Source organism: Diceros bicornis, chromosome 8 (genome assembly GCF_020826845.1).
Source record: "Diceros bicornis minor isolate mBicDic1 chromosome 8, mDicBic1.mat.cur, whole genome shotgun sequence".
Lineage (NCBI taxonomy): Eukaryota > Metazoa > Chordata > Mammalia > Perissodactyla > Rhinocerotidae > Diceros > Diceros bicornis.
This window is the reverse complement of record NC_080747.1, coordinates 65180000-66268716: the sequence shown is the minus strand read 5'-3', so window position 1 is coordinate 66268716 and position 1088717 is coordinate 65180000. Positions and strand designations below refer to the sequence as shown.

The following is a 1088717-nucleotide window of genomic DNA, read 5'->3' as shown; positions in this document are numbered from 1 at the left end:
GGGAGCCTCAGAACACACTGGGTTTGGTAGGAAAAGAAGAGTGCACCTTTCACTACTTGAAGTGTCCCTTGTTTCTGAGGACACAGGCCCAAGAGTTCCCCAGGGGTGGCCTGCCTTTCATCTAACAAAGAACATTGGCCTGCCTTTCATCTAACAAAGGACATCATTGGAAACGGGTTGTCTTGCCTTTGTTTCTGAAGGTTTTCAGCTTTCCCTCTCCACTTGACCTGGCGCTGGCACCCCTGTCCTTTTCCTCATCCCTCTGTACTTTTCTCCCAGCACACTTCTACTTCTTTCTGTGCTTTCTAACTGCTGCCCATCTGCCTCCTGTGCTTAGAATCTCAAGAAAGCCGAGCCCACCATTGGAAGCTGAGTTGCTAAACTATACAGGAATGTTGCACTGTAGATTATTAACGTCCTCTACCTCCTGCTTGGGTGCATTTTGTTTACCCTGTGGTCCGTCTCAACAAAAGACAGTGCCTGCCTCTATTCCAAATGCGTCTCGCTATTCTGACGGGGCGCACACAACTGAGATAGAAAACAGGGTTAGGCTAATTTTCTTTCACAGCTAAGGGTTCAAAGGAATTCCTGAATTCGTTCCCTGGAAAAAAATGTGGTTAGTGACCTGGAAACTACTAACTAAACATATAAAACTTGAAGATATTCTGATGGTGACTTGATTAGCTTTATCCTTAAGACATTTTAAAAGGAAAGACTTGTCAGACTTGAGCTGAAAATTGGGACGCTTCCTGGATAAGTCAAGCCAAAGCTGTTTTCTGGGTTTGAATAATGAGATAATTGCCTCACTTCTCTGCCTCATGTAATCAAGAGCACCAACTCTACTCAATGCTAACAAAAGAGAGATTGGGGTTTGAGGTTTATGTATCCAAACCTTATAGGTTAGGGGCCTGTCGTTCAAACCCAGCAAATAAGGCTCACTCCACGCAAAATAGACCACTGCCTTAGTTCTGTACTTAAGAATCAACTCCTCGGAGCTTTTTTATTTTTTACTTAATGCACTGAGGAAATTCCCAGGTAGCCAATTCCGTTTTTAGCACTAGCAGCCTTCAGCAGGCATACATGCCACTTTGCAAGCCTGAAACCCCACTTCATTTCTCGAAGATTCAATCTAATAAGAGATCAAACGTCCAAAGGCGTGTGATCACCTTCTGGACAGTATGAGGCAGCTTAGAGTATTGTTAACTTTTAGCATACTTAAGATTAAATGTGCACATAATCCAACATTTTAGGATTTCTAGGGAATGATTTGTAGATCATAATTTAGGGAATTAAAGAGGAAGAAGGGAACTGATATTTCTTAGAATAAAAGAGAAAATTATGTACCCCTTGAAAAGTGCCAAACCAGTGGGTTTTCTACCGTAAAACAAAGTTTGCTTTCTTTTACTCTTTCCACCTACGCTGCTTGGAGAAAATAAAAGCGTGAAATCATCTTTCTCTGGATGAATCATTGTGGGAAAGTAAGTCCAGCAGAATGTGTTGTCAACTTGGTTGAGACATGGCAATTGGAGGATCGTGGGCATTGTAAAATTTTTTGCAATGCGATTATGAATCCTCATAAAGGTAGGTGAGTTGTGTGGGAGGTAAAGTGTTCAGTAAATACACGTTGACTGCTTGAGCAAGCCAATTATTAATCTGGTTATCGGAGATTCACAGGTTTTTGCTTTATTTGGGTTGAATAAATCTCAAGTGTACCTCTAAGACATCTGGATTTTGGAAACGAGTATGAATTTAAGTGATTCCTATCCATTATCATGATGGCACTATCCCCAGAGATCAGCAAAGGAAATCCAAGCACTGAGGTTTTTTTGTTTGGTTTTTTTTTTTGCTGAGGAAGATTCACCCTCAGCTAACATCAGTTGCCAATCCTCCTCTTTTTCTGCTTGAGGAAGATTAGCCCTGAGCTAACGTCCGTGCCAATCTTCCTCTACCTTATATGTGGGTCGCCGCCACAGCATGGCTGTGAGTGGTGTATGTCTGTGCCTGGGATCCGAACCCGTGAACCTGGGGCACTGAAGTGGAGTGCACCGAACTTAACCACTACACCAGCCCTGAGGGTTTTTTAATTATTATTATGATTAATTAGATTGTAAAAACTACCCTGTGTTTATTAGTGCTAATAATCATGACAAGAAATCTATCGTTAAAAATAATATTAAAATCCATCATTAAAAAAAACCGGGACCAGGGGCCGGCCCGGTGGCGCAGGCGGTTGGGTGCGCGCGCTCCGCTGCGGCGGCCCGGGGTTCGCTGGTTCGGATCCCGGGCGCGCACCGACGCACTGCTTGGTAAACCATGCTGTGGCGGCGTCCCATATAAAGTGGAGGAAGATGGGCACCGATGTTAGCCCAGGGCCGTCTTCCTCGGGGGGGGGGGGGGGGGAAGATTGGCGGATGTTAGCTCAGGGCTGATCTCCTCACAAAAAAAAAAAAAAAAAAAAAAAAAAAAAACCGGGACCAATGTTGTTTAGGGTTATAGGATAAGTTTGAAATACACTCTGTGCGAGTATTCAATGAATAATATGAGAACTCAGTGCTAAACCTCACTGTCCCCAGATTTCTGGGACTTTGGGAAAGTCTCCCCACCTTTCTGAACCTCAGTGTCCTCATCTGGAAGTAATGGGTATGGATTAATTGATGTGGAATGGCCATTCCATAATCTAAGAGTCCGTGGTCTGGGAAAGCACTTTCTCAGCTTGCTGAACCTGAAGGGTTCATTAGCAAGTAAATACAGCATCCTGCATTTGAGCCTCCAACCTTCCACTCGCCTGGCTCTTTTGTGTTTTGTTTCATTGTGTTTGAAGAGGGAAGGGATAAGAAGCTAATTGCCACTTGATAGGAGACAAAGGAGTGGTCAAGACTCTACTCACCCCTCCAGTCGCACACCACTCTAAAGGATAGAGTTCTTTATAGCAAAGAGTGATTGTTACCCATACCAGGAACCAGAAAATACCCCTTGTGCAAGATCAGTTATATGATAACAAAGATGCTAGATTAAGAAAGCACAGTTTCTAAAGACTACAAAAATAGCCTTGTTGTGCAGACTACATCTTTGCCATAGCAGCTGCTGTGATTGTGCTTGTTTATATAGATAAGATCATATATAAAGCGCCTGTTCACACCTAGTCATTTACAAATGAGTCGCTATTTGGCTTAAAAGACCAAGACTCAACAAGTGATGATCCGAGTCCACTTCTGCATTTTGTCAACTTTCATTTCTTGGGCCAGAGGGAGGACCTCCTCTGGAGGCTGCCCAGACTGGAGTAAGCTGCTGCATTTGACCTGCTAGTTAGGGGACATCCTACACTGAAGGGAACCAGAAAGGGCATACAGCAGTCCCCGAGGATAGGTGCCTTCTTTCCTTGGGCTGTGCATGCTCCATGAATCCTAATCCAGGAAGACCTCCACAAAAGACAAAAGATCAAAGGAAGAAAAAGACAGGCAAGAACTCAGAGGAGGGAGAAAAATGTAGAGGGATATGTAAATAACAAAGCTTTTGGCCAGTGGGCGAGTTTAAGTGTGACATTAGCAGTGTCGGAGCTTGTGAGACATTCAAATATTTAAAATCTAATAAGAAAACAATGAAGCTAGAAAATATGTTCTGTGGGGAAATTATAAACTATTTGCTATTAAAATAGATATTAGGTAAGTGAATAGAACTAGATAACTAGAAAGATTATTTTCAATTTCAGCAACTTACTGAACTGACTGCATGAAATAAATTTTATAAAATTCTGGAAAATAGGCGTCACCAACCCCTCTCCACCTATTCAAAAATTAACAAGGCCCTCGTGCAGGGCAAAGAGGAGCTGGCTGGGCACTTGCCTTCCCAGCCAGGTCAGACTTAGGAAAGAGGATAAACCGCTGGGTTCTTAGGTGCCCCCAAAAGGCTCAAGAATTGTAAAACACTTTCTTTCCCTCAGAGTGTTCTCTTGGCTTACTGATAAATCCTGCCCTGCTGTGATGGGCAGGTACACAGTGGAATAAATAGGATCCCCCAGCACTGCCCTTAAATTTTATAAGGAGATGAGGGTGCAGGTCTATGACCAAAATATTCTTACAAATAGAACTTCCTGTATTCAGAGAGCTCCGAGTGTGGTACAAGCATTTCTTTGGTTTTTCTCCTCGAGGTACTTTTTCAGCCCATACTGTCAATCTGGGATGAGCTTGAAGGGATTTTATGCTGCCCTCATCCAGTTCCAGGGGTAGGCTCTCGAGCCTTTCGTTCCCAGGCTTTCTCTCCTCAATGGAGCTATCGGTCCTAGCAGAGGTGGAAGAAACTAAGGAAGATAGTTCTGTTACTGCTACGATTGGCCACCTCATTCAGCACAATACCTGGTGCTGTTGTATCTGTAGAGTCTCTCTTTTCTTTGCCTTAACAAACAGTCCTATCAATTATCTTTGCTTGGAATGGGCCTGGGCCCCAGGAGGTCAGTGATCGCTTGCCCCAGAGGATCAGGGGATGAATGGAGGAAACTCAGCCTTGCCAATAATAGACAACACTATTCCCAATAAAGCTGGTAAATTCTTAGCTCCCATCCTACCTCCTTAACATGCCTTGCATCCTGGAGCTTCCCCTCACTCCTCTCTCCAAATCAAGACATCCATTTCTTCAGCATCTACTGATCTTAGCTAACAATTTGGAAGTTTCAATTTGTTAGTCTAATTCATACTATTATGTTATTGACTAAGAATCATTTCATGTTAGCTTTCTAGATGGTAGAATTTTAGGGCATATAGTAAAGTAAAATTTAAAAATTTAGGTAGCAAAAGGAGAAATGTGGATGAGAGGACCTTGTAAAGCCATAAAATGTAAGAGCTTTAGCGGTTTTACCAAGGGATTAATTCATTTAGCCATCAAGCTGGCTGGTGAGTGGCCTGGGACCAGAACCACCATCTATCTAGGACTGTTCCCTTGCACTAAGCAGATTCCCTCCAAGGCAGGCCAGCCTGCCTGGGGCTCTGCCCAGGTTCACACCCTCAGCAATTCATGGTGTTTTCAGCTATTCCAGCACTTTTGAGTTCATAGATTCTCTACTTGTCAAAGAAAAAAATGGAAAAATCTTATTTGAGATTTACTGAGGACCTATGTATGCTACACAGTATGCAAAGTGCCACAGACACTGAGGTGTGAATAAGACCCCGCCCCTAGGTGGAAGGAGCTCACCTTTCCTGAGGAAATCGCCCTGGTGGCGCAACAGGTGTTGGGAGTCAGCCTCTCCTTGATGCTCCCATTGAATCCTCTATTCTTAGCTAATCACCTTGGGAGACCAGAGAACTTTTCATAGTGGATGCAAACCTGAAATTTCATGAATGTTTGCCTGGGGAACTCCTACTGCATGTGGGGAACTCCTACTGCATGTGGGTACAGGGCTGGGCAGCCACATACGGCTGTACCATTTTATTCCGGACTGGCGGAGGAAGATGACTGGGAACTGAAATCCAACCAGCCCCCACTCACCACGCTGTGCATGGAGCCTACGCTGAGGCAGCCGCCGCTCAGAGGAAGGGGTGCCTTATTGTAATTCATCCTCCCTGATGAGACAACCTTTTCCTAATTGGCACAGAGGCTCTTGATATGCTGGCAGCAGCCCTGCAAAAGAGCACAAACAAAATGCTCTATTCAAAGAACCACTCGTGTTTGCTATGGCTGAGTTAGGGTTTAAGTTGAGGCTTGAGAGGTAGTCAAGATCCAGAGGGAGAAAAGATTTGGGCTTTGTGCTGAGAAACTGCACTTTATCCTAAAGGTCAGTGGAGCCACTGAAGGATTTTTAGCAGTGAGGTGACAAGATCAGAGGTGCATTTTAGCAAGAAAACACTGGCTGCTCAATAGAGGATGAATTGGTATTGGCGGAGTGGGTGGGGAGGATGCGGAGGCTGGGTGGGGAGGTGGGGACAATCATCAGAATAACTTAGAGGGACTGGGTAGGAGATTCTTATCATAGAGCAGACAATAAATTAGGAGGTCCTGAGCTGAGACAGTGTGGACAGAAAGAAGGAGAGGGATTTGTAAAATGTTAAGAAGGCAGAGACGAAAGCCCTGGGTGGAGGTGAGTGAACGAACGTGTGGGCTCTCTGGAGGATGAAGAGGAACTGAGGCTGGGGAACAGCAGTCATATGTAGATCTGTGTTATGGGCTGAATTGTGCCTCCCCCCAAAGGATATGTTGGAGCCCTAGTACCTAGGATTAGTACCTAGGTACTAGTATTGGTCCCAGTACCTCAGAATGTGACCTTATTTGAAGAGTGGGTCTTTACAGAGTTCATCAAGTTAAAGTGAGGTTATTAGTATGGGGGTATCCTTAAAAAGGGGAAAATTTGGATACAGAGACAGACATGTACACAGAGAAAATGCCGTGTGAATATGGGGTTATGCTGCCACAAACCAAGGAACTACCAGAATTTAGGAGAGAGGTCAGGCACAGATCCATCTCTAGGTGTCTGCTGACACCTACATCTCAGACTTCTAGCCTCCATAACTCAGAGATGATAAATTTCTGTTGTTTAAGCCATCCAGTTTGTGGTACTTTGTTACGGCAGCTCTAGAAAACTAACAGTCTGTCTCTTTTATGATTAAATTATTTATTAACTGAATTCTGCCATTAATTAAATCCCTCTAATAAAGAAGAGGTTTATAAAGGGATTAAGTATTACTTCCTATGCTTTACTTTGAACTCCACAACTACAATCATTCCATTTTATTGCCAAACATCTTTTTAAGGTTCCATATCTCATTTATTTATTACCTTCAATTGTATCATATCTTAATCAATGTAAAATGGATAGAGAACTTGAAATGTTTACACAATCAGTGAATGCAGTTAAATATATATCATGGAAACTGATGTGATCCAGCCCTGAGGCCCAGCCCCTGGTGAGATGGAAAATATGGGCCAAATGGTAGAGTTGGAAAGGACTCTGGAGAAATTGATATTCTCCCTCATTTTACAGATACATATGCTAAGGTCAGGAGAATTTATAGGACCCTGGGCTAGAGATTTAACAAATTGATTACAAGGTTAGAAGTTAAGATTTAATCTCTTGACCTGTAGTCAATTCTTTCTCTGCATCCTGCTTGTTAAATGCTGAATTTCCCTTTGAACTGAATTTGTCTGATGCTACCCCCAGTTTTTGAATGCAGGTATTAAAAGTCAAATGATCTGGGGCTGGCCCAGTGGCATAGTGGTTAAGTTCGCATGCTCCACTTTGGCAGTTCAGGGTTCGCGGGTTGGGATCGTGAGCATGGCCCTACATGCTGCTCATCGAGCCATGCTGTGGTGGCATCCCACATATAAAAAGAGAGGAAGACAGTTCTTGAAAAAGAGGGACGTCAGCATCATGGCGGAGTGAGCTTTCCCGTGAATTCTTCCCCCACAAGATACAACAAAAGCAACAGCCACAGACCAACAACGGAATCCCAGACAGTGAAAACCTAGAGCGGAGGGATCCACACTGCCGCACATCTGAGAGCGGAACGTGCTGGGCCCCCGGAGGAAGTGGGGAGAGGTAAGGAGAACTCCGCTCCCTCCCCATCAGATCAGCGATCCCCGTCCGCGCGGCTCCCAGAGAGGGGGGAGGGGCGGCCCTCAGTGGGGAAACCGTGGCTCTTCGGACTCTCTCAGCCAGTGGGAAACTCCTGCACAGAGGACTCAGAGGAGCCACAGGGCTACCATCAACATCTGAGCACCCCAGAGAGCGGATAAAGAGGGGCAAATGAGAAGCCTCCCACGTCAGGGACCCAGAGGGCAAAAGAGAGAGCTCCCCCCTCCCCGCAACCCCTGGTCTACAGCTCGACCAGACCAGACCTAGCGATCTGAGGCAGACCTGATCAAACTGGACTGGACTGGACCCGTGGATCGCAGCGGGAAAAAAAAAAACAAAACAAAACTGCGGATCGCAGCAGAAAAACCGAGGCAGAGCGCAGGGGACTTAGACTACACAGCCCTTTACCACCAGACAGTGGCGGCAGGTGGAAATTGCAACCAGAGACTTCCAGGATGAGGAAAAACAAAACCAACACAGGAACCACAATGCAAAAATATATGAAATCACCAGACCAGAAACAAAATGACAAGCACCCAGAAATCAACCCCGAAGACACAGAAATCCATAAACTAAATGACAGAGATTTCAAAATAGCTATCATAAAAACACTCAACGAAATACGAGACAACACAGACAAACAATTCAATGAGATTAGGAGTTTCTTCACAAAAGAGATTGAAATCATAAAGAAAAACCAATCAGTGCTGATGGAGATGAAGAACACAATGGAGGAGATAAAGGAGAATCTGGAATCTTTAAAGAACAGAGCTGACAATATAGAGGAAAGAATTAGTACTTTAGAGGATAGGAATACAGATATACTCCAGATGGAAGAAGAGAGAGAACTAAGACTAAAAAGAAATGAAGAAAGACTCCGAGAAATATCTGACTCTATTAGAAAATGTAACATAAGAATTATAGGTATTCCTGAGGGAGAAGAGAGGGAAAGAGGAACAGAGAGCCTATTCAAGGAAATAATAGCTGAAAATTTCCCAAATCTGGGGAAGGAGCAGGAAATACCAGTAAGCAAAGCCAACAGGACACCTATATATATTAACAGACAAAGGCCTTCACCACGACACCTAGTGGTAAGGCTAGCCAGGGTCAACGACAAAGAAACAATATTAAGGGCAGCTAGACAAAAACAAAAAATAACGTACAAAGGAACTCCCATCAGGCTCTCAGCGGATTTCTCAACAGAAACTTTTCAGGCTAGAAGAGACTGGAATGATATATTCAAAATACTAAAAGACAAAAACTTTCAGCCAAGAATACTCTATCCAGCAAAAATATCCTTCAAATATGATGGAGAAATAGTAACTCTCCCAGATAAACAAAAGCTAAGGGAGTTCATGGCCACGAGACCCCCACTACAAGAAATACTCAAGAAGGCCCTCAGGCCTGAAAAAAAGAAGAGAAAGGGAACACAAAGCTTGGAGGAAGGAGAAAAGTAGGTAGACAAAATCAGAGAAATAGTAGATCTTTACCGTAATAGGTTAGCAACCACTTAAATACTAAACTCAAAGATCAAAGGAAGAAATTCACCAAAAATAAATTTAACCTCATCACTGTAAACACACAGCCACAACACAAGATAGAATAAGGTATAACAAGAGCAACTTAGAAGGGGAAGAGGAAAGTGACTGAATTGACTTAGTATAAGGAAATAGGAGGCTATCAGATAATGGACTATCTCATACACAAGATTTTTTGCCCAAACCTCAAGGTAACCACTAAACAAATAATCAAAGCAAAACCACATATGATAAACAAAGAGAAAACTAGAAGAATCATAAGACAGAACAACCAAACTGAATTGGCAGTCCAAAACAAATGGGACAAGAAACAAAGGAAATGCAAAAGAACCAGAAAATAAGTGACAAAACAGCAACATTAAGCCCTCATATTTCAATAATTACCCTAAATGTAAATGGATTGAACTCTCCAATCAAAAGATACAGAGTGGCAGGATGGATTAAAAAGCAAGACCCAACAATATACTGCCTTCAGGAAACACATTTTAGCACTAAAGACAAGCACAGGCTCAGAGCGAAAGGATGGAAGACAATACTCCAAGCTAATGGCAAACAAAAGAAAGCAGGTGTTGCCATACTCATATCAGACAAAGTAGACTTCAAGATAAAACAGGTTAAGAAAGACAAAGAAGGGAAATATATAATGATAAAAGGGACACTCCATCAAGAAGACGTATCACTTATAAATATATATGCACCCAACATAGGAGCACCAATGTACATAAAGCAACTATTAACAAACCTAAAAGGAGAAATCAACAACAACACAATAATAGTAGGGGATCTTAACACCCCACTTACAGCAATGGATAGATCATCCAGACAAAAAGTTAATAAAGAAATATTAGACTTAAATGAAAAACTGGACGAGATGGACCTAGTAGACATATACAGAGCACTCCACCCAAAAACAGCTGACTACACATTCTTCTCAAGCGCGCATGGAACATTCTCTAGGATAGACCATATGTTGGGAAACAAAGCAAGCTTCAATAAATTTAAGAAGACTGAAATCATAACAAGCATCTTTTCAGACCATAAGGCTATGAAACTGGAAATGAACCAGGAAAAAAAAACTGGGAAAGTGACAAAAATGTGGAGATTAAACAACATGCTACTGAACAACCAAGGGATCATTGATGAAATCTATGAGAAATTATATGCCAACAAATTGGACAATCTAGAAGAAATGGATAAATTCTTAGACTTATACAACCTCCCAAAATTGAACCAAGAAGAAATGGAGAATCTGAATAGACCAATAACAAGTAAAGAGATTGAAATAGTAATCAAAAACCTCCCAAAAAATAAAAGTCCAGGACAAGATGGCTTCTCCAGCGAATTTTACCAAACATTCAAAGAAGATTTAATACCCATCCTCCTCAAACTATTCCAAAAAATAGAGGAAGATGGAACACTTCCTGAATCATTCTATGAGGCCAACATCACCCTGATACCAAAACCAGACAAAGACAATACAAAGAAAGAAAATTACAGGCCAATATCGCTGATGAACATTGATGCAAAAATCCTCAACAAAATATTGGCAAACCGAATACAACAATATATTAAAAAGATCATACACCATGATCAAGTGGGATTTATACCAGAGACGCAGGGATGGTTCAACATCCGCAAATCAATCAACGTGATACATCACATCAACAAAACAAAGAATAAAAACCACACGATCATCTCAATAGACGCAGAGAAGGCATTTGACAAGATACAACATCCATTTATGATAAAAACTCTCAATAAAATGGGAATAGAAGGAAAGTACCTCAACATAATAAAGACCATATATGACAAACCCACAGCTAACATCATACTCAACGGGGAAAGACTGAAAACCATTCCTCTGAGAACAGGAACGAGGCAGGGCTGCCCACTCTCACCACTCCTGTTCAACATAGTACTGGAGGTTTTGGCCAGAGCAATTAGGCAAGAAAAAGGAATAAAAGGAATCCAAATAGGTAACGAAGAAGTAAAACTCTCACTATTTGCAGATGACATGATTGTATATATAGAAAACCCTAAAGAATCTGTTGGAAAACTATTAGAAACAATCAACAACTACAGCAAAGTTGCAGGGTACAAAATCAATCTACAAAAATCAGTTGCATTTCTACATGCTAATAATGAACTAACAGAAAGAGAGCTCAAAAAGATAATACCATTTACAATTGCATCAAAAAGAATAAAATACCTAGGAATAAATCTTACCAAGGAGGTGAAGGACCTATAGAATGAGAACTACAAGACATTATTGAGGGAAATCCACGATGACATAAAGAAATGGAAAGATATCCCATGCACGTGGATTGGAAGAATAAACATAGTTAAAATGTCTATATTACCTAAAGCAATCTACAGATTCAATGCAATCCCAATCAGAATCCCAATGACATTCTTCACAGAAATAGAAAAAAGAATACTAAAATTTATATGGGGCAACAAAAGACCCCGAATAGCTAAAGAAATCCTAAAGAAAAAGAACAAAGCAGGAGGCATCACAATTCCTGACTTCAAAACATACTACAAAGCAATAGTAATCAAAACAGCATGGTACTGGTACAAAAACAGACACACAGATCAATGGAACAGAATTGAAAGCCCAGAAATAAAACCACACATATACGGACAGCTAATTTTCGACAAAGGTGCTAAGAACATGCAATGGAGAAAGGAAAGTCTCTTCAATAAATGGTGTTGGGAAAACTGGACAGCCACATGCAAAAGAATGAAAGTGGACCATGTGCTATCGCCATTCACAAAAATTAACTCAAAATGGATCAAAGACCTGAAGGTGAGACCTGAAACTATAAAACTCATAGAAGAAAATATAGGCAACACACTATTTGACATTGGTTTTAAAGGAATCTTTTCGTATGACATGCCTACCCAGACTAGGGAAACTAAAGAAAAAATAAACAAGTGGGACTTTATCAGACTAAAGAGCTTTTATAAGACAAATGAAACCAGAATCAAGATGAACAAACAACCAACCAGCTGGGAGAGAATATTTGCAAAACATACATCTGACAAGGGGTTGATCTCCATAATATATAAAGAACTCACACAATTGAACAACAAAAAAACAAACAACCCGATCAAAAAATGGGCAGAGGAAATGAACAGACACTTCTCCAAGGAAGATATACAGATGGCCAATAGGCACATGAAAAGATGCTCAACATCACTAATCATCAGGGAAATGCAAATCAAAACAACACTAAGATACCACCTCACGCCCGTTAGAATGGCTATAATCACCAAGACAAAAAACAACAAATGTTGGAGAGGATGTGGAGAAACAGGAACCCTCATACACAGCTGGTGGGAATGCAAATTGGTGCAGCCTCTATGGAAAACGGTATGGAGATTCCTCAAAGAATTAAAAATAGAGATGTCCTATGATCCAGCCATCCCACTACTGGGAATCTATCCAACGCACCTGAAATCAACAATCCAAAGAGGCTTACGCACCCCTATGTTCATTGCAGCATTATTCACCATAGCCAAGAAGTGGAAGCAACCTAAGTGTCCCTCGACTGACGATTGGATTAAGAAAATGTGGTATATATATACAATGGAATACTACTCAGCCATAAAAAAAGACAAAATCGTCCCATTTGCAACAACATGGATGGGCCTGGAGCGTATTATGTTAAGTGAAATAAGCCAGAAAGAGAAAGACAAACACTGTATGATCTCATTCATATGTGGAATATAAACCAACACATGGACAGAGAAAACTGGACTGTGGTTACCAGGGCAGTGGGGGTGGGGGGTGGGCACAAGGGGTGAAGGGAGTCATATATGTGGTGATGGACAAACAAAAATGTACAACCCAAAATTTCACAATGTTAGAAACCATTAAAACATCAATAAAAAAAAAAAAAAAAAAAGATAGAGGAAGACCAGCAACAGATGTTAGCTCAGGGCCAATCTTCCTCAACAAAATAAAATCTTTCTCACCACCCACCAGTGGTAGTCATTGGTACTAGTCACCATGTATTTCCAGCTCTCCTATTTCCAGGCGTGTGGTAGGACTGCCCTTCCCATCATCCCCTTTGAAGTTAGGCAGAGCTCTGTGACTGCTTTGTCTGATGAAATGTGAGTGGGAGTGATTTTACTTCCCAGCAGGAGCTTTAGAAAGCAGAGTTCAATTTGCTGTTCTCCCTTCTGAGAGCTGTAGTGATGGAGGAACCGTGTCAAGACGAAGCCTCAGTCCCCCTGGGTCCCTGAGTGAATACTCTGAGCAGAGCTCCCTGCAAACCAGCAATGGACATGTACTATGAGTGAGAAAGAGATTTTTGTGGGTTTAGCCAGTGAAACTTGGGGATCTGTTTGTTACCACAGCATAACCTAGCTTATCCTTATTGATACACTTCCCAAATCTCTGCCTCTTCCCATCTCAGTAAACGCCAAGTCAATCCTCTGGGTTGCCCAGGCCAAATCACTTGGCCTCATGCTTGATTCCTCTTTCCTTCACTGCACATGAGTAGTCCTGTATACTGCACCTTCAAATGTATTCAGAAACCGACTACTTCTCACCACCTCCACCGCTTCCACCATGTCAAGACATCATCATCTTTTGCAGGATTATTGCAATGGTCTTCCAAACCCTTAAGTTCCTATGATCTATATGCCACATATCAGCTAGGTGGTTGTTTAGAACACAAGTCTGCTTGTGTCACACATCCCATTAGTCATATTCCTATAATTTATATATAATAAATTAATTATAATTAATATAATTCCTATAATTTCTCATCTCACTCAGAGTGAAACCCGAGGTCCTGTAAGATCTGACCCTGCTGCCTTTCCGGCCTCCTCTCCCACCATCCTCCCCCTTGCTTGTTCAGATCCCATGTGACTTTCCTCACTAGTGCGTGCACACACTATCCTTCCTCACCATTCCCTTGGCCTGGAGCACTCTTCTCCAGACAGTCCCATGGCTCATTCCCTCTTCTTCATCAGCTCTGCTCAGATGTCTCCTTCTCAGTGAGGCCTTCTGATTGATTCCCCCCTAAATCAGCCACCCCCTCCCCAACATGTCCATTAGTTTGTAATGACATGTATTGAACTTACTACTATATGCTAGGTTCTCTGTTAGACTCTTCATAGAAATAAACTCATGTACTTACAACTATCCTATGAAACGGAAATCACTATTATTCTTATTTAAGGGTAGAGAAACCGTGGCATAGAGATGTTAGAAACTTGTTTAATGTCACAAAACGGTAAGTGGTACAAGTCAAGATTTATTGGTGTCAAACTCTAAGAGTCATGCTCTTAATGGCTGCACAATTTTGCTCCATAGATTAGGAAGATTCCAAAGACATATTAAAACTTGATTTTGGCCATTTTAGAATAAGTATTTATGTCATCCTATTGGCAAACAAATTCAGACTGGCTCACAGCACAGGAAAATTCAGAGCTCGCTGAGCAATGGTTCCCACAGAGTGTGGATTAATAAGTCAGTGTCTGCCTGGATACAGGTTTGTAATAGAATGACAGCATTCTGACTCTGTCCTGGTCTTGCTCTCACTTTTATCATTGACCAGCATGAAGACTGAAAAGGTCACAAAACTGATGTGGCATCACTATTAAAAAATTTTTTGTTTCGCTGCAATAATGAATTAAGTCAAATCAGATGAAGCTTGACAGACTGAAGTTAAACCTTGCATTTGGGTTCAAAACTCACTCCTGTAAATTGAATTGGAAGAAAATGAGTCTTACAAAAGCTCATGTAAAAGACTTTAGTGATTTTAACTGACCCCTCTCTCCATGTGGACCAATAGTGTGACATCATACAGGTGTTTTTAGCAGACATGTCTGTCTCATTAAGAAAAATCCTGCATCCAGATGGAGGAAAACTAGAGGTCTGTCATCAACCGGGCTGCTACACCACATCTGTTTATTTAATTCTATTGTTTTGTCATCCCATTCATTTTTGTTCTGAGTGCCAGGCTTTAAGAGGGACATTGACAAACTCAAAGAGTGCCAAGAAGACATGGATAAGGATAGTGAGGTTTTGGGAATCAAAGCCATGTGAGACTTTTGCCGGACCCAGGGTTGTTGAGCCTGAAGGGAAGACTTGGTGGGAAATAACCACCGTCAGAAGGCTTCCTCTATTGTGTAAAAGGGAAGAATTAGGGCCAATAAGTGAAAATTACAAGAAGGCAGATTTCAAGTCAATGCAAAAAATTTTCTAATGGACAATTGTGTCCTGTGTCCCTGATGGTTATAGGAGATGTTCCAGTGGATAGTAACATAACCACACCTCTGCCCTCAAAGTGCTCACTGACCAGTAAGAGAGACAGATTGCTGACTTATAAATGTTGACCTGCTTAAGTGCAACCCTTGAAGTTGCTGTAGAAGGCAGCGGTGGCACCGAGGAAGGAGGGATTGATCCTCCTTAGGTTGTCGGGGACAGTTCACACAAGTGATAATTAAGCATAACTTAGACGCACAGGTCAGTCGTGCAGGGGGATGCATGCTAGGGAAATGTTCCCAGGAGACACCAGTAAGGGATTAGGGAAACCGTATAAGGATGAGAAGAAGCCAAGCAAGAGTGAAGTTTCAAGTGAAGTCTCAGATTCCACCTGATCCCACAGTGAGCTCTGGAGCATGAACTACACCTCAGAGTTTGTCTCCCTTGAGGCATAAGAGCTGGGCTTTTGTACTTCCACACCAGTCGGTCACTGGTTACGGGCTACCCTGATAGAAGAGCAGGGGGGCAGGTACGGGCAGAACGTCTCCAGATCAATCCTCTGAGGGTCATAGGTGCCAGCTGTGAGCCATTGGCAGCAGAGGGTACAGAAGTTGGAGGAAGAGTGCAAGATATGGTTAAAGGATCACATATGGTTAAGGGGTCTGATTCCACACCAACAGTGTCCTCTATCAGAGACATGGAAGAGAGGGCCTTCTAGCAAAAGAACTAGCTGAGCGAAGGTGTGAGAAATGACGTGTGCTTAGAGGGGTAGATGTGGAATCACTGGAACCTGTAGAGTGAATAGAACATAAGGAGGAAAAAAACTAAAGAGCTAGGGTGGTGGACTTTTGTGGGACCAGGGGAAAAAATTCCAGCAGGCTAGCTTAAAAGAATCAGGAATCTCAAGGAAATTCTAAGAAAAAGAACTGTAGTGTATCAACGCTTCATGGAGGCTTATTTTGGAAAGTGATTCAGGACTCAAGGGTGCTCTAGGGATCTCATAGGCAGGAGTTAATGGATTATTACTCTAGTTCTCTGACAGATTTTCTCTACCTTTCCTGATTCAAAATCCAAGGTTGAGGATCTCTTGGCCTAGCTAAACATCACTGGCCTCGTCTGAGCAGAACTTTTGTATCAGCACATTTCTTAATTTGCTGTAAGGCTTTGGGCAGGTGCCTCACCTGGTGCCCATCTGCTATCACTGAGAGTTCAGGGTCCTATGTCATAGGACACACCCACCAGACACATCATGGGACATAGCAGGGAGACTAAAGGGAGTGGCGGCAATGGTACATGTGCCATGACTGGCCAGAATAAACTCTGCAGGAGGCAGATCAGGAAGGTCCTTGTATCAGTTACCCCTGGCTGTTTAACCAACTACGTGGGGCCAGGACTAAGGCGAGGTGAGTGAGGCACCTAGAGTACAGATTTAAGGAGATGCTCACTCTCAGGGTCATGGAAGTGCCAGTGAAGCATAAACTCTATACCTTATACCCTAGGCGTCTCACTTATCTCACCCTAATTCCAACATTCTGCCACCCCAAAACTTAGTGGTTTAGCTCATGAAGCTGTGGGTCAGCAATTTGGGGTAAGCTGGAAAGTTCTTCTGCTGGTCTAGGGTAGGCTTGTTCATGTGGTCAGCTGGGTTTGACTGGTTGGTGATGACCCTGACTAGAAAGTGTAGGATGACTGGACCCTCTCTCCACGTGGTCTCTTCCACCAGCCCACTGGCCTGAGCTTGTTCACACGGACTTCTAAAGGTCTCAAAGAAGAGCAAGAGAGGGCACAAGTGCTTTTCAAATCTCTGCCTGTGTCAAGTTTGCTGCTGTCCCATTGGCCAGAACAAATCACACATCCAAGCCCAGACTGAAGGGGCGGAGAAATAGACTCCATCTCTTGATGGAAAGAACTGCAAAGTCACTTTGCAAAAGTTCATACATACAGGGAAGGGAAAAATTTGTTCCCATTTTTCAATTTCCCAAAAGCCTCATGTGTCCAGAAAAGGATCTTGGTTTCTATCTCATAGTTAAGGGCCATTGAAGACTTCTAAGCTCTGGAGTCATATGATCAGATTGGGTGGTGAGAAATGTGAGTCTGGCAGTGGCAGGAAAGGAGGATTGGTAGGGTGAGACGGGCGGTGATGAGACAGGTCAGGTGCAGGTGAAAAATGATGGAAACAGTGTGGATGGAGAGGAGAAGACAGGATCAGGAATATTTAACAGTGAGAATGAATAAGCACTGATGATATAATCAGCATGCTGGAAAAGAAAACTGTGGAAATGCAGATGAAGCCACTTTCAGGTCAGGGTTTCTGGTTTCAGCTGGGCTCTCAGTGCTTCCCTCTTCCCGTGGTGGGTCCAGCCTTCACTTTCAAAACTCCTTCCACCCTCACTACTATTCACTCTCAGCTGACGACCTTGCCTCCTGATTCATCAAGAAAATTGAGGCCAACAGGGGAAAATGAACCCAACCTCTATCTTCCTCCACCTCCTCCTCGCTCTCCTCTCCAGCATGTCTATGTGCACCCAGTGTGACTATTTGCCAGGGCTCTCCAAGGACAGTCCCTTCCTGCCCAAGGTTCAGGCCTTTTTCTCTGATCTCCGTCCCACCTTCTCCACCCTCCTTAGATCTTGCTTCATCTCCTTTACAAAAGATTATTGTCACTGTTATAAAGTTGCAGTGTTATGGGGGCAAAGATATTAAATGTATTATAATATGTCATAGAGGCGTACATTCAAAATTCCTGTTACGGGTACAGCTAGCAAATAGTCAAGCTTTGGAAACAGTTTGGACATTTTATACAAATAAGGCTGCCAATAACGAAGCGTCTTTGTTCTTGGTTCCAACTTTGAAACTGTATGAAAAGAGTTAATTCTCCCCTGAGTCCGCACGCCATATTTTTCTTTTGGGTAACTCCGGAGTTTTACCTGAGACAGTAAATTGTCAGCGAGGTGCTCCGGGGCCCCAGAGAGATGGAAATACTGGAAGAAGATCAGAGAATGAGGACAGACATGACTGAGGGAGTGGGAGGGGTTCACTGATGTGGAAACATGAAAGCAGAACTAACTAGGCAATGACTAATGAATGATAACTGCCTACAAACACCAAGTGTGTATGACGTGAATGCCAAGGAGCCATTGCCGTACTCAGCACCAAGATACAATCTGAGCAGTAACACGGTAGACAAAGAAATAGATAGAGCATCCTGAATTACAGTCACAGAAAGGAAAAATAAAGAGTAGACACTGAAATGATTTCAGGAAGACTACTCACTTTCTCTGAGGACAAGTCCTATTCATTCATTCTTTCATTCCTTTCTTCACCAAACGTTACAAGCTCCTTAAAGACTTAAAGAAGCCATGTCTTCAGCTTTCCCCATTCACGCCTCAGAGGTCCCAGCCCTAATCTTTCTTTGTTTCCTGAGTGGCCTTCCTGAATCTTCTTCACTGTTTCTTTCCAACAACGTTCAGCCAAGAAATTATTGCTAAAAAAGACAAAGCAATAGTGTCTTGATGTAAAAGTTAACTCATTCAGGAAAAAAAAATTTCCACAGCAGGCTTGACACTGCATTCAAGCCGACTGTTGCTCCCGGAGGCACGACAGCCTGGAGATGATGGTTCGGTGTGGTCTGTCACCACTGCTGTAAAAGCCCCTCAGGAGTCGTGTCGGGGACTGGAGGGTCAGCACACTGTGGGACACTGATTCACCCCTACTGTCATCGTCTTCACGGATCACCAGGGCCAGTGGGAGGCCCTTGTCAAAGCAGAGGTACTGAAACCCTCCCTCTTCTCCAGAAATTTATCATCAGCATCATCGAGACAAAGGAAATCACAATTTCCCAGTTACCCATTCATTCAGTAAACCCCCCTGGAGTGCAGACATTGTGCTAAGTTCTGTGGTAAGCATAAAGCTGGCCTCTCAAATAATGCCTGAGACATGGTCTCAGCTCCTAGGAGCTGTCTGGAGGCTGCCTGTGCCACCGGATACAATGAGTTAGGAACTGCGTTTCACAAAGTGTCAACGTCCAAGGCCCTGTGTGAAATGATGGGTAATAGAAGATCATGGGAATTTCATGTGTAGATGGAATAGGGCCAAACAGGAAGGAACTGATCATTCAGAAGCTATTTTAAGGAGGAACCCAAGAAGGCTTAATTAACTGTGGAGGTTGAAAACTACTAAACTTATTAGACCAGCCACAGAGAAAGTGTGAGTCTGTGAAATCCCTCACTAGCTCCCAGTGACAGCTCAGAGAGAGGTGATGGGCCTCACGAATGATCAGGGCATCCTCCCCACAGGATCTTGAACAGAGGAGAACTGGGAACTACCGATAGAGGCAAGAGCGCTGAACTTTTGGAAGAGAATTACCAACTTGCAAGAAAGAAAATGGGTATTAGCTATTTAAGGGGTCTTTATCGCCATCAAGTGGTGGAAACAAGAATAGCTCTAAAATAATTACTATGAATTCATCTTTCCAAGCAGCAGAGAGGCTGGAAGGTACGAAATTTGAAAGTTGTGATTGGGTTTGAAAGCCTTTATTTCATTAGGGCACTATCACTGTTTTGGAACTTTCCCTCTTTTTATATGTTCTGTGTTCGTTGTCCCCTGATTTCTGCTTCCTGCGCTATTGTCCGATTCCTCTAACTTCAGTTCTGATATCTGTATCATTGGAGAAATGCTGCCACCTTGTGGGAGATGTGAAAAGAAGCACTGAGGGCAAGCAAGAAATGGTTTAACTTTGTGAGGAGAAATCCGGACTCTTTAAAGTAGGAATTTAGCCCTAAGGAAAATTGTGAAGCCAGCAGAATTCGTCTTTGACATTTCTGTCCTCTTTTTGTAGGGAAAAGATGTACACTATTTTTGAATTGTAGTTTGGTCACTTCTCTGTGACAATAGGTAAATTAATTTGTTAGCTTCAGTTTCTTATCTGTAAAATGGACATAATAACACATATGGAACACAATAAATATTATTTTCCTGTATGATTTGTCTCCTTTCTCACAAGAACTTCTTGTATTTTTCTATCCCTCAGATAGCAAAAGAGTGCCCTGCTTACATTAATTCACACTAAAGTCTGTGTAACTGCTGTGCTGTTTCATAGTTATGGCAGTCCATAAAATGCAGGGGTGCAAAAATAAATCTTTATTTTTATAACTGAACATAATTTTCTAAATCCTGAATCCTCCCCATCCCTCTCTGTAGCAATTTCTAGTTTTTTGAGTTCAACTTGGTAGAATTCCAGTCAAATTGAAAATTCATTTAACTCAGTCCCCTGCTTAAAGCGTCCACTGCCACTTCTTCCCACAGGTCACATTACGAAGGTCATCACTTACTCTGGTACTTGTCCTGCACACACTGCAGATCCTGAATGCAGGGGAGCCCACAGGACCCACAAAACACAGGTTCCCAGAAAAGAGTCCAAGGGATATTATCTAAATCTTATCTACTTAGAGATATGGAACCCCTGCTTATATATTACATTTCTTCCAGCTTCTTTACAGTGGTAAAGGGAGCGATAATAAAACTGGAAAAAGCTTTCTATGAAATCATATTTTTAACAATGAATAAGAAACAGGGCCATTGATTTCCATTTTCTAAAGTAAACAACTCTGAAGATGGTAACTCACACACTCAAAACCTAGGAAGTTCCAATATGACTTAAATTTCCCAGAAGATTGTGTTAATTTCCTTCAGGTCTCAAGCACTGCCCACCTTCTTTAAAAGTATGGTAGTTAAGGGGTCGGCCCCGTGGCTTAGTGGTTAAGTGCGTGCCCTCCGCTACTGGCGACCCGGGTTCGGAACCCCGGGCGCGCACCGATGCACCGCTTGTCCGGCCACGCTGAGGCCGCGTCCCACATACAGCAAGTAGAAGGATGTGCAACTATGACAACTATGACATACAACTATCTACTGGGTCTTTGGGGAGAAAATGGGGGGAAAAAAAGGGAGAGGATTGGTAATAGATGTTAGCACAGGGCCGGTCTTCCTCAGCAAAAAGAGGAGGATTGGCATGGATGTTAGCTCAGGGCTGATCTTCCCCACACACATACACAAAAGTGTGGTAGTTAAGGAGAAACGCAGATCCCAAACAGGCACCAGCTGAGGATCATGAGGGCTGTGGAGCTTCCCAGGAAGTGCTCCTACCTCACACCGCCAGCAGAGGGAGGCCTGCCACTTTCTCAGTGAGGGGAGGGCTTCTCCTCAGCCAGGGGTCTGGTTAGACCAACTCCCTTCCATCTGCACGGGTCTTTCTCCCTGTATGATTCTTAGCTTTGCTTGTCTTCAATTTACAACATATAAGAACTATAAAATCTTAGATTTTTTCGGCTTCAGAGGGACCAGCCATATTTACAAATACATATTTCTTAGGAAATACTTAGAAGTCCTTAACCTTTAATTTTAGGTAAATGCAGAAGAAAGACCAATTAAATATTAAAGCCACTTCTATGTCGAGTGTATTGATTAGATAGGTGAGGAATGTGTCTAGGTGGGATTTCCAAAAAGTCTCTGAAAATTATTTTGCAAAGTTTAGAGCAGTAGGTGAGGTAGGCGGAGACTGTGGCAGTGTGTTGCTGCCTGTTACCTGGCAGTGTTTCATGAGTACACACAGAAGGCATTACCTTCAGGAGGAGAGAGCTGGTCTCCATTATTGCCTCAGGTTTCTACTTAGGTGTTTCTGAATTTCTCATTGCGCCCACCCATGGGCCCAGCACAGCTCACCTTCAGCCCCAGTCACTCACGAGCCATATGGTGAAGCATTCCTTAGATCATCTTTCAATTAGTGACAAAGGCAGTTTGTCTCCCACTCAATTCCACCTCTCTGCAGCCCAAGGGGCTTCAGGCTCCTAGAAACATTTCAATCAGAAGTGGGTCATCCAAGGAGGTGGTATAGACAATTCCTTTCTTATGATGCTGGGGCTGGGAAATTCAGTCTATGTGGGCAAGACACATACAACGTGTATGCACGTGCTCACACATCCCAGATTTCCATCCCGTGGTCTGAGTCTGACTCTGTCATCACGAATGTGAGGGACCAATTTTCACTGCACTTACTCTCTTCTGGTGCTTTGGAACAGAATTATTATAAACGGGTGATCCTGACCTGGAGTTCATGGATGGGTTTCAGAGGACCTATGACTTCCTGAAAGAGAATGTAAACTGTATGTGTGTGTGTATTTCTATGTGTTTTGCTATATTTTTTTCTCAGGAGAAAGTCCACATATTTCAACAAGTTCTCAATAGGATTCCTGCGCCCTCAAAGGTCTGCTAAATGGCTTTCCAGAGTGTAAGAATTTGGTCCTCCGGACCGTTGAGTAACCCTCTTGGGACTCAACTATTCCTTCTGCTGAAAGGAAAAAAAGGAAGCTAACCAACATCGCTGGAGCATCAATTACATGCCAGGCACGTTCATACAGAGTAGCCCGTCTCATCCTCTCAGCAACCGTGCAAGGTTGGCATTAGTCCCCTATTCACAGATGAGGAAGTGGAGGCCCACAGAGGTCACGTAACTCGCCCAGCAAAACCTGTGATTCAAACCAGAATTCCAGGCTGCGAGATGCACTTCCCAGGCGCCAGCCCAGTGCACTGACTATCCAGCGTCTTTGCCAACTCTCTCCCTCCTTGTTCTCGTTATTTACCCACCTTTCTGTTCTGTGAAAATCAGCCCATTCCTCTCTGGTAGGTGTCCGCCCCTTTCCTCATCCTTTGCTTACACACTGGTCACACACTCATGGCCATTGGGTCACATCTGCCCTGCGGGTATTTTTTTGTAATGAACAGTGTTTTGCCAATATTTTAAAACTGGAATAATTCACATAAATTTTGTGGTTCAAACTGCATCCAAAAACTCAATATCCAGCAATACCAAGCCTACGTTTTCTCTGGACAAGTGCAGGCTGGAGCTGGGTAGATGGGGCATGTGTTCGCCAGTTCACCGTGTCCCCACCACTCCCCCTGGGCTCTCCTCTCTGACCTGTGCATCACTCTCCTGTGTCATCTCCTGTGGGCCGTTAGCATCTGAACGTTCAATTCTTGACTTCTCCCTTCTTTTCCTTTACTCCTTTCCCTCCTTCTGTCTTCCATACTCACCCAGCTACAGGCTCTCCCTCCCCACAATAAACACCTTTTGTTTCTCCTTTGTGTCTTTGCCCTTTTCTCTCATGCCTATCTCTGCTCTCTTCCCTCCTCTATCCTAATAAAGACCTAAAGACAAAGATTGACAAATGGAGACGATGCTGTCCCTCTATTCGTATGACTGAGCTCTGTGGAGCTAGGGTACTGAGTAGGGCAAAAATGGCCCAGGGCTCCCCCTGGTCAATTAGTGTCTCCCTTCTGGTGTTTCCCTTAAAAAGAAAAGGAACCACTTGACACACATAAGTGTTTTAGATGCCCATTTTATCCCAACTGTCTTGCCTCTCAAAAAAACAAATAAAAGAGCAGAATGGTGCAGTTGGAGGTCCTGAGCAAATAACTGTGGGTACGTTGATTCCATCTGTGCCTTCCCCATCTTCCTGACACTATAAGACACAGATACTGCGCTTCTTAGGCTGCAGAGGGCTTTTCTGTGACATCGGGCATACGATTCTTCAATTTTCAAAATTCTGCTCTCTGAGTTAAGCTTTTCAAGGCTAACGTGATTGGATGTTCCACTGTGTAGGCTCATTTTATGGATATTTCATTTAGTATAAATTACGCTAAAGTTCCAACATCTCATGCTTTCTCAAATCTGGGAAGCAGGAGATGAGGGGAAAAGACGGCTGCAGAGAGATGGAGTGGTATTGCGGGTTCCCCTCCTTGATGGCAAAAGTGCATTTATCAAGTTCTCCAGGATCAGTGTTCCCATTCAGTTCAGTGATGCTAAAAGGGGAAGGGCAAGTCCCCCAGGGGAGAGGGTGGCACGTATTATTTGGGAAGAAACCCATGAGGCCCTGCAGGTGGCTGTCATCCCTGCATGTGTCAACTTTACACACAGTATGGCCTTCAGTGCCCCACTCTTTGTTCAATGGACTTGTCCTAAATAGTATGTAATTCTGATGGGTTCGATGGATGGAAACATATTTTCCCATTGGGTGGGAATGAACATCCCACTTCACAGATGTTTAATCAGAATATCTGGTTATCTTTAGTAGATAGCAACTCTTACCTCTAAGTTTATGTATCCATACCAATTCCTTCATTACATTTTCTGTCCTTGATACACTTCATACATTTAAAGAAATCAGCTAGTCCAATGACTTCAAACCTTAAGACCAGAGACACTGAGGACAGCTAAGTTAGTGCATGAGGCCAGATTACTAGCACTGTCTGTACTAGTCTGTACTGAATATCTGAAGGATTATATTTAAATTTTAAAAGAGTTTGAGAACCACTGAGTTAGACACAATTCATCTTTTCACAAATGGGAGCTCTCGGATGGGCTAATCTTGCTGTGCAAGAACACAGCAAGGTAGCCACGGGACCCATTCTCCCCGGCCGGTGCTCGTCCTGTATACCTTGCCCCTGAACCTGGAGAAGACCCCTTCGGGGAATCCTTTGGCAGTAGTCCCTTTAATATGTCTGCAGTAATATCATTTGTGGTATTAGTCTGAAAGCACATCTTATTCTCCTTTTCTTTATTTTCCCGTATGGTATGGGAATGGAAGGCTAATGTATGGAGGAGGAGGTGGAGATGGAGAATTATCTGTACTGTGGTGTCTTCTTATTTGTCTTACCTCCCTTCCCTTTGCTCATAGGCCACAGTGTGGATGTTATCCTCTTAGCTAATAAAATGTGTCTTTCCAGTATTGTTGAGCCTGTCTCTGTCCTCCTGATGACTTTGACTGAGGCCATAAAACTGCTGTGTGGTACATCCAGGAATTGCATTAGCTCTGATAAGACTCACAGAAGACCTGCCATCTGCATGCTCTGTTTTGTTTTGCTTTTTTTCCTTTTTGTGAGGAAGATTAGCACTGAGCTAACATCCATTGCCAATCCTCCTCTTTTTACTGAGGAAGATCGGCCCTGGGCTAACATCCCTGCCTATTTTCCTCTACTTTATATGGGATGCCGCCACAGCATGGCTTGACAAGCGGTGTATCGGTCTGTGCCAGGGATCCGAACCTGTGAACCCCAGGCCACTGTAGGGGAAACTGCAAACTTAACTCCTAGGCCACCAGGCCAGCCCCTGCCTGCTCTGTTTTGTTTCCTGATGGACCATTGCTCACTGTGAAATCATATGTTTATGAAAGAACTTAGATGACCTTGAAGAGCTCATCTAAGATTCAAGAGTCTTGATTTTATCCCAGGACCTGCCACCAATGTGTTCTATGGCATTGGACAATCCATTGGGTTTCTCTAGTTCTCTCTTCCACTCATTCATAGGTAGGATTGTTAAAAAAAATTCTCCCTTCTTTAAAAATGTTAGCTGCTTATTTGAAGGAATTCAGTTCAAATATTTCAAATGTCTGTCACATGGCATGTAAAACACTACAGTAGACACTAGGAGATGGGGAAGGAGATGCAAAGTAAAAAAAGGAACCAAGAACTTTATGATGAGGCTGTTATCCCCATTTTACACATAAGTAAACTGAGGCTTGGAGAAGCTAATTAAATTGCACAAGGCTACCAACCTAGGAAGATCTGGCATTCAAACACAAGTCAATTTGATATCAAAGGCTATGTCCTTCTTATTGCCCTGTGTGTGCTACAAACATGATTGGAACATGGCTTCTGTCCCCAAGGGGCTTTCAGTGTAAAATGGGCAATAGTACATACACAATAATTACAATTCAAGTAATAGTCTTTAAATTATGCATAATAGGCAAAAACGTAGAGCTATGGGAGAATGGTAAACAGAAAATTTATTTAGGGTTATGTTTGGGTCTTCGTTATTGGCAGTTTTCGTTTTTGTTATTGTTACTGTAGTTACAGCTTGAACCTCTCTAATAGTTCTGAATTAAAAGCTGCACAGATGTATATGTGGATACTCTGACATTAATGGGTAAATCCATGCCACAGATGAGAGCAAATGCTCATGTCAAAGATATTCAGGGAGCTTTAAACACCCTAACAGCTGTGAGGATCAGGCATGGGTGCAGTTCCCAACTTCACCCACTGTCTCTCCTCACGTTTTGCAATTTAGCCGTCTCCGTGGCTCAGTGACCTAGCCAACTCCTCTAGGAATCACGGCTGATCCAAGCTGTCCTGCCTGTGCTAGCTAAGGACAAGTTAACACTGTTCCCCAGATGTGGGAATGAAGGAACTCAGAAGTCCCGCTGCAATGTTCTCTAAGGAACCAAGCACTCATGCTTGGCAAAGGTTAAACCCCAGGCCAGATTCCAGATTCCTATCCTCTGAAGCTCTATGAGAGAATTATTACTGCATTCAGAGACTAAGGATCTGGCTCAATAAAAACAAACCAATTTGTAACTGTGTTACAGACATTCCACTTGTAACTCCGGACTCAGAGGCAGTGCATGCTACATGTGCAGCCCAGTGACCATTGTTTCTGTCAGACCCAAGGCATAGTCATTTGATTTTTAGACATGGCATTCTTGGGATCAGACCCACCAAGTTCTGGATACCCAGAAGGCTGCTCAGGTTGGAACACCTGTAGCCACTGCACTGTGGATTAAGAAGCACTTGTTCCTGCTGTAAGCCTTGCCAAATGTCTCCACACCACAGAGGTGGGATCTGGCCTGTGTGGAGGGCAGGGGCCCCCAGCTTGCATTGCATTCTTCCAGGCTTAATCTTCTTAGCAACCAAAGTGGAAACAGCTTTCCCCCGACTCATGGCCAAACGAATGTACAATATAGTCTCCTGGCGCCATATAGCAGGCTTAACAGTACCTAACTCTGCCCCATGTTCCCCAGAGAGCTAGCTAGGACTTCGCCGAGGGCATGATTTTGGGGACAACAGTTCTTTAATAGGAAGGAGAATAACCTAACGATAAATAAATGAAAAGCAGTAGGATATATTGGAGTATATGAGGAAGCCATTTGGTTTAAAACTAATTCAGCCTGACCTTGTTTTTCCAAAAGGGCCTGACGTGGCCTGTTGAGCATGCGTTGTACATCTGCTTTAAATATTTACTGTGTCCCAAAGACGAGAATAACGCCTCTAAAGATAGAGATGTAGTTTCCCCCATATCGGCATTTCTTTGAGGATAAGCATCTCTCCCTAAACTAAGGAGGAATTACCGACCTGCTGTGCTCACCTTGTGACCACTCACCTTGTGACCACCAACCTGCTGTGTTCACCTGTGACCTGCTGTGCCAGCATCTCATGACAATAGTAAAAGAGACATCCCTATCATATGCGATGTGTGCTCTTTGTTCCAAGACGGTATGTAATCACTCTGCACCCGCTACGTCTTTGGTGCCCTTCCTTCGGGAAGGAGGCCCCAGGCTAGTCCTCAGACCTGGCTCATAATAAGCTCACTCCAATTTTGATTCATAGGTTGATCACGGATTATTTGTGTCAACACTAATATGCACCTAGGAAGAGGTGAAGCTTTGAAGGGCAGTGACAGTTTAGTTAAAATTTATTTTTAAATTGCTTCCTTTATTCAGTTGAACAGGTAAGAGGTTATGGATGTGGCACAATAATACAGAACAAGTGCTTCGGAAACTTCTTTTTAATACTATGATCTTATCTCTTCAAGTGGAGCCCAACTGGATAGTCAGACACACGTAGTCTTTTCAATGCATCTCTCTATGGCTTTATTCCTAGGAGCAGGAGCTGGGAAAGGCGGCTTGGAGCTGACTTCACAAAGCAGGGACAATGGAGCGCTCTGAATTAGTTCCGGGAAAGGTGCAGCCCTGATTGTGGTCTGCAATGCTCACACTTTCTGGACTCTCTCAGCCAGCCCCCTGGAGGAGGACTTTTCAAAAATGAGTGGCAAGTATCACCTAGTGTTTGCTTAGTAGTTTTTTGGATACTAAATCCATAATTTCAAAATTTATTTCTAACGAGAACCCCTTCGCCATCTAACCTGTCTTACTTTAATGTCCCATATCCTGTCTCTGCTTTCTTCAGAGGTAATATAATAGGGTATCCTGGAATACACTTAGACTTGACTTTTTTCCCCTAAACTCTGATTGAGGAGAAAACAAGAAAAATGTCATTTAAAAAACTTTAAAGTATTTTCTGCCTTATTAGAAATGGCGAGTTGAATTCACCCTTGGGGCGTACTATCCTTTTGTTCTGAGCAAAACTAAAACAAAACAGAAATACTTTATTGGTAGACCAGTTTAGTTATGCAAGAATATCCATTGTTCTTGGAACAAAAACAAAATGCAGTGAAGCAACTCAAAACTGAGAAACTAAATGTTTTGCTGGTAATGTAGCCAGTGAACTCGAGGTTAGTAACATTGCCTCTCCTATTTCTTGCTGTATCGAGAACATGGAGACGTGTCCAGCACAGAGCAGGCACTCAACACGTATATGTTTGACCCACTGACTTGTCGCGATCGTAAGCACAGGACCATGAACAGACTTTGCCACCCCAAAATATGCCTCTTTGGTATAAGAATTATTTGGGGCTGATTATTTTTAAAAAAACAGCAGACACAGGGAAAGCTCCGAAAATCTAGAAGTTACCCATGCATAAGGGAAATTTACATTTATAAGAGAAATCTCCATTTGTAACGGTGCCCTCCTCTCTACCCAGGCAGGAGAGGATGACTAAATCTCTGGAAACTCTTATCAATAGAGAAGGCAATGACTTAAATCTACATAACAACTTTACCTTTGTTTTCTGTGCTGCCCTCATCTTAACAACAGAATGTCAAGGCTATTTTTCAGGGGTGGCAGGCCAGCCATGAGCACGTGCAGAAGAGAAATTTAGATCTGCCAATCAGAACTCAACCCAACAGTGCTTCCGAAAACCAGCCTGCCCTCCTTGATCCCTTAAACTTTACCCTGTACCTCGGATGGGGGAGACAGAGTTGAGAGCCTTCCTTCTGTCTCTTTACCAATCAATTGAGTAATACTGTTTCTTCCCTCAAAGACTGGTGTACCACAGTATTGGCTTCTGTGCCCATTGGGTGGAGAGAGCCCTTGCTCTGTAACACTACCACTTTAGAGGGTGTGCGGGTTCCTTTGTTCAAGATTGGGTTGATCTTGTTACCGCCCAAAAAGGGGGTTTGTCTGCCTGCCACAAGACATGCCAATAGTCAAGAGGCATAGTGGTAGGAAAGAAAGGACTTTTTACTACAGCTTGCTAGCAAGAGGGAAGATGGCTGACTCACATCCAAAAAAAACCATCTTACAGAACAAAGATTACAGGCCAGTTATACAGGGGGCTGGTCTCCAGGTCGGGGAGGCATCTGGTCTCTGGGTGGGGCATCCATTTTGATCTCCAGGTGGGGGCACACATCTGGTCTTAGTTCCTGATAGTCTTTTGTTTTACTGGATATGCATCAGAGACCGGAGCAACGCCCTATACTCTGCCCTTTCAGTTGTCCTTGATGATGGCTATCAGCATAGACCCTCTGCCGGGGGCTCATCACATGCCTATGAACTCAAGAGAACAAAGTTATCAACTTATAGCAGCTGGGAGGGGCCATAAAATCCACGGAGCATGTCTGGGCTAGTTAATCAGGGGTCATTCAAAGTTACAAAAGGGTTTCTTTTCTACAATATGACTTCCCTTACATCAACCTTGTGTTGAGCCAGCATCAATCTCTCATCTCAGACTGCAATAGGGTGGGCCTTACCTTAAGCAAATGATATGTGTTTCTCAAGTCGTGTGTAACTTAAATTCTTGCAAAATAATCATTTAAAATGCACCAGGGAAAAACCATTTAGAGGACCCCACTGTAAACCTTTTGTGGTGATTAACTTAGAAAGATGAAAATGGAATATGTTTTATTTGTTTGCTTTTGTTTTTGAAAGCAGACCACTTTTGCCATTAGTAAGGACTACTACCACTGATATAATTGATACAGCCTCTTCCCCACAAAACAAGTCTGTGTTGGTTTGTTTCTTACACATGTATTGTTAGAAATGGTCCTATCTCACCACACTACATAGTTTCTCTGAATGTTCCTGCTGAGATTTTTCAGGAAACTCTGTTCTGCACGTAGGCAACGTTTGTTCACTGATGGAAAGCAAAAGGATCACCTTCAAGTTCAAGCCCTTCCGGAACATTGAGAGGGGAAGAGTCTGGAAAGAGACCCAGAGTTTTGGTTTGTTCTGTTCTCCAAATAGCGCCTATACGAAGGTAGTGAGAGTCAGAGGGTAAGCCGGCATAAAAGAACTCTAAGTTGGAAAAGATCGTTCAGACTCCTAAGCAAGAGAGAAAAAGTAAAGATAAAGCCCCAGGAAAACCGAAGTCACCATACTCGTTTAAAAAATCGTCGTATTCCTGCCTAAAGATATAATGCATTACTGAGGGAATGTGTGTCAAATATATGGCATCTCAATTAAAAAGAAGCAGCAACAGCAGAAGAAGTCCCACAAGCCAAAATCAATAAAATTGTTTGCTTACACAGTACTTATGGTTGCCTAAATGTGTTTGTTTTTTAGCACTATATTTTTTTCAGGTACAGAAGAATCTTCTCATAACAGCTATTGATTATATGGGTTCAATACTCTGTAGCTTGAATAATGTTTCCAGAATCACTGCGACTACAGACGGTAATAGCCTCACGGATCACAATTGTGGAGCTGCTCAGTTAAGCGTGAATCCAGTCCCTTTGGGGCATAAAGAGTTTCTACTGTGTCTGTCACTTAAAAATGTTCAGCTCACAAAAAGCAATAGCTAACAAAGGTCCGACAAGGTAGATGAAAAATAGATCGATTTAATTCCTCTGAGCTCAACATCAACGTGTTTTGGGCTGACAGGTAAATATTGACTAAAACAGACCAGAGAGCTGAGAAAAGTCAGACACGTGGAAAAAATCCTTACCTTATTCCTGGGGCAGAGGCCACGGGTTTTGCTTCTCTTAATGATAACACAAGGCTGTTGGAAGTTAAGCATTGCATGGCGATAGCAATGTGCTCCCTTTCACCTCCGTAGGAAATGTGGATAATTCTGTCACCTGCCTGAGGGAATGACATGACCTCATGAAAATGGGCAGAGAGAAAAATGAGGGCATGTGGTGCAGCGGTTAAATAACACGTTACAGTGAGGACTGGAGCTGGATAACTGGCCCAGGGTGACTAGAGATAGGGACGAGAGAAAACTTTTAAGCCAAGAATGTGGGAAGTTAGTTCCGAAACGACCGTCCTGCACTCATTCTTAACAAGTTTGGTTTTACAAATTCTGCTCCAGTATAGTGAGTTGTCTCCCCAATCTGTTCCTGAATATGAATTAATTTTGTGGTCTGCAGTAGGTACGAAGTTAAGTAGATGCAGTGAGTGGAATAGCAACATTTTACAACAAATTGCTTTATGCTTCTTTTTGAATGAAGACGTGATTCCCCGACTAAGTAATGAATACCAAAAATAGAGAGCATTATTCAGCTACAAAGGCAAATTCCAGTATATATAACTAGTGAAAATGATAGGTAATATTTATTGCTTACTTCTTATGTAACAGGCACTATTCCAAGCGTGTTACATGTATTGTCTCACTCAGTCCGCATTTGGTCCTGTGAGATAGAGTGGCCAAGGTGATTCGTCCTTCATGATATTGCTCACTGTCTCCCATCCCCACAGGTCCCAGGCTAGTTCAGCCCTCACTGTTTGTCTCCCGGAGCATTGGGGTGCCATCCTCCTGGTCTTCTTGCCATCACTGTACATGCTGCATCCAGGTTGATTTTCCTGAAGCCAACAGAGGTCTTAGCTGGTTTAGAAGTGGATGCTCACTTCGTACAGGTGAAGAATCTGAGCTTGCCCAGAAAATAGAACCAGCTAGTGCAGATATTTGGTTTTAGGCAAATGAGCAGGACTGAGCAAAAAAGATTCATGAGCAAAACTGGGGGGCCAGAGTCGGGACTACTTTATGAGCACTGAAGAAGGTGATTTCATAGGCAATTTAGGAAGACTGCTGTAGGCCAAATTGAAACGTGCCTTTCTCACCCAGGAGATAAAAATGGGGAATATGCAGGGAGGTCAGGGGACAGAACATGCAAAAGCTAAGCCCAGCAGAGCTCAGGGCTCTAGATGCCTTGAGGCCTAACCTAAAGGAATAGCAAGCCTGAGGTGGGGTCTGCGTGTTGGTTAGAGAGGGAGAGTGCAGGTAAAACTAGCTCCCTCTTTGCCAAGAGCAAAATAGCTTTTCTCTGCCTTGAGAAAAAAAAGCTGATTCAAGGAAAGGAACTCTAGAGATAGGTTTACTAGATGCAGAAAATCATATTATGCCATATATGCTTCATTATCTTAATTTTTTTCCCTGAAGCATTTCTAAGAAAATTTTGACCTCATGTCATTTCATTCATACATACTGTTGACCTTAAACAAATAGACAGTTATTTGTCCAGCAAAATTGGGTTTATTCAGGATCAGTAAAGAATTGCAGTTTGGGGTCTGCAACCATGGCAAGCCAGGTGCAAGTCTCCCAGGAGCAAGGAAGGAGAAACTCTTTTATAGAGGGGAGGAGGACGTGGGGGGCTACTGTAAACAAAGAGTATGAGGTGTAGTGGCTTTTCATTGGCTGATTTGTGACAGCCTCTCATTGGCTAAGCTTCTTGACAGTCAGGAAGAAGTTTTTCTTCTCTTGTTGGGCTCTGCTAGCCACATAGGGCATGAGAGCTCCCCCTGTTGGCCTCCCAATTCCAATTTAATGAGGTTTCTTTTGGTAATTTGACATATCCTCCTTTTGATCAAGATCTTTCTCTGAAAGCATTGTTGACCAAGAGTAAGGTTTTTTTGGTTTCAGCATCTTTTTGTCCCTTGATGCCAGGAAGGACTTTCCTCGTGTCATGTAAGAGGGAAAGTACACAGATTGGAAACCTATTGAGGCCACATTGGAGTAACAAGGAGGGGTAGAAGGGAGAACCCTCAGGCATTTTTCTTCTCCAAAGTCCATATGTTATTGTTGGGGAGGGGAAAATCCCCTTTCTTCCCTTCTTGTGTTCTTGTGGCTGGACTAATAGTAAAATTGACAATTGACGCAAGACCAGATTAACAGGAGAAAAACCCAGTTTAATACATACTTATTGGAGACCATAAAGAAATGATGCTTGGAGAGTGAACAAAACAGGCAGTACATATATCTTTTACACAAAGAAACTTAAATTTGTGAAAAATTGACAAGACAAAGAAACTTAGGTTTGGGGTACGTAATTAGTGAGGAATTTAAGCAGCGTTCAGGCTTGAGGTAGTAAATTAGCAAGATTTGTTTATTTGGATTTCTCAGCCTTGAATTCCCTAGCTCTGGTGATAAGGATGCAGGGAGAACACCTTTCACATGGGAGATTTCCTGCTTACAGAGGAACAGAGGCAGGAGGGTCAGAACGCCCTTTTTGCTTCTCAGGTAACTTTAATTCTAAATAATTAATATGCTATTGTGGGATATTTTGGGGTGGCCTGCCCTGGGCCCCAAGATTATCAAGATTATAGGCATTGGAGATCATCTGAAGTGTTATATCATCATCAAAGGTTCGGCAGACAAACTTCCAACAGGTCTGGTCTGGACATCTTGGGAAAGCTGTCTTATCAGGTGTTGTTGGCTGCAATTCCGGGAAATCTTTCCTTTCAGGTCTCCAGATGATGTGCAGGTCCAGTCAGGATTTGGTGCTTCTTTAGGGGTGTCAAGTGAATCCAAAAGTCTATTCCCTAGAGTTTGTGGGACAAGTGTTAATTAACAGTGTCTGATAGAGGCCTTTCCAGCAAAGTTGAAGAAAGTCCTTCTGGAGGTGTCTTTTTCCAATAGAGGAAATCACCAGGTTACAAAATGTGATGCTTAACTTCTTCATCTCCCTTGAGCGCACTGTGAAAAGATTGCTCTACCAAAACACAGTTATTTTTAACAGAAGCACTTGGGCCTTTGCAATATTAGAGTGTATCTCCTTTTATCAACTGTGGGTCAAAAGAGGCAGGAGCTGAGTGCACTGGGCGTCCTGTGACTATCTCAAAGGGTGAGAATTTACGAGTTCCAAAGGGGGTGGATCTGAGATTTAGAAAGACCAGTGGCAATGCTTTTAGCCAAGGTATTTGGAGGGTCTCTACAAATTTTGCCATTTGAGCCTTAATGATGCTCTTAGTGCATTCGACTAACCCAGAGGATTGAGGGTGGTAAGTGCAGAGAAAGTGTTGTAAAACTGGCCAAACAGGCCAAACTTGTTGAAGTACCCGACCAGTAAAATGGGTTCCTAAATCACTACGAAGTTCTAGAGGAGCTCCCCAGGTAGGGATAATCTTTTCCAAAAGGACTTTAGCCACAGAAGAGGCAGTAGCCTGTCTGCAAGGGAAGGCTTCAGTCCAGTAAGAAAACATACAGACCATGACTAAAACATACTTATATCCATGACATGCGGGAAGCTGTACGGAAATCCATTTGCCAAAATAGGCAGTTTAAAAGGTCCCAGAGCAGTACCAGCAGGCTCCCCTGGGTTGTATTTTGGACAAGTGGGACAGGCGAGGTGGGCACTTTTTGCAGCCTTGTTGATATTTCCCCACCAACATTGATTCACGAATGCCATCATTTTGTCAGTAGACTAACGGTTAAATGCGTGTGCAGTGGTCAGGAGTGGGAAATTTAGAGTCTCTGGTAGGACTATGTTGTTATTTGGTCTGAACGGGAGCTTTTTCTTTTTATCAAACCAACAATTGTTGAATTTTCCTGCCTTTTTTTTTTTTCTCCTGAGGCCAATTGTTGGGCTTTTTTAACCAGTTTTTCTAAGTTATCATTTGGAGAAATATCCCTTTGGACCATGACAGAGGCTTGACTGCTGTTGGTTCCTTTAAGGGCTGCATTCCTTGCAGAAATATCAGCAAGGTGATTTCCTTTAGCTTCCAGAGAGTCGAGTTTAGAATGACCTGGGTAAAGTGGCAGGTAAAAGTATAGCCTCCAATAATTCCTGAACACAGAGTCCATTTTTAATTTTATTTCTGCTGGAAGTAAGAAAGCCACACTGCTTTCACAACATTCCAGAATCATAAGCCACTCTGGAAGCATACCTACTATCAGTATAAATACTGGCAGTTCTGCCCTTGGTTAAAGTACAAGCTTGTGTAAGAGGACATACTTCAGCCTGTTGAGTTGAAGTAGCCATAGGTAAAGGTGCCGCCTCAGTGATATCAAAAGGAGTTGCAATAGCATACCAGGTGAAGTATTTGCCTTTGTCACTCTTTAAATCAGAACCATCAGTAAACCATGAGAAGTCAGCGTTACCCAGCGGGGCTTCCTGCAGATCTTCGTGAGGAGTCAGGAGGTGATCTGTCAGCATTAAGCAGCTGTGAGGTACTGTGTCGGTAATGGGGGGGAGAGGAGTAGCGGGGTTAAGGTTACCACAATGTAAGAGTTATGTGAGGAGCAGTTAACAATAGGATTTCACAGGAGGTGAGGTGGCTGACTGAAAAATGTTGAGTCTGATGAGCATTCAGGAGGGCTTCCACTGCAGGAAGTACAAAAATGGCTCAAGGGGATCCCACAACGATTTTCTCAGTGGCTTTAACCAAAAGGGCAGTAGCAGTGATGGCTTAAGGCAAGGGGGGTAGCCCCGTAGCACAGCGTCCAGCTGCTGGCTATAATACCGTATGGCCCGCGTTATGGGGTGAGTACCCCAAGGGCGTTCCCTTCCTTTTCATATACAAAAAGGAAAAAGGGAATCTCATAATTGAGATGTCCAAGGGCAGGTGGGTTCATTAAACTCTGCTTTAAAGCCTTTAAGGCTATGTCGTCTGGTTCTTCCCATAAAATTGGGTCTGGGTTGTTGTTCTTTAGTAAAACGTACAGAGAGAAATCGGGATCCCAGTTTCGGCAATAAGTAGCCGGAGAAAACCTCGCAGTTGGCGCTTAGTTTTGGGTTTTGGGAAACTTAGGACACCATGAAGCCTATCTGGATCTAGCTGTAGCCTTTGTTCTGATATAAGATGTCCTAAATAACAAAGTTGGGTTTGGGCAAACTGCAATTTCTCCTTGGCGACCTTATGTCCCTTTAAGGCTAAAAGTTTTATTTAGCAAGTGGATGCTGTCTTCCTCTGAGAAGATTTTGGAAGGAGAGCAAAGAAGGGAAGAGTCCACATATTGCAACAAAGTAGAACCCCTAGGGAACTTTATATCATCCAGATCAGCCTTCTAGATTTGTGAGAAATAAGAAGGGCTCTCAGTAAAACCCTGAGGCATTACTGTCCAGGTGAATTGTTTTCCTTCCCAAGTGAAGGCAGAAAGATGTTGGCTAGCTTCATCAACTGGAGTGATAAAGAATGTACTACATACATTAATTACTGTAAAGAATTTGCTTCCAGTGGGAATGGCTGTTAGTAGCATATGAGGGTTAAGAACAACAGGATATCTAGGGATAACAACGTTGTTTATTGTTCGAAGGTTCCAGACAAACCTCCACCCTCGGCCCTTGGGTTTTCTCACAGGTAAAATGGGAGAGTTACAGGGACGAGTGAAGGGATAGTGAGGCCTTGAGCCTTGTAACCCTTTACTATGGACTTTATACCTTGAGAGGCTTCTGTCCTTACAGGGTATTGATTAAGTCTGGAGAGAGGTTTTGGGGGATCTATTTGAATCTTGATGGGAGGTGCGCTGTGAATTTTACTAATGTCAGTTGGAGATTTTGCCCATAAGGAGGATGGTAACTGATTCCATAGAGACAAACGGACAGTTTCCAGAATTAGCTCCAGTACCATCAAAGACAGAGCAAATAAAAGATGACAAAGGGTCATTTAATTCACCTGCATAGCTGTTTTAATGACTACTGTCAAATTCTAGAATTATTTCCCCTTTTTGAGAGAAAGAAATTCTGGCATGATGCTTTTCCAAGATGTCTCGGCCTAATAAGTGAATAGGGGTGGAGGAACTAGGGAGAAAAGGGTGTGTGTCTCTCAAAGGACCTAAACAAAAGGGAACAGGTTCAGAGACAGAAACTTTTTGAGGTTTATTAGAAATTCCCACTACTTGAACTGTCTTAATACTCTGAGGCAGGGTTGCGTTATAGTAGTGGGTTGAGCATAAGAGTGTGGCTCCAGTGTCAATTAAGACAGAAAGAGAGTCATCCCCAATCTGGAGAAATGCTTTTTCAAGCCAATTAAGAGGGAGGACTGGGAAGAGCCCCTGTGGTTCCTCGGAGCCTCGTAATTGAGAATTTGAAGGATACTGGAAAGGCCGGTTAGAGACCTGAAGGCGCTTGAAGTGTTTAAATTTGTAACAATCACTTTTTTCCAATGTCCTGTAATAACAGAAACAAGGAAGTTTTTGGTTTCATTTAGGGGCCTTCATTTGCCAGAGTTGAAGATTAAGAATTTTAGCAGTCTTTGTTTTAGGTGACTTGTCTAGAATGTGAGAGAGCTGGTTTGCCAGATTAACCAAATCTGAAGTGGACGGTTTCCCATTTCATCCTGGCCATTTTACTAGAGGGGAAAGGTCCTAGTTCAGCCTGTTAACAAGCAATGAGTTAAAATCTACCCAGGCAGAGTGAACATCTGAAGGAAGACCAGAATTTTCTTTAAAAAAAAATCTGAAGTCGATTGTAATAGTCATGAACAGGTTGATCAGGTTTTTATGCACAAGCCCAAATTTTGTTCCAATCAACAGGCTTTGGGAAAGCCCTAGGAATTGCCAGATGAAGTCATCCAGCAATTGCCTGAGCCTCATCATTCATCAGGTCTGCGGGATTGGTTTCCTGGTTGTAATTCTAGAGACTTTTCAGGATTTTCCCAATCAGTGGTTTTCATCCAAAGCTGGGTCTGGTCTTCACCGACAAGCATATGAACTAGCTGATACAAGTCAGAGAAACCAGGTCAATAAGTTTGAATGACTATATTAAATTCCTCAGCAAATCTGCGAGGATCTTCAGTTACTTTGTGAAAATATTTGACTGTGGCTCACAGTTCAGCTTTAGCACAGGGAGTATAAGAAACTAAGGGTTTAGCCTTTGGATCCTCAAAAGGCTTAATTTTAAAGGGACAGGTTCTGACAGGTTCAGAGAATGAGGGAGTGGAGAGAGATTCAGGGAAAAGGGGAAGTTTGGCAAGAGAGTTAGTATGCGGGAACTGAGGGTAAGGAGGCGGCGTAGACGGTACAGACGGGAAGGAGGAAGATGCCATTGGAAGTGGGGCCTGAGCAGGAGGAGCGGGGGGAGAAACATGATGGCGCTGGAGGCAGAGCCCGAGACATAGAAGCCAGGGAAGAGGAACATGAGGTGTTGAAAGCCATTTTACCTTTCTTGAATCATTTGTTCACCTCAGTTAATCTGAAAATTTTATTTTGTAAACAGGCAATTTTAGACCCCTAACTGTTTAGACCCCTAACAACAGTTTGAAGCCTCAAAATACCAATTGAAATAAACGTTCCATTCAGTTTTGGAAATTACAGAGCTATGGCTGTCCAATTTGGTTTTAAGAAAAGTAAGTTTAAGGAGTTCAAAAATTTCCCACAATGGCTTTTGGGAATTACTTTTGGTTAAATTGGCCCATTTAGTTAGAAATGTGCATGGGGAATGACTGCGGATTCTAAACATAAAATCGGCTGGGGTCCCCATAGGGGCGGATGCCCTCAAAATAATAGATAATTGAGATCCCATTTCTTAGAGGTTTTCCTCTAGAGCAAAGGAGTAGTTCTCAAACAGCCTAAACAGCTCAAACAGCTTGTAACTCAAAGGGCTTGAACAGCTCCAACAGCCTGCAGGCTTAATACCAGCCAGTCCCTGTAGAACAGTCCAGTTTCATTAAGGTGGATGGAAGGTCGAGAACAACTCACTTCCAATGAACAGTCCAGTTCCCAAGGGAATCGGAGCCAAGGTTGATCAACAGTTCCAGGGGACAGTCTGCTCCCAAGGGAGTCAGGCTGCAGGCTGGACAGCACAGTCTCAGTGAAACAGTCTGAAAGTTGGGCTGAAGGCTAGCACAGTTTCAAGTATGGGAACAGTCTGGTTCCAAAGGCTAGATTCAGAATCAGGCAGAAGTGCCACCCAAGTACTTGCAGACAAACAAGGCCTTAACCAGAAAGGGACGAAGACTTAAAATCTCGAATTTAAGCCTGGAGAGCCTCAAATGCAAAGAGGGAGGAAGATGGGATCCAGGAGAAAAGACTTACCCTCAAACCCCAGGGTCACTGAGAAAATCACAGAGCTCCATGGGCTCTGTTGTGTGTACTGCACCTGTTTGCTCACCAGCCTCGGAGTTGTTGGGGTCTTCTCTGGATCTCCATAGGGGCCACCAAAATGTTGACCTTAAGCAACTACTCAGCCAGTTATTTCTCCAGCAAAAATGGGTTTATTCGAGATCAGTAAAGAATTGCAGTTCAGGGTCTGCAACCATGGCAAGCCATGTGCAAGTCCCCAGCTGCAAAAGGAGGAGAAACTCTTTAATAGAGGGGAAGAGGAAGTGGGAGGCTACTGTAAACAAAGAGTATGAGGTGTACTGGCTTTTCATTGGCTGAGCTTCTTGCCTGTCAAGAAGAGAAAGTCTGTCTTCTTCCTTTTGGGCTCTGCTTTTGATGTCGGGCATGAGAGCTCCCCCTTTTGGGCCTCCCGACTCCAACTTAATGAAGTTTCTGTTTATTAATTTGACAATACTGAAGGATGCATCATAAAAATATAGATATTTGCTTATATCATCCCAAAGTTATTATCATGCTTAACACAGTTAATAATTCCTTGGTATCAATCTAATAGCAAGAACATTTTCAAATTTTCCTGATTGTCTAAAAACTTTTTTCTTTTTTTACAGTTAGTTTGACTCAGGTTTCAAAGTTTACACATTACATTAAACATTAAGCCCTTTTAACTGGAGCAGTCCCTAGCCCACCTTGAATGTCCCACATTCTAGATTTGTCTGTATATTTTCTCATTGTATCATTTGACTTGATTTCTTCAGCTCCTGTGTTTCTTGTAAACTAGAAGTTTTAATGACGTTAAGTTAAGCTTTTTTGAGGGAGGTGGTGCAAAAATACTTTATAGACGGTGCTTTGTAATTCCTGTTGCATCACATCAGGAGGTATGTGATATCTGGCCTGCCACCTGCTTTTATAAATCAGGTGTTATTGAAACACAGCCACACTCACTCCTTTAAATATTATCTGTGACTGCTTTTGCACTACAATGCAGATTGAGTAGTTGTGACAGAGATGGTACGGCCCACTAAGCCTAAAATATTTATTATCTGGCCCTTTACAAAAAAGTTTGTTGATCTCTGGTTTAGTGTGTTCATGTAATGACAGACTTATCCTCCAAATGAGAAACCGAGGCTCTAAAGGCTAAATTGATTTGTCTAAGATCACATAGTCAGTAAGAGGAGGCAGGGACCTCCAAGACTTCTTTCTAGACTCTGTCTCTGCTTCCTCCCCCACCTCTTTGCCCTCCCACTAAGCCATTCAGTATCCTACAAAACAAGGGGTCAGACATCATTGAAAGATTCATTCTATCGCTAGCCTGGCCCATCAGCGTTCAAACAGAGTAGAACTCAGATCCTTGAATGATGAACAGAGAAGAAGAAAGTATAGTCTGATGCTTTTAGCTGTAACAGAAATCTGACTCAAACTGGTTTAAATAGGAAATTTATTAACTCACAAGACTTGAAGTCAATGGTACCCTCAGTGGCCCAGGTTTATTCTACCCTCTCCCTTGCTCTGTGTTGACTTCATTTTCAAGCTGATTTCCCTCATGGTCTCAGGTGGTGGCCAATGGTAATCAGAACTATATGTATCCTTGCCTCCCTGAGCAGGAGAGAGAGGTGAGAAACCTTACTTTCAAAGATGGGGTATGAATCTTTTCCTTTAGTCTAATTAGGTCCCCATGTCCATCCCTAGAATAATAATAGTAGCCAGGAGAATTGTATGCATTAATTGGCAGAGAATAATCAAGAGTCTCCATCTGGGGCTAGAAGTGGCGTAAATACTTGAACAGCAATTAAGATTCTGTTAAAAGGAAGGGAAGGGAAAATCAGTTGGGGGAGATCTGTGATTCAGGATCTTTGGGGGCTAGTAAGACTAAATATTCCCAGGGCGATAAATGGATGTCCCTGCTAGGGGAGAAGGAACCCTAACTAAAGTCATCTTCAATCAACCATGATGTTGCCCCTACACTGGGAGGAGATTTGGCCTGAGGATGGAATTTTTTAATGATAATTATATGCTAGTAGTCTATAAATCCAAGTTATTTCATAGGAAGATTAAAAATTTCTATCAAAAATGATATTTAAATGTTTTTCAAATATTTAAAATAGATTTGAAGGAAATAGCACTTATAGGATGAGGAATTATTCATCAGTTTTAGAAACGTGCACTAACTAGATCCATCATAGTGAAGGAAAAGCATCAATATGAGTCCAAACTAGATGAAATATGAGATAAGATTTTTATTATTTTATTTTCCCCCAAAGCCCCAGTAGATAGTTGTATGTCATAGTTGCACATCCTTCTAGTTGCCGCATGTGGGACGCGGCCTCAGCATGGCCGGAGAAGCGGTGCGTTGGTGCACGCCCGGGATCCGAACCCGGGCCGCCAGTAGCGGAGCACACGAACTTAACTGCTCAGCCACGGGGCCGGCCCATGAGATAAGATTTTTAACCTAAAGGAAGAAAATGTCAAAAAAAAAAAAAGCAGCTGCAATTTATTTCTGCCCTAACAACTTCTGACAAGTTAACCTTAGATAATTTAGACAATGCAGAGAACATTGCCTTTTTTATGTACTAAAGTGTAATAAAGTTTATAAGGAAAAAATGTAAGGGATGGGTTTTTGGAAGATGAGCTCAGTACGTCTCAAAAATAGCTGAACATCATAGTTGCCTGGAGAGGAGTTTTTTTTTTTTTTAATTCAGAAATTCTGATTTAATTGGGGTGGAGTGATTTAACCCCCTCTCCAACCCAGCCAGGCGATTCTAGCATGCAGTCAGCTTGGGCTAAAGACAGGCAAACAACTCCACAGAGGGGCCATGCCCTCTGGGCCTAGACGCCAGGTCTGGAGTCCAAACCTGAGAGTCTAATGATCTTATTTCATTGATCCTAAGGTGCACTCCACGCCTCCAACCACCTCTGTCAAATTTATTCATCTCTGAAGCTGGGACACGGTCAGCCAGCCAGGTGCTTGGCCAGCCTTAGCATGTGGGTCATCACCTGCGGCCGGGGTGACAGCAGCTTGGAGGAAGATGCTGGGACCAGTATTGCACTCCTTTAAGAAATGAGACAATATTGTGTGTAACATGGACTCCAGCAACTCTCAGTCAAAACGTGATTCAGAAAAGTCAATTCTGAAAAAGAAAACTTTTGGAAATTCCTTATTTTTTTTTAAAAATATACATCAATTTTATTTGGGAATAGGAAAGTTCACTTGGATTCAAATTTACAGTGTTCATTCTTTTTTTTTGCTGAGGAAGACTATTCGTGAGCTAACATCTGTGCCAATCTTCCTTCACTTTATATGTGGGTCGCTGCCACAACACGGTTGACGAGTTGTGTAGGTTTGCACTTGGGATCTGAGCCTGCAAACCCAGGCTGCCAAAGCAGAGCGTGCTGGACTTAACCACTATACCACAGAGCTGCCCACCCCCCATGGAAATTCCTTAACCAGTTTATTTTGTGTAGATATTTCTTTTTAGGTATGTACAAGAGTAATGATGATAAAATCAGTCAAAATAAATCTAAAAGAACTCTTTCAATAAACATAAAAAGAAAAATTCTAAGTGATAAGAAAACTTTGGGTCATAATTTGATTGGTAGCAATTTTATCTCCTTTCCTAGTGATGTACAATATAATGGTATATCTTGTAACCAATGGTATCTTAGGTTTAATGAAATGTGGTAACAACCTCTTGTTGGAATAAATATATTTTCCAAAGACAAAAACTATTGACTATAAGATGGAAAGCATCAAAGAAACACCCTATTTCTTTACTCTCCCCCCTGTGATAATAAGACATTTATTTATTTGAAAATTAGCTTCTGACTTTTGTGTCAACAAGGTTATCTCTGCACTCCAATCAACATTGGAATAGAGACAACACCCTCTATAGGCGCCCTCTATCCAGATAGATGTTTTTGCCAACCCTGCCTTCAATATTCTTTGTTAACACTGGATTTAGATAGAATCACTAGCTGCCTTTATGGTATAACTGGAAGGATGCTGAGAAGTTCATCCTAGACAAAAGCACTATTCCTTACCAATACCCGGACTTTAATAGATAGAAATTCTTTACTTTGGGTTAAGGAATTGTCATTGGATGGTGTTCAATATGTACTTGACAGAGATAGTACACTAAATACCTTTTTCCCCACTAGTAACTTAGTAAATTAGTTTATTGGAGTATTTCAAGTGTGTGGTTATCTGAGGATAGGATTTGAGATGAGAGAAGGGGAGGGAGAAGGAGTAGAGAGATGTGTCAAAGACACTGGTATGCTGGTATATCTTTGACACTGGCTAGATCTCTAGGGAGAAAAGAAGCCCTGATCTGGAGCACTTGCCAATTTCCATGGTGTAAATACCCCCACCATGGTTGATTTCAAGCTACAACGTGATGTCCCTGAACGTGGAGTTGGGAAGAGATTCCCAGGATCAGCTCACATGAGCAGGTAGGAGCCAGTTCTAGCCCACCCCCAGAACACTTGTGGAAAGTTATTCTGAGTGTCCAGGAGAAGAAGAAACACAGGGGAATCTGGGAAAATTCTTCAAGCAGACAGAAGGATGCTAGAGGGCAGGTAAGGGAAGAGAAGGCTTTGTGGCTTCCTCAAGTCTACGGAGAGTAGCCACGTTAAAGGGATGTGCCTTCTGCCTCAGGGTAGGTCCTCAACCTATTTCTCTTTCTCAGTTTTTCAAGTATAATGGACAAGGGTTGTAGTCTCACCATTATTTTTTTTAATTAAAAAAATTTATGGGGTGTTCTCATGACTTCATTGTTCAATGGAGAGTGGTTTATTTCTCCCACTAACATCTGTAGAATTGAGCTGTAAATCTGTGTATCTGGAGTGCTCAGTTACCTCCACTCACACAGCAGACGTGCAAGTATTTTTGTCTTTTGATCAAATAAGTTAGAAGATTCTCATATTTATGGTTCTCTTGAATATATATTCCCCATTATTTGTGGGGAAAAGGCAGATGCCCAAGTACCAATTAAATCCGAAGAAAAAATATTATGTCATTTTTATCTTATTAGCAGTTATTCCTTAAAAGAGAATGTCTGTTATGCTTTGCCCTTCAAAACAAAAGGAATCATTGGTAAGCTTACGAGGTGCCAAACATTTCAGACTTTTTAGGAAAAAAAATGAAATAGTATTTGAAATAAGCATTTTAGACCGTAAAGAAAGAATAAACTTTTCCTAGAAAGAGATCTGGGTTATAGTCTGCCTTTGGGATTTTTTTTCTCATTATTTCTAATTAGTTATGTGTTGATGCTATGTATGTCCCATGTCAACCACTTAATTCTTCCCCTGAGATCAGGCCCTCGGTCATCAAAAGTCAGGATCCTCCAGTCAGGAAGAAACCGAAACAATTTTTTATAATGACACAGTGGATATAAAGGATGTAATAAAAAGAGGATTTTAAGTAAGGGAGTTAGAGAAGTATAATATAATCTCTTTACCGTTTTTAAGCAGAAAAGGAATTTGTAAATCTATAAATTTATGATTCAACATGAAACTTACATATGGGTTCAGATACAGAAGAGTAATTTTTGTCAGGTTTTTCTCATGTAATGCTTTTCCCTGTCCTTCCAACTTTCTCCTCTGGTCCAGTAGATAAGGATCTCTGTCTCAGGAGAGGCTCAGGGATGGTCAGTAAATGAATGCTCTTCTGCACCTTTGCTTTAACGATAATAATTTATTCATTTAACTGTCATTCAGGGCTGTTGGCCCGCCAAAAATGTCTGTTGAACGTGGAAAAGTGTCAGGATATTGATGAGTCTCAAAAATAATTGTAATAGTCTTTTCTCTCTTGTTTTTGTTTTTTAACAAACATGTCATGCCCCAGCAGCCATTTAATGGAAAAGCAAACAAACAACAACAAAACCTGAAATACAAATTGTGGCAAAATGTGTCATTTGCAGATTGTGTGTCTGGATTGCATAAATCTTTGTTTAGCTAGTCAAGTAGAGAAAATAGGGCTAGGAGTTTTTGGCAGATAAAATATGTTAATTTATTAATTTTTTTAATAAATAAAACTAATTGTCACTAGTATCAGAGATAGATGAATATCTTTCTTTCTTTAAATATATAAATATTTAAAGATGTATTTAAATACACACATATATTTATGTATTTCCAATTATACGAGTTTTTCTATGAAATATCCTTGTTGGCTGGTTGTGTCGGTGAGCACTCCATAGCCTTGATTTGTGAGCACGATGACTTCCTTGCCCACTACTTGGTAATTTTTGTCAATTCTTTCTAAATATAAGTAGAGTTACTTGTAACTATATGAGTATGCATGCCTTAAGACAATAAAGCAAAACTTGCCCCACGATAGCTGACTTCTAAACTCCCAAGGCTCTGTAGCACTAGGACTGAGTGTGGGGTATACAGACTCACAGAAGGGCAGGGTTGACTCTTCGAGTTTGCCTTTTTGAGCTGGGGTCACTGTTTTATATTTCTGCTTCTTCCCAGGACTCCTCTTACTCCCTTCTCGAGTTACTAGCTATCTCAGCCATGAGGTCCGTATGCCTCCAAAGTGTTTATGGGGCACCTGCACCTGAGAATTTGATAAGGAATTCCTGCTGTGATAAAAAGTGCTCTTAGGTCAAATGTGTAGTGGTAAAATTAATTGTTCTGAGACTGTGCGTCTCAAGCCGTCTATAAAAGCCACATTATTTACTGCCTAGGATACCACCTGTGTAATGCAGCTGTCTCAACCATTTTACACACACATACACACTCACACACACATAGAGAGAGAGTCTGAGGGAGAAAGAGAGAGAAATTATATTCAAGGGGAGGTTTTATTTGGGTTAAAGCCATACTCTCTGGAGGTTTTGTTTTTCACCTAATTGAAAACATCTACAATACTTTTGCCAAAGAAACCCGAACACAGGCCAACCTGGAAATGGGGCCCTCTCATCCCCAAACCATGAATCATTGATGATTTTGCCTCAAATCTAGGCCCAAGTATAAGGTTCTGCTTATCAAATAAAAAGAGTAGCAAACAGCAGGGTCACTGAAGTGACAGCTATTTGATTCTCAGCCAAAGAATTGTCATTAGGCTTTTAGTCCCAAAACATTTCATGGAAGTAGCTGAAGTAAGGTTAATTTTAAACATCTCAGGGAGCCCACTGAAAGGCCTTTCCTACTTGTACTCCCTGGTGCATGGTTTACATCACCTTTTGGAATTTTCTTGCCCTCTGGACCCCATTTCTGTTTCTTCTTATGGAGTTGAATAGTAACAAGGCCTTGTTCAGTTAATTTCTCTCAATTTATTTCTGAGCTCTAGTTTCTTTCACAGGACACAAACAGAGACAGCAAAGACCATTTTGAGGCCAAAAGAGGGGAGGCTGAGGAGGCTACCGTTTTTTCAGCCTAGATCAGGGCTTGGCAAACTGTAGACCACAGGACAAATCTGGCCCTTTGCCTATTTTTTGTAAATAAAGTTTATTGGAACACATCCACACGCATTCATTTACATAGTTTTATGGCTCTTTTCAAACTATCACAGCAGAATTGAGAAGTCGTGACAGTCCACAAAACTGAAGATATTAATTTTCTGGTTCTTTATAGAAAATATTTGCTGACCCCTGACCACTAGAGGTTAGAGTCTGAGGAATTTCGTGGGTGTTGGAAACAAGCAAGCAAGTGGCTGAGACCCCTGAGCCTCTGAAATAAAGTATAAGATGAACATCTTGAAAATGATGGCAGCAGGACTAATCTGGCCTTTTCTACATGGATGGTGAACTGTTTGTGAAAATTCATCACCCCGGGTATATGTAAATGTGGAGAGGATATTTTGGATATTTCCCTAATGTTGTTGCATAGAACATTAGTGTCCTACAAAAGCTAAATCATTTCATGATGAAGAGATTCCCTTGGGGAAATAAAGTTATTAAATACTTGGACTAAACAAAGTTCAAGAGTTTTCTTTAGTCCAGGACTTGTAATTCACTAATGTGCTGTGGAATACAAGAGGAGTATAATGTGCATAGTATTTCTCAATCTTACTTGACAACAGAAACTCTTTCTCTTGCAACATCTAGAAATATCTTATGGGCTACATTTTCTCATGGAATACAGTCTAGGAATCCTCTCCAGGGTCTTAGCACACATGAAATCTGAGTGTTTTCTTTTTTCAATATTAATTGCTCCAAATTCTTTTTTCCAGCTGGCAGCTCTGATATTCGCTGGTACACAACAGTACAGTTTGTCCAGTTGTTAAATGTCTTGAAATACTTCTGTAACAGTTGGCAAAGAACAGCTTCTCTGAGCCCTCAAATATTCCCTCCAGCCCTGGCTATCCTGACTTCTTCCCTAAGATCTTCCAGACCTCTGCTCATTCTAATCAATAAAGGTTATCATTTTGCAGAAGTGTAGGGAGGAAGAGGCTCTAGGATCAGACTCCAGCACTGCTAGTGAGTGTTCTGACTGGTCACTGCCCATACCCTACAGGTTGTTAAATATTTTGAATATCACCATCCAAATTCCAGCATGAGTGGGTCTCTTTTCTAGTCCACTAAGAAATGCCTTGCTTGCCATGATATTAGTGTCACAGAATCACCAAACAGATTATGGTGGCACATCAGGTTTAGTAACATCAGGACCATTGTACAAATGGGGAATTGGAAGTTTGGAGCAATGGCCTAAATTCTCACTCAGGCACCTTATTTCTCCCAGGCAAGTAAACACAGCTTAAGGTAAGGGAGGAGGGAAGGTATCCTGGGAATATCTTAAATATTCTAAAACATCAAAAAAAAAAAAAGGGTGAAGTTTGCATTCTAATGATTATTGGTAACATATTGGTGACATATCTGAAAAGTAATTGATCCATATCATTATGTTAAGAAGTGTTGGTCTAATCGGGGACACTCAGATGAATAAACGGCCATTGTAATGGGATGGATAAATGCTGTGAGGAGGAGGAGCACAGAGCTGAGTACCTCAGCCGGACTTGGGCAGAGGGGACTGGTCATAAAATGTTTTCTGGAAGAGGAGACATGTGAGCCAAGTCTTCAAGTAGGAGCTGCTTAAAATGGGAAGGGGGATGGAAGAGGGCATTCCAGGCGGATGGAACAGGGTATTCTGAGCTCAGCTCTGCTTTTCATTCTCTCTTCTCTACATTCCTGCCTTAGAACCTCCCTGCTGTTAAGGGCCAGCTCAAATGCTAAGTTTGGCTTAAAATTCCGTTATGCCTTCAACCCTATGTGGTGGCTCTCTGTTTTGTGCTACTGTAGACCTTGGTACTGTAGGGGAGGAAAAATAATTTTCCTTCTACCCTTCTGAGTTCTTAGCTGAGACCCCTGTGATAAAAGATAGGTTAACAAGAGGAAAACAAACAGAAGTTTATTAACATGTATACCTCTTGTATATGTCATGGGAAATACCCTTTCTCAACCAAAAGTAGAATCACAGGAAAACGAAGAGCATTTTTCTGGGACTTGTCTCAAAAGGAGGTGGCAGAGATAATGCTTCTGAGGTATCCACAGCAGCTTCTGATTTCAGGAGCTACCTGCAGCTCTCAGAGGCTGGCTGAATCATGAATATATTCAGGAGCATGTGAAAAATATGTATATACACAAATTTAAAAGGATGTTATCTGGAAGTCAAGGTTCAGAAATCACCCTGATCTTTTTCTTGTCCATGTTTAACAAAAAATATTTTCATACATAGAAAAAGTAGAACTGCTTTGTATCATTTAACAATGCATATGGGCTCTTAAGATTGTCTTGATAGAACATGCGCTCTTCAGGCTCTGAAAATCCTGAAAACAGGGTTACATATGGTCTCAATTACGGATCTCACTCACTCGAAGGTTTTGCTCCGTTTCACGTGAACAGGATTTTTCAACAGGTTCATGACACTCAACCAAACAAAGAACTACGCCTTCTCGCCTGCCTTTACTTTGCCCTCAGTTCCTCTCTTTTCCCATATTTCCCCAGGAGGAATTTCTAATTATTTTTCCCTCATTCAACTGGTGATTTTCTCTTGCTTATTTCTCATCTCTGCTATATTTTGTTGTTCATTCTTTTTTTAATCCAAGGGGTCATAATGCATTAGCTTCCCTATAAATGTTACACTTAGTTATTTATCCTCATTTAATTAGAGTTTGTATAAAGTGACTCAGGGATGTAATTTGGACATGCCGTTGTTAGGCACGTTTCTGTTGTTCCCCCACCAAGCTCCCAGTCTCCCTTGTGAGGTGTTTTTAAACATATGTCCCGAAGTTCACGTTGTTGACTCTTCCAGTGACACTTCGCCACTTCTGTGATACCTCCAGACCCCTCCTCTGCCTTGCAAAGCATATAGGCAGCAAATCACAATCACCCAACTATTGCAAAATGCAGACTTTTCATCTGTGTGGTCTGGGAATTATTAATCAACAACTATTGATTAAGCACTTGCCTATATTGTCCTCAGTGCTGTGTGGAAAGCCCTGGTGACCAAAAAGAAGAAGAAAACACAGGTCTTGTTCTAAGGAAGATTAATATATGATAGGGAGACCACTAAGACACTAAAAGGCAACTAACAATAAAAGGCAGCAGACAGCAAGTGCCAAAAGAGAGGTGTGGGTCGTTAGATGTTTTTAGAGACCAGAAGAGCAGAGCACTCTGCTCAGGATGGGCTGGGGGGCACAGGGGGAGATCAGTCAGCATGAAGATCAGAAGATAAAAAAGCCTGGACCTTGTTTAGTAGCATGTGCTAAACACTTTGTCTAAAATGGAGGGATGTGGGGGACACGAGTGGGAGAGGAGGCTATGAAAGCCTTGGGGACAACTTGGGAACAGGACTTAGAATTTAAAAGAATAAAATCAGGATTTATTCTAAAGGCAACCCCAAAGTTAAATTCAGGAACATTGTATAATATGATCTCTCATTCTCCCTCTCTCTGTTCCCTCTCTTTCTCTCTCCATTTATTTAATTCCATATGGGTAAAGAGATCTAGAATTATACTCATCAAATATTAAAAATGTTTATTTTCAGGTGGTAAGATTGGGGATCATTCGTGGTTTTCTTTTTGTACTTTATTGCTTAAAATTTTTTTATCATGAATGTGTATCGTTTTTATAAAAACAATGAAGTCATCACTCTAAAAAACCATAGATGTGAAGTCACTTACAAGAAAGTTGCCAAATGACGTTCTGAGCCCTATGCGCCACATAGAGTGTGGGTCACGGGTAGGCAACCCACCCTCTGGGTACACACAACGATTCTGGGGGACAGTGGGGAAGTCTTCAGCTTGAATTCTTTGTGAGAGTTTTTAAACCTTTTCATCTCTGAGGCCGTGGAACTGAATGAAACGTGACAACTGAGGTCTAATTCTCTAACATCAGGAAGTCAAATAGGTGTCAATTGTCTTGCTAATTTTCGAAGCTTTTTTAAACAAGTCTTGGATTCGCACACCCGAAAACTTTCCACTTGGCCTCTTTCTATCCAAAAGGACAAAAAAAAACAATTAGTAGGCAAACATTAAATGACACGTAAATTTAAAACATGTTGAGACCACTTTATTCGGGACATCTCCACCTACTCACCCAACTATCTTGCAAATGTGCTGAAGAGGTCTTGGAAACCCCCTAGTGTGGTCAACACAGACTTTGTGCACCAAACTTCAGGGGAAGTGATCGAGCACTATATCATTCAGCCCAAAACTAACAATTGCTGCAGACATTATGCTGTGTGTTGACAGTTTCAGGTCAAAAGGAGAGAGAGGTTAACATAGATTCATAGATTATTTTAAGTCAAGAAGCATCTTAGGATTTTGTTCTAATTATAAGGCATTTACAGTTCAATTGGCTTTTGAGGAAATATACATCTGTTTATGACAAAGTCCATTGTTGCACAGTTTCAGTTACATTGTCAGTCACACATTTCACCAAAACATGCCTTCATAGACTACTACATAAGTAAAGGTCGTGGGAACCCTGATAGTGTGGTCAATGCAGACTTTAATTGCACACCTAACCTCAGGGGGAAGGTACACATACCACTCGCTACCTATAAGGCTAATTTGTCCTATACCCCAATGCCAGCATTTCGTGGCACTTGGTAAATTTTAACACTGGAGATTTGTTTTGCTTTCTGATCAATATTTAAATTTGTATTAGTCAAATGACATTTATGTGATTACATGATTGAAAAAGGAAAAAAACAGAGGCACTTTTGGAGCATATACAGGATTGTAAAATTTAATTCCCAAAGGATCAATATATAGAAGGTTGAGTGAGTGAAATCAGCGGGTATTACATAAGCTTCTTAGGGAGATTGTTCACTCACTGCAAACTTAATATAAAGGAAAACTCTGACTTTTAAAGGATTATCTGGATAGTTGTTTCAATTCTTCGGTTTGCTTTGTTAGTAAAGTGTCCCAATTACAGAATAATTGCATTTTAGAGCAGGAAAGGACCCAAGAAATGATTTCATCAACTTTTCAAGGATGAGAGCAAATAACACGTTATCTCTGATGGTTTCCTAATTCACCAGTGAGAATTAATCTTAAAAAAAAGTTTTATTTACAATGCTCACTAAAGAAAATTTGATGAATATAGATAAAGTCTTATTTAAATCTGGTCTATTTCCTTCCAGAATTTGTCCCTATACCTATTACATAATGTCTTATCACAAAATCCTTAAAAAATGTTTTTAAAATTGTTGCATGGCATTCCATCATGTGGATGAACCATAATTAATTTGTTCCATTACGTTTTTGGACATTTAGATTTTTTCTGAATTTTTATTATGATAAATAAATAAAGCTATGATTCCTTCTCTTTCTGTGCAACTCTGATTATATTTCAAGATTAATTTCTAGAGGTGGAATCCTTGATGAAAGGTAGAGATTGTTAATCTGCTTTTCAGAAAATACACTCAATAGCAGCATACGAGGATGCCAATTTCTCTTTCTGGACTGCAGCACTTTCTACTTTCATGAATGCACTAATCATGTTGTTTCCAGCGTTATAGTTAGTTGAGGATGTGCCTACATCATTATAGAGATAAGAAAACCAAGATCTGAGTAGTCGTAGTTGAGTTGCCCAAGTTCACATAATTACTGGCAGAACTAAAGTTAGAACCAGACTCTCTTGACTTCCAATCTGGTGCTCTTTTGCTATAATTCTTTACACACTCCTTGTCTATGTTTATTATTCTTATGGCTCCAACTATATTTTTTATCCATTTTTCAAAAGACATTTCTAGATGGCCACTAAGATGCCAAGGTGCTCAGTGTTTTATGCTGTCTTGTCCTTTATTTAGGAACTCTCCCCGCTCTATCCAAGTACCAGAGGTTCTAACATCTTGCAACATCAGCATCATCTTGTTAGTTTGTTAGAAATGCAGAATCTCAGGCCCTATCCAGGTCTAATGAATAAGAATCTGCATTTTAACAAGATCCCCAGGTAGTTTATAGGCACATTAAAATTTGAGAAGTGTTGTTCTAAAACATTTGGGTCATCTTTCCTGTGACATGGTAGCTAATCTTTTGTAATTGTCATAATAGAAGGAAATAAAAATATGTATTAACACCTTGAATTGAATTGATGGATGATAATATCTTTCCCCAAAATATGACTAACTAGTTTCTGGATAGTCATTATAAGTTGGACAATCATAATAAGTAAAACCTTTATTTCTTATAGTGCACTAATATACTTGAGGATTTTGTCCCTGGAAACACCTTTCTACCACAAAAGCAGCAAATCTCATCACAAAATAAAGGAACATGATACAAAACAGAAATAAAAATTTTTAGATTATTAGGAAAAATATTTTTTTGGTAAAACCAAGCATCTTTTGCTGTTTTTTGAGGATATTTCTGCAGGGGCTGAATTCATGATGTACCTTAAAACACACATCCAGTGAAGTCAGCAACATAATACAGATTTTTTCTCCTGGCAAACTTTTGTGTTGCAATCAGAGGTATTCTTCATTGCTCCAGACTTCTAAATTTTATTCAAAATTATGGCAATCGCTCTTAAAAGAGTTGTTGCCAATTCGATGCATATGAATGTTGGAGAAAATCTTTGAAAGAAATGCTAGGGGAGGGCTGGTGTCCTTTGTTGTCTTGTGGCCTCCTTCGTTCCACTCATTGGTCACTCTTTAAGATGAGTTTTGTTTTTCCTTTGGATGGCTTATGTGTGATAGGAAAACTTATAAATAGTTTTTTTAGATGCAGATCTCTATTTTGACCAGCCTCTAGGGGAGGTCCAGTGCCCACTGCCTTCCTAGACAGTTCTCTGAGAAACACTGATCTGCCGGCTGTGATGGAGAGAAAGGGAGCCAGCTGTAGAGTGTACATATCCATTGACTAAAGTCTTTTCAAGACTTTCAAGGAGTCAGAAGAAAATGCTAAGTTCAAAGCCTTTGACTTTCAAAGAGTTAGTGTAAAAGGACCCTTGAAATTTCAATAGTAATAAAAAAAAAACCTAGTAATACAGAAATTATAGCAACTCCCAAAGTTTAAGAAAAGTTTTTTCTTTTTTTTAAAGTATAAAGTCACTTTATAGGATTTAATGAAAATTTTCTGTATGATACAAAAACATAGATGAAGAAAACGTTTTGTTTTCCAACTATGAGGTCCATTACCTTGGACTTGATGAAACCAAATAACTCATTTGACTATCATTAGCTTTTCTTCCCCCTTACTTCCCCTAAATGTACCACTGGACATTGATTCAATCTTTGTCACCCTTGTAGAGAAAAGCAAGTTACACTGCTCACCCACAAAAACTATCTTTTCCATTTCATCCCAAACTTCTTTAACTTATGGAATAATATAATATTTCCACTTTTCAAAATGCTTTCAGAGAAAAAAGAATAATTCTAACATAATTTTTTTTTTATTATGGCTAAAGGGGATTTTTCTTCCTCAATCCCGCTCTTTGTAAAAATTGATTTCTTCTTTACAATGTTGATAATCAATAAAAGCCTTTACTCAAACTCCCCAAAGTACCCGTGGTAATCTAGCCCTTCGATAAATCTAGGGACTCTCCCAGGGGTTTCCAGGCCAAACCACCCCGCCACTTTTATGATGATATATGAGGGTCATATACAGGGACTTACCCGACATCCTCTAAATTAAAAGTCACTGGAGCAGGTAGTTTAAGGAACAGATTTATAACAAGTTTCAAATGAAACAAAGGTATTCCTCACAGCTGTGAGCCATCTGCAACCAATTTTCTCATACTCAGAGTATATTGAAGATAAATATTATCCCCGTACCCACCCCACCCCCTCAGCACACACAGAGACTCATATAATATGCCACCCGAGGAACCTTAACATTTCCAAAGCATACAGCTGCTCAGCCTCCCTTTGGCTCTTCTCTTGTAGTTCATATCAATTTCAAATCATTACTACACTTATTACGCAGACCCTTACACTGTTGTTTAACCTAAAAATGCTGGTTAGGAAAGTAAGGATTATTTAATTGCCATGAGGTTCATGGTTATGACTGATTATTCAATGTAGTCACAAGTAATATTAGAATCATAGTCTGGATAATTTCCCATAAGAGTTCAGAGAAAAATAGGAATACAGAGCAATATATCCTAGTGGTCCAGAGCAGGGCTTGGATCTGACAGACAGGGGTTTAAGGCTTTCTACTACTAACCGTGTAATCTTGGCCTCCGTTTTCTCAACTATAACCTGGGGATATGAATAGCGCCTACCTCACAGAGTTCTTGGGAAGATTAAACATGATAATGCATGGAAAATATCCAGACGGTATTTAGCACTCAAGAAAGATTAGTTATTATTATTATCTTTGCGAGCGATAATACTTTCAAAGTTACTTTTTTTAACCATGATGGTCATATAAAAATATTAAGATGTGAATAGCACAGGAAATCTCTTTGATCTGTCACCTCATAGCACTGCATTCTACACTACACAACACACTAATGTTTATCCCAGCATTCATTTCCCAAACTGTCCTCCACACAGAACATTAGTGTCCCATGAGATGTAAGAGGTCTCACACACACACACATACACATATTCTCTCTCTTAATAAACAAAGTAGAGAAATGCTGGGTTGAATACAATTAAGTAATCTTTCCTGCAGAACTTCACAGAGTCTTTAATAGACTGATTGTCAATTTCGGCCTGATGGTGGTGGTGGTGGCAGCAGTGGAGGTAATGGTGGGGATTATAGTTTACGTTGTTTCCCAATCTTATTTGACCAAAGCACACTTTTTTGTTTGTTTTTCACAGAATATCTATATGTGTGGTTTATTAAATGGTCTGAACTTGATGTGTGTCTTAGTCCATTTGGGCTGCTATAAAAAAAAATACCATAGACCGAGTGGCTTAAACAACAGAAATTTACTTCCACAGTTCTGGGGGCTGGGAAGTCCAAGGTCAAGGCGCCAGCAGATTCAGTGTCTGATGAGGGCTGGCTTCCTGGTGCATAGAGAGCCATCTTCTAGCTGTGTCCTCACATGGAGGAAGAAGCAAGGGAGCCCTCTAAGGTCTCTTTTATAAGGGCACTAATCCCATCCATGAGAGAATCTCCCCCCATGACCTAACCACCCTCCAAAGGCCCCACCTCCAAATACTACTGCACTGGGGATTAGGTTTCAACATATGAATTTTGGGGAGACGCAAACACTCAGTTTATAGCACTGTGGTATAAACAAAATACTTAATTTTTTTCAGTTACCTCCTTCAACTACACACCTTGTGCCATAAGGATATGGTCAGATCCCATGGCTTTCTGGTCATTCTAGTCCAATCCAGTCCAGTTAAAAACTTCAATCTCATACCCAGTGTAGTACTATGCACCATTCTCTTCCCCTAGCACAGGCATTCAAAGTTGGGGGGGTGGTGCTTAGTCTGCCCTTTTACCTCTTCTCTCCAACTTCTTGTGGGTTCCAATTTATCTGTGTTGGGATAGGAAAGAAAAATTAAAAATTGAAGGTTACAAAGAGTAAGTGTCCTTTTTTCTGTATAAATTGAAATGCAATTTAATACACTGTGGTGTGTCACTTTTTGGGGAACCTGGTTAACTGTGAAACCCTATGTGTGGCTTGGCATGTCAGGCATTCAAATGCTTATTCTCTCATAGGGCCCTTGTTTACTTCTCTGAGATGTAGATGCTCTGATGAGCTCCTGGACCCATCTCTCCCAACGTTCTTCAGTTCCCTCCAGCATGGTGGACCCTCCAGCCTCCTGCTTCTGGGGAACCCTCATCAACTAGCTGCCGTCTTAGGTGGGGTCTGGCACTAAGGCTTGAGTCCAGTGATCTTCCCTGGGAGTGTAGGTTGTTGCACGGCCACTCCTCTCCACCATGCCTCCTCTCATTCTCTTCAACCCAGCTCAGATGGCCACAGATGGTAGACCAGCAAGTCCACAGCATAAGTAGACATTTCACTTGGGAATTGGATGTCTATCTCTCCTTCTTAAAGTCACTGCCAATTTCTAAGGGAGTCTCAACCAGCACCTTCTTTACTTGGTTTTTGAAGTGAGGAAGCAACTCCTTTCTTTACAGGGAGGAGAGGGAAGACCTTTGGCACCTCAGGCCCTTGAACTTATGCCTTCTCCTCTTCCCCTCCTTCCTCCCTATTCTTCATGCATAGAAAATGAGGTTGGGCTTGGGAGATGATGGCAGTTATTGGAAGTATTTCTGCTGCCACTTATTATGCCCTAGAAATAGTAAGAATCTGGTGTCCAATTGCCTATAATTTTCTTTGCTCTTTAGAATGTGGATCATTCCTGGCTTTGGGTTCTGTTCAGCAGAAAAGTCTGATCAACATTTTGTAACACTTTTTAAGTTCTTGGGGGGGGGGGTCTGTGATATACAGTTCAGCAAAGGCTGGATTCTAAGTTTCATAAAGACAGGGACTGCAATGGTCTTGTTCATTTTTGTATCCCCCAGCACTTAACAGGAGCGCAGTAAATGTTTATTGAATGAACAAATAAATGAATAAATGATCAAACCTAGCCATTCTTTAAATTTTAGTATAGATAAGAATCACTTAAAAACAGATGCCCTGGCTTCCATGGCAGAGATTCTCATTTAATAAATCTGGGAAGAAGGGGCATACTTGGAGAAATACTGGCTAGTCCATGCGTAGAAGAACCTGGTATAGTCCCACATCTACTGGTTAATGATTGCTTAAACATATGTTTGTAATGCTAGTCAGCAACTCTCTCGACTGCAAATGAAAAAAACACATACAGACACGCAGACACAGACGCACACATCATACGTAGGTAAAAGAGGAGAGGAAATAAGGTGCAAGATTGATATCTGAATCAATACTTTGGGACTCAGAAATATATAACCTTATAGAAAATGTCATTGGGAAACCCTGTAACCATTTCTGACTTTTACATATGGGTAAAAGTTCCTTTCCTTATTGTGACTAAATCACATGTTTGTATGCTGCAAATCAAGATTCCTTAATTCCCAGGGTCCTTGTCTGTGGTGAAACCCAGGGAGGAACCATGGATGGGGCTGTGGTGCTTCCATTTTTCAGCTGATACCAGTTACAAGAATAAATGATGTGGGCCGGCCCCGTGGCTTAGCGGTTGGGTGTGCGCGCTCCTCTGCTGGTGGCCCGGGGTTCGGATCCCGGGGCCATGCTGAGGCCGCGTCCCACATACAGCAACTAGAAGGATGTGCAGCTATGACATACAACTATGTACTGGGGCTTTGGGGGAAAAAAATAAATAAATAAAATCTTAAAAAAAAAAAAAAGAATAAATGATGGATTTGACTCTCTAGAGTTTTCAGTTCAATGTGTTTCACAAACACAGAATAAAAATTGTAACCCCAATTGTCCCAAAAAGTGGTGATCATCACTACAGATGAAGAAAATCTGTTCAAACTATACACCAGGGGTGTGTGAACCCCAAAGAATCTGATTTAATTGGGAAAGATTGGAATAGACAAAGATAATATTTTTAACTGAAATGGACTCAAATAGCTACAACTTGTCTTATATCATGTATTTCTTTTAAAGATGTTTTTATTGAAATAAACACACAGCAATATGCACTTCATGTATTTGCTTTTATTCTCAAGTTGTGTAACTGAAATTCTTTTAGAAATAGAATAAATATTCTAAAATATATTTGTTATTTGAAATGAAGTTTCAATCAATTCAATCATGTAATACATAGTTGTAGAGGTTTATTTCTCCAGATTAGGTTATTATTTTGTAACTCATGCTATTTTCAGATGTTTTCTAGAAACTTAGAGGACATTATACGACATTTTGCTCTCAGATAAAGCTAAAGTTTCAGAGAACAAACAGGCAAGGTATAAGCAAAGGAGGTCACAACTTCAAGGGTTTAAAGTGATGAACTTTTCAAAGCAAAAGTCAGGAAGAACCTGCAGTCTTCAAGCTTACAAGTTATGAAATAACCTTACAGCCCTGTTGCCTCAAAGCTACTGCTAAGCAGGAGAGCTATGACTATAAGAAAGAAATTCAGGGGGATCTATGCCAAAGCTTTCTTGGATACAAGTAAGATTCAAAGATTCATGGCATGATGTAAATTATGGCATTAAAAATACGTCTTTCAGGCCAGCCCTGTGGCATAGCGGTTAAGTGCGCGTGCTCCGCTGCTGGCGGCCCGGGGCTCAGATCCCGGGCGCACACGAACGCACTGCTTGTCAAGCTGTGCTGTGGCAGCGTCCCATACAAAGTAGAGGAAGATGGGCACGGATGTCAGCCCAGGGCCAGTCTTCCTCAGCAAAAAGAGGAGGATTGGCATGGATGTTAGCTCAGGGCTGATCTTCCTCACAAAAAAAAATAAATAAAAAAATATGTCTTTCTACCAAGAAATAAATGGACAAAAGTCAAATCTTCTATCACGAAATGCAATGTCATTCATAGTTAGATATTCTGCTGTGCCCCTCTCCTCTCCTCCCTCCCTCTGTCTCTCCCTCTCCTCCCCTCTCTCCCCTTCCTAACCCTGCTTCCTCTTCCTCTCCCCTTCCTAACCCTGCTTCCCCCTCCCCCTCTCCTCTCTCCCTTCCTTCCTCTCTCCCTTCCTTCCTCCTTCCCTTTCTTTCTTTCTCTCTCTCCCCCTTCCCTTCTTTCTCTCTCTCCCCTTTCTTTCCTTCCTTCCTTCCTTCCCTCCTTCCTTCCCCCCCCCCTCCTTCTCTCTCTCTCTCTCTCTCTCTCTCCTTTCCTTCCTTCCTTCTTTTCTTTTTTTTATAACTTCAGATAATTCATTTCTATTTGGACAGCCTCAAACCACTTATAAGAGAGAGACTATAGTTTGGATAATCAAAATGAACCACTACTTTATTCCTAAGTCCTTAGGTCCTATAAGAGAGGTCTTTTTTGAATGTATATGAATATCTCTGATCTCTTGGGGATATGTGCGGGAGAGGAGAGAGAGAATTTGGGACCAGGAATGGGACAGGCATTTTCAATCACTTGTGACTTCTACTCAGGGTGGGCTTACTTACATGTCCAAAGAGTTCCTGAAGTTTTAATTCTTTTCAATATAGAGCTCCAAATACTTCTAGAACGGTCATAGAAAACCTAGTTTGATCTAGATTCCAAGGATAGGCTTTAGACATCAACAGGAAATCTGGATAATCTCTCTAAGGTTTCAGAGAAGAGCTGGGGCAAAGGAGAGGTCTAGGAATCTCCGTAGGACAGGACATTACTTCTAGGTCTCTTAATTGTGACTGTAAACCCCAGTGGCTCACTGGTGTAGTCTAAAGCTGAGCATCGTTTATTGGCTGTATGGGGTGGGATTTGGCACACCTTTGTGGTATATTTTGATCTAACTGCTTCCCAAATATGTTATGATAAAACTTGATTTTTTACCTTTTCAAAAAGAATATGTGTCCAAGTGTTGTCCATCTCAAAAAAACATCTCTCTGCCTGGGCGTAATTTCTAACACTGAAACGTGACATATTCCCCACTTCATTAGCTTACACTGTGTTCAAGTCCCTGCCAGGATCCCAGCTGGACCTGCAGAAAGGTGTTAGCTTACTGAGTAAGGGAAAAACCAACCTCTTGTGGGATATAAAGCCGTAGTTTACAAACCTAGGGGATTCTTGTATAATGCTGAGTGATTTATGGATGTGAAAGGGAAATTTTAAAATGTATTCTATCTTTAGGGGTCTCTGTAACTGTTAGGAATAAAAAAAGTCAGGAGTCCAAGGAAATGTTTTAAAATGTTCTCACTGCTTTTGTTTTTTTGTTTTTTTTGCTTTGATTCTTTAATAGAAGTACCCCACAGAGAACAGGAAAACATGTAATAGTGCAAGGCACCAGTATGACCTAACATTACAATTGTGAATCACAATTGGGCATCCATTTATGTGTCCCACATGAAGCTGATAACTCTCTTTCAACGATACCCAGATACTTTTCTGCTGAATTAACACAAAGACATCTTATATTCTACTATCAAATTTCTTTTTCAAGTATACTATCCCAATCCATTCCTTTACAAATTTTTATTAATTCACAGTTGTAGGTCAGTTCGTAGTGATTCACTGTAGGTCAACAATTTTATGACTATTCACAGCCTGGGTTATTCCTCCTCGTGATTCCTCAGATGAGTCTGTGTGATCACGAAAAGAGAGGAGCTGGAAATAGGCTGGGTACTAAAATGAACTTAGTAAATAAAGATTGTAAGTGTCTGTATGTCTATGTGTGTCTTTTTTTAACTGAAATGCATCTATAAAGTTGATAGTCGGGCAGGCCCGGTGGTGCAGCAGTTAAGTGCACGCATTCCGCTTCAGCGGCCGGGGGTTCGCCAGTTCAGATCCCGGCATGCACCGACACACGGCTTGTCAAGCCATGCTGTGGCGGCGTCCCATATAAAGTAGAGGAAGATGGGCACAGATGTTAGCCCAGGGCCAATCTTCCTCAGCAAAAAAGAGGAGGATTGGCATTGGATGTTAGTTCAGGGCTGATCTTCCTCACACACACACGCAAAAAGTTGATAGTCAAATACAAATTATTTTTTGGTTATTCACAACCTGAACCCAAAAAACAAAGTTAAATTTTATAAATAAAATAATTAAATGAATACTTTTTTTGAGGAAGTTTGGTCCTGCACTAACATCGGTTGCCAATCTTCCTCTTTTTTCTTTTTTCTCCCCAAAGCCCCAGTACATAGTTGTGTATCATAGCTGTAGAGTTGTAGCTCTTCTATGTGGGATGCTGCCTTAGCATGTCCTGACGAGCAGCGAGCAGGTCTGCGCCCAGGATCCAAAGTGGCGAACCCTGGGCTGTTGAAGAAGAATGTGCAAACTCAACTGCTATGCCACCAAGCCGGCCCTAAATGAATACTTTTTATCAAACTATTTTCTATCTCTTTAAGTGGGCATAGCCTAGTAAGCTAAAATTTACCAAATTTCCAAATGGGTCAAATGCTAATCTTTGGTTTGTGGTCCCAAGAATAGCCTTACCAATGTACTTGCTCTATACTATGACTTATAGGACAGTATTGTATAACCCAAGTAAAAACACACGGCAGTTAAAGGAATATTGGTAAACTTCTATAACTTACATTGATTTGTAGATGTATCTGCGTTATGGGCTAGATGTTTGTGTTCCCCTCAAAATTCCTACGTTGAAGTCGTGGACCCCAACGTGATCATACTTGGATGTGGGGCGTTTGGGAGGTGATTAGGTTTAGATTATATCTTGAGGGTGGGACCTTCATGGTGGGATTAGTGACCTCATAAGAAGAGGAAGAGAGAGAAATCTCATTTTCTGTCATTAGCACACACTGAGGAAAGGCCACATGAGGACACAGTAAGACGGCTGTCTGCAAGCCAGGAAGAGAGCCCGTACCAGACACCAAATCTGTTGGCGCCTTGATCTTGGATTTCCCAGCCTCCAGAACTGTAAGAAATAAATTTCTTGTGTTTAAGCCACCAAGTCTATGGTATTTTGTTATGATTGCCTGAGCAGACTAAGACAATCTGTTAGGAATGTATTATTCAGTTATAACTCACAGACAACTCTCTGAGAAAGGTGTAGTGTAAGTGCCTGACATTAAGCTTTTGAGTGTCGAGGCATCCATTTCAAAAGACATCCATTTTGATTAAACATAGTGCCAGCTGGATGACACAGCTACTAGCAAAACACCCAGATAAAGAACTAGGCCACGCACATCCATGAAGTTCTCTTCAGAAAACCCTGGGCGACCTAGATCACTGACCACTCGAGGGACCCTGCCTCCATTCTCCCATGCCCTAATTCCCATTCGTGCTTCAAGTTAGCCAAAAATGAGTGACCCCACGCTTGGACTCTAATAAAGGCAGAGCCCCAGGTCCCCCTGTCTCTCTCTCTCTCCCCAGGACTGTGCTCTGTGGCCTTTGGCATGTTGTGTACCTTCCAGGACCTCTGAATAATAAATCTTGTTCCTCAAAGCTCCCTGATGGTTTTTTTGCTGAAGTGTATCCTGCAATCATACTAAGAACCATAATGGTGGGCCTAGATGCAACATTGGGTCCCAATGTCTGTGGGCCTTGCTAGGAGTGATAGGGGCGGAGCAAGTGCCTCAGGCATTCCTAGCCCAGAGCATTACCAACAGGCTGGGACCAACATGACACAATGAGTGACTTAAAAATTAGGATTTTTTTGTCTCACAAAGAAATGCAGGGAGAGGTAGCCAGTCCAAGGCAAGCCTTCATTTCCATGCTTGTTGCCTCATAGTCACAAGATGGCTGCAGCACCTCTGAATATCTTCTTTGTGTTCCAAGTATGAGCAAAGGGGTGAAAGAAATTTGAAGTCTATCCTGTCTTCCTAAAGAGGCCTTGCCCTTTTACTTGGGAAAAGTTGCCCTCACCAGGGACTTCTATCTCTCATTGGTTAGAACTATGTCACATGACCACTTTGACCTGCAAAGAAAGCTGTATCCGTCTGTAGATTCAGGGATCCTTGAGTAGGGAAAATATATTTTACCCCTGGCACTCCTTCGACAATCTGCCATGCATCCATACTCTTCTTCGCATAAATACACTTTACCTTGAATGCATTTACACTCTCTCCAAGAGAAACATCCCCTGCAACGCCATTCCTCTTGAAGTCCAGGATGTCTGGGTTATGTTGGATCCCCCTGTCAGATCTGTGCGTGGCTCCATTGTCCTGGGAGTTCATCACCCCACGTGGGCTGCATTGACCACTGAACTGTGGATGTGCCCTGGGAGTGAATACGTGAGGCAGTAGCGTGTGGTATCCACCTGTTGGTATTCTCGATGTCATCTATAATCTTTGCACTGTTTTTTGCTGGTTTGGTAATAAAACCTAAGGGAAGGCAACCTTGAATCAAGTCCAAGTCAGAATTCTTGCAAACTTAGACCAGCCTTTGTGGTCTGGCCTGACTCACTGGGCTAGTTTTGTTGGTCTATGGATTGTCAAAACAACTAGGGGATTCAGGGAAGAAAATAATCAGTTAAACCTGTTTGACTGAACCATGGGTTAATTCCATCAGCCTGGTCAATCTTGTAAACTTACATAGACACAACTTCAGAATTTTTGTTTTTCTGATACACAAACTCTAAAAGGAGCCACAACAAACAAACAGTTTCTTGAATATACTTACAACCTTCACCTGTACTTCCTCCTAACATGAGAATTATTATCAGCCTCTCCATTCTCCTGCAAAGCCCCCACTTCTTCCTTCAGATTCAGAAGAAAATGCCAGAATTCCTAAGAAGTGGGCTGCATTCCACATTTATATTTCATTGTGAAAACAACAGTGCTGTCTGATTTATGTTCCCTCTGTGACATGTAAAAGGAAGGCCCTGCTTGTAGAGAGCACGTTCATTACCACTGATGTCTTCTCTGTGCACTTTATGGCTCTTTCCTAGTTTCTGATCAATGGGGAGAGAAACAGTAAGAAATGCTTCTGCACCCAGAGCTGATGAAATGAAGCATGTTCCATTTGCAATAGTCTCTCAGCCGTTTTGAACCCATATCCGCACTGGGCAGAGATAGCATATAGTTGCCCATGTGCCATTCAATAAATGCGGGCAAATTATTTTAAAGAATCTATTGAGTGTAGGTTTGGTCCTACATTTGTATACCTGTGGGCGCCGTAGGAAGATGTAGCTTCTGGGCCCTTAAGAAGCTGTAAACTGCTGCTTGAACCAAAGCTGCATTTACTTTAGCCACTAGGGGGCAGCACGGCACAGAAAGTGTGGTGCAGGCAGAAGGCTGTCTGGTTTACGGGGTGTGAAGAAGCTTTTAGGGGCTTAGGGCAGGTGAGGAGCGAGTCCTCAAAAAGCAAACAACCAAAAAATAACTCCTACAATTACCCCATGGAAAAAAGTAAAACAGTTGTGCAAAGATTGCCACATTTCTTTGAAATTCATGGTGGCTAACTAGAGAAAAGTAGATGAATATATTCAGAAGTTTACCCCCCATACCAGTAATTGAAGAAGAAATCAGCTATTCACTTAAAGTGAGAGCAAGGTACTAAAGTCAGAAAGAAAATTTAAAGTATAATTTTACTTGTTTGGGGGTGATGACACTTTCAAGCACTTAGAAACCAGGTTGACCTGGGTTTGTATGCCATCAATGTCATTTACTGAGCTCTGTGATGCTGGGCAGCTTGTTTAATCCTCTAAGCTTCAGTTTGCTCATCTGAGAAATGGGGATAATAATAATAGCTACCTCTTGGGGGGCTGTGAGCTAAATGTGCTAACGCACCTGAAGAGAGCAACCCAGCCAGTTAGGCCTCATAAATATAGGCTCTGACTATGATTAAGGTGTTCCCACAGCTCATTGTTGGGAATAAACTTTGCCCTTCCAAAAGTCTTTTAAATCCCGGATTCAGGCTCCTAAGAGAGATACAGGGGCCAGGAATACACCGGCCCAGCGGCAGAAGGAGGGTCAGGTGACAACATGAGGACTACGGCCAACATTCTCGCCCTCCCGCGGGCTCCAGCAAGCTGCCGCGCTCCGGGCGGGACGCTGTGGCCGCAGGCTGGTTGGCTGCGTCCCCCAGGCTCTTTGCAGGGAATGAGCAGGCTGGGGGCTTAGCGCAGAGGTGGACTGGAGGGGGCGATAGAGGTTGATTCTTCTCCCTCATCGCTTTGCCTTTCAAGTGTTCTGCTGAGCTTGAAGCTGCAACGATAGGAAAGGTGACAGAATGGGTACTTGAGCAGGCCCGCCCCGCGGAGGAGGAAAGCCCTTGCCTCCTGGTTATTCTCACTACCCTTGGGACTCTTCTTCCTAGTTCCTTCCTCTGCTGCTTCTTTTAGTTCTACTTCTAAAGAACTCTCTGTTCTGCCGACAAGCATCTCTTATTTATTTATTCGTCCATGCAAAAAGTATTTATAGATGTGCTGTGTGCCTTATGTGGGGAATACAGTGATGAATGGAGGTCAGAGCCCTGCTCTAGTGAAACACACTCGCTGGTGGGGAAAACAGATAATAAACAAGCAAACAAACAAATCAGATATTTCCTGATAGTAGTTAAGTTGCAGATAAGACGGAAGTTGAGGTGCACCAGATGGGGCAATCAGGGAAGGCTTTTCTGAGGCGGTGACATTAAAGCTGAGGCCTGAATGATGAACACAAGCTATCTTTGTGCAGGTCACAGCATTCCAGGCAAGGGCAAAGGCCCCAAAGTGGGCTTGCTGCATTCGGGGTTGGGGGGTGTGTGTGTGCAGAAACAAGGCCTATGAGAGGAAAGGGGGAGCGGGGAGAGATAACGTCAGAGGTCGCTCATCATGTCAGGCTTTGGAGGCCAAGATAAAGAGTCTGCATTTGCTCCTACAACAGAAGAGGAGTGCTTTTTATGCCTTCAGAAAATGTTCCCTCTTCAATGTCATAGATAATATCTCATGTTTTCTTCTATCTGTTTTGCAGTTTGGGTTTCTACCCCATAGAAACGGCCTAAAAAGAAGATCAGCTCCTTTGGGGAAGGAAAAAGATATGCACTATTAAGCTGGATAGATTAATAAATCAAAGAAACGTAACCAAAATAATTGGGACCTCCCCCCAGGCCACCTCCTGAGTGAATAATGATGAGATCATTGTTTCCAGTCTAGTCCAGAGCACCATGATCAGAACTCTTCAACTGCCTGGCAATTTCCTTGCCTTCCTAAGAGAATGAATATGGAGACTAGCATCTGAAGGGTCATCTGGGCAGCACTGGGGCTGGCTCAGATGTGAGGTGGAGCAGTGCGGAGGAACGTGAGGAAGTACAAAGCCAGCACACATGTTATCACTGGCAGCTTCCAGCATGGCCCTTTCCAAACAACAATCCCAAACACTACCTAAAAGAGCAAAGCCAGCTGAAACAGCCCAGATGTTCCCCCTGCTTGTAAAATAAAACACCACACAATAAACTGGGAGAGATGACATCAAAGTAGTCCGCAAAGCCAGGGTCTTAGTAGAATCAAAGATCTCCCTAAAGCTTGCGTGCATCTGCTGTTATACCGTGGCATGGGCTCCTCTGGATCTGCGAGATTATGTCTGGAGAGCACACATCTGGAAACAATGTCACAAATGCTCCAAAAGTTAATTCTTTCGTTGATAAGAAGTTGTTTTCCTCAGAAAAAGATGAAATAGTGCAGGTAGATTCTTCACCTCCAAGAAAAGTAAGGAGTTTCCAAGTATAATCTAAAACGACAAAAAAGAGAATCATCTTGAAGAACCAGTTGGCAATTCTCATATGTCAAAGTCCTTAGTCCGACTTGTTTCAGTGAAGCCAGAGCGTGGATGTGAGGTCTTCTGACATGTTGTGGGTGTGTTCTACTCATACCTTCTTGGATCCCTTACCATTTCCATGCACACCAGCGTGATTTACCGTGGCCAGTACTTGCTCTTGGGCAGCTAGAACCCACTTTGCATATTGAAATGCGTAGGAATTAATGACCTACTAGGGGCATCCTTGTAAATTACTCAAGAGGATGGGAATATAAATATCTCAGCTCTCCCACCCCTTGGCAGGGTAACTCCGATGTGTATGTGTTTGTGCCTTTTCCCAGAGCCTCTGGGTTGGAGTAAGCTCCACTTGCCTGCTGAGGTAGCTGGCTTAACCACGTGCCCCTGTTGGCCGTCTTACTTCTTCTGCCTCATCTGTCCCTGAGCCTCCCAAATAAACTGTGTGCATTCAGTCCGCACCTGAGGGGCTGCCTCTCAGAGGAACCCAACTATACACACCTCTACTGAAATAATTTCCCCTTCCTTAACATTGATATGGAAAGGAGGCACATCTTCTCAAAAATGCAGGGTTCTGCAGGATAAAAATCAGCTTAAGTGTTCTGCCAGCTACGCAGCTGAATACTGGGTACATGTCCATGATGCCTTTCGGATTATCAACGCCACCCTTCCTCAATCCCTTCCCCTTTCTCTTGTGCTCTGCTCTGTTTGCAGTGTGGGAGGACTTCAAGTGTAGAATAGACCAGTTGACGCTGCCCATTCCCATCAAAGGAAGCATGGTGGTCGCGGATATCATGAAATACTCCTGGCTAAAGAAACATAGGGGAGGTGGAAATTTTACATTAAAATAGGAGATTGCAAAATAATATATAAATCAAATTTTTGTCTGCTTAAGAAAAATTTGGGGTGTTTATTAAAACTAAATTCTCAGTGTCAAGCATCAGAAATACTGATTCAGTGAGTTTAGGGTAAAACCCAAGCATTCTCATTTTTAATAAGTGTAGCAGCTTGAAAACATGGCCCCAAATTCTTTGACACTCCTGGCACTGAGAGCTGAGTTCTGTGTCACCTGTCCTTGACTCTGGGCACAGTCACTGCTTGGCCAGTACAATACAGTGGAAGGATGCTATGCAGGTTTCTGGGCCCAGGACTTAAGAAAGCGGTAGCTTTCACTTCCTGTCTCTTGCGATGCTTATTGTTGGAACCAAGGCACTGTGCTGTAAGGAAGCCAAGCAGCTGTACGGCAAGGTCCTTTAGAGATGTTCTAGCTGACAACCCCAGCTGAGGTCCCAGATGACATCCAGCCACACCCCTAAGTCACGTGAGTGAGCCAGCCCTCTGAAGATTCCAGTCCTGGACGTGGGTCACCTTCGAGCAGCACCTACGGACGTGTTGTGCAGCAGAGACAAGCCAAGCCTGCCATGCTCTGCCCAAACCGGTGAATGATTGCTGTTGTTGTTTTAAGCCACCGCACTTTGGGATGGTTTGCTAAACGGCAATACTAACCAGAGCAACAAATTTTCCAGGTGATGCTTAAGTATATGGCTCGTGTGCTTTAAAAAATACTTTTTCCTGTAATCAGGTGTGTCAGGAGATTATGCAGAAGTGAATGGGGTAAAAACTATTAAAGAAAATAAGGTGATCTACTCAGTAGGTAAATGCAGAGGAAAAATATTTTTTAATATGAGGCCTCCATTGATAATGTGGAGAGCATGGATCTCAGTCTACGTATTCAGATATATGGGAGAAATAATTTTTAAAATTTTTGATAACACAACTTAATTTGTTCCTTTCCTTATTCCATTCTTTGCCATTGCCGAGGCACTGGGGGCCTCTGATCTTGGCCATCATGTATCCACTGACATCTCCTTGGTCCCGTGCCCGTCAACACAGATCACTGCTTAGGGCTTCTAGTCCCCAGCTACAACTACAAGGTCCTTAGCATCCGGCATTCTGAGCTACTTCTGTCACTCCTGAGCATGGCACAGCAACATGCTATCTGAGGCCTGGTGGTCACGCCTTGCAGCTATCTCTACTCTGCGTCTTGTTGCTTTCCTGGGGCTCCTTGCGGAGGATAAACGAGTGAAGTGGACAAAAGAGGCAGCTGCTGCTTTGCTCTAGCTAATCGTTGTCATGAGGGAACGTGAGCTGGCATGCCACACATCCTGATATTTTCAGAGAACCCTGAAGAGAGAATCATCATGTAGAATCTCCTGATGTTAACGGTGTGTAACAAAGACAGAATTTTAAAATATATTGTAAAGGTCAAACAAAACACATCTGTGGGCCGGCCTTACAGCCTGCCAGTTTGTATGTTCTGACTTTAGTTAATTTTATGTGCGTGGAGTTGTGGGGGCACACCAAGGGCAAAGCAGAGCAAAGAATGAGAAGAAATATTGGAACCAAAACCCTATCTGTGAGTTTTTCAAAAGAGGTTATCCCAGTAAAGAAGAGGGAAAAAGGAACAACATAAAACTTGAAGAAAAAGAAATTTCAATCTAGTTTCAAATGGGGGCAGTTTCTCTATATGTGTAAAATAATCAGCTAGACAACGATCAGTGCCCTAGCCAGAGCCCAGAGCTCAGGGTCTGGGGTATTACATCTGAAAAGGAGAGGAGAGTGGAAAGAGAACTCAGCAGGAGAGGACATGAAGCTCAGATAAGTCATTTTACAGAGATGTAAGCAAGCAGGCTTTCTGAGGGCCATTTCGAACATTAGGTTCATCCTCATACTCAAAAGCAGAAGCAACTGAAATTCACAACCAGTTCTTCATTTTGACTATGATACCATTCCAAGAGTAATCATGATCCCTCCCACTCAGACATAATCATAGCTCTCTAAGTGTTTAGCTCCTAAAATGTTAATTAAAACAATATATTAAACGTAGGGGTACAAAAAATGAACAAAGGACAGAGAAATGCAAAGGTTTGTTAGGTGAATATAGGTCAACTGGGATCCAGTGAGGAAGAGAGTCCACTGCAGATGTCCTGTGTGCATTCGGGCTCCTAGATCAGTGCTGTTGCTGAATTGGGAAAGGCCCAGGAGGAAGGTTATATACAAGTTGGGCAATAGGCCAGAGAATTGTTCTAAAGTTCTCCATAATATGAGAGCTACCTTTCCTTTTGGAAGGCACAGATGAGGGCATTTGGGGAATGCATAAGAGTGAACGAGTATCTATAATTAGGACTCTCACTGAAGACGACAAAACAAAAAACAACTCTAATTAGTCTAAAGCAAGAAGGGAAATATCTGCTCGTAGAAGTGAGCAGTCCAGGGACAGGACTGGTATAGCTCTCTCCAAGGGCTCAAATGATGTTATCAGGACTCAGTTACTCTTTTCTCTTGGCCCTGACTGGACATCAGCCCAGAACCTTCAGGCTAACATCTGAGGCCCAAGTTCAAGTCTAGTGGAGAAGAGAGCATCTCATTCTGGTGGCTCAAGCCCAAGCTTCAAGATTAGCTCTGATTGCACCAATCTGAATCATACTCCAGCTCTTGAGCCAATCATGTGGCCAAAGGACGCTGAGCCCTCTGACTGATGGGGATCTGGGCAGGCCACACCATCCAACATCGGAGATTTTCTGTTCTGTTTTGTTTTCTCCCCAGTCCTTTTTCTCCCTGTGCTTCAGTTTGGGTCTTTTGTATTGGGGTTCACTTAATGAACATTATCTTCTATTGTGTCCCATCTGCTGTTAAACCAATCTGTTGAGTTCTTACTTTCATATACAGGTGTATCTTGTTTTATCATGCTTCACAGATACTGCATTTTTTACAAGACCCTTCACCAGCAGAATTTTACAACTTGCTGAAGGCTCAGGTGATGGTTAGCGTTTCTTAGCAATAAAGTATTTTTTAATTAAGCTATGTATATTGTTTTTTTAGACACAATGCTATTGCACATTTAATAGATTACAGTGTTGTGTAAACATAACTTTTATATGCACTGGGAAACCAAAAAAATTCCTGTGACTCACTTTATTGTGACATTTGATTTATTGCAGTGATCTGGAACCAAACTTGCACTATCTCCAAGGTATGCCTATATTATCTTGGCATTTTTGTCCATTGGACATTTTTTTTTTTTTTTGTGAGGAAGATCGGCCCTGAGCTAACATCTGCCAATCCTCCTCTTTTTGCAGAGGAAGACTGGCCCTGGGCTAACATCCATGCCCATCTTCCTCCACTTTATATGGGACGCCGCCACAGCATGGCCTGACAAGCGGTGCGTCAGTGCACGCCCGGACCTGAACTGGCGAACCCTGGGCCACCGCCACAGCGGAGCACGCGCACTTAACTGCTTGCACCACCGGCCGGCCCCCATTGGACTTTTTGAATGTCCAGTTCCAAAATTTTTCAATTTTAGAGTGTCATTGGGTTCTTTTTTATGGATTCATCCAAAGACATGCCAACTATGTTCAAAGAAGAATTATTTGTAACAGTCAAAACTGGAACCAAAACAATTTCTATCAAAAGCAAATAGATAGATAAATGGTGTTATATTCATAGAATGGGATACCATATAGCAATGAAATGAATGAACTCCAACTATATCCAACATCATGACTGAAAGTTGAAAACATAAAATTAAGAAATCAGATGCAAAACAATGTGTGATCACGTTTATATACAGTTTAAAAACATAAACTACAGTAGTTAGGGATTAACATTTAGGTAGTAAAAATATAAATAAAATCAAATAAAAGCAATAAAATAATTACTAGCAAAGCCAATATATGTACTTTTGGGTAGATGCATTATATTTTGTAATTAAGAAAGTATAAGATAAAGGGAAGAGGTAATCATGGGTTTGGCAAACCCGTGAGAGCATAAGTTTTTTACCTCTGCCTTTTACCTCTACAGTCTTCCTCTCCTGCTAACTCCTTTAAATATCATCACAAACTTTTCACAACGATGGCCTGAACTTTTGTCCTAGAAAAGTGGTAAATAACATTATCTCCAGAAGTCCTCTGTGAAATTTTAAGTTATCTAGTGAGGTGGAGAAGAAGTCAGTGTGCATTCTAGAAAGAGTTACACCAGCTGTCTCTACCGTCAATATGATAGGCAGTAGGTTCCAGGAGCAAACTTGAGATAAACCTCAGCTTCGGGAAAGGTGGAAAAAGAGACAGGAGATGGTACCCTGGGAGTTAAACTATAAAATTAGACACTGAATTAAAGCAGAGATTTGCAAATTCCCAGTAAATAATAGGTAAGATTTGTTTAGTATTGACTAAGGCTTATGTGCTAAAAGCATTACAAGCATAATCCTTACAACAATCTTGTAAGTTAAATAGGATAATTTTATTAATACTGTAATGGAGGAATAATGTTTAGGGCAATTTCAATGAAGTCCTCAAGGTCACGTGGCCAAGAAATGGGAGAAGTGAGATTCAAAACGAGATCATCTGGCCCCGAGCCTCTGTTCTGAACTGCCACATTATAATCTCGCTGCTAAAGAGGTACCGTGGCTCCCAGGCCTGAGCAAGACTGGATGATTCCATCGCACGTGGTGTTATTTAGTGGCAGAAGTGTGGAAAATCAGAGTAACTTGGGGTGGCCAAATTGGTCACTCTTCAGGGAGAGGAAGTCCTGCCAATAGATTCTGGTTTCCACGGTCCCCTTTTTAAGGTTATTTCTACAGTGAGGCTGGATGTATCAAGCTTACATAGCCTCATGATAGTAAACATTTTAATTATGCAAATCATCTCTTGTCTTCTGAATTCCTGTTTAGCAAGCAGCTTTCTGGTTATAATTTGACTTTCCAAAAAGAACTCCTTAGAATTTGGAGTCTATACCAATTTGAGTACTCTGGTGTGTGTGACAGCTTTTATTTTCATTGTCTACCAATGTATTAGTATTCTTATTTATACATTAGTTTCTTCAGCTATGTGAATGTGATTTTTTTTCATTAGAAATTGAATTTTGAAAGCTGCATCTACAAAAATCTGATTTTTGAGTCTGAAAGACTGAGGACCAATCTCTGAGCTTTGGCAAATTCATCAAGGTAAAGTTATCATGTGAAATCTTTTGGGCAATAAACAGTTGACCTTTTCCCATTCATATCTTAAACCTGGTGTGGGGTTTAACATTTTTACTTAACTTCTATAAGCATATCAGTTCACTTTATCTGGTGAGTAATTGTCCTACTATAAGGCAGAATAAGCCACGAAGCCATTAAAATTTCATTGAAGTGATAATGGTAAGATGAGGTTTAAAGAGGTGCTGTGAACTGAATTATGCCCCCCAAAAATTGTATGTTAAGGCCCTAACTCCCAATGTGATGGTATTTGGAGATGGGACCTTTGGAAGGTAATTAGATTTAGATGAGGTCATGAGGGTGGGGTCCTCATGATGGGATTAGTGCCCTTATAAGAAGAGATACCAGAGAGCTTTCTCTCTTTCTCTTTCCCTTTCCCCCACACTGTGCACAAAGAGGTCATGTTAGCACGCAGCAAGATGGTGGCCATCTACAAGCCAGTAAGAGAGTTCTCACCAGAACCCGGCCATGCTAGCATCCTGATCATGGACTTCTAGACTCCAGAATGTGAGAAAATAAATTTATGTTGTTTAAGCCACCCAGTCTCTGGTATTTTGTTATGGCAGCCGGAGCAGACTAATGCAAGGGGTCAATGGAAAATAGGGAGGCAACCCTTCTTTGAGTGACTGAGAGATGCTATCCTGGGGGTACGACCAGCTCAAGAAACCTGAAAGGCCATCCCCCCAAAAATGAGTAACCTAGAGAGCACCACCTTAAGGAGAAGAGATCTAAAATCTACCTTTGCTCTCTTTAGGACTGTGTTACACCTGGTATTCTGTACCAGGCCTTTCGTCTCAGATTTTTCTTTGTTTTCTGCATCTGTTTTATTCAGTAGAAGAATTGCACTAGTATCATCAACAGTTAGAACACTTTTAGAAAGTAAAAAAATTCAACACACTAAAAATGTTTCATTACATGATATTCCTTTCACAGATCATTCTTTCTTTTCTGGAAAAGAAACAGGTTATAAAACCTTGGGAATGCAGTTAGCAGGACTTTTAAATGGTGTTTGATTTTTTAAAAGCTTAAGCATCTGACCGTGGTTCTCCAAGTCAAGCGGCAGTTTAAAAGCTAGGGGGCTTTGAAGTCAGAAGCCTGTAATGCTGTGGGCTGCTTCTCGCTCTCTCTCCTGAAATAGCAGGTGAGGTCAGATGAGAAAATTCATACTGATACTGTTTGTGTTTCTCTACATGGAAGACCGTTCCCTAAGTTTCTTAAGAATCTGCCCTATAAGCTTTACTTGGCTTCTATACTACAATGAGCCACTTTTTTGAAATGTATAAGAAAAAAATTCAGTGTGCTGAGAAAAACGCATTTAACCACACTGTTATTATTTTTAAACATGAAAAATGTTATTTTCTCTTCGCTTTTCAAACAATGAACAGAAAGATCCAGAGTTTCAGAAGGCCACATAACAAACCTTGACCAATCCTGCTTTGAAACTCACAATGGTAGAGCCTCTTTAAAGAGTGCAGAGGTCTCAATAATAATAGCTATCCTTTACATTGTTCCTATAACATGCCAATCAGAATCCTTGTTATCTTGCATTACCTTTCACTCTTGTAGGATGCCAGCAATAAAGATACTTGTAACGGATGAAGAGAGAGAGGTTCAGGTGGGTAAATAATGGGGCCGAGATACATTACTAATAAGAAGCTGGGTCAGAACTCTCCAAATCTCTGACTTCGAAATCCACACTTTCCATTATTATGCCATGTGACGTCCATAATTATATGTACATTTCTGGAAAGACCAGATAAATCTATTAATATTTAATTTTTCATTCTAGAATAGCACAAAACTCTTGATGAGAGTAAAAATGGATATTGGATAAAAATGGTCCAGCAACTTGAATGTTATTTCATTTCTTTAATTTTTTTTATTTATTTATTTTTCCCCCAAAGCCCCAGTAGATAGTTGTATGTCATGGTTGCACATCCTTCTAGTTGGTATGTGGGACACAGCCTCAGCATGGCCAGAGAAGTGGTTCCTCAGTGCACACCGGGGATTCGAACCGGGGCTGCCAGCAGCGGAGTGCGCACACTTAACCGCTAAGCCACAAGGCCAGCCCTTCATTTCTTTATTACTAAAGTTCTTTCAAAGCAAAGCTCATTAAAAAAAAAAAGCATGGAGGTAAATGTGTGCTGGGAAGGAAGGAAGGCCAGAGGGACTGAGGTCTGTATTGTACCAGCAGGTTCTAATCATGCCATGATGACCAATCATCAAGGTATTGATCTGCAGAGCTTACAGTGATCGTAATAATTTACATTTGTAGACAACTTTTTAGGTCAGAGATAAGTTATCTGGAAGAAGATAAGACAACTAACTGGATCAGAAAAGAAGCCATGATGTCAATTAGATTAGCTTTCTCTGGGGAAACCTTGATTGGACCAAAGTTTCTGTGGAGAGAGTAGGGAATTATATGTCACAAATAGTCACCAGTGAAGCAATCTACCTGCAAAATACAGTAAATACAAAAGAAGTTTGAAATTGGGAATTCGTTTATTAAAACAATGTGTGAAATGAAAAATGGGTGAAATTGAGGTAGTTATAAATACCCAAATAGGAGGAGGATTACCTGAGAAAATAGAACATATTTTTAAGCAGTTTTCTGCACTAAAGAAGAAAGGATATTTACTCTGCTTGATAGATATATCCCTGTAGAGAAGGAAGGGGACTCATTATTTTGCCATATCTTCATGATAATGTACCAGGATAATCCAACTCCCTCAGCTCAGATTCTGTATTCTCTAAGCAACCTTCCGATGGTAATTGAGTTTCCCAACCAGATTTCTCTACTGGGAAGGAAATGAGTGGAAGACTGACATGACCATCCAATCTGCTTAGCAGTGTGATTTCTCACTGTAAATTAAGACCCTGGCTCCTGCATGGGATGTGGTTGGCTGATGTGAGTCAGGTCTCCTTGTGGTAAACTAAAAATCAAGGCCCTGGGTCTGCAGAACTGATAATAGCAACCACCTACATTTGTACAGTAATTTATAGTTTATAAAGCCTTTTGACCATGCCATCTCATTTAGCTCTCACAACGTGTCTGTGAGGTAGTTGTTATGATCTCTATTTTATTGTATTTGAAAAAATTAAGTGAATTCCTTAAGGTTGTATAGCTAGAGGAAGACAGGACACAAAACCCAAGCCTTCTGATGCTACACCTAGAACTCCCCCCCTACCAGGCACAGGTCAGTACACCAATGTGTGGAGACTCATGAGATGGAGTTTCCAACAAGGTGCAGCCTTACTGGTATCTTGCAACAGCACAGCCTGGTGGATGGACTTTTTTTCAAAGCTTATTTAGCCATAACTCCCAATTTCCCCATCACCTCCAGCCCTAGGAAACCACTAATCTACTTTCTCTCTCTATAGATTTGCCTATTCTTGACATTCTACATAAATAGAATCATACACTATGTGGTCCTTTGTGACTGGCTTCTTTCACTTAGCATAATGTTTTCAAGGTTCATCCATGTGTAGCATGTATCAGTACTTCATTCTTTTTTATTGCCAAATAATATTCCATTGTATGGATATACTGCATTTTGATTATCCATTTATCAGTCAATGAATGTTTTTTGAGTTGTTTCAACTTTTTGGCTATTGTGAATAGTGCCGCTATGAACATTTGTGTACAAGTTTTTGTGTGAACATAGGTTTCTATTTCTCTTGGGTATATAACTAGGAGTGGAATTGCTGCGTCATATGCTAACTGTATGTCTAACTATTTGACGAACTGCCAGGCTGTTTTTCAAAGAAACTGTATGAGTTTATATTCTTACTAGCAGTATATGAGGGTTCCAATTTCTCCCCATCCTCACCAACACTTGTTATCATCTGACTTTTTGATTATAGCCATCCTGGGGGGTATGAAGTGGTTTCTCACTGTGGTTTTGGTTTGCATTTCCCTGACAACTAATGATGTTGAACACATTTTCAAATGTTTATTGATCATTTGTATATCTTCTTTGGAGAAATGTCTATTCAAATCCTTTGTCCATTTTTAAATTTGATTATTTGCCTTTTTATTATTGAGGTGTAATAGTTCTTTATATATTCTAGGTACAAGTCCTTTATCAGATACATAATTTCAAAAAATGTTCTCCCATTTTATGAGTTATGTTTTCCCTCTCCTGATGGTATCCTTTCAAGCATAAAAGTTTTTAATTTTGATGAGGACCACTTTATTTTTTTTTTGTAGCTTGTGCTTTTGGTGTACAGATGAATCTTTTTGAATAACAGGAAAACTTGATTAGATGTCCAAACAATATTAATTGTTACTGTGAGGTAAAGTATAAAAGAAAAAAGAGTTTCAGAGAATAAGTATCTGCCTTCATGGAATTTGCATTGTGATGAAAAAAAAACTAAAGAAAGAAAAAAGGTAGAAAACAATAAAAGAAGGATAGATTAAGTGTTGGTAAGGGATAAATGTTGAAACTGAAATTTCAGCAACAGCTTGTTACTAGCAGTGTTTATTGTCCTATGTCTTTGTAGTACAAGCACATATCAGCAAAGCATGTCCGTCAAAGAATATATTTTACATTTGGATTTTTTGATGTTTTTCTAAAGATGGAAACAACCGTGACTGTATTGTACATTTGCCTTCAAAACTCTGGTAGTGTAGGTCAAATGAGTTTTCTACGTATATTTGTACAAGATTTAACTGTATATTTTAAACTAACTCACTTTTGTGTATATATCGTTACAAGGTATACAAAATAACACTTTGGTTTATACAAAAGTCTTAAACTTCCTATGAAGCTTTCATTTAACATAATATAGTCGTTTTATACAAACCAAGATATATGTAGCTTCTACCTATTACACAATTAGATTTCCTTTCTGGTCTGTTGACAGGTATTTTATGAGGAACATCTGTAATATCCAGTAATCTGCTGGAAGAAATAGTGCTGATTTCATTAGAAAATAATTTGCCTTTCAAAACACTTTTTCATATACTCTAAGCACTCTCTAATAATATAACTTAATAATAGAGCATCTAGGAAAATTCCGGGTATGGTAAAGAAAAATTAAGTATAATCAGTTCAGTGTTGAAAGGAAAAGTGAGTGGAGTAACTTCCTTTATCTATGCTTTTGCATATATTTATTGTTATCATGTTTGTTGTGGCTCTGTTCCCAGGTTGATATCTGGGTTTAGGCTTTTTTACTCATCAAAATTAAATTAAATGTTGGTGGGCTACAAATTCCAGAAATACTACTATGGTCACAGAATTCAAACAACAAGGCTTAAGTGCATAATTAAGGGTCTAACTAAATTGTTATTTAAAAAAAATCTCTTTATTAAACCATTTAAATCTCAATATTAAGCAAACACTATATTTAAGAATGAAGTTAAGGGTAACTTTGAAATAAACCGAGTGCAGGTTATAGTTTCGTACCTTCCCCGTTTATTTTCAATTTTTCTCTTTCAGCTAATTCCAAATGTATTTTTATGCACAAATGTTTACCAGAAAGTTCTTCTATGGTTGACCCTGCTTGTCTAATATGAAATCCAAGTCTTCCTAGAATTTGGGCCAGTTTCCCAGAATTTAGGATGTTTTTGTTACAAAGTGACTTTAGGGTTTTTTTTCTCTGACATCTAACTGATTTATGTTTTTATATTCAATTCTTTCTGCTGCCAGAAACACACACACACACACACACACACACACACACACACACACACAGAACAGAAAAATTCAGGTTCTTCTGTTTATTGCTTTTCAGTTGTTTTGTTTTGCTTCTGAAGAGCAGGAAGAGACGCTTATGATGGAGAACAAGGGGATCACGCCTGCAAAAGGATCCTGTAGGCAAAGCAAGGTGGCCTGATGCAAGTAAGCCGGAGCTCTCTTAACCGACCTCCCCTTAAGCTCAGTTGCTGGTTTTTCTGAAAAAACCACACTGACTACTGTCCCCTGCATGTCGAAAGCTTACTGCCCTTGGGCCACCCTTTAATTCACTTCTGCACTTCTGTATGCTTCCCAATAGCAAGTGGTTTTTAAACTTAAGCCTTTTCATGCCACTTGACCTTGTTCTTGTAACTATGTAATTTAACTGAACGCGAGGTAAACCAAAGAAGAAATGAATACAAAAAGAAACAGGGTTTTGTTTTCATAAACAAAATTAAAATTAAATGTTTTGGAAAGAGTCTAAAGTCGAGTCCCTTAAAAAAATTGCTGTTGAATTAGTATGTAATAGAAACCATAAAATTTTGAGAAAAGGGCAATATAAGGAGTTATTTAACTAATGTCTGACTTAGAAAGTGGCCTAATTGCGTTCATTCGTAAATTCATCCGTTTGTCCTACAAACATCTGTGAAGTACTTACTGTGTGAGCTAGATAGCTGAGTAACTAGGAATATAAAAACAAATAAGTCACAGATCTTAAGAAAATAAAGTCAGTAGAGAAAGGAGCTACGAAAAGACATATATTGTGTTATACATATACAGTGTTCCGTAAGCCTAGAAATGTTTAAATAAACATGTGCTATCTTATTGGCTCCCAAGGGACATTTAAAAATAAAATTTTCTCCCTTGATAATATGAAATGTGTTATCACTATAGAACACTTGGAAAACAGAGAAAAAAGTGTAAAGAAGAAAATAAAAATCCTCTCTAATTCCACTACTGAGAGAATTATTGCAGATTTTTTGGTGAATTTTTTTCCAATCTTCTCTCTCTCTGTCTCTCTTTACACACACGCACAGAGATATAATATTATTTTCATTGTTTTATATTATTTAACACTGTATTATATAATAATATAGTGTATATATATGTACTCATATATAAAGTATACCTTTTTTTAAAAAATAAACTTCAAAAATATATTAGTGACAACACAGTGTTCAACATTAAAGTATCTTTGTGATGTACTAAATATCTATAATGAGGATAATTAAATAAACAATATTAGATTTAAACAAAGGCGTCAGCTCAGGGGAAAATAAAGAAAAGGTTGGGTTGTCGTGGTTTACATGCTCAGGTATCAGTGCTCAGTGTTTGAACTACTTTACAGAGAGTCCTCTGTTATTTTTCACATCGGTTGCCCTTTGGAAACAAGCTGAGCCGCGGTGACACTGCAGGGTATTGTAGATTGAAAGAATTCATAGCACTTTAGAATTTAGGAAGGTGTTTTCACTTGTACAAAATGGATGTAATCGCCTATGGAGGGAAAGACAGTGGTAATCCTGCAGATTAGTGTCCATCCTCCTCCTCATGTTTCCCCTCTGAATCGCTGGGCACTGGTGTCAGGAGGAGGGAGAGTGAGGTTACCCACGAGCCGGGATGGGACCCAGAGCCCACCTGAGGCTCAGTGAAGTTATGACCCGAGGGCCAGTCTTCTCACATTTTGTTTCTCAGAAAGGGGGCACTGGATGTGCCCATCTACCACGAGTGTTTGAACTGAAACTCAGCCCAGTGATTCTATGGGCACAGATACCATGTCTGTGAAATAGTGGATGCAGAGCTGCTTTGAAAAGTCGGAAGTCCTGTGCGTTATGATCCTTCTTGCTTATTTTAGTAAGGAGAAGGCAGATCAGAGACTTTCCCTTCTGCGTTTCTTCATCTGTCTTTCAGCACTCCATTTCCCTTTTAACATTGCTTTCCTACACACATAAAATTTTGTAGGGGCTTTGCTTAGGGACCCTGTACCCACAGGGAAAGCCAGGCGAGCTCTGCAAGAAGGCTGCCCCTCACTCTGCCCCTGGGAGCCCAGAGCTCACTTCACACGATCTCATGCTGGTTTATGTTATCGTGATGAGTTATTGGTTTTATTAACCAGCTCAAGGCCCTTCAAGTCTCTTTCTGGGAATCCTTCAGCTTCTTCTTCCTAAATTGCCTCCTTCCATCTTTCCTGCTGTGGACTTTGTTCTTAGTCTGCACCCCTGCCTAGAAACAGAAGCTCTAATTCTTGATTTTCTGTCACACTCCATCCTGGATTTGTTCCGTGATCAGAGGTGGCTTCATGGGCATGGGACTTGTGCAGTCGCACAGGGCCGTGCACTCAGATGGGCCCTGATCTTGGTTCGATGCTCTGCTGTCACTGTCTTGAAAGTCTTCATCGTTTTTGAATAAGGATCCTGCATTTTCATTTTGCACAGGACCTACAAATTATATAGCCTGTCCTGTCCATGACTCATGGCCATGAGCCAACCTGGCCCACTCCCATGTTTCCCCTGATACACTAGCACCACCTAAGACCCTGTGCAGAGAGAAGCCAGACTGATTGGGATGAGGCTCATACTATTTCTCTCCTTGCCAGAATGGGCACAACTGTACCGATAGCTAGAGGGAATCTGTGACACCAGCTGAGGCTGCCATGGGGAAGTCAGGGTTTGAGAGCTAATTTAATAAGCTGATTTGAATGGAGATGCTGGGAGCTAGGACTGACTTCATTTTTCCTTCTCGCAGACAATGTTTAATGAAAAACAAGAAGAGAAATAGAGAAGCAGCCAGTGCCCACCCTCCACCTCCACAGTCTTGCAAGCCTAAAGGAGGCCTAAGCTGGTATGGTGGAGATTTAAATTGAATGTGAGTTTGGAGTTATGTGGTTATGGGACAAGCTTAAATCTTTACTTATTGAATAATGACATTATTTATAGTAACCGGGAGAGCCATGAGACCTGCCCAACATTCATCCAGGGGCAGAGAAAGAACAAGTTGAGAGAGTGGGTTCAAGAGATAGGGGCAGGAAGAAAACAGTTGCTTTTTGTTCGTACTGTATTGAATCCAGCTTATTTAATAAACTAGACGCAGGAGCCTCATTGCCTTAAGGCCAGTGGGAGAATGAGCAAGCGGATGGTGAAAGCATAACTCACATTGAACCTTAAGGCCTATTCTTTTTATTCATGAAGCTGGTCCTGAAATAATGTAGGGACTTATTTAGTCCCTACTAAAATAACAACTACCAGTTTTTAGGTGTTTACTATGTGCCAAGCAAAGTGCTAAGCATATTTTGTGTATTATATAATTTCTACCTCACAATGAAGTATTTTAATAACCACATTATAAAATCACAGAATTGTGTGTTAAAAAGATTAAAGCCCCTGACTCACGTAGCGGGTAAGTAAAGGAGCCAGCATTTGAAGTCAGTCTCATCAACTCCGAAGCTCATACTCTGAACCACTAACTTATTCTGTCCTTCATGGAGCTACGACACTGGGATAGTCCAATCTTTTAGCATGTCTTTCTGGACAGTCTCCTTTGCAATTCTCATGTATAGGAACCGCTAAAATAGCATCATTCTCAACCAAACAAAAGCAACAAAATGCCTTTCTCACCCCTTCCTTCAATCTCCTGCTCTTTCATCTTGACACATAGAAACTGTAAAACAAACAAAAACACCCAAATTGATTGATCACACTAAAATTAAAATTCAGCCATTTGTATAGATTTGAAAGTCCTGTTTTGCTAAAAAACACAAAAAACTCTCAGGTCTTAACCTAGGTTCTTGTCCATATCAAGTTTCAGATGGAGGGAAACAATGAGAATTACTGTTTTAGACCAAAAACTGATCAATAAGAAAGCGGACAGGGCTGCACAAGAAGAGAAGGCTGTCCCTGGTCAGATGTGTCCTCCGAGTTCAGCAAAACTGCACAAAGCTAAGAGCATGGAATCAGGATCTCAGATTTGCAAATGCCCGTGAAGATGGGAGGACAGTGTCTGAGGGACAGGTGTAGCTGCACAGAACTCTCCCTATTTCTGGGTTTCCATGAGAACAAGGATTCAAGATGGGAAAGGAGGAATGCTCCAACCAAGGATGACATGAACCCGAAAGAATAGTAGGAAATAGGCTGATATTCAGAATAAACAAAGGTTTATACAACACCCCCAATCCTGGTTCAAGTGACTCACACATCCCAACATAGATATTTAAAGGACACTTGCCCCACCCTTGGACTGGGCTTGGAGGAAAGGCTACAGACTTTTGGGAATGAGAGAGATGAGGCTCACCCTCCCAGTCCCATAGATGACAGGGACAGCAGGGGGACTGGCTGACCCGATAACTGTCCCCCACCTCAGGAACCTTGATCTGGCCCTTTGGTGATTCTTTCACAGACTTAAGGTTGTCTGGGCCAGAGAAAGGCAGCACGTTCAGAACACAGAATAGGATTTTTGTGTGTGTGTGTGTGAGGAAGATCAGCCCTGAGCTAACATCTGTGCTAATCCTCCTCTTTTCGCTGAGGAAGACCAGCTCTGAGCTAACATCTATTGCCAATCCTCCTCCTTTTTTTTCCCCAAAGCCCCAGTAGATAGTTTTATGTCATAGTTGCAGATCCTTCTAGTTGCTGTGTGTGGGACGCGGCCTCAGCATGGCTGGAGAAGCCGTGCGTCGGTGCGCGCCTGGGATCCCAACCCAGGCCGCCAGTAGCAGAGCGCACCCACTTAACCGCTGAGCCACGGGGCCGGCCCCAGAATAGGATTTTAATAATAATTTTTAATTTTTATTTTAGAAAAGAAGCCTATTTCCCTCCACTGCACCCAATCCTCTATAGCATGTGGTGCAAAAACTTATATTTATCAGAATTCCCTTCTAGCGGAAGAACGTGATCTTCAGAGAAAGTCTTTAATTAGCCCATTTGGAGAAGGTGAGACCCCAACAGAGCTGCACAGTGGGGACCTCACCCCTACCACCTCAGAGGGCTGCTGTGAGCATGAAATGTAAGGTACGAAAAGCACTGAGAACAGCGCCTGGTGTGGAGGAAGAATAATATCACAATTTTCTTTTCTTATCTTTTCTAGGATCTTGCTCAGGATGAATCTCAAGACAAACATCTTGTATCTGCCGTAGCTATCTTCTCTCCGTTTTAAAAGTGAGGGCAGCATTTGCTGATCTCCAGACTTTTCATGTCTTTTCTCTTTGTCTTTCCCTAAAGGATTACCAGCTTTTCTGTGCGTGCTCCATGCTCTTTTCAATCAGGAGGATATAATGCATGGGGGCCGAGAGGACTTGCATAACAATTTACAATTTCCTCCCCTATTTTGGACTTTGCTCCAATAATCATCACTTACATTGATAGAGAAAAGTGTAATGGGCGTTTGGTAGTTCATTTATTACATCAGTCATCCCCAAATACTACACCTGTGTCTTCCTTACTCTTGTTCCTTCTCCAAAGTTTAAATAACATTTTCATGGCTCTTAACATCCTGTATAGTGCTGTCTAGGGCTCTACCCTCTCCACCCCATTCCTCACCCCCAGGGGGAGTGAGGGCTTCTGAGAATCTGGGTCTGGGTAATGTCCCTTTATACTCACCTTGAGAAGTGGCTTCCTTTGAGAAATAAGAGAGTGAGAAGAGAACAAGCCAAGAGTTGAAGGGTGATGCTCCTCAGCTCAGATCCTGACACCAGCTCCTCCCTCTTCACACCACCTCTGCCTCTCTCGTGCCTGAGTCTCCCCCAGCTGGCAGTTAGAGACATCTATGATGACTTAACTCAGTCCAACCATATATGAAGGACAAATCCACTGAGGAGAGGAGATTTGTGAAAATCAGTGTAGAATGTGTGAAAGTACAAGTTATATGAATATCAAACGCATAAAGGTCAAAACTTATTTGAACATAGAGGAAATTCCCTGAGAACGTACCCTGGGATAATGCAGATTCTCCTGACGTCAAATTGGCAATTGCCACTTGTCCTGGGCCCACTCTTGCTCTCATTTCATTAACCTTGTCACAATAACACTCACATTTTACACGTTCAAAAAAGTTTTTGGAGCTCATTTCTCAATATAGTTAGTGGGGTTTACAGTATTTGTTGATTTATGGATTAATTAATTTGGGAGCCGTGAAGTAATATTCCTACAGTGTTATTATGTTTTCCCTGACATAACATCTTCTAAGCAATATGTTTAAGTTTAGAGATTGTTTTTCCCAGGGACCTCAAAATATGAACCATGGAATGAAGTGAAGGGGAAAAAGTGTGCTGCTACGCATGGGGCAGCCGGGGTCTACACTCTGCTTGGCCCAGAGCCAGCTGTGTGATCCTGGATCAGTGAGATATTCTCTGTGGGTTTCTATGTCCTTACTTGTAAAATAAGAAGATTAAACTATGATCTAAGGTTCTTTAACTACAGTCATTTCATTACGATATCTATGTACTTTTTTTCCTATTTAAATACATAACTTGATATATGAATTCACAAAGTTCACATTTTACGGCATCGGTTATAACTAAATACAGAGTCTCCTCACTTGATTCCAGTCTTTCCCACATCTCTGTCCTCTTGGAGTAATGTCCAGACTGGTTTACATTATTGCTGATGGATTTATAAGGTAACAGATGACTTAAAGTCATTCCTGTCCTGGTGTTTATATAAGACTTACATCATCAACTTGCAAGCTATTTTTTGGATATCTATGCAAAAGAGTTAACATAGCAGGCTTGACTACTAGCTTATGAATGGCTTGGCTGGCATCTGGGAATCTGCATTTTGGGAAGGTTCATGCCATCCTAACTGGTAAAAGTGGCTCACTGTACAAATAATTTGGTTTATGCTGAACATCTGCTTTACTTCTAGAAGTCCAGAATTTTGGTGGGCACTAGACAGAGGATGCCTATGTGACCATCTCACAAATAAAAATCCTGGACACTGAGTCTCCAACGAGCTTTCCCGGTTGTGAACATTTCACATGTGTTGTCGCAGCTTGTTGCCATGTGACTCCATTAGGAGAGGACTCTTGAAAGCCTGCTCCTGGTTTCCTCCAGACTCTGCCCCATGCTCCTTTTTCTTTTGTGTATTTCCTTTGTGTCTTTTAGCCATGATAATTATAACCGTGAGTATGCCTATGTGCGGATCCTGTGAGTCCTCCCAGGGAATCGTCAAACCTGAGGATGGTCTTGGGAACCCCTAACCCTGTATCCTTGATATGTTTCCTATTCTCTGTATTATTTCAGGGGCTAGTTTATTTCAGAGACATCTCTAGGGGGAACAGGGAATTCTTTTTACATTAGACAACAATTTCCAGCCCTGCATAGACTAAATGAATGGGGTGGCCATGTTAATTGACCCAGGGTGTAAAAATACTGTTGCCTTTTTATCCAAGTGTTCTCAAGAACGTGAATATTATAGAAAAGTGGTTTTCAAACTTAATTTTTTTTTTTTTTTGTGAGGAAGATCAGCTCTGAGCTACCTCCATGCCAATCCTCCTCTTTTTGCTGAGGAAGACTGACCCTGGGCTAACATCTGTGCCCATCTTCCTCCACTTTATATGGGATGCCGCCACAGCATGGCCTGACAAGCAGTGCATCGGTGCGCAGCCGGGATCCGAACCCGGGCCGCTGGCAGCGGAGCGTGCCCACTTAACCGCTACGCCATGGGGCTGGCCTTCAAACTTAATTTTTAAGTCATGGAATCCTTTGTGTATAGAAAGACCTTATGAGAAAGCCAGTGTGTGAAACATTTCAAGGTAAGTCTGCTCTGGTTAGGGAAGGTCTTAGAGCCCTGCCTACTCCCTGTCCTTCCCCCTTCCTGACATCAAGCTAGGAAATGTTGTCACCAACTAAGTGCCTTGAGAAACTCAAAGGTAGGTTTGGAAGCAATTAACTGTTTTTCCAAGTTGTTTCTTTTCCTTTTGTGTGTTAAGGAGATGTAACCACCAGCCATCCTGAAACTGACCAAGCATCACCACAAGAGCTATGCCCGTGACCTTTGCCTTATTTTTAACGCAAAGATCTCTCCAGGAGGAGCTTAGGCCTCATTATGTGAGGCCTGTGCAAGCGAATACCCGCCTCTCCCTTTTGAATATTCGTTCCCCAACCAAACGAAAGTTCCTGGTTTTCTTTGTTCTGGGACGCCATGACTTTGGAAATGATTCCTCATGGCCTCCTATTTGCTGCAAATACACTTTACTTTGTGAGACAACTTCTCTGGTGTAGAGTCTTATTTAACTCACCAGGAGGTGAGCCCGCTTGGTTCGGTAACAATGTGACTTCTTTTTTGAATGTATACCATGACAGTGAGCATTTTACAATCTTACTTCAGCACAGAGGAAGGGAACTAGATGGTAAAGTAATTGCATTATTTACCAGCAAACTCATAAATGGAAGGACAAAATTAGGTTATGACGACATCATGTTTATCTCTTTAACCAGAAAGCAAAATCTGAGCACTGGGGAGTCATAGATGCCATGGCTAAAGGTACAGCTGAAATCCCACTGCTCTACCTGACTGTTTTTCTTCAGTACATCAAAGAAAGAGCAAGGGACTAATTGTTTTTAAAGCATATTATGAATACAATATATATTATTTCATTTAAATTTTTTAAAACCATTAGAGGTACTTTATCTCCATCTTACAGACCAGGAAGCAAAGTCTCACATTGTTGCGGAGATGGGATTTGAATTGACTTTTGACTCTTTTTGCCATAGCACATTGCATCCCCAGGCGTCAACTGCTCAGGTTGTCTACTGTTTGACCCAACAGCCCAGCTCACCAACCTCATGTGCTATGTTCCTTTCTCTTGTGGCTGCTGAAGTCCTTTTATCTGAATGAAGAGTGACTGGAGGGCCTTCCGTATGCCCTGCAAAACAGACAAGAGGATTAGTGGAGAGGCACGTGGTCATCCCTCCTCAGAGAAGCAGCCTTGAAATCTGGATGATCATGTCGCCAAAAATACCCTCTATGGTCTAGCAGTCATTGCTAAACTGAGCGCACAGGAAATGTGCTTTAATTACCACTGGCTGCAGCTATCCGAAAGATATTTTGCTGTTTGTGACTGTTTCCTGGCCAGCCTGATGCCTTTATTTGAAAAGGAAAGCTGTGTTCCTGAGAGCTGCTTGTCAGCTTGAGCTTCCTAATTGTCTGCAGTTTTTCTGTTTCTTGAAGTTGCACTTCAGTGAATCCGTAAAGCATTTCCTCTTCCTTCCCAGCTCATGACTATCCCACTTCAGCTTGCCATACAACAGCTGTCTGGGATCCAGCTGTCACCCTCTGATGCACATGAGCAGTCCAGCAGAATAACATTACTGTGTACCCTGGCTTTGCTCCAAGACTGTGGGAGGACATCACTCCCCACGGAGGACGGAGGATTGAAGAATGAAGGGAGTCAGGACAAAGTGCATAGTTGTAAACACCCAATCCGTCAGCAAGGTGTGGTCCCAACAGGTGATACATATTTGAACAGGGGAGATAATATGCATCTTTATTTTTATTCATTCCCACTCCCAAGGCTTAAAGACAACAGTGAGATAGGACAGGCTTTTCAACACTGGCTATGAAGCTTGCTGGGAATAAGGGGATTCAGCTCTAGGTAGTAGGTAGGGCATTAGGAAACCAGCCAGCATGGCATGAAGGATGGGATTAGAGGCAGCAGAAAGAAGTGCACCACTCACTGGCAAAGACCAAGACCCAGCAGAAGCAAAATGGATTCAGCTTGGGTTCAGCTTGGGCTCAAGGAGGTCTGTGGAGAGATTATTAAAAGGATCACAAATTTAGTTAATATTGTACATTTTAATCCTTACGATTTGAGAAGTATGTATCATCAATTCTATTTCACAGATGAGAAAGTCATAGCTCTGAGAGTTTAAGAAATTTGCCCAAGGTAATATCATTAGTACACAGTAGAGCCAGGATATGAACCTGGTTCAGCTGAACTGAAAGCCAGTGCTTATCAACTATGCCACATTGTGATCAGAACCAGGGCAGCAGCATCAAGGTGAAATTCCAAAACTGAACTCTTTATCGTCTTCCAGAAATGGGTCCTCCTTTGTTCATTCTTGATCTTGGTTAGTGGCACCATGATTCACGGGCTTGCCGAGTCTGAAAACTGAGATTCATCTTGACGCCTGCCTCTCCCTCACTCTTCAAGACTCAATTCACGTCACCTCCTCTACAAGTCTTCCTTAGCCTCTTCGAGGTTAAACACTTCCTCCACTAGGCACCCATCCCACCTTTAACATCCTGTAACATATTATGTGCATATCTTCCTCCTCCAATATAACTAGAAACCTCCAGAGTTTAGGGACTGTGTTCTACACAATTTTATATCCCCCATGTATAGTAAGTGACTGTCACATAGTTAGTACTTTAAATGTATAATAGAGAGAATGAATGAATGAATGAAAACCAGAATATCAAGGAAAATATGTTTCCTTTTTTTGGTAACTTTTTTCCCCTTTAGCACTAACTGATAGAGAATTTTCCACCCAGGAGTGTTGAATATTACAGGGGGCACAGTCTTTGGTGGCAATTTTACAAGATGTGCAGGAGAGAAATGAAAAGTGCACAAATTGTTTATAGTTTTAATGATCATTAATTAAGCACTTTGGAATGACATAAGCCGCCAGATATTATTAAAGAAAATGGCTTCTCCAAGATACTTCATCCAACATTTAATTATGGAAAGCTATTTTGGGTATTAAAACAGGGTGCCAAGATTCATAATGAACATCCTTTAGAGCCTGTCTTTTCTTTTTTTCGCCTGACCTAGACACTGGGTAAGTGTGCAGCCTGGCTCCTCTCTGTCCGTTTGTGCGTAGTCTGGGGAATAAATGTGGTCACATCTGTTGCCTTTTTTTCAAATAGTCATTTGAGAAGACCACTTTTCTCTTTAACAGGAAGTTCAGAATCACTCTTTTAATGCCTTCTCCACCCCTACTAAATTCTCCAACAACCCTGAGGGTTTAATTAATTTCGAGAGAGGGGCTGGGATTAGCCCACCTTCCAAATGCCAGGTACAAAGAAAATTGGAAAAGTGTATCAGTCCGCTGCTACCATTTCTTCTGGCTGCTGCAGTCCAGTGTCAGATGGTTGGTGAGTGGTTTGCTGTCTGTACAGGGCTCACTGGTGCCCTCTGCTTAGAATCCTAGGCTAAAGCTCTTTTTAGTTCATACCCATATGGCCAGTGGCTGTTACTCGAAGCACAGCCACTGACTGGGCTAAGCTACAGAGTGATTTCTGGCTTCGGTTACCTACGCTGGAACCAGGACTCCCCCCAGTTTCTAAGACCTTGTGCAGAACGAAGGTCATCAAAATTGACTTGCATTGAACAGTGTGGAAACTTTGATGATCTTTGCTGCCGTTAAACCCTAATCAAAGCCACTTGGCCCACCGGTTTCTCTAACTTACACTCTCAGGAAATTATAGGTGCAGTCTTCCTCCCTCCTTGCCCCAAAATCCTTAGGCTCACTATGCAAATAAATACATCTTTTCCTCAGAAATCAATTCCGCTTTTCAGAAGATTTTGAGGAGCTTGCCTTTCTCTCTTCTCTCAGAGTAGTAGGTGTTACAGAATAACAAGGTCAACCCCAGCGCTGTAAATAAATATATATTTAGAAAATCATTTTGTTTTCCTCTCTCTGTCTGTCTTATATATATATGTATATATAGAAACAATCTATTAAAGTCACCAGATGCATCCATTAGCACCGCTGGGCTTTGTCACAGATTCTATTACCAGTATCATTGGCCACCGAAGGAATGGGGCCAGGGCCTGAGGATAGACTGAACCATGCTCTTGTAATTACTAGAAAAGCCTATTAAACTGATTAAACTACAGGTCTGCTCTTGAAGAGCTGAGCATCCATGAGAAGAATCTCTCTTAGACATTTGCATCTGGTAAGAACTGTACTTTTCCTCAACTGGTTATGGCTTATCTTATAAACACTAGGAATGAATCATTTGATAGAATTCTTCTTGGCTTGAAAATTCAGAACTAAATGGATAAGACCTTACACTATGCATGTATTTATTCTAATACTTCCCATGATTTGTCAAAAATAGTTTACCTAGGGCCAGCCCGGTGGCCCTGCCCAGTGGCGTAGCGGTTAAGTTCGAATGCTCCACTTTGGTGGCCCGCGGCTGGCAGGTTTGGATCCCGGGCGCTGACGGACACAACGCTTGTCAAGCCATGCTGTGGTGGTGTCCAATATAAAGTAGAGGGAGATGGGTATGGATGTTAGCCCAGGGCCTGTCTCCCTCAGCAAAAAGAGGATTCGCATCGGATGTTAACTCAGGGCTAATCTTTCTCAAAAAAAAAAAAAGTTTATACTTAAAAAAAATTAACTCTGCTTTCTTTATCGTATTGAGTAGATATATTTCCTTAATGTATCTTTAAACCTTTAAACATATTTGAATAGAGATTATGTTAAAAAACTGAGGATAGGTTTGTAGTATTTTCTTCCTAGATAAGGGCAATTGTTAGTAAATGTATCTAAATCAGATGCATTTCAGAAAAATAATCAGTGTGATTTACATCCTGTGCCAATTTTTATTATGTAGTGTAATAGTATATCCTAATAGACAAAATCCCATTAATAAGATAACAAATCTTATTTACATCTCCGAGGCAAGTAAACAAGGCCATTTGAATTTAAATATAGAAATATCTTTTGCATCCAGTAAAGAATGTATTTTTAGGCTACTAAAATAAAATACTAGAACTCATGCATTCATCGGAAGTTGCCATCTGATGCATAATGAAGTTCATTTGATTAAGCATTTCCTAGAACTCGTCATAAAGTAATCTCTATGTACAGACAAAATTAGGAACCATTTTACTTCTAGAGTTCATCTCTCACAAGCCATATTTAGAGCCTGTATTGAACACTGCAATGTTCATTAACTGGTTAAAGGGAAGAAAAGATCCTTGGTATTCTATTTGCTACTACTTAAGCAATGTTAAATAAAGAATTGAGAAATTGCCCAGTGTCAGGGGAAGAGGGTGAATCTCCCTCTCCCCTTTTCCTTAAGGTTCTTATGGCTGGCCAAATAATTAACAAGACAGGTTAGCAGGAGAAAATAATACCAAGTTTAATAACATGTATACATGGGAGAAGCTCAGAAATTAGCAACTCGTCCCTCTGTCTAAACTGCTTGCTTAAGTATTGCAGCTAAAGGCGAGGAGCGTGTTGGGGGTGGGTAGTGGCCTGGGACTTCAGAGGGCAGGAGGACAATTCTTTTTGGGGTCATCTATAGATAATGTGGTCAGGGAGAGACAGAGTTTTTTGATAAAAGAGGCTTGGTGCCTTTGCTATTGTAACCTCTATCATACATTATCTTTATAGCCATCATAATAGAAGATCTGTTCCAGGAAGGAGCCACCATGTCAAATTCTTTAGGCAGTTAGTGGGGGAGGTCAAATGTCCCTCAGAGAAAACAATCAAGGTAAAGAGATATATTTCAGGGTGGCCAAATCTTGATCTCCCACACCAGATACAATACCAATATTAAACTCTGGTGAGCTCATTTGGTTAGAGTATGGTCCATTTAATGTCAAAACCAGGCTCAGTCACTTCAAGGGCCAGATAAGCACGTGGAAAGAAATGTTTGGTGCTTCAGCCGCAGGCTGTGTTCACAAAGCTGATGGGCAATCTCTCAGATACGTGCCGGGGATGGGGAGGAGACAATGTATGAGAAAGGCAGCCTCCGAGCTCCCTGGCCTGGCTTGTGTCAGTCAGATCATGTCTGAAGAACAGGATGTTCCCTATGCTCATCATTTGAGTGCGCATCCAAGAACCAGAATTTGCTTATACCGCATCGAAACTCCATCTTGCTTTTTGAGAGGGTCATCTTATCAGCCTGATGAGGTCTCCTGTTCTTTCTCCTAGGTGCATTTTTTGTCACTCCCAACTTTGTGCCATACAAAAATGTGATCAGCAAATCTGTCTCTTCCCTTGTGTCAGATAGCTGAGCAGCCCAGGGCCAAGTAGAAAACTGCATGCCCCGCACTAGGGCCCTCCTTCCAGATTGACTTTGACCCTTTCATCACACAATCCCCTTAGCTATAAATCCTCCTTTCTCCATCTGCTTCACAAATGTGTCTTGCGTGGAAAGAACATATAACGACTTCTACATTCTCCCCTCCCCCACTCCAGGCTAAACTGCTGTCATACATGGCTTTTCTCTTTACTATAGCACTTGCCACTTTATTTTCGACTATGTTTCTAGAAGAGGAAATTCACTAAAACGGTGTGTGTGTGGGGTCATCTATACGGGGATTGGGGTCTCAGCGGAAGAGTAGACCCCCGTCTAAGCACAGTTAGAAATGTAAACAAATTAGCCACGAGAGAAACAGGGTACACATTGGCCTGCCTTAATAGCATGTTCAGGCCTCCCTTTTCCCAAGAGGGACCTTTGTGGAGGCTGTGAAGCTACTCATCTGAGGAGGGCGCGCTGGTTAGGGAGATTATTGTATTCCAACCTCAGCCCAGTCAAGGCTAAGGGCAGAATCCCATTTCCATGTATTAATACTATAATCACAATTGTAACTACCCTTATTGAGTACCTATCCTATGTGCCAAACCTTGTACTAGGAACTTTACATACATTATCGCATTCATTCATGAACTCAGAGCTGAACTAGGAGAGAGACTACAGGCCAGGGTGGTAAGAACAATGCAAACTACAGGAATCTTTGTAACTTCCTCAGGGCTTATCTGATTTCTTGTTGCCTTTGTAATAGCCTTGATTTCCTTAAAATGATATGATCTTTTTTTTTTAGGGGCCACAAGAAAACTTAGGAGGGCTTCTTTTTACTCCAGAGCCTGTTTTGTGTAGAAGAGTGCAGGGCTAGAGAAGATAGTGGCAGCAGCAAGAAGAGTGAAAAGCAGGAGAATTCCTGAGGCAGTGGTGTACTGGTAAATGTTTTAAAACTGGCTGTGGGGGCTGGGGAAGCCTTGATTTGTAGTGTTTGCTGGTTCCTCTGGTGTAAATTTTCCCACCATTGCCAATTTCAATATAGTGACATAAAGTCACTGAACGTGGAATTGGGAAGAGACCCACACACGTGGCTTTTGTGAGCTGGTTGAGAGCCAGCTTCTGCACGCTCCTGTGAAGAAAACTTCTAGGAACTCCCCTGGGCCTAGAGATTGCAGCCATCTGGGGTCCATGTAATGTCCCTGACTTAGCTTTGAGCTTCCTAAAGCTAGGACTGTGGGTATTCATCTTTATAGCCTCAACTTTTAGCACAGCCTCTGACACATAGCATACTTGTGAATGGTCTGAGAGACAAGAGCCCGGATTTCAAGTTCAGTCTCTATTACCGTTGGAGTGTTTGACCTTGAGGATGTCACTTCACCTCTCTAAGCCTTATTTTCCTCATTTGAAATATTGGAATTTTTTTTTTTTTTGAAATATTGGAATTTAAAGTAGATCTTCTCCTGTACTGTTTTTGGCTCTGAGATGCTATGAAAAAAATACTGATTTTCTTCAATCGAGATATAGGTTTATAGTTTTCCCCTGATTTCTCAGATTTTTTTTTAGCTTAAAAAATGGTGGTTAGTTTAATAGGAGTTATTATTTGTAAAGTCATATGAGCTCTTGGTGATAAATGCTTCCTTTTCTAAGTGCTAGAAGACAATGGTATATTTATCAGGTGTGAATTTATAGGCCATGGCTAAGTTGTGCAAAAACAGAACATTAGTTTTCTAAAACTAAGCTTCACTGCATTCTTGAACTCCCTTTCTGCTCTCTGATGAGAAAAATGTAATCTTACAAAAATCAAAGAAAACTCCATTGAATTCTGCAATTTCTTAAGCAATTCAGGGCATTTTCCCTCATCTTGGCACATCCAAGTTTGTGACCTATCGTTTTCACCTCTGCAAAAGGAGGATCATTCAGAATTCATAGAAGCAGCATAAATTTTCTCTGAAGGCTGTTTACAAACACACATTGGAATGGAGGAGATTATCCTGAAATAATTAAGTTAGCAACTCACATGATCTTTCTTAGAAGAGACCCTGGGCCTTGAGCTTATCTCAGGCTGAAGCTGATGGGGCATGTCCTAGACTTCAGTGGTGGCGTATACCCCTCTGTGTGGACTAACTGGGTTGCTAGTGGAGGGGGCAGTGTCCATTGTCTGCCCCTGAGGACCTTCTAGGTTGATGTACATGTGGTGCAGGAAGCTCATACAGGATGTAGGCAGACAGAGCAAACTCAAAATATAATCAGCTCCCTCCCCATTAGGAAGAGAAACAACATGGAAGCTTCTAAAGTGCCCCCTAGGGCTTAGAATTAACCTCAAGGAGGAAAGGGAGGAAAAAAAAACCTAGAGAGGGTCATAACCTTCTCTGAATTATAAACCTTAACAATTGGGAAAATGGCTGAGTTGCATTGAGTTTAGTTTAGAAATAAGTAGATTGTTTTCTTTATCAGCCAGCATCGTGGCTAGTAGCCAGAAATCAAATTCGATTATTGAATTGGTAATTGTGGAATTCCTAATTGTTAAAATACTCTGTTTTAGCATTTTGCTAGAAATTGACACCAAGATCCTCAGTCTTGCGTTTTTCAAATGTCTATCTCTTCTTTTTTGGAGCAGGCAGCTTTCCCACTTCTAGATTCTCAACATCTCCTCTGTTTTCTGTAATTATGCAAAAGTTACAGAAATGAGCACTGCTCACATTTGCAAATTCTCTCAGTACTTTGGAAAGGAACTCATCTCTGTCTGGAGACTTGTGTTTATTTAAAGCCACTGAGAACTTTATTTCCAACTGCTTTCCACTTATCTTGGGTTTCCATTCTCCTGCCATCACATGTGCTCAAGCCTTTCCAGTTTGAAGATTGCTGCTCCTTGTGGATTATGATGACTGTTTACTGAATAGATAGATGACACTTATTTACTGTTAGCATCAGTTGCAGTTGATAAATGAAAGGCTGTGCTATAATTAAATGCAGCCCTTTAGATCATACAATCCAAGTGAAGTGGAGAATAATATAAATATGCAAATGAAGTTAGCCAAAAACACTTTTCAATTGATCTACATGAAGTGGTTTTGCAGCCTGAATTATTTGGGTACTCTGAGTGCCCCAGTGTGCCCCTTGACAGCCCAGCATAGATAAAGATCATTGGCAAAGAAAAGACACTGTGGGCAGATCCTTAGACAATTAGAATTTGGCTTCTCTCCTGCCTGGCCAAAGAAAGTCCAAGTCAAAGAAGTAATGGAAGCTTTTGAGATCCTAATAATTGTTCCGTCTTTCTGTGGGACTCTTCTCTACCACTCTTTTCATGAAGATAGAGGTGGTCACCAGGATACTGATGAAGCTTAAACTCAAGACCCCTCACTGGGACAGGCTCCTTATAAGGCCCTGGAAGGGTCTGAGCGATGTCTTCACATGGACATGTGTTTTGGTAAAATTTGCAGAAGTACGATATTTAACTGCACTTTGTTTAGATCTCTGTCACATTCCTCTATGACTTCCTCTCTGTCGTATTTCCTCTCCTGTCAGTGACCTTGGAGTGCCTGTGAACATTTTAGGGATCTTGAGATGAGAGCAGATTTGGGTTGGTATGTGTCTATGGTGTTTTCAATCGGTTAAATTGTTGCTGGTTTTTCCTCTGTGATGTGGCTTTCGGGTACTGATGTATAACACGATGGTGCAGGATCAGAAGTGCACTGTGATACCATTACCCAGCACTGGAAGCAGGTGAGTCATAGAGGAGAAGCAAGGCTTGAAATAGGTAGACTCAAAAGCTAATTTGTGGAAAATTATTTCAGTCATTGGATGTGTGGAGTTGTAAGCAGAGGATTTGGTTCTTGGTGATCCCTAGTCAAAATAGAAGTTCTTTCGTGCCCGGGATATACTCAATAACGCAACATAGACAATTATCGACCCACCATACTGTTGGTAGGAACAGCTGAAATAGAATTTATCAGACTTTCTGTGTTTGTAGGACATAAACCTGTAGTTGTTTTACAAACAAGGAGAAGGCTTGTGTGTGAGGTCACGCGTTTTAGGCCTCTCAACTATCAATAATAAAAAATAGATTTCAATCATTCATGTTAGAAAAAAAGAATGAATTATCTTTTTATTCACTCTATAGAATATTATTTAAAAAAATCATTGTCATATAAAGAGGTGACAAAGGAGCAAGCAACCTAAAGTGTAGGGAAAAGCTATTACAGAGCTACATCAGCAGTTATTTCATAAAAATCTTTTTGTTATTTTTTGGATTTTTGCAACGTTAGAGGTATTTTTCAGTTTCTTAAAATTTGTAATTTATGGTGATTTGTTTTCTCATTCTGAACTAATACTCACTTTGATACCTAATTTTGTACTTGCAATCATGTATTCTTTTTCTTAATAACAAAGAAATTCCCCCATAAAGCCAAAATCTCTCTCTTCACAAGGCATCATAGTTCCAACCGATATACTGATTATCATTCTCACCGAAGAACACATCTCAAGTATTATTTATTGACGAGTTATGGTGTACAAAAGTGTTTCATAGCTACGGTTTGACTTGAAGAAATTTGCTCAGCCTCTCTGAACTGAAAACTGTTTACCTACAAAACAGAAAGAACAGGCAGGCTCCCAGCGTTTGCTTTTCAGATTCAATGAGGTTAAATGATGCATGTGGAAGCATGTTTTAAATTATCAGGTTCTATTTATACAGTCAGCTTGGCACACAGGCTTTGAGAATAGACCACCTCTGTTTTATTCTGCCTCTGCCTCACTAGAGACATGTCCTAGGGCCTACTCATTTTTCCACCTGTAAAATGGGGGAAAATGTACCCAACTCATAGGGTTTTTGTGGGTATTAAATGGGTAATTGCCATCGTTATTATTGAATTATAGTTGTTATTCATTGCCAAGATCTATGTCAAATAATACCTCTAAAGAACTGCAGAGACCTTTTAAAATTAATATTACCTTTATTAATTATTATTTTTGCATTTTCATTTGTGTTAGATTCACTTATTTTGCAGCCATGAATATTATACTGGCTTTTAGTTTTGTAATTGATGGTGTTTTGATTTTTTAGCTTGAGCAATATGAATAAAAACTACAGTATGTAGCAAAGTTTTAACACTTTTGTCACATCACTTATATTGTAAAGACATATCAGATCAAAGAGACAATAGCAGGCACTATCAAATATCCAGGACCTTGTAGACATCATAAGATTTTGTGCATGATTTGGCAAGACGAATTAGCAAGGCATCTTTCTTTTCTACCAGGTGTTTAAAAACGGTTTATGGTTTTTCTTATTCTTTCACATCGCCAACATTTATTTTAAAAGAATAGAGTTAAAGAGTAACCTTTAGAAAAAAGAACTTTCCCAAACTTATGCTCTTTTCCTTTGTTACCCTAGCTGGAGAGATTTCTCCTTCTCTCATATTTGAAAAATTTCTTCCCACATATAGCTGAATCTCACATATAGTTAATCAGGGAAACTGTCTTGGAGTCTGTGTTTTGGGGGTATCCAGCATAGCTTCAGAGATCAGACAACAAGATAGAGGCAGAGGATTAGGAGGAAGATGACAACATTCATTGGTACTAAAAAGATAAAGATAGGAGATGCTATAAACTTATACAATAAGCACTTAACTCTAGTTTCCTGGCAACAGTGTCCTTCCATGCACATTCCTCAAACGGTGTGTTTCTTTTTTTGCTGTGAATTTCCATCTCTATGGCTACCCTTGTAGTTCATGTTAATGTTCCAGTTACTATAGCTGCATAACAAACCACCTCTAATTTCGTGTATAGAACAACCACCATTTTATTATGCTCACAGATTGCGGGGGCCCGGAGTTTTGACAGAGCACAGCAGAGATCCTTTTCTCTGCTCCATAAATCTGAGGGCTCATCTAGGAAGAGTGGAACAGCTAGTAGTGACTTGAATGGCTGAGAGCTGGAATCATCTAGAAGCTTCTCCACTCACATGTCTGCCTCCTTGGCTGGGGTGACTCAAGTTTGGCTTCAATTGGGAACAGTTGATGAGAAAGTCTACTTCTTGCCTCTGCATCCGGCTTGGCCTTCCTCTTAACAAGGCAGCCCATGGCAGTTCAGGATTCCAAGAGCGAATGCTCCATTGAACAAGGTGGAAGATTCAAGGCCTTTTATGACCTAGCCTCGGAAGTAACATAGTGTCACTTCTGACATACTCTGTTGGTCAAAGCAGTCATAAACTCACCCAGATTTCAAGAAAGGGGACATAGACCTCCCATCTCAATTGAAATGGTGTTAAAGAATTTTCAGCCATTTTTAAAAACTGCCCCAGTATACAACTTCACTTTAACAACTGAGAATCAGGAGTGAATGTACATAATTGGTTTCCCTGGATCACTCACCTGAAGATAGAAATCTTGGTTAGAAAAGTGAGGTGAGATATTATGCAATCTAGAAGAGGTAGTGTTCCGTAGTAGAAAAGACTTTGTGTGGTGAGGACTGATCAGTCAAAAATCCTGTATTCTATGCTTGAGCTTTTTGACTTCAAGAATCAGTTTTCCTGTCAGAGCTAATAATACTTAACATCCATGGTTGGCAAGAAGATCCAATGAGATAATGTCAAGACCAATATATGGCTTCTATTAGCATACCAGATCTCCAAGGCAAACCTAAGGCAGAAAAAGATCAAAATTTAATAGTCCCTTAATACGCAGTCTTGAATTAGGTTAATGAATCACAGGTTACACCTAGAAGGGAAGTTATGACAATATCGTGGGCATTATAAAGTTCAATTTTGTGATACGTCTTGTGGCTGGCAATTGGAATATGTTTCACTGTTTTAAATACTCAAAATTCATCACTTAATTATTTTACTATATTTCAGTATTATCTGTGTTCTTAAGGTTATTCTGTATGGTATAGATATTACATAATGGTGTGTTACTTTGCATCTCTTCCCAAATGTGAAGCTGGGAAGGAAATCAACCATAGTGGGAATATTCATACCTTGGGAATTAGCAAAGGTACCTTGGTATATGTCGTGGGGTAAAAATGACTGGGGTCAGTGTTTTAAGGAATGGTGAGCTCTGAAGGTCTCGGTTTGTCTGTTCTTTATTTATTTTGTAACGACTATTTTGTATTTTATTGAACATTTTAAATAAACTAAACACATTCGATAGCTAAAAAAGAAGTCAATCGTCTTGGGAGGCTATATAACGGGGAAAAAAAACTCCACACAAAATGAGTCCAATACACAGTTCTACTCTATGTGGCAGCCACTTTTAACTCTTAACTGTTTCTTCTGGTAGTTATTTTCCTATTTAGAAACAATACAGTCATCCCTTGGTATCTGCCAGGGATTGGTTCCAGGACCCCCCCCAAATACTAAAATCTGAGGACGCTCATGTACCTTATATAAAATGGCATACTATTTGCATATAACCTACATACATCCTCTTGTATACTTTAAACCATCTCTAGATTACTTATAGTACCTAATACAATGTAAATGCTATGTAAATAGTTCTTATAATGTATTGTTTAGGGAATAATGACAAAGAAAAATGTCTGTACATGTTCAGTACAGACACAACCACTGTAGGCTTTTTGATTCCCTGTTCATTGAATCCAAGAATGCAAAACCAATGGATATGGAGGGGCAACTGTATTCTTTTTTTTTTTTTTTTTGGTTTAAGGTATACAGGTAATGATTTTGTAATTGAGATATAATTGACGTATAACATTGTATAAGTGTAAGGTATATAATGTGTTGATTTGATATATTTATTTATTGCGATGTGATTACCACCATAGTGTTAGCTAATACCTCCATTATCACCTCACACAATTATTTCCTTTTTGTGGTGAGAACATGTAAGATCCAGTCTCTTAGCAACATTGAAGTATACAACACAGTCTTGCTAACTATATCACCATGCTGTGCACCAGATCTCTAGAACTACTCATTCATCTTCTAGTTGCAAATTTGTACCCTTTGACTAACAAGCAATATAAAAAACAATGTTCTTAAAATGTATATATTAAAATGGTTGCTTTCAGACACCAAGAGACCAACCTTACATTGTATTTTGACTCCTCTAAAATAAACAATTTTCACTTCAAATTTTTTTCATATATGAAAGAATTTATCTTTATTTTACTTAATGTTTGTAACTAATCATGATTTCGTGAACTTGCTTGTAAGAGTCTGTCCCTTCCAATCTACAAAGAAAAGGTTTACCACAATGAGCACTTAAAATTCCACAAACTATCTTCATCCACATTTGATTCTAAAATTTGAGGCTGAAATTATTTTCTCTTGGAATTTTGAAGGCACTTCTCCTTTGTCTTCTAGCAGCCCAGGTGCTATTGGGATATCTGCTCTCTTGTACCTTTGTATTTGACTTTCTTTTCCTTTCTGGAAGCTTTTTGGGTCTCCTCTTTATTCCTCACATCCTAAAATTTCAAAATAATATTTCTTTGTGTGTTTGTTTTCAATTCAGTGGGCTGGGCATTCACTGAACCTTTCATTTTCCTTTACATTTATTATAAGAGAGTTCCTTGACTTTATCTTCCAACCATGTTATTTATTATTTTTTTTAAATTTCAAGAACCATATTTTTAAGTTTCTGAAATGCGTTTCCAAATCACTTTGTTTTAAATGTATTATACGCAACATTTAGTTGGATTTTACTCTATATCCAGTCAGAATCTTTTTGGTATGATAAGTGACTTCTATACCATTTGTTCATTGATATGACATTTATATATATTCAGTCTTAAATTTGCCCTTTTATTTTATGTTATACTCTTTTCTTTTCATTCATTTTGCTGGGCACTTGATGGGATTCTTCAAGCTGCAAATCAGTGCCTCATTGAAAAATACAGCATGGTTTGAAGCTTGTTAATTTCATAACCTAAGGACTAAATCATCTTTTATTTCTCCACATCTTTCCCACCAACTCTACAGTCCTAGAATAATGTTGAGTTTATATTACGTATTTAATAGATATCGTTAATTTGACATTGAACTGTGTGTTTGCTATATAGAGACTGTCAGGAAATTAATTTGTTTAATTTTCTCCAGTGCTTGGTGTTATTAAGCATTATAAAAATGTATTTATTGAGCGACTAAGTGATAAGATTAACCTGCCTAGAGAACAGCTTTTTAAAAAATAACTTCTTGCTCCAAATTAGTTTATATTCATGCAATATAAGGTGCAAATACTTCAGAAAACTCAACCTCTGAACCTGTAACACCATGATCTACAGGATAGGAGAAAGGTAGTTGTGAGCACTTCTTGGGTTATATTTTTTTGAAAGAGCTGCTATGCTCACTTACTATTATTTTTCTCTGGGAATAATTCTACAATTTATAATAGAAATCAGTAGGGGAAATTTCCTTTATAGAAATTTACTTTATGATCAAAGTCAATAGTGTCCATTTGTTCCATAAATAACACAATGCCTAAAAAAACAATAACAAAAATATCCATCACATGATTTCATACTTATTACATTAGTAGATCCCTTTTAAACAAAAGAGACATTTAAATAGTTAAATGACCCAGCCTTAAGTATAGCCTAAGACTTTCCCAATTTAGTCCCATTTTGTTTTTTTCTGGCTCTCTTTAATTAGGCTAATGGAGCGAGCTCTAGATCATAAGTCTCATGTGAGCCTGGGCCAAGCTTCCAACCCAACAATGTCTCAGTATTTCCAAGTTTCTCACAATCTTCTCCTTAAAACTAATGCATGTTTGCATATCAAACTCTTCAGAAAGGAGAGATCTAAGATGATTCAGATTTGGCTTTTTGTGGATCCAAAATGATATGCTCTGTAGAGTTTATTGAGGCTTCTTATGTGGAAGTTGATTAGCATTTGTAAGGGGGCAGACTCTGGGCAGAGTCTCACTCAGTTGCCTCCAGAATCAATCTAGAGAATTCTCTCAGTTGTTTATCTCTTATTTCCTTCTTTCACATTTCCTTCTTTTATGGTTTGATGAGAAGGGACATATTCACCTCTGTCTTCGTCTTTGACAATATTTCCATCAACTTTTCCTGGTTCTCCTAATGTTTGACATATTGTAATGGGTAACAGGAGAGGCAGGGAAGTTGGCCAAGAGGTGAGAGTGAGGTGAGTGGGTTGTGTGCGTGCCAGTTCTCAAAAGAATCATCAATAGCCTGTGCCAAACCCGGCATACAGTTTATTAGGAATTTAAGTGGACATTTCAGCCTTGGGATTGCCATCTGGTTCTAACACGAGACTTAAAAGGGCTTTGGGAAGATCATGTGGCTAATCACCCCATCTGCCCTCCTTCCTTCCCTTCAAATCCCATTCTGTGCCAGACACCATTCTAGTGAATGAAACAGATCAGAGGAGACTGACAAAGAGACAACATACACAGTGGATAACTTACTTATCTAGCATCTTAGAATGTGATAATGCTTAGAAGAAAAGTAAGGCAGAGAAGGCGATAGGGAGCACTGGAAACAGGCAGTGAGACCACAGGCTCCATCCAAACCTGCTGAGCAGAACATCCACAGTGTGAGGAGCAGGAATCTGAATTATGAACAAGCTCCGCAAGGGCTCATGGTGCATTCCAAATTTTGAGTAAATTGATCTTAATAAAATTCCTTGTACTGGGCCGGCCCCGTGGCTTAGCGGTTAAGTGCGCGCGCTCTGCTGCTGGCGGCCCGGGTTCGGATCCCCAGCACGCACCCACACACTGCTTCTCCGGCCATGCTGAGGCCGCGTCCCACATACAGCAACTAGAAGGATGTGCAGCTATGACATATAACTATCTACTGGGGCTTGGAGGAAAAAAAAAGGAGGAGGATTGGCAATAGATGTTAGCTCCGTGCCGATCTTCCTCAGCAAAAAGAAGAGGATTAGCACAGATGTTAGCTCAGGGCTGATCTCCCTCACACACACAAAAAAATAAATAAATAAAAAATTCCTTGTACTGCACTGCATCTCATAAGTAAACAAGGAACAAGGGGAAACGTTCTTCTCCAAAAGTTTTGTAGATTTTGTTGTTTGTTGAGGCTGTTTTTCTCCATTTGCTTTTCCTTTGAATGAATATTGAAAACCTCTTAGCACCCTCATGCTCTTCTCCTTGGCTCTCATGCCGATATCTGAAGGTTGGCTTTCAGAAGGCAAGTATGCCGGAAATCTCAGTCTTTAAGTAAGATGCACTGATTGATTTCAATAAAATAACCCGGAGAAGATGATACTTAGACATCAATGAGTTATCATAACAAAATAATTAACTGTCATATTACTTTATTCAATTACCTAGCAGTGCTTTTGTTTGGACTTGAGGATGCAATTCAATTTCCTTTTGCTAAAAACACGCATAGTCATAAATTTTTATTATCTTTATCTATGGAAACAGACTACTCTGGATGGCTCTAACATCGTATGACCTGTTGACTAAACATTTGGACAGGGCAATAAATCTTGATGAACTTTGTCCAGTGCTCTTACTAGTGAAAGACTGAAAATTGAAATATAAGGTAAATGATTTAATAAGTAACCCCTCCTCTTCAGAGGCAAGGCGATCAGGGCTTGCAGTAAGGAAATGCAATGGAAGCACAATTCTTTCCTTTCAGCTTCCCTTAACGACCTCAGGTTTCTATCTTGGTGGATCCTAGAGTCCTCACATGAGCTGGACGGTTGTGCAGGACACAAGAAAATCCTTTTCTCCTGACCTCTCTCTGAGCCACGGGAAATAGGATAAGATGAGGGGAGGAAATGAGTAGGACATTTCCCATTGGTTTTACAGTGAGAGTGGGTTATTAGTTTAACTCTTTTTTTAAAAATTACTGAACACCAACATGACTTTTATATTTTAAGCATACAACTTGAATACATTCCAATTTAACTTTGGCTCCAAGCAAAGAGGGCATACTGGGATTTAAACTGATAAAGTTAATGTATTCTCTTTTCTGTCTAGAGAGCCTGTTCCTTTATTGAACAATTCTTAACTTTGAAATTGCTGGTATTTTGTTATAGAGCTTGGAAAGCTAAATAAATAAGTGAGAGGCATCTTGATATACTTAAAAAAATCCTGGAGTTAGGTTCAGAAGACCTGAATTTGAATTCATATTACTAGTAATTACCTGTGTAGCCTCCATTTTTCATTGGCAAAAATTAGAGTAATAAGTAAATCCCAGGACTGTGGGGAGGATTAAATAAAATAACATGCAAAAGTGGCTGGCATAGTACCTAGCATATAGAATAAGCTCCATTGATGTGAATAAACTGATATAATGTGATATGGCATGACGTGATGTTTTGTCCAAGAATCATTGCATGTTATTCAGTTGGTGAAGGTTTCTGTGCATGTAGGAGGGCTTTCATATGGGAAATGGTGAAGAAGTGATTGTGAATGATTTTAGTAGAAATTTTACATTTACTGGGAACTTTTGTGTGCTACATTTGCTAGACGTAATCATATTAACCAAATGCCAAGACCTCTGAGGGAACATGCCACAAAATAGCGTCCATGCATTTTAATAATGCTTTTCATAAAGTGAAGATCTGCTGCAAAGGATAATCCCAAGAATCTGTATGCTTAATTCTGTTGGTTCCCAAGATAAAAGAAAATGCTGGTCAGTGGGTGTGGGTAGGTAGTGGAAGAGGCTGGTGTGTGTGTGTGGAATGAGTGGAGTGTTTATCAGGACTCTGGGTCTAAAGGATTCTAAATATGTGAAGATCACAATGCTGACCACAAGAACATAACTGCTCTGTGTGAACTCACTTCTTCAAGTCTGGGAGACTGTTAGCAACTTGGGGTCCTGCCCTGGTTTACTGTCAGTCGATCCTTTTAGTCTCTGGTTGTCAGAGTATGCATGACAGCAGTGCAGAAGACAGCAGTGCAGAAGTCCAACCTTGCAGACAAAAGGGAGCCTTAACAGCTCTAGCCAGGACTTCCAGAGAACGCAGGATGGACATTCTCTCCTGTTTCTCCTCATGATTCAGGATGTATACCTGTCCCTGGGGCAGGACACTTGCTTGCTTTTGGGGCAGGAAAATGAAACCCTCACCTTGCAGACTAACAGAACCTCGGTGTCACTGTGACTATCCAGCCGTGGTGCATGCCTGTCCATGCTACAGACTACTAAGCATGGCGCCACATGTTACACTAAGAAGACAGAGAGTCTGTAGTCAATTTACAAATTGTTTCCTTATACAAAGGACAGCATCAGAAGGTCCTTCATAATATATAATTTGTTTGTTTTTTTTGTGTGTGTGTGAGGAAGATTAGCCCTGAGGTAACATCTGTTGCCAATCCTCCTCTTTTTGCTGAGGAAGATTGGCCCTGGGCTAACATCTGTGCCCCTCTTCCTCTACTTTATATGTGGGATGCCTGCCACAGCATGTCTGGATAAGTGGTGTGCAGTTCTGTGCCCGGGATCTAAACCCATGACCTAGGCCACCAAAGAGGAGTGCATGAAATTAACCACTACGCCACTGGGCCAGTCCCTATAATTTGTTTTTTTAAGTGCTGTTTTTACATAGAATTGAGCCAGCAAAGCTCTTTTAAAATTAGTCTGTACTTATTAAACATTTTATCAACTCTTTTCAATGTGAGAGATTAAACTCTAAATGATTAGAAGTAGAAAATGAAGTAGTACAATTCTAAAACAGTAATATTATTCCCAAATCAAATAATTTTAGAAATATCTCTACTGTGTTTTATTTTCCATAGCCCATTAGTAAAACAATATTGTCCATTCAGATTTGTTTTTTTTTTTTGCTGGGGAGGATTGTCCCTGAACTAACATCTGTGCCAGTCTTCCTCTATTTTGTGTGTGGGTCACTGCTACAGCATGGCTGATAAGCGGTGTAGGTCCACTCCTATGATCTGAACCCACAAAGCAGAGCGTGCCGAACTTAACCACTGTGCCACGGGGCTGGCCCCTAGATTTGGTTTTTAATTGTTCCTTAGGAGAAATGTTTGTTACAGTTGGGCCCTTTTTTGAAAAATTTGTCCATGCGGCTAGAACATAAACTTCTAGTGTCACAGAACCAGTTTGTCTTAAGGCATTTTTCCCTATGAAGGAATATAGTCCTATTTAATAAAGTGATTTATTTCCAAAGAGTTTACTCAAAATGTACAGGGGATAAGTTACTGTGGGAGGGGTGAGAGAGGTGCGGGGGAAAGACATAGCCCAAGGCCTGGATCCCTACTTGACAGGCTCTCAGACTCACTGGGGAAGGTAATGCGCACGTAGGATCCAATTAAGCAGTAAAGCGAGGCGGCATTGCAGGATTCTGTGCCAGAAGACTTGTGCAGGCAGAAAGAGTTCTAGAAATGGCAGCCCAGCCAGCCAGATCAGGCTCATGTTGTGAGCCGAGTTTAAATACCTCTCCCTGAGGCCTTTGGACATTACTTAAAAGTGAACAAGGATGGACTGAAGCAGGTGGAAAGTGATGTGAGTTTTATAGACTTGAACTTGGCGTAGCAACAGCTCTAGGGCTTGTAGAACCAAAATGCCACAATGGAAGTTTTTCTTAAGCTCTGCTTAACACTCCTGAGTCTCCCACGCGCCTGACACAGTCCTTTCACATACCTCAGTGGGGATCTTTTTCTCTCTAACTAAAGTCAAGTTTGTTTCAGTGATGAACGGAATAGTGCAGTGACTTTGTTTCCCTATCGCATACTAGTAAAAGGGTGAAATTAATAACTCTGAGTCAAAGTCATAAAAGCAAGCTATGTTAAGTCAGACAGACTTTATTTAGTATCCCAGTGAGGATTTTGGCTGTAATGTAGACTCTGTCATCGATTATTATAGTCAGTCATACAATCCATATTTTATCTTTCCGGAGATAATGTGTATTACCGGAACCAAAGCACGTATTGGAGACTTATTTCTGGCCCTGGCACTCATTATGACAAAGTGTTAGAGTGTTTGGGGGTAGATCTAAGGATGACCTAAGTTAAAGAGTATTCTTAGAGCAAGCAGGGCAAATATAATCATTCAATCTCAACCCCTTTCACTAAGGCCCCCTTCACCTCCAAGTCCTCTTTTTAAAAAACAAGGTTTAACTACAAAATCTGAGAGTAATTCCTTGGCATGTTCTTCCTGGTGCCAGCCATCTGGCAGTACTATTCTTGGTAACAGAAATATATTGGAGCTATTATTTGTTAATGTTGGGGCCACATGTCACTATCTCCCAGCATTCCGGGGGATGCAAGAGTGATAACAAGGCTGATTCTCATTTCCTTCCTTCCCAGGCCTAAAAGCAAGTATGCAAAACCATACATGACAATACAGTGAGATCTAGGTAAAGTCAAGCCCTGACAGAGCTCTTTAAAAATAAACAGATTAATCCAAATGACTCTCAAGGTAAAATTGAAACCTCACTTACTTTATCTCTTATTAAAAAAAGTTTCCTCAGACCAAATCTGGAAGAAATGTTGCGTTTTCTTTGACTTTAGAGTTGGTGAAAGACCTATTATTAGATCCATTTCAGGCATTGTTAGAAGTTAAAGAAAATCTGTAAAGCGCATAGGATCCGAACAAATGCAAGATTCTGTGGCTCGAACACCTGTGGGTCTCAGAAGACTGCTGCTGCGTGTGCTCATCATTAAGGAAAGATTTACGTTTTAAGCTGTTGAAAGTTCATTCCCCTTGGCATGCCTGTCTTCATCTCAGGGCTTAGGGAGAAAACCACAAGACCTGAAATATTTCATCAGCTGGAGTCATGGGGTTATTTCTGTGTGGGGCCCCCTGACACCACGCAAGACTGTCTGTCTTTCCGGTGTGATTTAGCCATTTCATAGACAAGATGTGAGCATGCCACCCAGCCCATGCTCAGTGAGCTAAGGAGGCACCATTTTTATTTAATCCCTTCTGACTCTTCCTTCTCACTAGTTCTCAGTCCATAGCCTGGTGTTCCATTAGATGGCTCGCCATCTTGCCTGGTGTTTTTGATAACAGAACTTATTTATTATTTATATCTCATCTACTTCAAAAAAATTTTTGAGATGGTTTTGCAACTCTCTAGGTCCTTATAAAGATGGTTTCTGCTGAAAGGAATGGGCAATAATTCTTTTTTTTCAATCTGATATTGCTTGCATTCACCTCAACTCAGGAAAAAGGTCACAGACTTTTTTATTTTTTTAATATAAGGGAACATACTGCAACATTATTCTGGAATAATAAAACAAGGTGACAGTGCTCATAGTCATTAGATAGCAACTGAAACTAATGAAAAGTTCTTTTCAATAACTTACCTCCTACACTAACATAAAACTTTTAAATAGAGAAGTCACTATCCTTCCTCTAACAGAGTCTGAAATGCTTTGTTGTTGTTGTTTTGTGTTCAGAATTTTCTTTTAAGCTTTCCTTCTTTTAGACAAGGTTTCTACTATTAAGAAAGCCCTCTCCAATTTACATTCACGTAGTACTTAGTATAGAGTATAGTAAAGAAAATGTATTACTTTCCCATGTTTAAATAAAGAGATTTTCCCCCAAATAAAGAAAACTGAATGGAATTCAGTGTCTTATTTAATTGAAATGAAAAAATATATGTTAGAGTTTAGAAAGAGGTTGCCTACAAGTAAATTCCTTTGCCAAGTTCTAGATGTTTTACTTTGCTCACAAGATTTTTGGTCACCATAAGAGATTTGAAAGAAGAAAAAAACAAAGAAAAGGAGAGAGAGAGAGAAAAAATATGCCACTCAGTAAATTGCAGGGAAATAAATCCATATTTCACATCTGGTTACGTGGAAAAACACCTCTTCTCCCCTGTGGCCCATTGAAACAAATACTTGGGAACAGGGCCTTGCATTTGTATGAGGAAATACACATTCCACACTTCAGGTAGAAGCTGAACATGGTAAACAATGCGTCTGGAGAAGAAGCGGGAGAGATGTTGCTGCTTCAGTACGAAGGGAACACATGTCCATGCTGTAGCAGATTGGGGGGGCGGGGGAAGGTTCAAAAGGAAAGAAATTCGTCCAGTATCAGAGGCAAGACAGACACACAGGGTCAGAGGCTCTCCTTGGGTCTCTCTCTAAAGACACTTATTGACACACACAATGAGGATGGATGCGTTGACTCTATGAACTGTGCTTCTTGGTGAGCACAGTAAATGCACTATTTCTCTGTACATTTGCCCCTAAATTTCTGGAGACTTTACATCCAGAGATTAATGATCCATCACATAATCTGTCAGTTCAAAGGACTTATTTTTTAAAAACTTGCTTGATGATCCTGATTGAAGTTATCTACCTAAAAGTTCCATTCACAGCCTCCGTTTGACAATTGGGATATAACCGCTGCATTCCCAAGTGACCTCGTTGGTAGTCTCCATAGAGAAGGCCAGGAAGATCCTTTTCCCTTTATTTGCTGCCATGTCCACTGATCCCTGTAAGTGTTCTAGCCATGCCTACCAAGGATTGATTCTCTCTTGCAGTGACACACAGTCCAACAAACTCTAGGGCCTGTGGTTCTTCCACATGAAATCTGTGACACTTCAAACTCTTACGTGTCAGTATTATATTAGTAATTATTAGAATTATTAGTAATTCTAATAATTACTAATATTATTAGTAACCCTATAATAGTATATTAAAGGTAGCAGGCATATTATAATTATTAGTAATACATTACTAATATATAAATATATTAATATTATGTTATATATTAATATATTAGTAATATAATAGATTAGTCATTCATTCAGTAAATAATTTTTGAATACTCATTATTTGCCAGACATTCTTTTAGATCTATGAACAAAACTGTTAACAAAATAGACACAAATCCTTGTGAATGTAGTAAGTTACATTCTACTGGGCAAAATCAAAATGAACAATAACCATAATAAATAAGTAAATTAAATAGTGGATAACTACTGTGGAAAAATAAAAAATAGAGCAGGACAAGGGAAATCAGGAGTGCTGGGGGAGTGAGGGATAGGTTGCAATTTTAAATAAGGTAAGCATCATTGAGAAGTTGAGTTTTGAGCAAAGGCTTGAAGGAGAAGAGGGAGTTATCTGGGGAACAATAGATCCAGGTAGAGGGAACAGTCAGTGCAAAGGCCTTAAGGCAAAGAGCTACCTGGCGTGTTCAACAAATAGCAAGGAGGCGACTGCAGCTGACACAGAATGGGGCGGGGGAGTGAAAAAGATGAGGTCAGGAACTGGAAAACAAGGGTACAGGGTGTGGGCGCTGATCATGAGTGCCTCATAGGAGATTAAAGGATTTGAATTCTTATTGTGAGTGAAATTGAGAGCCATGAGAGGGTTTTAATCAGGGGAGTGACACGATCTGATACACATTTTAAAAGAATGACTCTGGCTACATGGCAATAGGGTATAAGGGGACAAAGGGAGAGGCTGGGAAACCAGTTAGGAGACTGCTTCAGTGCCAGATGATGTGGCCTGGACCTGGTGGTAACAGGGATGGTGGTGAGAACTATTCTGAAGTTATCATGACCTGCAGGACTCCTGGGTGGCATCCTTTGGGGACCACTCCTCTAGTGCTATTTGGCTTTGAGGATGTCTGTCTGTAGCTCAGATTAGATAAGACTGTCGCCCCATTCTTTTACTCTCCCTTTGTTCATCTATTTCTAATTACGTATTTGTTGTGCATGTTATTTCATGTTAATGATCTTTTCCTTTGATACTTAGGGAAAAAAAAAATTAAAAATAACATTTGCTCAGCAACTATACAAATCAGGCCCTGTGCTGGGCACTTTAAATGTATATAATGAATTAACTAACATTTACTGAGTGCTTACTAAATGCCAGGCATTGTGCTAAGTGCTTTTATACATATCATCTTATTTAATCCTCTCAACAATCATGTGAAGCTATTGTTACCATCCCTTCTTACAGGTGAGGATATTGAGGCTTAATAAGAGGTCAATTATCTGCCTAAGATTATCTCATAAACAACAGAGCAGGGACTCAAGCCCAAGTTTGTCTGGAGCTCTTAAGTATTTTGCTTTCCATTTAACCTCACTCTCAATCCCCTAAAAGACTGTGAGGTAAGAATTATTGTCTCCATGTAAGTTTAAGAAATTTCCGGTCAATTTGCTGTTATTTTCTATTGCTAGTACGTACGTATGTGCAGACTCTCTCCAATTGGCCTATTAGCTCCTTGCATAGAGAAAAGTTGAGTATATGCTATAGCATCAAGTATGATGCCTTGTGCATAGTTAGGGTTGAGTAAATGCAAGTTGATTGATTTTGTGCTGTGTTGTTTCATGACATCATCTTATACCACGTGCAGGGTCAGATTCCACTTCTGTATGCTCCCCAGAGTACACATTGCATAGTGTGCGCTCCAGAAATATTATTCACAGCATATGTTTGTTACTTAATCTATTTCTATCTTGTGATTCTGCAAAGACTCTTTCAGCTCTCACCCAGCTATTTTGTCTGCTATGACTCTTATGAGAAGAAACAAACACTATTTTTTTTTCGAGAACATTTTTGTTGTACTCCCACTTGGGCAGATAAAAATGAATCTGACATCAGGGCTCAAACAACAGCAGTGTTCACATGGACTTACTTTTCCCATATTTACCAATCTCGGGAGATCTGTAAATTTATAGTACTGTATTCTTAATTCCTTCAACAGGTCCTGCGGGGGAATTGGAAATAGAGATGATAATTCTAGCCAAGTCAAGGAAATGGACAGGTGTCACTGGCTGATGTCAAGAAGAGGCACAAGACTGTCTGCTAATCTAGGGGTCAGAAACTCAGGTTGGGCTCCTGAAGATCACAGGAAACCTTGGAAATGTCAGGTGCACAATAGCTTCTCACCCTTCGTTGAACAATCTATTCTCTGACCATGTTGGGGGTCTCTCCTTCTGAAAAACAAACAAGTGAACAATAACTGCAAGGAGACACTAAAAGTCACATTCATCTATTACTTAATGAAGTATCTTCCCTTATCCTACTTTAAGAACATTGATATTCTTCTCCCCTCATAGGGTCTATATCAGTTGGCACAGGCTGACATAAAATACAACAGACTGGGTGGCTTAAACAATAGAAATTTATTTCTCGAAGTTCTGGAGGCTGGAAGTCCAAGATGAAGGTGCCAGATGATTCAGTTCCTGGTGAGGACTCTCTTTTTGGCTTGCAGATAGCTGCCTTTTCGCTGTGTCTTCACATGGCAGAGAGTAAGTGATCTGATCTCTCTTCCTCTTCTTATAAGGACACTAATGCTATGTGATCAGGGCCCTACCCTTATGATCTCATTTAACCTTAATTATTTCAGCAAAAGCTCTATCTCCAAATACAGTCACATTTGGGGGTTAGAGCTTCAACATATTAATTTTGGGGGGACATAATTCAGTCCAGAGTAGGGTCTATCTTTGTGATTGATCTTAAGACTAGGATTTGTTGAATAGTTGAATATAAATTTTCTTTGTCTATAGAATAGTGCTCTCACTAGTGATTATTTACGAGTGATAGATCTATTTCTGCTATATTCTTCATATTTTAGATGAAATGAACAATAACTTGAACAGTGAAAGCAGATGTTTAAAACCAGCCTTGTGGGCCTGACTGCTACTATTATTAGTGTGTCATCAGAAAATCTCATTAACCATTTAGAAGGTCCCTAAAATGATGAGACAAATTTATTCTACTATTAGCTCTAGGATATAGATCATCTTTTTCAGGTATACTCATTTCCTTCACTGAGTACGGATCCTGTAATAATAATAATATTCTAAGCTAACTTTTAATATCCATGTTACTAAAAACCACCATATCCTTTGCTTTATAATTTAGTCAAAATAAAATCATTTCATGAAACCAGCGATGTTAAGAGGAAAAAGAGTATTGTTGATCCCTGTTTAGGCATTAACTTACTAAAGCCATCTTCACCTCAAATATGAGCTCACCTAATCTATGTCCACATAACGTTCTAAATGACAGCTTGGGTTCATTCAGTTTAGGGAATTAGCTGGTCAACACAATAAGAGAGAAAATAAGAGTCGTCAAACTAGTTTTTTTGGATCAAATACATGTAGTAATGACTGTACTGTTTATTATTCTACTTGACTCAAACATATAAATTGTAATTTTAGAATCACATTTGGAATGTGGGCTGCCAAATTAAGACCATTTTAATAGAATCCTGAAAGAGGAAAGAACGTTAGAGATCTTTCAGCTCAACTCCTTTTTAGTGGCTGAAGCAATTCCTGCAGAGGGAAGGTAGGAAGGTAAGAAAGAGCTCATGCCCAGCAGAACCTGGACTAGAATTAGAGGCCAGGTTTTATCAAGTTGTATCAAGCTTCTCACGAGTATCACCCTATTCTAGGTTTAGATTATTTCCAAAATATACCTCCGTGTTCTCTCTCCACCCAATAAAGTGTCTCTATGTCAGTAATACCTGAAATATTTCCTGATGAAAAGGGTTTGAAATCCATGAAGTGTTCTTAAAAGAGTATGAAAAGTAGCCTTTCATTGATATCCTAAGAACTGTGTGGGCATGATGTCTGTAAATTGGTATATTAAATCCTTTTCTTATAAACTTATAGTTTTAAAAAAGTTATTTTTCAGGTTTAAAGAATTTTCCTGAAAGAGTGTCTTAAGTTTTTATTTACTAGTTCCATTCCTCCATCTCAACTCTTCTGCTCTACATTCCTTTCTTGAATTTGTGAAACCTCCCTTCCTTCTCTCACTAGCCCTGAAGAACCTACTCTTGCTAACTAGATTTGTGATTAGTGTAGATGAGAAAATCGTGTGTGCCTATTCTCATATCTTCAGTGAGGAATTGGTGAATTGTCGCCATTTGTTTTTGAAGGCTCTAGAAATACAAGAATATATCTGCATATCATATTTTTAAAAACATATTGCAATCATTTCCTATTTATAAGTGGCATGTGATGTGAAACAGCTGAAATGTTTCAAAAATGGGCAGGTATATTAGACAACACACGTACGTGAAAAACTTAAATTTAGTATCGGGTTTGATAAATAGCATGAGACTTTCGGAGAGTCTGAATATTTTCCAATGTGTGATGTGCTGAGAGTGCTGTCATATTTATGCAGCTGTATGGTCAAACTCAAGCAGGAGAAATAGCTTGGTTTTCTCATGCAGAGTGAGTAGAGCAGATCATTGTGTTGTTGAACTGAATTTAGATATGGTAGATAACATATATATATAAAGACACATTTATACTTATATATGCATATATATGCATTGTATAACTGTAAATATAAATATAAGTCCACATATAACTGTATAAATAAGATAACCCATGTACAAATCAGGGCGCTAGATTCTGTGAGAACTATGAAGACGGTGAAGAGAGTGTATTGGGGGAGCGAGGCAGGTAAACATTTAAACATCATTGGTTAGAAAATGATGGAGGCTTTGACCAGAGATAGGAGACTTTAGACTTTACGTAAGAGAGTTCTGGAAAAGGCAAGGAGATGCTGAGATCAATGTTTCCAAAACAACAAACAAACCCTTCGAATAAAACAAAATGAAACAAAACAAAAACAAATGCACTTTGCCTCCTTGTTTTCTAGGACCCTTGAAGAAACTAGATAAGTACAACTCCTAGGATTCTTGAATTCCAGAACCAGGTTACATGGGTTCAAATCCCTGCTCCGTCTCTCACTAACTGTGTGATCTGGGAAAATTACTTAACCTCTTTGTGCCTTTGTTTCTTCATCTGTAAAATGGAGATGATGATAGTGCATACCTCATGGATTGTCATGAGGACTAACTGAGTAAATGTACGTAAAAAACTCAGAAACATGTAAGAGACATAACTCAGAGGGTAGGCCTGTATTATATATAGGTGTTGGGGAGAATTTAGGGTGAGGAGGGGAAAAGAAAATACTTTCTCTTGCTATTCCCAAGGACAGTATGTTTTCTAGCTTTAAAGTCTGTGAAAAATAGAGTGGGAAATACTGCACTGGTAAAACATCAAGCTTGCAACTTCAAAATTAAAAGGCCCTAAGAAATGTGAGCTCAATGGATCCCATTGACGTAGTCATTTCACGGATGCTCCAAGTTTGCTCTATGGAAGATGAAAACTCATTTTCCCAATCAAATTACAGAGGAACAGAGGAGTTAACCTTGTTTTGTGGACTTTTCACTTCCTGACATTTAGGTCAGAAAGGAGAAAACACCCAGCCTTTACTTTATATGTTATTTTCTCCCCTTTATCTGAGAACAACAATATTCCTTCTTGAGTCTGTAAGGATCTCTGAGTGTGCAAACTGCTTCCCAGGCTGTTGGATACTTTTAGAAACAGCATTTAGGCTATTATATCAAAACACAATGAGTTTTTTTTTTTTTTTTAACTAATGTGCTTTATAAGTAACTGTCATAAAAATTGTATTAAAAGCAATTTCTTTTTAAGGTGGAAATTAGACATGGTGGACTGTTTTCCTTTCAAGATTTTTCTACAGAGTACTTTGAAAGATACAAATAAAACAACTACAAAACCCTTTCAACAATTTCCAGATAAATGCCTCCAATAATGTTTGTGTGCGGGCCTTTGAGAGGGCATCATTAAACTGGGGACTATTTTCTCCATCAAAGATGCTGGAGTTTTGTTTGTTTATGTCTCTGTCTTTCTTCTTAACATTTCAGAGTGAAGCAATAGATGGCTTTATGCCCTTAGGGTATTGAAAAAGACATAAATTGTTTCTATCTCTAGGAGGATAAATTTGGTTTTCATTAATTAACATTTCCCTGGAAGAAGACTTGGAGGGAGGCAAAGTTGAGTGGACATTTGTACTTCAAATATTGACCAGAATATAATAGGTAATGTGAATAAGCAGTATTATCTGTCTAAAGTCATAAGAGGCATAAAGTCACTGATCTTACCAGCAAAATAAAGCAAGATTTAAAGCAACTATCTCAACTTTTAGTTAAGCACGAAGAAATGGGAGTTCAGAAGTTTTATGTATCAGATTTAGAAAAGTCTGATTAACTGATGTTTGATAGTAAGAAGGTGATTTATAATTAAAGTCCAAATAAAGAAAAAAGTTTGTATATACGTAAGTGGTTCAAATACTTTTCCTCTTTGATCAATTACCAAATGGTTAATGCAACCAAGTGAATTAAATTGACCAGCCCCTCTGGGAAACAATTAGCAATGGTCAAGTTTTTCAAAATGGTTATCTAGTTGTTACCAAAGGTTATTCAAATATGTATGCTTGTGAAGAAACTAAATTTCCACCAGCAACCCTCCATAGGGTATCTAATTGCTTCCCAGAATCTTGAGAGTCCAACAGGGTAGGAAAGGACTGTGGTGGAGACTGACAAGACGTAAGCAGCAGCACAGGTAAGTGTGCCTGAAAGATCAGGTAGACAAGTGAGCCTCAGGCTATTCTAGAAAGGGACACTCAGTGATTTAGAAGGACTATAGGATTGAGGGAAGAGCCCGTGCATAAACGAAGGTGAAAGAGTGAGCCACCTAGAAAGATGGAAATTGACTTTTGGAGCAGACAGGTTACCATTTCTGTGCACCCAGGCTTGACTTCTAACTGTTAGCACCGTTGATTCTTTGCCTGAAGACTCTCTGACTGCCAGGGAGGTTGGAAGTAAAGGAGAATTATTTCCCTCAACCTGATGGGAGTCAGTGGGAAAATGCCCAGCTGCCTTGAGGGATAACTGTGAAGTGAGTGTCCGACACTGATTCTGAGAGCTCTCAGTGAGAATGAGCTCCGACTGCCTCCAGTGGTAACTGGCTTGATCATGCCCTCCTAATTGGTTTCCTTCTCTTCCTTGTCTCTCTTCTCTACACTCTGCCAGGATTTCCTAGTCCCATCTCCCAACTAAACTATTTACACTTGAATCTTGTCTCAGTGTCAGCTTCAGGAGGAACCCAGACGAAGACAACTCAACCCAGCAAAATATTTGGAGAAGAGGAAGACACTTTATGTCAGAAGCCAGAGTATGACAATGCCCATACATTTCCTTCTTTTTTTTTTTTTTTTTTTTGTGAGGAGATCAGCCCTGAGCTAACATCTGCCAATCCTCCTCTTTTTTTTTTTTTGCTGAGGAAGACGGCCCTGGGCTAACATCGGTGCCCATCTTCCTCCACTTTATATGGGACGCCGCCACAGCATGGCTTACCAAGCAGTGCGTCGGTGCGCGCCCGGGATCCGAACCAGCAAACCCCGGGCCGCCGCAGCGGAGCGCGCGCACTTAACCGCTTGCGCCACCGGGCCGGCCCCACATTTCCTTCTTTCTCTCCGCAAAGGCCACCTATGGATACAGATGGGAGCAAACTGATACCATAGCTCTTCTTTTGAGCCATATAGCCCTTCTAAGTCTCTCCCTTTGGAACAAAAGGACTGATGGTCTCTTAGGTGTCATTCAACTTCTTCCTTCCTTCTGTCTCTAGTTGGCTGAGGTATGCTTCAGGCTGCCTGCCTTGCCGCCAACTAGGAAATCCATACCTTGCTGCCTCTGTCCCTGCTACTGTCTGGTGATCTACGCCTAGCGCCAGTTTCTGCTGCCTTGAGTGACAGCTGTTCACTAGGCAGGATCCACAAGGATTTGTGCGGCCGAGAGAACATTTTGCCTCATTCTTCTGCCACAGTCAGACAGTCTTTTCGTATGTACATGGGCTTGTGTGGCCCTCATTCTCTGCAGCCAGGCCCACCACTGCTCAGAAAATTTTTACTAACTCACTAGAAGCTGGAGATGCCTTCCTCTGCTTCTGAGTCAAACAGTCAAGGGTTTCACAGTCCTTTCCTCTCACAGGTCTGAGAAACCTGGTACCTGGTAGGCAGGGCTTCACCTCTGTGTTCTTAGGCTAAGATTGGCTGTAGCTTCCTCACAGGCCTGTTTAAAGTTCACTCTCTCTACCTCTCCCTGAGGTACCTGCTCCCTGGCCATAAGCATAGCAAGATGACATCATTTGGGAGGCAAAGATGGCTCATGTGATGATGGTTGATCACATCATTTCACTGGGTATTGGCATTGTCACAGCACAAAGAGAACTGTAACATGTTTCACTATTATATACTTGATTTCATATAATTTGACAATTTTCTGTTTCTTTGATCAAATAAAGAAATATCCTTTTTTTGGGACTATTGATAGGTGGGGGTAAAGAAGGCTGTGCTCCTCTCTTTTCATTATACTTAAGTCATCAGCCACTCCCTATAGTATTCTGTCATCTCACCTCCCCTGGGACAACTTTCCAGACTGCTCCACATCTATTCACGGCTTTCCTTTTGGAGTCCTAGGCAAGGAGGAGATCTCCTAGCTATGTATGATGCTCAGGATTCAGAGTGCTACCAGGAGATGGGCAGATAGCTGAGGACGTGACAGAGGCCACAGAGTTGCTTTTGGGTCCCGTAGAAGGAGGGAGTAAAGCAGATAGACTGAGGCACTGAAGGGGCTGGAGAGATAAGGGTGTGAGCACAGTAGGGCACCAAGAGAGGCAATATAAGCCTCACCTTGTGCTTAGCCTTAACCTTATGCTTGCCTATAAGAGTTTAAAAATTTCCATGTAAAATACTCTGATATAAACATACACGTAACTTATATAACTGTTAAGAATAACCTAGTTCCCAAGCAAGAAGACTCCCCAGCAGTGAGAGGAAAGTCATTCCAAAGTGTAGAGTCTAGAAGGGGCCCTAGTAAATAGCACCTCTGTTTCCTACCTGAGTCCTAAACAAGTTCAGAAATAAAAGAGAAATGAGAGAGACCAAAATACCACTTTTATTTCTGACAGAATTAGATGACCACTTTTCTTGCTTTATAAGAATCTGGCTACCCTGAAGCCTCCACGCTGGAGAGCCCATGTGGAGAGTCCATCTAGGGATAGAGAGACAGACTGGAGGTGCCTGGCTCCAGATGTGTGAGTGAGCAAGACTACAGTTGATTCCAGTCTCAGATGTTGTCTGACTGCAGCCAGGTGATGAGAGTCCCTAAGAATTACCTAGCCAAGCCCTTTCCACATTCTTGATCCACAGAAACCATGATCGATGTTAAATGATTGTTGTTGTTTTGACCCACCAGATTTTGGAATTTTTGTTACATGATGCTAGATAAGTGGAATCCTACATTCTCATTTTGAAAAACAATTTGTTAGCATCATTAATGGGACAACACTTATTACAACTACCACCAGCAAGCTCTATTTGTATGTGTGTGTGTTTAGCTATTCCACAGTTTAGTGAATCTTTGTTAATTACCACTATTATATGTTTTATAGGCCAGCTAACAAATAGCATCCACAAAGGGCCTGAAATTTTGCATTTTTATCAAGTTCCTAGGACATACCAACGCTGCTGGCCAGGGACCACACTTTGAGCAACAAGGCACTAAACTATATTGCTTCTCACTCTAGCTGCTGGCCTAGATTTCCACCAGTACCTTGTGCTCACAGTACTCTTGGGATAATGAATTGTTGCTGACTCACTGGACTGTACTCCAGGATTTACAACTGGATCAGGACCTCCCAGTAACCAAGTGCCAACCCTGCACAGTGGGCTTTTCATGCCCTACTTCCTCCAGTTCTATCTGTTCTGTTGCTGTCAACCCTTACGCCAGGCTGAGTATAAGGAATGACTTTCCATTGTGAGACGTTTCTGAATTGTGGCCAATATGTTCTCCTGTCCTTGTAGGTGGGACGTATCTAAAATAAAGAGAAGGGTTCGTGTTTATTAGAATTTTTTAGGCTTTCTGCTAATTCTCAGAAATCTCTATCAGATTAAAGCTTTTAGGAAACAGTAATTAAGTTTGCCATAATCCTTATTAATGGGGAAAGAATTGTGTTACCAACATCGTAGCCAATAATCACAACATTACGTTTATATCCATCCTTTTTTCTTCTTTTGATTTTGACTTTTTTTTTTCTTAAAGCTAGCATCTAAATAATCATACATCCCTGTTTTAGGTGTCTGCTAGATAGTGGAGGGAAGCCAGGCAAGGATTTAAAAATATGGTAGCAATTTAATACTTATATCTTATACACCCATGTTTGACAATGGATTAAAATAAAAACGCAGGCAAGGTAAATTTCTAGGACACCAGACCAGATGGGCTCTAGCTATTCACTCAAATGTACAAAAAAACCAAGACTCCAATCCATCTCTCTGTTAGCCCAACATGGATGATGTTGCAAACCTTACAATTTTAGCAGCTCTGACATGCAATTGGAACAGCATTTCTTGAAGTGTTCATAATGTGATGGGAGGTATTGTGCAATAAAGGATGAAAGGAAAAAAGGAAGAAAAGGTAACTAACTGAATTTCGGGAAATATTAGACTAAAAGTTAAACAGCATTCTTTCCTGAAGGACATCCTATAGCCTTTCAGATGTTGATGTGCGATAAGAGTTTTCAAGTGGGAGTTAGCTACTGTATGCCTTTCCCAAATATTTTTATAGCAAAACATTTTTTTGGCTTGAGTTGGGAAAACATATGGCTTGGAGCAATTCTTTAAAATACACAGCTTCCATTGAATACCCGGTGAAAGTCTTACAGGTGTTTTCAGCTCAAATGTCTTTGTGACCCAGATGAAAGATGAGGCAGATAATAGTAGAGTCTGTGGCGAATTGAGAGATATTTTCCCAATCTACAAACATTTAAATTCAAATTTCTAAAAGCATTCTTCTGGCCGGGTATATTAGTTGGCTATTGCTGTGTAACAAATTGTCCTAAAAAATTAGTGTCTTAAAACAAACATTTACTAGCTCACAGTTTCTGTGGTTCAGGAAGTTGGGGACAGCTTAGCTGAGTGGTTCTGGCTCAGGGTCTCTCATAAGATTGCGGTTACATTTCAGCCAAGACTGCAGTCATCAGAAGGCTTGATTGGGGCTGCATGATTCCTTCCAAGCCTATTCATATGGCTGTTGGCTGGCACGTGAGTCTTTCCATAGGACCGCACACAACATGGCAGCTGGCTTTCTCCATAATGAGTGATCCAAGAGAGACAAACAGTAAGCAGAAATCTATGGTGCCTTTTATGTTGTTTCCAATTTTCTGCAATTATAAAATAGACTGCAATTAACATCTTCACATTGAAATATTTTAGCCATTCATGTCATTTCTTTAACATATGTTTTTAGAGGTAGAATTGCTCTCACACTGCCATCATGACTCAAATATCATCTCCTGTGAAAAGCCTTCCTCAACCTGTCTAAAAGAGACCCTTCTTCTGTCATTGTTTCTTCAATTATTCTGTTTTACTTTGTATAGAATTATCACTGTCTGAAATTATTTTAATAAATTGTGAATTTCTCTCCTCTTATAGAATGTAAGCTCCATGAGGACAAAGATTTTGCTTGATTTGATCATTACTATATTTCTAGCGTCTGGAATAGTGCATGGCATTTTTTATGTGGTCAATAAACATTTAATGCATAAATAATGCATTTGAGTCTCTATTTCACTGCCATCTACCTAACACTATTGTAAAAAAAAATCTTTGAGTAGGTGAAAATCTATATCTCATTAATATTATCTTTTATGTCTTTGATCACTTTTTAAGTTGAAGTTTTTTTCCCTATGTTTACTGATGAATGTAGTTCTACTTTTAAAAATTGCTCTTTCATATTCTTTTCCCAGTTAAAAAAATTGGAGCTTTGTCCTTTTTCCTATTGATCTGTAGCAATTCTTTATATATTGACTCATTGCTTGTCACTTATGTTGCTGATGCAAATTGTTCCAAATTAATTTCTCTATCCAGGCCAGGTCACTTGCAGGCATAGACTTTTCAATTCCAAGATGACAGTGACAGAGGCTGATCGTTTGAATAAGTATGGCTGAAAGGACTCATTCCATTCTTAGAAGTGTGGTTGCAGCTTCTATTTGCAGAATCTAAGCCTTTTGCTTTGCTCTGTCTGAGATTCCTGAGTTAGCCTAAGGTCTTTAAAAGTTCTTCCCCGTCAGACCAATGTGACAAAGCTGGGCCTCGTCATTTGAAGCTGTGCTTCAGGGAATCCTTAAAATAGTCATCCTGCCCCTTCTTGCTTGTGACTGCCCTACTTTAGCTCACAATTAGGAAAGTTCCTTGAGTGTCTGGTGGTCATCTGTTTCCTAAATGGGGTCAGTTCCATAAAGCTATGCCAAAATGAATGTCACTTTATTGTTGGAGTCCCTGGCTGGCCATTTCCTGTTCAATAGGTTCACAGGAAATGCTGTTGAAAATGCTCGAGCAAGAAGTGACTTCTAAGGTGGTCAACATGTTCAGAGTTATGCTTTAAGCTTGGAAGTCACATTCTGCCTGGTGGCATCTCAAAGGGATTAGCCTTCTTGGTTCAGGTTTCTTTGTCAGTCTGTGCAGTATTGGATTGACAATTTGTTGACACATTTTGGGGACTGATTCCACCTCTGCATGATTGAAGAAACGCTTTAAATATGAGTAGATTTCTTTGGGGCACTTTGTCGTATCTTGATCCTCTCCATCCATTTCTTTCTGTCTCTGTTTCTCTTTCTGTATCTATCTTTCTACAAAGAAGAGGAGATTGGATTATGACAAGTGACAAAATATAAGTAAATATGGTACTGTGACTCTGAGCTATCCCTTTGGTGATGAGGGACTATGTTGTATTACATATACTAGAATGGGTTTTAAATGAAACCATTATAACAGCCTCTTCCTCTATTTAATATAGCAGGGAAATAGTAAGACCTTTAAATCTCAGCTCCATACTAAGATTCTAGTTATTATAAAAATGGGATGATTGGAATTGGGCAAGGATGGATCAGGGAGTGAAAGAAAGTCTTCATGCTGCCATTTAATTGGGTTGACCTCATGCTGCTCCCTGAACTTTTTATAGGGACGTAATTGGAATGTGTAAATGTAGCACATCAAAATCAAAGTGAGTCTTCTATAAAAGTTCTATGTGAAAATTCAGAAACTCTTTGCTATGCTTTTTTTTTTATTGACTTGGCCTCGGTTCAACACGTAATTGAATTGGGCCGGTGATATTATCTTCTACTCATAGATGATTGCAAAATTGTTCTTGAATTCTTAATGCAGATGTGAAATTGAGGTCATGCTGTTAATTCTTTTTTGTTTTTGTTATTGATTGAAAACAGTATGACTTCTTGGTTGTTTCCTCTAAGAAAGAGCAATGCTAGTCATAATCTTTTTATTTCATTTTCTGAGAGAGCACCTTAATTGGGCAATGGTCATTTTCATCTGCACTTGGGTTACAGCTGAGAATCTGAATGTGTGCAGAGTATAACTTCAAACACCCCAGTAGAAATCTTGTTCTGAAAACTACTAGCTATAAAAGATCCCTGGGCTTCTGTGGCATCCTACTAGTATACCCTTCCATCAGCTTGGGGGACACAACTCCTTCTTTAGACAATAAACTCTACCAACTTTTTGACTCTGGTGTTCTTTCCTCTGTAGAGAGTAAAGAACTGTGCCTCCTAGTGAGGCTGATGTGCTAACTCCGAGTACAAAGGAAGAGCAAGGTCTGCAAGTTCTCCATAGTGTCAAGGTGCTTTGTAAACCACAGTAGCAAATCCACCCAAAGGGCCTATGCTTTAAGATATGCTACAGTGGGGGCCATTATGGTGAGAATCTAAAACTAGTGGGACTATTGTTTTGTCTTCTTAAAAATGGGATTGTTACCTGTCATACTATGCACAGTTAGCTCCTTCATCTATCAAGCCTTCTCTGAAAGAAGCTGATAATATTTCATTTCTATATTTCCTTTTCATTCCCATTCTTGCTTGTACTTAGGTACTATATTTGTTCTTTCCATGCTATTTGAAATTGTTTGAGGAAGGATATTTAACATAAAATAAAAAGTAATTGTACAATAGCATTTTAAGTGAACCAGTGGTGCAGACTGAGTGGATCTTCCTATCACATTTACCAGTTCAGTGGTGGCCTGGAGACGGCTCACACTGGCTCCTGGCGAGCTGATTGGGTTCATCTCTCCTAAACTCCACGTTTAGTGGTATCACACTAGTAGCTTGAAATTAGCCATGGTGGCTAATCAGGTGTGATTACACCTTTACAAATTGGTTGCATCTCCCCCTCCCAGGAGACCCACTTGTTAGACATTTCTCAACACATCACAGCCTATGGTCCACAAATGGAAAGCAGGAGGGCAAAAGTGAATCATGAAAATCCACCACCGGAAGTCTTCGCGATTGGTTGGTGGGAACATTACAGCTACTTCAGTTACACAACCATCCATGTAAACCGAGACTGTAAAGGATGGAGAGCGATTCTTCTGAACAAGCTCAACAAAACAGGCATATCTAAATGTGTTTTCTTTCAAAATGACCACTATGAAAAATGATGCATTTGTTCAACTTAGTTGTCATTGCTCAAATTAGTTTGGTTTTTTGTTTTTGTTTTCTTTTTTGCTTTTGGTGAGGAAGATTAGCCCTGAGCTAACGTCCAATGCCAATCCTCCCCTTTTTTTGAGGAAGACTGGCCCTGGGCTAACATCCATGCCCATCGTCCTCTACTTTATATGAGACGCCGCCACAGCATGGCTTGACAAGTGGTACGTCCGTTCACGCCGAGGATCTGAACCTGCGAACCCCGGGCCACAGAAGCTGAGGGCGCGCACTTAACCGCTACCCCACTGGGCCGGCCCCTCAAATTAGTTTTGAAGCCTCTTTTTGAAACCAGTTCCAGGGGCAGACCCAGTGGTGCAGTGGTTAAGTGCGCGTGCTAAACTTCAGTGGCCCGGGGTTCGCGGGTTCGGATCCTGGGCTAGATGGACACACTGCTTGTCAAGCCATGCTGTGGCAGCATCCGATATAAAGTAGAGGAAGATGGGCATGGATGTTGGCCCAGGGCCAGTCTTCCTCAGCAAAAAGAGGAGGATTGGCATCAGATATTAGCTTAGGGCTGATTTTCCTTACAAAAATAAATAAAAGAAAAAAATGAAACCAGTTCCAGAGAAATGCTTATGAAATACATACATGTTTTATTACCTCATAGTCTGATATGTAAGATACAAAAATGCTAAAGTATCTTAATCTGTACCACTTTCTGACATGCAGTTGGTGACATCAGCTAGCATTCCTCTGCTAAGTTCTCTTTGCCCCTATGGGGCTGTGGTTCCCAGCAAGACTCCCAGTGTTCTGTCTTCCTTACTTAAGTGCATTGGGCAGATGAGCCAGCCCAGTTCCTAAGCGGATACGTAGCCAAAAAATGAAACACCGATCTCCACTTCCTGCAGTCACTCTAAATCTTATCAGAATTCTTGTTGGGCTGCCCTCCCTTGGATTCAGGGAGGAAAACTCCTCTCTTCCCAGTAGGGGGAGCTGAAGGGAGGAAATAGTTGCATAATGCACTGTACTCCCTAAAAGGTGAAGTCTTTCTGGCTCCCTTTTCTCCTCTTACATTGCTGAGGGGTGGGAGGATGGGGGATCGAAGTGCCTTGTCCTGACACCCCAAGCCTTGGAGAACTTCTCACAGTTCTCTTAGGAACTTAGCACATTTTTTTCTCAGCCAGGGTCATAATTGTTAAAAAAGCAGTTTCATCCAGCACCTAATACCAGGAATCCTGTTGCAAAAATAGATTCTTTTTTCTCACAGCTTTTATGCTTGGGAATTCAGTGTGTGAAAAAATGGAGACAATGCAACACATTAGATTTTTAAATACTACAACAGAAGAGTAAATGGTGAGTTGTGTGTGTGTATGTGTGCGTGCAAGCTCATACATAGAGGAGTCAGGACTTTCCTCTTTTTTAGCAGCTGATGGAAGTCTCCTCAGGGCTGCTTACATTATTGTTCATTCGTTTTTTGATCTATGATTTTATTTTTACTCCCTAATCTTTTGAGGAACACTCTATCATATTTTAGAAACTTATCTTTTAGTACTCCTCTTGCCACTGGAAAGAAAATGTGGAAAGTGGAGGAGAGAAGCTTTGAGAAATTGTGTGATAAGTAACATCTACTCATTTTTATCCTGTTGGGAGAATTGCATTCACTTAACATATGCCACTGATTCAAAACAGGTGGACACAGTTTTAGAAAAACGGTAGGAATGATAGAAATTTGGTTCTTATCACAATTTCTCTCTCTCTGTGGGGTCAGTATCAGCATCTGAGCGGATAGATGCATTTCATTTAGAATTGGCTTGAATTTGGGGATGGGATCAGAGCTTCACTGCAAAAAGACTGGAGTCAGGAAAGAATGGGAAAGCAGGGAGCTAGGACTGGAGTGGATTCTGAAGACGGCAGTGGCGAAAGCAAGGGCCAGTGAGACGGGCTTGGAGGTCACCTGGATTAAAAGGCAGGGTGAGTGGAAGAAAGGGCACTGCTGGGAGGAAGGTATTTAATTAAACTGAATTCTGCCAGCCCTTGGGACGTGCTGACACAGACTGAAGGATGATTCGCTTGGGGCTGCAAACCACTGTATAAATTATATTAAATGAACGACATATGGAAAAGGTCTTAGACGTGTACCTGACACATAATGGAAATTCAATTAGTATTAGTTTTCCTTCCCTTCCTTCTCTTGATGATGCTATAGGTGGCACATAAAACACGTTGTGTGAGTTTGCGTCAAAGCCTCATTGCGACGATATTGTCTCAGCAGTATTTCCAATACAGGTAAAAGTTGAACTCGATGTGTGAAATGGCTGAGTGAGAAAAACAGCAGTCACAGATCAGGAGAGAAATGAAACTACAGCCTTAGCTGGAGTGAAAAAGAAATAATAGGGGTCTAGTTTCCCTTGGCGGAAGCAGGACTATCTGGAGGTCCAAGGCTAATGTCCCCAGGTGCCAGTCCATGAGCTAGTGACCATGGCTATGAAAGGCAAACAAACCTAGGGAAGAATGTTGGGAAGTCATAAAAAAAAAAAAAAATCAGGTGATGTGGGAGTCCATGGGTCACGAACCTTAGAGTTTGGAACGCATTCAGGAATTAAATCCAATTTCTATCTAAGGAGGTCAGGATGCACAGGGAAATTAAAGGGGCAGAGATAGGCAGCTGCCTGCTTCTCTCTGTCCTCTGGGGAGGGCTGGGAAATACAGAGGTTGGGCTCTTGGAATCTTCTGTTAGCTATCAGGGGTCTATAGTGTCTCAGTTGTTTGCATTGCCTTTTTAGGGGTTGCTTTCAATCATGAAATTTACATCTATTTGAGAAAAACTCTAATGAAACTTTCCCCTTTACTATTTAATCAACTCCTCAATCGTTATTTAGCTACTTCACAAACACACACACTGCAAATTAAGTTAATTTCTCACTACGTCGAAAGCCCTTTATATCTTCTTGAGCCTTAAGACCTAGATCAAACGTCACTTTATGAAGCCTTCTCTGACTCCTTCCCTTGGGATAGTCAAGCTTTCATAACGCACTGTAACATTTTAAGACTTCAGAAAACTTTGGTTTGTGTAATGAGCCTGCAATACATTTTTGAAACAATGTTGATTTAATTATCTTTGCATTCATTTGCAGGATGGTTGGTTGCTGTTTTCTGCCACTCACAATCCATCACCCCCCTCCCTTTTTTTGATAAGGGTAGCTTATTTTCTTTTGGAAGAATTGTCCCTCTCCCATTGTGTATGCAATCTTTTGGAGACCCCAATCAACATGTCCTGCTTTCCTTTAGTCACAAGGTGGGCATATGAACCACGATGGCCAGTTGGACTCTAACGGAACCCTCTCTAGCTATTTAAGCATTAAGCAGAAGGGGATTTATTACAGAGAACTGAGCCTCCAGGAATTACTGGTAGTAGCAGACTGGTGTGCAAAGAGAATGACTGCCATCAGGGAGCTGAGGAATTAGGAAGCTACCACGCCAACTTCTGGTGCCTACTGCAACTGTTGGCTCCAGGTATATGCCACCTTAGCTGTGATCCGGGGATTAGAAGCCACTGCCAGAATTGTTGGCTCCAGAGCCATGACATGTCTGCTGGGACTGCATTGACAAAATGAATGATCCATGCCATGCCTCTCAATACTTGTTAAGCTAGTGGCTGGATACTGGGACCTCTGCTCGAGCTAAAAAGTCAAACACCTTGATATCCACGTTCTGGAGCAGAAATTGCAGAAGCAGCACAAGTGTGGTCTCCACCTCACTTCTGCCTTTCCAATCTCAGACGAATGCATGTGACTAGCTAAATACTAAATATCTGCTGGAACACTGGCTGCAAGGGAGACTGGGGAATATAGTTTTTTAGATTTCTAACCTCTACAAGCAGTGAAGGGACTCTGGAATAGGACAGAATTAATTGTGAACATCAATCCATCATATGAGCAATGGATTCTCCCCTACACTTTGAGCCTAGTGGCTAAAGGGCAGACGGAAAATGATTGGAGCCAATTGGTCCCAGTGCAGCGTCCTGAAGATCTGCCACATAGATCCCCAAAAGCCCCTGGTTCTTGTCCTTTCAGGCTTCTGCTTCTGCACGTTTCCCCTTGGGTCTGTGAGCCCCATCATAACCCTAGAATGATTTCCCTTTTACCTGCAGTTAGCCAGAGTTGAGTTCTGTTATTTATAATCAAAGACCTTAGCTGATACATTTATGAACACCGCTTTTCAGTGTCAACAATCCTCAGATTCTTGCTGAATGAATGCATTAACTCTGCATTTAGAGCTGGCTGCTGCTCACTGGTGTGAGTAGCACTCTTGGAATTCTAGTTTCCTAGAACACAAAAGCAGAAGTCCTCAGAGATCAGCTAATTCAAACTCCTTGTTTTTTTTTAAGATGAAGAATTTGAAGCGCAGAGAACAGCTAAACTCATTTCTTTTCTTATCAGACACATTCCTTTATTATTAACATAGGAGTTATTCCCAAAATATTTCATCTATATAACAAGCACAGTCTTTTCAACAGCACAGAAATATCCTTGGAAAAAAAGGTAGACAACTTTTTTAAGTAAGATAGGTTTTGGGTTGCTCTTGTCATTAGCTAAGAGTTTTTGTATAGAATTTGTAGCCAGACTTGTGAAAATCTATAAACATCTTATAGAAGATTCTTTAATAAGGAAAATCATGCTCAGTGGAAAGATTTTGGGGTTTTTAATCCTCAGTGGAAAGGATTTTGGGGTTTTTAATGCAGCCATTGATCTCTCCTTCTTAAATTTAAAAAAGGAGTCCATCTGTCAAAACCTACTGAAATATAAACTTTGCAAATGGTCCTGCCACAATCTTACATCCTATGAAGATTTCAAAATACACTCCATGTGCTCCCCGCAAAAATACTTTCTGATGAATAATGTTTAACTAGGTTTTTTATAGTAGTGGCCTGAAGACTTCGAAAAACATCCTCAAGAAGCTACTACAGGAACTTCCAATTTAATAAATTTTAACAGCTGTTCCTGCACTAGGCCTATAAGTGGAATTTGATTTCCCTCGAGGCAATTCCATTAATTTGTTTTTATTATTTTAGGATAGCTAATATGCTTTAGCTGGCTGGGTTCTGACCCTAGGAAAGGTGTGGGTGGCAGGCAACTCTGGTCCTAATCAGTACTCCTCTGAGGGCTTCCCTCAAAGACCACCCAGATGGTGGGTGGTGCAGAAGAAGCATGGCTGCGGAGTGGGCGGCGCCACGCGTTGCCCCTATTGTGCACCAGGGGCGGAGCATTTCTGCCAAGCGCTCTGGAGAAGTTCTCAGGAAAGTGGGACACACAGCTGTTTCCTGAGGTGGTAGAGGAGTATTATTTTTTCTCAGCTTTTAATGTGCAGATCATCTCTCAGGTGTTTAAGCCTTTACCTGTTGGAATGCACTTGCAATAGGAGGTCAAGAGAGCTGTGCTCAAAATGCACCGTGGCTTTAAGAGGACTCAACTGTGGCTTCAGATTCTACAGCAGGAAAATTAAGGATAACGATATCTTCCCTTCCAATTTCTCAGTCCTGTTATATGTATAAGATGTGGAAATAAAGGTGAACACATTTAAAAAGAAATACTGCCGTGCATTTATCAAAAGTTTTCTTTTAGACAGGAATCTGATATTAAGCTTACCTAAAAATCTTTGTGCTTTATAGATCATTTTCCTCTCCACAAAATGAGGTCAAAGGCAGGTTTCTTTTTTTATAGTTTTATTGCCAAAGGTGAATTTCAAAGGGAAAGAAGTTAGGATATTTCCTTGAAGAATCTGAGCAGTTTGGTCAATAGGAATTCTCCGGAGTGATTAATTTCCAATTTAATCACTTTAGTCCATTTAAAAAATATTTGCATGATGGAATAAGGCATAGTATGGTCAGTTCAGTCCTTTTAGCTAAATTAATTTGCTAGGGTCTAACATAATAATCAAACTAACAATGATGCATTTGCATTGCTAACTAAATGTTCAAATGGTTGATTTAATGCATTTTGTCATAAGAACATGAGCTTTGTATGTAAAATACATACATACGTGAGAGTTTGTAAGGAAAGAATCAAATCGTACAATTGAATCAGCTCCCTGTGGTTTGTATTGGGTTACATCTCTATTATAACAAGTCATTACTTGAGTTTGCCTGACTCATAGCATCAAGCTTTAGAAGCCGATTACTCCACAATTGATTGAATTGTAAATGATTTCTCACTGAGCAAAATAACTTGTTATTTTCATTTTTATTCCCCTGTATGTAAACCTAATTCAGTTTTCGTTTGGTTATTATTGCTGATTTTTGGAGTAGGCAGGCATGGAAAGATATGGGTGTGGCTAGAGACTTTAAAAAATATATTTGTTTTCTAATTTCAAAAATTGTACGTATTCACTGTAGAAAATGTGGCAAATTTAAGAAAGCATGAGGAAGGAAATAGAAACCACTCAAAATGGCACTATTCGTAGCTAGCCATTTCTAACATTCTGGTATAATTTTTTGCTTTTTTTTCTTTGCTATGTACATATGTATTTATTTTTTTAAATATCTACTACTCTGTGAACTTTCCTTGACATTAAACGTTATTTATTTGTTCATCTGATAAATATTTATTGTGTCTTCAATTGTATGTTTTTAAATAGCTACCAGATACTCAATGTGGTCCATGTTTTACTAATGTGTGATCAACAAGAGATGGGAAAGGTAGGGCTTTTTTCTTTCTGTTGTGCACGCTGCTCTGATTCAGCTCAGCGATATATCTGAGTCATCCACAGGAGAATTTCTCAAGACTCTAAAGTTTGAAGAACTCATAAAAATCAGAAGTATGGTCCTTACCATTGTCAATGAGTATACAAGCCGTTTTTTATGTCAATCTCTTTCAATTTAAGGAACTTCTAGCCATCATCACTGAATATGGAAAGAATCTGCAGTACAATAAATAGATGCCTTATGGCAACAAACTCTCTTCTACAATTTTAATGACCTTGAATCATTAAATATTTTTATTAAAAATGATGAAAAATCATTATGTCCACCTTTTCCTTTATATTCGAATAAATTCAACAAGCATTTTATGGAGACCCTATACTATACAAGACATTGAGCCAAAGGATACAAGGATGAATATGACATGGTCCCTACTCACAAATAGCTCACATTCTGGTTGGGGACCCAGTCATGAATGTAATTATCTAACATTTGCTTGGTGCTGTACTAGAGATATAAATCAAGTGCTATGGCACCTTAGAGGAATTAGAGATTAATTCTGATTGGGGAATGGGGAAAGCTTCACAGAGGAATCAGCATTTTAGTTTGCCTTAGAATTCCCTAGACACAGCCCCTGATACCTTGATATGAGGATTTATGTGCAAGTGATTTATTAAGGAAGTGCTCCCAGGAGAAACTAGTAAGGGAGTAAGAGAAAAAAGACAAGAAAGAGAAAGAAGCCAAGCACAGGGGCAAGATTTCAGGCAAAGTCCAGCAGAAGGTAGCTTGAGCCTGGTGCTGCTGGGAAGTCAGAAGTGTGAGTTCTAACTCAGAGTTGACCTGAGTCGAAGAGAGCTGCTGGTTTTCATACTCCTGCACCAGTCAGTTGGGGGCTGAGGGCTGCCCTGGGGGTGGGGGTGGGAAGATGCAGAGGGCATAATAAACTCTCAAGCTCTCTGACCTCTTCCCCTGCATGCACACTGGCTCCAGTAGTTTCAGGACAGTCTTCTGAAGAGAGTCATAGGTACAGGCTATTAGAAGCAAAAGCAGGGAGGCCAGGGGGAGGTACACAGAGGCAGTAGAAAAGATCTGAGAGGCTCTGGGTAGATCACTGACAGTATTCACTACAGTGTTAGACATTGAAAGGAAAGGAGTAGAGTTTCAACAGATTTGGAAATAAGGAAGAACATTCTAGACTTGTACTGTCCAATATATCAGCTTCTAGTCACCTGTGGCTAGTGGCTACTATACTGGACCATGCAGATATAGAACATTTCCATCAACAGAAAAAGTGCTATTGGACTGCACTATATCTAGACTGAGAATAATATAAATAAAATCATGGGAATGTGAAGGAGCAAATAGTTTAGTAGGGCTATAATGAAGATAGATGGCTGGAATACAGGCTATGATCAAATTGTAAAAAGCTTTGGAAGCATTGATCATTGATTGTAGCGTCTGAAACATAGCTGTTGTTCAACGGGAGCCTACTATTTTAAGGACCCATCTTGAGAACATATATAAAAGTTTGGCAGTACCCATGTTTAATTCTATATTACTTATACTTGGCCTTACGCTAGGTCTCTTTGTGCCTTTAGCTGAAGACATTGTCTCTAATTTGGTCTTCTGGCCTCTTTTTGCCTTTGGTCCCTTCTCCAGCCATATCTCCATCACTTGTTCCATTGTCTCCTCTCTCAGCTTCAGGCTTGAATCTTTAATCCAGATTCAACAGAGTTTAGACTTTCTACCTAGCATTTTGAATTTCCTACCCTCTCTTATCAACTACTTTCCAATTAGTCCCAATTTGTATATAAAGCCCCAATTTGTATATAAAGCCCCAATTTTATATATAAAGAACTAGAAAAATAGAAGGTAGACTGAGGCAAATCAGGTTAATGGATTCAGAAGTCCTTAGCATGTTGGGTAGACTGTGGGAAAAGAGTCAATGGAGATGAAGAGATGAAAGAAACAAAAAAGAGGGGAGATAATTAATGGAATAAGAAAAATTTAGTGAATAAGAAAAAGGAAAATAATCTCTTCCTTGATGTCTAGTGGAAACAACGTATTCCCTGTCGACACTATCTGCTATAAAAAAGAAACCAAGGCTACTGTATTAAGTCCTTGTTGTTCTACATGCTTCCTGTGAAATCTTAACCCCATCCTCTCATCAACCTACATTCTTTTCTACAGATGAATTTATAAGACAAGAAAATGACAAAACTGCAAGCTTAAATCATGGACTATTTTATTTTTAAATTAAAAATTTTTTAAATTGTAAAATATACATAAAATTTACCATCTTGACCATTTGTAAGTATACATACAGCGTTAAGTACATTCACATTGTTGTGCAACCAATCGTTATAACTTTTTCATCTTGCAAAACGGAAACTCTGTACCCATTAAATAGCAATTCCCCATCAACCCCCGCCCCCATTCTTGACAATCATCATTCTACTTTCTCTTTCTATGAATTTGACTACTCTAGGTATTTCACATTAATAGAATCATACAATATTTTTCTTTTTGTGACTGGCTTATTTCACTTACCTTAATGTCCTCACAGTTCATCCATGTTGTAGCATGTGACAGGATTTCCTTCCTTTTTAAGGTTGGATAATATTCCATTGTCTGAATAAGCTGAATAATATTCCATTGTATGTACATATCACATTGTTTATCCAATCATCTCTCATAGATAGTTGGGTTGCTTTCATCTTCCAGCTATTATGAATAATACTGCTATGTACATAAATCATGTAATTTTTACAAATTGATCTTTTAGAATATAGCCTTAGCTTGCACAAGTCATTATCTTCTTCAATGTCACTTAGGATATATATTTAATAGTCATAATGGTAACCTTATAGCACAAGAAATTTAAAATCACCACAGCATTTTTTTTGGACGCAGGATTTCCTATTCAGATATTTCCTTACTTATGTTCTATTTCCCAGGCCCTACAGTCATAGTGATCACAGATTCAGAAGGCTATTCTTTAAGGTAGTTTTCAGGTTACCGTTATTGAAGAAATAATTAAATTATATTCGGTAACTATGATTTCTAAAGCAGAGAAAACTAGTCTAACACATATTAGCGTGATTCTCAAGAAATAAATATTGAAATAAAAATTGATTATGGATAACATTTTATCTAACCAGAATATTCACTTAATCAGAAGATAATAAGTATATCAATGCTTATTGACTATATTGCAACCATACACAGAATTGTGCTTCAAAGGACGTGAACCCTTGTTTTAATCAAATGTTGAAAGACTAAAAATGGCATTTGTGTGTGGTTAATTTGGGGTAGTATGTCCTCAGCCAGATGCAAGAACAACATGATTTCAAATAGGGCCTTTCAGGGCTGAACTTAACCCCAATACCTGAGGCAAATCTTTTTAGAAAGATGAATTCCTCAGCCAATTCAGCCAAGTTTCACCAACCATAATTTTTACTGTTATGAATGCCGCCTCTCAGGATTTTTGTTCCTTTTTTTGGAATCTGTTAAATTGCATGGTGAGGTCTTTTTTGCACCACACACTCACTCGTGGTCCCAAGCTGACTACAGGTCTTGCAGCGCATCTCGGGAGCTGATAAACAAGCTCACAGAACAGTCACAGTGAACAACAGCGAGTCCTGATTTTCTAAGTTACAGTGGCCTCTTCAATGTAGGAGAAAGAATGTGTGATATTGGACGAAATAGCAAATATCCAGGCATTTAAATGCATCATTCGAGGGAAAAAAATTTTAGTCAATCCAGTTAGTTTCATTAACCAAAAGTGAATCTCAGTATAGCTTGATTCACAATTTATTTCTTCAGTCTTTTTTGGCTTGTCAAGGTATTTATATTCGACCTATAACACCCCCTTATTTTCTCCTCCATCGAGGAGTATAATATCCCGATCTTGTACCTCTCTGTTTAAATTTCTCAATGTGAGAAAGGCAGGCTGCCTTCCTGGATAAAAAGGCTGGGTTTTATATTTTCTATATCTCAGCACTTTTTAAAAAGGAGCATGATGGATACAAGAGACCAAAACGCAAAAATCAGAGCCTGCTGGCAAAAGATGTGATCACGGCCAGCTAGCGTCCATGGTTTCCTACATTCAACCCCGTCTCTGAATGGGTAATATCTGTTCTCTTTCATTCCAGCTCCTTTCAGAGGGATATAATTTTGTCACGTGGGCACTGTCCACTAAACCAGCCTGAACAGACGGGGAGTTGTATGATTGTGTACATGGGCAAGGGCCTTGGGAGGAATTTGAGGCTGTGGTACACGATGACTCCAAACGGGGAGAGATTTCCTGGAAACTAAACTTCAGCTGAAACCCAGGAGTTTAAAAAAGGTAAGAAAGTAAATGTCAGCTTCTACCACTGGAATAAGTTATTGACAGTGGATTAGGGCAAAAAAAAAATCATAGTAATTATCTACACATCCCTATCAACTATGTATTTTTCATAATTTAACACTATTTCTACTGGGTTTTAAAATGGTTTCTCAGTGTTCATATTTGTGTGTGTATGAAAACAGAATATATTTTAAAAAATAAGTAAAAACATAAAATATAAAAAGTTTGACTGTCTGCCCAAGCAGTTTATTTTCCTGCTTACCTTTTTAGGGTTTACAAATCTCAATGGGGACTCTGTAAACTAATTTGTCACATGATTCTTACTAAATCTAGAACTGCAAAGGAAAGATATTTGCAAAAGATAAAGCCTGTCATTGTGTTTTTTTCTCCTTTTCTCTACCCTGAAACTATTTGCTTTTAGAAAAGACTTTCTTTCTTTGCTTCTCTCTGGTCAATGTAATGTATATGGTGGAGGTGTGTATAACTTATGGCCTCCATATTCCTAAAAAATTCTCCTGAGAGCATGCAGAAGAAAGTAGGCGAACATGAAAAACCGTTATAGAAGCCTTTACTCAGAAGATCTGGATTCAAGTTCTAGCTCAATTACTTAGCAACTTTGTGATCTCAGGTAAATCTCTCTGCCTTTCTCTGCCCTCTAAGGATAATGATACGTGTCTCACAAAGTTGTTTTATGGATTAAAGGAGATGGTAGATGTGAAGCACTGAGTAAACTGAAACACACCACACAAATTTAAGACATTATCAGTATAAGATCTAGGTAGATAAATTCAAAAGACACCAAGCAAAGGAATTCCTATTCTGGGCTTAAAAGCATTGAACTGATATGATGCCTACATATATGAATAACTTCTTGAGAGCCTCTAGATACTGTTCAAAGTGTGATTTTATTAATCTGTCTATAATCCTGTGAGGGAGTTACTATTCTCTCATTGTACAGACTTGGAAAAATGCTCAGCTGGGTTACTCTGGTCTTTCTACTGGGTGGTAGAGTCGGGATTCAGACACTGGTCTGTAGGAACAAATGGCTTGACGACCTGCTGTCTTAACCACTGCCCTATACTGGCTCTCTCCCAGCTTTTCATGATGTAGACTGTGTTCCCAAGACTCTCTAAAATATCTTGGGAACTCCTGAGATAGTCTAATGATACTACCATAGGTTCTGATGGCTAATGATTGTAACAGAAATTTAGAGAAGTTTTGAAATTCAGAGCATATAAGATAACGAGGCAGCATGCTTTAAGTACCTACTGTAAGCCAGACACAGCTGTAAATAACGTTTATGTATTGCTCATTTAATCCTTTTAACTCAACAAGATAAGCTGCTCTTTAAAATCATCCACATTTTATGAATGAGGAAACTGAAGCACAAAGAGGCTAAGAAAGTTGTTCAGAGCTACAGGGCTGGTGAGAGGAAGGGGACTTGCACACGGGCAGTCTGCCTCCAGAGGCCCCTGTTCTTAACCACAGCACGGGGTCTCCGACGGTCTGTGGACAGGAAAGCACAGCCACAGAGTACTTTATTCACATTATTTGATCCTAAGCAATATACTTCCATTTTAATGTCATTCTTTTGAGTCAGCATTTGCTTAAGAAGAAAACACGTGCATTCAGTGTCCCCATGTTCACAAGATGCTGTCTTACACAACATATACATCATCTTCCCAAGGCCCTAGTATACGTGGAACATAAATCATGTAGAAAATGTGCCTAAAATAAATCAATCCTGTCTCTATGCCTTTTCTCTTTACTTCTGCTTCTCAGGAAGCCGTATGAGTAGAGTGGAATGAGCCTGCCTTTGGAGGGAGACCTGGTTCCAATCCTGGCTCCGGCACACCAGCATGCTAGCCAGGGCACAGTGTGACCTGAGGCAGGTAGCTTAACCCCTCTCGGTCTTAGTTTTCTCACTTATAAAATAGAGATATACTACTTACTTAAAGGATTAAAGAAATCATTTGAGGAACAAGGAAGTCATTTTGTAAAGTGTCTCCCCTAGAGTAAATGCCTAATAAATATTGATTCCTCCCATTTTTGCTTCTATTGGAATATATTCCAGTCATCTAAGTGTTTTTACCTTCTACTTTTAAAAGTCCTAAAACCACCAATTTATCTGAATTTCTCGGAACATCTGATACGTAAAAAGGTTTTTAGGACATTCAAATATTTAGTGACCTTCACATATCTAGTGATACAGGCAGTCATAGGTGGGGTCTGATGCCCCAAAATGTGGCCCATGGCAAAACTGACCTTCAGATTATTCTGACCATCTCGACGACCGATTACTTTAGTTGACATGAGTTATGGTTATCATCAAAACTGTCAGAATCATTTGTTTGGATTAACGTTCTCTGCCCTGGCCCCTGGAGTCCTAGTGATCACAGACTCAGAAGGCTATTTTTCAAATAGCAAATCAGAGGAATATAAAGGAAAAATTCTGGCTACTGTTACTGGATACACCTTTTATTTGTTTTTCTGTTTTTAGACAAAATGATATTCCTGGACAGAGAAACATTTCTCTCCAGATCTCTGGAAAATTTATTGAGTGGGGAAATATTTTCTGAATAGAGGAGGCTGTGCAAGTCTTGAAAAGGAGGCCTTTTCAATCGCCTTTTCCTAAAGTGATGATAGACATCAATATCTCTTCAACATAGAGAATTCTGGAGACAAAAATTGCCTAATATGGTCTGGCATGTAGAGTTTGACAAAGTCAAGGAAATTAGCTTATGAAAGAGACCCCCTGAGGGAGTGAGAGCTTTCCAGAGCAAGGAGGAAAGCAAAGCAAAATTGGAGAACTCTCATGCCCTCTGACATGCAAAGATAAAAGGAAAATTAAAAAAAAAGAAAGAAAACGGTAGAGAGGTTATTATGCTACCCGAGATGAAAGAAAGAGGCCCCCAGCCAAAGAAGTGATGATTATACGCCAAACCAACTTTTCCCAGCCACAGACTATTAAAATGAGAGGTAAAAGCACAAAAGAACTTCTGGGCGGCCTAATGTTGACATTAAGGCTCTTATCTGGTATGTTCAATTTGCAAACATAGATGAAACTATCTAGGACTATATCTACATCCATAAACCAGATAAACGTTGTGGGATAACGAACTGAATTAGAGTTAAGTAGAAGCAGCAAGCTTCCTGGAACATAGGAAATGGCAGACACCCAGTTAAAGCCAGTGCAAAAAAGAAAGCAGTGTGAAGATCAAGGAGTGGCAAAACCAGACAACCGCAAGGGAAAATGTTGACACTTTGAAGCAAAACAGTACCTGGCCCTCAATACAATGAGAAACTGTGGTGGTGGGAGCACAGTGGTACTTTTGGAAGTAGGATTGTCCACAATTTTTGGTGAAGAATCGCAAAGAAACTAAGTTTTTGCAAAAAATGTTTTCAAAATAAAAATTAAATTGCATAGAACATTAACTTAGGTTTAAATTGTATTTTAGAGCATGAGTAATACTCCTTCAAAAGCAAAAAATATCTCAATTCTCAGCATTTTCCACATATAGTTGGTAAATTCTTCATTAAGTTGGGCAATAAAACATGTATATGCATGATAGGATTCTAAATGAGATTAATCCAGTTAAAATTAGGATCATAAATTATCAGTTTCCCAAATAAGAGTAATAAGGCTACTTAACCAGGTAGGACTTTTAAAACATTTCTTGGTCACAATTTTAGCCATACTTAAATATATAGGAAAAATTAAAAGAGAAAAATATGGAACTCTAAGTAAAGGTGAATTAACCAGAAAAACTTCCTGCTGGGTGAAGAAACTGCTGTTCAAAGCAACAGTTAGCTGGGAGATTCATAGAAGCTTTGAGATATTGCCAAAAACGTTAGGAGACCCTTTGGAATACTAAGTCAAATTTGATGACCAAGCACATTTAACACTCTCTGTCAAAAAGTAGAATTGCTCATTTCAATATTTACTCAGTCCGGGAAAGATTTCTGACATGCATGAAATTTAACTTCACAAGACTAAGTGAATTCTGGTGAAAATATTGGTATTTAGAGGTGCAACATTACATGTAAAAATAAATAAACCATGATTTCTACCTATGTGAGAGGGCTATGAGACACGCCTGATTTGATTTTTTAGAAAATAGGTCATGTTAAACTTGTACAAGAGCATACTCTGAAGAACACAATTTTGGCAGAGATTGATTGGAAAGTACTAAATCTGAGTTTGAGGTGATAGTGGGATCACTGCTATTGGACTTCCCAAAGGACAACATGAAAGAAAAAATTAAGTAGTTGTGGTAAATTAGGTCTAGCTCATCCTTGGAGTGCTGGAGAGACTAAGTATGTTTTCAGTGAATGTTCATCTCAGCAAGTTTTCCATGTAACCAGCACAGCTTTTGTTCCTCAGTAATAGCTGGAAAGTCTACTGCTATAGACTGAATGTTTGTGTCCCCTCAAAATCCACATGTTGAAACCTAATCCGTAAGTGATGGTATTAGGAGGTGGGACCTTTGGGAGGTGATTAGGTCAGAGTGGAGCCCTCATGGATGGGATTAGTTCCCTTCTAAAAGAGACCCTGAAGGGCTCCCTCATCCTTTTGCCATGTGAGGACACAGGGAGAAGGCAGCCATCCTATGAACCAGGAAGCAGGCTCTCATTGGAAACTAAAACTGCCATTGCCTTGATCTTGCACTTCTCAGCTTCAGAACTTTGAGAAATAAATATTTGTTGTTTAAGCCACCCATCTATGGTATTTTGTTATAGCAGCCCAAATGGACTACGATAGTTGACAATCTTAAAACCAACTAGTCAACACACTGAAATTCAATTAAATATGGCTGTATCAGCTGTGTAACAAACTACTCTAGAACTTAAAACAACAGTTATTTATTTAGCTCTCTATTTCACAGTTCAGCAATTTGCACTGGGCTGAGCTGGGCAGTTCTCCTCATCTTGACTGATCTTGGCTGGTGTGTTGTCTCCCCCACCTTGCCCCCTCAGATTCATATGTTGAAGTCCTAACCTCTAGTACCTCAGAATATTACCATATTTGGAGATAGAGTCTTTACAGAAGTAATTAAGGTAAAATAAGGTTATTAGGGCATCCTCATAAGAAGAGGAAATTTGGACACAGACGTGTACAGAGGGAAGACGATGCCAAGATATAGGGAGAACACCATGTGAATGAAGACAGCTGTCTATAAACCAAGCAGAGAGTGCTGGGACAGATCCTTCCCGTATAGTCCCCAAAAGGAACCAATCCCACCAACACTTTGATCTCAGACTTCTGGCCTCCAGAACTTTGAGAAATAAATTTCTGTTGTTTAAGCCACCCAGTCTGTGGTACTTGGTTACAGCAGCTCTAGCAAACTAATACAGCTGGGTTCTCTCATGCATTTGCAGGCAGTTGGTGAGTTGGCCAGGCTGGCTGATTATGACGGCTTCAGCTGGGATATCCGAAAGAATTGGGGTTTCTCTCCGTGTGTCCTCGCATCCTCCAGCAGGCTAGCCAAGCTTGTTCACATGGCATTTGTAGATTTCTAAGAAAGCAAGAGCAGAAACTGTAAGGTCTTTTGAGGCCAAGACTTAAAACTGGCACAATGTCACTCTTGCCATATTCTATTGATCAAAACAAGTCCCACAGCCAGCACAGATTTAACAGGTAGGAAAATAGACTCCACCTCTTGGCAGAAGGAAATACAGGGTATTGTGGCCGTTTTTGCCACAATAGCCATTTGACATTATGATGCCAAAGCTTTTCCACAGATCAGAAGTGTAGGTCAAGCTTATGCTCCAATACCGATTCTGGAAACCTCTTACATGGAACTTTCTATCAAAATTATACTGAGGCCAATATCTAAATAATAAGGACGAGGTTGTTAAACATCATAGATGCTTTTAAGTTCATTCTATCCCCATAAACAAATAGTCTCTTTCAAGCAGATGCTAATGTACAAGATCACTGGTTTAAAAAAACAAAGTGAAATCTCTATCCAACAGGCTAGTTATTAGATCTTAATTTTTATGAATAGAATTAAGCAATTAAAGGGGTCATAGTAAGTCATTACTTGTTGAAATCTTCCTTTCTCAAGTTCAAATGATTGAAAGAAAGCAGAATTCATCTGCTTTAACACAATGGATTGTCTGGATCCTTTAATATTACCTTTTAAAGCATCTTCTGTTGATTGATAGTTATTTAGTGCATTCGTTTATTGAATAAATATATGTTAAGGGCTTTATTACTTGCAAGGTTTCAGTAATACATCAGTGAACAAAATGGACTTGATCTTTGCTTTCGTAGAACTTTATTAAAGAAGAAAATATTGTCAATAAAAGCACACACAAAAATATAATTAAAATTGTAAAGATTTCTATGTATTTAACATGAAATGTGCAATAAAGTATCACTCACTCAATAAACACGTATTAAGTGACCTATTATGAGCCAGTTAATATGCTAGGGATAGGGATTACCAAAATGAATAAGTGAGAGATGTCCCTTTCTTTATGGAGCTCACTTTAGTATGAGAGAGATCCCAAAAGACCAATTAGTTAATTAATTAAAAATAAACAAACACATGATAACTTGTAATAAATTCTATAAGAAAACAAATGAACAAAGAAAAGGACAAAAGTGGGGCCATCTTTAGAGGCTGTGTGATCTGATAAGGCCTCAAAGAGAAGGTGATACTTGAACTGATACCTAAAAAGGAACGAAGCTGTCATTTTAAGAAGAGATAGAAAATTTCTAGGCAGGGGAACAGAAATCACAAAGCCCTGAGGGGTGAAAGATCTCGACATGATGGAGCAGGAATCTTAGAGGAAGTCCAGTGACCAGTGCTATTGGAGGGTTGAGAGGCCTGTGAGGCAGGAGCCAGATCACGCAGGCCCTCACGGGTCAGGGAAAGAAGTTGGGATTTTTTTCTAATGAAGTGGGAAGCCATTGAAGGATTTTAAGCAGAGAGTGATATGATCTATTCTAAGAACAGTCTGCTGCTGTGTGGAGGATGGATTGAGAGAATTAGAAGTAGGAGTCATGAGACCGATTATAAAGTGGCTGCAGTAGTCTAGGTAAAGGATGATGGTGACCCAGACCAGGGCAACAGAATGGAGGAATGGAGGACCAATGTGGGATTTTAACAGGAAGGTGTGATGTAGAGTAGGAAGGTCAGAGAAGGCTTCTCTAAGTAGGTTAATTTGAGGTGAGACCCAAACGTGGAAGATTAAGAGAGAAACCTGCATTCACATTGTGAAGGCAGAACTGAATTAACACCTAAAGAAGGCTTAAATTCTGAATCGGTTATTGCTCTCTCCTTCCCCAAGACACACGTAATATCTATGTAATTCAAAATTAAAACAGAACTGCACCACAAAATAGGTGTAAGCAAGTTCCACCAGATTCAAAGTTTTCCCACCATGAAATGTTAATGCTTTTACTTTTGAAATTTCAAATATCAAATAATTTCAAGATAGTTTTGCTAATATAGATATGTTGAGTCTTTTGTTTAATCTAGCCTTTAACAAGGGTCCTGAGAAGGGAAAGTGTTTGGAATGTTTTAGACTGAAAGTAGGCTGCATACTATTGATCTAGGGGCGACAGCCCGGGGCAGATCATGCAATGGTCTGTAGCTATTGGGGACTGGACCTTAACTTAAGAACAAAGTAGGAGGATGTTAGAGAGCAAGAGAGGAGCAGGAGAGTTCAGTTAGGACATGACTGCAGTAACCCCGGCGAGAAATAAGTGTTGGACTGCAGGTGTCGATGGCGGAGGAGAAAAGATTTTCATCAGTCAGAAGCCAGGTCAGATGTTTCTAGAGGTCAGTTCTGATCAGACAATGAATAGCTCACCTACTCTACTATTTTTTAAAATACATTTATTTTTATACCATTTCTCTATTTTGACTGGAGAAAAGCAGAATTTAGAGTTACTTTAGTTGGTGCAAATAAAATGTCAAACACAATGCATCAGTCTACTGACTTCTTCAGAAGAACTAAAAAATGTCGTCATTTTTATATTTGGAAATTCACTCTCACTTTGTTCTGTTTTCATCTGTATGGTTTGCTTTAAAGATAATAACATAGCTACTCTGGCTGGTATGTCTTGCAGTGGCTTTTAACCAAACACATTAAAATTCTGACCTGTAATAATTCATTTTTGACTGTACCAACTTATTTTCTCTTTTTACACTTTTAATTTCCTTGACTCTTCTATTAGGCTATAAGCTCCCTTTCCATATTGGAATTATCCAATTCTTTGGTCTACAGGTTTCATAAGCTTGAGAAGAGCAACCCATTCATCTTTGTATCTTGAGCAAAAGCATAGTTCATGAAACAAAATAGATGCTCAGTCTGCTTGTAGAGGACAATTTGCATAGTCTTGCCCTCAAGGAGGTTGCAGGTGACTTGGGGGGCCAGCTGCAATAAAAGTGACACATAGTGTTGTAAGTGTAACCGGGAAAGCATGTCATGATACAGAAGTAGGAGAGAGAATAAGAGGATTCTTTGTGCACAGAAGTGTCAGGGAGAACATGAAAGGGGAGGTGGTCCCAGGGGAACAGTGGGAAAGGACACTCAGGTGGAGGAAACACCATGTAAAGAAGAAGCAAGGGGTGTTCAGAGATTATAGAGTTCCAAAATCCTTAAATGTGCTAAAATGTACTGAGAGGGTGGCAATAGGGAAGGAGACGAAGTCTCGAGATAAGCAGGAACAAAATCATACAAGCCTTTGTAGGTCATGTTATTGAGTTTGGACTTTATTTGGCAGGAAGTGAGTCAGGGGCAGGGAAAGGTGTTCACGTGGATAAGCCAAGTCTCATAGCAATATGATCAGTTTGAATTCTGCAAAGAGCCCTTTGGCTGAGTTGGAGTGAGTTCAAGTGCAGTGGTGGATTGACTTGGTAAGGTGCTATGGCAATAGAGCAGATAAGAGAAGACTAGGTCCTTCAATAAAGCAGAGGCCATGGAAATGGAGAGGCAGAGTAGGTTCAAGAGATTTATAAGACTGAATGGACAAGACTTGACTAGATGTGAGGGTTTAGGGAGAGGGAGGTATTGGGAGGGTTCCAGATTTACGGCTTAAGAGAGAGGTAAATGATCGTGCTACCCACCAAGGTAGAGAATACGAGACTGGTTTCAGGGGAGTGGGGTAAGTTGACAGTAAATGGAAAAAGTCAATCTTTTGAGACATTTTGAGCGTGGGGAACCACAGACCTTTAGAGTAGAGGACACTGCACCTTAGTGTCCTTATATAACTCCCCAGGCAAGGGCAGTTTTTCATAAATGTTTTTAATAACACTTATGCCTTTGTTATCGCTTCTTCTTTATTGTATTGTTGTTCTCTTCACCCCTTAGAAAACCTGCATTTTCTCCTGTGCTTTCCTTCCCAATTAATGGTGACATATCCTACTCACTTAACCAAGCTCATTGCCTCAGAGTCAATATTAATTCCTCTGTCTTTCTTACTGGTCACATCCAATAGGTCACTCAGAATGTTCTTAATCACTCTCCTTCCCTCCTCTTCACAGCCACTGTTTGATCCAGCGTAGCTGTCCACTGCCATATACATATGTATCCCCACTCCTCCCCAGCCAGTTTCTTTCTCCAGACTCTTGCAGTGATTTCCTAATTGCTATTTCTGCCTTTAAATTTCCCTGGACCATTCGTTACTCACACTATTGGCAGTGTATCCTTTCTATAATACAATTTTAATTATATCACTTTGTTATTTAGAAACATCAGTAGCTCCTCAATGCCTAAATGGTCATGTACAAATACCTTGCCTGTTTCATAATTTGGCCTGAACTTATTTTCTAGACACAGGAAATTAGTCCTCACTTCACAAATGATACCTAAATTGACTTTAAACATTGTGATTCAAAGGCACTCTGAAGTATTGGTTCTATGACTCTGCGTTATTTCAGGTAGTTTTTGGACAGGTGGAAAGAGGGCCTCTGTTCCACTCCCCCCACCACCAACACACACACACACACACACTGTTAAATTTAGTTCCAAAATTAATTAGCCAAGGATACTGTTATGAGTTGAATTGTGTTCCACCAAAAAGTATGTTGAAGTCCTAACCCCTGGTGCCTGTGGATGGACCTTATTTGGAAATCAGCCTTTGCAGATGGGATCAAGATAAGATGAAGTTATTAGGGGAGATTCTAATCCAATATGACTGGTGTCCTTTGAAAAGGGGGCATTTGGACAACAGTCACATAGGAAGAAGGCTATGATGACAGAAGCAGAAACTGAGCTGCTGTAGCTACAAGCCAAGGAGTGCCAACTATTTATGGCCACCACCAGAAGACAGGAAGAGGCAAGGAAGGATTCTCCGTTTCTGGTTTCCGAGGGAGCATGGAACTGCCGACATCTTGGTTTCAGACCTCTAGCTTCCAGAAGTGAGACAATACATTTCTGTTGTTTTAAGCACCTGGTTGTAGTAGTTTGTTATGGCAGCCCTGAGAAGCTAATGCAGATACCATATTTCATGGGATGCAAAGGGGCCGTACAGCCTCGCTTCTCTCAGCCTCCAGCATTTCTGGTGGGAAGAGCTGCTGTGGTAGCACTATCCTTGTGTGGCAGAGGTGCCTTGGATCTGGAACGAGTACCACCACTGCACTTTTATGTGTAAACTTACAGCACCATCCCTAAAGAATTTATAGTCTATGGCTTTCTGTTCAAGAGAATGTTCACAAAGTTGCATTCTTCTGGTTCTTGATCCAAATCCAACATTGACAAAGCCACAACTTCATCCAAGGGGAGAAATGACAGTGAGTGTCAGGCATCTCTGATTATATCATTGCCTCCAGCTCACTGGAAAGCCCATTTCCATGCAGACTCACTTTGTGATAAAAACCATAAAATGTTACCTAGGTTCATTCGCAGAAAGTTACTCCTCTGTCCTTTTCAGCATTGTGATGTACTTCACAAAGGCTTTATATCTTATTTTTTTCTCTGTACGTGTTGCGGAGAGTGATATTTGAACAAAAGCAATAAAATTCTGCTTTTGCCTCAATAAGGACTTTGTGGTATTTTACTCTACCAACTTTATCAATTTTGTTTTATTTCATTTGTTTCCAGGATACGCTATGCTCTTTCATGTCTCCTTGCTTTTGTATGTATGATTTTCCTCACCTAGAATGTATGCCTGATTCATTCTACCTAAAGAATGCCATCACTTCTCTAATTATGATAGTCAACACTATCCCAGGTACTACACAGACATGGTCACGTTTGTATTCACAACCCTGTGATTTAGGCTTAGATATGTTCAAAAGGAGTGTAGGTGGCATTAGAATCTGGCTCTTCCAGATCACAGAATCAATGGTCCTAACTGTTCCTTGGCTTCTTGCCAAGCCAGAAATCTTCCTTAACTTCCCTAGCCAAATATTCACTTCTCCCTCCAAGTTTCTATAAAGGTTTGCACTTATTTTATTGTGATTTAATAAATTTTAATTACTTATTTAGGTTTGTAGCCCCAGTTGGTTGAATTCCACAAGACAAGAAACGGTTCTTCTGTCCATCTGCTTTAATAGTGGTATATAATAGGTACCCAATAAATATTTGTTGAATGGATTAGTGCATGCTGAATAAATGCATTCATGGATCATAGAATTACAGTATTTTCTATTTATGAACTTCCAGAAGACAGAGACCTTATCTTTTCAAATTTTGAATCCCCAGAGTTGAATAAAAGTCTGTTGGTTGAATAATGATTTGGTCAATGAGTGAATACTTGAATGATGATTATAGCTGACTAGAAGCTCAACATGTGCCAGTTTTCCCTCCATATTTTACAAGGTCTGGGAGCAAGTGATAAAAGATCATACAAAAAGTCAAAAGTTTGTCTAATCTCTGTTAACCTCCAAATGAATGCAGCTAATCCAGCTGATGGAACTACAATCTAACTTCAAGGTCAAGAAAATGAAAATATCAAAATTGAGGAACAGTCTTATTCTTTCATTCATTTATTCATTCGTTCACTTACTCACTTAGACTTGGGAACTGAGAATGCACCCCAGAGCTGAGTAATTCACAACCCTCTTTTTTTTTTTTTCCATTTTTGGAAGCCTGAGCTTGTGGAAGCCAATTGAGCTATTGGGCTGAATCCCAAATCACAGGCTTTGGGATTGCCTTTGGGACCGTCTATGACACATGAAGTATAATGAGGCTCATAAATTAGAGCAGTCTTTCACAAAGTGAGCTTTGGAGATCCACAAGAGTGCCCAAGATCTTTTCAGGGAGTCACAGATCAGAACAATTATTATGACAATACTGAGATCTTATTTGCCTTTTTCATTCTCATTCAGTGGCATTTCCCAGGCACTATGTGATAAGTAATATAACACTAGATTGAATGTAGAAGTCACTATGCAAATACAGCTATCTTCGATTAAGCCACATATTAAAAAGATTTGCAAAAACATGAAATAATGATTCTATTCACTATTTTATTGGAAATAGGTATTTTTAATAAAATGATGTCATTTATGTTAATAGTTGATGGTTTTATAGTAGTTATTTTCAAATAAATAAATAGTTATAAAAATTTCCCAGTTTTAATTTTGAATATGACAAATATTGATAGATATAACCCATATAAACAAAAGTATGTTGGGGTCTTCAATAATTTTAAGAGTCTTCTGAGACCAAAAATGTGAGAACCACTGAATTAGACAAATATGGACTCACAAGTTTCAGAACCCACTGCCTCTCAGGAATTATTGCCTAGAGAGAGTTTCCTTTTACATGGTGTGTAGGTGGGGGTAGAGGTAGAAGGTGAATCACTTACATAGTTTAGGACAGCCACCCCCTTTCCTACTTTATTCCTCTGGACCCACACCATCCACAAGGACAACATTACTTCTGCTTCCCCGGGAACCTGCAACTGGAACAGGATATTTAATCTCTGGCCTGAGGCCAGACTCTGGCGTCCATTCTTCCTACTGCAAATCCCTCAACGCCTTCTCCCAGCACCACGGAGCCTCCTACATAAAATCTGTTCAAGGGCGAGTCATTACAATCAGCTACTGGAGAGTGTGCTAATTACATAGTTTCTGAAATGTTCTCTCCATAAGACCCATTCAGTAATGGGGAAAAATAAAATAATTCTTAATCACAGTTGCAGAATTTCTAATAAAAATCTATAATTAAAAAAATTGATCCTCGGGGTGGCCCTGTGGCTTAGTGGTTATGTGCGCGCGCTCCGCTGCAGTGGCCTGGGTTCGGATCCCAGGCATGCACTGATGCACCGCTTGTCAGGCCATGCTGTGGCAGCATCCCATATAAAGTGGAGGAAGATGGGCACAGATGTTAGCCCAGGGCCAGTCTTCTTCAGCAAAAAGAGGAAGATTGGCATGGATGTTAGCTCAGGGCCGATCTTCCTCACAAAAAAAAAAAATTGATCCTCAAACATTTTCATTTTTATTGAACTGCCAAAAAAAAATTAGAGTTCACCTCTGGTCTTATAGCTAAGTGGCCTAGCAACATTTATACATCCACTCAAGAAATATTTATTGACCACCCACTCTGTGTTAGGTACATTCTGTGAATGTTTGTAAATACTCAGCCGAGAAGATGTTGTGTATCCTGTGGCCGGACCCTGATAAAGAGTCATTAAGCCTTGGCCTTTATAAAATGAAATAACCAGAGACCAGAACAAACTTTGCATAAAATTTTTATTATGCTTCATTAACATAGGAATTTGTTATTTTTTTTAATTTTTTTTATTGAGGTATAATTGACATAAAACATTATATTGGTTTCAGTTGTACAATATAATGATTCAATACTTGTGTACATTGTGAAATGATCATCACAATAATTCTAGTTACCATCCATCACTATCCAAAATTAACTTTTAGGATTTACTCTCTTGGCAACTTTCAAGTATGCTCTACAGTTTTATTGACAATAGTCACCATGCTGTACATTACTTCCCCTTGACTTATTTATTTTATGACTGGAAATTTGTACCTCTTGACCTCCTTTCCCCTTTTCACCCACTCCCCAACTCCCTTCCCCTCTGGCAACCGCCATTCTGTTCTCTGTAATAGGAACCCGTTTTAAATGGACCAAAATGAACAATTAAATTGGTAGTTTACTCCCAATTAGGGTCTCCAAAGGGAAACTGGATGTGTAAGTTGCAAAGTCAGTAACAAAATGGTCAGAGAAAAGGAGGGAGTCACGTAGTTTTGGTTAATCTGTGCTTATCCTCATTGGCAAGATCATGAAATGGAAATAAACAATGGCACCTGACAATGTGCTAAGATGGAAGCCTATGTAGTTGTGTTTTACTGGCTTCTTCAGGCAACATGCTGGCTAGATACAGGCCTGGAGGTGATTTATTATTTGCTGTCTTTGAGCAGATGGTTCTGCTTGGCATTATGGCGTCAAATGAGCTCACTTAGTGGTACGCTGTTTACACAGACTAAACAAAATCTGAAAAGCAATTTGACCCAATAAAATACAGAAAGTAAACAGGATTCTCAATTACCCTTATTTCAGGAAAATATTATTGCTGACTGATTAAATGAAGCCTTTGGTGTCTGGAGGACTTTCTGGGAGGAAGAATCAGTTACAGACAGTCTGGGTTTGGGAAATAAGACAACGTTATATCTCCAGTGAGGTCCTAATGGATTTAGTTCCTCTTGAATGGTCATGTGAAAAGATAAATGTAATATAATCCAAGCCAGGTTTCTGCTGTTTAAATGCCAGGATGGGCAAATAACAGCACATATGTACACGGCATAAAGCTCTAAAAGAGCCGAGTGAAAAAAATAATAAATTATTTTTGTTTATCTTCCATTACTTTGGAGGTAAAGTTGTCATTGCTGCTATTACAAATTAGTGTATAACAACAACATAAAAGACAAAACGAACCAACAAGCAAAAACCAGTCACTATTAACAAACAACTTATGCTATCCTAGCTATTGCTATATAGGCATGGATGTTCTTTTAAAATTTATAGCTAGGGATGCCATTTATAGAGTTGTTGCTATGTTCTATTTCCATTTGTTGGGTATGCAGCATCTGAGCGCCAAAACAGCTAACCCATCTCTTGTTACCGTCCCCAAGGTTGTCCTGTGGGATGGAATTATTTCCCAGGATTCCAGAACAATGTTGCCTTCTGGCTGGAAGTTATACTTGAGTAGGTATTTAATGCCATTCTTTTATTAATTGATATCCACTAAACAATTACCATGAGGAAGAAGAGCTCATCTGGCCACATAAGAATTTACAGTTTAATTCTAAAACAGGTACATGAACATATGATTATAAAACTGCTTGATAAAAGCTGTGATATAGGCAAAGCTTCAGTCAGATTCTAACATTAGGGAAACAGGCTTGGGGGCAGGCCCAGAGCTGTGTGTGTGTGTGTCCAGAGTGCAAGACATACAAAGGTAAGTGAATTTGTTAGTTAGTCCTGCTATCCCATCCCTTCCACTCAGCTCCAATACTGCATATAAGAAAGCATCATGGTTTCTCATCTTCTAATCCTTAAAATCATTTTCTTCTCCCATAAAGATTTTCCATCAGGCTATAAGCACCTGCTAACCCTTGCCCTCCAAGCCAATTTAGACCCTATGGGGCTCTTAGTATTACTGGAGTGGCCAGCAGAAAGAGAAGGGCAGCTCTCTGCGGTCTTGCCACTCTAAGCGTGATTTGTGGACCAGCAGTAGTGGTATCCACCCGGGAGCTTGTGAAAAATGCCATGCAGCATCTCAGACTCCTCCTAGACCTACTGAATCAGAATCTGCATTTTATAAGCTCCTCAGTGATCAGATGCACGTTACAGTTTGAGAAGCACTGGTCTAGGGTCTCCTAGGAGGACAAGGTATTCCTCCAATATGGATACCTCCAAAGGCAAGCTACAAAATGCATCTCTGACACGCCTGAAAGCCATGTTAAAGATTTGGGACTTTATTGTAAGAGCAGTGGGAAGGCCTTGGAGGCAGAACTGTTTTAGGACTTTGGTAAGCCCTCTGCTCTCTGACTTTTGGAGGCTCCACCTCCTTACTATATTAAGCACATTGATATCCCACTCAATATGCAGATATATACATATATTTTTTTTGGTGAGGAAGATTGACCCCAAGCTAACATCTGTACCAGTCTTCCTCTATTTTGTATTTGGGTCACCACCACAGCATGGCTGATGAGTGATGTAGGTCTGTGCCCAGGATCCAAACCTGCGAACCTGGGTGGCCAAAGTGGTGCAAGCTGAACTTAACCGCTAGGCCACAGGGCCGACCCTCAGATATATTTTTTTTGAAAAGAAAAGAAAATTTTTAACAATTTAATAAATTCAGTTTTTATATGACTAAATTATTCCTTTTGTTTTCTGATTTGAAATTGATATATATACACATACATGTAAATACTCACATACACTCACATGTACACTTGAATTGCTAGGTGGCATCATATCATGCTTTATACATATTTAGTTAAAAATTTTGTGGGCCAGCCCTGTGGCTTGGCCGTTAAGTGCGCGCGCTCCGCTACTGGCGGCCCTGGGTTTGGATCCCGGGCTCGCACCGCGACGAACCACTTCTCTGGCCATGCTGAGGCCGCGTCCCACATACAGCAACTAGAAGGATGTGCAACTATGACATACAACTATCTACTGGGGCTTTGGGGGAAAAGGAAAAAAAAAAAAAAAGGAGGAGGGTTGGCAATAGATATTAGCTCAGAGCCAGTCTTCCTCAGCAAAAAGAGGAGGATTAGCATGGATGTTAGCTCAGGGCTGATCTTCCTCACAAAAAAAAAAAAAAGAAAGAAAGAAAGAGAAGGTGAGAAGTGGGCTTCCTCCAGGACGAGAGCTTCGCCTGGCTGCTGCAGAATACAATGCTGGGGCAAGGTACTTGGAGTGTGAAATAATGCACTGCATACTAAACTGAGTAAGAAGGGGAGTAAAGATAGAGAGGAAGGAAATAGAGGTCCAAGGAACTAGAGGTCACTTTAAAGTCAAAAACACATGAAGAGAAAGTAATTGAGCAAATTAGCTTGAAGCATGGAAGGTTGTGGTCATAGAGTGTACTGTCTTATCTTGGCCTGGGTTCTCTAGAATACAGAGCCTGAGGCAAAGCTCACATGCTTTTTCTTAATTAGGGGGTGTTATCTTAAGGAAGCAGGAGTGAGGGAAAAAGGGAAATGAAGGAGAGAAGGAGAAAAAGCAGATTCAAGGTGGTACATTACCAATCTGTCCACAGCTTCTCTAGAAAATAAAGCTGGTTGCTGAGTCATGCTAGAGCAGCCAGAAGAACAGAACCACTGCATCTTTGAACAGCTCCTGGGTGGGCAGGAAGGGTGAGCAATTGTCTGCTGCTTCTTCCTGGCTCCTCTCTCTCAATGGTTAAAGTCAGCTCCACAGGGCATTAATTCCACCGTATTTCTAGGATGTGTTTTGGGCCCCTCCAGGGAGTAGCTAGAGAAGCCAGAGCTTCTGTCGGTACAGTCAGGTCAGACCTGGGAGCTGGAACTACTGAGGCTCCCTCTACAGTGGTGTTGCAGAGGCCATGCTAGTTCGGCCCCTGCTCCAGGGGAGGCTGAGGTCAGTGTCAGCATTAGCTGGGCTTTACAACCATGAAGTACTGCTGTGACTATTGTATCTAATAAGCAAGGCAAAGGGCTGAAGCCTTGGGGGCAGGCAGGGCCAAGCGGATCTGGGGTGCACATACACCATCCGAATCAGTGATTTTAGAGGATGTTCCAGGTGTGACTGTGGAAGTGGATGGTTGAAGATAGATGGAGATGGAGGAAACTGGATATGAGAAGTCTAAAGAGTTGAAAGGTCAAAGTATTGGATGGACGGTCCACATCGACTTTGAAATAGCACAGGATAATGGGACGTTAAACACTGTGAGCCTAGTGCATAGTTAGTGTACACTGGCTATATTATTTAATGAGCATCCATAACTAGAAAAAAAATCACTATTTAGGAAAGTCAATGCACTATGGACTGAAATTCAGTACATGCAGATAAAAACAGAAAACTAAATGTATTTATATGTTGGTCCTTTATAGTAAAATTTATTAATATTTGGTTGTTAATTAGGCAGATTATTAATTTCTAAATTGTGTCATTATTCCAAACAATTATCTTTATGCCAGAAGGAAAATCAAGAACATATTTCAAATTATTTCTATAGAATTTCAAAAACATAAGTACAGTTCTTCTGGGTAATAAATCATGGCTTTCTCTATCCCTAGGATTTGGATTTGGAGATAAAGTGCAGTCCTGTGGGAGTTCTGATAAAAGGGCATACACCTAGAAATAATGATTAAACATAGGAGGAGAGAAAAAGAGAGAGAGGAAAAAAGAAAGGAAGGAAAGAAGGAGGGAAGGAAGGGAAGGAAGGAGGGAGGGAAGAGAAGAAAGAAGGAACTAAGGACAGAATCCTGGGAAAATTTAGAATGAATGGGAGTGAGGGTAGAGGAGGGAGGATATTCAAGGAGAGCATGGGTAAGTGACTGGTTAATTCAAAATGGGGGACACATGTAGGCTCTGGCTGCTGCCTGGAGGGGCTAGGAAACCACTCACATGTGCTGTGAGTTAATGCCCATGGGGCTTACCCTCCTCCCCACCAGGGATCAGCAGGGAGAGATTTGGCACATGAGAGGCCATTGTTCCCCTATAAAGACAAGAATAGAATGGAGAGTGGTGCCCCCGGAGCTAGGCCTGGAAAATTGTGTGATGTTAGTGATGAGCTCTCACAGAGGAAATAGAGATACTTAGTATAGAGTTCTCTCTCAAGTCTCTAGTATCTTGGCAAACAGCATTTTTTTTTTTTTTTTAAGAAAATAGAGACAGTAGATTGAAGAGTGGAATTTTTTTTGATTGTTTGTTTTTTACATATTGTAAAGAACTGAGCTATGTATGTTCCAAAGATATAAGAATTAATGCAGCAAAGTCCCTGCTTTGAAGTCCAATAAGGGAGATAGATAAGTTAATAAGTATTTGTGACTTGGAGCAGCACACCGCTGTGGGGTCATAGAAAAGAGAACCACTAATCCTGAAGAATCAGTGAGATTTCATGGAAGAATAAATGGCTTTGAGGTTGTTAAAAAAGAGAGAAAAGGCCCAAAATGGAGTCACTTGTGATACACCCCATATCACCAAACCAAGACTTAATACCTAACTTAATTACAGTTTCAACATCTCCCAGGAATGGAATCTTAAACCAGTCAATCTGGAATTACCTGGTCAGTTCTACTGAGGTGATCTGCCTGATAGACCCCTGCTGTCCCCGAAAGGAAGGTGACTTTGTCAGAAACAATCCAGTCTTTGCTAGTATAACTTCCTTGTCTCTCCCGCTTCTGCCTATAAAAGTCTTTCATTTTGTACAGCTCTTTGGAGCTCTCTTCTATCTGTTAGATGGGATGCTGCCTGTTTCATGAATCATTGAATAAAGCCAATAAGATCTTGAACATTCACTCAGTTGAATTTTATTTTTTAACATATTTGGTGGTGGTGATGGGATCTGAAGGAAACTTCTGACAGCTTTGGGGACAATGAAAAACACAGGCACTGATTATCGCAAACTTTTGAGTTCTCTGTCTTTCTTGCTGTTTCTGAGGGCCGTGGGGTAAGTTCCTCGCAGTTCTGAGCTCTGCTCTTTGTGTTGAGCTCCAGATCTAATTGGCTTTCCAGTCCAGGGTTAACAGGTCAGTCTAGACTCTAACAGAGGCTCTGCTAACAGAGTACCTCTCCTTAGCCCTTGGTTAGACTGCAGTTTCCAGTCCAGGCTTAGCGAGTCAGCTTGAGCTGGCAGATGGTTCCACCTAGAACCTGATTCCCTAGCCCTGGATTAGTCCTCAGTCCCCATTTGTTGGGGTCTGCTGGTTGAGTTGGTAGTTCCATGTTGGGAGCTGGTGGTGGTGCACACCCAGGGCCTTCTTTTGGCCAGTCTGCGGTACTAACTCTTTGGTTACTGCTGGTGTCCACAGTCCCATTTCCTTGGTTACTGTTGGTTTCTGTTAATGTGCACATGAGGTAAAGAAATAATAGGTCTATTGCTAATCAGAATCTTGGAAGCCAAAGCTGCAAAATTGGTGGGCACAGGTCAAGCACTTAAAAGCTTGCCACCTAACTCTCAGACTCCCATGTTGGGATAAGTTGGTCATGGAACAGGTTAGATTGATACTAGGTCACCCGCCAACCTCAAGACAATTTCTGTGCAACCAGGTACACTGTAAAACACCATGCAATCCCCAACCCAGTGGCACATCCATCTCAGGTATTAATTTGGCTCCAAGAGACCCAAAGCTTAGTTAAAGAAATGGTATCTTTAAATTCCAAAGAGTTGAGTGTGCTACCTTCCAGCACACCTGCTCATTTTATGTCTAAGAACTATGTTCCTGGAAGCTACAGATATCTACAAAAATGGCAATATCATACGAAAAACAACTCAGAATCACAATGGCCATTAAGGGGAATGTTCCAATTAGATAATATCATTCACTTAAGAAGTACACTTGAAAGCAAGAGTTCCCAAATCAAACAGAATGGGATACCTATTTTAATAGGCATGCAGAAGCTTCCAAAAAGCTTCAAGTTTCCAAAATAGCTTCATTGAAAGATTCATTGCAAAAGGCTAATGAAAAAATAAAGACACAAGAGGTACCTAAAAGAGGATAGGAATGACATGACTCCTACTGCTGCCCTCTATCCTCCTTTACCTAAGTACTCACGTTCTATTAATTCCCTACCTGAACTGCCTTTCCACTCTAAAGAGACCAATAGACAGTTACCTTTTAAAATAAACCCACCTGAGGCTGCAGGCAATCCTCTTCAAGTATCTTTCACTCCTTGGTCAAAGACCAAACTAAAGGCCATGGTTAAAGAATTTCCAAAACCCTGGAGGATCCCCAAACGTTTTCTGAAGAATTTAGAGTCCTTATAGGGGCCTATAATCCCAGGTTGCCAGATCTTTACCAGCTTGTGCACATGCTGGTAGGACCTGGTGAAGCCCAAAAATGGACGTAGGAAGCAGAATGGCATAACCTCTAGGATGATATTTGAGATCCTTGATCTTCAACATGGTCCCCTATGAACCAGAAAAAGCTCAAAAACTAGCAACCCATCATTTAAAACCTATTCCTAGAGTCTTCCCTGTCTGCACTGATTGGTCTATTACTCAAACATGCAAACAAAAGAGAGATGAATCTGTGGCAGACTTTAAAGCACGTCTGGAAGCTCTCTTCCTACAGTACTCTGGGTTCCATACCCAACCTGCTCTAGCTGCCCTGTTTGTAAGTGGATTATCTCCTGAGATTAGTGAAATGATAAAAAGTCAGAAAAGAAAATGAGAGACCACTGGTCTGACTGAACTCGTGACCACAGCTGAGCACTTTGAAAGGACTTTGGAACAAGACTGTACCAAAAGTCCACTAAGCAATTAGCCTTACAGCTGCAATAGCTCGAAGGCCATAAACCTAAAATAATACCTGGACTTCCCACATTGCACCCTCATAGGAGTCCACTGTCAAAATGCTGGCCCAGGGGTTGATGTCTCATTTGTAATCCACTGGGACACTGGAAAAAAAGATTGTCCTCAAAGGTCTTATGCAAATCCTTCAACATCAACCGGAATGCCCCCACATCTCCCCGCAAAGGAAGGCCCCCATATGGGCCTCTCCCAGAGCTGACGGACTCCAAGGGATTCTCTGGTAAACTACTACCAGTTTTCACTTAAACAGCCAAGTGGAAACTAAAATTAAAATGGAAAATGAAAATTGCCCATATCTGGTAGATACTGGAGCTACACTATCTACTTTAAACCTCACTGTCATAGGACAACAAATCCCTCAGAGTGAAAAAGAAGTTTCCACAGTGGGGTATCTAATACAATTCAGAGTGAGTTTCTATCTCAACCAGTACAAATGACTCCGAGACCTTTCACTGAAAAACATTCCTTTTTTGCTATATGATAGAGCTCCAGTCAATCTATTAGGTAGAGGTCTGCTTTCTAAATTAAAAGGGCTAATACAGGGGCCGGCCCAGTGGTGCAGCGGTTAAGTGCGTGCGCTTCGCTTTGGCAGCCCGGGGTTGGCAGGTTTGGATCCCAGGCACGCACCGATGCACTGCTTGTCAAGCCGTGCTGTGGCGGCGTCCCATATAAAGCAGAGGAAGATGGGCAATGTTAGCCCAGGGCCAATCTTCCTCAGCAAAAATAGGAGGATTGGCATCGGATGTTAGCTCAGTCCTGATCTTCCTCACACACACACAAAAAGGTCTAATACATTTTGCTTCCAATGAAGACCTCACCTTGGAATTTCCTGACCAACTTGAACCTAGTCTTTTATGTTCCTTACAATCTGTCCTGGACAAAGAAGAGGAAGAATTCCAGCAAAAGATCCCTAATTTAAACGAGGTGCCTGAAAATCTGTGGGCTACCTCTAATACTGACATTGGGAGAATAAAAAGGGCAGAACCTATAAAAATTCAGATAGACATAACTAAACCTCTTCCCATTGCCTTGATATCCATTAAAGCCTGAGGCCATACAAGGTCTCACGCCAAGATTAGAAGACCTAATTTCCCAGAGGCGAATTATTCCCTGTACCAGCTCCATAACACCCTGATCTTGGCAGTCTGGAAACCTAATGGGTGGGGAATGGCAATTTGTCCAGGACTCGAGAGCTATTAACAAGATAGTTATTCCGCATTTGCCATTGTTCCAAACCTGAGCACCTTTTTGTCACAAGTTCCACCAGGCTCAAAATGGTTCACCATTGTGGACCTTTGATCAGCCTTTTTCAGCATCCCTGTAGACCCCAACAGCCAATATCTACTGGCCTTCACATAGAACAATCAACAATATACTTCCACAGTCATGCTGCAAGGGTTTACTGAGGCCCCTTCTTATTTCTCCCAAGTGCTCCACCAAGATTTGAGTACCCTCCAGTTGCTTGGGAAATCGACCCTTCTGCAGTATGTAGAGAACCTCTTGCTATGCTCAGTTACCAAAGAGGCGTCCATTAAGGATTCCGCTTATTTGCTGCAACAGTTAGCTAAAAAAGAACATAAAGTCTTTAAGAAAAAATTACAATTATCTCTAGACACTGTTCATGACCTAGGTCATAATCTAAGCACTGAAGGAACCCAGGTATCTCCAAAAAGAATTAATCTAATCCAGGAATTCTTTAGGTCCACAACTAAGCAACAGCTTCACGTATTCCTACGCCTGGCTGGCTATTATAGACTATAGGTTCCTAATTTTTCTCCACTGGCTTCTGCACTCTATAAACTTACTAAAATTTCTGTCCCTGAACCCCTCCCTTGGGAAGATAAATATGAGCAGGCCTTTATAAGACTAAAGCAAGAGCCACAAGAACTGCTTGCCCTGGGGCTAACTATTCAAAACTTCTCACTTTATTTGTGCATATGAGAGATACCCAAGCCCTGGGAACGCTGGTGCAAGAACACGGCAATAAACATAGACAGACTTATTGTCTATGATAGCATACACCTTGATTCAGTTGTTCATGCCTATCCCAACTACCTTAAGGCTATAGCTGCAGCTGCAAAGTTAGCAGAAGTCTCAGCAGATTTGACCCTAGGAAACGACATTTATTTACAAACTCCACATGCTGTCCAAAGTCTTCTTAATTCTGAATGAACTTAACACTTCTCTGCAAGCAGACAGACCTCCTATGAGATCCTTCTGCTTTTACCACCTAATCGGCTTCTTAAATGTTGCCATGTTCTTAATCCCTCTCTGTTACTACCTCTGCCTGACGAGGCCGAACCCCATGACAGCCAGGTAATAATGTCTTATTTCGTGACATGCATCCTGATTTATGAGAAACTCCTTTGACTAATCCTGATCTAATTTTGTTCATTGATGGGTCATACTGTAAAAACAGAAAAGGGAATTTCCAAGCTGTTTATGCTGTTACTACCCAATATGAACTACTTGAGAGGGGAAACCTCCCACAAACTACATCAGCCCAACAAGAAGAGATCCATGCCCTTACCAGAGCATGCCAGTTATCAGGACAAATTGTTAATATTTTACTGACAGCCAGTATGCCTTTGGGGTCATCCATGATTTTGGGATGTTATGGAAACAAACGGGTTTTCCTACTTCCACTGGAACAACAATCAAAAATGGACAACAAGTAAATGACCTTCTTGCTGCTATTCTCTTACCTCCTGAAATTGCTGTCATCAAAATTGAGGCACACACTAAAAAGACTGAATCTGAGTATCAGGGAAATGCTCTGGCTGATTTTAATGCAAAGGCAGCAGCAACAGAATCTATAAAGGTTGCGGCTCATGTGGATGAAGTCCATTCTGCAAAAAATAACCCCTTGTTGCCAGACTTTTGCCATCCTGATGTCCTTGCAAGATGGCAACATTCTGCTCCTGAATCAGAGAAATCTCGATGGGCAAACAATGGTTGTAAATTCAATGGACTGTTGGGGCTATGGGAAACCCAAGATGGCTCCTTGGTTCTTCCTGGTTCCCTGGCAAAGCCCATTTTTTGGTTTTTACATTCCTTCACCCACCATGGGGCAATTAAGATGACTCAAATTATGAATAAACATTTATGGGGAGACTTCCATAAAACGGCAAAAACAGTTTACCACCAATGTCTGACATGTCAGCTCCATAACCCTGGGAAAAGTATTTTTTTGTTCCCACAGGCCTCAAATCTCCTCCTTCTGGACCTTTTGAGCTGGACTTCATTCAACTGCCACTTAGTATAGGTTATCCATATGTTCTGGTTATTGTATGTATCTTTTCTAGATGGGTTGAAGCCTTCCCCGCTGCAAGGCTCATGCCCTCACATTGGCAAAGAAACTGTTAGAAAATGTGTTTCCCATTTGGGGTATACCTTCCACAATCTCCAGTGATCAAGTCACCCATTTCACTGGGCAAATCATACAAACCTTATCAAAAACCTTACAAACTTCTTGGAATTATCACTGTCCCTACCACCCTCAATCATCAGGCAAGTTGAGAGAACTAATGGGATCTTCAACTCAAAATCTCTAAACTTGTTGAAACAACTGGGCTCCCTTGGCAGAAGGTATTGCCTCTAGTGTTGCTGACTGTTCACAGTACCTCCTTTGGGAAACATAAACTCACTCCACATGAGACAGTCACCAGTAGACCAATGTCTACTGGCATACAACTTTCTGCTAATATGACCAGCTACTGTAAACCTTTAATGTCTTATGCTAAAGCCTATCATCAACAGGTTAAAGAAGCTTTCTTGAATCCCAATTCAAAGGATCTTGTTGGTCACAGTCTGGAGCCTGGTGATTGGGTATTCTGGAAATGTCATCAAAGGAAGACAGCTTGTGAGCCCCGTTGTAGGAGACCTTACCAAGTGCTCCTGATCACTGACACTGCTGTGAAACTAGAAGGCCTTGAACCTTGGGTACATATCTCACAGCCGAAGAAGACTCCACCTGACATCTGGTCCTGTACAAAAGCTGGAGACCTGCAAATCAGATTGACTGGGAAGAGAAGTAGCTGACATCTATGTAGACTGCTTCTGCTCAAGATGCCAGATTAAGACTTCATACTTTGACTAAACATGAAACTCTTTTTTCTTCTTTTTCTTTCCTTTACTGTGACATAGGCCTGGAAAGATAATGCCATCATCTGTATCTCCCAGGCCATTGCTAAGGGGGGTAATCTTTCAGACTGCTGTATTTGTCATCAAAAATTCTAATCTGGGGGCTGGCCCAGTGGTGTAGCAGTTAAGTTTGTGTGCTCCACTTCAGCGGCCCAGAGTTTGCAGGTTTGGATCCCAAGCGGGGACTAACGCACCATTCATCAAGCCATGCTGTCGTGGCATCCCATGTAAAGTAGGGGAAGATGGGCATGGATCTTAGCCCAGGGCCAATCTTCCTCAGCAAAAAGGAGGATTGACAACAGATGTTAGCTCAGGGCTAATCTTCCTCACCAAAAAAAAAAAAAAAATTCTGATCTGTCCATGATGCTAAAAACTCCCTGGTTCTCCCTGTCACCAATGTCTCTTCTTTCCCTCTGTCCCCATGAACTACAATCAACTCCCCATTAGAAGTCATTTACAGAGTCCAACTTTTACGGCCAGAACACTCAGTGCTTTGTTTTTACCTTTCTCCCCAGTTATAACTATACTTGGCCAATTAGACACAAAACCTAAGCAAATCATAGTACATTTGCACCCCCATGGTCTTAGGATTATCTAAATCAGATCTGACCCCCAAAATGAAAAGATCTCACCAGCAGCACCTACCTTTGCAAGGAATTTAGAACAACTTTTTATTTATTTTTATTTCACTTACTTCCCAAGTGCACTGAAAATCTAACTGATCCCTGGTTTGAATGAGCAAATGCAACATTCCCTGGAACAAATCCATTAACAGTGCCACTTTAGTGAGAATGGTTTGTGCCCCAATGGGATTTATCTTCGTCTGTGGTGGTTATCATTCTCCTTGAGACTCTGAATGCCTAGATGGCTGACATACAATCAGGCAATGCCTCTTAGGTTATCTAACTGTGTCCCTAACTCTTCACAAATTGAGACATCTCATTGGTTGACTCCCCTGAATTTACACTGTCAAGTTGGAAAGGACCTATCAGGTGGTGTTCACGATTCGGGATTCCCTTCCTTTGGCAAGTTCCTACTTCCCTGGTTAGGAGTGAGTACAAATGAGGCTATTATCACAAACTTCTCATTGACTCTTGAAGATATTACAGAATCCACTGCTAAAGCAATAGCTGCCCAAGAAAAATCCTTAGACTCTCTGGCCAAGGTTGTTCTTGAGAATAGGATAGCCCTTGGTTATCTTTTAGCTCAACAAGGATGCGTCTGTGCTATGGCCAACACCATCTGCTGCACCTGGATTAACACTTCTGGGGAAGTTGCAACTCAGCTACATAAGTTCACTGAACAAGCCACTTGGCTTAAGAAAGTGAATCCTTCAATGGGGTCTTTTTTTGACTTATTTGATTTTGATTGGTTTGGGTCTTGGGGACCATGGCTCCAAAGTGCACTCCAGACACTGGGAATTACCCTGCTTATAATAATCATAGTAGTCTCCCTAGTGTACTATAGTCTCTCAAAAGCTTTAAATGCATGTTTGCAGCTGCTAATTGAAAAGCAAATGATCCCCCTAAGACTAGAATGTCAGAAAAGGAAGGAAGAGAATGAATGACTTAAATAATGTGAACTCAAAGTTGTGAACTCTGAAGACCACAGAGATTCAGCAAAAAGATGGCATGACCTGTGACTACCACAGGAAGGGTAGCAAAAACTGTCAGAACTTCACAGCAGTAGCTGGGAGTGGCGCTAATGCCTTAAATTTTGATGACATCTCTCAGGCTGAGCATCTGATCAAAAATGGGGAATTGTAAAAAAAGAGACGATAGGCCCAAAATGGAGTCACTTGTGCTAAGCCCCACATCACCAAACCAAGGCTTAATACCTAACTTACTTACATTTTTCACCTCTTCCAGGAGTAGAATCTTAAACCAGTCTATCTGGAAGTACCTGATCAGCACTAGTGAAGTAATCTGCCTGACAGACCTCTGCTGTCTCCTGAAGGAAGGTGACCTTGCCACAAACAATCTGTTCTTTGCTAGTATAACTTCCTTGACTCTCCCCCTTCTGCCTATAAAAGTCTTTCATTTTGTACAGCTCTTCGGAGCTCCTTTCTATCTGTTAGATGGGATGCTGCCCAATTCATGAGTCATTGAATAAAGCCAAGAAGATCTTTAACATTTACTCAGTTAAATTTTGTTTCTCAACTAGGTGAATAAAGGGATTGTTGGCTGTAGGGAGGTTGGATAACAAAAAACTGTGGTGGAATCAAGTGGTTCAGCTTCACAACCACATCGAGTGATGCTGGCACCCAGAGAGCAGAACCATCAAGGCAAATGGCAGTATTTTTCCTGGGTTAGGGTTTGGCACAGCTAATTTGAAAGAAGGGCACAGTGATCTAAGGTTCTAGCCTTAGCAATTAAAATGACTGCCCATGGGATCAGTGTGGTAAGATAAGCAAGCCAGAAGACAAATGAGAGAAGAAAGGAGGGAGGGGAGCAGAACTCAAGAAATGGTGAGAAACTGGAGTGGGAACCACCAGGATAGTGATTTTGCACTTCTCACATCCCAGTCCTCAGGAAATCTTCCAGTGATTCTCTTCATAGAAGAGAGCTCAGCTTGATCCTAGGGGTGTTCCAAGCTGGGACTCAAACATCTTGAGCATGAAGGCTGATCTGATGGGGTGGCCTGGCAAAAGTCTGTGTGCAAGGGCAACTACAGAGCCTCCTGTGAGGGAATTTATCCCAAGAAAATAGGTTCAGGCTGGATGCTTGAACTACAACCTAGTCATGCAGGGGCTTGGGAGTCTGAGTTCAATATGGAAGCACTACTGTATCCTGTTCCCAGTTCAGTCCCTTGGATGCAGGTCCATGTGAGAAAGCGAAAGCAGGAAAAACTGAGAGATTTCTGTAAAACACTGAAGCTACTTGCGTCCATCTCCAACTGTGTGTAGCACAAAGACAGGCATTCTACCCTCCACATCTCCACAGGCTACCTACGAGTTTTGACATCATGAGAGCCCTAGTGCTCTGGTGACAGTGCTTTGCAGACCATGACACTTAGTGGAGCAGAGGCATACCCAGTAGGAGAGGGTTTACTCATGAACACATGTCCTGCACTACCAGTGGGCCCAGAGAAACCTTGCAGAGGGGGCGTGGAGGGGGGCTGTGGCCAGGAAAGGCAGCAGCTGTTGGCTTCTCACTGTCTCTACAGATGCAGAGGAGGTCAAAGATTTTAGGCTCTGAAATTGGATAGACTGGCTCTGCAATTTATTAGCTCTGTGAACTTGATCAGGTTATTTAACTCTGAGCTTGCTTCCTGAGGTACACTTACCTCCTCGGATCGATGTAGTGAAAGAGAAATTGCATGTATACCTCTAACACGTGGCACAGAGCCAGACCACACGTGCAATTCCATCTGCCTGAAGGTGCTTCCTCTGCACTCCTTGCTGACTCTTACCATCTTAAGTTTAAATGTCACTTTTTCAGAGGAGTCATCCCTGAGCCCCTGTAGCAGACTCTGCATTGCCTACTCAACATCCATTGCCACCTTCTCCATTTTGTTTGGGTATCCACTCCTCAAAGAATGATATCCTCAAAGAAATTGGCCTAAGCCAATTTCAGTAATTCCTCCCCCATTCCCAGCATTTAGGTGTGGGCTTGTGACTCAGTTTGGACTAATGACAGGTGAGAAGAAGTCTGCTGGAAGCTTCTGAGAGATTTCCCCACTCTTGTAAAGAGATACACTCTACCACTGGGCATTGTCAGGATTGTCTGTTATAATGGGAGCTGCTCCAGCCATCCTGGGACCATGGGTGGGGCAGACCCAGGTACAAAGCTGGCATGCTGGAGATGGCAGGGGGAAAACGGAAACAGCCTGGGCCTTCCCTGACATCACTGAGTTGCTGACTTCACCAGCTAGAGCCTCTCAACCTTGGGACTTCTTGCTGTACAAAACAATAAATATCCTTATCATTAAAGACATTTTAAACTGGGTTAATTATTAATTGCAGCCTCCAACATCTAAATTATGACCTAAGAAGTTTTTCTCTCATATTATATTTGTCTTCATAGCATTTATCACACGTATAGTTACTTTTGTGTTTATTTGTTTGATGTCTGTGTCCCCCACTGGATAGCAGATTCTAAACTGTCGAGATCACATGTTGATTTTGTTCACTATTGGATTCCCAGATTTTAGCACTGGTCTAAGGCATAGGAGCTGCTCAAACACATTTGTTGAAAGAATGAATAAAGGGCTTGAAAATGGTCCCTTTTCTCCTCCTTCTCATTCTCCTCCTTTTTCTCTACAATTCTGCATAGAACTGTTGACAGAGTACAGGATCGCTGGGAAGGATCCTAAGTTCCCTCTCAGACTCTGACCCTGGGCAGCAGCCTGCGCTACATCAGTGGCTTTCAAGTTTTTACCTCAAGGAACAGTAAGCAAATACATATTACATGACTGACCCAGTACACACTTACATATATATTTAACTGAAATGAAAGACTTGTGAGCACATTTACTCTTACTGAGTGATATACTCTGATATTTTTATTCTATTCTATTTCATTTTAAAAATGCATGCTGTGACCCAATACATCAATTTTTGGACCCATTAATTAGCAACTCACAGTTCCCCCCAAAAATGGACTAAATGTAATGTAAGGACTTTGCAAATCGCTGATTTTCTCCTTTTTGTTGTTATTCTGCTCATAAAAATCCAGTCCGTTGACTTAAAAGTCCATTATTACAGGGATTTAACACGACTTAATTATTTCTCTTTTCCTGTGGAATTCTTCCCCATCTCCCTCTCCTCTAGTTGGGCTATTTTGAAGACCTGCATAAAACGGAAAGACTCTGGCATATGTTCATGAAAAAGTACTTTGTACTTTTGCTTATTTTTTCCAGTTAGCACAAAAAAACAGAACTGCATTCTTCCTCCTCTGAAATTTAATGGCCCCATTCAACGTATTTTACCTGGACCTCATTTCTACATAAGTTTATGTATGTTATAGTGCAGACTGGTGTTACATGAGTCCCACTGCACCATGTGGTTTAAAACCCAGGAGAGTTGGGTTCTAACATTCTCTAGAGGCACAGCGAAGAATAGACCCTCACTGTACTTCCCATTTCTCAACACAGAAACTGCCCTTGTCCTCGGCAGATTTGCCAGTGAAATTCCTCTGGGGGCAGGAGGAATGGGGAAAAGCCACGCGAAGATCTCACAACTCCAGAGCACAGCAAATAATGCGGTGGGGTATATATATATTTAGAAAACCATAACGCAAGCCTCAGGAGACAACATGTAATCAAAAGGCGTCAGGGAGAGCATTACCAGCTTGGGTGATCAAGAAAGTTCTCTGCCAAAAGACCTATAGATTCAGAAGGGATAATCTCTGCCCCTTGAAACTCGGTTCAAAACTACTGCCCCCAGCGTCACGTGAATTGGCAAACTAGATGCAAGTTATGGCTCCAGAGTCCGGGAAGAGCACGTCGCCAAGCTGCTCCGGGGTCAGAGGTCTCCTAGAAGGGCATCGGCGTGACGGAGGAAAGCACGTCCAGGATACGTGCGCTTGTTTGCGCTCTGGGAGCGAAGGGGAGGTGGGAGACGCCATGCAGTGAAAACAGACTGGAGGGGAGGGGGGAAAGGGCGGGGAAGGAAAAGATGAACACCTCCCTGAACTTTCCTCTCCCCTCGTCCCACACACTTGAAATAGAAATAATAAAACATGAAAAACAAAAAAAGCTTACAACCCGATGTTATCTTCCTTCTTAAGTTGCCGCACTCTGGAGGTTATGGGTATAAAGTGCAGGCTGCAGCTGTCGCCGCTAGCTTGTCTCGGGACTAGAGGTTCGGGCCGCGGCGGGTGCGCACGCGGGTGACCCCACCTTTAGGGAAGCCAGCTTCCTGCTCTTCCACGAAATAGCCCCGGCTGACCCCCGCCCCCCTCTTTTTCCTCTTCTCCTCCCGCCTTCCTTCCCTCCCTCCCTCCTTGCGTGTCTCCTCTGCACCGGCCCCGCGGAGGAGCCAGGGGCAGCACCCAAGCCGCTGCAGCTACTGCCCGCAGCGCGCTCGCCCGCGCCCCCGGCACCCACGTAGCCCGCGCGGCGCGCCTTGCGCATGGCCGGGACTCGCTGAGCTGACCTGCGCTCGGCTTTGGCGCCGAGGCGGCTGGGGAGAGCTGCGTGGAGAAGACGCGGAGACGCAGGGGCGGCGGTGCCGAGGTGACAAGCTGCGCACCTGGAAAGTTACCCGGTTGTCTGGTGAGGTTCTCGGACAGGGGGCTTGGGCACCAGGGGTGCGTCGGGAGGGACGGGGTCAGGGTGCGCGCGTGTGCATGCTGTCCGTGTGTTCCGCGCTGTGCACCTCTGTTCCACACCCAGCCGGTCTTGTGCATGTACTGTTCTGTTTGCGTGTGGACGTGTGCACGCGTTGCATTCACTTGGTGTGGCAGCCTTCTGTGAGCTCCTGGAGGCTGGGGAAGGCTACTTGATTTTAAGAAGCTCGGCTAGGGGCGGGAGGGGGAGTTCAGCCCCCGGGCGGCAGTGCTCAGGGTTCTCACGCCTTTAGCCGGGAGCAGCCCAGGAGACTGGCTCCGGGCTGGGGGCTTGGCGCTGCAGTCAGGGCGTGCGCTCCCAGCTCCGCTATGCCGAGCTCTGGGTAGCTGCTAGGAGACAAATACTTCGAGTCCTTGTAAACTTGTGTGGGTGTCCTGTGTCACTCTCAGCGTCGTGAGGCGCCTTCAGATTTGTGCTGTGTATTTCGTGGTGATGAAGAAACAAGAGCAAGAAAACAAACAAATCAGTCCCTTTGGGGATGAGACAAAAAGCAGTGGGTTCAAGTTTGAGAAGAACTAGAGTGCAGATGTACAGCAGTTGAGACCATAGCTGAGAATAGAAACAAGACAAGCAGAAGGAACAGGTAGATAGGAGGACGCTCTGAGAAACGCATGGTTTCCTGATCTTCATCTTGTTCCCGAAGTTCCCAGAGGCTTTTTTATACAGGAGGAGAGCAACATACACCCGCCCCCCTATACACACAGTTCCTTAGAAATTATTGTCTCTTTTCTTTGTAAGTTTCTATTTAACTCCTGGAGAAGGCGATCGTCCCACATAACATACAGTAGCTGTCGCCAGTACTCCTGTTTAGTTTTACACAGGAGGGTGGGCGCTAATATGGCAGAGAATTCTCTTTGGAGAATTAGAGGCCATCCTCTCCATTGGAACATTGTGTAACTAAGAATAAATGACATAAAAAGATGGTGCACAGAGTTTTCTTTTTTACATGCAATACTTCATTCCAGTCATCTGAAATCCTTACGAGTGAGGCTAATTCACCTCACAGTGAAGGCGTATGTTGCCTGGATGTTGCCCAAGTCTTGTGATCCCACATTGTCTTGCTTCCTCTAGGCTGTTTTCCTATCAATTATCCCCTCTTCTGTCTTCTCATTTTCTCTATATTCACTGGTTCATTATTCTGGGTTTACAAATACTACTCTCAAGTTTCCACTGTTCTAAAAATCCATTGCATGAACCACGATACCATATTGAAGTCCCTACTCTCAGTGTCGGCTTTTCCCATCGTCCTTTGTAACCAGGTTTCTTTTCCAACTCTTCTGTGAAAGGCTCAATTCAGTGCTTTTCCGTCTGATGGCCTTTGCTTTGATATGTCTGTGAGATGTGAACCGCAGCCTGCTCACCTCTTGAAAATCTTATCTTCATGGCTTCTATGATACATCTATTACAACTATTCCTTCTCCATCTTTATTTGCTTTTCCTCCTCCTCTTCTCCTATGAATAATATCCACAGGTATTATCTAAATGTACATACATAACAATAGAGGCGTTCCTTGCTTTTCTCCCGTAGTGATCTCATCTCCTAATGGGACTTCAATTCCTACTGTATCCTAGCAGTCTTTTGCCTTGACCTTTCTTCTTTGCTACCATCGCTAGACATTTCCACCTTGATGACCCACAGGCACCTCAAACTCAACAAATATAAATGCAGACTCATTACCTTCTCCATAAAGTTTGCTTATTCTTCTGCTGTGGTCAATGTCACAGTGCCTAGCCCAATAGGTGGTACTCTATTTTGGGATGAATGAATGAATAAATGAGTTAATAGTACTGCTTTCCTCCAAGCCTTCCAAGATCAAAACATTAGAATCATTTTTGACTCCCCTCTTGTGTACACCCATTTAATTACCACATTTAGAAATTCTGTCTCTGCGGTATTCCTCCCACCATTCTTGATTTTTTACTATTAATCCCTCCATGTCTTCTCTCACTTGTACCAAAGCAATAGCTTCTTTGTATCATTTCTCTAGTTTTTCTCTCAAACTTCATGTAGACCTAGACACTTTTCCTTTCCTTGCTGCCGGTCTCCTGGGCACTTTCATGGTCTTCAGCTTCAGCCTCTACTTACATATAAATGATTGCTAAATATTTTCCGCTCCTGCTTTTGATTTTCTAGTCCTTTGTTTCCTACTGCCTACAGAACTTCTCAACCTTCGAGTTTCCACTGGTCCCTCAAGCAGAGTGTGTCCAAAGTTAAACTCACTGTCTTATCCCTCAGATCTGCTCCTCATTTTGGTTAATGACATCACCTCTTGCCCAGTTGCCACAATGGAAACTTCCAAATCTTTATTCTTCTTATCAGAACTCAAATTCCATCAGCTATAATCTCCTGACCTATACCTATAAAATTATATTTATATGTTTGCCTGCTTTTCTGCTACTGTGGCACCCAAAAATAGCTGAATGGAATGCCACCACATTTGGCAGTGAAAATATAGGATATGTGGCATTTATAAAATTCACTGTGAACATTCTTCTGGGGGAGGGGCACTTCAAAGCCATAATCAGCCTCAGAAGTAGCTGAAACTTTGGTACAATAAGAAGCTCATATGACTGCCTAATAAGAGAAAATTATTCTCCAAATTAAGATGCCGTGGACAGGGAAAACAAGCAGTAGATTCAAAACTGAGCCCCAGGTCAACAGTCACGAGGGCAGATGGACAGATGCTTTTAATTGTGGCTTTGATATGGAATTGAGCTGTTTCTCACAAGGACTACTCTGTGTGGTTTGCTTCAGGGAGGTAAAGCAGAGATTTATGTATTCAATGATGGTTAATTATTTTCTAAAAGAACTTTGATGAGACGAAGTTAAGGGTAACATCAAGTGCATCAGTTTCATATATACTTAGAAGACTGTCTGTAAAAGCCTGCATAATTCACTTCTCTAACTTCAGGCAAACCTGCCCATATCATGAGAAAGAATCTGCTCTACTTCTCATGATTTATTGAAGGGAAGGAAATTTCAGAGTTGCCTATAGCCATAGCTTTTACCAAATCTCCTAGGGTATAATGTTTTTCTCTTCTGGCTACCATGGACGTGGTCCATTTTTTCTTGAGTTCAAGACAATAGAATAGGATTGGGACTCTGTCTGGCCTTAATCCTGTCCTCATCACCTCCTACTTGGATTGGTGCAATAGCCTCTTACTTTGTCTTTCTTCTTCTAATTCCATATTTATGCCAAGAAAATTATTTTTCTAAAAGACAAATCTTACCACGTAACTTGGAAAAAAAACTTGACCTACACTAAAAATCCAGATACCATAACATGGCATATGAAATTTTTCAGTATCTTATTCCAGTATCTTACTTTTTCAGCCTCATTTCTCATCACTCTCCTTCACTTATCGTGCATTTCAGCCTGTTCCCTGAATGTGCTATCAGCTTTCTTGCATTCATTCCATAGTACATGTTCTTTTTTTTAATTAATAGACTTTATTTTTTAGAGCAGTTTTAGATTTACAGAAAAATTAAGTGAAAAGTACAGAGAGTTTCCATATACCCCGCCTTCCCCTTTTCTTAACAGCTTGTATCAGTGTGGTATATTTGTTACAATTGATGAACCAATATTGATATAGTATTATTAATTAAAGTCCAGAGTTTACATTAGGGTTCATTGCTTGTGTTGTACATTCTGTGGGTTTGGACAAATGTATAATGACATGTGTCCACCATTACAGTATTATTCAGATAGGTTCACTGCCCTAAAATTCCCCTGTGCTTCATCTGTTCATTTCTCCTTCCTTCTCCCCAAACCCCTGGCAACCACTGATCTTTTTACTGTCTCCAAGTTTTGTCTTTTCCAGAATGTCATATAGTTGTAATCATGCAATATGTAGGATTTTCAGACTGGCTTCTTTCACTTAGCAATATGCACTTAAAGTTCCTCCATGTCTTTTCGTGTCTTAATAGTTATTACTTTTCATCATGGAATAATATTCCATTGTCTGGATATACCACAGTTTATCCATCATTCATTGAAAGACATCTGGGTTGCTTCCGAGTTTTGGCAATGAATAAAGCTGCTGTAAACATCTGTGTGCAGGTTTTGGTGTGGACATACATTTTCAAATCAGTTAGATAAATACCAAGGAGCATGATTGCTGGATCATATGATTGTTTAGCTTCGTAAGAAACTGCCAGACTATCTTCCAAAGTGGCTGTACCATTTTGCATTCCCACCAGCAATGAATGAGAGTTCCTGTTGTTCCATATCCTCTCTAGCATTTAGTGTTGTCAGTACTTTGGATTTTGGCCATTCTAATAGGTGTGTAGTGGTGTCTCGGTGTTTTGAGATTCTCTAATGCCATATGATGTTGAGCATCTTTTCATATCCTTATTTGCCATTTGTACATCATCTGTGGTGAGGTATCTGGTTAGATCTTTTGCCCATTTTTCAGCTGGGTTGTTTGTTTTCTTATTGTTGAGTGTTAAGAGTTCTTTGTATATTTTGGATACTGGTCCTTTATTAGATATGTGTTTTGCAAATACTTTCTCCCAATCTATGGCTTGTTATTTCATTCTCTTAACAGTATCTTTTGTAGAGCAGAAGTTTTTAATTTTAATAAAGTCCAACTTATCAATTTTTCCTTTTATGGATTGCGCTTTTGGTGTTTTAGCTAAAAACGTTACCATGAAACCCAAGATCACTTCGATTTTCTCCTAGTAGATTGTCTACTATCAGTTTCATAGTTTCGAGTTTTACATTTAGGTCTTTGATCCAGTTTGAGCTAAGTTTTATGAAAGATGTAAGGTCAGTGTCTAGATTTATTTTTTTGCATATGGATGTCCACTTGTTCCAATACAATTTGTTAAAAAGACTATCCTTTCCCCATCAGATTGCCTTTGCTCCTTTGTCAAAGGTCAATTGACTGTATTTGTGTGGTTCTGTTTCCAGGCTCTCTATTCTGCCCCATTGATCTATTTTCTATTCTTTCACTAATGCCACACTGTCTTGGTTATTGCAGCTTTATAGTAAGTCAGTCTTGAAGTCTGGTAGTATCACCACTCTGACTTTGTTCTCCTATAATATTGTGTTGGTTTAGTTCATATTTTTTGATCAATAAGTTTTTCTACTAAGATGAGTTATTTTGTTGGATAAATAATGTTAAAAGTGATAAAAATAGTAATATTTAATATTTATTAAACACACACTATGTGTCAGGCTCTGTGCTAAATTCTTATCGTGGTTTATCTCATTTAACTCTAACAACTCTAAATTATACGCAACGTTATTTTATATATCTGTTGATCTATCTATGTGTCTATCTCTCTCTTCTCTTATTGACCCTCAAGCCCTATATCGTGCCCAAGGGCGTGTAAATACTAAGTGAGAGCGCTTGGACTGGGATCCTGGCTCTGTAACCTTAGCCAGCACTATACTGTCTCCCATATTTGCAGATATACATGTGGCTATACATATATATACGTATAAATGTGTGTGTGTTTGTGTGTGTATTTATATCAGACTCCAGATGGACAGAGAACGAAATAGATATTATCTAGATCTGAGCCAAGATTTTGGTTTCAAACTACTTTAAGGCTGGAGGAAAAACAGACAAACTAAGCTTAATTCCTCCCACATTGGCTGCCAGGTGTTAATCCGCCTGCAAGAGCCTTTGCAGTCAGTGTTGCTTTTCTATGTCTTTTCTAGTTACCTCTTATATATGACATTTCCTAAATAGTGTTTAAATTAATGTAATAATACTTTAAAAATCTTATATGGTATTCCTCTCTTCTTGTTAAATGCCGCTGCTCGTTCTATTCCTCTCTCCTGTCCCTGGCTGCAGTTGAACTATGTTTTTTTATTGTCTTCAAAGATTATTAGCTGGGCCTTTTTGGTTTGAGGATTACTCTACAATATATGAAAATTGACGGGGGCTACATGAGGGAATTACAGAGTTTGGGGAGTCCTTGCAGTCCCGGAACCTGGGCTGGGTCATTCACAAGGCTAGTCTCCATCTTTTGACGAGGCTTCTCTTACAGGGAAGGTTTCCCAGGCTGTTTGTTCCAGAATGACTTCTCTTCTTAATAGAACATATAATCCAGACAGAGTACGATTCCCGCCTCCCACCCCCAACCCCGCCCCAAGGGAATAATTTACATCTTTAAAGACCTGCTGTCTGGAAGATATCCAGTTTACTAGACTTCTGTCCCACCTAGCAATGGTCCCCTATGGGCATTTCCTCACACCAAGACACTAAGCGCCCTGTCTCTAGTCACGTACTAGAGGATTCTAAGTAATTTATAGAAAGTTACACAGCTGGAAAAGGGCAGATTGTTTTCCTACTCTGGCTGGCCTGACTCCATTGCTCATGTTAAATCCTGATCTTCATCTGCGAGCTCACTTCTTATTAGTGCGGCCCTCTGATTATAAGAATGATTCTAGTAACCTATAGTTGCTAGATTGATGGAGCAACATCCTGTTGTTCAATTCTCCTTGTGGCTAGTAATACATATTTGAGAAGTAGCTTATCTAAGTGACTGATACAGGAAACAGAATGAATCTAATTAGTTTTTATGAAGCCAGAAACTTGAGGCCTTGGTTTGAGGTACAACAACATTTAAATGGGTGAACTAACTGGGAAATTGGACTTAGTATTGAGCCATTTAGTAACTTACTTACTACATATCTTAAATTAGTGACTTCAAAGATGAGTTCGTTACTCTCATTTCACCTCTTTTTGAAATTCTAAACAGCTCGAAAGATTTATACAGCTTCCAAACTGACTTCATTAAAATCAGAGAATTCGTTGTGTTTTGGGAGAATTTAATATCTTCTACCCAATTGTGCTTCAAGATTGTAAAATTATTGGATTGGTACAGAATGTTTTGAATACCATACATAGAGCAAAAATAATGCTAAGCCTTTTCACATTTAGAATGCTAGAACTGTTTTCTCTGTGAAATTTGACTGCAAATTCATGGAACTATGCACCTGATATAGTACATGATACTAAGTTAGGTCTTAGTAAACAATTGTTCTATGACTAAAGAATGAGCTGTTAGTTTAATATTAGATTTAAAGGTTTTTGTGCGTACTTTTGTTCCTTATAAGGCAATGCCTTTTCCTCTGACCACTCCCTCCCTCTACCCTGCCTTAGCTTAGGAATGCTTGTCCATGAACCAAAAAAGGATGTCTAGAAGATGGCTCACTGCTGTATGTTAAAAACTTGTGCACATATTAATTTAAGGTACATTTGGAAATACCTTTCTCGTGCCTGTCATTCTGAATCTCGTTCAAGTTTACTCTCAGGTCCAGTTTGAACGTTTTCTGAACTGCTTATTTGGAATACAAGGGTGTCTAGGGTCACTTCTTTGAATTCTGATCTCCTCCTTTTTATAAATTCCTCATATGTAAGAATAGTAAATGCTGCCAAGTCAACAGAAACTTAAAGGTTAAATCTGCTTCATCTCTGTAACATATTAAGGCAGTTCTCTTGAGGCTAATGTTTATTAATGACTACTTTGAACCTGAATTCTATGAGGAATATCTGGGTGCTGCCAGATTACTTTTATAAGTACATTTATTTTCTGTTTGTACCATCCATCTTAGGTGACCTGCATTGGCTATTTGGTTGCATCTGTTTGAAACCAAATGAGGCTGTTTTACATCTATGCCTTTGTTGTCACAGGGGTCATGATTATTCCAGTAGAGCTAGTGAAATCAGTCTAAGCATTTCATTCTCTCTGAGTTTGAAATTTGGAGGGAGAGAAGGGTACGAATGTGTGGGATATATAACTTCGAAGTTGCATCTATCTCTTCAGACATTAGATAATGAGAGGTAATTCCAATTTAGTTTATAAGCACTATAATGCTTCTTGAGTTCTGGCTGTCAAAAACTGCACATGTAAAAGTACAAAATTTAAATAGGTAGTGTAAAAAGACTTAAACTTTATGATAATTAATCAAAGCAGTATTTTCCAAACTTCACCCTCCCGAGTTCTACTTTTTCATTTTGCTCATATGTCCATACTATCTTCAGATGATTTATTTTCTATTTTCATTGAACTGACTCAGTAAACCTAAATACCTAATTTAGCCTCACAACCTTGGGGTGCAAATTATTTATATTTCTAATGAATGTTAAAATAAATACATAACTAATGAACTAAAAAATATTTCTGAATCAACTAAAATCATGCCTCATAATCTCTGATCTGCATTTCACATCCCAAGACCCACTGGATTAGTGACTATTTTGTGGCCTATACTGAGGATATTCTTAATAGGAGAAGGAGAGAGCCTTGTATTATAGATAACCTTTCTTTTGACAACCTTGCTTTAGGATATAAAGTAAAGGAATCCCTATGCCTCTGTTTTACCTTGTAGTAACCACGATCCAGGTTTTTAACAGTGAGCATTATTAGAAATGCAAAACTTAATAGGTGCGTAGGGCAGGAGGAAAGTGCGAATAAAGCAGCAGCAACTCTGGCTCCTCCTCCGAGGAATGCAGATGTGTGATTTTCTAAATCAGGGGAAGGTTTCTCAGTATAGCCGTACAAGGGGCTGTGAGAGTTGTGACATTTTCAAGTCTCTGCTGCTGGAGCTGCTCGTTTGCGTTTTATCTTGGCCATGCTGACATCCACATCACAGTTTTGTTGTGATGCTTTTGACAGCTGTCCGGAGAGAAGGACCAAAGAGAAAAGCGGGTAACGAGGGCCGTTTGTGCAAAATGCTTAGGTGTGAAACTTGTGCCGGCGAAGGGTCGGGGAAGAATGGAACCAAGTGCCAACTCCTCTTCATGGAGGGATAAAGGAAATCAGTCGATAGCTTTACTTCTGGAAGCATGGGGAATTTATTGCTTATCAAACAACAATGACTGCTATGTTTCTATTTATGCAACAGATCGGAATGAGAGGAGTGGTGGGGGCTGTTGGGAAGTGAAATTCCACTAGGTAGTTTCCAATTCTGTGCTCTTTCTCTCTCAGGTCTTTGAGCAAAATGGGAAATGGTTCAGTGAAACCCAAACATTCCAAGCATCCAGATGGCCGCTCTGGGAACCTCACCACCGATGCCCTGCGGAGCAAGGTGACAGAGCTGGAGCGAGAGCTGAGGAGGAAGGATGCTGAGATCCAGGAGCGGGAGTACCATTTGAAGGAGCTGCGGGAGCAGCTGTCGAAGCAGACTGTAACCATTGCAGAGCTCACAGAGGAGCTCCAGAACAAGTGCATCCAGCTGAACAAGCTTCAGGATGTGGTGCATATGCAGGGAGGAAGCCCGCTGCAGGCATCTCCAGATAAAGTGCCTCTTGAGGTCCACCGGAAGACCTCAGGATTGGTCTCTCTCCATAGCAGGAGGGGAGCAAAGGCTGGGGTGTCTGCTGAGCCAACAACCAGAACCTATGACCTCAACAAACCCCCTGAATTTTCCTTTGAGAAAGCAAGAGTCAGAAAGGATTCCAGGTAAGAAGTTTCCACACCCTTTTGACTCTGATGGCCTTAATATTACGAAACACTAGAGTGATATTTATTAATCCTCCTCAGTGGTAAAAAGCACATTAATCCTTTCAGATTTTGGGATAGAGGGACTTCTAAAATGGTTTTGTTTTGCAAAAGGGTGTCCCTTTAATCAGAACTTCTCTTTAAAGCAGGAATTGTGCTTAACCTAGATTTTGATTTGTGATATGTATAACTGAGGAGCTGAGTTTACAAAAGTCATTTCCATTGTCTCGAAAACCCTAGGGGAGTGAAGAGGTAGCTTTAGGAAGTCTATGGTTCTCTCTTTCTATAGGAGTGGACTTAAAAGTGTACACAAATCATAATGAATTATGAATCTGTATAGTAAAAAACACTTATTAGCACTTAGTCTGCAGGTGTCATGAAAGAGGAATAAGCTGGAAACTCAAAGGGATGAGTTCATTCATTCATTCCACAATGTAAATTGAGCACTACCTCTGCCAGCTGCTCTGTTAGATGCTGAGTATATATCAGTGAATAAATAGACACAGAGCCTTTCTTGTGGGGAGGTAGACAGTATGCATGGACACAAATAAGCATTGTGTAGTTATTAATTGGGATAAATGATATGATGGAAACCAGTATTATAGTGGGTGGTATCTGGGATTAGGGAGAGAGAAGGCAAAGGAGGCAACGGGATTGGGATTATCATGGAGGCTTGGCTAATGAGGTAACCTTTAACTGAGATCCAGAGGAGGAAAAGGAGCATAGACTAGGTAGAAAGGTCATTTCAGACAGAGGGAACAATTAAAAGCTAGAATGAATTTTAAAAATAAGGATTTTTAAAAGAATATATAAATATTTACCACAGCATTCTTGTGTGTGTGTGTATGTGTGTGTGTATACATTTCTTTTCTGGCTAAAGTCTGAATTTTCTAACTAGGACAGATTGACTAGAAACATTACAAGTTACAGTCTCCTTTCTACATTACTTTTTTTGTTTGTTTGTTTGTTTATTGCAGTAACATCGGTTTATAACATTGTAAAAATTTCAGGTGTACGTCATTGTACTTCTATTTCTGCATGGGTCTACATTACTTTTAAATGAGTAAATATTTATTAGTTGAAATTAGATCTTTTGGCTTGATAACGTCTTGGCAAAGACATTATCTCTGGATCTCTCTTGTAAAATGCAAGATTTGTGAAATTAAAACAAATTTTAATTTATTCACAGACCCAAGTATATAAATCAAGATTAAAACATCTGACTTAAACAAATAAATGATTAATTTTGACAACAGAATTATAAAGGGAGGTTTAATTCATCAATTTGTTGACAATACTTGGCACATAGTGAATGATCAATAAATATTTGTTAAGGAAATAAGTCATGTTAGATTATTAATCATAATACTCTGTGACTGAAAGAAATCTCATTAATATTAGAGTTCAGAAGAATTTTTTTAAACTAAGAGTTTTTTATTAGTTGGTTTAGAAAGGTCTTATCTATTCCTTTTGCAGAAGTAAATTATTTACTTTTAATGGTGTGAATTCAGAAATTATAAATGTTACAAACTTATGCTTGTTTTTCAAAAATTGAACATCATCCAGTGTTCTCTTTTGATATATCAGAGATGTATGCATTTATGGTAATATTATATATTATGCATTATATTACTATATATATATAAGCATCATATATTATTTACCCACACAAAATCTTCCAAATAGCAATGTGCTAGACGTGTAAGAGAATTTTATAGCAATTCATCTTCTTTGACCCTCTTCTTACAAATTCCACCAGATTTCTCCTCTTGAACCAAGGTTATGTTCAGTTATTTTGTTCCAAAGACTTGAGGCATCTTGAGGCAATACACCAGTCTCCCAGTGTTAGGTAACTGAACAATCCAATATAAGCATATTCCTTTGTATTTCTTTATTAGCTCTATTATAACCAGGCAAAGAAAATCAGTAGTTCTGCACAGTCAATTGCTGGGCCAAATCATACTCCTTTTCGTCTGTCTATTGTGAGTGGGACACGGGAGGAAAGACATTATAGCTCTTGAATAAGGACTAACAATGCTTCCCCTCATCGTAAAGGCAAGCCAGATGGGTTCAAGTCTGTGTTGCGGTCATGATGAAGAAGTGGGCTAATTGATTCCTAATGATTAAGTCCTAAAGAGACCAAACTAGAACATTCGTGCCCTAATATTCCCCATATGCTTTCATAGAGCCTTGTGGTTCTAAATTGAAAAATGAAATAGAATGTGGGGACCACCCTTTTTTCCTTGACTGGTTTGTGCTTCAATTTCCCTCGCAAAATATATCTTTCGTTAAGTCTGGAATAACTGGCTGAGCACAGATAGCTAATATCATCCATTCATAGATTTTTAATTTTCCAGTTTTTCAAAAGTGCTCAATATTACAGTTCATTTTCTATTTTCAAATAGTTCCAGTTTTAGATAAAAGCCATAAGTAAACTTTGGATATTTTTATATATCTTTTACACAGTCTATCAAAAGTTTTATAAGAAACAATTTGCTAGAAATTAGAGCATTAAAAAAGATGGGAGCATCATTCACTGATAAAAGGATGACATATGGTAGCCTGGTTTGGCTGCTTTTCCAAGCAGTTCCTGCTGGATATGAGAGAATTTAAGATATCAGTCAAAATGGCTCCTATCTATATTCTTAGGTTGTCATGATTTTTTTGTCGAACTTTTATAAAGTTTCTTGATTGAATTATGACTAAATTTGTTCCTAATAATACATGCCAACTACATTTTGGATGAAGTCCCCCCCCTACACTGGATCAGAAAGCCACTGAATGGCTTCTCAGTCTGTTTGTCAGAAAAGATGTCTCTGCTGAGTGCTCAACAGTGAACAGGAGACTGAGGGGAGCCTCCTAGCCCTCCTGCCATCAGCAGCATCAGGGAGATGTGAAGTACTGACGGAAATCAGAGAATAACATTTGGGCAAAGGATAGATTTGGAATTTGGGGATTCGTTTTCAGTAATTCATGAGAAACTCTAAAACCCATGCCACAGCAATCTGTGAGTTTGCTGAGGCCCCTGGGCTCAAGTGTATTGTAAATGGCAAGTGAATTTCATCAACCACCGGGCAGCCCGCCCATGCCAGCTTCGTTGTCCTGTACCCATCAAGTGTACTTGTAGAGTCTGAAGGGGTAACTTAAACTATATAATTGCACCTCCCTACTTTATATGGAGAACTTATATGCTCTAATGGCATTGGAGAACTCTTGAAATTTGTCTCTTGCAAAATTCAAGGGTCTGCTTTTTAAGATCAGGTTCTAGAATAATTCAGTGTTGTCCAATAGAACTTTCTGCAATGATGGAAATGTTCTGTAATCTGTATTGTCCAATATGGTAGCCAGTAGCAAAATGTGCCTCTTGAGCGCTTGAAATGTGGCCAGTGCAACTGAGGAACTGAATTTTTAATTCTAATTAATTTTAAAATTAAATAGCCTCATGTGTCTAATGGCTATTGTATTGGATATTGCAGTTGTAGATTATGTGTTTTTGGCTCTGATCGCTATATCATGAGATGGGAATTATGATCTAGTGAAGTTTGGGAAAAATAAAATAAGACCTCTGTTTGGTTTTAGGACAAAGCCACAGAAAATGACAATGTCCCTGTCAGATTGAGGTGGCCACAATGTAGAATTGCTCTTAAATTGCATGGAACCTGTGGTATATTTTAGGCTTTTATAGTGACTTGGCTTTGTGCCCACTGACCATTTTAGATCTTCAGGAGCATATGACTATGTGGGCACATAGCCCATTCCTCTTACAGGTACTCAGCCTTACTAAGGTATGGTAAATTATGATGACTCAGAGTACTACAGTATATCAAATACCCTGATGTTTGAGTTAAATTTAATATAGTGAGCATCAGAAGACTTTAGAGCTAGAAGAACCTTAGAGATTGTTTCACACTACCCCTGTTACTGGAGAAGCGAGGAAACAGGTGCAGGGGAATTGCAGAGTATGCAGTGGCAAGTGACAGAGCTAAGATTAGAATCCAAGACTCTTGACTTTGAAACCAGTTCTTTCCCTCTACAATCCTAGTCTTCTTAGAACTCCTCACAAAGATGAACGGCCTCAAGTCAGACCAGTTTGGGAACCCGTCTGATTTATTATGACATGCCCTATTGATTGGTAGGAAGACTGATGGTGCTTCCTGGCTTCTTCCAAGCAGAGCTGAGCAGAGCCTACCCATTGCATCAGTGTTCACCAGGTGCTGGATTCTCAGAGCTCAGGCCTATGAGAAAAGGACACTGAGAATGGGTTTGATCCATCTGATGGCATAGACTGTGATATATATGGAGGGGCACGAATGAGATCCCAAATGAGTACAGTGCTTCTCAAGGCTGGGAACTGAGTATCAGTGGCAAAGGAGGGTGAGAAAGAGCTCGGATAGCATTTCTGTCCATGTCTGACCTGCCTTGAGCACCAAGACATCTATGCATCCAGAGGTCAGACCTTTTACTGACATTAAATTTTCTGTTTATGTAGACGTTGTTTAGCAAACTTCGGCACTAGCAGAGCAAAATTACGAGCTCATGCTGAATGTCTGGTGGAACACAGGCAAATTAATCAGAGACATCTGGCAAGTTGCTGGTATGACTGCCTTTTGCTAAGAACGCTTAAACTATCATTTGAAACTATTGTTCTTCTGTGAAAAGGAAAGGTAAAACAAAGACTTGCCATCTGACTTCAGATGTTGACTCTAGTTTTAGGAAGGACAATTAGTTTCATTTGTCACTCCCACCCCAGGAGCAGAATAGGTAAAAGTGGAAAATGCTAGTGAGTCATCCATTTTAATAAGAGGTGGAAAAGGAGGGAGGAAGAGTATGTTTGTGATTATTTGTGCTGCCTTTCTGAAGCAGTGCTGAGCATTTGAATGTGCGTTATAGAAATGTAGCTCCTTTATACAGGAGCTAAACAGGAGTATTTCTATGGAATAATAATAGTAATGGTAATAATAATAACATGTACGTATCACTAATTATGTGCCAGTCACCACTCTGAATGCTTCACAAATAGTGGATTATTTAATTCTCACAAAAAACCTGTAAGATAGATGTTATTGTCACTCCCATTTTATATATGAGAAAACTGAGGCATGCAGAATTAACTTGCCTAAGGTTACACAGATTTTAATATTGGAACCAAGATTCAAAACCAGAAAATCTGCTATCTAAAGTCTGTCCTAACAACTCCTAAATACTACTTTTCCAACATAAAAATTAGAAGAAGACTCTTCTTATTTTAGTTGGGAAGCCATGTAAAAAATTAAATATATAATTAGAAGTAAATACTCTTCTAGTGGTTTTTTTGTATGATTAAAAACCACCCCCTGCTGTTGTTATTTCTCCCTGAAAATTACACTTCTGGAAAGTGCTGCCCTATTATCAATTTGCAGTAGAGGAAAATTTTGCTGGGGGCAGGAGGGAAAGAAACCTTCTTTCTCCTCGTATGAAATAGTGACTTAGATGTTACTGTATGAGAGGTTATATATCTAGATTTTACATAGATTATTAAAGATTTTTAAAAGTGTATGTACAGACTCCTAATTTTCAGTTGGACAGTTAAAAAAATCACGCATATGCTTATAAATACTGTTGCGTTAAGTTGGGTCTTCAGAAAAGCAAAAAATGACGCTCCCTAAATAAGGGAAAGAAGAAGAGAAAAAGCCCAGTTGTGTGGTGATCTGACAGCCAGAAGCTGTGGGTGAAGGCAGCTGGGTGATGTGTGTGGTAGAAGTTGTCAGAATGTTTGAGAACAGAAGGATGTCTTTTGATAGCAGTAATGTGCTATCCAGATCAGAACTAGTTACTCAGGGGTGGGGTGAGAAAACCAAGTTATCGGTTAAATGCTAGATGTCTGTTGTTTTCTGTACATTATCTTATGGACGCTGGAGACTTGTCTAGTGAGGTGGGTGTTGCTTTTCCGTTGTCCCAAAGGTGAAATGAGAGCTCAGAGGCGTTCAGCAACTTGCTCAAGGTCCTGGTGTTGGTAGTTTGTTGAACCAGGTTTCAAATCTGCACCTGCCTGATGTGAAAAGTGTGCTGTCCATCACAGTGTGCACAGCTCTTAGAGATGGTGCAGCCAACAGTGGGAATGGCTCCCCTTGCAGTTGGGTGTGGGGTGGGGTGGGTGGTGCTGTTAAACTTCAAAAAAAAAGGAGAGGCTTACCTCCTTAGAGCACAGAGAAGTTGAAGAACCTGCCTAGAATCCAGTGACAGCTGCCTTGACGGCTTGGGTCAGTGAAATAGGTCTGGGCAGACTTACTGAGTCCCGGCCCCTGGCCCCTCTCACTTCCTGCCCCTGCCTTTTCATCTCTCTGTCTGGGAGCCCAGGGCCCCAGGCTCTCCTCACTCTGTGCCCCCACCTCAGCCCTCTCTCAGCCTCTCAAATTATCTTCTACTTGGTTTATAGCCGCCCTTTGCTCCTTCTGACTTGAGCCTCAAATCTTCCAGTCTGTCAGTTGCTAGGTGTTAGGAAAATTGTTTGATTAAGCCTCAGAAAACACTCAGGAATTGAGGACTTACTGTTGTGAATAGTCAAAAGTCTTAGTGCCCATTGTAGTTACCCAGCTGACTCCGCACCCCCCCCTCACCATGTGGTCTACATTCCTAGGAGTCTGAGCATGCGCTATGATATTTTTATACTTCACAAAAACCATAGCAATTTTTGACCCAACAGCTTTGACTAGCAAGATCCCCTTTACTCCTTCAGATTAACACGTTCAATTCAACAAATATTTATCGAATATTGAATATTGAATCAATGAAGCTCATTCTTTAATTTTGTTTTCTTCCTCTTTTGTTTCCCTTTTCTGTATTTCTTTCTGTCTGCTTGCCCCCATTTCTTTCACTTATACTTTTATTTTGTTCTTTCCTAATTTTCCCCCATTCTCAGTATCAGACTAGTCAATGACCACCAGTGCCAATTTCGAGTACCTGCTATAGACCAGGCACAGTGTGCTATGACCTGTATATAGTTGCCGCATTTGTTTTCACAACAAACCTGCCAGGTAAGTATTATTATCTGAGGCTTAGCAAGCATAAGTAACTAGCCCGTGGTCATCGTGAGTAGTGCCTAAAGCTTGTGTAACCTCACCGAGATGTCAAGACAGCTGCTACTTAATTGGAGCAACTCTGAAACTTATGCTCATTTTATTTTGCTTGCTCTCTTACTAATTTATAAGATATTTATAGCAGTTTTTGGATCTGCTTGGCTCCAAATAAGTTACTCTAGGTCAATGTAGCAGGGCTGGCTTTGGACCACTGTCCTGGGAGCCTGGGCAGAAGCTTCCAGCTCTCCTCACTTACATCTTCTAAGTGTCCTCTGAAATGGCCTACCCTTTTCTGACCCCCTTTTTTTTTCTCACAAACATTCCATGCCATTCTGGACACTGCTCGTTTCTTTGCTAGATTCCCAGGCAAGAGTGTAGTAGAAATAGTATAGTTGAGAAGACAGTGGCCTTTTTCTTCTTGCTTGTTGAATCAGGGAAGCCTAAGCAGCTCGGCTCCTGTCGCCTGACCGTTGCTAGGGTTTAAACTGCAATAAAATTCTTCAGGAGGGGAAAAGATCTAAAGCCAAGGATAAAGCTTTTCAGTTTTTAGACTCTGGATGTAGCTTCTATGTGAAAGATACATTTCTTCTATTTATCCTTTGACTAAAACTATTTCCTTTCTTGAAAGACTCATTTTAAAATAATTTGTCTCCTCCCATCCATGCTGACTCCTCTTAGAAGTATTTGTTAATTGTAGATTTTTCAGTGCAGTCTTGTTTGACAGTTTTTCTAGCCAGGAATGCCCAGAGGATACCTTTTTTTTTTTTTTTTATGGGGAAGATCAGCCCTGAGCTAACATCCGATGCCAATCCTCCTCTTTTTGCCGAGGAAGACTGGCCCTGGGCTAACATCCATGCCCATCTTCCTCTACTTTATATGGGACGCTGCCACAGCATGGCTTGACGAGCGGTGCATCAGTGGCTGTGTGCCCCGGATCAGAACCTGCGAATCCTCGGGCCGCCGAAGTGGAGAGCAGGCACTTAACCGCTAAGCCACTGGACTGGCCTCCTGAGCATATCTTATATCTAATTCATACTCAAGTGTGAGTGATCAGGAACTCTCAGTTTCTTTTTAATCCTTCCAGGAGTATTTGTTAGTCATGACAAATTAATTTTAATTGGTAAATTTCAAGAGTCAGTTTTGATTGTCTTTTTGGGGTTTATGGATCAAGCTCTGGGAAATATGAAGGAAAGAAAGATCTGTAGCTTCCAGTCCCTTGTCTCCAGATGAGATGAGAAAAAGGGAGGTAAAAAGTGAGCAAAAGAAGATACTACTTGAAATTTCTTGGAAATAGAAACTCAGGGAAACCCAGATGTATTAGTTTTCTATTGCTGTATAACAAGTTACCACAAACTTAGCAGCTTAAAACAACTCATATTTGTTATCCCAGCATTTCTGTGGGTCAGGAGTCTAGGCGTGCCTATTTAGGTCATCTGCTCAAGGTTTCACAAGGCTGCAGTCAAGGTATCAGCTGGCTGTGTTCTTTTCTAGAGCTTTCTAGTTGGAAGAGGTCCTCCTCTATGCTCACGTGATTGTTGGCAGAATTCATTTCCTTGTGGTTGTAGGACTAAAGTCCCCATTTTCTTGCTGGCTGTCAGCTGGGTGCTGCTCTTAGCTCCAAGGGGCTGCCCAGAGCTCCCTGCCATATGTCCCTCTCAGGGGCCTTCACAGCATGGCAGCTTGCTTCTTCAGGGCCAGCTGGAGGATGTCTTTACAGTTGTCTAAGATGAAGCTTTATATCATGTACATTGGGTGACCCTCACATCACTGTTGCCATATTCTGTTGGCAAGGAGCAAGTCACAGTTTCCGTCCTCACTCAAGGGAAGGGGAATATACAAGGGCGTGGCACCAGAGGGGTAGACGTCATGGGACCATTTTAGAATTCTGCACACCACACCAGGCCCTTTTGCTTCTCTGAGATGAGATTCCCTGGCTAAGAATGTTGGCCATGCTGGATATGTAAAGCCATATATAAAAAGTTCAGAGTCGTGTACATGCATGTTCATAGCAACATTATTCACAATAGCCAAAAGGTGGAAACAACCAAAATGTCCATCGATGAATGAATGGATAAACAAAATGCATTATATACATACAATGAGAGATTATTCAACCTTAAAAAGGAAGGAAATTCCTTCCTTTTTCATTCTGCAAAGTGAATGAACCTTGAAGACATTATGCTAAGTGAAATCTCAGACTCAAAAACACAAATATTGTATTATTCCACTTATATGAGGTACCTAGAGCAGTCAGATTCATAAAAACATAAAGTAGAACGGAGGTTGCCAGGGACTGTGAAAAGAGGGGAATGAGGAGTTATTGTTTAATGAATACAGAGGTTTTGTTTGGGAAGATTAAAAAGTTCTGGAGATGGATGGTGGCGATAGTTACAAAATAATGGGAATATATTTAATACCACTGAACTGTGAACTTAAAAATGGTCCAAATGGTACAGTTTATGTTATGTATGTTTTGCACAATTAAAAAAAAAGGTCCAGAGTCCTGGGGCTGACTTGACAGCATGCCCATAAGTGCCAGGCTGTTTCAGGTTCCATATAGGATACTGGGAGGAGGGAAAGAAGAGTAATGATTTTTTCTTTTCCGTGTTTGTTTGTTATCTTGCAAAGGAGAATAAGATATGGCAAAGTCTTGTGACAAATAAACATTAATTGATTATTGTTAATTAATCAGTCATTGTTAATTACTTGATAGTAACTGATTGATGAGCCTTCAGTGGAGGCTTGTTCCCAGTGCTGTGGGAATATAGAGGGAAAGGACAATTTCAAACTCGCTTGCATTTTCTTCTTTACAGCTGTAATTCTTAACCTTAAGTGCACATTGTAGTCACCTGGGGAGTGTTAAAAAATACTGATGTTCAACTCCCAGAGGATTTGATTAAATTGATTTGAAGTGAGGGCCCTGGGCAACAGGATTTATAAAAGCTCCCTTGACGATTCTAATGTGCAGTGGTGACTGAGAACCGTTTTGTTATAGGAATAGGCTTTCCTGCAGCTGACTCCAGAAATATTCAGTTTGATGACCTAAGAGCAATACTCATTACAGACACCTAAGGGGGCTATTTACCATTTCTACCTAATTACCATGCAGCACACTGATGATTATGCATATCGTTGGGTGTGCCAGATTAAGTTTTGGTTTTTTTCAACATTTCATTATTAGACTCTGTTCTTTGATGCTCATGGGAATACGATCATCTGCACACATTTAAGAAAGGGAGAGAGAAGTGTTTGTTGTGAGCATGAAGTAACAGTAAACATGATTAAATTACAACCGTACTTAATTACATGGGCAAAGGGTAAGAGAGTTGACAGGAGAAAGTCATGCTCATTTTCTGATTACTTATGCAATGCCCTCATCTTTCTCATGCTAGTTTCTCAAATTATAAACTTGTGCATTTATTAGTTTTTTTTTCTTGTCTTGTGTTTATTACTCAAAAAATTTTTGGAGAAGGAAATAGCGAGATGCTTATCCTGTTTATCGTCTGTGCCTTGTTTCCTAGGTAACTGACATTTCTCACCTTCACTCCTATCTCTATACCCACAATTTTTCACCTAGGATAAAGAATTTGGATGTCCTTCAGCATTAATTTTGTTGAGGTCCAACTATGTGCCAGGTACAGTTCTAGATTTTAGGTAATAAGAGGATGAAGGAAGCATAGTCACAACCTTGAAGATCACAGTCTCTTTAGGGAAATTAAAATTTATTACAATCTTGTGTGATTAATATTCTAAGAGATAAGTGTACAAAGGAAGAAGGGAGCATACTTTGCTTGGTGGGATCTGGGAAACCTCCATAGCAGAGGCGACTTTGAGCTGGGTTTTGAAGGAGGCATGGACAGCAGAGAGACAAGGCGTCCTGGCACGTTTGGGGACCTGCGCGTAGTTCAGTGGGTCTGCGGTACGCTGGGCCTGGGGAAGCCAGACAGGCAGGGGGGCCGGATGGTCAGGAATTTTACCAGCGTTGTGAAGGAGTCTCCCTAAATAAATAAAGGTGGGTCTCAAGTATAGACTTTTTCGAGCTGTTTTAACTTGAAGGTTTTTAAGTTGCTGGAAACTTGCTGACCTATAAAATGGTAATAGCTATCCCTTATGTAATGTATTTTATGAGCCAGGCGCTGTTTTTAGTGCTTTATATTGTTAACTAATTTAGTTCTCATAGAAATCCTATGACCTGTGGACTGTGTTTGTCATTTCACAACTGAGAAAACTTGGGGTTAAGTGACTTGTCCAGGGTCGCACAGTTCGTAAGTGGCAGAATTAGGAACCGCACCCTGACACTCCAGCTCCAAGTCTTGTGCCCTTGACAGGTATGTTCTACAGTAGGTTTTCTCTTGGTATATATAATTAAGCTATGACGTGCCGCACAAGTGATGTTGCCTTGGCCTCCATGCTCACAAGACATCCTTGATAGATAAGAAGGAGTCAGAGGCTGCTGGCCCCTGCTTTGCACTGAGCCTTAGGCGAAGAAGGTTGCAAGATACGTGCTATGACCCGAAAAAAACAACCCATGAGTACACAGGCCTCTAATATACAGGACCAGAGAAGGAAGATTGAGGGTCCAGCGTAATAAGAACCGTCAGTGGACTTTGACAAATTAAACCTCCTGAAGCAGCTTAGAGTACAGGAGTTTATTGCTTCCAAGAACATTGATTATGTACATTGCAGGTATAAAAGGATTACAAGAAGGTTACCAATGCTGCCCCTGATGGGCATAAATTTGAGATCCAGCCCTATGGGAGGAACTTTGAACTGAGCAGAGGGTCTTGGCAGTGCCTCTTTATTTCTCCATGGTTTCCAGAATTTTTCCCATCCCACTCTTCCCCACAAAAAACATGTTATAACTACTACCATCGCCAATTACAACTATTACTGCCATTTATTAAATATTTACTAGCACCTTATCTTAGTTAATATGCATAATTTCCTATGAAGTAGGTATTATTAGTATGCTCTATTCACAGAGGAGAAATCTGAGATTCAGAAAGGTTAAGTGACTTGACCAAGGTCATACAGCTAGGAAGTGGCAGAGCTGGGATTTGAACCTAGGAATTTCTGACTCCAAAGCCCTACACACATTTTATTTTTTTTAATGAATTTGTTATTGAAGTACACAGATCATAAAGTGAATACACCCATGTAACCACCAAACAGATCAGGAAATAGAACATTACCAGCATCTCAGAAGCCCCTCTGCTCACTTTCAATCCCTACCCATTATCTACCTAAAGGTAGCCACTATCTGCACTAGTATTATCATAGATCACTTTTTGCCTATTTTTGAACTTTATTTTAATGGAATCATAGAGTATGTACTCTATGGAGTCTGGCTTCTTTTGTTTGTATGGCGAGATTCGTTTATGTTATTGTACATAGCAGTGGTTCATTAATTATCATTGCTATATAGTGTTTGTTGTATGACTATACCACGGTTTATCAATTCTACTATTTATGGGCATTTGGTTGATTCTGGTGTTTAGCAATTTTGCATAATGCTACCATGAACGTTTCTCATTTCCAGTATTGGTAATTTCTCCCCCTCTTTCTCTCGCTGTCTTGCCATGAATTTGTCAGTTCTATTAGTCTTTTCAAATAAACTATTTTGGGCTGTGTTGATTCTCTTCATTGCAGTTTTCTTTCTGTGTTAATATTTTCTGCTTTCATTTTGTTATTTCTTTCCTTTTTTCCTTTTTTTTTTAATTTATTTTTTTTGTGTGTGAGGAAGATAGGCCCTGAGCCAACATCCGCCAATCCTCCTCCTTCTGCTGAGGAAGACCGGCGCTGGGCCAACATCCATGCCCATCTTGCTCCACTTTACATGGGACGCCGCCACAGCATGGCTCGACAAGCGGTGCGTCCGTGCGCGCCCGGGATCCGAACCGGCGAACCCCAGGCCACCGCAGTGGAGTGCACGCACTCAACCACTTGCGCCACCGGGCCAGCGCCAACCTTTTTTTCCTTTTTAGAGCTCCATTTTCTTTTTCTAGCTTTTTGAGATGGACACAAGTCATTCATTTTTAATCTTTCTTCTTTTGTAATATATTTATTTAATACTGTCAGTTTCCCTCTTAGCATTGATTTAACTATATCCCACAAGTTTAGATATGTCATACTTTTATCGTTTATTGAAAAATGTTATCTGACTTCCCTTATGATTTGATCTTTGATAAATGGGCTATTTAGAAATGTATTGCTCAATACTCAAACATTTGAAGGTTTTCTGATTTTTTTTTTGCTGGGAAAGATTCGCCCTGAGCTAACATCTGTTGCTAATCTTCCTGTCTCTCTTTTTGTTCCACTCCCCAAAGCCCCAGTGCATGGTTGTATATCCTAGTTGTAAGTCCTTCTAGTTCTTCTATGTGAGCCATTGCCACAGCATGGCTGCTGACAGACAAATGGTGTGGTTCCATGCCTGGGAACCTAACCTGGGCCGGCGAAGGGAGTGTGCCGAACTTTAACCACTAGGCCATCAGGGCTGGCTCTGATTATTTTTGTTATTGATTTCTAGCTTAATTCTACTGTATTCAAAGAATATATTCTGTATTATTCAGTTCTTTGAAATTTGTTGAGACTTACTTTATTGTCTACTGTATGGTCAATTTTCATGACGGTTCCATTGCACTTGAAAAGAATGTGTATTCTGAATTTGTTGAATACAATCTTTTTAAATATCGATTAGGTCCAGAGATTAAGTAAAGTTTGATAATCAAGTGCTTAGATCTTCTATTTTCTAACTAATTTTTGCCTGCTTATTCTATTAGTTACTTAGAGAAATGTGTTACAGTCTTCCAAAATGATTGTAGATTTTTCTATTTCTTCTTTTAATTTTGTCATTTTTTTGGTCAATCTGAAGCTAATTCAGTGCATACACATTTAGAATATTTATATCTTCCTGATGATATCACTATAAAATACTCCTCTTTATTTCTAGAAATGTGTTTTTCATTAAAGTATATATTAGTATTCCATTTTATTTTCTGTTAGCTTTCTAGTTAAACATTCTTTGACAAATCTTGTAAGAGTTAACCTAAATTTTAACATGAATTCTTAATTTCTAATTTACATTCCAATGTAAGTTAGAAATTTCTAATATACATTCATACTTTTGTCAATTCCTAGACCTTAAATTATGTTAACTCCTTTTACTGACCACTCCCTCAAGCCCCTGCAATTTTGGCTGTTGTTTTCATACATTTTATTTATCATTATTTCAAACTCTACAAGGTATTATTATTACTCTTTTATAAAGATAAGCTTCCTTTAGTCTCCCATATATTTCCTTTTTCCATTGCTCGCTCTTCCTTCTAACATCTACTAGTTTCCATCTGGAATGATTTTTCGTGTTAAGTGTGTTGCCAATGGAATAACATTTTTAAAAAGTATTCATTTTGCTTTCAGTTTTAAAGGCTGTTTTCATTGGGTAAAGATATTAAAATAGGCACTTTGAAGTACTTTGAAGATATTCCACTGTCTTCTGGCTTCCATTGTTTCTATTGAAGAGTAAGTCTTATTGTTGGTCATTTGAAGGTAATGTATCTCTTCTCCAGCTGCTTTATAGATTTTTCTTTTTGCACTTGGTTTTCAGTAATTTGCCAATGAATGGGACTGGATATGGTTTTCTTTGTGTATATTTTGTTTGGGGTTTGTTGTATGCCTTTTCTGTGGCTTCATGTATTTTCATTGATTTAAGAAAATTATTGAATATGACACCTTCATATATTGTTTGGGGCCACTTTTTTCCCTTTCTTTGGTGGCTGAGATTACACATTTGTTCAACGTCTCTATCATGCCTTATATGTCTCCTATCTTTTGTTTTTGTTGTTGTTGTTGCTTTATTTTCCATCTTAGATTCTCTCCCATCTTCTATCTAGATATGTTCTACCTGCCTATATTTAGTTTCTAACCCTTTTCAGGTGTGTCTTATCAGATTTTAAACCCATCTATTGCATTCCAAGCTTTAGATATTGCGTGTTTCAATTCTGGAATCTCTATTTGATTTTTTAAAAAAGACTTGTGTTCTCTGCTGACATTCTCCATTTTGTCCTTGATTTTCTTAAACATATTAATTACAGTTATATTAAAGTCTGTATTTGAATGCTACAATATTTTGATCTACCATGAGTCTATCTCTATTTATTATTATTATTACTTTTTTTGGTCTTCAGTCATTTGATCTTTTCTCCTGGTATGCCTGGTAATTTTTGACGTCATGCCAGATATTCCTTATGGAAAAACTGTAGAGAAAATTTGAATCCTAGATTTTGTGAACATCCTACAGAAAAGATTTACCTTTGTGTCTGATAGGCAGTTAGGCTCTTGGCAAATCATTTTAACCAAAATAGGAGTTTGTCATTTCAAAGTTGGTTTTCAGTCCTTTTGAGAGCTAGCCTGCTTTTGGTTAATCTGTACTCCTAGGTTGCAGCCCTTTAGATGTCCCCTCTGAAATCCTGGGTATTTACCAGGATCCCTTCATTATGATGTGTCTTGAATACAAACTTTTGTCTTCCCAACCCTTTGAAACTGCGAAAACTCTGCTCAGTGCTGCCTACAAGTCAATAAATGCCTTGAAGGGAAAAGCAAAGGAAAATGTCAAGTTCATGTTTTCTTACTGACCATGGCTCATCAAGCTGTTGCAATGTTGACAGATCTCTAATGCTTTCAAACAGATTTGTAAATATACATTTTAATCAGCTTTTTTAGTTGTTTTATGTGAGCAGGGAGAGTTGTGCTTGTAATAGCTGGCCTATCATAGTTGTAAGAGGAGTTGCAAAGTTCATACTCTTAATCATTGCTGTATGCTGCTTCTTAAACAGAAAATTCAAGATAAGACACACTCCTCCAAAAATTTATAATCTAGTTTGGAGAAAAACTCATAGACAGCTCTTTTCTAATAGTAGAATGTTACAATATGTTTATTCACTAAACTAAGTTAAAAGGATCTGGGAACTGTTTGACGCCATAGGCCATGCTTAATTAATTTTTATATCCTAAGTAAATGCTTGGTAAATTTGTTGAATTGACTGGACATGAATACAAATAAAAAAATACTCTAGGAGTTTAGAGTAGAATAAAAAGATTGTGTGAGTTATAGTAGCCAGGCGGGGTTAACTGGGTTGTAAGGGATTTCTTGGTAGATATATAAGGTGTGGGTAGGTTGAAGGGAGAAAAAACTAAGTTACGTTAGAGGAGCAAACATGTGCCAAGCCTGAAGGTAAAGCTGGCAGGCAGAGGAGACAGTGAAGAAACTAGTCTGTCTGTAACAAAGGATTTGTTTTAGAGAGTAAGTACGAGATGGATAGTGTGGAGCCACGTGGTAAGAAATGGGGAATACCGTGTTGTAGGATGTTGATTTTCTTCTATGGGCATAAAGGTTTTCACAGTACTTCCATGGAATGTTAATAGAAGTTAAGCCAAAAAATAAATAAATAGAAAAGACATTGAGGTTTGGGAAACATTGGTTTAAACCGGTTTGTTTACTGCAAGATTTCTTTGAACTTTTGAAGTGTGCATTGTGAATTTCCAAAATTGCTTAAACTCAGCATAGTTTTGCTTATAAAAGAACAGTGCTTCTTGGAATGTAATTTTCCTCAAGGCCTCTTGAGGAAACACTTGCTGGAATGTTATACTAGCATGAAAGGCCCATGAAAGCTGGGGCTTTTTTGGTATTGTTCACAGTTCTACCACTTGCACTGAGAAGAACATCTAGCAAAAGTATTTTCTCAGTATACAGTATATTAATTGAATGAATTGGTGGTTTTAGTGGATGAAGGAAGAATGAGATCAGGGTGAAGTCAGATTTTTAGCAAGATTAATCTGATCATATGATATAGAATGGACTGTAGGGGAAAGAGGCTAGAAGCTGAAATACCCAAAAAGAAGCTGTTAAAGTTGTCTAGACTTAAGATTTTTTCTTGGACTGTATGACATCCTTGAAAATGGAAACTAAAATGGATAGCAGTGATATTTTCTAAAGAGAATTGACACGATTTGGTGACAGATTAGATGAAGGAGGAAGGAAATTCTCAAGGTACTCAGAGTTTGGATGGCTCTGAGGATGATGGAGTCACTGTAGGGAAGAAGGAATTTCTGTACAAGACTTCATTCTATTTCCTCCATGTAGCCTAATGATCTGATGGGTGGGGTCATAAAGAAAGTATCTAATTCCATGAAATTTTACTTTGTGTTTGAGAACTTTCTGTGCGGAAAAAGATTACAAATTTTCAAACAGTAAAGCTAGTGATGGGAGAGAATTTGAAGAACAAATACAGAAAATAAAAAAACCCTGTTTAAAAAAATCACGCTAAGTTTGAGTGAGAGCATATATATTGTGCAAAGGTTCTGACTTAGCCCACAAGGCAACTTTTCTTCCAGCTCATTAATTCTATGATATCTATGTATAAAGTATGTTAATTAAGACATTTGAAATTTATAGTAATGCAGATTGGGTAATTATTTTGAGCTACTTCTTTTCCAAAAGAAAATAGAGTGTTCTAGGATTATCAACAGGTAGACCTTGAATTTGGGGAATGAATAGTCTGTGAGATTGGAAATGTAGGTTTTGTCTAGTCTAGACATACCAAGAGTCAAAACCTAGACAAACGCAGACTACCACCAGCATCCTCTGTGTTTGATCAAACCTAACGAGTCCCAAGGGACCCGACTTCTCCAGCTGAGAAGAGGCAGTTGATGGCATGGAAGCAGCATAGACTTCAGATTTACAGACTTAGATTTAAATCCTAGAGGAAATTAGTTGCTTCTCACCTTTTAGTCTACTTATCCATAAAGTAGGAATAGTAATTATCTCACACAATAGTGGTGAGGATTAAATAAGATATAAAATTACTACCATAGGCATTATGCATGCGTGCATAGGTCAATGAACGAATAGTGCGTTGTAGTCCCTTAAATACACCTTCTACCTACCAACCAGATTTGCTTTCCATCTAAGAGTCATATGTCCATTGGTAGTGCATCTAGTGATTTTGAGAAATGCTACCTTTGTGCTGATGACAATTAGGGGTGATGATAAAATTGATTTAATAATGATTACCAGAAAAATATTCAAAAATATTTTCAAAGGATTTACGTGTAAAGTATGGTAGTTGTGAGGGTCAAGTACTGGTGGGGCTAGAAAAAAAAAAAATTTGTCCCTGCTGGAAAAGTTGTAAGTACATAGTAGTAATATCAAGAATCAAAATGAAGTGAATCTAAATAGCAAAACATGGTTTTCATTAACTGTAACTGACATCTCTTTTCCATTACACCAGTGAGAAGAAGCTCATTACAGACGCTCTTAACAAAAATCAGTTTCTGAAGAGGCTGGATCCTCAGCAGATCAAAGACATGGTGGAATGCATGTATGGGAGAAACTACCAGCAAGGGAGTTACATTATTAAGCAAGGAGAACCCGGCAACCATATCTTTGTGCTGGCAGGTGGGTTTCACAGATTTTTCCAGTTATCAAATAACAAATATTTGCCTATCGTCTTATGATTTTTTGCAAACATTTATAAAAATACAAAACTGGTTGCTCTATTTGTAGAAAACATAACAGATTGAGCTCATGAAATAGTTACATTGTTGATCCAATCATGATGATGATAATACTTAATATTTACTGAATGCTTTCTATATGTCAAGCATCCTATTGAGCACTTAATAGAGAAATCTCATTTCAGCTCACCAACTCTGTTAGGTAAGTGCTATTAGCTCCATGTTACTAAGGTGGACTATGTCACACAGAGGTTTAGTAACTTACCCAAGGCCACACAGCTCATTAGTGGTGGAGGTAGAATGCAAACTTAATCTGCCTCAAGAGTCCATACTTTTTGTCACGGTGCCACTTACTCTACAACTACGAAAAAGTGTTTCAAAGTATTGAAAATATTGCTGCTTATGTTGACATTTTTAGGTTGTTATACCAGGAAGAAGAAAACAATTATTTCCGTGGTCCTGTCAAATATTTTGGTTATATACCAATGATTTCAAAAGATAGTATAGGTACATTTAACCAACCGATGAATCAAATGGAATGCCTTAAGATTAAAACTGGTGTTTTTCAAGCCATTTAAATGGTTTCCTCCATATATGATCATTTGAACATGCTTACGTGCTGGGTAGATTATACTGGTTAGATAGGCAAAGGATTTATTTCTCAAATGCATAAATCTTATAGTGGTACTTAAAAAATTTTTTTAGGTATAGAAGCAAGAAAATATCTGAATAGGGCTTATGGTTGTTGAACGCTCTGTCAAATTCTGGATTGCCTCAACTTTTTGAGTTTTAGGGAAGAAAGTTAAACTGGCTTACTCAGATGGAGTGATAACCTGAGATGTGCTGTGACCTTCTATTTTGCATTGTAGTTCCTGGCAAGCTAAGCAGTGCTTTTATGTTTCTTTGGGGCCTTAGGTGTGGGAAAGAAGTTGCCTATCCAAACAAATTAATCAACAGGTGTTGTTCTATTTATAGTGTATAAGAGATTGTTTTCATATACTTTGATTCTTTAAACATGCCAGTTTCATAATTATTGGTGTATTATTTGCCATATACATTTTTGTAGGCACCCTTAAAATTATAGTCATTCCCAAGTAATTTTTCTACCCAATAAGTGAATTATAGTCTTAATTTAGCCAGCCTTCAAGTTTTTAGGGACAGGTAATCCTGAGCAATTTTCCCCCTTTTAACTTTTCTCTTGGCCTTTTCACTTCTACTTTAGCAACACTAGAACGTTCTGGCAAGAGAAGAAAGGTCATTAAGTCAACAAATATTTATGGAACCTGCTAGGAAAGGTGTCAGCCCATCTTGTTCCTTGCCAGTAACTCTGATGAAAGGCCTAGGGGGAGGAGTTTGAGCACAAGTCAGCATCAGGACAGCCATTGAAATCAGGGTACATCACACATGGAAGTGAAAATTGGACAGTTTCTTATTTGAATTAATTATGATGCTAGCTAAAGACTGAATTGTGTGATTTACCTGATTGAGCTAATTTGTTAATTAAAAATCTCCCCTTTATAAAATATAGCATGAATAGCAGATAGTAAAAGCATATTTAGCTTAAAATTTTGTTATTCCATATAATTCTTCAGTGTTGCTCAAGTCCCATGAGCCATAACCAGTTAGAAAAAAAACTTGAAATAGGGGCTGGCCCCATGGCCTACTGGTTAAGTTCAGCACGCTTCACTTCAGCAGCCCAGATTGGGATCCTGGGCATGGATCTACACCACTTGTTGGCAGCCACGCTGTGGCGGCGACCCACATACAAAATAGAGGAAGATTGGCACAGATGTTAGCTCAGGGCGAATCTTGATCAGCAAAAAAAAAAAAAAAAAAAAACCTTGAAATACATTAAGATCCATGATATCAACTCGACAGTACAACTAAGTGGTTTCAATGGAATAGAATTTAGTTGTAATGAGAAATTATTAAATTGAATATCTAATCTATAGTATTTGAAGCCAAAACAGGGCTGGCTTCTTACTAGAATATGAATTCTAACAGAATGAGTGCTTTTTCTGTTTTGTCCACCCTGTCTCTCTGGCACCTGAACTAGTTCCTGGCACAGCATAGGTACTCAGATCAGGTTTGTTTAGTGAATGGATGGGCAAGATGATCCAGAGCTACTTACTGATGAATTAGGAGAGGGAAAGATGAATTCTTCAAGGGAAAGAGAAATAACCCCACCATTTTTCTTCCTCTAAGAATATATGTCATTTTTGCATCAGATTTTGGTTATGTAAGGTTTTATTTGCATTTGTTTGAAGGGAAAGGAAAGGAGAATTGCCAGGGCAAAAGAGTTGTTAGGAGATTGCCTGAAGTTCTGCCTATCTCTTCCCCCAAACTCTGCCTAGATAAAGATTAGTGTCAAGCACCCTTCTTCTTCTTTTTATTTTTTGTAAGACTTTATTTTTTAGAGCAGTTTTAGGTTTACAACAAAATTGAGAGGGAGGAACAGAGATTTCTCATATACCCCCTGCCCCCACACATCCATAGCCTCTCCCATTATCAACATCACTTACTAGAATGGTATATGTATTTTTTTAACAAGGATGAACCTACTTTGACACATCATAATCACCCAAAGTCCGTACTTGATGTTGTATAATCTGTAGGTTTAGACAAATATATAATGACAGATATCCATCATTATAATATCGTACAGAGTATTTTCACTGCCCTAAAAATCTTCTGTGCTCTGCCTATTCATTCACCCCCACCTTACCCCTGGCAACTGCTTATCTTTTTATTTTCTCCATTGTTTTGCCTTTTCCAGAATCTCGAATAGTTGGAATCATACAGTCTGTAGCCTTTTCAGATTGGCTTCTTTCACTTCGTAATATGCATTTAAGGCTCCTCCATGTCTTTTCATGGCTTGACAGCTCATTTCTTTTGGTGAGGAAGAGTGGCCCTAAGGTAACATCTGTTGGCAATCTTCCTCGTTTTTGCTGGAGGAAGATTGTCACTGAGCTAACATCTTTGCCAGTCTTCCTCTACTTTATATGTGGGTCACCGCCACAGCATGGCTTGATGAGGGGTGTAGGTTGGTGCCCGAGATCTGAACCCATGAACCCAGGCCGCCAAAGTAGAGTGCGCCGAACTTAACCACTATGCCACTGGGCTGGCCCCTAGCTCATTTCTTTTTAGTGCTGAATAATATTCTGTTGTCTAGATGTGCCACAGTTTATTTATCCTTTCACCTACTGAGGGACATCTTGGTTGTTTCCCAGTTTTGGCAATTATGAATGATGCTGCTATAAACATCCATGTGCAGGTTTTTGTGTGGACCTAAGTTTTCTGCTCCTTTGGGTAAATACTAAAGAGCATAGTTGCTGGATTGTATGGTAAGAATATGTTTAATTTTGCAAAAAAACACCGAACTGTCTTCCATAGTGGCTGTACCATTTTGCATTTCCACTAACAATGTACGAGAGTTCCTGTTGCTCCACATCCTCACCAGCATTTGGTGTTGTCAGTGTTCCAGATTTTGGCCATTCTAATAGGTGTGTAGTGGTATCTCATTGTTTCCATTTGCATTTCCCTGATGAAATATGATGTGGAGCCTCTTTTCATATGCTTATTTGCCATCTGTAAATCTTCTTTTGTGAGTATTTATTAAGGTCATTGGCACATTTTTTAGGTGGGCTGTTTTCTTATTGTTGAGTTTTCAGAAAACAGTATATTTTTTATATTTTGTAAAACAATCCTTTATCAGATGTGTCTTTTGCAAAAATATTTTCTTCCAGCCTGTAGCTTGTTTTCTAATTCTCTTGGCATTGTTTTTCTCAAGCACTCTTCTTAGTGACTTCCATGTATTAATTCATTTCCATGAATGAGGCTTGGACAACAGTTGAGGGATGGTGAAGTCACTTACCCCAGGTCACACAGCCAGTGACCAGTCAGAGCCAGGAAGTGTGGCTCCAGGGCCAGGCCACTTCTCAGTTATGACAAGTTAGTCCTTCTGCCGGTGTGAACGTCTGTGCTCTGTTTTCAAGACGTACTGTCATTGTTGTGTTCCTTGCACAAGAGAAATAGTTTCATGTGCTACGTTTTTCATGGGATGGAATGAACTTTAAATAAAACACTTGCCATCCACTGCTTCAGTGAAAGAGCTTTGTTAACAATGATAATAATATTAACAATAGCTAACACTTATGTGGCTTTTATTATGTGCTAGCCATTGTTCTGTGTTCCCTACCTATATTGACTTAATTCTCACAACAAACAGCATGAAGTAAATATTATTATTATTATCCCCATTATCAACGAGGAACCCAGACAGAGTGGGTAACTCTTTTAAGGCGAATTGGTTAAAGTAAGTGGCAGAAGTGGTTTCAGTCTGCACTCATAACCAGTTTATTATAATGAGAATCATAAACATCTTACCTGTATGCTTTGTGTACTTTCTGATTGTTTTATTTTTTTAATTTATGGAATCCAGGTGGATTTTGATTATTTGTGTTTTTCTTAAATTCTACTTGATAGAGGGCCGACTGGAGGTGTTCCAAGGGGAGAAATTGCTATCATCCATCCCTATGTGGACCACGTTTGGAGAACTAGCCATTTTATACAACTGTACAAGGACTGCCTCTGTGAAAGGTAACAGGAGATCAAATGCTGTATTTTTGAATTACATGTTAAAGATAACCTAAGTCACTATTGCATCATGAGTCTTTTTGTCTCCCATTGTGTCTTATATGCATTTATTAATAGAAATGCTATGCTTATAAAAGGATTTGTATTGAAGCACTTGTCTAAATGATTTAAGCTTAAAAGAACCTTCCCATCAGATACCTGTATATCAGATATGAAAATGGCTTTAAACTGAATGATTCCAATATTTGCTTTAATTGCTGCTTCACTTTTTTACTATGTAGACATCTGCCTTTGGCTCATCCAGAATGTTTGCGTTCTGTTCTCCATGAGGATCTGACCATATTATACACCAGAAAAAATAATTAAACCAATGAAAATGTATATACATCAAAAGGGATATGATTTAATTAATGAGAGTTTTCGAGAATGACTTTTGGGATTAGTTTAATTGCTTCTCCTTAGGGTTCCTGTTTTTATTGACTTTATTCATGGCAATCTTGGGTTTTCTTCTGAATTACTTACATGTAGTGTTTCTCAGTATTTGGGACTATTTATGAGACTCAGCATTATGCAGTATTTGGTTAAAAATGCGTATTCTGGGGCTTCACTCCAAACAATCTCTGGCAGTGGGGCCCAGGGATCTGCATGTTTAACAAGAATGTCCAGAGGATTCTAATTCACTCTAAAGTTTAGTAACTCAGAGGTTTGGATTTTGATCTGTTTTGTAGGCCCTCATTTCTCCTTTTTAAAAAAGCTTACAACCATAATTTCATATAGATTTTTTTAGAGCTGCTACTTCTGCGCCTCTTCCTTTTTAGATTTTGTTCTTGCTTTCAATGTCTTTCCCATAAAAAAATTGTCTCCAAAACTGTCTTGCATAGTCTCTTTGACAATGATTTATATACATTTTATACAAAAGTAACCATAGAGATCCTTAAAATACATTGGCTCTCATTAACAATGATGTCTAAACAACATAAAAGACATAAAAACACACTTACACACACACAGATCTTTAACTTTCAATTATCTACTTGTGAATTCTTCACTCTCTGGATTAGCTAGCTATAGGCTGGCTGGCTTTCTCTTGTATCACAGCACAAATCTGAAATACATTCTGATGATGTAGTGTGTAATTAGGAATTGCAAACTAATTTTAATATCATCCTAAGCAAAACATAATTAGAAAGGAAATTTTTTGCTACTCACTTCCAAATCATGCTTCATTTCAAAGCCAAAAATGATTTTATGAAATTACCCACTGTTTATATCACTACTTTCTTCCATTTGCATGTTTGTTGTTGTTAATGTGCCGTGCCTTTTCCAAGAAATATCATTTTATGAGACTATATGAAAAATGTATTGAGTAACATTTTAGAGTGTTTTCTTAATGTGAGGCTAAACAATATTTTATTATTTTCTTGATTTTTCTAAAGCTATTACCAATGTTAAAACTTGGGCACTAGATCGAGAGGTATTCCAGAATATAATGAGAAGGACAGCTCAAGCTAGAGATGAACAGTACAGAAACTTCCTTAGAAGGTAAGAGTAACACGTTGGTGGAAAGAACAGAAGATGATGAAGACATATTGTGGCTATGTTGGTTTTATCAGAATGATTACTTTACTATAGTTTCTCTCATTTAAGCATTTTCCACATGATTAAACCAAAGGAACAAAACTATTTCCTTGCGGTAAATGCTTCTATATATAAAAAATTATATTTAGTTCCCATTAGCCTTGCACACTGATTTATTTCTCTTGCTAAGTTTGTTCTTGTATTGATGGAGTCGTTGTAGATAGTATAGAAAAATGTGCAAAAAATCCTAAAATATTCAGCTGGATTGCTCAGTTGATTTTGAAAGACATTCTATAATTTGGAAGTGGATAGCAAAAGATAATCTTTCTAATAATGCTTTGCCTAGAATAATATTAAAATTAATTTATTTTACTATCCTTACTTGCTTTACCTGAGATATTCTTTTTCTCATTTGCATAGCCACACCATCTTTCAAATTGCTATTATTTGTAGCAAATTAACTTGCCAAAAATGTTACCATGCTTCTGATGATGACATGGATCCTCAGAACATATTCATTTTGTGAACTGTTCTGTATCCCCAACAACTTGGATGCATCAAATGATAGACAAACAAATACGTGTAACTGAAAAAGTCAGTTACACATTAAAAAATTTTTTTGGAAAATATAATTTTCTTTTTTAAACTATTTCTGTGTCTTTTGTGGGAGTTTTGACAGTCTCTGAAGCTGCAAGACATACTGTCATGAAATGTTACCTATGGTAAGTGGTAATAATAATGAAATATCATGCGGTTTCAAAAAATAAATTCTAAGTTCTTTTTAAGTATAATGATTTTATCTTGCATGACTAGCCTGCAGAGTCAATGATCTTAGGGCTATTCAGTGTCCAGCATATGGCGAGGACTCAATAAATATTGAATGAAGGCGTTAATCAGTAGAACATTGCAGGCATTATGGTTTCTCATATAGAATCTTGCTGATTTACTCTCCCAGAGACAATAATGACTCAGGCAGAGAGCTGCCATAATGACAAGGAAGTGCCTTACCTATATGCCAACCAGTGCCTTAGCCATCATATTGTAGGGTCTACCTGAGTATAGGTGATCTCAAAATCCAACAACTGAGCAACACAGGTCAGCATTTGAAACTAATGTACCACACATATGCAAGGGCCAAAGAGGGATAAATAAACCAGTGCTCATGGATTGCATTTGAATATCTGAGGTAAAACCTGAACCACTAGGCATAGCAGTTCATTCCCTTGGAGTCTACTGTGTTCTGTCTTAGTGGAAGGAGCTCAGAGAATTTACCAGTACATATTCCTTCCTTCCTTTTGTTATCTCATTCAAGCATTTATTCAACAAATACTTATTGCCAGGCCCTAAACATTGTAGATTCAGTGGTGAACAAGATAAACCCGATCTCTGCCTGCATGGAGGGGAGACAGATGGTTTTTCCTCCTATCAATTTCCTCACCAATCTCCAAAGGTGATGGGTTTATGGGAGAGAATCTTCACTAACGTTGTAGATCCCAGTTTGGACCAGAAGTAGAACTTTCCTGATGAGCATGTGTTAATCAATTAAACCAAAGGAACAAAAGTGTTCCCTTGCAGTAAATGCCACTATATATAAAAAAGTTCTGGTTCCTTTTTACCTTTTCGTCAATAGGGAGACATATTAGAGAAATACATTTCTCTTTGTTTCATAATATACAATAAGCTCTTTCTTTTTCCAATTACATCTTCTTATTATGAGCTCTGTGATGTATATAAAAGATACATAGTACACATGTAAGTTATAAAACATAATAACAAAATGAGCGCTGTCAAGCTGCTGCCCAACCTAGGAAGTAGAAAGTTAGCAATGTTATTGGAGTTCTCATGTGCTCCCCTACATCATTTCCCAGCCTCCCACCCCCTCTCCTTGGGGTAGTCTGTATTCTGAAGTTTAGTAATCATTCCTTTGGTATTCTTTATTATTTTGATTTATATATATAGCTTGATTTAACCTGTTTTTGAACTTTATAAAGTTGGTGTTATTTTTTGCAACTCATTTTTTTCGCTCAATGTGTATATATATTTTAAGATTCATCCATTTGGTTAGTTCAGTCATTTCTCCTGTCATGGAGTTCCGTTTTCTGACTCTACCGCAGTGTGTTTATCTGCTCTCCCACTGGGGAGGTGTTCCAGTGTTTTGCAATTACAAATGATTCTGATGCAAACATTCTTATTATACACATCTCCTGGACATATGCCTCCTGGTGCACATGTGCAAGGATCAGTCTATAGCTCTTTTTTCAAAAATCAGATCCAATGATGTATTTTTGGAGTAGCATCATTTTTTCCTTAGCAGTGTCAAATTTTAGATGGTAAGAAAGAAGTATTTATCTTATAGAAATTATATCAACAGTTCTGAGTAAAAATGGGTGAAGCAGAAGAGAGATTTCTCTAAAAGAACAATTTAATCTATTGATTGGTTGATCATACTTAGTGAAATTTCTGATTTTTTAAAAAAATAATGTTTCAGTATTCTATTTCATTCTTTGTATATTATCTGTAAAATGTTTCTAGTACATGCCTCTGGCTACTATTAATTTTAAAAGATAGTACAGTATGACTAATAATCAAAGATCATTTCCATGCTAATTCCTACATTCCCCCCTGGATTCAGTCTTTACTTAATTACAAGGATTTAGATGAAAATCTGATCCTCCTCTGGATACAGAGCTCCCCGCCCATGCTAATAAAAGAGATATTGAGATGTGGAGAGAAACACGTTTCTGGACAAGATTCACATTGAAAACCAGCAACAAATGTAAAATGTTTTTCTCTGCAAACAGACAAAATTTGATTTTTTTGTCTTTATAGTGTCTTGCTGTTTATTTGCTTATGATAAATGTCTGTGATTATATGTGATGACATAATTTCAATGTATTTGAAATTCAATTATTTATGTGTGATATATTTGAAGGTTTACTTTGGAAAAATTAAAGTGCGTTATTTTTTTTAAATGCGTGTAAAGATTTTTGAATCTACACAGAGCTGTGTATTTATAGTTTAATTCAGGAAGATAATTAAATAAAGGTTTCTTTTTAATTTTGAAGTGTATCCTTGCTGAAGAATTTACCTGAAGATAAATTAACCAAGATCATTGACTGCTTGGAAGTGGTAAGAAATTTTAAAGTAAAAAATTATCAGTAAAATTTAAAGTAAAGTATCAGTAAAAAAATTTAAAGTAAAAAATCATTAAAAAATAGTTTAATCTCATCATTATTAGCACTGTAAATGAATAAAAAGGAAAAGATGGTAAAGATGGTAGATCACCAGTCTACAGAGACCAGGAGCCTTTTTCTAGTGTGAAAAACCTTAGGCCAACTCACACTGAATTAAGGGGCTGGGATGGGTTTCGGTGACTCTTCTGAAATGTATAAAAGGAAATTGGATGTGCATGTCTAAAGTGACATTTGATTTACATATTTTAATCTTTTTAGTATATTCTGTGAAATGAATCTGCCTTACTCAAGAGGAATCTAATTTTCTGCAATTAACATCACAATTCCTCATAGAGTTTTCATAGCATAAGGCAGTCAGTGATGCATAATTAGGTGATGGAGTAGAGAAAGGGTATACTGGGGCTTTTGGTGACAGGCTTCTGAATCAGGCTATGAAATACTCCATACTTGAAAACTCTAGGCCATGAAAAGACTTTAAAAAACAAAACAAAACTGTGCTTCAGAAGCACTTTACCTATTTTAACATCTAGGGAAAAATGGTACTTTGGAATGCGTTCAAAAACTCATATTAGGCATCACCCAGATGGTTGGTTCTAGTCCAAGACTAGTCAAGTCTTCCGTGAATAATGCTTTTATGACATGTCTCTTGGATTATTATGATGTGCATTATATGAAAACCTCGTCAGATTTCAGAGATTAAAATTCAAAGCAAATAACCTCTCTCTAACTTTTTTCGGGGTCAATTTCTTTGAAACCAAAATGGCTTTTATGGAATTTAAAGGAGGTAAGGAATAGTAGAGAAGTCACATGTAGACTTTAAGCTTTTATAAATCTGTTCTCAGTGGGAGACAAAAAAAGTTCGGCAAGACTGATTGTTGACGGATTCATGCCTCTGTCAATCATGATATACAATGTAAACTAATATCTGTTGAGAAGGGAGCACTGACCATTTTATCCTTAAGTGTAAGTGACACCAGTAATGTTTCTATTTACAATTCATGGAACCCATCCAGCAGTTTATCAAGGACAGGCCATGATGACACAGTGCCTGGCCTTGTGTCCCCAGAGCGTTCAGATATGAAGTCATTTTCAAGAGGACTGCTTGCCCTCATCTCTTGGGATTTTCCCAGTGTAACATAACCCAATCACAGATGTTACAAATTAATAATTCATCCTAATTTCTGAGAATGTTTTTTTTTAAAGCTGGAGAGGCCCTATATTTTTTTCTTAACCTCGGAAATCTGTTTTTAATATAATACTAATAGAGTAGATTCACCAGAGGGGAATTCCATGCTGACAGCAAATATTAAAATTTAGTATCATTAAAAATAAATGGTAAATTAGACATATTTATAGCAGCCACAGGCAATAGCTACAGAATATATAGATGGGGGCTCAAATCCAGTATTAATCAACACACAATTCGAATTTTAAAGTCTCATCTTTTAAAAAACCTTAGAAAGGCTTTATTATATCTCAGCATTTGCAGACAGCAGCACAGTTTATAAAGGGCTCTTTATTCATACCTGGCAAACAAATGTGTCTCTGTAATGTGTGAAAATTCTCAAATGCAAAAGTAATTAACAGCGGAGTAGTGGGATGTATTTAGCGCTGAGAAAAGCACATAATTTACCAGCATAGCTTGGACTAATGACCCATCAACAGGGTCCTGACAACAGTCAATCACTAATGCATCGGAGTTATGACAGAGCGCCTGATGAGTTCCAGGACCAGCTGTCCCACAAACTGGCTCCATAATCTTCGAGAAAAACAGGCTGAATCTGGTTGTTGTTTAGTAGTTGATTTGGACGGTTTTTTATTCTTGTGCGGGGGCAGGGAAGGGAGATCAGAGTTGCCCATCACCAAGCCAAAGATCTGATGTGTTTGTTAAGACTTGGACTGTTGAACTCCTAGACCAAATAGCCATAATTGGGCAGTGTTCCAATGGCATTTATTTTTTTGTTTGTGAGGAAGATTAGCCCTGAGCTAACATCTGTTGCCAATCCTCCTCTTTTTTGCTGAGGAATATTGGCCCTGGGCTAACATCCGTGCCCATCTTGCTCTACTTTATACGGGATACCGCCTCAGCATGGCTTGATAAGCAGTGCGTGTGTCTGCGCCCGGGATCCGAACCTGCGAACCCTGGGCTGCCGAAGCGGAGCGCTCAAACTTAACCACTACACCACTGGGCCGGCCCCCCAATGGCATTTCTTGCTTTACCTTAAGTCACTCAGAACATTCGGTTCTAGAGGCAGACGTTGCCTTTAAGCCTCTTCTCGTGTTCTGATGGGAAAAGGAGAGTGGGAATAGTACCAACATATTCACTGATGTGCTTTAAGAGTTAACTAATGAACATCATAAAGCATGATACAGATTCAGAAAGCAGTGTAACTATTAATGATAATGAAAATGATAACATGACTTCTGCACCTGGTAGTTGTGCAGTATGGAAGACAAGAGTGAAAGGAGTTTCTGCTTCTACTCGTGGTGATCAATCCAGGAAGCATGGGATTTGACTGTGGGGTTGATCGAAGTCACCTAACTCTTTGTTACAGAGCTTTGGTATTTTACTCAGTGACCCTTTGCACTGCGACTCTGACATGCCATGTTTCACAAAACTGGAGTTGTAGTGGGAGTAGGGCAGGGGTGAGGTGGTGTGAAGTGTCTTTGCCTATACTCGGATCACCCGTGGTGCTGCTTAACAGGCAGATTCCCAGATGCCATCTCACACTTACTGAATCAGAAACTCTGGGGTAGGGGCCCAGAAATCCACATTTTAACATTTTAACTATGTGATTCTTATGCTTATTAACGTTTGAGAAGCACTAGTTTAAAGTTATGATAAGAATACAGTCATATTTCTCTTAATGACGGAGAGGAAGGCATTGTTGGGTGATTTAGTCGTTGTGCAAACATCATAAGAGTGTACTCACACAAACCTAGATAGTATAGCCTACTACACACCTAGGTTACGTGGTACTAATCCTATGGATCACTGTTGTATACGCAGTCTGTTGTTGACCTAAATGTTGTTATGTGGCACATGACTTTGCGTATATTTAAAGTTTGCCATAGTCTGCCTCTTTATTCAGGAATTTTTCACTTTTTATCATTTTTTAAAAGCCTAGTCTTCCTTTCTTATAGTTTCTGGTAACACTTGCATAAGCTAGAGGGATTTTCTCATTTTAATGATTATATCCAGAGCCTTAAGAAAGTTGAGGTAATTGTGGATTTTGCCACAGTTTATGGACCAGTTATTTAAAGGTGGGGCAGCTAGGTGTTGTAGAAAGTTCACTGGTCCAAAGTTGGGAGATTAGGGTTTGTGGTCAAGCCTCTGTCAATTAATTGTGGTGGGCATTAGGGTCTCTTCATGTACAAAATAAGGGGGTGGTGGAGCACATCTCTAAGGGCTCTTTCATTGTTTCAGTTACAGAATTCTATACAGTTGGCTCACCTAAATCACAGGAATTTCTGTTGGTTTTCATTTTATAGGCTCTGGTTCCTTGGAAATAAACAATCTAAAATCTACTAAATTTTGCCTGGATGGTTGATAGGGTCCACCTGATCCAGGTGTGTTTGCCTTAAAATTTCTAAGGTGCTTTAACTATTGTACTTGGGCAAACAAAAAATAGCTGGTAACAATCCAAATAACTGTATTTTTAAACAACCAACTTGGGTACATAGTCACACAATGCAAGGAGCATGTGTGTGTGTATGTGTGTGTGTGTGTGTGTGTGTGTGTGTGTATGTGTCTGTGTATCATAACTGTGCATATCATCAATACCTCTTTGTAATGAAGATTTCTATCGCACTCTAAAGATTCTAAGAGTTTGCTTCTTTGTCCCCATCACCTTGGATTTTACTTCTGGTTTTATGTATTCTATTTTCAGGTGCTCAGACTCTAGCATTATCACAGAAAGACCATTTTTTTTTTACAGTGAAAAACTCTTTCCATCTTTATCTGTGGCTGTTTGTATAGTTTTCTTTTGACCTCTACCTCTCAGTCTGTCCTGGAATTGATTTTCTTATTTTTCCCTCTTGCCATACACTACGTAACTCCTCTCAAGGTTTCTAGACATCTTCTTTTAAAACATCTTTTGCAGACTGTAGGTCACAACTCATCAGTAGGCCATGAAAGCAATTTAGAGGAACATTTTTTTTTTAATATCAGAGTAGTAAGTGTAAGTATTGTCTAAATAGAGTTCAATTTTATATAAATGTCTGTATGTGTGAATGCTTGTGTGTGTGTATTTGAGTGTACATGTAAAATGTATTTGTAGAAAAGAATAAAAAAGTGCTTGAAAACCATTTCTCTACAGGGTGGGGTCTATGGCTTCTTGGTCCTCTAAGGGACCCCTTTGCGATGTGACCACAGGACAATAACCACACTGTTTGCATTTCTCTTTTGGTCTTGGTGACCACCCTAGCTAGACTGGCTGCACTCCCCAGTTGACAAACATTGGCCAGTCTAGCATCATAGCCAGTACTTCCCACCATATATTTTTGGTCTGACCTACATCCACAGCCTGTTCTGATCTATGAGGCTACTGTCAACACACTGGGAGGTATTATTTATCTTCCTCCCATGGTTTTGGGTGACAAAGAATTATCCTTGGGAAAAATACCACTAGGAAGGTTGTCCCTTAGGAAACAACAAAGCTCTTTCTCAGTGTTTCCTTTCAAGCTTCTCCTTTTTAACTTATCTGGCGGACAGGAATTAAAGCTGAACCTCCACACACACCAAAGGCTTTATAATACCTGAAGAACAGTCTACCAGCACTTCAAAAATTCTCCTGTTCCTTCTGTACCGTGGGTAATGGGGACTGAGATTGAGATGGGAACAGGAGAGACTGGAGAGCAGACTTTCTGAAACAGGAACATCTAACATGACACCAGCAGCTTTAGTAAAGAGAATTGAACATTAGCCGGGTAATGAAGATACCTGGACTGCAGTGTCGTGATCACTCGCTTAACCTCCAAGGGTCATAGTCATCTCACTGTAAACTTGAGCTTGTATATTGCGCAAGTTTGTGATAAAGCTAAAATGAGAAAGAATAAAGAGTTGGAGTAAGCAAACTGTGAGGCAGAAACCCTCAAAATGTCATTTTCTAGATAAAATAAGAAGTTTGTCTCTTGCTTACATAATAGTCCAGGGAGGATGGGTCCTGTTGGCTCCAAAGAGTCATTCAGGAAGCCCAGCTGATGGCTACTCTGCTGTTTTCAACGTGGTCCCTCTCCCAAGATCTCTCTGGGCCATGCCATTACAGTTGGGGGAAGAGTATGAAGACACGTGCCTAAAACAGTTCATAGTCTATGGAGGTGGCACCTGTCTCTTCTGCTCAGATTCTTTTAGCTAGAAGTTAATCACGTGGCCACAGCTAACAGCAGGGAGGCTGGGGAGTGCAGTTCACTGTGGAAGACTTTGATGACCAGCTCACGGCCTCTTTCACAGGAATTAACAGTCACCAGATGCCTGGTGCCTACCAAACGTGCCACCAGGAGCTTTAGGTACACTGTCTCACCTAGTCCTCAAACAACATTAGGTGTGGTGGGTCATACCGTCTTAATTTTACAGAAAAGGAAACTGACGTCCAGAAGATTTAAGTAACAGCTAAGCAAACCATTATACTCCTTAAGATGGCAATCGTTAATTGAGTATTTACTATGTTTTAGGTGCTGCTTTTTTTGTTTGTTTGTTTTTTGCTGAGGAAGATTTGCCCTGAGCTAACATCTGCTGCCAATCTTCCTCTTTTTGTATGTGAGCCACCGCCACAGCATGGCCACTGACAGACAGGTGGTGTAGGTCGGCGCCCAGGAACCAAACTTGGACTGCCAAAACAGAGCGTGCTGAACTTAACCGCTAGGCCACTGGGTTGGCCCTTAGATCCTTTTAATGCATCAAAAAACATTGTCTTTAACAAAATCGTCCCATTTACAACAACATGGATGGGCCTGGAGAGTATTATGTTAAGTGAAATAAGCCAGAAAGAGAAAGACAAACACTGTATGATCTCACTCATATGTGGAATATAAACCAACACATGGACAGAGAAAACTGGACTGTGGTTACCAGGGGCAGTGGTACCAGGGGGTGGGGGGTGGGCACAAGGGGTGAAGGGAGTCATATATATGGTGATGGACAAACAAAAATGTACAACCCAAAATTTCACAATGTTAGAAACCATTAAAACATCAATTAAAAAAAAAAAAAGTTGTCTTTAATTGGCTTATTGTGGTAGGCTGAATTGACCACCCCCTCCCCCCTGCCAAAATGTCCAGACCCAAATCCCCGGAATATGTGAATAAGTTATGTTACATGGCAAAAGGGTCTTTGCAGATGTAATTAAGGTTCAGGACCTTCAAATAAGGAGATGATTCTGGGTTATTTAGGTGGGTCAAGTATAATTACATGAGCCGTTAAAAGCAGAGAATTTTCTGTGGCTGGAGCCAGAGATATACAGCAGAAGTGGAAGTCAGAGAGATTCTAAATGTAAGAAGAATTTGACATGCCATTGCTGGTTCTGAAATGTAGGGGGCTCTGTGCAAGGACCAGAGACAGATCTCTAGGAGCTAAGGGGCAGCCCCTGCTGACAGCCAGCATGGAAATGGGACCTTATCCTACAACTGCAAGGAACTGAATTCTCCTGACAACCTGAATGAGCTTGAAAGCGGATTTTCCCCTGAGCCTCAAAAAAGGAACACAGCCCTACTTACACCTTGAATTCAGTCTTGAGAAATCTTAACGCAGAGAAATCTAGTTGAGCTATGTTGTGCTTGGACTCTGACCCACAGAAAATGTGAGATAATCAATGGCTGTTGTTTTAAGCCACTAAGTGTGTGGCTTTGTTAGAGCCGCAGTAGAAAACTAATGTGCTTCTCTTCTCTAAATCCTTGAAAGTAAATGTTCTTATTTGAATTTTATGCATTGATGGACGTGAAATTCCAAGCAGAACTGGGATTTGAATCTAGACCTGTTTGGCTTCAAAGTACTTTTCCCTCTAAGATATTTTGCTTCCTTCCCTGAGATGTTGAAATGTCTTGTAAAATGTACATAGTGCTATGTAAATAAAAACTATGTTTATTAGTATTAGGAGTAATATTTATTCCATAAATGTAAATAGGTTTTAAGAGTAAATGACCAAAAATATATTGAGATATAGCAGATACAAAAGTAGTTTTGTTTGGATTTTGTTTTCAAGTCTAAAAGAAAAACAGGAGAGAGCTATTGTATTGTTAATTATGCCTTTTTAAAAAATTAAACAAGCCCATTTTTGTTTGTATAAATAATTGAGATCCATTTTAGTTCTATGACTTGGAGACAATATCAAATGCAAGCAAAGTACAGGTGGTGGACGGTTTAATCCATCCTTTGTTTTCTAAGAGACTGAATTGCTCTTTTAGTCTGACAAGTGGATGACTTACTTTTCCTTGCCCAAGAGTTCTCTGATCACTCACACATATAGACAACGAAATGTGACAATTTGAGGGGGCCGGCCCTGTGGCGTAGCGGTTAAGTGTGCGTGCTCCGCTGCAGGCGGCCCGGGTTTGATCCCCGGTGCGCACCAATGCACCGCTTGTCAGGCCATGCTGTGGCGGCATCCCATATAAAGTGGAGGAAGATGGGCACAGATGTTAGCCCAGGGCCAGTCTTCCTCAGCAAAAAGAGGAGGATTGGCTTGGATGTTAGCTCAGGGCTGATCTTCCTCACAAAAAAAAAAAAAAAAAGAAATGTGACAATTTGAGAATTCATGAGGATAAACTTACATTGAAGAATAGAATTTATATGTAAAAAATTCTAGTGTCAATCTTTATGATGATAAATCTTTGGAAAGAATCCATATGAAAGAGCTATTTACTATGTAGGTAGAATTTTCCAAGCAGTTACTCTTCAAGGAATTAGAAATTGAGGCTGATATGCCTAATATCCATTGAGGATAATATTTTCAATTTATTAGATAATTATTTGTTCTTTTTTGAAACTCTAGACCCAATTCAGACTGTTGCCGATCATGAAACAGTTTATACTTAGATTATTTAGGTGGAGGCCAACCTGGGTGTCAGTGGTTATTGTCTTGCTGTCCTTTCTCTTCATGTCTTCAATGTCCATGCCTGAAATGCAGTATTCCAGGGGAGTTTTTTCTCTGAAAGATAAACATAAATGCAGATCATACAGCAAAAATCTCTTTACTTTTCCACAGTTTACAACTGCAGTGTTAAAAAAAGATTACAGTTACAATAAGGAAAAAATAAAAGATCAGGTGTGGAATGCTGATTTCAAAGACACAAGGAGTTCTATTTCATTATGTATTCATCTGTTCGTCTCCACTGGATCTAACCTTTTCTTTCTCTCTCATCCCAATAGGAATACTATGACAAAGGAGACTACATTATTAGAGAGGGCGAGGAAGGAAGTACCTTTTTCATTTTAGCAAAAGGAAAGGTAAATATTAATTAAAGCTTACTTCAAGTAAATCAAAAAGTCTTTTCAAAGAAGTCCTCTGCGTTGAAAGGGTAAAGGAGCATCTTCCCAGAAGAGTCCTGTGGGGTTTGATCTGAGCACTGGGTTTGGAGGCACAGAAGACTTGTGATGGGTTCCAGCTGAGCCAATAACTTCTTAGTGACGTTAGGCAGGTCACTTGACTTTCTTTGGACCTCGTTTCATTGTGTATAAAATGACTGGATTATTTCTAAGGTCTTTTCTGGCTATGAGTATGTGATTCTCAATTAGCCCAAGGTCCCAGATCAGGGCTGGAACATTTTTCTATCCAACGGATATGACAAGCAGCAGGTAGAGAAGAATGAACTTGGCAATTGAGGACAGCAATGGCCAGGCATCAAGCTATAGAACAATATGGCTCAGAACTTCCATTCATACAGTACCTCAAGTTGATTTAGATGCTGATGAAAATTTTATACTAATATGTACAATAGGTCTTTTTCTTTACCTAGATATTGAGTGGGTAACATGTTGCCAGTTGCTCCCTATGTTGACTCTTAACAATGTTCATCAGAGATAAAAGGCATTTGTGAAATATTGAAGGAAAGAGTAAAATCATGAGCACCAGTGTCTAAAACTGTCGGATTTTTACGAATGTTCTTTCTTCTGTGGAAGAGTTTATCATCAGAGAGTCAGGCACTGCCCTTTGTAAACTGGTTTGTGGTTGAACTTTGAACCAGACCCCAGTGAAGGAAAAAAATTAACAAAATAATTTCAAACCTCAAAACTCTTCAATGTTCAGAACCACTTTTTATCATTTCTCCCCAACCTGGACTCCATGCTTTGAAAGAATTCTGGCTAATAAACAAATTGCATTTATTATTTTTAAAATTTTAATTTATTGTAACTTAGATACAAGTTACAAATTATAAATGGTAATCAGAATTTCTAATCAGCATAAAGCAACGCTTGTTACTGTGTTGAATGGGAATAATTCTAGCCACAAACAAGGAATATTGAAGTTTTTGTTTGGCTCTGCCATGGAGCTTCTTAAATCTTCCTGGGCTGTGGGTCATGTTGAGACACCCGTGAAAGCTGTGGACCCTTCTCCATATCCACATTTTTTGTTCAGTTTTAGAGAGTACGCAGGATTCAGCGAGTCAGTTGCAGATACCAGATTCAGAACTCCTGATACTCAGCTTTATTCTTGATTCATTTGCTAACTCTATTTGGCTTTTTGAAGTAATCAAAGTTCTCACAGGACCATTATTATTTGCTTTGAGAACCGCTAGGAAGGAGTCACTGGATTTACATAAAAGTTTTTAACTTTGGGAGGTGGAGTTTAAATGGAGACTCTTCCTCTTACAGATGGTGGAGTCCTTTGTGTTAAATCACAGGATGTCTCAGTCCATCCAGAGCTGACTATAGTTAGATTATAGTCCTAACTATGGCAAAATTAAAGCTAAGACTTGTCTTTTTCCTTCTTCAGTCAAGTTTATATAGATCTGGAGGGTCTGGTTGAATGGATATGCACTCAGATTCTCCTTTTTTCTTCTCTCTCTCTTTTTAATTGTTTGACATCATTTAGGTAAAAGTCACCCAGAGTACAGAGGGCCATGATCAACCACAACTGATAAAAACACTGCAGAAAGGAGAATATTTTGGAGAAAAAGCTCTTATCAGGTGAATCCATAAATTTATCTACCATACCTAAGTAATTCTTTGCTTTGTATATGCAACTACTCGTTTAGAGTTGTCCAATTGAGCTACAATGTCCAGGAATTAAACAAAAAACATTTTTTTTATTAGAGTCATTTTATTTTATTTATTTTTTTGTGAAGAAGATGAGCCCTGAGCTAACATCCATGCCAATCCTCCTCTTTTTGCCGAGGAAGACTGGCCCTGAGCTAACATCCGTGCCCATCTTCCTCTACTTTATATGGGACACCGCCACAGCATGGCCTGGCAAGCAGTGCGTCTAGTGCACGCCTGGGATCTGAACCCGGCCCGCCAGCAGCGGAGCATGCGCACTTAACCGCTATGCCATGGGGCCGGCCCCCTAAACAAAAATTTTAACCTGACTTCTAAAAAAATAGAATGTTATGCAGAAAATAATATACTAATATAAAATAATATACTAATATAAAATATACTAAAAATATACTAATATAAAAATAATATACTAAGATAAAAAATATACTAATTTTGCACAGTAAATAAATTGGAAAGTCTTAAGTTTGCTAGTGAAAATAAAATTAATGTTCTATCACAACTTCTAGTTTAAAAAAGAGTCAGAGAAAGAGATTAAAGAAGTAAAAATTATAGTTTTCCCTTAAGAATGAGTTTTTACATTTCCAAGTTTTGAAATATTGCCGTTTTCTTCCTTTTAAAAAAATTGTCAAATAATGACTTTATATATTTTGTGTATTTTTAAATCATCATGCCAAAGGTAATATTTTCTTAAGAATTTTTATCAGCTCATTTTGCAAGCTTAGAAACAACTCAAAATAGTGTATTTGAAATTTCTACCTGAACCTTAGGTCTTTTGAGGTCTGAGTTTATTTACTGTTGATCTAACTTATAGAAGAAATATTTATAAAAGTTAATGAAATGGCTCAGGAGACACTTTGTACTTCCCGGAACTCAGAAACAACCTTAAGTCTGAAGACATACATTTTCTTAAATAGAAATAACTTTATAATAAATCAAGTTAAAGTTTTGAGCAACACACCTTTTGGTGTTATATATATGTTTTAAATGAATACTTGAAATTAGTTAAGAAATTTCTCAAAATTTATGTTATTACTAAATGGTTTTGTTTCAAATTTATGCTTATAAAAAGGAATAGTGTTTCTGTTCATTTATTTTCCTCCTGACTTTTGTCTGGGAAGTCCTAGTTCTGCTGATTTGTGTGTTAGGATTACATAAATACAGAGCAAAGAAAGTCTTTAGAAATTCATATCTGAAGACAAATTTTATTATTTAAAAATCATAAAGCTCTTTTTTTACAAAAGAAAATCCAAGTATTTAAACTTAGTAAGTTATGGCTATTATTTAAACAATTCACAAATGAAATTTAAAGACATTGAATGTTTCTTTTCCGTTTTCTAGCTGGTAATGAACTTGTTTCAAGAATAAGGAAATTGTCCATTTTTTGTTTGTTTATTTGTGACAGAATAGAATACATTCATGTAATATAGTCATGTAATGTCATTATTCAAGACTTCAACGTATTTGGTTTTAGCATTTACAGATTATTTTTCTCATATTTCCAGGCAAAACAACTAAAGTTCGCAAGTGCAGAGAACTTTATAAATGCACTGTAGAGTCCAAATAGCTCTTGAAAGGAAATATGCTGTCTGGTTTTGCTGGATCTGAAATAATTTATGCTGTGTGTTGCAGCTAGCCAGTACAGTGTTTTCCCATGAGAAACATGGGAATTTATGCTTAAGATAGACACCCAACTCCCCAAAGCATTTGAAAGCATAAAGCTAAAATCAATGTGAAGGAGTGTTGGATACAAATATTTTTACATTTTTGTGCATTTTTATGCTGTCACTTTTTAGGGCCACTGACTGTGACTCAGTATTCCTTATATTCTGTATATTTCCATGACTTGACATTAAATAGTCCCAGGAGTTCTTTCAGAATTTTATGTGCAAAAATAAATCCATGGCACTTAGACAGCTATAATGGAAGAAACATGCATATATTTATAAACATCTAATACCTATAAAGTGCACAGAACATTCCTAGTCAAAATGATGACACTGACAAGTGAAAAGGATGCCATACTTCTCTCCTTTTCTTGAACTTACAAATCAAATAGTTGGTCCACATCCAGTATCATATCTATATCTATAGATATCTACACACATAAAAGTTGAGTACAAATTACCCAGCTCCCAACTCAAAAGCCCATCAAGCCGAAAGGTTTTCACTGATGTCTTCTAGCAAGGACCCTGTAAACCTCGGAGGGGCTGTTATGTCCGAAGGTCTCTGGATGCCTTCTGTGTGGATAGTGGACTTCTTTGGAATGGTAGAAATGGGCTACCAAAGTTTTCCCTGTCCCATCACTAAGGGAAGATAAAAGAACTTTGTGTGATGCCATTTTTGATGAAGTTGCTTAGAGCAGTCTCAATATGCTTGCCGCTCTGGGTTACCTTAAATGAATCTCAGAGCACTGGGTACCGTATGGATGTAATTTTTTTCAGTGTCTTTAGTTTATAACTAGTAGAGGGAAGAAACTAATATCAGTAAAGGTCTCTAAAGAAATGCTTTACCTGATGCTTAACCCATTGGTAGTCATTAGGTAATTAAATTTACCATCATTAGATCATATGCCATAATTCATTGTATTTAAGTTATCGATTGTAAGATGCACCATTTTACTATATATCCCTGAGAAAGAAAGACAATGCTGTTAGTGACACTATGACTCATTATCAATTCTAAGACATACTCTGATTGCAGAGATTTTAATGGAAAATGTACGCCTTAGATCCTATGAAATGAAAATATTTTAGTATTATTTAATTCATTGGTTGATATGGCACTAAAAACACTTTCTTTGAGTTTTATTCTTGACTAGTTTATTATATATTAATTACTTGAATGTTTTTCGAATAAATTTCTTTAACCAGTTAATTTCAGTTTTACCTGCTTATTAAGTAGCAATTCTTGTTTGAGCCGAGGAGAGCTATTCTGTTTTGGCTGACACAAGCACAGAATGAGATTCCATACACAGTTGAAGTCACTGCTTCCTCTGTGTTCCCAGTGCAGTTTTCTTCTCCTCTGAATTCCTTGTGTACATAACCTTTATTGGGACGCTTTTCAAATCCTTTTTTTGGAAAGGAGTGGAGTATAAATTATGATCTTAAAAAAAGCATAGACTTTGGAAGATTTAAGTGATGTTGTTTCATACAAAGTAGCAGATTCCCTAATAAAAATGGATGTTTCATTTCTAACTGTAGAAAACTGACTTTCCTGTTTTTGTCTGCAGTGAAGATGTCAGATCAGCTAACATTATTGCTGAAGAAAATGATGTCGCATGCCTGGTTATAGATCGAGAGTGAGTATACTGATGTCGGAGAAGGCAGGATGCTGCCACCTTTGAAGACTTGGCCTTCTGTTACTGCAGGGGCCCATCTGTCTTCTCATTCATCACTACTTGGAAATGCGGGCCAATCCTCAGCTGCGAGTACATTCTATTAAAATTCATGGGAAGGAACTGGGCCTTCTGATCTGAATCTGTCTGTGGCAGTGGCAGATGCTGGCAGGCTAAATATTTTGTGCACAAAGTTTGCACATACATATCAGCAATAGACTGATTTAAATTCTGCATCTTTCAGAGAAAAAAGCTTATTAGTACTCTTAGGGATTTTTTCCCACTCAATATAGTGAGGAATTTCATGATTTATTTCTAAAATGCTGTAAGCAGTCAAAAAAATTTGTGTACAAAACCTATCTCTTTCAGACAAAATATGAAGTACTCATTGGCTAGATATATTTCCAGAGAAGTTTTAATTTAACATTTGTAGTAATTTGCAGGTGACGTGTGTCAGTATTAATCTCTAAATGTCTTAGGTTATTTTTCAGAATAAGTCTCATTTCGTGTCCTTAACTCACTTCAAATCATATTTGAATCTGGCCCCTTGGATCTCTCATTATTCAGTTGAATATTTATTCATTATCTAGATATAATAAAGGAAATTCAAATATACCAAAGCTACGCCACTGTCTAAGAAAAATCATAGTGTAGTCAAAGAAATAGAGCATACTCATGAAATATTAACAAAAAATAGTAAAATGATAAGAGGTATCACAAGGGAGTATGTCATTGATTGCTAATTGATTACAACATTTAGTAAACATAGAACCGTAGAGATTTAGAGCTGGAAAGAACTTTAGAACATATTAAAAATCTCTTTATTATGGAAAATTTCAAATGTGTTCAAAAATAGACAGGATGGTATTATGAACCCCTTAATGCATGTTCAATAGTTATCAATTAATGCCTTATCTATACCATTTCACCACCCCCTCCCGGCCTTCTCCGCACTATTTTCAAGCAACTTCCAAATGTAAAATTATTTCATCTATAAATTTTAGTAGCATCTCTGAAAGCTAAGTATGGTTTATAATGCATGACCACAGTAGGCATTAACGTGCCTAAAAAGTTAACAATAATTCTTTTTTTATTATTTTTTTATTGAGATATAATTGACACACACATTACATTACATTGCAGGGGTACAACATAATAATTTGATATTTGTATATATTGTGAAATGATCACCACAATAAATCTAGTTAACGTCCATCACCACACATAGAACAGTAATTCGTTTTTTTTTAAGAAGCCAGATTTTATTTGTATGTAAAAATCAACGCTTAAGAGACTTAAAATCAAAGTTGCAAAGGCCCAAGGACATCAGGGTTTAGTATCCAGTTACAGCCAGGTGCTGGTTCTCGGTCTCAGTCACTGAGGGCTCTGTACTGCCTTGGGTACTTCTGTCCCTCCTTCCTGTTCCAGTCTTCGCCTTGTGGTTCTCCATGAGTTCTGGTTCACTACACTCAGGGTTAGCACTCCAGTTAGGGCAATAACAAAAATGCCTGTGGTGACCATCGTTATTCCACCAGAAAAAGCCATGTGGTCGGAGGAGTTGCGATGACAACTATTTCCAGGGTGACAGTCAGTAACCCCGTGCTGGTAATGATCATGTATTCAGAGCAAGACACGCATCGGGGGTCTTCCTGCCTTCTTCTTAGTAGCCTGGTCCTCTGATTATAAGCTTGCACCAGCTGCAACGTCATGACTTTTTTGCTGGTCCAACAGGCAGCTTTTTAGTGGAAAAAAAAAAAACAGCACAGAAATAATTACTCCCAAACAGCCAGGTACTCTTCAAGATGCTATGTCCTTACATAAAAAGAGAGAACAGTAATTCTTAATATCACGTTGAGTTAATCTCTCCTTTATAGATATGAAAAGTAAGTAGCAGATCAGTTAAAGAATTGCCCCGATAGTGCCACCTGTGCTGGAGCAGGGCTACAGCCCCAGTCTTCCCATTCCTTTCGGCAGTCTTTCCACTGTGCCATTTGGCTCCCATAGCATGTGTTCAGAAAGGGAAGCAATCACAATTGCAAGATTTTATTTTATTTTTTAAGTGTGGATATGAGGCTTAAAAATTAATAGTTTTCTAGGCAAAGAGGAAATGTGGAAGTCACTCCAGGTGAAGTAAAACTTAAAAACAAAGATATAGGGCTATAAAGTGCACAGTATGTTCAGATACAGGTAATCTTTGGATGCCAGCTCTTAAATGGAAAAAAGTACTCATGCAATATTGTCCTCATAATGCATTGTTTCATATGAGTTTCTTAAAAATATATGCATGCACTGAATAGCATTAGCTGTGTGGTTAGACCTTATAAATTACCCCAAAATGCTAGGACTAAAAATACGATAGAAAGGAAGAACTCCTTTCCTATTTCTTCTTGTAATCACATAACCAAATATTTATACAACATCTCATGTATTCATAATCCATGAAAAAGATGCAGTGATTTTATAGAGTTTATCAATTATTTGGAAGTTTATAATTTTAAAATGTTTAGTTTACATGTGTGTAGTTGGAATTCTATAATATACAAAGTATTGTGTTAGGCACAATGAGACAAAAAGTTACATGAATTTATTTTATGGATGAGAGGAGCTGAATATCAGGTATGACAAGGCTGACCTACATCCTGGGTTAACTCAGTTCTGGCTATCCCAACGTATTTGTTATTGGTACCCCCTTTCACTCTGAAAAGTATTCAGTTTGAATGAAAAATTAGATGCTCATCATCACTATGACTTATAGATTAGATTAAGATCCCGTGATATTTCTCCCATAGCACCCCATCTATCCTTATCATGTCATTGTTCACACCTTGTTTAATTGCTGTATGTAATATCTGTCTTTCCACTCTTCTGTAAGCTTCCCGAGTACAGAAACGTTTACTTGCTCACTGCCGTTGCGGTGCCGGCATCTGACGTAGTCCTTGGCATACAGGAAGTGCTCCAGGTGTCGACTGAGTAAAGGGCACCATCCTTGCAATGAAATATTGTGACTGAAAGCCTATGGCTCTTTATTTCTTCTTTCCTAATTCATCATTTAAAAAAATACATAGAATGAATACATTTAAAGAAGGAGAGTTGAAGCTATATTTCCTATTTTTAAAATATGATAAAATGTGTGAAATAATTGTGGAAAATGCCAATAGCTTTGAATAAGTGGGAAGTGTGATTTGGGATCTCTCTCTCATTGTTTGGTTGTTGGCACAAATCTCAAAGGAGTTGATTAGTTACCTCTCAGGCTGTAACATCAGAATGAAAACAGTCTGTGTGAATGTTATCGTTAGAACGTAGCTGTTTAAACTTGACTTTAACTTTGTGGGGAATTTCTAGGGACCTGTGAGGCCAGTGTCACCTACATTTAAAAAATAAAATTTGTTTACAACAATACTTCAATTAGTTTAATACCAGGCAAAATAATGGTGACATATAGAATAAATAAAAACAAGGTAAAGAAGTATTTCCTTTTTACTTGAAAATGTCAACTGTTGGAAATTTGAAATTCTATGGCAATACTACTTTGTTTCTCACTACTCTACAGTCAACAAAGGACAGTCCAAGGAGAAGGGTGGAAAAGAGTAGAGAGTATACCTGGAGGGGAAAATGGAAAACACCCAGGACAGTATATAAGATATGCTTAGTAATGTAAATATAGACTGGTGGGCAATTAAATGTGGGTAAAGGTCTTCAGGGCTTGGCAGGCAGTAAGTGGCAACAGTACACTAAGGATGTGGCTCTGGTTTATTAGTTTTAGGTGTTTTGAGGTAAATTTTCATTCCTTTCATTTTCCTATGTCCAGATGCTTAAAATTTACTGGATGATTAAAGCATGGTTCTAGAAGGATACTATTTTGTAGTAGGGAAGAGAACTACCCTAAAAATCACAGATCAAGGTAGTTTGTCGACTGTGGGGATGGGGAAACATTAGAAGGATAATCAAGAAAATATATTCTACTAGTGAGGAAGATTATTTTTTCTTGTGAGCAGTGCTGCGTGTAAGAAGTCCCAGAGACGATGGACTGGGGACGGGGAGTTCAGATGGGGCCCACAACAGACCCGTGAGCCGTGAAGGGTGAGGGAGGTCACGGGAAGATGTTGGCTGAGCCTCAGACAGAGAACTCCTAGGTTAATGTAAAAAATTTGGGTTTAATTATGAAGGAATGTGAAATGAGGAATATTATCTAGGGACAAAGAAGAGAAAAATTTTATGCTCAATTTTTGAAATAAAGAGCTTAATTTGATTAAGCAAAGTTAGAGAAATCTGTAACCCATGTAACCTGGTGATTCAGTAAACAGATTATGTGGACTATTTCCTTTCCACTGTCTTCTTAAAAAGAACAATTGTTGGTAAACGTGAACTGCAAGGCAGGAAACTACAGAAATTTTTCTCTTCTCACTGATAGCCTCTTTGCTTTTATAAACGCAGGGATCAATTATATATAACTTCTAATAACTATTCTATATATTATGGCAACTTTAATGTGACAAATTATTGAGAAACAATTTTCAAAGCTGTGAATAACCATATAAATAGTCTTTTATGAGCTTAAGAAGAATGTCAAGTTGCAATGGTAGCTGTCAGCCCAGAGCTTTTTATTTTATTTTATTTTACTCATTTAGAACGTTCAACCAAACAGTCGGGACTTTTGAAGAACTCCAAAAATACCTTGAAGGGTATGTGGCAAACCTGAACCGTGATGATGAAAAAAGACATGCGAAGTAAGTGGAGGAATATTTTCCTAAGCGAAATATGATGAAGAAGGGGACAAAGGGGTGTGACTTGCTACACAGTAATATTTAGTGTCACATCACTAGAAAATTTGGGGTGGGAGGTTCTTTTAAATTGTTCTTTTACAAAAAGGATACCACTTACCGCTAGCATGGATGTTATTTTAGTCTATAAGTAGTCAGCTCCTTATTTTGGCTGATGAGCGGTAATGTTAGGGAGAAATTTCCTGATGGGGGGCCTCGGGAAAGGAATTCTTTACATTGTCTGGTGACTTAGCTCAAAAGGACATTACTTCAAAAATGAAGCTGCTCTTGCCCTTGGAAATCAAACAGGAATGCCAAGGCACTAGAGTAGCCCGTTCATTCTGATTCCAGGTAAAGAGCTAGGGGTAGAGTCAGAATGATTTCAAAATATAAGGGAGCTATTGCCCAGGGCTATGTGAACGTGTGTGTGTGTGTGTGTGTGTGTGTGTGTATGTGTGTGTGTGTAGGAAGGAGTTGAGTAGGGCTCTAAACGTAGTAATGCTAATGGCAAAGTTTTTGTTTAATAGAAAAATCTACTTTTTAAAATTAAAATTATTTGAAAATCCTTTACTAAAACATTATGTAGAATGAATACTTAATCATATATTCACCAGATAATACTGTTGAAGCCAAAGAGTCAGAAGTTTCAGAAAGCTGACATTTGAGTTAAATTAGATCATTCAATCAGGACTTCATATTTTTTTTTTTTTTGCAAGGAATATATTTGCAGTTTTTATGCCAAAGGCCTTTTGTAGTCAGAACAATTTATAAATATATAATCCAGAGCAGCAAACCTTAATTAAAAGAGAAAAATGAGCATTTCCAAATAACAATACTTAGACAGAAAGTAAGAAATATATTTGTCCTGTTTCACAAAGCAGTCATTCTGGTTCAGCCATGGAAAGCTTCAAGATCTGACAAAAATAGCAGAACACGGCAGAGATTCTCAGTGTGGCATTCTCTTGTATGTGCAGCAAAGGAAATGACTCTCTGGTTTTATTTCCTCCACTGACTTGTTTTTTAACAGCTTTATTGAGATATATTTTACATACCACACAATTCACCCGTTTTTACCTCTCCTTGATTCAATTTGACATTTGTCTTTTTCTTACTGTGTGAGTGTGTCATTTTTTTGTTTGTATATTCTCTTGTTTTTCTCTCTGGGTGTAACTGAATCTGATCCTATAAAAGTTGAGATAGCTTTTGGCGCAATTATGAGTGGTAATTACTGGCAGAAATAAGACTGTTGTAAGAGTGGAATTTATGTGTTGTGTGGCCCCTGCTTGACTAAGGAGTGTGTGTAAAGTTTCACTTCTCTTATACAGGAGATCCATGTCTAACTGGAAGCTGTCCAAAGCAGTCTCTCTGGAGATGATTCAACTGAAGGAGAAGGTGGCCAGATTTTCCTCGTCATCCCCATTCCAGAACCTTGAGATTATTGCAACACTGGGCGTTGGTGGGTTCGGAAGAGTTGAGCTTGTAAGGGGTTTACGTTTCAAGCATCTGAGAGAAGCCTTTTGAGTTTTTTTTGTTTTATATTCCAGTGTATCTTGGAGGAATATGTGAATTGTTGTTGCTATCTTAAATGTTGGTTTGAACTGAAATTGAGAAAGTACACTTTTCACTCTGTATATTGTATAGTAGCAGGTCTGTGCTAGTAAATAACTTGTAATAATATAGCTGCTATTTCAAGCTTCTTACATCATATCCTTTGGTGAATTTTTTCTTGATGGTAATTATTGGAGAATGTACCAAGTAAGCATTCCCAAAGGCTGTACAACATAAAAAAAAGTATTTCCTAACAGCAAAATGTGTGTATACATACACTCATGACACTAACTCTATACTAAAGAAAGAAGAATGTGTGCAGTGGAAGTGTCATAGAAACAAAATCTTTAATATTATAATTCCATTTCTTAAACAGCTCCACTGGCATGTCTGTATTTGGCTTTCATTATCCTATTTTTGGGTTGTTCAAAATTTTCTATCAGAAAAAAAGAAAAGAAGATGAATGCAAGGGACGTTTGAAGAGCGGCCTTCTGTAGTGTTGATCGGGACGGGTGGGAACTTATGGCCTAATTTCGACTGCATCTTCCATATCACCACCTCTCTGAGCTTTATAATCAGCTCCGAAGGAGTAGCAGAGTGGTACTCTCAGATCAAGTTCTCTGAAGAAACTGTAGAATGGAGATTTGTGACCTTACTGGGTACAGATGGCTCTGAATCCTTGGCAATTACCAAGCCCTTCTTTGCCCAGCAGATTTTTAATGATTCACTGTACATTAGGCTCCGGGAACTATGCTGACACCTCCGTCTGCTGGATGGCCCTGGGCACGAGCAGATCTGAATTGCTTCCAGGAAACTCTGGATAGTACACTTTACACTCAGTCAATACTTATCTCTGATGGGTGAGGGGAGAGGAAACGATTTCTCAATAGGCCAAAGAGTATGTGTAATGTTTCTTCTGCCATATGGAGAGATAAGGGCAATGTCCATCTGCAGTGGTATTTTTCACCAAAGATCTTGGCAAAAAAATTGAATTAACAATGCTGAGTTCTGTTTTTTATATAGTTAGATAATAATAATTGAAACAATAATTCCACCATTGATTTAAAAGTCGTAGGCGGCACTAATGGCAAATGTGAGCAAAATATGGGGTGCAACCATTTTGGCACAATTTCATTGCTTGTCAAATATTGTCCATTTGTGGAGTTTTAAGCCTATCTAAATAAATACCTACTAAAATTTTTTATTTCTTTTTTTTTTTTTTGTGAGGAAGATCAGCCCTGAGCTAACATCCGTGCTAATCCTCCTCATTTTACTGAGGAAGACGGCCTCTGAGCTAACATCTGTTGCCAATCCTCCTCCTTTTTTTCCTTCCCCTCCAAAGCCCCAGTAGATAGTTGTACGTGATAGTTGCACATCCTTCTAGGTGCTGTATGTGGGATGCGGCCTCAGCATGGCCAGAGAAGTGGTGCGTTGGTGCGCGCCCAGGATCCGAACCCGGGCCGCCAGCAGCGGAGTGCGCGCACCTAACCGCTAAGCCACCGGGCCGGCCCTTTCATTTCCTTTTAAGGGAAAATTTTAGTTGTCCATCTAGAGCAGTGGTTTACCAATAGAACTTTCTGCGCTGATGGAAATGTTTCTATATCTCCGCTGTCCAATAGGGTAGCCACTAGCTAGATGTTGCTGGTGAGCTTTTGCAATGTGGCTAGTGCAACTGAGGAACTGAATTTTTAATTGTAATTAATTTAAAATTAACCTCATGTGACTAGTGGCTATCATATTGGATAGTGCAGATATGGATCTTGATTTGATGTTTTGTTTTGAAAATCAAAGAAGTGAATATAAAGAAAAAATAATTTTTGGCAATTCTGGTCAAAGTTTTTAATGTCACACACTCAAAACTGAATAGATTTCTAAACATTAAATCTTCTATCTAGAGTTTTTTTTCTTGTTTCAATACCAACATTTTAGAACCGTGTTGCAGATATGTGCGCTCTTTTAGAAATTACAATGAAAGGGGAGTGTGTATAACTGAAAAGAACCCAGTTCCCAGAGGGATAAGTGGTTAAAAGCTTACTTACTATTTAAATGTGAAAGAATTTTAACTCTCATTAGTTAACATATTTTGTGTAGATCTTGTAAATCTTTCCTAGTAAGTTAATTTTGAAGGATCTTTCTCTTTTTACATAGGTTAAGGTAAAAAATGAGAATGTTGCTTTTGCTATGAAGTGTATAAAGAAGAGGCACATAGTTGACACTAAGCAGCAGGAGCATGTCTACTCAGAAAAGAGGATTTTGGAAGAGCTGTGTTCTCCCTTCATTGTGAAGTAAGTGTGCATTTGGTGCCCAGAATTTAGGGTTTGAGGCTCTCTTGAGTATTTCCTTACAAGAGGACAGAAGAAGAAGAGGAGGCCCCACTCTGAATTCTCCATCCTAGTCACAGCAACAATACATAAAATGTTAGAAATTTGAGATCTGGAGTCCAGAGTCCAGATTTTTTTATTCTTGAGTAAATCTCAAGAAGGCGTGTATGTGTGTGTGTGTGTGTGTGTGTGTGTGTGTGTGAGAGAGAGAGAGAGACAGAGAGAGACAGAGAGGGAGAGAGAGAGAGAATATAAAATTATTGTGGAATAATTTGAACTGATTGTTTAATCCAGACCTAATGCAGAATTTGCGAAGCAAGAATTCATTTGAAACCCCTCAAGGAGTGTGCTGCTGTTGAATTTCTGCAAGAAGTGGCATTTGGGTGCATGTAGGCTGCCAAGGAGCAACAGACCGTGGTCCTAGCAGTGCCTAGATGCCCAAAGATCCACCTCCTACTAGTTACTGTTCTTTCTGTAGCTATCACCAGAGTTTGAAAGAGAAATATGTTATTCTATGCCGTGGCTCTCTTTACTTGTGATTTCATGGTTAGTGGTGTCGCCCAGTTGAAATATCTATTTTCATATATGTCTTAATGCCCCAGAGCATAGTTTTAGTGATTTCTGGATTATGTAAAGTGCTCCTATAATGAGTAGAATTTATACTTTTTGATCAAATGCCTTGAGAGACTCTTCCTGCCTATCCATATTCCCAGACCCATTTTTTTCCAAGATTAAAAAAGAAGTCTGAACCCAGGCAATGCTGGCAGTAGTGTCATCCAATTATCTTTGTATTAACTATGTTCTCAGAATGCCTCCCCCTTTTTTTTTAAATCAATAATTCATTAACAAACTATCATGAACAGCTGCAGGGCATAGATTAGGTTTTATTCATTTTCTCATTTCCAGCTCTTTGCAAAGTGCCTGGCATATAGTAGGACAATAATAATATTAAGAATAAATATTAATGACAACATTTGTTGAGAAATTAACATTGCCAGGCACTCTTCTAACAAAATATATATATCTCACATATGTAATATATTTGTTTATTTAAAAATATTTTATATTTATATTTATTTTATATATATTGTATATATAGATATATAAAATATATTAATATATAAATAATATATATCAATCATATATACTCAATATATAATCAAATGAATATGTATATTCGTTTGATCTTCACAAGAGAGCAGTGAGGTAGATGTTATTATCCTCATTGAACAAGAACAAATAAGAAAACTGAGGTTGCATAGCTAGTAAACGGCTGATCAGCAGTTCAGGCGTAGGCAGCTTGGTTCCAGAGCCCACACTGAACCACTTTACTAGATTACTTCTGCTGTCTGTACATGATATGGCTGCTCTACTGTCAACTGTAGCCTGGGCATGGTGCTAGGGAGAAAAGGGGGTATCTTGATTAAGACCCAGAAACTACTTTCACTCAGTGTTGAAACATGGTACCCTGCCCGGGTCCCACATCAGGACTGAGGCTGTCATTCCCCCAGCTTCTGGGAGTGTTGCCAACTGAGGACTCTAATTCAGTCCCGGTCTGCCTATTACTCTAAGGTGAAGAGATCCACCTTGCCCAGGATCATACTCTCTCTCCAGGTACATCCTGCATTCAATGATGGCAGAGCTCCTTGAAGCTGAGGCTTTTGTTGAAACTAGATCATAGCCCAGTTCTCCCTTTGCCCAGGTCTGCTTCTCTCCTCCCCCGTGAGTGTGGTTCCCAAGTGCCCTCTTCACTAAACTTACTGCTTACAAATCTCTGTCTCAGAGTCTGTTTCCTAAGACCAATGAGAGGATGTAAAGCATGAATAACTGTTATACAAGGCAGATCTTAAAAGAGATATATGCAGAGGTCTCTGGGTGTTTGGAGGAAGGAGAGGCCATATTTGGTAGGTGGGGTAATGAGCTGCTATTAGGAAAGTGGCCCCTGAGTTTGGCCTTGAGGAGTAGATAACACTTCTACAGTGAAACTGAGATTAAGAAGGTCAGCCTGTGGGTAGAGGGAGCGCAGTCCAAGTAAAGGGGCCAACATGAGCAAAAGCGAGGCAGGAGGAAAGATCAGAGTATTCAGTGAGAAACCCAGTGTAGCTGGAGGATGTTTGGAAAGAGATGAGGACCATTGTTCAAAACGTTATTGATGATGCTCTTAAGCAACTTTAAAGAGGTTTTAAAACTAGATTTCTAATAATAACCATGTTTTTATTTGTCTTCACAGGTTATATCGTACTTTCAAGGATAATAAATACGTATACATGCTTCTGGAGGCCTGCTTAGGTGGGGAGCTATGGAGTATATTAAGGGACAGGTAATGAAAATGAATTATAAACAATAACTTTTGTCTACTCACATCTGGTCTAAAGGATGCTATATTCATGATCATTTAAAGAGATAAAAAGAAAGTCATTAAGAAATGATCTAAGAAAATATTAGCACCTGATAAAATAAAGTAATAATAGTGATATTTTCTTAACTAACATCATAATCACGTAATAGGCACCCTGTAAGGCAGTCATTGCCATTCCCGTATTAGGGATTAAAGAATCCCCGGCCTGGAGAGAGTGTGAACTATCCATGATCGCATGGTTAGTATGAGACAGAGTGGGTATAAACCCAGATGATAGTGATTCTAAATCTCTAGAAGGGAGATGAAGAAAGATGTGGGGAGTGGTGAAGCCCTCACTGAGAAGCAGAGTAAGATGTCTGCAAAGATTCAGTTTTACAAAAGGGGTGATTTCCACACAATCAAAACCAGATTTTTGCTGAGCACCACCTAGTATAAGGCTCCATAGTGGACAGTGTGGGGGTTTTCTAGACAATGTAAGCTTTTCTAACCAAGAGAGTAAACAGTATAAACTTTTCCTCCAGTGAGTTTAGATTTTATTTGGGGAGATAATGTAATATGCAATTTTGAAACATTTCATTATTTAATGTGAAAACTAAATATGACAAAGAAGTTAGAAATTTGTAATTAAGTGCCAGATGAATGTTGTAGATAGTCAGCTCAGAGGAGAGGAAAGATAGAAAAACATGATTTTAGAAGAAGGACTTGAATGAAACTCTAAAGATGACCAAAATTTGTAAAGGTAGAGAGGAAGGAAAACTGATATAAGATACGGCAGAAAAGCTGGAATAGGATTAAGTCTCTTGGTGGATGATTAACAGCAGAATTTGAGTAGAAGACAGGGCCAACAGAAGAGGAGATGGGAAGGTGAGTTTGCACTCGGTTGTGGAGGATAATGACAGGCCAAACATTTAGACGGTATTACATAGGCCAGTGGTTCTCAACCCTGCCTTCACGTTACAATCACATGGGTAGCTTTTACAAACTACAAGTAACTCTAATGCCAGAGGTTATGATTTGGTTCATGTGTGATGGGGTCCAGTAAATGATTTTATTTATTTTTTTTGAGGAAGATTGGCCCTAAGTTAACATCCGTTGCCAATCTTCCTCTTTTTGCTGAGGAAGATTAGCCCTGAGCTAACATCTGTGCCCATCTTCCTCTATTTTGTACATGGGATGCCGCCACAGCATGGCTTAATGAGTGGTGCGTAGGTCCACGCCTGGGATCTGAACCAGCGAACCCCTGGCCGCCAAAGCGGAGCACGTGAACTTAACCGCTATGCCACCGGGCAAGCCCTCCAGTAAATGATTTTTTAACTGCCTCTCAGGCAATTCTAATGTGCATTCATGGTCGAGAATCACAGACCTAGGTAATAAGAGACCTTTGAGCATCTGACTAGAGATGACTGTTGTGTTAGGAACATATTGTTAGATGGATCTGAATGGGGAAAACCTGGAAAAGTGAGGAGACTTGTGTGATACCTGCAAAAGCATTTGCATCTTCCATCTTTGCTTCAACAGGCAAATCAATTTAGAAAATCCAAATCTATTTAGAAATGGGAATTCCTACCACCTGTTAGACACTGTGCCTGATCCTCAAAACAACCTTGTTAAGGAAGTAGTAAACCCGTTTTACAGATAGGGATCTGAGGCTTAGAACAGCTAAACAACTTGCCCAAGGACACAGTGAGTGGAATATGCAGGAGTCAAGCCAGTTTCTCTTACTCCAGAGCCACATCCTTCTATTATACCGTGCAGCAAATCACCACCACATTTTAATAATTCAGTATGTAAACCTGCTCACAGTGCTGACCCAGGGCGACTCTAATATCATCAAGGTGCACCAAACAGGAAAGAGTTATGACCCCGTTTCTACATGGGTTATTGTTACATGCTATACAAACAGAAATGAAAATGATCCCTTGAGTCATTGTTGAGTCCAGCAATCAATTACAGAAGTCTAGGTCAAGCTCTGCATTGAAATAGTTGCATTTTCTCCAGAGTTTGCCATAGATGTCTGAAAAAAGTCTTGTTTTTTTATCTTTCTGTTTTATATGTTCAAATGTGGTTTCCAGGAACAATTTTTTTGGAGATAGACATTTTAATTTTAGTGAAGTAGGTCTTGTTTGCATCAAGTATGCCCCTCAGTTTCTGTATCATCAGCAGTCTAATTCATTGGCAGCTTTAATACTTGTTAGTGTTGATGCCCTACAAAACGTTTATATTGCATCAATTTACCAAAATAATAACTGACACCTAGAACAGACAACAACGATGTGTGTCTAGAGTATTAAGAGGAAAATGATTTCATTGCAGAGGCAGCTTTGATGAAGCCACCTCCAAGTTCTGTGTTGCTTGTGTGACAGAAGCATTTGATTACCTGCATCGACTGGGTATTATCTACAGAGACCTGAAACCAGAAAACTTAATTCTAGATGCTGAGGGTTATCTTAAATTGGTAAGACAAATTCTATAACTTAAGTATCATATGAGATATTTCTAAACACAAAGTTGTGTTATAATTGCAATTTTCTTTTACTTTTGGTACACCTGTTATTTTCACTTTGGGAGATGTGGCCTTTGAAATTGGCACAATTAACACAGGGAGCAGCGTTACAAGCACATTCTTTTGGGCCTAGGAATTTAATATTTCAACCATATTTGTGACTCCTACTAAGGATTCTCATAATAGTGTGCCTTTAAAACTGGACTTTGTTAGTAGTTTTGTTTAATAATTTTAAGTAGGTTTTAATCAATTCCTGCTACATATAGGGATTGGCTATAAGGAACAAGGAAAGAAGATTGTATGGCTCCTGCCCCCTGATGTCCACTGTCTATGTACGGAGAAAAGATACACATGTGCATGTTAGTTATTTTTTTGAAACCTTTCTAGGCGATTCGAAAGTACAACCGGGGTTGAGAATCACACCATGAGACTATAGACTCCTTGAGGACAGAGACTCCTTGCTATCCATCTTTGTAATCCTCAAATGCCTAACATGCATCCCCTTGCATGTCACACCACAGAAAAAAGATGCTCCCAGTCACATAAACTGCTTTCAGTGCAAAACTATAAGAGAACTGGGCAGTCAAAACTGAGGAGAAACCCAGGCCCTTTGGGCCTCAGGAGGGAACTCCATCAGGATGGGAAACCCAGGCTGAGTTTTTCTGAGTCCCTTCCGTCAGTACTTCAAGGTCATTAAACCATCTCTAAACTTAACATTTACAAAGATATTAAAAGTTTCTCACATCAGAACTTTTATATGGAAATAATAATAGCTACCATTTAATGAGCAGTTTACTATGTGTAAAGCTACTATGCTAAACATTTTGCAATTCATATATTTAACAATTGATGAAATAGGTTTTATCATCTACATGTTACAGTGTGTAATTTAGTGTTAGGAATTAAATTTATTATGTGGAATTGCTAAGCGGTTTCTCTCTATAGTAAAGGAGCAAAATAAGTCCTTTCATGTGAAATCTGGCTAACTTCCAGGAAACATTTTGATCCATTCAAGCTTTATTTTATCCATGAAAGACAGCTTTGAGAACTGATGAGGTACTGACACAAGGCCTCAATCACTCTTCTTTACAATTCCTTCATTTGCTATGCCTTTTACAGCTCTTTAGGGAAAGCTTTTGGAATATTCTAGAAGTAAAACCTTGATGAAAGATGGAGACTATCCATTACATTCATTCCTCTTTTCTTAGCTGTTTTTAAAAAATCAAATTCTATATTCAGTATTTTTAGGCATAGAGGTCAATAAATATCCCTCCTATTAGCCATTGTTACCCATTAGCTAACTCTTTTGTCAATTAGCTAAATAAATAGTAATAACTAAAGCCTTTAGAGATTAAAAAGTGAATGTTGAATATTTCCATTTCTTGCTATATATCAAACTAGATGCACTGAAATTCTCTCACTACAGTATGTCTAAAAATACCGGATGGAACATGAAAAGCAGTATTACATGCATGGCTGAGTTTCTAAGGCAGCATTGGGATTCCTGTGAGGTGGGGAACCAAGCTCGAGCAATAGTGTAGGGTGGAACTCAAACACTGAAGCTGCTGTCTTGTGGGCACCCAGCAAGCCTAGGTGGCCTAGAGGTTTGATTTTAGTAGCTGCACTCTCTGGGAACAGGAGACCAAGTTTTGGACCTGGGCAGGGTGGGACGTTGACAGAGAACATTGCCCAGAGCCAGGAATCACACAGATTACGCTCTCAGAGAAACAGAAAACAAGGAAAAATATCTAATATTATAAAGACAGAATACATCTAAGAAAACATGCTTTTCTCATTATTGAGTTGGTAGAGGAACAAAAGAGTCTCTTCTAAGCATTCTTGGCCATGGGCTGGTCTTCATGGAGGTTGGGTGCCAAGTCTTCAAGGGTGAAAAAACCCAAACAAGAATTTAAATGAAAATGGAACCATCTTGGTAGCATGCCCAGGTTTCCAAGAATCAATGTATATTCTCTCTGGAAAATGTACTCTCAACTCAGGATGCAAAGAATTCCCAGAGATAAAGTTCCAGGGAACATGAGTTCACATTTGAAAAAATAATTTAAAAAAAGTATGAGGAAAAAAAAAGTACCATGAGCATTATGTGGGAGGCATGTAAATACCTCATGTATTAATCAGATACAGAATGTAAAATAAATACATCTAATGCCTTTTTAAAATAAGAGAGGGAATAACAAATGAGAAAGGAACAAAGACTCTCAAAAAAGATCTAACAGGCTTAGAAAAAAAACTACCGAGTAAAACTTCTGTTAAGAAATTGGGGCCAGCCCGGTGGTGCAGCAGTTAAGTTCATGCACTCTGCTTCAGCAGCCTGGGGTTCGCAGGTTTGGGTCCTGGGTGCGGACCTATGCACTGCTCATCGAGCCATGCTGTGGCGGTGTCCCATATAAAGTAGAGGAAGATGGGCACAGGTGTTAGCCCAGGACCCATCTTCCTCAGTAAAAAAGAGGAGGATTGGCAACAGATGTTAGCTCAGGGCAAATCTTCCTCAAAAAAAAAAAAAGAAATTAAGAACATAATTGAAATTAAATATTCAGTGGAAGTTTTCATTAATAGTGGAGTAGCTTGGGGGCCAGCCTGGTGGCGTAGTGGTTAATTTCGCACGCTCTGCTTCGGCAGCCTGGGGTTCACCAGTTCAGATCCCGGGCATAGACCTACACACTGCTTATCAAGCCACACTGTGGTGACATCCTACATATAAAGTAGAGGAAGATGGGCACGGATGTCAGCCCAGGGCCAATCCTCCTCAGCAAAAAGAGGAGGATTGGCAATGGATGTTAGCTCAGAGCTAATCTTCCTCACGAAAAAAAATAGTGGAGTAGCTTGCATTGGGCTATACTTCTTACTGAGATTAATTATAATGTATGTATAAAAATGTGTGAAGCCATTGGAGAGCAACAAAAAATAGACATTCAAACCTTGGAAAAAGGGAACCACGCTGGGTGAAAAATCCACATTGATACAGCTGTTTACAGCTGTTCATTTCAGGATACTCCTTATTGTATAAGGCATGTGGGGTAAACCTTTAGTTAACATCATACTTACCAGTGAAATATTGAACATTTTTCCATTAAATTGTGAACAAGGCGAGAATTTTTCTCTTATCACTTTTTTATTGTAGCAGAGGTCTTAGCAAATGAAATAAACCAAGGAAATGAAATGAACAGCCAGAGATCAGAAAGGAAAAACTTACCTGTCTTTATTTGCAGACAACATAATTGTTTATATTCAAAAGCCTAAAGAATCTATCAGAAAATTACTAGAGAGAATAAGTAAATTAAGCCTTATTACAGGTACAAAATCAATATACCAGTAAAAATTCTATTTTTATATACTAACCATAAATATTTATAAATAAACTAAAAATATCATTTATAATAACATCAAAAATTATAAAATAAATTTGATTAAATCTAATGTGTAAAACCTCTACATTGAAAATCACAAAATATCACTGAGAAAAAATAACTAATGGTAAGCTATGCTATGTTTATAGATTGGATAACTCAATATTTGATAAGATGTCCATTCTCTCCAAATTGATCTACAGATATAAGGTTATTGCAATAAAAATTGAAGCAGCCACATTTTTAGAAACAGACATTTATTCTAAAATTTACACAGAAACACAGTGTTTAGAAGAGTTAATAACCACTTTGAAAAGAGAAGAAGAAAATTGAGAAATTTATGATATCTGGTAGCTACAGTAATCAAGGCAGTGTGATAATGGTGTAAGGATAGACAAATACCTTAATCTAACAGAATAAAGTCCAGAAATAGACGTATGCAGTCAACTGATTTTCAGCAAAAGGAGAAAGGCTGGTCTTCTCAACTGCGTTGCTGACACAACTGGGTATGCGATTGTGGGGAAAAAAAAGAACTTGACTCCCAACTCACACTATATACAAAAATTAATTCAAGATGGATCATAGACCTATAAAGCATCCAGAAGTAAAAATGTTGGGAAATATCTTCACAACCTGGGGTAGGCAGAAATTTCTTAGAACACAAATAGCAGTAATCTTAAAAAGTTCAGGCTGCTATAACAAAAATATGGTAGACTGGGTGGCTTAAACAACAAACATTTATTTCTCACAGTTTTGGAGGCTGGGAAGTCCAAGATCAAGGTGCTGGTAGATCTGGTATCTGATCAGGGCTCACTTGCCAGCTTGTAGACAGCTGCCTTCTCACTTCTTCCTATGGGAGAAATGGAGAGACAGAGAAGGAGGGAGAGAGAGGGAAAGTGCTCTCCTGTCTCTTCTTATAAGGGCACTAATCCCCTCATGAGGGCGTTACCCTCATGACCTAATTACCTCCCAAAGGCCCTACCTCCAAATACCATCACACTGGGGATTGGGATTTCAACATATGAATTTTGGTGGGACACATACATGCAGTCTATAATAATTGGATTTCATCAAAATTAAAAACTTCTGATCATTTATACATCTTATATGTGTAAACAGAAGTTATATGTATAACTTCTGATCTGTTATACATTGTTAAGAAAATGAATGGTCATGCCATAGACTGGGAGAAAATATTTGTAATATATATTTATATGACAAAGGACTTGAATGTATCCTGAAGTATATAAAGAACTCCTACAGCTCAATAATAAAAAGACAACCCAGTTATGAAAAAAATAGTCAAAGATCTTGAAAAATCACTTCACAAAAGAAGACATAGGAATGATCAATCAATAAGCCGTATCAGTAGTCATCAAGGAAATACAAATTAAAACCACAAAAAGATACCGTTTCACACCCACTACAATGACCGTGATTTAAAAGATTGCCGATACGACATGTTGGTGAGATCATTCTCCTAAATTTCTAGTGGGAAAGGAAAATTGTAAACCATTTGAAGAATAGTTTGTCAGTTTCTCACAGAGTCAAACATACTCCTATTCTATGACAAGAAATTCACTCCCTGGTAGATGTTCCACTCCTTGGTATTTATCCAGGAAAATTGAAATCATGTCTTCAAAAATCTTGGGCAAGAATGTTTATAACAGCTTTATTCCTAAAAGCCCCAAATCCGAAACAGCCCAAATACCCATCACCAACTGACTGTATAAACATATAGTAGTCCATTCAGCAATGGAATTCTGCTCAGCAGTATAAAGGAGTGAATTATTGCAAGCAACAATGTGAGTGAATTTCAAAAACTATGTTGGGCAAAAGATGCCAGTCACAAAAGAGTGGCTTCTATATGATTACATTTATTGACGTTCTAGGATAGATGGTAGAAATCAATACAATGGTTGCCTCTGGGAGGGGCATTTGGCTGGAAAGAGGCATGAGGGAACTTTCAGAGATAAGGGGAGTGTCTATTTCTTGACCGTATGGTGGTTGTGGTTATGTGAGTATAACCTGCACCAAAATTCAATGAACTATACACCAAAAATCTGTGCATTTTATTGCTTGTAAATTATACTTCAATTTGAAAAATGTAGTAGATTAAATAGCAGATGATTCACATATAAAATCAGTGAACTGAAAGATAAACTTAAGTAGTTTACACAGAATGTATCATAGAGACACAAATAGGTGAAAAATAAGAGAACTGAGGCAACTTGGAGAATAGAGTGAGAAGATCTTAAAATGTTTAATTGGAGTCCAAGGTAAAAATAATATAGAAAATGAGGGAAACAGTATTTAAAGAAATAATGGCTGAGACTTTTCCAGAAATTATAAAAAGCACCAATCATCAGGTAAAGGAATCCCAACAAATCCCAACTGAGACAAATTGTATTTATTGTAGTTCCTATCTTTGTATAAAAAATCACTCCAAAATCTAATGGCTTAAAACAACAAGAGTCATTTATGGCCTCTTACAGTTTCTGTGGGTCAGGAGTTTGGGAGTGGTTCAGCTGGGTGGTTGTGACTCAAGGTCTCTCATGAGGTTTCAGTCACGTGTTGGCTGGGGCTGCAGTCACATGGAAGCTTGACTGGCCTTGACTAGGGCCGTCCAGATCCAAGGGGACTCACTTATATGGCTGGCAAATTGATGCTGCTATTAGTTGGGCACCCTTAATTCTTTTCCACGTGGACCTCTTTATGGTTTGAATGTCCACATGGCATGACAGCTGGCTTCTCAAAGAATGAGTCATCCAAGAGACAGAGGAAAAGCTGCAGTGTCTTTTAAGACCTACTCTCAGAGTTATATATGGTCACTTCTCACTGTATTCTGTTGGCCACACAAGGCCAGCTCTGATTATTGTGGGAGGGGACACCTCTGAATACCAGGAAGAGTGCATCATTGGGGCTATCTTGAGTTTTGGCCATTGTAGTAGAAAAGTACCGAACAGAAACAAAAAGAAAGTTTTAAAAGCTATCAGAGAGAAAAGACAGTTTACATATAAGGGAATAAGAATTAGGCTTTCAATCGACATCTCTATACCTACAATGGAAGCCAGAATGCAGTGGAATAATATGTTAAAATTTCTGAGAGAAAATAACTGACAACTTGAATTACAAATCCAGGGAAACTGTCTTTCAAGAAGGGTGAAATAAAGGCATTTTGAAACAAAGATAAAGGGTGCTTACCACCTACATACAAAGGATGTGCTTAAGGGAGGTGAAAAATGATCCCTGATGAAGGGTCAGAGATGCAACAGGGAGTGGTGACCATAGAAAAATGGTAAACATGTTGTTAAATCTTATAAAATTATGATATAATGTAATTATCATTCTACTCTATAATGTTAAAAATGAGAAAATGCTAAATAATTGAATAGCAGCAGCATGTAAACTGAGTTAGGTGTAATTAGAATTAAAGTAGGAGAAAATGTCAGTCATTTTAAGATAAGGCAGCAAAGGAGAAAAAGGAAACCTAGAGAACAATCAAAGAGAAAGCACAAATTGAGAGTAGAAAGAAATCTCACATATGTAAATAGATAACACCCCAGATAAAAAACAGTGATTGTCAAATAGATTTAAAAAATAAAAATCAGTTATATGATGTTTACAAGAGACAGACCTAAAATATGAGGATGCAGAAAGATTGAAATTAAAAGGATAGAAAAAGATATGTCTGAGAAATATTCAACAAAGTTAAATGCAGGTTTCATTATGTTGGTATCAGGGAAGAAGTATTACTAGAGATAAAGAGACCAAGATGATAGAAAAATCCTGATCTTTTATTTACCTACTAAAATGCTTCAAAAATAAGAAGCAGAATTTGACAGAACTAGTATGGAGAAATGAACAACTGTAGGAAATTGTAATACACCTCTCAGAAATTGATAGACCATCCAGACCAAAAGTCACTAAAGCTTTAGAAGATGTGTGCAACACAATTAATAAACTTGATCTAATAAGCTTATAGAATATTGTTCCCAATAGTTGGAGAATACACATTAATAAAATTTGATCATATACTGGGCCATTAAGCAAGTTGCAGCACATATCAAAAATAGCAGTTGCGCTGTCAGCTGGCAGCCGGCGGAGCTGCTTCCACTGAGGGTTTCTGAGGGAATTGTAGTAGAGGTGGGGGCGGGGGGGATGCGTGGTTACAGCGCAGAAGGAATGCACATCTGGGTGATGGACACTGGCCAGACCAGCCTTGGACACCAAGTCTTTGAGGATGAAAAACTCCTTAAAGGGATGACCTTGGCCTCATTCTACAAATTTTGATAAGTGGTATTTTCTTCTTTCTTCATCATTTCTTGGCCATATCTCTGAGGGATCAGATATCTAAGGATAACAAGTAAGGAAAGGTGTTTTTTCCAGCAAAGAACAACCAGTGAAAGCCTGGGAAAAAGACCTAAGTAAGAGAAAGGTCTGGATTTTCAGTGTCTCTCCAGAGGCTGTAGAGTTATGCCCTTCTGTGATAATTATACAGGATGAGTTTGTAGTGAGGGATGAAGACCTCGTTCTGCACTTCTTCCCCAATTCATGATTGAGATTGCCAGCCTGATTTGTTCCTAAATGGACTTCATGTGGTCCAAGCTGTCTCCATCAGGAAAGACACTGGGTGGAGATTAAGGATTAGCAGATATTATTAAAGGACCATGAAGACTTTCACATCACTATCTCTCACCTGCCCATCCAATTATTTCCTAAATCTTTCTCCATTTTCAAGGCCAAGGAGATCTGATGAAGGTAGTAATGGTTAAGAGTCTTTCTTCTGGTTATCATGAATGAATCAAGGACAACATTAAGATGTAGGGCAGTACTTAAAGAGTTTAAAGAAAAATCCACCTTGTTCTCAACCCAAGCAGAATTTATATAGTAGCTAGCCTTCTTGGGGTTACTCAGGAGAAAACTTGGTTGTAATCCAATAAATCTCAACTGTCACATCAATAAACATTCTATATGATTGTGCTATTGACTCATGTGAGTAACACACCTCATGTGGTAACAAAGCAACTTAATCTTGCTTATTGAGTATTATATAAGAAAATACAATGTAAAACATATTATATATTGATATTGTTACCCGCTTCTTTATGCTCTATCTGCCCCTCACTGATAGCCCCAAGATGGCAGAAACTGTGCTGAGCATATAAGAATGGAGGAAAGGTCAAGGAGGCAGCATCCTCCTCACTCCCCAAATAGAAACATAAGGGTTTTGTTCACTGATATTAATGTATTTAAGGTAGAAATCAGTAACAAAACCACTAACAAAAGTCATAACTCTTCTCATTGGAATTTTAAGGATATTTCAAATAACTCAAGGATCATTGAAGGAGAAATTTTAGTGAATATTATAAAACAGAGTTGCACAATAGAGAATACTACACATCAACACGTGTGGGTTGCAACTAAAATGATAGTGAGAGTAACGCTTATAGCCTTAAATGTTTCAACTAGGAAGCAAGAAAGATTAAACATTAATGAGCTAAGCATCCAACTTAAGCAGATGGAAAAGGGGGAAACAAAATAAAACCAAAGAAAAGAGAAGAAAAAAAATAAATTTAAGAACATGAATTAATAAAATATAAAATAAAAGAGATCTGGAGCCAAGGGTTGATATTTTGAAAAGACTAATAAAATTAACAAACTGTGGAAATACAGATCAAAAGAAAAAGAGAAGAGGTACAGGTAAATACTATTACAAATGAACGTAATTACAGTTAAAGCAAAGATTTACATGGATTCGAAAGTACTTGGGCAACTCTACTCCTATATTTGAAATATATATCTATTTATATATATGTAGTGTATATTTACATATATATTTATATATGTATTTATATATATATATGTAGTCAAGTTCTGGTGAGAGCTCTCTTCCTGGTTTGCAGAGCTCTCTTCCTAGTTTGCAGACAGCTGTCTTCTTGCTGTGTCCTCACATTGGCAGAGAGAGAGAGATCATTCTTCTTGTGTCTCTTTTTGTAAGGGCACTAATCCCATTCTTGAGGGCTTTACCCTCAGACCTAATCATCTCCCAAAGGCCACGCCTCCAAATATTATCACATTGGGGTTAGAGCTTCAACATAGGAATTTTGGAGGGACACATTCAGTCCCTAGCACACCAAAGCCAGAGAATTTACTCCAAGGATTTATATTAATCTTATGCAAATTCTTTCAGAAAACAGTAAAAGATAAAATTTCCATCTTATTCTGTGACGTTAGTATAAACTTGATTCTCCAAAGGAAACTCCTAAGGAAGGCAAATTAATGTCCAATCTCACTCGTAAGTTTAGTGCAAAAATCATAAGCAAAATATTAGCAAACTGAATACTGCAATGAATACATATTATAACAATGCATCATAACAAGGTTAGATATATATCAGGAATGCAAGCATAGTTTAACATTAAAAATTTTACTAAACCAAGTCACCACCTTAATACATTAAAAAAGAAAAACAATTATATAATCACCTCAATAAATGAACAGAAAATTTGATACGTGTCTACATTCAGTTATAATAAAATCTCTTAGCAAACCAGAAGTAGAAATAAGTTTTATTAACCCAATGACAGGTACCTAAAAAAATTTGGAGCAAACACTGTAAATAATGATGAGACATTAGAAGTATGCTCTCAAAAGCGGTATAAGCACTTCTATTCAATATTTTACTGGAGGTTCTACCCAATACAGTAAGATATAAATAAAATTAAAAGAAAGATTGGAATGTAAACAGCAAAACCTATTTTCCCATGTGATATGATTAACTCTATAGAAATTCAGAATGTAACAACCAATTATTAAAATTAAGTAGAGAGTTTAGTATGGTTGCTGGTGTAAAATTAATAATACGAGAACTCAGTGTATTTTTTAAATATCAGAAATATAGTTGATAAATTGGAATACAAATGCCATTTACAAAAAATAAAAATATAATACATATATTTATATAATATAAATAAAAATATAATGTATCTAGGAATAAATTAACAAAAATGTGGAGCTTTATTGAGAAACTTTTTTTTGCATTTAAAATGGGTGCATTTTATTGTAATTTATACTGTAATCAAGTTGACTTAAAAATCGATTAAAAATTAGTAAGAAGGGTTTTCGTGTGTTGTGCATGTAGTATCAGATGGTAATGTCAGAGGTTTGATGCTCCCTAGCACAGTCAGGCAGTGGGAATTACCTGACTTGTGCTACATCTCCGTTTGTTTTCCCTACTTAAATTAACTTATATCATTCGCACTTCTGATTTTGCTGTGGCATCTCTGATGTTTCCCTGCAGCCAGAAAGTTGACTTGAATTTTTTTTTTTAATTTTATTTCCTCCGCTTTTGCTTTTCTTTTATTTATTTATTTTAATTTTAATTTAATTTATTTTTTATTGCGGGAACATTTTATAACACTATATAAGTTTCAGGTGTACAACATTATAATTCGACATCTGTATATACTACAGCGTGCTCACCACCAAAAGTCTAGTTTCCATCCATCGCCACATAATTGACCTCCTTTACCAACATTTCGCCCTTGTCTCACCCCCGTTTGCCTCTGGTAACCACTGATGTGTTGTTTGCTTCTTTATTGAGAAACTTACACAAATTTATCAAAAGATATTAAAAGACCTACATTAATCGGTAATATTAGGCCTATTAAAGACATTAAAAAGACCTAAATTAATAGGCTCACTCCCTTTTCTTCTGAGAACAAAGCTAGACAACATAGCCCAGGCTTCTTTGTGGGTAGTGTAACCATATGGCGCAATTCTAGCTAGTGAAATGTGAGCTGCCATGCTGGGCACCACTGTCAGACCTGGGCTGATAGTGATCTGTGCAGGTGATCTCTGTGCAGACTTTCCAGCTTGTGGCCAATAAACAGAGCAGATTTGAAGTTGGCAAAGCCATAAGGTGGAAGGAAACTGTGTCCCTGAACCAGTGCTTGGAGGAGATCCTCCTGCTGCTGAGGGAAACCCATTATGTGAGGAAATAAATTAATGTAGAGTTTAAGCTTTTATACTTTCTTGGGTATGTTTGTTGCACTAGCTAGCATCACCCTAACTAAGAAAGATGTACTAGGTTTAAAAATAGGAAGACTCAACATTCTAAAGATATCAGTAGTCTCCAGAATGATCTACAGATTTGATACACTTCCAGTGGAATTCCAGCAGAGCTTTTCATGAAGCTTGACAAGCTGATTCTAAAGTTTATATAGACTCACCAAGGGCCAAGAATGGCCAGGACATTTCTGAAGGCGAGCAATAGGAACTCTTATACACTGCTGCTGGTGAAAGGGGTGGTAATATAGTACAATCCCTACGGAAAATAATTTGATAATAGGTAGTGAAGTTGAAGATATCACATCTTTGACCCAGAAATTCTACCCTCTTACACATGTTCACTAGGTAACATGAAAAATGATGTTAACAGAAGCATTTTTGTGATCGCACACAATTAGATACTAGACAAATGTCCATCAAGAGCATAATGGACAGAAAAAATCATGGCATGTTAATCCAATGGTGTATGACAGCAGTGAAAATAAATGTACTACAGTAAGGATTAAATTTACAAATATGATTTTAAGTAAAAAAAGGCAATTTGCCCAAGAATAGATATGATAAGATTTATCTAAAATTTTTTAAAATGAGAACTATATGTTATTTAAAGTTATTAGATATATGATAAAATTAGAAATGAATGCAAGCAAATGATAAACACAAAAGTCAGGGTGATGGTGACCTCTTGGCAGTGGGCAGGAGGACACTCTGGGAGGAGCACATAGGGCTTCCGCATTGGTTCTAATTATTAAATTGGTGGTGGGTACAGGGGTGTTTTTATTCTCATGCTTTATAACTTGCATATATGTCACATTATTTTATATGTATCAAGTATTTCCTAACTTGAAAACTAAAAGTAATCATCGGCTCCAACTATATTTGTTTTTGCCAGACCATTATTAGCTGTACTTAGTAAGTGACAGTTTAGCTTTTCCCACCAATATGCCTAACATATGTTCCTTCTTTTCCCTTAAAATCTTTCACTTCCTCATCAATTGACCTATAATGGGAAGGTTCCCTTTGAAACCTGGTTCAAGTCTTACTTACCTCAAGTATCCATGACCTTCTTAAACTTTAATTTTCTCATCTTTAACATTGGAACAATAGTCCCTAGCTCACAAAGTTGTTGTGAAGATTATACATATACATATACATGTATATGTATCTTATTGAAACTGGTGTTAACAGTTATCTCTTCATTCAGATTTTTTCATCAAACGTGTTGAACACCTGCTGTATTATAAATGCTGTAGGGGGTACAAGACAAATAGGATATAGTGCCTCTCCTCATTTATTCACACACAACTAGACGATGCTGCCATATGGGATGTAATCATGGAATATAAACAGTGTTAAAGAACCTCATAGGAGAAAGGAATTGGTTCTGTAAATTCAAGGAAGGCTTCAAAGAGATGGTGGCATATGACATGAGCTTCCAACAGTTTTCTCAGTTTGTTCTTATATATACAAAGCTCCTCTTCATCTTGCCTACTTTCTACTAAACACTCTAAGTGTTTCAGGTGCATCACCGCACCCCCATGAAGAAAGGGCGTTGCTATGAAAGACTCATCCATCCCAAACGTTAGCCTCTCGCACTCTCCCTTCCACCCAGTGGAAGCCGTCCACGGTTGCCTGTTTCAGTGGAAGGACGTTAGTATCACAAGGACATGAAATCATCTTTGGTTGTTGGTAGACAGGATAAACAGATTCCATTTTACCCTTGTCTAGACTTGGGCAAAGAAAGTGCCCTAGAAATGCCACATAAATATTTTTTTGGAATTTTATGTCTCCATGAATCATCTGGCTTAATGAGACTGGTCATTTTATATCCATTTTTTATGTGACCAAGAGAACCAATATCTGACAAATTCACTGACCCAGAGAGAAACTTCTGGGAAAAAGCTAATACTTACTGGACACCAGCTCCAGCAAGCCACAATGCTAATTTTTCTATTTCTGAATGATGCAATCATCACTGCAGATTTAGAAGCATCTGAAAGCCTTATAGTTTATTAAAATCTTTGGAGACAATGTTTTTAAGCTTTCAGCATAATGTAAGCTGTCTTTAATACTGAGAATTTAACCTGTGTGAGGCTTCTCCAGAGATGATTCTTGAAAGCTCAGTTTTGCCAGTAGAGTTTAAAAAGAAACGGGGGGGGGGCTATTTTCTTTCTAGAATGATCCCTTTAAAACATTAGTCGAACCATGCATACCCCTTCTCTTAATCTCCAATGGCCTCTTAGAAAAAAAAATCTGAAGTTCTTTCTGTGGCTTACCAGACCACTACATAATCTGCCTTCACTTCCTGCCTCTCTTCCCCTCACGCACTGTGGCCTAGCCACAGTGGCCTTCTTTCCTTCCTTGAACATACCACGCATGTTCCCAAAGGCCTTTGCGCCAGCTCTTCCACTGGCAGAATCACTCTGGCTCAGATATTTACAGAGCTCTCTTTCTTATTTCACTCAGATTTCTGCTCAAATGCTACTTCAAGGGACTTTTCCTGATCACTCTATTTAAAGTACCATTCATGCTGATCTCTGCCTTATGTTTCTTCATAGCATATGTCACTATCTGGTGTTATTATGTATGATGTTATATTTTTTTGCTTGTTCTCCTCATTCTCTTCAATGTAAGCTCTAAGAAGAGAGGGGCTTTGTCTGTATCCTGGTGCTTGGTCATAGTGGTATTCAATAAATATTCATTGAATGAATAAAAGAAGGAACTTACATTTCTGTTGCCTAGGATAGATAGAGTTAAAAAAAGACTGAGGCTTCGAGGTAATATCCATGGTGGTACAAGACAGAGGTAGTGTGAATTTTTCTAGAAAATACACAGAACTTGACGTCAGAAGATCTGGGGTCTTCTGTACTAGGCACATGACTTTGGATAGGGCCAAGTGTCAATTTCCTCTGACCAAATGAATTAGACTAAAGTTCATAAGATCAAAGGAGATAAAGAAAGTAGTAAGTTTTCATAAATCTTAATAGAATTTTTGCCATCTCTTTGGGCCAATATATGAATATTACAAAAGCAAAACCAAATTAAAACTTACCACTTTCAGAGCTAGAAAAACTCTTCTAAATGTTTAATGAACTTTAAGTCATCTTTAAAAGGAAAACAAATGCAATGAAAAAAATGAGTCAAAAAGCTGTTATAAGACAACAAAATATAATATTTCCATATATTCATTCATATAAATGCAGTTATGAGCATTGTTTTCTTGTCTCTTAAATTTCAGTCTTTATAACATTAGTATTTTCATATTGGTTCTTTCTCTAAGGAATAAGTAGAAATGCTAATCTCAGCTGGTTACAAATTTTAATTTCATAGTATCCCCAGCCATCTCTTAGATATAATCTTTGAGTCATTCTGTGTAGATAAAACAGTAAAAGCCTACTTCAAATAAGGTTGTTTAAATTTCCTTTTTCTAATAAAGAAATGCTTGCTGTTGTGTGATAAATACTAAAAAACATTAGTAGAAAGGCAGATTTCTAAAAGATTTATTTAAGGTGAAATGAAGATTTTAAATATTAATATTTGAATAAATAAGTGAGGGCTAGATTTTATAGTTCGGTAACTCATGCTTTTTTAGGTGAGGGCTTATTTTGATATGTTAGCCTTATTTAGTTTTTTAACCAAGATTGTTGCCATATTATTGAGATAGTCCATGCGTAGTGAAGCTATTAAAATGTGCATGTTGAAGCCCAGGTATAGCTTGTGTGTCTGTTTACTTGAAGGAGATAGAGGGCAATTTTATTAAAAGAATATCTGTATATATTGGAGATGAAAAATACATGCTAAACAGCCGCTGTGGAAGGAAATAAACTGTTTGGCTTGCGGGGTAGGATTTCAGTCGTAGACACTGCCTCAATTCAATGAGCGGGTCTTCTGTTGCTCCGACCTTCTTTCTTCTCTCTATTCTGTGCGCAGAGTTCATTGAATAGAGTCTCAGAGAAGGGGAGGGGCCTATTCTGAAAAGACAGATGAGGGTAGCACCAATTCGTTACCCCAAGAGAGTTCCCAATCGTCAGTCAAGGCCAAGTTCCTAATGACATCTTCCCCAAACATCTTCTCACTAATGTTGCAGAAGTACATGTTTTTTGGCCCTCTGAGTTTACACTTTGCATAATCTTCTACTGTATCACGTGATATAACGTTAATCAGGTATGTGTAAGTATTGCCAACACTCTGAGCTTCTCCTAGTCAACTCTGTATCTGTAAGCCTAGCACCTGGCCTATACTGGATGCTGACTATCTTTTCAGAATAAATAAGTTAATGCAGGTGCTATCCACCACCCACCTCCCTGAGAAGGACTGAAAGTGTACAGAGCCCAGCCAAAGCTGAGATGGGATGATCCTGGGCTTTTTCTTTGGACTGCCAAAATTTAAAGGGTGCAAACCTTATGCGTATGGTTTTTAAAGGCTGTCTAGAATTTTAAGCCCCCCTTCTCAACAATAGTCCCTTTCCAAACTCTCAATTCTGCTATTATTTTTCCTTTTATGATGGAGCTTGAAGTGCACAAGTCTCCATCACTTCCCCCTCTTCTCCTCTTCCCAATGATTACCACCATTGATTTGAAAATTATTTGTCTGCTTGCCCTGCACTTCACATTTGTTGTTACTAAACCATTCCTCTTGTCTTTTAGCGGCCATGGGCATAGAGGTGTGTTCATGGAACTTTCTCCATTATAACTAGATTTACACCTGGCCCTGCAAAAGAATAAATGAGAGGGTCAGTGTGTGTGTGTGTGTGTGTGTGTGTGTGTAGTGTGAAGGGGAGGGTGGAGGTGTAGAAAGAAGATTGGAGAAGTTAGGGGGAGACTTAAAGAAGAACATGAATTTTATGGTCTCTGAAAATTTCTTTGACATTCTTTTCCAGGTTGACTTTGGATTTGCTAAGAAAATAGGATCTGGACAGAAAACATGGACATTCTGTGGAACTCCAGAGTATGTAGCTCCTGAAGTCATTCTTAACAAAGGACATGACTTCAGTGTGGATTTTTGGTCCCTGGGAATTCTGGTGTATGAGCTCCTAACAGGCAAGTAAGTGCCTCCAAGTTGTGTCCAGTCTCTTCTTCAGAGAAGGGCAAAAATAACTTAGTAATGATAAAATATGTAACTTAAGAGCTTAACATTTTAATTAAACGTGATGCCTTTTCCTCTTTACCTTATTTCACATAACATGGAGAAAAGATGCAGGAAGGTGCAGGAAAGGAGTACAGAATTGCTATGGGTTACCTAAAATGGCAAGGCCTGTTATTGTAGATAACATATTAAGTGTGTGAAGGTTTTGGTAATCCATCATAAGAATAAGAAAAGGAACTGAGGTTGTAGGCTGTTATTATTTCATCTTGTATATATTTTTTTAATTGAGCAAATAGCAATCATGAAATCCATTGATCAATTAAACTAAGTTTAACATATTCTTCCATCTTCCCAATAAATCATTAACCAGAAATGCTAAGAGAAAGCAACATTGCTGGATTTAAATTTTAATCCCCTGTCAACTGCTTTCTAGAGGTGCTAATGAACAGAGACAAGACACAGCAGGAGTTTTAGCAGTTAAAATTGAATCGTCATTCCTGAAGAGATTAAAGGGCTGCGTTAATGAATCCAAGACCTCATATATTCAACACGAGTGCACACATGCACACACACACACACACACGCACTTATATACACACTTGCACGTACACGTATATAGGCTATATGTAATATCACACATTTGTAAAGCATTTTTACAGTTTATGAAGCACTTATATGTATATTCTCTAGTTTAGTTTTTACAAACTTGTGTGGAAGTTAAAGCAGGAATTTTTATTATTATTTTATGATTTAAATTTTATAGATTAGAAAACTGGATAGAGAGCTACCTGCCTGAGATCAGGGATTTGATCACAGGTCTTCTGACTCTAAATGTGACATACTTTCCATTACATACCTGTGCCTTATATATATTTGTTTTTAATGTAATGCTTGACCACACACACACAGGATTCAGACCAGTTTTCTTTCCAGTTTTCTACCTCCATTCCTCATTAACTGATCTGATCATCCTCATAAAACTTTATAACCAAATATTCTCAGTCTTAATTTCAGGGAGGATTTGCATATGGAATGGCATAAGAAATACTGGAATGAGCCCATTGATGAGGGATTCAAGTTTCAACACATACTTTACAAAAAGAGAGTTTCATAGAATCTTCTTGAACTTTTTACACTACAAATTTCAATGTTATATTACCCCTGGCTACATTCTACTTCCTTGGCCACATGCATTGAGCAAACAGATAGGAAAGATTATTTTATATTATCTGTAATCATTTTCAAATATTCATGCTTAAGATTTTGAAGTAAAAAAGAGAAAAATTTCCAGACCATCATTCAGAGAGAAAGTTGCTTAAGGTCTTGGGACACAAGGAATTCTACTTCAAGAATCTGTTTCCTCATCCCTGGGAAATTTGTCAGCTGCATTTCTAAGAAATACATCATGGTTCCTGTAGGTCACTGGAGAATGTACATCTCAGTATTCTTCAGCTGAATCAATTGTTACAAGGAGTAGGGACATAAATTGAGGCAATAAGGAAGAGGGGGGAAAAAAGCCAATAACTTGGAGTTGCTAAAGTGGCCTTGAGCTGTCATAAAGAAGTTGAGAAATTGTTTTTGTAAAGGTTTTCAGGGTAGGGTGTGAGAAAAGTTAATGTTAAATGCCCTGAAGTTGAGAGAGTCAGGAGTAAATGAAAATGAGAAAAGAACTAAAAACAAAACACAACATAGTTGTAAATATATAAATAAGTTGAAAATACTATAGCAATGGTTTTGTTTCCTCCCTCATTTTTTTGACAGGTGAAATATAGATTATTGAGAAGTTGGTGCATCGGCCTTGTTTCAAGTTTATTACTAAGAGTGGGAACTCTCAATATCAAAAGGTCCCAAGCATGACCAAGATACAGTGGAGTAGTTCATGAAAGCCTTCTTTAATTTTCAAAAACTAAATGACACAATAGAATAGATTATTAAAGTGTTTTTAAAAGCAAAGCATATGCATTAAAATGTTATCTAAATTTAACGGTCAATTCCTAATGCTTTCTTACTCATCTTAGCAACACTTTCCGTGAAATACTTTCTTCACATGGCTCCTAGGACCTCTCTCTCTCATTTCTTTTCCCACACTGGTGGCCCCTTCTCAGTCTCCATTGCTGGGTCCTTCTCATTGTCCTGACCTCTCAACATTGGGTCAATTCAGTCCTTGATCTCTTTTCTACCTACTCACTCTCTTGGTGATATCATTGAGTCCTATGGCCATGAATACCGTCTGATGACTCCCCAGAATTATACCCCAAGATCTAACCTCTTCCCTGAATGCCAGACTCATAAATTCAACTGTCTGCTTAGCATCTCTATTTGGATATTCAAAACAACTCTTGAATCTCTTCTTCATATCCCGCTCTGCACTCTTGCACCCCCTACCCCCACCCTAGTCTTTCTTCTCTTGGTAAATGATAGCCCCGTTCTATAGGTCAGAACACTTTAGCACTGTTCTTGAATCCTTTCTTTCTCCCACACACTACGTTCACCCCATTAGCAAATTCTATTGGCTTTACCATCTAAATGGGTCCGGAATCCAACCCTGTCTCACCACCTTCGGTACTACCATCCCCTAGTCCAGGCTACCACGCCTTCCTTCCCCTACCACTAGCACCATCACAGTTTATTCTCCATACGTTTACAAAAAGTTTACTCTGGCTGCTATAAATTATATCATCTGACTCAGAAGATATTCCCAGGTCCTTACCATAACCCACTAGATCTATATGATGTTGCCCTCATCTCTTCTACCCCTCTCCTGCCTACTCACTTGAGAAACACTGCCCTCTTCAGGGTTCCAAGAACAATCCGTGCCCACTCCTGACTCATGGGCTTTGTATTGCTGGCTTGGAGTCCTTTGCCTACTGATAACCGTGTGGCTCATTCACTCCTTCTCTTCATTCATACTTCTGCTCAACCATCAATTTATGTGAGAGGCTTTTCCCATCCACTGTGGCTTAAAAAATCACACCTCTCTCTGTCACTCTCTGTCTCTTCCTTTATTTATTTATTTATTTATTTTTTTTTTTTTTGTGAGGAAGATCAGCCCTGAGCTAACATCCATGCTAATCCTCCTCTTTTTGCTAAGGAAGACCGGCTCTGAGCTAACATCTATTGCCAATCCTCCTCCTTTTTTTTCCCCAAAGCCCCAGTAGATAGTTGTATGTCATAGTTGCACATCCTTCTAGTTGCTATATGTGGGACGCGGCCTCAGCATGGCCAGAGAAGCGGTGCGTCGGTGCGCACCCGGGATCCGAAACCGGACCGCTAGTAGCAGAGCACGCGCACTTAACCGCTAAGCCACTGGGCCGGCCCCCTTTATTTTTCTTTTTAGTGATTATCACCACTTGACAAATTACCTGTATGTGTGTGTGTGTGTGTAATTTGTTAAGTGATATGAAATTATTTTCCAGCATATATCCAGATTTGTTATAAAATAACTAATGAGAGTGAGGGGAGTGAGGGAGAGAAAAAAAGAAGAAACTTAGTTGTAAATGTGTCTCAGATGCTGATCCCAGTGTCCTATTTTGGCTTTTCTCTAGCCCGCCCTTTTCTGGGATTGACCAAATGATGACCTATAATTTGATTCTCAAAGGAATTGAGAAAATGGATTTTCCCAGAAAAATATCAAGACGACCTGAGGATTTGATTCGGAGGCTTTGCAGGTGAGAATGACAATTAAAAACTTGTTCTTGTGGAAAGTGCGAAGGCTTCTCATTTCTGTTTCCACACATTTTTAGATTAGATATATGTTTATTTTTTGTACTTTTCTATGTAGCTAAATTATATTTAACGAAAATGATTTTCTGTTTTGCATCTATGCTAGGAGTTTGAGTTTACTTCATGTTATAGAATCACAATACCTACTTTTAGTTTTGAAGAGATCCAGATTTTTCAGGTTATCCTTGGGAATCATCTTTATCCATTATAGAGCAAGTAGAACCACAAACCTTAATTTAATAAAGGAGTAATTAATTTACAACCTTCTTATTTTGAGAGAAAATCAGAGGTGATGATAAAGTGTTACTATATGCCCTCTTTCAATCTTCATTTTAAAAAAAAAAGTACTCCTCTGACCGTGTTCTAAATACTCCAGATTTCTACTTATCATTAAAAATAATTCATCGGAGAACAGAAGACTTCTAGAGTTTTTGTGTAAACTTCACTTTTTCGCTGTTTTTTTTGCACATTTGAACTTTTTTTAAAGCATTAAAATTTAATAAATTTAGAATGTGACACTTAGCTGTGAGTTGCCACAGAAATTTCTGCGTGTTTCTAAGATTCCAGCTCAGATGTAAATGATTCTCTAAAGCTTTCCTGGGTTTTCTCGGCAGAGTTGGTAAGATAGCACCCTCCTGTTCTTTTAAACATTTATTCATAGCTCATTCAAAGAACTGGGATCTATCTACCTGTCTGTATGTCTATCTATCTATCTATCTATCTATCAATCATCTATGTATCTAATTTGACTGTGGCTCCCCCAGAGAGGGGCATGTGTTTTTCATTTCCCTATACTCAGATGCCTCATCTGTAAATATTGTTGAATAAATAAATGAATGAAGAAAAAATGTTAAATTTTAATTTAAAGTTCACTTGAGCATAATTATTATAAACTACTTTTTAAAAAATTTTATTTTAGGCAAAATCCAACAGAAAGACTGGGAAATCTGAAGAATGGAATCAATGACATTAAGAAACACAGGTACATAGTTACTTCCCTGACAGAAAAATATAGAAATTTATAGAAAAATGTGATAATCTCGAAGCTTCTCCCAGTAGGCCACAAGGATCCCTTTACAGATGCTCAGTCTTTCCTTTTTGGTGTTTTATTTGTAATTTCTGTTTTACTAGATGCAGTTGCAATAATCAATCTCAAAGTGAATTCTCTAATGCTGGAAATTCATATCAAGAATGGATGAAGTTATGAAACAAGTTACAAAATCACATCTTCAAGTTATAGCAACTTAGCTTTTTTTTTTTTTAATTTTTTGTTTATTGCAGTAACATTGGTTTATAACATTGTATAAATTTCAGGTGTACATCATTATACATCTATTTCTGCATAGATTACATTATGTTCACCACCCAAATACTAATTACAACCCATCACCGCACAAATGTGCCAAATTATCCCTTTTACCCTCCTCCCTCCCCCCTTCCCCTCTGCTAACCACCAATCCAATCTCTGTCTCTATGTGTTTGTTTATTGTTGTGTTTATCTACTACTTAATGAGGGAAATCATACGGTATTTAACCTTCTCCCTCTGACTTATTTCACTTTGCATAATGCCCTCAATGTCCATCTATGTTGTCACAAATGGCTGGATTTCATCGTTTCTTATAGCTGAGTAGTATTCCATTGTGTATATAGACCACATCTTCCTTATCCATTCGTCCCTTGATGGGCACTTAGGTTGCTTCCAAGTCTTGGCTATTCTGAATAACGCTGCATGAACGCAGGGGTGCATGTACCTTTGCAAATTGGTGTTTTCAAGTTCTTTGGATAAATACCCAACAGTGGAATAGCTGGATCATATGGTAGTTCTATCCTTGATTTTTTGAGGAATCTCCATACTGTTTTCCATAGTGGCTGCACCAGTTTGCACTCCCACCAGCAGTGTACGAGAGTTCCCTTCTCTCCACATCCTCTCCAACACATGTTGTTTCCTGTCTTGTTAATTATAGCCATTCTGATGGGTGTGAGGTGATATCTCATTGTAGTTTTGATTTGCATTTCCCTGATAGTTAGTGATTTTGAACATCTTTTCATGTGTCTGTTGGCCATCTGTATATCTTCTTTGGAGAAATGTCTGTTCAGGTCTTTTGCCCATTTTTTAATTGGGCTGGTAGTTTTTTTGTTGTTGAGATGCATGAGTTCTTTATATATTTTGGAGATTAAGCCCTTATCAGAAGTATGGTTTGCAAATATCTTCTCCCAATTGTTAGGTTGTCTTTTCGTTTTGTTGATGGTTTCCTTTGCTTTGCAGAAGCATTTTAGTTTGATGTAGTCCCATTTGTTTATTTTTTCTATTGTTTCTCTTGCCCGGTCAGACGTGGTGTTTGAAAAGATGTTGCTAAGACCGATGTCGAAGAGCGTACTGCCTATGTTTTCTTCTAGAAGTTTCACAGTTTCAGGTCTTACATTCAAGTCTTTAATCCATTTGGAGTTCATTTTTGTTTATGGTGTAAGGTAAGGGTCTACTTTCATTTTTTTGCATGTGGCTATCCAGTTTTCCCAACACCATTTGTTGAAGAGACTTTCTTTTCCCCATTGTATGTTCTTGGCTCCTTTGTCAAAGATTAGCTGTCCATAGATGTGTGGGTTTATTTCTGGGCTTTCGATTCTATTCCATTGATCTATGTGTCTGTTTTTGTGCCAGTACCATGCTGTTTTGGTTACTATAGCTTTGTGGTATATTTTGAAATCAGGGAGTGTGATACCTCCAGCTCTGTTCTTTTTTCTCAGGATTCCTTTAGCTATTTGGGGTCTTTTGTTGTTCCCTATAAATTTTAGGATTCTTTGTTCTATTTCTGTGAAAAATGTTGTTGGAACTTTGATAGGGATTGCATTGAATCTATAGATGGCTTTAGGAAGTATGGACATCTTAACTATGTTAATTCTTCCAATCCAAGAGCACGGAATATCTTTCCATTTCTTTGTGTCTTCTTCAATTTCTTTCAGAAATGTTTTATAGTTTTCGGTGTACAGATCTTTCACCTCTTTGGTTAAGTTTATTCCTATTCCTATTTTATTCTTTTTGTTGCAATTGTAAATGGGATGGTATTCTTAATTTCTCTTTCTGCTACTTCGTTGTTAGTGTACAGAAATGCAACTGATTTTTGTATGTTGATTTTGTATCCTGCAACTTTACCATATTCGTTTATTACTTCTAAAAGTTTTCTGGTGGATTCTTTAGGGTTTTCTATATATAAAATCATGTCATCTGCAAATAGTGACAGTTGCACTTCTTCCTTTCCAATTTGGATCCCTTTTATTTCTTTCTCTTGCCTGATTGCTCTGGCTAGGACTTCCAGTACTATGTTAAACAGGAGTGGTGACAGTGGGAATCCTTGTCTGGTTCCTGTTCTTAGAGGGATGGCTTTCAGTTTTTCACCATTGAGGATGATATTAGCTGTGGGTTTCTCATATATGGTCTTATTATGTTGAGATACTTTCCTTCTATACCCATTTTATTCAGAGTTTTTATCATAAATGGATGCTGTATCTTGTCAAATACTTTCTCTGCATCTATTGAGATGATCATGTGATTTTTATTCTTCATTTTATTAATGTGGTGTATCACGTTGATTGATTTGCGAATGTTAAACCATCCCTGCATCCCTGGAATAAATCCCACTTGATCATGGTGTATAATCTTTTTAACATATTATTGTATGCGATTTGCTAGTATTTTGTTGAGGATTTTTGCATCGATGTTCATCAGTGATATTGACCTGTAATTTTCTTTTTTTTGTGTTGTCCTTGTCTAGTTTTGTTATCAGGGTAATGTCGGCTTCGTAGAATGAGTTAGGGAGCTTCCCCCCTCCTCAATTTTTTGGAAGAGTTTGAGAAGGATAGGTATTAAGTCTTCTTTGAATGTTTGGTAGAATTCACCAGGGAAGCCGTCTGGTCCTGGACTTTTATTTTGGGGAGGTTTGTAATTACTGTTTCGATCTCCTTATTGGTGATTGGTGTATTCAAATTCTCTACTTCTTCTTGATCCAGTTTTGGCAGGTTGTATGATTCTAAGAATTTATCCATTTCTTCCAGATTGTCGAATTGGTTGGCATATAGTTTTTCATAGTATTCTCTTATAATCTTTTGTATTTCCGAGGTGTCTGTTGTAACCTCTCCTCTTTCATTTCTGATTTTACTTATTTGTGCCTTCTCTCTTTTTTTCTTGGTGAGTCTAGCTAAAGATTTGTCAACTTTGTTGATCTTTTCAAAGAGCCAGCTCTCACTTTTATTAATTTTTTCTACTGTTTTTTTTGGTCTCTATTTCATTTATTTCTGCTCTGATTTTTATTATTTCCCTTCTTCTACTGATTTTGGGCTTGGTTTGTTCTTCTTTTTCCAGTTCCTTTAGGTGCATTGTTAGATTGTTTATTTGAGATTTTTCTTGTTTGTTGAGATAGGCCTGTATCGCTATAAACTTCCCTCTTAGAACTCCTTTTGCTGTATCCCATAAATTCTGGCATGTCGTATTTTCATTTTCATTTGTCTCCAGGTATTTTTTTGATTTCTTCTTTGATTTCTTCATTAACCCAGTCGTTGTTCAGTAGCATTTTGTTTAATCTCCACGTATTTGTGGCTTTTCTGATTTTCTTCCTATAGTTGATTTCTAGTTTCATACCGTTGTGGTCAGAAAAGAGGCTTGGTATTATTTCAATCTTCTTAAATTTATGGAGACTTGTTTTGTGGCCTAATATGTGATCAATCCTGGAGAATGTTCCATGTGCATTTGAAAAGAACGTGTATTCTTCGGTTTTTGGATGGAATGCTCTGTATATATCTACTAGGTCCATCTGTTCTAGTGTGTCGTTTAAGGCCAATGTTTCCTTATTGATCTTCTGTTTGGATGATCTATCCGTTGGTGTAAGTGGAGTGTTAAAGTCCCCTACTATTATTGTGTTACTGTCTATTTCTGTTTTTATGTCTGTTAATAATTGCTTTATATATTTAGGTGCACCTACATTGGGTGCGTAGATATTTACAAGTGTTATATCCTCTTGTTGGATTGTTCCCTTGATCATTATGTAATGCCCTTCTTTGTGTCTTTTTACAGTTTTTGTTTTAAAGTCTATTTTGTCTGATATGAGTACTGCTACCCCAGCTTTCTTTTCATTGCCATTTGCATGGAGTATCTTTTTCCATCCCTTCACTTTCAGTTTGTGAGTGTCTTTAGGTCTGAAGTGTGTCTCTTGTATGCAGCATATATATGGGTCTTGTTTTTTTATCCAGTCAGCCACCCTATGCCTTTGAATTGGAGCATTTAGTCCATTGACGTTTAAAGTAGCTATTGATAAGTATGTACTTACTGCCATTTTTTAACTTTTTTTTTTTTCCTCAGTGTTTTAGTAGTCCTTCTCTGTTCCTTTCTTCTTCTATACAGAATTGATGGTCACTTTAGTTTGACCTCTGTCTGAAAGCTGTACTCTTAACTCCCCTCCTCCCTCCTTTTATGTTTTTGATATCATATCTAACCTCTTTTTTGTGTATTTGTATCCATTATGTTCTAATCATGGAAATAGATAATTTTTCCTATTTGTGGTCTTCTCTTTTCCCCTTAAATCAGTCCCTTTAACATTTCTTGTAGCACTGGTTTCTTGGTGACAAACTCCTTTAATTTTTGCTTATCTGGGAAAATTTTGATCTCTCCTTCCATTTTGAATGATAACTTTGCTGGGTAGAGTATTCTTGGCTGTAAGTTTTTTCCTTTTAGCACTTTAAATATATCATGCCATTCTCTTCTAGCCTGTAAGGTTTCTGCTGAGAAGTCAGCTGATAGCCTTATGGGGTTTCCTTTGTATGTAACTTGACATTCTCTTGCGGCTTTTAGGATTCTCTCTTTATCTTTAATTCTGGACGTTTTGATTATGATGTGTCTTGGTGTGGGCCTCTTTGGGTTTATCTTGTTTGGGGCTCTCTGTGCTTCCTGTACCTGGATGTCTATTTCCTTCCTTAGGTTAGGGAAGTTTTCATCTATTATTTCTTGAAATAGATTCTCTGCCCCCTTGTCTCGCTCTTCTCCTTCCGGGACACCTATAACACGGATGTTAGTGCGCTTGATGTTGTCCCAGGGGTCCCTTAGACTGTCCTCACTCTTTTTAATTCTTTTCTCTTTTACCTGTTCAGCTTGGGTAATTTCTTCTAGTCTTTCTTCCAGCTCACAGATCCGTTCTTCTGTATCCTCTACTCTGCGTTTGAGTCCCTCCAATGAATTTTTCATTTCCAGTATTGTATTCTTCATTTCTGATTGGTTCTTTTTTATATCTTCCATTTCTGTGTTGACATTCTCACTGAGTTCATCTATTCTTCTCCCCACATCAGTGAGCATCCTTAACACTCAGTTTGAACTCTCTGTCGGGTAGGTTGCTCATTTCTGTTTCACTTAGTTCCTTTTCTAGGGTTTTGTCCTGTTCCCTTACTTGGAATGTATTCTTTTGCCTCCTCATTTTGCCTCTTTCCCTGTGCTTGTGTCTACGTATTAGGTAGGTCAGCTACGTCTCCTGCTCTTGGATAGGTGACCTTATGTAAGTGATGCCTTAGGAGGCTTCCGGTGCGCTTCCCTCAGTTCTCAATGTTCCAGTGGTGACCCCTATGTGGGCTACGTGTGTCCTTCTGTTGTGGCCTGTTTGCTCTCCCTGTAGGCACCCAGGGAGGCCGAGTTATGCTCCTGGCCAGCTGTTGTAATGCTCAGCTGCTTGTAGTTGTTGTGGGCCCTTCAGTCTCTTTATCAGGTGTGGGGAGCCCCAGCACAGTTGGCTGCAAGTTCTAATACCACATTTGTGTTGCAGTATTTCTTTTAAGTGAGTAGGCCCCCAGCGTGGCAGGTTGTTAGGCTCAGGGCCTTACAATTGCTGTAAGCCTCTAGCCTATTAGGTCTCTTGTCAGCTCTCTGAGGATTGCAGCTGGGTGGGGCTGGCCTCGGGCACGGGAGCACCCAATCGTTTCAGGCTTTGGAAGGTGGGGCAAACCTCCTATGAGGGTCTCTGAGAAGCACAAGTCTTCCGCAGCTGAGAAACCCTGCCGCCCACAGGTCCACACACACAGTCAACACAGTCCTGCCCCGTGTGAGCGCCCCGACCTCCCCAAGCGGACCCAGTCTCTCCACGGCAGGAGCCCCACACACTCCGCCACCGCCCCACACTCTCCACCCGCCCCTTGTGCACACCCTGCCCTGCTCAAGTCAGCTCAGTTTCTAGGCTGCAGAGAATCCAGTCACCAATCTATGCAGGCCCACAAGTTGCCTGAGGGCTTGTTGTTTGGTGGGGCCAGTCTCTAGGGTGGGCTGCCTGCCCTGGCTGAGCTGGATTAAATCGGTGCTCTAGTGGGTGGGGCAAACCTGGTCTAGCAGGCCTCAGGGAGAACTCCAATGGCGTCTGTGTCAGCACGCCCACACCGGGCCACAACAATGGCCGCCGCCAATGTCCCAGTCCCTGGAGAGGTCTCACCCCTCACCGAGATGTACTCAGGTGTACACCTATTAGGTGAGTCTCTTGTCACCAAAGCACTGTGCACCTTTCTTTCTGGTGATTTTAGGATGCTTTCTGAAACAGGTGAGTTTTCGCACGGGCCCTTTAAGAGCCAGTTTTAGTTTCTTTGTGAACCTGGTTTTCTGGGGGTACTCCCCAATGCTTTAGTAGCAGGCAAAGTCAGGTATTATGCCGCTGGTCTCGATTGTGCTGGGTCCACAAAATGCCCACAGCGGGGGCGCTCCCCGGCTCAGGGCCCCGCGCCTCCAGGGAGGCTGCGTACCTGTGGGCTGCTCCCCAGTGGCTGTGAAGCTGGCGGCTTGTGAAGGCGGCATTTTTCTCTCCAGAAGGGAGTCTCTGCCTCTTCTACCTCAGTTAGGATTGTCCGTTGTTGCAGGAGTTCCTCTTATCCAGTTTTCAGTTCTGTCTCAGGGGTAATTTTTCCACGAGTAGTTGTAAATTGGCTGTGTCCACGGGAGGAGGTGAGTTCCGAGTCTGCTTACGCTGCCATCTTGACTCCTGACTCCCAACTTAGCTTTTTATCCACTGCTATCTTTTTAAATATTATTATTATTATTACTATTATTATTATTTCGTTGAGGAAGATTAGCCCTGAGCGAGCATCTGTTACCAATCCTCCTCCTTTTTGCTGAGGAAGATTGGCCCTGGACTAACATCCATGCCCATCATCCTCTATTTTATATATGGGACGCCTGCCACAGCATGGCTTGATAAGTGGTGTGTGGGTCCACGCCCGGGATCTGAACCTGCAAACCCCAGGCCGCCTGAAGTGGAGCATGCGAACTTAACCACTACGCCACCAGGCTGGCCCCTTAAATTATTTTTTAATATCAACTTGGATTCTAAAGAGAATTAAGTTCTAATTTTGACATTTGATTTGTAATTAAAGTAGGATACAGTTATTGTTAATATTCACGAGAATGAGTCAACTAAATCAACTGTTAAATAGTATTCTCTTCCAGTGTTAATAAATATTATATGTTTATTTTAAATATAATTTTCCTTTGACTAGCTCTCCAAATTTTGAAGCCTCATGTTGTATTTTACTTTTTGGGTAAAGAACATTGATTTCCACAAAACCTCAATGTTTTATCCTTACGCAGTAATCTAACATGCACCTTTTTAGTTCTGTGAATTTCCAAAGCTGCCTTTCAGAACCATTGACAACTTCCATAAGATATCCTCTCTGACTTGGTCACGTGTGTGGAAGTTCAAGCCTTAGAGATTTTTTTTTTTTTTAATCTATGCCTAGCTAAATCCTGCAGTCATCAAGATGTTTTAATTTTGCTTATGATTTACAAATGTAACATATCACCTATTGATAGTACCATTGATAATGCAAAAAATAAATTTGAGAATTTTGTTATTGTAAACCTTGGAACACGCTGATGTGTTTACTTTCAGGAATGAAAACACCTCTCTATATTTCATTCCTATCTGGATATTTTTGCTGAAGAATTAGGGTCGCATCAACACAGTGTGAAAATAAAGGAAGAGATGCTGCTCAACAGAAACACCATTCATTTTTCTTAACAGTAGTGGTGCAGCTTCAAAAAAAAAAACCCCTGAGCTGCCAACCCTGCTCTTTCTATTCATGAGGTTGCTTGAAATAAAGCCATGTATTCAGCATTGTGAATTCAAATCGGGCTTGGCCGTAAGGGTGTCTTAGGGAAGGAGGGAGACGTAGAGACAGACAGACACATCTGTCGATTTTGTAGATATCAAAATGCTTATAGTATTTTATTGTTCTTTGTCCTCCTTTGGATTGCCTTTAGTGTAAAGCTCATTATTTGTTTTAGATTCCAATTTATCTTTCTTCCTACGTGCTATCACAATTTCTTTTATCATTATAAAATGACACATAAACACGCCATTCATATTGAACAAACCAGTGTCCCGTCAATTAAAGTAGTTCTTCCAATATATTTTCCTCCTTTCTCTCATTAAAGAAGCATCTTTGTGCCTTGCTCTGAGGTAGTTGGGAAATTGAAGTGATGTAGTTGTTAACAGGCTCCAGTTTTATCTTTTACTTCTTGTTTACCTGAGGCTCGTTTAAATGGAGCTGTCAAATTGGATGCTCATGTAAATTGATGCTAGAGGATTTTCTCACCTCAACAAGGTAATGAAGAATTTTGAATTTCCTTCCCTGTAGAAATTCATTTGCCCATTCTTCTTAAAAGGCAGGATGTTCTTTGCCAAGTAACTGTGGAGTGGGAGGGCAGTGTGTAGGGCGGACTTCATTAATAAGCTGTACCAGATTCACGCAGAACCTTCTGGTGAGTCCAGGGAGCTCAAAAACATTATTCACCCTATTTTCATAGTGCTTTTTAAAATATAAAGCTTGGGAAAGGGGTCCTGAAAAATAGATCTCTCTCTGCCTTCAAATAGGAGTGTTCTAACACCTTCCATAAGTCTCTGAGGTGTATACCTTTTCTACCCAGTATATTCTTGAAATTAAAAAAAATTCTTTCTAAAATTTGTCATCAGATTTTCTCACTCTTCTCCAAAGTAAAACTTTTATTTTTTTCTTAGATTTTAACTTTGTATTTAAAAACAATACGGTGAAACATGGCGTATTGTTATAAGTGTGTCCAGTCTGTGTTAAATCATCTTTCCTAAAAATAGAGTTCCTCCCTCCCCTATTTATGAGCTAACTTATAAACCAGGCAGCAATCATGTCTTCCAACTCCTATCTGAAAAGAGGAATAATATATTTGTAGGGTACAATTAAATCTTTCCTGCTAGGTAGAGGAGTAATTTGTTTCAAGTGTCTTAATGTTACCTTTAATATTTCTAGTCCCTAAAATTACTTTCACGAATAGCTTCCACAAGTCTTCTAAAAATGAAGAAGCAATTTATGTGCCATTGCTGCTAATATTTATTTGGCGAGTATTTTTTACACACGAGTGCATACTGGCATTTGCATTACTTAAAATGTGGTTAGTGTCAAAAGGCCAAGTGTTAAGTGAATAGCCACTCATGTTAAGTAAATATTGCCGTAAGTCAAATTGTAACAAGTACTCAGCAAGACATGCATAGGCTCTTTGATTCAGTAGAGTAACAGTAATGATTTTTATTCATATTTATGGAGTAGCTTCTGGGTAGAGAGCATTATAAAATATGTTAAAAGGAATGGTGGCAGTATTGGGTGGCCAAAGAAAAGAATCCACAGAACTGTGTGCCTAGAAATCCCTAAAAATGGAGCTTCAGTCTGTGCAAAGAAACTGATGGGTGGATCAAGGAGAGGACTCCTGTGGTTTCATAGCTAGGACAGGGAAAGCTGGACAGCTGGGGTTGATGTCTGACTCTCACTCTTTGATTTAGAGTCCCGGCAGCTTATACCACAATGACATTCTGAAATGGAATGTACCAGAGCCTGCCCTCTCTGTTTTTAGTACTTTTTCTCTTGCTAAGCTTAGACTTGGAATGGGAAATCCAGTCAAGGACTAAACCAAAACCAACTCCAGGGGTGAGAGAGATTGAGAAGGGTGGAAGACATCACTTCTGGTATGGCTGACAGATAGAGGAATGGGACAGCCTCCTGAAAGCCTCCTAGCCTTCAGTCTCCCACTCCCCACCACCATCCTGCCCCATCTTGGCCCCCTGTGGTCATTCTCCACATAGCAGCCAGAATTATCTTTGGAAAACATAACTAGATTGCATCATTTCCTTAGAACTTTCTAATGGCTTCCCATTATGCATAAAATCCTGATTCCTTACTGTGTCCTGCAAGGTCCTACATGATCTGGTCTCTGGTCGTTTCTCAGACATTATTTATTTTTTCTAGTTTTCCCAGCATTCACCACACTTCGGCTCATTCAGATCACTGTCTTCCATTTGGAAATCCCTTGCCAGAGATCTTCTCATGGCTTCCCTCTTTTCTTCATTCTGGCCTTAATTCAAATATCACTTCTTCTAATACCACCCTAGCTAAAAGCAACCCCTCCCAACCCATCCCCATCCCAGTTATCGTCTACCACTTTATTCTTTTTTATCTTCCTAGTACTTATTAGTATCTGAAATTAATTTACATATTGTTTACTTATTTGTTGTTTGTCACTTTCCATCAAAATAAAAACATCTTAAAAGTAGAGTCTTTGGTTTTTTTTGATGCCTGGGACCAAACTGACTTTCCACAAATTTTTGTTGGCTGGCTGACCTGACCTTAGTGTCCTAGTGGAAAAGATGAGTGGATATAGAATAGTATTGTTCCACGTTCCTTATAAGATCCTGAGAGACAGAGTGCACTGTGTCCAAAAGAAGCAAGGCCTCCTCATTTTTGGTATTGCATTTCCAGCCCACCATACTTGACATGTATCCTAAAGACCAAATCAGCCCTTTTAGATTAATGATATGGAAGCAGTAAATGAAGGAACTTCATCTGGCTATCAGCTTACTCCCATATTTTCACAGATTCCTGTAGAATGCTTTTTTTTAAATCTTGGAGCTTTTTAGATCCTTATCACCACCGTGGTAGTGTGATGTTATAAGACATGATAGTTAGAGGTCCTGTGTAAGCGTGTTCTCTGGTAGAGTCATTTGGTTATTCAGCAGACATTTGTTGAGCCCCTGTTCTGTGTCAAGTACTGCTCCAAGTGTTAGGGTCACAGAAGGAAAGGAAACAGATGAAAATCCCTGTCCTCGTTGAGCTTGCATTTTTGTGGGGAAGATGGAAAATAAACAAGATAACTAAGTAAAGTATGTAGTGGGTAATTAGATAACAGTAAGTGCTGAGGAGAAAAACTATAGCAGGGAAGGAGGATTGGAAGTATGGGGTGGGGTGGTGGTGCAATGTTAGATTGGATGACCAAAGAAGGCCTCACTAAGAAGATGAGATTTGAGAAAAGACCTAGAAGTGTTGAGGGAACAAACCTTGTGGAAATCTGGAGAAAGAGCAATCTAGCCAGAGGGCCTGAGTGCCAAGGTCTTGAAATGGGAGCCTCAGTAGCTTGTTGGAGGAATGGCTAGGAGATGACTAAGCAGGGTGGGAGTAAGGGCAAAGTAGGAGAGTGGTCAGGTGGGGGAAGTGTGGAGGGGGTAAGGATGGTTTCGTTAGGCCTTATGGGTTATAGTAAAGACATGGTAAAGACTTTGCCTTTTACACTGAGTGAAATGGGAAGCATTGGCTAGTTTTGAACTAAGGCATGATGTGACTTGACATGTTTTAAAGGATTACTCTTGCTGCTGGGTTGCTTCCCACGAACAAAAGCAGGAGGACCCATTAGGAGGCTATTGTAATAATAAAGGCAAGAAATAATTGTGTCTTGGCCCATGCAGGTGGAGTGAAGGTGTTGGGAATTTGTCAGATTCTGAATACAGACATAGTTTTAAGATAATACTGACAAGATTTGCTTATGGACTGAGGTAGGGTGTGAGAGAAAGGATAACTCCAAGGTCTTTGGTTTGAGCAACTGGAAGAGTTGAGGCAAGTTTGTTGGGGAAAATTTGGAGCTCCAGTGTGGATGTGATCCATGCTAGATGCATGTTAGATGCCCAGCTGGGAGGTGAATACCAGTTGTAGATATTAGCCTGTGAAGCAACGGGGAGGTCTTGGTTGGAAATAGAAATCTTGGAGTAATCAGTATATAAATGCCATTTAAAGCCACAAGACTGAATGAGATTACCTGGGAAGTGAGAGTAGTTAAAAAAAGAAGACATCCAAGGACTGAGCCCTGGAACACACCAACTTCCTACAGAAAAAGCAGTGGAAAATGAAGGAAAGCAGCCAAGCTAGGATGAAAACCAGGACAATAGCATGTCCTGGAAACCAAGTGAAGAAGGGTTTCAGGAAGTGTGAGTGATGAACTGTGGTAAATGCTACATAGGTTAAGTAAGATGAAACTGAGAATTGAGGCCAATCAAGGGAGTGGAGATGGTGAAACCTGATCGTAGTGTGGTCAGGAGAAAATGGGTAGACAGAGTGACTAGATGACACTTTCAAGAAGTTTTCCCCCAATGGGAAGAGGGAAATGGAGTGAGAGTTGGAAGGGAGCACAGGTCAAGGGAGGAGGTTTTGTGGTTGGAAGAAATAAAATGTTTCCATGCTGATAGGAATGACCCAGTAGAGAAGATGTTGAAGATTCAGGAGAGAGGAGAATTGCAGGAGCATGACTTTGAATAGAGAAGAGTCTACGATATCAAGTGCACAGTAGGGAAGTTGACCTTAGCTAGAAGCAAAGGCAGTTAGTTCGTAGTACAGGAGAGAAGGGAACACACAGATGTAGGTAGGCGGGGAGGTATGCTGGTGGAAGATTGTGAAAGTTTTCTTTTTTTGCTTCAGTTCTCTCAGTGAAAAAGGAAGCCAGGTCACATTTGGGAGTGAGGGTGGGGAGGAGGTTCTGAAATTTTGAGGAGAGGGGACAAAGTTTGAATTATGAGTCTAAAAGAGTGTGGCGATGAGTGGAACCAGGAAATCTAGACTGACTGCTGGGCAGCAGTGAGTGCCCCCTCGAGGTTAGTGGGTGTGGATTTAATGTGAGACCAGACAACCAACGTGGTCGAGTATTTTCCTCCAACCACTTGCAGCTGCACTGTTGCAGGCAGGGAGCAGACCACAAAGTGGATTGAGAGAGAACTTGACGTGCAAATAGTCTATCAGACAAGTAATATTCCTCTGCACTTTTCTCATTTCTCAGGTGGTTGCATGGTTTCAATTGGGAAGGGCTGAAAGCACGGAACCTCGCATCACCTTTACAAAGAGAGGTATGGTGTCTGCTATATTACTCGCTTGATGTTTTTGTGGGAATTGGCTTTTGTAAATGAATTTTAGGGGTGTGTGTATAACAGATTTTAGATTTTTTAAATAGTTTTTTAAAATTAAGTTTAAATGTCATAGCAATTGTGATTATAGGGACTAAACAGTATTACATATTTGATGGGCATTAGCTCAGCTCTAAGGAATCAGTTACATATAAATCTGAGTCCCCAAAGAGTCAGTGTTAATCAGGCTGACAAATGGCTCTAGAAAGTGTAATATGAACCAATTTTATTTTTAAATTTTAAATTTTCTAGTAACCACGTTAAAAAGGTAAAAATAAATAGATGAAATTAATTTTAATTATCATATATGTAAAAAATATCATTTCAATATCTAATCAACATAGAATATTAATGAGATGCTATATTTATTTTTTCATACTAAGTTTTTGAAATCTCGAGTGGATTTTACACTTTCATCACGTCTCAGTTCGGACTAGCCACATTTCAAGTGCTCAGTCCCCACGTGTTGCTGGTTGGACAGCACAGCTCTACAGAAAGCAGGACGTCTGCTCACTTGGGGAGAGACTGACTCAAGAATGATCTAGGTCAACACGCTACAAACTTTATGCTGTGTTCTCTCTAGAGAAATTTTGGATATCTGTATCTCCCCTTGTACATTTTTAGATTGACATCTAAATTTTTTCATTGTACATTTAAATCACTGTGAAGAATGTAATTTCTAGTATGTTGTAAATATTGACATTTTACAGTAAAACATTACTGTTACTTCATTGCTTTAAATATGTTCAATGTAATCTAAATACCATTGAGGTTTGAGACTCTTCAGCCATTTAAAAAATACAGAGAGAAATATTATATCATTCCTTTCTCGCTCTGAATTCATATTTCCATATTTCAATTCCATTTCCTTATAAAATTTCAATTTAATATAAAATAATTTTATGCTTGTCAATCTCTGATAATTCTTTAAGTGCTTTCAATTATAGTTTTATAAATTTTAAAATTCTTGTGACAACAGAAATTTCTGTGACAACACAAATGTTTCTTCTGGATTCAACTATAATTACATTTTTATAGCATGCAATATCAAACAACATAAATATATTATAAAATTGTAAAGTAATTATTAAACAAATATTTTTTGAAAATAAATTATATAATGTACCATGGATATATTTATTTATTAAGAGAATGGGATCAGACTCCTCATCAGTTCTATTCCTTTTGAAAATTATATAGGTGCAAGAGCTAAGAGTTGTGTTCACATAAATAGGTAAATGGTAGTGGAGGGCTTTATAATAGCAATGTCACTTTGAATGCCTTTTGAGTGATCTCCTCACCCTCCCAAAAAACACATTATGATCTATCATAAATAGTATTTTTGATGATCTATCAGCTGATAATTCAATCAGGTACTTCTTAAATTTGTTTAAAAGCAAAGACTTGGAAAGTACCTAATTAGCAAAATAATTTAATTCCAGAGTCATTTCACTCTTTCAAAAGAGTCAATCATATTTTGAGTTGTCCCTTTGTTTGGCATTCTGGAAACTTTATATGGGTCAGTTAACCATATGAAAATTCAAAGTTTGTGAGAAATTTTATAAAGTGGAAGAAAGATTCTGACAAATTTTGATTTTTTGAGTATTTGCTTTTAAAATGTTTCTCAGTTTGAAAAAAAAAAAATAGACATCATTTCTGTCACCTTTGCTTTTGGAAATAACTCCTCAAGACAGGTAACTTCTATTGAATGTAATCCAGTGACCCCATCCATTTGGTCTAAAGGGGATATCTCATGAGGTTGAGAGTGTGGCTCAAAAATGCTAATTGGTCATCTTTTCCATATATATAACTTACCTGTGGTTACAGCATAAAAATCAGTGTTCAGATATATGAAGCATTCTCCATATGTAATAGAGTGCGCAGTCAACATCATCCTCACTTTTGGTTTAACCCTTTCTCTATTAGCTCAGTGGACCCACAGATCACAGCTACTTTGACAAATATCCTCCTGAGAAGGGAGTGCCTCCGGATGAGCTGTCAGGCTGGGATAAAGACTTCTGACAGAAAAAGAGATGATTACTGCCTATCTACCACAGAAGAGGACTATGAGCACCAATAATCCAACACTGATTATTTCTCTTTTTCGAGTATTATAATATCTTTTGGAAGACCTTTAGGGAAAAGTAATCCCTGCCCGTGAGCTGAGATGGACGATAGTGGATATGGAGGTGGTTCTGAATTATAATGTCTCATTTAGTGCTGTGAATTATTCATGTATTCCATTCTTTGCTTTTCTCAAATGTTGAAGGCTATCCACAGTTGGAACCATTTTTGTTGAAGGGGCATAGTGTTCTCTGCAGTCTGTTGCTCCATCCCAGTCATACCATCTCCTTTGAGTCCTAAAAAGGCTTAAAAAGTGTCTTGCCCTTGAGCAATAAATCATGCAAATAGAAAGAAGAGCAAGGTGAATTTTGCAAGGGAGTATTTCCCCTGCTCTCAACAACTCCCTGAAGGCATTATGGCATCGTCAAGTGGTGGTTTGCAGAAATCTTGGTAGTCAGTAGAGCTCTTGATTTTACCTGCATTCAACTAGAAATATATTAATATGCTTCCAATACTAGTCTGGGGAAAGGCAAGTTTGAGTGTTTAGTCAGTACTTACCACTCCCTAAAATAAATGAGTTAATTAATGCAAGCAGCTAGTTATATTCTATTGGGGATCTTAGAAAAAATAAACAGCAAAAAATATTTTTCATTCTCCTGTGACCTCTGTGACACCTCAGAGACTTTTCAAAAACCTTGTTCACGGTGGTTATAATGTCTGGTTAAGTGATGGGCCTTGGGAAGGTTTTATCTTATATACTAAATATTTTCACAAAGTAGAAAACATGCAACAACAAAATTGTGAAGGCTTCTCCTTCCCATTAAATATGGAAGAAAATAAATTCTAATAGGTAAGATTGCTGACTCGAAACTCTCAGATATTTTGGCCAATTCTGTGATTGTTGCTATTAATAAACCAAGAGTATAGAATAACTAGAGTTAATTTTTAATGAAGATCCCATTGGCAGATGTTGATGCAGTCTAATCACTGCTGTGTTAGTAACTCTTTTGAAAGACATCTGAATTGCGGATGTGTTTATAATTTTAGATTGTTAAGGCAGGCAAGCCGCTGGAGAAGTGATGGGACTTTAGAGGTACAAGGGTCATCTGGCGTCTGCCCTCCTCCTGTCTCCTCTTTGTAGTCTTCCAAATAATGAAGGAAATAGTAGTTTCAATGGCGTTGGACGCCAGTTCCTAAGAACTTTACCAGTGAATGTTTTTGTGTGTCCACCACAATCACTCCCTCACCATCCTTCTGGAATGGATGGGAAACAGACTTTCTCTGTATCTTTTTGATCTGGCAGAGTAAAAATAACTTCTAAGTTATTGCGTTATTCAGGCTTCTGGTTATATTTTCATATGCTCGTGTTCTGTGGGAAAAGCAGCCTTTACCCACACCCTACCCAGATTTTTAACATTCAAAGTCAGCTAGATGCTTCCTGAAGAGTTAAACCAGATAAGTAAGGCCCAACGCAAGAAGGTGCCTCCTTAACAAACTGAATTTCCACATTTAGAATCCTTTTGCTGAACCAAAGAATTTTTGTTTCCTGGAGTAGTATTTTTAAAGATTATGTATTGTACATAGAAGAGCCATTTTTAATAGGATCGACATAACCTGCTTAATGAATTTCTAAGATTTTTAAAAGATTTTTATTTGCATTTGGTTTGTAAGCACTGTATGTTTTTCCATGTATATATTTTTAAATTACCCACTTATAAACGTAGGAAATTTATGTATTGGGTGGATATTAGAACTGTACAGTTGTAATAGCAATGATATTCTTAAAGGAGATTAATTGTTGTAATTCAAAAAAGACCTACATATATACAAATAAAAACCAACTTAGATTTATTTTGCCTGCAGTTGGCCATATCAATATGTAATCTCCACATGTGATTTTATTGTAATTTCTTTAGAATAATTTATAAAGATGAAGAAATGAGAGATTGAACCATCATATAATCCCAATTCCACTATTTTCTAACTGAGTGACCTGAGGAAAAATGGCTTCACTTCTTTGAGTACTAGCTTTCTCATCTGTAGAAAAAGGCACAATAAAGTGATACCTACTTTAGAGACCTGTTTGGGGGATTAAATAAGATATCTAGAGAGTCCTTTATTGTTATCTGTGAAATAATCAATGCTGCATAGATGTGGCTACTGTTACTTTCTCTTTTAGAATTAAAGGGGCCTTAATAACCATTTAGTCCTGAACCTTATGTATTATTGGTATCTGTATGCATAATTGTACCAGTTAAATCCAGTATCTATCTTTTCTTTTTCTTTTAAGTCATGAAGTAAAGATGGTTGATCGAGCTTTAGTGCATAAGATGAAGAGTTAACCCTCACCAAAATGAAGTGCTTTATTAAGAGCTCACTTAAATTTCTAAATTTTAATGTTTTTATGAAGTAAGGAGATATATATGTATATATATTTTTTCTTAGGAAGTATAGAAAATTATCCCTCTGTATACAAACCCATCATATTCCTAATCATTAAATCATTCTTAATCTCTCTTTTCTAGGTGCAAAGTTAATTTTTCACTCTTGAGTCTGTTCTCTGTGGGGTCAACTTTTGGTAATTATAGTTTCTTAATCTTTTCTCTAAATTTAAAATATCTAGAGGGAGGAGAATGTAGTGGTGAAAATTAAGAGATTTGGAATAAAAAAGATCTGGGTTTGAATTCTAGTCCTGCCCAGATTTGTGTGACCTTGAACAACAAACCGCATCTTTATTCATCTGTAACTTGAGATGTACATGTAAAGCTTTGAAACATTGGGCCAGAATATTATTACTCATAGGTCATTGATAATAACCATTTAGAAATAAATATATGCTTATACTTCTTTTGGCATAATAATAAACCCTTTATTACCAGGCATTGTACTAGGAGTATTTACATCCATTATCTCATTTGCATAAAATTCTTAAATAATTATAAACACACTGACTGTTGACTGCTCTCAAAGCTAAATATTGGCCTCAAATATGCATTTTATTCACAGTTTAGCTATGATGGTTTTACATGGCTTAGTCCCAGTTACTATAACTATATAACAAATTACCCACAACGTAGTCACTTACAACAACCGTTTTATTATTCTTCTAGGTTCTGTGGGTTAGGAATTCAGACAGCACATGGCAAGAATGGCTTGTCTCTGTGCCACAATATCTGGGGTATCAGGTGGAAAGACTTGAAGACTGGGATGGTTCAATGGCTGGGAGCTAGAATAACCTGATGCCTTGTTCACCCACATATCTGGGACTAATCCCCAGGCTGGGACTACTCAAAGACTGGGACTGCTGACCAGGGTGCCTACGCATGTCGTCTCCATGGCTTGGATTCCTTACATCATGATGTCCTTAAACTAGTCAGACTCCTTTCATGGTAGCTTAGGGCTCCAAGAGCAAGTATTCCAGCCAACAAGGGACAAACTGTACCATCCTTTATGAACCAGCCTTGGAGTTATATAACATCACTTCCACCTTACTCTGTTGGTGGAAACATTTACAAGCCCACCCAGATTTGAGGGGAGGGAACATAGACTCCACTTGTTAATGAAGAGAGTTTCAAAGAATTAGCAAGCAAGTTTTAACTGCCACAACCCACTTTCTGGCCACAGATGACTTATATTGCTGCCATATGCAAAATAAATTCATTCTCTCAGAAGAGTCTCCCTAAAAATATCATCTCATTACAGCATCAGGCTCGGGCTCCAGGAACTTGTCATCTAAATCCATTCAGGGGTAGATGAGGCTCCTCAGTTATAATTCCTTAGATACATTCTTTTAGGTCTGAAAGCCTGGGAACTAAGTAAACAAGTCATCTGTCCCCAAACTCATAACACTGAATGGTGAGATGATCATAGGATAACCGTAACAGATCCTTGCGTTCAGAGAGGGAGAAGATGGGAGACACAAAGCTATCACTGGTCCATAGAATTCTGAAATTTGGCCTGACACATGTTACTGTTTCTCTGCTTAGGGAAATCCTACTCCCTGTGAGTTGTTCTCCATAGCTCTTGGCTCCACTTTGTAGAATCTTGGTTCTGACTTCTGAGTCCTCCTTTTTGTCCTATAAGATATGGCTGGTATTTGCAACTGACTTCTTAGCCTGTTCCCTGCCTGTAAATGTTTGGTGGTAGAGATGCCTCTTTTTAAATTGTCTGTCTCTGTCTTTTTATTCTATGTTGATACATTTTCTTTAAAAACTTTGTGAGTTTCCTGTGTGTGAGTTTATTGTCCACTCCATTAGACAAAAGCTACACTCATAAATCTTTTCTGTGGGGATGCTGTGGGAAAAATGATTCTTAAAAGTTCTATTTTTTAAAAGAGAGGGTGTGCACAGCACGTGCTTAAGATGCTCAGAAGGCCTTTTGTCTGTTTGAAAGGGTGTGGTGGGGGCCAGCCCCGTGGCTTAGTGGTTAAGTGCACGCACTCCGCTGCTGGCGGCCCGGGTTCGGATCCTGGGCGCGCAGTGACGTACCGCTTCTCTGGCCATGCTGAGGTCGCATCCCATGTACAGCAACTAGAAGGATGTACATCTATGACATACAACTATCTACTGGGGCTTTGGGGGGGAAAAAAAGAAAGGGTGTGGTAGGCAGCTTCAAAGATGGCTTCCAATGATCCATGCTTATGGTATTCATGCCCTTTTATAATCCATCTCCTTGAGTGTTCATTGAACCTAGTGACTTCCTTCTAACAAATAGAATATAATAAAAGTGATGGGATGTCACTTTTGAGTTGAGGTTACAAAGTGACTCAGCTTCTGTTCTGCTCACCCTCTCTTGCTTTCTCATTTACTTGCTCTGATGAAAGCCAGCTGCCATGATGTGACTTCTCTGTTGATAGATCAATGTGGCAAATGACTGAGGGAGCCTCTAGCCAACAGCCAATGAGGAAGTGAGGCTCTCAGTCCCACAATCTGTGATGAACTGAATCTTGCCAACAACCACAGGAGTGAGTTGGAAGCAGATCCTCCATCAGTTGAACCTCTAGATGAGACTGTAGACCTGGCCAACACCTTGACTGCAGCCTAGTGAGAGTCCATGAGTCAGAGGTGCCAGATAAACAACTCCCCAGTTCCTGACCAACAGAAACTGTGAGATAAGAAATATTTGTTGTTTTAAACTACTAACTTGGGAAGGAAAGATGAACATGAATTGGCAAAAGTAAGAACAGAGTGGACACAAATGGACAAATTGGAATTCTTGAGGAAAACTAGAATTTGTGATGACAAACTAGAACCCATGAGGACAAACTGGAACCTAGGTCTGCCTTTCTTGGTTGCCAACCTTGTTCAGATGGGTGGCCTGTGGGATAATGTGGCACCTTGCACGTATACCTGGGTTGAGGTTTCCAGTTGCCGAAGGAGCAATCTGGTTGGAGCTGGAGGAACCACACACCTGGCTGCTGCCCTTCACCAATAAGGTGAGCCAGCAGATCAGCAACAGTGTGCATGAACTACAGTAGTGCTTGGTCTTTCACTGACTCTGGAGAGTATACATATGGCTGCTACTCACTTCTGCATTTCACATCGTATGAAAATTTCTCTTGTAGCAAAGCCTAACTCAGAACCACACAGAGAAAGGAATTTGGGGAAACTTATTTCTGACTTAGCTAAATTGAGACAGTACAAAGTCATTCAAGTTCAAGCCTAGTAAAATATATAATATTGTATTATATTTATGTAATTTATTTAGTTTGATTTTTTTTGTGTGTGTGAGAAAGATTGGCCATGAGCTAACATCCATTGCCAATCTTTCTCTTTTTGCTGAGGAAGATTGGCTCTGAGCTAACATCTGTGCCCATCTTCCTCTATTTTGTATGGGGGACACCGCCACAGCATGGCTTGATGAGCGGTGCATAGGTCCGCGCCTGGGATCCGAACCTGCAAACCCCGGGCCGCCAAAGCAGAGTGTGCGAACCTAACCACTACGCCACCGGGCTGGCCCCTAGTTTGAATTTTTAATAATAAAATTTGCTTCCTCTCTTTCTACTCAATAGTTATCAAAGTGTACATAGGGCATAGGCCGCATGACTCAGTTGAAACCAGGGAAAACAGTTTGTCTCAGGTGATTTACAGGCAAGCTCTAAATTGAATTAGAGCTAGAGCATTTTCAATTTTGGAAAATATAAAACCAGGATACTTTTGTTTATTTAATTGTTGGTTACTAAATTAAAAATGATATAACGAAAAGAAAAATGAAATTTGTTTTAATAAGTATAAACTTCCTCAGTGAGGAAAAAACAAATAGATATGCATTGAGAAAAAACCAAAAAACGCAGAATAAATATGATGTGGTAAAGGAAGAACACCAACAACGCATCAATCCTGGAAACCAAGTAGAGCAAACAGGGCTTACTCTTGAGGGAGATGGGAGAGAGCCAGGTGTCATACTCAAACACAAGCAGACTAGAGTCAGCTATCCAATCCTGCCTTTTTCGGTTCAGGAAGGTGCTAGATGGCTCAACGGATCATAAAATGCAGGACCTGAAAAATTGCTCTCTTCTATATTCTGCTTGGTCAGCCCCTTTTAACATCTGTGTTCAGTTTTGCATTTAGGAAGGAGAGTCAAAAATTTAAAGTCTGCCTAGAAACACTTAAAAATTCTGTCCATGAGTCAAGGCCAAAGAAAGTAAAGTAAAAAAAAAAAGTCTAATAAAAATTTAAAAATATATCTTTTTCTTTTTGAGGGTCCATGAGGATCAGAGGGAGTAAGAAGAATCCTCTTCTTCTAATGGATAGTGAATGTGAGGAAAAATATTTAATGCATGTCTTAATTGATTCATTCAACCATTATTTATGGAGCACGGTTCCACGTGCTGAGGATACAGTGAAGGGACAGAAGTCACAGTCCTACATGTACTCATATTTATTAAACAACTAGGTTAGCAGTGATGATCTCCAGGTGGTATGTGATTATGGATACTTTTCTTCTGTCTCTATTTTCTATTTTATACATTGAACTTATATTTTACAATAAAGAACAAAACTTACTTTAAAAAATAAATCTGAGTCAGAGAGATAGGTTAGTATACCAGAACAATCATTTAAAAAAAGGACTGTTGAACATCAGCTACAAATTTCACTGTATCTAATTGGGTTAGGCAGCAGACTGACAGACTGACATAACCTCTCAGGCCTCTTCAGCATCAAGCACCTATTTATTTAAACCTTTGAGTCAAACTTGTACAAGCTCTCTTTGTTCTTTACCTCTCCATTCTGACATGTTTCCACACAATGCAAATTAAGCCTTCCACTTGAAGGCAGCAGGTAATTTACTTCTCTAGGTGTTTTTAGCTGTTTTTGAAAAATGTTTAGTTCTGTTTCTACCAGATTTCCTATGCCTTGTTTCTCCAACTTCTCCCTCACCTCCAGGCAGAGTATCTCCTGACACCACTACTAAATACATATGCATGAATTAATTAACTAGTTAACTAATTAACTGTTTGATTGATTCTCTCAACAAATCTTTGTGCGACTACTCTGTGCCAAGCACTGGTGTTCAGCAATGAACAATGTAGACAAGATCCCGATCATGAAGCATATAGTCTAATTGCAAGACCATGACAGTAAGTAAACAAATGGAGAGTATTACAAAATGTAACAACATAAAATTTGGATGTGCATAGAAAAAATATAAACTAGAAAAACGTATCTGTGGAGTGTTGGCCTGGTGGCATAGTGGTTAAGTTCATGCCTTCTGCTTCAGTGGCCTGGAGTTCGCAGGTTTGGATCCTGGGAGTGGACCTACGCACTGCTTATTGAGCCATGCTGTGGCAGGCCTCCCACATATAAAATGGCGGGAGATGGCCACACCTGTTAGCTCAGGGCCCATCTTCTCAGGAAAAAGGAGGATTGGCAATGGATGTTAGCTCAGGGCTAATCTTCCTCACCAAAAAAAAAAAAAAAGTATCTGTGGCTTATTTCCTGTCCTTTGAGCTTCCACCTATTGGTTAGTGGGGGGATGGGAATTAAAAGTCTCATCCAACTGAAAATTAATGCAATCAAATAATTTAAACAGTCTCTTTAGGCCAGTGGTTCTCAAATTTTGGTGGATATCAAATTTTGATGGGGAACAATACAAATATCAAGGCCCAGCTCCCATTCCACTTCAAGGAACCTGGGCCTCTGTGGGCGTTATTAGCTCCCCAAGTGATTCTGATAAACCACAAAGTATGACAACCATTGCTGCATAAAATGTTCAGTCTCAGACAAAAATGCTCAGATTCTCATTTAGCCTCTTTTCTAATTATATCCCTGACCAGGATGGAGGATGAGTCAAGGCTTTAAGGCCAGATGTCTAGTACTTGGTTGCTATTTGTTTGACTGATGTTTGTGGCATAAGTTTATGGCTGGAGAGGCTCATCATCTGTCTTCTCTGGGCTGAGACAGGGCCTAAGGCCTCCCTTGATGATTCGGGTTCCCCTTGGTTATTGCTGGCACTACAGACCTTTGGGGTTTGACTGTGGTCCCTTCCAGCTCTAGCCGAGACCTGCTTGGCAGAACTCACTACAAGGCCACCTGCTCCCTACTAAGGTAATCCCCTCTGATAAGGTCCCCAGCCAGACCTTCAGAGAGAGATAGGTCCTGCTTTTACAATGTAGAAGTAAGGGGGCTCCCCCTCAGGCCTCTGCGGGCTGTGCTGTGCCCCCAGGTTACTCTGCTGCCTTTGCTGGAGGGCAGCCTGTGATGAATCCCAAACATGGGAAGGAGGCCTCTCTCTTTCTTTCCACAGTTCCCTGAGGGTAGAAAAGGGTAGGCTATCTCCTCTTTCTCTTCTGTCTAGATTTCCATTACACACATAAAATTCTCTGGTCTCTTCCACAAAGCCTGATCCTTTACAAGCTAAAGGAGATAGAGGAATTTAGATAATCCTTTCTCGGGACCAAAGCTTAGCTTTTGAATTTCAAAAGCTCCATGTTACCCAGGACTATCTCAGTGCAACCCTACCGGAACTAATCCTAATCGGCAGGTGGATGATTCTAGAAAAGAAGATTTATTCTCAGCAAGGCAAAAATGAGATCACATTAATCATTTAAGAAAGAATTGCTTCCCCTTTGCAAAAATAAATAAATAAGAAACTTTCACCACAGTGATAAACCCTATTCATACAATTAAACGGGATAATGGGATAGAGTGGGGCTGAGAAGTGAGAAAGGCTTTGACTAAGTGGTGAGGAAATGTTTTCCTGAGTAGGTGATATTTGAGCTGAAACCTGAAGGGTAAAAGGAAACAGCCTTGAGACAGTCTAGGAAAAAGTAGTCCAGCCAGAGAAACCAAGTGCAAAAGCTGTGGGAATATTAATGAATTTACACCTTTGAGAAACAGAAAGAAGTCTTGTAAATTTCCAGAATAGTGAGAGCTCAGAGAGGTAGGTGGGGCCAGATTATGAGAACCCCTTAGGCCACAGTAAAGAGCCTGGTTTTTGTCCCAAATGAAATATGAAGCCATTTGATTTTTTTTTTTTTCTCTTGGAGCAGGGGAGTGACTTGATCTGATTTATGCTTTCAAAAGATCACTCCAGTGGCTGTGCTATGATGGAGCCTAGATCAGGTAATAAAGGAAGCAGGCAGACAAGTTAGCAGGCAGTTGAATTCTTTAATTCAGAGGAAAACTAATGGGAGCTGGCTCAGACTACCATGTCAAATGTGTCATATACAAGGAGGGATGGGTAGATTGGGGCTGTGTTTTGGAGAGAGGTGACAGATTTGGATGTGACGAGTGAGAGAGAGGAAGCAAGCAAGATGATTCTTGGGGTTTTCAAGGTTCTAGGTGAGTAAATATATGTATACAGGTATATGTATGTCTGTATAAATGTATATGTAAGTATATGTATGTGTGTATATATATATTTATTTTTTAAAAAATACCCTTTCTTCTTCTAAGAACAATTTGCACACTGTGATCTGAGCTATATTTCAAGTAGGGTTGCCAGATATTGGTGATTACAACTGTACAAGATAAAAAAAGGAAAGGGATTAACATTTTAAGCAGTGGCGGGCAGTGTGCTCAGTACTTTATAAATGTTCTCTCCCTTGGAATTTGTGCCTCAGCTTTAATGAAGTGATTATTTCTACTGTTTAATAGATGAGGAAACTTGACTATGGAGGGAAAAGAAACTAATACACTTCAAAAATTTATTCAACCAACATTTTTAAAGGACCTACTGTGTGCGTTAGATTCATAGTTGATGGTTAGAATGGGTAACATCATTACCATTACTATGACCATTTACTGAGGAAAAAAAAGTTTTAAATCCTTCTTGTGTGGTATATTTTCTGGGTGCAAAACTAGTTAAAATGGAAGAACTTGCCTTTCATGCACTAACTTTTAAACCAGACATAACAGCTGTGGTCAAAAATATTCTCAAGCATACACTGTACCAGGGTGTCAGTCGAAATATGTATATTTTGTACAGGTAAAGTTGTAATGGTTTTAGATGGTGGAGTATGACCAGAGTGGGAATGTTTTAAACTTAGCTTTTTATCTCTCTTCATGCTAAGTTCAACTGCTGCTACCTTTTCAGTTTTCATTGGAACAAATCAGAGTTAGGGATACCAGCTCTTTCGTGCGACTGCTCTAACAATTGTCTTCAGCGGCTAGTTACAGCAAGTCTTTCTTTTGCAGGAGTCCACATGTCCATTCTATGGAATAGACCCAATCCACAAACTCCAATGCAGTTTTCATAGCCTCCCTTGCTTAGCCTCTCTGTACTTTTTTTCAAACTTAAGCTCAATTCTGGTCATCCACAGCAGGTCTGGGCCGTCAAATTTATCTTCTATTTTTCACGTAGGACTTAATGATTTTTTTGTTTCTATTACTTGCATTCATAGTGTGCAAGTATGAAAATAAATGAACAAGATTATTTTTAATGGTAGTAAGTGTATATTCAAAAAATTGTTGGCTACTCAGGGAAGTTACCTACAGAATCTTGTAATGAAACAATTTAGCCTTTACTCCAACTTTTCTCTAGATGGAAAGGGCAACCTAAGGTCATATGGAAACAAATCAGAAATCCATACAAGCCAAGTCTGAAAAAATGGATGAGTGGATAAGCAATACCATTTTGGTTCAAAATAATGGGCTTCTGTCAAGAGAAGAAATGTACTGGTAAAATGGGCTGCTATCAAGAGAAGAAATGTACTGGTAAAATGGGCTGCTATCAAGAGAAGAAATGTACTGGTAAAATGGGCTGCTATCAAGAGAAGAAATGTACTGGTAAAATGGGCTGCTATCAAGAGAAGAAATGTACTGGTAAAATGGGCTGCTATCAAGAGAAGAAATGTACTGGTAAAACAGGAGAGATGCCAAAGTTTTTGGAGTAAGTGTGTGGCCAAACTTTTTGGAGTAAGTGTAGGTAGCCTCACTTGGAGTAAGTGTAGGTAGGGATAGAGGGCAGCCCTCATTTAGAAGAGTGAGTTCTAATATGTTTGCTAAATATTAGATCATGTTACCCTACTCTCACTCTCCTCTTCCACTTGCCAGATTTTACTCATCTTTTAATTTTTTTACTACCTGAATTAAAGCTCACTACTACTTTTTAATCAAACTCTGGGCATTCGTATTTTCAACTTTTACTACATTAGAAGTTTTTGCTCTTGTTGCCAAACATGTCTAAAACACAATTTCTCATCTTTTGTCCCCCAAATCCTGCTCCTTTTCCCACTTCTCTATGGAGAAGGCCAAAGAGCAGTCAAATTCAACCTCCATGGCCTATACAAGCCCACCAGCCTATAAAAACATACAACTATAACTTCAACACTTTCAATTTAAATCTCTATTCAGGACTCTGGTATTCTCTCTCTCTTCATTACTCACAACTGCTCTATCAGATGAAACCTTCACCACTCTTCTCAACTCCTTTGACCCATCACTCCTTACAAATGACTCCACCTAGTACTTTATTTTTAATATCACCTGTATAACAGTAACTCCAAGTCCCTACCTCCAGACCAGACCTAACTGCTGAGCTGCAGGACAATAGTCCTCTGAAATGTATCCACCTAAATTTTCTAATTACCACAGACTCAGTTCAAAACTTAACTCCTCCTTCTGCATCTCCCCTCTCTGTTCAGGCTAACACCTTTTCTTGCTTGGGTTATTTGAACTCTTTAAGATTGTTCTCCTTGCCTCCAGCCTAGATTTCAGTCAGTTAGCATTTGTATTTCTATTTGAGTATTTTTCTCCAAAACATAAATTTAATAAGAGAAAACCACTTTGTCTAAATTCATTTTGCTTAAAAGCACTTGATCCAAATTAGAATTTAAGTCTTACGTTAAAATAAATTTTGGATAAAGCCTTTTTAGATTCATCAAAAAGGTACATACTGTGTTCAAAAGTAAATTGGAAAAAACAACCAAGCACACAATGTAATAAAACTAGAACCAATAATAGGATAGCCCCCAAACAACTATTCAGTAGGAAATTAGATAATTTTTCAAAATGACTCTGAGTTTTAAAGACGACTTTAAAATATAAAATTTCATGGTAGGAATTAATAAGAACATGAGCAATACATTTCAAAACCCTGTGGGATGTAGTTAAATAGTACTCAGAGGAGAACGGATATTCTTACATGAACTTATTGAAACACTGTAAGAATTGAAGATAAGTGAACTCCACATTCACCTCAAGAGGCTAGAAAAAATAAATCCAAGGGAATTAGAAGAAACTGTTTTATTGATCAAAGCACTACTTAATGAAAGAGAAAAAACCTTACATCCTTACTACAGACAAAAGCTGATTTTTTGAAGAGATCATCATAACAGAAAAAAATATGCAAGATCAACCCAGAAGGAAAGAGAGAAAACATAAATAAGAGATGCTAAGACTAAGAAAAAGAATAACTACATATCTGGATTAATTTAAATGAGAAAACAAATTATAAATGTAGGTAAAAAGGATAATTTCCAAGAGCATGTAAATCACTAAAAATCAACTCATGTAGAATATCTGAATTGCCCAAAATGAAATGATAACCACGTATCCCCACAAGGCAGTTGGCTCATATAATTTAATGGTGTTCAATAGACAATTCCTATGATACTTAACCTCTTCCTGGACAAAGAAAGAAAAGTACTTCCCAATTTATTCTCTATAGCTAGTATAACCATGATATCCAACTATAGTATAAAACAAACAAAAAATATGCATCAATTGTATTTATAAAAATGGATGCATAGCCCTAAATAAGATATCACAAATCAAATCCAAAACTGTACTACAAAATATACAAAAAACATATTCAAAACAACATACAAAAAAAAATTCATTCACTGTAACTGGGTAGAATTTAACTCAACTATTTGGAAATGTATTGATGTTATTTATAAAATAAATGAATTAATGAAAAAATATATAATCATATTAATAGATCATTTAAAAAAGATAAAATTTAAGATCCAATTTGGAAAAATTTCTTTGTAAAAGAAGCTAGTATTTTTCAAATGAACTTGACAAATTGTTTTTAAAGTTGATCTGGAATAGTAAATGCAAAAGAATAGGCAAAAACTTTAAAAATAAGAACATTATTACTATCTTATATTTGTGAAAAAATTTATGGCTTCCAGATCATTCTTATGTATATTATTAAAGTTGATTTGAGATGTAGATACGACCTTACTCCTCCCCACTAAATCAAGCCGCCCGTTACCCTTTACCTAGATTATTGAAATAGTCACCTTGCTGGTCTCACTGCTTCTACTTCTAAACCATCTACTACTAACTACTTCTACTTCTAATACCATCATATATTCTCAATACAGCAGCCCAAGCAGTCCTGTTAAATACAAGCCAGACAAAATCACTTCTCTCTACAAAACCCTGTGATGACTTTTCACCCCATTCAGAGGAAAAGCCAAAATCATTCATTCCCTGTCGCCTAACCCACTCCACTGCTGTTACCTCCCTGACCTCCCGTCCTGCCTCTTTCTCTCACTCACTCCACTCCAACCACACTGGCCACCTTGTTCTTCCTCAAACATGGCGAGCACACTCCCACCTCAGGGTCTTTGCACCCGCTCCTCTTTGCCAGGAATGCCTTTCCCCCACGCATTTACCTTCTTTAGATTTGACTCAAATCTTACCTTCTCAGTGTTTTTTTTCTTGATGACCCTACTTAGAATTCAAGTGTCTTGGTGCTATTTATCCCTCTTCCTCTTGTTACTTTAGTCCATAGCGTTTACTGCTCTCTAATATAATATACATTTTATATATTTACCTACATACTTTGCTTATTTTCTGTCTTCCTCCAGTAGAATGTAACCTTGATGAAGACAGGGTGCTCCATCCCCAGTGTCCAGAACAGAGCTTGCCATATGTAGGCACTCAACAAAAATTTCTTGGATGAATGAATGCATGAATGCATGAATTACAGATGAGGTAACTGAACCCAGACAGTTAAGTAACTTTGCCCATGTTAGCAAAACTTCATTAAAGCCTCCGTCTTCTGATTCCCTAATCCAATATACTTTTCCAGTATACTCTTTTATCACTATGATAGCCATATCATAAATTTGAATTAAATTGGAATTTGTTTTGATTGTCTGTTACTTTTAAATACTTCCAAATGAATACATTTTGTTTTCTTACACAAGAACCACAGAATTTAGAGTATAGCTTGAATCCGTTGATTTCTCAAATACTTTCCTTTTAGAATTTTTTTTTTTAAAGATTTTATTTATTTTCCCCCCAAAGCCCCAGTAGATAGTTATGTGTCATAGTTGCACATCCTTCTAGTTGCTGTATGTGGGACGCGGCCTCAGCACGGCCGGAGAAGCAGTGTCGGTGCGTGCCCGGGATCTGAACCCGGGCCGCCAGCAGCGGAGCGCGCGCACTTAACCGCCAAGCCACGGGGCTGGCCCTCTTTTTAGAATTTGATTGCTTTTGTTTTCTTATCAGAGCTATAATCTAACAAAGACTCTAAAATGTTCAAATTAGTATATTAAATAGAACAGCACGTTAGACCAAGTTGTAAACTGATACACAAAGTTCTATTTTTATGAATGTGCTGAGATGTAGATAAGTTATCCAGAAATGCCAAATTTGCTGTAAATCCAAAAATGATTTACAGCAAATTTAGGGCATGTCGTCTAAATTTTTCTGTGAGACCATCAACGTTATCCAACATTCTGACTTTCACATCAAGCTGCAAGACCCAATCTGTCCTCGTACATTTTTGCCTGAGAAGTTTCGTGTTTATCAAGGAATTAGAGAGAGAGGAAATAAAGGTGTTAGATTATTTTTGTGCCTGAACTGTAGGCATTAAAAGAAAATCTACAAGGATAGGCAATATTATATATTTTTTTAATATATATATTATGCAATATATATATATTTTTTCTTTTTGCTGAGGAAGATTAGCCCTGAGCTAAGATCTGTTGCCAACCTTCCTTGCTTTTTTTTCTTTTTTCTTGAGGAAGATTAGCTCTGAGCTAACGCCTCTGCCAGTCTTCCTCTACTTTTTTATATGTGGGTCCCTGCCACAGCATGGCTGACAAGTGGGGTAGATCCACACCTGGGATCTGAACCTGCGAACCCGGGCTGCTGAAGCAGAGCATGGCAAACTTAACCACTATGCCACGAGGCCTGCGCTTACTGTATATTTTTTAAAGTACCAAAAACATACCAGGGGTTTTAACCTGAAAGCTTCCTCTGTCTTACAAGTCACACTTATGGCACTTATACTATCTGGTTAAATGATTGTTTATTTTCCCAAGGCTGTCTTTTAAATGTCTCAATCACTCCCAAGCTAAGTAATGTGATGATGGTCAATGCAGGGGAACTCTGTCACATTTGTTACAAACTTGAGCTGTTTAGAGGGGAGAATGTTGAGACATATTAGTATGTCTATAAGGTGATATTTTCTCTATTTCTAAATGAGGATTAAGCTAACTTGACTGCTGGTGAGCCTCCTGGGGAAGCTGGGGAGATTCATTTTTGTACAAGTGAAGTGAATGATCTTGAATTTTAAAGAGTGGGAGTGCTCAGGGCTATAATTGCTATTCCTTATTCTATTTGTCTTACTTTCAGCCTTATCTCATTTGTGTTTATATCTGATGGATCAGAAAAATGCAGATGACTGCTAAAACTGCAAATTTAAGAAGTATTCCAAAGCATAGAACAGGATGGCAATTGCAAAATTTGCCATGTCTTCTGTGAAAACTGACTGAACAATAAATAATGCAGCAAAGCCCTCTTGAATATTATTTCCTCAAAAAGTTTTGATTGAACCCAAGATCAAGAGGAATTTCATTCTAGATTCATCTGGCATTTAATCCTTTACATTAAATTAAGAGGTGAAACAATTTCTTGATTTTTTCCTATTTCAGTGCAGCAACATTTCCTCACCAGGAGAATCTAATAGCTCGGAACGTTTATCTGACTGAGGACGCAGAAATATCTGACTGAGGACAGGGATGCACAGAATACTCTTTCTCTTGAAAAACAATAAAGATAAAGGTGAGAGAAGGAGGGGTGAGGGAGAGAGAGGCTATGAACATGTAAATGCAACTTCGGAGTTCCACTGGAGCCTCACAAATGGCTAATTAGTTCACAAGCAAGAGTAAGACAAAACCCTTTGATCTCCAGCCCTATCTGGAACTGTCCCCATTGGCAGCAAGGGCCGCCTAAGGACCATTTCTGCACAAAGGTGGGGTCACCTTCCGGTTACCCCGAGGGTCACTGGGTGCAGATGGATGCTGAGAGGTGCTTGTGTGTGCAGTCTCGTCTCTTCAGGCTAGTAACTGCACTCCATCTAGTGGTCAGAAGAACATACTGGGCTGTAGCTGCCTGTGTAAGGAGACTAAACCAAAGCAAATAGACCCGTACTGTTCTTGAGCTTTGACTGCTGCTGTTGTCAGAGGGTGTGAGGTGACTAAATAAAACACAACAAAACCCAGAGCCCCGAGACCCTCCGTATCAGGCGCTCGGATACCTGCATTTGCAGGTCGGAGCCTGTGTGTCTGAGGCCCTGTAGGCCGTGTGGTGCCTTTGCTCATTCTGGCGGTTTTGTGTGATGTATTTTATTGTTACGATGGTGGAAAGAGTACTGGGTGGAGTGTCAGGAGAATTGTCTCTGCTGTGTGACTCTGGGCAGGTCCATGGGGCTAAACTCTGTGGGACAGCTTCCTTGTGTGTAAGATGAGAGGGGGAGCACAAATCTTTCCTCCACTCACTGATTTAATATCTGCCAGGCCCTCTGCTGGGTTTGTACGGGTCAAGGAGTTCAAAGTTCAAGAGAAGAGATAAAAGTTTAATGTAAATATTTAAAAACATTATAGAAGGTAGTAAATTCCATTCCAGAAGGCCACGAGAGAGTTCCCTGTAGAAGTCTGACAGTTGGATAATTACTCCTAGGTGGTAGGAATGAGGAGGTGACATAGAATATTGGTCTGTGTCTGTGACTATCTATGGCTATTTTCATGTCCATACCTAGTCTCTGTGTGTGTACACATGTAAATATATACATAAACACATATAAATATATACATACATACCTGCACAGTCATTTTTAAAAATTTACAATCAATAAAAGATAGATGACCACTTGGGGGAAACATTGGGAACATGAACAACAGATTAAAATTTCATAAATGTATTATGTATCATTAATGTATGAAGAATTCTTCCAAATGAATAATAAAAAACCAAACTCCTCAGTGACAAAATGAGCAAAGGATATGAACAGGTCACTTTCAAAAAATAACTACAGATATTCAAAAATCTGTTAAAAATATATTTAAGCTTACCAGCAATTAAATAAATTAAGTCAACTTTTAAGTAATTAAATTAGTTTTAATTACTATGTAATTATTCAATTAACTAAAGTTAATTGTTTAATAAGAGTAAATTAAAAATTTCTTGTTGGAGCAACAAAGTTTAAAAGGGTTTAATCACTATTATTGAATGGGCCATGGAGAAAATGGGCTTTTATACAGTGATGATGGGAGCATATATTGCTAATATATCTAGATAAAGCCTGGCAATATGAATCAAAATGGAAAAGATTCCATTTTTAGGAGTATATCTGAAGGAAACAACTGGGTGGAAAACTACACAGAAATGTATTTGTAATACTCTTTGTTGTATCATTTTGTATTATAGCAAAAGAAATAGCAGACAACAAACAACAACCAACCAACCCTGAATATCTTGCTATTTGGTAATAAATGATCAGGGTATAGCCACGTAAGAGACTATTATACTATAATGAAAATTTTTATAGATCTATGTTTATAACATAAAACTACTTATACTATGTTAAGGAGAAAATAGCTTACGAAAGGATATGTACAGTGTGCCACAATTTTATTAAAATAGTAAATTGTGTGTGCACATGAATTAGTATGGAAAAACATCCAGAATGATATAAATTAAAACATTACTAGTAGTTGTCTCTTGGTGGTGAAATTGCAGACAATTTTCACTTTCTTTTTATATCTTTCTCTGTTGTCTGTATTTCCCACAATTGTGATAAATTACTTTTATTATCAGATAAACCAACTAAGCAACTATTACTGAAGATGGGAATAAAGCCTGAGCAACTTGGGAAAATTTCCATGAAAATCTTTAACTATGCCTTCCACAATGTTTCTTAATCTGAAAGTATAATTTCCTGCTTCAGTTTATAGCACTACGGAGGTAAATAAAGGGACCAACAAAAGTGATGTATCTTTCACAGACCATAAAAATTCCATTTCACTGGTGAAAATTTCTCTCTTCTCATAACCCGTAGGCACTGTATTAAGGCTCCATATGGAGAGAGGTAAAAAGGAAACTTGCAAAGACACAAACACAGTCTCTGAAGGAGGCAGGCCAGCAAAGAGAGCTTGTGTGGTCAGGACACATGCCCGTCTGCGGGCAGCCATCCCCCCATGGCCCTGGGGCATGTGCTGTGGTCAGAACCAAGGTGTCAGAGCTGGAAAAATAGTCAGTGAGAGCTGAGCCTAGACAAGGGGAGCGGGGGGATGGCTGAGGGTACAGGCCTTTCATGGGCTCACTGACATCTGTAGACCTCCTGCCTCTACACTTATGGTCCAGGTCCTGATTGTCTCCCACCTGGACAAGTAGTATGTTATCTGCAGCTTCTCTGAGGAAGTCTTCTTCTTTAGTCCTTAATATTGTTGTCAAACTTACTCCACCTGCTGCTACAAAGAGCCAGATACACTTGCGTTTGAATCCTAGTGTTACCATTTAATATCTATGTGATGCTTGGGCAAGTGACTGAACTCTCTACAGTTTTAATTTCCTCATCCGTAGAGCAGGTATAATACCATTGCATCTAATTCTTGTGAAGGCTGAGGTGGCAGTAGCACCTAGCGCTATGCTTGTCACACAGTCAGAGTTCTAGAAATGAAAATTAAGCTATTCCTTGTATATTAAAGTGAAGCAGGTATTAACCTCCATTAGATCTAAGTTGGGTGACTATGCAATTTCAATAACTGTACAATATCAAACAAACAAGATCACCTTTGAGAGTGAAAGGGAGTGCTTTAGTTATGCTGATGCAAGATGTAATTTGGGAACTGACCTGGGCAAATTGAGATGGATGGTCATTCTGGTTCTAAGGTTCTTAATTTGATTCTCTCAAACTGTACAACGTTCACAATGGTTGGTGCTCTATTATCAGCACTGATTCTGAATGACTTCCTTACGGGATGTGGCTTGGGAGAATCTGATGGTGCTCTGAGCACACATCTGTAGTGCACTTATGTTGCGTTACTATTATTTGCTTGCACATTAGTGTCTCCATGGTGTGTTATGTGACTTTACATCCCTGGTGCCTACCATATTGTACATGCTCAATAAATGTTTATTGAATTTATGACCAGATGCCCTGAAACTATTAGTCTCAGATGCTAGGAAACGGCTGCTGCACTTTCCGGGTGGTTCCTGGCAGTAAGCCCAGCTTTCTAGCAATTGGATAATTGCACTCTGATGGTCAGCCTGAGGCAGCAACAATCATCTCTACTGCTTGTTGGGTCAAGAAGAGAGGTTGCTGATAGCTGCTCTCCATACCATCGATGTTCTGGGAATGTCTGAGGAGGGTAGGGCACCAGCTGGCCCTCTTGACATTTTGTTGTGTCAGTGATTTGCCTGCTGATTCACCTGTTGAGTGCACTAGACTGTGAGCACTTTGAGAGCAAGCACCAAGATTATCCTGTTTACGCTTGTATTCTCAGCTCTTAGAGTGTCCAGTACAGAGCTCAATAAATATTTGTGGAGTGAATAAATAAAAATGGTAATAATGAAATAATTATGAAAGAAAGAATCAAAAAAAAAATGGGAAGAGTTTTGTAATTTGCCATATAAATTTAGAAATTCACTTATCATCTTTGGGCCTCATTTTCAATGTCTATAGAATAGGAATAATAATATCTCACAATGTGGCACCATGTATGCCAGCTGTCATAATAAGTTATACACGTTATTAATAGAGTAAGTCTGTGAATCATAATGGCTATACCATTAGCTTTGGATTCAGATTTGAATCAGAGTTCAAATGGAGTTTATCTACCTTTTATTAACTGTTATATCTCGAACATTTACTTTGTTTCTCCACGTCTCGTGTTCCACTGTTGTAAAGATTAAGCTATGTGTTGTGAAAAGAAATTAGTATTGTCTATTGCTTAATAAATGAAAGATATTATTATCAATATTATTATTCATATTGAAAGTTACTTTAAGATCTTAGAATTTTATGATTTTTGTTTCTGTTATCTACATAACTCCTGTAAAATAAAAGAGTATAGTTAACATTCTTCTTTACAATTAGAAAACCAGGAAGATTTATTAGGTTTTGATTATTGGGAATTGAGAAAGAATAGATACAATGCATAGAAACCAATAGTAACTAAAAGTTGTATAGTATTTTATTGTGCACAAAGTATTTCCACAACCGCAAGATTCACAATGCTAAAATAAACTATGGGCTGTTCGTGGGTTTCCAGGCGTTACTGTGGATTACATTTATTCCTCACCATATTATTTGGGAGTTCCCATGAACACTAAAAGCCATGTGTAACTCATTTACCTGGCTGATTTAAGAGGAGTTTGCTAGCTTCCAAAAGTTTCCACTTTCTCTTTCTTAGCCAGAAAATCAGAATGCAGGTGCATCAGAGAGACTGGAGAGAGTTTAATGTAGATTTGTTGGGTGGAGGAGACTATTTGGAGAAACACTTTCTGTAACTCTGTGTGTGTGTGTGTGTGTGTGTGTGCACACGTGCGCGTGTGAACACACAGGCATTTCTGTCTACCCACCACACATGAGAAAAAGTAACGGGATGGGGAGAGTTCTCCCCCTACTCAATGAGAGAGACCGTGATAAAGAGAATCATAACAACTTATTCTGAGCCATGGAAGAATTTCAAAGCGAATGCTTAGAACTCTTTATTCTCCCATCTTTAAAAGTCTCTCATTTAAGTCTGCCGAGTTTTCTAACTAAATAATTCTGCTTATTTACTGATTTCTCAATCAGAATTTACGAACACTTCTCAACCTTAACGCTTTCTATATCCACATGCTGCTATATTATCCTCTTGATTACTTATCATTGCTCACAGTTTCCATTTCAAAAATCTTGTTATTAAATTTTTCTCAAAACTGATTTGTAAGCAAGAATGAATACTTCAGTACTCATTTTCATTGATCCATTCATCTCTGTATACAGAATACTGAGAAGAAAAATCCTCGAGTTACCTACACACTTTGAAAACATAACTAAGATATATTTGACACAGATGATCCCATTCTTAGTCCACAAATACTAATACTTTCAGTCAGTTGACAGTGACTTTTGTACCCTGGAAAGTTAAAAAAAAAATTTTTTTAAGGGTTTTATAGGGCCATCAGTCCTTCAGAAAACAGAAAGCAAGTACGTTCCCTGGGTCATAGAGACTGAAGATTTCCCCTCTAAAACTGTGGCTTCTCTGGGCAAAAGACCCAACATCACACGGAGAAGCAACTGGAGAGTCTGAAACTGATTGCTTTGTCCAGGTTACACCTGCAACTTTCTATTTTAGCCTTGAAAATCGTTACCTCTCTGACATAATTATTTTTAAATGTTTATTACTTATTTTGATAGCAATCTATCTCAAAGGAGGGAGGACTGATGAGAAAATGCGACACAGTTCACCTTTTTATAAGATATAAATATATAGTAATAGAACTTTAATAATATTGGGATTTTTTTCTATAACGTTTTACATGGTTGTAACTAATGACTGTCATTTGTCAAATCATTTGCTTGTAGAAAAATTAGTGAACGGAGTTATTGTCAAAAAGGCATTGAAATAACTGTTGATGAAAAACAGGGTAAAATGATTTAACAGTATTTAACTTGTTACCTATCTATCTATCTATCTATCTATCTATCTATCTATCTATCTATCATCTACACATATTCCAAATGTTCAAAAAGGGCAAAAGATGAGTTTCTTGCAAAAGTGGACTGAATGAATTAGGGGTAACTGTGGACAGATTTAGTGTTATCATACAAAGTTGTTTAGAGTCAGAGGAAAGGCATTGGGAGATTTCTGTGGCATGTAATGTAATGGCAGAAAGAGTAGTATGGCTGGATTTGGTAATTAACATCTGTATTATACACAGCAGGTGAGTAAAATCTGGACCCAGTGCCAGGAGAAATGACTTGAGGCAGCTTTTAGACCAGAGAGTAATTAACATATAATCTTAAATAAGTGTAGGTTATAAATTACATTTTGTGGGGGCCAGCCTGGTAGAGTAGTGGTTAAGTCCGAGTACTCTGCTTTGGTGGCTTGGGGTTTCTGGCTTGGGATCCCAGGCACAGACCTACACGCCGCTCATCAAGCCATGTTGTGGTCGTGTTCCATGTACAAAATAGAGGAAGATTTGCACAGATGTTAGCTCAGGGCCAATCTTCCTCACTAAAGCAAATAAATAAATAAATTACATTTTGTAATAGTTTTTCAATTTTAGTCAGCCATGAGGGCGCTGCCTCTTTTATTGCTTTTCAGAGCCTGCATATTGACCAAAGATCTCCCTATTTGATAGTGTACCTTGTTCAGATGCGGGACGTGAAATAGACAACATTTTTCTGAAGAGTCAAAGTGAAACTACTTCCTTTTTGTCCCTTAGGTCAGCTCTGTCCAAGAGAACCTTCTGTGATGATGGAAATGTTCTCTATCTGTGCTGTTCAGTAAGGTAGCCACTAGCCAGTGGTGGCTACTGAGCACTTGAAATGTGGTTTGTTGGACTGAGGAACTGTGTTTTTAATTTTATTCAATTTTAATTAATTTAAAGTTAAATAACCACACAAAGCTAGTAGCTACGGTATTCATGCAGCCTTAGATTCAAGCTGTCCTCAGTCTTTTGTTCACTGAGGGAATTTTTCGAAATGATTTACTGTTATCAGATGCTAGACCTTTAAAACCTAGGCCAAAACTAAAACTCAATTGCCTGTCATTCAAACTACTGAAGAACCTCTTATTTAGGGTCCCTCCACTTTCAGCCACTGCTGTTTATGTTGATTAATGAATAAATTAACATTCAAGACCTCCGGTCTCTAGTAGTGGTCGTAGTAATACTCTTCAAATTCAAAACAGACATTTTTATTTTCTTTTTTTGAGTAAGAGGCTTTATAATCAAGCTAATTACTTTTCATCAGTTATAAATGTCTAGAACTTGGCTCTGTCATTTTTCCTTAAATTCAACATAAACTTAAAAGAAAATCCTTGCATTGTGTAAATGTTCAGTGTATAGATTCAATAATTCCATTTCCACTTATCTTTTCTTTGTATCCTAATTCAGGTTTGCAGATCATCATCCATATGTGCCTGATAACCACTTTCAAGGCTATTGAACCTTCTCACGAATTTAGATTTTATTCCAGAAAGCTGCAAGTGTCCTGAGAAAGAATAATAACGAAGCCCAAGATTCCTTAAGATTTTTTAATATAAAATATGACATTTTAACTTAAATCAATATACTCATGTTTAGGTGATTTCTCCCTTGTCTTCAAAGCATGGGGAAAGTTTCTTATGTGTCTAATAGGTAGTTTAAAACAGAATGCAGGAGAGGAGTCTGCCTGCTACAAGATAAATATCTCACCCTGATGATGAGTTCTAGATCTCACTTCTGTAACTAGTTGGAATGGGATAGAATTTAAAAACACTCTGCTAAAGAAAATGGAAACTACTGATGGTAGTTGATTCCTTTTTTTTTTTTTTTTGGTGAGGAAGATTGTCCCTGAGCTAACATCTGTGCCAATCTTCCTCTGTTTTCTATGTGGGATGCTGCCACAGCATGGCTTGATGAGTGCTCTGTAGGTCTGTGCCCGGGATCTGAACCCGGAAACCCCGGGCCGCTGAAGCAGTGCATGCAAACTTAACCACTACGCTGCTAGGCCAGCCCCTGTAATTGATTCTTGACATTAGAGGCAACTGTAACTTCAAAATGCTCTCAGCCCAACCTGTCAAACCTGAGACTTTGTAATTTGTTGCTATCCTTCGGAAGTATTACCAAGTGGGCTTCAGATCAGAGGAAGTAGAAAGCACAGCTCCATGGGGTTCAGCTATCTCTTCACGCATGCCCCCTAGCCACGCAGCCATCTACCTCTGCATTATAAAGTCATCCAAATATTACTAACAGCTCCGAATCTCCCACTTCATGTTATTGCCCCCAGACTATGGGCTCCAGCTTCCATATAGCATTTGTCCATGTGACTGTTTCAACTGCCAAAATTTTGATATTGTGTCATTAATTTCTCCCATTTCTAGCAAATAAGATGATTTAATGACATTACATATGCTGGACCCAATTTTAAAAGTCCACGTATGTTCGTGTGTATGTTTATCAATGTTTATAGTGATGGAAAATCTCCAGAAAGGAGGGCTGAAGTCCTATAAACACCGAAATGTTTCTCTTAAATAAGTCCATTTTGGGAAAAGCTCTGTCACATGGTTCCTGCACATAATTGCCTCACCTCTGGACTGCTGCATGCACATCTGGCCCGAGCCCCCATGAGGTGGGGGTTGGTTTCGACTGTAACCTGATGGCAGCTTGCCCGTGTTTTGAGTCTGAAAATGTAGTTGGCTAATATTTTGAGTCAAGGGGCTGGAATATAACCATACCTCCCTCCCTGCTTCAGTGACACTGCAGTGGAGCCAACATCCGGGTGTGTGTGTGTGTGTGTGAGAGAGAGAGAGAGAGAGAGAGAGAGAGAGAGAGAAAGAGAGAGATTGGGTGTGGGGCTGGGATGAAGGAATGTGAGGGAAGATAACACCTGCTACTCCCTGATTTAACTTTTCCTAGGACTGGGTTTCTTATTGCCCTCAGGGCAGTGTCTCAGTGCCCCAGAAGGAAATGAGGGCAAAATGAAAACCAAGTTGTTGCAAACTAAAATCTACAATGTTAAGCGGTGGGGGAGTATGCTTCATATTCTAACCTTGTGAATTACCAGCAGCTTCCAATGTCTCACAGAATAGACTTCTCTCTCCCTGCAGGCTCCAGCTCAGACACCCAGACAACCACGGCCTTGGACTTGAAGCAAACCAAAGATGAATTCTCTTACCACGTCCTCTGACGGGCCTGGAGAAAAAAGGCATAGTAAACAGGGCAGGTGAATTCTTAGAGAAACAAATCCCAAGAGCTAGCTGAAACGATTACTGTATATGGTGCTTGCTCCTTTTAGATTCGTAATCAATGTTCATTACAATTTAAAATGTGAGAGGAGACAGTTCACATCACAGTTTATGTTAGGGGAGTCACTTTTACCCCGTTCTTCACATTTCCATAAATGGAGCTCAACTTCTACCCCATTTGCTAAAAGGAAACAGTAGTGGAAGACTCGTCCTGTTTCTCCCCCTCTCGTGGCTCTTCCCCAAGGGAAGAGGTGCAATGATCCTGATGGTGAGAGGGTGAAAACTGACCGTTCACCAATTGGGCCATAATTCTCGGTGGGGCCATGTTAAGACTGAAGACTACAGTCACCTGTGCTCTTGTTCTTTTGGGCTCTCTGAGATTAACGTGATGTACAGAAGGGCATAATTTCCCATATGAATTGCATTGTGGGTGTTGGAGGAGGAGGGTCTTAGTAATACCCCACTTCTAGTCTCCCCATACAGGCAATGGCAGGTCCCTTGTACCCTCTGAGAAGAAACAGTATTGGAGCAACATTTCTGGATCCTATCTCCATCCTTTCTAAGTGGAGCAACTTATCTGATGGATGATGTGAAGAAATGGAACTGAGACTACTCAGTTCAGCCACTCTTTGACTTTCTCCTTTTCAGAATTATCTATTCAAAACACACATTTTTTCCAACTTCTAGGACCTTAGCTTATGGGACAGTCTCTACACCCTTGGAGTTGGCCCACAGTTGGGCAGGAAAGTTCAACTCAGGGGGAAAAGCCTCAGATCCAACCACTAATCAAACATTGTCCTCATTAAAACTTATTTTTTGCTTCCCATCTGATGCCTTTGTCTATTTCCCCCATATTTCTCAGAACTCTGAGGGAATACTTACTCTGATGGCTTTCTTTAAGTAGAGGCATCTGAAGCAAAATGGAAAAGAAAAGGACAATTAAAGTGAGTCTACTATGCTTGATTCCCAGCTCCGACACTAGCATGGCTCTGACCTCAGTTAAGTCAATCACTCTTCTTGATCAGTACAATGGGGATAAGACCTGAGACCCTACCTCTCAGGGTCAAATGAGGATTGATTCATGGAAATGTATAAAGTACATCTAATAAATCAAAAAGCTAACATTAGGGGCCAGCCTGGTGGCATAGTGGTTAAGTTCGACCCTCTCTGCTTTGGCAGCCAGGAGTCCCTGGGTTCAGATCCTGGGTGGGGACATCTGCCACTCATCAAGCCATGCTGTGGTGGTGACTCACATACAAAATAGGGGAGAATGGGCACAGATGTTAGCTCAGGGCCAATCTTCCTCAAGCAAAAAGAGGAAGATTGGCAACAGGTGTTAGTTTGGGCCAATCTTCCTCACCAAAAAAAATATCTAATATTATAGAACATTTTCTTCGTGCTATGAACATTTATAAATGTTTCATGTGTAATAACTCAAGTAATCCTCACAATGTTGTAAGGTAGGTTCTGTGTTTTGTTCTCATTTTATACATGAGAAGATGGAAACAGAGAGGTTTAATAACCTGCCCAAGGTCGCACAGCTGGTAAGGGACAGAGTTGGAATTCTAATGCACATAGTCTGGCTCCAAGCCTGAGCACCTAACACTCATGTAATACTATCTAATTAATGATGGATGCATCTAGTTTTTTAAAATTATTTTTACTAATAAAATGAGAGGACAAATGCTTTAAGTTAAATACAGGTATGAAATGTAGAGGGGTCTCACAGACACTGTCATATGACAGGAGTGAGACAGAACGTAGGATCTCCTTCTCAGCTGATAGACGGTCCATTTCCCTAGTCCTTCTTTAAGTTTTTCTCACGTTCCCTTTCAGCATCACTTTTGTTGTTTTTTCCTAAGACATGATCAGGACGAAAACGCTTATGAGTTGTGACTTAGTAAGGATGTTTGGATCATAGAATCTGGTACACTAGAGCAAGAAGGGGTTTTAAAGACCACCTAAGAGAAAATTAAGACCACTAGGAGCTGAAGGGACTTAGCAAAGCTCGCAAGCCCAGAGCTTAGCAAGGCCAGGGCCAGAATCCAGGGTTACACCAAGTGCAACTGAAAAACAAATATTATAACCCAAATTGAATTTAAAAACTCATGCCATGAGAACGTCCTTTTGTGTGTGTGTGTGTGAACATAAGAGGGTGAAGAAAAGACTCATGGATTCTTAAATTTTGTGTATTTAATATATAACCCTGTGGCATTGTGCTTTTTCCTATTGTGATTATGTTTTAGTTTTACTGGTTGATATTCACTTGATAGTAGTTACATATACCTAATCTCCAGTTCTGAGACTGTGTACAATTTAGATATTGATGCTCTATAGCATCAAGCACACATTTAAAGTGTGCTTAAGATATTAAGGTGAGGCACAGAGAAGTTATGGAACTTGCTCAAGATGATCTCTGGAGTGACTTGTAGTTCCAAAAGGCTATGATTTTAATTAAACATCACAATCTGAATAAATCTAACAGAGATAGATTAAATGAGTGAAAATAATATGAAAGTATATTTTATTTCTTAACCTCAGACCATTTTTTTTTCTTAAAGAGAAAGCTAGAGCCTAAACAAAAATGGTGAAATACATCTCAATGATCAGATTAATTAAATTTGGATGCTTATCATCCTAAAATGAACAGGACATGGTCATAATGACTGATAAAATAAAGTTATTATCAAAATAGTAAGTCAGGCATCCAGAAAAAAACAAAAATCTCCAAATAGGAACTATGGAGTTAGTGGTTAAACAAGAAATAACCAAAAAAAAAAAAAAAAAAAGAAACTATGAAATGATTCATGTTTTGAGTTTCTCAAGTTTGGAAGACATAAGAATTTTCCTTTTATGGGTATATTTCAATCTTGTTCCATGGTATTAATCATGTTATGTTGATAGTAGGTTATGATGCTTCATTCATGACAACATTTGAAAATGTCCAACTCTGTGCCCAAAGTTTATTACCTTTCTTCAAATGCAGCACAGTAGAAAAAGTTTTGAAAATACAGACTTTCCTGATGGTAAGTAGAAAAGAATGAGGAGGTATTCAATTAAGCAATTTTTATTTTCATACTGTATAATGAAAAGCTCTCCATTACTGGAGGAAAATGATACAAATTCAGCAAAGCTTATACATCAGTAGTGAAGTGTCCTTCACAGTTTCACTGCCATATGCCCCTTTAGTGGATTTGACTGAAGAACCAAATTCCATTTTGCATGTAATAACTACAGTAAAAAGAATTTTTTCTCACCATCTAAGGATGAAAATTATTACCATTATAGACAGGCAACAGTCATTAAATAAATTAAAAGCTCTTTAAAGTTTTTCCATATACATATATAATATATATATTTTAAATTGCCATTGACTGTACAAGCATTAAATTCTCAACTAGAACATTTACAGAAACTAATGTGGAAAGCTGAAGGGAAGGCTTGGTTTTTAGAAAAAGAAGATCATTTAACCACCTATAAACTACAGTGAAATACAATTCTCAAGGGAAAAAAGCTATACAGAGAAGTCAGACTTACCCAAGATTTCTTATTTAATCTCATATTTAATCTTACACATCAGGTATGCATAGCTATTCACTAACCCAATCTTGTTTCAACAAGAAGTCAATATCCAGACATTAGTTACTCGTTAGCACAGAGAAAAGTGAAAGACTAAACTGAATAATGTAATTATATAAAAAATTTTTATAAGTCAGACTGATAATAGTATTATACACATATGATTGTCTATGAAAATATTAAACGAGCAAAAAGTTTTTTCAGAAATATTAAGGTAAAAAAAATCTTAATGAATAAATGATCATCAGTTAATATAGAGCAAGGCGAATGTAAAAATTGATCTGGAATATCGTAGTTCTGAGATCTGGGGAATCCTATCTTCCAGTTTAAATTCTACAACCCCAAATCCTGTAAATGGTATATTATTCACACAGGTTACAAAAAAATACTTTGAAAATACTATAGTGACATCAGCAGCCCCTGACTTTGAATTCAAGAGAACAGTTACTGAAAAAAAAAATTCTTTTAAGTGACCATGTGTGCTCCTGTGTTTCATATGTAGGAATGGGCCTGGGGGGTAGGGTTGGGAGAGAGAAAGAGAGAGAGAGGGAGGGAGAGACAGAGAGAGAAAGAGACATGACTTAGGAAATGGCATTATAAATGTAATTTCTCTTCTCATCAATGCCACTTTAACATCAGGAGATTTGTAAAAAGTCTGTGTAGTAATTATACAGACACTAGTACCTAACAAATTGTGAAACAGTCACTCAATTTTCTAACTATTTCAAGTCAATTTTTATTAATTAAAATATTAATTCATTTACTTTAACCCCTACTACTGAAAAGTAATCTTCTTTTATTACTTGGGAATAAAATTTTTCCCATTTATACCATAATACGTCCTCAATGCAGTAGCAAAATGATGGTTATAAGGTCACTCAGAAATAACTCCTGGTCAAAAACTATTTTGATTGTTAAAGGACTATCTAAGCTCTTTCATTGTGTTGTAGTTTTGTCATATCAATTGCTACTTAAAATAAAGTCTTAGTTTGTACTTGGAAATTTTTGTTATTTAGAGGATTTTTTGGCCATTGTAGGATTTAATCTGTAATAAGTGGACATCAGTTCAAATTAAGAAAGGTAACAAACAGACATCTGCATAGAAGAAGGCTGAGAAGTAATACTGGGAATTGCTAGAAGTTTTGGTGGCGATATCTTTAGGAAAGCTCCATTAAGAATTTCATCAGATCTACCAAGGAAAAAGAAGTTTCCCTTATTGAAAGACTGTATGACCAGGATATGGTCTCCACACTCTGGCTCACCTCTGTTATATAATTTTGCTTTCAAATTTTTGATAATATTTATTAAAAAGTAATTCGTCACCTATCTGATTTTCAATCTTTATGCTACCAGAACAAAAAATTAACTATAAGAAACCATAGTAATGCAGGCAATTATTTCATTATTTAGAACTCCTATGTCTCATTCACAGAGTTAACACACATGCACGCCAAATTTCATGTACTCCAAACATGTCAAAGAGCTTCTTTTCATGGTAGTCTTCTTTTCATAGGTTTCCAATAAGATAGAAATACTGCTTAAACCACAGAGAATGCTATGCTCACTCACAAACACTGAAGAGTAGAATGTTCTTGTCTTTGGTTTATGAACAGAAATTCGTGTAGTATTTTTAGATCTATCACTATCATCCATTCAAGGAAGATGTGTATGAAACAGCTAGAACTATAAACCCAAACTTTCAGTGCCAGAAGGTCCTTCAGCTCAACTAGTCAGCCTCTTCATTTTACCAGTGAGGACACTAAAGACACAGTTAACACAGTGCCTTTTACAAAATAGATGCTCAATAACTATTTATAAAATGATGAAGCACCGGCGCCGGCCCGTTAACACAAGCAGTTAAGTGCGCGTGCTCCACTGCAGTGGCCCAGGGTTCGTGGGTTCGGATCCCGGGCACGCACTGACACACTGCTTGGCAAGCCATGCTGTGGTGGCATCCCATATAAAGTAGAGGAAGATGGGCACGGATGTTAGCCCAGGGCCAGTCTTCCTTAGCAAAAAAAACAGGAGGATTGGCAGATGTTATCTCAGGGGCGATATTCGTCACAAAAAAAAAAAAAATGATGACGCACCATAGATAGCTATAGCAGAGACAGAACAAAATCCCATGTCTTCTGGTAGTTCACAGCCTCTGAAAGGACTTAGTTGTTTCTAATCAGGCCAGATGGAACTAAGATGAGGCACAGACATAACATTGACCACATTCCATGGTCTGAAAACATTTCCGTCATGTATGTAAATATACTGAGTGAAAGATTCTTGAAACAATTTTTCAAGGGCAAAAGTATAAGAGGAGATACTTATGACAAATGGAAAATGGGAAAAAACAAAGTGTCTATATTTGACTTCCTTTCTTGGTGGATAATTTTTAGTGAGCTTTGCTAAACTATAGATTTCATGGCTGAACCAAAAGCCTTAATCCATGTGAAACAGTGCCTGGATGCGGATGTGGCTGAAGAATACTATTCAGCATGTGATTGTGACTAATTTGCTCATTTAAAGAAACTGCAATATTCCATCCTTTTTTGAGCCTTAGTATCTATTGATTACTTCACAGGAAGTAAAGGCATATGAAGAGAACTAAGAATTTAATTTTAAAAATTAATTGAATTTTTGAATTCAATATGAAAGAACAAATAAAAGCACTTGTGAAAAAGAAGTATAGAAGAGGAATTACATCTGGGTTTTCAAAAATTGGGTTGCTAGTTCCCTTTTCTAGGAGGCAATGAAATGAAAACAACTGTATTTCCAATTAAATGGCTGGGCCAAGTGGTAACTCTCCACATATGCTCTTGGATCACTCCATTCTTTTTGGTAAAGTTCTCATAATTGAATGGCGCTTGCCAGAACATGAAACGAAAAAAACAAAGAATCCTGTGTAGACTGAATTATAAAACCATGCTAAGCAAACCTTCCTACAGAGGGCACAGGCACCTGGCAATGTACTCACATACATACACACTAACACTCAACACGCACTCTCCACTCAACCGTTCACACAATGACTTGTGGAGAAAAACACAGGTAAACAAGAGTCTCAAAAATGTTTACGATAAACATCAAAGTTGACTGGATTATTTAGCACTTGCTGAGTTGCTCAGGAATCTAAGGCAATAAGCCTACTTTAAAATACGAAATTATTATTATTATATTATCTATGAGTAGAGATATATGATAAGCTATTGATGTTATTCCAATCTATTTTCAAAGCCCATTACAAAAATAAATCAATGTGTTCTCTAACAGTTCTAAAAACAGTTTGAGTGATCATTTTTCTTGTGTGATTAAAAAAAAGAAATAGATGTCTGCATTTCCTAAAATCTTGCTTTTTCTTACATTCAGAAACAAATACAGTTCAGGTCTCCTTGGTGGAAATCATCAGTCTATTTGCTCATTCTCTTTTGACTATAAAAAAATCTTTTGGAATGAAATGCATTGGCAGTGCAAAATAAAAAGAGTCCATAAAAATAAAGGAATGATTGAATTAAGCCTTTAAATGAGTTCTTTGCCAGGTTATCTGCAAGCACAAGACTCTACTGTCATATTAGGATATACTTTAAGTACCACATTCTTATTTTCATCAAAGAATAAGATACTGAGGGAGGACATCTTTTCTGGCACACAGCAAGGCTCAGGAATTCCAGGAACGACCCCCACAGCTCTCACTATACTCTGGATGGTAGCATGATTTGATGGCTTCAAAGACTAGAAAAGAAATGGGAGAACACATAAGTCAGGTGGAACTACTTTTCCACTCTTCATTCCTCATCATTAAAATGCATACACAATGAATTCATGTCAACAACTTAACAAACCCTGGGCATCGTTACACATTCAGCCCAACCTCCTATACCACCATCACCAAAATGGTTATCATTTATTAAGTGCCCGCTCTGTGCCAGGCATGTTATAGGTAGTATCTCTAATCCTGACAACAAAACCATGGTTTCTTACATTTTACAGGGAAAGAAATAGACTCAAAAAGCTTAAATAACATGTCTAAAGGCATGTAGGCATATAGAGTGAGGGTTTGAACCTAGTTATCTAAGCAAGAATCATTTAATTAAAAAGAGCTTTAGTCACCAAACAGGAGATGAATACATCCTAGAATGTTTCCAATAACAGGATTGCAACAAAAATGATTTGTTCTTGATCTTATGCTAATCATGAAGAACCCTAACAAGCACCCTATTTAACATAGATATGTCATTGTCACTGCTATAGTGATATTTATACTTTATTTTTAAAGTAAAACCAAGCATGTCAAGGAGCATTGACTTATTTAATAGTTGCCACCAAGATGAACTGATGGTAATTAATATGTAATTATTCAACTCTCAGGAGTACAAACTGGGGTTAAGAAGGCCACACCACTGGCCACTGGGGGTCACTGTTGCTCCATGGGTTCAGACTTCAATGCAGTAGAGTTAAAACTGTTCCAAGAGTGGGCCATATCTTCTGGGAATAATCTGGGGGGCCTAAGGTTATCCCATGGATGTCAGAAGGTTGACCAAAGAAGCCTGCGTAAACTCTGTTCCTAAGAAATTGCCAAATGAGACCATTAACATCCATGTGAGGCAGGTGGTTTTATTTAGAAAGCCCCACACAGCTCTGCTCAGCATTGAGCAACACCCACTTTTCCAAGCCCAGAATGTAAGTATTGCCAGAGTGGTAAGAGTTTCTTCATGCGAGAAGCCACACTTTTCAACATTAGTTCGCTCCAGTGTCTCTTTTAGGCAGGTGAAACCAGTTTTGTTTTAAACACATTTAGAGACAGAAATTTGGTAACTCGCCAGAGATTGCATGTCAATTCAGGAGTAAGATTTAGGCCAAAACTCTGGCTTTTTAATTTCAGGATTTTGAGCCATGTTTCAGAGGCATTTCTGCACCAGTTAATTTCATACTACTAAAACTCCCAATACGGGAAACTGGAACAAGTCAAAAGGTTAAGGGTACACACAAGTCAAGGGAGACGCAAATAATACAGAAAGCTCGCATACTGTAAAAAAATAGGATTCTTTTTGGCAGAGAAAAGGCAAATCTGATTTATCTCATGCCATCTTTCAATTTTAATGAAAAAAATTATCCATACATTAGACTTCAACTTTACTGTGAATAGGCATAAATTATTAAAAAGGTAGTCTTAATGAAGGGCAACTGTTTTTACTCTTTCTTCCTAGAAACTTTAAGTATATGTTAAAAAGAATAGTTAACTTCCCATTAATTAGGTTTGCAAAGCAAGATATTCTCCCCTTAAAGGAAGGAAGTCTATGTTGTTCTATTTTGCATATCATGTGCCCTGCAGCATTAATAAAATCTGTGTAACTGACCTAAACTGCAATCAGTATTGTACAACTGAGGTCAATATTGATATTTCATCAGTATTGGAAATTTCTAAAGAAAACTTTTGCAGCCATCCACTTTTCCCTATTGATTTAAAGTTATTCTTAAGATTCAATCATCCAAACAGATTATGATGATGCCCCAAAGGATTTTTTTATCATAGATTTTTTGACATTATTCTGTTATTGTTAATGTTTTAATAACTCCTATAATAAAGTTTCATGTGAAGTAGATCTATTTAAGTAGATGAGGCCTCAATCGATAAATACTGCTTGTGCATTGCTATTCCTTCGTGCCTAGAAGAGTGCATGCTCTAGGCTCTGAGTAAATACTTGCTAAATGGGTGAAATATTTATAAGAAATAGCATACCCTCCATTTTACCTATTTCTGTGGAAACAATTCCCAACAACAAAAAGAAAAAGTTCTGTGCAAATGAGCTGGTGTAGATATGGAAAATATTCATGGGTGTTTCCTAGGAAAATTCCTGTTCTTTTTTTTTAGGCTCTAACTCACAAACGATAAATTCAGAAACTATGAGCAGTCTCTGGTGGGCTCACTGGAATTCAGGCATAAGCCCTTGATTCCAGGTTGGTGTGTCTTATCAGGAACCTTTCACTTTTCTAGGGAGTTTCCCTCTTTTTTTCTAACTATGGAATCCTCTGATCAAGCAACCAGTACTGGGAATAATTATGTCATACACAAAAGATCCATGAAGTAATTTGCTTGTTTGAAGCATAGTGCCAGTCTATAATTTTTTTTGTTTGTTTCTGAGTTCAGATCATATTTCTCATGACTCTTTATGTAGCTTAAGAAATCTATGAATCACCAAAGCAAACCTGTGTTATTTCCCTCCCCAGTCTCTCCTTTCAATGAAGATAATACATGATTTCAACATCAGTTTAGGTAATTTTTTGCTTAGGTAACTCAGTACATCAAGATTTAGGGTTTTTAGAGTTCATCTTCATGACCAGAGATTAGAATTGGAAAATGCAGGAAATTAATTGAGGGTGTATCGTTTTGAACTCATTAAAAGTGAATTTCTTCTTTATACAGGATGCTTGGTTCAAAGTGTTTAGATTCTTTGCTGCCTAATTCTGTGTCTTTGCTATTCCTAGCTTTTGCACCATTCCATGCAAAAATAACTTCGTTCCTTTAATCCTTGTTGGTTCTCTGGGATCTCTGTCAGCAACAATGGCTCCATCATTTTCATTTGAAATCTCTGGTTTCCATCTCTGCTGAGGTGGTGAGGGGAGGCAAAGGCATACGACTTGGCCTTGGCTCTCTGGGTATTTTTCATCTCGTGGCAGAATTCCAGGGGTCTCTCCCTGGCAGAGCAGATTGGCTGTAGAGACTAGGAATCAGAAAAATCCAAGCTGCCGTGTCTGTGAATGAAATCTGCAGTGGTCAGGCCCGCACCTGCCAAGCTGCGTACGATCGCCTCGAGTTGAATTTGATGACAAATGCATTAGCAGGGGAGAGTATGTCATCAGCTAAGAGCCTTCATTCCTGACTCGGGCCATGGAGTTTTGTTCCACACTCTTCCAGTCCAGCCCACATGGGTGTGATAGCCCAGAAACTATCTAATTGGAATCAGTGAAAGGGCAAAGCCTGGAATTTGGGAAAGGCAGAACACAGCTGTTCTGAATTACAGAACAGGTTGTCGATTTTTGCAGACACTAGGCCCGCCATATAGAGCAGGCTTCTCTCAGGAGGCCAAAAGGAAGGAGGGCCAGCAGAGGAGTCTGGCCTGGGAGAACTTTCCTCTGGGGCAAAATGTATATCTAAAGTCTGCAAGTTCTTTGGCACCTCAGTTATTCCACATGTGTTTGTATGGATCTGGTCAGAGACCTTATTTTCCTTTGTTGCTCAGACTATATTTTTATTTAAATAGTTCACTCTGGTTACGATATGGGACACTGCAGATAATGGTGATGCTGATTAATTACCCCTAATGAAGCAGCTTCACGTTGCTTTGTTTCCCATCCTTTTGGTTACTGCAGCACTTGCAAGACGCAAAGCCTGGAAGACTTAGAGGGAAGCACTAGAAAGCTTTCAAAGTTAAACAGATCCACACGAGGTGATGGGAGATGAGAACTCCATGTAGCAGCCAACTTCCACTCAACTTGGCAAAAGAAAATCTCAAGCTCAGAGAGAAAACTCCACATTTATCCCTGTTATGTCTCCCCGGTGCTCTGATGCCATGCCAAGTTTTGACAAATACTATGATGAGTTCAGTTGCAGCAACTGATGCTCTCCTGATTCTATTACTCTCCAAAGAAATGTTACTGGAAGAGCTTACGGGCTGTTGAACCCGCAGGAAGAATCCTATTTTAGGCTTTGTGATGTTTCAAAAGGGACAAGAAACATTTACAAAATTTTTTCTTGTCTTACATCTTTTATTCTCTTGATCCCCTTCCCTTTGCGGTCTTTCTTCAGCCCCCTCCATTTAATTTTCTGTTCTCCTCATCTCAACAATGGCCATTAATAGTAACGTCAATAGCAAATATTTACTGAGTGCCTACTATGTGCAAGATGCTCTACTATCTCATTTGCCCACTGTTTTTATTATGTAGATACTATTACTGTTTTATTTACCATTGTAGCCATTTCAAAGATGAGAAAACTAACAACATATAGAGAGTTTTGAGTAACTTCCCCAAAAAACTATAGCTGGTGAGAGGTGGGACCAAGTTTCAAGCCAAAAGGATCTGACTCTCGATTTTGCTACTCAGAGTGTGATGTGTGGGCCAGAGCATCAGCAACACCTAGGAGCCTGTTAGATACGCAAATTCTTGGGCTCTATCCCCAGAACCACTGGAGCAGAGCCTATACATTAACAAGCTCCACAGGCGATTTGCAGACACATTAACGTTAAGAAGCCCAGCTATGACCAAGCATGTACATTTAATCATGCTTTTGCACTAACACACTTCTCTCCTTAAATTTATTTCTGCTATTCTTAACTTATCCCTCATACGTTTTACAATTGTTATTCTTTAGATCACTGAGAACCATGATGAAGCAACAGCAAGGTTTTTGAGCAGTAAAAGCGAGCAGAGCCAACAGGAGATGAGAGGCGCCTGTTGTGGTAACTGTGGAGGGTGGAGACTGGGCCAGGGCTCCAGAGTGAGGGGTTGAAAAGCTGCTTGACTGATATCTCCCCATTATCATGGCTCCCTGGGTCTTGACATCTGGAGTTAGGAGGGAAGAGAAAAACTCCTTCCCCAGGCTGCTCAGTAGAAATTACAGTTTACGAGAGGGAGAGAGGTCATTGGGAAGACTCAGAGATCCACTTAAAATCAGTCATCCTGGGTTTAGAGACAGATTTTGAATCCATTTTTGCCTCACAATGCCACAAAGCAAGCCACACTGTAAAATAAAGAGTCATCACTGCCTGTTACACTTGGCATCTTTGTGGTGTGTTTTTAAATGCTATCTCAGTTTTAACAAGTTCCATTTGATCAGTGAAATGTCCTTTATGAATATTTAGACAAGACAAGGCTGTGTATATCATTATAAATGTATATAATCCCATTTTTGTGTTTGGGTTTACAAAACATGGAAGCTGAAAAAATCCTTGGGAAAGACAAGGTCTTGGAAAATGTAGACAGCTTGTCCTTCTGAAACATTCTAACAAGAAAATGGGGTTCCAGTCAAGTTCCTGGCCCTGAGGCTGACCTGGCCTTGTTCAGTCGGACCTTTGCTTTATGCGTGTGTTACATTTAGCATCTCAATGATCAGATGACTGGAACATGAACATGCTACATTAAAGATCTATGAGCAGAAGCTGGTCATTCTTTGAGGCAAAGGATTTTTTCCTCCATTATTATACAACAGCAAAAGTTGATTCACTTCAAGTTTTGCAACCCCACCCCCAAAATCCAAAAAAATCCCAAAAAACCCAGCTCTATTCTTCCTCTGAATTCTATTCCTAGAGCCACTTTTTGTTGTATAACAGAGATTCAAACTGTTATAAGCTAAGAAAGGAAGTGCAGCAATAAGCTTAACTGAAGGCAGCGGGCACCACCATATTCTACTAAGTCTAAATTTACAGAGAATAGTCACTTGGACTTGCTGAGCAAGATAGAGGTGGGGTTGGGGAGCCTTCTGAGAATATATTTGTCAGGATACTGAGTACTGATATGATAAAGTACAGTCCCTAAAGATTTTGGAAGAGACACAGGCAAGCTCTGACTGGGTGAAATGAGTCTTGGAAGAAGATTACAGAGTCATCGTATCCTATTTTGCCTTCCTTTTTGATGCTTATCAGGGAAGCAAATGAAATAAGTATCTGATGGATTTCATGAGGCGAGTTTACCTGGCCCAACCCCAGTCCTGACCCCTGTGGTGACAATTCATCTCACAGGGGACTATTTATCAAAAAATGTTCTGTATCAGGGCATCAATCCGATTAGTCCTTCTCTTTGCTCCCATGACATCCACTCATTTCCTGAATATCCCACTCCAAAATCAGCCTTCTACCAATTGGGGTTTGCTTATTGTGGACAGGTGTAGATTCACACATAGCTGAACAGACTATGCAGCTGAATATGCACCATGTTTGGAAGCAATGCAAAAAACATATTTTACACCTACATTTTTTCTCATATCCTTCTTCATACCAATACTGACTTCATATTACTCTAACAACCATTAAAGAAAAACCAAGCATAACCATATTACCTATTACACTTTAGCATGCAATAAATAAGGGTCCAGACGGATTTTGTGAATGAAAACACATACTCAACTTAGTCAGTGTGCCTTTCTACTCTATGGAAATAGGAAGTACAGGACAAAGAACAATGGCTACCTTTGGCATGGGGAACTGGCATGCTCCAGAGCAATAATAGGCATCAAAGGACTTAGGGGAGATAATCCATTCACTCCAGCCAATATCCGCAAAGTCCACTTTAAGGTATCGCCTGGCACAATTCCGAGGTTCAATCCATTGCTTTCTTCTTGCCTTCTTCAGGGTCTGTTCATCAAACTGGAGCGTCTGGCTCTTCTGGTGAGGTCCCTTTCTCTGTTTCTTTTTGTTCTTACTTTTCTCAGGCGGCTGAGTCTGAAGAGTCTTGTAAGGCTTTCTCTCTTCCCACACCCCATCCTCCTTATACTGATATTCTGCCCCAGGAAGCTCATTGTTCTGCAGAGGCAGCAGGACTCCAGTAGAGCGCTTCTTCCTCCGTTCAATAGAAAGGGCAGCCCTGATGTGGCTATCCAGTTTGGGCACAGCTCTAGTGGGGAAATTCCGGTGTCCTTGTAAGCTTGATACCACATTCTCTGGTTCAGAAATGGCATCATCATTGGCATACACCAAGATATAAGGCTCAGGAAATGGTAACATCTTCTTTGGCAGCTGGTGTCCTTTGGAGGTAATGTTAAATCCTATGAGGAACTCCTCATTTTCCTTTGCCTTCCTCAAGAGTTGAGTGATGTCTTTAGACAGCCAGGACACAAAGTCTCGATGAGGTTTGGCTACATCCACTGAAAGATGACCCAGGAGTTGACTTTGGTTTCTGTTGGATTTGAGGATCCATGCAGAGAGATCAATCTGAATGTTTTTCCTCTGAGCATGATGTGAGCATCCTCGGGACACTGGACAACTCAGGCTGATGTTTATTAGCTCTCCAATATAGAAATACAGTGTGGCAGATAAAATGTTTTCAGACTTGGTTAGAGAAGTCAGGTTAAAAATATGCAGTCCCTTGCTTTCAAGGATTCCTAGGAAGGAAAAAAAAGAGAGTAAACAGGAGTAAATAGGACCCCTACCTCACACCATATATGAAAATCAACTCAAAGTAAATTAATGACCTAAGTATAAGAGCTAAAACCATAAAATTCTTAGAAGAAAACATAGGGGTAAAATATTCATGGTCTTAGATTTGGCAATGGATTCTTAGATCTAACACCTGAAGTGTGAGCAGCAAAAGAAAAAATTCGATAAATTGATAAAATATATTTGTAAAATAAACTGAACTTCATCAAAATTAAAAACTTTTGTCCATCAAAAGACATTATCAAGAAAGTCTGTTCAACCTACAGAATGGAGAAAATATTTTCAAATTATATATCTGATAAAATCTAGTTTACAGAATATATAAATAACTCTTGTAATTCAACAACAAAAAGACAAACAAATGAATAAAAAGTGGGCAAAACAATGGAATAAACATCTCTCCAAGGAAGACATACAAAAGGCCAATAAACACTTGAAAAGATGCTCAACATCATTAGTCATTAGAGAAATGCAAATCAAAACCTCAGTGAGGTACCATTTGACACACACTAGGCTGGCTATAATAATAAAAAACAAAATAACAAGTGTTAGTGAGGATGTGGAGAAATTGGAACTCTTTTACATTGCTGGTTGGATGTAAAATGATTCAGTTGCTGTGGAAAATAATTTGGCAGTTCCTCAAAAGGTAAGGGGCTGGTCCCATGGCATAGCAGTTAAGTGTGCGTGCTCCGCTGCTGGCGGCCCAGGTTTGGATCCCAGGTGCGCACCGACACACTGTTTGTCAGGCCATGCTGTGGCGGCATCGCACATAAAGTGGAGGAAGATTGGCACTGATGTTAGCTCAGGGTCAGTCTTCCTCAGCAAAAGGAGGAGGGTTGGCATGGATGTTAGCTCAGGGCTGATCTTCCTCACAAAAATAAATAAATAATAAAATAAAGTATTTCAAAAAAAAAAATTAAACACAGAAATATGGTGTCACCCCACAATTACACTCCTAGGTGTATAGCTAAAAGAAGTGAAAACAGGTACTCAAACAAGTACATGTACATGCGTGTTTATAATAGCACTATTCATAATAGCCAAAGGTGGAAACAGCTCAAATATTCATCAGTGGATGAATGGATAAACAAATTGTGGTATATCCATACAATGGAATATTATTCAGCCATAAAATAGAAATGAAGGACTGATACGTGCTACAACGTGGATGAACCTTGAAAACATTATGCTAAATGAAATAAGCCAGAAAAAAGGTCACATATTGTACAATTCCACTGATATGAATTATCCCAAACAGGTAAATTCATAGAGACAGAATGCAGATTGGTGTTTGCCAGGGGCTGGAGGCAGGGAGAAATGGGGAAAAACTGCTTAACAGATAGGGGGTTTTACTTTGGAATGATGAAAATATTTCAGAACTAGATAGACTTGGTGGTTGCACAACACTGTGAAGGTACCAAATGCCACTGGATTGTTCACTTAAAGACAGTTTTATTTATTTATTTATTTATTTATTTATTTATTTTTGTGAGGAAGATCGGCCCTGAGCTAACATCTGCCAATCCTCCTCTTTTTGCTGAGGAAGACTCGCCCTGGGCTAACATCCAGGCCCATCTTCCTCCACTTTATATGGGACTCCGCCACAGCATGGCTTGACAAGCCGTGCGTCGGTGCACGCCCAGGATCCGAATCGGCAAACCCCAGGCCGCTGCAGCGGAGCGCACGCGCTTAACTGCTTGCGCCACCAGGCCGGCCCCAAAGATTATTTTTATGTTATGTGATTTTCACCTCAATTAAACAAAAAAAGGTAAGAGGAGTAATTTTAAGAGCTGGAAAAAGATTAAAGCAAGGATCAAGGATTTTTACTAATTTGCCCTTTCCTTTACTGAAGCACTGTGAACGTGTGAAAGTTGTAACACAACAGTAAACTTAGTGGTGTGAGAGCTGAGAGCTCTAGCTGTAAATTATGAGACTATCAAGAACTATTCCTCTACATTTGGCACAGTATTGTAATAACTTCTTATCTGAGGCAGTGTATAGCCTTACTGGTTACGAGCAGCGGTGGAATTAGACTCACCCTGATTCAAGTCCTGGCTCAGCCACTTTGGACAAGCTAGTGTTCTCATTCATAAAATGGAGATAATACCTACCTCTCCTGTCAGCAGAATTAAATGAGATGTGTGTAAAGCACTTCATAAAGGGTCCAATAAGTGTTTCTTAAATATAATTTATTATTGTTGTCAGTGCTAGTATTAACTGTATTCCAGGGAATTATATCTTTTTCTACCTGCCTCACAAAGTTTAGGGTCCAGGATGTGGGTGGGTAAGCAAGACTATACATCTCAGTATTCAGATAACGTATCTGAAAAAGTGAGCCACACATTCAAAAGTGTCATAAGGAATTAATGCTGTTGCGAAGCTTGTCTGAAGTTTATGACATTCCATGAATTTAAGAGTTGAATTTCTTCTACATAGCTCAAAGAAATTATTCAAACTGGTCATCTGTATTTCCAATTCTTCAAATCCAGAAATGAGAGAGAGTAACAGAACAGGAGATTGACTAGTTAGGGCAGAAGTTTGTTCCTTCTCTTGAGATCATCTAACGAGTTGGTGGTAAGGCTGAGGTTAGGCTCGAGAATCCTCAGTCCTGGGACGAGTCACCAGAGCTGAGCCCTCCTCCATGCACTTGTTCCATATACATATTTGTTTCAGAAACGTACATGCAATTGTGAAATTATGTTCTTGATCAAAAACATATTTCAGTAAAAACAAAACATTTTTATAAAGACGTGGAAACTTAAAATGAGTTCATTGAGTCCCCAAGCACAAGGGAAGTGCAATGGGAAACATATTTTACTTGTTTTTAACACTGTGTGAAGGAAAAGGAGGGAACTGCCATTTGTGCACATTTGTAAAATCCACGACACCAGGATAATATTTTACAGACCTTATAACAAAACCATGGCATCAGGGTTGTTAAGAAACTTTAGCCTTAATTTATACCAGTCATCATAGCATATACTTTTACCCAAACTTTGTGTAGCAGATGGAGGTTTAAAATGGAAGGAAGAGAAGTCACTCTGTTCCAAGTATGTGGCAATCGAATGGTTGCCAAACAAACATCCTGCAGGGAAGAAATGAACTCTGAGGGATATGGGTAGTAGTGTCTTAACGGGTAAATCAATTGTGCTCCTTTCCCCCACATTTTGCTTCAAAATGTTTCCCGCTTTCAAACGTGTTTCCAGGCACCTTGTGACCTGCTATTAACCAGCCTCCACCCCTGTGTCTGATCTTCTGTATCTTCTCATAAATGTCTCAGAATCTGCCATACTGCCTCTTCTGATGGCTTTCATTTTACTTCAGGGCATTATTTTGAAGTCAAAGCCCTATGGTCTAGTCCTGGCTCCACCACACCCAATAGCTGTCCTCAGGCAAATAAACCTAAACTCTTTAAATCTCAAGTGGGCTGTAAAATAAGCCCACTAGTGTTAACTGCAGAGTTGTTGTGAGAATTACTTGAAAGAATGCATGTAAAGCATATAGAAAAACTCAATGAACATTAGCTAACTAGAACCGCACTGTCCAATATGATAGTGATTAGCCATTTAAGTTCGAATTGAGATGCGCTATAAGTGTAAAATACACACTGGATTTCGAAGATTCAGTATAAAAATGAATGTAAAATATTACATTGATATATTCTATATTGATTATGTTGAAACAAAAATATTTGGATATATTGGGTTAAACATTGTGATATCAGGATTTATGATAAGAAATATATATTTGGTCTTCATCCAGTTTCTGGCACAGAACCACTAAAACCGTTGGAATTTCCTAAGTGATGAGAGCCATAAAGGTGTCTTTTCTTACGTAAATGAGGTAACATTTAGAGGTCAGGTAAGGATGGGGGCTGGTTGCCAGGGAGGAAGCAACGCTGTGATTAGCCACCCCCTGACTTCCTGGGAGGACAGCAGGGCTGGAGGTTGAAGCCATCCCCAATGGCCAATGATTTAATCAATCGTGCCTATATAATGAAGTCTCCATAAAAACCCAAAAGAATGGGGTTTGGAGAGCTTCCAGGTTGGTGAGCACGTAGAAATTTGGGGAGAGTTGAGCACCTGGAGGGAGCATGGAAGCTCTACGCCCTTTCTCCATACCTTGCCCTATGCATCTCTTCCATCTGGCTGTTCTGAGTTACATCCTTTTATAATAAACTGGTAATCTAGTGGGTAAACGGGTTTCCTGAGTTCTGTGAGCTGCTCTAGCAAATCAATCAAACGAACCCAAGGAAGGGGTTGTAGGAACCTCCAATCTGTAGCTAATTGGTCAGAAGCACAGGAAACAATCTGGGCTGGTGATTTGTGTCTGAAGTGGAGGGCAGTCTTGTGGGACTGAGGACTTCACCTGTGGAATCTGATTCTATCTCCAAGTAGATAGTATCAGAATTGAATTGAATTTTCGGACACATTGCTAGTGTCCCAGAATTGCCTGTTGCCGTGGGGAACCCTTTCCCATCTCTCCCACATCAGAACTGGGTGCAAAACATTTTAAATATAATACATTATTAAAATTAATTTCACCTATTGCTTTTCATATTTTTAAATGTGGCCACTAAAATTTTAAAATTACATATGTGGGTCACATTTGTGGCTCAAATTAAATTTTTATTAGACAGTGGTGGTTTAGAATAACCACCAGTTTTGTAGTCATATAGTCTGAAAGGAAAGGAAAAAAAGGGATTTTTTCCCAAATGCAGTGAAGAATTAGGATTTTGTTAAATCCTAATTTAACATGAACATGCAAACCAAGAAGTAAATTGGGCAAAAGATTCCTTTCTTGGAATGCAACATACTTTCCTCAACAAGGACATAGTAGATAAAGATAATTTTGGTGATTACTTTTTAATTTTCTCTCTAGCTGTAGCTAATTGGTTCAATCTGCAATCAAAAGTCTAAGACCAATAAACTGCTCTAAAACAGAGTTAAATGGGTAGTTGGCAACAGTGCTTTATGGCACAGCAATCATATACATAGGTTCAATTGTGTTATTTGTGTATTGCACATATACATCCACTACAATCAACAAAAACAGGAACCAAAGCAAAACAACTGTTTTACTTTAACAAATATGAATTGAATATCTACTAGGTCCTGGACCCTAGGCTGGGTCACAGGGCTGCACATATAGCTGCTGCTGTCCACACTGTGGCAGGAGGCAAAGATTCATATGTAGGTAACTAGGCCATGATGATGCTACTTGCTGTCAAAGGTGTGAACTATGATTTTGGAGCACAGAAGAGGAAGCGATTAACTCTGTCCATGTAAGGGGAAGAGGGACACACAGGGAACAGATAAACTTTGAACTGGACTTCTAAGAATGAAGGGAAAAGGGAGTATTGGCAAGGAGATGGAAGGAGAACATTCTAGCAGTATGCAATGCTGGATATCTGGAAGATTTTGCATAAGCAATATTTCCAATATTTTAAATAGAAACTTATAAAAATATCCCAAATTAACCTAGTTATTTGAAGTCCTTACAGACACCTAAGCTGCCTAGATTCAGAAAACGAATGGCCAATTCACATTGAGCTCCTAATTGAAGGTGTTGTATTATCTAGCACTTGATGCCTTTGCCATTTCTGCCCAGGCTAGGAGACACATGATCTCTGCCTGTTCTAGATTCCCTCCTGCCCCCCTTTTTTAAACAATAAGCTAGAAGTCTCCACCATTCCACAAAACATTCCTTGCCTTCTCTAACCTATACTTTATTTTTGCCTTCTCTGACCTTAAAGCATTTAATTTCTGTGCAAGTCAATGCTCTTGTCCCCAAAACAACCCAGCAAATACTTAGTATTTACAACAGACAAAAACAGTAATAAGAGAGTTGCATGGAGTTGAGCAGATGAGTTTAGAGGAATAAATAAGAATGAGATAGATACCTCCCTGCAAACTGAAATACGTGATAATAGTATCTATTCAATTACTCTTATGCTTTTTTATTTTTTAGATTTTATATTAATTTAATGTTTCAAATGAGTATCTTTCCATACTTAAGAACAGGAGTTTTGCAATAGGCTTCTCTTTCTCACCCACAAGGAGCACGGATTTATCTATGGACACAGATATCTATGCTCAAATAGCAGTGAATGCAAAAATGCCTTAGTGTTCACTTTGTCTATTCTTCTGAGATATTCCAATACTTACCTATTTGGAATTATTGAATCAGAAACCTGAGGGCTACTTTCTGATTAATAAGAACAAACTGATATAATAATAATATAAAAAACAATGGTGGGTTTTATCAGGTTACAAACAATACTCATGCATTTTTAGGCTGTTTGTCATCTTTAGGTACCAGGAAACAATAACCGTATGCCACACCAAACCAACTATATCTAGAGTTGCATGCTTAATTCTGAGTGCTCTCCTTTTAACTAGTTTATTGATACCAAAGGGAGCAACCAGGAAAGTAACCAAGAAGTTGAAGGGTCTGGAGACTCTCTCTTACAAGTTTGAGTTGAATAAATAGAGAATACATGGCTTGGAGGAAGGAAAAAAAAAAAAAAGGTTTAGCAACGCCATGAGAATCGTTTGCAAATAGTTGAGGGGCTGCAGAGAGATCAAGGTTTTCTTTCCAGTGTCAAAGATGAGAATGAGGTCTAAAGGTGATAGTTGAATGGAGGCAGAATCCAGGCCAATATAAGTAATGACTTTCTAAGTGTCTAGCCTGACTGTGAGACTCTTTGCAGGCCTGGGCAAACAGAAGGTGGACGGTCATAATTCAAGACTATTACAGGAGGATCTCTTTATGGTAGGGAGGGTGTGAAAGGTGAACTAGATAACCTCTCAGATCCAACCTCTCAGATCCCTTGCAAGGAACTTCAACAGGCTTTATTTCCAGCTTTTCCCAAGGAAATGTTTTTGATGCCAAAATATAACTGCCAACCGGTGGTGCTGTTTTCTTACTGTCTGCTGGCACTAGCACAAACTTGTATTTTCCTTGTTGAGAATAACGCAGTCTAGTTAGGATTTGCCAATGGCAGTATAATCTTATTTTGAATGCTCCAGAGTCATAACATCTGTGAATTGCAAAGGGGTTTAGAAGCCAGGTGAGTTTCTGAACAAGCCCTACGCCCCTTTGCACTCCTGTCAGGACTTTGCACCTGCTGCAGCTTCTCCCTGGAGTGCCTTCCTCCACCCTTGTTCTCCTTGATAATCCAGATTTGTGTTCAAGGCAGCAGCACCACCTCTCGAGGCAAGCTCATCATGACAACCTGGTCCTTCGGCTTGGACCCCGCCTCTGTGACCATTTTCATCACAGTGTTGCTCCTTCCTAAAACCATAAACTCCTTAAAGACAAGGCGCTGTAGTAATTATGTCAGACTCTTTAGCCCCTAGCATAGGGCATAATTCTGAAGCAGTGCTCAGTAAATGCTTATTTTACGGAAAAACAGATTAATCCAACCTACTCATTGTAGAAATGCAAAAATAAAGGACCATAGAAGTTAGCCTGCCAGTTAGCAATTGATTTTGGACAGGTACCCAGGTCTTTTATGACCTATATGGATTTTTTTAGGAGTTTGATTATTAAATAAATGCAGAAGATTTATTTCTGTTTTCATCTGAAAACAAAGCACCTGCACTGAATGAAATCAAGACTCAGCGAGGAAACTCCGACTTAGGATCAGCCGTACTACTGCAACAGTTCAGCTCCTCTCCAGGAGCAGCTGAGGCAGTACCCAGGGAGTGGTAAGTGGAAGTTCACCTTCGTGCTGGCCCACACAGAACGTTTTCAAAGGGAATTAGAACATACAATGGAAAGCTTTCTATGTAAAGTCTGATTTTTAAACAAATAGACTAAATGAAATCTTGATGATTAGTTAAATCCCCAGGAAGCAGGGAAAACATTTTAGTCATACAGAAAATATGTAACTAAGAACAACTTTTTTCTCCCCACTTCTTTCTCCAAACGAAGTACAGCTGCTAGAAATGCCGGGGGTGCCTAGCACAGGGCCATATATACCTGTAGTCACTGGCTGAACACTGGCCGCAGACGACTCAATCAAGACTGTGGTTTCTCTATGCCACCTTCAGCTTTCAGGCAAACGCAAGATGCGAGTTTCTAAATAGAGCACAAAGTCATGGAATTTTGTTTTTCTTGCAGAGTCCCAGTCAAATAACTGAGTTTTAGGGGATCTCAAAACAACTGTTCTCTATGTCCAAAGTAAAACATGGCCAAAGATGACATAATGTATGTTTTTCTAGAATAGCGAAGTGTTCATTAATCAGTTTATCTACTCTCAGCCTCCACCCAAGGGCATTCCTAGACTGTGAGCTCGAGGAGGGCAGACCCATGTCCTATAAATCTTTGAACTCCTGGTACTTTGCACAGTCTGGAGCATTTAGATCCTGAAAAATATTTGTTAAATTTGTTGAATGAACAACTGCGTAAACTTCCCAGATTTAAAAGTGTTTCCTACTTAACACCAAAGTGAAGAAACTTTCAAGTAGTTTGAAGTTCCCAAAGTCAGCAAAAGCCCTTCTTGGGAATAAGTACTGTATGGAGTTTCCTTTCGGTTCATCAGAAAAGAAGCATTATTAGAACAGTTGCGTATAAGGCAGAATAGTATTGTCATTCAACATATACATGGTAAAATGCCTCATGGGAAATTCTTCCATGGCAAGTGTGTTTTTAAAGGATCCTCTGCCTGGCTGATAGCTTTTCTACTGTCTCTTCTTATCGAGTCCCCTGAACGTCTAATTCAACTCAACTGAAATAGTTACTGACTGCCTGCTATGTGGCAAACTATGCCAGGTCCTCAGAATACAGAATGAAAGGAGATCTGCTCTTTGCCCTCCAGAGACTTGCTTTATAGGCTCCGGCTCCCATCATCCTCCTTCTAGCAAATGTATTAGGCCCCAAACTCTCTGCAGCTGTGAAAGAAGGGTAAGAAGTCTTTATTAACTTACTTTGAGATCCTCTCCAGGGCAAAAACTGTCATAAAGACAGTAATATACCGGGGCCGGCCCCGTGGCTTAGCGGTTAAGTGCGCGTGCTCCAATACTGGCGGCCCGGGTTTGGATCCCGGGCGCGCATGACACACCGCTTCTCCGGCCATGCTGAGGCCATGTCCCACATACAGCAACTAGAAGGATGTGCAACTATGACATACAACTATCCACTGGGGCTTTGGGGAAAAAAAAGGAGGATTGGCAATAGATGTTAGCTCAGAGCCGGTCTTCCTCAGCAAAAAGAGGAGGATTAGCACGGATGTTAGCTCAGGGCTGATCTTCCTCACACACACACACACACACACAAAAGACAGTAATATACCTTTCAAAGTGAAAGAAGCTTACCATTATATAAATTAATAAACCATTTGTCCACGGAAAGGCCTATTGAAAGGGCCAGATGAGACCAGGACCAGCACGTTAATCAATACTAGATTTCAGATGCTGGTTATAAGATACTCAGAACTCTAGGGACATGAGCTTAGAGCAGTGTGTCTCAAACATGCATCAGAATCACCTTTATGGCTGTTAAAACAGAGATTTCTGTGTCCCACCCCCAGAGTTTGATTCAGGTGGTCTTGGGTGGGCAGGAGAATTTCTACCAAGTTCCCAGGTGATGCTGATACTGCGAATCCAGGGACCATACTTTGAGAACAACTTCAAGAAATCACTATAAAAAGGTGCAACTTCCATTCAGCTACCAAGGTCAGGACAGAAATAGTAACTTGTTGAATGTAGGTTTGGCATATCATAGATTGTGTTATATGAGGAATACCACCTCCTTATATTTACATTGCCATCCAGATATATCCTTTGTGCTATAAATCACTGCACATTATCCAACAATTTAGGTATGTTTAAGGTTTTGTGGGAAGCTAGAGAGATACAATCTCTCAAAATATTAAGAATATTAAGCCTCATTTACATAGGCTTCCAAACTTCTAATGCATTTTCACATTCATTTTCTCAATTGAGTTTCACTATCTTTCTTTGAGACTCGCACAGTAGGTATGACTTAACTCATTTGATAGATGAAGAAACTAGGCCTAGCAATGCTAGATGACCTTATTAATCAGCAGTTCAGCCAAGATTAGCATTTAGATCTCTTAACACTTAGCCTCGGGTAATACAAAAGTAGAAACTCCAGGAATCGCTTCTCCACTTGAAAACCATTTATCTTAACCCAAGCCTAAGTGCAGCAATTACACTCAATTCAAAGTCTTTACATTAATTCCATGCAACTAAATGAAAATATTCTTTGAAGGAAAAGCAAATAAGATCGTGTTGGGTCTCCATTGTTTTTACTGTAAAATCAGAGGACTGGACAAAGAAACTTGCATTTTTAAAACTATTGGATGCAATTATTTTATAAAAGTTATGTTTAACAGAACCTTACTCAGTAAAGTAAGAAGAACTTACTGAAGCTAATGGTAGGATCAGTTTGTCGGAACACTTCTGTTCATAGTGCCCCCAGATAAAACCAAGGCACTGCATTTGTTGTGGTTCTGTCGCCAAGAAAAGATGGATCTTAAAGGAAGGTAGATCATTGAAAGCGTTGATAAACACACCATGGTCAATTGGGCTCTATGACCTACGTGTAGATGTTTTAGATAAATAAAGAGACATCTATGCCTTTAAAAATATCCCTGAGAATATGTGTTACCAAAGAATTGCTTTAGGTACCAATACGCTAGGACACAAGCATTACTAACTTGTGAGTAGACTAGCAATTTTATGGATTTCTAGTTATATTCCATATATGAGGGCTCTTTTGTTACATTGTCATTTACTACTGTCCAAAGTAGATATTATCCTGTTATACTTGTGTCACTTGATTAACACTATGTCAATGTTTCCACTACAAAATTCTATTTTCATAGGTTCATAACATAATCATAAAAATTCACTTTTAATTGAAACTTGGCATAGGAAAGTTCAAGCTCAGACTATTTGTGACGCCAAATTTATTTCCACTATTACTACCAAAATAAAGTTATTAAGATATTGATTACTAGGATATACAAATTGAATAGATGGGAAAACCATCACAATTTGGGGAGAAAAGTTCTGATGTTGCAGCACAAAAATCCTGAATAGTCAATAGAAAGTATATGCAAAGTTGCTCAATAATTTTCACTAGGCTTTTTGAAAGGTATGATTTTTATTGTATCTATTATTAATATCCAATATATTATTATATCTAATAAATACAACAAACAATGGGGATTATGTAAGAGATTTGATAGGTGTCTTGAGTAAATGTGTCTTTTATCAAGGTATTAATGGTGATAAAACATTAACAAAGTGATATGTATGAGCTGTAGTGAATTTTTCCACAAATAAAACAGCTTTTATTTTAAAAGAATAATACTAGTTGTCAAATAATAAATATTAATCCCATAGATGAAATCAGTGAAGGAGAATTCATAATGAAGCAGGGAAAACAAAATTTAATGACAGAGAAGTTTAAAACATGAAAGCAGGAAGATGGTACAAGGTCAAATGGACCCAAGGCCAAAAACAACAATGTCAGGCAACATCCTGAGATGGGTCCTAACTGAGAAAGGAGAAATGGGACCGTTTTCAGTTGTGATACTCACTCGAATTTTTCACATCTTCTCTTTTGAGTTATTAGGAAGGCTCTGAACCAGTGTTTCCCCAACTAGGTATCTTAGAACCACAATTCTCTGAAATGTTCTCTTGGCAAGAAAGTGATGAAATCTCACTCTTAAGGGGACTCACTAGCACTTAAAGGCCCTGAAAGGTCCCACAGCAAAGAAAACATAATTTTTTTGTGTGTGTGTGAGGAAGATCAGCCCTGAGCTAACATCCATGCCAATCCTCCTCCCTTTTTGCTGAGGAAGACTGGCCCTGAGCTAACATCTGTGCCCATCTTCCTCCACTTTATGTGGGACGCCACCACAGCATGGCCTGACAAGCGGTGCGTTGGTGCGTGCTTGGGATCCCAACCGGGCCGCCAGCAGCAGAGCATGCGCACTTAACCGCTACGCCACAGGGCCGGCCCCGAAAACATCATTTTTTCAAACTTATTTGACCAAGGAACCCAATTTTATGTAACACCTGTTAACATCTTCCAAAGACCCCTTTTTACAAAATTTTCTCCTAGAAAATTAGATCAGATTATTACAAATAATAGGATTTGAGATGAGCTCAGTATGTGTGAAAAATTGTTTGGCAATGCCCATTTCTTCTTCCATATAAGGAAGGGGTTGGAATTCCTTTCTTTAAAGCGCCTTTCAAATACAAAATTGTATAATTCCAAAATGCTTAAGAGCGGATTTGACATTCATCTTATTTAATTTTTAGAAAAATCTGAACCAGGTCGATCAAGTACTTATAAACTTCCACTGCTTAGATAAAATGTATATAACCTCTTAATATATTCTGAATTATGTATATATTTTTAGTGTACAAATATTCCCTGAGTGAATTATCTGCTTACGAGATTTTTTTCATTGACCCTCATGGTCTCTTGGTCTCTGAGTGTATCTAACTATACCAAGAAGCTAAATTGAAATTATTTTTATGTAATTCATTCTCTTTCTCCTTTCCATTAGCATGGATAATCAAGAATTCCTGGCATTATGGATTTTTAAATGTCAGAGATTGTAAAGCTGTCTTGCCTATTACAGTAAAAACTTCATTAAGGGCTATCATGTATTGAAAGTCGCGTGTAATTCAAAGCAGCTGCACATCCAGCTCCCCCCTCCAGATGTACTATTGTCCTTTGAATAAAAACATCAGATAATCTAAGTACTCTTACATTTCAAGCCTAGTCTCTAGGTGTCAGGAATTTCAAGGTAACTATGTTTTAATAAAGTTATTATAACCCCTTGCAGTCAAACCCATCAAAAATGATGCTTTCCCACTGGCCCATGTACTTTACAGGAATGGCTCTTCTTGGAATGATCCTTCAGCCCTTAATTATATCTTTCCCAAAGCCTTACATTTTAGCCTTGCACTTCAGAAGCATGTCAGATGATAATTCTTTATTTTTGAAGATTTTTGTTCATAGTAGGAAAGACTCTCCCTTTTTTCACTGAAGGAAAATATTCACTTTTGGGTCCAGATTACCTCAATTTTCTTTTCTTTTATCTATGAAGTCTGTGTGATTTTTTTAAAAAGGTGACACATATCCACTGAAATGCAATCTTTTTGTAGTTATATGTCATAGTTAAAATAATGATAGTTTTCTAATAAGAACATGTGTGCTTTAATGGCTTTTCCTAAAGAGATTAAATTTATGATTAAGAAAAATAAGGTTAAGTGACCATAAGAATGATGAGAAACTGATGAACACAAAGTATGTGTCTTAAAGGATTAGGCCAGGAAGAAAACCTCATGTAAAATATTCTTCTTTTATTACATAGTAGCCAAGGACAACTTAAACTAAGATTAAAATAAAAGCTGATTTTATATTCCTCTTGTCTTCCTTCAAGATGGTGTGTTTTTATAAAGCTGAACTTCTCTGTCATCAATAATTTTATAAATTACCTTTTACAAAGGGAAAGATAAAACCTATCTTTATGTAAACCCTTACACATCACAAAAAGACTTATGAGCGTTCCAAACTTATGGTTTTGGCACATCCACTGCACAGTGTTGAGGGAGGAGAAAAGGGGTTAGCAGAAAGTGTACTTAGGATGAATGCCACCCACCATCAAGTAATGGTTTAAGTAGAAAGTAATCAGAGGGAGACCACAGCAGCTAACTTTCAACCAAAGATATTCTAGGTTTAGAACAATAAATAATTTTAATCAGGTATGTTCCAAGGAGCAAATAGGGCTCTGAGGCTATAACTCAGCCTCAATAAGCACTTGGAAAGGCCGCCGGATCAGCAGCCACTCCATATATACAGCACACCACCTGACCTTCCATTAAAATCTATAATATCGTCGGTAGGGAGAAGCCCATACGCTGTGAAACCTAAACACTATGGACCAGAAAACACATCTAATTTATTAATGCAGACAGTATCTTTCACCTATGTCAGAACACACGTCACAAGACAAAGGGTATGGATAAAGGACGGGGATACACATGAAAGACCTAGCACCTTCCTGGAGTCCTGCCTTATTAGAGCCAGAACTGCCTTATAATAAGGTCTCTTTAGTGTGTTAGTAACTAAACACTCTTGGAAGGGGTCCAACATGAACCACCTCTCCAGGAGTCTCCAGTGTAGTAACATGACACGTAAGCTTCCACAAAAACCAGTGTCTACGTGTGATGAATAAGTCATTAAGACAGTCTCTAGGATGCTAAAGGGATTACTTTTCTTATCAGAGCACACAGCCTCGTATATATGCTTCAAGCTGCAATTCATCATTTCAAGGGAACTTCTGGCCTCCGTATCAGAGTTTATCATTTGATGGTATAAGACTAGAGTGACGCTGATAAGAGACACTCTGAAATTATAATGCATGGAATCAGTTGAAGCCAAAAAGTACATGGAGACTGAGTTATTCAAATCCTTATCCATCTCCCAGTTATGGTTCACTTAGCCTAAAAGGAACATACAAAAACTGTACAATATGTGTGAATGAAACAAACGCACATTCCACCTCCAAACTTTGTGATTCATAGTAAAAATGAAACTTGTTGATATAAAAAATACTATTCGTCTCTTGGGTGCCTCAGCTACACCCTAGGAATATTACCAAGAAAATGAATATCAAGGTAGGAGTGATTTGAGCATCTTCATTCTTACCACCTGCCTTGCCGACCCAATTTCTTTCAATCCTTGTGGCTCCCACACAGCTCCTTCACTGAGCTCTGCCCTCAGAATCTCGCTGGAGTAAACAGGGCATTCACCGGTGTGGTCAGCTGTCAGGACAGCCACCTCAAGTGGCTGGCATAGTGGGGATAACCCAGAGCAGGTTTCTGTTTCCTTAGCAGAGGCCAGCTCTTTACAGATTATGCTCATGGTTTTAAGAAGAAAGTGAAATCTGGTTCAGCTCAGACTCTAGCTAAAGACTTCTGCATTAGAAAGCATAATTCACATTTATTGTAAACGTCATCATGCCTATGAGCTCTAGAGTGTATTTACAGTGTCAACCGAGGGCTTTTCTTGATGGATGCTTTAGTTTTCCTTTTTTCCAGGAGTCCTACATATCAAAGCTTTGGGAGATTTCTTTCTAGTGATTCTGACAGAATTGATAGAGCATGAGGCATGGCCTCCTTACTTGAAGGTTCTTGGCTATTTTTCTACGGTTAGCTGAAGACAGGCTTTGCAGTTACATTTCCCTTTATCATGAATGTAGCGAACCAAAAAGCCTGGTGCATCCTCAAAGCATATAAACCGAGTTAGTGTCCAGCAAACTTTCCCTCAAGCTGTTAACACAAGGGAGGCAGCCTGTTAGCATAAGTTATTTGCTTCACCACAGGGGCCAGGAGAAACCTTGTTAAGCCATGAATTTCAGTCCGCAGCGATCTGTGTGTTGAAAAATGGGATGAGCAGATTTTCATCGGCAGATTCCAAGAGGTGTTTACATCCATGGCTGCTCTCCCCATCCCCAACTCCTCCCAGGGTGGATGGTACAATCCTATTTGCCCAGATGGGTTTTAAATAATCGAACCACTCGAGCACCTGGTTTAGTTTGTGTGTTTGCCACCAAGGGACTATCAAATGGAAAGTGTCAAATATAGTAACAGAGGACATGAGTTAAGAGGGGGTGCAAGGTCTAGAGACGCGACTGTCTAAAAGGCAAGGGGAAGGTGTCTAGTACAAGGGTGACTTTTCTCTCTCCGGTGCCCTGGGGTTGGCATAAAATGACATCTGCCTCTAGGTAAACATGGCTAAAGCCCAGTCCAAGGGAACTTCCGCTGACTGACTTCAGAAACATCAGCATAAGGTACCCAGAGGTGCTCCAGACACCCAGCGCAGGAGGGCTCCGCTGGGGATGGGAGTAACCCCTTCCCTCTTTCCACGCAGTTCCTTCAGCTGACCCCCCTCCACTGCTCGGCGCCCTTCTCTCCACTTCTGCCTCTCAATTCGGACTCTAAAACTAGGCTTACTCCCCGGCGAAATGCGGGGTGTGACGGGACCAAGGCGTCCGAGGGCAGCTTCGGATGGTGAAGGAAGGTCTCTAGGTAGCTCTATAGAGCATAGGGCAGACAAGGCAGCTGTGGGGGGTCCCGGGAGAAACCTGGGGTGGGACCGTGGAAGGGGGGCCCCTCGGGAACTCACCTGCTGTTCCGGCTCGAAAGCTGCGAACCGTGTTGCCTTCGCGCAAGGGCTGGGGGCTCAGGGACTGTGAGCCCGGCTCGGAGATCCCTGGTGTCCGCGCCGCCTCGGCCCTGCCACCGCCGCTGTACCTGTCATAGAGTCGCAGCATGTGCTCCGACACCTTGTCGTGCGGCCGCAGCACCGGGCCGGAGCCACCACCTGCCGTGTGGTCGCCTGGCACAGCCTTGCGGAGCTCCGGGAAATACTGCTTCAGTCTCTCTCCCCGCGCCAGGCTCACGCAGAAGCAGCCCAGCCACAGATAGAGCAGCCTGTGCGCCCCAGCCATAGCGAGGTCCCGGCGCCGCGCCTCCGCTCTCTGCGTCGCGTGGGGTCACTCCGGAGGCGCGACGGGTCGGCGGCAGAGCCGAGGGTTGAACTCCAAACTGGGTGGGACGAGGACGCCCGGAGCCCCGGACACTGCCTGAGTAGGACAGCGCCAAGCCCCACTTTTTGAGCTGGCCGATCGCGGACCGGCAGGTGGGCTCTTCCCGGACAGCGGCGCGGACCTCACCAGCGCAGGGCGCTGCCGGCGCGGTCTCCACTCGGACGCTAAGAGCTCAAGTCTCGGCGTGTGTGGCCAGGGTGTTTTCAGGATCTGTCTCTACCCTCCCTACTCGCTTTATTTTCGGGAACACACGGCCGAAGCGGCAGCGCTGGTGACGGGGACTAGCGCTGCGTCGGGCGCAGTGCCCGAGCGGCGGTGCGCGCAGCGGTCGCGAGGCGCTCGCTCGCCTTTTCCAGGGATTGGAGCACCCGGGGTGCTGCCGGCCGGAGTTTTGAGTGTATGCGTGTGTGTGCGTCTGAGAGAGAGAGAGCAAGAGCGAGCGAGAGAGAGACTGACTGCGTTCTCTGGCTGATCTGTACAGTCCGCAGCCAATCTCGCCCTCTCCCTCGCCCCCGCAGGCAGCTCGGCCCCTGCTATAGCCTGGAGAGAAGGGAAGGGGGAAGTGACCGGCGAACCAGCAGAGGGAGGGAGAGAAGAGGAAGTAGGGCTGGGGGTGGTTGGGGAGAGGAGGGGGAAAGGAGAAGATCGAGGAAGAAAGAAAGGCTAGGAGGGGTAGGGTGTATTTTTTTTAATCCCTTCAAGAACATTGGCTGTGTTCCGGCCAGCAAGAGGGCAGAGGCAAATACACTTCTTCCTGGCTTCTTTCTCCTCTGATTCCAAACAAAATTAAGAGGCGAACACCATCCTTGCTTCCTTTCCTGGGCCTCTGCCGATCGAGGTCGTGGACCCTGCACCTGGGCCAGGTTGCCATCCCTTCCTGTCTCTCTGCGAGTTTACCATCCTCGCTCCTTCTGCATCTTCACTTTGCATCTCCCCCCGGAAGAAAAATATGTGCCATCTTAATATGAGTCAATGCCATCTTAAAAACAAATAAATAAACAAGCAAACACGGCACACCCACCCCACCCTCTCGTTCCCCCGCAATAGGTTTCTCTGCAGGAAACCTTGGTAGAGGGGCTTCTGGGAGACCCCGGGAAGAGACCCCTTAGAGTTGCTAACTCTGAGATCCTTCCTCATTCTCTCTTTTCTGGGCTGTAAAATGGCGATTAAACTACTAGTTAACATTTTACCCTACACTTATCATGCCCTAGGCACTCCTTGTAACTTATATTTCACATGTATTATCTTTAAAGAATTTTCACAAGGAAGCCCATTTGACAGATGAAGAAACTGAGGCAAAAGTACACTCATAGATGGCAGAGCTGAGATCCAAACTCGGTGAGTCTGACTCCTGGGCTCAGCCCCTTAATCACCACACTATTAATAATGAAACTAGCATTTAAACTGAAGCTTCAATGTGACAATTCACGTAAATATTCTCAGCATAGTGCCTGGCCTGGCTCAGCAAAGGCCTCAGTAAATGTCTGTTGCAGCTATCTGATCCCCCTGTGGGAGCAGAGGGGGTTTATTGAAAGAAGACAGGCTGGGGAATCACATTGAGCTTCCAAATCTCAGCTCCTTCTTTGAAGGTGAATAGAGTTTCGTTTGGATGAAATTAGAAAGCAGTGCTACAGTGACTGGCATACTGACTAGGCTTTAGTAGGGGCTCAATCCTTTTTATCCCAAATTTATCCCAAATGCAGACTGTTCTCCCCACTCAGCCACTTCTCAACTCATTGTGGTTTGGATTTTGCCCTTAGCCACCCCTGGAACTGTTCCCCAGATAATAACACATACTTCAAGAGTGGTTATGAGGATTAAATGAGCTCATATGTGTGATCTTTGCTTGGCATAAAGAACATAATAGCTTTTGTGATTAATAATGAAGACCCAATTGCAAAATTCAATAGGCGCTGGAAACTCTCTCCCTCTTTGATTTTTCCCTGTGAATCTTTGGTTCTTTCCCTCTCCTTTCTGCTCTCTCCCAGTTCTGTGAGCTGCCTTCTCTTTCTAGGCCAGCTTCCAATGTTCCTAACTTCTTTATACTCTGCCCTGGGAGGATGCCAGATTGAGAAAAATCTTCTTCCGCTGTGGTAGTCACCTCTGACTTTTGCATAAATAGTTCTGGGTCTCCCCCGGCCCAAGTCTGCATTGCCAAACTTTCACCTCCTGCCCTTTGAAACCATCCCCGAGACCTCCCTTTCTTTGGCTCTAGTGCATATCTCTACTGCAACCTTTGCCACTCTGTACTGGACACAATTCTTCATTTGTGGAAGCTGTACTGTGGGTGCTGGGGTTGACCACACGTCTTCAATGTCTAACTTCACTTCTCCCTAGATGTATGTGCTTTCCCTTCGTTGTCCTTCATGTCCTTATTTGAGCCATAAGCATAAAATAATAGTTCCTGTCTCACAGGGTTATTGTAAAGAATCATTAGACAGGCCACGTCAAGAGATTAGTACAGCACCTCGCACATAGAAAATGCTTAAGAAGACTCAGCTATGAGCTAAGATAATTGCTTGTATATTTTTGTCTAGAGCAGAGGTCAAGCCATACCCATCTTTATATTTTAGTGACCAGCCATTACACTCAGAATAAACAAAGTAACAAGGAGATGTTAAGCAGGTAGAATAATCCTCTCAGCTCTAACTGCAAGACTGGAAAAGAAAGTGTGGGTGGAAGCCAGGAAACTGAAGAACACTTGTAGCAGCCAAATCCTAGACTAAGAGTGGCTCATTTGCAACTAACCTACACCCAAGAATATGGAGCAAGGGATGAAACAGATGAAGCCAGCAGTGTCGTGTCCAGCAATGACAAATAAATGGCACCATGCCAGACCCTCTGAGTGACCTCCTGGGGAGTTGAAAGCAAATTGAACTGAAGTAATAGTTCCCTCATCAGAACACCTGGAGATGCCATCTTCAAGACCATACCTGGAGATGCCATCTTCAAGACCTTCAAGATGCTGATACTTCAAGACGATAGCACAGTGTTTTCTTTATCAAAGGCCACAGAATCTCAGATCTGGATGGATTAAATTGTCTCAGAATGCTGGCATCTTTAGATGCCTTCCCCCAAAAGGAATAAATCACAGGATTCATAATTCTGGCGGAGCATTTGGCTTACTTGATATATGGAGAATTTGCAGCTGTTCAGAAAGAGGAACTTTAGAATTGAATATAATGGTGGTACAAGTGCTTTGTGTCTGATTTATTATTGAGTCTGGTTAATTAAAATTTGTTTTATATTTTAACAATAGGAATTTCCTATTTTATGCTAGAGAGTAGGTGTTACTGTTATAGCCAACCACTGAATCAGAGACTTATCAGTCTCTTTTCCTAAACATGGGGAGAGTTAAAGAAAGACACATCTATAATTAAAAATAACAGCAAACACAAATTTGAAATTTTAGTGAATTCTGTTGAGTTGAGCTCTACTTTTGACCATAAAATCGTGTGTATGTGTATATGTGTGTTATGCATGTGTTGATTAGCCCTGTTAAGCACTATATACATTTATTTTCTAAAAACTTCTCATTAGCAATATTATTGAATACTTACATAAGGCTGCATCAGTAGTTATGGGGAAAATATATAAGGAGAATGTGTCTTAGGCTTGAAGGAGTTTACCTTCTAGTAAGTGAACCAAAGAAACCCACACGGGACAATTAACAAATAACGTGAGAAGTATTACTATAGTGGTCAACCATGTTTTGTAGACTATGTCACAATTTGCTGTGTCAGTGGAAAGCAGGAGATCAATGGGAGATGGGGTCGCCAGGGATGATTACCTGGAAAAAGTAGGGCTTTATTTAGCCTTGAAAAATGGGTAGGATTTTAGACAAGTCAAACATAAAAGACTTGTGATTTAGGAAAGAATACCGGTAAGAGATAAGTCACAGAAGAGGGAACGAGCTTGCCATGTTAATAAGGCAGGGTCTGTTGGGACAAAGGCTGACCTGATTGAATAGAATATGTATGCTGGAGAGCACAGGAAGATTGAGATGGAATGTAGGGTAGAATGAGTTTATGGAGGACCTTGAACGTTAGATCAAGGGCAAAGTGGGGCACCGTAGGAAGTTTTTGAGAAGAGAAGGCTTTCTAATGGTCAAAACCCTCCAAAATGGTCTGGAAAGTTTTAATAACTAATAAATGTCTTGCCTCTGAAAATATATAAACATAAGGTAGATGACAACTTAGAGAAATTTTAGAACTGATTCAAATATCAGAAGGTTGATTAAAGATATTTAAAGCCTTATTAGTTGCAAACTTATTTGGCTGCAAATAAAAAAAAGTATACATATATATAGTCATGTGCCACATAATGATGTTTCAGCCAACAATGTACCACATATATTACTGTGGTCCCATAAAATTAGTATCATTTAGCCTAGGTGTAGTAGGCTATAGCATCTAGTTTTGTGTAAGTGCACTCTGTGATGTTCACATAGCGATGAAATCGCCTAAAGATGCGTTTCTCAGAACGTAGCCCCACCATTAAGGGATGCATGACTGTTTCTGATTCACAGTTGCTTAAACTTTTATTTTTTATTTTTTTATTTTTCCTCTTGTAAGTAGTCTGTAGTTAAGGAGCTGTTGGTATTTGTTCAGTGGCTTGACAACGTCATATTATTGTTTATGTGACTCACTTATCATTTCCCTCTTTCTTGTTGCCTCAGGGTCACCAGATGGCTCCTGCAACTCCAGCCATCAAGTCCTTGCTCAAGGAAGAAAACAGGAGGAAGGGGGAGACACCAGCTATATCTTTTTGCTTTTTCATCAGGAAAAGCAAAAGCTCTCTCAGAGCCCTTGCGGGTATCCCTTCTACCTCACTGGTCAAAATTTTACCACATGGTCACCTCTACCTGCAAGGGGGACTGGGAAATCAAGTACTGTATCTTGTCTGGGCCTGGGCACATTGCCACTGCAAATAGTCTGAGTTCAGTTGTCAGAGAAGAAGGGGCAATGGAAAATGTAAAGTAACTAACAGGGTCTTATATAAGGACCCTTCCAATGTTGTCAGTCTATGAATCTTCAATCCATTTATTAGTTATTTTCTATTCTGCCTGTAAACTTGTTTAGCTTTTCTCCATTCTAAAAACAAAAACAAACATGAAAACTCTTTTCCTTACCTATTTCACAAACTATCATCCTATCACTTTCTTTCCTTTGGTCCCTGAACTTTTTAAAAAAGTAGTCTGCACCTAACACTTCACTTTCTCACTACCTATAATCACCTCACTTCATTTTATTTCTTACCACCTGTAATGTGACCTTTGTACTCTACTGAAACTGTTGTTGTATTAGGCACTAAACTTCTAATCACCAGTCCAACAACTCCCACCACCAAGTCTTCATCCTTTTTTATCGTGAAGTGTTTGACACTGTTTATCACCCTTTCCTGGAAACTCCCTTCCTTTTTTATCTTATGTATGTGACACTATTCTGGTTCCTTCCTATCTTTTTGATTACTCCTATCTTTGTTTCATTCATTCAACAAATATTTAGTGTCTGTTCTGTTCTTGACACTTAATTTGGTGTTGAGAATACAAAGATGAAATGAAGTGGTCCCTGTCCTCTGAAAACTTACTCTATCCGGGAGATAGAAATATTACCACTTAAGGAACCTTAAGATAATTTTGAATGGCTGAGTAAGGCAGGAAGTGCTGCAGGCAGGCGATGATACTCGAACTGAGATTTGAAAGTTAAGTAGGCAGTTTCCAGGACTATTTCAGATAGGATATTCCAGGCAGAGGAAGTGTCAAGAACACAGAGGCGGGAAAGGCCTTTCTTCTGGGATCCTCTTCCCACTCCATACCAATCTTTCTCTCCAATAATTTCCTTAGTTAACTCGTTTTAGCTATGTACTTTTATTTATTTACCCAGAATTCCAAAAATGACATTCCTACCCTAAGCTTCCCTACAGAATTTCAGACTTCCATTTTTGATAGACTTGTGGATATCCTCTTGGCGTCATAAATTCTGTGCATCTGAAAGGAAACTGATAATGTCCCCTATCTTATTCTTGGTTTCCATTCTTCTGTGAATGGCACCATTATCCTTTCAGCCATCCAGGTTCCAAGTCTTAGACTCACATTCGCCTTCTCCGTCTCTCTGACCACCATATGTATTCCACTGCTAAGTCACGTAGAGTCAATCTCTTGGATAGCTCTCTCATCTGTCCTCTTTACTTTTATTGCAACCTCTTTCATTTAGTTACTAACTTATTCTAATCTAGACTAGTTTGTTAGTCTCCCAAATGGCTTCCAGTTCCTCCTCACTCCAACTGTATTTGATTTCTATAGCTGCATAACACATTACCACAAACTTAGAGGCTTTGAAACAACACCCATTTATTCTCTCATAGTTCTGTAGGTCAGAAGTCCAGGTGGGCTCATCTGCATTGTCTGCTCAGGGTCTCACATTCAAGGTGCTGCATAGGTGGTGTTCTTATCTGAGACTTGAGTAAGAATCCTCTTCTAAGCTCGTTCATGTGTTGGCAGAATCCAGTTCCTTACAGTTGTAGGACTGAGGTCTCATCTTCTTGCTGGCTATTACCAAGGCTTGTTATCAGCTTCTAGAAGCCACCTGCCATTTCTGCCTTGTGGTCCCTCCATCCTCAAACCAGCAATGGAGAACTTCTTGCATGTTGAATATGGTACTTATAATCTCCTTCTCCAGAAGGGGTCCCCATTGTTTTAAGGGACTTGCCTGATGTCAGGCCCACCAAGGATAATCCTCCCTTTCTTAAACTCAATTTTGCCATACAACACAAGCTAATCACCAAAGTGATATCCCATTGTATCCATAGCTTCCTCTTACACTGAAGATAGAGGGGATAATACAAATGAGTGAGAGTCATTTTAGAACCCTGTCTATCATAGTAATCATCTAAATACGGCCACTAGATTTATCCTCCTAAAACTTAGTTCAGTAATATTATATTGTTATATATAATATATAATATTATAAGTAATATTATGTGTTCAATAATATTATAAGCTTTCTGAAAAAGCAATAAGTAGTTGCTCAATACCAACTAAATTTAAACAAAACAAAACAAAACCTCAGTCTGGTATTCATGGCCTTCCACAATTTGTCCTCAACCAAATTTTCTGGTGTATCTCTGTTCTTTCCCATATGTCCCCTATGCTCCAGCCATACTAAATGGTTCTTTTCCACTTTCCTCACTTGCTATTTTCCTTTGCCTGGTTTGTGCTCCTCAAGACCTATCTGAAGATGCTACCTTTTCCATGAAGTGATTCCTAATCAGCCCAACGGCTTGTGCGCTCCTAATCCTTTAAATCTTCGTAGGATTTAGTACCTCTCGTAGCACTTAAGAGATTATGTCATATGCTGCTTTTGCTTACTTTTATAAAGAAATGGCTGCTTCTTTAAGAAAACCCAGCTCCCTCAGGGGTGGCAGTAATGGGAGAACATCCACCTGGGGAAGAGGGGGCTGAACCTCTTATCTGACTCTTCATCCCCAGAGATTTTCCATCTGCCCCATCTTTCTCTGGCTGATTCCTCGTTTTACGACTACACTGAACTAAAGGATTCTCCTACTCCTTTCTCACTCATTCTGGCTGACCTTGAACACACAGCTCATCCTTAATTTTTGTTTTTTGTCACATAGTTGAGGCAAGCCTGCAACTTGCAAACAATAACTGACTAAAGGTTCATGGAAATAAACACACAGAGATCAACATACAACTCCATAATCTGGTTTACACAACATTTTTGCACTTGATTTTCTGCTTTTTGGGTCTTTTTCTTCCTGGCTCCTGTCCTATCATCATTTTTGCTAAGAATTTTTTTTACTAAGTATCCAATATATACTAGAAATTCTTCTAGGTGCTGGAAATGCAGCTGGGAACAAAGTGAATGTTTGTTTTTCAAAAAAAAAATCTAGGTTTAAGACAGTAAGACCCAGAGAGGCAGAGGCAGGTGTTTCCACTCTCATTTGCTCATAAATATTCATTGAGTGTACATTGTAAGCAATACACTATTCTAGAAGCTGGGAATATAGCCATACAAAAGACCTTGAAATCCCTACCTTCATGGAGTTTATATTCCAAGAGATATTGACAATAAACCCAAACAAAAAAAATATAAGAATTTCACAGAAATACCATAAAGATAATAAAACAAAGTAGCAGGATCAAGAATGGTGTGTATGTGTAGAGGGAGATGTTGAGGGGGATGGTGTCCTAGGATGGTGAAGGGTCAAGAGAGGCCTCTCTGAGGACCCAGCATTTGAACTGAGACCTGGATGATGGGAAGGACAGCCATAAGAAGGTCTGAAAGGAAAATATTCCAGACACTAGGAAAAAATTGGAAAGGAAGCCTGCTGAGCACTGTGCAGTGGTGGAGGATCTCCTACCTTCTTAATGATTTACATTGAGAATAATCAATCACTCAGAGGGTTTTGACCAAAGGCTTGATCCTGTTCTCTGTCCTAAATAAGAAAATCCAACAAGAATTCAATAGACTTAGGGTTGGGGAGAGGTGGAAGTGTCATTACATTGATCTTAGTTTTTATTAGATGCAAGGTCCTTGAAGGCAGGAGTAGTTATTCATCTTTTACCTCATTGCCTTTTCCTAATTTCTTTACACATCATCACACACTTAATGAGTATTTGTGGAACTGAATCCAATTGAGTAGTGATAGGCTGAAGGGGTGTTACATCAGATATCTCCTGCTAAATATTTGTTTTCATATATAAATATATAGAATGAAAAATATGTTTATCTTCCTATAAACACAAAATAACACAAAATAATTTGGTTTTAGCTTTTGCTTACTTCCTTTTTTTTTCTGAAGTCATTTTAACCGCTTTTCAACTAAGACATTCCGTAAAATTTTAAAGATGGGCGGGCCCGGAGGTGCAGAGGTTAAGTTTGCACGCTCTGCTTCGGCAGCCTGGGGTTCACAGGTTCGGATCCCGGGCACGGACTGTTGCACCGCTTGTCAAGCCATGCTGTGGTGGTGTCTATAAAGTAGAGGAAGATGGGCATGGATGTTAGCCCAGGGCCAGTCTTCCTCAGCAAAAAGAGGAGGATTGGCATCGGATGTTAGCTCAGGGCTAATCTTCCTGAAAAAAAAAAAAAACTTTTAATGATATGAAAATTCAAGATGACTAAACAAATATAATAAGGAATGAGAATTAGTCAGCTCCTTGAGGGCAGAAACTGTATTTTATATATTTTCGCATTACCTGTAGTCACAGGACCCAAACAAAAACAAAATTAGCATCTTGGAATATATCTTCTTGGTCTCCCTTTTTCTATGCCTCGAGTATAGAATATTTCTGTGTGTTAATTATATCTTTGTAATCATACTGTATTTTGATTTTTTTCTGTTTAAATAAAAAAGAAATATTGTGAGGGGACTGGATCCTTTTTTAAATTTTATTTTATATTCTGCTTCATAATTAACATATCAGAACAACGTGCACACTGAGATTTTATAACTAATTGACATGCCTAGCCATATTTCCCCTTGTATTATTCAATTCTACCTATACTGAAAATTTCTACTGATAATGGTGCTGTGAGAATTTACCACTGCCTCCCACCCCCTACTCCAAATGAAAAGGATTTTACTTATAACAACTGATGGTTTTCTCAGCACGGAATGTTTTGTGTCATGCTTGAATCACAGCATGAGACATTTTGCAAGCCCACCTTGAAGGTTTTCCTTCCACTGGCTAGTTTAGTCCTTGTGATTTGATAGCTGGAGTCCCTCCCCAGGTGCTGTTTGATTGTTTTCCACGTGTTGTCTACAGGATCTGCGTCTGGAACTCTACAGCCACCCTAATCAGTTTCTTCCTGCGGGCAGCTCAGGCGGTGTCCTTCCTCTGTAATTTGTGTTTAAATGCTTATGGCCTCCCAAAGACCTTCTTACCAGCAGACACCTCCCTCTTCGACTTAGCGATTTCTGTACACAGCGGTTTATTGACTCCGATTCTTGTCTTTTGGGAAAAGTTGTTACTTTTAAAAATCTTTTCTTCTTAGAATTCATCTCCCTTTCCCTCTCACCTGAGTTGAGTGATTGTTTCCTGAGCTGAGTTTCTGAAAGCATAACACTTGAATTATTTCGTGCCCTAGCAACTGTGCCGTACACAATCCAATGAACATTTCCATTCAGATTTCCAAAGTATTCTCCCAGGTAGTCATGCTTCCAAGCCCCATAGGTAAGGAGTAACTGGCAATGCTGAAACATGGGGCTCCTTCTTTCCTCTTTCTTCCTTCTGCTCAGGCTCAGACTCCTCTCTCCACCTTCTCCCACTTTCTTAATTCTGCCTTCTTTTGTCCCTCTTCCTTCCCACCAACTCTACACCTAAATGCAGTCTAGGAGATGGTTGGCAATGGGACCATGGACTGAAGAGGTTACTGACTCTCCAGTATCTGGAGGTGAAAGGCACAGGAGGGAGGTGATCTCATTTCTCACCTCAGCAACTCAGGGATCCAGTCGTTGGCCTGGCTGCAAGCATCTGCCTTTTCACCCTGCACATTTCCAGGTGTAGCTGCTCAGATGACTCATGTAAAACCTTAACAGGATCAATTAAAGTTGCTTAGGTATGGTGACGAATGCTTTAAAAATATGGACAGATGGGGGTGTAGAAATGATAAATATCACCACTGGGAACTAATTTTACTCTTTACTTTGCTTCAGCATTTCCAGGTGTTTTTCTGTTGTTTCTTCCTTGAGGGAAGTCATTTTAAACTGCCCCTGGATATCTGCCCACAGAAAAGCAAACAGTTTTCTTTGACCACAAGTGATCACCACCAACAACTCCTCCACCCTGTTTTTCAATTTTTGAACTCTGGGGTAAATTCTTGCTGTATAAAATTAAGATCTAGATAACTCTGGCAAGGAGCCAGGCCCTACAAACCAGTTCTTTTACTGGGCAATGTAGAGTGATTGCATAAATGCTATATAAATACTTCAGGTATCCATGTTGTCAATCCTGGTAACTATTGCTGGGCTGTGAACAGAGCAGGAGTGTCTGAATAGTGCTGGGTGAGCTGAGCAGAATCGGGCTGGACAGGAATGAAAATTGAACGCAAGCTGACAGATGCTAGACTCCACAAGACCAAGGGTTGCTGCTTTTCCATTTTTGTAATTCCCACTTTTATACTAAGTATGCAACACATTTTTATTGAAGTATCTAGTTTGGAGGAAGTATAAATAATTAAAAAGAGACTTGTGGTTACCTTTGTAGCTAGTTCAGTATATATTTTTAAATTCTAAGGCATTGCTAAAGAAAGCCCTCAATGAATCTTTTGCTGTCCTGTGGCAGTTGTTCTTGCTTTAAAAACACTTGTTTTAAAAACACTCTGGGGGGCCTGGTACAAGAGGTTAAGTGCGCGCGCTCTGCTGTGGCGGCCCGGGGTTCCCTGGTTGGGATCCTGGGCGTGCACAGACGCATCGCTTGTCAAGCCATGCTATGGCAGCGTCCCATATAAAGTGGAGGAAGATGGGCATGGATGTTAGCCCAGGGCCAGTCTTCCTCAGCAAAAAAAAAAAAAAAAGATTGGCAGATGTTAGCTCAGGGCCAATCCTCCTCACACACACACACACAAAAAAAAACACTCTGGGAGCCCAGCCCCATGGCCGAATGGTTAAAGTTCTGCGTGCTCCACTTTAGCGGCCTGGGTTCATGGGTTTAGATCCCGGGTGCAGACCTAGTCCACTCACCAGCCATGTTGTGGCAACATCCCACATACAAAACAGAGGAAGATTGGCACAGATGTTAGCTCAGGGCTAATATTCTCAAGCAAAAAAAAAAAGGAGAAAGATTGGCAATGGATGTTAGCAGAGGGCGAACATTCCTCAGCAAACAAACAAACAAACACACACTCTGGTGCAAATTTCCACATAATATGACACACAACCAAAACCAAAGTGTTAATCCTCTCCAGATCAGCAAACTTCAGGTTTCATTTTTTCCATACAGCCTTCTGGATGACTCAAGGCCATTATTATTTGATGCATAAACATATGGAAAACTGATATTGGTGTACATTTGTACACAATGTCAAATATACAAATGTACTTGTCTACCTTTGCATCTCTGTGTAGAATGCGGCACCTGGGAGAGCTCTTGGTCTTCAGTCAATACCCTTTAGGAGAATAGCTGTAAGAACACAGGCAGAATCAGTGATCTCCTAATTCTGTCACCTGAGATGGCAGAAAGATGAAAAGAGAGGCTTGTTTTTTTTTTTCAACCTGGGCATAGTCTGTTATGTTTCTGCAGCCTCAAAGGAGCTGTACAGAGGAACTTCTTGTTGATAGCAGAAATTTGTTTCCTTTTTAGGTAGAGAAAGGCAGTACTACTTCTCTTCCAGTGATGAAAAGATTGGGAGGAAAAAAAATCATTTTCAATATTTTTCTCTGTGTATTCAGCATGTGTACATAATGTAAGTGTGACTGCCTTCTCCAAATCTTTTAAACGATGCATGTCATAAAAGATATGAAAGTGATCATACAGCACACTGCAGCCCCTGAGTTCCTAGTTCCCACTTTCCTCTTGAATTAAGAGTCACAGAATGGCTATTTGAAATTAAGTCAGGGAATCAGATATAAGTCCTAACAAAGGGCAATGGGCAACCAGGCGTTTTCCTGGTGGTTTCAAATTGTTCCATTTTCCCCCTCTTCGTGTAGGAAGAGATCTTAAATGTTGTTGATCTTGGAAATGCTGTGGAAAATGTCTGTCCTGCTAGGTGAAAGAAATCCCACCTGGTGGCAGTGTTTGGATTGTATTCCCAGAAAATGCCAAGAAACAGTTCCCTTACTATCACTGTTGGGGCACAAAGAATGGAGTTACAGAATATTTTCAGGGCTCCTGCTGCCTAACCAGACGGGTCCTGACGTCAGGTCATTCTGGGCACAAAGATAATTCTTTTGCTTCTACTTCTGTCCTTAAGACAAAGCAAAACCTCAGTGTCTAGTTGATGTAGTGGGAGAGGTATGTCTCTGGAGAAGGTCTCCAGGGTGGCAGAGTACAGGGGTGAAGGGAGCCCTGGGAGTACAGTTTGTGAGCTATGGGAAGGGAGCAAACTCTCCATCAGTGATTCAAAGAACTCCTTTCTTTGGTTCTTGAAATTTAGCCAGCCTTCAAGAGCCCCCTCATAAAAAGTAGATATCCCTGGGAAGGCTAACACCTTGAGCATTATCAGCTGGTATCAGTTAACACCTTGAGGGAAACTTAGGAGAGTTGCCAGGAGTTCGTAGAGAGAAGGGGCTGTGGAAGCAGTACCTGGATAAAGTGCTGCCTGCCTCACTCTTTGGTCCACAATCGGCCCTGCATTACTCTCCAGAACAAGTGGACTTCTGTCTTCCCTCAGTGGCCTTGGGCAAGTCATTCAGCTCAGCTAGTTTCTAGTTTACCTGTTAATTGGGGAGAGTAATTATTCCTTATCTCATGAAGGGTGTTGGGAGAATTTATGGTCTATAAAACATTTGAGATTTTCAGTGTGAGGCAGTTCCTAAGTACAAAGTGTTACTATTGGTTTTATTACAGGATTGTAAAGGTGATCTAAGTAGCATCGTAATAGTAATATTTTGTGGAAACACTTATCTCTAGTTCTGCAGAGAGGTGGACCTACCTGTATCTATTTACCAGGCTGTAGTAGAAGTCCTACTAAATATTGATAAATATAGATTAAGTCCTGATATAAAGGAGATGTTGTTGACTTTTATTTCCTAATACAGGTGTTTTATGGTATTTCTTATCAGAGAGTAATATCCGAAGGTGTAGCTAAATCCTGCTGAAAGTCAGTCTGGATAGGATTTTTTTTTAACCCTGTGAAGAAGTGGAAAGGCCTTCTTTTCCATTCCCACAGTCATTACTATTATCCCCTCTTCCACGGCAGGCCATACTTGTATTCACGGCTGTTTAGAACAATTACGTGTTTATGTCCCCTGTCTCTTTCCATCCACAGAAATGGGACAACAATAACCGAGGAGGGCCTGGTCACTGTGTGCTTCAGGAATCTATAGTGACTGTTCAGAGCCTAACATTTTTAGCATTTGAACTCCTCAGTCCAGAATTCAAGGGTTTCTATGTTCTACCAGCTTCATTTCCATTTATGTTTTTCCATAAGCTCAATACCTCGAATCATTTTGCCACTAATGGCCTACCCTGTGAGTAAACTCTATGACTCTGAGGGCAGTTACAGCCTCCGTACTATGAAAAGCATCTTGTTCATAGTAGCTGTTCAATAAAGAGTTGTGGAATGCATGAATAAATGATTTAAACCCTGAATCACTTTTCCTCATTCTCGCTCATTATCTGTGTTCCTTGAGTGAGCAAAGTCTGGCTCAAAACTCAGTTCCTTCAGGCAACCTTTGAATTCAATGTGATATATCATCAGGCTACACTGCATGCTTAACACTATGATCTCCTCGACTGAGCCCATCTGACTATGTTTGTCCATCTATTTAGACTCCATACTGAAGTTTAAATTTAATTCCTCTGATTTGCTGTTTTATAAAAGTGAGTGTTTATGGTTTACTATATGTTTTATAGGTAAGAGAGTGAGCTTGGGTGTCATAACCAAACTCTGGCCTTGCCCCTAGCTAATTGTGATTGTGGAGTAATTTACTGACCCTCCCTAAGCCTTAGTTCCTCTGTATATTATACACATGCACATTTGTATATAATTACTAGGATATTTGGAAGATTAAATTAATAAAGCCATTCTCTCAGATCTCTAAGCTTCTTGTGGCAGAAGAGAGTTGCTAAGTGGTTTATGCACAGATTTGTACATGCAGGGTACACTATTATAGGGGAGCAATATGATTAGGAGAGGATCTTGGCAAAATTTATCTTGTGGTCCAGAATGAAAACTTTACAAATGTCTTTATATTTTTTTCTTTTTGTGTACTCCTTTATAAAACCTAGTATACTCAGCATAATATTTTCAAGGCATGTTAATGTTGTAACACGTATCAGTACTACATTCTTTTTCATTGCCAAATAAGATTCCTTGTATGGATATACCACGTTTTGTTTATCCATTCATCTGTTGATGGACATTTGGGTTGTTTCCATGTTTTGGTTACTGTTAAATAGAACTGCTATGAACACGTGTGTACAAGTTTTTTCTTTGAATATAAAGGTCACCTATTGCATGATTTCATTTATATGAAATATCCATATAGGTAAATCCTACAGAAAGCAGATTAGTGGTAGGAACTGGGGAGAGTGCTTGCTTAATATGTATGGGATTCTGTTTGTGGTGATGCAAAGATTCTGCAAGTAGATAGTGGTGATGATTGCATATTGGTGTGTAACTTTAAAATGGTTTAAATGGTAAATTTTATGTTCTGTGTACTTTACCATACACACACACAAACTAGTATAGTGCTAAGTTAATATAGTTTGACTTGTGATTGTCTGGATAACTTGTGCCAACAATAATTGGAAAGATACTGCAAATCTGTATAACACCAATATTCCTCTTTACAAAGAAGAGAAACTTTAATGTAGTGGCCAACTCGTCCTGGTTTGCCCAAGTCTGTCCTGGCTTTAGGACTGAAATGTCCATGCCCTACACAATCTCTCCGTCCTCAGAAAACCAGGATGGATGGTCACTGGATTAGTCAGGGTTCTCCAGAGAAACAGAACCAATAGGACACACACATACACACACACAAGCACACATACATAGAGATATAGATAGATACATAGATATAGATATATCTCTATCTACAGATTTAGAGAAATATAGATCTGTCTATCATCTATCTATCTATTGAGAGATTTATTTTAAGGATTTAGTTTACATGATTGTGGGGTCTGGCAAGTCTGAGATATGTAGGGCAGGCCGGCAGGCGGGCAATTCAGATAAGAATTGATGTTGCAGTCTTGAATCTGAAATCTGTAGGACAGGCTGGCAGGCTGGAAACTCAGGCAGGATTACTATGTAGTCTTGAGGTGGAATTCCTTCTTCCCCAGGAATCTTCAGTCTTTGCTCTTAAGACCTTCAACTGATTGGATGAGTCCCACCTACATCATAGAGAATAATCTGCTCTACTTAAGGTCAGCTGATTGTAAATATTAATCACATTGACAAATGCTTCACAGCAACATCTAGACTAGTGTTTGATGAAATAGTTAAGCACCATAGCCTAGCGAAGTTGACACATAAAATTAATCATTATAGTCACCTTACTTTAAATGCCTCTTGAAAACTCTGATGTCTACAACATTACAATCTTGAGGAAGCAATAGAAATAAGATATTTCAAAAAGAAATCTGGGAAAAATATGGATATTGATGGTATACTTTTCAGAATGCAAAAGATGAAGGTGAGCCTTATTTTATAAAATTGACATGGAATTGTGAATAACACTTCAGGGTGCTGAAGTAGTTGTATTTGCTACTAGAGGATTTTCAATTCATCTGAAATTGTATATAAAAGCACAAAGCAGGTGAAAGAGGGTTGCATTTTATGCTATGGTGTATGTACTCACTGTTAATTAATTGTTTTTCAAATATAGATTCTGCAATGAGGGACTAAAGAGGAGTAGGGAGAGGCACTACGAACATACTGGCTGGAGTCAAAGAGTTGAATTCAAATCTTGGTTTCTCTCCTAACTGTACAGCGGACTTCATCAAGTTATTAAACCTCTCTGAGCCTCAGTTTACTCATCTTTAAAATGTGTTTTAACCCATGTCATAAGGTTTTTGGAAGGAGTACATAAACACCGTGTTCCTGGTTCAGTGTTTGACTCAGTTGGCATTCAATATGCCTACTACTGTAGCTGTGGTAGCTACAGACAGGATAATAGAAGTTTAAGCAGTTAACAGTCACTGAGCACTTTCATATGCTAAGAACTGTGCTAGTCACTTTAAAGGCATTATTTGTTTAATCCTCATAATCACCCAATTATATAGTGATTGTTATTGTCCCCATTTTACCAGTGAGATAATCAGGCTTGGAGGGGTTAACTGATATTCCAAGGTCAAACAGCTATTAAATGGTAGAACTAGGATTTGAACCCAGCCACTCAGATTCCAGAACCTCTGTTCCTAATTCTTCTAGCACACTGACTATTTGGAAAAATGAGCTGAGGTGTAGTCAATCTTCATTATTTGCGGATTCTGTATTTGTGAATTCACCTACCTGCTAAAATGTATTTGTATTCCCCAAATCAATACTCAGCACTTTCACAGTCATTCGTGGACACGTTCAGAGTGGTGAAAAATGTGAGTTGTCCAATGTGCATGTTCCCAGCTGAAGTTGAACAAGGCGACGCTCCGCCTTCTTGTTTCAGCTCTCCTACTACAAACAGGTGTCATTTTCACAGTCTATTTGATGTCAGGTTTTTGCATTTGTGCTTTTTGTTGGTGATTTTGCCCCCAGTATGATCCCCAAGCATAGTGTTGAAGTGCTATCTCATGTTCTTAAGCATAAGAAGGTTGTGATGTGCCTTATGGAGAAAATATGTGGGTTGTATAAGCTTCACTCAGGCATGAGTTATTCGTGAATGTTGGCTGTGAATTCAGCGTTAATAAATTAGACACATTAGACAAAGTGTCTTTAAACAGAAACACACATAAAACAAGATTATGTATTGATCGGTTGATGAACATGTGACTAGAGGCTTGCATTGCTCCTTATATTTTCCAAGGAGCAATGGTTCAGTATTCACTAATACAGTGTTCGTTTATAGAACATAACCTCTGTGAATAACAAGAACTGACTCTATTTCTTAGAGTATTATATGGATTAAATAAGATAATGTAATGTGCTGGGCGCAAAGTAGAAACTCAGCACATTGTAGTAAGATTTTTTTCTCTTTCAATATACTATCTCACTTCATTCTGTTAGAGATCATTTACTGCAAATCTTATTATGTTGTTCCAGTATGTCATTTCTAAAAGGTACCTTTAAAAATACATGTTATAATCTGTATCTCAAAGAAACAACAGAGAACATTTTTGGAATGTTACAGAATATATAGCAAGAACTGTTCCTTATGAGATCTGCTGTGAATCCTCATGTGTAGATAAATGGAATTATAGAACAGAATCAAGTAATCATCATTTCAAAAGACAAACTCTTATTGCTCCAATTCTCCCAATCATGAGAATGAAACATTGATTTAAAAAAATCGGGGGCCGGCCCCATGGCTTAGTGGTTGAGTGCGCGTGCTCCGCTGCTGGTGGCCCGGGTTCAGATCGGGGCGCGCACCGACGCACCGCTTCTCCGGCCATGCTGAGGCCTCAGCATCTTTTTCATTCTACTGAAAAGATCTTAATTAAAAAAGAATAATAATTAATGGATTCTGTTCAATTGTATGAGCATTTAGAAGCTTCCCGATTTTTTTAATTTTATTTATTTATTTATTTTTCCCCCAAAGCCCCAGTAGATAGTTGTATGTCATAGCTGCACATCCTTCTAGTTGCCGTTAAGTGCACACGCTCCGCTGCTGGCGGCCCAGGTTCGGATCCCGGGCGCGCACCGACGCACCGCTTCTCTGGCCATGCTGAGGCCGCGTCCCACATACGGCAACTAGAAGGATGTGCAGCTATGACATACAACTATCTACTGGGGCTTTGGGGGAAAAATAAATAAATAAATAAAATTAAAAAAATCGGGAAGCTTCTAAATGCTCATACAATTGAACAGAATCCATTAATTATTATTCTTTTTTAATTAAGATCTTTTCAGTAGAATGAAAAAGAATGAAACACATTGAAAAAACCTGTGAAACCTCATGTACTTTGTAAAAATGTTGAATTAATAAATCACTATTTTAAAACACCCTTTATCCTCTATGTTACATAAATAATATGGGAATGTGAATCTTGTTCAACTCTTTTTTAAGGCTTTCATAAAATTTCTTTTTTTTTTTTTTGTGAGGAAGATCAGCCCTGAGCTAACATCCATGCTAATCCTCCTCTTTTTGCTGAGGAAGACCGGCTCTGAGCTAACATCTATTGCCAATACTCCTCCTTTTTTTTCCCCCAAAGCCCCAGTAGATAGTTGTATGTCATAGTTGCACATCCTTCCAGTTGCTGTAATGTGGGACGCGGCCTCAGCATGGCCGGAGAAGCGGTGCGTTGGTGCGCGCCCGGGATCCGAACCCGGGTCGCCAGCAGCGGAGCACGTGCACTTAACCACTAAGCCATGGGGCCAGCCCAAGGCTTTCATAAAATCTCTTAATAATTTCTCTGCAATAGGGTAATTTTTTCACATCCTCTTAACTCTCTTAACTTCTTCTCAAAAGAATATGTATTATTCTCTGGAAAGAAACACTTGTGAGTTTAAGATTGGTTTCAAAATATCACATGTAAATGTCAGTCCAACAGGTTTTAGTTTGCTGATGACTAGTCAGTTCCCTCTACTAGGAGAGTCATGCTCAGCAGGCACATGGGGCAAACTCCTGCTCAACCTTTGAGAGAGTTCAGATTTACTTCCTTTGTGAAGTCTCCACAGCCAAGGGGAGCTTCGCTGCGTTCTCTGGTAGAGCTCCCATCACACTGTGTTGTCTTGTGATTCCCTATTAGTACCTTATATTTTCTTCTCTGTCAGCCCCACAGAGCTGTGAACAGTGCGTAGTGCAAAGAGGTTGTTCAATAAAAGCTTGTTGAATGAATGAACAATGAATGCCACCTAAGTTCCCAGTTTTTTGTGTGTGTGTGTATTTAGCTACAGTGCATTGCTTTTCTTATCCAAGGCACATAGCTAGTAAGTGGCAGGGCAGAGTTAGGGGAAAAAGTTGTTCTTTCTGATCCAATGTTCTTTACACCTTATCCTTAATCTTTACCCCTAACCTTAAATTTGGGATCCTTGAGACCTAGCGTGTTCTGACAAGGAGACCTTCTGGTCTGTGAAAGAGGGTAAGTGGCAAGTCCATGTCTTTAAGAATAAATAAGGGGTCATTCGCAAATGTGTCTTTCTTCTTCCAACACTTACCTTTTTTTGGCGTAATGAAGGATATCTCCACCAACTGTAAAACAAACTGTTAGCTCTAATGCAGCATATGTTAACATTAAGGATCTTACTGATGAATTTAAGATAAGTAACATCGACGTCTAAGAACCACTCTTGACCCCGGTGCCTGGAGAGCTGTGAGCATTCTGACAGGTCTTATCAGTTACCACCTTTTGAGGAAAACTTACTGATTTCTTGGTTTTCTATGGTTCTTAGAATGACTTAGGTCATTTATATTAGGAAATTACTCTCTATCATGTGGACTTCCTTAACTAAAACCTTCTCATCATTTTGCAATCTTTCCTTCCTATTTTATCCTCTGTTTCTAATTGTTCCCAAGTTTTGCCAGTTCTTCTGGCAAAGATCTGATCCTTTTTAAAATATTGTCATTGACACCACTCTAATTCACATTTCTATGTCCTTAGATTGATGTTAATGCAGCAACCTCATGAAACAGTTTCCCAACCTTTCAAATTTTTCATTCTCCTTCCATCCATCCATTTTGCATACAGCTAATGCGTCATCTTTCTGCAGTGTAAATCGACTCTGCCTTTCTTCTGGTAAAAACACATTTAATGGTTCCTTGTTGTCCATCTGATTAAGGATAAAAAGTCTGGGTAACTTAGGGTATGGACTTTAGGGGAGCCTCATCAACACTCTCACATTTCTGTGATCTGGCCATAAAGTTTATGCTCTCTGCCCATCTTCGCTCATTGCTCTATCCCAGGACCCAGTAGGGTGTGTGGCACAGAAGAAGCACTCAGGCATACTTTTTGATTGAACAAATCAATTAAGAAAACTGTTGTTGGTGGTGGTTTCTTTGGTGAGGAAGATTGGTCCTGAGCTAACATCCGTCGCCCATCTTCCTCTTTTTGCTGAGGAAGATTAGCCCTGGGCTAACATCTGTGCCCCATCTTCTTCCACTTTGTACATGGGATGCTGCCACAGCATAGCTTGATGAGCGATGCGCAGTTCCACGCCCCGGATCTGAACCCAGGAACCTGGGGCCACCGAAGCGGTACATGAGAATCCAACCACGGGGCAGGCCAGAAAACTGATTTTTAAATTTCATTTAACTTGGATTTAACCTTTGAATGAAATGAAATATGAATGAAATATGTAGTTCTATGACACTTCATATCAATGTACATGAAGTCATATACAAAGGTCCTTTGAGTCTATCGGAGACATGAAGGTGTGAATTTAATTCTAACTCTGCTTCCTAGACAACCTACACATATTCAAGTTTTCTCAGTATTTTCCCTTTGTATATTAAATTATCCAGAAATAGCAATGGTTCATGGATGAGGAAGTGTGCCTAAGTCCATGAGCATATCTAGCTGTTGTTTTTATTCATATGCCAGTATGGCTTAAAGTGAATAAGTGATGAAACAATGGGAATTTGATTATTTAGCTTTTCCCTATTTTCTCCAGATCTATTTCTAGTAAGTCTTCAGTTTTCTCTCCTACCACCATTCAGTGGGTAAAAAAGGTTGGTGGGAAATCTCTCCAATAAATGTTACACAAATTTCTTCTGCCTCTTCTCTTTTGCCTCTCTAGTGATACTGCTATTCTGCTCCATGCTTGGTTTCTCTGAGGCTGCTTTATTTCTAAGCTAGCTTTTACCATAAGGGGAAGGCATATCTGGTCCTTATCTCACCAGGTGCCATATCATTTCACATTAATAAGGCAGTATAGATCAGCAAATATTTACCACATTTGCTTCTACTGGGAAGAGTCTTTCAATCTTCACAAATTGACCACGCCACTCGTTAAATCTTGCAAATCCTTTCTTGGATTGTGACAAAGGCTGGGCTCAGCTGTGACTTTTTAATCAGCTCTCACGGGATGTCCATGCTGGCCTTTTCTACTCCTTTCTGGCCCTTGTTCCCTGCCCCTCCTCCCTTCTTCCTGTCCTCTCTGCATGTTTGTGCTCTTGCCCAACATCTGCCCTTGGCCCAGGGGGCAATTTCCAGCTCTGGGTATTGTCTATTTTTTTTTTTTTACAACATCTCCTTCAGGGCAATAAACACACATTTGCATTTCAATAGTAATTCCTGGCTATGTTTAAAAAGTACCACCTACAAATAATTAATATTTTAACACAGAAAACTGGTTCCCCTTTCTGATCCCTCTCCCCTCTGCTTTCAGAAGGGGGGCTACATTTCTCTTACATTGCTTTCTATGAGTACAAGTGAAGCTTAAGACAGCCATGCTTGACTAATTGTGCTTTTCACACTTTGAACCTGGGATGACTGTTCTTCAATTTATGGTTGTAACTGCTATCTCTCACCTTTTTCCTCAGGGACTCACCACACCTTGTTCCATATAAATCATTCAGTGCTTGACTTACAGACAGAAACATCGACGACTCCCTTCTCTCACTTCACACCTTCTGCAGACAATCCCTCTAAACCATCACGGAAAAAATATTGAAGACTCTCCAACTTCCTTCCCTATGAGTGCCCACTTTTCCCTTTTCCGGTCTACCCTTAACCTCATCCCCACACGTCTGGATGCATAAAGGTAGACTGAGAGAAACATATCAGTGGCTTTTCACTTTTTTCAAGGAAGTGAAATAAAAATTACTTAATTACGTATAGCATTTGTAAATTCCAGAGTACTTTCATTTGAAAGTCACAATAGCCCTTTGGGGTAAGAACGATTATTAAATTATATTATTACTATATCCATTTTCCTAAAGAAGAAACCAAGGTTGAGAGAGGTAGGTTAATTGATTGCCATTCTGCCAAAAACAAATAAAAAAACACACAACACATATTATTCTGCATTTTTTATCCTCTTATAGTCTAGGATCAAACTCATTCATTTATTCATTCATCCAGCTAACATTTCTTGAATTCCTGCTATGAGTGAGGCTTAGTGTTGATTGCATGACAGGGAAGTACGTACGTTAGGTGGTGTGGTTTAAAGTTGTTCTACAGATGTCTTAATACACCTTTCTTTTCCCTCCCTTAATGCTTTGACTCTACGTCAGCACCACACAATTGATTCTCGCATGTTATGCCACCGTCCTTCCCAGAGTGGCTCCGTGAGAACTGGTTTTCTGCTAGCATCAGTTAGGACTCTTGTAACTGTTTACTGTAATATTTACTTTTCAAGAATTAATGGATTCTTGTTTGTTGGATTCAGAATCACTTGCTCATATACTTTTCCAGATTATTACTTCTATTTAGGTTGTCTTTTGGGGGTAAAAAAAGGAGTCATGTATATATATTTCTTATCCCAAGTTAAAAAAAATGCATATAGACATTTCATTCTTCAACATTGAAACATTAGACATTGAAAACAACATACCTGATTTTTAAGATATGTATCAAGGGCCGGTCCCGTGGCTTAGCGGTTAAGTGTGTGCACTCCGCTACTGGCGGCCTGGGTTCGATCCAGGGTGCGCACCAACGCACCGCTTCTCCAGCCATGCTGAGGCGGCATCCCACATACAGCAACTAGAAGGATGTGCAACTATGACATACAACTATCTACTGGAGCTTTGGGGGAAAAAAGGAGGAGGATTGGCAATAGATGTTAGCTCAGAGCCAGTCTTCCTCAGCAAAAAGAGGAGGATTAGCATGGATGTTAGTTCAGGGCTGATTTTTCTCACAAAAAAATAAAAAATAAAATGTAGAATTCAATGGCTTAAAAAAATATATATGTATCAATGCTTGATAAAAGACAAACCAAAAAAGAGGATAGCAAACAAATATTTCTTTGAAGCAATACTTGAAATAATTTGGTGCTGGTGTAACAGGCAGTTCCACTCATTACAAAATGTGTGGAGACAGAGCATGAGGAAGATGTGATATTGCCATTCTGAAGGGTTTTCCTTTAGTGAGTTATTAAAGTAATAAAATAGTGGCACTACCTAAGGAACTGATAAGAATATTTTCTCACATTGCAAAGATACTTATTATACAACAATACAGTAGTTACATATAAAAGCAAGGTAGAAAGTAAGAGAATTTTTTAGGAATGAGTTATATCAACAAATCCATAGCTCTAGTACAAATTGTATACCCTTCTTTATTGTACTGAGCCCTTTTGGAGGTAAAATGGCAATATCTCTGTATTGGCCTCATCCAATGGTCAATTACATTGATTAATAGTTAGCTTAGATAAAATATTGAGTTAACTTTTACTGAGAACTTAGTATGTGCTAAGGACTAGAAGAACTTTGCATTTATTATCTTAATTATATTAACAACCCAGTGGAATAGGTCCTCTTATTATTATTTGTTTTGTCGATGAGGAAACAAAGGCTCCATGGGGCTAAATTAAATTCTCTAGTTCACACCACAAGTAAATAGCAAATAGGACTGTGTTATGAACCCAGGCAATCTAGTTTCAGAAACATGAACTCTTAAAATTAAGTGCTTCAAGCCCGAGTTCTATCAGATACATTTTGAAAGGCGACTCTCACAAAGCTCATTGATGGTAAAGGAAGTAAAAGTCTATTTTGACAATATTTTCCTTATGAAAAATTAAGATGCATAATTTGACAAATAGTAATGTACTCTGTATGGCGCATAGGAGCCACTCAGTAATTGCCTAGGGTGAACAGGGCAGGATGTTTGAAATCAGGGTTGTCCTGGAAAACCTTGGGAGATTTGGTACTGTACATATGCCCTTCAAGGCGCTAACCACAGACCTTATACAGAAGACGCATATTTGATATTCCTCCTCTAGAATAAAGGATATTCCTTTTCAAAGGCTGTTGGTGTCTGTCTAGTCATCCACCTAGAATTGAATCATTTAATCTTTTGTTGACTTGGTCATAATATTTAATCTCCTAGTAATGCATGAATCGATTGAATGCTTGACTAATGTGGTAGAGCATGAAGTCTAAAATGGTCTTTGTATTATTTATAATTAACTTTAATCTAGGTTTAATGCAGCATTATAGTATATTTTGCCTGTTAAATTGGGATAAGTTTGCTGGGGTTTTTCTTAAAGTGAAATATTGGTTGCTATTTAGCAACCAAATATAAAATCAAAGCAATGGAAAGGGAAAAAAGGGGGAGAAATTCTTGCTCCTTTAATTTGTTTATCAAAATAAGACAAACATTTCAAGAAGAAACACTGTCCAGTTCCAAACTCCAACAGGGGTTATAGCTTCCTAAATCATTTCTTTGGAAAATTCAAGTAACCCTGTCTCTATCTGACAGACTCAGCAGCAATACTGGTGAGTACAGAGTGGAAATTTCAGTCTGTTGTGTAAGTCGAGTCTTCACACAAAACAGAGGAAATAGTAGGAACAGAGCTTGTAGCTGGCCTGTTATCATTCTTGCAGACCCTCACCTTTTGATGTCATTGATCTTCAAAGGAATCTTTTAAAAATAAATTTAAAAAGTATAGATTAGTTCAGCTTACTTAGAAGGCAGCTTCAGTATCAGCAATGATATGGTAAGTGTAGTATTATGAAATAGGAAGTCTAAATTAACTTAAGTTCTGATGATTCTGAAATAATTTATCAGTAAAAACATCCAGACACACATAAGAGGGATGAGATAACCAGAGGAGATAAGTGATATATTTACATCATACTGTTTTATCCAGTTGGCTTTATATTCCCAGTGACAATTTATGTATAGAATTTATGTTATTTGATTTTTAAGATCATCACTGAATGAAGGTGGGTGCTATGCTTATGAAAATATGACAAGTGGGTATTATAAAGACAATTGAGTTTTTTCAGGCCATTCTCCTATGTGTGTGACAAATATAACTCTGAGTCAGTTGTACCTTTAATTGTTACATTCACAATCTTTTCTTTAAAATGTCACCTGAATGTAAAGATGTTTGTCACTATCAAAGAATAAAACTAGCAAAAGTAAGTATACGAAATATTCTTCGAAGCAATATAGCAAGGTAGATAAGAGGGAAAACTGGGGCTCAGCTGCATGTGTCCAAACCCCAGTTCTGCTGCTTACAGCTGTGTGACCCTCAGAAATTTACCTAACCTCTTTGTGCCTCAGTTTCTGCATCTGGAAAATGAGGACAATTAACAGTACTTCCTTCATAGGGCTGCTGTGAAAATTAATGAAGATAGCACAAGTCAAGTTCCTAGGACAGTGTATATAAGTGTTAGCTATTTAAATTATTTGCACAGCTCTTCCCTGCTGAAGAAATAGTTTGCAGGTGTGCAGGCAGGGAAGTGTTCCATTCTAATTGAGGTGCCTAAGTTGTGTCTTCAGAAGCTAACAACAAGAACTATGGCCTAGTCAATGTTGTTGCACCCTGACTTAAGAAAAGTGTATCAATGGGAGATTGGAACTGGCCAAGGAGACAAAGAGTAAGAATTTATTTATCAGTGCAAAATTAGACTTGGCTGACAGAGAGGGTGCTGTGCAAACTGGTTCTCCTGTTGGGTTTAGGCCCATTCTGGAGACAGACAAGAAGACATTACTCTTGAGTTAATCTAAACCCTTTGCACTTACTCCATGCTGGCTCACCAGGCCCCTTCTGAGAGGAGTTTAGTTTTTCATGTGCTGAGAACAGAGTAAACCCAGCTAACCTGAGTATTACAATGTTCTTGACATCTGTATTTCTTGTTATAATTCTTTCTATAATTGCATTTTGTGTCATATGGGGTTCTGTGAGTTTAACTCAGAAAGGCAATATAGTATTGTGTAGAAGTTTTCAAATTTGAATCTGTAAAACAATCACTTGAGAAACTTGTTTTTTTAGATAAACTAGATTCCTGCCGCCTTGCCCCACAATACATATACACACACGCAGCCCCCTAGTGATTAACAAACACCCCTAGTGATTCTGATGCAGGTAGTCTTCGGACTACACTTTATACTAGAATAATGGGGAAAATTAGCTTTATGATTAGAGAGACCAGGGTTTGAAACCAAACTCTGCCTCCTACAATCTGTATGCTTTGGGGCAAGTTACTCAACATTTCTGAACTTCAGTTTCCTCGTCTTGTAAGACGGGACTAATGAGGCTCTAAGGAATGCTAAAATATATATTGTAGGGAAAGCCCTGACACGGTCTCTGTGTGGCAGTTATTATTATTTCATCAATGTGAGGCAGCTCCTGGAAGCTAGTCATCTCAAAGAGAAGTGAAGCACCTATTAATGTGCTCCAAACCATGAATGCTCAGGACTAGACCACAGAAGACAGTGACCCCACCACTGTGCTCATGCCTTCGGAGGGTCCGCCTTTTCTGTGTACTTACTTCAGGCATCTAACCCACAGTGAGCACTAAATGGCTATCAAGTCCCTTCTCTCCTGCACAGGCAGGTAGCGTTCCTTCTTGAGATCTTTTACTTATATATCCTTTGTTTCAGGATTTCCAAGATGACCAAGCACACACTGGTACATCACATTTTTTCTGTTTAGGGCAAACAGCCCCAAAGTTAAAATACCCTTTTTTTTTTTTTTTACTTGTAGAATTCCTGATTTTTGTCTATGCAGTTAAAAAAGTAAACCACTGGGCTAGTGGTTAAGTTCAGCATGCTCTGCTTCAGTGGCCTAGGTTCAGTTCCTGGGCACAGACCTACATCACTCATCAAGCCATGCTGTGGCAGTGACCCATATACAAAATAGAGGAAGATTGGCACAGATGTTAGCTCAGGGTGAATCTTCTTCAGCAAAAAAAAAAAAAAAAAAGTAAACCACAGCCTGGTGATGCTTTCATTTATGTTATAGAGATTTTAAGGTGGAAATGACCTTAAAATCATGTGGCCTATTTCCTGTCTAATGTAAAGATGAAGAAACTGAGACCTAGACACTCAGAGCCAGGTCTCCATTCCTGTTTCTTGTCCCTTCTGCTACTCCATTTTTTTTTACGGTCCTCTGCATAGATGTGTCACAGCTACTCAGCGTGCTCTGTCCTAGAAGCGTAGTTCAGGAGTGGCAGGGTTCACGTAGGTTGGGTTCTGCTCGTTGTAAGGAGGTGGCCACGCGGGTGACTTTAGACAGCTTTGCTTTGCTTCCCAGATGAGAATCTGACAAAGTCCAGGCACTTTGGATACCGCTGTGTGCTGACAAATGGCTTGACAAATGGGAGACGTGAAGAGGGTGCTGGTGGGTGGGGGAGGAGGCTAATTCTCCCTTTTGGAATACTTTAGACAAAATGCTAAGGGATACAAAGTGATTCCTGAGTATGTGACTTTTTAAAAGCCTCACTTCATTTAATTGGAAGGCCTCTTTTTATCAGGAGTTGTTTTGTATTTCACTTGATAGGCAACGTCAACTATCAGAGAATTGGTCCTTTTTTTAATCAAGACTAAGTTAGAAATTCATTTTAGTGTTAAACAGTGTGTCAGGCAAGATCATTATGGGAATAAGAGGAAGTGTACTTTGTGCATTCCTTATAGTACTATAATCTTTTTTCTTTGTAAGATATTGGGTTCTGAGAGTTATGTGCATAAGCATTTAGATCTTAACCTTGGTTTGTGCATAGTGAGAAGAATGAAAATTCAGCTTAATAACCCAGAAATTAATATTTACTCCAAAGTTTTAATGGGAGTGTCTTCTATGCCTCTGGGTAAATTTATTTGATCCTCACAACACAACTTTGTCCACTCCATTAACAGATCCTGACTCTGTACTACTTTTTTATATCTTATTTGGCCAAACTACTTTCCTGATACAGCGGGATGAATCAAATTATGTGTGATGTGTGGAATTGGGAGACAGTGTCATGTATTATTTCAGATCCTTGATAACCAAAGAAGAACACTAAAATACTATTAGGGAAAGAAAGAAATGAGGACAAAAGAAAGGAAGTAAGAAATAAGGAAAGAAGGGAGAAAAGAAGGAAGGAAGGAGGGAGGGAAGGGAGGAAAGAAGGGAAAGAGAAATTACAAGAAGAAATTCACTGTGTGGCTGGGTTAAGGGCTAAAGGAAAGAAGTGGGTTTCTATGAAAGTGAGGGGCTTGGATAAGCAGAGGGAAGGAAGATCATGTGCAAAGGCAAAGCTCTATTCCTGCTCATCTCTCCATCTTTCTGATAATCATCACTACATGCTACCAGACGTTTCTCCCTTATTGAAGTATTTCATTGAAGACTTGTCCACCATGTGACTATTCCTTTGTGTTCTGCTTTCCTACCCCCGGGAGAAGCATCAGGGGACTGAGGAGTGTCTGGGTTCAATTTCCCCAATTCAATCACTTGTTGACGCTGTCCAAATAGCATGCTCTAGCAGAAAAGAGTGGAATTTGTGATCTTACACATCAGACTAAAAGCACCTTTCTTTCGTATATCTATAATGCAATCTTGCACAAGTTATAAAACCTCTCTGACTCTCAGTTTCCTCGTCTGATTAATAAGGATAATAACTGACTTTTAGAGTGGTGTGCCGGAGGGGGATTATAGCAGTTCGTAAGAGCTTGGTGTGTATATCTCTTCTAACTCCATGATCAGAGATGTCACATTGGTAGCTTGAAATTGAAATATTAGTAGTGAAAATATTTACACTAAAGAAATTGGCAAAGACTACAAATCAAGGCCCATTTATTTTCAGAGAGCCTGTTGTTTAACATTTATTAGCACATCTCTGCTTATGTATAAAAAGATATAATAAACAGGTTCTCATCAATTATAGGGATGCAATATGAATTTTACTTCACCTGAAAACCATTGATCTCAACACCTCCAGATAAAAGAGAATGACAATAGATTTTTACTTGGAAACTTAATTTCATGTTATTATCTCCATTCTTATATTATGGTATGTTATGTGACTCAGTTCTCTTCTTTCTGCTTCTCTCTCTCAACACAGCTCAAAGAGATCAGAAATTCTGCCTCTTTTCTCTAATTCTCTTTACATGATGCATAATTCAATATCCCATGGAGATCATTATAATATTGCATTTTGGTGATGATTTTAAGTGTGCGTATAAATAGTTCGACATCAACTTGAATGAATTGTGATGAGTTACAAGTTTAACATGATAAGAGTTATAATGGGTTTAACACATATTAAAGGTGGGACAAGGGTTTCATGAGGGAGATGATCTTTGTGCTGATCTGCAAAATATGGTAGGATTTCCCTGGGAGGAGGGCCAGAATAAAGGGTAAGACAGATGGGTCAGAGAAGTCTTAATTGCATGAGGAAGGGCAGAAACCTGGGATACAGCTGGAGAGATTCGTGTCATAAGGAGTTTGAGATACAGTTGGAAGGTCAGGCTAAGACTACATCTTAAAAGGCAGACAGAGGAGTTTGTCCTTCATTGACTGAACAAGGGGAGGGCACTGGAGTAAAAATAACCACAACTACATTTTAGGAAGATTAATTAGGTAGTGTAAAAGATAAAATGGAGAGAGGAGAGACTGGAGAGTAGTGACGAGTATCACTCTCCCCTAGCCTCAGTTTCCTTGTCTGCCAAGTGTGAACATAATGGTCTCTTCTAGGGTTATTATGATGGTCAGGTGAAGCCATGTCTATAAATGATGGACATGCACCTGACACAGGATAGCTATCTCTCTTTCCAAATCCCTCTTCCTATAGTTGACTTTCAATTCCCAAAATAATAGCATGTTTCAGACATAACTGGGAGCTGATAATGTACAAATGGATGGAAAAGATACCAGTAATCTGTATAGAAACAGTGTAAATCGTTTTCCTTAAAAAGACTTGAGGATAAGAGAAAGACGTGTGGGAGGCAGGCAGGCTATAGAAATACCGGTCTAGAATGTAGGCTCTGATTCTCGGCATTCAAGTAATTAGCACATCTTGACAGAGTGAAAGCGGCCACCCAGCCTCTCCCTTTGAAGGGGCGGAGGTCATTGACAGCTGCTGCTTGGGCCTGTGGGGGGATATTCTGCTCAAGACCAGCTGGGGGAAATAGATCCCCAGGAAGAGTGGTCGCTCAATGATGAGAGCTCTGTTCCTTTTTCTGTAAACAGTGAACACCCTTGAAGGCCCATCTGCACTGTTCCAATACATTCTGCACCTGGGTTTTTGTTTTCTTTGCTGAAGAACGGTTGCCTGGTATGCATCAGGAGTTCCCATCTGCCTCACAAATAGTCATGGAGCTCTTGACTGTGTGCATTTTATCTGAGAATGAGTGACTCAATTCAGTCCCACTCCAAAACAAAATCTCATCCTGGCCCCAAATCTCAATGTTATGAATGTTTCAGTGGCAGAATTCTATTGTAACATAAAATAAAAAATTATATACCTACACAAGACTTAGAAATGATATACTTCTTGCCTGGGCATTTAATTAAAGTCTCATACTTCTCTAGACTTCAACTTCAGAATTTTTGGCAAACTTCAGTGTCTGCAAAAACACTGTTGCTCTGAAAATTCCAAAACACTTTATATGTGTCATTTGGTGAGAAATACTGAAAATTGCATTTTATGAGTTAAAAAAGCAGGAAACCAAGGAGTAAAATACTTGCCAACACCCTTTTTTTTTGTGAGGAAGATCAGCACTGAGCTAACATCTGATGCCAATCTTCCTCTTTTTGTTGAGGAAGATTGGCCCTGAGCTAACATCCATGCCCATCTTCCTCTACTTTATATGGGACGCTGCTACAGCATGGCTCTACAAGAAGCGCGTTGGAGCGCGCCCGGGATTCGAACCTGCGAACCCTGGGCCGCCGCAGCAGAGTGCGCGCACTTAACTGCTTGCGCCACTGGCCGGCCCCCAATACCCTTTTTGAAAGCCAGAGAAACAAAAGGGCAGATAATTTATGAATCCATAAGAACCCAAATTCTAATTTAGTCTACTGAATTCTTTGCAGTGAGTCTTTGCAGGTTGTGTCTGCAGGTTTTTGTTGTGTACAGAGCGTTACGTCTTTCCCCAAAGGCAGCAGCTTTTGAGTGAGGGGTACACTTTTGCCCTTTGCTCAAGGAAGGGAGAGCCTAAGAGGTTTCTTGTCATCCCTGGAAATTCTGCCTAGTAGCTTACTATCATGAGACTGTGTCTGCCTTGATCATTGTAGGTGGCTGAGCAAAGCTGGGACTCCTATCTAGAGCTAAGAAAAGGACAATTGAAAGTTGTCATCTTAATAGACAACAGTAAGTTTTGCTAAACTTTACCACTAGGTGGCAAATCCTCCAGATAGGAGCCGGCAGATTCCTGTTCCCTCTTCTGGGTTCTAACACAGCATTGGCAGTCCGAGGTGGAATCTAATTGAGCCCTCAGCCAAGACACAGTGACTCCAAAGCGTCTTTCCACAGTGAAGGGGGTGCCATTGAAAAACAGATCACAACAGGTTTTGACATTTACTGCCCGGTGTGCTTAGGTGAGCAAACTAATTCCGTGAAGACGTGGATGACAGAAAGCCTATGTATGCTTTTGATAGAATTTTACTTGGTTTGTTTTAAGTCCAAATATCTTTACCCTTAAAATTGGGGATAATATGGACCTCACAGTGTCGTTGTGAGAAGTAAATGAAATAACCCTCGAAAGGTTGTCTAGCACATGCCAGTTCCTCAATAAATATTTGTTCAAAGAATGATTGAATCAGTCAACGATCAAAATAGAAGTAGGTGGTTTCCCTGAAATATCTTGAATTGATCGTTGCCTTGCCCAAAGAAAGGGAAATTTAAAAATTATCTTCCAAGAAAATAAAGTAGACAAAATCCTTTTATAAAATACAAATATATATGTATAGTTTAAAATATACTCTTCCAAAAGTTTCTGCTAATAGGTGACTCACTGTCTGGAACTACTACGAGAAAAGAGTGGATTATCACTCTAGATTCTGGATGAAGGTCTATCGTAAATGCAAGGGGCCATGGTAATTCACTCTTATTATATTGTTTTTCCTTTGAGCTACTATTAGGTTTCTTTGAGGACTCTGTAGCTGTAGATAATGGAAAATAAAGTGTAGACTGCTCAGTATTCTTTAAGTGTTTAAAAATATAAATTTGGATAATAATGTGAATCCTTGTCTGAGTATTTTGAACAATTAAAGAAGTCCAGGATTTACATTGTAGGAAGCTTTCATTCTACCGTGAAAAAATCTATATCAATGGAAAGAGTAGTATATATAATGAACCTATAGTCTTTAAAAATAAATTTCTCCAAACTCTCTCACATTCAGATACTTCCATTTCACTAACAAAATTCATTAAAAACAAAATAAACATCCACACAATACAGCCCCAAGTATCTCAACTCTGCAATTTAATTCACTTTGTAGATGGCACAATTGCAGTATAACTTTTCATGTATTTTAAAAGTCTCCTAAAACATCTCCCAATTGAGTCAAATTAGACATGTTTTTGGTTTATTTGTTCCTTTGATGATAATATTTCCTTTTGTTTGACTGACTCTGCATTTTATACACCATATTCACTACATTTCTCTTTTCAACATTCCTGAAGGTAGGTTCCTTATGAAGATGAAGTCTCTGAGACTCTGAGAGGCTGTTTGTCCTCTCAGACAATAGTAATAATAGCCACACAGCTATTATTACTTAGCAAAATCAGGATTAGAATCCAGACCTTCTGACTACAAGTTCAGTACTCACTCACTCCACAAGGCTGTAGGTTTCTGTGTAGTTTTAGGAAACTGAATTTGAATATGGATTAAGTGAATTTAAACTATAAAAGGGACTGTTGCTCAAGACTATGTCAATTGCAACTGCAGAAAGGGTAAAGGAAACAATACTAGGCAGGTTGGGACAAGGAAAAAAAAACGAAAAAGAAAGATATTTGGAATAAGATAAGAAGGAGGAAAAAGACAAAAATAGAGGAGAAAATGGAGGGAGGCAGGGGGAAAAAACATCAGCTTTCAGATCATATCCTTGGAGTCAGCTCCCTTCCACACCCACAGATTCCCACGACACCTTTAGTCACTTTTGCCATGTACTTCCATAGAATACTGTACCTCTCTAATTATGGCACTCACCACATTATATTATATTACCTGTTTAACCATTTCCTTGTTATTTAGTAAGCCCCATAGAGGCAGGCAATATCTTTTATACCATTGAGATTGGTACATAATATGTGTTTACGGATATATTTTGAATGCATTAATAAATAGGGAGGGAATAGTATAACACCTTGGACTGCTGAGATGCCACTAAATTTTCCCCACATCTATTCTACAGGCAAGGGATCTTGAAGCCGGAATGTTTGCTTGAAAGTGAAACAGAAATGGTTGGATCCTAAGGAGTTGCCATTTGGACTGATTAAATATTTGCCATTATTCAAAAAATGCAATGCATATTGAACACTTTAAATGAATAGAGAGGACAAATTCCTCTCTATTGAGTTTTAGATGTTTCTCTGAATGATCATTGATTGTGCTCTCTTTCTTATGGTAGAGTTTTCAAATGATATAACTGGACACGACTCATGCTCATATTAGAAAGTGAGTTTATTTCATAATACTAAATCTGCTTGGCAGTGGAAATTTTATTTCTTTTTCTTCACTAACTTGATTAGGAAGCCTCTGTTTCATTCTCCTGCAATAATAATGGCTCTAATGTTTTTGATCTGTGCCCGAGGTCATTTATACCTCAAGAGCCTTTGTGCATCTTTTCTATCTTGTTTCACTTCCTGAGTTTTAAGACTATCTCTTTTAAAATATTAGGTAATTAAAGAAAAAAACAGGTAAGGAAAAAGATGTCTCCCCAGGGACAAAAACAATTTCTTTAATTGAGTTTTATGTTATAACTTATGATAAATACTTGAACTTTATAGAACCCTAGAAAAATTCTCTAAGAGCTTCTCTTTCTCCTTACTATTTAAATCTTACTTAAGCTGGAAAATAGGCACGTGTTTTTAGACCACAGAAAATCATAAAATACAACTCTTAAGCTTACTCTACGTGTTAATTTCTTCAACTAAATTGTATAATTGGATCATGTTATTAACATCAAACTCAAACAAGTAGATGTTTTGTTTTTCTGAAGCTTAGAACCTCTTTAAAATTCTTAGATTCTGAGACATTAATCCTAGTCCACCTGGTGAATAGTCCAGAAATGTTTTTAGTTAATGAATAATTCTTTAAATTATATTAAATTTGAATTGAAAGACAGCTATGTACATATGTGTTCTATTCTTTGATGATGCATTTTGAGGTGTAAAAATGTCTTTCAGTGGGCATCTTCTGATTGTGCATGCTAACATGGAGCCCTCTACATGGAGGCAGGACAATTGCTAGGCTGGGATAGGGTCTGAGACTTCTGGAGAGAAAGATTATTTGGTCTAGTGTTATTTCTTTCCTCCTCCTCCTCTTTTTTTTTTGCTCTTTCTTTCTCCTCCTTTGTTATCTTCAAATATTTAGTAAAGTCTCTTTAATGTGTTAGCTTAACCCCAGCCATGCCAAGAGCAGGCGAGGGAAGTCATGGATGCACACTAAGGCCACATCGATGAAGGGAGAGCAGTGGCCCTTGACGATGCTGAGCTCACAGCAGCCATAATTTACAGCCATTTTCCCATATGGAGCACAAATTTCAAGGGAACAAAAGTCAAGACTACAATGTCTAGTCACTTCTTCCCATGTAAAGACTAATTTGTATTGCTAACTTTGAACAATCTTAGTTTATATTCAGGAAAAGAAGATAGCAGTCCCATAATCAGGTACCGAGCTAACAGGGAGTATATACATAAAGAAGAATGAAGTATGGTCCTCAAATTTAAAGAATTTGAAATGAGAAGAAAAAATTATTAATATTTGCATCATATGTTACATTTTACAATGCACTTGAACATATTATTTCACAATTTTGTAAGGATTATAAGATTACTATCTTCTTCATTTTATAAATGAAGAAGTCACTTGCCCAAAGTTCCTGGTGAGTCAGCCTGGGTCACAGAGGTAGAATAGAACAGATTTGTTATTGTTGTTGTTGTTTTGACTTCACAGCAAATGTTTTTTCAACTATTAAATCATGTGGTGTTTTTATTTTTATCTTTTCCTTAAAAATTCCAAATTATGAAATACTTAAACATAAAAAAGTTCAGAAAATAATAACACATACACACGTATACTACTTCTAAGCCAAAGAAGATGTTGATTTTTTTCTCTGTATTTGCTTCAGCTTTCTCTTTTTCAAAAACTCTTGTTTTTGAACAGTGTAATGCATTCACATTGTTCAAAAACCCAAACAATACAAACAAATATACATTGAAAAGTGTTGTTCCACTTCTCATCTATCTCAGACCAGCCCTCTGTGGGTAACCACTTCTATTAGCTCCTGTTTTTCTGTCTCTCATTTGTGCTTCAACATAGAGCATCCACCAACTGCTTAGCGCCAGGGCTACACTAGTAACAAATACAAACAGGCGTTGTACATTACAGCCTAGAGAGTGAGGCAGACAGTACACACACAAGTAGCAGAATTATTACAAATTGCAACCGGTTCCTTAAACAAAATAATGGATACTGAGAGGTCAGTGGTTTTCAAACTTGAATGAGTACCAGGACCATCCTGTTTTTTTTAAAGAATATGCTAAATATGCTAAATATATAAAAATAAACTACACACTATGAAAAACTTTATAGTAAAACTACATAGTAAAAAAGCTATATAGTAAAAAGCATGTGTCTCCCAAATGCTTTTCCCCAGAGGTTAAGTTGTAATATGTATATGTATTGCTCAAGATATTTTATATATAAATTCAAACATATTTATGGATGCATATATAATAAGATGTTAAATAAGACTTTTCTGGTTATCTCAGAATTTCTGCTGAGGCTCCAAAGCCTAGAACAATAAAATAGGTACCAAGTTCTCCCCACATAGTAAAGCAGGATACTAGACTGCCTACACAGGATATACGCAGATGCCGTAAAGCTTCTGTGGCTGCTATTGGTGTATAACCATTAGCCTTGACCAAAGCATCAGATATAACCTCAATGCATGTTCCTTAGGGGTTGGGAGTGTATGTGTTTATAGGGATTAGTGATTGTTTCCTACCTGGAGAATTCTGAAAGTGGAAAGCTAGCAGGGTGAGGAAAGAAGCCCACAGTTGGGTAAGCAGCCCACTGGCAGGGAAATAAAGCATGTCATTTCCTGAAGACCAAGGGGCATTTAGGATGGTGGCTAGGTCTGAGCCATATTAAAAGGAGCCTACTCCAGAGGGCTGCCTGCTGCCCCAACTGAAAGGGGCCGTGTCATACTTTCTAACGACAGTATATGAATATGCCACGGCCTAAAGATTTTGATTCATTAGAGCTGGGATGTAGTTTAGAACACGTATTTTTAAACAATTTTCCCAATTATGTCTAATATTAAATCAAGTTAAGGATCCACTGGAATTTTAGGTAACTTCTGTGAACATTCCTCCAAAACCACCTGCCTCAATATTGTCATTGCTGCCTTTCTACAAATCTAATAAACAATCTAGAAATAGCATACTTTCCAAGCTTCTTGGAAACTTCATATATAAAAATGCAAATGGGAATATACATGCAATTACAGAAATGATTTTTTATTTCCCTTACTGCTCAAACAAGTGCATACTCTATTACTTCCAAATACAATCTTTTACTTTAGCATTTTGCTATTACATTGATACATACCCAGAAATTGACAATCAGCTACTCAGAGGAGATATAACTGTCCTCAATTCCACCCTGTTTTAGAAATTAGAGGGATTGAAATCCAATAAAATATATTTGTTTCCCGATAGTTTCTTTTTAAGCTGTAAGATGATTTTGATCTAATATTTCAGCATCTTCTATAATTTTCATCAATCTCAGTTAAACACATAGAAATCATATTGTAAAGCAGAAGATAACATTTGAACGGTGTGCACATATTATATACTTTTCTCATGGGAACAAGTTTTTGCTGCTGGTGATTTTTGTTTGTTTTAAGGCATATTTTTTTTCCTGGGTTTCAAAATTTCACTTATACTATAAAGAGAATGGCAGTGGGGTTTAGCAGAGCAAGCTGTTACGGATGAGAATAAATCACTTTGGCCTTAGTGCACATCAGCGCCTGAAGCCAGTTCAGCTCTGACAGCCATCCCGAGAGCTGAGTTCACTAGGTGCTTTTCGTTGAATGTTAATTCCTAACATTACTTTCCTTATTACCAATTCGAGACACTGCCCGTGGAAATGGCCAAGATCTGTGCTTTTGTGACACATGGCTGGCTTCAGTAATTTGTTCATTAGCGTTGACTTCTAATACATTGTAAAGGTCTATCTCTGAAAAGTTTGAGGAAGTGAGGAGCTTTCCTAGAGTTTAGCCCATATAACCTCTGAGGGACCCCCTGCCATATGACTTTCTGGAATTGTAAAGCCTGGCGTCAAGTCACATCCTTGAATCTCACAACAAACAAACAAAAACCAAAGAAACAAAAAACGTCAAAATACTTCAGCTCTATATTCCTTCTTTTGGATAGGGAAAGTCTTAGTTTTTTCACACGCAGAGATAAATCAGATAACAATCCCCTTCTCCCTTATTTCCACACACAATCCTCCCCCGTCTGTCTTCATACCAAATTCCAGCGAGCTGACACTGTTCCGCTTAGTTCTTCCCGCTCAAATTCCTAATCTGGTGTTATGCTGCCCCAAACAGAGCCATAAATTCAAAGATTCCACAGATTCCCCAATTTGGGGGACAGTGAAACATGTTCACACCCAGACCACATCCAGTTCGGAATATGTTCATCAGATGTGGACTCTGCAGAATTATCGATGCTCACATTTTCCACTGGGTCAGAAATTATTTGAACGTGTTCAGCTTCTTAATTTTACCATGAAAACTCAACTCAGCCCTTGGCCTCCTGGAGTTAATTTACTGTGTGTATTGTTTCCATCATTAAGGGTAATATGATTGACCTGTTGCAAGTATTTGGATGGACTGACTGGCAGGTTTAGCCAAATTGCCTTTTCTATGTTCTATTGGCAAAAACACCATACAGACACAGAAAGCCAGAGACTAAATGGGATTTCAGAAATGAAACTTTGTTATGCAAACCCTATGTAAGACTGTCCCCAACATAGGAAAGTATAGACATTAACCTATTTAGAATATTGCCATCCAGTGTCCAAATGATATATTACAGTTTTAACCAATTATACACCGTAAGACCAAATGGATTACCACTTTACCAAAGATGTGCAAAGCTAAGTGCCCTAAAAATATAAAGTACTATTCTGTCTATGGCCTACCTTTGTGCTCAAAAATGAAGAGCATTTGCTAGTGTGTGGCCTAGGGCACAAAGAGCCAGTAACTTACAAAATTAAGGTTTAGGGTGTAGATGCAGACAGAGATAACTACCTCTAAGTTTCCTGAACTTTCCCGGACATCATTTTCTTCAAATTTTGTATTAGAGGATATAGTAAGCAAAAATGCTCTAAAATAGTGCCTGGATATAATAGGCATTCAGCAAATATTAATGTCTTTTCCTTTTGCCAAGTAAAAATATGTAGAAATGACTCTAAGAGGGTTATACAAAAGCCTCTTTCATGCATCTTGTTTTATGTATTAACGACGTGTTTTGGCAAAATTTTAGAAAACATTTTAAATGAAACATCATACCAAGTAATAAATTTTTATCTCTTGGATAATTTTAAGCTACTTCACGAAGATGCTGGGCTAATACATGCAAGTCAACATAATAAACCAAGCTTTACTCCCACCTCCACAGTGAACTTGGTGCCACTTCCTCTAGGTTTAATATTGTTTAATGCCGTCATCACTTTCCCAGTTTCCAAGGCTAGAGATCACTAGGGTATCTGCAATTTCTTCCTCCTCCATACCCAAAAGGTCTCTAAATCACGTCAATACTACTTCCAAAATATTTCTCACATTTGTTTCCTTCTTTCTAGGCCTCTGCCACTGCCTTATGCTTCTTGCATGAATTATTGCAATTGCCTCCTACGTGATCCCCTTACCTCTTGTCTCTCCAGTCCAATTTATCCATTTCACTGAGCAGTCTGGTCACAATCCTGCAGAAGCTCAAGAAGTAAACAAGCCTTTCTTTTTCTCTCTCCAATCCCATGTAATCTAATCTAAAAACTAAAATGCCCTTTCTTCCATTTCATTTTACCTCAATCCTATTGATATTTCAGCTTTTTCTGTCTAGTTTTCCTAGAATTGTCAAAACAAAATACAAATGCACAGGTGGAGTGCATGAGACCTTTCATGATCTGGTTGTTGTTTACCTCTCGTTTTTTATGTCTCACCATTCACACCCTACTTCAGACGTTTTGTTCCCTAATCTACTCGTAGTTCCTCAAACACATACTGTTCTCTCTCTAATTCTTTTAATGTAGATGTCTCACCTTTGCCTGGCTGTTTCCTTTGCCTTCTTCAGAACTTATCTTAGGTATCACCTCATCCAGAAAGCCTTCCAGATGTTTCTTCTTTAGACTATCAAATGATCTTGTGAAAACTTCTGTCATACTCTTTATCCCTCTTAATTAAAATCACTTAATTGTCGATTCCTGCTACTATATCTCAGTTCTCAGAAATTCTTAGAAGTTCTCAGAGGCAGGTCAATTTACCAAAAGTCAAATCACTGAAAACAAATCATTGAAAGCCAGTTAGCTCCTTGATGAATTAACCAAGTATGAATTAGCTTAGAACTTAAGCTTCTTGAGGACAAAGCCTTTTATTATTAATATTGGTGGCCCCAATTCCTAGTCTAGTGCCCAGCAGAGTAGGCATTCAATAATTGATCTCCCCAATATAATTTAATTATTACTCCCTTTATGTCTCCAAATTTTGTTAGTTCCAACAACGATTTTCTTTTTTCATAGAAATATCATTTTCCAACAGTGCCATTTTAGAAGTAGAGTCAATATTCTTTAGGAATAATGAAGATAGTTTGCACGTCAAGAAGGAGATTCTCTTTTCTAGAAATATTGAACCAGTTTCCTTATCCCTTTTCTTTTTATATGACTCCCCTTTCAGCCCATATAAGTTGCATTTTCTTTGACTAAAAAGTCCAAAGCCTAGGAGGACATTCTGAGAACTTTCATGTGGTTATCATTTCTGGGAAAATCATTCCCCTGTCATCCACATGTTTGGCACATTTGTCTCACTCTGTTTGCCTAGGGCTCTGGGATGACATTGTTTAGAGAAAACAAAATTGTCATTTTCAAAATATGGAAAAATAAGCAAATCAGAGAATGGAGAAACAAACATTGGAACATCCTTAAAGAACCATATCAACCATAAGGAAATTGTTCAGACTATAAGAATGTTCATGGTCTAAAGATTATCTACAGTGTTTATTGCATCATATGTTATAGAGAGACCCAGATGACATTGTTGTATCAAAAGATTTTTATTATGACTGCCTTCTAGGACCATAATATGATATTTATTCTTTAGTAACATAAAGATAATTCAATAAAATTAGTGATTACAAACCTAATGTATTCCATTTAAAGCAGATCAGATATGTTATACTAGATCCTCTTTAAGCTAGTCAAGAGGAAATGACATAAATGAGTGGGTTTTCTATACTTATTTATTCATCCTTTTATTTTTCTTTTGTTCAACAAAAAAATTCTGGAGCATTTATTCAGTGCAATGACCTGAACTCAGCACATTAGGAGTTCAAAGATAAAAGACAAGATTCTTGTTTTTGAAAAGCTCATAGATTTAATGGGGATAAAGCAACATTACCACATAAAGAAGGCAGAAGGAACTAAAACAAAATTGAGACATAAACAATGGTAAAGAAAGCACATAAGGGAAAAATAATTCATTTCCAGCTAGAGAAATCAGAGAAGGCCACTTGGAAGAGATGGTAATGGATTTCAAATTTGAAGGACAACTAGAGTTTCAGCAAATAGAGATGAAGAGGAAACACACTCCAGACAAAAGATGTGCAAAGGCACAGTGGTGGGAAAGCAAAGGACTGATTTGGGGAATGGCTTATAGCATTTCTTAGGTATGTAATGATGAAGGGTAAAAATAGTGGAAGATGTCTGCAATGAAATGATAAAATCTCTTGTATGTAGAGTTGAGTCATTTGATTTATACTTGGCAGGCAAAGGGTTGCTGCAAAGAGTCCTGAGTTGGAATAAGGAAGTAGGAATGTTCTTAAATTGATTAACCTAGCAGCACGTGAGTATTCATTTTCTATGGCTGCTGTAGCAAATTACCACAAACGTAGTGCCTTTCAACAACAAAAATTTATTATCTTATAGTTCTGTAGGTCAGAAGTCTGAGACACGTCTCAAATCAGACAAAAATCCAACTAAAACTGGACTAAAATCAAAGTGTCAGCAGGTTGCATTCCTTTCTGGAGGCAGTAGGGGAGAAGCTTTCCTTGCCTTTTCTAGCTTGTAGAGGCTGCTTGCATTCCTTGTGTCATGGTCCCCTCTTTCCATCTTAAAAGCCAGCAAAGTTACACCCTTCTGACCCTTTTTATTTAGTCACATTGTCCTGGATCACATGAGGAAAGCGTCTTTAAGAATTTGTGATTAGGCCGAACCCACCTGAATAATCCATGATCATCTCCCATCTCAAGGTCCTTAACCTTAATCACATCTGCAAAGTTCCCTTGGGCTATGTAAGGTGACACAGTCAGAGGTTCTGAGGATTAGGACATGGATATCTTTGGGGACCATTATTCTGTTTTCCACAATGTAGATGGACTGAAACTGGGAGGAGGCCTGTCCTGAGGAACTAATTATGTGGCTTTTGATCTGGCCTAGGTAAGGGACAGCATACAACTGAGCTAGGGCTGTGGTATTGAGAATGTAAGGAAGGATTGGTACAAGAGACGAAGAAGGTGTTGATACAAGACTGGAGATCTAGTAGACAGACTTTGAAACTAAGTGGAAGTTCCTGGATATTGAAGGATGAAAGCAACAGGAATAGAAGTGTCAGGAGTAGGATCCGGTTTAGAAAGAAAAATTATGAATTCCATTTTGAATGTGTTGAGCTTGGTGTGCCTGTGAATCATTCAGGCAGAAAAATTCAACAAGCAGTTGGAAACATGCCTCTGAATCCTGGGAGACAGGTTGAGGCACAGAAATACAATAAAGATATGGCTCTTGTGTCAGGGGACTATATATACCCCTATTGACTATATGATATATCAACTTAGATAAAACATCCTTATATAATGTTCATTATAAAAATAAAAAACAGATTGCATCTTGTCAAATGAATACAATTAATGGAGCAAAATTGGTAGTCCCTACACCAAATTCTAATTTGTAATGTATTCTTATTTTATGCTGTCAGCTTTCACACTCACATGTAAAAATGTGACTTGGCATTTAATGTTTCTGCCCTAACTTTCATCATGTTTAGTAAATTTCTTTGGCATTTTTTTAAGTGGTTATGTTTATTTCAAGGAAACATTTCAAAATATCAAAGATGGTTATTTCAACTTAATATCAGGGTACTGAGGTTTGCCTCTCAAAAATGCTAACGGTTGAGATGGGCTCATCTGTATTTAATTTTGGGGGTTAGCCACCTCTTTCCTGGCCTTTTGCCTGTGTTGTTCTGCCATTGCCCACTGATGTTCTACTCAAGTTGACAGAACATCGGGATATGTTTTGTATTAGGCAGTAGGAAGAATTCTGCACTTCTGGGTGTTTTTGAATTATTCACTAACCATATAAAGGACAATTAGAAAAAGACATATTAATGCTAGAAAAAGAATGTACTGTTTGAAGATGACTTTAACCTTATAAATATTTTTCCCTCTCTTCAATATTTTATTGTGAGGGATTGTTTCAAGGTATTATATCAGTTCATTCTAACAATAACGAATATTATTATTCCTATTTTTCATTTGGGGAAACTGAGGCTTGGAAAATTAAATTGTGATTTACTTAAAATAATTCAGCTAAAATGTGAATAAGCTGGCACACAAACACAAGTCTTTTGAGTCCAGAATCATTGTTCTTTATATGATACTGCAGTTGTCTCTCAATCTTAGAAGCACGGTTTAAAATGATAGGACAATGCTATTCTTGGCTGTTTCTTTGTCTATTATTTGTGTTCCTCACTGGAGGGTAAAAGCCCTGGGATCAGGGGCTTTGTCTATACTCTTTACTTCTCCAGTCTCAGGGCTTAGAAGATTGTCTGGCACACAGTAGGTGTTTAATAAGTATTTGTTTTCATTTTTCTAGTCGCTTCACGGTATGTGATAGTTTCAGATGCAGGCCTCCAGGTGCTATGAGTTGCATGCAGACTCTCATCAGCGCATAATCAGAGGAGTGCTCACCATATGAGTGGGAGTCCCCTGTACAATATTCTAAACTGTATTTGACTACAGTCAAAGAATTAGGACCCGTTAGAGTTGCACAGCTGAAGAAGGGCCCAGAGCAGTTAAAGAACTTACTCAAGTAAATTGCACGGAGTGGAACATCAGAAAATGAACTTGGGTCTTCTAAGGCTAAGACCAGCGAAGGTTTCTGGGATGTGTTGGCATCTATGACGTGGAGAATAAAGGCATATGATACCTTCTGACTTTATAGTGTAGCTATGGCTGGGCAGACATTGTCAGCAATAACAGTTGCACCTTTAGGTACAGGAATTCAAGATCATAGGTTTTTATCACTTATTTTCCAAGAGCCTCTTGAAAGTTTTTGTTTGTTTGATCTTCTCCCCCCGCCCCCATATGTATCTGATTTTCTAAGTTTTCAGCTTCCTTAGTACACTCTTGGATTTACATGGTAATTTCTCATCATTATAACAGTTAATCCTTCTTACAGTGATAATTTGAAAGAAACACTGAGCAGTTTAAAAATAATTGGAAAATTAGAAACTAAAAATTCGGTTTATAAGTTGACTGATCTTTTAACTTTGACATGTGGTTATAACTTGCACAGTAAGTACATGTTTTTGTTTTTCATTATTATATGCCAGCTATGGAATAAATAAACTGTTAAGAAAAAGCAGAAGTTATTTTTCAGTTTTAAATATTACTTATTATATACTTAGATTAGCAAACACTTACTTTGATTTCCTAAAAGAAGTAACCACAACATATTACTGGCTGAATGTTCATATTCCTTAAGAAGGAAATTATTTTTGAGAAGAGGAAATCTTTTAAATATTGGTCTTTTTTTCCGTTATGAACCGTTTTAAAATTAAATGAAATATTATCCTTTCTTAAAAATTGACAGTTGTGATCTTTAAAGATAGATATTATCAAAATAAGAATCATTAGTGACAAGGATTGGGAGAACTGAAAGGAAGATTCAAAAGCTGGTAGTATCCAATGACCCATTTTCCAAAGTGTAAGAATAGAGTAAATGAAATGTTAGAGAAATCAGGGATGCAAACTGACCAGGTAGAGAGAACGGAAAGTAAAGCAAAGCCTGATTCAAGACTAGCATCACAGTTATCAGGCATCCACTTCTTATGCACATTTTGACATGCTACTGGAGGCTCAAGCCCGCTAATGAGAAGACATTGCTTGATTGTTTTAAGTTTGTTTGCTGATCACTGTTAACTGACAATTAAGTTCCTTATTACTATGCCAGTAATTTACAATTTAAAGTCTTCAAGGAGGCTGGTATTAAATGCTATCACACTAAGAGGACTTGATGCAGTTTTCCTAACCCTGTAAACACTAAACCACTAAATCTAACAGAGTTTGGAGGGAACCACTACTCTCTTAAAGTCTGATGAAGTGAACTAGAAATAAAATTTGTTATCAAAAGCAAACTTGTCACACTGAAGGAAGATATGAAGTTGCTTCATGCATCCACAATTATGGCTTCACTATACAAAAGCATGATCTATGCCAGTGGTTTTCAACTGGTGACAATTTTGCCAACCATGTGATTGTGGGCAATGTCTACAGACATTTTTGTCTGTCACAATTGTGGAAGAATTGCTACTAGCTAGAGGCCAGGGATGTTGCTAAACATCCTACAATTCACAGGATATCCCTTGTACAATAAAGAATTATTCAGCCCCAAACGTCAACAGTACTGATGTTGAGAATCCCTGGTCTATACTAACTAGAGAGTTGAACAGGAGTCTCTCTACTGTCTTGTCCTCTCCTCCCCTACCTTATTCTTAAAATAATGTCATCATTTGTCCAAATGAAGTATTTCTTGAAACATGAAGGAGAGCTGTTCCGGCTGAAAATGCACAGGAGTCTTGGAACTATACTAGCGGTGACTCCTATTGGCCTTTGAGATGATCTGGAAGGCTTTTAAACACAACCTCAGGACTCTGAAGAATAGTTTAAAAAGCGCTGCTCTCTGACCTGGGTACCACCATTCTACCACTTCTAAAATACCTGGAAAAGAAGAAGAGGGGATCCTTGCAGTGGTACGTATTATACCCCAGGTACAATACCCCTGGGTAGAGATAGGAAGAATCTTGGTAAAAGTGCATGCTGGGAATAACAATTGTCACGACATCCTTTGGTGTTTGGCACCCTGAGAATAGAAGAAAGTCCCACCTCAGCCCAGGAGAGCTACACCATATAAATGATTTCTAAAGAGAGCTGCATGTACTCTGCCATGGTTAAGGAACAGATACGAGTGAAGCATTCAAGCAACATCCAAGTGCAGAGTGAGTGGGGACAATGAAATTTCACCATCTTCTCTGGTAGCAAGCACAAAGTCTAGATAGATTTTACTTCATTGGAGAATTAATTGAAGAAGCTAAAATTTATTGGTACTTACTATGTAACAGATATTATTTTAAATGCTTGTCTTAATTGCCTATTTAATCCTTATATGATTTTTGAAATTTGAAAAATGATATTAAAGATAATGTAAAGAAACCATTGTGTGAACTGTAAAAAAAAATGTAATGAAGATGAACTTGCCCTAAAAGATATTAAAGGCTATTATAACAAAAAAGAAATTAAAGCATGCAGTGACCCAGCAATTCATAATATAGAGATACTAGAAATAAACTAAAAAAAGGGGTGAATTTATTATGATAAATTTAGGATTTAAAGTAAGTGAAGAAAAACTGGATTATTTGGAAAAATATTGGGACAAATTAATAGCTATTTGAGAAAAAAGTTATGTTAAATTCCTGCATCATTTCTTATATCAAAATAAATCACAAATGGACAAAAATGTACATCTAAAAATGACAACAAAAGTATCAGAAGAAAATTTTAAAAGTTACCACCATCTTGGAGTGGGGAAGGCTTTCTGCCACGAAATACAAAAGCTATTAATAAAAGCACAATTGAATTTGACTGCTTAAAAATTAAAACTTGCACAACAAAAGTTACCATAGAAAATCAAATAACAATAAACCAACTGAGAAAAACATTTGCATCACACATTTCAGAAAAAAATTATTTCTTTAGTATATCCCAAACTTTTCCAAATGAATTAGATAATGAAGAACATCAAAATAAGAAATAGGCAAAAACACAAAAAGATATAAAGGTACTCAATAAATATATGAAAATATGCTCAAGCTCACTTAAAATTAAAGAAATACAACTTAAAATTACCATGGAATACAGATGTTTACCTATTAGAGAAGCAGATAATGAAAAGATTGCCAAGACCCATTATCAATGAGGGGAAAGATGCACCTTCATATACACTTTAGGGTTCTGAATTGATGCAACTTTTGGAAGGACAATTTGAAAGTATCTATCAACTTTTAAACATATCTGCCTTTTGATCAGCAGTTCCATGTCCAGAAATTTCTCCTACATATATATATTTACTTCATTGCACAAAAATATGTGAAAAAGAATGTTAACAAAAGTATAGTTTGTGAAAACAAATACTCAAGCATCATCAATACCACACTGGTTAAAAACATGGAAGTACCCTGAGATTGAGTGTCTCCCTAAATTGTGTGCTCTAGACATCTCACTTGCCTCACTCTATTGCTAACTTGTTGGGAAGGGAACTTTACTTTCATTTTTCTATTTTTCAATTTTGTATAATTAGTTGCCATGAGAATGTAAATGTAGTTTTGGAATTAACAAGAAAATAAATTACTTGGTAAAATTAGAATTTAAGAATAAAGATTTCATGGTGACATTCAAGCACTTTAAAAACAGAATCAAGAGGGGGCCGGCCCGGTGGCGCAAGCGGTTAAGTGCGCGCGCTCCGCTGCGGCGGCCCGGGGTTCGCTGGTTCGGATCCCGGGCGCGCACCGACGCACTGCTTGGTAAGCCATGCTGTGGCGGCGTCCCATATAAAGTGGAGGAAGATGGGCACAGATGTTAGCCCAGGGCCGTCTTCCTCAGCAAAAAAAGAGGAGGATTGGCGGATGTTAGCTCAGGGCTGATCTCCTCACAAAAAAAAAAAAAAAAAACAGAATCAAGAATAACTGTCATAAATATTACTACAAAACTGACCTTAAATTTCAATAAGTATTATTGAAAGAGAGGATATATTAAAAATGACAATAACTCAGGTCTATACCACCAGAATACATTAAAAAATACTAAACAAATGTTCTGAGTGGTAATAAGATGGGCATTCATTTATTAGACAAATAAAAACAGAAATAAAGCATGGTTGGTATTTTAAATTTCAGGAAAAAAATAGAGGAAATTGAAGATTCTCTTCTTTTCTTGGAGGTACAATCCATGCTGATAATGGCCATGAAGAATAGCAAAAGAAGAGTTTCAAAATCAAGCAAAAATTGTTAGATTTACAAGGAGTAATAAACACTGTTTTTGGTAGAAAACTTGATCATATCTCTATTAGCCTTTGATGGCCCAAAATATATACATTCATACATATGTACCTACATACACAGATATGTATATAATACAAGGGATATAGGTACTTGGATCATATGTTAATAAAGTTTAAACATGCATTAAAACAAACAATATGCAGTTTTTTTTCAATCTTTTGTGGAACTTTAAATTAAAAAATAAAATTAATTGTAAGCTAAGTTACAAAGAAAACATTAATAAAATCCCCAAAATGGGAACTGTAAAGGCAAGGTTCTTTGACAACAATGCAATGAAATTTGAAATCATGTTCACAAGCTTAGATAAAAGTAACTGGGGTTACTTTGAAATTAAAAACCAACAACAAAAACTTTGGGCTAAAGGCAAATGCACATTACAAGTATGGAGTATTCATAAAATAAGAAAAATGAGAACAATAATTCCCAAAATTTGTTGATTGTAGCCAAAGCTGTTCTCAAAAGGCAAGATTTTGTGTTAAATGGTTTCATTATTTTAAAAAAAAAGCAGAAATAAAGATAAATGACTAATCACATCTCAAGGCGTTGGGGAAAAACAAAACACACCTAAAAAAGGTATGAAGGATATGATGAAGAATAAAAATAGAAACAAAATTAATAGAAAAGCAGAATCAGAATCAATTCAAAAATAAATAGTCCCTTTAAAGCCAAATTTCTTATAAATATAACTAAGAGAAAAGGCACAACACAACACAAATTTAAAAATAGGAATTAGACATTTGATATTACAAAAAGTATAGATGGAATATTTTACAAAAGATATTATGTACCATTCTATGAAAATATATTAGAAATTTCAGTGATGTAGATTATTTTTCTGAGAAAAATTTAACATTCAAAATTGGCTCAAGAAATAGAAAACATTAACTTCTTTCATAAAAAATAATCAAAATTTTTTCTTCTGAAAAGCTTTGAGCCATGTGGTTTTACTGTTAAGAGTTATGTCCAACTTAAAAAAAAAAGGATAATCCAAATTCTACATAAAACTTCTCTGGAATATAGAAAAATCCAACTTAACTTTTATTTTTAAAAAATATGTTCAAAATAGTATTAAAAAAAACTAATACTTTAAGAGGATTAAAAGAGAAGCCACACACTGGGAAAAAATATTTGCAAAACAGGTATTTGATAAAGGACTTGTCTCCAAAATTTACAAAGAACTCTTAAAACTCAACAATAAGAAAACAGTCCAATTAAAAAGTGGGCAAAATATAGGAACAGATACCTCACCAAAAAAGATTTACAGATGGAAAATAAGCATATGAAAAGATGCTCAACGTCATGTCATTAGAAAATTGCATACAGAAACAACAATAAGATATCACTACATACCTATTAGAATGGCTAAAATCCAAAACACTGACAACACCAAATGCTGACAAGGACAGAGAACAACAGGAATTGTCATTCATTGCTGGTGGTACAGCCACTTTGAGAGGCAGTTTGGCAGTTTTTTACAAAGATAAACATAGTCTTACCATATGATCTAGCAAATGCTCCTAGATATTTACCCAAGGGAGCTGAAAACCTATGTTCACATAAAATCCTGCACATGGATGTTTATAGTAGTTTTACTTATAATTGTTAAAACTTGAATGCAGCTAAGATGTCCTTCCATAGGTGAATTGATAATCTGTTGTGCATCCATATAATGGAATATTATTCAGTGATAAAAAATAAATGAGCTATCAAGTCATGAAAAGACATGGAAGAACCTTAAATGCATTTTGCTAAATAAAAGGAGCCAATCTGAAAAGGTTACATACTGTATGATTCCAACTATATGACATTCTGGAAAAGGCAAAACTATAGAGACAGTAGAAAGAGAAGTGATTGCAGAAGTTAAAGGAGGTAGAGGTGGAGGGATGAGTAGGGCGAGCACATAGGATATTTAGGGCTTGATATTTGGATATTTGCTTTGATACTATCATGGGGAACACCAAACAGTATGCATTTGTCAAAACCCATAGATCTGAACAACACAAAGAGTGATCCCTAACGTAAACTATAGACCTCAGTTAATAATTTTTCAACATTGGTTCATCCATTGTAACAAATACAGCACACTAATGCAAGATGTTAAAAAACAGGGGAAACTGTGTAAATGTGGAGAGAAGAAGTATATGAAAACTATCTGTACTTTCTGCTCAATTTTTCTGTAAACCTAAAATTTATCTGAGAAAATAAAGTCTATTAATTAAAAAATTACATTAAATTCAATATCCAATGTCCATAAATAAAGTTTTATTGGCAAAGAGAAAAAAAAACCCTACAAACACAGAAAGCACTCTCAGAAACAGAATTGCAAAAATCCCAAATAAGATATGAGCAAACCAGTTTGGACAGTTTATTGAAAAAATCAATCAAGAAGAATTTTACCCACAATGCATCTCAAAATTTATACACATAGCATACCACGTAACTTAATTTTACTTATAATAATAATTTTGATTGATGGCAAAACTGCATTTGGAAGGAAACATTGACATCCGTTCCTGGTTAAGTCTCAAAACAAAATTAGGAATAGGAGTATACTTTCCAACAAAATTAAAATATTAATATTAAATCAAGAGTCAACATCATACTTAATGGTTTTTGGAAAGTGTGTTTTATAGTCCTAGTTTCAAGAGATTTCATAGTAGATATTTCTTGGAGTGTCTTCTCAACTCATGATAATGCCTCTTTCTCTAGAAACAGCTCTTGAGACCCAGGGTGGGACCTCCAGATGTTATGTCTACCATCTGACCTTGACCATTGCTGACTGATCCAGAGATGGACACTTTACCCTAGTGTGGCTGATCGGGTTTCCTCGCCTGAGAATTGAAATTTGGAGTTGAGAGACAGAGACTGGAGAGTAGCTGGAGCTTAGCTTTATTACTGGCAGTGCTTGACAGAGAGGCTTCCAGAATTCCTCTGTATTCTCTCTTTCCTGAGTCTTGGTTATCAACTCTTCCTTGGATTCTAGTATATTCCTCTTTCTGCTTAAATGTGTGAGATTTGTTTTTTGTGGCCTGCAAACAACAACAACAAACCTCAAGTAACGCAGACACTAGTAGGTGTTTCATGGTGAAAATGGAGGGATGTTGATCAGTGGACAATTTGTTTGGGAACTTAGGTTAAACAACCTTATAGAGCTCTTTTTATTTTGGAACTTCTCAGAGTCAATAAAATGTCACATTGTCTCTCTAGGAGAAAGCTGTGGTATGCAATTTCACAACTTTATTCGACCACGGATTTTTTTTTTTTTTTTTTGTCAGATACTTTAAAAAGACTAGTGTGCTGGAGAACATACTTTGCGAAATACTTCCCTAGTGGTACTCCTAATAAACCAGCATCATCATCCCCATGACTTAATATGGTTCTGGAAAGTCTTGGCCAATGCATGTAGTATCTACAACAATCTATTACTAGCTGTAATGAGAAGGAAAATCAATTCACAATAGCAGCAGTAACGGCAACAATAATAAAAACAGAAGATCTCTTAGATTCCTTTTTATTTCAAGCTGGTGAATTTCCTGAGGGAAACACTTATTCATTACTGTGCCCTGGAAGCATATCTGGGTCCTTCATATTATTTCCTTTTAATTTCCTTGAGATTAAGATAGTTTATGGTTATCGTCTACTTTGTAAATCATATTATTCTGGAAGATATAATAAAAATTAAAGAAGCTGGTCCTATATCAGGTAGCTTTTGATTATAAATTGCTTATCTTAGAAAACCGTGTTATAAAACAGGAAGCATATAAAGAGACTATTCATCCAGTCACACTGCCACTGCTGTTTTTCCTTTGTTGTCACCACCAGTGAAAAGAGGAAGAATGAATTGCTGCTCCAGTGACTGAGTACTCCAGCACCCCAGACTTCTCCCTCTCCTCCCTACTCCATTGAACTGGATGCATTGTTTTGTCGCAGAATTACCTGTTTCTCTGAAGATTCTCATTCATTCACAAGGTTATCATAGTTACTATAATTATGGGGAACATAATTCTGCACAGCCTGACCATTTTAGATTTTAAATTTTAGTGGGGGCTACACTCCTAATTGAAACTGAATCAAGTGTCCCTTCTCTGGAATTCTGGACTTGGTAACAAGAAAGGAGAGAAAGGAGGGCGAGAGGGAGGAAGAGAGAGGAGAGAGAGAGGTGTGTGTCTGGAGAAACAGAGAGGCTGTTTTGTAGACAGAGAATAATAAGGCACAGAGAAGAGCATAGTAATGAAATAGAGTGAGAGTTCTGATAGTGTTCAAGTGTTTGATTATGATTATTCCTGAGATGCAGACATATTCCTTTCTTTCAGTTCGGGAGCCACCCCCATATTTTTATAATAAAGGTTCAAATTGAATTTCTGTCACTTGCAACCAGAGTCTTGGATAATACACTTAAAATATCACTTGGAGAAAATTACACTTAACTTGCAAAGCTATTCTATTCACCTGAGTCTATAAATATATTAGAAAAACAGCAAGGAGAAATCATAGATGTTTTCGATTTTGAAGGAGCCGTCAAGAGCCAAAGTCTGGAGAGATAAAGTGATTTGGCCAATTACCAACATCAGCTTGCCAAATAGTCTGGCTCTTAATGCTCTTTACTCTTTATTGCATTGCTCAATTTCTTGTTTCATTTCCTTTCGGTCGGCTAGCTCATTCTTTGGTCCAGTGTCTTTGGCCCACTGTTCTGCTGATTCTCAGATACATTTCACATATTCCCTTTCCTTGGCCCTGCATTCAACCATTAGCTTTAGGTTAAAATTACTTCTTTAGTGTACCCTGGACTCACGCATAAAAGTTCTCTAATTGCTCTGTCTTCTTTACTGTGCAAAAGTCACCTTAATGAGCTTCCATGAAGGGAATTTCCAATAGTTGCATTAATTTGACCTTAGAACAGTGACAACAGAGCAAGGCAAGACGAGAGAGATATCCTCAATACAATCAGATGTCATTTAAATATTTATAGGAGTTGTGGCTTTGCTGATAGAAAGATTATGAAAACAATTCAGAAAGAGAATGAAACCTTACCTAGACGCACTGAATATGAATCAACCCGGGTGGGTGTTGCAAACTCAAATCAGACGAAATTAGGTAATACGATATTTGAATCCAAGGCTCTTGGACAGCAAGACAACCCACATTTGAAAGGCATGAAATTGCAAAACTCAGAGATCTAGACTTGGCTTAGCATTGGCTGCTAAGCCACACCCCACATTATAGGCAGAATTGTCTATACTTTGAGATAGGGCCTTTAAAGAGGTAATTAAGGTAAAATGAGGTCATGAGGGTATACTCTAATCCAATCTGACTCGTGTTCCCATAAGAAGAAAACATTTTGACACATGGAGAGACACCAGGGATGCCTGCACAGAGGAAAGACCATGTGAAGACACAGTGAGAAGGCTGGCATCTGCAAGCCAAGGAGAGAGACCTTAGAAGAAATCAAACTTGATGACACCTTGATCTTGGACTTCCAGTCTGCAGAACTGTCAGAAAATAAATTTCTGTTGTTTAAGCCACTCAGTCTGTGGTATTTTTTTAATGGCAACCCTAGCAAACAAATACATCTCATAACCCAACTCAAATCTCCATTCAGTATTTACTATCATCAGTAAATTCAGTTCAGAAGCTAATTTAAAAATTACTTGTGATGATATAATTAATTTTTGTGTCGTAAACCTTGGCATTAAATATAGGAATAATCTGTAAATATATCAAGTATTTTTAAATACCTATACTTAAAATATTTAAAATAGTTAAACATTTAAGAAAAACTAGCATATTAAAGGATAGAGTATCTAATAGGTAAGCCTTACTATTCCAATTTAAAATGTGATATTTAAATTACTAATTCAGGTATGATTTTAAATTGAAATTTTATAAATGTGTAAATCATATTGAAATTGTTAAGAGAACATAAGAGTCATTATAAGTTTAATTTATTAAATTTATGAGTAATTTAAATATATATGAAAGCTTATTTGTTAGTTGAAAATTTGAATTAGAAAATCGAATAAAGTTGATAAATGAAATTTAAAATGTTTAAAGGAATTTAATTAAACTATAGAAGAACTCATGAAAGTAGTTAAAATTTCATCAAATCTATAGAAAGAACAATAAGATTTATACATTGTACTTAAAGTACAAGGAACTAGGGTTTTGAATTTATAAATGTAACAAATCAAATATTTAACTTATGTCAAACAATCTCAGACTGACAGAAAAGTTGCAAGTACAGCACAAAGACCTTTTCCCTCTGGAATATTTATCAACAATTTGCTAACATGATGCCCCTTGACTCCCAAATGCTTTAGTGTAATTTTCTACAATCAAGGATATTTTCTCATATAACCACAACATAATCCTCAAAATCAGGACATAAACTATTTTACATTACTAACATCTAATGCTCAGAAACCACTCAACTTTCACCAACTGTCCCCAAATTCCCTTTATAGGAAAAGGACACAACTCAGAATTATGTGTTGCATTTGGTTGTCATGTCTCTCTAGTCTTCCTCAGTCTTTCCCTCTACTTTCATGATCTTGACACTTTTGAAGATCTCAGGCCAGTTATTTTGTATAATGTCTCTGGATTTGAGTTTGTCTGACTTTTCTCTTGATTAGATTCCGGTTATGCAACTTTGGCAGGATTATTACAAAAGGAACGCTTTGTTCCTCTGTTGCATCTTATTTGGTGGGGAACAAATTCAGTTTGCCTCATTACTGATCATATTCTCTTTGATCACATCCTGAAAGTAGTGTCTTCCAGGCTTTTCCATTGCTCCTTCTGTAATTAATAAGTATTTTGTATGGAGATACTATGTAAATATCCCATTAGTCTTCAAACTTTACATTTATTCATTTATGTAGATCAGTATGGACTCACGGTTCCCTATTTTACGCCTGTTGTTATCATTATTTATTTTGACACCCAAACTGCCCCAGATGTGGCCAGTGGGAAATCTTTCAAGGCAAATTCTGTGTCCTTTTGATGAATCCCCTTCATTTTTCGAGAACTTTGCTTTCTGGCACAAAAAGGTATTCCAGACTCTTGTATTTTCCCTGCCTCAGTGCTGGGATCAGTCATTTTTCCAAGGATCCCTGCTTCCTTTTGATAGAAAATGGTGTTGAGAAAGTAAGAACTGGGAGCTAGGTATGCTCATTAATATTGGATGTTGCTGATCTGAGGCCCTCTTAGTGGACAGAGCGAGGGAATATGTATGCATACCGACATTAACATATATTCTGTATCTGTTGTATATATTGAAAATGATGAGATCACACCAATTATATCCAATGCTGATTTAACACCAGTCTACTCATCCTGATTGAGATCTGACACCTCATACCAGGCCATCACCTCTCCCATGAATACATCCCTCTCACCCCCTTGGGCCTCTGACATCCTGCTCTGGGCTCTCCCACCCACACACCTTGAGCAGACTTCCACCTTGCATGGCCCCACCTAATTGCCTTACTGCTGGACTGTTTAGAAAGGGAAGAGAAGAGAACGGCAAGGAGAAGAGGAAGAACCAAATATTAATTTTCAATCACGAGTCCATTATATTTGTCAACAGCAGGACTTGGAAAATTTTTGTTTTGGAAAATCTGAGCTACAAAATAAGTCACTAATTACTGTATTTTTGAAGAGGCAACACGATTTTCTCCCATGAACTGTTGCAATCAGCTTCAGTGTTTAGGGGGAAAAAATTAGAAAAACCTCAAATCAGATTAAGAGGCTCTGTGCCACAAAAAGACAGTCAAGATTATGGTTTTCTTTCTAATTTCTTTATTAAATTTTATTATTCTAATTTGCCTTCCAGCTATAGGACTTATTTATTATTCTAATTTGCTTTTGGTTACAGGATTCATTTAAATTTAGCAAACCATCAGGGAACCATCTAACATGTTGGTAGTTAAGTCTTTCTTCTGGAAATGTGATCAAAAATGACAGCTTGTATGTAGAGTTCTGTCTGGATAGGGGTTCTAGTAGAGTTGTCACCTGGTTGAGCCTAAAACACATAAATGATATTGTTAGTCTAGCCCACGCAAATAATTTGCATTAAATGAATTTCTTCTTGCTTCAATATTGTAGCAAACAAAAGTAAAAAGGCTGTGGCCCTGGAGACGTTTTCATGTTTTCCCCCAGGTTCTTATTCTTAAGAAGGTGATAATTCCAATCAGGAGCTTTGAGGCCCTGGGTTGTGACATTACTGGAAATATCTAGCATCAAAGCAATGTCCCAGGCTCGTGCTTGTCTAGACTCTGCTGAACCCCATGGGTCACTAACTGCAAAATTCTTAGTGAAAGGCTTTGCAAAGACACGTGATTGCAGGTTAATAAAGCAAAAGAATCCTATCTTGATTTCAAGTTTGTCAAATAAAATGTTTCAAGTTTGGAATTGATTCAGATTGGTGGAAGTACCTGTCTGTGGGTTTCATGAAAAGCTTCTTATCACTTTAAAAACTATTTGATCTGCTTTTTTCCCTCTTCAAATTATAATCTGTGAAAAAAGATTTGTTCCTTTTACCTTTATTCAGGATAGTCTATCATACCTTTAGGCTCCTAGGGAGCTCCTATGGGAACAAGTATTCACTAATGTGGTGTTGATGAGAAAGAAGAGAGAGATACTAAAAGAGTTGGACATTAACTACAACTGGAAAATATTAGTCATTAGGCCTTTTCTATATTTGATGTACAGAAGAGTGGTGCTACTTGTTCTCTCTTCTTTTCTTTAGGAAGAGATGATAAGAAATTTAGGTCTGGGATTAGAGAAGCTTTGGTATTGCCTTTTCCCGAGCAAGAAAGAATATATTGGAACCGTCTTTTATTAAATAGAGTCAGTAAAACTGTAAAGACTTTGAAATGGGTAAAACAAAAAGAGTAAGTGTCCTGAGTGGCTCACCCATCCAAGTTTTTTCTGCTTTTCATTGTTTTTGTGCTATTTGACAACTATTTAAGTTGTAGAAAACTGATAATAACACAAAATATTCTTGTCTACAAAGATGCAAATTAATTGTGCCCAGCGGAACGCAATTAATTATTGCTCTGTGTTGGGACCTGCTTTGCAGCTGTTTGTAAATTAATTTCAAATTTTCTCGTTCCCTATATATGTTCTGCTCTTTGGATTTGCCTTTGAATTGCTTATAATATTTTACTGGTTCCCTCTATAATTAATAAATTAAAATAAGTATTTGGCATATTCATTTCATATCTGTATGAGAGTCATGATTATATGCTTTTCAGAAAAATTATCTTGTAAACATTTTGGAAGTTCCACTGCAATGCCCAGAGAATTCACCTGATGGCTGAGTAACCTGGATTGTTGGAGGAGTGTTATATCTCATGGATGACTTAAACCCAGGCATTTCTTTTCTTGGCTCCAAGAGGTAAATTCTCAGTAGCAACAGAACTTTCACTTTGCTGATCCTCTATCTCTTTACATATTTTCCATCTTACTATTTTTGTGTTTTGTTTTTGTTTTTGGAAACTTCAGTCAATAAAGTGTTCCCCATTGGTGACAGTAATGATTCAGAATTTGGTTTTACAGTCTAACCTTTGTGATCTATGTAAATGGATTAATAGATTATAGAAATTTATTCTTTCTTGGGTGAGAGACAACAGAGAATCTGATTTGTTAGCATTTTATTTTCTTTATTTGTCTACTTGTCTATTTTGAGCTCAAATTAAGAATCTCTTGCCCACCAGGAAAGAGAACAACTGTTTTGATGTGTGGACTGATAATTTTTTTGTGTTTTCTTTTGACCTGTGGCTAATGTGTCGATCTGAAGCTATAAGCCCTCTATGTGTCTGTGTGTATATATGCTTATAATTTGGAAAGACCTTTACGTCTTTTTGTATGAGTATATAATATTTTCCTGTGGAGAAAACTAATAAATTAGATTAAAAAGTCTCCTAAATTAAAGAAACTCTGTTCTGACTGGCCTATAGAATTCTTATGTAAATAAGTTCTTTTATAAATCAAATATTCATAAAATTCCAAGAAAATGAGGAAATTAAAGTTTTGATACTTTAAATGTGCTATACTTAAAAAGTTATTCTTACAGAAACTCAGAAATGTTTTGAAAATTTAAGTTTATGTAATTAAGGTAAATTTTTGATAAATCAGACTAGTGAAATAATTTTGGTTTTTAATACAAATAGCTTGTTCTCTGATTTATCAGTGTTAGGTATAATACAAGCATACATTTTTTTCTACTTGTGTTTGCTTTTCTTAAACTTATTCAAATCAAATAAGCTAACATTACTCCTATACAATATTTAAGATAATGAAAAATGTAAGTCTGTATTCAACAAAATAAAGTCATCATTCTGACAACTTTATTTCAACAGTAATTATGTTTTTTAGTATGTCAGCCTGAATATAATTCCCAAGATCTTTAGGTAACATAAAGCCTTAGACTACTATTAAGTTGAATTGTATAATGAATATTCATTTGATATCTAGATAATTTCTAACTAAGACTACTGAAAATCTGATGCCTAATTATTAGGCATAATTTTAAGATTATATTCTTTTGCTTATATCCCATGGAAAGTTCCTATCTTTGGGTCATGTTAATGTGTTCATTCTGTCTCTTTAAAAAGGTATGTGTGAGCCTGATGGCCTAGTGGTTCAAGTTAAGCGTGCTCCACTTTGGAGGCCTGGGTTCGGTTCCCGGGGTGTGGAAGCACACCACTTATCTGTAAGCAGCCATGCTGTGGCAGTGGCTCACAGAGAAGAACCAGAAGAACATACAATTATACACAACTATGTACTGGGGCTTTGCGCAGGGATAAAAAGGAAGAAAAAAGGAGGAAGACTGGCAATAGATGTTAGCTTAGGGTGAATCTTCCCCTGCAAAGAAAAAAAAAGAAAGATATGTCTGTGGCTGTAGAAAGTTGCAATATAAGCTTTGCTAGACTGTTAAAATGCTTTTGGAACACAGACAGTTGTGAATTATCTACCTCTAGTTTTCTCTATGAAATAGGAGTTACTCTGGTTAAAAATCAGAATTAATATGAATGGTTGAGATTACTATGAGTAACAGAGACAGACTAATACCACTGTCTATGTGCTTTTGTGTTCCAAAGAGAAAGTAGTTTTGTCCTATAATGGAGGTTTTATAGAAGTGGTTATATATATATATATATATATATATATATATATATATATATATATAGTAGTGTTTTTCAGGCCTTTGTTTTTGTTTCTTCTCAGAACCCCTGTACAATCTTGGGACCTTCTGAGGACCCCAAAGAACTTTCATGTAGGTTATAACTATCAATATTTACCATATTGGAAGTTGAAATTGAGAAATTTTTAAATACTTATTGATTCATTTGACCAGAGCAATGATGAACATGCATTGAAATGTTAACACAAATAACATCTTAGTAGTAACATAAAAATTATTTTGAGCTCATGAATCCCCTGAGAATTGCTGTGATATAAAAAAGCAAAATGAAGGGCAAATTTGAAAGTAAATTTTACTTGCCTTGGTTTATGGTACTTGAGTCTAAAAAGAAGCGATGAAATGTGCTAAAATTTCAGTAAAGTTTGCCCCATCTTAATGGGCTTGCTCTCTTGGCTTAGCGGTTAATTCCTTTGCCTGCTACATGAAAAGCTTCTCTTTCTTTCCTTTTTTTCCTTAACCTTCCATGTAATCTGTCTAGGTAGCAAATATTCTATGTCTTATAAGAATAATTTCCTGTGCTTTATGTTGGATTTATTACATCCTTGATTAAGAAAAAGAAAAAAATAATAAAAAATAAAAGAAAGCAAAGAACTAAGATTCCTCACATAAAGAACTAAAGATTTTTACAATCATGTTAACGTCTATGTTTCTTTTTTTTTTTTTTTATGTTTTAATAGTTTGTAACATTGTGAAATTTTGGGTTGTACATTTTTGTTTGTCCATCACCATATATATGTCTCCCTTCACCCCTTGTGCCCACCCCTACCTCCATTGCCCCTGGTAACCACAATATAGTTTTCTCTGTCCATGTGTTGGTTTATATTCCACATATGAGTGAGATCATACAGTGTTTGTCTTTCTCTTTCTGGCTTATTTCACTTAACATAATACCCTCCAGGCCCACCCATGTTGTTGCAAATGGGACAATTTTGTCTTTTTTTATGGCTGAGTAGTATTCCATCATATATATATATCACATCTTCTTGATCCAATCATCAGTCGAGGGACATTTAGGTTGCTTCCACTTCTTGGCTATGTGAATAATGCTGCAATGAACATAGGGGTGCATAAGCCTCTTTGGATTGTTAATTTCAGATTCGTTGGATAGATTCCCAGTAGTGGGATAGCTGGATCATAGGGTATTTCTATTTTCAATTCTTTGAGGAGTCTCCATACTGTTTTCCATAGAGGCTGCACCAGTTCGCATTCCCACCAGCTGTGTATGAGAGTTCCTGTTTCTCCACATCTTCTCCAACATTTGTTGTTTTTTGTCTTGGTGATTATAGCCATTCTAGTCTATGTTTCATTTTAAACATTTTATTGTTTTATATGTTTATTTAATTAAATAGTTAACCCAGTGTTATTTCTCTAGCACCCTGATTCTATCCTCTGACAATTTTTCTTTATTTTTGCCTTTCCATAATTGGATCCTAAGTACAGAAAAAATTAAATACAACTTTCATGATACCTTTTACGCCTAAAACCACCTTTGAGATTTCCCAGAGGGCCCCTGGAAAAATCACAAAGATTTATTCTTTCACCTTTGAAAAGAGGTGCTGGGAATAATTAGGTTTGTGTCTAGAATCTATGAGAACAGTTGTCAAATCAGAAGAGGTACTCAGCCTTACCTAGGTAAATTTGTATAGGTATAATATTATTAACATAAATATTTCAGAAATTTTGTATGCTTTATGAGAAGTCCCTAGAGTTATGTCATTGCCCTTGCTGTTTATAATATGGTTTTACCCTCAGGGAAAACACTGACTGCAACTCTTGGCATTATTTCCATCAGATTTTCCTATATTTATCAGAGTTCTGGCAACAGCAGAATAATGTTATCAGTCATAATTTCAGCTACTGTTTTTAAAAATACAAATGTTTAGGCCTTACTGCAGAGTTACTAAACCTCTTGATATTCTTGATATAAACAATTACATCTCAGGATTATTTTAAGTCCTATCTCAAGAATTTTTTGCTCTATAAAATTTTTTTCATCCATTTCTTGAGTCAGATATAGCATTTGCAGACTTCTTTTAAAATAAATTTAATCATTATCATTTGACGGTTTGTCTAATTTTGGGGGTGGGGGCAGGGAATGGCTTTATTATCTTTGTTTTGCACGCCGCAAAAAGAACTAAACTTCCTTGTCTGTTGCAGTATTCTTATTATGAACCCTCATTAGACTGTTCACATTTGAAAATTATTAGTAATAAATCACTCATAGCCATTTTAAGTCCCTATCATCTACAGATAGTATTGTTTTACTCTGGGGCTTCTCTGAAGTCTCTTTTTTAGGTTACAGGTAAGAATTTGTGTTTTCAACAGAGAAGAATAGTCTCAGAATCTTGTGGACAAGGACTATACCAGGTACTTCAATTATTGACACTTCAAAGCTGAGCTGACATAGATTAGATAACTTTCAGACTACAGCACGAGTGGACTGAGTTAGGATTTACAGGATCTGTTTTAGGCCAAATGAGAGGACTGCATATGACAGCTAACCCAAGATCCAGTGGAATATTGTTGATATTCCAAAATTCTGGAATATTATTGATATTTTTGAGTGGTGCATAGGTCCTCACCCAGGATCCAAACCTGCAAACCCCAGGCTGCTGAAGTGGAGCATGTGAACTTAACCACTGTGCCACCAGCCTGGCCCTGAAACCTTTTTAAATGATATCTGATTCCCACTTCTTTCCTCTAGGATTCAGAAATTTATAGTAAGTCTCCTTACTTTCCATGGCCGCTTAGCTATTTGCAAAGGTTCAATAAGAAGCTGTCATCTTTTTTACCAGAATGTAATTGTACAAATTGTAAAACCAAGGCCTTTCCTGGAATGTCATATTTGAAAATGATGCTCATTTAATCAAGTAGGAACAGCTACTCTTTAGAGATTAAGTTTGACCTCACTTATAGAAGCAATGCTAAGAAAGCGCTGGCCTATTTCTTGGCTTAAAAAATCAAGAATATTATATATTATACATAAATAATCTGAGGATATTTGGGGACACTGAGAAGAAAGAAATTTACCCAAATTTTAGGTATTTCAGGTGAAATATGGTAGAGAGTATTTCTTTGGCTTGGTTTCCTAGCCTCAGGTCAACAAATAATGGAGGCTTTTAAAAATCCAATTTGAGACTCCTTATGAAAACTTCCAGGCACAATTTAATTTATTATTTGTTCAAAATTCTATGGTTTTTGAATTTACAAAGGATACTTAAGGTGTCCATATGGTAAAATAACACTTCTACTACATCTATGTAAATAATCAGGCAAAATAATGAGGCCAGCCTTATTTTATAAGGATAATCTTTCTTTGAAATTGTTATGATAAACAGAGGGGAGGAGACTGTCAGGGAAAACTGTGAGCGACTATGAAATGGGCAAAAATCAAATAGTGGCTATCTTGACTACTCACTCATCCAGCTTTTCTCATCTTTGGTTGATATTACAACTCTGTGAGTTGTAGAAATCTGATAATAATGCAAATAATTCTTGTCTGTATAAATGGAAAGTAATTGCATTCGATGGTATGCAACTTATTTTTGCATTGATTTTGATAGACCAGTTTTGCATCTATTTGTAAATTCACTTCAGAATTTCTTATTCCCTTTATATGTCTCTGCTCTGAATTCTTTGAACTAATTGTAACTGGTCCCCCATTAATTAATGAGTTAAAAATCTTTGACACATGTTCATTTTATGTCTATATGAGAATCATGATTCTACCTTCTTTTAAAAATTATTCCTTAACGGGCCAGCCCTGTTCACGCCCCTTAAGGAGTTTACACACTCTGCTTTAGCAGCCTGGAGTTTGCAGGTTCGGATCATGGCTCATCAAGCCATGCTGTGGCAGACATCCCACATATAAAGTAGAGGAAGATGGGCACAGATGTTAGCCCAGGGCCAATCTTCCTCAGCAAAAAGAGGAGGATTGGCAACAGATGTTAGCTTAGGTCTAATCTTCCTCACCAAAAATAATAATAATAATAATAATAATAATTACTCCTTAACAGTAGATAACAAGAGTGCTAAAAACAATCTCACATACACAACAAAAACAAGAAACAATGCAGTTGGTTGAGAAAATTCGGCACTTAGAAAACTCAGAAATTGTAAGCATCTGCTGTGGTGGTGCATGGTTAAGAAGAGTCATAGGAGTTGACTAGTTCAATCGTTGAGACCCAAAAGAAATCACGCTCTCTTTGCATTAGAAATAATCCCTTAACTGGGGTCTTGCACTTGCAACGACTCCATGCCTGACTCATGTGTTTTCTGGTGCCTGCTTCTTTGTCATTAGTTATCAGTTGTTTGAAATCACGAAGGAAACAATTATTTTGTTTTAATTCAATCATTTCATTCAGCCAGGAAACTAACCTTCCACTCTTTCCCATATTCCTTGTCCTGATTCGCAACAGTAAATTTTGTGAAAAAGTGAGCATGAATTTGGGTAAAAGTAAGCATGAATTTCTCTTCCTCAAATTTCTCCATTCTCATCTCCCTAGCCTATAACAGGGACCATTTCCTTTGGCATAATATTTGATTAGGCTGCCCTTCTAATTAGAAGCTTAAAACAGCAATTTTGCTTTGTCATGCATGTTTTATTGGGATATGCACTTTTCTTTTCACTGCAGATATTCAACTTGGATGGTGAAGAGTTATCATTTATACTCTCTTATTACTAAGCATTGATATACATATAATAATTCAAAATTATATATTTAATTTTTTTATTTCCTCCAGCCCATCTTTGCTGTGCTACGCTTTATATATGAGTTCATACACTGGACACTTCACGACAATGTGCTTATCTCTAGGGGTTGTTCCATAATACTGCGTATAAAATTAAAATCAGTTTTCCAGGTCAAGAGGAGGGCATAGCATTTAAGTTTTAGGAGTTTTAATTCATAAAAGCCAAGCTCTGTTATATAATTTTTAATGTATTCCTCAAGGCCATTGATTTTAGCAGCAGTTAGTTGAATAAATACCTAATTTATATGTGGTGGGCTTTCAGTTCAGGTATACCAGGTGATTGCCCAGGGGAAAAGAGGTTTTAAAACCTTCTTAGTATGTGAGCGTTTTAGGGCTATAATCAACCAAACATTCAGTAATTTGGGCAGCAAAACCAGAAAGTTGGCAAAGTCTCAGCTTTGCTTAATCACTGTGACTGCGCCACAGTTAAAATGTAACGTTTACAAGAGGCCTCAGAGGAAAATTGAGGAGCCCAAAAGGAAAGTGTCCCCTGCCCCATGAATTCAAGTTTGCATGGAGTTTCAGGGAACACTGTTGGAGACTTTGAAGAATCCACAGCCTGGCTTAAACTATTCTATTCAGTATTTTTTTTTTTTTTTAATGTCCAATAGAAAATATACCTGGGCCCTGTAAAAAGGCAGATTGTAAAATTGAGGACCTTCACTGGGTGGGTGGAGCTTCCACAGATTAAATTTGAACCGTCCGCGGAAAGGACATAGGAAGGTTATGTGCCGCCATTTTGAGAAGAGCAATTTCAAACCTGTGACAGGCTCCGTCTGATTAAAACGCCTGCGTGGCAAGGAAAATGAAGACCAGTCAATGAATTGGAAGACAGCGCTAAGAGGGCAATTAACACCTTTCCTACTAATAGTAACAAGTGCTTAGTGGGGGGTCGCTTGGGAGAAACAGAACAGAGGAGAGGAGCTGTGAGAAGGTACTGCTGGAATCTTCCCCTAAATTAAAACAACAAAATACCCACGAAAAGGCAAAAACGTGTTTTTATTGGTTAAGTTACTTTTACTTTTAAACTTTGTTCACCTAGATATTCTTTTGCTCATAGAAAAAGAAAGTGGACTTTGGCTTTTTTTTTGCGTGGGTATAATATTCAATAATGACTACACATTTATTTTAAAAAATAATAAAATAATTGCTTTTCTCATTCACCCATGGACCTAACGCATCGCCATTGCCCTGGACACCCAGGATCAGCAAAGAACCCCCAGGGTTACTTCACCTACCAAGGAGAGAAAAGCACTAGAGTCAATTACTCTGGTAATTTTTCAGCTAAAAATAGTGTTAGCTCTGCATGTGTTTCTAGTGCCTAAGATCCTAAAATATTTTAAAGTTAACCTCAAAAGTTTCCAAGATTATTTTTGGCCCTACTATTCATTTCTTTAGCAAATATTTAATATTCAATTTACTCATTCCACGGATGTTTACTGAGCACCTACCATATGCTAGCACTAGAGACACAATGGTAAGACAACCAGAAAGAATCTCTGCCCCACACTTCAGTTTATGCTTAACAAGTCTCTGTCCCACATACTGTTTCATCTGAGCCTCTGGACAAACCTACCTGACAAAGTAATTCTTGATGAGGCAGTGATAGCAAGAATGGGAACTGCCAACTCCACTCTATAATGATCCAAGTAAGTGAGGAAAAATAGCAACAATTTATCAGCGGAAGGATCTAATGCGGTCAGTCGTATTACTGCGGAGGTTATCCAGAAGTCTTTGGTATATGGTTTGTACATTCTAGTTTGTGCAGTCTCAGGAATGTGTAATTTAAACTACTTAAAATTAAGACTGTTGAATTAAAATTTGTTTTGGAGGAACAAAGTTTGATTACTTTATGGACACAGAGTAAGGTGAAGCAACAGCTAATAAAAAATTAGTATGAAAAGCAGTGGATGTCAAATCCAGGTAATCTTGAGGATCATCTGGGGAGACATTAAAAATACAGATTCCTGGGCCACGCCACAGACCGATTCAGTTTGAATCTCTAGGGATGGAGCCTCATGACTGACTAGTGCGAGGAGAGAGGAAGAGGAAATATTTACTGAATTGACAGAAATTGCTCTTAATCAAGCCATAGTAGGTTGGATGTTGATAAAGGGCTCTTGTGATAACATTTTGCATTCCAAAGTAACACGTTTTCATGTCTGAGCAATCGTAATTTTCAAAAAGACAAGTCTGAACAGGAGGGCTCCTGATGTACAGTGAGGAGTATTGATATGTAAAGAGAAAAGAGAGGCATCCTGCTAAATCAACGCACAGTCTGCACTGCACACGCCTTCCAAGTTCTGGGACACTCAGGATGGATCCAGAAAGGTTTGTTCTACAATAGTGTCTTTTGGTTCATCAATTTCCTACATCTAATAGGAACCACAGCATCTCTAAGATCTTTTAACATATTTTTTTGTTTGCTTGTTTTATCATCAGCCATTTATCAAGCAACTATATTCAAGGTGTACTCTATTTAGACACTAAACAAAGTAACAAAAAGGAGACTCTGTCTTATAGAAGTTCACATTTTTCATAAGTTGATTTTCTTTTGTGTATCAATGAAGTATGGCCAAAAGAAAAATAACATCACCTCCTTTCAAAATGGCTTATGCATTTTCACCCTTAGGAATTTTCATTCTAAGTCATGACACAAATGGTATAGATTCTCATTGAACTGTGTAGAATGGCAAAAACTCATTAGATTTGACTTCCACAGTTGGAGTTCAGTTTTCTCTCAAAACTTTTCTGCCATTACTCTCCTTCCTGCACCTGGGTCTCAACCCTGATTTTGCATGCTAAACTCACCTGGGGAGCTTTTGAAACGTACAGATGCCCTTATCTTCCACCCAGACCAATTCAACCAGAATCTCTGGAGATGAGGCCAGGCTTCACAGATTTTAAAGCCTCCTGGGTGATTCAGATGTCAGGCCTGTACTGAGGACCACTTTCTATCAAAAAGAGGTCCTCTCCCTCCCATGCAGCCCCGTGCTCTGTGCTTCCTTTAATGTGATATTCCTTCCTGCTTAGAATACCCCTTCTACGCCAGTCCCTGTGTCTTCACCATACCCATCCTTCAGATTCAGTTCAGATGCTCTCACCTCCATTACTCATTTTTTAATGCATACCTTAGGTCCAAAGTAAATTCTGTCTCCTCTGAATTCTTATAGGGCTTTTTCTGTCCTCTCAGGTCACCTTCTAGCTTGTTATTTCTGTGCATATTATATTTTCCCACCTACTCACCAATTAACCTGGAAAGTTTTTAGGGCAAGAAACTCACCTTTCTGATTCACTTTTTATAACTCACAGTGTCCAGTAGGTGCATAGTAAACATCAAACGAGGAAGAGGAAGATGAAAGGAAGAATGAAGAGGCAACAGACTTACTGACATCCATCCAGCTCACCTTTTTCTATTCTCATCCAGCACTGGTCTCCCATTCTTCTCTCTTTCTCTCTTTTCTCAAGGTTGGGGTGAAGTGAGATCTCTCAACCACTTTTTCTAGATAGATATGCAACTCTAAGTTTGGTCTTTACCTATATGATCAGTAGTTGGAATGTTAAAAACATCAACTCAGAAACTTGCTAACTACAGCAGGACCCCTAGTTCTAGTCCTCTTTGCTCTTCACCTGCCTTATTGTTATGCTCTCATCTTCTCCAGTTTTTCCTCCCCAGTCTGTCCTAATCTATACTCTGTCATCTCCTTAAAACATATCTTTCATCCTGTTATTTCCCTGCACAAAAGCCTTGGCATATATCCCCATTTCCTATCAAGTCCAGTCCAAGATCTTCATCAGTCCTGCATTCAAGGCTTTTCCAAACTTAATTCCCACTCTCTCCTTCTTCAAGCCAGTGCAGCAGCCAAATTGAGATATTTAAATTTTCTGTTATCTGTTTTATGCTCTTCACTGTTATCTTTGCTAATAGGCTTTATTCCTGGTATTGCCTGCTTCTCTGTCTCTATGAGCTCAATTCCTAATCATTCTTCAAGTCCAGTGGAATGATCACCTCCTCCATTATCACCTAACGTTATTCCCAATGCTGTCCCCTCACCATCCCCTCTCCACTGGCTCCTGCCTCAGATCAAAAGCCGTCTCTTCTTCCACTGAATTCCCAAAGCATTGCTCTTTTGCAACATATCACTTTCTGTCTTACACTGCAGTTATGTTTTTTACATGCCTGTGTCCCTAAAAATACCATAAGCACGTAAAGGGCAAAGGTTGAAATCTTGCTCGTCTTTACATCCCCTGTGGTGTCTCATAATACTTAAATTTAAGCTCCATCGCTAGATTCTACTAATAATGAACTATGTGACCTTGCGCAAGTAATGTAACCTGTTTGAATCAATTTATTCATAAATCAAAAACATGTTCTAATTTAACAGTCTTAATTTGAGATGGTTTAAATTACATATTCCTGGAACTGCACAAGAAGACTTGAAAGCACATAAGAAAATAAAGATTTCTGCATAAACTCTACAAGACCTAAAATTATGGCTGTATTAGCTATTTCCACTGATAAATTCCTGCAATTTTTTTTTCTGACTTATTTGGATCAATATTGAGTGGGGTGGCTGTACCCTTTCTGGCTATCATTGCTACATCAAGTGTCAGTGACATAATCCACTCCTTAACTCTTAATTAGTGTAGCATTATGTTTGTGTGTTTGGAGGGACTCATTCATTCACTCATTTATTCCATGAATATTTATTGAGTATCTATTAACCAGGCATGCTTCCAGGTGATGAGCTCTCACATTTAGTGAATGGAAGAGGGGAGGAGAGAAAAGCTGGTGTAACTAAAGGAAGATTTTTCCTATTTTAATTATTCTATACAATCTCTCTCTCATTAGTAGATCGTGAAGGTTTTAGACCAACTATGTTACGCTAAGACTCAAAGCAAACTCTCCTATGGTTAATGTTTCCTAAAAGCAGAAGAAAAATGCCTATTTTTTTCATTTGTCCAGATAATGTAGGGGAGTGAGTGCAAAGTGCTTCCACTCAATCCTTCTAAAGATAATACACTGGAAACATTTTGATGGGTGTGAATCACTCAGACAAGCATTCTTCACTCAAAAATAGAAACTTGCCTTATTTGTTCCAGATGTTATACAGCTGCAGGGAAGTTGAAGCCAGTGGTCCTGTTTTCAATGCAACCAAACTCTTATTGCATTTGGAATTTCTTAACCAATGAACTCAGATTACTTGTTCTAAGACCTGCACAATTTTCTTTTTTTCCACTGTTACCATTCACAAACAGCTAAGTTTCATGGGAACCATGCTTCAGAATTAATGAGTCTACAGCTGTGTTGTACAAAGAAAATACATCCTGTTTATCACTGTCTCCTCCTTTCATTTATCTTGACTTTAATTTTAAGCATAAAATATTTCAAAGGAGTACTTGAAGGAAAAGAAAAGGAGAGTTGAGTTGTATTATTCTTATAATATTTTAGAGCACCTTAACTATGGAGTTATAAGAAGGTGCTCATCTTAGGAAGAATTTCGAGCAAAATTATTAACAAAAATATTGTGTATAAAAATGTATTTCTTATCATTGTGCATTTGCAGTTTTAAAAACTTGACATTTTAGCGTGTTTTTTAATTCTTCCGTAGGTCTGTAAGAGCTGCCTTGTGAATGTATGAAATATAAAAGGGTCATGACTCTTTGGAGAGGGTGAATAAGTTAAGAAAATATGTAGGAGATGTAAATGCTAATTTTATATCTAGTCCATAAAAATGAAAATACTTGTGTTCTGTTTTGTTTGAGAATACTTATGTTTGAGAACAGAGTGCCAGATCTCTTGAGATTATTGTCTCTTTATGGAGAAGGTTTTCTCAAATTGTGGTTCATGGACAATCTGTAGCACAATCACACTGGCTTGTTTATGAAAATATGTACTTCTGGGCCCAGTTCAGTCAGAATCTCTGGGAGTTGGACCTGGGGCTGTAGAGGGACCCTGGAGATCAGAAAACAACAATAACAACAACACTCTCATCTTCTAGATGTGACATTAAAGCCCAGGGAGGTTAAGTGAATTTCTCAAGGCCATGCAGTCAGTTAGGAGTAAAGTAAGGCCTAGAATTTCATTTATTGGTGCTGAGACCAACATTCTTTTCCAGCAAGTCAGCTATTAATTTTTATCTTCAAAAAGATAAAATTCAAATAGAATTTAAATAAATATGAGTATCCAAATATTTCAGGTGGTCCACCCAGTAATTCTTGACTCTTATCACCAATTAACTAAATCCTTGTTTTTTCTCCAGGATTTGGAAGTACCTTTCCTTCAGACTAATCATGAATCTTTTGAATCATCATCAAAATCTTCCAGAAAAAAAGAGGAAAATGTTATATTTTATGTGTTGTTAGCTAATTCTTTGAAATCTCATGATTGATTATTTTGGAAGTGAGTGTTTTAGTTAAAGTTATTTGAACCATGTTCAAGTAATAGTTTGCATTCAATAACGATTCCATAAAGACTATAAAAACTATAATTCACGACATACATTCTTGAAGTATTTATATTCCATTAGGTAAAACAGAGCCCTAAAATAGTTTGTGTGATGTCATTCAAAACATATTCAAATATTTGTTTCACACATCTTAATGGAGCTATTAATAATTTTATATCTTTTCTTTTATGCATAGTTTTGCCTTCTAAAAGGAAAAGACTCTGTGAATGCTGTTTATTAAGTTTTCTGTACTTTGCCTCAACTGATAATATTTTGATGCCTGTTTAGGATAAGTAAAGAGGCATCACTAGAGAAAAGTTGTGCTGTAAACTTCCCTGGTATTCATGGATTCATAATGAATATGGCGCTAAAGATTTTCAGGTCCAGTCCTTCATTTTACTACTGAGAAACCTGAGACCAAAACAAGAGTAGTGTTTTTTGAAGGAGATAGCATTGTGTCAGAAACTGCTAGTTGTCTACCCAAACTGCTCTTCTCCCTTTCCCAGAACTCCTGTTTTCAGGAGTTTCAAGGCCACCTGAATAAAGATTACATTTTCCTAGAGAAAGCAAAATACCATATGATTTCATTCATATGTGGAAGATAAAAAACAACAACAACAACCAAACACATAGTTATAAAGAATAGACTGGTGGTCACTAGAGGGGAAGTGGGAAGGGGGGAGGTTGAAAAGAGTAAAAGGGCAAAAAAAAGATTACATCTCCCAGCCTTTTGTGTAGCTAGATATGGCCATATGACTAGGCTTTTGCCATGAAACATAAGTGGACATTTGTGTGGTAGCTTTTCGGAAACTTCCTTAAAAGGGATGTCCTTTGTACCCTCTGAGCTTCCTCCATGACTTCTGTTTGGAATGTGGTTGTTTTGGCTGGACATCTATTTTGGCCCATGAGGATGAGGGCCACCCTGGCCCAGATGACTGTGTAGCTGCCCTTCCAACTTTGGGCTGACACTATGTAGACTCACACATGGGAGAGAAAGAAGCTTCTGTTCTGTTTAAGTCACTGTCTTGGGGTTTCTGATATTTGGAGCTGTATGTGATTGCAGGCAATAATTCATTTCTTGCTACAGAATTTCATTCTTTGAGCACATAGTTATTGAGCGCTTTTTATGAGCAAGGAACTGTACCAAGTGGATATGAAGCAAAAATCATTCGATTTTTGATTGTGAATTTCTAAAAAGTTTTTTTTTTCTTTTTGTGAGGAGATCAGCCCTGAGCTAACATCCGCCAATCCTCCTCTTTTTTTTGCTGAGGAAGACAGCCCTGGGCTAACATCGGTGCCCATCTTCCTCCACTTTATATGGGACGCCGCCACAGCATGGCTTACCAAGCAGTGCGTCGGTGCGCGCCCGGGATCCGAACCAGCGAACCCCGGGCCGCCGCAGCGGAGCACGCGCACTTAACCGCTTGCGCCACCGGGCCGGCCCCTCTAAAAAGTTTTTGAAACCAGAATCCCCTTTTCTTTTGGTCCATCCTTGCCCCTATCCCAGGCATAGCACACAATTCCTATCCTTTCACTATGAAGGAATATTGCTCTTGACTTTGAATTTTAGATTGATGCTGTCATGTGAGTAACGAATTTTTCAAAAGTTAAAAAAAAAAAACCTGTGCAACTCATATGATTTTAAGTAAAGTTTTAACCTTCACCCCCAAACATATGACAAGTCAAGATTAAAAAAATCATGACTCAATGCAGTCTTTGAAAATATGTAAAATATAAATATTTGTCCTTGAACAAATTCAAAATATCATGGGACATGTCTTTAAAATATTTAAAGAAAATGTATTTTCTAAGTTAACACTTCGAAATACACGAAAGGCCATACTGTTCAGTGTTAGTCACATATAAAAAGGGATATTAGAATTCTGGGTACGTATGTGAGGTGAGGGTCTCCCTTCCCTAAATGACTCATCTCCCCATTTAGAGCAAGAAGTGACTGAACATCCCCAGGATCAGAGCAAACAAATGCATTGTCCACTAGCTCCCTGATCTAATTCTGCTACTAGGTATGGAGTAGTCTTCCTACTTGTAAATTCTATTTAAATTCCTCCCAAACTCTTCCTTATTGATTTCTGACAATTTATTGTTTTGTAGTTTTTTCTTTAATAGGACATACTCTAAGTTTCAACCTAGTTTTTCATTTCTAGATTTAAAAACTTAAGTGTGTCAAATATTTAATAGATTTTTGAATACTGATAGAAATACAATAAAATTTGGAGAGATATATAAATGTAAAACTAGACTTGCCTTTGGGTCCACATTGAGAATTTTTCTGTCTCTCTGGTATTTGAAAAGTAAGCCTTCTGGATTATCAGCAATCACTTGATAATTGGGAGTTGAATTCCAAACAGCAATATGACTGTCCCAGTTGTAAAAGCTATAGAGATAAATATTTATTAGGAATTAATATGAATAATACATTAAATTGACAAATATATTTCAGAAAATATTTGGGGCAGTTCAGTTTCAAGATAAATGGATGGGATATAGTCTGTATAATCAAGTAGAACGCATGTGTGATTAAAATTCTTGCAGACGAGATTAGACTGGGTTATTCTCAAATCATTTAGATACATATTTATGACTATTTTGCATGATTTCCTGGTTGGGACACTCTAGGACTAGACCCTATTCCAATATTATATTCCCAGGAAGTCAAGAAGAAAATTGATGCAATTTAAAGCTATTTCTTCCAGCTCAGGCTCTTCAGGGTATTAAGAGTATTCAGGGTATTAAGAGACTGTTTACCAGAAGGAAAGGCAGGCTAAGTCACCTCTTTTCATTCAAAACAAATTAATTTATTTCTTTCAGGCTCTATTTTTCAATAATATGTTTCCCAGGGAGTGAGGAAACTATTGAGTTCGAGAGGTTACCATAGGCCAGGCATGATGTGATGTATTCTGTCACAACACCCACATGATGTTGCTCTCATTTCACAGACAAGGCAAGTAGACTGGGGAGGTCAACTAGCATGGTTAAGGCCCTGCAACTAATATGTCATAGGACTAATATTGCAACCCAGATCTGTGTGTTTCAAAGGACACATGTGCTCTGTCTAGTGTTTAACATTGCCTGCATTTTATCCTTTGTTTTGGTTGATCTTCTATGAAAACTTTCTATTTTTTCCATGTCTTCTTTTATACCTATTTGTCAAAAATGAATATAATACTGTCTTATGAATTGGAAGAATCCTCAAAACAGTCATGTATCACTTAATGACGGGCATATGTTCTGAGAAATGCATCCTTAGGTGATTTCGTCGTTGTGCGAACATCATAGAGTGTACTTACACAAACCTACATGGTATAGCCTACTCCACACCTAGGCTATAGAGTACTAATCTTATGGGACCACCGTCATATATGTGGTCCCTTGTTGACTGAAACGTTGTTACGCGGTGTGTGACTGTATACTTATTTTACATATATTATTCCTGTTAACACATTTCTAATATAATGTTAATATGTTCAAATATTAACACATTTCTAATATGTCTAACGTTATCCTTTTTCTGGGTATTTTGCCCTCTATGACTCCCCTTCTTCATTTTTTTTTTTAAATTTTATTTGTTTATTTATTTTTTTCCCCCAAAGCCCCAGTAGATAGTTGTATGTCATAGCTGCACATCCTTCTAGTTGCTGTATGTGGGACATGGCCTCAGCATGGCCAGAGAAGCGGTGCTTCGGTGCGCGCCCGGGATCCGAACCCGGGCTGCCAGCGGCGGAGCACGCGCACTTAACCCCTAAGCCACGGGGCTGGCCCCCTTTCTTCATTTTGAAAGAGTAGATTTCTTTGATTAAACTCACTCTGAATTATATCATTTTCTGAGGCATCAACTTTCATGCTATTACCTGAAAATGTAATGTTTACCCTCAAATTTCTCAGTATTCAGAAAGGATTGATTACATAGATTATATATTTGTATAATTGGGGGTCGTGTTAGTGAGAACTACTGCTCTTTTGTCCGCTAGTACTCTTTCTATGGTCAGACATAGGAGTGTCTGCCCTTTCTGAGGCACAGAGTTAGGAAAAGTGGTTTTCCAAACATCTTTGTTCAGTCGATCCTCCCCAAGAGAGCGGGAATGACTATCTGATTGGTGAATTGAGGAAAGGAACTGAGCATTCATGGTCCTCCCTTTAGCTAGCTGTCATAAGTGAAGTATATCATGGCAGGCTCAGCCTCCAACAGGGCGATGGTAGGGTAGCAGCCTATAGTCCTGGTGATAAATTCAATCAGTGGTGAAGGTATTAGGAGCCAATTTGTCTATGCACCAAGCTGGGCTCTCCAATTCAGTTAAATCTATAATAAGATAATTTAACCTCCATCTTACTGGCTGTTTGGTTAGGAGACTGTCAAATTGCAATAGGGGACAGGGGTATGATTCTAAACCTTACACAGAAGTCTCTTAAATAATTATTTCTGAGATATATAGATATAGATAATCCCAGTAAAATGCCTGAGTCATCACTATGCTTAGAGTGGCATGGTTTATATCACACATTCCTATCTTGTTGCTCAGACTAAAAGCGTTATTGAAGTCCAGGCAGATTTTATATATCTAGTCTTTATATAAGAAAATTAATTTGTGTAGCACATGGTACTTTTTTTTCTATTGAGGTCTTAATAGTTTATAACATTGTGAAATTTTGGTTGTATATTTTTGTTTGTCAATCACCATATACATGTCTCCTTTCACCCCTTGTGCCCACTCCCTACCCCCATTGCTCCTGGTAACCACAATACAGTTTTCTCTGTCCATGTATTGGTTTATATTCCACATATGAGTGAGATCATATGGTGTTTGTCTTTCTCTTTCTGGCTTATTTCACTTAACATAATACCCTCCAGGTCCATCCATGTTGTTGCAAATGAGACGATTTTGTCTTTTTTTATGGCTAAGTAGTATTCCATTGTGTATATATACCATATCTTCTTGATCCAATCATCAGTTGAGGGACACTTGGGTTACTTCCACTTCTTGGCTATAGTGAATAATGCTGCAATGAACATAGAGGTGCATAAGCCTCTTTGGATTGTTGATTTCAGGTTTGTTGGATAGATTCCCAGTAGGGAGATAGCTGGATCATAGGTTATTTCTATTTTTAACTTTTTTGAGGAATCTCCATACTGTTTTCCATAGAGGCTGTACCAGTTTGCATTCCCACCAGCTGTGTATGAGAGTTCCTGTTTCTCCACATCCTCTCCAATATTTGTTATTTTTTGGCTTGGTGATTATAGCCATTCTAACGGGTATGAGGTGATATCTTAGTGTTGTTTTGATTTGCATTTCCCTGATGATTAGTGATGTTGAGCATCTTTTCATGTGCCCATTGGCCATCTGTATATCTTCTTTGGAGAAGTGTCTGTTCATTTCCTCTGCCCATTTTTTGATCGAGTTGTTTGTTTTTTGTTGTTCAGTTGTGTGAGTTCTTTATATATTATGGAGATTAACCCCTTGTCAGATATATGTTTTGCAAATATTTTCTCCCAGCTGGTGGGTTGTCCATTCATTTTGATCCTGGTTTCATTTGTCTTGCAGAAGCTCTTTAATCTGATGAAGTCCTTAGCATGTGGTACTTTTGATGAAGCAATTTGTATTGCTCGTCAATACTTTTGTTTTCCTAGGCAGGGATGGGAAAAGTTTCATTTCACATGCCAATTATAATAGCTAACAATTATTTAATAAAGAAACTAACATGTATTTAATAAGTACCATGTGCTGGGTACTGTTCTGAGCCTAATGAATTTATAATCTCATTTAATCTTATCACCAACCCCATGAGTAGGTATAAAATTATCTCATTTTATACATGCAGAGCTCAGGTGATCCTGAAGTGTACTTGTGGATGAAAATGAGGAACTGGATTTGAGAAGATACTAAAAAGTGGACTTAACGGTTTTGAGAGAGAGAGCGACAAAATAAGAGTGTAGGATTACTCTCAGATTTCTGGTTTGGATTCCTAAGTGTATGGAATTACTTACTAGGATATAAAATATAAGAGGAGGAACAGATTGCGGGTGGGGTAGGCGTTCTGTTTTGGATATGTTGAACTTGAAATCCCTGTGAAACATTCGAGAAAATGAAAGCAAGGATCTTGGTTTGTGTTGTTTACTGCCCTATTTCCAACACTTCCTCTCAGTCCATGCCTGACACGTGGTAGATGCTGAATGCACATTAATTGAATAAATAAATAACGGATGAACTTCTGAACTTTAGAAAGTTTTCTAAGATCAAGTAATAGATCTGGAAGCATGTGGTACTTAAATTCAAAGAGGTGGCTGAGATGGACAAAGGAGAACACAGAGGCAAGGATGAAATCTGGGGACATCAATTTTATAGGGATGAATGAGGAATCAGCAAAGGAGAGTAAAAAACAGTGATGTGAAGCATCAGAAAGGACCATGAGAGAGTTATTTTGTTGCAAAAACTGAAGAGAGGAGAATATATCAAGAAAGAGCACTTTAAGAAAGGCTGCAGTGCCAAATGCTTCATAAATTACGTAAGGTATGAAAAGAGTCCATCAAAATTTGCACTCGGAACGATGTTACAGGGAGAGCAGTTGCAGTGAAATGGTGGAGCAAAATTCAGGTTATGAGAATTTAAGGGAAGATGAGAAAAGATTACTGAATAAAAATAATTCCTTAGAGAATTTAGTTGTGAAGGGAACAAGGAAACTAGGACAGCACTAGAGAGGGGGAAAAAAATTAAAGTCAGTTTTTGTGTGTTTTTTTAAGATGGAGTATTCTTGAATATGTTTCTATGGTGTGAAGAGGGAAAAGTAGAGAAAGCAGGACCCTAAAGGGGCAGGAGCCAGCCCTGGTGGTCCAGTGGTTAAGATTCGGTGCTCTTACCACTGCGGACTGGGTTCATTTCCTGGTCAGGGAATCACACACCAGCCTGTCGGTTGTCATACTGTGGTGGCTGCGTGTTGCTATGAGGCTGAAAGCTGTGCCACTGGGATTTCAAATACCAGCTGGGTCACCCATGGTGGACAGTTTTCAGCGGAGCTTCCAGACCACACAGACTAAGAAGAAGGACCTGGCCACCCACTTCCAAAACAACTGGCCATGAAAACCCTTCGAATAATAGCTGAGCATTGTCTGATAGAGCGCTGGAAGGTGAGAGGATGGTGCAAAAAGACCAGGCAGGGTTCCCTCTGCTGTACACAGGGTCACTAGGAGTCAGAATGGACTCCACAGCACTAACAACAAAAAAAGAGGCAGGAGCTGTAAAAAGGCCTCATCATAAAAAATTATATATGAGAAGATGTATCTCATATGCAACAGCACTATGTTGTTCCTTTATCTATGTAAGCTAATCTGATTTTAGTAAGAGCCCTGCATATTATTTATTACTACTCATATTATATAGATAAGGGAACTGAAGCTGAGAGAAGATAATTAATTTTTTTACGTTTACATATCTAATAGTACTAGAATACAGTCTCAAACCCAAACTACAGAATCTAAAACAAGTGTTCTTTAAAAAAATGTTTTTTTCTATTGTGGTAAGAATACTAAACGTGTGATCTACCCTCTTAACAAATGTTTAAGTCTACCACACAGCATTGTTGACTATAGGTACAATGTTGTAAAGCAGATCTCTAGCGCTTATTTATCTTGCTGAACTGAAACTTTATGCCCATGGTTAGTACCACCCCAATTCTCCTTCCCTGCAGCCCCAGGCAACCACCATTCTACTTGATTCTATGAATTTGACTATTTTAGATACCTCATATAAGTAAAATCATACAGTATTTGTCTTTCTGTGACTGGCTTATTTTACTTTCTGTAATGTCCTCAAGGTTCGTCCCATGTTGTCACATATTGCAGAATTTCCTTCTTTCTTAAGGCTCAATAAATATCCCATTTTATGTATATATCACATTTTCTTTATCCATTCATCTGTCAATGGACATTTAGGTAGTTTCCATACCTTGTCTATCGTGAATAGTTTCTTTTAGATCACATATATTTGAGTGGGTTTTTAAAATCCATTCAGCCACTCTATGTCTTTTGATTGAGGAGTTTAATCCACTTACACTTAAAGTAATTATTGATAGGGAAGGATTTTACTCTTGCCCTTTTATTGTTTCTGTTAGTCCTGGGGTTCTTTCACGTGTCTTTTTCTCTCTTGCTGTCTTCTTTTGTGTTTTGTTGATTTTTTATTGATATGGTTTGAATACTTTATCTTTTTCTTTTGTATATCTTCTATAAGTATTTTTTTGTAGTTATCTTGGGAGTCACATAAAATATCTTATAGTTGTAACAGTCAATTTTAAGCTAATAATAACTTAAGTTCAATCACATACACAAACTTTACACTTTAACTTCTCGCCCCCATGTACTTTATGTTGTCATGACACATCTATTCATACTGTGTATCTTTTAACTTTTTTAGTTATAGTTATTTTTAATGTTTGTCTTTTAACTTTTATAGTAGAATTAAAAATGATTTACTTACTAACATTACAGTATCATAGTACTCTGTATTTGTTTATACATTTACCTTTATCGATGTTTCATACTTCCTTATGCTATCATGTTTCTTTTTTTTTTTATTACGGTAACATTGGTTATAACATATATATATATAATCACCCCTTTCACCCTCTTCCCTTCCCCCTTCTCCTCTGGTAACCACCAATCCAATCTCTGTCCCTATGTGTTTGTTTGTTGTTGTTTTTATCTTCTATTTATGAGTGAGATCAGATGACATTTGACTCTCTCTCTCTTACTTATTTTGCTTAGCATAATACCCTCAAAGTCCATCCATGTTGTCACAAATGGTCAGATTTCACTCCTTTTTATGGCTGAGTAATATTCCATTGTGTATATATACCACATCTTCTTTCTCCCTTGATGAGCACTTAGGTTGCTTCCAAGTCTTGGCTATTGTGAATAATGCTGCAATGAACATAGGGGTACACATATCTTTATGCATTTGTGTTTTCATGTTCTCTGGATAAATACCCAGCAGTGGAATAGCTGGATTGTATGGTAGTTCTATTCTTCATTTTTTGAGGAATCTCCATACTGTTTTCCATAGTGGCTGCACCAGTTTGCACTCCCACCAGCAGTGTATGAGAGTTCCCTTCTCTCCACACCCTCTCCAACACTTGTTATTTCCTGTCTTGTTAGTTGTAGCCACTCAGATGGGCATAAGGTGATATCTCATTGTAGTTTTGATGTGCATTTCCCTGATAACTAGTGATGTTGAACATCTTTTCATGTGTCTGTTGGCCATCTGTATATCTTCTTTGGAGAAATTTCTGTTCAGATCTTTTGCCCATTTTTTAATTGGGTTGTTAGTTTTTCTGTTGTTGAGATGTATGAGTTCTTTATATATTTTGGATATTAACCGCTTATCAGATATATGGTTCGCAAATATCTTCTCCCAATTATTAGGTTGTCTTTTCGTTTTGTTGATGGTTTCCTTTGCTGTGCAGAAGCTTTTCAGTTTTAGTTCTTATAAGGCAGATCTAGCAGTGATGAGTTCTCTCAGCTTTTCTCTGTCTGGGAAAGTCTTTTTCTCTCCTTCATTTTTTGAAGGACAGTTTTATTGGGTATAGTATTCTTGATTGGTAGCTCTTTTCCTTCAGAACTGTGAATATATCATCCCCACTCCCTTCTGGCCTGCAAGGTTTCTCCTGAAAATCTGCTGATTGTCTTATAAGGAAGGGATTCCCTTGGATGTGACAAGTTGCTTTTCTCTTGCTTCTTTCAAAATTCTATCTTTGTATTTGACTTTTGACAATTTGATTATAATGTGTCTTGATGTGGATTTCTTTGAATTTATCAAATTGGTGTCCTTTAAGCTTCCTGGATCTGGATATCCATTTCCTTCCACAGATTTTGGAAGTTTTCAGCCATTATTTCTTTGAATACATTTTCTGTTCCTTTATCTTTCTCTTCTCCTTCATACATAATGGGTATATTGGTTCCCTGATGGTGTCTTATAAGTCTCTTAAGCATTCTTCACTCTTTTTCATTCTCTTTTCTTTTCGCTCCTCTGCCTTAATTATTTCCAATGATCTGTCTTTGAGTTCACTGATCCTTTCTTCTGCTTGAGCTAGTCTGATGTTGAAACCCTCTAGTGAATTTTTTAAGTTAAGTTACTGTATTCTTTAGCTCCATAATTTCTTTTTTATATTCTTTAATATTTTCTATCTCTTTGTTGAATTTCTCACTTTGTTCATGCATTGTTCTCTTGACCTCAGTGAGCATCTTTATGATAGTTATTTTGAATTCTCTTTCAGGTAAATCATATTACTCCATTTCTTTAGGTCAATTTCTAGAGATTTATCTTGTTTCTTCTTTTGGAACATCTTTGCCTGATTCTTAATTTTTCTTGACTCTGTGTTGATGCCTGCACATTAGACAAAGCAAGCATCTCTTCCAGTCTTCATGGACTGGCCTCATACAGGAGAAGACCTCCACCAATCAGCCTGGCTAGAGATTCTAGGGGCCTCTTCCAACTTTCTCCCTCCCCAGGGAAAAGCAGGCAGCTGTGAGTTTTGTCTGCTTGCTCTGTGATGAGCAGAGGGTAGGATCTATGTTGTCTACCAGCCAAAGCTGCTGTCTCCATTCTCTCCTACGTGGACAGACTATGCTCGGCCCATCAGAGCTCCAGAACTGGCAAGATAGAGGCCAGTGCTCTGGGGAGGACCCTCAGAACACTTAGGGGTCTGGATACACAAACCAACCCCTTCCTCCCCTGGGAGAAGTTGAGAGCTAGGCAGTTTCTTTTTGAGCATAATGTGCTGTGCCAGGGGTAGGGATTGTGGCAAGAAGTTGTCCCAAACCTCTATACTGGCTTTAGTAAGGCTAGTTTTGCAATCGCCTGGGGTGCAGGAGCCTTTCAATTAGTTTCTGGATTTCTCACAAAGGGAATTGGTCTGGGAATTGTTGCTGAATCTGTGTGTTTATAGGGGGAAGGAGGTTCCAGAGCTTCCTACTCTGTTATCTTGCTGATGTCACCAATTGAAATGCTCTATCTGCTATTCCTTGATTACTTTTAAGTGGCAAAGTAATTGTCAATGCAGAATGGATTAATGTATATTTTAACCTTAATTCCACTCCTTTTAAGCCACCTATATGCAGATCCACATTCTAGATGTTGTCATAACTCATAACTTGATTTGAATTTTTATCGTCTATTAGTATTCCTTGTTAGTTCATTTACACTACCATTTTGACCTTATTGAGGGCTTCAATTTCCTTGGCTCACTCTTTTTATCCTAATTTACAACAACTAATTTCTTCATTTCTTTATTTATCCATGATTCACAAGAAACTTGCCAATAATCACAACTTTATTGCTCAATTGACCCTCTTTATATTAAAAAACACCAGCTCTAGATCAATTCAAATGTTTGCCTTCTCTGTTCCTGCATATGGTCTTCTGACAACTCTTGCTGAAAATAACATACTGTACCATTGATGTAATACTAAATTCCAAATCTCTAACCCCAGTTGGATTCCAGACACTGCAGAGTAATTTTTACACGTCTCTAGTTATCTTTCTCTATCACTTATTACATTGTTCATGTCTTCTATTCCTCTACTTTCTTCCTTATTCTCAGAAGATGACCTCACTTCTTACTTTATTAAGAGAATAAAGGATGTTAAATGTGAACATGATAAACATCCTGTCCCATCACCAGCAAATTTCTTTATATTGACAATGTTCCCTACCTCCTTCCATTCAACTCAGAAGAATAGGTGCCCCTCTTCCTTTCCAAGATAAAAGTCATCTCCATGTGTGTTCTGAATTATATCCTTTATTGCCTCTTTAGTTACTTCAAATAATTATCCAAAATTTCTCTAATATAATCAAACTCACCTCACCATAAGTTTTTCCTGGGAACTAACACACACAAATGATCCAAACTAAACAAGAAGCAGAAAGCAAGAAAAGAAATAACAAAAGATGGAAAGAGGGAAAGAAGTATAAAGAAGAGGAGTAAGAAGAGGAAAGGGAAGAAGAGAAAAGAAAAGATTGAAAAACCTCCCCAAATTCAGATTCTCTCTAGGTTGTCACAGTTTTCTTCTAATACATTACACTTAAACCCATCTTCTCTATGCCAACTTACTGCACCCCGTGCTCCCCCTCAGTTCTCTTGTCTGAGCTGCTGATCCACATCACCTGCTCAAATGTACTTAATGGGATAAATCACAGACTCCTCAATCTCAACATATCAAAAATTAAATTTTTCTTTCCCACCCTCCAAACCTATTTATCCTTGTTTTACTCTCCATATCACTAAGTGGCACTCAATAAATGTTTATTGATTAAATGAATGATATATGCCCATCTCTACTATTATAATTTATGATCCAATTGATTATATTATTGTCAGTTATTATAGAATTAAAATAAATAAGCAGCAAGAAGAATTATTTTAAAAGGAAATTAAGAGAATTGATCTAGAACATTGAACTGGGACTTAGGAAATCTAAACCCGGATACAATCATTTCAAATTTCTCTTATCTAAAGTTCAGAGGTTGAACTACATATTGCAAAGGTTCTTTATATGCTATTATTCTATGATTATAAAAGCCTTCTTTGATTTAGTGAGTTCTTACATGTTATATTGATTTATGTCTCAGTGTCCACATCTTGAAAATACTTGTAGAAAAGTTCAAATGTACTATATCTACAATAGATAGAAGAACAATAAGAGATGATTGATGTAAAATGATTTAAGATTTTTGGAATAAAAGAACAATTTTCCATTTGCTCCCTATAATAAACATCCTAGAAATTGGGCATTTTATTGCATAGGTATAACAGTATACTTACATACAACTTATACAAATAAGTTGGAATAATGAAACAAAGTAAATATGTGTAAAGTCTGTTTATTAAGTGGTAAGGAGACCTGATGTATGTTTTTGGAAACAATTACCTGTTTGTCATCTATTTTACATGATAACTCCTGATACCAGAGAAAACACTTTGATGACAGCACAGGGCAACAGAGCTTTGGACCACCAGGGGGAGTAAATTTCAAAGCCATTGTCTCCCAAATACCTTGTTTGCCCTAGTTTTGCTCAATATCTTCCTTCAAATGGAACGGAAACGGCATACTTATGAAAATTACGAAAGCACAAAAGGGACAACGTTATTAATGATTTAAAACAATTGTACTTAAAAATACATTTAAAGGCAAGCTAAGGTCTTAGGGGTGAATATAGAACAAAAATAATGATTGTAACAACTCCAGTCTCCAATATGTAAAGCATAGAGAAAAAAATGAAATCACTACCATGTTCACATGAAATTTGACGTCACAGAGAACACATCAATGAAATTGAAGCTATTATCGTCTAAGAGAGTTTCTCCATGAATATACCCAATAGTTTATAATGATTAGGAAGGAGTTTTTGTTTCAATCTCCATTAATAATGAAATATTTTTGGATTTTATACATTTGGAACAGTAGGCATTGATAGTGCCTAAGACTTGCATATGGTTATAAAGTTAAAATGCATTTCACTTGAGAGAAAAAGAAAGAAAAACTATTTATAAGATATAATTTTTAGGAGAGAGAGATATTCATATTTAAAGGAATTTTGTAGAAACGGAAATAAACAATCTATAAAATTAGTTTTTGTGAAATCAAAAGATTTTATTGAAAATGAAAATTTAAGGGATTTCATATCAATCATGGGGACATTTAAGTGTTAAACATCATTGTCTCTTTTATTTTATCTCTGTATAGATAGACAGCCTGTAAGTAGGATCACCTTATAATTTTATTGTCCAAACTAGGATCCTTCTGGGAAAGAAGGGGCTGTTACTAATAATTGTGCCAAGACAACAAGAGTAAGCCCAGACAATGCCAGGCAAACTGAGACGTGTGCTCTCCACACCTACAAACCGTGTAAACACTGCCATTTTAGAGTTGATTTATCCAATGTTTGTGTAAAATGTTTCCAAAGTTTTGCCGTAGATTTGCCAGAAATATGATAAAGATGTTTAAACAATGCTAAAACATGTTTTCTTATGGTTGATCCTTCTTATTTTATTTTATTGCTGTGTAAAATTATATTATATGGAATTGCAGTTGTGGTATAGAGACATGAAATTTAATCTAGAATAATAAATATCCCCATTCTTTTTCTATTTTTTAAATAATACCAAAGCAGTACAACATTCTATAACAAACTAATTTTCTGAAATATCATATTCCATGTAAAAATACACGTTTGATCAGTTATTGTGGTTGGTAAGAATATGAAATCTAAAGTTTAGTGTTTCCATAAGTTAGTTAACTTGGCTCCTATTCATGGCTATATATTGTATCTCTAATTTCAATCAGCTATTTAATAAATGCATATGCCAGTTGGAAAATATAGATAACTGTTGAACAGCCCACTATAACTACTGAAATAATTGAGAACATTAAAAGTCCTAGTGACAGACAGTCAGAAGGGTCATTCAATTCAATTGAACAAAATTTTGAGCATCTATTCTGTGCCAGGAATGGTCCTGAGTATTTAACAATCAAAAGAAACAATTCTTACCTTCAAGGAACTCATAGTCTATGGGACATGAAAAATGCAAACAAAGGATTATAATACAGTGAGAAAAATGATACAATAGAAATTTATATGAGATGTTTTTGGACAGTAGGGGTCAAAAAAGAATATATGTCTTGGTAAAATATATTTCTAATGAGATTATCCTGATGGAAACCAGCAGGGTCAAGCATTCTAGGTAGAAATGATAGTAAAAGTTAGAATAGATAAGAACTGAAAAAAGTACATACATCAGTGTTAATCATTATGAGACATTTTCAGTAGTTCAATGAGAGATGAAGCAGAGGGTAAATTGCTGTAGGTTGAGAATTAAATGTGAAATGTGACTCTTAACTCTCTCCTACCAAAATGCAGAAATGTTGGGTGTGCCTTCCCTTTGGAGCTGGAGTGGGCTTAGAGTGAAGGAAGCAAGGAGAGCTGGTAAGGTTGGTGTAGGATCACTTTAGGGCAGATAGATAGAAGGGAGTGTTCATTGCAGGCTAGCCACTGCTCCTAAATTTTCACTTGAGTAAGAAACAGGTGGGCAGCTGTCTGGCATGGTCACCATGTCATGTGCTCTCAACCAAAAGTGTGGTATCAAGTGGAGGGACTAGTTGTGGAAGGCTCTGTGGGAGAGGGGAATGGAATATAATACCTGGGATACTTGACTAATTGTAATAGGTCCTCAAGGGTAGTGAATAATGTAACCCAATGAGCAGATTCCTTAAGTCACTACCAAGGAGCTCCTTGTTCAGAAGGACTCTTCTTATAGGTAGAGGTTCTGAGGAAGGATTCCATACCTGCTTCTTTACTCTTAAACTGTAAGCTGGCCTTCTCCCTGGGGACTCTAGCCCTCCTGTGAGGACTCTGGAATGCTTCAGTGGTAGCCCCAGGCAGCGGGAAAGGGGTGGGTGATAACAGATGTACCTATTACCAGATCTCCCCATGGTAGGGCAATGGAGATAGATTTATGAGTTACATGAGTTTTTCTATCAGAGCAAGTATTAGAAACATCCTGAAGTAACTTTCAGTTGCAAATCATAGAGTGAGAACATTAAGGTCAAGCAAGAATCCACCAACTAGTCCTATAGCAATTGGGCTATGTGGCCATTTGTGGTAAAGAGACTGAAGAGGAAGCACTTTCCCAAAGCAGAAACCTGAGGTGCAGGGATGGGGTGGGTGTCACAGAGAGCCCTGCCTTAATCTCATTCATTTTCTGATATTATCGAAACAGTTGCTGCTAATGTTTATTTTGCATTGATATAGTGCTTTGTCATTTACAAAAAGCTTTCACCTTTATAATCTTGTTTAATGTCCAAAACAATCACGTGAGATAGGTAAGGTATACATGTATTTATTATTATTATTATTTTACAGAAGAGAAAATTGAAGCTATAGAATGTTCTAGATATTATGTAGCAAAATCAGCATTCAATCTACGATTTTAAGATGATTATTTCATTGCTTGTCTTTGCTAACTATTACCATATGTCAAGTTTCTCGGGCTAGGCAGAAGTCCTCTAATGTCATGGAAGCAATAGTGTCCCCTGAGAACAAACAATAGGGAGAAGAAGGGAAGGAATAAACTTCAAACAGGGGACTTTTTAAGCCAAATTGTCCCTTTGCAGTAATAAAGCAGCTACAATGAAGGAGGTGTTTCATCTCAGGGAGTGTACAGAGTGACTCCTCCCCAAAATTGGGCTTAATTCACCATGTGCATTAGAGCAGGATTAGAAACCTCTGAGCTTTGTTTGAATTCACCAGGCCGGGTGTATATGGGGTGTGTGTGTTAAAATCCAACTTCGATTTCCTGACTAAACCAGGGTGATGATGGAAATAAAGCCTTTCTATGCAGTCTCTTTGTGTTCCAGAGACCCTTCTTGGCATGTTATGGATAATGTAATGAGTAGATCTTGTAGCAACAATTGCTTGTGTGAGTACCAGGGTTATCACCCGAGTGAGACACAGTGTGCTCTGAGATGAACAGGACTGGTCCAGGACATCTCCAAATACATGGCATCATTCATGGCAATTTTGCCATTTTTTGCCAACTGTCTAGATTAAGGGGGTGCTCCCCATATCAGGCACCATCTCCTGTCTCTCTTCCCACCAAACTAGGCCATCTGAGAGTTCTAATAACGTAAATATTTAAGTAAATAAGGCTTTTGGAGGGTTTCTGGCTTCAAAGTACTTCTTTTGTCTAATTTTTTCCTGCAGGTCAAGAGGAAAATATGTTGTCTAGTGGCCACATTACTTAGAGCGAGGCAAGGAGCTGAGAGAAGTGTCTGTGAAGTCACTTTAATTCATTCACTCATTCATTCATTTATTTTTTTTAACTTAACATTAGTGGAGAGGATATACTATACATCAAGCACAATTTTACATGTTTGGGAAAAAATGAGGAATAAGATACAATCCCTGCCCTATGAATTCACTGTCTAATAAGAGGAAAAAAATAATCCAAACAATACAAATATGCCTAGAATTCAATGGGAAGACAGAGGAAGGAAACCTAACCCTGAATGAGGGATAAGAAGAATTTAAGGATAGCTTCCTGGAGGAAGTAATACTAGATCTGAACCTTAAATGAGTAATAGGAGTTAGCCAGGCAGAGGGATGGAATCATGAATGGAAACATAGCCTTCTAACTGATAAAATAGCATGGGAAATGCACGCTGTTGAGAATTGGAATGGAGAAGACCGGGGGTGGAGTGGCCAGCAATTCAATATCAATAGAACAGAAAGTGCAAGCAGGTGGATGAGAAATGAGACTGGAGAGAACAGGTAACAGAAAGTCTTATTTACCACACCAAACAATATTATCTTTATCCTGTAGGCAGTGGAAACATGAGAGTTGTAAATAGGAAAATGACATGGCCAGATATGCAGTTTGGATAGATTATCCTGGCAGTGGGCGGAGAATGGATTTAAGGGGCTGGCAGTGAAGAATACTAGAAGCCAGGGGACCAATTTAAAGTCTGTCATTAATCCAGGCTAGAATTGAAAAAAGGATTACAGGTTATGGAGTTGGAGAAAAAGAGATACAATTAGGGGATATATAGCAGATAGCAATTACAGAAGTCATTAGTGAGAAGTGTTACAGATGACTGTTAGGTTCCTAGCTTGAGAGATTGGATGGATAGTGGTACTAGCACTTAGGAATGTTAGAAGAAAACACCTTTTTCTACATGCCTCCAGTTTCTATGAAGAGCAATTTTCCTTAAATACTCTTGGCCTTTTGCTTGACTGATTTGGTGGGAATGAGACTAGTGGACTGTGACTGGACCCCATGATCTTACATATATCCTAAATGTTTACAAATGTTATATCCTCTTGTTGGATTGATCTTTTTATCATTATGTAATGACCTTCTTTCTCTCTTGTTACAGTCTGTGGCTTAAATTCTATTTTGTCTGATGTATATATAGCTTTCTCTGCTTTCCTTTGATTTCCATTTGCATTGAATATCTTTTCCATTGGAGAATTTAGTCCATTTACACTTAAAGTAATTATTCATAGGTATGTACTTATTGCTATTTTGTTTTCTAGGCCTGTTAGCAATTCTTTTGTTTTTTTCTTCTCTTTCTTTCTTTGTAATTTGGTAATTTTCTGTAGTGGTATGCTTTTAAATTGCTTTTTCTTTATATTTTGTATATTTATTATAGGTTTTTGTTTTGTGGTTACCATGAAGCTTACATAACATATCTTATATTTATAACAGTCTATTTTAAGCTGATAACAACTTAACTTTGAATACATATGGAAGCTCCATATTAATATACTTCTTCTCTCCACTGTTTTATGTTTTTGATGTCACAGTTTATACACTGGATATACATAAGAGAAGGGCCTGAGAAGGAGACAGAGAATTGCATACAAATGTAGGAGGAGTAAGGATAGGACAGTACCATGGGAACCAAAGGGAATAGAAGGTATCATAAAATATCGAGGAGATTCCCCTCATCAAATAAAGAAAATAATGAAAAAATCAAGACCAAAATTTGATGGCTGTTATTGGTAACTTGGAGGCTAGAAGGTATTTATCTTAGGCTAAGGAGATTGTATAGATATGTAAACTTTGCTGCTTCTATTGGAATTATAAGATTAAAATTCTGTTCTTTAAAAAAACATTCTTTGACTTAACATATTCTTTCTATCCTGGAAGGTCTTGGCAACTCAAATTTCGTGAATATGAAAATATTTTGAGCTATTGCATCAGCAACTTCATCACTCATTTTTACATTGTGTATATTGAGATGTTCTTTAGGCTCAGTGATCTTTCTATGAGTAGTAGCAAACTCTGCATTGTAATACCCATACTTTTCCTTCATATCTGTGGATAAATTTCTAGAATTATAATTTTCCAGTCACGACTACGTGACAAGGTAAGGATTTTCATTAAAAGAAACGTCAGTATATTAGGGAGAGAAAATCATGGTGGTATTGGGTCCCAGGGATCAGGCAGAGAAGTCAGGAAGAAAAAACTGGGGCATAGGTATGTTGTGAGGGAGACTGGCCACTCCTCCAGGCTCAGCACTGTAGTTGTGCCTTAGGGTAAAAGGGCTCTGAATTTGTGTAAACTAAAAGAGATGTGCAATTTAGAGCCATCTTATACATGAGTATTATGGCACGAGGTTTAGGCAGCGTGGATCTACGAGGGAGGAGCATAACATTGGAGGTGAGAGAATTCTTTCTCTGCTGCTGTCCCTGGAGAGACATCACCAGATTAGGAGTAGAACCCCAAGTCATTAAAGTGACTTTCTTAAGTGGACAAGAGTTTTCTAGGGGGATGTATTATCAAGTTCTGGCGGTATGCTCATCTAGGAAATGGGATCATTTGGCAGTACAAGTAAGATGATTTTGAGAAGGCTGGAGTTTCTGTGTTTAGATTATGACCCTTTAGAAATGGAAGGCACTTGAGCTGCTAGGTGGCCGGGTTTCAACAGGGACAACTTGTTGAAAGAGGACTCCTTGGCTATTGGAAATAGTTTTGTGAGTTTGTCTTCTTCAAAGTGTAGTAAGCAAGACTTACTCCCTTGGGAACAGGTAGACTTCGTAGGTAGAATTCAAAATATCTTCTGTGATCTCTACTTCTGGTGCTGCACCTGCAATATGTTACGTTGCTTGGCAAAAAGGACTTTGCAGACATAACCAAGTTTACTAATTGTTTGACCTTAAAATAGGGAGAACATCCTGGATTTTCCAGATGGGCACAAGGTAATAACAAGAGTCCTTAAAAACAGAAAACAAAGGCAGAAGAAGTCAGAGAAATTCAAATCATGAGACGGACTGCATGCACTGTTGCTGGCTTTAAGATGGAGGGGCTGTGGGGACTTCAGTCCCATAACTAGAAGGAACTGAATTCTGCCAATAATCTAAATGGACTTGGGAGTGGATTCTTCCCCAGAACATCCATAAAAGAATGCAGCTCTGCCAACAACTTACTCTCAGCCTTGTGAGACCCTGAACTGAGAATCCAGCAACGCCATGCTGGACTTCTGACCTAAAGACGGTGACACAATAAATGTGTGTTATTTTAAGCTGGTAAATTTGTGGCAATTTGTTACTCAGCAAAAGAAAGCTAATATATTAGGCATTGAAGGGGTTTTGGAGTTACTTAAAGAGAGTGTGTTGAGAAGGAGTAAACATTTTGTGACAGTTGAGATGCTGGGATGGACCAGAGGCTCAAAATTTATTTTGAATATTAAAAGGAACGTGACCTCATTTTGTATTCGAGATTGGAGAGGCAGGAATATAAGTTATAATTAGAATATGCTTAGGGAGAAATAACAAAAATAAGCCTGAAACAACATAGACTAAAGCAGTGAGAATCCACATAGTAGAAAAACAACCTTAGGCAAAAAGAGGAGCTAATGTTTAACAGCCTTTGACTTTTCTCTGGACAACTTTGTATTTCTGTACATGATGTGGAAAGCTATCTTTAAAACATGCCTGTCTACCTCAACCGTATAGAGCTAAACCAAGGCAAGATGTGCTGATTCCTCTGGGCCAGAATTAAAATGGGAGCAGCTATTTGTTGGGACCCATCGAGGTGGTGGTAGTAAGAAGCGAGGAGGGAAAACATTAAGTGGAAAGAATGAGAGCTGCTTCTCCAGCTATCCTTCCTCACCTGACATATCTCCTTCTGAAGGCCTTCTTCATTTAAATAATAGAGTGCTCAATGTTTTTATTTACAAGTGAGACTACTACCTTATGCTTGTTCCATAAACTCCTACCCCAGAACTCTTTCCACTACACTACAACGCTTACTCTCAGTCTTTTCCTTTGCGATTGATTCTTCTTCTCCTTCCTTTGCCATTTTTTAATGATGAAACAGAATAAGCAATGTCTTATCATGTTTATGAGTCATAATTTGATGAATATGAGTCATCAGTAAGTGACATTACTATCCATCAAGTCACCGGAAGAAGCAACGTCTTATCACATTTATGAGTCATAACTTGATGAATGAGTCATCAGTAAGTGATACCACTATCCACCAAGTCACCCAAGCTAGAAATGTGGGTCATCTCAGGCTTTTCCCTCTCCCTTACCCTGAATCCTGTCTCTCATCAAGTCTTATAGATTCCATCTCCTTAATTTCTCATATCCCTCTACTTCTCTCCAAATCCTGCATCATACACCAATTCTTATCTGAATTAATACAGTAGCTTCACAATCAGTCCCCTCCTTTGTCTGCATCCCCTCTCATCCATCATCCCCTTGCAATCACAATTATCTTTAAAAATATCACATCAGATATTACATCCCTGCTTAAAATTCTTTTCTAACACCAATGGCTTTCTAAATGCACTCTGTAACTTAGCACACAAACTCTCCAAAACCTGGAAGCTGCCTCTCTATGCACTCTCAACCCCATATTTCTCTTGAGCTTTTTCCACTATGTGCATTTCTTTAAACATGCCATTCCAGGCCCTGCCAGTGCCTCCCTACCTGTGGACTGCCCTCTGCACAATTTTTTTTTTCCATCTACCTAAGTCCGACTCATTCTTCAAATCTCATATCACATAATACCTCCTAAGAGAACCTACAACCCTCAGCTAGCCTAATTCATATTCCAGTCTCCGGGCTGACTAGATACCCCACTATAGAAACTGAAGTTCTCTCCTATAACAATTGATTTACTATTTTGTCTTCTCAACTAGCCTATGAGTCCCATAAGAGTAGGACACAGGCTTTATTTGACTATTCCTAAAGCTTGCTGCAGCACCTGGCACTTGGTTAGTTGCAACAAATGTTCAGCTTATTCCTCCGCTACCATGAGACTGCCATGAGGGACGTGACTTGATATTCATCTTCAACATCAGCTTCTCTTTTGCTCTTGTGTCTACTATCACCTTCTTTCTCCTCTAGTCCTCTCTTGTCCCCGTAAGAGCCTGTGGTCAGGAGATTATCAGTCACTCATACATTAGTACAGAATAATCTGTCTCTTCTTTCGTTTGCCAATGTCATACATCTCTCACCGTGGGAGTGCATGCTCTGTCATTTTTAAGAGGAGATATTTTTGTGTGGGAGGTGAGGCAGTTTCCTGACTCTCCTTTAACCGCATCACAATCTCTTTTGTTTGTACAAAGCATAACTCTCTTGTCAGTATGACAGAAACATTGGGCAACCCATTGGAAATTGAATAGCAGAGATCATGACAGTTGGGTAAAACACACTGCATTTAAAAATTCATTGTTTTACCCTTAAGAAACGGGTAAGATATGCCTTTGACACATATTTGAACTTGATAATGATGATAAAACATAAAAAGGTAAACCAGTAATATTTTATTCAGTAAATATAGAGTAAGAAGATTAAGAGAGAATACACATTGAATATTATAAAGCCTCCAAAGGAAATGAAGGGGAGGATATGAAGACTACTGTTTATTTGATTGGCACATACTGAGGGACTTTCTAAGCTTAAAAGTAATGGAAGAAATCCTAAAGGAAAAGATAAATCAATTTAACTGCATAACAATTTAAAATATCTTCATGTCAAGAGAAGTCATAAATAAAAATAAAAGCAAACAACAAATAGGGAAAATGAATTATAAAATCTCTTATAAAGTAATTTAAAAAATTTCAGTGACCCTAACTTTAAACACTGGAAGAGAACAAGAACAGATAGATCACAGAAAATAAACTAATAGCCAACAAATAATTGAAATGAACATAAGCTTCGCTAATAAAAGAAATTTGAGTAAAATAAAATGTTTTTGTCTTTTAAAATTAAAAAGCATATAATATGCTCTACTACCTAGAGTACTGTGAGACAAGCATGCTCATTGATAGCTCTGGGAGTGCAACTTATTACATTTTTGGAAAGCAATTTGGCAATGTGCATAACAAGCCTTATAAGTATTCATATCACTTGACTTTGCAATTCCACTTCTAGGAATTATAGACAAAGATATATGCACATAAAGACTCTTCACAGAATTATTTATAACAGTGATACTTTGGAATTCGCCTAAGTGGTCCAAACACCCATTCTAGGCAATTGGGAGGCCAAATTCAGACTTAAACTAGGTCTGCAACAAGCAGGAGCAACGAGGAGGTAGTAGTGAAAAGTGCTGACTAGGGGGTGGAACCTGGAGAGGATGGTGGTTTTAAATAGCAGATATCGTGGTCCTTTTTTTTTCTGATTATTATTATTGTTTTTTCTGAGGAAGGTTCGTGCTGAGCTAACATCCATTGCCAGTTCTCCTCTTTTTTTTGCTTGAGGAAGATTAGCCCTGAGCTAACATCTGTGCCAATCTTCCTCTATTTTTGTATGTGGGTCACCACCACAGCATGGCTTCATGAGTGGTGTAGGTGTGCACCCAGGATCTGAACCCGTGTACCCAGGCCACCAAAGGGGAGCACGTGGAATATTAACCACTCGGCCATGGGGCCAGCTCCTTTTTTGAATTGCAACATCAATTTGGTGAGCCACAGCCAGAATGAAAATATTGAATAGTATAGAATAGAATAGAAAATAGAGGGCACTTCACTGGGTAAAGGCAAACAACAGTTTCAGAAAACGTTTATCCAGTGTATTTATTTAGAGGCTCAGGTCATCCCCTTTTCCCCTTTTAAAAAATGCATTGTGGAACATTTCAAACATACCTAAAATTAGAGTGACTAGAATAATGAATCCCCATATATCCATTATCCAGCTTCAACAGTTATTCACAAACGGTCCATAAGTTTCATCTCTCCCCTCCCACAAACTCACTCCCACCAACAAGATTAGCAAATCCTGGACATTATATCATTTCACCCGAAAAAACTTCAGTGTGGATCTCTGTGATATAAGAAATATATATTTGAGATTCATCCCATTCCTGGCACTGAGCTCCTAAAACCCTTGTAATTTCCTGAGTGATAGTGTGAGAGGAGCATCTTTTGTTATTTATAATAAGCCCCTTTCAACCATACCTGAGTTTACACTAACAAGTGACTCTGTGCAGCCCTAGATAACTTCAGGATGAGGGATGATTTCCAGAGGAACCAACCTTGTGATTAGAGGTTAGAACTTTCAGACCTCTGGGGAGATGGGAGGGGCTGGAGGAGCTAGAGATTGAGTTAATCACCAATGGCCAATGATTTAATCATTCATGCCTATGTACTGGAACCTCCATAAAAACCCTAACCAATGGGGGTTTAGAGACCTTTTGGGTTGGTGAACACGTCAATGGGCCAGGAAGGTTTTGTACCCCAAACTCCACCGGGACAGAAGCTTCTGCACTTGGGTCCCTTTCAGACCTTGCCCTATGAAACTTTCCTTCTGGCTGTTCATCAGCGTCTGTTATAATATCTTTTATAATAAACCAGTAAACATAAGTAAATATTTCCCTGACTTTTGTGAGCTGTTCTAGCAAATTTTTTTTGAACCGGGTAGCAGGGGTGGTGGGAAGACATGGTAGCCCAGTTGGACAAAAGTGTGGGTACCCTGGGGATCCATTACTTGCAACTGGCAGCTGAAGGGAGGGCAGTCTTGTGGGACTGAGCCCTTAAACCTGTGGAGTCTGACACTAACTACCCAGAGTTAGTTGGGTAGTTAGCATCAGAACTGCATTAAATTATGGGATACCCATTTGGTGTCCTGAGAGTGAGAAAACTGATGTGGGGAAAACCCTCCACACATTTAGTGTCAGAAGTGTTGTGAGTAGAGAAACAATTTTCCTTTAATCTCTCAAAGATGCCTCTTTTAAAAAATATAACTACAGTTCTATTATCATACTTTATAATAATTCTTCAATATCACCAAGTACCCAGTTAGCATTCAAATTTCACCAACTGTCTCAATATCTTTTTTATGTACAGTTTGCTCAACTTAGAATCCAAATAAGGTCCATACTTTGTAGGAGTCTTGAGACTTCAACCAGTGGAGGACAGAGAGCCCTAGAGGGCACTGAAATGATTTTGAAACAATGTTCAGTAATTGAAAATTGGTTAACTAAAGAACAGCACCATAAAATGAGATACTGGCAGCTGTTGTAATTGATATCAATGAAAAATGTTCAGAGAGAAGATAAAGTGCTCGCAATATAATAAGGTTCAGAGTTGTGTTTATTCAGTGAGACAGTAAATAAATACATTCATGATGGCACCTACACATATGGTTGACTATTTGCCAGTCACTGTCACTTTTTTTTCCCCCCAAAGCCCCAGTAGATAGTTGTATGTCATAGTTGCACAGCCTTCTAGTTGCTGTATGTGGGATGCGGCCTCAGCATGGCGGCAGAAGCGGTGCCTCGGTGTGCGCCCGGGATCCGAACACGGGCCGCCAGCAGGGGAGTGTGCGCACTTAACTGCTAAGCCACGGGGCCGGCCCCACTGTCACTTTTGATGAAACTTTTCCTCCTTATAGTAACATCACAGTGAAAATGGGTAAATACACTCTTGAATGCTTACTGGCACTTAGAGCAGCATATATACTTTATATTATATGTTATATATACATCCTGAGATACTATAATGAAAAACAAGAGTGAAAGGTTGTGGTGGAAGGGATAGTGATAGGTGTGGTGAGAAGTTCACAGCTTAGGCCTCAGTTGGATTCAACCCCAGCTCCACAAACGAGTGAGGCCTAAGAGTGTCAGTAACCCCTCCCCTGACTGGCCGGGGGCAAACTTATATTAGCAGAAGGCCTTTAAAAGCAAAGCCCATAACAATCATAAAGGAAACTCTCTCTGAGCTCCTGACTTTTTCCTCTTGGAGCAGGTTATTTAAGGAAAGTGTAAATGTTTTGCTGCTCTCGCCTTTGTTTAGCAAGTAGCAGGCATGTAGCTGATTACATAGCTCACATCTGACCTACAGTCACTGAGCTGGTGAATACATAATTTTGCCCCATAGCCAATCTCCTCTCTCTCTCTAATATATATTTGTGTGTATGTTATATACAATCATGCATCACTTAACGATGCAAATATGTTCTGAGAAATGTGTCCTTAGGCGATTTCGTCGTTATACAAACATCATAGGGTGTATTTACACAAACCTAGATGGTATAGCCTACTACACACCTAGGCGATAGGGTACTAATCTTATGGGACCACTGTTGTATGCTCGGTCTGTCATTGACCAAAACGTCATTATGTGGTGCCTGACTGTACATGTACATATGTTATATATGTATATATTTATATATATACCTACGATATTTATAATATTTAAAAATATTTATATTTGTAAAATTTTATATTTATAATATTTTAACGTTTATAACACTTTAAGATTTTGTGTTGGGAACTTAGGAGTGATTTCAATTTTCTCTTTTATACTTTATACTCTTCTATAGTTTACATATTTTCCACAATGAGTATGCACTACTTTTAAATCCAAAAAGAACAAAAATGTTTCTTTTTAAATAGAGGAAACAGAAAACCCTTTATTACCAGATGTGTATGGAGCAGGTAAATAAAATACTTGGTTTTCCTTTGGTTCTAAGTATCAGTCAGAATGTGATATGCTTTGTAAGATTATATGAAAAATCTTGGACTATAAACTGGGGTTGATTTTGAGAAAGAGTATCCTTGAGGTTTTTATCTGGGACAGTAAGGATTGACATGAAATCCATGTATAAACAGTAAGCTATTTTTTTACTTTTAAGAACAATTTTTAAAATTACCTCTCAAGTTTTTAGTCATAAAATCATGGAAAAGAATTGTACCTATTTTCTTACTTGTTTATATTTTAATTTGCAAGTAAAAGTTTAAGCATATCTTCCAACTGTATATCTCAAAAAATATATACTATTGGCAGATATACAAAATAATAATAGTCATTCTTCAAAAACAGTAAACAAAGCTGGTACTCCTGTAAAAAGAACATTATCACTGCTAATGGTAGAAAGACGATCTCCTTGGATAATTTCATCTTCTCTCATTGTTTTAGTTACTACTTATATTCAAAAAATTCCATGTCTGTTTCTCTGCCCAGCCATCTCAGAGATTCACACTTACTGTCTGTCTTATATCTTATATCACACTTACTGCCACACTTATATCTGTCTACTGCATTCTAGATGTGCCACTGGCACTTGAATTGCAACATGTTCAGAACTGAGTCCTTGATCTTCCCCCTGAACTGCCGTCACCTTGAATTTTCTATCTTACATTTATTGGCACCTCTGTTTATTAAGACCCCCAGGTTTTAGACTTGAAACTGTGCTCAATTCTTCCCTCTCCTCATAGCCCGTTTCCACTCAGGCCTGCCAGTTTCTCTCTCTAAATATTTCTCATCTCGGGTCCTTATCACCATGTCTCCCTCCACCACCGCCCTGATCTGGGCCCTGAGCCACAGCTTGTTTGTTTCCTGCCTCCTGTTGTATATCTGTCCAAGCCATCTTCCACACAGCCTCCAGGGGTGCTTCTCACAGATTTGACCGTGTTTCTCCTTGATGCAAATCCCTTTGATGACTCACCATCACCTATAGCATAAATTCCAAGCTTCTTAATTTGGTTTGCATGGCCCTTCATGTCTTACTGCTCCCAGCTTATGGTTTGTGCTGTAGCAACCCTGAACAGCTAATAGTTTCTCTTTCATATGTCATGCTGTTTTTCAGTTTTATGCCCTTGTTCATGCTGTCTTCTTTGCCTCAATGCCATTTCCCCATCTTCCATGCCTGGAAACGTCTATGCATTCCTTAAGAATGAGCTCTGTCAACACCTCCTCTAGGAACCTTGCCTTTTCCCTCACACTAATTCCTTCTCTATTCTCCTCTATCTCACTGTATTTCCATATTGTTTTATAATTGTCTCTGTATGTCTGACTTTCTACTAGACAATGTGTTCCTTGAGGGAAGGAACTGTGTCTTATTTATGTTTTATCAAATCACTTAATACTATGCCCAACACATAGTAGGTTCATAAATAGAAATTTAGAAAATAAAGTAATAAATCAGGTGTGGGAGGATATACTGAACTGTTTTGCCCAAACTTCCTGGGGATTAAGGATATAAATCTGGGCTTGGTGCTCGGCTTTGCCAATTCACGTGGGGGAAACTGTCAGAAAAATTTAGACTAGAAGGAGACAAAATATACCTTTAGCAAATAAGAAAATGGGTATTAATTCATGAGGAATAGAATAAAAGTTAATAGGTTAATAGAAGGAATTTGCGTTTTTCATAAGGACCTGGTTGAGTAACCTCCAACAGGAAAATAATATTTTATTTATAAACTGGGTTTAATTTCAGTTGCATTTAGGAAATCAGCCACAGCCCGAAATAGAAGTCCTCACTCTTATCTTAACCATATCTCAACCCTTTCTTTCCCAAATCCTGTCATGTACCCCAAAAAGTAGTAGACATTGAGGCCAGAGGTCACCCCTTCCTGCTGCTGAAAGAAGTCATGGACATTCAGGGGAATTCTGGACATTATTAGTAAGCAACAAAAAGAAACTGAAGGTCGAGGCATCACTATTTTGTAGTAAAAGGTCATGTTTCTTTGGGCGGGCTGGCTCCGGGACATCGCATGGAAAGGAGCTAAAAAAAAAGATGCATTATGAGAAGGGAAAGTAGGAGAAGGGGCTAGAATTAGAAGATAAGAGGGCATCCTTGTGGCATAACCTCTCAAGACCTGAGGACATGGTGTGGAGACTTGAGTCATGAGTCTCTGCCCCTTCTGTGGTACAGGAAGCAGGTTAGGTACACTGACACTACAGTCTGGCTCGAATCCTACATGACCACACTCCCATGGCTTGGCTTAGCTTTGGTTAAATTTGGTTCAGCTAGGAAATGCTTTCATCTCCAATAGAATCCAGCATGTATTCAATGGAGGGAAGATAGGTGAGTCATGTGTAGAGTGAGGAGCTAGTAGTCTAGCCCATATTATTCTGATGGATATTGACCAATCCTCATTATGACCTATTTATCAGGAAGGAACTCTGACCAGGATTATTTGTCTTGCCCCACAAGTTTGAAAGGGGTCACATATGGGTAGAAGCAACTTTAATGCAAGATCCTGGGGTGAGGGTAGGGGTGGGGAAATGCATCATACAAGAGTAGTATTTTGCATAGAGGAGGATTTGCAAGGTCTAAGTTTTACTAAGAATTTAAAAAAACAGGTCAGATTGGGGCCGGCCCTGTGGCGTAGTGGTTAAGTTCGTATGCTCCACTTTGGTGACCATGGGTTCGGATCCTAGGAGCAGACCTGCACACTGCTAATCAAGCCATGCTGTGGCAGTGTCCCATATAAAGTAGAGGAAGATGGGCACAGAAGTTAGCCCAGGGCCAGTCTTCCTCAGCAAAAAGAGGGTTAGCTCAGGGCTAATCTTCCTCACACACACACACACAAAACAGGTCAGATAATTCTCTGAGAGAAGCTATGTTTGTGGCCTATATTGTGGAGCTGGATGGGTATCCCATATATACTAGGGGTTCGTCAAAACCCTGTCTATGCAAATAACCTGGGGTAAGCACCCAACTTTTGACACCTGGGGGAGTTGAGTTCATGCAAGAAAATTACAGCTCCTTGTGATTCTATCTGGATAGTGAGTTTTGTAATAATAGCATCTAACATTGGCCTGGAATTAATAGACACAATAAATTTTCCTTGAATGAACTCAGTGTTCTAATTCTATGTGAACCAGATAAATTTGGACTAAAGCAATAGAAAATGATGTCCATCTAGTAATGAAATGATCCAAACATATTGAATTTGTGAGTTATGGACTCAAAAGAAAAACAGTTTCTTATGTAGCTTGGAAAATGAAAGAACTGCTTAAGTTTATGTAATGGATAATTCAGCTTTACCTGAGGATCTCACACTAATAGTTGAAAATGGAAAACACTGCAATAGCCTGAAACTATAATAGAAAATTCTATCCACTTGAATCATTATGTGCTGAGAACTGCAGATGACTGCATTTCTGCCTTAGACATGATTATGACCAGAGGCTTAATTCTTGAACTTCATGTACCACATTTGTCCAATAAGTTGAATTAGAGGGTTGCATGGTAATTTAACACGGTTATTAAAACATATGGAGGCTAAAATACTGATATAATACACTGGATTTTAACCTGTATTGTAGAATCTGGAAACCATCTAACTAGGAATATTTCGTTTTGTAATTTGCTCAACTTGTAGCATGCTTTAGGAACTAATATTTAGGACCAAATGTGCATTTACTGAAATAGTAAGAAGAAAATAAATTCAGTCCTCAGGGTTTTGGGTTCAGTGCCAAACTGTGGGAACTACAGATAGTCCCTGGCCCATACAACTTACAACCAACAGTTACACATGCTGTTCTGTAGGGCTCTTCCTTTATTCTCCTGAAGGAAAGAGAGGCTCCTGCTGCTGCCAGATACCTCAGCTACCATCGCAGTCTACAGACCTTTTACTTTTACTTAGCTTCCTTACAGATGAACCCTATAAATAGAACTTCATCCTCAGAAACCACCTCCCTGAACCCAGAGCTTCCCCAGATATAGCAGCTGCCATTGAAGCAACCCAAACACCAAACTGTAAGATTTGTAAGATCCGTCAGCCTCTCTTCCCTCCCTCTCCCCGTCTCTGCAATTGTACAGCCTGTGCCTGGGTAGGGTAGGAAAGTCTCCCTTTACCCTTAGGGTGGGGGAAGATGTATTATTGACAACAAATGTTAGCACTTATAAAACCTTTTTTACATAAAACCAGAATTATAGATAAAAGATAGTTATCAGTTTGCCCTTAAAAGTTTACACATATACACACACAAACACACTATAGAAGTAAGAGTATCATTGAATTTACCTAACCGTGACATGTAACATTGTTGGGGAAAAAAATAAATGTTTCTACTTGCCAGTTTGCAAACTTCTGGAATATAAATCATTGATAAGCTACATACGATTAGTCATAAATCAGAATCTATTATTTGTTAGCTTTTCCCACCATTTTAAAGTAGGGAGAAAATTCACTTTGTTATTCTTATCCATGGAAACTAAAAATTTATCTCATAATTAGAGTCAAGGCATGTAGTAACAAAAGAGATATAAGCAAAACGCTTGTTTTAGATGCGTTGTGAAACCAACTGAATCATTGCAGGCCAATTGGAGATTACCCAGTGTTACCCAGCTGCTTTATGAGTGTAATAGAAAACCAGGACAACATAAGATACTAACATTTAAGGTGAAAAATCAAAGAAATCATGCAATCATGCTTGATTGGCATCTTCCTATCTTGAGAGGCTTTTAAAAAATGTTCGAAAAGGAGCAGAGCTAATGGGACAGCATACAGCACTGAGCATAACATCAAGAACTTTAATTCTAGTTCTAACCGTGTTATTAATCTGAACTATATCTATCTTACCAACAATTTCTACGTCTACTCAATAAAGCATCTCGAGTAGGTGACTTCTAAAGTCCCCTAGAATGCTATAATTTATGTTTTTGTCTAATGATTAATTTAGAGTAGTAATGGTGAAGAGGTTACTACCCTAGGAATTGTTTGTAGAGAATATAAAATTGTGTGATGTGTCCTGGAAGTTGTCTGTATCATGAAACAAGCAAAATAATAATCTACTGTGTTTTTAGAGCCTATTTCTGCTGTATGAAATCTTTCCTCAAAATACAAAAGGCTCAGATTCTTTGGGAAATGTGCCATGGAAAGGAAATGAAAGCATTAGCCTGGCAACTGCTGGTGGTAACTATTGAACTATTTGGAGGCTTGTTTATCTGAAGGTTAGCCAAAATTCTGGTAAAGAATATGAGCTGGAGTTCTCTCAAACACAACACTTTATGTGAGGCTTCCAATACTTGTGTAAGTAATTACACAGGACAATAGCTTCCCTTGCATTATTATGATATTTCTAATTCCTTTTCAAATCTAGAAACCAAAAGGCATTCAAAATCTAAAACAGAGAAAATATTCTTATCAGTTTTTCTTTTACTAAAGTATGATTGACATGTGGGTAGAATTTTGAACAGTAACACAGTTGAGAAGCACCTGAACTCATCCATTTTGACCACATCTCTTTTTGTCCAGACTTGGGTCCCCTGTCCAGATCTATTATCTGTGAAACAGTAGTTATCTTTCAACAGCCTCCAGGACATTGTTACTTGGATGTGCTGCCTTCATCATAAAACACGAGTCCAAAATTTAATCATCATCTCCCGTTGAAAGCTATTTTTCCTTGCCTATTTCTTTTAGTATCACCCTGGCTAGAAATCTTGGATCATCTTTGACTCTTCCCTTTCCATTTCTAACATCATTCTATGCAGCTTGTCACCATGCCTTTCCTTTCAAATAATTTCTTCCTTCCAAATGTTGCTCATACGGATTAACCATTTTCTTTCTTCCTATGCTCCTCATTATTGGGTACACCTGGATTACTTAATCAACTTCCCAGCTGATCTCCTTTTTTTCTTGAATACATGGAACATATTACTTCACCCCAGATTTTATTCCTTTGTATTGTGTCAGTTACATTCTCAAAAATCAATAACAGTTCCATCTTTACTTTTGAATTAAGTTGTAACTTGGCTGTTCAGCTTGATTTCCAATGTCTTTTATAACTTATATTCTCCTACTTATACAATCCCAGCAATTTTAGAATTTTCTGGAACCTGCTCTGGCTAAATTGAAGAAATAAGGAATTTATTTTAAGTATCAAAAGAAGAGTTCCCAGAACCCACACAGAGTTGGAAGTAGTTCACGTTCCCCACAGCCAGAGTGTAGATCTCATAATACATGGGTTATTGGGCAGAGTCACTGGGACAACCTAGATCTAGACTTGAGGCTGCTCTGGATTTGTCCAAACACAGCTTAGAAACAAGTTTCAGAAGGATCTTACTGATTCCATGTAACTAATTACATTTCAGGACAAAGTGTTACATTCTTTAAAGGAATACAAAAATATCCAGCATGTAATGTAAATTCAACAATGCTCGGTATCCAATCAATATACTAGATATACAAAGAAGTGGAAATATATGATCCATAGCCAGAAGAAAATATTAATTAATGGAAATAGACTCAGAAGTGACAAAGGTAGTCCATGCAGAAATAGAAGTACAATGATGTACACCTGAAATTTTTACAATGTTATAAACCAATAAAAAAAAAAAAGAAGTGACAAAGGTGATGGGACTAGTAAACGATTATAAAATTGCTAGTATATGTCTCATAAATATGCTCAAAAACATACATAGTAAGTAGAAAACATGGAAGATGTGAAAAGAACCCAAATGAAATTTCAGAGAGGAAAAATATCTGAAATAAAAAATACGCTTTATGGGATTAGTAGCAGATTAGACATTGCAGAAAGAAAACAAATCAGTGAACTTGAAGACATGGCAATAGAAGCTATCAAAAAAAAATTAACAGAAGCTCAGTGAGCTAACATATGTGTAACTGGAGTCCTTGAGGGAGAGAGGAGAGAGAGGGAGGATCCAGGAGGATAGTGGAGAGGGGATCAGAAAAAATACTTGAAGAAATAAAGACCTAAAATTTCCAAATTTAATGAAAACTATAAACCCACAGCTGTAAGAAATTCAATGAACTGCAAGCAGAACAAGCATTAAAAAAAGTACACTGAAAATTGTGGAAAATACACCACATTGTGGAAAATCAGTGACAAAAAGAAAAATCTTAAAAACCAGAGAAAAAGATACATTACATGCAGATAAAAAAAAAAAGGATAAGAATGATAGACAATATCTCATCAGAAAATACGTAAGCTAGAGAAAATATAGTGACATCTTTAAAGTACTTAACAAAATCTGTCAATCTAGAATTCTATACTCAGTGAAAATATCTTTCAAAAATGAAGGTGAAATAAAAACACTTAAAAACAAAGATAATTGAGATAAATTTCCATACATTTTTAAATAACCCATGGATCAAAGCAAAAATCACGAGAGCATTTAGAAAATATTTGCAATATATGAAAATGAAAACCTACATTAAAATTTGTAAGATGAGGCTAAAGTAGTGCTTAGAGAAACATAGCAATAAAAGCATATATTAGAAAAGAAAAAAGGTCTAAAATAAATGATCTAAGAAAAAAAACAAAATAAAGATAAAAGTATAAATCAAAAAAATTGAGGACAGAAAAACAACAGAGAAAAATCTATGAAAAAAAAAGCTTATTCCTTAAGAAGTTCAACAAAATTGATAAGCCTCCAGTTGATTTGATCAAGAAAAGAGAGAGAAGACATATCTTACAGGGTAAAAAGCATAATGAGGGAATATTATGAACAACTTCATGTTAATAAATTTGACAGCTTAGATACGACTGACAAATTCCTTGAAAGATACAAAGTATTAAAGCTTAATTGAGGAAAGAGATAACCTGAAGAGGGTTGCTACTGGCATCTAGGAGGTAGAGGACAGGGCATGCTTCTAAACACCCTACAATGAACAGAACAAAAAATTATCTGACCCCAAATGTCAATATTGCTGAGGTTAAGAAACCTGACACCACAAACACACTAGAATAGCTAAAATTAAAGACTTCAAACACCAGTGTTGGCAAGGATCTGGAGCAAATGGAACTCAAAATGCTGATAGAAGTAAAAAGTGTTACAGCATTTTTGGAAAAAAGTTTGGCAGTTTCTTATAATGTTAAATATGAGCTTATCATATCCAACAATCCTACTGATAGATATTTACCCAAGAAAAATGAAAACTTATGTCCACACAAAGACTTGTGTATGTTCATAGCCATTTTATACAGAGTAGCCACAAACTGGGAAGAATTCAAATGTCCATCAGCTAGTTAGTGAATAAACAGATTGTGGCATATCTATACAACGGAGCACTACTAAGCAATAAAAATGAACAAACTACTGATAGACGCAATAGCATGGATGAATCTCAAAAGCATTCATCTAAGTGAAAGAAGACAGACTGCAAAGACTGCATGCTGTTTAATTCCATTCATATGAAATTCAAGAAAAAACATACTATAGTACCAAAAGGCAGATCAATGGGGCCAGAGTGGGGGTTGAGGATTGACTCCAAAGGAGTAGAAAGTATATTTTAGGGGGTGATGAAAATGTCCTATATCTTGATTGTGGTGGTATTTGCGTGACTGTATACATTTGCCAGAACTCATGAATTATACATTTTAAAATCAGGAATTCTACTGTATGTAGATTATATCTCAAAATAAACTGATTAAAGGAAAAAGAAAGAAACTGCATGCCAAATGATGGAAACCGCTTCTACAACTATGAGTTTCAGAACCACTCAGCCTCTGTCATAATCAGGAAGCCCCTCCTGCCCTCCTACAGTGCCAGCTCTCCCTACCTTCTCAGCCACTGTGCACACCACCAAATCGGATGCTTACCACCTGCCTCTCTCTCCATAAACACACTTCCAAATTGAAGTAGGGAAACCTATTTCTCAGTCAGAATCCTGTGATGGAGTCTGAGCAACATGGTTTTTAGCTCCCCAGATTCCATAGTACATTTAGGCACGTTAAATGGAAGTTGGACCCGAAAACAAATGAGCCATTCCAAAGTATCCACCGCAGACCTTCAGCCTGCCTTCCAGTAGTGACTGCCTAGTCTCTTCCCTGCTTCTCACATGTAATATGTATATTTTCTTCTTTATTATTTGGGATCTTTTCTTGGCTGCCTCCTAACCTTTCCCTCTCGCTTCCTGTCAAGTGCTTCTTTCTTCCTATCTGGATCTTTACTCTCTTTCCAAGCCTAGCCCCAGTCCTCCTTTCTGACAGTACTGCCCTTAGGCCCAGGGAAGCCAGGCTTACATCTCAGGGGCCCGCATGCTTTGGAGGGCCTTCCTAGAAAACGCCTAAGTATCCTTACTGTGATACTTAGTAGTGGGGATCGACTGTGTTATGCAGTGCTGTATGGGTGGAGAATCAGACTGCACCAAGACCTGTGTTATCCCTAGTCCCTGTTTCTCCCCTTCAGGGTACTCTCTGACCCTCCAGCCCTGACTCTTGCTTGTGGGGTCCACTAGGAGACTCAGGAGCTCCAGGACTCTTGCCTCCAGAGTCTTCCTGGACCCTCCAGCTGGGCCAGGAGGGTGGCCTGGCAAGTGGATTGCTCCCACCGGCTGTCACAGCATTTCTTTCACGGGATCACAAGAGACTGTGTTGCCAGAATGGGGCTGAAGGTTGATTTTGAGTGATTCTCACTTATGCTGGACACAGGAAGTGTTCAGGACACTGGGTTATCCCTGATGGATGTGTCAGGTCTGTATCTGTGTTGGGATTGCAGCCTTGCTCAGGTCTATAGCACCCCATGCCCTCCACGGGCCCCACACATTGAGGGAGCAGCATTCCAGGACTGGCCACATCTACCTCCTCCAAGGGCTTTTGACACCTTTGCTCAGCTGTGCCAGTCGGCTCTTCCAACTGATGTTCTGTATTGACTCTGATTGCTATGGTGACACCGTGTTCTCCTGGGTCTGCCTTAGGCCATGTGGGCCTAGGGTTGCAACTTCCTCATTCATTCTGACCATGAGCCCCTTGCCTGTCCTGCTGCAATGTGTGGAAGGCAGAGGTGTGGTGATAATTTGATGCCTAGGTTTCCTCTAACCACAGCCTAAATGTTAATTTTGCTAGTGGAGATAGAATAAGATTTTGGAGAAGAGGCATTGTATCTTAAATTTCTTTTGCATTTTTCACTACATCTAGCTCTGTTAGGTACTAGTAAGTGATTATTGTTTGTTTGTTTCTTTCTCTGAAAGATTGATTGAAAGGCCCACAGAATACTCAATCTTCTCAATAAATCAAACATTTCATTCAGGGGATCAGATGCCTAATATTTTCTCTATAAAAAAAGAAGCTATTAAATAATGTTGGCTTATTGCCTTGAGGTCAGCATTCCTCAAATAAAGAAAAGTAAAATATACAATTTTTCTTTGGGCCATTCTAGACAAATCCTGTTTTTGAAATTGAGTTTTAAGTTTGTTATAACGTCCAAGACTAAACCATTTTCGCATGGTATGAAAAAAGACCCAGTAAACGGACACAGGTTTCTTGAATATAAAGCAAGTGCCCTTCAAGAAGAACGTACGGCATCAGGTTGATCCTGACAGAAGCAATGCTGGTTTCCTTTCTCTGGTATGTGGTATGGTTTTAAAGGCTGGCGTGATGTACTTTAGTATGACATGAAAGTCATCATGAGATTTATGGAATTGACCAGAATCTTATTGCAGCCAGATTTTTTCCTAACAACCTGAATCTGACATCACTTTGGATGATGAATGCTCTCAATTTAAATTTCCTTTTAGTATACAGACAAATAAATGGTAAAAACAATCTGCCATTTGGAATAGATATCTGGTTCCAAATCTGTCAAAATCCTGTGTTAGTAGTAAAATTAAACCGAAAAATGTTTTGATTCTGTTTTTAAATCAACATTTGACAATGACCTGTTCTAATGAAGTAAATAATTTATGTAAAATAAACTGTCTATTTGGAGATAAAGTTCAGGCGTAAACTTTGCTAATCTGCTAGGCTGAGGACTTTTTATGATCAAACACATGTTTAGTTATTCTGAACATTTCCTTGCATATTGAATTTAGACGTAAATATCAATTTGTGGACTTTTTAAAGCATGAATTAACTCAAGCAATTGTTATTAAAAACATAGTTAATAACAGGTTGTTTGAATTCCATTTGGGTTTAAAAAAATTCAAGTATTTGACTAAATGGAAGCATGAAAAAAACCCGTTATTGTTGCAAACCTGTCTCAGAAAAATACTGAAAATAGAGAGTTTAAAGCATACTGTTTTCTAAATTTTACACAAACCATTTGTTCTTTTAAAATCACAGAGATTTTATTTATTGTTTAGAATATTGAAATATTTCAACTTGTAAAAGAGAATAAGAATTTAAAAATTATAGTAAATTCTTTTCCACTTGAAGTTTAAGAAAGGCAAGGTGTAATGAAAAAAAACTTTCTCAGAATAAAAAATTTAGACCTGCAAGGCATACATTGCATATCAAATTTATAGTTTGTTTTCTGGGACTCTAAAATTACATAGTACTGATATGTATCCCTCTAGAATCAATAGATGATTATATAATAGATAAACCATTAATGTAATAGACCATTACATAATACAAACCATATCACTTTAGAATAGCTAATTATGAACTTATTATTAAAATTATTATTACAATTAAATTACACAATTTAATCTGGTGCCAAAGCTAGAAACTAAATTTTGTAACAAATATCTGGATAAACTCTTCTAGAAAATAGTGAACTCTTTTTTACTGCAATGATGAACCACCCCAGCACTTATCGAAGTTTGGTGACTACTGAACCAAATATAGTTGATTGTTAGTATTCAAGTGGTGGAAAAAATAAAGGCAATGGGTAAGACAGATTTGAATCTAGATTCACAGCCACCACTGTAGATATTTGTTTTAAGTAAGTGATTACAGGTTTTGCATTTGTAAAATTGGGGAGCATCATGAGAATTAATGAAGTTTTGTATGTATTTTGTAGAGTACAGAGCCTTTATTATGTTATGAGACTTTCCAGAGGTTTGGGGGCATAAGTAAGTCAGTATAAGCATGTGACTCTCATTACCTGAGGGTTCAAATCAGGTGGAATTAAGGCAGAATGTGTGTGTGTGTGTGTGTGTGTGTGTGTATGTGTGTGTTCATATGCACACGCCCACATGAATGTTTGTATAATTAAAATGCATTGCCAAGGGGTCGGCCTGGTGGTGTAGCGGTTAAGTTTGCATGCTCTGCTTCGGCGGCCCAGCGTTTGCAGGTTCAGATCCTGGGCTCGGACCTATGCACATCTTGTCAAGCCATGCTGTGGTCGTGTCCCATATAAAGTAGAGGAAGATGGGCACAGATGTTAGCCCAGGGCCAATCTTCCTTAGCAAAAAGAGGATTGGCAACAAGAGTTATCTTAGGGCTAATCTTCCTCACACACACACAAAAATGCATTGCCAAAGATTTGGATTAAATCTAGACCTACGTTTTTCACACAGATCAAGCACAAGAGTAAAGTAGTGATGAGAGAGGTGAGCATAGGTACCTAAGGATAACATCAATGAACTTGCAATTGGGTTTAGCAAATATATCAGTGGACCCTTAAACAACCTGAGCAATATTACCTGAAGCATGGTACACCAATACCAACAAGGCAATTTGGCCTGCACACTTACTTCCAGAGGACATTTTGATCTGGAGATGTAACGATGTAATGAGAAGCAGTACTTAAGGAAATGCTTTCTCTCTGATGACTTGAATGTGGAGGGGCAGATGCATCACCAAAGCAGAGTATGGAAGCGTAAAATTCTGGCTTGGATCACTTCTCCACTAATTTTTTCCAAACCTTGTTACTTAAGCAGGTAGGAATGTCATACTAAATACATATTCTCAAAATATTAAACAAAGAAGTGGAGGAGAACAAAATCTGAACTAAAAAAAATGTTTTTGAAGTTTAAACTCTACGGGACATCCTATTAGCAAAATAAATTAAGCGTTATTGAGTTTGTGTTTTGCGGCTATTTTCACAGCTCTGATAAATGTAACCCGCAGGATTTGTCCACTACCTGCAGTCAAGTCACCATGGTATACAGATGTAAAGTGTCTCACTCTAACACCACAGTTCATCACACACTCTCTAACTTAGCAACTATTTTGGACCATTGAGAGAAAAGCACAAGAGTTTATGAGGGTTGAGAAATTCAAACACCAAAGAACAAGACACTTAGGCTCCCTGAACGAAGTTTGAAAACACTTTGCATTTGTCTCTTAATCTCAAGATGAAAAGCATGATGAAAAATTGCATTGACGAGCCTTTTGCCACAGGGAAACTGCACCGAAAGCCAATGGGAACTAACAGAACTGTTCCTCTGTTGCAGCAACAAGGTAATGGGACATGGAGTCCCTTAAGCTTCCTGGCGGGTTTCTCTTGGACTTGATGCTTTTTTGGCCCCATTCTCGGGAAGGGAGATTCAGAGTGAAAACACCGTTAGGAAATTTTCTTTGAGCACTAAGAATATTACTGCTGTGCACATCCAAGTCTTTAGAATTCTAGTCTTTTTAAGAAAAATATATTTTCTGGTTAAAACTATTTTAGTGATTAGAAGGAACAATGGAAATCAGCCCAGCAGTCTCAGTTCACCCTATTTATGGGCAAACTCACCAATAAGTTTGGTCTAATAGCTGTTTTCTTTTCTTCTTGGATTTTTTACTGAATGGACTAGATTCAAGTATATTGACCATTAACTTGATGAACTGAAATGATCAAATGGTGGAAATGGTAAAAACTGGCAGCCAAATAATGCGTAGGTTTGCATTGCAACCAAAGAGTATTCTATTAGTTTAATTAAACTTTCTCAGTTTTTCCCAATCTCAAGAAATGAGGACCTTTAATATAAAAAAGTATAGGGAGTGGCAGTATGGTGTCTTTTAAAAGTTGTTTTATTTTAACTTATAAAATTTGGATCATATTTTTATTACAAACTCATGTAAAACTTCATTGTCTTACACATACTTTTAATTCTCACAAAGCTGGATATTCGAACAAAAGTTTATCATATTACAAAACCACTTTTTATTCATCTCCCAAAATACAATACTTTTTTCCTCATATTTAGCACATGGCTTTTATTGCCTGTGACAAAGGCTTAAGACACTCGTGTTTGCTTCTTATGACACATATCATAGAGTTCCCTGAGAATCGGTATCAGTTTCACTGCACATCAAAAGGTTCGGTTCTTCTCCTAAAATGTATACATGCACGCTTTTTATTATTAGGCTTTTGTCCTAAATCTCAATGTGTTCTCTCGGGAGCTAGGCTGAACCATGGGGAGCCACCGAGGATGGCTTTCCTTGGAGCAGGTTGAGCTAAGGCCTATATCAAACATGCTGAACAGCTTCCTTGTCCCTTTATCTAGGCAGAATCGGTAATATTAGTTCCTCCAGATCTCACCACACCAATTGTAAAGAAAGTCAAACCCCAAGGAAAAGACTTCAAGGAAAATGAGGGGGAAAAGAGTGTTCCCTTTGCCAGGGTATGAAACAAAAAGATGAAATTATCCAACATAGGGATTCTTAAGAAGGGTTCCCCGTAGCACCCAAGCAAAAGGTCAATTTGACCAGGACCAGGGTGAGGTGGGGTGTAGAGAGGGAGGAGTTTTTATGTCTTTACTGCAGCAGGCCTCACTCACTGACTTGCTAACATGCAATCCAAGACTCTAAAAAGAGTTGAAGCTATTCCCAGCCTGACTCTGAACCACTGTTTGAGAGCATTGCTTGGATCCAGCATTCCCCAGACCCAAAATGTTTATTCCTCCAATCAGATCATAAGGTTAAGCCAGATAACATTAGCATCATGCTTGGCAGAGAGTAATGAATATAACATTTCCAAAAACAATATACTCAAAACTGGGAAACCTTTGATTTTACTTTAAATCCAAAGACAATCAGCTAATTGCACCTCACGTTTGTTGCTCTAAATAGAATCTAAAGCACACAAGTACATTATGAGAGTTATTTTAAAATAATGTTACCTCTATGAAGTATACTGTCAAACAAACAGTGATAGATTTTCTACTGAGTGTACATGGCTTTGGGCAGTTGAGAGAATGTTTCTCTATGCTCCTGATCAAGTATGAATTTAATTTTAACTTTACTTTTCTATGATGCCCTCAATTTTGATATTGCTAATTAAATACCACCACACATAAAGGAATACTAGAGGGAAAGAAATTCAATAATAATAACTCAAAGTGGTAAAATTATGGGTGATTTTAATTTCCTTTATACTTTTGTGTACTTTCTGTATTCTCTTCAATAAAGGTAAATTATGTTTATAATTACAACCAAAATAGTATTATAATAAAAATAATTTCTTATGAAAAAGTTCTTTACATTTGATTTCAATTTTTTTCTATCTAACTAGAAAAAACTAGTTAGTGATAGAACTAACTAGTGATAGAACTAGAAATTTGCCCTTCTGGATAATAAGTAGAGGTAAACTTCTCTCTTTTCCATTCCTCAATTTCTCTGGAATTTTAGGCTCTTTGTTGGGATGGTAGGAAAAATCTCTCCTTGGGCTATGCAGACTAATGCTAGGGGCATGGCCAATACTGAGGATTTCTCATCCCTGACCCATCTGCTGACAGACATGTGATCTGACTTCTGAGGTCAGGGTGTCCCAGTGTGGCAGCAGTGGTCAAAATGAAAGATGCTTTGAAACATTCCATACTCTCCTCTATTGAAAAAGGTAGAGAACCTTCCAATATCATCTCACCAAAGATTTAGGTTTTCCTACTCTGTTTTTGCCAATAAATTCATTTAAAAGGCTCATCTTTGATTGAGGATTTCTAAGACTCTAGTATATTATAATGACCTAGTTATACTATAATGCTTTGTAAGCAGTTACACTAAAAGATTGAAATAATCTTAATTTCTTTGTAGCATAATAATATTCATTGATGTATATTTATGCTATGTATATACACATAGCATATTTATGTATATATATAATTCAATAAATCACTACCACAATGTCCTATAAATACCATTTACCTCTGTAAAAATAATTTATTCTCTGATTTGAACAGTTATAAAATCAAATTGGAGGTGAAAAGTAGTTTATTAATTTCTTTAAAAATTTATTCAAGAAGTCTGCACTTATAAAAAGTGATGTTCTCTTGAAACAATTTCTTCTGTGGTTAGCAAACCAACCTTGCCTTTTTTACCAAAGGCTGATGATATACTGCATTCCTAACTAGAGATTCCCTCAGTCAGATTTTTAAAAAAATGATACTAAAAAATAAGAGCCACCCTCTGCCACAAATTTACTCTAGATATGCAGATGATCGGGACAGCTCTTATTTCCATCCTGGCCCAAGAGAATGAAAAGGCTCTGCATTAACATCCTGCTGCTTCTCCTACCTGAGGAAAAATGTTCAAACTTTTCTCAGAGAAGAAACATAACTTCAGGGCATCTCACAATGAGAAAAAGGGAGGCACCTGACTCTCATGAAAAATATCACAATAGTAAAATTTAAAAGCGCACTCTTGAACTCTTTAACTGTTTTTCAGAAAGGTTGTATATATACATGCAAAAGTGTATACTTTTAGAGATGGGGAGATCAGAGTATGGGGAGAGGGTGAACACACATTCGCTAAGCCAGTGTTGGCCAGTTCAGGAGGAAGGAGAAGAACTCAATTGGCAATCCTTGGGAAGGAAAAATGAAAACTATTCTAAAACTTTAAAAGAAGATTTAATTTAGAATTCTCTTTGGAAATTTTATGCTTAATAAGCCTCTAGTCATATTCAAGCTAAACTAGGTATCCATATCTGAGAGAAATGAGAGTTGGACAAATAGCTGGCAATGATCGGGCCAAGAGGATAAAACGTTAATAATTATTAAATCTGTGTCCAGAAACCTGCTATTCTAGACAGTGCAGTGAGATGAAAATTCACATAGTGACCCAATTTAAGTGGCTTTTAAAGATCCAAGAAGATAAAACAGCTTGTCATATACCTGTGGCAATACCTACAGGTCATGAGCATCTCGGAATTGACAAAGTAAAGCCAAATATCTTTCTTCAAAAATGTTTACTACTTTGGATGATATAAGAGCAAATGACTTCTGCTCTTTTTTTACCCTTAGAAGACCTGGAATGTTTAATAAGAGTATCTCATAACACCCATTATGTCATTATACTGCTTCATCCAAAGGAGAAGAGAATGTTTCTAGCAGATCCTGAGAGCTGCTGAAAAAAATCAACCCTTTGATAAAGCAATGGATTTCAAAATTTACTTAATATGTAATATGTGTGTGTGTGTACATGTTCTAGTCTGATTCTACAAGAATAGATTCTATACCTGAAATTATGTTTTACATTGCACTAGGTATATTCTGTTTACCCCCCTACAGCCCTTCTCCACCTTTCTTCATGCTCCAAGGGAGAGTCCTGCCTCAAGGCAACCTTGCCGTCTGATTGTGCATAGTTGCTTACGATTTGTGATTTTACTCATGCTGTTCCACAGCAGTCCATTTTCCAGTTTTAGGACCAAAATTATTCTGGTACTTCATACATTTTTTCTTAAAGCTTAGTTCACATTATAGATGGTCTATGAAAATTTACATTTTTACTAGCCTTCACAAATACTTTTTATACCAACTTTTTTTTTGTTCTGCTTTGTTTTGTTTTTACTAATTTCACCACTCATTGATACTCAATACTTAATGAAGTGATTAACAATGCCTTAATATATTAAGCATCTACTATGGGTTAGTTTTCATAATATGTACTTTATATGCAATACCATATTGATCATATGATCCTCCACTAATGAGGAAGATATTACTATCAACTTTTGTAAGATGTAGGAACTAAGGGTCATCGAGGTCAAAACACTTGCCCAAGATGATTGATAGAACCAGAATTAGAAATGAGGTTTGAGTGATTCCAACGCCCAGGCTCTTTAAATATAAGGCAACAACCAGACAAGGGCATTGCTATTTTAATATTTTCCTTATTATATTAATTACATAGTTAGAGAAAGTGGACATGTGTTCATGTAAGATAATAAGAGAAAAACATGAAAGAATTGGTTTAGAATCCCACAGGATGGAATGATTTGAATGCCTTTCCACTTCCTTTTTGCTCTTACACATCCTATCATAAAAAAACTCTTAGTTCTCATATCTCTTTTCCATAATGGACTACTGTTCTCATCTACCCCTACCAATACACACACACACAGACACACACACACACAATTTCTTCCACTTTCATTTCATTTCTTTCCTCATCAAACTTCTAGAGTTTTCTACTCGTGTTATTTCTTTTTCTCCACCTCCCAGTCACCTTTCAACCCTCTACAATATAGTATCCCCCTGGCCCAATACCACCATCACTTGATGGAAACTGTTCTTACACAGGTCACTAATGTTCTCCACATTTCCAGATACAATGGACATTTTTTAATGCTCATTTTAATAAACAAATGGTAACTTTAATTCTTTTTTTCCCCACCTAATTGAGCTATAATTGACATAACACTACACATGTTTAAGGTGTACAGCGTGTTGATTTGATACGCTTATATATTGCAAAATGATTGCCACCATAGTGTTAGCTAACACCTGCATCACATCACATCATTAATATTTCTTTTTTGTGGTGGTAACATTTATAATCTCTTAGCAACTTTCAAGTATATAATATAGTATTATTAACTATAATCACTATGCTGTACATTAGATCCCCAAGACTTATTCATCTTACAGCTGGAAGTTTGTACTCTTTGACCAACATTTCCCCTTCTCCCCACCTCTAGCCCATGGTAACTACCATTCTAGTCTGTTTGTATGCATTTAGCTTTTTTAGATTCCACATATAAGTGAGATCATACAGTATTTGTCTTTGTCTGACTTATTTCACTTAGCCTTATGCCCTCAAGTTCCATCCATGTTGTCACAAATGGCAAAGTGTCCTCCTTTCTCATGACTGAACAATATTCCATAACACACACCAACACACACACACACCTTCATTATCCATTCCTCTGTTGATGGACACTTGGGTTGTTTGTATATCTTGGCTATTGCGAATAATGCTGCAATGAAGGTGGGCATGTAGATAACTCTTTGATATCCTCTTTTCATTTCTTTTGGATATATCCCCAGAAGTGGGATTGCTGGATCATAGGGTAGTTCTATTTACTTTTTAATTTTTTGAGGAAACTCCATACTGTTTTCCACTACTTCTTCATATCTGATATACTTTTATCTCTTGAATCCCATGATATGATTGTACTCTGCTTTTCCTCCCATGCCACTGTACCTTCCTTCTCAGTTAATTTACTGGGCTCTTTTCCTCTTTTCAACATCTAAAATTTGGTGTTCTCACATTATATCTCTTCTTTTCCCTTCCCTAGTTTGTAACATTCCTTTCCAGAGATTTAAGCACTAACTTTCTGCTGTGCACTTTCAAATTTGTATCTCCAGACTTTTCAACTCTAGACATATCGCATAGATAACTCAAACTCAGCACGCTGAAAAAAGTTAGTGATAATAACAAACATTTTTATTGCATGTACTATGTACCAGTCACTGTTGTAAGTGCTTTACATACTGTAACTCATATAATCCTCACAGTAACCTTCCTAGGTAGATATAATTATTATCTCCATTTTACAAACAAGGATAATAAGTTAGAGAGTTTGTAATTTGCCCAAGATCATAAAGTAAGTAAGAGGCAGAGAGAGTTTTTAACCCAATTTGGTTCCAGAGACCTTGCTGTGTAACTACCAGGCTCTGTATGATTTCTTTGCCTAAAATCATCTTTTCCTTACTCTTCACCTTACCCTTCCTTAGGCTCATCTTTTAGGAATGAGCCTAAATTTTATCTATTCAGAGAGGCTGTCTTTGATCATCTTGTCTAGAGTAGCTCCTGCCTGCTTATCCCAAGTCTTAGCCTTATTTATTTCCTTGAAATTACTTATTAAAAGTTGTGAGTCATGCAATTTACTCATTACTTTTGTCAGACACCACGGATTGTTTGCTCAATACCCACTCTAATCCCCTTTCTGGTGTGCCTTCCTGAACTGCAGAGGTGGGAGAGCTTGACTCCACTTTTCTAAGGTTACCTTGCAGCTGGGTTTTTTCCATGTGATTTAGTTTTCAGCAATCAGAAGCTCTGACAGGAGAAACCAATTTGGAACTAAGTTATGTGGGGAGAGACACAGAACATAAGGAACAATGTCGCTCAACAGATTTTGGCAGAAAAGGCACAATTCTAGAGCTGTCAGGTGTGGCAGAAGATTCCAGATCCTGATTGTTGCAGAAGCCGCATGTTTCTGGAGCTGTCAACAGTGGTGAAAGCTTCCTGATAATGTAGGATCCTGATTGTGGTGGAGGCTGCAGCTTCTTTGTCAGCTCAGTTCTGCAGTGTGGCTTAAGTGTGGAAACTCAATCTAGATTCTGTTTCTTCAGTCTTCCATTTTGTGAACTACTTATATCCTTATTAAATCTCTTTGTGCTTAAACCAGCTTCAATAGTCTCTGTTATCTGCAACTAAAAACCCTAATCAGTACATCTAACAATTTTTGTGTCTATCTTATCTTCCAGAATATAAGTACTCCAGAGAAGTTAACCTTTTACTGTCAATTGCTGAATTCCCAATGTTAGGTACACCTTAGCTCATAGTAGGTGTTAACATATAATTATTGAATTTCATAACAAAGTTTTAGAAAGGTTTAGTTTCTCCTGCAATGATAGAAACTGCTTTGGAATATCCTCTAAGAACTTCCTGCCAGCCCACCTAGCTCTTTCCCTATGTGTATTATATTTCATTTCAGCTTAGTCCTAGAATATGATATATCTAGGGGACTAAGGCTGCTGAATAGGTATCAGTTACTCACTGTTCCTAAAATTTGCCATGTTTTCTCATGCTTCTGCTCAGATTTGGAACAGCCTCTCCTCCACTTCTTTACTGGGTAGACTCCTACTCATTTTTCAATGACAAACCGAATTATTTTCTTGCAGGAGCCTTTCCTATACTTCCCCAAATGATTAATTAGTCATGACTTAATTTATGTTCTTGTAATACTTTGTAGATATTTTATTATAGCATTTGTAAAGTAATAGATTATGTTTTATTATTCTGAGTCATTGTGTTATAATTACTAGGTGAAATAAAATGTATAGGTGAAGAACATTAAAGTGACCTAATGCTTGTGAAAATGTGCTATAAACTCACAAATGTAAGTTATTATCTATATTATTACACGCAGAAGCAGAGAAAAATTACTGCTTAGTTTTCTTTATTTCTCTTTCCAGGTAGGTGGGCTTCTGATTTATCGCATTTATTTTCTTTTTGTGGACTGACTTGCCTTACACATGACCTGACTCTTTTAAGCCCTGAAAAGAAGAGCCTGGAAGCCTTAGGAAGCCACTTGTTAAGATGTGTAGCTAACTTGAAGAGTAGACATCTCCTTCAGAGTAGTTCCTCAGAAAATTAAGGAATAATTCACTTTGCAGCTAGTTCATTCCTGTATACAAACATTACAGTACTGTCCTCAAACAAATAAACATAAGTGAATCATTTTTACTTCCTTTTTCCTTTTAAATTAAGAATACTCACTTTGAAAATCATGCTGTATCGCAAGTATCCCAAAATAACTACTCCTCTCGTCATTCGGAGAACTTTTATTTAATTTTTTTTGCTGAGGAAGATTGGCCCTGGGCTAACATCTGTGCCTGTCTTCCTCTACTTTATATGTGGGATGCCACCACAGCATGGCTTGATTAGCGGTGTGTAGGTCTGCGCCCGGGATCCAACCTGCGAACTCTGGGCTGCTGAAGTGGAGCACACGAACTTAACCACTACGCTACCGGGCTGGCCCCTAAGAACTTTTTTCATAGTATTTAATATATTAGGTTACTCATATACAAACAATATAAATGCTTATTATTTCCAATATTTTCAGTTTTCTTCTTGACTTTTGTTAGTACATGTTAGAGAGCAGATAAAATTTTGTATTTTGAATATTTTATTTGAAATATTTAGCATGTATAATATTAATACTACATCTCATCCTGATTTTTATTTTATTTTTGTTAATAAACCAAAATTTACACCAAGAATAAAATAAAAAATGAAAGAGGTAATATTTACAATATTAAACATAAGCCAGATGTGGAAGCATGCTTTTCCAGATTAAACATTTACTGAGTTGGTAGGAAAAGACTTTCTTCCTCATTCACCCAAGTTAGCTTTGTTTGAAAGGATTCTAATTTCTTATCCCTTTCCCTTTTTCACCATCCTTCTGTTGCTTTGTTTACCTAATAGTGGTTTCTCCTTACTGCTGCCTTCCACAGTTCTGCACAGCTGCTTCCCAGATGAGCTAAATAGCTCATTTTCATCTTTAGACAAGTTTAAACTATGGGCTAATCTTATATGGCTTTCTTAGAAACAGTGACTGAAATCTCTTTGTGACAGTTCTCATTGCTACACACTTTTTTTTTTAGGGAGTATTCAAGGAAACTTGACTATAGAAAAACACTAAACATCATTATCTGGTTCCTCATCCTTCAAATCATACGTATATTTTGAAAACTAGTGGGGACAAGGCCTAGATTTATGAAGAACATAAAGTATGCATTTGGAAAAAAAGAAAACATACCTTTCCAGAAAGTTTCTGATTTTGTACTTATCTACTAAAGGTTGGTTAACCAACTTCTACAGAGTATTTCACTCAAATGCCTTTAAGGTGACTTCAATCAACATGCATTGAAGAACCAAAGCAATAATTCTTGTTTAATGGACTCATTTCATGTATTCACACGTGAGATGAAAAGATTCAAGGAGAAGATTGTAAGAGATATTTCAATAAACTTCAAGCTATTTTTCCCTCCTTGCTTCCTTCTTTCCTTCCTTCTTTTCTTCTTTCCTCCCTCTCTCTTGCTCTTTCTCCCTTCTTTCCTTTTTCATTTCCTTTACATGTTTATTTTCTGCACTTTCTTGACAGTGTGTCACAGTCAAAGGACTTAGGCACCCAGTGTCCTCTACAATTTAAACAGTAAAATCCCAAAGGTTTGACATTGCAGACTTCCACTCAGATGGATGATAACGCATAGAGATTATGGAAACTAATAAGAAGGTATGTTGATATTCCCAATGACTTGCCTTTTCATGTTGGATTTATTTATTGCTTTCTTTATTTGAAGGTGGGAAAGGGAAATGAGAGGCTGGATTCTGGGTTATGATTAAAGAAGCTAAACTACTTAAGAAAGTGCCATTATTTCATTTCATCAAATTTTGGCACAGAGGTGCATGCACATGTTACCAGATTGTAAGGTGTGTTCATGAATCAGAATTACACAGCTTGAGGGCTTATCTGGTCCACATTCATCTTTAAAAAAATGATTATGTAAAAAACAAGTAAAAATCAAGTATAAATATTGATAGAAAGTAAACATGCTGAGTGTTAAAAGAATAAAAATATTGATGTGGAGTTGTTAGATCCATGTCATCAACAAGTTAACTTCCCTTCTGTTGTGCCTTCTCAAATTTATGGGCGACTGAATGAGTAAATTCATAAATGACTCAGAACACTAATGTGTTAACAAGCCTTTACTATATTTGTGGGTGCACATGTGTGTGTGTGTAAGAGTTTGAATATGTATGTTGTACTGCTGTTTCCATAGCTAAGTAACATCTGATTTTGCTAATGTTGGAAAGATAGGCAATCAAAGAATTATATTAATTGTTCTTGAATTCAAATGCTCAGGAAAACTGCAGTTGGGTTTGACAACTTCAGTTGAGTGTGCTTAGGACCAGGTGTGAAATTTTTATATGTTCCTGGATCTCCTTATGGAAATAGACAAGGAGAAGGCATAATGGAATCAGGATTTCTTTTTCATTCTTCTCAAGTTTGTCCATGGATACAAACTGAGGGATCATCAAATTGAACTGAATTATTTGGTTCTTTTAAAATGACGGTTTTTACTCCGAAAAGTAAGGGGTAGGGAAAATATAAAATTACAAACAGATTGTTTTCTTTACAACACAATCTTTAAGATCAATTTTATTTTTCAAATTGTTGTCCTGGTTTTGAAATCTATGTGATAAACGTTTAGTAATATTTGAAAATGAAGTCAAATATTGTTTGAAGAAACTGCCTTTACTTTGTTTTATTCAACTTCATAAATTAGTAGAAATAGAATGAATTCAATTTTATTAGTAATTTGGCAGTTGAAGTTCTAAAGTTTAAGCATAAGCTCTTGTGTCCCAACTTACCACTTAATACACTACTTTTATGTAACCAATTAGAACTCAGTGGGAATTTGATAAAATAAAGTCATTTCTATACTGAAACCCAAAGAAAATTCAGAGACTCTGTACATATCACACACTATACTCTTGGATATTTATGAAAGCAATGGAAGCAAGATTATACTAAAATTTTAATTATATTCTTTTACTTCATATAGTGAGATGAAATTTGATCTGGAGAACACATATAAATGTTCTAATGACAGTCTGAAATCTAGTGAAAACTCTGTCCTACCACCAAAATAAATTTTGTGAATCAATGGTACATATCCAGACTTAAAAAACAACATAATAAAATAAGTACAATATAATAATCTTTTGACAGAATTGCTATAATATTGTCAGTACAGTTTCAAAAGTATTGTGCCATACACTTAGGGTTATTAAAAAATAAATATCAACTGTTAGTAAAAGTAATATACAACTTTTCTCTTTTACTTGAATAGTCTTCCACAATGCTAAATGTTTTTTATAAAGTTAAATATTTTAAGTGAAAACCACATTTCTGGAATCTTCCACAATTGGGTTAAAGTTTTCCTTAGTAAAAATCACTCATTTCATTCAACTTATTCATGTAATAGATTTTTAGTAAGTCTATAAGTGCAGAGACTTAAGTAGACACCAGGGGTACAAATATGTTATAAATACAAACATATTCTTCTACATTTTCACAGGAGAGGATTTCCATAGGAGAGGAAGGGTGGCAAACTGATTTGAATGGTGGCGTCCCGGCTTACTTCGGGCCATGTATTCCTAGGGGGAGGGTGCATGCATTGAGAAGTCAGCACAGAGCTACTTGGAGATCTCTCTTTCTCTTTCGCACATTGCCTTCAGGAGGTAGTGGTTAATGAGATAGGGCTGCAGGCCTATAAGGAGCTGAGGAAGAGTCCTCAGAGTCTGGTCTGCAGAGCCAGCTCTGGCAGCCCTGATGTCTACTGGGGGCGGGGGGGGGGGGCATCCTCCTAGACCAGTGGTTCTTAGAGTGTGGTCCCTGGACCAGCAGCATCACTTGGGAATTTGTTAGCAATACAAATTCCTAAGCCCCACCTCAACACTACTAAATTAAAAACTCTGGGAATGGGGCCAGAAATCTGGTTTTAACAAGTCATCCAGGTGATTCAGAAGCATGCTCAAGTTTGATAACCACAACTTAGACCAAATGTATCAGAAAACCAGTGCTTAGAATTATTGGACTGCCATTGAGAAAGCTGATACTTGGGTTCCAGTAGCCTCTGGTTTTTCCCGCTTCTATCTTTGCTCTCTCCACAGTTTTCTCTCAATTCTGTAGACAGTATGACTGTGTAAAAATTTAATTCACATCACATCACTCCACTGCTAAAAACTCTCCAGTGGCTTCCCATTTTACTTGGAATAAAAATGAAGTCCTTACAATGACCTGTAAGGCCTTGCGTGATCTGTCTCCTGTTCCCTCTCTGACCTCATTACCTAACTTGCTTCCCTTGGCCTCTCCACTGCAGTCACCCTGGCCTCCCTGCTGCTCCTCACACAGACTTCCCCAGGCCTCTGCCTACGAAGCCCTCCCACCTTGTCTCTCCGTGGCTCACTTCCTTCAGGTCTCTATGCAAATGCCAGCCTAGCAGTGCAGTCTGGTCTTCTATGACCAGATTAATTTAAGATGGCAACCAGAAATCCCCTTCCCTGCTTTATTTTCCTCCATAGCACTCATCTTCCTCTGACATTTCATATAGATATATAGATGCTGAACTACTTAACATAAATATATGTCATATATATTTGTATATATGTATATGCATACACACATATAGATGAATAGATAGATATATTTGTTGTTGTTGTTTATTTTCTCTCTCCTACTATTTGACCATAAACCCTGTGAGAAAATACTTCCTTTATTCTGGTAACTGTTGTATCCTCAACGCCTAGATCTTGGTACATTGAAGATGTGCAATAACTATGTGTTGAATGAATCCTCACTAGGCTTTTTATATTAGTTCTTTGCCAGTTATAGCCCTGAGAACAGAGGAAGTACAGGTATTTGGCACCCCAAACCTCCAACACCATGGTTGTTCCTGTATTGAAGAACTCAGAAAGTATGATAATATTGTGTTGTAATTGATGTGAAGGAAAAGAGGTGGACGCAATGACACAGAATCACATTGGTAAATTCAGTCCAGGGAATTGAAGAGTTTTAAAAAGGAAGTCACACTTGAATTGTGTCCTGAAGGAAGAGTTCACTGGGTAGAGAAGATGGGTACAGGTACTTCTGGTAGAGGGTCATGAAAGGGCATGATGTATCTAGAAAACAGTGAGTAGTTCTCTGTAATTAAAGCATGAGGAGAGGTGGGTAGACACATGAAACTAGACAGGAAAAGTTGATGGGAATCTTTCATTTAACACTGGAAGGTTTTAATTGTTTTGAATCTTAAAAAATGTTTATCTTTAGTTGTTTAAGTAGAATTCTATGTTACTGAATGCTAACCTCAACCCTGAAGTTTGAGATGATTTTTTTAACATGGAAAGTAGAATTTCTGGGGCAAATAGAAATCAGGATGGGGAGAGAGCAGTAAATCTCTCTAAGTTCAATTCCAGAATGGCTCCAGAATTTCCCCATAGGAAGTATTGTGGATAGATTTGGATATAGTCCATGTGGTTATATTCTCCACTTTTCTTTGCATGTTAATTCAGCCACAGTCAAGGGAAAATGTCATAGCTGATATGTAATTATAGTAATTAATTAGAAAAAGTGAACTAGTTTTTGCTTATCACCTGGGTTAAGCTAGTACCATTTTAAAAATAAAATAGAGTAAAGCAAAATAAAGAGATTCAAGTCATTTGTACAAATAGAAAACTATACAGCATGCTGGAATGTTAAAAGAGTCTGGACTAGGGATTAGGAGACCTAGGATCTAGTCCCACTTCTCTTACATCCACCCTTTTGTCCTTAAGCAAGCTATTATTCCTCTTTCATTTGCGAGATTTATACTCAAGCATCCTTATATTTCTAGATTTTCAATTATCACTAGATTTGCAGTGTTCCTCAAGTTATGAATATTGGATTTTGAACAGAATCTACTTGGAATGCATTGACACACATATTCCAAGAATAGAAACTGATATCGCCTGCTACTCCAGAGAGTAAGATGTGTTCCCTGAAGCATCATGTTACTTTACTTTTTGATTCTGTGGTGGCCACAGATATGGTATCTGTAGAAAGATGATCATGGTGCATCCCTACTTATTTTATTAACCCAAATGAGATGGTCATCACATAGCTGAGACAGAGAAGTTGTAGGAAGATGGAGATATTTATTGGATGTCCTCAAGTTTCTTCTCGCTATATACAACAAAATTAATTTTTCAATGGAAATAATAGGTTTGGCATTTTGTAGGGTGGCCTGGAAGACTGACAAGTGCTCTAGGAAAATGGTTTTGAGTTCCAAACAATAAATAAGTGCAATATCGGTGCATAGTTTATTTGCACATTGGAAGTTGTTTATGATTCCTGCTAGCTCTACACTATAACTGTAACTCTATTCAAATTCCATGATAACAGGGGCAGGCCCTGTGGCCTAGTGGTTAAGTTCGGCATGCTCCACTTCGGCAGACTGGGTTTGCGGGTTCGGATCTCGGGCCCGGACATACACCACTCATCAGCAATGCTGTGGCAGTGACCCACACACAAAATAGAGGAAGACTGGCACAGATGTTAGCTCAGGGCGAATCTTCCTCAAGCAAAAAGAGGAAGAATTGCAACAGATATTAGTTCAGGGTGAATCTTCCTCAAGAAAAAAAAAATTCTGTCATAACAAGTACCATCCTTTCTTCTAATTTAGAATATTAAGTGAAAAAACTCTGGATATCAAGGTTAATTTATTACTAATATCCTTTCTTTTAAAAATGTAGATTTTCAGCAGGAAATAGACAAATAGGTTTGTATAATACATAAATGTCAGTTCATACTAGTTTAGTTATTATAAAAATTTTGCCAAAGAAATGAAAATATATCTTTTTAGAGGAGATGTTTAGTAATTATTCTTTAACTAAGGGGTCAAACTGAGCATCACTAATAATAGGACAACTAGACATTAGGTGCCTCCTGATACGATGCAATATATAGCTACTCACTCATAGAGAATTCTTGCTTAAAAAATATTTACACTTAATACAATCAAGCCTTTAGACTTATTTCCCAGTTTAAAGAAAATACAGAGATGAGAGAAAACAGTCAAACGAGGATACAATCAGACAAATCCAGAATGCAGGACAATGTAAAAGGCAACTGGCCTTATCTCTTTAAAAAGTCATTGTCATGACCAAGAAAAAAAATATGCTATTGGGAAGAGGAAGGGAAAGGGCCACCTTAGATTAAAACTCTTATCTTAGCATAAAAGACAGTCAAGAGTCATAAGCAATGCAGTTTTTGTACACTGATTGGATGATGGTTCACAAAACCAACTATAAAACACATTTTGGAACAATTAAGGAAATTTGAATATGAGCCAGATATTAGATGATAATAGGAAACAATTATTAATCTTCTTATATGATAATGGTAATGTCATATAGGAGAATATTCTTATTTCTAGGAGATTCATGGTGAAACATTTAGGGGTGAAATCTGCATGCTATTTTAAAATGGAACATATACACACACACACACACACACACACATCAACATACTTTAGACAGTTGAAGCAAATTTGGAAAAATGATAACAATTGTTTAGTCTAGGTTGTGAATATATTGGTATTTATTGTACTGTTCTTTGAACTTTTCCAAAAATTTTTGAATTTCATAATAAAAAGTTGGAAAAGTTGCACAATTTGAGTGTACTTAATGCCACTGAACAGTATACTTAAGAGTGGTTAAAATGGTAAATTTTATGTTATGTATATTTTACCAAAATTTTTTAAATGTTGGAACAAATTTTGTTTAAAGAACAATCCTGTCTTAACCACAGTAATTGTCAATAAACTAGAGGTTGTCTCAGATCTCTAATTATTCACTTAAGGTTTACCCAGAGACATAATCTTCAGGGAAGCACATTCTAGACAATTAAAGAGACCAACAGATGACTGTTCTGGGATTCTAATTTTTTTTTAAAGTAATGAGCCAAACAGGGCCATAGAATAATGCAGACAGGTATTTCAGTAGGAATTCGGTAGGAACTGTTAGTCTTGATATATTTGGGTTTTATAGACAGGAAGAAGGAGGTCCATCTGAATATAGCTGTTGAGACTTTTCTTGTCCATCCTTGAGTTTTCCATGAGAGAGAGTACTTAATGTTTACCTTGGGATAAGGAGAAGCTAAAATGAGTTAAGTATTGGAAAATTAAATTTATTTGCAAAAGAATTCCAAGTAAATATTACAAAAATTATGTGAACCACAGTTTAGAGGATATGAATAGATTCTAAAAGTATCCTGGGACATAACTGAGGTTCAACAAGTCAGGGCCAATTTTCCCTAAAGACTTTTTGGCTGAAGCCACAATTAAAGGCCACTTTTAGTTCTGTCCAGAGCTCTTCCACACACAAAGCTGCGGGACACTGTAATTCTTACTCACAGTGACTGAAAATAAAAGCCTGGTTAAGTACAAAAGGCTGTTTTTTGCCAAGCTCAATGAAAGGAGGAAGTGGCAAGGGTGGGTACAGGATGGCTGAAATTCTCCAGTCTTAACTGTGGATAGCAGGATTGCTTCAAGTTCTGAAAAACAATCCCAAATTAGGTCTTGCCAAGTCAGATACACATCTGCAAAAGAAATATACGACCCAACAATGACTAGGATATGGATACTCATATTCCATTTCTCCAAAGGAGAAAATGGTATTTTTTCATGACAAAGTCCTAAAGTAGAATCATGTATTGATAAAAAAAAATCATGGTATTTGGGGTTCCACAGATCTCTATTTGGTCCTGGATTTCTAGTTGTGAGTGCAAATGTGTCTTTCTGTGACTTTGGATAAACCAATTAATACCTCCACAATGCATGTTCTTTGATGTTCTTCAAAATGTGAAAAAGATCCCTAACTCATAAGGTTGTTGTAAAGAGTAAGTGAAATGATGTATATAAATTATTTAGTACAGTGCCTTGTGCATAGTAAGTGCTCAGTTAATTTTTAACAGTATCATAATCGTCTCAGACTTTGACTCAGTGCAGCCTTGTTAACCACAGTGGCAAGGAGCAACCTGAGAGAGCCCAAGGGCTGAAATTAAACCCACCCAGAATGGTTGGGCAAAGGAGATCACGACTGGGCTAATGGTAAATATGACTTCTAAAATCTAAGGCAGTAATTTAAACCAGAAGTCACAAACTCAATGCCTAAAAGAATCCGACAGGTACTATAAATGAGTGACTCATGGATGATGGTGCAGATGCTGGTATGTGTAAGTGGTCAAGTCTGTGTTAATCTGATGAGAATATACCCCACCTCAGGGAGCCGCTGCTATTTAATTCTAGATTACAGTTAGGATAAGAGAATGCAGACTCAGTATAGGAAGACCCTGTAAGTTTTTAAGAGAATCTGCAAATGCAAGGTATTTTATCCAAGATATTTTTTCTTTCTAAAACATTGACACAATTTTTAAATACATTGCACAGGCCAAATAAAACATGTCTGCAGCCAGACACTAGGAACTGGTGCTCTCTTGTCTATGCCTTCCTACATCACACCTATCTAAGATCAGTATTGATCCTAAAGACTGAGATGGCATCAAACCTCCGGATTGTGGACAAATAGACCAGAACAGTGCTGTCCAAGAGATATATATGGAGATATAATGTGAGCCATAAACGTCATTTTGAATTTTCTAGTAGCCACACTAAAAAAAAAGTTAAAAGAAATAGGTGAAAATAATTCTAATTTAACCCAACATATTATTTTAACATGTAATTAATGTGAATTTATTAATAAAGTATTTTATATTTTTTTATGTTAAGTCTTCAAAATCAGGTGTGTATTTTACACTTATAGCACATCTTAATTTGGGGTTAGTCACATTTCAAGTGCTCAATAGCCAAATGTGGCTAGTGGCTACCCTACTGGACAGCACAGCTCTGGAATAAGCGCCTCAAACTTTAATACACATATGGAAAATTTGGGGATCATGTTAAAATACAATTTTGGAGCCAGCCCTGGTGGTCTAGTGGTAAAGATTTGGTGCTCTCACCACCATGGCCGGGGTTCGTTTCCCTGTTGTAGAACCACACTACCCGTCTGTCAGTTGTCATACTGTGGCAGTGGCTCACATAGAGAACTAAACTAACAACTAGGATACACAACCATGCATTGAAACTTTAAAAAAATAAAAAAATAACAATTCTGATTTATTGGTTGGGATAGAACCTGAGATGCTTTGCTTCTTACAGGCTCTCAGGTGATTTCAGTGCTACTGGCCCATGGACCACACTTTGAATATCAAGGAGCTAGGTGAGTGTGGCAAGTCTTCCCCAATCAGCATCCTTTTTCACCCAAAGCATTCCTTCCTCCTTCAAATTCAGCCAATATCTGTTGAAGAGACTAAACTGATATTCTAATGGTTAGTCACCATATTTAGATGTGGAACAACATTAATAACTTTAAAAATAAGCAATATTTTACATACCACTTGCAGAAGTACTGTGGTCATTTACTGCTTTTGGTTTTTTTAAACTTGAGAACCTGCCAATATGTTACCAGATACTTTCATAAAAATGCACTTAAGCACAGGATAAGTACAACTTTATAATTCTAACATCAGAGGTTTGGCATGTTAAACATTTTAATAAAACAGACAATGGGATTGCAAGGGAAATTTGACCATAATATCTCTCAAAGCTTTAGTATTTAGGGGAATTCCTTGGTCAAGTGTATGAATATTTCATGGACTCTCCAAAGAGCAACACACAGAAAATTTTTTCATTTCCTCCTGACCGGCCTATTTGAGGGATGGGTAGAGCTCTACTGGCAGACATTAGATCTTTATTCGACAACACATAAACATGGAAATTTAAGCATCTAAGTGTGGGGCAGAATATAACACAAGGATTCTATATGGTGTAATCGCCCTCAAGATATAAAAGCTTAAACATAGAATAGTGTCTTGTGGATGAGCAGTGAATTATAATGCCTAAGAACATATTCTTGCTCAGCACTGTTTGGTTTGTGAATTTTAGCCAGCAGTTTACTCCATTTTCTCCTCTCTCGGATGGTAAGAATAATGCTCGTCGAACCTCTTTCATGAAGTTGTTGTAGAGGAGTGTAAAGGAACTGGTAAACTGTAATATGCTGTTCACGTGTAAGTTACTCACAAGTATGCTTGAGAAGAAGGTACTGAACCGTAAAGACATGGTGAGGCGGCAGTCTGGACTGACAAGATGACCAAGTTCTCAGCTGCATTTCACATTAGTTGCAGCTGTCTGTTGATATTTATATTTTTCACCGTAAAAACAGAAAACAGGATTCTAATCACAGAACTAATGTCGCTTCCTACATAGACTAAAATAGCATATCAAAAGGTAAGTAAATAGACAGAGACCTTATGAAATCTTCAATTTTACAGTCTTTGTTTTAGTTCTGACTCAAACTAAGTATGGAAGAACATATACTAAAGGTATTTTTCCCCTTAGTAACAACTGTTTGAGTCATTTATTGGCACGAAATCTCTTCAGTGAAAAATCTAAAGTTTGATTCTGATAGATGGCCTAAATTAAACTCATGTGGTAAAAGTTATCCACTAGGATCACTGGAATAGAGCTAATTTTGTTCAAAAGGTCAGAAATTATCTGGTACCAAAGAGGAAAAAAACCCAAAATGATAGGACTTTCTGACAAAATTATAAAATATTATTAAAAGACATTAAAGGAGGCATAAATAAATGTATCTACAACATGTTTATAACGTGTTCATAGATAGGAATACTTACTATCATATAGATGTCAATTAACATTGATCATAGCGCAAAAGTAATTCCAATCAAAATTACAACTTTTGTGTGTGTGTGAACTTTGCAAGTTGACTCTAAAATATATGTGGAAAAGTAAAAGGCAAGCATAGCCTAGATACTCCTGAAGAAGAAAAACTAAGGTGAAGGAATTGGCTTTCTTCATATCAAGAATTATTATGAAAATATACCAAACAAGCAAGATGCTATTATTTCAAGGAGACACCAACAAAACAGAAGAGTGAGCCCAGAAACAAACTAACAGATAGAACTTAACTTGTGAGACAAACGGTGTTGCAGATGTGGGAGAGGAGATGGTGGACTTTTTAACAAATGTTGCAAGGACAAATGATTAGTCATATAGAAAAACAAAAACAAGAAGTGGACCCTAACCACCATACACCATATTAAATCCAAGTAGGTTAAAGAGATAAAACAAAAAGCAAAACTACAACACTCTATAAGACAATTTTTTTTTTTTTTTTTTGCGAGGGAGATCAGCCTTGAGCTAACATCCGATGCCAATCCTCCTATTTTTGCTGAGAAAGATTGGCCCTGGGCTAACATCCATGCCCATCTTCCTCTACTTTATATGGGATGCCGCCACAGCATGGCTTGACAGGCAGTGCGTCGGTGTGCACCCGTGATCTGAACCCACAAACCCCAGATACCGGGCCGGCCCCCTATAAGACAATATCTTTATGACCTCCAGAAGGTAGGGATTTGTTAAACAAAACACAAAAAGTGCAAACTGCAGAGGAAAAGATTAATAAAATGCAATAATCTATCAAAACTTCTGACTTCTGACCATCAATAGTCAATGTAGAGGAAATGAAAGGAGAATTACACACTGGAAGATGATATTTTTTAACACATATAAGAGGCAAAGGATTAATCAATATCCAAAAAATAAAAATAAAAAGAACTCCTATAATCTACAAGAAAAGGAAGAATAGGGGCCGGCTGGTGGTGTAGTGGTTAAGCTCCTGTGATCCGCTTCGGGGGCCCAGGATTCATGGGTTCAGACCCTGGGCACAGACCTACACACCGCTCATCAAGCCACTGCTTGGCAGCATCCCACATACAAAATAGAGGAAGATGCTCAAGGCTAATCTTCCTCAGCAAAAAGAGGAAGATTGGCAATGGATGTTAGCTCAGGGCCAGTTTTCCTCACCAAAGAAAAGAAAAGGAAGAATAAATAACCAATAGATAAATGAGGAGAAGTCTTAAATAGACACTTCATAGAAAGGAAATCTGAACAACCAATAAAAGATGTTCAACATTATTAGTAATCATGGAAATGAAAATTAAAACCACAATGAGAGATCATTTATAACTCACCATAGTGGAAAAAACAAGTTTGTTAACATCATGCGTTGGTGAGGATGAAATTTAACCAGAGCACTTATCTAGTACTTCTGTTGGGTACAAATTGGTATAACCACTGTTAAAAACAGTTTGGTATTATCTGTATACTCTTTTGTGCTTTTGGCTTTGCATTTTTTTTCATAAATTAAGGAAAATTGTCAAATATTTATTTTGACTTTCTGAATGAATTGAATTCTAGTTCAGGGTAACGAAATAAGTGACGAAGAAAAGTTATTCTCTGTGGAAGAATTCTGGCTAAAAAATGCAGGATGAATAGAATTAGAAAATCACCATTACACAACCCTTAGAAAAAGTATTTAAGTAGCCTTCATTATTGTGTGCTAAAACCATTGGCTGAAAATCGATGGGGAACTTTATAATGGAGTAATCAGATTGATACCACCTGAACCCACTGATCAAGTTCACAGAGCTTCACATATTAAAAATTCTTACCTAAAAAAAAAATTGAAACAATTTCATCATGACAGTTGACAGGAAATAGGAGGACAGAGGTAGGGTATAACAAACAGCAGCACAAGAGAGATCAGTCGCATTTAGAATATGAGACATTTCTTCGGACAACTGACCTGGTTTCTCCAACAAATCAACAGCATAAAAGATAAAATGAAGGAAGAGGGCTGTTATAAAGTAAAAGATAGAATAAGAAAACACAACATTGTTTGGATTTTGATTTGGTCAAACCAACCGTGAAAAGATAACTTTAAGACAATCAATGAAATATGAATAAGGACTAACTAGGTATTGAAAATAATAAGGAATTATTTTGTTAAGTATGATGATGTCATAATGTATTCTTTTAAAATGTTATCAGATAAAGATTCATACTGAAGTGTTTACAGGTGAAATGACATATCTTGTATTTGCTTTAATATAAACAAAGCTGTTAAGGTAATAGAATCGAGTGTTTTTAGTAAATTAGCTATAGGGGTGGTGATGGAGAGGAAGAGGTCTAGGATAACAGCTGGATTTTGCCTTGGGTTGCAAGGGTGGTGCCATTTACCAAGATAGGGGATACAGAAGCAAAAGCAGGCTTCAGGGATTAAAATGAGTTACATTTGAAAATATGAGTTACATTTGAAAATAAGTTTTAGGTGTTAATGGGACAGCCAGAAGGTTCTCTGTAGTGAGCAGCAGGATAATTGAGTCTGAAGTAAAGAAGAGAGATCTGCACTAGGGTTGTAGTTTTGAAGACAACTCCACTCCAGAACACTGATCAAATAACCCAGGAGAATGGATATGGTAAGTAAAGAAGTCCAAGGATGAACTATGGTGAATGCCAACATGCATGAAACAAACAAGGGAGAGTTCAATGAGGGATTCAGAGAATAAAAGGTTAGAGTACTTGAATAGCTTTGAGAAGACAGGATTAATCAACACGATGATTAATCAACACTAATCAAATAATGTAGAGAAGTTATTTTTAAGAAAATAATCCATAGGATTTTGAAACTGGCAGTCACTGGTGATTTTAGCAGGAGTCATGTCATTTGCACAATGGTAGCAGAGAACTAATTACAGTGAGTTAGTGTCTACCTGAGGAGTGAGAATTGGAGACACTTGTTTTATTTTGAAGAGCTTAGCTGGAAACTGAAAGAGAGAGAGGGCAATAATTGGAGTACAGAGAGGATTCCATTTCTTTAATATAGAAATGGCTTCAGCATGTTTAGGGGAAAGATAAAAGAGCCAGTTGAGAGGGTCAGTTTGAGAATCTATTAAAAAAAGAGAGAACAACAGATGAAGTATAGCCTCAGTGGAAAGAGGGATGGAAAGCATCAGAAACAAGTTGTATAAATTAGCTCTAAACAAGACAAGGAGTTTTTTTCTCTGAATCTGGAAAAATGTGGTGAGAGTAGAAGCATGTATAAAGAAATAATTCACTTAGTAAGAATGAACTATTAATTTTGTTTTCCAGAAAAAAACTTTCTAAAAGTAGAAAGTGGAGCCACCTGGGGTCAGACCTATTTTGTTTCAAAAATGTTACCAGAAAAGCTTGAGTCACTCTTAGGGCATGTATTCCCTCATGATTCTTGGGGAAGCCCGAGCCTTGCTGTGTTGGGGGAATGTGTACAAGTTTGCAGCAACTTGGCCCTCTCAGAGGTGGGCTTAGGGACAAGATGGCATGGTGGTGTTCCAACAGTCAGGAGCAGAAATGTTCTGAATGTAGATGGTGGGCCCAGGGGCCAATGGCTGCCAGAAAGGAATTGTGACTGGCAATAATCAGAAGGGTACTCTGAGGGGGGCACTGGCTAATGAGGAAGTTGATTTTGGCTGACAGAGAGACAGATCAGTGGTAGTTTCTATGTTTAGACCCACTATTCCTTGTGAAAAGTTAGGCAAATCACATATGGAGAGGAGTCAGGATCAGCAGTTGAGAATGGTTTTGAGAGAGTGGTGAAGCTTTAGAATATTTTTAGGTAGGAGGGTAAAATTAAGAGTAGAGAAAAAGCACATAAATGGGTGCCAGAGGACCCTAAAGAGCCCAGCTGAGTTTGAGATCACAAATTATTAGCAGCAGCCATCCACACCTTTGGGAAATTTCCTAAAATTTCCTTCAGCAGTACCCAGGTCCAGCTACAGGTGCAGGCAAGAAGATGTCTAGATCAATCTACCTTTGGGAGTTAGCAGGACAGATGCAATCAAAGCACAGTAAGACATAGGCAGTGGGGCTTACTGCAAAAGAGAAGTTAAATGATATGCCGTGCATCTAGTTTGCATAGGAAAAGGAGTAAATCCATGAAAGTAGTAATGGGTTGGGAAGTCTTTAGATAATGGCGATAAAGATGAGAAGATGGCAGGGATGTCAGAGAAATAGTGTTGTTACCAGTGTCAAATAATGATCCGGATACAGCAGTGGAGAGTTAAAGCAGAATGCTGCCACTACTTTTGTGTTCTATGGTAAGTAAGAGATAGTAGAATAAAAAGTTTAGCTTGAGAGCTATTCAGAAGGAGATAGAAGGATTGGATCTGTAAATAGATTGACAGTGTAGAGTAGACGCTGTGTGATGGGATGAGGGCTCCAGAGGAAAGGGTAGGGGTCAATAGTAAAAAGAATGATGGATGGAAGGAATCCCAGAACAGGCCAGTGATGAGAGTAAATGACGATGAGCTAGTCAGATGCCTGTACTTTGGTTGGTGGCCAAAAAAAAGTGGGGGGAGAATGTGTTAGATGGACTGCTCTTGAGGCTTCTAGACAGACCGAGTTCCAAGTGGTGCAAGAGCCTCATGAGGTTAGCAATATTTAGGCTCTACTTATCATTTAAAAGCAATGTCACTGAGAATTTACTTATCTCATCTCTGAAGAGTTCTCTTCCTCAGACTGCTAATGGAAATAAATGCATCTATGTTCATTCCACATTTTAAAGTTTACTTATTTTTTATTCAAATCACTCTTACCACATTCCTACTCTCTGTACATTAGCATTCTAAGCGCAATGTAGAACATAAAATAAAAATCCTTTATCCTGGCCTCTGAGGAGCTTGTTCTCTTATTGAAGGTGTGAGAAATGTACAATTTACCTCATATCTGTGGGTCTTGGAAGAAGTCTTCTTTTTCCATTAAAGTAGACTTCAAAATCTTCAATCTTTAGCCTGTGGGCATAGTCAATGTATCCTGACACCTCTTGTCCATGAAAATTTCTGTCACGAATAAAGATCACAGACTGGTAGCACAGAAAAATAGAGAATGGAGAAAGTAAATGAATAAAAGTCATTTGAGTAAATTATATATGAGAATAAAAGCTACCATTATTGAATGTTACATGTGCCAGATCCTGTTCTAAGTGCTGTACATTTCATCCTTACAATGATCCTACGAGGTAGGTACTACTATTTTCTCCTGACAGATGAAGAAATTTATGAAAAGTTAACTGAGTGTGCATATAATGTGCATTTATGGTAATTTTATATAATAATATCAATAAATAAGGGCAGACATTATTGTGTTTATAATACATTAATTTCTTTGCTTCCCCCCATCCTATTGTCTTCTCTTTGTCATCATTTTTTAGATTAAAAAACTGAGAAACAGAGAGGTTGGGTACATCACTCAAGGTCTTACAGCTAGTAAATGCAAAAACTCACATTAAAACTCAGGCTCATGTGTTTGTCCTTCTAATCACTACATTCTTCTTCCATTTGAACTACTATGTATTTCTGTCATAGAGATATAAATTGGGTTCCTTCTTCGCATTACTGTGAGAGTCAAAAAAAATCTCTTTACAAAATTAAAATCTTTTTATAATTTAAAATTGCTTAACAAAATTAATTCCATAGGTCAAAATTATATAGCAAGTACATATTTCTCATTCATATTAATTCCTTCACAAATATCATTGAGCACATACTACATGTTAGGCATTGTTGTAAGTGCCAAGGATACAGTGATAAACAAGACAGTAAAGGTCCTGACCTCTCCGCACTTATGTCCTGGTGAGGGGAGACACGCAATAGACATACATGAAAAGAAAAAAAATACTTCCAGTGAGTGATAAATACCACTAAGCAAATAAAGAAGATGGTTGGCTAGAGAATGAGTTGGTGGTGAAGGCTACTTCAGGCAGAGTAATCAGAAAAGACTTGAGGAGGTCACATTTAAGCCAAGACTTGAAGGATGAGAAGTGAGCCATGTAAAGATCTAGAATAGGACACTAGCAGGCAAAGAGAACAGCTGGTACAAAGGCCCTAAAGAAGAAACAAGGTAATACAAATGGATGAATTATAATCTTTTCCCTATCAAGCCAACAGACATTGATCTCAAGTTCTAGGAGAGAAAAAGAAAAAGAAGGAAAACCCCTATTGTAATTGAAAAAGGTCTTAAAGTATTTATTTCCAAGTCTAGATCAAAGTGTAGAATTTCATGGCACAATTCTCCATTTACAGGAAGAACCTATAAACAAGCCTTCCTTTTCCTCTCCAGCAATCACTGGATTGTTACTTGTTGGGTCTTTGTGTTGTCAATTACAGGAAGCACTAATATGAATTACCTTACATAGCAGAGCTTCCAAAAGGGTGGTTAGAAAACTGAAAGAGTTCTTTTTCCTGCTGCAACTAAGAAAATCTATTGCTACCAATATCCCAATTGAAAAACCAAAGAACAGAGACACAATTTACAACTAGTTGTAATTCTGCTGATGTTTCATCTTCCTGCCTACGCTGGTTGTTTTGTATTGGTGCTGAGAATAGTGTGCTGAGAAGGATTCTCAGGCACGTTCTTGGCTCAAGGTGAGGAAGTGTTGTGATAGATTAGTAATATTTCCCATAGATATGGCTGGAGAACTAGCATTCATCGTTATTCCTGTGCTCTATCTTACATAGATTCAATTCTTAGTCCTTCTCATTTCCCCCACATAACTCCAGGCTAAATTTAGATAAATTTCTCCATGTTTTTAGGCACTTATTTTTTAGTTTTTATAGCGCAAATTCTAAATAGATAGTAACTCAAAGAGACGTCTTAAGACTTTCACACCACTAAACCAATAACTAGCATTGCTGCTCCCGCTTAAACAAGGCCAGGAGGTAGAGCTATCAATATTTCATATGCAGTCCTAAAGGTACTTGAAATTTTTATTCCCTCAAGTCTGCTTCTGATGTTAGGCAAGGCATGCAGAGACAGAGAGAGGGGAAAAAAGGTGTAAAGTAAATCCTCTACTTTCAAAATGAAACTCTATTAATAGAAAAGAAAACTCCTCTGTCTCTGTCTTTGTCTCTGTTTCTGTCTCTCTCTCTTTTTAAATGAGATATGGACCAGTCTTATTTTTCCAGCAGAATGGCATACCAGACATTGTGACTGAGCTTCCTGCTGAAAACAAATACAAATGTGGATGAAATCTAAAAAACAACTTGTAACATGCATTGATGCATTGGTGAGGAAATGAGGAATACTTAAAGAGTCCCAACACTAAGTGAAAACAGGAACCCAGAGAAGAAAGCAGAGCCCTAAAGTCATCTTTGTCCTGCAGAAATGTGCCCAACCCCAGGGAATCTCAGCAAGGATTTCATGACCTTGTGGGGTGGGAGTGACAGGAAACAAGATCCAGCCTTTCAGGTGGAGAGAGTAACAGAACTTAGTGCCTCAACATAAAGCTGAGAATCAAAAAATAATGAAAAAATATCTTCAATGTGTCCAGAGAAAAGAAGAATCATTCAGAATTATAGAAGAGAAAATATATTTCTAGTGAGCAAAATATAGACATTTTGAGACAAAAAAAAAGTGAAAGAATTGGATAACAACAGACTCTTGCTCAAAGAAATTCTGCAGGATGTATTTCAGGCAAAAGACAGTGACTCCAGATGGAAGGTCAGACATAAAGTACAGAATGATAATCAAAGAAAGTAGTAAATATATAGGTAAATATAAACAAATAATGACTATAAAATAATAATAATAATGTCTTTTGTAATAAAAAAGAACAGCATGTCTAAAATTTTTTAAATAAACATCTATGTTTGGAGGGAATGATCAGAGTAAAAGTGTTGGAATGTCTTGGGATTTTTTAGAATGAGGGCAGCTATATTGACTTTAGAATTTGATAAATATGCATGTATAAATCTAGCACTACCATCAACAAATTGGAAATAGTGTATATGACCTTTAAATTATTAGAGGAAAAAAATAAAATGAGAAAAAGTGGTCAACCAATGAAACAGAAGGCAAGAAGGAAAAGAAAAGAAACCAAATTGATCTACCTTGGACTTCTAGCCTTGAGAACAGTGAGAATATAAATTTCTCTTGTTTAAGCTACGCAGTCTGTGATATTTTGTTGTGGAAGCCCTAGGAAACCAATATAGATAGTAATAAATTAAAATAATTAATTATATTATGATAAATGTAAATGGACAAATGTTTAAGTTTAAAGACAAAGATTATTAGAGCAAATACAAAAATATGATGTAACACTAACACATAAGGTTGAAAGTTAAATGATCAAAGAATATACATAATAAAATTTTTATCCAAAAGAGAGCTGGTATCAGTATATTGATATGAAACAAATTAGAGTTTAAGGCAAAAAACTTTACTAGAGAGGGAGAGTCACTAGATAATGATAAAGGATTCAATTCACAGAAAAATATAACAATTCTAAACTTAAATGAACCTTTGAAAACATAGCCTCAAAATATTTAAAGGAAAAATTGATAGAACTAAAAGGACAAATAGACGAGTCATCATTGCTGTGGTAAATTTCTCTCTCATTAAGTTCTAAATCAAACGTAATAAATACATAAATATTATAGAATTAATATAGATTGTAAATAACTAGAAATGCAAGCTGGAACGCTTGGTTTTTACCTTAGTTGAGTACCTAAACGTTTTTACTCTTCAATGTTTTTGTGGATAGAATGATGGTCTAATATATTTGGCCATAATTTCATTATTTTACATTATTATATATAGCCCTCCCATGTGAGTTAAAGCCCCCTATCCAGGGAAATCTGAGTAAATTTATTTCAAATCTCACTTCTCCAGCCTTGTGAGAGTTAAATGTCTGCTCTGCAGTTTTTGTGAATCCTGGGGTTTTCTGAAGTTGGAGAACTTCAAGTGAGGCCTAAATGTGTGTAAGTGTGGGTCCCTCCAGTGTCACTGTATGTCCCTGGGTGGGTTGCTCAAATTCTTAATGTTTCTCTCTCTTCATAATTCCTATGCTCTTACGTAGATCCCTACAAAATCCAGCAAGTTTCTGCCAAACCAAAACAAACATCCCCAACACCAAAAAACATAACAAAACAAACAAAAACCCAAAATCCTGCTTGGACCTAAGCATTTAGTTAGTTAAGCCTTCTTGCAGGCTCTCCCTTCTTTCTGTTTCTCCTTTGACTCTATAGAGCAACAGAATAATCTCTTTCTTTTGTCTTGCATGGAACTACTCAGCTCACATTCAGGTGCTGTGAGTGTCTTCTGCTCTATGCACTCAATTTGTAAGCAGCACGCAAATACTGTTTCTCGATGGAAATTCTAGTGATCATCATATGCATGATTTCTTTTATTTTCAATAGAAACAAAATGTTTCATTAAAATTTCTATAATTTTAAACGTAAAAAAGGTAATCACAAGGAGCTGTTTTCAAATCTGTACAGGGAAAATGAAAATTACTTCATTCATATCTTTCTAAGTATGGCAACATATGTGTATAAGTGTATATTTAAAAAGAACTTTTAGTGAAATAAAAAAAATTGCTAAAATAAAAAATCTTCCTAATGAACAGCATTCTTCATGAAATTATTTTAAAATTTTGATTAGAACTATTGATGTGTAGTAATTGGTGATAAATTGTCAGGAAATTATAAGTCAACATTTAGTTTTAGAAATACATCATCATTAAAGCACAGTGTAGGGTCATAGGAAAAAATAAGAAGACAGAAGAGGTGAGAGATAGTTGTAAAGCACTTGAGGGCTGGTTGATATCTGTCTCTTGTTTATTTTGTATTATATGGATTGTCCTAGAACTAGAATGAAGTTAACATTCTTGATTAATTAACTTAATTTATTCATTCATAAAATGTATATTTTCCTCCAAGGTGAATACGAATTACTCCTACTATTAATACTACTAGCTATCATTTATTAAGAAACCACTATGTTCTGAGCAAAATATTAGCAGCTTTACATTCATTTTCTTATTTAATTCTCTCAAAAATGTATAACAGCTAGGTAGCATTATTAACAGCATTTTATAGATGTGGGAGTTGAAGGCATTGAGAGTTTGAGTAACCTTCCCAAGGACATGCAGCTAGAAAGTGGGGCACCCACACTCCCACTCCTTTGAAGACCACGTTCCTAACCACTGCACAATGGACACACAGATCTGGATCCAAATGCTGGCCCTGCCACCTACTTACTCTGTGACACTGGTAAGTTGTCTTTTTTTTTTTAAGAATCTTTTTTAAGATTCAATTTCCTCTATTATAAAATGGGCATAATTTCTGCCTCTCAGAGTTGCTGTGTGAATTAAATAAGACTACTTTTGATAAGCACTTAACAAAGTCTGGTACATAGTAAACACTAAGTAAATATTACCTACTTCTTCTAAAAATTTTACTATTACTGTTGTTATTGTATTTATACTATGTTAAGAGTTTTATCAGTTCCTTGGGGATAAGGAAATGGAAGAATCATATCAGAATTCCATTGTCTAGGTGTGTATAATTACGTTTAAGTTGCAGTACATGGTTCAATACCTTAAGTTTAGTCATTCTCAGTTAAAACTTTGGATGTATTTTGAAGTTAAAATTTAAACAATCTTCAGCTATTCTTTAAATAATCCAGGTATTATTATATACATACAGGATGGACCCACTTGACAATAAAGTCATGATTCTGGCATCTAGAACGGGCAGAATAGGTTGAGAGCCCTCTGAAGAATTAGGTTCATTTCAGCCTGAGTTTGACATATTTTAGTAGTTGAACGCTTTCTTATTTGGAGCCCTCTATTGTTTTAATAGGAACTGAAAAATGTTATGAATAATTGTTTTAAGTTTCTCTAATAACATTTCCTTATATTTTAAAAAATATAACAGCTTTATTGAGGTATAGTTTACATAACATAAAATTCACCCTAAAGTTTTAAGTGTACAATTCAATGATTTTTAGTAAATTTGCAGAGCTGTGCAACACAATCCAGTTTTAGAATATTTTCATCACCCCAAAGAGCTCCCTTGTGCCCTTTTGCAGTCATCCCTGTTCCCACCCCCAGTCCCAGGTAACCACTAATCTACTTTCTGTCGAAGATTTGCTTTTTCTGGACTTTTCATATAAATGAAATCATACAATATGTGGTCTTTTTCATTCTAATAACATTTTTTTTATCACAGTTAATTCCCCAAAAGACACATGAAAACTATACTTTATATATTTAAGGGCTCTTTTAAATGATGATGTTATGTTTATAAAAGGAAAACTTCCAAAATGCTCATTGTCCTTAGATAAGACCCTTGAATCCTCTCTAGAACACGTCAAGGTATAACCAACACAAGTATTTCAGTAAGTCAAATGATATTCACTTGAAGCCATGAATATTGGTCTACATTTATTTGCAACCTAAGCAGAAAACACTAGTTTTTGTTTAAGTAATAACAACAACAACGAAAACACAAGAACAAGCTATTGATAAACATCAAGATGCAAGTATTCCTGATAGTAAGTGGGGGCTCAGACCCCAAGGAGCATGTGGAATCTGAGATTTTGCTGAGGTGGTCTGTGACCTCAAGCGTGAACCAATGTTAGTTGAAAAGACATGGAATGCTTAGTTAGGTCCTCATTACTTCTCATGTGTTGGGAAAAGATGAATTAAAGTACAATTTAGACCATTAATCTATCATTTGGATCTTTGGCTGCTTATCTTTTCCCAGAAGTGGATTAAAATACAAATTCATAAACTTGTTATGAGTTGAGTACATGAGTGCCTGATTTTTCTTGCCAAATGCTAATGAGGAGACATAAACCTGATACATTGAAACGGGACTTTTTCAACAGTGAAGCCAAGGTGACTTAAAAAAAAAAAGCATACTAAGCAGCATGTTGCTGCACTAAACTGAAACATCCATTTCAGGGTATGAGAGCTGTGAGACAAGCTCATTCCGTGCTACCCCTTGGAGACTGTCAGCATGCTCCCTGATGCAGACAGATGAAGAAAAAATTTTTATCTCCTAGAACTTTAAAACTCTGGAATGTTTTTATGAATCATTAGCTCTAGGGAATCTTCTTTTCAATTCAGAAAAGAAATGATTTTGCAAATGGAGTCTAAGTTCTGACAAACAATTGTTTTCTAACATTTCAAAAGGTCTGTCGTTATAAATTTCTCTGAAACCAGATATTTTCTGAAATGCTTTATGCTGATCGTTATTTTAGAATTCTGTATGCTCTTATTAGACACATATCTTTTCACTCTTCACACAATTCTCAGGGTTATGTTTAAGACAGTTCTTTGTCCTTCCTGTTAGAGGCTAGGCTCAGAACCAGTACAGCTCTACTTCCACATCCTGTTGGCCAGCGCAGGTCACAGCCAGCTCAGATTAAAGAGGTAGGAAAAGTGACCTCTTTTGATGGGAAGAGCTGCAAAGCATCATTGCAAAGGAGCATGGATACAGGACAAAGTGGAGAATTGTGGTCATTTTTGCAATCTATAGTTATTTACCATAAAGAACCTAAGAGTTTTCATGTAGCTGGTTTGTCCATTCTGCAACAGTTGGAGATTTGATTTCTGAGGGGAATCATTGACTTTGTTATTATTATTATTATTATTTTTGCTGAGGAAGATTCACCCTGAGCTAACACCTGTCCCAATCTTCCTCTATTATGTATGTGGGTCACTGACACAGCATAACCGCCGACAAGTGGTGTAGGTCCGCACCTGGGAACCGAACCCAGTCTGCTGAAGTGGAGCACGCTGAACTTAACCACTAGGCCATGGGGATGGCCTTTTGTTATTTTTTTTCTCTCCCAGTTTATGAAACATACTCATATTTGAAAAGGCTTTTTTTGCATTACCAGTGAGGTTAAGAATAATTTAAGAATTTCTGATCTCACTATTAGTATCCAAAATGTTCTGGAAATTGTAGTGAATGAAGATAATATTAAAAGCTTAAGCTCTAAATACTGGAAAGATGAAAAGAAAATTATCGTATTTGTATATAAACTGATAATTTACTTAGAAAACCCAAGAGAGTTAACTGAAAAACTTCTAAGACACCTCAATAAATTGACCCAATACAAAATATCTATACAAAAAATAATAGCTTGGTTTTACACTAGCAATAACCTATGAGCTATTGTGCATGCAATCTTTATTTGCATTATGATTTTTTAAAATTATGACATTCCTCCAAACATTTTTTATAAAAAACTTTTCTAAAATATTATAAAAAACTAAACAAAGAGGTTACATTGCTAAAGAAAAGTTATTATTATAAAATAAATGTATTGGAATTCTAAGCAAAATACTAATGGGGTATTTTTGATTACTTAAAATTTTATCTTGAAGAATAAATGGTTAACGCTATCTAAGATAATTAAAAGGAGAAATAAGCAACACAACTTGCACTATTAGATATAAAGTTACAATAATTAAATCTTACATCATTGACACAGTGATACAGGGATAATGGAAAGCAGTAACTTCAGAAACACACCGCTACACAAAAATATGTATGAAAATAGGGTACATGTATTTTCATAGAGTGACATTTTCTAAATTTTCTGTGATGAATATCCACTCTTTCTTTAACTACACAATCCTAAAATCTTGTCTTCAAAGATACCATTTTCTGACCTCCATCTTCTATCTTTGTAGCTTACATACTCTGGAAGCCCCAATTCAACAACCCTTTCAGATCTTCGGAGCTGTAAATCCATTAAATCACTACGTTTCACTGTTTATTACCCTCTTTATATACTCACTTCCTTCTTTACCCAGCTTAGATTCCATGGCGCAGCATCATAACTGTTCACTTGCATACCCCTTCAATTTCCTTGCACACATCCTTCTGTTACACTCTTTGAAAAAATTCTAACACTATTTCAACCCAACTCTCCTTATATTCTGATTAGCAACAACTGAGTTTGGCTAAGGAAAAAGAAAACTATGATGACTGGTCTCACAAATATTAATGACCAAAACCTCGATTGGACCCATAGCCCTTGCATAATAATTGTTTATGATATGCTCTTCCTCCCTCCCACACTCCTAATTTTTTTCACATCTTCCTTCCTCACACTTTCAACAATATCCTTTTTCTCACATTCAATGACTTTCTGTCTGAAAATATAAGCAACCACATCAGGACCACCTCATCTTCCTCCCATCAAATCTACCTATGCATCTTCATGTGGACCTATGTTCTTCCTTCTATCCTGTTACTAGAGCTGGAATATCTAGGCTTCTATCCAAGGCCAGCCTTTTTTGTGCATTGAACCACAGTTCCTCTCTTGTTACTCTTGATTCATTGATTTTTTACTTTCTGTAAGATCATTACTATTGACATATAAACATGCTGCAAGACCTATTATATGAAAAAGAAATAGCTAGTTACAGTCCCAAGTTTCTGCTTCTCTTTACAATTCTCATGATCTCTTTAGCCAATACAATCAGTCTTTTTCCTGGAGCACTCTGCTGAATAGCTCCATCTCTCACATCTGCTATTCCCTCTTACCAAATCCCATGGTCAATTCTCATGCTTTATTTTACTTGCACTCCCTGCAGCATTCGACAGGATTCTTCACCTTCCTCTGTCTCAAAACTTTTTTTATCTGGCTTCAGTGACATCACCTATTCCCTCAATTTTTTTCGGCTTCACCAATCTTTTCTTTACTGGCTCCTTCTCTTCTTTCTGATCTCTAACTTTTGGTATTCTTCGAAGCTCAGTCCTAATCTTTTCTCTATCTACATTCACTCACCAGTTGATCTTATCTAGTTCCATGGCTTTAAGTATTAGTTCTTATTGTTTCACGAACTTCAGACTCATATGGATAATTTCTCTTAAAATCTTTAGCTCCAGCTTGAGGTTTCCCCTGAATTTCAACATTACTGTCTACTATATCATTCTAACTGGATGTAATCCAGGCATATTGGTTTGTAAAACCATATCATCATTCTATTAATCCACTTTTAATTATGCTTCATACAACAGCAAATAGCTTCACCATCAAAATGTAGAAGTATTAACTTTGATTTCTCTTTTACTTCCCACAGTTAATCAATCACTAAATTCTGTTTATTTTACCTTAAAGATCTATCTCAAACCATGCCTTGCTTTCTATGACCATTGCCAACATCTTATTTCAAATCTCATTATTTCTCTGCCGAGCTCTCATAACTACTTTCTTTGACACTATTCATACTTCACTCCAGCCATCTTCAAAAGTATCCCAGAATTTCCTCTCTAAAACAGAAATATGGATATGTTTCTCCTTGTTTTATTACCTACTTGGAGTTCTGAAGTGCAGCTTCTTAGTACTGTAGATTATCCATAATCTGATGCCAAACTACCATTCCAGGGCCCCTCTCACCCGCTCCTTTCATGTAACCACTTTTGAGCAAAATGTTTATGTTTAATTCCATATTTACTATTTATTTGTATTAAATAATACATTCATATATTTTCTAAGACTCAAATACTACCTCAAAGCTTATCAAGAAATATTGTTTTACCTTCTTCACTCTTCCCTAATCATGATATCTGTTCCTCAAAAGAACCTCATTTAACTCATTTAGCTGTTTCTAAATAACATATTAATACTGATATTTCTTAATTTTTTAACTTAAAATTTGTTTTTAACTTTTCCTCCTCCCATCTCCCCAATAGAGCAATATCATAGTTTTAGGTTAAATGATTATGCAGTGTTTATAATTTTAAGACCATTTAAATATTAGCCACAGCTGAGGCATAGAATCAGAGAGGTCAAAGTATTTATTCCCCCAGCTATGATTACATTTCATTTTTTTCAACCACTTTTTATTTTATAGGAGGTTTATTGCCTTGGCTTTCCACCCCCCTGAGTTTTCTATGTACCTATCACTAATCCACTCCAGAATTTCCAGTAGAACTATCACTGTTTCCTCAATGCATTCATAATCTGTCAGTTCTTATTTTTCTTGGAGACATGCCCTTGGGAGTTCACTGTCTCCTTTTACCTGTACTTGACTCTTTCTAGACTTCCACTAGAATTAAATCATTTTGGGGAACTCTTTTCACCATCATCTTGGGAATTTCCTCTGCTTTTCACCTGAGATCCCATAAAAGTTTTTAAAATATTTCTATTTTTGCACATACTACTTTATATTGTAGTGTTTGAGGTCCTTGTAGGCTTGAGACTGTATCTTTATCTAACTTTGTTTGTTTAATCTCTCTCCTGGCTCTTGGTTCAAGGCAAGTGTGTAACCAATATGGTTTTGGAATTGAGGTGATTAAACAAAGTCCAACAAGATAATCTATCAGGGTGCTATTCATTTAATCTTCGCATGCTTCACAGAGAGTGTCACCATGCAACAGAACAATAACAGTGTTAAAGGTAACTTTCAATGAGTGCTTACTATATGCCAAGATTTTCTCTCATTTAATCCTAACACAAGTTCCATAATGTAGGTACCATTATTAATCCTATTTTATAGACAAGAAAACTGAAGCACAAGGAGGTGCTAGGGCCTAGGCTTATACGGTTAGCGTGTCAGTCAGAATTCCAATGACAATGGCAACATTTGTTTATTTGCACAGGGGTTAATGGATGGCATTCAGGGTCACAACAAAGGATACTGCATGAAGCCAGGGACACTAGTATTTAAACTGACACCAGTCCTACCACTGGCCTCTCCCTCACTCCCTAAGTGGGAGAGTTTATAAGAACCCAAAAGGAGAGAGAGATGTACAGATTGAGAGCATCCTGGAGAAGAGCAGAGACCCTATTTTAAGGGACATAGATAGCTGTAGATAATCCCACAGAAGGAGGATCAAGAGAATAAATATCCTCCTGCTGGAGCCTCCTATTGGCCAAATCTAACTAGGGCCAGGGACCTGATACCACATCCTCCCTAGAAGAAGTCTCCTTGGGTGGAGAGTAGGGTGGAGAAGAAAGGAAGAGGATCTGACGCAGCCAAACAAAGGTACTAGGAATAGTTAGTGATAATGCTGGAATCTGTACCCAAGCATTTGGCTACAAAGCCTATACCCTTACTACTACGTTATGCTTGTGGGGTGGCAGGCAGGAAGAGAGGTTTTGTTTTCAGTTCAGATTCCAAAAACAAAGTGATTCTTATAAACAAAGGGACTTTTATTTGCTTTTCACCATCAACATTGATGGGACACCCATCTTGCAGGGAGAATACAATTTATTAGGAGAATAAGAGACAATCTTGGAACCTAGCAGAAAAATGACTGTGACATTGCACAGGCATTCTCATTAGCAGGTGGATAGGCACTCAGCACTTTGCAGAGTGTACTGGTTTGAATCAAAGGGCTTTAGCAACAGCAAAGACTAAGAAATCAGTAATAAGAGAGGCTGAAAGAATGTGGTCATCCTAGCGGGATAACAGCATCCTGAGACACACAATAGAGGATATGACCAAGGCAGAAACGAGTCTCATCAATTAACAAAACTTATTATGGGTTAAAACCACTTCCTTAGTGAGGAGAAACAATAAATTGATATCCAAACACACTACATAGGCTTTGTAATTCATTAAATATTAATGTATAGTAAATTATTTATCATTCTCATTATAGACTGGGTTTTATCAATCTCAAAAAATCCTTTCATTGTCTCCATACAATTATGAAATAAAAAACTCATCTACATCTTTTAATGTAGGCTTCTGAATAGAGTAAATGATACTATGCTTTAGATGGGCTCATTCAAATATACTTAATGAGACACCAGTGTGTAATGGGTGCTGTCCTAGGTGCTGGAGATATAATAATGTACAAAATAAGACCCTGACCTCATGGAGTTCACAGTCTAGTGAAGAAGACAAACAACTTCTCCATCAGGAAATATGGAATGAAATTCCTCTCCTTTATCATCTGAGCATTTTCTCTTATCCTTTGAAACTCATCTTCTTGGAGGATTTTGTGGACCAACTCTCCCTCCTCCATTTAGTGTCCCCACAGAACCCATTTCTTAGCTCATCCCTAAACTATCACACTGTATCTTATTGGTCTCTTGACTGCTTTGTTCCCCTATTAGATTGTGAGCTGCTTGTTATCAGGGAAGCTATCATTTGTCTTGATTTCAGGGAAGGTATCATTTATCTTGGTTCCTCCATAGTCAAGCCTCATGCCCAACACAGAAGACACGTGATAATGTTTATTGATTAAACACATAAATGAACAAAAGAAAAGAGAGAATAAAAAATATCTTTCTTCTACCTACTTCCCATACTTTAACCTCAAAATGGGTATGAGTCATCTGCATGCTTGATGATGAGAAGTATAACCATCACAATTTATTGACAATCTTCTATGTGACAGGGGCTTTACTTGCACCTATGCTAAGTAAGTTAGGCATTTCTATTTCCATTTTTTTAATCACATAAGAAAAACATTAAATATTTTTCCCAAGGACCCACAGTTAGGGGCCAAGTTGAGGCTTTAGATGAAGGTTTACTAACTCAAGTCTTTGTTCCCTCTAAATAACCAGTCTGCACTTCAGCAAGTTTGGAAGAATGTTTCAAAATTAGTTGTAAATTGTTGCTATGAGAATGAGCACATTCTCTGGGAAGATGTCCTCAACCCTATGTATAAATTAGGAACATAGTGGGGTTATGAAAACTCATACTGCCATACTTCCCCTTCTATACAAGACTGTGCATGGTCTAAAGGAATGACTCAAATTCTTATTTCATTTTCCCTATTTAATCACTGGGGGCTTCCACTTGGGTTCAGGATGACTTTTTTTCTTTAACCTAGAGATAAAATAGTTGATGGAATAAACTTTTAAAACTCTGTAATCTAATTAGGGTAAAGATCAAAGGAAGTAGCTATTTTCCCGTGGCCTTAAATAGACCTTTTAAAAATGTTTCAGTTTAGGAAAAAGACCTTTAAAATGATATCAACACACCTGAATTTACAAATAACATGTTGTTTTGGGTTGAGAGGAGGAATAATGGCAGAACTTTGATGTTCTTGAGAGGTATTAGTGTATTATTGGCTTATTCAAGTTAATCTATATTTTGTAAGAAAATTCTAATATTAAAAATGATGGGGCATGCTGAACTCTTCTTTGTTACAGCTTGTCAATGTTTATATGAACACATAGCAGTATGTTTACTTAATAATTACTGAATATACCACAAGGTATTGAGTAAATCATGATTTAATTAAGAACACCATTCAGAATTCATATCTACCATGCCTACTTTACAACAAAATAAAATTTTAAGATTTAAGAATAAAGATAGACAATCAAAATACATATATTGTATGTCTCAATATATTACATATGTTTACAACACATATAACATAATACATACTATAAATGTATTTTAAATTTATTTATTGCTGTCAACACCTACTAGAATGTATGCTACCTGAGGGCAGAGACTTTATCCTGTTCACTAGTATATTCCTAGGCTTTGAACAGTGTATGACACACACTAGGCACTCAATAAATATTTGTTGAATGAATAAATGAATGGCTAATTGAATTAAGGAAATTAGGCATGATAGAAAATCATGTTGGTTGCCATATTTTCTTGCCTAAGTTATGGGGGGGGCTGTATTGAGGGACATAGAAAATGCAAACAAGAGTGGGAAAGAATAAATACGGTTATGAAGAATGGCATGACAATGCACAAATAAAGAATGTACGGATAAAGCAATGTGAAAAAACAGTTGTAGTTTGGAACTGCCCAAAGGGCATAGGAGAAATTAAAATAATTTAAAGAGGTCTCTGTGTTTCCTGGGACTAGATATCTCCAAGTGACACTGCCTGGAAGTGAGTCCCTTCTGGTGGAAACTCTAGGGTCAATCCAAGGGTTTAATAAGTATCTCACCTCTCCCTCCCCAACCCAAAAAGAGAAGTGATGGTGCCCCACTCAGCAATCAGTGAGCAAATGAACAAGGGAAGATAGCAGTATTACCTGGAAGGTAAAATGCAGGGTGACCACATGGAGAGTTAAAGGGATTATATAAAAGATAGCTGTTATAAAGGTGGCAAAATCCTAAACATTATTATTCAGTGCTGAACAAATTTCAAAGATACAGAAAGGGGCATAGGTGGAGACCAGCCTACTTTAAAGGAAGACTTCATCCCATTCATTCATTCTCGCATTTAATGAATGTTTATTGATTGGCTCTGAGAAAGTCACTGTTCTAGACACTGATGAATAGTGAATAAGACAAGGTCCCTGCTCTCAATAGATTGCTTTTCAGAGGAGAAAGAAGAATCAAAAATATGTAAACAAATAATTGCATATAGAGCTATTGTGCTGTGAGAACAGTAAAGGCTGAATGAGGCCTCTCTCTGAGAAGGAAATGTTTTAATGGACACTTGAATAATGAGAAAGCAATGGGAAGATGCAAGGGAAGAACATTCCAGCAGAGAGAACAGCAAGTGCAATGGCCCTCATACAGGAAATAGCCTGGCTTGTTCAAGAAATAGAAAGAAGGTCAATGTGGCTGGGTTATAGTGAGAGCAGAGAAGTGGGTAGGGAAGGGATAACATGAGATAAATTTTGGGATTAGATAGGAGCCAGATTCTGTAGGCAAGTGGGCTCTAAGAATGACTTTCAATTTGATTTAAATGCAATAGGAAGTCATTGAGTAGCTTTACGCAACAGAGTACCAAGGTCAGATTTTTAATTTAAAGACATCACTGGGGAACTTGAAAAGTCTCCTGGAGAAGACAATGTGGGGCTCGAGCATATGGTGCTGTGAAGAGTGGAAGATAGAACAGAAGAGATGACTGAGAAGTACAAATAGGGTGAAGACTTTGCCCTGACTCTTCAGGATCAGAGGACTGCTGCAACCAGTATGAGCACAATAGACACAAATTCTATTTATTCCCGTTTTAGAAAGGATGTTGGCATTTAAACTTTATTATGGTTAAAGGAATGGTAGTAAGATTGGATTTAGCAAGAATACTCCAGACCCTCAACCTTATCCACTACCCACTCCTGCAAAGAGTCTGAAGGAAATGAAAACTTAAGACTAGAGAACATTCAGGACTACTTGGAAGCTTTGTTGGCAATATCTGGAGGCATAGCCTAAGGACTTTGGCTGAATTATGGGAAGGCACAATTGTTATTTAGGTGCCCAAGGTAACCCTGAGTCTAAGATTCTACCTGGCTGAAAGGCCTCCTCTTTCCACATCCCACTTAAGCTCACATCCAAGTTTTGGCTATTGTTATGAAAATCTAATATCTATTGAATAATCGATCTGGGTGATGCACTGTACAGACTCGGTCATGCACTGTGCTAAACACTTTATATGCATTATTCCATCTAACACTCACAAAGAACTTACTAAGCAAGCACACTTATCACTTTCATTTTACTTATTAGAAAGCTGTGACTTAAGCAATTTTCCAAAGTTATAGTTATATGTAACAGAGCTGGAATTAGAAGCCAAATTTGTCTGATTGTTGAGCCCACTTTCTTCACCATTACACTCTACTGCCCCTCTACTGTCCTGATAGTGAGGAAAGGCTGGAGGGATCAGCCAGTGATATGAAAATGGAAAGAGGTGCCATCCATTCCCCAAAGTCTAAGATAGAACCGGTAAATAATTTGGCCAAGTTCACCCATATAGTAGGTGGTGGAGCCAGGATTGGAACCCAGTAACCCATGGATATTGCCCAACAACATGCTGCAGCCTCTTCTCACCTATATGTAATTTGTTGTTTCTATCTAGAGGAAGATCCAGCCCTCCCAGCCCCAGCAGTCATCTCCCTCATACCACCCCCAGGGAGAAGTGATGAGTCAGGATATCTGTCCAGCAGAGGCCCTAGCATGCTGTCTCTTTTCCTTGTTCGCACACTAAGACTAGGGTGAATAGATTAGGCTAATTTCCTCTTGGCCTTAGAAAAAAAATCTGGCTTGTTTTCTTGCCAAGACTTTCTTATTAGACTGGTAAATGAGGATTTATTTAGAGGAGGGCTTGGGTAAAAAGGAGGCAAGAAGGCCTCTCAATCTATTTCAAGTGCCTTAGGTCACTTAAAACAAAATCTAGTACAGACAAAAAGGCATCCTTCATGTAGTTTAGCTTAGCTCATCATGGGTCTACTTTGGGATTTGGGACAAAAGTCTCATTTTAAAGAGAGCACCCATTTGCCTGGATTATTGTCTATTGGAGAAGGTTGTTGTCACACAAGTTTTAGTTGTCTGGGGATCAAATATAATTTTTTGGATTTAGATCAAAATATAATTGTAATACTACCTTAGACATAACTTACATTACCCAGTGTGATTTTGTAATTTTTCAATTACTTACTTGGTTTCTAAAAATCTTGTTAAAGAACCCTATTGTGATAGAAATTGCTGAGCCTGTGTGGACTTGTCTGCTCCTCTGGGCAGTTTAACAATACAGTCAGGGACTGTGCTGGAACATCAACTTGGACGGTCGTAAAATGATATTTACACAGGGACCTTTGTATGATCACTTTGAGCATTAGAATTTTTAAGACCAGTGCTCTAGAGGTTGTTATTTCCTCCTAGTTAGGAGGAGTTTGTGCCCTTTATTGCTAGCAAGACCACAAAATCAAGGCTAACTGAACAGCTAGGTTTCAATTAAGATGCTTATCTAAGTCAAAGATGATGCACTGATTCCCACGCCATGTGATAGAGTGAAATGAGCACCAGTCAGCAGCTCTATTGTTCAATATATATTTACAAAGTGTTTATTGTTATTGCATGCTAGGCACATGGATGAACAAGATACCATCCTTGCCCTCAGTGTCCCTCCATTCTAATGTATAATTACATATTTATCCTTGTTGGAAATATTTAGTAGTCATGAATGGCAGTTTGGTATAATAGAAAGAGTCTAGACTGGGTGGGAGTGAAAACGTTAAGGTCTACTTCCAGGTCTGCCATTAGCCAGCTACATGACCAGAGATAAACAATTTAAGCTCTTTGTGACTCAATTTCCTCATCTGTAGTAGGAAGGTAGCAGGATTGATTAGACATCTGAATCTAAAAATCTAAGAGGCCAATACATTTTTTGAGGCTATTTTAGTTTGGTGTTTTCCAAAAATTCTGGAATAACTTGTGTGCTTAATAAATATTAAATAAAAATAAGATCATCTTAATCCTCTTCTTCCTTTGCTCATAAGTCCAGAGGATCTTTAAAGAACTCAAAACTCTTATGTATCATGCTAGGGTAAAAAAAATCAAAACAAACTCTGAGAATAAGCATTAGATAAAAAGAACTTCCCTTAATTCTAAAGTCTCTGAAATTCAAAACATGCAGGATGTGGTTTAAGGGTAATGTGCAAATACAAAATTGTGATCTCAAGATTAAAAAAATAATAAATGTGTATTTATCTTTGTTATCTGCCCATTTAAAATACTTTTGTTCTTAACCATGATAATGATAACCCAGCATTTACCTTTAAGACAAAACATCAACTTGTCTACTTATATTGACATTATATTAATTTAAAATATCAAGTCATCCAAGTCCTTTCTGCCTGTATGATTTGTTTAAGCATTTTTAAGCCCATTAAAATGGTAAACATTTTTGTTAGACATAGCCATATAAGTAGTTAATGCTATACCTTATTAACTAATGAGGATCAGAACATAACATACACACCATCTAGTTCAAGTTACATATTTTAATTATGAGAAACACTAATTTGAATGTGAATCACTCAAAAATGAAATGTTAGATTTGTGAATTTTTTATAAAAATATTTGTTGCTTTGCAACAAAGCAAATAAATTAATAGATGAACATTTTCAATTTTCCTGAGTTAAGCATCTAAAAACAATAAGCCTTTGCATAAGGATTTTCACAAAAATTATCTCATTTGCAACTCACAACAATCCTGTAAGGCAGTTTTATCATCTGTAGAGTGGAGACAACAGTAACAGTTCAGATATATTAGACTTTAGAGTGGGCTTGGTTTGTCCTTGCTGGGACCTTGATCATTCCTTGGCTGTTTCCCAGGAACTTCAAAGTCTCAGAAACAAGGAAGGCAAATGAGTTGCTCTAGCGTAGCTCCACAAAGCAGAACAGGGGCTTTTATTACCTTGAAACACATTCAGGGGGATTTTTAAAGGGGAATTCCACAGAGAATGTCTCTTAAAACCATTTATCCCCTTGGGAATTCTTATCTGAGAATATGATTTTAAGATGACAATGAATAAAAATGTGTTTTTTCTAAGGAATTTACCTTTTTAAAATGAATTATCTTATATTTTCTTATTTTACCCACAATATAGCCTAGTGGTGTATACAGAAAAGAAACTGCCATAGTGGCAATTTTGCAGATGAGGAAATAGAGCAATGGCCGAGATGACCTGGCTTGCCTCGAGCTAGTCTGCTAGTGAAGGCCTGAAGGAGTGGGAGGCAGAGCTCCTGATTTTTTTAATCCTTTAAAATTTCCATTAGCTCACACAGCCTTTTTGTGTTCATAACTGGCCCTTGAATTCACCAGTACAAGAGACAGTATTTCCTTTCCTGCGTATGATGCAAGAAAAATATGTGTTAAGCATTTTTGAGGACATTCTTTGCTGTTCTAGACATGATTTGTCATTTCTCAGTAAACGCTTACTGATGATGCTGATAATGATGGTGAGGGTGAGGATGTGATACTGTTGACCAACCAACAAATGTACTCTACCTACAATGGGCAGAACAGCATGATAAGCACAAAAGGAATAGGAAGAAAAATAATGTATATCATTTGTCACTATGTAATTCACAATTCATTTGGAAGAAAATGTTTACCCATATAAAAAGCAATGAATAATTCAAGGTAGCTCATATATGCCAAATGAACAATATACCACATAAGCAGTTTAAGTCTTTGGAAGAAGAACCACATCACTGCGGGCTGGGATGATCAGGACAGGCTCATTGGAAGAGAGGAATTTAATGGGTTTTGGTGAATTTGTGGATTTGAGACAGGCAGAAGTGTCCACATAACTAAAAAAAATCAGTAGGTGAGAGTTTGCTAATTTTCTCTAATGTTCAGGCAACATATCCAGTCAATATGTTAAAAAAAAATAAAATGAATCAATAACTTGGTGACAATGAAATTTAAAGAAGTACAAAAAGAATTACAGGTAAAATATGCTACCTCTAATGTTAGCCTTTTTCTCCTTTTTGACAGGTACCGATAAAACCAATCTCCATCTCAGCTTGCTAATTTACAAAAATAAGGTAATTCTTACCATTCACCTCAAAAGAGATCATCTAGGGGCCGGCCCGGTGGCGCAAGCGGTTAAGTGCGCGCGCTCCGCTGCGGCGGCCCAGGGTTCGCTGGTTCGGATCCCGGGCGCGCACCGACGCACTGCTTGGCAAGCCATGCTGTGGCGGCGTCCCATATAAAGTGGAGGAAGATGGGCACAGATGTTAGCCCAGGGCCGTCTTCCTCAGCAAAAAAAAAAAAAAAAGAGGACGATTGGCGGATGTTAGCACAAGGGCTGATCTCCTCACCAAAAAAAAAAAAAAAAAAAAAAGAGATCATCTAATGAGTTACTAAGTTACTAATAATATTTTTAAACAATATTATTAAACATTGTATGTACCCCTACAACAAACTATAAAAAAGAGAAGTTAAGTAAACAATCCCATTTACAATTGCATCAGAAAGAATAAAATACCTAGGAATAAAATTAACCGAGGAGGTGAAAGATCTGTACACTGAAAACTACAAGACATTGATGAAAGAAATTGAATAAGACACAAATAAATGTAAAGATCTTCCATGCTCAGGGGTTGGAAAAACTAACATTGTTAAATTGTTCATACTACACAAAGCAATTTACAGATTCAATGCAACCTCTATCAAAATTCCAATGGTATTTTCCACAGAAATAGAAAAAAAAATCCTAAAATTCGTGTGGAATCACAAAAGACCCTGAATAGCCAAAGAAATCTCAAGAAAGAAGAATAAAACTGGAGGTATCACACTTCTTGATTTCAAACTATAATACAAAGCTACAGTACTCAAAGCAGTAATGGTATTGGCATAAAAATAGACACATAGACCAATGGAACAGAATAGAGAGCCCAGAAATAAACCCACAAATATATGGTCAATTAATTTATGAGAAGGGAGCCAAGAATATATAGTGGGGAAAGTACAACCTCTTCAATAAATGGTGCTGGGAAAATTGGATATCCACACACAAAAGAAGAAAACTGGATTTCTATCTTACACCATACATAAAAATCAATTCAAAATGGATTAAAGACTTGAATGTGAGACCTGAAACCATAAAACTCTCTAGAAGAAAGCATAGAGGGTAAGCTCCTTGACATCGGTCTTAGCAATGATTTTTGGGATTTGACTGCAAAAGCAAAGGCAACAAAAGCAAAAATAAAGAAGTGAGACTAAATCAAACTAAAAATCTTCTGCACAGAAAAATAAACCACCAACAAAATAAAAAGGCAACCTATGGAATGGAAGAAAATATTTGCAAACCATATATCTGATAAGGGGTTAATATTCAAAACATATTTAAAAAACTCATAAAACTCAATAGCAAAGAAAAACAAAAAACAAACAAAAAATCCAATCCTATTAAAAAATGGGCAGTGGAACTGAACAGACATTTTTCCAAAGAAGATATACAAGTGGCCAACAGATACTTGAAAAGGTGCTCAACATCACTAATTATCAGGGAAACGCAAATCAAAACCACAAGGAGCTATCACTTCACATCTGTTGGAATGGCTATTATCAAAAGGACAAGAGACAACAAGTGTTGGTGAGGATGTGGAGAAAAGGGAACCTTTGTACACTCTTGCTGGGAATGCAAACCGGTGCTGCCACTATGGAAAACAATATGGAGTTTCCTTAAAAAATTAAAAATAAAAACTACCACATGATCCAGTAATTCCATTTCCAGGTATATACCTGAAGGAAACAAAATCACTATCCAAAAAAGGTATCTGCATTCCCATGTTCATTGCAGCATTATTTACAGTAGCCAAGATGTAGAAACAACCCAAGTATCTAGTGACAGATGAATGGATAAAGAAGATGTGGTATATATAGACAATGGAATACTATTCACCCACAAAAAAGAAAGAAATCCTGCCATTTGTGACAACACGAATGAACCTTGAGGGCTTATGCTAAGTGAAAGAAGTCAGACAGAGAAAGACAAATACTGTCTGATCTCACTTATATGTGAACTCTAAAAAAACCAAACTCACAGAAACAGAGAACAGATTGGTGGTTGCCAGGGGTTGGAGTTGGGGCGGGCAAAATGAGTGAAGGTGGTCAAAAGGTACAAACTTCAAATTATAAGATAAATAAGTTCTGGGAATGTAACATACAGCATGGTGGCTATACTTTAAAAAATTACGTATCCCTAATTTAAGAAAAACAATAGGAAAAACTATTTGGAGAATCATTATTGTTAATGTAGTATACTATACAATACATTAGTAGTATTGTATAGTATAGTATACTATAATGTAGTATACTACATTAACAATAATGATCTCAAAATAGTTCAAAGCCTAGAATTGTATTTAGCAGCATTACACAAGGTACAATATTTGGATGAGTAATGCTTTAAATAAGAACTTTTTTTTAAGTTAATGACTTTAGAAAATATAGTTGAGATAAAAAATCAAAAAGGCTCTTTTGTTTTCTAGAGCTAATATGAAATATTAAAACCTTCTACATCATCAAAATTAGGTTGTGGTCAGGGAGGGGGATGTGACTACTGAAGAAGGGTCAGATAGATGCAACGTTTCTGTTTTGACTATAGAGGAAGGGGGCCATGAGCCAAGGAAAGTGGGTAACCTCTAGAAGCTAGAAAAGGCAAGACAATCGATTTCCTCCATGAGTCTGCAGACAGGAACTCAGCCCAGCAGACACTTTGATTTTAGCCTGATAAGACCCATGTCAGATATCTGACCTACAGAACTGTAAGATAATAAATTGTGTTGTTTTAAGCTTCTAACTTTGTGGTAATTTGTTATAAGCAGCACAGAAAACAATACAGCAAGAAATTTAGATTACTCACCTTACTTTTATATTAGAAAGGTTATTCAAATATTACTTATAACCAAGGATTATTTAGAAGAATCAAATGCTATAATTAATTATACATAAACATAGTGCAAAAGTGCTGAGCCAACTAAAGAACTGCAATAGTTAATAAATTAAGTAAATAGGCCCCCTTATTGAGATACAGAAATGTCTCAACGCTAAGTATGTAAGTGTATCTAAAAATTGAAAAGTAAAATGAGAACAATGAGCAAGTTATATCATGCTGTAATATGAAGATATCTTACAAGGAAATTTTTATCCATCTCCTTCTGGTTCCTAAAAAGTGTTCTCGGAAAAGGATATGAGTCCTAATGACGCTGAAGGATGAGGGGTATTTTATTTAAAAAGGAATTAAAGCTAGTATATTTTTTTCCTATAGCTGCTGTGAAAATTACCACAGACGTGGTGGCTTAAAGCAACAGAAGTTTATTCTCCCTCAGTCTGGAGGCTGGAAGTCCCAAATCAAGGTGTCAGCAGGTCTGCACTTTCTCTGGAGGCTTAGGGGGAGAATCTGTTCCTTGCCTCTTCCAGCTTCCTGTAGCTACATTCCTTGGCTTGTGGCTGCATCACTCCAATCTCTGCCTCTGTCTTCACACAGCCTTCTTTTTTGTGTGTCTAATTTCCCTCTGTCTCTCTAACACTTGTGATGGCATTTGGCGATAATCCAGGACAATCTTTTTATTTCAAGACTCTAATATAATTCTATCTACAGAAGCTTTACAATATAAGGTAACATGCACAAGTTCCAGAGATTAGGACCTGATATCTTTGGGGCCACCGTTCAGCCCACTACAGTTGATTTCTGGAGTGCTGGCAATAATCTGTTTTTTCATCTGGGTGCTATACTCAGTTGTATTTGGTTTATAAAATGTATCCGACTCCAGATCTACTGAAACAAAATCTGCATTTTAACAAGATCCCCAAGTGATTTATGTGCACATAAAGTTTGAGAAGCACTGCTCAAGAAATGTTTGAAGGTAACATTGTCATAACTTGATAAGTGATTGGATGGGGTGACTAGCAGTGAAGGAAAGTAAGGAGTATGTGGCAAGGAAGCATATAAGACTTTATCAAAATTTTTATAAATTAAAGGAATAGACTTTTTTCTTTTTTGTGAGGAAGACTAGCCCTGTGCTAACGTCTGTTGCCAATCATCCTCTTTTTTGCTGACGATGATTGTCCCTGGGCTAACATCCGTGCCCATCTTCCTCTACTTTATATGTGGGATGCCACCATAGCATGGCTTGATGAGCGGTGCGTAGGTCTGTGCCCAGGATCCGAACCCGAGAACCCTGGGCTGCCAAAGCGGAGCATGCGAACTTAACCACTATGCCACCGGGCTGGCCCCAAGGAATAAATTTTTAAACTAAAGGAACAAAGATTTTTAGTTCTAATGAACAAATTTCCAGAATTAGAGAAGAGTGGCAGAGATATCTGGAGTCAATTTGTCATTGAAGTCTCTGAAATTATTCTCCATAGGTAGCTGCCCATTGTCCAGAGGTGCGAGTCTCTCCTTCATCCAAGTACTGATGACAAGCTCCAAGCTCATCCAAAATGTTCCACAAAATTTGGCTCCTACTATGTGTGAAATTTGATAAGGATTGCTCTGTGAATTGATTACCAAGATTAGTAATAATTGTTAGTCTAATATAATGGGCATGATATTGTTATACCTATATTCTGAATATTTGTGTCCCTTCCTCTGTCATAGCAAGCCTAAACAGAAACTAGTCCAAGGAGCCACTGAATTGTTTGGCAGAAAAGTGGCACAATCAGATTGGACACTCTTAGTAAACATTCTTTTAGTCATAAAATTCAGAGCTTTCAAAACACTTTGGCCTCACATGAAGTATTAGCAGTTATAGCATTGATAATAACATAATGATCCTTGTAACCATTAAGGGTTTATTTGGTGCCAGGCACAGTCTCCTAAAGAGCTTTTTGGTCTTAAATAATCCTCACAACAACCCAAGAGGTAGGAAGGCGCTTCACAAATGAGGAGAGTATGGCCTTCCTTGCACACCTGGCCCACGCTCACTTCTTCCTCAGGAGACCTCTGGATTACTCAGCATTGTCCAGTGCCTTTAATCACAAGCCAGTCTTAGAAATACGCTCCAGCTCATGCATTCAGTAAATATTTATTGAGTGCTAGGTAATGTGAATGAACTGGGAATACACATCCACTTTAAGGAAAACCAAAAAGCCAGAAAACTAAGCATTCTGCTTCTTTAGATGCTCATACAGTTAGCAAATAGCAACCATTTCCTGTCTGAAATGACTGAAGGAGCTTTACCTTTTTATTCCTCTCTACCTGTGAATCTAACTTGTGAACTTATCACTTCTGTCTACTCTGTAATATGCCACTATTTGGGATGTTCTCTGCCAGCTTCCATTTCTAACTCTACTCTGGGCCAAAAACTAATTCCTGGATTTCATTGAGAAGGTTGAAATAGAGTTCATGTATCATTGTAGGTGTAATGTCAATGCTCAAGAGACCAAATGTTATTTCACAAATATCTACAAAGGCTGCTTTTTCCTGTGTTAGAATAGGCATACTCTGGTAGTCAGGTTTTCCATGCAGGGTAGGTTCCACTGTTTGCTTGCATTTGAAATTCTATATTCATAAAAATATCTCCAATAATCGAGCAGTCATACCTATTGTGGGAGAGTCAGAACGGATGTATGAAATATGGAAAAAAAATCCCCAAATATACTTTCAATCCATAATGTCATGTATTTCGTTAAAAATTAGAGCTGCCAAGTGGTGACAAAATTGTCTCATTTATGTTTTGCCTCTTCTCCTTCCCCTTGTGATCTCATTAAGGCGCCTGCCTCACACATCGTGTGGCTCATAGTAGGTCCAGGACATGATACTTCTCTCCCTGCTCACAGAACGGTTGATAAGGCTATGAAATAGCAATGGGGCACATAGCTGGGTGGGGCTCATGGGTTCTTAGATCCCAAATAAGCAAGTGTTGATTTTAACTATCAATATTCAATATATTTTTAGGTCCAAAAACATTAATATATTTGTCTTCACTAAATGTGTTGTGAAATTAAAATGACAGTACTTCATAAAATAAGTTTATGGGCTTGTAAATTGTGCCTATTATCTGAACTATTTGACTCACTTTTGGTCACTATGTTCAGTAAATACCAAAAAATCTGTTTTGCATAATCACATGCTAATTGAATAAAGTAAAATATTGTTAAAATATATGGTAAAGAAAATATAATTACTATAAACTCACAAAATTTAAAACGTAATACTCTCTTCTGGTTATGAATATTTCACACATTCTTTTATTTAGAAGATTCTTGGATTTAGAAGATTAAAAAAGCAAAACAAGTTAAAAGTTAAAGAGAAATACTTGATTTTTTTACGAATTAGAATGTTTTTACACTAGACATTTCTAAACGGTAATAATTATGTCAAATTTCTTGAAACATTTGAGGCATACGATCTTCCTGTTCCAATGTAAATGTAATTTTTATATTGGAATGTCTGTTTGGTAAAAACATTTACTTAATCATCACAAAAGATATTTCTGTACTAGAAAACATTCTCTAAGTGGGACCTCAGCTTTTGTGATAACAAACACTTTTGCTCTGCAAATGAATTAAAAATCATCTACTTAACATTTGCTTAAACAGCCAAGATTAAAATAATCTTAAATCTTTACATTTTAAATTAAAGCCAAATCAAGGAAAAATCAGAACTTTATATTTACATTAAATTTTACTATTTTTGAAAATTGTATACACTTTTATTGTGACCAGCAGCCCCAGTCTTTATCACTTTTTTTCTGAATCAAATTAGCAATGACATTATCTTTAATGAATACGTCTTGCTTTTCTTTTATTTACCAATGTGCTTTGAAGTTATTTTAGTTAACAAAACTACCATTTCAAGTAATGTCCATTTTTTCCGACTCGATGTAATAGGAAATAGTAAAACGAGACTTCATTTAGAATTTAAAAATTCCCTTGGGGTATAATTATTGCCTCTGAGGACTGGCACCAGGTTGCACACCATAGACCACAATATGAATACAAATGGTGGCCCTTGGAATTATGCAGTGCTTATCCTGCATCACTATACATGACAGTCCTAACAGACACACGGGAGGCCAGCTCCAGGGGAGACTTAAAGTCTGTGAGCATCAATCAACAAATATTTTGCAGCATCAAAGGAGTACAAATCCATTCATATTGTGCTCATTGTTCTGACACAGAAAAACAAACATGACACGTTTTCTGTGGAAGCCTTATTTGGAAACAGCTCCTGTAAGCTTGCCATGGCTTAGATTTATTATGAATGAGCATAGTCTAGTTCTGACATGCAAAATTGTTTGGAATACCATTAACGAGTTCCAGGTCCCACTGATTCAAGGCTTTGTGTTCTTTCACACAACAGTAACTGATTCGGGAATGATGAGAAATGAAGTATTATGTTTTTTAACAGTTAACAAGAAGGAACAGAAAATTATTAGATGCTGAAATGGTATGCCCTCAATGGACAGTATCAGTGTTACACATCTGGAAGACTAATGATATGGCTTTTATTATTAAAATAGCTCTGTAATATGAATGCAGATAAATGCTGTATACTAATAGTTGCCAAAATTTATTGTATATAACTGTTGCTTGGGAAGCCAGTTAACATGCAGTTTCTGGGCCACACTCCCAGAGATTCTGATTTAGAAGCATGCAAAGGGGCTAGAATTTGCATTTTAATAAGTGTTCCCAAATTCCTAATGTCAGCAGTCTTGCTCTCCCATTTTGAAAAACACTGCCATAAACTGTATATACTGGTGGCTTGCAGCCCTGGCATCTCTGAGAAGTTTTAGAAAAATACAGATACTTCTCCATAGATTTATTACATGGGGTGAAGCCCAGACATGCCTAGATTTTAAAAATTCCACAAGGTGATTCTGATTTGCAGCTAGGCTGAGAAACACTGGTAAATAGAATTAACTTCCATTTCCTGTTTATTATTATATGCTTTTAATAGAAGACCTACTTATCTTGAGAGAAATAGTAAAATTTCTTTCAACATTTAGATCTTGAAACTAATAAATAATATATAACATCCATTTCCATTACAGTGTCTTAAAAATATTTCATGATCTTGATCCCCTCCCCCAACACATCCTCTCCCATTTTTCTTCAGTAAATGGCCACACCATCTATCCAGTTGAAGAGACTCTCTAGGTAGTAGTTATGAGCCTGGGTTTGGAAGTGAACAGTCCTTGATCAAAGCCCCACTTCTGCTATTTCCTACATGCAACACTGGACATGTTACCCAGCGTTTACAAAATGGTAAATACCTCATAGATTATTGTGAGAATTAAGTGAGATGATTTACGTAAAGTGCTTAATGCAATCCCTGGGCAGCGATGAGCCTTTTTAAAAAGTTAGCTATTATTATCTTTCTTAACTCCCTGTTCTTCCCATAGGTAGGCATCATTTTCTCACTCTTCCATGTGTTAATTAGCTCTAGTATTCTCCAGTTGGGTTCATTCTTGTTGCCACTACCCTAGTCCAGTTACCTCTTCCCTGGATTACCACAGTTAGCTGAGTTCCTTATTTTCAGGCTTGCTCCTTCCTGCTGCAGCCAGAGACATCTAACACACCAACTCCTACTCAACTCCTTCAACGGCTGACTTCTGCCCTTGAGATAAAGTCTGAACTTCCTAACATGACTTACAAGATCTTCCTGGTTCTAGTTCCTGCCCAAGTCTCCAGTCTTATCTCTTGCTACACATCTGCTTCACACTTAATTTCCCACAATATTGAACATTTTTCATTCCTGGAATATTTAGACTTTCTTTTGCTTCTGGGTCTATGTACATATATTCCTTCTGCCTAAAACACGTATCCATCTCTCCTCATCTTCTTTACCTTCCTCTGGAAGGTCATCCTTTCCTTTGACTATGCTTGAACACTTTTCTACAAACCTGTCCCCTTAATTTATTGTTATTAGTGCAGTTGAGTCCATTTTGACTCCTAGTGACCCTGTGTACAGCTGAGTGAAACCCTGCCCAGTTTTTTGGACCATCATCTCACCTTCCTGGTGCTGTATCAGACAATGCTCTATTGTCTGCTATTCATAGGGTTATCATGGCCAATTTTTTGGAAGTGGGTGGCCAGGTCCTTCTTCCTAGCTCCATTGAAGCCTGTCCACCATGGGTGACCCTGCTGGTATTTGAAATACTGGTGGCATAGCTTTCAGCATCACAGCAACATGCAGCAATCACAGTATGACAACCAACAGACTGGTGGTGTGGCTCCCTGACTAGGAAATGAACCCAGGCCATGATGGTGACAGTGCTGAATCTTACTCACTAGACCACCAGGGCAGTTCGCCCCCCTCATAAAACATATCGTATTTTATTGTGATTATTTAGTTGAGTGTTTTTCATGCTGGGATAAGGGGGTCTGGATGGTCCTCATATGCATTATTTGACTGGGAATCCTGTAATATTTTTTAAAATTTGATGACAATCTGTAAAAATAAAATAAGCATATTCTGGAATAGCTGGATATGACTATGCATTTTAGTGTCCTATTTTCAATTTTTTTATTGTAACATACACATACCATAAAATTTGCCATCTTAGCCATTTTTAAGTGTACAGTTCAGTGGTATCATGTATATTCCTAGCGATGTGCAACCATTACCACCATTCATCCCCACAACTCTTTTCATCTTGCAAAACTGAACATCTATATCCATTAAACAATAACTCTCCATTCCCTCCTCCCTCTAGCCTCTGGTAGCCACTATTCTACTTTCTGTATCTATAATTTTCACTACTCCATGTACCTCATATAAGAAGAATCATACAGTATTAGTCTTTTTGTGACTGGCTTATTTCACTTAGCATAATGTCTTCAAAGTTCATCCACGTTATGTCATATTTCCTTCCTTTGTCAGAATTTCCTTCCTTTTTAATAATAATAATATTCCATTGTAGGTATATACAACATTTTGCTTATCTATTCATCAGTCAATGGACATTTGAGTTGCTTCCACCTTTTAACTATTGTAAAAAATGCTGCTAAGAACATGAGTGTACAAATATCTCTTTGAGACTCTGCTTTCAATCCTTTTGGGTATATACTCAGAAGTGGAATTGCTGGATCATACGCTAATTCTATTTTTAATTTTTTTAGGAACTGTCATATTGTCTTCTATAGCAACTGTACCGTTTTAATTTCCATCAACAGTGCACAAGGGTTCCAATTTCTCCACATCGTTGCCAACATCTTTTATTTTGTTTTTTTGATTGTAGCCATCCTAATGGGTGTGAGGTGGTATCTCACTGCAGTTTTAATTTGCATTTCCCTAATGATTAATGATGTTGAGCATTTTTCCTGTGTTTATTGGCCATTTGTATATGTTCTTTGAAGAATGTTTAGTTAAGTCTTTTGGTGATTTTTGAATCCAGTTGTTCGTTTTTTGTTGTCGAATTTTAGGAATTCTGTATATATTCTGGACATTGATCTTTTATCATATATAAGATTTGCAAATATTTTCTCTCATTCTGTAGGTTGCTTTTTTATTCTGTTGATAGAGTCTTTTGATGAACAAAATTTTTTAATCTTATGAAGTCCAGTTTGTCTATTTTTTCTTTTTTGCCTGTGTCTTGAGTGTCATATCCAAAAATCATTGCCAAATCTTATATATGAAGCTTTTGTCCTATGTTTTCTTCTGAGAGTTTTAAAGTTTCAGATCTTAAGTTTAGGTCTTGAATCCATTTTGAGTTAATTTTTGTATATGGTAGGTAAGGGTCTAATTTCATTCTTTTGCATGTAGATATCCAGTTTCACCAGTACCAGTCATTGAAAAGACTCTCCTTTCCCCATTGAATGGTCTTGGCATCCTATTTGAAAATCATTGACCATATATGAGGGTTTATTTCTGGGCTCTCTGTTCTATTCCACTGGTCTATATGTCTGTCTTTGTTCCACACTGCTTTGATTACTATAGCTTTGTAATAAGTGTTGAAGTCAGGGAGTCCTCCAACTTTGTTCCTCTTTTTCAAGATTGTTTTGTCTATTTGGGGTCCCTTGAGAGTCTCTGTAAATTTTAGGATGAATTTTTCTATATATTGAAAAAATGTCATTGGGGTTTTAACAGGGATTGCATAAAATCTGTAGATCACTTTTGGTAGTATGAACATTTTAATAATATTAAGTCTTCTAATCCATGAACATGGAATATCTTTCCATTTTTTAATGTCTTCTTTAATTTCTTTTAGCAATGTTTTATAGTTTTCAGTGTACAAATTTTTTACCTCCTTGATTAAGTTAATTCCTGAGTATTTTATTCTTTGTGATGCTGTGGTAAATGGAATTGTTTTCGCAACTTCCTTTTCAGATGGTTCATTATTAGTGTATAGAAATGCAATTATTTTTGTGAGTTGACTTTGTATCCTGATACTTGGCTGAATTTGTTTATTAGTTCTAAGAGTTTTTTGTGGAATCTTTAGGGTTTTCTATATATAAGATCATATCATCTGTGAAAAGAGATAATTTTATTTCTTCCTTTCTAATTTGGGTGCCTTTTACTTCTTTTTCTTGCCTAATTCTTTTGGGTAAGACTTGCAGTACTATGCTGAATAGAAGTGATGAGAGTGGGCACCCTCACCTTGTTTCTGATATTAGAGGAAAAGCTTTCAGTCCTTCACCATTAAGTGTGATGCCCACTGTGGGATTTTCATAAATGGCTTTTATCATGTTCAAGCAGTTTCCCTCTATTCTTAGCTTGTTGAGTGTTCTTATCATGAAAGAATGTTGAATTTTGTCAAACGCTTTTTCTGCATCAATCGAGATGATCATGTGGTTTTTTTCCCTCCATTCTGTTAATGTGGTGTAGTATATTGATTGATTTTCATATGTTGAACCATCCTTGCATTCAGGAATACATATCACTTGGTCAAGATGTATAATCCTTTTAATTCAGTTCGACAAAGTTTTGTAAAGATCGCAGCATTGATGTCCATATATACCTTTACTGAGATCTTTATTTCTTCACATGGCTTCAAATTACTGTTTAGTGTACTTTCATTTCAACTTGCAGGATTTCTTGCAGGGCAGGTCTAGTGGTAATGAACTCCCTCAGCTTTGTTATCTGGGAATATCTTAATTTTGCATTAGTGTTTTTAATGTGGCTCAAAATGAATATCAAATGAATCATGATATGATGTATCAACGAAAGCTTCATGAGAATGAAAATAAGAGATTTTCTTCCTGACATTTTATTATGAAAATTTACAAATGCAGAAAAGTTGAAAGAATTATACAGTGAACCCTCATACACTTGGTGCCTAGATTTTATAATTCACATTTTTGCAAGAGACTTTATTCAAATATTAGTTACATAACTTCTTAGCTGAGTAACCTTGGGAAAGTTACTTAATCTCTTTGAACCTCAGTTTCCTTAACTAGAAAAGGGGGATAATGATAGTACTTACTTTATGCACTGCTGAAAGCTTAAATGATATAATCTATGCAGAGTACTTAACCCATTACCAGGCACAAGGTAAATATATACACTCAGTGTAAGCTACAGTAATTAGTATTTTTTGAATAAATGAATGAAAGAAGACATAATAAAATTTCTGAATCTTCTAAAGGAACTTTAATATCTATATTTCAGCTGTTGGATGTAGAACAGTGGTGTCTCTACTTAAGTGTAAGCCTTATGAAGAATATAAACACGGAAATTTTTTCTTAATAGCTGAACCAATGTACCTATATAAGAACTGTACCAGCCCAGTTATATACTATTTAAATTGTTCTGGTTACATGCAATGAAAGAAGGTCTCCAGTATATCCCTTGGATTTCTTTCATAAAAACAATAAAAAGACAATATGGGAGAAATGCTATAGTTTCTGATTTACTAATATATAGCAGTGACTACTGGCTATACTGAGTTTCAATTGTCTGCTGGAGCAAAGAGGAGAGGTATGAGGCAGGTGAAGGGCCAAACCAGGGTGAAGCAGGAAATAGAAGGACCTTGGAACAATCTTGCCAACACAAACTAAGACTAAGCCTCTTGCTCTCTCCAGGTTCCATTCCTGTCCCTGAGGAGTCCAAGGGCTTGTGTTTAGGGTGAGGGCAAGGAAGGAGGTGCTAAGTAGGTCCAGGTGGAATTCTTTAAGGCAAACTGGCTTTTCTCCAGCTTCAGATCTCACTCACATTCTTTCTACAGCTGCATTGCTGCTTAAACCACAGCTGGTGTGTTCTCGCCTGTCCAAGAATGGTTTGGACTATTCCTAAGACTTGATGTAAGTGATTTTAAAGACCATCAGAAAGACGCACTTTGCTAATGAGAAAAAAATGAGACAAAAAAGATTTTGATATACTAGAACCTCTAAACAATTTAGAGACAGTATTCAATTTTTTACTCATTTTTCTTACGGAAGGTTGCTGTTTCATTGACAAATTCAGAAAGAAGACATGCACAAGATAGGCTGCACAATATTCTAGGAAGAGCACATTTTATTAGAGGTTTGAAATCTAGTTTCTGTGTTAACTCTGTTTCTACCTGAGGTGGCCCTTAGTTTTATTATCTCACATCTTTGGGTTCAACTTTTTTCTATTCTTATGCCCTGTCATAGATCTTATCCAGTTAAAAAATACTACAGTAAAAGTGAACTGAATCTTAGGTTTTTGGAGCAGTTATAAAAATCAGGTTTCCTTTATTTCTCCTGTCATGAATAAGCATTCGTCAAAAAACATTGAGTGTATTGAATATTTAAAATACCAAGAAGTCTCCTTAAAGATGTTAATTATTGTATTTGAATGTGTTTGAAATAAGTTACTTTCATAACATGGTGAATGTTATTATATATCTTCCTATTGATCCATTACCAACTTAAATCATATTTTCTGAATTATTTAGAAAAATATTTCACACTTGAATTCATGGAAGAAAAAAAGACCTTTGTTGTCAATTCCAAGAAACCCAGTTCTGAAAAGTTCTCAAATGTTAGTGAAGCCTTTTCAGGTTACTTGAATGCACCTGCTTGATCAGACCTTCAACAAAGTATTTTCATTGGCAAATATGTAATTTATGAATAAATAAGAAGTTGGATCCTGAGAAACTGGACTAATAAGCTCCATGCCTTAAAGTCTTTGTGCAAAGGCTTGCATGCAGTCTCTACCAAACTTTTGCAAAATTAATTTCAGCAAGTCCAAGGATACAAGGGGATGACTGCATACAGAGGTCTTTTCACACATTGCTCCCCACAGTCAGCGGTTCTTTTCTATTAGCTCTCTTGGCAGACCAGCAGGCCCTCAGGAGGGTCTTTGGTAAACTTGTTTCAGGCGCGCAAGTGCGTGTGTGTGTGTGTATATGTGTGCATGTGTGTACTCAGCCAGTGGATGGCTACCCATCCACCCCCAGTCAAAATGTTTCCCCTTGGATGAACAATCCTGCACTGTGAGTGTTCTGCAGGTGTCTCTGGGTGTCAGTTGGCCTCTGTTTATTATTGGTGTGCTGTGTACAGGGAGGCCAAGCGGGCCATCGGTAACAACTCTCTGCAAATGGGTCAAGGAAATGCAAATAAAGCCTGTGCAGCAGGAACTTTTAGGGTCTGGGGTTTTGCTGGCAAACTCTGCCCGAGTTCCTCTTTAGGTGCTACTTTAAAATTGCTCCTTGTTTGACTTGGACGAGACTTCACGTGGCGAGGCAGTGTGAGATACGTGAGGGGGGGGACTAGCTGGAAGCAGGTGTGCTGTTTTTTCATCTTAGCTTTTACCAGAAGAACACATCCTCTGCTTGGTTCTGAGGCATTTCTCTTCTTCAGAAGTTTGTTTGTATAATTTGTTTTCCAAAAATGAAGGGGGAGGTACCTGTTAAAAAAGTTAGATCATCTGCATGATTTTGAACTATTTTGTTTTTCAAGTCTGTTACTCACAGTTGAGAAAAAGAAACAAGCATCTTTTAAAATTTGAAGCATTCTCCTCCTCAACTTACGTTTTCAGTGACCAAAGAATAAGAATGGAAATTTCTTATCAAGATGCTCTGTGACGAATTTCCAAATACCACTTAATACACGGAAGGTCACTGGTTTACCTACTAGGCTCACTCATAGCAAAGTGTATCAAGTTTGATATCTTAACACACTATTCAAAAACAATTTCTGCTGAAAGATTTGGTAATTTATAGAAGTTACTTAGCACAATTGTTTTATGATAAATCAGTTCTGTGGTCATCTTTGCCATCTTTCCCTGTAACTGCTCTAATAATATTGTGGACTCTATTCACTACAGTTACAGGGATGTGGTAAAGTTAAAAGTGGTTCTGGATTATTAGTCTGGGAATCTTTCAACTGGTTCTCAGTGCTTAAAAAAATTTCTCTCTGCCTAATGACCTATATTATTCAAAATGACAGCTTATATTATTTGAGAAGTTGCTATTTATTTTATTCGTAAAATCTATAATCAGCCATAAACATCTTCATTTATTCACTCACTCAATGAGCATTGATTGAACCAACAATGTGTGCCAGGCAATGTGTCAGGCAAGGGAAAGTGACACAAAGAGAATAATGATGTCCTTCCAGCCCTCTGTCTGCCCACCCTCCACACTGACCTGAAGCAACCAGAGGGATCCTTTTAAAACATGAGCCAGATCACATCACCCCTCTGCCTATAACTGCTATGATCACCTCTAAGGCTAGCTCCTAACTCCCTGCCTCCCCTCACGCCCTGTCCCACCCCTGCCCTCGCTTGGCTCCAGCAACACTGGGCTTCTTGCTGTTCCTCAAACACACCAAGCACCTGCCCCCAACTTCCTGTCTACAAATTGTAGTTGCATATTTCTCTATTATCTCTGCAGTATTTATCTCCTGATCTGATTCTGTTCTCATTAATCTCTTGCTTTGGTCTGATCTCGTTTAAGTTTCATGAGGGCGGAGCTTTTTGCTGTTTCATTTTTTTCTCTCTTGTATCCCCTATGTCTGAAACAGTCCTTCATATAGTAGAAATTCAATACATATTTGTTCGATGTAGAATGAATGCCTGAATACCTTTAGTCTAATTAGAAAGAGAGATATGTGAATAACCAATCATAATATATCACCATAAATCATTATAGTGTTATGGTACCACATGTTACAGTGATCATATACCTGTCTACATTTCTTATAATGTAAATTTCCTAAACTATAGACCCACATGATATTAAAGGTGTGTTTAGAAGTCAAGGAAAGCATCAACTGTTTCAAGCTTTCTTACTAATATTTCTTTTGGCTATTGTGATAGAGCAACTGCCATCTGTAATTCTCTTATCAGTTCTCAAACTGTCTGGAGGGCAAAAAGGAAAAAAAAAAAAGAGAGAAAAAGAGAAAGAGAGAAAGAAGGAAAGAAAGAAAGAGAGAAGGAAAAGAGAGGGAGAGAGGGAGAGAAGGGGAGAAAGAGAGAAAGAAAAAAAGAAAGAAAAGAAAAACTACTTTCCAAGAATTTTCAGCTGGTTCTCAAGAACTTTGGCAGGAATTTTGGAGTTAATCTTAGGAAAACTCCTCTTGAGGCTTTGACTACCCATGAGAATGGAGCCTTTTTAAAGGTCTCTAAATAGCAGGAGCATGATGTTGACAACATTGTTGTATTTGTTTTAGTGAGTTTTATATTAAGACTTTCACAGTACTTACTCAAGCTAAAAGCTTTTTTGGATTTTATGAGTTGGGATGTTTCTCAATAGATTTTTTTCAGTTTAGGTAAATAGAAAAGAAATGATGAAGGTCAGTGTTCATAGAGATGGTTCTTGTAGCTGGAAATAAGTAAGTCTATTGCTCCCGTACTTATTGAGGTCATAAGTTACACAATTTCCTCCTCCACCAGTTTGCTATTTTCTTTTTTACTTGTCTAGAAATCAAGTTAATTTTGACCACCTACCTGGCTTATTTGACCTGAACACTTACTTATTTCTTGTGGATGTGGTTAGCTCATTAGTATAGCTTTTGTCTAATTCCATTCTCTCGACATTTTCCAAAACCTACCAGTTGATTTGATCTCATCTTTCAGCTAACACACTCTTAACACTCCTAACCAGAAGTCTGAGGTCGCCTGCACTCCTGACAATGCTTGGCCTTTAGTCAGCATTTTTATATCAAAGCTGTTCTAAAAACCTCCAGTGATTTTTCTGAAGCCCTCAGACATTTCATTTTTACTCTGAATTCTTTGTTGCCTACATGAAGCCCTCAAAAATCCTACATAGCTTCTTCTCCTAGCTGAGGACTGACTGCTCAAATGTTGTCACTTTCAACTTTCTCTTGCCATACATTAAATCAACGTCATATACGATGACTTCCTGATATACCTAAATCAAAGAAAATTACATTTCCCCAGTTCTTCTTTCATTGCACGTGTCCATCAATTCTTCTAAGCAGTATTCTGTCTCACTCTGAGTTACATTATACACTTTCCAAACCTAGCTTATAACACTGTGAAGTTAAAGGATTTTCCTTCCCCTACAGGCCATTTTTTGTTGAGAGAGAACCTTTCAGCGTACCTCCCTTCAATGTGCTTCAGTAATTTAGGTGTTTTTTCTTTGCTTTTTTTTTTAAAAAGATATTTAGTCAGTGAGTTTTACTTAATTCAATTGAAATAATGCCATGATGACTTAATAAGCCAACATTTAAAAGGGTGAGTTAAAGGACAGCATTTCAGAACAGGAAATGTGAAGCCTGAGGGAGGGGGAGTGGCAGAGAGAGGGGATGGTTCACCCCCATCATTTGTCAGGATAGCATCTAATCTGTTTGGTTTAGTGGAACAGACGTTTTATGTGTAATATATTTCCCAATGCCAAATTAGGGACTACTAGGTCATCTTTTTTTTAATAAAAATTATATGTATTTAAGGTGTACAACATGATGATTTGGTATAGATATACACAGTAAAGTGATTACTACAGTCAAGCTAATTAATACATTATCTCTCACATATTTACCTTTTTTTTGTGATGAGAGCACCTGAAATCTACTTTCTTAGCCTAATTCCAGTATTCAGTAAAGTATTACTAACTATAGTCATTGTGCCTGTACATTAGGTCTCTAGACTTATTCATCCTACATAACTTCAAATTTGTACCCTTTGACCAACATCTCCCCATCCTCCTCCCCAAAGCCTCTGGTAACCACTGTTCTACACTCTACTTCTACGAGTTTGACTTTTTTTTTTTTGGATTTCACATATAAGTGAGATCATTGAGTATTTGTCTTTTTCTGACTGGCTTATAAATTAATTGTTTCTGATTCTATTCATGCTTACAGGTTCTGTTTGGAGGACTCAAAAATCATTTTGAGGTAAATGGTACATTTCTACGGTCCTAGGTGACACTTTAATGTGACAACTCAGTATTTTTAGTTCCTTGTGCAAACTGTTTTCAAGGTTCTCTAAATCTCTAGTTTGATACTCTCTTTGATCTGCTTTTTCCAATATTGGCAAATTATTGTACCTCTAGATTTCTCTTTTTCTTTTTTTTGTGGGTGAAGGAGATTTGATAAAACAGTTCCTTATATTCCCTTGAAAGAATGTAAGAGAATCTAACGATATGTTAAAGAGGAGAACAATGAGGCATGTGTGGTTAAACTTTACTATTCTATTAATACCCAAGATGTTGTCAGATAGAGCAACAGAACCAAATATAATATAATAGACCTAAGTATATATAAAATAATTTCGTATATGAAAAAGTAGTGTTTCAAAGCAGTGGTGAAACGACAGTTTATTCAATAAAAACTCTCGGAAAAAATTGGCAGACTATTTGGATCCAAATGAAAGAAAGTAAAAAACAAAATAGTTACCTACTAAAATTGAAATAGATTACATATAAATGAAAGATGATTAAAATATGAAGGGAAACTATAAAAGCACTAGAAGAAAATAATGGCACTAGAAGAAAGTTGGGATGTGGTGAACATACTGAACATGCCACCAAAGCCATAATTGGGAAAACTATTCCATCATAAAAACCTTTTTTTAAAACCATGATTTCAAAACAGATAAAATTAAGACGCAAAGAAAAATTTGAGAAAAAATATTTTGAACCAACCTATAAAAATGCTTTTGAGCAAGAGATAATTCTAATTACACACTATGCACCAGATGCCTCCTAAATGCAAAGTATTGATTGTCTCTACTCTCATAAACTTTCCAGTCTAGTGAGATTAAACAAATTCTTATTTTATTAAACAAATATCCACGCAGATGAATATACAGTTAGAATCTATGATAAGATCTGTGAAGAAAAACCTCATGATGGTATAAGAAATAATACCACGGGAATCTAATTCGTGTTTTGGGGTCTAGAAGACCACATTAAGGTAGCTGCATTTGTACTGTAATTTTAGTATATTCATATTAATATCATAAAATCAATTAATTTTAATTTATTTTTATATCTGTACTCATAAAATATATAGACTATGAACATTTCCATGTCAATTACATCAGTATCATTATTTATCAGCTCTTATTTTAATATACTATGTATTGTATTCTTAATATATAGAGAACTCTTCGATTTAATAGGAAAACTAGATTTAACCTGACAGACAAAAATGGGCAGCAAATGAATATGTAGCTCATCAAAGAAATTCACATATAACAAATAACCAAATGAAAAATATTCAGTCTTACTTGTTATGAAAAAATGCAAATTAAAACAGATATATTTTCAGAGCTTAATGAAAGATATCTTCCAAGTAGAGTAAGCACTCTCAAACATGTCTGGTTGCCAAATTAGTGCAATCTTTCTGGAGGGAAATTGAACAATAAGAACCTTAAATTTGTGCATGCCCTTTGCTCCGAGAATTCTACCCTGAGAAAATTGTCCTAAGGAAATTATCACGAGTCTGCACGAACATGTATGCACAAGGATATTTTCTGCAGAATCATTTTAATAGCTGAATTTTTTCAAACAAGTAAAAGTCCATAAGTAAATTTATAGCGCCTTCTTTCACTGAAACATCATGCAGCAGTCCAAAAGGACATAAAGATACATAATAAGATAGAAAATATTTATAATTTATTAAGGTAAAAATAGAGATTATGAAACATTTTTATTAAATGATACTATTTTTGAAGTAAATATAATAATATATGGAAAATGTTAATAGTAGCCATATTTATGTACTTATTAAAAAATATATTTTTGCTTTTCTGCTGTATTTTTTTACATTTTATTATAAAGTTATTACCTTTGTAAAAATGTTACTTTCAATGAAAATATTTATATAAAGGAAGAAAACTGGAAAAAAGTAAATTGAATATAAAGAACTTAATAGATATAGAATAATAGAATAGAATATATCTATATAATAGATACAGAATATCTATATAATAGATATAGAATATATAGAATATCTATATAATAGATATAGAATAATAGAATAGAATATATCTATATAATAGATACAGAGTATCTATATAATAGATATAGAATATATAGAATATCTATATAATAGATATAGAATATATAGAATATCTATATACTAGATATAGAATAATAGAATAGAATATATCTATATAATAGAGAATATATAATAGATATAGAATATATAGAATATCTATATAATAGATATAGAATGTATAGAATATCTATATAATAGATATAGAATAATAGAATAGAATGGGTTAAAAGGCTGATTGGCTTAGATTGGCTTTCCCAGTAAGCAGATTCTGAGATGAATATTTACATGGAGGAGATTTTGGGGGGCGTGCTCTAGGGATCAACACCAGTGAAGGGTAAGGGAGGGAGGACTGGGCAGAGGGAGAAGTTGAACTGTAATGCTGTTGCAACAGATAACTCAACCAATGGATTACTCTGGGGAGCTCTGGAGCTGGCATGGTCTTCAGAGATGTCCTAATTGAGGCAAAGGGGACAGGTCTTTTAACCCCCCATCTCCCAATAGGGATCAGTCATTAGATACAGGCTGTTTCCAGGAACAGTGTCTTATCTGGGACAAAGCAGCTTCTTTTGGCTGAGAGCATTCTTGGGGAGAGATTCAACTGCTGTTAGTTTGGGAAGTGAGTGCCTTGGATCTGAAGGGGAATGGGGTGCAGCACCACAGCGTCCATCATACTGATGGTTTCTTGTTGGGAATTACATGGTATCTGCACAGAGTTATCAAGGGTCTGGAGTTTTATTCTCCTTTTGACTTTATCAATTTCTCCCTTGATGAAAACAAAAGGAATGAATTCACATTAACACGATTCATAAGAGAGTGATATACATCAAAACTCCAATTTATTAATTTTCACTGAGATATATAGCTGACATGAGACAAAATATTGTCTTGGCTGACAGTATATTCTCTACTAAGTTGGAAAAAATCTTGTGAAACCAAATTGATACTACAAGGTTTCTTGATTTGTATGGGGTCAGGAAAAAAGTGATGGTATTAAAAGATATCTGCTTTCAAATTGAGATAGTTCCATTATACCGTTTTCTATATTAGAAAGATTTATTTTCATTTACTGCTGAAGACACACTGATAAATTCTTCTTTCTCAAAATTTTTTCCAGACTTAATGTAGAGTCTACATTTTATTTTATCTTTCTTATAGGTTGTATCTTGGTTCTAGATTTGAAAGAATCTTATCTACAACTATTTACAAGTCATCTGCAAAGTGTGTTGCTCTTGGGAAAATTTCAAATATATATTATATGAATTATTATTCCAAAGAGGATGTCGTTTTTTTAAAACCTTATTCTCAAATTCTGACGTACTCTACTATTTCATTGACTTTACAAGTTGCTTTGTAGAAATGGTTTGTCAAATATGACTATTATAATTACATATGTAACAATTTTTTTTCTGAGTTCAAAATGTTTTTTATTGATAGAATTATCATTGGAAAGTAGAAAAATCTTTCTTATTTTTAATGTTATAAGTATTGTAAAAATTTTTATTGGAAAAAATTATTCATTGCAGTTTTTCCTTCCCTATCCCAACCCTATTTCAATTCCTACCCCAGAGGGAAACATCATTAAAAACTTGGTATGTACCTTTTTAGCCCTTTACCTAAGCATTCACATTTATACATATGTATTTATATGCAATGCTCAAACACAGTTGTGATCATAATCTACATTTTGTTCTGCTACTTGCTATATTTTATTTTTATGATTGATTTGGAGAAATCTTCATAGCTCCACAGTATGCTTATAACAAACTGATCGATACAGTATCATTTCAATATATAAATTTAATAAATTCACATTTATTGTGATTAGCAATATGTTTGCTACCTTATTTTTCCTGCCATCTTATTAATTTTTAAACTAATGTCTCACCACTCAATGCCACTGTTTATTTGATGTCTTCCTCTTTCTTGAGTTCATTCATATTTATTATTTCAACCTTCTTATTATAGTAACTGTAAGTAATTAGAATAAAAAGAGTCCGTAGTTAGTGACTGCCTGAGACTTGACTCTGAAAACTGTTTTCAATATTGGGAATTTCTTTTTATGTCTTTGTTTATTTCTTCCCCTGCATTTTCTTAGTCCTATCCTTTTGGCACTCCTATTAGACAAATGGTAGAACTTATAAATTTATCTTTTGTGTTTCAGCTTTTCTTTCATATTTTCCATCTCCAGGTCTTTTTGTGTTACATTTTAGAGATTATTTTAGTTTGATATTCCAGCTCACTAATTTAATCCTCAAATATATCTATTTTTTGTTTTCACCCGAATATATTAAGCTGTATTACTTAGATGACCACATATCAATCAGGGTTCAGCGGCACTCGGGCTAGTTTAAGCAGAAAAAATTTAATAGACGGAATTAGATGTTTACAAAATCATCTGAAGGTCGAGAGGAGCAGTGTTTAATTGGAAAGTCCAGGAACAACTCCCAGAACATGACAGAACTGGCCAGGCAGGGGGCTGCTGCGTCTGCTGCTATGAAGATTCTGCCACCACGATTGCTGGCTCCATGTCCAAATGCCTCAGCCACGATCCAGGGAGAAGGTGCCATTATATTACATTTCTGCTGGCTACAAGACCATACAGCCTCAGTCCTGACATGTACCAGTAAACAGATGTCACATGCTGCTTCTGAATGCCCACAAAGCCAGAGAACAGACACTTGGACCTCTGCTGGAGCTGCCGCAGAAGAGCCAAATGCCTCCCTGATTGTACTTGCCAGCAGACACAACGAAAGCAGCTAAAGTGTGGCCTCCACCTCAGCATGTTCACTTCTGCCTTCCAAACCTCACACATTGCATTCTCCTTTCAAGAAGCTAGCTTAAGCCCCACACAGAACCCAAGCGGTAGAGGAGTTTGAGAAATGCAGACTTTCCAGTCTCTAGCACGCAATAGGGTATGCCACAAAGGAGTCGGAATAGAGTCGAGAGAAAACCTGCAGCATTTGCCACATTATAGTTTTAATTTTACAAATTTTTATTTCTTTTTCATAGTAGCATGACTTTATTTTATAGATGCAATATCTTCTCAACTCTAAGTACATTAAACACCAATTTTAAAGTTTTTCTCTGCTTTTACTACTAACTCTTTTTGGTTACTAATTCTTCTGTTTGTTGAGTTTGGCCCTTCTCTTTGGCTATTGGTTTTCATCAAATGTTTGGCAAGTTTGGTTTATTTGTTCACAATGGTTCTTGATAACTCTAGTTTGCCTTTGGCAAATGTAGGGGCTGATTGCATTGGCTGACTTCTTGTGACTGGAGAGAGAGAGAGAGAGAGAGAGAGAGAGAGAGAGGGAGTGTGTGTGTGTGTGTGTGTGTGTGTGTGTGTGTGTACTGAATATGTATTCATTTGAGATGTATGAGTGGCATGTCTTCTGGCACTGTCCTGATATCTGGGTCAGAATTTTCAATGCAGACTTTATCCAGGAGCAAATCTTGTTCCTTAATTTTTTTTTCTCCCTCAACTGTCCTTAGGGAGATAAGGGTTACCTCGAGCTTCACCCTGCTTATTTTTCTAGTGTCAGTATTCACTTGGGAGTTCCCCTCAGCCAACTGTTTAATTTGTTAAGAAATGAAACCAAGATTTTTTTAACCTTTATTTTAAATTAATAGCTGAAAGCAAGTAAAAGTAACTAATTTTGCTAAATACTCCAAGGAAATATTTTAAATCACATACTCAGAGCTTAAACTAGTTGGAGACATTAAAATTACTCCCAAATTACAAAGAATCTTAGAAAAAAATCATATGAACACAAAACTCACTGGGGAGTTGATTTCTTGCATATTTTTCTATGCAATGTGTGTTCTGGCTTTAGTATTCCCCTTTCATTGAAACTATCTAAAGGCCTTGAAAAATCCACTATAAACATGGAAAAATGCCTTTCTTATGGGTTTACTGATGACATGATGACACTCACGTCTATCTCCGTTTGATTCCAAGTGCCCACATCAAGTACACTTCCAGAGCACATGCTTTTAACGAGTCTGGGGGTTTCTGAGGACCATGTGTGGATGTCTCAACAAACATTTTAAAAGGAAAGGACATCATTAGCTCACTTGTTTAAGGGAAGTGATGAAGTGTAACAGAGTTCAACCTGTTCAAACACACTTTACAAGGCTTTGAGCAATAGTGTTCCACATCTTAGGGTTTTGGGAGAGAGCAATGACAGAAGACAGAACACAGAAGAGGGAAAATAATTGTGCTAAATAAAACTTTCCAGTACTTTTGAGAGGTATCTTTCTAACATAGAAGCAATCACAGCAGATTGGAGCATGTCAAATAAGATATACTAACTTTTAAAAACATAGTTTATTAATTAGAAAAGAGAAAATAAACAAGATCAAATGCAGCCTATCTTTATTCAGCAGTAACCATAAATTCGGACAAACTCACCAAACTAATTTCATGATAAGCTAAGGACTTTTCAAATACTCCTTCAAATTTGCTTTTATTTTTTTCTTTTCTTTTCTGGGTAAGAAATTATATTAAATTTTTGGCTGCCTGGGGTTTTGTCTCAAATTTATATTTATACTTCTGGCAATGATTTGATGGTGTTATTTTTATCCGTTTTGTTTGTCTTTTAACACTTGTTATAGCTACTCATATATATTTTTTCCACCCAAAATAGATGTTTAAATGAACTCCAGTTTCCTAAACTTCTGAATTCTATGTGAATTTAATTAAAGTCTTGATTCATATATGTTCTGTCTCTTTGGTATAGACTTGATGAGCCATCAGTTTTATTCACAAGTCCAGAACATATATTATTTGTACAAGATATCTCACTCCAATAAATACATTAGGAGAAACAGAAGAAGATGGCTTTTCTGTAAATATAGAACAAGAACTACTTTGCCCCATTGTTTACTATCTTATATACAAATTTCCTTGATTTTCACAAAAATTCTTTGAAGAATTTAACATGATTTTAAGAATAAATTTCTAAACTCCGGAAAAATTCCTTTGTTCATGGAAAAAAATCTACCTTTCATAAATCTAGTTGTTAAGTAATAGAAAATTGCGTCTCAATTTATTAGGCCAAAGACCCAAGATGATAATTTTTCTCATATATTTAATGAGATTCTAAACTTTGATGATATAAACTTTTTTCTCTGTGCTAATAAGTGTACTTTAATTAAGTAGATTTTTACATGTATATCACATTTGTGCATATAGGCAGAAAAAGCATTTTATATGTCTGCTGGACACTATAATTTAATATGTGATAGATTTTCACATTATTCTTATATTATGAAGCGTTCAGTCAAAATATTTTAAAGTAACACATTTTTCCTCTAATTTAACATTTTCTAAAAGTTTATTAATAAAAAACTGTGATAGAAAATAACATTTCATGTGAAATGTCAATAATCTTTTATAGAAGCATCCACAGACTTCAATGATTATGCCTATAAATACATTAGTGATGTCGTCGGACTCAAATGTGAAATATGAAACCAACATGCATTGTAATAAGTAATACAACAGTCTCAACCATATTTTAGCCAGTCTTTAGGATAAAGTGATCTGAAAATTATTTATTAAATTATGACCAACTAAAGAATTTCCTCTGTAGCCATTCCATTTTTAATATGAACGCTCTATTGTTTCTAGGTAAAAGTTTTTATCAGTTGAAAGTAATGTAACAACTCTTGCTGCTAATTTGAGCACACTGATTGTCTGCACTGGACGTCAAGGTCCAGTTTAGACTGTAAAGCTCTAAAGGTTTTTCAAGCCCTCTGCAGTGTCTTGAAAATAGTAAGTGGTTTAATAAATAACAAATGTTAGCTACTTTTCATGACAGATTTTAGTGTTTCCAACACTTTTTAGAGCTTCCTTCTTCAGTTTAAGTGTCATCTCATCTGGAACTTTCCTTGCTCAATCCCAGGATAAGGGAGGGGACTCTCTTATGTAATGTGTACCTGCTCTGCATACAAACCTCTGTCAAAACACTTGTCGCCTGTACTTTAATACTGTTACTGTGTCTACCCACCTCTGCAGTCTCGTGGGAGGGAGGGACTATGCCTACAGGGAAGCTTTTGGCACATAACAGATGATCAATAAATGTTGAAGGAAGAAAAAAAAATCAAAGCAATCAGAAAACAGTTCATTCCAGCTGTGACTCATTGGTCAACTTATCTCACCAGCTACAGATGATGGACATATATTATTTACCATTTTTACAGGCTTAATTTCTGGAATTTTGGAATGTATGAATACATTACTCTGTCTCATTAAACAGAGACTTCATATCCCATTGTTGATACTATGTGGCTGCTAATGCAATCTCCTTTGACATAACCCTTTGATTTTTCAGCTACTTCATATATTGCATTTTATGTATTTATTAACTTCCATAATCCTGCTTTATTCCAGATTTGTTCAATTCCCCAATTCTTTCCAAATTTCTCCCTTTGTGTTTTGTTGTGCTTTTACATCTGCTCTCCTTTCCATCCATTTCTGGCTCTGAGCCTTCAGTTTACACCAAGATTAACCTCTCAAGTCTGAAGTGCCAGATGCCGTATCTTCAGTCTTTGAAGTCCTTTACAGCCGCTTTCCAGCAATGCAGCTTCTCAACTCACTGCCCTTTGAACACAAAGCAGACACAACTGACCCAGCATTGGTAGGTCACTTCTCTGAGTGACCACAAATTTGTGAGTCAGCCAGCTGTGTTGGAGGGGATAGTCTGTAGCTGCAAAACTAACCAGACCATACGGAGATCAAACTCATGGCCTTACCCATGATCCTTAAAGCGCTAATTATTAACAACTCAGTGAAACAGTCACCAATACACCCTTATTATTAACTAGATGTCAAATCTGCGTTACATGTTTTCAAGCATGCAAACATTTTTATCTAATCAATAAAAAATGTACATGAGAAACAAATTATTATCATAGCTGTTCACAATTTATATGATGAAGTCATGTTTTAAATAGCTACACTATGATGGCTACATATTATTTACAATATGTATATTTGTTTGGGGAATAAACTATATTTTTTCAATTGATGTTGGATACATATGCTTCTGGCTATCAGTGTGACATGATATCCCTGAAAAGGTATTTAAATGTACATTTTATATATTTTAAATATACAAGTTGTATACTAACAATATTTTTGTAAAAGATAATAGCAATTTAAGTGAATTGTCTATGGCAGATTTTTCTATAAATGTAGAGGACCACATTACTTATAAAGTTCAGAGGCGATTTGGATCAATCAATTAACATTTAGCATAGCCTACGGTCTTGAAGTTACTCTAAGGGGTATAAAAATGTGTGGGGCTCAGTTTTCATCCTTACAAAGTTTATAGTCCTGCTGTGGAACCAAGACATAAGCATGTGCAAAGGCAACGAAGTAACGCAGATAGGAACCAAATGAGTGGGGCAGATGGCTCGTTTCAGGGTAGGTTCAGAACAGGGAGCATTTGTATCAGGATAGAGTGATTTAATCAGTGGAGATTTCTCCACATAGGTGGAAGTGAACTGGGACTTGAAAGATGGATAGAACGATGCTCACGTATTAGTTTCCTGAGGCTGCCACAACAAATCACCACAAACTGGGTGGCTTAAAACAACAGGAATTTATTCTCTCACATTTCTGGAGGCCAGAAGTCCAAAATCAATGTGTGTGCATGGTTGGCTCCTTCTGGAGGGTCTAAGTGAGAAACTGTCCCATGCTTCTCAACTAGCTTCTGGTGTTGCGACAATCCTTGGTGTTCCTTGCCTTGTAAACACATCCCTCAAATCTCTGCCTGTCTTCACACGGCCTTCTTCTTTGTATCTCTCTGTGTTCTCTCTTCTTAGAAGGACACCAATCAATTGATTTAGAGCTGACCGTAAATCTGAGATGATTTCAAGTCAGGATTCTTAAGCAATTATATCTACAAAGCCGCTATTTCCAAATAAGGTCACATTCTGACGTTCAGGATGAACATGAATTTTAGGGGGACACTTCAATTTATTGTAGATAGGTAGAATAACGCTCACAGAGGCAGAGGACTCTGACTAAATTCCTTCAAGGGCTGGGCAGGTAACATTAAAAGAATGTAAAGAGTAAGTTATTAGCAAGATCAGTCTAAAAAATATGAAAATTCAAAAAATAATTTAAACATGGCTTGCCAGATAATACATTTCCGAAGGAAAGATGCCGCCAGAGGATACACAGAGTGTGTCCTCCGATAAACAACAGTAATAAAAAGCAGCTGTCAATTTTTGAGCACTTACTATGTGCCAGGCACTGTCATAAGTGTTTTATATGTATTATTAATATGTTAAATTTTCATTAAAACCCTAAAATGTAGGTGCAACGGTTAGACCCACTTTATAGATGAAGATATTGAGCCCTGGAGTTGTTAAACCACTGGCCCCCAGTCATATAACTGGTAAGTGATGTGACTGGACCTCAGACTTGGACAATCTGAATTCAGGAGGCCATGGGCATTTCCAAACATGATATTGATATAGCACTACAGGAAAGGATACAGCTACAAGAGAAGTTGGGGGCAGCTTTTGAGGTTTGTGAAAGCCGGGTAAGGCAATCTGGTCTCTGTTCTATATGGAATGGGAATCATTTAAGTTTTTGAGAGGATGTGGAACATGGTAGAAACAGTAAGTTGGGAAGATTGTGCCAATGATGAGTGTTCAGGAGAGATTGAAGAATAGGGGTCTTGCAGTCTGTTAGGAGGCATTTGCACTGAAAAGCTTTTGCAATAAATAGTCAAGAGGTGATAAGGGCCTGAACTAGGGTGGTGGCAATTATGACTCATTTCAAACATATGCTGGAGGGAATAATCCTGGCTGTGTAAAGATTCCTCTTTTCCTCTCTCTCTTTCTGTTTCATAGAATTTAAAGATTTTCTTTATGCAGTTAAGAAAAAGTAGGAAACATTATCATAGAACACATACACGGTTTATTCTGTGGACAATTTTACTTCCTCAAAGGTTTCACTTTTTGTCACCTAGATTGAAACAATGCAATCCTTCTGTTCCCACCCAAAGGATTTAGCTATAATACGCTATCAACAAAATCCTGAGCGATCTCTTCCCTTATAATTACAGGGTGTGCCAGAGTGCAGATGTCTCCATGCAAAGCAGGAGTAGCCTGAAATTAGCCAGAAGAATTCTGCAGCAAATGTGGTTAGAGGCAAAAGGTTTACTCTAAATTTGACAGTTTGAGCTATAACTATAAATAGTTTGTTGGGTTTTTTTTTTTGTCTTTGTCAAGGGCATTTTTGCTTCATCTGAACATTTTCTGCAAAATAATGTTATAGCTATAGATGCCATATGTAAAAGCTGTTTTTGCTTTGGATTGGTTTCTCCCCACTCAAAATGGTCTGAATAATCCATTATGAAAATGTCTCTGCATTTCCCCTGCATCTGGAAGGGATGCATATGAATTTATAATGCTTATGTGAGGCATAAGTCAGTGGTTAATTCATCTGATTGTAAATCATGTGACCATGTACCATGACCACATTAAAACTTAACCACAAAGAAAAAGGGAGAGTGGGCTCTAACCTATAATTGTGGCTCTTAGAATCAAGACTCGCACAAGCCTTTAGTCCTAAATGTGTCACATGTAAGAGATGCTTGAAAAATCACATTAGTTAATGTCTAACATGTGCAGCACATGGAATGGTAGGTTAGCAGCTTTTGAAATACTTACTTTATGGAAAGACAGAAAGGATCACTATATACTCAATGCAAAGGCATTATGGCTGGCCACGTGACATATACTGAAATCAAAGATCTTTACTTCACAAAACTCAATAAATTTCCCTGCACGTCAGAATTAAGAACCTATTTTAGAGCATTATGAAGCCTACATTTGAATTCAAAATTAAGTTCAACACTTTCTTGTGTGTAAAATTATGGTGCTGTTCTGTAGGAAAATAAACTTAAAATAAACTTAAAATACAGATTGATAACACATCACTACATTTGCTATTTCAGGTTAAATTAATGCTTCTACCCTTATGCATGCAAATACTTTCACAGAGGTCACCCAGGGTAGCAGTATATTATGATCTATGAATGCCAAATTCCTTCTTCAAATAGAATTTTGATTAGTAACCAAAAGAACTCGGAACGAATATGGTTTTGTCATAATGGTAAACATATGCACCTTAGAAAAATTTAACAGCCAAATAAATTGGTTTAACTCAATAATTCAGTTTTAGGTCAAAATGGAAAAATTGATATGTTGTTTTATGAACTTTTGAATATTTATATATAAAATCCCTTAATTTAAGTATAAATTAAGTTTCTAAAAGTTCCATAGTATAAAATAAAATGCTTATTTCCCCTTTCTCTTCTTTGCTCCTCACTAATGGTGTGTAAATTGCTCACAGTCCATGGGCAGGTTCTCTTCTTGGTTTTTCTTGTTTGTGATATCTGCATGAAAATTTTAGAAATGGGCTGATTCAACCAATGAGGTCTCCTCACTTCTCCCAACCCTGACTTTTAACTATGACACACAGTGAAATGAGTTATGTTTCTATTTTAATTCCAAGATACATCACTACTGAACTGAGGCTCCCTAGCATGTAAGCTTTGAAATGTCTGAGAAAAGTCATCAGTCAGGAAATATAGTAAATTACTATGGGAATGGTTTTTGTTTTTTGTTTTTTTAATGAACGCTCTTTGTCATGTTTATTCAATGTGAAAGCTCTTCTTTAAAGCTGTTAGGGCAAAAGGACAACATTTTTCAGTAAATTGTGCCTTGGGACATTTATTAAAGATCAGATTTTAAGAGTGTATTTTCCTACTAAAGCCTCTTCATTAAAAATTGACTCATTTTATGTATTGTATTTGAGTCATTGAATTTTTTAAAGCATTAAATAAATGTCCCCGAATAATTGCTGATTTTCCTCTAGTGCTTCTTTATGATAAATGAGTATAACCTAAAATGTGCATGGTATGGCATAGTGCAATATCAATTACTCCACAGCTGGCAGATGTATGTATTAATTTTGAATCTAAACCAAATTAACTCCAAAAATCACAATGTATTCCTACCTTGTGATTCTTGAGATGGTTGTGAATTTACAACATACATCATATATTTCATTATAAAGATAATTTTTATTTAAAATATTTGGCTTTATCTGTAGGCAAAATGGAGTGCCAAACTGTATCATATTTATTTATCACCCTCATTACAATTACTACTTTCCCAAATAAGTTTATACATTTAAGGAAAAAAAAAAATCACTTCTTTAAAGTACAGAACCCTGTTTCAGGTGGATAATTTGCTTCTAAGAGAAGCAGCACTTGGTGCAACTTTATAAACTGCCATCCTTCAGTTGACAATCTCGACACCTCATGAATGAGTCCAAAGGTAATTCTTTCTTATTTTCAAAGTATACTTAACATAATTGGGTCTATAGTTTTACAATTATTAACAGAAAAGCTAACATCTTCAGATGATTAAAAATTAACAAGATACACCCTAGAGATGTCCTGGCATTTTCTACCATCTGATAGGATTTAACTTCCTTAATATCTTACCATCTAAGAGGAAGCAAGTGTTGTGTGTGAACAGATATTGTGGCACTCTGTCTCCCTCAGTGCCTTTGGAAAGGCACTTCTACCAGTGATGACCAACACCTATTTGTTGACCCAGCAAATGCCAGTGCATCCTTTGAAGCCCACCTGAATGTCCCGGCCCTCTGTAGTTTCTACTGACTCTTCACGATCACTGAAATTAATTCTCCCGTCACTGAAGTTTCAACGGCACTGGAAAATGAACTCCCTAGGGCAAGGGCTTTTTCTTATTTTGTTTGTAATGCATCTCCAGTGATGTATCCCTAGAACATTATGGTAGGAGCTCAATAACATTTGTTGAATGAATCTCTCTTTGCAAATTACTTAGTTATGGAGGTATTCTCACATTATATTTTGGTTCTGTATCTGTAACTGCCATTAGAAAACTCTTCAAGGACACCTTTACAACTCCAGACCATAGCACAGGGCCTGCCACATAGTAAGTGCTCAATAAATACCTAATGGATTGAAGTTTAGTAACATGGATTTAGAATGCAAGCAAAAGGTCTTTGTTCTGAATTGTAAACAGAGATAGAATATGAGGATTAATCTCTTTAACAGGATGTTAAATAATAACATCTGCAGTATGCTCATCAATGACTGGAACACAAAATGCATTCAGTAAACCACCCATTTTCAATCATTAAATAAATCAGCATGGATACTTTTTACTTTCTTTTTTTTGGATATAATATCCTCTCATCACTCATTTTTTTTTTATTGAAGTATAATCGACATATAACATTGTATTAGTTTCAGGTGTACAATATAATGATTCAATATTCGTTTATATTGCAAAATGATCATCACAATAGTCCAGTTAACCTCTAGCACCATACATAGTTACAAATTTTTTTTTTCTTGTGATGAGAATTACCTTCTTTTTAAGAATGCACAGGGAGAAGTGAGTCCACAACCTCCCTTAGTTACTATTTAGTATTTTATTGTTCTGGCATTTAAGATATCCTTTTTATATCTAATTTATTATTATTCTACATGTTATTAATTAGTATAATTCTACCCAAGTATGCTATAGGATCCTTGAGTGCAGAGATTGTTACATTTGTTTGTATTCCCAGAATGTTATGCTCTGAATAGGTGTTCAAAACCTAATTGCTACACTATTTGCTAAATATACTCCTGCTTTAATTTAAAATCATTTATTTTGTGAATTAAAGAGATATGGTCCCTGCTTTCATGAAGCTTTATAATTCAGTGGAAAGATCCTATTTATATCACTTTCCCCTGAAGGTTTGTGATTCTTTTCTTTTTTAAAATATGTGGTGACAAAAACTATATTCTCATATGAGTTAGAGTTACAAAGAGCGTAGTGCAAATTCATAAATGTGATTTTTTTATCTCTCAATATTATCTATAACAGATCTCATTCACAAAATTTCTTTCATATATGCTACCTAAATATTGCACCCTGAAGTTTATGCTTGTGTTCTCAAAATGAAAATTTCAATGATGATAATGGACAGTTCAGCTTCTCTCTGCCTCAGTTTCCTATGTGTAAAATGGAAATAATGATAATAATGGGATTAATGTGAAGATTAAGTGATAATACAGTAAACTCTCAAACACAGCAGCTATCATTAGCATCATATTTTCTCTAAGTTTGACTATTTTCAATACATCAAGGTCATTTGGAATTTAACAGTACTCTAAGACATTATTGTTCCTTGAAGTTATCTAGAGATAAGTTATGTGAATAAAGACAAGGAACATGTAAAACAATAACAAATCAGTAGAAATAACATCTAGAGAGTAGAGAAGCATGGAAGAGGCAATGGTTGGATGATTAAATTTATGTATAACCTGCATGAAAATTTTACAAACCACAACAGAAGTCTATGTAACTACATGGATAAGAATAAGGTAAATTTTCTTAAGTTCAATCATATTTGCTAATTTACTGACAAATAAGTATGCCTCCATTATACTCACAAAATGGTTTACAATAATACCATTTAAAAAGTATTTTTCCTAGTATCTTTAATGATTCCACTATTAAATGTAAAGGTGAAAAACAGATGAGCAAATTCTCATTTATCTAGACAGATTGTGAGTGTAGTTAATTGAATATTCTGGTTATTAGTGTTATAACCTCATAATTTATACATAAATGATCAATTTTCAAGTGACTAAAGTTATAGCTAACACTCATATAATTTAATAGTGTGCCATGCACTGCGTTAAGTGCTTTACATTTATTAGCGCAATTAATCCTCACCACAACCCTGTGAGGAAGGTAAGTTATTATTATCCTAATTTTACGGAAGGAAAAACTAAAGCACAGAGAAGTTAAATAACTTGCCCCAGGACTCACTACTAGTAAGTGTTAAGGACAGTATTTGAACAAAAGAAGAGTGACTCCAGAGTCTGTTCTCTTAACCCCTATACTATGTTGCACAGAGTCAAATATAAAATTCTTGAGTTAACGAGACAATCAATGATAGACCTGTCTAGATGAGAAACTACGCATTATTCTTGGGACCTCCTCATATCCACTTCAAATGATCAATAATGTCTCTACTACCAATCCACCTTTCAATGCCACCCCATGATCACCATTTTAGTTCAAAACCCTCGTCATCACTACGTGAACCACTGCAATAACCTCTCAGCCAGTCTCCTTGCCTCCAATCTGTCCATTTTCCAAACTGCCAGCAGAGTGACACGAATCAGTCATATTATTCCCCTGCTTAAAATATATGTAACTGTCCAGAGCTGAATCATTCTGTATGGTAGTCACTAGACCTGTGTGTCTATTTAGCATTTGAAACGTTAGTCCTAATTAAGATGCGCCATGAGTGTAAAATATACATGGGAATTTTACAACTTAGTACAAAAAAATCTAAAATATCTCATTATTAATTTTTGTTTTAAATGTTGAAATGACAATATATTTGAGTTAAATATATTTAAAATATTATGTATAAAATACAATGTATTATATTCTGTATATTAAATATTATTAATTTTACCAAAGAATAATTAAATATTATTAATTTTTCTTTTCTAATATAGCTACTAGAAAATTTAAAATTACATATGTAACTGGTGTTAAGTTACTATTGGACAGAACTGATCCATAGGATAAACGTAAGCTTCCCCTTGCTCTAGCTTCCATCTTCCTCTTCAGCCTCCTTGCTGACCATTGAATTAGCCTGTGGTCCAGCCTGTGATCCAGTTTGATATACACTCTGTGATTCAGCGTGTGATGCTCTTACACACATTTAGACTTTTAAACACTAATCTCTTTGAGGGAAATCCTTTCAATCTTTCATTTCCTTGGTGAAATTCTAGTAATATTTCACAATTTATTTCAACGGTTTTCTCTAAGAGATCTTCTCTGATCTATCTAGGTAACACTGATCACTTCTTCAATGAGGATGTTCCCATATGTATATGGATGTTAATGATTTTCCTCATTGCACTATATTGTAATCGTTGGTACACATCTATCTCCTATAACAGACTGTGAGTTCTCTCACAAACTCTAGATGCACTTAAGTGTTTGTGGAATAAATGGAATTAGGAGTCAAACAGATTTGCTTTAAATTATGCCCCCATCACTGATTTGATATGTAAATTTGAAAAATTTGGGGCCGGCCCCATGGCTTAGTGGTTAAGTGCACGTGCTCCGCTACTGGTGGTCTGGGTTCGGATCCCAGGCGCGCACCGACGCACCGCTTCTCCCGCCATGCTGAGGCCGCATCCCACATATAGCAACTAGAAGGATGTGCAACTATGACATACAACTATCTACTGGTGCTTTGGGGAAACAAAAAAAAAGGAGGAGGACTGGCAATAGATGTTAGCTCAGAGCCAGTCTTCCTCAGCAAAAAGAGGAGGATTAGCATGGATGTTAGCTCAGGGCTGATCTTCCTCACAAAAAAAAAAAAAATTATTTAAACTCTAATATGCAGATGATGTAAGAGGTTGAGCTGAATCTGTATTTATTCTATTGCATACCATTTGATACTCCTTTAAAAAATACATCGTTTATATCAGCTTCCTTGCCATTTAACTTTTTGTCAATAAAGGATGTTTCCAGGTTTTTGTTTAAGATTAATGAGAGATTTCAGTATAAAACAGTTACTAAAATTTATACAAATCAATAATTCAAGTGCCATAATTACAATGGCAACTTTTTACATATTGTATGTTTTTAAAACATTATGCATTTTTTCTAAACTTATGAAATTCATTTTAGTTAAATGGACCTGAAGTGCTTATGCTAAAGAAAGACCAAGTGAAAGACAGTACAATCTTTTTAAATTATACTTAGTAAGGGAGATGGAAAGAAATGAAAAGAAGGCACGGTGGGGCTCATTTCAAATATTGATCATTTTCCCAGAATTTCTTCTAAACACTGGCAGTTTCAAATATCAAAGACTGTTTTTGATGGCACAGAGGGTGGAGTGCATCTGGGAGGTTCTAAGATGGTGGAGGGAATGTCTAGAGTGCTCAGAGATGACCACTAACGAACCGACATCATAGAGCTAATAGTGAAACCAGGGTAAAGGCATGTATTAGAGAACCCATAATTCTATTATTCTTTTAAAATGAAATATGATAGAATGAGAATAAGAAGTGAAAAATAAACAATACCATAATCATATACACCACAACTCAAAGCACTCATCCACTTCTAAAAACATTTTGAGTAAAGCCAGGCCTCAAATGGATAAGCCTACGTGTTCTAAAACCTCTATCCCATTGCATTCAAAATATATTTAAAATTAGTTATTTACTCCCTTTTTCCATTCCTACAATCCCTGCATCTAGTCTTTCTGTTGTAAAATAAATAAGGCATTGGGGTTAAGAATGTTTTCAAATTTGTTAATTAAAATGATGAATAAAACAATCATATTTTGACAAGTTTTAGCCTAATTCGTTGTGAAGGTTGAAATCATGTTTTGAAAAAGATAGAGTGTCTTCTTCTTTATGCTAATTTGTGACTTCCTGCTTCAACAAAAAATGGCTTCACAGAGACAACACAGCATGTTTCTCTGACATCAAAAAGTGCTTGCAAAACACTCTTGTGCTGAATTAGTTGAAAATGAACCAGAAACATAAGGGTTGTAGTTCTACTGAACTTCACAAATGCTTGAATGTGAGAAAGCAAAGAGTGCTTTGGGCAGAATGGTTTTGAGATTTTACTTAACCCATTCTTGTGAAAGTTAGAGGCACTTCTTTTTGCAGAAAGGTTTGCCCATTCCAATTTGAATGACAATATATTTTTTTCTCCTTTGTTGATACCTCTTTGCAGTTGATGCCATAATTATACAGAACTTGAGAAAATCTACAAACAATCCCCCGGTGATAGGTGGAACATGACTGCCACCCTGTCATGATTTCTTCTGCTAATCGTTAGTCAGAAGCAAGAGATTCTGGTTTAATAACTCACAAAACTGACTTGGAACAAATACTTTAAAATACAGCCTTTATTCTCTCTTATGTATGTGAATTTAAGGAACAGCCTATCAATATCTTGCAACCATTTTTCTAGTAATGACTGACAATGCATTTCCCCCTTGAATTTTACTTCATAGATTTCACTAAAATTTTTAGAGTGAAGTGATAAAGATACCCATTTTATTGATAGAATCAATACATAACTTATACTTGTTATTCCGAGATTCCATGTCACAATGCTTTTTGGGTGAGAGGAATAACCATTGCAGATAGAAAGTTCTCAAAACCATAATTTCAAAAATTAGTCATACATTCAGCATAATGAAAATGATTTTTGAAGCTCAAAATTTGTGTTTTTTGTTGTTGAACAAGAAATAGGTGTCTCTTACTTCCATGGTGAGAAAATAAACAAATTGCCTATCATGAGATCCCTACTTTTACATGAAACATTATGGAAGTATCAAGCTCAGAATCTCCCTTTGAAGTACAGCTAAATATACACAAAACATTAGATGACCAAGTGTTCAGTTAGAACTAAGTGTTATACAAGAATATATGTTGATCTTGCAAAATTCAAATTTGCCTACACAAACAAACTGGGTTGTGGAAGGGATAAATGTAGAAAACCTATTTGAACAAACATTTCCCAACACAGGCTTTGTTTTTGCAGGGATATAAAGAAAAGAAATTCCAGATAGGATTTACTTAACAATCTTTGACTCTTTGCCGATCAACACTGTCTCAAACCCACAATCACCACAAAAATAACTTTTAAATGAAGTAGCTTTAAAATTCATAATCACTATAATGACACATCAAATATCAACACTATGATTTCACCCAGAATTTTTTGAGTTCTAATGCATTTCTACTTTCTCTGAAGGTTGTTTAATTCTTTCACTATCTCTAGGAGGTATGTTTTAGTACTTACTTGTCTAGTCTATCACTCATGGTTTAGGAATTTAATTTAAAAGTATAATAAATCCTACTGAAACTCAGTCAGAAAACTCAATTTATTTATGAAACCAAATCAACTCAGACGTAATTTTGCTTTAACATTCTACCTGATGCCTGCAAAGGCGTTCCTAAATCAATAGTGTGGAATAGAGATCATCCTCTTTTTTTTGTTCTTTTTTCCCAAAGTTATTAAAGGTCCAACTCAGTACCACTGAGGAGCAAGATTTTTAATTTAATTTAGTTTTAATATTCATACGTAGTTAGTGACTATCACATTGGGAAATTATCTGATAAAAATTTCAAGCCATATACATAAAATTATATATAATGAGGTGATAACATTATTTAAATTTTCAGATAAAATTTATCATGACATCGAGTTATTAAATTCAACTGATTTGGCGTGTTTTTTCTTTAGTAGCTCTTTGCAGAAGCTGTTTATATTTTTGATGACCTTGCTCCTCAATGTCGTCTGCCATGCTTCTAAGAACACATGTGGATAACTAAGATTTTATGCATTTCAAACATGTATTTGTCAATATTTCATCCTGTTAGGGAACATGGCCTCAACTTCCTTTTCCAGTGAGATTCTACATTTTACAATTTATGATCATTTATGTAGGCAATAATACAGCTTAACTCCTTGAAATCTTTACTCTTGGCCTGTATCCCCAGACTCATTTTCTTTCTAAAGTCAGCTTGTGCATATTTAAGGGTTTGCAAAGGTGTAGTAAAGCGTGTGTTACTTTTACTTTCTCCTTACCAATGACATGCTCATTCCCAGATCTGTGTTAGGTTCTAATGTGCATGGAGGGTTTACGTCTACCTTATAAAAATATATACTATATATCAGTAATTGCTATAATTGCTAATATATATTGACGATCTCTTGTGTGAAAGAATGGTACTAAATACTTTACACGAATTTTCTCACTTAATCCTCACTACTACTTTTGAAAGTAAGTATCATTATCCCCAATGATATCCCCTTGACTAAGAATCAATGAGGTTAAATATTTGCCCAAGTTCATCCAGCTAGAAATAACAGAGCTAGGATTCAAATCCAGTGTGTCCAAATTTAAGTCCACAGACTTAAATCTTTTTTCACTGAGACTCTCATCCATAACAGGGAAATTTTATCTTTTATACTCACGAAACAAAAGGAGACTTGCTAAGTAACACATTTCCTTTCTCAAGACTAGTAATGAAACCTGAAACCTACAACCGTCAGAAAATTCAACTTAAAATTTTGTTCATATTTCTTTTTTAAGCCAGTTAAGATCTAGTCATTGAAAACTTAAGAGGTTTTGTTTTGTGTGTTTTTTTTTTGGGAAGGAGGAATGTGTGTTTGGCATTATATAATTAGAAAATTGCAATGCCTCAATTATATAGATCACAGTTTAAGAAATATTCAAAAATAAGGGTCCTCATTGGAATTGTAATATGGCAACCCTTTCTGCTATTTAAGATTTTGGGAAAATATTTCTAATCTCATCATTACATAAATGTTCTTTGTTCACATGTAATGGTCGTGGTACCTTTGGCAAATAAATCTCAATATATCATGGGTATTCTGTTTGTGGTTCAAGATAGGTCCTAGTATCTATGAAAAAGAAAATCATTCTCTGACCATTAAGACAGAGACTTTCAAACCTTTTAGAGTTTGTGAAATCTGCCTGTGTTATCCTGTGACTATGAAAGTTCAAAGTGGTGGTGTGAACTAGAAGACAATGTAGAAGTTGCACATATTTTACCACAGATAAATTCTTATTTCAAGGAACCCTACGCATTTAAAATGGAACCTGGTAATTTTCAAACTCTTAAATAGTAGATTACAATAATGCTTTGATAAAAATTATAACACTTGATCTTACTTTATACACAAAAGAACTATGAGAGGAATTCGCATAGAAAGGCAAAAAAAATTTGGATTTTGGGGGAGAGAATATAGTGATGTAGACTCTGACTTATTTGTTGGATAATCTTGAGCTAGTCTCCTATTGATTCCTACTAAGGAAATAAAATACCAGTAGATATATTAGTACTTACTTTTATTTGCCCATTACAAGTTGAATCTGTTAAGTGTGGAAGGCATATTTTCATTTTTTTTTAAGTCTTAGGTGATTAGTCTTAGGTGAGTAGTCTACGTCAGCAAAATAATTGGATGGCTAACAAACAAAAAGAGTGCAGCTTTAAAATATGTGAACAGGTTAATAGATTTTCATGCTTGATGAGAACAAGTTCACTGAAATGTAGTAAGTTCTAGATTAGCAGTCAGGAATTGGTCCCAAGTCTGTCTACTAATAGTTATTTTCTAGGGCAAATCTCTCTTATTCAGAGCTTCTATTTGCCTCTCTCTAAGTGATAAAAATCAGCCCTATGAAGAATAAGCGTATGTCAAAGAGCCTGAAATATAGCACGTACTTAATAATGTTTGGTTTTTCATTCACAGCTGGTGAAAGTAACTGAGTGTCGATCTATATGGATGCTTAGGACAGAATAATTTATCAGAGTATTAACAAAATCATCTTCTAATAATTCCATATCAGGTAACTTTGTATTGGTAGTAACTTTTACCCAAGTTAATGAGGTTCTCTAAAGTAGAGTAGGTTAGGTTCTAACTGAAATCAATAGTCCTTTCTAAAAGTTCATGCTACTCTCCTGCCAGACCCTTACCTAAATATACTAAGAAATAAGTTTACTCTTGGTACTTAAGTCACTCCAACATAGGAGTAAGATGTTTCCAGAGGCATGCCCTGTGTTCAGGATTTCGGTGGTAAGGATAGTCTCAGTGATGTCCTGAAGACCTGACGGAAGCACCTTCCTTCCGGTCCAACACGGGTCGGAACAGAGCCAACTGTGTGTTTCTATCAGATGATAGCTGTTCACCTATACGTCCTAGAATTTAAGATTTTTTCATAATCAAAATCTCTCAGTATTTTAGTTTGCACATGTGTAAAATCTCCAGATGGAAAAGTAACCTCATACTGTATGTTAATCATTATTCAAGAACTGTTTTTCAGCAACCCTCAAGTGACTCGGCAATGTGAAGAAAGTATTAGATGTTTATGTTAAGTCAACCACATTTAATTTAAAGGTTTACCCATTCCAATGAAAACCAAAGCTTTGAAAATTCAAGAACATATTGTCTAACTCTAAACCACTTTTAATAAACAAGGACTTTCCAGTTACCACAGAAAATCATGTCTCAGAGGTCTCTTATGTGTCCTCTCTATCTAACAGTTTTTCTCTTCCTCCTCTTCCCCTGCCCCTCACCACTGAAACTGGCTAGTATAATCTGTGCAGTCAACATGGTTAGTAAACAGAAGAGAGAGATTTTTCAAACAAATTTAGTCATAATTCTAAAGTACTAAATCATAAATTACTAAGTACTTAAGATGTACTAGCCAATGAGCATATCACTACACACACACACACACACACACCCCTCATAACCTGTAGAGAGGATTATATCATACATATATGTATATATGTAACATATATGTCAATATACTTGACTTAATCTCCTCAAAAAATAACCAGACTTGGTGGGTACTAGTTTCTAATCCTTAAATGGAGATGAGGAAACTGAAGGTTTTACAGCTAAAATTAGTTACCCAAGCTATCCAACAGCTAGTTCAGCTAGTTTCTGGTACAATAAGGTAACAGAAGCATTTCTGCCTAACTCCCAAGTCTATAAGCTTTTATTTTTCAGCACTGATTGCTTAGTGAGTGTCAGGCACTGTGCTCAGGTACTGGAAGTACATATAAAGACAGGAAAGACCAAATCCTTTGCCTCCTAAGAGTTTACAGTCGAGTTGAGGAAACTACATTGTCTTATTGTTTTCTATGTTTAAATAAAACCGAGAACAGTGATTCTCAAAGTGTAATCCCTAGACTATCAGCATCAGCTTCCCCTAGGGGCTTGTTAGAAATGCAAAATCTCAGGCTCCATCCCAGATCCACTGAATTAGAAACTCCGGAATCTGTATTTTAACAGGCCCTCCAGGTTACTTTCGTGCACACTGAAGTTTGAGAACCGGTGGCCTAAAGAGACAGGGGTTGTGGAGAAACAGCTAACTGAACTTGGAGACATAGGAGAAGGCTTACCGGAGGAACTGACACTTGAGCTGTGTCAGGGAGAATTTATATTTTTTTCTAGGTGGAAGGGACAACGTTGACAAATGCAGAGACGGAAGAATGCCATGTGTCTGATATTCCTCGAAATTGAAGGTCAGAGGCAGGGGTTGGTAATGGAAAAACTGGAATTAGACTCGGGCCAGAGAATGTGTATGCCTTAAATATTTTAGGCCTTGTCTCACACAGTGCTTGGTATAAGGGCTCTAGCAAATAACCTCAGGGACTCATGGTGAAAAGGACCTGGAATTGATATTTCTGCAAAATTTGGCTTTTCTGTTGGCCGCCCAACTGTTACTGACCGTGGAGCTTTCTCAGGATGCTCTTACGTATTGTGAGGGAGATATTTTGCTGTCCAATAAGAGAATGCTGGGAGAAAATCAGAGGGAGCCTCAGATTCAGGTGCTTTCAGATAGGTGCAGAAGCTCTGCGACCCAACTGGGCTGTGACAAATTTAACCAAAGGTTGAATGAGTTGGAGTAAAAAGAGGGAAGAAAAGTGGTGGAAGGATGGGAAAAGGTAATTTTAACTAAAATTCAGGTTAACTTGATTCTAATAAAACACACACACACACAACAATAACAAAAACAACAAAAGAGAAATTAAGATTAACCACATGGATATGTATGCAATAGCATACATATTGTTGTACAATATGTACAACATATTGTATATGTTATATACATATACAATAACAATATGTATATTGTTACTATAGATATTCAGTTCACAGACCAGGAGATAGGACATTATCTGTACTTCATTGTTATCTAAGATACTCTTGACAATGACAGGGTCAAGGGTCAACTCTGCACACTTTCTTTTATTTCTTCCCGTATCTTCACAGCAATCTGTTATTTACAAGCTTATGAGTATTATTTTATAATCATCAAACCCATCTTATAGGGCCAATCTCCGAAAATCTTACTTGTCCATTTTATTGATAAAGTGTGTCGGAAGGACAAACTTCTTAGCAGAAAATGTATATATTCTTTGCACAAATTTTGAACAGTGAGAGATTACTTTTAAAGTAAATATTTTGTATTAATCCTTGGGGAATCTAGGTTAGAGAATGTGGCCGACTGCAAGAATTGGTAGCACTCTAGCAACCAAAAAAAACACTTTCGAACTCTGGGGCCTCCAGTGGCTGAGGCACAGCTACAAATTTAGCATTCCCTCATTTTAAGCATTCCAAAATATTTTAGTGATTGTCTTGATAGGATTCCAGTAAAAAACAGCTGTCAAAATGTATCATATATTTGCAAACCTCCTACACAGCACTGTTACTATAATTGGTTGAGGTTTGTTTTTTTTTTCATTAGACTTTAAAAAGGTTGTGGAAAGCATAATTTAGGTTTGGTCAAACTTTTATTAATGTTCACAGGAAGACTATAGTCCATAATTAGACTTCAGTTTTTAAAGTATTTCATATTTAAAAAGTAAGCAAGCACATAGGTGGCAATTTTTCCTTACAGCTTCATTAATCTAAACGTTAGACCCTCTTGATCGTAGTACGTAACATAGGGCTGCAAATCACCACTTTTTAATTTGTTGTATCTGCTTCATCAAATAGCCAAAGTAATTTGGTCAGCAGTGTTTTCATTGGTTTTAATATCTCCTTCCTCACCTCCTTTCCACTCCAAACTATGACTTAATTGCACTAGGGTTATCCTTTTAAAACCAAGACATTAAAATAGCCGGGAGTACTACAGTTCTTTCTGCAGAAACCATAGTCCACTAAACAGAGGGTCTATTTCACTAGCCACATGTCTATCACAAGTGCTTTAGAATTCAGGGTAACTAGTTTACTGGTTAAATCAGAGCCAAAGACAATAGCAATTCCAAATTTCAAGATTTCTAGAAAATATGTGGAGGTCTTTTCTGACATTAAAGAAAAAAAAAACTTAAAACTTATGAGGTTTTCTTTTTTTTTCATTATTCTGTTCTACTTGGCCCTGAACATTGAGTTTTATTGCCAGACTCAAGAAGGGTACCTCAAAAAATATTATTGTACTGCTCTGAATTACTTTAACTGTGTTTTGAAGCAAGGCACTTTCCTACATTGATGAAACCAATTATAGACTCTTTAAATTAAAAAAAAGTTACACTGTGGAAAATATTAACTCTAGTAATCACTGGGGAAAACATCTATTCACATGGCTTCAATAGGCAGCTTTATATGCCTCATAGCTCAGAAGCTGACGCCTTGCCCTAATTGCCTAAGAATTCTTATTATCCACAGAATATTGCTATTTCATTGTCATCCAATACAAGTTTGTCTACATAAGAGCTCATAATTCCGTATTTTCACTATTTTTAGTAAATAAATGTTTGGAGTATTTAATGCATAAGCCTAATAGAGAGTCACTGAGGTGACTAGAATATGGATTGAAATTTTGGCCAAGGAAATGGAAAGGAAATGGTGGATCCTAGGGATGTCCTGCAAGAATTCTAGACGTGATGGGTAAAAGAACACCTTAGCTCAGAGGAGGAAGTCAAGATGGCTGCGTAGGCAGATTCTGAACTCACCTCCTCCTGCGGACACAGCCAATTTACAACTACTCGTGGAAAAATTACCCCTGAGATAGAACTGAAAACTGGATAAGAGGAACTCCTGCAACAACGGACAACCCTGACTGAGGTGGAAGAGGCAGAAACTCCCTTCTGGAGAGGAAAAACGCCGCCTTCACAAGCCGCAGCGCCTCACGGCTGCCCGAGAGCAGCCCACAGGTACGCAGACCTCCCTGGAGGCGTGGGGCCCTGAGCCGGGGAGTGGCCCCGCTGTGGGCATTTTGTGGACCCAGCACAATCGAGACAAGTGGCATAATATCTGACTTTGCCTCCTACTAAAGCATTGGGGAGTACCCCCAGAAAAGCTGGTTCACAAAGTAAAACCGGCTCTTAAAGGGCCCATGCACAAACTCATCTGTTTCAGAAACCATCCTAAAATCACCAGAAAGAAAGGTGCACAGTGCTTTGGTGAAAAGAGACTCACCTGATAGGCGCTGAGTGCATCTCGGTGAGAGGTGAGACCTCTCCAGGGACTGGGACATTGGCGGCGGCCATTGTTGTGGCCTGGTGTGGGCGTGCTGACACAGACGCCATTGGAGTTCTCCCTGAGGCCTGCTAGCCCAGGGTCAGCCCCACCTGCTAGAGCACCAATTTAATCCAGCTCAGCCAGGGCAGGCAGCCCACCCTAGAGACTGGCCCCACCCAACAACAAGCCCTCAGGCAACTTGTGGGCCTGCATAGATTGGTGACTGGATTCTCTACAGTTTGGCAATTGAGCCAACTTCAGTGGGGCAGGGTGTGCACAAGGAGCGGGTGGAGAGTGTGGGGCAGTGGTGGAGGGTGTGGGCTCCCGCCGAGGAGAGACTGGGTCCACTTCGGGAGGTCAGGGCGCTCACACGGGGCAGGACTGTGTTGACTGTGTGTGTGGACCTGTGGGCGGCAGGGTTTCTCAGCTGCGGAAGACTTGTGCTTCTCAAAGACCCACATAGGAGGTTTGCCCCACCTTCCAAAGCCTAAAACAATTGGGTGCTCTCGTGCCTGAGGCCAGCCCCACCCAGCTGCAATCCTCAGAGAGCTGACAAGAGACCTAAAGGCTGGAGGCTTATAGCAATTCTAAGACCCTGAGCCTAACAACCTGCCACGCTGGGGGCCTACTCACTTAAAAGAAATACTGCAACACAAATGTGGTATTAGAACTTGCAGCCAACTGTGCTGGGGCTCCCCACACCTGATAAAGAGACTGAAGGGCCCACAACAACTACAAGCAGCTGAGCATTACAACAGCTGGCCAGGAGCATAACTCGACCTCCCTGGGCGCCTACAGGGAGAGCAAACAGGCCACAACAGAAGGACACACGTAGCCTACATAGGGGTCACCACTGGAACATTGAGAACTGAGGGAAGCACATTGCAGGCCTCCTAAGCCATGACTTACATAAGGTCACCTATCCAAGAGCAGGAGACGTAGCTGACCTACCTAATATGTAGACACAAGCACAGGGAAAGAGGCAAAATGAGGAGGCAAAGGAATACATTCCAAGCAAGGGAACAGGACAAAACCCCAGAAAAGGAACTAAGTGAAACAGAAATGAGCAACCTACCTGACAGAGAGTTCAAACAAAGAGTGTTAAGGATGCTCACTGATCTGGGGAGAAGAATAGGTGAACTCAGTGAGAAAGTCAACAAAGAAATGGAAGATATAAAAAAGAACCAATCAGAAATGAAGAATACAATACTGGAAATGAAAAATTCACTCGAGGGACTCAAAAGCAGAGTAGACGATACAGAAGAACGGATCTGTGCGCTGGACCAAAGACTAGAAGAAATTACCCAAGCTGAACAGGTAAAAGAGAAAAGAATTAAAAAGAGTGAGGACAGTCTAAGGGACCTCTGGGACAACATCAAGTGCACTAACATCTGTGTTATAGGTGTCCCGGAAGGAGAAGAGCGAGACAAAAGGGCAGAGAATCTATTTCAAGAAATAATAGATGAAAACTTCCCTAACCTAAGGAAGGAAATAGACATCCAGGTACAGGAAGCACAGAGAGCCCCAAACAAGATAAACCCAAAGAGGCCCACACCAAGACACATCATAATCAAAATATCCAGAATTAAAGATAAAGAGAGAATCCTAAAAGCCGCAAAAGAAAGTCAAGTTACATACAAAGGAAACCCCATAAGGCTATCAGCTGACTTTTCAGCAGCAACCTTACAGGCTAGAAGAAAGTGGCATGATATATTTAAAGTGCTTAAAGGAAAAAAACTTACAGCCAAGAATACTCTACCCAGCAAGGTTATCATTCAAAATGGAAGGAGAGATCAAAATTTTCCTAGACAAGCAAAAATTAAAGGAGTTTGTCACCAAGAAACCAGTGCTACAAAAAATGTTAAAGGGACTGATTTAAGGGGAAAAGAGAAGACCTCAAATAGGAAAAATTATCTATTTCCATGATAAGAGGGTAATGGATACAAATGCACAAAAAAGAGGTTGGATGTGATATCAAAAACATAAAAGGAGGGAGGAGGGGAGTTAAAGAGTAGAGCTTTCAGACAGAGGTCAAACTAAAGAGACCATCAATTCTGTATAGAAGAGGAAAGGAACAGAGAAGGACTACTAAAACACTGAGAAAAAAAAGTTAAAAAATGGCAGTAAGTACATACTTATCAATAGCTACTTTAAACGTCAATGGACTAAATGCTCCAATTAAAAGGCATAGGGGGGCTGATTGGATAAAAAAACAAGACCCATATATATGCTGCATACAAGAGACACACTTCAGACCTAAAGACACTCACAAACTGAAAGCGAAGGGATGGAAAAAGATACTCCATGCAAATGGCAATGAAAAGAAAGCTGGGGTAGCAGTACTCATATCAGACAAAATAGACTTTAAAACAAAAACTGTAAAAAGACACAAAGAAGGGCATTACATAATGATCAAGGGAACAATCCAACAAGAGGATATAACACTTGTAAATATCTATGCACCCAATGTAGGTGCACCTAAATATATAAAGCAATTATTAACAGACATAAAAACAGAAATAGACAGTAACACAATAATAGTAGGGGACTTTAACACTCCACTTACACCAATGGATAGATCATCCAAACAGAAGATCAATAAGGAAACATTGGCCTTAAATGACACACTAGAACAGATGGACCTAGTAGATATATACAGAGCATTCCATCCAAAAACCGAAGAATACACTTTCTTTTCAAATGCACATGGAACATTCTCCAGGACTGATCACATATTAGGCCACAAAACAAGTCTCCATTAATTTAAGAAGATTGAAATAATACCAAGCTTCTTTTCTGACCACAACGGTATGAAACTAGAAATCAACTATAGGAAGAAAATCAGAAAAGCCACAAATACATGGAGACTAAACAAAATGCTACTGAACAACGACTGGATCAACGAAGAAATCAAAGAAGAAATCAAAAAATACCTGGAGACAAATGAAAATGAAAATACGACATGCCAGAATTTATGGGATACAGCAAAAGCACTTCTAAGAGGGAAGTTTATAGCAATACAGGCCTATCTCAACAAACAAGAAAAATCTCAAATAAACAATCTAACAATGCACCTAAAGGAACTGGAAAAAGAAGAACAAACGAAGCCCAAAATCAGTAGAAGAAGGGAAATAATAAAAATCAGAGCAGAAATAAATGAAATAGAGTCCAAAAAAACAATAGAAAAAATTAATAAAACCAAGAGCTTGTTCTTTGAAAAGATCAACAAAATTGACAAAGCTTTAGCTAAACTCACCAAAAAAAAAAAGAGAGAAGGCTCAAATAAGTAAAATCAGAAATGAAAGAGGAGAAATTACAAGAGACACCTCAGAAATACAAAAGATTATAAGAGAATACTATGAAAAGCTACATTCCAACCAATTCGACAATCTGGAAGAAATGGATAAATTCTTAGAATCATACAACCTTCCAAAACTGGATCAAGAAGAAGTAGAGAATTTGAATAGACCAACCACCAGTAAGGAGATTGAAACAGTAATCAAAAACCTCCCCAAAAATAAAAGTCCAGGACCAGATGGCTTCCCTAGTGAATTCTACCAAACATTCAAAGAAGACTTAATACCTATCCTTCTCAAACTCTTCCAAAAAATTGAGGAGGGGTGGAAGCTTCCTAACGCATTCTACGAAGCCGACATTAACCTGATACCAAAACCAGACAAAGACAACACAAAAAAAGAAAATTACAGGCCAATATCACTGATGAACATCAATGTAAAAATTCTCAACAAAATACTAGCAAATGGCATACAACAATACGTTAAAAAGATTATACACCATGATCAAGTGGGATTTATTCCAGGTATGCAGGGATGGTTCAACACTCACAAATCAATCAACGTGATACACCACATTAATAAAATGAAGAATAAAAATCACATGATCCTCTCAATAGATGCCGAGAAAGCATTTGACAAGATACAGCATCCACTTATGATAAAAACTCTGAATAAAATGGGTATAGAAGGAAAGTACCTCAACATAATAAAGACCATATATGAGAAACCCACAGCTAATATCATTCTCAATGGTGAAAAACTGAAAGCTATCCCTCTAAGAACAGGAACCAGACAAGGATGCCCACTGTCACCACTCCTATTTAACATAGTACTGGAAGTCCTAGCCAGAGCAGTCAGGCAAGAGAAAGAAATAAAAGGGGTCCAAATTGGAAAGGAAGAAGTGAAACTGTCACTATTTGCAGATGACATGATTTTATATATAGAAAACCCTAAAGAATCCACCAGAAAACTTTTAGAAGTAATAAACGAATATGGTAAAGTTGCAGGATACAAAATCAACATACAAAAATCAGTTGCATTTCTATACACTAACAACGAAGTAGCAGAAAGAGAAATTAAGAATACCATCCCATTTACTATTGCAACAAGAAGAATGAAATACCTAGGAATAAAATTAACCAAAGAGGTGAAAGAGCTGTACACTGAAAACTATAAAACATTTCTGAAAGAAATTGAAGAAGACACAAAGAAAAGGAAAGATATTCCGTGCTCTTGGATTGGAAGAATTAACATAGTTAAGATGTCCCTACTTCCTAAAGCCATCTATAGATTCAATGCAATCCTTATCAAAGTTCCAACAACATTTTTCACAGAAATAGAACAAAGAATCCTAAAATTTATATGGAACAACAAAAGACCTTGAATAGCTAAAGGAATCCCGAGAAAAAAGAACAAAGCTGGTGGTATCACACTCCCTGATTTCAAAATATACGACAAAGCTATAGTAAACAAAACAGCATGGTACTGGCACAAAAACAGACACACAGATCAATGGAAGAGAATCGAAAGCCCAGAAATAAACCCACACATCTATGGACAGCTAATCTTTGACAAAGGAGCCAAGAACATACAATGGAGACAAGAAATTCTCTTCAACAAATGGTGTTGGGAAAACTGGATACCACATGCAAAAAAATGAAAGTAGACCCTTACCTTACACCATACACAAAAATTAACTCAAAATGGATTAAAGACTTGAATGTAACACCTGAAACTATGAAACTTCTAGAGGAAAACCTAGGCAGTACGCTTTTCGACATAGGTCTTATCAACATCTTTTCAAGCACCATGCCTGACCGGGCAAGAGAAACAACAGAAAAAATAAACAAATGGGACTACATCAAACTAAAAAGCTTCTGCACAGCAAAGGAAACCATCAACAAAACAAAAAGACAACCTAACAATTGGGAGAAGATATTTGCAAACCATACATCTGATAAGGGCTTAATCTCCAAAATATATAAAGAACTCATGCATCTCAACAACAAAACAACTACCAACCCAATTAAAAAATGGGCAAAAGACCTGAACAGACATTTCTCCAAAGAAGATATACAGATGGCCAACAGACACATGAAAAGATGTTCAAAATCATTAACTATCAGGGAAATGCAAATCAAAACTACAATGAGATATCACCTCATGCCTGTCAGAATGGCTATAATTAACAAGACAGGAAACAACATGTGTTGGAGAGGATGTGGAGAGAAGGGAACTCTCATACACTGCCGGTGGGAGTGCAAACTGGTGCAGCCACTATGGAAAACAGTATGGAGATTCCTCAAAAAATCAAGGATAGAACTACCATATGATCCAGCTATTCCACTGCTGGGTATTTATCCAAAGAACTTGAAAACACCAAGGCATAAAGATACATGCACCCCTGTGTTCATGGCAGCGTTATTCACAATAGCCAAGACTTGGAGGCAACCTAAGTGCCTAGCAAGGGACGAATGGATAAAGAACATGTGTTATATATACACAATGGAATACTACTCAGCCATAAGAAACGATGAAATCCAGCCATTTGTGACAACATGGATGGACATTGGGGGTATTATGCAAAGTGAAATAAGTCAGAGGGAGAAGGTCAAATACCGTATGATTTCCTTCATTAAGTAGTAGATAATAACAACAATAAACAAACACTTAGAGACAGAGATTGGATTTGTGGTTACCAGAGGGGAATCGGGGAGGGAGGAGGGTGAAAGGGATAATTCGGCACATGTGCGTGGTGATGGGTTGTAATTAGTATTTGGGTGGTGAACATGATGTAATCTATGCAGAAATAGAAGTATAATGATGTACACCTGAAATTTATACAATGTTATAAACCAATGTTACTGCAATAAACAACAACAACAAAAAAAGAACACCTTAGCTCAAGGACAGTGGTAAATGGGATACCATTCCTAGGGGTGGGAAAGTAAGATGCCATATACAGATATCCACGAAAGTATAACTTTATGTTTTCAGCAGGGAACTTTTAACACACTTAAAATAAGAATCTTAGGTTAAAGCAAAAAAAAAAATAAAATAAAATAGATGACAAGCAAACATGAAATGATAAAGCCACAATAACAAGGAAAATATTTGAAAGTTTTCTTTATGTCATTAGGGTAATCACACAGTTTCTCACCGAAAAATGATGCTGAAATTTGGTAGAATTTATCAGCCAACCCGATTCTGCTCAAGTAATTTTTTAAATAAAATTATTTGACACAACTTGTCTTCTTTCTTAATCACACAGCTTTTACCTGTTCTGCAATATGGAACATGCCATGCAGACAGCAGAGCATAGAGATATGTAAACAGTTATTAAACTCTTGACTTTACGAACTAGGCAAAGCCTTCTTAATATACTGTTGATCCAAAAAAAAAAAAAAATCAGTGTAAAAGGATGAGGAAAGACAGGCTATTTAAAGCAAGAAGAAAGAAGGAACAAGGATGAAATATTAATCGTTCAGGATAGTTTGGTTAGCTAAATTTTTTTTTTGGAAGATCCCTTCATAATGTGCTTTAAATAGGGTTATTTTTCACTTTAGTTATAATTTGCTTCTTTCCATGTAAGCTATTTACTAATTAAAAATGTAGGGATATTGAGCTTGTAATTCTCTGTTTGCCTCTAAGGAACTTCTTTGCCCTTCTCTGCCTGGCTCCATCCCCTGAAGGCTGACCCTGAATAGTGCACTCAAGGCTCCCACATTGGCTGGCTTCTGATTGGGTTTGGCCAATGAAGACACCAGGGATGTTGTTCCAAATGCCATAAAATATGTGAACTCTCTTGGAAAAAGTCTTTTGCAAGGATACATTGCTTTAAGCCTTACTAAGAATTGTTATAGTTTTAAAACAAAGATATATTTCAGTATTAAAGTGATACAGACACTAAATAAGTTTTCCATTCTATAGTTTTACATCCATTTATGAAGGAAAATGAGTTGCTGAATACATTATAGTTAAGCAATAATGGGCAAATTTTACTGAGATAGTTAACTAAAAAGCAGTGCATTGTGGTTGAGCAGGTTCTGAAATAAGACTGACTAGTCCCAAATCTTGTTCCATCAGTTTAATAGCTATGTGACAAAGTACTTAAATATTCTAAGCTGTAATTTCTTCATCTATAAAATGGAGACAATAATATCCTCTGTGTGATTAGCCACTCTCTAAGATGGCCCCCAATGGTCCCGGACTTCTGGTATTCATGTCCTTGTGTAGTCCCCTCCTACACTAAATAGGACTAACTTGTGTAACCAATAGGATGTTATGTAAGTGACATAGTGTCACTTCCAATACTCAGTCATAAAAGATACTGAAGCTTCTGCCTCTATGGGATCACTCACTTTTCCATCTTGAAAGCGGAACCTCCAGCCCCAGTCAAGCCTTCAGGTATCTACAATTCCAAATGACATTTTAACTGTAATCTCATGAGAGACTATGAGTCAGAACTACTCAAAAAGCTGCGCCCAAATTCCTGACTTAAAGAAACCATGAAATAATAAATGTAAGCTTCGGTATAATTTGTTATGCAGCAATAGATAACTAATATATCCTGCCTGATAAGGTTGTAAAGATTAAATGAGATAATTGTGTGAAGCCAATAGAATAGTATCTAGAATATAACAAATACACAAGAAGTGTTACTTATATTCCTGAGCACCAGTATGTTTTAAAAACTGGGATAGGATATATATATATATATGAATTGTCTCATTTAATCTCATATAGTTAGCATTCTTTATGTTTCAGGTATCAGAAGACCCAACTCAAACTGGTTTAAGCTGAATGCTTCCCACAAAATAAGGAATTTGTTGGTTCAAGTAACTAAAAGTACAACGGGAGAGCTTGTTTCACAAACTGCTAGATTCAGGGGCTTAAACAATATCCCCCTGGTCTCTCTACCCTTGAGCCTTGCTCTCCTCCCACACTGTTTTAGTTCTCAAGCTCTTCATGGCAAGATGGTTCCCAGCAGCTTCACCTTTACTATTCTTCTAGGTGCCAGTCTAGTGGGAAAGAAAATGTGTGTCTCACTCTCAACAATCAGCAACATTCTCATTGTATCAGTTTTGCTCTGACTGGACAGACAATGTCTCTGACCCAATCTCAGAGCCAGGCGAAGGAGATCATAAACGCCCAGGTTAAATCACATGCTTCCTCTATGAACACACAGACTAAAAGTGGAGGGGGTGGCTAGCAGAGGAAAACTAGGGTCTTGTGATTAGAACAAGGGTAAAATGGGTGCTGGGCAAAAATAATATATATCTCCCATGCCTCATAATAATTATATAAAGTAGTTGATATTATTATCACATTCCACAGAGGACAATAAAGCACAGAGCTTGTGTGGCTTGCCTAGAATTGCACAGCTATACGTGGAGGGGCCAGATTCCAGAGCCCATGTGCTGCACCACATTATTATATTACCTCTCTAAGTGATCCTATGAATCATTACTTTATTGTGGCTTGGCAATTTGAGTTATACAGACACTGCATCTGTTCCACTCCCTGTATTTTAAATTATACCCCTGTCCTGTATAATCTGGTCAATTTCTTCCATTATCCTATCTACTCAACTATGAAACCTAAATGTTTGAGTCAAATAAAATACCTCAAATGGGCTGAGCTATAGAAAATTAATGTATAATCTTGTTAACTAAACCTTCCCTTATAGTTATTTGATGAACTATGTGTCTTAATTATTTCCCCCTCAGCCCTTGAAAATAGTCTTATTCTAGTCCCCAGCAGACTAGATCGAGGGCTGTGACAGGCAAGTTTTTGTTGGCTATCCTTTCTGCTCTTTATGAATCTATTCCTTGAAGACTAAATCTCAAAAATAATATATAGTTCTAGAATATTATACAAAGATATAGTTGCTTACCTAACTTCTTCATTTAATATATCAATATTTCATATATCTCTTTTGTTTGAAATTCACTCTTATCCCAGGCTCTTTTGAAGGACCACTTTAAAATTGTTAGTGATTATTAAAACCACTCTGTTAAGTTCTTCAAGATCAACTATATTAATAAAACAGTTCTGATGATGATGAAATAATTTTCTTCCATGTCACCTTCCCTGAAGCAAGGAAAATGGTATGACTTTTCCCTCAAAACATGATTCTTTAAATTATTCACCAATAATAGCAGATATCTGGAGGCATTTGAATTTTCCTCTTCCTCTCCCTAATATCTCATACTAGAGCTTCTTGAACCAGATTAAATGTAAATCTCCTTTAAAGAAAACAATATGGTATAATAATGTTATCTAAACATAAAAAGATTATAATTATGTATGTGATAATTATATAATACACATTTTATACAAATTTCTTATGGTTGAGGGTTGTCACAAAGAATTAGCATAAGCATGGAAATACACGAGTTTGGGGTCCAATTCATAGGCATAGCATACTTAGGAAAAAAATCAACTTATCAACTCTTTTTTCATTAGATTTTTATTTATACCAACTACATATTTCTACCATAAACAGACTTTGTCTACTTAGTTTAGTCACTGACTGTATAATCATTGACAGGCTTAGATATTATTTTTGTATGTTTCTTTTCCAGATTCAGTTGTATAGGCATATAAGCTCAACTATTGGATTTCCATTAGCATAAGTCATTAGCAATAACTCTATGCACGTGATCAAAGATAAACATTTTTCTAACTAAAAGTTTATAGCTATAGATGTAAAGAGGATTATTGATTTTAAGAGAACTATGAGGCCAATAAGAATCATTTGCTTATCTCTAAGACTACCCAGAATTTAAATGACATTTCCCATACACACTGAGTACATCATATAATTTCTATACCCCATGCTGTGATGTTGTAAACATTTCAGTTATTTATTCAACAAAAATGTCTCGGTGGGCCATATATGTAGTATGCTGTGCTAACTGCTATGGGAACACAAAGAAGTACTTTGCCTAAGATTATGTAGTGGCAAAGATGGGATTCTGAGAAAGTGGCACTGCCTTTCAAGAGCTTGCAATGGTGCAAAGAGACCATTGGCAGCGATAAATCTCAACACAAGGTAACGTATTATTAAACACCAAAATGATGTGTTGGTGCAGCCAAAGAGATGCTGGTGAGGTAAACAAGGTGTGGGGGTAGAGTGAGGGAAGGAGGCAGTTTCTTAGGAAACTTTTTAGTTTGTTTGAAGAATGAATAGGAATTGCAAATGTGGAGGGAAAGAGGGAGACCTTCCAGGTAAGAATAAAAAGTATGAATCAAAGCAAAAATTGAACAACCAGGGCAACGAAAGTGGGAATGTGGGGAGGAGGAAAGGAGGGTCTAGAGGGGTGGAACAAGTTGGAGGAAATAATGTCAAAGTGGAGTAAATACAAGTAGAGGTGTTTTCCAGCTCTGTAGCTCTGAGTCAATGGGATTCTGGAGACTATTTTTTTTCAATACATCTTACATATGGGGCCTTTACATATGCTTTCTTCAAATATGAGTATTACTGCTTTATACCCAAAAAGTAAGTAAATACATAAATAAATAAATAAAAGCTGATAGCCAAAGATTGAGAAGATGACACTATAATAATGAGTAGGGGAATGACAAGGTGAAGATTTAGGAAATGATGTGCCAGATGGATAAAAAGGATAATAAGTATCACTGGTGGGTTGAGAGTGGAGACAGGGCTGGAGAGGCTAGAGGAAGGTAAAATACATATATATGAACCGTGTCTGAACATCTGAATTTATTTGCTTGGAGGAATTCAGGTGTGTGATTACAGGGTCTGAACCTACCTGTGGTGAAATGGAGAAAAAATAATAGATTCAAGGGAAGAGAAGGCAAATAACTCTTGTTATTATCTCTCCAACACTGTGCTAGAGACTTGACTTGCCTGGTCTCACTTAAACCTCATCCTGCTCCAGTATAGCAGGATATATAGCTAGGTAGGTGCTGGCCAAGTTGTGACCTGAACTTAAGAGTCACAAAAAATAGCTTTTCTGTGACAGAACTAGATAACATATTGAATAGAGATGTTGACTTAAAGAATTCTCATTTAGTGCCCATTTAGAAAATATGGAAGAGCTGAAATATGGAGTCACTTGTCAGGGCGTACAGTGTAGAGATTAAGAGCACAGACACTGGATCAGAATGCCTAGCTCAAATTTCGGCTTTGACCCTGGTTCGCTATGTGACACAGGGGTGAGGTACTTAGCCTCTCTGGGCCTCAATTTTTTCATCTTTAAAATGGAGATAATAAATAATGCCTGCTTTCTAAGCTTGTTCTGAGTATTAAGTGAGTTAATATATGTAAGATGTTTAGAACACTGTTGGGTATATATTAAATACTATATGTGTTAGCTATTATTTTTATAATGGTTCAGTTAAGACACAGCATCTGTATAAAAACATATGAGTAAAAATGTGTGGGTTAACCTAGACACGTGGTAAAATTGCATTGAACTAAATACATATACACAAATGAATACAAGTAAAATTGAGGAAATCTGAATGAGGTTGACGAGCTGTATCAATGTCAATATACTGGTTGTGATATTGTATTATAGTTTATAAGGTGTCAGCATTGGTGAAAACTGTGTAAAGGATATTATTTCTTACAACTGCATGTGAATCTACAATTATCTTAAAGTAAAAAGTATAATTTTAAAAAGGTGTGGGTTGTTCTCTATCCCTTTATAAATCTGTGGAAGAAATGGCTGTGTTGCAGTGCAATGGTCTATGTGACGGGGAGGATTTCATGTGATAAGGAGAGAAAAGTTATCTATTAAGGGCTTAAAAGCAGTTTGCACCAGCAGTGTCTGTGAAGGAAGGAGGGAGTAGAGAACCAGTGGGAGGAGGAGGAAGGGATAGTAAATCAGTAATTTTCTACGGAAAAAAACCAATTCAGCTTAACTGGCAGTGGAGACTGAAAAACGGAGAAAAGATTCCATAATCCCAAGGCTGTCACTAGAGCTTGTTTAATTTGTTCCCTGCACAAGAATGCCTGGCTGAAGGATCAGCAAAGGCTGGAACCTGGACCCCAAACAAGTGGCCTCCATTTGCAGAAAGGACCTTTATTCTAATTCACACAAAGGAGCTCTAAGGACTAGGACAGGTGCACAATAAGACTTGCTGCTCTCCAAACGGGTGTACAAAGCAGAGTCTGGCCAAAGGGTTTCTAAATCTCTGTTGCACTTCAACTAGGAAGTCTTGAACCAGTTTCTACAGTACAAATTGGAAAGAAAGGGGAAACTGATTAAAAAATGATCCTGAACCTCTATAAAGGGACTGAAACTTTGGAACCTAGAATCATTGTTTTGACTTTTCATGTTTCATGAAGAAGTAAATACCTGGGACTTAGGTATGATAAAATAATTCCACAGATATGCCTTTTTTTGGTATAAATTGTAAGTTCATTTTGTCCAACTCAAATAGCTAAAGGCAATTTTTTTTCTTTTTAAAATATTGGCTTTTTTTAAAAAAAATAGAAATGTTCTAAAACACAAATGTAGATATCATAGTATAATGGATTTCCTGTATCCATCAACCAGCTTTAAAAATTATCAACATGGTGAATCTCATCTAATTTATCCATGTAGCCACACCTCCACTAAATTATATTAAAGGAAATCATAAATATCATATTATTATACATGTATAGTTTGTATATATCTCTAATAGTTAAGGACTTTAAAAAAAAACATATTCAAAATAGGATTATCACATCTAAAATTCCCCAATTGTTTCATAAATGTCTTTTTTGAGTTTATTGAAATCAGGACACAAGAAATGTTCTAACATCGCATTTGCTTAAAATGCATGTTACGATAATGCCTTCTTCTTCTTCCTCCTCCTCCTTTTCTCCTCCCCTCCTCCCTTCCTTTCCTCCTCCTCCTCCTCCTTCCATCTGTCATGATGATGAAGGTCATATGCCATTAGAATTTTTGACATTCTGGATTTGTTTGATTTTACACCTGATAACATTTAATGTTCCTCAATATTCTTGTATTTTCTGTAGTTATATTTAGAAGTTTGATCAGATTCATCTGGTTTCCATAGTTTCTGGTAAATAGCTGTCAGTCTTACTGCAGCTTCATTGAAAAAAATGTACCTTTTTATTCTTTCTCTCTGGCTGTTTTTATAATTTTTCTTGTTGTCTTAGGTTTTCAGAAAATTAATTATGGGATACATTGGTATAGCTTCTTTTCATTCATCCTTTTTGGGATTAATAGCATTTCATTAATTTGTGAAATTCTTCATTCATTTATTTTTTAAAAATACTCTCAACTAGTATCTCTTCAAATTTTGCTTCCACCCCATCAACTCTCTCCTCTACATTAGGACCCCATGACGGTTATATTAGGCCTTTTCATTGGGTCCCATGTCTTTTACATTCCTTTATGTATTTTTCATCCTTCTTTCTTGGAGTGCTTTAGCTTAGATAGTTTTTATCTGTTGCTAAATATGTCTATTGTGTTCTTAATTTCACTTTTAGAAAAAGTATTTTTCTAACTTAATACTTAAAAGTATTTTTCACTTGTAGAATTTTCAGTTTGTGCATACATTACAGTTCTGTGGTGAGTTATCAATATTGTCATCTATTTTCTTGAATATATTAATCACTATTAGTTTAAAATCTATGCCTTCAATATCTTAACCACTTTAGGATCCTTTTGTATTATTTTTTTTTCTCTTGCTTTTCCATCATTTGTCATTTGTCCTTGTCTCCTGACATTTCTGGTAGTTATTGATTAAATATCAGACATTGAGTATGAAAAATTGTAGAAGTTCTGGATAAAGTTATGTTCTTCCAGAGAGGATTTACTTTCCTTCAAGTTGTCAGTAATAATTGGTATAAATCAAGGACTTTGATCCAGTCAAGGACTGAGATGGATCAAGACTGGGTGTTAGGCTTTGTGGAGAGTGGTCTATTTAGAGTTTGCCCTTATTCCATGGAGCATAGCCTTTCAGAGGTCTTAACTGAAACACTGGTGTGATTTCCAGGACCCTTACTCATTGGCAATCCTAAAATCCAACATTTGTCCTTCCGGCTGTGTGAGAGGGACATAAGTTCTGCTTTACCTGCTAGACAGTCTCTGATAAAATTACACAACTCTGCCAGTCTTCTGCAGAAGCAGCCATAGACACTAACCAATGAGCGTGGTGTGCGCAGCAAGCGAGATCTGGCTCACCATTGTAGTTTGCTGACCACTGCTTTAGGCCATCATTTTCCGTTTCGTATCAGTGCTATGTCTGAAAAATTGGCTAATATTACATGGGGAAAAATGGCAGAGAAAGTTGGTTCACCTAAATTTCTCTCTGGAATGTGGGGCCCTCAAATGCTGGCTGCTTTGGTTGTTCACTGATTAAGTTTAAAGCATTGTATTTATTTATTTACCAATTTTTTTTATCCTGCCTTTATAGTTATACTCAGTAGAAGGGATGGTCTGATACAGATTACTCCATAACAGCCAGAAATAGAAGTTTTGTTTACATATCAGTCTCCTTTTTGATTCTGAAACTGTCTTCAACACAACTCCAGTGTTCTTTGATAGCTTCCTTGATTTCTAGCATGTCAAGATATTCTTGGTTTATCTCCTATGTTTGGAGGGGGGTAGGTGTTGCAACCTTGATAGGTTGGGCTTCACTTGAAACATAAAGACACGAAGGAGGAGAGGAAATACTTACTTCTTGGGGTAGGGAGAGGGGGGAGGGAAGCAGGGAGCATTCCAGATAAAGTGAACAGCAAATCAAAAGCTTTGAAATGGGAGTTTGTGCATGACGTTTTAGGAGCAGCGAGAACGTCAGTATGGCTAAAGCTGTAGAGTAAGGGGGCAGTAGAAGGAGATTAGGTTAAAGGGTAGAGGGATGCATTACTAAGCATTTACTAAGCATTCCTTAGTTTTCTACATGGGTATAACATTATAAAAATATAAACACTGTTAAAAATTGAATGTAGAAAAGAGGGAAAGGGTAAATTTATTCTAGAAAATTATGTATAGATAATCTTTTCTAGTTGTTACAACACTATGAATTAGATATTAACATTTCCATTATATAGATGAAGAAATAAATTGATGCTTTGAGATGTTAACTGAACTGTCCAAGATCATACAACTAATAAGTGATAGAACTAAGATTCAAACTTCAGTGCTTTACATCTATATGACTTGTATTTCTCCATATGCCATGCTGGGAAATTTGGGAAGGTCAGTTAAGATCAGCACAGACATAATTAAACAGAGAACCTAGCCTAGCCTGAATGAAAAGTCAAAAGCAAACACCTGAGTGATTCAACAGAGGGTGAGGTCAAACAATCAAATATCCTAGTGATAAACGAGAGTGGATGCAGTAGGTGTGGGGGCTGGGGTAGGAATGAGGCTACACAATTTCAGTATATGTTATGGAATTGTAGCAAATATTGTATCTGAACACATAAGAAATTATTTGCCTTTCAAAGAGAAAAAACATGTGTTATGGCTTCCTCCAAAAATTAAATAGTCTCTATTAATAGGAGTGTACAGAATAGGAGAAGGATTAATCTTCTTTGGTGTGTGTGGTTAGATCACACCCAAAATTTGCAATCTAGGAACCCCACTTCAAGAAGCAATAAATGATCAAATTGGAGTGTGTATAAAAGAGAGTGGACATGGTGATGGGGCAACCAGTCAGAAATGCTTAAGAAAATGAGGGTGTTTAGAGTGGAGGAGATTTCAGGAGAAAATGGTGAATGATTTGTTCTATTTAAAGGGTTATAATCAGATCGAGTGATTAGACTTACTCTGAGTCATTCCAGAGGGTTTTTTGGGGGATAGAAAGGTAGAAATTGTTATTGTAATACCATTTTGTAACTGATTTTTCAATTACTTGATCTGTTTGGAAATGGAATCAGCTACCTCTGCAGTGGTTCTTACTTCTTTCGAGGACACTGACATTTTTGGGAATTTGATTAAGATATGGAAGCTAACTCACATATCCAAAAATTTGCATATAATTTCAAAGTGTTATCTGATCCCTGAAACTCATTTACGCACTCCTGTGGCATCTATGACCCCAACTTAGGAACCCGGGAGAGACTGAGAGCTCTCTGGTTCTAGAAACATTCAACTAGAGGCTGGGCCTGTGGCCTAACACTGTAGAGAAAATGCAAGCATGGATTGATGAACTTCTGGCAATGGACCTAAAATAACTGTGAAAATTGCCAAATGAGCATGATATATCTGTATGTTCCCTCTCTTGGTCACCTGTACAAGTATATCCTTGTATCCTAAACAGTCGTAAAAGCCTCTACTACCTTGAAGCGTTTCATCCATTGCACCTTTTAAATTATTTCCATGGTGTTAGAGTTGGCAAGAGAGTGCTTTGAACCTGTTGGCAACCATCTCCATCCAGGAGAAAAAAAAGGAGGAAAAAAGATGCAACCTGAGCCAGAACCACCATCTACTCTACAAGACAATTTCTTTTATAAAATGCCAATATCCTCAAATGGCATCAAATTGTCATATTTATTTTGTTGACTCAGTTGGTTCCTAAATTGCAATTCAAATCACTTACTGGAATATTTCAATGTGTTAAAAATAATTTCGAAGCAAACAAAGACTCATGCCTTTCTCACTTCATACGACCATTTTGTTTATGAATTTGCATCCCAGACAAACTTGTTTTATTTGGACAGCCAGTTTTTCAAAAATATTCTCCAAAATTCTCATAAGCCCAAGATTTTCAACTTTTGTACAAACATATTTGCACCAGTGGTTTTTTTTTTTTTTTCCACTTTTAGTGTTCTGGTGCTTCTTTTAGTTAATTTTCAAATTATTTCTTATTTTGCAGTATAGTCTCAGGCAAAAAAATACTTGGTTGGAATTTGGACGACTATGTTCTCATTTCATTCCCCAAACTGATTAACTAGATGAGCTAAAAATACATCAACTACACAGAGCCAAACAGCAAGAAAGTAAATATGGCGCATTACAGATGGAAGAGGCCTAGTCATAAATTAGTGAATACAATGAATAAATACATAAAGTTGAATATCCATTATTTTTATTATTAAATTTTAAATCATTTATTGTTTACACTTACTAAGGTAATGCATGTCCTCTGAAGAAAACCTGGATATACAGAGATGCATAAGGAAAACATCTAAGAATCTGTAATTCTACCACCTTGAGATATTAAAATTATGTTATAATACTTTCCTATCGTTTTTGTACCTTACAAATATATCTCTATATTGCATATTCATTTTAATTAGAAGCATATTTAGATAGGTTTATATACAGGTTTATATCTTATTTTTCCACCAAGCCACATCCTCATGCCATTACTCTGAAAACACAGTTTTTGACAGCTACATCATAGTTCACTAAATGAAAACACTTTTTTTTTTTTTTGTGAGGAGATCAGCCCTGTGCTAACATTTGCCAATCCTCCTCTTTTTTTGCTGAGGAAGACTGGCCCTGGGCTAACATCCGTGCCCATCTTCCTCCACTTTATATGGGACGCCACCACAGCATGGCTTGACAAGCGGTGCGTCGGTGCACGCCCGGGATCTGAACCAGTGAACCCCAGGCCTACGCAGCAGAGCACATGCACCCAACCGCTTGCACCACCGGGCCAGCCCCAAAAACGCTTTTTTTTAATGAGTCCTTTCTTTGGACATTTAATACATTCCAATTTTTTATAAGTATGATGGTGATGAATGTCTTTGTCCAGAGATATTTAGAAACAGAATCACTAGATAAAAGAATGTAGATATTCTAAGCTATTTGACACACATCATCAAAGGATCTGCCAGAAAGTCTGCCTGTTTTCAGGGGCATCATCCATGTATACAAGTGCTCATTTCACATCAGTCATTTTAGCAACAGTGTTCATTAAATAATTGCCAAATTGAAGTATGAAAATTATGTAGTTATCTTAATATATATTTAATTGAAGGTGAGTTTGAACACTTTTCACATATTTATTGGCCATTTGTAATTCTTTTGTGAATTGGTTGCTTAAGATCTTTTTCCAAAGAAATATGCTTTTTTAAAAAAAGAGAAAATAAACCTTAACTATGTATACATATATATGTATGTATTTATATTAGCAGAGAAACAAGTGTGAAAGGATATATGCCACTGGAAGGGGGTGTTTGAAAGTGCACAAAGATTATTTAGTTTTTATATATACTTTTGTTTTATTTAAATTGGTATTCTGTTTTTAAAAATATACGTCTAACTACACTTCCCCCTAAAAAGATATTTGTCTGTGTAAAATTTTGGTGACCTTGGTAACTTCTGTGCCTGGAAAAATTAATCATAGCTATTTGGATTCTTTAATATTAAATTTAATAAAGTCACAAATCCATAAATCTATTTTACTTAAGATTTGAAGTTCAAATTTTAAATTCTTTTATATATTTCATTATTCTTTTCATAAATTGAGTAAATTTTAACAATATCTTTCAAGAGGGCTTTTGATTAAATGTATAATCAGTCTAATGTAAACAAACTGAAATTTCTTAACAATTTCTACCAGTTACAAACATAGTAAAATTCTTTGAAACACTTTCAACTATGGCTCATGTATAAATTCATTATATTAATTTTCTTTTGAAGTAATTCAATTACTTCATGTTAGCAATTTGCTAGAGTATTTAAATAACTTCAGTAACCCTTATATATTAAACTCTGAACTATAGTGACACCTAAGACTCATTAACAACATGAAAAAATATTTTATAACCTTTGACGTCCAAACTGCAAGTCTTAAAAAATTACTCAGATACACATTTAATTGGAATCTAAGGCTAACATGCTAAATACTCTACTATTTCCAATTCCCTCCTTAAAATATTTAAAATATCAAATAAAACAATTGATGAAATTATTACCAAAAAAACCCCTCCATTTCTAGATTTAACAAAAATATAGTAAGGCTATGATGATAATTTATACTTTATCATCTATATTTGAAATTCTAATACTTCCAGAGTTTTATAGAAAATTGTCCACCAAGGAAAAAAGAAAATTGGGATCACCATTTCTGCAGAATGAAAGATAAAAAATGGACTGCCGACATCCAGATGGATTTTCCCTTGCCACTGAGGGACACATTGGGCCGTCACTATAACAACCATAGGTTCAAGTCTAAACCTTCCAAATGGAGTTGTCTAATAGCACCCGGCCTCTCAACTCAAGAAACTTCAGCAGAGATTATCTTCTGTCTGGTTTGAGTCAACAGCCTCATATCCTATTCACTTTACCACTTACCAGGATTCAATGAATTTATTCCCTGCTTCATACTATTCTAAATTTGTTTCATATTCTTCCTGTATAGCCAGACCACAATTCTTAAGGATACTTAAATGATATCTGATTACATTCCTTATATCTTTCCAAGATATGCTGATTCTGCAGTTACATCATTAAAGTCATACTAATGACAATTATAAAGAAAACAGTGCATATTAGGAAAATGTGCCTTCTCAAGTGGTTATAGACTAATATTAATCTGATTAGATATGAGACTTTAGTTTAATGATTTACATAGAGGCACTATATTGAGCACAGGGGATGAGTTCTCTGAAATTGGAGCATCATCTGAATCAGCTAAATGAGATTAATAGTACCTCTTCCCCACACAGTTGTGTTCCTATGTCCTTATACGGTCAGTCATACCCTCTTTTCTTCACATCCCTTGAAGCAATCAGATGCCTGCACCACACTTTTTTCTGGCAACTCTTGATATATTTTTGTCACTTTTCTTCAGGCTGTATTGATGTTTATAAGGTCCTTCATAAAGCAAAGGCTTGCCACTAATTTCTTATTCACCACTGATCTTCACCATCTGTTTATTTGGTTGGTACCTTAAAGATGCTTCTTTGCCCCGACTCAGAAACTTTATATTTTCATATTCTTTGTGATTCTTCTGCACTTTTATTTGCCTGCCTTTGATTAGCAAGAAATGATCAGTCAAAACTGGGCATAACCACTTGAAGTATTGGCCAAAACATTCAGAGCAGCAATTACAAAACATGTGGCAATCATTGCTAATGGTCCTCCAATCTTCATTTTGCCTTTTTTCTATAATAATAAAAATTTTTGCTGGATCTGTATTTGTTCAGCGAACACTAAATTTCTTAGAGTCCCTTTCAACTAGGGATGGCCATTTTACTAGGCTCTATAAAAATGGGATGTGAGAGGAAGCAACTTCTAGCCATTATCTTAAATAGAAATGTCCATGCCCTCTCTGTTCTTCCCCTTGTCCATGTTAGCTGGAATTATGGCAGGGGCCATAGGGGCCACCTTTGAGTTTACGATGGAAGACATGTATTTAGGATCACTGAGCAACAACATAGAAGGAACATGGTCCCCAGTGCCATAAGGCCACCATATCAGACCTAGATGCTTATAATCAGCCTGTTGCTTGAGGGAGAGTTAAAAAAAAAAGTCTATCTTGTGCTTTACCATTTATTACTAGTTGAATAGACTTCCAACTTACAATATAAGCTGAGAAGATGCACAGTAATGTGCCAAACTAATTTTCATTGTTCGGGAACATATAATAGATTTTATTCAATTGAATTGATTGGGTAGGAGAAAAAATTTAGTTATATTAACTGTACCAATTCAAATGTATTATAATTAATGTTATTATATGTAAAATGTTTCTGCACCAAGTACCTACATTTCTGGGCAAATGTGGATTTCTCTCTTCCACGGTAGAAGGTAAATAAATTTGGACTAGGCCTGATACTTTAAAAAAAGCATGTATATCTATGCTGCCTTCAGCATATTAAATGAAGAAATATGCTTCAAAATAACTCTAAGAGATGGCAGTATAGCATAATATTAAGAGAAGAAGTTTTATGGTAAAAGACATTCGGATTTGGATTATGGCTATGCCACTGTGGGAGGCAGAATTCTAAATGACTCATACGATTCCCACTCCTTGGTATGCATACCTATTATAATCTGCTCCCTTTGAATGTGGACAGAACCTGGGAATATAATAGGATATCACTCCTATAATTAGCTATTAATCAGTTGACTTGGAGTTAATTAAAATGGAGAAAATCCAAGTGGGCCAGACCTAATTAGTTGAGCAATTCAAAAAATGACCAGACCATTCCTAAAGCCAGAAAGATTGAAGGTGTGAAAGGGCCTACGGAGGGGGAGCATGTGGCAAGGACCGGAAAACAGCCTCTAGGAGCTGACAGTGTTCCCCAACTGATAGCCGGCAAGACAATGGGGATACTGTTCTCACAACCAAAAGAACTGAATTCTGAAAACAATCTGAGAGAAGTTGGAAACAAAAATTACCCTAGTTGAGCCTCCAAATGAGTAGGCAGCTGGCTGACACCTTGATTTCAAAGAAATGTGTTTTAGAAAAAAAAGATAAAATAAACTTTAAATATGTATACATGTAATTGTATATATTTATATTAGGAGATGAAAATAAGTGTGAAAGGATACACACCTCTGGAGGGGATGTTTGGAAGTATAGAAATATTAATTAGTTCTTATACGTACCTTGTTTTGTTCTTTAAAAGAAGAAGAGAGATCTCTATAATGGCAGAATCCTTAGCAAAACTGTCTCCTGCAGCTATGTGGAAAGCTGAGCTTTTAATCAATAAACTTGGAAATATAGTTGAAATTTCCAAGCAAAGAGCTGAAGATGCTGGGTTCTCCTTGTTGCTTATAGTAAAATGTCAGAGGATTCAGTCACACAAAGACTATTTCAAGAAATTAGGAGACATATTCATTTATTTACAATAGCAAAAATATGGAAACAACTTAAGTGCCCAACTATGGATGATTGGATACAGAAGATGTGGTATATATATACAGTGGAATACTACTCAGCCATAAAAAAGACGAAATCTTGCCATTTGGGACAACATAGATGGACCATGAGGGTACTTTGCTAAGTGATATTAGTCAGAGGGAGAAAGACAAATACCATATGATTTCACTCATATGTGGAAGATAAAACACCACCACCACCACCACCAAACAAACACATAGATACAGAGAACAGATTGGTGGTTACCAGAGGGGGGTTGGGGGAGGGGGAGAAATGGGTAAAGGTAGTCATTTGTATGGTGACAGATGGAACTAGACTTTTGGTGGTGATTACAATGTAACATATACAGAAGTTAAATTACAATAATATACATCTGAAATCTACATAATGTTACTAACCAATGTTACCTCAATTTAAAAAAAAAAAGAGAGAGATTAGGAGTTGCCTCACAGACCTCAACCAAACCAGAGGACCTCTAAGAAGAGGAACCAAAGAGAAAGAAGGGGTTATCTCATAAAGATTTGTGGGTATGGCTTTTGTCTAATGGAGTGAATGCCATGGAAATCTATGGAAGGCCCACAGTCTTGGAAACATTTATATCAGCAGAAACATTGCAAGCTTGGCCTGAAAAGGACAGAGGAAGTACAAATGAAAGAAGGTTGTCAGATTTCCCAAAATTCTACTGGCAGGAAGCAAGCTGATGAACTCCTCAAGTGCAAACTTGTGCTACTTTTCATAAAAAGGAAGGATGACTCAGAGGGGAAAACCAAGAACCCAGAGGGTGAAACTAAGAGCCATGAAGAATTATTCACAGTCCTTACAAACTAACCAAGAAACTCCCATTTGTCACCTGGATTACAGAACTGCTTTGGACCAGTGACTCCTTTTTATCTTCCATTTCCCCTGTTTTGAACCAGAATCTTTATAGCTATTATCCTTTGCCTGTCTCACCATGTATGTTGGGAGTATTGTGGGCAGATAACTTGTCTCTTTACTTTTATAGGTCCATAGATGAAGAGGAACTCTGCCCCAAGAGTTGTATTTACAGACTATAGCAGGAGCCTCATCTGTACCTCATTAAGATGATTTAGAAGGTGAGATTTTTGACTTTAAGCTAAGGACATTTAGATACAATTTTGGGCTTTACCTGATGAGATTATGAAATTTATATTTAGATGATGAGATTTTGGATTACAACTGATGCTGTGATGGGATGAGTCTTTTGGAGACCTTGGAAGAGGAGTGAATGTATTCTGCACTAGGAAGGGCAGACCATGGTAAACAGAATTCTAAGAAGGCCTCCAAGATTTCTGCCCCCTGGTGTACGCACCCTGTATAGTTACCTCCCTTCAAAAGTGGCTGGAACTTGTGAATAAGATGGGATAGTCACTCGTTTTTAGGTTGTTTTATGCCAAATGGTTATAGGATTGTCACCCAGTGATTACCTTATATAAGACTCCATCATACCAGTCTATAGAAGGATTTAGAAGTCAGAGGGATCAGCTCCTTCTGGCTTGGAAGAAAGCAAAAACCCACCTTGTGGGAACTGCCTATGGGAGTCAGCTGGTAAGGAACTGTGGACAGCCTGTAGTTGCTAAGAGTGGTCCCCAGTCAAATGTTAGCAAGAAGACAGAGATGTTAGTCACAGCCACAAGGAAATGAATCATGCCAACAACAAATGAGCTTGGAAGAGGCCCCCAAGCCTCAGAAAAGAATCACAGTCCAGGGGCTGGCTGGCTGGCTGGGTGGCGTGGTGTTAAGTTCGCACACTCTTCTTCAGCAGCCCAGGGTTCGCGGGTTCTGATCCTAGGTGCAGACCTATGCACCGCTCATCAAGCCATGCTATGGTGGCGTCCCATATACAAAATAGAGGAAGACTGGCATAGATGTTAGCTCAGCGACAATTTTCCTCACCAAAAGAAAAAAAAAAAAGAATCACAGCGCTGGTCCTGGTTAACACCTTGATTTCAGCTTGGTGAGACCCTGAGCAGGAGACTGAGATAACCTGCACTTGTACTTCTGACCTACAGGACTGTGAGATAATAAACGGGAATAGTTTTGAGCCACTAAGTTTATGGTAATTTGTCACACAGCAATATAAATCTAATGTAGCTACTAATGAGCTATGTTACCTTTAGTAAAAGTTCTGTAACAGACTCACTAAGCCTTAGTTTCCACATCACTAAAATAGGATAATAAAATCTATGTCATACCATAGTGTATAGAATGAAATAATTCTTATTAAGCCAAAGTAAAAGGTCAGGCACCTAGTAAGGACTTATCAACATGTATATATCATTATCTACAAAAAAATTATAAAAACCTTAAGTTTTTCCTTTAACTGACTATATTGGCATCTATCAAAGATTTAACCTAAGATAATCTAACCTGTTCCGCTCATCTCCTTATTCTCCACATTGGAAAAGCATTGCTGTACATCACAGATCAAATTCAAATGTCTCCTTCTGCCTAAAGCTTTACTTGAATCCTCTCAGACAGCATTAATCAGTCCATCCTCCGAGCAATCACAGTCTATGCTGTTTGTAGCTCTATTTAAGGCGTACTTCATCCCACCCTGCGTCAGGCTGTTTGCATGCTTGTCTTTTCCTTAAATGGCAGGCTGTTTTAAGTCAGTTTGATTCTTCTTGGTATCTATGCCTTGGACCCTTGACCTCAGAATCTAACTAAGTGCCAAGTACAAAGTAGAAACTTAATCAATTTATATTGAATTGAAATGAATCACCAGAAGGAAATTCTACACGATATATTCAGTTATTACAACACTTTCAATTTCCCATAACAAAAAAAATGGTTTTCTGTATATATGTAATGGTTAAACATTGGACCTACTTAGGCAAAGCAAACAGAATAGGCCTGGTGAATAATAAATTTATTTTCATGCTTCAAATACGAATCTATCTTTAACACTCCTACTAATTTCATGCTAGTTTTTATATAGTATGGAACAACCAGATAATTTATGAAGTTCAGTTAAAAATAAAATCTTTTGTTTGGTGTATATATATCTTCCTGATAGATTGGATTTTTCATATTTCCACTGACTTTTTCTTGTTGTTGTTGAACAATCTCTGTCTTCTTAACTTCAGCGTAAGCCATTTACACTTAAAACAGTAAACAGACACAAGTTACTATTAGTTGATGCCTCCTTACATCTCAGGTGTATCATGTAACTTCTTGAGAACATCTGAGGAGTCCTCTGTGCTTTTCAAAAGCTGTATTTTAGAATCTTAGGTGTCATTATTAAAGTTTGGTTATGGATGACTCATCCTTCCCAATGGGAAGAAAATGGGCACCAATAATGTTGACAGCACTCTGGACCTCACTTATTAAGAAGATCTCACTTGCAAAACTGAAAGCACTAAACACACTTTTATATCCAAGGCAAACAAATTGTGTACAATCTGAAATACTGCATTTTACTAGAAATTACAGCATTGGTTTTTAAAACATCAATGCTAATATTAATTTCTTTGACAAAGATGTACATAGGGCAATTAAAAGGAAATTATAATTAACTAGTGAAACAAAAAACAGAGGGTCTGTTCTGATAAAGGACAGCTGTGTTTGATAAATAATAAGTTGAAAAAATCAACTTAAGTTCTTCAAAAGAATGAAAGCCATCCAATAACAGGGCAATAAGTCAAGTGATGAAAGTCATAATAAGGATACAATTGAATATCGAAAATAACACTAAACCACTTATTGCCTTTATTACATTATTGAGGGCTCCTAGAAATGCAACATGACTCATATCTGCTTAAAACTAAAATTTACTCTTTTAAAACACACACACAAAATTTTAACAAATTGACTTTCTAGTTAACAGTCTTAAATCAAGGAGTTAAATAAGAATGGGGCAATGGCTTCACAGAAATTTGCAGAGCAAAATTTGATGAGATCTGGCAAAATTTCAGTTACTTAGACCTCAAACACAAAACATCATTTTTAGCATTTTATCTGGCACTCACAAAATCCCAACCTTCGTGGTAGTTTGTTTTTGGGTTGCGTGGTTGGTTTTAACTTGTGTGGTATAGTAAAGAGAGCAAAGTGACTGGAGTTAAAGGCCTGGAGAAGTCACAAAGTCTCTCAGAGCCTCAATCTCACTCTCAGTAAAAAAGAAATAATATTCCTGTCCGGTCTCCCCTTAAGAGTGTGTGTGTGTGTGTGTGTCTGTGTGTCTGTGTGTCTGTGTCTGAGGGCTATATAAAAATGTTAAAATGTTGTGTTATTTGCAAAAAGATCTCATAAATGATATAAAACTAGTCTTTGGCCATTGCTAATGATTTCTTATTGTAACTGTGTAGAGAGGATAAAATTCAATTATCTTAAACACTTAAAAATGAGCAAATTATTTCCTGTATATATTCTATATCTGCATAAGTAGAATCTTATACTTAATCAAAAGTTTGGCTGAGTCTAGAATTCTAGTGTCACAATATTGTCCCTATGAAAGTTGAAGCTATTTTCTCATTGTCTTTTGATCTCTACTGTTGTGGCATTTTACAATATTGCAGACATTTTAATTTGTCAGTCTAATTGTTTTCTTTGGTAGGTGATCTGGGTAGTTTTGAGGATTTCTCTTTGGCTTTGGTGTTATAACTTTTCACTAAGTTGTGTTTAGGTGATGGTTTATTTTTACTTATCCCACTGTTAACTCATTATGCTTCTCAAGTCTTAAGATTCATGATTTTCATCGATTCAAAAAAATTTTTAGCTCTTGTTTTGTCAAGTATTGCCTCACTGTCATTCTCTCTATTCTGTCCTTCTGAAACTTACAGTAGCTGTGTGTTGTACCATCTCATTCTATCATCTGTATGTCACAATCTCTTTTATAATTTCCAAGTTTTATATGTCTGTACTGCATTCTGGGTAATTTTTTCAATTCTATATTCCAAATTATTAATTTTCTCTTCTGTTTCTTTAATGTTATTTCATCTGTCCATTGAGATTTTTTTCTTCTTTGATTAAAATTGTAATTTCACATTAGTTCTTTTAAAATTTAATGTTTTCATAGTGTCTTGTTCTAAGGATCCAATTATTTTGTTTTTAAATCTATTCACTTAAAAATACTAATATTAAATTCTCAATCTAATTATCTTAAATTCTTGAAACGCTAATGCTTCAGTATATTTATATCTACCAATTAATCCATAGTGAATTATCTTGATGTGTTTTGTAAATTTTTATTGTGAGCTCATATTTAGTAGCACTGTTTCTTTTTCCCTTTGGGAATCATTGCACCCTGGGTGGTGTAATTACCTCTTGAAAGACATTTAGCATTCTTTTTATGCCAGTGAAGTGAGGTGTTATCTCTGACTGAGGACCAATTTTATGATAATTTTTCAGCACGAGACTTCGTGAACCACATGGGTAGAGTAAATTTGGACCTCAACCTGGGCGAGGCCCACATCCAGCAATTAGATTTCTCAGATAGTCTTTTTTTTCCTCTCCTACACAGGATCTTGGAAAAGACAGACAGCCCTCCCATGCCATTAGGCAGATTATCTCTAGCCCACTCTTTCACCAAGTGTACATATCACAGATTGGGTTCTCTGGGAAACTGACTGAGAAAGAGTTTAGTGTTCAAGCCATTTGTCAGGAAGGGCTCTTGGGATTAACATCCATGGAAGGAAAAGAAAGGAAATAAGATTGGATAGTGGAAGAAGCTGAGCTGTGATGCAGTTACATTAAATGCCTCTGCTGACCCTATGTGTGGATTTGGAATTGGTATGGCCCTTTATAGATGTTTCCCACTGAGGAAACAGGGCCAGACCTTTATACCCTTGTCAATCAGTCATTGGATGCTGGCCATGCCGGAAAAGGGGCATGGCTTTGGTGAAACAGCTCTCTTTAGCTGAGACACTTTCCAAAGGGGGCTGTCAACAAAGGGCTGTTTGCCAGTCACTCCTAACAACTGGGGTAATAAGTGCTTTATTCCTGAAAGGGGATCTAGCAGCATATTATTCGCCACAGTAGACTTCAAGGACCCCAACTCCCTTCCTCAGGTGGGCTCTAGACATCATCTCTTGTTCAGATGAGCATTAAACTTATGCTCTAATTTATTGGCATCAAAATTACAAACTCCATTCCCACCACACTCTACCCTCTACACCAGGACCAGGTGCATTACTAGTTCATGAGCTTCTAGTTCCTGTTTACAATTACTGAAGTCATCCAAATGAAGATATGTTTGGAAGTCCAGTTACACTTGGACAGCAGGACTGTCCCAGGCAAAATGGGAAGTAGATTATTTATTTGAAGCATCTTTCTTTCTTGTGATTTTATCCACGAGGTCAACGTTTTGGTTTTTATATTTCCTCACCCCAGCTTTTCTACGTATATATGGGAAGTTTTTCAAGTTATCTTAGTCCATCAACTTGTATGAAAGGAAATGTTTTCAATTTTTAAAACTTAACCTAAATTTATCAGACTTGAATCAAATGTAATATATGCATATCACATTATATTTTATACCAAGTTAAAATCCAGCAGCATTTATGAAACAATCATTTATCCATTGATTAAAAATGATACTTTTATTATATTTGAATTCCAAACACACACAAACATGCACAGATATTCAAACACTGAAATCTGATCTTGTGTTTTCTATTCATCTCCATTAATCTGCTTATCTATTTCTGTACCAGTATCACACTGATTTGATACGTGTAGATTCATAATTTATTTTATTATGCAAGACCCTCTTATGCTCTCCTAACATAGGCTAACTATTACTTAAAACAAACATGAAAATCACCTTTAAAACTGCACAAAACTCCCACTGGAAATTTGATTGGAGCTTATTACATACTTAGAACCTGCATATTTTTGTTGACTTATGTGTCTAATTATTATTTACTTCTCTAATTATTTTATATTTACTATTGAATTATTTTCCTTTACAGAGTTGACTATTGTAGATATAGAGGGAAGCTTTTGCTTTCTTTCTGTATACATTGTGCAGTCATCTACCTTATTTTTTTATTTTTTTTTATTGAGGTAACATTGGTTTATAACATTATATAGATTTCGCCAAGCTTATTAAATCAAAAGCCTGAATTGATAGATGAAGGCTTGAAGATGGCTCCAGGCCTTGCTAAGAATTAAGTACATGGGTGTGGAGATAGCTACCTTACAAGAATTTTTTTAAACTTACTTTTGGTTTTGTAACTGTGCTATGACTGAAAACTCCAAAGATCTGACAACTGAGTAAGTGAGAAATTAACAGTTATTATTAATCAATTTTCAGGACTATAGTACACTGCTATATACTGCGAAATACTCTAATCAAGCATTATAATTATTATTATTAGTATTTATTGAATATATATTTTAGTTGGATATTTGAATCAAAGGTAAAGCATTCTCTCTTTTCCTTTTTCCATACAAATATATCAATTTTGCAGTTTTGTATAGTGCAACATATCATTGTAACTAGAGATTGACCACACTGATAATAACCACAGGAAGTAATGCACGATTGTGGTTTCTTTAGTAGTCTAATTCTAAGCAAAATTCCACTGCGGTTTAGTTTACAGGAGAGTCCCCCTATATTTTGCTTTGTATAAAAACAAAGACCACAATAAGTGACCACCCAGAAGTAAAGGATTTGTTGCTAGGAGGATATGGAGAGAGAAAAAACGTTTGCTTAAACACATGTTCTTGTTTATATTATACTTTTAGACAAACTTAAATTGAGATTTTAAAATAAAATGCAGTTTCTATCTTTTTTAATTATTTCTAAAACATCTGTTTTGAGATAATAATACCAATTAGAACACACTCTTATCTAGGATCAGAGGAACTTTTAAAATGACAATTTTCAGATAACTGAATTACTATCAAAATGAGTGTGGGAACAGGAAAAAAATTCAATGTATTTATAACAATGTACCAAAGAAACAGTAATTTGTTCATCACAGGCTACCCATTCCTCTTGGGGACTCACTATTCGAGTTATCCTGAACTATTTTCAGTTCTCCCAAGACACCATGATGGGTCTTGGTTCTGGGGCAGTTCTCATGTTCCTTTCCTTCCCCTATTTCTCTCCCACCTCCCTCACATATGCCCATCCGTCAGGTGTTAGTTTAGACGCCTCCTTGCCTAGGAAGGCTCCCCTGGTGAACTCTTGGGGAAGGGCCTCAGCTATTCTCTCTCCTTTTCACCTGTACTTCTCTTTACACTTTTATTTTAATTGCTTCTTATTTTTCTGTCCCTGAAAAAAGTTGACTTTTGAGTAGAGGGGGCATTCTTGTTTAGAATTGTATCTTCAACAACTAACAAGGAGCTTGGCAAGTAGTAAGTGCTTATTAAATAATTGTGAATAAATGAATGAATATGTAAATGATTTTAAAAAAATAGCAGTGTAGTAGTTTCGTGTTATGTCAAGTTGGCTAAGCTGAAACTATGTTTCTCAGAATCCCCTTCCTCCTGGTATAACCCCTGGTTAAAGTTAGGCAAAAGCGAACTTGCACAAGGTTTGGAAATTGGAAATGAAGCAGTAGTCACTGCTCTTTGAATGTCTCTGTGATTAGACGCGGTGGACATAGACGCAGAGAAGGTGGTGGGTCCTAGTTTGTCCTTGCTCTCCCTTGCTCCATGTCCAGCTCTTCTCTCTTCCAGACCCCTAATTATTCCTCGGCTTCTTCCACAACTGTGTCCATTCCTAAACTGAGTCCATTATTCCACAATTCTAATAGTAGTTCTGCTTTCCTGATAAAACCCTGATTGATACAAAGAATAATAACCACTGTTTCTCTCTCTTTCAGATTATTTCATACATTGTTAAAAATGCTAAAGATCAAAATTAAGGTTGTGATTTAAGGTTTTTAAGGTTTTCCTGTGAGATTTTCATTGCAGAAGAAAATTGAGCCAATTTGGAAATTAAAAAAAAAAAGTCTATCCTTATGAAGAATTTATGAAAGCCATAAAATTAACTAAACCAGGGTAAGCTAAATAAAGATTTTTCACTGGCCTTGGACACCTTTCTTAGACTTGTGAAGAGGTGTCTGCAGCTGTGGGCAAACTTACCCCTAACATAATCCCAAATAAAAATTGCTGTGATGGGATCTAGAGGTTTTTTTAATAAATTTTAAAAAAGCTTAAGGAGACTAGGTACATACTGAGGTCAATAAAGTTATAGAAAATTAGGAATAAAATATGGAATAAAGTTATGGAATTAATTAGCTTACTAAATAAATTCAGCGTAAAAGTTATGTAAATCATCATTTCTATTTTTGTTAAATCCCTATTAACATTGACATCGAATAATTCCAGTTTGCTAGGTTTACTCAAAAGTCTGGACTATAACAAGAACAACAATAAAACAATTCCACAAAGAAATTAAATAATGGTAGTGTCAAAACTGCCACAGATATACAATAGTCAATACTATTAATTTGATCTTTTTTCCCTCCATTGCTTAACATAGTTGAGAATAGCGGTTGAAAGGAGAAAAATAAAACAACCAAACCAAACAAACAAAACAGAAGACAACTTTGCTCCCATTTTTCTTCTATGGTTTTTAAGCACAACCATAATCATAACTGACCTCTGTTCAAAAGTTTTTAATGAGTACAGAATAAAGTTCAAACTATAACCATGGCATTTACGGTTTTCCCTTTAATCAGACCTCAAACTACCACTTTAAATCTTTTTTCTCATAACCTTAGCTAATAGACATTTGGCCATGTAGGTGTTGTCTACCATCTACATCAACTGTTGGACTGTGAGTACCCTGAGTACCAGGTTTACATAGTGACCAACTTTGTATCCTCTTCAGAAACTACCATGGTACCTGGCATGTAAGAGGCATTTGAAAAGATTTATTGAATTAAAGTGATTTGAACCATGCTGAAAAAAACGCCCAGGAAGTTTTAGGTACAAACATTACACAAATCAAGTTTTATGTCTTTTTGTGGTCATGACTTTCATTTTTTATAAACATATAAATATATATTTTTAAATAATTTGAATAAGCTTCACCATTTCTTTTCCAGAGTTAATTTTAAGAGTAAGAACTCAGCAGAGTACAAAAAACATCAATAATACTTTCCTGCTGTTTTAATATTTAGAAGATCATAGGAATTCTTTGGCCAATACGATTTGCCCTGAGTTGACTCATATTTGAGAAAGTTTACCTCCGCTTGCTGCTCGTCTTTGACATATAATTCTCTCTGTTTTGCCAGCCTTAGAAAATAGATCATCTTTACATGCATGATATGCACTTTTTCCAATCAAATTAACAAACACTTTTGGAAAGGAAATGTTGTTATGTCTATATTAATATCATTTCAGTCCACAAACTTATGTCATTTAGACATTCTTTATTATCCTTTATTGTTCATATTATGAATATGTTATGGAATATATGTCTCTGAGGAGACATCAGTTTAATTCAACTGAGATTGGGGAAATAAAAAATTGACCTTGTGAAAAAGTTAGAACTAATGTTTAACAATAAAGTCCACATTATCTTGCCAATTTCTAATACTAGACTAGCAAACTGAATAATGGAATCTTAGCTCTGGTAAGAAACTATAGAAGCTTTCAGGATAGAAGTATTGTCTTGACATAAAAAAGACTATAAAAGAATATAAGTTTGGTATAAATAAGTTAGCTATCAGTAAATGTTTTGAATAAATAAATAAAAATTAAAATAACAGAAATTTCCTACTAAAAGATCCCTGAAACACTGATATCCTCATTGGTGATAAATCCAACTATTTGTGGTCATGAGAAAAACAATGTTAAAATTACCTTTTACTGAATTTTAAATGTTAAACAATCCTTTGGTTAATGAGATATTTTAAAGATTGAACTTTCAGTAGTTATCAAATATCTGATATTTTATTTCTAATTATAATTTTGCTTTTTCTTTTTAAAAAATTCCTTCCAATGACTCTTGTGTGAAATAATGAAGAGAGATTATAAAAACTGACTTGTTACAACACAAGAAAAACCAAACATTCTTGGGTTGTCAGAATAGAAAAATAGTATCGATTTCTGTGGTTTGAGTAATCATTCTTATTATTTTAAAATTGTTCTTCACATGAAATGATCAAAACCCAAACCACGATGTGTGCGTTCTTGGGAGGCATCAGTATTAGCTGCGTGTAACCACCAATGTCAAGTACATTATTTTGTAAATATACAATATATTTTAGGAAGTCATGAATTCTATGATAATGATGACAACATCCACCCTTTTGCATCATCTACTGTTTGGCACACTACTTTCTCCTTGAAATATTCTCCATCTTGATCAATCTGGAGACTTTATATGTAGCAGTGGTCAGCAAACATTTTCTGTAAATTGGCAGATAATAAATATTTTAGGCTTTGTGGTCCATACAGTTCTGAGACAACTACCCACTCTGCCATTATAGCAGAAAGCAACTATAAATAATTTGAAAACAAATGAGTGTGGCTACGTTCCAATATAACTTTATTTATGGACATTGAAATTTGAATGTCATATAATTTTCACCTGTCATGAAATATTATTCTTCTTTTGATTTTTTTTAATCATTCAAAAAAATGTAAAAACATTCTTAGCTCTTTAGTGTACAAAAACAAGTGGTGAGCTGGATTTGGCTTGTGGGCCAGTTTGCCAACTCCTGACAGAGTGTAGAAAAGCCCGTTAACTGATTTCAGTTGCTGAATAACAATCTTAAACTCATTGATGGTGGTCAGATATAGAAAAATAATCAGCTTAAATACATTTTTATACTGAGAGAATAAACCACACTAAGTTTGTATAAAGACAAATAGATGCAGTGACACCATGCAAAGGCAACCAGCCAAATATCTGAACCATACTTCCTTCACAGAAAAAAAAAAGGAAAGAGTTGGGGCACAGAAAATAAAAAAAAAAATTAACAAAGAGACACAGATTAATCAATCAGGCTATTTGATTTTCTGTTGGAGAACTATTATAATTGATTCAAGATAGGCACACTATTTTCTATATTAAAACTACCTAAACTGCAAAGAAGAGGCATATTGATTCCCTTTGAAAAGATAAAATTTTGATGGCCAACAAGGGGTCTAACAGAGGATGTGTTTTTCCCTTCATTCCACAAACTTGGGTAACTGATATTTTCTTGAAGGTGGAGAGAGAAGAGTCTACACAATACAGCTCTTAGATGTCTCTAAGGAGAGAGACTCTGGGCAGGATGGCAGGACCGCCCTAAACCTGAGACTAGCCCTTTGTTACCAAAAGCACCAAAGGAAAGAAACAGGCCTGCTTGAGCCAGTATATTTTACTTATTCATGTAAAATTACAAAAATACTTGCTATTAAAATGAATTAAGTGGATGTTTCTGCTGGCCACAGAGTTCTAATGAAAACCGTACTGCTCATTGCACAAGAATTCCAGCTTAGAGAGGGAGCCTTTGAGTTTCTTAAGCAGTGGCAAAGACCTACCTAGGATTTACCATTAATTGGATTATATTGGATTTATACTTCCCATTTAGTTCAACTTCTGCTTTCATTATCCACTTATCACCCTGAGGAGTAAAGGGTGAACTTAATAATTGAATGGTAGAATCTTCTAAGCAGTCTCCTAAGTATTTGTTCTACATGATTTATGGTGCTTTTAACTTCATTCCCAAAATACTTGGTCATAATACATAATTGAGAAAACATTGAAGAATGGTTTCAAAGTCAATCAAGTGAAATGAAAAGAAGTACTAAATTTTAATGTCTTACAAAGGGCTTAACATTTCTCACCCATAATTTTTGTTTGGTTGTTTCTGACTCCAAAGGAGCCAATTTTGCATTTAGCCTAATGTCTATTGGTTTTACTCCTCTCTCTCAAAAAGCAGACCAAATAATGTTACATTTGATTCTTTCTATAAAACAATCAGACAGAATAATAGGGAAATAACACCCCTGCCCACTTATCTACCACTTCCCTCTTTGGACTATTATAGACTTTATTCTATCTTCTTTGATTATTATTGATCTAGAAAAACCTCAGACTACTCTGATCTCCAGGACTAAGATTCTCATTGCCTCTTGACAATTAATGACTTAAAAATGAATATCTGGTTCCACACAGGAGGTAGAAAGAAGGAAAGAGCATCGCTGCCACCCTTACAACAACAACACCTTCAACAATCTGTAAACACACAACTTTTCTTGAACTCATCGAAGAGTTGAAGTCACAAACTAACACAAAGTCTACGGAAAGGCAGGCATCTCCACAGACAGAAAGAATACAAGCACTTGCTTACCTGGAGCAAATACCAATGAACATCTGGCAGAAGAATTCAGCTAAAATTTTTAACAAATTGCTGCAGGCTGACTGTGGGATAGCAAGAGAATAAGAACACTTGGAAACCACAGACACAAGGAAAATTCATACCAGCTCTCAGGCTCTTCTTGCAAAAAAACAACAATGAGAGATATGAGAATGCCTCTTGTAAGGTGCAAGCCTTTTGGAGTTCGAAGAGCAACCACTTTTAGAAAAGGCATAACACCCTGCCCAGATCTTTCCCCTCATGGCAACAAACACTATCAGCCTTAGGTATCTCATGAAAACTCATTGCAAGTGGGAGAAGGGAACTTAAAAAAATCACTCTGCCCCTGGAGGAGGAGGTGGGATACATGTATGGCCAAGACCTAAATCTAGTGTTGGGACAGGGTCACTGAAATGGCCCTACTTCAATACCCATTGACAAAGTGCTTGCCTAAAACTAGGTCTTAATCAGAACAACAAAGAATGTCCTTGTCCGCCACACACAGCAGGATGGTAAGCCTTGAGTAATTGCAGTCTTCTTGCTCTTGGGAGAGCAACAAGAACTTGTAGGAAGTCACTCTAAGGCACCATGCAAAGGGAAGACCTAAAGCTGAGGTGGAGCAGCCTAAAATACATATATTAGAACAGAAAAAAGGGTGAAAATCAACAGTCCCTAAGCATTTATCTCAGAGAGACAGAAAAACAACAGAAAAATAAACGAAGGAAAGTACAGTGAAGGGAATATATAAAAGATAAAAGCAAGAGAGAGGAACTTTGGAGACAAATTTGGATCTTTGATAATAATAATAAAAATATCTCTTGGTGATACTGATCAAAGAAAAAAAAAAACAGAGTGAAAGCATAAATAACCAATACCAAGAATGAAAAAGGAACATGACTTCAGATCATAAAAGAATTTTACAAACAAGTTTATGCCAATAAATTGGAAAACCTGTGAAGATATGAAATTCCTAGAAAGGCACATTGACATAAGAAGAAAATAATTTACTTGAATCCAAAATAAATTTATTTGAATCCATAAATAAAAATCTTTTGTACAACAAAACTCTGGCTCAGATAGTTCCATCAATAAACTTTGCTAGTCATTTAAGGAAGAAACAATGTCAGTCTTGTAAAAACTCTTCCAGAACATAGAAAAGGAGAAAATACATCCAAACTTGTTTTATGAGGATAAGATAATCTTGATGCCAATCTAAAAAGAACATTACAGGAAGGGAAAATTACAAGCCAATCTCACTGATCAATATAGCCGCAAATGTTGATGTCCAAAATATTGACAAACCAAATCTCAGATATAAAAGAATAATATGTCATTATCAGGTTAGATTTATTAATATTAGAAAATCAGTTGATGTAATTCAACACATTAAATAGAATAAAGGAGAGGAAAATCAAATGATCATCTCGAATAAAATCCAGAACAAAGCATAAGTAAATTTGTGATTTAAAAAAATCACAGCAAAATTAAGATTAGAAGGGAATATTCTTAATCTGATAAAGAAGATCAACAAAAAAATATAAGCAATACTTATTTTTATCTCATGTCTCATACTTAGTGGTAAATCTTTCTCTCTGGTATCAGGAACAAGGTATGAATGTCCACTATTAGCACTTCTACTCAAACTGTAATGGAGAGCCTCATCAACGAAACAAAAGAAAAAAGAAAGAAACATCATCTCTGAGTTTTACAAGGAAAAAATGATAGTCTATTTGTACATAATATGATTGTGCATATAGAAAGTGCAAAAAAAATTTTTACAGTAAATATGCGAGTTTAGCTGTTTGGCTTGATAGAAAGTCAATATTTAAAAAAAATCAACTCATATTTCTATTTATCAGCCACAAAGAGTTAAGGAAATGACACGTTCAAGTTACCCTTTATAATAATAAAAACATTAAATTCTTAGAAATAAATCTAATGAAAACTTTAAAACATTATCTTGAGAAAATAAAAAAGTCCTAAATAAATGGAAGGAAATACCATATTCATAAATTAAAAAGGCCATTTTTTTACAGGCCCCCAATTTTCTCCAAATTGTTCTATAGAGTCAATAAAATTCAAAATTCCATCAGATTTTTTGGTGTGAAAATTGACAAAATGATTATAAAACAATTATGGATATGCAAAGGTCAACGAGCCAAGACAACCCTGAAGAACAACAAGTTGGCAGAATTTATTCTGCTTACTATCAAGACTTATCATAGGACTAAATTAATTCAGACAGGTGTGTTTGTGCAAGGACGGACAAATAGACCAACGGAATAGAGAAGAAAGTAGAGAAACAGAGCTACAAAATACAATCATCTCATTTACAAAAAAGGTGCCTTTGAAGTACAGAGGGGAAAGGTGAGTTGTTTTAATAAATGGTCCTGAATCCAAGGGATATCCATACAGGAGAAGAAATAAAACCTGACCTCCCTACCTCGTACTGTATACAAAAATCCATTCTAGGTGTAGGTAGACATAAATATGAAAGGTAAAGCAAGACAATATGGAAAAGTATCGGCATGTCATTAGTTGAGGGAAATGTTTCTTTTTCTTATTGAAGTATAATTGATATACAACATTATATTAGTTTCAGGTGTACAATATAGTGATTTGACATTTGTATACATTGTGAAATGATCACCCCAATAAAATTAGTTACCATCTGTCACCATATAAAATTACAAAATTGTTTTTCCTTGTAATGGGAACTTTTAAGATCTACTTTCTTAGCATCCTTCAAATTTGCAATACAATTTTATTGACTACAGTCACCATGCTGTACATTACATCTCCATGACTTATTTATTTTATAACTGGAAGTTTATATCTCTTGATCCTCTTCACCCTTTTCACCCCTCCCCCAACTCCCTTCCCCTCCAGTAACCACCAATCTGTTTTGAAACCTATGAGTTTTGTTTTGTACTTTTTGTTCATTTGTTTTGTTTTTTAGATTCCACATATGAGTGAAATCACACAGTATTTGTCTTTCTCTCTCTGAGTTACTTCACTTAGCATAATAACCTCAAGGTCCATCCATGTTGTCATAAATGGCAAGATTTCATTCTTTTGTATGGCTAAGTGATATTCCATTGTATATATATATACCACATCTTCTTTATCTATTCATCTATCCATGGACACTTAGGTTGTTTCCATATCTTGACTACTGTAAATAATGCTGCAATGAACATAGGGGGTGCACATATCTTTTTGAATTAGTGTTTTCATTTTCTTTGGATAAATACCCAAAAGTGGAATTGCTGGATCATATGGTAGCTCTATTTTTAATTTTTTAGAGAAACCTCCACACTGTTTTCCATAGTGGTTGCACAAATTTACATTTCCACCAACAGTGCAGAAGGGTTCCCTTTTCTCCACATCCTTGTCAACACTTGTTATTTGTTGTCTTTTTGATAATAGTCAGTCTGAAAGGTGTGGTGATATCTCATTGTGGTTTTGATTTGCATTGCCCTGATGATTAGTGATGTTGAGTACCTTTTCATGAGCACCACCTGTATGTCTTCTTTCGAAAAATGTCTATTCAGATCTTCTGCCCATTTTTTAATTGGATTATTTGTTTTTTGTTATTGAGTGGTATGAGTTCTTTTATATATTTTGAATATTAACCCCTTGTCAGATATATGATTTGCAAATATATTCTTCCATTCATTAAGTTGCCTTTTTATTTTGTTGATGCTTTCCTTTGCTGTGCAGAAGCTTTTCAGTTTGACGTAGTCCCATTTATTTTTGCTTTTGTTGCCATTGCTTTTGGAGTCAAATCCAAAAACATATTGCCAAGAGCGATGTCAAGGAGAAAAGTGCCTATGTTTTCTTCTAGGATTTTTATGGTTTCTGGTCTTACATTCAAGTCTTTAATCCATTTTGAGTTAATTTTTCTGTATAGTGTAAGATAGTGGTCAAGTTTCATTCTTTTGCATGTGGCTGTCCAGTTTTCCTGACATCATTTTTTGAAAGACAGTCCTTTCTCCATTGAATATTCTTGCCTTCTTTGTTATAAATTAATTGACCATATATGTGTGGGTTTATTTCTGGGGTCTCTGTTCTGTTCCATTGAGCTGTGTGCCTGTTTTTATGCCAATACCATATTGTTTTGATTACTATAGCTTTGTAATATAGGGGAAAAGTTGCCTAAACATGGCAGGAAAAAGGCACCAACCATAAAAAAGAGATTGACAAATTGGACCACATTCATGTTGGGAGCTTTTGTTCATCCAAGACACCATAAAAAGAATGAGAACACAAGCTATATAGTAGAGATGGTATTTGCAACCCATGTATATTAGTTTTCTAAAGCTTCTCTAGCTGATTACCACAAACCTGGTGAATTAAAACAAGAGAAAGGTATTCACCCATAGTTCTGGGTGACTGGAGTCTGAAATCAGCATCATTGAGCCAAAATCAAAGTGTCAGCAGGCCCTAGGGGAGAATCTGTTCTTTGCCTCTTCCATCAAGTAGATAGCTGCATCAATCAAGGCTCTAACTCCTTGTTGCCTTATCTTTTATGTCTGTGCCAAATCTCCCCTCTGCCTCCCTCTTAAAATGATGCGTGTGATTGCATTTACAGTCCACTCAGATAATCCAGGATAATCTCTCCATCTCAAGATCCTTAATTTAATAGCATCCATAAAATCTATATAAGGTAACATATATACGTTCCAGGGATTAGGAACTGAAATATTTGGGGAGCTATTATTCAGCCTACTGCACAGTGTAGCCGACAGAGGGCTCAAATCTAAACTATATAAAGAACTCTTATTAATCAACAAGAGAAGGGCAATTAAATAAAAATTTAAACACACAACTTCGGAAAAGATGATATCCAAATGGCCAATAAACATATGAAACAGCTGTCAACTCTACTAGAAATGAGGGAAATGCAAACTCACTAGAATGGCTAAAAAAGAGACTGACAGATCTCAGATTTTGCTGAGACTCTTGAGTAACTCGAAGTCTCACACACTCCTGATGGGAGTATAAACTATTAAAACTGCTATGGAGAATTGTTAATATTTTCTAGTAAATGAGAAGCTAACAACAACCTATTGCAAAGCAATTCCATTGCTAGGTATATTTCCTGTAGCAATGCATGCAGAAGTCCACCAAAAGCCAAGTCCAAGAATGTTCAGGGGCCAGCCCCGAGGCTTAGCGATTAAGTGCACACACTCCGCTACTGGAGGCCCAGGTTTGGATCCCAGGCGCGCACCGACGCACCGCTTCTCCAGCCATGCTGAGGCCGCGTCCCACATACAGCAACTAGAAGGATGTGCAACTAAGACATACAACTATCTACTGGGGCTTTGGGGAAAAAAAAACGAGGAGGATTGGCAATAGATGTTAGCTCAGAGCCGGTCTTCCTCAGCAAAAAGAGGAGGATTGGCATGGATGTTAGTTCAGGGCTGATCATTCTCACAAAAAAAAAAAAAAAAAAAAAAAAAAAGAATGTTCATAGCAGCATTATTCATAATAGCTCAGGGCTGGAAACCAACCCAAATGTCTGTCAACAGCATAATGGATAAATAAATCATGGTGGATTTCTACTATGGTATATTATTTGTAGCAGATCTTTCAGTACTCCACCCATATCTCCTTGTATTCCTCTGCCATCTTCGTGGGTGTACTTTCATTTTCAACTGCCAACACCTGCATCTCTAGATCAGAAGGGTGTCTTTAGATTGTGGGAACCTAATTTACCATGCACCCAGAGAGCCAGAAGTGGCTGGAAATTTATGTACCTTACGGGTAACCTTTAACCAATGAGTGACAGCTGCAAGGGTATAAGTTTTCCAGCTCCTCTACCCCTGATTCAGACACCTCTGACTTCAAGTTACACTCTGCCCAGAGCTTTCCTGTGAGATTGGGCAAATACCCATTCCAGGAACTTTGCTTTATATTGTACCCACTCTGCCTGGCCCCCAACCTTCCCAATCCCACTCCCACGGATTCTCTACCATTTTTTCCTTGGAATCTTATTAGGAATGATAAAATCACTTTAACACAAACCCTTGCCTCAGGTTTTGTTTCTGAGGAACACAATCTAAGACATTGTCAAATATAAAAATGAACAAACTATCTCTACACACAACAACATGAATGAATCCCACAGTAACAATGCTGAGAAAAATGAGCCAAACACAAAAGAATACATACTGAATGGTTTATTTATATAAAGTCCAATACCAGGAAAAACTAATCTATATATTTAGAAGTCAGAATATTGGTTTGCTTTGGGGAGAAGGATAAAAAAGAAGAATAATGCATCAACGATGAAAGGGGTAAAAGGAGTCTTTCTGGGATGCAGGTGGTGTTTTATTTCTTGATTTGGGTGGTGGGTGTGTTCACTTTTTTGATAATATCTTGAGCCACAGACTTGTGATTTGTGCATTTTTCTATATTTAATAGAATACTTAAATAAAGATTTAAAAAATTAACAGCCACATATTTAACTACCATAATAGCTATAGCATCATCAAAGCTATCCATGAAATCATCTATTTTCTAATTTATATTACAGCAGATATAAAGTTCAAATTTAAGATCTTGTATGTATATATATAATGAATCATTTAATATACAACCAAGTAATTGGGTCATATCTCAATCATAACTAATTATTCAAATCAAAGTAATAAGCTGGATGCACATATAAACTGTGAGATAAAAGACCAAATTTAGATGCACTTCTTTTGTTAACTGGCGATTTTGCCTAAATTAACCTTAATAATACTCTTAGAAAGTTCTTCTTAATGTCAATTTCAAATATGCTAAGAATTATTATCTTGGTAGTGTAACAGAACTGAGAGGTAGTTAATACATTTAGACATAGGAGAAAGTATAGACGTTGGAGAGGCAGGTACTAGAGGTAATGGGTTTCCAAAAATGTTTACAGCTGCCTCGTTCCTCTGGTCCAGAGGGGATAAAGGGGAACCAAAGACAATTCCCAGCTACTTAATAATTTTGGTTAATGAAACTACAACTTCATCACCATCATCATTATCATCCTTGTGCTAATCTACAACTTTGTCATCATCAATATAAACCAGTACTTCATATCCTTCAGTAGAGGTTCTAGATTAAATCATAGTCTGTATTATTAGGGAAAAAATCTATTAGATTTTATCTATTAAGATTTTTGTTATTTAAAAAGTTTGAAATGGCTTTTTTCCCCCTAATGACAGATGCATTTCTTGAAGTTGTTCTTGGTATCCAAGTTACAGAGACATTGTCTATAATACCATAGGTTGATATTACATAGATAAACAACATAAATTTATTTCTCTTAATTCTGGAGGCTGGGAAGTCCAAGATCAAGATTCAGTGTCTGGTGGGAATATGTTTCCCGATTCCCGTGTAGCTGTGTCTTCACACGGCAGAAGAAAGAAGGAAGTTCTCTGGGGTCTCTTTTATAAGGGCACTAATCCCATACATGAGGTCTTAGCTCTCAGGACCTAATCACCTCCCGAAGGCCCCACCTCCAGAAACCATCATATTGGGAATTAGGTTTCAACATAAGAATTTTGGGGGGGACACAAATTTTCAGTCTATAGCAGATATGTTAAATTAATATGTAGAAACAATAACGGTAATTACATCAAAAATAGAATGCTTCATCTTTTCAGTATAGAAATAGTTGCAGACAATAGAAACGTAGGCTGAATTTAAACCAGTCTGATTATGTTTTACAAAACTATAACAGCATCTCCTTTTAAAAGAAGATTTAATATGTAACAAAAATAAAGCAACTCAAATTAGAATGCCTGCCTACCTTTATAATTTTTCACTTCTCAGCTCACAACTTGTTACATTTTTTAAAACTTAAACATGATAAAAAATGGACCTTTTTTTCCTACCTTTTGAATTAAATCTACCTAACTCTTTTGCATTTCAAGTTCTTATTCCAGAGTGGTAGCAAAGAGGTAAAACAATAGGGAAATTTATTAGGGCACAGACGTTTGGAAATAATTTTAGGAAACAGTCCATGTATATTCCTATACCTAATATATACCTAAGACAATACCTAAGACAATCTTTAATATTTAATTTAATATTTAACATTTCTTTGAATTTAATGTTAATGCAGAGGGCTTGGCATGTTTCAACATTCCTCCTGTATAAATAGCAGCTAAGGACATTATACTCTTGCCTCCTGAAAAATTAATTCTACTCATACATATGACATTATTATATTCAATATATTAAATATTAATTAAAAATGTGCAGAGCCCTAAAATTCAAACCTGTCATCATGTGATGACATGTATATGAACTTAAGTATATATATATTCCCTCACCATGAACCTCTCCCAAATTTCTTTGGCTGGAATTAATTATTCCATTCTTTCGGTATTCTAATTTGCTCAAAAATCTATTACAGAAATTTGAATTGTGTCCACTCAAAATTCATATGTTGAAGTTCTAACCCTAGTACCTCAGAATGGGACTGTATTTGGAGATGAAGCTTTTAAAGAGGTAATTAAGGTAAAACGAGGTCATGTGGGTGGGCTCTAATCCAATACGACTGGTGTCCTTACAGGAAGAGGTGACTAGGACACAGATAAACACAGAGGGAAGACCATGTGAAGACACCAGAGGAAGAAGGCCATCTGTAAGTCAAGCTTGAGAGAGGCGTTAGAAAAAATCAACCCTGCTGACACCTTGATCTTGGACTTCTAGAGCCCAGATGTGTGAAAAAAGAAATTTCTACTGCTTGAAGCCACCCAGTCTGAGGTACTTGTTATGGCAGCCCTCGCAAACTAATAGAGTACATAATACACTGTCTTTAGCTAGAAAAAACTGTGCATGAGAATACTTCAGACATTTGAGAGTGGAGAGCTCATCCTCTTCCTCTTGTTCTACTTCTTCCTCTTTCTGTCTTTTCTTTTTCTTCTTGTCCTTCCTTGTCTTTCTCTTCTTCTCCCACTCCCCCTCATGATGTCTCTCACAGTCCTTATTTATTTGTCAATAAAGTTTTTAATGAATAGAAATTTGTGGACAGAACCCTGATATTTAGAGAAGGCAGAGTAGAGAAAATAATGGAAATACTTTAGGAAAAATGAACATAATAAATATTTACCTAAAATTTTCAAAAATAAGAAAATTGGAAAGACAATTCTCTCGCTTTTGAACAAAGTTCCTCACTTACTTCAACTTGCACCATTCTAAAGGCATGCTACTTGAGAGACCTTGTGTTTGGAAATTTATCATGCTGCCTGGAATCCTTGCTTTCCTTTTCCTCCTTCCTCCTTTCTCAGGCTTCTATTATAAGTTGACAGGTAAAAGGTGCACCTAACTCCTAAAACTCTGAACACGGTATTAACGTGTAACATTCTTTATGATTTTGTCTTTTTTGTGAGTGTGTGAGGAAGTCTAGCCCCGAGCTAACATCCCATACCGATCCTCCTCTTTTTGCTGAGGAAGATTGGCTCTGGGCTAACATCCATGCCCCTCTTCCTCTACTTTATATGGGACGCTGCCACAGCACGGCTTGACAAGCAGTGCATCGGTGCGCGCCCGGGATCCGGGCCTGTGAACTCCGGGCCACCAAAGCAGAGTTCGAACTTAACCGCTACGCCACCGGGCCGGCCCCTGATTTTGTCTTTCTTAAAGAATAGTTTAAGCAGAGCCTCACATAATCCAAAGCACATTTTGTTTCTGATGTGTTCACAGCATGATCAAACCATGATATTGCCAAAGTAACTCCCACATGGGCTGCAGCTTTCAGCAGGACTTAAATCAGACACAAAGTCTGTTCTGTAAATAACATTAATGGTTCCAAGCCCATAAGATAATGAAAAAAAGAATATAATTAATGACCACTGTGTTTTCTTATCTGATAGACAGGTGTACTTTCACTGGTGTTGAAAAATTATGGCCGGGTTCCAAGACCATAAAGCCACAGGTGGATTCCTATTACACAAGATTTATGATTCTTATTCACAGATTTCATTGATACCGTGCATGTAATGAGCTTGATAATGGCATTATTCCACATGTAACTCAGCAATTATAATAAAGCATATCAGAATGTTACAAAGTCTAACAATGACTTAAATATTAGGAGTAGAATCCTCTTCCCTTTTAAGTATCCAAAGCACTTAGCAATTTATAATCTAGATATGTCAAGCATGTTATAAATACTTTAAAGTGCTATCCTTTGTTTTTTTAAAAATGAAATTCTAAAGGGTAGTAGAAAGACTTTTCATTATCATACTATTTTATACAGTTTGAATGATTTATCAAATTGTATAACCTATTTATACAATAATAGAAAAAATATATTTTTTTTTTGGTGAGGAAGATTAGCCCTGAGCTAACATCTGTTGCCAATCCTCTTCTTTTTTCTGCTGAGGAAGATTGACCCTGAGCTAACATCTGTGTCCACCTTCCTCAACTTTATATGGGATGCCGCCACAGCATGGCTTGATGAGCAGTGCATAGGTCGCACGCTGGATCTGAACCTGTGAAACCTAGGCTGCCGAAGCATAGCGTGAGAATTTAACCACTATGCCACCGGGCTGGCCCCAATGTTAGAAATTTTACATTAGTAAAAATAAGTATTAATGTGTATCATATTTTAAAATATATTTTATAGTACAAGCAATAATTTCAAATGAAAGATTTATCTTCCTAGGTTTTACTTTAGTAATTGCTAAGACTTATTAATTGCTTACAAAGTGCCATGTACTGTCATAAATGATTTCTTTTTTAATCCTCACAACAACCCTATCAGATAAAATATTTTTTTTTATTTCTCTGTTACACACAAGGAAACCAAAACAAGTAGCTTGAACACCTTTTACGTGGTGCAATAAAGATTCAAAACCAAGTCGTAGATTCCAAAGCCTTGTACCTAAGACTCAGTGCTGCCTCCCAGGTATGAACAGCATGTAGCATTATTATTCATGATTCCCTAACTATGCAATAAATGTTTTAATGTAAATGAATGAATATTCTTTTTGTAGGACTTTATAGGCCTATAAGCAAATGGTGGCAGAAATTTTGCCGAGCATATTGATGAGAAGAGATTTCCTTAAGGATATAATAAAGACACTGTACTTAAAATGAATTCGAGAAAATCATAAACAACATTGGTGATAAACATCTAAAACCAAAAAAATGATACTCCAGTGTAAATGAGAATGTGGAAAAGAATACCATGATACATTCTATGTACTCAATAAAAATATACTGAACCACTACTAAGCTCGAAAAAAGAAAAACAGTATGTTTTCATGGAGTTTACTATCAAAGTAGGGAAGACAGACATTTATCTAGAAGAGCGATAAGAGATGAGGTTGGACAAGTCAGAAAGACTAAATCATGCCTGATTGTTTCAGCCACTTTAAGGAATTAAGGAATTTTACCTGAAAAGCATGGGAAATCATTGAATGGGGTTAAGCAAGGGAATAACAAGTTAATATTTGCATTCTAAACAGATAGCTCTTCAATGAAAACAAAGGATTGGAGCTACAGTGTAAATGTAAGGGGACTAATTAGAGAGCAGTTGGTATAATCTCTCTATGACTTGACAGTGGCTTGAAAAAGAGAAATATTAAACAAGTAGAAACGCAGGATTAGGTGACTTAATAAATGAGGGATGATAAAGAAAAGGTGGGTATAAAGGATGATTCTCTAGAACTTGGACTAGAGGATGTAGAGTGGAATGATTTACCTAGATGGAGAACATTGGAGAGTTGTAGAAAGTTCATGAGTTCATTTTTGGACTCGTTTGATTTCAAGCGCCTGTAAAACATCCAGGTAGAGCGATTATTTCATTGGGAATTTAGAAAAGATGTTTGATCTGAAGATATAAATATTAAGTCATCTGTATATAGCCACAAATATGGATAAGAACACCTGAGAGGGAATAAACAGTGAGAAAAGAAGAAAGTCTAGGAGAGTCAGCTCTATGAATTTCATTATTTCAAGTCAGATATCATAGAAGTTGGCAAAAGAGACTGAGAAGTAACAAGAAAATCAGGTAAGTACTAGCTATGTCAGAGAAGATAAGGGAAATATTAATTGAGTAACTAGTATGCAGTCAACTATGTGGAATGCTACCAAGACATTGCAGAAGATGAGAATGTAAATAACGCAAAAAAGAAACCATAGCCAGGATTATTCTTATCATTCTCCATAGCTGTCCACAAGATCTTCAGGAAAGATAAAGTAAAAATTTGTTTCAGAACTCTACTATATATCTATCTTATATATAACTATAGTCCCATATGGGAAAAGATTAACAAATTGGACTGCTTTCACATTGGGAGCTTCAGTTCACGGAGACACATTAAAGAAATGTAAAGGCAAACTATAGAGTGAGAACTGATATTTACAATCCACATAACTGGCAGAAGGCTCAAATACAAAGTGTAAAGAACACTTACAAATCAACAAGCAAAACATAATTCAATATAAAAATTTGGCTTGCTCCACTTCAGCAGCCCAGGTTCAGATCCCAGATGTAGACCTACGCCACTTGTCAGCCATGCTGTGGCAGCGACCCACATATAATATAGAGGAAGACTGGCATGGATATTAGCTCAGAGCAAATCTTCCTCAGCAAAAAAAAATTGGCAATCACTTCTACAACCTCACATAAGAGATATCCAAAAACATATGAAAAAATTGTCAACCCAATTAGAAATCAGGAAAACGTACATTAATGCTACAATGTGGTACATCTATAAACTCACTAGAATGGCTAAAAAAGAGATCAAGGATCCCAAGTTTTGGTGAGGTTATAGAGCAACTGGAAGTCTCACAAATTTTCAGTGGGTATATAAACTGTTAAAACTACCAGGGGGAACTGTTAATATTTTCTACTAAATGTGAAGCTAACAACCACCTATGGCGCAGCAATTCTACTGCTGGTTATATATTTCCTATAGTAATGCATGCACAAGGTCACCATAAAAGAATGTTCATAGCAGCATTATTCGTAATAGTTTAAACTGGAAACAACTCAAATGCCTGGTGTTTGTTTCTCTATCTCTTCTTGACTCTAATCTTTCTCTTACAAAGTTCTCCCAGTTTTAAATCATATTTTATAAGAACTATGTCATCTCTAATATATGTCACATCATACTCACTGAAATTAAGGGATTTTCTCCATCCAAATCAGAAATAATTTTAAGTAGGTAAAATTTGGTCTGAGTGGAGCAGCCATCTGTTAAGCAACACACACAAAGAAACAAAATCATCACTGGTTGGCTAATAGCTGTCTCTTGCTATCCGAAGACAAACTATAGGGCTGGAGCCTGTGAAAATCTGGAAAGTGTCATTATAAGAATGAATCAAGGAGATGCAAAAGAAGGAAAAAGAGAAAGAACAGGATAGGCATCAGTCTTTGCCTGGAATATTGGTTTTTTTTGGGAATCCAGATGTGTGCCAGTTAAATGCCAGCAACTCCATTCAATGTGATAAATCTTTATTATTCCATCCATGAGATAAATGTGTACCTACTAGTTGCTGGGTACTAGCTACCAGCTCCTTTAAACCACTCATAATCCCAATGGGCAGATTAGAAAGCTGTCAGCTAACAATTATTTAGCACTGAAGACATACCACCACGGGGTTAAGTGCCAACAGTCTCAGCACTCTACTTTTTTTTTTTTTAAGTAACTGCTCCTTGTCAAAGTAATTTGATGAGTAGTGAAATCACAGACTCTGTTCAGAACTATTGTCTTAGCAATGTATGTATGAAGGCTGCTTTAGGGAAACGGCTGGATGTGTGGGATGTTGTCCATAGATATGCTGATGTCATGGCATCTGGAGGGGAAACAGAAAATGGACTCATCTGTAAGCCAGTGGGGCTCTAAACACAAGGTTGTCTTTTGCTTGCTCATGGATTAATTTTGTTGAGCCTTTCTAATTTCACTAGGCTTCTTCTGAAAAAAAAATTAAAACAAAATAGAGGAAGCTAGGATCCAAGAATATTTCTCTTTTTTGTGCATGTAGCCATTCTGTCTTTTTTTCTCCCACCTTTGCAAAATGTGTTCAGAAATATCGACTATATTGATAGCCTCAAAATTTATTAATTTTTTTTTTTTTTTTTTTTTTTTTTTTGGTGAGGAAGATCAGCCCTGAGCTAACATCCATGCCAATCCTCCTCTTTCTGCTGAGGAAGACTGGCCCTGGGCTAACATCTGTACCCATCTTCCTCCACTTTATATAGGATGCTGCCACAGCATGGCTTGACAAGCGGTGTGTTGGTGAGTGCCTGGGATCTGAACCCAGGCCGCCAGCAATGGATCGCGCGCACTTAACCGCTACGCCACGGGGCCGGCCCCCCAAATTTATTAATTTTAATGCTGTTTTTTTTTTTTTGGATGAGGAAGATCAGCCCTGAGCTAACATCAGTAGCTAATCTTTCCTCTTTTTGCTGAGGAAGATTAGCCCTGAGCTAACTTCTGTGCCCATCTTCCTCTATTTTGTATATGGGATGCCGCCACAGCATGGCTTGATGAGTGGTGCGTAGGTCTGTGCCCAGGATCCGAACCTGCAAACTCCACGTCACCCAAGTAGAGAGCGCAAACTAAACCACTACACCACCAGGCCAGCCCCAATTTTAATGCTGTTTTGTTCTTATGAAGCAGTAAACTGTGAGACCACCAAATGAGTCTGTAATTCCTATGAGTATAATTATAATTATTATCTAGAACTATGTTCAGGTTTAAGGCTCAGTCGAAATTTGCTAACATGAGAAGAGCACATTCTTTTAACAGAAACATTAATAATACTTACTATTCATGGCATTTTACAATTTTCTAAGTATTTTCATTTGGAGCCTATACTGGATTAAATTAATCTACACAATAATATCACTTATAGACAAAACAATTCCAACTTATACATGGTCCTGACATGAAAATGTTTATTCCAAATCATATAGATTTTAAGCAACAAACCAAGCTAGATCTCAAGATTCTGGTCAAAATACCTCTTTCTTCATTTTTAATTTTTATTTTGTACTTAATAGTAATATTTTAATGTGCCAAACTACACTCTTTACACCTTAAGAATATAATCAATTCATTAGGATATAATAAGCAACACTTTAGCATCACTTGATTATTCAGTTTATTAATTGCATATTTTCTTTGTTATTTTTGATTCCTCTTGTTCTATTTATGGGATCTCTCTCACTCAAAAATGGCAACCCCAGTCCCTAGAGCTGGAACGGAATTATTTTGTGCATTATTAATTATACTCTATTCACAAATTTCATTAATTGTTGGTTTGAGATATTCCTGCCAATTGTTTTAATCAATTTACTTCTGGGTCCATCTTATACTTTGGTGTCTGGAATTGATGTGATAATTGCTATGCCCTTTTGTTTAAAATAAAATTTGAATACGTTTAGTAAAAATAAAATCATTATCAAGCTAGTATCTACATTTATTGGATATTAAATGTATATTAAATTTTAAAATTCCTTCTATACCTGATATTTTCTGAAACTTTACTTAGTAAAATTCTACAGAGCATTTTAGCCATAATACACATGTATAAAAGACTTCTATATATTGTTAGGAGCGAAAAAACTTTTATTCTTATTAAATGTATTAGTTATTTCTTTTCCTCTCACAATAAATATTTATTCCCATATGAATTTGCATGTCATTTCTTTATATTCATAGCCTTAAAAAATAAGATTGTGCTTAAAGCAAAATGAAATAAGTCTTCTTTATATTTAGATATACTTTACAAATATGTGGAACCCGCTTCAGTGGAAATGTTGAAACAAGTAAATCAAACTATTCCAGGTTTTTTTTGAGATTATTACAATTCTATTACAATAATGGGGGACAGATTAGCTAAATATGAAACAAAGACCAACAATCAAATATCCAGCTCACCCAGGCAAAGGTTACAAATCCCCTTTACATTACAGAGGATCAAATTCTGTCTATAAAGATTTCCACAGTCTCTCTGACATATACTAGTGGTGCCCTTTCCTTTTTTCCTATATTTTTCCCTGCTTCTCCATCTCACTAGACTTAAAACCATCATCCACCTGCTTCAGATAAACTTAAAATTGTCATAAATAGAGATTTCTTCCAAAACCAAATTAAATAGAAAGCAGAAAGAAGAAGCAGAGAACATTAAATTTCCTTTAGGCTCCCTGCCTAATTCTGCTTGGGCTCAGAGCCCAATTTCCATTGAGCCCATTCTGGTTTCTTTAAAGCCATGAATACAAAGGCCAGTCCTTATTATCATGATCATTCAATCTTATCTAGCTTGTCATATTCTGAAGACCATTTCTAGTTTCTAGTTTGTTTTTCTAATGGCCTTATTTGTGCCTACAAGCTTTGAATGGGCTTGATTAGGTTACTTTTCACAAGCTAACTGAAAAATGCATTACAAATAAGACTACAGACTATCTCTTGCTATTTTCAGTATCCACTTGAATAGAAGTCTGCGAAGAAAACAGCTGTCTGTTCCAATACTAGGTTATTTTCACTGTAGAATTAACTATTGTTTGACTATGAATGTAATTTTAATCATTAGTTACTCAAGGGTGATCAGCCACTAAAGAGCTGACCGATCTCTGCTCCTGACAGAAGTCATGTAAACCTGATTGATATCAACCTCTAAATTTGATGAACAACAAATTGTTGGCACTCTAAAAAACTGAATAGATTTTTACTCAGAGAAAGGGCTATGGTGTCATTCTAGTGAAACCATATGCAAAAATGTTACTTCCTTTAGGACAATATATATTTCCAAATTAAATATTTTCACAAATTAAGTAGGCTTACTTCTCAAATCACTCATTTTTAATAGATTTTTATAAAGGCCTATTCTGTGCCCAACTTTTTATATGTAGTATCTAATAATATTTTTTAAAGCTACTACTTATTAATAGCTTAATTATGTCAAGGAACTATATCAGAAATTTAGCATGCTTCATTTCTTTCAATCTTTACAACACCCTCTAAAGTGGAAGGTGGCCCTTTACTTACGAGTAACCTGGCTCGAGGAGATTAAACTACTGGCCCAGGTACAAAAATCGAATAAGTGGTTGAACCAAGACTCAAGCATAGGTCCTTTTTGCCTTCCGTGGTATTTCCAGTTCTTTACTCGCAGAAAACCTCCAGGTCCTAAATTTCTTGTCACTTGGGCCTTTACACCATGACTATCTCAACCGCAGTGGGACTGATGGCCAGAATACTGTAGAAAACTGGGATAGAATTTGAATTCCTTCGGAGATTTCTTAGCTCAAGACATACATCAGAAAAATGAAAACACAGCAGACAAATCTCTACTGGGCGATGTTCTGACCAGTAATCCTCAAAATTGTCAAGTCTTCAAAAGCAGGGAAGCCAAGAGGACCCTAAGGAAACATGAGGACTAAATGTAATGTGGTATCCTGGAAAAGAAAAAGGACCTTAGGTAAAAACTAAGGAAATCTGAATAAAGTGGGGACTTTAGTTAACAATAAATCAGTATTGGTTCATCAATTCTGATAAATGTAAGATGTTATTAGTGTAAACTGGTTGTGTGGGAACCCTCTGTACTATCTTCACAAATCTGTAAATCTAAATCTATTCTAAAATAAAAATTTTATTAAAAAAGAAAAAAATGCTATGCTGTAATTCATTTTTACTAAATGAGACCTATAAACACAATTTTCAGACCGAAAGCAATATTTTTGGTGAAGACTTATTGAAACATATAAAGGCAATTTTATTTTGTGCATAAATATCCATCTACAATATCCCAACCTGCAACTTAAATTAATTAAGGTTTGGTTCATACTCTGTTTGGGTCTACTGGTTATTTTAGTAATATTATTTTTATACAATCTACGCCATTAGTTTCATATTTATCATCAAAGCATGACCTTTCACCAACTCCTTAACTGGTTTCAGTCTGTTTCCTTATGTGTAAAGTGGGGATAACAATAGATAACTCCAAGAATTGAGGTTAGGATGAAACGAGATGGCAACATCAAGTCTAGTGGAAGATCTTCATATATGTAAGGTCTTAAAATACATTGCTATGCTATTCTAAGATCATTTTTGAGTATAGAACATCCACTCTTGCTCCTCTGCCTGTAACCATATGAAAACTTTCAGAGGGCATGTGGAGTAGATTAGAAATATCCCTTTGAGATTTCACTGCAAGATGGGCTAAGGCACACAGAGCATCTGGATGAATCACCAAGCATCCACATTGAGGTGTTACAACACAGTGATGTGCACCCACCACTTCTGAAGATTTGCTGTCTTACTGCTTCTGGGTCACCTTGTTCCCTGTGACCTAATGCCTGCCTACACCGTGGAGTTGGTTTAGACACTTAGTATGCTTATGATCCTTATTTCAAAGTCAGTTTTTATCTGTCCTGCATCAGAGATGATTTGGGTTATTTTAAATCATGGAACTCACTTTCTCAAATTGAGGAGAAATTTGAGGCTTATCATTATAACAAAAAGTGGTCAAATTCTCAACAAATCAATGTATTTACTATCAACTATATACATGACTCCCAAAGAATAATTTACACGCTGGGTAGTTCTTGTGCATTAAGAGGAATTAATAAAGTGAACAGCCTTTAAAAAGAAAAAGAAAAGGGCCGGCCCAGTGGCTTAGCAGTTAAGTGTGCGTGCTCCGCTACTGGCGGCCCAGGTTCGGATCCCGGGCGCGCACCGACGCACCGCTTGTCCGGCCATGCTGAGGCGGTGTCCCACATACAGCAACTAGAAGGATGTGCAAATATGACATACAACTATCTACTGGGGCTTTGGGGAAGAAAAGGAGGAGGATTGGCAATAGATATTAGCTCAGAGCTGGTCTTCCTCAGCAAAAAGAGGAGGATTGGAATGGATGTTAGCTCAGGGCTGATCTTCCTCACAAAAAAAAAAAAAAGAAGAAGAAAGAAAAAGAAAAAAACCCGTAAAAGGTAAAGGAGAAGAGGTGCTCATATGGAGAGAAGCAAGACTATTGCCAGAAATGGTGCCCTAACATGCAAAACGTTAGGGCTGACATGCATTAGTAAAATATGTACATCAAGGTTTTTGAAAGTGGAGATGAGTGCCTATCCATCTATTTCCTACTATTTTTTGCTCAGTTCTTGTGAACCATAGTAAACACCTCTGAGCTGGCTGGTCAGGTTTGGAGGAGAATCACAAACCAAGATACAGAACACAGCAGGGATTACAGCCAGGACCTTCATTCTCCTTGGATTCTTCCTGGGACATCCAGACAACGAAAAGACAGCAATAGCACTCCTGTTAAGGTCATTATATTGCTGTCTTTGAAATGAGATGTCTCTATTGTGAAGAAACCACCATCTTATTTTCCTAACCTTTTCTCTTATCTTCTTTTACAGAAAATTATGAACATTTAGTCCTAAAATGAATTACACAAGTAATGTTATCATATACCTTTAAGAGATAAATGAAATAATCTAATCTATAGTTTGTAGCAAAGTACAAAGACATTATCTTTACGGAAAATTCACATCTGTAAAGAGTTGCAAACAGATTGAACTAAATTTCCCAAGGAACAGCCTGGGTCCATATTTACAATCTGGCAATAATCATATTTACTATAAATGATGAAAAAGACCACTTGTGTTGTACATGTAGGCATGAAAGACCTTTAGATACATTTGCTTTTATGGCTTCTGACATGTGGCAAATTAAGTCATATTTTACAGATTTCAATTCTACTCATTCTCAAACACCACTGAGAAGCTGAATAGTCTCTTTTTAAGATCTCTACTTAGGCTGAGCCAGAGACTAGTTTGTCAAAACCAAGTCATTATATATTGTGGACTCAAAATTAAATTTAACATTATTTTATATTTATAATCATTTACCCACATATATTAATGGCCATCATCAAACACATCTCCTATTTTATCAGAGGTCAAAAGCTAACCACAGGATCAGATAAACCTATTTGTGTGTGTGTGTGTGTGTGTGTGTGTGTGTATGGAAAATAGTATATATAAATGTAAATTTATCTAAAGAATTAATTGAGTTATGATATTTAAAATTTTCCTTCCTCTTATTTTTTTTAATCATTTCTAGCAACAAGTTTTATGTCTATAAGTCATAGTTCTATAAATATTTTGTTGCTGAACGTCTCCATGCTGCTTTGAGATTGCTCCTTTAGCATTTACATGCTAGGTTACAGGGTTAGTGGAGGACATTCAAGGAATCATGTATCAAAAGTGAGCACTGCTAATATGGAGTTAAGCCTGGCTTGTAACCACGCATGACAATATATTAACTCTTTGAAATAAAGTGTATTCATGAATTGAAATGCATATTTAATAGTTATTTTTATGAGATTTGGGGCAAGGATTTAGATCTCCTCTGCAAGGAAGAAATGAGAAGTGCTTTATCTATCTATATATATGCTTTACAGAAATAATATTTACTATTTTCCTGTGAGATTTTAATCAAAATCTCACTAAATGGGAGTGAAACAGTTTGATTTAGTTTTAAGGGCAACATGTCCTCTCAAATCCAACTCTTATCTAGTGGTGAAGAGAATGAAATTCTATCTTGTTTGAAAACATTACCAGCTATCTGAACTTGAAAAAGAAACCTGATGACTTAAACCCAACTTCTTCCTAGAAATAAAAATAATATCCTACTGTTTCCTATTAACTAATCACTTGCCAATCTACCTCAAAGAAACCCTAATACTTCAATGATCATTAACAAAATAATGTTTGAAAAGTGGCCTGAACCTTTCTATGACTGAAACACATTATTATACAACTTAAATGCATTGTATGTGTAAATACACATATAACTTTCAATGACATGTAAGAAAAATATTAAATTCGACAACAATCAAGTTGAGTCAACTTTATAAGTGGTTAGATGCAAACAAGTCAACTGATTTCACACTTCCTAGGAGAAAATTTTTTACATAATACCTAAATTCTTTTCATAAACAGTATTGTCTACATGTATATCTTTTCAGGATCACCTTTTCATGAAGGATCAAGACAACTGAATTGCCAGACTGAGTCACATTTCCTACAATACACAATATCACCTCTGGTTCTGAGATGAATCTGTCTTGTTTTCAGCATTTAAACACAGAACATTGAGGCTGTCTATATGTTAAATTGAAATAAGACCAATATTTTTTGGCTTCCCTGGGCATCCACAGCAGGTCTCCTACATCTCACTCTTATCTAAAGTCATATAGTCTTTAAAATTATCTCACTTATAAAAAACATTTTCAGAGCTTGATATCCTCACTCTGATAAAGAGTTCTCCCCTTACCACCAAGCAAAATAGCCCACTCATTCTCTGACCCCTTGGTTCTCGCCATAGCACTTATCAAAGGCTGATATTATTCTTTTTATCTATCTGTCTGTCTGTGTGTCTGTTTATCATCAATCTATGATAGATTTGTCTATGGTCTATCTCTACCACTAGAATTTCTCCTTCATGAGGGCAAGGAATTTGTTTTATCTCCTGCTACAGCCTAGTACTAGAACGACTCCTGGCACTTTTTAGAAACTCAATAATTATTTCTTGAATGAATAAGGAAATAAATAAATAACTGTAATACCTTTCATTAGAAAATATCTTTTTACTTCTATAAGAACCCTATCTATAAACTTATTTTATTCCCTGTTTAATGCCCTATGTTAAGCTGAGACAGTATCAGCTGTTCATTAAAATTAGCATAAGTTCAAAGAACAACTTAGTAGTTCATTAAAAGTTTATTTGCATGTCTTTATAAGTTTAATACATCCAAAACCCATTCATAGACTTTCAGTTGTAGTTCAGGTTGGTAGATTTATATAGACTTCAAAATTATTATATGCAGAATTTATTATTATTGTCTCAAAATTATAGCCACATACAGATGATAAACAACCATAGTCACATTACTGATGTGGGCCCAATTAATATTAATTTATAGCATACATGTATATTCCTGAGAATTTGGAAGGTGACCCATACCAAACACTTCAATAAGGCTTATAATTCATTAAGAGTTACAAAACAATGCTAAAATTATTGTCATGGCTCTTGGCAGACGATGAAAAATTTATACTGAAGTTCCTCCTTCTTGCTTCCTTTCCTCAAAACATTTGTTGAGAGTCTATTATATAACAGACTCTTTTCTATCACAAGGACTATAGGGAGGAATGAGCTCAAGGTCTAGAGGGATACAGAAAATAATAATGCAATGGATAAGTACTCAGCGTGAGGAGCCAGGAAAGGGTGTCAGAGAAGACGTTCCTTGAGGAGACTGGTTGATCTTGAAGTTAGAAGAAGAATTCATTGGGAAAGAAGAGAAAGACAGCAACCACTAGGGACAACTGCTGCTCTGCTTCTAAAGGTTGATTTAGAACAGTAAGAATTAAAGATTATAGAGCTTCAAAAGAATTTCTCTCCAGTTACTGTTTCTTTCCTTTATTGGCTAAGTAGATGAAAACTCAGGTGCATTTTCTAACTAATCCTTGTGTATGACCTCACTGTCTTCTGTATTTCCAGTTAAAAATAAAGGTAATTTCTTAATTATTAAAAAGCTGAGGAACCAAGGTTAATGCGTAATGGAAGACAAGGCAGCAGGTCATTCTATGCATCTGGAAACAGCTATCAGAACTCATAGTTCAAGGTGTGTGATTCTTAAAGCAAACTCCCAGGGTATCTATAGCTTTTCTCCAAGTAAACAGCAAGATTTATGAAGGGAAACCATGAAACCAAATCATTTCTTTCAAATATTCCACCCTTTCTGGCATGTTTCCAACCAGACTGGTCTTTTTTCGGCTTAGAGTGTCTACACTCAAAACACACAATATTGTTTTTTTAATGTAGGGAAATCTTTGCATAGCATTTTTAAGGAGAAATCATCTATAATAAAGAGAAAAGTTTACGGAAGCTTTTAGTAATAAGACAATTAGGGATTATATCATATCAAACACATGACAAGCTGATAAATTAAAAATGATAAATTGCATAAAAAAAAAATCAACAAAGGGCCACATTGAGGGTTGGTTGATAAGAATTTAAAAAGTCAGGGATTTTTTAGAATTCTATACCTAGAAAATGAACAGGTAATAATTGTGACATTATGAGAAAAAGCATAAATACCTGATGAAAATCAATTTGGCCAAAGGCTGCCATAGTTTTAGGCCAATGAAGTTAAGAATACAAGTTCACTCACTATTTGATCATGGTGAAATCAAGGAATTTTTTTTTCTTTCCATTGGCAAATTGAGCTTCCCATGGTAGTGCTAAATGAGCGAGACAATGAGGGTGAACAGATGGAGTGGGCACTGGGGTAACAGCCAGTGATCACAGGATTAAGTAAAAACAAAAACATGCTAAGAAATAGCCGCAGCTTCACCCATTAAAGCTCGGTAACAGCCACTGGGCACTGACAGAAAGCAGAACGCGTGACTCCTTGTACTCTGGAAGTTATTTTACAAGCCATTATTGTGCATTTCCTCTTGCACGCCTTTCCTTTTATTGTCAGTAGAGGTTTCAAGGAAAATTGCCACAGGACATTTTTAAAATGCGCAAGATCTGGTGATTTTACTGTGCTTGTTTTTGTTTATCCACACATTCTAAGTTAACATTTATTTTAGCAATGTAGAACTACTTTGTACCTGTCTCAATATGTGATTTGATTGGCATTTTCAAGCTTTCAGGAGCTAAAAAAATAAAATAAACCAGGCACTTTCTACTCTCACAAAGGTTTTTCTTTGGGAGGACAAGTAAGTGTCATCTTTAAACATACACACAGAGAAAAGAGGCACATAGAATTAGGTTATTCTTTGTGAGTCAGGGTATCTCTCAAATTATTACAATAGAATGTGAGCAGTAGGTACAAAGCATAGAAGTAATACAGAAGAAGTGCTATTTAAGGTTACCACATCAGGAAATCCCCGAGTAAGACTAGAGACCAAGTGGAGATGAAGGGCAGTCTAGGAAGAAGAAAGGCATGTGCAAAGGTCAGAAGAAATTAAACAACATGGTGTATATGGGAATTTCTAAGTAGTTCAATATTTTAGCAATGCAATTAAGCTAATAGCAGCCAATGCATTGCATGGAGCTGCAACAGTTGTGAAGAACAATGTATTCATTATCTACTGTCCAAATCACCCCTAAAATTTAGCCACTTAAAACAGCAAAAACATTTATTATCTCACAGTTCCTGTGAGTCAAGAATTTGGGCCAGGCTTAACTGGGTGCCTCTGACTCAGGATCTCTCATGAGGTTGTAGTCAAGCTGGTGGCAGGGCTGTAGTCATCTTAAGGCTTGACTGGGACTGAGGGATCCACTTCCAAGCTCACTCAAGTGGTCCTCTCCCTGGTACTGCTCACAACATGTCAGCTTGTTTCCCCCAGAGTGAATGATCTAAGAGAGAGTGCCCAAGAAGGAAGCTACAGACTTTTTATAACCCAACCTCAAGAGTGACGCACTATCATTACTGCTGTATTCTATTCGTTAAAAGTGGGTCACAAAGTCCAGCCCACTCAAGGAGAGGACATTGCATAAGTGCATGAATTTCAGGAGGATCATTGGGAGCATCTAAGAGGCTGCCTACCACAAACACATGTGAATTTACTTCCAGACATGGCTTAAAGCTGAGCTGAGGCTGAGGAATCAGCAACCAAAAGAGCGTTGAGCTGACACTAGTATAAGCCAAAGCTTTCACACGGAGCCTTATCTATTGCTATTCCTATGAGACCAAACAGTGGCCTCAGTTCTGCAGATGGCTAAGAAATTTGTGAAAGTTTTGTGGCAGCACCCAGAGCTACAGACATTTACTTTAGGTAAAGATGCATCTACCTTCTATTTTTCTGGTAATCTAAACCCCATTGAAGGGGGACAAACCAAGAACAGCAACCTGAAATCTTCTTTTTCATCTAAGAAACTTTGCCTTGGTTAATCAAACTCACTTTTCCTGATCACAGGAAAAAAGAGTTGATCTCTTTTGGTTGTATGTGGGTTGAGGGGAGCTTTTGGGCATTGCATCTTTTAAAAACTGAGTATACCACTGGTGCAAAGGGCAAAGTAAGACATTGGACTGGTAGGTAGGAATCAGGAAAGACAGGCTTTGTCTCTCACACTACGGAGCTTAGATTTATGCTGTGGGCAATGTGTGACCTCTGAAAGAAATTACATTTTATAGAGAGCACACTGACAGCAATGTGACAGTTTGAGGGGTATGTGGCAAGGATGATCATTTCTTCGAGTCCTCATATTTGGGACTAGTGCAGGAACTAAGACAGGGGCAAAGAAGACATAGAGAAAATGAAATTGAGAGATTTTATTAAAAGCAAAATGCATGGGACTTGACGACTGATCAAATGTAGAGTGTATGGAAGAAGGAAGGGTTTAGGTTATTTCCCAGTCTCCTAGTTTAGTTGATGAGATCAATTGGAAATATAGAAGGAAATATAAGTTTGAGGGGCCGGCCCCGTGGCTTAGCGGTTAAGTGTGTGCGCTCCGCTACTGGCGGCCCGGGTTCGTATCCCGGGCACACACCGATGCACCGCTTGTCCAGCCGTGCTGAGGCCACGTCCCACATACAGCAACTAGAAGGATGTGCAACTATGACATACAACTATCTACTGGGGCTTTGGGGGAAAAAAAAGAGGAGGATTGGCAATAGATTTAGCTCAGAGCTGGTTTTCCTCAGCAAAAAGAGGAGGATTGGCATGGATGTTAGCTCAAGGCTGATCTTCTTCACAAAAAAAAAAAAAAGAAAATATAAATTTGAAAGAAATGATAATAGGAAAGGATAAATAGAGAATATGGCTCGGAATAGTTTCACAAATCTAAGGTCAAAAGAAAATGAATAAAGAACTAAAATAATTGTGCTACTGAAAAAAGAGTACTGTTTTTCTGAAAAAAGAAAATAGAATCCATAGTCACATTCTTCAGTCTATTGTTTTTTGTTTTTCCACGATATTTTTTAGTCTATTACTCCTTTGTCATTGGAATATGTGGAAAGGGCTAAGCCAAAGTTTTTGAACTTGGAATTAAAGAAAAACCTTTAAGATTAGAGAAAAGAATATTCTACAGGTTTAGAAACATAAGGGGATAGAAAAAGGATTTTACTGTTGTGCAACAAATCATATCAGTTGGAAAATTACTTACTGAGCTTTGAATATGGAAATATTAAGGACAGTCTTCTTTCCAAAACCAACTGTAATTTTTTATTGCTATTAATTTTTCAATTGTAATGTACTGTGAAGGAAAATCCCTGACATTTGTGGTTTTACACATAGAAATTGTTTTTTGTTATTCATTAAATGCATAATTGATTTGAGCTTTTCTTAGACTGCAAATTAACTGTTGCAAAAAGAAATTCTATTTACAAATTTATTAATATTGCTATCACTTGAAAATAGTACGAGGAATTTCCTAACATATTTTACCAAATAGCTGGAATTTGTTTTCTAGACTGTTTTCTGAAATATATTTTGCTTGTCAATGGAAGCCCAGGAAGTCAGGAATCAAGACCTAAGGTTTCTGTCCCAAATGTAACAGCAAAATGTAATTGGGCAACATCTTAAAATGAGCTCCCTTGACTTGGTAATAATAATAATACTAATAGTTTATGATAATAATGACAATTAGTACATAACATTCATTGAGTTCTTACTAAATAACTGGACACTACGTTATGCTTTTTATGTATGTTAAGCTTTCTTTAAATTTCTTAACATTTCTATGTGGTACTATTATTAGCCCTGTCTTAAAAATGAGTAAACCAAGGGCCATGCTTCCACAAGACAGTTAAGTGGTGAAATCAAGATTTGAATTCAGGTAGTCTGGCTCAAGAATCCATTACTCTTAACCACCTCTACATGTTTTACCAGGCATTTGTTTTCCTTAGAGCAACAACATGTGACAGTAGCATGTAAGTTAATATAATTCATACTCTACAATCTTTATCCTCTTGGAGGAGTAAAGTGAAGTACAGGCTAGTTAAATAATTTTCTGAAGATATTCTAGCCACTTTAAAACATTATAAATAAAATGTTCCAGGAGGAAAATAAGAACATGTAGATACCTTTGTTAAATGACCTGGAATTCTGAACTATGTCATATTTTACTAGTGAGCTGAAATAAAAATATTTTTTCTAGAAAGGATACATAGACGTTCTTTCACATTGAAAGTAAATATTTTTCTTAAAATATCTAAATGTTATCTTGGAACATATAGGACATTGCCCTAACTCATGATGATCTATTTTCTTCTATTTATTTTTTACTTTATTTTTGCTGGAAGGCTGGGGGTACGGTGTGGAAAGAGGAAAACTTAAGAATTTTTTGTGAACTAAATTACTGAACTGAAAGAAAAACAATACAATCATGAAAAGTATTCCTAGATGAGAAAAGACCAACTGATAAACACATACCCGCATCCAACTGATTATATACTATCTCGTGGGTGCTGTGGTAATACTGTACAAACACGGCTTGTATCTTTGAAATATCAGATTTAGTTTAAATCAATTTCAAGCCAACTACTTTATTCCACCAGTGGTGAGTAATACAGCCAGTCCCCACAATGTTTAAGTTAGTGAAGAAATGGAATATCAGGGAAAGAACATATGCTCTGTGTTGATCTGCGATGGATGTGAAATGCCAAAAGCATTACAAAGAAAGATAGCTTGTAACACATTTCAGCACCAGTGAAGTGTGGAGAAAAAGTTCATCTCTTCTTGATACATTTTGTTTTTCTTTCCCTTTTCATTCTCATTATTTGATGGTTACTAATTCAACTTCGAACATAGGTTGTATAAACATATTTGTTTTATTTTGAATTTAAATATATTTAAAATTAGTAAGTATAAAATAAATGTATTTGGAGGCTTTTTAAGAGATATTTTCTTATCTCTTCCAATACAAGTTAAATTTACCAAGCATTAGTGATCACCTAATGGGGCAATTTTTTAAAAAGGCAAAAGAAAACCCCCAAATACTTGAAAACTACAGGCAGCTTCAACATATAAATTTTAATGTTCTTATTCTAATTGTGTCATAGAGGAAGAGTCCAAGCTTCTGGTTAAATATGACAAATTGAACACACCCATTTACCTCTGCTTCCTCTGGAAAGCCTAATGAAAAAATAGTAGAGAAAGAAAAATTGTATAAACTCATAAGGACATTGAGAACTAGGGAGGAAGCAAGTAAAGAAGAGAGAAATCCACAAAGCTGTACAAGACGTCAAGCAGATTGTTGAGCACTGATTAATACAGCAGAAGAGGTTGATGCCCAAGTGTTCTCTGCAGAGGAGAAAGAAAATTAGAGGCTAGCGCCAGCAGGTGCCAGTGGCTGTGGGGCTGAAATCAGGAGAATTATGTGAAAGCCTGTGTGAGGACCAGTTAGAATTACTTTCCATCACCTTTAGCTTTGGCAGCAAAGAAAGTGTCCCTCTCTCCTTTACCACTGCAAAAGTTTGGAGAAGTTAAAAAACACAGGGTCTCTGGAACTCAGAAATCAATCAAGTAGGAGGATCAGTAGCCATATTGAAAACAAGATCATGAAGTGAAGGTCAACAAACCGGAAGGTCTGAATAAGAAGACCCCAGCCCCTTTATCTACTTAGCTCTCAGGTTGGCAGTGAGATCTATTCTTGTCACCTTTTTGTTCCCACTATGGGCAGATGATTAGAGAAGTCCTTGCTGGTGAAGCTGGCCTCTGAAGAGAAAGAATCTGACTTGGGGACGGGCTCCTCTAACTAATTAGTTGCTTCTCCACTCAATACCTCCATGGTGAGATCCACATTTGTACTTTTGGAAAAAGTCAGCCATAGGATCAGAGATCTTCCAAATGGCTTTTTAGTGCTTTCTCGTCAATATAAATAAACCAAGGATCTTCAGACATTGGAGGGAAGTTTCTAACATGAAACAAAGATGATAAAAAAGCCAAACAGAAAACATAACTCAAGGGATATACAGTCGATGAAGAAAGCAAAATAAAAACCTCAAAATATATAAAATTAATATCCTTAAAGAGTTAAGAGAAAGAAGTTCATCCATGATACATAAAAGAAACATTTAAAGAATAAGGTAAAACTTTTGGGAACTAGAAAAATAATGGAAACAAAATATTCGATAGGAAATATTCAGAAAGTACTTGGAGGCAGTGGTGTATCGAGGGTGGAGCACTGGGAGTGGTCTCACCTGCGTGCAGGCTAGAAGCGGGCGTGCTGTGTGTAGAAAATTTAAAAATAATAAAACTGGCTAAAAGTAGTCTGCTTTTTGTTATTATCATGAGCCAACAATTCTAAACAATGTTAGCAATAAAATATTCTCATCCACAACAAATTTGTGTGCATCCAACTTCTAAACAGTTGCTGCAGCTGCTTTTGAGTCTAAGAAGAAATGAACCCAAGGAAACAAAGCTATAGACAGTATTAAAATTTCTGGAATTTATTGTGAAATGAGATTTTTATGTTTTAAGTTACTTACCTCTTATTATTTCTTATTTTGTATAATTTTGCTTCCCCTTCCCTTTTTCTTTATGAAATCAGCTTGTGGTTTGTCTATTTTTTAAATTTTTTTCCATAACAAAAGGATTTTGAATTACTAGTTAGGTGGACTATTTTTTGTCTACTTCATTGATCTCTATTTTTATATTTAATAATTCCTCCTTTGAGATTCCTTTGGTTTGCTTTGTGGTTTTTATCTAGTTTTTCAGGGGGTGTGGGTATTTAATCCATTTATTCATTTTATTTTTATATTTTTAATAGGTGTCATTGACATACAATAAAATATGCATAGATTTATAGTGTACTATTTATGTTTTACTTGTGGAGACCCATGAAACCACGCCAACAATAAAGATAATGAACATACTCACATAAGTTTTCTTATTACCTTCTGTAACCTTCCTCCCACCTCTTGCCAATCCCTCATCCTGAGACAAACACAGATCTGCTTTCTTTCATTGTAGATTAGTTTGCATTTTTAGAATTTCATATAAATGAAATCATCTATGGACTCTTTTATCTGACTTCTTTCACTTAGCATAATCATTTTTGGATTCACCCATGTTGTAACATGTATCAGTAGTTCATTCCTTTTTGCTGAGTAATATTCCTTTGTATATCTATACCACTGCTTCTTTATCCTTTAGCCTGTTGACATTTCGGTTGTTTCCAGTTTTGGGCTGCTATGAATCATGCTCCAATGACCCCTCATGTACAAATCTTTGTATGGGCATAGCTCTTTGATAACTAACTAGGAGAATGGCTTAAGTCATATGGTAGATATATGTTTAACTTTTAAGAAACTATCAAAAAAGTTCTCCAAAGTGATTGTAGCATTTTACATTCTCACTGGCAGAGTGGGAGTTCCTGTTCCTCCACATCCTTGCAAACAGGTGGTACGGTCAGTCTTGTTTATTTTAGACATATCAATAGTGTGTAGTGGTATCTCATTGTGGTTTTAATTTGCATTTCCCTAATGATACCAGTGATGTTGAACATCTTCTCAAGTGCTTATTTGACATCCATATATTTTCTTTGGTAAAATGTCTGTTCAAATCTTTTGCTTGCTTTTACCATTGCATTGTTTGTTTTCTAATCATTGAGTTTTGAGAGTTCTTTACATATTCTGGAGATAAGTCTTTAATTGATATATGCTTTGGAAATATTTTCTCCCAGTCTGTGTCTTGCCTTTTCATTCTACTAATCGCATCATTCAAAGAACAGACATTCTCAATTTTTATGAAGTACAATCTATCAAATTTTATTTTATAGATTATGCTTATACATATGTTCTACAATCCAAAATTTCTCATTATTTTTGCTTTAAACAGTTTATTATATTTTAAAGATATTTAAACAATTTTTAAAAATCTATTTACCAATGCACTTATCACTTCTGGTGTTTTTTTATTCCTTTGTGTAGATCCAGGTTTCTATCTGGTATAATTTTCCTTCTGCTTGAATGACTTCTTTTAACATTTCTTGTAGTACAGGTCTGCTGGTGATGAATTATTTCAGCTTTTCTATGTTTGACAAAGTCTTTATTTTGCCTTTGGTTCTTGAATGATAATTTTGTTGGGTAAAAAATTCTAGGTTGACAGTTTTTTCCTGCAATTTTTTTAAAGATGTTTCTCCACTGTCTTCCCATTTGCATTGATTCCTACCGGAAATATGCTGTCTTCCTTAACTTTGTTTCTCTGTATATAATGTATCTTTTCTCTCTCCCCCTTCCCACCCTGCTTTTAAGATTTTCTGTCTATCATTGTTTTTAAGGAATTTAATTTTGATGTACTTTGGTGTAATTTTCTTTATACTTCTTATACTTGAGGTTCATTGAGCTTTTTGGATCTGTAGGTCTATCAATTCCAACAAATTTGGAATTTTTCAGTCATTATTTCTTCTCATATTTTTTTCTGTTCCTGTCTCTCCTTTTGAACTCAAATTACACATATATTGGACTGTTTGAAGTTATCCCTCAGCTCCCAGAATTGCTATACATTTTTTTTCGTTCTTTTTTCTCTCTGTGTTTAATTTTGGATAGATTCTATTGTTAATTTTTTTAAGTTCACGAATCTTTTTTTCCTCAATGTCTAATCAGCTATTAATCCTATCCACTATATTTTTCATTTCAAACACAATAGTTTATATCACTATACTAAGTTCAATTTGGGTCATTTTAAAATATCTTCTAACTCTTAACATGGTCAGTCTTTCTTCTAATTTCTTGAACTCATGAAGTAAAGTTATAATAACTATTTTAATCTCATTGACCATTAAGTCTATAATCTGTATCAATTCTGAGTCAGTTCTGTTGGTTGATTTTTCTCTTCATTTAATAATGTCTACTATATGTAGCATTTTCCCGTTTCTTTGTATTTTTGGTAATTCTATTAGAGTCCAGACATTGTGAATTTTACTGTTTGTAGCATAGTACCTGATATGTAGCATTTGCTGGATATTTTTTTATTCCTGTAAATATTCTTGAGCTTTAGTCTGGAAAGTGGTCAAATTACCTGGAATTAATTTTATCCATTCAGTTCTTGATTTTAAAATTTTTTAAGTGGTGCCTGAGCAACATTTAGTTTAGGGTTGAGGCAAAACCCTTCTGAGTACTCTACCAGATGCTCTGTTAATTGTGAGATTTTTCCACTCATGCTAGTGGTCCTGTGTTGGCTTTAAAGATTGTTCCTTCTCATTCTTTCAGGTAATTCATTCCCTCCACTCCAGATAAGTTGCTCACACACATCACTAATATTCAGCTCAATGCTTGAGGGGAACCTTCTACAGATCTCAGATGTTGTCTCTCTTTGCAGCTAGCTCTTCTCCAGTCTACTGCCCAGTGAGCCATAGATGACTTGGCCTCCCCAGACTACCAGCTTTGTCTCCTCAACTCATGGAGACTTCCAGGCTCTGATTTCCCCCTCCCAGCATTGTAACCTAGACAGTTTCTCCGGGCAATAATTTGGAGAAATTGTAGGGGTTATCTCATTTATTTCCCATCTCCCAGAGGTCACTGCCCTTTGTTTCCTGATATCCAGTGTCATGACAACTGTGATTTCATATGTTTAATCCATTTCTTTAGTTGTTTCATGAGGGAGGTAAATCTGGCCCCTGTTACTCCACCTTGGTCAGATGTGAAAATTCCCTAACTATTTGTAAACCATCCAGGGCTGGTGTCTCCTTCATCTGTTTTTTTCCCCACTTCTCCACCTATGCACTAAGATAGCAGCAGCAAGGACCTTAATTCATTAATTTTTATTCTCTCATTTTTTTTTTACTAAAAATGTTTAGTGCTTTGAATTTTTTTCTGATTGCTGTTTAAATATATGCCATTGGTCCTGATATATAGCATTTTTAATTATCATTACTGTTTAGAGATTCTGTTATTTCAGTTTATTTTTCCCTTTTCATCTGAGAGTTGTTTGATGGAAAATTTTATTTTTAATTTACAGATGGAAGGACCTTTTTGGTCTTTACTTTGTCTATAATTTCTAATTTTATTGCCTTGTGATTGATGAGTATTTTTTTTTGTAATATTTTTACTTCAGGAAACTTACTGGCGTTTTATTTGTGACCTAACACACGATTGATCTTGTAAATAATAATCTATTTTTAAGTATAATTTTTATTTTTTTGTCTTCATCTTCAATACTTTTCACACCTCCTCTCTGACTTCTATTAAATTCCTTAAAGTCCCCCTGCCACTAACTGTTTACTCTTGACAACTGTTCCAAAATACTATATAGAGACATACCTCCTGTATGTTTGCATTGATGAAAATAATTGTTTAAAGCACATTCTTTATTGAAGAGATCCTTTCCCCTCCATCTGTATATTCTTCAATTCACCAAAAATTTACTGAGCGTAATGTGGGTACCATAGACACCAGGTTGAAGACTTTGTCCCTGCCCTGGAGGAAGCATGGTAATATGCCACGTTTTTGCCTCCTTGAGTTTTGCTAGAATTCCTCATGGTCTTGTTTCCATATTTTCAAGTACAATGTTCCAAAGACTTACTACTGCCATATAGCGTTACTGAAATTATTGTAGAGTCTATCCAGAAAAACTATACTGATGATCGCTAAAGACAAGATGTGTATCATCTTCACCTCTTCATATTCTTTCTTACCTTTCCCTGAGTTACAAAGGCTCTGGCTTCAATAATTAGTAGGGCATTACTATTAGCAAGTGTAAAAGTAAAGGAGAAGCCAGAGAAAATAATAGATACCAGAGACTTAATACACAATTATAATTATAAAACATAAAATAGTAAAAAAATTATGTTGATTAATAATGAAAAAATATTTATGAAATGGGGAAAGTTGAATGTTTCAACTAGCACACAATTGCACATCAAAGTAAAACTTTATGATTAATAGAATAAAATAAGAATTACACTAACTTCACATCAACTTTTATTTGTACAAAATGGTGATAAAAATACCAAACTTTGGGCCAGCCCAGTGGCGTAGTGGTTAGGTTCGAGCACTCTGCTTCAGTGGCACAGGGTTTGCCAGTTCAGATCCTGGGCACAGGCCTGTGCATTGCTCATCAAGCCATGCTGTGTGGCGTCCCATATACAAAAGAGTAGAGGAAGATTGGCACAGATATTGGCTCAGAGACCATCTTCCTCAGGCAAAGAGAGGAAGATTGGTAACGGATGTTAACTCAGGGCTAATCTTCCTCACCAAAAAAAAGAAAAAAAGAAAAAAAAAACCCAACTGTATGGGGTTGTTGATAAGATCAAAATTAATGAATGCAAAAGTCTTCCTGACACATAGCAGGCACTGGCTATATGGTAGCTCTTGTTTTCATTATTATTAATTCATTCTTATATAGAGAAAGACATTTAATAAAATTTTAAACAATGATCCTGGGACACAAATAACTTAAATGCTTTCCCAGGATACATTTTGAGGGAATTCAGATGTTTTGTCTACCAGTAGTTGGAAAGAAAGAGTAGTAGTCATATGTGATTTCTGCTGACCTGAGTTTATTTCCAGTAACACACAGTGGTCACAACAAAGCATTCAAATATGAATTTGTATATCTCAACTGTCATAGGAGAAGCTAGAACTACACTGGAGAAAATCATTGCCAGACGTTCTGGTTGTCTTCTCTTATTTAAAACAGCTAACTCAATTCATCCTTCAGTTTTCTGCTTAAACGTGCTCACTTTCTCATCTCCTTTAGGCTAGACTCCTCTAAGTGGTCCTACGCCCTAACCCCAATTTCCTTTATCATAATATTCATCATATTTTTTCATAGTTATTTTTAGTTGTATTTCTTCCCAGTATTTTGCAAACTCCATAAAAAGAGAAGACATGTCTGTCTTATTCATTGTTGTAGCCCCAGCATCAAGCAGACTGTGCACAACTTTGGTAACTCAATAAATATTTATTGAATAAATAAACAGGTAAATGAATAAATTCCCTAATAGATGTGTAAATTTAAATTTAGGGCCAAAGATAACTCTAGAATCTGGGCCTGAAGCAGGCACCAGAGAATATGCAAACACACTCCTCCAAAGGTTTTGACAGAGTCAGAACACGTTACTGGCATCCTCAGGGCAACCTCTCTATCATTGATGATCATCACAGACCCTCTGGGACCTTAAAGATTGGCATTGCTTTGGAACCAGCTAGGACCCCTTAATCTATAGCAATACATTGAATGTATCCATATTCAGATTCAACTAAACTAGTTTGTAGAGAACTAGCTATGTAGCAGGCTAACAGCTATGTGCTTTACCATGTAATTTCACTCAATGCACAAACTTTAATGGGGCAGGAAGATCATTTCTATTCTAAATAAGAAAACTGGCTACAAAGGGTATCATAACTTCAGCAAAGTCATCTAGCTTGTTAGTAGAAGAACCAGGATGCATATACAAGATGTAAGCTTGCATGTTGGAAGTGAATGGTTTAGGGTAAGGCACAGTAATGTGATTATGTTCCAGTTGTTTTTGCATGGGTGTAGGCAGGTCTGCATGTGTCATCAATGAACTCAGTTAAAGACCAAATTAGCGTACTTATAGTATATATTAGGAGTCAGAGTTATCCTTACTGACATTCACTTGCTGTCAGATATTAGATATTTAAGCTTTCTACACTTCATTTTCCTTATCTGCAAAGTAAAAATACTATGTGCCTTGTTTCTCTCACAGCATCATTGAGAGGAACAAATAAGACACCCACATAGATGTCACACTGTCTTAATAAAAGTTTTAACGGCATTGTTAACACAGCTATCATCTCAATTCTCTTACTCTGTTTCTATTTTACTGAGCAAGGTTTGTTCTCTTCCTTATTTTCATTTGGAGCTTTATAGCCTCATAGGTTACTGCTACTGCATTCTTTCAGTCCTATGAACATTATCCTAGTAAGTTTACAAATATGATAATTATTTTCAGATTTTGATATAATGCAAATCAAAACATAGTCCCAGAAAAATACCAATTGCTTGCTTACTCTAAAGGTTTCCTATGTCATGGTTACCATTAAAATAGGTGCAAATTCAAGGTTTGATGAAAACAAAATTGGACTTGACTTTTTAAACATAGCTCTGCATTTATTAGCATTGTTACTCTTAGTTTGAAATCCTCATCAATAAAATGGGGATAATAAACTCAAACCTTCTTAAAATCATCAAATGCCATCAAATTGTAAACAGCAATGTTATAAAGAGTTTATGCTGTACTCACATAGTCACTACTTAAGGAAGACATGCATTCAAAGGCAAAATGTGTATTTTCTATATTTGAAACCAATTTTTATTTTTTTAACAACAAATTTTTTGTTTCCAAAAAGTACTTACCCATAATGTTAACTAAATTGATGAGCAATGGAACATATTTCTTTGACAACACCCTGTAGACTCATTTTGGTTTTTCAGAAGTGCAAAATTTATGACGACCCTCAGGAAATTAAAAGGTATGCTATTTCCACATGAGAAACAAGAAAAATAATTTATGCCATCACAAAACACAAAACAAACTTTCTTGTGGAAAATATTGCCTGATCTGTTATTATCAGCAACAAACAGATCTAAGTATTGCCAGGATTTGCAGGGAGATCAAAATATGTCTTAGGTAAGCCAACTTGTCATTTTTTTCTCCTCTCTAAAAGATGGGTCATATGGAGGCAGCAAAATGCTTTGTGTATCTTTTACTGGGTTCCACCCAAATCACACAGCCAAGTTTCAGAACCATTATGTTTATATAGGGAACTTCAAACACCTATTTCCTAAATTGGATTGATCAGAACATCTTCAAAACATCTGCCCAACTTGGTACACTGCCCAGGAAGTCCAATAACTTTTGAGAGGAGAAAAGGAGATTTATTGGCTAAGACAGGGAACTACCTGGAAAATTATGAGGTTTAGTAAGACTATCAGTACTCCTAACTTTGCCAAGACTCAGCCATGTGGAATGCAGTAAGAACTCTAGGCAGCTTTAAAATAAACTCCTTGATTAAATGCAATTATAAGAAATTGTCAGCTGTCAGAATTGATATTTTTCCTTGGAATAATGTAAAAAGGCATCAATATTGGAAGTACGATTAGTAGATTTCCAAAACTGGCTCAATTTTCCTATATAGTGTGGTCTGGAGGTAATGGGAAAGCCTGCTTTCTCAAAACTCTACTACCTTTCCAAGTCCTGGGATGCTTACATCTGACTTTCTAAACAGGTCTTATAAGACTTTCCAAAGGGAAGGGGCACATAGCAAGGTAAGGGTGTAACATAGGAAAACAAACTGGATTATTGCCAAACAGCATTAAAAGAGAGCATTTTCCTTGAGAGATTCACCATGATTTCAGGGCTAATCTCAGTGTTTCAGATTTAGAAATTTGATTTGTGAGGATTCTGGGAATGGATTTGTCTCAGGAAGTGACTCACATTAACCAAAGCTCGTAGATATGTACCAAATAAAATGCTATTTTAAGGATTAAAATTGAGAACTATAACTGCCCATGTATCCAGGTACTTCATCCTTTACCCAGAGCATTCTCTTCAGGCAGTCCAACCACAATGAAAGTCAAACTAGAATCAGAAGTTTGCTTTGAAGGACAGAATCTGAATAAGGATTATTAACTATGTGATTTGTATGTTTAAATTCATCATACCAGATGACTATTTAAAAATTAGAGTTAGTCTTTTTAGGAGGCAACCCTGTCCAAGTACTTCTGAAGCCTCTCTCTTTGCCTGTGTCTCCGTATAGCCCACTCTTCCTACAAAAACATCCTCAGGAGGAATGTCCCACTGAGTCACTAACAAACACAGCTGTTCAATTCAGTTTCTCAGATAACTTTTATCCCAAGAGGTCGGGGAGACAGCATTAGATGACAGATAACCTAGGAAGGAGGATAAAAATCAACAAATAAAGGTGAAGAGACACATACTGTTGAAGATGTATTCCACTCCTTCATAAATTTAGTAGGGCCTGCTTTGCAGCTGACTTATGTTTGGGGATGAGCAGCCTCCTTTTCTGGAGTTCAGGCACCCACTGAAATGATGGCAAACGTGAAAGCTAAAAGCCTCTTTGAGAGGCCAGCCCAGTGGTATAGTGGTTAAGTTCTCGTGCTCCACTTTGGTGGCCCGGGGTTCGTGGGTTCCGATCCCAGGTGTGGACCTATACACTGCCCATCAAGCCATGCTGTGGCAGCATCCCACATACTAAAAAAAATAGAGGAAGATTGGCACAGCTGTTAGCTTAGGGATAATCTTCCTCAAGCAAAAAGAGGAAGACTGGCAACAGATGTTAGCTCAGGGCCAATCTTCCTCACCAAAAAAAAACCTAAATAAAAAACAAAATGGAAAAGCCTCTTTGAAGCAACAGCAAAAGCAGTCACAAAGCCCATTGACTTTGATTACTTTAGGAGAGAAATTTATTCAGTTTTTATTCTGAAAGCCATTACTTGATTATTTATGCAAAGTTATAAATTAAATAAGCTTTGTTGCATAGCATAGTAATTAAGATCATAGATCTAAAAAAGATCTGGCTTTGAGTCTCAGCTCACCCATTTCCTAGTAGTGTGAACTTCTCTAAACATGGGGATAATAAGAGTACCTAACTCACAAAGTTGTAGTAAGGATTGCACTGGAACGTGTAAAGTCTTGGCAGAGTGCCTAGTGTATAGCAAGTGCTCCATAAACTCTGGTTGCTACTGATGGTGCCACTGATGTTACCATTGTTGCTATTGGTGATGCTTTTGTGGGATTCTTCTGATATCCTCAAATTCTGCCCACATCATAGAAAACAATTCATTTTCTCTGGAATAAGAACAGCCCACTTCAGACCATCATCACCTCTTGCTTGGCCTCTTGCCTTAAAGTCTGATAGTTCTCTTCTCAAAATTACACACATCTGCCTGCTACACAACTGGATATGCTATTCTCCTGACTTCAACTCCTCAATGGCCCCCTACAGGGGCTCAAGCCCATTAACAGGGTCCTTGTAGCCAAGCTCTCACCCAACACTCAAGCCTCTTCTTTTTACTTTATGACCCATTAATACCATTAACCTTGAGTCCTTTACACATCATGCTGTCTCTCACCTCCACGCCTTTGCTCCAGTCTCTCTGCTGTTCTGGAAATCTCTCTCATAGCCTGTCCATCAGGTTACCTCCTGCATATTCTTGAATAGTCGGTTCTTACACCCTCACCTAGCCCCCCGAACACAACGGTTGGCTCACTACTATCCCCCAGCACCCACCACAGTGCTTGGCACACTGTAGGCTCTCAAAGAATGAACAGATGAAAGGATACCCCTCAGATAGGGTACCCCACTACAGAAAGATGAGGAAATGGAGGCACAAGAGAGTTTCTATTTGCAGGTTTAAAGTGCAACACTGGTTAGATTGTGAAAAACAGTCTTTATATATGTAAATATAGCAGAACTTTCAGTACCATTTTTGTTAAATCTAAAGGTCAACAGATTGTTTTTAGGACAAACTATTCACTGATTTGTTGAATTAATCCAGTTATTATGGAAGGACAAATAATTCCAAATCATTTCTATATCTGATTTTTAAAAAGTCTTTGGACCCATTATAATATATTTGGTTGTTGATCTGAAAGTTTATAGAGTTTACTCATTTTAGCGAAGAAAATAATTGAAAATTGTTAAGTACGGATCATACAATTAGTCACCATTATTGACTTACACATTTAATTTGCTCAAGTCAAAACAAGATTTTTCGTACAGTCAGGACTACAAGCTCAAGCTAGTAGCTAAAAAATGAAGATTGCCATTGTTCGTAGGTCTTTGTCACACTTTGTTATCACTTATAACCTGGATTCTGAACTTAGTACTTATTTATAGTTTGTGTTGATACATAAAGTCAAATGAAGCTAATCTACTCTATTCCAGCTGTAGTGGCTTTGTAATAGTAACAGTGGTACAAATGTAGGATTTTTTTCTTAGTATGCTAAACAGTCATAATTCAGATAGTACTTAAGGAGCAGATGGTAGGAGATAATAGTTCTGAGGACTGGATGGCTACTGAGAAGTAACCAAATGCCTTGAATACATGTCATGTTGTCAAAACATGTACCTTTAGCTTTCAAGAAGTGTGGTTACCCTATAACCGCAGCCTCAGCACATGTGAACTCACCAGAAGTTTGGCTTAATTAAACTTTTGAGGAGTTTTTGAATGACATTTTGAACTAGGTCACTATCGCCTCCTCGTTACTAACATTACTAACCTCATTACTAACATTAGAATTTAACCAGAGAGGATGTAACTTTAAACACTGGGATAATAATTCTAACTTCACATTTTAATCTGCTTTAGAGAGAACAGAATCAATTCACAGAACTTGTGTTCTACAATGTCTGGGTGAAGAAGTATCTCTTAAACCTACTAGGAGGGTCCAATCTTGAAGTAGCCTCATCTTGATGAAAAGTAGCAACTCATTTTTCCAGCATAACTAGAAAATATGTCACTCTAGATAAGAACATCTCCCAGGTGACTAAATATTTCCATGTTTAGGTCTATTATTTCAAAAATAGCAATAGTAAACAATAGGTTAAGGAAGTATGGTATAATGGGAAGACCTTTGGCTTTGGTTCCAGTTAGGTGAGAATTAAGACCCTGGGCTTGCTACTCACAAGCTATGTGGCCTTAGACAAGTCACTTAGCATCCCTCATACTTGGTTTCATCATCTGTAAAGAAATGTAATGTTACTTATCCCCTAAGGTTGTTCTGAGGGTTAGTCTCAGGCAGATAAGGGGAGCTCAATAATATAGAATTGTTCATTCTATAATTATGTGTAGAGACTGATGGAATTTTAGAGCTCTTCAAGAAAAAACAATAGAAAGAGAGCTGGAGAGGTCTCAAATTCAAATGCTGTCAGAGGCAAAGCAAATGCATGAGTAACGGGGACAAAGGGTAGAGTAGGTAGAATTGGGGAATGTATAAAAGCCTCGTTAAGGCTTTTAGATTAAAAATCTTTTAAACACTGTGGACAAAAAAAATCTCACTTCAATTCTTCAAATATGATCCCAGGCCATCAACCTGTAATGCTTGGTATCCCAACATAATTATTTTAAAGGTAAAAAAGTCAAGGCTCAGAGAGACTTTCCTTGTCCTAATCACCCAGCAGCTTAGTGGCAGAGTTGGAATCAGACTCTCCAGTATGTTTACTTGAGCTTCTTTCTTTCAATTGCAAGTTTGTCTCTTTCGGAATCCCTAAGAAATCGAATTCCTTTTCCGGTTTCTGCATGTTGCTTTCCTTGGACAAAATTAAAACTATTTTCCTCAGCCATTCTGGCCAATGAGAAAACAACTTCAGCTACCTCCACACTGGGCCTCAAATAATGAGGCTCCGACAAAATGCTCTCCCAGCTTGCATTCTTCTCATTTTTCAACCCTGGAGATAGCTAGCTACAGAGCTTTCTTCTCTCTTTAAGCCCCAATTTCTAATCTCACCAATTTTCTTTCAGCTATTCTATTATCACCACTGCCTTACATAATTCAATTTTGATTTATCTTTCTCATCGTTCTCAGATCAATAGCTCCAGTTGGCATTCAGATAAATTTGAGAGTTGCCTAATAGCCATGAATTTTTACTGCTTATCAGAGATATAATGAGAAGTCAATTAGTTGTGCACTACTTATTGTATACACGTAGAAGAAAATAGTAAGTATACAGGTTCTAGTGTGCCCTGGCTGAAGAATAGCTTTGATAGTTGCTAACATTCATTCTGTGCTTAATAACTGTCATAGGGACTTCACATGTATTAATTCATTTAATTCCTACATTAGAAGGTAGGTGCCAGTATTACTCCCACTTTACAGATGAAGAAGTTGAGGCATACAGACATTAAGCAATTTGCCTGAGGTCACACAGCTGTAAGACTTGGAAGCCTGCTCCATAGCACATGCTCTTAGCTATTATATTCTACTGTCTCTTGAAATATATTCGCATTATTTAAACAAAAGTTGTATTAAGTTAAAAGAATTTTAAAGAAAACGAGAGTCCCCGTTATACATTGGCCCAAACTCCCTCCCTATCTAACTTTCTTCCTTCCTTCCTTCCTTCCTTCCTTCCTTCCTTCCTTCTCTCCCTCCCTCCCTCCCTCCTTCCTTCCTCCCTCCCTCCATCCCTTCCTCAGATGTGTCTTGAGCTCCTACAATGCTGAAGCAATATACCAAGATTTTTGCACACTGCCACCAACATGAGTGAAATCTGGATCACTGTATGAAGTGTTGACTTAACAAAACAAACTTCTTGTTCAACCAGTCTGTTCAACCCTGTGCCTAATGACCCCAAGGACCTAGTCTGTATTTGTGTTACATTTTATCTAGCTTATAGATGACAGAATACCATGAGCTTTTGCTGAATCAGATTCTCCAGCATCTGAACTACTAGGGGGTAGGTGAAGCACTGATCCATTCAGATTAAAGAAGCAATCTAAACTTGGGAAGAAACTTGCTCAATAAATGTTCTTAGTCATAGGGGTAGTGATTTATATCAGATGAAGAAGGAGAGCAGCAATATATAACAGTGCTTCTGACAGCCCTGATATTTAACCCAGATTATTTATATGTATCACAGGCTTACACTTGTTTGCAACCTTGGCAAAATTTTCCTTTGTCTTTATACTTTACAACAGCATCATTTGCTTTCATTTACCCATACAACAGAAATGCTATAAGTCAAAATGTCTTTCAAAGGAGCCACATCCTTTAACAAATGTAAAACATGTGGAAGAATAAAACAGCTAAACTCTAAAAAGAAAAATGGGTTTTTCTAGCTACTGACTGATATCTAAATATAAAAGGATGAGATATAGGAATATATTTGCCTTAGTTATAACATTTATTGGGCTCATTTTGGTTTAGCATACTTTTTCAAGCTATTAAAAAAAAGTCAGTGTTAATTGCCATAGTATTCATAATAGTAAAAACAGAACTGACATTTATTTTGTGCGACTTTTACAGTTTTAAGGCTGATATTCTACAGATCCGAAGGCAAATTAACCATATCCTGTTTCCCAATTTTAATCTTCAAATGTGTTTTTCTTTACATTTGAAAACAATGCTTATAGTCATCTATTTCAATATTTTACGCTGTGCTTTTGTTTGCTGGTAAGTAAAAGTTTAAATTCAAGGACATTTACTCATGATGTACCAGCCTTAATTGTTATTTGTCTTTTAACTACATTATTATTGTTTTTTTGTGTGAGCGATCATAAGCAGAGAGAATTTTTCAGCATAACAACTTTGAAAATTGCCTAAGTGACTCTCTCCATTGAAAGAAAGCTGTTTGGGCAGGTCCATATGTACTCCACCTAGCACATTAAAAATACTAACATTAAAGGCATTTTTTAATAACCATTTTACATTGATTTAAAATAGAATCCTAGTAAACCCTATAAGAAAAATACTGACAGTCTTGTCGAAGAGTATAATTTGAACTATGAATTTTACATTGAATCTAATAAAGAAAATGTCAGGCATCATGTGGAATGTTGGACTCAGTTTTACTTATATTCAGTAAAGGAGAATGAATCTGGAATACATTCACATAAAGAGCAAAAAGACAAAGAATGTGTCTGTTTCCTACTAGGATTGGACTCTTATCTGCAATGGTCTGCAATGACAATAAAAATGTAAAAGCATAAAGCATAGATTGATCAGTCCTTTCTTTCTAGTCAGCTTAAAAGGAGAAATGATTGAAATCTAACAGGAAAGCCTGCGTATGCATCAAATGGTCAAACTGCGAAAATCACACCAAATGAAGCAACTTAACTGAAAAACTTGCCAAGAGTTGGGTTTGCTGGTGAGCAGCTGCCACCTGGATATACTGGTAAAGTTACCATTCATGATTGCTATTGATATTGAGTTGAGACTTCCTAATTTGGAACCAATAGTCTCAAGCTTAAACTACTTGTCCATCATGGATGATAATAATTGAAAGTTCCTGATTTGTGTTGCCTGGGACCTTCAGAAAGCACTTCATCATATTCCTGAATTTTCCTGCCTTCAAAGACCACTTGATCTGATTCAACACAGCTAGAGTACTTGCGGCAAATAGCCACATGTACAATGGTACTTTCTTGAACTAGAAGAGAATGCTCATTTACTCCAATTTTGTGTTTGCTACACAGATAATTATAATTTAGCAACATGTGTCACTCACTCAGTGAAGTTTTAAAATATTCAAAGTTGGAAATAATGGGATTACTGTCCAGACAAAATACAGAAATAAAGTTGAATAAAACATTTGGGACTCTAGAATTTATTTTCTATGCCTAGGACCAGAAGAGTGGGAATTAAGAAGCATTGTGAGATAAATAAATATAAGACAAGGTGAGCTACTGAGCTGTAGTAATGGTGAGGTTGTGTATGCCCTAGAAATTGCACAATTTTAATAGTCAAAATAAATGATAATTAGGTCATGGTCTAAAGTATAGGCAGTCTAAATGTCAAAGTGAAGAAAGTAGATTATTGGTGATTATAAAGATGACGAGGATAGAAAGATATGATGAACGAAACCAGATGTGTTAGTTGAGAGCACTGCTAAAATGGCTGATTAATCATTGGGGCTAAAAGAAGAAAACAAGTTACATAAGAATGAGATGGAAGACAGAATACAGTGGTGAGGAAAAACTGGAGGTTGCTATGGCAAGGATAACCATAATTAATGACTGAGAATGTGGGAAAGTTGAAAATACAGGAGCTTGTTTCACAAAGTTGATGATACTGGAGATAAAGCAATTTTGAATGACACATGGAGCAGCCTTGCAAGTGAGTAACTGCATAGTGTGGCAGGGGAACCTAAAAGAGCTGAGACGGCCCAGAAATTGTGGGATCAGAACATTAAGACTGCCATTACATAAATGTTGAAGTTACAGAAAGTATATATAACTGACAGATGAAGAGAAAAAAGTATGTTTGCTATTAATACACTTGAGGAAGACAGATTCATTCATTCTTTCATTCAATCATCTAACACTTGTTGAGTTCCTTCTACTTTTCAATGACATTGAATCAATGCAAGAAGTAACATATCTCTTTATCTTAGAGATAAAGGTGGGAACTAAATTTATAAGTGGGTAACACGGATATCAAAAGAAACTCACAAGAACTTAATTCTTAGAACTCTTAGTTTGATATAGAATTTTATTTTATAATATCATCTATTTTTCTTATGTTTTTATTTGAAAATCAATAGATCAGATATCTACCACCCCCAGTCCTTGACTTTATGAAATATCTCCTTGTTTACAGCAGAATTGTAGGACTGATTCAGTATTTTTTTTTTTTAAAGTAATCTGAATTGGAATCAGTAGTTGAAATCTAAACTCAATATTTTTTTCTTTTTCTAGCCAAACACACTTATCCAAATTATTCTGCTTCCAACAATGAAAGTTATTAATTTTTTAAAATCCACCAGACAGCCTCCTGGAAATCATAGTTACTATTAAAAAGTAATAATAACTAAATCTTCTATTAGGGGATAAAATGTTTCATGGTTTTGTTTATTCTGTCAACAGGTTCTGAATACCTACTATGTCCCAAGCACAGTGAAAGAAGCAGGGGATATAAATGGGAATAAGACTTGGAGTCTGTATTCAGAAAATTCATGTTCAAGTCATTGGAGACAAGTGCAAACATGTACTATGGAATATAATGGAATACAATAATATCAAAGCTATAAGGAACCTGCTGGGGTAGGAGCAACTAAATCTGTTAGCAGAGTCAGGAAAGGCTTCATAGAATAGTTAATAATGGAGCTAGGTCTTAAAGGATGTGGGAGAAGAGTGCAGAGAGAAGGGGTATGTAAGAATCTTTTAGGTAGACAGAATACTACAGGCACGGAATGCTGATAGGGCATGGAATGCTTAGGGAATGACATGAAGTGTAGTTTGGTTAGACCACTGGGTGAGGGAGTGGATCACATGGGGTGGTAGTAAGTGGTAATGATGCAGTAAATGACCTTCTCAAAATATAAGTCTATGTATGATATTATCCCTTACCTAAAACTCTTTAACAGCTTATCTTTCACTTAGAATAAATCTAACTTCCTTTTGAAATGTGCAATGCCTTGAATAATATGCCTTTCCCTCCTCATCTTTTGCCACTCGTTTCCTTATATGCTATGCTACACACCATAAAAACAAATTTAAAAAATATTTACTGAGCACTTACTAGGTGCTGGAGATGCTGCAATGACCAAACAGGGCCTGCCTCAGGATCTCTGCACATATTGTTCCTTTAATTAGAACTCTCTTCCATCCACTCTTTGCATAAACAGCTCTTCTTATCATTTAGGTCTCAATTTCTGTGTTCACCATAGGAAAAAATTCCCTATGCATTCAATGTAATGAAGACCCTGATCATTTACTCGTTTTCAATTCTTGCTTGTTTCCTCCCACTAGAATGTGAGCCCCAAGAGGAAAAGGGTTTTTGATTGTTTTTTTCACCACTGTATCTACAATGCCTAGAATAGTGCTCAGCTCAGAGGAAAAAACTCAGTATTTTGAATAAATGAATGAATAGCATTAGCTACAATTTATAAATATTTTACATATTTGTTTTTTGTTTTATTTTACTTAATCTTATGTTATTTTTGCTCTGCTTCTCAAATTAGAATGAAAACTCATGAGAGCAGGAGGAACTCAACCTGTCTTGTTCACCTCATCTCTCCTCACCATGACTAACACAGTGCCTGGCACCTGACAGTGCTAAATATTTATTAGATTAATGAATGGAAAGAAATGGAGAAGTTGAGGAGGTAGGGAGGATGAAGAAGCCACACCAAAACAGAAAATTTGTGGAGAAAAGCTGGGTCATTGTGTTGGTTTTGTGTCATTCTGGGAGAAATGAAGAAATGAGTTCACTGCAGACATGTTAAGTTTGAAGGCGTCCTCCATACAAGTTTAGAATATGAAACTTGAGTTTGGAATTCCGTAAGGAATAGATACGGCGCCTTCAGTGGTCAGAAATTGAAGTAAAAGGAGTGAATAAGATTATTTTTGGAAATCATGAAGTATAACCTTCTCAAAATGGAGGTCACAAATGGAAATACACAAAGGGTAGCTTGATTTATTATTTTATTGAAGGATACCTAGCTGTATCTTGATATTGTGAGGTTGAATATTTCTTAGAGGAATGATTAGTCTGTTAATTTCAGTAATAACACAGAACTATTTTACATGCACTTCACAAGTTTCATTTTTCAACCCCAAGTTTTTGCAATAAGATAAGAAGAGTTTACTGATGGAAACTCTTACTAATAAACTCCCTATTTCACTCTTCCAGGCCCACTTTTGGCCTATATATGTATATACACATGCCATTATATACCTTCTAAATCCACTATCAAGTAATATAAAGAACATTAATATAAGATTTATTAACAGAAAATCCTATGTGTGCTGAAATTTCCAGAGCATGAAATTTATAATAAAGCTTAATCAACCTGAGAGCTAGAGATGTATAGATAAGCAATGGTCGAAAGAGAACTGCAAACACAAAAATCATAGAGACATTCTTGATGAGGATGCTGTGTAGCCAGCCCTTTGTAAGATATCACTCAGAAACAATCACCCAAATATATAGACCATCACGATCATCACGGCCCCACAGCAAATTGCATGATTCTAAAGCGAGAGGTGGCAAATTTTTCCTTCAAAAGGACAGATAGTCAATATTTTAGGTTTTGTGGGTCAAGACACAAAATTGAGGAAATTATGCAGGTAATTATATAGAAATAAAAACATTTTATTGGTGAAATTCCAAGAATAAGAATAATGATAGGGTTCAACTTTTTTTAAGACAGGTCTATTAACAAGAATGGAATTCTTTGCTTTTTTAATATAATATTTGCTTAATTGGGGTTCAAATATATTGTTCCCTATCATCAAAATCAATTGCAAATGTTAATCTGTTAAAGCTGATCTGCAATGAAATTTTACATATTTCATATTTAAAAATGTCTTTCTATACAGACAGGTATTGCCAAATACTGATATCAATCCATAAAAATGATTTTAATTAAGCATATTCATTGCTTGGAAGGCACTTATAGACTTCTATTATACTCTTCTTTTGATATTTTCCTTTTAGCATGTTATTACATTGCAGATTAATTACTTCAAATGGAAAGTTATGTGGAAGCTTCCCAACTGCACAGTTAAATGGATTTTTAAGTATGGAAATTTCCTTTGTACTTACATAGAGGTCTGAAAAAAACTACTGGATCTATAGTTTGAGTTCAGAGAATATATCTGCTGTAAATTTGTGTGGAAATGGAGATATTGCTTTTCATTTTACCTTTTGACTGCACAAGAAGTGCATAAAGCACCTTGACTTGTGTGTGGTAGGCAAAATTCTAAGATCCTCACCCTCTGATGTACACACCTTGTGTAATCTCTGGAACTGTGAGTAGGATGGATTTTATTCCCATGATTAGGCCTGACCACATGAACCCTTTAAATCTGGCCTAGAGGTCAGAGACAGAGGAAGTCCAAGATTCTAAGGATGAGAAAGATTTGATGCATCATTGCTGGCTTGAAGATGGAGAGGATCATACGGCAAGAAATGTGGGTAGTCTCTAGATGCTGAGCGTGGTTCTTGGCTGAAGTCATCAAAGAAACTTAATTTTCTGTCATATAACTGAAAGGAATTGAATTCTACCAACAGCAAGAATGAGCTTAGAAGTGGGTCTTTCCCTAGAGCCTCCATAGGACAACTCAGGCTGGCTGACACCTTGATTTCAGTTAATAAATGGGTTTTGCTTTAAGCTGCCTAGTTTGGAGTAATTTGTTACTCAGCAATAGAAAAGTAATATATTAGATTCAAACAATGTAAGTTATTATTGAAATGACTTTACTCCAGTAACTATTTCACATATAAGAACTGTTTTGCTTATAAGTTTAGGTTGAATCCATTAAGAAACATTATCAAGTCTGAAGCAAAGCTAATTTCCAAAATTATTTGATATTTGAAAATAACGGTTCAAGGTTGTTCTTTTTGTTCAGAAAAATTTCAGTCTGAGCTCTGTGTTAACAAAGAAAACTTGACTGCCATTAAGCCATTGAACCTCTGCATGGTGGGGCAACTCAGAATATTTAGTTTCTATTTCTGACAAAAATTCATGGAACTAACAATGGTTAAAGACACAAGAGTGAAGGAAGTTCACCATTGACACCATTGGTTAAATAATACACTATAGATTCAAATATTTGCCACAAAGTACCTACTGATGGATAATACTTTAAACACCTGTTCACTTTTACAAATTTTGTAAATTTGCAAAACTCACACTTTCCCTGCTTTATACGTATTTTCAACACCATTAGTTATCACATGTTAGCTGGTTCCACTTCAGGTTGTACTGAATTAGTGTTTTCTCAACTTAAAAAATTTCTTGCCTGTAGTTGTTCCACACAGACTAGTCACAGGGGCTAATTCTTCTGTCACTTTATACTTGGCATTGGCTCCTCAAGTAAACAACAACACAGAGCAGTATCAGCAACATCGGTTGGCTGATCAACAGCCAAGGAAACTACTCAAAATCACTTGCTTTGTTTTTCGATTGACTATTGATGTTGCTCCCAACATTCTTAATTCTTTCAGCAACTGTTCTTTCAAAAAGGCTAAAAGTCTCAAATAAGCTTACTTTCTCTGGATAAATTTCTTCAGCTACTGCAGTGAAACGCAATCTAATTAACTCAATGTTAGCAAAGGGCTTTCCTTGCTGGAGTAACAAATGAGTGACTCAGAAACTTACTTTGGTTGCATCTTCATTTTTATTTTTTACTTTTGAGGAGAAATTCTGCTATGATGAGATATTCTATTGTAATTTTCTAATTTTTCTGACTATCGTTTTCTTATGAATTAGGAATATTGCCGATGAGTGCTTAGTTTGGTGATGTTGACATACGTTGTACTATTTTAGCACAACTACAGTGCCACTGCCTAATAAATGCAATGCTTTGCCAATGCTGTGATATGACCATATGTGTGGCACTTGAAAGACTGTAGAATTATAGCTGTGTCACTGTGATTATTAGTACACTGAGCAGCAATGTGAAGTGATGAGAGCACAACGTGGAGTCCCTGTGGTGGCTACTCTGTCACTGTAGTGTATAAAATGCCAGAGAAAATACATAAACAGATGAGCATGGTTGTGTTCTAATAAAACTTTATTTATGGGCACTGCAATTTGAATATAATTTTCACGTGTCATGAAATATTATTATATTGATTTTTCTTCAACCATTTCAAAATGTGGAAACCATTCTTAGTTCACAGGCCCAACAAACACAGGCAGTGGCCAGATTCGGCTGACAGACCATAGTTTGCCAGGCCCTGTTCTAAAGCTTAAATGTTTCATGCTCAAGGGCAAAACAGGGTGGTTATTGATCAGGGTCTCCACAGGTCACTATAGAACTCAGATTAAATATGAATCTGGAAATGCACACAATATTTATTTCAGAACCATCATTTTGCTTAAGCCTTGATGTAAGATGCACAATAAAAGAGTCAAACATCAAAATATTCCTTGATGCGCTCCTTAAGGCAGTGTTCCTTGACAAGGGATCAAGCACATTGGGGGAAGGGGTGCTTATTATAAATGCATATTCATGCCCCTCCTCTAATCTTCCTTCATTAGAAAGCTACACTTTTAATAAGCTATCCAGTTAAGTTTTGTGTATACTAAAGTTCAAGAACAACTTCCTTAAGATGGAGATATTTTCGTAGGCATTATAAGTGACCAAATCAATGTTTCATGCTCATGTGTGAAACCAGAAGAGCCCATATGTATATCTAATTATCTATAGAAATGTTGTGAAACCTGACTGTGGCATAAACCCATGCCGTAAATATCACTCTAACAAACTGGTAATAGGACAAAGGGAAACTGGAAAACTCAGTTTTACATGTATGCTAAACATACACACATAGTGCACATACACAGACATACACATAGACACACACACAGTCTCCTGCCCTTCAGTAAGAAACAATTTAATGTATCCATAAAATTTTTATAACTTTCTCCTTATAATTATTCAGGCTATAATTTCATGTATTGATATCTATGATTATCAGCAATTTGTATAATTGCATTCTGAGAAGGTATTAGGAGAGAAGAGAATAATAATTTTAAATCTGATTTGAATTCTTGTTTTCTCCAGAAAACTTTCCCTTGGCCAAAACCTTTATTCTTTGAAACTTTGAAGCTTGTGCTAACTGGTGAGACCAAGACTTAATATAAATGATTTTTCATTTAATCCTTAGGCAATACAGGGGTTCTGGAATATTCTCATTTGTCTTAATTAAAATTTTCAATGTTTTAAAATATGCTCACAGAAACCCAACTCTCAAATATGAGAAAAAATAAACAATAATTTCTTAAGACATAGCACAGACCACACAGTAACAAAGGCCAATAATGATGACAATTTTTTAAAGAATGCATCTGGGTATAATTGCTTATGAGAGCCACATTTGAAGTCAAGTTAGGATTACAAGGGAAGTATAATCTGAATTTTGAAAGTTCCATAGCAGTCATTTAAAGATAACATATACATTAACAATACCTTACCACATGCACTTAAACACATTTCAGAAACTTATACTCATCATTAAAAAAGCAAATGTTTTTATTTATTGTATAAACAATACTGCAGCAATAGCAAAAATTTTAAAAATAAATAAAAATCATGCAAAATCCCATTACCTTAAGAAATCAATATTCTCCTGCTCCCTAGTCAAAATGCACTCATTATTTTTACAGTTGCCAATCACAGCAGGGATAAAACTTTGTGTCCTTGGAAAAACAAGAATTTTCCATGTTGCTTCATTGTCATCATTAAGGATCATTTACAGTAAGGGCATTGAGTAGGTGAATTTTAATTATATTCCACAGTCTCTGAATGTTGGATAATGAGGTTAATTGCTGATTTCTTAATTTTAAAAATGTATTCAAACAAAAACTAACTAGAGGGAAACCAGCCAAGTGCTCCCAATTGTTAGGTGGAGATTGGGGTGAGGTAGGAGATAGCTTTCTCTGTTAGATCAATATACCAGTTGTTGTTGTCATACATCTTACTCAGCAGTTAGTATGGCAACCGACTACGAAACAAAGTTGTTCCACACCCTTTTTCCTTTTTTCCTGGGCACACAACTAGATTACATTCTCAGCTTCCCTTACAATTAGGTTTGGCCACATGACAGAATTCTGGATAATGGAATGTTGGCATAATCAATGTGCAACACTTCTAGACTGGACCATCCAACTTCCCATTTGCCAACTTCCATGATCTTTCTCATTCTTTCACTGGAAGGAGACAATTATGCAACCTTGGAAGCCATGTGTTGAAGATGATAAGGACTCCATTAACTTGGGTCCCTGAAGGACTAAGTGGAATGGAGTATCCCCTACTTTCCACTAACCTGGAATAGCTCAGGACTGTTTTGCGAGCAAGAAATAAACTGTTAGTTGTTTAAGCAATTTTAAACGTTGTGGTCAATTTTTTACAGCAGTTATTGTTACTCTGTTATTATGTAATTGGGGATAAAGGCAAAGAGGAGGTTGCATTTTCTCACTTTCTTCTTTCCAAGACAAAACTGCTAGCACTCTTGTCCCTCCACTGCTTGCACCACTTCTGACTTCATTGTCATCACCATCTCTAGTTTCCACTTGAGCCTGTAGTAGAGCCTAAAGGCAATGGTTGTATGCTTTCCTATCAATACAAAAACTGGGTGAGCCTTATCCAATTTCTATCATCACTTCTAAAATGGCAAAATAACCATTTAATCCTGTAGTCTTAGTTCTTCTTAACTGACAGCTCCGATAATGTAAAACCACTCATATCAACATTTTACAAAAAAGAATGAATTAGAATTGACTGAAACCTCCAAAAGTGCTTAGTACATCTGCAGATATAGTTCTATCTAGGACAGGCATGGCTGGTATTACATTAGATTGTTTCGGCAACCAATATTTATCCATTTAATTAAAATTAAAGGCTTGAAGAAAGGCATGCTGTTTCTGCAATTTCAGGAATGTTTGATCTTTTGCCAACAATAACACTGAAATGTAATTATGCCCATTATCTGCTATATCTATCATGAACCTAACCATAAAGTGTAACTGTACAGCATCATGTCTTATTCTTAGAAACAAACAAAATATCAGATTCCTAAGTGCAACTTTCATCACCTCTGTATGTATCTAATCTTGACTAGGTCTTCAATTTAACTTTGCATTCCTTAAATTCAACTGACAACCTATCTTATTTCCTATGATAGCTCTTGCAGAACTTTTCTACTCTTCTTAAGTGTCCACCTCCAACCCTGCATTTCTCATTTTCAGCATTATGTTACTGAGAAGATGCAGGCCATCATAATGAGTTCACTCAAATTCTTCACCTTTGACCTATCTACATTTTTATCTGTGTTTCTCCTTATTTTCCTTACCAGATGAATAACTTTCCAATATCTCTCTGAAGGCTTATCATATACTATACCTCCTAGAACCTAGACACACATCCACCCTTACTCTTGATTCAATTTATTTTCACCTCCTCCAGGTTTTCTCCATCAAGCTTCCTCATTTTCCCAGTACATACAGTTTTCTCTTCTTGTCTATTAAAACCTTATTCTCAGTCTAAAACAAAATTCTACATATCCATAAAGACAAAAAAAAAAACAAAGGAAATCTTCCTCAAGGACTCTTAACATTATTCCATCTTTTTCCTCCCTTTTACTAACAAACTTTTAAAAGAATAATCTACATTCCACTCCCTTTCCTTCCCCAGCCATTTGTTTCTTAATTTGTCTTAATCTAGATTTCTGAGGAAGTGGGCTGGACATTGTCACTGGAAGATGTGCTAAGATAGCCATAGAAATAGAAGAGCAAAAGCAAGACAAAACGACAATGTGTTTGGAGGGAAATATACTTATCTTATTGGTGGTAGAACTGTGTACTTGCAGGGCAAGAATGGGAGAAGGCTAGGAAATCAGAATATGATAGAGCATCAAGAGCCCTGAACATTAAGATCTGTGTACCATATTCAGTGATTTTATTATAGTTATTTTTAAGCAAATAAATACTTCACAACCTCTAAAACCACCAAAATATGAGAACACACATGAAATTCAGGAAAATGGGTAGTAAGGGACCTTAGCTCTTCTTCTCAGTCCCACTTCCTTGTGTTTTGCTACATCTTAGCACTTATTTCTTGCTATTATATTCTTCTGCCTTTAGACCACATCTAATTATCAATGTCCTTATCACAGTATGACAATTCACAGCTTTCTTTGCCTCTATCAGAACTGAAATTTTCATGTTATATTTCGTATAATATATGAAAGACAGTGAAGAGATATCTGTGTGTATACATAAGTCATTAATAAAGGATATTCTGGTTAAAAGAATGAGAAATAACTGTTTACCATCACTTCCAAAATTTCCTATGAGCTTTTTGAGATACGATTCTTTCACAAGGCTGCTGTGACTACAATAGGGAACTTAGTGAACCAGTAATTTAGCCTTACAAACAGATTTGCTCTTTTAGGAATTAAATGTATCCAGTTGTCACTGTTCCTTCTGAGCTTTCTCACGGAATTACAGTAATGGTGTTTTAATGAAGCAAAGTCTGTGGGCTGACCTGATTATGTGCATAACTACTGACAGGAACGGAAAGCTGACACGTACTGATTGCTTTCTATGTACCAGACACTGTTCTATATGCTTTATATTTAACTTACTTAATTCTTAAACTAAGAAAGATGTCTCAGAGAAATCAGGATTTGGGCTAGTGGAATAGGCGGGATCTGCCCAGGCAGATGAGTATCTGGCCCACGCTCTTACCATCACATCATTTCGGCCTTTCCTAGGGCACCAAAAGCTGCTGCTTATATGTACAACCTATCTTACGTCTGCTAAATCCAGTAAAAGCAGTCAGTGCAGACAACAGAGGCAAGGAGTGTTTTCACAAAAATGCCATAATTTAAGGGAAATTGACCTGAAGAAAGAGATGTTATATTTTTCCCCAATAAGAAACAAACGTGCATGGGTCAGTTTACCTGGTTTTCAGATTAGAAAGCAGATGACATTGCTCTACGATAACTAAACAGAAATTAGATTATTTTTCTGGATGGAAGGGAAGGGCCAAGATTATTTATGCACTGGTGATTACAGAGGGACAGATGGGCAGCAGTAAGGATCAGAGTCTTCTCACAGATGTTAGAGACATGAGGGGAATGAGAGAACAGAGAAGAAAGGCACAGAGACTAGAGAGAATTCTATAGCTATTTCTATACATTTCTATAGATATTTGTTTATAGGTCTTATTTTCCCAGAGTTTAATTTAAATTCAGTCTTATTTATTAAAGTTTCCATCCTTGGTCACAAGAAAAATACTATTATTCTGAAATATCTAGTATTTAGTAGAAGGACTAAAGATATGCTGATTATCAGTATCATTTCAACAATCTAAGGGCTATATTAGCACTTCATTGTCTTTAAGGAAATATTAGGGCAAGCTCGAGTATTCTTTTTCTAGATCTTTCAGACACTGACCTTTCCTCTGGGGTAACAGAGTGTTAGTTACAGCAGCAGGTCAGCTGATCCAGGTCCAATCAAGGTCTTTGGTCAAAAAGATTTCAGCGTCCGGAACAAGAAAACTATAGATGTTAACTGGGGTCAACCTATAGCTAGCAAGACCTATTACCTTCTTGAATAAGTAGACACAAGCTATGTTTACATTAAGGGGCAGGTGTAGATTCCCCTACACTCCCACTAAGTCAAGACAGGTCATGGAAGGCGAAAAAGACTTAAGTAGCAAAGAGACAGCTGAGTATATGTTGAGCTGGAGGTTGATCTATGAAGGAGGGCATTAGCACAGTTTATTTCCATGATATCTTTCCAGAAAGTTAAGCATTTTTTCTTCCACTGTGTCAACTTTTCCAAGGCTAGTACAGAAATACTCCATGAATCAGAATACAGACTCAACTGGAATAGTTTTGAGTTTTTCTGACGAGGCTTAATTGTTACATGATACAAGATTCTAAACCTAACTTGCAATTAACTAGGATGAAATGCTTAATATAGGCAAACTTAATTGCCACCTCATATGCTTACTCTTAAGAATATGAAATGTAAAATATTTGCGGGGATGCATTTATTTCTTACTTAGCAGAAGTTGTAAGGCAAGATGGCCAGGAAAAAAATATCCAATAAAATTCCAGAATTTACCCAAATAGCAATAACTTTAAAAGGAATAAACAAAAATAGTTGTATTGTCTTATCCGATTACAGTTTTCTAGAATGACCTAATCCCCACCCCAGACATGCAGATTAGTCTGCACTAATGCCAACATCTCAGACATGTGGTAAGGCATTTATCTCCCTTCCACTTAAGAAATAGCTCGATGCTGTATATTAAAGCAGAGAAATAATTTATTTCTTCAGCATTTCCAAGAGAAATTTTCAGTGCCATAAGTTTCTTTAAGTGATAAACGCCTTTTTAACAGAAGGGAAAAATTGAATAAACCAATCATGGATTCATGAAAGGTATGTAAAAAAGAATTTCTGAAAAATGAATATTTACAAACATTGAAATATGTCCTCTACATTGCGTTAAGCAAAAATATGTAATGAGAACTTTCTAGCCTTGAGATTCACTTCAGTGATTAAAAAAGGTCGAGAAGATTTTTGAAAGGACATTATAAAAATAAATCTATTTATGCATCTCTTCAAGCATCACTGTAGAGTTTTTCCACTCCACCTCATTCTCCCACCTGTTTGGAAAGATATGTCCTGGCAGTGTGTCTAGGACCTAATATCATTCCTAACCACATACAAATTGAATTCCAGCCTCATAGCATCAAATCTCTGAGGAATAAAATCTGGCCACATAAGAAGAACACAAACTGTTTCTTAACAAGATGGCAGGTATTTGGCACATGGTTTGGGTTTTGTTTAAACAAGCTGATTAGCAGTATCACGTTGGCAAGTTCATTGTTTATAATCATTCTATTTCATTTGTCTATAAAAAGTAGATGCACACATTCTGTTTTATAAGCCTGGTATGAATCAATAGGGATTTTTTTTTCTCTCAAGTAAATACTGCATAGCTAAAAACAAGGAGGAAAAGAGATAATTTAAGTGCAAGGGATTTTAAAGCCCACCAACATTGCTGTAAGAAAAAGGTTTCTGCTAACAATTACCCCATTAACCACACTCAAACTTTTGTGGAAAAAAAAATAGACAACACCAGTAAATCTTACTGTATTTCCTGCTTAAAATCATTGTAGATAAATGGACTCACATCTAGGATTATTACTTTTAAATATCATTTTCAAATCCTTCTTGCCAAAGAAGTCTCAGCTCTTTCTCAAGAGAACCAACACATTTAGGTATTTGTGAAAAAGTAGTAAGTTAATTAAACTTGTTTAATGACTGGTGTTTGATAACTGAATATTAGGATTCAGACATGTTTTAATACAAATAATGTCATTTCGATTTTCACAGGGGCAGAGCTATGAGAAATCTGTTCTCTATATCCTCCTACTGATTTAATATCTCCCTTTCTAACCCAACCCAAAGATTCTTAAACCATATCCTCAACTATTTGATGCTCTTGATTTTTTCATTTCTGTTCTCAATTCTAACCCCTGCTATTGTTTTTAGGATCAATATCCATTATCCCTTTTATTCCAAGTATGGAAATCGAAACAGTAAAGTGCTTAGAGACATGAACTTGAGTACACGGCAGGCCTAGGTTCAAGGCCACACACTCCAGCTTAGCTTCTCAAACCCCAAGCTTACTCATCCAGTACCCATCTTGTTTGGTTCTGAGGCTCCAGTGAAATAATGCATGTAAGTGCTTAGAACAGTGGCTAACACAAAATAAATATGTTTTTTACTAGCAAATAACTAATATTTATTAGTTTTCATTATGATTTTTACTAAATATTTTTCTTTCCTTGCCCTCTTCTGGCTTTGTATAAACTCTGCCTATAAATATATTAAATCTATTCCTTTTTGTGTGTGTGTGTGCTGAGGAAGATTCTCCCTGAGCTAACATCAGTGCCAATCTTCCTCTATTTTGTATGTGGGCCACTGCCACAGCATGGCCACTGACGAGGGGTGTAGGGCACGAACCCTACACCAGCGGAGTAGGGACAGTGAAGCAGAGCATGCCGAACTTAACCAATAGGCCACCAGGCCCCTCTATTCTATTTTTATTTAAACTATTTTTAAATTTTATTAAAAAATAAATTCTCCCTCTCTCTGGCTACTGCCATATCTATTTTCCCTCTTATCTACAACGTCTTGAAAGAATAGGCTAGACATCCTGTCACCACATTCTCACTCATTCCTTTATTCCCGAATGCACTGGTTTCTGTTTAGTACTCCAACCCTAGCACATTTTTTTAGGTGACAGTCTTACCTACTCACTTTCTTCTAGCCAGAGCCCTTGCTAGAACTCCAGACTCATCTTCTTGCTGTATGTTGCAACCTGGACATATGACCAGCACAGACTCAGTAAGTCTAAATCAAACACGACCTTAGTTTTCAAATTTGCTTTGCCTCTTCCACGGCCTGTTCCAGCTGGTGCACTACTATCATCCATCTGATAATGTTAAAATAATAAGTATTATTTTAATTACAACTATAACAGCAATAACTAAAGCTACATGAATGTTTACGGTGTACCAGGCATTGTTCTAAGTGTTTACAAATGTTAACTCACTTAGTGTTCACAAAATTGCTATGAAGTAATTACTATTATTATCTGATGAAGAACAAGCTTAAGTAACTTGCCTAAGGTCACACAGGTAGTAAGTAGCAAAATCAGGGATTCGGCCTTTGGAGTCTACACATTCAACCACTTTACTATATTGACTTCAGTTAGGAAGCCAGAAAAATGAAAGTCACTTTTAACTTAATTTCCTTCACTTCCTTTATTGGGTTAGTACCAAATTCTGCTCATTGTAGCTCCTATATACCTAACAAATAGATCTCTTCAGATTCTCATTTTATCTCATTATAAGATTGCTACATTCTTTGCTTCTAGTTCTTCCCAGTCCAACTTCCCTAATCCTGCAGAAAGGAACTATCTAATATTAGATTCTGCTGAGTTACTTTTCTGCTTCAATGGCTCCCAATGACTTTGAGGATAAAAACTAAGTTTCACTATACACACACTGCCTACCTCTTCAGTGCCAAATCTTGTCACTTTTATCACCACATATAAAGTTCCAACAGAATAGGGATCCCAAATGGAGTCTAGGCTGTGTCCAGGGCTGGAGTTCAGGCATGTGTGATAACCTAGCAGAGTCTATCGAGCAGAGGACTTAAGAACTTTCCAGGAGAATTCAAACCTAGGGACACACAAAAAAAATCAAGAACTGGCCAATTTTGCCACAGATTACTTTCCATCTTGGGGTCTATGGGGATTCTGGGTGTCTCCGATACCGCCTGGTGGAATAGTAATTGTGCTTTCTACATCTGGAAGAAACGTGGCAGCTGATGGGGAATTGTGAAGTCTGGAAAAGCAGCCATAGATAACGTGGTATCTGTTGGAGCAGCAACGAAGTGTCGTAGAGGGAAATGTCGACAGGCCACCCACAGCCCAACAGAGGAGCCTGCCATGCCCAGCAGAGCAAATGCAGAACCTGTTTGGAACAAAGTTTTTTATAAAAACGTTTGAGATAATATTGATTAATCACAGACATAACCCCTCTAGGGTCTGGGAGCCTAGGGCACTTAACTATAAAGAAGCAAAAAGAAGCAGAATTTAAGTATCACCGTCAAATGACTTTTTTGGTACCAATAAGCTTATGAGGACTGAGGAAATTCAAATTATGCCAGAAATATTAAACACTCGCTAATTTTCCGAATACACTTGACTTGCTTACTGTTCTAACCCTTATCTGTGTTGGAATTATTTTCATCATATGTTATGAAGTCTGAAGGCAATGATCATCTAACCTGAAAGAGTGCTTAGCACGTAGTCGGCACCTAAAAATATTTACTACACTGGGTTGAATAAAAGTTGAGAAACAAGTCCAATTAATTTAACTTATTAAGAAATTAAAATGCAGTAGATTCATTCATTTATTTACCCATTCTTTAATTCACTCAAAAACATTCATTGACTGCTAGGCACTGGGCTAGATTCTAGAGATGTAATGGTACAAAAGACAATTTTTGTCCTCTTGGAGCCCACTGTAATAGAAAACAGTAATGGCAACTGCTGATTTGGGGTACTTACTGTAAGACAGACACTATGCTAGTGCCTGCAAATGAATTATCTCATTTGAGTCTCACAAAATAATGATGAAATTTGTACTATTTTCCCCATTTTATAAGAAGTGGTCCCTCAAAGGTTAAAGTGATTTGCCAAAGTCACACAGCTAGGGAATTACAGACCCAGAATTTCAATTTTGGGGTCTATGTTAGGTCAATGCTAGCATTCCTCAATCTTCCATCATTCAGCTATGACACTGACAATTTTTCCGATATCAGGTACTATTTCCATTTAAACATATTCGCTTGGACTTGTTTAGAGCAATGATTTCTATGAAATCCTTAGTTTGATTCGTTACTTATTTTTTTCATAATATGCAATAATATAAATATATTTCTATCAAAATTAAAAGTTTGTCCTCATACTATCCCAAATTCAGTGTCCCTTTGTATGGACACATCTTGAGGCATACTGCCCTACGTCATGTTGTGTTACCTCACATGAAATTGGAGGGCCAAAGTGAAGCTGGGGGGGTAGCAGCCATAAATCTTGCTCTTCTCTGTGACCATTGTGAGAAATCTAATTGTTATGATTCACTCTCACCTTTCACTATGATCCAAAGCCACTATTCAACAAAACCAACAGGTGTCCATGACCCATCCCAGGGAGTGGTCCCCATTACTGTCACCCAATGTCACCGCTGGGGTTTAACCTGAAATGTGTAGGTTCATAAACACAAGGCCGAAAGGCCAGGAGCCATTTGATTCTCATTTCAGTCTATCTTTTGCTGTTGTTGCTTTGTTTTGCGTACTTGTATGTATGTTTGTTTGTTTGGAGAAAGGAGTAGTTGTGGCTCTGGTACTTGTTTTAACAGACTGGGAAAGGTAAGGCAATATGGTTCTACTATAAGAGAGGCAGGGAATAAACAGACAACAAAAACAATGATTGTACAAACACATTTGCTTCTAAGCTTACCTCCAAATCTTAGACTATGCTACAAAGAAATTCGTCTTCTTCAAGGCCTCATTTAACCATGATCCCTAATTCTGTGTTGTTTCACATAGATCATTTTTCTGAAAACTGGAAACAATTGCTTTAAGGAATGGTGAATTTTTAAAGATTTAACTACTTTGATCGAAATCTTTATAAAAACACTAGTCCTTTACATGTCTCAAGTGTACTGAACTTCACCTCATCTTTTCCATTGACGCAATACAATACAATACAAATTGCTTCTCTGTACAAATGGTCACATATGATTTGTGTCTGGCTACCTCCCCACCCTCATCTCATACTACTCTTTCTAGTGCTCAGCATTGTCCAAGCACATTAGATTTCTTACTGTTATTCACACACATTAAGCTCATTTATGCCTCAAAATCTTCATACTTACTGCTCCTGTACAACACTTTCATCAGTTCTTCCCATTCTTCTTCTAGCCATTCAGACCTCACTTCAAATGTCACCATCTCAGAGAAGCCTTCCATAACCACCCTTTGAAAGTTGTCCCTCACTCTTTATCACATACATTGTTTTTATTCTCTTTTATATTAATCACATGAAACTATCAAGTTGATTATGTGTTTAGTGTCTGTCTCCATGAATAGAACATAAATTATTTAGGAAGAGGGACTGCTCTACATCTTCAGTGTCTGCTTTATTCACTGTTCTATATCCTTACTATCCAGAACATAGAAGTCAATAATTATTAAAGAAAGAATCATTTTAGAGACCAGGTGATGAAGTTTGTAGATTCACTGTACTTTCACAGATCTTGTGCTTCTCTCTTTATTTTTTCTGTCTCTTATCTTGGTATTTGATTATCATCTGTCACTTTTGACTGCTCTCAGGTTGTTTTGCTCTCACATGGTGCAGTAAGACCACACTATTCTCCATAAATACAGCTTCTTTTCTTTTCTGTATGTCCACCAAACAAATGGCTCATTTGAAATTAGTATAAAGACATAGTGAATCAAATTTTTCTTCTACTCTTTTTAAAATTCTACATATATGAGGCTTTCATCTGTTTATGCCCAAGTTTTGTAGCATTTGAGATGATAAAAATAAGACCCACAGTTGTTTTCTTCTTTAGTAGAGCATGTGTGGTCTGCACCAGTTGATTTCTGATGCAGTCGACTCTAGCTATAAGAAAGGACAGAATCATTTGAGGATGTGGTGGTGGGGAACAATACAAACAATATTTATACAGATGCTCACATCCATTTGGGCCACATTCTAATTCTGAAAAAGAGCATGTAGAAGGATAGACCACAGCTTGTCCCATCTGGGTAGTAAAAGTATCTGCTGAGCACAGCAATCGGACCTCAGTGCACGTGAGGAAGCTGTTCCTGGAATAAGGTAAGTGGGAAGAAGCTAGGTGGTAAAAAACAAAACGAAACAAGAAGGCTCTAGCAGTCCATAGATTATAACTAGACTTTACTTGGAAGAGAAAATGAATTGATTTTCTAATATGTCTAGGATTATCCAGAATAGTCCACACTGGCTATTAGTTAACAATACATCAAATATTTCCCTAAATGAATGGTGAGGCATGGATGTGCTATAGAAATATCATCCTTGCCCAAATAAGGGAACCATCTACACATTTGTATTAACTTGGCTTTTATCACATCTAAGTATATACTTAGTTTTAACGAAGCTACTGTGAGACATTTCCAAATACTACAGGGTATATGGGGTTTGTCAGCAAACCTTAAAGATCTGGTCACCACTTGAATAATTTTAGCCCAGAAAATCTGGCTCCTGCATCTAACTAAAGGTCAAGTTATGGAGTCTCATCCAACCTACGCAAAGGAAGTTTTCGTTCCTGCTTTAGACTCTAAAACTCATAATGCACTTATTCTGCACAATTCAATCACAGTAGTTTTTTCATTTTATTTCAAAAAGTGTCAAATTCAAGACACAAACAAAATAAACAATTTCATTTAAATACATGTTGCAAATAATCTGAGACCTTTTTAAAATAGCAAACATGCTTTCTACCCACAATTGACATTTATAAATAATAAATTCTATGATTTCTAATGAAAGCTGAAACTTTTGACAGAGCTATTGCCAAGTTAGAATTCAAGATATCAGTTAAATGCCATTTTATTCTGGCAAATAATAACTGAATTCACAAACACTATGCAGATATTGGCAACTCTTCCGCACACCTGTTATTATATATTACAAGGAAACTTAAATATTCAGAGTATTTGGCAAGTCATCTGCCTTGAAACTATGTTGGTAATCAAAGTTGAGAGCAGCATATAGATATATACTGTTCTTTTCTACTGAGAAAACATTACCATATATAAAACTACTGGTGCCTAGCATCTGGCCTTGCAAAATAAGAATTAAAAACACAGACTCCTCCATTCTCTGTCAGGTGACATAAGCGCTGAGCTTTTTGCTTTTCACTGGAATCTGCAGGAAGAGGGCTGAAGAACGCCTGTCTTGTGAGACGTATGTATTGACCTCAAAGGGTGAAATGCAGGGCACTATTTATTCAGGTGAAAAAATACAAAGCTTTGCATGTTGTTCAGCAGTGATCAAACAAAGAAGATTTCAAAGAATGTACTCCATGTGTGACTCAGAACTCAACTGCTGTATTTTCAATATTAAGTGGTAATGCAGAAACCCCACAGTTGTTAAGGCAGTGACAATTTTATCCAAAATAAATTTTCAAATAGAAGGTTTTTTATAATTTTTGTGTATTAACAATAGTCAGAGAAGTATTAGGAATGATTTCCTCTATGACTAAATTTAACTGTTTATGGTAGCTATAAGGGCAATAATCTACAGAGTTGTATGAATGAATTTTAGAAATTATTTTTGTTGCAAAGTTTCTAATGATGGGAGCTAATACACTGTTTTGGGTAGCTCTTAGATGGACTAAAAATAGTCACTATATTCTATCATATAAATGAGCAGAATATCCTCATCAAATCATTTACAAAGCACCCAACACATACTTGCTAGGTGATGGGTATAAGACCCAAGCCTTGATCTCTAAGAATTTGCAATATTGATGTCTCACCTCAGGGTAAATCCCCCCTCGGTATATCTTTAAAGCTTTCTGCAATAGCAAGCTAGTAATTTTATCTTCCATGGGTCTCAGTTTTCTTACTTATAAAATGAGGATATTAAGATAGATCATTTACAAAGCTCCTTTTAGGTATGAAAATTCTGAGATTCCACAATAACTAATTTGAAGAATTCTGAGGCTGAAGAGATTATGGGTGGTGGAGCTGGAGTTCAAGATGGGAATGTGAAATATGGTGCTTTGATAAATAAATAGGAGGGAGGAGCACATTCCAGGGAAATGGAATTGGGCAAGCATAGGTTACAGGAGAGTTGACATAATCGTAACAGAAGTCTAGTGATGGGATGGACTTGGACGAGTGGAGACACATATTGGAGGATAGTAGGAAAGTTGACTGGTAGGTTGGGTCAGATGGTGGAATGACTTGATTATCCAGCTGGGGGTTCAGATTTTATTATAGGGACAAAAGTGTTTTCTAAGGAGAAGGCTAACTTTTGCAAGGTTCTTTCATAGAGATTTATGAAACTGAATGTATGGGTGTATTAGAGGGGTTAAGTCCAATTAGAAAGCCATTGAGATATAGGAACGGTACATAATGAGCATTGCTCAGGTAGTTTCAGTTGGAAGTGTAAAGGAAGGAATGGAAATGCTATACTATGCACATGGTCTCCAAATCACTGCACTGTAGGGTGGAGATCAGTTTTGCATGCATCTTTGGAGGAAACCTGTCTATATTTTCATTTTGCAGGGCAGATGCTTCATATAACACTAGAGTCCAGGCTCAGGAAAGGCCATACCCTGCTTAAGTGCCAAAGATATGTTTAATAATTATATTCTCTAGAAACCTTCTTGCTCCTCAGAATTAGGAATGCCATCCATGTGCTGCCACTGCACCATGAACCCCACAGTGGCTCAACAGCAGTAAAACACAAAATAGTGAGAGCTGGGGCAGCATCTGTATCCAGGAGGGTGACGAAATTTTTCTTCACATACATTTGTATGATTATAATGAACTAAAGAATTACTTAGCTCTAATGATATTTTTAGGAAGAAAATAATATTTGCAATGCAAATAAAAGCATTTTTATAACATAGCCTCAAAAAGGAGCAAAAGGAAAGCACAAAAAGCTAGAGGCATATGAATAGGGCAGAAGGTTGCAAAATTTGGATTTCACTAGATAGGGCAACAATCTAAAAAGTTCTCTGAGGGGTTGATTCTAACTGCATTCAAACAAAATTTTCATCAAAGTTCTCATGGATTTATTTAATCCTAAACACATAGGCTATACTTGGTTGGTTAGTGCGAATTTGCAATTAAATTGTGAAAATCGTTCTTAGCATGTTACCTCTGGGGTCCTTTTCTCTAACTTAGTTCCCACAAGAAGATGAAAAATATTAAGAACCTGAATCACTCAGTATTACTTGTGCCAGATACACTATGTAGATCCCATGGCAGGCATATTTAATGAGGGAGTCAATTGCTGCCTCAGTTCTAATTTGGCCTTTCCCAGTGTCCAATATGTTTCTCTCAGATGAACTGGTCCACGGGGAGCTTCAAAAAGTCAGGGTGTGTGAAGAGGAGGAACAGGAAAAATTTCAGCATTATGACAGTTTTCTGCAAGCTTTATTTTTTATAAAGTTAGGTCAATTGATTTCTATGGTTTAAATTAACCAGAGCATAAGCAACTTAATTAATCAAAAAATTCGCCTTAATATCAATTCACTCACATACCGCCATTCCACTGTGGAGTAACATATTTCTGCATTGTCTTACATATGGTCCAAATTAGCACCTGCACAGTTCAGTTATTAAATGAAAAACAGCTCTTTACTTGACCTACAGAGTTCTTGTATACAAGAACCTATCCAACAGCATTATGTCTTCCCTTATCAGATGTGTGTGGTAGGACATAATGAATGTAACACTTCAGTGCCATTGGCAAGATTTCAATTCCCAAGCATGGGGTCACATTTCCCTGCTCAATGTTTTAAAAGCAGACATTATGCATTGGGTAGCTAATGGTGAAGCTCTGGATTTTTTCCCTCAGAGATCTCAAACCAAATCTGAGAAACTAGTAACTTAAATTTAATAACAGTCTGAAAATTCATTTGCTGAACAAGAGCTTCTTAGAATAAGTGATGAAAACCCCAGAGAAATGTGGGTGAATGTGTGGGGCCAGCCCCAAAGTCTCTTTTATCTTAAAAATTTTAAAGGACGCTGATAGCATTGCATAGGGTTTAATTCTGGTTTTGCGAATACATTTCCTATTTGTTGCTTTGATAAAGCAACATCCAGATCCAAAGTTTAAATAATTTTCTAATATATTTTAAATTACATATAATTACACAAATAATACATATCAATATTATATTGTTTATGTAAACTTCAGTATTTTACCATTTTTATTTTTTAAAATTTTTCTAGACTTTCAATTGGGACAAACATAATGTGTACCTACATCTGAAGTGCCTAGCCTTCAACGCAAGAGAAATAAGAGTTTTAAGACTGTATAAACAGACATAATAGAATCCACAGAAAGATGTATGTTTATTTACTCATAAAAAGAAAAGTGTGAAGGTGATTGTAATAAGAGTTTTGAATGATGTAAAATACTAGTTATCCTGGCAAATAGTGGCTAAACCTTATCCACTGGGTAAAGAACAAGAAAAACAGAACTCATCTGGAACAGAAAGAGTCTAGTTTAGATAATAATAATGACTTCCTGATTCTAAAAAATTAAACATGTATATAATAGAAAGATTTAAAAAATAGATATCTCAGGGTAAATGATATAAAACACACTAACTGAAATAATAACTACATGAAATAAAACAAACAAACAAAAAAGTCTTAAGATGCCCTCAAACACTGAACAATGGTCATGTATACCTAGAAGTTTACATTTTGATTAATCAGTTGTAGAACAGAAGCGATATAACCAATTTGGGAAACATTCAGAAACCGACAACTGCAATTAGAAAGGATGGTATGTAGCTCTCATATAAGACTATATTTGAAACGACTGGGACTCCTGTTTAGAAAGTGAAATTTGAAAATAGGTAAGATTAAAGTCTACAAAATCCTAAAAGCTATAAAAATGGACTTATCTGCCAAATATTAAGATACTAGAACTAATGTGCACTCCTTGACATTCAAAGAAGGAAGTTTTATACTACAGAAAAGGAAATACACTAGATTTCCATGAAAACACAAAAGCTCTTTAAACAAATATTTATTGAGCATCTGCTATGGATAAGGCACTGTGTAAATAGTATATACTCAATAAATAACTCATAAATTTTGTGCCTTTCCTATTTTCCCAAACTAAAATTATAAAAAAGTTCTAAAATACTTATTTCAACCTGTTAAGTAGTAAACATATGGTACTCATTAACTTTAAAAGCTAAGCTAGAAATACAACCACGTTCAAGAGATAGTTCATTAAATTCAATGTTGGTAGATCCATATTAGGTTAGTTGAAAGAAAATAGAGACTTTCTAGGTATACCTGTAAGTTTCATGTTATAAAATAAATATCAGTCTCCCCTATTAAACATCTCTTGGTAATGACAGAATAAAAAAATATTAGATTGAATAATCAAGGGGAACTTCTGTAGGACTTTTGACTTTATGAAAATTTAGATATCAGGCACTAGATTTTATTACTAAGAAGCATGAGGACCTATAGAGATTTAAGAATTGAATGATATAATTATTAATCTGTTGGTATGGAGGAGAACGTATTGGGAGACCCTTTGAGATATTTTCCACCTTTGTGAATCTATAAATAATAATTTATAGACACTTCACATTTACATTGTATTCTTCCCACCACCATCACCACATCAGTCTACAGAAGAGCAAATTCACTCTCATATCATTTTTGAGATAGAGGTGTTGTACTAGAGAAGGAGAAAATATTTGACAAAATCTGTGGACCATATGAAGAAAAATGGGCTGAATGAGAAGTAATTCACAACCTGTAAATCAGCAGCCCTCCTAGAATGTTGAAGGATGAACTGATACAACGTAGGGAGGGCACTCTGGCAGAGGACCTCAGGGCTTTGTGCTTGGTACCAACCTGTTTAACATTCTTATCAACAATTCGGATAATGACAGTGAAAGCATTATCCAATGGCAGGCTTCGAGAGCTAGAAGAAAGATGTGGGATGACAGAAACAAGATTGGAAGGATCCCAATGGGCCAGAATTGATAGAGAGAAACTTGAAAAATGAAATCTAAGCAATACGCATAAAATGCTGCCTTGGAGTCTTAAAATAAAGGGTGGGGAAGATCCGCCTAAAAGCAGTGAAAATGTGACCTTTGAGAAAGGGACTTAACCTTCTAAGACTCAGTTCCTTCATCTATGTGATGGAGGTAATAGTAAGGTTGTTACAAAGAATAAATGTGCTAAGGATCTAGAATGCACAATGCTTAGCATTTAGTAAGGCTCGATAAATTTTAGCTATGTTCTTCTTATTAAATATTTTGTTGAAGATAATTGGAATATGCCAAATATCTCATTGTGGCTCCAGGACAAACTATCAAGATAAAACACAATGACAAATACCATGTGCTGTTCAACAGAACACACTGCTTCTCTTCTAATCATTAAAATTGTATGACTCTTAAGAATATAGAATTTTAGTAATATTTCAGGTTTTTTAAGATAAAAGAGTTAGGCACAATTTGGGGAGTGGAAATGTGGACTTTGAAATGAGACTGACCAGCTCTGACACTAGCTACCAGTGTGATTTGGGTCACATTACTTGAGGTCCCCATGCCTCAGTTTTCTCATCTGTAAAATGCGAATGATAAGAATAGCTAAATCATAGGGCTGTTGGGAGGGAGGATTCCAGAGATAAAATGGGAAAAAAATCTTAGCACAAGTCTGACTCACAGGAAATGCTTGATAAATATTAGTTATCGTTATCATTAACAATGTGTTTATCATCTAAATTAATTCAAACTGAAAGAGAACTAAAAGGCCTTTGACAATACTTTGTATGTCTTCACAATAAATCTTGGTTTTAAACACAAAGAAACCAGAACTAAGTGAGAAAACATGTATTTTACAAAGCAATTTAATAAAGTTAACTTTCATTATCTACAAAATAGGTAATTGGAATGATTCATTCCAATGCTTACAAGCTCTTACAGGATATTTTATTGACAAGAGATTTAATTAGATCCACATTTTGATGATCTTAATATAATAATACTTACTATTGATTAGATTAAGAATTTATTTTATGTAAAATCCTATACTTGATGGCTTCATTAGATATTCATTACATATTAACTTCATGTCAGGGCAGGTCTCCAGGAAACTGGAAAGAAAGTGGCAGTTCTCCAGAATTGAGCTTCCCCATACTTCCTTTTCTGCTAACCCCTTCTATTCCACAACGTTCTCCCTTATCTTCTTTTCACTTTTATTTGAAATAAAAAGTTATACCTATTAAATTGTTAACATCTAATAATTTTGCGATTCTTTGATTGTCTTATGCACATTTACTTTGAACGAGAACTGAAATCTTGAAACAAGGGATTGAATTTATCAACCTGGATCGTCCATCCATTTCTCCAAAAATCATCCCACCCTGCAGTCATTTACAACTCTGTCTACATGTTCCATTCACCGCAGACACAAAAAGATGTTAGTAAGAGGGAATCAAAATCAATGCATTTTCAAGGGCAAGTGTAGACATTCCTTCTTACGCTCACAAATCAAAGTAAAATAAAGTAAAAGTATAACCAAGAAACTTGAGAGTGTTTTAAGGATCCTAAGGATTATTGCACTTTAAAAGTGATAATGCTCGTTTCCCCTAATTTTCCTTGCAATTAGGCAAGAAAATCAATAAGTGACAGAATAAGCCTGTTCAATAGATGGGGTGTATTTAATATCCCGAACTATCCCTCATATATTTGGAGTAAACAAAGAATATTAACAATTTGAAAATTACCTTCTTCAGACAGACAACTTGCTTGCACTTTTAAAGTGCTGTGTTTTAAATTAAAATTGAATCTGTGTTTCTGAAACTTGCATACTTGCATATTTAAAACCCATTTTTAAATGATTTAAGTATCTTTAAAAAATTTCTCTGATGGCTGCCAGAACCAGTGGGGAAATGTCTAGGAAATGAGCTCCATTTCCTTTCCTCCCTGCTTTCTAACAATGTCCTCAAACAAATCAAATTCACAGTGTTGAATATAAAAAGATAAGCATTTTCTATGCATAGTAATGAGAGTTATAACTTTAGAATGAAAAATAAAACCTTCAAGAATTAACCTGCTGTGATAGAACTGAGGGACCAGTTAGTTGGATAGTCCTTACCACCCAAGGATTAAAATGGCTTCCTCCTTGTTCTGTAATTTCTGTTCTGAAAATTTTGCCCCTATAGGATATTAAGTAAAATTTTATATCTGTTGTCTCAGAATTTGGCCAAAGACTTGACACTGAAGATAACAGTTGACAAGTGGTCCCACATTCTAAAGAGGGATGCTAGACAATAGGATTTACTGAGTAGCTGGCCAGATTCCTCCCTCTATCAAACTCTCTCTCTTCTCCACTCTGCTAACAGAAAGGTAGAGAGCATGAAGAGGAAAATTTGTAGGAGTAAAGAAAGCTTCGTCTTTCTCTTTTCCCTTGGGATGGGAAGATAGCTGGAGTGGTATAAGAAGGTACAGCCAGGAGACTGTGATCAGCAGTGGAGCAAACTTCAATTTTCCATTTGGCAGGATGAGAATACTTCAGTTCTAGGGGGTCAAGCCTTCAGGTGGAAGGTTTGAGGACTGCCCTCTCCTCATACTTATATAAGAGGGCTGCTTATTGGGACAAGGGGAATTCAGTCCCAATAATAATAGACAATATTACATACTATATGCCAGGCGCTGTTCTAAGCACTTTATATATCTTAAATTATTGTACCTAAGTGGAGGGTACGATTCCAAGTTTACAAATGGGAAGTTCAGATATCTAGTAACTTGCCCAGTGTCATGGGGTTAGTTAATCATCCATAATTTTTTTCTTTATATCTAGTAGCTTGTATAGTTAGAGAAAGAAACTGAACAGTAGTAGTAAAAAGATTACCTAGAAATTGCATCACTTGTATCAGGACACTGTATAGTGGGTATTCCCAAGGATGGGGTGGGTTGGGGGAGGTCCTCTATCCAAAGAGCCAATTAGCATACTCTATGAAAGAGATCAACTTTTGGAAACCATTCATAACCAAAAGAATTGGGTGAAATTGATGCTGAATACAGCAACACCAATCATGTAAGACCATTCTCCCTTCTTTCTCTAATCTCTCTTCTCTTTCTCCCATATGAGGAACCAGATGGAGGGGAAGACAGTTTCAAAAGAATATAAAATAAACAATGAAACAGGTCACAGCTCCCTACCCCAAATGTAAGATGAGACCTTATCTGATAATAATAATTGCATATTAGACTGAAGATTTGATTTAGACTAGACCCGACTTTTAAAAACTGAAAGCGAATTTGAATTACCATGATACTATTTTTACGGGGTGAAAAAAAAGAGAAACTATGCCTGTGATATTTTCCAGGGAAAAGGAAGGCAGATTCCACAGAACAAATTTGAAAGCAGTGGTTGGAGAAAAATAAAATTAACCTTTTTGTATATCTCACTTAATTCAGTCCATTTAACAAGCTCATTGCTCCTTTTTCTCTTTCATATGTGTTCTGATATCACCCGTACCCCTAGTCTCTACCAGTTCCTGAGGCTGTAAATTTCCAAGGCCTTCCCCAGAGTTCTGGAAGGTTCTAGGGGACTAGTGTTCTCCAGGTTCTTGAATTCTCAAGGGCTGCCTCTGTATTGTGCTATACGGATGCAAGCTTGACAATTAGCCCTTTGTCAGTTTCCATAACCAAAATGTTTCTTACACAAAGCATTCATGAGCTTAGGGGACTTTACTGAATATCTGGCAGGTACTGGTCAGGATCACATTATGATCTTACACGTTTTGCCATCTGTTAAATTACTTTTGGCTAATCCTATGCTACATTATATTTTCTTTCTAATTTCATCCTGTTTTTATGCTTTTCGCTTCCCTTTGAACGCTTCAGGAATATTTCTTTCTTTTTCTCTGCCTCTATATCTCTAGGTCCCTGGACAGCTGAAGAAGTGGGCAGTCCTAATTCTAGTTCAGACGCCTGAGTAAAATTGTTCTCTGCACCCAAGTTTCCAGCATTCCAGTCTCAAACTTTCCAGTTCTACAGGCTTTCCGCTTCCTTTCCTTCACTGGCCTCTCACAATTTTTGGCCTCTGGCGCTTACTCCTTGTGTTTCTCTTGTTTACCTGAGTCACTCCTTCTCTCTGCACACCTGGGTACAACTTGTCTTTCATCCTTTGTTAAACTTCCACCTCATCAATCTCTTGATTGATGGAACGTTAACAAACATATGCATGTACAGAATTCACAAGAGAGACTTCTCTCTGCCACAGGAGAGGATACATATAATACACATGCAATAGAGAGAAGGGTTATTTTTCATAATCATGATATTAGCTAGGAGTGGGTAGAGAAAGGGACTAAAACAATATTATGCAGAGTTTCCAAAGATTATATTTTTCACAGAATTTTAGAGTTGGAACACAACTTAGAGATAATCCATTTCAATACCCCCGGAATAAGAATGAGGAAACTGAGGCCCAGAAGGATTAAATAGCTTGCTGATGACCACACAGCTGGTTACAAGCTAGAACCAGAATCTCCCAACTTCTCAACTACTATTTCAGGGTTGTTACCATTACACAATATTGTCTTTCTTTGTATTCTAATGGTTAAAGTATTATTAATATCAAAAAATAGGCAATAGTCTCCTGTGCTAAAAAAATTAATGGAATACTAATTGCTTTTATTCTTACGGCCATTTGTGTGGCTGAGCAAGGAGAGGACAAAAAATGTGGTTGATAACTAAAATTCATGTGGAATCTCAAGGGACCTCAAACAGCCAAAATAGTCTTGAAAAAAAACCAAGTTGGAGGTTTCACATTTACTGATTTCAAAACTCACTACAAAGTAATCAAACAGTGTGGTACCAGCATAAAGAGAGACACATAGACCAATGGAATGAAATATAGAACCCAGAAATAAACTCTCACATGTATGGTCAAATGATTTGCAACAAGGGTACTAAGACAATTCAATGAGGGGAAGGACAATCTTTTCAACAAATGGTGCTGAGAAAACTGGATATCTACATGCCAAAGAATGAAGTTAGACCCTTACCTTATATCACACAGAAAAAGAAACTCAAAATGGATCATAGACCTAAACATAAGATCTATTTATTTATTTGTGAGGAAGATCAGCCCTGAGCTAACATCCATGCTAATCCTCCTCTTTTTGCTGAGGAAGACTGACTCTGAGCTAACATCTATTGCCAATCCTCCTCCTTTTTTTCCCCAAAGCCCCAGTAGATAGTTGTATGTTATAGTTGCACATCCGTCTAGTTGCTGTAATGTGGGATGCCGTCTCAGCATGGCCGGAGAAGCAGTGCATCAGTGCACGCCCGGGATCCAAACCCGGGCCGCCAGTAGCGGAGCACGCGCACTTAATCGCTAAGCCATGGGGCCGGCCCATAAACATAAATCTAAAGCTATAAAACTCTTAGAAGAAAAATAGGGGAAAAGCTTCATGATGTTGGATTTGGCAATGATTTCTTAGATATGACACTAAAAGCATAGGCAAAAAAGAAACAGAGATAAATAGGATTTTATCAAAATTTCAAGCTTTTGGGCATCAAAGGACATTATCAACAGAGTGAAAAGGCAGCCCATAAAATGGAAGAAAATATTTTCAAATCGTATATCTGATAAGGGATTAATATCCAGAATATATAAAAGAACTTCTATAACTCAACAACAACAACAACAACAAACTCAAAAAATAAGGCAAAGGACTTGAATAGACATTTCTTCAAAGAAGACATATAAATGGCCAATAATCATATGAAAAGATGCTTAACATCCCTAATCATTAGGGCAACATAAATCAAAACCACAAGGAGACACCACTTCACACCCATTAGGATGGCTACTATCAAAAATAAACAAAAAAACAAACAGAAAATAAGTGTTGGCAAGGATGTGGAGAAATCAGTGCATTGCTTGTGAGGAATTTAAAATGGTACAGCCACTGTGGAAAACAGTATAGCAGTTCCTTAAAAAGTTAAACATAGAATTATTATATGATCCAGCAATTCTACTTTTGGCCATATACCCAAAATAATTGAAAGTAGAGACTTGAACACATATGTGTACACTTGTGTTCACAGCAGTATATTCACAATAGCCAAAAGGTGGAAGCAACTCATGTGTCCATTGACAGATGAATGGATAAACAAAATGTAGTACATACATACAATGAAACATCATTCAGCCTTAAAAAGGAATGAAATTCTGACGTATGCAGCAACCTGGGTGAACTCTGAGGATGTTATGATAAACGAAGCAAATCAGTCACAAAAGGACAAATATGGCATGATTCTACTTATGTGAGCTACCTAGAGTATTCAAATTCATAGAGGCAGAAAGTAAAATGGTAGTTTGCACGGGCTGGGGCTAATTATTGTACAAGGGGAAGTTTTTGTTTAGTAGGTATGAAGTTTTAGTCCAGGAAGATGCAAAAGTCCTGGATTGTTGTGATAGTTGCACAACAATATGAAGGTACTTAACGCCATTGTTTAAACTGTACACTTAAAAATAGTTAAAATGGACAATGTCATGTTATGTATATTTTATCACAATATAAAATGTTGGTCAATAATTACATTCATATCTCAGTAATCCTTAATCAAAACCACTCGGTCATTCAAAATATTTAAATATTCAAGGTCCAAAAACTCATGCCAAAAGCTGTGGGGATACAAAGAAAAATATAAACTATTTCTTTTTTAAAGATTTTATTTATTTATTTTTTTCCCCCAAAGCCCCCAGTAGATAGTTGTGTGTCATAGCTGCACATCCTTCTAGTTGCTGTATGTGGGACGCGGCCTCAGCATGGCCAGAGAAGCAGCGCGTCGGTGCGAGCCCGGGATCCGAACCCGGGTCGCCAGCAGTGGAGCGCGCTCACTTAACCACTAAGCCACGGGGCCGGCCCTAAACTATTTCTTAAAGAAGATTATAAAATAGTAGAGCAGAAAAAAATCTTAATGTAAATAAATGATTTCTAATGCATAAAATGAGAGGAAAAGTAATAGAATTTGAGTGGTCTAGGAACAGTAAGATTACATTTGTAGGGGTGAGGTTAGGACCCTCTCCAAGAGGAAAATGCAGACCTCTTGGAGAAGCAGACCACAGGAAATCATGCTTTAGGCATGAATAACAAAAGAAGCTCTGTTTGCATGTAGTACAGAGTAATGGAAGGACGAAAAGAAAATAAAGGTAGACCGGCTGAACGCCAGGCTATGGAAATTGGAGGCAACTCAGGAGAAATGTTCAATCAGTCTTCATCCTTTGGCACCTTTAATGCTAGGGACTCTGCTTCAGCTGTCCAGAAAAATCAGATGGTATCATCAAGGCTTGACAGAAGATATGATGCTTGGTGACTGTCACTACTGCTGCTTCTTGTTTAGCTCTTCCCTATTTGGTGATGTCTATGTCACATGTAGAAACCTAGTTGCAAGAGAGTCTAGAAATGTATAATTTTGTTATTTTCCAGCTTCTAGATTATGAGAAGTCAAGATGGAAGGGGGCTGGAATGGATTGAATGAGACAATCTCCTATAGGTGTTGACAGGCTAAATCCAATAAGCCTAAATGAATATTGTGGGAGATAAGGTGAGAAGGAGGACAATGTCTATAGGATGATGTCCATGCCCTTGGCTTTTTCAAATGGTGGTGTGGAAATATGGGGCTGGGATCAGGTTGGAATGGGGGAAAATGAAAAATGATAAGTTCTGTTTTGGATAAGCTGAGTTTAAACTATCTGAAGAACAACTCAGTAGAGATTTCCAGTAGTACTTGATGATATGGTTCTGGAGTTCAAGGGAGAGAGCTGAGATGAAGACAGAAATCTGTGAGCCTTGAGCATGAGATGAAAACTTGGGGGAAAAAAAAAGAAGTACCCAGGGTAGAGTAAGCTTAGTAAGAAAGGAATGTGTACAAACATGAATAAAACTCTGAGATATTTAAGAGGCTAGCAGTGACGTTAGATGCTGCTATGAAAAGAAGTACCAGGTCTAGGGGTAGACGGGGGCGTTTGAAAAAGGCAAAAAGCATAAAGGACTAATATCGTCTACTGTCACAAAAAGAATCCAATCAACATAAGTCTTAGAAGTGAATAGTAGATTTAGCCACGGTAAACAATTCTAACCCTAGATATCTCATAATTTTGAGACATATAAGTAAAAATATTTTTAAGTGATATTTTTATATTATAAATATTTAGAAAATATTTTTTAAATATTGATAATAATTCAAAATCATTTACCACTTCAAAATTCATAATAATGGGTATCAAAACAATTTTTACATTTTAAAATTTACATTTTAAATTTTCACTTTCCTTCCAAGGCATCCTTTAGCATTTAGAATCCACAAGGAATAAAAGAATAAAAAGTAGAAGAAATAAGATAACTATAGATGCAAGGTACTTGTCTTGAGCATTAGTTTAAATAGCAGGTGCTGACTCCAAATGCAAATGATAACCGCTATTTTTCTTTTTTTGGAGATTTTTTTATGAAAAAAATCTAAGCTATATTACAAACAATAAATAAAATTTAAGGCAATAGTAAGGTACCTTCAGAGACGTAACATTTTTAAAAAATTAAATTAAAAATTGCAAAAAACTAAAAAAGAAATGATTAAAAAATAGAATAAATGTATAGCTGGACAGACATAAGAATCAAATTAAAAAACAAAAACTAATAAAAAGTCACCAAGTTCTAGCACTGTTCTAATACGGAGGAATATGTGGAAGAGAACACATTATTTCACAGGGCTTTGATGAGAGCAAATGACTCACTGACAACCAAAAACAGGATTAATAATTTTGAGGGGTAATCATTTAAAAGAGACTAAATAGAATTTTTTAGAAAGTTTGAAAAGGAAAAATTTCTCTACCTTATGTCAGAAGTTGCTAAGAATTTCTAAAGTATACAAGAAGTAACTTAAAATATATCTCAAAGTTCCCATAACAATAAACGTACATGTTGTACAGTATCAAACTGCAACAATTGTTCTGCACCAATTTTTAAAAAATGCCTTAAAAATGTTTAGTGCAAAGACTGAAATAACCAAGAAGATAAAGTTACACTTTTCTTTTAATCTGTGCTGAGCCTTGGTCTATGCATATTCAAAATGATGTTGCACAATTTAGTGCAGCTGTTCATTATGAGCAGATGAGAGGAAATCATTAAAGCAACTTCCAACCACCTGACTTGCACCTTCAACCAGAAGTAAGTGGTAGAGAGCAGGGAGATGGTTTACATGCCAATGAGGGAAGAAGGAGACAAAATGTAAATTTCTTTGTGATATATGTGAATGTCTTCATAAAATGCAGTTGGCAGCTTTCCAGCTTTCCTTGTTTCCATGTTTATAATTCCAGTAGCTAAAATTCACATAATTACAATTGCAATTTCACTTTGAGAATATTGTTGAGCTTCTTTTGTGTCTGATCAACTGAACAGCTGTGTCTTCAAGTTGAAGTGTCTACTCACTGTTTCAAACACTTTAAGAAAATAAAATGAGGATCATATTTGGGACTATTATTAAAAGGAAAAAAAATATTCCTGTGCCCTTGGAAGAGGAGGGGATTGCTTTTTTATTTGTTCTCCAAGAATGACACATGCAAAGCATTTGTGAAGCCAACACAGCTGCAGGACCCACTTACCATACCAATTCTGTCTACTCAGTATCCTTTCTAGCTTTTATAGATTCAAATTTGAGACATATGCAATGTATTTCCTGCCATGATTCCAGAATATTTGTTTTTAAAATCAGTATTTCAGAGATAATGGTATCAGACACCAACAGAAGATACCTTATCTTCGTATTTTCCAGTGTTATCTTTACATCTTAGTAAATCCCATCTTTCTATCCATCATGCTAGAGAGACTGCTTAGCAAAAAGTTAGATTACTGGAAATGATAAACGCACAACTGATATGTTACTAATAATTTAATGGAGGCTCAGTATACACTTCTGGTAAAATCTACTATTAAAGATAGTTGTTGTAAATCCATATTTCCAGTTATCTTTTTGCTAAAATCTAATTTAGTTTGGCCAACTTTTGTCATTCAAATAGCTCATCACTGTTTTCATCTTCAGTGTAAATGATGTGAGCTTGTACCACATGTAGAAGTCAGCTCCGCCACTTGCGAATTGTCACTTGTTTTTATTATTAGTATTATTCCCAATCGGCAGGTTTTGTCTTTCCCTCCCTCCCTCCCTCCTTCCCCCTTCCTCCCTCCCTCCTTCCTTCCTCCCTCCCTTCTTTCCTCCCTCCCTCCCTCTCTTCCTCCCTTCCTTCTTTCCTTCCCTTCCTTCCTTCCCTTCTCCCTCCCCTCTACTTGTTTCTCCCTCCCTCCCTTTCATTTTGCAGAAATACTTCTTAGTTTCTTCTTTATTTTCTGAGGGTTAGTTTAGTTAAAACTAGATATTATAATTGGTAAATCTATTTAACCTGGCACACATAAACTGCAATACATCAATATATGCTGAAAGAATGAAAACAAGTAAAGGTACCAGTGCCTACTCCCCAAGTTTTCATCTCCACTCTTTCCTCAACATATCTTGTTACTGTTCATAACCAATGGCCATAGAATATATAGATTGAATGGGAAAAGAATCAGTGCCAAATCCGCATTTTAATGCTAATAAAAATTAATTTCTCCTAATTTTTTACATTCAAAACAAACACAAAATGTTTTCAGCACAAGAAAGAAATAACTATGTGACATGATAGAGGTGTTGGCTAAAGCTACGGTCATAATCATATTGCAATATATAAATGTATCAAATTAACATGTTGTACACCTTAAACTTATACAATGTTATATGTCAACTATATTTCCATAAAAAATAAATTTAAAAAATAAATATAAGTGCTAATGTTTTCTTCATGCAGTCCACTGGCTCATCTTGCCCACCCTTGAGGTCTGTGCTTTGGAGACCACTGATAATAGACATTGAGGAGACATTATAATTTTTGAACAGGAGGATGTCATCGACAGATCAATGTTCTAGAATATTCACTCTGTGTAGAGAATAAATTTGATAGGCAACATGAGAGATCAATAAGGAGGCCATTTGTTATTTTTACTATATACATAATCTAGCTGAGTAAAAATGAAGCCCTAAATTACAACAGTGAGAGGGAAGGAGAAAAGGAAACAGATGGCAAAGGTAGAGTCACTGGAAATGGAGAGGTGAGGGAGAGGATGACTTTAGGACGCCTCCCATGAGTCGGATCTGCACCACTCAGCAGTAGCCCTGCAATTCATCAAGACATGGCACAGGAAGAGGAGGTTTGGGGTAAGTGTGAGGAATTATGAATTCAAATTTATGTATGTTTGATATGTAAGTAGGGCACGCCGATGCATATAGAAGTGTGGAGCTGAGAAAAGAGGTTTGGGGTGAAAATTAAACATCACTTCCCAGTTTTAAGCAGACAGGAAAGGCATAGGGCATTGTCTCTGAAGGCCATTGATAGTGTGAGGCAAAGGAAAGAAGAGGCTCTATGTCTTTTGTTAACAACTTTGTTATATTCGTTTTTTAGACTCATGATTCTCCATTTGGAAATCATGGGGGCATAAGTCTGAGACTATGTGGCAATAGGGCACAGACAAGGTAAATAAACTGGAGGTGACTCAGTTTAGAAGTGCAAGCTCATCTGTATGCTGCTCGGTGAAAACTTACCCAGGGTATTTCTGCCAAGAAAACTCTGGACAGCCCAATAAAGGGGGGGCAGGGCATCCACCAGAGAGGAGTGAGGGAGCATCAGAGGCAGAACAGAGAATCCAGAGGCATAGGAGGTCAACAGAGTGTGGGAACTTGATGGGGAAAGGGAAGCATAATGTGAGGGAAGTGCCTGGCACACTGGACACATTCACTAAGTACTGACCATTATTGTCACTAAATATTTTTGTGATTTTTATAATTATTAAAATATTTTAATAGCTTATTCAAACAAAGCCTATGTAAAATGTATACATAAGAAATAATTTTTTTGAAAAACCTGTGTAACCACCAACAGTGTAAACATTCTCAGTGCCACTGTTGCTCCCTATTTACCCTCCCTAATCACACCCCCTTTCTCTCTCTCCCAGAGGTAACTACTAACCTGAAATTAATGTTTTCCATTTCTGGCCTTTCTCTATGGTCTTGCCAAATATATAAATACATATTTTATAAAATATTGTTCATAAAATTTTTATACTTGGTGAAATTTTACTGCATGCAGAGAATCCACTTGATGAAATATTTTTGGCACCGTTGAAGTTCTACATTCACTAACAACAGTATTTCACCATCTAAAATATACAGTGTCATTCCTAATGGGAAACATTTATTGGCAACTGTGTAGTCAGCTTTAAGTTCTCATCAGATAAAAATTTTGTTGTAACAATCACAGCCTAATTTGTCTTGAGTGTTTTGAGAGATTTAATCATAGCACTGATTTTTATCTTCTAGCATAAATGTAGCTTTTCATCTTCCAAGAAATTCTCTCTTCTGTATTTTCAAAACCACCCAAATACATTGATTTTGAGTAGAGTGTGTCCTTGTTTCTGATTGTAAAAGTAATATCTTCCTTTCAGAGAGAATTCATTAGCCCCATAACATTTTTGAGGCCTCAACCTTGCAACTTAAATGAATCCTCAAATTCATGAATATACAGACTATTTACATAGGCTCTTTGACTTTGTCCTGAATGAAATCGAATAATATGTAGTGGATTAATATTTCAAAATTTACCTGAGTGCTTTTCCCTTTTACGTGCCCATTTACTACAGCTCCACACCACACGCATGAACATACATACCCTCCCACACAAACACATGTGCACCTAACAGCCTAGACAGGGAAGCAAGATTCTTAGATTAGACTCATCAAATTATAAATATCTGCATTTCAAAAACATCATAAAATATCAAAGCAAAGGACGAAAGGAGAAAAAACCTAGATGATAAAAGCATCCATATAAATTCACAAAAAAGTACATTAACGTGCAATTGATTAAAAAAACATACAAATAGCCAATAAATGTAAAATATGTTCAACATCAAAGCAATTATTTTTAAGCAGAAAACTACAAGGAATAAAAAAATAACAACACACACACAAGAAACAAACATACGACCTAGGATGGGAGAGTTAAGGGAAAGTAGGCATATAAATTAGGTAGCTATTTCAAACTATGAATCAAAAGCCTTAAGATGCTTACTGTATATGTCCCTGTACTGTCCTCTAAGAGATAGGCACAAATATTTAGGTCTCAGGCAGTTCACGCCGATGGTTACATTAGAGACAATCTGAACAGTGTAAATGCCAACCATAGATGACTGGCTTAATAAAATATGTAATTAAAGATCATGTTTTTTTTTTTATTGGTGTCATAATAGTTTTTAACATTGTGAAATTTCAGTTGTACATTATTGTTTGTCAGTCACCATATAAATGCCTCCCTTCACCCCTTGTGCCCACCCCCTAACCCGCTTCCCCCTGGTAACCACCAAACTGTTTTCTCTGTCTATGTGTTAGTTTATAAAGATCATTTTTTGAAAAATGATTTAGAATATTAAAAGATGCTAAAGGGATATGTTGAGTAAAGAAATGAAGTAAAAAAGATGTATCAATGCAATTTTTATAAGAAAATAGTAAAAAAAAGTAGTTTACATAGTTTTATGTATACTTAAAAGGCATATCCTACAAAGTATTTTTTGAGAAGGGAACAGCAAGATAAAAAGTAATTTTTTTGTCTTGTTGATGTTTCTAAATTTTTTTCATTAAGTATTAATTTAAAATTGTTACTTTAAAAATAAGTACCCTAATATACAAAAATTACAGCTCTCACTATAGGAATGCTACGAATTCTGCAAATTCTTGCAAATATTAACCTTCTCAATATATTTTAAAATGATTCTGTATATAAACTGTATACATATTTTCTTGTACCATGTGTATTACATAAGGCACTTCTGTACTATGAAGCTATTTTGTTGTTAGTTTGCTTATTTACAAGCTAACCTCTCAATTGAAAGCCAGTACAGCACTGAAAAAAATGATACAATTGTACTTCATTTCCCCTATTAATCATGTATAAAACTTAAAATCCATTTCATAAGGAACACATTCTTCAGTGATTTATGGAAGGAAACTCCTTAATGCCTAAAGAAGACATTTTTCTTAAATGTACATGAAACTGAACCATATGACAACAATTAGGAATCTTTCAAAAACATTTAAAAATCCAATTTTAGTGGCCTTTTAATAATAATACGATTTCAGCAAACATTTTATTTTTCTACACAATAAAACTGTATTTTTATTTTACTTTTCGTTTTATTTAGGAATAATGATTCAGTTTTGATTTAAAGGTTTTTTAAATTAATTTTTCCCTTTAAATTAGTCAAATGCTTCCAAGATACTAACTTAACAGTAGAATTTCTGAATATAAGGGAAAACGACTAATAGAGTAGAAGGAAATGAAAATTTCTTAATTTAGATTTCACTAATTTAGAATTTATTTTTAAAAGTTAACAGTAATTGCCTTAAAATGAAGGGAAACCGTTTTACTACATTCACGAATTATTTTATATTGCTCCATGTCAGTACTGGTGTCTCTGCCTCTTCAAACAATGTTCTGTAAGTAGTCCCCAAAAATGTATCCATCAAGTCAAAATGAAGTGTCATCTCCTCTATGAAGAAGCTTCCCTACAGGCAGAATTAGTCACTGTTCACAGGTTCTCTCGTAATATTTTACACTCATCTTAATAGATGTTCCATAATTTAATGATTGGTGTCATTTTCAGAACCAAGCAACATCAGTGGCTCAAAAAAGCCAGCTTACTTAAAAGTTCCAATGTCTTGGCCTTCAGATAGCTCCTTCTCCCACCTGACTCCAGGACCAAAAGCTTCTTCTCTTCTCTATAAATACTTTCTGCTCCTCTTGTATCACCCAGTTTCTTCTCTGCAATTACCTTTCCCTCTAGCTATCTGCCTGAAAACTGCTTGTCTTTTTTAAGGCTGAGTTTAAACCACACTTCATAGGAGAAGTCTCCCTTATCTCCTTAGTGGGAAGTGGCCTCACTATCTGCTGATTTTCTTTGTGTTGATGGTGCTCAGGGCAAGCTGCCCCAGGAAGCACCACTCTGTTATGCGGATTATTTCGAGCTGAAGACAATAAGGATATTTGACCTCCCCCACTAACTGCCTAGAGAATCTGGCATGGTGGCTCATTCCTGGAACAGATCTTCTATCATGATGGCTATAAAGATAATGTAAAATAGATGTTGCAATGGGAGGGGCACCAAGCCCCTTTTATCAAAAAACTCTATCTCTCCCTGACCAAATTATCAATAGATAACCCTGAAAAGAATTGTCCTTCTGCCCTCTGAAGTCCCAGGCCACTACCCACCCCCAACACGTTCCTTCGCCTTTAGCTGCAATACTTAAGCAAGCAGCTTAGACAGAGGGACGAGTTGCTCATTTCTGAGCTTCTCCCATGTATACATGTTATTAAACTTGGTATTATTTTCTCCTGCTAACCTGTCTTGTTGATTATTTGGCCAGCCAGAAGAACCTTAAGGGAAAGGGCAGAGCGAGATTCTCCCTCTTCCCCCGACAGTGTCAGTGTGACATTGTCCTTACTCTTGTTTCTTGAAAGCCCAGGCAGGGTCTGAATCACTTTTGTATACTCTAAAATAGAGCATTTGAAACATTTTTTGATAAAGAAACACTTTTCAGATGAAACCTTACATAGATCTCCTCCAATATATTAAAATGTGCTTTAGAATTTCTTGCTTAGGCTTGCGTTTAAATTCTTTACTTACTTTGTAGTTACTCAACGAAAACAACGAGGCTGTTTTGAGAGACATTTGAAAGGACGGGATCTGAGTAACGTTTATTTCCGTGTCTATCAGCTGCACTTTTTCACTTATTTCTGAATTTTCTTTAGGTTATACAATATCAAAAAATCATGACTCACACAATTAAGTTGCAAATGGTAATAGATTTTTAACACCTTGTCTTTCAATCTCAAGATCTTTCAATTACATTGCCCCACAAGCATGAAAGAGGAGTAAAAGAAATGTTAAAATTGAATTATAGAAGTCTTAACTGACACAATTAGACTAGTAATTAGTCTGTGTGTCAAAAAGAACAGTCAAGGAGAGTATCATGAAAGGACACAAATTTAACTTAATTTTTACGTAAAACATACAAAGGTCCACGTACTTGCCATTTTTAAACTACGGATAAGGCCTTTTCTATGCACATGGCTGCTCCTCAGAGCTACTTACAATCCTTTTTACACAACCTTCTCCAATACTTCATCTATACACCCATTTCTTTAAACACAGGAGGAAGCTAAAGATACTTTAGAAGCAACTCGCACATGAAAATCCTCTAGATTTTTATGATTCTTTTTCCAACAATTTATAATTGTTTTTTGTACAGCTGATTTAACTGTGATTTTAACCAAAACTTTCCAAAGCATTTAACTTACTTTTCTTAGAAACATTTCTTTTTGCTTCTATATTTCATCTGCTTACATAACATTCGATTCAATCACATGAGCAATTAAATATTAAATTTAATGTAATAGTAAAGAAGAGAACAACTAGCATAAACAGGTTTGGAAACAAATATCAATGGCTCTTGATTAGCACACAGCACTGCCAGAGGATGCAGGAGTGCACTGGCATGCTACCAAGTACCTCACAGACTCTGAACATCCATCTACCACAGGCCTTCAGAGGAAATGGGTCATTTCATAGTCTAGTGAGTCATGAAAGGTAGATTTAGAGGATTTCTACTGTACTAATTACTTAACAATATTTGGACTTTCTATTAGAAATATAAAATGCAGAGAAAATATAAAATATGTGTTAAAACTATCTATAATATCATCTTACTACTTGCCATTATAACATTGCTTGATTTTGTTCAACTGACTACAAAGACACGAGCGTATACCAAACAGATGTGTCTGAGACTTGGCTGACGTTTGACTGAGCTCTATGCAAGTGAATTGAAGTTATAATTAATGAATTTAATTAATATTTATGGACTGCCAAAACATGCAACAAACCATGCTAGGTTCTAGAAGTATACTGATAAAAAGGTCCATTCCCTTATAGAACTTATATTCATAAGTTGTAGTCTCCAAACTTTTTGTTCACACATCTCTACCAGTAAAAATATTTGAGGATTATCTATATATATTTATCTATTTAGAAATATATACTTATCTATATACTTATATATGTATATATACACATATATGAATATTTATATGTATAATTTATAAATTATATGCATGTACATGTGTATATTACACTTTATGAAGTATGCATAGTCAACTTTGGATTCCATGGTCCTGAATGTGGTAAAATTATTTTTTACTTCCACCTTTTTACATAAGGGGATATGCACAGCAGTGAATTCTTCTTTTTAACATGACCAGTAGAAAGATATAGTCATCCATTTGATAAAAAAATTGTGAGATAAGCCATATACACAGTGATTAAAAGAGAAAGTTTATTTCATGGTCTACACCAAAAACAAATATACCTGTTTTCATAAGTTAACAAACTGGTGGACACAAAAAGTTTTACAACACATGTGACAGAGTTTCAAATTATATTTTAAGGAATGTTGGTAGAGGCTCTGCAAAACCCCAGCATTCACCAGCATGTAGTTTGAAGACCACTGCTTTCTGGTCTGGAGCATCAAGTGCAGCGTTTGCCACAGAAGGTCTCTAAAATATTTATTACTTGACAAATGTTATTTTAAAGAGAATTGTTTCTATACTTGAACAACAAACTGTATTCTTACACTTTATTTTTCAGTGCTTTAGAAATATTTATATATTCAAAGAATTGAAAAACCTAATAGAAATCCAATTTCAGATCTTTTTTTTTAACTCTATATGCTTCAAAACCATAGTGTCAGACTGGAGAAGATATAAAGCTAAAACATTTATGACTCCATTTTGTATTTAAGTTACCTTATTAGCACAACTAAATATGGCTTATGGAAGGGGAAAGGGGAAAGAAAAAGAGGAGAGGGAAGAGAGAACGGGCAGGAGAAGGGAGAAAAGGGACGGCGGGAAGAAGAACAGAAACAACATCAAGAGTTCCCACATTATCTGGCATCAGGATTGAGAGAAGACAGGGGACATCACCGATCCAAATCATCATGCATTGTTTTCCAGAAAGGAATATGATAAAGTTGTGACACATGACCTTGTTTTCTGACAAAACTTTAAGAATGATTTGGATTCCTTTTTTTCTAATCTTTTCAAGACACTCAAAAATTAAAGTGGCTCACATAGGAGATAATTAATTAAATGTAGAATTTGTAAATGTGAAATTGAGAAACTGAGAATAAAGCTTCTATTGGAATCAATTGCCATACTCTTGTTCTGCACAGTAGATCTATGGTAATTAGTTGATTAAAAATTAGGATAAGTCACCAGCAATCATCAATTTAAATTGGATGCAGGAGGCCAGCACTGGCTAGGAAGTGTTCTGTGACAGTAAAGCCATGGTGAAGGAATTTCCAGGCTGACTAAATATCACATCTGGGTGAAGCATGTCTGCTCTTTTCCTTTTCTTTTATTTAACAAATATTGCATGGGATGAAGGAATGTCAAGGCTAAACTCTCTAAGACAGATGCAGAACACATGCATTTTTGCCAGCTCAAAGCAAGATTACAGACACTGGAGGCACTATTGAAGTTTGGCAGTTAAAACGATCTATTTTCATTAACTTGTGGTTCAAACATACTATCACATTTAGGAAAGGATGCTGCCTTTTCAGTGACTAGTATGTTAAAAGCTAAACAGCAGAAAGAACCACATGTTTGGAGATCATGCTAAATTTCAAATATTTCAAACTGAGAGTAATCGGTCACAATAGAAACACAGGTTCTAAACAAAAATTCTTTGCAGATAATGTCTACCAAGCACTTTTCTCATTTATAACTTGCTATTGTTTATGAGAAAAGGCACAACCAGCACTTGACCTTCCAAGTCACAAAGGCCTTGGAAAATATGCCAAGTAAGAAAAAGAGCCTCACACGACAGAAGTCAAATATCTCTTCTCTGCCTCAAAAATAATCCAAGTGATGGGAAGACATTTCAATTACCCAGAGAGGTGTCAGCTCTTCCTTTTATCCTAGCTATTTTACATCTCATAAGTTAGATGGCATGCAACCCAAACATCCTAAGTTCTATAGTTATTTTCCCAACTGATTGCCGCAGGGGTGACTTAAAAAATTAATTAATTCAGCTTCTGAATATAGTATTACTTTAAATCAGCTATAAATCTAGGCAGTTACTTGCACTATATAAAGTCAAACCTCCTGCTCTCGATAGTCACACCATCATCTGTTTGAATAATAATATTTCATCTGTTCTTTCAAGGCAAAATAAAAGTCAGACTACCTCCAAAACATAGAGTGGAGTTTGCCTTGGCGTTATGATTTCTGGATAGTATTGATCATAAAAATCATAAGGTTTCGGAGGTAGTAGAAGAGAATTTTTCATTTTCTAGATGGGGAGACAGGCTGTAATTTGCCCAAGAAATGGAGCTTATTAAAGGTGGAGACTGGGCTGGTGTCCAGCACCTCTCTGCTCTGGGCTGCTTCCTGTCTGCATAGCTCTGGCCACACTGAACAAGCGCAGCATCAGGAGATTCACTGTCACAAGTAGCCTAGACATAAGGGAAGGAATAAGTATTACCTATCTCCAGTAACCAATTTATTTTATTCTCTTAGTCTACTAAGAGAATAGAGTTTGTTTCCAAACAAACTCTACTCTACTCTACAAAGGGGAACAAAATTGCTAATATCGAACTTTCTGAAGGCTGGACTGGAGGAAAATCTGCGTCCACCCTCACTCTCGTGGCTGTTGGCAGGATGAAGTCCTTCCTAGGCTATTGGAATGCGAGCCTCTCTTCTTTGCTTCTTTCAACTTCTTTGTTGAAGTACGTCTCCACAACTGGAAGGATGATAGCTGTCTCTTTGGTCCCCCTCTTCTGCCTCTCTGTTCCACTTACAAGAACTATGAGGATTTGTAAGGACCTCAACATTCATTGGGATGGCAAACGTTGGAGAATAGTGATGGGAAAGATAAGGAGTACAGCTTGAGCAATGTCAGGTTTGAAGCGTTTTGATCTAATGAAGAAGAGGATCGGTAGAGTAGATACTATGGAACTTGGGGAGGAAGCCTGAGCTGGAAGACATAGATGTGGGTAAGATTTCTGTGGGAGAGTGTTGCATCACAGAAGCTAAATTAATAAAGTCCTACAAGAAGGAGGACTTGATTAAAAGTGACAAACACTGATGAAAAGACCAGTAAGAGTAGAGGTAAAAAATACTTCTGCATTTAATATCATTTTTTTTGCTCATATTTTTGCTATAAATTAGGCATCTAAAAAATTATTTCATTTCACATTGAAGCATGAAAAATGTTGCCCTATGAGGCTAGGCAACAAGCCCAGATTCACACATAGGCCCACTGGGGCAGCAGCTGCCTCTGACATAAAATTCTTCCAAATAGGGTACAAAGTCTACTCAAAGAACAGAAGTTGGCATTCTCTGAACATTCTTCTCATCTGAATTAGCTTTCATTAGCACACTTAGACAAATACTTATTATTGTCTCCATCACCTCAATGACCAATTGATCTGTAATTCCATGGGGATGTAGGAGAAAATAGGATAGTAGTATGAAAAGTCCAAAATATGCAAAAAGTCAACAGAGATTTTTATTTTTTTATGAAAAGAACCATAAAATGGAATTTCATGTCTGGTTTCTAGTGTCAAGTATGTTACTGAAAGATGATATTGAATGATCACAGTCACTAAACCTGTTTGCTCATTAGTTTTTAATTTTAAAAAATGTATACTTATCATCACCAATGAAACAGTGAAAAGATCTATAAAAATAAAGCTGTTAGCCCCTTCATTACCCTTTCATTCTCACCCCCAAAAAGGCAATTAATGCTAATACCCTACTATGTATCCTTTTGCATTGTTTTTTCATAGTAATAACATGATATACAAAAATACACACAAGACACATGTTTTGTTTGTTTTTATAAAATCTGGACTCACAATAAGCATATTACCTTGTAATTGGCTTTTCTCACTTGACAAAGACATATTGGAAATCCCTCCAGTCCAATAGCTATAGATCTAACTTAAATTTATTTTCTTTTTTGTGTGTGTGAGGAAGATCAGCCCTGAGCTAACATTCATGCCAATCCTCCTCTTTTTTTTTGCTCAGGAAGACTGGCCCTGGGCTAATATCTGTGCCCATCTTCCTCCACTTTATATGGGACGCTGCCACAGCATGGCTTGACAAGCGGTGCCTCGGTGCGCGCCCGGGATCCGAACCCCAGCTACCAGCAGCAGAGCACGCGCACTTAACCGCTACACCATGGGGCCGGCCCCTTAAATTTATTGTCTAATAGCCACCCAATATTCCCCAGCGTGGATGTACCATAATGCCTTCAACTACTTCCCTGCTGATGGATATTAGAGGTATTAAAACTTTATTTTAGAATTCATATGATGCAAAAATCAATATCTCATACAGATACTAAAGCATCCTGTACTGTCTAATGTTACAAATATCTTTCAAAAGGCATATTACATTGTAACATGAAATTATGCTTTTTTTCCTTTTAAATCTATAATAAAATAAAAATTTTATGATTATTGATGGGAGTTACACCAAAAAACCTCCTCATTCTCAGCCAATTTCCTTGATCTTTATTTCTCTGGAGCAAAGGATAACTGAAGCAGTAAGAACAGAACTTCCATATGTTCCTCCAATCAAACCTATTAATCTCTGCATCTGGTCCTAAAAACGCTACTTCTCCCTCATCATATAGGATGAACCATCCATCTTTCTGTCCAAGAGCCAACTCTCCAGATTGTATGCTGGATGCCAATGCCTCTCACCTACTCAACGACATTACTCTAGAATTCTTCCTTTTACTCTATCACCACTTTTCCTTCTCTAGTGGATTTTCCCATCGATATATAAATATCCTGCAATTTTATCCACTTCAAGACAGACAAGCCAACACCCCAGGACCCCTCTTTCCTCTCTAGCCACTGGCCTATTTCTCTACTCTCATTTATAACAAACTCTTCTAACAAGTGGTATAGTTGTTTACATTCATTCCCTCTTCCTTTTTTTCTTGGTCCCACTCCAGTCAGGCTTCTATCCTCACCCCTCTCTCAAATCAGTTCTTAACGAAGTCACCAACAACTTTCAACTTGTCCAGTCTAATGATCCATTGTCTTCCTCTTAATCCACCAGCAGCATTTGGCCCAGTAGATCACTCTTGCCTTCTTTCAACAATTCCTTTACTTCCATTCCAGTTTAGCATCTCTCTGGATTTTCCTATTTCAGTGTCCTTCGCTGCTTTTCCACCACTAAAATGTAAGCTCCATGAGGGGAGGGGTCTTGTTTTTGTCTGTTTTGTTAACTGCTTAATATCCCAGCACTTAAAATAGGGTCTGGCACACAGTAGACCACGTAGTAGATCTATAGTATGCCAGCAAAACTATTGACTTTTCACTGATTTATCAAACTGGATACTGGTAATTTTGACACTATGGACCTCAAGAGTTCCTATTAAGATTTCCTATTCCTGTTTAGGTAAACAGAATTAATTATATTCTATCATAAGCCAACTTTTCTCCTGACTTTCCTAGTTCAACTAATAATGCCACCATCCATTTTTCTGGCCAACTAGATTATTCAGAACAGGACTTCAATCCAAATTTAGTCAGTTGCCAATTCCTATAGGGTTTTATGTTTACCATATCCCTTCCAATTGAATCCCTTGGTCTCTATCCTTCCATACTTCAAATTATTCTTCATACTATTAACAGATTAATCTCTCCTACACAGAAGATTGAGAATGATAATTTGCAATTTATAAATGTTGTTAACTCCCTAAAAGCAACAGATTAAATAAGAACTCCTCAGACTGCCCTTCAAGGTCCTATTAAATGCAGAACCATCCCCTTCCATTAGCTTCACATAGTTACCCCTAAATATCTGTGAAACTGAACCACTCCTTTTACTTGAAGTAGGTACATGCTTTAATCCAGCAGTGCCATTGATTTTACAGGTTCCTCTCTACCTTGAATTGACTCCTTCATTAAGTACTTGTCAAACTGTACTTTGCTTGATTTCAGCTTAAACAGATTCTCCCTCTTCCATTTGCCTATCTCATATGATACCTTTTCCCTGTTCAGCTCAAGGATATATGAATGTCCTCCACTGTGTGGCCATACAATGCTCCTTTAGGTCACATCCATATGATGCCCTTTCTAGTCTTTCCTGTTACAATCATTTGTACTCTTGTATGAAATGTAAGCTGTGGGTAGATTTCTTATTCATGATTAAATTCTGTACCCAGCACCTAGCACAATATCTTGCACAGAGTATATACTTAATTTTAAAAGTTATTAATCTAAACTAATAAATAACTCAAAATGTTGTACAATCTCCAGATAAATAGCATTTTGAAACTGGATTTAAAAGAGAGACTGTTTAAGTAGCTAAATATGCTATGATGAATATATTAACTTTACAGAAATGACTTTTAAGTTATAGATATGATGATGTTATATCTGCATAGATATAAAGATTTAGTTGTAAAAAGATGTTTTGATGATCAAAAAAAGTCTTGGAAAATAATACTCTACAACAAAATTTTCAAATTCATGTAATGCATCTGATGTCACACTTAGCAGGTATTAAAATTTTACATCTATAGTGACAAATTACCCAGAAAAATTTAATTAATGGAAATAGCATATTTGTTTACATATCACTTTAATACTTGCACTGAAATGTAAAATATTTTCATCTGGATTTTGTAGAGCAAAGTAACTGATGATATTCCCCAATGATAAACTGCAGAGGTTGTCAGTTTCTATACACAGGGGGCCACTAATTAATCTTGAGTAACCCTCTGAGACATGGAACATAAGCAATGTGCACACAGGAGAAAAATAATAATTCACCAGAATACAGACACAGAGAAAAAACAGACCACATTTAAACAAATACAGTGAGTATTATAGGTGATATCTAGTGTCACTACTGGAGTTCACTTAAGGGGAATTATGAAATTCCCAGGACTAATCCTGAAACACGATTACATGTGTTTCACAGCACTCTATGGAGGAAAATATATGAAGATGAATGTGGGGCTGCTGCTAAACTCACCACTGGCAATGGGAATACTCTGAGTTATTACTCTGTTTTCATAGGCCAATCAGTATTAAGCTCCAAGCTTGAGATAGGGTTAGTTGGCCCAAAGGATGTCTACCTGAACAAAACAGGTGGCTTATTAAGAGGACAGAAGGGTAAACCTGGTTGGGTAGGCAAGCAATACTATCTGCTAAAATGACCTGGTCTCAGTCTACTGTTCTAGCTCTCATCTCCTGCCAGCCCTGATATACCCACACACATGCCTTCGGGATTCTAGCCAGACCTGAGGGCTTACCATTTCCCTAGCATGCTGTGGATCAGAGCCGGATTCATGGGCATGTCTCCCAGCAGTCAGACAGCACCCTGGACTCAGAAGGGTCCCATATTGGTTTGTTTATTTTTTACTTTCGTAAAATACACATAACATAAAATTTACCATTTTAATCATTTTTAAGTGTACAATCCAGTGGCATTAAGTACATTTACATTGTTGTGCAACCATCACCACCATCTGCTGCCAGAACTTTTTCATCATCCCAAACTGAAACTCTATACTCCTTAAAAATAACTCCTCATTCTCCCCTCTCCCAACCCCTGGTACCCATTAGTCTACTTTCTTCTGTCTCTTTGAAATTGACTACTTGAGGTACCTCATATAAGTGGAATCATACAATACCTGTCCTTTTACTCATATTTGGTTTAATGCTTTACTGTCAGTGCCTTGAAAGTCTTAATAATTTTACATCAAGAGCCCCTCCATTTTCATTTTGCACTGGTCTCCTCACAAATTATGTCGCTGGCCCTGTTGTGAATATTGGTAACTCCCTATCTATGTCTTCTCCCCACCAAAAACGTGTCCACATCCTTCTCAGTTCTACTAAAATTTCATCTCTTCTGTGAGATGAAGAACAGATGATAAGGTCCACTACTCTCCTTATAGTGTTTGTATTTTGCTCACTAATGGCACTCTTCACACTGCATTGTGATCCTTTCTTTTCAAATCTGTCTTCCCTGCTAGAGGAAATGGATGTGTCTTACTTATCATTGTATCCTTCATGCCTGGTATAGCTCCTGTGCTATGGACTGAACTGTGTCCCCCCAAAATGCATACGTTGAAGCCCTAATCCCCAGTGTGGTGATATTCAGAGATGGGGCCTTTGGGAGGTAATTAGGTTTAGATGAGGTCATAAGTGGGAGAGGGGAAGCTCATGATGGGATTAGTGTCCTTATAACAAGAGAAACCAGAGAGCTTGCTCTTGTTCTTTCTGCCACGTGAAGACATATTGAGAAGGCAGCCATCTGCAAGTCAGGAAGAGAGTCCTTACCAGAAACTGACCAGGCCAGCACCCTGATCTTGGACTTCCAGTTTCCAGAAAATGTGAGAAAATAAATTTCTGTTGTTTAAGCCACCTAGTCTATAATATTTTGTTATGGCAACCCAAGCAGACTAAGACAACCTGATACAAAATGAGTGCTTTAATATGTTCACCAAATATAAGAATGGGTGCCTGCATTCACGGATAGTGGCTTACCCTTGGCATTGTTATTGGACTTTAAATTTAATAGGCACTGAGGGGGAAACAATGGAACATCAGGAAATGTGATAGTTTTGGTGATTCAGAAACTCTGGTCAGGGACTTGATCCAGTCACTGAAAATGTGAACCGTAACCCAGTCCTTATATTCTCAAGAAAGTGTGACCCAAGTCTTAGACTCCGTGTTTTAAGTCATCCAACAGGCTTGTCTTGGTATTTCTGATTCTAGAAGTCTCTAGCACCTTTTCTTTGAAATAAGAAGTAAGAATAAAGCTAGCTTACTTGTTTGTATCTTTCATGTCAACCTTGTATACTCATCTGGAGACCTATGACTAGGCCCAAGAAGGATGGCTAAATAGGCTTCAGAGCTTATAGTACCACAAACACACATATCAGTAAAATGCACAATAATATTTACGTGTTGAAGGAAATGTCCTCAATTGGAGCCCTTTGGCATAACTTAACTCCTTGCCATACCTCAACAAGTAAACTGAATAAAAGTTTTCCAAGGGGAAGTAAAGTGGTACTGTGCAAAGAGCCTACCACAGGAGGTTGGAGTCATTAGTTTCTGGTCTACCAGCCATGCTCCTAATCATGGTGTGACTCTGGAAATGAGGCTCTCTGAGATTCAGTTTCCTCATCTGTCAATACAAGAAGATTTGGTGAGGTGAATCTCTCTGAACTCTGAACAGTATAAATGTCACCAACTTCCCTCCCATCCAAATGCTAAGTGCAAGTAAAACGTTAATCAAAAAAGAATTTTCTTTATTGCTAGAAATCAACCAGGATATTATAAATATTTTAAGATAGTCAACTACGTGTGACAAAAGAAACACACTGTATTGACTTTTTAACAGTGACTTCTCCAGTGAAGACTGAGAAGTAAGGCACCATGACCTTTAGTTGAACTACTGTTTAGACATGTTATTTTTTAAAGGATGTGATACAGATTATATACTTTTGTTAATTATTCTTTTTGCTATTCTTTTAAGTCATCTAATAGGCTTGTTCTAGTGTTTCTGTTAGCTCGTTTTCTATGAAATGAGACTACCTTACTTGTTTGTATCTTTCTTGTCAACTGTGTGTTCTCATTTGGGGACCTATGACAAGTAAACGAGCCTGGCTGGTAGAAAGCGTCACATAAAATGAAATGCTATAGTGCTGGGAATTCTTTAATTTCAACTTTAAACTCGATCTGTTGGTTGCATGACTGACTACCTTATTATTACCTGTACTGAAAAAGGTCCCATCAATACTGAATGTCTTAGGTCCACAGACCAAAGACAAATGCTGCCATTGTGCAACATGGTATAATCTGTCAAGGAAATGCACAGGCATTGACAACCATTTCTTTCTGAAGTAAGGGACTTTCATAAGAATGAAACTGCATGTCTATCATTTCTCCTTTTTTACTGTACATTATATTATATCTATTATATCTTGCTGACAATGACTTTTTTTCTCATTTTCCCTCTATTTTGTTGGAACACAATTTAGAGAATATTATCCATACCCTTTTTATAGACCCTCCATACTAACATTTTATCTTTATTAAACATAATACAATGGGTCTTAGATTCTTGATCTTTAAAAAATGAACAAAAGTAATTTATTACAGAACTGGTCTTTATAGCATCCATGGATATCCACATTTATTTTTGATTGGAGATTCACGGTAAAGTTTCAAACTATTTCTTTGATAGGCACATTGAACAATACATTTTTCAAAACTTCAATTTTTCTCTTTTCTAGCATATACTCATGCCTTAATTCTCTATACTAGGGGTTGGTGAACTTATTTTGTGGGCCACACAGTCTCTGTTACAATTAGTTAACTTTGCCATCTAGCAGCCATAGACAATACGTAAATGAATGAGCATGGCTGTGCTCCAATAAAATTTTATTTACAAAAATAAACAGCAGGCTGGATTTGGCCGAGAGGCCACAGTTTACCAACTCCTGCTCTGCCCTGTTCTATAAGTGGTGTTGTGCAAATGAGAAATATAGGATGCCAAGATAGGTTGATTTAGAAAACCCTTTTCCAACAACTATGTCACTTTGGGCATGTCTCTTAACCTATCCGAGCCTCTTCATTTGTAATTTGAAGGTGTTTGGTCTAAGTGAATGTTATCAAACCGTAATATTTCTACAGTCACTGAGCATTCCCTTGACTATTCATGAACAAACGCTACGAAGCTAAATGCTAAAACTTGTGAGCAGTTTTTTAAATCTTAAACATTCTCTTTTGAAATATGTTTTATTTTTTTATTGTTTTCCTTTGAAAAGTAAACTTTTAGAATCACTCAATAAAATTTCTGGGTGGTTATAAATGAAATGCTCCATTCACCCAGAGCTGAACTTTTAATATTGAAAAGGAATGGCCTGAGGACAATCTGGCTGTGGCATCTGATACCACTTGAACCGCCAAGGTTAAAGGTGCTGATCTGCCCAGCCGGGCAGAGGCTCTCTTTCTCCCTTTCTAACTCCTGTCTGTACCTCTGAAGAAGAGAGTGAGCTTTCAGGAGAAAGATAGGCCTTTGTTTTCTGAACCTTCTGAGGGATATTAGTGGCCATGGTACATGACAATCGAAGTAGTACTCAAAAGGTTTGTCACTGAGGTAATGATATAGGATTCCTATTAACTAGAAGATGCTGATAAGATTAGCTTTTCATGGTCCATTTCCTTTGGGTATTAGTGAATTTATGTGAAGTTTCTTCAAGGAAATAGGAATAATATAATTTCCATTCCTATCAGAATGTGAAACTATCCAATTATCAGTGGGCCATATTTAACAAAACATCTAAGATCTCCAAATTCTCTGCCGTCACCTAAGGTAGTAAAGTTGAATAAGTGAGGGCCCATGTTAAAATCCTACTAACTCACAAATGAATGCCTGCTGCTACTTTCAATACTAACACGGGTCATAAAAATCTGTTTTCTAGCAAATTGCTGTATTACCTGAGACGAATTTGAGGGCAGCTGTGGAAACGTAAATGAGCATGTAAAATAACGAAATAACCTGTTTATTTTATCTTTACATTTCTCTCTTATTCATTTCAATTCTAAGGATAAGTCACAGAGGATAAAGAGGACATAGCAGTCACTAATATATTAAACTTGTGATCAATTTTGTTTTGGAGAATTTATCCTAGCTTTTAATAAAATGCTATATTTTAACAAAATTTAAAAATATAAATCTATTTTCTTTGTGTATTATTTATTTCAGCTAGACGTAAATGAAGTAAAGTAGGAGAGTGAGTGGCTGTTAGTTACAGGACGGCTGTCTGCAGCAGAAAGAAAAAAGGAGAAGGAAAAAGCAGATTCTAGATCTTTAACTTAGGGAAGGAAGATTTCATTCCAGATTCAATCTTCTGTGGAGTAGCTCATGAAACACACCTTCTGTGGGGAAAGCTGCAAACGATAATCACATTTCAGGTGTTTTCAGCTTAGTTCTACCTACATTAAACTCAAGATGAGCTGGAATGTCATAAATAAAAATTTTCTATAAACACGCAGAAAATTCATTTCCTACTTCATAATTCTAAGCATTACAGAGTTTTATAAAGCTAGGTTACTTTAAGGATGCCTATATAGTACCAAAAAAGTACAATTTTTGTATAATTAATTAATTCATGTATTAAATTCCCTTGAGAGATAGCAATAAGAAATGATTTACAATGACCTCAGTGGAATACGTAATGTTAATTGTATTTCACTATTCACATTTTGTTCAAGTTAGACAAAGGGTATCCTACATCCTTTATATTTTAGCAACTCTAGTTTAACTGGCATTCACTAAATGAAACTCTTTATCAACCATAACTTGAATACAACTACAATTAAATGATAGTAGGTGTTCACAACGATGCCTGCAAAGAACTAAAAATCCCTAAATGCTTTTAGAAGCTTAGAAAATTCAAATGAGGAGATCCAATGTGGTTGTACTTTTGAGTACAATTTAATGATTCCATTATAGTAGCCTACCAAAGAAAAGTGAGTTTTGTAACACTTATTCAACCTATATGCTCTAAGATCATACTACTTTATGATAACTGCAATCAAAGTAGAATGTTTTAAACAGCTAAGTGGAAAATGTTAAAAATAACAGCTAACATTAATATAGTGTTTGTAAAATAGCAGGCATACTCTTTTAAGTATGCCATTATAAATATATACATATATAATGGAAATGACACTCTGAGGAAGATACTATCTTCTCTATTTCACACATGAAGGAACTGAGGACCAAAGAGATTGAGTAACTTGCCCAAGAGATTGGCAACAAAGCTGATCGGAACGGAGCGTGATCTGGCTTTGGCATCTGTGCCTCCACTCCCTACCACTATGCTGTGCTATCTCAAGAGTTTTCCTCTCAGTGAGCAAGAGCTTACATACACTTTTTTTGTTTTAATAGTTCCATGGTTTTTCACTCTGTTCTCTATATTATTAAAAATGTTTAAAAGGGAAAATATTTTTTAAATTATTTTATTGAGGTAATATTGGTTTGTAACATTGTGTAATTTCAAGTGTACATTATTATATATCAGTCTCTGTATAGATTGCATCGTGCTCACCACCATTAGTCTAGTTTTTATCTGTCACCATACATTTGTGTCCCTTTACCCCTTTCGCACACACCCCCACTCCCTTCCCCTCTGTTAACTACTAATCTGTTCTCTTTATCCATGTGTTTGTATATCTTTCACATATGAGTGAATATGAATCCAGGAAGAAAAAAATCTATCATTAAGACTATTTTCAGGAAATACTACTTCTTATATATTAACATAATTGGTATTGTTGTACAAATTTGGTCTCTGAGCAAAGTATATAATCAGTACAGTTAAAAACAAATTACTCTGCCATGAAATTCAGAAGCAAGCAAAGGGGCAAGATATTATTTTTTTAATGGCCAGTTTAGTTGTAATCTTAATTAGATGCAAAGAAAATTCAGGAAGGAAAGTATCTACATTCCTGATGGTATCTTGCCATATATAAAACCCTAAAGTCATGACAGAATCTGGTAAAATGTGCCTAAGAATGGAAAATTAAACCAAGTCATAAGGTCTATTAAAAGCAGCATGGTGATTTTTAAACTGTAATTTGAAAGTTAAGCAGTCATGTTTGCATTTTAAGGAGAAAAGAGGAGTCCACTAACATAATGTATATGATTTATATATTTCTCAATTTTAAGAAGAAATGATAGTGTTAAGATATTTAAAAATTTTTTCAAAAAGGTCATTTTAAATAGAAAATGATCATGTTTAATATATGTCCTTTCAGTAAATTGTGTGTGTGTGTGTGTGTGTGTGTGTGTGTGTGTGTGAGGAAGATCAGTCCTGAGCTAACATCCATGCCTATCCTCCTCTTTTTGCTGAGGAAGACTGGCTCTGGGCTAACATCCATGCCCGTCTTCCTCCACTTTATATGGGACGCCACCACAGCATGGCCTGACAAGCGGTGCCTCGGTACGCTCCTAGGATCCGAACCTAGGCCGGAGCACGTGCACTTAACCGCTAAGCCACAGAGCCGGCCCCAGTAAATTTTTATGACTTAATTGTGATATCAAATAAAAGTCACTCATATAATTCATCCATCATATTGTGAGTTTCATAAACAATACGAATTGTGTTTATTGAAATTATTCATATAGAAGATAATTTTCAAGTTCTTTTCTCTGTTTTTTTATAAATCAGATAAATAGGTTTAAAAATTTTCATAAGTGGTATCTTAGGTAATATTTAAATTTCCATTCACTTGAAGATACATTTTTCTCTTAGTTTTATTATCTTTAAGTGTTGAATATGTGCAAAGAAACTTGCTTAAAGGCACCTCCTCATCAAAAAACAATTTTACTTCTCATATGCATGAAAAGTGACAAGCGTATGTATTCTCATATGTATGTATATGTAAATTAGTCTACCCCACATAAGGCATTATTCTTGATCTTTATTTCCTTCACAGTATTGTAGTTATTACTACATCTTATTCATTTGTTCATTGTCCATCTCTCCTATGGAGCATTAATTTCCATGATATCAAGAGACCTGTCAGATACTGTCCAAAGTTTCATCACCAGCACCTACCACTTGCTAGGCACAGAACTGATGCTGAATAAATGTAGATTCATTGAATGAATGAGTGAATGAATATAGAGAAAAGAGGAAATGAATCAAGTTTTAATAATAACTTGAGGCATATTTGGCCTTTGTGAAAAGAAAACCACATTGTTTTAAAAATAATTTTGACACAAGAAAATGATTTTTATCACAAAATGTTTATGCTGTAACGAAATAAATCAATAAAATTGAACTACAACATGAAACTATAGAGAAAATGGTCTGAAGAACTCTAATTTTCCAAAATGCTTTTACTATGGTTAATGGGACTAAAGCAATCACAATCCATGATGATATGGATTGAAAAGAAAAAATATTTGAAAGAAAATTTATGTAAATTGACTAACTTGAAAACAATATGTTCATAGAGACAGAATTATGACAGTACTTAAGAGGCAAAATGAAGTACCTCCTCATTTTCAAAATGAAACATATATACTTGAACATCTGAGCTACTGGGATCATAATATGCCAAGGAGCATAAAGGAAAGGGTGCTTGCTTAATGGCAAATTATTAAAAAGGAAGAAATGCATACAACTAGGAATCCCACCATATATATATATATATATATATATATATATTTTTTTTTTTTTTTTGCAGGGAAGAATTCTCCCTGAGCTAACATCTGTTGCCAATCTTCCTGTTTTTTTTTTCTTTCTCCCCAAAGCCCCACAGGCCATGGTTGTATATCTTAGTTGTAAGCCCTTCTAGTTCTTCTATGTGAACCACCGTCACAGCATGGCAACTGACAGTCGGGGTGGTATGGTTCTGCAACCAGGAAGCGAATCTAGCCACCAAAGCAGTGAGAGCACCGAACTTGAACCACTAGACCATCAGTGCTGGCTCTATTTTTCTCTTTAATATTTAATTTTATCAACTACTAATTTCTAGCCCTGTTCTTTAGTTCATAATTTGTGCTTCAAATTTATGTGAGCATCTATTTGAAGTGTTTGCATTGAATCTCATGAAATTTATATAATTTATTAGCCAATAATATATGAAAATACAGTTAATAAGGCATATATTATAAAATATTATGTCAACAAATATTTCATATAAAATAATAATAGAGTTTACTATTCTTATCTACTAATCTGGCAAGTTTCAATAACCACACAATCAAAACTTTTATTGTACTTTGAAATTAAAGTTAAAAAGATAATCCTAGTGACTATAACAGTTTAACATACCAAAGATTGGGCCAACTGACTTGAAAATAATGTTATTTTATAATTAATGTAAACAACACTACTCTAATACAGGAAGCAACTATATTTTATGAATAGCCCTACAACTCATGAGACTTCTTTTATGCTTTCTAATTTTAATATTTTAACAGTCTAAATGGCATCTTCCTGTCATTAATGGGAATTGGTGAGGGTCTATTCTCATTTTAAACCTAATTAATCTCTAAAAAATTTTGTGCTAAAGTAATATGTTAACATAACTCTTAAGTATGTTTGGGTAAGAAAAAAATAATTTACAAGTCTGCCTATTCTTGGCATTTATTTCATGGAAAATCTACAATTAATCAAGTACTTTCATTTAAGTACTTATAAAAATATCATGCAGCTATGGTCAATATATTACTTAATAATAGATGGACCATTAATTTCCATCTGTAATAATAATAAGTAATGAATAAATAATTTAAATTCCACGTTCTAAATAATTAAATGTATATGCCAAAAACTTCACCACTATATCTTTGTTCTTCTTTGAATGAGTCCCATGGCCTTAAAGAAATTCATTTTGCAGGTCCCTGGGCTATTTTAAACTTTTGACAAATTTACCCAAATAGAAAAAAAAGATCTTAAAGGAGGAAAAACAAAATTTAGAACTATTTCTGTTTCCAAAATAAAGAAAATTTATATTTTCAAATACTATACCAAGGAAACTATTTTATAATTTGTAAGGTTTGAGGAAACTATGAAAAGTACATCTATAAGCAAGCCCTTAAGTGAAAATAAGAATCCTTAGATTGATTTATAGTTGCAATGTAGAGTGTTTGTATATTATATCTCTTAGCAAATCTAGTACTTCTACAATTGCTACAATTATTATTAATTATATAATTATTATTAATTAATAATTATTAATTCCACAATTATTAAAATAGTCCCAAAATTTCAACATAATACATTACCTAATTTGGTGGGGTTCTTTTTGAAATTTCCTTAGAAATTGTGTAATTTGGAATGTGTTTAGAGTCAGGACTATAACTGCCAAATACCATTAAACTGTAAATCTTTTGAAGTGGTAGCTATCAGAGCTTTTGCTATTAAAAAAATAAGTGTATGTCTCATATTTGCCTTGAAATGAACAAAATATGATTTGATAAATAATATGAACATTATGATTGCCACTAAGGTCTTTTCTAAAGTATCGTAAAACATATTATTTCTTAAACTCATCAATTCTTAATTTATTTAAAAATTGCATTCTTCTTGATTTAGTGATCACTCAACCTAGAGCTTTATAAAATTATGCTATTCACCAATTTATAAAGTAGAAGACAAATTTAGAGCAGGCGGTGAATTTTCCTGTTAAGATATCTTTAAAGACGGGACTTTTCTGATAACAGCTAAAATAAGTCTGGCATAGGCAACTTCCACAGATGTAGAGTGATGAAGTTGAATTTGAAGTGATTTTACTCTATTATTAATCAATGTTTTCCTTTTCTCTGCCACAAAGAAGAAATAAACAGGCACATACACAAATGTTGCTTTTGTACCATTACTTCCATTCACCTCTGGAAGTGCTGTTCAAAGTACGTTGGAGTCTCTCAATCTATCCTTTACATTTCATGGCTGTTTTATCATATTTCCCATCTCTCTGCCTCTCTGTGCTGTACTCTGGGTGAGTTCCTCAGTTCTACCCTCCAGTTCACTAATTTTCTTTTACACTATGCTCAGTAGAGAATTTATTCCATCTAGAAGTTTTACTAATTTTGATAAAAATGTTGTATTTCCAAAAGTTTCACTTGGTTCTATTCACCTCTAATTATTTTTGTTTCCTTTCTGCCTTTTTTGTTTCATAATTTTTGCTTTTTATTCATGAATGTTAATATCAGACTACTCCCTTAAATTAATTTCATCTTGGATTTATTCTTGTGAACATCCGCCTAGTTTGTTGGCCGTGTTTCATAACATTAATTAGTTTGCTTACGCACTTGGGAATCTTGGCTTGCAAGCTCATTTGAATGGAAGGAATGCCCCCCTCCCCGCTCCTTTCTCTCTCTCTCTCTTCCCTGTTATAGATCTTCCTTATTCTTCTGTATTTTAGTTGTTTTCACTTAGTCCTCCAATGAATTAAGTCCAGAGCCAAGCCATAGAATAGTTCCTTCTTTATGGTGATATCAGTGATAACACAGATTCAGTCACTAAACCAATGGGAAACTCGATTCATTTCCAATAAAAAAAAAGTGAGGTACTGGTGTTCTCATCTACTTTTGCCTACAGTGTCTTACAAAGCCATAGCCCCAGGCTCACGATCACAACCATAAATCTAACCTCCTTTCCTGAGTGGAAATGGATTAGGCAAGAGTCATTCCAGATATGAAGCAGTAAGCCCACTCTCTCTAGTTTCACGTATTGCACAGAGATTTTTTTAGACCATGTGACTCAGCAGCTAGACCCTAGCAGACAACAGCTTTAAACTCACTCAACTCTTTGTGTTTCCGGTCTATAGAGAAAGTGATCTTGCTTTTGAGCCCAGCTATATCTTTTAGATTTTCTTTGTTTTCCTCTTTCACTGCTATTGTTTAGAGCAGAGATAGTACTTTAAATATAAACTTTTGTGCTATCACAACGAAAAATGCAAGTTATTATTAGAAACATATTGATAAGAAAAATAATAAAAGTCAATGAAGTTAACATATTATGAGACAAGATGATTCTAGAAAAGATGCCTATATAAATGTCTTTACCTAAGAAAGAAAATTTTGGCAACATGAGATTTGAAACAGAATGCTGATCAATATGACTATTCTCTGGTCTAACTCATCTGGGGATGGCCTGATCCAGATAGTAGGGCCATAGTGCAGGAAAATCATTCTGTGCTGATCTGAAGATGAGAACAGAAGCTCCCTGTGTATGGTTCAGACTACACCTGAACTGTTGTAGTCCTACTCAACGCTACTGCCCCTCTTAGTTCATCTTACATCCTCTCTTTCCTGGACTATGGCAACAGTCTCCCATTATCAGTTTCTCCTTTCCATGACCAGAAGAATTATTATTCTAATAAAAATGAACATAGCAGATCATTGCATTAAAGAATCCAATTGTTCCCTGAGCTTACAGGAAAGAGTCTGACTTCCTAAGCACGGCACCCAAGGCCTATACAATCTGACCCCAACTTATCTCTACAGTCTCAGCTTATATGTGTCTTCTTCATCAGCCAAATCATTCCTAAAACAATACTTCACTGTAAGACTATAGGTCTTTCTCCCTACTGGTTCCTCTACCTGAAATATTGTCTTTCTTCCCTAATACATTCCCCTCAGCAGTCACCATCTCCCCCAATGACCCATAAAATTCTTACTTCCCTAAAGACCCAAGTCAAATATCTTCCTTTTCTGCATGCCTCAGCACTTGGTTCACACCTCATTTGAAGCATTTATCATGTTGTATCAATTATTTTTTGAAGCATTTATCATGTTATATTAATTATTTGTAAACAAATAATTACAACTAAGATCTTCTAGAGAGAGTTCTGTCTCATTCACCCCAGGATCCTCAATGTTTAACTATTAGTAGAGCTTTTTACTCAGTGAATCCAAAAACAACTTTTAAAGAGTATGATATTTAATCTTTCATAAGTTTTCATAATATAACTGCTTCTTAAAGGTGTTGAGTAGTCCAAGCCTACTCTTCAGGAAAAGGAAAGAAGTAATCTTCAGGCTGGCCCGGTGGCATAGTGGTTAAATTCACGTGCTCTGCTTCGGTGGCCTGGGGTTCACAGGCTGGGATCCTGACTGAGGATCTACGCACCACTTATCAAGCCATGCTGTGGCAGGCGTCCCACATATAAAGTAGAGGAAGATGGGCACGGATGTCAGCCCAGGGCCACTCTTCCTCACCAAGGGGGAAAAAAAAGAAGTAATCTTTAAGCGGCAACATTCACAACACACATTTCAAAGCATCTTAAATAAAGTTGAGTGTGGCTCTGCACCTGTAATTGGAGCCTAGAGAAAATATTTTTCATGATATACCAAATATTTAAGGCAATAATTGAAGGAGGGAAGTACTCCACTGAAAATATCCACTGGGGACCACTAGAAAAGGGTGTCAGTGACTTTTCTGAAGGTCACTCACTTGATGATGATGATGAAGTAGACAGAGCTGCTGAGAGAATGCAGAGCCTGGAAGTAGCAGTCACAGAAATAGTAGCTTCAATTTATTTAAATATTCACTGTAGGCCAGGTGCTCTAGATACTTGTATTTAGTTTTCATCACAACCCAACCCCCAAATGCAGATATAATATCTCTCATTTTTTTTTTTTTGCTTGAGTAAGACTGTCCCTGAGCTAACATTTGTGTCCATCTTCCTCTATTTTGCATGTGGGACGTCACCACAGCATGACTTGATCAGTGGTGCGTAGCCCACACCCAGGATCTGAACCCATGAACCCCGGGCCACTGAAGTGGAGTGTGCGAACTTAACCACTACACCTCCGGGCTGGCCCCAATTTCTCTCATTTTATAGACCAGGAAAATAAAGTTTAGAAAGGATAAATAGCCAAAAATCCCATAGCTAGAAAGTGGGTAGGCCAAAATTTGAACCCAGATCTACTTTATTCCAAAGCCAGTGCTCTGACTTCTTGTAGGGAACAGATTTAAGGAGACCAAAGAAGCAGGAGAGATTGTCAGTTAGTCAGTGTAAAGTTGATTAAACATGACCTCAAATAACTAATTAAATCAAGTAATGAGAATGATGACAGGAATAAGAAGACCAAACTGAATTTATCAGGATGGCATCAAAAATCAAGCCATCAGCTTGAAGCAAGAGTAACATAGTTTAAGTTCACTCAATTGTAGATCAAACACAAAATACAAAATGCAAATGAAAGATTTATTAAATTCATTTCAAAACTCTTATACGAACATCTTTGGAGACAGTCACAGTGGCTCTCAATCACAAAGCCTTTTCAGAAATCTTCGTCTGCTGTCTCCGAGAGTAGAACAACATCTCCTTCATCACCCTGGCAGCCCTGGCACCTCCACAGTCACCCTTTTTTCAACAAATTATCCTTTTCATTCTTCTCTGGAGTCATCCACTGATGAGCCACCCATAAGTGAAGTTATAGATTGTACTGCTGCTCACCAACAAGCAAGGATAATGGCAAACATCCCATCCCAAAGATTCTTGTCTATAAATTCACTGCACAGCCTTGACCACTGTGCTCTACCTGCAGGTGTCGAGTCAGGTGTGTACTGATGGGGGGATTTTTTTTTTTTGCATCATTTTCCATAAATGTAATTCACAAAAATATATAGCATTCAATCTAAGAACAATAACAATGACAAATGCCTTGTATTTTGTATCTCATATTTAAAAATTGTTTTCACAACTTTATATTATCTTATTCTCTCAATGCTTCTGATTGTTGATGGTATTGTTAACTAACATATCAATATGTTTCTGTGGAAGTTGGAAAATAATAATTTTAAAGATTATTTAGTCATTTTTATAGTGGAAAATGGACAGTTAACAGCGTCACGACAAATTCTCTCAACCCCAGCTTAGCCCATTATAATAAAACAAAAAAGATATTACAAAATCATTGTATTAGACACAATCACCCTGGAATATATGCCTAAACATAAACTGTACGTGTGGATGGATAGTTTACATAGGCAAATCAATCAACTGTCACAGCCAGTGATATGAGCCTGGAGAGTGAGAGGTTTCTATTTATTTATTTATTTATTTTGGTGATGAAGGTTGGCCCTGGGCTAACGTCTGTTGTCAATCTTCTGCTTTTTGCTTGAGAAAAATTGTCCCTGAGCTAACATCTGTGCCAATCTTCCTCTATTTATATGTGGGACGCCGCCACAGCATGGCTTGATGAGTGGTGTGTAGGTCCGTGCCTGGGATCTGCCAAAGCAGAGTGCATGAACTTAACCTCTACACCACCAGGCCAGCCCTTGGAGAGTGAGAGTTTTAATAGGTGCTTAGTAAATACCTGTTTGCACTGTCTTTTGAGATGACGGAAAATATACTACTGTATTCAGTCCTTCAAGAGTATTAAATATCTACTGAATATTTAACTACACTCTAGATACATAATATATGTTAAGGCATCTAGTTAGGTGGCTGGCATATAATACATAATAAATATATGTTTTCTTCCCTTGTTGGTTTCTTCTTTCCTTCTTTTAGAATTGAAGAGCGTAATAAGGGTCACGGAAATGAGTCATTAAATGTTTTTCAACACTAAATATATTCAGAAAATTCCATGTGTCTTAAGCAGGAAGTTCAATTATCAAAAAATATAAGAAGGAAATAGAATGTCAACCCTAAAGATAAGGGTTTTTAGTGCCCTCTGAAAGGACTCCACCTTGAGCAGGCCACTGCCACCTTGTGGCATTTTGATTCAATGAGTTTTGACACATGATCCATTCCTAACACACCAGAATAAAGTGTGAACTGGAGTGGGAATCTTTCCCAAATATTTACTTTGGGGGTAAACTGATTCTAGCTAAATTTTAATGCTGTAGAGATAATTCTTTTCCTATCTTAGCTTGTATTTTCACAAGTTCAGACAAATCAGTTAATTACATTCTAATAAAATCAAATATTCAACCACTTAAAATTATCCCTGATTTCTGAATTGAATTGAAAAAGTGATAGGTAACCAAAGATCACTTTAATAATTGCGATATTGTGATTTATAAGAAATATACATCTTTGGTCATTCAGATGATCAAAATACATTTCTTATAAATATTTGGTCTTCATCCATGGTTCTCAGCTCTCCAAGCTCCAAAAACTCTTGGAATTTCTTGAGCTATAAGAGCAATGGGAGCATTTTTTATTATAATATTTGGTCCCTTGTCCTCAGTTCCTGAAAATGTTTCAGAGCCATAAAGGTGAAATGGGTGTCCTGTTATTCATAACAAGTCCCTTTCTACCACAACCAGCTCTATGTTAATAAAGGTGACTTTTGGAGAACACCTAAGGATGGGGGCTGGCTGCCAGGGGAATGAACTGTGACTAGAGGATTGGAACTTTCAGTCTCACACCCCGAGTTCCAGGGAGGAGAGAGGGGCTAGAGGTTGAATCAATCACCATGATTAATCAATCATGCCCATGTAATAAAACTTCCATAAAAACTCAAAAGGAGGGGGTTTGGAGAGCTCCCAGGTTGGGGAACCAGAAGATTTTCAGCTGCCACCATGCTGGGCCCCAAGCTGCATGAGGACAGAAGCTCCCCTTTTTGGGACCTCACCCTATGTATCTCTTCATCTGGTTGTTGATTCGTATCCTTTAATATCCTTTGTCATAAATCTGTAATCTAGTAAGTAAATGGGTTTTCCTGAGCTCTGTGAGTTGTTCTAGCAAATTAATCAAACCCAGGGACGGGGTCGTGGGAACCTCTGATTTATAGTTAGTCAGTCAGAAGCACAGGTAACAACCTGGCCTTGCTATTGGCGTCTGAAGTGGAGGGCAGTCTTGGGGGACTGAGCCCTTTATCTGTGGAATCTGATGCTGTCTCCAGGTAGATAGTGTCAGAATGGAGTTGAATTCTCATACACCCTGCTGATGTCTGAGAAGTGCTTGTTGATATTGAGGAAGCCTAAACACACACACACACACACACACACACACACACACAGGAATTGTATCCAGGAACCCAAAAGAATAATAAATATAACATATACAGATGTCACATTTCCTCTGTTTTTTAATGTATAATTTTTAGTGTGGGTTTCACACGCACTTTAAATAAAAATTTTATTTCATTTCCACTATCGGAATGTATTTATTTTGAGTCCTTAACTAATAGTTTGTTTTATGTATAATACAATATACCCTACCATTATTATACTTAGTAAAAGTCCACTTGTTGTTAGCCACCTCATCCTCAATTAGATTAGGAAAAAATTGATTTAATGCATTTTTCAGTTTATTAGTAACAAAAATCATGAAAATAATCCAAGTTTATGTGGCTGATTTGGCTGCAAGACCCTTCAGAAAGAACTCCTTCCTAGTTCCTCAATTATTTTTATATGATTTTGATTTGTGCTTCCATTTTATCTTCTAAGACTTTACTGATATTTACTTCATATCGTTTCACCTCTAAATGATTCTTATATATAACTCTAATGTTTTTTTCTAACTCAGTAGAGGTCCTCAACTTTTTGTATCCATGGTACACTTCTGAATATAAGAATACTTGACCACAAACTTGAAAGAATTATATTGAATTATTATCAAATTACTTGCTTGGTTGTCCTTCAGTTCTATGTCTCTGAGAAAAACTGTTTACTCTCTTTCCTTACATGGTCATGAGATAAATTTTTACATATTGCAGATATTTTTTTAAGAATAGCTTGACTTTATGCAATACCTCTTACCTCTTAATTCCAAGGAGTATACCTTGCTCTACCTCTTATTTTCTCTTCAAAGATCTGAAAGAGTAAGCTTATTCCTTCAGACTTGACTTTCATCCATGACCACGAGATGCTTCATATGTTATCAGGCATTCTTAACCCTTCATCATCATTTTATATGTTTTGGGCCAGCCAGAAGGCCTGGGATCACAAAGAAGAAACACTTTGGTCTGGTTCCAGGCTTGGCACCCAAAATACATGGATGAAAGTTTACAGTTTACTTAGGAAGACACAAACAAAACTTACATGGAAATAGGATATGATACAATGGAATACAATGTGATATTTGTTATTTTATGTGAAGTTAATTCTTGGACATCTGAGGTTGTATTGACCAATCAGAGGAAATAGCTCCCCTTTCCTGGTGAGGGTTTAATAACTAAGCAGTGGATAATTAAGACTAATTACCAGCTCCCTAGCAGCTGAAGGAATGGAGTTGAGGGTGACCCCTAGGGTACTATACTTTGAAGGAAGTATTGAGGGTCCAAATACCTACCCAGCTAAGCCTATTCTACTCCATGACCACAAGCAATTACGTGGTTTCTTCCAATAATGTCCTAAAGGTGTTGCAGAGGTTACTGAGTGAAATAAGGAAGACATCAATTACTTCTAAGCTGTGGTGGCTAGAAATATCGAGATGCATACCCACCTTAGGGTGATTCAGCAGTGTCAGTTTTCTATTCCAATGTAGACACATCGCATGCAGTTAGGTATTAAAATATTCCTAAAGCTTTACTCTGTAAGTTTGACTTCCAATAACCCATAATACTTTATTATAAATAGATGAAAATATTCGAAAAAAGTAAACATATGGTTATTTACTTTGCACTTGTACAAGTTTGCTTCCATATCACTATTTAACCAGCCAACGAACAATGTTTGACCAGTAAATAGCCAGTGATTTCTAAATTCTGCACTCTGTTTGCAGTTCCCTAAGTTCAACAGGATTCTCAAAGTCTAGTAAACTAATTTGCTTATATTAGTAAATATTAGCAGCTTCAATTCTCAGTATTTGCCAAAATTTATTGGCTAACTAGAGGGCAGGAAAGAGTTAATGCAATAAAAATATAGACATTTTCAAATAAAGTATATTATTAAAATACAAATAAAGTTCTGATACTCTTTATCACTGAGGAAATCCATAATATTATGGGTATTTTAAATATAATTAGTTGATAAACATTTAAATATATCTACGAAGAAATGGGAAACTTGAGGCTACAATTAAATATATTGATTCATAAAGTTTTGGTATAAATGCAACCAAAGGTGTCTCCTGTACACTGACATTAAAATCATGTTTTTCTTTGCTGATCAGAAACTATTTTAAAACATTTCAACTTCAAACAACATTTTAACAGCATGTATATATAACGCTTTTACAAAATTTTTGATAAAATTTTTGATAAATGGGACTAACTCATTGAAATTCAAGACTTGTAACCACATTTAGAAAGAGCCACATTGCCAGCAATTGCCAGCATTTAGTCTTCTAAGTTTAAAAAGAAAAAAAAAAAAAAGCATTGTCTCATATATTCTAACTTCTCTGTCAAACTACATTTACATTGCCTCCTAACCTTTCAGTAGTGCAACCAACCTTCCAAGTAAACACATAACACATGCTTCTCCAGCAGAAAACCCGGTCCCAGTTCTTTCCATGACCCATATCAAATCAGAGCCATCTTCTCTAACTAGAGTATATGTGATGTCTATTACATCAAGGTCTCCTTTTCAATAGAAGTGCCTTAATTTAGAGTCGGCGCCTGACCACCGGCAGGGACTGTCTGTCATCTCTATTAAATAATAGAACTACTTGGATCAGGTCATTATTAGTCACACATATGCACCTCTTAGGACACTTTCTGTTAGGAACACACTTTCTATTGGTTTTGAATCTCCCCTTGAGACTTAAAATATTCTAAGGTAGCAGTTAATTTTAGTCAAAACTCTTCCCATTTAGATAGAATGGTATAATTTCAGTGCAAACTGACATTAACATTCCATTGGGGTGAATTTAACTTGTAAATGGATGATTTGTCACATATACAAAGAGGAAAAATGGAATACAAATTACAAATGTACTTAACAGATAGGACAGGGGCCCACGAACAATAGCATCAAGTAATAAAACCCAACTTCATACTAACCGAGAAACAAATGTAATACTTAAAATAATTGGAGAGAATGAATCAAGCATGTGCCTGCCTGCTCTTCTGTGGCAGAGGTACGGGCAAGAGCATAGCTAACAGTGATCAGAGTTATAAACTGAAGACAGACTTTTGTTTTCCCCGTAAATTTTTGTCTCAGTCAACAGCATTTTGGTCAAGCATCAGTCTTTGCAGGTGCAGGTGGATTGTGGAATGCACTCAGTTGCAAAACACCATCATCTTAAAGTACAAAGGGAAATGATGTTGAAATAAAAGGCAGTGGTACTCAGACCTTATGTGCCTAAGTCCCAATCCCTGATGACCTAATTCAGCCTGCTACCACAGCAACACAGGTGATTCTCATGCAGGTGATGTGCGGATTGCATTTTGTAAAATACTGCTATGTGGTATATGTGCATATCAGTAAAACATACAAGCCAGATGAAATTGGGGTGGGGGTGCGAGGGACAAGTGCTTTTATTTGTCCTGATTGGCATTATGTATGTGACCTAATTTTAAAGAAAGAATAAAAGAAACAATGTAATTTGGGCTTATAATGAATTGAGTTGAATAAAATGAGTTATTTAAATTTATTTGAGATACCATATGTGCTACATCAGTTTTAGAGTTAAATAATTCAGGCAATGACAACAAAAATATGTAAAATAATGTATTAATTATCTTTTAGAAAATGAGAGTTTCCACAGAAGACATGATGCCAATAACTTCAAAGCTATGTATATTTTAACCATTTTTATGGATCTTCCTAAAATGAATTCTCTACTTCTTGCTCCAACAAATATACTAGACAACATTTAAACTTGTAGAGGTGACTTATGTCATCCCTGTAAGTATTCACCACTTTTTTTTTTTTTTTTTTGGTGAGTAGATCAGCCCTGTGCTAACATCTGCTAATCCTCCTCTTTTTTTTTTTGCCGAGGAAGACTGGCCCTGGGCTAACATCCATGCCCATCTTCCTCCACTGTATATGGGACGCCACCACAGCATGGCCTGCCAAGGAGTGTGTCGGTATGTGCCCGGGATCCGAACCGGCGAACCCCGGGCTGCCGCACCAGAGCGTACGGGCTTAAACGCTTGTGCCACCGGGCTGGCCCCCCACCACTGGTTTAAGGTAAAATGTCTTGAGTTAATATCCCAATTCTGCTGCTTACTAGCCTTGGGGAAATTGCATGCCTTAGCGTACTTATTTGTGAAGTAAGTAACATATGTCTTGTAGGGTTTTGGGGATTAAATGTGATAACGCATGTGAAAGAGCCTAATGACATGTCTAGCAAATCACTGCTACTTTTCCTTTCTTTCCTTGGCTGTTAGTCTTTCCTTTCTCACTATTGTACTTAATTCTTATAGTTTGATGATTCTTATTTTCTAAAGGTGAATAAAACAGATAAACAAGCTTAAGAATGATGTATTAAATGAAAGAAGACTTGGAATGAGAGCCCAAGGACACAATGTTAGGGTTTGGGATGTTCAGAGGCATTTTGTATTTAATTCAGAGGGTTGACAGTATTAAGTTCAACCTCTATTTAAGTGGAAGTGTTATTGGAACACTTTAAATTAAACCACAGAAGATTATTTAGGAGGAGTATTATTTGGGTACGAAATAGGGATAATTCAATTTTCACAAATTATTTATATAGATACAGAGATTTCACAAAATATAATATTAAATAATAGTAATTCATTGCAGTCTTATATATGGATGAGGCTGTTTCTATAGATAAGGATATTAGTTGATTAGACTTGAAATAGACAACTTTAGGTTTTTCTCATCTAACTGTAACGTAATCATTTCCAGGAAAATTAGATTCTCATTGTGCTTTTGAGATAAATTCTTTAGTTTAGTAAGTAGCTGAGTTAATCTATCCTTCTCACTAAGTTTTAGGCTGTTTTTAGTTTTCTGGGTTATTTTTCTCTTTAGAGGAAAGAAGAAAAATGAAGACAGACAATAAGAAGCAAGGTATAGAAATAGAAGAATCATATATTTCTCTTCTGTTCTGGAAAAATAAAATATAATATTTTTCTAATGATTGTGCATGGCTAATTGCACTCATGTATTCTTAGATGTATCACTAATCTAAAAACAATTGGCACATACTTCCTCCTTGAGGGATAACAACAACAACAAAAACCTTTAGAACATGACCATTGTCAGTGATTTGTGAAGTTCGCACAATATTCATTCATTCATCTGGTTCAGTTTTAGGACATTGATCAAAACTTTTACCCTCATACTCAGGTACATCAGGCAAAACCATTTGCATTTAAAGAATTGTCTGCCTGGGACAGCGCATGGTGTGCACAGTAATGACACAACTCAGTTATTCTCATTGCTTAAGTCAAGACCTGATGTAGTGGGTGGTAGCACTACGGCTAATGTATTCAGTCTTCCAGCTCCCCTTTCATCCTTCCGTTAATGGGGAGTTAAGAGACCAAGTCCTAAAAACTTTCAAGAGAACTCAAGAGAGTTTGCTCAAGGGAGTTCAAATATCAGGCTAAAAGCAAGTTGCAATTTTGATTTGAACCCTGCTTCCTCCTAATGTCCCAACCTAGGTGTGGCCTGCATTTGATAAAACATTAACTTTGTTCTCTATGTAAACAAAATGGTGGCTGTCCAGGTGCACCTGTTGTATGGTATTACAGGCAACCACAAATTATCAGAGGGTAACGCAGAAAAAATAAACAGAACAAGTGTGCTAAGGGGCACGTTTAGATTGCCGTTGTAGATTATGTATACAGTTAAATCTTTCTGTCAAATAAGTTTAATGCAGTTACCGAACATAATGTACAGCTCACATGGAAGCTAATTTCTCCAAGGTTCCCATATCATCCCCGATATAGGTGAATATTTTTAAAATTCTCTCAACAATTACATAACTGGAAGGTATTTAAAAGTACTATAGTGAAAGAAAAAAAAGTGTTGCTAACTGCATCTGGAATAGGCTACGCTTCCTTTTAATTTCTTTTGTGAAATGACAGAATGATAGAGACTACTGGGTATGTTTATTACTGACAGGTGTAATTTCACCCCTACTTGAAAGGCCATGACTTTAAAAGGAGATGAAAGCCTCCAGCTGACGAATGAAGGAAGAAAAGTCTGACAGGAATAACAGGACTGTCTCAGGGGAATTGAGTCATGTGGTCCTGTGGTTTACCATTTGGCCATGAAGTTACAAAGATTTACAGTGTGCTCTGAAGGGGTTTGGAACCCGTTTATTTGCATTTCCTTCTGGAGAGCTGATAGAACAACTTAGTGAAACTACAAACAGTGTGACCAGCTCATCCCACAACTGATAATGACATAATGGTTACAGGCCACCCAGAGCAATTTCACCATGACCATGAAACTCTCCTGCTAGCAAATTTCTGGGCTACTAATAAGATTTAAGATAGTGTTCTGGGTATAAAAAGCCTTTATAATTATCGCTGAACATGAACCACAGGTTTACATTTAGAAAGGGGCTTATATCACTTATGTAGATTTTATAGTATTGAAAATAAGATCCCAAAGGACTTTTTAGCTTTAGGCCCATTCTGATAGAACCTTAAGATAAAAGGTCTTTAAATTATATTGATTAATTACACCAACATACATTCTGTATTATTATTATTATTATTATTATTAAGGCACTAGGCTTCGAAACTGAGTTTAAGAAAATTAAAAACGTAATGGAGAGAAGATATGTGTGAATTACTCTAATATAAGGAAGAAGGTGAGGAGTGTCATAGGAAAGACAAGATAGAACGGGAGATAAAAACAAGAAGTAGTTATCTCTCCTTAGGCATTAAATCAACATACCATTTTGTTAGAATTTACTTTCTTTTGGGAGAAAATATTTGCAAACCATATGTCAGATAAGAAGCCTGTATCCAAATTATAGGAGGAACTCATATAACTCAATAGCAAAAAAAAAAAGTTTAAAAAATGGGCAAATGACCCAAATAAATGTTTTTACAAAACAACCATATGAATGGCCAATAGGTATATGAAAAGGAGCTCAACATCACTAATCATCAGGGAAATGCAAATCAAAATCACAATGAGATATCAGCTCACTCCTGTTAGGATGGCTATCATCAAAAAGTCAAGAGATAAATATTGGGGAGAATGTGGAAAAAAGGGAACCCTCATGCTCTGTTGGTGGAAATATAAACTGGTACAGCCATTAAGGAAAACAGTATGGAAGTTTCTCAAAAACATAAAAATAGAACCACCATATGATCCAGGATTCCCACTTGTGGGTATATATATCCAAAGGAAATGAAATCTGGATCTCAAAGAGATATCTGCACTCTCATGTTTACTGAAGCATTATTTACAGTAGCCAAGATATGGAAACAACCTAAAGGTCCATCAATCAATGGATGGATAAAGAAAATGTGCTATATATAACATTCCATTGTATGTATATATATTATTCAGCCATAAAATATTATTTGGTCATTAAAATATTATGAAATATTATTCAGCCATAAAAAGGAAATCCTGCTATTTGCAACAATATGGATGAACCTTGAAGACATTATGCTAAAGGAAATAAGCCAGACACAGAAAAACAAGTACTGTACAATCTCACTTTTATGTGGAATCTTAAAATAGTAAAACTCACAGAAGCAAAGAGCAGAATGATGGTTGCCAGGGGCTGCAGGTGGGGGAAATGGGGAGATAGTAATCAAAGGGTACAAATTCAGTTATAAGACGAATGGGTTCTGGGGATCTAATGTACAGCATGGTGACAGTAGTTAATAGTACTGTATAGTATATGCGAAATTCGCTATGAGAGTAGATCTTGTGTTCTCACCAAAAACAAACAAACAAAAAGGTAATTATGTGAGGTGATGGACGTGTTAATTAGCTTCATTGTGGTAATCATTTCACAATATATATGTATATCAAATCGTCACATTGTACACCTTAAATATATACAATTTTTATTTGTCAATTATATAATTGACAAATTATTGATTAAATAAGTATGCAAATTGTCTGAAAATCCATAGATATTAATGAATATTATTCAGGTTTTTTAAAGTTTTAAGAAACTTCCCATGGGTAAAATGGTGTCCAGACATGATTCAGAGAAGGATAGAACTACTAAAATGTATTTGGTTTGTTCAAACACTTTAGAATTTTTGGCTTCTTTTCACTTTACCATTTTGAGGGTCATTTATGCACTATTCAAACAAAATTATTATTTTGCCAGACAAAATCCATTACTAGGCCCAGGTATTTGGTCACAAAAACTCATAGAAAGTAGCATACAAACATGCAAATATATAGACAGACTAGGTATTACTGGAAAGCTCCCCAAACATACTGTTATACATAAAATAAAAATTGGAAGAAATTCCACTAATGCCATATAAACAAAAAATAGGAAAAGTTGTAAATAATAAATGTACCATGAAAAAATCATTACAGCACTTGATATTTAGCCAAAGGAGTTGAAAACTTATGTCCACAAAAACTTGCACACAGATGCTTATAGAAGCTTTATTCATAGTTGTCAAAACTTGGAAGCAACCAAGATGTCCTTTAGTAGGTGAATGGATAAATAAACTGTGGTACATCCAGGCAATGGAATATTATTCAGCACTAAAAAGAAATGAGCTACCAAGCCATGAAAAGACATGGAGGAAACTTATATGCATATTACTAAGTGAAAGAAGCCAGTCTGGAAAGACTATATACTACATGATTCCAACTATATGACATTCCAGAAAGGGCAAAACTATGGAGACAATAAAAATATCAGTGGTTACCAGGAGTTGGGGGCTGGGGGAGAGAGGGATGAATAGGCAAAGCATAGAGGATTTTTATGGCAATGAAAATACTCTGTATGATACTCTAATGATGGATACATGTAATTATACCTTTGTCCAAACTCATAGAATGTACCACACCAAGAGTTAACTGTAATGTAAAGTATGGACTTTGGGTTATTACGATGTGTCAGTATAGGTTCATCATTTGCAACAAATGTACCACTCTGGTGAGAGAGGTTGATGAGGAAGGCTACGCATGCCTGGGGGCAGCAGGTAAATGGGAAATCTGTTTACCTTCCTCTTAATTTTGCTGGGAACATAAAACTGCTCTAAAAAAACTGTCTTCCAAGTGAAACTCTCACTATTTGCAGATGACATGATTGTATATATAGAAAACCCTAAAGAATCTGTTGGAAAACTGTTAGAAACAATCAACAACTACAGCAAAGTTGCAGGGTACAAAATCAATCTACAAAAATCAGTTGCATTTCTATATGCTAATAATGAACTAACAGAAAGAGAGCTCAAAAAGATAATACCATTTACAATTGCATCAAAAAGAATAAAATACCTAGGAATAAATCTTACCAAGGAGGTGAAGGACCTATACAATGAGAACTACAAGACATTATTGAGGGAAATCCACGATGACATAAAGAAATGGAAAGATATCCCATGCACGTGGATTGGAAGAATAAACATAGTTAAAATGTCTATATTACCTAAAGCAATCTACAGATTCAATGCAATCCCAATCAGAATCCCAATGACATTCTTCACAGAAATAGAAAAAAGAATACTAAAATTTATATGGGGCAACAAAAGACCCCGAATAGCTAAAGAAATCCTAAAGAAAAAGAACAAAGCAGGAGGCATCACAATTCCTGACTTCAAAACATACTACAAAGCAATAGTAATCAAAACAGCATGGTACTGGTACAAAAACAGACACACAGATCAATGGAACAGAATTGAAAGCCCAGAAATAAAACCACACATATACGGACAGCTAATTTTCGACAAAGGTGCTAAGGACATGCAATGGAGAAAGGAAAGTCTCTTCAATAAATGGTGTTGGGAAAACTGGACATCCACATGCAAAAGAATGAAAGTGGACCATGTGCTATCGCCATTCACAAAAATTAACCCAAAATGGATCAAAGACCTGAAGGTGAGACCTGAAACTATAAAACTCATAGAAGAAAATATAGGCAACACACTATTTGACATTGGGTTTAAAGGAATCTTTTCGGATGACATGCCTACCCAGACTAGGGAAACTAAAGAAAAAATAAACAAGTGGGACTTTATCAGACTAAAGAGCTTTTATAAGACAAATGAAACCAGAATCAAGATGAACAGACAACCCACCAGCTGGGAGAGAATATTTGCAAAACATACATCTGACAAGGGGTTGATCTCCATAATATATAAAGAACTCACACAATTGAACAACAAAAAAACAAACAACCCGATCAAAAAATGGGCAGAGGAAATGAACAGACACTTCTCCAAGGAAGATATACAGATGGCCAATAGGCACATGAAAAGATGCTCAACATCACTAATCATCAGGGAAATGCAAATCAAAACAACACTAAGATACCACCTCACGCCCGTTAGAATGGCCATAATCACCAAGACAAAAAACAACAAATGTTGGAGAGGATGTGGAGAAACAGGAACCCTCATACACAGCTGGTGGGAATGCAAATTGGTGCAGCCTCTATGGAAAACGGTATGGAGATTCCTCAAAGAATTAAAAATAGAGATGCCCTATGATCCAGCCATCCCACTACTGGGAATCTATCCAACGCACCTGAAATCAACAATCCAAAGAGGCTTATGCACCCCTATGTTCATTGCAGCATTATTCACCATAGCCAAGAAGTGGAAGCAACCTAAGTGTCCCTCGACTGACGATTGGATTAAGAAAATGTGGTATATATATACAATGGAATACTACTCAGCCATAAAAAAAGACAAAATCGTCCCATTTGCAACAACATGGATGGGCCTGGAGCGTATTATGTTAAGTGAAATAAGCCAGAAAGAGAAAGACAAACACTGTATGATCTCACTCATATGTGGAATATAAACCAACACATGGACAGAGAAAACTGGACTGTGGTTACCCGGGAAGTGGGGGTGGGGGGTGGGCACAAGGGGTGAAGGGAGTCATATATGGGGTGATGGACAAACAAAAATGTACAACCCAAAATTTCACAATGTTAGAAACCATTAAAATATCAATAAAAATCAAAAAAAAAAAAAACTGTCTTCCTAAAATAATTATATATTTCATTTTTACTTTGGCCCACTACAAAAATAAACAAGAAATGAAAATAAAATTAGCGCTTATTACTCTGGATTGCTTAAAAATTATCTGATGTTAAAGAAATACTATGTTAAAAAAATTCAACATTAAGAAAAGTGAAAATCTTTACACTTTAATAAATAAACCCTATAAACCAAACCTTGAAACATTTCTAAAAGGATATCCCCCCAAACAGCTTCCTTCTCTCACTACATAGTTTCCTGACTTTGGAAATATTTGTATCAACAGCATGACAAAGTTATCAAGATTCCTTAACACAGTTAAATAATATCACAGGAAAAAATACTTTAGTAATTGCGAATATTATTCAGATTTCACCGTAAAGGTTTGCCAGTGTGAATAATTACACACAAGGCAAGAGTCCTATTTATTTACAAAGTCACATTATTGAATATAATGTAAAGTTATTATTTTTTAAAAAAACAACCGGTGGCGTAGTGGTTAAGTTTGCGCACTCTGCTTCAGCGGCCTGGGGTTCACAGGTTCGGATCTCAGGTGTGGACTTAGACACCGCTTATCAAGCTATGCTGTGGTGGTGTCCAATCTATAAAATAGAGGAAGATTAGCACAGATGTTAGCTCAGGGACAATCTTCCTCAAGCAAAAAGAGGAAGATTGGCAAGATGTTAGCTCAGGGACAATCTTCCTCACCAAAAAAATAAATAAACAAACACATTAAGTCTATTTAAAAAAAAAAAACCTTAAGTTTCTGGACATAGTAAGGTGCTCAAATAGTAAATACATGTACACTAAAAACCTTGGAAACTTTTCCAAGAAATTCATCCACACATTCCTTCATACTGAGTTATAAGCCCTGATTTAAATGTCTCATATACTATTTGAACCTCAAATACACAAGTAAAATAAATTTAAATGTCGGTAATCCCAAGTCATTTGTAGAATTGAATTTTATCAGGAAATATTTTCACCCAACATTTCCTTCTGTTCATCTCCTTTTCATGATCCTCTCTCTCCCTCTCTATGCACACAAAGACACACATGAATACACACACACAGTTAGCTTTACCCAGTTTTATATAACAGTTCCAACCGATTTCTAACATGATTATTCTAACTATTATTAGTCGTTAAACCTCCTGGCTTCATCTCAGGTAACATCTGCTTTCTATCAATGCCAAGGAAGACAGGTTCTTTAAATAAACTTTCTTTAAAAAACAACAATAAAAGTGTAGGAGTTGTATGGATCTTTACAAAGTGGAAATCTAAGTTTTTATTACATCTAAAATGAGTTTTTTCTATATGAAAGCCCTCCATTTACTCCAAGAAAATCGTGGAAAATATCAACATCTGTGTATTGCAATAAAAGTACTACTTGTAGCTGCCATTCATCAAGCCAGTGAGTAATTCGGAAAACAGTAGCAATAGACCTTGGAGTGTAGTATATGTAGGATGAAGCCAAAATGTTTTTCTAACTTGTAAAGGAAACTTTTCCATGAGCACTACTTTCTGCCACTTGCTTCTTCGAGGTATGAGCAGCATCAGCCTCCTGTTGATTTAACTCCAATAAATTGAGAGGAAATCCAAGCGAGACATGTTCCATATGTTAACAAATCCTTCTATTAAAGTATAATTTGAATCCCACCCTCTGGTATTATTGGAATTAGTCATCAGTCAGGCATATCGATAAGAATTAGAATATTGATAAATAAAATGAACCGAAAAAAAAGTGCAACCTGCTATCAGTTATTTAAATATTTCATTTACTTTCCTTTCATGAACCCACTTTCCAATGTTGGTAAAAAGAGACACATAGCCCAAAAAGGAGATAGTGAGATAGAAGACACAAGAAGCTTATAAATTAAATAATCTCTTTCCTAATTATTTATGTTCAACAACACTTGTGAATTGTATAAAATTTAAGATAGTTCATTTCTTTTATATGAATGTCTCCATACATTGTAATTATATAATTATATGTATGTATATATACATCAGTATAGATATATTGAAATAGATATAGAAGGGACATATAATTATAGTAGAATCAAAAAGAAATTCTAGCTAGGAAATGCTTTATAAATGTCTCCATTACATTACACTCTAATTTAAAATAAAAATAAGCAAAGCTACCTCATATAACCTTCACATTGTTACATTACATGGGCTCCTAGTCCAGTGCAATTTTTAGGATGCCCCCATTATGATGGATTCACAAGTGTAATTAAATTTCTATTCCCACAGCATTAGGTAATAGAAAGCAGGTATTTCACCTTTACAGTGATACCTTTCCCAGCTCTCTTTGCACCACTTAAATTGCAAAAAAAAACCCTCAAAACAATCTTTCCTATTCTGGACCCATGCCCTTCCAACACTTACAACTTTCACCCTGCAATCAGAAACCAAGCTATGGTCATCAACTCCTCTAGTTTTCTGAAAAACAACCCAATGTTTCCCTGATTCTGCAGTCAGAAAATACTGAGATTCTTAAATTTCAGTGTTTTTTTTTTCTTCCTTACCATTCATTTTTGCATATTTCTCCCATATTATAGCTCTAACCCCTGATATCATTTATCTTCTTGTCTCTCACCTTCCCTCCCTCTCTCCATTCCTCCTTCCCTTCCTTACTTTCTCTCTCTCTGTCTATTTGTCTCCAGCTCTCTCTGTTACTCTAATTCTCTCTTCCCCCACTTTTTGCTTTTAACACATGCTGAGCACCTAGACATCCTCGAGAAGCAGAGAAAACATTAACAGACAAGACAGACATGGTCTCTATCCTGAGGTGCTTCTTTTGTTTTTTTTCGGTGAGGAAGATCGGCCCTGAGCTAACATCTGCCAATCCTCCTCTTTTTTTGCTGAGGAAGACTGGCCCTGGGCTAACATCCGTGCCCATCTTCTTCCACTTTATATGGGACATTGCCACAGCATGGCTTGACAAGCGGTGTGTCGGTGCGCAACCGGGATCCGAACCGGCAAACCCCAGGCCGCCACAGCGGAGCGTGCACACTTAACCGCTTGCGCCACTGGGCCGGTCTCTCTATCCTTAGGTGATTCTTGCTTCCTGTTTATGTAAGAAGACCAACATTGAGAAAAACTGCCACTGTGCTGAAGCAGTTTAGGGTATGAGAGGGCCAGACAATAAAGATAATTAATTCTATTTGTTATCTTTTTTCTGAGGAAGTGACATTAAAGCTGGCCTCTGAAAGATAAAAAGTACATGAAAAAGTATGCAAATAAAAAGATATAAAAGCACAATAGAAAATTGGTGAGCAAAGGAGATCATAATCTTGACTGAGAGATCCTTGTTTTCTTTCACTTAGGTAAAGGAAACTGTCCCCAAAAGACTAGCCTTCCTGACTTCCTTCCCTTCTTCCTTCCTCCTTCCCTTCCTTCTACAAATATTCTCTGAATGTGTGCTATGTGCCAAAGACAAGAAATTTCAAACAATTATCAAAATTATTTAACAATTATTATCACAATTTAAATGCACAAATACTCTGCTAGAAATTTATTTTACAGAAAATCTCAGGCAAGAGAAAGATATATACAACAAATGTATGTTTTTTAGTTTTGTAACAACAAAAAGGAAAACAGAAAAAAGGAAATGTTTTATCATTTGGAGTATGGATTTAAAATGTATGGTATACTTATACAATGAAATATCATGCAGCTCATAAAAAGACAGGCAGATCTACAGGACCTAATATCACAAGCTAGTTCAGGTATATTGTTACATGGAAAGAGCAAGTGCAGAAGAATGGATATGGTATAATCCCATTAGATAAAATACAGGAAAGGATTTCTAAATCTAAATCTGTAATTCTATTTACAGGTGCATTTATACTTCTATATCTGTCTATAACCATATACCTATCACTGTAATGATGGCTATATATCTTTGTACACATATAGAACATTTCTGGAAGATTTACAAGATACCGTTAGTTGCAGAAGAGAGAGTGAGGTTGGAAAATGGAACTCACTATTAAAATTTATACTTATTATTAAAACTTATTTACTTGCTTACACATTCATTTATGTATTGTTTTTTCAATTTATTCATTAGCTAGAATAGTTGGGAGTTTCCTCGACTCTTCTATCAACAAGCAGAGTGGCCCCTCTTAGGATTAAAAAAGAAAGGCAATTTGGCCCCCACTGCCCAAAGAGGACTTGCATGGACTGGCCAAAATTGTCCTGCCCCAACAACTGTGGGAAACTTCCCATGAGAAACACAAAACAACTTTTAAGTACTCAGTATATTAAAATTTTGAAAAGTGCCATTGAAAATGATAGATAACAACAGGTGAATCTGGGTAAAAGGTATACAGGTGTTCTCTGCCAGAATGAAATACCACAAGCAAAAAGCTCATTCTTGAAAACACATTCCTGACATTCGTGTCTCTTTCATTTAAAAGGTGATGTATTAAAGTCAGTAAGAGTATTTCATAATGTTATTTCCTCTTGGCTATATAATCTAGCTTTTCAGTTTTCCAGTCTGTACTTAGAGTAAGATGTTTTAGTGTAATTTGTTTTATGTTTAAGAAAAAATGATTAGTAGGAAAACCCATTAGGAAAATCATTTTGGTATTTTCCTTCTCCTCCCATTAGGCAGCTTTTAACTTTTGGAAAATAAAGTCATAGACATGCTTATTAAGCATTTGGTTGAAAAGTGAATGCTGTTCAAAAGAAAATGTATTTGCACAGAAGTATCTCTTCAATGAAAATCATCTCACTTCCACTTTCTAAAATATGACTAAATTATGTTAACATGACCACAAGTAGAATTACAAATAGCCATTTCTCTTTTAATTGATGTATGAATTTTACATAACTCAGCCATGAAAAATGTAGCTTTAAAATTTTTTCTCTATAACTGAACTGAACTTACCTTGTGAGTCCCGATTTTCACTGTTGACAAAACATGTGATCTTGCCAGTATAAAATAAACTCAGTTACATTTTTGTAAGTTTAAATATATTTTCTTTGAGGAAAATATCCGGTTGGCTCAGAATTCTCCTCCTCCCCATTCTCCTTTTGATCCTCCTAGGGTTAAATTTTTCCTTCTGGTATCACACTGACCTCAAGGGACAGGGGTTCAATCCAATTTATTGATATCTATCCACCCTGCCTTTCTGATGTGATGTGTAATTCATACTTTTGTACAATTCATACTTTGTTTTTTGATTGTTGTTCCCGTATTCGCCTTGAAACAGGGGTGTCCCTCTTTGCTTTCCAGTTGACAGTCATGAGCACACATCACCAGCACTTCACAGTGCAGATAGAACATGCGGGTTATCAAGAGAAAACTGAGAAGCAGAGAAGCAGTAGAGCACACAGCATCTCCAGCCCGCAACTCGCATCACCCACTGCTCAGGACTATGTGGATATAGCCAACATTTCAGCAGAGAGGGAACTTGAGTCAGTAACACCCTACATATTTATAAGGCTAAGGGGCAAGAGAATCTATGTGATCTCTAAGAGCAGAAATCTCATCAGAGGATGGCCTTGTTAGAAATGGGGAGACTCTGGACCTCAGCGACTGCCCGTCTGTTGAACAAACTCACACCTGCTGAGCCAGCTCTCTGCTAAGCAACCAAGAGGGGAAAGAGGATTAGCTACCAGGGCCACTGGATTTGTCTCTCATTAACCTAAATCTAATGGTTGATTATTTTTTATATTTATATTTTTATCCAGGAATTCTCCTCTGGCAAAAGGCAAAGATCTGATATTTGGTCTTCTTACTTAGTAGTTTTCATGATTTTTCAAGTAGTTCTCTTGAACTTTGGGGAAAAAAAATGACATCATTATCCACTATTGATTCTTTGAATTCTTCCTTTCTGTGTTTGTATATTTTTATTTATTTTGTTATATTATTTCTTAGGCTAGAGCCTCTAGGATAATCTTGCACAATTGCAGATTCCCAACATTCTGGTCAAGTAGTTGAACTTTAATAGGCGTGCATTTAGGGTTTTATCCCTGCCTTCTCCTCATTTACATTTACTTGGAACCTCTTGATTTTTTTTTAAGCTGCTTTGTTCTACCCTTTACTCCTTCCCACAGAAGTGGACAAGTTAGTTGTCCTTGCTTCTCTCAACTAGCTGGAGATAATCAAGCAAAAACTGTAAGTGTGAAGTGGTGTATTGATCCTAAGTAAATATCTACTTGGTAGAACACACTTTCCCTTAGGCAATATCATTTTCTCATTCTATCTGACTTTAGGATCTTCTCTCAATCAATTTCAAATTTAGGTGAGGAACAGAGAAGTCATACATAATGCCCTCAAACTCCAACAGTATTTATTGCTTATTTATTCATACCATTTACATTTCAAATGCACAAAACATGGTATATTTTCCATCAAGGAAAATTCACCAAATAAAAAACTTTAAGAAGTATCCAAATCAGACAAACTCAAAATTTAGGCAGAAATAAGTTATAGTAGCACAAATTTTCCACTTTAAATAATGCCATATGATAAAAGAATGAGATTAGAAGCTTAACCTCTTCTATTTATCTTGTTAGATAATTAAGATGGATATAATAAGCTGTCACCTCTTTGAGTCTGAATTTCATCGTCTGTAAACTAACAGTAACAGAACCTTTTACGTTTTTCCTAGTGGCTCCTCTCTTCAACCATCTAGGAAGGTCACTACTTTATATAATAATCTTTGGCTCCTGCCCTGCCTCACTCAGTGGACAATGCCAGCTGGCACAAAGGACCTCCAAAGCAGCTCCTGCCCTAGAGGCCCAACCCTGCACACAAATGTGCTTACAGCAATTGTGGCCCAGGCACAAGAAGGTACACACAGCCTATATAGGGGACACACCTGGAGCACCTGGCTCTGGTGATCAGGGAGGAAATGTGCTACTAGGCCCCACAGGACACTTTCTACATAAGGCCACCCCTTCAAGACTGGGAGACATAGCTGATCTACCTAATACACAGAAACAAACACAGAGAGTTAGGCAAAATGAGGAGACAAAGGAATATGTTCCAAATGAAAGAATAAGACAAAAACCTCAGAAAAAAAGTAAACAAAATAGAGATAAGCAATCTACCAGATAAAGAGTTCAACATCATGTTCATAAAGATGCTCACTGAACTCAGGAGAAGAATGGATGAACAGAATGGATGAACATAGTGAGAACTTCAACAAAGAGATAGAAAATATAAAGAAATCTCAGAGCTGAAGCATACAATAACTGAAATGAAAAATCCACTAGAAGGAATCAATAACAAGATTAGACGATGCAAAACAATGGACCAGTGATCTGGAAGACAAGGAAGTAGAAATCACCCAATTAAACCAGAAAAAAAGAATTAAAAAAAATGGGGAAAGCTTAAGAGACCTCTGGGACAACATCAAGCATACTAATATTTGCATTATAGAGAGGAAGGGACAGAAAACCTATTTGAAGAAATAATGGCTGAAAAATTCCCCAACCTGGTGAAGGAAACAGGCATCTAAGTCCAGGAAGCACAGAGAGTCCCAAATAAGATGAACCCAAAAAGACCCACACCAAGACACATTATAATTAAAATGTCAAAAGTTAAAGATAAAGAGAGAATCTTAAAAGCAGTAAGAGAGGGGCCAGCCCAATGGCATAGTGGTTAAGTTCACGCACTCTGCTTCAGCGGCCCAGGGTTCGCAAGTCCAGATCACGGGTGCGGACCGACACACTGCTTGTCAAGCCATGCCGTGGCGGCATCCAGTATATAAAACATAGAGGAAGACTGGCACAGATGTTAGCTCAGGGCCAATCTTCCTCACAAAAAAGAAAAAGCAGCAAGAGAAAAAGTAATAGTTACATACAAGGGAACCCCCATGAGACTACCAGCTGATTTTTCAGCAGAAACTTTATAGGCTAGAAGGGAGTGGCATGATATATTCAAAGTGCTGAAAAAAAAAACTTACAACCAAGAATATTCTACCAGCAAGGCTATCATTCAGAATTGAAGGAGAGATAAAGAGTTTCCTAGACAACCAAAAGCTAAAGAAGTTCATCACCACTAAACTGGCCTTACGAGAAATGTTAAAGGGACTTCTCAAAACAGAGAAAAAAAGGCAATAACTAGAAATAAGAAAATTATGAAAGAAAATATCTCACTGGTAATGGCAAACATATAGTAAAGGTAGTGGATCTTTCTAGCTAATTTGAAGGTTAAAAGACAAAAGTAGTAAAATCCTCTATATTTCCAATAATTAGTTAAAGATACACAAAATAAAAAGATGTAAAATATGACATCAAAAATTTAAAATGTGGGGGTGGTAAGAATGTAGTGGTTTTAGAATGCACTCAAACTTAAGTGACCATTAACTTAAAATAGACTGCTAAATACATAGGCAGTTATATATGAACCTTATGGTAATCACAAGCCAAAAACCTATACAGATACACAAAAAATAAAGAGAAAGGAATACAAACCTAACGCAAAAGAAAGTCTTCAAATCACAAAGGAAGAGACTAAGGGAAAAAAAGCACAGAGAAGAACTACAAAAGCAATGAGAAAACAATTAACAAAAGGACAATAAGTATATACCTATCAATAATTACTTTAAATGTAAATGGACCAAATTTTCCAATCAAAAGACACAGGCTGGCTGAATGAATAAAAAAACAAAATTCATACATATGCTGCCTACAAGAGACTCACTTCAGATCTAAAGACACACACAGACTGAAAGTGAAAGGATGGAAAAAGATATTCCATGCAAATGCAAAGGAAAAGAAAGCTGGGTAACAACACTTACAGAAGACAAAATAGACTTTAAAACAAAGACTGCAACAAGAGACAAAGAAGGTCATTATATAATCACAAAGGGATCTATCTAACAACAGGATATAACACATGTAAATATCTATGCATCCAACATAGGAGTACCTAAATACATAAAACAAATATTAACAGACATAAAGGGAGAAACTGAAAGTAATGCAATAATAGTAGGGGACTTTAACACCCCATTTATATCAATGGATAGATCATCCAGACATAAATCAACAAGGAAACATTGGCCTTAAACAACACTTTAGACCACATAGACTTAATAACTATATACAGAACATTCCATTCAAAAAATAAATTTAAAAAGACTGAAATCACATCAAGTATCTTTTTCAACCACAATAGTAGAAATCAATTAGAAGAAGAAAACTGGAAAAAATACAAACACATGGAGGCTAACTAACATGCAATTAAACAATCAATGGGTCAGTAAAGAAATCAAAGAGGAAATCAAAAAATATCTTGAGACAAGTGAAAATGGAAACACAACATTCCAAAATCTATAGGATGCAGAAAAAGCAGTTCTAAAAGGAAGTTCATAGCGATACAGGCCTACCTCAAGAAACAAGAAAAATCTCAAATAAACAAGCTAACCTTACACCTAAAGAACTAGAAAAAAAAAGAACAAAGTCCAAAGTTAGTAAAAGAAAGGAAATAATAAAGATCAGAGCAGAAATAAATGAAATAGAGACTAAGAAACAAAAAGAAAATATCAGTGAAACTAAGAGCTGGTACTTTGAAAAGATAACAAAATTGACAAACCTTTAGCCAAACTCACCAAGAAAAAAAGAGAGAGAGCTCAAATAAAGAAAATCAGAAATGAAAGAGATGTTACAATTGACACCACAGAAATACAAAGGATCATAAAACACCATTATAAACAATTATACACCAACAAATTGGAAAACCTAGAAAAAAATGGATAAATTCGTAGAATCATACAATCTTCCAAGACTGAATCAGAAAGAAATAGAAAGTCTGAATGCACCGATTACTAGTAATGAAATTGAATCAGTAATCAAAAAACTCCCAACAAACAAAAGTCTAGGACCAGATGGCTTCACAGGTGAATTCTACCAAATATTTAAAGAAGAGTTAACACCTATCCTTCTCAAACTATTCCAAAAAATTGAAGAGAAAGGAACACTCTCAAACTCATTCTATGAGGGCAGCAATACCCCAGCAAAACCAGACAAAGACACAACAAAAAAAGAAAATTACAGGCCCATATCCCTGATGAACATAGATACAAAAATCCTCGACAAAATATTGGCAAACCAAATGCAACAATACATTAAAAGGATCATACACCATGATCAAGTGGGATTTATCTCAGGGATATAAGGATGGTTCAATATCTGCAAATCAATCAACGTGATACATCACATTAACAAAATGAAGGATAAAATGCATATGATCATCTCAAAAGATGCAGAAAAAGCATCTGACAAAATTCAACATCAATTTATGATAAAAACTAGTAACAAAGTGGGCATAGAGGAAACATATCTCAACATAATAAAGGCCATATATGGCAACCCCACAGCTAACATCATACTCAATGGTGAAAAGCTGAAAGCACTTCCTCTAAGATCAAGAACAAGACAAGAATGCCCACTCTCATCACTTCTATTCAACATAGTATTGGAAGTCCTAGGCACAGAAATCAGACAAGAAAAAGACATAAAAAGCATCCAAATTGGAAAGGAAGAAGTAAAACTGTCATTATTTACAGATGATACTATATGTAGAAAACCCTAAAGACTCCACCAAAAAACTATTACAACTACTAAATAAATTCAGTAAAGGTGCAGGATACAAAATCGATATATAGAAATTTGTTGCATTTCTATATGCTAATAATGAACAAGCAGAAAGAGAAATTAAGAAAACAATTCCATTTACAACTGCATCAAAAAGAATAAAATACCTAGACTTAAATAAACTTAACCAGGAGGTGAAAGACCTGTATTCTGAAAACTATAAGACATTGATGAAAGAAATTGAAGATGACGCAGAGAAATGGAAAGTATACCATACTCATGGATTAGAAGAATTAATATTGCTAAAATGTCCAGACTACTCAAAGCAATCTACAGATTCAACATAATCCCTATCAAAATACCAATGGCATTTTTCACAGAACTAGAAAAAATACTACTAAAATTTGTATGGAATCACAAAAGACCCCAAATAGCCAAAGCAATCTTGAGAAAAAAGAACAAAACAGGAGGTATCACACTCCCTGATTTCAAACTATACTACAAAGCTATAGTAATCAAAACTGTACGGTACTGGCACAAAAACAGACACATGGATCAATGGAACAGAATAGAGAGCCTGGAAGTAAACCCATGTTTATAAGGTCAATTAATCTATGACAAAGGAGGCAAGAATATACAATGGGGAAAAGACAGTCTCTTCAATAAATGGTGCTGGGAAAACTGGACAGATACATGCAAAAGAATGAAACTGGACCACTTTCTCACACTATACACAAAAATAAACTCAAAATGGATTAAAGACTTAAATGTAAGACCTGAAACCATAAAACTCCTAGAAGAAAATATAGGCAGTAATCTCTTTGACATCAGTCTTAGTAATGTTTTTTTTGATCTGTCTCCCAAGGCAAAGGCAACAAAAGCAAAAATAAACAAATGGGACTACATCAAAGTAAAAAGCTTTTGCACAGTGAAGGAAACCATCAACAAAACAAAAAGGGGACCTACTGAATGGGAGAAAATATTTGCAAATGATATATCTGATAAGGTGTTAATATCCAAAATATATAAAGAACTTATACAACTCAATATCAAAAAAACAAACAATCCAATTACAAAAGAGGTAGAGAGGCCAGCCCCGTGGTCTAGTGGTTAAGTTCAGTGCACTCCGCTTTGGTGGCCCAGGTTTGTGGGTTTTGATCCCAGGCGCGGACCTACACCACTCATCAGCCATGCTGTGGCAATGACCCACATATAAAACAGAGGAAGATTGGCACGGATGTTAGCTCAGCACTAATCTTCCTCAGCAAAAAAAAAGAAGAAAAAATAGGCAGAGGACCTGAATAGACATTTTTCCAAAGACATACAGATAGCTGACAGACACAAGTAAAGATGCTCAACGCCACTAACCATCAGGGAAATGCAAATCAAAACAACAATGAGATATCACCACATACCTGTCAGAATGGCTATTATCAAAAAGACAAGATATAACAAGTGTTGGTGAGGATATGGAGAAAGGGGAACCTGTGTGCACTGCTGGTGGGAATGTAAATTGGTGCAGCCACTATGGAAAACAGTATGGAGGATCCTCAAAAAAAAAACAAATTAAAAATAGAACTACCATATGATTCAGCAATTCCACTTCTGGGTATTTATCCAAAGAAAACAAAAACACTACTTTGAAAATACATGCACCTCTATGTTCACTGCAGCATTATTTACAATAGCCAAGATATGAAAGCAACCTAAGTGTCCATCAATAGATGAATGAATAAAGAAGATGTGGTATATATATACAACGGGATATTACTTGGGCATAAAAAAAAGAATGAAATCTTCCCATTTTCAATAACACGAATGGAACTAGAGGGTATTATACTAAGTGAAATAAGTCAGACAGAGAAAGACAAATACCATATGATTTCACTTATACGTGAAATGTGAAAAACAAAACAGATGAACAAAATAAAACAGAAACAAACTCACAGATACAGAGCACAAACTTGTGGCTGCCAGAGTGGAGGGAGGTGGGAGATGGATGAAATAGGTGAAGGGGATTAAGAAGTACAAACTTTCAGTTATAAAATAAATAAGTCATGGGGATGTCATGTACAGCATAGGGAATATAGTCAATAATATTGTAATAACTTTGTATGGTAACAAGTCTAGTTGCTTACTAGACTTGTGGTGATCATTTCATAATGTATATAAATATTAAATCACTACATTGCACACCTGAAACTAATATAATATTGCATGTCAACTATACTTCAACAAAAAATAATAATCTCATGCGTAAATCTTAAGAACTAATATTTATTAAGCACTCACTAAGTACAGACACCATACTAAACACATCACATACCCTATCTCATTTAAAGCACTCCATAATCTACTAAATGTGAACCACTATCCCCCTCATTCCACAGCTGAGGAAACTGAGGCACAGAAAGGGCATATCATTTTCCTGAAGCACTGCAACTAGCAAATATCAGAGGTCAACTATGAATCTAAAACTCCAACTCCGGCACTTACTACAGAACGGGTCTAAATCTATTTATTAGAAACCTTCTTCCTTATATTTTGGACATTCAGAGCCATCCTTTAGGAGCTGTCCATTCTCATGAAAAAAAAATCAGAATTTTTCCATACTGAAAAGGAAATAAACAACCACAATTATTCAATAACTGTCATGAGAGCTAGAGTACAGACTTGATGAAACACTCTTAATTTTGCCACTTTTTGCAGCTATAAAAGACTTTAAGACAAAGCTTGTTTTTCGTTTCAAACCTCGTAACAGCACAGGGAGTCCAGTCTGTATTATCATACATTTGCATGCACAAAAAAAATTTACGCTGTCAAAGGAGAAAACTGACTTAAACAGAAGCTGATTAAATGCTTGAAAATAATTCAAGCCATTATACCATTGAAGTGATTCCAAAAAGTGACATGCATGTAATATAAGATCCCAAACTACATCAGAACTCCAGGATTTAGTAAAAGGCTAAGAGAAGAGTTCATTCACACAGAGGAAAAGAAAATTTTCTTTGGACTAGTTATATCAGATAATATGTTTGTTTAAGGAAAAATAAACAGGTGGGAAAAAGTTCTGCATGCCTAACATGGAAGGAAAGCATATTTGTGCCTAATATATTGCAGACACTGTCTTAGTACAGCTCATTCTTTCAAAAATATTACCCTCACACGGTCGCCAAGGTCAGTTTGAATTTAGGTAATCTGCTATATATAAGTGCGGATCATATATGCTAAACTGATCTCAGAGGTAATCTGACATCCTACCTTTCAAAAATATTTTTTCTGTATATTATTCATGGATTACTAATTTTTCCCTTTGAGATCTAGTAATCTTTAGGTTTTTGTTTTGTTTTGTATCCCAAGTTCAAGCGTATGCTGTCCAAGTGTCCTACTGATAATCAATAGCCTTCATTCCTTCACTACTAAAGGCGCATATTATGATTTGGTCACATGCCTTATAAAAGCACTACTGTAAATGTTTCAGGAATAAATGATCCCTTACAACCTAAACACAGGTTTCCGACCTCAAAGATTTCCTGGGAGTGTAACAGTAGCAGCCTGTGAGGTCAGGAGCAGCAGTACCTCATTTTACATGAAATTCATAACAACGCAATCAGGAGGTACTCCTAAGAGTACTGAGGCTGAACTCATTGTTAACAGGGGTCCTTAAATTCAATACCTCTGCAATTTTGAAGTTACACTGTGTGGACTAGTGAAAAAAAGCACAGGACTGGAGACGAGGTCATTTATTTTCTAGACCCCTCTGGCCACTAACCACACGGCTTAACCTCTAAAAGATTCAGTGTTCTTACCTCTCATTACCAATCCTGTGTATGACAGTAGAGAATCAAAGGTGGCTCAGAGGATATGAATGTTAGCCACATGATTGTAAAGAGCCAAATACTCTCATTGCTAGTAAGAACTTAGAAAAGCACCTTGCAACGACTTATAGAGGTGTCTTAAGAGATAGTGAAATCACAGAACATATTTTGGGAACAAATTATGCAGAAAATGAAGAAGATTATAGAGTTGTGGATTTAACAGCAATGTAAGGGACAGACCCAGAGATTATATATAAGGTATGAGGGCAGGGACCCATAATTCATTTTATGCCCTTCATAACATCTAAAACAGTGCATTGCAAAAAATAGGCACTTCATAAATGTCGCAACTGAAATGAACGCATACTCAGGGACTTCTTCTTGCATTTGGCTGAATAAAAGCTCCTCTGCACAAAGTTTTACGTTTACACAGTTGGAAGTGGCTAGAGGCCAAATGTGACATTTGGGCATGCATCCTACCATCTTGTGGATATTCCTTTTCTCAGAGGTGAAACAACTGACACTGGAAGTAATTTACTCTGACAAGAATGTGGCCAAGATTCCAGTGTTAGGTGCCCACTGAAGACTATATCAAGTGGAAAAACAAAGAAAGAAGCCATCTCTAATGATTTCCTTACTAGAAAAGCTGAGGAACTATGACCTGGATGGCAGCAGATTAGGTATCATTGAACAGCTTCGTTCAAACAAGGTTTGAGATTGGGAGCAATGTCATCTGGAGGAGGAAAGTCTCTGGTGTACCAGTCAAAGATTTCAGAATATGATCCTATAGTATCCAATGTTTGCTGTCAGCTGCTTGCTTATGAAATCTACAAATGCTGAATGCACAGGCACATGAGAGAGAGCTAACGTGTTGGGTCATTTATTTCGGATTCCAAAATATCCTGATAAGCTTGGACAAATGACCTGAATAACATGAAAACATAAAATGTTTAAGGAAAAAAGTAAATTGCTGCTTTTATATGCAAACTAATCAATTCTATTAGTGTAGAATGAAGGACTTGACTTAATAAAAACTCACATTTAAAAAAAATGACATTCTGGGTTACCATAACATTTAATTAAGTTTATATTCTGACTTGACCGTGGCATAAGCCAACGCAATCATGGGATACACTACTGAAGGCTGTATCTAAATGACAAGGAATCTATAACACACAAAGCTCTGTATTAGTATACTGTACTCTACCCTAGCATGTAGTGGAGTACTGAGTCTAGTTTAGAGTGAAATGTTGGAGTGCCCCTGGGCTCTGTCCTCTGTTTTCTTCTCAATCTATGCTCATTTCTTTAGCAATAGCATCAATCTCATAGCTTTAAGTAGCATTTGTACACTCAATACTCCCAAAACTTTAACTTCAATGCAGACCTCCACTCCGAAACCCAGATTTTTATATTTATGCCTGCTTAACATCTTTGCTACTATGTGTAATGAGTATCTCCATTGAACTTGACCCCTACTTCACACCATATGCAAAAAAAGTAATTGCAGATAAAAATATACATCTAAATAAAAACAATAAAACTTCTAGAAGAAAAAGTAGGAGTATATATTTGTAATCTTGGGATAACAAAATTGTCTCAAATAGGATTTAAAATGCTCTAGCCATAAAGGAAAAGATTAATAAATTGGACCACATTAAAACTAAGAACTTTCATTAAGAGAGCAAAAAGTGAAGCTACAGAGTGGGAGAAGATATTCCCAGAACATATAATCAGCAAAGAATTTTTACCATGAGTATGTAGAAAAATGCCTTAAATCAATAAGAAAAAGGCAAAAAATACAATAGAAAAATGGACAAAGGACTTGAATACATACTTCTCAGAAAAGGATATCCAAATGACCAATGAACATGTGGAAAACTTCATCAATAATCAGAGAAAGGCAAATTTAAACCACAATGAAATAACACCACACACTTATTAGTATGTCTAAAATCAAAAATTAAAATACCAAATGTTAATGAGACTATGAAGCAATAGGAACTCTTATAAATGGTTGCTTGGAATGTAAATTTGCTCAATTACTTTGGAAAGTGGCATTGTCTACTAAAGCTAAACATACATATATCCTATGACCTAACAATTTCACTTGTAAGTATATATGCAGTAGAAGCTCATGTACATATACACACGAAGACACATCCAAGAATGTTCACAGCACCATGATTCATAGCAGCTCAAAACTGTAAACAATCTACTATCCATAACTAGTAAAACAGAAAAATAAATTGTGTTATCATACAATGGAAAACCACAGAAATGAAATAGCATATACTACAAATACACACAACAACATGGACGACCCTCACAGACAAAATACTGAATGAAAGAACTCAGACAGTATGGGCTATTTATATAAAATTTCAAAAATGACAAAACTGTTCTATGGTATTGGAAATAAGAATAGTGATAATATTTGGGGGTAGGAGAATAGTGACTAAATGTATACACAGAGGGCTTATTTGATATCTACAGATGTTCTTTTTCTTATTCTGGGTATTGATCAAATGGTTTGTTCATTTTATGGTAATTTATGGAGCTGTACATTTATGAGTTGTGTACTTTTACATGTATGCTATACTTCAATTTTAAAAGGTTTTTTAAGGGATATTAAAAATTAGGGAGTATCAAGAAGAAATCAATCAGAATAATGAAAGTTTAAATAAAGAGTGATTGAAGGAATTAAAAAATTTAACTCGAAAAGGCCCATAAAACTTAAAAGAAAAAAATGAAACCTGTCTTCAAAAATCACAGTGTGGCAGCAGTGTTATTTTATATTGTTCTAGAAGACAAGTAACTAAAAGAAAGCAGATCTTTCCCAGCACTGTCTAATTGTTAGAACTCTCTGAAGTGTAAATGACAACCTACAAAGAAATAAGTTATATATTAATGAAAATATTTAAATTATTCTATCTGTCAGAGAAGCTGAAAAAAGGAATTCTCATATTGGAAAAGAGGCTGAACAAGATACATTCTGCTCTCTTCATTTCTAAGATGCTATGATAGTTCATGATGAAATTGGTATCAAATGTATCTGTCCCTCTCTCCTCCCTTCCCTCCTTCCTCTCTCCGTCCCTCCACAATCCCTCTCTCTCTCCCCTGACTTCAAAATATAATAATAGAAAATAAGATCTTTTACTTTCTCCATTCTATTTCATTCAGGTGTGTCACACAAGGACCTCCAAGTGTGATGGGAGCCCTCACCAGAGGCAGATGTAGCGTGCTATGTATTCCATGCCCTGCCAACTCTGCTCTCCCCAAAGGAGAAAGTATTTTGGAACTGGATGTTCTTCCTTGCCAAATACTTTTCCAAGAATCTTGGAGAAGTCCACTACCTCAGAAAACACACAAGAAAATATGTGCATAATTGCCCCTGCTAGATAACTTCATAAATATTTCATACCTGATTACAGAAGCCAAAGTGGTACGCAGCATCCTTTCAATGACACCCATCTCTTAGGTTTATAGAAACCCCCAGGACAACAGCACTTTGTTGAATGTTATATTCATTTCAGCATATCAGTTCTCAAATAATTGAGATGTCCTTTTACTTGATTACTCTTTATCTCAATTCAATAAGGTAGAAAGCATTTAGATCAAAAAGTCACCTTAGTTCTGGCCTATCAAGTAGCATCTATTGCAAAGTAACAAATACACATAAAATGTTGAAGAAGCTCCCCAAACATAATGTCCAAAGAGTTCCTATATAATTTGGTACATATACTACTTTTCCTGGTATTCCTAGAAATCTTCAAAATATGGGAAAATCTGCCTTACCAAAAATTACATTAATAAATGAACAGAACATTTTATATATGTACATATAAATTATACACACATATGAGCATAATATGAGCATATCATGCTCCTATTAAACATTAGATTCTCGGTAGTAAGGATATAATGGCATAATGCTGCTTTAAAAAATAATGATCTGTAATTGTTGAGGATTAAAATATATCTATCACTATTAATAAAGGAAGCAGGTATAGTTGGGCTTATTCATGGAAGAAGAAGAGAAGGAGGGATGGCAGGAGGGAGGAGGGAGAGGATTGCATCCAAGAAGGAAACTGATTTTATCAGCTGAGCCCTGGAGAAGCTCAGAACTCAGAACAGGCAACTGCTGCCACAGAACAAAGTCTTCCATACTTCAGAGGCTTCTGCCTATTGCTAAGCTCCCTGACCAATCACAGGTTAATGCAAAACCCATCAGAGCTCACAGTGAGCTTTTATGTGGCCTGTTTCTTAAATACGAATGAATAAGCAAGGACCACTAAAAATTTGAGAAAAATCTTGCAACGTGACAGACCACAAATAAACACAAAAAAGGTTTACCCTAGAAGACATAGAAGTAATTCAGGCAACAGAGAAAATTAAAAAACAAAACAAAACAAAAAACTCTAGTCTCCATAGAGATCTCATAAGAACACAATACTAGGATGAAAGAATATCAGCTAGAACAGTGATATGCCTGCTCAGCCTGTTGATCTCAAATGATAAGACTATGACAGTAAAGGAAGAGGAGGAATGGGTAATCAAAATTAACAAATTAATCTCAGACACTGGGGCAATCTTAGAAACTAGAAAACACCCAAATACTTGGAAACTAAATACAAACTTTTAGGTAACTCATGGGTCAAAAAGAAACCAAAAAGGAAATCAGAAAGTAATTTGTACTGCGTAAAAAATGAATTGCATGACAATGAAAACATGACCTACCAAAATATTTGCTGGAGCTAAAGCAATGCTTAGAGGGTAATTTATAGCACTAAAACACCTATATTAGAAAGGAAGAAAAGTCTCAAATCAATGACCTAAACTTCCATCTTAAGAAACTAGAAAAAAGAAGAGCAAATTAAACCCAAAGCAAAGTATGCAGAAGAAAAGAAATAATAAACAGCAGACATCAATGATATAAACAACACAAAATCAATAAAGTTAATGAAGCCAATAGCTGGTTCTATGAGAAGATAAATAAAATAGACGAACCTCAGTCTAGACAGCTCAGGAAAAAGAAGACACAAATTACCAATACCAGGAAAGAGAGTGGATGTCACTATAGATCTTACAGACATTAAAATGTAACGGAGAGCCAGCCCTGATGGCCTGGTGGTTAAAGTTCGGCACACTCTGCTTCAGCGGCCCAGATTCGGTTCCCCGGGCGTGGAACCACACCACTCGTCTGTCAATAGCCAGACTGTGGTGGCAGCTCACACAGAAGAACTAGATGGACTTACAAGCAGAATATACAACTATGTACTGGGGCTTTAGAGAGGGGAAAAAAAGAAGATTGGCAACAGATGTTAGGTCAGGGCGAATCTTTCCCAAGCAAAAGAAATAATAATAAAAAGAGATAATCCACTTTTCTTTAAAAAAATAAGAGAATATTATGAATAACTTTATGCTAATAAATTTGACAAATTATTAAGTGCCAACACAAAATAGGCATTTAATAAAAGATAACTATCTTAATTATAATTGTAATCGTTAACATTGCAAAGGCTCTATATTGGTCAAATATGAAAAGGAGTAGAGATTTCTAAAAAAAGAATGACAGATAAACCGATCCTTCTGAGACTTTGCCTCCATCTCTCAAGAACTAAAGCAGAGTATAAATGTATTTGGCCCCTATGCCAAGCAAGCAGGTATTCTTGCTATTTTGACTGTAATGAAGATATTGGTTCAAATCTAGTCCCTCTTCTTTTACCTCTCTAGCCAGGATGGGTAAAAATAGAGCAATGGTCAGACACGTAGATTGGTCCAAAGAAAAGCACCTGCCAATGTTTGCACTGTTTTTCTCATCTAAAGGAACACAACCTTTAGATGTGATGACCCAGCTGTAAAATATACCTTTCCCCTCGGACTCAGGAGGAGAGGGGCTGGGATAGGAAGGCTCAACTTTGTTTCCTTTTCAGTTATAGCATCTAAATAAACAGAATACTGCTTCAAAAGCTTGGCTGTGAAGAGCACTTAGTTAATTTACCACTTACTGGAGTGAAGGAGGAAAAGAGAAATCAACATGATTGGTAAATTTCTGTTTGCGATCCAAATGTTGCTGAGAGTATACATACTAACCTCTCAAAGTACTAAATTATATTCTATTGAAAAATCAAAAGAAAAATATTTTGAATATGATGCCACATAATTTTCTCCTAATAGCACAAACATTAAATTAGAATTGTTAGGTATTACAACTTGCTGCCAAATTCAACATCACATTTTGCAAACTAGGTTGAGCAATAATGTTCGCAATTTTAAAGATTAATCATTGTTATATTCCTCTTATTGCTCTCAAGGTCAGCTCTGTTATTTATTATAGTACCATTAACATCTTCCTTAACAGCTAATTTTCACCAGAATCTTCTTTATGATTCTAGTGAAAAAAACCCTCTGCCAATTTTAGGAAGTGAAACTATCTGTTGACAGAAGAGCTATTTAATTCACTCACTTCCAATAAGGTATTTCATATATCAAGAATTTTTCTTTTCCCATTGTTTGTTTTATATCACAGTATGAAAGCCATTGTGTTTGTTAACATTAGGCAGCCAGAAGTTTGTCCTTAAAATTTATGGACTTGAAGAAAGAAATATTACTATAATGTTGCATCAAGGAGCAAATAGTCTCATGAATATAGTTAGCCCTCATTGCACATGTCCAAATCCAGAACAATCTGTAAATGTTTCCTCAGTTCTATAGACCAGCAGCTTTTATAATTTCATTACCGTAAAAATTTTTAAAAATATATGCCCTTATGTATATCACCACAATCAGCATGTCCACTAATTTTACATTTTACTGGACCTACTGCATTTTGCGTTGCATCTCTCCAAATTCTGTAGCAACTTTTCAATAGTTTTAATTAACTTTTAAATTGTTTTGTGACAGTAAGTACATAGAACTGGGTTTAGAGGATGTAGTAGCTTTCTTAGATGCACATAGAGCATGAATCCGTAGACTCCAACTCTACCAATGCTTTTGGAGGTTTCTTCTAGATGGAACTGGAAATAATTTGTTCCCACCAAAAAATTCTGTTAAATGATTTTCCTCTTTGTATTAGAGACAAACTTTACTGATTTTAAGATGGTAGTTAAGGTTCACCTGCTGTAAGCCAAGATTTGGACTCTAATTTAAGCAAAATGGAGGATTTATTGGAATGGTCCTACAGTATCTCCCAGATTCAAAGGCAGAGTTGAATATTCAAGACACAGGAGTAGATACGTAGGCAACTCAGGGACCTTAGCAGCTAGAGTTCATGGACCATCTCTTTAAAGGGGTTAGCTTCAATGACTCTTTGGCTCTGTATCTCAGCATTTCTAACGTTACATCCCAACAGACAGAATCCTATTGGCCCAACATGAATTAGTCATCTAGGTGGACAGGGAAAGGCAAGACCCCTGTAGCCTCTGAAGGCCCTCTTCTGGATCTGGGTTCCATTCTCAGAGAAAAAAGAATTGTTGTAAGTTGCCCCCCCAAGATTTGCCCTTTGTGTTTGACCTCTTGGTTGCATTTTTTGCTTACTTCTCTATAAACATTTTACTAGACATAATAAACTCACTCATTTAAAATTTTTCCAAAAATATTATAATCTATGTTTCTGGCTTCCATTTATGTCTATGAAATATTTCAAACATAAAGAAAATTACAAAAAAGATTAACATAACTAATATTTATTAGCATAACCACCATAACCAAAACCCACTAGCCAAAATCCAGCCAAGCAGCTTACTCAAATCTTCACATTCTCCTACACTGGCATCATAAGTTTTAAAGAAATAAAACATTACATAAAAGCCTATTCTTCAATTGTACTCATCTCTCCTCTTTCCTTTCTAATTTCCTCCTACCTTGCATAATGTAACCACTTTCCTAAACTTGGTGTGTATTGTCCCCATGTAGTTTTTATACATGCAGAACATGAGACTATCTATAAAAAGTTATCAATTATTTTCTATGTTTTTAAACTTTAGGGGCTGGCCCCATGGCTTAACGGTTAAGTGGGCGCGCTCCGCTGCTGGCGGCCCGGGTTCGGATCCCGGGCGCGCACCGACGCACCGCTTCTCTGGCCATGCTGAGGCGGCATCCCACATACAGCAACTAGAAGGATGTGCAACTATGACATACGACTATCTACTGGGGCTTTGGGGGGAAAAATAAATAAATAAAAATCTTTAAACTTTACGTAAATATTTTTAATAATGATATTTGTTGAGAATTTACTGTGTTCCAAATAGCGTTCTAAGCACTTTCCCTGTGTTAGTTCCTTTAATCCTCACACACACCCATTCTACTAACTTGACACTGTTACTAATCCAATAGCCAGATAAGGAAACTGAGACATAGAAAGGAACAGAGCTTGTCAGTGACTACAGGAGGGTCACCTGTGCATATCATTCTGAAACAGACTTTTTTCTTTTAACTTAATAAGATGTTTTAAAGATGATTCCATGTTGGTATACAGAATACATCTAGTTTTTCACATTGACTGCTGTACAATATCCCATTCTATAAATGGACCACAACTTGTTCTCCTGTTTACAAACATTTAGGTTATTTTGCTATTCTAAGCAATGTTACAATGCACATACTTGTAATTATCTTCTTATATATATGATTGACAGTTTTTCTCAGATATATATATCTACTGGTTTAAAGATTATGCACATCTTTCTTTGTACCAGATATTGCCAAATTGCTCTCTGAATTGCACCTAACAATACACTCTCCTGCCATCTCTGAACATGGTTTCTTACTTCACATCCTCACTTGCATTTGAAAAGATCAGTCTTTTTAATTTTTGCTGATTTTGTGAGTGTGAAATATAACTCATTTTAATTTTCATTTCTCTGATTACTAGTACAGTGAGCATCTATCTATTCTTGCTCCAGTACAATATTGTCTTAGTCATGGTGGTTTTTTAATATATGTTATTATCTTGTAGGACTGGTTACTCACACCATTATTATTCTTTTTCAGAGTTTTCCCATCATTTTTTGAAATTTAAACGTCATTCATTCACTAAAGATCACTAACGACCTTAGCTAAGAAATAATTTTTCTGTGAATAAGTATTTTGCTTTGGGAATATGACACAGCAATGATATAATGTGTACACATGCATATGTGGCAGATACCAAGACCAAATGGTAGTTCATCAATCACATTTCCTTTCCTCCTGGCACTCAGCTAGACTACATTTCCCACTCTTCCCAATAGGTGTGACCCTATGACTGAGTCCTAGACAAGAGAATTGGGGCAGAGTATTGTAAACCATGTTTCTAGGCCTGGTCCATAAAGAACCTTCTGCATGAGTCTCCTCTCTCTCTTCCCTGAGCTGACTCTCAATATCCAGAGCATTTTCAGAAGCTCTGTAATGAAGATAATAGAACTCATCTATCAATATAGATCTTTAAATGAGTGTATGAAACAGAAAAAGCCCTACTGTGTGTTTAACATGGACAAGCAATTGGGCATGAAGTAAGAGAGCAATAAATTTTTATTATATTAAACCATTAAGATTCGTTTTGTTTTCTTATACAGCTCAGTTTACCATAATTAATATTTCATATATTTATTATATAAATACAGGTTCATACTACTTTATCTGAAATCTTTGGAGCTAGAATTACTTTAGAATTCAGAATCTTTGGGTTTGGGTAAGGTAATCTGGTAGATATACATATATTAATCCATATTTCCAGGTAAGCCTAGGACAGCATCCAGTAACCAAACCCATTAATTTTTCTGCAACGAACTAAAGGGATAGTCACACTAAATGAGATAAAGTTTATAACAGCCTCATAGATAAGGTTTCACTGCCAAATTACTTTATTCCAAACTTAAAAAAAAATCCTTTCATTATCAAAACTTTGTGGATTTTAGATTGGTGGTTAGGGGACTGTGAACTTGAAAGTTCACATAAACTTTTGTTATCAGCGCACTTGCTGTGAGTAAATCAGTGAGCTTTTTACCATTTTTTGCCCTGTGTTCACTCATGAAGAGGAGCGATGCATTCTTAAGATAGTCATACCTCTATTGATGTCTAAAGAATCCTACTACATTTCGCCATTAGATAAATATCTAAGGTAACTTGTTTGCACAGAACATTGAGAATATAACAACTCCCTAATGTGGCAAAGAGATTCATTTTCCTAATTTTGGTGACCTTATGTCAGCTTTACTCTTTTTTATATTCCGCAAGCAACCAAAAGCATCCAAAAAATATTGCACTAGATCTGAAAATGCATAGTGTTTAGAGAGTACTAAACTGTATCTCCATTTGTTATGACAACAATTATTATGTACTATATTCACAAACATATCTTTTGTGAATGCACTCGGGCATGATGCTGGTTGCTCACCCATGAGTAGATTCACTGGCTTGATTCTGTCAAATCCAAACAAAACAGCACCTATTCTATACGGGATGTGTACTAGTGGAGATAATATTTAAATGGGAAAGCTTATTATATATGTAAAATTTCTGGACCTGAAAACCATGTTTGGACTACTGATTATTTGTGAATAAAGATACTTTTGCAGTAAAATACATCTTATTTTAATTCAAATGACTATGGAAATGGGACACTAAAGAAATAATTAAACTTTCATATAAAAATGATTGATAAATTTAAATATCTTAAACAAAAATATTTTTTGCCTATATAAGATTACATTATTAAAAGAGTGGCATTCTTTTCTTTCAAAAATGGCTAAAACTAGGCTTTCGCAACTGCCTTCAGTGGGGTCCCTAGGATCCCCGTTCCCAGGCTGGTGTGCTCAGCTCCAGACGCCGCAGGTGTTAATGGCTAATGGTTCACACCTGCACGCTCCTCAGAAAGGATTGCCCTTAGTTGACTGAGCCTCTCTACTCCCTCCTCCCCCAACCTCTGTGGCAGCTGATGATTAATTGATGGAGACATGAAAGGGGAAGGAGAGTGTGTTCAAGCACATCCCCCTTGCCTCAGGGCAGAACTAACTCGGATACAGTTCATGCTCCATAGCTCCCCGTGTGATCAGACTGAGGCTAGACTTCCACTGAACCCACATCTCTGCCTACCTTTTTCCTCTCTACACCATGCTTCCCTCATGTCCTTAACAGGTTTCACATGAGAGAACTTTCTCATAAATCACTTGCACTAAAATCTGCATCTGAGGCTCTGCTTCTACGGAACCTGAACTAACACAGCACTTATTATTTACAATGTATTAAACATCGACTAAGGAGTAGGCTTATTTGTGCTTTAACCATTAGATAATTTTATTCCAGAAATATCTAAGCTGGGTGAAAATTATCATCCCCATATTATGGGAGAGGAAACAGACACTGTAGAGTTGAGGAACTTGTATTTGGGTTGTAATAAGTTGGAAATCCAAAAATCAAATTCAGATTAATATGGCTCCATAACCTCTACTCTTTACAGAATTTCTCACTGCCTCTATATCATATTTTTACCCAGGAAATTAAAAATTAAAGATCTATTCAACTACACTTTTTTTAGTGAAATGGAAGTTGATGTGCATTTTATTTTCCACACATTGACGTAATTTGTTTAAAATGAAGGTAAGATTATATGAGTCATATAATTTCCATAAGGGTTTATTAGTGGACAAGCAAGGATTCAATTAAAAAGGAAATAAACATCTGTATAATACCTTCATTTTCTTGAAAGGGAACATTTTATAGAAGCTGGAAAATAGCAAGGAGGGAAAAGATCATGTCAGCACAATGTTACTGGTCATATACAACGCAATCTTATGTTTCATAGAGATTTCAACACAGGAAATGGGTATATTAGGAACTGCCTAATTCATAGGTTTTCCTGACCCACATACAGTGGTTTCTTTGAATGACTCTGAAGGAAAAGCTGTAAGCAGTGCTTTTATACCAGCTTCAATAATGCACATTTCAAAGCCCAAACTAGTCAGCCATGTAACTGTTTACATAGTCAACATTCAGCGGGAAAATAAGTGTCAATAGGTTCTACTTGCCCAGCCTGGAACAGCATGTGACCTTCCATTACAATCCTCTTGAGTCTCTGATTAGGAAGGGAATATTTTATTTTTGTTTTTTCCATTCAATAAATCCAAGATTCTTAGTTTACTACCATCTGAAAAATAACAACTCCTCCCACCTGAACCCCACCCCACCACACAGCCACTTAAAAGAGTTACATAATTTTATTACATTAGAAACGCTGAAGGGAGGGCCCATGCCTTTTCCATCTTTGTTTATGGCAAACAGCAAAGTGGTTTGCACAGAGTAGAAAATTAATGAAATGGACTGTGGTTGCCTATAACAACAACAAAAAATTCCATAACGTAAAGGTGTTTTTTTAAATGTTCTGATTGCTATAATAACCTGCCAGTGACCAACAATCTTTAGATCCCTAATAATATCGCTAAATATCTGATTACCTCAAGGAACTCTTTCAACCATCTTTTCTAAAGAGAGACTCAAAACTATTCAATGCTTCCCTTAAAAGCTATCAACAAAAGTACTGCATATTTTCTACAACTTTTATTTTATCTACAATTATAGCTCTAGCAATGTTATAATTTTCTTTTACTGCAGAAATCATATTATTTATTAAATACTTGTCATGTATCATGCAGTGTGTCAAGTGTTAAATCTACATTTTCTTTTCAATATTCAATCAATATTAAGATAAGGGTACTTTTTAATCCCTACATTACAGAGCAGAACATTGTGGCTTAGAAGATGTAGCATAGTCCTTTCGCCATCTGTAATAGTAGGTAAGTAGTAAATCTGGAACTTGAGTAGTTACAGTCTACCTCCAAATCCTATGCTCTTAACCAGTGAACTATACTAAATCCTCTAAAGCCAAGATCAAACTTCTCTTCCCATTAATAAAACGGCTCATTGAATCCCTCAAATAGAAACACGTGAATAGTACTCAAAAACTCCCTCTCACCATTTCCCACATCAAAACAAAGAACATGGTTTGCAGTTATCACCTCCATCACTCAAATCCATCTTTTTCACACCATTCATTCTGTCATTTCTTTTTCCTACCTTTTTATTATCTATTGTCTGAAATGTTACGATGGCCTCTTAGTTGACCTCCCTGTCTCATCTCATCCTCTACCCCTACAGACCCATGCTTATCCTCACATACTGCAGCCAGTGTACTTTTAAAATACATATCTGTAGGCCAGCCCCGGTGGCCTAGTGGTCAAGTTCGGCACGCTCCACTTCAGCAGCCCAGGTTTGGTTCCCGGGCATGGACCTACACCACCTGTCTGTCAGTGGCCATGCTGTGGTGGTGGCTCACATACAAAAAGAGGAAGATTGGCAATAGGTGTTAGCTCAGCAGGAATCTTCCTCAGCAAAAAAATAAATAAATAAATAAATAACAATAATAAAATACACATCTGATCACATTGACCATTTGTGTAAACTCTTTCATGGATGCCCATCTTCTGCAGGACATTGTCCATTCTGCTAAGCACAGCACAACAGAGCCCTTAGAGCTGGCTGCTGCCTAGCTCTTTGGCTTTCTTGTCACCTCCCCCATGTTTATTTGAGACATATTTACAAAGGGAGAATTGATTGGGCTTGATGACCAAATGGATGTGAGATCTGAGGAGTAGAAGAGGAAAAGAAATTTGGTTTAGTTGTAGATTAAATGTAAGTATCTGAGGTACAGTAATGTGGAGATAAACATTGGGACATTGGGGTAGAGTTTAGGAGATCTTTTCCTCCAGCTATCTACTTAATACCTCAACAACTTCTTTTGTCCAAGACAACTCAAATTCAACTTGTCCAAAACCAGATCTACGATCTCTGTACCCTATTCCTGATCTTTGAGTGCACCATGTCTCGAAGAGTATCAGCACCGCCTATCCAGCTATGAAGGCCAGTTATCCGTGGCCACTTCCTTTGCCTCAACCTCCTCCTTAGCTGTACTCTAACTGTCACCACACCTTGCCTAGTTTACCCTCTAAATAGCTCTCAAATCAGTTCTTTTCTTCATCTTCCCTCTCATCTTCCTGGTCCAGGCTACCATCTCATACTTCTCTTATCTGGTCTTGCAATTCATTTATTAGCATCTGCTTTATCCTCTCCATAATTTATTCTCTATACTGAAGGAATATTGATCTTTTCTGTCTGAAAATCTGATCATATCATCTTTCAACCCACTTATACACAATCAGAACTTTTTGTGCTTTTTCTTCACAGCATCTATCACAGCAGCAATTTTGTTTTTCTTGTCTGCTTACTTCTTGTCCTATACTTTCTTTCCCAAGCAACTCTAACTCCATAAGGCACTTGCCATCCATTTTATTCCCAGAAGATGGTACAATGTACAGAACCAGTTACACCATTTAATGAATAATTGAATAAATTAATTAACAGATGGACAGCAAAGATCTAGGCCTCTGTTTTGGTGGTAAGAAGCACATAGTCAGTGAGTTCATGGGTCTGGATGATTCACCAAGGGAAAATGTGTATAGTGGAAGAGATGCAGGTCAAGTGGAGGTATAAGGTGGTCAGCCCAAGAAAGAGACTGAGATCAAAAGTTAGAAGAAAGTTGGGGCCAGCCCTGTGGTGTAGTGGTTAAAGTTCCGTGTGCTCTGCTTTGGCAGCCGAGTTCGCCGGTTCAGATCCCGGGCATGGACTTACACCACTCATCAAGCCATGCTTTGGCAGTGACCCACATACAAAGTGGAGGAAGATTGGCACAGATGTCAGCTCAGGGCTAATCTTCCTCAAGCAAAAAAAAAAAAAAAAGAGGAAGATTGGCAACGGATGCTAGCTCAGGGCAAATCTTCCTCAGCAACGGAGGAAAACTATAAGATAATTATGTCATAGACACCAAGATAGGAGAGAAAGATTGGTCAATTATGTAAATACCTTAGAGTAGTATAGAAAGAAATTGGAAATTTTTGTCTCAGAATAACCCACATTACTTCTTCACTCTAATTTCTGCATAGTCTTTTCTTTACACAAGCATCCTGTGTAAAATCAGCATCTTGACCTCTAAAATTTTCCTTAGTCTCTATCATTTACATGAAATGCTCTCAAGATATTATGTCTTCATTCAAGCATCCTCTGTAATTTTACCATTTCTATCAAGATATTTCTGGAAATTGTAAGAAAAAAATACTCCTAATCTCAGCATCACTTAAATATTTAATTTATTTAACATTTTCACTGATTTTTCTAAGAAAAGGCATTTTGAAATATCTCATATATTCACACAATGTGTCAGTTCTCTTTGAATTTTTGTATGTCCACCTGCATCACCATGATTTGCCTCTGACGTGAGTTTTTGGATATCTAGAACCAGATCTGTTTAATATGCGTTTCGAAGTGCTTGTCATAAGAATACACTTAATAAATGCCTCACTGTGGTGGCAGTGGTAAAAACTTTATAGTATGAGTAATCAGAAGACTACACTTTCACAGGAAACAATAAATCTGCTTACAAATGAGAAGGAAATGGTTAATCATTTTAATCTTTAAAAGATTTTTAAATCTGAAATACATGAGGCCTGAGGTAGAAATTTCATACATGAATGACTCACATTTAAAATAAAATTAAATAGTTATATTACTAGGAAAAAATACTCACTGTACCTGTCATTCGAAGTACTACACAATTAATCCTTTTAAACATTTGTACATGAATTGCACATAAGACTCAATGTTTTGTCTAAACAAAAGCATACAACATCAAAGTAATTTAAAACAGAATATTTTGAAAAGATGTAAAGAAATAAATGTGTGTTTATATATAGTGCTTGTATATGTGTATATGTATATAATACACACATACACAAACATATGCATATATTATACATACATATACATATATACACATACACATACATATATTATACATACATATACATATATATACACACACATACATATATTATACATACACATATATGTAGTACATATTATATATAAAATTCAGAGGCATTCATTAAATAATACTGATTCTTGAATTAAATCAAGTTATCTCTGGCTTAGTACAAGCTTTTCTAAAAAAGGATTCATCTAAACAATATCTATGTCAACAGCATGTGATCCACTGAACCACTAAAAGCTTTAAAGGAAGTACATTTTCAGGAATTTTTATTCTTTGAATAGCAGTTATATAAACTTTCAATTTTCATAAAACCCTGTTCCCTCCCAGGGCATAATCCGAGACTACTTGTCCAAGCAGTAGCTTTGTGGGAGTGTTATAAATGCATGTAACAAGCAAATAATCCTATAACTCGAGCATTGAAAATATTGGGATGGGGGCCCATGGAGATGGGAGACAGAGAAGAGTGCTATTTTCCAGGCTCCAGGCTCTATAGCAGAGTAAATTCAAGGCCTAAATGGAGAAAACTAATAAATCAACTTTGCAATTAGTTGACCAGAGGGAGAAAGAGCACACCCAGAACAAGATTCAATTACACTGAATAGCATTTGAAACCTGGGATCAGCAAACTTAAAAATAAAATAAAAACTTGTGAGTGTGGGAAAGTAACTCTAATCTTCTCATTTCCTAGCTACAGTTAAAGAAAATCACCTAGAAAAATTGCTATGGAATTAGTCCTTCAAGCCTTATTAGACCATTCAGGTCAACTATGCAAGTTATAAACCATGCAATAATTTTTCTAGTATGTACTTTCAATAAGATGAAACAAAAAGAGAAACAAATGTGCCTCAGGTTGAAGTTCTCCATTTATTTTGCACCCACACATTATGTAGAGAAATCCTATTGGTTAGGAAATAGTCATTTCCCTTGGAGAGTTCAGACCTCATAAAACTCACATATAATTTCTGCTGACAGCAAATTAACATAGATTCAAATCTCATGAATATTGTATATTTTATAGGATTACTTTTCAAAAAGCATATCCATTTAGTAAATGGCTTTTAAGTAAGCTTGTGATCTTAATAATTAGATCTTTCTGAAATATCTGTATTCTGTTGCAAATAGTTTGCCATAAAACCGTTTGGTGTCTGCTTTAAGACAAGACTAGGAGATAAAAAATTAAGCTTTAAATGCCACTTTTGATACAATGATGTGTATAATAATATCACAAATTCAAAGGCCCAAATAAATGACCATATGTTATTTTCAGAGTCAGCAAGCTATGAGTCTGGCAAGATTCCAGTTTCCAAACCAGTGACCACTCACCTGACATTAAATGTTAACTATTTAGCATATTCAATAAAAGTTTAATTTAGGACCTTTTCTAGGGGAAAAAATAATCATAATGATGTAATTAAAGGTCATTTTGAGCAACAATGTAGAGAAAATAGATAAACTCACAGTAGAGCTATCTCATCTTCCCAAATCCAAACCCTCCAACCCACTTGGCAGACGTGCCTATAGACTCTTTCTTCTCTCCTGCTCTAACTTTAATAGTGGCTTCTGCCCCTCTCAAAGGTAAATCATTTCCTGGTGCTCTGGATCCCATCTTCCTTTTAAGGACTTCTCTCCAGCAAGTATTCCCTTTCTCCCCTACGCCATTAATATTCCTCTCTCTACTGGATCATTCCCACTAACATAAAACATAGGTGAATATTATCCATCTTAAAACACAACAAAACAAAATTCCTGGATTTCAGACCCCAACCAGCTGTCACTCAATGTCTATGCTACACTTTACTGTAGAAATCCTCAAAAACAATGGTTTCTCCTTATCTTCACTTACACACTTGTTTCTTTTCTCTACCTACTCCAATGAGATGTTCAACTACAGCCCTCCACTGAAACAGCCCTCACTACCATAATCAATGATATTTATCTACCCAAAAACAACGGCAAACTTTTTATCCTTTGTTGTGGGTTGAATTATGTTCCTCTAAAAGATACATTGAGGTCTTAACCTCTAGTACCTGTGCATATGACTTGATTTAGAAATAGATATAATAAATTGTAGATGTCAATAAATTATCTTTGTAGACGTAATAAAATTAAGATTAGGTCATATTCAATTGGGGAGGGGAGCTGATCCAATATGACTGGTATCTTTATAAGACCAGAAGACAGACACAGACATACAGGGAGAATCCCATGTGATGATGGAGGCAGAAATTAGACCGATATGCCTACAAACCAAAGAACACCCATGATTGCCGGCAACACCAGATGCTAAGAGAAAGGCATGGAACAGATTCTCCCCTAGATCCTTCATAGACAGCATGGTTCTGCTGACACCTAGATTTCAGACTTCTGGCCTCCAGAACTGTGAGAGAACAAATTTCTGTTGTTTTAAGCTACCCCGTTTGTGGTAATTTGGTATGGCAGCCATGGGAAACTAATACATCATTTTATTTAACCTCTCAGCAGTATTTGACATGGTGAGCATTCTTTCCTTTGAAATTTTTTCTTCTCCCATGTTTGAGATTTTTCTGCTACCTGCTACTTCTCAGTATCAGCAGCTGGCTCTTCCACACATTCCAGTTGTCTAACAGTTGGATGTCCTAAAGATCTGTCATAGGACTTCACTCTTTCTACCTATACTCTCTGCCTAGTAAACTTGTGCAAGTCTATGACTTTACATACCATTTAGATGTTAATGACTTTCAGATTTATATCCTAGCCAAGACTTCTCCCCTAAGTCTCAAACCAACATATGTAAATGACCAATCAACTTCTCCACATGGGTATCAAATAGATACAAATTCACAAATTTGTTTTAAAATTTGATATTAAATTCACAAATTTAATATAGCCAAAACAGAACTCTTTCATTCTTGCTTCCTGAAATAAGCATTCCTCAAGAGTTCCCCTGTCACAGTAAGTGCCCCCATGATCTACCCACTTGTTCAAGCCAAAAACCTAGAAGTCATCCTAATTTCCTCTTTCTTTAATATTCCACATCCAGTTTATCAGTAAGTGGTGTCTGTTCTGCCTCCAAAATATAGGCACGATTCATTAACTTCCCTACATCTCAACTCTCATCACAGGTTTAAGAGTGTTTTCACACCGTTTTCATCTCTTGCTAGTTGATTACAGAGCTCTCTAACTTATCTCCTTGCCTCTGCTCTAGCTCTCCTTCCCACACCTCCTCGCCTGCACAGCAGCAGAGAGATCAATCTTTCTAAAGTGTAAACCAGACTAGGTCACTTCTCTGCTTAAGATCATCCATTGACTTTCTACTACAATGATAAAAGAATAAATATAAAAATTAAAATTAAAATTATTTAAAACTTATACGATCTGGTTGCCAACTTCCTCTGTGATCTCATTGGTCTTTATAATCCCCTTCAATAACTACAGTCCAGCCATTCTGGTTTTCTTACCATCTCTTCCCTATGCCACGATTGCTGTTATCTCAGGAGATTTTAATATGCTGTTCCTTCTTCTTGGGATATCTCTCCCTCTTCAATATTTATTTAAGGGTGTCTCTCCCTTCAAATTCCACAGCTATCTTCTCCACTTCATTCAAGTCCCAACAGATGTCACCTCCTCAAAGTGATTTTCCTGTATACAGTAGCTAAAGCAACCAACTACTCTCTGTTCAATTTTCTAATTTTATATTCTCCATAGCACCTATCAAGAGCTGAAATTAACTGTTCCACTTTTATTTTGCTTTCTTATTTTCTATCTCCCTCTCTAAAATATAAACTCTTTAAGGTCATGGATTCTGCAATGCCCCAGTGTCCCATGACTAGAACAGTTCCAGGCTTGAACAGGTGCACAAGAAATACACGTTGAGTCACTGGAAAATGGATGTGAGTTGGGAAAGAAAATACATAGGCATATCATTTAGGAGGCTGTTATAGTAATTTATCTAATATATAATGGGGGGTTGAATCAAGGCAAACGATTGCTGAGATGGTGAAAAGTGAAGTAATCTGACTTATATCTAGGAGAATTTTGGCTTGTTCAACATGGGTGAGAGAGAATAAAGAGTCTATAATAACTGACATACTTCTGATTTGGGTAAATGAGTGGATGAGCTGTCATTCATTGTCAAAGGAAATACCAACAGGACAGAAAGGTTTAAAAAGACATTTTTGAGAGGAAGTATACCATTGTGGTCAAAAACATGGGCTTGGAGTCTCTAAGGCTGTGTGTGTTAGTTGGTGCCACTCTAACCGTGGGCCATTTTTTCAGCCCTATAGAATCTGATTTCCGTCCTTAGAATTGATGGAATTTGTTCTGGTCAAATTTTTAAAAAAATGTTTACATGTTGCCAGACACAGTAGAAGCTTTTTCAGTCCTTATCCTGTTTGATACTGATGATCATTTGCTCCTTCTTCTAAGTCCTTATCATGGATTCCATGTGACACCACATTTTTCTGCCATTCCTCTCACATTTCTAGCTGCTCTTTATATTAATGGTCGGATAAATTCCAAACTTCTCTGTTGTGATTTACAAGGCCCTCCAAAGTCTAGCCTCTTTCCATATTTCCAACCTCACCTCTTTCAAATCTCACTCAAGCTACTTCCTCCAAGAAATTTTCCCTGATTTCAAGTCCACGTTAATTCTATACAATTGTCTAACCAAGGTATGATTTTTTTTCTTCTCTAAAGTACACTGAGGATTTTGTCTGCATGTGAAATTTTCAAAGGATTTGATAGTGAGAAAAATTCCAACTTTTTTTTTTTTTTTTTTTTTTTTTTTTTTGTGAGGAGATCAGCCCTGAGCTAACATCCGCCAATTCTCCTCTTTTTTTTTTGCTGAGGAAGACGGCCCTGGGCTAACATCTGTGCCTATCTTCCTCCACTTTATATGGGACGCCGCCACAGCATGGCTTACCAAGCAGTGCGTCGGTGCGCGCCCGGGATCCGAACCAGCGAACCCCGGGCCGCCGCAGCGGAGCGCGCGCACCTAACCGCTTGCGCCACCGGGCCGGCCCCCAAAATTCCAACTTTTTAATTGAGAAAACTTTGGTAAAATAGATCTCTTATACACATATTTTTCTTTTGCATTAAATTTTTCATCATACTACTTCTGATTACTATTCTGTAAGTCACTTATTACAGTTTCAGCATGAGTATTTGTCTTTTTTTATCCTTGACTTGGAACATTTTAAGATTTACAAAAGACTGTTATCACTAATATTATATTAACAAAGAGTGAAAGCAAATATTTATTCCAAATAATTTTAGCAACTTTACATATTTGGTCTAGCACACATTTTAATAAAGCAAGAGCATGTTCTCCTTCGATGATTCAAGATCATGTCTCTCCATTATTTGGTTTCTAACGCATTTGCCAAGGTAGGACTATAGGACAGACTCTAGGACGATCTTCTAGAGGTAGGCAGGGGGCAAAACTTGGGGTTGGGTGGATGTGTGACTTGGAGAAATGTACTAGGAGGTTGGGCTAAAAAGAGGCGTGAAGTTTCAACGTAGGATTAGCACAGAGTTGGAGATGACAACCAGTCTGCGGAGTATAGGCATTTTCTCTGCAATAGACGTTTAGAATACTAATTTTTTTCACCATTTGGCTAATTCTACAGATGTAAATTGGAATTTTAAAAAATTTCTACATATATTGTCATAATATATAGGACACAATAAGGAGCCATATTATATCCCTCATGAATTACTTTTCAGGGTAGATATTAAAAGTTATATTATTAACTGTGTATCATATACTAATTGTGTCTTTAGTGTGTACATTTTTAGCTGTTGGATGAAATGTACTCACGCTCACTTTTCCATTGCGATTGTCTTCTTCTCTCACTGCCAGGGCCTTCAGAAAATTATCTTGCAGGTCTTTACCAGCACTTGTTAATGTCCTATAAAAAGCAGTCTTCAGTTATAATATATTAGATAACAAATATACTTAAAATACTCTGGGGCGAACGGGGCCAACAATTATGCTTCTTTATTCCAAGTGACAATTTCCTTATAACACTAAACAGGTATACACATTATACACAATCATTATAAGCCATACACAATTATTATAATCTACCAGATTCCTCAATTTAATTTCACACAGTTATAAAGTCTTTATTTACAAATAATTGGAATCAAGTCTATAAATAATATACACGTCCATATCAATACTTACGCCAGATATAGTTAATTTCATTTACATGTCCATTTTATTCTTTTTATCATGCCATGAAAATTCAATATATTTATACCCCTCACTACCCACAATAATTTTAAATTGCCTATAATTTAAGTACAACTTATTTAATATAAGAAAATTAAAATACTAGACACATAAGCCAATTCGGTTACTGAAATATAGCATTAATGTTAGCTCTATAAGTAGGGATAATCAAAACAAGAAAGGAAACTACCTTGAGTTATCATGCTCAGATAAAATGGAAACATTAAGAATTCAAGAGAGGAATAACTTTCTCTGGAAGTAAATTTTAAAGGAAATTTATCACAAAGATCTCGATCAAGCAACATTGAACCACATAATGAAAAGTGAGTTCAAGAGTGATTTGCAAAATAATAATCCTTTCTTCATATGGCAATTTCCTCTATATTGAACAAACATTTTTATTATGTGTCTACTGTGTACCAGGAACTGTACCAGGCACAAAGATAGATGAGACATAATTCCTGCTCTCAAGTTGCCTGTGGTCTTATAGAGGTGAATAGATACATCAACACTATAATATCATACCATGTGATAACTGTAATAATAGAGATGTGGATGGATATCAGAGGAATTCATAAGATAAATATCCTACCTATTCAAGGAAAAGTCACTTAATCTTAATCTTTAAAGCAATTATTGACTAAATGTTAAAAGATGAGACAGCATCAGCCAGTTTAAGAGAAGTATGGTGGAAGAGGGAGAGAGGTATCAGTAACTACAAAGGAACAAAAGAACAGAGATGTAAAACTGCAAAGTGCCCTTGGGTAATTGCAAAGCAGTCAGAAAGTAAGTGTAGGAAGTGAGGGAGAAACCATATAATATTAATAAAAGCTAACATTTTTATAGACATATTGTTATAAAACATTTAGTTAAGGCCACACCACTAGTAGGAGCAGAACCTATATTCATACCCAGGCAGTTTAGTTCTAGAACTCATTCTCATAACCACCAGGCCTTAATGCCTTTCCAGGAGGGCCTTGTATGCTACGTTAAGAAGCTTGAATCTTGTCTTCCAGGAGATGTTGAACCACAAGGGTCTTATGCAAGGAAATAAGATGGTCAAGTTCGTGTTTTAGAACGAATATTCAGCAGCTGTGAGAAATACAGCCTGAAAGGAGGGCAACATTGGAAGGATTAACTGGGGCGCTATTACAAATCTTTAGTAAGAGATGATGAAGACCTAATTTAAATCTATCCCTTCCTATCCAGGATAGGAAGGGATAGATTTGAGAAAGATTTAAGAGGTAAAATGGACCTAGTGATTTCTTTTTATGAAGAGATTGCTACCAGGTTTCATTAAATCAATATAGATGTGCACAATATGGAACCTACTGATTATTTTGTTGATCCTACCTAGTGTGCTTTTACATTTCTAGCTTTATGTGCCTTGGCTTGTAGCATCAATATCAACTAAAAATCCATATATCAAAATATACATAAAAAATAACCACTAATTAGTACCAATGGAGAGAATCAGATATTTGAGAAATTTTCTTATCCATTGTTCTGTCCAAAAGCGAGTTTTCCATATTACGATATATCTATGCACTGCTCTGATATTAAACCACTAAAATATCAAATTTATTTTGTCAGTTGCTTGCCCAGAAAATATGTATTGTTTCTCCATTGCTCACATGATAATCTTCTAATCATTTGGTCAGTTTCTACCTAATTTGCTACTTATGGTCTGTTTTTAAAATCAGAAATTCTCCATGAAGTTTAAACAGAGAATTCATTTTACAAGTGCATCAGTCAGGACTAGTTAGGTTATGCTTTAGTGACAAATGGCCCAAATATCAGTGGCTTACAGTTACAAAGGATTATTTTTCAATTATGCTGTGCATCAACAGCAGATTGACCGTGGCTCTTCACCTGGGAGGGATGAACTGGGAGGCTGATGAAACAGCCTCTATCAGAAACATCTTTGGTTACTGAGCAGAGGGAAAAGAGAACATGGCCATACAGCAGCCCCTAGAGGGTCTAATTGTAACAGACACATGTCACTTCCATTCACATTTTATTGGCCAAAGCAAGTACTATGGCCAAGCCTGAAATCAATGGAATGGGAAAGTATAATCCTGCCCAGGGAATAGTAGCAAATATTTATAAACAGTAGCCCATGCACCCCTTGCTTCCTATAATGTAACCTAAAAAAAGTTGAGAGTAGATAGCTCAGTAAATAAGAGCAATAAAGAGAACAATTTCTGAGTGAACTTTAAAAATACAGAAAGGTTGTTAAACAATGTGGTTCACTGCAATATAACCAAGAAAGGACTCTTTCGAAAATTAAGATCAATAATTTTAGCTCTAAAACAGAACCTTCTCCCACATACCCACAGAACAGTCTAAAACTTATGGTTGAAGGAATGAAATACACATAAGAATGTGTTCTTCTGTGATAGTTTAGACACCTGTTGTTTTTGCCTCCCCAACATCCCTCCCCTTTTTCTCAGTAACAGAAGCCTGATGTTTATTTGGGCAATGGTCCCTCCCACATCCTATGCTTTGGTAGAACAGTCAATCAAGGTACCGGCTTACTTGCAACTCTTACTCCCAAACCTCAGCTAACGAATATGCCTCAAGCTTGACCAACATCACTTCACGTCATGGGAATGTACATCATAAACAGAGAGACACAAGAATGAAAAGCAGCTGGAGTTGCAGTGACTATCTTTAATTCTTATGACATAGCCTTATCATTCAACTTTTTCTTCAGATCTATGATAATCGGTGATCCTCCAATAAATTTCCTTTTTTGATTTAGTTCGTTAGAATTGATTTCTATTGCTCACAACCAAAACCTGTAAATGATACAATGCCTATCCAGTTAGGATACGCCAGAGTTTCTAAAGGTTTCCACGTGGTTAAGTCTACTCTACACTCCTCCCACCTCCCGAAACACATCTCATTTTGTTGTAAATCTTTGGAATATTACAGAAAACTTAAAGTCCTTTGATCACCAACCCTAATCCCACAACACCAAAGGTAACCATCTATCAGTTTTGCATGCATCCTTCAAGGTTATTTTCTATAGTTTACATATATATTCGTATACCCATAAAAACATTATAGTATTATTTGGTGAGTTGTTCATTTTATTACATATTTTGCAACTTACTGTTTTATTGCTATTGTTGTTATTGTTTCTGGAATAGATGCTTATGAGAGTGCCAAGGAAGATAAAAATTATCTCCAGATATATCAGACATGAAAAGCCAGAAGAATAGATTTCTAAGTACCATTCACTAATGCGGAAGGAACTCCTAATATTCTACAAGGCCTGGATCTCTTGCTAATGACTAAGGTTTTCAGCAGATATCTCGGCCGGACAGGAGACGGAAGTAATAAGCAGTAGCATTCTTGCTGTGCAAGGACACTTACTATGGCAGACACTGTTCTTCTTTCTTCCATGAAAATGAAGCCCCAGTTTTACCTGGGCATGTAGCTTCCTGGAATAAAGACTACATTTCCTAGCCTCTCTTGCAGCTAGGTATGTCCATGTGACTAACTTTTGCACAATGTGATCTAAGTGAAAATGTTGTTTAACTTCTAGGAAGTATACTTAAAGGGGGGACGATACACTTTCTCCTGAGATTGGAATGCAATATAATGACTGTTGCTCCAGCTGCCATCCTGACTTAAATTGAATGCCACTATTATGGAGAACCAAGAGAAAGGAGCAGGGTCTCTGACACCTTGGAGCACCAACCCAGCCTTGACTGACACCATCTGGACTTCTGGAATATGAGAATGAAAAGAATTTATATTTTGTTTCAACCACTATTTTTAACTAAATCTAATCCAAATTGATACATTCACCATATGAAATTTGCTTACCCTTCTGAAAAAAGATGTTGTGGGATTTGTTTGGTGATCAAATTGGACTTTAACCTTACCTGTAATAGCCTAAGGATTTTCCAGGAAACTGTATTACTGATGTAATTAAAATGAATTATTTTTTTTAAACAGTCAGAAATTTAAATCTTTTAAATGGAACATGAGATAACAGAAATTAACTGAAATATAAGATGGGGCATCAGTCTTTAATTCCTGTTCATTTACCAACTGAGTAGTCCAAGTCACCACATTTTTCTGAACCTCGGTTTCATGATGGGCTAAATCATCTCTAAGCCCCCGAGCAGCTGTAAAACTTGTGATTTAAAATGATCATACTCTCATCAGTCATCAAACACCATTAATTTATAATTAGCCTAAGAAATGTGACTGTGTTACCAACAATACATTAAGATCATGCTGTCCCTTTTTTACCATTATTCAAGTCTTACGTACACAGACTTATATATCATTTCCTATAACCTCTACGAGGAAAATAAAAGTATTTTGTTACATAAACTGGGAAGAAAAAGGATAAGGTCTATAACCCCTAAGCTATTTGCAGCAAAGTAAAAAGGTTATATAAATAATCAATTATTATATCATGCTACATCTGAGAACCTGAAACTTCTCAGCAAGGGGAAATACTGGAAAAGAGAGTTAATGCAGAGTGTGTGGTAAGGAATTCTTAAATCTTTAATATGCATTACTCTTACTTAACTAGGTTTATTTAACAGTCAGTGACCTGAGAAACCTTGCTTAAATAAATATTACAAAAAGAGTTACTTCCTCAAGAAGTGAAGCAGGTCTGTTACAAAATCTTAGTGTTATAAGTTTTATAAAGGCATATACTCCATCTTTGTTGTTTACACTCCACCACACTTTCAAAATGGGGTAAAAGTTACATGGATGAGTTAATTTTTACCAACCATGTTTAATCATTAGCTAAACGTATTTATACAATCATACATGAATGACTCTAAATATATTCTTAATTCTCAACAATTAGGCTACTTGTTTTAAGATTCATGTTGTTTGTGTATCACATATATTCACATTACTACATTGACATTACAAGAAAAAGAATAAATAACAGAAGAGAAAAAATTTGGAAAATTGTTAAAATAGAAACTTATTTTCAAGAGTTACTGAGTTCACTTATTTTAAAGATTATAAAGTCTTTCAGTAAATATTTATGACTTATTAATCATCTTAGAATTTTAAACGTAAAATTGAGAGTGTTCTAATAGGCAAAATTTGATTAATTGTTACGATGTAGTCTAATAAGCAGTTTCTGAATAATCACTAAATCAAATCTAAGATTAAATCTATCTCAATAGCAATACTTTTTATCTTTTGGACAGTCTTTGTACTAGGCTCTGTGCTAGGTATTTTGCAAATACTTTCAATTAACTTCAAATCAAGCCCTAAAGGAGGACATGTTTATTTCTACTTCAGAGATGAACTTGATTATAATCAGTTCATATTCAGTTTTTAATCTAGATATCACTGATTCCATGGCTTTATTCTACTATACTAAAGCCTCATAACATATGAAAACATCATATTTATATCATAATATTTTCATATCATGAAAACAATGAGAATTCACTGGGGAAAAGAAACCTGAATTAGCAAGGGTAGGAGTGGGGTGAGGTATGCAACCTTCCTCTGGAGCTGCCCCTGGGAGTTATTAGAGTCTGGTAGTCTTCAGACCTCTTCGGTAAGCTAATCAACCATAATCATCATTCTGGTCTAGACTGGAATTCTGATCAACTGCTCTTTTCAGAGGTAGTTTTGATTTCTTTTAAAGCCAGTGAACTCTGACACAGCCTACATTTCATATTTCTAGAATTTAAATTCAACTCGTTAGTACTTGTTTGAATATGTAATTCAACCTCTCTGTGCCTCAGTTACCTTGAAATGATGTTTTGGTATACTCGGTTTAGAAAAATTTAGTGGAGAGTAAAGTAAAAAACAGTAGATGAGTAAAAGTTTACTATAAAAATTTGATAATATTATCTTCTTGAGAAACAAGCACACATCTATGAAAAAGTAGTCTCCAGAAATAGCTTTATTTTCCATGAATAAGTTTACTAACAAAACTATTTGTATGTGTTTTTATTTGTATGGTCTCAAATAATATAAATTTGATTATTTTTAGAGGCCAAAATGGAAAACTGTTCGTAAACTTGATAAAAAAAATATGATTTTAGGGGCCAGCCCTGTGGCTTAGTGATTAAGTTCAGCATGCTCTGCTTTGGTGGCTCAGGTTTGGTTCCCAGGCGCGGACCTACACCACTCATTGGCGGCCATGCTGTTGCAGCAACCCACATACGAAACAGAGAAAGACTGGCATAGATATTAGTTCAGAGCGAATCTTCCTCAAGCAAAAAGAGTAAGATTGGCAACAGATGCTAGCTCATTTATATATATAATATATGTGTATATATATATGATTTTATTTATCACAATATATGGATTTTTAGACAATTTATTTCAGTATTAAATATGGGAGATATATTTTTATCGTACTTTGATGTACAACACCTATTGCTTTGTCAGAGAGAGATGATCTTGTACATTTTCTCCAGGACAACACAATATCTTTTTGCTTTGTTTTTTCACATAAATTAGGAGAAAAAAATCCTACTTTTCCTTAAATAAAGTTTTATAAACATCTCTAACATTGGTAAATCTTCACATACCTTCTCTCAATGTATTATTGTATCTTTACTCTGTATAGTCAGTTCACTCTGCCATAACAAAATACCACAGACTGGGTGGCTTAAACAACAGAAATTTATTTTTTCACAGTTCTGGAGGCTGGAAGTTAGAGGTCAGGGTACCCGCATGGTCTGCTTCTAGTGAGAGCTCTCTCTTAAGCAATTCAGTGTGTTTGCACTGGTATCTCCTTGTGCTTTTAATTTGCATTTCTCTGATTACTTTTATGTTTTGTATGTACATACTATTTTGTATGAATTGTATGTCCTCTGAAAGCTACATGAATACCAGAAATTGTACAGAAGGAAAAAAAAGCAACCAGAGAACAATTTCAAGTTTTTTCCTTTGAGCATCAATTCAACAGGAGAATCTACCTTTAATATCTGAGGGATTATTTTTTAAAGATCTAAGAGGGAAAAAATAGCAGAGCTAAATCCAGTGTGAGGTTTTTGAGTCTCCTATCTTTCCTTGTAAGCTATTCTTGGTGACTTTTCTTTTTTTTTTTTAATTTAATTGAAACAATGTTCCTTAGGAGTCAGGTCAGTCACAATTGCATTTAGAGAGATTTATGGTTTAGGAATTTTTACTCTACATACTGATTTCCATGGAATTTCCAGGAGGTCATCAATTTATATTCTAATAACTTTCAGAAAAGGAGAAGACTACTTGAGAAATGAGATTCATTTATTGGTGAGAAGGGATGAGAATCAAATTTCCGTAGAGAAGATAAATGGCACCACTTTCCCCACCCTTTTCTATGTGAAAGAGTTTTTAAATTATCAAATGCACAGTAAAGCTATCAGCATCTCTGGGAAGAACTTCAACTGTCAGAAGCACACAGAAGAACGATGAGAAGCGCTAACATGCACACTAGACAGCTGTTTCTTTTCACTTTCTATTCTGGGGAAAACCCACGTGGGAGTCCTGAAATCTGTGGTATCTTACATCAGTCAAACTCTACTCTCCCTGGATGAAAACTTGTGCTTTTCTTTGAGGGGACAAAATGGGTTGGCTTCTGTGTGAGAAAGTGTCTCTGAACTCCTCGTATTTTTGTACATCTGGCAAGTTCTAGTTAATTTTTAAATATGGTAAGTTAAGATGTTCTCACACTTTAAGGGGGAAAAAAGGTTGCTTAGGGAGGAAACAAATGTTTCTAGTCTCTGAATGTGTTTTATTTTATTCTGAAAATAAATCAAAATAAGACTTGACTTTTACTCTCTTCTGGGAGGTAGCTAAATCTTCTATCTGATTTGAAATATACTTCCTGATCTTCTGTTTATGTTTACAGTGAAAGCCAATGAGCAAATAGAAAGCAAGGAAAGCAACCTCTTGTTTGACATGCCTGCCTGCAGACTCCTCTCTATCTGTGGGAATCAGCCTCATTGCTTCATAGAACGCTGAGCAAATAAGGCTTGTAGAAAGATGAAGGTCTTCAGGCTCAGTATCTTTGTGCTATATATACCTAGTCTGTGTGTGTGTGTCTCTAGATAACAATATTTGAAAGATTTTATATAAGGAGGTGGAGAATTTGATACAATGGAATTCCAGGGGGCAACTCCTTACCAGAGAAAAGCAGTCAAAGCAGAAGCCCATACTGCATTTCTCAACAACTCTACAAGGTGGTAGGGATTGTGAAGCATCAGAAATGGTGGGCACTTGCATGCTCAGAGCAGAGGAGTATACAAAAGAGGGAAGGGACTGTAAGGAAGAAGAGGGTATTGGTGTGGAACTGTGGGGAGAAAGATACCTAAAGAAGACTGTTAAGAAGTCTTGCTGCATGATGGCCTCTGTATAAACCCCTGTGTTACTCTTTTAATAAAACTTGCAGTACTAGGAGGCAAGTTGGACCTCTAGTGATAAAGAGAGTGTAGAGAGGATGGGATAACATTAGAATGAGAGAGAGAGAGTTGGATGGAAGCATCCTAGACAGCTGTGTAGTCTAAGGAAGGTTCAGCAAGCCATATCCATGTCCTTGACCCAAAGTCAGCCAGTAAAGAGTTATGGCTCCCAGATATGAGTCCACCTTCATACCCCTGTGTCTTAACATGAGTACAACCATGTTTGGCCGCTCCATTGACCTATGGCCACCAACGCACAAAGAAATATAAAGCTGCTTTCTGTGTGGTGGGAACTGGCCTTTTCCCGGGAACTGGCCTTTCTCCCACGGAGAGAGTTGCAAGTTGTAACATTTCAAGGCTCTTGGAGCGTCGTAGCAGGGGATGGACTGGCCATCTGTGCCGGGCTAGGACGATAACCAGAGAGAACAATGCACGTACACAATTACTGGGCTGGGACGTTAGCCAGGGGGCTCAGTGCACGTACGCCACTGATAACCATTTGTGCATGGAAACACTAAATGCTTGCTCTGCAAACTCTGTAATTGCTTACTCTGAAAATTATTGATGGTATAAAAACTGCTGGAAACTGAGACCTGGTGAGAGTTCCACCTATGGAAGGGACGCCTTGCCCAGGACGTGTGATCCTTGCCCAGCCGCATCGATTGACAGGACTCTCCCGGCAATGGGATGTAAATATTGTGAATAATTGATTTGATGTGAAGTAATTGATTTGATGTGTTTTCTTTTCGGTCAACCTGGTGTTTCTCTTTCCGGTTGATTTGTGTCATTTCTCTTCAGTCGATATGGATGTTTTCCCTTGTCAGTCGAGCTGATGTTTTTTCCCTCTTAATATTTGACCTATTCGGATCTGTTTGCAGACTATCACCTTTACTATCCTCTATATAATAAAATATACCTTCGTTCATTTGTTTGGAATGGAGAGCGTCTTTTACATCTCCGATCGAATCCCCGAACCTCTCATAACACCCTGCCACACTCAGTCATTGGGGGAAAGCAGCCCATGGGAGGTGTGGCCTTGGTGCAAACGCACAACAGATTTCAAAGACCATCTGATGGGGCCCTCAGCTAATTACACTCCCTATGTGAGATGTATTCCCATGACAGCTGCAATCTCCTGTCATCCAAACTAAAAATCCCGAGGTTCAAAAACACCAACATAACTCCTTTGCTTTATCACAAATATAGTTTCAAAATAAAATTGACAATATTATCATCAACAATATGCTTATTGAAAACACTTTAAGACTTTTTGCAGGTCTTTTTGCCCTCAGGGTATATCCCATGAGGGATGAATTGGCCAGATTACTATGTTTTAAAGTCACTTTACTTGGAAAAATGTCCTTTCTTTACAGCTATGATACCAGCTAGATACACAATTAGGTTCGTTTGTTGATTTTATTTCAATTTTTAAGATATTTTAAATTGTGACAAATAATCATACAAAATATTTATAGAATTCTAAATTCAAATCTACAATTCAGAGATTTAGAAAAGTCTAGCTTGCATCTTGTCCAGTTCCCTCTACCCTACTCCATTCCCTTCCTTCTACATATACCATCATTAAAAAAAAAAAAAAGGATTAGCCTCATATTGCTTTTTAAGCTATTACTTTTAAGATAAGCATATCTAGCTAGCTATGTATTTATTTATGTAAATAGTAGCACCCTATACGCATTTACTTTAACCTTGCTTTTTCACTTAGCATTATATTCAGGGAATTACACCACAGTAGTAAGAGACATTCTCACTACTCTTTTAGTTGCACAGTACTCCATTGTAGGAATATATCATGGTTTAGTCATTTAGCTACTGATGGTCATTTGGTTTGTCTCTTGTTTTTTGCTGTGATAAATATTGCTTCAGTGTTTAGCTCTGTGCATAGGTCACTTCATATTTTTGCAGTATATTTTTAGGATAAACTTCTAGAAGTAGGATTGCTGGTCAAAGATTTGCATGAATATTTTATTTTGTTAAATATTATCAAATTGTTCTTCAATGGGGTTAGGGTATTTTGCAGTCCCCCCTACAATTTATGAGAGTGTCAGTTTCCGCACAGCCTCTTAACAAAGCATGTTGTACAGCTTTTAGATTTTTGCTGATCTGATAGGTGAGAAACCATAGCTTAGTATACTTTTTGTACTTTCTTATTATAAACAAAAGTGAACATATTTTCACATGTTTAGAGACAATTTGCATTTCTTTTTCTGTGAACTGTATGTTGATACCTCATTTTTCTATAGTATTATTGGCCTCTTCTGTATTTTACTCTTTAAACATGAAGAATTTTGGCTCTTCTCTATGAAACAAGTTGCAAATATTTTTCCCAGTTTTTCATTTGTCATTCTACTTTGCTTATGGTGCATTTTACCAAGAAAATGTTTCATTTTTATGTTATTAAGATGATTTATAAGTGTCATCAATCCTTCCCTTATTGACTATGGATTTTGAATCATTTACAGATTATAGAGGGAATCATCCATGTTTTCTTCTAGATCTTGAATTGTTTCCTTTGTATTTAACACTATATTTCTAATTCTTTGGAATTTACCCTGATGTACTGTGTGATAAATTGATCCAGTTTTAACTTTTTCCATTTAGCTATTCAGTTATCCCAACACCAATTATTTAAAAGTCTGTCTCTGGTTTTTTTCAACTGATTTGAGATGATGTCTTTATCATATAATGAATTTCCATATACCCTTTAGTCTACTTCTGTGTTTTCTATTCTGTTCCATTGCTTTGTCTGTTCATGCATCAGTACCACATTATATTGATTACAGAAGTTACATGTTTTGATATCCGGTAAAGCTAGCCCCTCTCATTGTTATTCTTTTTTAGGATTTTTGTGGATATTCTTGCTTATTTGCTTTTTCCAAATAAATTTTATAATTAAATTGTCCAGTTCCAAAAAAAAGAAAAAAACACTTAAAAACTGATGATCATTTACCAGGATTACTTTAAATTTCTAAATGTCATAGCTTGTGTTTATAAAGATAGGTGCAACAATAACTCCCATCTCACATGTTCTTTTGTAATGTAAGCTTTGCTCTCCCCCCATTAAGAACAGGAAACTATTTCTCCTCTCTTTGACCTATATAATATGGCAGGAGTGACATTAAAAAGGCCTGAAAGCTTCCACTTTTGCACTTTGGGGAAACCAGCCACCATGTAAAAAGTGCACCTACCCTGAATCCGTTATGTTATATGGAAGCGTAAACCAGCTATGTGGTGAATTCATGTGAAGAAAGAGAGATGTTTGGCCAGCCCCCAGTTGTTCCAGCCCTCCCTGCTGAGAAGACATGTAATTGAAGGAGCCATCTTGGCTATTCCAGCCCCAACAGATAACACATGGAGTAAAGATAAGCTATCCCCAAGACCTGCCCAACTTGCAGAAATCATGAACAAATAAATAAATGATTGTTATTATTATCAACCACTGAGTTTTGGGGTGGTTTGATTTGCAGCAATAAATAACCAAAATAGAAATGCTAACGATTTTTCTCCTTAGCCCTATTTATTTGATGGATTATATTGTTTCCTATCTCCTATTGAATCACCTTTGTATTCCTAGAATAAACTCCACTTAATCGTGATGTAATATTTTTTAATGTACTGTTGGATTTTATTTAAGATTTTTGCATCACATTCATAAGAAAGGTTAATCAGTAGATATCTCTTTAGGCATAAGCTTTGTAAGGTTTGTTAATTGATGTTAAACACACTTCATAAGATGAATTTCAAAATTTTCCTTCTTTTTCAATGCTCTGAAATAGTCTAAGTAGCATCTGGGACTATCTGATATTTAAAAATTTGTGGAATTCCTGTGAAACTATTCGTGTCTGGAGGTCTTTTTTTGATGGAGCTCCTTAACTATTCTGAATCAACAGTTAACCTCAGGCCTGTGCCAATCCAGGCCTGTCTAGGAGAATGACTTCTAATCCATTCTCACAGTACTGTTTTCTTTACAACTACAGAATTGAAAAAGATATGGAATTTTGTACCCGTTCTATGTGCTGTGTGGGACTGCACTGCTTGAGGGACTTTTAAGTCGAAATGCAGGCCTTGTCTAGAATGGTGTGAAAGACAGGCATGAAACTGGAGTTGCAGCTTCTCCGTGTCGTGGTAATCCACGTGCACCCTGGCTCCTGTAGATGCTGTGTACCTGAATTACTGCTATGCCTTTCAAAGAGAGGAAGATGCTCTACTTGCCTTATCTCCAGTCCTAAATTTTCTATTAAGCTAATTAAATATAGTATTAGATTAAAATCATGTGTTTGATGACTGATCACCAAATTGAACTCATAAAAACTATTATACTGTGTGCCACCTATTCTATTTTTGTCTGTAATAATTGATCTATTTAGACAGTTAATCTCTACTGTGGCCTATTTTGGATAGGTGCATTTTTCTAGAAAACATCTATTTCATCTAATGTTTACAAATTTATTTTCATAGTGTAGTGTAAAGTAGTCAAGTTTTCTGTTTTAATAGTTAGACCCCTCCTAGTCATTTCTCATTTTACATATTTGTAGTTCCTCCCTTTTGTCTTAATTGGGTTAGCTAGTGGTTTGACTATTTTGTTGATTTTTTTCCCCCAAAGAACTAGCATTTGGATTTCTTATTAATTCTACATTTTTCTTACTCACTTATTTGGATTTTTAACATCTTACTTTTTCTTTTGTGGGGTACTTTGTAGTCCTTTTTCTACTTTTTGAGTTGGGTGCTTAATCCATTTGTTTTTATTTTTTCATTTTTTTGATATAGATATTTAATGTTATATATTTTTCTCTGAAAACAGTTTTAACTGTATCCCATAGATTCTGACAGCTATATTTTCACTATTCTTATTTTTAAGAAATACTGCCATTTCCTTTTGTGTTTCCTCTTTGACTCAAGAGTTATTTAAGCAGATGTTTTTAAATGTTCCACTTGAAAAGACTTTTTGTTGTTATCATTATTAATGTCTTTATTGAATTGTGGTCTGATAATGATCTTTGTGGTAATGGGGTGGTGAAATTAATTAAACGGATTATTTTTGGTGTACTTGTGTGGGCAAGATACAGTCCAATTTGGAGAATGTTCCATGTGGACTTGTAAAGGGAAGTCTGTTATCAGAGTTTAGAGTTGACTATACATTTATAAAAATATCTTATTATTTATATTGTCTTTTATCTCTTGAGTAAATATTTGTCCATTTCCTCTGTTCTGGATTGGGAGAAATGTGTTCAAGTCTCCTATTACTAGTGTTTTCTGCTATTTATCATTTCCTCCACTGTGGTTTCTGCTTTATAAATTTGTGTTATTGGGTAATTAATTGGGCAATTATTAATAACTCTTATTTCTACAATGGTGAACTATAGCTTTAAGCATTATAATTTGTCCTTCATTGTCTGTTAATGCTTTTTGATTTGAATACAGTCGGACCCCTGTATCCAAAGGTTCCACATCCACAGATTCAACCAGTGGAGGAGGATCCAAAGGCCTGTGATGGCTGCATCTGTACTGCACGTGTACAGACATTTTTTTCTTGTCATTATTCCCTAAACAATGCAGTATAACAACTATTTACATAGCACTTACATTCTACTAGATATTAAAAGTAATCTAGAGATGATTTAAAGTATATAGGAGGATGTGCATAGGTTATATGCAAATACTATGCCTTTTCATATAAGGGACTGGAGCATTTGCGAATTTTGGTATCCATGGGGTCCAGGAGCCAATCTCCTACGGATACCAAGAGACGACCATACTAATTTGTCAGATATCAAAATTGTAACTCTTACTCTTTTATTTGTGTTTGTCTAGAATACTTGTGTTCTTTATTTTTACATTTCTGTATTTCTTTAGTTTGAATGTGTCTTTGTATAAAATACAGACTGTTTTGTTTTTACGGTTGAACTAGATTCACTTACATATATTGATACGCTTGATAAATTTGACCTTAGCTTTTGTCATATTGCTTTTATTATAATATATATGTCATTTTGATTCATATTGCATCATAAATACACACACACGTGCACACACAGTTTTTCACTATGAAGTCTACTTTGTTACATTTCTTTATATATTTCCTGGCATTAAGAAAGGCTTATATTTTGTTCAGATGATTACCTTTATATGAAACTCTTGTCCTCGCCCCTTTTTTTAGCTAATGTTCACTGTTCCTACTATGAAGAATACCGAAATTGGCTAGCAGTATTTTTTTCTCCCACTCTTTCATATCCCTAAATATCTGATTTGAAATAATATGCCTTTTACTCTCAGTTAATACCTATAAGGCAGTTAGTGAACTTTTTCTATTTTTTGTATACTTTCCCTTATTTTTGATAGTTACTATATCTGTATTGTCAGTGCCTATAAAATTTTATACTATACTGTCTCCCTTATATCCCATTTAGTCTTAGTTTTACAGATAAATATAAATTTAATGTTTACCACGAGCCCTTTGGTTGATGTCTTTCTGGTCATTTTGGTGGTCTGAAGCGTATTGTCTAAATTCGTCAGGAAAGGCTAATGGGAACAATACTCCCCAAGCTCTTCCATGCCCATGATAGTGTGTTTTGAATCTTTAGACACGAAGTTTAGTCTGGCTGGATATAAAATATTTGGCTCATATTTTCTTTCCTTGAGTCTCTTAAATGTTACTCGGTTATTTGCTGGCATACAACATTGAAAAATCTGATGACAATCTGAATTTCTTTCCCTCATAAGTCTTGGCTTTTTTGCCTTTATTCCCAGAGACTTTTTTTTTCTTTTTCCGTAAATTCCATTTTTCTAGACAATGTCTTGTTGTTGGCTCTTCTGTGTTTTTTCCCAGAAAGGGCTTCCAATGTGTAATTTCAAGTCTTCTATTTCAGAAAGTTTCTTAAAGAATAATACTTAGTTTTAATTTTATTTCTTTGCTTTGGTTTTTCTTCTCCAAGGATTCATATTGCATATATATGTTATCCATGTTCTTTATTCTTTTATATAGTCTTTATCTAACTCCTACTACTTTCTTTCAAGTCCTTTTAAATTCTTCATCCTGTGTAATTTTAAATTTTTTTCTCCTTTTTGTCTTCTATTCCTCCTAAAGCATTATGCATGGTGTTTATTCACACCTATGTTCATTTTAGTTTATTCTTCACTTAACAAATGTATTTTTCTTTCTAACTTTTCCTGTGTTCTGCTGGCTCTCTTAATTTTATAATAACAGGAACCCAACATGTTTTTTTGTCTATTTAATATAAGATAGAACTGTACACAAGGTGAACTCACTCTGATTGATGTCATATCCAAGTAAAAAACAAAAGCAAGTAAAGAACACTAGACAAATGCAACATTGATGGAAATGTCTGATTGCTGCCTTTTAGCAGTTCTTGGCAGCCCATAATGAATCCAGAATGAAAAAGAAGCATTAATAACAACAGTATATAATGCAATAGGATTGCTGTGGGCTTTAAGATAATTCATGCAAGGCCCTTAGCACATTGCTTGGCACATACAAGATACTCAGTAAATAAAACTATTGCTGTTATCATTATTACCACCATTATTTGATGGAGGATCAAAACAGAAAACAGAGATAGCTGGTATAGTAAAGTTCTGGGTTATATACTTTAACATTTAAATTTTGGGTCTCTTCTATCTTCACCTGTCTCTCCCTATGCTCAGATCAAGGAGATATGTGGGCATCACAAGTTGGCCTAATCATAAATTGTCCATCTAGACCAATGCTTTTTAGAAGATTTATTGGACGTTGTGCTAGACTGTATATTCCAAAATGGCAGCAATAACATCTCCCATCCTACACACTCTTATGCACTGTTCCCACGCCATCCCTCTCAGCAAGAGGAGTAGTCTTTTTTTCTCCACCTCCTTGAATCTGATTACTTTGAACAATTGAATACAGGGAAATAACACTGTACTAGTTCTGGACCCAGTTTGTAATTGAACTGGTGTCTTTTCTTCCTGTCTCTTGGAACCCACTGTCTTAGAAGCCAACTGCCATGTAAGAAAAACAACTATACTGAGACCACTATGTTGCGAAAAGCCCAAGCCATATGGAGGGGCCCTGGAGAATGAGCTGCCACTTGAAGAGAGAGAGAGAGAGACAGACTGATAGAGAGAGCGCTGAGGCCCCAATCATACAAGAGAAGAAGCCATCTTGGAAGTGGACTTGCCAGCTCCGGCCCCCTCAGATGACACAAAGTGAGCAGAGACCAGCTGCCCAGCCAAGCCCTTCCTGAAATCCTGACTCACAGAACTGTGAGCAAAACAAATTCGATATTTAAAATTGTGGTGTGTTTTGCAGGAATAGATAACCAGAACAAGTATTTATTTAGAAGGTGTGGAATGAAATTTATTTCTTGTAGAAAAAAATTATAAACCTTTATCTTTATGATCAAAATAAATAATTTTCACATTCAATGAATGGAAAGCCACATTTAATTTTACTTTCATTTCATAAATTTGTCTATCATTCATAACTAGCTATTCATTCACATACACTCTAAGAATAAAACTACTGGATGTAGTAATAAACTCTTGTTCAAAATATATTTAAATCTTTGTAAAGTCAGCTTTCATGTTAGCAAAATATTTGCTTTTTTCTATAATTCTTTTCCTCTCTACAGTTTCCTTTGTAACCTTCTGGACCATACAAATACTTAGGAGACATATTAGAAGATTTTAAGGTCTTGAAAATAAAATAAACCGCTCATTTCCAATAAAAAGCATAATGGCTCATGCTATTCTGGTTGAGAATTTCACCTGGCTGGCTCAGAGTTGGTGGCACAATTACATATATATGCTATGAAAACATTTAACAGGTCAGGGCCAGGGAAAAGATATTTTTCTTTTTCATTTCCATTTGAGGACACCCTCTACTTCAGCAAAAGCAGAATCTATTTATAGTTTCCTAATTACAAAAGCAATCGAGTGTGGTAACTTGAGTTAACTAGCACCATATTTCCAATTTAAATCAGCAATATTTTAATACCTTTTATTAATTGATGTCCCAGGCAGCATTTATTTGCTATGTTGCTCCAATAAAGAAAACAAACCAGATTCTATTATTTGAGTGACTATTTGTATCTAAACACTTCCTCAAAAGACACAGAATGTCATTATGTTTTTTTTAAGTAAATTAATGGTTTCAGCTCCTTTAAAATATTAGTAGATATATTATTTACATGAAAAGCTTTTATACACACCAATTTAAGTATTAGTCATGCAAAAAAATCTTAGGTTTAATATTGGAGGAATTGTACATGTAAATTTCCATGCATAAAACTAAAACCCACTCCAAGAAAAAAAAATCCTGATTTTAACACATGATATTATTTATAGTACAGTTAGTTGATATCTGGACTAAGAATATATATGAATTAGAAATAACAATATATATGTTATCAGAATAAACATATTTTAATTACATATACCTTATCTTTCTATCACATATTTTATTTCTAAATTAAAACTATTTTAAAAATCTGCTATACTTTACGAGAAATAATTGGATTAGGAAGTCATTTTTTTAAAGCTTAGACTGTTAGTCATTTTGACATGGTTGGCATGTTGTCAGCCGAAAAATCTACTATAAAAATTTGATTGCTACTTACATAATCTAATGTACAGGAAATACCTTTGTAAAGACCTAAATACCGCATATTTTATTGTTTAATAAAATGAACAAGTAATTGTAAAAACTACACTTACTATATGATATTTGAAACTCCACAGAGTAAATGATTTAAAAAAAATATTTTTATTGCTCACATATACTCCAGTTGAACAGTTTCCATGGTTATCAGAGTTCTGGCTTACCCTGGAAGTCCACACCTGACCAAATATTGGCACGACTGCTTCAAACAGTTAACAGAGCTACCAGCAGCATGGCCCATGTCACTGATCCAGCATTAACAATATATATGTATATATATTTTAAAGTTTCTTTATCAACTTTCTGCTAAGTTTGTAAAACCCACCACTTCCAGAAAGGGGAAAAAAAAATGTAACTGAGAAGCTTTTCTTATGTGGTTATAGCATAGTTCAGTATATATGAAGAGGTTATTTTTGTCCCTCATATTTCATATTCAGAATTGTGTATGTGTATTGAATGATACTGTTAAATATTTAGAAAATATTCTAAGTTATGTATTGCTATACCCTGAATCATATGAAAAGTTGTTAGGGACAATGTTAACATCAGGATAAGGAAGATGGAGATTAAAAGAAGAGGGATCAGGGTCAAACTCTAAGATCATTTTCAATACAATTAATGAACAATAATAAATAATAAAACAGAATCTATTTTTAAGCCACTTAAACAAGAAGATGATATTACCCAGCTAAAAATCTAAAGACATTTGAACATTAAATTGAGACTTGGCTACAAAGAAGTATAATTTGCCTATATTAGATCAGCCAAACATATGTGGATAAATGTATATTTAAATGTAGGAAAGAAAGAGTTGGATATGGTTACTAAGGATTCAGCTGATTCAATTAAAATATAAAAAGATAACCTGTATTTAATATCAATCAATAAATATTAATATTGGCTAAAGTTTACTAGATATAATTGTCATGTCTTAATCATATTTTTATATGCCACACATGCCTAGTACACGTTTGAGCTCAATAAATGATGGTTGAATAGATACATAAAATCTATTGCAATGGGCAAGTTAAGGCTATATTGTATGAAACCTTAAGTAGCTGCACTTTTGTATTCCTACAATCATATACAGTAATTATAAAATATTGAAATTATAGGGCCAGACCTGTGGCGTAGTGGTTAAGTTCACATGCTCTGCTTTGGCAGCCTGGGGTTCAAGGGTTCCGATCCCAGGCATGGACCTATACACCATTCATCAAGCCATGCTGTGGCAGCATCCCACATACAAAAAATAGAGGAAGATTGGCAATAGATGTTGGCTCAGGGCCAATCTTCCTCACCCCCCCCCCAAAAAAAAAAAAGGAAAGAAAAATAAAATCACTTAAAAACAATTATAATGGCATTTTGTAGATAGTTCAATTCTGCATAATATAAAAATGAATATGTTATTTAATGAACTGGTAAAGTTTAAGAAGTTTGAATGAACAGTGGACAAATTTCACAAAGAATAATTTGTGTAGATAAATTTTCATTTTTTCCTTTTACTTTGCAGCAATGAAAAAGCTGCATTTTATCATTTACAAACTTTTTTCAATTTAATAAACGTATCAAAAATTATATTCTGCTTTCAATGTTTTTTCCAAAATCCCTTCTCCTCTCAATTCCTAAAACACATAAATACTCTCAATCAACTAAAAGAAGAATTATTATAATACAGAATTTAATATGAACAATTAAATATATTTCTGATACCAGCTCTACACAAGGTTGACATAAGGGAAGCCATATTGTAGGCCCTCCCAGCTGCTGTAAGTTTATAACTTGGTTCTTTTGAGTTCCTTAGGAATGTGATGACCCCTGCGCAGAGGGTCTATGCTGATAGCCATCATCAATGACAAGTGAAAGGTCAGGGTATAGGGCGTTGCTCAGGTCTCTGATGCATATCCAGTAAAACAAAAGACTATCAGGAACTAAGACCAGATGTCTGTCCCACCAGGAGAGATCAGATGGATGCCCCCACTGGGGATCAGATGCTTCCCCCACCCGGAGACTAGCCTCCTATATAACTGTAGTCTTTGTTCTGTAGGATGCTTCTTTCAGACATTAGTCAGTCATCTTCCCCCTTGCTAGCAAGCTGTAATAAAGTCTTTTCTCTCCTACACCTTGCCTCTTGACTGTTGGCATGTTTTGCAATGGGCAGACAACCCCCTTTGGGAAGTAGCATTCCTATAAGAGCTCATTTACTTCTTTAAGCAGCAAATCACAAAATATGTTCAGTAAAAGACTAAGGCTACAAGAATTTCAACAAAAACAAGAGTTTCCATTGTTGCCCTGCTGAAAATTCACAATGCACGTTAGCATATTAAAAGCACTGAAAAGTCTTATGGTAAAGAAACCTCTTAAATTTGCCTAAACTCAGTGTTTCCAAAATTTATTTGGCCACAGAATCACTTTTTGTTATTTCACAGAACATCTATTAACATATGTGTAACCAGTATACACATAAACATAATACAATACGTTTTTGGGAATGCTACTGTAAACATTTCAATCGTTTAACTCATGTAGTCTACTTCTCTCTCACTCTTCACCAAGTCTTGCTAAGTTTCCCTCTGTAATATACCTAATTCCATTCGATTTCGTCTATCTTCTTTGCCACTATCCTAAATCCAATCCATCATCATCATTTATATTAAATATTACAATAGCCTCTTTAGCTAATGTCTCCAATTTTACTCTCCAATCAATTTTCTCACTGAAGCTAGAGTACCCTAAAAGTGTGTGTGTGTTACTTGCTTAATTAAACCCCTTTAATTAATTGTTTCCTATAGAACTTAGAATAAAATATAAAAACCACAAATCTGTCCTAAAAGGCCTTTCAAATTTTTTCTTCCCACTCTTCTCCTCTCACTCCGTGTGGTCACTGCCCACATTGACTATGGATAGTTCTTGAAACACATGATGCTTTTTCCCACCTCAGGTCTCCCTACAAGATGTTTCTTTTGCTGAAAATGCTACTTGGGATTTTTTTTGTCTCTCTAATTCCAGCTTATCTATAATATGTCACCTTTAACGTCATAACCTCAGAGCGCCCTCTCTGATCTCCATCCTAATTTAGGACACGTAGTGTACCACTACGCAATTTCAATGAAAGAGAATTACAGCAGTTGAAAATACAGTAGATTAAAACTAAAATTTTATTACATATGGTAGTAATACGAGGTGGGGAGTGAGTTACGAAAATCACTATATCCTGATCAGAGTTCTAATTCACACAAACTCACACAGAAAGAGATTGTATGGCCTCAATTCCCCTCACAGGGATAAAGACAAAAACACATTGCAGCCATACAACCTGAGCTTCTTACATCTTAGAGTTTCCATAGTTAATCAGGTAGATGGATATTTTTATAACCTAGCTCTCATGTTTTATAATGGCTTTTTCTTATGTTTTGTACGAATACACCTTCTGTCTTTGATTCCCTTGTTCATCCTTGGCCAACGACTCAGTAGTGGCCTAGCACCATGATGAAAAGTAAACTACTTGGGGGGCTGGCTCAGTGGCATAGCAGTTAACACACACTGCTGCGGCAGCCCAGGGTTCGCAGGTTTGGATCCTGAGTGAGGACCAATGCACCACTTGTTAAGCCATAGCACACCACTTGTCAAGCCATGCTGTGGCAGCATCCCATATAAAGTAGAGGAAGATGGGCACAGATTTTAGCCCAGGGCCAATCTTTAACAGATGTTGGCTCAGGGCTAATCTTCCACACCAAAAAAAAAAAAAAAAAAAAAAAGTAAACGACTTGGAATTCCTACCACATTATTTTAGGCTTCCAATAAATTCACAGTGAATTTTTTTCTTTTTCTTTACAGCATTTAAAACATTTATTTTTGTGTTTAATTTTTAAATGTCTGTTATCCTCACTGGGCTGATTCTATCGAGACCAAGAATCTTCTCTATTTTGCTTAACTCTGCATAACACAATGATTAGTAGAGCTCTTCTATAAATGTCTGTGAACTAAATGAATTATTAAATGAATTATCTACTGCATCAGTTACTCTGATAAGAACTAGAAGAAATGTGATAATATAGAGTTCCTTCCCTTACAGAGTTATAAATGCAATGGGAGAAGACAGAATATCAAAGAGAAAATTAAAAGAGCATTTAGAGAGAGAAGTCAAGATGGTGGCGTAAACAGACTTTGAACTGACCTCCTCCCGCAGACACAACCAATTTACAACTACTCGTGGAAAAATTACCCCTGAGAGAGAACTGAAAACTGGATAAGAGGAACTCCTGCAACAAAGGACAATCCTAATTGAGGTGGAAGAGGCAGAAACTCCCTTCTGGAGAGAAAAAAACGCCACATTCATGAGCCGCCAGCTTCACGGCCACCCGGGAGCAGCCCACAGGTATGCAGCCCTCCCTGGAGGCGTGGGGCCCTGAGCTGGGAGTGCCCCCGCTGTGGGCATTCTGTGGACCCAGCACAATCCAGAGGAGTGGCATAATATCTGACTTTGCCTGCTACTAAAGCATTGGGGAGCACCCCCAGAAAAGCTGGTTCACAAAGAAATTAAAACCGGCTCTTAAAAAGCCCACATGCAAACTCATCCGTTTCAGAAAGCAACCTAAAATCACCAGAAAGAAAGGCACATAGTGCTTTGGTGAAAAGAGACTCACCTGATAGGCCCTGAGTGCATCTCGGTGAGAGGTGAGACCTTTCCAGGGACTGGGACATTGGCGGCGGCAATTGTTGTGGCCTGCTGTGGGCGTGCTGACACAGACGCCATTGGAGTTCTCCCTGGGGCCTACTAGCCCAAGGTCTACACCACCCACTAGAGCACCGATTTAATCCAGCTCATCCAGGGCAGGCAGCCCACCCTAGAGACTGGCCCCACCCAACAACAAGTCCTCAGGCAACTTGTGGGTCTGTATAGATTGGTGACTGGATTCTCTGCAGCCTGGTGACTGAGCTGACTTCAGTGGGGCAGGGCGTGAACAAGGAGCGGGTAGAGAGTGTGGGGCAGTGGTGGAGTGTGTGGGGCTCCCGCCGTGGAGAGACTGGGTCCACTTCAGGAGGTCAGGGCGTGCACACGGGGCAGGACTGTGTTGACTGTGTGTGTGGACCTGTGGGCAGCAGGGCTAGTCAGCTGCAGAAGACTTGTGCTTCTGAAAGACCCACATAGGGGGTTTGCCCCACATTCCAAAGCCTGAAACAACTGGGTGCTCCCGTGCCTGAGGCCAGCCCCACCTAGCTGCAATCCTCAGAGAGCTGACAAGAGACCTAAAGCCTGGAGGTTTATAGCAATTGTAAGGCCATGAGCCTAACAACCTGCCATGCTGGGGGCCTACTCACTTAAAAGAAATACTGCAACACAAATGTTGTGTTAGAACTTGCAGCCAACTGTGCTGGGGCGCCCCACACCTGATAAAGAGAGTGAAGGGCCCACAACAACTACAAACAGCTGAGCATTACAACAGATGGCCAGGAGCATAACTCGGCCTACCTGGGCACATACAGTGAGAGCAAACAGGCCACAGCAGAAGGGCACACATAGCCCACATAGGGGTCACCCCTGGAACATTGAGAACTGAGGGAAGCACACTGCAGGCCTCCTAAGGCATCACTTATATAAAGTCACCTAACCAGGGCAGGAGACGTAGCTTACCTACCTAATACGTAGACACAAGCACAGGGAAAGAGGCAAAACGAGGAGGCAAAGGAACACATTCCAAGTAAGGGAAAAGGACAAAACCCCAGAAAAGGAACTAAGTGAAACAGAAATGAGCAACCTACCTGACAGAGAGTTCAAACTAAGAGTGTTGAGGATGCTCACTGATCTGGGGAGAAGAATAGGTGAACTCAGTGAGAATGTCAACAAAGAAATGGAAGATATAAAAAAGAACCAATCAGAAATGAAGAATACAATACTGGAAATGAAAAATTCACTAGAGGGACTCAAAAGTGGAGTAGAGGATACAGAAGAACGGATCTGCAAGCTGGACAAAGACTAGAAGAAATTACCCAAGCTGAACAGGTAAAAGAGAAAAGAATTAAAAAGAGTGAGGACAGTCTAAGGGACCTCTGGGACAACATCAAGGGCACTAACATCGTGTTATAGGTGTCCCAGAAGGAGAAGAGCGAGACAAAGGGACAGAGAATCTATTTCAAAAAATAATAGATGAAAACTTCCCTAACCTAAGTAAGGAAACAGACATCCACGTACAGGAAGCACAGAGAGTCCCAAACAAGATAAACCCAAAGAGGCTCACGCCAAGACACACCATAATCAAAATGTCTAGAATTAAAGATAAAGAGAGACTCCTAAAAGCCACAAGAGAAAGACAAGTTACATAGAAAGGAAACCCCATAAGGCTATCAGCTGACTTCTCAGCAGAAACCTTACAGGCTAGAAGAGAGTGGCAGGATATATTTAAAGTGCGAAAAGGAAAAAACGTACAGCCAAGAATACTCTACCTAGCAAGGTTGTCATTCAAAATGGAAGGAGAGATCAAAAATTTCCCAGAGAAACAAAAATTAAAGGAGTTTGCCACCAAGAAACCAGTGCTACAAGAAATGTTAAAGGGACTGATTTAAGGGGAAAAAAGAAGACCACAAATAGGAAAAATTATCTATTTCCATGATAAGAGAGTAATGGACACAAATGCACAAAAAAGAGGTTAGATATGATATCAAAAACATAGAAGGAGGGATGAGGGGAGTTAAAGAGTAGAGCTTTCAGACAGAGGTCAAACTAAAGAGACCATCAATTCTGTATAGAAGGAGAAAGGACAGAGAAGGACTACTAAAACACTAAAAAAAAAAAAAGTTAAAAAATGCCAGTAAGTACATACTTATCAATAAATACTTTAAACGTCAATGGACTAAATGCTCCAATTAAAAGGCATAGGGTGGATGATTGGATAAAAAAACAAGACCCATATATATGCTGCATCCAAGAGACACACTTCAGACCTAAAGACACTCACAAACTGAAAGTGAAGGGATGGAAAAAGATACTCCACGCAAATGGCAATGAAAAGCAAGCTGGAGCAACAGCAATCATATCAGACAAAATAGATTTTAAAACAATAACTGTAAAAAGAGACAAAGAAGGGCAGTACATAATGATCAAGGGAACAATCCAACAAGAGGATATAACACTTATAAATATCTACCCACTCAATGTAGGTGCACCTAAATATATAAAGCAATTATTAACGGACATAAAAAGAGAAATAGACAGTAACACAATAATAGTAGGGGACTTTAACACTCCACTTACACCAATGGATAGATCATCCAAACAGAAGATCAATAAGGAAACATTGGCCTTAAATGACACACTAGAACAGATGGACCTAGTAGATATATACAGAGCATTCCACCCAAAAACCGAAGAATACACGTTCTTTTCAAATGCACATGGAACATTCTCCAGGACTGATCACATATTAGGCCACAAAACAAGTCTCCATAAATTTAAGAAGATTGAAATAATACCAAGCTTCTTTTCTGACCACAACGGTATGAAAGTAGAAATCAACTATAGGAAGAAAATCAGAAAAGCTACAAATACGTGGAAATTAAACAAAATGTTACTGAACAATGACTGGGTCAACAAAGAAATCAAAGAAGAAATCAAAAAATACCTGGAGACAAATGAAAATGAAAATACGACATGCCACAATTTATGGGATACAGCAAAAGCGGTTCTAAGAGGGAAGTTTATAGCAACACAGCCCTATCTCAACAAACAAGAAAAATCTCAAATAAACAATCTAACAATGCACCTAAAGGAACTGGAAAAAAAAGAACAAACAACGCCCAAATCAGTAGAAGAAGGGAAATAATAAACATCAGAGCAGAAATAAATGAAACAGAGAATAAAAAAACAATAGAAAAAATTAATAAAACCAAGAACTAGTTCTTTGAAAAGATAAACAAAATTGACAAACCTTTAGGTAAACTCACGAAGAAAAAAAGAGAGAAGGCACAAATAAGTAAAATCAGAAATGAAAGAGGAGAAATTACAACAGACACCTCAGAAATACAAAAGATTATAAGAGAATACTGTGAAAAGCTATATGCCAACCAATTCCATAATCTGAAAGAAATGGATAAATTCTTAGAATCATACAACCTTCCAAAACTGGATCAAGAAGAAGTAGAGAATTTGAATAGACCAATAGCCAGTAAGGAGATTGAAACAGTAATCACAAACCTCCCCAAAAATAAAAGTCCAGGACCAGACGTCTTCCCTGGTGAATTCTAGCAAACATTCAAAGAAGACTTAATACGTATCCTCTCAAACTATTCCAAAAAAATTGAGGAGGGGGGGAAGCTCCCTAACTCATTCTACAAAGCCGACAGTACCCTGATACCAAAACCAGACAAGGACAACACAAAAAAAGAAAATTACAGGCCAATATCACTGATGAACATCGATGTAAAAATTCTCAACAAAATACTAGCAAATGGCATACAACAATACGTTAAAAAGATTATACACCATGATCAAGTGGGATTTATTCCAGGTATTCAGGGATGGTTCAACATTCACAAATCAATCAACGTGATACACCACATTAATAAAATGAAGAATAAAAATCACATGATCCTCATAAAAATGCAGAGAAAGCATTTGACAAGATACAGCATCCATTTACGATAAAAACTCTGAATAAAACGGGTATAGAAGGAAAGTATCTCAACATAATAAAGGCCATATATGACAAACCCACAGCTAATATCATCCTCAATGGTGAAAAACTGAAACCTATCCCTCTAAGAACAGGAAGCAGACAAGGATGCCCACTCTCACCACTCCTATTTAACATAGTACTGGAAGTCCTAGCCAGAGCAATCAAGCAAGAAAAAGAAATAAAAGGGGTCCAAATTGGAAAGGAAGAAGTGAAACTGTCACTATTTGCAGACGACATGATTTTATATATAGAAAACCCTAAAGAATCCACCAGAAAACTGTTAGAAGTAATAAATGAATACAGTGAAGTTGCAGGATACAAAATCAACATACAAAAATCAGTTGCATTTCTATACACTAACAACGAAGTAGCAGAAAGAGAAATTAAGAAGACAATCCCATTTACAACTGCAACAAAAAGAATAAAATACCTAGGAATAAACTTAACCAAAGAGGTGAAAGAGCTGTACACTGAAAACTATAAAACATGGCAGAAATAAATTGAAGAAGACACAAAGAAATGGAAAGATATTCCGTGCTCTTGGATTGGAAGAATTAACATAGTTAAGATGTCCATACTTCCTAAAGCAATCTATAGATTCAGTGCAATCCCTATCAAAGTTCCAACAACATTTTTCACAGAAATAGAACAAAGAATCCTAAAATTTATATGGAACAACAAAAGACCCCGAATAGCTAAAGGAATCCTGAGAAAAAATAACAAAGCTGGCGGTATCACACTCCCTGATTTCAAAATATACTACAAAGCTATAGTAACCAAAACAGCATGGTACTGGCACAAAAACAGACACACAGATCAATGGAAGAGAATCGAAAGCCCAGAAATAAACCCACACATCTATGGACAGCTAATCTTTGACAAAGGAGCCAAGAACATACAATGGAGAAAAGAAAGTCTCTTCAACAAATGGTGTTGGGAAAACTGGATAGCCACACGCAAAAAAATGAAAGTAGACCCTTACCTTACACCATACACAAAACTTAACTCCAAATGGATTAAAGACTTGAATGTAAGACCCGAAACTATGAAACTTCTAGAAGAAAACATAGGCAGTACGCTCTTCGACATGGGTCTTAGCAACATATTTTCAAGCACCATGTCTGACCGGGCAAGAGAAACAATACAAAAATAAACAAATGGGACTACATCAAACTAAAAAGCTTCTGCACAGCAAAGGAAACCATCAACAAAACAAAAAGACAACCTAACAATTGGGAGAAGATATTTGCAAACCATACATCTGATAAGGGCTTAATCTCCAAAACATATAAAGATCTCATGCATCTCAACAACAAAAAAGCTACCAACCCAATTAAAAAATGAGCAAAAGACCTGAACACACATTTCTTCAAAGAAGATAAACAGATGGCCAACAGACACATGAAAAGATGTTCAAAATCATTAACTATCAGGGAAATGCAAATCAAAACTACAATGAGATATCACCTCATGCCTGTCAGAATGGCTATAATTAACAAGACAGGAAACAACATGTGTTGGAGAGGATGTGGAGAGAAGGGAACTCTCATACACTGCCGGTGGGAGTGCAAACTGGTGCAGCCACTATGGAAAACAGTATGGAGATTCCTCAAAAAATCAAGGATAGAACTACCATATGATCCAGCTATTCACCTGCTGGGTATTTATCCAAAGAACTTGAAAACACCAATGCGTAAAGATACATGCACCCCTGTGTTCATTGCAGCGTTATTCACAATAGCTAAGACTTGGAAGCAACCTAAGTGCCCATCAAGGTATGAATGGATAAAGAAGATGTGGTATATATACACAATGGAATACTACTCAGCCATAAGAAATGATGACATACAGCCATTTGTGACAACATGGATGGACGTTGAGGGTATTATGCAAAGTGAAATAAGTCAGAGGGAGAAGGTCAAATACCGTATGATTTCCTTCATTAAGTAGTAGGTAATAACCACAACAAACAAACACATAGAGACAGAGATTGGATTGGTGGTTACCAGAGGGGAATGGGGGAGGGAGGAGGGAGAAACGGATAATTCGGCACATGTGTGTGGTGATGGGTGGTAATTAGTATTTGGTTGGTGAACATAATGTAATCTATGCAGAAATAGAAGTATAATGATGTATACCTGAAATTTATACAATGTTATAAACCAATGTTACTGCAATAAACAAAAAATTAAAAAAAAAAAGCATTTAATAAAAGCTATAAGGTACAATGAATACTGTTAAAAACACAACAGGCCCAAAATGGAGTTGCCTATGCTAAGCCCCATGTCACCAAACCAAGACTTAATTACAGTCTCGGTTCTCTCAGAAATGGAATCTTAAACCTGTCAATCAGGAATCACCTAATTAGCGCTAGTGAGGTCATCTGCCTGATAGACTGCTGCCCTCTCCTAAAGGAAAGTGACCTTGCAATAACCAACCTGCTTTTTTGCCTAGAATAACTTCCTTGTCTGTGCTCCCTTCTGCCAATAAAAATCTTTCATTTTGTACAGCTCCTCAGAGTTCCTTTCTACCTGCTAGATTAGATGCTGCCTGATTCAAATTGATTTGTGCCCAAACACTTAAACTTTTTAATATGCCTCAGTTTATCTTTTTTTTTTTTTTTTTTTTGGTGAGGAAGATTATCCCTGAGCTAACATCTGTTGCCAATCCTCCACTTTCTGCTGAGGAAGATTGGCCCTGGGCTAACACCCATGCTCATTTTCCTCTACTTTTTTTATACGGGAAGCCGCCACAGCATGGCTTGATAAGCAGCGCATAGGTCCACACCCTGGATCTGAACCTTCCAACCCTGGGCTGCCGAAGCGGAGTGTGCAAACTTAACCAGTATGCCACCGGGCTGGCCCCTGCCTCAGTTTATCCTTTAACAGTACCAAATAAGCATGTAGAAACGGTATATAATACTACACCAAAAATATTCTAAGGTTTTCTTAACATATAAGGCTGAGAAGGAAGATACTCATATAGATCTTTAACACATTTATAACTTCAATTGAACTAACCCATATGTTTCTTTGAAGAAATATTTAATCCTTATAATGGTCAAAACTACCAACCACAACGAAGCAACATGGAATAAAAATAAACTTAATAATGGAATAAAAATAAACTTAACCATGTTTATGTGGACTACACATAAACACAGAAATTATATTTCTGCACTGTCTAAGGAAAGTTAGAAAAAAACTGCATGCATATTATTTCTCACAATTATCCTTCCTGTCATATGACACATTTATTTTCTGTTCATAGTATGTCTAAATCACATAAAATAATCTCTCTAACATATTTCTTGGAAAAAGCAAAATATATTATTAAATGTCTTAGGGGAAGCAAATTTCTCTTTTGTAACAAGGTTTTAATTTGACTAGGACACAAAGATCAGAGCAAGAATTGAATCATCTGCTTCTCTGATCCTTCTATGTGGTTAGCAGCTCTGATAATTATCAACAATGAAAATCTCCATCAAAGGAACATATGAGAGTTTTGCAAAAAAACGTTCCAAGAGTTTGTCAGATAGTTCCCTGCTAATGACTACAAAGGTTTCTTATACAGTATAGGAAAAAATTACTGGGGGCCATTTGTGGCATATTAAGAACTCTTCATTATTTCTAAGTTTCAAGTACACAATATTTACTTTACATCATGGAAATAAAACCCACATATGGAGAAAACATACACTTCATCTTTCTTATTTGAACCAGAGGTTTTTAGCTTGCTATCATGTGTAAGGGTCTGCTGGATACCCTGATGTATGATCACCAACTCTGTCTTTCCTCCCCCTACACACAAACAGACTTTGTTTTAGTTTCTAGCTAAAGTTGGTCATTATAAAGAGTCATTTTCCTCTAAATCTCTTTGTGTCATCAAAATAGTCATAAAAGTCTACATTTATAATTGCAGTTTACAAGTTAATTTCCCTTTTTTTTTCTGTCCTTGTTTGGGATATTGAAATTATACAGTCTTAAAACATATTATTTAATTAAAGTGCTTAGAATTGCCTTCTTTCATCATATGGCACAGTAGCTACTTATGCCTCAAACCACAATTATTTTATTGATATTTATATTTAAATAAAATATTTAAGGATATTTTCAACTATTTACATGTTCTCTATTTATTAAAAGAAAATTCAGGAAAACATAGACTCCTAGAAATTCACCATATATCTCAATGTTCTTAGTTGAAAACAACAGAATCCACTCTGGCTAGGTTAAGCATAAATGGAATTTATCAATAGATCTTAAGGAGCTCACAGAACTTTGAAGAAGGTCTGAAATTCAGACTCAGAAACTATTGGAAAATGCTCGATCACACTGAATTGAGTGCTTTGGCAAAAACACTATTGCTTCTACACTATTCCTTCTGCCCTTGACCAAGACACTGCAGCTTTTACAGACTCTGTAGCTTATATCAAAAATACTAAGACTAGATTACAGAAGATTCTCCACTGCTGGCCCCACTAGATGCTTTACTTACCAAAAGAAAGTATTCTCAATGTTCTTGCTTCTCTCACCTTGGACCTCTCCAAATCCAAATCTATTGCAAATGTACTGATTAGTCAAGCTGAAAACACATATTTACGCCCTAGCAGCAAAAAAAGGCTAGAATAATAATCTCCAGCTGCTGCTTTAGGGAAACATTTCGTGCTTTCTTAAATTCTGTATCTGTCTATTTGGCACCCATTAATCACAGGGCCAAATTAACAGCCAAAATTGTTTACATTTCCCCTATGATTCAGCTTTCACGGGCATATGAAGATAATATTACAAACCCTCCAACCAATTGTGACTCTATACTCCCAACCATCTCCTTTAACTAACTCTCACACACCAAGCCAATATTTCTCCTGCCCTAAATCACCCACAGCCAGGTACTAAACAACTAGAAACTATCCCTATTGCTCAGAGCCTGCTGATGTTATTCAAACTAGCCAATCCTAAGGCGTTTCCCTTGCTCTGTCTTGCCTTTCCCACGGAAAACACAATAAAGGCTCTAGGCCATGCTCTTCCCCTCACTCCTGCTTCTGCCTGCTGACAAAACCTGGTGCTTCTCCATGTGGCCCTTCACGGCACGTCATGCTCCCTTCTCTTAGGAAATGTAAGTAATAAATTCTTCTTTCAAAGGCAGTTGTCTCCATGTCTGTCACCTTACCACACCTTACCATAATTAAAATCCAGGGTACAAATTTTAGAACAGGAGTCCATATAATCTGAGGAACAGTTGAAATACAGGACAAGTGTTCCAAAGATGTTGTATAACCACAAATATGATAAATGACCAGTACGTCTAATAGGTAAATGAGATCATTTTATTAGTGGAAAGTTTCTCACTAAATTAAATTTAGTGAGAGGAATTGTAGACAAATTCCAATATAGGATACTTCCCTGGAAAACCATCAATATGTCCTTTAAACTTGTGCTTGATCTGAAGATATCTTTAGAGCTGTGAGGCTGACTAAAAACCTACTAAGGAATTCATAATGGAGAAGTGTGAACTCTATTGTTTATACAATAAATTTTAAAGTACCTTAATCTAAGAGTTGTGGAAGATGTAGCACTCTTTTATTAGCTTTTGTTAATGAAATAATATTCATCTGATGAATCTCAGAGTAGTATAATTAAAAGATTTTAAATGATACATATATATCATGATCCAGAGTTATCTGGTGGAATAATTATGTAGATTTGTTTATGCAGAACAAAACTAGAGAATTATGAAATCAGAGAATCTAAGGGTTCCTACCCAGGGTAAGAATCCACTTAGTGACATCCTTGAAAGGCAGTAGTTCAGATACTGTTGCAATATTTTCAATGGCAGGGAATTTTTAAAGGCAAGTTATCCCACTATTGAGCAGTTCTAATGATTAGAAAATGGTTCCTTACATTGAATTGAAATTTTCCTCCCTGTAACTATCACCCATGATTCTAGTTTTGTTTTCCTAAACCCCACAATTATGTCTGTCCATCAGGTACAACTTTAACTATTTGAGGATAACTTTTATGTGACCACCTTAGAGCTCACCTCTTTATGCTAAAGATCACCAGTTCCTTAACACCTTTAACACACACAATAGTTCTAGACCTCTCATTAGTTTGATGACTCTGTTCTGAATGATCTCCAATTTGTAAGAATTTCCTACAAAATAAAGTTCTCACAATTCAGAACTATACTTTCCAGGTGGTTAACTGAGGGTGCAATAGGAGGCCATTTGTGCTCTACACTTATAAGTACTTATAGCATGCTGTTGACACATATTGCCCTTAACAAACCCTAAAGTCACTTTTAACTAATTGCCAGGCATTTGCAAGGTTCAGTCATACTCCATTAAAGGTCAAGGCTAAACAAAGGACTACCAAGCTAGTAAGTTTATTGTGAGAGATCAAGATTTGGCCATCCTGAAATATATCACTTTACCTTGATTGTTTTCTCTGAGGGACATTTGACCTCCCCCACTAACTGCCTAAAGAATTTGACATGGTGGCTCCTTCCTGGAACAGATCTTCTATCATGATGGCTATAATGATAATGTAAAATAGATGTTACAATGGGAGGGGTACCAAGCCCCTTTTATCAAAAAACTCTATCTCTCCCTGACCACATTATCTATAGATGACCCTGAAAAGAATTGTCTTCTTGCCCTCTGAAGTCCCATACCACTACTCACCCCCAACACCTTCCTCGCCTTTAGCTACAATACTTAAGCAAGCAGCTTAGACAGAGGGACCACTTGCTCATTTCTGAGTTTCTCCCATGTAATTAAACTTGGTATTATTTTCTCCTGCTAATTTGTCTTGTTGGTTATTTGGCCAGCCATAAGAACCTTAAGGAAAAGGGCAGAGGGAGATTCTCCCTCTCTCTCGACATTATCAAAACAGGAAAAGAGTTTAAGATTCCTATTCCTGAGACTCAAGATTCTTTTCTAGTGTTAATGTCCCCCCTTCACTAAGTGTTCACCAACCAGTTGCTTATTTATATATTCCAAAACATGCTAGAGATTGACATGAAGCTCCTCAGTCTAGAGGTTCTGAAATTGAACTTTTTTTCTCATTTGGAAAACTGAGTAAGTGTCCCCTTTCAGGTCTTCCATTCTTAGAGATGACTCTGAAAACAGAATGATCATTCTGTTCAACCTCTTAACATGTGAGTTGTGGGGGATGAGAAATGGGAATTAGAAAATATGTTTCACTCAAAACTTTTTATATTTTTGTGATGCGTGTTTTGCCCTACCCAGGTTGAAGACAATTCTTCTTAATGGAACAGGCACACACACAAATTGGCTAAACTATGAGTCTCTTTCCTCTGTCATGTGGTTATATCACATCATCTCATCTAGGACTGGTACAGGCATGGGATTAAAGTTCTCTTTTAATCCTTGTTATTTTTATTGTTTAGAAATCAAGCAAAAAACTCTGCTGAATCTAGAATTTAAAAAAACTTCTTGATATTCTTATAAATTCATCTTGGATTATTCCTATTGTCAATTATTCTTACATTTAAAAAAAGGGGGGGAATTCATGTCCAATTAAAAATGCTGATAAGAAAATACATTTATTTTCTGTAAATTGGAGGATGCCACTCATAAATTTTACAGTACAACTCTTAAAATATCTTTGTCCTGTAAATGTGTTAATAAAAGAAAATGTCTTTATTTTAGTGACATTTCTTTCACATGAGCTCATGGTTTACTTTCTGAAACAAGAAAATGTCTTTACATTCTAGACGTAAAAGTGTAAAATTAAAAACATTATTTTTTATATTCAACTGATTACTGCTGTAAAAGTAACTAGATCAGGCACAAGATGGAGTCACTCATGCTAAGCCCCATGTCAGCAAACCAAAACTTAACTAAGTTTCTATGCTCAGCTCTCCCAGAAAAGGGTCAACCATTCAATGCTTGCCTGCTCAGCACAAGTTACTTGACCCAATTCCAAGATGTTCCTTTGCTCCATATAAAGGAAGTAACCCTGCTTTAAGCCATCAGTAAATTGCCCAGTATAAATTCCTTGCTCCTGCTCACTTTGGTCTATAAAACCCTCTCACCTTGTACAACTCTTTGAAACTCCTTTCTCTTTTCTAGACTAGATGCTTCCTGATTCATGAATCACTAAATAAAAGCCAACTAGATCAATAAATTGTCCTTGGAAAATTTTCTTTTAACACTACACTAAATCGTCTTATTTCTGCAGATAAATAAAACAAAAGTAAATTTGTTCAACTCTAAGAAAATCATTAAAGTCTTAAGAGATCATTTTTTATTTCTAATTATCAAGATTAACTGTGCAGGGGCCGGTCCTGTGGCTTATCGGTTAAGTGCGCGTGCTCTGCTGCTGGCGGCCTGGGTTCGGATCCCGGGCGTGCACCGACGCACGGCTTCTCCAGCCATGCTGAGGCTGCGTCCCACATACAGCAACTAGAAGGACATGCAGCTATGACATACAACTATCTACTGGGGCTTTGGGGGAAAAAAAAAATAAATAAAAATTATAAAAAAAAAAAGATTAACTGTGCACTGTACTTAAGTACATTTAACTACTAAGACCAAGCCAGCATAAACTGGTAAAAGCTAGATGGAGATGGAATCACCTCATATAGAAATGTTATAAAAGCTACCTGAACTTTCTAAACCTTAACAAAAGTGTAATAGAAAAATTTTCGTTGATTTCTTTATAAAATTAGTTTTTTCTGTTTAATAGGTGGATAATTCATGTTTTTAAGGAAAGATTATTAAAAATATTTTATTGGGTTTTTTCCAATGTTATAAAAATAACAAATTCATTTTCACAAAGGTTTGAAAATCAGAGATAAACAAAAATAGAAAAATAAAATCCCCTTTAATACCATCTCCCAGAAATGATCACTTTTACTGTTTTGGGCAAGAATTTTAAATATCTAGCATTCAAGATGCCAGTATCCGTTCCTTTACCTGTGACAGATATCAATAATTAATCACAGTATTCTATCCTAGTGATCACAGTATTTGCCTCACAATTCTTCTTCTGAGCACAATACTGGATCCAATCAATATTTACATGTATTCTCATTATTTGTATATAACACTATGCAACATATTGTTCTTATTTTTTATTTAAGAACTTAAGAACATATTCCCAGGTTATGAAACAGTTTTTTACAATATCACTTTAAAGGACAGCTTAGTATTCAATTGTACGTGAGTTCTACATTTTACCATGGAAAGCTTCCTAGGTATTTTGTGTTATAAATAGCTCTATGATGAACATCCTTGGAGCACGTGTACATATGATGTGGCATTCATTTGCATTTAAAAGGCTTCTGATATGTATTGCTAAACTGATTTTAGAAGCTTTTTGAAATATTTTTTTTGTTTCAAACATTGAAAGTCTGTGAGAAATGACTAGAACTTACATATTTAGTCCATAGAATCTTCTCCAATCCTTTTTTAAAGTTTCCATGAGGCAGGAAACCCAGTAGCTTTATTTTGCCAACAGTTAAGGCTCTTTCTATAATTAAAATTGCAAAAGGTACCCACACTGAAAAGTAAAAAGTATTTAGTGGCAACAACTTCCTTTCTAGCTAGAGGAGTCAAAAATAAGGTTTAAAGAAGAGTCTGGGACATTCCAGTAAAAGAATTTATAAATAGGAATCCTAGAATTCCACACCTGTGCATACTAATAAATGTTAACAACATTCACTCAACTTTGTAGAGTAAAAGGCAGACAGATTTAGGGAACCAGGCTTGAATACAGTGTTTTTATCTTTTGTGTTTAGCCAGGTAACCACTGACAGCTTCAATTACCCAGCTACTATTATGCAAATGAAATGGAAGCCAGAAGTCGTGCACCTGTGCTTGCCTCTGGATTTAATATTTCTAATGAGTTCTTAAATCCTGTTCTATAGACAAGCATGTGAGATTGCTCAACTCAGATTACAGTACAGCAGGTGAAAAGCTTTTCAAATGGAGGCAATACTTGCAAGGAATTCAATAAGGCATAGTACCCAGAAGGTTTAGACATTGTCAGATGGGAAACAGACATGAAAAAAGTAAGATAAATTATTAAGTAGTTTGTTAGTATTGAGATGCTTGGCCCAGTGACATTAAAGTAATGAGAAGAAAAAGGTAAAGAACAGTATTTAGCTATCCCCAAGGTTTCTCCTGGTGGGAGGTCCTTTGTACTCTCTTGGTAGCCACCTTGGTGCAGCTATGTCAGATCTGTGGTCCCTCTAGCTCTGTGGAGTTTTCTTCCTGCTTTATAAACAATGGGTTCAACTCAAACTTTACTTGCGAAATTTTTCACTGTGTTACTCAAATAACATACAAACCTCTGAATATCAATGGAAATAATAACAACCACGATAATAATAGCAGTTAACATGTAATTAGCTCTTACCATGTGCCATTCACAGGCTACAGGATTTCAGGGGATTTACATAATTTACCTATATTACGTTATTTAATCCTCATGACTAACTAATAATAACTATTAATCTTACTTTACAAATGAGGAAACTGAGGCTTAGCTGGATTAGCTAACTGGCCCAAGGCCACATAATGATTAAAGGACAGAGAAGGGGACATCCTAACTCTACCTGACACTACAGAGAAGGGAGCAAGATAAACATGGCTTTCCAATCCTACCTGCCAGAATGTTGCAAAGAAATGAACAAAAACTCAAGAAGTTTATACTGGACTAATTACTAATTTTTAATATCATGTTCCCTTCTGACAAACTTTTTCCCAACACTTAGCAGTGAAGTATCTAGAAAAGTGCCTGATTCTTCTTTAAGCTAATTTCTCTTCTTCAAAAAACAGAATAAACAGTGATAAGATATTCTCAAAATAGCCAGATCTCTAAGACATTAAATACTCAATTGAGATTTTAAGATGGCTCAAGTCTAAGTAGGAAGAAGAGGAAAAGGCAATAAGAGAAGCGTCACGTCACCTTTGTCTCTTAAAATATCTTTCCCAGAGCCCCATCAGCGAATTCGTGCACCTGTGCTTGCCTCTTCCATTTTAACGGTCAGAATTGGGTCACATGGCCACATCTAGTTGCAAAGGAGGCTGAGAAAGTGAATATTTTTAGCTGGGTACATTGCCACCTTGAACCAAATCTGAGATCTATTTTTAATGAATAAGAGAATGGATATTCAACAAGTCACTATCAGTTGCGTCTCACAGAGTCTTTCTGGTTGTTCTCTGTAGATTTTGAAAGATGATAAAAGACTGTAATTTAGTACTACAATTTAAATTACAATTCTAAATTAGAAAATTATATCAGCTGCAGGTAGTGCCTGGTGTCCTGGAGTGACAGTTGAAAACAAATCTTTGAGCCACAGGCTAAAATATTACAAACTAGTAAAATTAACAAGCACTTGGTTTCATGCTTTAAGAAATAGTTAAAAGTGTGCTCTAAACATTAAAAAAAAATTGTATAAACTAACTATAAAGGTAAAAATTTTAAATAGTTCATGATTTCTTTCTTTCACTCCTATTTCACATCCAGAACATCAGGAAATTTTTTGAAAGCTACCTTCAAAATACATCTGGAATCCGGCAACGGCTTTCTATTTCCACTCTCTTTCTTTCATGATCCAAGCCATCCTCATGTCTTGCCTAGATTATAAAACTAGTCTTCTATCTAGTCTCCTCACTTCCTCCTTTGCCTCTCAACACAGCAGCCACAGCCATACTTTTAAAATGTAAATCATTTTTGCCTCTGCTTTAAACCAGCTAAAAGATTCCAACCTTTTTCAAAACAAAAATCCAGGATTGTATATTGACATACGAGGACTTACGTGATCTATGCCATTACCCACGGCCTCGCCACAGATCTTGAATCTCATTTCCTCTCAGCTCTCTCACTGATCCACTCGAACCACTTCTTGAAGCACATATCCACCTCAAGCTCTTTGCACCTGCTTTCAGTCTTCCTGCAGCACTTTCTCCTCCAAATTTGCTTTGCTTTCTTCTTCACTTTCCTTTCATCTCAACTATCATCAAATTGATTAGGCAGTGCCTGACGACACTACGAAAAATGACAGCACACCCCCGCTTCTCTAGCACGCCTTATCCTATCTCTCCTGCTTTCTTTTCCTCCATTGCATTTATCATCATGTAACATACAATATACTGTCTTGTTACTTGTCTCTCTCCCCTCCACAGAGTCACCTCCACAAAAGTAGGGACTTCACTTCTTGTTAACTGGTGAAGCCTTGTGCCTGGAACATTGTTGACACATAGGAAATCCTCAATAAATATTTGTTGAATGGCTTGATGAACATCATTATTTAAATAAAAAGAGGAAAAGCCTTATAGTTCAGAAATAGCAAAAAAAATACCTCAATTATGGCTTAATTAAATGACTTTCTTTTTTGCATAAGATTTCTACAAATGATACTTTCAAGAAAATACCATCTTGGTAACAGGGTACCCGTATTATTTAAAAGTACCTTATAATCATTCACTTGACTGTTTCCTGGAAGAATTTGTATCTTACAAATAAAACATATACTATTTCCAAGATTAACATGATAGATTTTGATACTCTTTGCATTTCAAATTTTGAAACACTATGATCATAGTCTCAGATATATTTTCAAATATTTTTGTGATGTCATTGCAATCACATTCCAAAGCAAACATCTGGAAGTTCAAATCCCTTGTATACTTCATATAAATATTTTCACCACACTAGTGAATGTGTGACCTGCTTTGCTAACTTACACGCATTTTAAAAATTAGTATTCCTAGTCTTTAAGAAAAAATATTTCGACTTGGTGATTTATACAATTTCTTCCCTCAGGTCCCATTTATTTTTCCTTCGCTGTCCTCAAATACTGTTTCAAAACAAAAGATTAGGTGTTTTAAAATTTTTTACCCTATTAGAAAAAAAAAAAAATCTGCTACCTTCTAATTCAGTTAATCTGTGTGTCACTCACTTTCCTTCCTTTGGGTCTACAAGTCTGCTCTATTATCTACTGCTCTACTATCTGTGTGGAGAGGCTAATGCTGTGCTCCCTTCACCCCACTGGTCTCTCTTACAACCTCCCTGTTTGCCAAGGAAAGAAAGGCACTGTGTCTAAATAGGGAGCTAGCAAGTGTAGGTAAGCAAGGAGCCCTTAGCCTCTCTCTATGCATACAGAAAAGAAAAAAAATTAAACATGTCAGTTCCAAACTAGCTCTTTAAAATAATTTTCTGCTAAAATTCAGGATAAAAATGTGTTCATGGTAGCCACTCAGAGGATTGTATTTCAGCAATGATTAAACGTCATTAGTGAGATCCAATCATCCAACTAACTCCACTATAAATGAATGAAACTATCAGCACAGATTGAGAAGAAATAATCCAGCACATACCTACAGTAACATTTAACACTTTTTTGAAAATCCATACTATGCTAGTTAATGTTTAGAAAATAAGAACATAATGTGTCTTATTTGATGCAGTATATTCTAAAAATGAACCAGGGAAGGCTTCTCAAACTGTTTACATGACTAACCTGCGATCTGAGACATGAGTCATATTCATTTCCAGGCAGGAGTTGGAAGTGAGCCTATGAGGCAGAGGAAACAGCACATGCAACGAACTGGACATAAGAGAACATGGTACAGGTCGAGGTGCAAGTGACTGACAGGGGCTTGAAAAATTCAACAAGAGAGAAGAAGAAAGGCAGGCTGCTGTCAGATCACAGAGTGTCAAGAAGTCACTGAAATCTTTCAATGTGTTTTAGGAAGATTGCTTTGGCTACAGGTAGAGAATAGGTTGAAATGGAGATATTCTGAAGGCAAATACAGAAGCTTGTAATAATAATCCAGGCAAGACAGTTCCATGCCTGAAATAAGGTAGTAAATGAATAGAAGTGAATGATTTGGGGCTCAATCAAGTAGTAATGGTAATAGGAATTAGGACTTGTTCGGGTAGCCCCAGCAAGGGGTAAAAATTGTAAAAATAAGGGAGGGATATTGGCCTCTTTCTTGGGACACTGGGCAGATCGTGATGCCATTCACTGAAATTTATTACTAGAGGAAGAGTGAGATCTGGAGACAACAGGATGAAGATAGTTTAGGATCTATTGACTTTGAGGTTACTGTAGGATATTCAACGCCAAAATCCAGGAAGAACCCTTGTCTCATCTCACCCAGTCCATGAGCAAATCCTATTGGCTCTAACTTTGAAATACATCCAGAATCTGACCAGACTGCTTCTCACCATTTCCTCTGTTCCTGTCCTAGTCCAAAGTAGCACCATCTCTCTCTGGGATTATTACATCAGTTTCCTAATTGGCCTCCTTGCTTTCTCCCTTGTCGCTTTACAATGGATTTTCAATGGAGCAGCCAGAATGATCTTTCTAAACTTAAGTCAGATTGTGTCATTGCTTGGCTCAAAACCCTCCAAAGACCTCTCGGTCACACAAAATAAAATCCAGTCCTTAACAAGGCCTCCAAGGTCATGCCCCCCCCCACTTCTGCCTCTCTGATCGCATCTCTCACTATGTGTCCTTCACTGTTCTCCTTGCCATTCCTCAAACAAGCCAAGGGCACTCCCATGTCAGGGCTCTGTACGTGTTCCTCCTTCTGCCTGGAACACTGTGCCCCCAGGTATCTGCACAGCTGACTGCTGTACTAAGTCACCTTCTCAGGGAGGTCTTCCCTGATGAACCTATCTACAATATCACCCTGCCCCTTTCCAGCTGTTTAATCATCCTTATTTTTCTTCGTAATACTTATCACTATCTGAAATTATATTATGTATTTATTTATATGTTGATTGCCTATATCCCTCTATGGAATGGAAAATTCATGAAAACAATTGGTCTGTTTTGATCACTATTCCTATCACTTAGAAAAGTTCCTGGTACATAATAGGCACTCAATAGATATATTTTGAATGAATTCAAGAGGAGAGATCCAACAGGCAGCTGGATATATGGGTATGAAAAGATCCTAGTCCACTTGAACTAAAGATTTGGTGGTCTTTAGTTACAGTAACTAAGGACACAAGCACAATGTAAATGGTTCCCAAGGAGAGGGAAGGCTAGCATTTAGGTGCCAGGCAACCACAGGAAAAAGCGCTAATACATAAAAGTCTCCCAAATCTATACATTGAGGTTCTGCTTCTCTCTGACAGGTTTTATTCTCATATTGCTTTGATTCTTCTAGATATCTCTACCTGACTATCACACAACGGCCCCTGCTAGTTGGTTCCTCTCTTTCTCACACCCCACAGTCATGAAGCTTTATCAAATCTTGTACCTAAATTATCTCAATTCTATCTCCGCCTCTCAGTCCCTCTGCCATTGCCTTCATTCATTCACTTATTCAACAAACATTCATTAGCTATCTATTACAGGCCAGATACCAAAGGAGGAGCTGGGAATGCCGAGATAAATCAATAAACATACAGTTTAGTGAAGAAGACAGGAATATAAATAATTATAATGCACTGCATTGTGATTAAAAACACAATGTTGCATAAGAGAGGGTGTGAATTCACGCTTTTGGAAATAGGGGTTGGTAGTGATTTGTGAACTGGGTCTGGAAGATAATGAGAACCTCAACACAATATAGGGAAGATGTGGCATTTCTGAGGGAAAAAGGGGGAAAGTTCAAAGACAGAGTGGGAGGTGTGAAACAGCATCTCGTGTTTCTGGAAGTACAATTAACTGGGTACAGCTCTAGTATAGGATGTAAAGGAGTGAAGTGGCAGACACAGCAGAACTTAATAATTATCAGCAGAAAATAAGAAAACAGAGATTTTTTTCTAGAAGATTGGAACGTTGTCAAGAGTAGTAGGTTGAATTCTCTGAAAATTAGACTTTGAGATTCTGAGGTTTGTGTGTAGGAGGCTTATTGGTGAATGCTCTCATAACCGCTGTAAAGCAATGAACGAAGCAGAATTGGGCAAAGGGAAAAGTTTAACTATAATGTTGTTGCAACAAGTTCTCACAGAGCTGCTATAGCTCTTCAGAGTTGCCCAATTTGAGGCAAAAAGGCCAGACTTTTATTGCCTGACATCAACTGGTTTTTGGATATGGGCTGCCCCTAAGGTCTGGGTAGTAGGGCTGCCATGTGAGGGTTAATCTTGAGCCAGGCAGCCTCCTTCTATGACAGCAATTCCTGGAGAAGAACTCAACTGTGAGGCTGTAACAGTCAATACTCTCCTGGCAGCTGGAGAATAAGGCCTTGATCTGAAGGTGGATTGCTATAGACTCAATGCTTGTGTCCCCCCAAATTCATATGCTGAAATCTAATCACCAATGTGATGGTATTTGGAGGTAGGGCCTCTGGGAGGTGATTAGGTTATAAGAGTGGAGCTCCCAGGAATGGGATTAGTGCCATTATGAAAAAGATCCCAGAGAATTCCCTCACTTCTTCTGCCACGTGAGGACAAAGTGAGAGACAGCCATCTATGAACTAGGAAGAGGATTCTCACCAGACACTGAATCTTCCAGTGCCTGGATCTTGAACTTCCCAGCCTCCAGAACTGTGAGAAATAAATTTCTGATGTTTATAAGCCACCCAATCCATAGTATTTTTGTTATAGCAGCCTGAATAGAATAAGATAGGGTCTAACTATCTCTCTATGATGTCCACTACAAATTGAGGCACTAAGACATCAGACACAGAATGTTCCATGAACCATGACTATAAAGAGTAAGGGTTGGAGAGAGACACAGGAAAGGACTTGTCTTTTTCTTTTCAAAGTGGCATAAGCATGTTGTAGGGGAAGATCCAGTAAGAAGAAAGAGGTTGCAAATATAAGAGAAAAGGTCTAATGGTCTCAAAAAAGGGCTAGAGGAACTCTAAGGATTGGAATTAATACAAAGATGGAAGGGCTTCCAGTGTAAGATGAAAACTATCTAGCAGCTTTTGATCTATTCCCTCTCATTTACTTATAAGAATAACCCACAACAAAGTAGAAAATGTAACTACGCTAGAAACCAGGAATCTTAATCAATAATCTACCAGACCCCAAGAATTGTCCATTAACCAAAATGTGCATGGGGATATGAATCAGGAAACAAGCCTAAACAGGAAGAAGTTAGCTGAGATACCCACCTACAGCCACTTGTAAGCCTAACGCAGAGATTACGTGATTTGTCAACCAGGAAAACAGCAGCCATTCTCTTCTTCAAGGTCTGAGATGGCCAAGCCCTTTAACCACCTTTCTCCAACAATTCTGTTCTTTATATAACAACATCATAGAGTATCTCCTTTTTTCAAGCATACATGCAACGTTGGCAAAAGCAATCACAAGAAGCCACAAAGACTTAATAAATTCTGAAACAGAAGGGCACACCAATCAAAGAGAAAGATGAACAGAATGCAGAGGTGAGAGTGATCCTTCAGTTTCAGTGAAATGGAGAGCAGACTAGTCCTGCTGGGGCAGCACATATAGGGGAATACTAATCATTTGGTTAAAGGTGGGGAAAGGCCTGATCATAGAGGGACCTTTGCTCTCAGATTCTGGCTTCCCACACTGTCCTCTAAACAACAGAAAGTCATTAAGGGCTTTTGTAAAAGACGAGTAAATGAGGAAGTGGTATTTTAGGAAGACTAATAAGGCCCCGATGCCCTGCTTTTGCTTTTCCATTACCAACACCTACCTAGACAAACATTGTAAGGAAAGATGCAGTAAACAGGAAAAGTTCACAGATAAATTTTTATACTATCTTCCTGTCTCTTCCTACCCTAATTTGTCATGAAAACTGCTTTCAATCTGAGTAGGATAATATTTTTTACAGAAACAAATATTACTATTAAGATTGAAAATTCTTACTAGCAAGTCCCCAGTGATTTCATGACAAGCAAGCACGGTATGACAAAGAGAAGTGCATTTCTGAAAGACGATTGCTAATATTTCCTGAATATGATTAATATGAACTAAGCATTCTATTAAGCATTTGGGTGCATTACTTCATTTTATCCTCACAATAACAGACAAAGTAGGTACTGGATGAGGAAAATGTAGCTTGAAAAATTTAAGTAACTGCTCCAAGGTCACACAGCTGGTGTCTTGCTCTCATATACTACACTTTAGAAAGAGATGGAAAAATTTCAAAATACACTTTTTGTCTAATTAATTGTAACATCTTAAAACAAAATATTTATTATATATGTGTTATTTAATAACTGGATATGAAGCTCTTAGAATATGCACAGCGCTAGACTGGGAACTAAAAGAGATATAAGACATGATGTAATAGAAGAGCTAAGTGAATCCATTTTGCTATGCCTATACATCAGTTTATTCATGTTTGTTGGTTAGTTTTAATTAGAATCACAGCACATGCCTTACAAACTGTAGAATAACCTATTCACTGAAATAACACCAAACCAAAAGCGCCAATTAAATAATAGAAATACCTCATTTGATTTTAATGTTATAATTTGAAAATGTAGGGTTGTACAGACATAAAAAAATCTATATTCATTAAAAAACATTAGAATATTTAGAAGGTTTCACTTCCCTTTTAAAGGCTAAGGCAAAATGATATTGAAGGTGACACATAGATTTTTAAATTCAAATTTGATCTTCCATAAATACACATTAGCATAAATAGTAGAAAGCATGTCACCAGTCTCTAGACATTTATGGTTTTGATTTAGTATGTATTAGTAGAATTTGCATAAAAGAATTTGTTTCACTGGGTAGTAGAAGTATTTGAGGCCCTAAGGGAATAAAGAATTATTTTTCGCTTTGAACTTCTGTTCTTTCTTATATAATGAATTTTCTGCTTTCTATGCCAAAACGTAGTCTTTCAAGCTACTTTCCGAATGAATACATTTTCTTAATTTCTTGATCAAAATTGCTGAGCAATTCATCTCAGCTGAAGTTTTCTGAGTGCCCTATCTTATTCTATTTGGACTACTATAACAATTATACCCCATCTTATTCTATTTGGACGGCTATAACAAAATACCACAGGCTGGGTAGCTTATAAACAACAGAAACGTATTTCTCACAGTTCTGGATGCTCCAAGTCCAAGATCAAGGTGCCAGCATGGTTATGTTCTCTGGTGAGGACTCTCTTCCTGGTTCAGAGCCAGCACCTTCTTGCTGCTTCCTCACATGGTGGAAGGGGCTAGGGATTTCTCTGAAGTCTCTTTTATAAGGCACTAATCCCATTCATGAGGGCTCCATCCTAATGACTTAAGCACCTCCCAAAGGTCCTACCTCCTAATACCATCATTTTGGGGGGTTAGGAGTTCAACACATGAATTTTGGGGGACATAAAACATTCAAACCATAGTAGATCCCAAGCAGAGGATCAGGTAGGTTGTGCCTGGACTCCTGAACCACAGAAACTGTGAGATAGGTAACTGCGAAGTAGTGCATGTATGTACTGTTCTCATTTTAGAATCAGTTGATATTAAAAATTAAAATATCCATATCTCCCATATAATTACAATTTCCTAAATTATCTCTCTGATCCATTATTCACCTACTAAGACAAAAAAAATTAAATGCCTATTATGTGCCAGGCATAGTCCTTCATGCTGATGCTAAATAGTAAGCAAAATCAGACACAGCCTCTGCCTTCATAAAGCTCGCTGTCTAGTGAAGGAGACAGAGATTATTCAAGTAATCATAAACTCACTTATAACATTGGAATCACTATAAATTCTAAGAGGAGGAACTTGTCATAATAAGAGTTCATATTTATAGAGGTCAGAAATTTTCTCTGTGGATGGAAGCTGGGTGAAGATGAGGGATAAGATCTTTCTATGTGAAGGAAGAAAATACACACAAAGACCCTGCGGCAAGAAGCAGCAAAGGATCTGAAAGAAGCAAAATGTCTGGAGCAGAGACAGGGAAGGGGAGCAGTGAGGGAAGAGATCAGTGATCTAGGTAAGAAATGACAAGATTATGCAAGGGCCTTGTAAGTTTTGATAAGGAGTTATATCACATTCCTAAGAGCTCTTGAAAGTCTTTGAAAAGATTTAAGCAAGAGAGGGACATGAACATATTTGCATTCCCCAAACAGATCACATTGGCTATGTGGTGGAGAATGGACTGGAGAGGGCCAGAGTGGATATAGACAAACTCATTAAAGATACTGCAATGGTCCAGGTAAGCCATGAAGATAGGTTTGAACAGGTTCACAATAAAGTTTGAGGAGGAGAAAGATGAAATTCACAGGTGTGGGTGATGGATCAATTTTCTAGTGGGGCAATGACACCCTAAGAATACCCCCAATGAGTCATGCTCTTGTATAATCCCCTCTCCTTGAGTACAGGTGGAACCTGTGACTTGCTTCTAATAGAATATGGCAAAGGTAATGCGATTTCACTCTTTGGCTTACATTATGTCACAGAAGACTCTGTCTTAACAAATTAGAGAGAGAGAGACTCTTTTGCTGGCCTTGAAAAAGAAAATGTCACGAGGTAACTGCCTATGGAGAGGGCCATATGGCAGGGAACTACTGGCAGCCTCTAGGACCTGAGGACAGCCTCCAGACAACAGCCAGCAAGCAGCCATGGCCCTCAGTCATACAGTTACAAGGAAATAAACATTACCAACAACCAAAATGAGCTTGAAGTAAATTCTTCCCTAGTCAAGCCCTCAAATGAGAGTAAAGTCTTGATGACACCTTGATTGCAGCCTTGTGAGACCCTGCGCAGAGGTGTCAGCTAAGCTGTCCCTGGACTCCAGACTCACAAACTGTGACATAATAAATGTGTGCAGTTTTCAGCCGCTAAATTTGTTACAAATCAGTAGAAAACTAATAACCTATAAAAAGGTAGATGATACCTAGGTTATGGTTTGCATAGCCAGAGGGTGTGGTGCTTTTCGATGAGTGAGCAAGAAATGGCAAACACTCAGATTCAGAGGCAGGAGTTCCACAATGAGTTTTGCTTTGGGCAAGCTGAATTTGAAGTTCCTTGAGACACTCAAGAGGTATATCAATTACACTCTTGTACATATGGTGCTGGAGCTCAAAATAAGCCTGAGGCTAGATCAGTGATAATTTTGCCCCTCAGGAACATTTGACAATGTCCAGAAACATTTTTGATTGTCACAACTGGGGGTTACTACTGGCATCTAGTGAGAGAAGCCAAGAATTCTGCCAAACATTCTAAAATCCCCAGGACAGATCTCCATGTCTCCTCTCAAAAAACCAAAATGTCAATAACGCCTAAGGTTGAGAACCTCTGGGTTAGATACATAAATTTACGCATTTGTGTGTAGATGATGTATGAGTCAATGGGCATGCATTAAACTATCTAGAAAAAAGCATAAAGTGAAAAGCTGAGACAATTTAGGATTGAGCCTTCAGGAAGGTCAACATTTTACGGCTGGATAGACAAAGATTAACCTGCAAAGGAAACAAAGACGGAGTTGCAAGAAAAGTAGAAGAGTACTATATTACATAAAGTTTTGAGTTCTTCCAGAGTTTGTCTTAGGTATTACCCCTTCTAGGCTGTAGTCTCCTTTAATTATCTCATCCATTATTGAGTTTAAAGAGAAATGAGTGTTCCAAGGTTAATCCCAAGGCTTGGCTGTTGTAAAACTCAATGGTGCATGATCTGATTCCTATTACCATGTTCTCAGGTATCTGTGGATTTAGTATGAAAAAACCACCCAAGTTGATTTCCATCCTTAATTAACATGCCTAACCATAAAATCTTTCACTCAATAATGAACACATTATAGTATTTTATCATTAGTGAATATGTTTATGTTCAATTTATCATAGTGTCCATGATCTTAGAAATTTAAATCAATTCCTCTCTCAGTCTTTACTTACCCAATACTAATCCAAAATATTTCCTCTCTTCTCAAATAGAAATCCACATATCATTCTTCTTTCATGTTTTAGAGGGTGCTTGAACATAATATTCCAGGTATAGACAAAAAGAAAGTCTCCTGGAGGTGAAAAGACATCCTTGAACTTTAATGGTCTTAACAACTGCAGGAATTCAAAAATGGTTGATCAATTTTTTTGCCATGAATAAATATGTGAAAACATGCTTGACATCACTCAAAATTAACTATGTACAGGTAAAAATGTAGTGAGATACCATTTCTCATTTGGGAATTTGAAAAGATAAAAAAGAAATCTGATAATATCCCATGGTGGTTGAGTATAGTAAATCTCACAGCCTATTTTCAGGAATGTAAATTGGTAAAACTTTCTTGGAAGACAATTTAGAAATATATATTAAAACTAAAAATATACATAATTTAGCCCAGGAATCCACTTCTCAGAATTTACCATCCAAATATACTAATAAAAGAAGAGGAAAGATATCAATATAAGGATATTCAATGTAGCATTTTGATAAAGGTGAATAATCAGGAAAAATCTAAATGTCCACCAATAGATACCTGGTAAAATAAATTATAGGGCATCCATATATTAAAGTACTGAGATAAATCTATATCAACCAACACGGAGTGATATTCAAAACATATTGGTAAATGATAAAGAAGAAGGCCACAATACATTGTATTATTTCATTTATATGTAAAAATGTATCTGCATGTGTACATATATAAAAACTATATACATTTTCTATAAAAAGAAAATGCCTGAAAGGATAGCTACCATAATATTTTCAGTAGCTTACTCCAAGTGGATTAAGGGTGCAGACAGAGAGACTTTTGCTTTTTATTTCACACAATTTTATATTTCAACTTTTAAAATAAATATATATTATTTTCTAATAAAATATTTTAGAAAAACTATAATTCAAAAAGTTTTAATAAAACATAGCAATAAGTTCAACCTGAAAAATTCCAGTAAATAGTGCTAGTTTCAAAAACAGAGTAACCAAATTCTCTCTGTATATAGTGTATATTTAATAAAATTCCCCTCAAAAACAGATTTAGTAATATAAAATAACCTTTCCAATACAAATGACACATAGTAAATGATATAGAAAATTTAATGAATTTAAAAATTATTCCCCTTTAAAGGACTTGAATGTGGTTGAAGGAGAAACTGAGGAAAAGCCAGGATAAAGAAAAGAGTTTTAGAAAAGTACAATGTGGTTTTTTTTTTTTTTTTTTTTTAAGTAAAGGGATGCTTATGGGGTAGCTTGGTGAAGAGGATTCTAGGGGCCCAAATTATGTAGTCATAATGTGAAAAAAAATTCTATAGTGGGGTAGATTTCAACACACACATGTGGCAAAAGTAGATTTCTCCCTGAATGGAAAGTAAGAGCGATTTATGAGTTACATTTTTAATAGGTTATTTTTTTCAATAATATGAGACTATTTTAATAAAATGTCATGTTTATTTTCACTATTAGTCAAGTAAATACCATTACATTCAACCATATCCACAGCAGTTACATTATATTGCCACACGTGAAAGTTCAAAATATAAAATATGAAGACACATCAAATCAGTGCCACATTACGGTAGATAAGAGTAAATGTTAAAACTCAGCCCCAGCTCCCAGCTGATGCAGCACACATCCATAATAAGTGGGATCCTTCAGGTGCCAAGTGATTGCTTCTCTCTTCCCACCCAGTGTCGCCAAAGTGTTTTTAGGAGTTCACTTGGAGAAAGTGACCAGACCAGAGCAACAAATAATGGCTCTGAGACATAAGGTACATTATTGTGAAAGACCATATGGAATTAAAAACAAGAAAAAAGCCAAGATCCAGTAATTTGCTACAATCATATATGAAGCTTGAGTTTTATGCATTAGAGTTAAACTAAACTGATAGAACAATATTTGCATTAGGTCTGTAAAATTCTTGCCTGTGCTCATAAGTGACAGAAATACTGAGAAATATGGAAGCAATTATGATGAGAACCCAAAACTAGCATGGGGTTGGGGGGGGCAGCAGTATTGCGGGTGACATGATGCCTGAGATGGCCTTCAAACCAAGTAAACAGGAAATGGACAAGAGAGAGAAACTTTTGAATAAAGATAGAATAAGACAACACAGAGATTTTAGAAAGTATGATGTATTCAAGGAAACACAGCTATAGCGGATTTCTAGAGTTTAAGATAAATAAGATTTGAAATTGGAGAGATCAAGGAAGGACTTCTCAGCCACATTAAAGAATTTGCACTTTACTGTATATATGACAAAAATTCTTTAAATATTATTAAGGAGCAAACTGACAAGTCAGATTTTCAGTTTAGAAAAGCTGTTTGGCAGTTGTAGGAAAGTTATATCTAAAGACAACAAGCCTGAAGGCAGGAATTTCAGTTAGGAGCTGTTATGGGTTGAATTCTGTCCCCCCAAAAGATGTGATAAAGTCCTAGCCCCCAGTACCTCAGAATGTGACCTTATTTGGAAATAGGGTCATTGCAGGTGTAATTAGTTAAGATGAGGTCATACTGGAGTAAGGTAGGCTCTTAAAGCATTGTGACTTGTGTCCGTATAAGAGAGAGGGAGAATATCGTGTGAAGATGGAGGCAGAGACTGGAGTAATGCATCTACAAACCAAGGAACACCAAAGGATTACTGGCCGTCACCAGAAGCTAAGGGAGAAGCGTGAAATAGATTTTCCTTTAGAGTCCTCAGAAGGAACTAACCCAGCCAACACTTTAATTTCAGACTTCTAACTTTCAGAACTGTGAAAGAATAAATTTCTGCTGTTGTAAGCCACTCAATTTATGGTACTTTGTTAAGGCAGCCCTAAGGAAACAAATATTAAGGAGGTCAGAGCAGTGGATTAGAAGAGCGGAACTGGGGAAATGGCATTCAAGACGGATAGGAGAAAATGCATTCTGGAAATATTTATGAGGTAAAATTGGCAGATGTTGGCAACTGACCAGAAATTGGGAGTGGGACCGTGAGAGGAGTCCAGGATAACTCCCATTTTTCATGGGAGATGGCCGTGAACCCAAATAATATAACAAGTAATGAAGAATCTATTTCAAAGGCGACGGATGTTCATTTTTTTTAATGGATTTAAATATTAAGGTAAAGGAAAAGGTAGGGGATTCAGAAAATAAATTCTGGGAACACTGGGCAGGTGGTAGGTGTCCAGTTACTCATCCTGGGGCAAGTGATCATTAATGAGGGTCTTAACAATATTACCAAAGTTCTGGGCAGACTGGCAGGCAGCAATCTTTAGCGGGAAAGCTTAATATGTTCTGGTAAGCAAAAGGCCTTAAGATTCAGGGTTCCAGGGCTGGCATCCTATCTTAGGCCACATAAAGCAGGACCTCAGGTTGGGAGAAATAAGCACTCAGAAGGATATCACCATAGAACTTTAGCTTTTAAAGTCTGTTTTATGTGCCCTTCTGTTCTTCCTCAAGGTTATATTCTTCCTCCCATCACCCCCAGATTCTTCACCTGCTAGGTACCAAAAATGAATACTAAAAAAATCATTAGATCGGAAGATGTTAAATTTCCAATTATTAAATTAATTATTAAACTGGCATTTTAGTCTTAATAACATAAAAGCGTTTGAGGCCTAAAGTGATAGTCAGGGAGAGGTTTTTGAGTAAGAGGTATCTCTTGGCAGTCTTCAGGTCATGTACTAGAAGTCAAATTTACTCTGTCTACTTAAAAAGCTCTTCATACTTATATTCCCCCCTTCTCCAACTCCTATTACTTCCTGTGCTTGCTTTAGTCTCATTTTAATATATATATATATATTAGTTTAATTCTACTATCAGACAGTAAACTCCTTGAGGCTGAGAATATGTCATCTATAATTTTATTTTGAGGACCAAAATTAGCACAATGCTTTGGAGAAGCAGACATTTATTAAATATTTGTTCAATGAATGGATTGGGTTGTCTAATAAATATAAGACTGGGTCAGCAAATTATCTGATATCTTATTTGTTTTGGATGAATTTCAGCTGTTTCCACAGTGACTTAGGGCATTCCTTGCAGTTTATTTAAAATGATAAATAGTCTCTAGTTTAAATACCATAATTGATATTTTTATCATTTTCTCTTTTGAAAATATCATATCATGTTAGGGAAGATGGATTTCCACTGGATGAGCATAAATTACAGTACAGATAGTATAGATTTGTTCAAGATTATAGTGTGATAAAAAAACAGAACTGGGCATGAGATTCAAAATTTTAGGTTCCTATTCTGCAACCACTAGACTATGAAATTTTTTCTCTTGAATTTATTGTATTGCTTATTTGTTGTATTTACTTTTTATTTATGGAAAAGTTCTGCAAGTGATAAAATAACTCTTCAACATTTTACGTAATTGCCATTTTCAGAAAAGCATATAAAACATTTGGCATAGAACAAAAATTTATGCATGTTAAAATAACACCATTCTTACTTTTGTCACAGCCAAAGACTATATGTCACAAAATTAATTTAAAGTATAAAAACATTTGTTTCATATAACAGAAATAGAAACCACTGCAATTTAAATCAAATAGTAAAATACTCAAGTGAACACCAATTTTGCGATAGTGACATAAGAATTAGAATAAAATTTCTTTTATTGTGCCTAGGGAAGATCTGTACCCAATCCGATATCATTGGTGAAAGTTTTACTTAGAACAATATATACAAGAGACAAGTTTTTTGTCAGTTTAATCCCTCAGAAATGAACCTAAAATCTCCATCATTTCAGTTCTTAATATCTAACTTTTTTGTACTATTTGTAAGTTTTCAAGTGATTCTAAGATCTTATTTTACCTACATAATTGGGGTCATTGCTTTAACGGCAAAACTTTTCTCCATTTCTTTTCTCTACTTACATAATTCCTTTTTTCATTGACTGATAAAAAACTTAAATTAGTGGCCTACTATTCACATGCATAGCACTCTGGTATGTGTTTTTATAGGAGTCTATTTGCTCTAAAGTATGGTTCAAGTCCAACATTTCCATGTTGATTTTCCGTCTGGATGATCAAAAGTGGGGTATTGAAATCCCTACTATTATTGTATTATTGTATATTTCTCCCTTTGGATCTGTTAGTATTTGCTTAATATATTTAGGTGCTCAAATGTTGGGTACATATATATTTACCATTGTTATACCTTCTTGATAAAATGGCTCCTTTATCATTATATAATGACCCGACTTTGTCTCTTGTTATAATTTTTGGCTTAAAGTCTATTTCATCTGATATAAATATAGCCATCATGCTCTCTTTTGGTTTCCACTTGCATGCAATCTTTTTCTATCCCTTCACTTTGAGCCTTAAAGCTGAAGTGAGTCTCTTGTAGATAGCACATAGTTGAGTCTTGCTTTTTTTTTCCCCTCAATGAAACAAGGTTTAATAAACCATGATTATTTAATAATGTTATGACAAACGTTACATGAATAAAATAATTTAAGGGAAACATTTTCTTGAGAGTTTTGTTGCTTATTGAACTCAGATTCTTTGAAAAGTGTTTTAAAACTTTTTTTTTTAATTTTTGGTTTATTGCAGTAACATTGGTTTATAACATTGTATAAATTTCAGGTGTACATCATTATACTTCTATTTCTGCATAGATTACATCATGTTCACCACTAAATACTAATTACAACCCATCACCACACGCATGTGCAGAATTATCCCTTTCGCCCTCCTCCCTCCCCCCTTTCCCTCTGGTAACCACCAATCCAATCTCTGTCTCTATGTGTTTGTTTGTTGTTGTTATTATCTACTACTTAATGAGGGAGATCATACAGTATTTGACCTTCTCCCTCTGACTTATTTCACTTCGCATAATACCCTCAATGTCCATCCATGTTGTCACAAATGGCTGGATTTCAACGTTTCTTATGGCTGAGTAGTTTATACACCACGATCAAGTGGGATTTATTCCAGGTATGGAGGGATGGTGCAACATTCGCAAATCAATCAACGTGATACACCACGTTAATAAAATGAAGACTAAAAATCACATGATCATCTCAATAGATGCAGAGAAAGCATTTGACAAGATACAGCCATCCATTTATGATAAAACCTCTGAATAAAATGGGTATAGAAGGAAAGTACTTCAACATAATAAAGGCCATATATGAGTCTTGCTTTTTTATCCATCCAACTACTATAGGCCTTTTGATTGGAGAATTCAATCCATTTACATTTAGAGTAATTGTTGACAGGTAAGGACTTATTAATGTCATTCTATTGTGTTCTGACTTTTTTGTAGTTTTCTTGTTCCTTCTTCCTCTTTGTTGTCTTTCTTTGTGAACTGATGATAGTGGTATGCTCTGATTACCTTTGTTTTATCTTTTGTGAATCTACTATAGGTTATTGCTTTGTGATTACCACTGGAATACATAAAAGATCTTATAGATATGAGAGATATGAGTCTCATCTACACTGATAATAATTTCACTACAATTGCATACAAAAACTCTACCTTTTTACTCCCCCCTTTTTATGTTTTTAATGTCACAATTTACATCTTTTTATATTGTTATTCATTAACAAATTATTGTAGCTATAGTTATTTTTTAATACTCTTGTCCTTTAACCTTTATATTATACTTAAGTGGTTAACACATACCATATCATAGTATTCTGAACTTGACTATATATTTACCCTTACTACTGTGTTGTATATTTTCATATGTTTTCATGTTACTAATTAGTATCCTTTCATCTCAGCTTGATGAATTCCTTTCAGCATTTCTTATAAGGCAGGTCTAGTTGTGATGAATTCTCTCATCTTCTGTTTGTCTGGGTGAGTCTTTATTTCTACTTCATTTCTGAAAAATAATTTTGCCAGATAAGAGTATTCTTAGCTGAAAATTTTTTTCTTTCAGCAATTTGAATATATCATCCCACTGTCTCTTGGCCTATAAGGTTTCTGCTGAGAAATCCACTGACGGCCTAATGGGAGTTCCTTTATAGGTTACAATCTTCTTTTCTCTTGCTGCTTTTAGGATTCTCTCTTTGTCTTTGATTTTTGACAGTTTTATAATAATGCATCTTGGAGAAGATCATTTTGGATTGAAATAATGGGGTGATCTATTAGCTTCATGAACTTGTACATCCAAATCTCTCCCCAGGCTTGGGAATTTATCAGCCATTATTTCTTTAAATAAGCTTTCTATCCCCTTCTCCCCCTTTTCTCCTTCTGGAACTCTAATGATTCATATACTGGTTCCTTTGATGGTGTCCCACAGATCACACAGGATTTCTTCACTCTTTTTCATTCTTTCTTCTTTGCTCTCCTCTGACTAGGTACAGTAGTCCCCCCTTATCCACAGGGGACATGTTCCAAGACCTCCAGTGGATGCCTGAAACCATGAGTGGTCCTGAATCCTATATATACTATGGTTTTTCCTGTACATACAAATACCTATAATAAAGTTTAATTTATAAATTAGGCACAGTAAGAGATTAACAACAATAACTTGTTGCCAGCATGTTCTAATTGCCAGCATCACTACTCTTATGCTTTGGGGCCATTATTAAGTAAAATAAGATTTACTTGAACACAAGACCTGTGATACTGCGCCAGTCTATCTGATAACCAAGACAGCTACTAAGTGATTAACAGATGAGTAGCATATACAGCATGGATACTCTGGACAAAGAGATGATTCATGTTCTTGGCAGGATGGAGATATATGGTGCAAGATTTCATCATCCTAGTCAGAATAGTGTGCAATTGCAAACTTATGAATTGTTTATTCCTGGAATTTTCCATTTAATGTTTTTGGACTGTGGTTGACTGTGAGTAACTGAAACTGCAGAAAGTGAAACCATGAATAAGGGGGCAACTACTGTATTTTCAAAGTTCCTATCTTCTAATTCACAGCTTCATTTTCTCTTTGGTCTATTCTGTGGTTGATGCTCTCTATTGCATTTTTCATTTCATTCATTAAGTTCTTCACTTCTAGAATTTTTGTTTGGTTCTTTTTTATGATTTCTATTTCTTTGTTAAATTTTTCATTGTGTTCATGTATTCTTTTCCTGATTTCATTGAATTGTCTTTCTATATTTTCTTGTAGCTCATTGAGTGTCCTTAAAACGGCTATTTTGAGTTTTTTATTGGATAAATTGTAGCTCTCCATATCTTTGGGTTAAATTACTCCAAGATTTATTGTGATCTTCTCATGATGTTATGTTTCCCTGATTTGCCATGTCCCTTTAAGTTTTGTGTTGCTGTCTTCCCACTTGAGATAGTAGTTACCTCTTCAATCTTTAGTAACTGCCTACAGGGTAGAAAAACCTTCTGTCAGTCTTATTAGAGATTTTGAGGCTTTCTCAGACTTTGTATTAATATACCTGCTCCATACTTCTCTTTTGTGGCAGAATTCTAAAGCTTATACGTCTTCTTTCAATCATACAATGCATCAGGCTGGCTGCTGATAGCTTCTCTTTTGTTTTCCTGAAGGTAGCCCTACAGCTCAAGTTTGTGGTTTCTCTCTGGCCCACAGACCCTGGGCTGCTTTCTGTGCCTGCTCACTAGCCTTCAACCAAAGCTCACTCAAGCAAGAGTTGGGAGCCAGCAGCGGAGTGGAGGGTGGTGTGGGTGAGGCATGCAGGGGTTAGGGGTGCCTATGGGCCAGTTGGGGGAATTCACACAAGAGGCTTCTCTAGCAGCTCATCAGCAGTCTTCCTGATGGAGCCCACTATGCAGTCAGCAAGAACTACGTCCCTTTAATGCCCTCTGAGAATCTTATCTGCCATTTTCCCAGTCTCCCTCCTCCCCATAGTCATGGAGCTTCTGATTTAGGACTCTGGATGCTGTGAGAGAGAAATAAGCCTCTTTAGCAGCATCCTGCACAGCTCAAGAAACCAAGCACTCATTCACCAGCTCTCCGTTTCTCCCATGGGAGAAATCTTGGGTGAATAGGTCTCCTTTAGCCCTAAGCTGTGCTGCTTTGGGGGAGGGGTGATGCAAGCAAAGTCAAGCTGTTCTTCTTATCCACTCCAATTTATCCAAACTCATATTTTTTTTGCTCCAACAGAGTGCTGGAACTTCTCCTCTGAAAACCTAGATTTCCACAAAGGCACTCTTGTCCCTCCGTGGGTGACTGCCCAAGTCAGTGTTCTCCTGGTGCTCCGGACCATGGCTGAGAGGGGCTGGAACTGGTTCACAGGCTACTTTAGGGTCCACGGCTGGTACCGAGGTCTGTCAGCCCATTATCCAACGCACAGGTGAATGAGACTCTTTCTGGGTCCCTTGGCATATGGTGCTGGATTCCACAACTCCCACAGAGGCGCTTTTGTTCATGGATGAATGCCGACCTTTTGTTGTTGTCAGGGAGCAAAAACGAGGGACAAGGTCCTATGCTACCATGATGCTGACATCACTACCTCCTTGGGAAATGTTTTGACATTTTGACATAAATGTTTGACATAAAGGTAAAGGAGGGCATTTTAAGGAAAAAAAGAACTTTAAACAATGAGTAGATTCTTTTGGCTAGTCAAGCTAAAATATAACCCTCCCTAGAGTGTCAGAGAAGTTTATCACAGAAAGAATGCTGCTAGAGCACAGGACCTGCTGAACTCTAAGATACTGCTGCTGGATACACTCCACCTAGCTGGTACAGTCAATATTTTGGTGCTCAGAGGAGATAAAATGAGTTAAGGAATGCCCCTCCCAGAGCAGTGTTTAGCCAGGCTTATTTCTGTCTGTGCTATATGATACAATTAGACATATCAGGTACTCAAAACAGAGTAAACACATAGAAAACTAATAAAGAGCTTTCAAAGAGCTTTAAAAGTCAACATGTGCTTCTTTTATGCTGTCTCCAAAATATCTGTTGCTGGCTCTCTAGCGAGACCCCAAACTAGTGGTTGCCTAGAATGGAGACGGGGAGGCAGCGAAGGGGTAGAAAGCCTCTCTTCTGTACCTCTCTCAGTCCTGGCCCAGCCCAACACTCATTAACTGCAGTTCTGACACTGTATGAATCATAAAATTTTGTGCTCAGCACTCAGACTGAGGCTCCAGGTGTGGACTGACATGTAGGTTAGAGGGTTCTTACCCACTTTCCTTTTGTAACGTCTAGCATGGGACATACATTTGTGGGCCCATGATTTCTGGCAGTTGTGTGATAGAGTTGACACACATTTGGCTATGGTCAACTAAATCCCTACATTTTCTAGTCCTGAACTGCTCTTCAGCCTGACCTACCACCACACCACCACTCCCATTCTGTACTTAGGTGGGTAACTTCTTGAACATGAGGCTAAGATTGTATATTGGTCCCTAAACAATATATCTCATTGTTTTTGGCCCATTTCAGTCTGTCCTCAAATTTCTGAATTCTAATTCAAAGGTCTTAATTATTCCTCAAAGCTTTAGGTCACTGCAAATGTATTTGTTCAAAAAATATTAACGGGGAGCTTTCTATGTGCTAGTAACTATGCTAGTGAATGGGTTTACAGAGATGAAAAATACAAAATTGATTTTTATTTAATCACCAGTATTGATAAAAATTTTTGACTCCTTTACAATCAAGCCTTATGATCTACTACTCCAGCCCACATACCCTGTTGCTCTATCCACAGTGAAATTTTGAGCATTCATTTTGCTTGAAAAGTATTTTCATACTTGTATTTCTTAGCGCATGCTATTTCTTCTGCCTGTTATACCCTCCCATGCTTCTTCTCCAAGCAAAGTACTACTCACTTTGTCAAGACCTGGCTTAAATGCCAACCTAGGCCCCAGGCGACCAATTATGAGCAACCCGAGAGTCTCATACTCCCATTCACCAAGGCAGGGAAACCTGATGGTCATGTTAAGCCAGCATGCCTCACACAGTCCTGTTATCCTTCCTTGGTCACCACTCAAGGTATAAGCTTCGTCAGTCATTTTCTCTCTCTTAAGTTCACATCTTCATACTAGTCTCTAATTCCTCTCATCTGACCAAGCATTTTGGTGTTTTCCTCCCTCTTATAACACTATGCTTCCAAAAAGTTTCATGAAAAATAAACAGACCTGCATTCTGAACATTTTCACTGAATATTTTCTCTCTGTCCTTGCCTAAATTCAAACCTGGTTCTCCCAATATAACTCACAAAGAAAATCTATTCATTTTCTCATATTCTGTTTTATGTTGAAGTCAGGTGTAGTTAATGTATCCTAAATCCTCAATGTTGCCTCCAGATCTTTATGCCTACAGAATTCTATAAGAACCTTTGATTTTTAAAGGCTTATGTAACACTCCAGCTTTCTACCCTCTATATCTCCTTGTTAACATTTATCTATCAATCTCTGAGGCATTCCCCTACATTCATTGAAGGTTTTTGCATCTTTCTTAGCATCATTTCCTGTACACCAATTGCTAACATCATCTTGGGTGTCTTCAAAGTCCAAAAAGACAATCCTAATTTCTCAGTTCCTCTGCTTCCTCATCTTCAGTGAACCTTACGTCCACTCTACTCTACCATCCTACTCTTACGTCCATACCCCGGGCCTTGTCATCACTTATAATTGGTCCACTGCCAAACTCTGAAACTCAAACAACTGCAGCTATCTATTATTCTAGTTCTACCACTCAGCTTTTTTCCCCCTTGCACCTGGTCTTAGATCTCAGCAAGGTAATCAATTTCTAAATGCTTCTACTTTCTCCCTATCAAATAGCCTACTCATGTCTCCACTTCATTTCCTCTCATATTCAACTCCAGAGTGCAGTGCATCAACCACTCTTGCCATGTCCTCAACTCCCTTGCTTGTCCATATGATACACCCTACTGATTTAAACTGAATGTCTGTCTTCTATACCTAGACAGCTGAACCTTGCTAGAGAAAATAAGTGGTGGATGTCAGTGTCACTATATATCTGTGGCCTCCAACATTAGGCTTCTCACCAGCGTTTCAACATACTCAGACCTTTCAGATCTAAAACAGCAGAAATCTTTACTCAAACCAGTTTCCTTCCCACTCCACAACCAAAATTTTGAAAGTGCTGCTGTACAAAGACTTATATTTAGACACCTCTCATTTACTCCTCAACAAATTGTGAAACTAGACATTTTACTAAAAAATCAGATTTTGCCAATGTTACAAATAGCTTCTTATTGCCAAATCCAATGAAAACTCATCTGTCTTTGTCTTAATTCACTCATTCATTCAATCAATATTCATTGAGCCCTTATTACATCAAAGCTGTGAACTAGGTGCCGAAGATAGAGTTTTAAAAAAACAAACAGTTTCTGTCCTTGTGAATATGAATTCTGATGGGTTACTCTGCTAATATGCTAACTACACACTGAGAGGTACACTTACTGAAAGAACTTCTTTATACTCCGTTCCCGACTGACTTTAAACCTTGTAACCAGAGTTCCTTACAAGCTTTAAGATGGCAACTATTTTCTTGAAGGTCAGAGATGACCAAATTTCCTGTTTCCCCCTTAGGTATCATATCTTGCTCCCCTATAGTAATGCATATACTTTTGACTTTATCTTCTTTCTTGTATTATGATTATGTAAACTATCTGTCACTTATACTTAACCATAAGCTCCTTCACCAAAGGCTTTATATTAAGTTCTCCTTTTGTCCTCCAACTACATCCCAGAAGCCTTACACATACAAGATTTCTAAAATATTGTTAAATGAACAGATGAAGAGATAAATGGATATGTGTGTCAGCACAAGAATAATGATCTAGCATTAAATCTACAATTACCACATCCCCCCCCAAAAAAGAAAGGCAGTTTTATTGGGTTCTCTAGATTCCATGAAGCAAAGGACTAATTTATATAATTTATGTTATCACAGCTTGTTTCCCTAACTCCCTGACATCATATTTTCTTTTAATTCTAATTAGAAAGTTAAGCAGAAATAAATTTAAAGTTCTTGTGTCTTAATTGTTGGCACATAAACTAATCATAAGCACTCTGATAAGAAAACCAATACAGAAATATGCAAACTTTTCAAAGACTTAGGCAGGGTATTCTAAATGCTGCCAAGTTTTTGCCAATTTTTTTTCAAAGAGAAAGATTGTGCCTATAGAGACAAAATGAGATGGAGACTATAGCAATTATCTAGGAAATTAGATCAATTAAGACCAACAACTTGAATAATAATGTTGGGCTTTTCTGCAAACAATACAGTGTGGAGGACCATTTATTTCAACACCAGTCTCAGCTTTTAACATGATTGTATGTATTAATAGCCTCTATGTACAAATATATTTCTAGATGTTTTCCTCAAGCAGTCCTTTGCATTTCTCAAGAAATCTTGTTTAATACGAAAGCACTCAGTGGGGACACAGCAACAGCTGATGTCTGGTTTAAAAGCATTTCTTTGGATGCTAAAACAAATGGTTCTAGAGAAAAGAAATTTAGATCATTCTTCTTTCTCTGTAGAATAAGATGCTACAGTTTCTGCATGCAGTTTTTGATGTTTGAGTGTTACGTCAAAAGACATTTAAGCAAAGGTGTTCGTTTTGCAGGACTTTTTTCTTTTCTATTGGAATAGACATAGTCTAAGTGGGTTGAGGTGATTCTTAATATTGTGTGCCCTTTGTATTAAAAAAATGTTCTCATCAAATTAAATTTTGGAAATAAGACCAATTAGTCTTTAATAAAACAATGTGAGATATGAAATTGCTTATTTTTTTTACTTATTCCAGCAATTTCAATATGTAGTTGTGCTTTTATCTCCATTAGATTTTTTGCCCCAAAAGAACATAAAATGATACTTTTTTGTAACAAGAAGAATCAAAGAGTAGGTGAAACCAAGAGAAAGGAATGAGAAAGGCAGAGAAAGAATCCCCAGGTATACAAAGATGTAGCTGGGAATGACAAGAAGCTATAAAGCTTAGGGCTTTGATGGGATTCAACTGCAGCCTCAAGGGACTAGTGGGCTTTAAACAATCATTTTAATTTGGTAGTGGCTTGCCAGTCACCTTTTTGTAATTCACCTGAATTAGCCCATTTTTATGCCAATAATTTTCTTCCTATTGACTTGAAGAATTAAAGACATTTAAAACTCTGATCCACTCTATTGTTGGTCTTCTCTTTTGCCATCAGCTATTACAGACACTTAGAAGTTTATTGTAATTACTGGCTACCACTTAGTTAAATTATAAAATTGGCTTAAGTGTTATTAAATTCCGGAAAGATTAATAACATGATCAAAGAGCAAAGCCCATTCCTTAAAATGCAGTTCTCAAACTTTGGTTTCAAATTACTGTCTGAAAAGTTCATGGCCTACTGGTGTCCCAAGCTCTCCTCCTCTATATTAAGACGTATTTTTTGAATTGATGTTAGGCTGAAATCACAAGCCATCTCTCTGACCATGAAAAGAATTTGTAACATAACATGGAAAGTATATTTTTAAGGGGCTCCAGAATGATTATTGATATGTTTTCAACAGTAATTCTATAGCAGAAATTCATTGGGACACCATTCACCACGACAAGAAATTCAATTATTTCATGGTACTCTCACCTCCATATTGTCTCTTTTCCTCCTTCGTATTTAAACATACACAGGTTAAAGTTTCCCAGTTAATATTTTACATGGGGTAATTTAATTAACTCTTGTTTAGCATACATGTGTATTGTGCTTAACCTAACAAATGTGGATAGTAGTAATCAGATATTCCTCGAGTGAGAATTTTATTATTCATTGTAGCTTGTACGACTTGAAAAAAATGCCATTAACATAATAAATTAATAATTTTTTTTAAAGTTAAGAAAACTATTTATCATCGCTGCCCATTCACTCATTTAACAAAATCTCTTAGGTGCCTACTGGATAGCAGACATTACGCCCCATCCAGGGGAGCCCTTCCAGAAGCCAAGAGTTTACCTGAGGATGAAATTAACTAACAAACATGTAGCTTCCAAAAGATCTTTCCTCTACTGAATAACAACACAAACTCTTAAGTGTTACACAAATTAACATCTTAACAGGAATGAAATATGTTAGAAAAATATTGGACATGTATTTTAGACTGTTTTAAATAAAATGTGCTAAAAAGGAGTAATACTTTTTCAATTTACAGAATAAGGACTGCAGGGGCTGGCCCAGTAGCGTAGTGATCAAGTGCGCGTGCTCTGCTTCGGCAGCCCGGGGTTCGCAGGTTTGGATCCCGGGCACAGACCGATGTGCCACTTACCAAGCCATGCTGTGGTGGTGTCCCACATATAAAGTGGAGGAAGATGGGCACGGATGTTAGCCCTTGGCCAATCTTACTCAGCAAAAAGAGGATTTGCAACAGATGTTAGCTCAGGGCTAAGCTTCCTCACACACACAAAAAATAATAATAAAAATAAAGAAAGAACATGGACTGCAAAATATTTGGAGGAATGCCTCATAAAGCAGCACTGGTAAGAACAACCAGACAGAAGGACTGACGCTTGCTATAACTGGACATAATTTTTACCACTATTCGTGGCTCACAGCTATTGCCTGAAAAGTTCCAGAAGTTTTTAGATTATAGCAGCAAATTCTTTACAAACAAATTCTGTTTTAGGTAGGATGTGCATATGCTTTATCAACTACAGCACAACATTTTTGAGAGTCAAAGAGAGTATTATGAATTATTGTGCTGGGACAACTGATATACTCTGAGACCATCCAGACAAAGCCACATGCATATGATCTCCTTAATATCAAGGGACCAAAGAATGTATAATTCTTCCATACATTTTTCTTTAAATGGAAATTCAGCAAAGTTTAAAAATTTGAACTCAGGTTATAATTGGAAATATTCTTGATTTACTATTTACTTTATGCCTTCAACCAAATTACTTTAAAAACATGTTATTATATAATTTCTTTTAATCATTATCATTAAGTATGTATGTGGAGAGAGAGAGAGAGATAGAAGAATCCTAAAAATGCCAAATACAGGACTATATGTAATTGAAGTTAATCTTGTAGAGGCAAGTACAAAGCATTGTTTTCCTAAACAATATTATCACTTAATCATCAAATATATTTTGTTAAACTTTCTTGGTCTTGATATTCAGAGACTATTTTTGCACCAAGACTCTAATGTAATTTCTCTGCAGTTAGACAATGAGGAGTTAGTTAAGGTATTGGTTGAGAATTGACTAACGGTGCTTATCAGAAGGTTACATTACAACATCTGCTAAATTATTTATTTATTTAAATATTATAGCCCAACTACTTCCGCCTAAAATAGCTCTTGTTGTGAGGTCATATTCTGAGTACTCTTCAAAGGACTTGTGGGTATTTCCTAGGCCTGGCTATCCCAGAGGTCAATGAGACACCTCTGGGAGAGGAAAACTGGTTAAAACCCATTTGTATTGCTCTGGCTTTGCTGTCACTTAGAGTTGTGTTAGCATCATTTGTGCATTTCCTTCAGGCTGTCTCTTGGCCCCAGGAATAATGGTGCATATGTGTATTTTAGCAGTGTTGAAAATGCAGAAGTTGTGTTTGAGTAGGTTTTAAAAACTTCTCTTTCCATTATCAATTCTCATTTAAAATTCACAAAAATTCAACTTTTATTAAAAAAAAAAACAAAAACCCTCTGTTGGAGCAAGTGAGCCAAAAAGAAGTCAAAAGCAATTAGGTCCATTTCTATTTCTTGTATTCACCATGCATTTATTTAGCACCTACCCTAGGAGATACAGTGGGTAAACAAGACCCACAAGATCTGTTCTCACGTCTCCCCCTCCTCAAAAAATTATTCAAATACATAAGATAATTTTAGATAGTGGCTTAGAAGCTGTTAAGGAAATAAACAATACTCTAAGTAAGTGCGAGATAGTGACTGTAAATAAAAACCCCTGATGTTTACCTACCTTAGTCTCTAGATTCTTCTCTTTATCTTTCAACGACACTTATTTTCACTAAATATTAGCACCAAGTCTATTGATTTCTCTTTGTAGTCAGCTTCACCCCAAGACGGTGTCAGCCACCTTCAATTACTCCACCTCCAATTACTCATGCCCACTAACACAAATGAAAATGCACAATTCCAATTTCACTAATCCAGGGAAGGGGCACAGTTTTTTTCATCAACAGAAGGGAGGTCCGTAAGGCTACTAGTCAGTCAAACCTCAGTATGCATTTGTTTATGGGGTGTGGTCCCGAGTGCTGATCACATAAGAAAAAGGGGTTTAGAATTGATGGGAAGGGTACAAGGAGGCAAGAGAGTAAGAATTCATTATTTTAATACTTCATGACAGGGCAGACACAAGGAAAGTACTAGAGAGAAGGGCTTGAGACAACCAGGGTAGGCAGCTTAAAGGCATTATGTTTCTAAGAGTGGCTAAAAGGAGAGTATTGAGTACTGGAAAAGAGATAAGAGTGCAGAAAGGGAGATGGGATACATAAAAAACAAATTTCAACACTTTCTTTATTTTTCCCAGGTCACTCCAGTGAAGATGTTATTGGACGATCTGGCTTTTCTCCATTTACACATAGAGAAAGCCAGCAAAAGTAACAATGGTTTAGGAGGAAGCCTGATATGGGGATGGAAATTCTTCAGATATGCACTTTGTGTGTGCGTATATACATATATATATGTACACACATATATCTAGATACACACACATATATACACATACATGTGTATATTATAAGAGACACTCATGTCTATATACACAAACACAAACACACACATATATATATGTAATCTTTAATCCTCACATAAACCCTATGAAGTTAGTACAAGTATAATTTGTTTCACAGATAAGGAAACTGAGGCATAGAGAAGATAAATAATTTCCCCAAAGTCAAAGTCACACAGCCAGCAAATAGATGACCTAGGATTTGAACTCATGCACTCTGGCCTTGGTGTCTGGCCACTTGACAACTATGATATCCTACAGATGTGAGTACTGGGGCTGGTGGTGGGGGCTGCTGGAAAGGTACAAAGATTTACAACCTATTAGCATTTAATTTTAAATTTAAATTTTCAAATTTGTACTTTATAAACTATAACTTCAAATGTTCTCTGATTGAATTTAATACAATTTTTAATTACATTGAGTGTTTTACTTTATTTAAGCATGCAACTTTTTAAATAAAAACATGCAGTACAAACCAGTCAATTTTGTACTTTATTTTCACTAGCTAGCTTTTGGCATGGATTTAAATACTGGAATTGTGTTATAATGTGAATTTGGCCTTACTTCTATGCTGTCTACTTTATGTATCTTTCCATTACAGTAGTTCTGGAGAGCTAAATATTTGTGATTGTATTTAGGTTAGAAAATCTGTTCTTCTTGTGCAATGACTCTGAAGCTCTACGTTAAAGATTCATAGCATCTGGTTCCTGTTTACAATTTTTCAGTCATGGGGCCAGCCTGGTGGCGCAAGCGGTTAAGTGCGCGCGCTCCGCTGCAGCGGCTCACCGGTCGGATCCCGGGTGTGCACCGACGCACTGCTTGTCGAACCATGCTGTGGCGGCATCCCATATAAGTAGAGGAAGATGGGCACGGATGTTAGCTCAGGGCCAATCTTCCTCAGCAAAAAGAGGAGGATTGGCATCAGATGTTAGCTCAGGTCTGATCTTCCTCACAAAAAACAAAAAAACACAAAAACACAATTTTTCAGTCTTCCAAGATACATTATTGAGAAACATAATGAAGTAAATTGGATTTTTACAGTTATGCATATTAATATACATGCTACTTGATGTAGTCAGACAGACACGACTCTATCTAAAAATTATATGAATTATAAAATATTTCCAATTCCATATTTTTCAATAATGTAATAATAAATGTAGAAAACAAGTACCAAAGGGCAAGGAATCCTGAAACATTTTAACAATACTAATCACTCCAAGGTAGAAATAAAAATAGGAAAGTTTTTTCTTGAATTCTGTACAGAGTTTATTACCAAATAATAAAATTAAAAATAGCGAGCATTTATTGAGTGGTTGCTAAGTACTAGGCATTATTCTAAGTATAATAATTCACTTAATCCTTATAACAACCCTATCGGGTAGTTACTACTATTCCCATGTTTCAGACAAGAATATAGAGACAGTGAGAAGCTAAGCAACTTACACAGGCCCCACAGCTGGTAAATGGTAGAGCTGGGATTTGAACCCAGGCAGTGTGACTTCTTGAGCTCCCCTGGTAGCTCCTTTCCTATACTACCTCACCACTAAATGGATCTAGTTGTCTTATGAGGCAGCTCACACATACAACGTAACGTATTCACTAAAAGCCCTGAGGACTGCATCCTCATCTGGATCCAAAATATATGTCAATACACTGAGTACTACCATTTAGAGCTGTTTTCCACGTGTGCTCCATAAGTATGTTGCTCCATAAGTATGTTGCTCCATAAGTTGTTCTCTAAAAGTTGGGTATAATTCTTCTTTTGTAGGACACAACTCTTCTTAGCACAGCATGTTGTGTCACCTTCTCTGACTTTCTTCAACCTAGTGAATATCTAGGTAATCAATCAGGGAAGTGGCTGATGGGAAAAGATGTAGCTTTGCTGTGTGTGTGTGTATGTATGTATATATATATATATATATATATGTATATATATATATATATATATATATATATATAGTTTAATATACCTAAACACATGAATAGTTTAGGTATATTAAACTCCCAAGATACTAACATATACTGTGTAAAATGTGTGCCTGCCATCACTACCAAGTAGAATTGACCTTTTTATTATTTTCCTCTTCTACTTTTGCACTTAATCTTCATTTTACTCTGATTTCATACATATAAAAGTGCTGGGAGTTGGAGCTAAACAATTTGACTTGTCCCAGTTCCTGAAAACACTTAAGGAGGGGATCCTCTATTTAAAAAACTTCTATTATAAAAGTTGATCAACAGTTTTCCAAAGTTAAGAATTTTCAAAAATCAACTTCTACGGCTCTATGAATCTCTCAGGATTTCATGTGAAATCTTAGCCTTAGTGTAGTGATTTCTACAATGATTGTAAGAGAAATTAGCTTTAAGGCAATTTCTGAGTTAATATAACGTTAAAGAGAAGAGGACCTGTTATTTTATGCTTGGTTTGACTACAGTTATTGGACATATCATTAAGATACATAAAGATTCTCTTTAGTAAATCTTTAGGTCATGTGATGGCCGGAGGTCAGGAGCTTATAAATGTCACAATACGGTTTGTTTGAAGATTCCGTCTTTAATAACATTCAAGGAAAAGAAGCATACCCAAAGTGCCGTACAATGACCAACTTCCTCATCACATCCATGGCCACTATCTTCATTGTTAGCAACTACTGATTTACAAAAAAATAGATATTAAAATATCAGTCATATTCACTTTAGTGGAAAAATGTGAACAAATAGTTTCGAATACTTCTATATATCACCATTACATTAAACCATGATTTTACTTCCTTATAGAAAAGACTAACCAAATTAAGAACGACGCAGACACATTCTGAGAAACGCATCCTTAGGCGATTTCGTCGTTGTGAGAACATCACAGAGTGTACTTACACAAACCTAGATGGTATAGCCTACTACACACCTAGGCCATATGGTACTAATTTTAAGGGATCACCATTGTACATGTCATTGATCAAAACATTGTTATGCAGCACATGACTGTATCACAAAGAAAGCTGCTATGAACATTAGTGTACAGGAGTTTACGTGACCATAATTTTCAATCTCTGGGAAAAAGCTTAAGAGTGCAATTCTGGGTTGCATGGTAATTGCATGTTTAGTTTTATCAGAAACTGCCAACCTGTGTTCTAGAGTGGCTGTACATTCCCACCACTAATGTATGTGATCCAGTGTCTCCACATCCTCACCAGCATTTGGTGTTGTCACTATATTTTTAATTTTTGCCATTCTGATAAATGTGTAGTAATGACTCATGGAGATTTTAATTTGCACTTCTTTGATTGCTAATGATGTTGAAAATCTTTCCATGTGCTTATTTGCCATCTGTATATCCTTTTCATTGAAATATCTCTTCATGCTGTTGTCCATTTTCTGTTTAGACTATTTTTTTACTGTTGAGTTTTGAGAGTTCTTTATATATTCTACATACTAGTGTTTTCTTGGATAAGTAGCTTGCAAATATTTTCTCCCAATCTGTAGCTTTTTTCATCCTCTTTACAAGGGCTTTCACATAGCAAAAGTTTTTAACTTTGATGACGTCCAATTTATCCAGTTTCTTTTTTATGGATCATGCTTTTGTGTCACATCTAAGAACCTTTTGAATAGTCCTAGATCCTAAATATTTTCTCCAATGTTTTTTCTAAAAGTTTTACACTTTTAAATTTTGTATTTAATTCTATGATCCATTTTGAGTTAATTTTTGTATAAGGTGTGAGGTTTAGGTTGAGATTTTTTTCTTCTGCCCATGGATATCCAAATGCTCCAGCAACAGTTGTTGAAAAGGCTACCCCTCCTTTGTTGATTTTTTTTGCATCTTCATCAAAAATCAGTTAAGCATATTTATGCGGGTCTATTTCTGGGTTCTCTATTTTATTCCGATCAATGCGTCCCTCTACCAATAGCACACTGTCTTGATTATTGTATCTACTCAACAAACCTTATTATTGGGTAGAGTGATTCTTCCCACTTTATTCTTCTTTGTCAAGATTGTTTTACCTATTCTAGCATCTGTGTCTTACATATAAATTTTAGAATAAGCTTATCTATATCTACAAAAAACCTTGACGGGATTTTGATAATATTTTCACTAAACCTGTAGATCAGTTGGGGAGAACTGACACCTTCATTATGTTGAGCCTCCCAATCCATGAACCCAGTTGTGTCCTTCCATTTATTTAGATCTTTTATTTCTTTCATCAGCATTTTTTTTTAATTTTCAGCATACTAATCCTTAACACACTTTAAGTATATACTATTCCTAACTTGCTAAGAGTTTTCATCATAAAAAGATGCTGAAGTTTTTCAAATGTTTTTTCTGTTGTCTGCTGATATGATCATATGATTTTTCTTCTTTAGCTTGCTGATATGATGAGTTACACTGACTGATTTTGAATGCTGAACAAGCCTTGCATACCTGAAATAAATTCCACTAGGTCATGGTATATAATTCTTATACATTGTTGGATTCAGTGGCTCACATTTTGTTGAGAAATTTTGTGTCTGAACTTGTGACAGATACTACTGTTCTGCAGTCTTTATTTGTATTACCTTTTTCTACTTTTTTGTGTGTGTGTGTGAGGAAGATTAGCCCCGAACTAACATCTGTTGCCAATCCTCCTCTTTTTGCTGAGGAAGATTGGCCCTGGACTAACATCTGTGCCCATCTTCCTCTACTTTATATGGGACACCGCCACAGCATGGCTTGATAAGCAGTGCGTCCGTCTGTGCCCGGGATCTGAACCCACAAATCCAGGTGGCTGAAGCAGAGCACGAACTTAACCACTACGCCACTGGGCCGGCCTCATCTTTTTCTAGTTTTGATGTCAGGGTAATACTGGCCTCATAAAATGAGTTGGGAAGTGTTCCCATCTTAATTATTTTCTGAAAGAGATTGTATAAAATTGGTGTTAATTCTTTTTTAAGTGCTTATTAGAATTCTCTAGTGGAATTATCTGGATCTGGAGATTTCTTTTTCAGTAGCTTTTTAATGAATTACATTTTCTTAATTATTACAGGGCTATTCATATTATCTGCTTCATCTTGGTTGAGTTTTGGTAGTTTGTTGTTTTCAAGGAATTGGTCCATTTCTTCTACATTGTCAAATATGTTAATGTAAAATTGTTCATAATATTCATTCATTAATTTTTAATGGCTGCAGAATTTGTAGCTATATTCTTTATTTCTAACATTGGGCTATTATTAGTTTTTGTCAGTCTTATTAGAAGTTTATTAATTTTATGGATTTTTGTTTCAATTGATTTTCTCTATTGTTTTCCTTCTTTCCATTTCACTGGTTTCTGCTCTCATCTGTATTATTTCTTTCCTTTTGCTTTGGGTTTATTTGGCTCTTTCTTTTCCTACTTCCTGAGATAGGAACTTAGATTATTTAAGACATTATCTCATTTCCAATGGAAGCTCTAAACTATAAACAATTTGTAAATTTCCCTCTAAGCACCACTTTAGCTGCAGTCCATATATTTTGATGTTGTATTTTCATTTTTCTTCACTTCTATGTATTTTTTTTCTATTTCCTTTTAGTCTTTCTCTTTGGTCAATGGATTATTTAGAAGTATGTGGCTTAACTTCCACATGTTTAGAGATGTTTCTGTTATCTTTCTGTTATTAATATCTAGTTTGATTACATTATGGTCAGAGAACTATCTATGTATGATTTCAATTATTTTAAATTTGTTGAGGTTTGTTTTATGGTCCAGGAATTAGTCTATTTTGGTGAATGTTCCATGGGCACCTGAAAAGACTGTGTTCTTTTTTTGTTGGGTGGAGTGTTCTATATACGTCAATTAGATGCTGTTGGTTTGAGTATGTTGTTCAGATCTTTTTTATACTTGCTGATTTTGTCTAGTACTTCTGTCTGTTGCTGAGAGGGTGCTGTTAAAGTCATCCACTATAATTATAGATTTGTCTATTTCTCCTTTCATTTCTATCAAGTTTTTTTTCTTGAATTTTGAGGATTTATTCAAGGTGCACACATTTTGGATGATTTTATCTTTCTCGTAGATTCATCCTTTGATCAATGCTCCTTGCTTCTAGTAATTTTCTTAGCCCTGATGTCTACATTATCAGATATTAATATAGACACTCCTGCATTTTTTAAAATTAATGTTTTTATGTATACCTTTTTCTATCTTTTACCTATTCAACCTATGTCACTGTATTTGAAGTGAATTTTTTATAAAGAGCATACAGTTGTGTTATGATTTTTATCCATTCTGCCAATCTGTCTTTTGATTGGTATATTTTGATTGGTATTGTTTAGATAATTATTGATACTTTAGAACTTAAGTATGCCATTTTATCAATTTTTTTTTCTGTTTCCTTCCTCTGGAACTCATTCTTCTGTTTACCTTTTCTTGTCTTCCTGTGAGTTACTTGAATATTTTTTAGGATTCCATTGATTTATTTATAGTGATTTTAAGTGTATTTCTTCGTACAGTTTTTGTAGTGTTGCTCTGAGAACTACCGTATACATATGTGACTTATAATAATTTTCCAGTATCAACATTTTTACCACTTCCAGATAAGTGTGGACACCTCACTTCCACTTAAGTCCTTTTACCTTCCTCATTTTTAAATACCATTGTCTTGTGTATCAGATGGTGTTATAATTTTGTTACAATCATCAAAATATGACTTATAAAACTCATGAAGGGGGCTGGCCCAGTGGTGTAGCGGTTAAGTGTGCGTGCTCCGCTTCAGTGGCCCAAAGGTTAGCAGGTTCGGATCCCAGGCACAGACCGACACACCGCTTGTCAAGCCATGCTGTGGCAGCATCCCATATAAAGTAGAGGAAGATGGGCATGGATGTTAGCTCAGGGCCAATATTCCTCGGCAAAAAAGAGGAGGATTGGCAACAGATGTTAGTTCAGGGCTGATCTTCCTCACACACACACACACACAAAAAACTCATGAGGAAAAGGATAGTCCATTATATGTAACCATACTTATGATCTTGCCATTGTTTCTTTTCTTCTTGCTTCTAGAGCCTCCAAGACTTTTTCTTTTTTCATTTCCTTTAAGGAAAATCTCTCGAGCTCCACTCATTGTAATATTCTATGAATTCAAAACCTTTCCAAAGAAACTGTAAGTTAAAAATCAGGCACTCAGAGAAATAAACATTTTTAAAGTCTAAGAGAGGATACAAGAGACAGTCTAGAGCTGAGGCTCTGACTGGAAAGACCACACGAGGAAGCTAGAGGGAAGTGTGTATCTATGAAGAAAGAGTAATGAAGTAAAATTTATACCTTCCACAATTAGGTCTTAGAAATACTACATTGAAAGAAATTTACCACTCAAATACACCATTCTAGAAAGGCCTTTCATTCAAACATTATAAGATACCTACCGTGTGCCAAGAACTGTGCTAGGTGATGCCGATGTAAAGATGAGTAACACATGGTCCCTGTCCTAATTCATGATTGATTTAGACAGGAATACCTAGAAGCAGAGCCTGGGGCAGAGATTCAGGTACTTTTGAACTGTTCAGGGAATGCTCAAAGGAAAAAAAGCAGTGAGGGTAGCAGGATAGGTCAGTTGATGAAGCAAGGCAAGGATGCAGGCTTAGCTATAGTCAACTCTAGTCTAATCCTAAGGGGGACCACAAGGAGCTCTGCAACATGAATGGCACCACAGAATGATCCCATCTTAGGGCAAAGGATCCCAACTTAGGGCAAAGATACGGAGCGCTGTATCTCTGTAACAGCACAGTTGTGGGCCATTAGCAGCCAACACTCACAGCAACTAGGCCATGAGTGAACTGGCTGCTAAAAGAAATCTAGGTGGGTACCAACAACAGCCACTACAACTGTCTGGGAAAGAAAGCAGATGATAATAAAATTACAGTGTAGTTTGGTATCATAGTTCAGACAGGTCCAAAGAAAGTATAAGAACAAAGAGGAGGAAAAAATAAACTCTGTCTGGGGCAGCTGGAGAAGGCTTACCAAATAATTTGTGGGATGCAGTGGAAAATAAAAAGGTGGAGCACCTTGTTCAAAACTATTAATCATTTCAAAATGATGACAGAGCATTAAACCAAGCACAGGGCCCTTCTAAATGTGAGTCTCGGTGCGAGTGCACAGGACGCTCGCCCATGAAGCTGGCTCTAATGGTGAGGAAGGAATCCGAACAATGAGGAACCAACAGGATCTTGAAGGAGTTGAGTTATAAGTTCCAATATGTATTTTTAAAAGCAATTTCTGGAAGCAGGGGAGAGGATGATCAGGAAATCAGTTTTGCGATAAAGTCATGGTGTTTTCTAGGCAACTTAGATGCCTCATCACTCATCTCAATGAAACAAAATGTTCAGTCTTCAAAATGTGTGGTGATTTTCTGTTGCTGATTAGTTAATACTAACATCTGTAGTAGTCAATTCCATGTGAAGAAATAATCATATGTCCCTAGTGAATAATGTTCTTCAAATTATTTATGATCTGATAAATTCTGTTGCTAGTTATGATTTTTCAGAAATAGGCAACTTTATAAGAGCACAATAGAGAGTTCCAATATTCACACTCGGAGGTCAAGATTGAAAACTTGACTAAAGAAAACTACTATGAGTGTATTTAACAACCTATTTTTGACTACAAGCCACATTCACACGTGAAGATAACAAAAGATTTTGGTATTTATTCAGCTTTCATTTCATTTTAAATAAAAGCGTACTTCATGTAAAAGCAAATACATCTTAAAACTTTGCTTCCTCTATACGCAGAGTACTGTTGTCAATAAATACTCACATTTAATTCTGCCTTCTCTAACCAAGCTTGTTCTAAAATGCTTTCACACAAATTCAAAATTTAATAGTATATTTTAGCATGCTATAAGCTAACAAAAATACAGAGTGCCATGCTGTTACTTTTTATAAGGTGTTTAAAACTAAAATTACATAATTTCACATATTTAGAGTATATGGCAAATATGTTTAATATTTAATTTATATCAGCCATACTTAGGCATCTATGTCCAACCACACTGTATCCTGTGGTTTAAACATCTTCTTCCCTCATTCCCTTCACTAGTCACCAAGATCAGCATGGAAACTTCTGGGGTCAAGAAGTTATCTTCAGGATTTATATTCAAGAAAGGCTAAATTTCTAGAGCCGACCTCCAGCTCTAGAAGTCTGCGGTTCTTGGTCTAAAAAGTACTCTCAACCATGTCCCCTATTTCTCTGCTGGCAACTTTCATTTGGCCTGTTCTGGTGTCTGGAGAGCTGTGTTCCAGAGTAAACCTATGAACATTGAGGGGAGGAGCAATTTACCATGAACTTGGGAATTACTCAGTTTTGGATCTGGAAGCCTGAAAATCTCTAAGTGTGGCTTTTATTTTACTTATTCTTAGGCACAACAGATGGGAATTTACTTACTTGTGGTGCTTTCATATACATAACGAAGAGTATATGGATTCTCCTCTTGTATAGATCTCAAATGTTCCCAAGGTCAGGGCACTCCCAATTCTAGAGGCCCTGTAGAAATTATTTTCACCAATCAGGGCTTTACAAAGTGCTCCGTATGCCAGCCAAGTGACCTCTGGAATGTAGCTAAGTAGGGAATTATCAGCTGTCATCATCATACAATTGCAGTTGTCTATTGAGTCCAGGATACGTATTAGTTAAAACTTTCAATATGTTTGAAAAAAGAAATGTGTGAAGCAGGTATGAAGCTCCATCCACAAATTCAGTAGTGGGAAAAAAAAAAAACAACCCTTTATGTTTCTTAACAATTTTATTTCTAAACTCATCCAAACTCTAGCTATTTTTGCTCAGGATTGAATCTAAGTGCCAAAGGTTTTATGTAATGTTAAAACACGTGGTTGGGGGTGCTCCTTGGTGTCATCTGAGCATGCTCACACCCTCTGAATTATACCTCATCTCAATTAGATAAAACACACTCGTTCAAGAAATCATGAAAAAATAAAACATCTTGTATACTACATGGTGCTGATAAATAAATTTGAATATAATTTTTTCTACAGTGAGAAATAATAAGAGGAAAGGACTTGGATGCAAAAAGTGCAAACAACTCTCTGAAGTAGTTTTGTTGTAAAGGGGAACAGAGAAACGAGACGACACATAGAGTGAAATAGGGACTCAAGATAGGGATTTATAAGATGAGAAAAATCACAGGTTATTCTTCCACTGACGTGAATGACCTAATAGTGAGAGAAAAGTTCATGTTGAAAGTAGACAGGGTGGCTGGAGCAATGGCTTTGAGTTGGCAAGAGGGGATGGGATCTAGTATCTCAGCGGAAAGATAAGCTTTTAATTGAAGCACAGTCAGTTCACTGATAAAAACAAGAGAAAAGACAAAGTACACGGGTACAAATGCAGATGGATGGGTTATTGCAGTGGTAGTAGTTTTTATAACTTCTATTTTGATTGTTTCTATTTTCTCAGCAAGATGGGAAGAAAGGTCATCAGCTGAGAGGGAGGATAGTGGAAGTGGGGGTGATGGTGATTTGAACAGATGGGAGAAGGTATGAAAAAGTCATTTAGGAAAGTGGGAAAGCAAATGGATAGTGTATCAGAATTGCCTGGAAACACTAAGAAGACACCTGGGTTAGTGATTACAAATTTAGAGTGCATTTCAACATAGCATGCATTTTTTTCTAGACATGTTCAGCTCCACAGACACAGGCACATAGTAAATAGAAAATTGGGTTTTACCAAGTCTGGGATTTCACCAGGTGAATATGAAAGAGTGAGAAAGGGGCAAGGGAGTAAGCACTGAGTCTGCAAATGAGTGGTTATAGTGATGGACCCTGGAATATGAGTGGATAACTTGCAACTGAAAACATGAGTGAAAATGTGGGAAAATGAGTAGACAGTGAAAAGGCATAAAATAAGGAATTGTAGGTCCTAGTGAGGTTGAAGAATCTTTGGAATTGTTGTCCTTGAGGAAGTGAACCAAAGAGATAAATGGTGGTTGGAGAATGGTCTCCTTGAAATTGAGATTATAGACAGGTTGAAGTTATTAACAATGATAAGGTCAAGGTTATAACACTGGGATTGAGGTACTGAGGTAGAGTGGAAGACGACATAATTAGAAGAGAGAAGACTAAGGAACTGACAGACTGAAGTAGTGGAAATACTGAAATCACCTAGAAATGTTTTATAGGAACTAATATAAGCCACAACATTCTGTCTGCAAGACCTATGGAAGTATAGATGATGTCCAGCTACTGTCTGTTGAATTAACAGGTAAAATGAAATTTTATTATATAAGAAAGCTTGAAATTTAATGATAATCCACATCAACCTTAGTCTTATCTCCCTGGTTTCTTATGGTTTCTGTCTCTCTCTCTCTCTCTGTCCTTGTGTGTGTGTGTGTGTGTGTGTGTGTGTTTATGTGTTTGTGTGTCAGTATATTGTTCTTCCAGTAAATTTACTTTAGGTGGTCAATTAGGCTGATTAGAGACGAAAAGATGAAGAGAGTCTGAAGACAAGGTCCACATGACAGCAGGATAGAGGCATTATGAAGTTTATACAACCAAGTTCTTCTTATTGCAAAATTTCCTTCCTTATTTTGTTTATTACATTGTACAGAAAAGAAATCAAAACAGAAAAGTTACTTTTATGTGACCATCCATTCCACAGAATTGGTTATAATGAGAAAAAAAAATTATCTTTCTATCACATGACAGAAAAATAATTGTGTTATACAGAACTATATCACAGAATAGTATGATTACACAGTCCTTCTCTTTGAAGCAATTTGTTGTATGGATGCTCAATTTATTTGGATATTAATATTAAAGAGGCAGAAGTCTGGCAAATTTCAGACTATAAGTAAGTGAGCGGGAAAAAAATCAAATTCATACTAACTGCTTTCCCCAAGAGAAGACCTTTCTCAGTACAATCTAAATATAGTTTTTTTTTTATTTTGTTTTTTCCTAGGGTGCAGTAGACATGACATAATTTTTAAGGTCTCAATTATGTATTATTCTTGTATACCAGCTGAGACCAATTTTAAAAATGTATCTAGCTCGTATAATTAAAGTTATTTTTGGTCTGACTAATTATAGTGTATAGCATGAAGACAAACTGTTATTTTAAAGTGTCATCTGTCTTTACATGGAAATCAGTTATAATTTATTATTTTTGAATCAAGGAAATACAACATAAATCCCTAATAAATGAAGCGTCTGGAAACTGAGTCCATCACAAAAGTTCCTGAGGTTTGAGTGTGGCACCCATAATGTGTTTCTGTTGTAAAAGTATCACACAGACGGCTTGTGGAGAAGAAGAGCAGAAGTGTAAGCACCCAGACCAGGCAGGAGGCTGACGTGGTGGTTGTCAATTGGACCAAAGCAGTGGCAGTGATAATGGGCAGATGTCAATGAATTTACATAATTCACTCAATCAACATGATTTGGTGATAGATCAGATTTTAATTAAAATTGAATCTTCCAAAATAAGACTTGTAAAAGATCCAAGAAAGTAATGCTTCTAAAGCTAGTATTACAAAATTAACACAACATTCTGAATGTACTACTTGGAAAAATTGCTTCAATATTTTTTATCGGATACAGTTCTAAAGGCTCCCAAATACACTAATAACATTTTCAAATAAGTATCATCAGGACCTACCTTAGGAGCAGAGGAAGTAGGAACACTAGGTGATGCCTCAAAGAATGTCCCTCCCATCACACTGCCCAAGGCTTGTTACTCTGAAATTTCACTATTAGCAATGCCTTCAGGCATGTGTGGCAAAATGAGGATCTGAGCTGATATGAACAGCCCCTTTCCCCAACTACCCACACATAAACACATATATGCTTACTATAAACATGAAGAAATAAACCTCCAAGAAAGAATGCAGGGATGCAGCAGAATCAAAATCTCTAGAGCTGGAAATAATAGAACAATCTGACATTGGGTTTAAAATGATGAAGAGATGGATTTCATTTAACTTAAAGTAAACTCAGTTCTCAACTAAAATGCAAATAACCATGGAAAGTATAATATCTTTATCATCTAAAAATGGAAAATATTGTTAGATAGAGTTTAGTTCATAGAATTGGATTAATCACCACAGGCCATGGACAACCAGCTATTCTTCTCTGTTTTTCTTTATTTATATTATACTGAATCTCCATGAACTGAACAACCAACTCTAGAACCAGAATAATGACAGTAATTCACACCTATCTATGAATTATTTTCTTATCCCATTGTCTTTAATTTGCTTATCAGATGATTGAGAGTTGAAGTTTATGAGACTGAGATAAAAAATAGCTACTTGTGATTAGGAATAGGAGAAGAGCTTTTGGGGAATAATGAAGAAGTAGGAGAAAACAGACAAATTTTGTCAAGGGCTTCCTGGATACTTTGTATCACGCTTCAGTCAAAATTTCGACAACTAATTCAAATGACAGAGAAATTAAAGTTCGTTCCCCAAATTCTCTTTTCCTGCCAAATCATGAATAGAAGTTAAAATAAGAGTGGTAGTATAAATTTCATTCAAAGCATTTCTTAGAAATAGTAAACCACAGACTTTCATTTAGCTAGTCTAGCCACAATGAGATTTCCCCACTGACAAGTACACTATCTCAACTACAGTTACCATCTTTCCATGTACATAACCCCCACTGATTCCAATAATAATAATATCACTATAAAAAATAAGATTTCCCACATCCAGGAATCTCTTTATATAGATATGTGTTGCAAATAGTCTCACCTGGATTTACTATAACCAAAAATTCTTAAAATGAGAACTGAAAATACATCTACCATAATTTAGTCTGGCGATTTGTGAATGGCAGTGTTTTACATTTAAAGTCACAAGCAATTAAGTGTCATTTTTATCACCTGTATATAAATGTCATTTCCCATATTGAGTCAAGAAAAAAGCATAAAATAAGAATGTTCAAATTTATCCACAAGCAGAAATTACCAAGCAGACATATTTTTTTCTAAGAACACAAAGCTATCACTCATAGAATTTCCTTTTGAGATAATAATAAAATATTTTTTCTTCATATAGTACATACTTTAATACTTGAGATAAAATATCTTCCAAGATTTCATATTAAAAGAGGGCTATTTTCAGTTCACATATATAACTATACATGCTTATACTTTAATAGGCACCCTTTTTGTATTGCTTAGTATCCAAGTATCATGGCTGGAAAAATGAGAGGGTAATTGAACCTATTTTTGTTATTCTTCATAGTGATATTCACATTTTATAAAATACTTCCAGTTTTAAATTTTTTACAGTAATAGTCATTTTTGCATTGTTACTTTTAAGTTTTATTGTATCACTCCTTGCCTCTGTCAAAAAGAATACAACTGCACACGAGAGAAGGATGAAAGCTTATGTCACTCTCCTGTGATAACAGGACACCATTTCACACAGCAACGAGCACTACACAAGGAAATCAATGCAGAAAACATTACTATAAAGTATACCAAGTTAGCTCTTCCACTCAGGAAAAAACTGGATTAAATTTTACTCAGTACACATATAACTTAGCAGTACAGTTCAATATTTCTCGAAGAGTATAAAAGTTGCAAATCCTAAATACCTAATCTATTACTGTTCTAGAAAAAATCGCAGAAAAAGTAAGACACATTTTCATCCCTTTATATATATATATACACACACACCCCCCATGCTATATATATATACACACACACACATATATATCCCTTCTTCATATATATATCATACATATATCCCTTCTTCATCACATATATCCTCTATATATACATATATATCTTTCATACATATATACACACACATATCCTTTCATATATATATATCCATCTTTGTCTTCCTCTTCACTTCTGTTCCTTTTAGGCCTTCATAAACACTTGCTACCCTTTTCTCAACCCCTTTGCCTTGACTTTGCCAAAAAATGTCACATAATTCCTCACTTTTACAATCCTTATTCCCTATTCTAAACTCCCAAAAAAATCTTAGAAATTGAGGTCTTAATAACCTAAAACTAAAATAGTTTAATGTTTTGCCTCTCCAGTAGTGCATATGTTTTAAAGAGGAAGTTTCATTTTATTCTCCCAATGAAATTTTAAGAAGAAATGATTCATTCTATTCTTCCAAAGGAAAAAAAATCTATAATGGTGGGATTTTAAGTAAATACTTAAGTAAAAATTGAAAGTAAGTAAAAAAATAATAAAGTACAAAATTAAGTAAAAACACTAGGCAGCTGTTTACTTTGTATGCTTTTAAGGCTTTTCCTGGCTATAAGCTCCAAGAAGGACCTTTCATGTTTCCTATGTGATACTTTCTACTTTTTTTTTTCAAATCCATCCAAGTCTCTCCATCTTCCTAATCTTACCTAACCGTCACCAAACTAGTAGAAATATCTCACCATCTTCCTAAGATATCAATTTATATCCTTTTCAGGCCTATCTGCTCTCCACATTGCATTCAGAGAACTGGTTTTTTCTAAACGCAAAACGGATAGCATACAGTACTTAAAATGGTTTCCCACTATTCTCACAATGCAAAACATACTCCTATTCTACAAAGACCTAACTCTACTGCCTCTTCTCCTACACGTTCTCCCTTGTTCTCTCTGTCCCAGCCACACTGGCATCCCTCATGTTCGTCAGGTTCTCCCTACCATCGAGTGAATATTTATTGATGCATCTCATCTGAGACCATCTATCACCACTTCAGGAAAGCCATTCATTACCTCTCAAACCAAGTCAACCTCCTCACTATCATAAGCACAGGAAATGTCACATACCACCCCATCATAGAACTAGTCACAGTTTGAATTATACTATTTGCATGATTATTTGATTAGTCTCTTTCTTAACCACATTCCATAAAATTCACAAAGGCATAAACCTTATTTCTTTGCTCACCAACTCATCCCTAGTTTCTAGATTATGCCTGGCACAGAGCAGGTGCTCCATAAATATTTGTTGAATGAATGAATGGTTCTGATGCATAATGCGAAATACCACCCCATCAGCCAACTAAAGCCTGAACTTTAATGCTTTGGCATCCCTTTCAACTCAGTCTAACAAATATCTATTTTTTCATCTACTTTGTGGACAGCACAAAGGTGAATAAGATAGCTTCTTCCCCCAAGGGGCTGATAGCCTGAAAGTACTGGATGATGTATAATAAAAAAGTGACAACAACTAAGAAATTGACTGCTTAATCAAGTTAGCCACTGTTCTAAGAAATAAATACATATGACCTTTACAACAACCCTATGAGGGAGGTACTACCATTAATTTGTACAAGATTACACAGGTAATTAATGGAGGAATCAGGATCCTGACTCCAGGTGGTCTGTTTTCAGAGCCACTGCTCTTAGCATCAATACAACATGGCCTCTTGTGAGAATGATATAAGAACATAATAAAGTCATGTAAAAAGTTCTACAAAAACCCACTGGGTAGGAAAGTTGCAGAGGCACAATAATATTTCACTGGGCTTTGAATGACGAGTAAGAGATGCTCACCAGGAAAAAATGTGGAAGAAGGAGAACAACCCAGACAAAGAGAATAGTAGAAAACAAATGACAGAGTCTTAAATGTGCACTTATGTTTAGGGGCCAACCAAATAGATCAGAGGGAGTGCTAGAAATCAGATGAAAATTTACTTGAGGCCAAGATATGAAGGACTTTGAGTCCTAGGCTAAAGGATTTTAACTTTATTCTGTAGATGATGAGATAGCACTGAAAGATTTTAGTCAGATATGGCTATTATGATAATCATATATGGCAAAATCAATTTTAGAGAGGATGCAAGAATATTCCTTGTTCTTTGGCCTCTTCATGACGTCATTTCCACCACTGCCTTCAAATTCCACCTCAACTATCAGTTCCTCCAGAAAGCGTTCCCTAACCACCTTTCCCCAACCAGGTCAGATTCTCCCTTTTACTTTTTAAAATTACTTATTTACTCTTATAGCTCCCCTGGAATTTTATTCTAATACCTACCACAGCTTGTAATTATGTTTCAGGAGTGATCCAGGGTCATGAGCTAAGAAACGGTTTGTACGCATATAAAAGTAGGAGTCATCAGTAGTTCAAGCCATAGGAATAAACGAGCTAGACAAAGAAACACATGCCAAGTGGAAGAAAAAGAAGTAGATATGAGGGGCCAGCCCGGTGGCGCAAGCGGTTAAGTGTGCGCGCTCCGCTGCGGCAGCCTGGGGTTCACCAGTTCGGATCCCGGGTGTGCACCGACGCACTGCTTGGCAAGCCATGCTGTGGCGGCATCCCATATAAAGTGGAGGAAGATGGGCACGGATGTTAGCCCAAGGCCAGTCTTTCTCAGCAGAAAAAGAGGAGGATTGGCAGATGTTAGCACAGGGCTGATCTCCTCACAAAAAAAAAAAAAAAAGAAGCAGATATGAGTTAGCAGTAGAACACCATCATAGTAAAGTTAGGCAGAAGAAGTTGATCCAGAGGAAATACACCCCAAAAGGATCCAGGGAGGCAGAAGGTAAAGCAGGAGAGAGGTGCGACATGGTAGGCAGGAGTGGAGATAATATCAAGGAGGTGTTGGTCTGGAGTGACAAATGCTATACAGAAATCAGGTTAATATGAAGACAAAAACAGCAGTGGACTTGGATTTTTCCAGAAGAATTCCAGTAAAATGGTGGAAGGAAATCAGATAGATATTTAAACACTGAGAAGTAAAAGCAGCAAACATATACTAAATCTTAAAAGAAATTCCATGGTAAAGATAACCATAAGGATGTCTTGCAGGAATCTGAGTTGAGAGTAAGCTTGTTCTGACCTAAAGGAGAACAATCCTAGTTTACCAGCTCCAAGTAATTCCTCAGATTCTCTGTTATAACTCAGTTTAATCATTCCTACCATGAGATATGCTCTTTCAAAATCCTACAGAAAGATCTTTTACTGCACATTTTTCTCTCATACTCTCTTCAGGAAGTTAACAAGACTAACCCACCCTTTGTTCCCCCACATTGTCCACTTCACTACCTAAGCTTATGGTTCTCACTAGAGTTTTATCAGTTGTGCACCAGCTTCAATTCTCAGTAAATGAAGAACAGTCAGCATCTCTTATTTGCCTGTTTCTATCTAGAAAAGAGAAAAGAACCACCCGAGTAAAAGAAATTTGCAATTTTAACTCGCTTGATAAGTGGGTATGTGGTGAAAATCTTAAAGAAGGCATCAGTTTTAAAATTGACTTGCCTTTTATGGCATTAATGTAAACTATTTGATGGGCAAGTTGGCCCTGCCTACAGCTTTGGTTTTCACATCATCAATCAAAATACAAAGTATAATACTTTATTTTCCCCTTATTTTAACGTATCACCTGTTGCACTGATATCTATAAAACCTCAAAACCCTACAAGTTCCAAATGTTGATAAAATTAGATTCTGCCCCACAATGGCCTTACATAAAATTGTGGTTTGCCAACACCACACAAAATTGACTCGTTCATCCAGGGCTAAGCATTTCATAATATAAAAATAGCGAGACAGGGATTACATCATGGCCTTTTATAAAATCAGTCATCCTTGATCAAGAATAATTAATAATGGACCACCCAAAACATGAAAGTATTTCAAATTATTTACCATGTGGTAAAATATTGGGCAGTTGGGCAAAACTGAACAGAACCAAGACACTGAATTATAACCTCAGCAAAATGATCAGAATAATTAAAATTCATCCTGAAAAATGAATAAACAATATTTTCCAAACCACTACACTTTATATGCTTTGTTTTCTCTATTACGCTATAAATAAGAAAAAATAAAAAGGATAAATATTACATCAAAACTGGTGCAATTCTTGAACACTGTAGAAATATTTTTCTGTGTTTCAAAATGTTGAGACAAGTTCAAATTGTTAAGAAAACTCTAAGAACTCTATCCAAAGTTATATGAATAGATATTTTTAAATTTTTAAATTAATTTTAATTTTAATAAATTTAAATTTTAAATAATTTAATAATTTTAAATAATTTATATATACTTTTCTTATATTTATATATAAATTGAAATTAATAAACAATACATTGTTTTAATTATAAAAGTAAGCACCTACTGAGGAAAATTGAGTCCACTAATAAGCATAATGCATCAATTCCATTTTTAGTACTTTCGTTCACAGTTTAATTTAAAATTCAATAAGAAATAACTCATATTGTAAATACAAATGTCCAAGAGCAGTGATAAGATAAGCTAGAGTTATGAGGGCTCAAGTTATCCTTCAAACTATCAGAAAGGTTGATCGTTAATACACTGATCTGTACTTGCTGTGACCACACATTTTACAAGCTTCAGTCAGCTTTATTAAAACCCCCAGTTTCAGAACAATCGGACTGAGACAGCTGTCATTTTAGCAGTTATTTGTCCACATTTTATTTAAGTAAATAAGATCCCTTTCCATTTGGTTATTCCAGCACATTTGAGTACTCAGAAGATCCAGGAAATCTAAAGTGCCACAATGAGCACGTAGGCGGCCTGATAGAGGGAAAAAAAGGTTTTAAAAAAAGAACTAAAATCACTTCCTGTGCGTAACGTTTTAGAACCTAGTCCAGAACAGTCTGTACCAATGTTGTGGGTTTGTTGGTATCTTATTTATGAGCATGGGAAGCAGACTTGCTCTGGTGCCATGCTTTGAGTAGGACGCACGTGTGAGACAGATGGAACTTGTATTTCTATCAGATGTAATTAAAGACGTTTTGAATACACTGCCAAATACCACAAATATTAAACCATTTTAGAATAAATTTACTATTGCTTTGACAGCAGTTTCCACAAAATAGCTGGTTATTCCAACAAATGAGAAGATTGAGCATATTGAACTAGTAGAATTATTGCAATTTAAAATCTGATAGTTTGATATAGTCTAATTTTATTAATACAGTACAACCTACACAGATTTAAACTTAAGGATATTATTTTAGTAAAGTACATCAGGTTCTTGTATGTGAAAAATTAGGAAACAGCTTTTAAATGAGCTCTCCCAAGGAGAAATTAATAAGTCAGAAGAGAACAGAGCCAAAGATTGAACACTGAATAAAACTACTTTCCATGCAGTGGAAGAAGGCCAGCCAAAGGAGACTGACCATTAGGATACCATTCTCTCATGGTTTCCTATCTTCTTTTGGAGTACCTTCTCAATGATCCCAAATGCTTCCAAGAGATTAGCTAGGATAGCAGTATTAAATGACCAACGGACTGATTAACTAGAAGTCACTGGTGACGCTGGCAAGGGCAATTTTAGCTGCGGTGGGGGTTCAATCCAGAGTGCAGTAATCTGAAGACTAAATGGAAGTTTAACTAAGAGTTCTCCCCAAAAATAAAATTTGAACTTATTTTAAAACACAAATGCATAAGCCTGTCATTCAAACAACAAAAAACAAAGTCAATAAAATAAGTGAGTTTCTAAATTTCTTAGAGCTAGGCTGGCTATTAATGGCTACTTCATATAAATAAAATATGAGAAATATAAAATGGCAAGGTTTAGTGAGAAGTTATGAGAGATGTTTTACCACCATACTCTAGAATGGGGGTTTTAATCAGAGAAATATTGATTTTATGCTTATTATTTATCTTTGGAAAAAAGCTGTCAAGAGGAGACAGAACTAAAATGACCGAAGTAGCTCATGTACCTAGACCCCACATGCACCCACCCACTAAAATTAATACAAATTAAACAAAAAATATTGAAAATGGGTTCAATTTCCTTAACTAGCAGAGATTTTCCACTTAGATGAATATAAAAAAGATCTACATACATCCTGTTAATGAGACATACCTAAATCAAAACACAAAAAGGTAAAAATTAGAGAGATGGAAAAGTATATGAGGCCAATGCTAGTCATTTGTACGGTAATGTAGAAATGTTAATGTCAGAAACATTAGATTCAAGGTTAAATCATTACATGGTAAAAATAATATCTATCATGTTTTAGAAAGCAAATTCAAGTTTGAAGCATATTTTATTATTATACTATATTAGAAGAAAATAATGTACCTAGTGAAACATAAAGTGCAATAAAAATCCTAAATTAAACATGGTACTTCCACGATATGATAGCACCATTAAAAATTACGTTACATGAAATCACTATCTTGAAGAGTTATCTGGCTCCTATGTTCATTGAAACATTATTCACAATAGCCAAGGTATGGAAATAACCTAAGTGTCCTTCCATGGATGAATGGACAAAGAAAATGTGGTTTATAAACACAATGGAATATTATTCAGTCTTAGAAAAGAAGGCAATCTTTGGCATTTGCAACAACATGGATGAACCTGGAGGACATTATGCTGTGAAATGAGCCAGACGGAGAAAGGTAAATACTACATGGTATCACTTATGTGTAGAATCTTAGAAAAAAGTCAAACTCCAGAAACAAAGAGATGGTTGCCAGGGGCTGGAGTGTGGGGCAAATAGGATGAGGCTGGTAAAAGAGTATAAACTTTCTGTTATAAGATAAATATGGTCTGAGGATCTAATGTATAATATGGTGACTATAGTTAATATTACTGTATTGTATAACTGAAATTCGCTGAGAGAGTAGAACTTAAGTGTTCTCACCAAAAACAATGGTAAATATGTGAGGTGATGAATGTGTTAATTAACTTGATGGTGGGAATTCTTTCACAATGTATACTTACATCAAATCATCACGTTGTACACTTTAAATATCTTATAATTTATTTCTCAGTTATACCTCAATAAAGCTGAAAAAAATTATGCTATAAAGTACATCAAATCATATTGTACACCTTAAATATATAAAATTTTTATTAAAAATATATTTTATAAATAAGTTATAGAAAAATATTCAATGACTTTGAACATTGTTCATAATATACTATTAGGTTAAAAAGGAAGTTTCAAAATGGAATGTATGGTATGGTCCAAATTTTAAATAGTACATAAAACATAGATTCACATATATAAAAAATAATGAAGGGAAAGAAGTATATCAAAATACCAAAACCAGTTGGCAGAATTACAGGCAATTTTTATCATTTTCACTTATTTTTTATTTTCTATAATGAATATATATCACTTTTATAAAAAGTTACTTTTAGAATAGCAAGTATTGACTTTATCTTATTTGATAATCTATTCCTTAACTTTAAAATTAGCATGATTCTGTTTTATTTCAAGTGTCTCATTTATCAAAGCCAAGTAAGGAAATCTACATCAAAAGAAGTGACAAAAGTCACTTGTTAGTTAACAAAAATTTCATTACTGCTTTGAGAAAATTTAATTAAAGGAAAAATTTATATGAATTCTATAATTACTTGCCTAGAAAATAAAAAAAAATTTTCTTCTAAATGAAGAGAAAAAGACTACTATAATTCGGTTTTTTCACTCACATTAAAAATTTCACAATGACCAAGAATTGGCAGCTAAAGGTACCTGTAATGTTTCTTTATATCATTTCCTAAAATGTTATTTTAAATATATAGGTAAAATTTGTTCTCGCTGCAGATGCTTTTTTCTAGAAAAGTAAGCTATGTAAGTATACATTTCAGGAAGGAAATTAGAGTTTCAGCCAAATTAAATAGTTTTTCTTCTCCTTCCTCTTGCTCCTTTCATTATAAAACATAAATTAATACTGAATTTTAGTATTGTGGAGGAACACCAAATCCATAAAATCTAGCCTACCTATATATGCCTTAACAAAATGAAATAAAATTTAGCATATAAACTGTGATGATTTCCTTTTAAAACATATGAGGTGAAACAGATACACATCTCTCTTTAGTTTACAATTGAGAAAATGCTGGACTTAGAGTCATTTATACTGGAATTAAGACTCATAATTGCCATCGATGATCACTTTGATTTTTTTGAGTCTAACACATACATTAATATATTCATTTGTTCCACAGATATTGACTATGTATGTATTCTAGTCCCTAGAACATAGGGGTGGGATTAAAGCAATGGAAACGAGAGAGAGAGAGAGAGAGAGAGAGAGAGAGAGAGAGAGAGAGAGAGAGAGAGACAGGCCAAGTCCCAGCCCTCTTGAGGGTTTCATTTCAGTGTAGTCAAAGACAATAACAAATGCATTAATAACTAAAGAAGATAATTATAAATTGTACTTTTTAAAAAAAAAAAAGCTGTGAAGGAAATAAAATTGACAGAGGGTAAAGGAGCAGGAGGTGGCTTAATAAACTCAGGTGATCAAGGAAGACTTCTCAACATAACTGACATTTGAGCTGAGACCTCAAGCACAAGAAGGAGCCACACATGTAGAGCAATCCAAGCAGAGAGAAAAGCAAGTTAGTAAAATGGGAATGCACTTGGGGATGTGAGGAACAGAAAGGAGGCTAGGACGGCCAGAGGGTCCTGAGCACACGAGCACAGTTAGAGTGCTATGAGATACAGGGGGAAAGCTAGGCAGTCAGATCAGGTAGGGACTGATAAGCCATAGTAAGAAGTTTAGATTTTACTCAACATATACAGGGAAGCCAAGCAGAAATTCTAAGCAAGAATGTCACCTGATGAGATATATGTCGAAAAAAAATTTGTACTGCCTATTATGTGAAGTACTGTAGGAGAGCAAAAAAGTAGGAATAGTTAGAGTACTTTGATGGTGACGTGGTCTAGGATTGCGGAGTTGAGGATAATGGGAAGAGGAGCAGATCTGGATGAAGATGGAGTTGAGAATCAAGCAAACTGTTAACTTCAAGAATATGATGTAACCAGGTATAAAATGTAGCACAGAGAGTTAGATATACCAGGCTGAAGCTCAGAGAGAGGGCTGAACTGGATATAAACTAAGAGTCATCAGCATATAAGTAGTTTTAAGGCTTGGGGAATGCCTGATGCATGCAGTTAGAGAAGATAATTATAAATATTATATCCATCTTGTGGATTGGTGAAAGACTGTATAAGCATGTCTTTATTATGATGCTGTGACATCTGGACCCTTGCAGACCCTGGGGAGGCTGCCCCTCCTTGGGCTAGCCAATTCCTAGAGATAGTAAAGGACATCCCTGAATGGGCACCCACCTTTCACGTGTAAACCTATCAATTCGAAGCCCATACTCCCAATCACCTCTTTTATAAGGCTCTCACACTTCGGGCTACTATCCTCCTGCCCTAACGACCTCAGCCCAGGTACCGGACAACTGGAGACAGCCCTATACAGCCAGAGCCAGAGCCAAATGAAACTATTCAAACTAGCAATTAGCGTTATACTATACCAAGCTGTATTTTCTTCTGGTTCTTTTACATACTTCCAAGACCCTCCACTTTCTCCTACATAAAAACTCTGCCTTTGACCTCCTACTGGTCACAATGATCTTCCCTGGATCCTCCAAAGAACTAGTTTCTCATGAGCCACTATATGCTTGTTTACTTTTCACAAGCATCCTTATCATTAATTCTTCTTGACACTGGATTGTCAAAGACATTAGCCTGTGCAAGTTGGTGAGAATGAACAGAAAAGTAAGTTTTTCAGGGTTATTACACACATATATGGGCTCTGTAATATTCTGTTTACTTGAATACAACAAAACATTTCCTTAAATAGAGAAAGAAAATGGCTATATTACCCTTATGTCCTATTTATGAATGTTAACTATTGTATTTATATGCATATTATATGTGTTGTATAACATTTTTTAGATGAGTTTTTTTTTAAAAACCTGAGCAAAGCTCATTATTAAGTGCTTTTATTAAATGGCATTCAGAATTCTAAGTCCAATTTACTACAACTAGCAGACATTTAGTCCTGTCCAAAACGTCCGTAAGATATTTGGTCCACACCAAAAGGTCCTTGATATTTGGTCCTATCTAAAACATCCGTAAGATATTTAGTCCATGCCAAAAGCTTCTGGAAATATGGTCCTGTCCAAAATGCCCATGAGCATATTTGATCTATGCCAAATGGTTTTGGACAGGACCAAATATCAAGGACCTTTTGGCATGAACCAAAGGTCTCTACGGACGTTTTGGACAGGACCAAATATAACCAAATATCAAGGACCTTTTGGCATGGACCAAATGTCTTATGGATGTTTTGGACAAGATCAAGTATCAAAGACCTTTTGGCGTGGACCAAATGTCTTACAGACGTTTTGAACAAGACCAAATGTCCCGCATGGATTTACTACCTCTATTTTTATGAACATATTAAGTTTACAGAAAACCTGGTGTCCAGCCTATATTAATTCTATTTTTAAATCATGAAATTATGGGTAATATTATGAAACAAATGATAGAAATATCATCTAGACAAAAGTGACAGTACACGGGATCGCACTCTGAATTTCCTCTCATCCTCTAATATCTGTTCATGGTCAGAGAAAAGGCAGTCAGAGCCAGTACAGATATTACTGCAAAGGGTTTAATACATACTTTCTTATTGATCTAGTACACATTTCTGGTAAAAGGATTTCAAGCATCATAAAATCTTTCCTTAAGTCCTATATTCCCAGATAGAGTTGCCACCTGTGCAGTTATGGAGCCATTTTACAAGATTCTCTGACTCTTCCACTTTTTTTTATGACTATCCAGTTTTAGATAGTAATCCTTTCTCATAGAATCACTCAAAACATGTGTGTTTCCATATTTTCAAATAATGCCATACACACCAGAACACAAAACATTCTGTCTTTTCACTTCTTGGAATGGAATCTCTAAAATAAATGTTTGATACTGAGTATTAGCCATGTACCAGCTCCTAAATATAAACTAGGCTCATACTGGAAAATTCTTAGATGGACAGAATAAATGGGGGAAAAAATACACAGTAGCACTGCTATCATCATATGTTAACTGGTAACAATAAATATATAATCGTTCAAATATATTTTCTATTTTCAGGTTTAGAAGTAGGAACACCTGTATTTTAGCCCCAGCTCTGCCACTAATTAACATGTAATTTTCAAACAAGTCATTTTTAAGCCCTCAGGGTCATGCATGGTTTGCTCAATCTGTAAAATAAGGAAATAGAGACTAGGTCTCCAAGTTTCCTTCCTTTTTTAAATTTTTATCCACATTTAGTGCCTACAGTCAGTAATCAAAATTCTCTCAAGAAAAAAATTTCCTATTAACGAAATTATTTCACATGCACTTTGAAAAGCCAGTAAAACAGATGAATTTACTCTTTCAACAGAGTTTTAAAAAATGCCTTCAGCTAAGTGGAGTACAATATCTGCAGTGAGTTTCAATTCTGTTAATTTAAAAAATCAACAGCTCACTAATATATATAGATCTTAAAATATTATGTAATTTGCTGTGAGTTTTGGGGGGATTTAACTGGTGGTAATTGATAATGTTAGCACATTGTTTTGTTTTTGTGGCATACAGAAAATTTTCCAGAAACAACCAGCTATGAACTTCACAAGAGCATCCTCATTTCAGTGAAGTACTGGCATCCTTGTGTAGACTATTTGTCTTTGCAAGTCAGACCTAAAATTCTCAGAACATCTGTTGGCTGCCTGTACTGATAATAAGCGTTTTCAACAACGTGTTGCCTCTTCTTAGAAGTATCTATGACTGTGCTTTCCCAGCTGCCATGCGTGATGATGGCATTGTCTTAGAACATGCCATTTCTGCTTACATGGCTTAAAGAGACCAATAGTCTGAAAATATGTCTGTTGGGCATTTTGATACTTTTCCAGGGATAATGAATGCCTTTTTGACCATCAGTTGACCTTTAACAATAGCACTTACTTATTTAGATGATTTATGAGCTAAATTAACATAGAATGATTTTTTTACTTCATGGACAAATGTATTTATTTGTACTCCTTGTGGATTGAGTTGAGCTATAAATAATGAGAACAAACTCAATACCAGAACTTCAGGTTTTTCTATATATACTATAATTGGAAATTCATTTTGAGAGGAATATAGTATTTTGAGAAGGTACTTTTTTGAAACAATCAATCCAATGAACAACCAGCAGCATCTTCACAATATCCACTTAGACACCTTTATCCTTGAAGTATATAATCCATAAGGAGGCATGGGGATAATTTTTGAAGAAAGAACACAGTTAAAAGTTTTGCATTAAATTTTTTTTTTAAAGAAAATGCCCTAGTACATGAGGAAAAGAATATATCAACTAGGTATTGCCCAGGTCCACACTAAATTGCTACAGCTGGTTATAACCGTAAAAAAAAAGATCTGGATACAACCATTAGCAGATACTTGGCCAGCATAAATCAGAACACATGTTTTAGCTCTATGGCAATAGGCTGTCAGCTTTTTGTCACTTCATTCTCTTAAGGCTTCTCAAAATGTGTTAATGTTCCAGGTGTCACTTACTTCAGTTAGTACCAATATAAAGATTTTTCAACGTGTAGTCTAACTTTATTGAACTAAAAAGTTTATTGGACTAAAGTGATGTAGCTCTCTATAATGTTGCAATAAGTTCTACATGACTACTTAACATTAAAATATCCTGTTTGAATCTATTTAACTAATGGATTTTTTTACAATGCTCTCCATTATTCAAAATAGACCAGTTTTGGGCCGGCCCCGTGGCTTGGCGGTTGGGTGCGCGCACTCCGCTGCTGGCGACCCGGGTTCGGATCCCGGGCACGCACCAATGCACTGCTTCTCCGGCCATGCTGAGGCCGAGTCCCACATACAGCAACTAGGAAAATGTGCAGCTGTGACATACAACTGTCTGCTGGGGCTTTGGGGGGGAAAAAACAAACAAACAAAAAAACCCAAAATAGACCAGTTTTCATAACAAATAATTCATTATTTTATCAGTCTATGGCAAACGTTTGCACTTTTGACCAGAAATGTGTCCTAGGATTACTTAACGTTCAAAAGACCAATTAATGATAGAAACATTTATTTAAAGTCTAATTTGGTGTTTTCTCACAGTCTGCTCCACAAAATATGTACGTATTTTATCTGCTTTTCTTATGCACGTTAGCATATTAAATGGTCTGAGAAATTTTGCAATAAAGAAATCAGTTTGATTTTTTAACTCAATATTTCTTAAATTTATTTGACTATGGAATCCTCGTATCCCATAAAAGAGATTAACCTCATGCAGAAAGTACTTTACAAACCTTGGGATGGAAAAGATATCTCCAAGTCTTCATTCTAAGTCTTAAATAATTTGTATACTTCATTCTAAGTCTTAAATAATTTGTTTTCAAAATTTTCAAGTCTATATTTTTTCACTGAAGTCCCCTATGTCTCTCTTTTTTTTTTTAAATAGAGGCTACTGATAAACTGGCAACATTACCTTCAACTTTTACATAATCCAACTCAATGCAGTAAATATTCACTAAGGTACTGTGCTTGGCATTATAAAACTGGTAGATTTTCTCTTTTTTTGCTTTGATAGACTAAATAGACCAAAGCCCTACTTTTTTTTCCCTTATAAATCACAATTTATACTTATCTAATTACTCTTCTGGAACCCTACCTTTTCAAAAATATCTGCAAACATTTTGAACAGTGATAATCAACACTAGGCGTATCAGTCTAATTAATGTAGCATACTCCATGAATCCAGAGCCACTTTAAACATCAAGACTTGTCTGATATTATTGCAGCACATTCTCTTGTTAAAGTGGAATTCTTTGAAAATTTTATGTGAAGTCACCATATCAACACCCTCCTCCCACCCCCATATGGGTTTTTTTGCCAGGGCATTCCACTACAGCAATGTATTTCTAAACAAAGTATTTAAACTTCATAAATAAATAATAAATTAATTAATTAAAACAAGGAGTTAAATTTTCATCTAAGGAACATGTCAGGAAATAGAATCAACTCATACCCAACTATTGCATTCAGAAACAAAACGGTTTCATTGGCTATACATATTTATCAGAACTTAAAAATTGTCAGTCTCTTTTTGACACTGAAATTCTAGTAAACTTTTTTATTCTTAGGCTTAATAGTGTTTTTCAAAATATGTAACAAATTTTTTTGCTTGGTCAATTTCTTACTAAAAATATTTGTACTGATAATTCATTAACTACTTGAACTACTAGAGGATTATCCTCATGGAAAATAAAGAATTTTTAAATTTTGATTTATATGCATTGTTATTCTAGATAAGTATTATAGGGTTATAAATAAAAAGGCTATCAAACAAAAAATTTACATTATAATAAAATAAAATTCTGTGGGGCAAGCAAAATGGAAATAGAGTCAGGAATAAAAATGAGTGATAAACATTTTCAATAGTTATAGAACAGCTTGTCTGGGTTTTTAAAAGGAAAATAGTGGACATCATCTGCTTTGGTATTTAGTTTCCATTGGATACATTTTAAAAGGTGGCATATAATACGCCAGGTGTGACATCCTTTATAATAATTTATATTATGGTAAAAATATTAGATATAAACTTGAAAATTTATAAGGAGGCATATAGTTTTTCAAAATTTTTCTGGGGGGTAAATGTACTATATGTTTGAAGACCACTGATCTAGGGAAGTGGGAGAGTAAATAAATGCACTAGGGAAATGTAGCAGGATTGCTGGAGCACTAAGGGCCCACACAGGTTACTTCTCATGGACTCGAAAAGAGAGCAGTCACTTTTGCAGGTTTTTCTCCAGCCATGTTCAGGTCTGCAAGTGCAGGTGCAGAGGCAGAGGAGAGGTGGATTTAACCAGAGTTGGAGTTCTGCCAGGCAACAATAATGAAGCAAAAAATAGAAGCAAGCGAGTTGATAATGTCTGCAAGGGAGTGATTATAATGATGGACTGTGGAATCCGAACTAAGCAGGGAGGAAAACTGGGAGAATGGAGACTTAAGAGATAGTTTAAACAAATGGTTGGCACAACGGGCTATAGGGCTCATGGGAGTCAGAATAAATCTACAGAACTAGCGAGAGAGCTGTGGAAAGTTCAGTGGGAGTGTTGAGAGAGTGGGATGCTTGAAATTGAGACTACAGAGGGATTGTAGATATTAGTAATGCAAGATCTAGGGTCTGATGATGGGATGAGATGGATAAGATTGGTTGGTGGACAAGTTCATTGGAGGAGAGGAGGGCCAGGATCTGAGTGGCCAGACTAGAAGGTTTCTCTCCATGCTTATTGGATACCTAAGAGTTATGACAGGCATAAGGACTGGTAAGTTAATTAAATAACAGTCCATTAGATTGAGATGGCTCTGAAGCCATGGAGGCCTACATAAGTAAGCAAACCAAAATCTAAGACACAAATGCCTCAAAGCTACAAAATCATAACCCAAGGACAACTAATCACAAAAAGCCAATTAGTCTTTAAGCTATAGTCAATCAATAATTTCCTTGCTTTGCGTCTGCCTTTTCTTTATAAAAGTCTCTCACCAAGCTCCTGTACGTGGAGAGCTCCTAATCAGTTCTGGTTTGGCACTGCCTGATTAAAATCCATTTTTGCTCAAATAAACTCTTGAAATTTTTAATACGCCCTAGTTTATCTTTTAACAGTTCGAAGAGACTGACAGATCCAGGAGCCTAAACTGAAGTCTATAGATCTATAACATCATGAAACAGAGGTGGTGGAGAGTATAGTCTGAAGACATGATTTTCAAAGCTGGGAGACTGGGGAAGACAGAGGAAAATTGTCTGGAAAGAGCAGTCCCAGGGGTATGAAGGTATAAAACTCACCATCACTTGAGATGGCTGTGGGGAAGACCGTGTCCTTGAGGAAGAGCCAGCTGACAGTGAGGGGAGTGATCAGAGAAGAGCTCCAGAGAGCACAGTGGACGTGATCCAGAAGTTGGAAAGAGATGGTAGGTAGAGTCAGAAAAGGAGAGGCACAAATGGAATGAAATTTTAGGAGATAAGGAATTCTGGGAATCCAGAGTTTCTGTAAAATTGACACAAACAGTGAAACAGAACATAATGAGGTTAATCCTGCTGCTATTGTGGGGAACCACTTGGACTCCCAGAGTTGGTGTAAAGATTACTTTAAAGAGAAAACATTTGAATTAAAGAAGATGCAGAAAGAAATCTTATCTGAACTTCATTTGTCTACCTAAAGTAGAGCCTCCCAAAAATACAGCTACTTTTAACCCCCCTCCAAGGGAGTCTCCTGTGAATTCAGCCACCATGAAGACAGATTGCCCATTCCCATTAGCATCAAAAAGCCCAACAGAACTTTCCATACCTTCCCACTGAAGCCCTGACTCAACCTCCCCCCTTGTTAAGTTTGGTATATAAACCTTTTATCTCTGGCTATTGAGTGCGCATCACTTAACACTCCAGCGTGTACTCTGTACCCAGGAACACATAAATAATCTTGTCATGAATGCATAAATGAACCTTGTCTTTTCTCCTGTTGATCTGTCTACTGTCTGTTAATTTTCAGGTGCCCAATCACTGGACTCAAGTTGGAAGAGGAAAAGTTTTCATCCCAACACTGTCATGGCAGATAGTGGTGGTTGGTGAAGTTGTGAGTATTAAGGGCAAAGAAGGAATCTGGGAGGGAGGAATCTTTCTAGGAGCTTGGAGAGTTCAAGAACTCCTTCATTATTCCTGCCATTGATGCTTTAGAGGTTGGAGGAGGGACAGCCTTATTAGAGCACTATGTGGGTCTTGTTTTATAAAATTCATCCATTAAAAGAATAGACCATCTGGTCTCACCAGGAACGACTAGAGTTTAGCAACCTCTTTCTTTGGGCCATCACATTCTCCTGGTTTCCACTTGCCTCACTGACTCTTTCTCAGTCTCTTTCCTAGACCCTCCTCTCCTCCTGATCTCTAAGTTTTGGAGTGGTCTAGGGCTCTGTCCTTGGCCCTCTTCCATCTCTCTCCCTGGGGGCTCTCAATTAGCCCCATAACTTTAAACACCAAACATTCATTGATGATTCTTATCTATGTCTAAATGTATAACTTAGCCCTGACTTTATTTTGAGTTCAAAACTCACATATCAACAGGTGACCTAACATTCTCACTTGCATGACAGAAGGTATCTCAATTTTAACATGTCCAAAAAGTATTCTCATTCCCTTCATGCCCCCAGAACAACTAACTCTTTCTCAGTTTTCCTCATCTCCCCATCTCAGTAAATGCCATGACCATTTACCCAGTTGCTCAGGCCAAAAATAACTTAACGTGTCTCAGCTCATTCTTCTCTTTCAATTCACTCTGCATATCAAATCCATCATTATACCCTGCCACTCTACTTCCAAAAAAAAAAAGATTCCTAACCCTGTCACACTCTACTTCCTCCTGGAACAAGCTCCTGTGATTTCTTGCTTGGGATACTGCAGTACCTATTAACTGGTTGCTGTCTGCTTCTGTTTCCCCCTGTAATCTACCTTCCACACAACAGCCAGAGTGATGTTTTTAAATGCAGTGTGTTCATATCAACTACCCTGTTTTAGCTCTAAGTGCTTCCCAAAGTCCTCACATGGCCTCCAAGTCCCAGTCTACACAGGCGCCTGCACCTCTCTAGCTTCCACTCTTCTCACTCGCCCTCTGGCCCTATGCTCCAGCCTCACAGGCCGTCTCACCACTCGCCACACATGCCACCCTAGTCCCCTCTCCCACCCTTTGTTTCCTCTGCCAGGACCCTCCTGAATCTCTGCAGGGCTCGCTCTTTCTCAGTTTCAAGCCTCTGGTGGGCTTTCCCTAAACAGACAATATAAAGTAACCTGCACCACCTCAAGTCAACCCAGTCACCTTGTTCTGCCTCGTTGTCTTCACAGTATCAATCACCATGTGAAACTGCATTTCAAATTGATTTTACTTGCTTATTACCTGTCTTCCTTACTAGAATATAAGCCCCATGAAGACAGATACCATGTCTACCTTTTTCATCCCTATAACCCCAAAACCTAGAATGATAGCTCCATCAACAAATAATATTGCTGAATGAATTGGTGAATAAACGGTAAATTTATAAACATATTCTTTACATTTTTGTTACCATACAAGTGGGGTTCTCTGCTCAATGAATATTAAAATCTCCCAATTATTATGGCATCAGCTTTTGAGAAAAGGAAATGCTTTATTGCGAGGTCTCCTTTATTGCAAGGAGACAGGAGACACAAGCTCTCAGATCTGTCTCCCCAGTTCAGGATTTGGGGCAAAATTTCATAGGTTAGAGAGAACAGGCAGGCATGTGGAAACACTGGCAGGGCAAGTTTTGATTGGAGGGCTTTAAGCATTTATGGTGAGGTTTTAAACATTTATGGTAAGGTGTAGAAGGGGTTTTAACACCGGATCTTTCTAGACAACAGACCCTTCACCTCTGAAGAGAGTCCAACTTTCAAGTTCTGGTCATGTCCTGGTCCTTTGGTTCCATAGGGGAGAGAATCTTTGGTTTCACTGTTATTTCAGGTCAAGATTTCCTCTTCTAGCTACGTTAGACTTTGCAAATTTTCTGAAAAACAACTCTTAGTCACTCTGTTGACACTAGTTGGTCCCATGGTTACATTTTCATCCTTTTTTGGTGCTTTAAATACTAAATCTCAACTTCTACTGACTTACACAACTCAATTTGATTCTCCTTTGCATCCTGCAAAATATTTCTAACTGGACCCATCTCCTGCGTCACACTGTAGGATATAAAACCACATTCAAATAGTTAGCATAGTATACTGATGGTGAAATGCAGAAAATCGTTTTAAAGTCAAATTTGAACATATATATTTTCCATCCCACTCTACTATGTCAAAGAAGAAAATTGAATTTGTCTTAGATTGTTTTTGATAGATGAACAGGGCAATTATTTAATACCTTATTAAGTTTTAGGTGTTCAGAAACTGACTTGAAATTTGTTGTACCATCCAGGAAATTTCCAGGCAGAAAAACCAGATTCTAATTACAATCTTATTTACATTTTAAAAATAAGGAGTATTATTTGTCACATCAGTAACCTCACTTCTCAGCTTTTTGAAAAGATTCATAATTAAATAAGTAAAAAATATATATAAAATCACATTTATCAGATAAAATATGTACCCAAACATTATTGTTCAAATAAACACATTATTTTTCTTATTCTTATTACTCAGCATGTTCCTTTGCTTAATGAAAACACTGATAATACAAAATGGGAGAAACGTGAGACACAGCCATAACATGATGAAAAATAAAATTTATTTTTTTTCTAGCTTTATTGAGACATAATTGAATATAACATTGTGTAAGTTTAAGGTGTACAATGTGTTCATTTACTTATATATTGCAAAATGATTACTACTATAGCATTAGCTAACACCTTCATCATGTCACATAATTTCCATTTCTTTTTTTGTGGTGAGAACATTTAAGCTCTACTCTAGTAGCAACTTTCAAGTACACAATAGAGTATTACTAACTATAATCACTATGCTATACCTTGGATTTCCAAAACTTACTCCTTAAATTAATTTCATCATTAAATTAAATTTATATTTACAAATTAAATTTGTTCATTCAATTTAATTTCAATTTTAAAATCATAATTTTAAATGGTCAAAATATACTTTAAATAGTAAAAAGAATGATTTATAATAAAAATTTTAATAGTAGAACTTTTTAAATAGCAAAAAATATTTGGTTTTAATGTAGTTTATAATCAATCTATTTTTGGCAGTTTGTTACTCAACATTTAGACAAAATTTCTAATTTTTTTGAATAGGCTGTGCTCTTCCTGTTCTACTCAAAAAGGCACAGAATCTCTAAATAAAAAGGATATTTCATGAGGGATAGTCACCCTCCCTAAAAACGTTGCACAGTGGATTTTTTTTTTTAAAGCATGGGACCGCTTAAACATATCAAAAATATAAAATTTAAAATTAAACTTTAGAACCACTTGGGCAGGATTCATGATACTGGCCTTCAGACTCATTTTATTCAGCTTGTTTTGTAGAAACACGTTTTTGGTTTTGGGAATTCACACATGCTCTGCTTTGCCTTCTGCCTAGAATGTTCTTTACCCTGATCCTTACCTGGCTGGCCCCTACTCACCTGCCAGGTCTCAGCTGGGCTGTATCTCTGTGCAGGCTTTCCTGGCCCGATCGCACCTGGATTCCCAGCACACTCTGCACTTCCCTTCTCGTATTTATATCATATTATAATGTTCCATTTGCTTCTCTCTAAGCCCTAACCAATTTTAAGCTCCTTGCAGGCAGGAACTGATTATCTTCTTAAGCATTGCCTCTGTCACAAAGCATGACACAAAGTAGTTTTTTTGTAAATCAGTGAATTGAGTACCAATTAATCACTTCAGTGACACTCACTGTACTTGAATATAGCCAGGGTACCCATTATTTCCCAAGAAATCAAGAGGTCAATGCCCTCCACTATTCATTCATCAGGTTCTGACAGCAGTGGCATCTATGTTGATGAAAAGATTAATTATGCATCAAATTTTCCATTAAAAAGGTAGCATCCAAAAAGTTTAGCTGTCACTGCAAAGGTGTGTTATTATAGATTTCTTTTGCTTTTATATATTGTACCTGAAACTTAAAAAGCCTCAAAAAAAATTATTCCCACCCCCCTTGCTGTCTACTTTACTAAATAACTAACTCATTTTAAGTGCATGATCCCTATTTTCCAAGAGTTGCAAATAGGGGGAAACATCTTAAGTTCACATAAAAGAAAAAAGTTACACGAAAACAACTTCTCCCTCCGCCTCCTGTTTAAAGTTCAACAGTATTTACAAGACATAATCGATTCCAGTTTAGGATTTAAGAAAACATCTGTGTAACATTCTAAAATGACTGAGATTCAACAAACTGATTGATATTAAATTCCGAGCTTAGGACTCCTAAGTCAACATTCTAGCAGTGCTAGCTAGTGAAAGTGCAGGGACAGTGCGTCTTGCCACGGCTGAAAGCAAACCGAAAGCTGTGAGTGAAGGATGGCTGCGGGGTCATGTGCTGCCAAGGCCTCAATGTAAACACAGGTGTGGGAAGGCGCGCAGGGCTCTCTCCTCCAGCAGCTAAAGAAACACCAGCAGTCACGCTGTGGAGTCTGAATGCTCAGTTTTGAAAATAGGTCGTTTTCGTAAAATTGATACATCTTATTTCACATGTTAATACATCCTCAACGTAAATGGTTCATGAAGCACACCTGAACCTTGTATCATTGTTTTACATTGAAAATTAAGAGATTGGAAAGCAGGTCTCCCACCCCCCCACCCCCACTGAGCATCTCCCCGCCGAGTAGCTTGAAGTTATTACCACCTCATTTGCTGGCATTTAGCAAGGATTCTTTTTATGGTTGCATGGAATTAATGCCACAAGAGGATTTTTCCTGCCAAAGTCTGTTAAATGGCATAGCAGTGCTTTTCAAAGATATATTACGAATATGCCATACATTATCAATAAATTTATCAATAACAATAAAATTTGTTAATAGGTTTGGATTTGGAGGGATCTGTTTTCATTTTTAGGGTTTTGCTTTTTTGTAGCTATTGTTTTGGGATTTGTTTTTGTTTTGGGGGGAGGTGTTGCTTTCGTTTTCTATGTCTCTCTCTTGTTATCAAAAATAGTGTTTAAGGGCCGACACAGTGGCGTACTGGTTAAGTGCACGCTCCCCTTCCTCGGCCCCAGGGTTCTCAGGTTCCGATCCAGGATGTGCACTGATGTACCACTTGTCAAGCCATGCTGTGGCAGGGTCCCACATAAAATAGAGGAAGATGGGCACAGATGTTAGCCCAGGGCCAATCTTCCTCAGCAAAAAAAGAGGAGGATTGGCAACAGATGTTAGCTCAGGGCTATCAGAGCTTCCTCACAAAAAAAAAAAAAAATATTTGCCCTAAACTTTGTTCTGGAAGCCAATATTTTCAGGTACAACACTAGATAGAGAGGGAAAAAAAAAGAAGGTAGACTGAGAATCCATTCATTCATTGTTTATTCATTTATTTAACAAATAGTATCTACGTGACCAAAATTTTGTATACATCAACGTCGACTTGTGTAGTGCTTTCTTGTTTGCCAAGCATTTTTACAGACATTTTCTTATTTGATCTTCATAATCCATTGAAGAGATGAGAGAACTGAATGTAAGACATGTGCACAGTGGCAGACGCCTATGGTTGGTTTTCCTGAATACTGGCTAGAGCTCATTTCACTATGCGGTACTAGAGAAGTATTTTTCATTATGCAAAGGAGAAGTCAAGCCTGAGAAAGATCATGACCCCAGAAAGAACCACAGAAAGAACAGAAGAGGCATTCCTTCAGTATGGAGACTTTCCTGGTGTTCCTAGCATTCTTAAGTACAGTTTTTTTGCTAAATCAAATGATACGCTTAGATTTTTTTCTTCTTTCTCTCTTTTATTTTTACTAAGACAAAAAAAAGTGGGAGGAAGCTGATAATTAGGGACTTACAGAAAATAAAGTAAATTAAAAAAAATAGATGACAAGAACCATGGAAAGGAAGAAGTAAATATATTACACTAGAAGTCTTACATAATTGATGGGACTGAGTATCAAATTTGGCTCTGAACATACTTGTAGCCAAAATAAAAATGAACACATGAAAAATTATAAAATTCTCATTAGCAGAAACGAATAATGGCACTTATTTCTTAAGGAAAAATAAGACATTTTTCCTGGTATTAAATTTTTAAAGGAAATTTCTTGCCTGTCTCTTTGATTGGATACCCATGGATAATGTATTAAATGATGCCCTTTTCCAACATCCCAACTCAACATCCTTCTATATATTGTTAGCTATTGTCAATACTATTTTTATTACTATTATATGTTTAATAATGCATAATTTTTATGGGTTTTCACACAGAATATCTTTTAATTAGATACTGTTATTATCCCCACTTAACGGATGAGAAAATGTACAAATAAGAAAACTTAGTAGCTTGCCCTAGGGTCACAAAAATAGTAAATATTCATGCATTTTACTCATACATACTCTTGCATATCTTGTTACTCCAAATCCCATGTTCTCCTTCAGATAAAAAGACGGCACTGCATTGGCTGTAAACTCTACGGCCAGGGCCCAGAACAGCGGTTCTCAAAACGTCAGCAGGCATCAGTCACCCGGAGGCCTTGTGAAACACAGATCACAGGGTCCCTCCTTCCATTGATTTCTGATTCAGGAGATCTGAGGTGTAGCCTGAGAATTTGCACTTCTAACAAGTACCCACATGATACTGATGCTGCTGGTCAGAGACCACATATTGAGAACAACTGGCCTAGAATTTCAAAGCTTCTAAATATATACCACACTTAATAGAGTGTTTTTGCTCATTGCTTTTTCTCAGTCATCCAAATTTATTTGGCAATACAGGTCCAGTCACTGAGATAGAGAATAACGGAAGAGGAGCCTCAGACGATATTATAAATATCATCCCTTCCTAAACCACATTTACCAATGAGTTTTCTAAAGCTAAGAAAGGAACCAATGCTCACTTTGGTTCTCACTGCCTTCTTTTATTAAAGACATCTACAATGTTTGCATACTTCCTTTGTTCAATTTTATTTTATAAGTGAAAAATCTGGGTTACATATAAGGGGCTAAAAGTAAAAGGTAACATTATGCCTATGTGGTGTCAACTTTTTCTGTCAGTTGACTCATCCATACTCGTATCATATCACTTAGCATTGAGACCTACATTATTTGGTCTGTAATACATATTCCAGAGTTGGAGGGCACTTGAAAGGACAATATTCTCCCACATACTGAACCAGAGGGATGCAGGTGCAGGTAAACTGTGGACTTAGAAACCTGCCAGGTTGAGACAAGGCAAGGAATAGGGAACTCTCTCTGGGAAGTGATTCAGGAGGCAGATGAGTTTACAATAAAGGTAAACAGGGGAAAGTTGGAAAGGGGAAAAGTGGATTAGTCTGGAGAGGAAATCTAGAGCAAAATGAAGATGAGAGAAAAGGAGAAAAATGACAGGCAAGGTTTGCATTTTAGGAAGTGATTAAGACAGTGGTACCACCAAGGTATTGGCTTAGAATGGCTTTAGTGTTCCTGCCACAATATCCCCAAACCTGGCCGGGGGGGCAGGGGGCCCTAATTGATAGCATTTGCCAATATCCATGATGTCAATGCTCCCATCTTGGTCAATTTCAAGCTACCAACAGATGGCCTATCTGGGAAGAGAAGTGCCCAATCGACTTGCTAGCTTGTGAACGCTGGCTCCAGCACACTACTGCCCCAAACCCACCCTAAACGAAAATGCAACCAAAGAGAACAGTGGACTTGCTATTCAAACACAGCTTCAAGACAATAGCTCTATAGCCTTCAGCTAGAACGTTGACCCTAAAATCCTCCTAGGTGGAATCGAGAGCCATCTCCGCTCTGTAATTGATCAAGAGGCATGAAATTACCTTCTTTCAAGTTTCTAGACAAAGCCTTAGTACACAGTTATTTCATCTTTTGGTAGACATACATCTCTAGCTGCTCTCATTGCACCCTGCAGTGCGAGGGTCTGAGATGATGCAACACTGCAGCAGCCTGGTGGGGGAGCATTTGATGGGGTGGTAAAGACTACTTGCAGTCAGCTCCAGGGGACCAGATCAGTGAAAACAGAATTCAGAAGCTGAGGGATGAAAAATGCTGTCTTCAGCTGAATCCCTGTGGTTTGGGGTTGGGGGGTGAGGGGGATAAGCCTATACCACAGTCGGCTTCAAGGGAACTAGAAGGAAAGCAATTGCCCCAGGAGTAGGAGGCCCATGACCACTCACCATAGTTCTAGGGCTGGTCAACAGTCCAGGACTATACTTCAAAACTGAGCCCTCAGGTTACACATTTCGAAATTTGGTTCTGGATACTTTGCAGCTATTTTAGATAGTTATGTATATTTATTTAAAAAAATACTTTGAGAGGAACCTTCATGTATTTCCTTTCTTCAAACATTTATAAGCAATTCATATACAATTTTTAGAACCTTAAAATACTTGGTTCTTTTTGTTTAAAAGAACGTAACAATGAATGTTTATAGTGGTATTTCCATGACTTATACTTGTTATTCCTTTTCACAGAAGGGTTTTGGCTCAAAAAAGGCTTTCTAATTTGTGCTTTATGCCATGTTTTTTTTTAAAATTTAAGTAGATGCCATTCAAGTCTGAGATGACATTACATAAAAACTAGATTTTTCCCCCGATTATTAGCTCATATAATCATATAATTGTAAATGACCAGAAAACAATTTGGTTTTTTTTAAGATAGCCTGAAGTTTTTTCAGGTATCCTCATTTAAATTAAAAAACTGCAACTGAGGACTTCAAAACGTGGAAGTTGCTATGCTCCTCTCGACCTCTGAGAGGGTCTGTTTCTTCCCAGAAATTATGGCTGCCGAGTGAAAGAGGAGTTTACATTCATCCGTGTGTGAAATACAGCTAGAGCTGCCCGGCTGCCCTCCTCGGGGCTGGGAATGTTAATCATATGAAGTGTTTATTCATTAGGTGTTCCTTTTTTGTTTTCTTTGGGACTGACTGTTTCAGAAGCCCTGCTGATGTATGTTCAAGGGAAGAACAACCTGCAGAGGGTTAAAACTGAGGAAAAGCTCCAAAATGTGTTGGAAGCCTATGATTTGTTAGTCTGTGTGTTGGTTTGGTTTTTTATTGTCTCACTGTATTTCTTCCCTTGGTTTTCCTTCTCTTTCACTATCCCAAGGTAGGGAGAGTGGGCGACAGGGATGTCTTTTAATTTCCTTATAATATAGCAACAGTTTCGAGAGTGTGGAAGAAATGGAGGGCTAGTGGAAGATATAGAGTTGAAGCAATTGGTTCCCTCACCCCTGTCCCGATGCATAATCTCAAGTTGCTCCTGGGATCTGTGAGGCATTTTGGAATCTTTGCCTCTGCAACCCTCTGCCTCCTCTTTTCTAATGCAGTAAACTCTGCCTCTTCGTCTTCCTCCCTTTATGGGGAACTAAGACCCCTCAACACCATCGTCCTCCTCTCCTGTCAGCTTAGTCTGCATCTCCGGCATTTTTATTTGAGTTATCTAAATTAAGGTATCATATCAGATAGAAATGTCAAATTCTATTTTTGTCTTTTCTTGACTTTTGTCTGCTGGAAAATAAGGTCCAGTACATACAACAAGTAGTAATTTAACAAAATAATCGGGATCATTTAGGTTCCATACACACTCAAGAATTATAATTTTTATTCCTTTATTGATTCTAAACAAAATTTGATCAATACCCGAAAACAACTTAGCCATGGGAAAGTCATTTTTAACAGGAATTATGAAATAATTTATAATTTTCATACCATTCTTAATAAAAGGATTACGCCTATCATAGAAGAGAAAAAATACTTGTCAGTTTTATCTTGCCAGAGTAGAAAATTAAGTAGCTGAAAAAGTAAAAAACATATAAGTATTCTCTGAAGTTCACAGGATCCTTGTTTTTCTATTAATTAATAATATTCTAGGTACCTTTTTAATATGAAGCTCACTAGAAGATGTCAAAATATTATGACAAGGTAGAAGAAACTATAAAATTTCTGGAGTTTACAGTTTTTATGTCATTTGGTCCAACTCACAGAAAGTTTAATACATTTAGAATTTATTAAAAATGAATTATTTTAGTACTAACTTTATCTGCAAATGGCATATGCAAAAAAAAAAAGTGTGTTTAAAAGGAAAGGTTAGAAAAATAACAGAAGTAAAACAAAAACAAAAAGTTTGCTCGTTTGCAGTTTATTTTTTAAGCCTTTGAAGTTTGGAATCCTGGACGATATACCTCATCTGTAAAGCTCTGAAATGTCGGGAACAAAGTTTTAAATATTGGAAAATTGAAAGACATTCATTGTTTTTAAAATTGAAAGACACTCATTGTTTTTAAAGTTCTGCATCACACGCTATGGGCGTAACATTTAGCATTGCAATGTTTTGAGTAGCCAATGAATGTCACCTTTTTTCACTTCTAGGTAAAAATCATCCATTTTTTAGTGAATGCTGAAAAGAGTAAAATGCATAGAAATTATAGCACCTAGTTTCATGTGTCTTGAATTACGCTGCTGCATTCAGTTTCCTTTAGCTTTAAGTGCTAGTAATGTAAGTAAATATTACAGTAAGCAACTGGCAGCACAGTAACTGTTAAGGATCTAGCAACCTCCCATGTTTTAGGGAATTATAATTTGGTCTTAACATTGGCTCCAAACTTAAACTTGGCTTAGAAGTTCTTGATTGGAATGTGGAATTTTTAAAAATTTTTTTTAAATTTACAAAATAAAGTCAAAATTAGTTTTCTTGTTATTTAGTCAAAGGTGGCCAAAAATAACATGATCTTGGCTGATTTAGATATTTTTATGTATCTCTACTTTAAAATCAGTTTTAACTTTAAAAATGAAATTTTGCAGACATTTGTGGATTATGAAGACCAGGTCCAACTGGCAGAGCTTTAATGTTTGTGCACGTGGTCCAATGCATGGCGTAATAATATTACCAAGTAAGCAAAACATCACTTCAATGAACCTCTATTCTGTTTAGTATAATGTTATGGGCTGAATTGTGTCCCCCCAAAATTCATACGTTGAAGCCCTAATGCCTCATGTGACTGTGTTTGGAGACAGGGCCTTTAGGGAGGTAATTAAGGTTAAATGAGGTCCATTAGGGTAGGGCCTTAATCAGACAGGACTGGTGTACTAATAAGAAGAGAAAGAGATACCAGAGATCCCCCTCTCTCCCTCCCTCTCTCTCTTTCTCTCCCTGTCTGTGCACAGAGAAGAGGCCTGTGAGGACACAGAAAGAAGGCAGCCATGTACAAGCCAGGAAGAGAGGCATTATCGAAAACCAACTCTGCTGGCACCTTGATCTTGGACTTCTAGCTCTAAAACTGTGAGAAAATAAATTTCTGTTGTTTAAGCCACCTAGCCTGTGGTATCTTTTTATGACAGCCCAAGGACACTAACATATGAAAAACTGGAAGAATCTAGGATTATTTCAACTAAATATTTATATTTAATCTCTTTAAGGTCATATCCTTTTGTTTGTGAAATTCTTCAGAGGTTCCTTTGATCATATCTCATGTGCTTTCTTCATATAGTTTTATAGCATTCATTCCTAACTGATTCATTTCTATGATAGCATTTTTAAAATAGCAGTTTGCTACAGGTGATTTTGAGTTTTGCTTTTCTTCTGAATGTTTAGTCTGTTTCTTTTCTTCTGTTGTATAAAAGTTTTAATTAATCTTGTGTTAAAAAGATTTTTTTAAAAAAATTTTTAATCATTTTTTTCTGACTTAATGCTGCCAAAAGATAGGTTTTGAAGATTGTTCCTGTGCCACTCACTGTTTTGGGGGAGCAGGTAATTTCTTTTCTCAGATCTACAACTTCCCGGCACCTGATGTGCATAGCTCCTGTTCTACTTCCACTTTGCTCAGATAGCCAGCAAGTCCTATTCTGCTGTCCTTAGGAGCCAAGTTCTCTGGCCTTCACTACCTCATTCTCCAACACTCTAGACTGAAGTATATGTTGAAGAAAAAAAACTAAAATTTCCAGTATATGCTGTTACTAGGATTCTGTTATTCACTGAAAAGAAAATTTTAGGAAGAGGACAAAGATTCCCTGGGTGACAGGCTGATGAGTGCACTTTGGGACACACTGAGTTTGAAGCATCAATGGGTCATCTAGTCAGAGACATCTAATGAACAGTTAAATAAACAGGTCTGAAACTGGGCAGGAGTTGGGGCTGTTGTAAGTTGAGAAAGCATGGGTGGGATAAGATCACTTAGAGTCTATGAAGAGAGGAGACAGCAAATAAGCACCACCAGCATTTAATAGATAAATTGATGGTGGGAGGGCAAGGGCAGAGAGATAAGAAGAAAACCAAAGTTACATGTCGGAGAAACATGTTGGGCTGGTGGTGGGGGAGTGACAACAGTATGAAATTCAGAAGAGAAATCAAGAAAACCAAGATCTGAAGAGTGTTAGTGTATTTTTAATTTAAGAACTACAAAGTCTTTGCTGACCTTAGCAAAAACAGCTTAGTGGGGTAATGGGGACAAAAGTCTAGCTATAGTGGGTTGAGGAGCAAAGTGTGTATAGGCTATTCTCAGAAAGGATGCTCATGAAGAGAGGAGAAACAAAGCAGAAATTCAAGGAGTTTAAAGGTTACAGAAGTTTTATTTATTTCATTTGTTTTTCATAGGGACAAAATTGACTATATACTGAGAAGGAAAGTGTCAGTAGACAGGATGATGCTGAAAATACAAGAAAGGAAATACATTTATTTTCTCATTCAAGAAACTTGTTTTGAACACCCACTATGTGTCAGGTACTATGTTTCATGTTGAGGATCCAAGGATGGGTTAGATTAGCATGGTTGATGCCCTGTTGAGAATGGCAGATAGACTAAAGGCTCTAAGAAAAATGAGATTAGGATCCAAGCGGAGTCATTAGCCTCAAGAAGAAAGAGCATCAATTCTTTCATAGAACTGGGGTAAAGTGGGCATGATGAATGCAGACATGTTTGTAGATGAAGGTGAGGGGAGGGGAGTTTGAAGAAGTTCATACTTCAAGGTCCTTCCTATTTCTATGACATAGGACGCAAATCATATATCTAAATGAGGATGTTCACAGTAAAGACTTAATTATTGAAAGAAATGAGAAAAAGAAGCAATATGAGGCACAGGATAATCACCGAGCACAAATGATAATCCTACTAAACTTGAAGGTGGTGATTTTGGTACAAATCCACATGATGGTGTGAATTTCTCCAGTAGAACTCAGTGGCAGACCACATATGGAAGAGAAAAGGCAGAGGTGTGGATTTATCTTAGGTTATTATAACACTAGCTGCTGTAACAGATTAACTTAGAAATTTCAATGGTTTAACACAAAAGAAGCTTATTTCTCATTCAATTTAAAATTCTTCAGAATAGAAGTGGGGACTTATTCATGAAGTTATTTAGGGAGTGAAACTAGTTAAGGCTCACCCATCCTCAACATGCAACTTCCAAGAACACCTTGGATGTTGTCATCCAACCAGCAGATGGGGATGGTGGAGAAGGTAGAAGGTCATGCCAGAGGTTTATACAGGCCAGGTGTAGAAGGGGCCCATATCATTTTTACTCATAGCCCATTGGTCAGATGTCAGACACACGCCAAAACCTAACTGCACGCCTCTGTGCTAGGATGAAAGAAAAAGGGTTCTGGGGATCAGCCAGCTAGTTTCTGACACAGGGAGATTTTCAAAAAATGGATGGATGGATGGATGGACGGACGGGTGGATGAGTGGATGGGTGAGTGGGTGGGAGGAAAAAGGAAAAGGAAAAGAGACAGACTAAGAAGTTGAGAACCTGCAAAGGTAGATTTAAGTAGTAACAGAAAATGAATTTAAGCCAGAAGGGAAAGGAGAGACTTCAAGAACAAGCACTTAAGGGCCTGGAGATTAAGACTGGTGAGTAGGGGTGAGAAAGCTGGAAATATCAGAGATTGTGACCAGAAGTTAGGATAATAGCATTTTGGAGTCCAAAGATAGAGGAATCCTGGAAACGAGAGGGTCCAGGATGTAGCCACCAGCAGGTTACCACAAGAACTGTGACCTTTCAGAGCTGTGTGAACTACAGGAAGTAATGGTAAAGGATGACAGCACTTGGAGTGGCAAGTAAAATAGTGACCTAGGTGCCAAAGTCCTTGACAAACACAAGAGATGGATTAATATGCCACAGAGGGTGGAAATGGATGTCAGGAATAAGTCTCAAAATAGAAGGAGGATTTTTACTGGAAGATGCAGAAAAAGGTCCAGAAAATCAACAGGAAGCTACAAGCCCTGTGAAACACGAGATGGATAAGCAGTCTCATTAGCAGATGGTTGCCAGAAAAATTGTGTCCTCAGCAGGGGGGCCTAGTTTCAGTTAGGGCAAAGATGTTGCATGAAGCATTCTATAAAAAATGAGTGTTACAGCAGAATGTGGTTACAGAAGGCCTGGAAGACATCTGAAAATGACCCACGGGGCTGGGAAGAACCAGCAAATAGTGTTGGCTCAGGGGAAAAACCATGAGTACAAAACTTTGGATTTTTGACAAGGATCCTAGGAATCAAGCACAAGAATGAGAAGTATGATGGTACTACATAGAACTCTTGCACATAAATTTGTTCCAGTGCCTCCTGAAGGTCACAAAAGAATGGTGTTTGTTGCCTCTAGCCACATGAGCCCTTGGAAGCTGAAGGCTGCCCCTTGTCACACATGAGACACAGAATCTGTGGTGTGGTTGGGACCCTGCATTCTTAGGGACAAGGCTCCCTAGGCCCACAGTGCAGGGTACTGCTCTGAGGTGGGGATGGATCCCTTCCTACTCAAAAGATCTAACAAACTCTATCCTACTCTACCTAAAATCTGTTCTCTCAAAGGTTGGGCTCTCTTTCCCCTTCAGGACTCCAAGCAGAAGTCCTAGGAAAATAAATAAGGTAAGGAAATGCAAAGGACCAACAAATAATATCTCAACAAGTTAACTTACTATATAGTGATATATTTACAACAAATAAAGTATTCACAGCACTCTAGTTATGCAAAGAATATATTAAAAGCAAAAATATTTACTGATACTCTGCCAATCCATCCAAGCCAAAGGGATTCAGTGGATAAACATCTGTCACCCAACTTAATTTTGCCTAAGTACGAAAACTCAGAAGAATACATTTTTAAATACCACCAACATGGCAGCCTCTTTGACTCTCTTTCCCAAACTACGGAAATTACCAAAATCAACTTTCAAAGAGATCCAGTAACTACTTCAGAGATGCTATTAGGACACAGGCAAATAACAAAGACAGTTACTCAATTTCCCATAAGTTTTATTGATGGTGATGGGGAAAATACTGCCTGTGGATCATCAAATAGTACGACCCTTGCCTTTCAATTTAGTGGTTGACTGAATAATTTTTCTTTTTTTTTTTTTTTAATTTTTTGTTTATTGCAGTAACATTGGTCTATAACATTGTAAAAATTTCAGGTGTACATCATTATACTTCTATTTCTGCATAGATTACATCATGTTCACCACCAAAATACTAATTATAACCCATCACCACACACATGTACCGAATTATCCCTTTCGCCCTCCTCCCTCCCCACTTCCCCTCTGGTAACCACCAATCCAATCTCTGTCCCTATGTGTTTGTTTATTGTTGTTATTATCTACTACTTAATAAAGGAAATCATACGGTATTTGACCTTCTCCCTCTGACTTATTTCACTTTGCATTATACCCTCAATGTCCATCCATGTTGTCACAAATGGCTGGATTTCATCGTTTCTAATGGCTGAGTAGTATTCCATTGTGTATATATACCACATCTTCTTTATCCATTCGTCCCTTGATGGGCACTTAGGTTGCTTCCAAGTCTTGGCTATTGTGAATAACACTGCAATGAACACAGGGGTGCATGTACCTTTACAAATTGGTGTTGTCAAGTTCTTTGGATAAATACTCAGCAGTGGAATAGCTGGATCATATGGTAGTTCTATCCTTGATTTTTTGAGGAATCTCCATACTGTTTTCCATAGTGGCTGCACCAGTTTGCACTCCCACCAGCAGTGTATGAGAGTTCCCTTCTCTCCACATTCTCTCCAACACATGTTGTTTCCTGTCTTGTTAATTATAGCCACTCTGACGGGGGTGAGGTGATATCTCATTGTAGTTTTGATTTGCATTTCCCTGATAGTTAGTGATTTTGAACATCTTTTCATGTGTCTGTTGGCTATCTGTATATCTTCTTTGGAGAAATGTCTGTTCAGGTCTTTTGCCCATTTTTTAATTGGGTTGGTAGTTTTTTTGTTGTTGAGATGCATGAGTTCTTTATATATTTTGGAGATTAAGCCCTTATCAGATGTATGGTTTGCAAATATCTTCTCCGAATTGTTAGGTTGTCTTTTCGTTTTGTTGATGGTTTCCTTTGCTGTGCAGAAGCTTTTTAGTTTGATGTAGTCCCATTTGTTTATTTTTTCTATTGTTTCGCTTGCCCTGTCAGACATGGTGTTTGAAAAGATGTTGCTAAGACCGATGTCGAAGAGCGTACTGCCTATGGTTTCTTCTAGAAGTTTCACAGTTTCAGGTCTTACATTCAAGTCTTTAATCCATTTGGAGTTAATTTTTGTGTATGGTGTAAGGTAAGGGTCTACTTTCATTTTTTTGCATGTGGCTATCCAGTTTTCCCAACACCATTTGTTGAAGAGACTTTCTTTTCTCCATTGTATGTTCTTGGCTCCTTTGTCAAAGATTAGCTGTGCATAAGAATAATTTATTTCTACTCTGCTTACTTCAAAGTTGTATTTGAAGTGGCTACATCTTGCTATAATGAAAACTACTTACGCAGTATAATTCTTCCATTTTTACGTACTCTCATAGCCTCATAAAATAATGAAAGTGCTACTACTAACACTTGCAGATGAAAACATTTTATAAAAGCATTTGGAATAATTGATCACTGCCTCCTCCTCAAAATACTTTCCTCTCTTGGTATCCAAAACACCATATTCCCTTTGCTCTCTTTCCAGTTAACCCTTCTCTACTAGCTAGTTAGTCCTTCCTCACAGTCAAACCTCTATATGTTGGAGTGTTATAGGGCTCACCCCTCTGTCTTATTCACTCACATGATTTTAAGTAGCAATAGAATTTCATGACTCACAAATTAATATCTCCAACCCAGACCTCTCCACTGAGCTACAAAATAGTTATCCAACTGCCCTCTCCATCTCCACTTGGATTTGCACATGGCATCTCTAACTTGATATGTCTGAAACACAAACTCCAGATTCTACCCCTCCCACTATCTTCTTTATCTAATTGAATGGCTATTTCATCCTACCAGATATTCAGGAAGTCATCCTTGAGTCTTTTTCTTCTTCACACATTATATCCAATCATCAGAAAAGTCTATTTTTTCTATCTTCAAAATACATCTATGTAGATTTCTATCTACAAAATACATCAAAAGAACATAGACACAACTCATAAACTACTGTTTATCATCCTAATCTGAGTGGCATTATCTCTTGCTTGGCTTATCACAGTAGCCTCTTGCTGCTATCCTTGCTTCCATTCTTATTCCCACAACAATCTATTCCTATTATTGCCAGAAAGAAATCTTTTATACCAGATTTTGTCACTCAGCAAAGTCCTCCAATGGTTTCATATCTCAACAGTGGAAGCCACAGTCTACATAATGGCTGTCATGAATCTGCCCCACCCCCTTTATTTCTCTCACCTCATTTGCTTTTAAATCACTCCATTCCAGCCACACTGCCCTCCTTGCTATGTCCCAAGCACACCAAATTTGCTACTGCCTTTAGGGTATTGGCTCATTTCTGCCTCTGCATGGAAGTATCTTTCCCTATTTATCCTCATGGCTTGCTACCTTGGTACCTTCAGCTTTTTGCTCATTTTTCTAAACAATATTTTTCTTGATCATCCTTTTAAAACTATAACCCCACACCCAGCACCTTCCTCCTTTTCCTGCTTATTTGTTTCCCAAAGCACTTATGACCATCTATCATACTATATATTTTTGTTTTTTGATTATTGCCTATCTTCCCCAACTAAGACACAAACTCTGTGGATATAGAAATTTTTATGTTTGATCACCGTATTGATGACTCCTTGGTGCTTACAGTAATGACGGACATGTAGCAGATGCTCAACAAATACCAGGTAATAAATGAATAAAGCGTAATTCATAGATATGTGAATCATTGACTGTTATATACTGGTGACTACTAAAATTTATATCTGACAATATTAACTTAAAAAATGTAAAGGCATTTCAAGGAGGTGCTTATTCTCTAGGACCACATGTTACAAAATGAAATAGGTCACTCAGTGTATTTTTTTCTACTCTCTAGGAATTTCCCTCAACTCTGCTCATCCTACTTTAAAAATTTTGTTGCATCTATCTTTTTTTAAATCTTTTTTGTTCTCCAAGTGTTGCTTTTGCGTAGCATTATATTCTTGCTTTTAAGAATACCAAACAGAGTGTGAAAGTGTATATGAGTGCCTGGTTGGAGAGTTCACTAAAATCCCCATATATTTGAATAAGTATCTGTTTCACTTGTGCCCGTGTGTGCATTTATGGGCATTTTTTAAAATATGTTTATCTTAGTTTTTCTTTCTTGTGTTTCAAGTTTATTCAGATATCTGTTGAACCTCAGTAATCTTTTCACATTTAGGAATGAGGCAATAAAAAACCTAATTACATGGGAATGTGTGCAAGGATACTGGTAGAATTTTTTGGTGGTGAGCTGGTCCTTATGCTTGAGCATTGCTATATCCCAGAATGCTGAGGACTTTGCTCTGGGCACCAGCTCCCCTACCAGCTGTCCCCGTGCAATCTAGTCAGTTACTTATTTCTGAATGGAAGAACCCTCCAATATTTTGCTTCAATGGGTTGATGCTCATTGTTCCCCATGTATAAAATTATTGTGACCTTCCATATACAGATCTTTAATGCTCTTGTTTTTCAACTCATTCTTCACTCCTATTCTTCATCAGACCTGGCACTCTTGAGCCTTGAGCCTCTTCAGGATTCAGTAGGGCAGATGAGCTCCTTCCCAGCCCTGGTCCCCTCTCTCCTGCTACTTCCAATATCTCTCCCCAAGCTGCTTTCCATCTGTCAGAAAATTGCTGAAAATTGTCAAGCACTAACGGTCACCTCCTGTTATCTTCATCATGGTGTGTTCATATGTTTTCAAGCCTTTAACTGAGGAGTCTGAGATGTGAAGGACACGGTGCTATGTGATTAGAGTGCCATCGTGAACCAAAAATCTCTGCCCTTTCAAGCTGCTGTAAAGCTAAAATGCTAGAAAAATAGCTAGGTGTGTAAAAATGAACATGAGACTTGCAGGATTATTTTTAAGGAATAATTTGAAGGATGAGTGTATAAGAAATTTTTAAATTATTTTTAGAGCATTTGGGAGGCTTTTTAAAAATTTAGATTACTGGGTTACACCACTGACTAATTAAATTAAGATTTATAGGACAGGATACACGCACACTAAAATTTGAGAACAAATTAATTAAAAGGATGATATATGAGAATTCACCTCTTAGTTTGAGTATTCTTAATGGAGTTTAAATGTCTCTGCCTGAAGGCTCAGAGAAAATTGTGTTGCCTATTAAAAATTGGAATGTCTGTGATAGGCAAGGTTCAGTAGACAAAAGCATGATCTCTTCTAATAATTTTATGATTTTAAAACCTTCCCTTAAATATAAATAAAGAAAAGGGGTTGAGTTCCCACTGCCTACTCTACAGCCCTGTAGAATTATAGGTGACTGCATGTTATGTCAATCACATGGAACTTGGTAAGATTGCAGTTTCTACGAGACCTACTCATGGTTTTCATTGACTCTCTGAGTCAGGCGTGTAATAACCTGAGACAATTTTAGTTTCTCCTCTGCTCTCAATCCCTATGCAAACACCAGGGGCTGCTTTAATGTAAACATTCTTAGTACCAAATGCATCACCACGGCCATCTGTTTTTATTACCATTTCTCATGGTGTCTCTGACTTCAACTAATAAAGGAAACATCATTTTAAAATTAATCATCAACAGAGTAGTGTGAATTGTTTTAAGTTAAATTAACATCTCTGACGATGACTAATGGAAAACACCAATGTGGACAGATGTTTTCATTTGGGGAAGTGTGTCATATCCCTTCAAACAAATCCCATAATCTACTCCCACAACTTCTACGGCTTAACAAGTAATCAAGTGAAATATAATAATTTAATTACACTATTTTTCAGACTTATTGTTGCACCACATTGTTCTCATTCAGCTTGATTTGATGGCCCTTTCAATTAACAATAATTGCTTCAGCTCCAAAGGCATTAAATTTCCGTCACCTAAAATAAACCAACCATCAGATGGAATTTACAATAGTCTTTACCCAGAGAGTAGCAGGTAAACATAACTCAGCAAGTTCCATACACGACACCACGGCTTTTACAAACCTAGGAGACCAACAAATTCTCAGAAGATATTCTAAAAGTAATTTTTCCCACTTCTCTTTCCCAAAAATAGCAGTAGCCAGAAAAAAATAATTTGTATTCACATGTTCTATAATTTACTCTGTTGGGTGTTCCTCTATCAAGAGGAACAAGTAAAGGAAATAAATAGCTGAGGGCCTGTTTGCCCCAACAGGATGATATAGTTGACTAAAAGATACCCACAGAGCCATGCAAAGGCTACATGTTCCTTTAACGTAAGCAAAGGATTCAGGTTATAACATACAGCTTACTATATACACCCTTCATGACGGGGCAGCATTCCCAGGCAGAGGGTAGGCTTCTCTGCCTCAAAGCCCCATCAAGCATCTATCACCAGGATAATGTCTCTTCGGGGCGAAGATCTACTAAAGCTTTCTAGAAATTGCCTTTATATTTCTTTTGGTGGATTTATACTTTCTACTGCCATCAACTATTCTTGTGCCCACTAGGCAAAAATTAACAGGTAACATCCCTAGCATATTTCTGAGTGTTTACTGCAGGACCTGGTGCAAAGTCAGTTTCCTAGGAACAATTTTCTAGGTAAGAGGCACAGGCTTTAGATCTGATGGGATCCAGTCTTTCACTGAGTAATTATCAGATCAATATAGTCAGTCTTAAATGAGGCTCCATCTTCTCAAGACTATAATTTGTTTAGAGTAACGAGTGAAAGTGAGGAGGAGACTAAATTAATCTAAGCTGTCACTGGAACTTTCTATCCCTTAATTGCATACAACAGTCAAAAGAGGAATGGAAATGAATTAATTATGTTGTCAAAAGATGGAAAACACACTCTAAATCAAGCAATAAAAAAATTAATTTAAATGGAAGTAATTATTTCTGTAGATAATTAATACCAAACAGAACTATGTTTCCTTTGTTTTTACTGAATAACATGAAAATCATTCCTGCACTGAAAAATATAAATGCAATTACATTTTTTTAAATGACCTCTTACTATGGTCTCAATTGCATTGCTAAATCCCTATTATAGGCTGAATTGTGTCTCCTAAAATTTATATGTTTAAGTCCCAACCCCCAGTACCTCAGAATGTGACTGTACTTGGAGACAGGGCCTTTAAAGAGGTAACTAAAGTTAAGTAAATTATATGGGTGGGCCCTATTCCAATCCGACTGGTGTCCTTATAACAAGAGGAAATTTAGATAGAGAGACAGGGGTACTTTGTAATGGCAGCCCGAGCAAACCAATACAACCCCCATTCACTTGACAAATATGACCTGGGCATGATCCTGGGCTGGGTGGGTGTTAACTGCTGGGTCGGGTGCAGTGCTGGGAGACTGCTCCCTGTCCAGCTGCTCGGTGCACTAGAGAAACACTTTCAGTGTGTTTCTCAACTACTAAAAAACTATACAAAAATTGACAAAGTTTTTCAACTTCCCACCAAGAACAATTATCTTCCTTAATCTATTTTAGATTTATCTATTTGCTTTTTATTCTGATGAAAATTATCCAACTCATTTAGTCCAACCTTTCTAACCACTTCCTTCTTCACTATTTTGAAAGATGCTGATTTTTTCAGCCCTTAAATCCCACCAGTTTTGACTCATTATTCTTCCCCGCTGAATTATAAAGTGGCTCACAATCTTTTTTTAACGACATACATAAAAATAAAATTTTCACAAAAGTGAATTTGGGAGCATCTATATGGGATTTAGTGGAAAAGTATTGCATTTTCTTTGTATTTTATGATTATAATACAAATCAAATACAAAGTATTAGGGAAGATTTTAAGTATTGAATATAAATGAATTTTCCAAAATTTTTTTTGAAAACTTGTAGTAAGAAACATGAAATTTCTTCTGTGGGCATCATGCTTTAGTATATGGTTTTATGTCTGAAACGGCTATACACAAATCCTTATAAAGACTTTTTAATGATGATCTCCTTAAATTTTTCATAGCAACATCAATGAAAATTTCTGTTCACACAAGCAGATGGTAGCAAATGAATATATATTGTTTGTATTTCGACTGTTGGAAATGGCTTTCTTACAGAAGTATCAGAATTCAGGTAATTCTATCAGTTTAAATTACATTTCAAAGTTGCAATCAGTCTTTAAAAATGTCTTTGTTCTTTTTTATGACAAATATAATAGTGAACAGTCCTTATGGTAATGCTGATTTTCAACCCTCAAGTATTTTAATATATTAAAGATTTTTCTCAAGCCTACACAGATGTTGTTTTGCTCATCTTAATTCTTTAGGATTCAAACTTCTCCACTAACTCTATCAGTACTCATTAAAACATTTTAATTAAGCTCCTCAGAAGCTGAAAAAACATCAGGCAAGTGCAATACTTTGAAAGTCAACAACAATCCCTTTAAAAAATGTGCAAAGTGAGAAACCAGCCCCTCCTCTTCCTTCCACTCCTCTCTCTTTCTCAAATAAACACACTTACACACACACACACACACACATGCTATTATTCAATTATTTTATAAACTCCTGCCTAACTCTCCTTGGGTAACCAATGCACTTCAGTATGAAGTAGTGTTCTGATCATATTTCTTTGAATAAAGTTGAAAATGGTATTTTAAAAGCTTGGATTTTGTTATACTCACCATTTTTATGACACCCTTTAACGCGGACTGTAGATCTATGGACAAACACTGACATATGTGAACATCTTTAATGTTAATTAAATAACGTATTTCTGAATTCTAGAGTTTAAAAAGAACTTTGATGTGAATCTCACATACCTTCCCGGAACCTAACATAAATGTCAGTTCCCAAAGATATCTAGTGTTTCCCTAATATTTTTGTTTCGAGTATTCTTTTACCACTTTGAACATTTTATTCTCAGCAGTTTGATAGAGAGTTTCTTTGGAATAAATAACATTCTTCCAAACACGTTTCTTCAGGGATTCTAAGCAGTGTGATATTAAGTAAGTATAGTTACTACTTTTGTGAAATCGCCTATTTTCAATGAAAACTTTTTTTTTTTTTTTTTTTTTGTGAAGAGATCAGCCCTGAGCTAACATCCGCCAATCCTCCTCTTTTTTTGCTGAGGAAGACGGCCCTGGGCTAACATCTGTGCCTATCTTCCTCCACTTTATATGGGACGCCGCCACAGCATGGCTTACCAAGCAGTGCGTCGGTGCGCGCCCGGGATCCGAACCAGCGAACCCCGGGCCGCCGCAGCGGAGCGCGCGCACTTAACCGCTTGCGCCACGGGGTCGGCCCCTCAATGAAAACTTTTTGATGTCCTAATCTTCTGGATTCACGTTGGCTCTCTTACCTTTCATATGAATGTCAACATATTTACTAATAGGGTTATTTGAAAAGGTAACTTTTCTACTCTCTTCCATTCTTCGGTATCAAATACAGTATTGAAAAGTTTTTATACATGCTGGTAAAATTAAAGGTTTGCACTTATATGAGGTGTCCTTTTTTTCTGGCGTTAGTAATTAATTTATTCTGAAATTAGTTTCTTGGGCTTTATTTGACACACAAAATAATGTTTTTTATTTTGTGCCAACATGGTTTACTTCACTCTACTGCTTCACTGCCTATCTTTTCCAAGCAAATAAGACATTTAGGCAGGGGAAGAGAGAAATTATTGGGGTACAAAGAAGCTATTTGAGTTATTTCCCATTATGTTGCTCAATTAGTGACAAGGTAGTCTACCTTATGAATCAGATAACTTTCTAGCTTTGAGAAAGGAGTTGTACATTTTGGCAAAAAATTAATATCTATAAATATTGAATTAAATATAAAGTACTTAAGGAGATTACTGATAAACAAAGAACTTTATTGATAAACATCGTGACTTAAATAATAACCAGATTGAGGTAGGAAAGTGAGAGGAGGAGTTCCATGCAATTATGCAAACTTTGACTAAGAATCAAAACAACATACAGAAATGTGGGTGGTACGTTTTACCCCATCGGGATATAAGACCATCTGCAAAAGGATTTGGTATAATTTGTAGAGTCTACCAGAGGAAGATCTGGAACTTCTTGTCTTGACCTAAATCTCCAAAAAGGACATAAAGCTACTTTGCCTGATGTTTTTAATTTAGTTCTGCCCATGGGGAGACAGGAGATTAGATAATCACTTGGGGTATGTTTCTGTCCCAGGATCCATAACTGCCTCATCACTGTTATACATTCAAAGCCCAGAAAACGAAGAACTCTCATTTACAAGTATGCCTGATAAGTTTCCAATTTGGATATGTCATAATTTCATTAGAATAATAAACAAAAAAACTGCAACTTGAATTCTAAGAATTACATGAAGCTGAAAATAAAGTATGTTAACTACTGAAATTAAGTGCCGAGACGTGTATTTCTCTATTATGTTCAATGTCACTAACACCTAAACACAGCAGGACACTCATGGTGTTCCCAGCCTTAGGTGTTGGTGAATGCATCAATTTTCAGAGTCAGGATCCGGATCTCTTAGCAAGAGAAAGGCAAAGAACTTTTCTAAGCATTCATGTTAAAAGAAAATTATCTTAAATGTTCAATGTCACGTTTATATTATAAGATACAAATATATATTCACCACTAAATACTATTATATTAAATAGTATTAAAAGATAAAGTAAACCAACCATATTCTTATTTTAACACCTTCAATAAACTTCTCAAACTTATTGTCATATTAATAGAATGATGATTCGAGTTTATGATCAGATGAATAACAGAAGACGTAGACATTCTTACACGCTATGAGTAATAATGAATCAGCAGTCAACAATACAGCTCCTAAGCTATATTTTTTGACACTTTCACCAGCAGACACAACTCAGCTGCTGACACGTACCACAGAGAGCCATAAAAAGGTAAAGAGATCACACACATGAACAAAACACTTTATTTGACTGGGGAGAAATAAAGCCTGCAAGATTGTCACAAAGTGAGGCAATTCAAGCAGAGAGAATAGCTTGGACAAAATTACAAGATACCTGGCAGGTATACAGATCCTGTATACAGGTATACAGAAAACTGACTAGGAAAAGGGAGAAGGGTGTGGAGTAGGAGGATGATGTTAAAACTGAAAGAAGCTTATTAACTGATGTTAATAAAACTGTGGTCACTAAGCAACATAAGAGAGGGTAAGTGCCTAGTTAAAGGAGGTGAAGTTATTCACAGGAAAAATATCAGTAGGTAGAATTGAAAAGAAATTGGTGATTAATTTCATAGAGTGAGGTTATATAAAAGAAAAATTTCTGCACTATGACACTTAATCCTTTTTTAGATCACAAAACCCTTTGAAAATCTGCAAAGCCATGGTCCTCCCCCCAAAACACACACAATTATGAACACCTTCAGAGCTCCACATGGGAGCCTTCATGATCCACACCACACCTCCACCTCTCCCTCTGCCCATTCCTGCTCCCCTGCCTCCCTTCCACAGCACTGCTCTCAAGTGATGTGCCCCCTAACACACTCCCGCATGCTAATCTCCATCTCAGCGTCTTTCTCCTGAGAACTCCAAACTGCAACACAGACACTGAAGGGAGGGATGCCATTTAAAACTTCCAGCAGAGTTAAAGAAGAAAAGACCTGAAAGTTCTTAAAGATGCCAACTTAACACCACACACACCCACACACACACACACATATCTTTGGAATACAATGGTGAGTCAGTAATGGGAACTTTATTAGTATAATAAATCATATGAACTATATCCAAAAACATTATATGATCTCAATAGATGCCCACAAATATATTTAACAAAATTCATCTTCCATTCTTGAATTTTTGAACTCTTAGTAGCACAAGTAGATATTTTCTTAACTTGCTAAAAATATATGACTCAAAACAAATATCCACATTATGCTTAATGATGATATATGAAAAACATTCTCTTTAAAGTAAGGAACAAGATAAAGATTCCCAGGGTCATCACTATAATTTGATATTGTTCTTAATGTACTAATCAAAACAAAAGTAGACAACAGAAAGAAATAAGCCATATAAATATTGAAAGGGAGAAGACAAATTTAAAATAATTGCAAATAGTATAGTTCTTTACCAAGACAACCCAAAAGAGTTGACTGAAAAATTATCTTATATGGTAGTAAATTACAAAATTAATATACAAAAATAGGTAGCTTTTCTAAACATTGGTAAGGAATTAAAAAAGAAAAAAGAATTCCACTTAAAATAGCAATTGGAAAGAAAAAAGACCTAAGCATAAACTCAATAATCAAAGACACATTATTGTACTTTAAATATCCATTGAAGAATATAAAATAATATTTAAATAAATGAATTAACAAACCACATTCTTGTATGGGATGATTCAATATAATACACTTGCCAAATCCATCTATCTACCTACCTACCTACCTACCTACCTATCTATCTATCTATCTATCTATCATCTATGGAATGCAATATAAATTAAAATACCTAGAAGATTTTGAAACTGGACATATGGATTGTATGTTTCAATTGGAAAAATAAGGGGGAAAGTCTAGAAATTTCCAAAAAGAGAAGTCATAATACTTAAAATAGCTTGTTAATTAATTAAAAAAACACAAATAGACAAACAGCTGAATGGAACAGAAGAACGTAGAAAAAACCTAATTCAGGTAAAAATTTATTTTATGACAAAGGTAACATTTCAAATCAGTGGAGAAAGAAAGAGATTACTCAATAAATTATCTTAGAAAAACTGGATAACCTTTTGGAAAATTCTCTACCTTAATGCTTACAAATGGATGAAGTATGTCACACACACACACACACACACGCACACATTAAATCATATATTTTTAGAAGGAAAAAAACAGTAAATTTATATTGTCAGAGTTAGGATGACCTTTGGAAGCTTGACATAGAACAGAGAAACGACAGTAGCCCTCCGGCTGTTCCTCAGACACACAAGGTCGCCTCCAGGCCCAAGGCCTTGCAATTCCTGTTGGCTTTTCCTAGACCTCTTCCATCCACCCTGCCCCAAATAACCTCAAGGTTTGCTCACTTCCTTCAGGCTTTTATTCAAATGTTACCTTCTTTTTTTTAATTTTTGTTTATTGCAGTAACATTGGTTTATAACATTGTATAAATTTCAGGTGTACGTCATTATATTTCTATTTCTGCATAGATTACATCATGTTCACCACCAAAATACTAATTACAACCCATCACCACACACATGTGCCGAATTATCCCTTTCGCCCTCCCTCCCCGCTTCCCGTCTGGTAATCACCAATCCAATCTTTGTCTCTATGTGTTTGTTTGTTGTGGTTATTATCTACTACTTAATGAAGGAAATCATACGGTATTTGATCTTCTCCCTCTGACTTATTTCACTTTGCATAATACCCTCAATGTCCATCCATGTTGTCACAAATGGCTGGATTTCATCATTTCTTATGGCTGAGCAGTATTCCATTGTGTATATACACCACATCTTCTTTATCCATTTGTCCCTTGATGGGCACTTAGGTTGCTTCCAAGTCTTGGCTATTGTGAATAACGCTGCAATGAACACAGGGGTGCATGTATCTTTACGCATTGGTGTTTTCAAGTTCTTTGGATAAATACCCAGCAGTGGAATAGCTGGATCATATGGTAGTTCTATCCTTGATTTTTTGAGGAATCTCCATACTGTTTTCCGTAGTGGTTGCACCAGTTTGCACTCCCACCAGCAGTGTGTGAGAGTTCCCTTCTCTCCACATACTCTCCCAACACATGTTGTTTTCTGTCTTGCTAATTATAGCAATAATGACGGGCATGAGGTGATATCTCATTGTAGTTTTGATTTGCATTTCCCTGATAGTTAATGATTTTGAACGTCTTTTCATGTGTCTGTTGGCTATCTGTATATCTTCTTTGGAGAAATGTCTGTTCAGGTCTTTTGCCCATTTTTTAATTGGGTTGGTAGCTTTTTTGTTGTTGAGATGCATGAGTTCTTTATATATTTTGGAGATTAAGCCCTTATCAGACGTATGGTTTGAAAATATCTTCTCCAAATTGTTAGGTTGTCTTTTCGTTTTGTTGATGGTTTCCTTTGCTGTGCAGAAGCTTTTTAGTTTGATGTAGTCCCATTTGTTTATTTTTTCTATTATTTCTCTTGCCCGGTCAGACATGGTGCTTGAAAATATGTTGCTAAGACCCAAGTGGAAGAGCGTACTGCCTATGTTTTCTTCTACAAGTTTCATAGTTTCGGGTCTTACATTCAAGTCTTTAATCCATTTGGAGTTAATTTTTGTGTATGGTGTAAGGTAAGGGTCTACTTTCATTTTTTTGCATGTGGCTATCCAGTTTTCCCAACACCATTTGTTGAAGAGACTTTCTTTTCTCCATTGTATGTTCTTGGCTCCTTTGTCAAAGATTAGCTGTCCATAGATGTGTGGGTTTATTTCTGGGTTTTCAAGTCTATTCCATTGATCTGTGTGTCTGTTTTTGTGCCAGTACCATGCTGTTTTGGTTACTATAGCTTTGTAGTATATTTTGAATTCAGGGAGTGTGATACCTCCAGCTTTGTTCTTTTTTCTCAGGATTCCTTTAGCTATTCGGCGTCTTTTGTTGTTCCATATAAATTTTAGGGTTTTTTGTTCTATTTCTGTGTAAAATGTTGTTGGAACTTTGAAAGGGATTGCATGGAATCTATAGATGGCTTTAGGAAGTATGGACATCTTAACTATGTTAATTCTTCCAATCCAAGAGCATGGAATATCTTTCCATTTCTTTGTGTCTTCTTCAATTTCTTTCAGCAATGTTTTATAGTTTTCCGTGTACAGCTCTTTCACCTCTTTGGTTAAGTTTATTCCTAGGTATTTCATTCTTTTTGCTGCTATTGTAAATGGCATGGTATTCTTAATTTCTCTTTCTGCTACTTCGTTGTTAGTGTATAGAAATGCAACTGATTTTTGTATGTTGATTTTGTATCCTGCAACTTTACCATATTCGTTTATTACTTCTAACAGTTTTCTGGTGGATTCTTTAGGGTTTTCTATGTATAAAATCATGTCGTCTGCAAATAGTGACAGTTTCACTTCTTCCTTTCCAATTTGGACCCCTTTTATTTTCTTTTCTTGCTTGATTGCTCTGGCTAGGACTTCCAGTACTATGTTAAATAGGAGTGGTGAGAGTGGGCATCCTTGTCTGCTTCCTGTTCTTAGAGGGACAGGTTTCAGTTTTTCACCACTGAGGATGATATTAGCTGTGGGTTTGTCATATATGGCCTTTATTATGTTGAGGTACTTTCCTTCTATACCCATTTTATTCAGAGTTTTTATCATAAATGGATGCTGTATCTTGTCAAATGCTTTCTCTGCATCTATTGAGAGGATTATGTGATTTTTATTCTTCATTTTATTAATGTGGTGTATCACGTTGCTTCATTTGCGAATGTTGAACCATCCCTGCATACCTGGAATAAATCCCACTTGATCATGGTGTATAATCTTTTTAACATATTGTTGTATGTCATTTGCTAGTATTTTGTTGAGGATTTTTGCATCGATGTTCATCAGTGATATTGGCCTGTAGTTTGCTTTTTTTGTGCTGTCCTTGTCTGGTTTCAGTATCAAGGTAATGTCGGCTTCGTAGTATGAGTTAGGGAGCTTCCCCCCCTCCTCAATTTTTTGGAAGAGTTTGAGAAGGATAGGTATTAAGTCTTCTTTGAATGTTTGGTAGAATTCACCAGGGAAGCCGTCTGGTCCTAGACTTTTATTTTTGGGGAGGTTTTCGATTATTGTTTCGATCTCCTTACTGGTGATTGGTCTATTCAAATTCTCTACTTCTTCTTGATCCAGTTTTGGAAGGTTGTATGATTCTAAGAATTTATCCATTTCTTCCAGATTGTTGAATTTGTTGGCATATAGATTTTCATAGTATTCTCTTATAATTTTTTGTATTTCTGAGGTGTCTGCTGTAATTTCTCCTCTTTCATTTCTGATTTTACTTATTTGAGCCTTATCTCTTTTTTTCTTCGTGCGTCTAGCTAAAGGTTTGTCAATTTTGTTTATCTTTTCAAAGAACCAGCTCTTGGTTTTATTAATTTTTTCTATTGTTTTTTTGGTCTCTATTTCATTTATTTCTGCTCTGATTTTTATTATTTCCCTTCTTCTACTGATTTTGGGCTTTGTTTGTTCTTCTTTTTCCAGTTCCTTTAGGTGCATTGTTAGATTGTTTATTTGAGATTTTTCTTGTCAGTTGAGATAGGCCTGTATTGCTATAAACTTCCCTCTTAGAAGTGCTTTTGCTGTATCCCATAAATTCTGGCATGTCATATTTTCATTTTCATTTGTCTCCAGGTATTTTTTGATTTCTCCTTTGATTTCTTCGTTGACTCAGTCGTTGTTCAGTAGCATTATGTTTAATCTACATGCATTTGTTGCTTTTCTGATTTTCTTCCTATCGTCGATTTCTAGTTTCATACCGTTGTGGTCAGAAAAGATGCTTGGTATTATTTTAATCCTCTTAAATTTATGGAGACTTGTTTTGTGGCCTAATATGTGATCAATCCTGGAGAATGTTCCATGTGCATTTGAAAAGAAAGTGTATTCTTCGGTTTTTGGATGGAATGCTCTGTATATATCTACTAGGTCCATCTGTTCTAGTGTGTCATTTAAGGCCAATGATTCTTTATTGATCTTCTGTTTGGATGATCTATCCGTTGCTGTAAGTGGAGTGTTAACGTCCCCTACTATTATTGTGTTACTGTCTATTTCTCTTTTTATGTCTGTTAATAATTGCTTTATTACAATCTACAATTACAATTTATTATCTACATTGGGTGCGTAGATATTTACAAGTGTTATACCCTCTTGTTGGATTGTTCCCTTGATCATTATGTAATGCCCTTCTTTGTCTCTTTTTACAGTTTTTGTTTTAAAGTCTATTTTGTCTGATATGAGTACTGCTACCCCAGCTTTCTTTTCATTGCCATTTGCATGGAGTATCTTTTTCCATCCCTTCGCTTTCAGTTTGTGAGTGTCTTTAGGTCTGAAGTGTGTCTCTTGCATGCAGCATATATATGGGTCTTGTTTTTTTATCCAATCAGCCACCCTATGCCTTTTAATTGGAGCATTTAGTCCATTGACGTTTAAAGTAGCTATTGATAAGTATGTACTTACTGCCATTTTTTAACTTTTTTTTTTCTCAGTGTTTCAGTAGTCCTTCTTTGTTCCTTTCTTCTTCTATACAGAATTGATGGTCTCTTTAGTTTGACCTCTGTCTGAAAGCTCTACTCTTTAACTCCCCTCCTCCCTCCTTTTATGTTTTTGATATCATATCTAACCTCTTTTTTGTGCATTTGTATCCATTACCCTCTTATCATGGAAATAGATAATTTTTCCTATTTGTGGTCTTCTCTTAAATCAGTCCCGTTAACACTTCTTGTAGCACAGGTTTCTTGGTGACAAACTCCTTTAATTTTTGCTTGTCTGGGAAATTTTTGATCTCTCTTTCCATTTTCAATGATAATCTTGCTGGGTAGAGTATTCTTGGCTGTAAGTTTTTCCTTTTAGCACCTTAAATATATCCTGCCACTCTCTTCTAGCCTGTAAGGTTTCTGTTCAGAAGTCAGCTGATAGCCTTATGGGGTTTCCTTTGTATGTAACTTGACTTTCTCTTGCGGCTTTTAGGATTCTCTCTTTATCTTTAATTCTGGACATTTTGATTATGATGTGTCTTGGTGTGGGCCTCTTTGGGTTTATCTTGTTTGGGGCTCTCTGTGATTCCTGTACCTGGATGTCTGTTTCCTTCCTTAGGTTAGGGAAGTTTTCATCTATTATTTCTTGAAATAGAGTCTCTGCCCCTTTGTCTCATTCTTCTCCTTCCGGAACACCTATAACACGATGTTAGTGCGCTTGATGTTGTCCCAGAGGTCCCTTAGACTGTCCTCACTCTTTTTAATTCTTTTCTCTTTTACCTGTTCACCTTGGGTAATTTCTTCTAGTCTTTCGTCCAGCTCTCAGATCCGTTCTTCTGTATCCTCTACTCTGCTTTTGAGTCCCTCGAGTGAATTTTTCATTTCCAGTATTGTATTCTTCATTTCTGATTGGTTCTTTTTTATATCTTCCATTTCTTTGTTGACATTCTCACTGAGTTCATCTATTCTTCTCCCCACATCAGTAAGCATCCTTAACACTCTTTGTTTGAACTCTCTGTCAGGTAGGTTGCTCATTTCTGTTTCACTTAATTCCTTTTCTGGGGTTTTGTCCTTTTCCCTTACTTGGAATGTATTCCTTTGCCTCCTCATTTTGCCTCTTTCCCTGTGCTTGTATCTATGTATTAGGTAGGTCAGCTACGTCTCCTGCTCTTGGATAGGTGACCTTATGTAAGTGACACCTTAGGAGGTCTGTTGTGTGCATCCCTCAGTTCTCAATGTTCCAGGGGTGACCCCTATGTGGGCTACATGTGTCCTCCTGTTGTGGCCTGTTTGCTCTCCCTGTAGGTGCCCAGGGAGGCTGAGTTATGCTTCTGGCCAGCTGTTGGAATGCTCAGCTGCTTGTAGTTGTTGTGGGCCCTTCAGTCTCTTTATCAGGTGTGGGGAGCCCCAGCACAGTTGGCTGCAAGTTCTAATACCACATTTGTGTTGCAGTATTTAACTGAGTAGGCCCCCAGCGTGGCAGGTTGTTAGGCTCATGGCCTTACAATTGCTATAAGCCTCCAGCCTTTAGGTCTCTTGTCAGCTCTCTGAGGATTGCAGCTAGGTGGGGCTGGCCTCAGGCACAGGAGCACCCAATTGTTTCAGGCTTTGGAAGGTGGGGCAAACCCCCTATGTGAGTCTTTGAGAAGCACAAGTCTTCTGCAGCTAACAAGCCCTGCCAACCACAGGTCCACACACAGTCAACAAAGTCCTGCCCAGTGTGCGCACCCCGACCTCCTGAAGCGGACCCAGTCTCTCCACAGTGGGAGCCCCACACACTCCACCACCGCCCCACACTCTCCACCCACTCCTTGTGCACACCCCGCCCCACTGAATTCGGCTCAGTTGCCAGGCTGCAGAGAATCCCGTCACCAATCTATGCAGGCCCACAAGTTGCCTGAAGGCTTGTTGTTGGGTGGGGCCAGTCTCTAGGGTGGGCTGCCTGCCCTGGCTGAGCTGGATTAAATCGGTGCTCTAGTGGATGGGGCAGACCCTGGGCTAGCAGGCCCCAGGGAGAACTCCAATGGTGTCTGTGTCAGCACACCCACACCAGGCCACACCAACGGCCGCCGCCAATGTCCCAGTCCCTGGAGAGGTCTCACCTCTCACCGAGATGCACTCAGGGCCTATTAGGTGAGTCTCTTTTCACCAAAGCACTGTGCACCTTTCTTTCTGGTGATTTTAGGTTGCTTTTTGAAACGGGTGAGTTTGTGTGTGGGCACTTTAAGAGCCAGTTTTGATTTCTTTGTGAACCAGCTTTTCTGGGGGTACTCCACAATGTTTTAGTAGCAGGCAAAGTCAGATATTATGCCACTCGTCTCAATTGTGGTGAGTCCACAAAATGCCCACAGCGGGGGCGCTCCCCGGCTCGGGGACCCACTCCTCCAGGGAGAGCTGCGTACCTGTGAGCTGCTCCCGGTCGGCCGTGAGGCACTGCGGCTTGTGAAGGCTGCGTTTTTCCTCTCCAGAAGGGAGTTTCTACCTCTTCTACCTCAACTAGGATTGTCTGTTGTTGCAGGAGTTCCTCTTATCCAGTTTTCAGTTCTGTCTCAGGGGTAATTTTTCCACAAGTAGTTGTAAATTGGCTGTGTCTGCGGGAGGAGTTCAGTTCAGAGTCTGCCTATGCGGCCATCTTGACTTTGTCCCCAAATGTTACCTTCTGAGTAAAGCCTCTGTTCTCAAATTGCAACCCACCCTCATCTCCCTATTCTTTTTCCCTGCATTAATCTTCTCCTAAGCACTAGCCACCATCTAACATATTACATATTATTTTATTAACTTATTTATTATCTAACTCCCCCAACTAGCTGCCAGCTTCATGAAAGCAAAGGTTCTTTCTTCTGTACTGTTCACTTCTCGGTGCCTATAAGACAACCTGGAGCATGCTAAGTGCTCAAAATATATGTGATGAACGAAGGAAGGAATCAATAAGCAGTCAAAGGAGTAAGAAGAAAGCCTAGAGAAAACGGTGTCATTGAACCCAGAATGGGGAGGGGGGTGACAATACTGCTGTAAGCTCTAAGAGACCAAATTAGATAAGTAGACAAAAGTGCCCATTAGAAAAAAAATCAGAATGTCACTAATGACTTTGGCAAGAGCGGTTTGGAAGACAATTCCCCATAGGTGTCTCATGTCTACATGTGTTGCTGGCAGAGATACTGACTGTCCTTTATCCCAAAATATCTTTTTAAGTATGTTTGAATAGTGAACAGCCTTAGAAGATGGATAGCCCTGGAATAAAAGGCAGGTTTGCTTACAATTTTGGAAGACAGAGATAGTGTCTTCCCTCTGGAGCAAAAAGCAGGCATGCTCACTGCCCATTATAAAAAAAATTGGGGCTCTCTATGCTCAGGATTCTTCTCCCATAATTCAACCCACTGAGTGTGCAGGTATCAACTTGTCCTCTTTGTGTTCCCTTGTGGGAACTGGGGCTCGAGAACAAGTGCGAAAAATGCTGATACGCTGGTCACAGCTAACGCTGTGAAGAATAAATTGTCCTTCAACTCTGACCCTGGAGTCTTGGTCTTCTGCCAGCAACTATAAAACTATGGCAGGCTAACATTAGTGTGGAAGTAGGGTAAAATTCAAGACCTTTTACAGTTCTAGATGGACAGATGGCAAAATGACAGGATTTTATATAGATACACTACCCTGCAATGACATAGGCATTTACTTCCACTCTATACAATACTAAATAACACCTTAGAAACATAATTCAACTTCTCTTTCACCTCAATGATATTCATAAATACATGACATTTTATAGGATGGTTCACTAAAGTCATTAACCTAGCTATTATAACTCTTAGCTACAAACAATATATACTCTCTGGCTAGGCATATAATCCCAAGAGAAGAATGAGAGATATATGAAGCAGAATTTACCAGACTACCTGAAGTATGAAACAGAGCTGTTCCAACCAACCCATAAAATCATGTGCAAGAAATAAATGCTCATTTTCGTATGGCACTGATATTTTTCATATTATTTGTTATGCAACAGTAGCGGACTGATACAAGACCCAAAATATCAACACTCTCAATGTGATAAAAGTTTATTTCTCCCTTGTTCGATATTCTTGAGGTAGACAAGGCAGGGGTAGTATAGTGGCTCTGCTACACAATGTTATCCAATGACAAAAGCTCCTTCTATCTTACTGCTCTACCCTCCCTCCAAAATCATCCTTATCTCTTGTTCCAAGATAGCTCACTACCTTATGTTCCAAAAAATGGGATAGAGGAAGGGTGAGAGAAATGCAACACACTTTCCTTTTAAAAATATTCCAGATTTTGCACCCACTAAATCTCTTTACATCCCATTGGCCAGATATTAGTCATGCAGCCACACCTAACTGCAAGGAAAGTAAGAAAATTTACTTTATTTTTGGCAGTCTGCAACATAGCTAAAAATCAGGGACTATATCTCTGTGAAAGAAAGAGAGAATGGAAATTTGAGCACAACTAGCATTATTTGCCACAGCCTATTCATGTGGCAACCCAAATATTCATCACAATCTCTCTCCTTCACAAAGCATATATTCATCACCTCCACAAGGGAGAAAATTCCGAAGTCCCATTGGTTATTGCATCCAGCTAAAAGACTCTCATCTCTTGATGATGTATAGCCCTTTCCATTAAGCATGAATGTAGAGCCTCATGGTTTGGCAATCTATAATCTAAAACATAAGTTTATCTGTCCCTAACACACTCGATACTCAAGGTTTGTGAAGAAAGTGCATATGGCAAACTAACTGCCCCTACTGAGCAAAGGGGGATTGGGAAACATATAAAAGTCCCCGGGCCATGGCAATAATCAAACCCTACTAGGCAGGAGTTACAAATATTCCTTGATCCAACAATGGATTAAGTCCCATGGTTAGTCTCATCTGGAAGCCCCTGTTTCTACTTTCTGGAAAGAAATGTCCATTTTCCTCCAAAGCCCTTAGTTCTACCCTCTGGAAGATGCTTTCCGACCTTTTGTCCTCCTTTGCCATGAATCAAGTAAGTATTACGAAGATTGCTCTTCTTGGAGATTGCAATGTTTTTGTAGCCTGCTCCTTGCTAGTCCAGATTTGGTGGCCCAGCGATTTCCTAAGGGTTTGAACAATTACAGGCTTCTGCAGGCCATGTTGTTGTTCTTTAGCCATACAATTCCCTCAAAACCTTAGCAAGCTTCCAGGCAATTTGTTTTGGATTAATTCCATATGTAAGTAACTATAGCCAAAGATCTAATCTAGACATAGTCTTTAAGCCTGAAGATGTTTGTCTTTTCCTTATTACCCTGTGTGCTTTGCTTACCCCCTCTCTGGATGGAAGCTAGCTATATCCAGGCTATCTGAAACATTTTGTTTGGGTGGAAAAGCAATACTCTTAATTTGATTTTGCTTCTGGTCTGGCTCCCAAATCTGGCAGGGCATTGAGCTTATCTCCTACTAAGGCAGTGGCTTTGAAGGTACCAATTATAATTGCTTTGGTTTGGAGTACAGAAGGAGTTGACTTTTTCAACTCTTAAAGGCCTCAAATTATAAAACTCTCAGTGAAATTATTTTGCTAACCAGGCACAAAGAGCCTTTCTTAACAGAACTGCATTCCTTTCCACCTCTGCTTGCAGATGGGCTAACTCTAGCCTGAGTTCATCTCTGTCATAGGATTTTGTTGGAAGAACAAGAAGCAGCCAACACACATCAAGATTCTGCAGTTTTCATATGATTTCCTCTAACATTATTTACAGTTATCATGTGGTCTGCCTTCTGAAATATTGCAAACAATTATATCAATGCTTTGCCTCAGCATATCAGGGATCAATCAGCTTTTCAGCCTCCAATATCTGTGTCTCTGGCCCCTGACTCCCAATGGCCAAACATATTATATACCACATATCTAGGTTGTGCCACTTTATGCATCTCACTTCTGGTACCAAATTCTGTCTTAGATAGGATGTAGGTCCGGAATGTGCAACAGAGATTCAAATACAGTACATAGAGAAAATAGAGGTTTAGTCCTTTCACATTACAGCCTGGAGGTGGTGGTCTAGGTCTCTTATGGGGAACCCGGGCTCTTTCTATCATGTAGCTCTGTCATCTCTAAGATAGCTCTTAAGCATGTGGTGCAAGATAACTCATCATCACAAACACTTTTCAAAGCAGGATGGGGGAAAAGGTGGCAGAGGGGAAACTCTTCCTCCTTTTAAGGAATGTCTGGAAGCTATACATATCCCCTCCAAGAGAGCTTGGGAAATGTAGTCTTTACTCTGTCACCACAGGTCCTGCTACAAAACAAAAGTCCTTTCATTATAGAGAAGAGGAGGATGGATACCAGAGAACAAAAAACAGTCCTTGCTACGACCTTAAAACAAGTGACATTATTTATTTGGATCTAACATGTTGGCGTATTGTGGACCAATATTTATAAACACAAGAACTAAGTTGACTAGAACATTATTTTAAGAACAGCTGCTGGTCTAATGATATTTATAGAGTATTTTACAAAGTGTAACTTCCAAAATATAAATTTTGGTAAAATAGATGTGAAGTTACAGTTTACCTTTTGTAATAAATGTCTGACACATAATAGGCATTTGATAAATAATTGTTGAACAAAAGACTGAATGAACTACCAATTGACAAATATTTATTCAGCAGTTGCTATGAGGTCACATTTGCATTACACACCAAAGAGATAAAAAAAAATATGACATATAGTTCCATAATGGAAGAAGTTGGCAGCATTTTACTTGATGATACTGGCAATATGGAGCATTGGATACATCTAATAAAGGTATAAAATAATAATAATAATATATAAATAATAAATATAATAATATAAATAATAATCAAGAAATTTTCAACAAAATTCCCAATTGTACAGAAAGTAAAGCTTTTCTAAACTAAATTTTTTCTTAAAATAATTTTATAATTTCAAATAAAATACAAAAATTGGGTATTCTCTTTATAACTTGCTCTGAATGAGAAAGTTACTCCAAGGGCAAATGAATTAAATGGTATTTAATTATGTAATTTTGGTAAGCAGATGCTCCACACAAGATTTTAGTAAAAGTAATTACACATTTAACATAAAATTATGATGTAATTATTTGCTTAAAATTGCAATGTTTTTCAAGTAATTTAAATCAATGCGAATAAGTGAACTATTTGTTTACAACCATCAAAGCCATTTGTACTTTTATATGAAGAATAAAATAATTCATTTATAGTTTTGGGAAACTGAGAAAAGCAGAACTTGAAGCAGTACTTTTTTTAAGATAAAGTGTTCTTCTCATTTTTCCAAACATGTTTCGCTTTTCTATCCTTCCATTCCTAGAAGCAAAATTGAGTTACCACCACAGATCATTTTCAGGAATACATGGCTATAGACATTGGCATATATTGTCTATGTATTAAGGGAAAAGACTTATCTACACACATATAAAATGCTTGCTTTAATCACTCAGGTACATGACACATCCATATTGTTTCCACAATATAACACCTTAGGAGAAATGACACGACTTCAGCCTTTAATGACTCTTTTTTTCTCTATAGTTTTACATACTGGGAAACTAACAGATGACAGAATGAATTAAGGACAACAGGTGCTGGAAAACCACTGCTCAGTACCTGCCATGGCACACCAAGAACAGATATTTTTTAAAGTCTCCTTGAGGAGAGAACATTTTTGTTATTTGAGAGTGGACAAAGTCAATTAGTGCTCTATTGGGCATATAAGACGAGTAAAGAAGTTGAGAAATATTTTTTATTAAAAATAAACATGAAAATATTCTGGGAAAGATGGCAAGCTAGGCACACTTCTTTCCCTCCATCCAACTCCACATTCCCATTAACATGCACAAAAGTATATAAAAATAGGGCGTTCGTTGCACAAGAACTGGAAATGCTGTGCCCAAAACTATAAAGGCTTTCTATTAGAAGTAGCACAGATGGGGCCGGCCCCGTGGCTTAGCGGTTAAGCGTGCGCACTCCGATACTGGCCGGCCGGGTTCGGATCCCGGGTGCGCACCGACGCACCGCTTCTCTGGCCACGCTGAGGCCGCGTCCCACATACAGGAACTAGAAGGATGTGCAACTATGACATACAACTATCTACTGGGGCTTTGGGGGAAAAAAAGGAGGAGGAGTGGCAATAGATGTTAGCAATAGATGTTAGCTCAGAGCCAGTCTTCCTCAGCAAAAAGAGGAGGATTAGCACGGATGTTAGCTCAGGGCTGATCTTCCTCACAAAAAAAAAAAAAAAAAAGAAGTAGCACAGATGACAAAATGAAAGAAAGAACTAAATGCTGACTCCCTAATATTTTATCATCATAAAATAGTTTCCATCTTTATTTTCTTTTAGAGTTTTCTATCTATATTTACAAGTGAGATTCAGACATTCCTTCATTCATTCAACAGATACTTAATGTGTTCTGTTTGCGAACCAGGCACTGTTCTAGGCCTTGGTATTCAGAAAATACTCCTGTTTTCACAGAGCTTACAATTTACTGCCATGGAAAACAATAAACAATTCTGTGAATGTAGCTCAGCATCACAGGAAGTAGAGGAGAGCCGTCTAGAGCCATGGTGGCAGAAGGCAGCTGGGACACTTTCTACAGGAGCAAGCCACTGCCAAAACAGAAGAACTTTTGCAGCTACATATCAATGGCAGTCAATGGTTACTGAGCTGCCAGCAGCAGAATTCAAATTGGAGGGTTAAGGGGCAGTGACCCCAAAGGTGAAGAGGCTTCTCTACGATGTCCAGGCAGCCAACACCTCAGGAAGACTAGATACAGATTTCCCACATAACCAAGTGGCTGCCAATCCAAACAGAGAGCTAGAAATAGAAAACTGACCGTAACTCAGCGGCTTCTCTAAGTCTGTTAAGAAAAATGAAGAAGGACGAGGAGGAACAGAGGGAAGAAGGAAAGAAAGAAGGAAAAGAGAAGGGAAGTAGTGAGAGAAGAAGGGGGGAAGGGAAACCCTGCAGGGATGTGGTTCCTCTGCTGCTGGAGCCTCACATTCCATTGAAGACCTACTGTGTGCCAGGTATTATTCCAGGTACCAGACAAAACAGATGAAAATTCCTGCCCATGGAGCTCATGTTCTAGTGGGAGAGAAGCTAGCAATAAGCAGAAAGTAAGTAAAATATATGGTATGTTAGATAGGGATAAATTCAATGAAGAAAATCTTAGCAAGGAACATAAATAAGGAAGAGACAGACATTGTGATAGAAAAGGAGTGTAACTGGGGGAAAAGGAGTGTAATTTTTAAATGGATTGGTCAGGGAAGGTCTCACTGAGGTGAGTTTGGGAACAAACTTACAGGATGTGAGGGAGTGAGCAATAAGAATATCTGGGAGACGAGATTAACTCACCAAAATGGCCAAAGCCACCACTTTAAATACCATCTTCAGCTAAAAACAAAAGAAGATGTTGGGGGTAGTGGTTTGGGACTTCACAAGAGAGGAAGGCAATTCACATGGAGTTGGAAAAGCACATGTTTGGTAAACAAGTGTTTACCATGCCTTATAGAGACTGTGGGACATGGAGAGGACTTTGATCAAATGGGCCTTTCTAGATTCCTCCTTGTCTACCACACCTAGCTCATATTATACTATAGTTATCTACGGGGATAGCTCCTTCCTGGGACAGACCTTCTATCTTAAATTCTTTTAGGCAGTTAGTGGGAAGATCAAAGTTTCTTCCTGAGTCTTTTGTTCTTAAGAATAATCAAGCAAAAGAGACACATTTTGGGGTAGCAAATTTGCTCGCCTACAGGAAGGACAATAAAGAGTTTTACGTGTACCAGATATTCAAGAAGATATACAGAGTAAACAATTCAATAATGAATCTGGAGACCTGGGAGAGGTCTGGGACAGAGACTAATGAGTAGGCAGTTGTCAGAGTGGAGAGTGTATTTAAAGCCATGCTAATAAATACAATCATCAAGGATGCAAAGAAGACAACAGGAGAAGAAGCTCAGGGACAGTCCTGGAGCACTTCAATATTAAGAAATGGAGAAGAGGAGGAGGAACCAGCAAAGGAAATAGAGAATGAACGGCCAGAGAAGGAAACCTGAGAAAATCCCAAAGCTAAGTGAAGAAACTGTTGCAAAGGTAGAGAAAAAGATCAGCCGTGTCAAACGCTGTTGAAAGCCAAAGAAGATGAAGACTGAGAATTGCCACTGGATTTGTTTATTATTGTCTTCTCTCTGGCTGTAATGTAAACACAATATGGCAGGAATTTTTTTCTATCTTAGTCATTAATAAATTCTGAGGGATTAGAACAGTGCCTGGTACATAACTCATCTTCAATAAATTTATATTAATAAATGAATGAATCTCAGTTATGAGTATAAATATAAAAATCTAAAAATAAAACAGAAAATATTTTATAATGGTAAAATGTCTATAAACATTGTTAGATGTAAAAAATGTAGAACTTGGCTAGAAAGCTTCAGGTTCTAGATGGCACCAATTTAAATTCAAAATTCAGAAAGAATGATAGTATATAGGCAAGAAAACTTGGAAATACAACATAAAAATTTGGATTCCTAATTTCAGCTTTACCATCCAGATTACTCTTTTACCTAAACCTCGCACATTTACAAACATGGCCATTTTACACAATGTTTTGCAACCACACATTATAAATTACAGGTGTTAATCCCAAATCAACTTCTTTCAAAAGCAATATTTAATTCTATTAAAACACATTGAAGAACTCTACTAGAATCACATTAGTTATTCAACATCCCATACCCTGCTCATACTCTTAAAATCAAATTTTAGATTCATGCTATAATAATCAATCTGAGTCTATACTACCTGAATGTGGTATAAGATTTCCATAAAGCAGAGTTTATAGTTCAAAATGACATAAAATTTCAGCACTGTAGCCACCAAAATAAATTAACAAGTGAAGAATGTTGACGGCATAGTATGAATGCAACAGCAACAGGTCATTAAATGAAGTTAAAGCAGAAACATTTCTAGGAAGTTTCTACTTAGATTTTATACCAAGATTAGGTATTTCTATAACTATATTTTACCAATAATATAATTGTCTAAGATATTTCATATTCTCAGAGATACAAATTTAACATGTATATTTTCTCACCTATTTTTAGGCAAAAGAGTACTTGTGTCTTTCAATTAAATGTGCCGTATTGTTTCAACAAGGCCAATAAAGAGTCATCTTATTCAGATAAATAACTCTAGAGCAATTAGTTAGTCCCAACTGATGACTGATTTTACAATATTAGTTTAATATTAGTGGGATGCATGGAAACCTACCAGAATTTTCCTAGGCGATTTGCCAGAGAGAATTCTTGTCAAGAAAAACAGTACTGTGATTTCAACTTTGAACTCTGAACTGTACATTGTGTGAACTTGTCAAATACTCATCCCACAAATAACCTCATGCTCTTTCTGAAAATCTTGCCAAATGCAATGAATCTGATTTAGTGGAAAAAATGTTTAAGGCCAAGAAAAATACACACATTGTGTATATAGTGTCAATAATTCTGGAAATATTAGTTTACCACTATTCATGATTTCACTTTAAAAGAATGCAGTGTTGTTTCTGCTAAAATATTTTTACCATAATTAGTTCATTCTTCTCCCAAGGAAACATTTTCTTCATATGTTACTACATTTGCACATGATTTTCTTAGAGTAATTAATTCAGCTGGTTAAAACATGATGCTACTAAGGTTAAGGTTTCAGATTCTGCATCCCCAGCCATTCCCCATTCCCATGCAGATCACTGAAATTATTAAAATTACACCCTGTGACCTAAATCCCACCCACATCACTTTATAGAATACAAATAAAGAATAGTCCTTGCCTGTTTTTAATGTAGAACAGACCTTTTATAATAAGATATTAGATGGATAGGGAGAGTAGCAGAATGAAAGTACAAATTTTGTAGAATTAAGAATCAAACTAGAAAAAAAAAAAAGAATCAAACTAGAAATAAAAAGACAATAATTAATGGGAAGAACTGTAATACAGAGCCAAGGAACAGCATCAGAATAGATGTCAGAAGTAACAAGAACAGGGGTAAATTGTAGGGCTGATCAACAAATGCTGCCAAAAAAGCATCTGTTCAATTTCTATTATTTTTATTGGGCTACAAGCTTCTGCAGTGGCTTGCTGCCTAGCATATTAACTTCACTAATTATCTTCTGGGAAATGTAAAGTTCAAAAGAGGAGCTATCCCTTAAAATCACCTGATGAATCTTCTTTTTTTTTTTCATAGTATCTAATATGTGACAAATAGTAGTTATTTAACAACCATTTGTGAATTAATATAAATAGATTTAAAAAATAGACACATCAGGAATCTGAAGCAATAATGAAAAATAAAGTTTGAATCTGCTTTAAATATTAAAAAAATAGAGAGTATGACTTCCTCTGCCCTTTTATACGAATTCTAAGCATTATAGGTAGTTGAAATAAAAATAAAATGTCCTAGGGGCTGGCCCCGTGGCTTAGCGCTTAAGTGCACGTGCTCCGCTAATGGCGGCCCGGGGTTCGGATCCCGGGTGCGCACCAACGCACGGCTTGTCTGGCCACGCTGAGGTGGTGTCCCACATACAGCAACTAGAAGGATGTGTAACTATGACATACAACTAGCTACTGGGGCTTTGGGGAGAAAAAGGGGAAAAAAAACGAGCATTGGCAATAGATGTTAGCTCAGGGCCGGTCTTCCTCAGCAAAAAAAGGAGGATTGGCATGAATGTTAGCTCAGGGCTGATCTTCCTCACAAAAAAATTGAAAAATAAAAAAATATAAAATGTCCTAAATGCCTTCACCAATATATTATAACGTATCTTACTATCTTCTTTAGATACCTAAATTGCTATTTAATACAGCACCTTGATTTGCGGGGAAAAAACAATATTAATGGTGGCAACTACCTCCTACAGAGGATTGGGACTTCATCTTTTAGGAGTCACATAACTCTTTGAAGATCTAATTTTAAAACAGTGAGCCCTTTCTACAGAAATGCGCATATCTTACACAAAATGTCATACCTAATTTTCAGACTGTTCATGCCATTCATTGAAACCTGAAAAGGTCCCTGGGCTGCAGGTTAAGAGACCTCCTACAGAGGAGATGAACAGTAAAGTTACAGATTTGTTATTACCTTTAAAAGGCGAAGAAAGATTAATTCCATCAGTGCATAGTATAATATCCCACACAATGTAGGCACCAAATAAATTACTTTTAATTTATATTTCCCAACCTAAAATTGGTTTTAATAGGTATTAATAGACTAAAAGTTGTTAAGTGATCATATGCAAAGTACGAGATAAAATAAAATATATTAGAGAGGAATTGTGTAGTTAAATAAGCTTGGATCATTACATAGAATTATGTAGTTAAATGCTAGACTAAACAAAATTAAGCAGGTATTTCTTTACTACACAACTTTTGAGAGTTGTTACCACATAAATATACAAAAATGAGATGGATTATGTAGCATTTTCTCAACTTCTTTTGATCACAAAGTCTCCCTTTCCTCAAAATACCTGTTACATGTTGTTGGAAATTACTGTGATGAGTGTGGTAAGAGCTACAATTGCTTTTATTAATACTGAATTTTGAATGGAAATAAATCTACATTTAATCTACGTTTTATTCCTCTTGAAAGAAATCAAGATATCAGAATAAAAGAAAAATAATATACCTGAGCAGATTTCTTAGAAAATTTCTTTAGAACAAAACAGGAAATTTTACATACTCATACATAAGAAGCATTATCTCTGAATTACCTGAGAGAATTCAGAGGGGCAGGGCAGGGCCACAGTAACAGTGAGGCAGTTTGAGCCCAACAGAGAAGGACTCTGCTGAGAGGGTGAGAGCAGAAAATTCAGCCCATGTATCATGGGGCTTCAACAGCTCTGACAACGGCACCTTTTTACAATTCTTCCCCTGGTGGGAGTATTTTCCTTTATTTTATTTATTTATTTATTTGCTGGGAAAGATTTGCCCTGAGCTAACATCTGTTGCCAATCTTCCTCCTTTTTTTTTTTCTAATGTGAGCTGCCACCATAGCATGGCCACTGACTGATGAGTGGTGTAGGTCCATGCCTGGGAACTGAACCTGGGCTGCTGAAGCAGAACACGCCAAATTTTAACCACTAGGCCATCAGGGCTAGCCTTATTTTCCTCTAATTTTTGCAGAAAGTATATGTATTAGCAAGAATCCTGAAGCAAGGATACAGACATTAAAAAACAGAAAATAATTTTTAAAATGTTATATTTGCTTTGGGAACACACTTTGCATTTCTTTGGATAAGAATGCCAAATTTCTTACAGTTCATAACCCAAACAAAATGAAAAAGAAACTTTATGGGAAAAAAATGATAAGAACTAAAAAATTGGCTTGCTCCCCATCGAACTTGAGCCTACTTCCATACGCCAGCCCTGCTGAGGATAGTAACTATTTTATAGTTCCTGAGCTCAGCTGAGTGGCATTGGTATTAGCCCATCTATAGCATTTTACCTCTGATTTATATTTTATAAGTAATAAGTGGGGCAGTTGAGTGGTAGTTAAGCCAGAGTGAAGCAGGAAAGAGGAAAATCAGCTATTAGGTAATTGATGGTTGAAGCAAAAATTATAACACTGATGTGCTTAATATATGTGTAGAGGACATATTTAAGACAATTATAGACAAAGGAGAGTAAAAGGATTACAAGTTAAGCAAGACTTCTGTATTTAACTCAAACCAGAAAAATGATTACACCAGTAGATTGTAATAAATTATGTATATATAATGAATATCTACAGCAACCATTAAAAAAGCTATGCAAAAAGACACACTCAAAAACAATATAGATAAGTCAAAATGAAATTCTAAAAAGTGTTTAAGGAATACACAGGAAGACAGGAAAAAGAGAATAAGAAACAAACAAACAGAAAACAAAAAATAAAATGGCAGACTTAAACCCTAATATATCAATATATACATGATATGTAAATGGCCTAAATATACCAATTAAAAAACAGTAATTGGCAGAGTGAATTAAACACCATGGACTAACTATATGCTGTCTATAAGAAACTCTCTTCAAATATAACAATATAGGCCAGCTGGAAGTAAAAGGATGGAAAAAGATATATCATGCAAATATTAATCAAAGCAAAATAGGAATTTCCAGATTAATATCAGATAAAATGTTTCAGAGCAAAGAAAATTACCAGAAACAGAAAGACATATTATCTAGCGATAAAAAGGTAACCAAGAAGACATAACAAACCTAAATGAGTATGCACTAAACAACAAAGCTGCAAATTATGTGAACCCCAAGCTGCTAGACCTCAAAAGAAAAATAAGTAAATTCAAAAGTATACTTGGAGACTTCACCACCCCTCTCTCAACAATTGATAAAACAACCAGACAGAAAATTACTAATGATATAGAAGCACTTAACAACACCATCAACCAATAGAATCTCAACATTTATTGAACATTCCACCCAACAACAACAGAATACACATTTTTTCAAGTGCCCAAAAAACATATACCAAGATAGACCATATTTGGGGCCATAAAACAAATCTTAACAATTTAAATGAACTGAAATCATGTGCAGTGTGTTCTCCAACATGAGAATTAAACTAGAAATAATAAGAAAGATAATGGAAAAATCTACAAACACTTAGGAACTAAACAACACACTTCTAAATAATAAATGGGGAAAAAAGGAAGATTCAAGGCAAATTAAAAAATACATTGAACTGAATGAAAATGAAAACACAACATATCAATTTGTGGGAGACTGCTAACGTAGTGCTGAGAAATTTATAGTATGAACTGAATGCTATAGAAAACAGGAAAATTCTCAAATCAATAATTTAAGCTCCCACCTCAAGAACCTAGAAAAAGAAGAGCAAAAGAAATCCTAAGCAATCAGAAGGATGGAAAAAGTAAAGAGCAGAAATCAATAAAATTGGAACAGAAAAGAGAACCCAGAATGGGCCCACACAAATATACTCAATTGACTTTTGACAAAAGTACAAAAGCAATTCAATGCAAAAAAAATTGCCTTTTCAATAAACTGTTGGACAATTAGACATGTATAAACCAAAACATGAAAGCTAAGTCTCACTCCTTATACAAAAAGCTCAAAAATGAACCACAGAAAGTAAAATGAAAAACTATAAAACTTTTAGGAAAAAACAACAGAAAATCTTGGGGATCTAGGGTCAGGCAAAGTGTTCTGAGACTTGACACCAAAAGCACAGGCCATCAAAGAAAAAAATGTCAAATTGGAAATTACCAAAATTAAAAAGCTTTGCTCTGCAAAAGACTGTGTGATAAGTATGAAGAGACAAGCTACAGTCCAGGAGAAAACATTTACAAACCACATATCTGACAAAGGACTAGTATTTAGAATATATAAAGAACTCTCAAAACTTGAGTAAAAAAAAAAATCCAATCAGAAAATGGGCAAAAGACACGAAGAGACATGTCAACAAAGAGGATATACAGTGGCAAGTAAGTATGTGAATACAGGTCCAGCATCATTAGCCAGTAAGAATGCCTTAAAATCACAATGAGATATCATTATAAGAATGGCTAAAATAAAAACTAGTAACACCGCCACATGCTGGCGAGGATGCAGAGACTCTGGATCACTCCTGCTTTGCTAGTGGGAATGTAAAATGATACAGGCACTCTAAAAAGTTCGGCATATTCTAAAAAAACTGAAATATAACTACCATATGACCCAGCAATTGCACTCTTGTGGCATTATCCCAGAGAAATAAAAACTTAAATTCACAAAAAAACCTGTACATCAATGTTTATAACAGCTTTATTCATAATAGCCAAAACAACCCAAATATCCTTCAATGAGTGAATGATCGAAAAAACTGTGGTACATCTATACATTAGATAACTACTAAGCAATAAAAAGGAATGAACTTTTGATACACACATTAACCCCAGTGAAGCTCCAAAGAATGACCCTGAGTGAAAAAAGCCAATCCCAAAGGTTACATGTTGTATTATCCCATTTATACGACATTCTTGAAATGACAAAATTTATAGAAGTGAAGAAAACATTAGTGGTTACCAAGGGTTATTAAGGAGGGAGTTGTGGTGGGAGGGAGTGGGTGTGGCTATAAAAGGGCATCAGGAGGCATCCTTACGGAGATGGAAATGTTCTTTACCTTGACTGCATCAATGCCAACAACATGGCTATGGTGTATTACAGTTTTGTAAAATGCTACCATTGAGGGAGACTGCATAAAGGGTACATGGGATCTCTCTATTGTTTCTTACAACTGCAAGTGAATCTACAAATATCTCAAAATAAAGATTTTAATTCAAGAACATTTACATAAAGAACAATAAAGATATTACCAGCCTGTATTATCAATAGGAAATTAAGAGACGCTTGCGTAAATTAATACATGAACCTTAGTTTCTTATATTCAGCTCCATCATCTGTCCCAGTTTTATCTGGGTTTTATCTCTGAATTTTGTCTCAACCAATCTCTTCTGCCAAAGGCCCAGTCCAATTCTGTGCTTCTAGCTTATTGTATTCCATGTCTTCTTCCAACAACGCAGTGGGTCCAGAAAGAAAGCAAGAAATTTATGCAGTTTTTAAGTATTTGCTGACCTTTCATCTTCTACTGCAAGGGTGCTATTCTAAATATTTTTTAAAATCCAGTAAGTCACCTATCAGAATGGACACGAGACCATGACAGTCCAGTACTTTCTTATGAGCAGTGGTATACTGGTATATAAGTAACAAACAGCTCTGGGGCTGGGGGGCGGTGGGGGGTGGAGTTTGTAGAGTTTACCAATTTCAGCCCGTGAATATTACTGCCATATTCTATTTCAAGCTACCAAAGAAGTTGGAAATAGATACGCACAATTTGCTCTTGTGAGTATATGATACCCAGGACTGAAAAACGAACATTAAACTCCCTAAGAGTTTGACTTTCAACCTTTAAACCTTGAAGGAAACTAGCAAGTCATTGTGAACTGTAATAAACTTATGTGGTGTTTAATTAAATAAGAAGGCCAGGCCATTCGACTGAGGTGGTTCTAACGCCTGGATAGCCTACGTAAGCAAAACAAAATCTAAGCCTGTAAATGACTCAAGGTTATAAAATCAAAATGTTAAGAAACCAATCACAGAGAGCCAAGTAGGCTTTCAGCTATAGTCAATCAAATAATTTCCTTTCTTCGCTTCTGCACCTTAAGTCTTTCCCCGGCTCCTGCCCGAGGAGTGCGCCTAACCACTTCCGGTGTGGCAATGCCTCATTCCAATCAATTTTTGTTCAAATAAACTCTTAAAATTTTTAATATGCCTCAGTTTATCTTTTAACAGTGGTCACTCAAAATTGGTCACATTTGTTTTCTAAGTACCTCTTGCACAGTAGCCTGCAACGATTAAAGGCAGGTGAGTACCAAAAGTACTTCTCTACAATTTACTACCAGAATACTACGTGAAAAACAAAGTTAGCTTCACAATGAATTCTGCCACATGTATAAACATTTACAGCCAGGAGGCACAAACCGGTCCTATAAACTAGATGAAGTCCCCACTTGCCCTTGGGCTCTCAACAAGAGCCTCATACTAAAGACGGATTCAGAGACAAACACAGCATTCTGGGGAGCAGGATTAGCTGATCTGAGTGCCTAGCTGAATCACGCAATGGCCCCTCCTTTAAGTATAGGGTAAAGGACTGATGGAAAGTCTACATCGCTGTATTAGTCCAAAGGAATTAAACTGCTAGATGTTTCTAATTTTTCTACCCCAACAATGCAAAAGTGATGGTGCCTGTACAGTTCCTACCCCCAACCCACATATCTTGAAAGCTCCCATTTCATCAATGAAAAATTGTGTCTAATATCACTTATGCTAGTTAATAAACCCTCTCTTGCACATTCAGATAACTGTCTCTTTCAAATGCTAACTAACCTCCCTTAGCCTGTGGATTCCTGATTAGGTTATTTAAATCATTAACAGATGTAGATTAAAAATAATTTACACAAATATATCACACTTTCTATGCATAAGCATTTAAAAGTAATTTACAGACAATATAACAAAAATCACTTTAGATCTGTTCCAATATTTTACTTCAGGAAATGTTATATCTTTTTTAAATGCTGGAATATATGTGGTATAAATGTGCCTTTCCTTCAGGGAAAAACTCAAAGATTGAATTAGCTTCAAAAAACTGAAAATAGCATGTTGGCTCATTTGATTCCCACATTAAACGATATCCAACCTATTTAAACTAATTAGTAGATTTTATAATTTCTTTTAGAAAATTTATTTGAATATGTACTAAATCTTATACTACTACTAATAATAGCGAATATTTATTGAACGTTTACCTTGTGCCAGGCATTGTGCTAAATACTTGACATAGTGTACCATCTCATTTAATCCATACAGCAACCCTGTTAGTAGGCATTACAATTGTCCCCATTTTATATATGAGAAAACTGAAACCAGTGGCCAGATAGCCATTAATGATCCTTCTTAAAAGTCATATAGATAAGCAATACGTTATCACACTCCTAGTAGGTTCTTATAGATAACATCTCTGAGGCTTGAGTCACTATGGTAACGAGTGCTTAAGTTGCTTTTCAGGAACTAGGAGTTGATTCCTTGTCCACTTCAGGCCAGCTGAGGGCACACCCATCAACTGGGCTTATGCAAATGTTTAATAGGTGACCCTCTGACATCAAGGGGCCCAAAACTCCACCCTCAGATCACACTAACGTCACCATTTTGTGAACATGCATCCTATGAAAAGCCATGAAGCTTGACTAAGCTTGTGTAGATCATTGATTCTTGCATAGATGATTTCAATCATCTATCCCTACAGTTCAGACCACCCTGCCCCTTCATCCCAATCATATCCCTAATCCTCATTTTGGGGAGGCAGATCTGAGACTTGTTCTCCTACCTTTTTGCTTGGCTACCTTGTGAACAAACTTTCTCTGCTGCAAACTTGTCATCTCGGTGATTGGCATACTGTATAGCAGGCAAAAGGAGCCTGGTCCAGTAACAAAACTGAGGCTTAGAGCTCTTAATACCTTCTACACATATATCTCGTCAAGAAGAGGTGAAATCAAGATTCTAACTCAGAGAGTCTAGTCCCAAACACCTGATCTTAACCACTACCCAATATTTCTATGCTTAACAAGCATTCCAGGCCCCTCCTGCTAGAGATTCTGATTCAGCAGTCCTGGGGGACCCAAAAATATGCTTTAGCAAGGGGCTCTCCCAGAAGGTTCTTATGAACAGACAAGTTTGGGAAATCCCCCACTATACCATGCTGAATCTCTGAAAATTCTAACACACATGTAACCTAAACTCTAACATACATGCAATCTAAATTCTAACTTATGTAACTTAAATTCATACATTCTAGCTTTTAGATTCACTTTTTTTCCTATGAGGATGAAGAACAGCAGGTACTCTTTCATCTTCATATATTCTCCACCTTTCAGAAAATTGTTAGAGAACTCCATATCCCAATATAAAGAAAATATCCAGAGCCTTCCAGAAAGCACAGAAAAACGTAACGTAATGGTCATATTAAAATATATAGTAAAAATAATAGCTCATAAGAATATCACCTTTTTTCCTTTCATAATTCCCTTTAAAAAATAACTGAGAGGCCAGCCCAGTGGCATAGTGGTTAAGTTCTTGCACTCTGCTTCGGCAGCCCGGGGTTCACGGATTCAGATTCCTGTTGCAGACCTGCACACCACTCATCAAGCCATGCTGATGGCTTGGTCCCACATATAAAGTAGAGAAAGACTGGCAGAGATGGTAGCTCAGTGACAATCTTCCTCAAGCAAAAAGAGAAAGATAGGCAACAGATGTCAGCTCAGGGCCAATCTTCCTCACCAAAACAAAAAAAAAAAAACCTGAAATAATCTCTATTAAGTAAGCATTGAATGTGTTCAGGTAAATAAAATGTGGAAACAGCCAACAGGTAAAATGTCAGACTAATGTTTTTAAAAAGTCAAATTAAAAAAATTAAGGGCTCTAGGAATTCTGTTAAACCGTCTTTGGTGGTATAGAGGAAGAAGAAAAATTTTCCCTCTACCCTCTAGGTTCTTGGCTGAGAGGCCCCCTGTAATGAGAGACAGATTAACAGGAGAAAAACAAACAAAAGTTTAATGTTATGTATACCTCCTGTATACATGGGAGATACCCAGGAAAACTGAATACCACCCAGAAATGGCCCAAGCCACCACCTTAAATACCATCTCCAGCTAAAGACAACAGAAGATGTTGGAGGTAGGGAGAGTCAGTTATGGGAGAATACCAGACAAAGCACAGTAAACAGGGGTAAGGTTGTTATGCAGATTTAGGTCACTGCCTTCTCCACTGATAAAGAGTTTCTAGAGATTTAGTCATCCTCTCCTTCCTGGTATGGAGGGAAACACCCTTACAAATGGAGATTTGCCTTATAAATGTAAATGTCCCTTACAAAAGCATAACTTCTACTCAGTTTTCAGAGCTTTCCTTGTGTCTGCTGTTTCTTAAAAAAAATAACCAGCTCAAGATAATCTTTATGCCAAAGATGCATATTTTGGGGTGCAAATTCTGATCTCCTTCAGTGGTCAATTTTATTAAATATACTGATGTTATCAAAATTTTAATATACATAGCTGTGGACTAAATGATCCCTTTCTGTGTACTTGTACAAGAATCCAACTTCATCCATACATTTAAACACACACACACTTGAAGCATTTCTAGTGAGATCAGCTTTCATCAAGTTTGTTTACAAGACTTTTTCACTTTAACTGAAGAGTCTGCTATTTTTACATAAGACTATAATCATTCCCCAGTGTAAAATCACTCCCCAGGCCATTCAGTGGCTTAACTGGCAAGCCACCCTTTTACTAACCACTCCACAGAAATGTTTTTAAACAGTGAATATGTAACAAGGCAACATGTGACTTAAATTCAATACATTATCTCTCTCAAATTTTAAGACTGCAGGTGCAGGACACAACTGTTCAGAGGCTTGCTAAGGGCAAGGTTCCTTTTCATTGAAAACAATTCTATTTATACACCTGTGTTTACAAAGACTCGAAGTGAAAAGACCTAGAAGCAGATAATGGAACAAGAAAATAACACTAAACATTATCTTCACAGAAGCCTGAATCAGTCCTTCCCCATGGAAAGGAAGGAGTGAGAATAATCCTTGATCTAGCAAAGGCATCCCCAGAGCTACATGTGTTCTCAGAAATTTATGTGTAGTAATAAATGTGTTAGATTATAAGGGGAAATATTTTTTATCCTCCCCCAATGGAGAAATAGTTACCAGGAGCAAGAGCTAAGAATCTGTTTTATGTCATTTGTTATAGAGTTATCCCTTTCAATTCAACAGGAATGTTTTAAGTATGTGTTATTCATTCAACAAATATATATTGAGAGTGTGGGAGATCAAAATTTGGCCACCCTGAAATACATCTCTTTACCTTGACTGTTTTCTCTGAAAGACATTTGACCTCCCCCACTAACTGCCTAAAGAATTTGACATGGTGGCTCATTCCTGGAACAGATCTTCTATCATGATGGCTATAAAGATAATGTAAGATAGAGGTTACAAAAGCAAAGGCACAAAGCCTCTTTTATCAAAAAACTCTATCTCTCCCTGACCAAATTATCAATAGATGACCCTGAAAAGAATTGTCCTTCTGCCCTCTGAAGTCCCAGGCCACTACCCACCCCCAACACGTTCCTTGCCTTTAGCTGCAATACTTAAGCAAGCAGCTTAGACAGAGGGACGAGTTGCTCATTTCTGAGCTTCTCCCATGTATACATGTTATTAAACTTGGTATTATTTTCTCCTGCTAACCTGTCTTGTTGATTATTTGGCCAGCCAGAAGAACCTTAAGGGAAAGGGCAGAGGGAGATTCTCCCTCTTCCCCCGACAAGAGCCTACCATATGGGCTGGGTATACAATGTGAAAAAAAATCATGTGGGAAATTATGGGCTGGGCCTTGCAAGAGGTAAAAAAAAAAATTACTAATAAATAGAAATACTAAGTAGAGCTTACAATCCAGTTACCATTAGAAAGCATACTACACACCAACTATCCCGAGTAATACAAAGCGCTATGAGAATTCAAAGAGGAGAGGCAGGAGAGGTGCATGGATGCAGTAATGACTTGTAGAGTGTCTTCCCTATGCCTGACACTATTCATCAATTGACTTGTTTTGTATCTTTTTTCCCTCTTTTAATTTAGAAATTTAAACACACAAGGAGAGAGGGTAGTACAAGTCCCCCAAGCACCCATCACCCAGCTTCCACAATTATCTATGTTTTTTGTCAATCATTTTATCTATCATCTCCCATTCTTCCAAATCTCTGAAGTATTTCAAAGGAAATGCTACACATCTTATGATTTCAGACTTATCTCTAACAGATACAGACTTAGAACACATGTGCACACATACACACATAATACTATTATCATACATAGCAATTTATTACAAAATTTAAGTTCTTAAAACAATTTAAAATAAAATTCTTTTTTACCATATAATCCTATCTTCTTGTTAACATTTTTTAGCTACTTAATCTAATGTCATATTCTATGTGGATTTTTTTTATAGAATTTTGGGTACTTTGAAGTTTCTCAAAAACTTCTTTATGTGATTGTGACTGTTGAAACAAGGGTGTCTCAGATCTGGCAGAGATTTCCAACTGGTTTGATTTGGTTTAGTTCTGCACAGGGGACGGGAGGGCATTCTTCCCACACCTCCACCACCTCTTTAGGTATCCATGGCCATACCTTGTGTCTTCAGTGGCTTATAAGTCCTCAGACCATTGAAAGGAGTACTGTCCCCCACAGGTAGATGGGTGCTCAGCAGTCTCCAGGAACAGATGGCACCATTCCTTCTGGACAATCCATGGAAAAAGTGCTAGCTCCGGCTGGGCTGCTCCTAGAGTGTGCAGGGCCCCTGACTATATAAACTATTGGATTAAATACTGTATTAAAAAAACTCATGAGCCTATATAATGTCTACTGATGATCACAATTTAGTATAATGGGTAGAAAAGAAGTACTTAAGTATTTTTAATTGTCCGATCAGTGCATGTGACGATTCCTCCTAATGTCTAGGTATCTCTTCTTGAACAGGTCCAGGAACTATCCCTTCATGTTCTTTACTGTCAAGTGTGCTATTCTTGGTTAATTTCCTATACTGCTCAGCAAGGAAAAGGTAGCAACAATATTATTACTCATAATGTCATGGCTCTTTGGAACTTGTTTGTATTCAAACAACATAGACCTTCTTGCCTCTGGACTTCCCTAACACCAGTTCTTTCATGCTGATTACATCATTCCTTAGGAATTGCCTCCTCCCTGGTGCCACCCATGAATGCTGGCATCCAGTGACTCAAAAGATGACACTGTGCTTTATTGATGATAAACACAAAAGCAAGTCTTACCCAGAGTATGCAGGAAAATGTGAATGATAATTCCTTTTCTGGTCATGTCAAGTGTATCTTTGGAATTTTATAATATAGAACAAACATCTTCCAATAGTGCCTCTTCTTGAACTCTTTAGGCTATAATTGTTGCATTCCTATAAAGTGATGTCTTTCCATGTTGAAACTGTAACCCTACCCTCCACACACCACCACCAGTAGGCAGGTTGGGAGAAGGGCCATGGATAGAGAGAGAAGAGTCCCACTGGAGCAAGGAATGGCCTTCTCTTTTCTGACATGGCTTAAGACTGACCAGGAGAATATACATCCACATAGATCAGAGACAAGAGAGGATATCCATCAGGAGGGCCCATTGGTGTTGAGAGCAATAGTTTCTAAAGTCCTTGAGGACATGGATATGACCACTCTGGCAGACCGCCTACAGAGGGGTGGGTGGCCACTCCAGATGCCAGCAGTGGGGGTCACCTGACCCTAGGGTGCAGTAGCCTGGAGGTGGCATCACAGTTAGAACACACTGACAACCCATGGGCCTACACAGGTGGGTCAAGCCTAAGGCTCAGTCAGTCTCCCAGAGCCCTGAATTTGTTCATTGTCCTACATGAGTGAAATCATCCATAATCTGTGTCACCACCATTCTTGCAGCCTCGTCTTGACTGATCTGAGAAAGAAATACTGCACCAGTCAGAGGAGGGATCAGCTCACCAATATGCCCCCTGGCACTCCGGCCCAGCCATGGGCTGAGGCGACCCCAAAGGCACAAGTCCCAGATCCAGGACCTCTGACTGGCTCCATGCTCAGGGTAGAGGGTTAGGGAGCTCCTCCAGCAGGAGACACAGGGCCTGCAGCCTACACAGTTCGAAACTTGCCGTGTTACTCTGGAACCCACCACCAGTCTCAGCAGGTCCCAGGAACGAGAAAAGGATTTTGAATATTTGAGGAAAGGGCTTCTGGCAACCAAATTTAGCTGGGTATCCTATATTTTTTTTGTTAAATCTGGCAATTCCAGCTATACCAGGCTTTACTTGTTCCAGGGATCACCAACAGTCAACTTATTATACCATGGTTTCTCCATTATTAATTTTGATTAAATTTTTGGTCATCTGGAATAATTTTTTTGGATAGTCTGAATGTTTTTCATTGAATTTCATCACCAAGGCTGTGAGATACTGCCTTTCATAACTCTGTTTTAAATTTTCAGGGTTCTTTTTCTCCTTTTCATTCCTTTATTCAACAAACATTTGTTGAGAACCTATTCTATCCTGGCACTGTGCTCTCTTCTTTTTCTACTGTTTTCTGACTTCTTTTCTTTTTTTCCTCAGTTTTATTAAGATATAATTGATATACAGCATTGTATAAGTTCAAGGTGTATATTATGACTTGACTTACATATATTGCAAAATGACTACCATAATAAGTTTAATTAATATCCATCATCTCATACAGATACAAAAAGAAAAAGAAAAAAAATGTTTTTTCCTTGTGATGAAAACTCAGGATTTACCCTTCTAACAACTTTCAAATATACCATACAGCAGTGTTAACTATAGTCATGCTGTATATCACATCCCCAGTACTTATGGATAAGTGCAAGTATGTACCTTTTGACCACCTTTCTCCAATTCCCCCTCCCCCCACCCCTCACCTCTGGTAACCACAAATTGATCTCTTTTTCTATGAGTTTTTGTTGTTGTTTTTTAGATTCCTCATATAATGAGATCATACAGTCTTTGTCTTTCTCTGACTTACTACACTTAGCATAATGCCGTTAAGGTCCATCCATGTTGTCAAAAATGGCAGGATTTCCTTCTATTTTATGGCTGAATAATGTTCCATTACATATATATACCACACATATATATATATACACACACATTATATATATATATACATACCACTTTTCTTTATCCATTGATCTGTTAATGGATACTTAGGTTGTTTCCACGTCTTGGCTATTGTAAATAATGCTGCTGTGGGGAAAAAGAACTATTCCTCTACTCTCGAGGTCCTTCTGGCTGGTCTAAGAATTAAATTTACATGAGACAGAATAACAGGAGAAGATCAAACAAATTTAATAACATGTATACGTAGGAGAAACCCAGGAAAACAGAGTAACTCATCAAAATGGCAGAAGCCACTACCTTAAATACCATCTTCAGCTAAGGCCAAAGGAAGATGTTGGGGGTAGTGGTTTGGGACTTCAAAGGGGAGGAAGGCAATTTACATGGAAATGGAAAAGCAAATGTTTGATAAACAAATGTTGACCATGCCTTGCAGAGACAATGAGAGATGAAGAGGACTTTGATTAAAAGGCCTTTGTTAGGTTCCTCCTTGTCTATCACACCTAGGTTATACTATACTATAGTTATTTAGGGAACAAATCCCATACTGTTTCATAATTGCACACCAGCCCTTGGGACTGTTTTTTTGTTTTTTTTTGTGAGGAAGATTAGCCCTGAGCTAACATCCAATGCCAATCCTCCTCTTTTTGATGAGGAAGATTGGCTCTGAGCTAACATCCATGCCATCTTCCTCCACTTTATATGGGATGCCACCAAAGCATGGCTTAACAAGCCTGTGCATCGGTGTGCGCCCGGAATGTGAACCTGCGAACCCCAGGCCGCCGAAAGTGGAGCTCGCACACTTAACCGCTATGCCACGGGGCTGGCCAGGGGACTGTTTTTATATTGTATCCCATTAAGATGGGGAAAAAAATCAACCTCGACATTCACTTCTCTAAGTCTACTAATGGTCTCTTAGCAAACTGTACTAAATGATTGTTTCTATGGCCTGGAGTTTTGCTAACAACCATAATTTCTAAAATGAATTTACATATAGAATTTGGTTCCCTAAAAGCCTTTCCTATCTCGTGACATTCCTTGAAATGTCAGGCTAAAGCAGAAGATTGAAGAAGACTAATTATAATAGGAGGTTTTTTGTTGTTGTTTTGTTTTGTTTTTGTGTAAAAGATGCCTTTGAGAATTGGGTAAAAACTACTCACTCACCCACAAGATCTGCATATAATACCACGAAGTTCTCAGACCTTCTAAAGTCCATTCATGGAGTCCCTCCTCCAAGGAGTTTGGGGAACCCAGGTTCAAAACCTGATATGGTCTACACTAAATTACTTTCTGTTGTTTTTTTCTTCCCCTACCTATCTTTCTTATCTAAACATTTTAGGGGGAAGACAAGATAGAGGAAAATAAAAATTCATGGCAACATAAGTAATCAGTAAGTGCTAATTATTTAGAAAGCCGCTATACCAAGGCCACAAAATGTCATAAAGTAGATATACTGGCCTCTTAATTTCTTAACTTAGAAATCAGTTTGAATTTAAACTGGTTTAAAATCTAATTTTAGTTATTCATTCCACAACTGCTTATGACAATCTACAAAGTACTATGCTAGGGATCATGAAGGAAGCAGAGAGACTAAAACATAGTCTGTGTCCTCAAGGAGGCTATAATCTAATAGATGCTCTAAAAGCCTCACATAAGTAATGATAATACAAAACTGAATGTGACTTGTCATGAGAAGAATGCAGATAATATGATAATATGTCATGAGACTCCAGAAGAAGAGGAGAATAGGGCTATCGAGATATATCATGGATGGCCTCACGAAGTGTTCCAGCTGGGCTTTGAATAATGGATAGGATTATATACGAGGAGATTAAGAAGGAGGTCATCTTAGTGAGAAGAATAAACAGTACCTTGCTCAGAACAGGCCCCAACACGTAGTTATTCAACAAATGAACAAACAAAGTAATTTGAAAAGGCAAAGAAACAGGGCAGTCCACGGCCTGAGTGAGGCACAGGGAGTTTACTCTGGTGAAAGTAAAGATAAAGGAGAGTTGCAGGGAATTAGATAGGAAAAGTTGACTGGAGAAATGGGTGAGGGGAAGCTGTTAAAGGGTTCTGAGCTAGAGAGAAGCAAAGCCAGAGCTGTATTTTAGTGAGAAGAGAACGGGACGTAAAATCTAAGGGCAGACACGAGTGCGGGGAGTCACAGAGCAGCAGGGCTCATCATAACCACTCCCTTGTCAAAACCTCCCTCCATCACAACGCATCATCCTGCAACTTGGATGTGCAACACTGGAAACACTCTTCAATGTAATGGAATAAGAAATATAATTTGATTTCAAATCATGACCCAATTGTGAAACCAATCCTTCTATAACCGTAAAAATGACCTCTTATCATCAAAATAGAAACAAAACACACCATCACCTTGAGTAAAGAGCCACCACTACAACATCTGAGCATTTATCCTTGATCTCACATCCCAGGATGGGAATATCTTATTGTTGGTGAGCTGTTGTGACAGAACTCCTGTCCCAGTGCTTTACTTTTCCAAATGTCAATGTTATGAGCCTTTACCAAATCCCCAGACTCTAACATTTACACAGGGGAGAGCATTATAAATTAATCTTTAAGTCAATAATTATAACACAACGATGCAATTTATAAAATATCGTGACATATTACCTGGTTTGCTCATTATAATAGCATCTTTTGAGAACTATCCTCATTTTACTCAAATCAGTGATTGGTAGGATGAAGTTTATAAAGGGATCTTGAAATGTCACGGAGAAACTTGCTATATTTCTTTTATTTCTGATGGGCAGAAATGTGTAGATTTACAATTTCAGACAAATAAGTAGCCCTGCCATTTATACCTATGGTAAGACTCCATATTATCTATGTCTGCTTTTAACACATTTTCAGCTACATGTTCTAAACTATAAACCTTCAAGGAAAGGATAGCAGGTCCTTTGTCAAAACCTAACAAAAATAAAATAATGTAAAAATAAGATATATATGAGGTAAATTACAATGAGACATAGAGTCTTAAGTTTATTATGTAATAAAACCACAATCTTGGGCCGGCCCCGTGGCTTAGCAGTTAAGTGCGCGCGCTGCGCTACTGGTGGCCCGGGTTTGGATCCCAGGCGCACACCAACGCACCGCCTCTCCGGCCATGCTGAGGCCGCATCCCACATACAGCAACTAGAAGGATGTGCAACTATGACATACAACTATCTCCTGGGGCTTTGGGGGAAAAAAAAAAGGAGGATGATTGGCAATGGATGTTAGCTCAGAGCTGGTCTTCCTCAGCAAAAAGAGGAGGATTAGCACGGATGTTAGCTCAGGGCTGATCTTGCTCACAAAAAAACAAATAAATAAAACCACAATCTTAAATGGCAAAATCAAATGGATCATCACAAAGACATCCCATAATTAAGATGTTTCTGATATAACTTTTTAATAAATCTGGGGTGTTAGTGTTTCTAAAATATGTATCAATTGGTTTTCTAGCATTTATACTAATGACAATTTGTACTTGCTTTCAGCAACTTTTCAAGGAAAGAATGTTTTTCCAAAGCCAATAGAGAGAGAATGAGAAGACAAGCCATAGACCGGAAGAAAATATTTGCAAAAGACATTTGTGATGAAGGACTGTTTTCCAGAATACACAGAGAACCCTTAAAACTAAACAACAAGAAAACAAATGACCTGATTTAAAAAAAAATGGGCCAAAGACCTTAACTGATATGTCCAAAAAGAAGATACACACATTTCAAATAAACATATGAAAAGATGCTCCACATCATCAGGGAAATGCAAGTAAAAACAACAGTGAGACACCACTACATGCCTATTAGAATGGCCAAAATCCAAAACACTGACAACAACAAACGCTGATGAGGATGTGGAGCAATAGAAACTCTCATTCATTGCTGGTGGGAATGGAATGTAAGACAGTTTGGCAGTTTCTTACAAAACTTAGCATACCCTAATCATACGATCCAGCAATCAAGCTCCTTGGGATTTACCCAAAAAAGTTGAAAACTTAGGTCCACACAAAAAGATGCACACAGATGTTTACAGTAGCTTTATTCATAATTGTCAAAACTTTAAAGGAACCAAGATGTCCTTCATTAGATGAATGGATAAATAAACTCTAGACAATGGAATATTCAGAACTCAAAAGAAATGAGCTATGAAGCCAAGATAAGACAGGAAGGAAACTTAAATGTCTATTCCTAAGTGAAAGAAGCCAATCTGAAAAGGCTACATACTGTACGATTACAACATGACATTCTGGAAAAGGCAAAACTATGGAGACAATAAAAAGATCAGTGGTTGCCACAGTTTGATGGGGGAGGGATGAATAGGTGGAGCACAGAGATTTTTAGGGCAGTGAAAATCCTCTGTATGATACTATAATAATGGATACATGTCATTATACATTTGTCCAAAAGCACAATATGTATAACATCCAAGAGTGAACCATAATGTAAAGTATGGACTTTGGGTGATTATGATGTGTCAAGTAGGTTCATCAACTGTAACAAATGTACCACTCTGGTGAAGGATGTTGATAATGGGGGAGGCTATGCACGTGTAGGGGCAGGAGGTATATGGGAAATCTCTATACCTACCTCTCAATTTTGCTGTGAACCTAAAACTCCTCTAAAATATAAAGTCTTAATAAAATATATGTATGTATGTATATAAGTAAAAAAAAATCAAAAATTTATTTCACTCAGATTCAACATGTTGAGATAGTATTAGACACTAATTAGTAATCCAATATACAAGTGGTAGCAATGTTTATGCAAGTGGTAAATGTTTACAAGAGTATTTTTTTATTTGGCCTTCTTTGCAGTATAGATTTATTTGGGGAAAAACTCAGAAACAGAAAATTAGGAGCAACTTCTAAGCCTCTTAAGTCATTTTTTAGGCCTGAACCACATATTAGCTAATCCAGAAAGACTGCCAAATTTTCATTAGATATGTTGTCACAGCCACAACTGTAATATCACCAAGTAATATTAATGATAGAGATTATATTTTCGTTTTTAAGTAGACTTAATTCAGCAAATATTTATTGTACAACCACTAGACTTTTGTTAGGTGAATTTTTTTTTAAGTGTAACATGGTCCCTGTCTTTTTTAATTTTATTAATTTATCTATATTCCTTCACTTCAACTACTATTGCTTCAGCACATCTGTCTTCCAGCCAGTGGTCTGGGTTGGAAGGGTCACAATGGTGAACAAAAAGGCCAAGTCTCACTCTTCATGGTCATTAACACAAACGTATATGAAACTATTCACATAAAATACACATGCCAAAATGAAGAGTACATATATATAACTAAAATAAATACATTAAGAAAGATAAAATTCCTCTAAGTTACCCCAAGAGTAGTTTCAGGTGGGTGCTTGGGGTGGTGAGGGGGCTAGAAATAGAAGTAGAAGATGGAACCTATTAGGATATAATATATATCCTTCAGAGGATGGGGCAAGGAGGGTTCCATGCCCCTTGACAATACTTCAGCCACAGCATTCCATCTGAATCGGTTTTATCTTATGGGGTTACACAGGAAACTACATTTGCAAAAAGATTCTGCTGAAGGGAAAAAAAACAAAAAACTTTGAAAATCATTGACCTAATTACAGTGCTTCATTTTTTCTTTAAACTTGATGAAAAACTACTTTAGAACTATGTAAAAATCCCTTGATGTTCTGGGAAAACTTTTAAACTGGTTTCTATTTAAAAACTAAATTTGGAATAATCTTCTTCTCTAGTTGTATTTTCCAGACATGTCCCCTACACCAGAAACACCCATCCATTTCTTGCATGCCCCTCACACCCCACTCCAAGAAGACAACTGGGGCTCCCTTTCAGAGAAGATACTCATGCTTGCTAAGAGGACAATGGACCAAAAACTTTGCTCCCTTACCCAGAAGTGATTGGATCTGGGTCAATCACAGTTTTTCCTCCTGGAAATTTGCAATTGTGACTCATGACATTTATCAGTTTCCGATTGCTTGAACAGAAAGACATATAAGGCGGCAACAGTCATTTTATGGTATAAACACAGAGAAATAGAGAAGCAATTTGTAGTTCAAGACAGAAATGAATGACAGAGACAAAAGCAGAAATGAATGACCATGACACTCTGGAGAGACAGAGAAAGTAAACTTCATTCCTGACCTTTGAGTTCCCGGGTTCTGGTGGCTCACGAGATCCAGCTATAAAATGGGCTTCTGTTCCTTTCATCCAGAACCTCTCAGGCAACCACTCTCAACCGTTTCTCCAGTTTCTTGGTCCCTTCATTGTCTCAGATTTTCCTTCCTCTTTCTTCACTCGTGTAGAGTGAGTTTCAGCCTCAGAAGACTGTAGGTGCAGACAGGGTTTTACTAAAGGTAATAAGCTACATTTGCAGGTGTTAGCCCCTGTCTGCATAGCTGCAAACATCTCCAGCTCCTGAATCCCACTCTAGGAGGTGTCACAGGTGAGCTCATGCATAGTCTTGCCATCTTCCCCAACTTTGGTCCCTCTCAGGAGTGCCTGCTGCTTGCACAATCATCTAAATATGAGGCTTCAAAACTGCGGCCAGCACCACAGTCAATGCCCAAGTCATGACACTAATGTCTGGGCCTATACTTGGGCCCATGCTTGCTGTCCCATTCCACTCCTCCCATTCTCTCTTAAACCCATTCCTATTAGACTTTTACCCATATTATTTATGTCATTGCATGGGTGGCTTTGGGATGCAAACAAGAATATTCAGGTTCAATCCACCTTTTTCTCTAGCCCTTTAAATTCTGCTAATAAATCTTAGTCATAAGCCTAGAAAATTTTAAGGGTCTATTGAAGCAGTCTTTGATTGACATTTGGTTCCATTTACAAAATTAAATACCTTCAAACATATTAAAATGCATTTGTAAATTCAATATACTCAATTTTCTTTATAAATACTTCAACTGTCTTATTAGGAAAAAACTTTCCAAAGTACTTAAGTAATTTTTATACATTTAGTAAGTTAAATATATAAAAAGAGCAATCTTAAGTTCTCTTAAATGTTCCAATACAATATATAAATTTAGAAACATTTATACACAAAATCACAAGTTGAGGGGCCGGCCTGGTGGCGCAAGCAGTTGGGTGCACACGCTCCAATTTGGTGGCCCAGGGTTCACGGGTTCATATCCCAAGCGTGCACCGACACACTGCTTGTCACGCCATGCTGCGGCAGCATCCCATGTAAAGTAAAGGAAGATGAGCATGGATGTTAGCTCAGGGCCAATCTTCCTCAGCAAAAAAGAGGGGGATCGGCAACGGATGTTAGCTCAGGGCTGATCTTCCTCACACACACACACACAAAAAATCATAAGTTGAAAGCATTTACTCAATTATACACTTTAATTTGAAGTTCCTAGGCTATCATTCCAAAAGACTGAAATCTGCCCATTTTAAGCAAATACAATACTAAATATGAACAGATTCTTCCTTAACACACAAATATTAATGCTATAATTTTGAGTCTTAAACACTTTTCTACTCCATTTTAAATCTTCTTGAGATTGAAAAACGCATACGCATCAGGGAAGACCGTCACCATCCCCATTAACCGAGATTACTTTAACCAGAGAGTTGATAAAAGAGTGACTAGAGGGGCTGGCCCTGTGGCTTAGCGGTTAAGTGCGCACTCTGCTGCTGGCGGCCCAGGTTCGATCCCCGGCGTGCACTGACGCACCACTTGTGCGGCCATGCTGAAGCAGCATCCCACATACAGCAACTAGAAGGATGTGCAACTACGACATACAACTATCTACTGGGGCTTTGGGGAGGAAAAGGGGGAAAAAAAAGGAGGAGGATTGGCAATAGATGTTAGCTCAGGGCCGGTCTTCCTCAGCAAAAAAAAGAGGAGGATTAGCATGGATGTTAGCTCAGGGCTAATCTTCTTCAAAAAAAAAAAAAAAGAGTGAATAGATAGATGGCTGGATATGTGTGTGTGTCGAGGTGCCATTTCCTGATGTTCATAAGCCAGCAAATAATTGAAATATATATATATCTACATGTTGCTGCATTCCCTAGAATCCTCAATGGGCAAGAGCTGCTGGAAAGAATGTCCCTATTTCCCATACTGCCCATTGTCTGTGCCCACATGTCTCACAGTTATCCCATTTAATAAAATCCTTTAGCTCTCTCTCCCTCACGCAAAGTCCACAGCACCACACTTGCCAAATGAGAATGAATCTCTGCCTCCTCTGTGCTTCTGGAATATGTTGTTTATACTTCTCTTATACTGCTTAGCACATTCTGCTTCAAGAAATATATTTAGTTGAATTTATGTGTTACTTTCCTCTCTGAACTCTAAGTTCCTTAGTGAAAGGGGCTTTTTAGTGCTTAACTTTTATCCCAAAATGTGTTATGCAAAACATATTCATTTAGTAGTAGCTTATAACAAATATATATTTATTTGAATCGTAAAGGTTTATGATTGGTGTTTAATAAGCAAAAAAAAAAATAAGAACTGTATGTTGATTTGGACTATTAATGAGAAAGAAGGTGCAGAAAACTTGGGATGGTTGAAATGACCATTATGAGATTTTGCATAGGCAAGTGGTCTCAAATAGAGAAGCAACACAGTATGAGGCTAAAAGCATGGTCACTAGATTGCCTGGGTATGAATCCTAACTCTTTCATTTACTAGCTGAGTGACCTGGGTAAGTTACTTAACCTCTCTGTGGCTCAATTTCTTATTCCATAAAAGGAGCCTAATAAAAGCCTGCAACTCATAGGATGACTATGAGGATTAGAGGAGATAACACCTGCAGAGCATTTAGATTAATACCTGTTATACAGAAAGCAAACCATTGCATAGAATATACACACATGATGCCCTCTGTGGCCACCAATAGTGAGTGTTCAATAAATGTTATCTATTATTATTATATCAATATATAACTGTTCTCTCTCTTTACTATGAAGTAAAAGAAGTCTAAATTATGGAATGCAAAAGAGAAATTAGGCAAAGAGAAATCTTATCCTAGAAAATAACATTCAAGGGCTCTTAACACCTATTTGCCTGATACGCTTCCCAGGCAAACTTTCTCAGATGATATCATAGCAACAAAACAGTAACAAATTTCACATCTCTACTACCCTAATAAATTAAAAGTACATGGTACATGGCCCCAGGTTCTTAAAAATTTTTCAATGAATAAATAAGTGCCATTTTTCTAAAAACAAGATAAATGCTGTAGCATGTTAATTGCTAATTTTTAACTTAAAAAAATAGATTTTTTATATGCCTTTTCTCTATCTGGATTCTCCCAGAAATATTTTTTACTAGAAATACAAAGATTCAGATTAAGCTAACTCTAAACAAACTTTAGGCAGTGATAGAATTAAATGAAGTAATGATGGAGGACAATTAAGAATTAGTGAATTAAGCACCAAATTATCCATATACATTGCTATTTATTTAAATTTCCTCTAAAATAGTTATAATATAGTATCATTTTGTGTTTAACTTAGTTGTGGAAGTTTGCAATATCCCATATCACTCATGCCTTTCGGAAGTCCAGGCGCTCAAAATCCAAAGCTTATTTGAATTGTAAAGCTTTTATGATTCACGAGGCCACCGTTCAATTGTCTTAACTACTGATTGAACAGCCAAAGGAAAGTCATCCTTGGTTACATACAGTGTTGCTTTGGTGGAGGGGAGCAATTTAATTATGACACATATCACGAGACCACCAAATTTTACCGAAAACCTATGTCTTGGTCCTCATTCATTCAAGTCATATTTCCTTATGTTCTCCTAATGGAGATGAATACTTTTTGGAGACTATTCTAATTCTTAATATTAAAAAAAGCTGACAGTATCAATGGAGGATGCTTCTGAATGTGTATAACTTCTTCTTAGAATAGAAAAAAGAGACAAGAAGGCCAAGGTTTGAATTCTGCCTCTGTGACTAACTCACTGAAGGACCTGAAGCTAATGACTAAACTCTTTTAAGTCTCAGTTTCCTTATCTGTGAAAGGAGAAACATACCACCTCTCTGTGATTTAGGTAATTTAGCACAATGCCTGACCTTCCATATAACAGTAGCTAGTATAATTTCCTGAATTATCACTGCAGATTCAAAAAGCTCAGGGAAGAGAGACCACACAGACTACAGTTCTACAAATGAACAGGTGAGAAATACTTTCTCCTGTCTGGTCCAATCACTAATATCTATGGAGTCAGGAGATCAGAGATACTCAGGGAAACACCAGGTAGCTCTTTGATCTCTGCCTCTGCTCAATTCTAGCTTCTATCCTCAGATAAATACTCCTAACTGACTGTCTTCTAGGTAACTCCGTAAGAGTAGAAATTAACATGCATAGAATCTCAGAGTTGGAAGAGTTTCAAAAAGAGATACAGGGTAGCTCCTCGCACAGAGATGGAAGGACACTTAACCCATCCAAGGCAGATGGCTCTCGAGTCCTAGTTTTAAAGATCTCTAAGGATTGAACTTTCCCATATTCCTCGGTTACCTGTTTCAATGTTTAATCTCTTCGTTATAGTTACGTCCGTCTTTATGACCAACTGAACTTTTTCTCCTGCTACAATTTAAAAGTATTTCCTTTTATTTGGTCTCCTGTGGAAGTAAAGAACATCTGTTCTGCATCTTCCATATAATAACCTTTCAAATACTTGAAGACAGTTAAATCACCCCTTAGTCTTCCCTTCTCCAAGTTAAACAGTCCTGATCCCACCGAGCTCTCTCTTAGGAGCTGGTCCCCATTCCTTACATCACTTTTGCTGATCTTCGCTGGACCTTCTCCAGAGTCTCCAGATTCTTTGCCAGATGCAAAGACCAAAATCGAACACAGCAATAATGCCAAATAAAGCAGAAGGATTACTTTTCATTTCTGTATGCCTCTCTCGATAAAACATTCCAAGTTGTGTGCTTGCCTTTTTGTCCCAAAACTATATTGCTCTTTCTAATCCTCTTTGCTTTATAATCATGTATGCTATCATCTTGTGGTACCTTTCTCCAACGCTCATATCAGATTTCAGGTGCTTCAAATAATTCCTTCGTGTCAGTAAGGACCAAATTTAGAAGTGCACAGCTTCAGAACATTTTTCTATCCTCATAAAAGCTAAAATAGAAAAGCTGAGAAAACAAAATCAAAATTCATACAATCCATGAAATAACCATCAATATTTACATCTTGATGACATTTTAGAAACATGTTTTCTTCATATGTATGTAGAAATCCATTTCCTTTTCATTTAAGAATGATGTAATCTGACATAGGAGTATCTTGTAAACAATAACAACAAAACAAATAAAAAGATTAAAATTTACAGAAGAATTTGTCAATAAATTTGTGAAAATGGTGATTCCTCAGTACATTTTAAACCTGGTTTGAGTTTTGCGATTTTAATCTATACTGTACTTTGTAATAATACACATTAAACATACATTTTCTGACACCTGCATTGGTTTAAATGTTTGAATGTATTTATCAAGAGATACGTTTCTGAGGGTTTTAGAGTTGCCAATAACTCTAATTTTTTATTTTGAACTATTATAAATAACTATATTGAAACCAGCTGAAATTTCTCATGCTTTTTTCTTTTTTCTGTTTATCTTCATGAAGACATCTAACTATGTACAAATTCTCACGTCACAAACATGTTAAGCCAGAATTACAGAGTTCCCTACGCATATATTTATCAGTTGTTTATAATTTTAAGACACCACTTTACCGTTGTATTGTTTAGGAATGGTGAAACTGAAAAACGTAAAAAGAAAAGTGTTACAATGATCTGAAGAAAAACAGTATGTTTTCATTTTAGAAATTTAATTTTTTAAAAAATATAGGGAATTTTCTTCCCAATTTCTCCCAGATCTTCAGAGCCTCTTCTGAATATCTGCCATGCTTAACAATTCCCTCAAATAGCAGGACACAGTCTAGAGAATGTGTGGAGGAGAGGACAATATACACTCTGCTGGACACATGAGCAAATGCAAATGCAGAATTAACAACCTCCTAACCTAGTTAATCACATCAAAAGACATAGCAGGCTTTTGACAAACGAGAAATATATATGGCCAATAAACATATGAAGGGATTTTCAATTCAATACCTCTAGCGACTAGGGAACACAAATCAAAACTACAATGAGAATCCACTTTTCAAATATTTGAAAGGCAAAAATTAAACAAATTCTGACCACACAAGTGTTGGATGGGAAGTGGAGCCAAAAGATATTTTATTAATCAGTACCAGCAAATTGGTTCAACTACTTTGGAAGTAACGTTCAACATTCACATACCCTGCAACTGATACAGTCAAGTGTATGGCATATGCCCAGGAGAAACTCTTGCATATGTGCGTTAGGAGACATATTCAGAGCAGCTCTGCTCACAATAACAAAACTTATAAGCAACTCAGATCCCCAACAACAAGAATGTTTAAGACTCAACGGTGATACAATCAATAGAATGTTATACAGAAGGCAAAAATAAACAAACTATAGCAACACAAAACAACATGAATGATTCTTAGTAATAAAATACTATGTTAAAAAATAAGTCCCAAAAGAGTATATACAGCAACATAATCTCTTTGTAAAGTCAAAACAACTAAAACTTAAAATTTATTTTTAGGAACACATACAGATATAAAATTAAGGAAAGCAAGAGGATGATGAACACAGAATTCAGCATGTTGGTTAATCTGTGATTGCAAAATGCCTCCAATTATTACAAAAATGGGGTCAATTTTCCATACTACATATACACCCTTTGCAATATAATTTTTCACCTTCTTTCATCAAGAGATGGAGTCTGCTTTTCCACCCCTTGAACCTGGACTGGCCTCATGACTTGCTTTGGTGAACAAAATGGTACAGAAATGATCGCGTACCAGTTCCAAGTCTGGGTCTCTCTCCCTTAGATCCCTGCCTCTGCCTGGAGAACATGCCCAGCCAATCCATACCCTTGTAAGATGAATAAATGATGGTTGCTTGAGGCCACTAAGTTGAGGTGATTTTTAATGCAGAATTTTCATGGCAATGCATAACTGATACACCTTGGGTTGGAGGAGTTGGGGCTGCACTCTGTATGTTCTCATTATTTTGTGTTCCATGCATTTTTAAACCTTTATTTCCATTCATTAACATTGTCCACATGCTGACAATTTTAATTGTTTTGTTGTAGTTCATCTTAGTGATACACCAGTTTACTTAGCCTCATTACTCTATCATTAGGCAGCATAGCAAAGTCACTCTGTAAAATTTTGCTATTGTCATTTATGCTTTCCCTTCTAAAACCGTCTAGATGTGGTATTGCACGGACCTTGGAAACATACAGACCTCTTCCTCTAACCAGCTGTTTGACCTTGGATGAGTAACTTAACTTCTCTGTGCCTTATTATCATCACCTATATGATGGAGATGAGTACACTTACCTTTCAAGATTGCTGTGGGAACCAAACTGATACCGGCTCAAGACAAAGTTGACATAAGGGAAGCCATATCGTAGAAAAGAAAAACTCTGTTGTAACTTTGAATGACCTCTGACAAACTAACCCAGCTGGATATGCACCCTCCAGGAGATCTAACTGCTCTGTAGATTTTATGAACCCTACCTGTGCATGTACCTTCCAGCTGCAATAATATGATAACTCTGTTCTTTTGAGTTCCTTAGGAATGTGATGACCCCTGAACAGAGAATCTATGTTAATAGCCATCATCAATGACAACTGAAAGATCTGGTTTGGCGACTCCCAGTCTGTAACACCTGAGGGTCAACATTCCTAACCTCCTCCCCTATAACCCACCGGCTTATATAACTGCTGTAAGATTCGTGCCCCCTTAAGATGTTTTTTTTCAGACATTAGTCGGCCATCTTCCCTCTTGCTAGCAAGATGTAATAAAAAAGTCCTTTTTCTCCTACTACCTTGCCTCTTGACTATTGGCATGTCTTGCGGCGAGCAGAAGGCCCCACACTGGGCGGTAACAACATGAGATGCTCATTCACAGTTTTAACATAATAGACAATCAACAAGTGCATAGTAATATTGTGCAGGGTTTTACAAGTATTGAACTTTGAAAAATTGTTCTGTTCAGAAAAAAGTTTTTCCTTTCACATTCTGATAAATGTGAATGATACCTAACACTCAGTTTGATTTAGGAATGGATAGAGTATGAATCTGACACTCACTGGGAAATGCAAAACTTAACCAACACCACACGCCTCTACCTGAGGTTTAAGAGTCTGTTGAATTAGGCCTTTTGACATTTTGGAAGTGAACGTACAAAGTCCATTAAATAATCTGTGTGCTGAATATACTGACATCCCTATGTCTATCTAAAATCATTCCTCTTGGGTCTGGTGTGTGACGTCACCCTTTTTATTTTTCAGTTAAGACATGGCATAACCTGATGGATAGGTATAATAAAAAATATCACCCATAGTGCCATAGTTTTTGATCAGCTAATAAAAAAGCATGAGTTGATATCATTAATAACTACTACTGTCAAGGCTATATATAATAACTATATCAGGGATATAGTTAATATTTTTTCAGGAGCTGAAAAAAGGCTCTAACATGAAGAAAAATAATATGCTGTTCAGAAAATCACAAAAGAAATTCTGACACATGCCACAACATGGATGAACCTTGAGGACATTGTGTTAAGCAAATAAACCAGTCACGAAATAGACAATACTATATGATTCTACTGACATGAGGTATATAGAGTTGTTAAATTCTTAGAGACAGAAAGTATAATGGTGGTTACCAGGGGCTGGTGAAAGGGAAATAGGGAGCTTCCTTTGATGGGTATAGATTTTCAGTTTCGCAAGATGAAAAAGTTTTGGAGATTGATTGCACAATAATGTGAATATACTTGACACTACTGAACTGTACATTTAAAAATGGTTAAGACACTATATTTTATGTGATATGTATTTATAACACAAATATAAAATCATAAATATACATATATATACAATTGCTATACAACTGTTGACCTGGCAATCTAACTTAGAAGCAATTTGCCTAAATATATAATTACACATAGAAGTAACTATTTAAAAGATATATGTAGGTGTAGGTTTTGGTAATGTGATTTTTTTTTAATAATGTAGGTTCCAATTGCATGAGTTAAATCACTGAAATCGCGGTGTCACTGACTAGGTGCCTCTAGAAACTCAAAGGCAGGTTTGGTAACAATTAACTGTTTTTCCAAGTTGTTTCTTTTCCTTTTGTATGTTAAGGAGATGTAACCACCAGCCATCCTGAAACTGACCAAGGCTCACCACAAGAGCTAGGCCCATGACCTTTGCCTTATTTTTAATGTAAAGATCTCTCCAGGAGGTGCAAGTATATTCATTCCCCAACTAAATAAAAGTTCCTGCTTTCCTTTGTTCGGGGATGCCATGACTTTGGAAATGATTCCTCCTGGCCTCCTATTTGCTGCAAATACACTGTATTTTGTGAGACAACTTCCACAAAAGAGTCTTATTTAACTCACCAGGAGGCGAGCCCACTTGGTTCGGCAACAAGGATGCCATACCTAAGACTTTGTTGTCAACGCTAAATAAACATTAGTGTTGCAAATTGAATACAAATCATCTTACTGCTACCTTGTCTATAATACATCCAGCAACTGGCACTCTCAAGTCCTGAATCAAAAAGTCATTGATTCAACTTGTAGTTGAGAACCTACTATTTATCAGGTACTCTGAGTGACTGGTGAGACAGTGGTGAGCAAGAGAAAAGAGCCACCTGCTCATATGGAGCTCACATGTAGCTCAGGAGAAAGAATGTATGTATCAATTAATCAATACAAACAAATACACATCAGGTAATAAGACCTCAGAGAAAAATAAAATAGAGCAATGTTATAGCCACACTGGGTGGCTGGTTTAGATTGACAGTGTAGGAACACCTCTCTCTATTGAGAAGTGACATTGAGAAGTGACATATGGACTGAGATCTGAACAACAAAAAGGAGCCAGCCACATAATAATTAATGAGGCAGAAGAGTTTTCCAAACAAAAAGAACAGCCAATGTAGAGGCTGTGTCAGGAACAAGCTTGATGTTCACAAAGGAGAAAAATCAGAACTATCAGTTCTTATTGGGAAAAAAAAAAAAAGAGGAAAAGGATTCAAAACAGCAGAATCATTTAAACCTATGCCTAACTGTCTTGGACTCCACAAACAAATTATTGCCTCAATTCCAGCCCTTTTTGCTTGAAGATTATTAACTTGTTACAGAGAGCAACAATCCCTATTAAAAAAAAATGTTTTGCTGCACCTATGCAAACAAATTTTATTTGTTTATTGCTGTGGGATTTCTCAAAACTATTTAGAATTAGAATATTTTTAAATCACAGAAAAAGAAATTTTTAAAGGAGTCCAAATTTATTCTTAGGCTGAAAAAGTTTGTTATCGCTGTCCAAATCCAGGTGCAAAAACATTTTTGCTAGTGTTACAAATTCACTACTTAGAGAGAAAAGCTACCCAAACACACCTGCACCTTTTCAGAACTGACTTAATATTGTGTTAAAGTAAACATATTAAGGACATGAATGTTTAGCCATCAAAAAGCTCTATTGCCCAATTTACTACTTAGAGTGAATGAAGCAAGCTACTTGGATTCCGATAAAAATAAACCTGCATTTCATGACATCCTTTCCAAACCCAATATTATCAGGGAGGACATGGTGCTTATGATTTCACCTTAATATTAGCTTGGTAGTGTGGGAGATCAAGATTTGGCCACCCTGAAATATATCTCTTTACCTCGATTGTTTTCTCTGACAGACATTTGACCTCTCCCACTTACTGCCTAAAGAATTTGACGTAGTAACTCCTTCCTGGAACAGATCTTCAATCTGATGGCTGTAATATAATGTAAAATAGATGTTACAATAGAAAAGGCACCAACAAGCCCATCTTATCGGAAGTTCTGTCTCTCTGGCCACATTCTCTGGATGGCCCTGCGAGGAGCTGCCAGACAAACATTTACATTTATAAGGGAAATTTCCATTTGTAAAGGCATCTCCCTCTTTGTATTGGGAAGAGGGGGGATGACTTCATTTCTAGAAATTTATCAATGTGGAAGGTGAGGCCTTAAATCTGCATAATAACCTTACTCTTGTTTACTGTGCTTTAGTGGTAATCTCCTGTAACTGACTCCCCCCACCCCCAACATCCTCCTTTGTCTTTAGCTGAACATGGTATTTAAGACGAGAATTTCTGCTATTGTGTTGAGAAACGCAGTGTCCCTGGTTTCTCCCATGTATACATGTTATTAAACTTGGTATTATTTCCTTCCGCTAACCTGTCTTGTTAATTATTTGGCCAGCCATAAGAACCTTAAGGGAAAGGGCAGAGGGGGATTCTCCCTCTTCCCCCACAGTAGTATGACTTACATGATTGAGAATACATAGAATAATGTACAAGGAAGAGGTTACGTTCTGAAGACATGGGATTTAATGTCATATTTCACTGTATGAGGCAAGGGAGGGTGGTAGTTAAGAATCCACGCTCTAACACCAGACTCCTTGGACTTTCAGCCTACTTCTGCCTCTTACTGGTTGTTTAAACTTGTATGTAAACTCTGTGTACTCAGTTCTTCCATTTGTAAAAGAATATAATAGTACTTATATCCACCAAGATGGTTGGTTGTGAACATTAAAAAAGTTAAACCATGCAAAATGCTCATCAGCATATGATAGTTACAATACTACTAATTATTATATACACAAAATACACTCAGATCAGTCTACTGTCAAACTATTCACTCCTATGAAAGTTTATGCATCTAAATACATATATCTCTCTCTCTCAACATAGAGACATAAAGAAAAAGAGAATATATAAAGTACAAAATGAAAAAAGTCATAACATTAGTCCATGAATACAGAAATTAAATTTTAATTTTAAAAATTTAGTAATTTTATGATGATAATTCATTTCGAGGATGTGCCGTATATTCCTTTAACCTTATGGCAAAAACAAACAAACAAAACTCCTCTAGCTTAAAAGAAAAGCTACGTTTTTTAAAATGTATAAGTTACGTCAAATCAAGAAATTAGCTCACATCTGGAAATTGTTTCAACACTTAAATTAAAACAAGGAATCATACTAAACAGATCACTTATAATCACCTTGATTGGGATAATCATACTAGTGGGATTATGTACGTTAGAAAGAACTTAATGCATATTACCCATCTCTAAAATTAATACTGATGCTAATAAAATTCATAGTACAAATTTTTAGAACTCTTAATCTGAACATTATAGATAAGAACTATTACATATATAACACATTTTATTTTCTCAATGGATGTTTACAATTACCCTTGAATATACGTTTGAGGTAAATAGGGATGTTTGATGTTTTGATGTTCTGAACTGACTCATGAGAAACTAGAAGAAATCCTGTTTACTCATTTCCTGGCACCTCTCCAAATTACCCATTGATTACTGGAAATGAACATCTCTAACTCCAAATGGAGCAAAGGACCACTGGAGTGGATTTTTGCCATCCTTCCCTTAGATCAAATATATGCTTTTTTGGTCATATTTTAAAGAATTTTCCCATTAAATAAAAATTAAAACAAACAAGAAAATTAATTTGTCAATTAAGCAAATTCTTTGAATACGCTGAAAAACTTGAGAGTAATAAATATGTAGTATTGTGGAAAATATCTATTGCTTTGTTTACTTACTTTACCTCAGTAGTGGCTCTAAAGAACTTAAAAGAGAGAAGAGAGGAAGAGAAGGGAAAGAGAAAGAGAGACTGTGTTTGTGTGTATGTGTACGTGTGTGTGTGTGTGTGTGTGCATGTGTAGAATATAAGCATTTCTTCAGGTTCTCTGGGCTCAATCATATACCATTTCTATGATTCTATGATTTAACTGATTATAATGAATACAGTAACCAGGAGTTAAAGGAATTCATAGATTGTTAACAATAATTGTTACTATACTTATAAATGATTAATTCAATGATAACAAAAAATGAGCAGTTTAATGGGCTTGAATTTAGCTTTAAAACTTCATTCAAATTGGTAAAAATAGCAAAAAGCTACGTGCCACAGGTTTATTTAAATCACTTCATTTCTTTTATCAGATCTTTTATCTAGTACAATTTGTAATAATCAAGTTGACTCATGAAACATAAACTACAAGCTTCTCACTTAAGGCGTGAGCCTTAGAAAATGTTTTAAAATCTCTCTGGTAATACATTCTTAAACCAGAAAGTCACTGTGGGCCCTGGAGCCACCCTGCCTGGATTTCAATCTTCAGCTATGGACGAGCTGAAGGACTCTAGGCATGTTTCTTAACTTCTCTGTGCCTCAATTTCATCATCCATGAAACGGTTTTTAAATTAAATACGTAAATACTAATAAAAGCATTTTAGCACTAAATGCCTGAATCTTAATATGTGTTCAATAATATTAGCTATTTTTATTATCAATTAAACAATGGAGGCATAAAGTAAAAATGCCCATAACTAACTCAGTTAGCCAATGTGGTCCCAGAATATGAGTCATCCAGGCAGTAAATCTTGATTTCTCAATGACAGAATTAAGCCTTTGTCCTCAAATAAATATTTTCTGCCAAAGTCTTATTCTACTCATCCCTGATACCCTGGTACAAGCTAAAATCAAAGTGTATTCCACTTACCCTCCATCTCTCAGGTACCATTCAGTTTCTGCTCTGGTTTTTGTCCACTCTAAGCACAGGTCTCTTGCCTGGACTACAGATTTAGAAACAGCTAAGGATTGCCTTGTGTTTTAGTTCTATGGGTGTGGGACCAGAGCTGTGATAATTGAGTAAGTTCTAATGAATCCTCAGACTCTTAAAATGGGGCTTATAAAAGATGGGTTTAACTCCAGAGGTGAGACAGAGGGGTGGGATGGGGAAATGGTTAGAAGGTGGGGCCCCGAAGAGAAGAGTTGTTTGCTATGGTGACACCAGGTAAAAGTGATTAGCAGATAATATTGGTAGAAGAATCTAAGAGACGATCCAGATAAGTTATTATTATTACCTAACTGAATCCATCAATGAATAATAAAGGTAATAAACATGACCAAGTTGAGCTTATCCCAGGAAGGCAAGGACAGTTTAGTATTAGAAATTCCTTAAACATCTTTCACCACTTTAATAAAAGGGAAAAAATCATATGATCATTTATCTCAGTAAAGTGTATGCAGAAGAGAACTTTCCATGTCAAACACACACACACACACACACACCCTACCCCACTATAAACAGGGAAATAGTAGACACTATCCCTTTAAAATCAAAAACAACACAAGAAAGGCCACTATCAACACTTGCATTCACCCATGTACCGGAATGCCTTACAAGGCCAATAAAAAAAGAAAATTTAAGCAAAATGATTGGAAGAAAGACGATATCATTATTTGCAAATGATATGATTACCTGCATTAAAACCCCACTTCCCCAAACAATCTACTAACAATTTATAAAAAATATAGTATATATAGTGCAATTCACATTTCTGAAAAATTTTAAACGATTTTTCTAGAAAGCATGTATTTAAATAAGAGTATAAAAGGAAGAAAGCAAGGGAAATAAATTAAATGTTCTTGGGTAGATATGTGAGGAGGAAGAGAAATGTGATTGTAAATGGAGGATAAAGAAGGAAAACATTACGGGGCTGGCCCTCTGGCGTAGTGGTTAAGTGCACGCGCTCCGCTGCTGGCGGCCGGGGTTCGGATCCCAGGTGCGTACCGATACACTGCCTGTCAGCCCTTGCTGTGGCGGCATCCCATATAAAGAGGAGGAAGATGGGCACAGACGTTAGCCCAGGGCCAGTCTTCCTCAGCAAAAAGAGGAGGATTGACATGGATGTTAGCTCAGGGCTGATCTTCCTCACAAAAAATAAATAAATAAAAAGTAAAAGACGGAAAACATTAAAAATTTTTCATTAAACAGCAGCCTAGCAGGGACTCATGATTATAATGTGCCATGGAATGAGGAGCACAATCAACTCAACTCTATGTTTCTGAGGTCCTTAAATTAAAAAGGGAGTAGGAAGCATGACATCGACTTTGCTATTTGAAACAAACACCCTCAATGTTCTTGGCTCATGTATTAATTTTTCTGAACAATCTCCTTCTCTCCCTCCATTTACATCTCCTAAATCATGCATGAAACTTTTTGTTTCATTGATTGATCACTAGATAGACGTTTTTTCTCTTGTCTCTTGAAATGAATACTACAGCCAATGCACTTCTTTCAAGCTCACCCCAGCATCCAGGTGATCAAGGGAGTTAAAAATGCAGACAAAATGACTTCTGAGGCACTAATAGTATAACTTGACAGTTTCATTCAAAAATTGTGAATGAAACATTGCTAATTGAATGCCAGACTCTTTATAAAGTCAAGATTGGTTTCCTAATATAAATATTATTCAAAACCTTATGAGTAATATAGAAACTACTGAATAATTTTGCTTTTAATTCTCAGCATAATCCTCACCGGAAGATAGAATATATGTCCCTATGTCTAGCAGGCATCCTTTATATTCTAAAAGTTAAGTGTCCTGGTCTTCTGGGTAGTAGAAAAGGTGAGTGAGCAGGTACTGGAACAGAATATGGGTTTGATATGTTTGTGTGTGTGTATGTGTTCGTCTACCTGTATGTGTTCAGGTAGGGAGATTGTAAATAATGAGTAAGGGAAGATGGGAGAAAAGAAAATAGGGCCAGCCCCAGTGGCCTAGTGGTTAAGTTCGGCACGCTCCACTTTGGGGAACCAGGTTTGCTGGCCCAAGTTTGGTTCATGGGTGCAGACCCACACCACTTGTCTGTCAGTGGCCATGCTGTGGTGGCGGCTCCCATTAAAAAAAAAACAAGAGGAAGACTGACAACAGATGTTAGCTCAGGGTAAATCTTCCTCAGCAAAATAATACTAATAATTCCTGAGAGGAAAAGAATACTAGCGAGGTAAGACATTTTGAATAAAATTCAAAGTCAAGCAGATTCCAGGTCTCTTGAGCCTTATAATCTAACTCTAATATGAAAACTTTGCTAAGATCTTCTACCATATTATACTGAATGTCCCCCCAGAGCAGAAACAAGTGGATATCCAAAACAGCACAAGAGCAATGTCAACTCTTGAGAATCTATGTCTTCTTAAATTCTAATGAGGGAAAGAGAACCAGGAAAAACAGAACAATTTGGATAAACAGAAGTACAAATAGCAACAGTTCTGATAGCTATTATTAAGATAATTGCTCAACATATTTGCTTAATAAGTAGTAACAAAAGATAAATTTTGGTAGATAAAATTAGGTAATTTGATAGGGTTTTAAGTATAAAGGATAAAATTTCCTATTGATCCTATAGGACAAGAGTGAATTACTTTTTTCTGTAAAACTTGGCATTATTATCATTATAAAACGTTGATGGTGATACGGTCCACTTTGTCATACTAGGTTCTCATTATGTGACTCCTTAGAGGAAAAAAGTAGCTCAGCTCTAATGGGGCTCAGGACACATTACCCCAAAATACGGCACCTTGGCATACTGAATACTTTAAGCAGAAGCAGGAAGGTCACTCTGACATTCTCCCTCCTTGTCCTTCTTCCCTGCAACAGGTCACGTGGCGGGGAGGTGGGGGGGTGGGGAAGTATCCTTATCTCTGAAGACAAAGAGACCGAGAAGAATCCTATCAAACAGGCCTTGCTAAGTCTTCCCCAGTTTACTACATAGTACCTCATACTCCTTAACCTGTCATATTCCTCCATGACTGTCCACTCTTCATCAAACCTAGCATAAAATACTCAGGTCTGTTTCCTTGGGTCTTTATTTCTCCATGAAGGCTCCTGTGTCACATAAAATTTATATTAAATTTGTATCCTTTTCTCCTGTTAATCTATGTTTGTCAGTTTACTTTTCAGATCCATCCAGAGACCCTAAGAGCATTGAGAAAAATTTTTCCTCCTTTACAGCTCTTAGAACTAGGAAAATCCACACTTCTGGTCAATGGTTTCATTGTTCCAGGTGGACATAATGAATTATGTAATATAAATATTTCCCTCTTTGAATTATCTTCCCAAATCTGGCATACCTTTTGGGCACTAACCTCAACCCCAGCTTCACTGCATTTCTTCTAGTTTTCCTTCTCTCCACCTTTTAAAATCTTATCGCCATGAGATATTCATAAATCCCTTCTAAACCACCTCAAATTCTTTTATGGAAATGCAGATTTAGATAGTTGGTAGACAGAAAGAGGAAGGAATGGAAAGGGGAAGGGATGGGAGGAAGGCAATGTTTTGAAAGCTGTTTCACAGAAGCATGATCTAGCAGCATGGTATTAGAGGATGAAGAAAATTGAGATGGAGCAATCAGGTAAGATACTGCAAAAAACCAAGTTAAACTGAAGAAAAACTGGTTTGGAAATGTATAAGAAGAGTGAAAAATGTATGAATGTAGCAGCAAGTATAAACAAAAGAGTCAACAGAAATCCTTTTACAATTGCTTATCTAGTAGATTTTGAAGACATTCTAAAATATAAAGCCTATAGAGTAAAAAAAAAAATAGTATTAGCAGCATAAAAAAATGGTATTTTTGTATGCAGAGCAGATCTATAAGATAAAAATAATGAGGCTTTTAATTTTTTTGTATTTTATTATTGGTTTGACAACCTAATATTAAAAACCAGATATGGAGCTAAAAGCCCAGGACAGACGTCAGGATTGAAGATCTAACTCAAGATAACTGAGAACATGAAAGTGATTGAGATATGAAAATAGCAGAATATAAAAGAGGTGAAAAAACCAAAGAATTGTCCTGTGAGAGAGACCCAAGTTAGTGAGAAGGAAGAAGATACAGCAAAGATACCAGACAACAGCCAACAAAGAAGAAAAACGGGAAGTTATAAGGTAATAAAAGTCAAAGGAAGGGCACATTTCAAGAGATGTAATCCCAAATTGCTGTTAAGGCATCATCAGACGTCAAGCAAGTCAGAGGAATCTGAGAATAGGTCTTTGAATTTGCCTACAAAGGGATTATGAATGACTATTGAATGAATCAAGAAAATTTAAGCCAAGAGCTAAATTAAGAACAAAAAACAAACAATCTAAATAATATTCTGAAGAAAAGGGCTATAGCTTTTTTAAATATGTGAATTTTATTTTCACATTATTTTTTTTACTCATTAGCTGAACTATCATCAGCATTGGATTTTGTCTACATAGTCTTCTCTGTGACTCTTTTTAGATTTATTTTAAGCTCAAAGAGGCTAAGATCTATAACTAAGCGTGGCAATGGTAACGATAACGTCAAATACAAAAATAATTCATCTAAGCAATAGGTTCGCCTACTCTCTGAGTTAGAATTAATTGCACTATGAACATGTTCATATAAGTATTCAACAAAACAATAATAATATAAATACATCTTTTGCTAGACAGATAACAGATAGATAGATAGATAGATGACAGATAGATATGATGTTCCTTGAAAAGATCGACACCATCTATAATTACTTGCTTGTTGGAGAGAGAGAAGGAAAAAAAGAGTGAAAGACAGGGAGAGGGAAGGAAGGAGGAGGGGAGGAAAAATTCAGTGTGTAGTCTCACTGAGGTTACAATATCCAACTAGTTGATAGTGGGCATTTACCAATATCACATAATTTGCAGACTCAGTGAGTATATTTGAAATAATCTTTTAATTTAGTCACATCCTTAATTACATAAGAGAATAGCTCCATCCAGTATTTTTGTACAAAGATTTTATTAGGAAAATATTGTATTTAACATGATTTCTCAATAACGAGTTCCACACAAGTATTTATTTGGAAGAGTTATAATTCTAATAAACATGAAACAAAACCAATCATTTCGTAAAAAACATAATAGAAAAGAACTTAAAAGGAGACAATTTCAGCTGATAGTATTCATGCTTATTTAATTAGACATAGGAATTTAATAAGAGATTGGAAAATACTGCTCTTATAATTAGTAAGCTAATTAAACTGTACTTTATATGCATAGAGTAACAGGGCACCACTTGTAATACTTACACCCTATAAATCTAAGAGATAGAAATGATCCGTCTTCCTAGATGAAAGCATATAAGATGATCATTTTGATCAAGCTCACGAAGCAGAAAATGGCAATTACCAGAACAAAAACTAAGTCAACATACGGAACGTGAAATTTCAGTCATATGGCAGATATAGAGATGAGCTGCTGCTTGGAAAAGAGAAAGAGCCTGGAGAGAGAGAAAGCCCACCCCACTGCCAAGGCACAGATGTGCAGGGACTGCTGACGCTGAAGGTGATCTGAAACCTGGATTCTATATCAAGCAAAAAATACCTTTCAAAAGCAAAGGCAAAATACTTTGGTCAACAAATGACAGGTGAGGAAATTCATTGCTAGCAGACTTGCACTAAAAGAAAGGTTAAAAGAAGTTAGTCAGTTAGAAGAACTGCACTGCCAAATAGAAATTCTGATCTACACAAAGAAATGAAGAGTACCAAAAACGTGAAAATGAGGGTAAATGTAAAAGAATATATTTTTACTTTGAATCACTTTAAAAGATGACAGACTTAAATGAAATTAACAATGTATTATAGAATTTATAAAATACTTAGAAGTAAAGTGTACGCCAAGAATAGAACAAACATGGGAAGAATGAATGGAACTGGGGTAAAGTTCTTACACACTATGTGAAGGGGTCATAATATTATTTGAAAGTAGACAATTATAAGCTAAAGATGAATATTTCAAACTCTATAGCAAATACTAGTTTTTTTAAAGAGCAATCACTAAAAAAGTATAAAGAGGTATAAATAAGTCAATTACGAAGATATAATGGAATCACTTCAAAAAACTAAATTTAAAGGAAGGCAAGACAAAGGCCAAATTGGACAAATAGAAAACAGATAGCAAGATGGTAGATTTAAATTGTATATATATACTAAATTTAAAGGAAGGCAAGACAAAGGCCAAATTGGACAAATAGAAAACAGATAGCAAGATGGTAGATTTAAATTGTATATATAATTATCAAAACATCAGTGGTCCAAATATACCAATTAAAGGCAGTGCTTGAAGACTGAATTTAAAAAATCAAGATTCAAATATATGCTGTCCATAAGAAATTCACCTTAAATATATAAACACAGGTAAGTTAAAAGTAAAAGGATGGAAAAATATACCATGTAAATACTATTTAAAAGCTCAAGTGACTATATGAATGTCAGTGTAAATAAACTTCAGAAAAGGAATTATTACCAGGGATAAGAGGATATTAAATAAATGATATGAGTCAATTCTTCAAGAAGACATAAGATCATGAAGTGTATGCATCTAACATTAGATTATCAAAATACATAAAGTAAAAATAATAAAACTGAAAAGATTAAAAGAAAAATCCATAATTACAGATGGACATGGCAACATTCATCTCTAATAAATTTTAAAAGAACGAAATCATATAGAATATACTCTCCTTTCACAACAGAATTCAACAAGAAATCAATATCAAAAAGATATTTAGAAAATCTCCTAATATTTAGAAGTTAAACAATAAATTCAAAATAACTCATGGGTCACAAGTGAAATTTAAAAATCTTTTGAATTGAATAAAAATTAAAACAAACATCAAAATTTTTTAAATGCAGCTACCACAGTGCTAAGAGGGAAATACATAACATTACAAGTTTATATTAGGAAAGAAGAAAGATCTAAAATTGATATCTAAGATTCCACCTTAAGAGATCAGAAAAAGAAAAAACTAAACTCACTGCAATCTAAAGGAAATAATAAACATAACAGCAGAAATCAATGAAATAGAAAACACAAAAATACTGGAGAAAATCATTAAAGTCCAAAAGCTAGTACTTTGAGAAGATCAATACAATTAGTAAATTTCTATAGACTAAGATGAACTTATTAATATGAGGAATGAAAGAGGGCACATCCCTAAAAAAACTGTACATGTATTAAAATGATATAACAAAATATTATGAATGACTTTATGCCTATATATTTGATACACAGATGAAATGAACAAATTCTTCTAAAGATACAAACTACAAAAGCTTATTCAGAAAGAAATAACTTGAATTTCCCTATTATCTATTTAAGAAATTAAATTTGTAGTTAACAGCCTCGTCACAAAGAAAACTCTAGGGTTAGAAGATTTCACTGGTAACCTCTACCAAACAATTAAGGAAGAAATAACATCAACTGTACACAAATCTTTCCAGCATATTTGAAAAATCAAGTAAAATTCCCTGAGGCATTTTATGAGACCAAAATCACCCTGATACAAAATGAGAAAAAGATATTACAAGAAAAGAAAACTGAAGACAAATATGCTTCATAAAAATGGAAGCAAACATCCTGAAGAAAATATTAGCAAACTGAATCCAACTAGAGAAATATATAATATAAGGAAATCGGGTTTATCCCAGGAATGCAAGAGTGGTTAAACTTTTGAAAATTAATCAATGTAATTCACTTCACCAACAGACTAAAAAGTGAAAAAACATAAGATCATTTCAATAAATAAAAAAATATCATCTGAAAAACTCTAACACCTCTTCATCATAAAAAAACTCTTAGCACACTGGCAATAGAAAGGAACTTCCTCAATCTGATAAAGAGCATCTTCAAAAAACCTCTAGTTAACATCATACTTAATACTGAAAGAGAGCATGTTTTATTAGCATTGGAAAAAAGCCGAGGATGCCCACTCTTTCCACTTTTATGAAACATTATCTTGGAGGTCCTATGCAATACATGAAGGAGAGAAAAATAAAAAGCATGCAGACTGGAAAAAGAGAAATAAAAGACTTTACTGATGCTCTTCTACACACAAAATCACACACAAAAAAATGCTACTAGAAGTAATAAGTTTAAGAAAGTGTATGATACAAGGTCAATATAGAAAAAATCAGTTTCACTTGTATATACTATCAATAATCAATCAGAAATTAAAATTTAAAAGACAATATGATTTACAATAGCATTTAAAATGATGAAAATCTTAGGAATAGATCTACTAAAACATTTGCAAGATTTGTATATTGAAAACTACAGAACATTGCAGAGAGAAATAATGAAGACCTAAGTAAATGGAGATATATACAGTGTTCACACATCAGAAATCCTGATATGTTAACATGCCATTCCCCTCAAATTTATCTATAGATTCAAACAAAATCCTGCCGGGACTATTTGTAGACGTTAACAAGGTTATTCTAAACTTTATATGGAAAACCAAAGGACCTAGAATTCAAAACAATTTTTAAAAAGAAGAACAAAGTTGGAGGACTCCTATTACCTGATTTTAAAACCTAATGACAGTGTTGTTTACATAATGATTGACACATAGGTCAATGGAATAGAAAGTCCGTAAGAAATAGATCCACACACATATGGTCAACTGATTATTGACCAAGATACCTTGAAAATCCAATGGAAAAAGGATAGTCTTTCAACAAACAGTGCTGAGAATTAGAAATCCAAATTTAAAAACAAAACAAAACAAAACTGTTGACTCTTACCTTGCAAAATATACAAAAAATAACTCAGAATGGATTATATACCTAAAAATAAAGCCTAAAACTTTAAAAGTTCTAGACGAAAATAAAGGAAAAAATATTTTTGACTTGGAATAGTCAAATAATTCTTATATAGAACACAAAAAAAATCTGAACCATTAATAAAAATTGATAAGTTGGGCTTCATTATAATTAAAATCTTTACTATTTGAAAGACACTGTTAAGAAAAGTAAAAAGAAAAAAGAAATGTATGGAGAGGGAGAAAATATTTACAAAATATATATCTGGCAAAGAACTTGTAACCAGAATATATAAAGAGCACTTATAATTAGTAATAACAAGATATTTCACAAAGGAGAGATATGGATGGTAAACAAGCACATGAAAAGATGCTCAGCACCCTTGGTCAGTAGGGAACGACATATTAAAACTATAATCACTGATCCCACTACACTAGCTATACCAGCTAAAATTTTTTTAAACTGACAATACCATGTGTGTTGTCAAGGAAGTGGAACAATTTGAACTCTCATACATTGCTAGCGGGAAAGTAAAATGATACAGATACATCGGAAAATCATTTGAAAGTTTTTTATAAAATAAAACATACACCTGCCACGTGAATCAACACTCTCTCTCTTGGGCATTTACCTAGGATAAATGGAAATATATGTCCTTACAAAGACCTATTTGTGAATATTTACAGCAGGTTTATCAGAAAAGCCTACAACTAGAAAGAACCAACTATCCATCAACTAGAGAACAGAAGGATACACAAATTGTTGTCCATCTATAAAATGGAGTATTACTCAGCAATAGACAAGAACAAACACACATGCAACCACATGGTCTCAAAAGCCTTAGTGAAAAAATGGCTACATGTTGTATGATTCCATTTATATGGCATTCTGAGACAGGCAAAATTCTAGGTATAGAAATCAGATGAGTGGTTGTCAGGGGTTGGGAAGAAGGCATTAAATATAAAGGGGCATGAGGAAACTTTTTGGAGTGACAGAAATATTCTTATCCTGATTGTGGTGGGGGTCATACTACTATATATATTTGTCAGAATTCATCAAATTAAACACTTTAAAAACATCAATAATTCTGACTTTCAAAAATGAATTATAAAAATAAAGGACTTGCTGCCTCGCTTCAAGGAGTATGGTTAATTGACAGCTTCCAGTTAACTCTTTCTTGGTCAGCCTCAGCAATTGAGAAGATGTCATGTTGTTCTTGAGGTGGCCTCTACAAATCACTGATCAAGACAATGGTTCAAAGATCTAACTATTTCCACCAAATGTAGGACCCCTTTAACAGGCAATCTTTGCTTTGCATACTCTCCATTGGTCTGGCAGAGACTTTGCCAGGTGGGTATTAAGGTCTGACAGCTCCCCCTGTCCAATCCTGCTTCTACCCTGTTCCTTTTATGTTTGCTCCTTCCCAGTTAACCTTTTGAATTCCTAACTCCATCTCTGTGCTTGCTTCCCAGAGAGGCTAGTCTGTGACAGATTGTACCTGGAGTAGCCTGAGAAAGCAGGCAGTAAGATGGGATTTGGGGACTGGACAGCTCACCATGAGTCCTCTAGTAATGAGGTCCACAGCCCTGGAGGTAAGTGGTCTGCAGAGAATCCCAGCTCTAGGTGGTAATCCAATCATTAAAATGTTTACATGTGGTAAACTGGGATGATATGTAATTAGAGTGGAATGCCCTAACCAATGGGATGATTCAGGTGTTTGAAATGTATGGGGAATGATAAATATAAGAACAATGAAATTAGACAGCTGTTGCTAAATTGCATTGATGCCCTACAGGTTGAAAATGCAAAGCTAAGGGCAATTAACCAACAACTGTAACAGAGTAAGAGAGCCAGACAGTCTCTTTGCTAGCTTACAGAAGAAGTCCTCATCTCACACAGTAGGCAAGCATAAAATGAAGATCAAGTAGAGGATTTGATAATCACAGTGGCTAAAGTCCAAAGACAGTCAGATGCTCAGCAGGAACAGGTCTGTTATACCAAAATCAGAGCTCTGATTAGGAAAACCTGGGATAGGGACAACTGAAGATTTTGACCTCGCCAGACCTCTAAATCTTCTGAGCCTAAAGAAGTGGACCACTCCTCTCCACTAAGAGCCAGCAAACTCCCACTACCAGCAGCAGCAATACAAGAAGAAAATACAGAGGCCTTTCTCCCACAAGACAACATGTGTCCACCTCAGGAGATGTCCCTACTTCCACTTCTGACCACCAGGCCTATAAGATGATGAAGCCACAACCAGGGACATGTTAGGTCTGATAAGTGTCAACTTAAAAAGCAAATTTGCCTGTTATTTTACCCTCAAAATGCGTTTATTTGAGAATAACCAAAAGAACTTCAATTTGGGATGTGCACGCTATGGTAAAACATAGGCAAATCCAGAAAACAATGGAGGAGAGCTGCCTTTATAAAGAAAAAGGGGGAATAGGGAGGGGCTGTTCTAAACGAAAGTCCATTGGGGGAAAGTAACAGTTCAGAGCAGCAATGGCTTCTCATTGACTGGGCTGATGCCACGTGGGGAGAGAAATCTTCCTTCAGTAGTAAAGTAGTTTTACTTCCTGTTGAAGATGAAAGCATAGGTCTCTTCTTGTTTGGTGTAATTGAAAATGTATGATAGGGCATGAGAGCTTCCCCTACAGGCCTCCCTGACTCCAATTTAGTTAAGGTTTCTTTTATTAATTTCCACATTTTCCCCTTTTGATCAAGATATTTTTTTGAAAGCATTGCTGATCAACAGTCAGGTTCTCTGCATGTAGGAGTCTTGCCCCTCGGTGCCAGGAAGGACTTTTCCTGGTTGTCGTGTCCCACATTGGAGGGAAGGTACATGGTGGTTGGAAATCATTTAGGTCACATTTGAGTAACAAGGAAGATTAGGAGAAAGAATTCTCAGGCATTTCTTATTCCAAGTCTATACCTGTCCAAGGTCATAAGTGTCGGAAATCATTTCAAATTGTTGAGCTAATATCACCTTATTAGGTATGTCTTCTTTACAAAGGTTTGACGGGTAATAGGTACAGAGTTTAACGACAAGTACACAAAGCAGGATTAAGAACAATAGAACAAGCCCAGTTTGTATGAGAGTTCTAAACCAGGAGCCTAGACCTGAAGGTAACCAGCTGCACAAATTAAAAGACAGTGCATTGTTAGGTGAAATTTGTTGTAGCCAATGTGCTTGCTCTCTAATCTTACGTAACTGGGTCTCTACTTCCCCAGAGGCATGGGAGGTGTTCACCACTGCACAGATGCCTTCTTACTCAGAAAGTAGATAATCAAGGGCATGCCATTATCCAAAACTATTTGACCAATGAGTTAAGTGACCCATTGCTGAGCTAAAATTGCTTTGGCTGTGGAGTCGGCCAACTCTTCTAGTGTCAGGGTGAGATTCCTGATCCTTTGTTTGGATTGGCACTCACTCCAATCTATGGGAAGAAAGCTCTTCCCATGGAGGCAAAACCAGAGTCATGCACACCTCCTGGAAGTTCTCGTTTAGAGCAACTATGGAGATTTGATGGGAAAGACCAATGAGAGGTCTCTGTTTGGTTATACAGAGAGAACAGGACAGTGAATACAGCAAGGGCACACCATCCTTGTATTCTCCAGCTGTCAAGGCAATGAGTTGCCCAAGCATAAAGGCCATTACTGAAACTTCCACAGATGAAAATGTAACCAGAGGGTGTACATAAGGCTCCTGCATAAGTGATATCATCTATAGTCTCACTCATCAGCACAGAGGCATTAGCATTATATAACCAAGGCTCAGATACTATGTTGTTACATACTGAGAGGTTGCCTAAATACACTGACATGTTAAGAAATATACAAACAATTCAACTTACATTGATGGTCCCACAAAATTTTTCATACAAACATTCAAAAGATCTTGTTTTCCATTTCAAGGTTGGGTCAAATATAAAGCAAGGAACGAGTTTAGGTGGCCTTAGCAGCCTGACTTGGTAAAATGGGCCAGCAGATCAATTTAGACAAACAACAGCATCTGGAATCCCAGTGAAATTACTTATAGGGTGAACTAAGGGGTCACTACTTCTTGGACAGACCAAAGGTTCTGATGGCAAATCCAGCCATCAGAGAGGTTTCTCCCTTTCGCAAGGGATTGGGAAATGCAAACAAGGGTCTTGTTCTTCCAGGAAAGAGAGGGAGAAAATAAAGTAAGAAACAACAGTGGGTAGAGGGTATACAGGCCTGGTCCAGTCATCTTGGGAAAGCTGTCCGCCTCAGATGTCAGATGCTTCTCTTCCTAGTCAATTTGATTTGCAGGTCTCCAGTGTTTGTGCAGGACTAGATGTCAGGTGGAGCCTTCTTCAGCTGTGAGATGTGTACTCAAGACTTGAGTACCTGAAGTTTGGTTGCCATCAGGGTAGTGAGGAGTATAGTCCCTCCAAGTCCCTTCTAAGGAGATTTCAAGGGCACTAAAATTGGAAATTTTGGAGTATTGTATCTAGGCATTTAAATAAACTAGAAGAATTTAGGATCTAGTCCAGCTTACAGGTATAATAAAACCTTAAGACAGTTAATAGGAGTAGAATGTAATATCTACAAAGGTGAAAATATAATTTCTCTCTACACAATAACCCCATTTTTATTAAAGATAATCATAATAAAACTAATCTGTTTGTATTAAACTTGGCCTAATTATTAACATAAGTGTAGCAAGAATAGTGATTGACCATATAAGCTCTTTTTTAATATTGCTTTGCTGGAACTTTGTAAGCAAGGTACTAGGCCAATTTTTCAAGTAGTTCCTTAAAGTTATCTGGTCATATGTGAGTCTATGTACATCTTTATTGAATATGACATTCTAGTCAAAGCCTTGGTAATGTAGTCAATATTTATAATTGTGTTTTGTTACAAGGAGAACAGATCTTCACTGAGCCCATGCAAATATATATATTGTCATGAAAAGAATACTTAAGAGATTCAGAATTCTGGAGGGATCAGGTAGAGAGAAAAAATAAACATTTCAACTCTTGTTGCAAAGATGCACTTTACCAAATTGCTATAAGTTATAAGTAGTTTAAAGGAAAGGAGAAAAAGAGGTCCTTTATATCCGGAAAAAAAAACATCAAAGCAATCAGTCGTTCACCCAAGATCCAGAAACTCCCACCCAGTTCAGTGTTATGATCCTAAAGTTATCAAAACCTGTACTCCAGAGTACTTGTCAAAGTTTTTTTCATGAAGTGAAACATATTTGTAAAAGCATCAGAGTAAAACAATAACAGTCTGAAACTGACAAAAGACTTCTTTAGAAAGCAACGGGTAAATGCAATTGACAAGGAAATTTGGGTATTTTTTGTGACATATATTTTAGATAGTAACTAGAAAACAGGTAATAATATATTAGGACATATCTGATTTTTAGGAATTTTACACAATTTCTAGAACACCTTTTAGCAATATCCACTCATACAATATAACCTAAAAAGGTTTATCATCACTTATTCAACCATGCTTCTCATGTAATTTTTCATACCAAATAAGCCTTATTAGTGTAATATCTCTCTTTTTATAAGGAGAGGAAATAAATCTTTTGAGATGTCCCAGGTGCCCTCTGGAAAATTCCAAAGTTACATCTAAGTCAAAAAAAAAAACATCATTTAGAATTTGAGTATTTTGGGAAGCTTGTCAAAAATATCAAAAGGTTTGGACGCTTGACCAAAGAGGATCACAGATCATTATGAAATAATACTTAAGTATCTATTTGACCAAAGTAACAGCAGCAGGTTTCAAAGGCAAATACAGAAGATTACATAGTTGTGAACAAAACTTAACTCCTTCAATATTAAGAAGATTCCATTTTCTTAACTGATTAAAGACTTGATAGAAACAACACAGGAAATTATTTTGACAAAACACAAAACCTCTGTTTTCTAGGCATATTGCTTAAAGGTAAAGAAGGTTTCACAGTCTGTTACCAAAAGCCCACCAATAGCCCAAGAAAATCTTGTCCTTTCAACAGAAAAGAAAGCCAAATTTTAATTTTGCATCAGTTTATTTTGACATTAAAATTCATTCATTCCAATCTTAGGCAATCCTGACCACTCATAAAATTCTTTTCCCAAAATTTCTTTCCATAAACCTTTTAACACTTTCTTTTTACATTTTTTGTCTTACGTTTTTCTTTTTCCCATTCTGAAATAACCAGCCTTTCTTTAGGACAAAATCATTTTCTTTTCCCTCAACAAAATGCATTTCTATTCCTTACACCTTCCTTTATCAAAACACACATCCTACAGAGAGGTTTCGCTATTATTTCTAGTAGCTTTAGTTACATATATTAGAATTCCTAACCCTTAGAATCCTTAATTCCTAGTGAAAACTAAGAAGTAAGCAATCATGGGCTGGCAGATTCATAAACACATAACTTCTAGAAACATAATTTCTAGGAGTATATACTCTTTCGAAGAGCACAATCTTTCAATGTGGCACAAGACATAGTTACCAACATACCCAAATTTATCTTTAGTTTCTTTGCAGTAGGAAGCCAAAAGTAGATAAATCTATCTCCAGTCATTAATGTTTTAGTATTTTATCTTGTTTGGAAAATTATTTAGGCATTTAATGACTATCTATTATTTAGTTTAATCTAGTGTAAGCTTTAATCTTATTTACATTTTTTTCAATTACTTGCTTTTAACAATCATGCTTGGATTAGACATTAAATAACCAACCATCATCTTAAGTTACTTTTCTGCTGACAAATTTTGTAACAGAGACAGCATGAGCCTGCTTGACTAGTAAACCCAGGCAGAAAAAGAGTTGTACATTTGCGTTACACCCAATACTAACAACTCTGAAGACATGCCTCTTTTTATTTACACCAACAACCTTAAGCTAGCTTTTTTTTTTTCTTTTTTTTACTGAAGATTTATTCTAGATCATGTAAACTGGAAAAGCATTTGAGTTAGTTTCTAAGATTTCTGAGATTTAGGAAAACTTAAGTGTTTAATTTCAAGCCAATTAAATAGAGTTTTTTACAAATCAATTCTAGCAATACCATCCAGAGGTAGAAAAATATCACATCTCTATAATATACATATATAGACACACAGACAGACATAAACAGAGATCTCATAGCCTTCATCTTAAAACTTCTAGCCATGTCTCAGGTACAAAACTCAAAAGAATAGTTGGATCCAAATTGTATTTCTAGCAGATGGACTAAGGTAAGGTTACTTGTTCAGATGGCCAAAGTCTTTGACTAAAAATTTTTATTTGCATGCTGTAAGGATCCTTTTAGAACTGTTTTTGGAGTCATTTTGTCTATTATCAAAAGTTTAGGGTAACTGCTATTTAAATTTTTCCTTATAGTTGTTTATTTGCTCCAGGTAACTTAGAAATAATAATTAGGGACTTAGCATAAGAATCCTCCGAGGGTCTGATTTTAGAGGCGGCAGGTTTCTGCAGAAGGGAAGAGAATAAGATGGTGTTCAGAGTGGAGCCTAGGCACAAGATGGAGCTGGGGTGAAGTCTGAGACAAACCAGTCTGGGAAAACAAACAAGATGGTCCCCGAGATAAAGAAGAAGGGGGAGGCAAACATGAGGCTTCAGAAGCCATTTTGTTCTCCCTTAGTTTTTTAGTTGTTTTAGGTAATTTAGACAAGGTATCTTGCAGTGAGGCAATTTTAGAGCTTTGTGTGTATTCAGAAGCCTCCAGATACCAGTGAAAATAGACATAATACGCATTTTGCTTAATTTTAGAGCTCTAGTTTGACTTAAAGAAAGCTATTTTGGGGAGATCAAAAGTTTTCCACAATAGCCACTGCAATTCTGGACTGTTTTTGGTCAGTTTGGGCCACTTAGTTAAAAATGCCTATGTAGGGGACCCAAAGTTCTTAAACATAAACCAGGCTGAGGTCCATGAAGAGGGTTTCCCTCAGAACATCTAGAGATGACTGTGATCTCATTTGTGAAATTTCCTCTGAAAACCCAAGAAAATTACTGAGTCCTAGCCCTGATCCCAAAAGGAATCTAAAAACAAAAGAAAGTTGCTGGATTCCCAGTCCTGATTCCAAAAGGAATCTGAAAACCAAAGAAAATCTCCTGGATTTTCAGCAAGCTTGAACCCCAAAAGGAACTGTGCTACCTTCAGAAAATAACTAAGTACTCATCAGGAACGACACCTTGAACCCAAGCACAGAGCCTTGAACTGGGAAGACAAAGTCCCTTCCCCAAGAGGACAAAGCCTCTCCAGATCCTGAATAAAGTCTGAGCTCCAAGTGCAAGGAAAGCAGAGCTCCGACTCTGAGAGGAGATCACCAAACCAAAAGCAGGCGGCAATTCACAGACGCGATGAGCACAACAGGCTCAGTGCAGGTCACTTGATTCTGGGCGTCTCCTTCTCTCCGGGGTCACCTCCTTTGGATCCCACTTTTCTGACACCATATATGTCAACTTAAAAAGAAAATTTGCAGGGCTAACCCAGCGGCATGGTGGTTAAGTTCACATGCTCTGCTTCAGTGGCCCGGAGTTCGCAGGTTGGATCTCAGGCACGGACCTACATAACGCTCATCAAGCCATGCAGTCATGCTGTGGCAGCTGCCACATACAAAACAGAGGAAGATGGCACAGGGGTTAGCTCAGGCACAATCTTCCTCAAGCAAAAAGAGGAAGATTGGCAACAGATGTTAGCTCAGGGCCAATCTTCCTCACCAAAAAAAAAAAAAAGGCAAATTTGCCTGTTATTTTACCCTCAAAACGAGTTTATTCGGGAATAGTCAAAAGGATTGCAATTCAGAATATGCATGCTATGGTGAACCACAGGCAAATCCAGAAAACAAAGAAGGGGAGCTGCTTTTACAGAGAAAAAGGGGAAGTAGGAAGGGGCTGTTCTAAATAAAAGTCCACTGGGGGAAAGTAACAGTTCAGAGCATCAATGGCTTCTCATCAGCTCAGCTGCGGCATTTCTCATTGACTGGGCTTTTGCCAGGTGGGGAGAGAAATCTTCCTTCAGCAGTAAAGTAGTTTTACTTGCCCACAAAAATGCAAGCCTATTGTCTCTTCCTAGTTGGTGTAACTGACAATATATGATAGGGCATAAGAGCTCCCCCTACAGTCTTCCCAACTCCAATTTAGTTAAGGTTTTTTAAATTAATTTCCACATAAGAGAAAAAAGGGACATTACCCAAAAGGAGCTACAAGACCTATTCAGCGAATACCAGCAAGACTGAGGGAGTACTCATGGGACTAGATTCTGAGGATTCTAAACCAGGGAAGCCAGAAATAAGACTGAATAAATCAGAGTTTGTTGACTTGCAGCACTCTCTCAGAACACAGGACACAGCATCTTGGTAAGGACCCAACAATGGAGTCACTTACCCCACTACTAGGCTGGCTCCAACAAACCTGGAACAAGCAATGGCCCACACTGAGTACACTCGAAATGCCTAAATTGCAGAGACAGAATTTTGAGGAAGGGATTAAAAGCCCTGGGAAAATGGGCATGCTAGAATGGACATATTACGTGAGACCGGAAAATCCATAGGACTATGGTCCATGGAAGGACCCAGAGGATATCTAGTCACCAAGGCCATCAGAAATGCACTGGTCAGAATAGTCCCAGAATCATTAAGAAAGAAGTTCAGTGGTGGCTCTCCAATGCAGGCCAGGGCTGAATGTAAAAGAGTCTGTCACAGACCTAGGCTTGCTGAAAGGAATGGGAATAATAGTGCCTTGATGCAATAGAAACTAAGAGGTGGAGCTTAACCATAAGAAGCCAGGGACTTGTAATTATCATAAAGACCAACAAGGTCAGAGTGGTCGCAAGGGTCCTAACGTGCAGAAAGTTATGGAGTTGGTTTATTGAACACAGTATATCTTGGGGCAAAAGACATGGGCAGTCAACAAAGGTACTACTTAATTTGCATCATAACAAGAAATCAAAATTGATGACCTGAGGTTGAAGGCAGCCATCCCAACAAAAAGTCATGATGCCTTGCCCAGTATTCATACCTGATCCAGTTTTCAGACCAGGAACCTGCTGACTGAAGAAGTTACTATGTCCTAGAGGAATAGACCTGCAACACTGTAGCAAGTATCCATTGCAATGATTCCCTCTGTTCTTCCCCAAAGGGACTTAAGACTGTTTACTTAAATAAGTATACACTAAGGAAAGGGAAATACCCAGACAGTTGATAAGACTATTGGATGCAGGGTTATAGTTGAGATTGGTATCTGGAGATCCAAAGCATCATCGTGGTCCCACTATTAAAGTGAAGGCACAAGGGGGTAAGAGAACAAACGGAGCCCTGGACAAGAGTTGGTTTATAATAGGTCCACTGTGTCCATGGATCCACTCAGGGATCACTGATTCAAATGTTCAATTCAGATTTTCATACTTGGCAGTTGGTGCAATCCCCATATTGGGTCCTACAGAATGACTGTAGACTATCACAAGCTCATCCAAGTAGCAGTCCTGATTGCAGCTGCAGTGCTAGTTGCTAGGACAGATTAATATGGCTTCAGGCACATGGTATGCAGTTATTGATTTGGTGAGTGAGTTCTTTTCTATCCCAATTGGGAAATGAGGTCAAAATCAGTGAGTTGACATTAAACAGACAACAATATTCACTCACAGTTTTGCCCCAGGGCTATGCTAACTCTCTTCTCCTCCGTCATAACGGAATCTGAGCCAACCGGACATCCCACAGAACATCATACTGATTAATTCCATCGCAACATCACACTGATTGAAAGAATGAACAAGAATTGGCTAGCACATAGCTTTTATAAGACACATGCACTCCAGAGGAGGACAGATAAAGCCTACAAAGATTTGGAAAACTTCATAAATTTGGGGGGATAAAGGCTTACTCAGCATGTTCATTTCCTAGGGCTGCTGTAACTGAGTATCGCCACAAACTAGGTGGCTTAAAATAACAGAAATTGATTGTATCACAGTTCTAGAAGCTAAAAGTCCAAAATCAAGATGTATCAGCAGGGTCATGCTCCCTCTGGAACCTGTAAGGAACTCTTTCTTTGCCTCTCCCTTGCTTCTGGTGGTTTGCTGGAAATCTTTGGCATTCCTTGGCTTGTAGATGCATCACTTGAATCCTCCATCATTACATGGCATTTTCCCTGTGTGTCTGTCTTCACATGGCCCTCTTCTTCTAAGGACACCAGTCATATCGGATTAGGGGCCCAGTCTACCTCAACATGAACTCACCTTAAGTTAACTAATTATATCACAATGACCTTATTCACAAATAAGGTCACACGCTGAAGTACTGGGAATTAGGATTTCAACATATCTTTCTTGGGGAACACAATTCAACCCATAACATTCAGTGATGACTTTAAACTACAGTGGGGAAGAAAAACCCTCCCAACGGGGAGAACTTCAGGTGACACATCTGATCATCCACTCTGTAGACGGATACGAAAAAAGAACTGGCCCAAAGGTTAGAAGAGACTCACAGGCAGTGGTGAACGGCCTGGCTTGCTGGACAGGAACCTAGAAGAAAAAACTTGGGAAGACTGGAGACTAGGAATGTCTGAGGTGGAGCCTTATGGATGGACATATGACAATGAGTACAAGTGTTAAGATTTTTATAACACCCACCAAAAATGATGAACGAACCAAGCAACTAGACAAAAGGGCTCAGCCAGTTGATGTCAGCCAGCCTTTATCAGTGCTCATCTGATGGGCAAGATGGGCACATGAATAAAGTATAACAGAGGAAGGCTATACAAGGACCCAACAGCATAGACTCTCACTTACCAAGGCCAATCTAGCTACTCCTACTTCTGAATGTCCAATTTTCCAGCAACAGAGACCAATGCTGAGCCCCTGGTAGGGCACTATTTCTCAAGAACAACTGGACTCTTGCTGGTGATTTGACTACATTGGGCCCTTTTTGTCCTAGAAGGGGCAGCAGTTCATTCCCACAGGAATAACTATTCCAGATGTGAGTGTGCCTTTTCTGCCTCCTTGGCCTTAGTTGGAGTACTTATGGAATACCTGATCCACAGGCATGGAATCAGTACAACATAGCATCTCAACCAGGGAACTCCCTTTACAACAAAAAGGTGTGGGAGAGAGCTCAAGACCATAGGATCCTCCAGCCATATCACATTGTACACCATTAGAAGCTATCAGCCTGAAAGCATTGGAATGGTCCACTGAAGGCACAGCTGGATAACCAGCTTAGAGACAACATTTTTCAAGGATAAGGTGCCATCCTTTAGAACACTCTAACTAGGGAAAACAGCAAGAGTCTCAGTGAACTACAAGCTATGGCTGCCTCATGAACACTTTGGGCTTCTTATGCCCAGGGACCAGCAGGCAAGAAGAGGGGACACTATATTGTGAAGAGTACGCTGATCAGCAGGAGAAATAGGACTGCTGTTACAGAATGGGGTAGGGAGGAACATGAGACAAACTCGAGGGACCCACTGGGGCACCTCTTGGTACTCCCTTATGAAATGTTTAATGAGAATGACAAATGCAGCAACGCCAGCCTGAGAAGAGTAGGATTACAAGGATCTCAGCCATCTCATGAATGAGACGTCGAGAGGTGATAGCTAAAGGCAGAGGATTTAGAATGGATAGTGGAAGGAGATGAGGAGAACCAATTCTGGCCCCCAAACCAATAGCAGTGATGGGGACTATAGCTCATCCCACTAACTTTCCTCTTCTGAGTTTCCTCTCAAGGAGAGAGGCCCTCAGTGTTCTGGAGGAGCTGCCGCCTGCACACACGAAGTGGATCTGTATGTCAAAAGGGGGAAGCTGCAGCAGGCATGGAGACATATCACTCGGATACTCCTTGGAGAAAAGGCTCACTGCCTGGCCATAAGGACTTTGCTGGGCTGACAACCTCCAGCTGTTAACCCTTTCACAGTCTGCCTCAGCTTTCAAGCCGAGATCACACTTGTCTTGCACAGCCAATGCACAGCAGGGGAAGTAGGGCCTGCCCACTTCACACAATGTGAGACTCCTTCAATGGACCTTTACTCTGGAGCTTGCCATTGTGCTGGGAGAGTCTTTGTAACTTGGGCATCAAGGTGCTGACCCTGCTCAGCCCTGTTTCCTCACTTTTCTTTTCACGGGTGTTGCTTCCCCAACAAACCTTTTGCACTCTTGACTCTCACTGTCTGCTTCCTGGAGAAGCTAATCTGCAACAAGCCACAAGTCTATATTTTTTGTTTGAGAACTACAAAACATATGAGAATAACTTTTTTTTTTTTTTTTTTTTGTGAGGAGATCAGCCCTGAGCTAACATCCGCCAATTCTCCTCTTTTTTTTTTTTTGCTGAGGAAGACGGCCCTGGGCTAACATCTGTGCCCATCTTCCTCCACTTTATATGGGACGCCGCCACAGCATGGCTTACCAAGCAGTGCGTCGGTGCGCGCCCAGGATCCGAACCAGCGAACCCCGGGCCGCCGCAGCGGAGCGCGCGCACTTAACCGCTTGCGCCACCGGGCCGGCCCCGAGAATAACTTTTAAAAAATATAATATTTGAAACAAAGCCAAAAGTTGAAGCCATTTCACAGAAATCAGATTTTACCTAGCAGAACACTTTAAACTTACATAAATTCATTTAATTCACAAGTATATGGTATTCACTTTTGATCATAAAGTGAATGGGATAAAGTCATTTTACATGAAACAAATTTTGGCCTTTTATCCAACTTCACCCTCATAAAATTAAAAGAGTATTCTGTCAAGTAATAGATATTTCCATCTCCTATTATGAAAAACAAATTGAAGAAGACTCCAAATCATGCCAGAAAGTAGTTGACAGATGATAAATTGGCTAGACTGGTAGAAGTCTAGCCAATTGAGTTCCAGATGTACCAGAGGATAAAAGCACACAGGAATCTCCCCCTAAATCACCATAGACAGCCTCTTCATTTAAGCAAAAAAGATCACAGGGATCCCTACACATTCTGCACCTGACTCCTCTCAGGCTAGCACAAGAAACCCTTACAAGAATTCCCAAAGGCTCATCACAAAGTCTCTCAAGAAGGTGGCAATAGCAAACCAGGACAATTACCAGCTCCATCGGGGCTATCACTTATTCCGTCTATCTACGTTTCAATGCTGTGTTTCAGTAAAATAAGGTTATTATCCCAGGAGTAGTTTTAAGAGGGACTAATTCATTTCCTAAAAAGATAAGCTGACTCAAAACAAAGACTCTGAAGATCTTACAAGCTCATCTAGGAGAGTGTTCAGCCTGAGGGATGACTCAGTTCTAACTACTAACTAGACCTCAATGTTCAACCTGTGTTGCAAATAGTCAAGGTCCATCTCTCTATCACCTCTGGAAATCAACTGAACTTGTCACTATAAATAGAAATTCTCTGGAGCTTATAATGGAAGCTACTGCAGTAAACACCATGGCCAGCCCCTGGGGGAAAGAATACTCTGTCTTGACAAAAGGACCACAAGCTAAACTACTCCCATCCCTTCTTTCCAATCTCTGCCTTGTGGCTACTATACCCAGCTGGCGTGAATCTCAGTGGAGGAGAGATGAGAGACAATGTTTACATGATAATGAAGCTGAGATGATTTTGCAGCAAAGGTTGAGGGAGCTAGGAGAACACAGAAACCACTCACCAACAACACCACCCCAGTAAATGCGGAAATGAATGGCCTCTAGCTGCCACAGCTTTAAGGGAAAAAACATCTTAGCAAGGGAACAGGTATAAATTAAGACAAAGATGTAGAGAGAATAATTTGCCAAGGAGAGCTTATCATAGAGACAAAAGTGGATGTGCCCATCTTCATACCCCTCTTTGCCTGATTAACTCCTACTTACCCTTTAAGAGTAAATTTAGCAGTCATGCCTTAAGAAGAGCTTTCCCTGTTCTTCACACTCCTCCAAATCTTGACTCAGTACTAGTTCAGGGTGTCACCACAGCATCTATCACAGCACATATTATCTTCTATTGTAATTGTCTTTTTTACTGATATATAATTCACATACCATAAAATTCAAACTTTTAAGGTACACAGGTCAATGGTTCTCAGTATATTTACAAAGTTGTGCAATCAACATCAATATCGAATTCCATAATATTTTATCACCCCAAAAAGAGAATTAGCAGTCATTCTCCATTCACCCTTCCTTCCAGCCCTTGGCAACCACAAATCTATTTTTTGTCTCTATGGATTTACCTATTCTGGACATTTTATATAAATGGAACTATACAATATGTAGTCTTTTTGTCTGGCTTCTTTTGCTTAGCCTAATGTTTTCGAGGTTTATCCATGTTATAGCACGTAACAGTACTTCACTCCTTTTATAGCTGAATAATATTCCATTGTATCTATATACCATATTTTTTTTACCCATTCATCAGTTGATAGACATTTGGGTTGTTTTCACTTTATGGTTGCTATGAATAATGCTGCTAGGAACATTGGTGTATGTTTTGAAGTGGACCTATGGTTTCAGTTCCCTTGGATATATACCTTGGGGTAGAATTGTTGGGTCATATGGTAACTCTATGTTTAACTTTTTGAACAACTGCCAAACTGTTTTCCATTTTATATTCCCACCAGCAATGTAATTGTCTTTCATTTACCTAGTCCTCAAATTTCTTGAGGGCAGGGGTTAAGTCTTACATTCTATCATATCCCTAGCACCTAGCATAGTACCTAATGCAGTATGGTTGTGTATGAGTATTTGTAAAGTGAATGACTGAATAAAAGCCCAAAATATTTCTTTTTACCTGTGGAAATTAATAAAAGAAACCTTAACTAAATTGGAGTCCAGGAGGCCTGTAGGGAGAGCTCTCAAATCCTATCATACATGGTCAACTGCAACAAACAGGAAGAGATGAAGGCTTGCATCTTCCACAGGAAGTAAAACTACTTTACTACTGAAGGAAAATTTCTGTCCCCACCTGGCAACAGCCCAGCCGATGAGAAACACTGCAGCATAGCCAACGAGAAGCCATTGCTGCCCTGAACTTGTATTTTCCCTCAACAGACTTTCATTTAGAACGGCCCTTCCCTACTCCCCCCACTTTTTTTTTTATAATTTTATTTATTTATTTACTTATTTTTCCCCTCCCAAAGCCCCAGTAGATAGTTGTATGTCATAGCTGCACATCCTTCTAGTTGCTGTACGTGGGACACGGCCTCAGCATGGCCAGAGAAGCAGTGCGTCGGTGCGCACCCGGGATCCGAACCCGGGCCGCCAGCAGCGGAGCACGCGCACTTAACCGCTAAGCCACGGGGCCGGCCCTCCACCTTTTTCTTTATGAAAGCACCTCCCTTCCTTTCTTTTCCAGATTTCTCTATGGTGTGCCATAGCATGCACATGCTGAATTGCAATTATTTTGGCTATTCCGGAATAAACTCATTTTGAGATAAAGTAACAGGCAAATTTGCCTTTTAAGTTGACATACCTTATGCCTTCTTCTTATCAAAATACCTACCAAAATATCTCCCCCAATATCTTTAACTTTCATCTCTCCAGACTGTCTCCCCTATGAAAATATTCTAAGTAAGTGACATACTCTTAGGTGCCAGCACTTCTTGAAATGGTCGCTCTATGATTGCGAGAGCAGAGGATTGTGATCTACTTGGAGCTGCTCACCTGCACATTAGAGAAGTTAATGTAAAATAATCTGATAGTAGAATCAAGTGTTTCCAAGTTGGCACTAGTTGGCAGGCAGTAAGATGTCAATGCATATTTCCAAAGTGATCCTCCAGCAAATACAGGCACAGGACATATTTGGCTGTAGGACACTCTCTGCTGGCCCTGCTGCTAATAACACTACAATGGATCTGGCAGAGAAGGGAGCAAAGTGACTCCCACATGGGGCAAGAGGAAACATATGGGGCCCATCCCATTACAAAGGCAGCCTGAGAAGATCTGCAGATGAAAGGGCATTCCAATTCTAGCATCTTGGGGTGGGGATTAGTCTCCCATGACTGGTACTGAAGTAGCCTGATGACTTCCAGCTCTGACCAGTTAAAGAGACTATTGCATAGAGTAAATACCTACTTTGATCTTCAAACATGAAATGAGCACTGTACATGGATGAAATTTACTCTTTAAATATGACCAACTCTTCTTGATATGAAATAGGATACACTTCTAATAAAATATGAATTTACATTAATTCCTCGTAAAATCTCACAAAAATCTCTCTACTTCTACTCCTGATTCATAAACATTTATTGATACCTACAGAAAGAGAAGGCTCTTCTGATGTTTTATATAAGACACATCACATTGTACACATGTACTTTGCATTATTTCAATTTTACAAAAATAGAAGTCGAGTACAACTGTGTTGAATAAGTTATTGAAGTTTTATATAAATTACCTGTGGTAAGCAGAATGCCCCACCCCAGGGATGCCCATGCCCTAATCCCTAGAACCTGTAAATGTGTTATATTACACAGCAAACTGGACTTTGCAGATGTAATGAAGGTTATAGACCCTAAAATAGGGAGATTATCCTGGATAATCTAGATGGACCCAGTGTGATCACATGAGCCCTTAAAAGGAGAGATCTTTCTCTGGCTGGAGTCAGAAAAGACACTGCAGAAGGGGAAGTTAGAGAGATTTGAAGGGTGAGAGGATCTCAATCCACTCTTGCTGGAGGGGGACCACATGGAAAGCATGAGAAGAAATGTGGGCAGCTTGTAGGAGCAAAGACCAGTCCCCCAAATGACAGCTGACAAGGAAATGGGACCTCAGACCTACAATCACAAGGAACTTTGGCCAGCAACCTGAATGAGTGTGGAAGCAGATTCATCCTTAGAGCCTCCAGACAAGAACTCAGTCCAGACAACACCAGGATTTTGACCTTGTGAGTAGAGAACTTAGCTAAGCCACTGTACCCTGACTTCTGACCTACAGAACTATGAATAAATACATCTGTATTGTTTTAAGCCACTAACTTTGTAGTAATGTGTTAAGGCAGAAAACTAATATATTACCAAATTTCAGTATATTAAATTTCAATATTCTATGGTTCTGAAACATGATAACCACTAGGAAGACCAATTAAAATTGTACATTCCCAGAACCAATTCACATTCTACTACTAAGCATTATTTTTTATAATAAATACATGGGAGATTTCTACTTATAATTACTGGGTATTTTTTTAAATGTTATCTAATAATATAGTGATTTCTAAGTAACTATCCTCTCCAACATTTATAACTTGAGCATTCTTTTTTTTGTGTATGTGAGGAAGATCAGCTTTGAGCTAACATCTGATGCCAATCCTCCTCTTCTTTGCTGAGAAAGATTGGCCCTGTGCTAACAACCGTGCCCATCTTCCTCTACTTTATATGGGACACCGCCACAGCATGGCTTGACAAGTGGTGTGCTGGTGCGCGCCCGGGGTTCAGAGGGCGCGCACTTAACCGCTACACCACGGGGCCGGCCCCAATAACTTTAGCATTCATTTTTAAAAAGTAAATAGATAATTATTTTGTCAAGTCTTTTTCAAATTGTCTTAGTTTGATACAGTTCACTTTAGGTATACAGGTCTTTCATAATATATTTCACATATTTTATTACATTCATATTTCATATAACCATATATTAATCACATTAACAAAAGCCAGTGATTGTTAATAGAGTTGAATGAATCAATTTCTATAAAAATGTGAGAACATAAATGATGCCAAAGATTTATAGGCCTCAAAAGTACAAAGAATTCTAAGGCAAAAGTCACTCATATTTTTAGTATATAAATACATAAAGCCAATAATATTGAGATACTTTTTAACAGGACTTTATTGGTATGATGACCGTATTTTAGTATTTATATTTCTTAAGCTAGCAGCTCAGAGGTACATGTGAGTGTCTTGCAAGCATATCACAGTTCCTCCAGTTCCTGATCTGGAGAACACACACTTAGGATATTCCAAGTTCTACCTGCTCCAAGCAGCATTGCTAAATTACAATAATGCCAACAAAATTGGATTTTTCCAGAGACTCTACAATATAATATCAAATATAGATCTTGAACACGGAGACTTACTTTTTCTGGGTTCTTTCAGCCAACCTTGCAATCTCTATAGCCGCCTTCCTTGCTTCAAAATCTTCCCTTTTTACCACCTCTCCAGTCCCTCGGTAGCCTAGCTCCACCAACTGGCGGGCCAGGCTTTCATCCTACAGAGAAAACCAATTGTTAGATTTGCGGATGAATGAGACATCTTCTTTTATCTGATATACACTGAATAATTGTTTTAAAAGAAAAATCAAATTTATTATTTAAAAATGAGACAAGATTTATTAAATATGAAAAATTAGAATTCTTTCTGACAATACTTTTATAAACATCTGATTTTTCATCCTTTTCCCATAGATGTAAAATAAAAAAAAAATAACATTATTCACCAAATTTTCTCTAAGGGATTGCAAGACAAAAGTCTGTTGTGTTTTTAATCAATTTATGAGAACAGCTGTAGATAATTAATAGAGTAGCTTTAAAACAATAAAACTAGAGACAATAGTACCCATACAAGAAAGACTTTTTAAAAACCAATTGCACAAAAAGAGAATTGGGTTGCTTACAGAAAGTTCAACATTTCAGACTTACTTCGTTGAAGTCAATTAACTGCTGACACAGAGCATTATAACTTCAAATACAAAATAAAGAGCAGATGAATTTCCTATTTAAGGAGAAAGATGTTGTTTCCATGTACTGTTGGTACCAATAAAAGCAGAAAAGTAGAAACCCGAGAAGATGACCATAAAAAGCTCCAAATTGAAAAAGTTTCCCCACAATCCTTTAGACCCTTTATATTTCAGTTACTTTAAGAACTACCTCACACATTTTTGTCACTTGCACAGCATATTCAGAAAAGAATGTTTCCCCATAATTTGAAGAGCTGTCATTTTACATGAAGTTACTAATATAAAGAATAAAGTATTACATAAAAATATGTATATATTAATAACGGTCCTTATATTATCATCTTAATTAAATATGAAATATCTGAAATATAGTGAAAACAGCATATATTTTATTGTTATAGACCCTCACTTAATATGTCACCCTTGAATGCAAGGACCATCTAACAGGATTAAACGAGAAAACTTAAGATACAGGGTTAATAATCCATTCAACCGACAGTGGCTATTTTAAAGTTCAAACTATTCGAACAAAACCAAAAACTTCAGACACTACCAACCTAGAAAACTTGCTACTTTCCTTTGCTAAACATTAAAAGCAAATGCTGAACCCTGTGTAGCAATGTGGATACATTTGCCAAGCTGATACCATGCAAAGCACCAGGCCTTGGGGGGCTATTTGCCTTCTTTCTGATTTGTTCTCCTGCTTACTACACTTGTTATCCCTAGCCTCTTTAGTGTGAATCACAAAACTGAGCAAATGCCTCCACCTAGTGGAATTAACATTTAATAGAAAGAGCAATGCAGATTTGGGGTTTGGCTTACAAAAGTTAGATGATTTGAGTGTAAATTTTCATAAATATATTACTAAAAGTGAGCTTACAGGGAGAACTCTCAGCTAAGCGCTGTGAGACTGTGGGATTCTTCTAGCAGGATACAAATTGCTTGTGGTCCACTGAGTATTTTATATAATAAAGACTATTAAAAAGTTGCTGTATTATTTTGTATGTGGAATGGATTATGCATTCCTGTGTGCCTTACCTGGGCCACCCAAAACCATTTAGATAGTTCTGCACTCATCTACACTAACGTACATTATAACAAATGACAAGACCGACTGAGAAAACGAGGAAGAAGTTGACGTTGGTTGCTTCACTTACCATTACCACGCTCTAACTAGTGGAATCATGAGTCATCTCTCCACTTTAAATGGTCAGTTATCTTTAAAGAAAGCATCTTTAAATAAATTGAGAAATAAAAATTTTTTTTATTCACATGCTTAGCATTTCTGGTGCTTTTTATTCCTTTGTGTAGATCCCAGTTTCCTACTGATATACGATTCTCCTTCTACCTAAACAACTTTGTTTAACATATGTTGTCGTGTAGGTCTGCTAACAACAAATGATCTTGGCTTTTGTTTGACTGAAATATATATATATATTTATTTCACCTTAATTTTTAAAAGATATTTTTGCTGGATTAGGGTTCCAGGGTGACTTTTTACCTTTCAGTACTTTAAAGATGCCACCCCATTGTCCCATGGCTTGTATTATTTCTGATAAGTGTTCAGTCTTTTCTGTCTTTGTTTTATTCTACATAGTGTGTCCTTTTACTTTAGATTCCTTTAAGATTTTTCTCTTTATCATTGGTTTTCAGCAATTTTAAGATATTTCTTGGCGTGGTGTCTTCGTGTTTATTCTGCTTGGAATTCATTGTACTCCTTGGCCCTATGGATTACAATTTCCACAAAATTTGGAACTTTTTAGCCATTATTTTTTCAAATATATTTTATTCCCTACTTCCCTCTGATCCTTCTGGGATTCCACTTACAATTTTTTTTGAAAGGCAAACATATTATCATTTTTTATTAAACTCTAATGGTTTTGACTATAATGGTTCATCTTAGTAAAAACAAATGATTAGCCATGATAGTATATAAATAAGGCAGTAATCTTTTATTAATTGTTAATGCTTCTTTTCTCATGTGATCATGAGTCATCAACTCTTGGATGCTAGCAGTTTGGGGGTTTTAGCTATAAGGAGGCATCACGCAAAATGGAACCCAGAGATGGCCCACCCTTAAAAAGAAGGCTTCATTACTCTACAGGAACTGTAAAACAACATGTGGAAAAGGCAGACCCGGCCCAAGTGGTCAGCAAATGTCTGTGGAAGACTTAATTCTGAAGAGACGCCTACATATTCTCCTGGGACGAATTTTAGACACCTCTCACCTGCTGGGAGTTTACACCTGGCCTGGTGGATGCTGTGGCTTGACCTTGGCAGACGTTGGATTGGGACTCCCGGGTTCCATGCTAGAAGCCCAAGTCACTGCCCAGGCCCTGTGGGTTCTTGGAAGGCTATGCATTTGCCGCTGCGCCTGAACAGTTCATTCCACATGCTGGTTTCGGGCTGTACCCTCTCCCTGCACAGCCTTTCGGCCAGAGCCCACTCCCCCCAACCTGGCTGCACCCCAGGGGCGAACTGCCTCTGCACTGTTTCTCTGAGTAGGCGTGTGGGTGAGGCACAGACGAGGTTTGGGGTTTATGTGTTAGGTGGTGTGAGCCAGACTCCTTACAGACAAGTCTGGAACAAGAGGCATCCAGCATCTGGGGCACCAGGCGTTTCTCATTCAAAAAGGAACGAAGAGAAAGTCTCCGGCCACTAGAATGCTTGACATTGCCCCCACAGGCTCAGTTAGCTTTTGTTTTTGTCAGTTTTGTTAATGCGTTGTTTATTGCTGGAGAACAGTTATTGCTGTAGCTCAATCTTAGACTTCTTTATTAAACTCACTGATTTCTTCTAATAGGGTCCCAGTTAATCTTCTTGCATTTTCATAATAGATAATCATACAGCCTATAAATAACATTCTGAATCCTTCTTCCAAAATTTATGACACATTTCTTTCATTGCAGCATTGCTTTGGCCAGACTGCCAATAAAAAGTTAAGAATACTAACAAACATTTTTAACAGGTTTCTGATTCAAATGCTAAACTTTCAAATGTTTAACCACTGAATATGAAGTTTACTACAAGTGTTTGCTATATACTCTTTATCAAGTTTGATATGAATGAGTGTAGAATTTTATCCTATGCTTTTTCTGCATCTATACAGATTATCATTTTTTTTTAATTTGTTAATGTCATGGCTCATCCTTGCATTCCTATGATAAATCACACTACTCTTACTCTGATCTATTATTTCTTAATATATTCCCAGATTCATTTTACATTTCTTTTCATCTAGTTCATAAGTAAAATTAGTCTTTAGCTTTCTATTTTGTACTACCCTTTTCTGAATTGATGTCAGGGTTACACAAGTCCTGTAGAATGATGTAAGTAAATTACATCATTTTTATTAGTTTTTAATTATACAAGTCAGACATAAATACATTCTTAAGAAATTAAAACATGGCAGATGTAGTGAACTTGTCTTCTGTCAACTTAGCTAACCTAGAACTTAGTTTCCCATAATTTTCCTTCTTAGATAGTTACAGGTTAGGTTGGGCCACAAGAGACATTTGCAATAGATTTGGAAGGCAGAAGAGAAGGAGCAGCCATGTTGTTCTGCCTCTTGCAGGATCTTCTCCTTCAGCTCTTCCAACTCCTGGGCCAGGTACATGTGTATGTTTAGCTCTGTGACTAAAGGTGCTGGCTTCCCCAGCAGTTCACCCCTATCATCCAAGTTGGAGGAGTGCAGGAGGTGAGGGCCTGTTATAAGTTCCAGTTTGTCCTTGTGAATTCTAGCTCATCCTTGCGGGTCTCAGTTCGCCCTTGCTTCCCCCACTTGTCATGCACCATTCCTTCCTAGCTGTCTGTCCTAATGACTTCAGGCTCCAGCACCAGACACCAAAGAAATAACCTTTCGTAGACTGTTTAAACAGTTCTCATAATCATGTAAGGTCAAATGTCTATTTAAAAATTATATACGTGACACACATATATATACACATATATGTGTGCGCGCGCGCGCGTGTGTGTGTGTGTGTGTGTGTGTTGCTGCTTCTCTGAACCCTGAATGATGCATAATCAGCTACTGGCAATGGTTCCAGAGGAACAGAAATTTAAAGTTGGGTTCTCAGAATTGGTTCTGGGTTACCTGGAATTGGTTCTCTGATCTTATTAAAGGCATTAAAAGCCCTGTTTACAGTGGTAAAGAGCTCACTGTAGTCCATGGAATGCAGAGGGAAAAGTTATTTAATTTATCACCTTTAGATGCCAGCATTAAGCGGTGGCAGTAAGAAATATAATAGAGTTGGTTGTTTCTAAGTGTGCTGAAGGCCTTGAAGAAAGAAAATGAGGAGCTCAGGGCTTGGGGATTAGCCGGCCACTTGGTAGCAGATTACTTACATAGGAAAAGGGGAATCACGAAAGGGGGAACTATTTGGTATAGTTTCATGATTTTTTAAAAAATTTTTTTCATAAATGATATTATGCCATATATATGCAAATTTCATATAATTATTATTTTTAGTGTCCATATGAGAATTGCCTATTTGCTAAATTTGCTCATTTTCCTAATAGATTTTTATCTATTTCTTATTGCTTTATAGGGCTTTATTCTAGATAGCAAGTCCTTGTTGATTATACATTTTGCAAATATTTATTCTCAGGCAGTTGCTTGTCTTTTGACTTATTTATGATATATTTGTCAAACAGAATTTAAAATTTTTGGCAAGGAAATTACATACTAAGCCTTAATAAAACACATAGAAAAAAATGCATCAACGCATTTGCTAGAAAAAAGCAAGTTTGAAAATAAACAGCTAACCATTCAACTAAATAAAGAATAGCAAAATACACCTAAATCATATAGAAGGAAAGAATTAATAAACAAAACAACAGGAAAAATGAATAAAATATACAAATCCAGTAAGCTTTGATTGCTTAATGAAAGCCAAGAGCTTATTCTTTAAAAAGACCAACAAAATAGATAACATTTGGCAAGATTGATGGTGGAAAAGAAAGAATACACAAACAATTTTAGAAATCAGAAAAGAGCCATAACAGCAGATAAAAGAAAGCTATATACAAGTTTATAGTACATTTAAAAATCTATATGAAAATATATGAAGCATCTGCTCAAGTTATGAATTGAGAAAAGATCTGTAAGTGGTTTTATGAGTCCTTGATTTTCTCAAAAAAAAAGTATTTTGCATTCCCATTTGAATGTTAGGTTATCTAGTTCATTAGTCAGAGTCCAGGCAAGAAATAGATGATACATTCAAATGGAAGAATTGAAGGCAGTTGATTGGCTGAGTTAATTTACAAAGGTATAGACAGGGTTAAAAGAAATCCAAAATAATGAAGCACCCTACAGCCAGCAACAGCAGTGAGCTATTAACAGCCATTAACTCATCCAAACAAGGAAAGGGAAGGAAGCCATTAATAGAACCCGCGGAGACAGCTCTAGGACAGTTACCAGACCCTAAATTGTGGCTTGATGAAATTCTTAACCTGCAGCACAGTATGGAAGGAGTCTGAAGGAAAAATGCCCAACCTCTTTCTCCTCCTGGCTTCTAATTTCTTGCTGGTGCCTCTTACTAGTTGAAGCCAATTGGCCAAAGGGAAAGGGAGCTCAGTTGAAGGAGTCAACAGAAATCAACCTCTCCCAGCACAGAGCAGGTTGGGGTAGGACAGAATGTAGAACTCAAGGGCCAAACAGAGAATACTAATACAGCCAGAATTCCAGGTACAAAATAAAATTTTCTAAGAAGTTTAAAGATATTACTCCATTTTATTCTAGGAATCACTATTGGGAATGCAAAGTCTAAGATCAAGCTGATTCTCTTTTACATATAAGTTATTGCCATTCTGAATTTTTTTTTAATTGTAGTAAAATATACATAATATAAAATTACCATTTTAAGTGTACAGTCCAGCAGTATTAAGTACATTTATATTGTTTGTGCAACCATCACCACCATCCATCACTAGAATTCTTTTCATCTTACAAAACTGAAATTCTTTTACCAATTAAACAATAACTCCCTATTCTTCCTTTTACCCAGATCCTGGCAATGACCATTCTACTTTCTGTATCTGTGAATCTGACTACCTTAGGTACCTCAGATAAGTGGAATTACATGGTATTTGTCTTTTTGTGACTGGTTTATTTCACTTAGCATAACGTCCTCAAGGTTCATCCATGTTGTAGCATGTGTCAGAATTTCCTTCCTTTTAAAGGCTGAATAATATTTCATTGTAGATATATACTACATTTTGTTTATGTTTTCATCCATCAATAGATACTGGGGTTGCTGCCACCTTTTGGCTATTGTGAATAATGCTGCTGTGAACATGGGTATACAAATATCTGTTTGAGTCCCTGCTTTCAATTCTTTTGGCTATATACCCAGAAGTGGAATTGCTGGATTATATAGTAACTCTATTTTTAATTTTTTGAGGAGCTGCCATACTGTTTCCACAATGGTGTACCATTTTACATTCCCATCAGTGGTGCACAGTGTTCCAATTTCTCCATCCTCACCAACGCTTGTTATTTTGTTTTTTTGATAATAACTATCCTAATGGGTATGAAGTGGTATGTCATTGTGGTTTTGATTCGCATTTCCCTAATGATCAGTGACATCAAACACCTTTTTCATGTGCTTATTGGCCATTTGTGTACGTTCTCTGGAGAAATGTACATTCAAGTTCTTTGCTCAATTTTTAATCAGATTGTTTGCTTTCGTATTGTTGAATTGTAGGAGTTCTTTATATATTCTGGGTATTAATCCCTTATCAGATATATAATTTGCAAACATTTTCTCCCATTCTATGAGTTGCTTTTACATGTTATTCACAGTGTCCTTTGATGCACAAAAGTTTTTAACTTTGATGTCATCCAATTTGAATTATTTTTGAATTATCCTTTTATTCTCAGCATTCTGAAATTCTACCACTATCTGCCAAGTTGTGAAACTTTTCCATTCATCCTACTGGATAGTTGATGGGCACTTACAATCTTGTGCTTATCTCCAACACACAGAAATTTTTTTATTATTCGACTGACTATTTTATCCCTTTCAGTTTCTGTATAATTTCTTTCTGGAATGTCTATTAGATAGATATTGAGCCTTCTGGAATTATTCTTTCATATTTTCTTTCATATAATTCTTTCTTAATTTCCTCATCTTTTTTTTTTTCCACTACACTCTGGGTAATTACATCAAGTTTAACTTCTAGATCATTAATTTGTCCCTTAAAAGTATTCACTTTCTTATTTAGCCTTTTTTAAAATGTCACCAATTATGTTTTTAACTTCTAAGGATTCTTTCTTGCTCTCTGATTGCTCCCTTTTCATACCAGTCTATTATTTTGCTTATAGATTTAACAGATACTAAAATGTGTTTGAGGTAGAAAAATCGGAATTTATTTCAAGTTCTCTCTAGGTTTTGAATGTTTTGATTGTCTGACACCAGTTGTTCTCCTTATTCATCTTGGTCCTTCTCTTTCACGCTATTGTGTTTCCTCAAACATCTGGGGATACGTATTTTTGAACAGATGACTGGGTCAACTGGCATAGTCAGTAGCATGGATTCCCTCTATAGTTGTACAGGTCTGGTTCTTTAACTGGACTCTGCTCTGAATAGGTGAACTGTGGAAGATATGTGTAACAGAGTAGAGTATGACCATGTACAGACTCCACTTGAGGGTATGTGGGAATGAGGAAGGAAGGAAGGTTGGGATATATCCCACCCTCTCCAACCTAACTGCCAAAATAAGAAGGGCTTGGCACAGTAAGTGTAACTCTTTCCAGATTTTCTTCTCTTCAGCATCTATTCTGGACTTCTAGCACTATTTAGTTACTTCAAGCTTAGTTCTGATTATCTCTTAGGCCCTTTTACCCTCTCCTGGACTCCTTGTTAAACATGTATTTCACTTGCTTTAGAGAGCAGCTCTCTAGTTTATCCTTGGGTTAAACACTGCAAGTGCCTATGCTGGGTATAGGGTATACCTCTGGCCTAGCTATGTAGAATTAAATTCTTTAATCAATTACAGGTTCTCTCTTGCACTTTGTATTATTGTGGACTCTGACTTTTCTCTAAACCTGTCTGACCTTTCCAACACTGTTCTTTATTCATTTTGGGCTGTGGTTTTCTTTATCTTGTCAATCTGATACTGTCTGCTTTCTAACATACCAGATATATGCACAATTTCTGGTCCCCTAGAGTAGCATCCTTTCTTGTTTCCTAGTGGTATTATTGATTTATTCTTTTTCATATTTACAAGGAAAATGGAGAGACAGATGATGGGTAGATGGGAAGGAAGGAAGGAAGATTTTTTGATTATATCCAGGGCTCTACAAGCCTGCTGTTGTCTACTTTAGTTCTAGCCACAATCTTCTCTTTTTTGATACATTAAAAACGCTTCACAAAAAAGTCTTCTTGCCTCTAGTTGTACACCAATACAATCCCTCCTCCCAGTGGAAGACTGAATGATTAAACTAGAAGCTGTCCATGGATTTAGTGACACACCCCTCATTTGTCACCATGGCAAGAAGAATTTCTATTGAATGATGAAGATGGAAGGCAGCTTGCAGTGGGTTGAAAAGTGGAAGATGATGAAACGAAGACAGTTAATATTTTACAATTCATTCAAGAGGAATATCTGTAAAAAGGAAGAAAAGAAAGATATGGTGGGGCAAGATAGGAGATACCTCAACGAGCACAGAGGGACTGTTGGAATTAAGGTGACAGGAGCTAATCAATAAAACTGTTCCCTAAAAATGTGAAAGGAAAGGGTGGGGAATGCAAGTGAATATCATCAGTTGAGCCTATTAGCTGCAAACAGCAGCACTTACTGTAGCCAGTCCAAGTATAAAAATGAATTATTAAAATATAATAGCTCGGGCCGGCCCTGTGGCTTGGTGGTTAAGTGCGCGCGCTGCGATGCTGGTGGCCCGGGTTCGGATCCCGGGTGCGCATCGAGGCACCACTTCTCCGTTCATCCTGAGGCCGAGTCCCACATACAGCAACTAGAAGGATGTGCAGGTACGACACACAACTATCCACTGGGGCTTTGGGGGGAAAAAATAAAATAAATAAAATCTTTAAAAATATATATATATATATATAATAGCTCAAAAAATCCCTGGAAAAGTGAAGTTTGATGCCTACACAGCCAGAAACAACACTCAAAGCCATACAAACTGTTTCAGCAAATATCTCTTCGCTGTCACCACTGAAAATAGATACTGCAACTCACCATGTTGACCTAGAACATTAGACCCCAGAACTTCTGCCACTGCATCAGTTGAAGCCAAAAGCCTCCACCACCTCATTCAATACAAAATGGATTCCACAAGGTGCATTCTTCCTCATGTTACTCTTTCCTAAAGAGTACTCTCACGTAGGTGTGTATGACTGGCAGTGCCTGAGTCACACAAAGATACACTAGCAGCAAGGGAAACTAAAATTAATTAAATTCCCCAATTTGGTCATTGGGAATGATAGTAAGATGCTTCAAACTCTTAATTCCCAGACCAAGGGAACAAAACTCAATACAAAGGTCTTTGATTCAAAGTAAACACTGCATCATGGAGCATGGCACCCCATTCTCTCAAACTATCATCTCCAAATTGGCACTTCAGTTATGCTTTCAGCAACCCATTCCCATGATCTATCTGCTGGCAGCTCTGAATGTTTCAGAAAGTACTATGAGAAGTGAATCACATGGTCAGGTCCTTACTCCCACAGCTCCTTTATGGTAAAGTAGGTCCCTCGTCTGACACAATGTTATATAGGACCCTGTGCCTGTGGATCAAATACTGCATAAGCCCCTATCTATAGATTCAATGCAAACCCTATCAAGATTCCAATGGCACTTTTTACAGAAGTAAAAAAAAAAAAAAATCCTAAAGCTTCTATGGAAACACAAAAGACCCTGAATAGCCAAAGCAATCCTGAGAAAGAACAACAAAGTGAGAGGCATCACACTTCCTAATTTTAAGCTATATTTTAAAGCTATAGTCATCAAAACAGTATGGTACTGGCATAACAACAGACACATAGACCAATGGAACAGAATTGAGAGCCCAGGAACAAACCCATGCACATAGCATCAAGTAATATTTGACAAGAGAGTCGAGAATACTCAATAGAGAAAAGACAGTTTCTTCAGTAAGTGGGGCTGCGAAAACTGGATATTCACATGTAAAAGAATGAAACTATATCCCTATCTTATACTACTCACAAAAATTAACTCGAAATGGAGGTAAGACTTAAATGTAAGACCTAAAACCATAAAACTCCTAGAAGAAAACATAGGAATAAAGCTCATTGACATGGTCTTGGAAATGACTTTTTGATATGGATATGACACCTAAAGCATAAGCAACAAAATAAAAAATAAACAAGTGAGACTACATCAAACTAAAAAGCTTCTGCACAGCAAAATAAATGATCAACAGGGGCTGGCCTGGTGGCAAAGTGGTTAAGTTTGCATGCTCCGCTTCAGCGGTGTGGGCTTCACGGGTTCGGATCCTGGGTGCGGACCTACACACCGCTCATCAAGCCATGCTGTGGCAGCGTCCCAGGTATACAATAGAGGAAAATTGACACAGATGTTAGCTCAGGGATAATGTTCCTCAGGCAAAAAGAGGAAGATTGACAATAGATATTAGCTCAGGGCCAATCTTCCTCATCGAAAAAAAAAAGAAGAAGAAGAAATGATCAACAAAATGAAAAGACAACCAACACAATGCAAAAAAATATATGCAAATCATATATCTGATATCTGATAAGGCATTAATATCCAAAATATATAAAGAACTCATACAACTCAATAGCAGAAAAACAAATAATCCAATTTAAAAACCGGGCAGGGCCGGCCTGGTGGTGTAGTGGTTAAGTTCGCATGCTCCACTTCAGCAACCCAGGGTTACCAGGTTCGGATCCCAGGCACAGACCTACACACCACTTATCAAGCCATGCTGTGGCAGACATCCCACATATAAAGTAGAGGAAGATGGGCATGGATATTAGCCCAGGGCCCATTTTCCTCAGCAAAAAGAGGAGGATTGGCAACAGATGTTAGCTCAGGGCTAATCTTTCTCACGTTAAAAAAAAAAAAATGGGCAAAGGACCTGAATAGACATTTTTCCAAAGAAGATATTCAAATGGCAAACAGATATATGAAAAGGTGCTCCACATCGCTAATCATAAGGGATATGCCAATCAAAACTACAACGAGATATCATCACGTGCCTGTTAGAATGGCTATTATCAAAAAGATAAGAATAACAAATGCTGGTGTGGATGTAGAGAAAAGGGAACTCTTGTGCACTCTTAGTGGGGATGTAAATCGATGCAGCCACCATAGAAAACAGTATGGAGTTCCTTAAAAAATTAAAAATAGAACTACCATGTGATCCAGCAATTCCACTTTTGGGAATATATCCAAAGGAAACAAAAACACTGTGTCAAAGAGATATCTGCACCCCCATGTTCACTGCAGCATTATTCACGATAGCCAACACATGGAAACAACCTAAGTGTCCATCAATGGATGAATGGATAAAGAAAAGTGGTAAATATACACAATGAAATACCATTCAGCTATAAAAAAGAAGGAAATCCTGTTATTTGTGACAACACGGATGGACCTTGAGGGCATTATGCTAAGTGAAATAAGTCAGACAGAGAAAGACAAATATTGTATTATCTCACTTGTACGTGGAATCTAAAAACAAAACAAACTCATAGATAAAGAGATCAAATTTGTGGTTACCAGAAGCAGGAGGGTGGTCAAAAGGAAAAACTTTCAGTTATAAGATAAATAAGTATTGGAGGATGTAATGTACAACATGATGACTATAGTTAACACTGCTGTATGGTATATTTGAAAGTTGCCAAGAGAGTAAATTATAAAAGTTCTCATCACAAGGGAAAAAACATATTTTTTCTTTTTTTTTCTTATATCTATATGAGACAATGAATATTAACTAAACTTAGTGTGGTAATCATTTTGCAATATATCAGTCAAGTCATTATGATCTACACCTTAAATCTATGCAATTCCATGTCAATTATATCTCAATAAAACTGAAAGAAAAAAATATTCCATGAGCCCTTAGACAGTAGAGCTGGCTTACGAGTGTAGGCAGAAAAGGTAACCCCATTACTACCATATGTGTTTATTCCTATCAGATTGAATTGCTGGCCCTTCCAAAATGGAAGGGGTCCAGTGTGATCAATTTGCCACCAAGCAGTTAGTTGGTTACCTTCAGAAATGGTGCTATATCAGAGACACTGGACTTGGTTGCTAACATGTTGGACATTCAGAGGCAGCAGCAGCTAGATCAGCCTTGGCAAGTGGGAGCCCATGCTATTGGGCTTATGCATAGCCTCCATCTGTGCTACTGGAGCCACTTCTTTCATGTGCCCATCATGCCAGCACTAAGGTGGCTAATAAAAGAGGCTAGCTGACAGCATCTGGCCATGTCATCTTGTCTATCTGGTTCTTTAGCACCTCTACTATGTAGACGCTCTCTGGTAGGTACACTGTGACCACTCCCATATGTTCATCCACATTTGCCTCTGGTATTTACCACGGCCTGTTTATCCGTATATATTCTAACAGTGGGCTGCTTCTCTATTCACACAAAGTAGATGACCTCTGAAAGGATTTGCCTTACCACCACCTCTGAAGACCTCACCTAGGTGAGGCTGTAGTGCAGCTGCTGTCCATTTTTAGCCTGCACCCAACATACCAACCGGCTCATTTATATACCAAACTTGGACTTTTCCCTGCTCTATTAGCCAGTTATAATAGAGCCTCCGTATAGCCATATGTGTGAGCTAAGAGAAAGGTGCACATCCAATAGCAGTACAAAACTTGGAATCCAGGCTCTTGCGTTTGCAGCTGGCACACCTACCGTGTCGCCACTCATGCTCTGTCCCAGTGTAGTGCTTCCATCTGATGATGACTTGTTGCTGGGCCTGCCTGACCTTATGACTTGGTGGATTAGAAAGAACTCAGTTCATCATGGGCAGTTCCAAGCACATGGTCCCTTGGTGATTCCATGGACAGCTGCTCTGTCTCTACCAGGACACAACAGTACGCCAGGAGTTGTTTGTTAATGGATGTATAATTCTCCTCTGCATATAGCATGGACTTGCACCTGGCCTCTCCTGACCCCTTGCTGTGAGATAGCCTTTGGCTGCAATGCATCGCCTTACTTTAATGCTGTTGCTATATTGTATCCTTTTCCTGCAATAAACTATTGTTTGTACACATTGTCATTCTGGGTCCTGTGAGTCTTCTAGCAATTAAATACCGCTTAATCGTCACTGTTAATGCAAAAACCTAGAAGGCTGAATACCCAGAACAGATTAATTAGCTGACTATTTACTGATAAACTATCAAATGTTACTGAGGTTTTTCAACAAAACTACCACCTTAATTACTATATCATCCAATTTTAAATATTTCTCTTACAATTGATTTGGTCAGCCAGTAGCTTTTTAAAAACTTTTTTATTGTAAAATAAAACACAGATATAGAAATCCATGCAAAACAGATGTGAAAAACAGAGCTTACTGAATTATAAGATAAACCCTTGTAACCACCACTCCAGTCAAGAAATAAAACTCTGCTAGGGATCTCAGGAGCTCCTCTATGTGCCCCTTCCTAATCGCCACCTTTATCTTCCCCTTAAAGCAGCCACTGTCCTTTTATAGTAACCACTTCTTTGCATTTCTTTATAGGTTTATCAGCCAAGTGTGTATCCCAGCTGCCAGTTTAGTCTTGCCTACTTTTTAAAATTTCATGTGTCTTCTAAGTTTCTCTTAATTTATATCTTCCCCCCTCCATCCCTTTCCTATCCAATAAAGAACTTGTATATTTGATCTATAGTTTCCCTCCACCTGGTTTTGCTGACTGTATACTCACGGTGTAGTTCAATATGTTCCTCTGTCTTCTGTATACCTTGCAAATTAGCAGCCGGATACAGAAACTTGATCAGATTCAAGTCTGAGGTCTTAGCAAGATTGTTAGTGGTGTTTTCTTCTTCCATGCACCCATACCTAGTTTTCTCCCCTTTTGTGACATTAGCAGCTGTGGAAGCACAATGTTACCAATCCTTACATTAATATTGTCTTAGTCATTTTTGTTGTCTAAAGCTAATTCTCTCACACATTAATTAGGAAAGACCCATGATAAAACTGAGTTATTGCATATTGATAACAATTTGTGTTTATGCCTCAACGTCCAAAGGATTTTTTGTCTTTTTCTTTAAAGTGCATATAATTTTACTAGATACATCTTGGTAAGGGTCATACTGGGTTTAAATTTTCAAGTACAGAGTGTGTTCTTCAACATGTGGTTTTGATTTTTTTTTAATTTCAAGAAAGTTTTCTTGAATTATAGTTTTTAGGATTTGTTCTGTTCTCTTGCTCTGATTTACTTCTTCAGGGACTCCTATTATCTCTATGCTGCATGATCTTCCTATCTTCAATAATTGTCAATTTTGCTTGAATTCCTTCTCTTTTTCTCTTTTTTTATTCTTAAAATTTTCCTCCTTTTTACCTTCTATTTCTCTAAGATATTATCTACTGTGTTTATCCATTCTTGTGTTCCTTCTAGTTCAGTTTTCATTTCTAAAGATTTCCTTTTGTTCCTAATTGTTTCCTGAATTCTGTCACATTATTTCTGAACTCTTTAATGTGTATATCATTTTCTTAATATCTTTCAGTTTGTATTCAAAAAGAAGGTCACATTTCTGTAAGAGACTTTAGGGATGCTATTCTGCTCCTCATCCTCTTTTTTCTTACGATAACTTTGAATGGGCTTTGACCTCAATGATTTTCTACTGCTCATTTTTGGTTTTCCTGAATTTTAAAAGAAACTGTGGCTCACAGAACTTCCCTCTTATTTTGTTTCCATATAGTGTTCCAAAATTTGGCACTTCTTTCTGAGATTTCTTCCTTTTCAATTTTCTTTTTACTCCTTTGCTTTTATCTGACCCTTCTCTTTCAAATTTTGTCTCTTTTGTCCCTATCCTGCTCAATATTGATTCCACTCCTAACAGCATCTCCACAGTGTGGGGCACTGCCCAAAAGTGAGCTATGGAAGGTAGTTTCAAGAGTTCACAGGGGCTACATTGCTCCAGCTCCTTCAGACCTCACCTGGGAACCTTCACACTCACCTACTAATGAATGGCCATAACCCCTCCCAGTTTCAGCTGCTGTTCTCAAACTGGACCACTCCACTTCAAGTATCTGTTGACTATTTTGCAGTTTCTTGTTTTGGGGTCCTTTAGATGCTCCATTGTTTTCTCTGCTTTTCTCCTGCATGGATGCTGATACCTTCTAGGTGTTGCGGCTATGGATGGTTTTTCCCCATCTGCTTTTATGCTGGGGTTTATAGGAATAACTCTCACCTAGTTTTGTGCAAATGTTGTTCATGGGTTTCCAGTTTTGCTATCCAGCTGCTCTTGCTTTTGGATCATCCTATTCTCTTTATTTCCTCCTACCTTTCTGACCACTTCTCATTCTCCTTTGTGAGCACCACCTCCACGCCCATGCTATAAGTCATGGTTGTTCTCCAGTATTTTGTCTTAAGCTCCCTGTCTTGTCTCACTCTACACACTCTTCTCAGGAATATTCCCTGCTCCACTCTTGTCTCCGCTCAGCAGTAGCTTTTGAAGTCAATACAAATAAAAATTGAATAGAACATACTTTAAATACACAAAATGTAGATTTTAGGGGATTGTTTAAGACACTGAGGATGATATTAGGCTCATAGCATTTTATTATTATGATAAAGTTTCAGAAGTATTGTGGATATGGTATTTTCAGTTCGGTTTCACCCTGTAATCATCAGAATTCATGCTCATGAGGAAACTAGATATTTTTACTTAGGGAGAAGTACCTCTGTGACCCTACTAAAGGAAAAATATAGGACTCCTCTTAAGCAGAGAGAAACTAATTTATGCCAATTTTTTTCTACTGAATAGACAAAAGAGTATGGCTGATTCTGAAATACATGAACTAAGACATTTTATAGGGAACAGTATTTACTCTGTACCTTAATGCAATAAATAATGGAAAAATACAATGGTTAGTTGTTAGTTGGCTTATTGTATAAACATGGTAAATTATGTTACTGGATTTTTCCTAGAATCTCAATCAATGCTTGCCAAATAATTTTAAGATTATATCCAAAAAATTTAATTTGTATGATTTATTTATTTCTATTTTCTAAATAATGGGAAGATAACCTCTGAATAAAACTTCCACATTGCTAATCTCTGTAAATAATATAGCCATGATTAGGATCCATTAGTCAAGAAAATTTTTAAATAATTCTAAAAACACCCCTTGATTCCTTATCTGGGAAAAGAAACTCAGCAGGACTTTTACCTCTCCAGGGGTAACAGGCAGCCTCTTAAATTAAGGGACTGTGTTTATTTAACATGGAAGAATTACTAAGAAAGAATCTGGAATATCACAGTGCAAAAATTTTCCCAAAACTTTCCAAGTATTTTTATATTGATGTTGGGGATTGGTTTAATTAGGTAAAATGATTAACTCCTAGAACAAATAATGTTATTTGGGTTAGCAGAGACGAATCTAATTGTTGATACTGTTATAATTTTCTTTTAAGGGTTTATAGGTGTCTAGTAAAATGAGCAAAGCCCAGGGGACACAGAAAGAAGAGCCTCTTTTATTCTCCCTTAACCACCTTACCCCTCTCCAGCTCATCAAATAGTTAACTAATGTCAGTCTTCATTTTTTTTCCTACTTCCCTTCCTTCCTAATCAAGTATCATATAAAAACCATTGTGGTTATTGTATTCATGCACTACTTGTATACTTACAGAGGCTGAGATGTTAAATGATAATACAGAGGTCAGGGTCATGGGAGGCAAATTCAAAAGAGATGATTAAAAAAAATAAAAGCACAATTTACAAAGATATGGGCAGGATTAATGGAAACCAATAGGAGATGGTGAAGCATCCTTGGGCTAACAAGAGTGGGAAGTCATTAACACCACTTAGGCCTAAAAGGAGACAGGAGAGGAAACAGTTCCTAGAACAGAGTGCTGCCAGCACCTGGAAAGAGTGCTGTAGCTGATGGAATGAGAAGTTGACCAAACCTAAGGAATGAAGCCACTTCCAAACCACAACCAGTAGGAAGATGACAGGGAATAAATTCTCTAATTACGCTCTTCCAGCCGTGTGACCTCCTATTGGCTGAAACAAACCCAAAGCCAAAAGAGCCTGGTTAACGACCACAGAGGACAGCTTCCAGGGGCACAGATAAGGGTGAAGGGTAGAGAATGAATCCAGCAAAGATAATATGGCCATTTTGTATGTCAATCAATGGTACTAATTTTTATCGAAATTAAGTGAAAACTTTTGGCAATAGAAGAATATACTACATGACAAAAGAGTACCTGGAAGATAATAAATATTTGTAAAGTTTGCTGAATATATAAAACTTAGACTGGACTGTAAGCACTATACGAAAGTTAGGTGACTAATATCAAGTCTAGAACTGATTCTTAAATTCCTAGCAATTAAGGCAATATCTACTATAGTAGGCTCTTGGTGAAGGTTTATTAATTAAATAGTTGGATGAATACATGGATGCATGGATGGACAGATGGATGTATAGATGACTCACAAAATTTTACTGACATGAAGAATCCTGAATGTAATCTAGCCCAGCCCCTTCATTTTGCAGATGAAGAAATGGAGTTTCAAAGTGGTTAAAAATTCAATAATACAGAATTAGAACCCAAATCTCATGACTCTAGGCTCTTCTAACTATAATATGCTGTCAATTACCGATGACCAAAAAAGAAAGAGCAAAAATCACCTCACAAAGCATGACCCATGATCCATGACACGATTGTCATACTAGCCATACTACTGAACCAATTCTGAGGAGCCGCTTGTCTCTGTGCAACCTAAGTGGGCAATTAACTTGCATCCACAGAAAGTATTTGAGAATATAGGTTCCCAGAGCTAATGACACTTAAAATTTTTCATTACTCAATCCAAAAATATATACACACACATTAATATCATTATTCAACCAAATCTTCATCTTATTTTTTATGAAAACACAATAAGCTTAACCAATGCCAAAGTTAAAAGTAAATTTCTTTATCATTCCCCCAAATATATTAACCATTTTCCATTTTGGAGACCTTTAAAGCTCTGATTGATGAAACACAAAGTATTAATTTCTCACTTCTAATCAACATTAATGTTTTTAGTTCCTTACATGAAAAACCCTGCCTTAAAAAAAAAAAAATTGACACCTTTCTTAATGATACTAGGCTTAGTTAAGCCTGGCAATCTTCCACATGTGCTACGATGATGATTTTATTCTATCACGATGTTTACTGTCTATATTTTATTCTTGTTTATTTAAACATTCAAAAATTTGGATGCCAACATTGTTTAGCACCATTACTTTTTTCCCTTCATTTCAGTGACGTAGATGCAAGGCACAAAACTCACTTTCATGACTTTAAACATATTATCTGTACAAAATATTTAAAAGCTTCTTTTTGAAGCCAGAAGCTATGTTAAAAATATCACTGGATTTATTTTTTAACAGATAATTTCAGAAAGATCAAATTACTTTTCCAAGGTCACACAACTTGTTTGTGGCTGAGATAGGACTAGAAATTAGATGTTTCCATTTCCTTAAAATTATGCTCATATCTAGCACATGAATGTGTTTTGGAGGATAAGCATTTTTCAAACCTTGGAATCCACATTTAAGTAAAATCCCGCTTAACGCGATCTTTGGAGCCCAAAAATTTCAATCCAGTGAAACGCAGAATCCCATTGTTGCAGCTAAGGAGTTTAGGGAGTTGGCTGCAGGATCCAAATCCTTCTCAGGTTCGGGTGTGGGTCGCCACCACATAGTGGCGCTTGTTCTCTCCGGCCTAAGTAGGAGGGTGCAATTTGGGGTTCTGAGGCTTGGCTCCAGGACAGCCGACTCTCCAGTCAGCGCCCATTTGGTCGGCCTGGTCTGGGGCTATACCAGGGCTATGGGGACCCACTGTCCACCTCCTGCGTCTCAGGACCTGCAGCCTATTTTTTCCCCACTTATCCTGGTTCGCTTCGCACAGGCCAAGAACTCTATTCCCCCGCTCCCCAACCCATCCCCCCATCACACACACACCTTTAAGAAGCCGGGAGGAGGGCGGCTGCTGGGTGGAAGACAGAAGCCAATCCCCTTACGTCCAATTTTGCTGTGTTGCAGGCTTTTTTTAAAAATATCAACATTAGCTGTGATCACCAACTCGATAAATATGAGTCAGCAATATGCCTGCACAACGACCTGTAAAGCGTACGCGTAATTAAAGGGCTTTCTGAATCAACTACCGTAGAGTGGAAGCTTTCAGACTCAAACGCCTAAATAACACTTCCACCTGCCCTGGAAGGATACTGTTTTCTGTTCTTGACTACAAACTGGCTAAGGAAAGAGAAACGGGGTGTCAGACCTGAATTACAGCCCACCGGAAGAGTCCTAGCAGGCCTCAGAATCCAGCCACCCTCCTCCTAGAAGAAGGACTTTGGAAGGGGAGTGAGGCGGCCGCGACAGGTGTGGCTGAGTCAACACTCCGCGGCGAGCGTGTGCGTGCGCACGCGCGTAGTTCCGCGCCGGGAGACGAGATGGGCCGCATTCTGTGCGCGCCGAGCGGCGCGGGGCGGGAAGGACCGGCGGGTCGCCTCCGCCGCTGCTTGGGCGCCGCCGTCGGGAAACGGCTGGGCCTGATGACGGCGCGGCCCGCCGCCAGGGGGCGAACACCCCACGACGCGCGGGCTCGGAAGGGTCCGAGGGACGGGAAGGCGGTGGCGCTGCCGTTACCTCCAGGTAGTACAAGTCCACGGTAGTGATCTGTGAGTCGAGGAAATCCTCATAGGTGTTGAACTGAGTGACTAAGTTGTCCACAGCCGTCGACCCCTCTTCCTGATCCATTGCAGTTGCCTTGGCCGAAGCGTCCCTAGCGACAGGAGGCACGGGGGCAGGGGCAGGAGGTTCCACCCGCCTGGTTCCTTCCAATCAGTTGGAACCGGTGCGGAGCTTTGGACCTTAATCCCGCCCCATGTTTCGTGACTGAGTTTCAGGCTTCCGCCTAACGGCTGGTGGCACTGTCTCAAGTTACCCGCTCCAAGTTCAGGTCTGACGCAGTCAACTGACTCAGACTTCGGTGAAACGCGGAGCCACAGGGGAGATGCAAAAGGCAATCCAAAATTAAAAATTATAAGGCTGCCAGGATATGTAGACAAAATATTATAGATCAGCGCTCCTAATCTCATTCGAAAACAATGTTATGCAGGACAAAAACATCGAGGTTAGTTCTCAGGTAACTGAAGGTCCATTTTTGCAAGGGCAGTATCTCAAAACAGAAGTCCGTGGAAGGTCTTGTGACCAAAATCAACAACAAAATACATTAATGATTTTGTTAAATTAGTTTAAAAATTATAACTTACTGGCAAATTATTGCTAATGTTTAGATATAAGGAAGAATTTATGAATTTCCCAAAGGAAAGAAACTCAGCGAAAGTATCTTTTAAGATCTCTTTTGGCCCCAAGTGCTCGTTTCTTAAACTTTTATTTTTCACTTTTTAAGTTTTAATAAGCACACAATGAAAGACCTTGACTTATTGAAGTTGCCTTTCTAAAAGGTAAAATAGCTGTGGAAACTTACAAAGTAAGGGTTTTTATTAAGGATTTTTCCTTTAGGACAAAGTTTTGCATTTTTAAAACATGGATTTAAAGTAATCCGACTTGACAGCTGGCAAAACTTTTAAGAATCCGTTTGGATTTTAATATTCTACAAATCATCCTTGGGAATTAACACATAGTACAACAGTGAGCCTGTGGTAGTTGCTTTCTGAGTACTTTTTGAATTGATTTTGAAGATTTTCATGGATGTGCAAAAAAAAAATTTAATTAAAATATCTGGTAAGATACTTCACTTTCAGTTAGCTTTCCCAATTTAAAAAGGTTACCTCAAAAATTAGGATGTCATAAATGTACAAATTTTAAGTGATGTAGACACAATAATCTCTAGGATATCACTGAGTCGTTTTTAAATTAATTAATATATTTTGAAATGTTTTAAAAGGCATTTTGGGCGTTATTTTTAAATGCAAATTTAATCATTGAATTCAGGAGAACAGAAAAAGAGAAACCCTGAACACTCATAACACAACAACAACAATAATAATAACAGTAATAGTAACAACATCTATTGAGTGCTCCCTGCATGCCAGGCACTGTTCTAAGTACCAACAATGGATTGCATCCTAAACTAGTATTTGTGCTAAAATTAACAACGACCAACAATTTGACATCATCTAATATCTAAAAAGGTATGAAAATTCAAATAGCCTGAGAATGAGAAGAAATCCATGTGACTTGAGACGTTCTAACTGATAAGGGACGTAGGTCTCAGTATTCTCTACTATCTAGAGAGTTCTATAAGTGCCTCCTGAAAGAGTCATTGTGGGTGACAAACTCGAGGACAGGCTTAGAAAAGTTTCAGCCACTTACTACATACAGAAAATATAAGTATTTGCTTTAGTATGATATTTATTAAGACTTTACCGTATGTCAGCCCTGTTCTAAATATTTTACATGCATTATCTTATTTAATCACGGCAACAAATCCACTAGGAGAGTAGTATTAGCATTATTCACAATATAGAGGCAGAATGAATCCAAATGGATAGGCCAAAGTCTTAAAGATAAAAATAGCATGGGGCTGGGCGGGTGGCATAGCCGTTAAGTGCGTATGTTTGGCTTTGGTGGCCCACGGTCTCCTGGTTTGGATCCTGGGCACACACTGACACACTGCTTGTCAAGCCTTGCTGTGGTGGCGTTCCATATAAAGTAGAGGAAGATGGGCACGGATGTTAGCCGAGGGCCAATCTTCCTCAGCAAAAAGAGGAAGATTGGCAACAGATGTTAGCTCAGGGCTAATCTTCCTCACCAAAAAAAAAAAATAATAATATAGCAGCACAACTTATTACTCCCGATTTCCCACAAAGAGAAAGCAGAGGTAAATAGAGGTTTGAAGAGCCACATGGAATTAATTATGAAGATTGTTTTTTTGTGTATTAGAAAAATATATGTCAAATTGTGAAAGAGAACTTGGATCAGCACAAATACAAGGAGCAAAAGGGATGGCATATTGTGAGATGTGCAGGCAAGAAAGATCAGGTTCTGTGTAGGAAAAAGCTGCACATTGTTTTGATCATTCTGAGGGGCCCAGTAAGGAGAGCAGAGGAAAGGAAGCTGCTGAGAGGAGGAAAACTGGTAGGAAGGTTTTGAATGCTAGGTTGAAGAGTTTACAAAAGGTAGTAATCACGTCCTTGAATAAGAGAGGGATACAATGAAAACAACTTTAAGTGCTGATCACAAACTACTGAAAAACATGTGTCTTACAGTTAAGAGTGCTTATATTTATTACATTTGCTTTGAAGTCCTCCTCCATCAAGATTTCATCACTTTCAAGAAAGAGTAAAGCATCTAGGGAATCTCTGGGTTCGTTAATCTGTAACACTTTGATTACAAAGACCTATATGTTAGTACAAGGTGAGGTCATTGTTTGCCTATCTATTGTTCTATTACAGTTCACTGTGATTGTGCATTTTCAGTGGAAACCTCATTAAATTTACCATTTGGTCAACAGCTCTTTGCTGAAGTAATCTCTAAAAAATATAAATTTAAACAATCATGAAAATGTTTTCAGTCAATGAGTCTAGTAATGCCTTCCAACTCAAAACCCTGAGGGGCATTTTCAACAAATCAGCTTCTCTATCAATATTGAAAGAAAAAAAGAAAATTTAGCCTTGTTCCTCACAGAAAGACTTGAATTATAGTAAGCCTAACTAAATTGTCTTTTTCTTAACTGTCAACTTAAAGTCAAAACCACTTTCAGACCTGTGCCTGAGAAATTACGTGAAAGGATGACTACAAAGAAATTAATGAGCTTCAGCAAGTTCCTATTTCCTATTGCAAAGTCTTTGTTATGCTCAGGAAATACTTTATTTTGGATAACATGCATTCCTACTTAAAGTCCAGGATTTTTGAAGATTGAAACCTGGAATTTAGCACCCAATCTCAGAAATTCCATTCTTTGCAAAAGCACCAGCAAGGATTATGTATATTCACAACAAAACTCCAAAATATAAGAGAGAAGAAACACATGCTATTTAAGAATAGCACAATATATGCCATATTTAGCTTAGTTACTGAGTAAAAAATGGCACAATGTAAAAATAAAGGTCACAAGAATGTAGGCAAAATCTAAGCATAAGTATCTCTTTGAAATAGGCTTCGGTACAGTACTTACCTGGTGGAAGTATATCAAAGAATTTCAAATTAACCTCTACACTTTTCTATTTCCAAATATTCAGCAATATACCGTGATACCTGGGAAAGTGAATAGGAAACATACTTTTGGTATGTTGACATGATAGGAAGGGGAATGCCTTGCTTATTATGTTAATAAGGTGCTAAACACTGAGTAAGAACTTGAGACTCTATTAAAATAGACTTAATACATTACCATATTATAAGAAAGAAAAACAGCAACTAGAAGGATGTGCAACTCTGACATACAACTATCTACTGGGGCTTTGGGGGAAAAAATAAATAAATAAATAAAATTATTAAAAAAAAAAGAAAAACATATGCTCACTCTAATAAGATAAGAAATTTGTGTCTGATGTTGCCCAATTGCTTATTAAGTTTCTGTGGATTGCAGATGAGGACTATTGCTTAATCATCAGTCAAGGAGAGCTTTTTACACTTTGTAGTAATGACACTGAATTTGACACTGAATTTATTTAAGATGTTTCTTGTGATGAGATCACTGGACTTCCACACCATCTTAGTTATTCTAAAGTGCTGGAGTTCTGGTTCCACAGCTTCTCTGTCATGGAGACACAATGTGTTCATGTGTCATAACTCCCGAGTTTACTCCTCCCTTGCCTATATCTGGCAGTGTAAAAGGAAGGATCCAGAAGAGAAAAAGACAAGTATAAGATGAAACTGCTCCTAGGAGTGGGGTTGAGAGGCATCAGCAGCTGATAAAGGTTGAAAACTACTACTGTGCTATGGGATAGATAGTAAGTGTGTTTGCCACAACCATCTCTTTGGAACAGAGGAACACTTGGGCTCTCCGTGGCTCTATAAGGTTTTCCTAACAATTTCGCTGAAAATTCACTCAACCTCCTTGCGTATGTGGAAATCAGTCTCTACCCTAAAACATCACTTCCTCTGAGTGGCCAAACACTCTCAGAAAGCATGACACGTGAATAGATGGCCACCACTATTAACACCGAGCTGCCAGTTTCAAGTGGGTGCTCTGCACTCCCCCGAAATCTTACTAGGAACTAGAGTGAACTCCTTTCAGTTCACTCTTATTTTCTACAATGGCTTTTCCTACTTTCTCTTCTCTCTTTAATCCTATATCCTCCTGTCTCAAAGCAGATACTCTTAACTCCTACTCCCCAAAGGAAGTAAAAGTCATCAGATTGGATATCCTTCAGTCAAATATATAAGCTTACTCATGGGGCTGGCCTGGTGGCACAAGCGGTTAAGTGCTCGTGCTCCGCTGAGGCGGCCCGGGGTTCACTGGTTCGGATCCCGGGTGCGCACCTACGCACTGCTTGGGGAGCCATGCTGTGGTGGCGTCCCATATAAAGTGGAGGAAGATGGACACGGATTAGCCCAGGGCCGGTCTTCCTCAGCAAAAGAAGAGGAGGATTGGCAGATGTTAGCACAGGGCTGATCTTCCTCACACACAAAAAAATAACAATAAATATAAGCTTACTCACATGTCAATCCTTGACTTCCCTTTTGTTTCCAAGGAAGAGATTTACCTTCTCATACCTTCATTCTACACTGGTTCTCTCATTCTGCCTTCTCAAGATTTTTTATTTTGATTATCCCCTCTCTCTTATGTCATTAATTCTTCTGTCTTCTCTTTCTCTCTCACTCCTAGCTCCTTTCTCATTTTAAAAACAAGCAAATAAACCCCAAAACAAACCTCCCTCCACAGCACAGCCACTTCAGCTATGGGCTCTCCCGCCCTTCACAGCAAAGCTTCTTGAAAGAGTTAGCTACAATCACCATCTCCATTTTCTGGTCTTCCACTTTCTGCCCAACACATTCCAATCTAGTTTTACACACTATTCCACTGAAACTATTTATATCCAAGTCAGTTACGACCTCCTTGCCATTAAGGACAACAGACACTTTTTCTGTCCTCATACTACTTGACTCTCAGCAGCATTTGACCCTGTCACCACTCCCTTCTCTTCAAAACTCTCTCTCTTAGCTTCCATCACATTACTTTGCCCTGAGATTAGTTGGTTAGTTGACGGTTGGTTGGTTTTCCATCAGCTGTTCTTTCTGTTTTCTTTGCTGGCTCCTCTTCCCCTTAACTTGCTTTAAAAGTTGGAGAGTCTCAGGATTCTCTCGTGGGCCTTTTTCTGATGCTACCCTCCTCCTACCTAGCGACCATATCCACATCCATAACTTGACTTATGTCCTACATGCATATAGTTCCCAGACCTATATAACTAGCCAGGTCACTCTCCTGAGCTCTAGACCACATATCCAACTGTCCAGCAGACACCACTTGGATGTATAATGTGTATAAAACTGAACTTTTCTCTTCCCCTGCCTCCTAAACTCCCCCTCCAGTGTTCCCTTTCTCAACGTACAGCCTCCTCTCCCCTCAGTGGTTCATGGCAGAAACCCGAAGACAGTCGTGAACCTTGCCTCTCCCTCACCGCTGAAATATATAGCCTGTTATTTCAGTCTCCACGTACATCTCTTGAAGGCTTCAGTTTATCTCCAATCTCACTGCCATTGCTTCCTTGCCTAAGCCAGAGACTGACATCTAGACTCCAAAAATAGCCTGTTTTCTGGTTTCCTTAAATCCTTCTCATAACTTCTCCATTCCATTCTTCACAATGTAGTCAGAGTGATTGTTTAAAAATACTGATCTGATTTCATCACACTCCTCTGAAAACCTCCACTGGCTTCCCATTGCCCTTAGAATAAATTTTCTTTTCTTTTTTTTCTTTAACATGGCTTACAAGGCTGTCCACATTCTGACTGTCATCTGGCGCCTTCCACTTCCTCCATTACATACTCCAACTATCATCTCTTTTGCTACTGGATCTGTGAACATGCTGTTACCTCTACTTAGAACACTTTTGCACAGTATACCCTCTTTCCTTTCACCTATTCATTCTCCATTATAGATACTGGTATAGGTATAGGTACCAGTATAGAGATATAGCAGTTAATCTTCTCTTATATATTCCAAGAGCACTTTCTACTCCCCGCCCCCCCCCCCGCAATTGTTATGAACAGGTCATTTATTATAAAGTATTTGCAAAATGTCTATACTCCTTGTTAGAATCTATGCACCTGAGGGCAAAGACTACATCATCCCTGTTCACCACTATATTCCTAGCATCTGACATCGTACCTGGAACATAGTGGGTCCTCAAAAGCATTTGCTGAATAAAACAGTTTCCTATATGTTTCACTCATTCATTTTGGAAACTGCTAGATGAAAGGCACTACACTCAGTGTGAGGAATATCAAGATAAACAACCTAAATTTTAGCTCCTAAGTTTTAGAAGGATATTTTACAATACTAATGTAATAATAACACAAGACAGAGTGATATTTTTGAAGCACTATGCAAATTCAGAGCAGCTAAAAATCACTTCTAACTGGAAAGAGTCAAGGAAAGTTTAAAGGATAACATGGCCTTTGTAGTAAATTTGAAGTATTGAGACAGGGCTCTGGGGATCTGAGTAAATGTCCATGTGAATGAATCACATGTGCTAAAGTTTCAAGGTGAGAAAACACAAGGTATGTTCAGGGAAGAGTGACCAGGTCAATTTGATTATAGTGCAAGATATGTGTAGAAGGGGGGAAAATGGTATGGTAAGTCAGAAGCTGACCATGGTATGATTTGTCAGTTTAAGAAACTTTAACCAGAGTCTCCAAGCAAAGGAGAGCCAAAGGAAATGTTTGGAAAGAAGTGACAATCAGAACTGTAGTTTAGAAAAATTATCCTGACAGCAGTTAATGACTGGAGGGGAGGAAGGAACCTCTTAGATCTAGGAGGGAGGAGGGAAGGGGAGTATGAATTTGAGAATAGATGGAGGAGGATGAATTCAAGACCTTTGGGAAAGGAATTTTACAGAGGAGCAACTGATTTCAAGTTCAATGTACACAATTTTTACCCTCAAGTAAGATTCAGTAGATTTTCATTTTAGATCAAACTTTTGCCTGCCCAAGATAAGAAATACAACCATGTGGTTGCTTTTCTTTTCTTTTTTCTTTTTTGGTTGTTGTTGAGGAAGATAAGCCCTGAGCTAACATCTGTGCCAGTCTTCCTCTATTTTGTATGTGGGACGCTGCCACAGCATGGCTGGCGAGTGGTGTAGGTCCACGCCCAGGATCCGAACCTGCAAACCCAGTCTACCAAAGCAGAGCACGCCAAACTTATACACTACGCCACGGGGCTGGCTCCGTGGTTGGTTTTTAATGCAACCTTGATGGTACTTAATAAATTCAAATAATGAGGCACTGACTTGAAGGTAAAAAACTTCAGATGAAATTTCAGAAGAAAATAAAAAGTGACATCTTTAAAACCCCAGAGACAATGTGGAAACAGGCTGCCTCTCTGAGGAATATATTTAGCCCCTCTAAACTACTCAATGACCTCTATAGAATTCCTAAGAGGAGAGGTTTGATCTATTTTAAACCAGCATCTTCTTTCTAGCCTGTGAGTACAATGTCAGAGCTCATCAGGTACTCAGGTATTTTTGTAGCCATGGTAATAATACAACCCCAGTCACAACTAAGCTAATACAGAAAGGAGGAGAAAAGATCACTAGACTGTCTAGAAGAAGCATTAAAGGAAAGGGTGTCAATTCCATTAAGAGCTAATTCACTCATTGTACTTGCCTCTGTTTCTCCAGGATATCAAACATTCTCTGACTACAGATAAATTAATCACAATAATTATAAAAGAAGATGTTTTGCTCTATCTTTCCCACTGACTCGTAACAATTGAAGCAAAAGTAAAACTTATTCACTCAGTAATAATTTAATGTAACCAGAGTCAGGCACTGTGCCAGGCCCTGGCCCTGAAAGTACAACAAAAGATAAAGCCTGGTCCTTTATATCTTCAAGAATATTATAATTTAGAGATGGGAGGTAGAGGGCCTGAACTTGTAGTAGGTTGAGTGAAGGACAAGAAAGAGATGAACTAAGCAGATGTGGGGAAACAAATTTGTAAATAAATGAGGAAAATAAAATTTTAGAGGAGCTAGATAAAAGTACCATGTGCAGAGTGAAATATAAGTGAGAAAAAATGATTCTATGTGTGAAGGACAGACTTAATAGAAAGAATGTTGTATTTTAAGAAATCAGAAAATAATTTTATCTTCTCCAAAAGAATGAGTTAGGACTGGATGATCTCTGAGATCACATCTAGCTTCAAAATTCTGATATCCTAATATATATGTTCATGAGGTGTTTGGGTTTAACCTAAAGGAAGTCTCTGCGAAGAGAGGGAAAGAGTAGAATTGGTCTCCTACAATGGACTTTGCTGGAAGAAAACACATATTGTACTAAATCATTTTATGACCACAAATCTCAGCATGCTTGGCAAGACTACCATATTGTCTTAGTGTGTCTACTTTTAAAAAGAAGTCTATTTACATCTTCTTTCCTATTCAAAATTGTCACCTTCCCTCTCCTTCCTTTTTCACCCCCCTCTACCACCACTCCCCACCTACTCACCCAATACATCCATATCTACACAGCAGTTTAATTTTTAAATATAAAACAGGTAAGATGGATACTATTTTTTGGAAAATTCAGACATCACTAATGCTAACCCTAGCCAAATAATCTGAACACTATATATAATAATATCTTAGAATGTATTAATGAAGAAAAGTGAAAAGCTTTTTATAAATAGATAGAATTACCATTTGCCAAATTGATGTGGTTAACATTCGCCAAAGGAACATGAAAATATTGATTTTAATAACCAAGAGTGGATATTTATGGCAACTACAGTGTTTCAGCAGTAAGTACTTTAAATGTAAACTTATTTTAATGGACATAGCACAAATGTGTACTTGTGTGACCATATTAAAGGATCCGCAGTTGTTGCCTTTTCTAGCAAGACCTCATTAACATTTCTATTTTTCAGATTCTTTTTACCTTTCTCCTAAAACTTCTTTTCCATGTCTATTCAGAATATCTACTGTCATATGAATATTCCAATATATAATTACTAGCCCATATCTTTTTTTCCCAAAATTGTTGCTATTCTCAGAATTTCAGATTTCTTTGAAAATCATTTTCTCCTAGGGCACATCAGTGTTACTGTCTCTGATTTGCATTATAGAACATTGAGACAGAGGAGGCGACGGCAGCAACACAACCAAAATGGCTGTGAGTGAGTCTGTGATAAAATTAAAGTTTTGGTCTTAACCAAAACTTTAAAATGTGGCTCTATATACATGCTTATCAATGAACCAAATGCATTAATAATGATAACTTGGGCCTCTGTCTATGATACCACATATAATGTACCATCCTTCTTAATTTTTTCTCTTTTCCATTTACTGTTTGGTTTATGAGTCAATTATTGGATTTTGAGGGTTTTTATAAAGGGCTGATAATAAAAATTGATTGCAAAGTACTCTGAGAGCCTTTCATGATAACCACTCTGGAGAGCAAAACAGTCTTTTACTCCATGTTCTTTCATGATGTTTCCCAATAGATTACATATTCCAGAAAGAGTATACATGTAGTATAAATTCCTGAATTATTTAAAAATGTCGTTTAAGAATATTGTCTCTTACTTCAATTAAAAATCTAGTATTTTCCTTGAAGCATTACTGCAATGGCAGCTTTCAAGAACAATGTGACTATTTGTAATCATTCTGATTAACCTAAATCACTCAGAGTTTCCAAATAATTATTAATACACAGGAGGAAATCTAATATTTAATTTAAAACAGTCTAAAATATGCTAAAAAATTTAAAAATAAAATTAAAACTTCTACTGATTTCTGGAAGTTTGGCATGCGTAACTATTAAAAAGTAAAGAATTATATTATTTTTATGAAATACTTGCATGCTTTCTATAGGCCTATATAATTTATTGACCATTATAATATACATGGTTACATAACTAATTTATTCCTCCACATGTTAATCAATCATAATAGCTTTTTTTAGGCTAATATAATTTTTATGTTAGTCTTTGGATACTAACAGAAAAAAAGTCATTAAACCTTTTGTTAGGTCAGGAAAAACCTATTTAAGACACTTTTCCTGAGAAGCCAACATTTAATAAATATAGTGCTGATTAAGATTTTAGAAAATCAAGGTCCAATTATGTTTATTTAATTGGGAACAATAATCAAATCCTATTACTCCTTTGTATCTTACTTTCTCCGCTGAAAGACAGTGATAATAAATTACAATTTCCTTCAAGTCATAGTTCAACAGTGAAGTTAATTGAGAGAAATGAGCTGCATAAAACAGAGACCATATTTTCTGATTTGCATTTTAAGTCATGGGCTCTTCAAACCATGAGGTCTGCACCCAAAACATCAGATGATAGCTGGCTTCCAATCACTGTTCAGGTTCTTTGTCCAGAACAAATTTATTTATTTATTTATTTGGTGAGGGAGATCAGCCCTGAGCTAACATCTGTGCTAATCCTCCTCTTTTTGCTGAAGAAGACCGGCTCTGAGCTAACATCTATTGCCAATCCTCCTCCTTTTTTTCTTCCCCAAAGCCCCAGTAGATAGTTGTATGTCATAGTTGCACATCCTTCTAGTTGCTGTATGTGGGACATGGCCTCAGTATGGCCGGAGAAGCGGTGCGTCGGTGCGCACTCGGGATCCGAACCCACGTGCCAATAGCACTAAGCCACCGGGCCAGCCCTCTCCAGAACAAATTGCCCTGCTCTATACATCATATTCCAACCAGGTTCTGACATTTCTATTACTGATGAAGTTTGTCATTCTTCCATTTACAATCTATCTTGATCTTTCTGCTCCATATTTTACCCCACTTTGCCGGTTATGACCTTGGCCATTGCTTCTGACCTGGAGATGAATTTTTCTTGTCTGTTGCTTCCTCTTTCCCTGAGTAATGCATTTAGCCCAACCTCTCCTGTGGGTGGCGTTCCTGCCTGAGTCTCACCAGCCTGAAAGCAGGATCCAATCGCTGCTTCTCCTGAGTCTGCCAGTGGTGTCCTGCAGGAACAGCTTTACCCACAGGTGAAGACCATAATATGGTGTGTTTGAAGGGCATCAGCCTGCCAGCCAAAACCTCCCCTAGCAGCCTACCTGAAATTCCAGCCAAGCATCATTAGTGTTGCTCCTTAAAATAACTTTGTTGTTTTGAATCTAAATCCTTCTAGCCCCCACTCCTACCTTTTCCTATTGAAATAGTTGTTTTCCTACATGATTATCGAGAACTCAAGGTTTCCTAAGATTTCAACAATTGTGTTATAGCAGAACAGATGATGCTTGTTAACCAAGATTTTTATGTTTCTGTAACCCATTTATCTCTCTTTTATTCTACTTTAGTATTTAGGAAAAGAAAAGTATTTTTAAAAAGTTTGCCTCCTCACTAAAGACAAGAGATTGTATGCACACAAGCGGAGAGTGGCCCGGGGGTGATGGCAATGGAAGTGATGGAAACTGTAACAAGAATGAGAAGAATCCAAGAGGACACATAGGGAAGACTATCAAGACTGATCCTCGCCAGGTGATTCTACTTCCTAAAACCTAGGATGTTCTGAGTATTTGTTTCGCTGTGGAGGTTGTGTTCCTTACAAATACCTTCTGAGCACGGGTAGATTTTAACAAGACTAAGCCTTTAGTTGCCTGGAAAACAGAACACGTTAATTGGTATGGATCATCAGAGATAATTTAACTAATTAATTAAGCTTCTTACTACAGCACAGCACTTTCTGGAACAAATGGAGACCTAGGCATGTTTATTTTGGGGTAGGGAGGGATGAGGTGAATCAAAGGAGAGAACCCCGTCCAGGTGAGGTAACCTGTTGCAGATTAAGAGCAGCCAGGGATAAAAATGGGAACATGGTGCGATTGTGATGATGGGAGGAAATCACCAACGTGACAGAGATGCATGAAGGAGGGGCAGAAGAGAACAAAAGGAGATCTCAGGCATCTTTACCATTTTTCCCAGGGTTTACAGTTAAATTGTTCTGAAGATGTGTGCTCCTTGCAGAAGAAAGGGAGCGACCAGGGAAACGTACACATAGGAGGTTGTCTCATAAAGAATAGTTAATATCTGCCCCCAGCCCAGCCCAAGTATTTGCATGATCCTTTCTGTCATCCCTGATGCACCTGCATGTGGACGCCCCAGCCCAAAGTTTTTCTAGGCCCAAGCCCAGCCTGACCACCCTCAGGCAGGGTCCATACACCTGCAGTGTGGAGGCCCTGTTTACAGAGAATTCTGGAATCCCAGGTACCAAAGCCTAGTCTAAAAGGAAAGGATCCGGGTCCGGGTGGACATGTCGTTTTGGCCACTTAACCCCTCAAATTGGGAGGGACAGGGCAAGAAAAGGAGGGTACACTTAAAAAGATGGGCCCAGGGCTTCAGCCCCTCCTCGCCAACCCCACCATGAGGAAGCAGATTGACTATGAGCAGGACTGAAGCACCAAAGGGCAGTGTATAAAATGGCCTGTGTCACATGATGTGACTGTGACTAAGAACATTGCCAACCACTACTGGGCTACAACCACATTGTTCCTCATGCACATTTGGTCATTTTTTTCTTGAAAAGGGGAATAAAAATAAAAGAGCAGATGGACTAGAATCCAACAATTTTTCAAGAATAACAAAATATCTCGTCGTCTCCTCTCTATTCAGACTGGAAGGAATTTCTAGCCATTTTATAATTGTGACACCATACCATAAGTTGCCCAATGTTGTATTTATACTGGTGACTTGAGTGCTGTTTGCATACACACAATTTTCATTTAAAGTGACTTAATTTAGTTTGACACACGTATGAGACTTTATAAACACCACTTAGAAAAATTGAAAACATCTCAGTGAGTGAGAAAGCATTGTATTAAGTGTGCAAATATGGGTGAAAATTCTGATTTCTTTAGAAAAAAGGTCAAATGTGTTAATCTTTGCTCTGGATCATAGGAAAATAATCAAGTTTACAGCTTAAAGATCATGTCTCATTTTACAGATAAGGAAAGTGAAATCCAACAAGTTTAGATATCTAGATTGTACTTTGCACATAGTATGTGCTTATAAATATTTATTGAATGACGGAAATATACCCAAAGCCAGAGATAGTGACAGACCCAGTGTTAGAAGCCAGAAGAAGGCCTGATTACTGGTCCATTGTTTTTGTAGTACTCACCGTCACATTTTCCCTAGCTATAATCAGCAATGCATTAAGACATAATCGTGGTCACGTGGGTCCAAAATCCAATATGTGAAGGGAGGGGGAAAAACAAAAAGAATGCATTCCCAGTCAGAAATGTGTCTTCGTGCGCTTCTAGTTGAGGGAACCATAGTGCCAGTTCTTCTAAGGGGTAAAACGAAATGTCCTTGCCTGGTGCTCCACAGGCACAAGACCCTGGCAAAAAGGAAGCCATTCTAACCTTCTGCTCAAATGGGGTTAGAAGAAGTGTTTTAGCTTCTTTAGCCCAGATGCACACACACACGCACACAAAGGTATTGAAATATATCCAAGTGTACCTAAAAGCCCTTTCTAATAAAGAATTATTAGACAAAAGTCTGACCTACTATAACTTCCTAGATACTTCAGCAAATGGCCTGTGCTGATTTTATTGTATAGTATCAAATATTTTATCTAAATACAGTAGTTGCTGAGACAGAGAACTGGATTCAGTTCTGAATAAATAAATAAAGACTGGAGTCTTTTATTAACAGTCCATTGTTTTTAAAAATCATTCAACTGCAGATCTGCTAAAAGCATGGAGTCATTCCCTACCAAACCAATGTTCCAAATGTAATTCCATCTGCTTGCTACTTTGACATTTTAGGTCTGGAAAAGCACAGGGTGAAAGATGGCAAAGAGCAGGGAAATTTTAGTTCAGAAGTGCGACAGCTCACTTAGAACAGAGCTTTAGGAAAGCAGAATCCAAAACCACTGTGACGAATACATTTTTCAGATTTATTAAGTAGAAATGCTCAGAGGCAAAAGAAAGACAAGAGGCAAACAGAGCTGGCTCTTGCGCCAGCTCTTCAGGATTCCGGTGCAATGCTCTGAGATTATTTTCATAGCTGGGCAAGAATGATAAGTTGTAAACGTATAACTCATTGGCAAGACAACACTTTCCGAAAATAGTATTTTCTACTGAGATATCAACAAAAAAAGGGATATAAGTGTTACACCAACTGTTTCTAAGGATAAGGTGCACCTGTTTAAAAAAGAAAAAAGTCTAAAGAATTTGTTCTCCTATTTCACATCCCTTGACCTTTTCAACCATTAACTGCACAATGCTAATAAGTGACAAACCAAAGTTTAAATGAATCTGTATTTTGGAAATATATAGGATGTTTATTCATCAAGACCAAATAAAGATCTCTTCAAAAAACAGTCTAAAATGTTTCATTATTTTGCACAGGTACAACTGGAAGACCCATGTGAAAGGGCTGGATACTTAATATTAAAAGTGTGTGATTGCTACTTCAGAAATAATACTTTTTTTGGTACCAGCTTTATTGAAATATAATTCACATACCATACAATTCACAAATTTATAGTATATAACTCAATGGATTTTAGTATATTCACAGAATTGTGCAACCAATTAACACAATCAGTTTTAGGACATTTTATCACTCCAATAGAAACCCTGAACCCTTTAGTTATCACCCCCACCCAGCTAGACTCGCCCCCCCCCCGCCAACTAATTTACTTTCTGTCTCTGTAGATTTGCCTATTCTGAACATTTTATATAAATGAAATCTCATAATATATAAATGAAATCTCATAGTAATCTATGACTGACTTCTTTTTCTTAGCATAATATTTTTATTGTTCATTTATGTTATAGCATATATCAGTACTTCATACCTATTTTTGGCTGAATAATATTCCATTATATAGATATACTACATTTTGTTTATCCATTCATTAGTTGATGGGCATTTGAGTTGTTTCCACCCTTTGGCTATTATGAATAATGCTGCTGTGAAAATTGTTGTACATGTCTTTGTGTATATATGTTTTCATTTCTCTTGAATACATACCTAGGAGTGGAATTGTTGCATCAAGTGGTAACTCCATGTTTAACTTTTTGAGGAACTGCCACACTACTTTCCAAAGTGGCTACACCATTTTACATTCCCACCAGCAGTGTATGAGGATTCCAATTTCTTCACATCCTCATCAACACTTGTTATTGTCTGACTTTTTGATTATAGCCACCCTAGTGGATGTAAAGTGGTATCTCATTGTGGTTTTGATTTGCATTTTGCTAATGACAAATGACATTGAACATCTTTTCATGTGCCTACTGGCCATTTATATATCTTCTTTGGTGAAATTCATATCCCTTGCCCATTTTTTTCACTGGGTTGTCTTTTAGTATTGAGTTGTAGAAGTTTTTTCTATGCTCTAGATGCAATCCCCTTATCAGATATATGATTTGCAAGTAATTTCTCTCATTCTGAGAGTCGTCTTTTCACTCTTCTTCTTCTTTTTTTTTTTTTTGGTGAGGAAGATTAGCCCTGAGATAACATCTGTTGCCAGTCCTCCTCTTTTTGCTGAGGAAGAGTGGCCCTGAGCTAACATCTGTGCCCATCTTCCTCTATTTTTATTTGGCACACCTGCCACAGCATGGCTTGATAAGCAGTACCTAGGTCCATGCCAGGATCTGAACCTGCAAACCCCAGGCCGCCGAAGCGGAGCGCTCGAACTTAACCACTACGCCACTGGGCTGGCCCCCTCACTCTTTTGATAGTGTCCTTTGAAGCACAAAAGTTTTTAATTTTGATAAAGTCCATTTAATCTATCATTTTGTTGTTATTGTTGCTTATGTTTTTGTTAGCGTATCTAAGAAACCATTGCCAAATTCAAGGTCATGAAGATTTATCCCCATGTTTTCTTCTAAAAGTTTTATAGTCTTAGCTTTCGTATTTAAGTCTCTAATATACTTAAAGTTAATTTTTGCATGGAGTATGAGGTAGTAGTCCAACTTTATTCTTTTCAAGGTGGGTATCCAGTTGTCCTGGCAGTATTTGTCAAAAAGACTCTTCTTTCCTCATCGAATGGTCTCAGCACCTTTATTGAAAATCCGTTGATCATAGATACGTGGGTTTATTTCTGGACTTTCAATTCTATTCTGTGGATCTACGTGTCTACCCTTATGCCAATACTATGCTCTATTGATTACTGTTGCTTTGTAGTAAGTTTTGAAATTGGGAAATGCTAGTTCTCCAACTTTGTTCTTTTTCAAAATTGCTTTGGCTATTTGGGGTACTTTGGCTTTCTATATGCATTTTAGGATCAGCATGTCAGTTTCTACAAAGAAGCCAGCTGGTATTCTGACAGGAATCATGTTGAATCAATAGATCACCTTGGGGAGTATTGCCATCTTAACAATGTTAGGTTTTCCAATCTGTGAACACGGAATGTCTTTCTGTTTCCTTAGATCATTAGTTTCTTTCAACAATATTTTGTAGCTTTCAGAGTATTAGTTTTGTACTTATTTTATTAAATTTATTCCTAAACATTTTATTCTTTTTGATGCTATTGTGAATGAAATTGTTTTCTTGATTCCATTTTTGGATTGTTCATTGCAAGAGTATATAGACTATACACTTATATTTACATACAATATATAGGTTTTTATATCTCAATCTTGTATGCCACAACCTGACTGAATTTTCCATTAGTTCTAATAGTTTTTAGTGGATTCCTTAGTATTTTCTTGATACAAGATCATGTCATCTCAAATAGAGATAGTTTTACTTCTTAGTAATGCTTTTTAAGTAATAATTTACAACATTTTTGCCTTAAATGAAACAGTTGAATGTTTGTCCAGATGTGATGTCCAGATGTGAAAACTTAGACAATTATCTGGATTTTTTGTTTTTGTCAAAAGCTACTTTTCACTAATATATGATTATCTCTGATAAAACATTCTTTTTCTCCTCTTTTTGTTTTCTGTTCTTTAATATAAATTGCTTAGACAATTGTTTCCTCTGATCACTTTACTTTCCCACAGTGAAACCGTTACTGCTCTGCAAAAATAAAGATGTCATTACCATTTATTCTGAAATACTTATGTTATCTAACCAATATTAGGGTCTATGATTCAATACAATAAGAAAAATTTCTTTATAAAAGATTTTACATGCAATCAAAAGTACAAAAGAGCAACGTCACATCACTGTGGCAGTAGGTTTGTAGTAATATAAATAAGACAATAGAGCATCTGTCCACAAAGACCAGTTAAATGTTAAATGTTTAATGTATGTGTCCCCACATCACAAAATGTAAATACCTGCCACTTATGCTACTTTTCCCCTCTAACATAACAAACTATTCCTGCAATCACTTTGCAATACGCTGAATTAAAAAACTACCAGCATCTGGCACAAGACTGATAGCCAAGCAATAAAACTTAGTCAAGAATTTATAACTGATTCTGGGAACACTGTGAGGCTTTCAACACGTCTCTCTGTCTCTGTACAAAATCCATCCATCATCCACATACGGCTGTCTTCATGAGAATTATGTTTCTGGGGCACTCGTTAAGGAGCTCAGCTGATGGGTCAGTGTGTTACCACAGAGGGGACTGAGTTCAGGGGCAACCTCCTGACCCTAGGATATGGCCTCCAGAACCAAGGAATATTACAAGGAGGGTGGCCATGAGGTTTCCCTGAGAAAATATTATCTCTTTTAAGGAGTTTTATCTGGAAGTTAGAGGAGAGACACATAAAGAAAGAGACACAGAAAGAGACGCTGCACTTAGGGTGAGGTTAAATCCCTTATCAGAAGGACATAGATTAATCTGTGATACAACTTCAGCTCTGTTCTGAGATATTTTGCATTATGTGCTTCTATAAAGGAAATATGTATTGTCACAGGAAAGGTTTAAGCAATTAGTCTTCTAGTTTGGCTGGTTGTATTAACAATTACCCACTCACATTTTTTTAAGACCAAGCTTTAACTGTTATAAAAACAGTTATCAAATGTATATTAAAATTTGGCAGAGTTGATAGCTTAAGTTATCATTAATTCATAACAAAGCAAGCCACAAGAATGCTTACTTACAAGCGACTTATCTGAACATGCCCCCGGAAACTGTATTTAAATGCTGTTGATTTTAATATCAATGAAACACTGGAGTATCCACATTAGTAAAGAGGTAGGAAAATCAATCTAGAACTGACTCCAGAACCTTAGCTATTACCCAAAATGATCTGGATTTTAGTCTCAGATCTACCCTTTTGTGGCTATGTCGTATTGGATAAATCACAAAATCTCTCCTAAGCCTATTCTCTTATTTGTAAGCTGAAAGTAACAGAGCCTGTGAGGTATTTTAAAGGATGAAATGAGAAAATGCACATAGAAAAATTTAACACAATGCTTGGCACATAGTAAGTTCTCAAATAGACTTTGAATTCTATTCCTGTTCTTAGCCTACTTAACTGAAAATCTTAACTAATAATTTATATGTCTCACACTCATTTATTTTACTTATAATTGAGAGCTTTAATAAGAATACACTATAATTTCATCATTTATAGCATATGCATTGGCACTGTCTACTATTAATATTAATGAAACACTTTAAATTTAAAAGATAATATATATTTTATATATACTATACATGCTATATATAAAGCATGATTTTTTATATATGCAATATATAGTATATATACCATTATATTTTATATATTATATATATAATTTTCCAACCTTTCTACTCAGCGTTCAGTTTATTACCTCCTTTACTTCCGGGAAGGTAGTACTCTCTAGATGGAGGACTAGCAGGTAACAAACCACAGCCAGCACTGAACCATAGGCCCACATTAATCCAACCGCTGCTAGTATGTCTAGGGTGTGTCTTTTTCAGAGGCAGTAGGCACACACTAGATGAGATATGACAAGCCCATTTCAACTATGTATCACCTAGAGATCTCAGCATAGTACCTACGAAATAGTAGGAGCTCAAAAAGTGTTCAGTGAACACAAACTACCTCCCCTACCTAATGAAAGATACGGGAAGATGATCAAGTAGATTAAAAAGCTGAATAATACGCCCACTGGATATGCTATAAACTAATATAAAAATATTTTACTCTTTTAATACATATTATTGACAATTATATATTGGTACAATAGTACTTTTATGCAATTTATAAATAAAGATATAAAATTTGGGGTGTGGGCTCAAATAATTTTTTACTAATGGGGTTGATTTTAAAAGGTATGGAGACTTTGGAGGGGATGCTGAAATATTTCTCATCCATCTACCTATTAATCCATTCATTTTTTTTTAGCTTGAAATTTCTCTCACCTGAGATTTTTGTTTATATCCAGATACAATGGAAGAGAGAAGAACAGGAGGTATGACTGAGTGTCAGTGGACATAAAATGGATAGTGAGAAGTCGCTTAGGCATCTAATTCCCCAAGTCTCATAGGTACCACACAAAGTATATCATCAAAGAAACTCTACTTGTCAAACTCTTTTTTTTTTTTTTTGTGAGGAAGATCAGCCCTGAGATAACATCCATGCCAATTCTCCTCTTTTTTGCTGAGGAAGACTGGCCCTGGGCTAACATCCGTGCCCATCTTCCTCCACTTTATATGGGACGCCTCCACAGCATGGCCTGACCAGTGGTGCATCGGTGCGCTCCCGGGATCTGAACCGGGGCTGCCAGCAGCGGAGCGTGCACACTTAACTGCTACACCACGGAGCCGGCCCCTACTTGTCAAACTCTTAATACATATTTGAAATACTTCACAATTCATAGTTGGAGAACTTGTCTTGATATATAGTTTGCATCTTTCTTGCTGAATTAAAGCAGTCACCTTCTTATAAGTCTTCAATATGATTTGCAGGGGTTTTGGTTTGTTATTTTGGTTTGATGTGTGTTTTCAAAAAAAGACTGCCCTTGCTTGTGGATGAACCCAATACCCTAATTCATCCATTTAGAATCTTTTTCATTACTAACTTTCTGTCATAGATTGTCCCTTACATAGGTGGCCTTCTTTTATAAACACGAAATATCAGTGTATTATATATGTAATACATATTATATATTACATGTAACGTGTATTATACATGAAATGGAAATTGAAAATGAGATAAAATGTAATTCACAATGTTTTAAATAATTGTTATTTATCAATCCTTCAAATAATTTTGTGCTTGCTAATGTTAGTATTTTAATGGAAAGCAAGATGATTGAGTGTGTTGTTATTTTTTAAAAACTTAGTTTAGTCCTTTGTGGTACAGCAATTCAACACTATGGGTCTAAATTCAGTATGTTTCAATATGTGATTTTAAATGGCTGTTATAACTGAAAAAGGTTCTTCACAAGCTACTTAGACCTAACCGAGACGGGTGTAATGTAGGCTCTGCTTACTGAATCACAATGCCATTTTTCATTCCCATCTGCCAATTACGTAAAGGAGTTTTTGCAATCCAGCAAATATATTTCTATCTTTCCTGATAACAATCAGGTATTCTTAGGTGCTAGTTAAAAGGTGCTGTGCATCTTGAACTAGAGGAGGTCTCATTTCCTCCAATCCAGTACTTCCAGTACCTCCCTCGAGTCCTGGCCCATGTGACTGCCTCCAAAACCATGTTTTAGTTAAAGAGAAAGAAGTCGTTTTACTACTGAGGCTGTAAATGTGTGTGTGTGTGTGTGCGCACAACACACATATGTGTATCAAGGTTTGTTAAAAGCATGTGAGTGAAAATTGGCATTTATTTATTTATTTATTGAGGAAGATTGGCCCTGAGCTAACATCTGTTGCCAATCTTCCTCTTTTTCCTTTTTTTCTCTCCAAAGCCCCAGTACATAGTTGTATATCCTTCTAGTTCTTCTATGTGGGATGCCGCCTCAGCATGGCTTGATGAGTGGTGAGTAGGTCTGCCCGCAGGATCAGAACCGGCAAACCCCGGGCCGCCGAAGCAGAACACACAAACTTAACCACTGCACCACCAGGCCGGCCCCAAATTGGCGTTTATTGATTGACCTGTGCCTCAACAAAAATAAAAGCTTACATGAAACTCTCAGTTGAGCTTTTCTGACTTAATAATACTTGGAGATATGTTAGGTAAGAGGGAAAGAGGGAAAGTAGGAGGCAGAGAGAGAGATGGGAAAAGAGACATATCTTTTATGCTACAGCAGAAGGAATATTTACACATTAAAATGTAAGAAGGATCAAGTACAGAAGCAATAAAGATAGAGGCCATATCTGTCTCCTTCCTAAGTACTCCATTTAGAATCTGATCTTTGTATGGTTTCCAAACCCAGCAGTTGAAACCAACCATGATGAATGGACCGTAATAATTGTGTGATACGCTTCATATGGTACCTCTCAGAATCACATACTATCTGGAGCATCATTTATGAAGGGAAAGGCATGTGCTACAGCCAAGCTCTACTCAGTCTTAGCTTATAAGTTGGCTTCATAATAAAAAAGAATCATGAAATCAAATGTAAGCACACCAAACAGTAGTCTAAAAAAGAAAAAAAAAAAGCAGCCATAGAAGCTTCTTACTTTCTATGGCCAATTCCATTTCTTTCATGAAAACTTGATTATACAGGTAACTTAACGGATTGCACCTGGTGTCTTTTGTGATTTTACAGTTGGAAAAAGTGGACATTCTCAGATCATACTGTGAACATAATTCTGGCAATTTCTGCATTTCCCTTAGAGCATCAATCTTATTTATGGAAAAGAGAAAGGTTAACTTTAATAAATGAAAAAGCCAGAGGAATAAGACTCAAGGATTGAGATCTGTGATGCATTGGACTATGTTGTCTCTTAATAATATATAAATGCACAAGTGTCTACTTTGCCCGAAACGAAAGAGACTATGAGTAAAGCTTTTATTTTAGAGCCAGGAGGAAGCTTATTGAGTAGTACAGATAAGGAAACAGGTGCAGTGCATTTCAGTTATTTCTCCTAATTGTATAGCTGGTTAGCGGCAGGGTAGACACTCCAATGTGGATTTCCTCACTCTGAGACCAAACTTCTTTCCATGGGCTTTACTGCTTTCCCCTCACACAGAGCGTGGTTGCAAAAGGGGCAGTGGGCTTTGTTTAAGGGTATACAATGCTACTTGTGTATGGGCCCAGCAGCCCTGTAAAGGCTGCTGACAGGTCATACAAGGAGCAATGGCAGTGGCCTTGCAATTTAGAAAGTCTGCTAATCACAACAGGAGCTCTGACAACTCAGCTGAATGGTAGTTGTTATCATCCAGCACTTAATTCAATTAAACTGTGCTTTAAGGAAATGTCACTAACTTTCTCTTGTGGTGTTTTAAGTTTTGCAGTGTTCCAAACTTCAAGTCTCTACAACTCAGTGATTCTTAATCCAGGCCACCACATTAGAGTCGTCTGGGGAACTCTTAAAACTTTGGAAGCCTGGGGCCCTACCTCAGGACACTGAAACAAAAATTGCTAGGAGACAGCCCAGAGTGAGTTTTTGTCGTTGTTGTGTTTGGTTTTTGGGGTTTTGTCTGTTTGTTTTGTTTTGTTTTTGGTAGTGGTAAAAACCACCTTGGAATGGTATTTTTTTTAAACACCTCCAAGTGATTCTAATGTGCAGCCAGGGGTGAGAATCACCTGCAGTTCTCTCCTGCCCTACTATCACTTTTTTTTTCCCTCCCCAAAGCCCCAGTACATGCTTGTATATCCTAGTTGTAAGTCATTCTACTTCTTCTGTGTGAGCCACAGCCACAGCTGACAGACGGATGGTGTGGTTCCGCAACTGGGAAGCGAACCTGGACCACTGCCGAACTCTAACCACTAGGCAATCAAGGCTGTCTCCCTACTATTACTTTTTGTTGTTGTTGTTGAGGAATATTGGCCCTGAGCTAACATATGTTGCCAATCTTCGTCTTTTTGCTTGAAGAAGATTGTCCCTGAGCTAACATCTGTGCCAATCTTCCTCTATTTTGTATGTGGGTCGCCGCCACAGCATGACTGATGAGTGCTGTAGGTCCACACCCAGGATCTGAACTGGCAAACCCCCAGCCACCGAAGAGGAGTGCACAACTTAACCACTATGCCACCGGGCCAGCCCCCCTACTATTACTTTTAATTGTTCTTCTGAATGACTCTACTGGGAGTGACAGACCAGAGTCTCAGCTAAAAACCTCAGGTCAAGGTACTTTCTACCCTTTTCGTACCTCAGGTCATGTTGCTGCCAGCCCAGGGATCACACTTTGAGAACCACTACTCTGGAGTTGATAAAACCCACCAGTTTCCCTCTTCCATAATGATCTTCCCCCAGGGAAGGCAAGATTCTTTGACAACTAAGTCTCCTAAGTCCCCTACTGCTTCCCTTCTGATCAGGGCCTAACCTCTAGCAAACATATTTGCCTCTCAGTAGCTTTAGTTAAGCTTCTAGCAGATTTTACCATTTGCTTTCAGTTCTCAAAGAACAACCCTCTTTTCCTCAAAACACTTCAGATACCTTTGAACAGAGTAATTTTCTAAAGAAATGATATTTTCTTATAAATGCAGCACAACTGTGGTCACACTGCAGTGTCTCTTGGCCCTGCCACGTAGACACAAGAGGACACAAGTGTGTTACATTTTGCTTCTTCACACAGTACAAATAAACCGGTAAAAATGCCGCTGATTTTCCTCCTTCTGAGTGTGTTAATTCAAGGAACCTGATGCCCAAAATCTGGAGAACGCAGGGGTAAACTTGAATCAGGAAAATTGAGGATCATTTAAAATTTAAAATAAAAAGGGAACTAACATTTACTGAAAGCCTGCTATGGGCCAAAGCATTACATAGTTTCAATTCACAAGACAGCAATCTGTGTTTTAGCAAGCCCTCCAGGGGATTCTTAGGCAGACTAACTTTGCAAACCTTTGATCTAAGGAAATAAATATTTGAATGTTGGTATTTTGGAAGAAACAAACACTATGGGGTTTTATCAGGACTAGTGAGGTCTCTCCTGAAAGAGAAGCACCTAATGAGGGGCACAAAACAGCTGAGAACTTGGAGAGACTGACCCTGGGGGCAGGGGCAATGCGCAGAGAAGAAATGGAGCTGTCATCTGCTTCAAGCAAGCTGTGTGTGTGCCCTATGGCCCTATTGTGGGTGCTCAGGCAGAATATGCTAGGAGACCCCTTCTGCAACCGTGGGAGAGGGATGTTGTAGACAGAGTCTGACTCGGAGACTTTCAGGATTTCTTCTCACCCCAGGGATTCCACCATTCTGAGTGTTCACAGAACTGCCTCACAAAAATATATTTTATTGATAGAGTTAAAAAAGAAATCGGGTTTGTGGGGAGGGTGGAGGGGGGACAAAGCAAGGGATGGAGAGAGAGTGCTGCCTGAGTCAGACAGATTCAGACTTAATTCTGATAGTCACTTCCTAGCTGGTGATCTCAGGCAAATTACTTAATCTAACTCAGGTTTTGTCCTTATCTATAAAAGGGGATAATCATACCTACCTCAGAGAATTGTTGTGAGGATTAAGAGATAATGACATGCTTGGCACCCAGTAGGAACTCAATTGTCCAAAGGCAGCTGGCAGACCCAGCTCTCCCTCCGGCATAATGGAAATAGTCCTACCTTTTCCTTAAGTAGAAGCTTTTCTTGATGGGTTTTTACTTTTCATTATCTGCTTTGTCTCGTGTGAATAGAAGTGACCAGAGAGAAAGAGCAGAGCATTGTCCTCCCCTGAGAGTAGGTGGGAACTGGTTACACACCAGCTTGTTCTCTCATCCCAGTCTTTTCCCTCCAGCTCTTGTGTGGGTGGGGGTGGGGGTGTGAGTACCCCACAGGTTTGTTTATGTTCTCCTCCAACACTCAGCCAGCTCTGCCTGAGAATCAGTCTTAATTAGTCATTACCTATCGTAACTCAGCAAATCTGTGTTTTAAGTAGAGCCATCCTACATAGAACTTAATTTCTCTATTTCCCATTTTGCCTAAAAAGGTAAAATGGACTATTCAGGATGAAGGAGGCTTAGGTCTCATTTTTTCTTCAATCTGCCTGTTTTAGATTTGTGAATTTGGAAGTAAATACTTGTGATGCATAGATGAATTCTGCATGCCAGCTACCTGTCAAGTGTAGCGAGTACTCAGCCAGCTACTGCATTAGGTTTTGGGTTAAAGCCACTCTAAATGATTTATTGTTTTTAAATTATTTACGTGGCATTATTCCTTTCTTGGAAAACACAAAAGTGCTGTCAGGAACACCATAGGAGCAAGGTTATGAATGGTACTACAAGTAAATCAAGGTAATTAGAGGCTTCAACTTGCAAATACTGACAAGTTCTCTACCAGCCACCACTTCACTGAAGATAATAAAATTTGCATGATTTCCTGACATTATACTCACCACATATTTTCATTGCACGCTCACTGTAATTACTTAGGGCATGATCTCACGCTCATGGCAAACAGAACTCTCACTGAACCCAGCGCAGCTATTACAGATGCCTAGAAATGAAGCGGTTGGAATCAAGGGAAGAGTTCCCTACATAGCTTTAGGGATCTGTGATGTATCAACTGAATTTTGACAGCTAAGAAAAAGGGAAATATTCTCAACTATTCCTAAGCTACAATCAGGTCAAATTGTAACGAGACTAAGGCATCTCAAGGGCAGGATTTGGGTCCTGGGTTTTGTGACAATTGATTCCTACAGTTTATTTTCTGGCTCTTTGATGGAAAAAAAATCAAAGATGATTTCAATCCCTGATATGAAAGCACATCTAGGCATAACTCTAGGTGTAACTATGGAAGGAAAAATTCTGTGTTATTCATCAAAGACCAGAATGTACAAAAAAGGATTCAATACACTAGAAGATGTATAGGGTGGGCACTTCTAGATGTATAGGGTGACTAAAGCAGGTCAAATTCAATATCAGTAACCCATAGCCAACCTCTCCTTTTGTCAAGTTATTCCTCAGTTCTTGGCGCATCTCTCATATACACCAGCACACGGATTCATACACTTTCCGTGTGTAGGCTCAGTGAACTAAACTTACATCTGACCATTTGCTTTTCTTTTCTAAACCCTAGAGCACCCCCATAGCTGTCTCAATAGAGAAGGAACAGTTTAGGTTTTGAACTACGTAATATATAACAGAGTTTCAAGGATGAACATATTGTATAAATTAAAACTTGGAAGACAAGAAAAAAAAAACAACCCAATTTGATTCTCAGCTTTGCCTTGTGGTCCTGGGAGATTTATATAATCCCTCAGACTCAGTTTCGTCAACCTGAAAAGGAGAAAACACTCATTTATGTGCAGTGGTTGTGAGAGCTAAAGAGATAAGGTGAAAGCCCTGAGCACAGCACCTGGCCTATAAGAAGTAAGCATCAAGTATGAGTGAAAAGATAGAACTAATTGTCCAGAAACATCCTATCCTATTTCATAGGCCTTTTAGTAAGTCCACCTAGAATGGAAAGTCTTACCTATGGAAAGTTAGTATCTGAGTTAAGAGTAAACTAGGAGACAGCGAGAAAAGGACCCTTATTTTCTAGAATAACACAATATCAGACCTCAAAAGAAGGTGAATTTTAGGAATGAATCATCTTTCCCCTTATCATGGAAAGCTGCTGGTGGCATAGCAATTAAACAACCTAATTGAGACAATCAGATCTTTAAATTATTGCTCCATATCACAGTACTCATAAACCCAAAGGTATCTAAAGGCAAGTTCTTAAAGTAATGACATTCATGAAGGATTCTCATATCTTAGCCCGGCTCTGGTCAAAGTTATAACCATAGTTACTGGATCTCCCTCCTCCAGGACTGTTACGATGCAGATTATCTCCCTTCTTTGTATGAATACAGTAGGGAGGGAGTCGCTTTTGTAATGGTAAGGTATATGAACTTGTAGTAACATATATGAAATCTTTAGAAAAGTAGTATAAAAATCCATTGTAAATAATTTGTGTTAATTACTCTAAAAGATTACATCAAACTCTGCGGTAGGTTTACTCATCTTTAATTATATCCGTTTTTAGACCACTGGTAACTTACGAGATTTCTGGAATGTGTTTAGTAATCCACTGAGGAGACTGACTCAGTCACAGAAGAAAGATATTCAGTGTGTCCAATTGCCGTGACTGTTGACTTCTATCTTTTGTTACCCACACTTGAACATGAGTAGGGAATGCATCGAAAGTACATAGTTCAATTAGCACAATAGCAAGCATGAAGCTATTATGTAGATGTGACATATTTTACGTTGAATCACATGAGTGGTTGTAACTTCTGCTAAAAATATGCATGTCATTTTTCTTCAAGTGCCCTTTCCTTTGCCCCCAACTGTATTTTGAAGACAAAACAGACTATCTTTTGTAGAATTCAGCCGTCTGCTCATTTTGTTGTTATTGTTGATAACAATAGTGTTCTCATTTCTCCCACTCAAGATATGTGGAACATTAATCTTATCAACTCTCTCAGGGACAAGATGACAAGCTTTCTGAATGAGTACCTCACCATTGAATGTGCTTATCACTAAAATATTTAAGCATCTTAATGTCATTTCCTACATGGGCTATTACCATGATTTTCCACTTTCATGAGATTTGGAACAAAGGACTTAAATTATAATTCATGTAGCAGCTGGTCAATCAATATGTTTACAACTAGTGAGTTTTATATATTTTTTAAAAGCTTAGATTTGGATAGCACCTTAGAAGCAATTTAATCCAACTTCCTATATCTTAGTGTATACATTTATATATTTGCCTTGTTTTTTTGTCATGTTTGTGTTTGTAACTGTTGTTACATTTTTTTCTCTCTCTCTTTTCATTTGGAAAGAATTCACTCTAAGAAAGAATAAAAGAGTCTTAAAAGAGAAATGAGCTTCTGTATCAGTAGATTAGTAGGAGCTACATTAGGAAGTATGATCTATTTTGGGAGAGTCAAGTTGAAAACAAGATTTAAATTTGGTAGGAGAGTTTAAAGGTTTAGGTTACCTCTAAATTGGAATAATCTCATCAACTCCTCCTACTCCAGAGTGGAATAATGTTAAGAGACCTTTGAGAGTTGGCCCTCACCAGCAAAGGAAGTAAAGAAATGTTTATTAATTTTTTCATTCATTCAAATAACTGTACTGATTAAACTAACCATGTCTTATTGGCATTCTCTCCTCTCCCTCAGTCATCTGTAACTGTTAAATTGATAATTTCTGAGTGTACCATGTTCAAAAGTTTCAAAGACTATGTGTTCTTAGGGAGACTTTTTCTTGTTCTTGTCTATCCACTAGGGCCTTTCTAAAGGGAGCTTGCAGAGGTCTCTGGAGTTTGGGTGGAAGAAGAAAGAACAAAGAGTTCTCCATGACACGATTTACAGTCTGAACGGAGGGTTCAGCCCTAAATGCAGCCAATTTGTAAACTGGGTTGGAGCAGAAGCAGCAGAAAATCCAGCTGTGATGGTTAATTTTATGTGTCATCTTGACTAGGCTAAGGGATGCCCAGATAGCTGGTAAAATATTATTTCTGAGTGTGTCTGTGAGGATGTTTTCAGAAGACAGCAGCATTTGAATCAGTAGACTGAGTAAAGAAGATCACCCTCCCCAGTGTGGGCTGGCGTAATACAATCCATTGAGAGCCCAAATAGAATAAAAAGATGGAGGGAGGGCAAATTCATTCTCTCTGTTTGAGCCAGGGCATCCATCTTCTGCTTGCAAACAGCAGGTCATGGGACTTCTCAGCCTTCATAACTGCATGAGCCAATTCCTATAATAAATCTCCTCTTTTAGATAGATAGATAGATAGATAGATAGATATAGAGATAAAGATATATATCTATAGATATAGATATCCTACTGGTTCTATTTCTCTGGCGAACCCTGATTAATACACTAGCTCACATTGCTGAAGAATTTTCCACGTATTCAAGTTAAGCCCCATTAAGATGTTGAAGCCCTTCCAGTTAATTCATGGCAGGGCTAAGGTCAGGACACAGACTCCCATCTGCCAGTCTCAGCTCTTCCTATTACAGAGCAGCACACCCAAATGGCTCCAAGGTTTGAAGAACTTGTACAGTAAATGAGACAACAAACATGAAACAACTAAAGGAAGAATAAGTCTTCTTTAGTCATTTTTACATATCTACACATAGTACATGTTTGATAAATATTATTTGATAATAAAATGCAAGGGTTCTTAAAACTATAATAAAATGGTTCTTTATATATTAATCTACTTTATGTTTACTTGCTCCTACCTGTGTGATTTGAAACTGATATTATTTAATAATAAATGTATATTTGACCTACATAATGAAATGAAGCCTGGACATGAAGCAATGCCAACTCAATTTGTTGAATCCAGTAATAAGGATACACCATTGAAAATTTCAATCTATACTGCATTGTCAATGGTAGACGCTGAACCTAAATCATCTAAGCCATATCTTTATTTCTTTTTGCCAAGGCAAATATAACCACAAAAAGACAACTTACTTTGAAGATGATCAGATTAGAGACGGTTGCTAATGTAAAAAAATAAGGATTAATATCAGAAAATGCAGGACAGAAGCGTGCCTGGCACAGTAAAGAACACATTGTGACTTATGCCTAATGCTTCAGTCTTTTGCTTCATCTGTAAAATAAGGACATACTTTTCTAACTCACTAATTTTTTGTGAGGATAAAAGAGTCATTTCTGATATAACCCAACATATGCATTTCTAGAGATCAACGCAATATGCAAAATTGTGCAATAAAAACCACAGGACGCGTGAGAAAATGGGGTTAGGAGCACAACACTCAGAATTGCAGCAGTGACACATGAAAGAGGATAGAACCTAATAAAAATGACAACACAGTTCACACATCTTAAGTGGTTAAGAAATGTATAAATACTATAATAAATATGGCATTTTCCTTTGAAAAGGTCTCACGTTTGCTTGAACTTAGGTTTCCAATGTACTTTGTGTAACAGAGAAAGAGAGAGAAAAAAAGTGAGACAAACTTTTATCATAAAAGAGAGAAAAAGAAGAGAGAGGAAAAGTACGAAAAAGGCTGAGAGGGAAGAGGAGGAAATTGAAAGGAGGGAGGATGCTGGGCTGTGTGACCAGCATGGCTGTGGGAAGAGCTGTAGCTTGTGAATTATTGTCAAGTGGTTTATATTAGTCTGCTCCGGCTGCCATAACAAAATACTACAGACTGGGTGGCTTAAAAGCCAGAAATTTTATTTTCTCACAGTTCTGGGGGCTGGAAGTGCCAGATCAAGGTTCTGGCAGATTCAGTTTCTGGTGAGGACTCTCTTCCTGGCTTGCAGATGACTGCCTTCTCTCTGTGTCCTCACAAGGCCTTTTTTCTCTGTGTATGCAGTCAGGGGAGAGAGAGAGAGAAAGAGCACATGCGCTCCGGTGTCTCTTCCTCTTCGTAGTACTAGTCCTGTAGGATTAGGGCTCCACTCTTATGACCCCATTTGACCTTAATTATATCCTTAAAGGCTCTATCTCCAAATATAGTCACATTGGGAGTTAGGGCTTCAACATATGAACTTGGGGGGGCACACAATTCAGTCCATAACATGGTTGAAAGAGGGTTATCTGAAATCAGGTGGAAAGTCGTAACACCAGATGAGGACAGGTGTGGCTCACTGACCTCATGAGGTATATGTAGTATATTTTGTGTATTCCCATGCAGCTTAGTTCAGCTGAAATGCCTAGAATTTCTCATAGATGAAATTGCATATGAGCAAACGCAAAACACATCATTCTCAAATTGTTCCCTCATATATAAATCAACTTGAAACAATTAGTGTTTTTCAAAACAAGAGTTATAGCAGAACTGACTGTATTCATTTGCTCAATCAATAAATATTGAGTGCCTCCTATGTGCCAGGCACATTGCTTGGCACCAGAGATACTGCATGAATAAGCCAAACAAAGTAGCTTCCCTCAAAGTGCTTACATTCTACTGGGGGGAAACTGCAATATTGTGATTTATAAGAAATACATATTTGGTTATTCAGATGATCAAAATATATTTCTCATATATATTTGGTCTTCATCCACAGCTCCTGGCTAAAACCCCCAAAACTCTTGGAATTTCCTAAACTATAAGAGCAATGGGAGCATCTTTTGTTATATCTGGTCTCTTATCCTCAGTTCCTAAAATTGCTTCAGAGCCATAGAGGTGAAATGAGTGTCTTGTTATTCATAACAATTCCCTGTCCACCACGACTGGATTTACGTTAATGAGATGACTTTTGGAAAACACCTAAGATTGAGGCCAGTTGCCAGGGGAACCAACCATGACTAAAGGGTTGGAACTTTCAGTCCCACCTCCTGAATCCCAGGGAAGGGAGAGGAGCTGGAGATTGAATCAATTATGCCAGTGCAATGAAGCCTCCATAAAAAACCAAAAAGATTGGGTTCAGAGAGCTTCCAGGTTGGTGCTTCCAGACTACCCCCACGTGCCATCATGCTGGGCCCCACACTAGGCGAGAACAGAAGCTCCTTTGTTCGGGACCTCATCCTATGTTTCCCTTCATCTGGCTGTTGATTCATACCCTTTAATATCTTCTGTAATAAACCAGTAATCTAGTGAGTAAACTGGTTTCCTGAGTTCTTCGAGCTGTTCTAGCAAATTAATTGAACACAAAGAGGGGTCATGGGAACCTCTGATTTTTAACTAATTGGTCAGAAGTACAGGTAACACTTTGGGCTTACACGTGGCATCTGAAGTGGAGGGAAGTCTTGTGGGAGAGAGCCCTTAAAACTGTGGAATATGATACTATCTGCAGGTAGATAGAGTCGGAACTGAGTTGAATTGTAGGACACCAGCTGATGTCAGAGAATTGCTTGTTGGTGTGGGAAACGCCCCCCTATACACACACACACACACATTGGAATTATTGGTTCCAGAAACTTTATGCATAGTATATATTGTGTATTCCTAAGCAGCTTGGTTCAGCTGAAATTCCTTGTATTTCTCATAGATGAAATTACATATGAGCAAACATAAAATTCACATCATTCTCAAATTGTTCTCCTATATATCAATCAAGTTGAAACGAATTAGCGTTTTCAAAACAAGATTTATAGCAGAACTGACTGTATTCATTCACTCAATCAATAACTATTGAGTGCTTCCTATGTGCCAGGCACATTGCTTGGCACCAGAGATACTGTATGAATAAGCCAAACAAGGTGGCTTCTCTCAAGGTGCTTACATTCTACTGGGGGGAGAGAGACTACATACATTCCCCTGGGGAAACCAGTAAATCCAAAAGTATACAAGATAATAAGGAGTATGAAAATGCTCTAAAGAAAATGAGGGACTGAGATGGAGTAACTTGGGGAAGAGACTTTAAACAGAGTCATCAGGGAAGTCATCTCTGAGGAGAGAAAGAGTGGAGTTGAAGAAGAACCGGGGGAAAGGCATTCCAGGCCATTGTGGTTAGAGCAGAGTGAAAGAGATGTGATAGACGAAGGAAGAAGGGCCAGACCCATTCTAGTGGGCCAGGAAGCTACTGAAGTGTTCTGAGCAGGAGAGAGACATGATTTAAGTTTTGTTGTTGTTGTTGTTGGTGGTGGTGGTGAGGAAGATTGGCCCTGAGCTAACATCTGTTGCCAATCTTCCTTTTTTTGCTTGAGGAAGATTGGCCCTGAGCTATCATTTGTGCCAATCTTCCTCTATTTTGTATATGGGACACTGCTACAGCATGGCTTGATGAGCGACATGTAGGTCCACACCTGGGATCCAAACCTGTGAACCCCAGGCCACCAACGCGAAGCGTGAGAACTTGATCACTACACCACTGGGCTGGCCCCTAAGTTTTAAAAATTTCTCTATGACTCTCTGTAAAATCCACTGTTGTCAGAAGAAGGGAGAGCAGTTGGGAAGCTATAGCATTAGATCAAGCTACAGACAAGGGTAGCTTGGCCTAAGGTACAGAGTAGAGATAGAGAGAAGCAGTAGGATTCAGGATTTATTTTGAAGGTTTAGGCAAAAGGATTTACTAGTAGATTGGATGAGGGTTATGAGGGGAAAAGACGGCACAAGAATGATGCCTAGATTTTTGGTTCAAGTCATTGAATAAATAATTATGCTGTTTATTAAACTGTGGAAGTCTGGAAGCTTAGCCAGTTTGGGAACAACAGTTGAGTTTTGGACATGCTAGGTTTGAGATTCCTGTTAGACATCCAAGAAGCAATGTAGAGTGGGCAGTTGATTATATGAACTCGGAGCTCTGGGAGAAGTTGAGGCTGGAGATTTAAATTTGAGAGTCATCAGCATACAGAAGGTATTTAAAGCACAGGTGAGATCATATACAGGGTGAGTTTAGAGACAGAATAGAAGAGAGCCAAAAACTGAGCCCTGGGGTCCTGCAAGGTTCAGAGGTCAGGTAGAAGAGAAGCTAGCCAGTGACTAGGAAGGAGCAGCTGCTGAGCTAGCAGAAAGACCAGGAGCATGTGACACTTTGGAAAATAAGTAAAAAATGTGTTTCATGAAGGAGGTAGTGATCAACTTTTTAAGAGACTTTCACAAATGTTGGTGATGTCACAAACTGATTACATTCCTTGCATAATTTTAGGAAAATATAGTCCAATGTTGAAATATGTCCCCCTACATGTTAAAAGAGATCCTTCTAGATCCTCTTCTTGTACCCTCTGCAAAGTTTTCCTTTGTAGTTCAGGGTACTCCTTGGTGTTTACTGACCATAATACCTTTCCCTAGAGAATGGATTTCCTGGAAACAGTGTGTGGTTGAGAGCAGCACACAGAAGGCTTATTGGGGAGTGATCTTGAGAGTTACACCTGCAGGTAGGGTTGCTAAATTAAGAAAATAAAAATACAGGATGCCCATGCAATATTTGAATATACTAATACTAAAACATTATTCTTTTTTTACCTGGAATTCAAATTTAACAGAGAGTGTTGTATCTTATCTGCATCCTTACCTGTAAGGAATTGAAGAAGGCAGAGTGGAGGGAGAAGGTGATCCTCTATATGGTTACAACAGAGGCCTCAGCTGATTCTAGCGGTGCTTTGAAGCTAGTATGGCCCTCCATATTTATCGCGAATTGTGGCAAATGGGCCACACCAATGTATATCTGAATCAGCCAGTCATTGGCCTCACAGTGCCCCTGGGAGTGGGTACAACCTTGGACAGGGCAGTTCCCTAAGGCCAAGGGGCACAGATGAGCGGATGCATCTCCAGCAGCTGGGGAATGAGTGTCACAGGATTGAAGAGGGAATCTGCACCAAGTATGCAAGATGTAAATGCCAACACTTTAGAAACTATTCATTTCCTTTTAGGTGGTTTACCTCTATATCTAATTAGAAAAGGTATCTAAACATACTCTAAAAATGAAAAGTGCTGAACTAAAACTAAAAAGTGCTGTTCAAATGTAAGGTGGTAGTAGTAATTACAGTCGTCAAGTTACTCACACTAATATTATTGCCTACTGAGCCCAGCCCCTCCCATAGCATGTATGGGGCTTATTTGTTTAATCGTCCATCTTCCCATCTAGACTACAAGCTTCTTGAGGGAAGAAACCATGTCTTATTTATCTCTGTGTATCCAATACTTAGTTCTATATTAGACATGCAGTAGATACTCAACCAATGTCTATGGAAAACAGGCAGGAAATAAATAAGTAAGCCATCCAAATTATAATTTATAACAACCAGACCCACCTTCCATTAGGGTGGAGGGAAGCTGATATTAGACCCAAAAATCAATGTGAGACATCATTTTCATTTTTCCTTTTATTTTCTTCAGCAATACAAAACTGGCTCTATCCTCTCTGGCCGTTGAGTCTCTTATTATTAGGCAATTAGAATCTTGACCAAACCCTGAATCATTCAATTCATTACATGTACACTTAGTGCTCTACTATTTTGATGCATGACTCATGGCATGTTTTAAAGAGTTAAGGAGAAATGGACCCTTTCCCACTTGGGTCTCTGCCTTTTGGAAGTTTTGAGAGCTTCCTTCTTAAACAGAAGACATTCTACGTTGCCTCAACCATGAAAGCCTGGTGAGAAGCACAAGAAGCCTCTATTTCTCTCTTAACTTGCAATCTCACTTCTTATGAATGTTTCCTTCCATTAACCCTTGAGTGAGTCACGCTGATGCTTGATGATAATCCTCTGGTGGACATGCTTCTCCTCCCAGAATGAGTGTTGACGTGAAGAAGTCTCCAGATCCCCTACAGCCAGACCAGTGATCCCAAATTTCAACCACATTGGATCCTGCCTGCACATCCTGCCTCTGGCTCCACACCCACCTTTACGCCCACAGCAAGAAGCTGTGACCACAGAGGCAGACACTTGCAGGGTGGTCCTCTGAGCACACCCTCAGGGCAAGAGACATGAAATATTTATTGACTGCAGGCCAATGTTACAGGAACGCTGGCTGAAACCACTGCAAGGGTGCCTCTGTAATACCCAAAGTAGACACAGCAACATTTGCCAATCCCCTCAAATGTCTTGGGGGAGGTTCGTTTGCACTAATCCTAGCAGCCCAAAACACAGCAGCTCTTCTCCAAGGGAGTCTGATATAATCCCTTGTTTAAGACCAACAGTGGAAGGTAGTGTTTTATTTTAAAAAGAAAAATTTCTAAATTGTTAACAATTTTCCAACTTCCTACAAGCAGGTAGAAAAAGAGCTGAAAAGTTAGATGAGACTCAGGGCCACATTCACTTCTTGATTTTTTGACACTTGTTTCTAACCTGTGGACATCCTTGTCTTGGGAAATAAATAAGACTCTGGGAACCATAAGTCAGTTTTTCCCATTGCTGAGCCATCCCAAAATTAATGGCGATTGATCTTCCAATCCCAGCTATTAGGTCAGTGTTGGTTATAACAGATGGAATTTGAGGGCTCCCTAGGGAAGCTTACATACTATTTTCCTATTCTCTATTGGGCCCCTAATTATCTTTTAACGAATGTAGAATAATCTTGCATCTCTGTCAATAAACAATGGAAAACATATATAAATTCCCAAAGAGAGTGCCAAAGGAATTTGTGAAGTACTTCCAAAGTATATAATGTTATCTGTAGCTTAAGCTTTTGAGTCTACTGTGATAAATAGTATCCTAATATATTAAATTCCTTTGTCAAGAATAAGTGTCATTTTTAACTAACTGAGAGCTGGATATAACACTCAAAAGATATAATCCACTGCTCTAATAATATAAGCAAGAATGTAAGTTTTCCCCCAAACAGGTGCTGTGTTTAATTCTATCCTAGAACCCTAGCACAGTGCCAGTATATTGTCAGGGGTTAAATGAACATTGAATGTTTTTATTGGAAATTCATTAGAGATTTCTGCCGTAAATTATTAGCAACGAAGAAATCCTAATTCTTTGACTTTGAGTAGGCTCCTTTGGACCTCAGAATTTGCTAGACTGAGTTGATTTTGCGTTCAACTCCCTTGACTGGTAAAGAGATCTTGTGGTTTGTGCTCTGCACCGGCATGCTGGGATACGTCTTTCTCTCATTTTGTCTCTTGCTCTCCAAAAGATAAAGGCTGAGAATCTCAGGCAACGTGATTTCTAAGGCGAAAACAAACTCCCTCTTGGAGCTGATTCAATTTTATTACCCAGTGATACAGCTAATGTGGCAACATAAATGGGCATGACTTTCCCTCCTAACCATAATTTACGGGAACTGCTGGCCTCAGAGGGGATTTATAGTCGTCATTGCGATGACTGTTATTCTTTCATTACTTAAACAGAAAACATGTTGTCATCCCTTCATAATGCAGCCTTTATGCAAAAAAAGAATAGACTGAGAATGTACAACTTTTAGGCTGGTTTTTGTTTCTAAAATTTAAACTCATTCTGTCCCAGGCTCCATTAGGATGGTGACTATTAGGGAGGCCTTTGTATATTCTTCTGGTACATTTAATATTCTAGTGTATAGTTACACTTACTCTCAGGGGCCCTTTATTGAGGAGAATGTAGGACAACTAGTGAACTTTAAAAATTATAAATGTATGACCTGTGTCAAAGTATGGAAACAGGTTATGGAATGCATCCATCCTACAAAGAGAGCCCTATGGTAAGATGAAGTACTGCTGTGGAAGCACAGCTGTAATTGCACTCGGGAGAGTAAAAGACATTGTGCTGCATCCTCAGCAGAAATTCACCTCCCTGTATGAAAATCTGATAAATTTTCCAGTTTCTCACAGAGGGAAGGACAGAGAAGTTAATGAGAAACACATTGGAACCCAACCTGTCACTGTATGATAATGCCTTCACTAATCTCTCTGTAGGGCACGGAAAAAGTCGGTGCTCTCTGAGGGTTTATCTGAGGAAAGGGAAAAAACACATCTAGAAACAAATTACCAAAAAGAAATATCTTCACTCTCCCACTGATACCTACTGACATCCCACTGGACTACTTCTTTTGCCTACAATTAGCAAAAGCACTGGAATTTGCATAGTAACCTATTTTTACGATTGCCAATGAAATTGAAGTTTCATACAATGACTAATGTGTCGATACTTAAATGCAGCTTCCAAGTGCCTGATATTTTTAGTTTGGAGTCAGATTCGTGTTTGAGAATTCCAAGTAGTGTGAGAGGGGCAGCAGGTGTTCCTACTCTTGTAGGAGCCACCTCATATCTCACAGGAAATTCTCTTAACCTTCATCATCATCTTTATCAAATCTTACTCAGCACCTATATCCATTCTATTAACATTTTTGAGCACCTAACATATGCCGGGGACCTATAAATATAATTATATACCAAACTCTGTGAATAAGAAGATTATCTAATAGTCTCCACAAAGTGTTTAAGTCAGAGGGACACATCATTCAAAATGGCTATCAGCTAAGAGCATTTCTTAAGTTCTTTTCATTAGCCTGAACTTGGGTTGGCCAAAGAGCAGTGAGAGTAGACATAGTCCCTCCAGAAGTTCAAAGTCTGAGAGTACATTGATGTTAACATCCGCAAGGAACGCAGTGAACAAGTATTGAGCAAATAAAGGAAGGGTTCACTAGCTGAGCGCCTTGCGCAAAGCAGGATCTCAGAAAATATTTACAGAACTATTGGGAAAGCAAGGAAATGGTGATGGAAAGTTAGGTCGTGAGCTATACTTATTTGGAGAATTGGCGTCTAGACAAGATTACTCATGTTTCTTCATGAATTTCTAGAAGGCTACATGGAGAAAGTGGGATTTCAGTCAAAACAGAGGAATTCAAAAATTATGTTTAACTAAGGTCCTAGAACTATTTATTATCAACAATGATACTGCTCTGACCATTCCCCTCCCTCTGGATTGATTCAAATTTGCAAAGTCCCTCATAAAATGCTAAGCCGAGAATTAACCCCCATTTTGTAAATCTCTTGATTCAATCTCACAGTTTTTTTTTAAAATCTAAGACAAGGCCTTTAAAAAATATCTATGTTTATTACTTCATGGACAATTTTTTTCATGTGGTCATCCAGTTTTATTTAGACACAGATTTTTGGTTTTATCTGAGGAGGAACCATGTCTTTTTTTTGGCACCTCAACATTTTAAGACTCATACTGTCATCGATGACAAAGCTAGAAATAATGTTAGAGATCATACGGTGGAGGACGAAACAAGACCTAGAGGGTGACTTGTGATAAATACATGGCAGAGTCAGGACAAAAGACAATTTAATAAAATAACAAGTACGCGAGAGCTCTTCATTTCTAATCTATTATTTTTATTACATAAAATTGCTTAAATACTGATGGATGATTTGTAGCTCAATTGTCTGATGGTGTATCTGAATGTTGCGTGTGATTCTTAGACGTAAAAATGCTTCCACTGACTCAGCTCAGGTTGGGTTCCTCCTCCCTTCTCTTTGCTGAGACTTTTAAACAGGGCAGAGTGTAAGATGGAGGAGGTAATTCTTTTCTTCAACTAATACCTCATCATATGATACCCTGATTTCAAAAACGGGCTGATTTCAATTAGACTGACTACTAAAAGAAAAATAAATGTCATGTTAATTTATTTAAAAGTTTCTTTTTTTCAAAACTTTTTAAGAATATCATTGGCTTAAAAATAGATTTTACGTGATCAAAATTGAGATGTAGCAATGAAGTAAGTCTTAAAGGAGGTGTAGAACTCCTTTGACAGGTTATTTTTGTGTGGTTCCCTTTGCAGCAATGTTCACCATACTGTTTTTATTTTAAAAGTTAAATGTACAAGCAATTTTCTGCAACTGTAAAAATGGTGCCAGAATTCAACTTTTTGGTTACTGCAATATTTTCTTTTCATTATTGAAAACGTGAGAAGTCGTGGCTTAGTTCCTCTCTCCTATAGAAGGGTAAAAAATATTAACATAATAAAATTATTCCGTTTTCTATTTTAAGATCAGTTTTATAGAAAATTTACCTACCAGATTTATGGTGTTTTATTTTCAGTTACAAGAAATAAAAGCATCTAAAACAATATAATTATTAAATTTGGAAATAACTTCTGTCAGTATTCTTTATTATTGTCACACATTATTTAGTGAAACTTCTGGGCCACTATAACTCAGCTAAAAGAACTAAGGTGATTTATACACACGTTCACTCTCAAATTAATTTCTTTAGAAGGAAGTGATGGTGTATTTTGTGAAATAAAAACCGTGGTATTATTATATCTTACTGGAAACCTCCATTTACCTCTACAGATGTTCCAAATAAAGAATGTCTTAAATTAAATTAAACATAATACAATTAATAAAACTGAAATGTGAATCTGAAGGTGTTTGTCATCTATCTTCTAGGCAAATTAGGTTCCTAAATTTTGATATAAAATTCACTGACATTTTTAGATAAACATGATCACAATTAAACAACTTTACTTGATGTTAGATTGGTCAAGTTACTTAAAAATCATCAAAAACTACATAAGCAAGGACTCCCTTAGAAAGTTGTAGGTATTAGTAAGGAGTTGTATTTATACGTTTTCTGTACATGAGTTCATTCAATTAATTAAGTAACTTAATGCTTCAGTGAGCATTAATTAAATGTAATTGTGTAGGGCCAGTAAACTAAAGATAAGTGTAATTTAATTTTTTTTTTTTAAATTTTAGCTTGGCTTTAAATTTTGAAATTAATGAGTCCTGACTTCCATAATATATATTTAGTAGCTATCCTACTTTAACTTTCATATACCAATCAAATCAAACTAGGAATACAAGTTAAGCTATTCTTTTTTAGTTTAACGTAAACTACCAGCAGCATTAGCCTAATACAATATATGCATTAATTTAATTTGTTGTTAATTATCATTAATATCATCTTTTCCTTGCCCATTTAGGAACACGTCTACTGTTCCCTGTTTTACAACTTTAAATTTTCATATGTACTAAGAACTTGATAGACTGTTCTTAACAATATATTAGAATAAACTAGAGGATTATTTTTAGCTTTATACTGTATATATAAAGGGATATGCCAGTTGGATAATAGTTGGACATATCTTTGTTTGCAAAAATATCATTATTTCATTTAACCCAGGAGAATTTTAATGTATAAATTAAATTAAACTTTTATAGTATTTCATTTTATATTTTTTAAAAATAATGCATTAAATGAAAACAATGTTTAATCAGCTTATTGGCTTTATAATAAAACACTCTACTAGAATATATGCACGAAGTTTTAATTGATGGATGGATTTTATATATATTATATATAATATATAGGCGTATATTTTGTATTTATTAAAACAAAGCAACGTTTAAGTGGTAGTAAGTTCAATTTTGATAAGTTTCCACTTTGCATTTGTGCACCAAAATAAACCATACTTTGTTTTAAGCAAAAAAAGTTTATCAGTATTCTTTAAAAGAAAAGAAGCATGCTTAAATACAAACCACAAACTGTCTATGAACTCTTCTGTTCTTCCTATGAAAAACATACTTCTAAACATTAGCTATACCTTTTTTATTGCCACACTTCTGAATATAAACATTTGTATTTCACAGAATTCCATAGAAGTGATTACCCAAGAAAATAAATAAATTTATACAAATTCCCTTAAGTTAAATTTTCTGTGATTTATGCCCAACATTCGGTATTTAGGTTGAGAATTAAGTGCCGTTTTCAATCATCAAATTCCCAAATTAAAGTTCCCATATCGCATGCCCAGCTATTTTTTTAATGTACATCAGAAAGTTTCCTTATAAAAGGGCAGATCTATTCACTGGAATAGTTACCTTCAGGATAGGAAACTCAAAGCATGTTTGGCCGAGTAATAAGAATATTTTTGACAATGAGGCTTGACATGGATAGCTGTTACACGATTCATCTCCTTCGGTTCTCTGTGTTTTTCCATTAAGTGGGTTGCTCCCTGTGGATCTATACAGTGAAGACAGCAGAGGGTCATAGAAGAGGTATTTTTAATCACTCCAGTTTCATAGTATGCCTGATGGATAGAATGAAATGTATTCCTCCAGCTGTTCAAGAATAAGGGCAGGGGGTAGATAAAAGGAGAAGTGAAGGCAAGGCAGAATTAGATCTCAATAAATGCCTGCAAACGTAGTGTACTTGTGCCTCTAATCTTTTTCCTTATCTTCAACTTTTAATTTCATCAAAAAGTCCTTACGTTTTCTCCTTACTTCTAACCCATTAGATCCCAGCCACCAAAGGGGTAGGATTCCACATGATGTCATGAATTTACACACACACACACACACACAAATCCAAGTCGAGCCTTTGGTGCTGTTGATGAAAATTTAAACATTTTATGATGTAGAACTAAACTTACATTATCTGAGGTATGGTAAAAAAATAATAATAAAAAAGTGCAACGAATAAGAAAAATGAAAAAGAAATCCACATATTACAAATGGGCTATAAACACATTTATAATTCATAAACTGCCTTAAAATGGTTAAGTCATATTAATTAAAATAATAAAAGTAAGAAAATATGCTCAATGCAGAGGTACTTTTTTTAAAAAAACAAAAAAGCCAAAAACAAAAGTTAATAAAATATTTTATCTGCATCAAAATATTCTTTGGAAACCAAAAATAAAAATGTATCATGTATGTTCTTTTAGGTTGATCTGTAAAAATCAGAAAAATACGTAGTCCACGCTGTTTAACTTTCTGAAAATACAGAGCCGTAGGATGTACGAAGCATAAAGCAAAAGGCTTTCTGTCTTCCTGAACTGAAGCAGTGTGCTCCGTATATTGGTAGAAAGAATTCCAGTTGAGTTCCTATCAGAAAACACTTTTGTTTCAGTTAAACTGAAACAAATGACCTGACTTCAATACAGTGTAGGATAGCTGAAGCTGTGTCCAAAAACATTTCTTCAGAGCTCCTGAAGACACCTATAGAAACTCCTGAGGAGAAGGAATGGTTTCTCACAAGGCCAAGATGAACGTTATCCAAAACGAAACTTGAGTCTGTATTTCACTGTGTTGGGACTCTTCCGAGGCGTGGAAAAGGGAACCTTTGGCTTGATAGGATTAGGTGGCTTTTTCTTTTCAGGAACAGTTACTGTGAAAGAAAGTTCTGGCTGTTCCAACTGCTTGAATCTTGGCAGGAAGTGGGTAGAGATGTGCTGAGGTTTAACCCGGGGGCTGCAGCCTCGCTTAGCTTTCCCTCTTTTGTTCAGGGCCACATACCATTCCCGTCCCGTTTTTTCGGTTCTGTGTATTGCTGAGGCATAGGTATTATAGCTGTTTTCTTGAAATCGCTCCCTGAACTTGCAGTCATCTGTAAATTTGGCCTAGGGAAAAAAAAAAAAAGAAGAAATTTAAGTAGTCATAATATTTTCAGCATGTAATAAAAAGAGGTCTTGTACTCTAAAGAACCAAGAATTTCATTGGCCCTTGCCCTTCTACTCCATTCTCTTTTCTAAAGATGTATTTGCTTTTCTTAAAGTTGTTTTAAATTATGATTTTCATTTCTACATTCCTACTTTATTCATCTTTGTGATGCTAACTTATGTTTACTATGTCCTTAGTGAAATAATATCACTGTATATAAAAATGATAAGACCTCAATATATTTAAATTTGATTACTGTTTTTAAATTACTTTGAAATTTTTAGTTAAAAAATCAACTTTGAACATAAGTTTTTTTTCACTCTTAAGCCATCAAGAAAATAAATAGAAGTATATTACTAAGAAACAATTGACTAGTGCAACATGAATTCATGTTCAGAGAAATGGGGTCATATTATTCCCTTGAAACAAGAATACATTTTTCAGCATTATCAGTGTGATTTACCATGCTGAGAGAGGGGTAGCATATGGTCCTATTAATATTGCATGTGTTAGAGTTCCTTAGGAAAAATATATATCTTCACACAGCTATGCAGGAGAGCATATTTGATGCCAAAAAGAAAAAATTACTTTTTGGAGTCACTAGCAACACTTCAGCCAGATCTCTCTCTCTGTCTCTCTCTCTCTCTCACACGCGTGCAGATGCACACACACACACACACACACACACACGTATCTGCCCTTGAAATGCTCACAGAATAGTGGAAAAAGTAGACAAGTAGACATCCGTCATGGTGCAGCTTGATAAATGGAATTATGACAGGTGTACGCCGAGGGTACATGATAGCATAGAGGAAGAGCGTCCAAGAGGATGGAGGTGGCAGGAAAGAGGGCAGGGGAGTCTTCCTAGAAAAGGTGACATCTGAGCTGAGACTTAAGTACACTGAGGTATTAGCGAGGCGGGTGACGTGAGAAAGGATATTCAGGGAGCCGGAACAGTGTGTTCACAGGTCAGCACGACACTACTATGAGTAGTTAGTGTGACTTCCACTTAGGATGCATGGGAGAAGGAACAAGAGATGAGGCTGACAAAGTGGGCAGGTAGGAGCTCTAAAAAGGCTTAGTTTGCCATGTTGAGGAAATTGAAGGACTATGGTATGGTGGGAGAGCGTGATCATGGAGTCAGACAGACATGCCATCAAATACCAATTCTGCCAACTGAGGTCTTAGCTTTAGGCTCCTTATCCACAATCCTTACACTCCATAGGGCTATTTTGAGAATCTAAATATTTTTCTAGGGACAGGATCTGTAGCTTTCATCAAACACAAAAGGGTCCAGAACCCCCAAGAATTAGAATTCCTATCCTAGACCAGACTACCAGGTTTCACAATTTCAGGAAGCACCATTTGTATAGAGTTCCTGGGTTTGGGAATACCAAATCTTTTGACGTCTATATATAGAAACACTAAATATATATATATGATATACTTTCTATATCAGACCAAGAGATATATACTGGAATTAAAAGTCCTTTTTTCTCCTGCTTTTTCTCATAATGCCAAACTTTTCTCTGCACTACAGATCACAATACTGTAATTTGAAAGTCTGAACACTGCGAGGCAATCTACACAGACCTAGTGTTGATAGCCACATGGAATTTTTTTTGTGTGAGGAGGACTAGCCCTGAGCTAACATCTGATGCAAATCCTCCTCTTTTCTCTTGAGGAAGAGTGGCCGTGGGCTAACATCCATGCCCATCTTCCTCTACTTTATATGGGACGGCCACAGCATGGCTTAACAAGTGGTGCTTCGGTGCACACCTGGGATCCGAACCTGCGAACCCGGGACCGCCAAAGCACAGTGCGCGCGCTTAACTGCTTGCGCCACCGGACCGGCCCCACATGGAATTTTTGACTTGTGCGAAGTACTGACAATATCAGAAGACAACCAATTTCAGAGCATTTCCAACAGCGCATTTGCCTTATGTATGACAGTTTGCCCAAGTTATTTACACTGAAGTATAGCTCAATCAATAAAGCTCTTTATCTGGGAGCTATGAAGCTATATACTTAGAACTTCCACGAGTCTGCTGGTGATTCCTGATCTCTAGCAGGCAGGATGCAGGTGTTTTAAAGAACCGCGTCCTATGGCTTTCTCTCATCCTATCATAACCCACCAGCCTCCGTCCAGGCCAAGGGTGCTATGCTGACATCACTTTAGAAGAGCACACATTTAATGTCCCTATTTTTTATTAAAAAGACTTTCTTACAAGTCAAACATAGATTTGTCTACAGCTGCTTAGCTCTTAAAAAGGACTTAAATGCCCTCACATTTAATTACATAATCCCGAAGTTTTATTTTAAAATAAAAGCTATAGCCATCTAGAATGTTTTGTGCTACATAAAAGGATAAGCGTTTTAGAAAAGTGTGAGGAATTTCATTAAAAAAGAGTAGAAGGTATATTTACCCTGCCTCAGATTTTTTTCTTAAAATTTATTTGAAAAACGTTTTTCAGAATATATAATACACCATACTTTGTCCACACGTCTGCCCCTGTTTCACAAAAATCCGTTTTCCTGAAATAGAGATAGCAATGATTGCTTGATTCAATGTCGACAGTTAGGTTTTTTAAGTGTACTATGTTATTTAACCTTTTTTTCCTCCCTGACAGTGTCAAAGAGAAAACATATCATTTTTTATTGAAGTGGCTAATAGACACATGCATGCACACACACAGCACAGTGAATTAAACCTACAGCAGTTCCATCTCATGGTCTTCATATGAGTGAAACCCCACTGTCTCCACCTGCTAAAATTATTCCATCTAAAAACTTTCTCTTTTCCTCCTCGAGATTTGTGTTCTAAAGTTCATTCTTAAGGTGAAAGATGGCTGTTCAGGCTCTAGATTTTTCAAAGTTCACCTAACTGTCACACGGGGGAGAGATGTTCAGAATTCTGAGGACCCACACATGACTTGCAGCCCCTCAGCCATTCCAAATCCCACATTAAAACAGGAGTAAAGGGAGTCAGACTGTTTTGGCTTTCTTAATTAACCTCTAATTTAATGTTTTGTCTGAGAAATTCTTCCAGCTACGATGGAACAGAAGCATTTGAAACAAACATTTCAATGAGGTTTTTCATCAGGAGATTTGGTTTCTCCTTGAGGAATCAGTTGTTCCTGTCAGTATTCCTGGCCTTGTTCAGATAAAATGGTGACCCTAAGCAGTGCATGTCTGTCCCTAATGTCACACATGAAGCATCTTTATAGCAGAGGGTCACTAAGCAGCATAGGTCTTAGCTACAGGTATTTAAATATATATACATTTACCATTATATCTGTTTTTCAGATAGTAGCTTTTCCAGGCTACTTTTAATTTTTAAAATCTCCTTTGAATTATAATAAGTCCTTTAGCAAAATATATACTTTTTAAATAATACAACTATATTATTTCCCTAGAAAAAGTGAAGTTGACATAAAGACTTTTTCTACAGTGAAGGTGTGAAATAGAGAGGGAGTCAAATTTCAAATAAGCTATTGAAATCAGGACCCCCGTCACCTCATTGCCGTATCACCATCCGCCATTACAACAAAACCAATCATTAAAATGTTTGTAAAGAACCCCTATCTTTGTTTCAAATTCAATTTTTTGTGAATTTATTCAACAAATGTTTATTGACGGTATATCACATGCCAGAAAGACAAAGAAGTGGGTCTTAAAGCAAATTAAGCCTAAACTATCACTGGAGGCAAAAATGACAAAACCAAGGCTGTCCTTCTTTGGGTACACCATGAGAATGCAGGTTCTTTGGAAAAGACAAGAATGCTGGGAAAAGGAGAAGGCAGCAGGAAGAGGAAGACCAAATACGAGATGGATTGACTCCATAAAGGCAGCCAAAGGCATGAGTCTACAGGAGCTGAGGACAGGACATTATGGATGTCACTCGTTCATAGGGTCGCCAGGTGTCGGAGCCAACTTGACAGCACGTGACCAATCATATGCCATGCGCTTTGCTAGTTGCCACTTTAAAATGAAAAACGATAAAGAATGGTCCTGGCCATGTTCTTTGCTGACTTAAATGATCTGTGTTTTTCTCTTTAATTTCTCCTTGATCTTGCAAGTGTAAAAACAAGTTCCATTCAACAAGCCATAATTGCAAAATTAAAATGAAATGTTCAGGGGCTAGCCCGGTGATGCAAGCTGTTGGGTGTGCACGCTCCACTGCGGCAGCCTGGGGTTGGCTAGTTCGGATCCTGGGTGCACACCGACGCACTGCTTGGCAAGCCATGCTGTGGCGGTGTCCCACGTAAAGTGGAGGAAGATGGGCACGGATGTTAGCCCAGGGCCAGTCTTCCTCAGCAAAAAAAGAGGAGGATTGGCAGATGTTAGCACAGGGCTGATCTCCTCACAAAAAAAAAACCAAAAAACGAAATGTTCAAATCAGCTAATTTCTGCGTAATTTAATACAGTCCTTATTGAAAAAACAAATAAAACTTAAACAAACCAAACTGTTTTTGCTTGAATATCCAAATTATTCAGAGGACGGGGAAACACAGCGCTACCAGGAAAAACAAGAACTTTTGGATTAGAAGGACACTTGGCCTTGATTCTACTCATCTCTTTACACAGTGTGGGCACACAATGGATGTTTAGAAGAAAGATCAAATTCAGTTCAAAGAAAGTCAAATTTGATGAACTGGGATATTCTAGAAAAGATTAATTCTGCTTAACTGAAATCTGAGGGTCAATTAAGCCAAACAGAAAATTCTTTCTGAAATGATATTTTTTTAAAACTTTCTAAAACCTCAAGTACCAATTCTCATTATGTGCGACCATGGAAGTAAATACGCAGTCTATGGAGGAGGTATAGAAAGAGGAATGAATTTGGACTAACAGTGGTATAAATCTTGGAGTTTGTGGAGTATTTAATCAATTTTGATTATTTCACTTTGTTTTCTTTGATTTGCCTCTTTCTCTTGAAAAAAACCTTATAAAGTTAAGAAATAATTAACCAAATATAAATAATTAAAATGTTGTTATTGACTGGAATAGCCAGCCTTGGTGGTCTACTGGTTAAGATTCGGTGCTTTCACCACTGCCCAGGTTCATTTCCTGGTCAGGGAACCGCACCACGCATCTGTCGTCTGTCGGTTGTCATACTGTGGCACCTGCATGTTGCTGTGATGCTGAAAGCTGTGCCACCGGGATTTTAAATACCAGTAGGGTCACCCATGGTGGACAGGTTTCAGTGGAGCTTCCAGACTAAGACAGACTAGGAAGAAGGACCTGGCCACCCACTTCTGAAAAAATTGGCCATGAAAACCCTATGAATGGCAGCGGAGCATTGTCTGATATTGCACCAGAAGGAGAGAGGATGGCCCAAAAAGACCAGGTGGGTTTCCTCTCTGCTGTACTCAGGGGCGCTAGGAGTTGGAATCGACTCAAGGGCTCTAACAACAACAAATAGACCATAATAAAACAATTATAGAACACGGGGCTGGCCTGGTGGCGTGGTGGTTGGGTTCACATGCTCTGCTTTGATGGCCCGGGGTTCGCAGGTGTGGATCCTGGGCATGGACCTATGCACCGCTTATCAAGCCATGCTGTGGTGGTGTCCTACATACAAAACAGAGGAAGATGGGCACAGATGTTAGCTCAGGGCCAATCTTCCTCAGCAAAAAGAGGAGGATTGGCAAGGGATGTTAGCTCAGGGCTAACCTTCTTCATCAAAAAAAAAAAAAACAATTATAGATCAAATTGTTCTCTAAGCAATGTTTTCTTGCTGAATACATCCCTCCTTCTGGTTCCCCTTCCTCCTTTCATTGCCAGGCCAGGTGCCTTTAGCCTGGGCTGTTCTGTGTGGTTGTACAGGATATTCCCTGCACAAAGTCACCCAGCTTTGGTGCTGAGTGAAGGCTGAAAGCAAGACCCTGCTCCAATTGCTCTGAAGCAGAGTGCCCCAGTACAGGGCAGCATGCACCCAGAGGGGCTGCCTTTTACTCTTGACCATATAAGCCTCATATGGGTCAGATACAGCCACACCATGCCATCTCCAGGGCATGACCATATTTCCTGCTTGGCACTGAACATCTGTCCATTTTATATCTCAGTTCTTCATACTGAGCAACCAAGAGAATATACAAGTTGGATTTAATAATAAAGCAACCTGAGGTAAGGTGATGAAGAATACCAACCAAAGGATTTCTCCTCCCCCAAACTTCATGAACTGACTTAAAATTACTCAGGGAGCTGGTTCAAAATGCAGATTCTCCAGGCCCTATCTCCAGAGATTGTGTTTTAGTGAGTCTGAGGTGAGATCCTGGAATTGCAGCCTTAACCAGCATCCTGTGTGATTTTGATGCAGGTGAGGTGAGGCCCACACTTGCAGAAACATGATATAAGATAGGCATTTTCCCTCTGATGCTCTTAGTAAGTCAATAAAGCTGGGCTATTGAGGGCTACTATGTGCCAGGTGTTTAACATATTGCATTCTCACAATAACTCCCTGACTATTAGGATGCTATTATCTGATTTTCCAGTCAGAAAAGTAAAGAAAATTATTCATCTAAAGCTCCACATTTATTAAGTGCCAGGGTAGGCCTGTGACTTAAATCTCAGATCTTATGATTCACAGGCTCAAGCTCTTTCCGTAACAGCCTACAAACCCAAGGCCATCTCCTAGGCTTCTGTGTGTCCTACCTGTCCTGAAGTTGCTCCATGTTAAAATGCTGATGAAAAACAAGCGCCACTCCCCAAACCATCAGAGAAATGTGACACCATCTCTCGCTTTACACCGAAATGGATTTCTAAAGCTACAAGTCAATTCACCTCACCCAGATTTCCTCAATAATGTAGGCCCCCCAGCCAGATTCACATGGTATGAAATTAAGGGAAAACTGGTATTTACTGCAAAAGCAGAGCCCTGAACCCCTTTTTGAGCCTGAATTACTAGACGTTCGATTTTACCATGTAAACCGCAAGCTCTTAGAGGGCAAGAGGAGTTTCCATTCAAATGCCTTTATACAGCTCATGGTCCCGACTGGAAGAGTGGAGTGCTTAATAAGCTACTTTTTAATGATGATGATAACTATTGCTCAAGCCTCCATTTCCCCAACATGCCCAGCCTTAGGGGCTGCTGGCTCCTCCTCACTCTGCCCCCAAGCGCAGGAAGTCCAGTTCAGAGCTCATCCAGGGCAAGCCAGCTGGCACCCTCTGAAACAAGGAGAGGAGGAGTTTTAGTCCTTGCTTAGGGCTGATCAAACGCACATTCCATGCCTGTTTCGTAAACTCTGCAATTAGCTTTCCTTCCAAACATGATCCCCCTAAACCCCTGAGAAACAAAAATAATTCTGCCACATGCTTCTCGCTGGATCTTTAAATTAAACTAAAATGTTTTTCCCCAATAGGCAATGAGCTATCATGTATACTTTACGAAGAGACGGCAGAATACATGATAACCACCTTTTCCAGGATGTACATTTTTTTAGGGAAGAAAACAAGATACACAATAGGGCTCTGAAAGAATTATGAGATTATGACCATAGGAATTCCTTGCTTCTCTAAGAGCTTGAGCCTGAGAATTTTGCTTTCAAATTGTGTTCCTTGGAAAAAAGAAAACCCAGGAGATAAGGGACTATGGTATGCGCAAAAAGTTTGGACCTGAGGAAAAAAAGGTTAATGATAAATAGGATTTAGGGCTGGTCCAAATATCTGAGGGGTCACAGCTGCTTGACCCCCAAATCAGAAAGTCTTCTAAGAGAGGAGATTGAGGATCATCAAACAGCTGCCTGAGAGCAAATTCAGGAAGATCTTTTTTAATAGGTAAGTACAGAATACTTGCCGGGCACTACTCAGTGTTTTGTATGATTATCTCATTTAAAATGGTCAACTATTACAATAGATTGTTACCTTAATTTTCCTTCTTTTACAGCTGATAAAACCAAGAATAGAAAGATTAAGTAAAATGACACAGTGGTGGAGTGGGATTCAGGCTTGGGCAGTTGAACTGTGCTCTGAACCACCACTGGAGGCCTTTCACTCTTACATCTGGACCCACCTCAGATAAATCCAGACAGGCTCTCTATGTAATTTTTTTTTTTTTTTTTTTTGGGTGAGGAAAATTTGCCCTGAGCTAACATCCGTTGCCAGTCTTCCTCTTTTTTTTTGCTTGAGGAAGATTCGCCCTGAGCTAACATCTGTGCCAATCTTCCTCTGTTTTGTATGTGGGATGCCTCCACAGCATGGCTGACAAGTGGAGTAGGTCAGCGGTGCCAGGGATCCAAACCTGCAAACCAGGGCTGCCGAAGCAGAGCACGTGGAACTTTAACCACTCAGCCACAGGGCGGGCTCCTATGGAATTTTTGGTAAAGACAATAAACCTGAGGAGAGAGCAGGAACAGAGTAAGGAGGAGGCAGGAACGGACAGGCAGAAGAGAGATAGACAGAAAGAGAAGGATGCTCAGTTCCACGAGGTACCTCAGCCTGGAAACGAGTTGAGAAAGAGAACAGAGGTCACAGTGAAGGCTCTGACTAACCCTCATGACTCTTTAGGAAGCAGTTTTCTACTCCTACTCTCAATGATTCCCAAAGCATTTTGGGAAGGAGAAGACCATACACCTTCATCCTTGCAAAGAACGCTGAAAAAATCTGCATGGCAGGAATTTGGTTGCATTGCATATTTCAAGTACACTAGCCAAGGTTTTAAGAGAGCTGCATGTAGATTAATATGAGCATGTGGGCTGAATGAGTGCAGGGTGCAGTGCACACTGAGGTGGTCGAAGTTCAAATAAGACTTCTCTTACTGAATTACCAAACTTAGCACACAAAGGCAACCAGCATAAATGTTGCCTAAATCTAACTGTTCTGGGCTGATATTTCTATTTACCATCTTTGTGTCCACTGACAATGAAGCATTTTCTAAAGGAAGATTTTCTGTGAACCAAACAGATCTCTTTTCTGTTTTAAAAGTTCATCTTGAGACGGGTTTGGTTCCCTATGCAACTCATCATCACACTGAATAACCAACATTTGTAAGACTGATAAGTTCTGTGGTGGACACATCCCCTCCTTTCTAGACTTTAAAATCAAGTACTGAAGACACAGAAGTAGATGGGAAAAAACAATTCCAAAAAAGAGCTTGGAATGAGAAAGAGAGAGAGAGAAAGAGAGAAACAAGCAAAATATTCTAAGGATGACCAAAGTATTCATTCTTTAAAATGTAATATGAAAATATTATTAAACCATGCAATTATTAATTCCTATTAAATAATAGGTGAAAACAATATCATTAGTTCCAAACAAAACATAATATCTCTTTAAAGCTAACTTTTACCTACTAAGCATTACAGTATTTAAAGAGAAAAAGAATTTAAAAAGGATACAGTTCTGGTTCAATCACTTGTTAACTGTGTTAACTTAGGAAAAAATTTAACATCTCTGAGAGTCTTTCCTCATCTAACTAGGTAATGAGATAATGTGAGTGAAAGAGATTTTAAAGAACTATGCAAATACGTTATCTCTGCCTAGTAACTAATTTTTAATATTCTGATTGTTACTATAAAAACCAAGTTGAAAATCTACAATTATCCATGAATATTTCTTAATACACTATGGGCTTACTTTCCCCAGAATTATATGATTTCTTTACATTTTAAGCTCACATTTACTTGTAGATAGAACCTAAAAGTACTCTTTATTAATTTTTTTCCAGTTTTATTGAGATATAATTGACATATAACATTGTATAAGTTTAAGATGTAAAACTTGATGATTATATATATAGTGAAATGATTATAAAGTATTATTTAAACGCCTCTGAACAATTACTAATTTAAAGCAACTCAAGAAACACATTTAATCCTAAAAGTATAAGGGTTTTTAGGCTTTTTAGTGATGATGCAATTTTGTAAAAATCAAAACAAAATCAAATAATTATATTTAAAGTTATAAGAACAATTTTTCAACACGTTTAACTAGAAACTGAAAACAGGAAAGAAACCATCTAGGCATAAAACTGATAATTGCTAGGATTAATACTATATCTAAATTCAACCTCCTTAAGAGTAAATCATTTTATAATTTAATTAGTTTTCCATCTAGAGAAAAGTGCTAATCAAAGCTCAGATAAGAGAAAGTGGGCTTGGACAATTGGTTGAAAAAGAATCCACATAATCTTAGGGCTTAATTTTTTATCCACAATTCAGCTCAAAGTCATCAGAATGACTTTCATATCAAAGAGCTTCCGTGAGTGACAAGAGCAAGACTTGCTATGTTCTGTTTAGACGTCATTATTCCATGAAATAACTTTAGCCTGCCAAGATGAGAAAGAATAACAGATGCTGTTTTTGCATTATCTGCATTATTTCGACCAGCAATCCTTAGACATTTGGGTCAAATTTCTGGAAATTTGTTACTTGCATTTGACAGAGGAATCATGTATCCTAACCTCTCGGTTTGACCTTTCTAATTGGCATCCATTTGTACTACTTTGCTTTCTGTGGCAATTTTCCTTAAGCTGGCCCAAGTTTAGTCTATTTTTTGCATGCACTAGGGCAAATTAAATATTTTAAAAATTAATATCTTCACCCAAAACAAACCAATGAGAAAAGTTTCTTTACATGCATTGCATATTATTATGATCTTCAGATTTCGAAGGTGTTTCAATCTTTTGCAACCTTAAAGTTGACTGAGGAAAAGTTATTCTGTGCAGATGTGTTCAATCGTTGTTTTCTATTCTGTATGTGGATTTTTAAAAATCAAATCTTTTTTTCATAAAGTGGCATGTCCTACTTTTCCACAGCAATGTAGAACTTTGCCCCTTGAATGAATGAATGAATCAAAGAGCAATTATTTTATGAATGCTATACTATAGCTTACTAGAATATAATAACCAGCTCAGAAAATAAAATAGCTAAATCTTTTTATAATTCTTGAAATCGGTGATTAAAGAGGTAAACAAAGGTTTTCCATGTATCTTAAACTGAGATTTTAGTAGTTTATCATATTTAGATTCTATTTCAATTATCATATAATAACAGGTAATATTTACCGAGCACTTACAATGTCCAAATACTGTTCTAAAAGCTTTATATGTATTCTCTCATTTAATACTCAAATAACTGCTGAAATAGCTTGAATTCTACCATCTCCTCCAAGAGGCATTAGCAAACTACATTTAGATGCTAGGGAAAGGAAAATGGAAAGTCTTAAACATTGAACCAAGTGAAATTCTCATTGAATTTTTTAGAAGTCTTGTAAATAGAAATTATAAATGGTAAGTTTCAATGATTGCACTCAATTAAAACTTCCTATATACTTTGAAAACTGAAAAAGTGATATTTCTCCAATTTATTTAATAAAAATTAAAGGGAGTAAGGAATAAAGGACTAGCATTAAAGAAGAATTGCTTTTTAAAATAATTGAATGTGACAAAACTTAGTATACTACAGAAAAAGAATAAATCCCTTTTAAGTGCTGTGAGTGGGAAATACAAATAATACAAATAAACAGAATCCGTGAGTGGGAAAACTAAGCTAGATGTATTTTATTATCTTTAAAATGTTTTAATGCTTCCTGAGTAATGAGCATTTTCAGAACAAAGCACAGAAATCTATAATTTGTAAACTGATTACAAAATGTAAAAATGATCCAAAAAAATTTTTAAGTGCAAAATTAGTCTCCATAGTTTTAGGAAGTATTTGTTTTTGATGCAACAAAAATCCAAGATGAGAATTCCTCAAATGGATCAAATAAAATTTTTCCATAAAAGTCGAAGTCTTCCCATTAATTGGCTTCTTCCCTCCATACTTATTAATACGAAAATGTTATATTATTTAGACCCAATTTTTGACAATATATATATAGCTTAAAAAATTAAATAAGAACCTGATCTATTAAACACACACATACACAATCACCACAAACCTGTAAGTTTAAAATGTTATATGTTATTTCCATAATATTTCTCCTTACTTGGACCACCTTTAAGAAACAAATAGCGGCAATCACTTTGAAAATGCTGTTTTCAAATACACTTACTCTTAAAATTTTTTGTGGACTCTTCTTTTCAAGTAAATAAAATACTTAAATGATTACTTATAAAAACACATACAATTCTCTTGGTTAAAGGTACATATAATTTTACAAAAACAAAAAACATTAAGTTCTCTAGGCAAATTGTCCTAGCCAGCAATTTGGAAAATCACTTCATTCCATTTTACAAATGTAAAATCTTCACAACACCTTTAACAAATATGAAGTGGTTCTACTTACACTTGCATGGAGTTTTCCTTTTTTTGACATCGCTAAAAATTTGTTGCTGAAAACTCCTCGTATTCCTACAATCCCCTGAGACACAGCAAATATTTCCAAAATACCTAGGATGACAGAAATCCCAAAATAAAACACAGACTCCTCTATATACCATTGTGAAGAATTAAATTTCTACATAGCTTCTTTCCATTCTTTATTACTGTGATTTTAAAAGAGTATTTAATATTCTTATTTCTCATGACATTCATTATGTAAAAAAGAAAATGCTAGCACTCAACTGTACATTTAAAATGATAAATTTCAAGATTCAAAAATTTAGTTCTACTTCATTAGTATTTTTTTTTACAAATTATGTCCCTTTTAGTAAACAGTGTTTCACAATAGAATCTTTTCAAGTTCTAAAAGAACTGAAAAGACTTCTTAAATGTTTTTCAAAATAATTCTCATGCATTGTTTTTCTATCAAAGATAATACATTACTTTTACTATTAAAGCACATAAAGTCTGTACTCAAGACTAGTATAAAACATTGAAAACCTTGAAAATAATACTTATTTATATAAAAAATTCCTGTTCTCAAATTATCATAATTATAAAAGTACAAATCAATATATACCATACTCAATCATTTGGTGAGTAACTCATTTAAAGATTACACATTACAAAATCCTGAAAGCATTATAAATAATTTGGGATTATTGGCTCAATGAAGTGTTTAATGGATTATGGTTTGAGATATCTTGCATTTTGAATGATCTTTCTGGAAAAAAATTTAATGAGATATTTTATTACATTATTGTTTATATTTGGTATTTCATAGTTAATATTATCAAGTCAATGTCCTTCTGTCTCCTATAACAATTTAAAAAGTCCACATCCACTGGTCAAAAGAATCACACACCCCAGTTGATAGAATATTTTAAGAAGTTGAAACTCATAGTCTGTATATAATTGGAATTCCTGCCTGCTTATCATAAATTCACATATGTTATATGAACACAAGAAAAGCGTAGTGCTTTTTGTTAATTGCCTACATCAAATTGGGGGAAAAAAAAAAAGGACAAAATAATATAGTTTACTAGTGGTAAAAAGGGACCTGTCCTAGAAAGCAAGGAAAGAAGGAAGAAACGATGGGAGGGAGGAGGGAAAAAAAACCTCGACATTTCAATCTATACTATTTTGAGCATATATACTAATTAAGATATCTCAGTAAGAGTCTGCCGAATAGAGAAATTCACCAGATTTTCCTGAAATAATCTCCTCCTGCAGTATTTGAAGTACATATAAAATTATTCAGTTTACAAGAAAAGCAGTATATTATGGACACACATTTATATGACATATAAACACACACATATGAATATTTTTATTGAGCACTTATGTTGCACACTGTGAGCTAATACTGATAATTGTAGCAAATACTGTCGCTTATTTATTCAACTTGATTTCTTAAAAATATTTCATCAGAAAGTTCATGGGGGGAAAAGAGTAGCAGAATTACTGTTTTAGTTATAAGCATTCTTAGCCTGGAGTAAATAAAACACATCTCAAGAAAACTGCAGCTACCAATTTATTAGTGAATGTTTCTTTAAAAGGAAAAAAACTCTAAAAATTGTTAGAAAGGGGCTACTTTTGCTTTTAGAAAAAAACTTCTAAAGAAACTGTTGTCTCATAAGTTCTTTTCTTCAAAATATTTTCAAAATGCTGTCTACAATAGATTTTACTATACAGATTATTTGACTGTGATGCACACCCAAAGATTTAGAAGCATTATAATTTTATCAAATAATAACAAAGCACACAGAATGCTTTGTAAAGTTAAGTACACTACACGATGTAAATGTAATATGCTGTAATAAGATTATTAATAACGCATGAATAGGGCCGGCCCTGTGGCTTAGCTGTTAAGTGTGTGGGCTCTGCTGCTGGCGGCCCAGGTTCGGATCATGGGCGCGCACCTACGCACTGCTTCTCCGGCCATGCTGAGGTCGCGTCCCACATACAGCAACTAGAAGGATGTGCAGCTATGACATACAACTATCTACTGGGGCTTTGGGGGGAAAATAAATAAATAAATAATTATAAAAAAATTTTAAAAAATAGAGCATGAATAGAACATCTGATACAAAGTTATATTTCTATCAAAACTATAGAATGATATTGAGAACAGCATTAATGATTTTAGATATTTGGGAGATGGGGGATATAATTGTGACTACTGTGTACATGCATTAAAAAAACAAAATAGGAAGAACATGAGAAATCATCTATGTGTGGAATGATGGCTACCAAAGAGACAATATGGAGTTGGTAGAAAAGAGACTTGGTTGTATATTTTCCACCAATTTATTCATGGTTCTACATTGTTAGTTTTTATTCCATTCTCTGGAAAATTACCTGGTTTTGTAAATGCAAATCTATTGTGTTTTAGGAAAAAAAAAATACATGGTAGCATAAAAGACAAAATTCTCATTAAGTATATGTGTTTGCAGGCTAACATTTAAGAAGTCAAGACAAAAGGGCTTTATACGTATTTATTTAATGGGAACACTGCTTTGCCTATGTGGACTATTGGTTTCTGACAACTAACATATTCTGTTTTTAAGAAAGATCCATTTTGACTCATTTAACTTGTTTCCTAACACACTGTACATTCTATGTGTATATGTTATATAAAATTTGCATTGTAATGAATTTTAAATATGGGGAAGATGAAATAATATATGTGAAAGTGTTATTATTTTATTACATACTGTGTGGTTTCTTTTCTTGTAAGTTTCAGTATAAAAATGATGTATTGCCTAAGAACAAAAGGATTTTATAATTTTAAGAAAATTATATTTAATTGAAAGGTTAAAAAATATACTTTTACATATATCATTCTATGTAAAATTATGAAGAATGCAGGAAAGAAAAAAGATGAGATTAGATGAAATAATTGTCTTTTCACATAGGCAATTTTGGAATGATCTAAATCTCAATGTAATTATGGCGTTAAGATCATAATTTCCAAAGTAATTTCAACAGTAAACTTACAATGGCTTTTCTTCTAGAGTATTGATGCAAATTCTAACGAGTCCCACAGTTCAACTTCCTGCCCCACCCCAAGAGATCACGGGCTTATTGATTTTCTACAGCAAATTTCAGTAACTCACTAAAGAATTCTACATAATATTTTAAACCCATGTGCATTAAATCACACATATATAAATCCCAGGAAATATTTCTCTAAAACTGATTTTTTTTTAATTTCAGTAATTTACGGACTCTTATCATTAGGAGACAGTAATAATAAATTTGATGGAAATTTACAATTCACGTTATGGATGCCAAGATGATACCCCTAAGCAAAATTGTGGAAGGCCAAGTTTGTCTCGCAGATCATGGATAGTCAATGAACGTTTGCTAAATTGGACTGTTTTCTTTGACCATTTCACTACCTCTCTTTCTCTTTTCGGGACACCCCATACACACACAAGTATGGACATAGCACACAAGTATGGACACGGGTTTTAGTACTATCCTAGTATTTTGGCTCTCCCCTGCTTGGGGAGTGGGGCAGGAGGAGAGGATCACTATAAATTCACATTAAAGTGCTAGTGACAATGTGTTATCTTTCCTAAGGTGTTCACATTTAAAAAGATCAAAAGAAAAGGGCGATGCTTGACAAAAGGAATTATTCTCTGTTGGTGGAATTTTGAGGTTGACATCTAGGTTGAAGGAGGCAAGAACTTGGTGTCTTTCAGGTTATACACACACTGTTTAATCCACTTACAAGCACAGGCATGAATTACAAAGTAAGTTATTTCAGTAAGAAAAAATATAGCTAGATTTTTGACTTAGTTTCCTCCAAATTTTTTAATACAATAGGACTCTGTTGATGATGGTTGACAACAATTATGTAGACTTCTCCCTTTTCTTAGTGAGTAAGATATAGAAAGACACAGATATTCCATGTATTCAGAAGCTTTCAACAGCCCATCTGAAAATCTTCAAAGAAAAATAATGTGAAACTGAAGTTTCTCTACTTGCTTTCACACAACAACACATATGCTATGTCATTACCAAATCTGAGTCTTGAACTATCCAGTTCAGCAGTCTTCATTGATTATATTAGTAACATGGAAATCTTCCACTTGAGTTTTTCTATACAGTAGATACAGGTTCTGGTTTATCTAGGCTCGGAGCACTATGTAAAGGTGGACTCTACACAACACCAGAATTGATAATGAATTCATATTTTAAAAAAATCAATAATATTGAGAGTTCTATTTAGCCAAAATACGTGATTGGAATTTTCATATTTTATGTGAACACTTTGGCTTTGTGTAGCCATAGCCTTAAACTTTTGCTCCCTAAATTAACAATTACCTGATAGTCTATTCTTCAGTGGCCCAAGATAAGTCAGCAGAAGCACTGTACTGAAACTAAATTGAAAGCATATAAATTCAAGCAAAGCCTTTGTTTTTATTCAATAGTCGGATTTTATCATCTGTCTTGTAATTGTCCATCTTTCTTTATCCTTTCCAGTATTTCCATATAATAAGAGTTTATGTACAATGGGCTCAATTCCTTTTTCTGTCTTCAAAACCTAGAAGCTATGAATATATTAATTGATATACCTTAACTAAACAAATTATGTTTCAAAATCTACAGCCAGAGTCTACTTCTGATGGCAAAACTAGAAAATATTCACAGTTTACAAAAATTTTAATGTCAAATAATAGTTGTGAAACATATATATACTGTATATATATGTGTATCTGTTCTATCTGATAAATATTACAGAAAATTAAGTTTAAAAGAGCCTGTTAGAAGGCAGTCTCATGGCAAAGTTTTGACTCTTTTCTGAAGTAGCAAGCTGTGACAAAAACAATATAAATTTTCCATCATTGCTAACTCACAGACAGTAGAATTAGATGAGGTGTATCTTCTGTGGCCCCTGACCCAGCTCTCTTGATGTCTCTTGTGAGACAAATGTTTCCTCATCTACTCTAACCAATAGTCTACGACCAATGCCTCAGTTTACATAAGCGTCAGGAACCCATCTAGGGCTGCCTTCAAAGAGGTTTATGACCAACTGCATTCAACAGGCTTCTGTTTCTCTTTCACAGCTATTTAAGGGCAGAGACCCATTTGAAATTTCCAAATTACATGGCATCCCACTAAACATGACATATTCCATAAATTCTTCCTTGATCAATATTGGGTAGCGAAATCTAATAAAGTAGCTAGCATTAGACACCAGACATCACAAAGCAGAAAATCACCATGATTTGAACACTTAAGTTATGCTTACCTCTGTGAGAAAAACCCATGGAAGGCAAAACTAAAAAAATCCTCCAGCTAACCCAAAAGTAACCAAAATATCAAGCTTGGTGAGGTAGGTATCCTATATTGGGTAATGAGTGAATGAATGAATGAATAAGTGAATGATAGCAAGCCATGTAAAAAAACACAGACTAAACTGTGAAACGCTGTTGTAAACTGGAATGAATTAGGAAAGTGTTAGTTAAATTAAGGAAGTTTTATCCAGGCACTGTTTAGGAATTATCCCTGTTCTTTTGTAGATATCTTTCAATGTAGATTTTAAAATAAATTGTACCTTGGAAATAACAGGTAGCCGGATGTATTCTTTGTTGCTCTGTTCTCATTTTCCCTCCTATGGTTGTCTACAACTTCCCCTCCCCCAAGGCCTAAACTGCAAAAATCTTTGTCTCTTATGGTTTCTTCCGAGAGAAAGAGGTGAATATCTTGGGAACGAGTCTGGTGTGTAGAGATCCCTAGCACACTTGAAACCCACCTCAGACAACATTTTTTGCCCCCCTAATCTGCATGCTAACTTTGGGTCTTCCCTTGGGAACCCACAAGTCATCTCTCTGCTGGTGCTGATTTCGTAGATAAACTACAAGAACAGAATAGAAAAAGTTTTCATGTGAGAGAAAGGAGGGAAGATTCCATGAAGTGAGGAATACGCAGAGTTGGGTGGGACAAAATGAGAAGGGCAAAGCGAACACCGAAATAGACGCGACTCTCACTGAAAACTCGGAAAATTCCCCCTTCCCTCCAACAAATCTTGCCCTTTATCACCAAAGATGGGGAGTTATTTGATAAGAGCAAAATGAACCTTAAAACGTGGAAACCGGTTCTCTAAGGAGCGTGCGGGAGGCCCTGGGATTCGCTGGGGCGTCGTCGCAGGGCCCTCTCTCGGGTTCGTGCTCCAGGCCAGCTCACCATGCGCAGCACGGTCAGGGGGAGCCGCACAACCCGAAAGACTAGACAGGGGCAGCGGGCGGGCGCGGACCCGCTCCTCTGCCTACGCGAACCGCCCGGTCATGCATACCCTGCCTCCTGAACCCCGGGGAGGAGGCTTGCCTGCCGGCCACCCCACCAACGTGCGCACTCCAACCCCGCTCCGGAGGCGGCTGCCAGGTTGCCAACCCCGCTGCGGCGCCCGCGCTCCTCCGGAGCGTGGGTAAGAAGAAGCCCAATGGCCTATGGAGTGGTTGGTTTGAGATGCAGCAAGTTAGGTACACCTGGGAGCTACCAGGCTGACGCTCGAGAGCCGGGTGACCGTGCGCAGCGCTATCTCCTGGCCCTGCTTCTGCTCTCACTGGGTATCTCGGAGGCTCCGGCTGTGGTTCTATCTGGTGGACTAAATCGGCCTAGAAGAGCGATCTGTCCTGTTGAGGAAAAGCCCCGCAGAGATCGCCCAAGTTCCGCTTACAACCTCAAATCATCTCTCCCCTCAGCTGCCTAGAGGCACTGAGAGGAATCCGGGGAGTGGCCGTGACCGGCTGGAAACGCAGATAAGGTGGAAGGGAAGAGGAGATGAGAAAGGAGGGAGAGAGAGAGAGCTAATGAGAAAACTCAAAAAGAAAATTTAAAACTTGGCTTACAAAAGCCTACACAATTTGCACCTGTACCGAATTGAATCTCCTCTGAGTTTCCTCTAAAGTAAAGAACTTTCCCCTAATTGTCCTTGGGGACAGAAGGCTGACCGGTCTTCCTAACAAGGTGTTGTCATGGTCTCAAGATACTAAACGTTGCTAAATCCAACTCTGGAGTTAATAATTCGAATGTCCATCACGTCGCCCTCTCTAAACGTGTCCAGTTTTCCAGATCACTGTCTTCTTCCAAGCAGGGGATGCCTGGTCTCCCTTAGAATATACATATATATTTTATATATATAGTGCAAATATATATATGCACTAGGCATATACATATATGTATATACATATATAAATTATATATACATTAATTTGGGGTTTATGGTGGCTGTTGGGGGGGATTCTGTGAGATCTGATTCTTCTAAAAAAATATTAACTGTTCAGTTATGGGCAGGGAATAGGGGTGCACTTTGACGCCTGATGAAAAATGCTAGCCTAGTAAACAGAAGCAGAAGGTAAACAGAAACTAAACGAGGAGAAAGAAGATTTTTGTTTTTTCTCCAGGCGCAGGCTGGATGCTCCTCTTTGGGACCGGGGCAAATTGGAGAAAAGATGCCTGTCTGTGCACCAGCCTCCGGGTAGCCTACCCCTCAGGAATCGCCATTCCTCATACCCAGGAGAGGGGTGCGCCTGTGCGCGCCGTGTAACAGCATCTCCACCCAACCCGCCCAGCTGTTTCGACGGCCAGTAGAGTCCCACGGGCCGGGGCTCCGGAAGGTGAGCCTGTGGCCCAGGGAATAACGGGCTGTCCCTCCCGAGTCTCCCGCCGCTTGCTTAGGACGGGTTTTGCAGGAGAGAGAGAAACTTACTTAACATATTGGCTTCGTGGGAGCCATTGACTTTGCCATCCGGGTAGATCTGCAGATGGAAACCAATGCCCACTCTGCAGTAGAGGCTGCCGGTCCGGCGACCCGAGGGGCTCCACTGGAAACTGCTCTGCTCCAAGCCGCTTCCTTGGCTGCCCAGAGAAGCCGCGGGGGAGGAGGAGGCAGAGGAAGAGGAGGAAGACGTCGTGCTACTGCTGCTCCGGCTGCTCCTGGCGCCTCCTGGGTTTCTATCAGTGACAGCGGGTCCGGGTTGCCCTTTGGGGGCGAGGCGTTTCTCCCCGTGAGCCCAGACGCTGAGGATCAGGTGGCTGAGGAAGAGGAGGAGGAAGGACAAGCTCATTCTTCCAGCCGCGGGGGTCCTAAGTGCATCTTGCAGGGCTGGGCTCTGTAGCCCCCGCGCGGCTGCGTGCCTCTGGCGCTGCTCCCCTCGCCGCACCGGGTGGACATAGCCTCGGGGAAGAGAGAGGGAGAGGGGGAGAGAGAGAGAGGCCACCCGAATGGATCTCGGCGCTGGCACTGGGATATTTATAACGCCAGTGATCTCACTGCTCTGTGCACGCCTGCGAAGCTTCCCCTCACCCGCCGCTTTGTGTACTCTCCGGCCGGTGCGGGGAGGGAGCCTCGCGGTCCCGGGGGCGGGGGGTGTGAAAGAGGGAGGGGGTGGGAGAGAGCGAGTGGGAGGAGAAGCCTTGCTGAGAGAAGCTGCACCCCGACGCTGGGCGCGCGCACACCAGGGCCACGCACCCCAGCAGTTCTCACGCGCCACACGGCCACCCTGCCGGTGGCGCCAACGCAGTTGAATCCTCCAGGGGCAGCGACGGAAATGGGGGGTTGAAACGTGGAAGTGAGTTCTCCTCCTTTCCCATCTCGGCCTCAAGCTTGCGTCCCAGCAATGCACCCTTGCCTTGCAACGTACCAGGACCCAATTTCCAGGTTCCGTTCCCTTTGCCCAGCCGACCCGCCTATCACAGCCCCTGCCCCTCGGGAACTGCGTCCCGCCGGGAGATGCCACCGCTTCAAGTGCTTGCGGCGGGGAACCAAACAAGGATTTGCAGCCCAGCTTGGGAAGGCTTTGGTGTGGTGCATTGGGGAGAGAAGGCTGTTTTTGTTGTTGTTACTGATTTATTAAAGAGCTAAGGAATGGGTTTATTCAGCGTTTAGAGAGCCACCCTGAGCCATTATGCCACTAATTGAGCTGCTTTCCTGTTGGAAACTCTCGGTCGCGCTAAACATTATGCCGAATTTGTTTTTCTTTCTGGGAAGCTCTTGGTCTGTGACTGGGAGGGTGAGCGCACATGCTCACCTGTGCTGAGAGCGGGGCAAGAGGAGCAGGGTCTGGGCACCAGCACATGTGACTGACTGTCCAGTTGTCCTCTCTAGCCCCAGGATCCCCTTGGCAGGAAGGATTAGCTAATGGCTCGCTTCAGCTTACTCAGAGCTGCCACTGACTGAAGGACCGACCCCAATGAATGATTAATGATGTGCGTGCTGGATTTCAGGAAACCTGAGAACCGAGAATCTCCCTGTATGCAATACCCCTACTGTCATTTATCTGAGAAATATACCTGACTTGCATTCTTGGAATATTTTCTGTCTGAAAACATATTTGAAGCTTTAAACTACACTCTGATACATTATTCATTGGTGATTTTAATGAAAAGGCCATAATTTTGACCAATAAGGTCAATTCACATAAGCCAAGGTTGATGCTAAGATATGGCCTTATCCATCACTGAGTACCCACTTAAGGATTCCTATCTCAGCAATGAAAAGGATTTGAAACGTATGTAGATTTTTCAGTATTGGAAATATTCCATGGCTAGAATAGTTAACATCAAGGCAGCTTAAAACACAGTCGCCTGGACAACTTATTGAAGCCACTGCGGGGAAGAAAGGGTACATAGATGTGCATAGCCTGGGCAAAATGCCCCGGACACACTATATAAGATGCTGCCGTAGGCTGAACACCCCTTCTCTTTCCACTGTTCTAGGCTCAAGCTCTGTGCTTCTGGCTTAACTAGCCATGGATAGGCAGCCCCTTACAAAGCACTCCTGGAAGTGGACATTGAGAGCGCACAGGCGGTCCCTCAGAACAGTCCACTTGACTGAAGTTATCTCTTTCCAGGGTGAACGATTGTAGGATGCCGAGCCTGGATACCATGCCCTCTGCAGGTGATGGCCTTGGGTCTGTGACAAAGCTGTCAGCTGCCCGTTGGTGCTGCTCTATGCCACCAGTAAGTTCCCCTGTGTGTCACACAGTCTACCACCCCTGCCTCAAGTGGCAAACATTTTCCAAAGCAAATCCAGTTGATTGTTTCTCCCCCTCCTCTTCCCTAGGAGTCTGCTGAAAGAGCAGGAGAGTGGCTCCTGGCCCATGTGCACTATCAGCTCCCTGCCCAAACCTGGAAGGCCAATACCACTCTGGGGACGAGCTTCTGGAGCTGCGATTCGGGATCTTGTCTTTTCTTCTTTCTTTCAGCTTCTCGAGCCCCATCCCCACTGAAACAACCGTTCTTGTATCCCTCTCTCCCCTGCAAGATCACAGTTGTGGTTCAAACTTTTGTCTAGGGATGACCCAGGAAGGCCAAGACACCCGGAGGGTGGCGAGGCGCACTCCGAGCTCCTCTGGGGTCCGAGGGTGAGACTTTAGGAAGAGCAGAGCTTTCACTAGGAGAGAAGTGACTAGCTCTTGTGGGCAGTGACCGAGTTTGGCAAACCAGACCCCAGTTTCCTTCTCAATTCTCTTTGATAATAGGGGACTAAAAAAAAATGCGAGCTTTTGGAACCAAATCGGCAGGGTGTGCGTAAGCAAGTAGGGTGGACGCCACTAAACTTTTTAAAATCGATAACAAGAGGGTCGAACATGTATTTGGGTCTTTAAAAAAAAAAAAAAAAAGACCTGCAAAAGGTGAACAGTGAGCGAAGACAACTGCGCCTGTTCGGTGCGCTGAACTGCCAAGCCCCCTCCCTCCGCGGCTCGGCAGAGAAAGGAACCAGTCGCCCCGGGCTCGCGGGCTGCGCCCCGCTGGCACACGCCCCGCCTAACCCGCCGCGCAGCCCCTCTCCGCTGAGCCTGTGTCACCGCAAATATGCGGTCGGAAAAATTCTCATTTCACGGTCTCCGTTACCCCGCTCTGCTCCCGTAAACTCCACCCAAAAGAGAGTGCAAGGCTGGACCATTTTTTCTCCGGTTACTTTCCCGATCATCAAAAGTCCCCTGACTGGAGACGATCCAGCGGTCCATTGAAAGCCGCTTAAGGCTTGGGCAAGGTCGCCAGGGCGAAGGCTGCCGCGCGCCCGCAGCCGGTGCGCGCTGCTGTTCTTAATTCCCGAGCTCTCCCAGCCCCGGCAGCATGGTCGGGGAGAAGGTGTACGCGCCTGGCTACCTGCGGAGATAAAGCGAACAGTGCTCGAAGAATAGTGTCCACTCATCGCCACGTGACAGAGGACCGAAAACTAGCCAAGAGGTTAATGGGTCCCACCAGTCCCCTAGGCGTCAGGCTCTGAGTGCGCGTGCGTCAGCTTGGGTCCCCATCCCTTCGGGTTTACCTTCCGCAGCCCTCATTCCCTCGGACTCACCTACCGCAGCGCCTCAACCGCTGGGCCTCACGTTCAGTAGCCCCACCACCTCAGGCTCACCTTTCCTAGCCCCAGTACCTGAGTCTTCTTTCTGGGCCTCCTCCAGTTCTGTGTGAGAAACCAACCTGGCAGTGAATTTCTCCTATGTCTTTTGTTGCTATAGCTGTGATCCAGTCACTACCGATAGGAATCAATTTAAAGCCAGATATAACGACCTGTATCCTCAGGCCGGCACCCAAAAGCCCGAGGAGAAAGAGATCAGGGCTAAGTCTTCAGTGCCCAAGCTTCCCCTCACCCGAGGGACAAGCTCACTATTTACAACCTTCCTCTGGTTGTAAACACAGGCCAGAGCTCCCTGAGGCCAGCGCTGCGGAGGCAAGGCCAGCGTCTGGTCCATCCTAAGGTGCATCATGCTGGGACTGAGGGAAGGACAAGAGATAGTGGGATAGAGTGAGCAACCCTGGGCAGTACAAGCCAAAGTCCCGGGAGGCTCTCCAACCCGCGAACGAGGCTGCCACCGTGCCAGCGGACCTCGCACAGGCTACTGTTCAGAGTGCTTCAGGCGCGCCAGATCTCTGCTCCAGACGGTGTCCGCACTCCAGGAGGTTTCTTACAGTCGAAGGCAAGGACTGATTTTCTTCGTTCCACTCAAGCAGACAAAAGCCCAGAGGATTTCAGAATGTTTTCCTAAGTGAGCCGTTTGAACCTGGCTCTAAAGGACCCTGTGGCCCTCCCTCTCCATTCCTACCTCCCTTCCACACACTCAGAGACTGCAACCAGATAGCAGGACCACTTTTTGCTAACCGGGTGCCTGGTGACCCCACAGTGACTTCTAGCTCTTTAGGATGTTTAATGGAGGCACAGTTGTTTTGTGGGTGGAGTCAGGAGCTGACCCTGTTGGGGCCCTCAGTCCCTGTTCCTGCCAGGACCCTCTATTTCCTCCAGGCCTGGCTTCTCACCAGCCAAGTTGGCAGCAGCTATAGCAACAAATAGCCTGTGGCTAAAGGAGCGCTGAACAGGCTGGGAAGAGTGGCAAGGGCCAACTCTGTGAGAAGGAAGCAAAGACACAGAGCGTACGTGCAGGGTGATGATGATGTGATTAGAAACTCTGCAGGTCCTGGGGTTAGATCCCTTTCTCTCTGTCCAGGGTCTATTACTTCCCTCTGAGGAGGCGGTTGTTGTGAAATGGCCACTGACAGCTGGTCTTCTCTATATCTGTGGAGTGAGAAAGCAAAGCAGCCTTTGCTAGTAGAAAGAAGTCTACTCTTGTGACCTAAATTGACTCAATGAAATCAGTTCTTTTTTTTGTTTTAGCTTCTACTGCATCCATGCACTGAGTCCCAAAGCACCACAGACCCTCAGTTATCTCAGCACACAATATCTGATTCCAGGGAAATAACTGCTCTTAGAGAACTAGAAGCCCCTCATCCTGTCTGTGCCTGCCATGGAAGATGGAGAATGCGGTTTCTCATGCTTGTTAACATGTGAGTGCAAAAGTCGTTTTTTAAGATCATGCCACTATCCTTTCCCCCAAACAGAGCCCACTCTGCCCTTTGTAACAGGTTTTGTTCCTGGCACAATATATGTTAATAATGTCCAGAGAGGACATTCTGAGCATATATGGACAGGTGCTATACTTCCCGTCTTAATTCCCCATAAGAGGTGTGTTGGGTGGTGAGAAGGGTGGGGAATCAGAGAGTTTTCTCATCCATGAGAGAAAAAGAGGGTGAGTTAGAGTCGCCGCTATTGGAATAGCTCTAGCATTCTGGATGTTTGGTATGTATCCGGAGAGACAGGCCATAAGCAAATGGGCACTCATTCAAGAAAAATGAGGGGGGGAGGATAGACAGAAAGGAGGCACAGTGTCCTCTTCTAGGACATCCTTCTTGTGCCAAATGAGACAGGGGGAAAGAGAACAGAAGTGAGACCAAGCCTGGTACCAGCGACAAACAGATAGGAAGCTGCTGAAACCCGGGGTGCGTGGGCTGGCCATTCACCAGCCCAGTCAAAGGCCATTTGTTCCAAAAGTAATTTGATCAAAGCTGATTTCTCAGACTAAGTCTGAGATCCAGTCCACACAGACTATGTTTGTTTTTTTCACATAATAAGATGCTTATTTTTCTTCAGTGTTAAAGGGGTAAGGGGACCAAATTTGGAGATGCAACTATTGGCGGGGAAGTACACAAAACTTTAAAGATGTGTTCAACAGTAGCAAGCGTTTTGCTTCAGCTTAGATATTTTTTTCCCAAGAAAAGTTTAGGCAACATTCTAGAGAAATACTTCTTGCATACTTTTTCTAAAATCAGGAACTTTCTGAGAAGTCCAAAAAGTGATTTCAGCTTAACCAAAAGCTGTTTAAAAAAAAAAAAAAAGATCCCATTCCCGAGGCCTCTAGAAGGAGAATTATTTGTGAACGGACGTTTTGTTTCTCCCTATGTTTTTTTTTTTACATTGCAAAATTGCCAGCTCAAAAATCCTAGACCGTCCTTTCCGTGATCACAGTGTAAAAGCATTCAATAATCACCAGATACAACAGCTGGAATTGAACTACCCACATGCCAACCCCCTCAGCTCCCAAGTAAACTTATACAAAAGAGATAAAAAATGGAGCAGCGGGGGAGCTAGCCCCGTCGCCTAGTGGTTAAGTTCGGTGTGCTCCACTTCGGTAGCCCAGGTTTGTGGGTTCGGATCCTGAGTGCAGACCTGTATCACTCATCAGCCATGCTGTGGCAGCGACCCACATACAAAATAGAGGAAGATTGGCACAGATGTTAGCTCAGGGCGAATCTTCCACAGCAGAAAAAAAAAAAATGGAGCAAAGGGACCTAACACATATAATTTTATTTTGAATATTGTGATCTTATATACATAATACAAACATCACGTTGATAAAGTCGATGACTTCTTCTGATCTATCTGTGTCCTCACCCATGGCCCACACCACCCTTTGCTTTTCATTCCAGTAGCTGGCTCCATAAAAGGAGTGAGAGGAATCTTAACTCCTGGAAAAAGAAATGAGCGACAAATTCAGGTTCATAGATTTTTTTAAAAGAGGAAATATGGAATGGAACCTGGTGCTGGAGTGAGGGTCACCACCAAAAGTACTGTGATTTGATTATTGCTTAGCTATTTCTCTTTTCTTACGGGTATATATATGGTCTCAAGTAAATCCTAAACTCCTTGAAGGCAGTCTCCTTTCAGCATACACTGCCTCTAACCCCCCAAATGCACAATAATATAAATCCTAAATGAGGATCGTTATGAGGAATGGTTTCAAAAGATGGCTGTATAATCCCTTCCATTTATCCACAAAAGAAGTGAGACTTTTAGCATTTAAAAGTCCATTGTAATGCTGGATGATGTGTTGTCTGTCATTTCCTCTATCCAGGGGCCAGCGGGTTTGGGAAAGTGTGAGTGCGCGTGTGTATGCGTTTTCATCGTGTGCATTACCGTGGCTCTTAATTACAGTAATCATTTTCGCAAATGGGCTTTGTTTCCTACTTTGGCTCCTTGGCTTTTGGCAGACTGCACTGGGCAAACACCTGTTGTCTGGCTATACAGAGAAACACCTGTCAGCAGAGCCACTAAGTACTAACACAGGGGCTGTCATCCAGGGTCTTGGGAGCTTTTGCAGTTGTCAGAAGAAAGGAAGGAACACCTGCATAGGGCCCAGGAGGGCTGAATGATAGCTTATTGACTTCTGACAGAAGATGTTGATGAATCCATTCACCTTCGCCTGCATTCTTCGGAGAAATGCAGCCTGGGGCCACAACATCTGTTATTGAGTGAATGAATGTGGTCAGATTGGAGGAAAATTCCTTTTTAAAGGAAACTGTAGTTTAACAGATACGAGGGCTTTGAGGCATCCAACTCTAAATAGCTTTTTTTTTTTTTAAATTTTTTCATGTGTGCGCGGAGAAAGGTGATCTTTATTTTTTTCCCCCCCAAAGCCCCAGTAGATAGTTGTATGTCATAGCTGCACATCCTTCTAGTTGCTGTATGTGGGATGGCCTCAGCATGGCCGGACAAGCGGTGCATCTGTGCGTGCCCAAGATCCGAACCCGGGCAGCCAGTAGCGGAGCGCGCGCACTTAACCGCTAAGCCATGGGGCCGGCCCTCTAAATAGCTTTTATAGATGAAAATCCAGTTGATGAGAGTGGAGAAAGGGAAGCAAGAAGAAAAGAGAAAGGATGCAAAGAAATATTGAGAAAGCATGAAAAATGGGACAAAGAAGTTTTTTTTCATATGATAATCTCCTTCAGAAAATCACCTGAGTGCATTGGTGATATTGGGCTGGTTCTATGTAGAGACACATATATCCAGTCTAACAGGCATCATTGGAAAAAGTCAATATCAATTCCTGAAGTAATCAATGATTCTTTGACAGTTTAGATATTTAGATATGGCTTATTCCCATCCATGAAGAAGGAAGAGAACAAAATAACAAAAAGGTCTTGGGAAGGAGAGAGAGGAGAGATAAAAAGCATACGTTTTTCAAAGATAGATTTTAGCATCGATGTTTATTTTTAGATTTCCTAACCTTTTGTTCCTCATGTCAAAGATATATAGAAATCCATGCCAGCTCAGAGAAATTTCTTGAACCTGCCTCATCCCATGAAAGATTACCCACAGAGCTGGGTGTTATAAGGATCGGGCCATCGAGCTTTTCCATTTGTATCTTTTTCCAGTTGGAACTGTTCTCCCCCATGTTCTGTGGGAGGAGCTGCCAGCCTGAATTCCTCCAGATGGATTTTCTTCTCTCTTCTGCCCCATTGTCTCTTGCAAAACCACTCTCCTTTCCTAACATGATGATTTTTCCTAGACTTGGGAGCTCTCTTGGCATTACATACAAAGAGAAAACAGAGGTGGATGAATAAAATTGTAGGTAGGAAGGAAGGCAGACAGGAGAAATCATTAAGAGAACTTTAATCTTAGAGTCATCCTTGATTTTTCTCTTTCCTGTACCCACTACATGCAATCCATCTGGAACGCCTTTTGGCTTTATCTCCCAAGTATGTGCAGAATCCAAACACTTCTCACTGTCTCCCCTGCAACCACCCAGGTTTAAGCTATCATCAGCTCTCACACGGATGAGTGGTATCCCTGCTTTTGGCCTTGTCTCCTTACAATTTATTTTCAAAGTAATCATTGCAAAGATAAGTCAGTTTATACCACTCCTCTTCTTTCTACTACCAATTGCTTCTCATTTCACTCAGAATAAAAGCTCAAATCCTCCCGTCAAGGCGCTACCTGATGCCCAGGCTACCTCCATCCAAGCCACACTGGCTTCCTTGCAGTTCTCCCAGCTCAGCAGCCACATGCTCACCTGAGGACATTCACACAGGCCGCTTCCTCTGTCTGGACTACTCTTCCCCAGAGCATTTGACTGGCTAACTCTTTCACCTTTTTCAAGGCTTTGCTCATATGTTTTCTTCCCAATGTCACCTGACTACCCTATATAAAGCTACACCCTCCATGTACTCCCTAACACCCATGCTGTTTTCTTTTTAATTTTTTTCTGCAGCAATTATTTATTTAATAAACAATTACATAGCTCTTACTGTGAGCCAGGCATTCTGGCCAGGTATTAATTCATCTAATGCACACAGCAACCTTATGGAGTAGGCATTATTGTCTTGTGTATTTAATAGGGTCATAAGAAAACTGAGGCACAGAGAGGGTTAGTAACTTACCCAAGTCACACACCTAGGAATTGATGGAGCTGAGGCTCAGACTCGGACAGTCTGATTCCGGGAGAAATGCTCTTCCAACTCTGCTTTGCTGCACTTACCACTTTCTAACATACTATAGGGTATACTTCTGTATTGCGTCTATTGTTTATTGTCTGTTTCACCCTGCTAGCATGGAAACTCCACAAGGGTAAGGCTCTTTCTTCTGTTCACAGATATTTACCAAATACTGTGAACGATCCTTGATACATTGTGGATGTCAATATTTGTTGAATGAATAAATGAACTTGGTGATTGAGTGTCTGCCCCTCAGCGTGAGATACATTATTTCAGGCTCGTTACCAAAACAGCCACTTTTCAGGCACCTCAGTTTATCCTCTATGAGACTTCAGGTAGAGTAGAACCAGAAGAAACAGCATTCCAGTTCAGATATTTTATTTCGCCCAAAAATTTTTGGATGAGTGAAACTGTCTCAGAGATGCTGCTTTTGTTTCCCTCTGATTCTGTTTTCCCTTTACATTTCCTTTACAACCACACACCCCCCTCCACCTCATACAAGGAGTGCGTAAATGTGAGAGGAAATAAATAAGAAAAGGAGAAGTCGGGGTTCACTCTTGTTCCTATACACACATACCAAACACCAGTTAGCCTTTTAAACGTTATTTCCTGTCAGAATCTTGTAGTAATGACAGCACACAGACAGAGGGATCTGGAACCAGAAAATGGAGACTATGTGATAGAAATGCGGCTGGTTCTTCATGGGATACACACTTGAAAACAAAACAAAGCAAAGCTCATACATCCAGATTTCTTAAAATTCCAGCACAGCAGAGTGGAAGCCTGCAGTGCTTCAGAACTTAGCTCGTTTTGTAAACACAGCAGGGGAAGTGGTGGAAAAGACCTCCTAATGGGAACCAATGTACCTGAATTCTAATTCTGCAGCTCACCGCCACATAGAAACACACACACACAGAGTATGCAGTCAAACTGTAGAGCCTCCTTTTCATTCTCTGTAAAAATAGGATATTAATTTCTGTTTGGATGTCCTGTCGTTTGTTTTGAGAAGTAAGTAAGAACACAGGTCCAGCTGTGAATGTGAAATCATTACATAAATGTAATATATAATTAAATTTACATAATTATAAAAATCATAATTGTTTATGTTAAGTTTGTCAAAATAATGCATTTCCTTAATATGCAAGAAAGGTCTAACTAATGTATGAGTATAAAAATATTTTAATCAGGAGCTGGCCCAGTGGCGTAGTGGTTAAATTCGCATGCTCTGCTTCGGCAGCCTGGGGTTCATGGATTTGGATCCTGGGCACGGACCTATGCGCCTACGTTCATCAAGCCATGCTATGGCAGCGTCCCACATACAAAAAATAGAGGAAGATGGGCACAGATATTAGCTCAGGGCTAATCTTCCTCAGCAAAATGAGGAGGATTGACAACGGATGTTTGCTCAGGGCCAATATTCTTCACCAAAAAAAAAAAAAAAAAAAGGATATTTAAAAAAAATTAATCAGTTCATCTTGCCTTTGGAGAAATGCAGATAATAAAATAAATAAAATTGATGCTCTCGTATGTCATAATTTGTGGCAGAAGAGCTTGGCCCAGTAGATTTTTACAAGGTTGGATTATGATTCCCCACAGATATTTCAGCAGCTGGATGACAGTTCCAGTGAACATTTGTGAGCTTTAGGAAGAATGAGATTTATCTGCCTCATTCTGAAGAACACTAAAGGAAGGGAAGATAATCAAAGGAAAAGTCCATCTGTGTTTTTAGCTGTCTTCTTCAAATAGTGGTCCTTTTTATTGCCAGAACTATATAAAGGCAGCAAGAGTCGCTGGTGCATCCTCTTTTCTGACTCTAAGGCCTCCAGCCGGGGCTGCAGTTTGCGGGAAGTGAGCATCTGTCCAGATAACTTGTCCACTCTTTAAAAGAAAGGGATTTCGCTTTATATTTCCATGTGGAATAACTTTGTAGCAGCCACCCTGATGCCATGGTGGTTAAAGCCATGTGTCTTAAAATCAAACAAATCATTTCACATTGACTGAATCGAATAATCTCACAGTGGCTGAGTTGCTAGAGAAGATTACTCAGAACAAACTCTAACCTATTTTCTCCATTGGTAAAACCGAGATACAAACTTGGCAGCTTTAAGAGGTTTCCTCATATATGATTATTTTTTAAAGTTTTTTAAAAAGTATTTGAGGGCCTCTTATTCCCTTAAGGTTCATCTGTAATGTGCTATGATTTGTTTGGAGAAAAATGAGCAACAGGACTGTATGTTTAATATAGCAAGGCATCATAGTGAATGTTTTGGGGCATGTCTAAGATTAAAAATTAAAAAGGTCAATGTGTTTTAAGAAAAAAAAAAGAATCATAAAGGGATTGTCTATTTCAATGGCAAAGACCACTGTTGGTGTGTTACCAAGGTAAAGCATTTTGAAACATTTGAAATTGTTACTAAAAATATTATCTTTAGGTGCCAGCCTGGTGGCATGGCGGTTGAGTTCGCGTGCTCTGCTTCGGGTGGCCAGGAATTCGCAGGTTCACATCCTGGGTGAGGACCTATGCACCACTTATCAAGTCCTGCCATGACGGTGTCCCACATATAAAGTAGAGGAAGAGGGCATGGATGTCAGCCCAGGGCCAATCTTCCTCAGCAAAAAGAGGAGGATTGGCAACAGATATTAGCTCAGGGCTAATCTTCCTCACCTAAAAAAAAAATATTACCTTTGTATGAACTAATGAGGACGGAAACTCTTGCACCTTCCACTACAGTGGTTTCACACCTAATCTACTGCCATTGAAAGCGGGATTGTTAATGAAGCAAAACCCTGGGGGACTCCTGGTTATAGCTTCTGAATGGGAGCCACAGGAAACTACCTTCTATGCACATGGTGGGAAACAGGACGTGCTGAGGTCTTCATATGGACTGACATGAGATGTAGGCATCCAACAGGAAGAACTTGGCACACACCTAAACAGCAGCATCAGAGGCTGCATGGGTGAATTCCTCGCCATTATTCCCCTCTGCAAGCACACCTGACCTTGGCACGTAAAACCTACAGTCAGTCCTCTGAGACAGGAACAACACTCAACACTTCCTAGCCCTGAAACCTGGATCAGGTTTCTTAACTTCTCTGGGCTTCACTTTCCTCATTTGCCAAATGGAGACAGACTCTGCCTCCGAGTACTGTTTTGATTATTGTGAAAACTAAGGAGCTAATGCCCATAAATGAAGCAAGACTGTTCTTTCCTGGCACATTAGGTGCCTCAGTACCATTAACCATCAAAATACAATCCCTCTTTTTCCTCTCATAGATTTTGAAGAAGAAGGGGATTCACATTTTGATGCAAGTCAATAAATGTGTCTAAATGGGCTTCCGTTTTCTGAGTCAGATTTCTTCAGTTCTCTGACAGATAAAGAAAATGCTATTTAAACTGAGTGGTAAAAGTAACAAGGCATTTCCTTTGTCATAAATATCAGAGACAATGTCATCAGATGACACATAGAGAAATGACAGGCCTTCAATTTAACAACGGTACACAAGTTTTGTGGGCTATGAAATAATGATCTCTCCTGTCTTCCCATTACTGGAGTAATGGCATTCAGGCGCCTATATCATGTGTTCTACCAGTGACTGTAGTCATATCTCTCCTAGATAACAAAGACACCTGTCACATCATGCCAGAATAAAGCCTTCACATGACACTCCATTTGTCAAACCTGTATGTTACAGAACATATTTTTCTTCTAGGGATTTTCCTAGCCTGGCTACATATTAAAGCCATATTAAAGCATCCTGCTTGTGTTAGAAACATAAAACACTCAGACAAATAAAAACAAGAGCAAACATTCCATTCACAAGGGGAAGATTAGAGTTTCCAGGAAGCACACATAATCCTGTGCACACTTATATGTTACTTGTTGCTTTTCAGCATGAAGCCAAAGGAACAACTGGACAACGGCAGTCAATGCCATATTTAATTCACATTTTGTGTTCATTTCTTCTAAAAATTTCCATACAGTAAAATTCATTCTTTTTGGTGTACTGATCTAAATTTTGACAAATGCATCGACATGTAAGCATCACCACAATCAAGATCTCAATTTGGTTTTAATTGGCCCTGAGATATATATAATGCAATATAAGTGACAAAGTGTAAGTTATTAGGTCCTTTAAATGGAAAACATAAAGAATAGGGAGAATGTTAGAGGAAAGGTATATGGGCTTCTGTCTTCCGAAATGAACACTCTGCTTCCCACAATTTCCCTTGACTAATTTCTTTTCTTTTATTCCTTTATTTTTTGTTAATATCTCAGCTTAAAAACTGCTTTCTCACAAGAGCCTTCCCCGACTCCTCTCCCACCCTGAAACCAGATTAGGTCCTCCCATGATTTGTTTCCAAAGTACCCCATTCTTTTTAAAGTATCCTTACTTACCATTGTCTACACAGTCTCTTTTCTACATAGTTTTTTACAGAATAATTAGTCTAATGTTGGTCTCCCACACTACCTAAGCTGAAAAAGGAGTTGAGTGTGTGATGGGTCCTGCTAGTCTCTCCAAAAACGGCATTTGTTTCAACCATTTTTTCAGGTACTAGGTTAAAATCAGCCTAATTCTTTCATCAAATTCTTAACTATACCATAGGTACCAACCTTCCTCTAATGGTTAGATAAAAGTCGTGTGGAAGTAAAGATCAGGGTGTACAACTGAAGATCAGCAATATGATTTATATAGTACATAAATAAAGTTAAATGTGGAAGCTTTTCTGTATGAACTTGTTTCCCAACCAAGAAATGGCATAAGACCTGCCATCAGTCTCTCTCCTCCTAGAGTTAGACTCAACAGTTAGCTACACTTCTTAGTAGCTTCCACTGAACAATAAGCTCTAAGCCAGACTGCTCCACAAAGTTTGATCTGGGTTTGAATACTGACAAGAAAGGCAACTGAGATGCTAGCAAAAGTTGCTTTCACTTTGCTTTACTACAGAAGTAGCAATCAAGTAGAGGAAAGGTTACACACCACGAGAGTTCACAGGGGAGTGTTGGTGACTGATCATTTCTTCTTACTTTCTCAAGCAAGTGTGTGCAAAGTGCATTGGTTTATTCAGTCCTTTAACGAACCAACTGGGTAAGAGGAGCCAAAAAAACCCCATAAGCCTACTACCTTTTCTGCTTTTAGGCTGGAGGAATAGGCTACATAAACAGCCAAGATCCTATCAACTAGGAATTTTTGCTACTCCACCGGTAAATGTTCCCAAGTTCTCTTTCATTGGATGTGTAGCAGCCCAGCCACAGCCTGCCATGAACTCCATGAGAGCGAGATCTCTGTCTATTTTGGTCGCTATTTGAATCCCCATTCCCTAGCATGATACCTGCAACTGAGAATGTACTCAGAAAATATTTATGACATGAGTGAAGAAATGAATGAATGAATGAATGAATGGGTTCTGGTTCTGGCTCTGCCATTGAGTAACCACTTGGCTGACTAAGTTACTTACTTTCTTCATGTATCAGGCTTTCCTCAACTGTAAAATCTGTAAACGTAATTAGATTAGATAATCACTAAGGTTCTTTTAAAAACAAGACAGATGTCATAAAGCTAGGATCAACAAGAAAAAATGACTTATCTCTACTATTAATCTCAACCTTTATTGACCATATTGCAGCCTATTTCGATTAAACTACCTTAAATAACAGAAAGAGTATGTTTTAGTCCTGGCGGTGCTGATTATGGGTATGTGGCTTTGAATATATCACTTAAATGCATGGACCTACATTTTCTTACATATAAACTTAGGAGAAGAATGAGGATATTTCTAATAGTTTTTGTCACCAACAATTGATTATTCTAGTTTCTTTTATATGTTTTTGTTTAAAGTTTCTCTTTTTTTTGTGAAAATCCTTGAATCAATGTCTTTTAAATGCCCAATTTTCAATGATTCTCTTTAAACTTGGGTCAAATTAACAAGTTCTCTAAACCTTGTGAAGAGGATAAATATCATGGAAAAAAGTTATTTCTGAAAAAGACAATAGAGAGTACGTATAAAACTGAGAGAAACAAAGCATGGGGGAAATGCTGTCTCAGGAGATGGGGCTCATCGTACTGGCAGAGGATTAGGATGAAGAAACATGATCACAGCATCCTTGCCCCCAGAACAAGAAGAGCACTCTAACTTACAAGAGTGGATTAATCATCATTTCATCTCTCAAACTTCCTATTTTTTGTTCTCTTTGAGGCAACAATTTTGATTCAAGCAGAACAATTTTACTTCTCCCAGGGCACAAACAGCTTTCATTTCTGCAAGGATTTCTTTTAGCCTTTGGAAAAGTGCCAAAGATCCAGGATTTCTCCAGATTTCAACCACATTTCTGACACTGTGCATCCAATAAGATGTGACACGTGGACATAATGGGCTCCTAGAGGTATCTAAAAAAAAAGAAAGAAAATAAAACTCACTTCTTTGATACAAGAGTAAACCTCTCTTAGACTGACAAGACCAGACAGGATCAAAATATATTTTATGATATTTTTTCACATTTGTTTTAAAGGACACTCTTTTGCGTTTGATGAAATAAAGGCACAGAGAAGGTAGGGCCTTTATTCAGAGTAGTTAGATTGAGAAAAAAATTAGGGGTGGCCCTATGGCCAGAAACTTGAAAGGGACAGAAGATTCTCTGAAGAGAAACTAAAACTGTATATAGTCACATATGATCCATTTAAGGAAGAAAAGATGAGACATTTTAAACAAACTTTCAGTTTATTGAAATTTCATAAGATCTCAGACTTTAAAAAAAAAACAATAAAATAGGAGAAGGGGCACAGAACAATGATAAATGTAAATAAAGGACAGAAAAACAATTTTTGAAAGGATGAAGAGCAAAATGGATTAAGACAAGGGAAAAGATTGTTATTTTTGAGATGACACTAATTAATTTCAAACTTTCTAATGAACACCTTCAACTAATCTCCCAAAGACTCCTAAAACTTTATATGTCCTAAGTATTGTTCAATATCTTTATTTTAGTTTTGATCAGAGAGACAAGGATTGGGTGTAGATAGTTTATTTGGAAGATGATCCTAGGAATCAGAAAAGAGGGAGTTGAGAGAATGAAACCAGAAATAGAGAAAAAGGCAAAAAAGGGGGGAAGGGATAGATTATTGAACTGGCTACCAGCATGAGTAACTGGGGCTCAGACCCACTGGGGACATGCTGGGCACCCTGTAGAACCTGCCTCAAAATTGTCTCACAGGAGGATGGGGAAGTTGGAGCAATTATCCACTGATTCCTCTTCCTCCCACTTCCAGGCTGCATATGTGTGCTGGTTGAGGGTACCAACGCCTTAGGAGAAAGCCCCAAGGTAGAAAAGCAGAGAGGTGCCACAGTTCCCATTTGAGATGGGACTTTGGCAACACACGTGGGACTGCTTACTCCAGCAGTGCTGAAATTATTTGGACAAAGAAGAGATGGTGCAAAGCACCACAGTATCTATTAATATCTTCACTCCAAATTGCTGCTCCTCATGTACTTTTTCCATTAATGCCATCACGTTCTACCAAGTTGCGGAAGCCAGAATGCTTTGAGCTATCATATACGTCCAAACCCTCCATCCCCCATATCTAATATTGACAATTTTTGCTCTTCTGACACTTTTTTATTGTGGTAAAACACACATAACATAAAACTTACCATCTTAAATAGTGTTAGTTCAGTACTGTTAAGTATAGTCACACTGTTGTGAAACAGACTTTCAGAACTTTTTCATCTTGCAAAACTGAAACTTCATACCCATTAAACAGCAACTCCCCTTCTCCCCCTCCCCCAGCCTCTGGTAACCACCGTTCTACTTTCTGTTTCTCTGAATTTGACTGCTTTGGATACCTCATGTAAATGGAATCATGCAGTATTTGTTTTTTTGTGACTGGCTCATTTCACTTAGAATAATGTCCTCAAGTTCATCCACATTATAGCATGTCACAGGATTTCCTTCCTTTTTAAGACTCAATAATATTTCACTGTATGTGTATACCATACACATATCCATTCATCCATTGATGGACATTCAGATTGCTTCCACCTCTTGACTATTGTGAATAGTGCTGCCTTGAAGATGGGTGTGCAATATCTCTTCCAGACTCTGCTTTCAATTCTTTTGGATATATACCCAGAAGTGGGATTGCTGGATTGTAAAATGGTGCAACCACTATAGAAAACAGTATGGAAGTTTTTCAAAAGTTGAAAATAGAACTGTCATATAATCTTTCTACCTTTTTAATAGCTCCATAGCCCCTCTCCCTTCCCACTGCTCCTGCCTCATTGTTTCTCCATTCAGTCTAATTGCTCCTAATTGTTCCCTTACTTCTGGTTTGTTCCCCTGTAGTTTATTTGCTACAACGCTGTCAGGGATACCAAACTACAAATCTGATCATGTCATTCCCTTATGTAAGATCTGCCATGATGTTATGATTTCCCATAACCTGCAGGATATAGTCCAAAATTTCTTATCATCAATTTGGAATAAAAAGTCCTTCATGAGCTGTCCCTTGCTTATCTCTCCAATCTCCTTGCTTTGCTCATAATGAATGAATTTTATTTTCCTGAACTCCAGGTGATATTCTTTCTCATCTCCTTGACTTTCGGTTTACTATCCCTTCGCCTTCAACATCTTTCTCAATTCTCTTTGCCTCATTAACTCTTTCTGATCGTTCAAGATTCCTACCAGTTGTCTATTCCTCCCAGAAGCATTTTCTAGTCCTCTTCCTAATTTGCATAGGTATGGCTCCAATGTCTGTCACATTGAATCACGTGTTTATTTCTATGTCTCCCTCTCAAGATAATACTCTCCTTGAAGGAAAATGACTCTCTTGAAGGAAAATGACTGGGAATTCTAAAGCGGGTGGTCTGGGACTACATTATCAGAGACTCTACTGGATAAAACTTACCTTGAGTGCAACAAGATATTTATCAAAGCTCTTCATAATATGTTTGTAGATAGTATATGAAAAAATATGTCTCTGTACTTGGCTCTACTGTTCAACATTTCAGCAACTACTTTATTAATTGCATAATGTCATACTTTCAATATTTCTGGATGACCCAAAGCTTGAAAGAATAGTTAGCATATACATTGACAGCATATTCATAAGTCCAAAGAGTCAACAAGTTGAAAATAATTTGTTCAAACAAACAAGATGGAGGTCAATTTTATTTAAAATAATATGAATTTTCATTTAAACATCATTTAAAAAAATTAGAAAACTACCAAAGAGGGGGGAAGGGCAAATCACCTATGATTCTAGCATCTAACCATGTTCATTGACAATAATTTTGGTGTGTTTATTTTCTTTTTTATTTCTTTTAACAAGTAGGTGTATTTTTCACATAGTTTTAATCAAACTAATCATAGTTTCTTTTTTAACATAGTGAACACAATCGAATTGAAAATGGGTAATAATAAAGTCCTACATTTAGGCTAAAAAAATCAGTTGCTCAAGTACAAGATAGATGATAGAGGATCTAACATAATTTGTGTTAAAACATTCACAAATACAACACACAAGTAAAAGACCTTAGGGCTGTTAGTTTGCCACAGTCTCAGTGTAAATCTCTATTGAGATAAGGCTTATACAAATCAATTGCAATATTTGGATACTTTAAGAAAGATATGGATAAATGTTTCCAGAGCAGAATAACATATCCTAAAATAGAACAGAAAATTACAATCAATATGGTATAAAGGATCTGAGAATATTATCATTTGATACAAAGATGTGGGGGCGTTTGGCACAGAAAATAGAATTTGGAGCACTATAACTTTTTTTGGAGTTATGACTTTTTGACATCTACTTGGATGTTTTCCAAAAGTCAAGCCAAATATAAAAGTGTGTACTTAAAAGATAACAGAAGCCAGGGCCGGCCCTGTGGCTTAGCGGCCCTCGGTTCGCAGGTTTGGATGCCGGGTGTGGACAGAAGCACCGCTTGTCAAGACATGCTGTGGCGGTGTCCCATATAAAGTAGAGGAAGATGGGCAGGGATGTTAGCCCAGGGCCAGTCTTCCTCAGCAAAAAGAGGAGGATTAGGATTAGCATTAGCTCAGGGCTAATCTTCCTCACATACACACAAAAATAACAGAGGCCTTATTGCCATAACTTTATTAAGGCCGAACAACTATTAACAGGATCCTTAATGATTCATGTATGAAAACCAAGGGTCCCTCAGGTGTAAGTTTGTCACTGTGACTGGGAAAATCAGTGTATAATTTCCAAACCAGAAGAAATCCTAGAAGCATCTTCAATTTCATGTACAGTTATAGAACAGCCCAGAGCTTTACTTTTAAAAATATGTTTTGTGTTTTTAAATGTTATATAATTTAAGTTTAAAAAGGGATGCAAACTTATTCAAACAAAATGTATAATATTTTTCAAAAATACAATCAATGTTGACCTGTAGTATGTTCTTCCATGCGTTTTTCTATGCTATTTCAAACATTTATCCCCAAATATATATTTGGATTATGTTTGTTTTTTTTTTTTTTTTGTGAGGAAGATTAGCCCTGAGCTAACATCCGTTGCCAATCCTCCTCTTTTTGCCGAGGAAGATTGGCCCTGGGCTAACATCTGTGCCCATCTTCCTCTACTTTATATGTGGGACTCCTGCCGCAGCATGGCTTGATAAGCAGTGCTTAGGTCATTGCCCAGAATTCGAACCTGTGAACCCCGGGCTGCCAAAGCAGAGCATGTGAACTTAACCACTATACCACCCGGCCGGCCCCTTTGGATCATTTTTTGTTTGTTTTAAGAAATGAGATCTTATAATACACATGATTGTGCTTCCCTCACATAAAAATATGCCAAGGGTAGCAGTGTTGGATTAGATCAATACATATAGATCTAATTCATTCTCTTAAATATTTGCTTTATGTTCCATAGAATCATGTTCAATAAATATATACTCTTTTATAGTCATTTAAATTGTTTCCAGTATTTTTTTTATGGTAATTACTACAATGCAAAAATTCAAATGTACCTATGATTTTATTTCTATGAGATTGATTCCCAAAACTGGGATAGCTGGGTCAAAGGATATGTGCAATTTTTATTTGAATAAATATTGCTGAATTACTTATCAAAAAGTTGTCTAGCTCTCCACAGACCCCTCCAGCAATGCATGAAACTCTTGACTCTCCACTTCTACAGGAATGTAGCTATTCTGGATTTTACATTTTTGTAAAGATGTCTTCAATTATTTAAAGGGATTTGCTGATAGGATTGAACTATTTTGTACCATTCTAGAGCATAGAACTAGAATAAGTGAAATTAGCTTTTGGCTTGGTGTAGTTTTTCTAGCAATTGGAGGCATTCATAAATGAAATAGACTGCCTTAAAGAGATCGGTTTATTGTTTCTGGAAGCTGTGTTTTGGAAATAACCTGCCTAAAAATAATCCTTATATTTGCATAATAGTTAATTGTTTATATAGCATATTCGTATCTTTTAATTTCCATTAATCTTTGAATCTCCATTAATCCATTATTCTATAGATATGCAAGTTTTTTAAAATCTTGCTTTCTGAAAACTTATATTGATCCCAAATATATTCTCTCATTTTCCTTCTCTCTCTCTCTCCCACTCTCAGTTTTCTCTTTGGCATTTTGGCAAAACAGAACAGGGCAGAACAGAATATTATAGGGCACATCATTCATTCAGAAGTATGTGATATGGTCATCAATATCCTAATTGTTTATCTTTTATAGATCGTTTACTAATTTAATATTCTCTTTAAAACCTAAAAGTTTAATTCAGACTTACCTGTAAACACAACAAGGCTCTTTGACTTAGACTTATTTCTATTACCCTAGCTAATGTCGGTGATGCTGGAACCAAATGTTTACAATATTTCCCTTCCTTCCTCTCCCCCAACTAAATTTTGATGTAAGAATCAAAGGAGAAGACTTTAGGAGCAAGCTTAATGGAGTCGTTTTAATTAACAGTTAGATTTTATTTTGGTAGAGGTTGCAGTTCTTAGAAAGCCAGGAAAAGAAAGTGTTCTTAGAGCAGTAAACACCACAGACCTCAGAATGTGGTGGTTAAATATCTTGGCAACAATGAGAGTAGTACACCATCTCAAGGACAGATGACATGATAGCTCCCAGATGTCACTGTTTAGTTGTGTCACTGTCCAGCAGCAGTCACTGATTAGAAAAAAATCCTTCCTCCCCTGAAGGAGCATGGCCAGCACTGAAGGCGGTAGGGGAGATGTTGGCAAGGTACCGGAACAGGTGGCAGCAGCAGGTGTGATAGGCGAGAGATGACAAGGGCACAGAGTGTGCTGTTGGCAAGCTGTCAGTGAGCAGAGTTCAGGAACTCCTGATAGCAAAGAAATAGCAGAGATGGGGGCATGGGGATACAGGAGCAGGGCAGAACAGACTGTCGTGGCAGGGTGACAGGTACCCCCTGAACAAGCACAAACAGGGAACGTGATGAGAGTGGAAGTGGTGGCCTGCAGGCCCAAATTGGCTTGAGAGGATCACATCGTGATGACAGGGAAGCCTGTGGTCCTCCAGCAGACGTGCGAGTCACCCAGAGCTCACATGCCAGAAGGCAGTCCTCACACTGCAGCCAGCGTGGGGAGAGGAAAACAAAGAGACAGGAACCTTAGTGATATGTTATTTTTCATTTATTGTTGATGCTTTGCTTTTTTCCACTCGAGGAACAATGGTCTGAAAGGGGCACATGGGCGTCCCCAAATGCTCTAAGAATCCAGAGTTCTTAGATTGGGAATCAGAGATTAAACACCTTGTTATAGACCCAATTCTATCTGCTCTGTAACGGTGTTGAGACCACAGATCAAGTTAGCTAATTATAGATGATTATAAAATACTTCCCTCATATGATTCAATAGAGTAAATATTTACTGATGCCAGATTACTGCATAAAAATTTCTATAAAATAGGGAGTCCTTGAGGACTGTCCTATGCTGCATTTGGCTACTGCTTTGACACTACGTGACGATACGGTGTGAAGACACCTTAATTCAATGTGATAGAATTCCATCGATATTTTAATATGTTTGCTTTGTCAAATTGTCTTACACAAGAAGCTGTGCCTCCAGGAGGAGAGGATTCCAAAGTGTCAGTCCTGCTCAGGGGAGAGTTAAGTTGCAAAGCAGAGTTTAATTTCAGCACCTCACAATGTATTATATTTTCTGGTACACTTCAATAATAATTTTTAAGGTGATGGTTTTAAAAATGTCAACTTTTAGGGGCCAGCCCCCTGGCGCAAGCGGTTAAGTGCCCATGCTCAGCTGCGGTGGCCGGGGGTTCGCCGGTTCGGATTGCGGGCGGGCACCGACGCACCGCTTGGCAAGCCATGCTGTGGCGGCATCCCATATAAAGCGGAGGAAGATGGACACGGATATTAGCCCAGGGCCAGTCTTCCTTGGCAAAAAAAAGAGGAGGATTGGCAGATGTTAGCACAGGGCTGATCTTCCTCACACACACACACAAAAGTCAACTTTTAGCAATGACAAAATTTGTTTATTCATTCAAAAATTTTTTCTTAGTGCTTACTTTGTACAAGGTTCTGTTCTAGGTGCTAGAGATGTCATAATAAACAACAACAAAGCAACCATGATCTTTATTGAACTTTCATTGCAGAGAAGGGAGGAAAATGATAAACAAACCACTAAAAAGAAACATTAAACATAGCATGCAGGATGGAGATATTAGGCTGAAGGATAGGATGTTGCTATTTTATATAGAATAGTCAAGGGCGGCATTTTTGACAAAATGCCGTTTGACAGAGACATAAAAAGTGAGGAAGCATGCTATGTGGATATGGAGAGGAAAAATACTCCAGAAAAAACATGCTTGGTGCGATTCAGGAAGAACAAAGAGGCCAATATGATTGAAAAAGAGTGAGAGAGAATGAGAGTGGTAGGCAAAGAGGTCAAAGGGGAGGAGGATGCTTATCATGTGCGATCTTATAGATGATGGTAAGGATTGCGAATTTTATTCTTAGAGAAAAGGAAACTGTTGAAGGGTTCTGAGCAAAATTACATGGTCTGAATTAATTTTACGAAGGGTTGCTCTGGCTGTTGGGTAACGGATAGACTGGAAGGGACACAAAGGTCAAAGCTGGACGTTCTATTAGGAATCTATTGAAATAAGCCAGTCCTGAGATGATGTGGTTTGGACTAATGGATTTGCAAAGGAGGGAACTGAAGTGGTTGGATGCTGGATACGTTTTGAAGACAGAGCAACAGAAGCTGCTGATGGAAAGAATGTGTGAAGTACAAGGGAAACAGAGGAAGCCAGAAAGGACATCAAGATTTTTGAATCAAACAACTAAGCAGAATGGATATGCCATTAACTAAGATAGGGAAGCTGCTAGAAGAGTAGATCTGGGGGAGACAATCGAGAGTTCTGTTTTGGCTATCTAATAGGTAACCACATGAAGATATTCAACAGATATTGATTATAAAAGTCTAGTGTTAGGGAGAAATCAGCTCTAGAGATATAAATTAAACAGCCAAGGGCATATAGATGAAATTTAAAGCCCTGAGACCAAATGAAGTCATCCAAGAAACTAGTCTAGAAAGAAAAGAAGTCTAAAGACTTAAAAGCTAAGCTATGAATAAAATGAAAGCAAAAGAGACTGAAAACCCCCATCCGGTGAGGTAAAAGAAAAACTGAGAGGTGGGCAGAAACCAAGAGAAGAAACGAAGTACTTCAAGATGGAGAAAGTGATCAATCATGTTAAATGTCGATAGTTAAGTCAGATAAGAACTAAGAATTGACCATTAAATTTGACAATATGATACTCATCAGTGACTTTGGCAAGCACTGTTTTTGTGAATGGTGAGAAAGAAAGCTTGATGGCAATGGGTTCAAGAGGGAATGAGAAAAGAGGATTTGGAAAACTCTTTCACTCATTCATGAATTTTGTTATTGGGGGGACCAGTGAAATGGAAAGGTGACTAGAAGGGAATGTGGGAATGAGAAAAAAGTTTTTTAAGATAGAAGATATCAATAGCATGTTTGTATGAAGATAGGAATGATCAAGTAAGAGGAAAAACTTGGTGATATAAAAGAGGAAGGGGAGAGGTGTTGGGATGGGATTCAGTGCTCTAGCATAGGACAGGGTTTCTCAACCTTGTTGCTATTGACATATTGAGCCAGACAATTCTTTGTTGTGGGAGGTGAGGGGCTCTCTTGTGTATTGTAGGATGCTTAGCAGCATCTCTGACCTCTACCAATTAGATGCCAGAAGTACCCCTTCCCCCACAGGCAAGTTGTGATGATCACAAATATCTCTAATTGGGGGGCTGGCTTGGTGGCGCAAGCAGTTAAGTGCGTGCACTCCGCTTCCGCGGCCCGGGGTTCGCAGGCCCGGATCCGGGGCGCGCACCTATGCACCGCTTGTCAAGGTGTGCTGTGGCAGCGTCCCATATAAAGTAGAGGAAGATGGGCACGGATGTTAGCCCAGGGCCAATCTTCCTCAGCAAAAAAAGAGGAGGATTGGCTTCGGATGTTAGCTCAGGGCTGATCTTCCTCACACACACACAAAAAAGTCTCTAGAATTTGTCAAATGCCCCCTGGCAGTCAAAATCACTGAGAACCACTAGTGTAGGACTTGGTCTTAGGTAAGGGTACAAATAGTTCATCTACAATAGCAGGAAGAAAGGCAGAGTAAATGGTCATGGATTCAGATCATCTTGAAGATATAATAGTGGGACTATAAAGAGTCACTTCTCGTTGATTTTGTTTCATCTGAGAATGCGAAGGGGAAAGAGTGCACTGGAAATTGGAGAAGAGAGGAGCAGCATGTGGGAGAAGGCAAGGGTGCATGGTCTTGGAAAATGTAGTTGGAAGCAGAGAGCAAGCACTAGAACTAGTGGTAATGAGTTTAAAGGAAACCAATTAGCATGGTTAAGGCGTTGTGACTATGGTTGTGGGTGGAGGATGAGATCACTGGAGGAAAGGAGATCAAGGAGCTGAGAGGATATTGAAGGATGTGTAATGCGGATATGGAAATCATTAAGAGATAGGACAGAAATAATAAATTGTATATATGAGAGATAAAGGAAATAACATCTTCAAGAAATAAGATCCAGGCATCTGTATATGTCGCCAACAAGGAGCAACAAGGGGGTTAGCAAGGGGTATAATCTGATGACATGAGCTCCAAGGCTGGGACTTTAGAAAGAAATGAGTAGCAATGATCTGGAAGAGCACTTACCTCAATTCTGGCCTCAGGGTACAAAGAACATAAGAAACACCTGTGACTTGAGAATATTGTAGGGGCAGCAGGTCATCAGAGAAGAGTGAAGATTAGTTTAGAGCAAGATGAAGGGAGCATTAAAAACTGGAGTTGAGGAGCCAGCCCGATGGCGTAGTGGTTAAGTTTGCAGGCTAAACTTCAGTGGTCCAGGGTTCGCAGGTTCATTCTGGGGCTGGATGTGCGCGCTGCTCATCAAGCCATGCTGTGGCGGCAGCCCACATACAAAATAAAGGAAGATTGGCACAGATGTTAGCTCAGGGCCAATCTTTCTCACCAAAAAAAAAAAAAAAAAAACTGCTGTTGAAGATATAATGGATTTTTCTCATGATAAAACATGAGTCTCAGATGGCACAGTGGAAAATGTTTGAGAGTTAGGCAAGAAGAGGAAAATGGGTTAGCTGAGGAAACATGCAGAGTTGTGTGGAGATGTAAGGCTTCTTCCAATGATGCAGTAAGCTGGAACGTACAGTGTGATGGCAATAGTCCTATAAGTCTCATGGTCCAGTATCTTGAAAACATTTTGTATTAAGAAGTGCATTTTATGTGGCTTCCAGGATATACTTTCACAAAATAATACTTAAGTTAACTGTGTGATATGTTTGATGTAATTTATTTTCTTTTTCTCATCCATTCTTTTTAAAATTTTGCAGCCTACCAAACTGATTTCACAACCCACTGATCAACCATGCTTAGCAGGTTGAAAAATACTATCTGAAACAGGTTGTGTGGAGGGGAGATTGTGAACAATTGGGGAGAGAAGCTTTTTCTTAAATGCTTTCAGTCATGGGGAACTAAGTACAATTTTCTTGTAATGGATATGAATTTCCAAATTCATAGGTGCAAGAAATGTAATTTTCTTTATTTTATGTAACAACTGAGTTTGTTTCTCTGAGTCCTTATTAGGTCACATTGGCAAAATATTGAGTCGTTCTTGGGCTTTCCATCCCTCTCTCCGCATTTGGAGCAAGGTGGGGGAGATCTAGAGGGCCTTGGTTGTTAGCTCTGTGTTAATACAGGTTGACACTGGAATGACATTTTTCCACCCTGAACTGTCCCTTCAAAATTATTGAACTTGGGTTAGTGTATGCTATATCTGTGGTATGAATCCACCAGACACTTTTCTCAAAGGTCTTCTTCCTCTCTGACAATGCTGCTAGAGCCTCACAGCCCCAAAAGCCTCCTCATATATCTGCCTCCAGACTACCCTACCCACAGCCTACTTCTGCCCTTAAATCTCTAAGACGCTCTGTTGATACCTAAGAATCCTCCTGCCCTTTGTCTTCATCCACAAACCTTCTAAGGTTTCCTAAGTGTTTGGGTTTTCAGTACCCTAAAATACTTGCATGCTGTTTCTGCTTCTACCTAGCCATGTAGTTCCTCTAACTCAATAAAGTATATATCGGCCACCTGCTTGGATGGAGATCAGGGAAAGGGGAAATACAGAGATAAAGGAATTTAAATTAGTAGCTCCAAATATTACAGTCATATTGAGAAGCTTTTTGCGACTACTTCTAATAGGGAGATACCTCTAACGAGGGTCATATTTTGAAAATTGTAGATATACTTTTCTTATTCCTCTTTCTAAGTATACGAGCTTCACCAAGCTGACCCAAAATATACAACTATATGGGAAGTGGAAATGATGGTAAGGATTTGCTAGAAAACCTTAAGGGAAAGAATGAACTAATATCTTACTTCTGACATGCAAAATAGGATCAGGCAGCAGGACTAGTTAGGAATAGCTCTGCAAACCAGGCTATTGTCTTGATAGACCAGGGTTTCTCAACCTCGGCAATGTTCTTTGTTTTGAGGGACTTCCCTGTATATCGTAGGATGTTTAGTAGCATCCCTGGATTCTACCTAGCAGCACCTCGGCCCAAGTGTGACAATCAAAAATGTCTCCAGATACTGCCAAATATCTCCTGGAGAAAAAACCACCCTTAGTTGAGAACCACTGTGATAGAAGATTTAATAAATTCCTTTTAGTTCCATTTCATATAGCAAGGCAGGTCTGAAGGACTTAACATTATAGAATCTTCGATAGGATGAAGAAAATACTCCTTTCACCTAGAGTAGGTAAGCCATAGAAAAAGGATATATTCAAATAAAGAGAAAAATGTATAATTAGGCAAAAGACTCCCTCACTTTCTTTATAGCAGTAAAAATATGCTTCCACTTTTGGTCTAATTACTATCCTCTGAAAAGAAATTTAATTATTTATTTAATTGCTGTTCCATTTAATAGCACTTCAGCTATTTGAAGACAGTTATCATGTCCCTTCTAGTTCTTCCTGTTTATGAGTTAATCATTCCCAATTCCATTACCCAATTTTACATGCTGGTAGACTTTTGTTGTGAATCATGTTCATGTCTTTGTCTCTACGAATGTGAGCAATAATATACACCCTCCGGGCTGCTTTAGACACTCAACAGACATGTCTCTTAAGACCTTGATGGTATTCACAATTCTGTTTCTTTCATGAATGCATAATTATCTTATAATATATATTATTGGCCTCTCACCAAAAACAGGGGCACACCCTTCTAGTGTGGATTTTGGCAGTGGCAAGCCAGGATCCACTATAATGACCCATAATATTCAAGAAGTATGTGAGAGCCCCAGAATTGCCTGGGAGTGGGGACATCAGTCTTTAGTCTAAGTTCCAATATTAACTATCAGTGTGACTCTTAGTCAGTGACTTAAATAATTGGTATTTCTTCTTTTTAACAATAACTGTACCTTTTTACCTTTATCCTTAAGCTGTGACATGATAACTACCACCTGGAAGGATAAGGAGAAGTAATGATTGAAAGAATTCCAGAAACAGTTACAAGAAATTACCAAAGGAGAAAAGAATGGGGGAGAATATGCTAGAAAAGGAGTTAAGAGCCACAAAGAGGAAGGTGTGTGTATGTTGGGGGCAGGCAGAGAAAAAGCAACAGCAGGAAAGTAGCCAAAAAGTATAGGATGTGAATAGGCTTTCTCCTTCTCCTTTTCGAGAACTGACAACTCCCAGTCAGCTACACCAACCAGAAGGAAGGAGTGGAGAGGGGAGGGTATGGAAGGACCTGTAAGTAGAGAAACTGAACACCTGAGAAAGGAAAAGGAAGGAAGTGAAGCAAGTGAGAGAGGAAGTGTGAATGTTAAAAGGTATTCCAAGTATTGATGTGTCCCCGCTGAAGGAAGGGAAAGGGAGCAGAAGGAAAAGAAAGCTGAAGTTAAAATAGAAATTGGTCATCAGAATAAAATTTAAAGAAGGCAGCAAGCAGTGAGACCTTTGTTGGAACTTACCTAAGAACAGATAGCTTAGAGGCTTTAACACATTATCATAACTGTAAATAGAGATATATCTATACAGTATATATTGCATATCATATAATTATAAATATTATATAATATACATAAATAATGTCCAAGAGAGTTATACAGGTGATGTAGTCAGAATAGGAATACATTTAGGATTCTACTAACTATGCTGCTATATGGACAGGGAATTTGACTCATTTGACCAGCAAAGTTGAATGGTCTTCCAAATTCTCCTAATACGTGCCATGGGAAGAAAGAATATTTTGCCACAATTCTGATTTCAAGAATGAGTATACGTAATGTAAATTTTGGAGGGAGAGAAATGCATGAAATATTTTCAAGGAAATGGAGGGCTTGGGTTTGGTTTTATGACGTTTGTACCCATGTTTTGTAACAATGAAATGCTAAATGCTCCTTAACACCAAAGGCCGCTACAAAAGGGCCAGGCCTGATTACTCAGCCTCCTCTTTTACTATACTCACATTTGACCTAGAAAACAAGCACAGGGCAAATTTAAAATGTATTGGAATAAAGAATAACTTATTTTAAGGTTATTCTATTGTGTTTTTAGGCTATCACTGACTGTAGTAGTCTACCAAACCAACTGGCTGTAATGACCTCAAAATGGTTCTTTTATTTGTTTACCATGAAACCCTGATATTCCCTCTACTAGATACTTTTTTTTTCAGAGGGGGGAAGGGGGCTAATGTATAATTTTCAAAGAAGCTCTTATCAAAGTTTAAACTTCAAACTGGGAGGAATAAGTACGTTAATATGTTATTTAAAATATTATTTATTAATTTTAAAGCTAAAAAATACATTTGTGGGTCATTCCCAGGGTTGCCATGAAGATCAAATGAGAAAATATATGTGAATTGCTTCGGTAAGTATAAAATACTAAAGAAATTTAAGCTCTATTACTCAAATTTCTCCTGAAGTAAAAGTCATGGTAAATGTGCATTGCTGAATTTAACTAAATGAAAACATTAAATAATAAGACACATCTGAAGAAAGATAATTCAGTTCCTACACATTTAGAGAAAAATGAAGTTTGGAAGATACTACAAATATCCAAAAAGGAAAACCAAGGAATGTTGGCCAAAGTTTAAAGAGGCAAAATATTTACTACTGTTACTCTTATAAGGAGATAATTGCCCTCCCAACCTGGGAATTTACTTGATTTACTCATGGGGAAAAATTTGTGTAGAAATAACTTGTATTTGTAGGATATATTTCAGAAAGAATAAGAAAAATAGACAAAGAATTATTTTGTTATAATGTGCAATGTTAATAATAAATGATTTTGTAAAGATGGAGAAGTTTGGTAAAGAGACACAGAGCTTCAGATAATTTACATGACTGGCATATAGAGATAAGTTAAAATAAATTAATACAAAACAATAAAAATGAGAGAAAAGATCAGTAAGCAATGGAAACTATAAAAGATGAGTGTAAGGAATGAAGGAAGAGTTTCTGGATAAAAGCTCCTTGAAAAATTGAGGGAAGAAAGGAAGAGGTGACACCAAGCAGAGCATGTTGACCCCACTGCATGGGCAAGCCAGGTATCTGCCTGATTGATTTCAGGAATATTTGAAATAAGGTCAGCTTCATGGGCATGAGACCTGTGCAGATGCCCAGGGCCCTAGCTCAGAAAGACTCCACTTGGCTTAATGGTCTGCTCATGCCATTTCAAAATCCTTTTTTTTTTTAAAGATTTTATTTTTATTTATTTTTTCCCCCCAAAGCCCCAGTAGATAGTTGTATGTCATAGCTGCACATCCTTCTAGTTGCTGTATGTGGGACGCGGCCTCTGCATGGTCGGAGAAGTGGTGCGTTGGTGTGCGCCCGGGATCCGAACCCTGGCCGCCAGCAGCGGAGCACGCGCACTTAACCGCCAAGCCACGGGGCCGGCCCTCAAAATTCTTAATAATTTTATTTTTGAAATTATGTTTTGGAAATGAAGTCTACTGGGACAATGGGGCATGTGCAAGAGCAGAGGAGCTACACCCAATATGAATGTCCACCCCTGTTTCTTGCTGCCTCATTCACATACAGTGTTTGTGATGCTCCGTGAGCATAAAATTCCAGAGGATCCATGGTGCATGGGAGTTCAGCGAGGTTCAAAGCCAGTACCAGGTAAGTCTGTTAGATCTAAGACTAAAGGCTGGAGGTGAGGGAGAGTTGCTGACAGTCCTGGGAGGCCATGCTTTCTGTTTGAACCAGAGCTTACTTTGAATGCAGAAAGAAGGCAATGGTGGTGTGCTGCTTTTCTGTATTGGTCAACCAATTATGCTGAAAATAATGACATAGAAGAAAAGCAAAAGATAAGACAATCCACAATTCCTTTTCCTTTCAGTCCTTCCTTACTTATCAGTAAGCTGAAAGTAGAGAGTATTGGTAGAATGTGTGTCTATCAAGAGAGGAAGTAAAAACAGTCGAGTTAGTTTTGTGCAGATTTTCACTGGTCTGGTAAGAACAAAATGCATACGCACATGTACAAGGTACAAAATAGAATTGTGAAATTTGGTGATTCTGCATGCAACTTAAATGTTCTTATATTTATATTTAAAACTGGCATTGCACAATATGAAGATAGTAAAATTTCTGCAATAATTTAAAATTTTAATTTTTCTTTACTTAGAACAACACTAAATAGCTAATGAGTGAAAAAACAGCATGACAAATTGAGAGAGAGAAGAGGAAGAAAAGGAAAAACTTATATTTTAGTACCTTTAATGACATTCTTTTCCCGCTGTTCGAACAAGAGGCCTCACACTTTCATTATGCACTGAGCTCTGCAAATTAGAGAGCCAGACCTGCCTGGGGCGTCTGCACCGCCTCCCCACCGTCACCCCAAATCCCCTTCCACCTACTTACTGGGACCTCGGATTCTGGGAAAATAACACAAAGCTTGTCATCCAACAATTACAAAGCAGCTTACGATGCTCAAAGAGGTGTAAGACAGCAAGCAGTGGCCTTGACTAAAGAAGAGAGATGGAGCCCCAGCAGCTGTCACCATGCGTATTTGGGGAAGTTCCTTACATTTTTAGCCCCAAATTTCCTCAACTGTAAAGTGGGCTAAATTACCTATCTGTGAGGCTGCTTCAAGCTCAAAGGAGTCTATAACTAAACCCATATTAAGTGTGTGTAAATGGCTAAATTACAGAACTCTGTGCAGATTTTGAGATTACTGGAGAAAAGGCCCTCATGTGTGAAAGGAGAAAGAATTGGAGCTGCAAGAGATTCACTGCCTCACTTTTTGTAGGACCAGCTCCATGAGTGAAACCCTCAAGGACAGGTTTAAGGAGGAAGTGAATGGAGACAGAAAACACTACTGTGGATGAAACACCTGCTGTGCACCGGGCACTTCTTATGTTATTCCACCAATACCTCACATCAAGCCCACGGGGTAAGGGAAGTAAAATGATAGTGTTAAGAGGGAAGAAACTGAGGCTCAGAGGTTAAGCAAACTGTCTGAAGCCACACCGTTAGTAAGGTGGTAAGGTTTTGAACCTAGGATTGGGTGCCAATAAAGCCCATACTCTTTCCACTGTAACAGAAAAAAAAAGTTCTTTGGATAGACAATGAAATTATAAGAAATAAAAAGTTCAAAAGTGAAGTGTGCAAGTAACTTGGAGAAGGAAACTCATACTCTCATTCTTCATGGGTGATAAATCGTGAGTCAGAGAAAGATGAGGGAAGATGAACTACATTCTTTTTTTTTTTTTTTCACATTTTTTTTTTTTTTTTTTTTTTTTTGTGAGGAGATCAGCCCTGAGCTAACATCCGCCAATCCTCCTCCTTTTTTGCTGAGGAAGATGGCCCTGGGCTAACATCCGTGCCTATCTTCCTCCACTTTATATGGGACGCCGCCACAGCATGGCTTACCAAGCAGTGCGTCGGTGCGCGCCCGGGATCCGAACCAGCGAACCCCGGGCCGCCGCAGCGGAGCGCGCGCACTTAACCGCTTGCGCCACCGGGCCGGCCCCTGAACTACATTCTTGATGATATAATTATATAATTTTTAATGTTTTGAGTATCAATTGAAATGGAAATATATAAAAATCAAAGTCAAAAGAAAATGTATATTTTTAGATATTTCACAGTACTTATTTTATGCTTATATTCACATTACCTTAGGAACTGTTTTAAAACTTAGAGTTAAATAGAATAATGGCTATTGTCACTTTGAATTCATTAAATGATATTAAAATGGCATGATTGTGTTGCTACTTTTTTCTAATATTAGAGAAATTCTCTAATCCTACAATGCTTTCATTTATATTTCTAAAATATGTCCTTTGTAAAAAAGCTCAAATTAATTATGTTCATTTCCTAAGTTAATTTCCCTAGAACATTGGTTAATTTGATTTCCTTCTAGCCTTTCAATCCTAAATTGATGCAAAGTATTACCGGAAAAGTTAAACTATTATTTTCAAAACACCCATAATTTCTTCAGTTGGTCCAGTGGGAAACTGAAGGCAGAGAGAACTGCTTGCCTAAATTCTAAGAGCAAGTCAGGAACAGACTTCTAAGTTTTATGTTTGTTGTGTTACACTCTGATGATTATTTCTGCTTGCTCATTCCTACCTCAACTATATAACTTGTGGCCTAATCCTGGCAAATTGATACTCAGAATATTCAGGTGAGCCAAATTAGTAAAGATTGTGTGCTGTTGCACATACATAACCTTTGACTCATTCATTCCTTGTGTCCACAGGGACACAACTGTGAACACTGGCAACACAATAGTTATTTATGGCTGAGTCAAATAGCCTTGATTACAAGAGTTAACTTTTTAAGACTGTGAAAGAAAAATATTTTTGGTTCATTTGTAATAGAGAGCAATGCTACTTAACCAGACTAACGGTGTTGTTCTGAGGGTTGTTCTGAGGGTTGAGTGAGATAACAAGTTGTTCTGAGGGTTGAGTGAGATAACAAGTGATGAAGAGATTTGTAAACTCCAAAAGAACCTTTTTCATTTCAAAGTAACATTACCGAAAAATCAACAAAATCACAAAGCTTACAGTTACATTTGAAATTAAGAGACTGCTAGAAAATATAAAATTTCTATATTTCATTGGTTTATAGGAGTAAAATGAAATTTGATATTTTCTGACAGTTTTCAGAAAAATAAACTTGGAGAAACATCCCATTGTATTATTTCCTGTGGTCACCAAATAGTCTCTATTACTCTACTATGTTCTTCCTCTCTGAATTATAGCTAAAAATCTCCCATTCCAGAAATAATTTTATTTCTAAATCCCCTATTGACTATTTTATCTCCTTGAGCTAGCAACTTTGTTGTCTTTCCTTCCTTTCTTCTTCTGAATCCACTCTTTTCAGAATAAGACAGACGAATTCCCGTTAATAATTGAAGAAGAAATGTCAGAAGTAGAATGTCACCATTTTTCAACATTTAATGAAATAGTGGATCAAGGCAATGACCATCAATGGTCATTATCATTCCTAAATGAAACAACCAGACAAATGACTACTGAAGGATGTTCACAGTATAACTGATGAGGAATTCTGATCTAGTCTCTAGAGATCTAACTGCCAGTTTACAGGAAATAAAGGTGACAGAGAAACATGATTTAATGACACCACAATAATGCAATCACAAAAATCTAGAGTGTAGAAAATTTCATAGGACAAATGGCCCAGTTTTTTCATGAAATAAATTGCAAGAAAAAATATAGAAAGGATTGGTAGATTTTAGTTTATTTTAACTTTTTTTGTGCGTCTGTGAGGAAGATCGGCCCTGAGCTAACATCTGTGCCAATCTTCCTCTCTTTTTTGTGTATGGGACGCCACCACAGCATGGTTTGATGAGCGGTGTGTAGGTCCGCACCAGGGATCTGAACCTGCAAACCCTGGGCCACCGAAGCAGAGCACACGAACTTAGCCACTACACCACCGGGCCAGCCTCAAGGATTTGTAGATTTTAAAATGCTTAAGAGACACATAAATCAACTGCAGTTTAGATCTTAATTCACATAGATTTTAAAATTAGTATGAGACAATCAGAGAAATTTGAACACATTTCATACTTGATGATGTCAAGAAATTATTCTTAATTTTTAAAATGTAATAATTTTTTTGTTTTAAAAAAATTTTGTTTAGGGGCCGGCCCCATGGCGTAGCGGTTAAGTGTGCGCACTCCACTGCTGGCGGCCCAGGTTCAGATCCTGGGCACACAGGTTCGGATCCCCGGGGCGCACCGAGGCGCTGCTTGTCAGGCCATGCTGTGACGGCGTCCCATATAAAGTAGAGGAAGATGGGCACGGTTGTTAGCCCAGGGCCAGTCTTCCTCAGCAAAAAGAGGAGGATTGGCATCGGATGTTAGCTCAGGGCTAACAAGTGTATTCCTCACAAAATAAAATAAAGAAAAGCTACAAGATTACAACTATGATACACAACTGTATACTAGGGCTTTGGGGAGAAAAAATGAAAAAAGAGGAAGATTGGCAACAGATGTTAGCACAGGGCCAATCTTCCTCAAAAAAATAAAATAAAATAAAAATAAAAATGGAAAAGAATAAAAACAAAGTTTAAAAAAAATTTTTTTGTTTAGACCAGGGCCAATCTTCCTCACAAAATAAAGAAATAAACTAATAAATAAATAAATAAAAATTCCTTATCTTTTAGGATTACATATAGGGGTATTTATGGATGAAATGATTTGCTCTCTGGAACTTGCTTCAAAATAATCTATTAAGCAGACAGTGAAAAGTTATAGATGAAAAAGAATTGGTCATAAGTTAATCATTGTTGAAGTTGGGAGATAGTTAAATGAGTTTATTATTCTACTCTTTCTACATTTATATATGCTTGAATTTTCCCATAATGAAGAGCATCCAGAATTTAATCATTTACTGCCACTACCTCTACCAGCACTAGCCCAGGTAGAGCTACAGTCACCTCTCCCCTGAATTACTTCAGTGTCTCCTAATTGATCACACTGATCTACTCTTACCCCCTTCTCCAGTCTATCCTCAGCACAGCTGCAAGAGTAATTTTAAAATTTAAGTCAGATCAAGTTACCAAAGGCAGAAAAGGGTTTCAGCAAGGAGAAGCATTAGAAGGTTGTCAGAATAATCCAGGCTTGAGATCATCATGGTTTAGACCGGGCATGTTGGCAGCAGTAAAGAGGATAAGATGTACATCACATTCTGATACATTTTGATGTAGAGCCAACAGGATTTATTGATAGATTGCACATGGAATAAGAGAAATCTAGGGTAATTCCAAGATTTTTAGCATGAGACATTGTGAGAATAGAATTGCATACATTTTAGGAAGAATAATCATATTTTCCAAAATCAAAAATAATTTAGTAGGAAGAGAAGCATTATTTTACATTTTTGTGTATCTCTTTACTACCTGGATGAAAAGAGAGCTGGATTTTTTATATCTGCGTTCAATCTGTTGAGACAGAGCACAGCCTGTGGCCTCTGAAACACTCCAATCCAGGATGAGAGACGGAGATTATCTGAGATAGTGCTGATGTTATAGACTTCCCCAAAAATCTCGGGGATCTCTGAACTTTCAGAACTGCTGTTGTACACCGCTGGTAAATATTTAAGTTCAAATGTCTGTTTCTACTTCTGAGATATGGGAATGACAATTGAATCAATTCCTCAGATTTTCAGAGGCATAATTTTCCTCCAAATTTCAATATTAATTTTCTATGCCTGGTACAAAATAAGCATTCTTTAAATATTTGTTGAATAAATTATAAACTCCCTATACTGTCCTTAGTTAGAAGTATTCATTATAACAATGTCAAAACCAATATGGAAATACTTGTTAGTTCATAAATCATAACATCAGTGTTCTTAGGAAAGATCGGACAAAGTCTTGATTATATAGTTTAAAATTGTATTGTGTTTGATATTGTAATCAACACCAGTGGTATATTCTTTGTATCTTTGGCTACAGATTTCACTGATAAGCAGCCTTAGAAAAAAGAATTTCCATTAAGAGAAAACCTAAGGTTAGCTGTTTTACCTGCCTCAGAATATTTTTCTGGGATTAGCCCCAGCTTCTCTCACATAGAAGTCTAACAGACTAATTCGTGTTGTATGTAATTTGTTTGAAGTACTGGGCAACAAAATATTCCATTACAGCTAAACACTTTGGAAATAGTAATTATCCTGTTTAACAAGAATAATATTTTATTATGTTTTATGCAAATTTAAAATCAATAGTGTGTTTCCTAACTTAATAAAGGATGGCTGTCAAAAAACTTCAGCAGAATCATAACGATGACATATTAATTTTTTTCCCATTAAAGCGAATAGAAGACATAGATGCCCAATATTCCTGCTATTCAGCGTTTTAACTATCCTAGTCAATGCAGTAAACCGGAAAAATAAATAAGAGGTATATATCTTAGGAAGGAAGAGACGAAACTGTCATTATTGGATGATGATATGACCACTGATGTAAAAACCGTCCAAGAGGATCACCCGACAAACTACTAGAATTAGTAGTTAGCATTAATCCATTCAGGTAGACAGACACAACATTACTCTTTAAAAATCTGTAACATTCTTTTACACAAGTAATTGTCAAAAATGGCAAAAGAATACAAGGTTCCTTTTACAATATCAGTAACTCTAGCATCACTGTGAATAAACCTGGCAAGATCAGTCTCTTAGAAAAATGTTAACTGAAAGACGTATATGACCTAAAAACTTCAGAGATACATATAGTCAATGACGAGAAGACTGGAGATGCTGCTTCTCCCCAGATTAATATGTGAATTCAGTGCAAATCTTGCTTTCAATAGACCTTTTCAGTAACTTTAACAGGCCAATTCTAAAATTAACATGAAAGAGTAAATGAACAAGAATAGCAAAGATAATTTTGACAAAAATGAAGAAAAACAGGTTTTATGTGTCAGTCAGCAAAACACCTGCTAATTTTTAAAATTTGGTGTTACACAGGAATACCCTAATAATAATAATAATAATAATAAATTAATAGTAAAGTGCCCAGAAGTAACTTTGTGAATATAAGGAAATTTACATTATCATAAAAGTAGCATTTTATATCAGTAAGAAAATATGCACTATTCATCAAATGGTGTCAGGAATATTTGTTATCCATTTGGGAAAAAGAATAAAATGAGATTTGTCCCTCACACAGGAAAACAATCCTCAGAAAATCTGAAGACTTAAACAATAATTATAACAATAAAACTATAAACGAATTAGAAGAAAATATAAGATAAATATATAAGATATACACTTGTTTTGAGGGTAGGGATGGTTTTCTTTAGCAAGATACCAACAATTTTTAATATATTATCATTATAATTTTGCTGAAGTTTTTTGACAACCATCCTTTATTCAGTTAGGAAATACAGTATTGATTTTAAATTTGTATAAAGCATAACAAAATATTATTCTTGCTAAACAAGATAATTACTATTTTGAAAGTGTTTAGCTATATGGATTATTTTGTGGCCCAGTACTCCAAATAAATTAGATAGAAAATGAATTAGGCTGTTAGACTTCTCACGTGAGTGATAATTAAAGTCATAGGAGAAAGAATTGATAAACTGACAGGATAAAAATAAAAAATTCTTTATGTTAGAGAAATCATAAACAAAGTTAAAAACCAAGATGTGGACTGAAAAATATTTTCATGAATATAACAAATAAGCAATTGATATTCAAAATATATGAAATCTCCTAGAGATTAGTAAGAAAAAGCAAATGATACAATAGAAAAATGGGCGAAAAGTAAGAATAAGCAATTCACAGAAGAGGAAATGCAAATACCCAATAAATGTATGGAGAAATGATGAGCCTAAATAGTACTAACAACTAGGCAAATAGAATTTCAAACATGAGATACCATAGAAATGACAAAAACCATAAAATTTGATACTGCATGCTGGCGAGGTTGTGGGGTGACTGCTCTTCTCCAATTGTGCTAGTCGAGAGGACATTGGTGCCGACACTTAGAGCTGTTCGGTGGTATCTATTAAAATGTTCAATGCCTCTTCCCTGTCATCTAGCAATTCTCTTCGCAATATCCACTGTGGAGGAATGCTTGATCTATCATGTATAGGAGGATAGACACAGACACATTGTTTCTAAGAAGGAAAAGGTAGAAACAGACTAACTGTACTTCCAGAGGAAAATAGGTAATTAAACTATGAACATGTCCATTCTCAAAGACACTATGCTGTAGTTCAAAAGAATGAGAGAGATTTATAGGAACCAACATGTAAATAACTCCAACATCTATTATTGAATAAAAATCAAACACATAAATGACAGAACAATTTGTTCAATGTTACATAACATTTATTTTAAAAACACACGTGTACATAAAACAAAATAGTATGGTATATATTCTAGGTGTACACACATTGGAATGTAAATGTTTATCACAAGATCTGGAAGAATACACAAAAGGAGTTATCTTTGGGAAAATCTGGAGATGAGAACTAGTAAACAATGGAGGCTGCGGCTTATCTGTAATATTTCAGTATTTTACATGGGGAAATTATTCATGTATTATATTCTGCATGAAAGTAATTTTAACAAGCAATACTATTAAAAATAGGTATTATATGTATAATGATTTAAAGCACATCTGATGTTTTAACTTTCTTATTTTGTTTTCAGATTTTAAATATTTTCTTCAATAAGATCTTTTCAAAAGTGGTAGAAATTAGGTTCAAGTGGCCTCTGTTACACTGTATCTAAATGAGTGAGTGGTAGGTGAATGATATAAAGAGGGAGACATTCTTTTGGAAGGCAAGGAGAAATCTCTGTAAGTGCTTCCTCTATAAATGTCTCCATTTCATAGAGAAATGAGATATTGCACTATTTCTGAGTTTAAAAACTGCTAATTTCGGGTAAATTTTAAGAATACCTGAAAAAAGTGTTTGAAAATCAATATAGTTATGGATATAGGAGAGATATAGTGGGCATTTATTGAATGGGAAGCCAGGAAATTGTAACCTTATGTAGAAGGCTTACTAGAAAATAGGTAAGACTATTTATACACAAAGATGTGTACATATTTGTAATGTTACTTTTTATGCACAAGTAGTGATACTAACAATATAATAGCAGCTTGTGAACATTTTCATGCTAGTCAAAGCCTCAAGTTTAAGGACAAAAAGATAAAATGTCTTTTAGTTGGATAAACCAAAGTACATCGAGCATTCACATTTTATTCATTGCTTTTTAGAAAGTGGTTCAAAACTTAACTCTAATGGATCACTAGGGAAATTAAATCAAGAATAATGAAATTCAGAGACTCAATTCAACAGGCGTTGATGTTGGATACTTTTCATCAGTACCAGTGTTTGTGGCAAGGAATGGCTTGCTTCGAAGTCCTCTAAGTCTTAAGAAGGCTGTACCTCTCTGATTCTTTCACACTAACATGGCATTATAAAGTCCATTAAAATTTTAAGAAATAGACACACGTTGTTAGTGTTCAAATGGTCATATTTAAATAATCAAAAATAATACAAACTTAATTAGGTATCCAAGAAGATCACTAAAAATGTCACAATTCTGACATTTTTGAAATATACTTTGAAAATATACAAGTATATTTTCAAAATATGCTTGAAATACATATAAGAATCTATGACCCCAGTATTAGAAAATTTTCAGAAAAAAAGTTTGAGAAACAGCAGAATTTTTTCTGGGAGAAAACAAAGTTTCCAACATTGGAAACAAAGACATGTAAAAAAGATTCAATGACAGGAATCAAGGCTGCATTTTTCCGTTTTTAAGGGAAATAAGTTGAAAAAGTGACCTCTAGTGGACTCTTAGCTTCATGTATAAAGCTGGCTCTTTTCATTTTGAAAAAAAGTTTTTATTATGAATATAAATTGCTGAGGCCATAGAATCTGGATAACGTACTGAAAACCACATTTAGTAACATAATGTATTTATTTTGATTGTTTTCAAAATTTAAAAATCATTACTTCAAAAGGAGTTCACAAATTCTCATGATATAATCTATTTAAAATAACGTAAATTTTGAAAACTACTTTTCACGTGTGGAATAGTGTTTATTGCTCAAAAATGTGTTTCCAGTGGGGCTAGGACAAACAGTGTAGATTCCTGAGAAAGGAGTGATGAGATCACATAAGCACATGCATTTGTGGGCCTGATGTTTCATTTCTTCTACCTCCCACGTTGCTGGTCAAAGGCACCTCTAAAGACCAACTGGACAGCACATGTTGATTTCTCAAATTCTAGAACGAGAATCCTTTGCAGGGGCCCAGATCCTCTGCTGAACAAGTGCCATAAACCCGCACCAGTTATTTCCTGATTTCAGGATCTTGAAGGAAATTCATTCAACAGCACGCATTGGTAACAAGATGCTGATTTACAGTAGTGTGATGAAATAGTAAAGGCAGAAGAGGTCCTCAGTGAGTTAAAGATGAGATTTCTCTTCAAAAACACCATAAAATATATTTTTATAAAAAAAGGAGAGAGAACCATTTTTTCCCAAAGAATAGAAAAAAAATAAGATGAAATTTTTTGTATAAAAAGAAAATGTATTCAGAAACTATATTTCCAAGTAAACACAGAAATTCTGTGCAAGTTCCAAAAAGCTTAGAAAATTCCCTGAATGATCATTTTACTTTCTAACCCAGGAAAAGTGTCAAATCGGTAATTATCTTGAGGTTAGATTTTTAGAAGTAGAACTTTCTACATCTTCCTCAACTAATAGAATATAATTTTAGAGGACTAATGAGGCTTTAGTAACTGTTGAAAACCTCTGCTAGTTCAACCCCACACTCGTTCAGAGAAATATTAAAATAAAATGAGGTGTGTAAACTTAGTATTACTTTTATCTACTTTTCATGTATACTCCAAACTTAATTCAGGCTGAGACTAAACTAAACAAGGATTGAATCTCTGATCTGTGTTTTGTTTTTTCTTTTTATTCAACTCTCTTTGAATGAAAACTACAGAACTATGAGTTTTTCATCCTTATTGGTTTAAATTCTTCTATCACCTACGTAATTTAGAGAAAAAGGAGACCTAAAAGGCTATGTAAAGAGATAGCATAATTCTTTTCCAAAATCAAACATAGTTATTTGAAAAAGTTCTATATAGAATCACTTTTAGGGCTCTAATAGGATAATATACTAATAAAATTCGTGCTTTTATTCTTTTTTTGAATACAGACTGTTTAGTGACTGCTTGACAATTTGTCTCACCAGCATGTACAAGCGCTCAGAATGTATCTTACGTCCTTAAGTAGCCAGCTTGTCAGGACCTCCCATGCTGCTCGCTCCAAGCATGAGTGAGCAAACAGGTCTGGCCGGTGTGCCCTAAAGGCCAGCATTCCTGGGCTCCACCAGACCACCAGGGAAGGGAGCTCTCTGGAGTGGTGAGCTTCCAAAGGAGTCTGTGGGAGTGGATTTTTACCCAAGATGTTTGGGGGAGATAAGGAATCTACTCTGCCTAGTGGAGGATACCGTGGTTCAGACTCCAACTTTATTTGTCTTACTTTTCCACCTACAGTTCTCAAGAAAAGAAAGTCTGTATCCCAGGATATCTCCTTTCATAGTTTCCCAGCCATATTCTCTTCTTTGTACAGAAAGAGTACAGGTGATGCCTCTCTTCATTCACAATAGGGAGAAAAGAGTTTAAAGTTGCGAAACCACAAGATAATGGAAAATTCACAAAGATCTATAAAGGGGGATTATGAAAATAATAATTTTTAAGTATCTAGTGCCCACTATGTGACTTGGACTTCCATACTTTATCTCCAGTCTTTGCAATAACCATCTATGGTTTTCAATATTCCAGTTTATAAGGGAGGAAACTGAGGTTGAGAAGAGCAAGTTCACTTGCCAACAGTACACACCACAACAGAACGCTACCGAGTGGTAACGCAAAGGTCTCTCTGACTCCAATACCTGTTTTTGCTCCACCTCCCAACAAAGCCTAGAAAAGCAGAGAAGGGCAGTGGTCATGCCTTCAGTTATCAGTAATCTCAACATCTGAAGAATCATTCTTATTAGCCGTCTAGCCAATAATTCTAAACCCCGACTTAGCAAGTTTTGTGGCACCAATGAACTAAAAAAAAAAAAAAAAAAAAAAATCAATAACAAAACAAAATAAAATGAAAACTTGTGACCTTTCTCAGCCCACCTAGAAGCCAATTACATCCACTCAAGTACACACAGGTGTTAAAGATGTCAGCTATAATCCCCAAATGAAGGCTCTACTCTAAGGTAGATATAGAAAGCATTTAGGCAGCTTCTGCAGCTGTCAATTAATATACTTTTTGGAGTGCAGCAACAAGAGGACAAAGAATTGTTATGATTTGAGATATTGAAGAAGAAACAGACTTTGAATCTCTGAGGTGTTTGACTCTTAGAACACTAGAATATTCTAGGCTGCCTGCCAAATTAATGTTTGGTTGAATATAAATAAGCTTATTATCATGCATACGTATGTGTGCACAATAGAATTGAGGGTTAATAAAACATTTTATACATAAGCAGACCAATATTTTATCAGAAAGAACCATTGTCAGTTTTGCCTATATTTCTAGGACAGTTTTCCCTCTTAACATTCTCCGAATTCCAAGTACTGGTGGTATTTCTAAATTATTTCACTATACTTCAACTTCTTTTTATTAAGAGCCATAGAAAATGCCTGGATTTTAACATATATGAGTTTGGAAATCTTTTCTCATTTATTATGATATAAACCTTTAACTTTCTTAACTCAACTTCCCTGGAATGTGTATCAAATTAATGTGCATTTGAATAATAAAAGAAAAAAATCGATGTGGTCAAAAGAAAGTTACTTTATAAAGTACCCATTCCATGGGTCTGCACTTTGGATGCCTTCTTTAACTGAAATGGAATATTTTAATTATAGATTACTAGAGAGGGCATCATCTCATCACTACACATGTTATTTAGTACTGTTACACCACAATGCAGAAAACTGCTATCTTAAAGAGAATAATAATAGTAATCAGTTGACAGATGTATCTGTTCAAGGAACAGATATATTAAATTATGTTGAAATTTAAGTTGTAGACCAATCTGAGAGTTTTTTCAAACCTATAGAAATTGCTTCCCTAATGACATGTGTCATGACCTTTAATTTGTCCTTGTCATATCCAACTGTTGTTTCAGGCAAACAGTACCCCTCTTCCATACTTTATTGCTGAAGTTACCTACCTAATTGAGGAGTTAGAAGATATATAATAGGCTGGTGACACTGATAATGAAAGTGATGTGAGGCAGCTATATAATCCGATAGAATAAAAAGTGTTTCACTTTATTAACTGAAATTTTTACCTCTAAAACTAGATGGATCTGGTTACTAAATTATTTGTACAGAAAAAGCAATAGATGAGAAACTGTTATTCATTCAAAGAAGGCAGGTAGTTTCCAGCTTCACATTTGGGACTTAGAACATTATTTTTCTGCTGTTTCACTTGATTGAGAAGAGAATAGGTAAAATGGGCAACGAATACCACAAAATGCATCTAAGAATCAATTATTGCTAAAGAGAACACAGAAAAAAGAGTTTCTCAGAAGAAAATATGAGACCCTAGAAGTCTTCTATGTTCTCCTCAGTTCTCAGAAGCAAATTTCCCAGACTTTATTCGGAATAAATGTACTCGGAAAATTAACTACTTCTCTCTGTCTTTTGTTCCTTTCCCTTTCTTGTCTTTTTTTTGTAGGGATGGATAGAAAAAGGGAGAAGTAAGGGAAATTACTACAAATAATATAATTAGCATTCCTGAGTGCCGTATCTCTGGACAAAGCCTCAAACAGAAGTTTGATATCAATCTCTCCTATGCCCTCTATTTTATTAATGCACATATAAGTGTAGTTTCTCACACTTATTATTTAAAAATTGGGTGATTATAGCAAACTACCTACCTGTAGTATTTCACGGCACCTACTAATTTAACATACTTCTGTATTTCCCATAGACATATTGACATTTTCACATTAAGTACATCCTATTTGAAAAGAACTGGGCCGGCCCCGTGGCTGAGGTTAAGCGCGTGCGCTCTGCTGCTGGCGGCCCGGGTTGGGATCCCGGTGCGCACAGATGCACTGCTTGTCCGGCCATGCTGAGGCCGTGTGCCACATACAGCAACTAGAAGGATGTGCAGCTATGACATACAACTATCTACTGGGGCTTTGGGGGAAAAATAAATAAATAAATAAAATTATTAAAAAAAAAGAAAAGAACTTCTATCTTCACACTGTACAGAAAGAAATTGTATCCAACAATTTGAGCCAAAACAATTTGATAACTTAAGCTCCCTGAATTACATCATCTGAAATAAGACCTTTGCAGAGGGTAGGGTTAACTAATTAAGGATTGTGACATTCTTGGGCCATACCAAATGCTATTAAAAGGGAAGTATCTTTAAACTCCCCTTTCCTTCCCTGGCCTATGGTAAGAAAGACTAACCGAATTACCAAGTAGTTAATATCATCCTTCATGCTTATTAAAGGTCAGCAACAGTAAATCAGTTAATAGCAACTTCCTAAAAGTTTAGGACAGGAAACAATAAAGGATGCTATATCCACAGAGAAGCTGCAAGGATAACTTAGCTGGATAGAATGTAATTGCTGAAGTTAAAATTAGCCAGGTCACTTTACTCTTACGGGAAAAAAAAAAACCCTGGGAACCTGGCAACCAAACAAATAGATACGAACTTCCTTCCCATTAATAAGCTTCTTTTAGTTCTATGCTGAAATGTTACTCCAAAGACATACACCTCTTAACTCACCAACACTACTTCCTAAACTAAGCTTGGACACTCACCTAACGATTCAAAAGACTCTCGGGTTAATAACTATAAGTGTGTGTTACAGATACGTAATCTGATCATATTAGAAGTAAAAATGTCTTATAAATCAAAAGAGAGTTCAACCCCTTTTTTCAGATGAGGAAACAGGTCCAGAGCGGTGACTTACCCAACCTCAGTCACCTATATTTACACTGATTGTTTACCATACTACTGACCTTCTGTGGGTGGTAAATATTTTTTATATTTACCTATAAATTCTTTTGTCACTTTAGCTAAATGCCTTTGAGAGAGATTATGTTCAACTTTATCACTCAGCATATGTCGTTGCTAAATAAAAATAAAGAATATATAATTTAAAAGTCAAAAGTGATACAGCAGGGGCCGGCCCCGTGGCTTAGTGGTTAAGTGTGTGCGCTCCGCTGCTGGCGGCCCGGGGTTCGGATCCCAGGCGTGCACTGACGCACCACTTCTCTGGCCATACTGAGGCCGCGTCCCACATACAGCAACTAGAAGGATGTGCAACTATGACATACAACTATTTACTGGGGCTTTGGGGGGAAAATAAATAAATAAATAAAATTAAAAAAAAAAAGTGATACAGCAGCTAAACATAGAAGTTATCCTTTAATTAACAAAGCATAGTTACTCACAATCAGAAAACATTTTTAAACATTTCTTATACTAACCATTTCGTGGTTTAAAAACTGAATTACATTTCTCCAAAGAAGATATACAGATGGCCAACAGACACATGAAAAGATGTTCAAAATCACTAACTATCAGGGAAATGCAAATCAAAACTACAATGAGATATCACCTCACGCCCGTCAGAATGGCTATAATTAACAAGACAGGAACCAACATGTGTTGGAGAGGATGTGGAGAGAAGGGAACTCTCATACACTGCTGGTGGGAGTGCAAACTGGTGCAGCCACTATGGAAAACAGTATGGAGATTCCTCAAAAAATCAAGGATAGAACTACCATATGATCCAGCTATTCCACTGTTGGGTATTTATCCAAAGAACTTGAAAACACCAATTTGCAAAGGTACATGCACCCCTGTGTTCATTGCAGCGTTATTCACAATAGCCAAGACTTGGAAGCAACCTAAGTGCCCATCAAGGGACGAATGGATAAAGAAGATGTGGTATATATACACAATGGAATACTACTCAGCCATAAGAAACGATGAAATCCAGGCATTTGTGACAACATGGATGGACATTGAGGGTATAATGCAAAGTGAAATAAGTCAGAGGGAGAAGGTCAAATACCATATGATTTCCTTCATTAAGTAGTAGATAATAACAACAATAAACAAACACATAGGGACAGAGATTGGATTGGTGGTTACCAGAGGGGAAGGGGGGAGGGAGGAGGGTGAAAGGGATAATTCGGTACATGTGTGGTGATGGGTTGTAATTAGTATTTTGGTGGTGAACATGATGTAGTCCATGCAGAAATTGAAGTACAATGATGTACACCTGAAATTTTTACAATGTTATAAACCAATGTTACTGCAATAAACAAAAAATTTATTAAAAAAAAAACAAAAAAAAACTGAATTACAACCAGATGATTCTGTCTGTTTTCCACTAGGTGGCAATATATCTTTTTCTTTACAGTCTGTTTTTCCAGAGTCTGATGAAAATACTTCTTTGAGCAGTTTCCCTTTGAGTAGACTCAATAGAAAATGAAGATTAAAGAAACCTTAAGAAATAGACATGAGAAATTAGAGATGTATTAGGATAGGGGACAGGGTTGTCTTACAAAATTCAGAATTAAAAATAATAAATTCGGCTTCATGTATGCTCATAATTAAAGTTTACATTAAATTTACATGACCACATTAAAAATTTGGTAGTGACTTGTTATTTAATTGAAATCAAGTTTGTTGCTTATGATTGGTATCAAAAAGCACTGAAAATTTTCTTAGTCCTGTCACTTAAAACATCATCCTTAAGATCAGGTCATTGTATTTTAAACTGCATTAGTTATTTGCACAGCCTATCTTCAATCAGGACTTCAAAAAAAAAAAGTACTCATTAAATCACTTTTTTTTTCTAATTTATTTGTGTCCATACTAGAGATAAGTTGGTTCTGAACTAACAATAAGACAAACACTATTTTCTTTAAAGTCAGATGGGTTTCAGTAAACTATTTGACTAACGTATTAGTTTGCTAGAGCTACTACCATAACAAAAATCACAAACTGGGGGGCTTAAACAACAGAAATTTATTTTCTCACAATTCTGGAGGGTAAAAGTCCAAGAGTAAGATTGGCAGAGTTGTTTTTTCCTGAGGCTTCTCTCCTTGGCTCACAGATGGCCTCCTTCTCCTTGTGTCCTCATACGGTTGTCCCTCTGTGCTATGTGTGTCCTAATCTCTTCTTATAAGGACATCAGTCATATTGGATACAGACCCACCCATACCATACGGCCTTGTTTTACCTTAACTACCTCTTTAAAGGCCCTATCACAAATACTGTCACATTCTGAGGTAAGTGGGTTGAATGTGGTTGAACCCACATTCTGAACTAGGGGTTGAGACTTCAACATATGAATTTGGGAGGAACACAATTCAGCCCATAACCACTAGTAAATCTTTGTATGCAGAGTGCCCCATCTTTCTAAACTGAGGTATTGTGCTACAGAACCAAGAATCCTAGATTGGAGGTAGGAGTTCTAAAGCTAAGGAAAGAACTTAGAGGTTATCTAGTCCAATGATTATTGATCCTTGCTGCACAAAAAAACTTTTAAAGCACACCAATGCCTGGTCCCACACCCAGATATTCTGATGAATTAATTTGGAGCGGGACCAGTCATGAGTATTCTTTAAAACTTTCCAAATGTTTCTAATATGAGACCAGAGTGGAGAACCACTGATCTAGACAAATATTTCCCAAAGGTGGTTAGAGAATCGCCTAGAGGGTTTATTAAAATGCAAATTCCTATACATGGGCCACTGTGGCCTTCATTCTGAATCTCCACAAATGGAGCCGGGTCCATTTATTAAACGCCCTAGTAATTCTTACGAACCCTAAAGTCTGAGAAGCTCTGATCTTGTCTAACCCTCTCATTTTACAGGTGAGAAGACTGAGGTTTGGAGAAGTTAGTTCATCCAAAGTCACACTGCTGGGGAATGGCAGAGCCAGGAGACTAGATGTCAGATCTCCTGAAATCTAATCTAACTTTTTAGCAGGATTCTCTGTGCTAATAAAGAACTGTGTGGACTTTAAAATGATCTTGTAGCTCTGGCCCCAGTATTAGACTGCATCCACCCTTGAATTCAGCCAAGTCCTGACAAATCCAGAAGCCTAGTAGGGCAGGATTATTACAGCTATGTTTACATTTTAAAATGCATTCCAGGAGCTCATATCACGTTCAGGGATAATGGGCAACATCAGGGCTGATGGGTTGTTGTGAATACTGCCTTACACCTGGTGCTGCCAGGCTCTTCTGCTCTGCCAGCCCCCCCCTCCCCCCAAGATTTAGACCCAAGTCTTAGGTGGAAGGAGATTGTAGTAATGAGTTAGCAAATTCAGTGAGATGAAGCCTATGGAGGAGCCTGTTTCCTTGGTACCAGTAGCTTCTGCAGCAGGAGTCTGTGGCTTAGAAGCACTCACCGTCAGAAAGGGGCAGCCTCTGTGCAGGTATCGGCTGGCAGAAAAGCAGGAATGGTTGATTGGTGAACTGGAACAGGGAGCAAACTGGTAGCTGAAAAGATTTTCGATTCTGCTGCTGTTATCCATTCAGAAACCACGAGTAGGGAGAATTCTTGGGAGCTTGGTATCAGAGCCTGAGTTGGTGAAGGCCGTGAATACCCTTATACAAATAAGTTGTGACATAATTTTAGAAAACCTAGTGTATCGAAATACAAAGAATAAAAAGCAAACCCCTCAGGGGGTGATGATCCATGAACATTTTAAAAATTTTCCATGAAGATTTAGCTTAAACGGAGGCTTCCTTATGCATTTATATTTTTTTATTGTTCATACTAATGACCCAGACTTGAGTGGGAAAGGAAGAGCAAAGTGTTAACATGTTATGAATCACTAGAAATTGGAAATCTATCTGAAACAAAGATAGAGCATCACTGAAGATTAAAAAAAAATTTAATGTGTATTTATAACACTATAATTTAATTTAGCCTCAATATTTCAGAAACATAGCAATTTTCCAGACTGAGGTACTCATGCATTTTAATTTAAGTTTCCATAGGGCTGGTTACTGTTCTAAACCCTTCACAGTGTTTCTCAAAGTGTGGATCAAGAAGCACTTGCTCCAGAATCACCCAGGATGATTACTTAACAGGCAAGATTCTGGGCTCCTCACGAGATCTACCTAGTTTCTGGGGGTGCATCTGGGAATCTATATTTTTAACAGCTACCCAGGTGATTTAGAGAGACCTCTTCCTCTGGGACGTCTATAATGTCCTGTAGATGTTATTACTTTTCTTCTGCGCTGTGAGTTCTTAATATCTATCATTTCTAATGAAAATTTCTGAGAATGGGAGTCAGGGAAATTATGTTCCTTTGCAGTTGTTTCCTTACTAAGTCAATGAAATTGTGAAGTCATTATCAGAGGTTCTCTCTTTTCAGTATCTTTATCTGATTTTCCAGCTGACCATGCTCCTGGGTCTCTGTACATGCTGTTGTAAAGAGCTGATATGACAGGGACTCAGAAACTGTACATATTAAACTTTAAATTTCTTATCCTGAAATGTGTTCAAAGGAAAGCCGTCATCCCAGGGAAGAGAGCAATTTGTGCTATCTGAAATCCCAAGTCCCTATTTCTGAACTGTTAGAAAATTGGCTTAACATCAAAATATATGTATTTGGAATATTTAAAGGATTTAAGAAATTCAGATGTGAGCTGCTGGCAATCATGTAACTTGATGAAACTTGTACCATGCTATTATCTTTACTATGCATGGAATTAAATTTTTGAACAGTAGGTTTTCTCAATATCTTCCTGGTTTTAAGTTTAGGCATGTTTGGAGGCTTAACAAACACTTTCAACTGCAGCCTCAAAATCAAAGACTTCTAATTTGGAAGCAGTTTTAGGCATTATCACCCCGGGAGGAGAAGTAACTCTGTATACCAATGCCTCATCTTTCCTTACACTGTTCCAAAATTAGAAATTAAACCCAAAAAAGCAAATGGAGGAAAAAATACCTTCAAGTAAACTCAAATGGGAATTTTTTCTTGCTATTTATTCATACCGATGGGAATTTCGTATACCACCTCCTTGCTGGAAGGGAAAGGACTAAGGGAGATCTAATAGAGCCTAAAGGCAGGTGGCAACTGAAGATGGGAGGGTCTGAGATGGAATTCAGAGCACAGAGTAAATGTCCATGAAGATAAGCTTCATGGCATTCACTATCTACCTCCATCCAGCCCCTCTTGAGCAAATAGTTTAACTTATACTCTCCCCAAAAGCATTTTACCTCTCTTTCTAGGAGGGACCCTGCAGTGATATTGCCTTTATTTTCTTTCCTCCACCCACATTTGGCTCCAGCCCTGGACCCCGGAGCCTAGAGAAGCCTATGGATACTAAGATCTTTCTAACTGCATGACTTGCATCATTTTCTGGGCTGGGTGTCGCTGTTTGGCTATGTTTGTCTTTCTCAAAGACCCAGTGAAATCTTGCTAGAGGGGAAAACAGATCTTAATTCATTTGTTTGTCTGGGAGAAAAGAAGTCATCAAATGCTTTTTTAAAAAAAGTTTCACACTTCACAAAAAAGTAACTAAACACAGAAAAAGCTACTTTGAGTCCTACAAGTGATGGTGTAACAGCAGCACACCCATCCAGAGATGAGTCTCCAGAGAAAAGTGTAATCACGCTACAGTTTTTCCAGATTTCAACCCCCGCAGCAAGTGTGCTCCGGGATCCAGATCAGGATCCAGGTCAGGGGTGGAACTGATTTCTGAATATCCCCCCAGAAACCCACAGTCCTACTTTTCTCCAGGGAAAATGTGACAAAAAGGGATGAGAGGAATTTGGAATCGGTGGCTGGAAATCTGAAGAGAAGTGAAGGGACAAAGAACCTGTAGAGGTAGTTACTTTTGTCCCATGATTTTTTTCTTCCAAATCTCACTCCTTTTCTTGGTTTACAAAGGCTCTTATTCCCTCAAGAATTCGAGAAAGAGAAGAAGATATAGTAGGCATTCTTCAAATCTCCATTTTAAAAGAGGGGAAATGTATGATAAAATAATGCATTATAGCTCAAGGTCCACTTAAAAACACTAAAAAATTTGAGCTGAAGTCAGGGGTCCCTTCAGATGATATTAACTGATGGATAAGTATCATTTACCATCACTACGATGTGCAGACCCAGAGTTGTCTTCAGTAAGCACTGAGCACCACATAGCTTTCTAAGCAAGGTGCCATTTGTTACATGGTACCCAGGAAGAGAAATGAGCTACTCTTCTGCATTTTGACCATTTTTTCTACAGCAGGGCAAATTATAACTAGGACTCCTCTTATAGCTGTTTTCATTCTTGCTCTTATGCTGGCTTACCATTTTTAAGTACCGGAAACACATTGTACTTATAATTTAGGATTATTATAGCTAAGCCAAATACAACTACATACACTTGAGCGGACTTATAGGCCTGCTTGATTTTATTTCTCAAATATTTTTTCAGTGACCCTTCTATAAGTTTGGGACACAAGGAAGAGGCAGTGAGTAGTTAAATACACAGCCACAAAATCAAACCAGCTGTTACTTCTGCTTAAAAATGAGCAAAGAACATTAAAGGAAGTCAAGGCTACAAAAGATTTCTTATAGAGGTACTAGAGCATCTGACCACCTGAGGAAGATAAGTTGAGGCTAAAAGCACACCTCTTTCACCAACAGGGAAGTCAATCATGTATAATAATACGAAAAGCTTCTATGTGAATGATCTTATTTGCTTTTTAAGACACAGCTGTGTGATGAGCCCACGGGTGGTATTATTCACAAGTTCAAGTAAACTGAGACACATAGATGGAAAGGCCACAAAATTTGGAGCAGGCCTTCTGACTTCAGAGCCACTATTCTTTCCATTACACTGTATTACAAGGCATCTTTCTGTTTCAAGGTGACAGCCACACTAACCACACAATCCTAAAACCCGATGGAGTGGGACACTTAGCAGGCTTCCTCTTGAGTAGGTTGTGAGAATTAAACCAAATCATCTTATGAAAAGTGCTTAGAATAGTGCCTGCCAGTTGTGTGCCTATGTGTGTATGTACTAAAATGGCTATGTACATTTGTGTATATAAAGATATTTATGTGTGTATATCTGTATATATATGCCATATGTGCAAACACGTATAACTACATATATACCAGTACACACGCATACACAACTTAAAAAGGATTAAGTAAATAATAATTAGCATAACCAGGTTAGCTATCCAAGTAGGACACTTTACCAGGTCTCTAAACCTAGAGATTAAAAACAAGAAGAATTTTTTTTAAAAAAAGAACCCTTTCTTTATTTTCTTCATCTTCTAGTCCTGGAGAATGGACATGCTTCTAAAAAGTTTTGTCTTGATTTTAAGTAAGAAAAGCAAAAGTTGCCTTAGGAATACGATCTGTGAAGCAGAGGCAGAGAGCATCCCTTCTCCAGGCCCAGCCAGATTACAAAGCCAGGAGACATGCAGGCCCATCAGTCTGAGACATAAGTTTCTGCCTCAACATTCTAGGCCTCATGACCTGGCTGTCAACCTAAATGCATTTGGAAGAGGAAAAGGAGGCGGCTCAGCTTCTCACTCCATTCCCAGTTCAGCTTCTGGACAGGCTAAATTTTCCACATCCCTTGGAGGTATTTTTTCACCTTCCCAGGAAGAAAACGACATTTCCAAGTGAGGCCAAAAACATATATATCGGTTCAAAAGCCAGACCGGCTGCTTCCTCTCCTAGGAGGAACTGTTCAAGAGGTGGCTCTGTGTGTGTGTGTGTGTGTGTGTGTGTGTGTGTCTGTTTGGGGGAGACTGGCACTTGCTCATCTCTTTGAATCCCAGGTCGGGTGTAAGGTAGTTCTTAATGCCCAGTAAATTGACAGTGCAGTGTCCTCTTGGGCTGGTGCGACCCACACAGGTGTTGGCTGCCTGGATGGCAGAGAGTCATCAGGGGGAGTTTCCTCATAAAACTCCAGGAATGCTCTCAAATCTGCAGAAGTGCTTAAGAGACGGAAAAGAGCGTGCAAGTGATTGAGCGAAGGGGAAACGAGAAATATCATGGAATGAGCCAAAATGATTCCAGAACATGGGATTGGATCAGGAGAAAACAGAAAATCTAAAACCTCCCTTGCTAAAATCAAGCGGATCCTGGCTTGCAGTGCTTGCCCCGCGCTCCGTCGGTCCGCGATGGTCCGCTTACGGGCCGCGTCTCCGCTCGGGCCGAGCGCCGAGGGCTGCAGCTGGGAGAGGGCGTCTGCGCCTTCTCTAGCGCACCTGCCCTGGGCCCCGGCAGACCGAACGCAGACTCCTCCACCTGGCTGCACAGCACGGTCCAGGCAGGCAGAGTAGTCTGAGACGATAGTGGATGGAGAAAGAGACGGGAAGCCCCTGACCCACGAGGCGAGGCCGCCTTGGAGATTGGGCCCTTGGAATCTGGAGCGGGGGGCGCACTTCCTGGACCGTTTACTGCGTATGACTGGTCCCGGAGTCCAAGGCTTCCTTGCTCAGGGTCACGCTCCCCGGGCAGGGCGTCCAAGGAGACAAGCTGCAGGGAAGTGAAACTCAACAGAGGACAGGAAGCGGGCGGCGCACCGCGGTTCAGAGACCAGTGGAGGAAGGGGGGAAATGCGGAAATCCAGCTAGACACCTGTCCCCACACCCCACCCAACCCCGCGCACCACGGCGCCCGACCGCGGAGGCACATCTGTGTTTGCAACTGGCAGTCACGTGGCTGCGACTGCAACACGCCAGACTCTGAGCCTCGGAGAGCCGCAGAGCCTAGGAGTGGCCGGGACCTTGGGAACTTCCCCGAGATGGGTCCGGTTTCAGTCTCGGCTCTCCAGCGCCTGTGAACTGGTGCAGAGATGTGCGCGTGTCCCTTCCTGAGCCCTGCGGTTTCCGCACGCCTGTGGGGGCACGCTATACTCTGCAAGCACCTCCCGGGAAATACCGGCGTGTGTCCCCCTCCCCCAGCAAACGCCAAATGCGGAGAGGGGCTCCGAATCCGCTCACGGAGCACGCTTGGAGATCGCAAGCGCTAGGCGCAGGGTCAAACCCAGGCATTCTGCCCCTGACTGGGGTAGCAACCGGTTGGTTTCCCTTTTACCCTGTCTTTAGGACCTGTGGTCTTGCCACTCGGAGCTCAGGCCACCTGCCCGGACTTCACGGGACCAGCGCAGCTCCAAGCCTGCGTGACCCTGTGACCTTGTCTCCTCCGCAGCTGTGTGCAGACATTTACGCCCATGGCCTCAGCCAGCGACCTCAGCTGGCTCGGCAGATGGGTGGGGTTATGGAATCTTAGAATCTTCTATGTGAGAAAGCTCAGACACGGAGAGAGTTAAGATACATCTGAAAGCTTGAAAATGCAGCATTGAAATAAAACATTTCTCAGTTTGCCTTGGCTGAAGGCAAAACTCCGGGCACCCTTCCCCTACCACTTCTCGCCAAAAAGGTCCTGTGGGCAGACTGATCAGCACAGCCGCCCAGTCCTGAACAGTCTGCCATGAACACACCTACCTGGATCGCCCGGGCAGTAGCTCAGCCAAGACTGGCTTTCCTCGTGATTGTGTGATTAAGTTAATGACCATACAAGAGAAAACACAGGGGAAGCTCACCAAGCATCTACATGTATCCCTCAAAAAATATGATTCCAGGCTATGAGGAAGCCCTTTACAAAAAGCAGTATTTGCACACCTTTTTCTAGACTTAAGTGCATCTCTGAACCCCCAACAGGTAATGAAAGCACCACAGTGAAAAGGAGATACTGGAAGGATTGGACAGAAACAAAGGGCATTAAAGTCTTTTTTGCAAGTTAGGCCCCAGACCACCTCTGTTTGTTTGTTTTCAAGAAACTTTTGCTCCAAAGATCCACTAGTGTCCCAGGCATGGACAATTTAGTAGCCTTCTCAGGCATTGTGATTTAAGGATCTCTCGAGGCCCATCTTCCATTTGCCCCCAAATATCTTTCTCACTTCTTGCCATCAAATTTGCTTCACAACAAGTCTTGGTCTTTTCTCTAGAAAGCACTCTTTAGATTTAATTGAAGCCTGATTAACCCATTAGAAAAAGCAACTCCCCAGTACTAGAAGTACTTTATAGATAGCAGAACCTGCCTCGCTTATCCTACAAATGAGAAAACCAAGACGCAGGTAAGTCAAATGATGCCAATAATGATGAAGGGTCATACTGGTCATGAACAGCAGAGTTAGAACTGGAATTGTGGACTGTTCTCCTCATCACACTCTGCTGGGGATTAGTGTTTCAGATCATCCAACTGTTGCCTAGGAAAATCGAGAGCAGGCCTCAAAGAAATGTAGCACCAAAAAGCACTCGGATGATCTTGAGAAAATCAACCTGCTTTTTCACCAACCTGGGTAACACCAAGTATACATCTCTTTGCCCTACCCTGGTCTTTACCTGCTCCCTGCCCTGATTGTAATTTGTTCTGTAGTCAAGATAATGAATGTTTTATAATCCTTTTAGGGAAAACCATTGCAAGCCTGCAAAGAGACCTTGTGTAAGTTTCCCATTTCAGATCTTTTCACAAGTGTCCTCCTTCTGACATAGGGGAGGGTTGACAAGATGTGAAGGAAGGAGGAAAAAACGGAAAGAACACCTCTGTGATAGATAAACCAGTGTAGTGTCCACTACTAGAGCATCCACAGAATGACTCTGAAGATGCCCATGGATTAAGTGCATGCTATCCTAAGACTTAAGATCATCGTTCACTTGGTTTTGCATCTAATGGTTGCTGGACATACCACATACACTTACATATATGTACATTCTATGTAACTAAAAATTGTCGTCAGGATATGAAGATACAGAGGAACTTTTTATAAGAGGAAGGACAGGGAGAGGAGGAAAGATATCAGGTTTTTCCGCATCGTAGTGCTCCAAAATTAGTTTTTTCCAGATGCTGTGCAGCTGCTCAAAACTTTAGAAGAACAGCTGGGCCCTGCAATACATAGGCTACCGTGGTCATTTCTCCTTGCTTTCTAAAGAAACTCTCCATAGGGTCTCTTACTGGGTAATGACAGAATGCTGATGGCTTCTACAGCACAAGATACTCTTCCATGCAGGCCTCACTAGCAGAACCTAAAGCCAGCTTTTCATCTGATCTCCCTGATCCAGGCCTAAAAATGATCTCTGGCCACTTGTGAAGATGCTAATTATTCTGCTGCTGAAATAAAATGCTCACATCCCACTGACAGGTTAGCTTCACAGCAGGCATCTTTGTCTAAATGATTTGTCCTTCGATCAAGAAGCCCAACGCTTTCCTGCTAAAGATTTTTCAAATAATAAGCAAAACTTGTTTTCTCCCTTTTAGGCTCAAAATTGGCTTAGAGTAAATAAATGCAAGTGGAGCAGAGTTTTCCAGCCCTCTCTTCTGCTATCTCTTCAGGGATTCAATGAAAATAGATGGTATGTACTCAAGTGTGGCTCTTAGCTACAAAAAATATTTAAAAACACTTTCCAAATAATTGCTTTGAAGAAAATAGTCATTTATTGTCAAAGCATCCAACATACTGGGATAATCTATAAAGTTTAATAAATCTTTCCAGGGATAAAAGAAACACATAACTATTCAGACTCCATTTCACTGGCACAAAATTACACTTTGTATTAAAAGGAAATACATATTTACATAATGATGACATTCTTCATTGAAGTCCATAATCATTTCATGATACATGCACTTTCCCCTGGAAACTTAAATTGAATGGTGACCCTTTTTTATTAGTTTTGTTTATTTTTGTAAGAACACAAACTGTCATCGAGAAATGCAGAAAGCATCTCAGCCTCCTCCTTTATATCTAAAATAAATTTTGCCCTTACATATAATTATTACATCTAAACTGTAAGTGCTTAATAATTTAAGTAGAAACGTATGACAAATGCATCAATATGTTGCAATATATGACATTTTTAAAAATGTACCTTTGTTTTTGGGAAAGTGAAAATGCGTGCATTCAAAAGAAAACCCGTCAAATAACACACCCAATCAAAAATCCACCAACTTGTCTCACGTGTGTGTGTGTGCGTGTGTGTGCGTGCGCTCGTAGTCTAGGTCTCGGGTAAAGATTTCAATGAGAAGGCTGGGGGGGAAGCACATGTGTGAGTGTATGTGTGTGTCTGTCTCTCTGGGTGCAATGTTTCAGATAACAAGGAGGTGGTGGATGTCCTCGCATGTTTATTCCTGCAGGTGGCTTCACTGTGCGTGCGCGCGCGTGGAAAGCTAGGGTCCTTTCCGTGTCAATTATGCGAGGTCATGTGCCTGGAGAGGTGGTGGCGCTCCCTGAAGGACTCGTTGCAAATGGGGCACTTGAGTTTCTCCTCCCGCCGCCGCTTCACCAAGGGCTCCATGGCATACTCCTTTTTGTGATGCGACCTCATGTGGTACACCAGGTCGGAGGTCATGCGGAAGGAGGCATTGCACTTGGCGCACCAGTTCTGCGCGGGCAGACACAGCGAGGTGAAGGAGGGCGGCAGCAGCGTGAGCGCCGAGGGCAGCTGCAGCTGGAGGGGCCCCGCGGCCGCCGCCGCCGCCGCCGCCGCCGCGGCTGCGGAGCTCTTGGGCCAGAAGGCGGTGGCGTAGAGAAAGGGGCTCTGTTTGGGCAGGCCGCCCCCGCCGCCGCCGCCGCCGCCGCCCGGCAGGGCCCCGCAACCTCCGTTCAGATCCGCCGCTCCCTGGAGCTTCACGGCCAGAGGATCGCTGGCGGCGGGGTAAAGTCTGGCGGGGCCCACACCGTCGCCGGGGTGGCACGGCTCGAGCGCGCTCAGCTTCTGGCCCAGCACCAGAGGCGACAGCTGCGAGAAGGAGCGCGCCGGCTGCGAGAAGGCACTTTTGCGCTCGTCCGACGCCGCGCCCTGGCCGCCGCCCGCCCCGCCGGCGGCCCCCGCGCCCGCGCCGCCCCCCGCGCCGTTGCCGCCCAGCTGCGGCACCGAGGTGAAGGCGCTGCCCCGCGCTGGGCTGCCGCTCTCCAGCCGGCTGGGCAGCGGGCCCCCAGGCCGCGGGGCCAGCAGCTTCTCGGCGCCTGCCGGCGACGCGGCCACGGGTGTGGAGGAGCCGCCGCCGCCGCCGCCGCCGCCCGCGTCCTGGTCCTCGGCGGCCGTGCCCCCGCCGTCGGCGGCTGCCTCCTCCTGCAGACCGGCCGCTCGGGCCGCCTTCTTCACCTCCACGAAGGCGCTGCGCTTCGCCTCGCCCGTCTCGGGGCTGGGCGGCGCGAAGAGGCGGCCGTTCTCCTCCAGGCCGAAGTAGCTGCCCGAGGCGCGGTACTGCTGCGGCGTACACACCAGGTCCTCCTTGGAGGCGGGCAGGGGCCGCTCCGCGAAGCGGCCGCGGCCCCCCACCAGCCCCGGGCCGCCGCCCTCCGCCGCCTCCTCCGGGAATTTCCTTTTCCCTTTGCTGCCGCCGGTGGCGTTGCCGTCGGGACTCAGCTCCGCCTCCTGGTGGCCGCCGCCGCTGGTGCCGCCGCTGAGGCTCCGCACGGGGGAGCAGCTGCTGCCTCCCCCGGAGTTCTCCAGCTCCCGGGCCAGGTTGTGAAAGTTCGTGGATGGCTTGGCGCTGCTGCCGCCGCCAGCCGCGGGCGGGTTACTGCCGTCGGAGGAGGGGGCCGGGTAGTGGTGGATGGGGCCGGCTTTGCAGAACTTGGGGCCCGGACCCAAGGGTGCCTCCTGTTGCTGCTGCTGCTGGTCCTTGCCACCTCCGCCGCCCCCGTGATCCTTGGTGCCCACGCCGCCGCCTTGCTCGTCTTGGGGGCTCATATCAGCGCTGTGAAGTCTCTTGGGGCAGCGGAAGCGCAGATGCGCGACATAGGGGAACTCAAACTGGAAACGTTGGCTGCATTCCAGGCATGTGTAAGGGGACGACCCTGCTTAGTGAGCAAACACCACACACACGCACACACGCGCGCGCGCACGCACACACACGCATACCACATGATTACTCAGCATCGTTTCCAGGCCAGTTTGCCATCACCCCCTTCACAAATCCACCTTCATCTCTCAGGACCTGAGTGCCTGAGAAAAGAATATTCTAACTTTCCCTCCTGATTTGAAGGGAGAGCAGTAGTTAAGCCAACTGTCCCCGATTTATCCTCACCTATCTGTCCCAGCTTCATTCCGGACTGTATCTCAGAAGCTTTCTGAGACGCCCAAAGGGAGGAGAGGCGCGCCGATGCGCCAGGGTGAGCCCCCGCCGCTCCCCTGCGTCGCTCCCCCGCTAGCTAAGGGCCCATACGCAGGTCGCGAGCCAACCTACCATTCATTTTGCTGTGGGATCTAGAGGGGCAGAGCAAGAGTAACTCAGTCAGTTCTTTCCCGTACCAAACTAGTAACTCCTCGTCTTTGGCAATCCTGCGGAGAGAGCGGTAAAACAGCTGTCCGTTTTTTATATACGCTTCAAGATTCTGCTCTTCTTTATCTCTGGCTGATTGGACCAGACGCAGCCACATGAGACCTTCTGAGGAACCATTTGCCGCTGAGGTGTCTACCTACAGTTTAGGAAAAAGAAAGAATACAAGAAGGAAGTGGGCGGGCGGGGGGGCGGAAGAGGGGAAGAGACTCTTGTGAGAGAATGAAGCCAGAGGAACCGGGGCCATTTCCTCTACGTTATTCTTTTCCAAAGAATTATCTGAGATCGAGCTTCCAAAAACTTGACCCACGTTGGCACCCATAGTCATTTTTGTAAGCAGCAGGCAAGGTAACCGTCCTTTGAAACGCTGCATCAATCATATAGATTATTTAACATATCGTCTTTTACATATGTTGGTTGAACATTAAATGAGGAAATTTCTTCTTACAATTCAAATTAGTGTTAACCTCTGGAGAATCTACTTCTAAATTATCCTACATTACAAAAGTGTGAGGAATTTTGTTTGTTTTGGAAATAAAAAGCAAGCTTTGATCTTAGAAATTATTCTGTAGCATTCACTCATCTTCCTAATTTTGGCTTAAACAATTAATAGTTTTACTTTGTAAAGAAAGAATATGAAGTGAGAAGACTTTTATTTTCAAACTCTAACATATGGATTTAATGATGTTTTATTGTCAAACCGTTAGCATTTTTATTTAAATACAAACTCTGGGCACTAGCTAGCTTTACCAGAAAGAGTAATATTTAGGGGAACAGGAGGCCTCCTAGTTTGGAAGGCAAATGCACCCAATACGTATGATAAAAGTACTTACAGAAAGTACTTAGTATGCGAATAGCTTCAACCCTAGTAAAATCTCCCAAAGACTTGAGAAAGTGGTGTTCATCACCAGGAAAGCCCAAAATTGAGGCACTGATTTAGACATATCTGGCATTCCAAATCAAATTTTGTCACTTATTCCAGAAAATCAATTGACAATAATTTCAGTTTAATTTTCCTTTTCCAGTTTTTAGTGTGCAAAACAAGATGGCTTGCTTTATTCCGTTTTCCACATCCAGAACCTGTCTCAGCTTGTCATTGGAGTGATTCTTAGTCCATTTTCAACAGGACGTTACCTTCATACCCTACGCAGCATTGGCCAATACTTACCCGGAAGATATAAGGGACTGTTCTCTTGTCGGTGGACTTGAGAGCTATGAAAGCTATGCTGTCGTACAGGGAAGTATGGCTCAGGACGCAGGGACCGAATATAGCGTTCTCAGGGATGTCACAGGTAGTGTAAACGCTGGTAAAAATATCTGTCAGACATTGTTGGACCGCCTTGGCATCTCCATCCCAGATGCCTCGCTGGATGCCTGAATCCTCCATCACTGGAGATAGGTACACAGGACAACAAAGCCAGTTACATTACTCCTTTTGCCTCTAGAAATCCAGGCAGAACGTTTTAACTACTAGACAGATTTTTCTTGAATTTGCCTGATTTTTGCATAGCTCTTATTTCAGAAATAAAGCCAATGACAGATTAAATCTGGCATATTTTGAAGCTGCCAACTGAGTACTTTCCTTTCCATAAAAAAATAATTGGAATAGTTATTTATTATCTGAACAGGAGCTCAGAGTGGACTGACTGCTTGGGAGAAAGAAATATAAGGCTAGGAGAGAGGAGATCATTTTTGCATTACCTTGGGGGAGGATGGGGCAGGATTTGGGGGGTGAGGGTGGGGAGAACAATAGGATTTTTTTTTCACTAGCCTAGAGACTTTTCTGACTGAAAGAAACTCTAACTCTCGGGAGAAAGCTCCTCTTCTCTCCTCTTATGTATTGAACTGGGTGCCTGGGAGCTGATTTTTTTTTTTTTTCTTCCAAAGAGGGGAGCAGCGTTAGCGAGCAGGCGGAGACAGCGGAGCATGGCGAATGGATTTCCAGCGGAGTGTCAGGGCTGCTGATTCCGTGTCAGCTAACCTTTCTCTGCAGCCTACAAGAGGGGACGTATGTCTGCTCATTACCATAATCCAACACTGTCCCTCCGAGGCTTTAATTAAAAGCAGCAAGCAGAGGTAATTATTTCTTTCTCGACATGCTTATTTATGGATGAGGGTGAATCCCAGTTACCTTGTTATACAAGGGGGTGGACTGAGTCGCATGTGCCTCATGAAGTGAGCAGGTACAGGGCAGGCCTGAAGTGTCCCCGGTCTGAAATACTGCGTGTGTAATGATTGGTGAATTCTCGCTCGCCAAGATACGACCCTGTCTGGGCAAGAGGGGGCAGCCCTGCTTGAGTGGACCTCGGTGGGCTCTCCAGCTGTTTAATCCTCAGCAATTTAGAAAGTAATGCCTGATGGAGGGCTCTCTATTAAGCTGTCATAAAGAGACATCTTCCTTCCTAGGCCACTGGACACCCCTCCAAGACTTATCATTTTTAAAAAACAAAACAGGTATTTAAATTTTAAACTGGCTTTGAACTAATTACATTGTTCACTCTTTCTAATTAAAATATTCCCCAAAGTTGGTTTTTCCCTAAAAATGTCACCATAGGCAGTAATTTATGTTAGGTTTTGTAAAATTAAGTAGCAAGAAAATTCTTTCCTTGAGAAATTGTTCATTATAGAATAATATTAGCAATGTCCATTTTTATCTTAATGTCTATTAACCAATTAATCTTGCAAATGTGATTACAAGGTGGTGCTTTTTTTTTTTCTAGCTAATAGAGCATGAAACTTTGATCAGCCTCTTTTTCCATTCACTCTGCTACATCCCCTAAATGTCAAGAATTAGGCTGTATCTGCCAGACAGAAATAAGAGAAAATGTCCATAAGGTAGAAACTTACTTTATTATGCTAGGGCAGCTATCCATCCCTGGACATTTTTACTCCACACAAGGTAGCTGTTCTAATTCTAGTTGCAAATTTAAATACATTAAAAAAAAAAAAACCTTCAGAACCTCTAGTCTTCTTTTCAACAGAATCCTATTCTCTCCTTTTCAATTTCCTCAATTCAGCGTTTTATGCCCCAATTTCTCTCTTCCTTTTAAAAGTCTCTTTCACACAAGCATTTCATTGTGCCGGGAGGTCGCCCCGTCACTTCGGGCAACAGCAGGGACGCAATCATTAAAATGCAGTTCTACCTAACAATACGGTGAAAAGATCCTCGCTACGCCGCGCTAATAGGGGGCCGCGTCGCCGCGGCGGCCGCCACGAGCCTCAAGCCGGTCACAATAACCGCTGGGCGAGAGCCTGGACTCTCCCGCCGGCGCGCGGTCGCCTTCGCCACCCAGCCTTTCACAGCTCTGATCCTCCTCTAGGCCCCGGATTCTCATCCGCTGGGGGATCCTCCCCAGGGCCGACTGGTCTCGCCGAAAACCGGGCGCTGCCGCCCGCCGCTCGCCCTCCCCTGCAGGCAGGCATTGTCTTGGCGGCCGCGCGCTCCCCAGTCGCTTGCTGCTCCGGCGAAGTGCTGCCCACCCGCTCTTCCCTTTGTATAATTTTATTGGCAGTAGAGATTCCCTCAACAATTATTTTTTTCCCCTTTTCTGGATAATGAGGAGACGGAGGACAAAATTTTCCACTCTCCCCACAAAACCTGCCTTCCTCCCGTCGCCCTCCTACATCAATGCAAATAGACTTACCAGGAATAAGATCAGGATCGAATCGCCCAAATAAGGCCACCTGGAATCGGGATATGCAGTCGAGCGTTTCTTTTGCCTATTGTATCAGTGTATTTCCATGTCAAGAGGTGTTGGTGTTGCAGTCTAGTAGGCTCTGCCTAAAGAGAGGAGAGAGAGATGGAGAGATTGGGGGAGAGAGAGATAAGGAGAGAGTAAGAGGAGAGAGAGAGAGAGAAAGCGGAGAGAGTTGTACAGATGGACCCGATGCAGTGAGTGACTGGCACGCAGACACACACTTTTTGTTTGCTGCACATAATCTGCCCAATGACGCGTGACAGCCCACGTCCCCTCCCTTTAACTCTTTGCTAGGCTGGGCGCTCCCTCCGGCGCCGCCAGCCTGGAAGCGGTCTTTCCCGCCTGCCCGCGCCCGGCAGGTCCTGAGTGCTTTCCCCAACTGGCAACGCCTCTCTGAGCGCGGCCCCGCCCGCCTTCTCCTAAAGCTTCGACACTTTGGGACTGTTAGGAGGGGAAAATCAGGTTGGGGGTCGAAAAAGGAAGTACCAAAAGAACTGGAGAGGGCCTTTTTCCGTTTCGCTTGGCACTTGAAGAACCTCTGGCAGAGAGCTGGCCACCCAGCGCGCGCACGGACCCCGAACGCGTTTCCCGAGTCTGAGTTCTGTGAAGGGGAGGGGGGTTGCGGATTAGCCCCGAGGGATTCTCTGGCCATTGAGCCGCCGCTGATATTGCGCAGCTAGTTGTCCGGGGGTGATAAACCGGCTCCAGCTCACTCCAGGAGCGCTTACACTACCAATCCCTTCCGAGAACGATTCAGAAAGGGTGCTCTTTCGTGAGAACTTGGCTCAGTCTTTCCGTGGAATCGGAGTAGGGGTAAGAGGAGATGGAGTGGGGACGCCGCCAGACCTCGGGAGGGGATTTACAGGGGTCTTATGGTCCCAGGACACAAGTACCTGGGCAGGAGAAGGGGTGAGGGGGAGACGGATGGGAAGAACCCGGGTTCCTGGACTCAAGCTGTTCCTGCTCCTCCGCCCTCTGCTTGGCGCGTTCTTGTAGTCCCGGAAGGGTCCCATGTTGCGGGTGGCCCGTATTCTAAGACCTCTGAGAGTGGGGGAGAAGGGTGAGTCAAAGTAAAAATTATTACCGAGATGGGCTGCAGAGAGCTTTTCACGTCCAGCCGGTGGTGGAAGAGTGAGTGGATGGAGCTGCCGCGGCGGTCTCGGGAGCCTCGTTTGTGCGCTAAGCCACTTAGAGGCGCTGGCTGCCCCTTTAGTGCAGCAGCTGATACTAACGACTTGAGGTCTTGAACAGCCTGAAAGTTGAGTCCTTGAGCAGGGACCGCAACATATTTTCGCCGAGAGATCTCGGGGTTCTTTTTCGCTGTTCAACTGTCTACTCCTAAGGGAAGAAAGATCTTTGAATGATATAGACGGCCCCACTCCCTCAGCCCCACCCACATCACGATTACACTGAAGAGGGCAATCTGTTAGCTTTAGGATAAATCGGATTGTGCAGCCGGCTAAAGTAGACAAAGCAGAATCACGACTTAAGGAGGAGACAGCCTCGTTTTTATCCAGTGTTGAAAAAGGTAAGTGGATTGGGGGTTGGCAAAGAGCAGCTTAAAAGGAAAAGGTGTGTACCGCGTTAGTTTGATCCTCTGGCAGCTCAGCTCGGAGACCTCCCTCCGGAACCCAGTGGGGCAGCGAGCGAGGCACGGAGTACCTTTCCTCGCCGGCGCCCGCGGTCCAGAGAGGCCAGGGAAGGATTTTGCTGAGGAGAAACAAAAAATGTGCGAGGCATTTCCCACTAAGTGAATTCTCTTCTCCTTGGTCTCTCTCTCTGTTCCCTTCTTTTCATCTGGCCCTGGTCAGCGTCCCCCCCCCCCCCCATAAATTCCAAGTCCTTCTGATCAGACAGAGCCGGCTGCCTCAGGATAAGCTGGGACTGGGGGAAAGAAGAGTTGCAAAATTCCCATGTATTAGGGAGGAAGGGAGGAATTCTCCCTTAATTTCCAGGCTAGCTACTGACTTTTCAAAGAAAGCTTCTTAAACTGCAGTTGTCTTTCATCTTAGCATATCATTTCTTTTATGCATGTGTGCACTTTAAATAGTTTGGCTAAGGGCGACTCATAATGACCAAGGTTCAGTGCTGAGGGTTCTCACATGTCTGTATATGAGAATCTGCATCTGTATTCAGCCACCAATTATCTTATGACTGGATGCTCCATTCATCTCTCTCACACACAATAAAGCACCCCCCCATCACATGTTTAAAGAAAGGGTAGGGAAATTAGAAATGTCAAAAGAATTGCCTCAAACATCTGAAAAATAACCCACAGGGTTGAAGAATATTGGCCAGATGCTTAAGGGAATTCAGGAAACAAGAAAAGGAAAAAGAAAGAGCAGAGGAGACACAGGTATAAACTACAGCAAGTTAAGATAAAGAAGTAGCCATAAGAGAGTTTTAGAACCTTAGAAACTACAGCCTGATAAAGCAAAGGTATGTGTGTGGGAGGGCAGTGTCCAGGAACCTAATTCCATTAGACTATTGAACAGAACACTCCTTTTGCTGTTATTTAGAGAATTGGAAGTTTGACTTTCCCAGGAAAAGTCATCGGTCCATGCAAGCTGCTTAAAAACATCCTCTTACTTTATTGTAATATATTATTGTAAATATAAAAGCATCCACCCCAGAATGTGGGCATTCAGATAAACTTAAACGCTAAGTGGAAGGCATTTTTCTTTTCCCTGGCCTTTCCTTTCTTAAATATAGAGGCACTTAGACTTTGTATCCTTTGAGGTACTGAAACCTAGACTCCAGTTTGTATAAAATCATGTTTCGGGTACTTAAGTTGGGGATAGGGGAGCTTGACCTTCTAAATCTCAAGCTAGAAAAACAGCTAAGCTTCTATACATCAAAGAGGGGAGAGATGTATGAGAATCTGGGCCTCAGATGATATTTCCTATCAGTGTGACTTTTCTGCTGCCTAATTAGATTTCTCCTATTGATTTCAGATAAAAATCCCCAAATGAAAGAATTTTTAATATTTTATGAATCCAACAAACTCTTTGTCTTATGTATTAAATGACTGACATAACATAAACCTAAATATGGGTAAGATTAAGCTTGAAATTCCTACTTTGAGGGTTTTCCAGTATTTGAAGAGGTACACATTTTGCTTGGTGTAATATAAATGGTCTAAATGACAATCTTAATGGGAGGTAAAGAAAATCTACAAATTACTTTTATTTCTCTAGAAATTTATGGGCTAAAATGGTGCATAAACTACTTTGAAATCACTCTGCATTATTACTTACTGGAATTCACTGATACAAAATGAAAGGTTGAGGCATTTATTCAGCCTCAAACAGTGCTATAAAAATGCATCTCAGTCAATAGTTTTATCTAATTCACATGGAAAATTGGGTTTATGCATATATTTGGAGCTCTTTTCCCTGGGATTTTATTTCCTATTAAATGATTAGAGGGATGACAATGACGAGTGAGGGTATGTTCACCTGGCTCCACTCCAGCAAGCCCTCTTGCAGTTATGCAAGTAAAAATACATGTGTAGACAACTGCACTATTGTTTTGGAAGAGAAGGCTAGAGAGAGGTTGATGAATGAGTCCTGAGGTGGCTTTTATGACCTAAGTGAGAGGGTGGACAAAGGGTAAGAAAGGGAATCTGATTCTCAGAGAGTATTAGAATGGAAACGCCATTTCTCCTCCCAGAGTAGAGAAATGGGACCCAAAATATCTCAACTTCTGTGACAGGAGGCAGGTGAAGTCTTTACGAATAACTCACTTAGAAGGATTATTATCCTATAAGAATGAAAACACATTGTTTTTTTCTCTCTCTCTCTTTCTAGGTCCTGGTTCATCCCCCTCTAATCCTATTGCCAAAGCACTACACCAGCAAAGCCTTAATTGTCAAAAAAAAAAAAAAAAAAAAAAGGCAATTCATGGTAAAGGAAAACCTCACTGGAAGACAGGAGGATGCCAATGAAGCAGACAGTGGAGCCTTTTTCCTAAGCTTATTAATTTCCCACAGGGAGGTCTCTGGAAGGGGCTGTGAGGGTTGGGGGAGGCAGAGGATGGGACTTCATGGAGGGGCATTGCACTGCCTAGCCTCACCATGGAGAATAAGGAACTTTCTAAGAGATAACTTAGAGGCAGACTTCCTGAGCTGGATAAAGGTTTACAAGGATGGGGGGAACTTTGTTTTTTTTAAGTATACATGGCAATTTCCGTCTGGGTCTGTTCCTCACCCTAAGTGTTACAGTTGGTTCATCAGGTGATAAATGAGTGAATGTTTCCTAGCCTGGTCCTGGGAGAGCCAGAGACTCAAAGGATGGATAATTTTGTAGGCTGGGAGGAGGGACTCCAGGCTCCTGACTGACTGCAGGGATCATCACTCCTGACTCACGCTTTGCTCTCTTCAGCTTTTCCTCTTTCTCAATAAATAGTAGCTGTTTTCAATGCTGCTGCTACTACTACTACTATTGTCATTATGATTATAAGCTACCTTTCTCAAGTTTAAAACCTGCTCTCTGAGGGCTCTCAGGTTCCACTTGCCCTTGTGTTGGAGTTCAGCTGTGAGGTGGATAGTCTTTGAGAGCTTTGTGTAATTCATCTCCTCTCCTGGATCTGAGTTGTAGTCAACAGGATTAATGCCCTCTGAGTATGACTTCTAGCAGGGCCAGCAAACTGAGGTGATATTGAAGGTGACTACCACAGATCTGACATCAATGCCTCATGCTTCCCTGTGTGAGTGTGACTTGTGAACCAGATCCAATATCCAGTATCCTGAGCCCCTGGATTCTCCCAGCTCTTATACTCCTCCTCATACGAATATCTAGAGAGCTGGCAAGGAATATCCTGCTTTTCTGTCAAGTCTGCAGGTTACAAAGTCCTTCTCAGACTCAGACACCACAGCCCTTGCATAGATCTTTGTAGAAGGAGTAGGGTGGGGGAAAGGAAAAGTAGGCAGGGCCATAGTCAGCCACTCTGAGCCTCCTCACCCTCTGGGCCAGGCTTTCCAGGCACACTGGGGACCAAGGAGTTTCAAATGGGAGGGAGCATCAGATTTTGAGAAAACTGACTCTAGGCCTTAGGAACTGACTTAGGCCTTAGGAGAGGTTCCACAACAAATTTATTTACCAGCCAGGAGAAGGGACATCATCCCAACACTCAGTACCTGAGTTTTACCTTTTTCCTCTCTATTTTAGGCTGTATGTAGTTCTTGAGTTAAAATGAAAGGTGCTGATTGACACACAGTGGGTACATACTGGGCAGATTCTATTCCCTGGCGCCTGATCCCAGCTAGTCCTCCCAAGTGTGGACTTAGATTGTAAACTGCGCTGCTGGGGGATGAGCAGCATGAAGCATTCTTCTCCTGGGAAGGGGGTCTAGACAGAAGGCACACATGCCCAGGACTTTCTAGCTTAGAATTTGCCCGTGGCATACTTTCCTGAAGTCTGAGGAGAGAGATGGACATCTGATTTTCTCGATGGAAAAGGGAGGCAAAAACGAAAAGAAATGAAAAGGATTTGGGGAGTAGATATTAATTAGTAACCACAGCAGTGATGATTCACATTGCTTTGTTAGAGCCTTGGGAATCTAGTTTAATTTCTTCACAAACTATGCTCTCATACCCAAACTGCTCTCCTGGTCATATTGCAAACTGGACTGTTTGAGTGAAAACCATCTTTCATGATTTCAGTTCAAATGAATTGCAGGTGTTTCATGATTTAATACAGCGGTATTGATCTAGTGTCGATGGGGGAAATGTCTCCCCAAACATTATATGGAAAGCCTGTAGGTTTTAACAGATCTTCATAAACACTTAAGGACAGCCAATGTAAGTCTTTCTTCAATTCTAATACTCAGAGATGTGCTCTGTTAAAGAATTCAAAGATCAATTTGTCACAAACAATAGTAACAGCATGACTAGTATAACCAACACTGTATATACATTACAAAGTGGCAGAAATAATAGGCAAGGGGATTGAACATATGTGTTCTCTTGAACTTGCTGATTGAAAAGCCAATTCCAGACCGATTTGATAGTCTTCTGGTAATATAATATAAAGGTAACCAAGACATAATCCATAATGTCCTCTAAAGTTTTAAGGAAAACCTATATTTTAAAAATAAATAATATCCAGAATTGTCAAATAAATCATTCACAAATTCCTAAGAAGAATAAACATATTGAATATGAAGTCCTGGATGTTGAGATTTCCTGAAGGCCTAGAATTCAATTTAGGTCTGAACAGTATTATACCTGATCAGACATGGTCGTGTGTGTGTGTGTGTGTGTGTGTGTGTGTGTGTGTGTGTGTTTAAGCAGGTTGGGGGTGAATGTGGTTGAGGGTAGCAATCAAAAAAAAAACTTTCAGAACTGTCCTTTTCCTTGGCTGCATGTCCATAAAGTAGTCAGCGCCCCTTGTTGCATGTTTTCAGGTAAGATGGTTTTGAGGAAATAGTTTGTGTGAAGTCATATAGGAGGGCAGTTGGTCCCGGAGAAGCAAAACTGAACAGAGTTCTAAAGAATATATTTTCTACATGAGATTTTAGTATCTGGTACCTTGTGTATGTGATCAGATGCCTCAGAGCATTATCTACATTCTAGAGTCAGCTTACCTGAGGCCCTAGGAAAGTCAATGTTTCCAGACAAGTGGGATCCTCTGAACTTGGGAAAATATCCTGGGGAAAGTCAACGTGCTGAGAGTGCTGCGGGTTCCATTTCTTACTTTGGGGACTGAATTAGCTGCTCTATCCCTAAAGCTACTCATAGCTGAGTTTGGGCCCAACATTTGGGCAGCAAGGCAAGACATGGAAGCGCCGGCTAGACGCAGACACTTCCTGATGTCTGGATTCTCTGGTGTCCATGTTTCAGTAAAGGGCACCGTGACATAGTGCAGAAAAAGCCAAATGACAGAGCCGGCTTTCAACGTGGGTAACGAGGTCTCTCCGGGAGAGACCCAGGGCTGGCACTACCCGATAGTATCACGAAGGGCCAACGCCGCTCCCACTTGTTTGGGATGATTCACCAAAGAGTGCAGAATGCTGACTTGGGACCTGACCTGGGCAGAACAAGACAAGCCACCTTCAGCAGGGGGTCGCTGTTTCAGAAGCAGCGCAAGCAAACCGTGAACTCGGGGGCAGGAAGAGGGCGCGCGGCACTCGGTGCGCTCCAGACACGCCCTGTACGAAGCGCCAGTTAAAGGCCCGCCAAGTTTTCTACATTTTCCAGCCTCCTACCGCCTCCCTGGAATTGTGCCAACACTTGCCCCCTGCTAGGCTACCACTTTCCGCGCGTAAAAGCATCCTAACGACTGGGCTTGGGGGAACAGCCATGATCCTTTCACCACCACCGCCATCCCCGCCCCCGGCGCACGTCCTCGCCTGGCGATACCCCGGCCGGCCGCCTTTCCCAGGGGAAGAGCGTGTTCCGATCTCTTACTAGCTGGGTTGCCAGTGGCCTCTCCCAGCCTTCGTTTTCCTCCTCGGGCAAACTAAGGCTGGCAAAAGCTGCCTCCCGGGTCGCGGTGAGGACTCAGTGAGGGAACGAGGGCAAGCGCGCACTGGAAAGCCAGTTACTGAGCAGATGGTAAGGGATTACTTCCAAGAGCTGGGGTTAGTTTCATTTCAGCCTTGGACATCCCAGAGAGGTCTCAATGCCTTCATTAAGGAACATTCTCGTTAGTTAGAAGTCTGGAGAACTGACCCAGAAGGACCAACAACTCAGGTTCAGGCCACAACTCCAACACGGGAACTAGACTGCCTGGGTTCGAATCCCAGCTCCTGACGCTGGTTATGTAATTTAACTGGTCTCTGCTCCAGGCCTTCATCTGTGAAGCGAGGGTAATAAAGGAAACTCTCTTCATCAAGTTATTGTGAGGGCCGAGTTGATATTTAGCAAGCGCAGGGAACAATGCTTGGCACATAGTAAATACCCATTTCTCTACTGGCTATTGTTACTGTCACAACACCGCCTTCGCTTCCTCATTAGAAAACTTGGGAATTGTATTGTGCACCCGCTTTCAAAGCCACTCAGTGAAGGCTGAGGATTTCTCGATGTTTCTAGGGCGATCGGGAGGAGGTACTGGAGGATAAACTAGGCAGGAGGAATCAGGGATCCCCTCTACTGCCGAAGGAAGGGCCCGAATGTTCCAACCACAGGCCATAAGCCCGCCTAACTACTCCCCTCTTTGAGGAAGAGCGAGCAGTGCTCTGCCTGGAGGCTGCTCAAGGGACTTCCTTCCCCCTCGCCCATCTGGGAGTCCCTTTTGTAGGCCTGGTAGCGGCGCCACATTAGAACCGCGGGGATGTCTGGCCGCAAGGGCTGAGGCAGTGCGACCTCATGAGACGAGACGCACGTGACCGCAACGCGGGTTAGCCCCGTTGCCGCGGCCAGACAGCTGAGGCCCACGTGGGCAGACGACGCTGGCGGACCGGGCCGCCCGCCCAGATTTGGCCTCAGGGCCTGGAGCGGCGCGGCTCCTCCTCTTCCTCGAATATCCGCGGCTCAGCAGAAAGGCTCCGAGAGGGGCCCACTCCTACACGCTCAAGTCTGGGGAGGTGGCGAGACCAAGCAACGCTGCCCAGGCCCGCAGCCTCGCCTTCGGCACCCGGGCCTCGAGCGAGCCGGGTTCCACTAGGACCGCCTTTAGGCCCCGCCCCCGGCGCCGGCACGCGGGCTGCACGCGGAGCATTGTGGGCCACCCTGTGGGGAGCAGAGGAGCCCCCTGGCGCGCTTGAGCCTCCTCCCCCCGGCTCCACGCCGCTTTCGCGCAGCCGCAGCGCCGAGCAGGCGCGCTACGTTCGCCACACGCTTACAGTCTCGCGCTCTGCGAAACCTCCCGCCCAGGTCGGGGGTCCGTAGCAGAGGTCAGTTGTGGGTTCCTCATTGCTCTTGCTTCTGAAGGTTCCGAGAGGCAGTGGTTAAGAGCTCAACATTTAGGATCCTAAACACTTATCTTTGAACCCCAGATCTGCAGTCTACTAGCTGTGTCTCTGAGCAAATCACCTAACCCCTCTGAACTTTAGTTTCCTCATTTGTAAAATAGCAAAAACAACATTATCTCATAGGGTGGCTATGAATATTCCAAGGGCAAGCCTGGATTCTGATCCCACTTGCTTGGGTTAGTTAGCCTCTGTGCTTCTGTTTCCGGTGAAGGAAGGGGATCTGTGAACTAGGGATAATACTTAACTCAAAGGGCCATAAGAATTAAACGCCATAAGCCTGGCAGAGCATTCAGCCTAGCACATAGTAAGAGCCTAAACAGTCAATTATTTAAAGCATCTCAGTGCCTGCCACTTTAAAGTGCTGGGTAAATATAATTTTTTAATCTCAGCTTTCCTGCTCCACTTTTTCTCCTCTTCAGACAGAAACAAAGTGCAAATGTGCGTGTCGGTATGAGGGGTGGTAGTGCAGGCAGAACTGGGAAGAAGTAGCTTGTGGCAGAAAGTTGTGACACTTTTGGAAGCTGCATGCTTTTCCTTCTGTCCTTTCCTCTTCAGTTTCTAGGGATAAGGGTAAAGAATAGGAAAGGCAGGGGAAAAGGAGCTTAGAACATGGAAGGTGCTCAACAAATGTTTCTTGAGTGGAAAATGGCATTTCAAATATTAAGGAGACAGGGAGACTCTGGGGAGACCCGGAGTTGGGATTGGCTCCCGTCTCTCTGTGCCTGGCTGCCAGTGGGCCTGTTAAGAGCATTTCTGTATGACCTTATGTCATGGCCCCTGGAAGCGGAAGATCCCAGAGAGGGGATGGAAGAGAGAGTGGCACTGCTCTAGGGGAACAGGTTTTGGGAACAGGAGGAGCAAAGGGGTGCACTTCCCTGCATGTGGAGGAGGGATACATCCCCACAGCAGGCACAGAGCACACCTGACTCAAGAGAAGTGAAACTCAGATGAGGGGAAGAAAAAAGAAAAGATATAGGAGTGAATTATTTTGGGGCACATTAGGCCTCCAGTGGGTGCTTGGAATCTGTACATTACTCGAAGCTTGAAAATTCAATTTGGAGTCCAAAAGCTTACATTGACAGACGTCCCTTAGTCATCCTTACAGCTCAGACCCTTTCAGAATGTGGGAGCATACCTGCATCACCCTATGGCTCATCACTGCCCACTCCGTCAACACCACTGTCCTCCTCTGACTTTTCCGATGGGAGCACTTACATCCTTTTTTGTTCTCTGTAAATAACAGGATAATGGAGGATGATGTTTTACCTAGCAACTAACAGGACATCTGGGAAAACATGGTCCCAAACAGCATTCAAGACCATACCTTTCTGCTTCTTCCCTGAGGGCAGAGAATGCTGATGCAGCAACAACAACCTAAGGTATTTCATAAACTTCTGGCTCTTAGTCTGCTCTCCTCTCAGACCCAGACTAAAAAGTGCTGTTAGCAGAAAGGACAATAAAATAAAATAAAACCAATTCCTTAGTGTTTTGACCCCCCGGGGAAAGGAGACAACTGGTGAGAAGGAGCTGCAACTTGGAAAAGATTTATTTTTCCTGGCCATAAATCTCTACCCCTTGTTCCTCTGCCCAACGAAGCATGATAAAGTCCTTTTCCATAAAGTATTCAGTATTAGAGCCACAAAGCTCCCCCAATCAGTAGCCATCTGCTTCTACCATAACTGCTGCTCCCGAAGCAGGGAAAGCAGCAGCAGAGAAAGGGCACCACTGTTAGGCTGCTGGACAAATGAGGAGACTGAAGAGCTTTGGTTTCCCTTGTGTATCTGTATCTATAGAGACAGGAGAAGAAAGGCCGCATTATATTGATACAACAATTGTAAAACAAAACACGGAAGAGGCATCTAAAGGGCAATATCGCATGCATCAGGGGTCTCCAGATAAAAGGGGAGCTAACAGATTTATAGAAACCTTTAATTGGTTTTCAATTGAAAGCTAAAGAGGCTGGGGCGAAGCTGTGAAGAGTGGCAAAGTGCTCTCCTTCAGCCGTCTGGGAGGCATGATCGATTTCAGGGAGGAAGAAAAGCGAATCCAATACCCGCCCGGCGCCTCTGCGCGGGCAGCGAGCGACTCCGGGTTACCAGCTTTCTTCTTTGGCCAGGGAGTTACTGATAGGATACAACCTCAGAATCTCTCAGGCTCTCTCTCTCTCTCCCTTCTTCTCCTCCTCCCACCCTGCTTCAGACTAGTAGACAAGTGGAGAGGGAAGGAAAGGATGCAAAGGAAATCTAACTTCCCATCCGCAGAAGAAATAGACCCCGCCCGGCTTAGAAACACCTGGCTTTACACCTTTTCCTCCGCTAGTTGGGAGGCCTCTTTGAAATAGGAGTGCCTCCCTCACCCTACCCCCGTCCTCTCCTCTCTCGTTTTCTAGACTCAAACAGGAGAAGCTAAAAATCAGAGGAGACTCTCCACTTAGTACGGTCAGAAGTCTTCGCTTGCGCCCACTGGGTTTGTTTCAGAGCGGAGCTCTCGCCTGGCTCGCACCGCGCGCCTTTTCTTTAACGCCTTCCCGCGCGGCCCGCAGCGCCCCCCACCAGCCTCGGGTGGCAGTGCCCACCCACACAGCAGCCGGTACGTCCGTCCGTCCGTTCTTAAGGCTAATTTATTGGCTCGGCCCTCCATTACCTTTTTCGATTTTCTAATTAATCAAAGATAAAAGGCAATGGTGCAAATTACGATTATGAGGGAACTGATAGACGGTTTTTGAATAAAATGGGAGAAGGGAAATATGATTAATTGAACGACATGATAGGGAAACCTCAAATGCAAGGAACAGACCTGAGGGGGTCAAACCTTGACCCCTCCGTATTGCAGGTGGGCCCCTCCACCTGCCCTAGCATCATAGCAAGGACAGTTTCCAAATTAGGTCACTTGGGTCCGAAGCCTTCGGAGGAGAGAGAACTGGGTTTCCTCTCGGATTCCCAACCTCGCTAGGCGCCTGCCGCCCGCTGACTCTCCCCCCTCCCCCTCCCACGCACACTCCACTTAGGCCCCTCAGAATTGCAGGACCTCACATCAGGAGCGCCTTTTGATTGAAGTGCACCCCATTATTCCGCTACTGCGCCGCAAGTCTCTCTCACAGTTTTCCTTCTGTCTTTGAACATTCCTCTAGTGAGGCTAACCCTTGGTGAAATTACAGGAAAACCAGTCTAGTAGGTCAAAGATTGCATTTGCTCGTGTAAGGGATTAATAGAGCCCTTGTCTGATGCTGCTTTCCAGAATTACGTTCGGGATTAAAAGGCAGACGCGGCACGGGCACACATTTTGCATTCACTGGTGGTTGTGATTAATGTTTCCGAGGGGATTTGTCCTGGGAGCTTATGGAACATGCTCTCGGGAGTCTAATGCCCGACGGCATCGGTGCAGGGGCGAGCAGAGGGGCTGTGGGCACGCGCCAGGGCGCTGTGGGATTAGAGAGGACGTTACAGGGGTGCGGGACGCCTGGTGGCGCCTGGGCCTTTTAGCGCCTCCCCATCCCTCACCCCCCCGCTTCGGAGGAAAGCAGGGAGTACTGTCCCAGGAGGCGGACTTTAAGTCTTTTAGAGGTATGTGTAAGGGAAAGATGCCCTCGAGTGTCCTGACTTCTGGGTGGGAAAAAGGGGCTCAGTACCAAGCCACTGAACTTCATACATCCGTCCAGTAAGGGGAATTTCGAGCTCCGTGTTCAGAGGAAGCGCTGCTTCTAAACGCATGACTCACCCCCAAATCAGAGTCACCCGGACCCCGGCGAGGAGGAGAAGGACCTCAACCCCCCTGAGCCGCCATTCTCAGGGCTGCTTTTTTGGGCACCCAGGGAGGCACCTGGGAAAAGGAGCCAGCGTCTAGGCGTGAAATACAAGCCCCTTCCCACCACCCCTAGTGGGCGGACAAACCCTTCCCGAGCGGGTGAGGGGACAAGGGAGGGAGAGGAAAGTTCCAGGATGCAAGGGGGGAGGCGGGGAGAAGGAAGGGAACCTGGCAAGAAAGAAAAAAAGAGAATCAAATAGGAAGAGAGAGAAAAGGGTAGTGAGAGGAGAGAATGGGGAAGGGGGTGGTCGCAGCTGGTGGGCATTACCGCTCTCCGGCAGAAGGGGGCACCTTTCCGGCCTAGACAGTCTTCCACTGGGCTGGGGCGGATGCCCAGGCAGAGCCTGCCCTCCAGCCCGGGCTCCGGGGTGCTGGGCGCCCCCTCCTGGCGGCTGCGCCGCCGCTCCGTGCTGTCCCGCGGGTGCTCCTGGCCAGCGACTGCTCTGCCCGCAGCGCTGGGGCGGTGGTGGTGGTGGTGCGGAGAGGATGGGCAGGAGCGGAGTGGGGATGTGAGGATGGCACCGGAGCGGTCAGGCTCCCCTCTTTCCTCCCTGCGCCCTCTCCCGCGGCTTCCTCACCTGGGGCCTGCAGGGCTCCTTTCCGGAGAGCTCCGCTCCTGCTTGCCCCTCGGCGGCCGGCTCCCGCCCCAATCCGACCCTGCGGAGGAGCCCGCCCTCCTCGCAGAGCCGCCCGGTCTCCGCCGCAGCAGCTGGGAGGGAGGGAGCGACCGCCGGCTGCTGCCGGGCGGTGTCTGGGGGCCGCGAGCCGAGCGCGAGAAGCCGCCATCTGGAGCCTCGGCAGCGGGCGGGGGTGCAGGAGCGAGGGAAGGGCCTGGCTGCTCGGCCGGAGGCGGACGAGGGGCAGGAGGCTGCGCGTGGAGCGGCCGAGTGCTGGGTGTGTGTGGTGGGAGAGTGTGTGAGAGGGGGTATGGCCCCTGGGGAGGAGGAGCAGAGGCCTGCTCCTCTCAAGTCCCTGAATTCCGGGGCAGTCCCGACTGGCTGGTCTAGCAAAAGAGCAAGGGACCAGCGGGGGGTTGGGGGGGTGGCGGGAGGGATGGAGAAGTGGGAGGGGGGAACCAAAACACTCCTACACGCGGACACACCCTCTGTCTGTCAGAAATGGTTTTCTCATTTCCCTTTCCTCCCACCTTGTCCATCCCACTCCAGGAAACATTCCTCTCCAAATGGCATGGATTTTTGGACACCTGCACACTGAGACAACTACTTCAGTCAGGACATGGGACAGGCACTGACAGGATATCACCATTGGGGATAAATACTCTCTAGTTTCCGGTGGACGGTGGGAAAGGAAGCGGATGGGGTGAGGGAGGCTCATCCTTGCTTATTTAGCGTAGGGAAGGAGAGAATAATTGGAGAGAGGGAGGATAGGAAGTGTGGTTTCTCCTCTCCCCTCCTTTCACTTCAGATCCTTCCAATGTTTTTATATCTTTCACTTTAAAAAAACCCATTCACCTTTCTTGAGTTTGGATGAAGATGGGGGGCCAGCTCAAGGAAGGTGATGAGTATGGGAGAGGGCCAAGGGAGATGTTTAGGGAAGTCAAGCTCTTCAGCTTCTGCCTATTTCTGAAGGAGATGCTCTCAGCCATAGGTTTTAGCCCGATGTAAGGGGAGCTGATTGGGTGTATGGGCGGTGGTGGGAGGTCTGAATTAAGGGGGAAAAAAAAAAGAAAGAAAGGCAGACCCTCTCCCACCCCAAGGCATTAAAAATACCCCCACCCCCACCCCCTACCCCGCCTCCAGCTGTCTTGTGTCCGGCAAAATGGCATTATGTAAAAAATCTGGCACGTCACCCAGTGGCACATCTGGTAGGTGTAGATGGCATTCATTAGCACAGGGCTTCTACTCTGCAGCATGCCAAAGCCCTGACAGAGATGCCCGCTGCCAATCATTCACTCGCTGCCAATCCCGGAGCGTGGCCTGGCGGGATGGCTGCCTTCCACCCTGGCACCAGGACTGGAGGAAACAATGTGCTGAGATACGAAGAGAAGAAAGCGGAGCTGAAGTTGAGAGGCACCCAACAGATGTATCCCGTGAGGAGATAACGGTGTGAAGATTCATTTAGCAAGAAAGCATATGCAGGATCGCAGGAGGGAGGCTTGGGCAGGGGTCTGCCTGCCTAGGGCTGAGCTGAGGGAGGGGCAGGGGAACTCCTTGGGAAACCTGAAAGTTGAAGTTGCTTCTCTAAAAACACACAATGACCATACCCCCTAACCATAACTCTAAGACCTCCTTCTCTCTGTCTCCCCGCCCCCCCATATGTACCTGTGTTTATCTAACTAGCTCTGAAAAGATGAACTACTCTGCCCTCCTCAAGACTTTCTGATTACCAATATAAAGAGTACCTTCCTGTTTTTAAAGGTACAGCGTTCTCTTTGCCTTGTAATTTGAGGAGGGAGGGAGAGTGTCAGGCTATCTTTATTGCATTTTAAAACATAAAGTGTGTTGGGACTATGGAGTCGCATATATTAACAACATGGATGAAAAAAAAGAAGGTAAAGGTCTTATTTCAATTCCTAGCCTTTCAGAGGAGATAAAGACTAACAAAGGAAAGCAGGGGAATTATTAAAATGGCAAAGGATGGATAAAAGTAAAATCTAGGACAGAGTTTGTCTCTGATGTTATTCTTTTGCTTAGGCTGGGTGGTGGTGACCTAGGTGGTCAGTGTATTGTTTTTCTTTATGCCACACACATATTTTATAAATATTCTTTTTATCCATTCAATATTTAATAAAACAACAACAAAACTCAGAGGTTTGAGGATTTGTGGAACTCAGTGTTTGAGTCTCACAGCTTTTTATCGAATATATACATGTATATATATTATATATAAAATTATGATACTCATTTTAGCAGAAGTATATACTATGAAGTATTTGAGGCACGCTTATACTGGCTCATGGTCACAAGATGACTGCTATAATTCCAGGTGTCACACCTTTGTTCTAAGCATGAAAAAAGGGACAGGGGCAAAGAAAAGTAGTTCTTTCTTTTTATCAGTGAAGGAAATGCTTTCACTTTTCATTAGCCAGACCTGGGTCACTTGGCCACAGATACTTGCAAAGGAGTCTGGGAGAACTAGCTTTTAAAGTGTAAAAAGATAGGGATAAGGGGGTTGGGAATGGTTGTTGAGTTGCAAGCAAGGGTGTCTGCCAAAACACTGAAGGCAAAGAAGACAATGTTAGCACCATGCAAGAGCAGATTATCAAGTTTTACCATTGTTTTAAATAAAAGTCTTTTGTTTTCATTATAATATTAAAACGTATCAGTTAGGGGCACTGTACTTGAATTTAGCAATTTCTTTGTCAATTTCATCGAATTCTATTTCAAAATAAGGGCTCAAGCTTAATTGATATGTTCATAAGACAGCTGACATAAAATCTGACTTAAATAAAATTATTCTTGGAAGAAAAGTGTAAATAGAACCTGTTTACAAATTTAAATGAAACAAAGAAAATGGCTCTCGTTAGAAGAACTATGGTTTTAATCCCAACTTGGTGACTCACTAGATGTGTGACTTTGGGTATTTTACTTGTCTAAGTCATATATCCTTACCTGTAAAATGGGTTAATAATGCCTTGCAGGTTTATGGTAAGGCTTAGTAATAATGATACACATAGGTTTTAAAATGTGATGATTGTTAGGGACCCAGCAGGAAACAGAATTCAGTCCTAGTGGATCATACAAAGAGACTACTTAGAAAGATGTGGGCATGGTTATGGGAGCAAATGAGATGATGATGCACACAGAAACAGCATGGCAAGGACCTCTTAGGAGAGGTAAATTAGTATTTCTAGAGCTCAGTAGGGACTGGAACCTTGGAGGAGAGGCCTAGTGAGAGTTAATGGCAGTAAGGTACTGCCAGAGAGGCAGTGGGTATAGCAAGGAGGGAGCAGGGAAAAAACACCCCAGTCTTTCTCTTCTCACACCCTCCAATTTCATGTTGATATTTTCCATTGGCCAGACGCCACTGGAAACTAGTCCACAAAGTGCTACAGCACGGTGATGAATCTGCATGGGTCGGCTTCTGAGGACACAGAGCCAGGCATGGAAGGATGGAGAATGGATCTCAGGGAGACAAATGGAGAATATTCAGCACACAACTATGATCATTTACAAATAAGAGTCTCTGAGAACCCTGCCTGCAAACATCTTTTTGATGCACAATTCCAACTGGAAGTAAAAACGTAACAGGCTTTGTAAACCTGAGCATACAAGTTTTTAAGAATCATATCTCAGAGCCCTTTTGCTGAAAGATTCCTACTAGCACTCGTGAGAGATTTCCAGAGGTCTTGGCAGGCTGTGCAAGCCAAGACCTGGAAGAATTTGAGAGTACACCCTCTTGACTTCCTTTGGGTATCCCCTGGTCTCTCATCATTTTGTGGCTTCCTGTGTCAGGATCAGTCTTGCTAGGCCTGGTTAGTCATTTGCTGACTGCTGCTGTCAAGGAAGCCAGCCAGGCTTCAGTAAAAGGTGACTACCTCATAACAAATCAACCCCCGACAGCAACAGGAAATCCTAGTAATGCCTTCCCTTGAGTTCAGAGTCTGTGTGGACTTCAGATTGAGGTAACTTTTCCTCTTTCCATCTTTCCCTATCCTTTCTTCCTGAACCTGAACTAACCCATAGACAAAATGACAAAAGAGGACAGTAGTGGAGAAACATGTTCTCTTCCCTAATTTTAAATAAAAAATTATAACTAATATCAGAGTCTTGAGTGTTCACTCTGGATAATAGCACAAACAAAAGCCTCATTTCAGAATCTCCTAGAAACTGAGTTTGAAAATTTGAGAGGACTGATATAAAATTAGCAGTCACTGTTTTAATGGAGAGAAATTAACTGTAGAAAAATTGAAAATTAGGAGTGAGAAGCAAAGATGAATACTTTTGGAAGTACCACATACAACAAAACAATAACTATAAATGAAATAGATCAACTTCTGGTATGACAGCATGGGGAGGTCTGCTGACCCATTCCCCAGTGAAACTGGTGAAAATTATATATATATAAAAGCAATCATTTAAAGCCTCTGGAAATGTTCCTAAAGGCAAATAGCAAATGAAGAAATATCTATTCAAGAAAATCTACGCAAATTTGTTAAGAAAGGTGAGAGTCTATGGTATTTGAACCAAGACCACTCCTTTCCTTCCCCCTCCCAACTCACTGAGGCATAAACTCAACTGCAGATTGCTGCAGCCAAGAACACAGGGCTCCCTCTGTCCCTTAGGTCCCAACTGGAGGGTTTTCTTTGCAATAGAAGCAGGATTTTTGCTTTTCTCATCCTGCCCCTAGCTGCCTGTTGCTGAGGCACAGTCTCAGATGAGTGTGGCCAGGAGGTAGGAGCTTCCTTCCTCTGCTCAACCCTTTCTTGTGGAGTGGAAGTTCTACTTGGGTGTGGTGCACTGAGAATCCTGGGGCCCTGGTAGCCCTTCCCCCGGTTCTTGAGGCAGAGGTTCATGCCAGGGAAAGCAAGCTGAGAGGACTGCAGGCTGCTGCCACCCTCCCCCAACCAAGTGCTGGGCTCCTAGATTAGGGGTGTTACTCAGAGAGAAGCTTGTCATTGTTCCCACCCCCAGCTCCAGAGCCCTGACTCAGAAATTTTGCCTGTGGGAGGAGGGGAGAGACCAGGTCATGAAGCAGACAGCCCCTAATCTCTTCCTGAAAGAACTGACTTCGTTTGCAACAGAGTGGTGAAGGTCAAACCTAAGGGTTACTTTCAAGAAGAGTAGAGATTGTAGTAAAAGGCAATCAGAGAGGAGATTTGTGGCTCTACTGAAGGTATAGCCTAGACTGTAAGCCAGCTGATTTGTATGAGAGAACCAAAGAATAAGAGCTGGGAGGAGCCCTGCTGGAGTCAGTACAAATATCAAACACTGACCTCAGAAACTGTTCTATCCAAGGAGCCACAATATGATTGGGTTAGTTTGTAGAGGACTTCTGCTCCTGGAAACTGTTTTTTGTTCTTTTTAAATTTTTTTCCCAGCTTTATTGAGGTATAATTAACAAATAAAATTGTGTATATTTGAAGTATACAAGGTAATGATTTGATATACGTATACACTGTGAAATTATTATCATAATCAAGTTAACACATCCATCACCTCATATAGTTACCTTTTTAGAAATGAGAACACTTAAGATCTACTCTCTGCAAATTTCAAGTATACAATGCAGTATTATTAACTATAGTCACCATGCTGTACATTAGATCCTCAAAACTTATTCATCTTATAACTGAAAGTTTGTATTCTTTGACCAAAATTTCCCCATTTCCCCCACCTCGTCAGCCCCTGGCAACCATCATTCTATTCTCTGTCTCTATGAGTTTGACTTTTTTTTTAGATTCCATATATGAGTGAGATCATATAGTATTTCTCTTTCTCTTATTTATTTCACTTAGCATATTATCCAGGTTCATCCATGTCAAAAATAGTGGAATTTCCTTCTTCTTTTTATGGCTGAATAATATTACATTTTATACACACCACATTTTCTTGATCCATTCATCCATTGATACACCCTTAAGTTGTTTCCATATCTTGGCTGTTGTAATACTGCAATGAATGTGGGAGTACAGATATCTCTTTGAGATACTGATTTTGTTTTCTTTGGATATATACCCAGAAGTCAGATTGCTAGATTATATAGTAGTTCTATTTTTAATTTTTTGAGGAACCTCTGTACTGTTTTACATAATGGCTGCACCAATTTACATTCCCACCAGCAGAGTACAAGGGTTCCCTTTTCTCCACATCCTCACTGACACTTATCTCTTGTCTTTTGGATA

General features: G+C 37.9%; 5 protein-coding genes across 9 annotated transcripts; 1 reads left to right on the top strand and 4 right to left on the bottom strand.

The window, feature by feature from the left end:
- Nucleotides 1–167704: 167704 nt before the first annotated feature.
- Nucleotides 167705–270705, top strand: PRKG2 (protein kinase cGMP-dependent 2). Of its 2 annotated transcripts, none has more exons than XM_058547354.1 (19): nt 167705–167784; nt 176807–177280; nt 195660–195826; nt 200371–200484; nt 201918–202023; nt 205125–205188; nt 213616–213693; nt 215279–215373; nt 218693–218761; nt 223426–223524; nt 224883–224949; nt 227254–227390; nt 229657–229746; nt 232099–232240; nt 248606–248769; nt 252357–252479; nt 253454–253516; nt 266667–266733; nt 268717–270705. In XM_058547354.1, the coding sequence occupies exons 2-19, from the start codon at nt 176820–176822 to the stop codon at nt 268810–268812; spliced, it is 2202 nt and encodes a 733-aa protein (XP_058403337.1). In that variant the 5' UTR covers nt 167705–167784; nt 176807–176819; the 3' UTR covers nt 268813–270705. The 2 variants fall into 2 exon arrangements, with proteins under 2 accessions (XP_058403337.1, XP_058403335.1); XM_058547352.1 differs by having other exon boundaries at nt 224883–225036.
- Nucleotides 270706–301244: 30539 nt separating this feature from the next.
- BMP3 (bone morphogenetic protein 3) lies at nt 301245–326259 on the bottom strand. The gene is made up of 3 exons (XM_058547351.1): nt 325384–326259; nt 308236–309146; nt 301245–301783 (listed from the first exon to the last, which is right to left on the bottom strand). Exons 1-3 carry the CDS (start codon nt 325706–325708, stop codon nt 301592–301594), a joined length of 1428 nt encoding a protein of 475 aa, XP_058403334.1. The 5' UTR covers nt 325709–326259; the 3' UTR covers nt 301245–301591.
- Nucleotides 326260–382067: 55808 nt separating this feature from the next.
- Nucleotides 382068–942332, bottom strand: CFAP299 (cilia and flagella associated protein 299). 4 transcript variants are annotated; one of them, XM_058547350.1, is made up of 6 exons: nt 942164–942332; nt 921730–921860; nt 718524–718614; nt 657081–657178; nt 398956–399085; nt 382149–382303 (listed from the first exon to the last, which is right to left on the bottom strand). In XM_058547350.1, exons 1-6 carry the CDS (start codon nt 942272–942274, stop codon nt 382208–382210), a joined length of 657 nt encoding a protein of 218 aa, XP_058403333.1. In that variant the 5' UTR covers nt 942275–942332; the 3' UTR covers nt 382149–382207. The 4 variants fall into 4 exon arrangements, with proteins under 4 accessions (XP_058403332.1, XP_058403333.1, XP_058403330.1 ...); XM_058547347.1 differs by lacking the exon at nt 657081–657178 and adding an exon at nt 461277–461419; XM_058547348.1 differs by lacking the exon at nt 657081–657178 and adding an exon at nt 461277–461419 and having other exon boundaries at nt 718530–718614.
- A 42574-nt stretch (nt 942333–984906) lies between these two features.
- On the bottom strand, nt 984907–1005638 carry FGF5 (fibroblast growth factor 5). Its single transcript, XM_058546450.1, has 3 exons — nt 1005281–1005638; nt 997523–997626; nt 984907–985254 (listed from the first exon to the last, which is right to left on the bottom strand). The coding sequence occupies exons 1-3, from the start codon at nt 1005636–1005638 to the stop codon at nt 984907–984909; spliced, it is 810 nt and encodes a 269-aa protein (XP_058402433.1).
- Nucleotides 1005639–1062706: 57068 nt separating this feature from the next.
- On the bottom strand, nt 1062707–1066884 carry PRDM8 (PR/SET domain 8). Its single transcript, XM_058546449.1, has 3 exons — nt 1066666–1066884; nt 1065405–1065636; nt 1062707–1065015 (listed from the first exon to the last, which is right to left on the bottom strand). Exons 1-3 carry the CDS (start codon nt 1066882–1066884, stop codon nt 1063397–1063399), a joined length of 2070 nt encoding a protein of 689 aa, XP_058402432.1. The 3' UTR covers nt 1062707–1063396.
- Nucleotides 1066885–1088717: the final 21833 nt, after the last annotated feature.

Bases quoted from the DNA above. Each gene is read 5' to 3' on its own strand.
- PRKG2 (XM_058547352.1), top strand. From the start codon at position 176,820: ATGGGAAATGGTTCAGTGAAACCCAAACATTCCAAGCATCCAGATGGC. The intron at 200,485-201,917 runs GTAACAGGAGAT...ATTTTTCTAAAG, and splicing joins AAGGACTGCCTCTGTGAAAG to CTATTACCAATGTTAAAACT. The intron at 218,762-223,425 runs GTGAGTATACTG...TTACTCATTTAG, and splicing joins TGCCTGGTTATAGATCGAGA to AACGTTCAACCAAACAGTCG.
- BMP3 (XM_058547351.1), bottom strand. From the start codon at position 325,708: ATGGCTGGGGCGCACAGGCTGCTCTATCTGTGGCTGGGCTGCTTCTGC. The intron at 309,147-325,383 runs GTGAGTTCCCGA...TTTCCTTCCTAG, and splicing joins CTTTCGAGCCGGAACAGCAG to GAATCCTTGAAAGCAAGGGA. The intron at 301,784-308,235 runs GTAGCCATTGTT...TTTCTTTTCTAG, and splicing joins GCCAGTTCCCCATGCCAAAG to TCTTTGAAGCCATCAAATCA.
- CFAP299 (XM_058547347.1), bottom strand. From the start codon at position 942,274: ATGGATCAGGAAGAGGGGTCGACGGCTGTGGACAACTTAGTCACTCAG. The intron at 718,615-921,729 runs GTAAGTCTCCGT...TGCTTTTTATAG, and splicing joins GCTGAAAGAACCCAGAAAAA to GACATTAACAAGTGCTGGTA. The intron at 461,420-718,523 runs GTGAGTACATTT...CTGTGCTACCAG, and splicing joins ATCGCAATGGAAAAGTGAGC to TCTGTGATCTTTATTCGTGA.
- FGF5 (XM_058546450.1), bottom strand. From the start codon at position 1,005,638: ATGAGCTTGTCCTTCCTCCTCCTCTTCCTCAGCCACCTGATCCTCAGC. The intron at 997,627-1,005,280 runs GTAAGTTTCTCT...CTGTCATCCTAG, and splicing joins CCACGAAGCCAATATGTTAA to GTATTTTGGAAATATTTGCT. The intron at 985,255-997,522 runs GTAAGTAGAACC...TTTTTTCCCTAG, and splicing joins AAGGAAAACTCCATGCAAGT to GCCAAATTTACAGATGACTG.
- PRDM8 (XM_058546449.1), bottom strand. From the start codon at position 1,066,884: ATGGAGGATTCAGGCATCCAGCGAGGCATCTGGGATGGAGATGCCAAG. The intron at 1,065,637-1,066,665 runs GTAAGTATTGGC...CCTAAACTGTAG, and splicing joins CAGTCCCTTATATCTTCCGG to GTAGACACCTCAGCGGCAAA. The intron at 1,065,016-1,065,404 runs GTAGGTTGGCTC...CTCACTAAGCAG, and splicing joins ATCCCACAGCAAAATGAATG to GGTCGTCCCCTTACACATGC.